This window comes from Lygodium microphyllum, chromosome 25 (genome assembly GCF_053477565.2).
Source record: "Lygodium microphyllum isolate KBCC chromosome 25, Lygodium_microphyllum_v1.1.10, whole genome shotgun sequence".
NCBI classification, from domain to species: domain Eukaryota; kingdom Viridiplantae; phylum Streptophyta; class Polypodiopsida; order Schizaeales; family Lygodiaceae; genus Lygodium; species Lygodium microphyllum.
In genome coordinates this window covers 61,564,384-62,717,816 of record NC_141159.1, presented here as the reverse complement: position 1 = coordinate 62,717,816, position 1,153,433 = coordinate 61,564,384, and the positions used below count along the sequence as shown (strand labels likewise).

The following is a 1,153,433-nucleotide window of genomic DNA, read 5'->3' as shown; positions in this document are numbered from 1 at the left end:
TCAAGGTGCATCTATTGTTAGGACTGTCATATCTAGTCATCCTCGCTGTTGTAGCTTGATGTTGTTACTTTCCACTTTGACCAGATGCAATCTAAATGCAACACGTACATGTTTTTGTAGTGTGGACTATTTGCCCTTGTTGGCTAGATTGGCCCATTGAGGTTCTAGGGTTTCTGTTTGTCTCTATTCGAGTATGGGCTTTTGGTTGCTCTTTTGCAAGTGAGAATCCATGCTTGTGTAGAGCCATTACTACACTAGGGTCCAATTTGGAGGACCTATCACGGCACACATTTTCTCTCCAACCTACTTGGGGGAGGTACGAAGGGGGTAGAGCCCTCTCTGTGGGAGTTCGAGGGGGGGGGGGGTAATCCCCCCCGGCCTGCAAGGCCATTACGGTAAATGCCATACGTGATTTGAAGGACCGTTTATAGCCAAATTTTGAACTACTTGCTCTAAGTTTTAGCCCAGTGATCAATCTATGATATGGTTTCGGCTCTATATGGTCTCTCGGTCAGTTTCACTATCTACATGTTAAAATTTGAAAAAATCTAAATTCGGCCCAACAGGTCCGAATTGCAAGGGCCAAGTGCCCGATTTGGCCCGTCCGAGGGCCGAGGGCTGAATGAGAAAGGGCCGAATGTCAACTGGGGTTGGACCGAGTCGGTAGGGCCAAGGGCCAAATTTCAAAGTTGGTCTGAATGGTTGATTCGGATAGGCCGAGCGGTGGGTGTCCGAGTTGAGTGGGCCGAGGGCCGAATTTTGAGGCATCCGAGTCAAGTGATCTGAGTCAGGTGGTCCGAGCGGTAGTGGGTTGAGGGCTGATTCTGGGACTCCGGCCCAGAATCGTCGTCACTCGGACTAGCCGAACACGGCACGACTCTGGCCGACGCAATGATAAATCGCTTGAATCACACGATTCAGGTCACGACCTATCACACACACCTCCAGATCAAAGCTATGGATGGAGGGGAAGAGTTGTATATACCTGGAATAGCCAATAAACTCCAAAATGTAAATCAGCAACCGAATCAAACCCTCATGCCATGTTATGAGACAACAGAAATCGTGATGCTTGTTTTTCTTCTTTTTCTTTGTTTTTTCCTACCCTAATGCACCCAAATCACAATGCAAATAACTGCACTACTCTGACATGCTTTTCCAAATCCAAAAAACCAAAAACCTACTTGCTAAGGAGATCGAATACCTCTTCAAACTCCCTCGCTTCCTACCTATCTACCTCAAGCACCAGGTCGGGGAAAACCCTACTTCCATGCTCGATTCGAAGCACGCAAGGCTTGAATCCATTGGTCCTAGCAACGGAACCAAAATGTGGGAGCTTTTGCTCAACTGCCAAGACCCACGGACCGCTTATCGTTCCAAGCCGAGCACTAATGGCTACCTCTCACATAGCCGACGCACCATTCATATCTACAGGTGTAGTGAGCTTACCTCTATGCCGGCCGAGTTACCTCCTCTCCCGCGCACTCCGATAGCTCCACGATCGAAGTGCAAGCTTCAAGCAAGCTCCATCCTCAAGCTCCAAGCTCCAAGCTCCATTGCCGCGAGCAAGATAAGATAAGAGAAGAAGAGATGAGAAGATGGAGAGCTTCTCCTCCTCGGTCCCTCACCCTCACACACTCACTCCCTCACACTCTCACACTCCCTCTCTCAAGCACAAGCTCAAGCAAGCAAGTAAGAAGAAGAAGAAGAAGAAGAAGAAGAAGAAGAAGAAGAAGAAGAAGAAGAAAAAGAAGAAGAGAGCCACTTTTGGCCACACACAAGAATGAGCTTCTCATTCACTTTTCAACTTTATATACAAAACCCTAAATCCCTTTTGGGCAGTCATCTCCTTATCCCCTTTTTTACATGGCCGGCCATAGCCTAGGCCCTTTTTCCCATTGTTCTCCTATCTTCCTAGCTTCCTTCCTCCCGCCCATCTACCTTTACAAATTGCACAAGTGAGAGCCCGGCACTCTTAAAATAAATCATGGTGCGCCTTGCACTTTTTTACAAAAGTATTGACTTGCACTTTTTCTTTTGCGCCTTTTTTCTTTATTTAGGACTTTTCTGCACTTCTTGTGTTTCCATATTTTTCTTGGCACACCTTTGTCTTCCATTTCACTTTTGCGTTGGCCTTGTCTTCTACTTCAGCTTTTCTGGATTTTTCACCTTTGTTCATTTGAGGGTTAACACTTTTTAGGTATCAAGAGGAAATATGTCTAGGGTGGTCACAATTCCAACATGTTATATGTTCTAGAGGCTACAATCCTCCGAATCCTCAGGCCATCAACATCATCACTGGAATTGTCCTATAGCCCATGAGAACTAGGTTTCCTTCTTCATCATACGAGATGTAAGTGTTCAGATACAGATCCTCCTAAAGTGGCCCCTCAACATCACTTTGTGGAAGCGTTATGATCAGTGTAGGAAGGGGGTTTCAGTATACCACTGATGAGGGCGCCTAGTTGTTGAGAGGAGAGGAAACCACTAAGAAAAAGGATCAGCCATCATAGGAGGAGGCTTAGGAGAATCAACAAATTTTACATTGAGCAATAGGGTACAAATTTATGGGCATGCTTCCAACCATTAAAGATTGCATGTCTCTACTCATTGATTAGCTGGGGTATTTATGCATTAAAGAGGAGAAGTAAAGGGGGGGAGGGGAACACCTAACACTTTAGCTTCTCTAATTCCCACCCTATACACAAGGGGAGTCAAAAGATTAGAAGACAACCATTTAAGGCATTCGGTTGTTTGATAGATTCATGGCCTACCAAACTGACCTATTAAAAAGATGTGGCTCAAAACCCAACCCCACCAAATGATTGTTGGATGGCCTTCCAAATTGACCTATTAAAAAGATACTGCTCAAGACTTGATCCATATGCTGATCAAGGCATGAACCCCACCAAATGATTGTTGGACAATTATAGACTAGGGTAGAATGATCTTCTTCAAAGAAGTGTGTGTGAGCATGAAATTGGGAATGTGCTATAAGAAGCCCACAAATGGATTTCAAAAAGACCTATATAGTTACATGAGGTCTAGAGCATTGATCTCCAATAGTATACCAAGGCACATGGGACATCCCAAGTCTCACAAATGTGGGATGAGTCAGTGGTAAAAAATGGAGGAGTCCTATTGAAAGCTATCCTTGAAGAAGAGTTAAGAGTGCCAACACAGGTGTTTGATTACCTAATTACTTGCCAATAACCTATGTGCATTCTAGCCGAGGTGCAAAAATTGTTATTGGAGGACATCATGACACGAAATCTGGTTAACCAAAACTAAAATATCCTCTAGTTGGAATGCAGCACTTAATCCTGGGTCAAGGCCCACAAGGTTATGTAGAAGCATCCAAGGATGAAGCTTAATAAATAGAAGTAAGGAATAGTATTGTCAATTATGGTAGTAGGCTCACCTACATTGTGGTTGTTAGTCTAGGAGATCCTTTATAAGAAATCTTGCAATCATAGTATTTAACCTTGCCTCCACCACCAAGGGATTGGATTGAAGAGCAAAGCACTCAAGAAAGGGAAAATGGATAGATAGAAGAATTAGATAACCCCAACCCTATTAAGGAGCATGACAAGCAAAAAAAGAAGCAAAGAGAAAAGGAGGAGCTAAGCTCGTCCTTAGGAGATTCTAATGAAGGAAAAACAAAAGAGTAGCATGATTGATAATCCATCATACTAAAAATACGTCTAAAAAGGAGTGGAAAAAGTTGGAAGCTAGAATGAAGCAAAGCCAAGAGAGGTATGAACAAGCCATAATGGAATCTATTGAAGAAAGAAATGTGCAAGAAGAAGGACAAATCTAATTCACAAAAAGTAGATGAAATTCTAGTAGAAAGAAGAGATAGTTCTAAGAAGAGAAAGGAGAAAGTGGGAAAGGAATCAAAATCATTTGAATTAGTAAATCCCCACAGACTAATGACACAAATATATGCACGCATAAATCATTGAGATTACCAAAGCAGAACATGCACTAGTTGTAAACTAGGAAGAAAGACAACACCTAGCAAATCCTCCACGAGCACACATGAGCTTCCTATGGAACAAGCATAATAGGTAGATTAGGAGCTCTAGAGTTATTGTGTGAAGAACTCAAAAGAGACAAAGAAGAGGTAATCAAGACAAACAAGAAAGTCCATGAAGACTAAATGAGAATTAGGATTCCTAGAAGAAGTCATTATGGAATTTCATGCATAGGTACAAGAGCTCTAGGCCCAACTTAAAGAAAAAGACTTAGCACTTAAGGCTAGGGAGCAAGATGTGGAGATGTTGCATAAATAGTTGCTAGAGGCAAATCATCAAAACCAATGTCACACTCTAGCTTGCTTAGTTGAAGGAAAAAAAACTCTGTTCGAGAGAGAAAGACAATATAATCAATAGGTATAGGGCCAATGAAAGGCTAAATACATAAGCTTGTAGGAGATCATAACCACTAGCTTGACACAAGGTATGGACTAGTAGAAAATGAGACCTAGAGGCTATACAAGGGAAATCTAACAAAAATATCATTGACATAGGTATGACACTATATAGTGAGAGTTAGCACAAGGTACATTTAGAAACACATAGATACATCATGACTAAGCAACATAAGAACTCTTTAGGAAGGATGCTTTACTGGCCCACATTCCATAGATGGAAGACTCCAAGGAACTTAAAGGTTGAATGTGGTTGATTTCTAGAGTAATTAGAAAAAGGGAGCAAATTCACAAAGTCAATCTAATGATCCAAGATCACACAAACGAAGACCCAGTCCATCATGTGAGGAAGAAAGGATACAAGGATCAAGAGTTAAAGGCAGTTGATCTATTGTAGCCAAAGACACCCCATCCAAGATAGCCATCCATGGTCATGATGCCTCCGGCAGACCTACTAGAGCAAGTAAAGTTTGATGTTGATAAACTTGAAGAGTAGTAGAAGAATAAGAACAAGAGGAGAAAGAGATATATGCTACAATGGTGTAGTTTTGAGACCACAATCTTAGAAGGTGATTGAATATCCTCTTCTCATTGAGCTCCTACAACAAGAAGAGGAGCAAAATCTAGAAGAAATTATACAAAGATACCAAGGACAACATAGATTAGAAACCTCAATAGTATTTGACTTCAAAGTGAATAAGGAAAGTAGGCTTAGAAGACCACTATCTTTATGCACATTGTGATTGCTAGATCTCATAGTCTAAAGGTCTTGCTATGCACAAGGAAGGAGGGGTAGATATCTTAGGAAGAAACTGAGGGAAGTATAGTGAGGTCAGCTCTATGAATGGTGATATCCCATCCTCAAGAACACCAAAAAGACATGGGAAGCATTTTTTTACTCACATAAAGATAAGAGGGAGGATCCACTCTATTGCGCCTATTCATAGATGCATGGCACAAAGTTTAAAGAAATTAAGCATGGTAGGTATAACTTTCCTAGGATTTTGATTATGAAGGCCACATCCATCACAATATGCAATTACCTCAAATTCCTTATAAAGCTATTGCAATATTTAGTCTCACATCATGTAAATATAAATGCAAGTAGTGATTGTGTGGTGATGATGATTCCAACTCCAAGGTGCATTGTTACCAACTTATTATTTACAATTTCTAGAGGATATGGTGGATAACAAGTTTTCCAAGTGCACATTTCTTCTTCCACGAGTTCCCCTTATAGCTTTGCAAATCCATAAAGAAATAACTCCTTAGCGAAAGATGCCTTTAGAGAACACTTGTTCACTTTATGAGTAGTTTGCTATGTTCCACACACTTAGTTGTATTTTATTCACAAAAAAAGAAAAATAAAATAAAATAAAAAATACAAGAACATCACACTTTCATTACACCTAAGGGTTCTTAACAAAGAAGCATTTGGTGGCCTTTCTTGATTGGCTCCATTCCTACCCCCTACGCTCAACCCCATATCAAAATCTTAGAGCACATTAAGGGCATGACATTTCAAGCTTGCTCAGATAACCTATCACCATGAGACATGCACAACCTAAGAACTTCACACCAGTCGGGTCCTCAAGTATGAGATAAGAATAGGGTAAATAAGCAAAATCTAACCTTGAAATTGACTCATATCCTACAGCGTGTAGGGAGACAATCTTATGCCTTCCTATGTGCCATAGGGTATGGGTGCAAAAAACACGAGAAATTTACAATGCACATGCAAATGCTATTATCACTCTATTAAATAGATTGATACCTAATATTAATAATAGGTAGCCCTTGTAATAAACCTATCACAATTGGATTTTAAGTTCAAAAGTATTTGTCACCAATATCCCTACTAAGTGTTTAAGAAGATGACATAATATATATTGCATGGTACATTGAAAACTTGTTGGCATTATCAAAGCAATAAGTTTGTTGAGATTTATGATGAAGAAAGATAAACAACTTTTGAGTTAGATATTCCTATTCATTAATACTTTTTAATTCAAAATAATAATCCCTTATGCTAGGGCCCTCTAAGCCTTCTACATCAACTCTTCTTTCCTCTATATACTAGTGCATCAATTACTTGGAGAAAATGATAATTCTTTGCACTAACGAGTATGATAACACTACTTGGAGTCGATGTTTAATGATATTAACTACTTGAAGAAAAAGATAGTATTTATAAGCCAAAGTTTGAGATGCAAGGTAAACACAAGTAGAAATATGAAAATTGTATATTTTCTTTTTTTATGAGGATCTCAATCATTTTAAGACTATAGATGAGCTTAAAATGACTCATTCCAACTATTTTGAGTATAAACATGACCCCATTCTAAAATTTGGAGTGAAAGTTATGGTATATTTTGTGGCATAGTTTGACTAGGACCCTATGGTGTGCAAAAGGCCCCTTTGTCTTGGGCAAACAAAACCACAAAATATGCTACATCTTTCACTCTAGAACTCAGAATGGAGTCATTTTTGTACTTAAAACAATCATAATGGACCTTATGAGCTCGTTTGTGGCCTTAATGATCAAAATTCTCACTTAAAAAGTTTTTGATCAAGAATTGTCATATCTCTACATGTGTTTGTCTTGCACCTCAAAATTTGGCTCATATATGTCTTAAATTTTGTCTCATGATAATATATTGTGCTCTGAGTACTTCTTATTATCATATGTTTAGAAGTTGTATATGAGCTAAAATAGCTTTCTTTTGTGCACTTTAGATACTTCTGTGGGGTGCTTTGGTAGGTGGTTGTGGATGTTGGAGTTAATTGGAAACTCAAACTATCTCACCATTCTTCCAATTGACACCATTTTTCTCCATAGAAAGGACATGGAAATGAATGACCTAATAATTTTGGTCCTCCTCAAGTATGTTCAAATGTCATGTAATAATCTATTGCATTTTGTTCAGCTCAAAAGATAACATAGAGTTGTCTAATGTAACCTATCTTTTGCCTTAGTTTGTGGTTGCCTAGAACCTTTAGATTTTCATTTGAACCACAAAATTTTTTAATTTTGGACCTTGACACTATGATGCACAAGAAAGCGTTTTGACATTGCCAAATGGCCTCTTGTGCACCATAGGGTCCAAATCAATATCTAACCCTATTTGTGAACTTTATGAATTTTTGTAAATTGCTACAAGTTCATGGTCTTTTTAGGAAAACATGGTGCCATATACTTTGATTAGTTTGTAGGCCTTATGTCCCACCCATTGGATTTTAAAATTCTTTTGTAGGTATCTCTTGGTTACATTGCCACTAGATAAGGACAAAAGAGTATTAGTAGATCCCTTGATTTCTACCAAGGCAAATGCTTCAAATACAAACATATTCTTGGACAATTTTAGCCCGAATGAATTGCAATATGCTATCATTCCATATCACAAGGGGTGAGGTTTATATTTTGATAACATTAAGATAAGATATAGAAATTGAATACCTTTTCTAGATCACACACTTAACATCCATGTAGATCACACTTGAGTAGTGCCATCCTAGACCTAAGGTTCAAAAAAATCTACTTGATGTATTTCCTCCATGGATTTCATAGAAGTATTAGATTGTAAGTGCAAAATTTTTCAAGCCTCTAAAGTGTTTGAAGCATAATAGTGTTTTCTAAATATCTTCTCAATAGATTTTCCAAGAAAGTATATGTTGGAGTAGAGGACAAGTAACCATCTTTGAAAAGGGATAATGATGTTATTACCTTCTAGTCTCGCACTAGCCAAACAACTCCTCCTATATTTGGAGGGTAATTACCAATAGTTGGAGGTTTTTGGAGACCAAGTTTATGCTTGAAGAGAAAACAATAATCATAAGTAGATGGTTTACTTGTTTCTTCTTTAAACTAGGATACTTAATCTTATGCCTTGTAGATTTCACGCCTTCATTATTGTAGTCTACCACTATTTCGTCAAAGAGGAGTATACCTAGTGGGATAGGGCATAAGTAAGTAAAGTTCTCCTTGACAGGCATGCTAATTTGCTACTAGGCACAAACTTTCCATAGTTTGAGAGAGAGGCTGCTATAAAAAACAAAAGTGCAACTAAGAAGCTAGCTTGCAACTAAGAAGCTAACCATCTCAATGAAGCCAAATGCTCCCAATAAGCCTACTACTACTAAGAAGCTTGGTGTTGCTAAGAAGCATGCTACTTCCAAGGAGCCTATTGCTCCCAAGAAGTCTAGAGCTACCAAAAAGCTAGCTACTACCAAAATAGAGCAAGCTACCAATAAGTCTATATTTGTCAAAAAGCAAGCTATTGCCAAAAATAAAGCAAGTCTCCAAAAAAGGGAAAGGGAAGGGGAAGAGGACCAATAGAGATGAGGAGACTGTAAATTAGAAAAAACCTAGGAAGAAGTAGAAGTAAGATGAACATAAAGGTGCAAAAGATAAGGGTTAAGAGGAAAAACAAAGAGGGCAAAAAACTCCATTGAGGGCAGCCCCAAGAAAGAAGCCTAAGAAAGACACCATAGAAAGTCTTAGAAAAGACCATAGAGAAGCCCCCAAAAAAGACCCCTAAAAAGGCCTAAAAAGAAAACCCCCAAAAGGAGACAGAACCCTAGGCCTCCCTTGTCAACTAGCCTATTAGTTCTCTTATTTTTTTATAAATTATTAGATTTTGGAGTTATAAATATCTATTTTACAGGGCAAGTCACCTTTAATGTTCTCAAAGATCTTATTGGATATAAGGTTGCACAATGAGAATGCCATGTATTTGCAAAAAGCAACAACAATGGTTAGCTTAAGGCACATGAAAATTGACAATATTAGTAAGTCTTTGAAGAGTCTCTCTTACATCTACTAATTTTCATTTCTTATTAATTGGCATATATACTTTAGATCTTCATATAACAAATAGATAGTCCTAGCAAAGTGATCATTGTTTTCCTTAGACTCTAAGCTTGGTACCCATGCACCTTTAGTTTTCTTCCACATCATGTACTAGAAAGTTAGATATAGTTTTTGCCTTGGAATGTTATATGACAAGATGATAAGGTTTGCTAAACATTTGCAAAGAAATAAATCAACCTTGTGTACTTTCTTGATTGACTTTGAATCTAATACAATAATTTTAATCAAGGTACTAGATGAGAGCTTCCTACCCAACCACATGGTTTTTGTTCTTTGCAAGCTCTTGTTCTAATCCAAAGACATGGATTGGGATAAAACAAGATAAAATAACTCTCACTGATATTCTCCCAATCTTCATAGAGCTTTGAATATTTTCAATGCGGTAGATAGTTTTGGCATTAGGAGTATCACAATTTATCAATGGATTGAGACCAAGTGAAATGCATATACATTTGAGTGAACACTTTAAGTCACAAAGTAAAACTATAAATTCTTTTCAATAAAAAAGGATGAACTATGATCAGGGTAAATATAATTTCCAAATTTAGCAAGCATGATGTTGGATGTGCATGTGAGTGACTTTATTGGCTACCATTCCACACTTGCTGATGGGAACATGCTTACACAAAGTTCTCAAAAGTTAGTCTGCTAGCTTAGTGAAAACTTAAAAACTAAAGTCAAAATACATAATGTGAAAATTTCTTGATACATACATTAGTTGTCTTACAATGAGGTGAAAAGTGTTGTTGCATATATAAGGTACCAAGCTGAAGATCATTTGTAGCGCACACATGTTAAATCTTTGCATATAAATATTTTTTCTTGCAACATGAAGCCTAGAATTCATTCTTTTGAGTGAAATACTCAAAATAAACATTTAATGAGTTTTGACCAACAAATTTATAATTCAATATATTTCTAGATACTTGCTATTTCTTTTGTTTGTAGACTTTGATAGCTTCCATCTTGGGTTCATAGTCTTCATTCCATCCTTAATTCTCAACCTTGAATTTTATAAGAATTTTAAAGTTTTGGAAATGATTTCCATACACACATAGAAGTAACAAAAAATTTCTAGGCGTTCTCATTATTAAGACCACCCAAAGTAGATAAAACCAAAAGTTAGTAAGGTAGGTGCAATGCTTCTCACCTTCAAAACATACTCATTTATAGATATCTTCCCTTTGTTCAAGGTATTCAACTCTTGCTTGAGTTGAATCTTTTGTGTCTTTTTATTTACTAAAAATATATTCTTGAAGGTTATCCAAGCTGCATGTGAAGCTTTTGCATTTTTAATATGCAAGAGTTGGATCTTTTGTGCCTTTTTATTTACTGAAAACATATTCTCAAAGGTTATCCAATCTGCATGTGAAGTTTTTGCATTTTTTATATGCCCCATCATAGTATTATCAATGATTATAGACAACCATACTTTGTTAAATAATTTGTGAAAAGATCTATAAGATTGTCCTGGTATTGCACAAAAGGAAAGCTAATCTCTCCTATAGAGAGTCTCTCCCTAACATTATAATAATAACATCGAATGTGCTTAGTATGAGCATGGAACACTAGGCTTCATGTACTTGCCAACATGCTCTAACTTTCAGTGAAGATGATGGTGTTAGATAATACTCCAATACCCAAATCAACAAAAAAACTCATTCAACCCTAATTGTGAAAGTTATCTTATACTTACTTTCATAAAGTAAAGGTTGCATGGTGGATTGCTTCTTGCTCAATCATGATATGCATGTGTATCCATGCATAAAGCAAAACCCATTTATGCATACATAGGCATTGTAACAACCACTCCAATCAAAATCCAAGAAAACATGTAAAGTTGGTGATAATGATCCCTCTTGGGATAAAGCAACCCAAGATGTTGATTACAACACTCAAATAATGGAAGATGTAGCTCACTGCAAACAAATTCTTGGTGCCTAGGCTATGCATAAACATGGCCATGTGTGAGACTACAAATTGAATGCTAGGCCTTATAACACATACATGAATCAAGCATCCAATATCTTGCTAATAAAGGAATATATCAAAGTAGTCTCAAACACCATGAAGGTGCAACTTCAAACCCATTTCCATAGGAGTACTAGTGACACTTCCTCCCTGGCATTGCAGAGTTGTAAGGGATGACCTACATCACATATACTAGCAAGTTAGAAATGAGACCCTCCTATAGTCTCATCACTGGGCCCACATAGCTAGAGCCTAAACTTGGACTTGAAGATGATGAACACCCATTGATAGAGTCATCACACTTTGCCATTGTCTACTCTTTCTCCTTTTGCAAAGCTACTAATGTTGTGCAATCCTTCTAGAGGTATTCCTTCTTGCCACAATAATAGCCTTGGAACTTCTTCTTCTTCTTCTTCTTCTTCTTCTTCTTCTTCTTCTTCTTCTTCTTCTTCTTCTTCTTCTTCTTCTTCTTCTTCTTCTTCTTCTTCTTCTTCTTCTTCTTCTTCCATATGTCACTCCTCTTTGAAGCTAGAACACTTGAAGAACCAAGAGAAAGCATCCTCACCAAAACATGAATTTGAACACAAAAAGTCTCTAATAGAGCACTCGTAGATGAGTAAATAATGATTGCATGCTTAGCATTAATAGAAGAGTTTGGAGGATGCATGATACGGTGGATATTGAGAAGATGAAAAAAGATAAGGGATTTGGAGGGATAGATTTGTGCCAAGAATACAAGCTCATAATAGTATCAAGAGTTCAAGCATTAAGGAAAGCACATAGAGAAAATATTAACACTAACTAGAGTGTAGTGGAAAGGATATGACAATGGATATACAAGAACCCTCTCTAATGTTGAGTACTATATCATAGACAAGTTGAACAAAAAATAAACGACTACTATAAAAAGAGATAAATAAAAAAAGAACAAACCACAAGGCAACTATGAAAGGGAAAAACACAAAGTTCCCATCACGTTAGAGATACAGACCATCCTAGAAACATATTCGCCTAGCCCTACACAAAAGCAAAAACTCAAAATGTCGATGCTAATGAAAAAAACATAGACAAGGATATCAATAAATGTAGTCATCATGTAGGAAAGTAGGTCGCTCAAACTATAGACACAAAATATAGATGTTAAGGGTAGAAAATAAGTTAAAATTTCTTCAAAAATTGGTCACCTAGGCTAAAGATACGTCATAATAGTCAATTAATGTCCAATCAATAGTTAGTAGGGTTAAAATATAAACCTATAACAACAAAAGAATAGCACAAGTACACCTCAAATGATTAATAGTAGGTAGGAGAAAGACCCCAACCTAAAATTTTGATACCATGTCAAAAGTAGATATAGCAATGGAATATAGTTGTGCATATGAGTGGTGCCTTCTTTGTATAAAACACAATATGAATTGTACCTTAGAGTGTGGAAGGATTTGAGGTGGCAAGTCAAACTAGACTCAATACAAAGTATCCAATGTACTCATATGTAATATCTCCGCACAATAAAAGTTAGTTGGTTGGTTCGTAAGTTAGTTAGTCAATTAATAAGTTAGTAAGATTACTAACTAAAGACTAACTAAGGTAAAAACTAACTAACAATAATTATTGATAATTTTTATTTAATTTAAAATATTTTATTTAGAAAAATCAAGAGTCGTAAATTCGATATTTTTCTCGAATTGGCAAAGACCGTAGCTACCCTTCACGTAAATTACAACGTGAACGAGACTTATGAGTTATATTAATCACTAAGTTCATGTGTATAGTTTGGAAGGTCCAAAAACATTAGAATTTGGATAAAACTAGTATATTTTAGATACTTTAGATATTATCCTAAAAGAAAAAGATATGGAGATTTTTAGAACTGGATGTCATTTAAAAAAGAAAAGAGAAGTGATATTTTAGTTAGCTTGAAGATTTTATAAAAAGAAAAATAAAGAAAAGTGACTTGCGAAATCGCGCGCGCAGCGATCGCAGTTTACAGGCAGTAGACAGCACTTCGAACAGAGAAAAGAAGAAAGAGTGAACTGAGAGCTTTCTAATCAAGTGTCTTGGGGTTTTACCCCCCTTTCGGAGCCAATGGAACCATCAGATTTATGATATGAGCATCAGATCACTGATCTTTCCAAGATCCCCCTCCACAAAGAGCTCCACTTCTCAACCACAAGCCCTCTTCTCTAATTCACTATAAATACGAGGCATGAGAGAGGCATATGGAAGCATAAGGAGACCCCGAGAGGCTGCGAGAGTGAGGTAGAGAGGAGGATACTCCTCCAAGAGATTGTGAGGAAGAGCTTGAAAGAGAGCTTGAGAGAGAGAGAAAGAGAAGAGTCACCCCGAGAGGCTGCAAGGAAGAGAATTGGCTCAATTCCCTCTATCTCGATCCTTGACTTAACCATCTTCTCTTACGCTCTCCCATCTTGAATCTACTCCACCTTCTTAATCTCTTGAGTCTACCTGCGGACGATGGCCTCCAAGCGAAGAATGTCGCGTGCGGATGACAATCCCGCAACCGACAACAAGGCTTCGAGCAAAGGCATCACCATCAATCCAACTGCAGTTCCGGGTGTAAGTAATGTATTTTCAATTTGATAGATGCTTGCTTTGATTCTTGTATGAGATACGTTAGGCCTCATACTATTGCACGAGTATAGGTCATGGGAAAAGATAAATTTCATCTCGCTTACTCGGAAGATGGAGTTTGTGAAGTGCATATATCAAGGGAAGATAATTGCACCTCGTTACATATGACTTATTTGCTAGTAGAGCAATTACAAGGAAGAATCAGTCAAGCGTTGTGAATGACATAGTCGTTCAAAAGAACGACATTAAAAGATTGTGCATACAAGTACTAGATTAAAGTATAGTCAAGGGTTATAACTAGCATGATTGCTAAAAGAATATGACGTTAATAATCATGAATAGAGAAGTACTAGTTTAAAGTTTAGATACTTCAAAAGTACTTAGCTTAAGAGCCCAAATATTAAGAAGAATTATATTCTAGCTCAAGGCAAGGCATGTTAAAGTCTAATTACTTGAGATAATCTCACACTTATCTTATCAAGTATTTATACGTTATGCCTATGTCATGTTTGATATATGAGGATAATTTTCTAGTTGCCTCATGACTTGACTAAGAGCTAGTACAAGAAATTGATCATAAGGGTTAAAGCTAGGATGTCTTGAGATCCGTTGGATAACGATGACTTTTGCCAATCCAAATTCAGGGTTGGGTTATCAATCAAGGTAAGTGACCTATAGAACTTACATCATGAATAGTGTTTGAACCCTTAACATATGCCCTAGCCGAAGGAAAGAAGTGTTAAGAACATGTTCGCATGGTATTGCTCTTAGATCCCAAGGGAGAGAGCAAATATACGGTGGAAATGTTATATCGTCTATTCTTGCATTGTTTGGAAAGAATGCAATTGGTTTTGTTGATTGATCGAGCAACATCCTAAATGCTTTTATATTCAACTGGTTGTTAGTTGTTGTTTGGATGATTAATCCAAGTGCTTGTGATTTATGGTAAATGCATGGCAAGGGTCTGTGATGACAAGTCGCCATGGGATTAAAGGAATGTTTTCTTGGAAAATGATATTAGGCTGATTGCCTTGTTTGTGCTTGACTCCTAAAGGATTTAATTAAGGAAGGATATATTGTACGGGTGGATCACCTCCATGGTCGCACCGCGTATTAACCCGAAAGGGCACTGCTCGATTCACGGGCCGAAGGTCGAGTGGTGAAAAGGCCAACCACGGGAATGATGTTTTGCTCCTAGACAGCTTGTGGGTCAGTTGGAGCTCTGGACACCCCTTGCTAGGTCTAGAATGGAGTTGAAGACCTCCGTGCCCCCCAACATCTGGGCATGTTGGGAGATCCTATTCTAGATAAAGGATTGAGTTTTGGTGCCATGTGAATTGGACCAGTTACTTCTGCATGGCAGAAGGGATACTTCTGTTGGACAGAAGCGAAACATAATTTCTCCTGTATGGGCGGGAGACAAAGATTAACTTGAAGATAAGTTAAGGAACTTGTTTGATCTTGTTTGTCAATAGATTGCTTTGCTCTGTTTTCGTGTCTGTGCTATAATTTTACGCGAACGAACCTTGTTCCCTAAAAGGCTTAATTAATGAAGCTGATTTTAAGTGTCACACATAAATGTGGTAGGACCTAATTAGAAAACTAAAGCTATTAAGGGAAGCGGGTGGGCGGAATCCTCGACGGGTCCATCCTATGGCAGGGTGGTCCCAGAGAACTGGGAGGCTTCTCACAAGTTTTTATCGTCATTCGACCTTTAGATATTGATAGGTCAGAACCCGATTCATGCCGTTTTAGGGGACCGGAATGGGACTATGCCCTATGGGCAGAGAGGTTGAGCAACGTATCCCTCTCGTTTCCCATTCTCTTTGAACCAAGTGCGGCATGGGTTTGCTTCGGACTGGATGTCTCTGCGTAAAGTAGGATGTCCAAAACCCGATGCTAGAATGCTAATAGGAGACCTTGACAACTAAGAACCCGAATTTCAGGTCGATCCTAGTGGGTTCAGTCGTGAACGTTCCGTTGCGAGGCGGATTCGGGAAACCCTAGGCGACAAAACTCGGAACATTCCTTGGGAGTGCCGGGCAGCGACGCTTAGATTTGTTTCTCGATAGACCACTAAAAGAGTGCCTGGAACGCCGATGGGCGGGCACCTCACATCATATGCCTATTCAAGAGGAAAGATATATGCAATGGTGTGTAGTTTTTCACTTTCTCAAACTTATGGCCTACTTTATCTATGAACTTCCTTGAATCACACATCCTTTCATTTGGTATTAAACCCATCATCCTCATGTCTCTCAGATTGTGCATCTATCATTCAAGCAAAGCATTGAAGATCAAAGGCAAAAAGAGGAGTCTCCTTGAAGTAAATCAAAAAGCCATCACCACTCAAGAATTAAGGTACATTGGATTCATTTATCTTATCAATCTTATTCAATTTTCATTTGGTGGTTGTCAAGTAGTATTGCCAAGTAAGGGAGCTACTTAAACCCTTTTCTTAAGGAAGCAACTTCAAAATAACCTAGGGGCCTACTTGTGGCCTAAAGCTCAGGGAATGCTTATTCCATAAGATAGTAGGTTGCTTCTATGCTAGAGTCAGAGATAGAGAAGGAAAGAGAAAAACATTGATGAGGTTGAGGCTTTGAATGTGATCGCTATTGCCCAAGGATGTGCTACACTGATTCAACAAGCTCACAACAAGGAAAAGACCTAGATGATTTGAGGGCGGCATGTTCATGCATTTCCTCTTTTTCTTTATATTTCTTTAAGTTAAGTCTTAGAACCTTGGCCTCAAATAACGCCTCTCATACTTAGCCCCTTCTCAATTGGTTTAACAAAGTCCCCCATTCACACTTTCCCACAATAAAATTGGTTATTTGCAAGGGTTGTTCATAGTACTTGCTATCCTAGATTGAATTATGTAAGCTGATTTTGCACTATAATTATAAATTAACTCTTGTTCATGCACATCTAGTCTTTGGAAAATCACGTATTGTAATCAGAGTTAAACATTGCCAACAAGTATTGTTATAAACTTGCTAAGACCTCTCACAAAGATCATGGCTTCAACTTTCAACATTTCATTTGGCATTGAAAATTTTAAGGGTTTGGGGAAGTATCACACTTGGGCAACTCAAATGTAGTTTCTACTCATGCACAAAAAACTATGGATGGTAATTGGAGATAGTGCACCGTCATAGGTAACTAGATTGGATACAGAAGGATGAAAAAAGACTTGCTTTAATTGGTTTATATCTTGCTCCAAGACTTACCCATCATGTTAACATCAAAGAAATATCAAAGGAAGCATGGGAGGAATTGAATAACTTTTTTAGAGTAAAAGCTATAGTTTGCACTGAAAAATAGATCTCTATAGTTTGCATCATGATACAAGGATTCACTTATAGAACATATATCAAAATTAAGAAGCTTAATCAACAACCTTAAAGATATCTAGTTTAAAATTCTTGAAAAGAATGCAATAGTAATGCTATTGGTAAGCCTACTTAAGGAATATGCATATATGAAAGATTACTGCTTATAAATGAAACACTTAACATTGAAGGGTGTATATCTTCAATTCTTTTGAAAGACAAGGAACTTAAAGAGTAGGTTGAATTATCTACATGCAAGGATACTATATTCTTTACGAAAAAGCATCCCAAGGAGTGCTATCAATGTGGAAGGGAAGGATACATCAGCATAGAATGTAGATTATAACACTTACCCAAATGCAATGACTGTAAGAAGATTGAATATCATGAAGATATGTGCAAATTTGAAAAAAAATTAAATTTGATGGAGGAAAACAACCAAGACAAAAAGGTAGGCGGACACATTTTCTAAAGAAAAGAAAACTTGAAGATACAAAGCATGACCACCCACTAGTAGTAGCCATAGAATGTAATTAGTGAGGGGAAGGGGGAAGGGACAATCCATTATTGTAAAATCAATCAATGTAACCACTTGTCCACCTTCTAGTAGTTGAATAAGACCCCACTAGGGGAGATTTGAGGTCTCGAAAATGCCTTTTAGGATTTAGATAGAGAGTATTCTAGACCAATGAGAGCAAATACTCCATAATGAATTTTTTATTTTTTAAAAATAAAAAAATAATTTTATAAATAGACATGGATACAATATTACTATGTATTTTTATTATGAATATATATTTTCACCATCTCATAATTATGATTATGACATTCTTTATACTAATGACATAGGATGTCAATCCTTGTGCATTAATGATATATTTGGAATTGTATGATAATCACAATTGAAACTAAATTTAAATTACCAAAAATCTTAGTGCTCATCTTTTTTCCCTTTCTTGTTTTGCTATTCTTGTCTCTTTCTTTCATTGGTGATAGCTTGTTTTTGTCTCTCCCCTCTCTTTGCCATGGATACAAAAATTCAACCTTCAACGAGGTACCAAAGCTCTGGAATCACATGCATATCTATGTTGAATTCATTTAAAAAAAATGGAAGATAGATTCCTACCATTATTAGCAAATGTAGCTAGATTACCATGCAACAAGCAAAACATAGGAAAATATAGAGATGTGAGAGCTCCTTCATTTTTGCTTGGAAGTATAGGATCAAAGATTTCAAACTTGGAGCAAACAAGAAAAGCATTAAAGAGGTTTTAGTAAAACATGTATTTATGCATAGAGAGTTGCATTTGGAACCTAGAGGTTCAAGTCTTCCATTGCATGGACCAATTTGTAAGTATTTCATTCTCAATGCTTTTCTTTTATTAAACTTGGTATTAGATTTTATTATGATATATATATTTTAATTTGTAGATATTTATCCTTCTAATCTTGAGGAGTAGTAGCCCCTCGAGTCTATTATTGATATTATTAATGTTATGCATGGTTTGATTGGAGAAAACATCTACAAAGGTAAAAGAAAAACACAGTTAGTAGAGAATGGAATATTTTTTAATAAACATTCTTATATTATTCTTATGTATAACGGCCAATGGGGAGAAATATCCTTCCTTTGCCTGATTTTACAAGCCTTGAGTAGTCTTTACCAATTCCAATCTTTTCTGAGATACAGAGAACATTAAAACCTAATATTTCAAGTAGGCTAAGCAAGATTACTTTGTTTATACCTATTAATGTGTTTATTGATTTCTTTTCCAATGTTGAGATAAGAAGATCAAAGGCCATATTGTCAATCAAGAGGTTAGTATATTATCATGTCCTATAATTTGTTGATGAGGGGTGGGATACCAAGATAGAAGATAATACAACTTGTAAGATAGATCAAGATTCTGTTATTTGTAAATACATGCTTTCTACTCAAAATTTCACCCTTGGCTTTGTGTATAAAGAACATTCTCATCTATCCATGTAGCATATGCTTCAAGATAATCTTTCCACTGGATAAGGTATTCTCTTAGGGTTCTACTTCTTAATTTTCTCTCTCTTACATCAGTTACTCTATCAGGTTGTAGCTCAAGGACTCCTTGGCTAGGTATTACGACCTGTTGATCATCAAGGATATGTTTAGGGTTAGCTACGTATGCTTTTAATAAGCTAACATGAAATACATTGTGGATTTTCAAATTCTCATGGAGTTGTATCTTGTAAGCGCTTGGTCCTAAGCACTTGTGAACCTTGTAGGGTCCACAATATCTTGGACTTAGCTTCTTAAATTCTTCTAAAAAGACAAGGAACTCTTCTTTGGATGGACACGTACAAAGATGATGTCTCCTTCTTTGAAGATTCATTTTTGCCTTTCTATATTAGCATATGCCTTTTGTCGGTCCTTGGCAGCTTTAATATCTTGTCTGATAATCTTGATTTGATCATCCATTTCTTCTAACATTTTTCTTGAAGCTTCTACCCTTAGGGTAGGATCGGAAAAAGGTGGCATATAACAATCTTGACCATATAGTACATGAAATGGAGTCATCTGAATACTTTGTTGATAGGAGGCATTATAAGCAAATTCCACTAAGGGTAGATACTGAATCCAACTTTTAGGTTCCTTGCTACAATATGTGCGCATAATATCCTCAATCACCTGGTTAACTCATTCTGTCTGCCCATCAATTTGTGGATGATAAGAAGTGTTGCGGTTCCAATGGCTTCAAATAAACTTTTCCAGAAATGTGATGTGAAAAGAGAATCATAATCACTAATGATCCTTTTAGGTAACCCATGTAATCTAAAAATCTCTTTTACAAGCATTCTTGCAATATCTAAAGCTTTGTAGTAATTGGTTTTTGTTGAAATACGATGAGCGACCTTTGTTAGCATGTCTACTATCACCATCATTGAGTTATGTCCTCCTTGCACAAAAGGTAACCCAACTACAAAGTCCATGCTGATAAACTCCCATTTCATCTGAGGGATGTCAAGTGGACATGTTCAGATTTTAGTCTTTGGTAGTTTAGACATTCAATAACTTACTTAAGTCCATCACCCTTGAGTCTTTGCCAGTAATAGCTTTTCCCGATAGCATTAAGATTTTTTGCATAACCTAGGTGTCTTGAAAAAGAGAGTCATGTGCTTCCCAAAGTATCCTTCTCTTGAGAGTCTGACTTGAAGGAAAGCATAGTCTCATTTGTTCAATTTGCATCCAGATAATAGCAACTTGCTTTTTGAGTAGTTCTGTAAGAGATGCTACAATTTGGGCATAGTTTCTAATGAATATCCTATACCATCTTGTTAGAACTAGAAAAATTCTTACTTCCTTGATAGTGGTTGGGGGTGGCCAATCTTGAACATCCTTAACCTTGGAAGGATCTATTGATATACCTTCGGTAGACATTATGAATCCCAAGTATTCAATCTTTCTTTTGAAGAAGGCACACTTCTTCTTCTTGGCATACAACTTATGTGTTCTCATTCTCTCTAGGGAAATGCGAAGATGTGGTTCATGATCTTCTTCCTCCTTAGAATAAGTTAGGACATCATCAAAGAATACAAGAACAAAATCATCGAGATGAGGTATGAAAAATGTCCTGCATTAACCTGTTGAAGGTGGCTAGAGCATTTGTCAACCCAAATGACATCACAATGATTTCGAAATGACTGTATCTTGTGTTGAAGGCAGTTTTAGGAATATCTTCTTCCTTGATTCTGATCTAATAATATATTGACCAAAGATAATCTTAAACACAATATTAGTGAGTTTGGGAATCTCCCAATTCCCATTTTTTGAATACTAAAAAGGTGGTACACGGATAACATGCCCACAAGTTTCTCAAAACCATATGATGTGACCTATCATTGGAAAACTCTTGAAAAATGGAATCTATTGAACTATAGAGTGCTCGATTTGGAGTTGTAGTGTTCAAGTTATGACAAATCCAAAGATTTGACCACATGTCCCAAACTTATGGGAAATTCCCATATTCCCCAATATATTGTTCTTAGAAAAGATCCTTGCTCCTTGTAGACGGCGATCAAGATGTTGCGGGTAAAGGCGCCTCTGCCTAGCTACTCGTGTATTACTACACTGACAGTACCCGCCATTGCACACTACAGGTGGTGGCAGGCGCCCATCACCATCAATTTATTCTTTATTCTTTTAGTGACAATTTGAATAAAGGAAGGCCCGATCACACATTGTGACTGTTGGATTTCCCATTTCTTGTCTCTCTCTTTCTTGCTCTTGCTCTCCCACCATAGCTCTCCAAGTGCAAGCTTTGATCCTTCTCACCTTTCAACTGGTATCAAGCTTGGATTCATGACTACTGGAGCTTGGTTTGTGACTCCTTCAGCTTCCTATTGAATCCGTATACTCATTGGGTCCCCTTCCTGGCATCCATAGCTGACTCTCTCGAGCTCCCGTCACTCCTCGACTTCCCAAGTACCTTCCCAGCCCCTTTGGGCACCCTCAGGGCATTTGCATTAGAGGTATTTCTTCATTTGCCTCATGGTTTCATTGAATTCATAGGTACAATAGGGTTTGGAAGAGCAGGGGTAGCCATAGCTCCCACCATTGGAGCTTGTTCACACCATATCTTGATTGGAGCCTTTGTAGGCTATCTTGGGCTTGCACTAGGCCTTCATTGGCTCATGATTGAGCCCCATTTGACCTTCGATAGCCTCAATAGAAGCAACAAAACCCTCCAACCTAGCAATGTGATTTGCACCAGTTTATGGCGGCAGCCCCTGGACAACTCATCTTCCACTTGTTGATGATCATTGTTGTTTTCCTAATAACCGTGGCATTCTTGGCAATGTTCTTTGGCATGCTTTGAGCCTTAAAGAGGCCTTGGGCATTGATATTGAGCTCCACATTGACTATATGTACAGTAGCGGGCCTAGTTATGTTTGTGACTGAAGCTTATTGAAGCATTGGAGCTCTCCCCTATACCGATTCACTTAGTGAATGTATGCCTAATGGATGGCACTCATTTGTTGCTGATTTGAGCCACTATCTACACAGTTTTCAATAGTAAATCACTATCATACAATAGTGGGTATAAGCCTATTACTTCATGTTTGCCTATGCCTCTTGGAATCGGAACATGCTTTGGAGATGTACTTTTATGTATTGATCATAGGGGATCAACTTTGAGCTTGATATTGCTTTGGATCATTGGTTGAGATTGAGCTTCGCTTTGTAGCACTTGAATCTCCATCTTTGGATGTATTTGATGTCTATGGATGCTATGTACAGATGCTACACATCCTATATGCTCATGATGTCTCATTGATGCTTGATCTTGGACACTTGTCATTGGTGCACTCTTACATGCTTAGTTTGATCTTTCTTGCTTAACATTTACAACTTTTCTGCTAGTGGGAGCGTCTTGATATGCTTGACAAAGGTGGGTTTATGCTACTTGAGCATTTGGATACTTGAGACTGGGATCTTCACTTGGAAGTTGCATGGTTGATATGTCGTTGTCCTCACAGATATACTTGGGCTAATTTGGGCTTTGCACTCCTCCCTGAGCATACACCTATTTGTGTCAAGTCTTGCCAGTGTTGTGTACACTTTTCCCTATTACAAAGGGGGTGTGTTGGGATTCATTTGACATGATTCGGTGTTTGCTCGATGCCCATATGACTATCACATGTTGATTTATGCCCGCTTGATGCTGGTTATGCTTTGACTGTTAGTAGTTGACTTGGTGCATTCATTTTGCCTACAATTTGCTCTCATTGTACCTGACTATAATTTATTACAACAAGCAGTTATGCATGGATTGTGATGTATTTTTCATGCTGAATCATCCTTATTTTATGTACTTTTGATGGTACTTGGTGGGAAGCATCATTAGCTATCAGTTCATGGTCATTTTAACTTGGTTTTGTTGGTATTTTGGCAATTTACAACAGTTTATAGCAAGCGGTTCCATGCTATTCTCAAGAACTTGACTTCGTAGGAGGGCATTACTTTCAATGATGAGGTTACTCCATTGTTTTTGCTTGGGACTCTGAGTGAGTCATGGGATATATTCTGCACTGCCTTATGTGCTTCTGCTACTACTTTGAACTTGCCTGATGTAGAGAGTGCTCTTCTATAGGAAGAGATCAATCGTAAAAACTTGGATGCCTCTTGTGTGTCGCATGCTTTGACTGTTAGAGGCAAACATGGTGATGGAAAGAATGACTGTGGGAATGGCCATGGCAGAAACTCGTAGAAGTCTAGGCATAAGTCGTGTGGTAAGTCGTGCTACAAGTCTCGTGGGAATGATCATTGCTGCAAGAAGGGTCATATACGCCCACAATGTCATGAGTTGCGCAATGAGAAGTGCAAAGAGAATGGGAAAGACAAAGTATAGGAAAAGTCCTTTGATCGCAGCATTGTGCCTGCGAAATCCAGTGTGAAAATCAAGGAGATAAATGTCATGCAGACAGAGGACTCCAACAGGGAGTACATACTTGCAGCTAGTCCTTGTGATGCTACATAGTTGACCGAGGTTCGTCACTCTATGTATGCGCAGTGCTGTCTTTTGGATTTTGGTGCTTCATTTCATGTTACACCATGCCGTGGGTGGTTCCACTCCTACCGCACTGTCTCTGGTTCAGTTCGCTTGGGTGATGATAGGCCACTTGCTATTGTTGGCATTGGGGATGTACGTCTGCAGCTCTCTACTATCAGTAATTTTTGGTTACAGGATGTACGTCATGTACTTGCACTTCCATGTAATCTTATGTTTGCAAGGTAGCTTAATGATGCTAGGTTTCATGTTTCATTTGGGGATTCTACTTGGAAAATTGTGCGTGGTAGACTTATGCTTGTTTCTAGAGGTGCCAAGGCTGGCAACCTCTATCCTCTTGTAGTTGATGGGTCCTTTGTTGACTATGTTTTGTTAGTGGGTTCCATCCCACATGTATCTCTTTGGCATCCTCATTTGGGCCATATGCCCTTGAAGGGAATGAAAATGCTTTCTGGTTTGCAGTACTTACCGCCACTTGACTATGCATGTTTTGATTCATGTGAGCATTGTCTTTATGGGCAGACATACTAGGAATAGGCATAGGAAGTCTGGTAGGACACACATGAGTGAGCCCTTGGCATTGGTACATTCGGATGTCTATGGGCCCATGCCCTGTTAGTCTATGGGTGGTGCAAAGTATTTTGTGATGTTTATTGAGGATTTTTTGTGTAAAGTCTGGGCTTATCCCATTAAGCTTAAGTTAGATGCCTTGGCTGTGTTTCAGAGATGGCTTGCATTGGTTGAGAACCAAATTGGGCATAGGCTAAAATGCCTTAGGATTGACAATGGTAGAGAATATGTGTCACATGCCTTTGAGCACCTATGTGACGAGAGGGGTATTAAGTATCAATTGACCGCCCCCTATACCCCACCCTATAATGGTTTGGTTGAGCAGATGAATAGAACCATCTAGGAGTGTGTACCCTGTATGCTTAGCCATGCAGGCCTACCGTAAAGCTTTTGGGCTAAGGCACTCAGTACATCTGTGCATATCATAAATAGATCACCTTCTAGTGGTTTAGATTTCCAAGTTGCAGAGAAGGTATGGACTGGGAAACCTCCGTCTTATGCTCATCTATGTGTCTTTGGATATGAGGCATTCAGCCATGTGCCCAAGGACAAGCATAGTAAGATGGATCCTAAGAGTGTCAAATGCATTTTCCTTGGCTATGGAGATGCATGCAAGATGGGTTACCGCCTTTGGGATCCATAGGCACGAAAAGTCATACGCAGCCATGATGTAGTCTTCCATGAAGACAAGATGCATAGGAAACCTGAGAAGGTGGTAGAGATATGCAGGGTTATATTCTAGGAGGAGCCATATGCTCCAATATAGCCTGCATAGCTAGTTAGACAGTCTGCAACAGTAGTTGGTACACATGGCCATGGTCTTGGATAGGTAGTTGGATAACAGGCAACAAAACCTGCAGTGAGATGATCTATTGGAGATAGATGTCTGCCTCATAAATTTGAGCCCTCGATGCATTATGTCTTGGTTACAGATGTGGGAGAGCCTCTCACCTATGATGAGGCTATGTGCAGGGGTGACAGTCACTCCTGGGAGAGGGCTATGCAGTTTGAGATGGACTCCCTGCATAAGAATATGACTTGGGATTTGGTTGCATTGCCCAAGGGCAAGAAGGATTTGCTGTGCAAATGGGTGTACAAGCTAAAAAGTACACGTGGAAACCCCAAGCCAACCTATAAGGCAAGACTTGCTACTAAGAGTTTTAAATAGGAGCATGGAGTTGACTTTGATGAAGTCTTTTCTCCTATGGTCAAGATGACCACCCTACGCTTGGTTTTGGCCTTAGTCACGAGCTTGACTTGGATTTATACTAGATGGATGTCAAGACTACATTCTTGCATGAAAATTTGCACGATGAGATTTACATGGAGCAGCCTAAGGGCTTTGCAGAACCTGGTTGGGAGCACCTAGTGTGTGCAAGTTGAAGAAAAGTCTTTGTGGCTTGAAAGTAGGCACCTATGGAGTGGTATCATAAGTTTGATGCCTTTATGCAGTTATCACAGGGCTACGACAGGAGTGCTATGGATCCATGTATTTACACGAAGAAAGCTCGTAATGGCTCATTGCTTATTTTGGTACTTTATGTGGATGATATACTGATAGTAGGGAAAGCTCATGATGATCTGGATGCTCTTAAATCTCAGCTGAAGAATAGCTTTGAGATGGAGGATTTGGGATAGGCCTCTCACATTCTTGGTATGCGCATTAAGCGCAACAGGCATCAGGGACTACTCTACCTCTCACAGAGGGAGTACATTCATAAATTCCTTGAGCATTTCTGCATGTAGGACATGAAGTCTATTGGTTGTCCATTACTTCTTATCTGAAGGTCTTACATGCCTATTTTCCATAGACAGATGAGCAAAGGGCTGAGATGGCCAAGATCCCTTATGCATTAGCCGTGGGCAGTTTGATGTATGCCATGATAGCCACTCGTTCCAGATATTGCCTTTGCAGTTAACGCTGTAGCATGCTATATGGCTACACCTGGCAAGAAGCATTGGGTTGCTATGAAGGGTATCATGAGATACCTAAAGGGCACAACAGATATGTGTATTTGCTATGGCAGCCAAGATACAAGAGTTGTGGGATATATAGGTTCCGATTATGCAGGACATGCAGATAGTAGGAAGTCCACTTATGGCTATGTATTCACCTATGTTGGAGGTGCTGTCTCTTGGATGTCCAGGGTTCAGAAGTGTATGAATCTATCTACCATTGAGGCCGAGTATGTTGCAGCCATCGAGGCTTGCAAGGAGGCCATATGGGTAGGCTGTTTGGTTCATGACCTTGGGATTGATGCTATACCTATGTCGCATTTGGTTTCTATGATGGCTATTCAGCTAGCCAAGAATCTACCAAGAATCTGGTCTTCCATGTGAAGATGAAACACATTGAGGTGAGGTATCACTTCATACATGGGGTCGTGGAGGATAGGTCTGTTGACCTTGTCAAGATCTCCACTAACGAAAATTCTGCAGATCTACTCATGAAAAGCCTCACTACTGAGCGCTTTGCCTTCCTCAGGAGATTGATGGGCATTGGATGAGATGACATTTTTCCTCATCTTGTTGTACATGTGTACATTGTACTGTCTTTTCTTTTTTCTTTTCACTCCTCACTGGGACAGATTTACCTTTAAGTGGGAGATTGTTGGGGGTAAAGGCACCTCTGCCTAGCCGCTCATGTATTACTACACTAATAGTACCTGCCATTGCACACTCCATGTGGCGGACACCCATCACTATCACTTTATTCTTTATTATTTTAGTGACAGTTTGAATAAAGGAAGGCCCGATCACACATTGTAACTGTTGGAGTTCCCATTTCTTGTCTCTCTCTTTCTTGCTCTTGCTCTCCCGCCATACCTCTCCAAGTGCAAGCTTCAATTCTTCTCACCTTTCACCAGAAGCTTGTCTATCTTTGGGATCAGGTACTTATTCTTCATGTTTACCTAGTTTAGCCCTCGATAGTCGATACAAAGATGGAGAGTTCCACCTTTAATATTGGGGCTCCAATGGTAAACTACTTGGCTGAATATACCCTTGATCTAGCAATTATTTGAGTTGCTCTTTTAGTTTGATGGCTTCAGGAATATAAATTTTGTAAGGTCTTTTTGCAACTGGAGCAACTCCTAGAACAAGTTTGATCTCATGATCAACTTCTCTTTCTGGAGATAACTCAGTTAAGCTCTTCAGGAAATACATTGGCGTAATCTTTTAACTGAGACGGGGTCTTCTTTTGTCTGACCATCTTGATTTACCTTGTTAAGCTTGATCAAGTAAACATGTAATCCTTTCCTTAGGCCTTTCACAATTCAAGAAGCTTTTTCTAATTAAACCTTAGGTTTCCATGTTTCACCTTGTGTCAAGATTATGGGAGAGAAGGAAGGAGTCTCACTTGTAGCTTTCTTGCTTGCACAATGGAGGAATGCACACACAGGTGGAGGCTGAAAACAGTTTTCCTCTTCTTAGTTGTGTAAGCTAAAAGAACACTAGTACATAGAAATAGAAGAACCCTATATATGGGTCTCAAACCAAACTCAACTAACTAAGGTGGCATACTAACTGAGCCACGAACTAGAGTAGATAAGGATAGCTGTCATCTAGCTATTATTCATGAGCGGTGTACCAACCGCATCTGCAACTAACAAGTCAGTGACATAAATGCACAACGGTCACCCTGACATATCACGAGTGGAGCTCGATATCTCAACACCTTGTGTAGTCACTATTTCACCGTTCAAATCTTGAAATGTGACTTGACCTTTTCCACAATGGATATGAGCATAATTGGGAATCAGCCAATCCATTCCTAGTAAACACACATAAGCTCCTAATTTCATTACCGTGAACCTCATACTCTAAAGGTTTTCTCCTAGATTAAACTCTACCTTGGTAGTTTGCTATGTAGAAAGTACTTCCTTTCTATTTGCTAATTCCACAAGTAGTTTTGATGCATTTAACTTCTTAGCACACTTGGGTGATAAAAATGGGTGTGTACTTCCACAGTCAATCAAAACTTTAAATGATTTACCTGAGTGACTATCTGGTGTCTGTATTATCGAATATTGACAATTTGGACCCTTATGGAATGCAACAAGCATGAATAATCACTTTTTCAATATCTTCTTCCGTAGTAGTGTCTTTCTCCTCATTAGTCTCTTTATAAGGGTAATATTTGGACGTTCTTTCTTTTGCCATCTATTTGACCATGGCCTTAGGCAGCTCTGCCTTGACCTCGAAAATGGCCTTGGCGATGGTTTCCACCAAGCTTTGGACAATCTCTCCTGAAATCTCTTGGCTCATTACAGTGGAAGCACCTAAGACCATCCTTGCTTCCTTGGGTAGGAATAAAATTTCCAATTGCGTCGGATTTTTCCTTTTTCTTCATACCTTGGTGAAATTGACCTTGGGTTCTTTTTTCTTAACCTTTGAATCCTCCTTTGTTTTGGTTATTGTAGCTCTAGAACTTATTATTTTTAGGCTTTGATTGTACTTTCTTTACAATAGGAGCAGCTCGAATCAAAGCATGTTGGAGGTGGCTCATTGAAACAATAGGAGCAGTATCCATGGAGGGTTCATATTTAATAAGTGAAACAAACTTGGAGCAATATGCCTCTAGGGTCAGTCCCATTTTTCGGGTGCGATAAGCTGGTGTAGAGGCGAGCTTATGCTCAATCGCCAAGACCACTGGACTAATCATTGTTTCAAGCATTTCAAGTGAACACCTATGGATATCTCTCACCTAGCCGACACACCTTCGATCCTACTGGGGTGTAGTGAGCTTACCTTGATGCCCAAATGAGTTGTTTCCTCCCTTAAGCACACCGGTAACTCTTCATTCACTTTTCAACTTTATATACAAAATCCTAAATCCCTTTTGGGTGGTCATCCCCTTATCCCCTTTTCTACATGGCCGGTTGTGGCATAGGGCCTCTTTCCCATTGTCCTCCTATCTTCTTAGCTTCATTCCTACCACCCATTGACCTTTACAATTTGCACAGGAGGGAGCCCGGTGCTCTTTTGTAAATAGTTTTAGGGGCGCCTAGCATTTAAAAAGGCACATTTGTCTTTGACTTAGCTTTTGAGGCCGCCTTTGCACTTTCGGCCGTTTCCCTTCCTACTTCTTCTGTTGTGTCTAATTTCCTTCTGGACCACCTCTTTTAGGTCTCGACTTGTGTTTTTTTACTTTTTCCAATTTTTCTTATGCTATGGTTAACATTACCCCCTCTTAACCAAGTGCCAGTCCCATGGCATTGATGGGTAGTAGTTGGAAGGTGGGATGGGTGTAGCCAGATGGCTTTTTGAGTTTGTATACAAACCCTTGCGGGGGATGGTGTCGGATGGATCGGCCCTTGAAATTGAAGATGGTGTTAGGCCTGGTCCTTTTCTGATGGTAGGGGGATATGTCCTTTGAAATTGACGATGGTGTTGGGGACAAATCCTGCGTGGAGAATGGGGATGGGCAGATTTGTCCTTGAAATTGAAGATTTTGTTGGACAGATCCCTAAATCTCTTGGACACCCATCGTCTTTTCTACATGACCGGGCATCTTGCCAAGGTTCTCTTTTCCTATTCCCTTCAAGTTGCCTTATCCCTTCACCTATGGTTGTTAGACTGTAAGACTTACTCAGGATGGTGCCTAACACTCTTATAAAATGAATACATTGCACCTTGCGCTTTCCTTGTGAGAGCCCTTGGGGGTTCTCCTTCATCCTTGAGAGAGCCTTGCTAGACTATTCGGTACTTTCATTCATCCTTGACAGATCCTTAATAGGACCTCATCGAAATTGTTTGACCTCTCCCACATTTTTTTGATTTTGTCTTCTCCTTCACTGTTCCTGCTTGAGCAGAATGAGCTTCTTCATCCACTTTTTGATATGGTCTTCCTTGGTCCTCCTCAGCTTCGTTTCAGTTGAATGGCGACCTGTCATAGAACATTACCCCCTCCTAGATAGATGCCAGTTCCATGACACTTGTGGTGTTGAGTTGATGAAGATTCCGTGATTGAAAATGGTGGTCCCGTGAGTCGATGATGATGGGGTCTCATGGGGATTGGCCTTGGGAAGAGCTTGATTAACTGGTTGAGGTGGTGGGAGCCAAGAATGTATTGCATGTGACCTCCAAAGTTGGTGGGTTGTAGCATTTTTTTTTACCTGAAAAGAAAAGATGGTGCACTACCTGGGGGTGTCTACCTTACCATGTGGTGCATAGTGCTCGTGGGAGTGCAACTTCTCATTATGGTTTTCCCAGTCCTCTGGTCTCTTCTCCATTTCGTTAAGGCTTTCTCCTTACCTTTAAGCTAATATCATCAACCTTTGCTCTTGATCTTTGATTTCTCTTTTCAACTTGTGTTGCCCCCCTTGCTCTGAGGTTGTCTCTTACTTCAATTTCTTGATTTCCTCTTGGTATCCACGTGCCCTTTCTTCCCTCACCACCTCTAACTCTTCTATGGATTTATGGACCTTTTCCATCTCCCCTTGCAGGTCTTCATAGAGCCTCATGAGCTCATCATTATGGCATCGCAGGCTTACTAGGGCTTGAGTCTCTTCATTTAGCCTTGCTTGCCACTCACTTTTTGTTTCATCCTTGGCTCGCATCTACTCCTTCAGCTCACTTATCTCCTTTCTTCTCCTTCAGCTCACTTATCTCCTTTTGGAACATGGACACTTGATGAGTTTAGCCACTTTTTCTGTCTCTAGTTTAGCCACTACCATCCTCTTATCTTCTTTTTCCTTCTCTATTTGTGAGAGGAGCTCCTTGACGTATTCATCATAATCTGTAGGTGGGAGCTTCGCCGTGGGCATGGAGGTTGTGGAGGTTTTCCTCTTTAGCTTCTTGGGATCTTGCCTAGACTTGGCATTTGCTACCACTGGTCTTTTAGTTCCTATTACAGGGGTACCCTCCCCCATTCCTTGGGCCATTTTCTTATTAACAAAGTATTGTACCCAAGCCATGAGGTTAGTAGCATCCACTTTGGCCATGGAGCTCGGTGCGGATATGATTGTGGGAGTGGTAGGTACTATGAGAGTAGAGGTGGGATCGATCGGGGCCTTGCCCTTGCCTTCCTTCATTGTGATTGGTGCCATTTTCGGTGCTTGTGTGCTTGAGCTCAGGCCCTCATCTCCAGATGGGCTCATGGCGCCCAACTCGTCATGTCTACATAGCCGCTCTATAGATAGGCATGTTGTCAGAGCCATATCTTCGTCTTCCTTCCTTTTCAACTCCTCCTCTTCTTTTGCTACCTTCCTTTTTCTCTCCTCTTCAGATTTTCTTAATTCTTTCTTCAACTTCTCGACACATTCAAACAAGACAACTTGGACTTAGATGGCCAATTCTATTGTGTGGTCCTTGGACGATCAACTACTTGAACTTAGCCTCCGATGACTACCCCTCGAACACTTGAGGACTCAGACCAAATAACCAGAACCCCCCGTCTGACTGAAATTTTCAACTTTTCTTGTGCTAGCTAGGGCTTGCTCCTATTACCAGTGATCTGGCTAGAACCCATGGCTAGAACCCAAACCCGTAAACAAGCCCAGTGAAGTGGTTGTGTTAGAATATCAAGCTCGTACTTGTGTGTTGACCGACATGAGCTGGACACAGCTAGTCTGGCTAGATCAGTTAGGTGTATTAAATAAGTCGGTGTTACTTCTAGTGTGAATGGTCTTTATGACCTTAGGTTGTATATGCACTATGTGTGTGTGCTAAATGAATAATAAGAAGAATAGAGAGTGTAAGCATGTTGCTTCACTCCGTGTTGCTCTCCTTCCTGCTTCCATGAAATCTAACATGGTATTAGAGCCATGAATCGGCAAAGACTGGGTGCCTAGGAGTGTGGCATTGGACTTGCAGGAGCTGAAGTCAGAGGAAAGGTCATTCTTCTTCAAACAGGCTGAAGCCATTGAACAATGGAAGGTATGCAGTGTATTGTTGTTTGCTCAATGATCAAAGGCATTATCAAAGGCTTGTTTGTAGCCTTGAGAGGGATGTATTGAGCACCTGGAAGTGCCTCATTGTCATGGTTAATCAAATCGTGAGTTGTGCTGCCCCCCTTACCAGTCTGCGTTGTTGCGCCAGATCTATATTCATGTCCTCCAGCTTCAAAACGAGGCATTAAGCATCTTGTACATGCTCTATGAAGTGTATGCTAACCCTGGGTGGAGCCCCAAGAGGAACACCAAGGAAAAGGGAATTCTCTTACAAGAAAATCTATCTTGTAACATCAACAAGCTTGTTTATTATGTTTCATATGATCACAATGAAGAAAAGAACACCAGGCACAACAAATCTTCATACAGCATCATGTAGATCTCCCACGGATTTGATAGAATCAACCATATTCTTCAACATCTTCACAAAATCCATCAATAACACAAAGAAAGCAAAGGAATACACCATCTTTGAATGGAAATACATCACATAGTATTCATCTTCCATATCTCCATAGTCTTCTCTCTCAATCTCTCATATACAATCACTCTGTTTTAGTAGAATTGGCTATCTCTGACTCTCTCTCTCTCTCTCTCCATCAATAATACATCATATCCTCACTACAATCTCTCAAAATCACCCTCAATAATCCTTCTTAGGTCGTGGATACCCCTCCCAAGAGATATGTCTGATATGAAGAGTCACCAGAGCCACTACAATGTCCTTTCATAGCTCACTACTGTCACTTCACTCCAGTCTTCACTTGAGTCTTCAACAGCTACTTCTTCCACTTCCTTCAGCTCTTTTGCACTTGTATTCACCTCTTTCCAAGGCTAGAAAACTTTCCCAAGCTACACTCTCATCCATCAGAACACATACAGAAGCATACAGAACAGTCATAGAACAGTACCAGAACAGCTACAGTACATAACATAACAGAACAGAGACAGAGGCTCTACAGAAGACCTACAGAAGGTTACAGAAGGTCATCAAAACCACATAACTCATTCTCAAACCATTCCATACTCTCACAAACCATTCAATAAGCTTTCACAAGATCTCAATCTTCATCAATCAATACTCCATCCCTCTTTACAGAAGACAATCAGAACAAAACAGACCAAAACAGAACAAAACAGAAGGTATACAGAACCAATCAGAACCTATCAGAACATCACATAACCACTAACAAACATCATGAACTTCCAAAACACCATCATTATCATCCAAAACACTCTCAAACCTCTTCCAAATCAATCAATCATCTCATAAAATCAACCATTCAGCTCTCAAAAATAACAAAAATCTGCCAAAAAACAAGTCATTTCAACACTCAACATATCCCCACACTTAATAAGGAAGCGTCCTCGCGACCCAGGAAAAAGGGAATACAAGTTCATTGAAAAGCGCAACTTTGATCATCAATATCTCTTCAAAAAGAATCCATCCACCACGACCCCAACTTATAACCTGTATCTGATATAAAAATACAAAGAAAGGAAAACCCTTTATTCATTAAAACCGCTTAGCAAACTAAAAATCTCAACAAATTTATAAAGGATATAAGAGTTTTCTTCTTCTTCATCAGCATCAACTTCAACTCTCCAACCACGAACCCATCACCACAAGTCTCCCAATTGTAGCTCGTACACGAAATCCAATCCAATAGGAAACCACCACATAAATGAACTCACAACACAAACACTACACACAACACAACCATCTGAATGACTCCTTCAAAAGGAAAGATTTTCATTAGAAAGCTTCCACCATACATTGGAAAGGTATCAATGAAGATGATCCCTCTTAAAAGATTGATGTTGTCGGAAACGATCCATAGACAAGGATTCATTTACAAAGTTTTTAGGAGGATTTTGAAAAAATTGAAGACAACACATCCTTTCCAACAGGACTAGGTATCTGCTAGGCAAACAAAGGGCATGAAAATACAAAATATCCAGCTGCTGGGAATCAATGCTCACATTGACATTCATGCACAACTTTGGAATAGACTTGGAATCATTATGAGAGTGCCTATTCATATACGCCAGGTACCAAGCAAAGTGAGCAGTTAATCTCACTGAGGGATCTGCAGACTGCGAATACTGTTGAGTAAAATGAACATAGTTCTGATAAGCTTGACTGGAAGTTGTCCATTCTCCTGGAATTACTGGCCAATTGATCTGAGGTCCTGTGAGGCAATCATCCGAACTCCATCCCCTTCTTTTGGAAATCTGATTATCAAACCCGTCACAGTCACTAACCAACTGAGGTGGTTGAGATATAGAAGTGTTAGGAGAGGGTAATGGAATAAGGAAGAGTGGATGAAGGGAGGGATAGGAAAAATCATAAAAGGAAGAAAAGGTTAAAGAAGGAGTGGCAGAAATTTGTAGGGAATCACTAAGGAAGGGTGTTAACTGATAAATAGGAAATGTGGAGGGTACATTAATGGATGGAGAAGAACAGGGTGGAGAAGGGGAAAATACCCTATCCTCAATAAAGGAGCAATATGTAAAAATGGGAATTTGAGGGAAAGATGAAGGTTGGAAAAGAAGGGGTAAAATAGTTGTGGAATTAGATTGACAAAGGGAAAGATATATAGCATAGCGGTGAGCCATTTGTTGGTAATAGAGGAGGGTAGGAACAGAAGGTCCTAAGAGAGATCATCTATGATAGGCATTAAAGAAGGGAGCATCAAACAGATTATGTTTTGAAAGATAGGCTAAGAGATCCATCCTCAGTTGATTAGTACTCTGGGCAGAGGTAGGAGCTGTGTTTTGTCTTTGATTCAGGATCACAGAATCAATCATGGAATGCCACGAATTATCATGACAATCAGCCACTTTGGAGGAATAACTCTGGAACATGTCAGCTATGCGCAACTCCAAATGATTGACATACAAAATAGCCTGTAAGACCACATCCCCCACATACCATGCCATATCCACCTCATCTGGAACTAACAAGTCTCCCTGTAGATACATGTATGACATCAACATGGTATCTGGCGTGACAGAATCTTCAAACACCATTCTTACTACCTCTGTCAGCAACTCAGCAGACCAAGCCCCACTCCATCCATCCTCTGGAAGAGGTAAATCCATCGTGGAAAGCTTCATGTAGAAGACCAACTTCTGTAAGTGGTAGTGGACAAAGAAAGAATGGTCTGGTAAAACATATTCCTGAAACGGCTCAAAGGTAGACCATAATAAGTCCATTCTGGACTGCAATCTTTCCACTTTATCTTGGAATAGAGGGCACAAAGTAGCCTGTCTCTAAAGAGCAGCCAAGTCCTGCTGTGAAAGAGAAGGAATCAATGGAACATTAGGGCTTGGAGAAACAGAGCGGGACTTTGCCAGTTGATCATGCAATTGCTAGATTTGGGAGGCTTGGGTTGCCACTGTGTCATTAGCAATCTGTAAAGCTGAAAGTTTGTCATCTAAGATAGCTTGGAACGCCTGCACTTCTCTGGACATCCTCTCGTTCTCCTCTGAAAGGCTAGTAACCTGGGATTGAGCCTCTAGTAACTGGATCTTCAAAGAAGAGATCTCATCGCTTTGGGTGGCAACTAGTTGGGTTTGCTGTTCCATTTGCTTAAATAAATCTGCTAGGGTATCCTTAGCAGAAGCTAACTCAGATGTTTCCTTATGCAACTGGTCCTTAGATTGCATGAGCTCTTCATAAAAAGACGCGTATAGCTGTTGAACACAGGCTGTCACTGACAACTCAATGGAACTCTGAATATCTTTACAGAGGAAAGGAATGGCATCTCCCGAGACTAGACTATTCATGGAGGGAACTGAGATGTCCAATGATCCTTCTCGATGTGCTCTGAATAGGTTATTACAAGTGAGATACCTAGGAATATCACTGCCAGAGGTAGCAGGGATGGGGACGGAAGGAAGTACGGAAGGAGCTTTATCCGCTACCCTCTTCAAGCGTTTGTGCTGTATGACCAGGGGAGGCGGAGAATCATCATCCTCTATGTCAATAGGTTCTGACTCATCGGAAGGTGGATGAGGTACTTGATCTGATGGAGGAGGTGGAGGCACAGTCTTCTGTAAACCTGAATAGGTCAAGAAGGCAGACAAATATGATCCATATGTGACATTGGTAACATTACCCCTGGTGACTTTAACGAAATGCTGATCCATTTTAGTGAGGAGGTAAGTGCTCCAATCAATAGCAACTCCTTTCAACACCATCCTGGAAGCTGTGAAAAGCTCTTTGGACAAGTACTGGGATGGCATTTTGGCAGGCATAAACCTGTCCTGGAGAAACTGACAGATCGTCTTCCATACGGAATCAGTGATCATAGAAAAGGAAACTCCTGAAGAGTTAATCACCTTCTTAACATCGAGGATTTCCCTTGTCTGCTTTTGCAACAGCTTTAGAATCTCTTCATTAGAGAAAAGCTGACGAGTGGTAACAAAAGTTTCACCTTTGGAGGGAAGAGACTGAGCCTTCCCTAGGCCTCGAGGTATCAAAGTCATAGAAATTCCCTGGACTAGTCATGTCTTCTTGCTGTAAGAGGCCAGAAACTCATCACATAACGACGGATCCTTTGGAAGCAAGGGAAAAGAAGTAGCCACAAAAGCAGCAAGTCCCGCCTTCGTGAGAGGCTCAAAAGTAAGTAGGGAAGAGTAATCCCTACTAACTAATGGGACGTACTGGATAGGGGGAGGAGCATGAGAAGGCGCCATTCAGATGGTTACACACACACCACAAACACAGACAATCAAGGAGAATGCCTGCAAAGCAACAGACAAAATCCAAGGATAAGAGAACCACCACAACAATAAAACGTGACTCGACCAACTAACCCCAAGCAAACCACAGCCTAGAAAAAATTCGACATGACCTCTAGACATATGCGATCGAAAGCTTCATGCTATGCATCAGACAAACACCCTGAACCCCGTATCAGGCAAGAAAAGAAAGAACTGCATACCGTACCCGTAACCGTAACAAAGACAATAAACCAAAACAATACCACATCCGACACATATCAAGACGACATCGGTGATAACCCAGTGTTTGACTATGGAAATAACTCCAATAACTGCGCATACCCATCCCACGAAACGGTTCATTAAAAAGGGGAATTAAGTGCAGTGAGGGGGAATTAATTTAATGAAGGGTTCATTTTAATAAATTATTAAGAATGGGTGAATTTTTATTAGGTGATAAACCTTAGCAAGAAAACAACGGTTCCTTATTATAAATTAAATTACCAATTATTAGGTGAAGCGGTGCATTAATTCGATTCCCGGACTTCGATACCCAAACTGGGTCTCTAAATGCAAGTTCATTAATTACAAATTAAGGTGATGTGGAGCGCTTTTTTGCCAACGCGTGCTCTTGTGACGGCTGGTTCATTTTAATTAAAAATTAAAGTGCCTCTGTAGCGCACGTAGCGCATGCTAAGTGAATGGCTGGTTTATTTTAATTAAAAAGTATGTGTGTATTTAGCGCGAATGCAAGTGCCATGGTGGTAGTTAGGTTTCATTTATGTTAAATATTGGTTTGTTTGTTTGTGTGTTTTGTATTGTTTTTCGTGGTTGTTTTTTTGTTTTAGTTTTATATTAATTGTGGGTTTTGGGGTAGCTTGTGTACTTTTTTTAAATTTTTATTTTAAAAAAAACGAATAAAAGGGAAATATCTGGTAGTGGGTGTATGGAAATGCAAAGAATGCGCTCTCCTCAATCCAAAAATATCTGGATTTTTTTAAAGACGATTAGTGGGTGTGTTGGATGAAAAAGGTTGTTTGTTATTTTATTGATTTGTTTTTTATTTCAAATGAATTTAGGTGTGAAATTAAATATTGTGACAGCTGACAAAAATATGCCAAAAATAATAAAAATGTTAAGGAAAATGTTAGGAATTTTTCAGAAATTAATTTGGAATTGTTTAGCATTTTTAATAAATTTTGATCATATATTGGGGTATTTTGAAAGATTTTGGAATTTTAAAATGGGCAAAAAATATTGTTTCTGAAATGTACAGGTTTAGAAAAATATGGCTATGGGTTGCAAAAATAAAAGGAAAGTTTTCTAGATTATTCTGGATTTTTTCAGAAGTGAAAGGAGTTTTTAATGATTTGTTTTGTATTTTTCAATGTTTTTGTGTTGTTTTGTGTTTTTTTTTTCTTAAATTGTAAAAGGGTGTGTGGGTGTGTGAATTAAAAATTTGGAAAAATACCCAGCAATAGGCTGCGTGGCAGCTACGTGGCAGCAACCAACTAATGATCGTCCGCACACGATCCCGCACAATCACACGATCAAGCACGAACAATCGAACAATCACACACTCATGCGTGTGGCGGCATCTCGAGGGAAAACCGGGTTTGGGTAGGGTTGTTTGCTGCGGGTCTGTAGGGTAGGACAGTGGGCTTATAGGGGAGTAGGGGGGTTGAAGGAGATAGTTGCGGGTGTGTGGGATGGGGGCTTAGGGAGGGGTAAGGGTATGTGTTTGGTGGGAAGGGGAAAAGGGGGCTTGGAGGGTAGAGTGATGTGTAATGGTGGGAAGGGGGATTTAGGTGGGGGAAGGGTGTGGGTAATGGTGAGGGGAAAGAGGGGGCTTAGATGGGGGTAATGGATTAGCGGTGGGGAATGGGGGAAAGGGTGGTATAGTGGGTTAAGGGGTTTGCAGTGGGGGGAATTGGGGGTTTAGAAGGGAGGTAATGGGTTAGTGGCGGGGAATGGGGGGAAAGTGGGGGGGTTAGGCTTAATGGGTTAGTGGGTGGGAAGGGGGGTTAGTGGGGGGGTTAGGCTTAATGGGTTAGTGGGTGGGAAGGGGGGTTAGTGGGGGGGTTAGGCTTAATGGGTTAGGTTTGAACAAGGAGGACGGCGGGAGGCTGACGTGGAGCACGTGGCAGCAGGAGGGCGTGGAGCAGGCGGTCGACGAGACGGTGGCGAGGACGAATGCGGGACAGCTGGCGACGGCAATGTGGGCGACGAGGAGGCGGCGCGGCTGACGATGCCGCTGGACGGCCGGGGCGACGGGAGGACGAGGCGGCGTTGTGGGCAGGGGCGAAGGCTACGACGACGAGGGGGCATGGCACGCGGGCCGCAAGGCGAGGAGGCGCCGGCGCCGGCGCGCACAAGGCAGCCGCTGGGACTGGCGGGCCGGCTGGAGGCGCCCAACACTGGCGGACGAGGGGGCTAGACAGGGAGGGAGAGGAAGGAGGGGAGGGAAAGGGGAGGAAGGAGGAGAGAAGGAGAAGAAGAGGTAGGGAGGAGGGTGGAGATGGCAGGAAGGAAGAAGGAGGTAGAGAGAAGGATAGGGAGGGTGGGACGCAGGAGCAGGAGAGGGAGAGAAAGAGGGGAGGCAGTTAGGATTGGGGAGGGTCGGGGAGAGAGAAGGTGGGGAGGGTAAGGGTCAATGGGCAGGGACCCAAGGGGGGGTGCCCATAGGAGAAGAGGGAAGGTTTAATGGGCACGGGCCCAAGGGGGGGTCATGGGGTGGAGAGGGGTAGGGTTCAATGGCATGGGCGGGGTAGGGGGTCAAGGAGGCATACCCCCGTTCCGCGCACGTGCGCGGAGCGGGGTAAAAAAATTTGCCGTGATAGGATTGAAGGAGCGTCGGAACGTCGCGACGGGGTACGTGGAGGCAACCAAGGCGCGTTAAGACGCGTAAAATGGAAAAAGGGCGCGTTCACTCGCAAGACGGGAGCGCTAAAACACATAAAAATAAAAAAAATTAATAACTCCCAAGCGGATCGTCAAAACGAAATGGCGTAAAAACAAAAAGTGGGCAGGACAAGAGGGGGAAGACAAGAAAAATGTGCAACGGAAGTTCCGGGGGGGTAAAAGGCGGTCACGTGCAAAAAACACAAAAAACGTATCAAAAACACAATTAAAAATTAATATCGAAAGATCCGTGCATCGGAACGAGATGCAAGAAAAAGGAAAACTAGGCAGAAAGACGTGTCCGACAATCCTATCACATCAAAACATAGTTCCGACTGAGATAAGACGCGTTCACGTGGAAAAAACCCAAAAAAATAGACCAAAAAATGGGATCAAAAATTAATATCGGACGAACTGTTCGCCGGAATGATATGCAATAAGAAGGAAAAATGTCTGCAGCAAGGAGTGGCACAGAGTTATCACGTTAAACCGCAGTTCCGGTGGAAGGAGGAGGGGTTCACATGCGAAAAACTCCAAAAAGACGCCCAAAAACACATTGGAAAATTAATAATAAAAAATCCAGAAGTTGAAAGAGGGTGGAGGAAAAAGGAAAAAGGTGGGGGAAGGAACACGGGACATGACTGTCAAATCAAATTGGAATTTCGATGCAAACAGGGCAGGTTCACATGAAAAAATGTCAAAAATACGCACGAAAAATATGTAAAAAACCGGAAAATTAATATTGGACAAACCGTGTATCGGAATGACACGGAGTAAAAAGGAAAAATGTCAGGGGAAAAGTGGTTGTCAGGGCTATGATGTCAGATCACGGTTCCGAAGCAAGCAAAGCACGTTCACATGGAAAACCAACGAATTTGCGCAAAATGTGTCAAAAATTAATAGCACAAAAACCGTGCACCGGAACAGGGGTAGGTAAGAAGGAAAAATGGGCTGTGCAAAGGAAGGAACAGGGCTATAAGGTTGGATTTGGACTTCAGGGAACGTAGGATGCATTCACAGGACATGACCGCAAAATTTGGGAATGAAGAAAAACTGCAAGGGAACAGCCCCAAGGGTGGGTGGAAAAGGAACAGTCGGGTGGGAAGGGACCCCATCAGGGTAACAGCAAATCATGGCATACATGCATGAACAGGTTAAGGCATATGCAGAGGGGTATACAATGGAGACGCGCAGGGACGGGTCCCCACACTTAAGACCTTAACGGATAGGGTTAACCGAGCAACAGGGACCTAGGACCACGCCACAGACCATCCACTAACGTCCCCACACTTAAAACATGACCGTCACGAAGAAACCAAAGTGGGAGGGTTAGAAAAGCTTGGCCCATTTTGTTAAGAAGCAAGGTTGAGTGTCGATGGCACGTCCAGGGTTGTTGTCGACTGCAGGAGGTACCAAGGCATCTTTACAGCGCATGTCCTTCATGGCAAGGACCACGCATCAGTACCCAGGGAGGTAGCTGGTTGAAGGAATCGCAAGAAATCCGTCGATGATGAGGGATACTACACTCAACTCGCAGTCACTCAATTGGAATGAAAGAACAGTCACTCGCCCCATGACTAATATCACTCAAGGAATAAGGATGGAAACCCATATCGCGTACCCAGTTGAGGAATCGACAAGGGGGAATGGTGCAGAAGGAGTATGCCAGAGTGCACAGTTGATGGTGCATTAGTGCGTCCAACCCGTCTGGCATAAGTGCAAGGAGGAAGGCAAAGGAGCCTTAGAGTGCGGTGGATAGAACAGGGTGATGTGTCTTGTGATGAGGGCAAAGACCCATCCCGTGGGTGCACAGGGAAACTGGAACATACCTGACTCCAAGTGTCGTAACGTCTCTCAATCTCACCTCTCGGTAATTGATTGAAGAAACTCCAGTCACACTCATCCCACCCTCTGTCTCACTCTCGGTTGATAGATACAGGAGGGCAGCCTTTTCCTAAAACCCATTGATGTAATCCTCACAGTCACTTGTGCAAAGATTGTATGCCTTGTGCGCATTTGATGGTGCAACAGTGCATCCCGCCCTGTGCCGGCATACGGTGCAAGAAAGAAGGAAGGCCAGGGAGCCTTATGGTGCAGTGCACAGAACAATTTGTGCTTTGTGCATTGAGAGGCCCATCACGTGCGTGCAACACTTCATTCACACTTCTCACCTCTCATTTGATTTGAAGGGAAAAGACTGGTCACTCGCCCCACCCTCTGTCTCACTCTCTGTTGATAATTATAGAGGGCAACCATACTCACTTCCCCATCCGGTTAGGATGAAAGCTCACGTCACTTGATTGTTTGTCGATGAAGATCGCGTCATCAGTTGTTGAAGAGGCGTACCCAGGGAGGTAGCCATCAAATCGAACGTTGTGTTGAATAGGACATGTCATCTGCTAGAGGACAGTTAGACGCTCTGCAGAAAGACCCAGGACATAGCGTACCAAGGGAGGCAGCTTCGGAATTGGATCTTGGAAATATCAATTAATGAATCCACTTTCTGGACTGTTGGGTATTACCACCTTTTCCACAGCCAGCTTCCCGCCCAAGGGTGTTGACCACCTTTTCTTGGAACGAGTCCTGCTATGACAGGGAATTGCTTCCTGTTCTCTCATAACAGATTTGTTTTGTTTTTTTCTTTTTCTTGTTTTCCCCTATTCCCGAGGGTGTTTCCACCTTTTCTCGAAGAATAGGTCGGCATGACAGGGGCCTAAGTCCTTTTCTCCCATGACCAATACGTTTTGTTTTTTTGTTTTTTTTGTTTTTTTGTTTTTTTTCGAATTGAGCAAGGGAATGGTAGAAAGACCATTTGTCAGAATCAACCTCGCCACTGTCGCTGGTGGAAAATAGAGGATAAGAGATCAAGGCTGGAAGGGGGGTTTGAGGGGACAGAGGGTTGTGTCCACTTCATCAGGAGTGACTGAAGAATGGCTATCAGAAGTAGCATCATAAGAAGTACAGTGCCGCGCCAATGAGGGAAAAGATCAAGTGACCGTAATTGTCAAGATCCCCAAGGAGGGAAGTACTTCTTCAGGTGATATCCATTGATCAGAAAGGGATCATCAGAGGCATCAACGGTCTGCACTTGGACAGAGCCATTAGGGTTGACGGCAAGTACCTTATAGGGGCCCATCTATTGCTATTGGAGCTTGCCAGGAAACTTGCCAAATTGTGAATCATAGGCTAGGACCAAATCACCTTCTTTGAACTCCTTGTGCTTGATGAAGCTGTCATGGTAAGCCTTGCGTCGAGCTTGTGTGGCTTCCATGCACTGTAGAGCCATCCTACGAATTTCGTCCAAACATTCCTGGTGTAGGAGACGGCGTTGCAGTGAATCATTGTCCCCCAAACGCTCTTTGATAGCCACTCTCAAAGAGGGTAATTCCAATTCAATAGGAAAAACAACTTCTGTACCATACACCAGCTGGAAAGGTGTCTGTCCTGTTGCTGCTTTATGGGAGGTTCTGTACGCCTAGAGGGCCTCTGTAAGTCGATCGTCCCAATCACGACGATGTGCGGCAATTGTTCTTGTCAGAATCGAGCAGAGGATGCGATTCGTGACTTCGACTTGGCCGTTGGCTCTGGGGTAATAAGGAGTGGACTTGCGATGGCGGATCTTATACAACTCCGTCAACTCTTCCATGACTTTATTAAGGAAATGAGTGCCTCTGTCACTTACCAGCTCTAGGGGACTGCCAAAACGGGTGATGATATTCTCGTACATGAACAGGGCCACGCTGTTACCATCGTCTCGCTTTAGGGCTTTAGCTTCACACCACTTTGTGACATAATCCGTACATACGAGGATGTATCAGTTCTGCTTCCTTCTGGTAGGAAGATCGATTGGACCCACGAAGTCGATGCCCCACTTCTCAAACGGCTTCAAAGGAAGAATAGGTTGCAGTGGCATGGCACTTGTCTTGGTGGGTTTCCCCATTCTTTGACAAGCATCACATCTTTTACAGTAATCATAGGCATCCTTATGAATGGTAGGCCACCAATATCCTGCTAGCAGAGCCTTCCTGGCTATGGCTTCTCCTGCAAAGTGACCTCCGCATGGCTCGTCATGGCAAGCCTTCAGAACAATCCCAATCTCATTTCCTGCAACACATCTTCGGAGCACTTCATCTTTGCCTTTCTTGTACAGTGCGCCACCTAGCAGGGTGTAGGGGGCTGATTCTAGCATAAGCTTCTTCCTCTCCCGACTAGAAATACCAGGAGGATACTGTTGGGTTGCCAGCAGATTGACAATGTCTGCATACCAGGGAGTGACAGTTTCTACCAAGAATAGGGAAGCATTAGGGAGGTCTGGATCATCCTGCCCCTCGTTTGTAGTTTGTGGGATACGCGACAGATGATCAGCCAAAACATGGGAACGACCAGGCTTAGTAATCACCTCAAAGTCGAACTCCTGAAATAAAAGGAGCCATCTCATCATTCGTCCTTTCACATCCGCTTTGTTCATCAAGAAGGACAGGGCCTCATGATCCACATAAAATTTAAAGTGGGTAGATAGGAGGTAATGGCGGAACTTCTCTAGGGCAAACACCATTGCCAAGCACTCCAGCTCTGTCACTGTATAGTTCCGTTCCCTATCAGTGACTTTTCGGCTTGCGTAATAGATCGGTTGATCCAACTTCGAGGAGCCCTTCTGGCAGAGGATAGCACCTAAGCCTTCAATTGATGCATCAGTGTGTACATGGAACTCTTTCGTCCAATTAGGAGGTTGCAGAATGGGTGCCTCTATCAGACACTGCTTTAGAGTGTGAAAGGCTTTGTCACATTCTTCCGTCCAAGTAAACTCTGCATCTTTCCTCAGAAGCTTGTGCAAGGAGGTTGCCTTTGTTGCAAAATGGGCTATGAACCTTCTATAGTAACCCACATGGCCTAGGAATCCCCTTAACTGTTTGAGGTTGGTGGGTGCTGTCAGAGTTGCGAACTTTTCGATCTTTGCAGGGTCTGTTGATATCCCTTGTGCAGAGACAATGTGGCCCAACAGGACTCCAGAAGAGACCCCAAAGATGCATTTGTCGGGGTTGAGGGAAATCCCATACTCCCGGGATCGGTCAAAGCATTGTTCCAGGTGTTCCCAGTGTTCACGGATCAAACTATAGACACAAAAGTCATCCAAATATACTTCAATGAAGTCGTGCATATGATTTTGAAATGCGGCCATCATGACTCGTTGGAAAGTAGCAGGGGCATTTCAGAGTCCAAACGGCATCACTCGGTAAGCGTAGGTTCCCCATTCTGTGGTGAAGGTTGTTTTGGATTGGTCCTCTTCTACGATTTGGACTTGGTTGTATCCGTTGAATCCATCCAGAAGGGAATAAAGCTCATGTCCTGCCACTGTATCCAACAGTTGGTCTGTGAAAGGGATAGGAAAGTGATCCTCCTTCGTCTTGGAATTAAGCTTTCAGAAATCCACACATATTCGCAATTTGCCATTCTTCTTGGGTACAACCACGATGGGTGAAACCCATTCACTATTTGCCACTAGATAGATGAACTCGGCTTCCAGAAGCTTTAGCAGCTCCGCTTTCACCAATGTGGAATAATTCGGGTTCATTCGCCTCTGTCGTTGCCATACTGGCTTGGCATCAGGCTCCAAGTCAATATGATGTTGACATATTGTGGGATCAATCCCCTTTAGGTCTTTGTAGGACCATGCAAACACGTCCAAATTTTCTTTCAACAAGTTGTACAAGGTTGACAACTCCTCTTCTGGGAGACTGCTACCCACCTTCAAGTGGCGTTCAGTGCCTTCTACATCCACAAAGGTTAACTGCCTTTCACCTTCTACTTCACGGATGAAGGTCCTACGGACTGCTTCTGGATACAGATCCGACTCCTTCAAGGGAGTGGTGTCCTCTTTTGATGTCCCACTAGAACCAACTTCTTCTTTTGGTGGAGACTTAGGTTGCTCCTTGAGATGTTGAAATGGGATTAGAGCTGTTTCGGGTTTGGTTTCAAAACTAATTACCTCTTGGCTTGAAGACTCCTCTTCTGAAGATGACACATCCAAGAACGTCACATAACAGGGACCCTCTGATGCCTGTTGGGTTGGTGGGACTGGTGCTTGTTGGCACGGTGCATCATCATCATCTTTCTTTGGAAAAGATGGGTTAGAACGGCATGAGCCATTGCTAAAAGACGGCTTGTTCTTCTTAATCCATTCCTTATAAAGGTTTTGCATATGAGAAGATCCATTTACTAGACCAAATGGTACCATCACCATTCTGTCCCATAGCATGAACTCATCGGCTTCTGATGCTTTTGGAACTTCTTCCTCAAATGTATCCTCTTCAGGTGGGATAGACTCTTCCGTTTCACTTTCATAATCTTCTTCGCCCATATCATATCCATTCTCTTCTGTCTCTGTCTCTGCTTCTGCTTCTGTCTCTGCTTCTGTCTCTGTCTCTGCTTCTGTCTCTGTCTCTGCTTCTGTCTCTGTCTCTGTAGGAGCTCTGTAACAGAAGAACAGATTCTCTGTTTCCTCTCCTGCCTCTGTCTCTGCTGTGGCCATATAACAGGGAGAGCAGTACATCCATGCTTCTATCTCACTATCAGAAGTGATTTCAGAAGTCCTTCCTGGTTCAGGCAGGAAGTATTCACCCATTGATAATGTCTTTGCATCTTTTGGAAATCGGCTTACAGTATCCACTGTTAAGGAATGTGCCACTGTTTTCTTGGGAAGGATCTGTTTGACAGCATCTTCGTCTGCTGATGTTCCATCTGTAGCCTCATTAGGGGAGTCAGAAGATAATTCCAAGGAGGTGGATCCATGTCCTTTTTGAGAACCATATAGCTTCAGCACCACTTTATTGGGTCCTCTACCCAAGGTCAAGGTTCCTTTGAACCAATCCGTCCTTGCTCGAGCTTCAAAAAGCCATGGTCTGCCCAGTAACAGAGGATAGGATGTACCATAAGAGTTTGGCTTCACCACCAAATAGGTTAGCCAATAATCTTTTCCAGCCACTGTAGTCTTCACATATGGGAGAATGCCCAAAGGCTTGATTCTACTCTGATCCGCCAGTCTGATGAGCCATTGGGTGGGTTGCACACCTTGTAGGCCTAGATCTTTCATTGTAACATCCGTCATAATGTTCACTGATGAACCACCATCAATCAGTGCATTTGCGATGAAGCAGCCTTCTATCCACACGCCAGTCTCCGGGGTACCCGGATCTAGGAAAGCGTTAGCTACGTCCACTTCTTTTACAGGCTCTGGAGCCTTGTTGGACTTTGTTGCTGTTGAGGAAGCAATCCTTAAGCCACATCTTCTTGTCAGTATACTTTTGAACCTTTTTCGGCAACTGGGAGACAACATCAATAATTGTCAGAATGTGAGATTTGGTCTAAAGGTATCTAAATCTCTGACCAGATCGTATTCCTTAATAGGATCCACTGGCTTCTCTAACCGGTTAGGGAATGGGGCAACACCCATTTTCATTTTCCCTCTTTCTTCCAACAGGGGCATCATGGGAACTTCTTCTGCCACCTGTGGCACTTCCTCCTCTTCTGTCTCCTGGACCTCTGGTCCTGTCTCTGTAACTCTCCGTGGCACTGTAGGGCTCTGTACGGCACTATCAGGCTTTGTTCTGTTCTGTTCTTCTGGTGGAAGATTGAACTTCACTGTTCTGGCTAGAGGGTTATTTTCTTTCTGGACAGGTGGTTCCTTCTGCTTTGCACGCGTGATGGCATCAACTTCCAATTCCACTAAATTGGAGGTAGGCTCTTGGGCCTTGGCCGGACTATCAGTAGCACTGTTTTTCACTAGGGCTGGGCTTGGACATTCTTTTGTAGTGTGGCCTTCTCCTTTGCATCGACTGCATAAGGGCTTGTAATCCACTGACCTTCTAGGATTTGGACAATTTGGTGATATGTTTCCCTTTTCTCCGCATCTGTAACATTCCACTTCTGATCTCTGACCACCGCCAGACTGTCTTCCTCCGTAACTTTGAGAGGGAAATCTTCTGGGTCCGAAATTAGGACCAAACTCTCTAGGCTTGGGTCCAATATCTTGTGTTGTCATTTTGGATTCCAGCAAGTTGAATCTTGCGTCTTCTACCTTCCTTCTCCTATCATGCATCTCCTTCAGAGAGCAAATGTCCTCTGTATGGTTCTTCCACAAACAGTAGGAACAGAAGGCCCCAGGAATAGTTGGTTTTCGTGTACATTCAATGGCTAAATGGCCTGCTTGATGACACTTACCACACCAAGTATTTGACCGCATCACATCTCTTCCTGCTCCTGCAACATTGGATATGCTAGCGGTATTCACTTTCAACGTCTGTAGTTGCTTTGTAATCACATCCATCAACTCCTTTTTGATGTTTGCAACTGAGTTGGATAAGTAATCCTTCAAGCTTTCTCCTCCGGAGGTACTGGCAGGAGAGTTTTGAGGATTCTCTGTAATCAATGCATAAACGGGTTTGGCTGGTACAGAGGGGTCTCTGTTCTGGTTCTGATTCAGAGCTCCTGTTTGAACTCTTGGCTATTGGCTCCAGTTGGTAGGGTTCCACTGTTGCTGCTGATTTGGCATTGAGGAAATTGGTTGGGACCATTGTTGTTGAGGTTGAACCACCATTTGAGGCATGGATTGTGGCCACTGTGGATTTGGTGCACTGTACTGTGATACCGAGGGCATCTGTTGGTAGGGATAGGGAATAGTCCTTGGAACTGCATTTGGTGGGTACATCATTCCTGGCATCAGAGGAGGTAGGACTCCTCTTCCTGTATTCATTGCCAATCTAGCTTCCACTTCATCGTACAGTCGTGCACCTTCTGTTGCAGCTTGTAGGGTGGCTGGCCTTTGCAGCTCCACAAACTTACAGACTTCTGGTTGTAATCCTCTGAGAAACCACCCCTTTTGAATGCCATCATCTAGATTATGGTTAGTCCATCTCTTCAGGATGGATTCCATTCGTGAGATATAAGCTTCCACTCTTTCTCCAGAGGACTGACTTAGGTTCATAAATTCCTCTCGCATCCGCTCTTCAAAACCTTCACGCCTAAATTTAGTGAGGAAGGCCAACTTCAGGTCGTCCCATGTGCCAAAAGTTCCTGCTGCTTGTCTCTCATACCACTGAAATGCCGCGCCCTTGAAAGTGGCGGGGAATATTGCTAACCAATGCTCAGGGGTTCTGGCATTGTTAGCCACACATGCTACCATAAACTCTGCTACATGAAGATCGGGGTCTTCATTGTACTCTCCCTTAAAAACTGGCAATGGGACTACATTCGCTAGCCTGTCATCAATATTTCCAGGACAGATTTGGCTTGGAAGTGGACCTCCAGCAGGAGGAAGGGCTTGATGTGCCATTGGGACTTCTGTAAAGAGTTCCGCAAGGGCTTCAAAGGCGGCTTTTGCTGCGAGCTCGTTCTCAGCCTTGATTTTTGCTTTCTCTCTCCTCACGTACCTCTGGACTCGTTCTAACGCTTGCCTCTTTATTACGTCATTCATCAGGGGGTTGGCTCCACTAGGTTATTAGTGCTCCACAGAGGGTTAACAAAAGGTTTCAGTCTCTAGAGGACTCTCTTGCCAACATTTCTTCTACTTCTTTCTTTTCAATGTCCGTGAATTCTGCTTTCATTCCACTACACAGAGGAAGGTATTCGGTTCTGAAGGTGTCAAAATGCATACGTCTGAGCATTGTGGTGGTGCCATCATCATAGTAATGCCAGCTTCTGATGGTTTCAACAGTGTATGTTGTGAAAAACACTCTGTCTACCAACTTCCAGTGGGTTGCTAATTGAACAAATAGAAGATTATCAGTACACCAAGCATCCCATGTATCTTGCTGTTGAGCATCCACGAACAAATTCCAACTCTTTTCCTTCTTGTCCCTGTGAACCTCTACAGACCAAGACTCCTGAAGCTTCTTCACAATCTCCCACTTGATGTTGTCCGGAAACTTCTCAATGAATGCCAAATCTTCCATGGATGGTCATTCTCTCTGTTTCTGCTCTTCAGTTTGTTCCCAAACAGTTTGCTACCAAGATGCAAGTTTCTGCTGCTTCAATAGGAAGAGGAAACTGTCCACCACATAAAGCATGCATCATAATGGTGATGTGTTTCCGCCATTGTGGGATGAACTTCTTGTGGAAAGTGGCTTTGATTATGAGGAATTCCAACTCTTCAGTGGAAGAAGGAACTTTACAAACATCCATTGAATTCTTCTATTCTTGGCAATGCCATTTCCTTTATTTTTAGCCTCTTCTGGTGCTTGTTGATGGCAAGCTTTCCCCGGCTGCGCACCAAAAACATGGAGCCCCAAGAGGAACACCAAGGAAAAGGGAATTCTCTTGCAAGAAAATCTATCTTGTAACATCAACAAGCTTGTTTATTATGTTTCATATGATCACAATGAAGAAAAGAACATCAGGCACAACAAATCTTCATACAGCATCATGTAGATCCCCCACGGATTTGATAGAATCAACCATATTCTTCAACATCTTCACAAAATCCATCAATAACACAAAGAAAGAAAAGGAATACACCATCTTTGTCTCCATAGTCTTCTCTCTCAATCTCTCATATACAATCACTCTGTTTTAGTAGAATTGGCTATCTCTGACTCTGACTCTCTCTCTCTCCATCAATAATACATCATATCCTCACTACAATATCTCAAAATCACCCTCAATAATCCTTCTTAGGTCGTGGATACCCCTCCCAAGAGATATGTCTGATATGAAGAGTCACCAGAGCCACTATAGTGTCCTTTCATAGCTCACTACTGTCACTTCACTCCAGTCTTCACTTGAGTCTTCAACAGCTACTTCTTCCACTTCCTTCAGCTCTTTTGCACTTGTATTCACCTCTTTCCAAGGCTAGAAAACTTTCCCAAGCTACACTCTCATCCATCAGAACACATACAGAAGCATACAGAACAGTCATAGAACAGTACCAGAACAGCTACAGTACAGAACAGAACAGAACAGAGACAGAGGCTCTACAGAAGACCTACAGAAGGTTACAGAAGGTCATCAAAACCACATAACTCATTCTCAAACCATTCCATACTCTCACAAACCATTCAATAAGCTTTCACAAGATCTCAATCTTCATCAATCAATACTCCATCCCTCTTTACAGAAGACAATCAGAACAAAACAGACCAAAACAGAACAAAACAGAACAAAACAGAACAAAACAGAAGGTATACAGAACCAATCAGAACCTATCAGAACATCACATAACCACTAACAAACATCATGAACTTCCAAAACACTATCATTATCATCCAAAACACTCTCAAACCTCTTCCAAATCAATCAATCATCTCATAAAATCAACCATTCAGCTCTCAAAAATAACAAAAATTTGCCAAAAAACAAGTCATTTCAACACTCAACACTGGGGTGTGACCTTGAAGGTCTGACAAGTCAATGGAAGCTTGGGTGATGAGGCATGGACTGTTATGCAGGTATAAAGGTCTGAAACTGAATGTACACTGCTAAATACAGTGATTTACATCACTGTTTTGATCCTGAAGAGCACTTGAAGCTCCCTAATATGCTGGGAAGATTGCATTGCAGACAACACAAGTCAAGAAGTCATATGTACTTGATGTGAAGTACTTGAGCTGGATTTTCTCATTAAAATATTCAGATCTGAGAACTGTTTCACTGCTGAAAACTGTCATATACTGTCAGTGACAAGCATTGGATACTACTGATGCAATACATGTCATTTTTAGAGCTCTATCAACTATGAGAGCTGACATATACATGCTAGATGTATGGAGGCTTGAAACATGCAATGAGCATCATTGAAAACTGAAGTCTGGAGCTGAAGTAAATGCAGACATATTGTCTTGGTCAAGTACAAATGGTTCATGAAGGTTGATGCTTCGGTCAGTGAAAACAGGTTGCCTATGTATACCCAGATGCTCATATATTGACCTTGTCATTACGAAGTAAATGTATGACATGATTGGAAGACAGTTTGGGGCTGATTGGAACTTGATATGCTGAACTTTGGTTGATTGCAACCTGCAACTAAATTTATTGACACTTGTATGTGCTGGTTATGCACTGTTCCATGACTCTATGCTCTTGTCATGACTGCCAAGTGTACTAGCAGCTATCTGGGAGTTTTTGGGACATGTGTGACATGATTACCACTCAGTTCTGGACTTGAAAGTGCTGCTGATTATTTACAGTTTACAGTTTTCAGACTGCATATATGTACCCTGGCAGTGAGGTTGCAGGAGTTCAAACCGAAGTGAATACAGAGTATTTGCATTGACTGCTTTACTCACAGGTTAAGCCACTTGGTGTGAGCTGTTTTGGACTGTTAATGGGTTGAAATATCCTGGTTTTTTACTGCAATTAATTGCAAAAAACTGTCATAAACAGTTCTGGGCTGAAGTTGAAATGTTAAGAAGATCTTGGTTTGCAGGTAGTCAGGCAAGGTCTACAACATGGCAAATGCTGATAGAACTGATAATGTAACCCAGATTGTGGGAGAAAAGCTTGATAGCAACAATTATGCAATATGGAAGTTCCGCATGGAGAACTTTCTGATAGGCAAAGGATACTGGGACTTAGTGACAGGTGTTGAGGCTGAATCTGAAGTTCCAGATAGGAATCCTACAGCTGATTAAAGACGAGCGCATCGAGCCTAGACGGAAAGAGCTCACAGAGTTTTACATTGGCTGTCATTATGTATCTCGAATGCTATGGGGATGCAGATCATGAACTGTAAATCCCCAGCAGATGCATGGAACATATTGGTCAGATACTATGGCACAATTACGAGTGCCAGGAAGATACAACTGAAGCAAAAATTCAACAACATATAGAGGAAGAACAGATCCATACAGGACTATGTCACGGAGATTAAAACCTTATCAGATCAGCTCACATCTGTTGGCTCACAGGTAGAAGATGAGGATATGGTTGCAGTGACCTTAAATGGCTTGGGTCCGGAGTACAAGTCTTTTGACACTTCAGTATCTGTGCGGGCTGAGATGCCTGATAAGATGGTTGCATTATTGATTCATGAAGAGGTGAAGCTTGGCTTAGCTACAGGGTCAAGCAGCTCAAAGAATAAGGATGCAGTTTTTTATTCGAATCAGCATGGTCGTGGTAGCCATGGTAGAGGCTATGGATCTGGCAGAGGAGGCTAGCAGAATGCATCCTATAGTAATAACAATCAACAGTCATCAAATGCAAGAGGTAGTGGCAACTTTTGAGGCAGGGGGAGATCTAACTCCCGTGCAGAGGCTCATGGCAGCAGCAGCGTCAGTCAGACAATCCAAATAAAGATAAGGATTGTCACTACTGCGGAAAGTATGGGCATATTGCAAAGGATTGCTGGAAGAAGCAGGTAAATCAGAAGGGAAAGCAGCATGGACATTATGCTACATCCAGTCAAGCAGATGACTCTGGTGATAGACTGTTTGCCATGTAGTATGTCAAAGATAAGGCTGCTGAAAAATCATCTGATGATGTAGTATGGTATATTGATTCAGGGGCATCAAACCATATGACCCCACATGGTGGCTGGTTCACTGAGATGGTTGCAGATAAGCATGGCTATGTTTGCATAGGAGATGATACGCAGCATAGCATAGAGCACAAGGGGAAAGTGCCTCTGGTTGTACATGATGGCAGGAAGAAGAATCTTCATGATGTTTTGCATGTCCCTTCGATTACGAAGAACCTATTGTCTGTGGGCCAGATGACAGAGCAGAACTTGTAGGTTCACTTCAATAAGCATGGCTGCTTTATTGAAGAGTTTGGCAATGGATGCAAGTTGATCGCGAAAGGCCACAAAAATGGAAGAATGTTCACTCTTGATGCTACACTGCCAGAGCTGAACTCCGCTATATTTGCCTAGGGTTCTGGCACTATCAGGGACTTAGAGATTTGGCACAAGAGAGTGGGGCATGTCAATTTGCAGAGGCTGCAGACCATGCAGAAGAAGCAGCTGGTAATAGGGTTACCTAGATTCCAATATTCAGATATTGGTCATGTATGCGAGGCTTGCCAGTTTGGTAAGCAGTCACGATTGCCATTTGTCAGGCATGTAAGACAGAGTACACGACCACTGCAGTTAGTGCACTATGATGTTTGGGGACCAGCTCATAATGCATCTATGGGGGGTTCCAGATACTATGTATCTTTCATTGATGACTACAGTCGATATACCTGGCTTTACATATTGAAAACAAAAGATGAGGTCTTTGCTGTTTTTCAGAAATTTAAAGCACAAGTTGAGAAGGAATTTGAATGTTACATCTCTTGCTTGAGATCTGATAGCGGTGGGGAGTATGTCTCCAATGAATTTGCTGATTTTTTGGCTGAAAATGGCATTCGTAGGCAGCTAACCTGCAGCTACACTCCGCAGCAAAACGGAGTAGCTGAAAGGAGGAACAAGATTCTGATGGAAGCTGCTAGGGCCATGATGAATGAGAAGCATATGCCGCTTTACTATTGGGCAGAGGCTGTTGTGACAGCCGCATATATTCTGAACAGGACTCCCACTGCAGGCATTCATGACATGACACCGTTTGAGAGGCTCTATGGCTATAAGACGGATGTAAGACACATGAAGGTCTTTGGCTGTCTTGCTTATGTGCACATTCCAGATGAGAAAAGGAAAAAGCTCGATCCCAAAGCGCATAAGAGTGTGTTCATTGGATACTCGCAGGAGAAGAAGGCATACAAATGTTATGATCCCTCTACCAGGGAGACTTTGGTAAGCAGGGATGTCATGTTTGATGAGATGGGTTCTTGGTATGTATTACCAGTTGCAGTGCCATCCGATATGACTTCCACTCATGTCTCTACAGTTGATATGTAGCAGAGCACTGCTATGACAGGACCTATCAGTCAAACAGTATCCCCATGGACAGGGAGATTGAGGAGCTCACCGTCCACTGACATGGGTATGTCAGTGAGGGGGAGACATGATGTCTTGGACAGCAAAGGAAAAGAGAAAGTTATTGAGGATGGTATGATGACACCTGGCAGAATGACTTCGGGCTATGAGTCTAGTGATACTTTAGACAGCGATCTTGGTATTCCGACTGTCTATACGCCTGGCACAAGGCAGAACAGGTACATTCCGCCTCATGAGAGAGACATGATGTCTTGGACAGCAAAGGAAAAGAGAAAGTTATTGAGGATGGTATGATGACACCTGGCAGAATGACTTCGAGCTATGAGTCTAGTGATACTTTAGACAGCGAGCTTGGTATTCCGACTGTCTATACGCCTGGCACAAGGCAGAACAGGTACATTCCACCTCATGAGAGAGGTGAATCGAGTAGTGCACCACAGCTTAGACGCTCGCAGAGGGTCAGATACCCTGTTGACAGGTTGACATACAGTGGCTACTCTGCAAAGCATTATGCGTACATGACAAAAGTGATGGAGATCAAAGAACCAGGTACTTATGCTGAAGCAGCAAAGGATGAAAAGTGGTGCATGGCTATGGACGAAGAGATGAAAGCCTTGGCTGAAAATCAGACTTGGGATTTGGTACCACTGCCTGAAGGGAAAAAGCTTGTTGGCTGCAAATGGGTTTATAAAATCAAATGTAAGTCTGATGGCAGTGTGGAAAGGTACAAAGCAAGGCTGGTCGCTAAAGGATATGCTCAGCAGTATGGCTTGGATTATGATGAAACATTCAGCCCGGTTGCAAAAATGGCAACCATACGAACTGTTATTGCATTGGCTGCTGCTAAAGGCTGGAAATTACAGCAGATGGATGTTAAGAATGCATTTCTTAACGGTGATCTAGCAGAGGATGTCTATATGGTTCAGCCGGAAGGGTATGTGCACCCTGATTTTCAGCATTATGTGTGCAGGCTGAAAAAGGCATTGTATGGGCTAAAGCAGGCTCCGAGAGCCTGGCATGCTAGGATCAGCAGTTACTTATAGAGTCTTGGAACTGTTGTTGGCAGGGCTGATCACAGCCTGTTTACAAAGAAGACTGACAGTGGCTTGGTAGTGCTGGTCATATATGATGATGACCTGATAATAACTAGAGATGATGACATGGGAATTCAGCATGCTATGAAGATGCTGAAATCTGAATTTGACATGAAAGATCTGGGAGATCTCAAGTATTTCTTGGGCATTGAGGTAATTCCAGCTGACAATGGGTTATGGCTGATGCAGAAGCACTATGCCATAGAGATGGCTGAAGAAGTATGGCATGGCTGAATGCAAACCACTGGATACACATCTGGACCAGAATGTAAAGCTAGACATGAACACTGGGGCTGAAGTAGAAGATGTGACTATGTACAGGCAGATGGTTGGTAGTCTGATTTACTTGACCATCACTAGGCCTGACTTGAGCTATGCAGTAGGGCTGATAAGCCAGTTTATGCAGAAGCTGAGAAAGCCGCACTTGGATGCAGTTAGACGCATCATGAGGTATGTTAAGTCCACTGTAGACTATGGGCTGTTCTATGTCAGAGATAAGCCCTTGACACTGATTGGATACACAGATGCAGATTGGGCAGGATGCTCAACTGACAGACGATCTACGAGTGGCTATGCCTTTGGCTTTGGTAGCGGCATGATCAGTTGGAGCAGCAAGAAGCAGCCTACGGTTGCTTTATCTAGTACTGAGGCAGAGTACAGGGGGGCTGCATTGGCAGCATGTGAGATTGCTTGGCTGCTCAAGCTTATGGCTGACTTGGATATTCAGGTTGATGCTCCAGTGAAACTGTTATGTGATAATCTGAGTAGTGTACTCCTGGCCATGAATCCAGTTTACCATGCCAGGACAAAACACATAGAGGTACACTACCACTTTATTCGTGAGATGGTCCTTGCAGGAAAGGTTGATCTTATGCATGTGAGGACTGATGAGCAGGTAGCAGATATCTTTACCAAGTCTCTGGGTAAAGATAAGTTTTGTGGTTTTAGACAGCTACTTGGAGTACATATGCTGTCTTCAGCTTGAGGTGGAGTGTTAGAATATCAAGCTCGTACTTGTGTGTTGACCGACATGAGCTGGACATAGCTAGTCTGGCTAGATCAGTTAGGTGTATTAAATAAGTCGGTGTTACTTCTAGTGTGAATGGTCTTTATGACCTTAGGTTGTATATGCACTATGTGTGTGTGCTAAATGAATAATAAGAAGAATAGAGAGTGTAAGCATGTTGCTTCACTCCGTGTTGCTCTCCTTCTTGCTTCCATGAAATCTAACAGGTTGCACCCATGAAAAAAAAAGGAAAGGGACCGCATCTTGGCAGTCCGTAGGGAACCAAAAGACCACCTTTGTCTATTGCTAACTGATTAAGAGATCGAAGCTGACTCTTAGAGTTGGACGCCCAACAAAAAGACCACCTATAGTAGCTCTTAAAGAACTCAGGCTCTCAACTAATTAGGAGTAGTGAAAACCCCTTCTTCTAACTGAGTTAAGAGTAGGACAAATCAAAGAAGTTGACTCCATTAAAAATCACACTTGATGGAGTAGGCACCTATATGGAAATTGGAAAGCTTGATTTTACATAGCACACATCATGATACACTGCTAGAGTATGTGTTGCACAATTATGAACAAATGGATAAACAAGGAACACACTAAGGGAAACTAACCTAAAAATGAACCCACCAATAGGAGTACAACCCAGGATTCAGAAGATAACTAGAAAACCAAGGACAAAGACATGGAGAGGACCAAATCATCACATCACCAAGTGGAGGCAAGACTCACTAGGATTAGGAATACATCCTTAGCCAACTTAGTTGACCTCATAGAAACTCTAGTGGATAAAGAGGCAACTACCATGGTAGGTACTGGCTCAAATGAGAACAATCTAGACATGGACATTGACCTCAATATGACTGAGCACCCTGAAGACATTCGACGATTTGTCACCCAATATGACCAGTAAACGAGGATAGCGCACCAGAGAAGATCAATGGAAGACGTTGTAGCTGACCTTGAGGAAGAGAGGAGACATGAAAGAATGACATTGTAATGCATGGCAAATTATAATCGAGAGCAAAGGGCTCAGAGACATGTCATGAGAGGGAACTCAAAGAGGTTCATAAGATCTTAGCCATATCGGGTAGGAACAGAATGGGAGGTAATGCAAATAGGAAGAGAGTTCTGGAAGCCGATCTTACATTGAGCAAGCTACTCACCAAAAGGTTGCTAGACACTACTAGCATTGAGCAGAGTGGGGTAGCCCTGGCAACATCATTGCTAGCCAGGTTGGGAGTTACTCCAAATGCCAGAAGCCAAACAAAATAACCCATAGTTACAAAACAACTTGATAAATACCAGGTGGTAGGGAATAACCCCTACAGCTTTGTCGAACAATTCGAGTAAGTGTGTGAGGCAAATAGTCTCATAGACCCTGCTCTTAGTGAGCCCAAGCATTCGGTTTGTTCCTAGGAGATAAGGGATGTAGACTTGGTTCACCAGCCTCCTAGACAACGCTGAGTGTAGTGACTTCACGTAGCTAAAGGATCTCTTTATCAAGAGATTCTTGCAGGCAGGATACTCTGATAACTTGATCGTTAAGCTATTGAATGTTAGCTAGAAGGACAAGGACATACGAGACTACGTTACCCATGTGAGGAGTCTCTATAAGAAGATACTTGCAACCGAGCAACCTAATGAGAGAGCAGTCTCAACTATGCTCATTAACGAGATCCACAACAAAGAGATATGTAAGGCCTTGTCAAGAAAGCCAAACATGCAGAGGGATGTGCTTGCAAGAGTCTTGGAGGAAGCTATACAAGTAGACGACTTGCTTAGAGAGAGAAGCTCTCAGACAACACAGTAGGGTAGCAATGCAATTAGGAACACTAAGAGAGTGGCAGAAACTAATGAATGAGCAGTCTTTGATGAGAGATGGATTTTAGATCCTGAAAAGCGACAAAAATGTGCCAAAATATTTTACTCCAAGGCGGGAATTGAACCTCATTGGAAGTAGTAGAGACAGATTTGCAATTTTTAGAAGCAGCGGAAGATGAGATTTGAAAGCGATTTTGAAGATGGACCGAGTAGCAGTTGCAGATTTTTTCTAGGTGCTTGGTCAGACTAGTGCAAGTGGCATTAGTGCGGGACCTTGCCGGCGAGGCAGAAATTTTCAGAGCTTGAAACAAATGTCGGACGGTCAATATATGAAGCCGGACGAGTCAAAGGGAAAAATGGCCAAGAGTTGGAGATTTTTGGGCATGCCTTTTGGGGGGCCAATGGCCCCCTATCAAAAAAATTTTGATTTGGGGGGGGGGGGGGACATTTTTTCCAAATGGCGGGCTGCAGAACTTACTGCCCTCCTCCACGGTGACGTTTTGGTGGGGGGGAGGGGGAGGCAATGCATGATGGTTGAAAGCAATCCTTGTGACAGATCTAGGCAATGAATTCTCGATTTTCTTCACTTTGCATCACTGATCTCAATTCATGAAATGGATGCCTGCATGAAGAGATCAGGAATCAAAATGTCTCTCTCCTCCATCTCTCTAAGGTGCTTCACATGCAAAGAATCAAGAAAAGGATGCGATGATGAATGCTTGTCCGTGGAGTGCTACAAGATCAAAAGGACACTTAGAAGTGATGTCCAGCGTGGCGCAGAGACTAATGGTGGGGTTGCCGGCTCTACATGAAGTCATTTGTGGGCACCTGCAACATGCAAACTAGTGGTATGCCTATTTTTATAAAGAAAATGTGATTGTTTTTTATATTTAATGGCTCAAATGAAGTGCACATGGAAAGAAAATTTGTATGAATCATGTTTGAAGTATGTTTGAGGGATGCACATGATAAAATGTAGAACCTGTAGTCACACATGGTCGTAATGAATAATTTAAAACCTGAAATATGTCTTTTAAGAGGAAAAATGAGGGTTTCTTCTATTTCGGGTTGGGAGATGAAGTTCATATGGAATAAAAAACTGATAAAAACCATTTTTCAATCAATATGATTAGTCAAGAACCATAAATAAAAAAATACTACATTTTATGCATAAATAAAAGGGCAAAAATAGTGAAAAATAGGGGAAAAATAGGGTTTTACATCTAAAAAGCTAAGAAAAAATATACTTTATGTTCATGAACATATAAAAAGGTTGGAGCATGAGTGATAAGCCTTAGTTCAGCCTTGTTTCAATGTTAGAGTATGGTTTTATTGATTTTTACATGAAAAACTACAGAAAAACGAATGCTACACCTATCCAATGAATGCAAAACCTAAATGGTAGGAGGAAAGCGGGGTTTTAAAAAAGAGTGGTTGCTGAAAATGTTTTAAATTTTGATTTATTTGATTATGCATATCATACATGCCGATCACCATTTAAATTTCAGAGAGACTAGGAGCATAAGGAAACTCAGTGCTAGTCTCTAGCAACGTCGTAATTACGAGTAGCTTAGAAATCATTAAAAGATTGTCTTTGCACCTCACGTTGCTGGTTTATGCATAGCAAATGATTGCTAGACATATGGCCTACATGGAGTATGTGACGATCGAATATTTGGGGCGAGATTGTTAAGAAAACAGAAAATCTCCTGGAACGTTTGAAATAAATAAGAGTGGGGTGTGTTTGTATGTGCTTTATGTTAGAGCAGCATATCTTGGGGCCAATCCCTGATGTGTAGGAGAGCTACAGTGGGTCCATGGCATTCAGTCGGAGGGGTGCCTCCTTCTGTTTGTGATTACGAAGTGTTTTTACACTAATATATATATAGGGACTCCCTTTGAGGAATGTGGGGTTTTACTGTTGGACTACAATTTAGAACAAACACAAGATTCACGATAGCAGTTTTAGGATAGTGTGTCCCTTAGACGCTCTTGGCTACAAGGCCAAGGGGGTGTGTTCTTTGAGTATAGAGAGGCCCGGCTAGTGCTTAGAGCTAGTGTCAGACCCATTTAGGTCTCGACTGGTGGTGCGTTTACCAGGAGCTGCCTATAAGTGGCAGTTTCTGAATCTTGGTCATATAATAAGGGAACTGTTAGCCTTATTCTATAATCAAAAGTTGCCTTGAAGTGGTGGATGTTAAAATTGGCTAATTAGAATTACGGTAATTAGTGTGACAACCAATCCAAGGAATCCTCGTAGCCAAAAGACACTTTGTCCATTCTAAATGGTTTAGTGGGATTTTAAGTTAGGCGTGTGGCTGATTACTTTATTCTTTGTCGTGAAATCAACACTATGCTTGAGTTTGGGTCATTATGGGGAACTACACCCATGGAGTAATATTGAGTAGTAATCCATGGGAGTTAGAGGAAAGATTAGGGAGAAAAAGTGAGGCTAGGAAGGCACAGTCATCTATGATCCTCAATAATGGTAAGTTTTAAGAGGAAAATATTGTGATGCCATTGGTTGGAGTAATACATGCCGATGAGCGAGATATACATCCGATCCTAGGGCCTGATGCAATTGGGTACCGAAGCGCATTTCAAAAATCCATAAACCATTGGATGATATCTATATATGTAGGAAGACCTAGCTCTGATTCTAGGGAAACGATAGCAAATGAGGATATAATTATTAAAACATCATCAGTGGGTGACGAGTAAACTATCTATTGCATAGCATAGGCCTCCTTAGACCACTTTATGAGTTGGTAGAAAGGGATGGCATAACCTTCCTACACCAATAAAGGTGGAAACGAAAGAGGCCAGATACCCTAAAAGGCTGGAACTAGGTCATGACGAATATGAAGATTTTAATGGCCCAGTGTTGATCCCAAAGGAGAGGACTAAATGCCCTCCTCCTTATAGGGATCTCCCAGTGTTTCATGGGATGGTAAAGGAGGATCCAATGTTGCACTTAAAAGAATATGGCCTAACTTGCCTTACAAGTGGGTTTAGTGATATACATTGGATGCTCGTATTCTCAAGCACCCTAAAGGGAGAGGCTAGGAAATGGTATTCAAACCTCCCAAGAGGGTTGATTAAATCCTCCAAGGAGCTATGTGATAAATTCTTAGATGAATATGAAAAGAAGGTGCCCATGACTCAGGTCTTAGGGCAACTTATGGAGATTAGACAAGAGTCATCTACATCTACTAAAGAATATGCTAGATCCTTTGATGGTATTCTTAGGCTTTGGCCAAGAAGAGCCACTATATTGCCAGAGGATATGCTATGTGAGCTATTTATGAGCGGTCTAGTGCTTGATACACAAATCCAAGTGAGGATGCGAGATCCTAAGTCGTTAAGGGAGGCTAAGATGCATGCAATTGACTATGAGAAATATATTCAAAGATGTTGGGAAAACTTTTGGAGTTTTCCTCGCTCACTGCAAGTGCATCCTAGTATCCACCCATTTCTACAATGAGATAATTTATTTGTTGACACCCATAAAACCTTTGTGGGGGATCTTGGTAGCCAAAACCTCCAAGTAAGAAATGGGAGTCCTATGAGCAGTGATAGTGCAGCTCTTGGTAAAAAGGATTCAAGCCAAGCAAGTCCCATTAGGGCTTGCAACACTTCCATGAGAGGTGGTTGTGGAAGCACAAGTGATAGAACCATTGGGCCCACAAGTGTGGATAAGCGTGCTATGAAAGGTTCTAGTTGTGCTTCTAGTAAGGCTCTTGAAAGACCTTTCCAATTTATGGATGAATCATGCTTTCGAGTAGATGCTATTCCTTTTAGTAAAAGCATGGTTCCTATGGCTAAGCAGTTGCAAAGTGGACAAAGGCAAGTAAAGACAAATTCTCATTGTAGGTGGAGTTTCTAGAAAGCTAGAACAACCAATCTATTTGGATGATAAGACATCCCAACACAAGGAGGTCATTCGTTCAATTAATAGCACACAAAGAGGAATAGCCCATACTGCGGTTATATAAGTAGGAAGGCTTGGACTTGTAACTTTGGTTTAGCTTGGTTAGTCTGATGGATAAGATGCGATTTACATGCCAAGTAGAGCATATTTGGTTAGAAGAAAATGATTTATGTTAGGCCAAGAGGGCCATATCTCTATTTGGTGCAGATACATTGAATGGTTTTCTATTTTAGTGATTGCATCACACAAGTTGGATGAAGTGCCTGGAGGGAGCCTTTACTGTGAGGGAGCTTATTGTGGCCATTCCATGTGGTATTGTCACCTTTCCAAGTTTTTCCCTTATGCCAAGAATGTTCTATGTGTATGTGGGGGTTACTTTCTTTTCATTTGTGGGACTGACAATCCAGGCATGAAGTCTTAGGGTTTGGTTATGCATATCTGGGGGAGATTTGAGTAGTCGTCTACCTCCTGTTAGGACATTTTCAAGTATTAAAGACCTCTTTTAGAAGGTAGTTCTAGTGACCCTATCCTTCCTGTTTGCCAAGTAGCTATCCTAGGAGTCCCCGCTAGTGTGAGGCAGTTTAGATAAGCTTGCCAAAGTAGCAAAAAAGAGGAAAATATGAATATATCTAAAGATAAAAATTATAGAGGTGTGTAAAAAGGGGTTCTAACACCTCAATAAGAAAAGGGAAGAAAAAAGAGAAAATTCCTATAAGTAGTTGATTATCACCTTGCGAAGGCCTGGTAGGTTCCTGGGGGGATGAGTTAGACCCATGCCTTGTCTTCCTAGGGGTGCCATCTGGCCAAAAAAGAAAAAAAAAAAAGGAAGGCTAGAGTGAAAATAAAAGTGAGTGTTAGAAAATGATTAAGTGTCACCTTGCAAGGGCTTGGTAGGTTCTTGGGTACTGAGACAAGACTTGAGGCCGATGCCATGTTCTCCTTGATTCACTTTGCTCAGCTTCCTCCTTTTTACACTCCCGAGCATGGAAACAATAAAAGACTAAAAGGAAAATGTGTTAAACAAAAATATTTCTTGATTAGGCTATAGAAGTCCTACCTAGTAGGAGCTCCTGGGTGGTTGAGTTGTCCTAAGCTAGGTAGGTAGTTTAGATCACCACTAGGATGACCTCTTTGATAGGCTTTTTAGCCAGTCCATGTTAGAGCAGTTGGTTAGTGACTCACTTTGGATTTCTGTCAGATTATGCTGGGCCTATCCCTTGTGGATTCTCATGCCTTGATTCTGTCAGGGGGTAGGGTGAGAGCTATTCTTGTGCTTTGTTGAGTATATTTTTTGTGGCGGCTTGATGCTTTCTTTGGTTGTTGTTTGTACATATCAATTTGTGGGATTTGACGGGTTGAGTTGCCCTATCCCATGTGGTTGCCAATGAGAGATGGATTCTAAATCCTGAAAAGCGATAAAAATGTACCAAAACATTTTACTCCAAGGCGGGAATTGAACCTTGTTGGAAGTAGCAAAGACGGATATGCCAATTTTTAGAAGCAGCAAAAGACGAGATTTGAAAGCAGTTTCGAAGATGGACCAAATAATAGTTGCAGATTTTTTCCAAGTGCCTGGTCAAACTAGTGCAAGTGGCCAGCAGTGCGGGACCCTGAGCCACCGGCCAGGAAGAGATTTTTAGAGCTTGAATTGGATGTCGGACGGTCGAGATATGAAGCCGGACGGGTCAAAGGGAAAAATAGCCAAGAGTTGAAACTTTTTGTGCATGCCTTTTGGCGGGCCAATGGCTCCCTATTAAAAAAAAAAACGGAGGGGGGGGGGGGTTTTACAAACGGTGGTCTGCAGAAAGTACCGCCCTCCTTCTCTGATGACATTTTGGTGGGGGGGAAGGGCAATGTAGGGCTGAAAGTGTAATAAAGCTAAATTCCACAGCAAGCTTTTAAACTGAAAATACAAGAAATAGGCATAAAATGCCAGGAAGCCATAGCCAAGGTGGCTTGGCAAGAAATGGTATTACCAATATTGGTTGAGAATCAAATTATGAGAGGCTGCAGCAAGGTATGCACCCCAAGCTATGGTGGCCAAGAGTATTCACCCTCTTAGATGGTGGGAGGTTCAAACCTCAAACAAGAAATGTTTGTAAATGGCAAAAAGATCCTACACATGTTACACCTCCACCTTTTATACTTATCCTAGACTAAGGCATTTATGCTTTATTACAAGCCATCCCAGCCTAAAAGAGCTTTGTCCTCAAAGCTGGAATGGATTGATGAAGAAAGATTACAAGAATCGCTTGTAAGTGATGAATCCATGCTGGATGAAGCTCCAAGTTGAAGAAGATCTCATATATCAATGAAGTATAGGTATGAAATTTGAATATACTTCTAGAAATTGTCCGAAACAGGCTACTACACAAGAATGACCATAACTTGAAGAAGGAATGTCCAATCATCATGGATGAGCTATAGAAATGTAGAGGACAATCCACAGTATCCAGCCATGGCATAAAAATCCAATTTTGATGACCATAGAGCAATTATTTTTATGACAGAAATTTAATACAGCAAGCTATCCTGTTTAGATATTACTCTGTTTCCTGCAAAAGCCATGGAAAAGAATGGGCAAACCTCTCCATTTAATAAGGTACTCCACTAGTGAACGGTTCCTTAAAACCTTTCCTCTTTTGCCAATAACCTTTTCAGGCTCATAAATGATAAGACCATCTTCATCCATGGGAGGTAACTCTTCTAAAACCTTTATGGTTGGACCCAAATATCTCTTAAGTTGGGAAACATGGAAGGTAGAATGAATCCTTGTTGAAGAAGGCAAATCAAGCTTGTATGAAATCTCACCAACTCGTTTGAGGATTTGATAAGGCCCATAGTAACGATGAGCCAACTTATTATGACCTCCTTTGAGAGAAGCATACCTAGATTTAGGAACTTTGAGGAATACCCAATCCCCTTCTTCAAACTCCAAAGGTCTTTGCTTTTCATTAGCATAAGCCTTCATAATATCTTGTGCCTTTCGAATGTTTTCCTTGCATTGATGCAAAGAGCTTCCATTTTCTCAACTTCAGCCTTGGCTTTTGGATTGACGTCTTCATGAAAAAGGGCTGAAGGTATTTGCACTTTGTATCCATAAAGCGTTTCAAATGGTGACATGCCAATGCTCATATGATGAGTATTATTATAGCAGATTTCAGCAAGATCTAACCAATGATCCCACAAAGCTTGAGTGTCATGGCAACAAGAGAGAAGGGAAGTGCTAAGGTTGGAGAGTATCCTAATCCCAACCATCCTGAAAGTTGCAGATAAGGTCAAGGAGTGGATAAAAGAAGCCCATGCACACTTTTAAGATACCAAGCCTATAGTTGAGGAGGGTGTTGAGAAATTCTCAACCACGAGTCCACTAGCCTCACCTTCATACTTGAGGAGGGTAGAAGAGATAATGCTACCATGTGAGTAATTGCATGGGCAGAATGAGAGGGCTAGGAATACATAAACAATTCAAGAACATTGGCAAGAGTCCATGAAACAACAAGGAGGGAAAGAGGGATAGAGGCTTGCTAGCAACAGTCATAATGGCTCCTATGACAATGTCATTGGGGGAAGTGCTTAGACAAAACCCTACATTATGGCAAGAGTTGAAGTGATGGATAGAACATAGTAATGACCATAAGCCACAAGACTTTCCAAACCATGATGTTGTGGCACACATACCCAACCTAACACTAAATCCCATGTCTAAGTCCTCACAAATAAAAGCCTTTTGGGAGGGCACTGAGATGCATACAGTTTTACCTGTCTTTTCCTTAGAAGACATCGCACGAAAGGGGATAGTGGACATGAGAGCAAAGGTTAGCGTACTTAGTCATGCAATTTTGTAAACTTGGTAAAATCTACTAGTGGAAACTGCAAGATTCAGTGTCACCCTAGGGAACGGAATGAATGTTAAACCCTTTGGAGTCCTAAAGGATTAGCCATTAAAGATAGCGGGAATCCAATTCTCCGTAAACTTCATAGTCATGAAGGGAGTGGATTATGATATCTTGTTGGGAAGGCCATGGATGAGAAATGCCCAAGTACTAGAGGACTGGGGTAATGGTCTAATATTTCTGGACAATAGATTTGAAGCAAACTGAGTAGAAATGGATACTTGGAAGAACTCACGCGTGGACTTAGAAGTTATCTCTAACTTGTTGAAGGGGAACTCAAAAGCAAGAAGTGATTATGGGGCTTTAACAAAGTACATCCATCATCTTGAGGATGAGCAAGATTGGATGCATGTGTTGGCGACCATCGATCTCCCATTCTCGGAGGAAGAGGATGAGTACAAGCAATCTATGAATTTTGCAAGGAAATCTAAGAGTGCCATGACTTCTAAGCTACCCATAGTACCTGTGTGCATGACGACTGCCAAGTTAGCATTTGCCAATTTGGGAAACCACAATGAGGTGTTACCCTCATAGTATCCTTGGGCTCACAACAAGGCCTTTGGGACCCAATGCTACTTAATCGCATGTGCACTACGGGAGTTGCAAATCCATCGTTTAGGCCTAGAGTAAGAGGTATGGACATAGGATTTGGGATAATTCAGGTTCTCTTGTTGAAAATCGTTACAATTCTAATAGCCCAATGGCAAGGTGGATGTGTTGCAAGTCATAGTTTACATTGCAATGAACTTGTTTTTTAAATGCTCGTCCTAGCAAGGTTTCCTTGCCAACACTTTGCAATTTTCATTTTCCTAAGAGTAGGTAAGATTTCCCTCCAAATGGGCACAATTTTGCATTGGTTGGTTGCAGTTGGGGTTGACCCAATGCTGTAACGTGTCCCCCTGTCCACTTGCAGGACACGTCTTAGCAGCCCATTGGGAAGAAAGTCTAGAAAGCGCCACCCGGCACTCCCAAGGAATGTCACGGGGTTTGCGATCTAGGTCTTCCCGAGTCTGCCACGAAGCGGAAGCATTCCGACCATTCCCACTTAGGACCAACCTGAATTAGGGTTTTCCTAATGGTCAAGTTCCTAGAAAGTAACTAGCGTCGAGCCCTAGATGAACTACTTGTGCAGAAACATCAGAGTCGAAGCGGATTCATGCTACACTTGGTTCAAGGAGAATGGAAAATGAGAGGGATGCGAAGCTCGACCTCTCTGCCCGTAAGGCATAGTCCCATTTCGTTCCCCTAAAACATCACAAATCGGGACTCTAGCTCTAAAGATTCTACCTCATCGTTTACCTTGTTGTCAATTTCTTTGAGAAAAGTTCTCGGCCAATCGGGACCACCCTTCCGTAGGACGGACCCATGGTCACATCTATCGCACTTTCCTCGGGTTGCTTTAGTTATCTAATTACTAACCACATTTAGTTTGACAAGCAAAAATAGCTTCCTTAATTAACCAATTAAACATTGGTTCCTTCACGTAACTTAGGCACTGACATAGAAAAACAATGTCAAGCAAGTTCCTTTTCAACATTTGATCTTTATTTATCAGTCTTTGGAATACATCAAATAATCCGCCCGAAGGTTAATCCAGCAATCCTCAGGGATCGCTATTCCAAGTTTCCACCCGTTAACTAGTATGCGGGCCTCGAGATCCCATCTCGAGTAACATCGGCCTCTTGTGCAAGATCCGAAGGCAAGGGATTTACGGCCAGAGCCTCCCATGGCACCCAAGTGTCCTCCTACTCCAAGTAGCACCCACGGAGAGACCTCTCACGGCGCGTTCGGTCCACGTACCTGGCGTGGCTAACAACCCCCTTGGATAGGGTCAGGCAGACAGTCGGAAGTAACTGATGCTGCCTCTCCCTCCAGGCTTTCAACCTGAAGTATTATTATTTTTCCGGCATTAGTTCCTTGATCAAAGAAGTATAAACAGTGCTCCTAAGTGTACAAACACAAGCACTCCAGTGGTCATTTATACGGCCAACTGCTAAGGTGTGAATCCTTCTCTCCAAATACATCCAGCATTTGATCCGGGATCAATCGCGACTTGGCAAGATCCCAAGGGTTTCGTAAGCTGAGTTGCTTGTTTACCCTTTATTCTTGGGTTAGGGTTTATACCCTATTAACCCAAATTGTCAATACCTTAGGTTTCCTTATATTAAGTTCAATACATCCTGGACAACCCCGTTGTCCTCACTTGATTGGTCAATTTCCTGCTAGGTAATTCATAATTACCCTAACTTGGCAAATTAGCCCCAAGGAAGGGTGATGTAGCAAGATGACTACTCATCCTCTAGAAATTTAGACTTGTACTTAGAACTCGCCAAACTTGGTCTAAGGAGTGGCAATACTACTTTGTGATTTAGACACAAAACCATGCGATGTTGCAACTTGTTGCACGAGATAGGGGTCAGCACCTAACTTCTCCCATCCCACGGTATTCCTTGGACAAGAATACCTTTGTTCAAGATGTAGGGTTTGGGAGTCCTCTTGACCCAATCCAACCCTAATCCTACTAGGCCAATAACGCTTTGGCCCTAGGGTTCCTAGTTTCCTTGCGGAAGTCTAGCATTTGGTCATCCGATCACTAGGCTGAGAACCCTAGATCATTCTTGCACGGGCGTTTAGATAACCCTAACATTTTCGAGAATGTGGGTAGGATCTTTGGGATTGAAAGTCTTAAATCGGCAACCCAAGCATGATACTAGGCAGAATTTTAACGTAACTTAATCCTACCAAGCACTTTGAGGTGATTGTCATATGCAATCTAATCGTACCTTTATGATTTTCATGTGAGCTACTCAACTATAAGAGGATTACTTAGTTGCTCTAACCAACCCATGATTTAAGATGATCTTTCTATTAAAGATACAAATACATTCTTCTAAATTTGCAAGTACTTTCCCCTAAAAGATGCGAGTAACCGGAAGATAGGTGAGATGCATCATTCCATGCGAGTGTGCAACTTCAAACCATAGACCTTCTGCTTTTATGCAACTTAGAGATCATTCTTTTCCTTGCCCTAAACTATAATGATTGACATTCAGAGCTAACTCGTATAAACCCTTTGTTGATGCAACGAAGTCAAAGCTTTAATATTTTTAATGAAGATGCATTCAAACTTTGATAAAAGGACTCCATGCATGAGCAAATACCATGAGTCCATCATTAAATTAATCCTTCCTTTAGCACTTAGCCCGACCCTAAATGTAGTTATCATTGCATGCAATTTGCATGGTACATAAATCCTTTCCATGCATTTCAACTATTCGGACATCATTTAATGTCCGTCTATGATTACCTTAATTGTGAGACACAACCAACAATTTATTACATAAATGCATTACGAGTTATATGTCCTATCCTTTGCGAGGTGCAGCAAGGATGCCTTTGCAGAATTCCGTCTTTTTATTTATGCATCATGCATTCAGGATTGCATCTTGACCATGGAAGTGCAAGCAATTTCAAATGCACGACATGCAGCAGAATTTTGTCTTTTTCTTATGCATCATGCGTTCAAGATTGCATCTTGACCACGGAAGTGCAAGCAATTTCAAATGCACGACATGCAACTAATTTTTGTAAATCAGGCGAGCAAATAGATTTCCCAATGTATTTAAACTTGCCTATGACAATTAAACATGCTTAGTGCATCCTTATCATGCATGAATTTTATCGAAACCTGGGCATTAAGATTCGGGGCATTGTCCACTCGCGTACTCGGGGTGGAAGCTCCTGCGTGTGCTCCTCGCAACTTTTGCTTAGGAGCTATCAATGTCGTAGATCTCGACTCAGCAAACTCTCCTTGCCCTTTATCTAGTTTCCAAAACTCCCTTTTGCCCGCGAATTTACTCCTCTTCGCAGGAATCGGGCCTTACAAACTCAGTTTTAAAAACCCAAGAGGTATGGGTGAATAAGGCTTATGGAAGCCTTAATGGAAGCTTCCAATTAGAAGCTTCTAAGATTTTGTTATAGCAGAATGATGTGGAGAGAGAAAATGATGATTGGGAAAATGATGAGGATGGAGGTGAAGACGACGACGATGATGATTATGATGATGATGGGGATGGAGACGACGGCAGCCTGGTGGCGCAACAGCAGTGGGCGATGATGGCAGCAACTTTCTCCATGGCGCAACAACAACACAGCACGATTTTCTTCTCTTCCCCTCTCAAGCTTGAGAGGGGGGGGGGGGGAATAGCCACACACGTGGCTAGTTGCATGCCTTCTCCCCCCCATGCTCTCCTACTCCACATCCACTCCTCTCACAGTCCCTCTCCCCCGTCATGCAACGGCTGAAGGAGAGGGGAGTTTTTAAAAAAATTTGCACAAATTCATTATCTTTTTGCCCCAAGAAGGGGTGTTCCCGTGGAGGCCTACGGTGGCTCATGGTTTTCAAGCCATGGCTCTTATGCACAATGCAGCATGGAGTTTGCTATTGCGCGAGGGTGGAGCACTTAGCCAGGGTCTTTTTGTTGCGGAAAGCTGCTTTGAACTACTTTTGTGCGAGATTTAGGATCTTGAATACTTCGTAGCGGAAATATTACGTTCTCTCCCCCTTAGAGGAATCAAGATGTCCTCATCTCGAGAAGAACTGGGGGTATTGTTGGTTGAGAGTACTTTCACCCATCCAAGTGGCATCCTCTTCGAGGTAATCTTTCCACTAGATGAGGTATTCTCTCAAGGTCCTGGATCTCAAATGCCTCTCCCTAACATCTAAGATCCTGCCAGGCCGTAGCTCAAGGACTCCTTGGCTATTACAACTTGTTGATCATCAAGCACGTGACTAGGGTTAGACACATACTTTTTCAATAGACTGATATGGAATACATTATGAACTTTTAGGTTTTCAGGGAGTTGCAGTCTGTAAGCATTAGGCCCTATGCACTTGAGAATCTTGTAGGGTCCATAATACCTTGGACTTAGCTTTTTGCATTCACCCAAGGATAGGGAACTCTTCTTTGGACGTACTCGAATGAAGAACATATCACCTTCAACGAAGGATCTATCTTGTCGTTTCAGGTCCGCGTAAGCCTTCTGTCTATCCTTGGCGGCTTGGATGTCCTGTCTTATTGACTTGATTTGGTCATCCATTTCTTCCAGCATCTGCTTTGAAGCTTCAACCCTCAAGGTTGGATCCGAAAAGTTTAAAGGAGTACGACAATGGTGCCCATACAATGCTTGAAAAGGGGTCATCTGAATGCTTTGTTGGTAAGAAGCATTGTAGACAAACTCAACCAGTGGCAAATATTGAATCCACTTTTTGGGTTTGCGACAGCAGTGTGCCCTAAGCATATCTTCAATGACTTGGTTAACTCATTCTGTTTGACCATCAGTTTGGGGATGATATGTCACAACTCTATAGAAACAGAATTTGTATCCTTTTTCATTAATTTATCTATATAATGATTTATTAAATTTATTTCCTTTGCACTAATTAGATATAAAGAAAAGTGCATTGGAGCTGGCCACTGATGAGTGGTCACAGGTTATAGTGGACCCACACGGTGGGTTAGAGAAAAGATAGTTCACACTTCCACCTATATGACCCGATTGGGCGCCTGTGACTAGAACTCACGCATATCAGGGTTAGACTCGCACACAGAAAGGATTGATGCCTTGAAGTGTGGGCTAGATCCACCAGAACAGACAGTTACAATCAACAAGATGGCATGATCATGAAATGCTTGTATAATGTGCATGTGTGGGCTGAAAGCTTGAAATGCACATTTCTTTGCATAGGAAAGTCACATGAAGATTCGGATACCATTTTTGCGATGTACACGGAAAAAGCTTTCATATGATACCCATATTGGGGGGGTCCCTAAATTCTAGGAGATCCCTAAATTTTAGGAGGTCCCTAAATTTTAGGAGCCTCGAATTGGCCTAAAAATGCTAGTCCTAAAAAATAGGGATGTCATTCTAAAAATAGTAAGTTCTGTACTCTGACTGTGCTTACTAAATTTGGTTGTTTCTATTCTTGACAGTATTCAACCCAAAAAGGAAGGCCATAGAGAAGAGACAAGTGTCAAGACACTTGTCACACAAGTTTCCAAGTGTCCCACCACTTGTCACATCTCATGACATGTGGCTGGACACTTGTCTTGTGCTACTCCACTTTCCCCTTTTGTACTAGCTCTCCCCTCTCCTATAAATAAGAGCTCGTTTTTCTTCATTGATCATCATTTTTCTTTGCTGTAAACTCATGTACAGCACCCACAGATAGCCAGAAACTGGCCCTATCCATCCCCATCATCATCCCCCACTTCTCCATTATCAAATTCCTCCATATTCCCTCTTCTATCACTGCTGTTTTACAAGACAGCAAGCCTGTAAATTCATTACAGCACCTCCTTCTTGAGCTCTTTCTTCCATTTTAGCTACAAGAAGCAAGCTCTATCCCTGTACTGCTGATCAACGATGGAGAAAGACTGAATTCCCCTTTTTCTTCTCTCATACTGTAAAGAAATCAGTTCTTATAATTGCATAATAGATAATGCATGTGTGTTTGTACATCTTTGCACGATCTTGTGAGAGTGAGAATTACTTCTTCTCACTCTCAGGTTGATTGTAACTGAGCTCTTCCCTAAGGGACTTGGGTTGAGCAGAAATACATTCCTTCGGGGGGGGGTTGCCCATCTTCAACCCTCAATCTTGTCTCCATTACTTTTACAATTTTATGGCTATAATTTTGTGAGTAATTTTCATTTTCAGCTTTAAGTGTTCATTCTCTTTTCTATTAAATCTCGAAAACAAGCAAATATCATAATTGTTAAGCATACTACGTTGTTCGGGGCGTTTACAGTGGTATCAGAGCTTTGGCTCGGTCCTCACCCCCAACACTGGTAGTGCTTACAACTATAAGTTTGTTTGTTTTCAGCCCTTGCATTGAGTGCTTGAGCATATTTTTTTTCTTTAGTCTCAATGGATCAATCGAGTGCTATCCTTCAAGCCATTCAAAGTCTTAGAGAGGAGAATCAACAAATTCGTGAGCAACTTCTCAAACTAGAAAAAGTTGAGAATCCCAAAGAATTCAAGGAAAGAAGCCCATCTACTTCAAGGAGACAAAGCCATACCAATGAAAGGAGCCGATCAAGAAGTCCAACTACTTCTAAGAGGCAGTCCCATTCTACTTCAAGACAAAGAAAGAGATCGCGTCGAAGCTCATCCTCTTCTTCAAAGTCATCTGGTGCCTATTCTGATGGATCCTCTTCTAGTAATGAAGAGTCTCACCCTTCTCGTGGAAGACCTCATCATCGTCAAAGGCGTCGACATTCTTCACCCTCGTCTCCATCTTTATCCCCATCAAACACTTCATCATCTTTAACCTCAATATCCGAGCATGGACGAAGGCATAAGAAGAAGAAGAAGACTAAGTCACTATCTCAACTTGAAAAGAAGATCAAGTTCAGTATGTATGATGGTTCCCGAAATCCTAATCTTCTTCTGAAGTTTATTCGTCAATTTCAAATTTTGTATGGTCATGACAAGTATAAAGAAAAAGAAAAGATTAAGTTTGCAGCTTTACATTTAACCGACTTAGCCCATACTTGGTGGACGGGGTTGGAATATGATCATGCTGCCCCAAAATCATGGCGGTCCTTTGTTCGCCTGATACAAAGCCAATTTCTTCCTGTTCATTTCAAAAGAGATGTAAAAATGGAATGGGATCGGCTTTGGCAAAGGAAAAATGAGTCACTTGGTGACTATACCAAGAGATTTTGGGAGCTACTTTTGAAGGTCCAACATTTCAAGAAGATCAGCAGTTCGGAAAAGCTTAGGAAGTTTCAAGGAGGTTTGCATTTTAAACTTCATACTGCTCTTAATCATTATCATTGTTCTAGTCTCAGGGAACTCATTGACCATGCCGAGACATGGGAAATGGAGCACAATGGCAACAAATCATTCCAAAAGAATGATAAGAAGAGAGTAGCTGATGATGAGGAGTATTCAGCCCCAAATGAAGGACAAAAACAGTGGCAAAAGCAGCCATCAAATCAAAAGAAGATGAAGCCCTATGCACCTCCTAATGCTCCTCAATTTCGCTCCAATCTATACCCACAAGCAAAGCAATTTTCCGAAGAAGAAAAGCAACGCTTCATGAAAGAAGGGAAGTGCTTTAAATGTGGACAAACAGGCCACATAGTGAAGCAATGTCCAAACAAGGGACAAAGCAAGGTTTCTGACAACAAGCCTAAGTCGCCAGTGAAAATCAATGCTATCAGTGATGTAGTTGCAAACACAACTCACACTCCAGAGACACGCAAATTATTAAAAGCTTGGGGACAGTTGCAAGGTAAGCAAGCACTATTCTTGATAGATCTTGGGGCGAATGAAAATATCATTTCCTTGCAATTAGCTAAAGAGCTTGGATTAAAGAATGAAGAGATGGACACTCCGGCAGAAGTTCGCCAAGCTTTAAATGCTGATGAAGGTGACACAGTGAAGACTGTGATACCCTACATTGGCAAGCTCAAGTTTCAAATTCAAGGCTACAGTGACGAAGATACCTTCTGTATCGGAGACCTTGATGGTTGCGATGTGATTCTTGGCATGCCCTGGAATCATAGAATAGATTCAACCATCTTCTCTCAGAAAAAGAAGGTAGAACTCACCAACAAAGGCAAGAAGTACGAGATCCAAGCTGGAGTTTCTGGAGACACCATACCTATGGTAAGCCATATGCAAGTCTCTAGAGCAATTAAGGATTGTGTTCAATGTTGTCTGCTTTATGTCACTGATGTAAAAGATAATATGAATGCTGAAAACCAAGAGCAACTTCAGCTCTTGGAAAAGTATAAAGATTGTTTTTTGGAAGATCTTCCTTATCAGCTTCCCCCAGAAAGGCCAGAAGACCATCATATTGATATTATCCCGGGCAGTTCTCCTCCTAATATAGCACCATACCGTGTGAGCCGTCCTCAACAAGAAGAAATCAGAAAGCAAGTCGAAGACCTACTCAACCGTGGGCTAATTAGGCCAAGTAGCTCACCATTTTGTTCACCGGTTCTTCTTGTTCAAAAGAAAGATGGCATATTCAGGATGTGCATTGATTATCGAGCCCTCAACAAAATCACTGTGAAGAATCGGTTTCCTATTCCCAGAATTGACGACATTTTGGATTGTCTAGGAGGCTCAAAGGTTTTCAGCTGCATTGATCTAAAGAGTGGTTACCATCAAATTAGGGTAATACCACAAGATGTACACAAAACTGCTTTCCGCACTTCATACGGTCTTTATGAATTCTTGGTGGTTCCTTTCGGATTTACCAATGCACCAGCCACCTTTAATCGAATGATGGAGCGCATCTTTAGAGAGCATTGACAATATGTCGGTACTTTCTTTGATGATATTCTTGTCTTTAGCAAGAATGAAGAGGAGCATCATCAACACTTGGAAATTGTTCTACAATTACTACAACAAAATCAACTCTTGGTAAATGGTAAAAAGAGTGAATTTTTCATGCATAAAATAAATTACCTTGGGCATGTCATCTCTTCTGAAGGGATTCAGATGGATCCTGAAAAGATCAGGATAATCCAAGAATGGCCTCATCTTCATGATGTACATGAGGTGCGATCGTTTCTTGGCTTATGTTCTTATTACCGCCGCTTCATCAAGCATTTTGCACATATGGCTTCTCCACTTCATGACCTTACAAAGAAGAAGATCTCTTTCCAATGGAAGGAAAAAGAGAAGGCAGCCTTCACAAGGCTGAAAACAGCTCTTACTTCTGGACCTGTTCTTATCATTCCAGATCTGGTAAAACCATTTGTGGTGGAAGCAGATGCTTGCGGTGATTGTATTGGTGCAGTGCTAAATCAAGAAGGCCATGCCGTAGCCTTTGAAAGCCGCCGTCTAAATGATGTGGAGAAAAGCAATTTGGTCAAATTTACAGCAAGGAGATTCTCATCCAGATTATTCCATCAAAGACAGTTACCTTCTCATGAACAATCGCCTTTGTGTCACTCTTCCTGTTCGACAAAAGGTGCTTAAAGAAAGTCATGAACCCCCTTATGCAGGGCATAGAGGGAGGGCAGCCACTCTAAGTGCAATTGAGCGCTACTTTTATTGGCCAACGTTACGAAGAGATACACATAACTTCATTGAGGCTTGTCTGGTATGCCAAAAATCCAAATATGATAGGCAGAAGATTCCAGGATTGTTGCAACCTCTTCCAGTGCCCAAAGATCCATGGGAATCTATCACAATGGATTTCATCTCAGGTATTCCAAGAACACCTCAAGGTCATGATATGATTTGGGTCATAATTGATAGATTCAGCAAACAATCACATTTTATTCCATGTCATAAAACATTGAAATCCGCACAAGCTGCAAGACTTTTCATTCAACATATCTTCAGATTACATGGTATGCCTTCTGAGATCATTTCAGATAGAGACTCCAAATTCACAAGTAACTTTTGGCGTGCTTTATTTGAGAATTTGGGAACCACTTTAAAGTTCTCCTCAGCTTTTCATCCTCAAACTGACGGCCAAACAGAGGTGATGAATCTCACTCTTTTGGATATGTTGAAAGCTTATGTTAGTGAACATAAGTCACAATGGGAGAAATATCTTCCATTATTGGAGTTTGCTTACAACAATACAGTGCACTCATCCACAGGGAAAGCTCCAAATGAAATAGTACATGGTAAAGTGATTCCTCCTCCAATTATTCGCACTAAAGATAAGATTTTTGCTGCTGATGAGTTTGCTTCAGATTTAAAAACAACAATGGATCAAGTTCGAGCCACTATCAAAGTTGCGCAAGAGCGACAAAAGAAGCAAGCAGATAAATGAAGAAGACCTTTGGCTTTTGAAAAAGGTTAATATGTCTTGCTAAAGTTTGATAAAAGCAGGCTCAAACAAGGTTCTGGTCAAAATTCATCTTTTCCAAAGCTCTCCAGTAGATACTTTGGTCCCTTCAAAGTGATTGAGAAAATAAATGAAGTTTCTTATCGACTTGAGCTTCCTACTCATTGGAAAATACACAATGCTTTTCATGTAAGTTTGCTAAAACCTTACATAGGACCAGAACCAAAGGAACCCATTACTGAAGATCCCCCAGAAGTTGAAGAAACAGAGCAACTCTTGGAACCTAAAAAGATTTTGTTTCTCAAGGATCGAACCACGAGAAGTGGCCTTGTGACACGAAAATTCTTGCTAAAATTCAAGAATCTACCCACCACAGATGCACAGTGGGTAGATGAAAAATTCATGAAGGATTACCCAAATATTCTACAACAATATCAAGAAGATTTTCAGCTGAGGACAACTGAATAAAAGCCAGAGGGCTGTCACAACTCTATAGAAACAGAATTTGTATCCTTTTTCATTAATTTATCTATATAATGATTTATTAAATTTATTTCCTTTGCACTAATTAGATATAAAGAAAAGTGCATTGGAGCTGGCCACTGATGAGTGGTCACAGGTTATAGTGGACCCACACGGTGGGTTAGAGAAAAGATAGTTCACACTTCCACCTATATGACCCGATTGGGCGCCTGTGACTAGAACTCACGCATATCAGGGTTAGACTCGCACACAGAAAGGATTGATGCCTTGAAGTGTGGGCTAGATCCACCAGAACAGACAGTTACAATCAACAAGATGGCATGATCATGAAATGCTTGTATAATGTGCATGTGTGGGCTGAAAGCTTGAAATGCACATTTCTTTGCATAGGAAAGTCACATGAAGATTCGGATACCATTTTTGCGATGTACACGGAAAAAGCTTTCATATGATACCCATATTGGGGGGGTCCCTAAATTCTAGGAGATCCCTAAATTTTAGGAGGTCCCTAAATTTTAGGAGCCTCGAATTGGCCTAAAAATGCTAGTCCTAAAAAATAGGGATGTCATTCTAAAAATAGTAAGTTCTGTACTCTGACTGTGCTTACTAAATTTGGTTGTTTCTATTCTTGACAGTATTCAACCCAAAAAGGAAGGCCATAGAGAAGAGACAAGTGTCAAGACACTTGTCACACAAGTTTCCAAGTGTCCCACCACTTGTCACATCTCATGACATGTGGCTGGACACTTGTCTTGTGCTACTCCACTTTCCCCTTTTGTACTAGCTCTCCCCTCTCCTATAAATAAGAGCTCGTTTTTCTTCATTGATCATCATTTTTCTTTGCTGTAAACTCATGTACAGCACCCACAGATAGCCAGAAACTGGCCCTATCCATCCCCATCATCATCCCCCACTTCTCCATTATCAAATTCCTCCATATTCCCTCTTCTATCACTGCTGTTTTACAAGACAGCAAGCCTGTAAATTCATTACAGCACCTCCTTCTTGAGCTCTTTCTTCCATTTTAGCTACAAGAAGCAAGCTCTATCCCTGTACTGCTGATCAACGATGGAGAAAGACTGAATTCCCCTTTTTCTTCTCTCATACTGTAAAGAAATCAGTTCTTATAATTGCATAATAGATAATGCATGTGTGTTTGTACATCTTTGCACGATCTTGTGAGAGTGAGAATTACTTCTTCTCACTCTCAGGTTGATTGTAACTGAGCTCTTCCCTAAGGGACTTGGGTTGAGCAGAAATACATTCCTTCGGGGGGGGGTTGCCCATCTTCAACCCTCAATCTTGTCTCCATTACTTTTACAATTTTATGGCTATAATTTTGTGAGTAATTTTCATTTTCAGCTTTAAGTGTTCATTCTCTTTTCTATTAAATCTCGAAAACAAGCAAATATCATAATTGTTAAGCATACTACGTTGTTCGGGGCGTTTACATGATAAGCTGTAGTGAAACAGAGTTGAGTCCCAATGGCCTCGAAGATAGCCCTCTAGAAGTGTGATGCGAAGAGAGAGTCACGATCACTAATGATTCTTCTAGGTAACCCATGCAGTTTGAATATTTCCTTGATGAATAACCTTGCGATGTCTGAGGCTTTATAGTTTATCGTAATAGGGATAAGATGTGCAACCTTGGTGAGCATATCCACCACAACCATAATGGAGTTGTATCCTCCTTGAACTTGGGGCAGGCCAACAACAAAGTCCATGCTAATGAACTCCCATTTCATTTGGGGAATGTCAAGTGGTTGCAATTTCCCTGGCATTTTGACATGTTCGGCCTTAATGCATTGACAAAACAAACATTCAGTGACATATTTGAGAACGTCACCTTTGAGCCTATCCCAATAATAGCTCTTCCTGACTGCATTAAGGGTCTTGGCATAGCCCGGATGTCCTAAGAAAGGGGAGTCATGGGCTTCCCAAAGTATCTTCTGCTTGAGTGATTGGCTTGCCGGTATACATAATCTCGTCCTATAGTAGACAAGTCCACTATTGATAGAGAATTCTTGATACTTTGTTTGTAGCTTCGAGTCTTGGTCTTTGATGGGGATCTCGCTTTAGCAATTTCTGATAGGTTGGGTCATGGCATGCCTCTTCTTTAGCTAGCTCAAGAATTGGGTTGTTTGGCATGGACACCTTTGTGGCTAGAGATCTTGCGGTTGATGGATCTTGCAAAATCAGAGAATTTAGAAATGCCTTGTGACTGAGTGTATCGGCAACTACATTCTCCTTTCCAGGCTGGTATTTGATTTCAAAATCATATTCTTCCAACACTTCAATCCATCAACGTTGCCTCATATTGAGCTCACTCTAGGTGAAAATCCATTTAAGACTCTTGTGGTCCATCACTCGGGTAAATTTGTTACCCAGCAAGTAGTGTCTCCAAAGTTTGAGAGCATGGATAATAGCCAACAGTTCCAGATCGTGGGTAGCATAGTTCCTTTCATGGCTCTTTAGTTTCCTTAAAGAGTATGCTACGGGATGACCTTCTTGTGTGAGTACACATCCTAATGCTAGTGCGCTAGCATCAGGTTATCACTTCAAACTTCTTACTAAGATTCGAAAGTTTCAGGATGGGTGTTGATACCAAGCTTTGCTTTAGTTTGTCAAAGCTGGTCTGTTCAGCAGGTGACCATACAATTGATACTTGCTTCTTTAGTAGATTAGCATCAGAGGTGCTGCAATCAAAGCATAGTTTTTGATAAAGACCCTATACCATCCTGTTAATCCAAGAAAACTACATATTTCTTTGACAGTTGTTGGTGTTGGCCACTCCACTGACCTTGGCTGGATCTACTGACCGCTGATACAATGAATCCCAGATATTCAATTTGTCGCTTGTAAAATGTACACTTCTTCTTCTTGGCATAAAGCTTGTGTGTCCTAATTGTCTCAAGGACGATGCGAAGCTGGGGTTCATGATCTTCTTCCTGTTTGGAGTAGACTAGGATATCGTCAAAGAAGACGAGTACGAAGTCATCAAGATAGGGCCTAAAGATATCTTGCATTAACCTGTTGAAGGTAGCAGGTGCATTTGTCAGCCCGTATGATATGACTAGGAATTCAAAGTGTCCATACCTTGTGCTAAATGCCATCTTTGGGATATCTTCTTCCTTGATCCTTATCTGATAATATCCAGACCTGAGATCAATCTTAGAGAAGATCTTCGCACCTTGAAGACGGTCAAGAATTTCATCTATTCTTGGAATGGGGTATTTGTTTTTAATGGTTGATTGATTCAATCCTCTGTAGTCAATGCATAGCCGAAGCATTCCATCTTTCTTCTTCTGGAACAGCACTAGAGCTTCCCATGGCAAACTGCTAGGATGGATGTAGCCTTGGTCTAACATTTGCTTGAGTTGCTCCTTCAGTTCAATCGCTTTCGGGATGGACATCCTATATGGTCTCTTTGCGATTGGTGCAACTCCTGGCGCTAGCTTGATTTCGTGATCGACTTCCCTTTGAGGAGGAAGTTCTGTCAGCTCTTCAGGAAATACGTCTGTGTATTCCTTTAACCATGAAGGTTCTTCCCTAGATTCTTGATTCTGATCTAGCTTATTTAGCTTAATCAAATAGACAAGTAGGCCCTTCCTAACTCCTTTTATTATCCATGTTGCTTTTGCCAGCTAAATTTTTGGCTTACCAGCCTCTCCTTGAGTTGTAACTAGTTCCCCTTCAGAATTTCGAAAGGAAACTTGGTCATTTCCACAGTGAATGTGGGCATCATTGGGTATTAGCCAATCCATTCCGAGCAAACATTCGTGGACACCTAGGTTCATTACCTTGAATCTGTCAACTTTCCACCCAATAGGAATTTCACCTTAGCAGTTTGCCTGGTACAAGAGACTTCACAACCATTTGCTAATTCCACAAGTAAGGTAGATGCATCTTTTGTGGCTATTCCTAATCTTTTTGCACAGACTGGTGAAATAAAGGAATGTGTACTGCCACAATCAATCAAGGTTTTGAAGTTTTTACCTTGGTAATTCGAAGGGGTTTGAATCACCGAGAATTGGCGATTCGGGCCTTTCTTGTGAAGAGTGGCATGAACCGTTGCCCTCTCAATGTCAGGTTCCATGGTTGGATCTTCTTCATCACACAACTCCTTGCTGGCAATACTAGAGGTTCTCCCTCTGGCTTTGATGGTGGCTCCTTGTCCATGGACGGCTCCTTGGAATGGCCCTTGACGTTGTCCTCTGCTAAGCTTGGGACACTGCCTTTTAAAGTGACCAGGCTCGTTGCAATGGAAGCAATGGAGATTGCGGCCATTACCTTGTGCAGGAATGAAGTTGTTAGCAGCGTTCGCCCTAGCTTTCTTCCTTTGTTCCTGGTTTTGGCCAAGCGCTCTCTTGGTCTGAGACCTATACACTCCCTTGTTTTGATCCTTGTAAGACCAAGTCCTATTATTTCTTGGCTTGGTCTGCACCTCCTGTATTATCAGTGCAGCTCGAATGAGTGCGTCCTGAAGGTCTATCGGGCGCATTGATTCAAGGCGGGTGTTTATGGGTGGGTTTAATCCGGCACAAAACTTTGATACCTATTGTGTCATATCCATTTGTGGCGCGTACTTTAAAAGAGAGACGAACTTTGAATAGTATGCATCTAGGGATAGACCAAGCTGCTTCAGTTCATAGAACTTGTTCATCTTCTATGTGCGGTAGGCAGGTGGTAGATATCTCCCTAGCTTCTCCCAAGTAACTGACCCTTTTGAGATCCCTTGGTCTCTGCACCATTGCTTCCACCAAAGTCTTGCTTCGCCGGTAAGGTTCAATTTGGCGAGCATCGCTTGGTTAGCAGGTGCAGTACCTGTTGCTTCGAAATAATCCTCCATGGATTCGATCCAGACTTCGGTGTCAGTTTGGACGGTCCTTCCCTTACCATCAAATTTAGGTGGTTTGATCTGTTTGAGAAGGAACTTCTTCTCTTGGATTACTGCCGTATTTAGTGCAAGGGTCAGGAATCTGCACTTGAGGTTGTGCCTGGGCAATAAGATTATTTATGTTAAAAACTTGCTAAACGTTTCTCACATTACATTAACATGCCCAATTTAGCTTTTAGTCAAGTGACCTAATCACTTAACTCCTTTACCACACTTACAGCCAAGACAGTCATTGATAAAAATCTTATTCATTCATGTGGGCATAGCCCTTTCGAGTACATTTATTTGGGAAGGTAGAGCAAGCTGATACATTAATTTGGGGAGAATAAGATTGTGTTACATTCAGCTACGGGAACTGAGTAATAATATGGGTTGGGGTCATGGATTTTCAGGAATCGATAGGTCATAGGAAGCTTAGGGTATCATTTTCTTTGATACCCGTTCTTCTCATAACATCCCAACACCTTGATTCTGTTAGCAGGGATTATTCGAGTCACTTCCTCGTACACATACTTGTTCTGCTTAACCTTTCGACCGTCGACATGTAGGGTTGTGTTTGCGTGAGCCTCAACAAAGATGAACAGCTTCACAATCTTTAAATCCTCCATCCACTTGATTCTCTTCAAGTTGGTCTGAAGGTACGCAAGTCGGTGGGCTGCTATGTAATAAATTCTTGAATCACACATCCATCTCCGTTCCACGTACAGGGGTGAAGGATTGTAGATGCGGTCTAGGATATTCATCATACCTAGCCTCTGTCGATAATCCAAAGCATGCATTGCAGTCATAAACATAACTTGGAACACTAAGAATTTGTTCCATGCTTCGCAACTCTACACGCCAGCATCGATAAGTGAGTAAGCAAATGTTCTTAACAGAAAAATTTGCTCTACTTCTCCTCATTAAGTTTCCTTGTAAATATTAAATCCTCATTGGTTGGCTCTGATACCAACTGTAACATGTCCCCCTATCCACTTGCAGGACATGTCTTAGCAGCCCATCAAGAAGAGAGTCTAGAAAGCACCACCCGGCACTCCCAAGGAATGTCATCGAGTTTGTGATCTAGGTATTCCCGAGTTTGCCACGAAGTGGAAGCATTCCGGCCGTTCCCACTTAGGACCCACCTAAATCAAGGTTTTCCTAATGGTCAAGTTCTTAGAAAGTAACTAGCATCGAGCCCTAGACGAACTACTTGTGCAAAAACATCAGGGTTGAAGCGGATTCATGCTGCACTTGGTTTAAGGAGAATGGGAAACGAGAGGGATGGGAAGCTCAACCTCTCTGCCCGTAAGGCATAGTCCCATTCCGTTCCCCTAAAATAACACAAATCGGGACTCTAGCTCTAAAGATTCTAGGTCATCGTTTACCTTGTTGTCAATTCCTTTGAGAAAAGTTCCCAGCCAACCGGGACCACCCTTCTGTAGGATTGACCCAGGGTCACATCTACTACACTTTCCTCGGGTTGCTTTAGTTATCTAATTACCTACCACATTTAGTTTGACAAGAAAAAACAACTTCCTTAATTAACCAATTAAACACTGGTTTTTTCATGTAACTTAGGCACTGACATAGAAAAACAAAGTCAAGTAAGTTCCTTTTCACCACATTTGATATTTATTTATCAGTCTTTGGAATACATCAAATAATCCACCCGAAGGCTAATCCAGCAATCCTCAGGGATCGCTATTCCAAGTTTCCGCCCGTTAACTAGTATGCGGGCCTCGAGATCCCATCTCGAGTCACGTCGGCCTCTTCTGTAGGATTCAGAGGCAAGGGATTTACGGCCAGAGCCTCCTGTGGCACCCAAGCGTCCTCCTGCTCCAAGTAGCACCCACGGAGAGACCTCTCGCAGCGAGTTCGGTCCACATACCTGGCGCAGCTAACAACCCCCTTGGATAGGGTCAGGCAGATAGTCAGAAGCAACTGATGCTGCCTCTCCCTCCAAAATTTCAACCTGCAGTATTAGTTATTTTTCCGACATTAGTTCCTTGATCAAAGAAGTACAAACAGTGCTCCTAAGTGTACAAACACAAGCACTCCAGTGGTCGTTTATACGGCCAACTGCTAAGGTGTGAATCCTTCTCTCCGAATACATCCAGCATTTGATCCGGGAGATCAATCGCAACTTGGCAAGATCCCAAGGGTTTCGTAAGCTGAGTTGCTTGTTTACCCTTTATTCTTGGGTTAGGGTTTATATCCTGTTAACCCAAATTGTCAATACCTTAGGTTTCCTTATATTAAGGTCAATACATTGTGGACAATCCCATTGTCCTCACTTGATTGGTCAATTTTCTGCTAGGTAATTAATAATTACCCTAGCTTGGCAAATCATCCCCAAGGAAGGGTGATGTAGCAGGATGACTACTCATCCTCTAGAAATTTAGACTTGTACTTAGAACTTGCGAAACTTGTTCTAAGGAGTGGCAATATTACTTTGTGATTTAGACACAAAACCATGCGACGTTGCAACTTATTGCACGAGATGGTCAGCACCTAACTTCTCCCATCCCATGGTATTCCTTGGACAAGAATACCTTTGGTCAAGATGTAGGGTTTGGGAGTCCTCTTGACCCAATCCAACCCTAACCCTACTAGGCCAATAACGCTTTGGCCCTAGGGTTCCTAGTTTCCTTGCGGAAGTCTAGCATTTGGTCATCTGATCACTAGGGTGAGAACCCTAGATCATTCTTGCACGGGCGTTTAGATAACCCTAACATTTTCGAGAATGTGAGTAGGTTCTTTGGGATTGAAAGTCGTAAATCGGCATCCCAAGCGTGATACTAGGTAGAATTTTAACATAACTTAACCCTACCAAGCACTTTGAGGTGATCGTCATATGCAATCTAATCATACCTTTATGATTTTCATGTGAGCTACTCAACTATAAGCGGATTACTTAGTTGCTCTAACCAAACCACGATTTAAGATGATATTTCTAAATTTGCAAGTACTTTCCCCTAAAAGATGCAAGTAACTAGAAGATAGATGAGGTGCATCATTCCATGCGAGTATGCAACTTCAAACCATAGACCTTCTGCTTTTATGCAACTTAGAGATCATTCTTTTCCTTGCCCTAAACTATAATGATTGACATTTAGAGCTAACTCCTATAAACCCTTCGTTGATGTAACGAAGTCAAAGCTTTAATATTTTTAATGAAGATGCATTCAAACTTTGATAAAAGGACTCCATGCATGAGCAAATACCATGAGTCCATCATTAAATTAATCCTTCCTTTAGCACTTAGCCCGACCCTAAATGTAACTATCATCGCATGCAATTTGCAAGGTACATAAATCCTTTCCATGCATTTCAACTATTCGGACATCATTTAATGTCCGTCTATGATTACCTTAATCGCGAGACACAACCAAGAATTTATTACATAAATGCGTTACGAGTTATATGTCCTATCCTTTGCGAGGTGCAGCAAGGATGCCTTTGCAGAATTCCGTCTTTTTACTTATGCATCATGCGTTCAAGATTGCATCTTGACCACGGAAGTGCAAGCAATTTCAAATGCATGACATGCAACTAATTTTTGTAAATCAGGCAAGCAAATAGATTTCCCAATGTATTTAAACTTGCCTATGAGAATTAAACATGCTTAGTGCATCCTTATCATGCATGAATTTTATCGGAACATGGGAATTAAGATTCGGGGCATTGTCCACTCGCGTACTCGGGGTGGAAGCTCCCGCGTGTGTGCCTCGCGACTTTTGCTTAGGAGCCATCGATGTCGTAGATCTCGACTCAGCAAACTCTCCTTGCCCTTTATCTAGTTTCCAAAACTCCCTTTTGCCCGCGAATTTACTCCTCTTCGCAGGAATCGGGCCTTACAAACTCGGTTTTAAAAACCCGAGAGGTATGGGTGAATAAGGCTTATGGAAGCCTTAATGGAAGTTTCCAATTAGAAGCTTCTAAGATTCTGTTATAGCAGAATGACGTGGAGAGAGAAAATGATGATTGGGAAAATGATGAGGATGGAGGTGAAGACGAGGACGATGATGATTATGATGATGATGGGGATGGAGACGACGGCAACCTGGTGGCGCAACGGCAGCGGGCGATGATGGCGGCAGCTTCCTCCATGGCGCAGCAACAGCACGGCGTGATCCCTTCTCTCCCCCTCTCAAGCTTGAGAGGCGGGGTCATATAGATTGAAAGGGAGGGGGGGGGGGGGAGTAGCCACACACGTGGCTAGTTGCATGCCTCATCCCCCCTATCCTCTCCTACTCCACACCCACTCCTCTCACAGTCCCTCTCCCCCGTCATGCAATGGCTGAAGGGGAGGGGATTTTTTTAAAAAATTTGCACAAATTCATTATCTTTTTTCCCCAAGAAGGGGTGTTCCCACGGAGGCCTATGGTGGTTCGCGATTTTCAAGCCACGTCTCTTATGCACAATGTGGCCTGGAGTTTGCTATTGCGCGAGGGTGGAGCACTTAGCCTAGGGTCTTTTTGTTGCGGGAAGTTGCTTTGAACCACTTTTGTGTGAGATTTATGATCTTGAATATTTCATAGCGGAAATATTACAAATGCGGTCCAATTGTCCATAGGATTTGGACCGTTATGCAGCCCTTGAATATAACCCCAAGTTTTATGACTAGTTCTTGAGATAGTAAGACACCATGCATATGTTGAAGTCCCATACACCTCGATTCCCACAATCCTAGGAAGGATTTTCATCCTTCCAAGGGCAAGGGGGGATAATGGATGAAAACTCAAATGAGAGGTTAATTTTAAAGGAAAAGAATGAAGGTATGGATTGATTGGTATGCGAATTCTTGACTTGTGGGTTTTCGTGGATATTATTCCTCATTGTATGAGAGTTTTTACTTTCAAACACTGATCTTTCTAGTTAACTTGCTTTTTTTGTAAGAGTCATCCTTAAAAGAGAATTAATGGTGGATATTCTATGGTGACAAGAACCTAAATGGTAGGATAACAAGATAAAGCCAATAGGATTCCCTTTTTGTAAGAGGAGCACAGAAGATATGGATTGGCAATGGAAATCAGGGCATTCAACCAATTAAAGTATTGCAACATCCACAACCTCGAAGGACTGGTGACAACCAAAGAGGCGATAGCCCATATGGTGGAAAATTGCAACTTTACCAAGTACCTAGAGAAGGTGGGACAAGAAATAGACCACAATAAGTGCATTGAATTCCTAAGGACCTTCAATGTCCAAAGGAACATTGGTGCAATGGGACTGTCAAGCAGTAGGGCAAGACTTCTAGAAGTGTGGGAGTCCCCCTTAGCCTAGAAATTGTAGAAAAGGCACTGGGACTAGCAAAGAAGCCTAAAAGAAGACCCAAGAGGGATGTGTATGGAATGCTAGGGATGGACAAGAGAAGGGTCTACACCAATGATGACATCAGCCTAGCAAATATCCTAGATCCTGTTGAGAATCAAGCTTGTGATGATCAGTATCACCGACATGACACAACCGCCATCTTAGTTGTCACTCTACATGTGTGTTGTACCAATTGAGTCGGTCAGACTTTGATGCCAGGAGGCATATACCATGGAATATGCCAGGAGGCATATTCCATGGTGGATTCCATGAGGTTTTGCAATGGATTCCATAAAATTTTATTTATTGCCGGGGCTCATACACAAGGTGGATTCCTTGTGCGAAAAGTCAATGGGGACGCTTGTCCTTTTCAGGTGTCTTGTTAATTTAATGTGCAAGTGGGTGATTCTATAGCGGGTGATTCCACAAAATACATATTTATATTAATAGACGTTTATGAGTTTAGAGTGCGCACTCGTAATAAATTAAGGTTAGGATTGAGTTCTAACCAATTTATTTATTTTGTAGCTGAAGACTGCTAGGTATTCACTTTTGTCAGTTTAAATTTATTATTTTCTAACAATTGTAAATGCTTCAGTTATATGTGTAGAGCAAGCAATGGTGGCATTGGGAAGCACTAGGCGATAGCATGTATTCAAGTTATTTAGAAGAAATTATCATTTTTTATGGGCGCGCATCTTAGGCATGGCGCCAAAATTTATTTTGATGCGCTTATTTATTGAAGCGCTTGACATTTATTTATTTAGTGAAGAACCCCCTGCTATGCTATCAGATCACGAAGGACCACTTCCAGAATGGCGGAGGACCACTTCCCAAGCTCCTTTGCAAGTCGTTTCATACTCAGAGAAGCATATAAGAGATTATCATTAAGTTTAGTCTATAAGCTTAATTAAGCTTGACAAAACCTTTATAAAGAAAAAGCTTAGCTCTCCATAATCTCACAAAACATGGCAAAAGGACGCATTGAAGGACGTTGACGTCGTTTAGAACATATTGACATCCTAATTTCAAAAAAAGCGACTAGTTAAAGGCTAAAACTTTAAGCTTATTAAGTTCCAACTCTACTAAGTCACAAAGTCAAGATTCAACCTCTCCCATAGCGACTGTTCGTGTGCAGTTAGTTCTGGATGTGTTTTTACTTTCATCGAAGCCCCTGTTCACACCTGTGGACTAACAGAGCCAGATTTCAACAAACAGTTTGCAACACACAGTCTGCATGCATGAATTATCTTCTTGAAAGACGACCGTGACATCAAATTCTACATCCGCAAAGGAGAAATACTACAAAAACCCATAAATTAAAAAAAAAAGCCTTGTAAACCCGACTTTGAGCTACGCTCATCCCCCTAACAAGATTTCGAGTGTGTGAGGTCTTTTGGAATTTTGCAAGATGTCCGATCAAACCATGGAAGATTTTATGGCTGAAGGTGACCTACCCGAACCAACGATGGAGCAAAAATTGGATTTGATTATGATGCAGCTTCAAGAGGAACAAAGAGCACATCAAACTTTGCAAGCTCAATTGGCCAATCTGCAATGATCTACCGTTGACCAAGATGGACCGCAATCTGAAGATCTTATATGACGTACGATAGATGCAACACTTGAAGCGCAATCTATTCGGAAAGAAACAAAGATAAGTAAAAGAAATTTCAAATTTTGTACTTTCAATGGGTCACGTGATGGAAAGGTTGTACTTGCTTTTGTCAGTCAATTTGATGATTATGTCCATGAAGAACAGTATGCTGAGAAAGACAAAATTAAGTGTGTCACTAATCATCTAGTGGACCGAGCATCCCTATGGTGGACTATTATCCGCAAGAGCATTGATTGTCCTACTACTTGGAAGACTTTCCAAAAGAAATTTTTGTAGAATTTCCTTCCACCTCAATTCCGTGAAAAAGCAATCAAACAATGGGATCTTCTACAATAGAGGAATCGTGAGCCTATTTCACAATATATCGAGCATTTTTGGAATGCTTTATTGCAACTATGAATGCTTGAAGATGTACCTGAGGCAATCCATAAATGCAAGTTTATGTCTAGCTTACTTGGACATTTTTATGCGGAGGTCAACATGTTCAAGCCAAGAAGATGCAATTTCCTTGGCCCATGACATTGAAGACAAAATTCGAGAACGAGAGAAGTGACCACAACAAATTCAAACTAATGGTAACTTTGGTTCAAAACAATTCAATTCAAATTTTCGAAGATTCAATCAAAACCATTTCCTTCCATCTTCATTCCGTAAATCTTGGACATGACCACTTGCTTTACCATCAAACACAAATCCAAACCCCAAGCCATCTCTCCAGCCAAATCCCAGCATTCCTAAACTTCCTGCTATTACCAATAATGTATCTAAAGCCAATCCCATAATTTGTTACAAATGTCATCAACCTGGGCATCTAGCGGCGAATTGTCAATCCAAAAAGCCAGCTATTCATATCAATTATTTGGGAGCGACAGAAGATGAAGAACATGAAGAAATGCCAGATTTCACGGAAGACGATGACGATATCGGTACTACTTCAGATACTTTACCAGATATGCCAAATCCCCATTCTTTATTAACAATGAAATGTCTTGTGCATGGTAAAGAAAATACTGTTTTACATAATGATGGGAGCACACACGACTTTATTTCTGCAAAATTGGTCAAAGAATTGAATTTACATACTGTTTCTACACATTATCACATTAAGGTTGCATTCTTAGGCACTAGATACAATGGAACACAAGAAGTGCATGACTTAGAAATTAAAATTGGTGATTATGCTGAACGTAGAAATTCCTTAGTTGTGCCATTGCAATCTAGTGACATTATCTTAGGAATGCCTTGGCGTCATTAGTACAATCCCGATATAGATTATTCCACGCATTCAATGAAGATTCATTCTAATGGGAAACAAATCACATTGCATGGTATGCACACTTTTGATAATTTTCCATTGCTTAGTCATACACAGGCTAAATGTGCATTAAGAAAATGTAGCAAATCTTATTTAATATGGGTGAATGAAATTGAAGCTAAACAAAATTAGATGCATCCTAGGCACGCACAATTTCTTTTATAGTTTCAGGATTGTTTTGCTGCTGACTTACCACCTGGCTTACCACCTATATGTCCCGAAGATCACAAGATAGACCTAATTCTTGGATCACAACCACCATGTAAAGCACCATATAGACATAATCAAATTAAACAGAAAGAAATTCAAGCCCAAGTTGAAGAATTGTTAACCCGAGGACTCATTAGACCTAGTAGTTCTCCATTTGGTGCACCTGTCTTATTAGTGAAGAAGAAAAGCAATACCTATCGCATGTGCATTGATTATCGTGCCCTAAATAAGATGACTGTTAAGAATAGACATTCGATTCCTAGGATAGATAATCTTATAGACAAGCTACAAGGGTCTGCAATATTTAGTAAAATAGATCTTAAATCTGGATACTATCAATTAAGATTGGACACATCTGATATATTCAAAACTACATTTAGAACACAATTTGGACACTATGAATTCCTTGTTATGCCTTTTGGTTTAACTAATGCACCAGCCACATTCAGTCGTATGATGAATCGCATATTTTTGAAGCATCAGCATTGTGTCATTGTTTTCCTTAATGACATAATGGTTTTCAGTAAGAATGAGAATGAGCATTATGAACATTTATCTTTGGTTTTCAAATTATTGAAAGAGAATCAATTATGTGCTAACCCAGAAAAGAGTGAATTTTTCCAAACACAAATTGAATACCTAGGACATATTGTTTCATATGAAGGTATTAAAGTTGACCCTAAAAATATAGAAGCAATTTTGAAGTGGCCGATACCTAAAAATGTGCACGAATTACGTTCTTTCTTAGGTCTTGCTAGCTTTTACAGAAAATTTGTGAGAAATTTTTCATTGCTTGCATTACCTTTGACAAAACTATTAAAGAAAGGCATTGTGTATCATTGGTCCGACAATCAACAAAAGTCCTTTGATTTACTGAAACATGCTTTAACTCATGCTCCTATATTGCAATTACCTGACTTCAATAGACTATTTTTCCTAGTAGTCACTGATGCTAGTGGATCTGGAATAGGAGCAGTCCTTATGCAAGATTCTCATTCCATAGCCTACTCTAGCTGCAAACTTAAACCCTCTAAACTTAAGTATTCTACCTATGATAAGGAATTGCTAGCTGTAGTACAAGATTTACGTTAATGGAAACATTATTTAATGGGCTCTGAATTTATGATCAAGACTGACCAACAAAGCATTAAACATCTCCTTAGTCAACCAAAAATATATTACCGATACATTAAATGGGTTGCTTTTATTCAAAGTTTTCATCCACTCATACAATATCAACCCGAAAAAGAAAATATTGTTGATGATGCTTTAAGTAGAAGACCGACTATTCATAATAACTCTGTGATATCTTTTGACTCTCTTCTCCCTATGAAAGATACTTATGACCAATACCCTAGTTTTCAAGTTGATTGGAATAAATTAGTTGCAAATAATTGGATTCCCATTGATTCATTATCTTACACTGATGGATTTATGTTTTATGAAAAAAGATTATGTGTAACTATTCCATTTTGATAATTTGTTTTGCATGAAATTCATTGTCCTCGATACCAAGGTCATAGAGGAATAATTTCTACTTTACGTACACTGGTTGAAGATTTTTATTGGCCACACATGGAATCTGATGTATCTAACTTTGTATCTGAATGCTTAATTTGCCAAAGAATTAAACGACACCATGGTAAAAAATATGGTTTATTAATGCCTTTACCAATTCCAGAACGACCATGGGAACAGATCTCAATGGATTTTATCATTGGTTTGCCTAACACTAAAGCTAATCATGACATGATTTGGACTATTATTGATAGGTTTAGCAAACAAGCATATTTCATTCCATGTAAGAAAACGTTAACTACATCTCAAGCTGCTCAATTGTTCTTGAAAACTGTTTTCACTAATCATGGTTTGCCAAAAGTTATTATTTCTGACCGTGATTCTAGATTCTGCAATAATTTTTGGATTACTTTGTTTGCTAATTTAGGAACAAATATTGATTTTGTAGATTTTTCATCTGCATTTTATCTTGAAACAAATGGGCAAACAGAAGCTACTAACAGTACCATTTTAGATCTTTTGCGTGCATACACAATTTCAAAACCACAAACATGGGATACACATTTACATTTACTTCAGTTTGCATACAATAGCACACCACATACAACTACACAGAAAGCACCATTTGAAATTATTTATGGATATAGATTACGTACACCTGTTACATCATTGTCAAACAAAGTTCAAGCTGCTGATGATATTGCTAACATGCATGCTACTATTTTTGATGAAGTTAAAGATATGATTGCGAAAGCCTAGCAATCATATACAAAACAAGCCAACAAGAAAAGAAAATCTATGAGTTTCAAAGTTAATGATTATGTTTGGTTACGAATTGAAAAGTGAAGATTACAAAGTGTTGACAAACACCCTGTTGTAAAGTTAGGCTCTAGATTTTATGGACCTTTCAAGATCATTCACAAAATCAATGACAATGCATTTAATCTAGAATTACCACAACACTGGAAAATCCACAACACTTTTCATATCAGTTTATTACGACCTTTTAGAGGCCAATTACCTGTACACCCTATTTATGAAAACCTCCCTTTGCTAGAAGAAGAAACTAAAATCCTTGAGCCTGAAACTATTATAGATACTGAATTTATGACTACAAGAACTGGCCGTAGATATTCTAGATATTTGGTTAAGTTTAAAAATCATCCTGTTGAAGAGGCCCGATGGATGCACGCTCGAGACCTAAGTACTTGCCCCTCACTACTGGCTCCACATTGAGCTAACAGCAATTGAGGACAATTGCTATCCCACCCCGGGGATATGATGCCAGGAGGCATATTCCACGGTGGATTCTGTAAAATTTTATTTATTGCTGAGGCTCATACACAAGGTGGATTCCTTGTGCGAAAAGTCGATGGGGATGCCTGTCCTTTTCGGGCGTCTTGTTAATTTAATGTGTAAGTGGGTGATTCCATAGCGGGTGATTTCTCAAAAATACATATTTAAATTAATAGACGTTTATGAGTTTAGAGTGGACACTCGTAATAAGTTAAGGTTAGGATTGAGTTCTAACCAATTTATTTATTTTGTAGCCGAAGACTACTAGGTATTCAGTTTTGTCGGTTTAATTTTATTATTTTCTAACAATTGCGAATGCTTCAGTTGATGTGTAGAGCAGGCAGCGGTGGCATTGGGAAGCACTAGGTGATAGCGTGTATTCAAGTTATTTAGAAGAAATTATCATTTTTGATGGGCACGCATCTTAGGCGTGGTGCCAATATTTATTTTGACGCGCTTATTCACTAAAGCACTTGACATTTATTTATTATTTTGTATGCGCATGGGTGCACGATTTAAATATTTGTTATTGGACATTGTATTTGGGAACCGCCCGACTCTTTGGGTGCCCAATAGCTTTAATTCTTTAGTGGGACAAAAGCAAACACAAAAGCTAAAGCGTGCTAATTGTAAATTGGGCTATTTTTTGAGGTTGGAGATGAATAATATATCAAATTCATGCTGTGTGGAGCACTCACACAAGGCATGGGGGGAGATTGTACCCAATTAGTCTTTTGCTTCATGTCGTGCAAGTCTTCTCTCTTGTTTTTTGTGCAAAAGTAGAGTTCTTTTGTTCTTGGGAACCTTTTGGCGCTCACTACGCGTGCGTACAGCATCCGATCTATGCATCAGACTTAACTACAATTTGTCATATGGTCAATTAGTGACCTATTGTGTTTATTAGTTATGTGTGATTAGACCTCAGTAAGCATTAGGAAATAATGTGAATAAGAGAATAATGAGAGTCCACTAATCTCTGTTATAGCTCCATGTCTTTGTCTCTCTCTCTCCCTCTGAATCTTGAACATGGTATCAGAGCCTAAAGCTTGAAGGCTTGGCAGTGGCCATTTGACATCAAGACATCAGATCTGAAGAAAACATAATCAAAGGAGACTATGCTTGCAACCTGTTTTTTTAAAGAAGTCATATCTTGCTATAGAAATGGATTTTGGAGAAACGGCCCACAATTTTTGACCATTTTGACGTGCTCTACAACTTTTCATAAGAAAGGTTTTTCAAATTCTTCATAGATTTTGAGATATTAAGCATAGACTTGTGCAAACTCGCTATTTACTGTAGTAAATAGCAAGTGGTTCTAGGGCACTGGTGGCTTTCATCCTAACAATGTATATGCCATTATTCTCATGCATTTCAGCATGGTTTTGGAGTGTTAAATGCTCAATTTTGGAGCATATTTGCAAGCTGGAAACAGTAAACTAGTTGCTGTCCTGAATTTGGAAACAATATACATACAAGGTTGAAGTATCCGGGACACTTATTTTCTACTTGACAAATGCTTGGATCATACCACTTGAGCGGTAAATGATTTTTGGGATACTGTGAGTGCTGAAAGACCAAAGTTTGGACTAATTTGTTACTGGTTATACTGAGGTATTGACTGGTTATTGTCTGCATGAAGGATAACTATCATCTTCACTTAACATACATGCAATCTATTTTGACCAATTCAACTCCTGCATAGAGTGGCAACTGTATGAGATGTTTTGGGGCTATTTTGAGGTCTAAATACTCTTGTTTTGTTGCTGGTTATAGCAGTGGACTAGCTGTAAACAATCTGTGGGAAGAGTGTTTGGCACTGCTACTTGCATACAATACAAACATTGATGCTTGTTTGGTCACATATTGAATCTCCAATGTACTAGGACATGTCTATGGTGGTTTAAGGATATTCTTGAGCTGAGAATATCTTGATTATTGTAAAGTTTATGCTGCTGGTCATAATAGGCTACTTACCTGTGTCATAAACTGTGGGAAAGTCTACTAATGATTGTCAAAGCATCAGTTCTATGCATCTATTGATGCTTCTATGGACATAGTTTGTTACCGGGATGTTTTGCCACTACCATAGAATGTTTTGAATTTATTTGAGCTTGGTTTATGCTCAGTTGATTGTGTTTTTTCATTGTTGGAATACAATTTATAGCAAGCAGATTGTCAGGAAACTCTACCCAAAGAACTGCATGAAACTGGTCCTGAACTGCAGGAAATTGTTCTTGAACTATAGGAAGACTGTATCTGAACTGCAAAAAGTCTGTTCTTGAACTGCAGGAAAACTGTTCTTGAACTATAGAAAGTCTTTTCCTGAACTGTAGGGAGTCAAGTACTTACAGATTGCATATAGCATTGAATACCTTAGTTGCAAATATGGAAAATGCTCAAGGTACTCACAATATTACTCAAATTGTGGGAGAGAAGTTTGATAACAAAAAATTTACTCTATGGAAGTTTAGGATGCAAAACTTTTTGATTGGTAGATGTTATTGGGATTTATGTACTTAGGTTGAAGCTAAACCGGAATCACCTGAACGGAATCCTACACAAGAACAACGGAGAGCTTACCGACAATGGTTGGAAAGAGCTAGTAAAGTACTGCATTGGTTTTCTTTATGCATTTTTGATGCGATGGCTATACAGATTACCAATTGCTATTCCTCGAAGGATGCTTGGGATGCACTCATGAAGAATTATGGTAATGTCACACATGCAAGGAAGATACAGCTGAAGCAGCAATTCAATAACATGTTTAGGAATGGCAAGAGCATTCAAACATACACAACAGAAATAAAGACCATAGCTGACTAGCTGGCTACTATTGGATCTAGTGTTTCAGAGGATGATATGATTGCAATGACATTGAATGGGTTAGGCAAGGAGTATAATGCATTGATACGTCCATTTTTTTGATAACAGAACCCCTTGATTGGGATGAGTTACTTGCACTGCTACTACATGAAGAAGTAAAGCTTGGCAATACAAGTTCAAGCACATCTTAGGGTAAAGACACTGTCTTTTACTCTAGTCAGCGAGCTAGAGGTGGTAGAGCTCGTGGAGCTTCTCGGGGTCAATGAGACACTCGAAATACACATGAATAGCAGCAACAAAATGCTTGGCATAGCTCAAATATGCAAGGACAACAAGGATATGGAGCCTTTAGAGGCAGGGGGAGATCACCTAGAGGAAGAGGTGGCTCCTGGCAATCACATGAGTAGTCTAACAGGGATAAAGATTGTCATTTTTGTGGAAGATATGGACATGTCGCAAAGGATTTCCATAAAAATTAAACTCATATGAAGGAAAAAGGCAGGCAACATGGGAATTATGCATCTTCTAGTGGTACTCAAGATGACTAGGGAGATAGACTATTTGCTATGCAACATGTATCAAAGAATATGCCTATTTTGAGAGTGGAAAAAGACTGAATTTTTGACTGATTTTTGTTGTTTTTGAGGTCTGAATGATTGATTTTTGATGGATTTAGAGTGATGTATGGTTGATAATGGAAGTGTTTGAGAGTGTTTTAGATGATATTGATTATGTTTTGGAAGTTCATGATGATTCTCATTGGAGATATGAAGCTCTATGATGTTCTGTTGAGCTTCTGATTGGTTCTGTATACCCATTGTATAGCTTCTGTTTTGTTTAGATTGTCTTTTGTATGAAGCATGGATTGATGATTGATGAATATTGAGATCTTTTGGAAGCCTATTGAATAGTTTTTGATAGTTTGGAATGGTTTGAGTATGAGTTATGAGGTTCTGATGACCTTGTGTAACCCTCTATAGACCTTCTGTAGAGCCTCTGTCTCTGCTCTATCTCTGTACTGTAACTATACTGTAACTGCTCTGGTGCTGTACTGTAACTGTTCTGTAGACCTTCTGTAAGTGTTCTGTAGAATGTATGTGTGACTTTGGGAAAGTTTTCTAACTTTTGGAAAGGATGAATCTAAGTTCAAAAGAGCTAAAACAAGTGGAAGAAGCAGCTGCTGAAGACTGAAGAGAAGACTGAAGTGACAGTGACAGTAGTGAGCTGTGAAGAGACACTGTAGTGGCTCTAGTAACTCTTCATATCAGACATACCTCTTGGGAGGTGCATCCACAACCTAAGAAAGATTATTGAGAGTTATTATGAGAGTATTGTAGTGAGGAGATGATGTACTATTGATAGAGAGAGAGAGAGAGCCAGAGATAGCCAATTCTATCAAAATAATGTAATTGTATATGAGAGATTGAGAGAGAGAACTATGAAGACATTGAAGAATGATAATATGTGATTGATTTCCATTCAAAGATGGTGTATTCCTTTGTGTTCATTGTTCTATTGATGGATTCTATGAAGGTATTGAAGATTATGGTTGATTCTATCAAATCCGTGGGAGATATCTACTATGATATTGCGTGAAGAATTGCTATTTTCTTTGTTTTGATGATCAAAAGAATGAAATAAAAGCTTGTTGATGTTACAAGATAGATTTTCTTGAAAGATAATTCCCTTTTCCTTGGTGTTCCTCTTGGGGCTCCATGTTTTCGGTGCGCAGCCGGGGAAACTTGCCATCAACAAGCATAAGAAGAGGCTGAAAATGAAGGAAATGGCTTTGCCAAGAAGAGAAAAATTCAATGGATGTTTGCAAAGTTCCTTCTTTCTTCCACTGAAGAGTTGGAAATTCTCATTATCAAAGCCACTTTCCACAAGAAGTTCATCCCACAATGGCGGAAACATATCACCATCATGATGTATGCTCTATGTGGTGGATTGTTTCCTCTTCCTGTTGAAGCAGCAAAAACTTGCATCTTGGTGGCAAACTGTTTGGGAACAAACTGAAAAGCAGAAAAAGAGAGAATGACCACCCATGGAAGATTTGGCATTCATTGAGAAGTTTCTAGACATCATCAAGTGGGAGATTGTGAAGAAGCTTTAAGAGTCGTGGTCTGTAGAGGTTCACGAAAACAAGAAGAAAAGGAGTTAGAATTTGTTCGTGGATGCTCAACATCAAGATACATGGGATGCTTGGTGCACTGACAACCTTCTGTTTGTCCAATTGCAACCCAGTGGAAGTTGGTAGACATAGTGTTTTTCACAACATACGTTGTTGAAACCCTCAGAAGTTGGCTTTATTATAATGACACAACAACGATCCTAAGAAGAATGAGTTTTGATACTTTCAGAATGGAATATCTTCCCCTCTGTAGTGGTTTGAAAGCCGAATTTAGAGATGTTGAAAAGAAGGAAGTAGAAGAGATGTTGGCCAGAGAATCCATCAGAGATTTAAGCCCTCTTTGATACTATCATGTTGAGTACAGACCAACTGGTTGGAGCCAACCCCCTGATGAATGACGCAATAAAGAGGCAAGCGTTAGAACGAGTCCAGAGGTACGTGAGAAGAGAGAAGGCAAAAATCAAAGCTGAGAACGAGCTTGCAGCAGAAGCTTCCTTTGATGCCCTAAAAGCACTCTTTACATAAGTCCCCATGGCAACTCAAGGTCCCCTTCCTAGTCAGATTTGTCTTGAAAATATTGATGACATGCCAGCAAATGTAGTCCCATTGCCAGTTTTTAAGGGAGAGTACAATGAAGACCCTGATCTTCATGTAACAGAGTTCATGGTAGCATGTGTGGCTAACAATGCCAGAACCCTGAGCATTGGTTAGCAATATTCCCCGCCACTTTCAAAGGCGCGGCATTTCAGTTGTATGAGAGACAAGCAGCAGGAACTTTTGGCATATGGGACGACCTGAAGTTGGCCTTCCTCACTAAATTAAGGCATGAAGGTTTTGAAGAGCGGATGCGATAGGAGTTCATGAACCTAAGTCAGTCCTCTAGAGAAAGAGTAGAAGCTTATGTTCCGTGAATGGAATCCATCCTGAAGAGATGGACTAACCATCATTTGGATGAAGGCATTCAGAAAGGAGTGTTTCTCAAGGGCCTACAACTAGAAGTTCGCAAGTTTGTGGAATTGAGAAGACCAGTCAATCTACAAGTTGCAGTGGAAGGTGCAAGATTGTATGACGAAGTTGAAGCAAGGATGTCAATGACTCCAAGAAGAGGAGTCTTACCTCCTCCCATGCCAGGAATGGTATACCCACCAAATGCAGCCCCAAGGATAGTTCCCTATCCCTATCCCCAGATGCAAACAGTGGCACAGTATAATGCACCTAATCCACTGTGGTCACCATAGACAACAGTGCCTCAAATGATGGTTCAACCACAACAACAGTGGCCTCAAACAGTTCCTCCAATGGTGACTCAACAACAGTGGAATCCTACTAACTGGAATCAACAACCCCAAGTCTTAACAGGAGCTCTAAATCAGAGCTAGAACAGAGGATCTTCTGGATCGACCCAACCAGTGTATGCAGTAATTACAGAAGCTTCCCAAAATCCTACTACAAGCACTTAAGGAGGTGAAAATCTAAAGGACTACTTATCCAACTGAGTTGCAAGTATCAAGAAAGAGCTTCTGGATGTGATTACAGAGCAGCTACAGACGCTGAAGGTGAATACCGCCAATATATCCACTCCTGTGGGAGCTGATGCGCTCTAATACATGGTGTGGAAAGTGTCATCAAGGGGGACATTTAGCCACTGAATGTACTCGAAAACCAACCATTCCTAGAGCCTTCTGTTCCTACTGTTTGCGAAAGAACCATACAGAGGATATTTGCTCTCTGAAAGAGATGCATGAACAAAGATAGAAGGATGAAAATGAAAGATTCAATTTGCTAGATTCCAAAATGGCACCACAAGATATTGGATCCAAGCCTAGGGAGTTTGGTCCTAAGTTTGGTCCAAGGAGGTTTCCCTCTCAAAGTTACAGAGGACGACACTTTGGCGGTGGTCAAAGATCAGAGGTGGAATGTTACAAGTGTGGAGAAAAGGGTCATATCTCCCCAAATTGTCCAAACCCTAGAAGATCTATGGATTACAAGCCCTTATGCAGCCAATGCAAAGGAGAAGGCCACACTGCAAAGGACTGTCCAAGTCCAGCCCCTGTAAAGGCCAATACCACTGATAGCCAACAGAAGGTACAAGAGCTTTCCTCCAATTTGGTAGAGTTGGAAGTTGCTGCTATTACAGGCACCAAGGAGAAGGAACTAGTGGTTCAGAACGAAAATGATTCTCCTGCCAAGACTGTGAAGTTCCACCTGCCAACAAAGGGACAGAGTAGTACATAATAGAACAGTACAATACAGAGCATTGCAGCGCCACAGAGAGTTACAGAGACAGTCCCAGAGACAGAACCAGAGGCCCAGGAGATAGATGATACAGAAGCACCTCCAGAAACAAAGGAAGTGCCGATGCTGCAATTATTAGAAGAAAAAGGATAGATGAAAATGGGTGTAGCCCCATTCCCCAGCCGGCTGGAGAAGCCTGTGGATCCTATTAAAGATTATGACTTGGTCAATGACCTAGACACTTTTAAACCAAACTTAACATTCCAGCAGTTGCTAATGCTGTCTCCTAGCTGCCGAAAGAAATTCAAAAGCATCTTAATAAGAAGACGTGGATTAAGGATCGCTCCCTCAACAGCGACCAAGACCAATAAGGCCCCGGAGCTTGTAAAGGAAGTAGATGTGGCTAATGCCTTCCTAGATCCTAGAACCCCAGATATTAGTGTATGGATAGAAGGATGCTTCATTTCAAATGCATTGATTGATGGAGGATCATCAGTAAACATAATGATGGATGTGACAATGAATGACTTAGGGTTGCAAGGAATTCAACCTACACAGTGGCTTATTAGATTGGCAAACCAAAGTAGAGTCAAACCGTTGGGCATCCTCCCATACGTAAAAACAACCCTTGCAGGAAGAGACTATTGGCTGACATACTTGGTGGTCAAACCAAATTCTTATGGGACCTCATATCCTCTGCTGTTGAGAAGACCTTGGCTTTTTAAAGTAAGAGCCAGGATGGACTGGTTCAAAGGAACCCTAACCCTAGGCAGAGGACCCAATAAAGCGGTGTTAAAGCTGTATGGATTGCAAAAAGGCAATGGATCCACATCCATCGAAGTCATAATTGACTCCTCCAATGAGGTAACAGATGGTACATCAGGAGATAAAGAGGCTGTTAAGCAGATCTTTCCTAAGAAAATAGAGCCACAGTCCCTAACAGTGGGCACTGTAAGCCAACTGCCAAGGGAAGAAAAATCCTTGTCCATGGGAGAATACCTCTTGCCTCAACTAGAATTAACTTCTGAAATCACCTCTGATAGTGAAATAGAAGCATGGATGTACTGTTCTCCCTGTTACATGACAGTCGCAGAAACAGGGCAGAGATAGTACAGAGACAAAGTAGAGACAATACAGAGGCAGAGCGGATACAGAGACAGTAACAGACATAGAGCCAAAGCCAGAGCCAGAGGTAGAAGCAGAGTCAGAAGCTGTGACAGAAGTAGAAGCAGATGCAGAGGCAGAAGATCTGTTCTTGTCCTACAGTGCCTCTACAAAAGCAGAGACAGAGCCTCCAGAGGAAGAGGATGAAAATGATGAGGAAGAAAATGAAGCAGGTTATGAAAGTGCAGATGAAGAATTTTCTCTGATAGCAGATGATCTTGTTGATGTCCCTACAGAGACCTCAGAAGCCAAAGATCTCAGGGTGTTGGATGGAATAACTATGGTTCCATTTGGGTTGATCAATGGACCACAAAGTATGTAGAATCTATATAAGCAATGGATTAGAAGCATAAAAATTAAGTTCACCAGTGGCTCCTGTCGCCCTGACCATTCATTCTAGAGAAAAGATGATGATGATGCTCCTTGTCAATAGAAGCCAAAGTCCTCAAAGCCTCGGCCTATAGAAGGTCCGTACTATGTGACATTCCTGGACGCATCCTCTGAAGATGAATATCTAAGTCCAGAAGAAATCACCCTTCACACAGAAGCAAACAAAGCTTTGATACCCTTCCAGCAATCTCAATAGACAAATGAGTCATCTGTTCAGAAGGAGGACACTGGTTCTAGTGGAACATCAGACGAGGATACTACTCTCTTGCAAATCTCTACCCAGAAGCAATCCGTGGGACATTTATCCATGAAGTGGAAGGTGAACAAGTAACGTTCTTGGATACTGACGGTATCGAACGTCACCTGAAAGTGGGCCTCAATCTTCCAGAAGAAGAACTAGTGGACCTGCGAGACTTATTAAAGGAGAACTTAGATGTGTTTGCTTGGTCATACAAAGACCTAAAGGGGATTAATCCCACAGTATGCCAACATCACATTGACCTAGAGCCCGATGCCAAACCTGTAAGGCAAAGACAAAGGCGTATGAATCCTAATTATTATGCTTTGGTGAAGGCTGAATTATTGAAACTTCTTGAAGCAGAGTTCATTTATCCTGTGGCTAACAGTGAATGGGTTTCGCCCATTGTGGTAGTACCCAAGAAGAACAGGAAACTTGGAATATGTGTGGACTTCCAAAAGCTCAATTCGAAGACAAAGAAGGATAATTTCCCTATCCCTTTTACATATCAATTTTTGGATACAGTGGTGGCAGACCATGAGCTGTATTCCCTCTTGGATGGATTCAGTGGATATAACCAAGTCCAAATCGCAAAAGAGGACCAATCTAAAACAACCTTCACCATAGAATGGGGGACCTATGCCTATAGAGTGATGTCATTTGGGTTCTGTAATGCTCCTACCACCTTCCAACGAGTAATGATGGTTACCTTCCAAAATCATCTTCATGATTTCATCGAGGTGTATCTTGATGACTTCTGTGTCTATAGCTTAATCCACGAGCACTGGGGACACCTAGAGCAATGTTTTGACAGATGCCGAGAGTATGGGATTTCTCTCAATCTTGAAAAATGTGTCTTTGGTGTCTCATCAGGAGTTCTTCTGGGCCATATTGTCTCCGTACAAGGGATTGCAAAATAGACTGATTGAGAAGATTACCGCCTTGATAGCACCAACAAACCTCAAGAAATTGAGAGGATTTATTGGCCATGTGGGCTTCTACAGAAGATTTATTGCACATTTTGCAACCAAGGCAACCCCTCTGCACAAGCTCCGAAGGAAAGATGTGGATTTCCTTTGGACTAATGACTGTGAAGAGGCCTTTAATACCCTAAAACAATGCCTTATCCAAGCACCTATTTTACAACCTCCTGATTGGATGAAGGCGTTCCATGTGCACACAGATGCATCAGTTGAAGGGCTAGGTGCTATCCTATGTCAAAAGGGCCCTTCTAAATTAGATCAACCAATTTATTATGCAAGCCAAAAGGTCACTGATAGGAAACGAAACTACACAATGATAGAGCTTGAATGCTTGGCTATGGTGTTTGCACTGGAGAAGTTTCGACACTATCTACTATCAATGCATTTCAAGTTCTACGTGGATCATGAAGCCCTGTCCTTCCTGATGAACAAAGCAGATGTTAAAGGACGACTGATGAGATGGTTACCCTATTCCAGGAGTTTGACTTTGAAGTGGTCACTAAGCCTGGTCGTTCCCATGTCCTAGCCGATCATCTATCACGGATTCCTCAAACAGAAGAAGAGGAACAGGATGATCCAGACCTTCCTGCTACTAATGCTTCCTTGTTTCTAGTTGAAACAGTTACTCCCTAGTATGCAGACATAGCCAACCTCCTGGCAACTCAACAGTATCCTCTTGGCATCTCAAGCTGTGAGAAGAAGAAGCTTTTGTTAGAATTAGCCCCCTACACTTTGTTAGGCGGTGCACTGTACAAGAGAGGCAAAGATGAAGTGATGAGAAGATGTGTTGCAAGGGATGAAATCGGCATAGTATTGAAAGCATGCCATGACGAACCATGTGGTGGACACTTCGCAGGAGAAGCGACAGCCAGGAAGGCTTTATTAGCAGGATACTGGTGGTCGACCCTCCACAAGGACGCATATGATTACTGTAAGAGATGTGATGCTTGTCAACGAATGGGGAAACTGTTAGAAGTCAAGCTCACTTCAATCCGTCTTTATGAGTGACCGACATCTGTGACAGCTAGTGTGTGTGTACAGCTGTCTCCATGTGACTACATTGAATAAGTCGAGTGTGTGTTAGTCAGTGACCTGACTAGAGTTAGTCAATTAGGTCTACACCTAGTCTAGTTTACTTTTACACTGTATTGTGTACTTCTCGGTTAGTTCTTGAATAATGAAGAAAACACAATGAGAGCCTGAAGGCTCATGGATATGGAGTATTCCCTGTCTCTCTCTCCCATCTTTGAACATGGTATCAGAGCAGGACTTGGTGGACTTCTTGGAGTAGGAGGCAGTGAAGATGACCTATAGAAGCTGAAGCCTCAGGTCTTTTCAAAACAGGCAGGCTGCCATTGTCAATGGGAAGGTAGGCATTGTGTGATTGCTCATTCTATGGTTCAAGCTACTATCTGTGGCTTGCTTAGAGTCTTGAGAAGGGAGTATTGAGCACTAATTAGTGCCTCATCATCAACATAATCATCAAAATGTACTACAGCAAGTTCTGGACAGGTTTGCATGGTTGCGCCTACTGCCATAAAGGCCCTCCATGGGCCGGGATGCAGGGTATAGTGCATACTATAGTTGATAGGCAGCTTAGATACACACTTTGCAAGAGTTGTTGATGACTTTGAAGCCTAATACGTGACTATGAACTCTGTTATGAGGTGCTAGAGTGATACACAGATCTAAATCTGAAGCAGACATGCTGGAATCTGTGACAAGACAGTATGTATGAGGTCTTGTTTGATACACTGAAGCTACATGAAATGTATTTTGGATTCTATTAAAGCATTGATATGTCCAGGAAGGCTTATGTATCATCTCTCATGCTTATGGAATGAAGTTTGGCACAAAAAAGAATTCAGATCTGGCATGTTTTAATGGCTGAAAAATGTCATTAAATAGTGGACAACAAGCATCACCTTCCACTGAAGCATTACATGCTACCTTGGGCACCCGTCATCTACGTGAGGTGACATATGTATGCTAAGTTCTTAGAGGATCAAAGAGAGCTTTGGATATTACTAAATGCTGAAGTTTTGGAGCTGAAGCAAATGCAATTTCATCTTCTTGGCTGAATATAGACTGTAAATGCAATGTATGACTTGGCTCATTGAAGGCAGGAAGCCCAGAGTTACCCGCATAGTTATGTATTGACTTTGTCACACTGGAGCAAATGTATGACATGATTTTAAGACATTTTGGAGCTGCTTAAAGCTTGTTATGCTGATTTTTGGTTGACTGCAACCTGCAACCAAATTAGTTGACACTTGTACTTGCTGTTTATGCACTGCTTTGTGCTTATAAAGACATATTTGGAGTGACATATGTACTAGCAGCTATCTGGGAAATTCTGGGACATGTATGACATGTATGCATGTTGTTTTTGGACTTGAATTTGTTGCTGGTTATACACAGTCTACAGTTTTTAGATTGCATCTTTGGTCCCTGGTAGTGAGGTTGCAGGAGTTTAAACTGAAGCAAATACATAGCATATGTATTGACTGTTTTACCTACGGGTTAGACCATTTGTTTTGGGACTGTTTTGGGTTATCAGTGGGCTGAAATACCCTGGCTTTTTATTGCAATTAGTTGTAGAAAACTGTCATAAACTGTTGTGGACTAAACTTGGTCAGTCATACTTATTGGTTTGCAGGTAGTTAAACATCTGACAGACAGTCTATTGCATCATGGCTAATGCACATGGGACTGATAATATCACTCAAATAGTTGGAGAGAAGTTAGACAACAATAACTTTGCATTATGGAAATTTAGAATGAAAAACTTTCTAGTTGGCAGGGGTTATTGGGATCTATGTACAGGAGATGAGGCTGCTCCTGAGTTGCCTGCAACGAATCCAACTAATGAATAGAAAAGAGCTCATAGGCTATGGAATGAGAGAGCATGCAAGGTGCTGCATTGGTTTTCTCTATGTATATCTAATGCTATGGTAATTCAAATCAATGGATGTGAGACTTCGAAGGATGCTTGGGACATATTGATGAAAAATTATGGAATCATGACACATGCACGAAAGATCCAGTTGAAACAGCAGTTCAACAACATGTCTAGGAATGGCAGGAGCATCCAGGTGTATACTACGGAGATTAAGACCATAGCTGATCAACTTGCTACCATTGGCTCAAGTGTATCAGAAGATGATATGATTACTGCTGCCTTGAATGGACTAGGAAAATAGTACAAAGATTTTGACACATTTATTTCTGTTAGAGAAGAGCCCCCTACCTAGGAAGAGCTAGTTGCTTTGTTGCTGCATGAGGAGGTCAAACTTGGTTTGAATACAGGTTCCAGTGCATCTCAAAGTAGAGACACTGTGTTATACTCTAGCCAGTGTGGCAGAGGATTTAGAGGTCGTGGTTCATTTCGAGGTCGTGGTGACACTTGTAATGCTTATGGACAGCAGCAACAGCAAGGTAATTGGCATGGTACAAATACACAAGGCCAGCATGGCGGGTTTAGAGGCAGGGGGAGATCACCCTGCGGTAGAGGTGGTGGATCTGGTTCATGGCAGTCATCTGATCAGTCCAACAAGGACAAGGATTGCCATTATTGCGGCAGGTATGGGCACATTGCAAAAGACTGTTACAAGAAGTAGGGAGATATGAAGGCAAAGGGCAGACATCATGGGCACTATGCATCTTCCAGTGGTGCTCATGATGAGCAAGTTTATAGACTCTTTGCCATGCAGCATGTGTCCAAAAATGCATCACTCTATTATGTCTCAATGCATTTTTCTAACAATTGTGAATGCTTCAGTTGATGTGTAGAGCAGGCAGCGGTGGCATTGGGAAGCACTAGGTGATAGCGTGTATTCAAGTTATTTAGAAGAAATTATCATTTTTGATGGGCGCGCATCTTAGGCATGGTGCCAATATTTATTTTGACACGGAATGGTCGCATCCAATGTAAGCATCCTGCCATCCCTTCTGCCCTTGGCAATTAACTTGCAGCCATTTCCATACTCCTTAATGAAATATCCATCTTTGTTAAATCTTACTTGTATTTTCTCTTTGGACACATAATAGATTCTCTTTGCCATTTCCATATGTCTCTAATTACTTTGATAGGTATCTTGCTAAATATGGGATCAGAAGACAGCTCACATGTAGCTATACACCGTAGCAAAACGGTGTTGCAGAGAGGAAAAACAGGGTCCTAATGGAATCAGCTAGAGCTATGCTGAATGAGAAATGTCTGTCAAATGGTTATTGGGCTGAAGTAGTGATGACTGTTGTCTATGTGCTGAATCGAACCCCTACAGCAGGGATTCATGATGTCACTCCATATGAGAGGCTGTATAGTCATAAACCTGATATTTCGCACTTGAAGGTATTTGGCAACATTGCATATGTGCATATACCGGATGAGAAGAGGAAGAAACTGGACCCTAAGGCAGTGAAGAGTGTGTTTGTGGGATATGCAAGAACGAAAAGCTTATAAGTGTTATGTACCTTCTACGTATGAGACACTCATAAGCAGAGATGTGGTATTTGATGAGTTAGCATCCTGGTATGGGAATCTTGTTGCAGTGCCTACTGATGGCTCAGGAGACGCAAGGAATTCAAGAAGATCCTGCGTATTGGGTATATTGTAGAACCTTTGGGCATAGCACAAGTAGGGCAAGATTGGTTTGATCATGCTGAAAAGAATTTCCCTAGGGTTCCAGCATACGTGGATGGAATATTAGTAGAGCATGCTATCATAGACACTGGGTCCTTCGTCAATATCATGAGTTCAGAGTTGATGGAGAGGTTGGGTCTAGGCATCCAAAAAGATAGCTCCACCCTTCTTAGAATGGCTGATGATAGTCTAAGACAACCAGAAGGTTGCGTTACTAAAGTCCATGTTACAGTTGTTACAAGTGTAGAATGCTTCTTGGACTTTAGGGTGATAAGATTTGCAGGACATCCTAGCTATCAAGTCTTGCTAGTAGGCAGGCCTTGGATCTTACGAACAGACTGTCAAGTCAATATACCCATCGGTCGAGTGGTTCTAGGTAGAGGTGCTAATCGAGTAATAGTTGATGCTTACCCTGAGTCTCCTCAGAGTGAGAGAGCTCCTTTATCCTCTACTGAATTAGAAATAGTAGATGATCCATCTAGTAGTGAGACATCATCTAGTGATGAATCTAAAGAGGGGTCCACTACTATAGAGGATATTTATCAGATAACTCTAAATGAGCCGATAGAGCCGCAAGATAGGATAAGAGACGCGGATGTGATTGAGTTAGACCTTGGTACGCCGAATGATTCACAGCCAATTAAATTGGGTTCCATGCTCAGTTCAGCAGAAAGGGAGGACTATGTGTCCTTGATTTAAGAATTCCGCGATATCTTTGCTTGGAGTTATGATGAGCTGAGAGGCATTCCTCCCAGCCTGGCTGTTCGTACTATTCCTGTAAAAGAAGACAGTCATCCTGTGTGTCAGAAAGTAAGGCGTATGCCTTTTGAATTGAGGGACGGGCTGTTTGAGGAGTTATAGAAGTTACGGAAAGCTGGTTTAATCTTCCCTGTACAGCACACAAAATGGTATTCACCAATTGTCATCAAGAAGAAGAAAAAAAACCAGATCTGACTATTGTAGATTTTAGAGAGCTGAATAAGCAGACGGTTAAGGATTACTACCCGTTGCCATTTATTGACCAGATTTTGGATCAATTAGTGAGTAGGGAAATATATTCGTTTATGGATTGCTTTGCAGGTTATAACTAGATGGCAATTGCAGAAGAGGACAAGTTGAAAACAACTTTCATTATTGTCTTTGGTACTTTTGCGTACCATGTGATGGCCTTTGGATTATGCAATGCACCTGGATCATGGCAACGAACAGCAGACAAGACCTTTGGTGACATCTCCCCAGATGAGTTGAAAGTATTTATCGATGACCAGGGGGCAGCCACTGTGAGGGAAAGGATGTTAATTATTTTAAGAAAGTGCTTTGAGCGCTGCAGACAATTTTATATCGCTCTCAATCCACGGAAGTGTGCCTTTAGAGTGCCTTATGGGCTATTGCTAGGCCATGTGGTCAGTTCAATAGGGATCGCAAGCAACTGACCCTGAAAAGATCAAGGTCATAGTCGCTATGAGTCCACCACGCACTCCAAAAGAGGTACATAGCTTTCTGTCATCAATAGGGTACTATCGGAGGTTTATAAATGCCTTGGCAGAAAGGACGTTGCCATTAACGAACTTATTATCCTTTAGATGTCTATTTGTATGGAGTGACCCTTGTAAGGTAGCTTTCGAGGATGTGAAACAAGAGCTAGTAAAAGCACCCGTTTTAAAAGCCCCTAAAAGAGACGAGGTATTTTATGTATTTTCAGTAGCCACCATGCATAGTATCAGCTGCTGTTTAGCCCAAATCTAGGAGGAAAAGTGGTATAATCCGATAGCTTTTGCTAGTAGAAAATTGGGCATTTCAGAAATTAACTACACCTACATGGAAAAGTTGTGCCTTGCGATGGTCTTTGCGACTAAAAAATTCAGGTACTACATCCTCTATGAGAAGGTAGTTTTCTATACGAAGGCGGAAGGGCTTAGATTGCTTATGAACAAGCTACAACTGCCTGATCGTTTGGCAAAGTGGTTAATCACTTTGCAGGAGTTTGATTATGAGATTAAGAGTAAGCCACCGAGGTTGCAAGGTATTGTGGAATGCCTTGTGGATTTCGAGGAGCCGAAAGAGACTCTAGTTGAAGGGAGTGATATTGAAGAAATGTTTAAAATTGATACAGCTTCTATCCCATCTTGGTATGCTGCTATCATGCATTATCTATCAACAGGAGAGACTAGAGCTAGTTTATCAAAATCAGAAAAGAGGAAAATCAGACAATAGGCTTTGAAGTTTTCTTTGATTGCAGGAACACTATATCGGCAGGGTGTTGATATTATCTATCGCCGATGTGTGATGCCTGACGAGGTTCCTTTTATCTTGGAAGAGTGCCATGACTCTGCATGTGGAGGGCAGTTTGCTGGACGGTTGACGGCACAAAAAGCTTTAAGAGCTGGATATTGGTGGCCATCCATCTTCCAAGATTCCTTTGAGTATGTTAAGAGATGTGATACCTGTCAAAGACATGACAGTAGAGAGAATAGGAAATGCCCACTTATGCCTATCATGGCTATCCTTCCATTTGAGAAGTGGGGCATTGACTTTGTGGGTCCTATCACCCCGTCGTCTACTACCCAGAAGAGGTACATTATAGTAGCAACTGATTATTTTACAAATTGGTCAGAAGCGCGGGCAATGAGGTAGGACAATACAAAAGAGACTGCAAGTTTCCTTTTAGATCAGATTTTCTGCCGTTTCGGTCCCCCGAAGGAACTAGTGTCGGACCGTGGAACCCATTTTTTGAATAAAGTGATCAAAAGCTTGACTGAAGCTTGGCAAATCAAGCACAACAAAACAACCCCTTATAATCTGCAAGCCAATGGACAAGTCGAAAGTACTAATAAGCAGCTTGTGGGTGTCTTGTCTAAAATAGTCTCTGAGAAGAAACGAGACTGGGACAGGAAGTTGTATGTGGCAGTATGGGCGTACAATACAATGTTCAAGCGAGCTACCAGCCATACTCCATTTAAATTAGTTTATGGGAAAGAATGTGTGTTACCCCTTGAAATTGAGTTGCCAACCATACGGTTTGCAATTAACCACTCTTTGGGAGATGAGAATTCACTCTTTGAACATTTCACTACCATAGCCCACCTAGATGAACTGAAGTTGCAGAGCCTATTACACCAAGAGGTAGCTAAACGTCGGATGAAGCAGTTGCACGACCTTAAAGCAAAGAAGTATACCTTTAAAAAATGGCAATTAGTTTTGTACTATGATGCGCGTAGGGAGCTATTTCCAGGGAAGCAGGAACCTAGATGGGATAGCCCCTACAAGATTGTCAGGATAGGGAAAAATAGGTCTACGATTCTACTAGCTGATTTGCAGGGAATAGAGTTTAAAAATAAGGTTAATCTTAATAAGATTAAACCTTATTATTTCTAAGTATACTAATACAGAGAAATGCATTGCAGGTCCATGCTGGGGCTGATTTGAGACCTGCAAAAGAGCTTACAGCTGGTTGATGGGGCGGTTAATTCCTTATTTGGAGCACCCATATCTAGAGCAGAGATACCATCAGGGGAAACTTATCTGGTGGAGCAAAGGATACAATGTGGTTGAGTAAGAAGATGGAACCTTTGTGTGGGAGATCAAAGTCTTCTGCCATCACTGCTTATGATTGTTGATGAGTATCCCTGTTGAGTTTAATGAAGAAGGTGGGATGGAGCCGTCAGTTCATCCTCTAAACATGCTAAATTTTGACTATCATATTTATGAATAGAGGAGTTCGTGATGATAGGCTATGTAAACCCATTGTGGATGTACACATTATATTTTGATAGAGCGTCCAGGGGCCCTAATAAAAAAGGGAGTGTTGGAGTAGTAATCCGAGATCCCCGACGTAGAGTTACGATGAAGTTAGCTGCTTATCTCGGGGTAGGATTTGCTAACAATATGGCGGAGTATAAAGCCTTGATTATGGGACTGCATATTGCCAAACAAGGTGGTATTCGGCGGTTGTTAGTAAAAGGGGATTCCCAGTTGATTTTGAATCAGCTAGATGGGACATACACAGTGTGGAATCCCATTCTTTGTATGTATCATCGAACTGCGATGACCCTACTTGAGGAGTTTGAGAGAGTGTCTTTTCAGCTAATTCCACGTTACTGGAATCAGTTTGCGAATTCACTGGCAAATCTTGCTTATGAAGAAGACCTTTTCTTCAACTGTGGTCCTAGTTTGGATATTGCTATCAATAATGAGACAGGACCTGGTCGCTTGTGGGGAATGTTATCAGAGCATGCAATATATGGCAGGTGATGGTTGATATGGGTGATGCAAAGAGTAGCCGAGACCAATCTACCATTGTTATCCTAGACCCATAGGTTAATTAGAGAACATGTTATGCGTACACCTCTTGCTATATATGCAGGAGGGATGGGTCATAACCTTATGCATTTAGCTTAGGGCTATTTTTCCTCCTTGGAAAGGAGCATATTATTGTATATCTGTATTATTTCGGGGAGGGATGTGTAGATGCCATTTTGTTTGATCTCGTTAGGCCAAGAGGGCCAATTGTCTATTTAGTACAGGTGCGGTTAATGGTTTCTTGTTTTAGTCTTGTGCTAGACAGGTTCAAAGAAGAGCTTGGAAGGAGCCTTTGTCATGCGGGAGCTTCTCGTGGCCCTATCTAGGTGATATCTCTCCTTTATGAGTACCATGTTTTTATGCTATATGTGTCTGTGTACCTATGGGGGATTTTCTTTTCTTGTTGGGGACCTGAGTCCAAGGCATGAAGTCCCAGGTTTAGGTTAGGTATGTCTGAGGGAGGTCTGAGTAGTTGTTGCCTCCTGTAAAGACATTGCCAGACATCAAAAGACCTGTTTTCAGAAGGCAGTTCTAGTGACCCTGTTCTGCTAGCCTGCTAGGCAGCCGTTCTAGGAGTTCTTGTTAGTTGTGAGGCAGTTAGAGAAGCCTGCCAGAGGAAAATGATGATAGAGAGGAAAAACCCTGAATATCTCAAAGATAATAAATATATACAAAGGTGTGTAAAAAGGGATTCTAACCCCTATAAAAATAGGAAAGGAAAGAAAGGAAGATTTATAAGCAGTTGATCATCACCTTGCGAAGGCCTGGTAGGTTCCTGGGGAAGAGTCAGACCAAGGGCCGATGGCTTGTCTTCCTAGGGGTGGCGTCTCGCTAGAAAAGAAGAAAGTAAGGAAGGTTGGAGCGAAAATAAAAGTGAGCATCAGAAAAGGATTAAGTGTTGCCTTGCGAGGGCTTGGTAGGTTCTTGGGTACCGAGACAGGACTTAAGGCCGATGCCCTGTTCTCCTTGGGTCATTACGCTCAGCTCCCTCCTTTTTACATGCCCGAGTATGGCTAAATGGCCCGACTTCCCACAAATATCACATTTAACATTTGGACAGTTTCTAGGGAAATGTTGTCCGCCACACCATTTACAGTTGAATCTTGAGGGACCACCCTCTTCAAGGCGTCGACTACCTAGCAGATTCTGATGCTTCTTCAGAAAATTGATGTCAGCAACTCTTTGTTCAGAAATCATGTCAGTGTAATGCTTCATCATATCCTTAACTTCTCCAAGGACATTAGATGCACTCGACTCATAGCCTTGATCATCTATCCGTCGTTCCATTGGCCTAACAATTTGATTAGACATTGGTTGTTAACTCACAGGAACAACATTAGGGTTCGAAACTTGGCCTCCAACATTTGGTGGAGCCAATTGACTAGCCATAGGCATAGTCACACTGGGAGGAGCTGGCAGCAAAGGTACATTTTGAACCATGCTTCCTCTCCCATTAGGGTTATTTATAGGCATCCCTTGACTTCCATTTGTCAATGGTAAATTGCCTCTAGGTACTAGACCCACATTAAGATTTATTCAGGAGGAGTAGGCTGTTTGTAATCGTGACTCTACTCCTTCTGCCCGCGTGATGTCGGTGTCTATATCAGCCAAAGCCACACTACTCAATTGTACCTGAATATTGAAATCCAATCCATGCAAGAAGTATTGCAATTGGGCAGCTGCCCGGCGGAATAGGAATGTAAGTTTGTAACTTACGAAATACTTCCTTAAGCTTCTTGGCATATGCTTTCACATTCTCATGCGGGTCTTGGCATGTTACATTCAAAACACGCAACCAGTATTGGCCACCTCTTTCAGGGGTATATTCTCCTCAGAAAGTTGCATAAAATTGATCGATTGTGGTTATGGTTCCAATCTCTATGCTATGATACCATACCGCAGCCCTTCCTTTTAACGTCATGTTAAAGAACATCATAAGATATCCCTCATCTTGGATACGGTAATTAAACATTAGTCTTTGGAATTCACAAATGTGAAACTCCGCATCTTCTTCGGCCAACCCATAAAAAATGGGCAAAGGAACTCCTAAAGCTGGCAGATCCAGCGTCCTTATAGGAATTGCGATGGGTTGTGCCATGACGACAATCGGATTGACAATAGAAGTTTGAACTGATGGAATCACACCCCCACTTGAAGTGGGTTGACTTGGTGGAAGAGAGGAAGAACTTACGCTTCCTCCTGCACCTAAAGGACTATGTGTAGCATTTGGGTTACTAGGATCACTGCCTCGTATGCGTATCGGGATACTCCTTTGAGGAGAATAGCGACTCACCATCTCCAATCGCCATCTAGCCCTCTCAGCACGTTCTGCTTTTTGTATTTCGGCTTGATGGTCCTTGTCAGAGGACATAAACCAACTTTTTGGTCCCTAAAAACCCTAGATTCGAGAACCACCACTTGTTGGCAGCTCCCGGCAGACGCACCACTGATGGGACCTGAAATGGGCCGGCATTGGCTATGTCACTAGCTGGACCTCATACTCATAACAGACAAACACACCCTCACGGCCTCGCGGACCAGGAGCATCAATCTGCTGCTAAAGGACAAACTGCCCTAAAGCCTAATCTATGCGTTTATAGTTTTACAGTTTTGTGGTGTTGTAGTCCAATGTTTCCCTTTTTATAAACTCCTCAGAGGAGAACCCATACACATTGGCAATAAATACCACGATAATCACATACATGGAGGCAACCTCTCGGTAAAAACACCGCGGCCCCACTACAGCTCTCCTACATCGCAGGGATTGGCCCCTTGATGCGCTGCTCAATATATAAAACAAACGAACAAACTCCACTCTTCCATTTCAAATGTCTCTAGGAGATACCATGTTTCCTCACCAAATAATCCCCTAAGAACCAAACGTCTATCCTACAGCTTAGGATGCCTCTTCACACTCAAACGTGGGTCATTATCATTAAAACAGGTGCTATGCATCCAGGTTTTATATTCTGATACCATGCTGGTCATGCACATGCAAAGTGAATGATTCTAAAGTGCTCAAACATCATTTTCAAATCAGAAACACGTGGTGCACAATCAGGCTTTATAATGCAATTACTAACCCACTACGATAATGTAAGGATAGCACCGAGATAACACTCGTACTATTATCCTCTTAATTAAAATAACACGAACTCTATGGCATGATGTGCATCAGAAAATCAGCAACAATCAGCACGCAAATCACACCATTCAAACATCCCAACCCCCTACGTTTAGGTATTGCTTTCGTTGCATAGGTGTAGAGGTTCATTTTGTCATGTTTTGATGTAGAAAAAGCAGTAAATCACAACCTTTGACAAAGAGATAATGTAAACTGAGGCTAAATCTCATGCTTTACCACTACCATACATCCACAAACAATCATTATATTTTTTCTTATTTTTCCAAGCCGTATTTCTATTTTTTTCTCGTATTTTTTCTATTTTCTTGATTTATTTGGCAATAAAATATACTATTATCTGGTTTTTCTTATTCTAATCACTTCACCATACTAATATTCAATTTATCTTCCATTTCCCCCCCATGGGAACACCTTTTACCCACCCGAAATGGAAGAACTACAATTTTACCACTTAAAAACCGCATTTCGGGTTTACAAGAATTAAATAGAGCATGTAAATCATTGCAAAACCAAGATTTTCTGATTCAAAAAATTTACTCATAATTTAATTAGCACACAAATAAATTTTCATCCAATAAGAACATAATTATCATCATAAACTATAAAAAATGCTTCATTTTCTTCATAAAAATTATCATACCGTGTTTTTACGTAACCCGAGACGCCTTGAATGACTTCATAACCAGCAAATGGAGCCTCCATTGCTCTCAATCCAATGCTATACTTCAATCTTCAGCATCTCCATCAATCTTCTTTACCATTTCCTTCATTCTCCTTCACCATTTTTCTCCTTCAAGATGGTACACATGAATAGCCCATAGAGAAGAGAGAGAGAGAGGAGAGAGAAAGACTAGAATCTGTTCTCTTCATCCACATAGCCATTCCTCGCGCGAAGGGCGGCGATAAGATCAGCAAAGAGAGAGAAGTTCAACCCCAATGTCGGTCAGATAGGTTGTTTACAGCCAAGAATCTCCATCCATGATCATGAAGCGTAAATTTCGGCGCTTGTCTGCACCACGCCATGAAATCACGTTTTTTTCATCTTCTTGATTGCATAAAATTTAGGGGGGCGGGGGGGGCGCCCAAGGTTCCAAAGGGCACCCCCCCTTTGGTCCAAAGTTTGGCCACCTTTTCATATCTTGACCCTTTTGTGGCCTTTTCCCCGTCCGGACTCTGATTCGAGCTCTGAAAAATCTTGGGCATTCAGCTTGGCATCCCGCACTGACTGGCAACTCCTGACATCCCGCACGATAGTCTGAAAAATTATCAAAAATCCACAAGTGTCACTCGGGCGCCTTTTAAAAGTCGTCTTTCACTTGGTGCTTAAAATCGTCCTAGCTGGAGCCGCTGCCTTCGATGTTAAATAATTTTTCCCTAAATTCTGGATTTTTTGAAAAATTTTAGGCACATGCCGGGCTCAAAAATCCGCTCTCAATGGTGGATGGATGCCTATGGTGGAAAGCTGAAGAAGAACCTCTTATATCCTTTACAAATTTGTTATGATTTTTTAAATGATTAATCAGATGAGTTAATGAATAACAGAAGTTTTCCTTTAGTAGTATTTTTCTATCAGATACAGGTAATAAGTTGGGGTCCTAGTTTGGCAAGATTATTGAAGATCCGATGGAAGATAACATTGAGCTCTTTAATGAACTTATATTCTTCTTTTCTTTAGGTCGCGAGGATGCTTCCTTTCGAAGTGTGGGGATATGTTGAGAGCGGAAAAAGATTGAATTTTTGACTGATTTTTGTTGTTTTTGAGGTCTGAATGATTGATTTTTGATGGATTTAGAGTGATGTATGGTTGATAATGGAAGTGTTTGAGAGTGTTTTGGATGATATTGATTATGTTTTGGAAGTTCATGATGATTCTCAGTGGAGATATGTAGCTCTATGATGTTCTGTTGAGCTTCTGATTGGTTCTATATACCCTCTGTATAGCTTCTGTTTTGTTCTGATTGTCTTCTTTGATGTTTGATGAAGATTGAGATCTTTTGGAAGCCTATTGAATAGTTTTTGATAGTTTGGAATGGTTTGAGTATGAGTTATGAGGTTTTGATGACCTTCTGTAACCCTCTGTAGACCTTCTGTAGAGCCTCTATCTTTGCTCTATCTCTGTACTGTAACTATACTGTAACTGCTCTGGTGATGTACTGTAACTGTTCTGTAGACCTTCTGTAAGTGTTCTGTAGAATGTATGTGTGACTTTGGGAAAGTTTTCTAACTTTTGGAAAGGATGAATCTAAGTTCAAAAGAGCTAAAACAAGTGGAAGAAGCAGCTACTGAAGACTGAAGAGAAGATTGAAGTGACAATGACAGTAGTGAGCTGTGAAGAGACCGTAGTGGCTCTAGTGACTCTTCATATTAGACATACCTCTTGGGAGGTGCATCCATGACCTAAGAAGGATTATTGAGAGCTATTATGAGAGTATTGTAGTGAGGAGATGATGTACTATTGATAGAGAGAGAGAGAGAGAGAGAGAGAGAGAGAGAGAGAGAGAGAGAGAGAGAGAGAGAGAGCCAGAGATCACCAATTTTATCAAAATAGTGTAACTGTATATGAGAGATTGAGAGAGAGAACTATGAAGACATTGAAGAAGGATAATATGTAATTGATTTCCATTCAAAGATGGTGTATTCCTTTGTGTTCATTGTTCTATTGATGGATTCTATGAAGATGTTGAAGATTATGGTTGATTCTATCAAATCCGTGGGAGATATCTACTATGATGCTACGTGAAGAATTGCTGTTTTCTTTGTTTTGATGATCAAAAGAATGAAATAAAATCTTGTTGATGTTACAAGATAGATTTTTTTGCAAGAGAATTCACTTTTTCTTGGTGTTCCTCTTGGGGCTCCAGCCTAAGCAAGGCAAAGATGAGAAATGGTATATAGACTCAGAAGCATCCAATCATAAGATTCCTCATGGCGAATGGTTTGATGAGTTAATAGTAGGGTCTCATGGATTTGTATGTACTGGTGATGATACACAACATAATATTCAACATACAGGTGTGGTTCCATTGCTCATGCTTGATGGCAAAAAGAAGAGCCTACATGATGTACTACATGTACCTTCTATTACCAAGAATTTACTGTCAGTTGGACAGATGGCAAAACAAAATCTACAAGTCAGATTCAACAGGGATGGTTGTTTAATTGAAGAACATGGCAATGGATGTAAATTGATTGGTAAGGGCAAGAGAGATGGCATAATGTTTATCTTGGATGCATCTATCCCAGAATTGAAGGCACCCATGTTTGCCCATGATAATGGAGTAGTTCAGTATGTAGAAATCTGGCACAAATGCATCAGTCATGTTAATGTACAGAAGCTAAAAAATATGCAGCAGAAAGAGGTTGTACTTGGCTTGCCAAAGTTCAAGTACACTAATCTTGGACATGTGTGCTCTGCTCGTCATCAGTTTGGAAAAAAAGTGAGATTCCCATTCATGAGACATGTCAGAAATAGTTCTCGGCCTTTACAACTAATACATTCAGATGTATGGGGTCTTGCCCATGATGCATCCTTTGGTGGTGCCATCCTTTATTGATGATTTCAGTAGATACACATGGCTGTATATTCTGAAGCACAAGGATGAGGTGCTCAATGTCTTTAAGGACTTTAAGAAGCATGATGAAAATGAACTTGGCTGTTATATCTCTTATTTGAGATTTGATGGAGGTGGAGAATATGTATCCAAAGAGTTTGACAGGTATCTTGCTAAATATGGCATAAAAAGGCAGCTCGCATTAAGTTAAACACCTCAACAGAATGATGTGGCAGAGAGAAAAAATCATGTGCTTATGGAAGCTGCCAGGGCAATGCTTAATGAAAAGAATTTGCCAAATGCTTATTGGGCTAAAGCAATTGTTACTGTAGCTTATGTGTTGAATCGAACACTTACATCTGAGATTCATGTTTTGACTCCGTATGAGAAACTATATAGGCACAAGTGACATTAGTCACCTAAAAGTATTTGGCTGCATTGCCTACATATATGTGCCTGATGAAAAGAGAAAGAAGTTAGACCCAAAAGCTATCAAAAGTGTTTTTCTTGGCTATGCACAAGAGAGAAAGGCTTACAAATGCTATAATCCATCCACTCAAGAAACCATGATTAGCAGGGATATAGTTTTTTATGAGCTAGTCTCATGGTATGGTAATGTGAATGTAGTGGTCTCTAATGGACCAACCAGTCCTACCTATGCTAAAAATTATCCTTTAGCTCTAATACATCTATGAATGACCCAACAAGTGATGGTACTACTACATCCACTGATACGAATATGCCAATGAGGGGAGATTGGATAAAGGCAAAGAAAAGATGTTTGACGATGTGACTAGCCCACTTAGTTGGATATGAGTCACCTAGCAGTGACAGTCTTGATAGTGAATTGGGCATACCATCAGTTATGATGCCTGGTGCGAGGCAAAGCAGATATGTGTCACCTCATGAGAGGCAAGCCCAAAGTGCGCAGCAATTGAGGAGGTCTAAAAGGGTCAGAAAAATAGTTGGTAGGTTGACATACAGTGGGCATTTAGTTAGACATTATGCATATGTGACTAAAGTGTCAGGCTACAGAGAACCTACGAAGTTGAGTGAGGTAGTTAGATGAGAATTGGTGTGCTGCCATGGATGAGGAATATGCAGCATTGGCTGAAAATGAGACATGGGAATTGGCCTATTTGCCTAAAGGCAAAGTGCCCATTGGCTGCAAATGGGTTTATAAAGTGAAATGCAAGTTTGATGGTTCATTAGAAAGGTATAAAGCTCAGCTGGTTGCAAAGGGATATGCACAACAATACTGCCTAGATTATGAGGAGACTTTCAGCCCAGTTGCCAAGATGGCAATGTTGAGAACAGATATTGCATTAGCGGCTTCTAAGGGCTAGAAATTATGGCAAATGGATGCCAAAAATGCATTCTTGAATGGTGACTTGCTTGAAGAGGTGTATATGGAGCAGCTTGAGGGTTATATACACCCTGATTATCCAACATATGTGTGTAAGTTGAAAAGGCCTTGTATGGGTTGAAACAGGCATTGAGAGCATGGAAGCTCGCATAAGCACTTATTTGCAACAGCTTGGTTTTCAAATAGGTCATGCAAATCACACCTTGTTTACAAAGAAGACAGAGCATGGTTATGTTTTTCTGGTAGTTTATTCGATGATTTGATCATCACTAGAGATGATGATCATGGGATTGCTGAAATTAAAGCAATGTTACATGCTGAATTCAAAGTCAAGGATCTTAGTGAGCTGAAGTAATTTCTCAGGATTGAGGTTGTGTCTACATCTCAAGGTATATGGCTATTGCAAAAAAAGTATGGTCATGATATGTTGTTAAAGTATGGCATGATGGATTGTAAAGCCATGGAAACACCACTGGATCAAAATTTCAAACTTGCAGTTGATGTTGGGACTAAGATTGAGAATGTCACTATGTACAGACAGATCATTGGTAGCCTGATTTACCTTACTATTACCCGTCCTGACTTGAGTTATGCAGTGGGGCTAATTAGCCAGTTTATATAGAAACCTCATAAGCCACACTTAGATATAGTTAGGAGGATTATGTGGTACGTGAAGGGTACTGCTGATTATGGGTTGTTCTATGAGCATGAGAAATCATTTGACTTGACAAGTTATATGGATGCTAATTGTGCTGGTTGTCTCTATGAGGCAGGAGGTCAACCAGTGGTTATGCTTTCAGTTTGGGCAATAGTATGATCAGCTAGAATAGTAAGAATCAGCCGACCATTGCTTTATCTAGTACAGAAGTAGAATATAGGGGTGCAACCTTAGTGGCATGTGAAAACACGATATTAGTGAGTTTGGGAATCTCCCAATTCCAATTTTATGAATACTCAAAAGATGGCACCCGGATAACATGCCCATAAGTTTCTCAAAACCATATGATATGACCTATCATTGGTGAAAAATGGAATCTGTTGAGTTATAGATGAGTTATAGAGCGCTCGATTCGGAGTTATAGTGTACAAGTTATGCCAAATCCAAAGATTTGACCACATGTCCCAAACTTATGGAAAATTCCCATATTCCCCAATATGGTGTTTGAAGCAGTTTGGCTTGTGAAATTGCTATATGACTTGGGTATATAGTTGGACAGCAAAGTCACATTGAATTGTGACAATCTCGATAGTGTGATGTTGGCTAGCAACCTCATCTATCATGCTAGATCCAAACACATAGAAGTTCATTACCATTTTATCAGGGAGACGGTACTTGTTGGAAAGATTAATCTACTCCATGTGAAGACAGAGGACCCCATGTAGCATATATATTTACCAAATCACTTGGTAAAGAGAAGTTTGTGCATTTCAAGAAGATACTTGGAATACAATAGTTAGCTTGAGCTTGAGGGGGAGTGTTGAGAATCAAGCTCGTGATGATCAGTATCACCAATATGACTGACCTTATCTAGTAGATAGTTGTTGTCTTAGATGTCACTCTACATGTGTGTTGTAATAAACTAAGTTGGGGTCAAACTCAACTACAGTTAGTGGTACAATCAGTTAATGACCTAGTGTGCTTATCAGTTATGTGTGATTAGACTTCGGTAAGCATTAGGGAATAATTTGAAGAAGAGAACAATGAGAGTTCACTACTCTCTGTTATAGCTTTGTGTCTCTCTCTCCCTCTAAATCTTGAACAGATCCCACCATTCAGTTGAAGCCAAGATGATCCATACACTCTTTTCAAGCCAAAGATATAATGCTCTAATGAGTAGAATCGAGGTGCCCTTGCTAGAAAACCTCGTAGCCCCAACACCCTGGGGACAAGGTAAACTAGAATGCCTACGTCCAAAAAATGATATAGGCTTTGGCAAGGGTGCTAGCTGTAGCACCAATGATGGTAGTAGGAGAGTCCTCAATGGCCATTGCAAAATCCGAAAGGAATAAATTTGCCTCCAAGGCCTCAACCATAGGCTTTGGAGGAGTACTAATAGACATTATCCAGGAAAGAAGCACTACAAGGGTCAGAGAGAGAGCTGGTAGAGGAAACCCTGGGGCCATCACCAGTCTGTGGGGAGAACGTCTCCCCCACCCCAATGAGCCGACCATATCAATCTCTCAAGAGAAGAATAGGAGAGAGAAGAAACCTATGAAGAGAAATAGGACGATGCAACAAGAGTCATTAATGAGGAGGGGCAAGACCAACCACCTCAACACCAAGAAGCCTTGAGTGAAAGAATAGTTAGTGATCAACAAGGCTCAGAGTGCTCAAGCCAAGGGGGAAGAAGGGAGATTACCCTCAAGATCCACATATGGAAGGGCCACTCCACCATTGAGGAGAACATAGAGCTACAAATGGTAGAAGAGGAGTCAAAAATACTAGAAGAAGAGTGTAGAAGGAGGCAAGAGGATGAGGAGGAAAGACTGAGGAAACAAGAAGAAGAGGATATTTCTCTTGCTATTCGGAAATCTAGAAATCCGTAGATCAACCCTCCCAATCTCAAGAATTGGTGATGATGAGCCCAGTAGGGGAGGATGTGCCAAGTAGAAGTGCAACTGCGGAGGAAGGTAGACCAAGACCAGCGATGGAAGGCAAGGGAAAAAACCCAATACACCCCATCCCACTAGTCTTGGCCACACCAAAAATCACCCCAAGACAGGGTGTTGCGCAGAGGGAGCAGCCAATGAAAGAAACATCATGACTTGGGTGTAGTACTTAGTCCCTCTAAGTGTTGCCCCAACCCAGGGTGTTGCCCCTCTGGTAGGAACCAAGAGACTAGGCTGATGGCGAGTTATGTCTAGGGCCAAAGGTACCCTACTTGGAAGTCTCAACCACTTTGGTAGCTTCAGCCATGCGCCATAACGAAGTTCAAGATGAATTGGTGAAAGAATTTCAAAGCCAACTTCACAAGGCAACTGAAGACAAGAAGGCTACCCTTGTCGAGCTCAAGAAAGAAAAGGCTGCATTCACAAACTATAGAATGGAGCAAGCAAGAGTGATGACAATCATTAATAGAGATATGACTTTATTAAAAGAGGCCTTGAAGGCAAGAGAGGGAGGGGAGAGTCTCAAAGAGCTATATGATGAAGAGAGGGAAAATTGCATCACCTTGGAAAACATGTGCACCTTCAACCCCCACAAAAATAGGCGCCTAGAACTAGAAATAACGGAGTTGAAGAGGCAAAGAGAACGGTCTATGAAGGAGCTACAAGATGTAGGAAACCAACAAGATGAGGAGAACAAGAGGAAACTAGTCGAGCTATACAACCAATTGCAGTCATCTCTACATGAGCAAGGCATACTTAAAGAGCAGGTAATGAGAAAAACCCATATGCTCGAGCAAATGAATATAATGTGGCAAGAGCAAGAGCAAGTCATTGTCGCTCTGGTCTAGTATTTAAAAAAAGGGTTAGAGAAAATGAAGAAAAGAGTAGAGGAATGGATGGCCACAAATGAATATTGAGTCAATAACTTGGCCTACAAGCTTGCCCATGCAAGAGTGAGTGTCTCCTAGCAGAAAGCAAAGTCACGCCTGTTGAGACAAGAATGCTAGAGAAACAATGTGTATTCTTATAAACAATGTTGAATATCACGCAACCAAGAGGATAAGGGATGGCGGAATAACTCAAGAGAAAATTAGAAGTGGCAAGGAGGGCCCTACAACATGGACTACATGATAGAGCACCCAGGACTAGCACCAGTTTGGGACTAGAGAAGTGACATGCTCATCTACTCTCAACTGGCTTAGTGGCACAAGAACTTACTTTGTTAGGACTCGAGGAGTCAAAATGGCCAGTACAACCACCGTAACAAGAGCGAGTCCAAGAGGAAGGACCTGACTTCAAAGCAGATCACTAAGAGGAGGAGCTAATTCAGGGACCAAACCCCCCTTTTCCACCACAAGAGCAACTAGAACAACAAGGGGAGGAAGTAAGACCACCCAAACAAATGGTGAAGGCAAGGCACAGGTGCATGGAGCAAGTAGAACAATGGGCCCGTAGAAAGTTTCAAGCTATAACACTGCAAGTTCCTCAAGTGGCCATCCCTCAAAGTGAGGAGTGTGATCTTATCAACAACTGGGGCCAAGAACTTGCGGTGTGGGAGCAATGGGAGAACCACAGCCCCTTCGAGTTCTCTTTCACCTTCCCTCACTCATTGGATAGAGTACTATCTCCTAGGGTAGTGGAAGATTTCATCGAGCTTTCGGCTAGTCTAGGAAGGAGATGACTCAAAAACTAAAGGAGGCATCCCACAAGGTGGCGGTAGGAACCTGCCAACTACTGGGAAGACAAGGCAGTGTAGGTACCCTAGAGAGTAGAGGGATATGAGGCATAACCAATGTGGCACTGAAACATCTAGGACTCCAACTTGGAGGCTTGGATCACTTTTTGTAGTACACTACCTTATGAGCAGGATGATCTTATCTACATGCCCTACCCAAGAAGAATTGGAGTTGATTTCAACCCGGAGGTGCATGGTAGATACGACTTCCCATTGATCTATAATGTAAACTCCTCAATCCCTAAAGAGAGCCTAATTTTTACTATGAAAGGAACCTCTACGCCTCTATAATAAGTTTCCTAAATGAATTCTCCTCATGTCATGACCCTGCTTTCATAACCACTTGTAATTATCTCTGCCTATTACAGTAACTACTATTATCAAAATAAAAGCCTACTGCATAGGAAGAGTGGCTACCGCTCCTCTTTTTTGACCTCAATGTTGGGATTGATAGTTGTGTAGTAATGGTGCACCTCATGATGAGAGCCGTCCTTGCCATCATTTTGCATCAACCTCTTAGAGGACATGAGTGACAGTAGATACACTGGGTATAACCACCCATTTTAATCATCTACTCCACTAAATGTCAAAACTAGCTTAAAAGGGTATGTACAAAGTAGGTCATTCCCCCTCAGTAAAGCCCTCAAGCCACCACGAAGTTTTGGCCTCGGCTCCACAAGGGGATAATTCTTAGCATCCTCCCTCATTAAAATTTTTTGTTCAAAACAAAAGAGAGGAGAAAAAACAAAATAAAAAAGAAACAAAGAAAGCAAAAAAAAAAAAAAAAGGATAAGAAAAATTATGAAGACAAGAGCAAGGAAGGAAGAGAGGATCAAATAGAAAGCGGGAAAACACACCTCACTTGATGAGTGCCATAATCACTACACCTCTAGGGGTCTTCAAGCTAGATATGTCCAGTAGCCGAGATCAACCAGCTCCATTCCTAACCCCCTAGCCGTTTGGCCCCCACTTCACGCTCAGGGTACATCAAGGGTAGGACATACCTAGGGAGGTCATACTCACCTATGGTTAGGCTTGTCTCCCTATGCTACACTCACTGCACCTCTCCTATGTACAAATTGGGTCCTCAAGTGTGGGACAACACCCCAATCTTGTCAACCTAGTTCCCAGCTCTACTCATACTACGAACACAATGCACCACATGATAAGGTAGACACACCCCCACCTAGGCAATGCACTATTCTTTTCCTTTTCAAGTAAAATGTGAATGCGACCAACCACTAACCTCAAAGGCCCCTATCAACCACTCAAAATGCCCTCGGCCTCACAACCTCAACCATTTTGACATGCTTCTCTCCCATGTCCAATCCCCACAAAAGACCCATCACCAACCCATGAGGTAAACCTTCGGCCACCTGAGCCCTTACCCACAAGTGCAATGGGACTGGCACTCGACTAGGAGGGAGTTATGTTACAGTCCCACATAGCCCAAAAAGGAAAGAAAAGGAAGCCCAAGTCAAAAATGGAAGATGGCCCCAAGCAAGAAAGGCGGAAAAGAAGGCAAGCTCAAAGAAAATGTACAAAGTGCACAACAATGAGTGCATCAAATATTGTAGCAAGGTGCATTAGATATTCTAGCAAGGCACAGTGAATATTCTAGCAAAGAAAGCATAGGGTGCAATGTAGTTCATTTTATAAAAGAGCATTAGGCTCCCTCCTATGCAAATTGTAAACATATAAGGGTAGAGGCAAAAGAACTGTGAGAAGAGGAAAGGCATGAGGAAAGAAGACCTTGGCTAAAATGGCTGGTCATGTAAAAAAGAGGATGGGTGCCCAAAGGGATGAGGGATTGTATAAAAGTCAAAAAGTGAATAAAGAAGCTCATTCTTGGTGTGTGGTTAAAGTGGCTCTTTTCTTCTCTTCTCTTTGCTTGTGCTTGTGCTTGTGTTTGAGAGAGGGAGTGTGAGAGTGTGAGGGAGTGAGTGAGTAAGGTTGAGGGATTGTGGTGGAGAAGCTCTCCATCTTCTCCTCTCTTCTTGTCTTCTCTTCTCTTCTCTTTTCTCATGTGTGTGGCTATGGAGGATGGAGCTTGGAGGTAGAGGATTGATCTTGCTTGAGCTCACATCTCGGATCATGGAGCTATCGGAGTGCTTGAGGGAGGAGGCCACTCAATCATGCATCAAGGTAAGCTCAGTACACTCGTACGATTGAGAGCATGTAAAAATATGTGAGAGGTAGCCATAGAATTTGGCCTGAAATGCTTAAAGCAATAAGCAGTCCATGGGTCTTGGCGGTCGAGAGTAGGCTCCCACAATTGGGGTATGGTCAATGACCACAATTGCTTGTGGACTTTCGAGTCTCAATTCTTGAGTCAATTGACTCTATTGCCCCTTTCACTCAGTTGGGGATCTACCAAGGTGTCATACAGCTAGGGCTTAGTCTCTATAGGGTCTAATTAGGTCAAAGTTTGTTAGAATTTTATGTTAGGTATTCCAATTTGATTTGTAGGTTTTTGTCCGATTCCTAGAATCGAATATCCAACTTTGGGCTATCTGAGTCCAATTCATCCGAGTCGAATGGTCAAACTATCTGATTTTTGGTGCTATCTAATTTTGAAATGCTTAGGGTTTTTTTCAATCGGATGATCTGATTACGTTTGATTTTGAAAATTAGTCAACTTCGGACAATTCGAACATGGCAATGAAAATGAGCACAAGGCTAACAAAAATCTGATGCGATGCTTGCTATGATTCTTTCTAGTCTCTGGCAAGCTCTAAGATCAAAGAACAAGAAGTTAGCTATTAAACCAACTCAGCCCGCGAATGTGTCCGGTCGCACAAATCAAAGCACTCCTTGCTTGACTATTACCCTGCAACCAACCTCTATCCAGCTCTCTCTCTCTCCCTCTCAACTTTGAATGTAGAAATGATCTCCCCTTCACTCTCTTTGCCTCTTAAACCTCTTGTCCTTTAGTCCTCCACTCCCCTTCTCTCTTTCCTCTCTCAATGCATTGAATCTCTTTTTTCTTCTTGTTCTGCCTTGTTTACAATAGTAACCCTACTGTTTGTTTCTTTGTTTTTCCTTATTTTTTATTATCTAAGTGTATCCAAATCACAAGCAACTTCTTACACTAATCTCATCTACTTATGTACATCCAGAAAACCAAAAAAGCTTACTTACAAAGGAGATCGAATACCCCTTCAACTCCCTCGCTTTTTCCTATCTATCTTAAGCACTAGTTTCAAGCAAACCCTACTTCAATTATTGATTCAGAGTGAGTGCACAACCACTCAAAGCTTGAATCTATTTGTCTTGGCAATGGAACCAAAATGTGGGAGGTTCCCGCTTGATTGCCAAGACTCATAGACCACTTATTGTTTCAAGCATTTCAAGACAAGTGCAATGGCTATCTCTCACATAGCTGTACACACTCTCACACCTATGAGTGTAGTGAGATTACCTTCATGCTCAATCAAGTTGCCTCCTCCCACAAGCTCTACAGTAGCTCCATGATCTAAGGTGGAATCTCAAGCAAGCTCAATCCTCAAGCTCCAAGCTCCATGCTCCATTGCCATTCGCGAGACGAGAAGAGAAGAGAAGAAGAATAAGAGAGGAGAAGATGGAGAGCTTCTCTACAACAGTCCCTCACCCTCACACACTTACTCCCTCACTTCCTCACACTCCCTCTCTCAACCACAAGCTCAAGAAAGTAAGCAAGCAAGAAGAAGAAGAAGAAGAAGAGAGCTAGTTTTGGCCACACACAAGAATGAGCTTCTTCATTCACTTTTTTCCTTTTGTACAAACCTTAATCCCCTTTGGGAACCCATCCCTTTTTTACATGCCTGGCCATTTTAACCTAGGTCTTCCTTTCCTATTTCCTTCCTATTTGCATTGTGCCTTTAACCATGCCCGTCTACATTTACAAATTTCACAAGAGGGAGCTTGGTGCTCTTTTACAAGGATTTAGAGTGTATTTTTATATTTAAAATGTGTCTGTCCTCTTTTGCACTTGCCCTAAACTTTTAAGGTTATCCTTGCGCTTTTGGCCTCTTTTCCTCGCATTTCTTCAATTGGGCCACTTTTTTTAACTTGGCCTTGTATCTTTTTAATTTTCTTTTTGTTTTCTTTGCACTAGGGTCAACAAATATTATTACAGGGGACCGAGGACCCAAGAAATAGACTTAGGGATGGCAAGAGTGAAAATTTTTTACTAGTGAGGGAGCTCCTGAATGAACTATCCATAGGACTTGCCATGGTTAAGGGCATCAACAATATCCTTGTGTTAGTTTGACAACAATAAATTTGGGAATAACATGGTTATAATGAGGTCCCCAGAAAGTAGGTGCAAAGGAGTCTATCCTTTTGTAAGTGCAGGAGATCTTTTGAAGAACCAAGGGGTTGAAGCAACAAAGATTCCAACACCAATTGTACATTGGCTCTAGGATGGTAGGCAGGGGGAGGAGAAAGAATTAACAATAGATGACCCAAATGACTTGGAGCTCGTTGGTCAAAAGGAAGAGAAAGAAACCCAAGAGAGCATCAAATTTCAATAGTTTAGGAGTAGGGATAGCATACCAGAGGACTCCTTTATAAAAGCATTGAGCTTGTTGCTTACTAAAAAAGGTACTTATTTCCTTTTCTATTCCTTCTTCTTGGCATGAAAGCTTTTTGTCAAGATATGAGTAAAGTGTTACATTGCATCCTTTCTTCATCATGTTTTCACATTTCTAATGTACATTAACTTTATTAGATCAAGTCTCAGTGATCACAAAGTTGCATTTAAAAAACATAGAATAAGAAAAGTATCCTAGTTCTCCAAAGATTTTTTAACAACATAAAAGGATACTTTGGAGAAAATCTAATTCATGGTGTTTTATTTTCGTGTTTTCTCTAAGTGCAAGTTAGTAGTAGTGAAATTGTTGGCAATTTTTGGATTGGTGTTGATCATGAGTAACTAACACATACCTTTTAACTCTATCAAAGAATGCTAGGGGAATCCATACAACCAACTGAGTGTATTTTTCTTATATTGATGAATGCTTTGAGGGATGCATAAAGATTGAAGATACTCCACATTGAAGCCATTAGAAAAGAATTTGATACTAGTGTGTATGTTGGAAACACTTTGGTGAACATGTGTGGTAATTGTAGGTTGTCCTGTAGAAGCACGAAAAGTATTTAATTTGCTGCTACTAATGATTTGTTGATTTTAGGATATGTTGACAATGGACTTTGTCAAGGAGTATTGAATTGCTTTGACTTGATGCAGTTAGAAGGTGTAACTCCATTTGATGTCACATTTGTTTATAGCTTGAAATCTTGTGGTGGCTTGGGAGCCATAGAAAAAGGAAGGCTAATTTGTGCTAAGATTGCCAAAAGAGGATTAGGAGAAAATCTAGTTGTTAAGAGCATGACGATGGTTATGTATGCAACATACGGCTCTTTTATTGAAGCACACCACATTTCTAATCAAATTTCAACCTAAAATGTAGCACCTTGGCTTGCATTGATCACAAATATTATTGAACATGGTTTTCATGGGGCACCCGATTACTTAGAACAAATGGAGCTAGAGCACATGTCTCTAATGGCTGCTACATTTGTATGCAACTTGAAAGCTTGTGGTATAGTTGGAGCTTTAGAATCAAGTCAAGGAATAAAGGGGTTTGGAAACATCTCTTGCAAGCAATTTGATAAATGTGTACCACAAATGTGATTCACTTAAAGAGGCAAGATACGATCATGGACCATGATCATAAGAGATGCATCTAGACTTGAGCATAACAACAAGTGAGAGGCCTTGCACAAGCTACAAGAGCTTAAAAAGCAAGGGCTTGTGGCCTCCTTGATCAATGCTGAAGAAGACTCCTATGTGATGATGACAACAGCCTCCTCTCCACATAGATTGAGGCTTGGCTCTTCAAAGAAATGGCCAAAATCAAGAATATGAACCCTTCCATCTACTTGTAGGAGACCAAGTATTTTGATGATATTGAAGAAGAGGATGGACATGATGACAATGCAAGATGATCAGAAGAGAATAAGAAGTAGAAGTTCAAGGTTGTTTAGCTCAATGATGCGTTTGGGCATCAACTTATTGAAAATAGCCCTAATTTCATCAATGGTAAGAGTAAGAAGGGGATTGTTACTTATGCTCAAGAGAAATAACCTTTGAAGGATGAGTTTTTGCAAAGTGTGCCTAGGGCTTGATTTTGGTGCTTTGAGCTTGGGAGCTGAGAATGGTAGGCAAGTGATGATCGACTAAGGCTAACTTAAGGCTTTTCCAACTAGAGACTTTATATTAGCTAAGGTACTTGCCCTTCTCCTTTGCATTCCCCCATGGATAAGGAACTTTGTTGAAAATCAAAACATCACATCTTCCATGTTATGACACTAAGCATGATTTTTGGGTCCCGTATCCTCACAGCTTGGCATTGTGGGACACCACAATTAGTCTAGTCATGTGTTTGACTTAAGTGGCTTGTAGCTTGTGCTTTCCTCTTTGTGTTGGTATCCCATGCTAGCTTGGCATACACAAATACAAGGGTTTCCTTATGCTTGCACTAAGCATGGTGTCTAGGTCCCATATCCTTATGGCTTGGCACTTAAGGGATACCATGATTTGTGTAGTCATGCATTTGACTTTAGTGGTTTGTCACTTGTGCTTTTTGCTTTGTGTTTGTGTCCTAGGATTGACACACAAAGACAAAAGGCTTTCTTATGCCTACACACCCTATATCCTCGTGGCCTGGCACTGAAGGGATACCATGATTAGTGTACCCATGCCTTTAACTTTAGTGGTTTGTAACTTATGATTTCAACTTTGTGTAGGTGTCCTAGGCTTTCCTAGCACACAAAGATATAAGGCTTTCCTTATGCTTGCATCAAGCATGGTGTCAGGTCTCACATCCTTGTGACTTGTTGTTGGCACTGAAGGGATACCATGAATTAGTGTATTCATGTGTCTAACTTAAGTGATTTGTAGCTTGTTCTTTTTTTTTAATGTCGATCTCCCAAGCTCACTTGGCACACAAAGATACAAGGCTTTCCTTATACACTAAGCATGGTGTTTGGGTCCCATATCCTGGTGGCTTGGCATTGAAAGGATACCATGACCAGTGTAGTCATGCATTTAACTTAAGTAGTCTATAACTTGTGATTTTTACTTTGTGTCAGTGTCTCAAGCTGGCTTGGTATACAAAGATACAAGGCTTTCCTTATTTCTACACTAAGCATGGTGTCTAGGTTCTAGTTTATGTAGCTTGGCACTACAGGGACACCATGGTTAGTATAGTTATGCATCCGATTTAAGTGTTTTTATATCTTGTGATTTTCACTTTATGTCAATGTTCTAGGCTCACTTGGCACACAAAGATACAAGGTTTCCTTATGCTTGCACTAAGCATGGTGTTTGGGTCTTACATCCTCATGGCTTGGCACTGAAGGGACACTATTATTCATTTTATACATCTGAATTTAGTGGTTTGTAGCTTGTACCTTCCACTTTGCGTTGGTGTCCACCAAGGCTTTTTGGCATGCAAAGATGCAAGGATTTCCTTATGCCTACATTAAGCATGGTGTCTAAGTCACATGTCCTTGTGGCTTGTTAGTAAAGTGACATCATGATTAGTGTAGTCATTGTTATCAGATATGTAAGTTCATGTGTGAGTCTATGCATGCAGAGGTTGGGGACATTATTTAGGATATTTTAGGCATTTTTAATGGTCTTTATCTTGGTCATTTTTAGCGTTTATTATTGGATGACCAGCATTAAATGTTGATTGATCTAATCATATTGAGGTCATATTTTTGTCCTATATATCCTCCTCCTCCTCCTCCTTACTTAGTCACTCATCTACCATCACATATGTGGAGACTCCATGGAGAGAGGAGCTAGTGCCAGTACCCATGCAACTAGTGACTCATTGTTGTATGTGACTGTCTCATGTTGGATATATGGATTCCATTTCCCAAGCATACATCTAAGTTCTCATATGTATTGTGTTCTTTAGTGTTCTTTCTTTTCCTTTTTCTTTTGTCTTATGTTACAGTAGTTTATTACAACGTATGTTTACGCTTCCATTGCTACTCCACTTGTGACATGGTATCAAATCTCATGTTCTATACTCTTGTTGTGTTTTCTTTGCTGATTTTAGGACTATTCTAACCATTACTGATTAGGCAACTGCTAATCCAACTAGGCAACCTATTTTTCCTATGTTTTCTATTGACATCAACATCCATACCACCTGCATTAGCCCCTCTGCTACATATGTGTTAGTTCCAACCTGCATTTTGGTGTCTTTATATCTCCTCCTGGTTGGTGGGCGACTACATTATCTGGCCATTTTTGTTGTTTTAGGTTGTTTCTGTGTGGGTGGCTGATTTTTTGACTTTTCACAATAGATGTCTTCTTTTTTAGGTCAAATTTTAGTGAATATTATATGTGAACTCTTGTTTTTTGTAGTCTGTGCTTGTGGTTTGGCTATGTTTCCTCTCCAAATACCTTATTTTCCAACGTCTCTTCTAAATCCTCTACAGATGGCTTCTTTGTGCACGTCCATTGATGATAAGTTATATGGACCTGATTATCTTACATGAAGTGTTGTGATGAAGGCTTGGTTTATATAGAAGTGACTATGGTACATGGTTTGTGGAGCTTTTGAAGGTCCTCAGCGGCCTTCTCTTGTTCTAGCTCATTTTGATTAAGACAATTATGAGAAAGTGGTGATTACATGGGATTTGGATGATGCCTGTGTTTACTAGGCCTTGATTCGGTGTACTTCCAAAGAAGTCCTACCAGTGGTTACCTCCTGCAAGACATATTCTGAAGTATGGACAAAGTTGTAGAGTTTATGTACCTAGGCCCTTCCACCATGAGGGCAGTTACTCTTTATGGAGAGCTCTAGTAACTTCTATTTGCAGCAACCAAAGATATTATCTAGTCATTTCTACTTCATGTAACCTAGATCTAAGACCATCTTCAACAAATGCAATTTTCCCTTCCATAGGCTCATCTTATTGGACTTGTCCTCTCCAGAGTGATGAATGCTCTCCAGAGGCTCATCTTATTGGACTTGTCCTCTCCAGAGTGATGAATGCTTTGAGGACATAGAGATCATCAACTCTTGTCAATTTTACACATATAACCTCAACACTGCTTGAGCATGAGGCATCATTGTGATTATAAGGGTGGCTTTAGTTAGGGTTTTAGTGAGGCTTTTGTAACTTTAGAGAGGGGTTCCAAGAACAAGAAGTCGAAGACCTAGTGTTACCACTGTGGGAAGAAAGGTCATTTAAGGAAGGACTGCAAATAGTTAGCAGCTTCTAAGAACCAGAAGGAGAAGAAGACAAAGGGGAATGTAGAATCCTCCAATGAGTAATCATCTACCTTAGACTCAGACTCCACTCCTCCGACCAAATAGAAGATCATTTTGCGACAATTCAAGACCAAGAGCTAACTAGCACCATAATTGGTTCAAAGAGAGTGAGAGAGAAGGGGAGATGAGCATCAACCCATCTACCTCAACATAATCTCACTCCAATGTCCTAAAATGGTGCTAGTTGAGCTCTATGAAATGACTTAAGGCACAATCATATCCTATAAAAATTTCTATTAGGAAAGCACCCATGACTAATCAAGTCCACATGTTTATAGGGTAGTATTATCATGATAGCTATCCACCCACACATTCTAAGTTTTTGGTACCCTATGAGGAAATTTAAAACAACTTCATTAATTATCCTATTACAAAGGTTCATGAACTCCCTTTAGGCACAATGCGAAAAAGGTTGAAAAAATATTTTCCAAAAATTAGTTAAATTAATTTTTTATTGATCAATTTAAGTAGCCTCAATGTGAGACCAACACATCCAAGTTCCAATATCAATTCGAGCACTAATAACCCATCTCTAGATATTTCGGCTCCTTCTAGAGTCCCTTACCCTTGCCATTATCTAGAATTAGGGTCTTTCTACATTGTGCTCACCAAGGATTTCTTCTCTCATCATAGGCAAGCGGAACATTAACGCAACCAAAGTCCCCATCTTCTCCAAGTCACCATATGAGGAAACCTTCCATGTATGTCTGATCTCATCATCCTAGGTGGCAATCTCGCACTCTAGAAGATAATAAATATGGTACGGTAATAAAGCCAACCTTGGCAAGACTCAAGGGGAGAGTATAATGCTACTCACAATTTTTCTTGGTTTACATACTCCAAATTACCCTTGTCAACCACATGCACAATAGCCATGATAGTTCTCTTCAATCAGATCCATGAATAGCCATATCAAGGCACAAGCATTTCTATCAAACAACTTAGAATCCTATTTTAAGAATGCCATTTGAATTCCCAAACATTTTCAAGTAGATAACATTGCATGATCCTTATTTTTAATAACAATATATGCATGCAAGCACAAGGTATGATCCAAGAAAGCATTACATCTTTTATACACCACTCTATCTCAACTATCCCTAATTATAATTGCTAACTTGGTTTAAAATGCAAGCATCCTTACACTAGGTGCTATTTAGGAAAGCAACCATTTCATATGTATTCTTTCTATTTCCACTATCCCTAACACTTTGGAATTGAGCACAACTTTTAAGCTTTATTTATATGGATACTTATCTAATGGTATGATATTTCTTATTCCATCTCAAGAAATCATAATCCTACTTCACATTTCCTCCTTTTCACGCGTGATGTGATAGTACTAGTACTACATAGGTTTTCTTTTTTTAAGGAACCAATTTATTTATTTATATGGGAACCTTTGTTGTCTTTATTTATGTGCACTTACTTGGTTCTTCTTGAAAGATACTATTAATAAAGTTTGGGATTGTATTGAAGCCATGCAAGTTTGTCGAATTTACTTGGCTTGATGCACAACATTGTGTATATGCCACCATATCTATCAATATCATTGGATTGGAGATACAACTTGCAATGTGCAACTCTTCTTCTATAAGTCTCTTGTCCATGAGTGTGATTCAATAGCTTGTTTGAGAGAGTCTCATTCTTTGTATGAGTTATCACCCTCATTCAAGTTAGAGCTACATGGATAGGATCATATTCTACAAAATTTTGACTCTTTGATACTATATGCATTATTCATACTACTAAAACATATTTATGTTGGCTTCAATCTATGTGCATACCAATATTTCAAGGATGATTATTGGTTATACTCCTACTACCTATTTATGTTGGCTCCAATATATTGTTAGATATGCTCAATGCCTCACCCTCGTAAGGTGCCACTGATAATCCATGGTGCTCTAAGTTATAAGTCTCCCATTAAGAGGAGATGCATATGTAAGCATGGGTATTGGTTGGGTCCTAAATTGTATGTCACATGAGGTCTATGCGACTGCATGGCAAAAAGGTGACCTTTGTGGATCTAGCTTTGGGTTAGATAGAGTACTTATGTTAGTAGCAATTTGAGGCACAATGCATCCAGTTTGTAGGGTGTGGGAGTTATTAGAAACCCTTATTTTGGGATTCAAGGGCCGCAAAAGTGGCCCCTAGCTAGGAAATCTTAGAGGGGACCAGTGGCCTCCCTGATAGGGGTTTGAGGGCAGGGCCCCTACCCAATGGTAAAGGGAATATTCCTTGGCACACTAGGTAAGGTTCACAATATGGTTGGACACGCTGACTAGACTATTTTATTGGGCTATAAAAGAAAGACCCCTCTAAAGCCATCATCAATCTATCTTTCACCCAGTCAGAGTTCTTTTAGCTACCCTTAGACTCTTTGCATATCATCTGTTTACATCACCATCTAAGCTTCATAGTGGAAGTGGATGGGTGGATAGAGCCACCTTTGTATCATTTCATTTGAAATTAAAGTAGTTTCTATTTTCTAGATGAAAATATAAAAATGGATCAAAGACTAAAGCTTCAATACCACTTGTCAAGAAGGGAATAGAGAAAGAAAGAGGAGAGAGAAGAGTGCAAAAGAGAGATAGTAGAAGAGAGAAGACTACAAAATAGAGAGAAGAAAGAGGAGAGAATACTACCAAAGAGAGAGAGTGAGAGAGGGAGGGAGAAGAATGAGGAGAGAAGACTACCAAAGAGAGAGAGAGAGAAGAAAGAGGAGAGAGAAGACTACAAAGGAGAGAGAATAGGAGAAAGAAATACTAGAGAGAGAGAGAGAAAGGAAGAAGAGAGAGGAGGCATCCATGGAAGCCTGTGTTGTTGTACCAACAATTTAAACAGTGACGATTCGTCCACCAACCTTCAATGAAAGCAAGTTAGATAGTACAAACTACACTTTGTGGAAGTTTAAAATTACAACTATCCTTGATTCTTATGAGCTTCTGGAGATAGTGTTGGGGATTGACCCAAAACCAGAAACCACCCTCAACCCATCAAAGTCAAGTGTTATGATTTCTCCAAATGCAAATCTTCTATGAGCTTGAAAATGAAGGAATTCAAATGCATTGTGTGACATAGCTACAAGCTATTCTAACAGTGTTTTGATCTTAATTCAGCATATACAACCAAGGTATTAGAGGTTTGGAATGTAGTGAGGAGTAAGTGTGAAATGTGAAATCAAATAAGGATTCAAAAATTTGAGAATCAACTAGCAATAGAGAAGTTTGTTGAAGGAGAGAAAACTAAATTATTCATCATTTAGAGCAAGAATCTATGCGACCAGATGGTTGGTGCTAGGATACAAGAGACTAGTGAGGATTTTTCCACCAAAGTTTGATGGATTGGTAATTGCCCTAAATATTAAAGTGGGGCCCCAAGCTTTGATGTTTTAGGAATTTTGTACACTACTAATGGAGAAGGAGTTTTAGCTTAAAGTCCGAGAAGATAGTAGCATTGAAGATATTGCATTCTCTACCAATGCAAAAGGCAAAGGTGGTTCCTCTACTAATGGCGACAAGAAGAAAAAGAAGGGTGGTAAGAAGAACTTTCAAGGAGAGTGTTTCTACTAGTAGAAGAAAGGACATGCAATTGCACATTGTCATGTCTATAAGGTAGGTGAAAAGAACAGCACCCTAAAGACTAAAGGAAAAGAGATAACCAGTATGACTAAAGCAGAGTCAGAGTTATTCATGACAATCATTGAGAAAGTGTGTTCCTTGATGAAAGAAATATCCACCATTGACTCATGGATATTGGATAGTGGTGCCTCCTATCACATGAGCAACAAGAAAGGTCTATAGTTCTATGAAGCCTTTGCAAGAATCTATCACTTTGATGATTAGGAATGATGTGAAATACCACGCTGAGAACACATGTACTATTTTTGTTGTTACTACAAATGGTGAACTCAAAAATATTTCAAATGTATTGTATATTCTAGAGATTAAGATAAGTCTACTATCAATTGCTTCTATAACTGATCTTGGCCATTAGGTGAGGTTCACTAAGATAGGTGTAGAAATCATTAATAGTATTGGCAAAGTTATTGGAAAATGAGAAAAAAGGAACAACTTGTATGAGCTAACTACTCTTAAATCCACCATTGGTGTGGGCACAATTAAAATTTGACATGAATAATTTGGTATGGTTTTGCAATGTTAAAGGAGATGCATACACAAGGTATGGTTGGCCACCTACCTGTAGTAACTAAAATGAAGGAATCATGTGAATCTTGTATGATGGGTAAGCAATAGATAAAGGTAATTCCATAAGAAAGTAATAATAGAGCAAAGACTTCTCTAGAGTTGGTACATACTGACTTGTGTGGTAAAACTCCTACACTAGACTTGGATCTTCTTATTTTATGTTGATCATCACCGACTATAGTAGAAAGATGTGGGTGTACTTTCTTCCTGATAAGGCTCAAGATTTTGGTAAGTTTAAATGATGGCTAAAACTTGTCAAGGATGAAACGGGGCAAAGTGTGAAGAAGTTTAGAACAGATGGTGATGATGAGTTCAACTCAAAGGAGTTTGAAGACATTTGCATAAGTGAAGGGATTAAACATCAATTGATGATGCCTCATATACCTCAACAAATGTTGTTATTGAATGTTGAAATTGCACCATTATGAAAATGGCAAGATACATGCTTAAGGACAAGGGATTGCCTAGCCATCTTTGGGTAGAAGGGTAAGGTATTACCATTGTGGAAATGGCAAGGTGCATGCTTACCTAACTCATTTTTTATAGAAGCTATAAATACTATAGTCTATATTCTCAATCAAAGTTACACAAAGGCTCTTAAGGGCAAAACTTCCCATCCGGTCTATTTTGGTAAGAAACTATATGTCTCTGATTTTAGAACTTTTGGATGTAAATGTTACGCACATGTTTCAAAGGATAAGAGAAACAAATTAAACCCAAAAAGCACAAAATGTATCTTCTTGGGTTATAGTGATGAGCAAAAGCCTTACAAATTGTATGACCAAGAGGTGAAGAAGATCATTACAAGTTGTGATGTGGTGTTTGAGGAGCAACCACATACTATGGATGAGGAGAATATAAGAGGAAGCATCATCTTTGGATGATGAGTAAAAAATTCACCAACCTGCAATCACGCTATTAAAAAAATCCATCACTGCAATGGGTGAAGTAGCTCTATGATCACATGTTAAAGGTAGCGGTAAGCATCCTTTAAAGTTAGGGGCTGTTCGCATCCCATTAATGAGCTGACAGGTGCAGAAGTGAAGACCATGTAGCAAGGCACATGGGCGAGAGAATGTCACAGCAAGCAACATGTTATATAAGAAAGAAAGTGAGGAGATGAAGGATTGGACAATCATAGAGAATAGAAGAAGAAATCAAGTATTCAAGGAAAATTAAGATTCAAAGGTTCAAGGGCACCTATGCTTGATTGGTAGATTTTTAGGTGTCCCTCTAACCACAGTCCTTTGATTGGCATGCAAAATGCTAACTCTAGTAGCAAATCTATCACTTGTTTTGTTCTTAGTGACAACATCTGGCAATAGTACTGCCATTGTTCTTTGTATTCATTAGTTTTCTGGAGTTTATAAAAGTTATGTGATCCCTCACTAATTGCCCTAAGCATTGTGTCATTAGCATCTTCATCTCCACTAAGACATTTATAATTTTTTTAATCTAGCAATATACATTTAGGATTATTCTATTGAGTACATTTTTTGTATCTAATCTCATTATTGTGACTATGTTGAGCTTGGTATTTCAGACACTTACAGTAGTATAGGATCTCGATGTCCATCTATGTTGGCTTTGAGTATAGCCACACTCCACTTTGTGTTGGTAGTGCTTAGACCCAATTACACATGTAGCGAACATGATTATTGTTTCTTTGTGTACTAAACTAGATGTATATGCATTCACATGGTCCACCACCTGATGTAGTTCCAACTCTAGGCCAAGTATAGCAATCTAGGTCTAACAAGCACCAGATGATACCATCTCTTTAGGCTTCTTTTATCCTCAGTGATGATGTATCTCAAGTACAATAATCTTCTCTACAATTCCAAAGGCACCGTTTGCATTCCAATCCCTCTATTGGTAGCAACTCAACCCTTCTCTTAATTACTCCCACTACTCCACTAAACCTAACAAGTCATTTTTTGTCTTTTGTTAATCTAGTTGTTGTCCCCTCAATACCCCAAACTCCACTTGCAATTTCGATTCCAATGACCCATACACCTAGTATCTCCTTTTCAAAGTTCTTTAAATGTTCCGGTGAGGATCTTGATGCATTTATCCAATAGTTTGATGAGACATACACGGTCAACTTCCTTGGCCAAGTCAATGAGCCTCGCAAGGTTACTATATTCAAATCTTCAATGTAAAAAAAGGCTATGACCTAGCTAGTAGTAGAACATGGCTAGTTAATATGGAATGATGCACTTACCACATTCCATATTTGGTTCCAACCTGATAGAACAGATGTGAGAGGCTAGAAATACTTTGCCATCTTAAGCAAGAAGATCCATCAGTCTAGGCGTATATTGTCAAGTTCACTATTTTCAACAGTAGAATTGACCCCAATGCTCAACCAAAAGATGAGATGTTGAATACCCTCTATGTTTAAGGTTTTAATAAACCTATTAAGAAAGAATTTTCTTTTGATGATTTGTTAGAAAATAGCATGGACCCATTCTACAAAAAAGCTCTTATATTAGAGTAGTTTCTGTCCAAAGAAAAGTTAAGAAAATGAAAGAAATCCAATAAGTCAACTCCAAAGAACCACAATGATAGCAATAGTGATTCCACTTCTAATTCTGACCTAGAGGAAGAACCCAATAGTGAAGAATCTAGCTCTAAGGAGGAGGAGGAGGAGGAGGAGAAGCCGACTAAGAACAAAAAGAAGGAAAAGGGCAAGAAAACATAAAAAAACTGTTAAGGGCTAATTTCCTCCCTTATTATATCCAACGGAAATAGATAATCCATAACAGGTAATTGAAATCTGTTTCTGAATACCAACTATCAGACTTCACAAACATGACTTCTGTTCACAGCAAACTAACAGAATCAACACAGGTAAAGGCGGGTAAAAACTGTATTGCTCCATAAGTCTGCATTTATCAACAGCGCTCTTCCATTACATTCATTCCTCTGCAAAGCTTGTGTGTCAGGAAAATGTGCTGCACCATACTGTATGAACCAGTTCATGGCCTTACCCTCCAGTGTGGCAGCAAACTGCTGCTTCTTCACATCATCCCCATACAATACTCCTAGTCCACTTGCCTCCCATTTTGTGCTAAATTGAGCTACATGGGCATCAGGGTCTTCCTTCTTGGATTCACCCTTGAATGTGGCAAATTTAGCTCTGAGATTTGCTGGGTTAATAGGTTGTGCCATTGTTCCTGGTATTACTGTTGCTGCAGTCTGTTTCCTGATCACTGATTTAGACAATGGATTAAATTTCAGCTTCCTCCTTGTCTGTTTATGAAGCTGAGTTAGTACCAATGCACCCAGGAATCTGTTTCTGTCTCTTTCTTCTGATCCTGGTGTGATTGGTACTGCATGAACAACATGTTGCTGAGAATCCTCTGCATTTCCTGATCTCTGACTTGGTCCCGCCTCCTCTGTCCGGGCTTCCTGATCACTCAGATAACCCAAATCTAGGGTATCAACCTGACTTCCACTATTTGACCTTTGATGCTCCTTCTGTTTTTGCTTCTCTTCCTGTTCTAATTTGGCATGTAACCTGGTATAATAAGGTCCAAACCCCTCACCTCTGTACTTTTCAGCAGACATGCACTACACATCTTCAGGCTTATCTGTCTTCAGTTCCAAGGTAAACAATACTCACAGCAGTGGCAGACACACCCATAGACTTTAGACCAAGGCCCCTTGCACTTTCAAGGTGCATTCCTCAAGTCATATGAATGCTGAAATCCACATAAGCACTGTTCTCCCCAAAACCTTTCCCAGGCTATTTCCAGAGACTCCGTAGGGAACAACTTAAAATGTTTGAATTTTGCCTTCCACACCAGCCCTTTAACTTTTCTGCCAAGGTCTCCAGGCAATTCAGGAAAATCAACGTTGAGAAATACCTGATTATACAATTCAATTGCCTCTTGATCTGTTTGCCAGTACTTGAATTCTTGCAGCAGGGCTTGGGCAAATTCTTCAAACTCCTCTTCCTCAGTGGTCCAGTGCTTGAATTCCTCAAGCCAGGTTCCCATTGCCACCTGTTTGTTGAAACTGAATTCCTGTACTGGAGCGGTTCATTCTCTGTATCTCTGCCTATCGCCCAATGAAGATTCACAGGATCGCCAAGTGTTAAGGGCTAATTTCCTCCCTTATTATATCCAACGGAAACAGATAATCCATAACAGGTAATTGAAATCTGTTTCTTAATACCAACTATCAGACTTCACAGACATGACTTCTGTTCACAGCAAACTAACAGAATCAACATAGGTAAAGGCGGGTAAAAACTGTATTGCTCCATGAGTCTGCATTCATCAACAACGCTCTTCCATTACATTCATTCTTACTCTACACGAGTAGTCATATCCCAAAAAAGACACATGACTCTTCCCAAAAGACTACATCCAACTGATGCCTTTTCATATCTAATACTTCCTAAGGCTCAAACTAAAGTGATAAATAATCCCTAAGGTTATGCCTCTAACAAAAACACTAAGAAAAATGAAGTAAAAAATTGTTGGTGTACACAATGCAAGAATCTTGGGCACATGCAAGCTAAATGCAACCTAAACTAAAGATGGTATAGTATTTGTAACATGGCTACTCATTCACAACATTGAGTACTACCAATACAATGGTAGGTACCAAATGGCTCATCCAAGAGGATGGAGCATCCCCTCCAACTAATGGACCACCATCTAGGTCAATCAAGCTCCTACATTGGTTGTTGCTTATATAAATCAGTAGTACTAGCAACCCGACAGTGGCCATGGTATGGTAGTAGAGGAGGAAGAGGTCGAATAAATTTCCACCAACCCTTCTCTAAACATTGTTTTGTTTGCATGCAAGAAGGTCACTAGTTGGAGATCAGAGTGTCTGGATGCTTAATCATATGATGCTTAAAAAAGACAAGGCCTCGGACAAATGCCCAATGCTAACACAATGGAAATCATAGAATCTAATGTTCATGTGATAACCCAATTAGGCAAAACATACAAAGAATATACATTGTGATCCACAGGAACTTTGTGGGAAAAGTAAGAGAAAGTCTGCCATCAAGAGGTAGGATGGTCAACAAGAGAGCCAATGGCGATGAGATATCCAACCCTGAGCTCTAATCTAGAGGTTAAACCCAGAAATTTGTCTGGTAGCTTGTGCATGGGGACAAATTCATAGTCTAAGGCCCATACCCTATCATCTCAAGGAATGCAACAAGGTGTGAAGACACAACTGTAAAAAGAGAAGGAGAGAGAGACAAGGAATAGAGTAGAACCAAAGAGCCTCAGCTCTCATTCATTTTCTTCATTATCTTACACTAGGTCTACAAGACTGAAAGATAAGAGTAAGTGTTACTCTAGATCTAACTAATCAATCATCTGGATTAACCCTACACCAACTTATTCAATGACACACACATGAATAGTTGTATCTAGGTGGAGCCGGTCTAACACATTGACATAAGAGATACGGAAGATACAAGAACTTGATTTCTAACACTCCCCCTCAAGCTCAAACCATCTACAATACTCCAAGTAGCTGCCTAAAATAAATGAACTTATCTTTACCAAGTGACTTGGTAAATATGTCCTCTACCTGGTCTTCAGCCTTCACATGCATCAGGTCAATCTGATCTGCTAGTACCATTTCTCTGATGAAATGGTAATGAGCTTCAATGTGTTTCGACCTTGCATGATAGATGGGATTTCTTGCAAGCATAACACTGCTCAGATTATCACAATAGAGCTTCACTTTGTTGTCCAAGTGTATTCCCAAGTCATTTAGTAAATTTTGTAACCAAACAACTTCACAAGCCGCTAAGGCCGCACCACGGTACTCAGCTTCTGTATTAGACAATGCAAGTGTAGGTTGTTTCTTACTCTACCAACTGATCATGCTACTGCCATCCAAATGCATAGCCACTAGGTTGACCTCCTGTCATAGGCACAACCAGCCTAGTCAGCACCAATATACCCTATCAAGTCAGTGGGGTTTCCCATATGCATAAAACAGCCCATAGTCAGTCACTCTTTACTTATCTCATGATTCTCTTGACTGCATCCAAATGTGTCTTGCGAGGCGTCTGCATGAACTAACTAATCAGCCCCACAGCATAACTCAAGTCAGGTCGTGTAATAGTCAAGTAGATCAAGCTGCCTACCATCTATCTATACATAGTTACATTCTTTATCTCATGTCCAACATCAATTTGCAACTTGACATTTTTCCCTAGAGGTGTATCCATAGCCTTGCAATCAGCCATACCATACTTCTATAACATGTTATGAGCATATAGGTTCTGTAGCAGCCATATGCCTTGAGGTATCAATACTACCTCAATTCCCAAAAAATATTTCAGCTCACCAAGATCTTTAACTTTGAATTCAGCCTGTAAACATGACTTTATTTTAGCATCCCGCTTTCATCATCTCCAATAATAATCAAGTCATCGACATAGACAACTAGAAACACATAGCCATGATCTGTCTTCTTCACAAACAAATTGTGATTTGCATCACCTAATTTAAACCCATGCTGCTATAAATAGATGCTAATTCGAGCATTCCAAGCTCTGGGTGCTTGTTTCAATCCATATAATGCCTTTTTCAGCCTGCATACATGTGCTAGAAAATCCGGATGTGCACAGCCTTCAGGCTGCTCCATATATACTTCCTCTCCTACAATTCACCATTCAAAAAATCATTTTTCACATCCATCTGCCATAACTTCTAGCCTTTAGCTGCTACCAATGCAATGATCGTTCTAATAGTTGCCATATTTTCTACAGGGCTGAAAGTTTCCTCATATTTTAAACCATAGTGCTACACATACCCTTTTTCAACTAGCCTAGCCTTATAGCGTTCCAATGACCCATCTAATTTGCACTTGACCTTGTACACCCATTTGCAGACAATAGGGATTTTTCCATTAGGCAACTACACCAAATCCCATGTTTTGTTTTCAGCCAAAGCTGAATACTCCTCATCCATGGTAGCACACCAGTCTTCATCTGCAACTAGCTCATCAAACTTATTGAGTTCTTTAAAAATTGTCACCTTCATCATATAAGCATAATGACGGGCAGCATTAAATGCAGACTGGAGTAGGTAGGAGGCAGATTTTAGGGTTTTATTGCAAAGAAAATCAGATTTCTCTCTCATCTTGGCTTTCTCTTACCTTCTCCAACCTACTTTCAAGAGATCTCAACATTTCTCAACTATTTTGAGCATATCTCAGCCAAATTTGGTGGACAACAGAGGAATCTCTACTATAAATCCTAAATTTCTGCAGAAATTAGGGATTAGCAACCACCTTAAAACCTGTGCCAACAAGAGAAGGCATTGTACATTGAAATCTCAGCCAAATTTGGTGGACAACAGAGGAATCTCTACTATAAACCCTAAATTTCTGCAAAAATTAGGGGTTAGCAACCACCTTAAAACCTGTGCCATGTTTGATAGGCTGGTGGTATTGACTTTTAGTGTCTATAAATATTCTATAATCACATCCATTAGCTCCTTCTTAATATTTGCAATAACTCAATTGGATAAGTAATCCTTCAAATTTTTGCCTCTCGAAGCACTTGGAGTAGGGTTTTGGGGCATTTTCATAATCATTGCATAGATTAGTTAGGTTGATGCAGAGGGTCCTCTATTTTGATTTTGGTTTAGAGCTCCTATTGGGGATATTGGCTATTGATTTTGATTGGCAGGGTTCCATTGTTATTACACTAATTTATCATTAAAGAAAGTGTTTTTGAGGCCACTATTGTTGTGGTTGAACCATTTTTTGAGGCATTGTCTGTGATCATTGTGTATTTGACACATGATACTGAGGCACTCTATGGATTGGGGTAGGGAACAACCCCTAGGATTGCATTTGGTGAATACATCATTCTTGGCATTAGTGGAGGTAGGACTCCTCTTTCGGAGGCCATAGACAATCTCACTTCAACTTTATCATATAGTCTTGCACCTTCCACTGTAGTTTGCAGATTAGCTAGTCTGTAAGTCAACCTATCAATTGGCTTCCTGATTCTCTCAGACCTTTGTATCTGTGGCTCACTTTGAGCTTGCCTCTCATGAGGCGGCACATAACGATTCTGCCTAGCACATGGTGTCATGATAGACAAAATCCCCAACTCACTGTCCAAGCTATCATTGTTGGACGACTCATAACCTGTAGTAAGTGGTCATGTTACATCCTCAAACACTTTTTTTTTCCCTTATCTGCTCTCCCCCGCATTGACATGTCCATGTCAGTGGACATAGAAGTGTGACTGTGCAACCGTTCCGACCAAGGATTCATTGTAGATGATATATCACCTGTCTAACCACTCATGGAAGTACTAACTGTAGGGGTATTTTTAGCATTACCCATACTAGTTGACTCATCAATAGGTACTGCAATTGAATTCCCATACCAGGATGCTTCCATGCCTTCATATGGCTTCCAGAGGGTTCACCCAAGCTCTGTATCAGTCAACAAGTTATGTCATTGATTATTTCTAGTAAATGAGATCAGTCCAGACACAGGTGCAGTTCACGTAGATCAGATGCCGGGGTGTAACAGCTCGAAGTTGATGATAATGATGATGATGAGCATTTATATATGCTCAATGATGCTCCCCAAAGGGTCCAGACAAGTCTCAAACACTGACATGTACAATGGAGACCCTGATGAACAATGCATACCTTTGAAGAGTAATGGTAGCCTGCTTGTCTTCAAGGAAAACTTATTCTTCAACTCCTACATGTCTTATTGACTTCCTCCTGCTCCGAAGAGCCCATCCAAGCATGGATCTGATACCATGTAAAAAGAGAAGGAGAGAGAGACAGGGAATAGAGTAGAACCAAAGGGCCTCAACTCTCATTCATTTTCTTCATTATCTTACGCTAGGTTTACAAGACTGAAAGATAAGAGTAAGTGTTACTCTAGATCTAGCTAACCAATCATCTGACTATAGTTAGCTTAACCCTACACCGACCTATTCAATGACATAGATGAAGAGCTGTATCTAGCTAGAGTCAGTCTCACACACTAACATAAGAGATACAAAAGATACAAGAGCTTGATTTCTAACAACAACCACACCCAGCATGAAGTCACTCAAACCCCAACTTGTTCATAGGCCCAGAGTCTGCAAAGTTCAAACCGTAGTACGAATTTACACAAGGAGTAGCATTCTTAAAACATGGGAGAAATAAGCAAGTTACATGAGAGGATCGGCAACCCAGTGGAGTGAAAAATCTAGGTAGTCACCTTGGGATTTACAAAGGGAAGCAGTCAGAATTTTATCATTGCATAAATAGAAGTGCCAATTACCAAATGATAACCTTAGTAAGGTCGTAAGTAGAATTTGAAACATCACCCCATATTGAGATTGAGAAAAACCCTGGATGCTAAAAATAGAAGCCAACACATTGATGCTAAGTCCACAACATCGGAATAGAATGCACTAAGCAATTCGACTATTTCCGAACTCATCTGACAAAGCAACCTAATAAGGACAAGTAAATATTACTATGCCACTAGAAACTGACCTCTTGAATTTTGTCCCAACTTTCAAGGATCACCTTGTCGCGGGACCAAAAATGAGCCTGGCACTGGCTCTAAGGCTCTAGCCACAACAAGTTCCTACACTCTCCAAACGACCCCCACAGCTTGCGGCCAAGAGAATCTAGATGCTAGGAAATGGTTAATCTAATGAATGCATTTGTAGACATAAGTTTAAAACTGTAGTCCAACGTACTACCCATCTCCACTCCAAGCAGAGGGAGTATCCCATACATATAAGTGACTAACACCTCCTTATACACACAACTAGAGCACCCCCCATCTATGTGATGTGGCTCCTATGGCTCTCCTACACCCCAAGGATTGACTCCAAGATGTGTCATCTTAAACATACAGAATAAATGTGACAAAATACTCTCATAATGTATATAATGTTTTTTGATAATTTTTAGAATACTAAAACTATATTTTTCCCTTCCGAAAGACTTTTTTTCATGGTTTTTTCATTTATTTGAATATAAATTAGTGACTTTTCGTGATTTTTTATTTATATGACTAGTATGGACTATGTTCCCTAACAGCATATTAATTATTATTTCATGTGAATAATATCAAACCCTCAAAATCAAGAAAAATTCCATTTTCGTATTAAATCTTGTATCTCAAGTTTTGTGGTTTTAAACTTTTGTATATAAACGACTCAAAGTGACTAAAATTTTAATGATTTTAGAAATTTTCAAATATAACTCAAGCATTTTCAATCAATTTTCATTATAGACACAAGTGACACGACATAATATGTCATAAATCAGCACTCACACCACTAAATCTTGCATAAATGATGTATTGCATTTTGAAAAATAGAGCTACTATTGATACCATCACACAGCCATTGACACTCACCTTTGCACTTCCTCATTCCATTTCTTTCATCTTGCCACGATTTGACACACATTCTTCCTCATCCTCATAGCCCATGCCAATAGCAATTATGTCAAGAGAGAAAGATTGGATTTTAATCTTTTCATTCAGTATATCATTTCTCTTGATGTCTGCATAGAAACGGGGCATCAATTTCAAAGAACCCATAGCCAGGAGAAGGAGGCATGATTCGAAGGGGTGCAAGAATCCATTATATTAAAAAATGGAGCATCCAAAAAAATGCCCCCCCCCCCCCCATTTGTTGATTTTTTTTCATGTTTCGAAGCTTCTAAGCTTCATTAACCACTAACATTTTAATTATTTGGTTCATCTCCTTCCCATTTACATTGTCAGCAATAGTTTCGGTCAAATAGAGGGGCAAACAACCTTAGATTTGCAATCTAACTGGATGGACAACTTCCTGGTATTGAAAACTATTGCCTTGGCCTCCATCACTTGCTTTTCAGCTTCTAGATCAAGTATATGCTTTATAATGCCAAACCTTGCCGCCATTCAATGGGGGGGCCAAAGGGTTTCAATCGATGAATAGAAACTTGTATTGGATTCCTAGCATTAAAATGCACCTAGAAAAACTCCATCCCCTTGATATGTGATTGACACATTTTTCGCTAAAACCGCCACTTTTACAAATCCCAAGCCACTTTTGCACTTTAAATTTGCTCTTAAAATTAGCTCTCATTGGTAACCATGGGATAGGGTGACTCAGCCCATCAAACACACAAACTTATTTGCACACACAAAAAGCATAAAGAGCATCAAGCTACTTTAAATGAAATACACAACATAGCACAACACAACTTATCGCCCTATTCCCTGACAAAGTCAAGGCATGAATTCCATGAGAGATAGACTAAGCACAATCTGACAAAGAAGTCAAAAGCTAGTTGCTATCCAATTACTCTTACATAGACTAGCTAAAAGAGCTATCAAAGGAGTCATTCTAAGTGGTGGTTTGACGCACCTACCTAACATATGAGACAAATGGACCTAACCTATGACAACTAGACCGGGAACTCCTACTAGGTGAGGACTTCTATAGCTTGTCTTAGTAATACAATGTTTACATGAGGAGTTTACAAGCTTATGTTAGAAGCATTAGTGCTAGGCATTACAAGGCTAAAAAAGTCTATCAAAATAGAAGGACTGATAAGGCTTGTCCTTCTCCTGGTGGTCTTCTTCTTCTTCTTTTGCTCCATGGTCTTCTTCTTCTTTAACAGCGACTAGATAGGTCTTTTGGACCTCTTCCTGGCATGATAGAATTTCTTCGTATGCTTGATCCTTTTGCAAAAGTCACATACTAAATGATCTTTCTTGCAAGAAGCAAAGTAATCAACTCTTCAAAATTAGGCATAGAGCCTCCCCTCACAGAAATGGAGGTATCAAGGGACTTATATGCTAGTCCAAGTCCATTTAGAGGGACAAATACCAAATTATCATCATCAACTAGTGCATTTATTGAGGCAAGATCTTTTGTAACATGTTTAATTTTTTCCACATAATCACTAATACTTCTAATTCCTCTCCATGCACCATGTGACCTCTACTTTAGCTATATTTTACCAGCCTCCATGTGCATGTTCCATACATCTTTTCAATGATTTTCCAAGCATCCTTGCAAGTGTTTACCTTTTTAATGTGCGGAATCTGTGTCTCTGATATACATATAGATCTCCAATGCTAGACTTTCTTGTTTTTGCCAGTCCAATCTATATACACATTTTTTCTATCTTCGGTAGCCTCATCAGCTAGCTTTGGACATACATCTTCACTTGTAATAAGGTCTCGAAGACCTCTGCCCATCAAGAAATTCTCCATACAGTAGTACCATACACTATAGTTATCCTTGGTCAATCTGTCACCCACGATTTGGGTAATATATGCATTTTTTGACATTATGATAGCTACAAACTTAGCAAAACCAGTTGTGTGTAATGTGCCAAATCAATATCTGAGCATGTGAATTAAATGAGTATCAACTAGTCGAAATTGAGACCATAAAGAATTCAAAATCCCCAAGAAAATACATATAAATTGAGGTCCATTGTAAATAAGTGCCATACAATTGTACAATTGTTGTCACATGTGCCCATATATCATGCCCATATGTTAAACATTGTATGTCCACCAAGAACCAGTGAAAACAGGGCTCAAATGGTGCTTGTATGACCTCAAAAGTATCGAATCACAAGTCTAAAAATGACAAAATTTCTTGCTATTTTTATGTAGTTTGTCATGCCAACAATGAAATTCTAGACAAGCTCAAACCACATTAATTTTCATGGAAATTTTTTTATATTTTTTCCCCTCCCAATCAGCACCCAAAAATGGCATAAAACCAGCCTTTAAACCTTAAACCAAGCTAGTTCACTCTCTTTATAGTGTGAATAGTCCAAAATGTGAACTAGTTCCATAAGAAACCAATTCAACAATTTGCAGTGTGAACACAATCTTCCAAATAGCTAGTTCAAGATCTCCAAATGTAAACACATCTAGTAAACCAATTCAAAGATCCCAATGTGAAAGGAGTTTCCTTTTATTAAAGCTTTAGTTAAGCCTTACTAAAGCTTTAGCTAATAGAAATCAAATGATTGCAGGTGGCACATTTTCAGCCTACCCGTGATGACATGAAGCCTCCAAATTGTAGCCACCATGGTTGTCTCTAGCGAGAACACACTCGTTTATTACCACTAGATTAGAGATAGAGGTCAAGGCTCTCTCTAATGACAATGATTAATCTCTTCTTTCTTTGTCTGTTCCATAAACCCCCTACTTCTTTTTTCCAAGCACGCCTTGTGCTTTCTCTTCACAAACAGGCCTGAGCTTAAGCTACTCCCTTACTTTTGACAATTGATAAATAGGCTAATCCAAACTTGAAGATCAACAAAGCCTTGTTGTCATACATCATTCGTAGCCTACTTTGGCTTCCAAATACATTCAAACACAAGTACCAATGCCCAAATTTGAGCTCCAATGGCTCTACAATCCGATGTACCTACTTTAGGTGGGTTATTCAAAGATTAGTACTTGATTTAATGGTGGACAACAAGCTTTCAACTCAATGTAGACCTTGATTTTACATGTTCCCCAATCCAAGCTTTTGATCATGCACTCCCACTCTAATACCAAATCAAAAGAATAGAAAAGGATGCACAAAAAAAATAGGCAATAGTAAGAGATATGGAGACTCAATGTATTTCTTCTTCTTCTTCTTCTTATGTCTTCTTCTTCCATCATCCTCAATTGATTACACACTAAGTATCCTCTAAAGAGATAGATACCTTTTGACATTTTTAGGACTCTTCACACACAAGCTACTTTATTTGTGCATACATAGGTTATAACTTATCCTATGCTTTATTTCTCAAAAGTTAACCTATAAAAGAGTACCAAAAAGAAGAGGAAATATGGGGGGTATTCAATGGTGGAGGAATGGTAGATGATGATAGATAGATGGAGCCAATAGAAGGAAACTAAGCTTGTGTGATAAGTATTCTAATACTTGTCTCTTGTCTATGGTCTCCCTTCTGAAGTTGAGTACTATCAGGAATAGAAACAATTAAATTTAGTAAGCCTTTCCAAAAATACAAAAATTATTATTTTTTATGACTTGTATTTTTAGATCGATATGAGGCTCCTAAAATTTAGGGATCCCCTAAGATTTAGGGACCCCTAATGTAGGTGTCATGTGAAAGCTCTTTATAAGTACATTACAAAAGCAGTGATGAAATCTTCATATGAGTTTTGTATGCAAAGTTATGTGTGTTTTAAGCTTTTAGCCCACGCATGCACATTGTACAAACATTTCATGACCATGCCATCTTACTGATTGTTGTAACTATCTATTTTGGTGGATTTTGCCTATACTTCAAGGCATTGTTCCTTTTTGTGTGTGAGCTTGATCCTATTATGCTTGAGTTTTGGTCATAGGTGCCTAATATGGTCATATAGATGGAAGTGTTTACTATCTTTTCTTTAGCCCATTATGTGGGTCCATTGTAACCTATGACTACTCATCAGGCCAGCTCTAATGCAATTTTCTTTTATCTAGTAAGTGCAAATGAAAAAAAATTAATAGAAAATTAAATGCATGAAATAATAGAAAGAAAAAGTCAAAGAACTTAAGTTCTTGAAAAATCACATTTCATAAGGGCTCAATGAGCGTCTTTGGCCTTAGCCATGACTCTAGGATACCCTTGATGTTGGGGGTAAAGGTGCTTGTGCCTAGCCACCCATGTATTACTACATTGACACAGCATATGCACACATGTACACTGTTGATGGTGGGTGCCCATCACTCTCACTTCATTCTTTATTCTTTCAGTGACATTTGAACAAAGGGAAGGCCGATCACTCATTGTGACTACCAAAGTTCCCACATATTCTCTCTCTCTCTCTCTCTCTCTCCCCCCCACCATAGCTCTTGCTTTCACTCGTGTGCTTCCACTCCAAGCTCACTCCCTTCAATCGATATCTGAGTCATCTTCCCCAAGAGCTCATGACATTGCTTCACAGCTTCCATTCAAAGACCTACAACAACATGGTCTTCCCATTGGCAACCATAGCTTCACCTCTTGATGTTCGTATTGGTCTTTTGTCGCTTCAACATTTATCAGGACCTTTTGAGGCTTGATTTAGGGCCTTATTAGAGGTCATTGATCATTGCCACAAGGCATATTGAGGCCAAAATTTGAAGCAGCCCCTCCATCAACAATCCACGTGTTTGCACCTATTTAGATAGCTTCTCCTCCTTATCAAATTTGACACCTCTCCCACCTCTCATGTGGCCTTTGGCATTGGGGTAATCATCTTGGGCCCCCTTGGCATTTATATTGTGCATAATTGGACATGATATTTGAGCTCATACACTTTAGTTTTCTATTGTATACAATAGTAGATCTACTGCTTACAGGTCTATGAAGGCTTTACTTCATTGTTTGGAGCTTGTACATGCTTCCTGGGATGCACGTATACATTTGTATGGATGACAGATACTTGGGAGATGGAATTGATGTGAGATGCTATTAGAATTATTTGAGCACACATTTGGCTCAATTTCCTCAAAGATTTCATTGCTATAATAACAAAGCTAAATGTCATTTATTTGGGAAAAGCATATGTCTCTTGCCATTGATGCTTCTGGGGCTTTGTATTGATGCATGAATGTTGGCTTGACAATTGGGGATGCTCAACACATGGCTTGGAATGCTTTTGGGCTTTGATTGAGCTTGTGTTGGCTTAGTTTTAAAAGAGATTTCACTCCAGTAATATAATGGATAGCAAGCCTTTCTCAAGGAACACTAAATGCCTATTACTCTTAAATGTGATTCGGGTCTTTCATATACATGTATTGATACTTAGCATTGGTCTATGCACTTAAATATGCTCTTGGATAAACTTGAGCTTCGATTTTGATCTTAGAAATATTCATCTTGATTGTCATTCATGGTTTCTTCATTGGCTTATATAGTTACGAGCTTGAATATATGGGTTTATGCTTCCAAATGTATGGTCTATGGATCTTGGATGTTTGGATGTCATCACCATGATGTTTTGAGATTTTCTTGCTCATTTGGAATTTGACTTTTTCTTCAATGGGAGCTATTATATTTTATGTATTGAACCACATTGGCACTCAGATATACTATAGAGCATTTGGCTTATACAATTGAGCTTGAGCCTATTATAGTGAGACAGTGGGACTCATTGTGACTTATATATGCTCTCTTGATATTTATTGGATACAGTTACCCTATCGTGGGCTACTTTGATCTCTTGGCTTGGACCTAGTACTTATATCTGTTAGGGTATTGCTAGTGGTATTCATATGCTTTTGGGTTATGTATTAAGCTTTTTCTCAACGAGTTATACATTTAGTAGTTCTCTTCATTTACCCCTGAGACATACCCTATAGGCATGACATCTATGCCTATTGCATGTATGATTATTGACACATTGTATTTATGACATTCTTTAGTGCTTCTTGTTCATGGCTTCTTTCCTCTTGGTTGCTCACAATTGGTTGTTGGCATATGACTGTAATTTCTTACAGCAACCTACCATTTCAGTTTTATGCATTCTATTTGAGGGCAATCACTTGGACTTGACAGTCTTTTTCTTATAAGTTGGATAGCTCATTACTTTGGTAGTATATCTTGTCTCTCACTTGATTTAGCAATGGTTTTGGGATTGAATTGTAGGATATTATAGCTAGATGTATTTCCCTTATATGTACTTGCTCAATCTCATTATGGCTAGTGGTTCTCATGACAGTGATATCTTCAATATTGAGAAACTGGATGGGACCAATTATAGCTATTGGAAGACCCAAATATGGTAAGTTTTAGTGCAAAAATTGTAGGCCAGACCACTCAAAAGTGGGGGTGTCAAACCCAAAAATATTAGGGCTAAGGATTAAGATGAACTAGATGAGTTGTGCAAGTCCACAATCATTTTATCACTCTCTAAGTAGGTTCACTAAAATGTTGTAACTGAAAATTGGACTACATATGAGCTTTGGGCACAGAGTAAGCATCTTTATGAGAAGTAGAGTCCTCAATGTCAAATATATTGGCTGAAACTATTGGTAGACCTTTGCATAAAGGAAGGGACTTCTATATCTGCACACTTGAATGAGTTTCACTCCATCTTCAACCATTTAGCTTCGCAAGAGATTGAGTTTAAGGATACTTTGCATCCTTTATTTCTACTTGGTACTCTACTTGAGTCATGGAACACTTTTTGTATGACTCTCTATGCTAAGAATAGGCTGAACTTGCATGATATTGAGAGTGCCCTCTTGATAGAAGAGGTAAACAGAAAGAATGTGGATGCCCGTACATCACATACATTGACTGTGAGAGGCTAGTAGAATGGAAATCACTGTAGTAGAGATTCTAACTAGTCTTAGTCTAGGACACTGGACAGTCTTGCAATAAGTTTCATAGTCGCAAGTCTAATCTTACTTGTCGTTATTGTGGAAAAGCTAGTCATATTCCACCACAATGCCATAAAATATGTGTACACAAGTACAAGGAAATGGAAAGAGTAAAGTGCAAGATAAGAATGATAATCATAGCATTGTGCCTAGGAAGTCTAGTGTCAAGATTGAAGAGATCAATGTAGTGTAGCTTGATGTATCTAATAATCTTATCCTAGTAGCTTCTTCTTTGGATGTTTCACAGTTGGTTGATACTTTGTCAAGATATACTCAATGTTAGTTGATAGATTTAGGGGGGAAGGGCAAGAAGCAAGTATTTTTAGTGAGCTTTTGAGAGAGTTTCTTTTGAAACCCCTCTATTCTTGTTCCACATAGTTCACTTATTATTCCACCCTTAGATATATCCACCTCCACTTCCATTTCCACCACCGCTTCCTGCCGATGCTGCCACTAGCTCTACCATCACCACCACCACCATCACTACCTTCACCACCATATTCACACACACACACACACACACACACTCTCTCTCTCTCTCTCTCTCTCTCTCTCTCTCTCTCTCTCTCTCTCTCTCTCTCTCTCTCTCAACCCCAAAACAAAGCATGCTAGCACTCTAGATTGATAGGATTTGTATTATGAAAGGTGTTTTACAAATAGCTCTCTCTCTCTCTCTCTCTCTCTCTCTCTCTCTCTCTCTCTCTCTCAACCCCAAAACAAATCATGCTAGCACTCTAGATTGATAGGATTTGTATTATGAAAGGTGTTTTACAAATCTCTCTCTCTCTCTCTCTCTCTCTCTCTCTCTCTCTCTCTCTCTCTCTCTCTCTCTCTCTCTCTCTCTCTCTCTCTCTCTCTCTCTCTCTCTCTCTCTCTCTCTCTCTCTCTCATTTGCAATACAAAAATATTTGTGCAAGTACTCTAAGTTTGACAAAACTTGTTTTATATTGGATTATGGCATGTATCACAACAAATAGTTTACTCTTTACTTGTAAATAGCTAGCTCTCTCTCTCTCTCTCTCTCTCTCTCTCTCTCTCTCTCTCTCTCTCTCTCTCTCTCTCTCTCTCTCTCTCTCTCTCTCTCTCTCTCTCTCTCGTTTATAATACAAATAATTTATACAAGCAATCCAAATCTATATTTGTATCACATTGACATGTGACAAGAGTACTACTGTTCCACAAACACACAGACAATGACAATAAAAGATTATCATAAATTTGATCATAGCTAACTAATCGAGGTATGCATGTATTTTCTCAATAAAATAAAATGCATTTACTCTAAGAATTAGCAGAGTCTTTTCTTTGCTAGTCACACTATGGGCGATGTTGGGAAAGTTCTTTTCTTTCCAAATATAAGATGTAGGTTCTTTTCAGTAAGCATAGATTGGTGTATAAACATGTTTGCATTTGCATCCATTTCAAACACTTACTAAACATTTTTCTTTATACATGGCTCTAGAAATCTCATTAAACATTAGTTAGAAAGTAAAAAATCATTATTAAATTTTACATATGTGTGGATTATTTATTGTGGTGGTAAAAAGGGATATTGATTGGTGAAAACAAGTATAAAACCGATGCTCAATCAATATGCTTAATGAGAGAGAGAGAGAGAGAGAGAGAGAGAGAGAGAGAGAGAGAGAGAGAGAGAGAGAGAGAGAGAGAGAGAGAGACCATCATCTTGATCTCTCATTGTGTATGCCTCTACTAACTTAATATCATGTTGTTGTAATATTAGTATTCATAGGCTATAAAATATAGTTATATTTCTTTGAACTAATTATATGCGTGTGCATATGTGTGCGCACATGTTAGGACTTCCAATATACATACACAAGTATATGCACACATTTATATATATATAGTAATATGTGTGTGTGTGTGTGTGAGATTTTTAGTAATACGAGAGAGATAGAAACAAGTTCTTAATGAGACACACACACATGCACACACACATGTGCACAGAGAGAACAATCAAGGTAGGTTTGTCTAATGTATATTTTAGAACTAAAGGCATAACTTTAAATATTATTGATCATACAAACTCTAATCCGCCTTGACTAAGTAATTCATCAATGGTTTACCTAATCTTTAAAATCAAGAATATATTCTAGATACTTTGAATGTAAGGAACTTCAATTGGAATGGTATTAGAACTCAATGGAGAAGAGAGGGAGGAGAGAAATCAAAATAACTTTTGGATGTGAGAGAGAGAGAGAGAGAGAGAGAGAGAGGAGATAAAAATAATTATTGATGAGAGACAAGAGAGAGGTGTCTTCTTAAAAATCATTGATAAGAGAAAAGAGAAAGAAATATGAAAAGTAGTTTGGATAGAGAGGTATCTTTTGCAAATAAATGTAGGAGAGGCCCAAAAGTAATATTGTAGTATTATAGGAGAGAGTGCTAGAAAATTTTGACGCCACTCCTATAATACAACCTTAGACCCTCTCCTACATTAATGTCCTTAGATCTTTATACACACACACACACTCTCTCTCTCTCTCTCTCTCTCTCTGTGTGTGCTATATTATTGTCTTTGGGCCTTTCTTACACATCAATAGCTTTGAAATTTTATCAAAACACACATACACACACACACACACACGCGCACTCTCTCTCTCTCTCTTTCTCTCTCTCTCTCTCTCTTGTATGGATTTAAAAAATTCTAGCAACTCTCTTCTATAATATCATAATACTACCTTTGGACTTATCCTATACTAACAACTTTGGATCTTTATCAAAACACACACATACACATACACACTATCTCTATATGTATATGTGTGTGTGTATATGTGTGGCTTTAAAATTTTCTAAAAACTTTCTCTTACAATACTACATTTGGGCCTTTCCTATACATTAATAGCTTTGTATCTTTATCCACATACACACACACACACACACACACACACTCTCTCTCTCTCTCTCTCTCTCTCTCTCTCTCTCTCTCTCTCTCTCTCTCTCTCTCTCTCTCTCTCTCTCTCTCTTATATATATATATATATATATATATCAAATTCCTCTATTTAAAACTTTTTAGCCTAAGTATAATTAGACTAAAAAGTCACATTTTGATTATAGCTTCAATAGTATAAAACATTTTTAAATCTTTGATAAGCTCTTTATTTTTTCAAATACACAATGCAAAAGACAATAACCATTATATATTATGTTAATTATTAGTTTTATATGTTAGGAGAAAAAAATTTCCAAAAGAGAGAACTTCTTTTTGCTCAAAAGGTTCAAACATTTCAATATAGTTCATTCACAAAGTCTCAATCTACTATGTCTCACATTAAAACATATCATAAATATATACATAATATGATATTCCTAGTAGTATTTATTTTTTATCTCTTCTCTCTCATCAAAAAATTATTTTTATATATGTCTCTCTCTCTTTTCTCTTTATCTCTTGGCTCTATTGAGTCCTAACGATGAGAGAGAGAGAGAGAGAGAGAGAGAGAGAGAGAGAGAGAGACGCATATACACATACACTACTTAATTTATTACTCAGTTAATAACTTAATTAATAATTAATTTTTTATTAATTATTAAATATAAATATAAATAGAGGAGAGACAGATAGACAAAGATGAATGTGTGTGTGTGTGTGTGTGTGTGTGTGTGTGTGTGTGTGTGTGATTATGTGACTTGCTTTGAATTTTTGTTTGGTCGACCAGCAACTTGTAGAGAAGAGGGTTGCCAACAACCCCTTCTCCATATGAAAATTTTTTTTACAAGTGTCCTTCATCATTTCTTTGAGGTGACTTGTGAAATTTTTTTACACCAAGCAAGGGGTTGCTGGTAACCCCTTCTTGGCAAAAAAAAATTAACATCCTCTCTAAACTTTTCTTCCCTGAATAGGGGGATATCAACAACCCCTTCCCAGCCAAAAAAAAAATCATAACTCCTCTTAGATACATAGAGGCAACTTGTGAATTTTTTTTGTCGTCGAGAAAGGGTTGTCGTCAACCCTTGTATGGCGATAAAAAATATCAAGTCCCCTTAGAGAGATGATGGAGAGCAGTTGTGATTCAAAGCTCTCTCTCTCTCTCTCTCTCTCTCTCTCTCTCTCTCTCTCTCTCTCTCTCTCTCTCTCTCTCTCTCTCTCTCTCTCTCTCTCTCTCTCTCTCTCTCTCTCTCTCTCTCTCTCTCTCTCTTGTTTTTAATAAGGAAACTACTACAACATTCAAATGGACAAAGAAATTTTATTCTAGTTTACATAGAAAATAAAGAGAATTTCAAATCAAATGATGATATTGAGCCTTAGAAGTCATGCAAGTTAGCAACATGGAGACTCCTCTATAGACATAACTTGGTATCCTTCTATAGAAGTATATTTGCAATGGTATATTGTCGATGTGTTCTCTATATGTAATAAAACTATGAATGGTAGGTTCATCTATGTGCAATTGGAGAAGGGGGTATTGCCAACTTTGCTAGGAAAATTCAGGGATTAGGTACACTTGAAGGAGAAGTAGCTCATATACAAGGATCACCAAATGGAGCAGCTGTGGGATGAGGTGTACTGGAGATGTCCTATCTTCCTTGACTACCAAGAGGTGAATTTTCCTCCAATGAGAAGGCATTATACCAAAAATACTCGAAGAAGAAAAGGTGCAAGAGACATAAGACTCCAAATTCCTAGCAAGTAATTCCATATATATTCTTTGGTATATGTCGCACTTTTATGTCTTCTTCTAAAGAGACTATGGATGATTATAGAAAAGTGATATCTCCGATGCATTTGTTATGGTAACTCATTCTTTGGGAAGGATTCAAGGTGAAACCACAATTTCTAAAATGTTTTGATGATATTGATTGACCGCACTCTAGCCCTACAATGATACTATTTGTGGATGATAACATAAAGAAGATGCAATATAACCCATCTAACTCCTTTATATGTCCATCTACATTCCAAGAAAATCTCATGGATATTGTCCTCTTAAAACACATGCTTCCCTATTTGATTGAGGAAAATCCCATGATGAATACCATCCTCTTGGAGTCTAGAAGTTTGTTAGAGAACACCCATTTCACCCTCCAACAATAGAGTTGGATTGATATTTAATGTTCGCAATAAATATGCTCATTTGCTTTGTGCATAGTTCACTAACTTGCAAATACATTTGTGGATTTAGTATTTTATTTTTAGTTTTTGTAGTAAGTTCATGTAGTACAATGTGAAATATATCACTATATTGAAATATTTGATTGCTGAAGTTTGGAGTTTAAAATGAAGAATTCTTAGAAGGAATAATAGCTACAAGTAATGAAGTAATACAGAGTTATATATTTTATGGAGATTGTGAAGCAATTGCTTGCAAGGATCTATTGTAAACAAATGCATAACTTCAATCCATATGTAAGCCTAATCAAATGAGAGAGAGAGAGAGAGAGAGAGAGAGAGAGAGAGAGAGAGAGAGAGAGAGGAATGTGTAAGTATAAGTGGATGTGTCTATGGTGTGCTTATGTGTGCATAATTGAAGTACTAAACACATCAATATCTAATTATAAAATATGTGCAAAGAAGGGAGAGAGGGGAGATGTGAATGTATATGTGAGTGTAATATTGCTTGTGCATGTGTAATTCAACCACTAATATTATGATAATATTATAAAAAATAATCACATAAGATCAATGTAGTGATATAAAGTAGTTAAGGAGAGAGGAATACTAATATGTTTTGTGTGTGTGTGTGTGTGTGTGTGTGTGTGTGTGTGTGTGTGTGTGTGTGTGTGTGTGTGTGTGTGTGTGTGTGTGTGTGTGTGTGTGTTAGGGGGTAAAAAAGAGAAAGAGAGAGAGGGTGTTATTGAGGGAGAGAAAGAGAGGGAGATACATGTTGTGGGTCTGAGAGAGAGAGAGAGGGGGGGGAGAGAGAGAGGTTTGATTTGTGGTTCTAATGAGGAGGGGGAGAGTAAGATATGGTGCTAGTAGTGGTAATGTTATTGAGAGGAGTGAGATGTTGATGGTTGGTCCCCAACATATGAGGAGAGAGACAGAGGAGAATTGGTTGTGGTTCTAATGGGGGGGGGGGGGGAGAGTAAGATGTGGCGGTGCTAGTGATGGTGGTAGGGGTGGTGGTGGATGTGGTAGTAGCAATGGAGAAGTAGCAGTGGTTCTTGATATATGCCCAAAAGAAAAAGAGGACCAAGTTGACCATGTGAAACAAAACTGGAGGTTACCAAAAAAAACTCGCTCAAAAGTTCACTCCAAAAACTTGCTTCTCACACGCACTCTGTGTGGGGGCTTCCTTTCATGTGACCCCTAATAGAGAGTGATTTCACTCCTATTGCAGTATGACTGGATCTATCCATGGAGTCCCAAGAACTAAGAAAATGGGGAAACTATTGTAAGAAAATCTATCTTATTACACCAACCAATATGTTCTTCCTACTTTGATCACATAAGAAAAAAATGAATACTAATCTTCATGCAACATCATATAGCAAATCTCCCACAGATTTATCACAATAAATCTTCAGCATATTCTTCATAGAAACCATCCAGAACTCAAATAACACAAAGAAATGATCAACTTTGAATAAAATTCATTACATAGTATTCATATTTCCTAATCTTTATAGTATTTATAGTCTTTCTCTCAATCTCTCTCGTGTAAATACAATGTTTCTCATTGAAAATTAGCTATCTCTCATACTCTATCTCTCTCACATATGGTCTCTGTCAATTGTACATGAGAGTGACTCTTAATAATCTTCTCTTGGTCATGGATGCCCCTCCCACGAGGTATGCTTGATATAAAGAGTCACTAGAGACATTATAATCTCCCTTGAGAGCTCATCAGTGTCACTATCACTTCAGTCTTCACTTCAAATCTTCATCAGATACTTATTTTGCTTCTTTAAGCTATTTCGAGCTTGTATTCTTCCTCTTTTAAGATTGCAAAATATCCCCAAGCCAAGCATTCATCCATCAGAACACTCACAAAAGCAATCAGAGGCTTATATACCACATACAAAAACTCTACAGAATACTGCAGAAGATCAATAAAAGACATAAAACCATATAGCTCAAACCAAAACCACTTCAAACTATCAAAATCCTTCTAACACTCTCAATCATTCCTCAAAACACTCATTCACAATCTCACCCTCTCAAATAAAAAGAAAACAAGCCAAATCAAAGGCAAAATAGACTTTGTCAGAACCAAAAGACACATCACAGAACCAATCAAGGCATTATATCTCACCCAAAAACCATCATGAGCTTCTTAAATCTACTCAACCCATTCCAACACACTCCAAAACTTTCGAAATCAATCAATTAATCATCAAAATTGACCATTCATCTCACAAAATCAATAAAAATCAACCCAAAAAACAAGTCATTTCAACCCTCAACATATATCCACACTTAATCAAGGTGCATGCTTGTTGCAACCTTGGAAAAAGAAAGAATACTAACTAGCTCGATTCTACTATCTTGAACATCAATCAATCGTATCCATGAACCAACCTCAATATCATCAAGCTCCAAAATAACATGAATCTATCAAAAAGATTAACGAAAAGAAAATACTTTGAAGTATGAAACAATTCTTAGCTTACAAAATACGACCAAAGAAACTAGTAAAGAATATAAGAGGTTCTTCCATTCCTTCACAAGTCTTATAAACTTGAGACATATCAATAAATTGCCATCTTTATCTTTTTAGCTTTCTCAAACCATGTCTCTAGAAAGACATAAATCAAACACACCCACAAACAAACACGTAACACATAGAGATTGTCAGAGAGTGAACTGGGGAGAGAGAAAGAGGAGAGAGAAGATTGCAGAAGAGAGAGAAAGACTACAAGAAGAGAGAGAAGAAGAGTGATGAGGAGAGAGAAAGACTAGATTTGGAGAGAGAAAGACAGGAAAGAGGGAGAAGCAATAGAAGCTGTGAGCACCACATATATACTATTCCATCCCTTCTTGGTAGTAGGCAAGCCAGTAATGAAATCCATAGTAATATGAGTCCATTTACCTATAGGAATAGGCAATGGCTATAACAAACCTCATGGCTTATGGGTGCTGTCCTTATTCTACTAACAAGGCATACACTTCATAACAAAGTCCTTGACATCTTTCCACAGTCCTTTCCAATAGAAACTTTTGTTGATCCTATCATAGGTCTTGAAAACTCCTAAATGTCCAGCTAGAGGTGAAGAATGTAGTTCCTCCATAATTTTCCGTGTAAAAGAAGAGGTAGAAGAAATAACAAGCTTGCCTTTCAACCAAATAAGGCCATTTTTGAACTGATAATGCGAGTTTCCTTCCATAAGTCCTTGCTATAATTTCTGAAAAATATGGTTGAATTCTTCATTCAGAAGATAAGCCTCCTGTAATTCTTCAGTCTAATCATTATGCATTTCTATCATAGCTGAAACTTTGCAAGCCCACATATGAGAAAGAGAATCAGCCACTATATCATCTTTGCCCCTTGTATGAGTGATGTCAAAATCATAATTCTGTATTGTAGCTACCCAAAGATGCTGCTTAGGAGTAAGATTGGACTGAGTAAGGAAATACTTAAGTACCCTGTGATCACTGTGTACTTTGAATCTGCTGCCATACAAGTAATGGTGCCACTTCTTAATTGCATGCAAGATAGCCAACATCTCCTGGTCATAAACATTCATGGCCATTTCTTTATCTGTAAGCTTACGGCTCTCAAAGGAAATCACTCCATGCTCTTGTAGTAAAACATCCCCAATGCTACGGCCACTAGCATCACACTGTATAGTAAATTCTTTGGTAAAGTCCAAGCATACTAAGATAAGAGTAAAGGTAAGGAGTCCCTTTAACTGGTTGAAGCTGCTATCTGCAAAGCATCCCAAAAGAAAGCCTCCTTCTTCAACCTATCAGTCAAAGGAGCTGCAATGGCCGCATAATGCTTAATGAATCGGCAATAGAATGAAGATAAACCAAGGAATCCTCTAAGAGAGGTAGTAGTAGTAGGTGTTGGCCAATCTTTTATACATTGCACCTTCTTGAGATCAGCCTGTATTCCTTTTTCACTGACAATATGTCCCAAGTATTCCACTTCAGTCTGCATGAAAGAACACTTCTTCTCCTTAGCAAAAAGCCTGTGATGTCTCAATACATCAAAAACTCTCCTCATATGTGCCAAGTGATCCTGTAAAGTCTTACTGTAGATCAGAATGTCATCAAAGAACACCAAGACAAACTGAAAGAGGAAAGACTGTAAAATCTTATTCATCAGGCTTTGAAAGGTAGCTGGAGCATTTGTAAGCCCAAATGGCATCACTAAGAAATGATAGATCCCACGATTAGTCCTGAAAGCAGTCTTGACTTCATCACCCTCTGCATGCAAATCTAATGATACCCTAACCTCAAATCGATCTTCGTAAAGAATCGAGTCCCCCTTAAGCTCATCAAGCAAATCATCAATCCTGGGTATCGGATACCTTTTATCAGATACATGTTCTTCACTGTGATCTTATTAAGATCCTTGTAGTCAATGCACATTCTGAAAGATCCATCTTTCTTTTTCACTAATAGGACTAGAGATGCATAAGGTGAAGAACTTGGTTCAATGAATCTTATCTCAAGAAGTTCCTTGATTTGCTTGGCTACTTCCTCTCATTCACACTTTGATAATCTGTGAGGTGGCTTATTGATTGTCTTTGAGTTGGGCTCCAAATCAATGGGGTGATCTACTGCTCTCTTGGGAGGCAATGAAGTAGGTACCTCAAACAAATCTCTATACTCCTCAAGAAGAGCTATTAAGGCTGGATAGTTTGGTGAATTATTGGGCTGATCTTGCATCTCTTTATTCAAATTCAAAACAAATATTTGTGAGCGCCTCTTGTACTCCCTTTTGAGTTGCTGAATGGTAATAAGCTGAAAATCTGATCTACTAGGAATTCCTTGTAAATGGATAAGCTGTCCATTGAAGATAAACTCCATATTCAACTGTGAGAAATCCATAGTGATCCTGCCTAATGTCATCAACCAATCACAATCGAGTACAATGTCTATAGGCCCCATTTCCAAAGTAATCAGGTTTACTTTTGCTTCAAAATTTTCAGCTAGCTGTAAAGAAACCTATGGGCATATCTGTGTGCAAATTTCCTCTTCACCATTGGCCACTTGAACTCTAATGGGCTGCTGTAAATCTGTGGGAATACAATTCAGCTTTTCCATGATGGACTTATTCACAAACTATGAGTACTACCACTGTCTATCAGAATGAACACTGGCTTTCCACAAATGTTTTCCTTCATACGGAGTGTATTAGGGCTCTTAGATCCTATCCAAGCATCCATAGAAATAGAACAATTAGTGGCAGCAATCGGCTCATAACAAGTCCCACCTGGATCAAAAGGAACACTTCCACCTGGATCAAAAGGAAAAGAGTTAGCTGGATCATAGAAATACTATTGCCCAACTTCTTCCTCAAGATCTTCATTTTCAGCATTAAGTGCAATTGCATTAGCTTCATCCACCTCATCTTCAAAATCCTCAAAGACCAACATACTCTGAAGCTTGGGTTTGACATTTTTGTATACACACTTTGAGGCATGATCAGGTGTATACTTTTCCCCACACTTGAAACATAAGCCTTTCTCCTTTCTTTCTTTGTAAAGATCCATAGGAATTCATGTTGGCTGAAATGGATTTAGGCTTGTTGTCCCCTTGATTGAAGTCAACCCTTGGACTGTTTGCTGTCATGAAATTATTTTGAGGTCTAGAAGGATTGAATGGAGGATAAGTTGGTACCCATAAGCTCCCATTTGGCACATGATTGCTACCATAAGTGTTACCAACTTTCCCCTGCTTAAAAACAGTCCTTGGCTGTCCAAAACCAGGCTTAAATGAATATTCTCTTCTATATTTTCTTCCATAGTGCTCTGCAAGCTCAATAGCCTTAAAGAGGGAAGTAGGGTTTTGTGCCATGACATCAGCTGATAAAGATGGCTCTAAACCATACATATACTTGTGGAGCTTAGCCTCATCACTGATGCTTTCCACATACATAGTTAGGTTGAAGAATTGGTTAGTGTACTCTCTTACACTTAGGCCTCTTTATTCCAAACCATACCATCTCCGTGCCAATTTCTCTTTTTCAAGAGGGGAGACAAATACTTCAGCCATAAGTGCCTTGAAAGCTTCCCAATTCTCTACAAGTATGTTTTCTTTTTTAATATACATCCACCCAGTATGGGCAAATCCCTCCAAATGCAAGGAAGCAAAATGAATCTTCATGTAGGATTCCATCTTAGAGGTCCACTCCTCTAAATCAGATGGTGAAGATGATTGACCATTAAATTTAGCTAGAATAATCTTGTCCTTTAGCTCTCTTTCATGCAATGGTTGTTGTCCCAAAATAGGCTGATCATGAATACCATGTATGGAACCCCCAAATTGAGACAGAAATCTCCCAACAGGTGGTTGAGAACCATTATGCAATCTTCCTGTTGGTAGAGAACCCCTAGGAATTTGAGTATTCAGCCAAAAAGCTTGAGAATTAGCTCCATTCAAACTGCTTAAATAGTCATCATGCTGTTGTGAAGCCTCTCCTACTTCATACTAGCTATTTGGGATGCCTCTTCTTCCAATAATCCCATGTCCATGACCATTTTGGTTAGATGGTTGAAGTGGGACGACTAAAGGATCACTATTTGAATAAGCTTTCTCCTTAGCTTCTTTAGATCCCATTTGCATTTGCATCCATTGGGAGAATTGTGCCATAATTTGAGCATTAGATTCCACCAAATTATCAGTAGAAGCCTTTGTTTGAGTCATTGAATCCACTAACTTCTCAATGGAAGACTTCGTTTGATCAGTAGACAAAACCATTTGCTCCATTCTTGATAATATGGCCTCATGTCGTTCCCTATGTCTTTGTTCATGGGCACACAAGGTATTATTGAGTATACTAACTTCCCCTTATTGTTGAGGATCTTCAGAGCTCTCTTGAGGTGCATTATCCAACATGGAATCCCTGATTTGCTAAGCATAATCTTCCTAGATCTTATTTTTACCCTTATGTCCTGCCATAATAGTGCAGTCCTGCAGTACCCCCTGTCAGAAAAATGTCTATAACGTTTACTAGGGAACTCCGATTTCAAAATTCTTTAGTTCAAATCGAATCCAAGAATGCCCTCTTCGAGATGAGATATAGCACACTATAACATATTTAGGATAGAAAATTATGCAACTCGATTTCTGAGTCTGAACTATCCAGGCATGCACCCTATCTAAACCTATAAGTGCCATGTTTTGACCCTGTAAGGCAAGATAGTAACCCTGATACCCTGTAGTACCTGCACCTATACTTCAGTAATGAAGGGTGTACCTGTAACCACCTATAAATACCCTATAATGCCCTGTAAAATCTTTGTTTTACCCTATTTTGAACCTGTAGATACTTGAGCCTTTGGAAAGTCTTCAATCTTCAATTCTCCACTCGTTGTACCTATGTGAGGGATAAAATGACATGATAAGCTCCCTACACAGGCTTTGAATCACCTGGAGGTGGGCAAAGTTCCCCCCAAGTCGGTTGGTTGCACCCCTTCAGGATCTTTGATAGTGAGGGAGGGTCACCTCTCTTTTGTCCCACTATCTCCCCCGGCATCCACCTTTTTCCTCGGTGGATATATCAACATGGCAGTAGCTTGCTAATCTAATCAATCAGCATGAGATGCATTTCTGAAATATTCATTCAAACTTTCATGAGATGCAATTGAATGAAATCTTGAAGTTTGGATAAGGAAAGGGTCTTACCAATGCAATTCAGTGAGACTGACTGATTGCTTTAGTACTTACCCTTGTACAATATTTCAACTTGGGCAAAAGAATTCAACCAAAACAAGTCAAGGTTATGCATCAAGCTTGACAAATGATATCTATGATGAAGTAATGATTGAATCAAGACTAAAATTCAATGGAATAGGCTGAAACTAATGAAGAATAACACTAATCTCTGATCTATTGATCAATTCAGAGAATTAATTGATCAATAATCTCCCATCAACAAGTGGAAAAGCAATAGCAAGTGGATTATTGAGAGATTTCAGAGATTAGTAAAAGAAATACCTCAATTAAGCTTGAAGAAGATGATAGATGTCATCTCCAATCCCATTGATGGAAGAATTCTTCAAATTCCACCATAAATCCATCATAAAGCTTGAAATATCCATAGAATCAGTCCATACAAGCTCCAATATGATTAAATCCATGAAGAATCAATGCCCTGGGCTTGCTTGAATACTTGGATATCAAAGATTCAAGCCTCTTGAAGAAAAGCCCCAAAATAATCCATTTGAGGTCCAATGTCCTCCACGGGCTGAAATCTCCACAATGTCTTCAATCTTGAAGTCTATCCGATTTGTACATAGTACTAGAGAAGCCTTGGAGGTCGAAGAAGTCCAAAATTTGAAGAAATTTGAGCTTCCAGGTCTGTGGCTATGGCTGCCCTACTGTGTTTTAGGGTTTTAAACAAAGGAGATGAAGATTAGAGTTCTCCTCCAGCTGAGAGCTGCTGAAATAGAGCCTGATGAAGTGCTTCAACACAAGCAATCAATCAGTGGAAGATCTGGAGCAGATCAGGAAGAGGTTGAGAGCAGGAAATTCAGCGCAATTTTTGGACTGAATGTTGCTCCATCTCCTACATCACTACCTGACCAAGATACTCTTCTTGAAGCTCAGGTGATAAGGAATCATTGCCCCATGGTTTGGCTATAAGGGATGATCAGTAGAGAGAAATCTTTGAATATTTCTTGGAAGCCACTATTGAAGCTTTAGCCAAAAGCTTGAAAGAGAGAGAAGAGAAGCTCCCTTTTGAAAAGTAACTGGAGTTTAACCTCTAACTAAGCCCGATTAACCTTCCTTTATCCTAGTTACCTACAGTTTTTCATGAAGTTTGATGACGACCTGCCACTTAAGCCATCCTCCTCCATATCTGACCTTGGATATCTCGAGTTGTAGTCTCTTACTAACTGTAGATGATCTACAGCACTCCACTAGTCACTGTCTTGTACAATACTTATTTGAAATTGATTTTGATGGAGGAAAATAGGACTGAAAATAGAAGAAAAAGAATGGATCAAAGACCAAGGCTCTAATACCACTTGTCAGAAGAGTGAACTAGGGAGAGAGAAAGAGGAGAGAAAAGACTACAAAAGAGAGAGAAAGATTGCAAGAAGAGAGAGAAGAAGAGTGACGAGGAGAGAGAAAGACAGGAAAGAGGGAGAAGCCATAGAAGCTGTGAGCAAGATGGGAGAGAAGGACAATAATTGTATTAATGTATCAAAAAGATATGAAAATTTACATGTCCTCTCCTTTTATACCAATGTCAGTGTGACATGGCATAATATCAATATTCAATACTTCAATCCATCGACGTTGCCTCATATTGAGCTCATTCTGGGTGAAAATCCATTTAAGACTCTTATGGTCCGTCACTAAGGTAAATTTGTTACCCAGCAAGTAGTGTCTCCAAAGTTTGAGAGCATGGATGACAGCCAACAGCTCCAGATCGTGGGTAGCATAATTCCTTTCATGGCTCTTCAGTTTCCTTAAAGAGTATGCTACGGGATGACCTTCTTACATGAGCACACATCCTAAGGCAAGTGTGCTAGCATCAGTTATCACTTCAAACTTCTTACTAAGATCAGGAAGTTTCAGGATGGGTGCTAATACCAAGCTTTGCTTTAGTTTGTCAAAGCTGGACTGTTCAGTAGGTGACCATACAATTGATACTTACTTCTTTAGTAGACCAGTCAGAGGTGCTATAATCAAAGCATAGTTTTTGATAAAGACCCTCTACCATCCTGTCAATCCAAGAAAACTACATATTTCTTTGATAGAAGTTGATGTTGGCCACTCCAGAACGTCTCTGACCTTGGCCGGATCTACTAAAATTCCTTCTGCTGATACAATGAATCCAAGATATTCAATCTGTCGCTTGAAAAATGCACACTTCTTCTTCTTGGCATAAAGCTTGTGTGCTCTCATTGTTTTGAGGACAATGCGAAGCTGGGGTTCATGATCTTTTTCCTGCTTAGAGTAAACTAGTGTATCATCAAAGAAGACAAGTATGAAGTCATCAAGATAGGGCCTAAAGATATCCTGCATTAGCCTGTTGAAGGTAGCAGGAGCATTTGTCAGCCCGAATGACATGACCAGGAATTCAAAGTGTCCATACCTTGTACTAAATGTCGTCTTTGGGATATTTTCTTCCTTGATCCTTAGCTGATAATATCCAGACCTGAAATTGTAATACTTCCGCCTCGAAATATTGAAGACCCATAATCCATGCAAAAAGCAAACTCACATAATCTCCCGCATCGGTAAATGTGGTGGTTAAGTGCTTACCCCGCGCGCGTGTCAGTAAAATCTAGTTGCGTTGTGCAAAAGAGGCCAAGCCTAAAAACTTGTAGGCCACACGGGAACACCTCTTCTAAGGAAAAAGGTAAATGGATAATGGTTAAAATTTTGACAAATTTTTTTAAATAAATCCCCTCCCCCCTCAGTCGACGCATGGTAGGGGGAGAGGGAGTATGAGAGGAGTGATGAGAAGTAGGAGAGCACGCGGGGAGGAGGGAGCATGCAAACTAGCCACATGTGTGGCTATCTCCCCCCCCCCCCCCCCCTCTAACTATATGAACCACCCCCCCTTGGAGCTTGGGAAGGGGAGAGGAAAGAATCAGACAAGGTGCCGCCCTGCACCGTGCCGCTGCCATCCATCTCCATGCCGCCTACTACCACCACGCTTGCCCATTGCCACCTCATCACCATCGCCATCGTGATCATCATCCTCACCTCCTTCGTCGTCAATCTCCTTCCCAATCATCCCCCCCCCCCCTCACATCACTCTGTCAAACAAAAGCTTCTAAAAAAACAAGGCTTCCATAAGCCCTGTACACACGGCCTTCCCTGGGTTTCTTAAAACCACGTCTTGTAAACGCAATTCTTGCATGAGGGGAGTAGGTAGTTTTTTAGGCTGATTTGCCAAAGCCGGGAGGAAGTTTCGAGATCACGTAAAGGCAAGGACAATTTGCAAAGTCAAGGATTTACGTCATCCATGGCTCCAAAGCTAAAGACGCGAGGCGCAAATGCGAGAGCCTCCAACCCAAGTTCACGCATGGACAATGCTGTGAGTACTCATGCCCAGGTTCTTAAAAGTTGATTCTGCATGAAAAGAATGCACTAGGCATGTCCAATTCTCATAGGCAAGTTTAATCATGTTTGAAAATTTTAATTGCTCGCCAACATACAAGAATTAGTTGCATGATGTGCATTTGGAATTGCTTGCACTTCCAAATTGAAAATCCTAAATGTATATTGCATAAGTAAAAAGGTGGATTTGTCTAAATGTATCATTGATTTCCTTGCGAAAAAGAAACAGCGCATAATGCATTTAGATAGTAATCTCCTAGTTGTGGTTCGTACGAGATAATCATTGTTGTCCAACTAGTTGCATGGCATTCGTCATGCATGGACTTCTTTTATCGAAGGTGGAATGCATTTCATATTAAAGCTTGAACTCAATGCATTAAGCGAAGGGTTATGAGCATAGTTCTTGTTGAAATTCAACGTAGGTTTTCATATGAGTTAACCCTAAATTGTCAATCATTATAGTTTAGGCAAGGAAAAGAAATGGTCCTTGCACATCTTATAGTTGCATAAAAGGAAAAGTTTATGAATGGCATACTTTTATGGAATGTTGTATCTTGAATTTATTTATGTACATCTCTTAGGAAAAGTATTTGCATCTCTTCTAAGGAAAGATTACCTCTTGTCGCAAGACAATTAGATCGATCAGGTAATTTGCTTGCAATCATGTAACTCAAACGATGATTTCCTCAATGCGCTAGGTAGAGTTAAGTCCCGATAAAATTATGCTTAGTATCGCACTCGAAAAACCAACTTGATAATTCTGACCTCAAAGGTCCTACCCACATTCACGGAATGTTAGGGTTAGTTAGACACCCATACAATAACGATCTAGGGTTTTTACTCTAGGGTAAATTGGCCTAATACTAGACTTTTGATGGAGTTTAGAAACCCTAGGGCCGAACCTTGTCGGCCTAGTATGGTTAGGGTTGGGCTAGGTCAAGAAGACTCCCAAACCCTACATCTTGACCAAGGTATCCTTAACCAAGGAATACCATGCGAGGGGAGAAATAACCCCATAAGCCAGGTGCGACACCTATGCAGCAAGTTGCAACGTCGCAAGATATTGTGTTTAAATCACAAAGTAGAATTGCCACTCCTTGGACAAGGTTGGAAAGTCTAAGTGCAAGTCTAACTTGCAAAAAGGATGAGTGGTCATCCCGCTACATCACCCTTCCTTGGGTTGATTTTCCAAGTTAGGGAAGTTACGTATTGCCTAGCAAGAAATTGACCGATCAAGTTAGGGCGACAAGGTTGCCCAGAAAATTGTTGACCTTAATATAAGGAGACCTAAGGTGTTTGTTAAATTGGGATTAACAGGGTATAAACCCTAACCCAATGATAAAAGGGTAAACAAGCAACGAAACCCTTGAGGATCTTGCCAAGTCGCAATTGATCCCGGATCGAATGATGGATGCATTCGGAGAGAAGGAAGTATACCTTAGCAGTTGGTCAAATAAACGACCACTGGATTAATTGTGTTTGTACAGTTAGGAGCATTGTTTGTACTTCTTTGCTCAAGGAATTAATATTGGAAAAACAATTATTGCTTCAGGTTGAAGGCTTGGAGGGAGAGGCAGCATCAGTTACCCCCGACTGTTTACCTGACCCTAACCAAGGGGGTTGTTAGCCGCGCCAAGTACGTGGACCGAACCAGCCGCAAGAGGTCTCTCCATGGGTGCTACTTGGAGCAGGAGGATGCTTGGGTGCCAGGGGGCTCTGGTCGTAAATCCCTTACCTCTGGATCCTGCACAAGAGGCCGACATGACTCGGGATTGGATCTCGAGGCCCACATACTAGTCTACGGGCGGAAACTTGGAATAGTAATCCCTGAGGATTGCTAGATTGCCTTCAGGCTGATTATGGATTGCCTTCGGGCGGATTATGGAATAGCCTTCGAGCTGGATTATATGATGTATTCCAAAGACTGATAAAAAAAATCAATTGTTGAAAAGGAACTTTCTTGACATTGTTTTCTCTATATCAATGCTTAAATTATATGAAGGAACCAGTGAATAATTGGCTAATTAAGGAAGCTATTTTTGCGTGTCAAACTAAATGTGGTAGGTAATTAGACAACTAAAGCAACCCTGAGGAAAGTGCGGTAGATGTGACCATGGGTCCGTCCTATGGAAGGGTGGTCCTAGTTAACCGGGAACTTTTCTCAAAGGAAATTGATAGCAAAGTAACGATGACCTAGAATCTAGGAAGTTAGAGTCTCGATTTGTGCTATTTTAGGGGAACGCAATGGGACTATGCCTTATGGGCAGAGAGGTCGAGCCTTGCATCCCTCTCGTTTTCCATTCTCCTTGAACCAAGTGCAGCACGAATCCGCTTCGACCCTGACGTTTCTGCGTAAAGTAGTTCACCTGGGGTTCGACACTAGCTACCGTTCTAGAAATTTGACCATTGGGGAAACCCTAATTCAGGTCGATCCTAAGTGGGAAAGGCCGGAATGCTTCCGCTACGTGGCAAACTCGGGAGGACCGAGATTGCAAACCCCGTGACATTCCGTGGGAGTGCCGGGCGGCACTATCTGGACTCTCTTCTCGATGGGCTGCTAAGACGTGTCCTACGAGTGAACAGGTGGACACGTTACAATTGGTATCAGAGCAAACCAACGAGGATCTAATAATTTCATGGAAACTTAATGAGGTGAAGTAGAGCAAATGTTGTTGTTAAGAACACTTCCTTACTTACTTATCGATGCTTGCCCACAGAGTCGTGAAGCATGGAACAAATTCTTAGTGTTCCAGGTTATGTTTATGACTACGATGAGTGCTTCGGATTATCGATGGAGGATCGATATGATGAATATCCTAGACCGCATCTACAATCCATCACCCCTGTACATGGAATGGAGATGGACGGATGATTCAGGAATTTATTACATAGCTGCCCACTGACTTGCCTACCTTCGGACCAACTTGAAGAGAATCAAGTGGATAGAGGACCTAAAGATCGTGAAGCTGTTCATCTTTGTTGAGGCTCACGCAAACGCAACCCTACATGCCGACGGTCGAAAGGTCAAGCAGAACGCGTATGTATACGAGAAAGTGACTCGAATAATCCCTGCTGACAGAATCAAGGTGTTGGGACGTTATGAGAAGAATGGGTATCAAAGGAAAGGATACCTAAGCTTCCTATGACCTATCGATTCCTAAAAATCCATGACCCCAATCCATACTATTACTCAATTCCCATAGCGGAATGTAACACAATCTTATTCTCCCCAAATTAATATATCAGCTTGTTCCATCTTCCCAAAAATAATTGTACTCGAAAGGGCTATGCCCATATGAATGAAATAGACTTTTTTTCAATGACTGTCTTGGCTGTGAGTATTGGTAAAGGAGTTAAGTGATTAGGTCACTTGGCTAAAAGCTGAATTGGGCATGAAATGTAATGTGAGAAATGCTTAGCAAGTTTTAACGTAAAGAATTTTCAATGCCCAGGCACAACCTCAAGTGCAGATTCCTAGTCTGACCCCTACACCAAGTACGGACGTGATTCAGGAGAAGAAGTTTCTTCTCAAGCAACTCAAGCCACTAGAATTTGATGGCAAGGGAAGGACCGTCCAAATTGATGCCGAGATCTGGATCGAATCCATGGAGGATTATTTCGAAGCGGCAGATACTGCACCCACTAACCAAGCTATGCTCGCCAAATTGAAGCTTACCGGCGAAGCAAGACTTTGGTGGAAGCAATGGTGTAGAGACCAAGGGATCTCGGAAGGGTCAATTACTTGGGAGAAGCTAAAAAGAGCTGTGCGAGGAAGATATCTACCACCTGCCTACCGCACATAGAAGATGAATGAGTTCTATGAGCTAAAACAGCTTGGTTTATCTCTTGACGCATACTATTCAAAGTTCGTCTCTCTTTTGAGGTATGTGCCACAAATGGATATGACACAACAAGTGTCAAAGTTTTGTGTTGGATTAAACCCACTTATAAACACTCACCTCAAATCAATGCACCTGATAGATCTTCAGGATGCACTCATTCGAGCTGCACCCATAATACAAGAGGTGCAGACCAGGCCAAGAAGTAACAAGACTTGGTCTTATAAGGATCAGAACAAAGGAGTGTATAGGTCCCAGGCAAAGAGAGCGCAAGGCCAAAATCCGGGACAAAGGAAGAAAGCTAGAACCAACACTGTAAATAATTTTGTTCCTACTCAAGGTAATGGCCGCAATCTTCGTTGCTTCCATTACAACGAGCCCGCTCATTTTAAAAGGTAGTGTCCCAAGCTTAACGGAGGACAACATCAAGGACCATCTCAAGGAACCATTCATGGCCAAGGAGCCGCCATCATGGCCAACCTCTAGTGTTGCCAACAAGGAGCTGTGTGATGAAGAAGACCCATCCATGGAAGCAGACATTGAGAGGGCAACGATCCATGCCGCTCTTCACAAGAAAGGCCCGAATCGCCAATTCTCGGTTATTCAAACCCCATTGGATTATCAAGGTAAAAGCTTCAAAACCTTGATTGATTGTGGTAGTACACATTCCTCTATTTCACCAATTTGTGCAAGAAGATTAGGAATAGCCACAAAAGATGCACCTACCTTACGCGTGGAATTAGCAAACGGTCGTGAGGTCACTTGTACCAGGCAAACTACTAAGGTGGAATTCCTGCTGGGTGGAAAGTCGACTTCGATCAGATTCAGGGTTATGAACCTAGGTGTTCACGAGTGTTTGCTCGGAATGGATTGGCTAAAACCCAATGACGCCCACATTCACTGTGGAAAGGGCCAAGTCTCCTTCCGAAATTCTGGATGGGAACTAGTTACAACTCAAGGAGAGGCTGGTAAGCCAAAAATTCAACTGGCCAAAGCATCTTGAATAATAAAAGGAGTTAGAGAGGGGCTACCTGTTTATTTGATTAAGCTAAATAAGCTAGATCAGAATCAGAAGTCTAGTGAAGAACCCTCATGGCTAAAGGAGTACGCACACATATTTCCTGAAGAGCTGACAGAACTTCCTCCTCAAAGGGAAGTCGATCATGAAATCAAGCTAGCGCCAGGAGCTACACCAATCGCAAAGAGACCATATAGAATGTCCATTCCGGAAGCGATTGAGCTGAAGGAGCAACTCAAGCAACTGCTAGACCAAGGCTACATCCATCCTAGTAGTTCACCATGGGGAGCTCCAGTGCTGTTCCAGAAGAAGAAAGATGGAACTCTTCGACTATGTATTGATTACAGAGGGTTGAATCAATCAACCATTAAGAACAAATACCCCATTCCAAGAATAGATGAACTTTTTGACCGTCTTCAAGGTGCGAAGATCTTCTCTAAGATTGATCTCAGGTCTGGATATTATCAAATAAGGATCAAGGAAGAGGATATCCCAAAGACGTGAGGGTAGTTTATAATTGGTTTTTATCTTATCATGCTAACTGAATAATCAAGAATGCCGCGAGCACTATATGTCTGGTAATTTTCCCACCGGTTAGGGCTCAAATGAAATACCCAATGATGAGCATTCAGCACAAGATATGGACACTTTGAGTTCCTGGTCATGTCATTCGGGCTGACAAATGCACCTGCTACCTTCAACATGCTAATGTAGGATATCTTTAGGCCCTATCTTGATGACTTCGTACTTGTTTTCTTTGACGATACCTTAGTCTACTCCAAGCAGGAAGAAGATCATGAACCCCAGCTTCGCATTGTTCTTGAAACAATGAGGGCACACAAGCTTTATGCCAAGAAGAAGAACTGTACGTTTTTCAAGCGACAGATTGAATATCTGGGATTCATTGTATCAGCGGAAGGAATTTCGGCAGATCGAGACGTTCTGGAGTGGCCAACACCAACAACTGTCAAAGAAATAAATAGTTTTCTTGGATTGAAAGGATGGTACAGGGTCTTTATCAAAAACTCTGCTTTGATTTTGCAGCACCTCTAACCGATCTACTAAAGAAGCAAGCATCAATTGTATGGTCAACTACTGAACAATCTAGCTTTGACAAACTAAAGCAAAGCTTGGTATCAGCACCCATTGTAACGTGTCCACCTGTTCACTCGTAGGACACATCTTAGTAGCCCATCGGGAAGAGAGTCCAGATAGCGCCACCCAGCACTCCCACGGAATGTCACGTGGTTTGCGATCTAGGTCCTCCCGAGTCTGCCACGTAGCAAAAGCATTCCAGCCGTTCCCACTTAGGATCGACCTGAATAAGGGTTTTCCCAATGGTCAAATTCCTAGAACGGCAGCAAGCGTCCAGGCGAACTACTTTACGTAGAAACATTAGGGTCGAAACGGATTCATGCTGCACTTGGTTCAAGGAGAATGGGAAACGAGAGGGATGCAAGGCTCGACCTCTCTGCCCATAAGGCATAGTCCCATTCCGTTCCCCTAAAACAGCACAAATTGGGACACTAAGTTCCTAGATTCTAGGTCATCGTTACTTTGCTGTCAATTTCCTTCGAGAAAGGTTACCGGCCAACCGGGACCACCCTTCTATAGGACGGAGCCATGGTCGCATCCACCGCACTTTCCTCAAGGTTGCTTTAGTTGTCTAATTACCTACCACATTTAGTTTGACACGCAAAAATAGCTTCCTTAATTAGCCAACTATTCACCAGTTCCTTCATGTAATTTAAGCACTGACATAGAGAAAACAATTCAAGCATGTTTCTTTTCAACAATTGACCTTATTTATCAGTCTTTGGAATACATCATATAATCCAGACCGAAGGCTATTCCATAATCCGCCCAAAGGCAATCCATAATCCACCCGAAGACAATCTAGCAATCCTCAGGGATTACTATTCCAAGTTTTCACCCGTAGACTAGTATGCAGGCCTCGAGATCCAATCTCGAGTCACGTCGGCCTCTTGTGTAGGATCCAGAGGCAAGGGATTTAAGGCCAAAGCCCCCTGGCACCCAAGCGTCCTCCTGCTCCAAGTAGCACCCACGGAGAGACCTCTCACGGTGGGTTCGGTCCATGTACCCGATGCGGCTAACAACCCCCTTGGTTAGGGTCAGGCAGACAGTCAGGGGTAACTGATGCTGCCTCTCCCTCCAGGCCTTCAACTTGAAGCAATAATTGTTTTTCCAATATTAATTCCTTGAGCAAAGAAGTACAAACAGTGCTCCTAGCTGTACAAACACAATCAATCTAATGGTAGTTTATTTGGCCAACTGCTAAGGTATAATTCCTTCTCTCCGAATGCATCCAGCATTCGATCCGGGATCAATTGTGACTTGGCAAGATCCTCAAGGTTTTGTTGTTTGTTACCCTTTTATCCTTAAGTTAGGGTTTATACCCTATTAACCCAAATTAACAAACACCTTAGGTTTCTTAAACTAAGATAGTAAATCCTGGGTAACCTTGTCGCCTTAACTTGATTGGTCAATTTCTCGCTAGACGATACACAACTTCCCTAATTTGGCAAATAGGCCTCAAGGGAAGGTGATGTAGCAGGATGACTACTCATCCTCAAGATAGTTTGACTTGAACTTAGGACTTCCCAACATCATTCTAAGGAATGGCAATACCATTTTGTGGTTTAGTCCAAAATCATGCGACGTTGCAACTTGTTGCATAGGTGTCTCACCTGGCTTATGGGGTTATTTCTCCCCTCGCACGATATTCCTTGATCAAGGATACCTTGGTCAAGATATAGGGTTTGGGAGTCTTCTTGACCTACCCCAACCCTAACCATACTAGGCCGACAACGTTCGGCCCTAGGGTTTCTAAACTCAATCGAAAGTCTAGTATTAGGCCAATTTACCCTAGAGTAAAAACCCTAGATCGTTATTGTATGGGCATCTAACTAACCCTAACATTCCGTGAATGTGGGTAGGACCTTTGAGGTTGGAATTATCAAGTCGGTTTTTCGAGTGCGATACTAAGCAGAATTTTATTGCGACTTAACTCTACCTAGCGCATTGAGGAAATCATCGTTTGAGTTACATGATTGCAACCAAATTACCTAATCGATCTAATTGTCTTGCGACAAGAGGTAATCTTTCCTTAGAAGAGATGCAAATACTTTTCCTAAGAGATGTACATAAATAAATTCAAGATACAACATTCCATGCAAGTATGCCATTCATAAACTTTTCCTTCTCTCCGAATGCATCCAGCATAGACAATGCTGCGAGTCCTCATGCCCAGGTTCTTAAAAGTTGATTCCACATGAAAAGAATGCACTAGGCATGTCCAATTCTCATAGGCAAGTTTAATCATGTTTGAAAATTTTAATTGCTCGCCGACGTACAAGAATTAGTTGCATGATGTGCATTTGGAATTGCTTGCACTTCCAAATTGAAAATCCTAAATGTATATTGCATAAGTAAAAAGGTAGATTTGTCTAAATGTATCCTTGATTTCCTCGCAAAAAAGAAAGAGTGCATAATGCATTTAGATAGTAATCTCCTAGTTGTGGTTCGTACGAGATAATCATTGTTGTCTAAGTAGTTGCATGCATGAAAGGGATTTATGTACCTTGCAAGTTGCATGCGATGTTAATTACATCCTAGGCTGGATTAAGTGTTGTAGGACAGATTAAGTCAATAATAGTCTTATGACATTCGTCATGCATGGACTTCTTTTATCGAAGGTTGTATTTAAGGAAGAATGCATTTCATATTAAGGCTTGAACTCAATGCGTTAAGAGAAGGGTTATGAGCATAGTTCTTGTTGAAATTCAACATAGGTTTTCATATGAGTTAACCCTAAATTGTCAATCATTATAGTTTAGGCAAGGAAAAGAAATGGTCCTTGCACATCTTATAGTTGCATAAAAGGAAAAGTTTATGAATGGCATACTTGCATGGAATGTTGTATCTTGAATTTATTTATGTATATCTCTTAGGAAAAGTATTTGCATCTCTTCTAAGGAAAGATTACCTCTTGTCGCAAGACAATTAGATCGATTAGGTAATTTTCTTGCAATCATGTAACTCAAACGATGATTTCCTCAATGCGCTAGGTAGAGTTAAGTCGCGATAAAATTATGCTTAGTATCACACTCGAAAAACTGACTTGATAATTCCGACCTCAAAGGTCCTACCCACATTCACGGAATGTTAGGGTTAGTTAGACGCCCATACAATAACGATCTAGGGTTTTTACTCTAGGGTAAATTGGCCTAATACTAGACTTCCAATTGAGTTTAGAAACCCTAGGGCTGAACGTTGTCGGCCTAGTATGGTTAGGGTTGGGCTAGGTCAAGAAGACTCCCAAACCCTACATCTTGACCAAGGTATCCTTGACCAAGGAATACCGTGCAAGGGGAGAAATAATCCCATAAGCCAGGTATGACACCTATGCAGCAAGTTGTAACGTCGCAGGATGTTGTGTTTAAATCACAAAGTAGAATTGCCACTCCTTGGACAAGGTTGGCGAGTCTAAGTGCAAGTCTAACTTGCAAAAAGGATGAGCGGTCATCCCGCTACATCACCCTTCCTTGGGTTGATTTGCCAAGTTAGAGAAGTTACGTATTGCCTAGCAAGAAATCGACCGATCAAGTTAGGGCGACAAGGTTGCCCAGGAAATTGTTGGCCTTAATATAAGGAGACCTAAGGTGTTTGTTAAATTAGGATTAACAGGGTATAAACCCTAACCCAAGGATAAAAGGGTAAACAAGCAACGAAACCCTTGGCATCTTGCCAAGTCGCAATTGATCCCGGATCGAATGTTGGATGCATTTGGAGAGAAGGATTCACACCTTAGCAGTTGGACAAATTAAACGACCACTAGATTGATTGTGTTTGTACAATTAGGAGCACTGTTTGTAATTCTTTGCCCAATGAACTAAAGTTGGAAAAATAATTAATGCTTTAGGTTGAAGGCCTTGAGGGAGAGGCAGCCTCAGTTACCCCCGACTGTCTGCCTGACCCTATCCAAGGGGGTTGTTAGCCGTATCGGGTACGTGGACCAAACCCGCCGCACGAGAGGTCTCTCCGTGGTGTGCTACTTGGAGTAGGAGGACGCTTGGGTGCCAGGGGGGCTTTGGCTGTAAATCCCTTGCCTTCCGGGTCCTGCACAAGAGGCCGACATGACTCGGGATTGGATGTCAAGGCCCGCATACTAGTCTACGGGTGGAAACTTGGAATAGTAATCCTTGAGGATTGCTAGATTGCCTTCGGGTGGATTATGGATTGCCTTCGGGCGGATTAAGGAATAGCCTTCGGGCTGGATTATATGATGCATTCCAAAGACTGATAAATAAGATCAATTGTTGAAAGGGAACTTTCTTGACATTATTTTCTCTATGTTAGTGCTTCATATACGTGAAGGAACCGGTGAATAATTGGCTAATTAAGGAAGCTATTTTTGCATGTCAAACTAAATGTGGTAGGTAATTAGACAACTAAAGCAACCGTGAGGAAAGTACGGTGGATGTGACCATGGGTCCGTCCTACAAAAGGGTGGTCCTGGTTGGCCGGGAACTTTTCTTGAAGGAAATTGACAACAAAGTAACGATGACCTAGAATCTAGGAAGTTAGAGTCCCAATTTGTGTTGTTTTAGGGGAACGAAAGGGGACTATGCCTTATGGGCAGAGAGGTCGAGCCTTGCATCCCTCTCGTTTCCCATTCTCCTTGAACCAACTGTAGCATGAATCCGCTTCAACCCTGACGTTTCTGCGTAAAGTAGTTTGCCTAGGGTTCGATGCTAGCTACCGTTCTAGGAATTTGACCATTAGGAAAATCCTAATTCAGGTCGATCCTAAGTGAGAATGGCTAGAATGCTTCCGCTACATGGCAAACTCGGGAGAACCTAGATCGCAAACCCCGTGACATTCTGAGGGAGTGTCGGCCCGTGCTATCTAGACTCTCTTCCCGATGGACTGCTAAGACGTGTCCTACGAGTGAACAGGTGGACACGTTAGAGAAATATATCTTAGAGAAGATCTTTTCTCCTTGAAGACAGTCAAGAAGTTTATCTATTCTAGGAATGGGGTATTTGTTTTTAACGGTCAATTGATTCAACCCTCTGTAGTCAATGCATAGCAGAAGCGTTCCATCTTTCTTCTTCTGGAACAGCACTGGGGCTCCCCATGGTGAACTACTAGGATGGATGTAGCCTTGGTCTAACAGTTGCTTGAGTTTCTCCTTCAGCTCAATCGCTCCTGGGATGGACATCCTATATGGTCTCTTTGCGATTGGTGCAGCTCCTAGCGCCAGCTTGATTTCGTGATCAACTTCCCTTTGAGGAGGAAGTTCAGTCAGCTCTTCAGGAAATAGGTCTGCATATTCCTTTAACCATGAAGGTTCTTCCCTAGATTCCTGATTCTGATCTAGCTTATTTAGCTTAATCAAATGGACAGGTAGCCCCTTCCTAACTCCTTTTATGATCCATGTTGCTTTTGCCAGCTGAATTTTTGGCTTACCAGCCTCTCCTTGAGTTGTTAGTAGTTCCCCTTCAGAATTTCGAAAGGAGACCTGGCCTTTTCAATAGTGAATTGTCAAGATTGTGGGAGAGAAGGAAGGAGTCTCACTTGTAGCTTTCTTGCTTGCACAATGGGGGAATACACACAAGGGTGGAGGCTGAAAACAGTTTTCCTCTTCTTAGTTGTGTAAGCCAAAAAGAACTCTAGTACATAGAAATAGAAGAACCCTATATATGGGTCTCAAACCAAACTCAACTAACTAAGGTGGCATACTAACTGAGCCACGAACTAGAGTAGATAAGGATAACTGTCATCTAGCTATTATTCATGAGCGGTGTACCAACCGCATCTGCAACTGACAAGTCGGTGACATAAATGCACAATGGTCACCCTGACATATCACGAGTGGAGCTCGATATCTCAACATGAATGTGGGCATCATTGGGTATTAGCCAATCCATTCCGAGCAAACATTCGTGGACACCTAGGTTCATTACTCGGAATCTGATCGAAGTCGACTTTCCACCCAGTAGGAATTTCACCTTAGCAGTTTTCCTGGTACAAGAGACCTCTCGTCCATTTGCTAATTCCACAAGTAAGATAGGTGCATCTTTTGTGGCTATTTCTAATCTCTTTGCATAGATTGGTGAAATGAAGGAATGTGTACTGCCACAATCAATCAAGGTTTTAAAGCTTTTACCTTGATAATTCGAAGGAGTTTGAATCACTGAGAATTCGCGATTCGGGCTTTCTTGTGAAGAGCGGCGTGGACCGTTCCCCTCTCAATGTCTGCTTCCATGGATGGATCTTCTTCATCACTCAGCTCCTTGTTGGCAACACTGGCGGTTCTCCCTCTGGCCTTGGCGGTGGCTCCTTGTCCATGGGTGGCTCCTTGGAATGGCCCTTGACATTGACCTCTGCTAAGCTTGGGACATTGCCTTTTAAAGTAACCAGGCTCGTTGCAATGGAAGCAACGGAGATTGCGGCCATTACCTTGTGTAGGAACGATATTGTTGACAGTGTTGGCCCTAGCCTTCTTCCTTTGTCCCTGGTTTTTGCCTTGTGCTCTCTTAGCCTGAGACCTATACACGCCCTTGTTCTGATCCTTGTAAGACCAAGTCATGCTATTCCTTGGCTTGGTCTGCACCTCCTGTATTATCGGTGTAGCTCCAATGAGCACATCTTGTAGATCCATTGGACGCATTGATTGCAAGCGGGTGTTTATGGGTGGATTTAACCCGGCACAAAACTTTGACACCTATTGTGTCATATCCATTTGTGGCGCGTACTTTAAGAGAGAGATGAACTTTGAATAATATGTATCCAGGGATAGTTCAAGCTGCTTTAATTCATAGAATTCATTCATCTTCTGTGTGCGGTAGGCAAGTGGCAGATATCTTCCTTGCACAGCTTTTTTAAGCTTCTTCCAAGTAACTGACCCTTCCCAGATCCCTTGGTCTCTGCACCATTGTTTCCACCAAATTCTTGCTTCGCCGGTAAGCTTCAATTTGGCGAGCATCACTTGGTTAGCGGGTGCAATTCCTACTGCTTTGAAATAATCCTCCATGGATTCGATCCAAACCTCGGCGTCAGTTTGGACAGTCCTTCCCTTACCATCGAATTCAGGTGGCTTTATTTGTTTGAGGAGGAACTTCTTCTCTTGAATTACAGCTATACTTAGTGTAGGGATCGGATAGGAATCTTCAGTTGAGGTTGTGCCTGGGCAATAAGATTCTTTACGTTAAAACTTGCTAAACGTTTCTCACATTACATTAATATGCCCAGTTCAGCTTTTAGCCAAGTGACCTAATCACTTAACTCCTTTACCAACACTTATAGCCATGACAGACAGTGATAAAAATCTTATTCATTCATGTGGGCATAGCCCTTTCGAGTACATTTATTTTGGGAAGGTAGATCAAGCTGATACATCAGTTTGGGGAAAATAGGATTGTGTTACATTCGGCCACGAGGACTGAGTAATAATATGGAGTGGGGTCATAGATTTTCAAGAATCGATAGGTCATAGGAAGCTTGGGGTATCCCTTCCTTTGATACCCGTTCTTCTCATAATGTCCCAGCACCTTGATTCTGTCAGCAGGGATTATTTGAGTCACTTCCTCGTACACATATTTTTTATGCTTGACCTTTCGACCACCGACATGTAGGGTTACGCTTGCGTGAGCCTCGACAAATATAAATAGCTTCACAATATTTAAATCCTCCATCCACTTGATTCTCTTCAAGTTGGTCTGAACGTACGCAAGTCGGTGGGCCGCTATGTAATATATTCTTGATTCACCTGTCCATCTCTATTCCATGTACAGGGGTGAAGGATTGTAGATGCGGTCTAGAATATTCATCATGCCTAGCCTCCGTTGATAATCCGAAGCACGCATTGCAATCATAAACATAACCTGGAACACCAAGATTTTGTTCCATGCTTCGCGACTCTGCAGGCCAACATCCATAAGTAAGTAAGAAAATGTTCTTAACGGCAACATTGCACTACTTCCCCTCATTAAGTTCCCTTGTAAATATTAGATCGCGTTGGTTCGGTCTGATACCAATTGTAATGTGTCCCCCTGTCCACTTGAAGGACACGTCTTAGCAGCCCATCGGGAAGAGAGTCTAGAAAGTGCTGCCCAGCACTCCCAAGGAATGTCATGGGGTTTGCGATCTAGGTCTTCCCGAGTCTGCCATGAAGGGAAAGCATTCCGGTCGTTCCCACTTAGGACCGACCTGAATCAGGGTTTTCCTAATGGTCAAGTTCCTAGGAGGTAGCTAGCATCGAGCCCCCAGACAAACCACTTTGCATAGAACATCAGGGTCGAAGCGGATTTATACTGCACTTGGTTCAAGGAGAATGGGAAACGAGAGGGATGCGAAGCTCGACCTCTCTGCCCATAAGGCATAGTCCCATTCCGTTCCCCTAAAACAGCATAAATCAGAACTCTAGCTCTATAGATTCTAGGTCATTGTTGCCTTGCTGTCAATTCCTTTGAGAAAATTTCCTGGCCAACCAAGACAACCCTTCCGTAGGACAAACTCAGAGTCACGTCCACCGCACTTTCATCAGGTTTCTTTAGTTATCTAATTACCTACCACATTTAGTTTGACAAGCAAAAACTGCTTCCTTAATTAACCAAATTAATCATTGGTTCCTTCACGTAACTTAAGCACTGACATAGAAAAACAATGTCAAGCAAGTTCCTTTTTCAACATTTGATCTTTATTTATCAGTCTTTGGAATACATCAAATAAACCTGCCCGAAGGCTATTCCAACAATCCTCAGGGATCGCTATTCCAAGTTCCGTGGAGGATCCGGAGGCAAGGAATTTATGGCCAGAGCCTCCCCTGGCACCCAAGCGTCCTCCTACTCCAAGTAGCACCCACGGAGAGACCTCTCGTGGCGAGTTCGGTCTACGTACCTGGCGCAGCTAACAACTCCCTTGGATAGGGTCTGGCAGACAGTCGGAGGCAACTGAAACTGTCTCTCCCTCTAGACTTTTAACCTGAAGCATTAGTTGTTTTTCCTGAATTAGTTCCTTGAGTAAAGAAGTACAAACAGTGCATCTAAATGTACAATCACGAACATTCCAGTGGTCGGTCCTATGGCCAACTGCTAAGGTGTGATTCCTTTTCCAAAATACTTCTAGCATTCGATCTTGGATCATTTGCAACTTGGCAAGATCCCAAGGGTTTCGTAAGCTGAGTTGCTTGTTTACCCTTTTTTCCTTGGGTTAGGTTTTATACCGTGTTAACCCAAATTGTCGCTACTTTAGGTTTCCATATATTATGGCCAATAAATCCTGGGCAACCTCGCTGCTGTAACTTGATTGTTCAACTGCTTTCTTGGCAATTCGTAACTCCCCTAGCTTGGCACATCAGTCCCAAGGAAGGGTGATGTAGCAGGATGACTACTCATCCTCTAGAAAACTAGACTTGTATTTAGAACTCGCCAAACTTGGTCTAAGGAGTGGCAATGCTATTTTGTGATTTAGACACAAGACCATACGACGTTGCAGCTTGTTGCACGAGATAGGTGTCAACACCTAACTTGTGAGATTATTTTCTCATCACACGGTATTCCTCAATCAAGAATACCTTTGATCAAGATGTAGGGTTTGGGAGTCCTATTGACTCAATTCAAAACCCTAACCCTACTAGGTCGATAAACGTTTTGGTGTTAGGGTCCCTAAATTCCTTGCAGGAGTCTAGCATTTGGTCAACTGATCCTTAGGGTGGATCATTCTTGCGTGGCGATTAAATAATCCTAACATTTCGTGGATGTGGGTAGGAACTTTAAGGTTGGAATTATTAAATCAGCATCCCAAGTGCGATACTAGGTAGAATCTTATCATAGCTTAACCCTACCTAGCACTTTGAGGTGATCGTCATATGCTAACTAATCATACCTTTATGATTCTCATGTAAGCTACTAAATTATACGCGAATTACTTAGCTGATCTAACCAACCCACAATTAAAGATGATCTTCCCTTTTAAATATGCAAATACTTTCTAAAAGGTGTAAGTAACTACAAGATGAGTGAGGTGTATCATTCCATGCAATTTCAAGACCAAAGTCCTTTTTGCCTTTATGCGACTAAAGGATCTCCAATGATCTTTCTTTCCCTTGCCCTATACTATAATGATTGACATTCAGAGCTAACTCTTATAAACCCTAACATTGATGCATCGAATTCAAGCTTTAGCATTTTAATGAAGATGCATCCTTTCCGAAATTCAAACTTTGATAAAAGATCTCCATGCATGAGTGAATGCCATGAGTCCATCATTGATTTAATCCTTCCTTTATCACTTAACCCAAACTAGAATGTAATTATCATCGCATGTGATTTGCAAAGTACATAAATCCTTTCCATGCATTGCAACTATTCGGACATCATTTAATGGACGTCTACGATTATCTTATACATGAGTCACAACTAGGAAATTATTACATAAGTGCATTATGTGTTATATGCCCTGTCATTTGTGCGATGCAACAAGGATGCCTTTGCACAATTCCGTCTTTTTACTTATGCATCATATGTTCAGAATTGCAACTACCCTTGACCACAGAAGTGCAAGCAATTGCAAATACACGACATGTAACTAAACTTTGTAGATCGAATGAGTATATAAATTTCCCAATGCATTTAAACTTCCCTACAAGAATTAAAACATGCTTAATGTAACTTTTCCATGTGGGTCTATTTTTGGGAACATGGGCATTCATTATCGGGGCATTGTCCACTCTCGTACTTTGGGTGGAAGCTCCCGCGTGTGCTCCTCTCGCCTTTTGTTTAGGAGCCATTGATGTTGTAAATTTCGTCTCAGCAACACTCCCTTGGTTCACTTACGCATTTCAAAGTCACTCTGTCCGAGATCTCCTCTTCCGTGCAGGACACAGGCCTTGCAAGACATGGTTTTAAAAAAACCGGAGGCACATGGTGAACTAGGCCTAAGGAAGCTTCAATAGAAGCTTCCAAGGTTCCTGAAGAACAAGGAGATGATGTGGAGAGGATGATTGGAGAGGATGATGGAGAGGATGACGTTGGAGATGAAGACAATGATGAGGACGATGATGATAATGATGATGATGATGATGATGGGGCGCAGCAGCAGGCAGCGGCGGTAGTATTTGGATGGCAGCGGCAGCTCCTTACAGCGGGTAGCAGCTCCATGTTCCCTTCCTCCTCTCCCCTCAAGCTTGGGAGGGGGGTTCTTATAGGCTGAAGGGGGGGTACCCACACAAGTGGCAGGTAGCATGCTTCCCCTCCCCATGCCCCTCCATGACTCCTACTCCCTCTCTCTCCCCGCCATGCAACGGGTGAAGGAGAGGGAGTTAATACATTTTTTTAAAAATTTGCAAAATTCATTATCTTTTTTTATCCCTTGAAGGGGTGTTCCCGCGTGGGCTAGAGTTTTTAGCCACGGTCTCTTATGCACAACGCGGCCTGGAGTTTGTTAGTGCACGAAGATGGAGCACTTAGCCCAAGGTTTTTCTCTTGCGGGAGATTACTTTGAACCATTTATGCGCGAGATCTAGAGTCGTTAATATTTTGTTGCGGAAATATTACAAACTGATAGGCTTCATCTCTGTTAGTATTCTTCTATATTTTCTAATTCTTTTTGGGAGTATTCTTCTACATCTTCAATCTCTTCGAACCCCTTCTCTTCTGTCTACTCCTCCCCTTGAATCTACCTACACCGCGTTGTCTCTTATCTTCAAGAACTTGGCTTGAAACCTTCAACCCTTCTCTTATCTCTACCATCTTCGAAGTCAAAGCTCTTGAACCCCCATACATTCTTCTCTTGCCAAACCCCTGTGGTGACCTTCAACCCTACGCGCTGCGACATTGGTGAACCCGATGTGAAGGTCGGTGTAAGAGAAATCCAAGATGGGGGATTCTTCAGGAGATACTCTACAACAATTGGTGCGCATACTGCAGCAGACTCAACAACAACAAATCCAAATGTTACAACAACAACAAAGGCAACAAAGAGAAGATTGATTCCACAGCTATCAAGGCCCTAGAGGAAGTTAGGCGTGAATTAAAACAATTTAATGGTCAAAATGTCTTTGTTTTTATTCGCTTATATGTTGAAAAAATGCTCTTCTTTAGTGTATCACAAGATGCATGGAGCCGTTATTTTGCCAGACTAGCCAAGCATGGTCTTCAAGAAAGAATCCATGGTCTTTTTCAACAAGATGCAAATTGGGCTGCATTCAAAAAAGCCCTACGCGAAGAATTCTTCTTAGAAGACTCTGGCCTAATGACGAAGAAAAGTTTCACTGAATGGGTTGAAAAACCCAACAAAGGTTTAGCTGCAACAGCTCTATACCATGAGTTTGAAAGTAAATTTGGGCAACTTGATGCTGAAGACCAACAAAGTATGGAAGGTCAAAAGATTGAATTATTCCTTAAGGTTGCAAATCCCATTCTGCAAGAGACACTTGCTGATCGCCTACAAGATGCTACCTCCAAATTAGGAGTCAAGACTACATGGACAGATGTTACTGATGCAGTTAACATGATTGCTCGAAGAGAGTGGATGCAACTAAGATTGGGCTCTACTTCAACTTCAACAACTCCATTGATGGAGCTTGTTCCACCTTCAAAATCCCCTATTCCTTTGACTAATCAACCAACTCTTTCTTCGTCTGTTCCTTCTAAAAATGATGTAATGGATGAACTCATTAAAAGCATGCATGACCTTCGTCTGAATCTTACAGAAATTAGTTCCAAAGTAGAGAAGCTAGATGTCCAAAGTCGAAGAGCGAGGACGAGCATCAACTCAAAGACCCATGAGAGAAGGCTTTAAGAGGCATTGTATTTGGTGTGACAGCCAACAACTTGACAAGAGGGAGTGTTCTGCCTTCCGTGAGGCTGAAGCACAAAAGCTCGTCTTTTGGAAAGATGGAAAAATTCATGCGACTCAAGCTGGTCTTCCACTAGAGCCAAATTTTGGCAATGGTGGAATGAAGAAAAGATTAGAAGATTTAGCTGTAAAGAATGCCTATGCAACAATTGATGCAACTACCTATGGGCTGCAAATTGAGCCAATTAAATTAAGTTTGAAAGCATGTAAAGCTAATGTGCAATCTAAAGTATGGATGCAGGCACTAGATCAAATGGAATGTGGTAAAGCAGCCAAAGAAGATTTGGCTAACGCCAGTCAGTATATTCGAGGAATAACTGGTTGGAAAGAACCGATAGATTCTTTTTCTGCCTTTGCACATTTGGCTAACGTCAATCATAAAGAAGTCTTGATTGAAGAAAAGAGAAGAGAAAATGAACCAGGGCCTTCCTCTTTTGGCCCTCCAAAACGGGTAACTAGAAGAACACCTGAATAACCAAAGCTTGCTGAAAATATAACCCCAGATCAAGAGATGGAAGATGTGCCACAAACAAAGAAGACAGAAGAAAAGAAGAAAGGCAAGCAGCCAGGCTACAAATTGCAGTCTGACATAGAACGTGCAATGATCTCAAAGGAGTCCTAGAAGAACGAATTCTAGGAAGCAAAATTGAATTCACCTTAGGAAAAATTCTTGGAATTTCCAAACGTGAATTCCATGATGTAATTATTAATGTAATCAAAAGGAAAAGACAATATGTTGGTGATGAAGAAACAATGCATGCTTTTTTGCAAGTTCTTCGAGTTTTTGTGCAGGATGAAGAGAAGCTTACTTCACAAGGAATTCAACTTGAAGCAGTTAAAGAATTAATTGTAGCAATTGAAGCTGAAGATAAAGAAAATATGAATGCAAAAATTAAACAAGTGAAAGCTAAAAATGTAATGGTCAGCTAGTCCAAACCAGTTGGGCAGTCCACCTCTCAAAAAGAAGGCCGTCTATAGCACATGCATGAGGAAGAAGAGGCTCGGTTCATTCCAAGCAATCACTACTCCCATATGCATTGGGCAAGAGCAACAACAGAGACAGTCGTCAAAATTGGAGAAAAAGAAACACCATGTATTGCACTCTTAGACCATGGCTCGGAGATAAACGTCATGGCAAGGAGTCTCTATGAAAGTGGTGGATGGCCCATAGATGTTGATCCAGGTTGGCGAATGAGAGCTCCAAACAGCTCTTCTGGAGAGGTATATGCTGCATGTCCTAATGTGCAAGTAACTATTGGAGACATAAAAGACAATTTTCACTTTTTTGTTCAAGACTCTTGTAGTTACCCTATCATTCTTGGGCAACCTTACATTTCTGAAGCCCGCTTGGAATCAGAAGCTCTTGATGATGGTTCTTTCTATGCTCGAATTTGAAGCAAGGATAATGAACGAGCTATCCAATTTCTTACTATGTGTGTTAACCATCATTGAAACAGAGATCGACTACGTGATTATCATGTGCCTCCTAATGCATGAGAATTCAAGGGTTTTCGGGCTGCACTACTATAAAGGGAGGCTATGGTAGTGTGTCATGTTAAAAGATTAAACCTCCTCATGCAACAGAAATTGTCTCTCTAGCAAATTTATATGTATGTACAGCCAATAGTATAGGCTATTATAAGTCTCTTCCGGCCATGACTAAGGCTGAAAGAAAATATTTATGTCATGTAAAAAGGGAGCTAAAAACTTATGACATGATGGCTAAAAATGAAGATATTTTGGGCTTTTTTTTTATTGATTACTACTGACACATTGGCTGAAATATATGCAACTGCATGGCAAAGCCTTCTTGCCCTCAGGCAAGGAAACCAAATCCCAGTCTCATTCTTATGCAAGGAGTTTATCTCAGACTGCATAGCCCTCTCCCAGGAGTGACTGTAACCCCTGCGCATAGCCTCATCATAGGTGAAAGGCTCTCCTGCATCTGTAACTAAGACATAATGTATCGAGGGCTGAAATCTATCAGGTGGACGTCTATCTCTAGTAGACTGTCTCACGATAGGCTCTATTGTCTGCCTAGCTGTCTGTCCAACACCCTGACCATGAGCATCTGTTGCAGCTATAGGCTGTCCAACTGGCTGTGCGGGAGCCCTCAGCTCCTCCTGAAATATGACCCTGCGGATCTCAATAACTCTCTCAGGCTCCCTATGCATCTTGTCTTCATGAAAGACTACATCATGACTGAGGATGACTTTTCGCGCCTGCGGATCCCAGAGATGGTAACCCATCTCGCCTACATCCCCATAACCAAGGAAGATGCATTTGACACTCTTAGGATCCAGCTTACTTCTCTTATCCCTGGGCACATGGCAAAATATCTCACATCCAAAGACACAGAGATGCGCATAAGAGGGAGGTTTTCCAGTCCATACCTCCTCTGCAACCTAGAAATCCAAACCACTAGAAGGTGATCTGCTTATGACATGCACAGCTGTACTAACTGCCTCAGCCCAAAAGCTCTGTGGTAGGCCTGCATAGCTAAGCATACTACGTACACGCTCCTGGATGATTCTATTCATCCGCTCAGCCAAACCATTCTAGGGGGGGTGTAGGGGATGGTCAAGTGAAGCTTAATACCCCTCTCATCACATAATTGCTCAAAAGCACGTGAGACATACTCACCCCCATTATCTGTCCTTAGGCATTTTAGCCTATACCCATACTGGTTCTCAACCAATGCAAGCCATCTCTGAAACACAGCCAAGACATCGGATTTCATCTTAATGGGATAAGCCCAAAATTTTCGTGAAAAATCATCTATGAAAGTAAAAAAATACTTTGCACTGCCCATAGACTGACAAGGCATGGGCCCACAGGCATCCGAATGTACCAATGCCAAGGGCTCACTCATGTGTGGCCTACCAGACTTCTTATGTGTAGACCTAGTCTGCCTACCATAAAGACAATGCTCACATGAATCAAAACATGCATAATCAAGGGGCGGTAAGTACTGCAAACCAAAAAGCATTTTCATTTCCTTCAAAGACATATGGCCCAAACGGGCATGCCAAAGAGATACATGTGGGATAGAACCCACAAACAAAACATGATCAAGGGATGAAGCGGATACAATCAAGGGATAGAGGCTGCCAGCCTTGGCACCTCTAGCAATCACAAGTCTGCCATGAGTGATCTTCCATGCAGAGTCTCCAAAAGATACATGATAACCTGCATCATCAAGCTGTCCAACTAACATGAGACTGCGCGTCAAAGCAGGTACATGACGTACATCCTGCATAACAAAACTGCTGCCAGAAGGAAACTGCAGCCTAACATCACCAATGCCCACAATATAAAGAGAGTTGTCATCACCCAAGTGCACAGAACCCGAAACAGTACGATATGAATGAAACCATTCCGGCAAGGTGTCACATGAAAGGACGCACCTGAGTCCAAGAGCCAATATTGTGCATACATAGAGTGTATCTCTATCATCTACAAAGCACTAGAAGAAGTTGCAAGGATATAATCATCATCATCAACATCGTCAGGCCGCATAACATTGATCTCTTCAATTTTAACACTAGACTTTGCAGGCACTATGCTACGATCAGAAGACTTATCCTGCACTTTGTCTTTCCCCTTATCTTTGCGCCTTTCATTGCACAGTTCATGGCATTGTGGCCTAATATGGCCCCTTTTCCCACAATGGTGACAAGTAACATCTGCATTCCTGCCACGGGATTTGCTACGTGACTTCCCACGAGACTTGGACCGAGATTTCTGAGAATCCCATCAACAGCCACCACTGCCATGCTTTCCATATCCATCATTCCTTCCTCTAACTATCATAGCATGCGACACACGAGAGATATCCAAATTCTTATGGTTAACCTCTTCCTGTAGAAGAGCACTCTCAACATCAGATAATTTCAAGGTAGCAGCAGAGGCATATAATGCAATGCAGAATACATCCCATGACTCATTAAGAGTACCAAGCAAGAAAAGAGGAGTGACATCCTCTGCAAAAGTGATGTCCTGCAAAGTCAAGTTCTTGAGTATAGCATGGAACTGGCTCAAGTGAGCAGACATAGTCACATTCTCCTTCATGCGCAGGTCCATAAGTTGCTTCAGCCAATACATCTGACTCGTTGGACTTTTCTTGTCATAGAGATTCTTGATTTTATCCCACAAGTGCCATGCACTCTGTTCTTCCTCAAATACATTGTAATGAACCTGTTCTGTGAGAGATAATACAATAGTGGACTTGCATAACTCATCAAGCTCAAACCATTCCTCATCTGGCATAGTTGCAAACGGCTGCCCGCTGAACCTCAATGGTTTGATCTGTGATTTCTGCACCAATACCTGCCAAATCTGGCTCTTCTAATAAGAGTAATTTGTACCATCAAGCTTAGTGATGTTGAAAATAGCATGATCAATGGACAAACTCGCCATAATGCAGGCTGGAAGACTGCAGACAGTTCAAAACTGCTTGTTGTTTACTGCAGAAAATGACAAAAAAATCACCAAAATCGAGAGAAAATGGTGAGAAAAGTGTAATCAAAGCTGCTGCCCACCAAGTACTAGTGAAAGTACATCATTGCAGAATATTTCAGCATGAAAAATCCATGTCAGTCCGGAGTTATATGCTTGCTGTAATAAATGACAGCGGGGTATTGTGAGAGTCAATTACTGACCAAATCACTACACCAAGTCAATAAATGATAGCCAAGACATGACCAACCATAAACGGGCATAAATCAGCACCAAACAGTCATCAAGACCCTGAGCAAACACCCAAACATATCACCAAAGCATCCATCAGTGAGATGAGTAGGCATACCCCCTAGAGGACAGTAGAGCAAAGTATACATAACACTGGCAAGACCTGATACCAGTAGGTGTATGCTCACAAGAGTGCACATCCCAAGCTCAGGTCAAAATCAACTCCAAGATATCAGTGCATGAACCATGCAACATTTAAGTGTAAGAGATCCCAAAGTCTCAAGTGTAAAATGCTCAAAATAGCTTAAACCTCCTGCTCAATGTTGGTCAAGCATACAAGATGCTCCCACTGGCACAAGAGGCAGATAAACGAGCTCAACAAGTCAATCAAACCAAGTCAAAGTGCCAAAGATAGGTAACCAAGACAATGTCTCAATAGCATCCCAAGAGCATGACGGCTACAAGACAACTATAGGTAGCATCCATGAGCAAGACATACATCCCAATAAATATCTTTGACAACCAAAATGACATCCAATACAAAATTCTGAAATAGCAAATGAGAATCCAAGCCAAGTCTTCAGAGAGCACTAAAGCTCAACAAGTACATGGTACACTGTGCCAAGACAAATGCATCAAGCTGTAGGCGTCGGGTAAGCATGTACCCAAATAGCATATAACTGTCAAAGCACTGACCACTGTCAAGCATAGACCAATGTCAATAAGTGTAGGCTGAAATAAGCTCAAGCTTCCAAAATCATCCGGATCCAATGACAAGCTCGAAGTTGTCCGTCGATTATCAATACATCATAACATAACCCAAGACATACACCCGGAACCAATAGGCATATGTCAAAGCATGAAAGATAGCTTCATCCCAAGAGTATTCAACATGCATTTACTATTATAAACTGAGTATTTCTAGCCCTACAATCAGGCCAAAATCATAGCATTACATGTAGCTTCAATCCCCAAGTCAATCGGGATGCAATAGGCATCAAACTGGTTATGTAGTCGTGCCCAAACAAGCATAGGCATAAACTGTGAATGTAGCACTAGCATCAAATGTCTGTGGACTGTTTATAACAGACTTGAAACATTGTTTTTAGTCACCAACCAATGCCTAATCCCAAAGGATCAATGCTTAGCATCAATACATGTGCAAAAGGCCTGAAATGGAGCCCCAAACATGTGCTTAATACCAAAGGCATTAATACATGTGCAAAAGGCCTGAAATGGAGCCCCAAACAAGTGCTTAGCATCAGTACATGTGCAAAAGGCCTGAAATGGAGCCCCAAACAAGTGCTTAATGCCAAGCTGGAGCTGGGGCTGGAGTGACTGATGTGTGCAGTCCACAAAACAAGGGCAAATTTGTGTGGAGTTGCTGTTGGTCTTGCTGGTCCACGTGGCAACTATGGAGTGGTTGGAGGGCTCAAACGTGAGCCAAGGGGGCCTGGGAACAAGCCTCTAGCAGCCCATAACCAGTAGCAAAGAGATATGAAGGTTGAAAGCTTCAATGGTGGCTGCCCTGTTTGCCTAGACCTATGGACTGAAGTAAAAACTCTGAAATAATGAAGCAATACCTCAATGCCAATTTCCTGATGGTGCCTCAATAGGCCAGGAAGAAGCTCGGGAAGCCGCGGAGTGATGGGAGCTCAAGAGAATGAGCTATGGCTGTCGGGAAGGAGACCCAATGCAAGTGGGGAGTCAATGAGAAGCTGAGAATGCCACGAGCCAAGCTCAAGAGTCGGGAAGCCATGCTCTGATACCAGTTGAAAGGAGAGAAGGATCGAAGGTTGCACCACTCGAGAGCTATGGTGGGAGAACAAGAGCAAGAAAGAGAGAGACAAGAAATGGGAACTCCAACAGTCACAATGTGTGACCGGGCCTTCCTTTATTCAAACTGTCACTAAAAGAATAAAGAATAAAGTGACGGTGATGGGGGCCTGCCACCTGCAGTGTGCAGTGGCCGTGACTGTCAGTGTAGTAATATATAGGCGGCTAGGCAGAGGTGCCTTTACCCCCAACAAGAGGATATGTAAAAGAAATCATGTAGCTTTCAGCCAATTTGAGAGGATTTTGTGTAAAAAAAAAGAGATTAGAGAAATCGCGCGACGCGCGATCGCTGTTTTCAAGAAGTGAATAGCACTCCAAAAGTGGGAGATGAAGAAGGAGTGATCTGGCAGGATTCTGGCCAGGTGTCTTGGTATTTAACTCTCCTTTCGAAGCCATTGGAAGCATCAGATTGGTGATCTGAGCAGTATAGAGGAAGGTATTATTTTGTACACATTTTTGTCTATTAGAGTTATATTCTCTCATAATGCTAAAAGAAACTGACAGGCTTCATCTCTGTTAGTATTCTTCTATATTTTCTAATTCTTTTTGGGAGTATTCTTCTACATCTTCAATCTCTTCGAACCCCTTCTCTTTTGTCTACTCCTCTCCTTGAATCTACCTACATCGTGCTGTCTCTTATCTTCAAGAACTTGGCTTGAAACCTTCAACCCTTCTCTTATCTCTACCATCTTCGAAGTCAAAGCTCTTGAACCCCCATACATTCTTCTCTTACCAAACCCCTATGGTGACCTTCAACCCTACGCGCTACCACAACGGGTTCTTCAGTCCACATTCCCGACATGCCTATCGAAAAAACCCCTTGGATAGGGTTGGCGGCTAGCTGGGAGTGCTCAACACGCCTTTCCCAGGTGTTTCAACTTGAATCCAATTTGAAAGATTTTCTTCTTATCAATTCCTTTATTAGTTGACTCCTTTTCCAAACAGGTGTTCCTAAGTACAAACACAAGCAGAAGTGCACAATATGTACTAGATAATTCTTTGTTCTCTCTGTCGAAGGAAATTCCGATTTGATACAATAGCATCTAGTCTGACCTTTATCCCCATTATCATTTGAGATTTCCAGAGATAACCTAATTTAATTTCCTTATTCTTTTGAATGCACGTTTATCCTTGCAATGCTGGTTGCAATTTGGGACATTGGCTTCCCTACAACGAAACCCTACATATTCATTTGAACTAGGGTTTGTCACATAATTTATATAGTTACTTAAGGACTTTGAATTACGTTCAGCTTTAAGAAAGATGGCCTTGAGAAGAATCCTTCAACTCTTTAGGATTTGAAATTCTTTCAACTTCCTAGGAACCCTACGTATTCTATCACAAGTTCAATCTATGTTTTGTGAGATGTAATAGGATTTCCTATTATTTCAACCAAGCAAACGGATGCGGATGCATAAAAACTATCTGACTTAATTGCAGTTTGATGTGTATTCTTGAAACTTTTCATATATATATTAGCATGAAATTTTCATGCAATTTATGTGCAATTTAACAGTTTCTAAGTGCAATTTTAATTAATCACCTAAGATGAATGCAATGAACAAATTTTTCCTAGTACGCTCATTATCTCGAAACATGCTCAATCAATTTGTGATACTTAATGTAAACGTTCTTTTCTCCCAATTTATTTTCCCTAATACAACGAGGTGCACCTGATTCATAAGAGATGTGTTTTTTGTAGTTGCGGTCCCTTTGTTGTGGTGGGAGTTTCAGCATTTGGAGAGATCTTTCGCTTGTTAAGGGCCATCGTCCATAAGTGGATTCGAGAGATAAAGAAGGAGAAATGAATTTGAGATGGGAGAGTGTAAGAGAAGATGGCTGAGTTGAAGCTAGAGATAGGGAAAATTGAGCTAACTCTCTCCCTCGCAGTCTCTCGGGGTAACTCCTCTCTCTCTCTCTCTCTCTCTCTCTCTCTCTCTCTCTCTCTCTCTCTCTCTCTCTCTCTCTCTCTCTCTCTCTCTCTCTCTCTCTCTCTCTCTCTCTCTCTCTCTCTCTCTCTCTCTCTCTCTCTCTCTCTCTCTCTCTCTCTCTCTCTCTCTCTCTCTCTCTCTCTCTCTCTCTCTCTCTCAAGCTCCTTCTCGCAATCTCTTGGAGGGTTATCCTTCTACCTCTCTCTCGTAGCCTCTCGAGATCTCCTTGTTCTCTACTAACTACTCCCCGTGCCTCATATTTATAGCTAAATAAGAGAAGAAGGGTTGTGGCTGAGAAGAAGAGCTCTTTATGGAGAGCATCTTGGAAAAATCAGAAATCTGATGCTCAAATCACAATTCTGATAGTCTTGTTGGCTCCGAAAGGGGGGGTAAAACTCCAAGACACTTGATTAGAAATCTTCCAGATCACTCCTTCTTTTCCATGTTCGAAGTGTTATTTACTGCCTGTAAACTGCGATCACAACACATGCAATTTCGCCAATCCTTCTTTTTTTGTATTAAATCTCCAAAACAAGCTTTTAAAAACCACTTGTTTTTTTATATGACATCCTGTTCTAAAAATCTCCATAGCTTTTTAGGATATTTACAATAAGTAATATCTGAAATATGCTAGTTTTGCTCAAAAATCTAATATTTTTGGACCATCCATACTATACACATCAACACTAGTGATTAATATGGCTCATAACTCTTGTTCACGTTGTAACTTCCATGAAGGGTGGCCACAGTCCTTATCAAACCAGAAAAAATGTTGGATTACGACTCTTAATTTTTATATAGTTTTATTTAAATAAAAATTGTTAGTTATTAATGTTAGTTAGTTTCTAGTTTAGTTAGTAACCTTACTAACTTATTAATTGACTAACTAACTTTCGAACTAACCAACTAGTTTTTAATTGCGTGGAAGTATTACAATGATTTGCATTTCCAATATGGAAACCAATTGTAGAGACAAGATACTATGTTATCTGGTCATGCCATGATCTCGATGCTTGTTTCAGTCCATGTAAGGCTTTGCATAGCCATACATAATTATGATAAACCATACTCTCATAAACTTTGCTCCATGTAGACTTCTTCTTTACATTCACTTGATGCAAGTCCCTACCTTTTTTATGTAGCCACTGCAATGACAACTCTGATAGTTGCCATCTCTTTGCTATTGGAGAAAATGACTCCTTATAATCAATCCCATAACTCTATGCATAGCCTTTGGTAACAACTCTAGCTTTATATCTTTCTACACTTCCATCTGCATTATGCTTTACTTTGTAAACCCACTTGCAACCTATAGGATTCTTTCCCTCAAGCAATGGCATAAAATTCTAAGTCTAATTTACATCCATTTTTCAATCCATGGCTTTCTCCCAATATACATGACCAATAGCTTCCTCAAAAAAATGGGATTAGTTGATTTTATAACATTTTCTATATATGCATATGGTGAGCAATATAACCATCATATGTCAACATATTTATGGAATACCTTATCTCGTTGACTTGCAAACCTGCAAAGGACTCTATGATCCCCTTACATCAACCCTCATTTTTCTTACACCAAATTTACGAACAACCATAATACCAAACTCCTCATCCACTCTTTGATTTGAGCCATTAGACTCGCCATCTACATGCGAATAGCCTACAAAAATGTATGATGTGTATATACATACATATGTTCGAATAGTTTTAAATATAATTATATAAATACATAAAAATTTAAAAAATAAACAATTTTACAAGTGTATAATTTTGCAAAGTGATAATATACCATTAGTAAAAAAAATCTGAAAGTTTAAAGTGTTGGATATTACAACGTATGGAGTTGAAATTCCAAGGAGACTCTATAATTTCTAAAATATATGGAGCCATACACTTTCCACTAGAAATAGTACTCTCAACTCAGCTTCGAATATTCTTGCCATCTAATTTAAAATAGGAGCTAACAAATGAATTCTCCATTATGTGATTTCTTGATGCATTATACTCAAGGGCCAATCATCCTCCATTTGCAATATTTGGGACTCGTCGTCCTCACATATGACAGTAATATCCACAGTTGTACTTTCACGTGTATCTTGATCAAGGCACAACCATTCACCCTTGAGCATCCTCTATCTACGATACTTAAATACTAGGCATAAAGTTTGTCAGGCGATAAAGTACCTACAATTGAAAAGAAAAGTCAAGTAATCTACCCAAAGTAAGAAAATAGTCAACCAATAGAGTAAAATTTTACCTAAAAGCCATGTCCCTTGTTATGACTCGATACTCTACTGTGTCAGGACTATGAGTGATTTTCGACGTCTAAGTTTTGCCTAAAACCCTTGTTACATAATCCTTCAATTCACTTTTCATAACGTATGTACTTTTATACATCTCAAAGCCTCACATTCCTTGAACATATGTGTAAAAATTACAATTGGTATGAACCAACTTAGGTGCTTGGCTTCATAGAGTTCCATATGTCTATCGAAATTTTTGTGCTACACATGTGCAAAATATCGCTACTACACAATGGTTTTTCTATACTATTGAGATTCAATATGTATATAGACTCAAGGGTTCCATATTCTAAACCCCCTTAAACTCAAGGGTTCCATACCGCTACTACACAATGGCCATTCTATACTATTGAGATTCAGTATGTGTATAAACTCAAGGGTTCCATATTCTAAACCCCCCTTAGGCAATATGTACTTGGAGTCCTAGAAAAATGTAAGGTTCTCTTTGAGCTGCTTGGCTACCCCTCAAAGAGCCACTGTAAAAAACCTGTGAAACTCTCAATATTTTTCCACTCACACAATAATCTGAAGGGTATACTTCTGTAAATACAAGACAATTAGTTATATACATATCATGAAATGTCACATTCTTAATGTGCTACAAAGACTTATGGTTTTGCAATGTTTCATTAAATGGTGGGTGCAACATGTATTTGCTTTTGCATGAGTACATGTTGTACAAATACCTCCATTATAAGGTGAGAATTAACCTTCCTTTATATGAGAGATAAAATTTTACCCTTTCAATGCTCTAATATTACTGCAATTGTAGATGCTTTCATCCTAAAATATCCCTTCATACTTAGATGCATATATATCCAAGATAAGCAATGATGCATACCCATGATCCAATTCTTTTCTTCATCTTTCTTGTTGCGCACTTCTATCAATGAGAGAATTCTTGTTCTTCTCTCAGGAATTAAAAGCTAGGTAATAGATGTAAAGAAGTATATGTTAAGCCCTAAACAGTAAGCATCTTAGGTCAAACCAGTAATCACCAATATACCATACAAATCAACATGCATTAAGAGAGAGATGTTTACACTTTTGTAAACAAACACAAACACTGATATCAAAATGCATATAGATATGTACATCAACAAAAGTCAGGATTCAATTTCAAGGCATCACTTTAATAATACCATTACATAAAATAGAATGAAAAGAGTGGTACAAGAATACTCAAAGAATTTCGCAAAAAGAAATTGCATTATAATGAATAGGAGTCTGATTTGACTCAATACATTACATAAAAATGTAGGTATTAAAGAGTAGTTGATACAAGGATAGTAGCCACATGGTATGCAAATCTGAACACATGCATTAGATTGACACTAGACAAATTCTATGACTCAATACATTATACTTTATATGAATGATTGAAGAGAGGGAAAGTAGTCTAATGATAAACTTTTGGGTCAAATTGCTTTCATGAGAGAAAAATAAAGAAAATTTTTAAAAAAATTTGCCAAGAAAAAGAAAAAAAGGAAGGTGAGAATTCACCCCTTTCTAAAATCCCCCACTTCCCCTTTTCTTAATCAAAAACCTAAGATTTGGAGAGAGAAGATTCACTCTCATGGATGTCAACATCTAGCCTTCTTATTGGATAATCCAAAAGGCCCACATCTTAAATTATGTTTTTTTAAAGGCTCATTATTGAGTCCAATTTTTTTCTAATGCATGCTAAGGGTATTAAGCAAAACGTTCATTTGAAACATTCCAATGTTTCCCTCAATTTTAAATTTTACTCCAATCATCACCAATGTCTCTTAGAAATCATCAATCTTTTGGCTAATTTAGTACTAATAGCCAAGGACTTTTTTAGAAAGCATTGCCACATAGATTCAATAGCTAATTGAGTACACACACTTTGGGTATTACTAATAAGTTATAGTTACAACCATAAGCAAAACAATTGTTGTCAAACATAATAACCTTCGGCCGGGCAAGTAGCCCAAGACGGCCATTAATTAGTGTGTCACGGACAAGGGCAAGAAGTGCCAAGGTCAGAAGCTCGAAGGATTCCCTCAGATTTCTTGTGTGTCTTACTCGCCTCCGAACCAAATATACCAAGCCCCCTTTTCTCCCCTTACATCCTCGGGAATTGAGCACTTCCCCTTGCATCCCCTAAGAATCCATTTACCCCGGTTTCCTTTTTAAAAAAACCTTCCTACACAAGGCTCTTAAATCCATTTTATCCCTTTCCGTGAAGGCTATTTTTATATCCATAATTTTCAAGTTCCCTTTCCCTTGAATCCCCCAAAAGCCATTATTGTCAGTTGTAAAGTCCTACCCGTGGTGTCCCTCTTAAAAGTCCTTTGCAACCCGGAATTTAAAGTCTTCCTCATTGCATTCGTCACAAGGCCAAATCTCCTTGCCAGGTTTAAGGGCTTTCCCATTGAGCCCTCCTAAAGATAACTTCTCATTCCTCCAAGCTTCGAGGAGGAAGCCTATAAGGCCTTCTAAAGCCCAATTCCGAAAGACGGTGCAATCGGTCAAGGAAGCTGAATCTCAAAGGGAGTTTCGCGTGCGAGGGAGATGGGCCAAGATCATAAGTCTGCGGCCAAGGCAAGAAGGTTGAATTTGCGATGGCCCCTAAAAAGGCACAAGGCGCAACCACAGGAGGATCATCTCCTAACATCCATGTGGACATTTCACCACAAGTCCAGGTTTTCTTCCTATTTTTGATTTACGTCGTAATATTGTAATTATGCATGGTTAATTCACGAAAGTAAGATGCACTTTTACGATTGAAAAACATTGGCTATCTTAGGGGAAATAACTCACAATTGATGAATCGGTCATTTGTATTTCTCAAAGAAACAAACGAAAGAAGGACATAAGACGTCTATGCATTCTTAACAAATTGTTTTTATACATTACAAAGTAACGATTTTAGATCAACTAATGACCATCATTTCAAAGTCAAAATTATTGTAGTGCACTTCAATTATGCATGGAAAGATTAAATCGCATGTTGCATTATTAGACATCTCTTCTTCACAATAATTCATTAAAGAAGGTTGCTAACAACCGTAGGAAATTGCAAGGCATAGAAACGACTCAAGGGCTGCATGAAGTAGATTAAACTCTAGGCAATTCGCATAAATCTCAATCAATTATGTAAGTAGTTACGAAAGGTTGTGTAATGCTCATTCAGCATACGAATAATTCATTCAGAAATAAAATTAGGAAAAGGCTGCATGGTTTATTTTAACATAAACCCTAAAAGCTTAACGGCATAAATCGTGAATGTATCAATGGAAATTATGCCGTAACTTAACATACGCTTTGATCTTAACCAGAAAAGTTAGGGTTTGTAAATCTAATCATACGTAGGCAATGAATCATGTGATTACGAGAATGGTATCATAAATATCTTCAAGAATAGATAAGTAAATTGGTTTATCCTAAACACCTAAACCGCGAAGGACTCGCTTAGGAATGGTTAAATCGATGCAACATATCCCAAGTGCTAACTAGGGTTTAGCACGTTGAGGACGTGACCTAGTCGCTCTTATTGCCAAGCCATTAGGGGAGTTTCGAGGTCTCGAAAATGCCCTGTAAGAGATCCTAGAGAGAGAAAATAATTTAAGAAATAAAATCATTTTATAGAACTTTTAAAAGGTTTTATATTTTGGTAAGTTAAAATATCAAAATTCGTTAATAAGTCATTGTCGTGATATTCTTGTGGTCACATCAAACCTAGAAATCTAGGTCGCCATAAAGTTGGCAAGGTTGTCATAATGAAGATCTTACCTCTCCTCATTAAAGTGAAAAGTAATATTCAATTTGAATTTTGGTAGATACTCGATTGCCTCAATCCATCGTTTCTCTCTTCTTTTTTTCTCCTCCTTAGTAGTCTCTTCTTTGTTTTCGTTCTTACTTCTAATCATATCCTTAGCTATGGATCAATCACCCAATGATCTCTGTAACTCAGCTATGGATCAATCATCCAATGATCTCTGTAGCTCTCATAAACGACCTCTCTATCATCTTCATATTGAGTTGGATAGTGAGTATGAACCAATAAGAAAGAGAACAAAATCTATCATGGTTACAGAGTCTATGAAACATATACTGAGGTTTGAAGTAAAAAAGAATATTGATCTTTGGTTAGATGGAAAGCTATATCCCAAAGATCCTAGCAGAAATAGCACTCCTCCTTTCTATAATAGCTCATCATTAATGAGGTTTATTGGTGATGGCTACAATGGATTTTTAGGTTATACACTTAACCTTGTTGCAGAAAAGGATATCCTTGGACTAGAGAATTATCTTTTGATGAAACACAATATAGAGTTGTTGCAGAAGCTAGAGGATTTTCAACAAAAAATTCATTCATTGGAAAAGCATATCAAAGCTTATCAACGAAAGCAAACTTTATTAGGCCTTCGAAATCGACAAAGAGCTCTTAAAAATATTGAGAATCTTAAACGAGGAGGAGGAGGCTGTGGTAAAAGAATCCAAGCAGCAATGTATATTTTTTTTCACTTGAAAAATCTTAAATATGGCTTTATTTAAATTACTTGCATTGATTTGTGATGTTAATTTTACTTAGATCTCTTCTACAACCAAATGCAAGTGAAAGAGATTCTTTAAAAGCAGCTCAGTTTTATTATCATCTTCTTCCTTCAGTAGTTTCAAAGGATATTTTGGAGAAGAAGAAATTTAAAAAGGCAAAGAAACAATGCTTGGAGTCATTTGTAAAGGATCATTCTTTGGATTCTGAGTTAGTACAGAAGACACTGGATAGTATTGGTATCAGTCGAGATGCTTATATGCAAATTTTCCAGCTTTTACAATCAAATATGAAGCAAGGATAGGTACGCAATTGCATGCTTCCGAAGCCATTTGTGATTAGGACTATTAGAGAGAGAGTTAATAAAAAAGTGATGGGGATTCTAGGTGAGCCTTTTCATATCAAGGCTACCTTCAAGAGCAAGAAAAAGGAGGTTACATTCAATGAATTTAACAATATTTTCCTTGACTTTCCCACCCTACAATGCTTAATGATCAAATTTTATGACTTGTCAGTGCAGAGGCACAGGGAGTGGCTAGATTTGTGATTAAACTTGATGAAAGTAAGATTCTGAAATGTAAAAAATTGGAGAGAATCTCTATCACCTTGATGAATAGAGCACTTTTGTCAATTCATTGCAATCACTCAACATCATTTAGTGTTCAATCTGAATATAACATCTGGTGGCTAGGAGCATTTGAGGTAGATACTGAGAATATTGATATATTATATTGGGTTTTTCATCAAACATCAATACCTAATGTTATTCAAAGGCAACAAGCAGGAGAAGAGCTATTTGTTGAAGGATTTGGGAACTACAGGATTGAGTGGCACATAGTTGGTGACCTAAAGACACTCAAATGTATGTATAATGTATCAAAGGGAGCCAACTTGAGATCTCCTTGCTTATACTGCATGTCACCAGTTGTAGAGTTAAACTCAAGCAATTGGAATAGAGCTCCCTCTATTCCAGGCACAATAAGGATCCACAATTTAAACCAGTCTTGGACATTCATTTAGCGAATGCCCATATTTGTACACTTCATGCACTTTGCAGGATAATTGAAAAGCTTGTTCATCTCTATATATGATTTGCATGGAAGCTGAAGCCGTTATCAACTAGAATAGATGCTATAACAAAGGTTGAAAAAGTTCTCTCTGCAATTGCTTTGCATGGTGGCAATGTTGTTATTGAACCAGATCTTCAAAAGTCTAAGGATGGTAATTGTGTCCCAAAAAAACCATCTATTGGTGGAGTGAAGGCTAGAAGGTTTCTAGGCTTTCATGGGAGACATGGCAAGATAAACTCGAGAAATGGTGACTCAACTATTAAATTTAATCAGTGGAAATCCCTACATAATGCAGTTAAGGATCACACTGATAATGGACAAGCTCGGAATAGAAAAGCTAAAGTTTGGGAAACACTAGACAAAGTGTTTTTTTATTGTGATAAGACTGAATGGAATGATGATGATCTCAAAAACTTTAAAAATCAATTGAACCTTTTCAAAAAGGCGATTGAAAGAAGCTTGGGGTGATCAACACTTTACTCACTGTATGGTAAGAAGTTTGTATATGTTTGTTTCTTCATTGTCGAACTCATATAATGTTTTTTAACTTTCTTTATTTGTTGACTATGCATCATATTCTATACAACCATGCTCCATAGTTTATTAAACAATATGGATCTCTATCTATCTGCTTAACCCAAGATATGGAAAAATCACATTATCAAGCAAGAACAAAATATTTCAGAGACACAAGACATGGAGGTGGAAGACACAAAGCCAATAGTTTATTAAAGGTCTTTCAATGGTTCTATCAACAAATCTGGCATAAATTCAAGCTTAAAGATACAACCACATCAAGCAATACATCATCTTTAGCAAGGACTATACAAATTGTTACCTAAAGAAGAAAAGATAGATATTTAAATTCTTGTGCAAAGCAAAGATATACAGAATGGTTACAAACCAAACAAAGAGTTGGGAAAAGATGGGTTTCAAGAAACCCTTAATCTTTGGCATATTCTAGTCTGATTGTGTTGCAGAAGAGTCCTTAGTTTCAGGCACCTCGACAAAGCCTCCAGAGGAGTCCTTAGTTTCAGGCACCTCAACAGGGCCTTCAGAGGAGTCCTTGGTTTCAGGTAGCTCGACAGGGCCTCTAGAGGAATCTTTTGTTTCATCCCACTCAATAAGACCTCTGTATTTCAAAAACTCATGTTTCCAATAGCCTGGAAGAAGCTTCAAATTCTTACTATCTCCTACATAAGAGAGCAAATAGGAGCCAAAAACTCCAAAATATCCAGCTCTAGATCCACTGTATTCAGGCATGAAGCCAAAAACTCTTATGGCTTCTTCCTTCTCCACTAAAATGATCTTGTCCAAACCTCTGCTGAAAACTTGATATCCAATTACCTTTGAGATAGCTCTCAAAGCCATCATTGGTAGACTTGGAGAGCTTGACGATCTACTATGATATATTACAATTGTTTGATTGTTTAAGTTTCCAATATAATGGCCAAGGCTTTGATTTTTCCCAAGCTTCATTGGCCTAGAGCCCTTGGCCCTTCCAAGAAAGTTGTCCAGATCTTCAATCTCAATCTACACAACAAACCACAACAGTATAAGATATAAGATATTTATCTATAATGCATAATAAAGTCTAACATAAACTCAATGGGTAACTTTGAATTATATTTCATACCTTAGGGTGTTCATCTTCTTTGAGAAGACTATCATCATAAAGATTTATTGAACTCTTGGATTTCTCATCTGATGGAGACTTCAATCTCTCTTCATACCCTACATCATCAATATGAAGTTTCTTATGGACGTGCAAGAACTCTTCTTCTATAGGTAGCCCCCCCTTTTCGTATCTACAATCTAATTAATACATGTATATAAGGCTATAGAGCTGTCTTGGAAATTCTCTCCCTCAACATCAAGACTTGCTAGTGGTTCTTGTTCATAACCTATAAAATTCATGTCATTTTTGCCCCAACCTGCAAGGATTTCTAAGCAATAATCTTCTCTAAGATCAAAAAGATGTTGAATATCATTTAGCAACACATATCTCTTCTTGTTGATAAGATAAGTGGAAAATGTTGGAACACATGCAAGAGGACCTTCTTCATCAACTTGTGCACTTGGCTCGATCTCCTTTTCTCCCACCATTGTGATATTGTCACTCTTGAACAAACCTACATCAAAACCTTGGACAAGTTGATTCTCAATATCTTCTTGGAACATCTCCTCCTTCTCTTCGACCTCCTTATCCATACTTGCAATATCCTCTAGCTTTCCCTGTTGGTCTATATCTGGAGAAGAATTTTCCATATACTAAAGATACACAATAAATCCAACGTTGTCGTACTGCTGCGCATCCGAGATGTGGAATCCACCAAAAAGATATGCTGAACATGGGACTGATGAAGAGGTACGTCCAGATGCTTTCATTTATCTTTACAACTTGAAAACTTGTAGCATTACAGGAGCTTTGGAAACAGGACATGAAATGCATACTGAAATAATTCAAAGGGGATTTGAAAGGGGAGTTCCTTGTGGGAAACATGCTGGTAGAAATGTATACTAGATGTGGCTTTCATGGAGATGCTGCCAAGTTTTTGACAGGCTACCAGTTTGAAACACAGTTTCTTAGACTGCGAAGCTTTCAGGATATGTAGAATGTGGGAAAAGGATTGCTATTTTTCTGTTTCTCTGAAAAAGCCAAAGAGGGAAAGAAGGAGGGCCAGTTGATAGGGAACTTGATGTCCTATCTAGACAGTAATGACAATGACCAGCAGTCAAATAAAAATGGTTCTGATTATACAATCAATTTGATAGGGGAAGATGGGCATATAAAATCATCTAGTGGCAACATGACTGGACGTCACAATGAATCGTTTGGTTCTGAGGTCTCCAACATAAGTAAGAAAGGTAGCAGCAAGAGCTTGATTGATGAAGATGTGTTTGTACCCAGTGACATCTATGGGAGGACTGACAGTCCATTGTTATCAAATGACCCTGATTCCTCCATAATGGATCCTTTCGCAAAACTAGTTGCGAGCTCCTATACTAGAAGGGAGGCTGTTACCGGCAATGATAAAACACACATGGGGTTGATGGGTACTTCTGGCATTTTTCCGTTCAGCCAAGTGTAAGCACCAGAAGTTTTGGAGGAAAAAACTCTCCTTCCGATTTATGATTCAGATTCAGTACATGCATCAAAAAATGCTGATTGTGAAAATGAGGAGATCAGAGAAAACCTGGAACATGTTGCCAAAAATGTAGCAGCAGCAGTTTTTGACATGTATCACCCAATGGCTGAAAGAAAAAGCCAGCCGCTTTATTAATTGGAAGAAAAGCTTTTCTGATGGGGAAAAAAAAAAGCTAATTTGGGGACGAGAGTGCGCGGCTGAGAGGAAGGCGTGATACAGACACACAGATTTTTTTTTTTCTGCTTCCTGGTTCGTGAGGAGTTCTGCTTTCGTGATTTGGTTTCTAGGAGGATCGTGGTTGGATCATAGCTCTCGTAGATTAGACAAAGATTGGATATGGCGCTGCAACCAGTCCAATTAAGATTGATGGGCTCGACCTGCTTTTAGGGACATGACAGGATGAACAGTGGAAGATACTTCTAAAGGAGGAGGCTCGACATTGAAAAGAGAGATGCAATGCTGAAAGTGGTGGCGACACTTGAATATGGATCGAAGAAGACCAGCAGCTGTCTGTGAAGTGAAATATCAAACAACATAGTTTCTCATCATGCTGAGCTATTGCGAAGACAACATAGACTGAGTGTGACTCTAAAGGAGTTCAACAAAGCTTGGACGAATCAAAGAAGACTGCAAAATAGGAGGCCTGGTCGCTAATGATTTCACTGATTGGCATGCCATAGAGGAGCCTGTTAGCAATCAACGACTGACTAACAGGATTAGTGACAAGATTGAAGGATCTTTCTCGAGCTAAATCTGTCATCATGCTTTCCCACAAGTCGTTCCGCTGGCCAAGAAGCAAAGAAGAAAAAGGCCGATACCGCATTGGATTCATACGAGGACTGGGAACACAAAAGTAGAGATTGCAGTCCTCTGCACTATGTGAATGGATTGAGGATAAAGAATGGAAAAGAAAAGCCTCCTGGACATAATACTTGGAGGGCTCACTATTGCAGCAGCAACTGCATTCTTGAGAAATAATCAACCACCATCCAGAGATTTTTTTTTTTTGGGATCATAATAACAGGGAAAGAAGGTGCAGAATTTTTGGAACAGTAATTTCCATTGTCATCTTTCATTACTCATAAAAATTAGAGCTTTGAACGAAGGGAAAAATTCTTGAGTTTGGAGCAGTGTATTAAACCTTGAAGACTCTTGGGAAAATCTCTGCAAAGCGAGTTCAATGAGGATACTCTTGTTGAAAGATACTAGCAGTTGGATTAGTAGATTTTCTTGCCTTAATCATTTATTGGAGTTGAAGACATTCTCTTGAAGACTGGATGACATATTTGAAGCTCTTGTATTCTGATATAGATCTTGACGTGGTTTTCTTGAGAGGATTGACTCTCTTGATTGATCATTATATTTGTAATCCGTCTTACCACTTGTACTTGAACCAAAATTGTAATACACTTAAACCTTGTCATCAAAGTCTCGTCTTGTAACTGACTCGATCTGATCTTCCATCTTGGAATTTCTCAAGGACTTCTGAAGTCGCGACATTGCTTTTGAAACCCTTCGACATCTTTGGTGAACCCGACGTGAAAGCGTCGCAGAAATTTCAGGATGGGAGATACTTCAGCATCTATTTCAGCCTCTTCTACAATTCCAGCTGCATCCTCTACTTCAGCTCCATCAATGATTGTTGCGTCAAGTACTTCAACAGATGATCTAAAGCAGATTTTGCAGAATATGTCTATGTATATACAGCTTCAAAATTAGTAGACACAATTGTATATGCAGGAGCAGCAACAATTGCATCAACAACAGTTGTCTCAGCAAAGGCAACTATATTCGGAGCAGGAGAATGCAAACAACGCGACTAAGGCGATTGAAGCAGTTGAGAATGAGAAGAAGCTATTTGATGGTCGTAATGTTTCAGCATATTTGAAGACATATGAGATCAAGATGGGGTTTTTTGGAGTTCCAGCTGGACTTATGAGTAAGTACTTCCTTCGTCTTGTCACACCCGCCTTGAGGGCAAAAGTGACTGATCTTTTTATTCAAAATACACGTTGGCAAGATTTTAAGAAGGCCCTGAAAGAAGAATATTTCCTTGAGGACTTTGGTATGGCTACTCAGTAGTCATTCCGAGAGTGGGTCTACATGCCAAACAAAGGTTTAGCTGCTTCAGAGTTGATTCGGGAATTTGAAGAGAGGTATAGTCAGCTTGATGCCATTGAACAAAGAGCATTGGATGTTGAAAAAGTTAAGCTTTTCTTGCAAGCTGCAGATCCTGCTCTTCAGGAAGAATTGGGAGAACTTCTTGAGGATCGCACGAAGCCTATGAGTCTTAAAACGGATTGGCAGGATGCCCAGGATGCAGTCTCGACTTTGACCAAGAGGAGGATATGGAAGACTCGCCTACATAATGGTTCCATGACACCGACACCATCATCTACTCCTATGCCTGCTTCTATCCCTGTTATTTCTTCTCCTCCTCAGCCAGTTTCTTGGCCTATGCCAGTGCCTACTATTTCCACTCCACCTATTCCTCCTATTCCACAACTGATGCCTACACCTTCTGCTCCAAAACCATCCGCTCCATCAGTGCCTACCTCTCTTGATGACATAATTAAAGGCATAACGGATTTGACACTGGAGTCAGTTAAAGCGGAGTTGGTGGGAAAATTGAAAGAGCAGTTTGCTTCGACTGCGCCTACTACTTCTTCTAGTGCTCCTACTGCACCTAGGAGTGCTCCTAGTGCACCTAGGAGAGATCGGAGATGTATTTGGTGCGATAGTACGGACCATCAGCATTGCAGGGATTGTGAATCTTTTCAGGATGCAAGGAGGAAGAATTTGGTATTTTGGGGACAGGATGGTAAGATTTGGTTGATTGAAACAGGAGCTCCGCTTGCTATCAACTTTGGTAAAGGCGGAATGAAGAAGTTAGTGGATGACATGGCTGCACGTACTTCTTATGTGACAGCTAGAGGAGATGCTTCTGCATATGGAGTCCAAATTGAGAAGGGATCAGAGAATTAGTCAGCACTATGGACTTATGCTATGGAGACTGCAAACAAGGGAAAAATTCAACAAACTGTTTTGACTAGTGCATGCTCTAGCATCAGATCAGAGACAGGTTGGGATTCGCATGTTGGACAGGTACTCTATTTATGCTTATTTGGCTAAGTCTCAGGGAGCGGATGTACTTGTTGAGGAGAAGCATAAGAGGGATGAAGAAAATCCAAGTGCAGCTAAAAAGACTAGAGGGGGTGAGTTTGTTACTCCACCTACTGCAGGACCGTCTTTGAGACCAGGAATAGAACGACAGATGGAAGATGCTCAAAAGAGAGAAAAGAGGCAAGAGCCTAGAGAGAGAAAGCAGCCAGGGTTTAGATTGATGTCCGATATTGAGACATCTACGGACATGAAGAAAATCTTTAATGACAAGATACTTGGCAGTGAGGTGACTTTCACTATTTCTGAGATTTTAGGCATCTCGAAAAGAGAGTTTCAAGATCAGTTTCAGGAGGTCCTGAAGAGGAAAAGACATGCATTACCTACCACTGATACACAGGGAGTTTTGATTGGGGAGTTGGATGAGGATGAGGATGAGGTTATGGTTGAGAATGCTTCTGTTTTTCCGCAGATAGAGAAGAGGGTTCAGCCTATGCATTATGCTGAAACTGATGAGCCTGTCGTGATACCGCGTAGTCACTTTTCGCGGAGTCATTGGGCTAGGGCAACTACAGAGACGATGGTGAAAATTGGAGAGAAACAGGTGCCTTATCTTGCTTTGGTGGATCATGGTTTAGAGATTAATCTCATAGTTCGTGGAGTTTATGAGAGTAACAGATGGCCTATGGATGTAGAGCATGGGTGGCGTATGAGAGCCGCCAATAACACTGCAGGTGATTTGTATGCTGCATGTCCCAGTGTCAGGGTTTCTATTGGAGATGTAGAGGAGGATTTTCATTTCTTTGTGCAGGATTCATGCTCTTATCCTATAATTCTTGGACAGCCATTCATCACAGAGATGCGCATGGAAACAAAGGTAATGGATGATGGTTCTGCTTATGCTCGGATTCGCAGTAAAGATGGTATGAGAGCAGTTCAGTTTATGACTGTGTGTGTGAACCATGTTAGAAACAGGGATACTCTCAGAGATGCACCTTTGCCCACTGTGAGGGTTTCGGGTTTTCATTAGGTACCGCCGTTTTGCGAGATGACGGTGGTACAGAGCAGATGAAATTGGAGTTCTCGCCTCCTGGCAGTAGTGTTTTCTCCTCCGGTTTTGTTGGGATTTCAGCAAACAGTTCGATGAGCTATCAGAGGATTTCTAGGTTTCCTAGAGCTGCCAGGCAGTACATATGCAGGAAGGAGAAAATTTTGAAAAATGCAGGAATTTTAGAGGATGATGAGCACATAGATGGGATGTATGACAGTATGATTTGTACAGATACGATGGAAGAGATGAAAGATATGCTGAAAACTGATATGCAGAGTTGTCACAGTAATGTATTAGTGCAGTCCCTGGACATGTTTCATGAAATTGCAGATTTTGTGTCACAGATTGAGTCAAAGACTGAGGTGGCTCAGCAAAAAGTATTGAGTACTGAAGAAATTAAGCAAACAAAGTTTCCAACTGGTTATGATCAGCTTACAGAGACACAGAGGGCTGAAAACTTTCAGCCAATAGAGTTTACTACTGAAATATTTCAGCATCCAGAGTTTAGGGCTGTTTCTATGCAGTCCATAGAGCAGAGGGCTGAGGATATTCAGCCATTGGAGTGTAGAATTGCTGATTTACAGCAAGATTTGAGTAATGCAGAAGAGTATAATGAAGCCAGGGTTGACACGAAATACAAAACTGTGGATAAGAAGGTGAAGCCGGTAGCTGTACCGCTTCCACTTGACAGTGATCAGCAAATAGAGAGGGCTGCCAAACAGCCAATTTTGAGGAATCCGGAGCATATTGGTCATAAATTTTCAGCAGAGACTCTTGCTGAACTGAAAATTGGAAATGGTGATTTCTTGCTACCCATAGAGAAGCAATGCTTTCAGGAGATGCTTGAGCGACATGGAAGGGGATTTGCTTTTTTCCCGCATGAGATTGGATGTGTGAATCCGGATATTGTTGCTCCGATGGTCATTTTTACTATTCCACATAATCCATTGAATCTCCGACATATTCCAGTGCCTAAGGCACACCTGCCAAAGCTGATTGATTTATTGAATGAGAAAATCAGGATGGGAATTCTTGAGCCTTCATCTGCACCATACTCAAACAGGTGGTTTACGGTTCCAAAGAAGAATGGTACTCTCCGATTTATACAGGACATGCAGCCAGTAAACAGAGTTACTATCAAGAATGTTGGTATAGGTCCAGTTGTGGATGAGTTTGCAGAAGCATTTGCTGGACGTGCCATCTATTCTTTAGGTGATTTGTATTCGGGATATGATCAGTTTCAGCTGGCTTTGGAAAGCAGGGATATAACCACCATGAGAACTCCTATTGGGCTTGTCAGGATGTGTACCTTGCCTCAAGGTGCCACTAATTCTGTTGCGCATATGATGAATGCCATGCATAAGGTCCTTCGTGATTATATACCTCAGCTTACTATGCCTTTCTTGGATGATGTGCCCATTAAGGGGTGTGCAGAAGAAGAGAAGAATGAGAGTCTAAATGAGCAGGGATGCAGATCCTTTGTGGTTGATCATATTTCAGCATGTGAGAAGATTTTGGCCGGGTTAGAAGAAGTGAACTTGACATTTTCAGGGCAAAAATTTGTTTTTGGAGTGAATGAGGTTGTCATTGTTGGACATATGTGTGGGTATTATGGCAGGAAACCCTCACCTGATAAGGTGGATGCTATAGGCAAGATTGCGGAGTATTGTTCTACCACTTCAGAGGTACGGAGATTCATTGGAGCTTGTGTGTTTTATATGATTTGGATACCTCATTTTGCACACATAGCAGATTGTTTATATCAGCTGCTTCGAAAGGGGCAGAAATTCTATTGGGATGAGAGCCACACTAGAGCCATGCGGAAATTGAAGAAGTTATTGTAGAATGCCCCTACTCTCAGGAAAGCGGATTATAATTGCGAAAGGCCTATTGTATTGACAGTTGACACTAGTCCAATTGGCATAGGTTGGGCTGTGGGTCAAGATGATGCAGATGGAAACAGGTATGCTATTCGGTTTGGGGCGAAAGTCCTAAACGAGAGACAGAGGAGATATCCGCAAATCAAGAGGGAGTTACTGGGGATTGTTACGGCTCTCAAATGTGACAAGGAGTACTTTATTGGAGCTTCAGTTGTGGTAGAGACTGATTGCTTGCCATTGATTGGTATGATTACGAGTTGCTCTACTCCGGATATAGCTATGTTGAGATGGATTGCATACATCAAGTCATTAAATCCAGAATTTAAACACATAGCAGGGAAGGATAATCCAGTGGGGCAGATATGTTGTCTAGAGCCAAATATGATGATGAGGAGATGCTATTTGCAGAAGAGGATGATGCAGAAATTTCAGCCAATATGGTTGATCATGTTTGCCATGTCTATGATGTTGTGGCTTTCATAGAAGAACTCTATGTTGGAGATTGGTTGCAGATTGGCAAGTACCTTAGTACACTAAGCAAAAGAGATGAATGGACAGATGAAGAGTTCAAGAAGATCAGAAGGAAAGCCTATGGTTATTTTCTCAAGGACGGATTTCTTTGGAAGCATCCGAAGAAAAGAGGCGGATTACCTTTGCGGGTTGTCTGCGATAGAGAGACACAGTTACAGGTGATGAGGGAGTTTCATGAGAGTCCTTGGGCTGGTCATAGAGGAGTGTGGGCTACTTATGAGAAAATCAAGGAGAAATATTGGTGGAAAGGCATGTATAGAGATGTTTCTCACTTTGTAAAGACTTGCAGGGACTGCCAGATGTATTCGGTAGTGCGTCATCGAGATGAGCTTCATTCGACCTATCCACTATACATTCATTATAAGTGGGTAGTTGATTTGGTTACTATGCCTATGGGTCTATGGCAGATGAGATACATTGTTTTGGCTAGAGAGGATCTTACCAATCATGTTGAAGGCAGATCTTTGAGAATGAAGACCACTAGTGCAGTGTGTAAGTTCTTATTGGAAGAAATTTTCTACAGGTATGGTTGTGTGGGTAAGATCACTGCGGATCGCGGTGAATTGGATGTAGATGAAGCTAGGAAGTTTTTCTCTCAACTAGGAATCAAGTTGGCTCTAACCACAGCATACAATCCATAGGGAAATGGGAAGAGTGAAAGAGGGCATCCGCCGATAGTGAAAGCATTAGCTAAAGCATACAGAGGACGGATTGGAGAATGGCCGAGACTTCTACCATTTGCTTTGTGGGCTGATCATACGACTCACAATGTTACCACAGGATATATGCCCGCAGAGTTGATGTATGGTCAAAAACCTGTTATGCCAACTGAGACTTGTGCTTTGACTTGGTCAGTTTTACCTTGGCAGGAGGATTTGACGAGAGAAGAGCTCTTAGCTCTTCGGATTCGGCAGTTGGAGAGAAGACCAGAGGATATTCAGCTAGCTATTGACAGGTTGAAGGTTGCTAGACTAAGAAATAAGGACAGGTTTGACAGCAGGCATCGCTTGCGGCCTAGAGCAATAGAAGAGGGAGATTGGGTATTAGTCTTTGATAGCAGCCTTGAAAATCAGCATATTGCACTTCGAAAGATGGTGAAAAGATGGTTTGGGCCGTATATCGTCAGACATGTTTTTGATAATGCAACATATGAGTTGACAGAATTGGATGGGACAGTGCTTAGAGTGCCTATTGCTGGAAAAAAAATCAAGATTTTCAAGAAAAGAGATGATGAAGATTATGCATTGGAAGAATTTGCAAGAGAAGAGCAACGAGAAGAAACTCCAATGGAAGAGACAGATGATATGACAGATAATCTTGTTGATATACCGGGAATGCATAATGAAGAGATTGATCTATTCGTGGATCTTGACGACAATGATCATGGGTAGTTGGCCCATCCGGAGGATGCGCAGGATTAGAGGGGGTGGATGTCATACTGCTGCGCATCCGAGATGTGGAATCCACCAAAAAGATATGTTGAACATGGGACTGATGAAGAGGTACGTCCAGATGCTTTCATTTATCTTTACAACTTGAAAACTTGTAGCATTACAGGAGCTTTGGAAACAGGACATGAAATGCATGCTAAAATAATTCAAAGAGGATTTGAAAGGGGAGTTCCTTGTGGGAAACATGTTGGTAGAAATGTATACTAGATGTGGCTTTCATGGAGATGCTGCCAAGTTTTTGACAGGCTACCAGTTTGAAACACAGTTTCTTAGATTGCGAAGCTTTCAGGATATGTAGAATGTGGGAAAAGGATTGCTATTTTTCTGTTTCTCTGAAAAAGCCAAAAAGGGAAAGAAGGAGGGCCAGTTGATAGGGAACTTGATGTCCTATCTAGACAGTAATGACAATGACCAGTAGTCAAATAAAAATTGTTCTGATTATACAATCAATTTGATAGGGGAAGATGGGCATATAAAATCATCTAGTGGCAACATGACTGGACGTCACAATGAATCATTTGGTTCTGAGGTCTCCAACATAAGTAAGAAAGGTAGCAGCAAGAGCTTGATTGATGAAGATGTGTTTGTACCCAGTGACATCTATGGGAGGACTGACAGTCCATTGTTATCAAATGACCCTGATTCCTCCATAATGGATCCTTTCGCAAAACTAGTTGCGAGCTCCTATACTAGAAGGGAGGCTGTTACCGGCAATGATAAAACACACACGGGGTTGATGGGTACTTCTGGCATTTTTCCATTCAGCCAAGTGTAAGCACCAGAAGTTTTGGAGGAAAAAACTCTCATTCCGATTTATGATTCAGATTCAGTACATGCATCAAAAAATGATGATTGTGAAAATGAGGAGATCAGAGAAAACCTGGAACATGTTGCCAAAAATGTAGCAGCAGCAGTTTTTGACATGTATCACCCAATGGCTGAAAGAAAAAGCCAGCCGCTTTATTAATTGGAAGAAAAGCTTTTCTGATGGGGAAAAAAAAAAGCTAATTTGGGGACGAGAGTGCGCGGCTGAGAGGAAGGCGTGATACAGACACACAGATTTTTTTTTTTCTGCTTCCTGGTTCGTGAGGAGTTCTGCTTTCGTGATTTGGTTTCTAGGAGGATCGTGGTTGGATCATAGCTCTCGTAGATTAGACAAAGATTGGATATGGCGCTGCAACCAGTCCAATTAAGATTGATGGGCTCGACCTGCTTTTAGGGACATGACAGGATGAACAGTGGAAGATACTTCTAAAGGAGGAGGCTCGACATTGAAAAGAGAGATGCAATGCTGAAAGTGGTGGCGACACTTGAATATGGATCGAAGAAGACCAGCAGCTGTCTGTGAAGTGAAATATCAAACAACATAGTTTCTCATCATGCTGAGCTATTGCGAAGACAACATAGACTGAGTGTGACTCTAAAGGAGTTCAACAAAGCTTGGACGAATCAAAGAAGACTGCAAAATAGGAGGCCTGGTCGCTAATGATTTCACTGATTGGCATGCCATAGAGGAGCCTGTTAGCAATCAATGACTGACTAACAGGATTAGTGACAAGATTGAAGGATCTTTCTCGAGCTAAATCTGTCATCATGCTTTCCCACAAGTCGTTCCGCTGGCCAAGAAGCAAAGAAGAAAAAGGCCGATACCGCATTGGATTCATACGAGGACTGGGAACACAAAAGTAGAGATTGCAGTCCTCTGCACTATGTGAATGGATTGAGGATAAAGAATGGAAAAGAAAAGCCTCCTGGACATAATACTTGGAGGGCTCACTATTGCAGCAGCAACTGCATTCTTGAGAAATAATCAACCACCATCCAGAGATTTTTTTTTTTGGGATCATAATAACAGGGAAAGAAGGTGCAGAATTTTTGGAACAGTAATTTCCATTGTCATCTTTCATTACTCATAAAAATTAGAGCTTTGAACGAAGGGAAAAATTCTTGAGTTTGGAGCAGTGTATTAAACCTTGAAAACTCTTGGGAAAATCTCTGCAAAGCGAGTTCAATGAGGATACTCTTATTGAAAGATACTAGCAATTGGATTAGCAAATTTTCTTGCCTTAATCATTTATTGGAGTTGAAGACATTCTCTTGAAGACTGGATGACATATTTGAAGCTCTTGTATTCTGATATAGATCTTGACGTGGTTTTCTTGAGAGGATTGACTCTCTTGATTGATCATTATATTTGTAATCCGTCTTACCACTTGTACTTGAACCAAAATTGTAATACACTTAAACCTTGTTATCAAAGTCTCGTCTTGTAACTGACTCGATCTGATCTTCCATCTTGGAATTTCTCAAGGACTTCTAAAGTCACGACATTGCTTTCGAAACCCTTCGACAACGTCCTTGTGGATCAGAAGGCATTGGTGTTGATACCTGTGGAAAGGGCAACATGTTTCTCTCTTCTTGAATTCCTCATCAATGAGGTTGAACCTACCTAGCAAAGTTGACCTGGATGTACTGGTGGCTCCCATGACATCACTATAATGAACAAATCCATTGACTTCTAAACCTTGCACATGTCTATCATAAAAATATCTGTAGTCCTTAAGTTTATCTTCAAGATCCTCCAATAACTCCGTCAAATCAAAAGGAGCATTGAAAATTTCCCTGATATAGCGAAACTTGAAAGAATTTCCAGTTGTGTGTAAGAAATCAAAGAGCCTATCATCAGAAGTCTCCATTAGCTCCTCCTCATCCATTCCTTCCAGAGATAGCTTTCTCTTTGTCATCTTGACCAACAAAAGATTTATCCCTGAAAACAAAACAAAATGGCAACAATGTCCAATAAAACAAGATGGAACCATGGAAAGAGGCCCCAAAATTACATTTTTCAAGACAAAAAATCAAAAAATTAGAAAGTTTTTTAAGTGACTAGTGAAACGCGAAAACAAGGTGTCCAAGGCAAAAGCCGGTGAAGAAATCGCGTTTCACTGGACACTACTTGAAAAAAGTTATTTGAAGATTTCACCGGTAAACGCGATAGTTAGCAAAATAGCACTAACCAGAGACATGATTTTGTGTTTCACCGGTCAAAAGATGCAGAAGAAGAAGAGAAACATGAACTATGAATTAATTCTATTAAAACACATAAATTTATGATAAAATCCTTTTTGAAAGTGCCATGCTCCTTTTAAAAGACACAAAGCACATTACATCTGTAATTTTTCAAGTGTTATTAAAAATTCTTTCTATACTAATCAATGAGATTTTATTCAAATACTTGTAATAACAAAATTTTGTTACCTATCAGAAATTATTGAACTGCTCTTCAAACAGGAAGTAAGGACCTTGAAGGGAAGTCGAAACAAAATTTTGGGAGAAAGAAATACAATATCCGAGAGAATGGCTTCGAAAAGCTTTTATATTGATTGTCAAACGTGTTGATAGTTCCAACGAAAAAGTTTACGTAATGATGGAAAAATAAACGCGACCGCAAATTTGGAAGAAATTTCCAATATTTTTGCACGCACGAAATACCTCAGAATACGTGTGCACATGTCTCGCTTAACACACCGTATCAAATTTCTCAGAAGACATGCGCACTCCCTTTTTTCGAGAATACGTCGCACGTGTTTTACTTAACACTTCACCAAGTAATGCATGTACCATTGATTTTTTAAAAAAACCCCAATAAAGGGAAGCAACGGCCAAATTCGTTTCATATTTTTATGGTCATGGAGCACATTTTCGTGGTCATGCAGTAGGGTCTTCGAGCACATTTTCGTGGTCATGTTGTGGTTGTGAAGAACATATTCGCGTTTCACCAGAGCTATTGAGAAAATTGGTTCTAAACGGATTTTTCCCAGCAAAGTGCCAAAGAAGGTATGGTTTTCTGTATTCGTCCTTCTCAATGTCTAGGCATCCATTCAATGCATTTTTTTGATACTTTTCCTTAATGTTTTATATTATTATGAGCTTATGAGCACTATAAACAAACTTTTTCCATAGTGTGAGTATTCCTTAATGTTGTGGAGATTATAGGTAATTGTAATGTTGTGGTGATTTTAGGTAATGTTGTGGAGATTTTATGCAATCCTTCAAACTTTTTCCTTAATGTTGTGGAGATTTTAGGTAATTTTAATAGCATTCCTTAGATTAACGTTTTGTTTTTCTTCGTTTTGTTGATTCTTTTGCTATTTATGTGTTGTCCGATGAAACGCGAAAACAACATGCTGCAAGGAGGTCTCTTATCTGAAACTCGCGTTTCACTGGACACACTAGACAAGAAGTAACATGTTTTGTTTTGGTATATGGCTAGGACTAAAGCAACAGCAAGGAAGGAGAAGATTGATCCTAGGGGTTTAACATCAAAGATTCATCAATCTTCAAAGCCTCAGAAGCTCTCTAGAAAGTCAAAGCCAAAGAGAAAGTTTTCTCAAAATGTCAGGTGCCTAAGGGAGATTAGGAAGGCAATAAAGGCTCTTAACAATGCAATTCCAAAGTTGTCTTTTCAGAGGCTTGTCAGGGAGATTTGTGACAAATATAGTTTGGATAGTTTCAGATGGACAAAAACAGCCCTTAATTGTATACAAGAAGCCACATATGATTTTTTAGTTGAGTTTTTTCAAGATGCCTATATTTGTGCTGCTCATGCTCATAGGCTCACACTCATGGACAAGGACATGGTACTTCTTAGGAGGCTAAGATATAGATTTTCAAAGGTCCTTGAGCCAATTCCCCTCACTGATGAGAAGACATTTAATATCCTTAATGTGCCCCCAGCTAGAAGAAAGAAAGATGATTCTGGTCCCAAGGTTGAGGATGTCACCCATGAGAGGGATACAAGGCAACATGAAAAAGAGGAGAAAGCTAAAGAGGAACAGGCAGATAAATGGAGAGAGTATAGGAGGCAAAGGGCTGAAGAAAGGGAAGTAGAGCAACTAGAGTCCTTTGAAAATGAGCTAGCCACCCTTCTTGAAGCAGCTAATCCAAGATTGGTAGGGATTTGCACCATGAAGGAGATGCAGTGCCTATAACCACGGAAGGTGAAGCCACAACTTCAACACCTTTACCCACACCTTCTATACCCAAGACATCAGAGAAAGGCAAAAGGACTCCTAGAAAGGAGAGTTCTCCAAAAAAGAAATAGCTTTGCCATATCGCCTTGTAAGCCTTCATATATAGAAATTTGTCCTTCAGCCCTTGTATATCTCATAGAGATGGCAAATAGACATCTGCTACAAAATTTGTACATATATTTTATATTGATAGTAAAGATATCTTTTCTTGAATGTCCTTGCGGTGTATATTATTTTCTCTCCTTTTCGATATCTGCAAAAAATAAATTACAAATGTTTGTTAGTTAGGAAGTGAGATCTTGATATACATCTAAGTAGATATAATATGATGTGAAAACTTACTCGTTTCTTGTCAAGTTGGAATACAAAGAAGCATGGTAGTTCAATGTCTTCATTTTGTAAATACATCCTCACTTGATGTAGCGTACATGATTTTCTGATCTTTAAGATTGCAATAATATCCTCGTTGAACCAAATATCAAGATCCACTATAGGATCTTTGCTGAAATCATTAAGATTCTGGTCTAAAGCAACTAGACTACTATCAACAAAATGCCATCGACTATAGTAAAAGCTAAGGATAAAATTTTGAGTAGCAATCATATATTTACAAGCTATGGAGTCTTGATCTATCTTACATATAATTTTTCCTTCTGTCCTCGTATCCCATCCTTCATCAACAAATTGTATGATATGATCATATGTTAGTCTCTTCACTGAAAGCATGGTTTTTGTTATTCTTATCTCCATATTAGAGAAGAAATCAATAAATATATTAATAGGCATAAACAAAGTAACTTTGCTTAGCCTACTTGAGATATTAGATTTTAGTGCTTTCTGGATCTCAGAAAATATCTTACATCTATAGCCCTCACTAGTAGCTGGACTTGGCAAAGGCCACTCAAAGCTTGAAAAACCTGGCAAAGGAAGGAGGTTTATTGATCCCCATTGGCAACGCCGCATAGGAATAACATAAGAATGGTCATAAAAGAATATTCCATTCTCTACAAGCTCTGTCTTCTTTCTGCCTCTATACATTTCTTCTCCAATTGAACCATGTATAACATCAATAACATCAATAATAGACTCCACTGGTTGCCATTCCTCAAGATTAGAGGGATAGACATCTACAAGACAAACAAATATTATAATGGAAAAACCTAAACCATGTTTAAGAAAGGAAAAACTTTAAGAATCAAATTCTTACAATTTGGTCTATGCATTGGAAGCTTTGAAAATCCAGGTTTCAAACACAGCTCTCTATGCATGAACATATATTGCACTAGTATCTCTTTGATGCTATTCTTATTTGCTCCAAGCTTAAAATCTCGGATTCTGCCCTTCCAAGCAGAGATAAACGAGCTCTCATGTCTTTGCATTTTTCCACGTTTTGCTTGTTGCATGGTGATCCAACTTCCTTTGCTAATGATAGTAGGAATCCATCTTCCATCAGTTTGGAATGAGTTAAACATTGATATGGATGTGATTTGGGAGCTTGGACGCCTTATTGAAGGTCGAATTTCTGTATCTATGGTAGAAGAGAGAGAGACATGCACAGAGAGAGAGAGAGAGAGAGGACTAGGCTACCATAACGGAGGGAAAAACAATAAAGGAATAAAAGAAAAGAGGAAAAAAATTGAGCGCCATGCTTTTCACTAATTTAAATTTCGATTAAATCAGTCATTATCATTAATCTAGATACATCATTAAATAAAAGTAGCCGAGACTCTATGCCATTAATGCAAAAGATATCATAATTACGAATATAAGAGACTAAAAATAGATAATAAAAATACAAATTCGTAATATTATTATATTTATATATTTTTATAAAATGAATTTTTTTTTAATAGAAGTTCCATTACGGAGGCTTTGCTCTTATTGGTCTAGAGCACTCTCTCTCCACATCCTAAAAGGCATTTTCGAGACCTCAAAACTCCCCTAATGTGAAACTCTCATACCCTAAAGACCTGTCCACATTCACGGAATGTAGGGACAATAGGACATACTTGCAAGAATCAATCTAGGGTTTCTACCCTAAGGATCGCTCGCTAAAAAGATGAAACTCGGTTTGAATTGGAACCCTAGGACCGACAATGTCAGCCTAGTGCAATCAGAAACGGATTGGAAATGAAGACACCCTAACCCTGTTTCCTATCTAATCATGATCCCATGATTAGAAGACGCCGTTCAATGGGAAAAATAGTTCCATGGATTAGATGCGACACTTGTGCAACAAGTTGCAGAGTCGCATGATCTTGTGGTTTGATCACAAGGGAATGGCCAATTCCTCGGAATGAGATTGGCAGATTCTTGCACAAGTTTATCTTGCAAGAGAATGAGTAGTCATCCTAATATAGTACCTTTCTAGGAAAAGGTGACCAAGATAAAGAGATTAGATAATTGCTTGGAAGCAAAAGACCAATCAATAATTTGGAGTAACATATTTTCCGTTAATAGATTTTAAGGTATTGGTTAAGTTGGGTTAATAAGATACGGCCCTAACCCAAGGACATAAGGATTAACAAACAAACCCTTGGGAATCTTGCCAAGTCGCAATTGATCCCGGATCGAATGCTAAATGCATTCGGAAAGAAGGATTCAATCCTTAGCAATTGGCCAAATAACGACCACTAGAAATGATTGTGCTTATAACAGTTTAAAGAGCATTGTTTGCTTTGTTTGCTCAAGGAATTAAAGGATGAAAAGATATCTAATGCTTCAGGTTGAAGGCCTGAAGGGAGAGGCAGCCTCAGTTACCCCCGACTGTCTGCCTGACCCTAACCAAGGGGGTTGTTAACCGCGTCAGGAAGGTGGACCGAACCCGCCGCGAGAGGTCTCTCCGTTGAGCGCTACTTGAAGCAGGAGGACGCTTGGGTGCCAAGGGGGACTCTGGCCATAAATCCCTCGCCTTCTAGGCCCTGCACAAGAGGCCAACGTGACTCGAGATTGGATCTCGAGGCCTGCATACTAGTCTACGGACGAAATCTTGGATTAGTAATCCCTGTGGATTGCTGGATAGCCTTCGAGCGGATTATGGATAAGCCTACGAGCTAGACTTTATAAATGTATTCCAAAGATAAATATGATAAACTTTTAAAAAATGAACTTGTTTGACACTGTTTTTCTATGTCAAGTGCTAAGATTACGCGAAGGAACCAGTGCCTAATGGACTAATTAAAGAAGCTGCTTGATGCATGTCCAACTAAATGTGGTAAGTAATTAGATAACTAAAACAACTTGAGGAAAGTGCGGTGGATGTGGCCATAGGTCCGTCCTACAGATGGGTGGTCCCGATTGGCTGGGAACTTTTCTCAATCATAAATGACAACAAAAAGATCATCTCAAAGGAAATGAATAGCAAAGACACTGACCTAGAGTCTAAATTATAATAATCCCGATTTATATTGTTTTAGGGGAACGAAATGGCGCTATGCCTTATGGCAAAGAGGTTGAGCTTTGCATCCCTCTCGTTTCCCATTCTCCTTGAACCAAGTGCGACGTGAATCCACTTCAGCCCTGGCGTTTCTACGTAAAGTAGTTCGCTCGGGGTTCGACGCTAGTTACCGTTTAGGAAATTACCATTAGGGAAAATCCTGATTCAGGTCGGTCCTAAGTGGAAACGGCCAGAATACTTCCACTACGTGGCAAACACGGAAAGTCCTAGATCGCGAACCCCGTGACATTCCATGGGAGTGCCGGGCGGAGCTTTCTAGACCTCCTTTCCGATGGACTGCTAAGATGTATCCTGAAGGGAACAGGTGGACACGTTACACTCAATGTGGCAACCTTGGTATGCACAACAATTCACACATGGATCTAGCTTTTAACTTCTCAACCTAATGACACCATAACCTTCTATTTCAAAATTCTTAGCATGAATAATATCCATGAGTTCTAATAGAAGACTTAATAACTTCGAAGGTCTCTAATAAGTGTTTTGAAAAAGGGATCATCATTTATACAAAGTGCCTATGATCATCAAGCCACTCAATCATTCTATATCATTGAAACCTTTAGCCACTACCTTTGGTATAATAAAGTGTTTCACAAAAATTTTGGGGTCTCTTCTAGTTTGTTTTTAGAGACTCAATTGGCCATGAATCATATTGCCACGTAAGACGAGCATCAAGGTGTAAGATGTGTTAACTAATAGTAACAATAGTGCTTCAAAGTTAGACATGAAGTGCTAGCCCCAACACAAAGCGTCAAGAGAAACCTAGGTGGAGGGCACCTAGTAGAACTTGAATGGAACATATTCCGACTTTCAACCTTAATTCCAAGCTATGGTTGCCTACACATGACCACGAATCTCTGAATTTTGTCAAGGACTTTACACCTCGATCTGTTATTTTAAATACTTTAGGCGATTTAAGATCAAGCTACAAATTAGACAATCTTCATCTAGGTTATAAGTGACAAATAAAAAGAGAATTTGAGCCAGCCCTGTCTCAAAACACTTGGGAATAACAATAACAATCAATCCTCTTGCCATTGTTAAAGCAAAGAATAAACTGCTTTCCAAAGGAGAGTTTCGATATGGCCCAGTTTCAGTTGTTTACAGAAAACTGAGGTTTAGTGTTAAGTGAACTGAAATCTAGGGTCATTTCAGCTACGATATGACCAACAAAACCCGCAAACTGCGGGTTAAAGATTTTGTATAGGCTCCAAAAGATGTTCTATGAACAATGGAACCAAAATTGGCACGAAATGCAGGAAAGCTAACCAGTCTGGGTAGCCATCACACTCAAAGTGGGTTCGACTGCACACAGGCACGAGGCACTGGGCCCTGAAGGACTTAAACTGCAAAACATTTCGAATTTATCAGAACTGTTCCATTGAGCTCCAAAAGACTCTTCAGCTGCCAAAACATCAACATAGTGGTAGTAATTCAACACAGTGAGAACATTTTACATTAATACTGAGCCACTCTGAATCCTGCAGGACACCAGTCACTGCCCAAATGCGAGTCCCGACTGCCACTCTCATTTCAGATTCGCACAAAGGAGACAAGCAGCCAAATAGCCGGGTGTTCAAAACATTCGTTAGCTGAGGAACAAAATGCTATGACAGCGGCAGAACAAACGCTCCAATGGATGTGGAGGAACCCAGGTGTAACTGCAGTGCAGTTACCAGTCCAGTAGCCTTCAGGCACAACAGTAGCTTTAAGCGAAACCGTGAGAAGATGCACGCTGCAAACAGTGAGGAGCAAAATGGGACCTTCTGATATTCAGTAACCAGTGAACAACCAGTTAACCCTAAAGGTACTGAGAAGGTGCAAAATGCGACCTTCTGATGTTCTAGATCTGATAAGATGATGTAGCATTTCATTGAATAAACAAATGTAGGCTTCAGGCACAACAGTACAGTAGACTGCGTGTTCAGATTACACAGGGCTCTCTTTGGAAGTGAAAACGGAGACATTGAGGAGGGGCAATTGCAAGCTAGTCCTTGAAAGGCACTCCGGCGGTAGAGTTAAACCTTTCCTCCAGAGAGGCCAGATCTTCGGGCTTGAAATGGCTATCTTTACCATTGCCGTTGGCATGACCATGGCCGTGGCCGAAGACCGTGCTACTGCCATTTGCAACAGGCATCAGCTTATCTTGCAAGCAAAACAGGAGAAGGCGTTGCAAGGCAGCAACTTCTTTGAGCATGCTCTCCATCTCTGCGCATCTCTCTTCCAGTTTCTTCTCTCTCTCAGCAAGCTTGGTATCAAGATTCTTGATAAGCTCGTCTTGGATGACCTTCTGCACCATGTAAGACCGTCTGTACTCATCCCGCTCACAGATCCAGGCATCCGCATATTCGCAGTTCTGCCATGCCTCAAACCAGGGGCCACCGGTGGTGTAATGGATAGCGTTAGGGAGGAGGCGCGCGGAGCCTTTAGGCATTTCATTGTGGCCGACGAGGAAGTTCCAGGTGAAAGGAATGGCTCCAATGTCCTTGTCGTCGAGCCACATGAAGCGATGGAGGAAGGCACCGGACTGGGAGCTCACAACGGCAGGCGTGAGCACCTGGTTCTTGGGATGGGAGCAGTTATACAGAACCATGGAGGACCAATTCTTGCGGGGGTAAACGGTCTGCACCACACCGTCCATCTTGGTGGCGGTCTTCGGCGTGTAGTCGTGCTGCACGCACATGATGGCGTAGCGGTCGTCGATGAGCTCCGCGAGCTCCCTGATGTCGGCCGTGTACAGGAAGTCGCAGTCCACGAAGAGCGACCAGCCTTCGTAGCCCGACAGGTATGGTGTCAGGAAGCGCGTGAAAGAGAACTCCGTACTCTCGGTCGGATCGCGCTCGCGCGTGTAGATGTTGCGCGCGCGGAGCTCTGGCTGCTTGATAGGAATGATGTCCAAGGGGAGCGTGGCGTGCTTCAGCAGGGAGTGGCGGCACACCTCGTAGGCTTCATCCTCGCGGGGATCGTAGCCGATGAAGACCCTGAGCTTTGTGATCATGCGGCCGCTCTTGCAGACCACAGGCCCGCCTCCCATTTAAGCTCCTGGAAATGGCGTCTCTGGAACAGGAAGCAGATGGCTATGGCAGAATGGCTCTTGTCTGGGACAGGAAGAAGATGGCAATGGCGAAATGGGAGAAATGCACAATCGAGGTAGGCAGAGGAGATGGTAACCGGCAGGAGCGAAAGGAGAGGGGAAAAACGGGTGGCTATGGCGGAACGGGGAGAACAGTTAGAAGGCGTGATGTCTTGCGTGCCGATGATGGAGGGTAAGCGAAAGCAGGCTTTCTATTGCGTGTTTACAACGAAGGAGCTGCCCCCTTTCTTCCTTGTGTGGCCAGCTCATCACCAGTCATCGGCTTCTTGTCTTGGCTATCATTATCAAAAGCTCCCCCACTCAACGCCCTTTTGCCCACCGTCCCTCTTTTTTTTTTCCTTTCCATAAAAGCGGACATTTGTATTGAAGGAGAAGGGTAATACAGAGTAGTACAGAGATATAGGAGCTGTTCTCGCGAGGGTGCTATTCCGCAGGAAACAATTTTCGGGCTAAATCCGGTTTTTCAATTGCTATCCAGGCCACATGGGGGTTTCAAAAACCCCTTTCTCAAATGAAAATAAAAGAAATCTGAACCAATCAACTGGTAGTGGTGGGGCCCACAAAAGCAAACAGACAAACCATAAGCCTTTTTATAAAAGACATCGGTCAAACGTTCACATATTTTTTCTATAGTAAGCAATGGTTTTTTGGAGGGTCACTGCTCCCAAGGTGTTCCTACCAAACACCCCCCCTATTTCTCATGAAAATCAAAAAACCCTTATGTGGCCTCGGGTGATTTCCGGCTTTTTCTTTAAACCTCTCCGAAAACCCACCCCCCCCCCCCTTGAAACCCTTGTGAGAACAGCTCTATAGAGTAGAGGGGCACAGCCCTTATTAAAATGTTCTTGTTACACTTATTCAAAAGCTAAACTCCCATCTCAAGAGTTGCTTTAAATTCCTCCTACACTAGAGTCAGAACTGTAAGCACTACTCGAACTAATTCAATAGCCAATGATTTATTCTCCTATCTACTCATGAAGTCAATCCCACTCCAAGGGTGGTAGAGGGCCTGCTCTTTAGCTGTTCTCGAATGATGTCTTGCATGGAGCTCAAGATCTTAACCACCTCATCTTCCTTTGGCTTCATCAGCATCTCCCATTCTTTTTTGCTAAGGTACATTTTAAGTGGTTGTAGTGCTTGACGAGCATCCTCTCAAGCAATCTTATTTTCATCCTTCATCACATGCATAGAAATATCAAAAATGAGACTTCCAAGTTGTTTAGCTTTGCCTAAAAATATTAGCTTCTCCTATCAATAGTTCTTTCCATGAGAGTCTATAGGGATGAAAGGGCAAGATTAGGGTGTGAAGCTAACTTAATTTGTCTTTATTGCATATGCAATAAGCATATGGTGCAAAGTCCATTGCCAATACCAATACTTTGTGCCTTTTCTTGGGTCCAAACTGCCTTGTGTAAAATCAACCACCATAAGAGGCATGAGATCTTAGTGGGGAGGCTTTTGGTCCATCCTTGCTGGAATCTGTACTCCCATTAGGCCTTGATCCATTGTAGACCCCATCCCTTATTAAGCCACCGGATCAATTTCATGTCAGATATATTTAATATAGGAATGGGAAAGAGGGATTTCTTCCCTTTCCAGTTGAATTCCTACAATCTAAAATTAGAGTTACACTACAAAAAAGTAGGGTTAGAATCTTTCCATGCATATTGCTTCTCTCTTAAGGCCTAGAGATCTTGGTTGTTTAGTTTAAATCTGGTTTTGAGGATGCTATCATGAACACAGTTTCCTAACTCTTGCTCCCACATATCTCGCTAGACTCTGAGCCCTTTCTTGCTAAGTTTAGAGGTTGTTTTGTAGTGTTCTTCTTGCACTGCTTCCACTATAATACTCAGCCATATTGAGTCTACAACAGACCAGCTCATCATTTTGGCATTCTTTGTGTAAGTTATGATGGGCTTATACTTCTACCATGCCTATCAAATCTTCTTAACAAGGGTGGACACTTTTTTGGGTAGAAATAGAATTGGGGTGAGAACAACGGTGTGGACTGGGAGGTTTGTCCACCTAGGGCATATTGAGGGGTTGAAGGTTTGAAGGTTACTAGTGAAGAGGATAGCCTAATTCTCCTCCGACTTTTGGAGGCACCTAAGATTCCTTTTGCTCGCTAGCTTACTAGCCATGCTCTGAACATCCATTATTCCCAACCCCCTGCAATCTTTGGGTAGAGTACACAGATTCCATGCTACCTTGGAGACCTTAAACTTGTTGGCATCACCACCCAACAACAAATTCCTATAGAGGGCCTCTAGTTGGTTAATACTTGATTTGGGGGGCCTCCAACATGCCAAGTAGTATAAGCATGTTGGAATTATGATGTGGTTCAGGATAACCACTAGATGGGCAAAGTTTTGATTAAGATGATTCCATCTATCTAGTTTATTTTTCAATCTTCGCAGTACCCATTCCCATCTTTGTTTTAGTGTAATATTAAACCCCATGGGGATTCCTAATAGCCTAAATATTCTACCTTCATGTATGGGTTGACATCCTGCAGCAGCAAGAATCCATTCAGAGGGGGGGCTTGGGGGGTTATGAGGGTCTTGATCCCTATTTTACTATGAGTCACCTGAGATCCTAACACCCTGCAGAAAATCTCCAAGCAATCCCAAAAGGTAGTTATGGATGTAGGGTCATTATTCAAGGTAGCATTAGTTTTATCGGCAAACAAATTTAGTATCATGTCTCTTTGTCCTCCTAGCACCTTTATGCCTTTTATATTTTCTTTTAACACTTGATCCTGAATTAACCACCCAAGACCGTTTGTTGCTATGGCAAACAACAATGGGGCTAATGGTTAGCCTTGTCTTATGGAGCATTTGAGGGGAAAGGGTTTGGAAAGTTCTCCATTAATTGCTACTCTGGCTGATGCATTCTCAAATAGGATTGAAATGAATTTTATGCATCTCTCGCCTAATCCCATATCAAGGACTAGAGAATAAAATCCCATTCCAGCATCCAAAATGTGTCTACCCTTAATGTACCCTTTCTGCTCTTTTCTAACCCAGACGTCTAGATGGGAAGATAGCCTTCATGCTATGGTTTTGCAAATATTTCATATGCCATATTGAGGTAGGTAATAGGTCTCTAGTTCCCTAGGTTCTCCTTCTTATATTTGTTGTGTATTAACTTGATGACCCCTTCATTGATGAAGGAAGGTTGAGCACCATAGTGTACATCCTCCTTCCACACTGCAAGTAGGGGGGACTACAATGCCTTTAAACATTTGGAAGAATTTGTTGGGAAGTCCATCAATCCTAGGAGACTTACCTTTAGCAAGTGCCTTAATCATATCTTCCAATTCGATTTCCTCAAGATCTTGATCAAGAATTTTAGCAATTCCCTTAGGCACTACCTTTTTTCTACATAGGGAGACTTGGCCTTAGCTTTTATTTGGCTGCTCATTAGGTGGCCTAATCGTGTTGAATATTTCTTAGAAATTTGATGTGCCATCTCTAAATTCTCTTTCAAGATTAGATGCCAATGAGCCATCCTTCCTTCTCAATAGTCGAATCCTTTCTTTTGATTGCTTTTGCTTCAATGCTTGAAAGGTTTCCTTAGTGAATCTATCCCAACTTTCAACTTCAGTAATTTCCTCATTTTGTAAAGCAACTTTGGCTAATAGCAATTCATCCTATAGGTTATATTCTCCTTCATTAATTTCACCCTCTAGTCAAATGACCTCTAAATAGGTTTTGGCTCTCCTTTGTTTCCTTGTTCACATCAAGTGTGTTTAGCAACATCAAGGAAAGACTGTGACTCCTTCACTACCACTATCCAGCCTTGGAGGGGCTTCCTAGGGCTAGAAAATGTATGTTCCATATATCTATGATCCCTCTTTGGACATATTGAAACTTGAACAAGCTTGGGTTAGTGTGAAACCACCCAACTTTAGGAATGGTGTCTTGATTTTGGGGACAAAGTGGTCAGGATGGGTTTGTGGTCGGATAGCACTATGGTTTGGAGTATTTTTTGCCTATAGTCTATGTAAGTCCCAAGCAACCCAGAAGATATGTAACATTAGTCCCCAAGCAAGGACTTTGCAGAGATGAGGGGGCTGCTGGTTATTGGACTAGGTAAATCCTCCAGAGGGGTTGATATCTACTAGCCCATGGAAAGCTCTAAGGTTCTCCCATTCATGTTGCTCTATACCTTTAATGGTATGGGTTCTCCTCTCAAATCTATCCTCTATTGACTCAACCATGTTGAAATCACCTACTAGAAATGATTGAGCATTGAATGCTCTTCAAGGATTTCCAAAGTTGAACCCTATCTACCATTGTGTCCCCTATGTACATCAAGACTACCGCCAATTCTTCATCCATCCTTACTCTAGTTGCCACCCAGTGATTTCCTGGACTCAAGTGAATCTCTTGCACTTGATTGATGGCTCATTTATGGACTCGTATAGCATCTCCTAGTGTGCCAGGTGTAATCACTAGAAATGGCTAGTAGGTTCTTAATTAGTAGGTCTCCTTGGGCTTTGATTTCCTGCATGCATATGAAATATGGCCATAAGGATTATAACTAAAGCCATCCTCGAATGAATTTGGCATGCAAGGGGTCATTGAGCCCCTTGGTATTGTATGAAATTACTCTAAGTGTTTTAGACATTATTTTTTACTAAGTTTAGAATTTGATCATTCTCCTTTGGAACTCTTGCTAGGAGCAACAGGACTATCAGCTCCATGATCAACTTTGGAGAGGCCTACCATTGGGGTGAGTAGGGAGGGGGGAGGGTGGACGAGCTCATACCTACTTTCATATCTACAATCTTCTCCCCTGGCAGGACCTCCTCCTCTACTTGAGACTTTTCCATCAAATCTCCTTGTTTGTTTGATTCCTCCAGTGATTGGTTTAGGTCGTATCATTGGTTTCCTTTTCGAAATCTTCCTCTTGCATGTTGTCCTCTTGAAAGAATTGTGTCCCATTAACAAACTCTTCTTCTTCAGATGAATCAATTTCATTAATGTAAATTGTATTATCACCTTTAACATGAGCAAAAGTATGGGTCTCCTCTAAATTAATGAGGAGGGTAGCATATATGTTGTTGTTTTTACCCTTAGCTTTCTTCTAGATGAAGTTTTTGTGGGTCCTTGGCTTGTTCTTCTTGTTGTTGACCTTTTGAAATCCTTGTTCATCCACCCCATTCAAATCCATGTTTGAGGTTCCCTCTTTTTCTTTGTGGTGCCATTTGGGTAATCTCTTATGAAGTGCCCTATTTAAGGCATTTAAAGCATGCATTTGGCAAAATCTTGTGTACCACTACTTGGGTATGAAGTACACTACCGTTAGTGCTCCAAATTACTACTATTTCTTTTAATTTCTTGTTGATTTCCACCTTAATGAGAATTTGGGGGTGCCATCTTGGGTTGATGTCTGACTAGGGTCATTTCCCCAAAATCTTTCCCAATGGCAATTCAATTAAGCCAAGAAAGTCATAATACAAATCTGGAAGATCTCAGACTCCACCTATATCGAGGATGTTGGATAGGGGGAAAAGTCCTCCATCCATTTGAATAGGGTAAGAGGAGAGCTATGGAGCATGCATTGCCCATAGGCAAGGGTGTTGACTGCCATATCCTTATTTTTGAACAAGAACATGAAATAGTTATTTGGGAGATAGCATGTGCTAACCACTCTAATTCCTAGTGGATTCAAATGGTCATGATTCCATGCACGCAAGATGTCCGTAGGAGGCCTTGCCCCATGGAAAAGTCCTATCCGTGCTCTAGCCTAGTAGTCAATAAATACCTTGTTGATATGCTCATCAAGAATGAAGACAGAGCACTCACCCTCAGCATTAATATTGGGATGAGCATTTGCTTCTAGTGGTCATTGATGAGTGTCACGGTGCGAGATCTCTTGCCTATTCGAGGCATCCTGCTTACCATCAATAGTTGCCGTGTCCTCCCTTCATTCTTTTGGACCTAGATGGGGCTGGGTGATATGTCATATAGGTGTTTGTTAGAGAAGGGCCTTGTCTATCAAAAAAGGGGCTTCAAATTCAAGTGTTATGGGAGTGCCAAAGTGAAACAGAGGAGCAGGAGGAGGATTTCTGAAAAGAGGATTCCCTCTATAGAAGGGAAAGCCAGGTGCATAGCATCATGTATGCTTGAGGAAAGATATTGCATGGATCCCCCACATGGGGGGGGGGGGGGGGGGCTTCAAGAGTACTCCCTTGCACAGGTACTCCATATCCATGTATGAGTGGTACTGGATCAATCCCTTGCATTGGGTGGAGGTAATACCCTTCCCCCTATTGATTCTTAGACGAGACAGGGGGGATGTAGAGGGGGAGTGTGAGATGATGTCTAGCATTGGCTTGAATCATGTTTGGGCAAAGAGGTGGAGGATGCATGCGGAGCTACCATGTGGCAAGAACCAATGTCCCTTTTGCCACATGGCTATCTTGACCGTCCATAGCTACCTTTAGTGGGCCCTCAGTGGGTTTTCCGGTTGCAATGACTATTTTTCCCTCTCTTCATATGTAGGTCGATCAATCTCTTGCTCCCACTCATTGATGAACTATTCGTGTTTCTTGCCTGGTGTCTGCGACGAAAGCCCCATCATCATAGTCATCAAGGCCAAGGTTCATATCCGTTTCGGTTGCAAGGTGCTCTCTCTCTCTCTCTCTCTCTCTCTCTCTCTCTCTCTCTCTCTCTCTCTCTCTCTCTCTCTCTCTCTCTCTCTCTCTCTCTCTCTCTCTCTCTCTCTCTCTCTCTCTCTCTCTCTCTCTCTCTCTCTCCCCCGTGTATAGTTGGCTCTTGCATGAGCATGGGTTATCAATTTCTATGATTTGTATTGTGACTTTATTAAAAGCTTTGTCTTAACTTCAAGCATGGTTGCCATTTGCGGTGGATGAGGGTCATTTGTGGTGGATGAGTGGTGGATGAGGTACATTTCTCGTTCGATGAGCTCTCCCCCTTGCATGAGCTCCTCCCCTTCCCTTGCTTCAAAGCTCCTTCCCCTTGAGCAATGGTCTCCCATGTGCATAGACTCATTTGAGGATTCCATGATCAGGCCAGTGATGCATGAAGGCCATTTGATTTGATTGGAGATTGGTCTCCCCCTTGCATGAACTGGTTGGTTCTGATTGGAGATTGGAGATTGATCAAGGATTGGAGTTGATCACGGATTGGATATTGATCATTATAGTCATTCTAATCCAAGCTCTGATCATGGAACTAGTTGATCATTCTAATCATTGATTAGGGATTGGAGATTGATCATCATTCTAATCATTGATCAGGGATTGGAGATTGATCATTCTAATTGAGATCGGTTGGCTACCTTTATGTTAGATTTAAGAAATGATTTGATAAGAAATTTATTGGGTCTCATGCATGTGATTATAAATCATTGTGTATGCATTGTATCATCATGATAACTATCATGTATGGATGCAAAAATATTTTATATTCTCAGCTCTTTTACATGAAAGTTCATAGGTTATAAGAATCATGTATTTGCAATTATGTTTTGCCTATGAAAGTTTATGGTCTTGTATGGTTTGGATTTGTGTATCATTTATGCATTTGCATTGTCGTTTTATAAGAGCAGTTACACACACTGCCTTTGCCACCTGCCCTTTTTTGGTATTTAGGCATGTGATTGGCCTATGTCGCACACACTGGGCATTGAGGGTCTGATGTGTAACAGGCCTAAGAATCATCTATCCATGCAAACTCATAATCATAAGTTCGTAATTCGTTCATGGTCTTGTACGATATGGGGTTGAAATCATTTATGCATTGCATGATCATCCCAAGTATCATGTATTTATGCAAGATCATCATCATAAGTTCATAAATAATTTATGATCTTCTATTATATATGCTTGTGAATCATTTATGCATGGCGTCATTATTGCAAGTAACATGTATTCATGCAAAATCATCATCATAAGTTCTTAAGTCATTATGGTCTTGCAAGGTTCACGATCGTGATTTATGTATGCATTGCATTATCTTCATAAACATGTATTTATTGCTTCAAATGGGATCATATTTTTGATGCAAGATCATCATGGTAAGGTCATAAATAATTTATGATATTCTATGATATATGCTTGTGAATCATTTATGCATGCTGTCATCATCGCAAGTATCATGTGTTCATGCAAAATCATCATCATAAGTATCATGTATTCATGCAAAATCATCGTCATAAGTTCTTAAAAAGGAGTCTCTCAGTGACATGGCTAGCACCACTCATGTTAGCCAACAAAAAGGAAACTTAGAGGAAAAGAAAACATTTGAAAAATCCAAGCTCGTTATCATGGATACACTTGCCTCCTCAGTATATTTGGTCTGTTAGATGTAATCAAAAGTCTTAAAAAGGAATGATGGTTTCAATAGTAGATGAATCTAGAACTCTTTTTAAAGAAATGTTTTTAAGTGTACTTATGCATCTCTCTTCAATTGTCTCATAAAGTTTCGTCAAATCTTTTGACAACCGAATGGACAATGAAAGTCTTCTGATGATAATGTGCGTTGTCGGTGTTGTAGTTGATGTCATGGCAATGTTCCAACTATTGCTAAGTGATTTGGATGATGGGGACGATGATAGTATGCAATTGCATATTGTGATGGAGTGCATGGCTTGAGGTTACGTTGCACGTCGAGCTAGGATAGGTCAACGAAGGCACAATCGACGGTCATGTTGGGCAGCCTATCCAAGACCACAAACTTTTCTGGGGCTTCTAGGGAGTTATTCAAACCGAATGTTTAAAAGTAGGTTACGAGTTAGAATGAGTACATTTGAATATATCGTCGTGAAGTTAGCACCACAAATGTGATGCAAGAACATGAACTATAGAAGAGCAATACTTGTTGAGAAGTGGGTCTGGTGTGACCCTACATCGCTTTGGTGAGTGGCTCAAATTCGGGACTTATAGCTGATTTGTATGGAGTCTCAACTTCGTTTACAGAGTTGGCTATTTCGGGCTTTTTCAATGCATTGGCCACATCTGGATTGCATGGCATGTACATAAAGTGGCCAACATCACAACAAATGCAAAAATATGCAAATGAATTTCAAGCCCTTCGAGGTATATCGTATGTTGTTGGTGCAATAGATGGTAGTCATATACCCATCATTGCCCCAAGAGAGAACCATGAAGATAATTTTAATAGGAAGGGCTTCCACTCAAGTATTCTACAGATCAGTGTGGTAGCCAATTGTGTTGGTTGGGACTATGACATTGTGGCTGGGCAAGTTCTATGCACAATTGGAATGCTTTTTCAATGTTTAGATCTAGGAAAAGGATGCACAAACGGAGCTTTGGGAGAATACTATCTACTAGGCGATTGTGCTCATCCTGCACGCGTTTGGATGCTTCCTCCTTTCAAGGGTAGTAAGGATGGACTATCTTTGAAACGTTATTATTGGAATTACATACAATCAAGTACTCGTATGCTAGTTGAAAGAGCATTCAACATCCTTAAAGTGCAATTTCTTATATTGTTGAAGAGATGTGATATGCTTTTACAAATGGTGGCAGCATGCCTTGTTCTACATAATATATGCATGGTGCATGGAGATAGTTTTGACGATGCATGGATACGTGAAGTGACAACGAAACTTGAGAGAGAAAGTAATGCACTTCGTCAAGACATGGACCAACGAAATAGTTTGAGGAATGGATTAGCAAAGGTTGCTATGCTAACAAACACAAGTACCATGCAAGCAATACAAAGAGCTCAATCAGCGGAGCCAACATTGGGGGAAAGCCATCCTAGGGGAGCATCTCGAAGAGACAATGTTGCTCGAGCCATGTTTCGAGAGAGGGAGAATGCAAATGTGAGAATAATCTTTGGTAATTCTGACTCTGCAGAGGAGATTGACGACAAAGACAACGGTGAGTAAACTTCTGTAGAATCTGCATTGCAGGTGGAAAGTTGGGAGGGGTGGTGTGCTAATAAATTTTCCCTCTTTCCACCTTTCCGAAGAGAGTTGGGTAGAGCCATGCCTCAACAGCATGGTGAAGGGGTTCAACTCCCCTGCTCTCTTTTTCATTACTAATTTGTGTTAGTTTTTTTAGTCATTTAAAAAAAAATTGTAATGCTTTTAGTTCTATTAGTCACTTTTTTAAAAGTTTTATTAGTCCTTTAAAAAAATCTAGCATCAATGATTGTGTTTAATCAGGTATTCAAATAATAATTATTATGTCAATAATGATCAACATCCATAGCATCCCTGCATTCACATGTGATTCGCCGGTGTATAGGTGGTGGCCGATGTGTAAATGATTGCAAATGGAAGATGGACGGACACTTATTGACCACAAAAAGTGTCCGCCACCTAGAGTGTAAGAAAGTGGCCATCCAAGTCAACTTTTCCTGTGCCCACCAAACTGGGCACAGATTGGGAGGGCAATGGCAGTGTGTAACCAGTTCAAAGAGAATGGGAGACGAAGGGGAGTGCAGTACATCAACCCTCCTGCCCATAAGGCAAAATCCCATTCTGGTCTATGCCCTGCCCCTGCTCCCACAGTTTACTAATCCTAGTCACCATGCTAGAGTCAAATGATGAAGTTGGACTACAAGTCAATCCTTCTGATGCCCTTCGCTTGATCTGAAGGCTTTGATTGAACCTACACAAAGAATCTCCAAGGTAAAAATTTGCATTCTCCCTAACCTTGCCATGTTAGGGCTCCACCCCTTGCTTCTTCCTATATGCTAAACCCTCATGTTGCCTCTATAATCTACCCTTCTCTCTACCTTCCACCATGTCTGCACCTCTAGCTTTAAGATATTGTGAGTGTGTAGCTTGCCTCTTGTATCACCATCCACAATTAATGAATATTTTGTGCATTAATTTGCTGCTGGACAAGTAGGGGTATAAAGCGTGCAATTGTGGAGGTGTCCATGTGAAGCTAGCCAACCTTTCCACCCATAAGACAACTCTAGATATCCCAAAACCCCCCTCAAAGACTACTGCAATCATTGATTAGAATCAAAGGAGGCAACCGGTCAATACCATGCTTCCTCTCCTCCCTTCCACATGCACTGATTCCACTTTGAACTCAAGGCTAGTTGGTCTATAGTTGGAAGCTAAGAAACCCAAGCTCTCAATCAAGGATTTTGAGAACCTTCTCAAGGAATTTTGGGAGTTGAACCATTGGGCGTTTTTGAAATGCTCTAGCTACAAGGTTAGGTGAAGAGACAATTGATCCTAGGATAGAGGTTTATTAAGCCACTAGCACAAGCATCACACTTTTGGATAGATCTACTGACATCTCTATGCATGGTAGGCCACCATAGTCCAACTTGTTGGATTTTCCTACCGACACATTGCAATGCTCTCAATAGTGTTCTTGGTAGAAATGGCCTAGGTCAAATTCAAAATGTTAGCTTTAGAGAGCCAATCATTTGGGATAGTCCATCAAAATGTGGTCTAAGACTTGTCTTGAGTCTAGGAAGACCAGCAATTCCTCATACCACATCCAAGGAGGATTGGCTGGGTTAGGATTGGGATTGTCAATTGTTGCATGAAATCTTTCTCGCATCTTCTTCTTCTCCTTCTCCACTGCCATTGCATCCCCTTCAATGGGTAAAAGTGCCTTGGGCCTACCCATGTACACTGACCGCCCATATTCTTTATTCATATATATGAGATAGTGCAATAAGGTTGTCATATCATTCTTGACAGCACCTACATTGTGTGTGCTTGTCTCTCCCGCATCTTCCTCTTCTCCTTCTCCACTGCCATTGCATCCCCTTCAACCATAATTGGGGAATTAGGAATGGGGGCCTACATGATGGCAACTACCTTGTTGGGATCCATAGCAATGCCATCATAATAAATAATGTGACCCAACAGAACACCGCCTTTCACTGCAAAGACACATTTCATGGGGTTCAAACTTAGATTCACTTCCTAGTTTGGTGAAATAGAACTGAAGATGATGCAAGTGAAGTAGGAGTGTGCTGAAAACATTGAATTCATCCAAGAAAACCCACATGAAGTCTATCAAGTAGGGCCCAAATATTTCCTACATATCTATTTGGAGGGGCATTCTTTAGGCCAAACCACATCACTGTATATATGTAATGTTCTCCAATCTAACTATGCATTTTGTATGTGAATGCCCTCTTAGGCTAGGATAATGGTAATTTTAAAAAAAAAAAATAATCCCTCTCTCCTCCAGCCGACTGTCATGCTGGAGGAGAAGGGTTTAGCAAGAATACCATATAGGGGAATATGGGAATTTCCCATAAGTTTGGGACATATGGTCAAATCTTTGGATTCGTCATAACTTGAACACTATAACTCCAAATCGAGTGCTCTATAGCTCAATAGATTCCATTTTTCAAGAGCTTTCCAATGATAGGTCACATCATATGGTTTTGAGAAACTTATGGGCATGTTATCCGGGTGCCACCTTTTTAGTATTGAAAAAATGGGAATTGGGAGATTCCCAAACTCACTAATATTGTGTTCAATGCCACCAAGCTCCTTGCTGGAGCTTTCTGGGGGGGAGAACCATGCATGATGCCACGCAGGGAAGGGAGGATTCCCCTCCCCTCACCTATTTAAATCGTGTTGCGATCTGGGTGAGGCTATAGAGGCGCTGTCGTGAGAGCCTAACAGGGACGCCATCGAACTGCATAGAGGGAAAGAGTGAGGCTCTTTGTGCAAATCGTGAGGAAGGGAGAGATTGAGAGTGTGGCTGCTGCCATAAGAGGGCTGCCGTGGAGTGAGAAAGTTTGATGCTAGCCGTGAGAGGGAGAGGAGGAGTGGAGAGGAGAGTGCAGTCGAGACGCTGCAGACTGTCACCGTGAGCTAGGAGGTCGCCGCCATCTACCACCAAGGTCGCTGCCACAGGAATCACGCCGCCAGGCTACCAATTGTCGACTACCTCCACACCCCCCCCCCCATGTGCTTCTTTTTAGAAGCTCTAGAAGCTTCTAAGGGGGGGCTCTATAAGCCCCGTTTTCCCAAAAAAAAAAGAAGCTTTACCTTAAAGGGCCTTCATATGATCCTTAAGCCCTTTCTCCCACCCTCTCAAAATTCCCCCCTAAGGGCTCCCTTAGGCCCCTTTCCCCCTCCCCCCCCCCCGGCCCTTATTTTGCCATTGAAGGGCCCTCACGTGATTTATAAGCCTTTATGTTACACCTTTCCCCCTTCATAAATTACCCTTGCAGGCCCTTGTTCATGTGGGTGTGGTAAAGACCTTTTCCCCTCAAATTCAACTTGAAGGGTCTTCATGTGTCTCTTTTAAACCCTTCTTTCCCCCCCGCCCCCCCGCCCCCCCACACGCGAGATCCCCTCCTAAGGGCTCTTTAAGCCCTTTTTCCCCCATACACAATCCCCTATATCCAAAGGGGTATTTTTCACCTTTTATTTTCCCCTTTTCTTATGAGTCTTTAAAAGGCCATTAAGCCCTTTCCCGTGGCTTTAATGGGCCTTACTCGCGGAGGATTTTGAAACACCCCCTTCCCAAGTTTTGAACCCTTCCCGTGGTTTCTCCCCTCCTCCACAAAAGTATCCCTTCAAAGAGCTTCTACGAAAGGAAGGAAAAGAAAACTCATAAAGGACGGTGGAATTTCAAAAAGGAGTTCGCAAAGCCGCATCCAAGACAGAAAGGCTACATTCGCGATGGCTCATAAGAAAGCCCATGGCGCAACCGCAGGAGGATCGTCTCCTAACATCCACGTGGACATCTCACCCCAAGTCCAGGTTTTCCTTCCTAATTTTTATTTTTACGTTGTTATAAATTTACATGCGTGGATGATTTTTGGAGATAGGATGCATTTTTCGTCTTAGATATTTTGGTTAATTTAAAAAGAATTAGCTTACGATGGGCAAGTTCGGTCATTAGTATTTTCAATAAAACAAACAAAATTAAAGTAAGTAGAAAATTGATATGCATTTCTAGCAAGTAGTTTTTGGTGCATTTCAATGAACTGAACTTAGATTAATGTTCATATTTACAAAACGGAATTAAGATAGTGCACTCCGTTTAGGCATGGAAGTATAAAATTGCATGTCGCATTATTAGGCCATATCTTCTTTGCAATAGTCATTATGGAAAGTGCTAATAATCCATGGGAAATTGCAAGGCATGAAATGATTCCCAAGTTGCATAAATTTGTATAAATATCATTTTTTCAACTGTATAATTCATAGAAAAGGCTATATGTTTTAGCTTGAACCTTGTTCGCAAGTTATAGGATGATTGATAAGAATTAGGCTATAACCTAATCTATGCTTGATCTTAAACCGAAAAGTTAGGATTTGAAAATTCAACTTATGTATAGACAATAAGTCAGGTGGTTATGGAAATAATAGCATAATTATCTTCAAGAATAGATAGGTTAAAATTGGTATAAACCTAAACACCTAAAAACCGTGGAGTACTTGTTTAGAAAAGGGTTAATTCAATACAATGTATTCCAAGGAACTTACGAGGGTTAGCCCGGTGGAGACATTTACCTAGTCGCACGCATTGCCAAAAACTGAAACTCCTAAACCCTAAATACTTGCCCACATTCACAGAATGTAGGGACAGTAGAACCTATTTGCGAGAAGTGATCTAGGGTTTTCCTAAGAATCTCTCACTAAAATGATGAAACTCGAAACCATAGGACTGACAAGTCAGCCTAATGCCATCAAGAACATACTATTTCGTGACTCCATTCGATGGGTAAATAGTCCCATAGTTGATGCGACACTTGTACAACAAGTGGTAGAGTCGCATGATCTTGTGATTTGATCACAAGGGAATGGCCAATTCCTCGGAATGAGATTGGCAGATCCTTACGCAAGTTATCTTGCAAGAGGATGAATAATCATCCTAATATAGTATCTTTCTTGAGTAAAGATAATTGCTTGGAAGCAAAAGACTAGTCGATAAATTGGAATAACCTACGAACTTAAGGTTTTGACCAAGTCGGGTTAATAGGGTATACCCTAACCCAGGATATAGGGGATCTTGCCAAACCGCGATTGATCCCGGATCGAGTGCTGGGGCATTCGGAAAGAAGGATTCACTCCTTAGCAGTTGGCCAACAATAACGACCAATGGAAATGATTGTGCTTGTTACAGATTTAAGAGCACTGTTTTGCTTTGTTTGATCAAAGAATTAAAGGATAAATGGATATCTAATGCTTCAGGTTGAAGGCTTGAAGGGAGAGGCAGATTCAGTTACCCCCGACTGCCTGCCTAACCCTAACCAAGGGGGTTGTTATAACTGCACCGAGAAGGTGGACCGAACCCGCTGTGAGAGGTCTCTCCGTTAAGCGCTACTTGGAGCAGGAGGACACTTGGGTGCCAGGGGGACTCTGGCCGTAAATCCCTCGCCTTCCGGGCCTTGCACAAGAGGCTAACGTGACTCGGGATTGGATCTCAAGGCCCACATACTAGTCTACAGGCGGAATCTTGGATTAGTGATCCCTGTGGATTGCTGGATAGCCTTCGGGCGGATTGTGGATAAGCCTACAGGCTGGACTTTATGTATTTCAAAGATAAATATGATAACCTGTTAAAAAGGAACTTGTTTGACATTGATTTTCTATGTCAAGTGATATGATTACATGAAGGAACCAGTGCCTAACGGGCTAATTAAGGAAGCTGATTGATACATGTCCAACTAAATGTGTTAGGTAATTAAATAACTAAAACAACTGAGGACAGTGCTGTGGATGTGGCCATAGGTCCGTCCTACGGATGGGTGGTCCCGGTTGGTCGGGGACTTTTCTCAAACCACGATGGACAGCCAGAATATCATCAAAGAACACGAACAACAAAAGCGTTGACCTAGAGTTATAATTAATCCCGATTTGCACTGTTTTAGGGGAACGGAATGGGACTATGCCTTATGGCAGAGAGGTTGAGCCTCGCATCCCTCTCGTTTCCCATTCTCCTTGAACCAAGTGCAACGTGAATCCGCTTCTGACCTGGAGTTTCTGCATAAAGTAGTTCGCTCGGGTTCGACGCTAGTTGCCGTTAGGAAATGACCAAATAAGAAAACCCTAATTCAGGTCGGTCCTAAGTGGGAATGGCCAAAATACTTCCGCTACGTGGCAGACACGGAAAGTCCTAGATCGCAAACCCCATAACATTCCATGGGAGTGCCGGCTAGAGCTTTCTAGACATCCTTTCCGATGGACTGCTAAGACGTGTCCTAAAGATAACAAGTGGACATGTTACAATATACAAATGCACTCTAGGCCATGATAAAAGCAACTTTAGCTTGATCCTCTAGAGGAAGCTAGACTTGGTTGTAACCATTGAATCCATCCAAGAAGAAATACATCTTGTTTGACTAGCAATCTCATGGAGAATGTTGTCAAGGTAAGGAATGGGGAATGGATTTGGAATGGTTTTAGCACTCAACTTTGTCTAATCTACACAAACTTTGAGCTTCTTGTTTTTCTTGGGGATGATAAAAATAGGCGAGATCCACTACTCTGCTTGATCTGTCAGAGCAATGAAGCCAACTTGGAGGAGCCGGTCAACTCTTCTTTTACTAACTTTGCTATGTGTGGATTCATGCGATAACTCGCACATCATCTAGTTTGAGGGAAATTTGATGCTGGTAGAATCAGGGATCCAATCCCTTCATTTTAGAGTAATCCCAAGGGAAAATGTCTTTGAATTTTTTCAAGAGGACAACTAGTTGGTCACGGAAGTCAGGAGCATTGATCTTTACCAGCTTTGTTTCTTTTGGACCAAGGTAGACTGTGGTGAGGGCATCCTTTGTGACCCTTGTAACCTTCTGCTTTTGTGCCTCAAGCTCTCTCTTGTTTGGGCACATAAGAAATTTTAGAGTTGGCTATAGTCATAGCTAGAGCTACTTTTGCCTTGGAGTTTGAGTTCTTGATTTCTGTATCATTAGGATTCTAGTGTGTTGAGATCAGCTCTTGGGTAGGTTTAAGTGGTGAGTGAAGATCCAACTATTGCTAGCTAATCTGTAGCACATTCACTAGGAAAAATGGTTCTAAATGGGCATTAGCTATCAAGAATGTAGCTTTCTCATCATCATCCAGGCCATCCACATGTTGACAGTTTTTGTGACTACTTGCTTGGAGAATTCGGTCAACTCTTCTTTTACTAGATTTGTCATGTGTGGATTCATGCAATATCTCTATATGCAGACTAGCACATCATCCTATTTGAGGAAGATTTGATACTAATAGAACCGAAGATCTAGTCCCTTCATTTTAGAGTAATCCCAAGGGAAAATATATTTGAATTTTGTCAAGAGGGCAACTAGCTCGTCATAGAAGTTAGGAGCATTGATCTTTACCAGCTTTGTTTCTTTCAAACCAAGGTAAACTGTGGTGAGTGCATCCTTCATGACCCTTGTAACCTTCTACTTTTGTGCCTCAAGCTCTCTCTTGCCTAATTACATTAAAAATTTTAGAGTTGGCTATAGTTGTAGCTTGAGCTACTTTTACCTCGAAGTCCAGATTCTAGATTTCTATATCATTAGGATTCTGATGTGTTGAGATCAACTCATGTGTAGGTTTAATTAGAGAGTGGAGATCCAAGTATTGTTGGCTAATATATAGCACATTCACTAGGCAAAATGGTTCTAAATGGACAATAGCTACCAATAATGTAGTTTTCTAATCATTCTCCAGGCCATCCACCATGTTGATAGTTTCTATGACTATTGGTCAGCAGGCTACTAATGGAGGCAGAATTTTGTTTAAGAAGGTTTGGATTTTATTATGACCTTGGCAAATTGTTAGCCAATCACAATCCTGATTGTGACTGACCCATGCTTGCGGCAACCAAGGCTCTTTGAGCAGTTGGTGGTAATCTTCACATGTATGCTCTATGTTGAGTACTACCAAGGAAATTAGGAATAGCGCACTCGTAACCTCCGTAATAACTGATCGAGTGATGCCAAGTGGTTGCACTCTTTATTGGTTAGCAATTCGGACCAAGAATGGGGTTAGCTTTTGGTTCATCAACCCAAAATCTTTGCCAGCGAGGACCACAATGATGATGTTGACTCCAGACCCACTATCTAGTAGAACATTGTTGATGACCTGATTCCAAAATTGAAGGGAGATGACTAGAATGGTAGGATTGAGCAACAATCCTGATGGAACAGGCTCCTGTTGCTCCTTCTAAAATTCCTCCTCCAGTGTAGATGCAGTCAAGGCCACAACTTTGGGTTCTGGTAGAACATGCGATCTAGTTGGATCATTTGTAGCAAGTGATCCTTGAATGCTTGGACCATATTCAACAAGTTTCCCGAGGGAATGGTAATGGAGACTAGACCCCATAAAGTCCTAGTATCCAGATGGGTTGGAACTACCTATGCAAAGGATGAAGCCTTTGGCTTTCATAATAGGTTGATTCCCTTTCACCCTAGTGGTTTGTGTTGGATCACGAGTCAGTGGTAGATGTTGCATCATAGTCGATTCCCTTTCACCCTAGTGGTTTGTGTTGGACCACGAGTTGGTGGCAGATGTTGCATCACAGTTGATACTTCAATGGTTGCTTTGAGTGGAAGATATTGATTTTGGACTTGGAGTCCTCTGCCTCATCGATGTCTTCCTCATCCTCCTCGGCCCATGCCAGGAGATAGATAATCTTGTTGTGTATATGATACTATTGGGGCCACATTAGCAGATAGCCTAAGGTGATTCCAATGGGCTAGCTCATACACCTTGCTAGGACCAAGCATTTCCCATATGACTATGGGCATTATACTAGGAAACATTAATATTGTGGGTAGCCATATGGCAAATGCCAAACTATTGCTTATTTAGACCGCACTCACGACAGCTAGGTGACTAGATTAATACTCTTGGTATACCATAGAGTTTTGATGGCATGTTTTTGAGCACTCTTAAAGGGCTTGTGAGCCTTGACCTTTCTCTTGGACTTACTTGGCTTTCGACATTCCTCTTCCTCAAAGTCCTCCTCCTCATTGCTACTCTTTTCCTCTAGGTCTAAATCTGTATTAGAGTTATTGGGTTCCATACGATGGGGTTTTGACAATGGGTTTGGCCAAATTTCTCCCTTTTTTTGGCTTTTCCTCAATCAGAAACATCTCAATGTGGCTAGTGCACTAGTAAAAATAATCCAGGGCATTAATTGATAGGTCTTTCAAAGCCAAAGTTCTTGAATATCCCAGTTCAAGTCTTGCACATACAAAGAGTGTAACATTTCACCATTGGTGGGGTGTTCTAGGACACATGTCCTCTCAAGACCTTAAACATATAGCTTTGGACTGTGGCACAACCTTATTTTAGCTATATAGTCTTTCTAATTTCTAGGCATTGGTCCTATCTAGCTAGAATCATGATCGAAATGATGTTTGTTGCCCAGTTGTTTTCACTGCGAGCCATGTCACCGCCTCTTTCTGTACCAATGACTTGAATATGGCCACCTTATGGGTGAAATCTAATTGGGAGGGAAAATTGAGTGTATATGCCACCTCAAATTGTCTAAGGAAGGCATTCGGGTCCTTGACTAATGAGCTAGTAGACTTTGGAAACAAAAACCATGCTTGGGTACCCATCCAAGTACTAACTTGAATACCACAAGGCAAAATGGGCAAAACCACGATTAGTTGAGTTGACACAAACAACCACTTTGCTAGCTTTAGTAGTGTCATAGGAGTGATTGGTGGACCAAGGTGCACATCCTGAGTTCTAGGAATAGAGCATGAGTGTTTTTTGTTGTGCTATGGAGTGAAGTTCTCTACTTGGAAATGGTCATAATTGAGGAATGAAGTCCCCTCATAAGAGGGAATCCGCTACCACTACTCACACCTAGGCCACCATGAGAACAAAAACTAGATGTTCTCCAATGGATCTTGAGAGCATGTGCACACGCAAACCTACACATGTGGGAAAGAACAGTGTGATTGTCATGTGTAATTGGATCCAAGTTTTAGTTGTGGTCACCAATTGCAAACTAGTTGCATTAGCTTTGCGAAATAGCAGAGTCATATCATACCCAAACTTGATATAGGGGTATGCTAGCATTGCAGATTAAGCAAGAAAGCATACTAAAAGAAAAGTACCTAAGAACAATAATTAATTAAGAAAATAAATGCTCATATATTCTAGCAAGAGTTGACAGGGTTTGATAGTAGACATCAGAATACAGAGTGCATCCCAAAAGGGTACATGACAATGGACTAGATCATCTTGGTTGCCATTGTAGGGCATTGTGTGGAAGATTATAAGGTGATCTTAGAGTTTGGGAAAGAGAAAGACCCAAACAAAGGATCAAAGAGAAAGTATAAAGGAATAAGGGAGAGTGGAGGGCTGCCTTTAATTACCACATTGTTGCCATTAGCTTTGATGGCCTCTTTAAGTTGCCACTGCATGAATGCTATTTTGGGCTGCCAATTGGGCCATCCTGCACCTGATTTTTAAGTAGGCATGTAAGGAATGGTACCATAAGTTTGATGCTTTCATGCATTCATAGGGATATTCTTACATACATTAATCTGTGTTTATATACAAAGAAGGCCTCTAATGGTAGCCTTATTATCTTGGTGCTTTATGTTGATGACATGCTTATTGTTGGGTGTGCTCATGCTAAGCAAGATACTTTAAAGATATAGCTCAAGAAGAGATTTGAGATGAAGGACATGGAGCATGTCTCACACATACTTGGTATGCACATTACGTGTAATCACTCTAAGGGACTTCTCTACTTATCCAAGAAGGAATACATTCATAGAGTACTTGAGTGATTCCATATACAAGATGGTAAGCCTATTGGATGTCCTTCACATTCTCTTGTGAAGGTTAGTCAGGTATATTGTCCCCAATCAAATGATGAGAGAGCCAAGGTTGGCAAGATTCCATATGAATCTCCAATGGGCAATTTGATGTATGCCATGATAGCCATTCACCTTGACATAGCATTTGCAGTGGGAGTTGTGGCATGTTATATGGCTACACTTGGTAGGCGACATAGGGATGCTATGAAGGGTATCATGAGATACCTTAAAGGCATTACATATATGTACATTTGTAATGGTAACCATGATATAGGAGTCATGGGTTACACTAACTTAGTTTATGCAAGAGATGCATACAATAGGAAGTTCACCTCTAGGTATGTCTTTACCTTTGCTAGAAGTTATGGATGTCCAGGGGTAGAAATGCATGGTGTTGTCTACAAGCAAAGTTGAGTACATTATAGTGCCCTCTGGCACATTTGGTGTACCTATAATGCCTTTATTTTTTACTCAACCTTGGGTATTTGCAGTCATGTGGCCCATGTTCACGAATTAAATCTTATGGCATATTTCTTCCATGATTTCCATTCAATTTTACAAAATTAAAAGGAGGTGGCATCTATATTAGAGCTAAGAATAATAGAAGTATATGCAATAATAGTCTAGTGAGAGTTGACTTATTATCAACTAACATTTATGCATAGAAGGCTTTGCCATTGGGAAGGGGGAATCCTTTAATAAGGCCTTGCAAAAGTTTCCTATCAATTTTGCTCAAGAGAGGCTGAGTAATCAAGACAAACACAATTGGAGCAAAGTGGAAAATCTTGTCTTATTGACATCTTGAGGGCAAAATAATTAGTATTGCTACCCATTGATGATGGCCATGAAAGCATTGGAAAGTAAAGCCTCTATTATTCAATATAAAAAGGGGCTAAATCTAGAAAAATGGCAATATGTTAATCATGAAGAATTACTAACCTATCCTACCATAGGATTTAACCAAATCCATATTCACAACTAAGTAGTACCTCCCCTTGCCAATGCAATATCCATTCCAAATAAATACTCAAAATGGTGTGTTGAATAACACTATTGTATACAAAGTCATATTGCTACCTATGAACCAAAGAAGGTAATATGAATTCTATTCTCATCTCCATCATCTTAGTCCTAACCTTATAAGAAACATTCAACATGGTTTAACCTTCATTCATTAGGCTTGAGTATTTTTCTTCTCTTAGGGATCAACTTAATTACTCCTTATTCACAAATTTTGACATGCATCTAGATTCAAAAAAGTTATTCAACATACAATAGAGATCCTTTCCACGTGTTCTGTAAAATTTAAGGTAGAATTTTGGTACGAGTTCATCAAGACCACCAACTTGTCCTTACTTCATCTTCTTCAAGGAAATTTCTACCTCCTCTATATTAAGAGTCCTTTTCAGTAGCATTGCCAAATCCTTATTAATTTACATGTGTGAATGATTTAAAGATTGCAATAGTGTCATAGTAATTGTTATTTACTTGAAAGTCCTTATTGACAATAAAAGACAAATATAAGTGAAAAAACATGGGCTATACCTTATTCATTGATGGCCACCTTTCATTAGCATCTTCTATCATGGTTAGTGATGGCTTCTATATCATTCGAAGGAGACCAAATATTGTTTGTTTGATGCTTCACCAAAATCTTCTGACTTGAAATTCTAAAATTCTCCCAAACTTGAAGGTAAACTACAATGCCTTGCGAGAATCAAAGTAAAAAGGCATTGCTAGGACATCTACGAAAAGCATTCAAGATGTTATTTGTAAATAAGTAATCATTATCAAGCATCCTTCATCCCATTTGAGTTATATGTCACTCACATTTCTTCATTCTTGTTGTGATTTCCATGTAATGTTCCCACTTCTCAAAACAAGATTATCATTAGTCTTCTCGTGACGCTCTCAATACACCCTAACTTGACTTATGTATTCTTGTTGTTCCAAAAAGTTCCATAGCTCTATATCTTGGATTGGGAACATCCACCATCTACCTCTACACAAATAACATTGGTCAGTTGAGCTACTCTTAAGGTATGATCGAAGTGCTTATTCTTCGACATGGCATTATCTTTATCATACATGAACATGCTTGAGCCACCTACATGAAATAAGAACTTGAAGTGGGCATATGTCTTAGATAGATGCCCCTTTTGTCATAATAGTGCCAAAGATGTTTATCATCTCTTTTGGAGATGCAAGTGGAGTTCTGAAAGGTGAGAAGGATTGAAGCTTGCACGAGAGCTATGGAGGGAGAGCAAGAGCAAGAAAGAGAGAGACAAGAAATGGGAACTCCAACGGTCACAATGTGTGACCGAGCCTTCTTTTATTTACTAGTCACTAAAATGAATGTAAAGAATAAAGTGACGTGACGGGCACCCGCCGCCTGTAGTGTGCAGTGGTGGTTACTGTCAGTGTAGTAATACATGGGGCGGCACGGTAGAGGCGCCTTTACCCCAACAACCTCCCACTTAAAGGCGAATCTGCCCCAGTGAGAGAGAAAAGAAAAGAAAAAAAGACAGTACAACTGTACATAGGTACAAGGGATGAGGAAAGGCAACATCTCATCCAACGCCCATCAATCTCCTAAGGAAGGCAAAGCGCTCAGTGGTGAGGCTTTTCGTGAGCAGATCTGCAGGATTCTCGTCAGTGGAGATCTTGACAAGGTCAACAGACTTGTCCTCCACGACACCACGTATGAAGTGATACCTCACCTCAATGTGTTTCGTCTTCGCATGGAAGACCGGATTCTTAGCCAACTGAATGGCACTCATAGAATCCGAATGCAGTGTAGGTATAGCATCAATCCCAAGGTCAACAACTAGATGGCCTAGCCATATGGCCTCCTTGCAAGCCTCAGTGGTGGCTGCAACATACTCGGCCTCAGTGGTAGACAAAGCCGTACACTTCTGAACCCTGGACATCCAAGAGACAGCACCTCCACCATAGGTGAATACATAGCCATAACTGGACTTCCTACTATCTGCATGTCCTGCATAATCGGAGTCAGTGTACCCCACGACCCCTATATCCTGGCTGCCATAGCAAATACACATATCTGTTGTGCCCTTCAGGTACCTCATGATACCCTTCACGGCATCCCAATGTTTCCTGCTAGGTGTAGCCATATAGCATGCCACAACACCAACTGCAAAGGCAATATTTGGATGAGTGGCTATCATAGCATACATCAAACTGCCCACGGCTGAAGCATAAGGGATTTGGGCCATCTCGGCCCTCTGCTCATCTGTCTACGGACAATCGGCCTGTGATACCTTCACATAAGAAGGCAATGGACAGCCAATAGGCTTTATGTCCTGCATGCGGAAGCGCTCAAGGACTTTATGAATATACTCCCTCTGTGACAAGTAGAGGAGTCCCTGATGCCTGTCGCATCTAATGCGCATACAAGTATGTGAGAGGCCTGTCCCAAATCCTTCATCTCAAAGCTCTTCTTCAGCTGAGATTTAAGAGCATCTAGCTCATCATGAGCTTTCCCTGCTATCAGCATATCATCCACATAGAGTACCAAAATAAGCAATGAACCATCACGGGCTTTCTTCGTGTAAAGACACGGATCCATAGCACTCCTGCTGTAGCCCTGTGACTGCATAAAGGCATCAAACTTATGATACCATTCCCTAGGTGCCTGCTTCAAGCCATAAAGACTTCTTTTCAACTTGCACACTAGGTGCTCCTTGCCAGGTTCTGCAAAGCCCTTAGGCTGCTCCATATAGATCTCATCATGCAAGTCCCCATGTAAGAAAGCCGTCTTGACATCCATCTGATATAGATCTAAGTCAAGCTGAGCAACCAAAGCCAAGACCAAGCGCAGGGTGGTCATCTTAACCATAGGAGAAAAGACCTCATCAAAGTCTACACCATGCTCCTGCTTAAAACCCTTTGCTACCAATCTAGCCTTGTATGCCGGCTTGGTTTGTCCAGGGGTACTTTTCAGCTTGTACACCCACTTGCATGGCAAAGCCTTCTTGCCCTTAGGTAAGGCAACCAAATCCCAAGTCTCATTGTTATGCAAGGAGTCGATCTCAGACTGCATAGCCCTCTCCCAGGAGTAACTATCACCCCTGCGCATAGCCTCATCATAAGTGAAAGGCTCTCCTGCATCTGTAACTAAAACATAATGCATAGAGGGCTGAAATCTATCAGGTGGACATCTGTCTCTAGTAGACCGTCTCACTGCAGGCTCTGCTGCGTGCCCAACTGCCTGTCCAACACCCTGACCATGAGCATCTGCTGCAGCTGTAGGCTGTCCAACTGGCTGTGCAGGAGCTCTAGGCCCCTCCTGAAAGATCACTCTACAGATCTCAACCACCTTCTCAGGCTGCCTATGCATCTTGTCTTCATGGAAGACTACATAATGGCTGCGTACTATTTTTCACGCCTGCGGATCCCATAGGCGATAGCCCATCTCTCTTGAATCACCATAACCAAGAAAGATGCATTTAATGCTCTTTGGATCCAACTTACTCCTCTTGTCCTTGGGCACATGGCAGAATGCCTCACATCTAAAGACACGGAGATGCGCATAAGAGGGGGGCTTACCAGCCCAAACTTCCTCTGCAACCTAGAAATCCAATCCACTAGAAGGCGATCGGTTTATGACATGCATTGCCGTACTAATTGCCTCAGCCCAAAAGCTGTGTGGTAGGCCTGCATGGCTAAGCATAGAGCGGACACGCTCCTGAATAGTCCTGTTCATGCGCTCAGCCAAACCATTCTGGGGTGGGGTGTAAGGGGCGGTCAACTGACACTTAATACCCCTGTGATCACAAAACTGCTCAAAAGCACGTGAGACATATTCTCCCCCATTGTCAGTCCTAAGGCACATGGGGCAGTCAACTAACGCTTAATACCCTTGTGATCACAAAACTGCTCAAAAGCACGTGAGACATATTCTCCCCCATTGTCAGTCCTAAGGCATTTCAGCCTATACCCAGTCTGGTTCTCAACAAGAGCAAGCCAACGCTGAAAGACTGCCAAGACATCGGACTTTTGCTTTATGGGATAAGCCCACACTTTCCTAGAAAAATCATCAATGAAGGTAACAAAGTACTTCGCGCCACCCATAGACATATACGGCATGGGCCCACAAACATCTGAATGCACCAAAGCTAAGGGCTCACTCATGCATGGCCTACCCGATTTCTTATGCGTAGACCTATTCTGCTTACCATAAAGACAATGATCACACGAGTCAAAACATGCATAGTCCAAAGGCGGAAGATACTGCAAACCAGATAACATTTTCATTCCCTTCAAAGACATATGCCCCAAATGGGCATGCCAAAGTGATACATGTGGGATAGAACCCACTGCCAAAACATGGTCTACAGAAGACCCAGATACAACAAGAGGATAGAGGCTGCCAGCCTTGGCGCCTCTAGCAAGCACAAGTCTGCCTCTGGTAATCTTCCAGGCAGAATCCCCAAAACAAACATGAAACCCTGCATCATCCAGCTGTCCTGTAGACATAAGACTGCGCGTAAGCGCAGGTACATGATGTACATCCCAGAGCAAAAAGGAACTGCCAGTGGAAAACTACAAAACTGAATATCTCCACAGCCCATAATATCAAGAGACCTGTCATCTCCAAGTCTGACTAATCCAGATACAGTACGGTAAGAGTGAAACTACTCACGCTAAGGCGTCACATGGAAGGACGCATCTGAATCCAATAACCAGCACTCTACATATATACTAGCTGTCTCAGTCAAGTGTAAGGCATCAGAAGAACTAGCTGCAAGTGTGAACTCATCACCACCATCGGAATCCTCGGTCTGCGTGACATTAATTTCCTCAATCTTGACGCTGTGGACTTCGTAGGTATTATGCTGCGATTAGAGGACTTCTCCTGCACTTTCTCTTTCCCCTTATCCTTGCGCTTCTCATTGCGCAACTCATGACACTGTGGTCTGATATGGCCCTTTTTCCCACAATGATGACAAGTGACATTAGCATTGCGCCCACGCGACTTACTACGCGACTTTCCACGAGATTTAGACCGACCCTTCTGCGAGTCACGGCCACGGCCATGACCACGATCATTCTTGTCATTCTTGCCTCTAATTGTCAAAGCATGTGAAACACGAGAGGCGTCCAAGTTTTTGCGATTAACCTCTTCCTGCAGGAGAGTACTCTCAACATCATTCAATTTCAGAGTAGCACTAGAGGCACATAGGGCAGTGCGGAATACATCCCATGACTCATTCAGAGTCCCAAGCAAGAAAAGAGGAGTTACTTTCTCTCCAAAGGTGATATCCTGTGAAGTCAGGTTCTTCAGTATAGCATGGAACTGGCTCAAGTGAGCAGACATAGTCACATTATCCTTCATGCGGCGCAGATCCATAAGCTGCTTCAACCAGTACATCTGACTCGCCGGACTTTGCTTATCATAAAGATTCTTGATCTTATTCTATAGATCCCATGCACTCTGTGCTTCCTCAAATACATTATAATGTACCTATTCAGTGAGAGACAATACAATCGTGGACTTGCATAACTCATCAAGTTCAAGCCAGTCGTCATTATTCATAGTTTCAGGCTGCTGCCCGCTCAATCGAAGTGGCTTAATCTGAGATTTCTGTACCAAGACCTGCCAAATTTGACTCTTCCAATAAGAGTAGTTGGTACCATCCAACTTTGTGATGTTAAATATGGCATTATCAGTCGAAGAGGACGCCATAATGTAGGCTGGAAATGCACAGATAGTCTAAAACTGCTTGCTGTTTTACTGCAGAAAATGCCCAAAATCCACTGAAATGAGCTCCAAATGGCGAGAAAAGTGTGCCAAAAGATGCTGCCCACTTAGTACTAGGTGCGGTACACCAAATCAGGATATTTCAGCATAAAAAATATTGCTCAGTCCACCAATAAATGCTTGCTGTAATAAATTTCAGAACTGTAATAATGAGAGCAAACTGTCCCAAAATTGGATCTAATGTCAACTAAACAATGCTAGGTCCAAAGCCGGCATAAAGAGGACAAAGCAAAGCCAAATGATAGTGAAAATACATGAGCATAACATCGAGAGATGTCAAATAGCATCTGCCAGTAAGAGGCACACCCCCAGACAATCTAGGCAAAATGTACCTGCAAACTGCCAAAACCTGACAAAGAAAGCGGATCCAAAACTAAGACTCAGCTCATAAGCATCCTGTGAACCAAGACATATACTCAATGCAACATCCAATTGTCGGAGTATAATCCCAAAGTCTCAATACATCTGTAACTGCTCAATGACATAGACTGCTCCAATACATGTAACTGCTCCAATAGCATGTAATCCTTGCTCAAGGTCAAGTAAGCATGCAAGATGCTCCCACTGGCACAAAAGGCGTACAAACGAGCTCAAGGGATCAAGCAACCCAAGACAAAGTACCAGTGACAAGTGACCAAGTCAATGCATCATATGCATCCCAAGAGCATGACATACATGAAGCAACTGATGGAAGCAACCAACGAGCAATACATAATCCCAAAATAAGATCTCTGTCGACTCAATGACATCCAATAACAACCAAGTAAATGATCAAACTGAGTCGAAAATGCTCAAATACATCCAAAGCAAAGCTCCCAATGTCAGTAAAGCATAGACAAACCAAGCGGCATATATCACGAACCAAAGCATGTAATGTATGAAGCCTAACTGTCAAGCATAGACATGAGGCATAAGCGGTCCAAGAGCATGCCAAGTCGGTCCAAATGCCAGTGAATACCAACCAAAATGGAGCTTATGCATAGCTCAAATACATTCCATAGACTCAAACATGAGCTCAAATTTGTCACCAAATGTCAGATACATGATGGCAAATCCCAAAGCATACATCCGGTACCAATAGGTAAGTGACAAAGCATCCAAAGTACCTTCAGCCCACTGTTATTACAGCCAAGTTTGGTTGTCAAAACTGAGAAATTTCAGCCAATATTTTAGGCCAAAATCATGGCATAATCATGTGCATACATTCCCAAGGCACTAGGCATCATGTAGGCCGCATACGGGCATCAAACAAGGTAATTAGAGTAGAGTATAAGCATCAAATGCCAATGCCAAGTGTGGCTACCCTGTTTCCAGCACTGTATAATAGTAAATGACAGTCCCAAATCAGAGAATGTCAGCCCCAAAGCTTCAATGCCAAGCACAAGGCCTAAAGAGGCTTTGAAAGTAGCTCAAATGCCTTCTAGAAACCATTGTTTAAGTGCTCATTTAGGAGCCAAGGCATATAGGCTGAAAATGTGATGAGTAGGCAGGTAGAAATCTGGCGCAAATTCAGTGCAGGATGTCCTAGGAAGTGGCTGCTCCATGTGGCAATGTTGGTGTGGATGGGAGGCTCAAAGAGGCCCCAAAGAGGGCATACACAAAGCCATGAATGCCCAAAGCAAAGGGCAAGGGAGATATGGAGCTTTGAAGCTTCAAATAATGGCTGCCCCTCTTCTTCCACCTATTTAAAACTGAGAACTGAAGTAAAACCCTTCAAACTCTAATGCAACACCTCAAGGGCAAGGCCTTGAAGAAGCCCAACAATGTTGGGAGGGAGCTCGGGAAGCCAGGGAGTGTCGGAAGCTTAGGAGATCAGCTATGGCTACCGGGATGGAGACCCAATGCGTGAAGGGAGTCGATGTGAAGGTAGAGAAGCACCGAGTCAAGCTCGAGCAAGAGGAAGCCAAGCTTTGATACCAGTTGAAAGGTGAGAAGGATCGAAGCTTGCATGAGAGCTATGGAGGGAGAGCAAGAGCAAGAAAGAGAGAGACAAGAAATGGGAACTCCAACGGTCACAATGTGTGACCGGGCCTTCCTTTATTTACTAGTCACTAAAATGAATGTAAAGAATAAAGTGATGTGACGGCACCCGCCACCTGCAGTGTGTAGTGGCGTGTACTGTCAGTGTAGTAATACACGGGGCGGCACGGCAGAGGCGCCTTTACCCCAACAAGTTCTTCTCTATGGAAGAAAATTCAAGATCTTCATGTCAAAAATGCATGGAGACAAGCACTTTCTAGATGCAAATGGAGGGTGTTACTTGCCCTATTAGAAGCTTAGAATGTAACTAGGATTCTAGCTATGTAGTTTATCTAGATCTTTAGGAATAAGGTGATTTTCCAAGTCAAGGGAGTGAGCCCAGAGTGGAAGCATGTGAGTGGAAGTAAGAGCTATGATGGAAGGAGCAAGAGCAAGAGAGAGAGACCGACACAAGATGTGGGAACTTCCACAATCACAATGTGTATCTGGCCTTTCCTTTATTCAATTGTCACTGAGAATAAAGAATGAAGTAACAGTGATGGGTAACTACCACCTACCGCTTGTAGTATACAGGCGTGCAGTAACTACCACCTACCGCTTGCAGTATACAGGTGTGCAGTAAAGTAATACATGGGTGACTAGGCATAGATGCCTTTTACCCCAACAACCTCCCACTTACAGGTAAATGTGACCCTAGTAAGAAGAGAACAAGAAAAAAGTAATGAAGTAAAAATGTGCATAAGTACAATAGGATGAGGAAAGACGTCCTCTCATCCATTGCCCATTAAGTTCCTAAGGAAGGGAAAATGCTCTATTGAGCGACTTTACGTGAGAAAATCTGTTGGATTTTGGTTAGTTGAGATCTTGGCAAGGTCAACATACATGTCCTCAACAACCTCTCTAATAAAATGATAACACACCTCAATGTGTTTTGTCTTTGCGTAGAAGACTAGATTCTTGGCTAATTGGATAACACTTATAGAGTATGAATGTAGTGTAGGGACCACATTAGTAATACCAAGGTCTACTACCAGATGGCCTAACCATAGAGCCTCCTTGAAAGCCTTAGTGGCTGCAACATACTTGTCCTTAATAGTAGAGGGGGCAATGTATTTTTGCACCCTAGACATCCAAGAAATAGCACCTTTAGCAAAGGTGAAGACATAGCCAAACATGGAATTCTTGCTATCTATATGTCCTACATAATCAAAGTTAGTGTATCCTATGACTCCTATATGTTGGCCACCATAACATATTCACATAGCTATTGTGCCCTTCAAATACCTCATGATACCTTGACGGCATCCCAATGCCATCTGCAAAATGTAGCCATATAGTGTGTTACAACTCCCACTACAAATTCTATATCATGACGAGTGGCTATAATGACATACATCAAACTGCCCATGGTGGATGCATAAGGAAGCTTGGACATCGGATGCATAAGGAAACTTAGACATCTCAGCATTCATCTCATCAGACTGTGAATAATTGTCTTGTGGCTAACATTCACATGAGAAGGTAGAGGATAGACAATAGGCTTACAATCCTGCATATGAAACTGCTCAAGGACTTTCTAGATATACTTCTTTTGTGAGAAAATAAAGGAGCCACTTAGAGGATCACGCATGATGCCCATCCCAAGAATAGGAAAAGCATGTCCCATGTCCTTCATCACAAAGTTCTTCTTGAGCTGAGTTTTCAAGGCATCCGGCTCATCATGAGGTCTCCTTGCAATAAGCATATCTGTCACATAGAGTACCAAAATCATAAGGTTACCATCACGAGCCTTCTTCGTGTATAAACACAAATACATAGCACTATGGTTGTATCCTTGTGAATGAATAAAAGCATCAAACTTGTGGTACCATTCCCTAGGCACACTAGGTGTTTCCTACCTTTTCTTCAAAGCCCTTAGGCTCCTGCATATAGATCTCATCATGCAAGTCCCCATGTAGAAAAGTTGTCTTTACATCTATCTAATAAAGGTCTTGGTAGCACCATATTCGTTTTTGAAACCCTTAGCTACCATCTGGCCTCATAAGCTTGGGGCATCTAGGGATACTTTTTAGCTTGGATACCCACTTGTATGGCAATGCCTTCTTGCCACTAGGCAAAGTAACCAAATCCCACATATGGTTAGCCTATAAGGAATCAAACTCCAATTGCATAGCCATGTCCCCTGATTGAATATCATCTATGTGCATGGCCACATCATAAGAGAAAGGCTTACATGCATTTGTCACCATAACATAATCTAGGGAGGGCATAAAGCACTTAAACTGACATCTAGCTCTAGTAGAGTGTCTCAAAGCAGGCTGATCATGCACAATAGGTGGGGCCTGGGCCATAGGAGCATCAGTTGTTGCTATAAGCTATCTAGCTAGTTATATGGGAGCAGGAGGATCCTCGTGAAAGATTTTCCTACATACCTTAACCACTTGCTCAGTCTACTTATGCATCTTTTCCTCATGGAAAATGACATCATGGCTACGAATAACCTTGCAAGCCTATGGATCCCATAGGCGATAGCCCATCTCACATGCATCCCCATAACCAAGAAAGATGCATTTCAGGGACTTAGGATCTAACTTATTGTGCTTGTCTTTGGGAACATGGTAGAATGCCTCACAATCAAAGCAATACTATTCTAGGGAGGGGTATAGCTGGCGATCAATTGACACTTACTATCCCACTCATCACAAAACTACCCAAAAGCTTTTGAGACATACTCACCCCCATTGTCTGACCTTAGGTATTTTAGCCTATATACAAAAAAATGGTTCTCAACAAGTGCAAGCCAATGTTGAAAGATAGACAAGGCATCTGATTTTTTCTTAATAGGATAAGCTCGGACCTTATGTGAGTAATCATTAATGAATGTGACAAAGTACTTCGCATTGACATGGCATGGGACCACATATGAACAAGAGCCAAAAGCTCACCTATGCACTTAATACTAGACTTCTTATGTGTGCTATGTGTCTGCTTCCTATATAAACAATGATCAAAAGACTCAGAACACTTATAGTTTAGGGGCAGAAGATATTACAAAGTAGTAAGTATTCCCATTCCTTTCAAAGGTGTGCTCAAGGTGACAATGCCAAAGAGATACATGTGGAACTATAGCCACTATCAAAACATGGTCAACAGACCTAGATATAAGCAAAGGATAGAGGGTACTAAACTTAGCACCATGTGCAATAACAAGATTCCCATTGGTAACCTTCCATGAGGAATCACCAAAAGAAATAACATAATTTGCATTATCTAAGGTGCCATAGCAAAGATAAGGCTCTTTGTGAGAGCTAGTACATGACATACATCATGAAGAGTGAACATGTTGCCTGAATCCAAATGTAGCTAGACATCACCAACACCAACTATCTCCAATGCTGAGTCATTACACAAATGGACTATTGAGGGTTGAAATGACTTGTTTTTTAGGTTGCTTTTTGTTGATTTTATGAGTTGGATGGTTGATTTTAAGGCTTAATTGTTTGATTTTGGAAGTTTTGGAAGTATTTTAGAGTGTGTTGGGATGGATTGAGTAGGTTTAAGAAGCTCATGATGGTTTTTGAGTAAGATATGACGTTCTGATTGGTTTTGTGATGTATTTATTTGGTTCAAAAAGGGTCTGTTTTGCCTCTGATTTAGTCTATTTTCCTTTTGTTTGAGAGGTTAAGATTATGAATGAGTGTTTTGAGGAATAATTGAGCGTGTGTTAGAAGGTTTTTGATAGTTTGAAGTGGTTTTGGTTTGATTTGTATCATTTTTATGCTTTGTGTTAACCTTCTATAGTGTTTTGTAGAGTTTTTGTATGTGGTCTATGAGCCTCTATTTGCTTCTGTGAGTATTTTGATGGATTGATATTTGGCTTGGGGATGTTTTGCAATCTTGAAAGAGGAAGAATAAAAGTTCAAAATAGCTCAAAGAAGTATAATAACTAATAACTAATGAAGACTTGAACTAAAGACTAAAGTGATAGTGATGAGCTCTCAAGGGACATTGTAGTGAAAGTGACATTGATGAAGACTTGAACTAAAGACTGAAGTGAGAGTGACACTAATGATCTCTCAATGGACATTGTAATGGCTCTAGTGACTCTTTATATTAGGCATACCTCTTGGGAGGGGTATCCACAACCAATAGAGGATTATTGAGTCTTTGTTATTCTCATGTACTATTGAGAGAGAGCATGTGTGTGTGAGAGAGAGTATGAGAGAGAGCCAATTTTCTATGAGAAACATTGTATCTACATGAGAGAGATTGAGAAAAAGACAATGAAGATGATAAAATATGAATACTATGTGATGAATTCCATTCAAAGTAGATCATTACTTTATGTTATTTTGGTTCTTGGATGGTCTCTATAAAGAATATGTTGAAGATTTATTAATTCGTGGGAGATTTGTTATATGATGTTATGTGAAGATTGTTGTCCATTTTCTTCTTGTGGTTGATTAAAGTATAAAAGCTAGCGAATGTAGTCCCATTGCCAATCTTTAAGGGAGAATACAATGAAGACCCTGATCTTCATATAGCCATGGGTTCATGGTAGCATATGTAGCCAACAATGCCAGAATCCTAGAGCATTGGTTGGCAATATTTCCCACCACATTCAAAGGCACGGTGTTTCAATTGTATGAGAGATAAGTAGTAGAAACTTTTAGCATATGGGACGGGTCATTCTCACCAAATTTGTATGAAGGTTTTGAAGATTGGATGCAAGAGGATTTTATAAATTTAAGTCAACATTCCTTTGGAGAATGGGTGGAAGCATATGTCTCTAGAATGGAATCCTATTGAAGAGACGGACCAATCATAACTTGGATAAAGGCATCTAGGAGGGAGTTTTTCTTAGAGGCCTACAACTAGAAGTTTGTAAGTTTGTGGAGCTAAGAAGACCAATCAACCTGCAAGCTACAATGGGAGGTGCAAGATTATATGATGAAGTTGAATCAAGGCTGTCAATGTCCTCAGGAAGAGGAGTCTTACATTCTCCCATGCTAGGAATAGCATACTCATCAAATGCAATCCAAGGGACTATTCCTACCCCTACCCTCATATGCAAATAGTACTACAATATAGTGCACCAAATCCACAGTGGCCCTACGGATAGCAATGCCTCAACTGATGGTTCTATTGAGATATCGAGCTCCACTCGTGATATGCCAGGGTGACCGTTGTGCATTTATGTCACTGACGTGCAGATGCGGTTGGCACACCACCCATGAATAATAGCTACATGATAGCTATCCTTAGCTACTCTAGTTCGTGGCTCAGTTAGTATGCCACCTTAGTTAGTTGAGTTTGGTTTGAGACCCATATACAGGGTTCTTCTATTTCTTTGTATGAGAGTTCTTTTTGGCTTACACAACTAAGAAGAGGAAAACTGTTTTCAGCCTCCACCTCTGTGTGTATTCCCCCATTGTGCAAGCAAGAAAGCTACAAGTGAGACTCCTTCCTTCTCTCCCACAATCTTGACATGGTATCAGAGCCTTGTTCGTGGTAAGGAGCTCAAGAAAGCAAGCCAAGCTCGCGGTGTTCTGGTAAGAGGAGCAGTGTTGCTTTCATTTTCTGTTTTGGGAGCAGATCTCTGCAGGTAGCACAGCTGGAAATTGCAAGAGTGCATTGTCTCAGGTTGAGATGCCCTTCGCGGTGAAGCAAGAGGGCATATATGCTGCGGGGCAGGGATTTAGCTCTTGACGACCCTGTTTTTTTGATTTGAGGCCATTTCGGGGCTTGTTTTGGAGGCGGAAGTTTTCTGCACGCACTCAGAAAAAGGCCCAGTTTTATGCTGTGCGATCACTTTTCTACAGGTCGGTGAAAAGTTACCACAGAAATTGCATCGTATGCTTGTTTGCAGAGACATTGGGAGTTACAGAATCATCCTTGGTTCCTGTATATGCAAAATCGTCACTAGGAAGTGACTGTGAGGTCAAATACCACTTTCCCCAGTTTTGCAGATTTGCCCTTGTGAGGGTGAAGCTGTGTTTTTTGCAGTGTTCTGTAATGGCGTCTGATTCTCTTTCACAGATTGTAACTGAAAAGCTTGACAAGAACAACTTCCAAGCATGGAAGTTTAGAATGACAAATTTCCTTATGGGAAAAGGATATTGGGAATTTGTTGCAGGAAATGAAGAAGAACCAGTTCTTCCTGATGTTCCCAATCAACAGCAAATGCAGGCATTTAAAGCATGGCATGAGAGAGCCAGGAAAGTTATGTACTGGCTGTCTATCAGCATTTCAGACTCTATGATTGTGCATATTCAAGATGCAAGTACGCCAAAGGAGGCATGGGATACTTTGTCAAAAATGTATAGCACAAATACGCAAGCCAGGAAAATGCAGCTCAAGCAAGAGTTGCACAATGTGCAAAGAGAAAATATGAGCATCAATGACTACCACATGAAGGTGAAGAAGATTGCAGATGCACTTGCTTCCATTGGGTCGCCAGTGGAAGACGATGATTTAGTTTTCGTGACCTTGAATGGTCTAGGAAAGGATTATGCACAGTTCCGAACATCCGTTTCCGTCCGTGAAAGATTTCCTGATTTTGAGGAGTTGATTGCTCTTCTAATTTCTGAGGAGCAGAGAAATGGTGGTGCATCCTCTTCAGGAGGAACTTCAAAAGAAGCTGTATTCTACTCAAATGCTGGAAGAGGTAGAGGCAGAGGTAGAGGAGGCCGATTTGGAGGCCGTGGTAGAAATCAGAATATGCAGCAAACTCAAGAAAACCAGTCCTATGGAGGAGGACGTGGTAACTCTAGAGGCAGGGGGAGCCAAAGAGGTCGTGGTGGATGGCAAAGAGGCCAAAATGCAAACAATAATGTTGAATGCTACTACTGTGGTAAAGTGGGTCATATGGCTAAAGACTGCTATAAAAAGCAGAATGACATCATGAATGGAAAACTGCAACAAGGGAATTATGCATCTTTTAGTAGACAGGGTGATGACAGAAATGAACATTTGTTTATGGTGCAACACATGAACAATTCTGTGACAAGTGCAGAAGAAAGCAACGAAGTGTGGTATGTTGACTCAGGTGCATCAAACCACATGACAGGTCATGCAGAATGGATGGAGGATGCAAGGAAAATGGAAAAACCAAGATTTGTGGAGACTGGTGATGATACTGCACATCCTATTTTGTAGATTGGAAAAATTTCTTTGTCTATGCAGGATGGGAAAAAGAAATACATGTCAGATGTATTTCATATCCCGAATATCACCAAGAATCTGGTTTCTGTTGGTCAAATGGTTGAGCAGGGCTTGGAGGTCAGATTTAATCCTCATGGATGCTTTGTTGAGGATATGAAAAATAAAGGTCGCTTGATAGCAAAAGGAAATAAGAAGGGCAGAATGTTTACGTTGGATGCAGACATGCCTGAATTGAGTGCAGCAATGTTTGCACATGGGACCGGTGTAGTTGCAGATATTGATATCTGGCATAAACGCATTGGTCATGTTAATGTACAGCGACTTAAATCAATGCAAGCCCAAAATATTGTTGCAGGATTGCCAAAATTCAAGGTTGCAGAAATGCATAAGGTATGTGAAGCCTGTCAGTTTGGAAAATAGGCAAGGAAACCATTTCCTAGACATGTTCAAGAGAGTAAGAAGCCATTGGAATTAATCCACTCTGATGTGTGGACTACTAAAGCTGCATCTCTTGGAGGCTGCCATTATTTTGTCACTTTTATTGATGACTATAGCAGAAAAGTTTGGGTGTATTTTATGAAAAAGAAAAGTGAAGTGTTTGGGCATTTTAAAACTCTTAAAGCTATGGTTGAAAAAGAAACAGGCCTGCAAATAAAATGCCTAAGGTCAGATGGGGGGGAGAGTACCTCTCAAATGAGTTTGCAAGGTTCCTGCAGGAGCATGGCATAAAGCAACAATATTCATGCAGTCATACCCCACAACAAAATGGAATTGCAGAAAGGAAAAACAGGCATATTGAAGAGGTATCTCGTGCCATGCTTAATGAAAAAGACCTACCAGATTTTTATTGGGCTGAGGCAGTTGCTACAACAGTCTATATAATGAACATGACTCCCACTGCAACGATACATGGGATGACTCCAGAGGAGAGGTATACTGGTAGGAAACCAGATATTTCTCATTTGAAAATTTTTGGTTGCATTGCCTATGTACATGTGCCAGATGAGTTGAGATCCAAGTTGGATCCAAAAGCTGAGAAGTGCATCTTTATTGGTTACTCTCTGCAGCAAAAAGGGTATAGATGCTATAACCCTTCTACTTGTAAGTTTACAGTGAGCAAAGATGTTGTTTTTGATGAGATGAGTAGCTGGTATAAACCAGTAAATGTGATTGATGATGTAGATGCACAAAATGGTAATGCTGCACAGAATTCACAGCAGCAATCACAGAATATTAGTGGACCTGGAGCGTCCTCTAGCAGTTGTTCACATTCTTCGCCATGGACAGGCAGATTGAGATCAGGAGAATCTTCTCAAAGTAATGCAGATAGTGGTATGCAGGTATCACGAAAAGGAAAAGAGAAGGTTGATCAGCCCATGTTTGATGTGAATGCAGGTCACTCTTATGTGGATGGTGAATCCAGTGGCTTAGAACAGAGCATTGATGATGAGTTGGGTATTCTTTCTATTGTTACACCTGGAGTAAGGAAGACCAGGGATGTTTTGAGAGCACCTGGGAGTTAACCTATTTTGCGCAGGTCTACGAGAGCTAGGTATCCTGTGGATAGGCTGAAATATGATGGATTTACAGCCATTTACTATGCATATATGGTCAAAGTGATACAGGAACCAGAACCCACTTCTTTTGAGCAAGCCATGGGAAAAGAAAAATGGGAGAAAGCCATGGATGAAGAAATGGATGCCTTGGAAGCAAATGCTACATGGGAATTGGTACCTTTGCCTAAAGGTAAAAATGCAATTGGCTGTAAGTGGGTTTATAAGGTGAAGCACAATGCAGATGGTTCTGTGAACAGATACAAGGCAAGATTAGTAGTCAAGGGGTATGCACAAACATATGGCATTGACTATGAAGAAACATTCAGTCCGGTTGCAAGGATGGCAACCGTAAGAGCAGTCATTGCTATGGCTGCATCAAAGGGATGGTCTTTACATCAGATGGATGTAAAGAATGCCTTCTTGCATGGTGATTTGCAAGAAGAGGTCTATATGGAGCAGCCACCAGGTTATGTGCATGATGTTCATCCTGAGTTTGTTTGCAGGTTGAAGAAAGCCTTGTATGGCTTGAAGCAAGCACCTAGAGCATGGTCTGACAAGATAGGACAGTATCTTGTCACTATTGGCTTTCAGATTTCCAAGGCAGATTTCTCACTTTATGTGAGAAAAACAGAGAAATATATTATGCTACTTGTCATTTATGTTGATGATTTGATTATGACAGGTGACAGTGATGAAGATATCCTTCATGTGAAAATGCTATTGAAGCAGAAGTTTGAGATGAAGGATTTGGGAGAGCTCCGTTATTTCTTGGGCATTGAGGTGATTAGATCACCAAGTGGGATACAGCTCTTGCAGAGGCAGTATGGATTGGACATGTTGTCCAAATATGGGATGACAGGCTGTAAGCCTATTTCAGTTCCTTTGGAGCAGAATGTGAAGCTGAGCACAGATGCAGGTGAGCTTCTGGAAGACCCTACTATGTACAGACGCATAGTAGGAAGTTTGATTTATATGACTATTACCAGGCCAGATTTGAGCTATGCTGTTGGATTGGTAAGTCAGTTTATGCAGGCTCCAAGGAAACCACATTTGGATGCGGCTAGACGCATACTCAGGTATGTGAAGTCCACATTGCAGTATGGACTATTTTATGAGACTGGGTTCAGATACAGTTGCATGGATACACTGATGCTGATTGGGCTGGTAGTATTTCTGATAGACGATCTACCAGTGGATATGTGTTCTCTTTTGGGAGTGCTGCAGTCACTTGGAGCAGCAAGAAACAACCTACAGTTGCCTTGTCCAGCACAGAGGCTGAGTACAGGGGTGCAGCAATGGCTGCATGTGAGGTAGCTTGGTTGCATAAGCTACTTTATGATATGCATCAGTCTATAGATGGGCCAGTTGTCATTTATTGTGACAACATGAGTAGTATACACTTGGCAAATAACCTAGTCTATCATGCTAGAACAAAGCACATTGAGGTGCATTATCACTATGTGCGAGAGAGGGTTTTACTAGATCTTATTGATCTAGTTTATGTCAGCACAGAGGATCAGGTAGCTGACATATTCACGAAGGCATTGGGCGTAGAGAAGCTGCACAAGTTCAGAGACCTGCTTGGTATGCAGGAATTGGGATTGAGCTCGAGGGGGAGTGTTGAGATATCGAGCTCCACTCGTGATATGCCAGGCTGACCGTTGTGCATTTATGTCACCGACGTGTCAGTTGCAGATGCGGTTGGTACATCGCCCATGAATAATAGCTACATGATAGCTATCCTTAGCTACTCTAGTTCGTGGCTCAGTTAGTATGCCACCTTAGTTAGTTGAGTTTGGTTTGAGACCCATATATAGGGTTCTTCTATTTCTTTGTATGAGAGTTCTTTTTGGCTTACACAACTAAGAAGAGAAAAACTGTTTTCAGCCTCCACCTCTGTGTGTATTCCCCCATTGTGCAAGCAAGAAAGCTACAAGTGAGACTCCTTCCTTCTCTCCCACAATCTTGACAGGTTCAATTATAACAACTGTGGCCTCAAATCATTCCCCCAATGGAAACTCAACACCGATAGTGGAACCCTACCAATTGGAACCAACAACCATTAGTCTCAATAGGAGCTCTGAATCAAAATCAAAATAGAGGATCCTCTAGATCACAACCTAGCTAGTCTATGATGTAGTGAGTATAAAGACTTCCCAAAACCCTACCGTGAGTACTCTTGGAGGGGAAAATTTGAAGGACTATTTATCCAATTCAGTTGCAAGCATCAAGAAAGAGTTAATGGATGTGATTATAGAATAGTTGTAGACACTGAAGGTAAATACTGCTAGCATATCCAGTACTACAGAAGGTGGAAGATATGTGATGCGATTGAATACATGGTGTGGAAAGTGTCATCAAGAGGGACATTTAGCCACTAAATATACCCAAAAATGAACTATCCTTGGAGCCTTTGATTTTTATTGCCTAAGAAATAACCATACAAAGGATATCTACTCTCTAAAGGAGATGCATGACATAAGGAAGAAAGATAAAGAAGCAAGGTTCAATTTGATAAAATCCAAGATAACAACCCAAGATATCAACCCAAAACCTAGAGAGTTTGATCCTAACTTTGACCCAAGGACATTCCCTGCCCAAAGTTATAGAAAAAGATAGTTTGGTGGTAGCCAAAGATTAGAAGTACAGTGTTACAGATGCAGAGAAAAGGGACATATCTCACCAAATTATACAAACCCTAGAAGGTTCATGGACTACAAGCCCTTATGCAATTGATGCAAAGGAGAAGGCTACATTGCAAAAGGCCATCCCAATCTAGCCTTTGTGAAAGCCAACACCATTGATAATCAACAAAAGACCTAAGAATCTACCTCACCTGGTGGAATTGGAATTTGCCACAATCATGTGTGCTAAAAAAAGGAACCACTCGTCCAAAAAAAAAAAACCTCATTCCAAAATTGTGAAGTTCAATATTCGAACGGAGAAATAGAATGGTACAAAACATACCAATGTAGTACGGATCACTATAGTGCCACATAAGAATACATAGATAGTTATAGAAGCAGGACCAATGGTCCAAGAGATAGATGATGTAGAAGCAACCCTTACTTAAAGAAAGAGAAAATATGAAAGTGGGTGTTGCCCCATTCTCTAGTTAGCTTTGCTACTATTGTTGGAGAAGCCCATGGATCCTATAAAAAACTATGAATTGGTCAAAGACCTAGATACCTTCAAACCAAACCTAACATTTTGATAGTTATTGATACTATTCCCCAATTATTGAAAGAAATTTAAAAGCATATTGACAAGAAAACATGGTCTAAGGATTGCTCCCACAGCTACCACTAAGTCTAATAAGGACGTAGAGCCAATAAAAGAAGTGAATGTATCTAATACCTTCCTGAATCTTGACACCCCAAAGATTGTCATTTGGATTGAAGGATGTTTTATTGCAGATGCATTAATTAATGGAGGCTCATCAGTGAACATAATGATGGATGTGACAATGAAGGATCTAGGGGCCTGCAAAGTATGTAGCCTACACAGTGGCTTATTAGACTAGGAGACTAGAGCAGAATTAAGCCTTTGGGCATTCTCCCATATGTGAAGACAAGTCTGGGCAGAAGAGACTATTGGTTGATCTATTTGTTGGTGGTGAAACTAAATTCCTACAAGAATCCATATCCTCTGCTACTAGGATGACCATGGCGACCATGGCTTTTTGAAGTAAGAGCATGAATGGATTGGTTTAAGGAACCCCAACCTTGGGGGCAGAGGACCCAACAAGGTGGGAGTGAATTTGTATGGCTCACAAAAAGATAATGGATCCACCTCTATTGTTGAAGTCTTAACAAACTCCTCCAATGAGGTTATAGATGGTACATCAACTGATGAATAAGTTGTCAAACAGATATTTCCCAAGAAAATAGAGGCATAGTCCTTAACAATGGATACTGTAGGCCAACTCCTAAAAGAAGAAAAGTCCTTGTCAACGGGTGAATATCTTTTGTGGGAACCAAAAATGACTTTTGAAATTACCTTTGATAGTGAGATAGAAGCATGGATATACTGCTTTCACTGTTACATGGCCACAATAGAGCCAGAGTTAGAAGCACAAGCAGATACAGAAGTAGAAGTAGAAGATATAACAAAGAGCATATCCTTCTCTTATATAGAGCCCTTGTAGAGGAAAAGATTGAGTGATGATGATGAAATTCAAGAAGAAGATAATGAAATCAATATGGAAGAAGCTATCCAACTAAAAGAGGATAGAAATGAGGAGGAGGTTCTAAAGCCTTCTGAATTTGAAGACCCCATACTGTTGAGGATAGAATGACTCTGGTACCCTTTAGACTTGTAAATGGACCTCATCATATGCAAAGGATTTATAAGAAATGGATTAAGGAAAATAAGCCTTCCTTTAGCAGTGGTTCTTGTCACCCCAATTTTACCCTATGATAATGCAATTTGCCAACAAGCACCAGTTCCGCAGCCTAAATAGAACTCAGATGGTTTTTGTTATGTGACATTCCTGGAGGCATCCTCAAAAGATGATTCCATGAGTTAAGAGGTAACTAACTCTTAAAAAAAATCAGAAATATCCCTAACACCATTTTAGAAACTTAAAGAGAAAGATGGCTCCCTTTTGAAGGAAGAAACTACTTACAATGGAACATGAGAAGAGGAGGCCACTCCCTTGAAGGAGTCAAATCTATACCTAGAAGTAGTCCATGAGACCTTCATTTGAGAAGTGAAAGGTGAAAAACAATTAACTTTTGTGGATATAGATGGCACTGAACATCACCTGAATGTGGATACCAGCCTTTTAGATATTGTAACGTATCCCCCTGTCCACTTGTAGGACACGTCTTAGCAGCCCATCAGGAAGAGAGTCTAGAAAGCGCCACCCGGCACTCACAAGGAATGTCAGGGGGTTTGCGATCTAGGTCTTCTCGAGTCTGCCATGAAGCGGAAGCACTCCGACCGTTCCCACTTAGGACCGACCTGAATCAGGTTCTCCTAATGGTCAAGTTCCTAGGAGGTAGCTAGCGTGAACCACTTTGCATGGAAACATCAGGGTCAAAGCGGATTTATATTGCACTCAGTTCAAGGAGAATGGGAAACGAGAGGGATGTAGAGCTCGACCTCTCTGCTCGTAAGGCATAGTCCCATTCCGTTCCCCTAAAACGACATGAATCGGGACTCTAGCTCTATAGATTCTAGGTCATTGCTACCTCACTGTCAATTCCTTTGAGAAAAGTTCCCGGCAGACCGGGTCCACCCTTTCGTAGGATGGACCCAGAGTCATGTCCACCGCACTTTCCTCAGGTTTCTTTAGTTATCTAATTACCTACCACATTTAGTTTGACAAGCAAAAATAGCTTCCTTATTTAACCGTTTATTCACTGGTTCCTTCACGTAACTTAAGCACTGACGCAGAAAAACAATGTCAAGCAAGTTCCTTTTTCAACATTTGATCTTTATTTAATAGTCTTTGGAATACATCAAATAAACCTGCCCGAAAGCTATCCCAACAATCTTCAGGGATCGCTATTCTAAGTTCTGCCCGTTGACTAGTATGCGGGCCTCAAGATCCCATCTCGAGTCATGTCAGCCTCTTGTGCAGGATCCGGAGGCAAGGAATATACGGCCAGAGCCTCCCCTGGCACCCAAGCATGCTCTTGCTCCAAGTAGCACCCACGGAGAGACCTCTCGCGGCGGGTTCGGTCCACGTACCTAGCGCGGCTAACAACCTCCTTGGATAGGGTCAGGCAGACAGTCGGAGGTAACTGATACTACCTCTCCCTCCAGGCTTTTAACCTGAAGCATTAGTTATTTTTTTGGCATTAGTTCCTTGAGCAAAGAAGTACAAACAATGCTCCCAAGTGTATAATCAGGAGCATTCCAGTGGTCATTTGTACAGCCAACTGTTAAGGTGTAATTCCTTCTCCTCGAATGCTTCCATCATTCGATCCTGGATCAATCGCGACTTGGCAAGATCCCAAGGGTTTCGTAAGCTGAGTTACTTGTTTACCCCTTTTTCCTTGGGTTAGGGTTTATACCCTGTTGACCCAAATTGTCACTACCTTAGGTATCCTTATGTCTTAGTCAATAAATCTTGGACAACCCCGTCGTCCTAACTTGGTTGGTCAAATTGCTTCTTGGCAACTCACCACTTCCCTAAACTTGGCAAAACAGTTCCCAAGAGGGAGTATTGCAGTAGAGCAACAACTCGAATCGCAGAGAAGCTAATTTATAATTAAAACTTGCCAACCTTGGTCTAAGGTGTAGCGGTACTATTTTGTGATTTAGACACAAGAGCATACGGCGTAGCAGCTTGTAGCACGAGATAGGTGTCAGTATCTGACTTGTGGGATTATATCTTTCTTCGTACGGTCTTTCTTGATCAAGAACACCTTTGATCAAGATAAGGGCTTGGGAGTCCTCTTGACCCAATCCAAACCCTAACCCTACTAGGTTGATAAACGTTTTGGCCCTAGGGTTGCTAATTTCCTTGCGGAAGTCTTAGCATTTGGTCAACTGATCCTTAGGGTGAGAACCCTAGATCATTCTTGCATGGGTGATTAGATAGTCTTAACATTTGGAGGATGTGGGTAGGACCTTTAGGATTGGAAATATTAAATCGGCATCCTAAGTGCGATACTAGGCAGAATTTTAACATAGCTTAACCCTACCTAGCACATTGAGGTGACCATCATATGCTATCTAATCATATCTTTATGAATTTCATGTAGGCTACTCATTTACACGCGAATTTCTTAGTTGATCTAACCAACCCACGACTAAAGATGATCTTGCCCTTAAAGGTGCAAATACTTTCTTCTAAATTTGCAAGTACTTTCCCCTAAAAGGTGTAAGTAACTGCAAGATGAGTGAGATGTATCATTCCATGCAATAGACCTTTTTGCCTTTATGCAACTAAAGGATTGACATTCAGAGCTAACTCTTATAAACCCTACGTTGATGCATCGAATTCAAAGCTTTAATATTTTAATGAAGATGCATCCTTTCCTCCCAAATTCAAACTTTGATAAAAGAACTCCATGCATGGGTATATCATTCTTTCATGAACAGATGCCATGAATCCATCATTGATTTAATCCTTCCTTTAGCACTTAACCCAACCTAGAATGTAACTATCATCGCATGCAATTTGCAAAGTACATAAATCCTTTCCATGCATTGCAACTATTCGGACATCATTTAATGGCCGTCTATGATTGTCTTATACACGAGTCACAGCTAGGAATTTATTACGTAAGTGCATTATGTGATATGTGCTCTATCCTTTGCGATGCGACAAGGACATGGTCTTAGCACGATATTATCTTTTAAGTTATGCATCCCACGTTTAAAAATGCAACTACCCTTGACCACGGAAGTGCAAGCAATTGCAAATACTCGACATGCAACTAAACTTTGTAGAATGAATGAGTATATAAAATTCCCAATGCAATTAAACTTCCCTATGAGAATTAAACATGATTAATGCAATCTTTCCATGCAGGGGTTAATTTTCGGAACCTGGGCATTCATTATCGGGGCATTGTCCACTCTCGTACTTTGGGTGGAAGCTCCCGCGTGTGCTCCTCTCACCTTTTGCTTAGGAGCCATTGATGCAATAAATTTCATCTCAGCAACTCTCCCTTGGTTCACTTACGCGATTCGAAGTCACTTTGTCTGAGATCTCCTCTTCTGTGCAGGACACAGGCCTTACAAGACACGGTTTTAAGAAAAATCGGAGGTACAGGGTGAACTAGGCCTAGGAAAGCTTCAATAGAAGCTTCTAAGGTTCTGGAAGAACAGGGAGATGATGTGGAGAGGATAATGGAGAGGATAACATTGGAGATGAAGACGATGATGAGGACGATGATGATAATGATGATGGGGCGCAGCAGTAGGCGGCGGTGGCAGCAGTCGCACGGCGGCGACAGCTCCTTACGGCGGGCAGCACCTCCACGATTCCTTCCTCCTCTCCCCTCAAGCTTGGGAGGGGGGGCTCATATAGGTTGAAGGGGGGGGTAGCCACACAAGTGGCGGGTTGCATGTCTCCTCCCCATGCCCCTCCACCACTCAAGCTCCACACATACTCCCTCTCCCCGCCATGCAATGATTGAAGGGGAGGGAGTTAATACAAAAAAATTTGCAAAAATTATCCCTTTTTTTTTCCCGTGAAGGGGTGTTCCTATGGTGGCTTGCGGTTTCGAGCCATGGATTCATATGCACCATGCGGGTATGGTATTGTTAATGCATAAGGCTGGAGTTCTTAGACCAGAGTTTCGTTGTTGCGAAAGATCACTCGAAATTACTTTTGCACGGGTTCAAGAGTCGTTAATATTTCGTTGCGGAAATATTGCATTCTCTCCCCCTTAGAGGAATCGAGATGTCCTCATCTCGAGAAGATCTGGGGGTATTGTTGGTTGAGAGTACTTTCATCCATCCAAGTGGCATCCTCTTCGGGGTAATCTTTCCACTGGATGAGGCATTCTCTCAAGGTCCTTGACCTCAAATGCCTCTTCCTAACATCTAAGATTCTATCAGGCCACAGCTCAAGGACTCCTTGATTGGGCATTACAATTTGTTGATCATCACGCACATGACTAGGGTTAGGCACATACTTTTTCAATAGATTGATATGGAATACATTATGAACTTTTAGGTTTTCAGGGAGTTGCAGTCTGTAAGCATTAGGCCCTAGGCACTTGAGAATCTTGCAGGGTCCACAATACCTTGGACTTAGCTTTTTGCATTCACCCAAGGATAGGGAACTCTTCTTTGGACGTACGCGAATGAAGACCATATCACCTTCAACGAAGGATCTGTCTTGCCGTTTCAGGTCCGCGTAAGCCTTCTGTTTGTCCTTGGCGGCTTGGATGTCCTGTCTTATTGACTTGATTTGGTCATCCATGTCTTCCAGGATCTACTTTGAAGCTTCAACCCTCAAGGTTGGATCCGAAAAGCTCAAAGGACTACGACAATCATGCCCATACAATGCTTGAAAAGGGGTCATTTGAATGCTTTGTTTGTAAGAAGCATTGTAGGCAAACTCAACTAGTGGCAAATATTGAATCCACTTTTTGGGTTCGCGACAGCAGTGTGCCCTAAGCATATCTTCAATGACTTGGTTGACTCGTTCTGTTTGACCATTAGTTTGGGGATGATAAGCTGTACTGAAACAGAGTTGAGTCCCAATGGCCTCGAAGATAACCCTCCAGAAGTGTGAGGTGAAGAGAGAGTCATGATCACTAATGATTCTTTTGGGTAACCCATGTAGTTTGAAAATCTCCTTGATGAATAACCTTGCGATGTCTGAGGCTTTATAATTTGTCTTAACATGGATAAGATGTGCAACCTTGGTGAGCATATCTACTACGACCATAATGGAGTTGTATCCTCCCTGAACTTGGGGCAGGCCAACAACAAAATCCATACTAATGAATTTCCATTTCATTTGGGGAATGCCAAGTGGTTGTAATTTTCCTGGGATTTTGACATGTTCGGCCTTAATGCGTTGACAAGACAAACATTCTGTGACATATTTGAGAACGTCACCTTTGAGCCTGTCCCAATAATAGCTCTTCCTGACCGCATTAAGGATCTTGGCATAGCGAGGATGTCCTGAGAAAGGGGAGTCATGGGCTTCCCAAAGTATCTTCTGCTTGAGTGATTGGCTTGCTGGGATACATAATCTCATCCTATAGTAGACAAGTCCACTATTGATAGAGAATTCTTGATACTTTGTTTGTAGCTTTGGGTCTTGATCTTTGGTGGGGATCTCCCTTAGCAATTTCTGATAGGTTGGGTCATGGCATGCCTCTTCTCTAGCTAGCTCAAGAATTGGGTTGTTTGGCATGGATACCTTTGTAGCTAGAGATCTTGTGTTGATGGATCTTGCAAAATCAGAGAATTCAGAAATGCCTTGCGAGACTGAGTGCATCGGCAACTACATTCTCCTTTCCAGGCTGGAATTTGATCTCAAAGTCATATTCTTCTAGTACCTCAATCCATCGACGTTGCCTCATATTGAGTTTATTCTGGGTGAAAATCCACTTAAGACTCTTGTGGTCCGTCACTAAGGTAAATTTGTTACCTAGCAAGTAGTGTCTCCAAAGTTTGAGAGCATGGGTGACAACCAACAACTCCAGATCATGGGTGGCATAGTTCCTTTCATGGCTCTTCAGTTTCCTTGAAGAGTATGCTACGGGATGACCTTCCTGCATGAGCACATATCCTAAGGCAAGTGCGCTAGCATTAGTTATCACTTCAAACTTCTTACTAAGATCAGGGAGTTTCAGGATGGGTGCTGATACCAAGCTTTGCTTTAGTTTGTCAAAGCTGGAATGTTTAGCAGGTGACCATACAATAGATACTTGCTTCTTTAGTAGATCAGTCCAGAGGTGCTGCAATCAAAGTATAGTTTTTGATAAAGACCCTGTACCATCCTGTCAATCCAAGAAAACTACATATTTCTTTGACAGAAGTTGGTGTTGGCCATTCCAGAATGTCTTTGATCTTGGCTGGATCTATTGAAATTCCTTCTGCTAGTACAATGAATCCCAGATATTCAATCTGTCACTTGAAAAATGCACACTTCTTCTTCTTGGCATAAAGCTTGTGTGCTCTCATTATTTCAAGAACAATGCGAAGCTGGGGTTCATGATCTTCTTCCTGCTTAGAGTAAACTAGGGTATCGTCAAAGAAGAAGAGTACAAAGTCATCAAGATAGAGCCTAAAGATATCCTGCATTAACCTGTTGAAGGTAGCAGGAGCATTTGTCAGCCCGAATGACATGACCAGGAATTCAAAGTGTCCATACCTTGTGTTGAATGCCGTCTTTGGGATATCTTCTTCCTTGATCCTTATCTGATAATATCTAGACCTGAGATCTATCTTAGAGAAGATCTTCGCACCTTGAAGATGGTCAAGAAGTTCATCTATTCTTGGAATGGGGTATTTGTTTTTAATGGTTGATTGATTCAACCCTCTATAGTCAATGCATAGCCGAAGCGTTCCATCTTTCTTCTTCTGAAACAACACTGGAGCTCCCCATGGCGAATTGCTAGGATGGATGTAGCCTTGGTCTAACAGTTGCTTGAGTTGCTCCTTCAGCTCAATCGCTTCCGGGATGGATATCCTATATGGTCTATTTGCGATTGGTGCAGCTCCTGGTGCTAGCTAGATTTTGTGATCAACTTCCCTTTGAGGAGGAAGTTCTGTCAGCTCTTCAGGAAATGCGTTTGCGTATTCCTTTAACCACGAAGGTTCTTCCCTAGGTTCCTGATTCTGATCGAGCTTATTTAGTTTAATTAAATAGACAGGTAGGCCTTTCCTAACTTCTTTTATTATCTGTGTTGCTTTTTCCAGCTGAATTTTTGGCTTACCAGCCTCTCCTTGAGCTGTAACTAGTTCCCCTTCACAATTTCAAAAAGAGACTTGGCCCTTTCCACAGTGAATGTGGGCATCATTGGGTATTAGCCAATCCATACCGAGCAAACATTCGTGGACACCTAGATTCATTACCCTCTGAATCTGATCGAAGCTGACTTTCCACCCAGTAGGAATTTCACCTTAGCAATTTGCATGGTACAAGAAACCTCACGACCATTTGCTAATTTCACAAGTAAGGTAGGTGCATCTATTGTGGCTATCCCTAATCTTTTTGCACAGACTGGTGAAATGAAGGAATGTGTACTGCCACAATCAATCAAGGTTTTGAAGCTTTTACCTTGATAATCCATGGTGTTTGAATCACCGAGAATTGGTGATTCGGGCCTTTCTTGTGAAGAGTGGCATGAACTGTTTCCCTCTCAATGTCAGCTTCCATGGATGGATCTTTCTCATCACCCAGCTCCTTACTGGCAACACTGGAGGTTCTCCCTCTGGCCATGACGGTGGCTCCTTGGCCATGGACGGCTCCTTGGGATGGCCCCTGACGTTGTCTTCTGCTAAGCTTGGGACACTGCCTTTTAAAGTGACCAGGCTCATTGCAATGGAAGCAACAGAGATTGCAGCCATTACCTTGTGTAGGAACGAAGTTGTTGAAAATGTTGGCCCTAGTGTTCTTCCTTTGCCCCTGGTTTTGGCCCTGCACTCTCTTAGCCAGAGACCTATACATTCCCTTGTTCTGATCCTTGTAAGACCAAGTCCTATTATTCCTTGGCTTGGACTACACCTCATGTATTATTGGCGCAGATCGAATGAGCGCGTCTTGAAGGTCCGTTGGGCACATTGATTCCAAGCGGGAGTTTATGGGTGGGTTTAATCTAGCACAAAACCTTGACACCTATTGTGTCATATCCATTTGTGGCGCGTACTTTAAGAGAGAGATGAACTTTGAATAATATGCATCCAGGGATAGTCCAAGCTGGTTTAATTCATAGAATTCATTCATCTTCTGTGTACGATAGGCAGGTGGTAGATATCTCCCTCGCACAACTTTTTTAAGCTTCTCCCAAGTAACTGACCCTTCCGAGATCCCTTGGTCTCTGCACCATTGTTTCCACCAAAGTCTTGCTTCGTCAGTAAGTTTTAGTTTGGCGAGCATTGCTTGGTTAGGGGTGCAGTTCCTGCTTGTTGAAGTTATTAGAAGTTGATTTTGTCTATCCACCCAGTGGCCAATGGCGATTGAATCTCACCTATCTATCAAGAATCATGTGGTGGGGGAACTTGCTTGAGCTGATACGCCAAACACACACTGTATACACAAGAGGAAGCTCACTCAAGAACAGAAGAAGAGAGATGGAGGCCAAAACGTTTTCTTACTGATTTCTTCTTCTTCTTCCACACACTATACAAGATACACAAAGTATAGATAAGATACAACATAAAGGAAAGTGGCCTACTAAGTCAAACAGTGCATAACAGACTACACTAATCGACTGGTGCTATATCTTTGCCAACTATAGGTAGGTGTAACAAATTAAGTATAATAAGTGTTAAGTCAGTGCCCATGTGAGTATCATAATGACCACCAATGTGCTAAGTGTAGACATGCGGACCTATCTAGCCAGGCGGTTCATCGTCAATGTCCGCACATGTTGAGCTTGCCATCTCAACACCATCATGGTAGTACTCGAGAAAAATGGAAAATTGCAAATATGTATGGACTTTTATAACTTGAACTCCAAGACAAAAAAGAATCATTTTCCTATCCCTTTCATAGACTAACTATTGGATACAGTGGTGGCAAGACATGAGCTTTATTCCCAATTGGATAAATTCAGTGGACATAACCAAGTTTAGATAGCAAAAGAGGACCAATCCAAGACAACCTTCACTATAGAATGGGGTGCCTATGCCTATAGAGTGATGTCGTTTGGGCTCTGTAACACCCTTGCTACCTTTTAGAGAGCAATGATGGCCGCATTCCAAAATCACATGTGCATAAGCTCCTATGGAAAGTTACTGAGTTCATTTGGATAGATGGTTGCGAAGACGCCTTCACTTTGAAGCAATGTTTGATTGAGACACCCATCTTATAACCTCCTGATTGGACAAAGGAGTTTCATGTGTATATTGATGCATCTATAGAAGGTTTAGGTACAATCTTATGCTAGAAAGGCTCCTCCAAGCTAGATCACCTATCTATTATGCAAATTTTAAGGTCATTAATTGAGAGAGAAACCACATATTGATTGACTTAGAGTGTATGCGGTGGTGTTTGCCTAGGAGAAGTTTCAACACTACCTACGACGACACACTTCAAGTTTTATATGGATCATGAAGTTTTGTGTCCTGTGCCTAATGAATTAAGCCAATGTAAAAGGCAGAATGATGAGATGGTTACTCATATTCTAGGAGTTTGAATTTGAAGTGGTTACAAAGCCCAATCACTCCCATGTTTTGGCCGATCATCTATCACCACGGGGATCCCTTAGAAGATTGAAGAAGAGGAGCAAGATGCTCTGAATCTCCCTGATGCTTCCTTATTTCTAGTTGAAATAGTAAACCCATGGTATGCAGTTATTGCCAACCTCAACAGTATCCCCTTAGCATCTCGAGCAAAGAAAAGAAGAAGCCTCCGCTAGAATCATCCACCTATACTTTGCTAGGTGGTGCTTTGTACAAGTGAGGCAAAGATGAAGTGCTGCACAGATGTGTTTTGGGAGATGAGATTGGGATCATATTGAAAGCATGCCATTATCGAGGCTTTTGGCCTTTGCAAGAGAAGCGACATCCAAAAAAACTCTTATTGTAGGTTACTGGTGGCTACACGACATAAAGATACCTATGACTACTGCAAGTGTTGTGATGCTATCAAAGGATGGGAAAGCCTACTAAAACTAGTGCCATGCGTTATAGCCCATCCTTTCCCTAAAGCCATTTGATAAGTGAGGCATCAACTTTGTGGGCCCAATCAAACCTCCAATTAGAAGAAAACGGAACATATATATCTTGGTATGTATGGATTATGTGATGAAGTGGTCTGAAACCAAAGATCTCAAGTGAGATGATAGCAATAGCATGGCTTTATTCCTGTAAGAGTTAATATCACCCACTTTGGCAGTCTCCTAGAGCTGATAAGTGAGGTACTCACTTTTCGAATAAGATTATCGAAGAGCTGACAGAGCTTTACAAGATCTTCCCACTGCAAGTCCACACCTTACTATCCCACAGTCAATGACCAAGCTTTCTTCTTATTTTTATCTCTCCTCTCTCTTCTTTCTCTCTCCTCATCTCCTCCACCCTTCTTCTTCTTCACCTCTCCCCCTATCCTTCACCCTTCTTCTTCTTTACCTCTCCCTTCTCCTCCCTCCCTCTTTGCTCCTCCTTCTCTTCTTCTCCCTTCTTTCTTAGCCCCCGCTAGCCTCCCATCCTCCTTCCTTCTTATCTTCCTCCCTCCCTACTCCCCCTACCCTCCCTCCCTCCCTCCCCACCTCCTTCGCTCCCCTAGCCTACCTCGCTTTCGTCATCTGCTTGGTACCCTACTACCATGTCCAGTGCCTTCCCCACTGCCCACATGTTATCCCACTACCTTGCTCATCACTTTCCTCACCCACTTCCCTGCCTCCTCCCCCTCCTCCTCCTTGTCAACTACCTCCTTTTTCTCTTCCTCAACCATCCCCCTCCTTCCACCTCCCCCATCACCTCTTCCTCCCTCCCTATCCTCTCCTCCTCCTCAACTATCTCCTCCTCCCCCACCCCCCACCCCCCATAGCTGCTATTCCCACACACCCTCATGATCCCCTTTCCCCCCACCATCTCCAACCCACACCCATGCCCCTTTTGCAACCCCTATTTTTGCGCCCATGCAGAATGTCTCTCTCTCAGGATTCGGCATTCCCCCATTGACCCAAAACCCCAGGACTCGACATCAATTAACAATCCACCTCCACCATCTCCATACCCTGCACCCCCTATGTGGCTCCTTGTCCCATGCAAGAACACATATGCTACCACATATATTTTTCCCTTTGTCGTGTTTAGTACTGTTATGTGTGCAGATCTTTATGTTTGTACATATGTGATTGATTTGTTGCTATTCATGGATGGGGACATGCATGTCATCTTGATCTTGCCACAAAGCTCATAGAGATACTATTCACATATAGCACAGTATATTCAGGTACATACCTTCTTGCTCTCTGAATGGTCTTTGTGAATTCAATTCTACCTGACACCATGTTGATGTTTTACATGTATCTTAGAGATGATCTTGTAATTCCAGATGATAAGGATATGTCTTGGTATGTGGGGGACATTATTTTATAAGTTGTTCTTTATGTCCAACATTTGGAATTACAAATGGATGAGATTTTCCAAGCCTATTCCTCCAAAGTGGCTACCTGCCCCGAAGTCTCTTGGCATTCCTTGATAGATTATGTTGTATTGAATCAATGACAATTGAAAGCCCTTGTAGGTTTACAGAATGCTAGCCAACTAAGGGAGGAGCTTTTAGCCCATGTTTCTAAACAATTACCTTTTGACACCACCTTCTTTGAAGCTTACCATCACTGATTTGTTCTAGGTCCTCCCTTGTTTCTTATCAATAGATAGCCCACAGATTTGATTTTTATTTATCCATACTTCAATCGACTCCCCATGTTATTTCTCCTCTTCTTTTCCAACCGCAAGGTGCTTTCCAAATTCCTATTTTTACTCATTACCATTTGATTGTGGATTGTGTTTTTTTCCACTGCTCCTCCTTGTCCTCCATTGTCTACCGCACTCGTTTGTACTTTTCCAACATATTTCTTAACCCCTTTCCTATCCAATTTAGTTAAATTACATGAGTCTCCATCTTTAAAATTTTTTTCTTTTTATGATTGTTTCTATCCATCACTTCATCCCTTTGTTCCTCTTCCTTCATCCACATCTTTTATTCTTAGTCCCCCTTAGTTGGTTAGTAGCCATTTAGGTTTTGATTTGTAGATACCTAGACACACAAGGTGTAATCAAATTGATTATTAGCAAGACCTCAAATTAATTGGCCTCCTCTGATTCCAAGGGATTGGCAGACTCCTATACAAGCTTATTAGAATTATTTGCAGTTTGCCCAGATCTATCATTAATGTACTGATCCTTTAGTTCGATTAACTGCTCATTTTGCTTGGTACCTAAGGTATATGCATTATCATTCTCATAATGATTAGAAGCTAGTACCAAAGTTTTGTATTAATGTCAATGTGGATATTGATTCCCATTAGTTGGATATCTTGTATTTCCATGCTCTTTGTCTTCCAAGTAGATATTTTGTTCTTGTGGAGAGAATGTGCTATTTGCAATTCTTTCAAAATCCTCCCATGATATTTGTGGATGAATCCCTTTCCATGGATATATTCCTAAATCATTAAGCCTTTAAAAGAGAAAATATTCATTGATGGTTTCTTTCTGGATGTAATTTGGCAGTTGAGCTTTAATGGAATCTATTTTTATTCTTCCTTATTGTGGTGTCATTGAAATCTTTGTAAGAAGCTGGGAATGATTTTGAAATCAAATACTGGCAAGGAAAGGAGAATGTAGCTGCCGATGCACTCAGTCGCAAGGCATTTCTGAATTCTCTGATTTTTCAAGATCCATCAATAGCAAGATCTCTAGCCACAAAGGTATCAACGCCAAACAACCCAATTCTTGAGCTAGCTAGAGAAGAGGCATGCCATGACCCAACCTATCAGAAATTGCTAAGGGAGATCCCCATCAAAGATCAAGACCCGAAGCTACAAACAAAGTATCAAGAATTTTCTATCAATAGTGGACTTGTTTACTATAGGACGAGATTATGTATCCCGACAAGCCAATCACTCAAGCAGAAGATACTTTGGGAAGCCCATGACTCCCCTTTCTCAGGACATCCTGGCTATGCCAAGACCCTTAATGCAGTCAAGAAGAGCAATTATTGGGATAAGCTCAAAGGTGACATTCTTAAATATGTCACGGAATGTTTGTATTGTCAACGCATTAAGGCCGAACATGTCAAAATGCCAGGGAAATTGCAACCACTTGACATTCCCCAAATGAAATGGCAATTCATTAGTATGGACTTTGTTGTTGGCCTGCCCCAAGTTCAGGGAGGATACAACTCCATTATGGTCGTGGTAGATATGCTCACCAAAGTTGCACATCTTATCCCTGTTAAGACAAACTTTAAAGCCTCAGACATCGCAAGGTTATTCATCAAGGAGATTTTCAAACTACATGGGTTACCTAGAAGAATCATTAGTGATTGTGACTCTCTCTTCACATCACACTTCTGGAGGGCTATCTTTGAGGCCATTGGGACTCAACTCTGTTTCAGTACAGCTTATCATCCCCCAACTGATGGTCAAACAAAACGAGTCAACCAAGTCATTGATGATATGCTTAGGGCACTTTGCTGTTGCAAACCCAAAAAGTGGATTCAATATTTGCCACTGGTTGAGTTTGTCTACAATGCTTCTTACCAACAAAGCATTCAGATGACCCCTTTTCAAGCATTGTATGGGCACGATTGTCGTACTCCTTTAAGCTTTTTAGATCCAACCTTGAGGGTTGAAGCTTCAAAGCAGATGCTGGAAGACATGGATGACCAAATCAAATCAATAAGATAGGACATCCAAGCCGCCAAGGACAGACAGAAGGCCTATGAAGACTTGAAACGTCAAGACAGATCCTTCGTTGAAGGTGATATGGTCTTCATTCGCGTACGTCCAAAGAAGAGTTCCCTATCCTTGGGTGAATGCAAAAAGCTAAGTCCAAGGTATTGTGGACCCTACAAGATTCTTAAGTGCCTAGGGCCTAATGCTTACAGACTTCAACTCCCTGAAAACCTAAAAGTTCATAATGTATTCCATATCAGCCTATTGAAAAAGTATGTGCCTAACCCTAGTCACGTGCTTGATGATCAACAAGTTGTAATGCCAAGCCAAGGAGTCCTTGAGCTACGGCGTGACAGGATCTTAGATGTTAGGGAGAGGCATTTGAGATCTAGGACCTTGAGAGAGAATACCTCATCCAGTGGAAAGATTACCCCGAAAAGGATGCCACTTGAATGGATGAAAGTACTCTCAATCAACAATACCCCCAGATCTTCTCAAGATGAGGACATCTCGATTCCTCTAAGGGGGAGAGAATATAATATTTCTGCAACGAAATATTAATGACTCTAGATCTCGGGCATAAAGGGTTCAAAGTAATCTCCCGCAACAGAAAAACCTTGGGCTAAGTCCTCCATCTTCGCGCACTAACAAACCCCAAGCCGCGTTATGCATAAGAGACCATGACTAAAAACCGTAACCCACGCGGGAACACCCCTTCAAGGGACATAAAAAGATAATGAATCTTGCAATTTTTTTAAAAATGTATTAACTCCCTCTCCTTCACCCGTTGTATGGTAGGGAGAGAGAGAGGGAGTAGGAGTCATGGAGGGGCATGGGGAGGGGAAGCATGCTACTTGCCACTTGTGTGGCTACCCTCCCCCCCCACCTTCAGCCTATAAGAACTCCCCCCTCCCAAGCTTGAGGGGAGAGGCGGAAGGGATCATGGAACTGCTGCCCACCGTAAGGAGCTGCCGCCGCCGTCCGATTGTCTGCTGCCGCCGTCCGATTGTCTGCTGCCGCCGTCCGATTGCTGCCGCCACCGCCTACTGCTGCTGCGCCCCATCATCATCATCATCATCATTATCATCACTGTCCTCATCATCATCTTCATCTCCAATGTCATCCTCTCTAATCATCCTCTCCATGTCATCTCCCTGTTCTTCCAAAACCTTGGAAGCTTCTATTGGAGCTTTCCTAGGCCTAGTTCATCCCGTGCATGTGGTTTTTTTAAAACCGTGTCTTGCAAGGCTTGTGTCCTGCGTGGAAGAGGAGATCTCAGACAGAGTGACTTCGAAACGCGTAAGTGAACCAAGGGAGAGTTGCTGAGACGAAATTTACTACATCAATGGCTCCTAAACAAAAGGTGAGAGAAGCACACGCGGGAGCTTCCACCCAAAGTACGAGAGTGGACAACGCCCCGATAATGAATGCCCAAGTTCCGAAAATAGACCCGCATGGAAAAGTTGCATTAAGCATGTTTAAATTCTCGTAGGGAAGTTTAAATGCATTGGGAAATTTATATACTCATTTGATCTACAAAGTTTAGTTGCATGTCGTGCATTTGCAATTGCTTGCACTTCCGTGGTCAAGGGTAGTTGCAATTCTGAACGTATGATGCATAAGTAAAAAGACGGAATTTTGCAAAGGCATCCTTGTTGCATCGCGCAAAGAACAAGGCATATAACACATAATGCACTTATGTAATAATTTCCTAGTTGTGACTCATGTATAAGATAATCGTAGACGCCCATTAAATGATGTCCGAATAGTTGCAATGCATGGAAAAGATTTATGTACTTTGCAAATCGCATGCGATGATAATTACATTCTAGTTTGGGTTAAGTGATAAAGGAAGGATTAAATCAATGATGGACTCATGGCATTCGCTCATTCATGGAGATCTTTTATCAAAGTTTGAATTTGGGAAAGGATGCATCTTCATTAAAATGCTAAAGCTTGAATTCGATGCATCAACGTTAGGGTTTATAAGAGTTAGCTCTGAATGTCAATCATTATAGCATAGGGCAAGGGAAAGAAAGATCATTGGAGATCCTTTAGTCGCATAAAGGCAAAAAGGTCTTTGTTCTTGAAATTGCATGGAATGATACATCTCACTCGTCTTGCAGTTACTTACACCTTTTAGAAAGTACTTGCATCTTTAAAAGGGAAGATCTTCTTTAATCGTGGGTTGGTTAGATCAACTAAGTAATTCGCGTATAATTGAGTAGCTTACATGAGAATCATAAAGGTATGATTAGTTAGCATGTGACGATCACCTCAAAGTTCTAGGTAGGGTTAAGCTATGATAAAATTCTGCCTAGTATCGCACTTGGGATGCCGATTTAATACTTCCAATCTTAAAGGTCCTACCCACATCCACGAAATGTTAGGATTATTTAATCACCATGCAAGTCTAATCTAGGGTTCTCACCCTAAGGATCAGTTGAACAAATGCTAGACTCCCGCAAGGAATTTAGGGACCCTAACACCAAAACTTTTATCGGCCTAGTAGGGTTAGGGTTTTGGATTGAGTCAATAGAATTCCCAAACCCTACATCTTGATCAAAGGTATTCTTGACCAAGGAATACTGTGTGATGAGAAAATAATCCCACAAGTTAGGTGCTGACACCTATCTTGTGCAACAAGCTGCAACATCATATGGTTTTTTGTGTCTAAATCACAAAATAGCATTGCCACTCCTTAGACCAAGTTTGGTGAGTTCTAAGTACAAGTCTAATTTTCTAGAGGATGAGCTGCTACATCACCCTTCCTTGGGACTGATTTGCCAAGCTAGAGGAGTTACGAATTGCCAAGAAAGCAGTTGAACAACCAAGTTAGAGTGATGAGGTTGCCCAGGATTTATTGGCCATAATATATGGAAACCTAAAGTAGCGACAATTTTGGTTAACAGGGTATAAACCCTAACCCAAGGAAAAAAGGGTAAACAAGCAACTCAGCTTACGAAACCCTTGGGATCTTGCCAAGTTGCAAATGATCCAAGATCGAATGCTGGAAGTATTCGTGGAAAGGGAATCACACCTTAGTAGTTGGCCGTACGAACGACCACTGGAATGTTCGTGATTGTACATTTAGATGCACTATTTGTACTTATTTTCTCAATGAACTAATTTAGGAAAAACAACTAATGCTTCAGGTTAAAAGTCTGGAGGGAGAGGCAGTTTCAGTTACCTCCGACTGTCTGCCTGACCCTATCCAAGGGGGTTATTAGCCGCGCCAGGTACGTAGACCAAACCCACCGCGAGAGGTCTCTCCGTGGGTGTTACTTGGAGCAAGAGGACGCTTGGGTGCCAGGGGAGGCTCTAGCTGTAAATTCCTTGCCTCCAGATCCTGTATAAGAGGCCAATGTGACTCGAGATGGGATCTCGAGGCCCGCATACTAGTCAACGGGTGAAACTTGGAAGAGCGATCCCTGAGGATTGCTGGAATAGCCTTCGGGCAGGTTTATTTGATGTATTCCAAAGACTGATAAATAAAGATCAAATGTTGAAAAAGGAACTTGCTTGACGTTGTTTTTCTATGCCAGTGCTTAAGTTACGTGAAGAAACTAGTGATTAATTTGGTTAATTAAGGAAGCTATTTTTGCTTGTCAAACTAAATGTGGTAGGTGATTAGATAACTAAAGCAACCTGGGAAGTGCAGTGGACGTGACTCTGGGTCCGTCCTATGGAAGGGCGGTCCCGGTTGGCCGGGAACTTTTCTTAAAGGAATTGACAGCGAGGCAACAATGACCTAGAATCTATAGAGCTAGAGTCCCGATTTATGTTGTTTTAGGGAAACAGAATGGGACCATGCCTTACGGGCAGAGAGGTCGAGCTTCGCATCCCTCTCGTTTCCCATTCTCCTTGAACCAAGTGCAGTATAAATCCGCTTCGACCCTGATGTTCTACGCAAAGTGGTTCGTCTGGGGGCTCGATGCTAGCTACCTCCTAGGAACTTGACCATTAGGAAAACCCTGATTTAGATTGGTCCTAAGTGGGAACGGTCGGAATGCTTCCGCTTCGTGGCAGACTCGGGAAGACCTAGATTGCAAACCCCGTGACATTCCTTGGGAGTGCCGAGCGGCGCTTTCTAGACTCTCTTCCCGATGGACTGCTAAATCGTGTCCTTCAAGTGGACAGGGGGACATGTTACATAGTTTCTTTCAGCATTATGAGAGAATATAACTCTAATAGACAAAAACGTGTACAAAATAATACCTTCCTCTATGCTGCTTAGATCACCAATTTGATGCTTCCAATGGCTTTGAAATGGGGGTTAAATACCAGGACACCTAGCCAGAATCCTGCCAGATCACTCCTTCTTCATCTCCCACTTTCGGAGTATTGTTCACTGCCTGAAAACAACGATCGCGCGTCACGCGATTTTGTTAATCTCTTTTTTTACACAAAATCCTCTCAAATTGGCTGAAAGCTACATGCTTTCTTGTACATGTCCTCCTAATCTAGAAGTTATCTATAGTTTTATGGATTTTTACAAGAGATAATATCTAGAATATAAAAAATTGACTAAAAACTTGTCAAAAAAAATCTAATTTTTTAAACCATGGACACTAATACTAATGCCTAAAGTGGCATTGGCTCTCTACATATAAAAGGAAGCCACACTCTAGATTTTTTTACATGGTGTGTGCTTAGCGGCACGACACCATCATAAGAGGTCTCTTGGTAGAAACATTTATTTGTAGGAGAATGCTCGAGTACCAGGGGGGGGGGGGGGCTGTGGCTGTAAATGCCTTGCCTTCGGGTCCTACTCAGATGGTCTACGTGACTCGGGAAGGAATCTCGAGGCCCTGCTACTAGTGCAAGGGCAGAAACTTGGAGGAAAATATGATGCATCCTTAACGGATTGCGAAAATCGTCCCATGGACGGGATTTGTATCTCACTTGAAATTTTAATATAAAGTTTACTTCCAAGGAATTTGTCTGATTTGTTTTCATGTCAGTGCAAAAAATTACTTAAAGAAACATGTGACTAACGGGTTAAATAAGGAAGCTTCTTGTATGTGTTACTATTAATGTGCCCTTAGGTAAGTAGGAAACTAAAGCTATCAAGGGAAGCGGGTGGGTGGAACCCCCGACAGGTCCATCCTAAGGCAGGGTGGTCCCAGAAAATTGGGAGGCTTCTCAACATTCAAATAGTGATGAGGTATTGACCTTAGAGAATGTAGGGTAGAATCCTGACTCATATCATTTTAGGGAAGCAGAATGGAACTTTACCCTACAGGTAGAGAGGTCAAGCGATGCATCCCTCTCGTTTTCCATTCTCTTTGAACCAAGTGCGATATGAGTCCCACCTCGGTTTAGACGCTCTATGCAAAGTAGATCATCTGAAGATTGACACTAGAAGGCTGTAGAATGACTTGGCCATTAGAAACCCAGAAAGACTCAGGATGATCCTAACAAGGTTGGCTAATACATTTCGTTGCGAAGTAGACTTGAGAGTTGCTAACCGACAAACCCTGTGACATTCCGTGGGAGTGCCAGCAGGCGGTATCTTTTAGATCGCGATGGACTACTAAAATGTGTCGCAGCTTAGGAACGTTACAGTTGGTATCAGAGTAAACCAACAAACAACATAAGCAAAATAAGAGTAAACAAGGTAGAGTGAAGTAAATGAAGAGGAAGAACCAACTATGGAAGCAGAGATTGAAAAGGCGACAGTCCATGCCACTCTCCATAAAAAGGGATTGAATTGCCAATTCTCGATGATCCAAACCCCTTCACACTACCAAGGTAAGAATTTCAAAACCTTGATTGACTGTGGAAGTATGCATTCTTTTATTTCTCCTGCTTGTACAAGAAAGCTAGGAATAACCACAATAGTTGCATCCACTTTACTTGTGGAATTAACAAATGGGCGTAAAATTAGTTGTACTAGACAAACTGCCAAAGTGAGATTCCTACTTGGTGGAAAGCCAACAATTGTAAAATTCAGAGTAATGAACTTAGGGACTCATGAATGCTTACTGGGCATGGATTGGTTAATACCCAATGATGCCCACATTCACTATGGAAGGCACCAAATTTCCTTCCAAATTTCTGAAGGAGAACTAGTCACAACTCAAGGGGAGGCTGGTAAACCCAAAATCCAATTAGCAAAGGCATCACAGATAGTTAAGGGAGTGCAAAAGGGTTTAGCCATCTACTTGATCAAGTTGAATAAGCTAGAGCAAAGCAAGGAGTCTGAAGAAGAACCTTCATGGAGTATGTAGATGTGTTCCCTGATGAAGACGGAGCTACCGCCCCCAAGGGAGATTGATCATGAGATGGCACAGCTCCAATTGTTGCAAAAAGACCTTACAAAATGTCTATTCTCGAAGCTATCGAATTAAAGGAGCAACTCAAATAACTTTTAGATCAGGGGTTCATTCGGCCTAGTAGTTTGCCATGGGGAGCTCTTGTGTTGTTTCAGAAAAAGAAGGATGGAACGCTCCAACTACAGAGGGTCGAATCAAGTAATCGTCAAGAATAAATATCATATCCCAAGGATAGATGAGTTACTAGATCGCCTACAAGGGGCAAAAATCTTCTAAAAAATTGACTTAAGGTTGGGGTATTACCAAATCCGCATCAAGGATGAGGATATTCCAAAGATAGTTTTCAACACCAGATATGGTCATTTTGAGTTCACAGTAATGTCCTTTGGATTAACCAATGCTCATGCTACATTCAATAGGCTAACGCAAGATATCTTTAGACCATACCTTGACGAGTTTGTACTTGTTTTATTTGATGACACCCTAGTCTACTCCAAGGAAGAAGAAGACCATGAGCCTCAACTTTGCATTGCCCTTGAAATCATGAGGATGCACAAGCTTTATGCAAAAAAGAAGAAGTATGCCTTTCTCAAACGAAAGATTGAGTATCTAGGCTTCATTGTATCAGAAAAAAGGGAATATTTGTGGATCCTACAAAGGTTAAAGATGTACAAGAATGCCTTCCGCCAACCACTATTAAGGAAGTGCGTAGCTTTCTTGGTCTAACAGGATGATATAGAATCTTCATCAAAGATTATGCCTTAGTTGTGGCACCCCTCACAGACCTACTAAAGAAGTAGGTTGCCATCAAACATAGCTTACTGACAACGCCAATTTTGAAGCTCCCAGACTTGAGCAAGGAGTTTGAAGTTGTTACAGATGCCAACTCACTTGCACTAGGCTATGTACTTATGCAAGAAGGTCATCCCGTGGCATATTCCTCAAGGAAGTTAAAGACCCATGAGAAAAATTATGCTATACCAACTTCAACTCCCTAAAAATGTAAAAGTTCACAACGTATTTCATGTTAGTCTACTAAAGAAATATGTGCCTATTCCTAGCCATGTACTGAGTGATCAACAAATTGTAATGCCTAGTCAAGGAGTCCTTGAGGTGCAGCCAATGAGTTGCAGCCAAATAAAATACTAGATATTAGGGAGAGACAATTGAGAAGTAGAACCCTTAGAGAATACCTTGTCCAGTAGTGGAAGGATTATCTTGAAGAAGATGCTACATGGATAGATGAGAATGCTCAACAATACCCATGATTTCTCTCGAGATGAGGACATATCGGTTTCTCTAAGAGGAGGAGGTTAGTTCTTCCACGTAATTAAAAACTAGTTGGTTAGTTCGAAAGTTAGTTAGTCAATTAATAAGTTAGTAAGGTTACTAACTAAAGACTAACTAAAGTAAAAACTAAAAAATATTAATAACTAACCATTTTTATTTAATTATAAATATATAAAAATATTGAGATTCATAATCCGACATTTTCTCGGTTTGACAAGGACTGTAGCCACCCTTCACGGAAGTTACAACGTGAACGAGAGTTATGAGCCATATTAATCACTAGTGTTAATATGTATAGTATGGATGGTCCAAAAATATTATATTTTTGAATAAAACTATCATATTTTAGACATTTTAGATATTACTTAGTGTAAATATCCTAAAAAGCTATGGAGATTTCTAGAACAAGATGCCATGTAAAAAAAGAAAGTGGTTTTTAAAGCTTGTTTTGGAGATTTAATACAGAAAAAAAAGGATTGGCGAGCACTTCAAACAGGGAGAAGGAGTGATCCAGAAGATTTTAAGCAAGTGTCTTGAAGTTTTACCCCCATTTTAGAGCCAATGAAACAATCAGAATTGTGATTTGAGCATCAGATTGCTGATTTTTCCAAGATCCCCTCCTCCATAAAGAGCTCTTCTTCTCAACCACAACCCTTCTTCTCTTATTTAGCTATAAATATGAGGCATGGGGAGCAGTTAGTAGAGCACAGGTAGACCCTGAGAGGCTGCGAGAGAGAGGTAGAGAGAGGGAGGTAGAAGGATACCCCTCCAAGAGATTGTGAGAAGGAGCTTGAGAGAGAGAGAGAGAGAGAGAGAGAGAGAGAGAGAGAGAGAGAGAGAGAGAGAGAGAGAGAGAGAGAGAGAGAGAGAGAGAGAGAGAGAGAGAGAGAGAGAGAGAGAGAGAGAGAGAGAGAGAGAGAGAGAGAGAGAGAGAGAGAGAGAGAGAGAGAGAGAGAGAGAGAGAGAGAGGCTGCGAGGGAGAGAGTTAGCTAAATTCCCCTGATCTTGGTCTTTGACTCAACCATCTTCTCTTACACTCTCCCATCTCAAATTAATTCCTCCTTCTTTATCTCTCGAATCCAATTTTGAACGATGGCCCCCAAGCAAAAGATCTCTCCAAACACTAAACTCCCACCACAACCAACTGGACCCCGAAGAACTAAGGGACCGCTACTATGGAAAATGCATCTCTTATGAATCAGGTGCACCTCATTGTATTAGGAAAAAGAAATTGGAAGAAAAGAATGTTTACATTAATTATCTCAAATTAATTGAGTATGTTTCGAGATAATGAGTGTACTAGGAAAATTTTGTTCATTGCATTCATCTTAGATGATTAATTAAAATTGCACATAGAAGCCATTAAATTTGCACATAAATAGCATGGAAATTTCATGCTAATATATTTATGAAAATTTTCAAGAATACACATTAAATTGCAATTAAGCCAAATAGATTTTATGTGTCCGCATCCATTTGCTTGGTTGAAATAATAGGAAATCCTATTACATCTCATAAAACATAGATTGAACTTGTGATAGAATACATAGGGTCCGTAGGAAGTTGAAAGAATTTCAAATCCTAAAGAGTTAAAGGATTCTTCTCAAGGCCCATCTTTCTTCAAGTTGAAAAGAATTCAAAGTCCTTAAGTAACTATATGAATTACGTGACAAACCCTAGTTCAAATGAATACGTAGGGTTTCGTTGTAGGGAAGCCAATGTTCCAAATTGCAATCAGCATTGCAAGGATAAACGTGCATTCAATTAAATTAGGTTATCTTTGAAAATCTCAGACGATAATGGGAATAAAGTTGAGACTAGATGCTATTGCATCAAATCGGAATTTCCTTCAGTAGAGAGAACAAAGAATTATCTAGTACATATTGTGCACTTCTGCTTGTGTTTGTACTTAGGAACACCTGTTTGGAAAAGGAGTCAACTAACAAAGGAATTGATATGAAGAAAATCTTTCAAATTGGATTCAAGTTGAAACACTTGGGAAAGGCGTGTTGAGCACCCCCAGCTAGCCGCCAACCCTATCCAAGGGGTTTTCTTGATAGGCACGTCAGGAATGTGGACCGAAGAACCTGTTGTGAGAGGTCTCTTCATAGAAACATTTGTTTGTAGGAGAATGCTCGGGTGCTGCTGGGGGGGGGAGGGGGCTCTGGTTGTAAATGCCATGCCTCCGGGTCCTACTCAGATGGTCTACGTGACTTGGGAAGGAATCTTGAGGCCTTCTTACTAGTGCAAGGGCAGAAACTTGGAGGAAAATATGTCACATCCTTACAGATTGCGGGAATCGTCCCATAGACGGGATTTGTATCCCACTTGAAATTTTAATATAAAGTTTACTTCCAATGAAATTTTTTTGATCGGTTTTCATGTCAATGCAAAAAATTACTTAAAGGAATATGTGACTAACAGGTTAAATAAGGAAGCTGCTTGTATGTGTTACTATTAATGTGCCCTTAGGTAAGTAGAAAACTAAAGCTATCAAGGGAAGTAGGTGGGCGAAACCTTTGTCATGTTCGTCCTATGGTAGGGTGGTCCCAGAAAACTGGGATGCTTCTTGTGGGAGCTTTCACTTAATCGCCAAGACCCACGGACCGCTTATTGTTTCAAGCGTTCCAAGCCGAGCACTATTGGCTACCTCTCACATAACCGACGCGCCATCCATATCTATGGGTGTAGTGAGCTTACCTCCGTGCCGTTCGAGTTACCTCCTCTCCCGTGCACTCCGATAGCTCCACGATCCAAGTGCAAGCTTCAAGCAAGCTCCATCCTCAAGCTCCACGCTCCAAGCTCCATTGTCGCGAGCAAGAGAAGAGAAGAGAAGAGAAGAGAAGAGAAGAGAAGAGAAGAGAAGAGAAGAGAAGAAGAGAGGAGAAGATGGAGAGCTTCTCCTCCTCGGTCCCTCACCCTCACACACTCACTCCCTCACACTCTCACACTCCCTCTCTCAAGCACAAGCTCAAGCAAGCAAGAACAAGGTGAAGAAGAAGAAGAGGAGAGCTACTTTTGGCCACACACAAGAATGAGCTTCTCATTCACTTTTCAACTTTATATACAAAACCCTAAATCCCTTTTGGGCGGTCATCCCCTTTTTCCCTTTTTACATGGCCGACCGTAGCCTAGGCCCTTTTTCCCATTGTCCTTCTATCTTCCTAGCTTCCTTTCCACCGCCCATCTACATTTACAAATTGCATGGGTGAGAGCCCGGTGCTCCTTGAATTAAACCATGATGCGCTTGCGCTCTTTTACAAAAGTTTTGACTTGCGCTTTTTCTTGTGCGCCTTTCTCCCTTATTTAGGACTCTTCTCCTTGTGCGTCTTTGTCTTCCATTTCTCTTTGCCTTGGCCTCTATCTTTGTCTTCTTATTTAAAATAGCTTTTCCAAATTTTCCACCTTCATTCGTTTGAGGGTTAACATTACCCCCTCCTAGATAAGTGCTAGTCCCATGGCACTCACCGTCGTAGGTAGCAGGCTATAGCGTGCACCGAAGACGTGGGTGACAAAGACGCCGGTGGTTTCCGTGGAGGAGTGTTGGTGGTGGTGTGGTAGAAGGTCCTGGGGGACCTGTTGGTGGCCAAGGTGGCTGGTGGAAGGTTGTTGGAGTTGGCGGTAGGGCTATTTTGTGTTGAGGATTGCATTGATGGCCAGCACAAGTGTTGGTTTGTTGGGGATTCTGCACATGATGATCCCTTGCGGGCTTGTCGGATAGTAAGGAATAAGCATTCAGAGTTGGGTGTTGATGAAGATCGAACGACACTTTCTGTGGAGTCTTCAACACCTACAATTTGAAAACCTCTCGTGTGGTCTCTCTCTAAGGGGTAGTGCTAGTCTTCTTATTGTGCACAAGACATATTTGATTAGTTTGGGAGACAGGTCGAACTCTAAGCAAGCTGAGAGTATTGTCTTGCACTTGAGGACCCAAACTGCGCATATACTTTGGTGCAGGTATTAGGTGAGTGCTCGTGCATACTTAGATATTATGTAGTTAGAAGACTATGGGCTAGTTTCTCGTAACAATGTGTGGATGAAGCAAAGTTGTCCATATTGAGAATAAGTACACGTGAAGGTATATGAGACATTCTTGGCATTGTGACTGCACGACGTAGCACAATTGAATATAGGGACACCGTACTTTCTGTACTGAAAACTATTGGACTTGCTTGATGAGTACGGTGTACTTTTCATGGCCAATCGTATGGTGCTTATCACCACTGACTGCAATGGTACTAAGGCAGAGTGCAAGAGAGAATTGTTCAAGTGGGTTAGGTTAATAGGTCTAACCATGACGAGACAAGCTCCCCAGGTGTGTCCTGCCCTTGATGTGCCCTGAACAATTGTGGGTGATGCTAAAGGGCTAGGGGACTAGGGACGGAGCCAGTCGAACAAGGTCACCGGATGTACCTAATTTGAGGATCCCTAGGTGCTATGCTGTGATCGTGGGTGCTTCTTATCTTTTCATTCGTTTCTTTTTCTTTTCTTTTCTTCTTCTTCTTCTTCTTTCTTTTTTTTTTTTTTGGGAACTTGCCTGAGTACAACTATTACAATATGTTGAGGCTATCAGCCTTCCAATGGGTTGGAAAATGTCAAGCTTCGAAGGCTCCGGAAATTGATATTATAGTGATGATTGTGCCCTAGCCTCGTTGTTAGAGAAGCAATTGTCGAGATGGGGAGATACACTTGAGATATTGCAAACCTCCTTGCGACACACGCAATGTTGGTACGATTGAGGTAACGACTGCCGTGAGCCAACTATAGAGCTTGACCCAGAAAGGGAGCGTGGCCCATGAATGTGCTTTGGGCCATGCGATGTGGGCGGTTGGCAAGGGTGATTCATGCTTTCGGCAGCGTGGCTTTGCCGCAGCTCCTTGTGGGATCGATGGTCTTGCGGTGATCGGGCATTGAACACTTTCGCCCAAAGACCTGTCTCATCCTGTATTCACTTGTCGCTTCATGAGAGTACAATCTATAATAAACCAGTGCAATGCAAGGAGACATCACTTATTTGAATTCTATGGTGTTGACTTAGACATTTATCACTTGCGCCCCTTGATTAGCTTGTTCTTTTGCTAAAGACGTGAAATATATTAAACACAGATATGAAAAGTTCTTACAATTCGGGAACATGTCAACACTTAATCATTTAAAGACAAAAAGTCATGGCCAGGTAGCATTTGATAAGTCCTTTATACAACATGGGGCTACTCTATTTGTACGAGGCGGGGCGAGTCTGGGTGGTCGAGTGATTGGGGCGCTGCTGGTGTGGGGCTCCCGTAGGGTTTGGCAGGGAACATGTCGGCCGGGACATGAATGGTGTAATCCCGGCCCGCTATTGTTTCCAGAATGTCTTTAAATAATTCATTAAATTCTTCCCTTTCCCGAGCTGCCCTTTCTGTCTTTGAGCATCTGGTGCCCGAGCATGAGTTGGGGGTTTGTGCCACTAGTGTTGGCACCTGTTGCGCGTTTTGAGTCTCGACTTTCTTGACTTGAGGATTCTTCGGCCTTCGTCCTGGACAGTGTCGCTTAGGGCCTCGCTTCTTGGCATACCTCTTGACGGTGGGCACATAGCGCTCCGATGGAGGGGCGCGTGCCACATGCTCCCGTCATTTGTGAAGAGCGTCTTTGCATGCCAGATGTCCGTGGTTCTCCATGTGTTCCATAAAAAAAGGAAGCCTGTAAGATGCAATCCAAGGGTTAGACCTGGATATAGGATACAACTGTTTGCATGGAAGGGATTTTAGTGTGGTTTATCAAGCGCATATGACAAGAAGGGGAGGGGTGACGCATGCGGTGTTTGTTGTGGAGGGATGGCCCCCATGATGATGTTCGTTTTGCCTCCAGCCATTAGCAGGTATTGTCTTATTCTAAGTTGTGTGGATTGGTTGTCATGGAGTGGGGCGGGGCACATCCTCGAAAGGATAGACCAAAAAGGAAAGAAGGTGTATTGAAAGGGACTACACCCTGTCTACACCATCAGAGTTGTTGGTCAAGGCTTCCTATGGCGGCAACGTGGGTTGCATGCCCTTCACTTGGAGGTGGGGATGGTCACACGGCTTTTAAATGCATGATGAGAGGAGGACTTGAGGAGCTTAGTTTACCTGACCCAACTCTTCTCCCTGCGCTTGACTATCATTGCTTGTGTGTGTGTTGACATTGTTTATACACGGTGATAGAAAAAATAGTGTTTATTTATATACATATTTATGAATCCATGTCACTTCACGAGGATAAGAACCAAGTGTAGAACTCGGGGTTGTATCGGAGCGTGGCACACACATCTAGTATTCGTGGCAGCTTACTTAATACCGATAGATATTTTGCCACATCGAGTAGCATGGAACCTTGTCCGAGTCTACTAGCTATATGTAACTCCTCCTCAGTGAGAACCTTATCCAACAGAGCATTCTCTTGGCTAGTTCCACCTAAGTCCATACCTCGAATGGCAGTCAGCACTTGAAGGGAAGTTGGTGCCACATAGGTTGGGTCTCTTTGAGACCGCCATTTGGCCAATCGCTCTTCTGAGACTGTCATGATCTGAGCCCCTATTTCGGCATTACAATGCGGCTTTCGCACCAACACTGCTCAAATTGACTCTGGCCTGCTGACAGTCGCTTTAGTTGCTCTATGTCTACGAGATTCGGTCGGCAGAGCATTTCATTAAACGTGATGGTTAAGCGCAGTTCGTCAGCCTCCTCGTCAGGGATGAGTTGCATGCGTTCATGCAGGAGCCTGCCGTAGTGCCCGTTAAGATGTTCTTGTTCTTCCCATGTTAGAGGAAAGGTCAAGTAATCTCCGAGCTGCTCTTTGGGGATTGTGCCCATGTCCGCAAGGACGTAGACACGTGCGACCACTTTGAGCTTAGCATCCAACTCAGTTAAGCATTCTGTGACACTCCTATGTTCAACGAGGGCTTGCTTGGTTGCTATCTCATGCAAAGTTCTAAGAGTTTCCTTCGGCTTTAGCATGGCTGGGGGCTTAGGCCTAAATGAGCAAGATTGGTCAACGCTAGGGTCTCTTATGCTCTTGGGGCTCTCACGTTTCTCCTAAGGTTTTGCTGCAATTTTGTCATGGTTCTTCTTGGATGTGACTGGTATAGATTTGTCACCCTGTTGTGATGACGTTGTATCCACTCTTGATTGGTCAATGCAAGTTCTATTGTCAGTGGATAGAGTGTTGTAAGCAACTGTTGATGGCAACGGTTGCTTTGGTTTTTCAGAGCACACGGATGCGTCTGAGGGTTCACCGCTATTAGGAGAGGCATTAATGGGTTCATTGGTGGGTGGACTCGATGCTTTATTCCCCAGTTTCCCATCGCTCTTGATGCTCTTGGGCCCCACGTCCACCTGTGATTGTTGTTGCCTTTTGTGTTTTCTCCTGTTTTTCTTGGTCAGCGCAGGTGCATCTAATGGCTCAGGACCTTGGGCTAAGTTGACCGTGTTGACGTGCTTGGTTGGGCCTCAGCATTTCCCTTCACTAGTGTGTCCTCATGGGACACAGTCGTGGCCTGCTGAATAGCCTTACCAAGCTGTGAGGGCATAGTTGCCTCCCTTTTCAGGGAGTCTAGCTCTTCAACCAACTCCCTTGCGTGTAACTCCTCCAGCCTAGGCTTCAGGCACTTTGAAAGTGTTGGAGTTGTCGAGGAAGTTGGTTGTGACACCTCCTCCACAGGTAAACTTCTAAGGACATGTTCCACAAGGGGCAACTTATGATTGAGGAAAATTGTCATAATTTCTTTTGGATTGTGTGGACTATTTGAAGCCAAAGTCTTTATTCTATACTTAAGGATCTCACATTTTCATAGCTTACAGTCACTATTTGCTTATTGTTTTGCAAGAGTTATCTCTCAAGAAAACTAATGGTAAGTTGTGGTATTGCGACAAGAACCCATGATGGCGAGCCAAGACAAAGGCAACCTTCCATTCATAGAAGAAGAATAGGCAAAGCATAGAATAACGATGGAGATCAGGGCCTTCAACCAATTCAAGTTTAGAAACATCATGAACTTGGATGACTAGGTTGTGATGGAAGAATCAAACATAGTCGACTATAGTGGAACTTGGGAAAGTACATGGAGAAAGTCAGACAAGCTATAGACTACATCATGTGCATGGAGTTCCTATGAACCCTCGATGCCAATAGGAACAACGATAGCGTAACAATATGACTAGGAGAAGAACCAATCCCAGAGGGTTGAGGTGGAATTGAGCCCGGAAGTGATGGAAAAAGCATTGGGCCTAGTCAACAAGGTGAGAGGTGACCCAAGAGGGACGACTACGACATGCTAGGGATGAAAAAAGCCCTAGTCCAAACCAATGATGGCATCAACCTAGCCGACATCATGGATCCCAAAGTTAGGTTGCAGGCAAAGTTAATCCATGCCCTATTCTCTAGCCAAAGGTACAATGCCCTGATGAGCAGAATTGGAGTGCCCCTAATAGAAAGCCTTGCAGCCAAGTCCCTAGATGAGGTAAAATGGAATGGCTATGTGCAAAAAACCATTGAAGCTTTAAAAAAGGCACTAGCCACCACAGGGACAAGACTAGCAGGCAGGGAGCCTCTAGCTTCCACAATGGGGATGGAAAAGGAAGAAGTCATCATCAAAGGCATCCATCATAGGGTTTGGTGGGGTGTTGACCACCATAATCCAAGAGGTTGTGGGAGAGGTGAAAGCTAAAGAGGAATTGGGGGATACACTTGAAAGGTTGCCACCCCAGGAGTAGGAGCAATCAAGTGAGAGGGTGATGAGTGAGGGCAGAGAACTAGAGGTACCACATATAGCCAAGGAGGGCCTAGGAGGCCAGATAAGATGACCCTTCGGAAGTAGCAACAAGAAACTAGGGAAAGAATGACAAGGGAAGAAAATGATGAATTATAGAGGGTGCAAGAGGAGTCAATGAGGCTTGAAGAAGAAAGAAGGAGGAAAGCAGGGGTAGAGGTAGAAGAGATACTAAAGAAGGAAAAGGAGAATTTGACTTGAGCCATCCGGATATCGGTGGAACATCCCTCGAAGGAGGAGGAGTTAGCCACAATGAGTCCACCAAGGGAAGAAGGCCCAAGCACCAGCACCAAAGTGCCAAAGATCGAGCCACCAATGATGGCAGAAGGCAAGGGCAAGGGCCTATTGTATCCACTCCCCACCTGCTCTAGTGCTCCAACCTATATCTCCCACAACCACCAAAGGTGCCACCAACACAGTGGATGCAAGTAACCTTATGGCTTGAGTGAAATACATCATGAGCAAGGTAGAGGAAATAGCCCTAGATTCGAGTGGGGGAGCCTTAACGACTGGGACGAAGAGATCGGTAGCTACAGATGTTGAATCCAGGCAAGACCCCAAGAGGCAAAGGATAGAGGTTTCTACAATGACTGTACCAACAACATTGCCACCATCCATGGGCTACGATGAATATGTCAAAGATCTTATCGCACAATTGAACAAAAGGTGGAGAAGAAAATGGTGGTAGCTAAATTGGAAGTCGACAAAGAAGCAAACTTCTAGTTGGAAAGGACTCGCTAGGTGGTAGGATATCAAAGTGAAATCTATGAGCTGAAGGAAAAACTCAAGGCTAGAAAGAAAGAGGAAGATAATTGGCAAGGAAGGCTAGAAGAGGAACGAAAAGAATTAATAGGGTTGTAAAGGGAGTACAATCTCATCCTCATGCAACATGAAGAGTTGAGAGAGCAGTTGAAGAGGGTAAGGAAGGAAATGGAGGAACTTGAGGCAGTAGATGCAAAAAAAGCCTAGAGAGAGGAACAACTCCAAAGAAACATGGAAAAGATAGAGTATAGGTTACTGGTAGAGCAAGGAGGCTAGAAAGGGAGTTTGAGCACATGGAGAAAGAGAAGAAAGAAGCAACCCAAAGGTGGACCAAGGATGGCAACTTTAGCATGGAGGCAGAATGAAAATCTAGAGGAAATGAAGTGAAGAGTAGAAGAATGGGTCACCAAAAGTGAGGGGAGAGTGAGAGGACTAGTAGGCCATCTAGCCCCCATGCCAAAGGGAACAGAGTGTTGGTAGCAGAGCAGAGGTTGCAAAGATGAGCATGGAAGCCCAGCAATGTGCCTTTCTTAGCGTAATCTTAGATGTCACACATCTAGAAGAGGAGGAGGCTATTGAAACCCTCAGAAGAAACTGGAAATTACTTGTAGGGCCATAAGGCACGGCTTGTGTGTTCAAGCTCATGAAGCAAGTTGAACCTAAGCCTATGAGAGCAAAGGGAGTACCTAATATAAGGGTAGGACTAACAGTTTAGGAGATGGAATGGCTAGGATATACGAAGGAGTAGGGACCACAAGAGCTAGTGAGAGAAGAAGAGCAGTAGGTACCACTACAAGAGGAGGGGAAAGATTTTGAAGTGAGGCGATGAGACAAGGAACAAGTACCCCAACCACCCTCTCCAAGATGCAAAGCTCAGCAAAACAGGATGTGCCACCTAAAATGCTATGGTTGAAAGAAAGGAGAACATCAGGAAAAGAAGGAAGAAGCTATTGGACCAAGCATGAGAAGACTAAGGGCACCACCCCTAGCAATCCAAGAAGCTCCCATCCTGCAAAAAGAAGAATGCTTTCTAGTCAACTGAAACCTGGCTGTGTGGGAGCAGTTGGAGAATAAGTGCAAGCTCTTCAAATTCACCTTTTGATACCCACCCATGAGTATTATCCCCTAAAGTGATGGAGTAAGTGATCAACATGGGAAAAAGGCTTGGGGATTGGTGGAATGTAGAAAAAGAGACAAGTCCAACACTGTGGGTGATAGAGGCACATGACTACTGGGAAGACAAGGTCATGGAGGTGCCCAGGACCGTCAAAGCGTACGAATCATAGCCAAAGTGGAGGCTAAGAATTTGGGATGGGAACATAGATACATAGATGTCATTTTGAAGCACTCTACCCTACGAGAGAAATGACCCATTATACATGCCATATCTAAGAAGGGTAGGGGTGGACATTAACCTCGACATGTCATCTCACATGAGGTCTATATGATTGGATGGTAAAAATGTGATCTTTGTGGATCTAGCCTTTGGGTTATATAGAGTAGTTATGCTAGTAATAACTCGAGGCACAATGCATCAAGGGTGTGGGAGTTATCAAGGGTTGCTATTTTGGGGTCTAGGGGCTATGAAAGCAGTCCTTAGCTAGGGGGGTCTTAGGGGGTCCAGCGGCCTCCCTAACGGGGGTTCAGGGGTAGCACCCTGGGCTCGATAGTAAAGTAAATATTCCTTGTTCCCTAGCCAATGAGGAAAGGTTTATTATTTGTTCAGACTTGTCGAAAAACTACCTTCCTGGGCTATAAAAGGAAGACCTCTCTAAAGCTATTGTCAATCTATCTTTCACCCAGTTAGAGTTCTTCCAGCTACCCTAAGCCATCTAAGCTTCATAGTGGAAGCACATGAGTGGATAGAGCCATCTTTGTATCAGTTTGTTTGAAACTAAAGAAGTCTTTGTTCTTCTTATATTTGCTATGTGTTCTCTAATCCTTGCTTAGATTTTGTCCATTGTAGCATGTAATTTCTACATGACATCACAACAAAAGAGGATTTGAGGAGTGAAGAGTATGTGAGAGACAATTGCTTCAACAACAAAGATGAGAAATGTTGTCTTGCTACATCAAATAGTGGTGCTGGCACATCAAATGGAGGTGGTGTTGTACCAGTGTTAACCGCAATGCAAGACAGAGAAATAGAAGCAAAAGAAAATTCAAAAATGTTGAGCAAAGTGAAAAAAGGTGGCCTGACAAAAGAATAGAGAAGAAAAGGCCAAAAGTGCAAGAACAACCTTAAAAGTAGAAAAAGAAAAGGCGCATTTTAAAATATAGAGACGTCCCCAAATTTTTATAAAAGAGCACCAGACTCCCTCCTGTGAAAGTTGTAAAGAGTAGATGGGTATAGGTGAAGGCATAATGTAAATAGAAGGGAATAGGAAAAGAGGACCTTGGCAAGATGGCCGGTCATGTAAAAAAGGAGGTGGGTGCCCAAAGGGATGAGGGCATGTATAAAAGCCCAAAAGTGAATAGAGAAGATCATTCTTGGTGTGTGGAAAAAGTGGTTATTGTTCTTCTTTTTGTTTCTTACTTGCTTATTCTTGTGCTTGAGAGAGGGAGTGTGAGAGTGCAGGGGAGTGAGTGTGTGAGAGTGAGGGACTGTGGTGGAGAAGCTCTCTATCTTCTCCTCTCTTATTCTTATTCTTATTCTTATTCTTATTCTTCTCTTCTCTTCTCTTCTCTTCTCTTCTCTTCTCTCATGCACATGGCTATGGAGCATGGAGCTTGAAGGTGGAGGATTGAGCTTGCTTGAGCTTACATCACGGATCGTGGAGCTACCGATGTGCTTGTTGAAAGGGGAAGGTACTCAATCAGGAATTGAGGTAATCTCACTACACTCGTAGGCTTGAGAGTGTATACATCTATATGATAGGTGGCCATTAACATTCGGATTGAAATTCTTGAGAAATAAGTGGTCCGAGGGTCTTGGCGGTTGAGCAAAAGCTCTCGCAACTAGTAATTCAAAAATTGAGGATTCATCCACCAACCTTTAGCAAAGGCAAGTTAGATGGTACAAACTAGTAATTCAAAAATTGAGGATTCATCCACCAACCTTTAGCAAAGGCAAGTTAGATGGTACAAACTATACTTTGAGGAAGTTTAAAGTCACAACTATCCTTGATTCTTATGAGCTTATGGAGATGGTGCTAGGGATTGACCTAGATCCACAACCCATCAAATTCGAGTGTTATGATTCCTCCAAATAATGTAGATCTTCTACAAGCTTGGAAATGAAGGAATGTAGATGCACTTTGTGCCTTAGTTATAAGGTTTTCTGATAGTGTTTTGACTTTGATTTAGCAGACAGCTAAAGCATTAGAGGCTTGGAACATACTGAGGAGTTAGTGTACAAAACGAAAATCAAACAAGGGTTCAGAAGTTGGAGAATCAACTAGCAGTAGAGAGGTTTACTGATGAAGAAGAGACACTTGAAGCATTTATCACTCGGATCAAGAATTTGCATGACCAAATGGCTTGCGCTAGGATACAAAAGATTAGTAAGGAGCTAGCTCAGAGGTGTCTTTGGATTCATACATCAAATTTTGATGGATTAGTAGCTTTCCTAAACACTCAAATGAGACCCTAAGCTTTGACATTTGAGGAATTTTGTACACTACTAATGGAGGAGTCGAGAAGGTTGCAATCGTTACAGATATGCTACATTCTTTGCCAATTTGAAAGGCAAAGATGGTTTCTCTACTAATGGTGACAAAAAGAAGAAGGGTGGTAAGAAAAAGTTTAAAGGAGAGTGCTTCTACTGCAAGAAGAAAGGACATGCAATTGCAATTTATAATGTCAATAAGATATATGAAAAGAATGGCATTGTGGAGACTAAAGGGAAGGAGAAAACTGATATTGTTGAAGCAGAGTTGGAATTATTCATGGAGACAATTGAGGAAGCGTGTTCCTGGGTGCAAGAATCCATCATTGTGAACATCAGGAATGATACAAAATGCCCTACTAAAGGCACATATACTATTTTATTTGTTACTATAAATGGAGAACTCAAGAAACTTTCAAATGTGTTGCATGTTCCAGAGATTAAGAGAAATATGCTATTAGTTGCTTCTATAACTGATATTGGCCATGAGGTGAGGTTCATTAAGATAGGTGTAGGAATTATTGACAGTGCTAGCAAAATTGTTGGCAAAGAAGAAAGGAGGAACAACTTGTATGAGCTAAGTGCTCTTATAGCCACCATTGGTGTGGGCACAAGTAAATTGTGGCATGAAAGATTTGGTCACATTGGTTTTGCAATGTTGAAGGAGATGCATAAGCAAGGTATGGTTGCTCACTTAATTGCAACTGAAATGAAGGAAGCGTGTGAAGCTTGTATGATGGGCAAGCAATAAAGAAAGGCATTTCCACAAGAAAGCAAGAACAAAGCAAAGGCTCCTCTAGAGTTGGCGCATACTGACTTGTATGGTAAAATGCTTACAAAAAATTTGTGAGGATCTTCTTATTTTATGTTGATTGTCTACGACTACAATAGGAAGATCTGGGTGTACTTGCTTTATGATAAGGCTTAGGATTTTGATAAGTTTAAAGAATGGATAAAACTTGTTGAGAATGAAATATGGTAAAGTGTGAAGAAGTTTAGAATAGATGATGGTGGTGAGTTCAACTCAAAGGAGTTTGAATACTTTTGCAAGAGCAAAGGGATTAAGTGTCAATTGACGATGCCTCATATACCTCAGAAAAATGGCATTGTTGAATACAAAAATCATGCTATTTTGGAAATGGCAGGGTGCATGCTTAAGGGCAAGAGATTGCCTAACTAGTTTTGGGTATAAGCTATTAATACTACAGTCTACATTTTCAATTAGACATACACAAAGGCTCTTAAGAAAAAAACTCCTCCTCATGAGACCTATTCTGGTAAGAAACCATATGTCTCATATTTTAGAAATTTTGAATGTGAATGTTATGCACATGATCCAAAGGATAAGAGGAAAAAGTTGAATCCAAAAAGCACAAAATGTATTTGAAAGTGGGTTTGAAAGGTAAAGTATAAGGTTGATGGTAGCTTAGAAAAGTACAAAGACAGATTAGTTGCACATGAATTTTCACAGGTTAAAGGATTTGATTTTCAAGAATCATTTTCTCCAACTACTAGAATGACCACTATTCGCACAGTACTTGTAGTGGTTGCTCATAAGAAGTAGCAAGTTTACCACTATTCGCCTAGCCACACTAGGGTTTGAGACCCCCCATTATGAGAACAAAGTTTGTAAGCTGAAGAAGGCATTGTACGGGTTGAAGCAAGCCCCTAGAGCATGGTACTAGTGGATAGATACATTTTTTATAGGTTTGAATTTCAAAAGATGTACCTCAGATGCTAACTTGTATGTTTATAGGGATAGTGAAAAGTCTATAGTGATTGTCCTATATGTGGTGGATGACCTTCTTACTATAGGTGACTATGAGGATATGATCCATCAGACTTGAAAGGCTTTGAGATTTGAGTTTGAAATGATAGACTTGGGCTTGTTGCACTATTTTTTGGGGATTGAAGTTGTGAAAAGATGGATCTAGAACATGGTGTGAGGCGGAAGCTATGGAGGTTGGAAGAGAAAGAGTGAGTTCATGAAGACATTGACATGAATGATTGTTACACAAGTGAATTAGGTTCCAAGATGGAAGCTTGGATCCATAAACACAATCTTGTGTATAGACTAAAAATGACACATAGACTTTATTGAAGGACAAAAGTAATATGACATTGCATTAGAAAAGCGAGCAAGTACAATGCTTTATAGGAAACTAGATGGTAGCACTTCTCCTATTGTGATTATGGGATTCTAGTCTTGAGCCCACACTGCTCCATACAAAGAGGCTAAGTACGTGTGATTGTATAAATCTCAATACCCCTCCTCAATCACAACCAGAAGTACAAAGTGTGTAGAGGCTTTAGTGAGAGCAACACTTGCAAAGTGTGGGCACACCATAAACATGGTAAAACACCATAGGCTATCGTAAAAAAAGATAAGTGTGGATACCACAAACATGGTGGACATCCATAGGCTATAACAGGGGCCTCACAAAGTATATAGAGGCTATAGTACAAGGCTACATGAGGAGTTTACAAGTGTATGATAGAGGCATTTTCAGCTAGGCAGTGCAAAGCTAAAAAAGTCTATCAGAATAGTGAGAATAGAAGGACTGGTGAGGCTTGTCCTTTTGATACTAGTGGTCTTCTTCTTCTTCTTCTTCTTCTTCTTTTGCTCCTTGTTCTTCTTCTTCTTTAACAACAACTAGATAGGCATTTTGGGACCTGTTTCTGGCATGGCAGAACTTCTCGATGTGTCCGGTCCTTTTGCAAAAAACACAGAAAAGAGGTCATTCTTGCATTTGTACCTGTTGCCAACATATAATGCTTGTTCATCTCTAGAGGTGCTTGGTTCTTCCTTAATTTTTAGCCTCTTTTCCTCCTCCAACAATGATGCCTAGATATTAACAAGCTTAGGGTTTGGCATATTGATTAGAGTTGTTGACACATTATTATATTTAGGAGGAAAAATTTTGAGCAGAACACCAATGCAAACATCTTCTTCCATTTTAATGTTGATTCTTGCAAGCTAGGTTAGAAGTCCTTCCATGTAATTTAGATGTGTGGCAAGTGATGTGCTAGACTTCATTTCAAGCTTGAAAAAATCAATCAAGAGACCATACTTTGATGACTTAGACTGTGCCACCAAACAAAGTGTCAAGTCTCTTCCATGTATCCTATGAAGTATCACAGTTGGTGAATATAGCTGCCATCTAGCTCCAGTTTGATAATGGCCTGAGCCTTATCATCATTATTTTGCCAAGTGACTGCAAGGTCCACATCATGAGGCTTCTTCTCTTTGCCACTAGTGATAGCCCAAAGACCCTTCTTCATTAGGATGAGCATGATGCGGGTCAGCCAGGTGTGAAACTCGACCCCTTTGAAGCGAACAGTCGGAGAGTCCTTGCCCATGATGGAGTTGGGGGATCAGCAGCAAATCAGCTTCAAAATTCTCAAATTTTAGTAGTAGAAGACTTGATCTTGAGTGTACTTGATAAGCACAAGTGCCAAAAGACACTAGATGAATAGTATCAAGAGATATTGATGCTTGTGGGCTCGAAGCTTGAGACCTTTAGAATGACCTTTAGAATCTCCCCTTCTTGATTTGATGCTGAAAAAAGTGGTGGAAAACTTCAGATTTAGTGGATCAGAGTGGCAGAGGCTTGGTTTGAGTGTCAGGAGACAGAGAAAATAATGAAAAGATGAAGCTTTGAGTTCTTGGCTCTGGCAGTCACAGTTAGGGTTTGCAGGGCTGCCTATTTTTTCACAGATTGCAAAAGTTGTAGTGCATCATTTTCAAAACTTTTTTTATATAAATGAAGCTTACTTCATGGCCTATCAATGCCCTATGATGATGGCTCGAATGGCGCCCTATGGGAGACGCAGCAGCAACACGAACAAACCAGGCGCATTTTGGAACAACAACCTACAGAATCGATAATGATGGGGAGTAAGTTCATAGAAGAAATCTAAGAGAGATATGCATGTAGAGATCCAACTCCTCCAAGTTGGGTAGCTGCTACTGTCCACAAGCATAAGTATGACAGCAACTCTGAAAAGAGGCAATACTGAAGCTACACTTGCCCAATGTCAATGATTGAGGTGCCAAGGAGGAGCTCTAGAAGTAGAGAAACACTTCTCTAGAAGGAAGTTTAGAGAGATTTGACATGTGGAGAGAGATATGAAGGCTTCAAGATGACAGGATGCTGTTGGCTATCATTGCCATGGAAGCTTCATTGAAGGTAGGAATGCAAATGAAGTTGGAGATGGGGTTTAGCACTCAAACTGAGCTGAGCAAAGAGTGAAATGGAGCTAATACATGCTAAGCCATGCTCAACTGAGCTTTGATACTATGTGAAAAGATGATCTAGAACATGGCTTGAGGCGGAGGCTATGGAGGTTGGAAGAGAAAGAGTGAGTTCATGAAGACACTAACATGACTAATTGTTACACAAGTGAATTAGGTTCCAAGATGGAAGCTTGGACTCATAAACACAATCTTATGTATAGACTGACAATGACACAGAGACTTTACTGAAGGAAAAAAGTATTATGACATTGCATTAGAAAAGAGAGCAAGTACAATGCTTTATAGGAAACTGGATGGTAGCACTTCTCCTATTGTGCTTATGGGATTCTAGTCTTGAGCCCACACTACTCCATACAAAGAGGTTAAGTAGGTGTGATTGAAAAAATCTCAACAGAAGTATGGAAAGTGCCTAGCAAAATCTTCATATCTCAAAAGAAGTATGGATGGGAGATCTTAAAAGCATTTGGCATGACTAAGTATAAGAAGATAGCTATACCTATGGAGGTCAATGAGTTATCCATTGAGGATACATCAACACTAACAAACATTGGGAGGTATAGGAGGTTGGTTGGAAGCCTCATCTACTTGCATAACACGAGGCCAGATATGTGAGCTTTGGTGTTCGTGTTTTGAGCAGGTTCTCAAAGCAACCATGAGAAAGTCATTAGAAAGCTGGGATGTGGGTACTTAGATACTTGAAGGGAACTCTTAACTATGGTATTACATACAGTTTTGGAAGCGCTCTTATGAGAAACTGTGACTCAGATTGGGTAGTTGATAGTGATTCTAGGAAATCAGTTTCTAGATATTGTTTCTCTTTAGGTTCAAGAATTTTCTCTTGGATCAGTAAGAAGCAACCAACTTTGGCATTGTCTTCTACCAAAGAAGAGTACAAAGCAACTTGCTTTGCTGCATGTGATGTAGTATGGTTAAGGAGGATCCTATGGCATATGGGAGCATAGGATGAAGATCTAACAGTGCTAAGCTGTGACAATTAGAGTTGCATCACCATTACCAAAAATTCAATTTTTCATGCACGCACCAAACACATTGAGATCTAGTATCACTATCTATGTGACAGTTGATTGACATGGGATAATAGAGCTGGTCTAGTATCCAAACAGAGGAGAATGGAAGAGATATCTTCATTAAGGCTCTTACGAAGGATCTCCTTCAAATCATCTTTAGAGACTTGGCATTGGGCCGAGAATGTAGTTCACCTATGGTGGGTAGACATTGAGGGGGGTGTTAGATATGCTCAATGCTCCACCCTCGTAAGCTGCCACCAATGATCCACGATGCTCAAAGTTGTAAGGCCCCCATTATGAGGAGAAGCCATGTGTGAGCATGGACAGTGGGTGGGTCCTGACTTGTATGTCAGATGAGATCTATGTGATCGGATGGAAAAAAGGTGATCTTTGTGGATTTAGCCTTTGGGTTGGATAGAGTAGTTATGCTGGTAGCAACTCGAGGCACAATGCATCGAATTGTGGGATGTGGGAGTTATCAAGGGCACCTATTTCTGGGGGGTCTTAGGAGGGCCAACCACCCTCGGACCCCCCTAATGGGGGTTCGGGGGGGACTACCCCTAGCCTAATAGGAAAGGAAATATTCCTTGGCCGACTAGGGAAGGTTCATAATATGGTCTGATTTGCCGACCAGACTACCTTCCTAGGCTATAACAGGAAGATCTCTCTAAATCCGTTGTCAATCTATCTTTCACGTAGTTAGAGTTCTTTCAACTACCTTAAGCTCTTGGCCTATCATCTATCTAGATCACCATCTAAGCTTCATAGTGAAAGCGCACAGGTGGATAGAGCCATTTTTGTATCAATTTGTTGAAATTAAAGCCTCCGTTCTTCTCATATTTGCTATGTGTTCTCTACTCCTTGCCCATATTTTGTCCATTGTGTCGTGTAATTTCTACAAAAGTAAGCACACACCATAATTGAGATTCCATCTAAATAGAGCATAGTTTACTATATATATTAGGTTAAGTTCACATCGAGCTACAAAAGGAAAAGAAAAGTGGTGTAATCTAGTGTGTAGTCTTCATTTCAAAGCCAAAAGGCAATTATCTTCCGAATCCACCACAACTTCTATTGTCTTTGCACCCTCAAAATTTTGGCTAGTGGAAGATGTTCTACATTACACATGGCATTATCGAATTCAACAAAAAGTATTCACAACTTTTTAAAATTGGTTTCTTTTAAAGTATAAAATGAATATTTTCATGCATTTTGTTGCCAATGTGAACACCCATGGTAGAACTACCTCTATATTCACAAAATTTCTACCGCCATAATGTGAACTCGTCTTTGCCTTGGAGATTATGATCGACCAAAAGGATCTCGAGCCTATATGGCACAAGCATTACAAAGGATTAGGACGACAAGTGCTTGTATAGTTGTATTTTTTGACCTATGAAGAAAAGTCTGTGGATGCATCTAAGATCATAAAAAAAAATTGTATCAAAAGACCCGTGTTCAAGTGTGTGTAAAAAAACCACTACCTACTTATAAGTTTAAATGTGAACTTTACCATACGATTACCATTATTTTCATGATACTTTAAGCATGAATATTTGTACACTTTTTTGCAATCTTCATGCTACTTACATGTGATTATAAATGTGCCTTGCTGAGTTTGAGAACCAAAAAACACATAGGGAGTTGGTGATTGCAAAATCGAGCTTGGAGCCACAATTCTATGATTAGCAACTCCTTGGTTTTTTAAGTGGACCTTCATTTCATGCTTGTTGTGTATTGTTTATACAAATACAATCAATAACATGTGAAGAATTATATCAAATGTTATAATTTGGAATAATGAAATATATTAAAAAATAATTCAAGAAAATGAGAAGAATGAAATAGAGTAGAAATATTTTATCATTACATCTTGAAATATCTTTTGGCATATAGTCTAGCTTGCATACAAAATGAATGAAGTCTAAGCTAGCAAATCTTGGACATCATTACAAAATACAAGTCAACTCCAACGAACTTTACATATGAGGCATTCCTATCATGCATGTCTCACTAGTGTAATGCCCTATGAAGGCCCCACAATTTATGCAACTATAATCCCATCCATCTACAAAAGAAGCCACAAGAAAAAGCTTAAAATTAAATCTAGAAAATTGACCAAGTTAGAGCCCTAAATAAAACTTGATTATGAAAGTTAACTACATTTACTATCTTGTGAAAAAAATACATGAGCTTGCAAATTATCTACACATATACACATGTCCATAAACATAAAATCTATGATATTACCTAGATCTGCAAGGATAGTGGATGTGAACAGAGATAATGGGTGAAGTCCTAACCTCAGTGTGTGCAAAAATGTGTAAAACTAGGTGTTAAACTTGCAAATCACACACTAAATTTTATGCTTTAGTAAATGAAAACTTAGATATCCACAAAAGGATTATATCAAATCCTAACTATAATATATATATTTAAAAAATTTGAAAATGTTATGGAGAGGAAGAATGTTGAGAGAATAACAAAACCAAAGAAGGAAAGGGGAAAAATACCTCTTGGAAGAACCTCCTATACTTTTAGACTATGGAAATGCTTTATTTTCTTCAACCTTTGCAAACATAAGAAGAAGAAGAACAAGAAGAACAAGAAGATGAGAAAAAGAGAAGGAGAGGAAGAATAGCAACAAAATGCTCTATTTTCTCAAACCTTTGCAAACATATGAACAAGAAGAAGAATGAGAAGAAGAGATGAAGAGGAGAAGAGATGAAGAGAGGAAGAGGAAGAATAGCAAAATGCACTTACCTTTATCTGGGGAGAAGAATAGTGGGTAAGGGTAAACATGTGCTCCCTCCATGATGGCCCTCCTCCATGGCATCTTCCACATGAGAGCTCATGCTCTTATCTATCGTATTGTCGATCTCTCAATCAAAGTTCTCAACCCATTTGTTACCATGAATAGATAAAAAGGAGCTTGAAATTTGAAGTGAAGTGATGGTGGATTTAAATATTTTGCATGTAGTGGCGTGTTTTTAAGCGCATTACTTTGTGAGTAAAGTGGCATGTTAGATGGAGCATGCACATATTTGTGAGATAAAAAATTTTCACTGCTTGACCCTTCATAGACCCTAAACTCTATACATATCATATACATACATATGTGTGTGTGTGTGTGTGTGTGTGTGTGTGTGTGTGTGTGTGTGTGTGTGTGTGTGTGTGTGTGTGTGTGTGTGTGTGTGTGTGTGTGTGTGTGTGTGTGTGTGTGTGTGTGTGTGTGTGTGTGTGTGTGTGTGTGTGTGTGTGTGTGTGTGTGTGTGTGTGTGTGTGTGTGTGTGTGTGTGTGTGTGTGTGTGTGTGTGTGTGTGTGTGTGTGTGTGTGTGTGTGTGTGTGTGTCAGTCATAATGTATGTTAAACACATGACATATCACAATCAATATGAAACATAGTATATATAGAATATTACATCGATAAAATACCTTTTAGAAGACACATAAAATACATTATATGAAAATACATGCATAAGATAGCATACCTCTAATAATATTATCATTCATTTAATCATATCAATTTGTTTATATTAGATAATCAAACCCTATTAAAAAGATTTTGTAAGAAATGTTTTTAAGAAGGGGGCATTTTGGCTCCTAACAAGCTACTAGATCTTTTAATCTATTGTACCTACTCTTGGATGGAAACTTTGAAACTTGTCAAGTAAGATTGATAAGAGTCATGTAACCTGTTCTAAAGACATCACTAACTAGCTAGTCCTCGATGTGTGATAAGCACACAATAATAGTGTACAACCTTCAATCCATCCGCTATGGAGTACTAAGCAAGATTAAGGAGAGAGTCATGTGACCAATAACATACATTTGCATGTGTCCAAGAGGATGAAAACCCTAACTTTTTATAGAAAATGGATTAAAAGCTCCCCTTCCTTCAAGTTTAAAGAAAACCAATCTAAAACTAGAGAAAAAAATATAAGAAAGTTAGACCCCTATCATGATACGTAAGACTAGAAAAGAGCCTTGAACACTTTATTAGGGAATTTGGGAATTCTCATATACTTTGGGAATTTTCAATATATTTAATATTTGGCCACATGATCAAATCTTGTCCCCTTACTTCAAAGTGGAGTCTACCCTAATTATTATGTAGGTTATCTTTCCAAGTCCCACTTTGAAGCATGGGTTAAGACTTAGCCACATGGCCAAATCTTTACCCCTTATTTGAAAGTGGGACTTGGAAGATTCCCAAATTCTCTAATATGGTGTTCTTGGAACACTACAAGTATATGCACTTGAGAAGTGGTCATGTTATTCCAACCATTAAAAAGAAAAGAAATCATGGTCCCAAGGGAGTTTGATTATTGAAAATACTCCATTTCTAACCTTATTAACTAAGTCATAGATCTAGTGAACCAAGAAATGTTAGATCCCCATCCAAGAGGACATAATCGATCATCCTAGGAAAATTTGAGACTCCATGGAGAGTTGAGGGCTTCACTGAATCAAGAAGAGCTTGGAACGCTAGCATCTTTTGCAAAAGTTTTTACCACACAACAATAGTTGAGGGCGATATAGGTAGAATTGGATGGGATTCAAAATATGCTTGTGAATATAAGGATGGGAGGTTTGTCTAATGACAACTTTACAAACCTCATTCAATGTAGAACTTTTAATCATAGAGAAATAATCATACTGGAAACATACCTAGCCCAAACCTTAGTCAATAGAATGGGTAACACTCTAATGTAAAGAGCCCAAAGCTAAGGTTCTCTTAGTTGTTAAGCAACTCAATAAGTACGAAGTCAAGAACGATTCCTATTTAAGAAAGACAAAAAATGCATCCCTACATATCCTATCTTTAGGGACATGTTTGTTGGTTTCTTATAAAATTCCTCCTATTAACCCCATCTATCTTAAACCCTTATTCCTTCAATAGAGAATGATATGATAACTTTTACATATAGGGAATTCCCTTCTCTTGTACTTCCTTGAGCTTCGAATAGACCCAAGGATCAATATACCTATGAATGTGGCTTTCAAATCTTCCTTGGACACATCGATTGTAGAGATCGATGTGCCACATGCTTGTGTTGACATACTTCAATATCTATTATCTACTTCAAATCTTCACATGATAATATTAGCTCCCCATATTCACACTAAGGATATCCAACTTTTAGAGCTTTTTTGGACCACATGTTTGAAAGGGAGTGGAAAATCAATCTCAACAAATGTTGTGTCCATGATATCAATTGCAAATTGTAGATGCAAATAAGGTTGCAAGGCTAGAGTATGGTAGCAAAACATACAAGTTTTTGTCATGCTTTTTGACAAAGGAAGCAACGAAAATATAGGGAGCTACTGTATGGATGCATGTGTAAAGATTTAGGTAACCCCATTTATCGTAAACCCTTCCAAGGCATCCTTGCAACAATCAAAGTCATGAAATAGTATAAGCTTATGACCCAACGAAAACATATTTAGAATCAAGCTACACGAAGATTGTAGATTTATCATTGTCTTCAAGCACCCACTTCTGCTTATTCCTCTTACAAAGGGCTAGTATTTAGAATCAAGCTACATGGTGATTGGAGGAAGATTCTAGATTTGTCTTTGTCTTTGCACACCCACTTTTTCTATTTTCAAAAAATGTAGATAAAACAATTAATTTTTTGTTATAGAAGAGGAAAAACAATGGTGGATAAACATTGCCTATGTAGAATGTTATTGTTATTTACAATAGGAGGCAAGTGAAAGAATGAAAATGAGAAAGTTCTCTTTTGTTAAGCATTCAAAACATCTACCTAATAATCAAAATTTTAAGACATGAGATAGTAAATGCAATTCTAAATGTTAGTGCTTTTCATCTTTATTCTTTTGTTAAAGTTATATATTCTTCTCATTTGGAAAAAAAAAGATAAATGAAAATTTAAAGTCGAAATATTGACAAGGAGTTTCATATTTTTTAAATACAATTTTTGGATTATGTCTCTTTAAGCTAAGTTTGAATCTCTTAGGCGACCCATTTTTGAGTCCAAAGTAAACCTAATGTCAATCAAAAGAGGAAGTCAAAAGACATTTTGCAAGGTATGATTTTATTGAGATATAGTTCATGTTTAGATGTTACTTTGTAGACCAACTTAATTCTCACATGGGTAGACCCTTTTGTGGTGCTTTAGAAGTTTGCTAATGCACCTAACGCCTATGTTGAAGAACATAAGTAGAACCCTTCATAAGAATAAGGTCCACGACAAATGACTAAAGCCTCACCATATTTGGATTCCTTGATATGTTTTTAAGATAGCATTAAGGGCTTTCATTAGCTTGGCGAGGTTAATTTGTTAGCAAATATGCAATGTACCCTACCTCTTAGACATTATGTAGTACTCAATAATTAATTTGGTGAAAATTAGACATTATGTAGTACTCTCAATAATTAACTTGTAGCAAACATGCAATATACCCACCTTATTGCATAGCAATTATGTAGTACTCAACAATTAAATTGATGACCGAAAAGGAAGATGCAAGTCTATAAGCCTATTTTACAAGTAGAGGGTTAACTTTGCTTGCATATTTAGATTTTGAAAGGAGTTCTTGTAATATTATTATTCACATAATAACAATGGTAATTGACACCAAACCACACAAGCAAAGACCATACCCAATAAGCCCAAGGTATGCACAAATAGTTAGGACAAGATTCTCAAAGCTAGTTTTGTCCAAAAAAATAGAGCATCATCACCTATCATTGTGGAACTAAAAAAGAACGAAAAATGTGAGTTTGAATTAATTGTGAGAATGCTTAGTCATATCTTTTGGCTTGAATAGTGCACAAGCTTTCTATGCTTAGCATGTAGCATCTTCAAGGATATGCTACACAACCACTTAAAGGGTACTTTAATAACTAGTTTAATGTGCTCTAAAAGGATTTAATTAAGTGTGTTATATAAAATATTTGCACATAGTGCCTATAATAATGTATGTTGTACAATTATTGGAGCCATGAGATTGTATTCTCTTGAAGTAGGATAAATGCCTTAAAAGGATTTATTCTTACCTTTTAGGTTGGCTATTCCTTGATTTCTACTTGTGTGAATTGAGAAGGTCCCTAACACGGCAAAAACCCTCACTCATCTGACAGTAATGAATGAACCAAAGAATCAAAGATTATATGGGATTGAGCCCTCCCAAGGCTTTCACTCTGCCACTAATTTTGGTGATGCTACTAGCTTAATTGATGCCTTTGATATGAAAGATGAGATAAATAAGATAGTTCAAATCACTGATCAATGTCCAATATAAGTATAAGGTCTCCATGAAGAGAATGATTTGCTCTTATGGCAAGCAATAAACTAGTGGGTCTCCTTCATAGTTACATATAAGGTGAGAAAGACTCTATCAGCCTGATGTGGCATGCATCAAAACACTCTATCCTAGATAGTGTGATGAGCTCAAGTAGGGATAAGTATAATGAAACTTAGGAGACTGCTTTTAAAGAGAGTGTTCCCTAAATATGTTTTGAAAGTAATACATTTTTTCAAAGGGTTGTTTGACTATTTTGTGTGTGTGCCTAAAGATTGTGTAAAGTGTTATGAAAATTGCTATGAAAATAAGATGATTTTATTTAATTATTTGTATAACTTTTCTTTTTCTATTTGTCACATGATTATGACTTGTTATGCATGGACTCGTATATAACACTTGTTGTATTATGTTTGGTAGATAGATGGTAGGGAACTACTATGTTTCATATTATGGTGAGTAGATCACTAGGCCTCTATGTTAGGTAAATTAATATTTTGGAATAGAGAAAGTCATAATGCATTACTTTAAGGCTTGTTGTCAAATTGCTTGTGTACTACTCTTTAGTTCTTGGGAGAAAGGGACTCCTTCAAAGGCAACTTTTTGTCTCCTTTTCCCCGAAACAACATGGACAACCCCAAATCCACTCTATTAGTGTTTTTAAGAAGCAAAAGTGTTTTTTGCTTATTGAGAGAGAGAAGTTAATTAGAATTCACACATCATGCTACCTTGTAACTATAACTCCAAAACCACCCTCAATCTCCAAGAATTCCACCACTTTCTTCACTCCATGGATCGAGGATTAGAATTAATGCAAAGTAGATAGTTGATTTATTTCTTTCTTAAAATCTTTTCAAAATATTAATTAATAAGCATTATCAATTTTACAAAAGCAAATTTTAAAAATTTGAGAAAAGGAGGGGGTGGATTTATTATAAAAATCCCCTCTCATCAAGATAGAGGATAGCCATTTATAAGGGGTAAGGGGGGGGGAGGCTTAGTCTAAGCTCGAGTTCACAAGCAAGGTGCAAAATTAATTTGTGCAAGGCTAATTAGGCCTTTCTTTGTATGCAAAAATTATTATTCTACAAGTTCCTAGGGAGCATAGGACCCCCACGTGTGTAGGTGAGTTTTTCCACACTCTATAGAGTGCTAATGGGAGTTGGACACGATCCAAATGCCATGAATCACCATATTTCATAACACGTTTGGCTATTACAAACATGAAACCATAATAAGATACATATGTAATTATTCTTAAAGCCACAAACAAACATAACCATAGAAACATTGTTTTAAATTCAATATAAGTCTTTTGATACCTCAAAATATCTTTTGACCCATGCACCTATACTCCAGCTGCTTAATTTTTCTTAGCATTTGTTTTTAATATTAAGAGATGCTAGTGGTTCAAGCATAAGTGTAGTTCTAATGCAAAATAATCATGTCATTGCCTATAAAGCCAAAAATTCAAGTCGTGAACAAAATTATAGTACCTAAGACAAGGGATTATTGGATATAGTAGATATCTTAGACATCTAAAAACATTGTCTTAAGGGATATGAAGTTATTAACAAAGTAAACCAAAAAGTTATGAAACACTTATTGAATCAATCACTTATCTTTGACCATCATATTAAATGGTCATCCTTCACCCAAAATTTTTACCCAATGATTCAATATAAACTTGGATATGCTAATGTAGTTTTGCAGATGCATTGATTGGTAGGCCTAGTGAAAATGTTTCTTTACATCCTTTCCTTAGTTTTGATAAAATTAAACATGCGTACTTGTAACATACCTAAATTTATGCAGTCCAATATACTCAATTTAGCATTATTTGTCATCAATTTCTACTCAAAATAATTCAAACTAAATTAATTAATTATTTTTTGAATAAAAATAAATTCTCACATATTAATTAGTATTTAAATTTTTCAAAGATTAAAATACCTTAATTTATATTTTTAAAGATTTATTTTAGAATTTTCATGGGCCCAAAACAAAATTTTAAACTATTTTATTAGCTAAAAATATTTTTCTAATTACAATTATTTTTTAAGGATTAAATTATGCCCTTTTAGGTGTTTCTAAAGTAGATTAGCTCAAGTTTTTGGTAATTTCTCAAAGGTTCTCATAGATGTCATAAACTCATGAACTTAGTGCTTTTGCTACAAGTCATGTATATATCACCTTGATAGTCAAGGTTATGTCACAAACATGTTTAAATAGATAATTTTAGAACTTGTATGACACACAACGTTAGGTATGATGAAAAACAAAAAAATAGAACCTTTACAAGACATGCTTCTCTAAAACAAAGTTTCTCCAAATCATACATAGATTTGGGTCACTTATCTAGAGTTAAAGCAACACTAGTCAACTTGATACATTCTTTCTATAATCACCTTGATTTAATAAGATAATTCACATTGATTTAATAATATAAATCACATTATTTATATAATCACCTTCATTTAACAAGATAAAATTATGGTGGTATTAAAATTGGTAAAAGCACCACTCTGTGAAATAGATTTAGAGCTTAATAAACTCTTCATCTAGAGGGATGTTTTCTTGTTTTTATTTTTCCTTATTCTTTTGGTTTTGAGGAAAAATGATGCTCTATGGAATATATTTGGGGAATAGACATCCTAACTTCTGAGCATTAATTACTAAATTATTGAAATTGAGCATAAATATATCATGACATTGGAGGGTTGGATATTTCTTCAAACTCACTTTTTATGATGTGCATATGGTGCTAAAGGAAAACTTTTAGGGGTCATAACCTATTTAATAAAGTATGGGTCATAATGACATCTTATCAAACCTATGTTGTGAAATCAATCAATGGAGATGTTTGGCATCTTACCAGCAAATTCATTGGATAATGACACCATCATATTGAATGTTTACTAATTTCCATGAGGTCGACACCATCATATTGAATGCTTACTAATTTCCACTAGGGTTGGAGACCAAGAGGTTTATAATAGCAAACTTTGAATTGGTGATATGCCATTAAGGCATGAAACTTGCCTAACAATCTACTACACTAGGATTGCCAGCACTAGAGACAATTTTTGTCAAGTCTACTAGCAAACAATGTAGGTTTGCATTGCCTTATAGAGGAGGCCCCTTATAAGAATCAATGTATTGTATGCCAACTTTATCTTGATTTACATGGTAATGGTCCATTATCCTTGAAGTGACTAGTATGGTGCCTATTAATGTGATCTAGTTTTCCTTCTTTGTGCTACCTTGGCAATAAAATCCAACTATTTAATAAATTGCAAGTATTATTGTTTCCAACTCGACTCATTACCAAGCAATGAGACAACTTCATCAATGAATGGGGTAGAAAAGGCTTTATGGTGATCATCATAAACTAGCTATTTGTTCATATAATGTGAATATTCAAATCTTCTCTTCCCATTTAGGTGGCATCCAAAGTGGTTTTCTTTATATTTCATTTTCCAAAGTTCTCACGAGCTTTAATTAGAGAAACTTGATTGAACATTATCCTTCCCTTTTGCTTACACTCATCAAGCTTCTTCCTTACTTCTCATGAGCTTTCTCAATGGCTTCTATTTACTATATTACCTCCATGTGGATAATAGGGGGTAGTTTAGGAGCCCTCCAAATAAATCAAATCACCAAGTTTTAGTTTATATTGGCCCTCACATGGATTGAAAAATTTAAGACAAAGCACGCACACACACACACACAAAGTCAAAATCTATGGAGCAATGTGGGGGGATGTAAGGCAAATTCAACCCTTCATCATATTTGGTTTGTTATAGCTTGTTTGTAGAGTTGTGAAGAAGACACTAATATTATGTTTGGATGTTACCTTTCTTTACTTGTAATCCAACCATTCTATTTTCTTTGCAATGAAGGTTGTATCATTACTCATTACTTTCATAACTCAAAGAGCTAATGTATACCTTCATAAATGCACCATGACATGGTTATTGATGAGATGTGTTCTTGCATATCTTTATGAGATGTTATCAACTTTATCTATTTCCACATTTCAATAATAAAAGTTTGATTTGATAAGTTGATTATATTATTTAGTAATTTGATAAAACACAAAAATATACACATGGAGACATTCACATGTGCACTTGTGTGCACATGCATATACACATGTGCATGCAAGCACACATGCATATGTGCACGCGTGCGTGCACACACACACACACACACACACACACACACACACACACACACACACACACACACACACACACACACACACACACACACACACACACACACACACACACACACACACACACACACACACACACACACACACACACACACACACACACACACACACACACACACACACACACACACACACACACACACACACACACACACACACACACACACACACACACACACACACACACACACACACACAAAGTCAAAATGTATAAAGAAATATAGGGGCATGTAATGTGGAGACTACATAGATGTGCACATTAGGGAAAATTGTACAAGAAAGAAACAAGTTTTGATGTAAGTTAGTGTACGGGTCAAATCATATAAAAGTGCAAACCATTTTTGTGACAAAGAAGGTATCTTTAAGGCATTAGCATATGGCATTTATTTTTCCCATGTAGATAGAAGTCCATTCCATACCTAAATTACAATTAGTCTAGTTATAGCACTAGCTAAGGTAAAAATAAAACACCAATAAGACATATTTTGCAAAGAAACCTTTAATAAGCTACTTGGAAAGGTTTAAAGGGTTTGTGGCTTTAGGCTTGCTTGTAAATATTCCAATTTTTTTTCAACATACTAATACAAATTTTCATTACTAAAAGTATCACAAGTTATTTTATTCTCATGCTCCCATATTCATCTATAATAATGTCCCCTAAATTTGATTGCATTTCTCTATTAATTGGCAATGATTCAAAATCTAGTCTATCTCCATCTCTCTCAAAAGAATATAAGCTTCCTAGAGGCCTACTTTTTGTGTGTGTTTGAATGTAACTCTTCAACACGTTGCTCTAATCTTTACACACTTGAACCCTCATTCTCAATAAAAGCTACACTTGCAAACAAAAATTTAATTATCATTTTTTTATTTCACAAAAAAATAAAAAAGGGATGATATTGAAAAAAAATTATATTGGAAAAAGTTGTATATTCATTTTCCTTGGAGCCTTCCATCACTTGCTCCCTTTCTTGAGCTATTTTGTCTTCTTTCGTTGTCTCATGTGCAACTTTTTCTATTGCTTTGCCAATTTCTTCTTATATCTTGTTGGTCGAACAAGTCTATTGTTGAAGCTCTTCACTATCTTTATCCTTCTCACCTCTACACCAACTCTCTTTAGAGGCATGTTCTTAGTCTCTCTACTTAAATCAATTGAAGGTTTTGGAGATGCTTGTGCAAGAAGTTCACAATCGTGTTCCACCACCTCCACCTCTTCTTCATCAATTCTAGCACTATCATGGCACTCAATTTCTCCACTATATGAAACTTGTTCTATTTGAGGGGTATTGCCTCTCTCCTCTCTTTTATTGTTTTTTTTGTGAGGCACAATAAAATTAGCTATTACTTGGAGGAATTACATAATACATTGAGATCTCACTTGCTAGTGCTAACAATAGAATATGGATGTGAGGCTCAATTGAGCCTCACATGCATGCACTATGTTTATAGAGGCTAGGGTTTTTTAGTTCTAGATAGCTAAAGTGTGTGGGTGAAGTTCAAAAGAACTAAAGTTGAAGCATTCAAACACAATTTTGATTGTCTTGCAAGTGTTTGGTTGAGAAGGGTTCTAACTCAATATCGAGTCCTACATTGATTAGAATGATGTTAGTTGTTAGGATTTATGGAAGAAGAAGAATTCAATTAATGTAGCAAGAACCAAAGTGAAAGTGAGGAAGCCAACAACAACATTCAAAATACTATAGACTTAATTTGACAATCCAGACTTTGAAGAAGATACATGATGATATTATCTAATAAGCTTGTTTTGATAAAACTTTCTTCTACATACTAACATGAAAGGGAACTTTGCAACCTTTCTCATTCTTGAATTTTGATGGGCTATGGCTTTGGAAAGCATTGTCAACCCTTTTATCCCCAACAATCTCCACATCCCTAGCAATCTTGACACTACAACATCCACAAGTTTTGTTATATCCATAGCTCCACTTTGCTTAGCATTTGTATAGTCCCTAGAAGCTCCAATATGGTCGCCACTATTCTTATATTTGTTCTCTACATTCTCATTATCCACATCATCTCCAGTATCTTCAGCATCTCCAATTTCTCTCTCATCGTGCATGTCACCTTCATGATCCACATAATCTCTAGTATCTTCAACATCTCTAATTTCTCTCTTATCATGCATGTCACCTTCATTATCATCTGTATCATCTTCATTATCATCCTCTCCACTTGGTTGTTCATCAATCTCAAGAGTGTCTAGATCTTCTCTTTCTACCTCATCTAGCTCTATTGTGTGATTAGCAAGAGTTTCACTTGCACCACACCACTCTTGCAAGGAAGGCTTGCTATCTAGAAGGGTAGAGCATTTTGATTCAAAATCCATGGCTTCAAAATCATCTTTGCAAAGAGCAACACACCATCGTTTCTTTCATAAGCTTTGATCCAACATAACTCCACCACAATATATCTCAAGAATATAATTGTGTTCTAGACAAAATCTTGTAATGAGGCATCAATGAAGCTTCTATCTACTAAGCATTGCTTTTCACTCCTAAAGCCTGAAATAGACACCTTTTCTGTTACTCACCACCTTATCAATGTCCTCAAATTTGTCAATCTTGCTTACAAAAAAAACCATAGTTGCACTCAATTGTTCTAGCTATCCATGGATTATCTTTTTGTGTGTGTATCACCCAAATTCGTAGTGCACCTTTGTTGATTGGCTAACAACTCCTTCAACAAGCATCCCAATGTTGATAAAATCAATAAAACACACTAGAATATATTCATATTGTGAATTGAGTGTGTTGAGGGAAAGTGCCAAGTTAGAGAAAAGTTCTATGGAGAGCTACTCCTATACCATTTACATCTAGCACTACTAGTTGGGATGGTACATGTGCTTTAGAGCAAAAATATAAAAATTTTATGATATCATATCCTACACCGCGGATTGTCCAAGGAATAGACTCATGTTGGGATATAATGCCCATAGTTGCTCTATACAGGTGATTGAGCAAGGTCACTACACTTTTTGGAAGTAAGGGATTATGTTTTGATATGTTGATAGAGTCCCTAATAAAGGACTCTGACTGTAGCTTCTCATATGATTCTATTGGTAATCCCCTAGCTTATATTTCTTGCACATCTATTTCCAATCCAAATTTTCCCTTATAGATAAAAAGGGAATACAATTGTTGCATGTTTTAGTACCCCAATTTGTCTTCAACTACCAAGACATCCTCCATGTCATTTTTTAATGAGTATGCCTTCCCTTCTTAAGCAAGATTTCCTTATTGATGATGAGTGCTACATGCAGTTCTAGAACTTCACTCTTCTCAAGGCCTGAAATGCACTTGAACAACATGGGCCCTAACGTTACTATTCTAGGTGCTTGTTGAATGTGCCCACCCTTTAGAGTTCGAGTTCTTGAACTTTCATTTGGACTTTTTGGTTGATTTTCTCCTTTTTTATTTGGAAGCCAGCCTTATGCATATAGCCTCATGATCTTTACCCAATTCTTCCATACATCATCCTCACATAAAAGTAAATGCAAATCATTTCTGACAAATCCCTTTTGTAATGTGTGCTCTATGGTCTCCACAAAGGCTTGAAGATTTGAAAAGTACAAAATCACTTCCAAGTATAGATTAATTTAACAGTGGTTAGCATTCATCCCTGTAGGGTCTCAAATTGGATATCTCATGTTACTCACTATAAAATGGTATGATAAACGTATCTATGGTTTTTATGATGATCAATTGTTAGTGCTACACTAGGATATGGAAGTGAGGTTCAAACTTGAGTTTGAGGCTCACTGGCTAGTGTTACAACATCATATAGAAATGAGGCTAAAACTTAATATTGAGACTCACTTACTGTATTAAACTAAAATATGGAGGTGAGGTTCAACACTTTCTTTACATTTAGGATTAGTTGAAGAGAGCCGAATATTTATGTTTAGAAAGATTTCTTTAATGCACACATTATTAAGAAGAGTAAGAAAACAACATGTATGCATTCCTATGCTTTAGCAAATAACCAAAAGAGTACCTTCCAAGTGTGAGGTGTCCGCCAAGCTCATTCCAAGACACACATTTTTGTAGTCCATTAGTAGGTTTTCCAAATGACGCTGCTCGATGCTCGCTTGGAACATCACGAGGTTTGTCACTTAGACCTCACTGAATCTGCATCGCAACGGGAGTGTTCCGGCTCTGAACCCACTAGGATTGACTTGAATTTTCAGCTTCCTAAAACTAGATGGGTCTCCTAAGAGCTAGCTAGCATCAATAATTTTGAGTTCCCACTTCTACAGGATTACTCGATTTGAAGTAGCGAACTTGCCATTGCACTTGGTCCAAAGAGAATGGGAGATGGAGGGGAGTGTGGTATGTCAACCCTCCTGCCCATAAAGCAAAATCCCATTCTGGCCCCCTAAAACAATGCAAGTCAATTCTACCTAACGAGTAGTTGGCATCTTTCTATTTCTATCACTGATTTAGAAAAGCTCCCAGCTAGTTGGGACTACCCTACTGTTGGATGGACCCGTCGAGGGTTAGGCCCACCTGCTTTCCTTCGATGATGACATAATCATCTTTAGTTTTTTAATTACCTACATCACATTTATTGGAATGTATACAACCAGCTTTCTTAACTAGTCCATTAAATCACAGGTTCCTTCACGTAATTTATCTCACAGACACACATACAATTCAAATAACCCTTGAGTAAAAAAATATATTTATTATATTGAAAGTTTATTACAATTTCCATCTTTTTGACCCTATGGAAGATATACAAAATTCCACGAGGGTATTGTGCCCACCAAGGTTCCACCCTTGTAACTAGTATTTAGGGTTATAGGATCCCATCCTGGGTCACGAAGGGGCTCGTCAGATTCTAGGAGTAATGTGGAATTTATAGCTAGAGCCCCCTGGCACCTACATTTCCTACTACTCAAGGCTATCCCTACAGACAAACCTTTCGCCTACGAAGCCGATCTAAGCCTCTCAAAGCGATAACCATGACCCCCTTGCATTAGGGTCTCATAGTTAGCTTGGGGGTACCCTAGTGCGCTCTTTCCTTTTATCCAGTTTGTCAATGTTTTTAATCAGAGATCTAGATTATGGCAAACACAAACAATCCTTTCAAACAATGACAATCACACCATCGTGTAGTTCACAGCTTCCATAGCCAAGGTAGACCTTATCCTAAGGTAACCTTACATTCTAATGAGGATTCTCCTCCCCATAAAGAAGTATTGAGTACATCTCTCACAACATGTTAAGCAAGACATGAATTTCCCGTTTTGGGGCTAACTTACCCAACATAAGCAAAATTCCTTTAGAAAAAAATATTGTAAAAATAATTTAACGAGATGATTTACAAGACCCTTAAATAAACATTCACTTTTCATGACAAGTGTTAATCAACCTTAACCTTGTTGCGTTGACAATATATTGAGTTATTTTATTAATCTCGAGTGTGCATATAGTCTTTTACTCATTTCGTGCAATATCCTCTTGCAACTATTTCCATCATGATCTTATGAACTATAATTTTGATTAATCTAACTACAAATTATAGGTAGCAATTAACCATTTATGAGTGTACTAATATACTCTCTAGATAAAATTGTCAATTCGTGTAAGTGAAAAATATGGAAGCTAATACTTTTTTGTGTGCTTAATTCTTATATGGATGTTGTCCATGCAATCTAACAAGTAGATCTTGTATTATTTAATGCAAAAGCTAACTTTTTATGTAAAATTTTGAAAAAAATTTATCATTTTATGTGGCGATATGAAAATAATAACTTATTTTTTAAACGTGAATAACCTGGTTTGGTACAACGACATTGGGACTTCTGTCTTTGCTTGCACTTGCATTCTCTACACCCGATATTTCGTTGGTAGTGGCAACTGCGATAACCTCAGGCACTCCCGTATCTCTGGTAGCAATACCATTCTTTGACTAGTTGCGGTGGTTCTCATGGTTTTCCACCTCGTCGCTTTGGAGCCAGCGTTCGCAAATGGATTCAAGAGATAAAGAAGGAGGAATGAATTTGGGATGGGAGAGTGTAAGAGAAGATGGATTAGTTGAATTCCAAGACAAGGGGGGTTGAGCTAACTCTTTTCCTTAGAGCCTCTTGCGGTAACTCCTCTCTCTCTCTCTCTATATATATATATCTCTCTCTAGCTCCGCCATTACAATGGTGGGGAAGGAATTACCTTCAAACTCCAAGAATTGGAGATGTGAAAATGATTAAAAAGAATTTACAACAACTGCCATCAATTGATTCTCAAGCTACCATGGCTTCAACATCTCTTGTAATTCTTGGTTGTAAGATATCTTGAATAAAGAAATGGCAAGCTATGGTTCTCCACATTTCTTATTGTTTAGCATTTATTGTTAGTCTTTATGCCATTTCCATTGAAGAGGCAACTTTCATTACATTGGTATCAGAGCATGGACTTTGATCCATGGGAAGCTTCACTTTCATAGAGAATTTAGTCACAATGACAGGTATCAGGTAACTAATGTACCAAGATTTGGTCACAAGGTTTGGTACAGTTCAAACTGTGACTAGTCAGGGTTCTCTACAACAAGTCGAGATTAATTTTGGAGGTTTCTTGAAGGAGATCTTGAGAAAGATGGAGGTTCTTGTGGCCAAAATAGCAGGTCGTGAGATCAAATGGAGTCCCATTTTGAAGGTTCTTGACCCTAATTGGAGTCTAGATGAGTTAAGCCTCGGTTACTTTTTGGAGCAAGCTTCTCTTTCCTCTTTCCAAGCTTCTTGCTGAAAAATGCCATGGAGATTTCTTCTTATTTCTCTCTGCCATGATCATTTCTCTTCAAGCCACCTACTGGAGAATATTCCTGATGTCTCAAGCAACTTGTAGACTACTCTATTGCTAGTATTCATTAAAATAATGATCATGTGGAGCAAGAAGAGACCATCAGAGTATGTGCCATTTTTTAACACTACTTCTCTTGGGAAAAATAAGCAATCTCCTTCATCATTGAAGCTTCTCTCTCATTTGAATTATTAATGGTAGCCTTGACATAAAGTGATTATCTTTTGATACTTGATCTGTTACTCTTATTCAGCCCTGAAGCTTCCTTCACAACCCTAGCTATGGCTGAAAGTGGACATCTTGAAGATCTCAGCATTTTTTTGAAATTTTTAGTCAATCTTGGTCTCTTTTAGCTTCGAGAAGTGGAAATCATGCATCTACAATCAACATTGAACCATTCTTAGACTTGAATCTTCAAGGATATTTGGCTATGGAGTCAAAACAGGGTAGCAAGATTTAGGCATGAAATTCTAGGATTATTCTCTTCCATTTTGTAGAGGCGACTGAAGCTCAACTGCCAACATAACCCATGGGCCGCTTATTATTCAAGTGTTTCAAGTGAGCACTAATGGCTACCTCTCACATAGCCGATGCATTATCCCTCTCTACGAGTGTAGTAAGCTTACCTTGATGCCCGATTGAGTTGCTTCCTCTCTCAAGCACTCCGATAGCTCCACTATTTGTGATGCAAGCTCAAGCATCCTCAAGCCTCTTCCTCCAAGTTCCATCCTCCATAGCCATGCGCGAAACGAGAGAAGAGAAGAGAAGAGGAGAAGGAGGAGGGCTTCTCCTCCAAGATCCCTCACTCTCACACACTCACTTCCCCACTCACTCACACTCCTTCCCTCAAGCGCTCACAAGCAAGCAAGAGAAGAGAATAAGAGAAGAAGAGTCCACTTTGCCACACACCAAAGAATGAGCTTTCATTCACTTTTTGAACTTTATATACAAAACCCTAAATCGCTTTTGGGAGGTCATCCCCTCATCCCCTTTTTCTTACATGGCCGCTAGGCCCTTTTTCCCATTGTCCTCCTTTCTTTCTAGCTTAGTCCTACCGCTTGTTCATCATTACAAATTGCACAGGAGGGAGCCTGGCACTCTTTTACAGAGGTTTTGGATGCGCCTTTATATTTAAAGGTGTGCCTTCTTGCTTTTGGCTTCTTGCGGCTTCCATGGTTGTGTCTTGTACTCCTAGTGGGCCCACTCTCTTATTGGGTGCATTTTTGTGCATGTAGCTTAGGGTGACAGGTCTATCTAACCATAGATAAGTGTTACCTCCCTAGGTGTGTCCTGCCCTTGATGTGCCCTAAGCATGAAGTGAAGAATCAAAATGAGGCTAGGGGGTTAGGGACGAAGTCGGCCGACCGAAGCCACCAGACACACCTAACTTGAGGACCCCTAGGTGCAGTGACTATGATCGATGTGCAACTTGTGATATCTACGTATGATTTTCTTTTTTTTGAGTTACATAGTCATTATAGAAGTTAATCTTCATCATCAGAGTGAGGTGGAGAAGGGGGACTTAATAGATTTTTTAAGAAACTGGCGGCTTTGGAGATACCCCTTAAGGTTTAGGTGGACCTGAAGGGTGGTAGTGGAGAGGAATGGATGATTGCATCGGGTGAAGCAACTATCATTCATGTCCTCTAGAAGGGCTAAGCAAAATGAAGGTAATAGAGCAGATCACATCATTAGTCGAGCCATTGTGCAACTATCTATAGCGTTAGGATCAAAATGAAGTACTGGAAGGATGTGCTCTTGTGGGGTGGGGTCTTACCTAAGGAGTATCATAAGTAGTCTAAGGTAATTACAAGTAGTAATAAAGGAGAGGTCTGGGCACAAAGAAAATTAATTAGTGAATTGGATTAGAGTATCATACAAGTTCTCTGATGTGAAGACAAGGGCCTCTTCATATGTAGTATAGTGAGGATTATAGATTATAGGAAAGTCATAGCGGCTGTGGACATTGGAGTCAAAATCCACTCCCATCCTTCGAGGGTAAGGCATAAAGGTTGGATCATTCCGCTCGAAGGATTAAGTGTTGCAAAAGGCCATCCAAGTATCTAGGTTGGAGTCATAGACCCTTCTTCTCCATTTAGATTAACATTCGTAGCCAGCCACCAACCTTGGCACTTTAAAAACCTTATTCTACCAAAATTCAATGTCTTCAATGGCCCATAAGGTGGGATTTTTCTCTCTCTCCTCCAACCATTTTTGTCTGAGCCTGCTTTTGATGCTAATCACTTCCTCCACCACCTTGATGGGAAAAACCCTATGCAAGGTGGTAGGGAACTGGAAGTAAAGTCGAAGGGGGTTCTGGACGTTTCTTGTCGCTCCTAGATTACAAGGTCGGTGTGGAAGCTTGCTGGGGCATCATCCTTGCATGGTGGGATAGGTACCTGGGGTGCCCTTGCTCCCTTGGCATTCCATTTTCTCCTTGTGTCCTCCACCATTTGTTTCCTTCTTTCCCTCAGGGCTGCCTTTCTTTCTGTGGAGGTGTTTGTGTGTTGTTGCTCTTCAAGCCGCGGGGAAGGAGGCGATGGGACCAGGTCCTTTTCGTGTGATCCCATTCCAAAGTTCACATCCACCTTCCTCTCCTAGCTTGGTCCCTACTGCTCTTCTTCGATGAACCCAAGTGCATCCACTTCCTATGAGGTTAGGCTTGCCAATAAGGGATAATGGTGTTGCTCTTCTAGGCTTGGGCCAACTCCACTAGGTTGTGGTGGCATCAGTAGTCTTGTTTTCAGTGCTCTACGAGCCAATCTGAGTTTATTTTTTATTGTTTCTATGGACTCTCCTTCCTCTATCTAGGTGACGTCCAGTAGGGTATCCAGGAAGGTGCATTGCTGGGTTTGAAAGATCACTTGGGTAGTTGTCACTTTGCTTTCAGCAAGTATCTTTTCTTTTTCGGCTCGAGCGAGATGGCGTGCCAAGGCTTTGACTCTTTTCTCATTCTGGCTAGCCCATTCTTCTACCCTCTTGTTCATCTCTTCCAAGCCCTTGCCTTGCCTTTGTGACAGGGCCACTATCAGAGGCTCTTGCCTCTTCCATTTTTGTACAAGTTTCTCTTTTTCTTCTATTAGGCACTCAATCTCCTTTTCTAGTGTTGCTTGTTCCTCCCTTTGTCTTTGCATTCCACACTTTGCTTCTTGTCTCTCTTTTTCCATTCTTTTTGCTCTTGTTCTCTTTACTTTCACTGCAACGAGCTCTTCCATGCTGTCTTGGAGTTTTCTCATTTGTGTTTGGAGCTTCGCCTGCTGTAGAACCAGGAGTTTGTACTCCCTTTGCATTCCAGCCAACTCTTGGTTCTCTTCTTCCAGTCTTTTTTGCAATTGTTCTTCTTCATCTTCCTCGGCCCTTATTTTGGCTTTTAGCGTGTGGATTTCTTTTTGTTGCAAGGCCACTTGGCAGGTCTTTTCTAGCTAGAAGGCATTTGACATTTCCCTTTTTGTTTCCAACTTCTCCATTTCTACTCTCTTCTCCTCCTTTTCCCTTTCCAATTGAGTGTAGAGCTCCCTGACATGCTCATCCTGGTCAGCGGGTTGTGGCTCCATGGTAGTAGTATCTATTCTTTTCACCTTTGTCGTTGGGGTTTCCGCACTGGAGGTGGGCATTGGGGTATGTGCCTTATCGACCAAGAACTGCACCCATTCTATAAGGCTACTGGCGTCCACTATGGTTAGGGTGCCCAATGTTGCCACGATGGTTGGGGTATTTGACAAGAGGATAGGCGGGATAAGGTGGAGTGTGGCCTTGCCCTTTCCTTCTGGGTCGGGTGGAGACAAGTCTTCTGATGCTTGGCCACTCGTTCTTGGCATGTCCTACCTTGGAAGGCTCATTGCTGCTAGTTCATCCTACCTACATTACTACTCTATGGACATGTGCACAGCTTGCACCAGGTCCTCTTCTTTTCTTCTCAACTCCTCCTTCTATTTGGTGGCTTTTCTTGTGTGCTCTTCCTCAGCTCTTTTTGACATAGTCTTGGCTTTTAGTAGGTCAGCTTCCTCCTTTCTCTTCCTCTCTTCCTTTTTCTTCTTCTCTGTCATCTTTGTTTTAGGGGTCTTCACCTTCTTCTTGCTGGATCATGCTTCTTGCTCTTCCTCTTCTTCACTCACCGTCCTCTCACTTGGGGATCACCTTGGCTTGCAGCATCCTGACCTCTGTGTTGGCATGTCCTAGATACTTATGTCATCATTCGTTAAGAAACTTTCCTTCCTCATTCCCAGCATGGCATAGACATCTCTTTTATGCCTCTTCTCCACCTTTGATTCCAACCCTAGTGTCTTTTCCACTAAGGCCTTGCTAAGTAGGACCTGTACCTTCTTGATTCCTTCTCTACTTGACAATGGCACTATCCCACCCTCCTTATCAGGGTCATACGTCCTTAGAAATTCCACACACAGTGTGTGGTTGAACTTTTCGATATACATGGCGAGGTTGCACTGGTGGTCCACGATCCTCCTAATGGCTTCCTTGTCAGTCAATCACTACCCCTTCGATGTTGTGGATGCTCCTAAACTTGAGCTAGTTGTATGCCCGGTTCTCGAGGGAGAGGCCGTACTTTGCTCTTTCCTCTTCCGTGAAGAGTAGGTGATGGGCTCGGTCTTGTTGCGACATCTTCAACTCCTATCATGTCATAAGCCATGGTTGGCCATTCGTGCTTTTCCAAATAGTCACTAGTTGAAAAAAAAGATTTCATGCTTGGCATATTAAATTGTTTTTAGTACACATAATTAGACTTTTTCCTCTAAGCAGTCTAAGTCTATTACTTTCAAATTTATTGTCAATTTCTCAATCACAAGTTGCTTCATCCTACCATTGAGGTCCCCCATGTGTGCTTTTCCTTTACTGTTCTCCTTATGTGTTTGGTTTGATTCATTGTACCCCTCCCTTTTTTGAATTGAGAAGAATCCTTCCTAGGATTAAATGTTTAGTGGATAAAGGGCTTGCGGTTGTATTCTAAAGTAGCATAGCTATTCATGTCTAAAGGGCAGATGCCTACATGCATAATGTAAAGTGAGGAAATCAAGCAAGAAGTCACCAGAGTCCACTCGGCTAGCAACATGCAGCTCCTCCTCAGTGAGGATGCGATCTAAATAAGGATGTCCCTTAATGTGTTCTTCCAGGGGTTTGTTACGAATGGTAGTCAACACCCTATAGGAAGTTGGAGTGACATAGGTTGTGTCGTATTCAGATTCCTTGATTGCACATCACTGTTCAATGTTGGTCATTGTTTGACATCCCTCTAATTCCCATTGCAACCGTAGTGCATACCATTTCCATAAGAAGGAGGAGTTGTTGCCAGCAACAAGCAGTTGCAACTTCTTGATTTCCTGGTTTGTGGCTATGATCATGTGCTTGCTATATGATGTAATGAGGTGTTGTTTGATTGCTTGTTCCTTGGATATCTCAGTTGCAATTAACTCCTCAGCTGCTTCGAAAGCCTTAACAAATACGAATTCTAAATCATCCAAAGAGTAAGGGAGTTTTCATACTTCCATCGCTATAGGTTCTTCCAAGAGGCCTAAGTCTAGTTGATTGTAGCTTTTAGCCAATGTCATGAAAGTAGCATCTAAGTGTCGAAGGCAAGCAATCAAGGCATCCCTAGTATTTTCAGCCAAATCTGTGCCAAGGTTAGAATTGAGAACCGCTCATAAGAGGGTAGCCAAGTGGGTGGTTGAGGCTTGATAGAACTAGAGAGTTCAACAGCTAATGGTCACAACATGGTTTGCTCCTTAGGTTGTAGCTTGGCCTCATGTTCTATGGGTTGGGTTGTAGTTGTGGTTGTGGTGCTAAGAGATGCATGTGAGATCTAAGGGGCACCACCGGCGCTAGATTTTGGCGGTTTGTCAGTAGTAGCAGGTTGTGGTTTTGGGTGATAGATTGGTTCAGGCCTTGCTGAGCTAGGATTTGGAGGTTCTATGGACTTAGCAGCTTGATTCTCTTGTGTTTTGAGTATCTCTGGCATGATGGTTTGTGTGCTCAAGCTTGAGGGTGGCATTTGAGTAGGGCCTTTGTTTTTTTTGGCTTTTAGCCTTGCGCTTGCAATAAAGCCTTGGGGACCCATCATGGCTTGATTGTACATCAATGTTTATAGTTTTGTCTTGGCTTCGTAGGTTTCAAGTGCGGATCATGAGTCTTGGCAGGCCGTGGGTTTCTATTCCTAGGTGGCACTCTCTACTTAGGCACCCATTTGAACTAGGGTTCATGGGCTTCAGCGTTGCTTCTAGTGGGTTGTTGGCATTGAGGCTTGGTAGGTTGTGATGAGTCATGACCCCCTCAGATGTGGGAGAGGGTTTTTCTACCGGTGGCTTTGCGAACTTGGAAAGAGTCACACCACCCTTACTGAAAGTTGTAACCATGCAAACATTGCCCACGGCTAGGTGGATATACTGTGACTCATAGTCAACAATGCAACAAGCTAGCTTGTTAAAAGTTTGTCCTAACAGCAATTCCATGTGCCTGAATTCTTAGTGTTGGGAAACACATAGAAGATTATTGGCACACTTTCAGACTCGATAGAAACTGTAGCCTTGCACTTTCCCAAAAGTGTGTAGGGTTGGCCTCCATAAGGGGTGAGATTAGTCTTAGTGGGCTGCAACTACGGTTTGCCAATTTGGGTCCAATGGTCATGGGTTAAGATGTTAAAATCAACTCCCTCATTAATCAAGGTGTTGATGGTGCATGTGTGTTTAGCAGTGACCATCATGCATAGGTAAGTTGGTGGTATTGCTTCCTCATCCTCACCGTCCACCTTAGTGATAGTGGCTACTTGTACGTGGACAAAGGGTGCTAGCATTGGGGACTCATGAGATGGATGCGTGGGAGGGAAGTACTTCTTTATGCGATTGCAATTGAAGAAGCTGATGCTCTCACCTTCTAGGGTTTCGAGTTCTACATTGCAAGTTAGATTGATGGTTTGAACCTTAAAAGGTCCTAGCCCCAGAAAATTTAACTTTTGCTTGTGCCCCTTGACTGAGTATAGTAGTACTAAGTCATCCTGCTCAAAGTTGCACTACTTGACATGCTGGTCAAACCAACGTTTGCGTATTGCCTTCTCACATATTAGTGCATGGGTGGCTAGAAGCTAGGTTTCTGATAAGCATTCGAGTTCAATCAAGCGTTCTGTCCATGCCTCCTTCCCATCCCATCTTTCTTGAAGGGCTACCCTGAGGCTTGGTATGAAGAATTCCAAGGGTAGGATTGCCTTTGTACCGTATGTCAATCTAAAGGGGGTCTGGTCCTACAGCTGTCTTGTAACCTGTGCAGTAGGCCCACAAGGTCGCCATCAGCTTGTTATCCCAATCACTGCGCGAAGTAGAAATGACTTTGGTCGGGATGTTTACTTTTTTTTTTTTGTGGATGGCTTGATCGTTTTCCTGGGGGTAATAAGGCAAGGATTTTTGATGGATGATTAGAAAGGAGGACATGAGGTGACCTATCACTTCGTTGATAAAGTGTGTGCCTTGGTCGCTAACTAGTTCGATGGGGTAGTCAAATCATGAGATCACTTGCTCCCATATGAACTTAGCAGTGGTCCAAGCATCATTCTTTCTCATAGCTTGTGCTTCTACCCATTTTGTAAGATAGTCGGTGGTGGCCACAATGATGTATTTGGCTTGTGAATACTGTGTCGTGGGACTAATGGGTCCGATGAAGTCAATCCCCTATTTCTCAAAAGGTTGTCATGTGATAATTGTGGCTACTCCATGCGATCTTTATGGATAGGGACTTTAGTTCGTTGGCACTCATCACAATGCTTCACAAATCATGTCACATCTCAGAAGAGGGTAGGCCAAAATAGCTGGGACTGTAGCACTTTGCAAGTTGTCGCATCTATGTTGAAATGTCCTCCTGTGATTCCATCGTGTGCCTCTATCAGCGCTTCATGCATCTCGTGTTCACACACACATCTGCGCAGTAACCCCGTCTTGCCCCAGCTTATAAAGTTGGTCAGTTATTATCAATTAATAGGGTTGGATTTTCAGGATGAGCTACATGAGTTGGGATTTTTCTATTAGTTGTTTCAGTAGCCCATGTTCAAGCACTTGAACTATGTTATCTGCCCAATACGGTGTCATGTCAGCTCTAAACAAATCTTTTTTTGCTGGATAAGCGGAATAGATGTGCGTCTAGCAGTTCATCCACAATGCCTTGTCTAGTCGCTTCTCCCGTGGGGATACAAGACACATGGTCAACCATGTAATGCTGCTTCCCTTTACAAACTACCACAGAGAAGTCAAACTCCATAAGCAAAAGAAGCCATCTAGCAATGTGTCTTGTAGCGCATGGTTTGTTAACAAGATACAACAAAGCTTGATGGTCAACAAAGAAAGTAAAAGGTGTAGCCAAAATATAATGTCAAATGTTCTTTACAAAAAATACAATGGCCACAAGCCCTCTCTCTCTGTTGTTGAGTAATTCATTTCAGTCTCAGTGAGTTGTCTGCTAGCAAAGCTCACTGGGTAATCCAGGTTGTGTTCACCAAGTTGGCATAACACAACTCCTATGGCGAATTTCAAAGCATCGATGTGCACATGAAACATGAGTGTCCAATCTAGGGCTTGTAGAATCGCTGCTGTGGTTAGAGCCTTTTTTAGCTCCTCATATGCGTGTTGGCATTCCTCGGTCCATTCGAATATGATCAACAACTTGTATAGAGGTCTAGCAATCAATGCATAGTTCAACATGAACCGTTGATAATACCCTATGTGTCCCAAGAAGCACTAAACACCCTTGAAATCAATTGGGGGTGGAAGATCGACAATGACCTTGATCTTGGAGAAATCTCTAGCAATGCCATTCTTTGACACCATGTGTCCTAGGATACATCCATGCTTCACCCAAAACTAGCACTTCAAGGGATTCAAGGAGAGATAATATAGTGGACATCATTCAAAGTCCGCTTGGAGTCTTTTTAAGTGTTCTTTCCAAGTAGAGTGAATACACAAGTCATCTACGAAGACCTCTAACTCTTCCTTAGCATGTCTTTGAATATTGTACATATCAGTCATTGGAAGGTGGCTCAAGCATTAGTCAACCCAAAAGCCATGACTATGTAGGCAAAGATGCCCCATTCTATGTGGCGAATGCGGTTTTATGCCTATCATTAGGATGTACTTGAAACCTGATTGTATCCAAAGAAGCCGTCTAAGAAACTGTAGGACTCTTTGCCAGCCACTCTCTTGAGCATATGCTCAGTCAGCAGGTTTTGTAGTTTTTGCTATTCTTTTGTCTGTGTTTCTTTAGGTAGCTTCCGTCATTCCTCCCTTAACCGTCGATGTCTTAGGTGGACGGGTAGGTCCACCTTGGTGCGTCTAGTCTTGGGAGGTTGAGGCATTTCAGGATCATTATCTGAGCTGACTTTCGATTTAGAATCAAACTCGTCGTCTTTGCTAGAAGAGGGGCTCTCTTCTAGCGGTCGTAGCTCAGAAGGTGAGTCCGTTTTTGCAGCAGTGGTGCGTCGCTTTTTTGGGATAGACTTGCTTACTTGTAGTCGATTGCACTTGTGTGCTCCAACCAAGTTCAATCACAGTCCTTCTGTCTAACTCCTTTCTCTACTCTAAGGGCACTGTGCTTTGTATGGTCTAGAGTCTACTTGTATTTGCTCGATTATAAGTCTCCCAGTGTCATATTCTATGGTATCAATTTCCCTTTTTCTCTCATCAGTGAAGGAACAACAGTCCTCATATTTGTCATCCGAGCTGTCCTTGCCCGATTACTCATCATTCTCTAGGTTTTGACATTTCTCTTCTTGTTGGTAAAGGATTAAAGCCTAATCATACTTCAAGTTCAAATTGTGCACTTTGGACCATTGCCATGTAGGCTTGTCTAGGAGGTCTTGGAGTGGCTTAAGATTCGTTGTTGCTGGATTGCCAGCCAACTTGTTGGTCAAGTACCCTGGGATCTCCAGGAGCTCTCGTCTATTGTTTGAGACTTGGAATGCAATAGGGTTGGGTCTTTCACATCAGCTTCCAGTTATCATGCAGACTAGCACTAAAGGAGTGTCCTCGAGCTTGCCAATTGCCTTGATAGCTTGTTCATATTCCTTAGTGTCTGAGAACAAGAACATGCATCCAGTCTTGCTCATCCTCATGTCAAGATTGTGGGAGAGAAGGAAGGAGTCTCACTTGTAGCTTTCTTGCTTGCACAATGGGGGAATACACACAAAGGTGGAGGCTGCAAACAGTTTTCCTCTTCTTAGTTGTGTAAGCCAAAAGAACTCTAGTACAAAGAAATAGAAGAACCCTAGATATGGGTCTCAAACCAAACTCAACTAACTAAGGTGGCATACTAACTGAGCCACGAACTAGAGTAGATACGGATAGCTATCATGTAGCTATTATTCAGGGGCGGTGTACCAACCGCATCTGCAACTGACAAGTCGGTGACATAAATGGCATATCATGAGTGGAGCTCGATATCTCAACACTCCCCCTCGAGCTCAATCCCAATTCCTGCACACCAAGCAGGTCTCTAAACTTGCGCAGCTTATCTGTGCCCAATGCCTTCGTGAATATGTCAGCTATCTGATCCTCTGTGCTGACATAAACTAGATCAATAAGACCTAGTAAAACCCTCTCTCGCACATAGTGATAATGCACCTCAATGTGCTTTGTTCTAGCATGATAGACTGGGTTATTTGCCAAGTGTATACTACTCATGTTGTCACAATAAATGACAACTGGCCCATCTGTAGACTGATGCATATCATAAAGTAGCTTATGCAACCAAGCTACCTCACATGCAGCCATTGCTGCACCCCTGTACTCAGCCTCTGTGCTCGACAAGGCAACTGTAGGCTGTTTCTTGCTGCTCCAAGTGACTGCAGCACTCCCAAAAGAGAACACATATCCACTGGTAGATCGTCTATCAGAAATACTACCAGCCCAATCAGCATCAGTGTATCCTTGCAACTGTATCTGAACCCCAGTCTCATAAAATAGTCCATACTGCAATGTGGACTTCACATACCTGAGTATGCGTCTAGCCGCATCCAAATGCGGTTTCCTTGGAGCCTGCATAAACTGACTTACCAATCCAACAGCATAGCTCAAATCTGGCCTGGTAATAGTCATATAAATCAAGCTTCCTACTATGCGTCTGTACATAGTAGGGTCTTCCAGAAGCTCACCTGCATCTGCGCTCAGCTTCACATTCTGCTCCAAAGGAACTGAAATAGGCTTACAGCCTGTCATCCCATATTTGGACAGCATGTCCAATCCATACTGCCTCTGCAAGAGCTGTATCCCACTTGGTGATCTAATCACCTCAATGCCCAAGAAATAACGCAGCTCTCCCAAATCCTTCATCTCAAACTTCTGCTTCAATAGCATTTTCACATGAAGGATATCTTCATCACTGTCACCTGTCATAATCAAATCATCAACATAAATGGCAAGCAACATAATACCTTTCTCTGTTTTTCTCACATAAAGTGAGAAATCTTCCTTGGAAATCTGAAAGCCAATAGTGACAAGATACTGTCCTATCTTGTCAGACCATGCTCTAGGTGCTTGCTTCAAGCCATACAAGGCTTTCTTCAACCTGCAAACAAACTCAGGATGAACAGCATGCACATAACCTGGTGGCTGCTCCATATAGACCTCTTCTTGCAAATCACCATGCAAGAAGGCATTCTTTACATCCATCTGATGTAAAGACCATCCCTTTGATGCAGCCATAGCAATGACTGCTCTTACGGTTGCCATCCTTGCAACCGGACTGAATGTTTCTTCATAGTCAATGCCATATGTTTGTGCATACCCCTTGACTACTAATCTTGCCTTGTATCTGTTCACAGAACCATCTGCATTGTGCTTCACCTTATAAACCCACTTACAGCCAATTGCATTCTTACCTTTAGGCAAAGGTACCAATTCCCATGTAGCATTTGCTTCCAAGGCATCCATTTCTTCATCCATGGCTTTCTCCCATTTTTCTTTTCCCATGGCTTCCTCAAAAGAAGTGGGTTCTGGTTCCTGTATCACTTTAACCATATATGCATAATGAATGGCTGTAAATCCATCATATTTCAGCCTATCCACAGGATACCTAGCTGTGGTAGACCTGCGCAAAGTAGGTTCACTCCCAGGTGCTCTCAAAACATCCCTGGTCTTCCTTACTCCAGGTGTAACAATAGAAGGAATACCCAACTCATCATCAATGCTCTGTTCTGAGCCACTGGATTCACCATCCACATAAGAGTGACCTGCATTCACATCAAACATGGGCTGATCAACCTTCTCTTTTCCTTTTCGTGATACCTGCATACCACTATCTGCATGGGAACCACTGCTAGAGGATGCTCCAGGTCCACTAATATTTTGTGACTGCTGCTGTGAATTCTGTGCAGCATTACCATTTTGTGCATCTATATCATCAATCACATTTACTAGTTTATACCAGCTACTCATCTCATCAAAAACAACATCTCTGCTCACTGTAAACTTACGAGTAGAAGGGTTATAGCATCTATACCCTTTTTGCTGCAGAGAGTAACCAATAAAGATGCACTTCTCAGCTTTTGGATCCAACTTGGATCTCAGCTCATCTGGCACATGTACATAGGCAATGCAACCAAAAATTTTCAAATGAGAAATATCTGGTTTCCTACCAGTATACCTCTCCTCTGGAGTCATTCCATGTATTGCTGCAGTGGGAGTCCTGTTCATTATGTAGACTGCTGTAGCAACTGCTTCAGCCCAATAAAAATCTGGCAAGTCTTTTTCATTGAGCATGGCACGAGATACCTCTCCAATATGCCTGTTTTTCCTTTCTGCAATTCCATTTTGTTGTGGGGTATGACTGCATGAATATTGCTGCTTTATGCCATGCTCCTGTAGGAACCTTGCAAACTCATTTGAGAGATACTCTCCCCCTCCATCTGACCTTAGGCATTTTACTTGCAGACCTGTTTCTTTTTCAACCATAGCTTTAAGAGTTTTGAAATGCCCAAAAACTTCACTTTTCTTTTTCATAAAATACACCCAAACTTTTCTGCTATAGTCATCAATAAAACTGACAAAATAATGACAGCCTCCAAGAGATGTAGCTTTAGTAGTCCACACATCAGAGTGGATTAATTCCAATGGCTTCTTACTCTCTTGAACATGTCTAGGAAATGGTTTCCTTGCCTGTTTTCCAAACTGACAGGCTTCACATACCTTATGCATTTCTGCAACCTTGAATTTGGGCAATCCTGCAACAATATTTTGGGCCTGCATTGATTTAAGTCGCTGTACATTAACATGACCAATGCGTTTATGCCAGATATCAATATCTGCAACTACACCGGTCCCATGTGCAAACATTGCTGCACTCAATTCAGACATGTCTGCATCCAATGTAAACATTCTGCCCTTCTTCTTTCCTTTTGCTACCAAGCGACCTTTATTTTTCATATCCTCAACAAAGCATCCATGAGGATTAAATCTGACCTGCAAGCCCTGTTCAACCATTTGACCAACAGAAACCAGATTCTTGGTGATATTTGGGACATGAAATACATCGGACAGGTATTTCTTTTTCCCATCCTGCATAGACAAAGGAATTTTTCCAATCTGCACAATAGGATGTGCAGTATCATCACCAGTCTCCACAAATCCTGGTTTTTCCATTTTCCTTGCATCCTCCATCCATTCTGCATGACCTGTCATGTGGTTTGATGCACCTGAGTCAACATACCACACATCGTTGCTTTCTTCTGCATTTGTCACAGAATTGTTCATATGCTGTACCATAAACAAATGCTCATTTCTGTCATCACCCTGTCTACTAGAAGATGCATAATTTCCTTGTTGCAGTTTTCCATTCATGATGTCATTCTGCTTTTTATAGCAGTCTTTAGCCATATGACCCATTTTACCACAGTAGTAGCATTCAACATTACTGTTTGCATTTTGACCTCTTTGCCATCCACCACGACCTCTTTGGCTCCCCCTGCCTCTAGAGTTACCACGTCCTCCTCCATAGGATTGGTTTTCTTGAGTTTGCTGCATATTCTGATTTCTACCACGGCCTCCAAATCGGCCTCCTCTACCTCTGCCTCTACCTCTTCGAGCATTTGAGTAGAAGACAGCTTCTTTTGAAGTTCCTCCTGAAGAAGATGCACCACCATTTCTCTGTTCCTCAGAAATTAGAAGAGCAATCAACTCCTCAAAATTAGGAAATCTTTCATGAACTGAAATGGATGTCCGAAACTGTGCATAATCCTTTCCTAGACCATTCAAGGTCACAGAAACTAAATCATCATCTTCCACTGGTGACCCAATGGAAGCAAGTGCATCTGCAATCTTCTTTACCTTCATGTGGTAGTCATTGATGCTCATATTTTCTCTTTGCACATTGTGCAACTCTTGCTTGAGCTGCATTTTCCTGGCTTGCGTATTTGTGCTATACATCTTTGACAGAGTATCCCATGCCTCCTTTGGCGTACTTGCATCCTGAATATGCACAATCATGGAGTCTGAAATGCTGATAGACAGCCAATACATAACTTTCCTGGCTCTCTCATGCCATGCTTTGAATGCCTGCATTTGCTGTTGATTGGGAACATCAGGAAGAACTGGTTCTTCTTCATTTCCTGCAACAAATTCCCAATATCCTTTTCCCATAAGGAAATTCGTCATTCTAAACTTCCATGCCTGGAAGTTGTTCTTGTCAAGCTTTTCAGTGACAATCTGTGAAAGAGAATCAGATGCCATTACAAAAGACTGCAAAAAATTCTGTCACTGCAAAAACCACAGCTTCACCCTCACAAGGGAGAATCTGCAAAACTGGCGAAAGTGGTATTTGACCACACAGTCACTTCCTAGTGACGATTTTGCATCAACAGGCAACAGGGATGATTCTGTAACTCCCAATGTCTCTGCGCATAAGCATACAATGCAATTTTTACTGTAACTATTCACCGACCTGTAGAACAGTGGCTGCACAGCATAAAATCGAGCCTTTTCCTGAGTGCGTGCAGAAAACTTCCGTCTGCAAAACAGGCCCCGAAATGGCCTCAAATAAAAAAAACAAGGTCGCCAAGGGCTAAAGCCCTTTCCCGCAGCATATACTGCCCTCTTGCTTCACCGCGAAGGGCGTCTCAACCTGAGACAATGCACTCTTGCAATTTCCAGCTGTGCTACCTGCAGAGATCTGCTCCCAAAACAGAAAATGAAAGCAACACTGCTCCTCTTACCAGACCACCGCGAGCTTGGCTTGCTTTCTTGAGCTCCTTACCACGAACAAGGCTCTGATACCATGTCAAGATTGCGGGAGAGAAGGAAGGAGTCTCACTTGTAGCTTTCTTGCTTGCACAATGGGGGAATACACACAAAGGTGGAGGCTGCAAACAGTTTTCCTCTTCTTAGTTGTGTAAGCCAAAAGAACTCTAGTACAAAGAAATAGAAGAACCCTAGATATGGGTCTCAAACCAAACTCAACTAACTAAGGTGGCATACTAACTGAGCCACGAACTAGAGTAGATACGGATAGCTATCATGTAGCTATTATTCAGGGGCGGTGTACCAACCGCATCTGCAACTGACAAGTCGGTGACATAAATACACAACGGTCACCCTGGCATATCATGAGTGGAGCTCAATATCTCAACACCTTAGGGCATTGGATATACTTGGTAAGGTCCCCATAGGATCCCCTTAGTCTCTTAGTCACCCTTCAGCATGGTGGAGATGGTATCCAAGTCAACAAGGGTCATCTTCCATGTGTCTGTCTCCACTCTTATGAGCTTCCTTTGATTTTCCAAGAAGATAATACCATTGCCCTGTGTATCAAGGTCGGCCTAGCAGGATGTCGTAGTCCACTCCTTCATGACTATAAAGTTAATATAGAATTGGATTCCCACGATCTTCATTGGCCAATTCTTCAACACTCCAAATGGTTTCATCTTCGTCCCATTACCCAACATGACATTGAACCTAGTCATCTCGACTGGTTGGTTACTCCAAGTTTGGAGTACCGCATGGCTTAATAGGGAATTCCTTAATTTTCTCCCATAACAGTTTTGTTTGTTTTTTTCCCTTTTTTTTTTCGTTAAGAAAGAGAATGGTAGAAATACCATGTGTTAGGACCAACCTCGCCACTATTGTTGGATCAGATGAGAAGAGAACAATGAGAGGTATCTGTGAGGGGCTAGTAGAACAAGACCGCCTCATGAGGAGAATCATAAGGGCTATCAAAAGCACGAAGAGAAGGACAGTGCGATGCCCAAAAGGGAGAGGGTAGGTCGACTACGATTATCAAGATCCCCAGGGAGGGAAATACTTCTTTAGACAATAGCCATTGATCAGGAAAGGATCATCAGAGGCATCAACGGTCTGCACTTGAACAGAGCCATTTTAGGATTGACAGCAAGTACCTTGTATGGGCCCATCCACCGTTGTTGAAGCTTGCCAGGAAACTTGCCAAATCTCAAATCATAGGCTAGGACAAGATCACCTTCTTTGAACTCCTTGTGCTTGATGAAACTATCATGATAGGCCTTGCATCGCGCTTGAGTGGTTTCCATGCACTGTAGGGCCATCTGCCATATCTCATCCAAGCATTCCAAGTGTAGGAGGCGGCATTGCAGTGACTCGTCCTCTCCCAAGCGTTCTTTAATTTCCACTCGTCGCAAAGAGGAAAATTCCTATTCAAGAGGGAAGATGGCTTCTATACCATACACTAGCTGGAAAGGGGTCTGTCGTCCTGTAGCTTATCCTCTCCCAAGTGTTCTTTAATTGCCACTCGCAAAGAGGGAAATTCCAAGTGTAGGAGGCTGCATTGCAGTGACTCATCCTCTCCCAAGCATTCTTTAATTGCCACTCGCAAATAGGGAAATTCCAGTTCAACAGGGAAGATGACTTCTGTACCATACACTAGCTGGAAAGGGGTATGTTGTCCTGTAGCTACCTTATGGGAGGTTCTGTATGCCCAAAGGGCCTCTGTAAGTTGATCGTCCCAGTCTCGACAATGTGCGGCAATCGTTCTTGTCAGGATCAAGCAAAGGATGTGATTGGTGACTTCAACTTGGCTGTTGGCTCTGGGGTAGTAAGGAGTGGACTTGCGATGGTGGATCTTATATAGCTCAGCCAGCTCCTCCATGATTTTGTTAAGGAAATGAGTACCTTTTTCACTTACCAGCTCGAGGGGACTGCCAAAACGGGTGATAATATTCTCATACATGAACAGGGCTACACTGTTACCATCGTCCCGCTTCAAAGCTTTAGCTTCACACCACATTGTGACATAATCCGTACATACTAAGATGTATCTGTTTTGCTTCCGTCTGGTGGGTGGATCAATGGGACCCACAAAATCTTCTTCTCACGGCTTGAGATGCCAAGAGGATGCTGTTGAGTTGCCAGGAGGTTGGCTATGTCTGCATACAAGGGAAAAATTGTTTCAACTAGAAACAAGGAAGTATCAAGAAGGTCAGGATCATCTTGTTCCTCTTTTGCAATTTGAGGGATCCGTGATAGATGATCGGGTAGGACATGGGAAACGACCAGGCTTAGTGACTACTTCAAAATCAAACTCCTAGAATAGGAGCAACCATCTCATCAGTCATCCTTTAACATCTGCTTTGTTCATCAGGAAGGGCAGGGCTTCATGATCCACGTAGAACTTGAAATACGTTGATAGTAGATAGTGTCGAAACTTCTCCAGTGCAAACACCATTGCCAAGCACTCAAGTTCTGTCGCACTGTATAGTTCCGTTCCCTATCAGTGACCTTCCGGCTTGCATAATACATTGGTTGATCTAATTTAGAGGGGCCCTTTTGACATAGAACAGCACCTAGCCCTTCAATGGATGCATCTATGTGCACATGAAGCTCCTTTGTCCAGTCAGGAGGCTGCAAGATAGGTGCTTGGATAAGGCACTATTTTAGGGTATTAAAGGCTTCTTCACACAGTCATCAGTCCAAAGGAAATCCGCATCTTTCCTTAGGAGCTTGTGCAGAGGGGCTGCCTTGGTTGCAAAATGTGCAATAAATCTTCTATAGTAGCCCACATGGCCAAGAAATCCTCTCAATTGCTTGAGGTTTATTGGTGCTGTCAAGACGGCAATCTTCTCAATCTTTGCCGGGTTTATTGCAATCCCTTGTGCAGAGAAAATATTGCCCAAAAGAACTCCTGATGAGATGCCAAAAACACATTTGTCGGGGTTGAGAGAAATCCCATACTCTCGGCATCTATCAAAACATTGCTCTAGGTGTCCCCAGTGCTCACGGATCAAACTATAGACACAAAAGTCATCAAGATACACCTCAATGAAATCATGCAAATGATCGTGGAAAGTAGCCGTCATTACTCGTTGGAAGGTGGCAGGAGCATTATAGAGCCCAAATGGCATCACTCTGTAGGCATAGGTCCCCCATTCTGTGGTGAAGGTTTTTTGGATTGGTCCTCTTCTGTGATTTGGACTTGGTTATATCCACTGAATCCATCCAAGAGGGAATACATCTCATGACTTGCCATTGTGTCCAACAATTGGTCTGTAAAAGGGATAGGGAAATGATCCTTCTTCCTCTTTGAATTGAGCTTTTGAGAGTCTATACATATTCAAAGTTTTTCGTTCTTCTTGGGTACTACCACAATGGGAAAAACCCATTCATTGTTAGCCACAGGATAAATCAACTCGACTTCAAGAAGTTTCAATAATTCAGCCTTCACCAGAGCAGAATAATTAGGATTCATATGCCTTTGTCTTTGCCTTACAGGTTTGGCATCGAGCTCTAGGTCAATGTGATATTGGCATACTGTGGGATCAATCCCCTTTAGATCTTTATATGACCAAGCAAACACATCTAAGTTCTCTTTGAGTAGGTCTCGCAGGACCACTAGTTCTTCTTCTGGAAAATTGAGGCCCACTTTCAGGTGGCATTTGGTACCATTAGTATCCAGGAATGTCACTTGTTTTTCACCTTCCACTTCGCGGATAAATGTCCCACGAATTGCTTCTAAATAGAGGTATGGCCTTTTTCAAGGGAGTAGTGTCATCGTCTAATGTTCCACTAGAACCAATGTCCTCCTTCTGAACAAATGACTCATTTTTCTGTTGAGGTTGCTGGAAGGGTATTAGAGCTTTGTTTGCTTCTGTGTGAGTGGTGATTTCTTCTGGACTTAGGGATTCATCTTCAGAGGATGTGTCTAGGAATGTCACATATCACGGACCTTCTAGAAGCTATGGCTTTGATGGCTTTGGCTTCTGTTGATAGGGGGCATCATCATCGTCGTTCTTCCAGAATGAATGGTCAGGGCGACAGGAGCCACTGGTGAACTTAATTTTTATGCCTTTGATCCATTGCTTATGCAGATTCTGCATACTTTGTGGTCCATTGGTCAACCCAAATGGAACCTCATCATGTCCATCCTCCTCTGAAGGCTCTGTCTCTACTTCTGAGAGGCTTTGTAGGAGAAGAACAGATCTTCTGCCTCTGTGTCTGTTTCTGCTTCTGGCTCTGTCTCTGGCTCTATCTCTGTTACTATCTCTGTGACTGCCATGTAATAGGGAGAACAATATATCCTTGCTTCTATTTCACTGTCAGAGGTGATTTTAGAAGTCAATTCTAGTTGAGGCAGGAGGTATTCTCCCATGGAAAAGGATTTTGATTCCCTTGGTAGTTGGCTTATAGTGCCCACTATTAGAAACCGTGCATCTGTTTTGTTGGGAAAGACCTGTTTAACAGCCTCTTCATCTACCATCTGTTACCTCGTTGGAGGAGTCAATTATGACTTCGATGGATGTGGATCCATTGACTTTTTGTGATGCATACGATTTCAGCACCACTTTGTTGGGTCCTTTGCCTAGGGTTAGGGTTCCTTTGAACCAGTCCATCCTGGCCCTCGCTTCAAAAAGCCAAGGTCTTCCCAATAGCAGAGGGTATCAGGTCCCATAAGAATTTGGTTTGACCATCAAATATCTCAGCCAATAGTCTCTTCCTGCAAGGGTTGTTTTTACATACGGGAGGATGCCCAACGGTTTAATTCTACTTTGGTCTGCCAATCTAATAAGCCACTGTGTAGGTTGAATTCCTTGCAACCCTGAGTCCTTCATTGTCACATCCATCATTATGTTTACTCATGAGCCTCCATCAATCAATGCATCTGAAATAAAGCATCCTTCTATCCATACACTAATCTCTGGGGTTCCACGATCTAGGAAGGCGTTAGCCATATCTACTTCCTTTGCAGGTTCTACGGCTCTGTTGGACTTTATTGTTGTTAGGGGAGCAATCCTTAGTCCGCGTCTCCTTGTCAAGATGCTTTTGAATTTCTTTCGACAGTTGGGAGACATCATCAGCAACTGCCAAAATGTTAAGTTAGGTTTAAAAGTGTCTAGGTCTTTTAGCAAGTCATATTCTTTGATAGGATCCATGGGCTTCTCCAGCCTGCTCGGGAATGGGGCTACACTCATTTTTATCTTTCATTTTTCTTCTAGCAATGGCAACATCGGCATTTCTTGTGTTTCTGGAAGTGCTTCTGTATCGTCTATCTCTGTGACTCTCTGTAGCAGTACAGTGCTCTGTACTGCACTGTTGTGTCCTGTACTGCTCTGTCCCTCTGTTGGCAGGTTGAACTTCATTGTCTTGGTAGGGAAATTATTTTCATTTTGAACAACTGATTCCTTCTTCTTGGCACACGTGATAGAGACAACTTCCAACTCTAACAAATTGGAGGTAGGGTCTTGTACCTTTTGTTGGCTATCAGTGGCATTGGCCTTTACAAGGGCTGGACTTGGACAGTCCTTTGCAGTGTGGCCTTCTCCTTTGCATCGGTTGCATAAGGGCTTGTAATCCAAAGATCATCTAGGATTTGGACAATTTAGGGAGATATGACCCTTTTCTCCACACCTATAACATTCCACCTTTGATCTCTGACCACCGCTAGACTGTCGTCCTCTGTAACTTTGAGAGGGAAACCTCATTGGACCAAAATTAGGACCAAATTCCCTAGGCTTTGGTCAAATATCTTGTGTTGTCATTTTGGATTCTAGCAAGTTGAATCTTGCATTTTCATCCTTCTGTCTTCGTTCATGCATCTCTTTCAGAGAGAAAATATCCTCTGTATGGTTCTTCCGCAAACAATAGGAACAAAAGGCTCTAGGAATGGTTGGTTTTCGGGTACATTCAGTGGCTAAATGTCCCGCTTGATGACACTTTCCGCACCATGTATTAGAGCGCATCACATCTCTCCCAGCTCCTGTAGGGGTGGATATATTAGCGGTATTCACCTTCAACGTCTGTAGGTGCTATGTAATCACATCCATAAGCTCTTTCTTGATACTTGCAACTGAGTTGGATAAGTAGTCCTTCAAATTTTCACCTCCTGAAGTACTTGTAGTAGGTTTTGGGAAGCTTCTGTAATTACCGCATACACTGATTGGGTCGATCCAGAGGGTCCTCTGTTCTGGTTCTGATTTAGAGCTCGTGTTGTGACTTGGGATTGTTGATTCTAGTTGGTAGGGTTCCACTGTTGTTGAGTCGCCATTGGAGGATTTGTTTGAGGTCACTGTTGTTGTGGTTGAACCATCATTTGAGGCACTGTCGTCTATGGTGACCGCAGTGGATTAGGTGCACTATACTACGGCACTGTTTGCATCTGGGGATAAGAGTAGGGAATTGTCCCTGGAATTGCATTTGATGGATACACTATTCTTGGCATGGGAGGAGGTAAGACTCCTCTTCCTGGAGTCATTGACAACCGTGCTTCAACTTCGTCATACAATCTTGCACCTTTCAATGCAGCTTGCAGATTGACTGGTCTTCTCAATTCCACAAACTTGCAAACTTCTAGTTGTAGGCCTATGAGAAACACTCCTTTCTGGATACCTTCATCCAAATGATGGTTAGTCCATCTCTTTAGGATGGATTCCATTCGCGAGACATAAGCTTCTACTTTTTCTCCAAAGGATTGACTTAGGTTCATGAACTCCTCTCGCATCCGCTCTTCAAAACCTTCACGCTTGAATTTAGTGATGAAGCCCAACTTCAGGTCATCCCATGTGCCAAAATTTCCTGCTACTTGTCTCTCATACCATTGAAATGCCGCACCCTTGAAAGTGGTGGGGAATATTGCTAACCAATGCTCAAGGGTTTTGGCATTGTTAGCCACACATGCTACCATAAACTCTGCTACATGAAGATCTGGGTCTTCATTGTACTCTCCCTTAAAAATTGGCAATGGGACTACATTTGCTGGCCTATCATCGATATTTTTAGGATGAATCTGACTAGGAAGGGGACCTTGAGTCACCATGGGGACTTCTGTAAAGAGTGCTTTTAGGGCGTCAAAGGAGGCTTCTGCTGCGAGCTCGTTCTCAGCCTTGATTCTTGCCTTCTCTCTTCTTACGTACCTCTGGACTCGTTCTAATGCTTGCCTCTTAATTGTGTCATTCATCAGGGGCTTGGCTCCAACCAGTTGTTCAGTACTCAACAGAATAGAATTATAGAGGGGCTTCAGTCTCTGGGGGATTCTCTGGCCAACATCTCCTCTACTTTTTTATTTTCAACATCTCTGAATTCGGCTTTTAAACCATTACTATAGAGGGGGAGATATTCCATTTTGAAAGTATCAAAACTCATTCTTCTTAGGATCGTTGTTGTGCCATTATAATAATGCCATCTTTTGAGGGTTTCAATAGTGTATGTTGTGAAAAACACTCTATCCACCAACTTCCAGTGGGTTGCTAATTGGACAAACAAAAGATTGTTAGAACACCAAGCATCCCACATATCTTGCTGTTGAGTATCCACAAACAAATCCCAACTCTTTTCCTTCTTGTTTTTGTGAACCTCCATAGACCAAGACTCATGAAGCTTCTTCACGATCTCCCACTTGATGATGTATGGAAACTTCTCAATGAATACCAAATCTTTCATGGATAGTCATTCTCTTTGCTTCTGCTCTTCAGTTATTTTCCAAAAAAATTTCCGCCAAGATGCAAGTTTTTGTTGCTTCAACAAGAAGAGGAAACAGTCCACCGCATAGAGCTTGCATCATGATGGTAGTATGTTTTCGCCATTGTGGGATGAAATTTTTGTGGAAAGTGGCTTTGGCAATAAGAATCTCCAAGTCTTCAATGGAAGAAGGAACTTTGCAAACATCCATTGAATTCTCCTCTTCTTGGCAATGCCATTTCCTTCATTTTCAGCCTCTTCTTTTGTTGATGGCAAGTTTTCCCAGACAACTGCACACCAAAAACATGGAGCCCCAAGAGGAGCACCAATGAAAAGGGGAGTCTACTACAAGAAAATATATCTTGTAACATCAACAATCTTTTATTTCATTCTTTTGATGACCAAAACAAAGAAAACAACAAATCTTCACGCAGCATCGTAGTAGTTATCTCCCACGGATTTGATAGAATCAACCATAATCTTCAACATCTTCACAGAATACTTCAATAGAACAAGGAACATAAAAGAATACACCATTTTTGAATGGAAATCAATCACATAGTATTCATCTTCCATGTCTTCATAATTTTCTCTCTCAATCTCTCATATATAGTTACACTGTTTTGATAGAATTGTCTATCTCTAGCTCTCTCTCTCTCTCTCTCTCTCTCTCAATAGTACATCATATCCTCACTACAATAATGACTCTCAAAAATCCTTCTTAGGTCATGGATGCACCTCCCAGGAGGTGTGTCTGATGCGAAGAGGCACTAGAGCCACTACAGTGTCTCTTCATAGCTCACTACTGTCATTGTCTCTCCAGTCTTCTCTTCAGTGTTCAGCAGCTGCTTCTTCCATTTGTTTTAGCTCTTTTGAACTTAGATTCATCCTTTCCAAAAGTTAGAAAACTTTTCCAAAGTCACACATACATTCTACAGAACACTTACAGAAGATCTACATAACAGAACAGAATAGGAACATAGTAGAGACAGAACAGAGATAGAGGCTCTACAGAAGGTTTACAGAGGGTTACATAGGGTCATCAGAGAATATCAAATCCTCGTAACTCATAATAAAACCATTCAAAACTATCAAAAAATATTCAATAATATTTAAAAATATTTCAACCTTCATCAATCATTAATCCATGCTTCATACAGAAGAAAATCATAACAAAACAGAAGCTATACAGAAGGTATTAGAACCAATCAGAACCTCAACAAGACCTATTAGAACATCACAGAGCTTCATATTTCTACTAAGAATCATCATGAAATTCCAAAACATAATCAATATCATCCAAAAAACTCTCAAACACTTCCATTAACAACTATACATCACTCTAAATCCATAAAAAATCAATCATTCAGACCTCAAAAACAATAAAAATCAGTCAAAAATTTAGTCTTTTTCCACTCTCAACAGCATCTCGGGTTAGGCTTATCTCTATTTTTTTGCTCCCTCTCAGGGTAGCATGAAGAAATGTATCATGGCCCCTACCTAATGCCATCATAGGTAATAGTCGGCCATAACGATTGCATTGCCTTCCTTATCATACAACACGTATGGGTTTATGTAAGGCTCGTCGCTGCGTCCACATAGTGGACTGGTACTGGACTGGAGTATCACTCAGTGGGTGGGTCATGTAGGGTCCATGTGGTCTAGGGATACATGTAGGATTTATTTTCATCCTAGGGATGGGTGGCTTAGCATCATTAGGTGCCAGGAGAGCCATTGGGGCTCCCCTTCTAAGGAATTTTGGTGGCCTATTCTCAAGGTAGGGTTGACCATAAGGCTGCGGGAACGGGTGTTTACAAGGTAGTCTAAAACACATGGTGTCATGGCCAAATCTACCACAATTAGCACAAGGTTGTGAACCAGGGTCCTGGCACTCGGCTGGCAAGTGGTTCCCACCACAATGCATGCATTGGACATATGGGCGCATTGGTCTTCTCATCATCTCCTGTAGTTTGGTTATGTCCCTCCTAAACTCTTCTAACTCTTGTTTCGAGTTAGTACCCTTCCCTTTGTCTTGTGTGCATGGGCCTACTCTCTCACTCGGCGTTGAGGTTATGCTTTTCCAAGAGATCTTCTAAATGCAACAAGAATTGAAAACAAAGTACTGAACTAATTTCTCTAACCCAACTAACAATCAAAAACCAAAAATACTTACTTGTAGCACGGATTAAAGACCCAAAACCTCCTATCTATCTCAAGCTCTAGTTCAGGGGTGAAACCCTTACTTTGATGCTCGATTTGAAGCGTGCAAGTGCTCAAGATTGAATCCATTGGTCCCAGTGCAATGGAACCAAAATGTAGAGGCCAAGCTCAAGCTCAATCACCAAGACCCACGGACCGCTTATTGTTCAAGCATTTCAAGCAAGCACTAATGACTAGCCCTCACATAGCTGACACGCTATCCCTCTCTACGAGTGTAGTGATCTTACCTTGATGCTCGATTGAGTTGTTTCCTCTCTCAAGTGCTCCGATAGCTCCATGATTTGTGATGCAAGCTCAAGCATCCTCAAGTCTCTTCCTCCAAGCTCCTTGATGCTCGATTGAGTTGTTTCCTCTCTCAAGTGCTCCGATAGCTCCATGATTTGTGATGCAAGCTCAAGCATCCTCAAGCCTCTTCCTCCAAGCTCCATCCTCCATAGCCACGTGTGAGATGAGAGAAGAGAAGAGAAGAGAAGAGAAGAGAAGAGAAGAGAAGAGAAGAGAAGAGAAGAGAAGAGAAGAGAAGGAGGAGAGCTTCTCCTCCAAGATCCCTCACCCTCACACACTCACTCCCTCACTGACTCACACTCCCTCCCTCAAGCACTCACAAGCAAGCAAGAGAAGAGAGTAAGAGAAGAAGAAGAGTCCACTTTGCCACACACCAAAGAATGAGCTTTCATTCACTTTTTGAACTTTATATACAAAACCCTAAATCCCTTTTGGGTGGTCATCCCCTCATCCCCTTTTTCTTACATGGCCGGCCATGGCCTAGGTCCTTTTTCCCATTGTCCTCCTTTCTTTCTAGCTTAGTCCTACCGCTTGTTCATCATTACAAATTGCACAACAGGGAGCCTAGCACTCTTTTATAGAGGTTTTGGATGCACCTTTATATTTAAAGGTGTGCCTTCTTGCTTTTGGCTTCTTGTGACTTTCATGGTTACGTCTCGTACTCCTGGTGGGCCCACTCTCTTGTAGGGCACCTTTTACTTTTTTCTGCCTTGCACTTTTCCTCTTGATGCCTTGTTTTCTACTTCCTTTGCTTGCAGTAAACACATTTCATGGGGGTTTTGCTCTAAATCTCTCTAGGGATCTCTCTTCTACTTCAAGTATAGATCTTAAAGAATCCAAGAAATGCATTCAAGATTGAAGGCCAATCTTCTCTTGAACTACAAGTATGACAAGGATTGAAGAATTTCTTTGAAATCTCCATCAAAGAGACTTCAAATTCAAGGGATTTCCATCTATACGCTGAAGACTTGATCTGGACATCATTTTTAGATCATATTTGGAGCTAATGTGTGGGATTATGGAGTCTATTCTTCTCTTGATCATTTGTTGGATTCAAGAAGATGGTCTATCAACCTTTATGACTAAAGTTTGACTCAAGTAACATGTTGTTGCATTTCCTATTGCTGAAGGAGAGGTTAAGTAGAGTACTCTTGCATTGAGATTCAATTTCAGCATTAATTGAATGAACCATAATACTCAAGTATTGAGGCATTGAATATTGAATCGCAAGCATGAACTCATTGATGAATCAGTCCATTGAAATCATCTCGTTGAAATTGAGGTCTATCGTTACTCTTTGTATTGTTTGATTGATTAGTCCATAGCATTAACCAAACAATTTCCTTTTAATTTTGCTAATGGATTGCTTAACCTCTAACTTTTGGGTCTTTTGTTGATTCAATCTATTGAGAATACCCAAGAAATTTGTAAAAGGTGAGCATAGTAAATTAGTGAATCACTGATTACTATAGGTAAACATTTCTCATCCTCATTTACATACATTTTACCTTCCAATTCTTGCGTATGATGGAAATATCAAAATATCGATTCAACCATGCATATCATGCCTTGGTTTTTAGAACACTAGCTCTGCCATGTATATTCCAACTAAGAAAAAGGGTCAAAGTTGGATGAGATAGCAAGATGATAGTGAGGTGACCCTCCCTTACCATTTATGACTCCATAGGGGTGCACAACCTAGCCCGAAAGGAACTTTGTACACCTTTCAAAGTTTGAGAGCCCATTTAGATGCCTATCTACCATTTTATCCCTCACCATAGGTGGTGGACCACAGAAGAACATTTGGGAAAGAGTGGACAAAGACTTGAAGACTTTTGATACCAAACAAGGAAAAATAGGGCAATAGGTGACAATTTTGAACAAAGATACAGGTGTACAGGTACTTTAAAGGTGATCACATGTTGATGACAGAGCCTATAGGTTGTACTTTAGTGCCTATAGGGGATTCTTAATGATCTATTAACAAATGGGTTGAAAACAGAGTCCAAGCAGTGAGTTTACAGGTGGTTATAGGTTGCTCTCTCATCCTGGACAGACATAAAAATCAGTTATAGGAGAGAGTGGAAAATTTTATTTTGGAAAATTGGTTCTTATAATCTATGCATAGAGGACAATAGCGGACCTCATTTGGACCAACGGTTCAAAAGTTATGGTCATTTAGTGATAGGTGGTCACTGTAGAGACAACACCTGGACAGGTTGATAGGGTACATTGTTTTGATATGAAGAAACCATATACCTCTTCCAAAATTGTAAGCCTAATAAATCTGGTATAGCTATGTGTTATTAGCTTCATCTAGAGCTATCAAGCACTCAGATTGGAGGAGTATAGCTCTAATTATTGACCATTCTTTGTGAGACAGGCAGTCCTGAGTTACTACAGTTTCCATGATGGCAAGGAATAAAAAGAAGAAGTAGGTATTGGAGCACATTAATAAGGGATTAGAAGATTACAATACTGGAGAAAATCCTACCATAAGGGCCATAAATCAGGGTCAAGGATTTATGGACAATAGTACAACTAATGAAGAGATCCAATGGCCAAGGGTTCCTCATAACAATGATTCTAGAATTGAAGTAAATGTTACTCTTGACTCCAATAATTTCCAGCAGCTACTATCAAAGCAAATTGGTAATATGAATGAAGGTCTAATCCAACTTACCCATTCAATGGATGACGAGTTTGGCAAGATGATTACACATATGGAGCAGCAAAACCATAGGTTGGATGCCAAATTTGAATAGCTGGTTACAATATTCAGCAACTTGGGTAACAAATTGCAAAGCAATCCACCTTCCCATGCTGAAGATGTACCTATTACTCATGATAATGTGAGGTTCACAGTAGCCCACCAGCATATACCATCCACTTTTGAACATGGAGGACCTTCTAAGGTGAACGAAATAGTTCAGCCTCATCCAACTCTTGGAATAGAAACAGACCAAACTTCACTAATTCAAGAGATAAGGGACAACAAGACTATTCACTGCATGATGATAGAAATGAGTTTGTACATGGATGTCATCCCTTGTATAAAAATTTCGGTTCTCAATATACTCAAGTTCATAATGTAAGAGATGATCAAGGGCAATATGCACATGATAAAGCAAGGAATGGAGACAATTTCTAGCATGCTGAAGATCATGATGATAGGTTGCCACATGGGATATACACTCATAACCAACAATCACATGGGAACCCATTGTTTGGTTGTTAATCTTTTGGAAATAATCGAAATGGGCAGCATTCATTTACTCCTAATCATGGACATCAAGTAATGAGTGATCATTTTAATAGGCAACAATCTTTTGGATATACCAATCATAATGGGCAGCACTATCATTATGATAAGGAATACAAGGACAAGATCAGCATATCCAATTTCAAAGGAGATAATCCTTCACCGATCAAATTGAGGAATGGATGAACAAATTGAAAATGTATTTCACTCTCTACCCATGCAATTATCAATCAAAGATTTGTTATGTAGCCCTACACCTAGAGGAATATGTGCATACGTGGTGTAGGTACATGAGCAAGATTGGGGAGAATTTTCAATCTTGGGATCTTGGGAGGACTTCAAATCAGCCCCATGACTCAAGTGTTCGTGTCATCGATGGAGAAGGAAAGGCTTGAAAGGAAATGGTATGATCTTAGGCAAAGGGGTTCTACCGTGAGGGAGTATTCCAGCCGGCTCTTAAACCTTTCCATGTATGTGGAAGGCATTTCCGATTCAGTCAAACTAAAAATATATATTTTTGGTCTTGATCCAAACCTTTAAGCTGAAGTTGGGGCATCCAAAAGCCTAGAAATGTCCATGCAGCCATTCAATATGCTGAAAGGTATAGCTAGAAATATTGAAGAGATTTTACTTGATTTCAGCCCATAATAGGAATGAATGATCACAATCAAATCAGCCTATGAGATTTGGACAGTAATGTAGCCAACAAAGAGAGGGATTTAGAGCTGAAAATAGGTTTCAAAATAAATTCAGCAAGGTTTCAACTTACCCTATAGCATATGCTTCAAAACATTTCAATAATTTTAGTTATAATGCTAATCCAAAAGGAGAATTCAAGAGGGATGAGGGTGTAACTAAGCAATATCCCAATAACAATAGCAACAAGGCACTTCCCAATGACAAATCCAAGGGTCTATGCTATAAATGTGGGGATAAATGGTCTCCTGAGAGCACTAGTAGAAGTGCAAAGGATATATGGCAAAGTCTAGTATGCTGAATATTAAAGACTCTGATAAAGAGGAGTCACAAGAAGGAAATCTTTTGCAAGTAGAGGTAGTTCCTACTTGTGATGAGATGCATGAGCATGATGATCAGGACACACAGAAGGAATTAGATCCGATTAATAGTTTCCCTTATGATCCAGGTGGTTCATTTGATCCTGGTGGATTTGAGATTGATGATCCTTCTATGGTTTCTTTATCATCCCATATTATGTTCCATATCTCAAGATGCATGCATGAGTTATAAAGGTGAAAATACACTCTGGCTCAAGGGTACTGTAAATTCAAAGGTTGCTCATATTCTCATTGATACGTGCAGCACACATAGTTTTGTCAATGTCAAATCATTGTATGAGCTGAAGTTACTACCTCAAGAAATAGATGCCCCACTGAAGGTACAAGTGGCTAATGGTGCTCAAGAGTTGAGCAAAGAGATATGGTGGCAGACTCCTATTGAATTATCACAGTCGTGCACTATTATGGCGAACTTGATTGTCTTAGATATGGGTCCTATTGACATCATTATTGGCTATAATTGGCTTAAACAGCTTGGAAAATTTTCTTTGGACCTAAATCAGATGTTCATGGAGTTTACTTGGAATGGATAGCAAGTAAAACTTAATGGCATAGAAAGAAAGCAAGTGGAAATAATCAGCAACAAGAAGAAGATGAAGAAGGAAATTAATGCTATGTCTTGCATTTTCACACTTCTTCTATCAAAGGCAAATGAAAATCAGCAATCTACTTCACCTAAGGAGCAAGATCCATGTACATGTAAACTTTTGGAAGAGTTTAAGGACATATTCCAACCACCTACATCATTGCCTCCTCATGAGAAGTAGATCATCCTATTAACTTAATGCCTGACACTAAACCCATCAACAAACCTCCTTACAGGTTATCCAAGTATGAGAGAGAAGAAGTAGAGAAATAGGTTAACGACTTGTTGGAAATGGGGTTTATTCAGCCTAGTTAGTCACCTTTTGCTTCTTCGGTATTACTTGTCAAGAAGAAAAATGGATCATTTAGGATGTGTATTGACTATAGAGCCTTGAATAAGAGCACCATAAAGAACATGTACCCAATCCCCTGCATTGATGATTTGTTGGATGAACTCAAGGATGCAAGAGTTTTCACTAAGATTGACTTAAGGTCAGGGTATCACCAAATCAGGATGAAAGCAGGGGATGAGTACAAAATAGCTTTTAGGACAGAAAGAGGTCTCTACCACTTTCTACTTATGCCATTTGGACTTTCAAATATACATGCAACTTTCCAGGCTCTTATGAACAAGATTTTACAGCCATTCTTGTATAAAGCAGTCTTGGTATTCTTTGATGATATTCTCTATAGCAAGAATAGACAGGAACATCTGAAGCATGTTAGAGAATTCCTTCTTACCTTGAGAAGACACAAGCTTTTTGCAAAGGAAAGAAAGTGTACTTTTGTGGCTAATGAGGTAGAATACTTGGGTCATATAGTTGGTGAGAAAGGAATTATGGTTGATCCAAAGAAGGTCTAGTGCATCAAGGATTGGCCCACACCATAGAATTCTACTTCATTGTGAGGATTTCTTGGATTATCTTCTTCTATAGGAGATTCATAAAGAATTATGCCCATGGAGGAGCTCCTATCAATGATAGATTGAAAAAAGAAGATTTCTTTTGGGATGCTACAACCACTATGAGTTTCAATGAGATGAAAAGTCTTCCCATCTCAGCACCTATCTTAGTGTGCCCAGACTTTTCCAAGGAGTTCACTATATTTGTTTATGCTATTGGTAGAGTTATTGGGGCTATTTTACGCCAAGACCATGGTGTTATTGCTTATGAAAGTAGAAAGTTGGATGATAAAGAAAGAGAACTCCATGTTTATGAGCAAGAAATGTTAGCTATTCTTCATGCAATCAAGAAGTGGCACCACTACATCTATGGCAGCCATTTTAAGGTGAAGAGCGACCATTGTGTGCTAAAGTATTTCCTCTCTCAGCCAAATCTCTCTCCCAAACAAAGACAATGGTTAGCTACACTTTAGAGACATGATTTTGAGATCTCTTATATGGCAGACAAGGATAATGTAGTGGCAGATGCCTTATGCAGGATGTGGGCATGCTCCGTTTCTATCATCTCTGCCATACATAAGAATTGGATCTAGGACATTCAAGAAGAATATCTTTTAGATGAGCACACTGCCAATATTATGAAGAAATTATAGAAAGACAATGGATATGAATTTCCCAATTTCAAATGGAAAAATGGACTTCTTTGGTTTAAAGGGAGAGTATACTTGACCCCTCAGTCATCATTTAAGTATTGAATTTTATAGGAGGTGCATTCTTCTCCTTTGTCAGGACATATTGAATTGTTTAAAACCTTTGACAATGTCCATAAATATTTCTATTGGAAGGTACTTTGGAAAGATGTCAAGGAGTATATGACGTAGTGCTTACCATGCTAGTAGAATAAAGATTCAAATTTATTGCCTAGTGGTCTACTTCAGCCTTTGCCTATCCCACATGGTAAATGGACTAATATCAACATGGATTTTATTACAAGACTTCCTACCACTAAGCAGAGCTGAAATAGAATTTTTGTTGTGGTTGATCGTCTTACAAAATCAGACCACTTCCTACCTACCAAAGTCCAATATTCAGCCAAACAGGTGGTAGATCAGTTCATGGAAGGAATTTTCAAACTTCATGGGGATTCCAAGTTCATGGGGAATTTTTGGAAAATCCTTTTCACTTCCATAGGTACCAAACTAACTCCAAGTACTGCCTACCATCCACAAACAGATGGCCAAACTGAAACGGTCAATAGATGGTTAGAAATATACCTCAGACACTTTTGCCATGATACACAAAATGCATGGGATCATTGGATTCATCTTGCGGAGTTCTATTACAATAATACTCATCACATGAGTATTGGAATGTCACCATTTGAGGCATTATATGGATATAAAGTCCAAGTAGCTTCAGCATTGTTTCATGACAAAGTGAATCCTCTTGCTCGAGAAGAGTTGGAAAAGATGGAAGCCTTAATGAAGTAGTGCAAATAAAACATCAGGAAGGCACAAGAGACAATGAAATTATATGCGGATGATAAAAGAAGGCATGTGGATTTTGAAGATGGAGAATGGGTATTTTTGAAAGTACCTAAGTCTTGTTATGCTTCTCTCAAGGGTGGACATAATAAGCTTGCTCATCGCCATTATGGTCCGTATCAAATCACAAGGAAAGTTAGAGATTTTTCTTACCAACTTGATTTGCCTTCAACCACATGCATTCACAATGTTTTTCATGTGTATCAACTCAAGAAATACATTGGCCCTGACATACAAGTCCTTGAAGAACTACCTCCTCTTGATGAAGATGGCTTAATCATCTATGAGTCCGAAAGGATTATTGGCAAGAGAGAGAAGGTTATAAGGATCCATATTGTTATGGAATATATTGTCAAGTGGAAAGGATTGCCTATGGAAGAATCATCTTAGCAACATGCTTCATATTTAGATCAGTTTCCATGGCTTCTTCAAGAAGATAATTAGTTCATTGCATAGTGGACAACTTGCTGTTTTAATTTTCTATCATGAAAATAGTTGATCTATTGACGTCAAAATTGGATTTTGATGATATGGATGGATACCTTATGAAGTATACTCCATTTCTTCTCATATTTGTCATTTTGACATTTCTATCCAAAGTTATGGGTCGTTTACTATCACTACCCTATTTAGGACAGCATTCCAGATTTCCACAAGCTTATTTTCAAGATTATTTTCAATGGAATATTATCTTCTTCAATGGACAACTTCAACAAGGATATTCAGCATTGGTCTCTCATTTCTTCACATTTACCATTCACTTGTCCTTTCAGTCTTCAAAGTTTTGAGGATAAAACTTTTGGGCATGGATGGATTGTAATATAGCAATTTTCATGCTACCTTAGTTAGGTAATTAGCCTATTTTAAACTAGAGTATAAAAGGCAAGAGGGTGCCAATGTAAATGATCTTTTTAATTATTTTCACATCTCCACTTCTTGGAGCTTGAAGGTAATGTCAAGATTGTGGGAGAGAAGGAAGGAGTCTCGCTTGAAGCTTTCTTGCTTGCACAATGGGGGAAGACACACAAGGCTGGAGGCTGAAAACAGTTTTCCTCTTCTTAGTTGTGTAAGCCAAAAGAACTCAAGTACAAAGAAATAGAAGAACCCTAGATATGGGTCTCAAACCAAACTCAACTAACTAAGGTGGCATACTAACTGAGCCACGAACTAGAGTAGATAAGGATAGCTATCATGTAGCTATTATTCAGGGGCGGTGTACCAACCGCATCTGCAACTAACACGTCGGTGACATAAATGCACAACGGTCACCCTGGCATATCACGAGTGGAGCTCGATATCTCAACACTCCCCCTCGAGCTCAATCCCAATTCCTGCACACCAAGCAGGTCTCTGAACTTGCGCAGCTTCTCTGCGCCTAATGCCTTCGTGAATATGTCAGCTACCTGATCCTCTGTGCTGACATAAACTAGATCAATAAGACCTAGTAAAACCCTCTCTCGCACATAGTGATAATGCACCTCAATGTGCTTTGTTCTAGCATGATAGACTGGGTTATTTGCCAAGTGTATACTACTCATGTTGTCACAATAAATGACAACTGGCCCATCTGTAGGCTCATGCATATCATAAAGTAGCTTATGCAACCAAGCTACCTCACATGCAACCATTGCTGCACCCCTGTACTCGGCCTCTGTGCTCGACAAGGCAACTGTAGGCTGTTTCTTGTTGCTCCAAGTGACTGCAACACTCCCAAAAGAGAACACATATCCACTGGTAGATCGTCTATTAGAAATGCTACCAGCCCAATCAGCATCAGTGTATCCATGCAACTGTATCTGAACCCCAGTCTCATAAAATAGTCCATACTGCAATGTGGACTTCACATACTTGAGTATGCATCTAGCCGCATCCAAATGCGGTTTCCTTGGAGCCTGCATAAACTGACTTACCAATCCAACAGCATAGCTCAAATCTGGCCTGGTAATAGTCATATAAATCAAACTTCCTACTATGCGTCTGTACATAGTAGGGTCTTCCAGAAGCTCACCTGCATCTGTGCTCAGCTTCACATTCTGCTCCAAAGGAACTGAAATAGGCTTACAGCCTGTCATCCCATATTTGGACAACATGTCCAATCCATACTGTCTCTTCAAGAGCTGTATCCCACTTGGTGATCTAATCACCTCAATGCCCAAGAAATAACGCAGCTCTCCCAAATCCTTCATCTCAAACTTCTGCTTCAATAGCATTTTCACATGAAGGATATCTTCATCACTGTCACCTGTCATAATCAAATCATCAACATAAATGACAAGGAGCATAATACCTTTCTCTGTTTTTCTCACATAAAGTGAGAAATCTGCCTTGGAAATCTGAAAGCCAATAGTGACAAGATACTGTCCTATCTTGTCAGACCATGCTCTAGGTGCTTGCTTCAAGCCATACAAGGCTTTCTTCAACCTGCAAACAAACTCAGGATGAACATCATGCACATAACCTGGTGGTTGCTCCATATAGACCTCTTCTTGCAAATCACCATGCAAGAAGGCATTCTTTACATCCATCTGATGTAAAGACCATCCCTTTGACGCAGCCATAGCAATGACTGCTCTTACGGTTGCCATCCTTGCAACCGGACTGAATGTTTCTTCATAGTCAATGCCATATGTTTGTGCATTACCCTTGACTACTAATCTTGCCTTGTATCTGTTCACAGAACCATCTGCATTGTGCTTCACCTTATAAACCCACTTACAGCCAATTGCATTTTTACCTTTAGGCAAAGGTACCAATTCCCATGTAGCATTTGCTTCCAAGGCATCCATTTCTTCATCCATGGCTTTCTCCCATTTTTCTTTTCCCATGGCTTGCTCAAAAGATGTGGGTTCTGGTTCCTGTATCACTTTGACCATATATGCATAGTGAATGGCTGTAAATCCATCATATTTCAGCCTATCCACAGGATACCTAGCTCTCGTAGGCCTGCGCAAAGTAGGTTCACTCCCAGGTGCTCTCAAAACATCCCTCGTCTTCCTTACTCCAAGTGTAACAATAGTGTCAAGATTGTGGGAGAGAAGGAAGGAGTCTCGCTTGAAGCTTTCTTGCTTGCACAATGGGGGAAGACACACAAGGGTGGAGGCTGAAAACAGTTTTCCTCTTCTTAGTTGTGTAAGCCAAAAGAACTCAAGTACAAAGAAATAGAAGAACCCTATATATGGGTCTCAAACCAAACTCAACTAACTAAGGTGGCATACTAACTGAGCCACGAACTAGAGTAGATAAGGATAGCTATCATGTAGCTATTATTCATGGGCGGTGTACCAACCGCGTCTGCAACTGACAAGTCGGTGACATAAATATACAACGGTCACCCTGGCGTATCACGAGTGGAGCTCGATATCTCAACACTCCCCCTCGAGCTCAATCCCAATTCCTGCACACCAAGCAGGTCTCTGAACTTGCGCAGCTTCTCTGCGCCCAATGCCTTCGTGAATATGTCAGCTACCTGATCTTCTGTGCTGACATAAACTAGATCAATAAGACCTAGTAAAACCCTCTCTCGCACATAGTGATAATGCACCTCAATGTGCTTTGTTCTAGCATGATAGACTGGGTTATTTGCCAAGTGTATACTACTCATGTTGTCACAATAAATGACAACTGGCCCATCTGTAGACTGATGCATATCATAAAGTAGCTTATGCAACCAAGCTACCTCACATGCAGCCATTGCTGCACCCCTGTACTCAGCCTCTGTGCTCGACAAGGCAACTGTAGGCTGTTTCTTGCTACTCCAAGTGACTGCAGCACTCCCAAAAGAGAATACATATCCACTGGTAGATCGTCTATCAGAAATACTACCAGCCCAATCAGCATCAGTGTATCCATGCAACTGTATCTGAACCCCAGTCTCATAAAATAGTCCATACTGCAATGTGGACTTCACATACCTAAGTATGCGTCTAGCCACATCCAAATGTGGTTTCCTTGGAGCCTGCATAAACTGACTTACCAATCCAACAGCATAGCTCAAATCTGGCCTGGTAATAGTCATATAAATCAAACTTCCTACTATGCGTCTATACATAGTAGGGTCTTCTAGAAGCTCACCTGCATCTGTGCTCAGCTTCACATTTTGCTCCAAAGGAACTGAAATAGGCTTACAGCCTGTCATCCCATATTTGGACAGCATGTCCAATCCATACTGCCTCTGCAAGAGCTGTATCCCACTTGGTGATCTAATCACCTCAATGCCCAAGAAATAACGCAGCTCTCCCAAATCCTTCATCTCAAACTTCTGCTTCAATAGCATTTTCACATGAAGGATATCTTCATCACTGTCACCTGTCATAATCAAATCATCAACATAAATGACAAGGAGCATAATACCTTTCTCTGTTTTTCTCACATAAAGTGAGAAATCTGCCTTGGAAATCTGAAAGCCAATAGTGACAAGATACTGTCCTATCTTGTCAGACCATGCTCTAGGTGCTTGCTTCAAGCCATACAAGGCTTTCTTCAACCTGCAAACAAACTCAGGATGAACAGCATGCACATAACCTGGTGGCTGCTCCATATAGACCTCTTCTTGCAAATCACCATGCAAGAAGGCATTCTTTACATCCATCTGATGTAAAGACCATCCCTTTGATGCAGCCATAGCAATGACTGCTCTTACGGTTGCCATCCTTGCAACCGGACTAAATGTTTCTTCATAGTCAATGCCATATGTTTGTGCATACCCCTTGACTACTAATCTTGCCTTGTATCTGTTCACAGAACCATCAGCATTGTGCTTCACCTTATAAACCCACTTACAGCCAATTGCATTCTTACCTTTAGGCAAAGGTACTAACTCCCATGTAGCATTTGCTTCCAAGGCATCCATTTCTTCATCCATGGCTTTCTCCCATTTTTCTTTTCCCATGGCTTGCTCAAAAGATGTGGGTTCTGGTTCCTGTATCACTTTGACCATATATGCATAGTGAATGGCTGTAAATCCATCATATTTCAGCCTATCCACAGGATACCTAGCTCTTGTAGACCTGCGCAAAGTAGGTTCACTCCCAGGTGCTCTCAAAACATCCCTGGTCTTCCTTACTCCAGGTGTAACAATAGAAGGAATACCCAACTCATCATCAATGCTCTGTTCTGAGCCACTGGATTCACCATCCACATAAGAGTGACCTGCATTCACATCAAACATGGGCTGATCAACCTTCTCTTTTCCTTTTCGTGATACCTGCATACCACTATCTGCATTGCTTTGAGAAGATTCTCCTGATCTCAATCTGCCTGTCCATGGCGAAGAATGTGAACCACTGCTAGAGGACGCTCCAGGTCCACTAATATTTTGTGACTGCTGCTGTGAATTCTGTGTAGCATTACCATTTTGTGCATCTTCATCATCAATCACATTTACTGGTTTATACCAGCTACTCATCTCATCAAAAACAACATCTCTGCTCACTGTAAACTTACGAGTAGAAGGGTTATAGCATCTATACCCTTTTTGCTGCAGAGAGTAACCAATAAAGATGCACTTCTCAGCTTTTGGATCCAACTTGGATCTCAGCTCATCTGGCACATGTACATAGGCAATGCAACCAAAAATTTTCAAATGAGAAATATCTGGTTTCCTACCAGTATACCTCTCTTCTGGAGTCATTCCATGTATTGCTGCAGTGGGAGTCCTGTTCATTATGTAGACTGCTGTAGCAACTGCTTCAGCCCAATAAAAATCTGGCAAATCTTTTTCATTGAGCATGGCACGAGATACCTCTCCAATATGCCTGTTTTTCCTTTCTGCAATTCCATTTTGTTGTGGGGTATAACTGCATGAATATTGCTGCTTTATGCCATGCTCCTGCAAGAACTTTGCAAACTCATTTGAGAGGTACTCTCCCCCTCCATCTGACCTTAGGCATTTTATCTGCAAGCCTGTTTCTTTTTCAACCATAGCTTTAAGAGTTTTGAAATGCCCAAAAACTTCACTTTTCTTTTTCATAAAATACACCCAAACTTTTCTGCTATAGTCATCAATAAAACTGACAAAATAATGACAGCCTCCAAGAGATGCAGCTTTAGTTGTCCACACATCAGAGTGAATTAATTCCAATGGCTTCTCACTCTCTTGAACATGTCTAGGAAATGGTTTCCTTGCCTGTTTTCCAAACTGACAAGCTTCACATACCTTATGCATTTCTGCAACCTTGAATTTGGGCAATCCTGCAACAATATTTTGGGCCTGCATTGATTTAAGTCGCTGTACATTAACATGACCAATGCGTTTATGCCAGATATCAATATCTGCAACTACACCGGTCCCATGTGCAAACATTGCTGCACTCAATTCAGACATGTCTGCATCCAATGTAAACATTCTGCCCTTCTTCTTTCCTTTTGCTATCAAGCGACCTTTATTTTTCATATCCTCAACAAAGCATCCATGAGGATTAAATCTGACCTGCAAGCCCTGTTCAACCATTTGACCAACTGAAACCAGATTCTTGGTGATATTCGGGACATGAAATACATCGGACAGGTATTTCTTTTTCCCACCCTGCATAGACAAGGGAATTTTTCCAATCTGCACAATAGGATGTGTAGTATCATCACCAGTCTCCACAAATCCTGGTTTTTCCATTTTCCTTGCATCCTCCATCCATTCTGCATGACCTGTCATGTGGTTTGATGCACCTGAGTCAACATACCATACATCATTGCTTTCTTCTGCACTTGTCATAGAATTGTTCATGTGCTGCACCATGAACAAATGCTCATTTCTGTCATCACCCTGTCTACTAGAAGATGCATAATTCCCTTGTTGCAGTTTTCCATTCATGATGTCATTCTGCTTTTTATAGCAGTCTTTAGCCATATGACCCATTTTACCACAGTAGTAGCATTCAACATTACTGTTTGCATTTTGGCCTCTTTGCCATCCACCACGACCTCTTTGGCTCCCCCTGCCTCTAGAGTTACCACGTCCTCCTCCATAGGACTGGTTTTCTTGAGTTTGCTGCATATTCTGATTTCTGCCACGGCCTCCAAATCGGCCTCCTCTACCTCTGCCTCTACCTCTTCCAGCATTTGAGTAGAAGACAGCTTCTTTTGAAGTTCCTCCTGAAGAAGATGCACCACCATTTCTCTGTTCCTCAGAAATTAGAAGAGCAATCAACTCCTCAAAATCAGGAAATCTTTCATGAACTGAAATGGATGTCCGAAACTGTGCATAATCCTTTCCTAGACCATTCAAGGTCACGGAAACTAAATCATCATCTTCCACTGGCGACCCAATGGAAGCAAGTGCATCTGCAATCTTCTTTACCTTCATGTGGTAGTCATTGATGCTCATATTTTCTCTTTGCACATTGTGCAACTCTTGCTTGAGCTGCATTTTCCTGGCTTGCGTATTTGTGCTATACATCTTTGACAGAGTATCCCATGCCTCCTTTGGCGTACTTGCATCCTGAATATGCACAATCATGGAGTCTGAAATGCTGATAGACAGCCAATACATAACTTTCCTGGCTCTCTCATGCCATGCTTTGAATGCCTGCATTTGCTGTTGATTGGGAACATCAGGAAGAACTGGTTCTTCTTCATTTCCTGCAACAAATTCCCAATATCCTTTTCCCATAAGGAAATTCGTCATTCTAAACTTCCATGCCTGGAAGTTGTTCTTGTCAAGCTTTTCAGTGACAATCTGTGAAAGAGAATCAGACGCCATTACAGAATACTGCAAGAAATTCTATCACTGCAAAAAACACAGCTTCACCCTCACAAGGGCAAATCTGCAAAACTGGCGAAAGTGGTATTTGACCACACAGTCACTTCCTAGTGACGATTTTGCATAAACAGGAACCAAGGATGATTCTGAAACTCCCAATGTCTCTGCGCACAAGCATACGATGCAATTTCTACAGTAACTTTTCACCGACCTGTAGAACAGTGGTCGCACAGCATAAAACTGAGCCTTTTCTTGAGTGCGTGCAGAAAACTTCCGTCTGCAAAACAGGCCCCGAAATGGCCTCAAATCAAAAAAACAAGGTCGCCGAGGGCTAAAGCCCTCGCCCGCAGCATATACTGCCCTCTTGCTTCACCGCGAAGGGCGTCTCAACCTGAGACAATGCACTCCTGCAATTTCCGGCTGTGCTACCTGCAGAGATCTGCTCCCAAAACAGGAAATGAAGGCAACACTGCTCCTCTTACCAGACCACCGCGAGCTTGGCTTGCTTTTTTGAGCTCCTTACCACGAACAAGGCTCTGATACCATGTCAAGATTGTGGGAGAGAAGGAAGGAGTCTCGCTTGAAGCTTTCTTGCTTGCACAATGGGGGAAGACACACAAGGGTGGAGGCTGAAAACAGTTTTCCTCTTCTTAGTTGTGTAAGCCAAAAGAACTCAAGTACAAAGAAATAGAAGAACCCTATATATGGGTCTCAAACCAAACTCAACTAACTAAGGTGGCATACTAACTGAGCCACGAACTAGAGTAGATAAGGATAGCTATCATGTAGCTATTATTCATGGGCGGTGTACCAACCGCGTCTGCAACTGACAAGTCGGTGACATAAATATACAACGGTCACCCTGGCGTATCACGAGTGGAGCTCGATATCTCAACAAATAGAAGGAATACCCAACTCATCATCAATGCTCTGTTCTGAGCCACTGGATTCACCATCCACATAAGAGTGACCTGCATTCACATCAAACATGGACTGATCAACCTTCTCTTTTCCTTTTCGTGATACCTGCATACCACTATCTACATTGTTTTGAGAAGATTCTCCTGATCTCAATCTGCCTGTCCATGGTGAAGAATGTGAACCACTGCTAGAGGACGCTCCAGGTCCACTAATATTTTGTGACTGCTGCTGTGAATTCTGTGCAGCATTACCATTTTGTGCATCTACATCATCAATCACATTTACTGGTTTATACCAGCTACTCATCTCATCAAAAACAACATCTCTGCTCACTGTAAACTTACGAGTAGAAGGGTTATAGCATCTATACCCTTTTTGCTGCAGAGAGTAACCAATAAAGATGCACTTCTCAGCTTTTGGATCCAACTTGGATCTCAGCTCATCTAGCACATGTACATAGGCAATGCAACCAAAAATTTTCAAATGAGAAATATCTGGTTTCCTACCCGTATACCTCTCTTCTGGAGTCATTCCATGTATTGTTGCAGTGGGAGTCCTGTTCATTATGTAGACTGCTGTAGCAACTGCTTCAGCCCAATAAAAATCTGGCAAGTCTTTTTCATTGAGCATGGCACGAGATACCTCTCCAATATGCCTGTTTTTCCTTTCTGCAATTCCATTTTGTTGTGGGGTATAACTACATGAATATTGCTGCTTTATGCCATGCTCCTGCAAGAACTTTGCAAACTCATTTGAGAGGTACTCTCCCCCTCCATCTGACCTTAGGCATTTTATTTGCAGACCTGTTTCTTTTTCAGCCATAGCTTTAAGGGTTTTGAAATGCCCAAAAACTTCACTTTTCTTTTTCATAAAATACACCCAAACTTTTCTGCTATAGTCATCAATAAAAGTGACAAAATAATGACAGCCTCCAAGAGATGCAGCTTTAGTAGTCCACACATCAGAGTGGAGTAATTCCAATGGCTTCTCACTCTCTTGAACATGTCTAGGAAATGGTTTCCTTGCCTGTTTTCCAAACTGACAGGCGTCACATACCTTATGCATTTTTGCAACCTTGAATTTTGGCAATCCTGCAACAATATTTTGGGCCTGCATTGATTTAAGTCGCTGTACATTAACATGACCAATGCGTTTATGCCAGATATCAATATCTGCAACTACACCGGTCCCATGTGCAAACATTGCTGCACTCAATTCAGACATGTTTGCATCCAACGTAAACATTCTGCCCTTCTTCTTTCCTTTTGCTATCAAGCGACCTTTATTTTTCATATCCTCAACAAAGCATCCATGAGGATTAAATCTGACCTGCAAGCCCTGCTCAACCATTTGACCGACAGAAACCAGATTCTTGGTGATATTCGGGACATGAAATACATCGGACAGGTATTTCTTTTTCCCATCCTGCATAGACAAGGGAATTTTTCCAATCTGCACAATAGGATGTGCAGTATCATCACCAGTCTCCACAAATCCTGGTTTTTCCATTTTCCTTGCATCCTCCATCCATTCTGCATGACCTGTCATGTGGTTTGATGCACCTGAGTCAACATACCATACATCATTGCTTTCTTCTGCTTTTGTCACAGAATTGTTCATGTGCTGCACCATGAACAAATGCTCATTTCTGTCATCACCCTGTCTCTTAGAAGATGCATAATTCCCTTGTTGCAGTTTTCCATTCATGATGTCATTCTGCTTTTTATAGCAGTCTTTAGCCATATGACCCATTTTACCACAGTAGTAGCATTCAACATTACTGTTTGCATTTTGACCTCTTTGCCATCCACCACGACCTCTTTGGCTCCCCCTGCCTCTAGAGTTACCACGTCCTCCTCCATAGGACTGGTTTTCTTGAGTTTGCTGCATATTCTGATTTCTACCACGGCCTCCAAATCGGCCTCCTCTACCTCTGCCTCTACCTCTTCCAGCATTTGAGTAGAAGACAGTTTCTTTTGAAGTTCCTCCTGAAGAAGATGCACCACCATTTCTTTGCTCCTCAAAAATTAGAAGAGCAATCAGCTCCTCAAAATCAGGAAATCTTTCACGAACTGAAATGGATGTTCGAAACTGTGCATAATCCTTTCCTAGACCATTCAAGGTCACAGAAACTAAATCATCATCTTCCACTGGCGACCCGATGGAAGCAAGTGCATCTGCAATCTTCTTCACCTTCATGTGGTAGTCATTGATGCTCATATTTTCTCTTTGCACATTATGCAACTCTTGCTTGAGCTGCATTTTCCTGGCTTGCGTATTTGTGCTATACATTTTTGACAAAGTATCCCATGCCTCCTTTGGCGTACTTGCATCCTGAATATGCACAATCATAGAGTTTGAAATGCTGATAGACAGCCAGTACATAACTTTCCTGGCTCTCTCATGCCATGTTTTAAATGCCTGCATTTGCTGTTGATTGGGAACATCAGGAAGAACTGGTTCTTCTTCATTTCCTGCAACAAATTCCCAATATCCTTTTCCCATAAGGAAATTCGTCATTCTAAACTTCCATGCTTGGAAGTTGTTCTTGTCAAGCTTTTCAGTGACAATCTGTGAAAGAGAATCAGATGCCATTACTGAACACTGCAAAAAATTCTGTCACTGCAAAAAACACAGCTTCACCCTCACAAGGGAAAATCTTCAAAACTGGCGAAAGTGGTATTTGACCACACAGTCACTTCCTAGTGACGATTTTGCATCAACAGGCAACAGGGATGATTTTGTAACTCCCAATGTCTCTGCGCACAAGCATACAATGCAATTTTTACAGTAACTATTCACGGACCTGTAGAACAGTGGCTGCACAACATAAAACTGGGCCTTTTTCTGAGTGCGTACAGAAAAGTTCCGCCTCCAAAATAGGCCCCGAAATGGCCTCAAATAAAAAAAACAAGGTCGCCCAAGGCTAAAGCCCTATCCCGCAGCATATACTGCCCTTTTGCTTCACCGCGAAGGGCGTCTCAACCTGAGACAATGCACTCCTGCACTTTCCGGCTGTGCTACCTGCAGAGATCTGCTCCCGAAACAGAAAATGAAAGCAACACTGCTCCTCTTACCAGAACACCGCGAGCTTGGCTTGCTTTCTTGAGCTCCTTACCATGAACAAGGCTCTGATACCATGTCAAGATTGTGGGAGAGAAGGAAGGAGTCTCGCTTGAAGCTTTCTTGCTTGCACAATGGGGGAAGACACACAAGGGTGGAGGCTGAAAACAGTTTTCCTCTTCTTAGTTGTGTAAGCCAAAAGAACTTATAGAAGAACCCTAGATATGGGTCTCAAACCAAACTCAACTAACTAAGGTGGCATACTAACTGAGCCACGAACTAGAGTAGATAAGGATAGCTATCATGTAGCTATTATTCAGAGGTGGTGTACCAACCGCATCTGCAACTAACACGTCGGTGACATAAATGCACAACGGTCACCCTGGCATATCACGAGTGGAGCTCGATATCTCAACAGGTAATTACTTACCCACCATTGTAAGGGGTGAGTTCCTTGCGGCAGTTGTCATCAATTGATTCTCAAGCTACCATGGCTTCAACATCTCTTATAATTCTTGGTTGTAAGACATCTTGAATAAAGAAATGGCAAGCTATGGTTCTTAGCATTTCTTGTTAGTCTTTGTGTAATTTCCATTGAAGAGGAAACTTTCATTACACTCATAGTCTCTCGCAGTCTTCTTGTTCCTCTCTAAACTACTCCCCCATGCCTCTTATTTATAGCTAAATTAGAGAAGAAGGGTTGTGTCTAAGAAGAAGAGCTCTTTATGGAGGGGATCTTGGCAAAATTAGCAATCCAAAGCTTCCAAGATGCAATCTGATGCTCAAATTGCAAATCTTATGGTTTTGTTAGCTCTGAAAGGGGGGTGAAACCTGAGGACACCTGAGCAAGACACATCGTCAGAAGTCTTTTAGATCACTCCTTCTTCTCACTGTTTGAAGTGCTATTTGTTGCCATAAACTACGATCACGATGCACACGATTTTGGTAATCCTTCTTTTTGTATTAAATCTCCAAAACCAACTAAAAAATCCACTTTCTTTTTTTACATGGCACCTTGTTTTAGAAGTTTCCATAGCTTTTTAGGATATTTACAATAAATAGTATCCAAAATATAAAAAATATGCTAGTTTTGTCCAAAAATCTCCCCCTTAGAGGAATCGAGATGTCCTCATCTCGAATGAAACTGGGCATATTGGTTACATAGTGACTCATGGTCAATCCAAGTGGCATCCTCTTCAAGGTAGTCTTTCCACTGGACAAGATATTCTCTAAGGATTTTACTCCTCAATTTTCTCTCCCTTACATCAATCACTCTATCAAATTATAGCTCAAGGACTCCTTGGTTAGGTATTAAAACTTGTTGATCATCAAGGACATGGTTAGGGTTAGCTACGTATGCTTTCAATAAGCTAACATGAAATACATTGTAGATTTTTATATTCTCAAGGAGTTGTATCTTGTAAGCACTTGGTCCTAAGCACTTGAGAACCTTATAGGGTCCACGATATCTTGGACTTAGCTTCTTAAATTCTCCTAAAGACAAAGAACTCTTCTTTGGATGGACACGAATGAAGATTACGTCTCCTTCTTTGAAGATTCATTCTTGCCTTTTTAGATCAGCATACACCTTTTGTCGCGATCCTTGACAGCTTGAATATCTTGTCTGATAATCTTGATTTGATCATCCATTTCTTCTAACATTTTTCCCGAAGCTTTTACCCTTAGAGTAGGGTCAAAAAATTAAGTGGCATATGGAAATCTTGACCATATAGTGCCTGAAATGGAGTCATCTAAATACTTCGAGATAGGAGGCATTATAAGAAAATTCACTAAGGGTAGATATTTAATCCACCTTTTAGGTTCCTTACTACAATATGCGTGTAGAATATCCTCAATTACTTGATTAACTCATTCTATTTGCCCATCATTTTGTGGATAATAAGCAGTATTGAAACAAAGTTGGGTTCCAATGGCTTCAAATAAACTCTTCTAGAAATGTGACATGAAAAGAGAATCATGATCATTGATGATCCTTTTAGGTAATCCATGTAACCTAAAAATCTCTTTTACAAAAAATCTTGCAATATCTAAAGCTTTGTAATTCGTTTTTGTTGGAATAAGATGAGTGACCTTTGTTGGCATGTCTAATATAACCATTATTGAGTTATATCATCCTTGCACAGAAGGCAACCCAACTACAAAGTCCATGCTAATAAACTCCCATTTCATCTAGGGAATGCCAAGTAACTAGAGTTTTCCTGGTAACTTGACACGTTGTCGTGCCGCTACATGGACACAATGTGAAAAACTCTAGAGTGCATCATCATTTGCTTTCTTGTTGATCTAGAGAGTCAACGCCATATTAGTCACCATTAGTGTCAGTGTTCGTAGTGTGGATGGTTCAAAACTACTAGATTTTTGGATAAGTTTAGCCTAATTTTTATATTATAAATATTATATCTTGTAAATATCCAAAAGTTGTAGACAAATTTTAGAATAGGATAACATGTAAAAAAACCAAGTGGCTTTCAGCCATTTTTAGGGGATTTTATACAAAAAGAAGGATTGGAAAAATCGCACGACACACAATCGCAGTTTATAGGAAGAAAATAGCACTCCGAACTGGGAGAAGAAGAAGAAGTGATCTGGGAGAATTCTGACCAGGTGTTCTACTATTTTACCCCCTTTTGGAGATAACAGAAGCATCAGATTGGCGGTCTGAGCAACAGAGAGGAAGCTATTGTTTTATGCACGTTTTTGGTCTACAAGAGATTTTTCTCAAGATGCAGAAATAAATTGATAGGCTTCGCCTCTATGAGTATTTTTCTACATATTCTATTTCTTTAAACCCCTTCTCTTCCATCTAATCCTCTCCATGAATCTCCCTTCACCCTACTGTCTCTTACCCATATGGTAGATTTTTGATTCCGAATACTTTGACAGTGGTTGGTGAGCCCGACATGAAAGTCAACAATAGATTATTGCTTTGTTGCAACAACAATAACAACAACAACAACACTTATTGTTACAATAGCATATGAAAACTTGACAGGAATAAAAAAGATTTGATTCTTAGTTGTGAATGTATTGTAGGTAGTGGGACAGGAATTGAAGCAGTTTTAATGATCAAAATGTTCTAGCGTTCATCTAGTTGTATGAAGAAAATATGTTGTTTCATGGAGTACCACAGTATGCATGGAGTCGGTATTTCTCCCATTTGGCCATGCATGCATTGCATGATCAGATTGATGAGTTACATAGAAGAGATGTTGATTGGGCAGTTTTTAAGAAAGCTTTGAGAGAAGAGTTTTCCTTAGAAGATGCAAGATTGGTAACTTATTAAGACATTTATAGATTGAATTGAAAAGCCGAATAAAGGATTGGCTGCCAGCTTTGCTCCGTGAATTTGAAAGTCGGTATATGTGCAGTTGGATGCCAATGAGAAACAATCATTGGAGAGTCAGAAAATAAATTTGTTTCTAAAGGTTGCAGATCCTATCTTGTAAGCGAAGCTAATTGTTAATTTAGAAGATGCTTCTTTTGAAAAAAATAAAAAATAAAATTAGGCTAATGTAACTGAGACATTGCATATGTTGGTAAAGTGAGAGCGGATGATGGGGTATAGGCACCACACCTACCAGTGCTCAGAAGGGGGCTGAAATTATAGCCAAAGCACCTGTAGCTATGGCGGAACAACCAGCTATACCTGTTGGTCCGGCTCTTAAAGGTAATGATGTGGATGAATTAATCAAATGCATGCATGATTTGAGGCTGGATTTGACAAAAATCTATGCAAAGGTTGAAAAGTTGGATGTTAAGGTAGAAGAGAAGGGTCGGGCAATAGCCCAAAGACCATACAAAGAAGGATACAAGAGGAGATGCATTTGGTGTGACAGTTTACAACATGAAAAGTGAGACAATATAGCCTATCGTGAAGCGGAAGCAAAAAGATTAGTATTTTGGAAAGATGGCAAAATACATGCAACAGAAACTGGTCTTTCAATAGAGCAAAAATTTGAAAATGGTGGCATGCAGAAGAGTTTGGAAGAGATGGCAGCAAGGATATTATTTGTTACCATAGATGCAGCCACATATGGGTTGAGAATTGAAAGGACCGAAGAAGCTCGTAAAGGAGGCATGGTTGAAGCAAAATCTCACGTTTGGATACGGGCATTAGATTGGATGTAAAAAGGAAAAAAAAAAGTCTGAAATGGTTGATGCAAGTCAGAGTATACGAGGGAGAATAGGATGGAGTGCACCAGCGGATTCATTTTTAGCCTATGCTTATTTTGCTTAGGTTCATAATCAAGAAGCTGTTGTGGAGTAAAAAGAGAAAAATAGATGAGGAAATTGTTGGTTCTTTCTCTTTAGTCCCATCTAAACGCATAACACAAAGTAAAGTTGATGCCAGGAGGCATATTTCACGGTGGATTCTGTGAGGTTTTGCGGTGGATTCCGTAAAATTTTATTACCGGGGCTCATACACAAAGTGGATTTTTTGTGCGAGAAGTCAATGGGGACACCTATCCTTTTTAGGCATTTTGTTAATTTTATGTGTACATGGGTGATTCCATAGCGGGTGATTCCGCAAAATACATATTTAAATTAATAAACGTTTATGAGTTTAGAGTGCGCACTCATAATAAATTAAGGTTAGGATTGATTTCTAACCAATTTATTTATATAGCTGAAGACTGCTAGGTATTCACTTTTGTCGGTTTAATTGTATTATTTTTCTAACAATTGTGAATGCTTCAGTTGATGTGTAGAGCAAGCAACAGTGGCAGTGGGAAGCATTAGAGGATAGCATGTATTCAAATTTATCATCAATTTTTTATGGGTGTGTATCTTAGGAATGGCGCTTATATTTTATCTCGCTTATTTATCAAAACGTTTGATATTTATTTATTATTTTTGTATGCGCATGGACGCACGATTTAAATATTTGTCTTGGACATTGTATTTGGGTACCGCCTGACTTCTTGGGCGCCCATTAGCTTTAATTCTTTATTGGCACCAAAAGCAAACTCAAAAGCTAAAGCGTGCTATTTTGTAATTTGGACTTTTATTTGAGCTTGAAGATGAATAATATATGAAATACATGCTTTGTGGAGAGCTCACACAAGGGATGGGGAGAGATTGCACCCAATTGGTCTCTTGTTCATGTCGTGCAAGCTTTCTTCATTGATTTGTGTGCAAAAAGTAGAGTTCTTTTGTTCTTGGGGACCTTTTGACGCTCACTACGCGTGCATACGGCGACCGATCTGTGCACCAAAAGTGGAGCAGTAGAAAGAGGCTAAAAAAGCCGTAGCTAAGCATGCTATGGAGGATGCATCTCAAGAGAAGAAAGAAAAAGGGAAAAAAAGGGGCAAGTAGCCCAGTTATAGGTTACAATCAGATATTGAGCCTGCCTCAAATCTTAAAAAGGTCCTAGAATATCACATACTTGGCAATAGAGTGGAATTCACACTTGGCAAAGTTCTTGGAACTGCAAAGTGTGAATTTCATGATGCAATCATTGAAATGATGAAATGAAAAAGACAGTTTGATGGTGGTGAAGTTTTGCAAGCATTGATGCAGGTTGAAAAAGACATAAAGAAACAACTTCAGAGGGAATATAATGATGCATGTAATGCTGATTTGGAGCAGGCTTATGATGGGTTAAATGAGACTGTAGACAGCAAGCTTATGGCTAAAATGGGGTTTGGAGTAAGGATAGAGAGAAGGCTATGTACAATGGGGATGTCCACCAACAAGTACATGAAGAAGAAGATGCTCATTTTATTCCAAGCAGTCATTATTCACAAACACATTGGGCTCATGCTACAACAGAGACAATTGTTAAAGTGGAAGAAAGAGAGACACTTTGCATAGCTCTCTTGGATCATGGTTCCAAAATCAATGTTATGGCACATATCTTGTGTGAGAATGGAGATTGGCTGATTGATGTAGATCCGAGATGGCACATGCAGGTGGCAAACAATTCATTAGGGGATCTTTATGCGGCTTGTCTGAATGTACTCGTGACTATTGGAGATGTTAAGGATGAATATCATTTTTTTCTGTAGGATTCATGTGGTTATCCATTGATTTTGGGGCAACCCTATATTTTGGAATCAAGGCTGGAAATAAAAGCCTTGGATGATGGTTCTTCATATGCTTGGGTTTGGAGTAAAGACAATACAAAGGCGGTATAGTTTTTCACTATTTGTGTGAATCATCCCTGCAATCGGGATAGGCTATGGGATAATCCTATGCCACCTAATGCACGAGAGTTTAAGGGTTTTTAGACAACATTGCTATAAGTGGAGGCTATGGAAATGCTTCTAGGAAGATAATTATGCCTCCATGATGGGACCTGAAATGGGCCGGCACTGGCTATAGCACTAGCCGGACCTCATGCTCACGACACACAAACACCCTCACGGCCTTGCGGACCAGGAGCGTCAATCTAATGCTAAAGGTCAAACTGCCCTAAAGCTTAATCTATGCGTTTATAGTTTATAGTCCAACGTTTCCCTTAAACTCCTCAAAGGGAGAACCCTTACACATTGGTAATGCCACGATCACACACATATGGAGGCAACCTCACGGTAGAAACACCGCGGCCCCACTGCAGCTCTCCTACATAAAAGGGATTGGCCCCTTGATGCACTGCTAAACATATAACACAAACGAATACAAACTCCTCTCTTTTATATTTCTCCTATTTCCAGGAGATATACCATGTTTCCTCACTTAACAGTCCCTTAGGAAACCGACCCTCTACCCTACGGCAAGGGATAACCTCACACTCTCAATCGTGGGTCAAAGTCCTAAGAAAACAATTGCTATGCAATCCAGGAGATTTTCCTTTGATACCATGAACCATGCATAGTGCATAATGTGAATGGTTTAGTGCACAAACAAGAGAAAATCAGCATTGTGCATCGTGCAAAACCAATCTTTCCATGATTTCCATGCTAGAGTTTATATAATGAAATGAGGAGAGACACCGAGCCTTACGCTCATGCTGCCTTTTCCTTTATTTTAAAACAACGGCCTATAGGCATGATGCAACACATAAATTAGATTTAACATTATACTTTGACGCTCAAACTCCCCTCTCACCCTACCGTTTAGTGTTTTGCATTCGTTGATAGGTGAAAGAGTCATTTTATGTGTATTTCTTTATAGAGAAAGCGATAAACACAGACAGAAACATAGAAACGAGGGTAAACCGAGGCCAACCTCATGCTCTACCTTCATTATACATTGCACAAACACTTATGTAATTTTTTGGAATTTTCTTTTTATCGTTTCCTAATTTTCTCCCATTTAAAACCCATTTTTTACCATTTTTTGGTATTTTTCCTCTATTTTCTTCAATAAAAAATAACTAAAATTAAGATTGATTATGGGCTATGGCCCTTAGGTTTCTTGACAACAAAATTTCAGGTTTTGTAGATGTTATGTCTCATATTCCCCCTTTATTTTGCAAAAAACCCCCATTTTACCCCTTAAACGCGTGTTTTACAGGTTTTATAACATTAATTTCAGCCATATCACTTATGATTTTTTGATTTTTTGATCATAAACTGATCAAACTCATAGCAAACAACATTATGATGCATAATGAGCCCATGGGAACAACATTTCATCAACCAAATAGCATAAAAACTCATTTTTTCTTCATAAAAATTGAATTACCGCTTAGGCTTTGTGTCTCGCGATCTCGGTTTTGGTATAGGACTGCATGTCAGCCCTCATTCAATGTCCAGCATCTTCAAGATCAGCAATCTTCATGTCTTCATTGATCCAAAAGCAATCCGGTCTCATCCGGACAAGCTTTCCTCCACCATTCTTCATTTTCCTCTTGCACACAGGAACAGCCCCTGAGGGGAGAGAGAGGGAGGAGAGAAAAAGACTAACATCAGAGTTCTTCATCCACGCCATCATTGCGCGAGTGAAGGGCGGCGAAATGATTAGCAAGCAGAGGGTAGACAAGCCCCAATGTCCATTGGGTATGTTGCTCACAGGCAAGAGATTGATCATCAAGATTATGAGCGCATTTTTTGGGCGCAGATGGCACCTCCTCTTCTCACGTTTTCTTCTTCTCCATGTTGCCCACAATTTAATGTGTGGCATAAAATGTTGGGGGGGGTCCAAAGGCCCCAAAAGGCACCACTCCCTTTTGGCCAAACTTTGTCCACCTCTTCGCATGTTGACTAGTTTCTTGGCCATTTCCCCGTCCGGACTCCAAATTGAGCTCTGAAAAATCTTGGGCGTCTGGCTTGATATCTCGCATTGGCTAGCAACTCCTAACAACCCGCACGGCAGTCTGAAAAATTATTAAAAATCAACAAGTGTCGCTCGTGCGCCTTTTAAGAGTCGTATTTCACTTGGTGTTTAAAATTGTCCTAGCTGGAGCCATTGCCTTCGATGTTGAATATTTTTCCCCTAAATTCTGGATTTTTTGGAAAATTTTAGGCACATCCCAGGCTCAAAACTCCGCTCTCATTGGCGACCATGGGATAGGGCGACTCAGCCCGTTGAATCCCACAATAGATCTGCACAAAACAACCAAAGGAAGCATCAAGCTGATACAAAATAGATACATACTAAACACACAGCACAGTACTCTCCCTACCCCCTGACAAAACCAAGGCATGAAATCCACAAGGAGTAGGCCTGGCATAATCTGAGCTAGTCACTAACCAATTGCTCCAACATGGCCAAACTAAAAATAACTATCAAAGAGGTTGCCCTAAGTGGTGGTCTGAACTACCTATCTAACTAAGGACAACACAACCAGGAGCGCTTACTAGGCGAGGACTCATATAGCCTGATCAAGAAGTATTTTCTTTCAGCACATTTCTTCTTTTAGGGTTTTATTTTTCCATACTCCGGCATGTAAAAAGGAGGGAGCTGAGCGTAGTGACCCAAGGAGAATAGGGCATCGGCCTCAGGACCAGTCTCGGTACCCAAGAACCTACCAAGCCCTCGCAGGCGACACTTAATCCTTTTCTGACGCTCACTTTTATTTTCACTCCAACCTTCCTGACTTTCTTCTTTTCTAGCAAGACGCCACCCCTAGGAAGACAAGGCATCGGCCCCGGGTCAGACTTGTCCCCAGGAACCTACCAGGCCTTCGCTAGGCGATGATCAACTGCTTATAAATTGTCATTTTTTCTCTTTTTCTAGTTTTATAGGGGTTAGAACCCCTTTTTACACACCTTTGCATATATTTATTGTCTTAAAGATATTCAGGGTTTTGTTTCATCATCATTATTTTCCTTCTGGTAGGCTTCTCTAACTGCCTCACAACTAACAAGAACTCCTAGAACGGCTGCCTAGTAGGCTAGCAGAAAAGGGTCTCTAGGACTCCCTTCTAAAACAGGTCTTTCAATGCTTGACAATGTCTTTACAGGAGGCAACAACTACTCAGACCTCCCTCAAACATACTGAACCTAAACCTGGGACTTCATGCCTTGGTTGTTGCCGCTCCCCAACAAGAAAAGAAAAATCCCCCAACAAGTAGACAGACACATAAACCATAAAAACCACTGTACTCGTAAAGGAGAGATATCACCTGGATAGGACCACGAGAAGCTTTCACGCAACAAAGGCTCCTTTGAAGCTCTTCTTCGAACCTATTTAGCATAAAACTAAAACAAGAAACCATTAACCACACCTACACTAAACAGACAACTGGCCCTCTTGGCCTAATGAAATAAAGACTTCACCACAAAACTTAATCGGCCCTCTTGGCCTAACGAAATAAAACATTCAAAACCTCGCAAAACTAGCCCTCTTGGCCTAAACTAAATGCAAAAGGTTATGACCCATCCCTCTTGCATATATAGCAAGAGGCATACGCATAACATGTTATCTAATCAACCTATGGTTCCAGGATAATAACGGTAGATTGGTCTCAGCTACCATGAGAGCGGAGTTTTGAGCCCAGGATGTGCCTAAAATTTGCCAAAAAATTCGGATTTTAGGGAAAAAATATTCAACATCGAAGGCGGCGGCTCTAGCTACTAGGACGATTTTAAGCACCAAGTGAAATACGACTCTTAAAAGGCACCCGAGCGACACTTGTTGATTTTTGATAATTTTTCAGACTTCCGTGCAGGTTGTTAGAAGTTGCCAGCCAATGCGGGATATCAAGCCGGGCGCCCAAGATTTTTCAGAGCTCGATTTGGAGTCCGGACGGGGAAATGGCCAAGAAACCAGTCAAGATGCGAAGAGGTGGACAAAGTTTGGCCAAAAGGGAGTGGTGCCTTTTGGGGCCTTTGGACCCCCCCCCCCCCCCCCCCCCCCCCCAACATTTTATGCCACACATTGAGCATGAGGTCCGGCTAGTGCTATAGCCAGTGCCGGCCCATTTCAGGTATCCTCGATGATGTATACTTCTCCAAGATGTGTAAATCGGATCTAGCTGAATAGTTAGCTTGTATTTACATGTGGTTGCGCCTGTGTTATTTGAAGTAGTATTGCTAGACATTCTAGCAAATGAACTGAGCAAGAATCTCACAGTGATAGGAAGCAAGTGCAACAAAAAGAATGGCAAAAGAGAATAGTGTGTAGAAAGAAAATGTGGGAGCAGACAAATGCAAAGTTCGTACGAAAATCTCAAAATACAAAATCTCTCGAGTTCCAAGACAAAAACGGCCGAAAAGGTGACCCCTAACTTGGATTAAAAGATGAGGGAAATTAATGGCCAACCTCTTCAATGAACCAAATATTCTCTCATTAATCACATCTGGACAACCAAATTTAGAGGTTTTATTCTTCCTAAACCTCAACTAATTAGCAACTTAATCACTTTCTTACAAGTGCCATTTTTGAAGCGTTTTTGGCCCTAATGTGGTTGTGGTTGTTAAAGAAAATAAGAGAGGGGAAAGAAGAGAAAAATGAAGAAGGAACGAGAGAGAGGGAATAAATATACAGCATAATAAAGAAAGAGAAAAAGAGAGAGAGATGGAAGGAGAGGATATAATGAATGGATAAAAAACAAAGAGAGAGTGGTGGTGAGGTTCGGTGAGATCCGGTGCAACAGCACGAGATGGGAAACACTCTAACATATATACGTTAATTTGTGGGTGGGTGGGTGGAAACTTTACATACGTTGATTTTTGCTGAGTTTCAAGAGAAGAAATCCCTTCTCAAACAAGATACGCTGATTTAGTCTCCTTTTCTTTGCTCTCTCACACAAGTTGGTTATATTTTTTAATGGTCTCTTCCTCTCTCTAAATCCTACCGGAGTTTCTCTCAAGCGTGTTAGCAAAGGAATAAATATACAGCATAATAAAGAAAGAGAAAAAGAGAGAGAGATGGAAGGAGAGGATATAATGAATGGATAAAAAACAAAGAGAGAGTGGTGGTGAGGTTCGGTGAGATCCGGTGCAACACCACGAGATGGGAAACACTCTGACATATATACGTTAATTTGTGGGTGGGTGGGTGGAAACTTTACATACGTTGATTTTTGCTGAGTAAGCTAACACACTTGAGAGAAACTCCGGTAGGATTTAGAGAGAGGAAGAGACCATTAAAAAATATAACCAACTTGTGTGAGAGAGCAAAGAAAAGGAGACTAAATCAGCGTATCTTGTTTGAGAAGGGATTTCTTCTCTTGAAACTCAGCAAAAATCAACGTATGTAAAGTTTCCACCCACCCACCCACAAATTAACGTATATATGTCAGAGTGTTTCCCATCTCGTGGTGTTGCACCGGATCTCACCGAACCTCACCACCACTCTCTCTTTGTTTTTTATCCATTCATTATATCCTCTCCTTCCATCTCTCTCTCTTTTTCTCTTTCTTTATTATGCTGTATATTTATTCCCTCTCTCTCGTTCCTTCTTCTTTTTTCTCTTCCTCCCCCTCTCTTATTTTATTTAACAACCACAACCACATTAGGGCCAAAAACGCTTCAAAAATGGCACTTGTACGAAAGTGATTAAGTTGCTAATTAGTTGAGGTTTAGGAAGAATAAAACCTCTAAATTTGGTTGTCCAGATGTGATTAATGAGAGAATATTTGGTTCATTGAAGAGGTTGGCCATTAATTTCCCTCATCTTTTAATCCAAGTCAGGGGTCACCTTTTCGGCCGTTTTTGTCTTGGAACTCGAGAGATTTTGTATTTTTGAGATTTTCGTATGAACTTTGCATTTGTCTGCTCCCACATTTTCTTTCTACACACTATTCTCTTTTGCCATTCTTTTTGTTGCACTTACTTCCTATCACTATGAGATTCTTGCTCAGTTCATTTGCTAGAATGTCTAGCAATACTACTTCAAATAACATAGGCGCAAGCACATGTAAATACAAGCTAACTATTCAGCTAGATCCGATTTACACATCTTGGAGAAGTATACATCATCGAGTATACATGCTATAGCCAGTGCACGGTGAAAGCAAATGAAATTGTAGAGACATGTGATAATGTGGGTATAAGTCGAAAAGGTTATCGTGCTATCTCTAGATTATGGTTTAAAAATCTTAAACGCAACAGGGTAACTATATTTGGATTGCCCCGAGCCCTTGCAGTTTCGACTGCAAGAATTGCCATGAATCGCAAGATTCCACATGTTTTTGGAGATTACATTCACATCGAAAGGTGTATGTCCTATGAAAAACAAAAAAAAGGCAAATTTTTATTACAATGCGTTTAACAATATATGGGTTGATCTAAAAAAGGTGCAAATTGCAATGGTTCACATGTATAAAATCACAGTAGAAGAAAGTTATGGTGTTCTAAAGTTTGCCTTGAAGTTGGATAAAGCACAAATTCAAAAGGGACAGAAGATGGAAAGAATTAGCATTTGCCTCATGAACATGGCATTGGACCATAGCAATGGTGAGGGCCAAGCTCCATTACATAAGATCCAATCCGAGATGGAGATTTGGTGGATTGGTGCAGCCCAGGTACCAATTGAAAATCATCAAATGTTGAAATGGTTGTTCAACCATACAAGTATTCCAAATATCATTAAGTCTCAAAGTGAAGGCGAAATGTTGGTAGTTGATGGGGTTGGTAATTTTAATGTGGAATGGCATATGAGTGCTGATTTAAAAACTATCAAATGTATGCTTGGAATATGTAATGGTGCAAATGCAAAATATCCTTGCATTTATTGCATGGAAAGTATTGGATCCAAAGATTGGAGTAGTTTGCGACTAGTAAGAAGAGCCCCAAATAGAGACTCTATAGATTTGAGTAAATTTAAAAACATAGAAGACATCTGGGATCCCATTCTTTCAATCTCTCTTAAGAATGTTCATTACTTTGCATGCAGAGATTAGAATAATCGATAAGCTTCTCAGGTTGCATCTTGACTACGCATATTCCATTAAGCCATTATCTTTATCAGATGAGTGTATTAATAAATGCGAGGCATTACTATCGAAAATGGGATTTCATGGGGGCCAAGCTCACTTGAGAAAGGATCCAATACTTTCAGGAAAAACAAGAGATATCTTGGCCGATGTCTCTATGGGAGGCTCAAAAGCTAGACGATTCTTAGGAAACCATTCAGGAAAGTAGGTGAATGCGGCTTGGGAGTGTTGGAGAGAGCTATGTGAGATCACAACAAATGTTGCAAGCACGCCGAGGCTTGCATTTCTTAGAATGGAGGTCTGGATACACCTTGATGTTTTTCTGAAACTCCTCAGGCAACATAAGACAACATATACATATGCGAAAGAGTTCAAAAGATCAATCACAAAGCTTGTTCAGGCGATAAAAGAGGCATGGGGAGAAAAAGATATCACTTTTTATCTGGTAAAGTAACATTTATTTAATATGGCCTTATTTTGACAGGTTTTTCAATTGGTATAAAATTAGTGTTAGTTTGTATTGCAGCATATTCTTCATATTCATGGACCTTACTTTGTGGAGGAGCATGGCCCCTTAGCAACTTATAGTAACCAAGGCATGGAAAAATCCCACTATCAAGCAAGCACAAGTTATTTTCGAAGCACAAGGGATGGGGGAGGAGTTACAAAAAGCAATGCTTTGGAGGAGCTATTCAATTGGTTTTTTCGACGACAACTTCAAAGAATGCAGATAAAAGACGGCAATGACACATGAGCAATCGCACTTTTATATATAAGAAAGAATATATACAAAGCTAGTTTTCCAAAACTCTCACATTCTCTTCCTCCTCAGGAATCTTTCCTCTATAACGTAGAAATTTTTTTCTCTTGTAGCCAGCTATAGATTTTACATCAGTTCGGTTTGCAGCCAAGGCGTAGGATGTGAACGCCAAAAAGTATCATGCTCTAGAAGCAGAGTAACCTGGACCGTAACCAAAAATCCTAATTGTTGCAGTCTTTTCCAAAAACATTACTTTGTGGGCATTATATTGTAATCCTAAGAAACCTAGAAGCCTTGTAAGAGCTTCAATACAAAGTATGGGCCATGCTGCATCCTCTGAGAAACTACTATGAAGTACTAAAAAGGAATCAGGGTCAATCCTAGCCAAGTAGTGGCTGAGTGCAATGTCTTTCAATGTACTACCACCAGCTCTCGATCCTTTGCCATGTCCCAAGAAGTTATCTATATCAGCAATCTCCAACTGCAAATAAAACCCATACTGAATGAGCGTGAAATGCAAACCTACCAATGTGTAAAAGCAAATTCAAAATTATCTTACCACTTGATTTTCATCGTACTCCAATTTAATTGGATTCCATAAATTTATTGATGATGATGTCTCATTGGTGTTAATCAATTCTTTAACATATTCAGACTCCTCTCTTCCAAAATTGGAAATCCCAAGTTGGCTTTGAATGCGATCGAAGTCCTCATCAGTAATACTCAACTCTTTCTCAGCTTCTTTGGCCTTTTCAAAACAAAGAGAGAGGGCCTCACCAGCATCAATAAACTTATCGTCCAGAGTTTCTTTATCAAGTTTGAGTATCTCTTCCTTTGATTCATTCTCTGTGTCAATTATCCCATTTGCAGCATCAAAAGCCTCTGCAATAATTGCTAGACAATAATATTTCCTGAGATTGAAAAGTTTTTGAATATCTGACAGTAAAATGTACTCCTTGTCCTTGAAAGGTATAGATGGTAGAGAAGGAACAGTATGGTGAGAACTCTCATTAGTTGGAGGGTTTGTATCTCCTTGGCTCTCCTCAATGATAGTCTCAGCTTTGAAGTGAGCAACTTCCAAATTCTCAGCAATAGAAGCCTCAAAATCTGCATCTACAACCTCCTCTGTTTCCTTTTCATCTGCCAGATCATCTAACGTGCAAAAGCTGGCAGACTTTTCTCCTTCCAACTGTTGCTCATCAGCTTTCACAGGATATTTGACAAGGGTGAAAACAATAAAAGCAGCAAATTTTCTCATCATCTTGCAGTTTTTGGAATGAGTGGAGCACAATATGTCTCTTGCATAAAACCTGTCCAGAGAGTGGGCACCACACTTCTTAGTAAACACTGACTTTTCATTTCCTGTTGACCCAATGGGAACATGGACATATTCATTAGTGCCAACTTCAATAGAAGGACTTGCAAGATTTTCAAACTCCAAAAAGTCCTCCAAAATATATTTTTTACAAGATTTCAAAACACTGTCAAGGTCCCAATCAGGATTAAAGACATTCTTCACAACTCCATAGAAAGAGAGATCCATTCCATTCTGAAGGATAAAATCAAGAAGCTTCTCTGATGGAGTGATATCAGTAAGCTTTGATACTCCTTGACCTCTCATTACCGACTTTCACTTCCCTGGAGATGTGCTTGGCATTCTCACAGTGGTGGCAGAGCATGGAGAAGAAATAGAATGCACAGGCTCATCACATGTTGATGCCCTTGAGCCTTTTAAAAGCCTTCTTCTTTTACTAGTTCCTGGCAAAACCTTGGAGCCTAGAAATTCTGTGGGTTCAAACATGTTTCCAACTTGTGCTGATACGGCGCGATAAGACTGAAACGCTTGACATGGATGTTCCTCCTCGCGCCGTATCGGTGATTCCAACAAGCAACTTTACCAAAGGGCCACAACCATAAGGACGGGATAAGAGAGAGCCAAAATTAGTGATCATGCGACCTCAGGCACTATGAGCTTAGGAGGCATGCCGAAGGAAGACTCTACAGAACACCCAAAACGACGCGAACAGACGAAAGCGCGGAAGACAAACACTCGCTCTCGTGCCGTATCAGGAGAAGAGATAGAGGTCCACAAAGAAACCGAAAAAAGCCGTACGGATTAGGGACACCCCCTTATGTAGGCGTGCAATAATGCCACCTAGCACTATCCGTTGGGCTTCGACACGTGGCAGTAGCCGTTAGCCAACACGTGGCAGTAGCCGTTAGCCAACACGTGGCCGACAAACACGTGGCAAACATGTGGACCGGTCATTAGTCAACACGTAGCATATGCACGATATGCGCGGACACATGGCACAATCAGTGTCAAACACGTGTCATGATTGACGAGGGTATATAAGGGGTCATTTTGCCTACGTGTACACTTTACATTTCTTGAGCTCTTCCGCCTTGTTTGCCGATACGGTGCGATCCAAGTCTTGCGTCTGCTGTGTTTCTATTCTCTCGCATCGTATTGGTCATCGTCCTTACTTCAGAATGAGTGTGTCTCTTTGCTGATTCCTTCGCGGTTGTTGTCTTCAGTCGGTGTGTCGATACGGAGCAAGGACGTCCTTCCGTAGTTTTTGTAACCTCCCTCTCGCGCCATATCGGCCTTCTGTCCTCTCCAATGCAGAGCGAGGGCGTGTCTCCATAGTCTTTGTATTCTTCATATCGCGCCATATCGGCATTTCTCCTCTCGTCTCCGATACGACGCGATTGTCCTCTCCAATACGGAGCGAGGGCGTGCTTCCATAGTCTTCGTATTTCTCATATCACGCCATATCGGCATTTCTCTTCTTGTCCTCTCCAATACGGAGTGAGGGCACGCTTCCATACTCTTCGTATTCTTCATATTGCGCCATATCGGCATTTCTCTTCTTGTCCCTTCTCACACCGTATAAGGCCTGTTGCATTTTTAGAAATTTGTTATATCACTTTTTGTCCTTCTGGTACTTCTATTTGCTTCTCTGTATAGCAATGACAAAGCAAACTGCAAGAAGAGTGTATCTGGATAGGAAGGATAGTGGGGGTAGAAGAAAGTTACAATTTGATGAATCTGAGGAGGAGCCCTCTTCAAATATTGCTGAAGCTGGGCCATCACAGGTCCCAGAGCATTTTGCCACAGAAATCCCCCCTACACCAGGTGTTGGCCTAACATCTTCCATGGAGTTAAAGAATTTCAGTGCAGTGAATGTTTCTTCTCCTGAAGTTGAAGAAGCAAAGGGTGAGACTTGCCCTGTGAAGGATTCATCCCCTCCAATTGCACCTGAGCCTACATCTGCTGAAGCCACTGAACCTCCCAAGCCACAAAAGAGAAAGAGGAAGTCCCAATTCTTCTATATGTAGAGGTGTTTCAGTGAGATTAGGAAAGCCCAGAGAGCTACACAGCATGTCATTCCAAAGGCTGCTTTTATAAGAGTCGTTAAAGAGATCTCTGATAGATTGTCTCAAGTGGAAACTGTCTCTGGTCTAAATAAGAAGTGGCAACTCTCAGCCATTCTTGCTCTATAAGAGGCCGCAGAGGATTTTGTTATTGATTTCATGAACGATGCTTACATTGCTACTGCCCATTGCTCATAGAATTACCCTTATGAATAAGGATTTCAGCATCATCAGCAGAATCAGGTATAGGTTCGATAAAGTGCTGAGGCCCTTGCCTTCCAACGATCAAAAAGCCCTTGAAATCCTTAACATTCCCCTGAAATTGTCCAGGAAAGGGAAAAAGCTAAAGGTTGAGGATGTAACTCACCTTTACTCTACAAGGGGTGCCACCCAACAGGAGTCTTTCTTGAGTGAAAAAATTTAGGAGGTGTTGGAAATTGAAGACGAAGTTTACAAGAGGAAAGCCGCATCACTTGCTCCCATCAACAACGAGAGGATGGGCAAAGTGTATGGGCAGATACTTGTGAATGTTTTTGTGGAACCTGAGGAGGAATACCTTAGTATATCTCCCGAGGACAAGCCCATGTTGGAGAAAAGGGATGTCCAACTATCTGACTCCGTTGTTTTTTGTTGCATAAGGTAAGGCTTATATTTTTTGTTTTTTTTTGCGTAAGGTAAGGCTTATAGGTTCAAGTATATTTTAGATGTAATTTGTATTGAATAGCTTTTGCTATTGATTGCAGGGCATTGGTCTCCTCTCTCACTCTCGATATTCGTAGAACCATATATATTGTTGATCCACTTCTATCTGTGGAACTATTTGCAAGATCTGTGTCTAATATTTCACCATTTTTTCGTACCTTCGATAGTGTGACAAATTAGGTCCACATCTTTTTCCCTTATGTAGAAAGGTATTTTTCTTTTCTGTAGAGGAAAATTTATATTCATTTTCTTTCACCCTTCTACTCACCTCTATTTTGAATTTGCAGAGGGCATTGGAGTCTCATCTATATTAATTGTCTTATTAGAGAAATTATCTTTATGAACTCTCTCAGCGGTGTTCATGGCCAAGCACGAATGTATGTTGAAAGAAAATTACTTACTTTGATTTTATTTACAAAAAATATTTTGATCTTACAAAGCTTCCTTTTGCAGTGCTGGTAGACTTGTTTCTACATTTTTGGATACTACATATGAGGATCTTGCTGATCCTCAAAGGCCTTATACGTTTCTTCTACAAGAAGTTCCATTGCAAAGCGATGCGCATTCTTGTGGATGGAGAGTTATATCAAATATTTGCAGAACAATGGATTCAAAGTTGTTACAAATAGAAGGAGTGAATGTAAGTTAATTTCATTTGATGTTTGTGTAACCCTTATCATGATTTCTTTTCACTAACTTATAACATTTATTCTTACAGTGTAGAGACTATCCTGATTCATATGTTTGGTGGATAAGGGAGAGATGCATTGAGCTGATTCTGGACAAGGCAATCACACCATATGATCCTGACTCCCCTCTTCCTCCCAAAACTTCAATGGCCAAGGGCCCAAGCAAGGGAAAGGGCAAGGGAAAGGGTAAGGGCAATGGCAAGGGCAAGGGCAAGGGCAAGGGCAAGGGCAAGGGCAAGGGCAAGGGCAAGGGCAAGGGCAAGGGCAAGGGCAAGGGCAAAGGCAATGGGACCACTGCTGCAGAGTCTAAAAAAAAAGGAATGCCAATGCTTTCTCCTCTGAAATTTGATCTATCCCCTCTTAAACCCCAAGAAAAGAGACTACCTGTAAAGGTGAAATTCTTTCAACAATCAAAGAAAGGCCCTGTGAGAAAAAACATCTTTGAAGAAATCGATAAAGAAGCCACAAAGCCAACAAAGGAGAAGGCATCAGATAAAGAATCAAAAGAGCAAACATAAGCATACACGAGCCTTATTATTTTGGCTTTGTACATTTATATGACATTTTTGTACCTCATGGTGTAATGAAATTTTCACTTATAAATCGAATGTAATGTATATTTTATTTATATACATTCCAAAGGCAACTTGCTTCATGATAGCTTATGAGTTCCCACTAAAAAATATCTTAAGGACAGTCTATTAAGATAAATTCCTGCAAAGTTTTCATTCTCAAGGCTCAAAACTCACAATTGTGGGAGACAAACAACTCGTACAAGAGAAAGAGCGCTCGGCTCTTTTACCAATTGTTACGCCATTCACTTTGATCTTATATCTAGGGGATGTATTGTCTAGCAATTCCAAGGTATCCCTCACATCTTTCAGACTCCAATTGGAAGTAACATTCACCTTCTTTACTTCTTCACGCGGCAAAACGTGCACCGCAAGTTTATATGGTGTGCAATCTATATCGAAATCCAAGGGAACCCAAATACCCAATCTTAGTTTGTATCTCCTGTAATCAAAGCCCAAAGCAAGAGTTTGGCGAGGGATATTGTAAGCCAAAGCCAAGGATTGAGGGCATGCACTGCACCTCAAGATATCACCCTTATGGTTGCACTCTCTAGATTTCCAAAGCGTCCCTATAGTGTTGTCCAAATCCTCTTCCGAAAAGTTTCTACTTAGCCATGATACCTTCATTCTTTGTAAATTTGCTGTTTTGAAGCAAGCCACGAAGATATGGAGGGGTACAAACCATGATAAACGTATTCTTCTTGAGATCCTTCCAGCTGTCATGGACTTTTTAATATCCTGAGATATTTTGAATTTGAAACTCTGCACCGTTACCTTGTCAGGAATCTCCCAGTTTAGAGATGAAAGACTTGGCAATGGCAAATCTTCGATATTCCCATACCTATCCGCTTTAGAGGGAACCACATACTGTGCATAATATATAAAAACCTTGCATTCACTAAAAAAAGACACAGTTTGATCGGCATAAATAATGTCTGCCAATACCTTATGAATGGCATGGAAAGTCCCACTTAGGCTTTCCACAGGTTGCCATTCAATACTTGTTGATGGAAATATATCTACAATGACGAACCGTTTGTTAGAACTTGCATAAATGGAAAAGAATTATATACGTTATTCAACTAATAACTTACAATGTGTTTATTGGGGAACACGTTCGTTTGGAGGCAAGTGCATATCCTTGGCCATGTAAACATTTTGCACCTTGACAAACCAGCCTTCGGGCATAATTTTGAAGGCAATGATACGCCCCTTCCAGTGATGTTTTATATCATCTCGTTTTCTTCTTTTCACCTTATGAGAGTCCTTGCAAGATGGCAACATGGTAACCCAATAGTTTACAGTAAAGATTTTGGGCTCCCAATTTCCATCTGCTCCCTGGCTATAGACTGTGCAAGAGTGTATTAAACGAGAAGGGCGCCTAGAGGAAGCCATGAAAAGAATGAAAGCGCGGAGAAAGAAGCTCAAAGAGGGGTGAATGAACTAAAAAGTAGCGCCAGGAACACAAATGAGTATGTATTGGGTGCCAAAAACAATATTGAAATATCTTTCAACTTTCAAAAAACTCATTATTAATTTCATCACATCTCTGTCACGTATTTTGTCAGATTTGTAAGTAAATAACATCTTTGGGACTCCAAAACATGTCAGACTTTAGGGGTTTTGGCTAAAAAAAGAAGAGAGAATCACGAAATGGACTCCACTATCTCTAAAAAAGAGGAGACAAGAATACCATATTCTTGCACACGTGGCGAACTCTCTTTGGCCCTTTCCTTAATCCCGTGATTAACAAAAGTGCATTTTTTGAAGCTTTTTTGGCCCTAATGACGACCACGACTACAACTACGACCACGACCACGACCACGACCACTACCACTACCACTACCACTACCACTACCACTACCACAACCACGACTACCACTACCACTACCAGTATAATAAACAAGAAAAGAAGAAAAAACAATGACCATGACCACAACCACGACTACCACTACCACTACCACTACCACTATAATAAAAAAGAAAAAAAGAAAAAAAAACAACAATAACTACTACTACTACTACTACAATAAACAAGAAAATAATAAACTACTACTACTACTACTACTACTACCACTACTACAAACACTACAACAAAAAGGCCTCTTAGACGTGCTCTTAGACACGATTTTTGAATTGAGAGAAAATCTTACGGGCGCGTCTACCAGCCCGTCTAAATGCGCATGTACTATTCCGCATCAATAGTCGCGTGTATAAGGAAATCCACACACACCAATAGACGCGCTTTAGACACGCATATACACGCATAAATAAACGTACACACGAAAACCAAAATTATTATTTATTTAATTTCTTTTGTGCGTCTACAAGCGCGTCTATTTGGAAGATTAGACGGGCACATAGACACGTGCATAGACGCACTTTTACGTGCGCCAGTAGATGCGACTTCAAAACCAAAAATCTCATTTTTTTAAAAAAAAAATATTTAATTTATTTTTATTAATTTGAATTATATAGTGCATCTATGGGCGCGTGTACTCTGCATTTTAGACACGAGTCTAGATGTGCATTTTCTGCAATTTAGATGCGCAAATAGACGCGAAGAACAGAATTGGAAAAAAAAACCAGAGAGCATGTGGTTGCTTTTTTTTTTCCCCCCTCCCATACATCAAATTGTGCATTTGGAAAAAAAATAATGGATTTGAAGGCAGGAGAACTGAAAACAAAAATCCATATATTCATTATATATAAAACGCATTTACATGGGGAGTTTAAGTACTTGCGACCTAATTTATGGCCGCAAGCAGTAGGCCATAGAGGAGGTATGGTGCTCCTCTACGAATCTGAAGAAGAAACATTTTCACTAGCACCACCATCGCTACTCGCGTCACTATCCCTCTCCTTGCTATGCTCCACATCAAGGTTCGCCTACACACACAAAAGATCAAGGTTGCTTACGTACAATTGCAAAGAAAAAGTTATAATTGATAGGAAAGTAAGAAAAACATACCTCCTTTGGCTGTTGAATCCTCATAGCCCGGTTGTATTGCTCCTCAGTGATGAGACCCTCCTCATAGAAGTGAAACCATGTGGCTGCGCGGTTATGGCCTCGATGGTAACCTACCTCTCTAGGAGTAGGTATCCTACCAACGATAGTAGTCTGCAAAACAATTATGATATATAAACAATTATGAGACACAATGTATTAGAATAAATTATATAAAGAATTTTAAAAAATATAAATTTTAAAAAAATAAAAATCAAAATATGCTTACAAACTCTGCCTCCCACGACTCTCTGCCACCCGATCCGTAATCCCATAGTTTTCATTTGGATGCATCGGGCCTCTGTGTAGTACTGGCGTACAGGCTCCTCTGCGTGATCTTCTGGTGAGGGTGATCGCTCGCCACCTCCTAGGCAACCCCCACACAAGTCTCATCCTCTCCCTTGACTCTCCCTCCTCCCTCTCTGTCGACTACCCTCTGCCTCGCTGGATGCACGTGCTTCCACAAATGCACATACATCGGCTGACACTTGTGCTTCAGCCAATGCATGTACAGGCGCTGCACATGGAGTACCTACAATTGGAGTTTGGACATTTGGTGTTTGGGAAGCAGTGCTAAGCAAAGACGTCAGAGGCATTCCAGACATGACGCTGAATACCTCGTCTATTGTGAGAGAGTGGCCAAGGTGTCTAGTCATCTCTCACATGAAGTCTTCCTTACTAGGAAAACCTCCAAAAAAACCATTGACCCCTCTGCTGAACAAGACCAATGTATCATTCATGTGCTCCAAATCTAGGTCATTGCTAGATGAACTAGGATGCGACATCTGCAAACAAAACACAGGAATAAGATAAATTTGCTAAACTGTAATATTGTGTAAATTGTACTATTGTGTAATATGTTTGTACAATTCCAGAAATAAAAACTTGTTTTTTTTATCAGAGCTGGAGGGTGTATATTCGCATCTGAGATGCAAAATAGACGTGCTCTTAGACGCTTCCCTGAAGTCAAAGCTTCTGAGCAGAGCGCGTGTATATTCGCGTCTGAGATGTAAAATAGACGCGCTCTCAAACGCTTCCCTGAAGTCAAAGCTTCTGAGCAGAGCGTGTGTATATTTGCGTCTGAGATGCAGAATAGACGCACTCTCAGATGCTTCCCTGAATTCAAAGCTTCTGAGGAGAGCGCGTGTACTCTCGCATCTGAGATGTAGAATAGACGCGCTTAGAGACACGACTGCAGACACGATAACAGCAAACACAGCTACGCGTCTATATTTGTGTCTGCTCTGGAATCTACACGCGCTGTCAAATGCGCTAAGTCGGCCGCTCTCAAGCCGACAACCACCATGATTTATTTGTGATATAAAAACTTCAAATTCATAGAAAGAAAGATCCTAATACACAGAGAGAGGAGAGAGAGAGAGAGAGAGAGAGAGAGAGAGAGAGAGAGAGAGAGAGAGAGAGGACTCACCTTGGGTCTTTGGTGTGGAGGGGTGGTGGCGCTGCTTCCTTTCCCTTCTTCCTCTCCTTGGTGAGTTGTTCTCCCTTGATGCTTGCTGCTTATTGTCTCCTCTCTTTGCCTCTTGTTCCTCTTGTTCTGCTCTCTTTTGTTCTCTCTTTCTTCCTCTCCTTGGCTTTCTTCTCTTTAGCTGTCTTCTTTCCCTTCTTGTCTATTTGAAGTGAAAGAAGAGGTGAGTCATGAGGAGGTGAGTCATGAAGAGACTAGTGGAGGTAGATTGCATGTCGGCTGAACTTGAGCTCCAGAACGCGCAAAAGACGCAGGAAAGGCGCAATTTGAAAAGATATCGCTTGTATCTTTTGAATTTTGACGTTCGCGTCTATTTGTCAAGATTGTGGGAGAGAAGGAAGGAGTCTCGCTTGAAGCTTTCTTGCTTGCACAATGGGGGAAGACACACAAGGGTGGCGGCTGAAAAACAGTTTTCCTCTTCTTAGTTGTGTAAGCCAAAAGAACTCTCTTACAAAGAAATAGAAGAACCCTGTATATATGGGTCTCAAACCAAACTCAACTAACTAAGGTGGCATACTAACTGAGCCACGAACTAGAGTAGATAAGGATAGCTATCATGTAGCTATTATTCATGGGCGGTGTACCAACCGCGTCTGCAACTGACAAGTCGGTGACATAAATACACAACGGTCACCCTGGCGTATCACGAGTGGAGCTCGATATCTCAACACTCCCCCTCGAGCTCAATCCCAATTCCTGCACACCAAGCAGGTCTCTGAACTTGCGCAGCTTCTCTGCGCCCAATGCCTTCGTAAATATGTCAGCTACCTGATCCTCTGTGCTGACATAAACTAGATCAATAAGACCTAGTAAAACCCTCTCTCGCACATAGTGATAATGCACCTCAATGTGCTTTGTTCTAGCATGATAGACTGGGTTATTTGCCAAGTGTATACTACTCATGTTGTCACAATAAATGACAACTGGTCCATCTGTAGACTGATGCATATCATAAAGTAGCTTATGCAACCAAGCTACCTCACATGCAGCCATTGCTGCACCCCTGTACTCAGCCTCTGTGCTCGACAAGGCAACTGTAGGCTGTTTCTTGCTGCTCCAAGTGACTGCAGCACTCCCAAAAGAGAATACATATCCACTGGTAGATCGTCTATCAGAAATACTACCAGCCCAATCAGCATCAGTGTATCCATGCAACTGTATCTGAACCCCAGTCTCATAAAATAGTCCATACTGCAATGTGGACTTCACATACCTGAGTATGCGTCTAGCCGCATCCAAATGCGGTTTCCTTGGAGCCTGCATAAACTGACTTACCAATCCAACAGCATAGCTCAAATCTGGCCTGGTAATAGTCACATAAATCAAGCTTCCTACTATGCGTCTGTACATAGTAGGGTCTTCTAGAAGCTCACCTACATCTGTGCTCAGCTTCACATTCTGCTCCAAAGGAACTGAAATAGGCTTACAGCCTGTCATCCCATATTTGGACAGCATGTCCAATCCATATTGCCTCTGCAAGAGCTGTATCCCACTTGGTGATCTAATCACCTCAATGCCCAAGAAATAACGCAGCTCTCCCAAATCCTTCATCTCAAACTTCTGCTTCAATAGCATTTTCACATGAAGGATATCTTCATCACTGTCACCTGTTATAATCAAATCATCAACATAAATGACAAGTAGCATAATACCTTTCTCTGTTTTTCTCACATAAAGTGAGAAATCTGCCTTGGAAATCTGAAAGCCAATAGTGACAAGATACTGTCCTATCTTGTCAGACCATGCTCTAGGTGCTTGCTTCAAGCCATACAAGGCTTTCTTCAACCTGCAAACAAACTCAGGATGAACAGCATGCACATAACCTGGTGGCTGCTCCATATATACCTCTTCTTGCAAATCACCATGCAAGAAGGCATTCTTTACATCCATCTGATGTAAAGACCATCCCTTTGATGCAGCCATAGCAATGACTGCTCTTACGGTTGCCATCCTTGCAACCGGACTGAATGTTTCTTCATAGTCAATGCCATATGTTTGTGCATACCCCTTGACTACTAATCTTGCCTTGTATCTGTTCACAGAACCATCTGCATTGTGCTTCACCTTATAAACCCACTTACAGCCAATTGCATTCTTACCTTTAGGCAAAGGTACCAATTCCCATGTAGCATTTGCTTCCAAGGCATCCATTTCTTCATCCATGGCTTTCTCCCATTTTTCTTTTCCCATGGCTTGCTCAAAAGAAGTGGGTTCTGGTTCCTGTATCACCTTGACCATATATGCATAGTGAATGGCTGTAAATCCATCATATTTCAGCCTATCCACAGGATACCTAACTCTGGTAGACCTGCGCAAAGTGGGTTCACTCCCAGGTGCTCTCAAAACATCCCTGGTCTTCCTTACTCCAGGTGTAACAATAGAAGGAATACCCAACTCATCATCAATGCTCTGTTCTGAGCCATTGGATTCACCATCCACATAAGAGTGACCTGCATTCACATCAAACATGGGCTGATCTACCTTCTCTTTTCCTTTTCGTGATACCTGCATACCACTATTTGCGCTGCCTTCAGAAGATTCTCCTGATCTCAATCTGCCTGTCCATGGCGAAGAATGTGAACCACTGCTAGAGGATGCTCCAGGTCCACTAATATTTTGTGACTGCTGCTGTGAATTTTGTGCAGCATTACCATTTTGTGCATCTACATCATCAATCACATTTACTGGTTTATACCAGCTACTCATCTCATCAAAAACAACATCTCTGCTCACTGTAAACTTACGAGTAGAAGGGTTATAGCATCTATACCCTTTTTGCTGCAGAGAGTAACCAATAAAGATGCACTTCTCAGCTTTTGGATCCAACTTGGATCTCAGCTCATCTGGCACATGTACATAGGCAATGCAACCAAAAATTTTCAAATGAGAAATATCTGGTTTCCTACCAGTATACCTCTCCTCTGGAGTCATTCCATGTATTGCTGCAGTGGGAGTCCTGTTCATTATGTAGACTGCTGTAGCAACTGCTTCAGCCCAATAAAAATCTGGCAAGTCTTTTTCATTGAGCATGGCACGAGATACCTCTCCAATATGCCTGTTTTTCCTTTCTGCAATTCCATTTTGTTGTGGGGTATAACTGCATGAATATTGCTGCTTTATGCCATGCTCCTGCAAGAACTTTGCAAACTCATTTGAGAGGTACTCTCCCCCTCCATCTGACCTTAGGCATTTTATCTGCAAGCCTGTTTCTTTTTCAACCATAGCTTTAAGAGTTTTGAAATGCCCAAAAACTTCACTTTTCTTTTTCATAAAATACACCCAAACTTTTCTGCTATAGTCATCAATAAAACTGACAAAATAATGACAGCCTCCAAGAGATGCAGCTTTAGTTGTCCACACATCAGAGTGAATTAATTCCAATGGCTTCTCACTCTCTTGAACATGTCTAGGAAATGGTTTCCTTGCCTGTTTTCCAAACTGACAGGCTTCACATACCTTATGCATTTCTGCAACCTTGAATTTGGGCAATCCTGCAACAATATTTTGGGCCTGCATTGATTTAAGTCGCTGTACATTAACATGACCAATGCGTTTATGCCAGATATCAATATCTGCAACTACACCAGTCCCATGTGCAAACATTGCTGCACTCAATTCAGACATGTCTGCATCCAATGTAAACATTCTGCCCTTCTTCTTTCCTTTTGCTATCAAGCGACCTTTATTTTTCATATCCTCAACAAAGCATCCATGAGGATTAAATCTGACCTGCAAGCCCTGTTCAACCATTTGACCAACTGAAACCAGATTCTTGGTGATATTCGGGACATGAAATACATCGGACAGGTATTTCTTTTTCCCACCCTGCATAGACAAGGGAATTTTTCCAATCTGCACAATAGGATGTGCAGTATCATCACCAGTCTCCACAAATCCTGGTTTTTCCATTTTCCTTGCATCCTCCATCCATTCTGCATGACCTGTCATGTGGTTTGATGCACCTGAGTCAACATACCATACATCATTACTTTCTTCTGCACTTGTCATAGAATTGTTCATGTGCTGCACCATGAACAAATGCTCATTTCTGTCATCACCCTGTCTACTAGAAGATGCATAATTCCCTTGTTGCAGTTTTCCATTCATGATGTCATTCTGCTTTTTATAGCAGTCTTTAGCCATATGACCCATTTTACCACAGTAGTAGCATTCAACATTACTGTTTGCATTTTGGCCTCTTTGCCATCCACCACGACCTCTTTGGCTCCCCCTGCCTCTAGAGTTACCACGTCCTCCTCCATAGGACTGGTTTTCTTGAGTTTGCTGCATATTCTGATTTCTGCCACGGCCTCCAAATCGGCCTCCTCTACCTCTGCCTCTACCTCTTCCAGCATTTGAGTAGAAGACAGCTTCTTTTGAAGTTCCTCCTGAAGAAGATGCACCACCATTTCTCTGCTCCTCAGAAATTAGAAGAGCAATCAACTCCTCAAAATCAGGAAATCTTTCACGAACTGAAATGGATGTCCGAAACTGTGCATAATCCTTTCCTAGACCATTCAAGGTCACGGAAACTAAATCATCATCTTCCACTGGCGACCCAATGGAAGCAAGTGCATCTGCAATCTTCTTCACCTTCATGTGGTAGTCGTTGATGTTCATATTTTCTCTTTGCACGTTATGCAACTCTTGCTTGAGCTGCATTTTCCTGGCTTGCGTATTTGTGCTATACATTTTTGACAGAGTATCCCATGCCTCCTTTGGCGTACTTGCATCCTGAATATGCACAATCATAGAGTCTTAAATACTGATAGACAGCCAGTACATAACTTTCCTGGCTCTCTCATGCCATGCTTTGAATGCTTGCATTTGCTGTTGATTGGGAACATCAGGAAGAACTGGTTCTTCTTCATTTCCTGCAACAAATTCCCAATATCCTTTTCCCATAAGGAAATTCGTCATTCTAAACTTCCATGCTTGGAAGTTGTTCTTGTCAAGCTTTTCAGTGACAATCTGTGAGAGAGAATCAGACGCCATTACAGAACACTGCGAAAAATTCTGTCACTGCAAAAACTCAGCTTCACCCTCACAAGGGCAAATCTGCAAAACTGGCGAAAGTGGTATTTGACCACACAGTCACTTCCTAGTGACGATTTTGCATCAACAAGCAACAGGGATGATTCTGTAACTCCCAATGTCTCTGCGCACAAGCATACGATGCGATTTCTACAGTAACTTTTCACCGACCTGTAGAACAGTGGTCGCACAGCATAAAACTGAGCCTTTTCCTGAGTGCGTGTAGAAAACTTCCGTCTGCAAAACAGGCCCCGAAATGGCCTCAAAGCAAAAAAACAAGGTCGCCGAGGGCTAAAGCCCTCACCCGCAGCATATACTGCCCTCTTGCTTCACCGCGAAGGGCGTCTCAACCTGAGACAATGCACTCCTGCAATTTCCGGCTGTGCTACCTGCAGAGATCTGCTCCCAAAACAGGAAATGAAAGCAACACTGCTCCTCTTACCAGACCACCGCGAGCTTGGCTTGCTTTCTTGAGCTCCTTACCACGAACAAGGCTCTGATACCATGTCAAGATTGTGGGAGAGAAGGAAGGAGTCTCGCTTGAAGCTTTCTTGCTTGCACAATGGGGGAAGACACACAAGGGTGGAGGCTGAAAAACAGTTTTCCTCTTCTTAGTTGTGTAAGCCAAAAGAACTCTCTTACAAAGAAATAGAAGAACCCTGTATATATGGGTCTCAAACCAAACTCAACTAACTAAGGTGGCATACTAACTGAGCCACGAACTAGAGTAGATAAGGATAGCTATCATGTAGCTATTATTCATGGGCGGTGTACCAACCGCGTCTGCAACTGACAAGTCGGTGACATAAATACACAACGGTCACCCTGGCGTATCACGAGTGGAGCTCGATATCTCAACACTATTTTTGCGTGTATATGCACGTCTAAGTTTACATAAACGTGCTAATAGACATGGATTTAAATGCGCAGATAAACACAAACATAGACGCGCAGATAGACGCGGGCATAGACACGCATTTAGTGCGCTTGCGTTTTTATCATAAGTTTTTGTATTTAAGATAAGTTTTGATAGTAAGTTTGATAGTAAGTTCTTATCATAAGTTTTTATGTATTTATGATAAGTTTTGTGTATTTAAAATTGAATATCTTAGAATAATTAATACACCTTGAAGTTTTTATGCTAACATATTAATAACAAATTTGATGTTGTCATGAATTAGGTTTAATCATGTCGTCATCATCACTTAGTGCGGTGCATGTTGATGAGTCAACGACCACATCCTCAAGTGAGGATGAAACATTACGTCTTCATAATCAAGATGCATGGCTATGACGAAAAATTAAATGCATGTATAATCGTTGTTGAGGGTGTATTTTTCGAGCACGTCGAGTTGGAATGTCACACCTCAGCATGTATGGAGAATGGGACCGAGAAAAATCACCGGTATTCATTGTTTTTAACACTAAGATTTCTAGTCTATGTTTGAAATATATATCAACGTATATGTAACTCCCTTTTGTGGTTGAACAGGATGCGGTGCCACATCCTCAAATGCTCCCTCCCGGACATCGAGAGGCTGCAAAACATCGACGCGAGGAGGCAGAGTCTTCAAGAAGAGTGGAGACTGATGACCATGATAGTAGCCCTCATGAAATGCCCCATCAAGCTGTAGAGGATGAGATTTTGAACAACATGGTACATTATCTATTTTTGCAACCGGTTCGGGGAGAAGGTCACTCGATGAAGCCAGATGACCCACTATACGTAGCGTCATCTACTCCATTGTATGAAGGTTGTATGTACTCCGTTCTTCGTGCGTCCCTTGAGATACTTAACTTGCAAACAATTTATGGATGTAGTAATGTCAGTTTGAATGCGTTATTGAAGTAGGTATCAATTCAGTTTGGCTTATGAATCATAATATTAATTGTTCTATTTTAAAATCAGACACAAATATATATTGGTGGTTTTTTAACTCACTTTTAAAAATATATGTAGGTTATTATCACACATGCTTCCAAAAGGAAACAAATTGCCAACTAAGAGAGAGCAAGCAAGACATTACTTAACATCTCTGGGAGGCCTTGATTATGTCAAGATCCATGCATGTGTCAATGATTGTGTCTTATTTCATGGGATTCATGAGTTCACACGAGAGTGTCCTGTTTGTGGTGAATCAAGATACGAAGTGGAGATGAAGTCAATGGATGTGCCTCGTAAGGTTTTGTGACATTTTTCGATTATTCCACGTATTCAACTTATGTTCAAGTGTAAGTCTATTGGAAAGCTCAGGTCATGGCATGCTAGTCATCGTTCAAGTGATGTAAAATGGAGGATTCCTGCAGACACATCGGCATGGCAACATATAGACAATTTGTGGCCCGTTTTCAAAGAAGAGCCAAGAAATTTGAGATTTGGTTTAGGTATGGATGGAATCAATCCATTTGGCATCAAAAGCACATCATATAGTGTATGGCCAGTGGTATTGGTGAACTATAATATTCCTCCATCCATGGCAATTAAAAAGGGACATGTAATGTTGTCCCTTCTAATTCCTAGAAAGCACAAGGTAAAAAACATGGACATTTACTTAGAGTCTTTTATTGAAGATTTAGAAATGTTATGGGAAGGTATTGAGGTGCAAGATACAAGCGCACCTGCATCCTCTAGAGATTTTACTTTGAAGGCCATGTTGTTGTGGACCATGCATGACTTTCCAAGATATGGAGATGTTCATGTGCATGTATATAACTCTACATTTGAAATTCAAGACTTGAATCAATTGCATGTTATTAATTCACTTGTTTGTTTAGGCTTAACCACATCAAGATATCATGCATGTCCTATTTGCGGTCCCTCTCTAGTTTCCTCTAGGCTGGCACGTTTAAAGAAGGTTATCTATGACAATCATCATCAATTTCTTCCTATTGACCATCCCAAATATGTTCTCCCTACTAATGGAATGACTCCACAATCTCTAACCATTCAAGATTGGAAGGAGAGATGGATTAATGCCGACAGTCACCCTCCACTCAGCATGAGTCGGTAAGAAGTATATTTCTCTCGGTTGACTTTAAAGTATTTAGCATGATGAATTGTTTACATAATATATTGTTTGTTTGTTAGGTTCTCTATATTTTTTCGTCTTTTGTATTGGACTGAACTCAAGATCAATCACCTGTTGGACCCCATGCACATGTTCAAAAATGTTGTATCTACATTATGGGATCACTTGATAGGGACTCGTGATTCAATCAATGTAAGGGAGGATTTACGTAACATTGGTCGCATGAGATGAGCTTGGCCATGCATTGGACCCAGAGGAAAGATTAAGCTACCCCATGCACCTTGGATGGTGTCAAAGAATGAGGAAAAAATAGTGAAGGAACATATATGTAGCTTTCGAACACCCACAGGATGTATGAGATGTCTCAAGGGAGCCTTCGTAAAGAAAAAGAAAAGAGGTGTGGAGCAACTATCTGGTTTGAAGTCCCACGATTGGCACAAAATGATTCAAGTAAGGGTATCTCTAACCATGAATATAGTAATTAGTGGAGTAACTATGTGTAAATTTTGGGGTATAATGAATTTTTTCTCAACTAATCATTTAATCTATGAATATTATTTACATTCAGTTCGTACTTCCTACTAGCATATCCCATTGTGTATCCAAAGATGTACGTGATATCATTTACAAGATGGGAGAGCTTGTGAGGTGTGCATACATTGTATTTTTTCATTATATATTGCATACATCATGTAGTGAACCTCTTTGAATTTCTACACAAAAATAAACAATTATCAAATATATCCTGAGAGATACGTGAGCTCGAAGGAAATCGATCCAAACACATTGCAAGATGCTCGAGTATTATCTGTTGAGGTGGTTTGTTTGGTGGATGAAATTTTTCCTTGTTCCATTTTGACTACTCAATTACATTTACTCGTACATTTGATTGATGAGATCGCACTTTGTGGGGCAGTTCATGCAATGTGGATGTTTTTTCTTGAGCGCTTCATGAAAACCTTAAAAGATTTTGTGAGGCAAAAAGCACGGCCTGAGGGAAGCATGGCTGAGGGTTGGTTAGTGCAATCATCCCTTGTTTATATCTCTCAATATCTTGCTGAAGTGGACCCCTCTCAACCACGACTATGGAAAGACGATGAAAACTTGAGGATGACCTCTATAATACCTCAAGGAAAAGGAATGAGTAAAGTGTTAACAAAAGAAGAACTTTGTAAGTTAAATAGTTTTTGTGTGCTCAATAGTGATGTAATGAGAAAATGGGTGACACTATATAATGAAGCAAGGGCAAGAAGAAAAAGCGAAAGACAAGCATTTCGCACCAGATATGGATGTAATGTCTCATTTCCAGGTCATCTAAATGTGCTCCCATGTCATATTGATATAGATTGGTTACATGAGGAAATGGAGAGAATGGAAAAAGAGGAGGAAATTAATATATCTTAAGAAGAGTGGGAATACGCACGAGGTTGCTGATCAAAGGTGAGACATACTATCAATTAATTTGTTTCTAGTTATATTTTATATAATGAATTGACATGTTTGATCTTAATCTTTTACTACTAGTGCACATTATTCAATGCTATTTGGTGTGAGGGTAAACATCTTTGAACTCAACGTATAGATGAAAAGAGAAATACCCAAGATTGTGGTGTCCTTGCTCACTTCGAGGATGCCAATGGTACCATGGAAGGTTATTGTGGCTTGATCCAAGATATTTTGAAGCTTGACTTTAGACGATTCTTTATATATGTACTGGATGTGAAGTGGTTTAAAGAAGTGGTAACAAATGGTGAGCATTGCACAATCAGACATCATCCAAGTGGTTTTGTAATCATTGACTCTACAAAATTTCACCAAAACAAGAATGACACATTAGTACTACCTCAACAATGCGAGCATGTATATATGTAAAAGCTAAATTTTTTATATGTATACATGTGATACATATACACAATATAATAAGTATTTAAGTTTCTTGCTTTTGTTTTTCAAATACAGGTTGTGTATCATCCAATGGTAAACAATAACTGATGGTGGTATGTCATCCCTATATCTAATTGTTCAAAACCAATATATAGTAATATTACCGACATAGAGATAACAAATGACAATCCAACAATTAATGATGATGTACATGATGACACCATAATGGATGATATGCATGATATAGTACAAGATGAACCTCGCGAGGATGTTCAAGGAAACGCAAAAGAGGACAATAATGTGGTTGATGATGATGAAGTTATTGAGCAATATAGCAACACATCTTATAGTGGGATAGACTTATTTGTTTCGTTACCTCTTGGTAACATAGACCTAGAAGTAGATAGTTTAGCAAGGGCTGATCTCATTGAAGATGAGATGGATCATTCACTGTAACATACTTAATTCGCTTAATGATTTAATGTGTATTCTTAATTCTATGGAAAATATCATACGCACATGTGCATACTCAAGAATCAATAGTCAAGTTTAAAGCTAAATTAAATTTCCCATAGTAAAAAGGAAGTATTTATTATCTTCTTCAAGTAGAGAAATTACGATATACATGCAATGCTTGCTACTAATTGTATAATAAGGTTTGTGTCACTTGCCGCTAATTAGTTATATCAGGCTTGTCAACTGGAGGAACTGCCATTCATTAGAGAGCAGTGTAAAAATAATTATTAACTCTGGTTTTTTTATTATATTAAGTCCAATTTCAGGTGGTTTAATAATTACGCGTCTGAAAACGCATCTATATTCGCGTCTATCTGTGCGAATATATAGACGTAAAATTTACGTCTATTTACACGCTCTTTACACGAGCATATAGACGCAATGATAGACGCGCCCAACTTTGCGCGTCTATGACTCGTTTCTGTTGTGGTGAATAAACAAGAAAACTAAACAACAATAAACAAGAAAAGAAAAGAAAAACTACTACTACTACTACTACTACAAACAACAACAATTTTCTTTTCTCTCTTTCTCTCCCTCTCTCATTTCCTCTCCCTCCCTTACCCTCTCCCTCTCTTTCTCTCTTTCCTTATCAAGTTTAATGTTTTTTCTCTATTTTTCTCTCTTTTCTCTCTCCTCTCTCCTCTCTCTCCTCTCCCTCCCTCACCCTCACCCTCACCCTCTCTTTCTCTCTTTCCCTATTATGTTTAATGTTTTTTCTCTCTCCTCTCCCTCTCTCATTTCCTTTTCTCTCTTCCTCTCCCTCCCTCACCCTCACCCTCTCTCTCTCTCTTTCCCTATTAGGTTTAATGTTTTTTCTCTCTTTTTCTCTCTCCTCTCTCTCTCTCATTTCCTTTTCTCTCTCCTCTCCCTCTCTCGTTTCCTTTTCTCTCTTTCTCTCCCTCTCTCATTTCCTCTCCCTCCCTCAACCTCACCCTCTCTTTCTCTCTTTCCCTATAACACCATATTGGGGAATATGGGAATTTCCCATAAGTTTGGGATACGTGGTCAAACCTTTGGATTTATCATAACTTGAACATTGCAACTCCAAATTGAGCGCTCTATAGCTCAATAGATTCCATTTTTCAAGCGCTTTCCAATGATAGGTCATATCATATGGTTCTGAGAAACTTATGGGTATGTTATCTGGGTGCCACCTTTTTAGTATTCAAAAAATGGGAATTGGAAGATTCCCAAACTCACTAATATTGTGTTCTATCAGGTTTAATGTTTTTTCTCTCTCCTTTCCCTCTCTCATTTCCTTTTCTCTCTTCCTCTCCCTCTCTCATTTCCTCTCCCTACCTCTCCCTCTCCCTCTCTTTCTCTGTTTCCCTATTAGGTTTAATGTTTTTTTCTCTTTTTCTCTCTCCTCTCCCTCTCTAATTTTTTTTCTCTCTCCTCTCCCTCTCTCATTTCCTCTCCCTCTCTCACCCTCACCCTCTCTTTCTCTCTTTCCCTATTAGGTTTAATGTTTTTTCTCTTTTTCTCTCTCCTCTCCCTCTCTCATTTCCTCTCCCTCCCTCACTCTCACCCTCACCCTCTCTTTCTCTCTTTCCCTATTATGTTTAATGTTTTTTCTTTCTCCTCTCCCTCTCATTTTCTTTTCTCTCTTCCTCTCCCTCTCTCATTTTCTCTCCCTCCCTCACCCTCTCCCTCTCTTTCTCTCTTTTCCTATTATGTGTTTTTTCTCTATTTTTCTCTCTCCTCTCCTTCTCTCATTTCCTTTTTCTCTCTTCCTCTCCCTCCCTCACCCTCACCCTCTCTTTCCCCATTATGTTTAATGTTTTTTCTCTCTCCTCTCCCTCTCTCATTTCCTTTTCTCTCTTCCTCTTCCTCTCTCTTTCTCATTTCCTCTCTCTTTCCTTTTCTCTCTTCCTCTCTCTTTCCCTACTATGTTTAATATTTTTTCTCTCTTTTTTCTCTCTCCTCTCCCTCCCTCACCCTCACCCTCTCTTTCTCTCTTTCCCTATTATGTTTAATGTTTTTTCTCTCTCCTCTCCCTCTCTCATTTCCTCTCCCTCTCCCTCCCTCTCCCTCTCCCTCTCTTTCTCTCTTTCCCTATTATGTTTAATGTTTTTTGCTTCCTCTCCCTCTCTCTTTCCCTATTATGTTCAATGTTTCCCTCTCTTTCTCTCGCTCTCCCTCTCTCTCCCTCTCCCTCTCCCTCTCTTTCTCCCTTTCCCTATATGTTTAATGTTTTTTCTCTCTTCCTCCCCCTCCCTCTTCCTCTCCCTCTCTCATTTCCTCTCCCTCCCTCTCCCTCTCCCTCTCTTTGTCTCTCATTTCCTCTCCCTCTCTCAATACACACAAATTATACAAAAAACAAGTAAAAGAGAGAGAGAAAACACAAAAGCAAAGAAAGAATGGAGAATGTACTCACCGTAAAGGCTTGAAGAAGGGTTTGGCGGATAATCTTCGCGACAGCAGCTCCTCTTCGCCCTCCGTACATCTCCTCCTCTTCTTCGTGAATGGCGGCGGCGGCGTTAAGATGCCTTCTTTCTCCCTCTTTCTCTCTTTCTCTCCCTCTCAAATGCAAGATGTTAGCTCTCCCTCTCACTCTCCCTTTCACTGTCTCTTTCGTGAATGCGCGCAAAATAACATGCTCGGGTTTCGGCCCGCGTTTTTTTGTCTGAGTAACGTCACTATTTGCGTTGCTATTAGGGTCGCATTTGCGACGCTAATAGTGACGCCGTTATTTCTCATCGCAAATCGCCGTCACTATACCCTCATATCCTTGTAGTGTCATCCTATTGCATTTGCAAGCCAAAAGTTGGCAATTTGAGAGCTTCATCAACTATTTGGAGAAGGTTTTCTTAGTGTTTGCCACCAAGAAGTTCAGATACTATATTCTTTATGAGAAGGTGGTGTTCCTCACTAAGGCAAAGGGGTTGCACACATTACCGAACAAGCTTCAATCCCTTGATTCCCTAGCCAAGTGGTTGATCTCTTTGTTATAGAAGTTTGACTATGAGATTAGGAGCAAGCCACCAAAGTTGCAGAATATTGTAGAGTTTCTAGTATATTTTGATGAGCCTAAGGAAGGGTGGACTGATATTAGTGACTGCAAGGACTTATGCAAGATTGATGTAGTGTCTATTCCATCATGGTATGTGCCTGTCACGCATTATTTATCAATAGGCAAGCTGATAGAAACTCTTTCTAAATTTGAGAAGAGGAATATTAACTAGCATTGGTATCATGACTATAACCACAATTGTTGAGACTAAAAATAGGCGTGACACTAGCTCTAGGGCTCTATTTGGGCCTCCTAAACTCACCCAAACAACCCCACGGCCTCACGGCTAGGAGTGTACAAATACTATGAGCTGGTTTATCAAAAGAATACGTTTATAGATACAATCTCTAGATTATAGTCTAATGTGATACCCTTCCTAACTCCAAGTAGAGGGAGTACCCAAACCATATAGATGGATAGTACCTCATAACACAAATAAAGAGAGTATCCCCTAGCTTATTGCTATGGCTTCCACTACGACTGTCCTACACCGGGCAAGGGATTGGCCCTAGGATGCACCATCTCAACATATGACACATACACACAAAGTCCACTCTTTGCAATATTCATTCTAGGAGATAGTATATCCCTCACCAAATAAGTTCCCAATGAAATGATTATACTAAACCTACAGCATAGGGAGTCTTACACTTATTGTGGGTCAATAGTTTGAAACCAAGTACTATATGCATCTAGGAGATAGTTCTCTTTATACCATGTCGATGCAATGCAATGCAAAGCCGATGACTTTGACTACACAAACATTTCACTTAAACAAAATCAGCATTGTGAATATGATCAATTATTCTTTCCATGATTTTCTTTCACTAACGACTTTGTTGTGATATCCAGACTACTCCATGCTACTATATCTCTTAATATTTAAAATAAGATTGAAATCTCTATCAAAAGTATAGCAATTAAATCATATTTTGAATCATATTTAGCACATAAAACCCCATCTCTTTCTAGTGTTTAGGTTTTTACTTGTGATGGGTAGATTAAGAGGTGTTTCCATATATATTTTTTCATAATGTAAGCAATAAATACATAGTAAAATATAAAAATGGAGTTAAGCTGAGGTAAATTTTCATGTCTTACCTCCATTATACTTGCACAAAAATAATCCTAATTTTCTATCATTTTCCATGCACAATACTAATTTTTTCTCAACTAAAACTCATTTTTTCTCTATTTTTCACAATGACTTGTAATTAAATTTTTTATTTTTTTACATGTTTTGATGTGAAACACTTAAGAATATTGAGATTCATTATTATTCCCAGTTTCTCTCTATGAAAACACAATTTTCCATGATGGAACTCATAAAATTAATGATTTAGCATAAAATTACACTTTTGCGTGTTTTACATATTTTGCATGTTTTATGTAACAGGTATAAACAATTAAGACTTGCTATTCATGTTGACATTTTTTATAGAATTAACCATTTCCAAACACTTACTTTTGATATAGGTTTCGATCTTATTCATAAAATCACATGCATTGATGCTTACTTGGTACTTTTTTATTGATCTATCCCTCACCTTCTGTCGCAAACCTGCACCCATTCCTCCTCATTCTATCAGCCCATATGAACCACGTTTATGGCAAGAGAGAAAGAGGAGAGAGAGAAAGAATGATTTTTTATCTTGTTGAATACTACATCATTCCTCGTGAGATTTGGAGCAATGGTGAGTTAAAATTTCGTACAACCAATGCCTAAGAAGAGCAAGAGAATCATCATCAATTCAAATTTACCATTTTTGGAGGATTTGAGGCGTCAAAAAAATGGCACCCCCTCCCCCCCATCACATTTCATTTTTAGAGCTTTTAGCTCTCTTAAGCTTCTTTTAAGCTTAAGCTTTAAAATAACTAGTTCAATTTGGAGTGTTCACACTTGACTATAAGTGGTTTCGACCTAGATGGCAGAGTGATTGAACTCAGAATCGTGAGGTCGACTAGACAAATGGCTTTCTAGTGTCAAAATCTATCACCTTGGTCTCCGTTACAAGGTTTTTGGCTTCTATATCAAGTAGCTACTTTATAGCACGAAATCCTGGAGCCATTAAATGGGAGGTCAAGTGGACATTGGTTGAGGAATAAACACTTGCGTTGAATTCCTAGCGTCAAAATGCATCTAGGGAAGCTCCATCTCATTAATCCACAACCGCTTCATTTTCCATGAAAAAGTACTCTTTTATGCCTCCCAGGCCATATTTTCACTTTAAAATTGGCTCCAAAAATCTGTTCTCATTTTTGCAACCCATAGGATAGAATGACTTGGCCCATGGAATCCATGAATGGATACCACATACATAAATTTTAAAGAGCATCAAGCTCCTACGAATAAAATAGACAACAAAACACAAAACAACTCTCACCATGTCCCCTTACTACAAAATCAAGGCATGAAGATCCACGAGGGATAGTCCAAGCATAATCTGATAGAGGTCTAGAACTAGTTGCTAACCAACTGCTCTAACACAGACCAACTAAAAAGATCTATCAAGGGAGTCATCCTAACTGATGGTCTAACCTGCCTACCATGGATCTAAGACAATTGGACTAGGAACTCCTACTATGCAAGGACTCCAATAGCCTCATCTATACATTTTTCCTTGGTTTACCACATTTTTGTTTAGTATTTTATACTCAGATGTGTAAAAAGGAGAGAGCTAAGTGTATTGTGACCCAAGGAGAACAGGGCATCGATGGTCTTAGGTCCAGTGTGACAGTCTCGGTACCCAAGCACCTACCAATCTCTTGCAAGGCAATACTAAATCATTTTCTTCTCTCACTGAATTTTATTTTTGCTCCAACCATCCTTATCCATTTTTTTGGCTAAATGTCATTTCTAGGAAGGGCAATGGCCGACGGGTCTGACTTGTCCCTTAGGAACCTACCAAGCCTTCACAAGGCAATGAGCATCTGCTCTTAGTATTTTTCTTTCTTTATTTTCTTCTTTTAGGGGTCAGAATCCCTTTTTATACACCTCCATATTTTATATATATATCAAATATACTCATTTTTTCTTCTCTTTCTTAATTGGCAGGATTTTCTATCTATCTCCGCAACTCATAGAAATTCGTAGAGACAACTGCTTAATAGGCTAGCAAGATAGGGTTAGTAAGGACTACCTTAAAATAGATATTTAAATGCCTAATAATTTATTTATATGAGGCAAATAACTGCTCAAACATCCCCCAGATATTTCAAATGAAACATTAGGAGATCATTCCTTGACTTTCCAATCCCCAAAAAAGTTCCCCACAAACACGTATACATTCAAATTAAGGGATAAAAACCTTGGAAAGGAAGAATAACACTCACACTTGGCCACAAGAAGTTTCTTGATAACTCCTTATTTTGTGCCATTTTTACACTATTATTTTACACTATTTTGTACCATTTTTACACTATTAGGAGAACTGAAGAGTTTCAGCTCTGTATTGTGTCTTATTTTTCATAAATTTTAATTAAAAATAGGGATGTAAAGCCGCATTTGAGCAGTGTTGGGGGAGGATTTACAAGTTAAGAGTTAGGATATTTTTTAGTGCAAAATTTAGGAAACAAAAAAATATTAAGTGGTAGAAGGCGAATGCGGAAAATTTTTAAGTGGAAAGCGTGGACAAATTGGAGACGGGTAGAAAGATGGGTATAATTTAGTATGCATACACAAATTTCGGGTTAAGAAGCTGAGGGTGGGGGACAAATTAGGTCCAGAGATGTGAAGAGATGCAAAAAGAAACCGGTTCAAGTGGGAAATTGTCAATTTTTTAAAAGAGGTTGATCAAGAAGTTATGTGGAGAGTGTCTTGTGAAGAGAGAGTTTGAAGGAAGGAAGGAAGAAGACATAAAAAAAATGGGCGCCATCATGCAAGAGTATGTTGATGATTTCTTTGATTTCTTTACCTCATTTCCAATAATGGAAGGCTATATTTGATCCCCTCTTGCATCTCCTTCAGCCTCATTCCATTCTTGTTCTTGGGTATTGAGAGAGAGAATTTCTGCAAGATTTAAAGAGGATTAGTAAATATTAGTGAAAGGAGTGAAAGATTAAGAAGTTTGGTAATTTTTGGAAGTGAAGAGAGTGGAGGAGCAAGCACAGCACTCTCGAATATGGTGGAACGACTCTAATTACTTGGTTAATCGGGTATGTTGATTTTCATTGAAATTTGATCAAGAAATGGAAAGAATTGATGTTTTGCAATCATATGCATTCAGTTTTTGATTTTTGAAGGTGAAATCAAACAAAAGAAACAAACTTATTACATTAGATGCATTTAAATGATAAAGGAATGGTTGAAATTAGGGTAAAAACTTTTTTTACCATAATTAGTGAAAATTAAGAATTCTACATGATGTTAATGAGAGATGAGTAAAAAAAAAGTAAAAAAACATTAAGAAGGAACAAAAGAGGAAATTTCATAACCTGAAAGTAAGTTTAATGAGAGATATATGCATTTTAGTGGTAAAAATGGCTGTTTTTTGCCCTAATTAGTGATAATTAAGAGTATTAATTAAATATTAGGGATTTAAAAAAGAGAGTTGATTTATGTGGTAATGCATTCACTCATGAAAAATTAGGTGAAATGGATGTTTGAAATTTAAGTTGTTGAATTTTTAAGTGTAAAAGTGGTAGTTTTTGGATATTTTTTACTAATGATTAGTGAAGATTAAGAGAAAATAGAGAAATTTATGGTTGTAAAATGGTATATCAACTAAATGTATCATGATGAATTTATGGTTGATTGGGTTTGATGATTTATGGTTAGATGTAATTTTTATGAATATTTTTATTTTTGTGGATTGTAATAATAGAAAATTAATAACTCTTGATACTGAAGGAATTAAGAGATGAAGTAAAAAGAGACTATAGTTTATTTTCTGTGTAGAACATGATCATATAATTTTTTTAAGAATGGATTTCGTTTGTAGGTACTTCTTTTGTAAAATGATGTTTAGGGATGAAATGATAATTAGTGGATATTAGGGTTTATATTAAAAGATTAACAGAGATTATGGATAAAATAAGAGTTTTAAAATAATTTATTTCTTTGATTTAATTCTTGAGTTTATTGAAGTTTATAATCTATGAGTTGTAGTTCAAATTGAGAGGTTAGATGGTAATGATAAAAGGATAGTAAATAAGTAAAGAAAGTTATTATTGGCTGATAGTTGGACTGTAGAGATAAATGAAATGATTATTTTATGTGGGTAATTTAGAAGTAAAGAAAACATAATTGTCCATCCTAAAACCTTAATTTATACAATGGCTTCACACAGTCATTTTTCCCACGTATCTGGGGGCTTCTTAGGTGGCCGTCATTTGTAGTGCGTTTGCCGGGAGAGGCAAGCATGTTAATTAAGGAGAAGAAGGGGTGGCTATTTGTTAATTTGAAATATAAGAAAAAAGGATATAAATTGTAAGTCGAAGATGAGGCATTAAACAGGAACAGAAATGGAGGGGAAGATCTAGAAGATTATTTAATCATTTGAAACCACTCTCTCTTTAAAGTTCAACATCCCGAAAGGGGCAAATAACAAACTGCCACAAGTTTGGCAGGAGCAACATATAAGGAGTCTCCTCTGAGAGATGGGGAGAAGCTATAGAGCCTAGGATTAGAATCTTACACCTATTTGACCCTGCTGTAGGATTTGACTGGTTATTTTGAAACTTACTCAACAAAGTATTGATCTAAGCTATCATGGTTCTGATGTACCGCTATAATGAAGTTTTCTTGCAAAACTTCTTTCCTAAATTTCCCAAGGCTATATAGCATATAATTGTCAATAAGGCAAGAGATACCGATTTGGTAGATGGGGGTAAGAATTTTGGACCTCAACTGTGGGTTGACGTTGAGAAATTATGCACTTGGAATTGGATGTTCCAAGATGAAGCAAAGGGAATTGTCCTGGTAGCAATGCACTTTAAGTTAGTTGATGAAATTCAACTGAATACTATTAGCATAAAACATCATTACGATTGGTTTGCAAGAGAGGGATACAAATCATTTAGGCAAATAGATTGGGCTAATGTGTCAAAGTGGGTAGTATTAACTAAGGGTGTTAAAGTAACATTCGATACTAGGGATGTAAAAGACATGGTTGAGATTTTGAGCATAGTAGAAAAGCCTAGTGAAGAGTTACCTTATGGTGTGGAAGACAAGGAACTACGTGATATCCTACTTAAGTTAAGCCTCCATAAGCAAGGGCTCTTGCAATAGAGACAGATAGAGGGATGTGTTTGAAGGGACAATCATTACATGCCAGAGTGAATGAGTGAAAGCCAAAGGTTAGCACGGGACGAGCGAGAAAGAAAAAGATTGGAAAGAAAGATTGAGAGAATAGTGGAGCAGTTAGAAAATTTGAACGAAGAGTTACAGAATACTTTGCAAGGTGAGCTGAATTTATGACTAGAAACCGGAAAAATCACTAGGGAGCTATCTTATGTTGGAACTGCGTTACATTATGATTGGGAGAAGCAAGCAGGAAGCTCCAAGTGAACGAGTGGTACCAATAAAGGTAGCTCAAAGAAGGGGTCAAGTGCTAGTGATAAGAAGGAAGAAGAAGCAAAAGAAGAGATTCAAAATGGTGATTTTGCAAGGTCTGATAAGTTCTCCATTGAAACAGTAGGATCTAGAATAGATGAAGAATTTGTTGAACGTATGATAGAAGATAATAGTATCTATAGTCTTGTAGAATATTGGGGTCTTAGTAGGTTATTTTCAAACCCAAAAGAACATGTTTCAATCTTTGAAGATCTAGAGGAGGTACTAAGATCATTCTATATGGCTATGAGAGCACTTGTGCGGCTTACCCACTTCACTCAATACTTTGGCCGTTGGGATGATGATCCAGATATGCATGTCCAATGGTTTGAAGTTACATGTATAGCGAATGAGATCATTGATTATGATCAAAAGTTGCATATATTTCCAACCACTTTGAAGGATGAAGTAGCTTTGTGGTATGGAAATCTTCCTGATGTCACTCAGGTGACTTACACGGTGTTAAGAGGTGCATTCCTAACTAAGTTTAGATGGAAAGGGTTTCAAGACCGTTTAGGGTTAGAATTTGATTATCTAACACAAACCCCGAGAGAAACTGTGGAGCATTATATTGAAAAGATGGAAACATAAATTAGAAAGATGGGGCAAAATGCTCCTTCAGAGGATATGCAGAAACGAAAGTTTATTGAAGGATTGCAGGAGACTATCAAGGAGCACATAAGCCTTAAATGACTAGCTAATGTAGCAGATGCAAAGACAGAGGCATGTTGGTGGGAAGAGGTGCAATTAGGACAACTGAGGAGGAAAGGATTATATAACAATCATGGATTAGTTCCCTTAAGTATGTCTCCCTCTATGGCAACTAGCGCACCATATGTAGGAGCTACGATAGCTCCTCATGTTGCTTATATGACAAGTGCGAGGGTTACATCATCATCAATACCATATTCAGGACTAAATCCATACATGGTACCCCCAATATATCCACCCCCATTGATAGTTACTACACCTACACGAGGACAGAGTTTAGATGAGTTTAAGGTGGCTGAGTTAATAGCTAAATCCTTGGCAGATATGAAGAAAGATATTTTAGCGAAACTAAATTCCAATGTGAAGGGAGTTTCTGTTGTTAATCAACCCACTAGTGCGACAAGTTCAACTCAAGCATCTAGTCAAGGAAATTCCACACCCCCAAGGTCTAATACTGTTGAGATATCGAGCTCCACTCGTGATATGCCTGGGTGACCGTTGTGCATTTATGTCACCGACTTGTTAGTTGTAGATGTGGTTGGTACACCGCCCATGAATAATAGCTAGATGACAGCTATCCTTATCTACTCCAGTTTGTGGCTCAGTTAGTATGCCACCTTAGTTAATTGAGTTTGGTTTGAGACCCATATATAGGGTTCTTCTATTTCTATGTACTAGAGTTCTTTTTGGCTTACATAACTAAGAAGAGAAAAACTATTTTCAGCCTCCACCTGTGTGTGTATTCCCCCATTGTGCAAGCAAGAAAGCTACAAGTGAGAATCCTTCCTTCTCTTCCACAATCTTGACATGGTATCAGAGCCTTGTTCGTGGTAAGGAGCTCAAGAAAGCAAGCCAAGTTCGCAGTGTTCTGGTAAGAGGACCAGTGTTGCTTTCATTTTTCTGTTTTGGAAGCAAGTCTCTACAGGTAGCACAACCGGAAAGTGCAAGAGTGCATTGTCTCAGATTGAGACGTCCTTCGTGGTGAAGCAAGAGGGCAGTATATGCTGCGGGATGGGGCTTTAGCCCTCGGTGACCCTGTTTTTTTATTTGAGGCCATTTCGGGGCCTGTTTTGGAGGCGGAAGTTTTCTGCACGCACTCAGGAAAAGGCCCAATTTTATGCTGTGCGACCACTATTCTATAGGTCAGTGAAAAGTTACTGTAGAAATTGCATCGTATGCCTATGCGCAGAGACATTGGGAGTTATAGAATCATCCTTCTTGCCTGTTGATGCAAAATCGTCACTAAGAAGTGACTGTGTGGTCAAATACCACTTTCGTCAATTTTGCAGATTTGCCCTTGTGAGGCTGAAGCTGTGTTCTTTGCAGTGACATAATTTTTTGCAGTGTTCTGAAATGGCGTCTGATTCTCTTTCACAGATTGTCACTGAAAAGCTTGACAAGAACAACTTCCAAGCATGGAAGTTTAGAATGACGAATTTCCTTATGGGAAAAGGATATTGGGAATTTGTTGCAGGAAATGAAGAAGAACCAGTTCTTCCTGACGTTCCCAATCAACAGCAAATGTAGGCATTTAAAGCATGGCACGAGAGAGCCAGGAAAGTTATGTACTGGCTGTCTATCAACATTTTAGACTCTATGATTGTGCATATTCAAGATGCAAGTACGCCAAAGGAGGCATGGGATACTTTGTCAAAAATGTATAGCACAAATACGCAAGCCAGGAAAATGCAGCTCAACAAGAGTTGCATAATGTGCAAAGAGAAAGTACGAGCATCAATGACTACCACATGAAGGTGAAGAAGATTGCAGATGCACTTGCTTCCATTGGGTTGCCAGTGGTAGATGATGATTTAGTTTCTGTGACCTTGAATGGTCTAGGAAAGGATTATGCACAGTTTCGGACATCCATTTCAGTTCGTGAAAGATTTCGTGATTTTGAGGAGTTGATTGCTCTTCTAATTTCTGAGGAGTAGAGAAATGGTGGTGCATCTTCTTCAGGAGAGGAACTTCAAAAGAAGCTGTCTTCTACTCAAATGCTGGAAGAGGTAGAGGCAGAGGTAGAGGAGGCCGATCTGGAGGCCGTGGTAGAAATCAGAATATGCAGCAAACTCAAGAAAACCAGTCCTATGGAGGAGGATGTGGTAGCTTTAGAGGCAGGGGGAGCCAAAGAGGCCAAAATACAAACAGTAGTGTTGAATGCTACTACTGTGGTAAAATGGGTCATATGGCTAAAAATTGCTATAAAAAGCAGAATGACATCATGAATGGGAAATTGCAACAAGAAAATTATGCATCTTCTAGTAGACAGGGTAATGACAGAAATGAGCATTTGTTTATGGTGCAGCACATGAACAATTCTGTGACAAGTGCAGAAGAAAGCAACGAAGTGTGGTATGTTGACTCAGGTGCATCAAACCACATGACAGGTCATACAGAATGGATGCAGGATGCAAGAAAAATGGAAAAACCAGGATTTGTGGAGACTGGTGATGATATTACACATCCTATTGTGCAGATTGGAAAAATTCCTTTGTCTATGCAGGATGGGAAAAAGTACCTGTCAGATGTATTTCATGTCCCAAATATCACCAAGAATCTGGTTTCTGTTAGTCAAATGGTTTAGCAGGGCTTGCAGGTTAGATTTAATCCTCATGGATGCTTTGTTGAGGATATGAAAAATAAAGGTCACTTGGTAGCAAAAGGAAAGAAAAAGGGCAGAATGTTTACATTGGATGTAGACGTGCCTGAATTGAGTGTAGCAATGTTTGCACATGGGACCGGTGTAGTTGCAGATATTGATATCTGGCATAAACACATTGGTCATGTTAATGTACAGCGACTTAAATCAATGCAGGTCCAAAATATTGTTGCAGGATTGCCTAAATTCAAGGTTGCAGAAATGCATAAGGTATGTCAAGCCTGTCAGTTTGGAAAACAGGCAAGGAAACCGTTTCCTAGACATGTTCAAGAGAGTAAAAATCCATTGGAATTAATCCACTCTGATGTGTGGACTACTAAAGCTGCATCTCTTGGAGGCTATTATTATTTTGTCACTTTTATTGATGACTATAACAGAAAAGTTTGGGTGTATTTTATGAAAAAGAAAAGTGAAGTTTTTGGGCATTTCAAGACTCTTAAAGCTATGGTTGAAAAAGAAATAGGCTTGCTAATAAAATGCCTAAGGTCAGATGGAGGGGGAGAGTACCTCTCAAATGAGTTTGCAAGGTTCCTGTAGGAGCATGGCATAAAGCAGCAATATTCATGCAGTCATACCCCACAACAAAATGGAAATGCAGAAAGGAAAAACATGCATATTGGAGAGGTATCTCGTGCCATGCTCAATGAAAAAGACCTGCCAAATTTTTATTGGGCTGAGGCAGTTGCTACAACAGTCTACATAATGAATAGGACTCCCATTGCAGCAATACATGGGATGACTCCAGAGGAGAGGTATACTGGTAGGAAACCAGATATTTCTCATTTGAAAATTTTTGGTTGCATTGCCTATGTTCATGTGCCAGATGAGTTGAGATCCAAGTTGGATCCAAAAGCTGAGAAGTGCATCTTTATTGGTTACTCTTTGCAGCAGAAAGGGTATAGATGCTATAACCCTTCTACTCGTAAGTTTACAGTGAGTAGAGATGTTGTTTTTGATGAGATGAGTAGCTGGTATAAACCAGTAAATGTGATTGATAATATAGATGCACAAAATGGTAATGCTGCACAGAATTCACAGCAGCAGTCACAAGATATTAGTGGACTTGGAGCGTCCTCTAGCAGTGGTTCACATTCTTTGCCATGGACAGACAGATTGAGATCAGGAGAATCTTCTCAAAGCAATGCAGATAGTGGTATGCAGGTATCACAAAAAGGAAAAGAGAAGGTAGATCAGCCCATGTTTGATGTGAATGCAGGTCACTCTTATGTGGATGGTGAATCCAATGGCTCAGAAAAGAGCATTGATGATGAGTTGGGTATTCCTTCTATTGTTACACCTAGAGTAAGGAAGACGAGGGATGTTTTGAGAGCACCTGGAAGTGAGCCTACTTTGCGTAGGTCTACCAGAGCTAGGTATCCTATGGATAGGCTGAAATATGATGGATTTATAGCCATTCACTATGCATATATAGTCAAAGTGATACAGGAACCAGAACCCACTTCTTTTGAGCAAGCCATGGGAAAAGAAAAATGGGAGAAAGCCATGGATGAAGAAATGGATGCCTTGGAAGCAAATGCTACATGGGAGTTGGTACCTTTGCCTAAAGATAAGAATGCAATTGGTTGTAAGTGGGTTTATAAGGTGAAGCACAACGCAGATGGTTCTGTGAACAGATACAAGGCAAGATTAGTAGTCAAGGGCTATGCACAAACATATGGCATTGACTATGAAGAAACATTCAGTCCGGTTGCAAGGATGGAAACCGTAAGAGCAGTCATTGCTATGGCTGCATCAAAGGGATGGTCTTTACATCAGATGGATGTAAAGAATGCCTTCTTGCATGGTGATTTGCAAGAAGAGGTCTATATGGAGCAGCCACTAGGTTATGTGCATGCTGTTCATCCTGAGTTTGTTTGCAGGTTGAAGAAAGCCTTGTATGGCTTGAAGCAAGCACCTAGAGCATGGTTTGACAAGATAGGATAGTATCTTGTCACTATTGGCTTTCATATTTCCAAGGCAGATTTCTCACTTTATGTGAGAAAAACAGAGAAAGGTATTATGTTGCTTGTAATTTATGTTGATGATTTGATTATCATAGGTCATAGTGATGAAGATATCCTTCATGTGAAAATGCTATTGAAGCAAAAGTTTGAGATGAAGGATTTGGGAGAGCTGCGTTATTTCTTGGGCATTGAAGTGATTAGATCACCAAGTGGGATACGGCTCTTGCATAGGCAGTATGGATTGGACATGCTGTCCAAATATGGGATGACAGGCTGTAAGCCTATTTCAGTTCCTTTGGAGCAGAATGTGAAGCTGAGCACAGATGCAGGTGAGCTTCTGAAAGACCCTACTATGTACAGATGCATAGTAGGAAGTTTGATTTATATGACTATTACCAGGCCATATTTGAGCTATGCTGTCGGATTGGTAAGTCAGTTTATGCAGGCTCCAAGGAAACCACATTTGGATGCGACTAGACACATACTCAGGTATGTGAAGTCCACATTGCAGTATGGACTATTTTATGAGACTGGGGTTCAGATACAGTTGCATGGATACACTGATGCTGATTGGGTTGTGGTAGTATTTCTGATAGACGATCTACCAGTGGATATGTGTTCTCTTTTGGGAGTGCTGCAGTCACTTGGAGCAGCAAGAAACAGCCTACAGTTGCCTTGTCGAGCACAGAGGCTGAGTACAGGGGTGCAGCAATGGCTGCATGTGAGGTAGCTTGGTTGCATAAGCTACTTTATGATATGCATCAGCCTACAGATGGGTCAGTTGTCATTTATTGTGATAACATGAGCAGTATACACTTGGCAAATAACCCAGTCTATCATGCTAGAACAAAGCACATTGAGGTGCATTATCACTATGTGTGGGAGAGGGTTTTACTAGGTCTTATTGATCTAGTTTATGTCAGCACAGAGGATCAGATAGCTGACATATTCACAGAGGCATTGGGCGTAGAGAAGCTGCGCAAGTTCAAAGACCTGATTGGTGTGCAGGAATTGGGATTGAGCTCGAGGGGGAGTGTTGAGATATCGAGCTCCACTCGTGATATGCCAGGGTGACCGTTGTGCATTTATGTCAGCGACTTGTCAGTTTGCAGATGCGGTTGGTACACCACCCATGAATAATAGCTAGATGACAGCTATCCTTATCTACTCTAGTTCGTGGCTCAGTTAGTATGCCACCTTAGTTAGTTGAGTTTGGTTTGAGACCCATATATAGGGTTCTTCTATTTCTATGTACTAGAGTTCTTTTTGGCTTACATAACTAAGAAGAGGAAAATTGTTTTCAGCCTCCACCTGTGTGTGTATTCCCCCATTGTGCAAGCAAGAAAGCTACAAGTGAGACTCCTTCGTTCTCTCCCACAATCTTGACAAATACTTGGTGTGGAAAATGCCATGGTTTTGGACACTTAGCAATATAATGTCCTACACCCAATAGAGTGGTGCTTGATCAACCAAGAAATTTGTTTTGCGACGGGTATTGTTTGAGAAATAATCATGTGGAGGATCAATGTTGGGTTAAATATACCCATTTACGGCAACAAGCAGACCAAATGCAAACAAATTATAATTATATGGATAGTCAAAATGTGACTTATCCAATAGGTCCTCCTAATAGGCCATTTATGCCAAGAGGTATGCCTACTCAGAGAATACCTTCAGTGCCAAGGAATCAGGGACAAGGAGGGTATTCTGGAAATGAGAGGTGACCATCAACTTATAGAAATCCTAATCTTAGAAGGAACAATAATAATGCAAGAACAAGCGTGGTTTGTTGGAGATGTGAACAACCTGGACATGTAGCTAGGTTTTTCCCAAATGAGTAGAAATGAAAGGACTACGTTCCCTTATGCGCCAAGTGAAGTCATGAGGGTCATTACAAAAAATATTGCTTAGGAGAAGGTACTTCTTCGAAGAATCAAGATAAGGGTAAAGGCATTACTAATTCGGCTACAAAATTGGTAGAAATTGTGGAAGAATTAGAGGATAAACCAATTAAGAAAAAACATGTTACCTTTAACTCAGATGTTATGATTGGAGCAATCACTCGTTCAAAATCAAACCCAACAATTATCTTAGATCAAGAAAATGATTCGGGTTTGACAGAGCCTAATAATGCTATGATAGAAGCAAGAAACATATTTACCAAGACATGCAGAAGATCATGATGTAGAGAAAGATGTGACCAATTCACCACCCAATTCAGAGGATCAGCCAATTTTACCCATTCCTTTAAATTCCCCAAAGATTAAGGAGGGAATGGATTTGTTTCCTCAAAGATTGAGAGCTTCAAAGGTAGCTAAAGAAGAGGGTAAAGAATCAAGGAAATCCTTTGATGTGTGGGATGAGTTGGAGAGTTTACATTTGTCAATTAATCTAAGACAATTACTAGAAATCGCCCCTACTTGTAGAAGGGAGATCTTTCGTAGACTAGTACAGAGAAGGGCAAAAAGGGGTAATTCTATGACTGTTTCTTCTAACACGAAAATTTTTAAAGCAGATAAAAGTGTTCGACCCATAAGGATTGTGGATTTGTTCTTGGATCTAGGGGCTCCAGTTGTAGACATTGAAGTGATGAAGCATATGATATTTGTAGCTCAATTGGATGGTGGGGCAGCACTGAATCTAATAACAGAGGAAACAATGCTTAAGTTAGGGTTAAGCGATAAGAAGGAGATTACCAATAATTTTTTACGTTTAGCTAATCAACGAAGGGTCACACCCTTAGGTCTTCACGTCAAATTCCAACTGTTATTGCTGGTTTGGATTTTAGTATTAATTTCTTGGTTGTGTGACCTATTGAAGGAGCTACTTCTTATGCGATTCTTTTGGGTAGACCTTGGCTATTGGAGTCTCGATGTTACCAAAGCTGGCATAAAGGTATTATAACGATAGGACCTAAGGATGATTGGGTGCAATTGTGAGTTGTAGCTAGGGAATTTTTGCATGAACCAATGGAGGAAAGCACATATGCGAATAGATCTGATGCCTCCATGATTGAGGAGGAATTGAATGAGAGCTCGGAGACTAAGAAAAATTATGTGTGGTTATATAGAGATCAGTGAGGGAGCGTACAAATTCAATTGTTGATGAAACACAAGAGCAAGATCATTCTCAAGATTTCTTTTTTGGGTATGATTCCCGAGTTGTGATACAAGTAGAAGAATCTGAAGATGAAATAGAGGAGATAGAATTATTGAAGAGCTAATACCAGTAATGGAAACCAATGGAATGTTGATAGAGGGTCTGCCTAATACCTTGGTTCCTATCCTGAGAAATGAGATTTCGTTTGGGTTTGGTCAATTACCTTTGTCCATACAACAACTTTACTTCTATCACTCTGTAGACCTTTTTAGTCTTCCTCTTGCAAGGAAGATAAGGGTGATCCTTCGAATGGCAAAATTTTTTCATGTTATGCTACAATGATTGATTGGGAGGAAAAATGGGAAGATGAATTGAACCCCCACCAACAAGTAGTTGAGGTGTCTTAGGAAATGGCATCTTATTTAGTGGATATGCTGAATGATAATTGCCCTTGTTCAACCATTGTTGAATAAAATTACTCAACTACAGATAGATAAAGCTGCTGTAGAACGTGAGGCATTAAAAAACAAGAAGTTGGTTCAATCCTTACAGTCTTATTATGATGAAGAAATGAATCATTTAGAAGATATTGTGTTTCAAACCGAGAATTTTGTTGAGCAAATATTGCAAGAAAAGCAAAACTTGGAGCAAGTACAATCCTGATTAATGGATGAACTAACTATGAAAACTGCCATGATTAGTGCCTTGTAGGGGGGAATGAATTTAGTATTAAAACATGAAAGAGTTGTGATACCCACTAATAGGGGGCAGGGGGTTACTAATGTCCCTTGGCTTTATCATCAACTCCGTCAAGTAGATTACTTTGATAGAAGCATTGTCTTTATGATCGGCATTGGGATGTTCGTCTGTGCATATAAATGGTGTGTGTAGTATTAAAAGGGTTTTACCTCATCCTGGTGAAAAGGTTATAGATTTCACAATTTATGGTGATGGGATTGAACCACCTCTTTTAGGGTATGAACCAGTGGCTCCAACTAATTTTATTGAGCTTAAGAGGATTATTCATTATTTAGGTTGTCGTATACAGGGTGAATAAATGAAAATCTTCATTTGTTGATACTCAAGTTGAAATTGAAGAAATGGAAGTGGACTTATCAAGACCAATAGTGTCTTGAACATCATAATTAGATTTTACGATGTTATCATCAAAAGTTGCACGATAAAAATAAAAATAAGTATACAAGTATGCAATATGGATCTAAGGATCAACAATTATCCATGGGGGACCACAATGTGTTAGACCATTATATGGTTGAGATTACTGAGTTTTCACAATGGGAAGAGTCTTCCAAAGCACTAGTTGTGTATCAAACATCTTTTAAACCTCCATCTCAAAAATTATCATCTCATATTAATGATGGACAACCTATGGAAGTGAATAATTGATTAGGTCATGTATCTACTGAGAAATCCACAGAGTTACCACTCATTAAACCTAACAAGGTTCAAACAGCTTATGTGCAGAATTTTGAAATTGAAACAACTCATTTTTTGGTGGCACCAAATAAGTTTCTCTTATTGGGTAGTCAGTTGCAAGGTGCTACTTTTGGAGAAATTACAAAATGTTCTTAAGAAATATGCACATGTGTTTTCTCTAAGCTACGAGGATTTGAAAGGCATGAAACTTGAATTGTGTCAACATTATATTGATATTGAACCAGGTTTCAGACGTATATGTCAGCATCAATGGTGTACAAATCCTAACTATGTAGATAAGGTGCATGCTGAAATTTCTAAATTATTAGATGTGGGTTTTATCTATCTTGTTGCGTACAGTGACTGGGTTTCACCTATAGTCATTGTTCCAAAAAATAATTCTAATAAAATTCGCATCTGTGTGGATTATCGTACATTGAATAAGCACACTTGTAAGGATCATTTTCCTTTACCTTTCTCCTATCAATTATTAGATAGAATGACAGGACATCACCTATACTCTTTTATGGATGGGTTTAGTGGTTATAATCAAATTTTGATTAACCCTAAAGATCAGCCCAAAACTACTTTTACTACTAAATGGGGGACTTTTGCCTATAAAGTAATGCCATTTGTTTTGTGTAATGCACTTGCTACTTTTCAACGAGCAATGATGGAAAATTTTCAAGATTTTCTAATTAAGTGGATGGAAGTCTTTTTGGAAGACTTCTGTGTGCATGGCAATGATGAAAATATGGGTGATCCATTGGAAGAGGTATTCCAGAAAGTACAGGAGTTTCCTTAAATCCAAAAAAGTGTGTTTTTGGAGTACCACGGGGTATATTATTAGGTCATATAGTTTCAAGTGATGGTATTGCGATGGATATGACTAAAGTACAAAAAATTACTGATTTACCTGCACCTCAAAATTGGAAACAATTACGTGGGTTTTTGGGTCATTTAAATTTTTATCGGCACTTTATTGAATCATTTGCAGCAGTGGCTTCTCGCTTGACTACTTTACTTAAGAAAAATAAACCTTATGATTGGGATTCAATATGCCAAGCTGCATTTGAGAAATTAAAACTTTGGTTGGTGGAAGGACCAATTTTGGTTTCACCGGATTGCTCTAAAGAGTTTCATATTCATGCCAATGCTTCTATGGATACAGCGGGAGTGGTTCCATGCCAAGTAGATGATAAGAACATTGATCATCCAATTTATTATGCTAGTCATAATTTAAGTGATGCCGAGAAAAACTATACCACAACTGAGAAAGAGTGTTTATCGATGGTGTTTGCTATTACCAAGTTTAGGCATTATTTGTTAACCAATAATATATATTTTTTATGTGGATCATGAGGCACTAAAATACTTATTAAATAAACCCAAGCTTAGTGGTCAAGTTACTCGGTGGATGTTACTTTTTCAAGAATTTGATTTTGAAGTTATTACTCGTATGGGCCGATCCCATGTTCTTGCAGACCATATGTCTCGATTAATTACAGATGATACAGGGAAAGGTGTAGATGATGACTTGCATGATGCTCAATTATTTGACATGTCCACTACATTACCTTGGTATGCGGATATTGCTAATTTTCTTAGTACGGCTAAGTATCCACCAACTGCAACTAAGCATGAACGCCGTCATATTTTGTTGCAGTCACACTCCTATGTTCTAATGTTAGGTTATTTATATAAATATTTTCCTCATGAGGAGATTTATCGAAGGTGTGTTCATGAAGATGAGGTGGCACGAATTTTAACTGCATTACATGATGAACACTGCGGGGTTCTTTTTGTAGGAGATCTAACATCACAGAAAGTCTTATTTAATGGTTATTGGTGGCCTACCTTATACAAAGATGCATATGAACATTTTCGCAAGTGTGATAAATGCCAACATATTGGGCAATCGACTAAGCACTCTACCATGCCCTTGACTCCTGTATTGGCCTTGGAACCTTTTGAAAAATGGGGTATAGACTTTGTTGGTTCCATTAATCCACCTACACGATATCGTTCTAATCGTTATATTTTGGTGTGTACGGACTATGCCACCAAATGGGTGAAGGCGAAAGCACTCAAAACTGATTGAGGCTCTCTTTCTTTGCGAGAACATTATTACTCATTTTGGTTGCCCACCACTAGAATTAGTCAGTGATCGTGGATCTCATTTTTTGAATAATTTAATTTTAGGATTGATGGATCTTTATAAGATTAAGCATAGTAAGTCTACCATGTATTATCCATGTGGTAATGGTGCTGTAGAGTATACCAATCATGTTGTGATGGCAATTTTAACCAAAACAGTTACAGTGAGAATGGACGGGATTGGTATGAGTGCTTACCAGAAGCACTCTGGGCATATTAGACTGCTTATAAAGTCACAACTAATAACACACCATTTAGTTTGGTTTACAGGACTGAAGTTGTATTTCCTATCAAATTGGAGGTTCCTACTTTACGTGTGGCATTGTCTAATCATCTTGGCGAGCGGGAAACCCTTACTAACCATTTGTGCAATCTAGTTAAATTGGATGAGGATCATATGTTCGCTTTGCAACGTATTGAAGCTTGTTATAAATGAAGGAAAGCCTTGCATGATATACATTTAAAGCTTAAGGATTTTGAGCATAATGATTTAGTTCTATTGTATGACAGTCGTTATTATAAATTTCCAAGGAAACTTCCTATATGATGGTTAGGTCCCTTTCAAGTCAAAGAAGTGTATGATAATGGTTCAATGGATATTCAGGATTTAAAGGCAGTTCATGCACCTTTTCATGTTAATGGTCTTCGTTTGAAACCTTTTGTGACTTAGTTGAATTGTTTGAGTATGGGTGGATGGTTTCTTGAATTGCTTTCTTGCTTATTTTGTTTTGTTTTGTTTTGTTTGGGTGGGGGAAATAAATTTTTATGGCATACGGGTATGGAGATTTTATGGATGGATGCTTTGTGTCCTCATCTTGATGATGATAGTCCTAACCGTGCTTATGTAGGCCCTTATAGTATTCCATGATTTCAGACGCATGACAGTTCTTATATGCTCCATGAGGTGAGGTCTGTTGTGGTACATCTTTCATAGTTGTCTTTTGCTTGCAGTATCATCCGCCATTTGGTTGTAGGTCTTGTCAGAGGCATCTGTTTCTCCATGCTTAGTTACTGTGTTGGCAATGTCGCACATATTTTCAACATTATGGTACCACTGCCATGCAAGATATGATAGGTTACACTTACCAACGTCATGATTTTACTAGTGTCTTTTCTCCTGAGTGTGGCGCTAGTCAATCCAAGGTGGGTAGAGTGCAGTAGGAATTTGCTTGAGAGTAGTAGGAATTTGCTTGATATCGATCTACTATCTACCACCTTACTCCATCTTACCATGATTTGCAGACTAGTGTTCCATATCCATGTTGGGATTATATTTGTTGCTATATGGATGCACCCGAGGGGCATTCGTTAGATGCTTTACCAGTGGCACTTATGCCTTACTATGATGATGATACCTCAGTTCCACTCCATGACATATTGGAGACTTCTAGTGATGCGCCTGACAGTGATTCTATAATCTCTAATGTTCCTATATTAGAGACCATTCATGTTCCTACATTAATGATTCTATAATCTCTAATGTTCCTATATTAGAGGCCATTCATGAGCATCCTATAGATGGTAGTTTAGGTTATTTGTTTGATTTTGATAATGTTACTGATTTTGGATTAGGGTTACTATTTGCATTAGAGGATCTTAGGGAGTTTGAGGATTTTGATTTAGGGTTGTTGTTTTCTTAGAGTTTTTTGTGTTTTTATCTTCTTTTCCCTTTTGACAAAAGTAAAAAACAATAAAAAAACTAAAAATATCCACATTTGAAAAAATCGGACTTTCTGATGTTTTTGGGGTTTTAATTCTTAGCACATTTTAGGTTAGTTAGTCTTCACGACGTTAGGTAGTTAGTTGCATGCACGGTTGGGGACATTCCTTCAGTGCTTCAAGTTTACGTTTTGGTTATTTGGCTAAGTGCTTGGTCTGAAATGCATGGGTTTTATTTATTTTTTGATTGAGCTAATTTGTTAACAAGTTAGTGGTTAGTGCTGGAGTTTTGTGTAGCTTAAGTATGTATTTCGCTTTGAATACCACTACCTACTTATGTCAGCTATCTTTTGGCGCTTCATTGTTCGATTGTTATGCCAGGTGGTTTTGTTACTTTTTCTTTATTTATCTTCTTCTATAACACCGTGCTTTATGGAGTTATCTCTTTTGAATGGCATGATTTCTTGTTTTGAACTAATTAATTTAGGACTAGGGAAATTAAAAACCAGGGTATTTGTATTCAGAGTGTTTTAATAAGGGGAGTGATATTTGTGCATAACTTAGTGAATTTCATAATATATGGTGGACTGATTAGGAATCTACTACAATATGTTCCCTTTCTTTATCACTGTGTAGCAATGTGGGGTAGTTGAGTAACAAGGTTCTCTCCACAAAATTTTGACTAGGAGTAGTGTGGAAGAGAGATGTTGAGTTGGTGAGTCTCTTTACTTATCATTTGCCCCGAAAGTGTGACTAGTATTATGCGCTAGGTTAGATTCCTCGAGCGAAGTTGTTGAGCTAAACTGTTTGACTGTTCAATTAAATGAACTATTCCTAGTTTTCTAGTTGATCCTTACTGCAAAAAAAAAAACACCCTTTGATTTGATTAATGGAAGTTTGGGAGAGTCTATATATTTATTCTTCTGAAAAGAAAAGGAAAAAAATGAAAAAAAAAACACCTTGAGACTGCAGGGTTCACGGAAAAAAAAAAAAACAAAAGAAGATAATCATCGCCTTTGTGGTCTTGGTAGGCTGTAGGGATTTCCTTTACGGGTATCCTGCATTCGATGCCTTGCATCTCTTTAGGATGGGACCTTTTGGGCCGGAGAATCAATATATAAACTCTTTTAACTTCGAGAGAGACAAAAAAAAAAACCAAAATTCATTTTTTAAAAAAGAAAGCAAAAACCACAACCACTTAGGACACTTGGAAGTTAGGGACCATTGGTTGGTTGTTTTAGTAAATCGTGGAGGCTTAGCAGCTAAACCCTAGCATGAGTCCTATTTGGTGTTGTAGTATTAGTTTGCCTTGTTTGGGTTCTTTGTTAGGCCTAGACCTTATTCGTATGGCTATTTCTGAAGCCAAATTTTTTGTAGGAAAGTAGTGTTTTGAGGGATTATTGTTGCTTAGTGGCTCTAGCCTGCTTCTTAGTTGGTTTGGTATATGTTTTGGATGCAGCTTAGTTATGCACTTTGATAAAATACGTGAGTTAGTGGGGGATGGTTCCATTATTTGTTATTTTTATCTCTTTAATAGGCATATTTTATTCTCTTTTCGATGTCTACTAGTCTTTTGTGTCTATTTTTGCAAAGTTTGTAGCAGTGTTTGTGGTCGCAAATGTTTGTGATCCTTATTGTAGCTGTGCTCGTGGGGATGCTTGCCGCTTGGAGGGGGAGAGTAATTATTTTTTCCCATGAGCTATTGTTGCTAAAGCTGTTATTGAAGACTAGAGTAGTTCGTAAGAGCTCACTAAAGCTAGTGAGGGAGGAATGATAACTCCTTATTTTGTGCCATTTTACACTATTTTTTGGCAGAACTGAAGAGTTTCGGCTTTGTATTATGTATTATTTTTCATAAATTTTAATTAAAAATAGGGATGTAAAGCCATATTTAAGCAGTGTTGGGAGAGGATTTAGAAGTTAAGAGTTAGGATATTTTTTAGTGCAAAATTTAGGAAACATAAAAATATTAAGTGGTAGAAGGTGAATGCGGGAAATTTTTAAGTAGAAAGCGTAGACAAATTGGAGACGGGTAGAAAGATGGATATAATTTAGTATGCATACACAAATTTCGGGTTAAGAAGCTGTGGGTGGGGGACAATTTAGGTTCGGAGATGCAAAAAGAAACCGGTTCAAGTGGGAAACGGTCAATTTTTGAAAAGAGGTTGATCAAGAAGTTATGTGGAGAGTGTCTTGTAAAGAGAGAGTTTGAAGAAAGGGAGAAGAAGACACAAAAAAAATGGGCACCATCATGAAAGAGTATGTTGATGATTTCTCTGATTTCTTTGCCTCATTTCCAGCAATGGAAGGTTATATTTGATCCCCTCTTGCATCTCCTTCAGGCTCATTCATTGTTGGCAACCATTCTTGCGTATTGAGAGAGAAAATTTCTACAAGATTTAGAGAGGATTAGTGAATATTAGTCAGAGGAGTGGAAGATTAAGAAGTTTGGTGATTTTTGGAAATGAAGGGAGTGGAGGAGCAAGCATCAGCACTCTCGAATACGGTGGAACGACTCTAATTACTTGGTTAATCCGGTATGTTGATTTTCATTGAAATTTGATCAAGAAATGGAAAGAATTGATGTTTTGTGATCATATCATTCAGCTTTTGATTTTTGAAGGTGAAATGGAAGAAAAGAAACAAAGTTCTTGCATTAAATGCATTATAATGATAAAGGAATGGCTAAAATTAAGACAAAAATTGTATTTTTTACCATAATTAGTGAAAATTAAGAATTTTGCATGATGTTAATGAGAGATGAGTAAAAACAAAGTAATAAAATATTAAGAATGACCTCAAGAGAAAATATCATAACTTGGAAATGAGTTTAATGAGAGATATATGCACTTTAGTGCTAAAAAAGGTTGTTTTTTACCCTAACTAGTGATTATTAAGAGTATTAACAAAAGATTAGGGATAAAAACAAAAAAAAAGAGTTGAGTTATGTGGTAATGCATTCACTCATGAAATATTAGATGAAATGGATTTCTAGAATTTAAGTTGGTGAATTTTTAAGTATGGAAATGGTAGTTTTTCGGTATTTTTTAGTGATGATTAGTGAATATTAAGAGGAAATAGAGGAATTTATGGTTGTAAATTGGTATATCAGTTACATGTATCATGATGGATGTATTGTTGATTGGGTTTGATGATTTATGGTTAGATATAATTATTATTAATATTTTAATTTTTCAAGACTGTAATAGTAGAAAATTAATAACTCTTGATAATGAAAGAAATAAGAGATGAAGTAAAAAGAGGTTGTATTTTATTTTTTATGTAGAACATGCTTCTTTTGTAAAATGATGTTCAGGGCTAAAATGATAATTAGTGGATATTAGGTTTTATATTAAAGGATTAATAGAGATTATGGATGAAATAAGAGTTTTAAAATAATTTATTTCTCTGATTTAATTCTTGAGCTTATTGAAGTTTATAATCTATGAGTTGTAGTTCAAATTGAGAGGTTAGATGGTAATGATAAAAGGATAGTAAATAAGTAAAGAAAGTTATTATTGACTGATAGTTGGACTATAGAGATAAATGAAATGATACTTTTATGTGGGTAATTTATAAGTAAAGAAAACATAATGTTCCATCCTAAAACCTTAATTAATACAATGGCTTCACACATAGTCATTTTGCCCACGTATCTGGGGACTTCTTAGGGGGCCGTCATTTCTGCGTAGCAAGAGGCTCTCTTCCATGCACTTCTTCAGACGTGTCTGGTGTAACACTAATATAGAAAACCATCAAATGCACCCATACCAAACATACACATGGCTCTCTTGGCCTTGTGAAATGGAACACACAGTACATCATTCAATAACCTGCTATTGAAAGCAAACCCTTGGTTCCCACATAACCATATTAAAGCATAGAACTAGACTAAGGGAGTGGACTGCTTAAGCCCTACACTAAATGCATTAAATTATTAGCTACCCCCTACATATATGGAAAGGGGTGTCTGGTGAATATGACATTGAATGATTCAATGCATCCATGAAAGAATAGGAAGATAGTCAATTGTTACTTGGCTCATCACACATACTAACCATCGGTGGGCCATAATAAGATTGCATAAATCTAATAACCTCTCAAGACCACAGTTGAAAAATATATCTGCAACGAAGGCATAATTCGCCAAAGAATTCACAAAGGGGTTCCACTGAGGAGGAACCAACTTTGATAAGTCACTATCTCAAAAATTTGAAGTATATCCAAGACTGCATAATGATACACTGGTAAAATGGGATCCCTCACACTATAGGTCCCATTCAATTGGTTGATCACTGGCAGTGAGTCACCTCTCACCAATAAGCGGCAGTTATTACCACCACATCGACCTATATTTAGCCCCATGATTAAGGCATTGTATTCTGCCATGTTATTAGTAAAAGCGGTGTCTAAATAGAATCCCATTTTCATAGCAACTCTATTCGAGGTCTTTAATAGCCATACCGACACTCACATGCTTAGCGGGATCTCGTGAAGCTTTGTCAATATACAAAGTATAGACCCATTCTTCATTGACAAACCATGCCATATTGATTAGCCTACTTGTACTTATGGTAGTCAAAGTCAAACTGAGAGAGAGGATGTATGATAGGTAAAATCCCTCCTTCCTCACTAAACTCAATAAGGATGCTAAAAAACCCTATGATAATGGTGGTAGTAGACCTTCATATTCCACATGAAAGATCTGTCTTGCCACTCAGTAATATGATAACTCTTACTCCATCAAATCACTCGATCTTGGTGGTAACACTACTAGAAATATGAATGTTCAAGATAAGGAATGATTCTACCCATCTGATTGCCTTGGTACCTATTGTGAGTTTAAGGTAGATCCTGGAAGACTTGCAAAGGTACCAAGTTTGATGTTAGCCCCTACACATAATAGGGCTTTAACTTATTAAATTTTACTTTAGTTTTAAGCTCTACCCCTTGCAAATCTACTAAAAGGGCCATAGAGCGATTCTTTCATATACAAACGATCTTATAAGCACCATCCCATTTGGGTTCTAACTTGCCAAGAAATAACTCAGGACATATATCATAATATAGAACCAACTGACCCTTCACAAATTTATGTCTTTTAGCATGAAGGTTATAAAGTGATTTTGTCCTCTTCTTACCTACCTCTTGATGTAACAAAGCCTGCAATCGAATCTCATCAAGATGTGCTAGGGAGGTCAACCTTTCTTGCAATGCTTCCTCTTCACCCAAAGAATGATTCAATGCAAACCTCACACTGCGTAACTCAATTTCCAAGGGAAAGACACACTCGTCCCCATGTACCAATTTAAATGGGGTGTGGCATATTGCTCTCTTGAACATAGTATTATAAGCCTAGATAACCACATTACAACTCTTCCTTTTAGAGTCATGTTGAAAAATATCATGAGATGTCCTTAGTCTTGAATTCGGCAACTGAATATTATTTTTTGGAACTCACTGATGTGGAGCTCTGTGTCTTCCTTTGCTAATCCATTAAAGATGGATAGAGGGAAACCTAAGGTTAACAGATTTGGCGTTCTTGCAGGTATTACAATGGACTGTGCCATAATGATAACTGGATTTGCACAATGGTCAATATTGGTGGGACTATACCCCCACTCAAACTTGGCTGACTTGTCAGGGTAAGAGGCATGCTAGATCTTCCCCCTTTCCCTAAGAGGCTAGCTAGGATGATAGAATCAACAAGACCTCTCTTTCTTAAGAATAATGAACTATTACGCCTAGGATAATATCTCTTAAGGATCTCAACACAATGTCTAGCCCTTTCGTCTCTTTCTTGACATTGAATCTCAGCTTGACTGTGTCTATCAAGAAATAATGAGTCTATTTCAATGCTCTTTGGTATATTATTAAACCAAGATTCAAAAAACACCACTTATTAACAGCTCTAAACAAATGCACCACGTGTGGGGACTATAAATGGACTTGATACTAGTTCTAGGGCTCTAGCTAGGCCTCTTATGCTCACCAAGCCACCCTCATGGCCACACAACCAGAAGCATCTAGAGACTACACACTGAGCCCCTAAATAAATAATGTATTTGTATCAATTTGTAATCCAATGATTGTTCCCATCCCAAATCCAACAAAGGAAGTATACCACACATATAGATGACTAACATCTCATTGCACACACATACAAAGTATCACTCGACTGATCGTTGTGGCTTCTACGGCTATCCTACACCCTAGGATACGCCATCTCAAACATGAAACACAATCATGGCATTTCCCACTCTTTTGATAAAGCATTCTAGTATATCATTTTTGTTTTCTTAGTTAATCAGACTCCAAAGAAAATTGTATTATCCTACAGCTCAGGGATCCTCATGCTGTCATCACTAGTTAATAGTTTTAACAACCAATTGCAATGCATCTAGGAGACTTTCTCTTTCTTCATACCAAGAATACAAATGCAAGGTGTAATACCATATAATTGTCAAACAAATTAACTCCATGAATTAGTCAACATGTCATGTGAAACGCATTATTTCAATGATTTCCTTTCTAACATATTATTACTTCATTGCGTAAAAACAACATTGGACTAATCTATGTTGTTATCCCTTTAAACTTAAATGAAGTGAGTCCTATATATCATGAATACATGAAAATTAGAATTTAATTGATACTTAACTTTTCACAATCCCTTTTTCCCTATGGTTTAGGTTTTGCAATCATGCACCAATTTAACAGGGTATTTCATATCATTTTTTCATGTAGAAAAGTGATAAAACTACACTTTTTCATAAAGATGGAGGTAAGCCAAGATAAATCCCCATGCCCTACCTTCACCATAGAATTTTTATGTATGAAAGCTAATTTTTTCATTTAAAAATTTATTATTATTTTCATTTATTTAAATATTAATTGTTGATTTTTCTAATTTTCAAATTTATGAAGCTCACATGGATTGTGATTCAGCATAATATTCAATACAACTCCATAGGATCACCATTTGAACCATATAAATCCATAAAATTCTTATTTTTCTACTAAATCTCGCATTACAAATTTTATGATTTTTATTTTTATTTCATGAATTGCTAGATATTACTAATTATTCTATAATTTTAGAAATATTCAAGTACATTCAACCATTTTCAATCATTTTCCATGATAAGAATAAAAGATTCATCATAAAACTCCCGCTTACTCTATAATCCACATACGCATATGTTGTATTTCGAAAATGAGAAGCTGTTGCTAGTGATACTCTTTTATAGCTATTGATGCCTGATTTGTGCTTTCTTATTCCATTCCTCCTGTCTCATCATCATCACGAATCGACACCCATTCCCCTCATGCTCTCAGCCCATATAAACCACATTTTGCTGAGAAAGAAAGACTAAATTTGTATCTTTTCATTCAATGGTCGAATTGCTTGTTGTTTTTCACGATACGAAGTCAAGAAAAATCTAGCTCCTTGATTCGTGATGGATAGATTTTTCACTAAAAATGTCTTTTTAATGGATCTCGGGTCACTTCTGCACTTTAGATCCCGACATCTTAAAATCGGCTCTAAACAGACTTTAGAATCTTTACTTTGCCAAGTTGTCTCCCACCCTTGGGCTTCCATGCCCAAGTAGCTAGTGTCTTCACAATGCTATGGATCATTTTTATTCTCTCACGAATACTTGTTCCAACAATTCCTATAAACCTCCACATCATCCCGGGGGGTCCACTAGGGTTTACCGTATGGTACCACGTGAGTGTAAGGGAGGGGGTTATTTAAGGGAAGGAAGGTACATTTTATAAGGTAAGGTCCCATAAATAGGGGGTAGATAAGGGGTATTTTCATATATTTATTGCATGCATGTGACGTCTCCTTATTACTACTAGTGGATCCCCCATGCACATCATTCACATTCTTTCTCTTTGAAATTGAGGCCCAATATTGTATCTTAACTCTCAAGTAGTTTGTTGACTCTTTATTTTTATCAACACAATTGTTGTCACTCCTAGCCAGACTAGATAGTTTGCATCATAATGTTGTACAAGGACAAAGTCAACCATTGCCACATCAATTGTTAGGTTGAGCTCCTCAACAGGTTATTGTGCATTGGACCACATTAGTGCCCTTCATTTTCATCAAGTCCTCCTAGAACTTCTTTTGTTTGAAGCTTTGAGTCATATCATGTGTACATACATTCCTTGGCAAAAAATCATGAAATAAATTACACCCCTTTGCTCTAGGTGTTTGCATAGCTTGAATCACATTCTTCCAATACATGAGCACTGGTTTGATCCAAATAGCACTATTGAATTTCTATCCTTTGTCTTGCAAGTGGCCTTTCCACCAATTGACATAACTTTTTAAGCCTTCTTCAAGCTTCTCATTATCTTTCACATATTCAAAGGGTGGCAATACTTCTAGGATACCTTTAGGAAGCTTGGGTTCTCCTTGGTCATTTTTTTGCTTTGAATGACCCACTAGGTTGTCGGATCCATCATCTAGACACCCTTTTATAAATTCCTTAAAGTCTTCCACCCTTTGCAAGAGAAATGGTGTACGATGCATGCTAACTCTCTTATTAAAGATCTTCATCAAATGTGGGAATGTAAATGTGATTTTTTTCCTAAGCTTTTTAGAAAAGCAACTAAATAATGCATTAACGTCCTTGTGACTATGACCAACCATAAGAAATCCAAGCTACACCATGTCAAACACCCCTCGTGCATTCAATAGTGATTAGTAGGCAAATACATATCGATTCTTGTTTTGAAAGCCACAATTGTCAAGTTGCAATAGCAATGTTCTTGGCAAAATCCTGAATGTTCTTAGATCTAATGATGTGCAACCTTCATGCAAATTCATATTGTTATCCATCCTTGATTCAAAGGGCTCTCCTTCTTGTACATTTTCATTAGTAACCAAGCTTGACTACTGTGTATGGAAGCATCACGGGGGATTCACTAGTGAGGTGATAAGGAGACATCACCTGCGTGCAAGAAATATATGAAAATACCCCTTATCTACCCCCTATTTATGGGACCTTACCTTATAAAATGTACCTTCCTTCCCTTAAATAACCCCCCTCCCTTACACTCACGTGGTACCATACGGTAAACACTAGTGGATCCCTCGGGGAAGCATACATTTTCTTAGCCAGAAAAATTATTTTGTATGTGTTAACCCCAACACGAAGGAAGCAAAAAGAAGTGGAAAAGACGCAAGGCAAAGGCGGAAAAAAGATAGCCCGACTGAAGAAAGAAAAGGAGAAAAGGACAAAAAGCACAAGGGCAACCTTAAAAGTCCAAGGCAAAGGCAAAAGCGGAAAGGCACATTTTAAAATAAAAAGGCGCACCCTGAAATCTTGTAAAAGAGCCCCGGGCTCTCACCCGTGCAATTTGTAAAGGTAGACGAGCGGTGGAAAGGAAGCTAGGAAGATAGAAGGACAATGGGAAAAAGGGCCTAGGCTACGGCCGGCCATGTAAAAAGGGAAAAAGGGGATGACCGCCCAAAAGGGATTTAGGGTTTTGTATATAAAGTTGAAAAGTGAATGAGAAGCTCATTCTTGTGTGTGGCCAAAAGTAGCTCTCTTCTTCTTCTTCTTCTTCTTCTTCTTACTTGCTTGAGATTGTGCTTGAGAGAGGGAGTGTGAGAGTGTGAGGGAGTGAGTGTGTGAGGGTGAGGGACTGAGGAGGAGAAGCTCTCCATCTTCTCCTCTCTTCTTCCCTTCTCTTCTCTTTTCTTGTCTTGCTCGTGGCAATGGAGCTTGGAGCTTGGGGCGGGAGGATCGAGCTTGCTTGAAGCTTGCACTTGGATCGTGGAGCTACCGGAGTGCGCAGGAGAGGAGGTAACTCGAATGGCATGGAGGTAAGCTCACTACACCCCTAGACATGGATGGCGCGTCGGCTATGTGAGAGATAGCCATTAGTGCTCGGCTTGGAACGCTTGAAACAATAAGCGGTCCGTGGGTCTTGGCGGTTGACTGAAAGCTCCCACATTTTGGTTCCGTTGCCGGGACAATGGATTCAAGCCTTGAGCGCTTGCGCGCCGTGAATCGAGCATCAAAGTAAGGGGTTTCCCCCGAATCGGTGCTTGAGGTAGATATGTAGGAAGCGAGGGGGTTGAAGATGGTATTCGATCTCCTTCGCAAGTAGGTTTGTTGCTTTCTGAGATTTATGCTGTGGAATGGAGTAGTATAGGTATTTATTTTGTGAATTGGATGCATTTAGGGTAGGAAAAAACAAAGAAAAAGAAGAAAAAAACAGGCAAACAGTAGGGTTTTCTGTTGCTATATAACAGGCTAAAACAAGGAAATAGGGGACCAGATTCAAGCCAGGACAAACCTCATTTCCTTGGTTTGCCTTGTGTGAGAGAGAGAACTTTTGGTTCACAGGACGAGGAAGCGCTGCCCCGATTTCTGGGCGTCGGTGATTTGTACTGCTCCAGGTGAGTTTGGTGTTTTTCAACAAGTTCCCTGATCAGATCTAGAAAGTCTGTGGTGATTGTGTGCACCAGAGAGTGAGGAGGGGACAAACGCGCGGGAATCTCGCTCGTCGCCGATGCACTCGGACCAATTCGCTGTGGTCCGATTCCCAGAATCGGACCACCCGAGTTCAGGAGTCGGACCGTCCGATTCCCTGAATCAGACTAGCCCGATCGGACGTGCCACGTGGCACTCGGACCAACCCGCCCGATTTTGAGAATCGGATGCTCGGACCAATCCGTACGCCGACTCGGACACTCGGACGAGTCCATAATCGGACCACTCACAATCAGCCAGAATCGGACCACCCTGTTCGATCCGATTCCCAGAATCGGACCACTTGAAAATTGGACCACTTTTTGATCCGACTTCTAGAATCGGACGTGACCAAAATTGGACCACTGGTCCGATCGGATCCACCCAAAATTGGACGTCCGATTCTGATAATCGGACTCCTGAAAATTGGACATCTTAGAATCGGACCAAAAACTGTCAAAATCAGATAGGTATCTAGAACACAAATTCTGACGCATCTAAACCCCGAAATTGACCCCAAAGGCTACGTACAACTAAAGGCACATCACAGATCCATCACTGGGCTAAAATTTAGAGCACATAGTTCAAAATTTGGCCATAAACGGTCCTCCAAATTGCATATGGCGTCTACTGTAATGGCCCTGCAAGCCCGAGGGGACTGCCCCCCCGGACCCCCGCAGAGGGGGCTCTACCCCCTCCGCACCTCCCCTGAGTAGGTTGGAGAGAAAACGTGCGTCGTGACAGGTCTTCCAAATTGGACCCTAGTGAAGTAATGGCTCTATACGAGCATGTATTCTCACGTGCAAAAGAGCAGCCAAAAGCCCATACCCGAACAGAGACAAACAGAGACCCTAGAACCTCAACGGGCCAATCTAGCCATCAAGGGCAAAAAGGCCACACCACAAGAACACAAAGACATTGTGTTCACACCATGTCTAGTCGGAGCGAAATGCAACATCAGCAAACTACAAAGGCCAAGATGACTAGACAGGACACTCTTGACGAGAGATGTACCTTGAATAGCACTGCACTGATGATCCAAGACAGCAGTGGAGAATCCACATCTGGTCGTGCAGTTGAGAACTCAAGGGCATCTGTCAGAAGGCTTAAATTTACAAGCGAGGACCCGGAAGATGAAGACATAATACCACCTGCTTATCTTAGGGTCAAAATCACCGCAAAAAGAGAGCATACTATTGATGCTCTAATTGATGAAGGAGCATATTTTAATATCTTGACCTATGAATCATGGACCCAACTAGGCCAACCAGAGCTCACACCGACTAGTGCAACTCTTAGCCCTTATGGGGGACACCCACAAGCACTCATAGGGAAGTGCAAAATCCTTGTGACAATTGAAACGGAAAGCTTGCCTATCCTATTTCATGTTCCTCCAAAAAGTGCTAGCTGCAGGAAAGAAACCCTCCTAGGAAGACCCTTCAAAAGGGCGACCAAATGTGAGGCTGACTATATAGCACAGAGGATACACCTGACACTACCGGGTGTGAGGATAGTCACCACCTTTAGCAAGGGTGACCTCATCAAACCTTGAGGGAAAGGCAAGGAATGTGCTGACGTAACAGTCAAGCCTACTAACGAGGGCAAGGACTTGTTGGAAGAGTTGATACAAGCACAGGTCGAACAACGAGGACCAGTGAGTGAGGCCATGCTTGAAACAAAAAGGTCAAGAGACAATGCCAAGGACGGGCTTTGGACTTACAAATACCGTAGAAGACCCCAAAAGAAGCCCAATCCTTATAGACGAAGGCATCAATGGAGAGCTAGCACAACGTCGCGATGGATATCCAAAGCGTTGCTTCGTGCTCAAGGGTATTATGCAGGCAACCAATGGATTTGGGTACCAAAACCCCCTGCTAAACCGCCTCTATCAGCTGAAGGCCAGGGTGCATCAAAAGCATGGCACATGAGGAAATCTAAAAGAAACTCTAGGTCTCAAGGAAAGAAACCAAACATGATTGTTTGAAGGAAAGAGCCCCAGCCCAGCATGCTAAATAGATAGATGTCATACATAGCCATTGAGCAGGTACAAAAGCCATTAGTGCCCAATGAGCCTTTGATTTCCCAAGGGGAGAACAAACATCATAGGCACAACATTGCTCATGGCAAGGCTACTCGCTCAACAAAGCAAATGGCACAATCATCTAATAGCCTTGAGAAAATCATTCAGCTAGTGCCACATCCACCTAGGAGTCCTAGATCTCCTACGCCCTCTTCTCCCAAACAGACACAGGAAGCACTACAGCAGTTGTCAAGGGTGACTGCTCAATTCCAATCTCTATCTCCATCTAAGCTTCCAACCGTCAAAGAGGTGGGACATGATGCCATCTATAGCTCTCGACCCAAGGAACATGAGCCACCTAATGCGACTAGATCAGCTCATGTTTGATCTACACAAATGAGTGCTCAAAGGCCAACAAAAGGCACAACCACTTTTGATCTGCCTAAGGACTTGACACCGCAGTCTACCAATGGTAGCCAGTCCACTGAACTAGCCACCACTACTTCTGATCAAAGACCACATCAGTCACAATCTTTGGCCGTGACAATGCCCCTTGTGGAACGTGTCCTTAGTAGTTTACCTATGGAGGAGGTGTCGCAACCAAATCCCTCAACAACTCCAGCACTTTCAAAGTGCCTAAAGCCAAGGATAGGGGAGTTAAACGCAGGGGAGTTAGTTGAAAAGCTAGACTCTCTGAAAAGGGCGGCAGTTGTGCCCTCACAACCGAGCAAGGCTATTCAGCAAACCACAGCTATGTCCCATAAGGACACACTAAAGAAGGGAAATGCTGAGGCCCGACCAAGCACATCAACGGTCGATATAGCCTAGGGTCTTGAGTTGTTGAAAGAGGCACCTTCATTGACGAAGAAAAAGAGGAGAAAGCAGAGAAAACATCAACAGATGCAGGTGGTTGTGGACCCAAAGAACATTGAGACGAAGGGCGCTGGAGAGCTGATGAATAAAGCATCGAGTCCATCCACCAATGAACCCACTGATGCCTCTCCTAATAGCGGTGAAACCCCAGACACATCCGTGTGTTCTGAGAAACCAAAGCAACCGTTGCCATCAATAGTTGCTTGCAACACTCTATCCACTGACAATAGAACTCACATTGATCAATCAAGAGTGGATACAACGCTGTCACAACAGGGTGACAGATGCAGGTGGTTATGGACCCAAAGAACATTGAGACGAAGGGCACTGGAGAGCTGATGAATAAAGCATCGAGTCCATCCACCAATGAACCCACTGATGCCTCTCCTAATAGCGGTGAAACCCCAGACACATCCGTGTGTTCTGAGAAACCAAAGCAACCGTTGCCATCAACAGTTGCTTGCAACACTCTATCCACTGACAATAGAACTCACATTGATCAATCAAGAGTGGATACAACGCTGTCACAACAGGGTGACAAATCTATACCAGTCACATCCGAGAAGAACCATGACGAAATAACAGCAAAATCTCACGAGAAACGTGAGAACCCCAAGAGCATAAGAAAACCTAGCGTGGACCAATCTTGCTCATTTAGGCTTGAGCCCCTAGCCATGCTAAAGCCTAAGGAAACTCTTAGAATTTTGCATGAGATAGCAATCGAGCAAGCCCTCGTTGAACATGGAAGTGTCGCAGAATGCTTAACTGAGTTGGAGGCTAAGCTCAAAGTGATCGCGCGTGTCTACGTCCTTACGGACATGGGCACGATCCCTAAGGAGCAGCTTGGAGATTACTTGACCTTTCCTCTACCATGGGAAGAACAAGAACATCTTAACCGGCACTACGACCGCTCCTGCATGAACATATGCGACTCATCCCTGACGAGGAGGTTGACGAACTGCGCTTAACCGTCACGTTCAATGAAGTGCTCTGCCAACCAAATCTCGTAGACATAGAGCTACTAAAGTGACTGTCAGCAGGCCAGAGTCAATTTAAGCAGCGTTGGTGCGAAAGCCACGTTGTAATGGCCGAACTAGGGGCTCATGACGGTCTCAGAAGAGCGATTGGCCAAATGGCGATCCCAAAGGGACCCAACCTATGTGGCACCAACTTCCCTTCGAGTACTCACTGACATTCAGGATACGGACTTAGCTGGGACTAGGCTTCAAGGCCCTTTGATTGATAAGGTTCTCACTGAGGAGGAGTTACATATTGCCAGTAGACTCAGTCAAGGTTCCATGCTACTCGACGTGGCAAAATATCTATCAGTATTAAGTCAGTTGCCACGAATACTAGATGTGTGTGCCACGCTCCGATACAACCCCGAGTTCTACACTTGGTTCTTATCCTCGTGATGTGACATGGATTCATAGATATGTATATAAATAAACACTAATTTTTGTGTCACCATGTATAAACAATATCAACACACACAAGCAATGATAGTCAAGCGCAAGGAGAAGAGTCGGGTTTGACAGGCTAAGCTCCTCAGGTCCTCCTCACATCACACTTTTAAAAGTCGTGTGACCAGCCCCACCTCCAAGTGAAGGGCATGCAACCCATATTGCCACCATAGGAGGCCTTGACCAACAACTCTGACAGTGTAGATAGGGTGTAGTCCCTTACTATACACCTTATTCCCTTGTTGGTCTATCCTCCCGAGGATGTACCCTGTCCCACTCCATGACAACCAGTCCACGCGACTTAGCATAAACTAATATCCGCTAATGACTGGAGGCAACGCGAACATCAGCATGGGGACCGTTCCCCTACAACGAACACCGCATGCCTCACCCCTCCCCTTCTTGTCATACGCGCTTCATAAACCACACTAAAATCCCTTCCGTGCAAACAATTGTATTCTGTATCAAGGCCTAAACCCTTGGATTGTGTCTTGCAGGTTTCCTTTTGCAGCGCAACGCATGGAAAATCATGGGGATCTAGCATGCAAAGACGCTCTTCGCAGGAGGCGGGAGCATGTGGCACGCGCCCCTCCACCGGAGCGCTATGTGCCCACCATCAAGAGGTATGCCAAGAAGCGGGGCCCTAAGCGACATTGCCCAGGGCAAAGGCCGAAGAACCCTCGAGTCAAGAAAGTCAAGACTCGAAACCTGCAACAGGCCGCAGCACTAGTGGTACACACTCCCAGCTCCTGCTCGGGCCCCAAATGCTCAAAGGCAGAAAGGGCAGCCCGGGAAAGAGAAGAATTTAATGAACTATTTAAAGATATTCTGGAGATGGTAGCGGGCCGGGATTACACCATTCATATCCCGGGTGACATGTTCCCTGCTCACCCCCACGGGAGTCCCACACTAGTAGAGCCCCAATCACCCGGCCATCCAGACTTGCCCCACCCCGTACAAATCGAGTAGCCCATAATGCATAATGGACTTATCAAATGATAACTGGCCATGACTTTTTGTTTTTAAATGGTTGAGTGTTCCCAACTTGTTAAGTGTTGACATGTTCCTGACTTGTATGAACTTATAATATCTGCGTTTAATATATGCTATGCCTTTAGCAAAAGAAAAAGCTAATCAAGCGCAGGTGAGAAATGTCTAGTCAACACCATAGAATTCAAATAAGTGATGTCTCCTTGCATTGCACCAGTTTATTATAGTTGCGGCATACACAATGCATATGCTCTCATGAAGTGACAAGTGGATGCATGATAATACAGGTCCCTGTGCAAAAATGCTCAATGCCCAATCACCGCAACACCCACAACCCCACAACGAGCCGCGGCAAAGCCACGCTGCCGAAAGCACCCTTGCCAATCGCCCACATTGCATGGCCCACAAAACATTCCTGGGCCACGCCCCTTTCTAGGTCAGGCTCTATAGTTGGCTCACATCAGTCGTTACCTCAATTGTACCAACATCGCATGTGCCGCAAGGAGGGTGGCAATATCTCAAGTGTATCTCCCCCTTTCGCCAATTGCTTCTCTAACAGCGAGGCTAGGGCACCATCATCATTATACTATTCATTTTCTGATCCTTCGAAGCTTGACATTTTCCAACCCACTGAAAGGCTGATAGCCTCAACATATTGTAATGGTTGTACTCAGGCCAAAAAAAAAAAGAAAAGAAAAAGAAAAGAAAAGAAAAAGAAGTGAATGGAAAAATAAGAAGCATTCACGATCACAGTACAGCACCTAGGGGTCCTCAAATTAGGTACGTCTGGTGACCTTGGTTGACCGGCTTCGTCCCTAGTCCCCTAGCCCCTTACACTCACCCACAATTGTTCAGGGCACATCAAGGGCAGGACATACCTGGGGAGCTTGTCTCGCCTAGGGTTAGACCTGTCACCCTGACCCACTTGCACAATTTTCTTTTGCACTCTGCCTTCATACCATTGCAATCTATAGTGATAAGCGCCGCACGATTGGCCATGAAAAGTACACCGTACTCATCAAGCAAGTCCAGTGGTTTCCTACTGAAAGTGCGGTGTCCTTGTATTCCATTATGATACATCGTGCAGTCACAATGCAAAGGATGTCTCATATGCCTTCACGTGTACTCCTTCTCCACATGGACAACTTTGCTTCATCCACGAATTGTTATGAGATACTAGCCCATGATCTTCTAACTATGTAATATCTAAGTATGCACGAGCACTCACATAATATTTGCACCAAAGTATATCCACAGTTTGGGTCCTCAAGTGTAGGACAATACTCTAGGCTTGCTTAGTGTTCGACCTGTCTCCCAAACTAATCAAAAGATGTCTTGTGCACGATGAGAAGCCTGGCACTACCCCTTAAGGAGAGATCACAGGTGAGGTTTTCCAATTGCAGGTATAAGGTGTTGTTTGCTCTTCATCAACACTCAACTTTGATACTTGTCCCTTACCATCCAACAAGCCCGCAAAGAATCGTCACATGCAGACTCCCCAACAAACCAACACTTGTGCTGGCCATCAATCCAATCCCCAACACAGCATAGCCCTACCACCAACTCCAACAACCTTCCACCAGCCACCTTGGCCACCACCAGGCCCCCAGGACCTTCTGCCACACCACCACCAACACTCACTCCTCCATGGAAACCACACGCGTCCTTGTCACCCACGTCTTCGGTGCATGCTACAGCCTGCTACCTATGACAGTGAGTGCCATGGGACTGGCACTCGTCTAGGAGGGGGTAATGTTAACCCCAACACGAAGGAAGCAAAAAGAAGTGGAAAAGACGCAGGGCAAAGGCGGAAAAAAGATAGCCCGACTGAAGAAAGAAAAGGAGAAAAGGCCAAAAAGCGCAAGGGCAACCTTAAAAGTCCAAGGCAAAGGCAAAAGGGGAAAGGCGCATTTTAAAATAAAAAGGCGCACCCTGAAATCTTGTAAAAGAGCACCAGGCTCTCACTCGTGCAATTTGTAAAGGTAGATGGGCGGTGGAAAGAAAGCTAGGAAGATAGAAGGACAATGGGAAAAAGGGCCTAGGCTACAGCCGGCCATGTAAAAAGGGAAAAAGGGGATGACCACCCAAAAGGGATTTAGGGTTTTGTATATAAAGTTGAAAAGTGAATGAGAAGTTCATTCTTGTGTGTGGCCAAAAGTAGCTCTCTTCTTCTTCTTCTTCTTCTTGTTCTTGCTTGCTTGAGCTTGTGCTTGAGAGAGGGAGTGTGAGAGTGTGAGGGAGTGAGTGTGTGAGGGTGAGGGACTGAGGAGGAGAAGCTCTCCATCTTCTCCTCTCTTCTTCTCTTCTCTTCTATTTTCTTGTCTTGCTCGCGGCAATGGAGCTTGGAGCTTGGGGCAGGAGGATCGAGCTTGCTTGAAGCTTGCACTTGGATCGTGGAGCTACCGGAGTGCGCGGGAGAGGAGGTAACTCAAACGGCATGGAGGTAAGCTCACTACACCCATAGACATGGATGGCGCGTCGGCTATGTGAGAGGTAGCCATTAGTGCTCGGCTTGGAACGCTTGAAACAATAAGCGGTCCGTGGGTCTTGGCGGTTGAGTGAAAGCTCCCACAGTATGTCCTCATTTGTGCTTACATCCATAATGGCATCATTGGCTACACTCTGTGCATTGTAATACTTGTTTTCCACCTTTGTGACATTCGTGTGGTGATAGAGCATTGTAGTAGACAAAACACAATTAAAAATATATGTTTGAGATTAAACATCTGAGATCTCTATGTTCAAGTCACCTTACATGTGTTTCTCTTTTCTTTCCAAATTCCTCAAGAATTTTCAAAGAGATACAAAGGAAAGAAAGGGATTGGAATTCATTGACAAGGCAAGAGCATGGATTGGGCAACACTCGGCCCCTAGATCGGGGGTTTAAGACCCAAGGGAAGGGGGGTGAAGGCTCATTTGCATTTGCACCACAAAGAGAGAGAGAGAGAGAGAGAGAGAGAGAGAGAGAGAGAGAGAGAGAGAGAGAGAGAGAGAGAGAGAGAGAGAGAGAGAGAGAGAGAGAGAGAGAGAGAGAGAGAGAGCTAAGTTTTCTTGTAGGTGTGGGAGACCAAAAAATCCTTGCGATTATTGTGAGTGAGTGTCATCCTTGCTCCAAGTGAGTTATACTAGTCCCCAGGGTATAGGAGCTCAGTTCCCATGTAGTGTTAGTAGGAGTAGGAAGCATCAAATAGGCAAATCGTTACTTTTTTGTCCTTCCTAGTGAAAAATGATACCGCACTCGGCCTGTCCGAGTTTGGGATTTTGACGACCGTAGATGGCCAAGTACTTTCGGCCATTTGGCCATTCAGATTGCCACTATTCAGCCACTTTGACTCAACCACTTGGATGGGTACTGTCAATAATCGCGTGGTGGGGGGACTTTCTTGAGAGTTGCGGCGCCAAACACTCACTATATACACAAGAGGAAGCTCACTCAAAAACACAAGAAGAGAGATGGAGGCCAAAAAGTTTTCTTGCTGGTTTCTTCTTCTTCTTCCTTCACACACTATACAATGTACACAAAGTATAGATAAGATACAACATAAAGGAAAGTGGTCTACTAAGGTAAACAATGCATAACCGACTACACTAATCGACTAGCACTATGTCTTTGCCAGCTGTAGGTAGGTGTAACAAACTAAATATAATAAGTGATAAGTCAGTGCCCATGTGAGTATCATAATGACCACCAATGTGCTAAGTGTAGACATGCGGACCCATCTCGCCAGGCGGTCCATCATCAATGTCCACACGTGTTGAGCTTGCCATCTCAACACTCCCCCTCAAGCTCAACTCTATCTTTGCAACTCTAAGTAAGCTTCGGAACTTTCGAAGCTTCTCTACACCCAATGCCTTTGTGAAAATGTCAGTTATCTGATCCTGTGTGCCGACATATACCAAGTCAATCTCTCTTGCAAGTACCTTCTCTCTCACAAAGTGGTAGTGCACATCAATGTGTTTTGTCCTAGCATGGAACATTGGATTCCTAGCTAGCTGTATGCTGCTCATGTTGTCACAATGAATGACAACTGGACCATCTCCCTGCACATCCAAATCTACTAATAACTTTTGCAACCATACCACCTCACATGATGCCATAGCAGCACCTCTGTACTCAGCCTTTGTACTCGATAAAGCAACTGTAGGTTGCTTTTTGATGCTCCATGTAACTGCTGCACTACCAAGGCAAAACATGAATCCACTTGTAGAACTTCTGTCAGACATGCTACCAGCCCAATTTGCATCTGTGTATCCAAAGACCTGTACGTCCTTAACTGCCTCATAAAAAAGTCAGTAATGTAAAGTGGACTTCACATACCTCAATATACGTCTAACTGCATCCAAATGAGGCTTTCTAGGCATCTACATAAACTGACTGACAAGGCCAACAACATAGCTCAAGTCTGGCCTTATGATAGTTATGTAAATCAAACTCCCTACTATCCTCCTGAACATAGTAGGGTCTTCTATCTCATCTCCAACGTCAGCACTCAACTTCACATTTTGGTCCAATGGTACTGAAAGAGGCTTACATGCTATCATACCATACTTGGATAACATATCCAACAATTAAATATAGGCGACTAGTAGTACAAAAGTTCTGGTGCTAGTCCCTAAAGCAGTGTAGCACGTAACACTTAGTTAAAATTCATGAAAGGGCTATTTTCCGCACCTCACATGGCTGGTTTTTAATCATAAAATGGTTGTGCACAATTTTCATACACCTTGCATCAAGCATGCCATGTGATATCTCCTGGAATGCATTGCAATTGATTGATAAACCTTGACGAACACTAAGAGGATAGGAAACCTAAGCTGTAGGTTAGATGGGTGCTTCCGTTTTGGGGAAAGTTTTGTGAGGCAATTCAAAATCTCCTGGAATGCTGAATTATGAAAGAGTGGAGTTTGTGTGAGTGTTATATGTGTTAGCGACGCATCTTGGGGCCAATCCCCGAGGTGTAGGAGAGTCGTAGTGGAGCCACGGCGATCAGCTAAGAGGTGCATCCCTATGTATGTATTACGAGGCATTATGCCTATATGTTATGGGATCTCCCTCTAAGGAGAAGGGAAGATGAATGTTGGACTACATATTGGATACAAACGCAAAATTGTCATAAGAATTCTGTGCAAAGTGAGTTTTAGACGCTCCTGGCCCGCGAGGTCGTGTGGTGGGGTTATTTGATGTATGCATGAGGTCCGGCTAGTGCCATAGCCCATTGCCGGCCCGTTTTAGGTCCCATCAATGGCGCGTTTGCAGGAGCCACCAACAAGTGGTGGTTCTTGAATCTAGGGTTTTTAGGGACCAAATAGTTGGTTTATGTCCTCTAACAAGGATCGTCAAGCCGAAATACAAAAAGCAGAACGTGTTGAGAGGGCTAGAAGGCGGTTGGAGATTGTAAGACGCTATTCTCCTCAAAGAAGTAGCCCGTTACACATAAGTGGCAGTGGTTCTAGTAACCTAGGTGTTATGAGTAACTCTTTGAGTGCAAGTGGAAGTCTTGGTTCTTCCCTATTTCTAGTTAATCAACCCACAACAAGTGGGGGTGTAGTGTTGCCTACACAAACTCCTGTTATCAATCCGGTTGTAGCCATGGCACAACCTATTGCAATTCTAGCAGGTACACCAAATTTACCGACGTTAGGAGCACCATTGCCCATTTTCCATGGGTTAGCAAAAGAAGATGGAGAACTCCACATTAAGGAGTTTCAAACGCTCATGTTCGACTATCGAATCCAAGATGAAGGACACCTAATGATGTTCTTCAACATGACGTTAAAAGGAAGAGCGGCAGTGTGGTATCACGGTACCCAATTCTTTACGGCTTTGTGTAGGGAGTTTGCCCTTGAGAAGGGTGGACAATATTGGTTGCGTGTTTTGAATGTAACACGCCAAGAGCTAAATGAGAATGTCCAGGCATGTGCAAAGAAACTAAAGCCAGTTCTTTGTAAACTTAACACTTATATTCCTATTCCAGTGCGCTGCACAGTTGCAATATTTCCTACATGGATTGGATTTTAATATCCAGGTGCAGCTGAGTAGTGTTTCTCTGGCCGATATTGACACTACCATTACCCAAACAGAAGGAGTAGAGTCGCGCTTGCAAGAGGCTTATGCAGCAATGATAAATTGGAATGGTAATAATTTGGCCTTGACCAATGGGAGTCAAGGGGACCCCATGTTAAATACGAGTGGCAGAGGGAGTACAATGTCAAATTTGCCTATGTTACCAGTTCCTCCTAGCATGACTATGCCTATGGCTAGTCAGACGGTCTCATTAAATAGTGGTGGAAACTAAACAATGAACCCTAATGTTGTCCTAGTTGGTTAGCGGATAACTCCTAATCAAGTGGTTAGGCCCATGGGACGACATATTGATGATTGCGCCTATGCGTTGAGTGCTTCTAATGTCCTTGGTGAAGTTAAGGACATGATGAAGCACTACACTGATATGATCTCTGAACAGTATCAGCAAATAGCTATGGATGTCAATTTTCTTAAGAAGCAACAGAACTTGATAGGGAGCCGATGCCCTGAAGAGGGTGGCCCCTCAAGATTCAGCTGTAAGTGGTGTGGGGGCCAACATTTCCCTAGGAATTGCCCGAATGTCAAATGTGATATTTGCGGGAAGTCTAGCCACTTAGCTGCTACCTGTTGGAGTAAGATCAGTTCTCTCCAACAAGGGAGTAAACAACCAGGTCCAGTTAACCATCGTGCATAAGAGAATAATCTCCAGCAAGACGATGGACCAAGGCAAATACTGCAAAGAGGAAAGGCTGTTGTAGAGGAGTTACCTCATGGCAGTGGAGTCAGCCTTATTGAGGCTGTACATGTCAATGATGTTGAAAATTCTAATCTACGAGCCGTAACAAGAGGTCAAAAGATTAAAGAGTGTGACAAAGGAATTGTAAAACCTGTTGAGGGAAGCCCTAAGCAAGATGCTAGGGAAAAGCGAGTCCTGAATCTTGATAAGGAAGGTGGACCATTAAGACATATTGGTAGTAAAGTTGATCCCGAGGAGGATAAAGAATTGCCAAGAAAGAAGGTAAAGGTTAAAAAAGAGGCACCAAAGCCAATTGAAAGACCAAAGGAGAGAATGGTTTGGCGCGAGAAGAGAACTTTGGCTAATTACCATGACTTTGATCTAGCAAGTTCCCTTTGCGAACTCAAACCAGATGTGAATCTCCTACAATTGATTAAACTTTCTCCAAGAGTATGCAAGGAATTCAAGAAAATCTTGTGTATAGGGTATATAGTAGAACCTTTGGGCATAGCTAGAGTGGGGGAAGATTGGTTTGATCATGCTAAAAAGCATTGCCCTAGGGTTCCAGCATATGTGGATGGAATATTAGTGGAGCACGCTATTGTGGACACTGGATCCTCCGTCAATATCATAAGTTCAGACTTGATGGAGAGGTTAGGTCTAGAGATCCAAAAAGACAGCTCCACACTTCTTAGGATGGCTAATGATAGTCTAAAACAACTAGAAGGTTGCATTACTAAGGTCCACGTTACAGTTGCGAGCGTGGAATGCTATCTAGACTTTAGAGTCATAAGGTTTGTAGGACATCCTAGCTATCGAGTTTTGCTAGGCAGGCCATGGATTCTATGGACAGACTGTCAAGTCGATATACCCGTTGGCTGAGTGATTCTAGGTCAAGGTGCCCATCGTGTAATAGTGGATGCTTACCCTGAGTCTCCTCAAAGTGAGAGAGCTCCACTATCCTCCACTAAACTAGAAATAGTAGATGATCCATCTGGTAGTGAGATGTCATCGAGCGATGGATCTAAGGGTCCACTACAGAGGATATTTATAGATAACCTTGAATGAGCCGATAGAGCCTCATGATCGAATAAGAGACGCGAACGTTATTGAGTTGGATCTTGGCATGCTAAATGATTCGCGGCCAATTAAATTAGGGTCCATGCTCAGTTTGGAAGAAAGAGAGGATTATGTATCCTTAATTCGAGAGTTCCACGATATCTTTGCTTTGGGGAGCTATGACGAACTTCGGGGTATTCCTCCTAGTTTGGTTGTGCATACTATTCCTGTAAAGGAAGGTACCCGCCCTGTACGTCAGAAAGTAAGGTGTATGCCTTTTGAATTAAGGGACGGGTTGTACGAGGAACTACAGAAGTTGCGTAAAGTAGGTTTGATCTTTCCTGTTCGACATACAGAATGGTGCTCATCAGTTGTGATCAAGAAGAAGAATAATAATCAAATCCATATTTTTGTAGACTTTAGAGAGTTGAATAAGCAGACTATTAAAGATTACTACCCGTTTCCGTTTATTGACCAAATTTTGAATCAACTAGTGGGTAGGGAAATATATTCGTTTTATGGACTGTTTTGCAGGGTATAACCAAATGGCGATCGCTGAGCAAGACAAGCTAAAAACGATGTTTATTACAGTCTTTGGTACCTTTGCATACCATGTGATGGCATTTGGGTTGTGTAATGCACATGGTTCGTGGCAAAGAACAATAGACAAGACCTTTAGTGACATCTCCCTAGAGGAGCTGAGAGTATTCATTGATGATCTAAGGGTAGCCACCGTAAGGGATAGACAGTTGATCATTTTGCGGAAGTGTTTTGAGCGTTGCAGACAATTTTGCATAGCTCTTAACCCACGGAAGTGCATCTTCGGAGTCCCTTATGGGCTCTTGTTAGGCCATGTGGTCAGTTCTGTAGGGATTGCGACTGATCTTGAAAAGATCAAGGTCATAGTCGCCATGAGTCCGCCACGTACTCCAAAGGAAGTGCATAGCTTTCTGTCATCAGTAGGGTATTATCAGAGGTTTATCAATGCCTTGGCAGAAATAATGTTCCCGCTGACCAACCTATTGTCCTTTAATTGTCAGTTTTCATAGAGTGATGCTTGCAAAGTGTCTTTTGATTATGTGAAGTAGGAGCTTGCCAAAGCACTTGTTTTAAAAGCACCAAAAAGGGGCGAAATGTTCTATATATTTTCAGCAGCAACCATATATAGTATCAACTGCTGCTGTTGTTTGGCCCAAATTTGGGAGGAAAAGTGGTACCATCCGATAGCTTTTGCTAGTCCAAAGTTGGGCATATCGAAAATTAACTACAGCTATATGGAGAAGTTGTACCTTGTGATGGTATTTGCGACCAAAAAGTTCAGGCACTACATTCTTTACGAGAGGGTGGTTTTTTATACGAAGGCGGAAGGGCTTTGATTGTTGTTGAATAAGTTACAACCGCCTGACCGTTTAGCAAAGTGGTTAATCACTTTGCAGGAATTTGATTATGAGATTAAGAGCAAGCCGCCGAAGCTTCAGGGCATTGTAGAGTGTCTGGTGGATTTCGGAGAACCAAAAGAGGTCTTGGCTGAAGGAAGTGACATGGAAACTTTGTTCAAGATTGATACGACATCTATTCCCTCCTGGTATGCTGCTATAATGCACTATCTTTCTACGGGAGAGACTGGAGCTACTTTATCAAAATCGGAGAAGAGGAAAATTAAACAGTAGGCATTGAAATTTTCCTTGATCGCAGGCACATTATATCGGTAGGGTGTTGATGATATCTATTGCCGATGTGTGATGCCTAACGAGGTTCCCTTTATTTTGGAAGAGTGCCATGACTCCGCTTGTGGAGGGTACTTCACTGGACGGTTTAGGCAAAGAAGGCTTTAAAAGCTGGATATTGGTGGCCGTCCATCTTTCAAGATTCCTTTGAGTACGTTAAGAGATGTGATATATGTCAAAGACATGATAGTCGAGAGAATAAGAAGCATCCACTCACGCCTATCATGGCTATCCTTCCATTTGAGAAATGGGGCATTGACTTTGTGGGTCCTATCACCCCTTCGTCTACTACTCAAAAGAGGTACATTATAATAGCAACTAACAAAGTGGTCACAAGCACGGGCGATGAGGCAGGACAATGCAAAAGAGACTGCCAGTTTCCTACTTGAGCAAATCATCTGCCATTTTGGTCCACCAAAGGAAATAGCTTCGGACCGTGGAACTCACTTTTTAAATAAAGTGATTAAAAGCCTGACTGAATCTTGGAAAATCAAGCATAACAAGATGACCCCCTATAATCCGCAAGCAAATGGACAAGTCGAAAGTACCAATAAGCAGCTTCTTGTGGCGGTTTGGGCGTATAATACGGCGTTTAAACGAGCCACTGGCCACACTTCATTCAAATTAGTTTATGGGGAGGAGTGTGTCTTGCCCTTAGACATTGAGTTGCCGACCATTAGATTCGCAATCAATCATTCTCTGGGTGATGAAGATACCCTATTTGAGCGGTTTACAACTATAGCCCACTTAGACGAGCTCAAATTGCAGAGTTTGTTGCACCAGGAGGTAGCTAAACGTCAGATGAAACGGTTGCATGATCTGAAAGCAAAGAAATATACTTTTAAAAAGGGGCAGTTAGTTCTATATTACGATGCGCGTAGGGAGCTATTTCTAGGAGAGTTGGAACCTAGATGGGATGGCCCTTACAAGATAGTTCGGATAGGTAAAAATAAGTCCACAATTTTATTAGTTGACTACAAGGAGTGGAATTTAAGAATAAGGTTAATATTAATAAGATTAAACCTTATTATTTCTAAATATGATAACGCGGAAAAACGCATTGCAGGTCCATGCTGGGGCTGATTGGAGACCTGCAGGAGAGCTTAAATTGGTTGATGGGGCGGTTAATTCCTTATTTGGAGCACCCATATCTCGAGCAATGATATCATGAGGGGGGAGGCTTATTTGGTGGAGCAAGGGATATAAACTGATTGAGCAAGAAGACGGTACCTTTTTGTGGGAAATTAAATTTTTCTACCATCACTGCTTACAAATCTTGACAAGCATCCCTGTTGAGTTTAATGAAGAAGGTGCGATGGAGCCATCAGTTCATCCTCTAAATATGTTGAACTTTGATTATCATAATTACGAATAGGGGAGTTCTTGATGGCTGGATGTGTAAACCCATTATGGATGTTTACATTATACTTTGATGGAGCATCCAGGGGCCTAATAGAAAGGAAAGTGTTGGAGTAGTTATCCGAGATCCCCGACATAGAGTTACAATGAGATTAGCTACTTATCCCGAGGTAGGATTTAATAACAACATGGCCGAGTATAAAGCCATGATCATGGGACTGAATATTGCCAAGAAAGGTGGCATTAGGCTGTTGTTAATAAAAGGGGATTCCCAGCAGCTGATCTTAAATCAACTCAATGGGACATATACAGTCCGGAATCCTCTCCTTTGTATGTATCATCGAACTGCTATAACCCTACTTGATGAATTTGAGAGCATATCTTTTCAGCTGATTCGACGTTATTGGAATCAGTTTGCGGATTCCTCAGCTAATTTTGCTTATGAAGAGGACCTCTTTTTTCAACTGTGGTCCTAGTCCGGATGTTGCTATTGATAATGAGACAGGACTTGTTCGCTTGTGGGGGATGTTATCAGACCACGCGTTATATGGAAAGCGATGGTTGATATGGGTAATGCAAAGAGTAGCCAAGATCCATCTACCATTGTTATCCTGGACCCATAGGTTGATCCGAAGACATGTTATGCATATGCCTCTTACTATATATGCAGGAGGTATGGGCCATAATTTAATGCATTTAGTTTAGGGATGAGAGCCTTATTTTTCCCCTTGAAATGGAGCGTATTTGTGTATATCTGCCTTCTTCCAAGGAGGAATCTCTATGAGCTGTTTTGTTTGATTCCTTTAGGCCAAGAGGGCCAGTAGCTTTAAGTAGTTAATGTCTGATTTCTTTGGGCCAAGAGGGCTAGTTGTTTTCAAGTTTTAATAATCTATTTCTTTAGGCCAAGAGGGCTAGTTAGTTTGTAGTGAAAAGTGCTATTTCTTTAGGCCAAGAGGGCCCTATCTCTGTTTGGTGCAAGTATGTTTCATGCTTTGTTGTTTTAGTGATTGTGCCATACAGGTTGACGAAGTCGCTAGAAGGAGCCTTTGCTGCAAAGAAGCTTCTTGTGGCCATTCCAGGTGGTTTCATTCCCTTTTCTAGTTTTTTCTCTTAAGAAATTAATGATATATGTGCATGTAAGGGTTACTTTCTTTTGTTTGTTGGGGACCGACAATCAAGGCGTGAAGTCCCAGGTTTAGGTTCGGTAGTGGGGGAGGTCTCAGTAGTCCTTGCCTCCTACAAGGCATTGTCAGGCATTGAAAGACCTGTTTTAGATGGGAGTTCTAGTGACCCTGTTCTACTGACCTACTAGGCAACCATTCTAGGAGTTCTTGTTAGTTCTGAGGCAGTTAGAGAAGCCTACTAAAATAATGATGGAAAGAGAAAAAACCCTAAAGATATGAAAGACAATATATGAATATACAGAGGTGTGTAAAAAGGGGTTTTAACCCCTATAAAAATAGTAAAGGAAAGAAAGAAAAATCCTTGAGCTATTGTTTATCACCTTGCGAAGGCCTGGTAGGTTCCTTTGGACAAGTCAGATCCGGGGCCGATGCCTTGCCTTCCTTGGGGTGACATCTTGCCATAAAATAAAGAAAATAAAAGAAGGTTGGAGCGAAAATAAAAGTGAGCGTTAGAAAAGGAATAAGTGTCGCCTTGTGAGGGCTTGGTAGGTTCTTGGGTATTGAGACAGGACCTAAGGCTGATGCCCTGTTTTCCTTGGGTCACTATGCTTAGCTCCCTCCTTTTTACATGCCCGAGTATAGAAAAATAAAAACCTAAAAGAAGAGTAATGTGCTAAAAGATAATACATTTTGATTAGGCTATAGGAGTCCTCGCTTAAGAGGAGCTCCTAGTTGAGTTGTCCTTAGTTAGGTAGGTAGTTCAGGCCACCACTTAGGATGACCACTTTCATAGCTCTTTATAGTTTGGTCATGTTGCAGCAGTTGGTTAGTGACTAGCTTCGGGCCTTTTATCAGATTATGCTGGGCCTACTCCTCGTGGATTTCATGCCTTGGTTTTGTCAGGGGGTAGGGTATGAGCTGTGATGTGTTGTGTTGTGTATTTTTTGTATCATCTTGATGCTCCTTTTTGTTGTTTATGCGGAGATCTATTCGTGGGATTCGATGGGCTGAGTCACCCTATCCCGTGGTCGCCAATGATAGATGATTTTTTATGCCGAGAAGTGCTTAAAAATAGCCAAAATTTACGAATATCAGGGAAAAAATAGACTTCGTCGAAGGCGGCGGTGGCAATTAGTACGATTTTAAGCGGCAAGTCCCTAAAGCGCTAATGCTTATTTTCATGGAAATCAAACGGTGGCAGATGGCCGAGGAGTTGGAGTTTTTCTAGATGTAAAATGACGTCAGGAATCCAACGCAAGTGTCAGATCTCCATTCCGAGGTCATTTGATCCCCCATTTAATCCCACACAAGGTTCGGGGTTGTGAAGCAGCTACTGGATCCGGAACCTGAGAAGAGCATGATGGGGCCCAGCTTTGTAGATTTCAATGCCACGGAACCACCCGTCCTGACGGATCTCCAATCCGATGTCGTTTGCCCCTCCAAAAGTGAAAAAATCCACTTGCCAGAAGTGTGAAACCAAAATGCATGAACTAGATATTTGGGGTGTTTAGCTTAAAGCTCTAATTAAAGAGCAAGAAAAACTCACGATATGAAACATTGGGGGGGAGGGGGGGGCGTCTGTTTTTTGCGCCCCATTTTCCTCCCCCTCTTTCATGTATTTTCTGATCAAGAGAATGGAGAGGAATGCTCCTGGGCCTGAGATGCTTCTATCCTTCGCCCTCCATCGCCACAAATGGATCGAGGAATGATGCACTGAGTCAAGAGATAAAAAACCAGTCTTTCTCTCTCCTCCCTCTCTCTCGTGCATAGAGGTAATTCATATGCAAGAAATCAAGAAGAAGGGGAACTGAAGAATGCTTGTTCGGCTGTGATTGGATTGCGATGAAGAGGAGGCTGAGGAAAGAGGTTTCAGCACTGAAGAATGGTTGCTGGTCAGTTTGTGGGCTACTCAGAATAAGTATTTAAAAACCTGCAACACGCAAGACACGCGGCATGCTCTAATTTTATGAAGACATTTGCTTGTTTTTGTTGTTTCATGGTCCAAATGTTGTTCATATGCAATGAATTTTTGTTTGAACCTTGTTTGAGTCGTTATTAATTCTTTAAAACCCGTAAAATGTCATTTTCAATGGAAATTAGTGGTTTTTTTCGATTTTGAGTTGGAGAAAAGGAATGGAAATGGGATAAAATTAGAGAAAATGTTAAGTTTTAGTCAAAATAATAAGCTAATACAAATAAATCAAAGAATACCTAATTTTTATGAATAATAAATAGAAAAAAATAGTAAAAAATAGAGGAAATTGGGGTTTTGGCACTCAAAAAATATGAAAAAATAAGATTTATGTGCATGAATGTTTGGTAAGGTTAAAGCATGAGGTTAAGCCTCAGTTTGGACTTGTCCTTTGTGTTATAGTTCGTGTTTATTGCTTTTTACGTACAAAAATGATACAAAACAACCATTTACACCTATGCACCGCAGCAACACCTAAACGATGAAGGGGGGATGAAGTTTGGGCGACGATCTAATTGTTGTAAAGATAAAAATTTTGATTTCCCTCTTTGTGCATAGCATTTAGGGATCATTCTATAATTAAATATAGGCAACTAGTAGTACGAAAGTTTCGGTGCTAGTCCCTAAAGTAGTGTAGCACGTAACACTTAGTTAAAATTCATGAAAGGGCTGTTTTTTCGTACCTCGCATGGCTAGTTTTTAATCATAAAATGGTTGTGCACAATTGTCATACACCTTGTATCAAGCATGCCATGTGGTATCTCCTGGAATGCATTGCAATTGATTGATTAACTTTGACCAACGCTGAGAGGACAAGAAACCTAAGCTGTAGGTTAGACGGGTGCTTCCGTTGGGGAAAGTTTTGTGAGGCAAATCAAAATCTCCTGGAACACTGAATTATGAAAGAGTGGAGTTTGTGCGAATGTTATATGTGTTAGCGACGCATCTTGGGGCCAATCCCCGAGGTGTAGGAGAGTCGCAGTGGAGCTGCGGCGATCAGCCGAGAGATGCTTCCCTATGTGTGTATTACGAGGCATTATGCCTATATGTTATGGGATCTCCCTCTGAGGAGAAGGGAAGATGAACGTTGGACTACATATTGGATACAAACACAAAATCGTCATAAGCATTTAGTGCAAAGTGAGTTTTAGATGCTCCTGGCCCGCGAGGCCGTGTGGTGGGGTTGTCTGTCATATGCACGAGGTCCGGCCAGTGCCATAGCCAGTGCCGGCCCATTTTAGGTCCCATCATATTCACACCTCACACTGTTTTTTATATTTAAAGCACACTTGAAAGCTAAAAGCCTAATTTCGCACCGTGCACAAAAAAGAGCACCATGCATACATTGAGAACACATAAGTTGAGGGCTATTTGCTGTAAGAAGGAATACACCAAGACATAATAAGTGGATTGAACCCACTAATAGGAGACGACCCTCAGACTTACATGGGTGACTAAGAACCAGGACTAGTAGGACCAAGAGAGAGTCAAGACATTGAAGGCTTAGGACCATAGAAGGTCCTACACCATTGGAGATGCATTGATACTAGACTTAATTAGCTTAACTGATAGCCTAGTGGAGCAAAAAGCCACCGACATGTTAAGATCTCTAGCTCCAACTATGAGAATGACCAGTTCGATTTTGGGAGATTTCCTAGTCGATATCCAACATATGGTTAATAAATATGACTTACAAACCATGATGGAGCACCATGGTAGGCCGGTTGAGGACATCATAATAGGCCTTGAGGAGGAGAGGAGATTAGCATTGCAAGCACTACAGTGCACAACAACATACAACCATGAGTAGCAGGCTAGGAAGTTACAGTAAGACATAGAGATGCGGTAAGTCCCAGCTCTAGCCAATAGGAATCAGATAGGACCTAACACAGAAAGAGAGAGAGCACTAGAGGCAAACTTGATGCTGAGCGAGCTACTCACGAAGTGGCTCATAGACAATACAACCTCAAAGCAAGGTGCGGCAACCCTAGCGACCTCGTTGCTCACAGGGTTAGGAATCAACCAGGGCTCCAAGAGCCAGTCGAAGATCTCCGCACTCGCAAAGCAGTTAGAAAAAGCTATGTGATGATCCCGTATAGCTTTGTAGAGCAATTCAAGCTAGCTTGGCCTCATGGATATTTCCCAATGATTGCAAGCCTTTGGCCTTTGCCTAGGTGACAAGGGTAGGACATGGTACACCAACTTAGATACAATGGAATGGAATAATGTCAATGACCTCAAGGATCTCTTCATCAAGAGGTTCTCCAAGGCTGGGTATTCCAACAACCTCATATTATGACTTGTGAACATTAAGAAAAAGGAGAAGGATGACATTAGAGACTACATTACCCATGTGAGGAGTCTCTTTAAGAGAATCCCATCTCATGAACAACCCAGTGAAAGAATGGTCTCCACATTGTTTATAAATGGAATTTATAGTGAGGAACTCTACAAGGCCTTAGAAAGCAACTCGAGCTTGCAGAGAGACGTACTAGCTAGGGTCTTTAAACAGGCCATATGAGTGGATGACAACTCAAGACGAGAGAAGTTCTAGGAGCTCAAACTAAGATAATGCTAATTCTAGATCCTTAGAGAAAGCTATGACATCTAGCAAATGATCATTCCCAAGTGCCCAAGACAAAGGGAAAAGCATTGACTAGAGCCAAGAGCTAGTAGAGATGAAGTTAGAGCTAGCTAGGATGCAAGAGATGGTAAGAAGACTTACGTGCCCACATATCCAATGCATGCATTGTGGCAAAAACCGCCTTCTAGCAAAATGTTAGGACCCTTGGTCCTGTCATTGCACCAATGGTGGTAGGTTTGGCCATGATGCTATGCATTGCAGACTACCAAGGAGACTTCTTTACGCCTAGGTATACAATTAGCCATACTTAGGGAATAGGCCACCAAACTTCTTCAAAAGGGGAGCCCCATTAGCTCTTCTAGCACACCTAATGATGTGAAATCAGCCATCCCTAGAATTGAGATTGATCCCACATGCATACTTAGGCCACCTAGACCTTTCATAACCCACAGATCGAGTGATGCTCCAATCCACCATGTGGAGAAGTTGAATGATGAGGAAGTGCACATAAACCATTATGTCTCATATGACAAAGAGGATAGTCCTATTCTCATGGACTATCAACCAATACCGATGATGGCATTAGGCAAAGATAGGAATAGAGGTCTAAGAGGGCAAACCCAAGATCTAATTGCATGTTGAACTTATGATCACCCACAGGGCATGTTTCTTCACGCTACCCTAAGAGCAAGCAAGCCAATCAAGAGAAGGCTGACCTTAGATGCCTAGAGTGTGGAATCACCCACCTATTTGTCAATTGCCCTAAATAGAAACCACCCTCTAGTTTGGAGATCATGCCGTCAATACCATTGGGGCTCTTCAGAGTTGAAACACTCAACAAAGAGGCTATGCCTATCCCATTGCATATTATGACCCGATGAGAGTTGGATTTTAGGAGCCCATTTTGAGTCGTGCTTGAAGCATTTGAGGCCGTTTTTGGAGCAGAAAGTGATCGCGAAGCACCAAAGACGGAATTTTCATGAAAATTCAAATGGTCATGAATGGCAAAGAGCTAGAGTTTTTCTAGATGCATTTCAATGTCAGGAATCCAACGCAAGTCTCGGTTCATCGATCGGAGGTTTTTTGACCCCCCATTTAATCCTCGCAAGGTTTGGCATTATAAAACAACTATTAGATTTGGGAGCTAGAAAGTGCATGATAGAGGCCAAGATTTCGATGGTGGGAAGTTGCCTGTTCAGACAGATCTTGAATCCAAGTCCGTTTGCCCCCTCAAAATCAAAATATCCACTTGCCCTAAAGTGTGAACACAAGGCACATGAACTGATTATTTTAATAATTTAACCTTAGGCTTATTAAAAGAGAGGTAAAAACTAAAAAAATTGATGAGTCAGGGGGGCACAAATTTTTTTGCGCCCTCTCCAAATCTCCAAATCTGGTCAGTGCCACTTCAATCCACATCCTTCTATAGAGAGAGAGAGAGATTACTGATCCATGCAGAGAGAGGAAGAAGATGACTGTAAGCTTGCCGGATCTCATGAAGAAATGAGAAATTTGTTTTTTAGTATTTCTCTCTCCTCTCTGCTCTCTTCTCTTTGCTGTTGTTTGTATGCATCAATTCAAGAGAGAAGGGAGAGGGGTGTGATGAAGAATCTGAAGCAAATGATGATGATGGAGTGGTAGAGATTGTAGACTGGGCCAAGAGAGTGCGTTAACGGCAAAGAAGAAGTGTGAGCGGCCTCCCGACCACGACATACGAGCCTCAAACCTCTAGGTTTCTATGCGTAAGTGAGTGGTTCTTTTGTTTTATAAAAAATGATTGAATAAAATATTTGATTTTGATTGTTCCTAGTTTCCCATGTTGCATTCTCTCTGAAATGTGAAAGAAAACTAGAAAAAACAATGTTATAATAATTTCCCCCAAAACACGAAAAACCCGCAAGTTGCGATTTGATAAAAATAATGGAATTTGAGATTTTTGTTGAGTGTTTTGGGGTCATATGGGATAGAAATTGATATGGAAATGATGTTGAGTATCCTTGATCAGTAAGAACTCATGATTCTAAATTATCACATTTTTATGAACAAATAAATGGAGAAAATTAGAGAAAATAAGGAAATTTTTTAGTTTTTGCGCTTAAAAATTAGAGAAAAATATATTTTCTATTTGTGAGCATATAACAAGGTTGGATCATGAGGATCAAGCCTCAGTCAAAGCCTTGTTTCTATGTTATATTATGTTTTTTTAATTTTTATATGAAAGATTACGTAAAAAATGAACCCTACATCTATCCAACGAATGCAAAACCTAAACGATAGGGGGAAATATGGTTTGTGAAAGTGGTTAGTTGCTAACAATGATTTAAATTCTGATCTATTTGTCTATGCATAACATATAGGACGGACTATCATTTGAGTTAAGGAGACTAGTAGCACGAAGAAGTTCGGTGCTAGTCTCTATCAATGCCGCACGTATGATTAGTTGGAAAAGCATTGAAGGGTTGTTTTTGCACTTCATCTAGTTGGTTTCTAATGATTAAATGCTTGAGCACGATAGTCATCTACACTTGCATTGAGCATAACATGGTATCAAATCTAGACGCATTGGAATTGTTTTCCAAATATTGACCTACATGGAGTGTGAAAGGAAACCCGAGCTATAGGGTAGATGAACAATTATTGAGGCGAGCTTGGTAAGGAAATATCAAATCTCTTGGATCGTTCAAAAATATAAGAGTGGAGATGGTCCATATGTTCTTTATGTTAGAGAAGTGCATCAAGGGGCCAATCCTTTCGGTGTAGGAGAGCTGCAGTAGGGCCACGACATTTAGCCGAGGGGTTGTCTCCTATGTTTGTGTTACATGGTATGTTATACCAAGATGTATGGGGTCTCCCTCTAAGGACTAAGGAAGGGAAATTGTTGGACTATGGTTCAATACAAATGCAATATCTACATTAGCAATTAGGGAAATTTTCCCCTTGGATGCTCCTAGCCGTGAGGCCATGTGGGGTTATCTTGTGAGTGTTATAGAGGCCCGACTAGTGCCTATAGCTAGTGTCGGGCTTGTTTTAGGTCCCAACAGATGGTGCATTTGCCAAGAGAAGATTACAAGTGGTGGTTTTCATGCCTTGGTTGATTAAGACCTATTCTCTAGTCTCCGGGAAGTTACTATATGTATATCCTCTATATCACATGCATTTAAGACCTATTTATAGATATCCTTATTTGTGAATTTTTCCTGAATAAATTATAACCCTTTTCTATTCAATCTGTAAATAATCTCCTTATACTACACCCTTTCATGTGTAAAAAATGTATAAAAATGGTATTTTAAAAATACCTCATTTTGAAGCCACGTGATGCACATGTATAGTCATGAGTAACTTACACGAGTCTCTAGTGTATGCCAGAAATTAGTGAGATAGACTCACAAGACCATCAAGTAGAGCTCCAAAAGCAAGAAAGGGCTGAACGAGCTAGATGATGGACCGAGATAACAGAAGATACTCTTCGCAAAGGAGTGGCTCAAAATCTTTGCAAGGGCAAGGTCTTAATAACTCTACCTCAGTGCATAGTCCATTAGGGGCAGGAAGCTCTAGTACTTCCCCCCCTCTAATCAGTCCTCTACTTCGAGTGGGGCTATAGTTTCAGTTGTTTGAACCCCTATAGTGAATTCGATTGTTACCATGACGGCACAACCTATTGCTATACCTGTTGGAATAGCGAATTTGCCAGCCCTAGGTTTTCCCTTACCCATCTTTAATGGGTTAGTGGAGGAAGATGCAGAGCTCCACATTAGGGAGTTTCAAAAGTTGATGTTTAACTATCGTATCCAAGATGAAGGACATTTAATAATGCTCTTTAACATGACTATCAAAGGAAGAGCTGCCTTGAAGCCTTTGGAAGGGAGGTTGCCCCCGAAAGGGGTGGTCAATATTGGCTATGTGTACTAAATGTGACATGTCAAGAGCCACAGGAGGAGAAGTTAAAATAGGTCTTTCACAAATTGCAAGCCTCTATCCCTATCCCAGTAGCTGTTCAATTGCAATATTTTTTGCATGGTCTGGATTTCAACATTCAAGTGTAGTTGAGTAGTGTCACTTTGCCGGATGTAAACATTGCCATTAGACGAGCACAAGAAGTAGAATTCGACTACAAGCAGCCTATGCTTCTCAAACCAATCTTAATATAGGTCTAGTTTCAAAAAATAATTTGGCAGTGACCAATGGCAATGGAAGTTAGGGGATAGCTATGACTAACCCTAATGTGAGAGGAAGCATGGTCCAAATGTGCCTTTACTACCAACTTCTCCCAGTGTGACTATGCCTATGGCTAGTTAGATGGCTCCACCAAATGTTGGAGGCCAAGCATTAAACCCTAACGTTGTTCTTGTGAGTTAGCAACTAATTCCCAATCAAATTGTTAGGCCAATGGAACCACGGATAGACAATCATGGCTATGAGTCAAGTCCATCAAATGTCCTCGGCGAAGTTGAGGATATGATGAAGCACTACACTGATATGATTTCGGAACAATATAGACAAATAGCCATTGACATTAATTTCCTTAAGAATCAGCAGAACTTGATAGGGAGTTGATGCCCTAAAGAGGGTGTCCCATCAAGATTCAACTGTAAGTGGTGTGGTGGCCAATATTTCCCTAGAAATTGTCCAAATGTTAAATCTGATATTTGTGGGAAGTCTTGCCATTTGGTTGCTACTTGTTGGAGTAAGATTAGATCTCTCCAGCAATGTAGCAAACAGCCAGGTCTAGTTAACCATCGTGCGTAAGGGAACAATCTTCATAGCGAGATGATGGGCCAAAACAAATACTTCAAAGAGGTAAGGCTACTGCAGAGGAGTTGCCTAGTGGCAATAGAGTTAGCCTCATTGAGGTTGTACGGGTTAATGGCACTGAAGCTTCTAATCTGCGGGCCATTACAAGAGGTCAAAATGGTAGAGAAGGCGACAAAGATAATGTGAAACCTATCAATGGAAACCCTAAACAGGATGACAAAGGGACGCAAGTACTTAACCCCGACATAGAAGGGGGACCTTTAGAACCCATAGAGAGTAAAGATGACGCTAAGAAGGATAAAGAATTACCAAGGAGAAATGCAAAAGATAAGAAGGAAGCACCAAAGCCAATTCAATGACCAAAAGAGAGAATGATCTGGTGAGAGAAGAGAGCTTTAGCAAATTATCATGAATTTGATTTGGCAAGCTTTCTCTAGGAATGCACAAGGAATTTAAAAAGATCATGTGTACTAGGTATATTGTGCAACATTTGAACATAGTGTGAGTAGGCGATTATTGGTGGGAGCATGTTGAAAAGCATTGCTCAAGGGTTGCAACTTACGTTGATGGAATTCTAGTAGATCATGCTATCATAGATACAAGATCATCTGTTAACATCATGAGTTCAGAATTGATGGAGAGACTCGGTTTAGCAATCCAAAAGGATGCCTCCACAATTTTGCAAATGGGTGATGATAGTTTAAGTCAATCTGAAGGTTGTATCACCAAAGTTCTTGTGACCATTACTAGTGTGGAATGCACTTTGGACTTTAGGGTTATTAGGTTCTAGGATGGCTAAGCGAACAAGTATTATTAGGAAGGCTATGGATCTTGCAATTCGACTATCAACTTTTATATCTACTGGTCGTTTGATTTTTGGTAGAGGTGCCAATCGCGTGGTAGTAGATGCATGTCTTGAGTCTCCTCAAAGTGAGAGAGCTCCTCTATCCTCTATGGAATTAGAGACATCAAAAGATGTATCTGTTAGTGAGACATCATCGAGTGATGAATCAAAATAAGGGTCCACTATACAGAGGACATCTATAAAATAACTCTGAATGAGCCAATAGAAGCTTAATATACGATAAGAGGCGCGGATGTGAATGAGCTAGATCTTGGTATGCCAAATTATCCGTGGCCAATTAAATAATTAGGGTCCATGCTCTACAAGATACAAGCCTCATACCGACGTTCAAAGCGATGAAAATGTTTTAAAAAAATTACCCCCGTCATTACTAAACACATCGGTCTTAGCAACGCTATAAAATCATCGCTATCAGCATCACTGTTGGCATCGCTATTTGTGTTGCATTTGTGACACAAATAAAAAAGCGACACAAATAGCAACGCCAATAGTGACGCCAATAGCGATGCTTTGCGACGCAAACTGCAACACTAATAGCGACACATGCAGTAAATTTACAACACTAATAGAGATGTGTTACAGAGAAAAAAAAATTGTGGCAGGGCAGCTATGTGCTATATTTGGTCATACAAAAAAGTTACAGTAAAGTGTACAATACTCGTCAAAATGAAGGCAAAGTGTACTTGAATCCATAAGATTGATATATAAAATAAATACAAGATTATGTAATGAAAGCACTCATGGAATCATGGCAAGATATAAAGGATAATAATAACATAGTGCATAGAAAATGCCTACATAAATCACATGACCAAAAAAGAAGAGGATGTGCACTCCATGGATCCAAGTGCGAGCTATAGATCCTCACAATTCGAAAGCTTGTCCTACCGCAAAAGGAACATCGAACGGACTCTACAAAAAAAAGAAACAACTACACATCAGTCCACCATACAATAATGAATTTTAATTAAAATTAGTAACTACTACAAACAAGAAAGATGAGTGACTTACTGGGTCATCGCATGTATACAATATATGGATCAATGTAGTGAAATGTGTTTCTTTACAAATCGAGTCTCTAGGTCGGTGGGATCGCAGTCTGTAATGGAGTGCTACAAAGAAAATAAAATACAACTACTAGAAACACGATTGCCAGTACAAGTGATATTGCAAAAAAATAAGTGAGAAGAAAAAAATAAAAACTGACAAAGTCCTTCAGATAAGTCCTGTGGCGACCACTCCCAAGATGATGGACCACTCCTACATCTAACCGTGCACTTGCTGCCTTGTGCTATTGTCTCCAACGTCCTGGTTTGGAGCGTCAACCTCATCTACTGGAAACCGAAGCATTAGAGTGTAGATCTAACGAAATGGCCTAATGGTGTTTGAGACAACTCTTGGTCTGCCATATCTCTGAATTGATCAATTTGATCTGGAGACATACATGTGAAGATCTTCTATAGCTCCTCCTCACTCATCCCTCGACTCATTGTGCAGATCCAAATATCCACAAAGGTCACCTGCATATACAAAAATTGATGTTAGCATAATTAATATAAATCAAGCAAAGTACAATAATATAAATCTTTTAAAAATGATCTTACTTAAAATGCATATTCTAGAGTATCCTTATAAGAGATTCATCAACAAATTGAGTAGGTGGATGCTCCAAGTATGACATATCCTATGGTTTCATGTCAATCTCTTGACATAACTCCGTATACACTGGAAGGTCGATAGAAAGGTCACCACAAAAGGATGAGTTCACCTCCTTCTCAAAGAATTCTTGGCCTCCTATCTTTCCATCATTAGTACCCCATTCTGTCTCCTCTACATGCTCCAAGCCTCCACCCCTTGCAATATCGATCCCTCTATCTACATACTATCATCATCTATGCTAAGAACATTGCTTTCGTCATATACTCTCGCACTTCAAGGGTGGAAGGTACAACATATCACCATCGAGGTTATCGGGGGTTTGGATAGAAAATTACATGTTCAAAATCACATACAAGAGAGATTGAACATTTGTGACATATACCATATCGTAATAAAATTTAAAAAAAACATGAGTTCGTGCACATGTTCACAATGGATTGGAAATACAAATGTGTCGCGAAAATCCGTCCATCTTTTTCAGAATCTATTTCAAGAAATCCAAATGGACCTTATCAAACAGTTGTCCCGGCTCCTTCCAGTACCACTTTGAACCATTGCACATCGAATAGGATCATGGAGAAGCTACGGTAATCCACTGTGATAATACTATGCAATGTCCCAAAATACTCCATCTCATCTATAACGGTGTTTGGATCCATTGCTCGTCATTGGCTCTCTTGCTCCAACTTTTCCATGATACCACAATCCATTGTGGAGCACATTTTGTCGATATGCTCCATGCGAAAATGTCATCCAAGCGACCACATTGCACTATATATTTTGTATTGTACATTGAAACGGTTAATTAGTTGTCACATATAAAATCTAGATACGACACCTTATAAAACACGTGGTTATCTTTAGACTACATCCCCTTGAGAATTCCCACTCCTCAGTTGAGACCTCTGCCCCTTTGCGAAAGACTACAGTCAAAGTTCTGTGCAACCATCGCATTGACATAAACCATGGCATCTCCATTCCCTCGGGATATCAAATTGGTTGATGGCATGTACTACATTGAAATTTAGATTGCGCTTCTTCCCAATCTTTCCTAGCTTGCTCGTACCTAGTGAGCCACATCTCCATGGAGGAATGGTGCAACATACAAAAACAATTCACTTTCTCCTCCATTGCAACATCCATTCTTTTTTCTACCCCATTTCCAACCACTACATCTCCAATCAACAATCTCTCATCATCCTTCAGCAACCATAGTATTGTCTCAATCCACCATTGGTAGCCACTGTGAAATATGCACTAATGCCTCAAACACCAACCAACCTTTAGCCATGCTATCTTTTGGCCAAGCTTGTTGTTGCACGAAGCCTTTCAGGGTTTTCATGAAGTGCTCCAAGCAGAGTATCCATCACGTATAGACATGTCCCGCAATCTCCACTTCATCTACAAGATGCACCATGAGGTGGTTTTATATCATGAGCATGCTAGTGGGCAGGTACTTCTCAAAGATACAGACTATCTCCACTACTCTCCGCATTGTGGATTCAATAGATGATGTCTTGATCTCCTTCTATGAGATCCATTGCACTAAATTTGACAACCTGTAAATCGCCCCGTATATTTTTGGAGTAAGGCATCCCGCAATCGATCGGTAGTACAAACTGCCACAAATGAAGAAGCATTACGAACAACGACTAGACTCCAAATAGCAAAATATGCACGCCACTTACAATCCATTTGTAGTACAAACCTGACATATCTTATGCTAATCATGGGATTTTAGCCCTAATAATTGTTCCTCGTCTTTAGAAAACACATATATGAGATAACACACAGAGTGCGAATAGACTTGATAATTTGCTTCGCAAAGCACTCTTCTTTAGTGGACAAAATCCAAGGAGCGTGAGGTAGTTGTAAGCAACCATCAGGACTGCGGCCTCGACTGCGGCCAAGCACCTCCATCTTGCCTACCTCCTTCAAATTCATTCATGCCCCTGCAGTATCTCTCTTTCCTATGATGTGGTCCCATGGTAAGCTACCCACATTCTTGAAAATATGCATGGGATCCAACAAGTGGTTGATCTATAAGTGGGTCCAATATAACAACTTGTAGAAAATTCAAAACCATCACATTTCTTTTGGATGCGACTCCATGTGGACCATTTTCAGCTCGTACTAGCTTTGGGCATTCATTCGTGTTGGAGGTTATCCAAGAAAACCTTCCCTTAGTTCATGACCCTTCGACAAGAAAGTGGCATGTCCTTGATATACCATCTTATTCATGGTTTGTGACCTTCAGGAGTCTAACTATGGCCCACACAATGGACATGCATGATAACCTCAGGTAACTAGACTTATCCCAACACCTTTATCTTGTGAATACAAACTTGAACAAGCTATGATAGATATTACCAACGAGAACAGAAGCCTACTTACTTGACCACTCCTTGAATCCCAAAAATTCATGCATGATCCACACGAGAATGGCTCATATATTGGTGGACCGTCGACCATCATGCTTGCTCATAACTTCCACGGCTACCCTCTCCTCCCACAAAATCTTAAACTCATCGACTAATGGATGGAGATAGACATCCAAATTCTTGACTTTGTAGTGGCTAGGAATGAACAAGCTAAGGATTAGGTGTCCTTTCTTTGTATAAAGCCATGATGGGATGTTGTAGTTAACAAGGGCTACAGGCCACACAGTGTAAGAAGTTGAGCGGAGACCAAATGGGTTCATGCCATCCATAGCAAGACCAAGCTGAAGATTCCTTGGCTCTCTTACAAAGCCTAGAAAGGTAGAGTCAATGTGGCTCCATGCGCGTGAATTTGCTGATATTCGTTGGACTCCATTTGTGGATTTATTCTACACATGCCATGTTGTCAAGCTGGCCATGCCTCACGTACAAAACATGTGATGTATACAGGGGATAAGTGGAAAGTGTCTAAGAACTTTTTGAGGGATGGTCTAGTCTTGCAAGTTCTGTCAATACCTATGAGCGCCACACTTTGGACATGTCTCCATAGTCTTTTATTCTCCTTGAAACAACATGCAATCGTTGACACATGCATGGATGTTATTGTAGTCTATGCCAAGCTTTCGTAAAACATGTTGTGTATCATCATGAGACTCACACATGGTATTTGCAAGTGGTAATATATGATACTTTAGCAACCTGAAAGAAATCATAAAATACCTTGAAAAATAAAAAATAATTTTTATGATGGTGCCAAAAAGAAATCAATGAAGCATATGTAGAAGGCACCTAAACAACTCAATCATACTCGCATCGCTCCACCCATATTTTGCTTGCACACTTAGGAGTGCAAGGAGCATCTTGAGGTGAGATACTCGGCACCCATCATATAATGGTATGGATGCTTTCTCTCTAAGCGGATCAAATGTCTTGGCATCCATGGGCATCAATGCATCGATCATTGCCTCCATCTCAAGCTCTAAGATTGTAGGAAAGTCTGAAAGGCTACCTGTCTCCTTTGGTATTGACGGTATAGATTGAGTGGTGCCTTCCAAGTGGTGGATTGGCTTAGGCACTCCATCCATTGCATGCCCACACGAACTCTTCTAATTGGCTGCAATAGGTGCACACCTCCTTGGGATGAAACGTCACCTCCCTGTAATAAATTTTATGACCACATCCAATGTTTTTGTATATGATATTCAATTAGTTTGCGAATACAATGTATGATTGATATACATTTTTCTTACTGTATGCTCAAAATTTGAGATCGCCTTACTTCTTTGCATTTTGTTTTACTAAATGTGGGATAATTGAATTTTATTTTTAAAAAAAATCTTGTGTGTACTATATGCTCTCGACCATGTTGAGCCATCAAAAAGTGTGGATCCTGATCAATGATATCTGATTGAAACTCGTCGAAGAGTTGTATATGTGTTCTATAGACAATCAACCTTTTTGTCTAATTGCTAGCTTGCATTGAGAGCAAGGACACAGGGCACGTTGATTAAGATACGTCTCGTGATTTTGAACATCATGGCCTTCATCGTTTTCCATTTGGTCTACGTTACGACAAACAATTTGTTTTTGTTATCATTCTTTTTTCTTTCTTAAATTGTTAGAGAAATGATTCATTCTCTTGTAACTCAACAAAATTAACATCAACTTAAGTCTTGGTTTTCTCCCCTATTCTTTGTTCCTCCCTATTTCTTTGTGCCTTTCTTTTCACTTTTTGTTTTATGTTCTCTCCCCTTTTCTCTTTCATGTGTTCTTTGTCTTTCATGTTTATTCTCTCATTCTCATTCTCTCTTCCTCTTCCTTTCCTTTTCTCCCTCTCTTATTTTCTACCTTTCTTTCTCTCTCTCTCTTTCTTTGTTGCCCCTCTCTTTGTTTCTCTCCACCCTCCTATGGGTGGGCCTATAATATGTAAATTCTAATATGCTATGCATGGGGGCGAGGGACTAGCTACCCTACCCGCCCCGTGGTATTGCACTAGCCCTCACCACCCTTTTTCCTTTGTGTGTGACTCGATATGTAGAGCGTAGTTGGAGGTAACGCAAAGCATGTCAAGAAAACCATCCATTCACCTCCAAGTCCAATCTCTCTTTCACTTTACCATGCCTAGAGACACAAGCCTTCCACACCTTCCCGATGTGAAAGTACATGGATCTAGAGCATGGCTATGGTGGTTCAAAGATGGGAAGAAGACTCATGTAGACATAGACTTAGACACTGATTGTCACACAAGTGAATTAGGTTTCAAGATTGAGACTTGAACTCATAAACACAATCTTGTGTGTGGACAATGACATAGACACTTTAGTAGAAAGAAAAGAGTACTATCATTGCATTAAGAAAAGGAAGAAAGTACAATGCTTTATAGGAAAGTAGGAAACTACAGTAGGCACCATTGTGCATATGGGATAGGTAAGCTTGCATGTCCTTGGCCCTGAAACTCCATACAAAGAGGCTGTTTTAGTGAGTGTGATTGCTGAATCTCAACACCCCTCCTCAATCACAACTAGAAAGGCACAAAGTGTGTAGAGGCTGTAATGAGAACCACTTGCAAAGTGTGGGCACACCACAAACATGGTAGACACCAGAGGCTGTCGCAAAAAAGGCTAAGTGTGGGCACCAAAACATGATGGACATCCAAAGGCTGTAATAGGGGCCTCACAAAGTGTATAGGGATTGTAATGCCAAGTTACATGAGGTGTTTACAAGGCTTATGGCAGGAAGCATTAGGGCAAGGAAATACAAGGCTTTTAAAACAGTCTATCAGAGTAATGAGAGTAGAAGGACTGATGAGTCTTGTCCTTCCGATCCTGGTGGTCTTCATCTTCATCTTCATCTTCATCTTTTGGTCCATGGTCTTCTTCTTCTTTCAAAACTGCAAGATAGGCCTTTTGGGACCTCTTCCTAGCATGACAGAACTTCTCAGTGTGTCCGGTCCTTTTGCAGAAGTCACAGAAGAGTTGTTCCTTTTTACCTTTGTATCTATTGTTTACATATAGCATTTGTTCATCCTTTGAAGTGCTAGGCTCTTCTTTGCTTTTAAGTTTCTTTTCTTCCTCTAGTAGAGAGGATTTAATATCAACAAGTTGAGGATCAGGCATATTGGTTAGAGTGGTTGATACATTATCATAGGCAAGAGGCAGACTTTTTAACAAGACACCAATGCAAACATCTTCATCCATTTTTAGCTTTATCCCTGCAAGTTGAGTAAGCAAGCTTTCCATGTAGTTCAGATGGGATGCCAGGGATGTATGAGGCTTCATATGAAGTCTGAAAAATTCAATCAATAGACCATACTTAGACGACTTTGACTGTGCACCAAATAAGGTATCCAATTTGTCCCAAGTGTCATGGGACGTGTCACAGGCATCCACATGATGGATGTAGATGTCATCCAATTCCAACTTAATGATGGCTTGTGCCTTGTCATCATTCTTCTGCCAAGTAACTGTAAGGTCCGCATCTCGAGGTTTCTTTTCTTTGCCATTGGTGATGGCCCAGAGTCCCTTCTTCATCAGGATGAGCTTGATGCGGGTTTGCCAGGTGTGAAACCCGACTCCCTTGAACCGAGCATTTGGAGAGTCTTTTCCCATGTTGGATGGTTGGAATTGGCCTTCTTTATTTCCCTATATCCTTGTAGTGATGCTCAGTGTGGAAGAAAGGAAGGACTATGTGTCCCTTATTCAAGAGTTCCGTGAGATTTTTGCCTAGAGTTATGATGAGCTAAGATGCGTTTCTCCTAGCCTAGCTGTTCATACCATTCCTTTAAAGGAAGGTAGCCATCTTGTGCGTTAGAAAGTAAGGTGTATGAATTTTATTTGAGGAGTTACAAAAATTGCAACAAGATGGTTTGATCTTCCTGTTTAGCACACTGAATGGTGTTCACATGATGTTATCAGGAAGAAGAAAAATAATCAAATCTGGCTTTGTGTAGACTTTAGAGAGATGAATAAGAGGATAGTTAAGGACTACTACGTGTTGCAGAAGAAGATAAGCTAAAAAAAAATTTCACTACTATCTTCAGTACCTTTGTGTACCATGTGATGGCCTTTGGTTTATGCAATGCACCTGGTTCATGGTAACAAACAACAGATAAGATCTTTGGTGACATCCTCCAAAGGAGTTGAAAGTGTTTATTAATGACTTGGGGGTAGCCACCATAAGAAAAAGGTAGTTGATTATTTTAAGAAAGTGTTTTGAGAATTGACCCATGGAAGTTCGTCTTTGGGATACCTTATGGGCTATTGTTAGGCCATGTGGTGAGTTTAGTAGGGATTGCAATACGACTGACCCTGAAAAGATTAATGTCATAGTCGCCATGAGTTTACCACACACTCGGAAGGAAGCACATAGCTTTCTTTCATCAGTAGAGTATTATTGGAGGTTCATGAATACCTTGGCATAAAGAACGTTGCCACAATAACGAATCTATTATCCTTCAGCTATCTACTTGAATAGAGTGAACCTTGTAAGGTAGCTTTTAACAATGTGAAACAAGAGCTAGTAAAGGCACCAATTTTAAAAGCACTTAAAAGGGGAAAATCATTCTACATATTTTCAGCACCCACCATGCATAGTATCAGCTGTGCTGTTTATCCCAAATCTAGGAGGAAAAATGGTATCATCTGATAGCCTTTTGCTAGTCGAGAAGTTGGACATATTAGAAATCAACTACACCTACATGGAGAATTTGTCCCTTGCAATGGTATTTGTGACTAAAAATTTCAGGGAGTACATCCTCTATGAGAAGATAGTTTTCTATATGAAGGTGCAAGGACTTAGATTATTGATAAACAAGCTACACCTGCCTGATCATTTAGCAAAGTGGTTAATCACTTTGCAGGAGTTTGATTATAAGATTGGAAGTAAGCCACCAAAACTGTAGGGTATTGTGGAATGCCTTTTGGATTTCGAGGAGATGAAAGAGATGTCGGTTGAAGGAAGTGATATTGAGGAAATGTTTTAAATTGATACCGCTTCGATCCCATCTTGGTATGTTGCTATAAAGCATTACCTATCAAGAGGAGAGACTAGAGCTGGTTTATCAAAATCAAAAAAGAAGAAAATTAGATAGCATGCTTTGAAAATTTCTTTGATCCCAAGAACACTATATTGGTAGGGGGTTGATGATATCTATCACCAATGTAATGTCTCCTCCCCCCTCGTGACCCCATACTATCCCCCCCCATAGGAATTCCCCCCCTTTATATTTTTTTACCCTCCCTCTCTCTCCCCCTGCCGTGAGCATGGCGGGGAGAGAGAGAGAGGGAGTGAGCTGTGTGATGGGGGGCATGCGGCCCCCCAGATGGTAGGGAGCGCCATCTCCTCCCTCTCCATAAGCCATCTCCCCCTCCGCCATAAAAGGCAACCCTCCCCCTTGTCAGGGATAGACATTGCGCCCCCCCTCCGTGCAAGCTTCCTCCCCCCCCCCCCGTGTGACGGCAGCGGCCCTGGGCCATCCAACAGAACCCCCCCCCCCCCCCCCCCCCCCAATTGCCAGGCAGCTGCGCCGCCGTGAGTAGGAAAAGAAGAAGAAGGAGGAGGAAGGATAAGAGGAGAGCGAGAGAAGGAGGGGAAGAAGGAGAAGAAGAGGGAGAGAGAAAGAGAGAGAGAAGGAGAAGAAGAAGAAGAAGAAGTGGGAAGAGAGAGGAGGGAAGAGAGAGAAGAGGAAGAGAAGAGAGAGAAGGAGAAGAAGAGAGAAGAGATAGAAGAAGAGAAGGAGAGAGAGAAGGGGAAGAGAAGAGGGAGAGAGAGAAGGAGAAGAAGAGGGAGAGAGAGGAGAAGAAGAACAAGGAGAAGAAGAGGGAGGGAGAAGAGAAGAAGAAGGAGAAGAAGAGGGAGAGAGTGAAGAAGAAGAAGATGGGGAAGGGAGAGAAAGAAGGAGAGAAGAGAGGGAGAGGGAGAGAAGAGAGAGAAGGAGAAGAAGAGAAGGAGGAGGAGAAGGAGAAGAAGAGAGAGAGGGAGAGAAGAGGGAGAGAGAAAAGAAGAAGAAGGAGAAGAAGAGGGAAAGAGAGAAGGAGAAGAAGAAGGAGAAGAAGAGGGAGAGAGAAGAGAAGAAGAGGGAGAGAAGGAGAGAAGAAGAAGGAGAGAGAGAGAGGGGAGAAGAAGTAGAAGGAGAGAAGAGAGAAGTAGAAGAAGAAGAAGAAGAAGAGGTAGAAGGAGAGAAGATAGAAGTAGTGGTAGTAGAAGAAGAAGAAGAAGAAGAAGAGGTAGGAGGAGGAAAGAGAGAAGGAGAAGAGGAAGAGAGGGAAGGAGAAGAAGGAGAAAAAGACGTGGGGGAGGAAGAGGAGAGGAAGAGAAGGAGAGAGAGAGAGAGTAGGAGAAAAAGAGAAAAGAAGAAGAAGAGGAAGAGGAGAGGGAGAGAAGAAGAGAAGGAGAGAGAGAGAGAGTAGGTGAAGAAGAAGAGAAGAAGAAGAGAAGAAGAAGAAGAAGAGGAAGAGAGAGAGTAGAAGAAGGAGAGAAGAAAAGAAGAAGAAGAGGGATAGAGAGAGAAGGAGAAGAGAAGAAGAGAGAGAGTAGAAGGAGAGAAGAAAAGAAGAAGAAGAGGGAGAGAGAGAAAAGGAGAAGAGAAGAAGAAGAAGAGGAGAGAGAGAGAGAGAGAGAGAGAGAGAGAGAGAGAGAGTTGGTGAGAGGTGAAGGTTCGAGGAGCCACACTCAAGCCACCCCCCTCATTGGTGAAGGACCCCTTCCACGACTTTTCTTTCTCGAGCCAGTCATCTTGAAGGCTATTAAGATCCGGACTATCCAAACTCCGCGTACAAATGTCTCCCAAAAAGAAAGTCGCGGGAAGCGTAGGTGCCAAAGCTACCATTGGTAACGGTAATGCGGGAGAGGCAAGCGGAGCGACCAACGCAACGAATGTCCCTACGATCACGAATCAAACCCAGGTTCTTTGAGCTTTATAATTAATTCTCGTGGAAGAAATGAAGGGGTTAGCTACGTGCATGGAACAAGGACGAGTCTTAGGATTTCTATTTACTCTAAGCGCTAGGTTGCATGCGTCAAATGGTAGTGTATGGAGTTCGCATGTGTAATATTTCCGTTGATAATATTTCTAACCTGCGTGATACTCATGCAAGGGAATTCCAGCATCAAAAATACTGACGGTGCCATTTTCAAATTATACACAACATATCCTGATCTCCATTTGCATAAATGAGACAAAAGAAAAAAAACCCGTTTAGTTACATGGGAACTTCCTCTTGGTAGGAGGCCAAAAAGATAATATTGGAATTATGGCACTTTTTTTAAAAAATTATCCCCTCTTTCCCCCAGCCGACAGTTGTGCTGGAGGAGAGGGAGAAAGGAGCTTATGATTCATCATAGGAGCTGGAAGCCATGGGGGGAAGAATGACCATGCGGGCCACCACGTGGGGGGGAAGGGAGCCTTACCCCCTCCTATAAATACCCCCCCTGTCTAGGGTAAGGAAAAAAGGGAAGCCTAGAGAGCCGTGATGCTGCCGTTGAGAGGAAGAGTTAGAGCCGCCAGTTTGCTGCTTCAACGCCGCCGCCTGAAGCTGAGCTGCCTCCAGCGTCATCCCACATGGCTGCCACCTGAAGATCGTGCTCCTATCCACACCTCCTGCCACCTACAAGCCACCGTAAATAGTCGCCCTCCTCTCATCCACGTGGTTCTAGCACATTTTTTAGAAGCTTCAAGAAGCTTCTTGAAGCTTCTAAGGGCCTCCTCCAAAGCCCCCCTTCCTATGGGGTCCCATCCAAGCCCTTTAAAAAGCTCATTAAGCCCCTTTTCCCCCCTTGGGTTCCCCACAAGCTCCCATTAGCCCGTGTTTCTAAACCCCTTCCCGTGGCCCTTCCCTATTGCCCTCTCAAGCGGGTTCTTATTACCCTGGGATTTAAGCACGCATTCCTTTGCAATTTCCACCTAACCCCCTTTCCTATTGCCATTTAACCCCCGGGATCTTTTAAAATCCCCTTTTTTATTGGCCCTACAAAGCAGTCTTTACACCCTCGGAATTAAGGCCTTTCCCTTGCATCCTCGGGAATTAACTTTTTTCCCCTTGCATCCCCCATAAGCCCCCTAGCCGGGTTTTAAAGGCCTTTCCCTAGCAATTCCACAAAGCCTTTTTTATAACCCCGGTTTCCTTTTAAAAGCCTTCCATTTCAAGTCTTTTAAATCCATTCCCTACTTCGAGGAGGCAGCTTTAAGGCCTTCTAAAGCTCGATTCTGAAAGACAGTGGAATTGATCAAGGAAGCCAAATCACAAAGGGAGTTTCGCGTGCAAAGGAGACGGCCAAGATCATAAATCTACGTCCAAGGTGAAAAGACCAAATTCGCGATGGCCCCTAAAAAGGCACAAGGCGCAACCGCAAGAGGATCATCTCCTAAAATCCATGTGGACATTTCACCACAAGTCCAAGTTTTTCTTCCTAATTTTGACTAACGTCATAATATTTCGATTGTGCATGGATCATTTATGGAATTAGGATGCACTTTTTCGATTGAAATACCTTGGCTAAATTAAAGGAAATAGCTTTGATCAAAGAATCGGTCATTTGTATTAAACGAATGAAAAAGAAGAGCATAAGATCTCTATGCATTCCTACCAAGTGGTTTTTATGCATTGCAAAGTAACGAACTTAGATTAACTAATGCCCATCTTTACAAGTCAAAATAATGATAGTACACTTCGATTATGCATGGAAGGAATAAATCGCATGTTGCGTTATTGAACATCTTTTCTTCGAAATGATTCTTTAAAGAAAGTTGCTAACAACCGTAGGAAATTGCTAGGCATGGAAATGACTCTAGGGCTGTATGAAGAAGATTAAACTCTAGGCAATTGGCATAAATCTCGTTTCAACTACGTAGTTGTTAAAAAAAGGCTGCATGGTTCTAACATAAAACCCTAAAGCTTAGTAGCATGAATCTTGATTGCATGTTATAGAAGGATCAATAGGAATTATGCCATAACTTAACTTACGCTTTGATCTTAACCAAAAAAGTTAGGGATTGTAAATCTACTCATACGTAGGCAATAAATCATGTGGTTACGAAAATGGTATCGTAAATATCTTCAAGAATAGAAAAGTAAATTGGTTTAAACCTAAACACCTAAAACCGTGAAGGAATCACTTAGGAAGGGTTAAATCAATGCAACATATCCCAAAGAGCTAACTAGGGTTTAGCACGTTGAGGACGTGACCTAATCGCTCTTATTGCCAAGCTAAAATTTTCATACCCTAAAAGACCTGCCCACATTCACGGAATGTAGGGACAATAGGACATACTTGAGAGAAACGATCTAGGGTTTCTACCCTAAGGATCACTTGCTAAAGAGATGAAGCTCAGATTGAGTTGGAACCCTAGGACCGACAATGTCAGCCTAGTGCAATCAGGAATGGATTGTTATGAAGACACCCTAACCCTGTTTCCTATCTAATCATGATTTCATGATTAGAAGACACCATTTGATGGGTAAAATAGTCCCATGGTTTTTGATGCGACGCTTGTGCAACAAGTTGCAGGGTCGCATGATCTTGTGATTTGATTACAAGGGAATGGCCAATTCCTCTGAATGAGATTGGCAGATTCTTGCGCAAGTTATCTTGCAAGAGGATGAGTAGTCATCCTGACATAGCACATTTCTCGGGAAAAGTGACCAAGATAAGGGAATTAGATAATTGCTTGGAAGCAAAAGACCAATCAGTAAATTGGAATAATATATTTACTACTAATAGAACTTAAGGTATTGGTTAAGTTGGGTTAATAGGGTACGGCCCTAACCCAAGGATATAGGGTTAACAAACAAACCCTTGGGAATCTTGCCAAGTTGCAATTGATCCTGGATCGAGTGCTAGATGCATTCGGAAAGAAGGATTCACTTCTTAGCAGTTGGCCAAATAACGACCACTGGAAATGATTGTGCCTGTAACAGTTGTATAGAGCACTATTTGCTTTGTTTTCTCAAGGAATTAAAGGATGAAATGATATCTAATGCTTCAGGTTGAAGGCCTGAAGGGAGAGGCAGCCTCAGTTACCCCCGACTGCCTGCTTGACCCTAACCAAGGGGGTTGTTAGCCGCGCTGGGAAGATGGATCGAACCCGCCGCGAGAGGTCTCTCCGTTGAGCGCTACTTGGAGCAAGAGGACGCTTGGGTGCCAGCAGGGGGGGCTCTGGCCGTAAATCCCTCGCCTTCCGGGCCCTGCACAAGAGGCCAATGTGACTTGGGATTGGATCTTGATGCCCGCAAACTAGTCTACGGGCGGAATCTTGGATTAGTAATCATAGTGGATTGCTGGATAGCCTTTGGGCGGATTATGGATAAGCCTACAGGCTGGATTTTATAAATGTATTTCAAAGATTAATATGATAACCTATTGAAAAGGAACTTGTTTGATACTGTTTTTCTATGTGAAGTGCTATGATTACGTGAAGGAACCGGTACCTAACAGGCTAATTAAGGAAGCTGATTGATGCATGTCCAACTAAATGTGGTAGGTAATTAGATAACTAAAACAACCTAAGGAAAGTGCGATGGATGTGGCCATGGGTCTCCGTCCTACGGATGGGTGGTCCCGGTTGGCTGGGAACTTTTCTCAATCATGATGGACAGCAAGAAGATCGTTTCAAAGGACACGAACAGCAAGGGCACTGACCTAGAGTCTAAGTTATAATAATCCCGATTTACACTGTTTTAGGTGAACAGAATGGGGCTATGCTTTATGGCAGAGAGGTTGAGCTTTGCATCCCTCTCGTTTCCCATTCTCCTTGAATCAAGTGTAGCGAGAATCAGCTTCGGTCTAATACCAGTTCAGTGCATGAATAGTCATTTAGAATTCATGTTTCGTGATCATGATTAAAAGAAACACATGAAATGTTAGTTTCCGTTCGTAAGATGCATTTGCACCGATGAATAGAAACCTAGACTTTCATATACGCAAGTCGCATGTGATCTGGTGCATTAGGAATAAGTATTCGTTGCCAAGTTTGAAGAGAGTTTAGGATGTACAAATATGCTAAACGCACCATGTGCATGATGGGAAAGGATGATTAGAAAACTCTGCATAGTACTGCACTAAGAGAAATGGAAGGGATGCATGCATCTAGGCTGAATCCTGAAGGCCTAGATGAGGAATCTTGCATTGCCAAGTGTATTAACTGAACTTGGTTAGAATTGGAAGAATAAAGACCCTTGGCTGGGTTGCGAATAAGGCATGTCTATTGCCTTGATTTTCCAGTTCATGCTTGAGTTAGGTTAAGATACCATAAGGTAAAACCCAAGGAAAAGGGAAAGTCAAAATAAGTTAACTTACCAAGAACATTTGCTTGCATGATCTTGTTTGAGATTATTGGGATCTCACCAAGTCGCAAACGATCCAGGATCGAATGCTGGGAGCATCTGGGAAAAAGGTCCAGGATCAGATGTTGGGAGCATCCAGGAAAAAGGAATCATACCTTAACAGTTGGTCGTGCAAACGGCCTCCGAAATGTTTGTGATTGTACACTTAGGTACATTATTTGATCCCCTTTTCTCAAGGAAGTAATTCAAGGAAAAACACTTAATGCTTCAGGTTAAAGGCTTGGAAGGTGAGGCAGGAACAGTTACCTCCGACTATCTTCCTCTCCCTATCCAAGGGGGTTGTTATAGCCAAACCGGGTAAATGGACCTAACCTGCCGTGAGAGGTCTCTCCGTGGGTGCTGCTTGGAGCGGGAGGACGCTTGGGTGCCAGGGGAGGCTCTGGCCGTAAATCCCTTACTTCTAGATCCCGCACAAGACGCCGGCATGACTCGAGATGGGATCTCAAGGCCCATGTACTAGTCTACGGGCGAAACTTGGAGCAGCAATCCTGTAGATTGATGGGATAGCCTTCGGGCATGATATTGGATGTACTCCAGGATTATGATAAATAAAGAACATATATTTGAGAAAAAGGAACTTGCTTGACATTGTTTTTGTGTCAGTGTCTAAGTTACGTGAAGGAACCTGTGATTAATTTGATTAATTAAGGAAGCTGATTTTGCATGTCAAACGTAATGTGGTAGATAATTAGATAACTAAAGCAAACTAAGAAAAGTACGGTGGACGTGACTTAGGTCCTTCCTACGGAAGGGTGGTCTCGGTTAGCTAGGAACTTTTCTCAAATGATGAGATAACAAGATTATGAAGACCTAGTGTTAGTAGATGTAGAATCCTGGGTTTATGTTGTTTTAGGGAAAATGAATGGGACTATGCCGTATGGCAGAGAGGTTGAGCTTCACATCCCTCTCATTTTCCATTCTCCATGAACCAAGTGCAGCATGAATCCGCTTTGACTCTGTTGTTCCTATGCAAAGTGGTACATCTGGAGCTCGACGCTAGCTTCTTCCTAGAGACTTTGCTGATAGGAAAGGAACCCTGACCTCAGGTCGATCCCAAGTGGGAACGGCTGGACACTTCCATTCGGGGCAGACTCGTGAAGACCTAGATTGCAAACCCTGTGTCATTCCTTACAAGTGCCAGGCGGAGCCTTCTAGACCCTCCTCTCGATGGGCTGCTAAGACGTGTCCCACAAGCAGACGAGCGGACATGCTTTAACCAATGTGTGATGCCTGACGAGGTTCCATTCATTTTGGAAGAGTGCCATGACTTTGCTTATGGAGGGCATTTTGCTAGACGATTGACTGCACAAAAAGCTTTAAGAGCATTGGTGGCCGTCCATTTTCCAAGATGCATTTGAGTATGTTAAGAGATGCGATACTTGTCAATGACATGACAGTAGGGAGAATAGGAAGTGACCACTTACTCCGATTATGGCTATATTTCCATTTGAGAAGTGGGGCATTGACTTTGTGGGTCCTATTACCCTGTAGTCTTCTACACAAAAGAGATATATCATAGTGGCAGACTTCCAATATTTATTTAATTTCCTGATACTAATAGTTTTAGGGTTGTCAAGTATTTCATAATTTTTTTTGCTTCAACATTCTCGATATTTTAGGTAAGGTTTTCTCGTTGATTCATACGTGGGTCAACTCATGATATTGACACACTCACTAATATAACCATTAATATTAACATTGCATGAGTTTTCAGTAAAAAAATAATTTTTATTTTATTCTACTCATATTCTATGGTTTAATCGACAATGTCTAACCATTTACTGAACTTTCAACGTTATCTAGAAAGATCAATTTTCATTTTCTGAAAACTTTATTCTAGGAAATGAAAAAATCATAAGTGTAATTTTTCTTTTATCTTTCATACATCAAACTATATTACTATGCACCTAATTTATGTGCATCTAGTATATATTTTCCTATACAATTTTTTGTTGATTTAATGCATTGATTATTTTATGATATTATCTAAATGATTTTCTATAAATTATTATAAAACTCATATACATCTTTTTATCATTAGAAAAATGAAATAGTGGTAGTCACTCTCAGGAAAAATTTATTAAATATTTCCTTCCCTAACACCGTCTACCTTTTTTCTATTATTATGATCATATGCATCATTAATGAAATAATAATAAATATCACGAAACAAACCATAATTAAGATATTTTTTTAATAACATGCATATAATCCTTTTTCAAATGAAATAGTCTTTTCATTGAATAGTTAATTATTATATTACTTAGGCTATTTTCATAAGCGACAGTCCATATACATTTTTTAAAAAATATGTTTATAATACTTTAAAGCCAAATATAGGAATAAACTTGTAAAATATTATTATTTTTCAAACCCACGAGATGTTGCCTCTCCCAGGTTTGCTATAACGGGGGTTTCACCAATCCCTACCGCATCATTTTCTCCATCAGCGCTATGTTCTTTGCTTCCCTTGCTTCAAATGGGCTTTTTGAATTTCTACGATCTCGTGGAGCCATGGATGTCAGGCGAAATTGACGTGGTAGTTCAAGGAGAGTTGATGGTCATCTAGAAAATTTTTGCCAGTGTTTTGCTTAACGATCTGGCTTTATGGGAGGAAGGCGTAACAAGGGGTAGAGAAAATGGAAATGAGGTAGAAGAGGGGTATTTTCCTCCTTCAAGGGGCTCAAGCTACAATGGAAAAGAGAAGTGGAGAAATTTTTCCATCATCAAGAGGTCTTTCTTCTTGCTTTCTTTGTGAAGGAGAGGGGGTGTAGTTATAGCCATGAGGGGGAGCATGCAGTCGACTCATTCTTTTGGCTACTTGTCAAAACCAAGTGAGCTTTATTAAAAATGCATTTTGATTGCCTACCTATTGGATGGTGGCATGTGGATGATTTTAAAATGCTTTCTCTCCCTCCAAGCATAAAATAGTCATGATTTTTTGTCTATTTTTTCAAAAATGTCTTTTTTTCTTCAAAATGACTTCATATGGTGGTTTTTGGCCAAGTTACCTTATGACTTATCTAGTTTATAAAGTCATGCTATACTCTTTGATACTTAACTTACTCAATATTATGCTCATTCTTGCGTGTTATTTGTCTACCAATTAAGGCTTTTGCGATTTGTCTTGCGATTACAAAATCAATGCAATCTTTGCCACATTAAATGGAATTGGGAATACTAAATCAAATATAATGCGGGAAATTTTATGATCAAGCCGTCGTAATATTATTTACAAGGCATCTTTGTTTCTTGTTGGCTAGAAACATTAAGGCATCTTCTCCTGTCAGATTGTGGAATTGATTTAATGCAAGACTCGATATTAAAAAAAATTACATGTGGTCACTTATGTGATAACTCGATAAGTAATTTTTAAAACATCTCAAGCTCAAATTTGTTTCTTGATATGAAGTGTTATGGTGGGAATATTATGATGGGCTACTCTATTAATAAGCAGAGGCTTTATATACCAAAAAGTTAGAAACTAAAGAAGAACATTCTCTGGGAAGCTCATGATAACCTAGTAGCTAGACACCCAAATATGTAAAAATCCTAAATGCAATCAAGAAGAGCTATTGTTAGCTTGGGAGGAAAGCAAACTTCCCTAGATATGTAACTCAATGTATAAGTTGTTAAAGGATCAAGGCTGAAAGAATCAAACTTCCTAGTGAGCTGTATCCTCTTAATATTCCTTAGATAAAATGGGCATACATCAGTATATATGGGATCTCCCTCTGAGGAGTAAGAAAGGGCAATTCACCTGAGGTCTCTCCATCAATGTCCATACATAATCGGCAAGGCCTGGCCCCCATATAGCTGCTCCATACATCAGTGCTGGAATGACTAGAGTATCAAAGAGCCACCCCTTGGTGCGAGAGAGAGAGAGAGAGAGAGAGAGAGAGAGAGAGAGAGAGAGAGAGAGAGAGAGAGAGAGAGAGAGAGAGAGAAGCTTCTGGAAGCTTCTTCTTCCCCCTCCTTAAAGGGAGGTCACACACCTCTCTATATTGCCAAAAATACCCCATTATCTTTTCTCCACTCAAGGAGAGGCGGTGAGAATCTTGCGTAGGAGAGTGCGATAATTCTATCACTCGTACATGTGTCTTCGAGTATGGCCCCGAAGCATAGTTCCAAAAAGATGGCCGGAAACCCTACAAGTGTGGATGGAGGTTCGAAACAAGGTGGCACCGCAACCGCGAATGGTTCATCAGGCATCAATACCATTGGAATCAAGGGACTATTGTTTAATACAAAAGAAATATCTACATTAGCAATTAGGGCAGTGTGTCCCTTGGATGCTCTTAGCTACAATGCCATATGGGGTTGTCTTATGAGTGTTATAGAGGCTCGGCTAGTACCTATAGCCAGTGTCGGGTCCGTTTTAGGTCCCGACACCCGAGCACATAAGAAGTAGACTGGCATATCACTGATAAGGCCTAGTAACCTAGATACAGCCTCAATAAGAAAGAGAAGTTGTAGGAAAAGAAGAAAGAGAACTGAAGCAAAGGTCACACTTAAGATGAAGAGTGCCACAACACTAACCGCATGGAAAAAAGTCATAGATGCAGAAGTAGAAACATTCACTCCAAAGACTATGGAAAAGGGGAGTGCCAAGGTCGGGGAGTACACCAACCCAAAGTGCCATCTTAAAGCCATAGATAAGGTCAAGGAGTGAGTGAGAGAGGCCCAAGAGCACTTAAAGTATGTTAAGACTATCCTAAAATATGAAATCGATGAGCTCTCTAGTGTGAGCATGCCAGTTTCACCTATGCAACTGTAGTCAAGAGACACATCTACACCTTGAGCAGTAGTACTACAAAGATAAAGCTCAAGTGCCATGGGCTAGCAAACTAGCCAAGGACATTAGCCAAGAAGCATAGAATTAGGAGGGAAGTAAGAAATTGACAACCTTCTTATGACACTAGTGACAACCTCTATGGCTTTGCACTTAGGAGACCTAGTTAGGTAGCTCCCAATGTTGTGGCAAGAGTTGAAGCAGTGGGTGGAAGGACCAATCAAGCAAGGGACAGTTGACTTACATGACCATGATACATTGATTTAGATACCTAGCTTGATGCTGCACTCAGTGCCTAAGTCCTTACATATTAATGATTTTTGGGAAGGCACAGAGATGCATGCAATCTTACGAGTCTTAGCACTAGGAGACGCTACAAGGAAAGGGATTGTGGACACGTTAGATCAAACCATTGACCTAAGGTGGCACAGACGGTTGAAGGAGGAGAGAAAGAGACAACCTAGGGAGTTGAAAGCTAAGGAGAAAAAAAACCGCAAGTTCTACCAAAGCGATTCATGACAATTCAAGAAGGGTGATAGAGTAGTGATCTTTTTGGGTACTAAGAGGCAAGGACAAGTGAATGAATCCATAGAAGGGCTTGCGAATGTCAAGGAGGTTGACCTAGCTAGGGAAGGGGAGAAGTCCCAACCTATCTTTGTAGTTGACACCTTGATCGAGAAGGAAGAAGCAAATCTGATTGCACTCTTATAAGAGTACATGGACATATTTTCTTGGGTCCCTTGACAAGCTGAAAGGGGTAGATCCTAGTATAGTGACTCACAATATTCCCATGACACCAGATGCAACGTCGATCAAGCAGTGACCATATCCAATGAATCCCAAGCATGCTCATGTAGTCAAGGAGGAGATAGACAAGCTGCTAATGGATGGATTTATTTATGAAATTAAGCACATGGACTGGGTTTTGCCCATCGTAATCATCCTAAATAAGAACAAAAGAATCAGACTGTGCATCAATTATAAGAAAGTCAACATTTCTACAAAGAGAGACAGTTATCCACCACTACCATATACTGAGCAGAGAGTGGCTAGTAAAGAAGCCTATAGTTTCCTGGCTGGCTTCTCAATTTATAATTAGGTATAAGTGCATCCTAATGATGATAGGCATAAGATCGTATTCACTACCAAGTGGGGCATCTTTCTCTACATAGTCATGCCCTTCTTTGGGCTGACAAATGCAGCAACCACTTTCCAATGGCTCATATGTGCCATCTTCATGGACATGCTTAGGCGTGAGCTAGAAGTGTTTGTTGATCATCTATGCATTCACTCAAGTTGTAGGGAGCACCTAGACAAACTCCACGCAGTCTTTGAACGATGCAGATTGTATCATCTCTCATTGAACCCCCTTAAGTGCTAGTTCTGGATGAAACATGGATGCATCTTGGAGTAGGTTGTATCCATGAACGGCATTTCCACCGACTTCTCAAAAGTCAAGGTTATTGTCGACCTTCCACCACCAACCAATTACAAGGGAGTTCAATGCTTCTAGGATATACAGGATACTATATCAGTGATTTGTGTTGATCCCTAGACCACTCTACAAACTATTGATAGTATTCAAATGGACCAAGGAATGCCAATGCACATACGAAGAGTTGAAGAAGGCTCTAACGACCATGCTAATTCTTAGAGCCCCAGACTGGACCATAACCTTCCACGTACATGTTAACATCTCTCGAAGTTTGCCATGGGAATTGTTTTGTGCTAGCCTACTTAACACAACCTAGATTATCTAGTGAGCTTTGCTAAGATGACTCACAAATACCAAGATGAACTATTCCACAACTCAAAGAGAAGGTCTGGCCATGATGTTTGTTGGGAAGAAATTCTAGCATTAGCTTTTAGCTACGCCTTTCACTTTTTTCATAGAACATCAAGCTACTCTGTTGTATCTCATGAACAAACCTTGCGAGCACTACTACATGCATAGCTAGATGGATACTAGCTACTACTTCTGCTAGAATTCGATTTCTCTGTGGTTGTACACAAGGGGAAACAACACTACATGGCTGATCACATATCCTGCATACCCACCACCGGAGAAGCCTCTGGATAGGGTATCGTAGACAACTTACTAGATGCCCATCTTTTTGACCCATCTTGCGAGAATGATTTATTTAGAGTTGACTTGACGCCATACTAGGCAAACAACATAGTCCAAGTGCTAGAGTAGGAACTACCTAAAAGACCTATCAAGAAGGCCCGGCTTAGGTAACTTGTCCTCAAGATACAACCCTATCAGTTGTTGATAGACAATCAGCTCTATAGATTAGGGCAAGATGGCTTACTATGATGATGTGTGTGCAAACATGAGATGCATGACGTACTTACAGAGGCACATGACGGAATTGCCAGAGGACATTTTCTTAGAGACACAACAACATGCAAAGTATTGTAGTCTCAACTGTGGTGGACTATGCTTTTTTGTGATGCAGCATGATTTGTGAAGCCATGTGATGAGTGCCAAATGGACGAAGGTCCTTGTCTATAAGGACATGATGGAGCTAACACCAACCAATGCAAGGCAACCATTTGACAAATGGGGGATTGACTTCATTGGGCCGATTAGTCATGTATCACAATACTCGTAGGCTACCAAGTGTATTATAGTTTCCAACAAACTACCTCACAAAGTGGGCCAAAACACAAGCTACTAGAAAAAATGATGCTAGGACCACAACCAAATTCCTTTGGGAGAAGGTGATCTTGTGATTTGACTGCCCTATTGAGCTAGTTAGTAATAAGGCATGCACTTCATCAATGAAGTGATTTCCGACCTCCTATCTACCTTCGTGATCATCCATAGGAAATCTTGACCCTAGTACCCTCAAGCAAATGACCAAGATGAATCCACAAATAAGATCTTAGTGAATGTCTTGACCAAGGTAGTCTTTTCTTCACATAATGACTGGGACAACAAGCTGATGGCAGCCTTATGGGCCTATCGAATAGCCTATAAAATGATTGTGGGGTGCCAAACAATCTTTAAGTTGACCTACAACATTAAAGCCATTCTACCAGTAGAATTCTTTGTGCCTATCCTAAGAGTAGCCATCCAAGAGAGATGGAATGGAAATGAGGCATGGTGAACAAAATGCCTAATTGAGCTAGAACACTTATCAGAGACTCGACTCCTAGCTACCCATGCACTAATTTGCAAAAAGGCATGACGTAAGAGTTTGTTTGACAAGCAGCAAGACTTCAACCAAGGTGACCGTTGATCGATGAGGGGGCTAACATTAATATCTTAACTCACAATCATTGGATTCTTGTTTATTGACCACAACTACAATCCACGAATGCTAAACTCAGCCAGTTTGGGGGTCAATCATATGCACTTTTGGAAAAGTGAAAAGTTGTAGTCTCTATCGAGTTTGAGAGCATACCCATGGTCTTTTATAAAGGATGCTCGTAATGAATTGTTGTTAGGACACCCATTTAAGAAGCATGCACATTACAATGTTGATTATGATTCACAGCACATTCCCCTTGCCATCGGCAAAACGTACACATATAATGACAACTTTCAAAGCAAGGGCAACGTAGCTCCATCGAAGCCCGCAAAGCCATCGATAGATAAATCTACACCCAATTCTAAGTAGATATCATCAACACCCTGGCGATATAGTGTTCCTATGATCAAGGAGAATTTCAATGCCTATTGTTTATTTTTCCTCTTCTTGGATTTGGAAAGAGTAGCTCCAGTCTCTCCCGTACATAAATAGTGTGTGATAGTAGCATATAGGGAGGGAATAAACACTGTATCAATCTTAAACAATGTTTCCATGTCACTTCCTTCAACCAAGACCTCTTTTGGCTCTCTGAAATCCACAAGACATTCTACAATGCCCTGTAGCTTTGGTGGCTTGCTCTTGATCTCGTAATCAAACTTCTGCAAAGTGATTAACCACTTTGCTAAACGATCTGATGGGGCTACAACTTGTTCAACAACAATCGAAGCCCTTCCATCTTTGTATAAAAAACCACCTTCTCATAGAGAAAGTAGTGCCTGGAAATTTTTGTCACAAATACCATCGCAAGGCACAACTTCTCCATATAGGTATAGCTAATTTTTGATATGCCCAACTTTTGACTAGAAAAGAATATCAGATGGTACCACTTTTCCTCCCAAATTTGGGATAAGTAGCATTTGATACTATATATGGTGGCTGCTAAAAATATATAGAATATTTTGCCCCTTTTAGATGATTTGGCAAGCTCCTACTTCACATCGCCAAAAGATACTTTGCAAGCATCACTCCATGCAAACGGATAGTTAAAGGACAATAGGTTCATTAATGGCAGTGTTATTTCTGCCAGGGCATTGATAAACCTCCGATAATACCCTATTGATGACAGAAAGCTATCTACTTCCTTTGGAGTATGTGGCAGACCCATGGTGACTATGACCTTGATCTTTTCAGAGTCAGTTGTGATCCCTAATGAATTGACCACATGGCCTAACAATAGCCCATAAGGCACTCCAAAGATGCACTTCCATGGGTTGAGAGCTATGCAAAATTGTCTGCAACACTCAAAACACTTCCTCAAAATAATCAACTTCCTTTCTCTTATGGTGGCTGCCCCCAAATCATCAATGAATACTTTTAACTCCTCTGGGGAGATGTCACCAAAGGTCTTGTCGGCTATTCTTTGCCACGAACCAGGTGCATTACATAAACCAAATGCCATCACATGGTACGCAAAGGTACTAAAGATAGTAATGAATGACATTTTCAACTTATCTTGCTCAGCAATTTCCATTTGGTTATACCCCACAAAGCAATCCATGAACGAATATATTTGCCTATCCACTAACTGATACAAAATTTGGTCAACAAAGGGAAATGGGTAGTAGTCTTTAACAGTCTGTTTGTTCAACTTTCTAAAGTCAACACAAAGCCAAATTTGATTATTATTCTTCTTTCTAATCACAATTGGTGAACACCATTCAATATGCTGAATAGGGAAGATCAAACCCGCTTTTCGCAACTTTTGTAGCTCCTCAAACAACCCGTCTCTTAATTCAAAAGGCATATGCCTTACTTTCTGACGTACAAGATGGGTACCTTCCTTTACAAGAATAGTATGCATAGCTAGATTGGGGGGAATGCCCCTAAGTCCAAGCAAAGATGTCATGGAACCCTTGAATTAGGGACACATAGTCCTCTCTCTCTTCCAAACTGAGCATGGAACCTAATTAAATTGGCCGCAAATCATTAGGGGTACCAAGGTCCAACTCAATAACTTCTGCATCTCTTATTCGATCATGAGGCTCTATTGGCTCAATCAATGTTATCTAATAAATGTCCTCTATAGTGGACCCTTCTTTAGATCCATCACTCGATGACGTCTCACTACCAGATGGATCATCTACTATTTCTAGTTCAGTAGAGGATAAAGGAGCTCTCTCACTCTAAGGGGTAAGAATCCACTATTACATGATTAGCACCTCTACCTAGAATCACTCGACCAATGGATATATCGACTTGATAGTCTGTTCGTAAAATCCATGGCCAGTCTAGCAAAACTTAATAGCTAGGATGTCCTACAAATCTTATCACCTAAAGTCCAAATAGCATTCCACACTTGCAACGGTAATGTGAACTTTAGTAATGCAACCTTCTGGTTGTCTTAGACTATCATCCACCATCCTAAGAACTCTGGAGCCGTCTTTTTGAATTTCTAGACCTAGCCTCTCCATCAAGTCTGAACTGATGATATTGATGGAGTATCCAGTGTCCACGATAGTGTGCTCCACTAATATTCCATCCACGTACACTAGAACCCTAGGGCAAACACTCATATTCAACTACCGAATCCAAGACGAAGGACACCTAATGATGTTCTTCAATATGACATTCAAAGGAAGGGTAGCAGTATGGTATCATGGTCTAGAGGCAAGAACCATAACTAGCACCGACCAATTCTTTACGGCCTTCCGTAGAGAGTTGTCGCTTCAACATAAAGTACACATGAGACAAGCTCCACTCTTTCATTTTGAACGTATTCCAGGAGATAATATGTATCCTTACCAAATAATTCCAAAAAAAAAACCCTATCGACTAGTCTACAGATTAGGTCGTCTCTCACACTCTCAAGCGTAGGTCGTCATAATAGAAAACATGTGTTATGCATCCAATTCTTCATATTCCGATACCATGGTTGATATGCACATGCAAAAGTGGATGATCCTAATGTGCTTAGACATAATTTACAATCAGAAACATGTCGTGTACAACCAGGTTTTCCAATGCTCATTCACTAACTTGTTGCGGCAATGTAAGGATAGCACCGAGACAACGCTCATGCAACTATCATCTTAATTAAAATTTAATGAACCCTATATCATGATATACATCAGCAAAATCAGCAATAAACAACACTCAAACCGCATCATTCAAACACCCCACTCCCTACATTTAGGTATTGCTTTCGTTGCATAGGTGTAGGTGTTCATTTTGTCATGTTTTGATGTAGGAAAAGCGATAAATCACAAACTTTGACAAAAATATAGGGCAAACTAAGGTTAAACCTCATGCTCCGCCACTACCATACATTCACAAACACTCAATATATTTTTTCTTATTTTTATGAAGCGTATTTCTATTTTTTTTCCTATTTTTCTAATTTTAATGCATTTATTTGACAATGATCACTATTATTTTTTGACTTTTTCATGCCAACCATTCTAGCATACTGAAATTCAATTTATTTTCAATTTTTTCCCATAAGAACACATTTTACCCACCTGAAATAACAAAGCCATCATTTTACCCTTAAAAACCGCATTTCGGGTTTGCGAGATTTAAATAATGCATGTAAATCATTATGAAATCAGAATTTTCTGATGTAAGCAATTAAACATAATGCAAATAGCACTCAAACAAATTTTCATTGCATAAGAACATCATTTCCATCATAAAATGTCAAAAAAGCTTCATTTCCTTCATAAAATATAGTCATACCGTGTTTTTATGAAACCCGAGACGTATTAAATGACTGCATGACCAACGGACGGAGACTCCATTGCTCTCAATTCCATGCTTTACATTAATCTTTAGTATCTCCATTAATCTCCATCATCATTTGCTTCAATCTCCTTCCTGATTCTTCCTTCAAGATCATACGTATGAACGACTCATAGAGGGGAGAGAGAAAGACTAAATCTTGTTCTCTTCATCCAAGCAACCATTGGACACGTGAGAGACAGAAATGGAGAGCGTGGAAAGACACAAGATCATGTATGTAATTTGTGAAGAATCGCATGGTGGGGGACTTTGCTTGAGTTGTTGCACCAAAAACACAATGTATACACAAGAGGAAGCTCACTCAACAACACAAGAAGAGAGATGGAGGCCAAAACGTTTTCTTGCAGCTTTTTTCTTCTTCTTCCACACACTATACAATGTACAAAAAGTATAGATCAGATACAACATAAAGAAAAGTAGCCTTCTAAGTCAAACAGTGCATAACCGACTACACTAATCGAGTGGCACTATATCTTTGCCAGCTATAGGTAGGTGTAACAAACTAAATATAATAAGTGATAAGTCAATGGCTATGTGAGTGTCATAATGACCACAAATGTGCTAAGTGTAGAAGTGCGGACTCATTGAGCCAGGCACTCCATCATCAATGTCTGCACATGTTGAGCTTGCCATCTCAACACTCCCCCTCATGCTCAACTCTATCTCTGCAACTCCAAGTAAGCTTTGGAACTTTTGAAGCTTCTCTACGCCCAATGCCTTTGTGAAAATATTAGCTATCTGATCATGTGTATTGACATATACCAAGTCAATCTCTCTTGGAAGTACCTTCTCTCTCACAAAGTGATAGTGCACCTCAATGTGTTTTGTCCTAGCATGGAACACTGGATTTCTAGCTAGCTGTATACTGCTCATGCTGTCACAATGAATGACAACTCGACCATCTCCCTACATATACAAATCACCTAATAAATTTTGCAGCCATACCACCTCACATGTTGCCATAGAAGCACCTCTATACCCAACCTCTGTACTCGATAAAGCAACTGTAGGTTGCTTTTTGCTGCTCCATGTAACTGCTGCACTATCAAGGGAAAACATGAATCCACTAGTAGATCTTTTGTCTAACATGCTACCAGTCCAATCTGCATCTGTGTATCCAAAGACCTGTATGTCCTTACCTGCCTCATAAAAAAGTTCATAATGTAAAGTGGACATCACATATCTCAATATACGTCTAACTGCATCCAAATGAGGCTTTCTAGGCATCTGCATAAACTGACTGACAAGACCAACAACACAGCTCAAGTCTAGCCTTGTGATAGTTATATAAATCAAACTCCCTACTATCCTCCTAAACATAGTAGGGTCTTCTATCTCATCCCCAACATCAACACTCAACTTCACATTTTGCTCCAATGGTACTGAAAGGGGCTTACATGCTGTCATACCATACTTGGATAACATATGCAAGCCATATTTCCTTTGAGATAGCCATATACCATCATCACATCTAATCACCTCAATACCAAAAAAATATCTCAGCTCGCCCAAATCTTTCATCTCAAACTTCTTCTTCAAGAAGTCCTTAACTTCAGCAAATGGATGTTAAGAATGCCTATCCTAGCAAATGGACTGAATGTCTCTTCATAATCTATGCCATATATTTGAGCATAGCCTTTTGCAACCAGCCTAGCTTTATACCTGCTAACTAAACCATCTGCATTATGCTTGACTTTGTAAACCCACTTATAACCAATAGCTTTCTTACCCTTAGGTAAGAGTACCAAATCCCAAGTCTTATTGGCTTCTAGTGCAGCCATCTCCTCATCCATTGCTGCATCCCAATGAGCATAACCAACAACATCCTCAAAACAAGTGGGCTCAACATCCTCAACTAGTTTCACCATATAAGCATAATGGTGAGCTGCATAACCTTCAAAGACAAATATTTTAACAGGGTATCTGACCCTGCTAGATCTGCGTACCACGGGATCACTCAATGGAGCCTTTACATTACTATGAGCTACAAAACAACCTTTTGCATTGAATCGGACCTGCAACCCCTGCTCTACCATTTGGCCAACAAACACTAGATTCTTTGTGATTTATGGCACATGTAATACATCTGTCTGACTCTTTGTCTGGCCATCATACAAGGACAAGGGAACCTTTCCAATGTGTGAAATTGGGTGGCATGAATCATCACTCATCTGCACATAACCTAGATTTTATAAGTCTTGCATCTCTCCAAACCATTCAACATGACTAGTCATATGATTAGATGCACCTGAATCGACATACCATACATCATCATGTGTTCCCTTTCCTGTAACTACATTCATCATATGCTGCATAACAAACAGGCACTCATTTTTGTATTCATTCTGTTCGTGAAGACGATGCATAGTTTCCTTACTATGATTTACCACTGCGAATATCATCCTTCTTAACATAGCAATGGGCTGCAATATGGCCTGTTTTGCCACAATAATGGCAAACAATAGCAAAATTTCTAGAACCTCTATTCTGCCATCCATCTCTTCCTTTAGAGCTCCTTTGCCTCTAAAGTTTCCTTACTATGATTTACCACTGCGAATATCATCCTTCTTAACATAGCAATGGGCTGCAATATGGCCTGTTTTGCCACAATAATGGCAAACAATAGCAAAATTTCTAGAACCTCTATTCTACCATCCGTCTCTTCCTTTAGAGCTCCTTTGCCTCTAAAGTTTCCTTGGCCTCTTGAAACTTGCATTTCACCGAATTGCTTATTGAACCTGTTTTGCTTGTTATCGCTAGCACGTCCCATACCACGGCCTCTCAAAGAGGATCTACCACGTCCCCTTCTTGAACTTGAGTAAAATGCTTGAACTTCTTCACAATTTTTTTCAGATGAGTCACCCTACATATTGATCTATTCAGTAATCATGAGAGAGATCAACTCATCAAAATCTAGAAATGGCTTCCGTATATATACCTGAAGTAACAAATGATTTCCATACTTTCTCATTATTAAGGCCACTCAAAGTGGATGGAACCAAATCATCATCATCAAGCATTGTGTCAATCACTACTAAAGCATCTGCAATACTTTTCACCTTCAACACATACTCATTGATAGACATTTTCCCTTTCTTCAAGGCATTCAACTCTTGCTTGAGTTGAATCTTTCGTGCCTTTGTATTTACTGAAAACATGTTCTCAAAAATTGTCCAAGCTGCATGTGAAGTTTCTGCATTCCTGATATGTCCCAACACCATATTATCAATGACTACAGATAACCAATACATCACATTTTTGTCTTTCGCATTCCATTCTTTCCATGCTTTTAATTCATCTGCAGTCAGAGGGATACCCAACTCTGGCCCCTTTTCTTCACCTGAAACAAACTCATAAAGGCCCTTTCCAATGAGGAAGTTCGTCACACAAAACTTGCATGAAGGATAGTTGTTCTTGTCGAGCTTCTTAATAATGGGATTTCCACTGTTCTCTGCCATTATCACAAACAAGGATACAACACAGCAAGCTAGTCCTCTACAATCTTTCACAACACATGCACAGCAATATCCAAAGCAACCTTTTTCACTAATTGCTTAATAGTACATGTAATTTGCAATTTGTTTGTAGATAAACCTTATGTTTTCTTCCTATAAACACCTCAAAAAATTATAGATTCAAAATCTGTAACATGTGCACCCCCTCTCAGTCAATACAGTTGAAATCACAGTGTACCCTGAAACTACTGTCCGCAACCTTGCGGCTCTAAAACGAGGCCTTAAATAGCCTTAGACACCCAAAAGAACTGCGGGCAAGCCCTAAATGACTTTTCTACAAAATATACAATGCTCTGCTTGCACACCAAATCTCACAGCAATCTGAGATTTTCACTCTACTCTACTTTCGGTGCCTCCACAGGCACTATCCATGAGAGAGAGGTGGAAGAATGGGAGAGCTTCTTACCCGTTGCTTGCTTGCTCGAACCTTGCTTCTTCTCCTTCACTTCAGCCTTCAAAATCATCCTCTCTTAGTGGCGCGGCTCTGATACCATGTCAAGAATCACGTGGTAGGGGACTTTGCTTGAGCTGCTGCGCCAAACATAGTGTATATACAAGAGGAAGCTCACTCAACAACACAAGAAGAGAGATGGAGGCCAAATGTTTACTTACAGGTTTTTTCTTCTTCTTCCACACACTATACAATGTACATAAAGTATAGATAAGATACAACATAAAGGAAAGTGGCCTTCTAAGTCAAATAGTACATAACCAACTACACTAATCGAGTGGCACTATATATTTGCTAGCTGTAGGTAGGTGCAACAAACTAAATATAATAAGTGATAAGTAAGTGGCCATGTGAGTATCATAATGACCACCAACATGCTAAGTGTAGATGTACGGAATCATCTAGCTAGGTGGTCCATCATCAATGTCCGCACATGTTGAGCTTGCCATCTCAGCATAATTGCTAGGGGGTTGTTCTTTAGCCCTCGTAGCCCCTTCTCCCTCAAGAATCGGCGCAATAGTAGGGTGTCGCCATCTCTTCTTCCTTACGGCAAAAAAAATACCCCCCCTCCCTCATGTGAAAAAAATGGGGGTTGGCTCCCAAAAGTCACACCCCCCCTAATCCCTTAAGTCCTTTTGCACTTGGTTTTGTTTTGGCCTTAGCCTCCGTGCACTCCCGTTCTCGTGTTCGGTGTCCATTTCGCAAACTGAAAATTTCCACACACTCATCTCGAAGTTCCCACTGTCAGGCATCTCCCGAAGTTTCATTTGACATGCCGAGAAATTAAGAAAATTCCCCAACCATTACTCAATGGGTCTTTAAAGCACTTTAGGGGCTTGCCGCTTAAAATCGTACTGATTGCAGCTGCCGCCTTCTATGAAATCTATTTCTCCCTTGAAATTCAAAATTTTTGGTTTATTTTAAGCACTTCTCAGAGTCACAGATAGAGTATTAGCCTGTGTTTGAAGCCAACCTTGTTCACTAGAGCTGGAGCTATTGTTCTCACCTGCCATTGAAGTCAAGTTGAAGAGATATGTTGTTCCTTGAAAAATGTAAGTCCAAATAAGGTGTATGATAGCTTGACTCAAAAGTTACGATGTCTAGTATCAAGTAGAAATCTTGGTTTGAATTTAGGAGTAGCAATTCTCCTCTCTGTTTAAGAATTTCCAGAACTGTCCACAATGAATTGCTAGTGAACTGCCGGTACTAAATAGGCTCTAGCTCGAGAAATATGTGTCCAAATGAGACGTTTGATGGCTCCACTCGAAGCTTATGATGTCTAGCATCAATTCCAGTTGTTCCTTTGTCGTTAGAATGATGCTACTAATTTCTGTAGCAACTTTCCCAAATCTGTCCCTGTTTGGACTGCACCCTGTTTTGGCCCTGTTCCAAGTGTTTTGATTACTTCTTATCCAACTTGAGTCAATACCCAATACCGATACACTCAAATGAGTAGGAGAGAGAATTCCATGAATATGGCATTACAAGATTGCATCCCCAAAGCCTATATATCCTCAGATGGTGGTTGGTTCATGGATATTTTCCATGTTACATATCAACTTGGAGACAAAATTACATATGAAAGTTTAATTGAGTATATGCAACAAGCTTTGGGAGCGAAAAGAACTGTTGCAAGTTCAGAGGTAAGAACATGTTTGGAACATACTGTGGGTGCTCAATCAATTGCTAAACACACATCCATAAAGTTGACTGGCACTGATGATCGACCAGGACTGTTGTCAGATATCTCTGCTGTTCTCACAAGCCTCAAGTGCAATGTTGTTGTTGCTGAGGTTTGGACTCACAATGTAAGGGTAGCATGTGTAGTGTATGTAACTGATGAAGTTACTAGATCTCAGTTGCCATTGTCCCTGCAACAACTATAGCAACAGCCAAGACTCAATGTTTTTCTAGATTTGAAAGTAGATATCAGAGAGTCCACTTAGCTCTTCTGAAATATCCAAGTTGCTTCAACATCTGGGGTAAATGATTTGTAATGCTTTAAAAAAAAACTCAATATAACTGTCCTTATGACATCAACTGCTCTAGGTGCACAAAGTATAAGAATTTCATCTCTTCATTTTATCGATGTAAAGCGTGTTAAGCCAAGGATGCTGCAGAAGCATCCAGAGAATCAGTGTGGAGAGCAAGACTTGAATCTGAGCAATTTAAGGCTGCCACCAGCACTGCATTGAGTAGATTACAAGCAGCTTTAAAAGAGTTTGAACCAGCTCGTGCATCAGAAGCAATGGCCCTTGCTGAAATCAAAGCCCTTACTGAGTCTCATGGAGCTTGAGGACCTGCGCCCCATTTTATCCCTGCGTCATTCTAATCTTGGCACTGTTCAAGATCCTGACTCATCTTCAGAAGCAAAGAAGCACATAGTGGATCCCTTTCTAAATACCAAGTCCGTACGCTTCAAGTATGTAGGAGGTGTTGCTTACCAACCTTCTGAGACGTCTAACCAAAGTTCAGACAAAAGTGAAACCCCTGTTTTTTATCCTGACCTTGTAGAGTCATTTGAAAAGGCCATCAAGCAACTGTTTGAAGAGGAATGGAATGCAGTGAAAAGCATGGAAGATAGCCCGAGGAATTTAATATGCATGGTGAATTCGTTACAAAGAAGCTGCTCCAACACTTCAATAGCACAGGTGATTTTGATAAGAGAGATAGGTAGACTGAACCCCAAGGATTATGCTCGTGATGGTGCAGGAGCTAACAAAATTGACAAATTTCTTGTGGAGATGGCAAATCAACTACCAAGACTAGTTGCAACAAATGTGGGGATTCTAATGCCACATTTTGGAGGTGAATCTTACAAAATCAGAAGCGCATTAATTTCTGTGCTCGGTAAGCTTGTATCCAAAGCCTTCAAAGAAGCAGATGGCAACACAACCAGTGAAACAAGCTGTCTCCGCAGCAAGCAAGCTGTGATTGATGTGATGATGGAAAGGAGCAGAGATACATCTGCTTATACAAGGAGCAGAGATTATTGCTAAGAGCCATGGACAGTAATGAAGGTGTGTCTTAATCGTGTGTAAGGGGGATTGAAGAGACTGAGGTATCCAAGCTGTGAGAGGCAATGGTCAAAGTAGGAGCCATGTCTTTGTTCTTCTCGACGAGCCCATGCTCTTGTTGAACATGAATTATGGGCCATCCTTTGCTATTCTTCATCATGAAACCGAACAGAACCACACAGCTGCAATCCTGAAATCTAGAGCTGATTCAAGGAGGGAGAAGTCGCTTGGTCTTCTCAGCCAGAAATTTGTGCAGCTCTTTCGCATCTCTCAAACTAAAATCGTTTCATTAGAAGATACTGCCAAGGTGCTGCTGGGAGATTGTAAGGAGCCATCCAAGCTTAAGACCAAGGTTAGGAGGCTCTACGACATCGCAAATATTCTGACATCTCTTCAGTTGATTGAGAAGACGCATGAGACAAAGAACAGGAAGCCCGCGTTTCAGTGGTTGGGTGTGAAAGGCATATCACAATCTGTAGCTGCTCACTCTGCCGGTCCGCAATCCGAGCTACACAAGTTGGTTCAGATGGAACCAAGGTTGCAGAGGCATACGGTGAGTGTGAGTGCTTCTTCAAGGTTTCCAGTGAGGATAATCACATTAAACAGCTTCCGGAAGAGAGGAAGTCCTCCTCCTTCCCCATTTTCATCTCCGCAGAAGTCCAAGTCCTGTGCCCCTGCTCCTTTAGCTGCCATAGATACATTCCATCTTGAACCTAAAGAAGTAACCTCTGGTGCTAATTTGGCAAAGTCACTATTGAGTACATTTGATCAGTCCATGGAAATCGGAACGAGTTCTGCTCAGTGCACTCTGTTCACTCCTTCATTAGGAACTGGCCATGTTTCGGACGCAGCCCCAAGGAAAGAGGAAGAGCCAGGCCAACAATGGCTGCGTACAGGGAACATAAGAGGTTGGGGCAAGATTTTGAGCCTTCCACTGAGAGAGAGGAAAAGGGATAATACGAATTAAGAAGAAGCTTTCCTTGAAAAGTAGCTGCAGTCAAAGTTCCCTCTAAGTCTTATGAGTCTCCAACTTAGTCATGGTGAAATTTCCAAGAAAGGTTGTTTTCTCCATGGTCTTTCAGTGCTGTACCTGTCTTGCTTCTTGGAAATGTCTAGTGGCCTTCAATGCTGCATATTTTCTTCTTGAAAATGTCCATCAATCACTCCAATGCTACCTGCCATGTCTGTACCTATGTACCTCCATTTTTGCATGAAATTTGATGACGTCCAACCATTTAAGCCTTTATCCGCCATATCTGGCCTTGGATATCTCTAGATGTAGTCTCTTACTAGCTGTAGATGTCCTGCAGCACTCCACTAGTCACTGTCTTGTACTATTTTTGTCTGAAATTGATTTTGAAATAGGAAAATGGGACTAAAAATGGAAGAAAATAATGGATCAAAGACTCAGGCTCTGATACCACTTGTCAGAGAGAGAACCAAGGAGAGAGAAAGAGGAGAGAGAAGACTGCAGAAGAGAGAGAAAGACTGCAGGAAGAGAGAGAAGAGGAGTGACGAGGAGAGAGAAAGACTAGATTTAGAGAGAAAAAGACAAGAAAGAAGGGGAAGCCATAGAAGCTGTAAGCAAGAAGGGAGAGAAAGATTGTAATTGTATTCATGTGTCAAAAAGATGATGTGAAATTACATATCCTCTCCTTTTATACCAATGTTAGTATGACATGGCATAATATCAATGTTATTTACACTAATTCCTTATTCTCAGCTTCTTACAAAGTTCAAAGTAAATGGTAAAACAATTTGAAAAAGAGTTGAATGCTCTTTCTCTTGTATGAGTTGCTTGCCTCCCACAATTGTAAGCTTTGAGCCATAAATATGAAAATATTGATTGCATTTACATAGGATAAAAAGCTTTCCATTGAATCAAGAGTTACAAAATTGAAGTGAAAATATACAAGGATGAAAAATAACAATAAAGATTCATTCTAGTTTCCATTTGCATCTATTTGTCTTCTTTTGGCTTTGTAACTTATTCGTCGCTTTCTGCAAAGATATCTAATCTCCTTACAATGGCTTTTCTCTTTGGTTACTAGAAGAATTTGACTTGGACAGGGAGCCTTTTCTCTTTAGGTTGACAAGGAGATGGATGAAACTACATGGGAGAATGTGTTGGCATTTCTTTCTTTTTGGAGTTTACCTTACTAGTCTTTCCAGATGATTTACCCTTGTCCTTACCCTTACTCTTAGTTGAGGATTTTTGTGGAGGGGAGTCGGGGTCGACCAGCGTTATTTCCCTATCCAAAATCAACTCAATACATCGCTCTCTTATCCACCACGTGTATGAATCGAGGTAATCTTGACACTGTGAGAAATAATGTAATAAGTTAAAAAACTCAAATATGGGTTCCTAAAAAAATAAACAATGTGAAAAACACTTACATTAACCCCATCTATCTTGAGTATCTTTGAACCTATTGTCCTACAAACATTTGAAATCACTCTCCATCCACAAGAATGCACATCACTTTGCAAGGGCATGTCTTGTTGGAGAAAGCTATATGGTTTGTAGCCACTAGTTGATGGCACTGTAAATGGAAACATGTTACTAAAATAGGCAATCAAATAAAATAAGCAATAAACCAAAAAGCAGGCAATATTCTATTCAATGCACATTTTTACTTGGCCATGGATACCACTAAGAGAGTTCTCATGAGAATAATTTTTCTAGTGAGAATATCAATATGTATGAGGCTCCAATGTCCTTTGCAAAGCATTAGGAGAAATATGGACTCTCTTTTTTGCCCCTTAAGGAGTGAATAAACAAATATAGGCCTAACCAATGAGAGAGCTGGGATTCCAGATTCATGTAACATGAATCTTCTAGCCATATCTTGGACCAAATCTTCCCTCAGCAATAAAATAAGGGAAAGGGGAGTACAAAGCTGTCACTTCTTGGAAGTTTGTGCCTCGAATTTTCATTTTCTTATTTTTTATGTTTGACTTTTCTTTTCTCCCCTTTTCATTTTCCCCCTCTTTCTTAGGCGGAACTCAAATTTGTCATATCTCTTTCCCCGCTTCTTCTTTCCTAACGAAATTTTACAGCCTCACTGTTTCTTGCCCTGTCTGTAACCCTGTAAAATTTCATTTGCTTTGCACAAGCACAGAGAGAGTTTCATGTGTTTTATGAGAGCAGAGCTTGTTTTACCAAAGCCCTAAGATTCTCTTCACAAAACTCTACAGGTATATTTTTCTCTTCCATAGATGTTCTATGGTAAAGTTTTATCTCGTTTGGAGAAAACCTGTGCAAGTTATATGCATTCTCTGACATGTAATTTCTTTTGTTTTGATGCTCTAGGAGTCTCTTACAGTCAAGAATAGTGATATTTTGAACACTCAACTTCTTCTTCAACATCTTAGGGTTTCTCTGTAAACAAAGTTATAGGTATATTGTCTTGTTTTTTTGTTGCTCCACTGTTAAATTTTATCTCATTTAGACAAAATGTATACAAGTTACATGCATACTGAGCTTTCCTTTGTTTTTTTACTCCAAGAATCTCCGAGGGTGAAGAACAATGATTTATTAAGAACTCAACTTCTACAACATCTTTGGGATTTTTTGCAGAGAAAGCCACAGGTATATTGCCATTTTTTACTACTGTTCCATGGTTAAATTTCAACGCATTTGGACAAAGCCTATATAAGTTATATGTATGCGTTGACCCAATATTTCTTTTGTTTTTGTACTACAGGAATCTATCAGTGAAGGAACAATGGTCTTGCTATAAGTCAACTTCTTGTTCAACATATCTAGGGATCTTTGTGAAAGAAATTACAGGTACAATGTTTCTTTTTTAAATTGATTCATTTAAATTTAATTTCATTTGGAGAGAACATTTGCAAATTATACACATGTTGATAGGTAACTTTTGTATTTGGTTGTTACAGATGTCTTCACGGAGGAAAAATATCAGTAGCATACTTGCAGTGGAGGTCTTCAACAGGAAAGATAATGGCGGTAATTGGATTTGTGATAAGTATTATAACTTGGATTGGATTTTGATGCACCCAAGTACTCGAGGGAGTTTCAAGGTCAAGCGCAAGGATGTTGCAAACCCTAGCAAACATTGGAAAGGTAGAATTCTAGAGTTCAGAAAAGTGTTTAATGGCACAAGTGCAATAACAGAAATGTTGATTCAACATGTTTATATGCATAAACAAATCTCTGTACACGATGAGAACAACATTGCAAATTATAAACAAAACAGTAAGTTGTTAAATTTTATCATTGATTATTCTTTTGTATCAGAGTTGTTTTTAAAAGTCTTTGCAGTATTCTAATTCAGTCTTGTTTGATTGACAGCTCTATATCCATCGACTTTGCATGAATGGCAGAATGTGGAATGTTTAAGCGGCAAGATACATGTTTGGCATGAAGAGATAGGTTCTTTGATCTACGATAATACCTCTACAAGTCAACTTGCCACTCAAAATATCTTTTTTTATAATTCATTGTATGTGGTAGAAAGCCAGAGATTGCAGCATGTCCCATTGCCGCCACTGTCTAGTGGTGAATGGTTCATTGGTAGCTTGGAGTTGTCAGGAGCTTGCAAGTCGAAGATAAAATCTGACATCAATAGTGCTATGAAACCCACCACAGGCTCCAAAGATGTGCATCTTAGTTGGTTTATTCCATTCTCATTGTTTGCACATTTGTTTGGTTCATGTGATGTTTTGAAGAAAACAAAGATTACTTATCAATGCAAGTGTCCATCCGAGGAATGGATGAGTCAGCTATTGGGTGAGTCTTGGGAAGTCAAAAGAACACATTTTGATGAGATGATTGAGTGCAGGGTCAACCAATCTGATATTACATTCAGGTATAAAAAATTTACTACTTTGTATACCTTGATTTAATTGACATAGGTCTCGCTTAGATGAATTGTTATGTTAGTCGCATTGATCACTTACCATTATTTTTGTTTTTATTACAGGTATTTCATTGCTAGACAAACTCTGTGCGTTCGCTTTCGATATAGAAGATGGCGACTTTTGCGAGGGGAGTGGATCAGCTTGGATCAAGATATCCGAGATGACACACATACAGCGCTCGTAGATGTGGTAATCTTGTGGAGTGGTCATAATCCTTTCGTAGTCAGTGCAGAGAGTCATTGGCCCATTTATTTTCTGAGACAAGAAATCCAATTAATGTCCAGTGAGCCCCTCTACAACTTCTATTTCAAATTAGATAATAGAAAAGTCAGGACTCGTAGTGAGCAATCCATGACATGTAAACAATGTGCTTCTCCACATATTCTTGAGATAGTGGAATCCTTGTAAAAAAACTTTATAAAGAGCGAATACATACCTTTTTTGAACTTCTGAGTACTTTAAATTTTAGTTTACTGTGATCCAAGTGTGCGATAATACATACTGTAATTACTCAATCGTGCAGTTAAAAATCATAATTAAATTGCAGGTTAGAGGTCTATAATCTAGAGAATATTGTCTTTGCACAATGATATATTGTAGTGCATCTCTGCTGCTCGTTTCTTACATTTTAATATTAAATTGGATCCAAAGGGAATTTCAAGGCCTTTTAGATTTATTTTCTTTAAAAAATTATATATTTTCTCTCGTTAGACTTGAATATACTCAGCGACCCAAACATATTCAAGGATATAATAATGTAGAATGAAACGTTTGTCTGTATGAGTAATTTTAACAGTGACTTTAAAGTACTGAAATAAAGAAACTAAGGTAAGAGTTTTAATTTGAAACTTTAGAGTTAATAACTTTATAAAGAACCTTTATTTAAAATCCTAGACACATAAAAGCTATAACTCCAAACTCATTTTCACTTTCATTCTCCACTTCCCTACACTTGTGCTCTCATTCCTTCTCTCTTTGTGTGCCATGGCTACCACTCCTGCCTTCGTCACATGGATCAGTTCCACATGCTACGCGCACATAGGGGACCAGATATACCCTAGGTTTTGCGTGACCTTGAGTCTAGAGAGCTCGCTTTCCGCTGTAGACCCTGACTCTAGTATACTAGCATCATTTTGTGATGTAGTGAACCCTCTCACTTGCTCTATTCTCGACTCCACTCTCAAGTGGGTTCCCATGGATTTTTTGTATAGTTTGTGTGCCGGATCCAGCCATGCAAAGATGATAAGTCGAGCCCTCGTGCATGCGGGGCAACATCTCCGCGCTAGAGCAGTGCCCACCTCGTCACAGGACCACGTCACGATTGATCTCATTGAGAGGGATGCCGCCTTTGCCATATATGTTATGTGCACTGAGGTGCAAGAGGACAGTGACGAGGACATCGACGCACCCTCTCGGCCACTATTAGAGTACTTTGAGAGGGAGCCTAAGGAGATCACTCTCGATCTAAGTGTTGAGGCAGCACAGAGCTTGGCCATTGTGCACCCACCTCCCTGCCCTGATGAGATGCCCACGAGCGAAAAGCCACCCCTCTCTTCACTCCATGCTATCACCATCGAGGGGGTGGAATATCTACTCATGCAGGATGTGCTAGAGTTGTTGGAGCTTAGGGAAGAAGAACTATACTGTATCATTGTGCGTGATGCACCTAGTGATCTCATAGATTTTGATTTACAGGATGCCCCACCACATGTTGATGAGGTGGCTCGTTATGATGGCACGAGCATCGATGACATCTCTGCCATTGTGAGCATCCAGGAGCAGATTGAGGATGCGGCGCCACAGTATCAGATCTCTGATGAGGAGTTCGAGCGGTTGCAGGAAAGCCTTTTTGGTCCTCGACCCGACTATGCAGTGCCTACCCAAGAGAGAGACGAGGGCAGCCCAGTGGCAGGAGCAGACCTGGATGCTCCATTACAGCGGCAGATAGATGATGCAGAGAAGGTAATGTTCTCGGTTTCATATGAGACTTAACCAGTAGGGCCTCTAGGGCATCCGGAGCACACACGTGTTTTTGTCGGGATCGGGCCCCCAGATGTGCCCTGGCCGGAGGCTCGCATCTGGGGGCTTGCATGTGTTTTTGTCGGGATCGGGCCCCCAAATGTGCCCTGGCCGAAGGCTCGCATCTGGGGGCCTGAATCGTGCCCTGGCCGGAGGCTCGTGTCTGGGGGCCTGAATCTGCAGATTCAGGCCCCCAGACGCGAGCCTCCGGCCAGGGCACATCTGGGGGCCCGATCCCGACAAAAACACATGTGTGTGCTCCCGATGCCCTAGAGGCCCTACTGGTTAAGTTTCATATGAATATGATTTATATATCTTCAGCACACTCCATGCATAGTGAGTCTAATACTGAACTTGTGTGTTGCAGGAGATTGTCTATATAGATGAGTTTTCATCTAGGCAGGGTGGCCGATCTGGTAGCCAAGGAAGGGTGCAAGACTCGGCATTGAAGGAGTACGTTGCGCAGCTTGTCAATGACATTATTGTATTTCATAAGACATGCTCCCCTGTTTTTTCCGAGAACTTCTTGAAGTTGAGGGCACTAACAAAGGTTGGGCCTTTCAAGACCATCCCTACCAACTCGAGCCTGGAGAAAGTAGTGTTGCTTCGACGTTCGAAGCTTCTCTACTTATTCACGAGTACTAGGTCTGGCCCACTTTTCTCCATGGTGGCCCATGGCATGGTTGCCGGTGTTGAAGACCCCACTGTCATTAGACAGGAACTATGGGGGAAAAATGTATTGTTGCCTATGATCAAGAATAGCTCTGACCATGGGGAGCCTAGCTCCAAGAAGCCTAGGAGAGAATAGATGTACTTATTGCCTACTGATATCGCATCACTGATGTACTGCACTTTGTAATCTTCTCTTCAAGTAATGAAAACTGATGTTTGTTGGATTCGTGTGCAATGTAGTTTGTGATACGTGTCATTTACTGTTTTTTTAAACTTGAATGTTACGTTTATTTGTCGAATTTATACGTAACACGATTCGTACCCTAAATTTAATACATAGTGCTTTATCGAATTCGTGCGCAACATGTATTTGTTCGAACGCATGTAACGATAACTCAACGACGTAAATAAAATAAATATCAAGTGACTAAACAAAAATAAGACGCGCCAAAAACTTTGTATTTGTATTAATAACAATTTTACATGGGGTCCATTACAACCAAGGCTTTACAAAATGTCTTCAGAAGCTACATTCCATGTGCTTTTGAGTTGTACACCTCTATCCTTGCTGACCTCCGCGAGGACTATCTTTCCATCGCCGAAAGAACCTGACTATCCGCAGATCCCTGTCGGTGACAGTGACCCTCCTTGCATGCACCGCTGCATAGACTGAGTCTCCAAATAAGTCGATGAGGTAGGCTTCAGTAGCTTCTTGTAGTGTGAGGAGGGCCTGGGCAGTCCAGCGATCTGGTTGTTTCGCGCGTGATGTATCTGGAAACTGGTTCCTGTTGTTCCTGATCAGTATGTCCTCCATGATCTCCCGCACCAACTTCTGGAATGGAGCCTTCGGTATCAGGAGGTGAGTGGTCTTCTGGTAGTGGCGGATCTCGCGAAGAGCCACTGTGCCTGGCTTCCATTGACGCTTGCGATGTTGGCGTCGTGGTGGTGGTGGTGGAGCTGGAGGACGTGGCTGCCGTATGGAATTTCCATGGGGTATCTCCGGGCCGCTTGCTTGGTGCGTACCATGTCTTCTAGGAGAGAGAACTCAGAACTCAAAAGTGAAATGTGTAAAATGAGGTGAAACTTTAAACTTACAGCCAAACTTTTAAAAAACCCTAAAATTTCAATTAATGAATCCACGCTTAGGAAAAATATCACCAGTGCTCCGATTCACATGAAATTTTACCTGTAGGCTCCTCAAGGACACATCAACCACCCAAAAAAAATTTGGCCCCAACAGAAGCCTCTGGATCACCTGTCCGGAGGCTCGCGTCTGGGGCCCTAAATCCCCAGATTCAGGGCCCCAGACGCGAGCCTCCGGACATGTGACCCAGAGGCTTCTGATGGGGCCAAATTTTTAATATAAATGAGTTTTTCTAATGCCCAGCATGAGGGTGAAGTTTCACCAGATTCCGATTTATAAATTTGACGGTTCAATCTTTTTTTGAAAATGCGTTAACTGCATTATACTGCACTGATAATGTACTGTCAACCTCGCAACTGTAGATTAAATGTATTGATAATGAGTGTGCGCAATTGTAGATTAAATGTATTGTCAACCTTGCAATGCAAAACATTGGAAACTGAAAAATTGACAAAAAATAAATCATGGGTAAAATGGAATATCGCATATCGGATATACTGTTGCCAAACCACTAAATATAGTAAGGATATAGTGCATCGGCCCATGTACAACTGATCACCGACGTGTAGGTGGTTGCACATTGAATTTATCCTCAACAAAACTACTTACAAAATTGGAAACTTGAAAATTCACACAATGCAAAACATGGTCAAAATAGAATATCACATATTGGATTTAGCATTGCGAAACTATGAAATACACGGTAGATAATGCATCGCACCAAGTACAACTAGAGCTAGGGAAAATTTAGCTCCATTTTGCAGGCCACTACTATCAAATACTTGAAGGTCTACTGGAAAGATAACCCAAAACTAAGCTCCTTACAATCTACAACCAAACCTGAGCTAAAAACATAGATCCAATTACAAGGTAGCTTCTCAAAGCATATTGTTGACATTAAGATTAAATGCATCCTTGTTATTGCGGATCCTGCAAACAAGAACCAAATCTATGGGCTTAATAGTGATACGTCGGGCATGAATGGCTAAAAGTTGACCATCACTCATTAGATCAATCAAGTAGCTTTCAACTGCTTCTTGGAGAGCAAGCAAGGCTTGGCTTGACCATCGCCCCACATTCCTTGCCTGGTTCCTCAAAAAGAACTTGTGATGATGCCCTGACTGTAGATCTTGCAGTATTTCTCGCACCAACCTGGAGAATGGTGCCTTAGGAATAATCAAGTTGGCACTCTTCTAGAATTTCCTTATCTCGCATAGCGCAGCTGTGCCTGGTCTCCATCTTCGCTTTTTATGTGTTGGAGGGCGTGTATTACAAGCTGGAGCAGTAGTGGGAGGTGGAGCAGCTGGAGCATGTGGACCACCATTTCTGGACAATGGCGAACCATCATTATCGACCATACTAGGGCCACCATTGTTGGCCACAGTAGCGCCACCATTATTGGTTGTAGTAGGGCCACCGTTATCGGTCAGCAGGGGATCTTTGTCACTCACAGTACGCTCACTAGATTCGGAAGAGTGTTGAGCTCTTGCTCTCGCAGGCGCCTTTTTGATAGGAAGCTTGGAACGTGCCATGGCTGTGATGATGAAGGATAGAAAGGTGGAGGGTAGAGTGGAGAGCAATGGGAAAAATTGAAAGGAGAGACGACTTAAATACGAAACTTTCAAACTTACTGTGGTGTAAATGAATTTTAAATTTATCATTTCATTTCATTTCTCCACCCCATCCCTACCTCTCTCTATCTCCTGACACCCCCCTCATGCCCCCCTCTCTCTCTAGGGCAATGAATGTTCCAATGTTTAGAATTTTCATATCTTTGTCTTAGGATTTCAAAATCGACTTTTCATAATTAAAAAACAAAGTTCGAAATCGACTTTGAAAAATATAGTGACAAACCTTTGAAATTTTAAAGAAAATTTATAAGACATCTCATGTTAGAGATATGAGTATTGATGTGTCATATCCTTGGGACTTGTGCTCTCTTGTGGACTCTAAATGCATCAAAATTATTATCTTTATCTAGGTTTCCATTTTTTTCCATCTCTCTCTTGGGTTGCCAACCATTTTGCATGCCGTTGTCTAGCTGTGCTGTTTTCATATCTTGCTTTTCTCACTTCATATATTGCCCTACTTATAAATTCTGCTTGAGATGTTTTGGACTTCTTTTCTTTTTCCTCGTATCGTATCTCTAGTCTCCTATACCACCATTGGAATAATTGCCTCATAGAATTGGAATCATTGATGCCACCTCCATGATCAGTTGCCTTTTGAAAAGCACAACGAGCTTGCCAGTGAGATCTTTCCATGCCTTGAGTTGACCATATTGCCAAACTTCCTTGATCTGCAAAGTATGGACCATGTGCTTCAAGTATATGCTACACAAGAAAAGAGATTAGAAACACAAAGTAATTCAAAATGATGATTTTTTTTTGCAATGGTGATAATACTGACCATGTAGTGTGTTATGCTATTTGTAGTCCATGCCTCCACCATGGACTTATGAAATTTAGCAGCTATCTCTTTAAATGCATTGGCATCACCATCCATAAACCCCAACTTCTGTAAGAGAGCTGCTAATCTATCTAGGTGTATCCACACTTCTGCCTTCGCAATCCTCGTTCGTCCCCCATTGCTCCAATCTGAAACAGCAAGGTGCAACTTTTTCCATGCTTCGTACTTCTCTGGTTGTTTTACTAGTATATTGCCTTCCTCATCTCGAGGTGGAGATAAAAACTTCCTAGCCTTGGGTCTGCCAAAGCATGGTTTACAAGGAACATTTCCACTCTTCCCTAATTTTTTCTCGTCCTTTTTAATTTCTACTTGGCCTTCGTGCAATCCAACTTCAGAGAGGACTTGTTCTACCTTCTTGCATGTAGCATCAGATTCTGACACGGCTGCATCTTGTATGCAAAGCATATATATTCATATACTAGCTTCTCAATTATTCTAACCAAACAATGCAATGTGCAAAAGTGAACCCTTGTTAGTGATATTTCCAAAATAGGGCGCCAGTTTGGATCCACTGGAATTAGCATTCCATTTCTCATGACTTTCTGATCACGTGTCGGAGCACCTTGTTGTCCTGCCTTGGCAAGCCATTCTTTCTTTCCATCTTTCCCTTTCTTCCTAGTTTGCATGCAGTATATGCACAGAAATTTTGCATTTGCTGCATTTGATCAACCAAACATACACTTCAATGTTTTTAAATCACCTACAAGATGCCATTCAACTTGATAGTCCCCAAACCCCTCAACGTGTAAAACTGCTCCATTATTTTGTTGTTGAATAACACTGGGTATATTAGTGAGGTTAAAAAAAACTTTAAGTACTTCATGATCCTCCTTTGGTACTTCAAATGCTGCAAGCCACCATATTTCATTCTCCGATTGTACACTGAAGTATAAAGGATGTTTTTCATCGATGTTGGGATCCAATGCTCGATTCATAAGTGTTATACTCACACACTCAAGTTTTTTCCCCTTGATAATCTCACTCTCCTCAAGTTTGAGGACAAACTTAAGCTTGCCTCTACATTCTTCCATAGACATATTGTAAAACTTGACCATAGCAATCTGAACCCTACATATATCCAATACAAAGTTGTTGGATGCATTCAATACAAAGGCAACTTCTTTGGAACCATACTTCAATATGTGTGTGTGTTCCAGATGCGTAGGCTCACCAATTAGTTCTAAAACTTTCTCATTTAGTTCTTTTCGAGCCTTCTTCACGTGAAATGGTTTTGGCAGAGGCATTACTCGCTTAGTATTGAAGACTTGCTTAAAACCTGTATCCAATTGTTGATAGAGCATACTATATGACTCAGAACTCATTCCCACCTTGTCACATAATCCCTGAGCATCTGTAGCAGTAAACAAGTTGCTCACATCCCTAAGACATTCACTAGCAACACCATCCACAATGTCCCTGAATTTACGATTTTCTAATGCATTTTTTACCATATTCTTGCTAAGGACTTTGGCAATAGTATCATTCTCTGCATGAGGAAACATATTTCTCATTGTAGTAGATTGAGCATATGTCTATGATATTGTCCACTTCCTTTGGCTAATTGGCCAATTGGTTTAACGGATCGGATGCGCCGACGTGCCTCTTTGGTTTTTAAAGTGGGCCCAATCTCCAAAGTTTTTGTGAGCTTCCTCTCTATGTTTCGATTCTCCTTCTCCAAGTCATTGACTTTAGACTGCAACTCCATATTCTGCACGTGTGTAGCATGCATAGCATCTTCAATGACAGACATTGCTTGTTGTAGGTTCTGGTTCTCTCTATCCTTCTCAGCCAATAATCTATCATTTTCCATCAAAGACTGCATATTCCTTTGTAATCTTGTCTGCATATTTGTCAAGGTTTGATGAGCCCCTGCTAATCCTTGTGTGACAAGTCTGCATGTGTATCCATACAATCCTTCATTGCCTTCACAAGCAAACTTTACAAATGATGTAAGCCCTTCAAATTGTGGTGGCCTTCGAGTGAGTGGATCGGGTGGATAAATGCACCCATCAACCCAAAGGTCCACATTTTTTTTCCCTGCATTTCTTTGTTTTTGCATCCTGCATCTTATTGCATCATCTCTTTCCACAGTTCTTTTGAACATTGGTGCATATTCATCCTCCAATTGAAAGTGAATATCTCTCTTTCTCTTGGTACATCCTGCACCTGCATTCTGCAAAAAAAAAAGTATGCAAATGTTAACTTGGATTAACATTCAAATCGCAGAACTACACCCCTTTGATTCACTATATCTGTGTTTTTTTAAAACCCAGTTGGTTCTTGTCTCTTTCTCTTGCTTTCAGTCTTGATAGACCCTAATCAACCCCTAATCAGCCTGTAATCTTGGCTTTTAATCTACCTCTAATTAGCATCAAATCTTATCTTCTGTTCTATCCAAAATATTCTCTCTCTCTCTCTCTCTCAACAAAAATTCATCAAGGAAACCCTAAACACATTCATACTAGTGGAAAACAATAGCATCATCTTATCTTCTACCCTAATTTACTATCTGTCACTCTATCACTTATTTTCTTTGTTCATCTCACACAGTCCTCTCTGTCCCCCCCTTCTCCCCTCCTCTCTCTCTCTCTCTCCCCCTCTCTCTCTCTCTATGAATTGATGCTTAAGGACTGAACAACAACTGTGAAGAATAATAACATCACAAAGATTAAAAAAATAAAGATACCTCCATTATCACTGGATTGCTTATAGTATAGACTGTTGAAGACGGAGATTTCTTACTGCATATTTCTGAAGAGGAAGATGGCTTGTAGCAGGGTAGAGTGTGTTGTAGATAGAGATTCTTTGATTTCAACAAATGGTATCAAAACTACTCCTCAATGCTGCTTCAGAAGAACTCGTATGTAAGAAACCATATTCTGGAGGGAAAGAGAAGAATGCACAAAATTTGGGACAAAACTAGAGCTTTCTGAGGGAATGAAAAAATGCCCAGAAATAGGTATATACTTGTCCAAAAAAGATGAAAATTTACAAGGAAACTCTCGAGTCAAAAAGGTGTCTCTGGGTAAAAAATAATCTTAAAATATGATGTGTACGTCATTTTATATCGTTTTTTAACTTCCGCCCTTTTAAGAAGCGAGAATGAGAATGATTGAAAAGTCATGAGGGCACTAAAGAGGGCATTAAAGAGTCATGAGGGCATTAAAGAATGATTGGCTGCGTTTTTAGAAAAAATAGAATTGTATTTTTTTAGTTATGAGGATTTTGAGAAAAAGTGACCTTATCCTGCAGTTTGGGAATAAAATAATAGGTGAAATCTATTGAAAACACAAAAACGAGATTTGCTTGATTGTAGAAGATCTCTTTTTATAATATTATTTTGGAATCTCTTTTTAGAGAGAGAGAGGTGAGAGAAACCCCTTAAGGGGCAAAAAAGAGAGTCAATATTTCTCCTAATGTGAGATGTTAGTAAGAAATGAATATAACAAAGAAGTATACATTAATCCCTTTGCAAAATCGCATACCTTTTGATGTAAGGAAAAAAATATGCTAGTTTGTGATTGAATCAAATGTTTTGAAAAATATTTATATTTTTTAACCAGATCTCAAAAACAATTCCATTGATAATAGTGGATCAACAATAAATATACTTTTAGAGATTTCTTAGTTGAGAGAAGTAATCAACACCCTAAAACCAATAGCAAAAACAAAGAAGTGTTATTTGCAATGAGCAGCACCATCATTCCATATACTAAAATTTTTGAGAGTCAAAATGCCTTACCTTATACAACAAAAGACTACAAAATCAGACAATAAAATATCTTTTTTAACAAGCATGGATTTTTCCTCAAGAGATATACTAAGATAGTCCTCTTCTTCTAAAAAAGTGCGAGACATTCACAATCATTTGCCCATATACCTCCCCCATTCTCTTCAGATTGACAAGGCCAAGGAAATCAAATTTTCTCTTACAAACTTCATCCTCCAACTCTATAACCTCTATAGTTTTTCTTGTTAGACAAACACTTGTTGGAATGCGGTCTTTGTTGGGTATAAATGTGTTACCTTATCGATCACTAGCCCTTTCTCTCTCCTAGAAAATTTTGGCAAAACGTTAAGGATCTCAAAGGCTTTTTTAATCAGTAGTGGGCAAGGGCCTCAATACCTTGTCAAACCTATACGTGATTTTGCTGACCATACTAAAGTCTTTGTTCATCAAAGTCACCCTATGAGCATGAGCAGCAACAAGGTAAGCATCATTCATAAATTTAATAACAAAGTCTTCAACTATCTCTTCAAGACAAAGAATGGTTGCAAGCTTCCATTTCTTTTGCATGCCAACTTCAATGGGAACACCCTTGATATTCTATCAGAAATGTCATTGACAACTCTAAAAAAAGTTGTCTTTGGAATAACATGTCGTGTAGCTCTTTGTACCTTCCTTATCTCACTAAAAAATTTATGAACATAGTAAAATCTAGAATTTCTCTTTCTCTTAGACTTGGAAAGCTCTTCTCCATGAGCAAAAGAGGGTCCAGATTGCTCTGTTTACTGCATAGAGGCTCTAGGGGCGATAGGAAACTTGGCAATTATAGGAGAGGACTGTCTAGCAAGGTCACAAGGTTGGTTGTAAACAAAATGAAGCTTGCTGTTGAAGGGGATGCAATGGCAGTGGAGAAGGAGAAGAGAAGATGTGGGAGAGAAGAGCACACACAATGTAGGTGTTGTCCAACTGGACTGACAACCTTATTGTACTATCATATTATATATGAATAAAGAATGGACAGTCACACAGGCAGGCCGAGAGGCCTTTTACCCCAACAACCTCCCACTAAAATGCCAATGTGGTTGGGGAGTGAAAACAAAGAAAAGAAAAAAAGATAAGGTGAGGAATTATGACATCTCACCCAACGCCCAATTCGGAAAGCGAGCTATGCAAGAAGTGTCGGGAACCTCTACAGAAGAAGAGTCAAGCATCCCCGAGTCCATGACATCCAGGAGATAAGTGATCCTGTAGCTCCATACAATGGATCAATCCAAGAATGCTTCTCATGAAGCAAGCACAACTCATCAGTGCACAACTATAAAGCATCAGAGTCGCGCATAGCATCACCATAGCACATACAAGACAATGGAGAGCAGTCAAACTCTCCAGAGTCAATCACTGAAAGAGAGCCAATATCCCAGACACTCATCCAATGGGGTCTCAAGACTACATATGGCCTCAACGAAGCGGAAGGCTGACATATTGCTGGCTGTCTAGCCTGCAAAACTACAAGAAAACAGCTCTCATGAGCCTATAAGGGGTCTAGGAACTAATCACCAACATCCTAACCCTGACTGTTATGCATAGCTATGTCATTTGGGCCAATAAGTGCCTCATTTTCAGCATGAACAACTTGCTATAATGGCACTATAGCTACTATAAAATCAGCCCCATAAAGCGTAATGAACACTCATTAAGAGTCCTGAGAGGTGTTTGCATCTCGTAGAAGATAGCACGATGGCTGCGTATGACTTGCTGGGCATCCAAATCCCATAATCTGTAGGCCTCAAAGTCACCATATCCATAACCAAGGAGGATACATCTAGGTGACATAGGCTCATGTGGCATACGTACAGATGCTTGGCAACAACCAAACATCCTCAAGTAATCATAGGAGGGCTCTATGCCACTCCATGCCTCATGGGGTGTAATACCATCCAAGGTCAAGCATCCTGTTAACCAAATAGATTGTCATCATAAGGGCCTCAACCCAAAAGCCATAAGACAACCCAGCTATGGTAAGCATAGAAGAAACCTTTGCATGTAAGATCAAGCACATGCCATGAGCAATCCTATAATACCGTGGGCACAAGAAATCAATGCCATATTGCTGACAAGAGGTCCGAAAGCTGGGAGAGAGAGCATGACTCTCATAATCCATCTGTAAGCACCTAGGCCTGCTACCAGCAGAATCCATAAACCTATCAAGCATAACTGCAGCATCCTCAATCTACACCAAGGGAAAAGCTAAAACACGGTGGGTAGCATGATCATCAAAGGTCACAAAGTATGATGCTCCACCAAGTGACTGTGAAGGCATAGGTCCATATACTGCACAATGGACAAGATCTAGAGGAGCATGCCTTGTACAGTTGACATAAGCCAAGGGGGCTCTGCAAGGACCAAGAGCACAATCAGGGCAAGCATCAAGATTTGTAAGTGACATAGGAGGCAACAATGAGTCTGAACGAGATAAGATCTCCATCTCTCTGTGGTGCATATGGCCTAGGCAATAATGCCATAACAATGCATGTGCTATCCGGATAACTGCAACCATAGAATCTCCCACATGAGAGACATGCACTAGGTAATGAGAACCAACTTCAGAATTTCTGGACAAAACCAAGCAACCATGACAGATCTTCCATGACCTATCCTAAAGAGAAAATAGAGTAACCTACATCATGCAACTGACTGACAAAAATCAAGCTCTTACTGAGCATGGGAACATGTAAAACATCCCTAAGCATAAGAGAAGTCCCATTAGGCAAAGCTAGGTATATGTCCCCTATACCAAGAATAACATAAGTCTACTCAAGGCCCAAAGAAAGGCATCCATAAATCTCCCTATAAGTAGAGAACCATGCTCTATGTGGAGTAACATGACAAGATGCCATAGAATCCAATAGCCAATCTGAGGCGTATGCTGTATCACTGAGCAAGAAAGTTGTAGGAAAACTAGAGGACTAGAGTACATGCTCAACTACATCATCATGGGTAACAAAATGTACCTCACCACTAGTAACAGTGGTAACACATGCCGTATCTCCTATATCTCTGACTCTCTACTCATGTCAAGTCCGTCTCTGTCTCTGCTACTCTCTAATCCATCTGAAACATTTTCTTTTAACATATCCAAGCTTCCCACAATGGAAGCATACATCTGTAGAAGATGACAAGGAATCCAAGTCATCATGAATAGGGCTATCCATAGCATCCATGGAGCTCAAGGAGTTGAGGGTTTTCCCAACATAGGGAACCTACTCATCAAGACAACTATCAGTAGAAGCACAAGTGGTAGAAGCATGCTACTGCAAGTACTCTTCCATCCTCACTTGAGAGGGAAACACAGAAGCATCAACTAGGGATACAGAAGCTCCCACATGAAAAAGACTCGTAGCTAAGTGCATGACATAACCAACCACAATAATGTAAAGGCTAAGACATCTGTCAAAAGAGCATATGGTATTCAGCCATGAAATCAGCCCATAACCATATGCATATGCATATCTTTACCATACATCATGCCACCTAGGAACATCCAAGTCAAGTAAAGACCAACAAGTGGCAAAGCATCCTGCAAGAGTCAAGCTCCAAGAGAAGCCCAAACACCTGTACAACATCATCCATACAAGTGGCTCTGTAAGGTATATGATAGTAGACAAAGTGCATAGCCGAGTAAGCATCAAGAGCAATTGCTCTCTGACCTATATGGGCAAAAGCAACCCAACTACCATAAAAGCTAGGCAACACAGAAGCAACAAAGCCATAATTGCTAAACCTAAGCACTATCAAGAAGTCCACTGATCAAGGAGTAACCCGCAAAGAACCAAGCATCAATGAGCAATGAAAGCTCAATAACCAACTGCTAAGACAATTCTCAAACATGTATCTGCATCCAAGTAAATCCAAGATCCATAATCGAGGCATTAAGGGCCAAATAGCATCCAAGCTGCATAAGTGATAAGCCGACCAAATGCAAACCGCTCCACAAAATTCTCAAATGCAAGTCAATTCAAGCCCAAACATCTACCATAGTATAGCCGAACCCAAAAGCATCAACATCAGACCGGTCCCATAATGGGTAGCATGGGGCATAAACCTTGTCAAGTGAAATGCCAGCTGCAAAGAAAATGACATTGAACCAAGAATTGAGCTCTAATCTTTGATCAAGAAGATCTAGCTTCTAATTCTTAATCACCTTAGCCAATAGTTTAGTTGAAAGTTTGTTTTATGTTTAATGCAAAAATAGTTCAATAGATCATATCCCTTACTTTAATTCAATGAATTTTAGCTCACTTTTTGGAATGTTTGATTCTTAGGTCTCCATATTAGACTCTATTCCTTGCATGTAGCTCTAGGATAAAACTGCTCATGTTGTTGTGATCCCTAAGGGAAAGCTTCAAGAACATGTAGCGTAGAAAAGGATAATAAGCAAGTACCTATTGGAGAAGGAGGTGGATCAAAGGCAAGATATAGGCCAAGTGTAGGGTATGCCAGCTAGGTCTAAGGCTTAAGTGGAAGATGGTATTGATGCAAAGTTAATAAGAAGAGTGTGCACTAGTCAACAATCAATTGCTATTTAGGAAAAGAAAATTGGGAGGGGGTTGCACAATATCAAAGATTTCCATGAGGCCTAATGCTTGTACACTTGATCATAGGCATTAGCTTAACTTGCACACAATCCTAGGTAACTCCCTGTGCTCATGCTAGTGGAATGTGGAAACTTGTATGAATCCCAAGTGGTGTTTGATAAGCTCCCACAATAGAACAAGTATTATTGGACTTCCCTCATCTTTGGTTATATTGACTTTGTGTAATGTAGCATGTTTTTTACCTCTATCACAATTTGTAACCTTCAAAGTATGCACAACCCAACAAGGTCACATATCTGTCCTTTCTCAATGTTTGTGCATGGATAATGGATGTCAACATAGGCCAATAATTACATGTTAACATCAAACTTTGGAGGTGGTGAGAGCATGATGCCTTTATGTAGTGTGATGCTTGGAAACACATTGATTGATATGTACAAAAAATGTTACATGCTTGCAAAAGCATGATAAGTGTTTGATGGGATACCATTTAGAAACATGGTCTCTTGGAATGCCGTTATTGGTGTATATGCTAAGAAATAAAGGAATGTTTCCTTCAAATGTAGTTGGAGGGCATCTATCTTGATTGTATAACCTTCTGGTTGAGTTTGAAAGCTAGTGGCACCAAGCCATTAAATGCATCGTGAAGCCACAAAGATGGGATTAGAAATAGAGCTCTTTGTGGGCAATACTCTAGTGGATATGTAGAGTAAATGCAAGTCGCTTATAGAAGCACATTGTGTGTTTTCTAGAATTTCCATTTGTGGTGCAACCTTTTGGGTTGGGTGTATTAAATAGACATATTCTTGGAATGAGATCTATGTGAGGCGTCACAAAGAGAGGCTCAAAACAAGACCCTTAGCTTAGACAACATTTGTGAAACGAAGTGCTTTTGCTAGAATCTTGAACATACGAGATGATGATTAATTTCTATTGTTTTGTCTCAAATGTAATATTTTGTGGATGGTAGAAATTATTGAAAATTCTATAATTATAGAAACATGTATCAATTGAGCAAATATCTTAATAAATTTCCTTTTAGAAGGCATGCAATATCTTGAACAAACTATATTTTGTCTTCTATGTACCATTTTGATTTTTAATCTTACAACACACTACTTAAAACAAAAAACAAAAAACCCAAAAGGGCAATGTGCTTGTGTATGATAGTGAGTCCTTGTTTTCTTTGCCAGCTCTATGCATTCACCTTACTAATCTCTAATGGCCAATTACATAGGCTTGACATAACATATTCATATGATATAATCAAGAAGTCTTTCAAAGATTCTCTCTTTTAACATAGGTTCAATACTTATTTTTGTTGCCATAGGTATCCATAGGTGTTCTCATGATAGTCTTCATCTACATTGTTGTTGAGTTTGCATAAGAGTATTTTCTTTGAAGCACATAAGGTAGTGGCCACATTTGAAAAAGGAAAGACATCATCAAAGGGCGCCCATTGTAAGCACTCAAACTCTTCAATCTTGACATAGCCCTATGAAGAAACCATAGTCATGTTGCATAGTATTATTGGCCCAAAGACTATCACATCTAATATTTTCTTGTAGTGGACACTAATCCATGCAACATCAATGTCAAAGGGCAATCTCATCAAGCTACAAATGCACATCGGATAAGAGTTAGGGCAAAATGGAAGATAGAAGGTGATTGCTAATATGCAAGATTCTTCAAAGTGAAGAAGAAACCCTTGAAGCTAATCCTTAAAGTTTTTGAATGTAGTTTCACAAGCTCTGTTCCTTTGCTTCTTCATAAAGATCATACTAAAGTTGAGAACAATCACAGAATCTAACAAGGCATTGAAGAAGGGAAATTGTATGATTGTACTTCTTATAATTTGTCTTTAGACATTTTGAATTGGAAAAGAGAAAAATAAGTTTGAGTAAGCATTAGACATGCACTTTTACTCATGATTTGTCATCTTCACTATCACATGAGTAACCTTGATATCTTGCTTCAGTTCTTGTGAGTGTGACAATCATATAGCATGAAGTTGATTCCATGGATGAACATCCAAAGGCGAGAGTTCAACTATGAATAGCGACACTATGAAGGTCTTCTTCAATCCTTTTGTTGTCCTTCATTTGAGATAATCACGTAAACATAGCTTTGACACAAACAATAGCCATCTTCTTTATGATTATTGTGATCTCAAAATGTACTACCTCAATTGTTTATATAGTTTGTTTACATTTCATGTTGTGGTGGATTGCAAACTGCATAACATCTTGTGTGCAATCTTCAATATGTGTAGCTTTTCTACCCTTCTTCCCTAATTGATGTTGGGAGATATTTTTTTTAGATGATGTGTCAAGTATTATGTTACAAGGTGGCATAAACTTTGATCAAATCATTGCATGGATGTGCATGTATCCAGATTAAAGGGAAGAGTTTCCATCAACTTATTTTGTCCTCACACTTCTAGGTTAACAAAGTCTTAGAGTCCGCTTCACTTTTGATGTGGGTAGCAGTGTTTCTAATTGGGCAACAAGAGATTCTTCATGATATAAAGATGTAGGAAAGCAATAGAATCTATATTCCTCTAGATGTGTCGCCCCAATTTGCAATGCCAATCCAATAAATGCAAAAAAGATTGCCATAGGCAGTGCTCTATTAGGTTCTCCATGCAATCAATCAAGTAAGGCCTTGCTTGCAAACTTGGCTAGAAGACAATTCACCCAATCACTACAATCATTATCTCTAAGTTTAGATACCAATTCCTATGCATTAGCATGGTTTATGCTAGTGTCATTCTTTTTCCATCAAATATGACGACTAAGCATACCTCTACGCTGAATTACAATCTCTCTCCTTGTTGGCCTTGTTGGTATGCTGCTTCTCATGTAGTCCTTATGCATCCTAAGACCTCTAATGATCACGATGTCCTTTTCTTCATGTAGCCCATACACTATCCCACTATTTGTGTATTCTGAAAATATGTTCATTCCTCCTCCTCTCTTCCACTCCACACATTGATGATCCAATAATCCATGCATCAAAGCTAGTTTTTTTTTCCCAAAAGCATGTGTTGCATGCTCATAAAGCATGCTTTCTTTTCCTCTTCTCCGTAATGACTGACCAAGTTCATCACGATTAGACCCATAAGTAAAAACTCATTGTCCACCATAGGCTAGTCCTACCTTTAGTCACAAGCCCCTTATTGTTGACTTACAAGGAGATATGGAAAAGCATAAGTTAACCATTATACTTGGAGTGTAAGGTAATTAAATGGGTCTGCTATGTGTAAACTTCCTCTTGTGAATCATCAACATATACCCATCAATGCGAAGATGTTTAGTAATATCAAGTAGCCAAAAATTTTCATGTTATTGGCCCAAATCCTCCAACCATATAAGACAATCTTCAACCCCATTTTGTGAGAGTGTCCTATCATAAGAATAGGCATCTCATGTCCTCATTCATCTAGCATATGGAATATAAAGCAAGCATCAAGATTCTGTACAATCTCTCATGCTATACAAACCAAAACATGTAGAAGTGCTGCTAACTTTATTCATATTGATCAACTATCAAGCATCCACCTTCTAAGGTTTTTTGAGAGTGAATGTGCAATGTCATGAAAACGTCGGTGGAGATTTAGTATGTGGTAATGGGTTTCATGATCCCTCCTACTTGCTCAAGGGTATTATGCAAGAAATTGTTGGTTGTGGTTGCCCAAACTAGCAAAACCATCTCCATAGTTCCACACACAAGTCCACCATCAATGGAAGAATAGAAAATCTAAATGTAAAATGAAGCATGAAAAGGAATACTCAAGGGAGGAAAAATTGATTGAAATTCCTAGGATCAAGCCGTCCACAATTGAATAGGGCAAAGTCCCATAGCCAAAAACTAAGCAAGAACAATTACCAACCTCGACAATTCATATGCCTAATGAAGAAGAGACAATTGAAGGGCTTGACTCTTCAAAACAAGTGGAAATTGAGTCACTATAACCTAGAAATATTGTGTAGCCTTACCTAGGGAAATCCCATGAGACAAAAGGAGAAGACATTTCTAATGAGCTACCCAATGATACACTTATCAAACCATGTGAAGCCATAAAATCCTCTAAGCATATACCTTCATTATCCAAGAGAAAGAAAGCGAGCAAAAGAAACAACAATAGTAGAAAACAATTGCTGTTGCAAAAGCTACAACAATACAATCAAAGGGAAAGAGCGAGAAGCTAGTAGTCTAGACAAATGACCAATCCATAGATGTCCCCGTCACTGCTTCTTGCAAAAGCTCTAAACCTATGAATTTTCTAAAAGTTCCAAACATTTCAAGCAATAAGTGCTTCCAATTGTTGCAAAAAGAACTCAATCCACTAATAAAAAAGCACATGATGTCCAATTAAGTATCAAAATAGAACAATCACAACTATTAGTTATGACTACACTTCTTACATCAAACAAAGAACAACTAGACATGGTAGCCTGCCTTAAGATAAACAAAAGAATCCCAAAAGCACAAGAGATTCTACACTCCAATCTTTCCCATCTCGTCATGAGCCTCCTACCATACTAAATCCCAAATCAATTGTGAAAACCCTAAAAGAAATAGTAGTATAGCAAACATGCTAAAAGAATATGAATGTCATTGAGTGTCTCACAAAATTGGATCCTAGTGTGAAGTTGCTTGCATGCATCTATGTCCATGCCAATATATGGGCACATTGACTAAAGAGTATGATGAATATCTAGGATATGTGCTCACTTTGGAGGAGCAACAACATCTTGGCCAAGACTTCTAGATAATCTTCTCTAGCATATCTCAAATGAGGAAATTGAAGAGTGCCTCTTAACAGTGATGGTCAACAAAGTACTCTGTTAACATGATGTGTCTGAGACGACTAAGGAGTGAAAACAACAAGCTCAAATTCGAGAAATGTTGGTTTAATAATTGAGCTTCAATGGGTAAACTTGGAGACCAGCTAATGACTATCTCGAAGGAATAATGAACTATATGATGGTCTCAAAGAGGTCACCTATATAGCCGTTACTTCTACTTGCATATTGGCTATTGTCTATGGCATGACCTTGGTAAGACACATCATAAACTATCCCCTTCTTGAAAAAAATCTAATGGAATAAGAACATCATGTTGCTAGTAGAATAGGACAAGGAATGGTACTCTTCGATGTTCAAGCACAATACTCATGTTTCCTAGTAAATTTCCCATGACTCCTTGATGCTTGCATTGTGCTAGGGCATAATTGTGAGTTTTACAATTGGCTTCTCACATCTTGGAGTGACATGAATTCATAATTGTAAGCATGTATATAAGTTGAATCTGCTTTGAATGATTGTGTATAGATCAAATAGAGTTTTACTTATTTATGTATTTTAAAAAAAGATCCATATATCCTATAAGGAATATTGTATCAAGCAGAGAACTACAATCAAGGTCAACACAATTGTTGTGTGGTACTTTTTCTAATAGAGCCCTATTAAAGGATTTTGAAGCACATCAACTACATGTACTGTTATATTTTTATCAAGTGAATGCAAGGTACTTAGGTGATTACATAGACAAGTAAAATATTTGAAGCCACCAATGACTATCATTGTCTAGAAGAATTGCCAAAAGCAGTAGAGAATAATCAAGATCTACCCAAACCATGTCACTAGAAGAGGTTTTCAAGACCCATATCCAAGGATTGTGCTCCATATAAAAGTATGCATCCACATGCATTCTCTTAGCTACTCTCTTTACCCATAAGCAAGGTACACTCCCAATGAAAAGACAAGTGTCAATAAATGGTGGCAATCCAATCACCAACCAAGCCTATACCCTACCTCGAGTCCCATGAACCGCTCCATCTTACTTCTTCAACATCGACTAGATTATCCCACCTTAAGAGCCTTCTTAAGTCTCAAGATCTTGCCATATTATTCTTATTAAGGCTAGAAAGACCTTTGGTTTTGTATTGTATTTTAAAATAAAGAAAATTAATAAAACTAAAATTTCATGTAAAAACACGACACTGCACCTAGGGGTCCTTAAGTTAGGTATACATGGTGGCCTCAGTTGGCTGGCTCCATCTCTAGTCCCTAGCCCTCCTTTCTATTTTTCCCTGTAAACTCATTACATATTAAGAGTAGGACACATCTAGGGAACCTTGGCTCCCTAATGGTTAGACCTGTCTCCTTGAGTCACTCACACAAGTCCTTCCAATCTTTTCGAAACTCTCAAAATTGTAGCAGAAATATAGACAGTACAACAATTAGCAAGTCAATTGAGCATCGCTCAATGCTACAATCCTACTTAGCAATGGTCTCTATTTATTGAATAGAATCTCTTTCATCATATCCATGAATGCAAGCCCCTTGGGGCACACAATATTTCAAGGTTATTCTCTCAATGCCCTATTGACTGCTCTATCCCTTAGCAATTCTTCACAACATTAACTAGTTCCCTAATTCATCGACAATTAATAAATAGAAGCCATCATACTATCTTCTAACTATGTAATAACCTATACAAGCATGTGTGCTTGCATAGTAACTACACCATAACCTATGTACTGATTGGGTCCTCAAGTATGAGATAAGGTTCTTGCTTTTACATCAAGTTCAATCTATCTCCCAATCTAGCAAAACATCTCATGTATGCAAAACATACCAACACTCCCTTAGGGAAGGGGTACGAGAGGTTTTCCCTTGTAGATACAAACATATTTGCGAGCTTCCAATTTCTACCTTGAGCTAACAACCTACTGACTAGCTATAATTTGTCAAATTGATCGCAAATAGTCTCCCACCAAGATTGAGCTAAGTGCATTTTCTTTTCTCTCTTTCCTTTTGTTTATGGAGAGATACAAAGAGAGAGAGAGAGAGGAGGGGTGAGAAAAAATTTAAGAAAAGAAAGAAAAATAGAGACAAATGAATACATGTGTGTGTGTGTGTGTGTGTGTGTGTGTGTGTGTGTGTGTGTGTGTGTGTGTGTGTGTGGAGATATTGGCAATTACACCCAGCTTAGCCTCTTTGTATGGAGCATTGTGGGCTCAGGATACAGAATCCCATCATATGCACAATGGTGGAAAGTGCACCCTAGTCTATTCCTATAAAGCATTGTACTTGCTCTCTTTTTTAATACAATGTCATAGTACTTTTGTACTTTGAGCGGAGGATTTTTGCCTCTGAAAGGTACTTAAAATTTTCCAAAAAATCTAAATGTCAAGCGAAAAATAAACTCCTTCTAAGATGGCATAGGCAATTGAGTCGATTTTAAGCAGCAAGTAGTCGACGGGAATTTTCATAATTTTTTAGGATGTTAGATGAGACTTATGGAAGTGGTTGACAGTGGGGAACTTCAAGTCAGCTAGGCAAAAATTTCTGGAGCATTAAAAGAAAGCCAAACGTGAGAATGGGAGTGCTCGAGGGCCAAGACTAAAAGAGGCCAAGTGTAAAAGGACTTCAGAAGGAAGGGGGTGGCCCTTGGGATCTCCCACCCCAAAAAATTGATTTTGTAGGGGGGGCATTTTTTTCTACGTACAATAGCAAAACAGTGACATACTCCCGCCCCCTCCTCCCCATCTACCATGGATAAAAAAGAGGTGTGGGGGCTGAAGAACAACCCCCCACCAATTGCAGCATCGATCTACATCTTTATTCACTTCCAATCACCGCCTCCGGCCCATCAAATGGCTACCCAAATCAGAAGATCAGAAACTAGTCTTTCTCTCTCCTCCGTCTCTCTACGCTAGGAGGAAATTCATGTGGAAGAAGCTCAATTGATGAATGCTCGTCCGACATGGTACCAGATTTCTTCCAAACCAGCACCTATTTTAAAAGCACCCAAAAGGGGCAAAATGTTTTATATATTTTCAACAGCAACAATGCATAGTATTAGCTATTGTTTGGCTCGAATTTGGGAGAAAAAATGGTACCATCTGATAGCTTTTGCTAGTCGAAAGTTGGGTATATTGGAAATTAACTACACCTATATGGAGAAGTCGTGCCTTATGATGGTATTTGCGACCAAAAAGTTCAAGCACTACATTCTTTATGAGAATGTGGTTTTTTATACGAAGGTGGAAGGGCTTCGATTGTTACTGAACAAGTTACAAGTGCCTCATCATTTTAGCAAAGTGGTTAATCACTTTGTAGGAGTTTGATTACGAGATTAAGAGCAAGCCACCAAAGCTACAAGGCATTGTAGAATGTCCTGTGGATTTTGGAGAACCAAAAGAGTTCTTGGCTGAAGAAAGTGGCATGGAAACATTGTTTAAGATTGATATATCATTTATTTCCTCTTGGTATGCTGCTATAACACACTATTTATCTACAGGAGAGACTGGGGCTACTGTATCAAAATTCAAGAAGAGAAATATTAAACAATAGGATTTAAAATTCACGTTAATTGCAGGAACCCTATATCGATAGGGGGTTGATGATATCTACCGATGTGTAATGCCTAGTGAGGTTCCATTTATTTGGAAAGAGTGCCATGACTCCACTTGTGGGGGGCACTTTGCTGGGCAATTGACGGCATAGAAGGCCTTAAGAGTTGGATATTGATTATCGTCCATCTTCTAGGATTCATTTGATTATGTTAAGAGATGCAATATTTGTCAACCGCATGATATTAGGGAGAATATGAAGCAACCACTCAGTTTGATTATGGTTATAATTCCATTTGAGAAGTGGGGCATCGACTTTGTGGGTCCTATTACCCCGTTATCTACTACTCATAAGAGATATATTATAGTGGCAACTGATTACTTTACAAAGTGGACATAAGCACGAGCGATGAGGCAAGACAATGCAAAAGAGACTACCAATTTCCTACTTGAGCTAGATCATTTTCCGTTTCGGTCCACCAAAGGAAATAGTATTGGACTGTGGAACCCATTTTTTAAATAAAGTGATTAAAATCTTGACTGAAGCTTGGTAAATCAAGCATAACAAGATAACCCCCTATAATCTGTAAGCAAATGGACAAGTTGAAAGCACCAATAAGAAGCTTGTGGGTATCCTGTCCAAGATATTCTCCAAAAACAAATGGGACTAGGATGGCGGTGCGGGCATATAACATGACATTTAAACGAGCTATTGGCCACATCCCATTCAATTTAGTTTATGGGGAGGAGTGTGTCTTGCCCTTTGAAATTGAGTTGCCAACCATAAGATTCGCAATCAATCATTCTTTGGGTGATGAAGATGCCCTATTCGAGCGATTTACAACTCTAGCCCACTTGGATGAGCTCAAATTGCAAAGTTTGCTACATTAGGAAGTAGCTAAGCATTGTTGAAGTGGTTGCATGATTTAAAAGTGAAGAAATATACCTTTAAGAAGGGGCAGTTAGTTCTCTATTATAATACATGTAGGGAGCTATTTCCAAGAAAGCTGGAACCTAGATGGGATGGCCCTTATAAGGTGGTTAGGATAGGTAAAAATAAGTTCACAGCTTTACTAGCTGATCTATATAGGGAGTGGAATTTAAAAATAAGGTTAATCTTAATAGTATTAAACCTTATAACACCATATTGGGGAACATGGGAATTTTCCATAAGTTTGGGACACGTGGTCAAATCTTTGGATTTGTCATAACTTGAACACTATAACTCCAAATCAAGTGCTCTATAGCTCAATAGATTCCATTTTTCAAGCACTTTCCAATGATAGATCATATCATATGGTTTTGAGAAACTTATGGACATGTTATCTACGTGCCACCTTTTAGTATTCAAAAAATGGGAATTGGGAGATTCCCAAACTCACTAATATTGTGTTTTATTATTTCTGAGTATGTTAACGAGATAAATGCAATGCAGGTCCAATACTGGGGTTGATCTGAGACTTGCAGGAGAGCTTAAATTGGTTGATGGGGGGGTTAATTCCTTATTTGGAACACCCATATCTAGAGCAAAGATATCATTAGGAGAAGCTTATCTGGTGGAGAAAAGCTTATCTGGTGGGAAATCCTTTGTGTGGAGCAAGAAGACAATACCTTTGTGTGGGAGAAGCTTATCACTACTCACAAATTTTGAAAAGCATCCATGTTGAGTTTAATGGAGGTGGGATGGAGCCATCAGTTTATCCTCTAAATATGTTGAATTTTGAGTATCATAATTACAAATAGAGAAGTTTCTGATGGGGCTGGTTGTGTAAACCCATTGTGGATGTACACATTATACTTTGATGGAGTGTCGAGGGGCCCTAATAAAAAAGGGAGTGTTGGAGTACTTATCCGAGATCCCTGATGTAGAGTTACAATGAAATTAGTTGTTTATCTCATGGTAGGATTCACCACCAACATGGAGGAGTATAAAGCCTTCATTATGGGACTGAATATTTCCAAGAAATGTGGTATTTGGTGGTTGTTAGTAAAAGGATATTCCCAATTGATCTTAAATCAACTAAATGGGACATACACAATCCTAAATCCTATCCTTTACATGTATCATCAAACTGCTATGACCCTACTTTATGAATTTGAGAGCGTCTCTCTTCAGCTGATCCCACATTCTTGGAATTAGTTTGTAGATTCATTAGTCAACTTTGCTTATGAAGAGGACCTCTTCTTCAAGTGTGGTCCTAGTCCGGATGTTGCTATTGATAATGAGATAGGATCTGGTCATTTGTGGGGAATTTTATCGGACCACACGTTATATGGTAGGCGATGGTTGGTATGGGTAATGCGAAGAGTAGTCGAGACCCATCTACCACTATTATCTTGGACCCATAGGTTGATCAGATGACATGTTATGCATACGTCTCTTGCTATATATGCAGGAGCGATAGGTCACAACTTGATGCATTCAGCTCAAGGCTGAGAGCCCTATTTTTCCACTTGGAATGGAGCGTATTTTCATATATCTAACTTATTCCAAGAAAGGATGAGTAGGCTCTATTCTATTTTATTTCTTTATGCTAAGAGGGCCCATCAATTTTGCAGTGACATGATCTATTTCTTTAGGCCAAGAGGACCAGTTATTTTGCAATAAAATATGCTATTTCTTTAGGCCAAAAAAGCTTTATGTTTGTTTGGTGTAGGTATGTTTAATGGTTTTCTGTTTTAGTGATTGCATCATACAGGTTGACGAAGTTACTGAAGGAAGCCTTTGTTGTGGAGGAGCTTCTTGTGGCCATTCTAGGTAGTTCGTCCCCTTCCCGAGTCTTTTCTCTTAAGCAGATAATGATATATGTGTATGTAAGGGTTATCTTTCTTTTTTTAATTGGGGACTGGCAATCAAGGCATGCAGTCCCAGGTTTAGGTTAGGTATATCTGTGAGAGGTTTGAGTAGTCATTACCTCCGAAACGGCATTGTCAGGCACCGAAAGACATTTTTTAGAAGGCAATTCTAGTGACCCTGTTCTACTGACCTGCTAGGCGGCTATTCTAGGAGTTTCTGTTAGTGTGAGGCAGCTAGAAAATCCTACTAGACAAAATGATGATACAAACAAGAAAAACTTATATGAATATCTTAAAGAAAATATATGACAATACAGAGGTGTGTAAAAAGGGGTTCTAACCCCTATTAAAAAAATAGCAAAAGAAAGAAGGAAAAATCCTTGAGTAGTTTTTCATCTCCTTGCGGAGGCCTCATAGGCTTCTAGGATGAGTCAGACCCGAGGCCAATGCCTTGTCTTCCTGCGGGTGGCATCTAGCTCTAAAAATAAGGAAAGAAAAGGAAGGTTGGAGAAAAAATAAAAGTGAGCATTAGAAAAAGATTAAGTGTCACCTTGCGAGGGCTTGGTAGGTTCCTAGGTACGGAGAAAAGACTTGAGGCCCATGCCTGTTCTCCTTGGGTCACTATGCTCAACTCCCTCCTTTTTACACGCTTGAGTATGGAAAATAAAGGCCTAAAAGGACAATTGCTAAGAGACAATATTTTTTTATCAAGCTATAGGAGTCCTCACCTAGGAGGAGCTCCTGGTTGTGTTGTCCTCAGTTAGGAAGGTAGTTCAAAGCTAGTCTTTTTAGATTGCCTCTGTATCAAGTGCAAGCACATGGTCGGCGGGCACCATTTCACCTTTCTATCTTCTTATGTGGTTGCTTAACAACCTCCCCTTCCTTTGGTATAGCTAGATCGATGGATCCTTCTTTGCATGTGGTAGATACAGTGGTGAAAGTGGAAAAGGAGCTCCCATCCATTGGTGATGCCTAAGGAAAACTTGAGGTTGTGGAGCTAGCTTCTACTCTCAATATCCTCTTCCAGACGAGCGTACCTCTATATGTTTTGTTTTGGCATGATAAATAGAATTTTTTGCCAAATGTACACTACTGAGATTATCAATATATAGTATCACTAGAGCCTCTACCTGCATATCTAAATTTGCCATCAGTTTCAACAAACCAAGCAAACTCACATGCAACCAAAACAACACTTCTATATTCTACTTCAGTACTTCATAGTGCAACAGTCAGTTGCTTCTTACTACTCCAATTGATCATCCCACTACTAGACTGAATGCATAGCCACTAATAGACCTACGATCATAAGGACCTCCTGTCCAGTCCACATCAGTGTAGCTAGTGAGCTTTGGGGCCTTATCTTTTTCATAAAACAACCCATGGTCTACATTTGCCTTGACATATCACATAATCCTTCTTATAGCATCAAGATGTGGTTTCCTAGGATTTTGCATAAACTGACTTATAAGTCCAACTGCATACTTCAGATCAAGCCTAGTGATAGTCAAGTAAATCAAGCTCAGATCATCTGTATGTACATCGTGGCATCTGCAATCTCAGCTTTAGTATCTATGTCCAGTTTAATATTCTGATCCAATGGTATATCAACTGGTTTACACTCTATCATCCCTTTTTTTTCTGTTCATTTCCAAAGCATTGTGTTTCTGCATCAGACAGAATCCATTGACTGGATTTATCACTTCAATGCCCAAGAAAATTTTTGGCTCACCTAAATATTTCATGTCAAATTTAGATTTTAGCATACTCATCACATTTTGTATTCCAATGTCATCATCACCTGTAACAATGAGATCATCCACATAGATTACTAAAACAACCAATCCTCTATCTTTCTTTTTGGCAAAAAAATTGTGATCACCCCTTCCAAAAACCATAAATCCAAGACTTTGCAAGTAAGCGCTAATTCGTGCATGCCAAACTCTTGGTGCCTGTTTTAGCCCATACAAGGCTTTCTTTAGCTTGTTGACATAATGAGGAAATAGTTCCTTTAGGTTGATCCATGAATACATCCTCTTCTAGGTCACCATTCAAGAATTCATTCTTTCCATCCATCTAGTGCAATTTCCAGCCCTTTGTTGCATCTAAAGCAATTATAGTTCTAATGGTTGCCATCTTGGCCACAGGGCTGAAAATTGTTGAGATGTTTGCAATCACACCTACTTCAGTCTCTTTGTAAGGATAAGTGAGGGCTCAAGAGGACTAGAATCCCATATGCATAGTAGGAGAAGTGCTACCATCCAGTTTCCTATAAAGCATTGTACTTTCTCTCTTTTTCTAATGCAATGTCATAGTAATTTTGTCCTTCAGTAAAGTCTCTGTGTCATTGCCAGTCTTATACACAAGATTTTGTTTATGAGTCCAAGTCTCAATCTTGGAACCTAATTCACTTGTGTAATAGTCAGTCATGTTAGTGCCTTCATGAACTCACTCTTTCTCTTCCAACCTCCATTGTTTCCGCATCTATCATGCTCTAGATCCTACGTCTTTTCACATGGTATTAGATCTCAGCTAAGAATGGCAGTGCCTCTCTAGTCTCTTCTCACCTCTGATCATCTCTGCCTAGCTCACATTTAGCTCAGGACTTTATTTTTTCAACTTCATCTTCAATCAAGCTTGTGACTGCCATAGCCAAGTAGGACCTGCTGTACTTGGAGCTTTCATATCTCATCATAGATGTCATATCTCTAGAAGCTTCCTTCTAGAGACTTGTGCCTTTGCTCAGGGAAAAGCTTGCTATCACATAACACCTTGATATTGTCCACTCCAAAGCTCAATATTGCCAAAACTCATGGTCGTTGCCCAGAATGTGCCTGCTGTCGTTCGTACTGCTGTCGCCATCACTACATTTTGCAATGTTGATGACCACCATAGAGCATTGATAGCCATCATTCAAGCCTCATTTGCATATAATTTTTTTTCAAAATGATCAAGTATAGCTCTTGAAATGTCAAAAAAACCATGCTGCCCCCAAAAACCCTAATTGTGACTCCATATCCATTTTCACCTAAGCTCAAAAATCTCATCATTTTCTCTCTCCTACCACCTGGAGCAACCCATCGCTCTCATCTACTGTCCCAGCACCAAATCAAGAAGGGGAAGGACCTAGAAATATTGAAGAAGGATCGACAACCCCGAACTAAGAAGATTCAAGTTTGACATCAACTCATACATAGTCTTTACATAGTGTGTGCTCACACTGTCATTACTTATGTGTCTTGACACACTATAATCTACTCTTCCATTGATAAAATCTAAGAATTTTGGAGTTGGTTTGCTACTATCCCTACAAATCCAACATGGGAAAAGACTCTCCAACAGCTCACTTCAAAGGATTCAGATTTCACTCCTGGCAAACCTAGATCAAACTCATCGTGATGACGAAGGGCCTCTGGGCCATTACCACTAGAAAATAAAAGAAGCCTCGTGATGCGAACCTTGGAATCACTTGGAAAAATCATGATGATAAGGCTCAGGCCATTATCAAACTGGAGCTAGACGACAACTATATACACCATGTGGATAAGCATGATACTTCACAGGATACATGGAAGAGACTTAACACTTTGTTTGGTGCATAGTCTAAGTATGGTATCTTGATTGAATTTTTCAAGCTTGAAATGAAGTCCAACACATTACTTGCCACATATCTAAATTACATGGAAGGACTTCTAATCAAGCTTGTAGGAATCAACATTAAAATGGAAGAAGATGTTTGCATTGGTGTTCTACTTAAAAGTTTGCCTCTTGAATATAATAATGTATCAACTACTCTAATCAATATGCCAAACCCTGAGCTTGTTGATACCCATGCATCATTATTAGAGGAGGAAAAGAAGCTAAAAACTATGGAAGAACCAAGCACTTCTAGAGATCAACAAGCAGTATATGTTGGAAACAAGTACAAATGCAAGCAGGATCAGCATTTTTGTGACTTCTACAAAAGGACCGGACACACCGAGAAGTTCTGCCACACGAGAAAGAGGTCCCAAAAGGCCTATCTAGTTGTTGTTAAAGAAGAAGAAGAACATGGAGCAAAAGAAGAAGAAGAAGAAGAAGAAGACCACTTGGAGAAGGAAAAACCTCATCATTCCTTTTATTCGGATAGACCTTTTTAGCCTTGTATTGCCTAGCCCTAATGCTTCTGACATAAACTTGTAAACTTCTCATGTAGCCTTGTACTACAGCCTCTGTACACTTTGTGAGGCCCCTGTTACAGCCTTTGGATGACCATCATGTTTGTGGTACCCACACTTAGCCTTTTCTGCAACAACCTCTAGTGTTTTGCCATGTTTATGGTGTGCCCACACTTTGCAGGTGTTGCTTTCACTAAAGCCTCTATATGCTTTGTACTTCTGGTTGTGATTGAGGAGGGGTGTTGAGATGTTTGCAATCACACATACTTCAGTCTCTTTGTAATGAGAACTGAGGGCTCAGGACTAGAATCCCATATCTATAGTGGGAGAAGTGCTACCATCCAATTTCTTATAAAGCATTGTACTTGCTCTCTTTTCTAATGCAATGTCATAGTACTTTTGTCATTTAGTAAAGTCTCTGTGTCATTGTCTGTCTTATACACAAGATTGTGTTTATGAGTCCAAGTCTCAATCTTGCAATCTAATTAACTTGTCTAATAGTCACTCATGTTAGTGTCTTCCTGAACTCACTCTTTCTCTTCCAACCTCCATAGCTTCCACATCTGCCATGCTCTAGATCCCGCATCTTTTCACAAAATTTTCTTCATAATCTAATCCATATTGCTGAGCATACCCTTTTGCAACCATCTTTATATCTCTCTATGTTTCCATCAGACTTGCATTTGATTTTATATACCCATTTGTAGCCTATGGTCTTCTTACCATCAAGTGATAAAACAAGATCCCAAGTTCAATTTTCAATCAATGTAGCCATTTTATCATCCATGGCTTTGTACCAATTCTTATCCACTATTGCCTCAGCAAACATAGTAGGTTCTTTATACTCCATAACCTTTATCATGTATGCATAGTGTTTTGTAGAACATCCACTATACATGAGTATATCCACTAGGTATCTGACCCTCTACAAGCATTTCAACTGTGGTGCACTACTTGATTCCCCTCTTTCATGAGGTGGAACATACCTACTCTACTGAGCACCAGGTGTAAAATAAGATGGAATACCAAGTTCACTATCAAGATTGTCAGTCGAATCATAACCAAAAGTCATCATATCAAGAGTCATAATGCCAAAAATATCATTAATAACTTTTTCTTTTCCTCTACTTTCTACCTCATTTCTCCCCCTCATTGACATAATGGTGTCAGTGGATGGTGATGCAAAACTTCTCAGTCTACCTATCCACGGAGATACACTAGAAGACACACCACCTGTAGACCCAGATAGGAAGCACTCTACTGCAAAATAATAGGAGAACTAGTGTATGAAGGCATTTCAACAGCAGGCACGATAGTAGATGATGCATACATGAAGCCATTTCATCAAATATGACATCTCTAATGAAAACTCTCTCTCTAGTAGATGGATCATAACATTTATATGCTTTCCTCTCCTGTGCATAACCAATGAATACACACTTGTGTGCTTTAGGATCCAATTTCTTACATTTCTCATTAGGGATATGAACATAGGCAATACAATCAAAAACTTTCATGTGACTTATGTCAGCCTGGTCATGTCATGTATACCTGTAGTGGGGGTTCGATTCAGCACATACATGGCTATCATAATAGCCTTAGCCTAATAGTACAGTGGCATGTTTTTTTCATTCAGCATCGCACAATGTCGCAGCCCGTAGGGTTGAAGGTCACCACAGGGGTTTGGTAAGAAAACTGGACAAGATAGATGGAGATGTGTCTTCAAGAGATAAGTAGATTACAGTGAATGTTTGAAGGTTCAAGAGGTACTTCACGGTCAATCACAGGGGTTTGAGAGAGAAGAATGTATGGAGATTCAAGAGCTTAGACTCCTGAGATGGTAGAGATAAGAGAAGGCTTGAAGGTTTCAAGCCAAGTCCTTGAAGATGTTGATAGAGCTTCCAACTGCATGTTCTTAGCAAAGATCACAAGAGTATTATCTCATAAGTTCTAACTCAAATCAATCTTGTTTTCTTGACTGTAAGAGCAATCACCAATTATAAAATCAATTACAATATGCTATCATGTATCATAAGCAACTCTACATCCCATCATTCATATATGATGCCATAGCATGAATCAACTTTGCATGATTACATTCAATGTAGAGTGTTAGGGACAAAAGCTTATGAGTCAATTACAAGGCTTGTGGGGCAAAGAGACTTGCTTTCAAATTGAGTTCTTGATAAGGATAAGTTACCACAACCAAGAAATAAGAGAAAAATATCCTCTTAATTCAACTCAAAGCATCTATGAATGATCTACAAACATTGCCCTGCCATAGGGGCCCATAACACTTGTATATTTTGACAAGATGTCTTCTGTAGAGTAAGAAATAAATTAAAAGAACACTGGCTAATTCTTTGAATATGGCTGAAGATATCAGCCCCAAATCAGCCCAAATATCTTCCAAAATTCACCTCTGATGATAGCATAAACTTCCCCTAACACGGTGTCGGAGCATTTGGTGTCAAAAGTCCACCACGGGGGTAAGAGACAGTAAGGTGAAGGGAGATTCAGGGAGAGGAGTAGACGGAAGAGAAGAGGTTTGAAGAAATAGAAGACATAGAAGAATACTCCCAAAAGAATTAGAAAATGTAGAAGAATACTACAGAGATGAAGCTTGTTAGTTTATTCGTGCATTATGAGAATATTAAACTCTAATAGACAAAAACGTGTATAAAATAAACCCTTCCTCTATGCTACTCAGATCACCAATCTGATGCTTCCATTGACTCCAAAAGGGGGAAAAATACCAACACACTTGGCAAAAATTTTGCCAGATCACTCCCTCTTCATATCCCACTTTAGAGTGATGTTCACTGCCTGAAAACAGTGATCGCACATTGCACAATTTCGCTAATCTTTCTTTTTACAAAAAATCCTCTAAAATTAGCTAAAAGCTATATGGTTTCTTTTACATGTTATACTAATCTAGAGGTTGTCTACAAGTTTATGGATTTTTACAAGAGATAATATCTAAAATATCAATTATTAGCTAAAATCTAATATTTTTGAACCATGGACACTAATACTAATATCTAAAATGGCATTGGCTCTCTAAATGAATAAGAAAGCCACACTCTAGACTTTTTTACATGGTGTGCGCGTAGTGGCATGACAATGAGCAATCTCCATAAGCACTCTGTTTTTTCTTTCAGCCATGCCATTCTGCTTGTGGGGTGTAACTACATGTGAGCTACTTGTGAATGCCATTTATAGCTAAGTATATGTCAAACTCATTAGATACATATTCCCCACCACTATCAGATATCAAGCATGAGATGTAGCAGTCAAATTCCTTCTCAACTTGCCTCTTGAACTCTTTAAAGACAGTGAACACTTCATCCTTGTGTTTCAAGATATATACCTAGGTATTATGGGCTATCCCATACACCAGATATATAAAAGTCACATAATATTTAGATCCTCCCAGAGAGGCATTATGGGCTGGTCCCCATACATCATAGTGTATTAACTAAAATGGTCCTATACTATTCCGAACATGATTTATGAACAGAAAGTGAGATTGTTTGCCAAATTGGTATGCATCACAAACATGACCGATCTCACTGTATGCAAACTTTGGTAAACCTGTCATGGGATGCTTTCTCTGCATAGTTTGCAGCCACTTAATATTTACATGACCAACCCTTTTGTGCCATATTTCCAAATCTCTAACAGTACCCTAGTCTTGTGCAAACATGGTTGATTTCAATTGAGGTAATGTTGCATCCAATGTGAACATTCTACCATGTCTATGACCTCAAGCAATGAGCTTACTACCATTACCAAACTCTTCTATGAAGAAGCCATGTTTTTAAATTTGCATGCAAATTTTGTTCACTCATCTGACCAATTGATAACAATGTTTTTGTAATTGAGGGTACATGTAATACATTATGCATACTTTTCTTCTGCCCATCATGTATGTCCAAGGGTACTATGCCCTTATTCTCAATGGTGTGTTGAGTATCATCCCCTATACACACATATCCATTCTTTTTAGGAACCACATTTGTAAACCAATCACCATGAGGTGTCATGTGATTTGAAGCTCCAAATCAATGTACCCAACATTATCTATTTTAGCATCCTTATATGCACGGTTTTGAACATATGTCATAGCAAACAATCTATCAGTGGAAGCATCCTCTCTATGACTTGATGATACATAATGTCCTTGTTGTTTGCCTTTTTGATTAGCCTACTTTTTCCAACACTCTTTGGCAATGTGGCCATACTTGCTACAATAGTGACAATCCTTATCTTTATTCGGATTGTCATGAATATGCTGTGACTGCCATGGTTCTCTACCCCTAGGGCTGGATCTCCCCCGCACTCTACAATGACCACCACCTCTTGCCTGCTAGCCATGTAGGGGATTACTACATTGAGATGCATGCTATTGTGTTCCTCATCCCCATGAGCAAACCCTCTTCCTCGACTATGACCTTTTTGATTAGAATAGAACACATCATCTTTGCCTTTAGAGCTATTTGATCATGTACTTAACCCTAATTTGACTTCTTCATGGATCATAAATGACACAAGCTCATTAAAGACTGACATTTCAACTGGCATGGATATAAAGGCATCAAACGATTTGTACTCAAGTCTAAAACCATTTAGATTAATGACCACTAAATCCTCATTATCAACATTAGCTCTCTGACTAATGCTAGCTAATCTGCAATGGTCCTAATTTTGGTCATATAGTCATGTATACATTGACCTTTCCTATCCATATTGTTGAGCTTCTATTTTAGCTGGATTTTGCGAGCACTAGTGGTCATGCCATAATACTACATCAAAATATTCCAAGCATCTTCTGGTGACTTACAATTAATTATCTACATGACCATTGCATCAGAGATGCACAAGGACAAAAAATGCAACACTCGTCACGCTCTTTCCATCCACGATCGATGTGCCCATCTTTGTTCAATTGTAGGACTTTTGTCTGAATGTTTGGGTTCAACTTTAGCACCTATAACTAAATCCCAATAACCCTTTCTAATGATGAAGTTGTCCATCCAAAACTTCCAAATAGCATAATTGTTGTTATCAAGTTTATCTCCCACTATATGAGTTAAATTATCTATTCTCTCTACATTTGCCATCTTAACAGTTCGATATATTCAATGCAGTAATAACCTATTTTACTGCCTAACACCCTGCAAGCCCTAAACTAAATATGTGGCTATGTATTACACATATATAATAGATAACCATAGATGCACCCCCTAGGTATATTGATAGAATTCAACTCATTGATGTGGCTAGCCCTATGCAGCCTACTCCACTAAATTTTCTACTAGTATCAGATGAGCCAAAAAAATTGTTCCTTTGAGATACAATTCATTAGTGTGGTGAATCCCTATTGATTATCCTTGTCGATTTTGAGAGGCAAATACTTCTTCCTTAACCCTTGACTGATCATTGTTTGGGAAAGAATTTGACTTGGTGTATAGAGTGTGGCAACTTTTGACAGCTTTGCAAAAGCACTTGCTTGGTGAGGCTCCTTTACAAGGTGCTATCTCCTCTTCAATTGGACACTAATTAGTCCTTGAAAATGCTCTTATGGCTTTTGTTTGATTTAGATCTTCAAGCTTGACACTTTTCCATAGTTTTCTAATGGTTGGGAAGTTGGTGGTAAACTATCTCATGGGTGGTGGTTCTTGTTGGAATTTCCTTGCCTTTAGGGCTCTAGTTTGTGCACCTTTCTTCTCTAACCTAAAGATAATGCGAGTAAGTAATCTTGCTACAATTTGAAATGTGTGGTTCCTTTGTGAAGTCAATGCTTGAGTCTGTTCTTGCTTGGATTGGAGCCCCTCAAGTAAATTGAGTGTCATCTAATAACCCAGTGATTCCAATGCCCAAAGTTCTAAGGGTGTGACTTGGGTATCATGGGGTAAGGTCTTGCTCAACTATGTCTTAGAGGTCATGCATTTCATTAACAATCATGAGGGTCAATTGTAGTTCCAAGGTCTTTGGGTTTCGTCCAATGATTAATTAAAACTTTGGTGAGTATTATCATTTCTTTTGATTCTTTAAGAGAGCATGATGCTTAATAGTTTTGGTTTTTCTTCAAATGGGTCTAAAAATTCATGCCTTGGAGTGTACTTGGAAACATTTTAGAGGTTGGAGCTTGGGACACTACTGCTGTGATAGAAGTTTTGTGTGAATGGTTGGGTTTGATTACCTATGAAAAGGAGTACCATTTGGTGATCTTTGTTAAATCATGGCATAACAAGCAACTTGAGGCCTATAAGGCAATGCCCCATGTGCACCACCTTTTGCTTGGTTAGTCTACTTTTTTTCTATGTAGCCTCCAGGCTCCATGATGAAAATGGGACAAGGATGGTTAGGCAATTGGTTACTCAAAAAGAACCCCCCAAGAGGCTTAAAGCCTTGGAAAATTTAGCCAAAACAAAAGTCATGATGCCTTTAAGGCATGTGGCATTTGGATGTGCTAAGCTGATCATTGAGGTTGAAGGTGAAGGATCTCATCGGGGCTAAATGGCCAAAATTTGGTCAATCGTGACTCCATTAAGGCTTGATGGCCTCTCCATGGCCAATTGAGACTTCTATTATGTCTATTGGCCTTCAGACTTGAAATGAAATGCTACTAGGCAAGGTACATCATTGTTACCACATACTATTTATTCAAGTGGGTAGAAGCTAGAGTTACCAGAAAGAACAACTCAAGGATTGAAACCAAGTTCTTATGGGAATTGGTGATTTCTTGATTTGGTTGTCCAAATGAGATACTAAGAAACCAAGGGACCCACTTCATTAAGAGGTGCAACTTGGTTAAAATTTACACATAAACTTATTTGTGGATTTTTCTAAGCTATTAGCTTGTGGATAATAAGGAGAAGACTTTTTATGCATAGTGAGAAATGATGAGGAGAGCTCTTTGATGACTTTATTGACAAAGTATGTACCTTTGTCACACTAACCAATTCCATTAGAGTGCCATACCTAGTAAAGATATCCTGAAATAAACATTTAGAAACTAATTTGGTGATGTTGTCTAGTAGAGCCCATGCTTCTACCCATTTGGTGCAATAATCTATTATTGTCAGGATATACTTATTTCTAGTGTAAGCAACAACCAAAGAAATGGGACTGATGAAGTCCAGTGCCGATTTTTGGAAGAATTCCAAAGGTAGGATTGGTCGGAGTGGCAAGCAATCTCAAACTCTAGGCTAACCTATCCTTTGGTAGGAAGTGCTATGTTGGACCCACCTGTAGATATCACTATGCATGGTTGGCCACCACAAACTAGTTTGTTGGATTTTGGGGATTGTTACTTCAAGAGCAAAGTGACTACCAAAAATTTCTTAATGGGCTTTATCTAAGACAGTAGGCTGCTCCATTAGGAGGACAACTCTTTGTAGCACTACAGAGAGAGTGTGTTAATACAACTGACCCATGATAATCTCAAAACACTAGCTCTAGAGAGCCAATCATTTCCATTGGTCCTTTTGGAGATGGGGTGGAGGTACATTGATTTCTAGGGGAAAGCCAACATTTATTTATACTAGCACCAGGAAGGGCTTGGTGGCTCAAGTTCTAGTGGATCCACTTCTAGAATAAATAATTGTGCATGAAGTCATCTTTGATACTAGTTGGTGGTTCTGTTGAATCAAGGTGGGATAGAAAGTCTGCATTGACATGCTAGGTTCTTGGGTGATCTATTACTATGTATTTGAATTCTTTTAGCATCAAAATCCATTTGGCAAGTCGCCCAATGACATTTTGTTTCTTGATAAAGTAGACTAAAGTTGAAGAATCCACATGAAAAATGAAAGTGTGCCATAGCAAATAATGTCAAAACTTTTTGATTGTGTAGATCATGCCAAAATATTATTGTTTGGTGGACTGAATAGTTTCTCTCTACATTGGACAATCTTTTGCTTGTATAAAATACTAGTCAAATCCATCCATTGGTATACTAGTGCATAAGCGTACTTCTAATAGCTTTGTGAAAGGCATTAAAAAATACATGGAATTTTTTTTCATAATCTAGTTGGATCATGATGGGGGCCCTTGAGAGTAATAGCCGAAGGCAATGGAATGACAAGTTGGCTTCTTCATTCCATTGGTAGGTAGATTTGGCCACATATGACAATTTATTCAGGGAAATAGCAAAGTGTGCCAAAAGTTGTAGCTAATGGCCATGCCACTAAATTTAATCCAAGAATTTGAGTAGCAAAAATGGTGAATCTGATACTATGGCTTGCATGATTGCAGCCATCTTAGTGGGATGAATAATAATGTCATTTTGAGAAATGATGTGGTACAGTAAACTATCACCTTGAACAACAAATACATATTTTAGAGGATTTAAACTTAAACTTACCTCTCAAAAACATGTGAGACAAAGCCTAACATGTGTCAAATGGAGCATGGCCTTTTTAAAGACACTAAAATAATCCAAAAAAACTCTCATAAAATCAATCAAATAAGGCCCAAAAATTTCGTACATGTCTCTTTAAAAGGAGCAAGGTGAACTTGGTTGTATTTCCTAAAACCATCAATAAAGGAGTACATCTTGTGGCCAACCACTTTATCAATTATATTATCCAAATAGGGAATGGGAAAGGGATTGAGAATTGTAGCTCCGTTACGCTTTGTTGAGATGACAAGCTCAACACATGTGGACATTGATGATGGACCGCCTGGTTAGATGGGTCCACACGTCTACACTTAGCACGTCGGTGGTCATTATGACTCTCACATGGCCACTGACTCATTACTTATTATATTCAGGTTGTTACACCTATTTACAGCTGGCATAGTTATAGCGCCAGTCGACTAGTGTAGTCGGTTATGCATTGTTTGACTTAGTAGGCCACTTTCCTTTTATGTTGTATCTTATCTATACTTTGTGTACATTGTGAAGTGTGTGGAAGAAGAAGAAGAAATCAGCAAGAAAACGTTTTTGGCCTCCATCTCTCTTCTTGTCTCTTGAGTGAGCTTCTCCTTGTGCATTCTGTGTGTGTTCGGCGCAGCATCTTGAGCAACCCCCTCCACCACGCGATTCTTGACATGGTATCAGAGCCGCACCACTGAGAGAGGATGATTTCGAAGGTTGAAGCAAAGGGGAAGAAGCAAGGTTCGAGCAAGCAAGCCACGGGTAAGAAGCTCTCCCATCCTTCCACTCTTTCTCTTGGATAGTGCCTGTGGAGGCACCGGAAGCATTTGAGGCCGTTTCAGGGCCTGTTTCAGAGCCGCAAGTTGCAGACAACAATTTCAGGGTACGCTATGACTTCAGCTGTATCGACCGACAGTGGGTGCGCAGGTTACAGATTTCAGATCTGTAAGATTAAAGGTGTTTACGAGAGTAAACACGAGGTTTATCTGCAAATAGGTTGCAGATTGCATGTATTGTTGAGCAGACAGTGAAAAAGGCTGTCTAGTGTATTGTTGTGCACTACAGGTCGAGGATTGCAGAAGATTTGCTTGTTGTTTGGTATTATTCTTGTGATAATGGCAGAGAACAGTGGAAGTCCCATCATTGAGAAGCTCGACAAGAACAACTATCCTTCATGGAAGTTCCGTGTCACGAACTTTCTTATTGGAAAAGGCCTCTACGAGTTCGTTTCAGGTGAAGAAAAGGAGCCGGAGGTGAGTGATCCTCCAACTGCAGAAGAGATAAAGGCACGAAAGGAATGGAATGCAAAGGATAAAAAGGTCATGTATTGGTTGTCTGGAGTAATTGACAATAATATGCTGGGACACATTAGAAATGCAGAGAATGCATATGCAGCTTGGACCATACTTGAAAGTATGTTTTCTGTAAATACAAAGGCACGGAAGATTCAACTCAAGCAAGAGTTGAATACATTAAAGAAAGGGAAGATGTCTATCAATGAGTATGCATTGAAGGTAAGGAGCATTGCAGATGCATTGGCAGCGATTGATGCAATGCCCGATGATGATGATTTGGTGTCGTCTACCTTGGGTGGACTTAACAATGAAAAGGCCTGGAAGTCTTTTGTAACTTCCGTATATGTCAGAAAGCCATTTCCAGATTTCGATGAGTTGGTCTCCCTTATGATCACTGAAGAGATCAACATGCAGAGTGAGACATCTGAAAGAAGCGATGAACAGGTCCAAGCTTTCTACTCCAGTTCAGGAAGGGGACATGGTAGGTTCTCTTCAAGAGGCCGTGGTACAGGACGTGGTAGTGATAACCAACAAAATAGATTGAATCAGCAATTTGGCGATATGCAGGTTTCAGGAGGTCGTGGTAACTTTAGAGGCAGGGGGAGCTTTAGAGGAAGAGGTGGATGGCAGAATAGAGGTTCTAACAATTCTGGTATTGTGTGCCACTACTGTGGCAAAACAGGTCATATTGCAGCCCAATGTTATGCCAAGAAAGATGATATTCGAAGTGGTAAGTTGCAGCAAGGAAACTATGCATCGCCTTCACGACAGAATGAAGACAAAAATGAACATCTGTTTGTTATGCAACATATGCTGAATGCTGTTACAGGAAAGGGAACACATGAAGATATTTTGTATGTCGATTCAGGTGCATCCAATCATATGACCAGCCATGCAGAATGGTTTGGAGAGATGCAGGATTTGCAGAATGCAGGTTATGTGCAGACAGGTGATGACTCATGCCACCCAATTTCACACATTGGAAAAGTTCCCTTGTCCTTGCATGATGGTAAGACAAAGAGTCTTTCAGATGTATTACATGTGCCATCTATTACAAAGAATTTGGTGTCAGTCGGTCAAATGGTAGAGCAAGGGCTGCAAGTCAGATTTAATGCAAAGGGCTGCTTTGTAGAAGATTTCAATGACAAGTGCAGGTTGGTAGCAAAGGGAAGTAGAGTTGGACGTATGTTCACTCTAGATGCTGGAATTCCTACTATGAATGCTGCTATGTATGCCAAAGGAAAGGTGTTGTTGCAGACATTGAAATTTGGCACAAACGCATTGGACATGCAAATGTACAAAGGCTGAAACTAATGCAGTCCAAAGGGTTGGTTACAGGTTTGCCTACATTTAGAGTTGCAGAATTTCAGAAGGTATGTGAAGCATGTCAGTTTGGTAAGCAGGCAAGGCAACCCTTTTCACATGATAGAGATGTAAGCAGAAATATTCTTGATGTTGTACATACAGACATTTGGGGGTCTACACAAAATGTATCTCTTGGAGGCAGTTCATACTTTGTCACATTCATTGATGATTGTTCTAGAAAGCTATGGGTATATTTTATGAAGGAAAAGAGTGAAGCGTTTGAGCACTTTAGAACTTTCAAGGCTGCAGTTGAAAGAGAAACAGGCTTGAAAGTAAAGTGGTTGAGGTCAGATGGAGGGGGAGAGTACCTCTCAAATGAGTTCAGTGATTTTCTAAAGTCTCATGGGATAAAGAGACAGTTCACATGCAGGTATACCCCACAACAAAATGGGGTTGCAGAAAGGAAAAACAGGCATATTGCAGAAGTTGCACGCACCTTGATGGCTGAAAAGAATATGCCTAAGCATTTTTTGTCTGAAGCTGTTCATACTGCTGTTTATATTATGAATAGAACTCCCACAGCTGCAGCTCATGGTATGACCCCCGAAGAATGTTTTACAGGCAAGAAACCTGATGTTTCACACTTGAAAGTATTTGGCTGCATTGCGTATGTTCATGTGCCAGATGAGTTGTGGAAGAAACTGGATCCAAAGGCTGAAAAGTGTGTCTTTATTGGATACTCTTTAGAGTAGAAAGGGTATCGCTGTTACAACCCTGTCACATGTAAGTTCAGAGTGAGCAGGGATGTCATCTTTGATGAAATGAGCAGTTGGTATGCATCTAGTGGTGATGCATTGGATGTTGAAGATGATCATGACACTCATGTGCAGGCTGAAAAGCAAGAATCACGGACTCTTAGTGGACCAGAGACATCATCTAGTAGTCCTTGGTATGGGAGACTAAGGAGTACCTCTACATCTTCAGGTGCATCTAGTAGCACTACAGGTAAAGACAAAGGAAAGAATAAAGTGTCAGAAGGCATTGATGCAGTTCTTGATGGAGACTCCAGTGGCTCAGAGAGCTTAGATGATGAGCTTGGCATTCCTTCAGTGAGAACTCCAGGTGTGCAGAGAGCACGGGCTGATGCAAAAACTCCATTGAGTGATCCAGTGGTACGCAGGTCTAGTAGGGTGAGATACCCTGTTAAAAGATTTGGTTTTGAAGGTTATGCAGCTCACCATTATGCTTATATGGTGAAACTAGTTGAGGATGTTGAGCCTACATGTTTTGAGGAGGCTGTTGGTCATGCTCATTGGGATGCAACAATGGATGAGGAGATGGCTACATTAGAGGCTAATAAGACTTGGGATCTAGTATCATTGCCGAAGGGAAAGAAAGCTATTGGATGTAAGTGGGTTTATAAGATTAAGCACAATGCAGATGGTTCTATTAGCAGGTACAAAGCTAGGCTGGTTGCAAAAGGCTATGCCCAGACATATGGCATAGATTATGATGAAACCTTCAGTCCAGTTGCTAGGATGGCAATTGTCAGATGTGTGATTGCTTTGGCAGCAGCCAAAGGTTGGAGGTTGCAGCAAATGGATGTAAAGAATGCCTTCTTGCATGGTGATTTGCAGGAAGAAGTGTATATGGATCAGCTAGCAGGTTATGAAGATTTAGAGCATCCCACGTATGTGTGCAGATTGAAGAAGGCACTCTATGGGCTCAAGCAAGCACCTAGAGCATGGTCTGACAAGATTAGAGAGTATCTTGTCAATATTGGTTTTTATGTTTCTGATGCTGATCACTCACTTTATGTGAGAAAAGGAGATGCAGGTTTGGTCATCATAGTCATCTATGTGGATGACTTGATTATTACAGGTGATAGTGATAGTGGGATTGCTGAAGTCAAGGGTTATTTGAAGATGAAGTTTGAGATGAAGGATCTAGGTGAGCTAAGGTACTTCCTTGGCATTGAGGTGGTCAGATGTGATGATGGTATATGGCTGTCCCAAATACAGTATGGCTTGGATATGTTGTCCAAGTATGGTATGACAGCATGCAAACCACTTTCAGTCCCATTGGAGCAGAATGTAAAGCTAAGTGCTGATGTTGGAGATGAGATAGAAGACCCTACTATGTTCAGGAGGATAGTGGGGAGTTTGATTTACATGACTATTACAAGGCCAGACTTGAGCTACGTTGTTGGTCTTGTAAGTCAATTTATGCAAGTACCTAGAAAGCCACACTTGGATGCAGTCAGATGCATATTGAGATATGTCAAGTCCACATTACATTATGGACTTTTCTATGAGGCAGGTACAGACGTACATGTGTTTGGATACACAAATGCAGATTGGGCTGGTAGTATGTCGGATAGAAGATCTACCAGTGGATACATGTTCTCTCTTGGTAGTGCAGCAGTTGCATGGAGCAGCAAAAAGCAATCTACAGTTGCTTTGTCGAGTACAGAGGCTGAGTATAGAGGTGCTGCTGTTGCAGCATGTGACGTAGTATGGCTGCAAAAGTTATTGGCTGATTTGGATGTGCAGGTGGAAGGTCCAGTTGTCATTTATTGTGACAATATGAGCAGTATACAGTTGGCTAGGAACCCTGTGTTCCATGCCAGGATAAAACATATTGAGATACACTACCACTTTGTGAGAGAGAAGGTACTAGCAGGTGAGATTGACTTTGTGTATGTCAGCACACAGGATCAGATAGCTGACATCTTCACGAAGGCATTGGGTACAGAGAAGCTTCAAAAGTTTCGAAGCTTACTTGGAGTTGCAGAGATGCTGTTGAGCTTGAGGGGGAGTGTTGAGATGACAAGCTCAATACATGTAGACATTGATGATGGACCGCCTGGTTAGATGGGTCCACATGTCTACACTTAGCACGTCGGTGGTCATTATGACTCTCACATGGCCACTGACTCATTACTTATTATATTCAGGTTGTTACACCTATTTACAGCTGGCATAGTTATAGCGCCAGTCGACTAGTGTAGTCGGTTATGCATTGTTTGACTTAGTAGGCCACTTTCCTTTTATGTTGTATCTTATCTATACTTTGTGTACATTGTGAAGTGTGTGGAAGAAGAAGAAGAAATCAGCAAGAAAACGTTTTTGGCATCCATCTCTCTTCTTGTCTCTTGAGTGAGCTTCTCCTTGTGCATTCTGTGTGTGTTCGGCACAACATCTTGAGCAACCCCCTCCACCACGCGATTCTTGACACGCTTTCTATGGTCCATAGATATTCATAGCTTCTTGTTCTTTTTCAAAAATATGATAATTAGGAAAATCCAATCCACTTAATCTACTAGAGTGATGAAGCCAACTCATAGTAGTGGATCAACATGTTTGGCCATCTGAGGATTCATCCTATAGTGATGCATCTAGATTGGAACAACATCATATTTTAAATGAATCTTGTGCTGATAGAAGCAAGGATCTAGCCCTTTAATCTTCCCAAGTGAAAACATATTTTGACTCAGTCAGCAAACTGGAGAGTTGTTGACACAAGTTTGGCTGCAACTTGGCACAGATCTTGTCTAGTTTGTTGGTCACTTTTTGGTCATTTCTAGACCAAGCTATACTATGTGTAATTTATATTTCTTTACCCTTGTGACCTTCTACATTTCTCGGGTAAGTTACTCATGAATATATGTGTGCACCACATGAGTTCAAAATAAGATATTTTTTAAATACCATTTTTTACATATAAAAGGGTGCAATATAAAGGGGTTATTTACAGATTGAATAGAAAATGGTTATGTTTTATTCATGAAAAATTCACAGATAATGATATTTGTAAATAGGCCTTGAATGCACGTGATGTAGAGGATATACATATAGTAACTTCCCTAAGCTACATTTGCACTTCAAACTTGTGCTCTTGATTTAGGATTTCTTTGATATCATCGTAAGCAATCTAATCAACATTATTGTTATCTTTTGTGTAGTCCAAACTTTGAATTTTGCAACTCTCTAGACTATTGTCCCTTTTTTTCTCTGTGGACACTTCAAGTTGTAGACTTTGTGGCTGCATGTATTGTTCATTGATTTGTATAACATTAATGAGACACCAGGGTTGTAAATTGGCATTAGCCTTTAAGAACTACACTTCATCATCATCACTTAAGCCCTTTACCATATTGAATATTCCAACTACAATTGGTTGGTGGTGCAAGGCAAGTGGGGCAACATTGGTTAAGAAGACAATTACTTTGTGTTGATTCATGTGGATTGTAAGTTTATTCTTATCCCAATTATGGTAGATTCTTGCTTGGCATATCCAAGGTCTTTCCAATAGTAAATGGTAATCTTTGCCAGCATGCTCCATATTCAACACAATTAAGGAAACCAAAAATTGGATTGTGGCAATTTCCAAAAGTATAGAGTAGATGATACCTAGAGGTTTTTCCCATTGCTGATTGGCTATCCTTACCAAGAGGGGAGCTAGTTTCCAATCCATCAATCCCAATTCTTGCCATGTAGCCAATGTGATGATATTGATGCCTGATCCACTTTCGAGCAAGAAATTCTAGATTATTTGGTCATTGCATCGAGTAGGAATAACCAAAATGGTTGGATCATATAGGGGGCTTGCTCACACAAACTCTTGCTAGATTTTTCTAAATGTTCCTTTATAGCATGGACTGTCATGGTTAGTACTTTTGGTTTTAGCAATATAGGGTACTCTTGTTCAATCATCTTCAAGAGGTGATTCTTGAAAGCTAGGAAAAGATTTATGAGGTCACTTAGTGAAACAATAATATTTATAGGTCCCTATTTGATTGTTCCTTTAGATGAGTTCAAAACAACTGAAGTGCTTGGCATACTCCCTTATGCTGTCGCAGACTTAGTATCAGTCTATTGGCTTATACTTCTTCCAAGATTAGCATTTAGGATTTTACTTTGTCACTATCTATGATGATCTTTCAGATTTTGTTTGTGCCTCTTTTTAGTGTTTTTATCCAATAATTGGCTCTTATACTTGCAAGGATAAGCTTCTGGTTGGTTTCCTTTTTGAATCCCAAGGCAATTTCTTGGATTCTTCACTCCGCTTGATTTGTAGATCTTCTTGTCCAACTTGCTTGTTTTTCTCCTATGTTGGGTTTGTTGCTCCCCATCCAAAGTCATGTGGTTTGAACCTAACCAATTGTGGGCTTATGACCAAGTTGGGATTTCAGTGACTCCATGCTAGGTGTGGTTATGCCTTCGCACTATGTTGTATTCCATGAGTGGGTAAGATATGCTAGTTAAAACTACACTTGCTTCAAGCTGTTGATCAAATTTTTGAGTTTAACCTCTAGATTAGGACTTAGGGCCGAATATTTCATTACTATTGGCTTGCATGTGCTCCATCTTGCCAACCTGATGGAGAAACTTCTCTTGCTTGGTCCTCGAAGTTACTGTGGGTTGGAACGTGGCATCTTTGTAGGTTTTGCCTAATTGGGTAATCACATACACCTTTGATTTTGGCAATTCCTTACTCTCGAATGTGTTAGTGCTAGGTATATATGCTAGGCCTTATCCTTGCCTTTTCTAAGCATCACATGCTTGGGTGTTGGTGCACTTAATCTCCAATGTCCTTCCTACATACAAAATAAGCAATGTTTAGAGAAGGGCTAGAAATTTCCTTAGCCTCTTCTACCTCTACCCGGCCACGACCACCACCACTCAATTGTGTGCTAGTACTCCTAATTGGTATAAGCAACGATTGAGGTAGGAGCTAGATTGGCCTAAAGGGTTGTCCATTGGCTGGAGGTGTTTCCTCCCCAATACCTTGTCATCCTCGTGGATGGGGAATCTGAAACCTACCATTGTACCAGTAGTAGTCAACGTTATGAGTAGCCATATTGCAAATACTTCACAATCTTTGATTTAGGCCACATTCAACTTTTGAATGTACCCTAGACTATTTCATTATGTGCACTAGAGGTTTTTGACCTCATTCTTGTTGGTGCTTTCTAGCATTTTCTTGCCTTTGCCCTTCTTACTCTTGGTTGGCATTTTTTCTTCCTCCTCTTTGGAGTGTGATTCTTCATTGAGGATTCTGATTCTGAGTCAGAATCAAAAGTGGAATCACTATTATTATTATTTTGATGCTTTGGAGTGAACTTATTGGATTTCTTTTCTTTTCTTAACTTTTCTTTTGACAAAAACAACTCTAATTGAAGAGCTTTCTCATAGAATGGGTCAATGCTATTACTTCATAAATCATCTAAGCAAATGCTTTTCAAATAGGTATATTAAAACCTTTAACATAGAGTGTATAAAGCATTTTGTCTTTTTGTTGAGCATTGGGATCAATTCAAGTATTAAAGGATAGTGAACTTGGTGGCATATGCCTAGAAAGATCAATCACCCTACTTAAGGTGATAGAGTGTTTTAAGTTTCTACGCATACATTTGGTCTGGTTGGAACTAGATAGAGAAATCACTGAGTGCTTCATTCCATGATGGCTAGCCATATTTAACCACTAGGAAGGCTGCAGCTTTTTTCACATCAATGATTCAAATACAACAACCTTATGAGGCTCATTGACCTAGCCAGGGTAGTTAACCATGTATGCCACATCAAATTAATAGATAAAGGTATCCAAATCCTCATTGGAAGATCCATAGAGCTTTGAAAAGGAGATAATTGGTGGGTAAGCCTTTGAGATTGGAAGTGAGGGCGGCATTGGGGCTATTGTGGGAGTATCAATCACGTTGAGTAAGGCTAAGAAATGACTTGTTAGGTTCAGTGTAATAGTGGAAGGAATTAGGGAAACATCATATTCGCTAATAATCTGAGGAGTAAAATACAAACAATGCTTTCAAAATTCTGGAGAAGATTGTTGCGCTCAGAGATACAATGTCACTCAACATTGAAGAAGCCTCATGAGGTGGTATTATTTGGTGCTTTTTAGACCTGGATTGTCATGTGTGGCCTAGAGCCAAAACTGTATCAGGTGGTTCATGCGAATGCATGTGGATTTAGCTTAGCACACAAAGGAATGATAATCATTCATGATTTTTGACATGGTATGAAATAGACATTACTGAGAGAGGATAATTTTGAAGGTGAAAGTGAAGGAGAAGAAATAAGAATTCGAGCAAGCAAGCAACGGATAAGAAGGTATCCCATTCTTTCACTCTTCCTTTTGGGTAGTACCTATGGAGGCATTGGAAGTAGGGTAGAGTGAAAATCTCAAATTTTTGTGAGATCTAGTGTAAGATTTAGTGTGATCCTTTTTTGGGCATCTACAATCGTTTCAGGCCCCATTTTAGACATGCAAGGTTGCGGATAATAGTTTCACGTCATACTACAATTTTAGCTATGTCAGAGGCCAAATGTGGGAGCACAGGTTACAATTTTGAAATCTTTAAGTTTTAAGGTGTTTGCTAGAAACCAAATATAAGATTTTATCTACAAATAGATTACATATCACATGTAATATTGAGTAGTCAATGAAAAAGACTGCTTGGTGTATTGATGTGTACTTTTTGTGAGAGGTTATAAAAGACTTGCTTACTATTGTGTATCATTTTTGTGATAATGGAAAAGAACAATAGAAACCCCATCATTGAGAAGCTGGACAAGAACAAAAACCCATCATGGAAGTTCCATGTGAAACTTCCTTATTGGAATGCAAAGGACAAAAAGGTGATGTATTGGCTATCTACAATCATTGATAATACTATGTTAGGGTATACCAAGAATGAAAAAACTTCACATGTAGCTTAGAAAATTGTTGAGAACATATTTTCAGTAAATACAAAGGTATGAAAGATTCAACTCAAGCAAGAGTTGAATACTTTAAATAAAGGGAAAATGTCTATCAATGAGTATGTCTTCAAGGTGAGGAGCATTGCAGATGCTTTGGCAACAATTGATGCAATGCCTGATGATGATGATTTGGTTTCATCTACTTTGGATGGCCTTAACAATGAGAAGAATTGAAAATCATTTGTCACTTATATATATGTACGTAAGCATTTCTAGATTTAGATGAGTTGGTCTCTCTCACGATCACCAAAGAGATCAAGTTGTAGGGCGAATCACTTAAAAGAAGTGATGTAGGTCTAAGCTTTTTACTCAAGTTCTCAAAGGGAATGTGGCATATTCTCTTTGAGAGATCGTGGTATTAGACATGTTGGTGATAATCAATTAAATAGGTTATATTAGCAATTTGGTAAAACGTAGATTTTAGGATGCCGTGGTGGAAACTTTAGACAGGAGGAGTTCTAGAGAAAGAGATGGATGATAGAATGAAATTTCTAGAAATTTTGGTATTTTTTGTTATTATTGTAGCAAAACATATCATATTGGAGTCAATTCTATGCTAGAAAAATGATATATGCAGTGGTAAATTGTAGTAAGCAAACTATGCATCGTCTTCACGGTAGAATGAGGACAAAAATGAGCGAGCAATAAGTTAATGGCCATGTGAGGATCATGACGACCACCAACGTGCTAAGTGTAGACGTGCAGATCCATCTAGCCATGTAGTCCATCATCAATGTCCGCATGTCTTTAGCTTGCCATCTCAACACTCCCCCTTAATCTCAACTATATATTTGCAAATCCAAGTAAGCTTCCAAACTTTCGAAGCTTCTCTACACCCAATGCCTTTGTGAAAATGTCAACTATCGAATCCTATGTGTTAACATATACCAAGTCAATCTCTCCTGCAACAAGTACATTCTCTCTCACAAAGTGATAATGCATTTCAATGCGTTTTGTCCTAGCATGGAACACTAGGTTTCAAGCTAGTTTTATGTTGCTCATGCCGTCATAATGAATGACAACTAGACCATCTCCCTACACATCCAAATCACCCAATAACTTTTGTAGCCATATCACCTCACATGCTACCATAGTTACATCTTTATAATCAGCCTCCTCTGTACTTGATAAAGCAATTGTGTGTTGTTTTTTCCTACTATGTAACTACTGCACTACTAAGGAAAAACATGAATCTATTGGTAGATCTTCTATCCAACATGCTACTAGCCTAATTTGCATAGGTATATCCAAACACCTTTATATCCTTACATGCCTAATAAAAAGTCCATAATACAAACTGGGCTTCACATATCTCAATATGCATCTAACTATATCCAAGTGATGCTTTTTAAACATTTGCATAAATTGATTGACAAGGCCAATAGCATAGCTCAATTCTGACCTTGTGATAGTCACATAAATCTAAATTCCTATTATTCTCCTAAAAATAGTGGGGTCTTCTATATCATCTCCAACATCAATACTCAACCTCACATTTTGCTCAAATGGTAGTAAAATAGGCTAACACACTCTCATACCATACTTGGATGACATATCCAAGCCATAGTGCCTTTGGGACAGCCATATACCATCATCACATCTAATCACCTTAGTACCAATAAAATATCTCTAATCACCTAAATTATTCATCTTAAACTTCTTCTTCAAAAAGTCCTTACATGCAGCAATCCCACTATCATTGTCACCTTAATAATCAAGTCATCCACATAGATGACTATGATGACCAAACGTGCATCTTCCTTTCTCACGTAAAGTGAGTGATTATTAGTATCAGAAATATAAAAACCAATGTTGATAAGATACTCTCTGATCTTGTCAGGCCATGCTCTAAGTGCTTGCTTCAGCCCATAGAGCACATTCTTTAACCTACACATATATGTGGGATGCTCTAAATCTCCATAACCTATTGGTTGCTCCATATACACCTCTTCTTTCAATTCACCATGCAAGAAGGCATTCTTGACATCCATTTGTTGCAAACTCCAACCTTTCACTACAAGGATATAGGAGAATAGTGACGGCCATTTCTGACTCATATTAGTGGCGTTGCTATTTGTGTCACAAATAGCGATGCAAATAGAGACGATACTCAAATGAAAAAAAGTGGGCCGAAACCTGAGCGCAACATTTTGCGCATAAGAGTCAAAGAGGGAGCAAACGGCATTGTGTGTTTGAGAGGGAGAGGGAGAGAAAGAGAGAAAGAGGGAGAAGGAGAGCTTCTCACCGACGCTGCCGCTATTTGCGAAGAAGAGGAGGAAGTGTACGAAGGGCAAAGAGGAGCCGTCGTTGCGAAGATGAGTTACTAAATCCATTCTCGCACCTTTGCGGTGAGTGAATTGCTCCCTCTTGGTTTGTTTTTTTTTCTCCTTTTCTTTTGCTTATTTTTGTTAAAAATGATGTGTCCTAAGAGAGAAAGAGAGGAAATGAGAGAGGAAGAGGAAGAGAGAAAAAAATCCAATACAAGTGCATGATCTATCAGCTACCTCCTTGGGTACACCTCTTCATTTGGAGTAGAACTAGTTGATATCATCAACATGCAAGTATTCATCCACAACCATAGAGTGACATGAGCTTTATCCTAATAGTTTGGAAATGTGAATATGGGTTGCCCTCTATATCTATCAACAACTAAGCGTGAGAGAAAGGGTGGGGTGAGTGACCACTCTTTTTCCTTTCAATCAACCAGAGGTGAGATGTGTGAATGGAGTTTTGCACACATGGCTTGGGCCTCTCAACACATAATCCATACTTTGTTGTATACACGACACTTTAAATCTCCCTAGCCTTCTGTTTCTTACACCATATACTAAACATGGCAAGATGCATGATTGCACCATCAATTGTGCATAGGGCATACAAAATTTGCATAAGTGACAATGAGGAATATATCATTGTGTATTAGTAGACATATTGCCCTCTTGTATCTAATGATGAACAAAGCATGAGATAGAGGAGGGGGGATGAGTGTAACTGATCTTGTGTTCTAATTATTGAGAGTTGAGTATCGAGAGATGTTATGACCAAGCGATAGGTATGCTCTCATTTGTCTATGCACACAAAGGACAAAGGCTTGCACAAAACCACCACATAACACATCACTATTGTTCTGTGCAGTATACTATAAGACTCCATGGCTAGCCTTTAGTCTTACATCTATGCCAGCTAGATTGGGATACACTAATGCACCATCAACTATGCACATTGGCATACTTTGTCTCAACACCTAGATCTTGTGAACCTCTAAATCAAGTGTCTGATAATGGTTTCTTTATTCTTAAATTTTAAAAAAATATTTGGATTATTTCAATATAAAAATACCTTTCAATACCAAAATTGACATTTGATCTTATAGCCCTATCCAGCTTGTCCAACTGGACATTTTTCCTGCTTACCATCTCTCATTTTGACATATGGTTTGTTCATTATTAATTTTTGAATATTTTCATGTTTTTGTATTTCTTGTTTTCAACAAATTTCCATGTGAACATACCCATTTGGAAACAAAACTACATTTTGATCAACCAACCTTGTTTGATCCTCCAACTTTGATATTTTTCCTCATTACTACACTACATTTCAATTGATGGATTTTCCATTATTGAGTTTGACTACTTTTTGCATTTTTTAGGATGTGTTTTTGTTTATTTTCCATGTAAATATGCTTTTTCGGCATCGGAAGTGGAGTTTGAGATGCTCCTCCTATTTGTTTTATTATTTTTCCCTACTTTCCTTTTTTTTCACACTATCATTTGACTTACAAAATTTTCACTATCAATATATATATAGACTTGACACATTTTTGCATGAACCCTGTTATTTCACTTTTTTTTGTGATGTAGTAGTACCTTAGCTCCTTCGATGTCCTATGCCCGTTTGGCACGTACCCCCAACATCATTTTTACTCCTGCCACCACCACGAATTTTTTACTCCCAAGTGGAGCAACAATGGCACAACCACGCTTATAATGAATGAATGAAATGAATTCCTCAAGCTAGGAGTTGCACTATCAAGAGATAAAGTGAATAGTTAACTTATGACCTTGAATAATGAAGGAAGGTAAACATAGAGAGGTGCATTGCAAAATTTGCAAGATCGGAATTGGGATTCCATTTTGCAAATTCTTGAGAAATTCTTGAGTTTGCATTTGGATTATGCCTACTCTATCAAGTGTGTGTTTCTTTTAGACACATGCATCAAGAAATGTGAAGAACTACCTTCACGAATGGGCTTTCATTGAGGGATCATATGCAACTTCAAAAAGATATCCAACAATCTCAAAAATCAAGTGATGTATTGAATGCTATATTAGTGGGAGGAGCCAAGGCCAAGATATTTCTCTCCAACTTTGATAATGTCTAGCCAAATGCAATATGGAAGTATTAGAGAGAATTATGTGAATGTACAAAAAATATGGCTAGTGATCTAGTGAAAGGAAACAATTGTATGAAGGTCTATATGAAACTCAAAAGACTCATATGATTGTTGAGAGAGAATAGGAATAATGCAAGCTATTTTTTAGACATCAAGATGGAAATGAAAAGATTGATGGAATCAATGGAAAAGCTTTGGAAAAGAAGGTCAACAAAATATAAAGTATAATTCCACTTTCTTTCATAACCTCATTTCTTTATGGCACTGATGGGATTTTTCTTATGCAATACATTTTATTAAGGCATGGAATATCCTTTTTTGATAGCTCTACCATCATCAACAAAATGAAGCATAGGTGGTATAGAGATATCCTATTACTAAGAAAAAATATTATATTTTGAACCATGATACATGGTGGTGGCCAAAGAAAAGAAACTCCACTCTATAAGATATTCAACAATTTTTATAGAAAGCAACTTTGATATATATAATCATAAAACAATAGACAACAAACTAAAGAAAGCATTGTTGGGGGTTAAAGATTGCATATGTCTAGTTGCCTACATTTATTTGTATGTATTGCCCACACACCTATACACTACAGGTGGTAGTATGACAATAGAATAAGTAAAGGCATATCACAAAGTGTGACAGTTGGAGTTCCCACATAATATCTTGCTCTCTCTTGCTTGAACCTCCATAGCTCATGCATCCTCTTGCTTCCGCTTGTGCTCTCACTCTAGCTTCAACTTTCAATTGGTATCGAAGTGGCCATTTGAGGAGCTTCACCGACATTCACTCTAGCCTAAGAAGAGAGCTTTGTTCATAACTTTCATGGTATCCACTCATTGAGATATATATCAATCATATTGCTTTCCCCATGAATTCCATCCTTCAACATTGATCAAGGTCTTTCTCCGATCTTTTGAGCCTTCCCAAGTGGTGATTGAGCTCAACCATTGCAACAGACAACCAACAACCACTAGCATGATCTACACCTAATTTACTACCCCTATTCTTGACATTTTTCACCTCTTCCAGCTCCTACTATTCACTCTATGCAAGCGGGATGGACCTAATTATTCACTATGTGTAGGAGAGACTTGTTGTTCACTATGTTGAGAATAGATCTACTATTCATTGTGTCTAGAATACATTTGTTGTTCTCTACTGTTTAGAATAGACTTGTTATATACTATCTGGACATAAATTATTTGACGAGTTTATTACTCTACTGATACTTATGGGGAAAGGTTTTTATGCTCGAATGATATATTGATGCTTGAGAAAGGCTTTTTGATCTATTAGAGCTTGTTTAGCTCAATATTTGGAAGGTTCTTTGCTATTATATCCTATGGACGGCAAGCTTATAGGTTGAAGGCTTATGTATTGTATTCCTACACACACTTTTGGGATACTGATGTGTATGTATTGATGATCAGCATTAATTATTATTCCTAGATATTCTTATGTTGAGCTCTAAGCCTTAATTTTGAGCTCCTTTGGATATATTCTTTGTAATGTAGGTAGCTAGGCATATGTAATCTTTAACCCCCAACATTGCTTTCTTCAAGTTTTTCTCAAGTAAGTTACTTGTGAATATATATGTGCATTATGTGGATTCAAAATAATGTATTTTTAACACACCATTTTCATACATTTTTTACATATAGAAGGGTATAATATAAAGGGGTTATTTACAGATTGAATAGAAAAGGGTTATGCTTTATTTAGAAAAAATTCATAGATAAGGATATTTATAAATAGGCCTTGAATGCATGTGATGTAGAGGTATACATATAGTAACTTCCCCGATAAGTTATTGGTATGACATGCCTGCTTGAGATTCCTTGTTGATGATACAATATAGTCCATCGAGGGGATTACCTAGGTAACACCGTTGAGTGTTCTTTCAAATAACACAAGGATTACTACCTAGACTCTCTTGACTCCACTTGGCAATGGAAGGTCTTGGCCGTTCCCAATCAACCTAAATTTCAATTTCTAAGTAAGCTAAGGTCTCCTATTTGGGGTTAACTAGCATTGGTCTTCAAGAAACTACTTATACTAGATTGCTCGAGCCAACTCATATCACACTTGGTTCAAGGAGAGTGAGAAACGAGGGGGAGTATGAATACATTGACCCCTCTGCCTATAAGGAAAAGTCTCACTCCATTCCCCTAAAATGATTGTATGGAGTCAAGCTTCTAATCAATTCTAGGAGTCAAATTTTTCCTATACTCTAATGCATCAAATTTGTGAGAAGCTCTTGACTTACCAAGACCACCCTACCTTAGGGCGGATTTGTTAGGAATCACACCCTCCTACTTCCCTTAGTTGGGTAGTTTTAGTTGTTTACTTACCTAATACATTTAGGTTATATGCATAAATTTATCTTCCTTCATCATCAATCCTTTTAGTCACTATGTTCATTCATGTAATTTAAATCACAATGTGCAAACAATGAAAATAATCCTTTTGAAAAATAAATTCTTTGTTTAATATGAATTCTTTCACAAGTGTTCATCTTCCACCCATACGGAAGAATGGCACAAAGCCCTTTATTTTTCCAAGATTTCTACCCCTAACTAGTATCAAGACCTCAAGAAGTCCATCCTGAGTCACGTAATATTTGGATGATTTCTAGGAGTCTAAGAGTTTATCGGCCAAAGTCCCCCTCACACCCTTAACCCCCTCTGCTTAAGGACCCCCTATGAAGCGACCTCTTGCCATGGAGATTGGTCCAAAACTCTTCCAGTCATCGCAGTAGCTAATCCCCCTAGGAAAAGGAACTCTCAACTAGCCTTGGGGAAGGTCTAGTACGCTTTCCTTTTTATCTTGTTGCAGACTTAGTATATTAGGATATTTGATTCAATTCAATCAACTTCCTAAGTGCATCAAGTTAAACTTGTATACATTGTTACAAGCACAAAGAAATTATTCTTCAAGAAGCAATATTCCTAACAAATAGAGAGGTAGTTTGAGCAATATCTTAACTTAGAGGCAATTCTTTTTTACTTGGCCCTCTTCCTAACTTCTTAGGTTTTTGTCCTAGTTTTTTCTTTAGATTTGTCTTTCCAAGTCTCCTTTTTGAGATTTAAACTTCAATTTACCTTCCTTTATTGGGTCCTTCCTTGGTTATCATTAATCTCTTTGTTCACAATTTTTGCTTGTGACACTTGTCAAAGATTGGTCACTTGATCTCATTGAGAATCTAGGATTTATCCTAATTTGTAGAAATTAATCACATCTTGGAATCAAGATTTTTTCTTGAAGACTAAGTGAGTCAACAAGGTGAACATTTTTCCTAGGAATTTTTAGATTTGTATTCCTCTAAAAGGAGAATGATATCATCCTCTCTATCACTTCTTGACCTAGGACTCGTATTTCACCTTGTCATGTTGGCAAAGAAAATTGGTTCAAATATCCTAGGTTTATAAATAGTTACGTATTCACTTTAATAATTTTTTATGAGGTTTGTATGTCATAATTTAAACTTAAATAATAATAGTGAAGTTTTCTTCATTTAAAGAATGTATCCCTAATCAATAATTTTTTGTTTCCTACTTTAATTATCCTAATTCACTTTAATTGAATTATAAATACTAAGAAAATTATTTTTATATTTAGATAATTTATAAATAATATAAATTTTATTCTTGATAATTATGTAATTTATAAATATAAAATAAAATATCATTACTACATAATTTATAAATGCTAAAAGAAATATCCTTAATGTGATTTTTACTTGTTCAAACATTTATATAATTTTTAAATGATAAAAAATACTTTTTATATAATTTTTACTTGTTTGAATATTTACAAAATTTATAAATGCTAATGGAAATATTCTTAGTATACTTTTTACTTTTTCCAGTATTTACATAATTTATCAATGTTAAGAAAATTATTATTGATGCAATCTTTATTTGTTTATAAGCAACTAAAGATAACTTATTCAATGCAATGAGATGACATGCAATTTATCCTACCTTTTGAAATTGAAAACATTAATTTAATAGCTCCTACTTATTCTACATTCTTTTTTGTTGGATTTTCATTTTTTAAAGCTATAACTTCTTCATCGAATATTGAATCTCATTTATTTATGTTGCTAATCGTGTATTAAATGAATGTTAATCTACAAAGGAACGTGTTTCTGTGTTGCATGTGTGTCAACCACATTCATGACCATATTCGTCGCTCCTGTGTTGCTCACCCCCAAATACTGTCTCCTTGGGACCATCATGAGAAGAAGTTCACGACATTAGCTTTGTCTTGATCAAGAACTCTAAACAATTTGCCGTCTCCTTGTGAGACCCAGACTTTGTAGGGAGGAGAGGGGCTTGTTCCACGAATACAAAAGGCACGCAAGGTGGATGAGTCCTTCACAAGCCAAAGTGGTGCTCTTCTTCGCAACAGTTAACGATGATCTCCCCTTGCTCTTTCTCGTCTCCTCTCTCTCCTACTTTACTCTCTTCCTTTCTATTCTCTTCATCTATCTCTTCCTTTCTTCTTCTCTACTTCTCCCCTATTCTGTTGTTTTCTTTTCTTCCTCTTCTCTTTCTCTTCTAAGACTCTTTCTTCACCATCTCTTCTCTTCTCCTCCTTGTCTTCTCTTCTCTTCTCTCTCTCTCTCTCTCTCTCTCTCTCTCTCTCTCTCTCTCTCTCTCTCTCTCTCTCTCTCTCTCTCTCTCTCTCTCTCTCTCTCTCTCTCTCTCTATGCAACTGGCAGGGAGAATGAAAGTATTAGCCCAAGCAAGGCTAAGGTTTTATAGCCTTAAAAAATGTTAATAATGATTCTTCCTTTCATATACCTGACCAATTGTGGAGTGCCATGAACAGATGGTGTCATGGAGTTCATCAAAGGCGGTAGGGTGTCATCATGTAGTAATGATTACAAAGGAGAATTCCAATCATTCAATCAAGGGGGGAGGGGGTTTGGTGATGATGATGAGGCGATCGAGGGAATATGATAGTGGAATCAATCATCGACAACCAGTTTGATGATAGCTTCCTTTTCTTTTTAAAAAAACATTACTAAGGTTTTTCAACCTTAAAATCCACTCACCACTTTACTCGGGTAAGTTACTCATAAATATATGTGTGTATCATGTGGGTTCAAAATAAGGTATTTTTAAAATGCCATTTTTATACATTTTTTACGTACAAAAGGGTATATATAAAGGGATTATTTATAGATTGAATAGAAAAGAGTTATGTTTTATTCAAGAAAAATCCACAGATAAGGATATTTATAAATAGGCTTTTAATGCATGTGATGTAGAGGATATACATATAGTAACTTCCCCAAGTCACTTTAATACTAGTTCATGCAGAAAGGGGGAACCATGGGGGGAGAGGGGGAGGGATAACATTACATCCTCTTCCCCTTAGAGGAATCAAGATATCCTTATCTCGAAGGAACTTAGGATTTGATCCTAGTAGAAGAGAAAATCATAGAGCTTGTGGAATGGGACTCATTAATGCTTCTGCTACGTTACTTGACTATATACATCACCAAAGTTTAAGGTTTCAAGGACAAGGTAGAGTAGTCATTATAAAGTAGTGCAAGTGTAGGGTTCATTACATATGTGGAAGAAATTTCTAAGATTTTTGTTGGGTCCTAGTTCCTTATTACAAAAGAAACCAGGGATGTTGTTTACATAAGGTATCCTTATCAATCCAAGTGGCATCCTCCTTATCAGGATAGTTTTTCCATTGGATGTTTGGTGGTTCAACTTTGGAGGGTACATTCCTTTACATTAAGTATACTATCAGGTTGAAGCTAAAGGACTCCTTGGCTTGGTATTGCAACTTGTTGATCATCAATAACATGATTAGGATTGGACACATAACCTTTTAGAAGGGTGACATGAAATACATTCTAAAATTTTAGGTGTTCACAAACTTGTAACTTATAAGCATTGAGTCCTAGACAATTGAGAATATTGTATGGTCTACAAAGTCTTGGGCTAGGCTTCTTGAATTGCCTCAAGGATAAGGAACTCTTCTTAGGACAAACATGAATGAAAACCATGTCCCCTTCTTTGAAGATTCATTCTTCTCTTCCTAGATCAACATATGTTTTTTGTCAATCCTTGGTGACCTAGATATCGTATCTGATAGCCTTAACTTGCTCATCCATTTCTTCCAACATCTTCTTGGAGCTTCTACTTTTAAGATAGGGTTAGAAAAGTTTAGTGGGATTAGGCATTCTACCCATACAAAGCTTGAAATGGGGTCATCTAGATGCTTTGGATGGTAGGACTCACTGCTATAAGAAAACTCCACCAAAGGTAGGTATTCTATCCACTGCTTAGGTTCCCTATAGTAGTAACCTCTAAGTATGCCTTTAATGACTTGGTTGACTCGCTCAATTTTCCCATCAATTTGAGGATGATAGGTGGTGGTGAAACAAAGTTAGGTATCAATGGCCTCAAATGAACTCTTTTAAAAATGAGAAGTGAAGAGAGAATCACGATTGTTGATGATCCTTTTAGGCAATCCATGCAACCTAAAAATCTGATTCACAAAGATCCTTGCAATATCTGAAGCCTTGTAGTTGCTTTTAACTAGCATAAGGTGAGTGAACTTAGTTAGCATATCCATAATGACTAAGATTGAGATGCATTCTCCTTGGACAAAAGGTAATCCAACTACAAAATCCATGTTGACAAATTCTCACTTTATTTGTGGGACATCAAGTGGTTGAAGTTTTCATGGCATTTTAACACACTCACCTTTACCCATTGTGGTAGTTCACACATCTGGTGACATATTTAAGCACATCTCCTTTTAGCTTTTCCCAATGAAAGCTTCTTCTTGCATTTTTGAGAGTCTTTGCATAGCCCAAATGTCCAAAGAAAGGAGAATCATGGGCTTCCCAAAGTACCTTCTTCTTGAGATCTTGGCTTCTTGGGATGCACAACCTCCTCTTGAAGTAGCTAAGTCCTTCTTATATAGAGAAATTCAAATACTTGAACTTGAACTTAGGGTTTGTCTCATTGGATAGAAATTCTTTTATCGTAATGTTGATACCTTGGGTCCATACCTACTTCCTCCTTAGCCATTTATATGATTTAATTACTAGGCATTGACAGCATTGCTATTAGAGACCTTGCCTTAGAGGGTTCTTTTGAAAGGAGGGCATTGAGAAATACTTTGTGGCTTAGGGCATCTACAATGGCATTCTTCTGATCTAGCTTGTACTTGATCTTGAAGTCATACTCTTACAAGAATTCAATCCATCGTCATTGCCTCATGTTTAGATCTGGTTGAGTAAAGATCCACTTGAGACTTTTATGGTCGGTGATTAAGGTAAACTTGCTGCCAAGCAAATTGTGTCTCTATATTTTGAGAGCATAAATTATAGCAAGCAACTCAAGATCATGGTTAGCACAGTTCCTCTCATGAATCTTTAGCTTTCTAGAAAAATAGGCTATTGGATGGCCTTCTTGCATGAATGTACAGTCTCATGTGAGAGAGCTTGCATCAGTGACAACTTCAAATTCTTGGTTCAAGTTGGGTAGTTTTAGAATAGGAGTTGTGATCAAACTCTTTTTCAACTTCTCAAAGTTAGAATGTTCAATAGGAGTCAATACAATGGCAATTTGCTTCTTGAGTAAATTAGTCAAGGGTGCAGCAATCACGCATAATCCTTGATAAAAATCATGTACCATCCTCTCAAGCCCCAAAAATTTTGGACTTCCTTAACTATCTTGGGGGGTGCTCATTATTGTACATCTTTAACCTTGGTAGGGTCTACCACAACCCCCTTGCCCAAGACTATAAATCCAAGGTACTCTATCTGCCTTTTAAAAAAGACGCATTTTTTCTTCTTACTATAAAGCTTGTGTATTCTCATTGGTTCAAAGGAAAATTTGGCATTGCAATTCATGATCTTCATCTCTCTTTGAGTAGGTCAAGATGTCATCGAAGAAGACAAGAACAATGCCATCAAGTTAGGGCCAAAAGATATCTTGTATCAGCTTTTTAGAGGTATGTGCATCGATTAATCCAAAAGACATCACGATGAATTTGTAATGGACATACCTTGTATTAAATGCATTTTTGGAATATCTTCTTCTTTTATCCTTATTTGATAATAGGAATCTTTTAGAAGACCTTTGCACCTTGAAGACGGTCAAGTAATTTGTCTATCCTTGGAATTGGATATTTGTTCTTGATCATTACTTAGTGTAGCCCACGGTAGTCGATGTAGAGACAAAGGATTCTGTCCTTCTTCTTTTGGAATAGCATTGGGGCTCTCCATAGTGAATTACTCGGTCTAATGTATCCTTAGTCTAAAAGTTGCTCGAGTTGTTCTTTCAACTCAATGGCTTTTGGAATGGACATATAATAGGGTCATTTTGCTATTGGTGTAGCTCTTGGTATTAGATTAACTTCTCTTGGTGGAGGAAGTGATGTCAACTCTTTAGGAAATACATACATCTCCATATTCCTCTAGCTAGGATGGTTCTTCATCAACTTTCTTTCCTTGCTCAATCCTATTAAGATTGCTAAGATAGATAAGCAACCCCTTCATGATCCGAGAAGCTTTTGCTAGTTAGATTCTAGGGTTTCTAACTTTGCCTTGAGTGGTTACTAACTATCCTTTTTTATCTAAGAATGTGATGTGACCTTTCCCACAATGAATATGAGCATCGTTGGGAATTAACCACAATCCATTCCTAGCAATTACTTGTAGGCTCCTAAATTCAAGCCTCTAAACCCCATTTCGAAAAGATTATCTCCTAAGTTAAATTCCACTCTTCGAGTCTGTTGACCAAAAAAATGTCTCTTTTTCATTTTCGAACTCTATTAACAACATAGATGCAGGTTCAATGTTTATTCCTAGCCTTTTTACACACTTCGGTGAGATAAATGAGTGACGCTTCCACAATCAATCAAAATCTTAAAGGTTTTACCTTGATAGGTTACCACAGTCATGATTATTGAGACTTTCTTATTGAGAGAATCATGTACCATTGCTCATTCCATGTCCACTTCTAAAGTGGGATTTTTACCTTCGTCTATCCCTTTGTTCCTTCCTTTGAAGATTACTCCAAGACATTTCCCTTTGGTGGTTAAAACTGCTTGATTTTGGCCAAGAAATTGCCCTTGGAAAATTAATTGACCTAACTTATGAAATTTTATTTTGAAGTTGTCGGGTTCATTGTAATAAAAACATCATGCTAACTCTTTATTGCTGATTACTATAGATATGAAGTTTCCAACAAAACTTGTCTTGGCCTTCTTCCTTTGCCTTGTCTTTTATTGTCCTCGGATCCTTTTGACATATTCTCATGGCCCTTTGTATGGAGAACTTTGTCCCCAAAATCTACTACTCTTGGATGTTGATTGAAGTTCGTGTATGATGGGCCTTGCTCGAATTAATGCATCTTGCAAGTCAAATGGGCGCATTGCTTCGAGACAAGCATCCGATAGAGGATTTATCCTATGACAAAATTTTAATAATTGCTAGGTGATATCCATGGATAGGGCATATTTTAAGAGGGACACAAATCTAGAATAGTAGGTCTCCAAGATTAATCTAAATTGCTTTAAGCTAAAGAATTCATTTATTTTCAATGTGCTATCACCCAATTACAACTTCCTTAAGCTTTTCCCAAGTAATGGTTATTTCCATAACCCCTTGGTCCTTGCATCATTGCTTCCATCAAAGTCGTGGGCTTTGTCCGTCAACTTTAGTTTAGCTATCATTTCCTGATTTGGAGGAGCCGCTACCTGCAACAGTGAAGTAATCCTTCATAGATTTTCACTCTAGACTTAATATCCTTTCCTTTACCATCAAAAACAGGTGGTTTTCTTTGCTTGAGAAGGAATTGCTTCTCTTGCAATTCAATTAGGGTGAGCATAGACATGGAAGGCACAATACTCTCATTTTGTTAACACTTACAAAACTAGTTGCACGTCTTGAGTGCTTAGAATATTTGCCTTTCTTTAAGATCTTTTCCAATACTTGAATCTATGAATTTTTAAATTCATAGCATAAGGTTACTATGAAGTATAGATCTTGCAAAAATCTGAGACTCTCTTACAATAGGGCTAACCAGATTTCATTATTATATCAAGTACATAGTTGAAATCAAGCTAGGGAGATTTTTGGGTTACAATGATTCTGATTTTCAAATTCAGATACATTAATAGTTTTGTAGATCCAAAGCTTATCAAATATTTTTAGGACTTCGTATTTTTGGGGAAGATTTGGGAAACCATCTTTACAATCATTATGGTGGCATGAGTATCCTAGAATGGCAAGATTCTCAACTGGGAGAATATAGAGCACTAGATCATAAAGATAATAGTTCTGGCGAACTCATGCTTTGCTTATGTTAAGGATGGGATTTAGAAGTGATTCTTCAAAGATTAATAGATTTTGACCAACTTAAGGTCTTCCATCCACTTCATTCTTTTAAGGTTTTTTTGAAGGTATGCAAGTTGATAGGCAGTCATGGAGTAATAGAATCTACTTTTTTCCATTGACGCTCTTGATATAGTGGTGAAGGATCATACACATGCTACAATATCCTCATGAAGCAATCCCACCAATCAAAGTCAAGGGAGTGTATTATTGAGGTAAACATTGCTTGGAATACTAAGAATTTTTGCCAATCTTCATTATTTTGAAAGCGTTTCAACTTATTGTTAGAGGGCAAATCATCCTTGCATCGAACATTTTCTTAAACAAGGTTGCAAATAAATCTTCCTATACATTAATTTCATTTTGCTCTGATACTATGTGTGTCATGCCTACCTGAGATTCCTTGGTAGTAGGATTTAGTAGTCCATCAAGATAATTATCTAGGCGACACCACTCGATACTCGTTCGAATAACACGAGGATTTCTACCTAGACTCTCTTAAGTCTACTTCACAAATGGAAGGTCTTGGCTATTCCCACAAGAATCGACCTAAATTCTGATTTCTAAGTAAGCTAATCTCTCCTATTTGGGGTTAACTAGCATCGGTCTTTGATCAATTGCTTGTGCTACATTTCTCAAGGATCATATCATACTTGGTTCAAGGAGAGTGAGAAAAGAGAGAGAGTATGAGTATGTCAACCCCTCTATCCGTGAGGCAAAGTCTCACTCCATTCTCCTAAAATGATACATAGTCAAGGTTCTAATTGATTCTAGGAGTTAATTTTCTCTTATACTCTAACACATTGAATTTGTCAGAATCTCTCATATTATTGAGACCACCCTGCCTTAGGGTAGATTCATCATGAATCATGCCCTCCTAGTTCCCTCGGTTGGGTATTTTTAGTCGTCTACTTATCTAACACATTTAAGTGTTGTACACATAAAATCACCTTCCTTCATTAATCCTTTTAGTCACTGTGTTTATTCACTTAAATCACAACACGGAAATAATGAAAACAACCCTATTAAAAAACAACTTATTTATTTAATAGGAATTCTTATACAAGTGTTCACCTTCTATCCATATTGATGAACGGAACAAAGGCCTTTATTTTTTCAAGATTTCTATCACGAACTAGTACTAGAGCCTCAAGAAGTCCATTCTAAGTCACATAGGGGTCTGAATGAATCCTAGGAGTCTAAGAGTTTATTGGTTGTCGCCCTCCTAGCACCCTCAACTCCTCATGCCCCCAAGGATCCCTCTATGGAGCGAACTCTCAACATTGGGGTCGATTCAAAACTCTGTGAGGTGACAGCTAATCCCCCCTTGGAAAAGGGACTTGTAATTAGCCTTGGGGAAGGTCTAGTGCACTTTTCTTTTTATCTTGTTGCAGACTTAGTATATTAGGATTTTTTATTCAATTCAATCAATGTTCTAAGTTCATCAAGTTAAACTTGTATGCATTGTTACAAGTACAAACAAATACTTCTTCAAGCAATATTCCTAACAAATAGAGAGGTAATCTAAGTAAGATCTTAACTTAGAAGCAACTCTTTCCAACTTGGCCCCCTTATTAACTTCTCGGATTTTTTTCCTAGTTTTTCCTTTGGATTTTTATTTTTAAGTTCCCTTTTTGAGATCTAAACTTCAATTAACCTTTTCGTATTGGGTCTTTCCTTGGTTATCGTTAGTCTTCAATTGCAATTTTTACTTATAACCCTTCTCAAAGATTGGTCGCTTGACCTCATTATGAATCTAGGATTTATTCTAATTTATGGAAATTAATCGGATCTTGGAATCACATTTTTTCCTTGGTGACTATGTGAGTCAACAAGGTGAGTATTTTCTAGGAATTTTTAGATTTTTATTTCTCTCAAAGGAGAAATATATCATCTTCTCACCACTTCTTGATTAGGACTTATTTTTCACCTTGTCATATTGCCAAAGAAAATTGGTCCCAATATCCTAGGTTTAAAAATAGTTATGTGTTTGATTTAGTAGTTTTTTTATGAGCTTTCTATGCCGCAATTTCAACTTAATTAATAATAGTATAGTTTTCTTCCTTTAAAAAATTTACCCCTAATCAACAATTTTTGCTCACCTACTTTAATTATCCTAATTCACTCTAAAATAATTATAAATATTAAAAATATTTTTTATTTTTATATGATTTTTAAATACAAGGAAATTTATTCTTGATATTTACATAATTTGTAAATGCAAAAGGAAATATCCTTGATGTAATATTTATCTTTCTTTACATTTACATAATCTATAAATGCTAAAAGAAATGTTCTTAATTTAATTTTTATTTTTTTTAATATTTAAATAATTTGTAAATGCTAAAAGAAATATTCTCAATATAAAATTTACTTGTCCCAACATTTTATCATTTGTAAATGCTTAAAGACATATTCTTAATATAATTTTCAATTTTTCTAACATTTATATAATTTATCAATGCCAAGAAAATTATTCGTGATGTAATTTTTTTAAAGGAAACTAATGATAATTGATTCAATGTAATGGAATGACATGCAATTTATCCTATCTTTTGAGATTTAAAACTCTAATTGAATAGCTCTTACTTATTCTACATTATTTTTTGCTGGATTTTCATTTTTGTTAAACGATAACTTCTTCATGGAATATTGAAACTCATGTATTTATGTTCTTAATCATGTATTAAGTGATTGTTAATCTATGATCAGGAACTCTAAATGATTTGGTTGCCCCTTGCGAGACCGAGACTTCGTAGGGAGAAGAAGGGATTGTCCTGCAGGTACAAAAGGCACGAAAGGTGGATGAGTCCTTCGCAAGCCGGAATGATGCTCTCCTTCATGGTGGTTAACGATGATCTCCTCTTGCTCTTCCTCGTCTCCTCTCTCTCTCTTGTATTCTATTCTCTTCTTCTCTTCATCTACCTCTTCCTTTCTTCTTCTCTACTCCTCCCCTATTCTCTTGTTTTCTTATCTTCCTCTTCTCTACTTTTCTTCTTTTCCATCTTCTCTTCTCTTTCTTCACCACCTCTTCTACCCTCCTCCTTCTCTTCTCTTCTTCATCTCTTATTGCCTCTCTCTCTCTCTCTCTCTCTCTCTCTTTGCAACAAACTGGCAATGATAATACAAGTATTAGCCCAAGCCTAAGCCAAGGCTAAGGCTATATAGCCTTAGAAAAGCTTAATAATGGTTTTGCCTTTCGCGTACTCGGTCGTTTGTGGAGTGTCAAGGAAGGATGGTGCCATGGAGTTCATCAAAGGCAGCAGGCTGTCATCACGTAGTGATGATTACGAAGGGGAATTCCAATAATTCAATTGGGGGAGAGGGGGATTTCAATGATGATGGTGAGGAGATCAAGAGGATGTGACGGCGGGATCATCAATTCGACAGTAGCATCTTCTTCTTTCTTTTTCTTTTAAAAAACCAACATTCCTAAGGTTTTTCAGCCTTAAAATCCACTCCCCCCCTTAATACTAGTTCATGCGGAAGGGGGGGGGGGAGAACATTATAGTTGTCTATTGTTTGTTGATTGATTTCATATATCTAAGTTGTTTTCTATAAAACATCTTATAGAGTGGATTTTCTTTTCTTTGCCCACTGCCACATATCATGGTTCAAAATATAATATTCTTTTCTTAGTAATAGGATATAAGATTCCTTATCTTCATCTTGCTAATTGCTTATTGTTGTATACACCTCCAAAACTTCATGGGGATGAACTATATCTTGATATTCCTTGCTTACTTCTTTCCACACATCTATGTATAGAGATCTTAAAGTTCAATTATTTAGCATCTTGATAATGTACTCTCTATTTTTGCATGATAATTTCCTCTTGAAATACATTTTTTAAAAAGCCAACTTCAACAGTGTTCTTTTCATTCGTTGCTTGAAGCCCCTACTCTTTGGTGATAAATGTATCAAGGGTTTTGATTTGCCTTTGTTTAAAATGAATAGATGTCAATTATGCTTTTAAGCTATCTACTTGTTTCTCTTGCTATTTATTCTCCTCTTTGACCATCTCCAATTTTATCCTCATTGATTTCAACTTTATGTTGCCTTAGCCACTATACTTGCTTGTTAACAATATTTTGCCTCTCGTGAACAATGATTAGTGATAAAGCATTAGCCTCATATTATAACTTATTTTTCACAATAAGAGTGTAAAAATTTACATTATCTTAAGAACCCATTTTTTCCATCTCCAATAAATCTATTGTATCATGGAGTGTCCAAATTTTGGGTGTAGAATGAACTGCTAATGGGTCCATTGGATATAACCCTCCATTTACCCACAAATCAATGTACATCTTGTCTTTGTTCCTTTATCTTTTAGTTTCAATTCTATTGCTAAGAATGTTGTGGTTTTCTCCTCTCCATGTGGAATACGGTTCTTTTGCCACTATATTGATATTCCTCTTTTTATTTGTTGGAGCTTCAGCCATGTTTCTTGAAATAAAATGATAGAGACAAGAGAGACCTACAATATCCAAAGATATGTTTATGAGTGACTTCTCAAACTAATGCAAAAATAAACATAATAAAATTTTTTGAACCTTAGCATATCAATTACCTTGACAAGTTTCTTGTCTCTAGAAATCTAACCAGCATGCCAAGCACCTTTCAATTGTGCAAAGTAATACACAAAAAGAGAGTGATAGTTAGAAAGAAAGAAGATAAAGTATTTAAAAGTATATTCATGGCTTTTCAAACTAATTCAAGAAAAATACATTAAAAATTTTTGTATTAGAATTTTAGCTACCTTGATAAGATTATTACTTCTACTAATCAAATTGAAATACAAGCTCTTTCCAATAGGACATACAAATACATAAAAAGAAGAAGTGTATTGGGTAAGAAATATAAAACACAAATAGAAAGCCTATACTAATGAGAAAATTTCTAAAAGCCCTTTGAAATGGAAATATTTAAAAACGGTGTACTCTTGATATTGAAAAAAATACCTTGGTGATAGTCTTTTTGTTCTTGTAATGAACATGGTGCCTCAAGCTTCTCCCCATGGCACATTCATAACCTAAATAAAGAGAAACATTGGCAAGGCTTATTCTAACGACAAGGAGTAATTGGAACATTGAAGACAGAGACATTTTGAGAAGGAAAGAGAAGAGAGAATTAGAAAAGTAAATAAGAAAACCAAAGAATATATAAAAGATAGGTTTGAAAATGTTAATCTAGAAAATAAAACGTGATTAGAGTTTAAGTGGACATATGGAGGTCATAATTAAATTTATTAAGAGATGGACATTCTTTTGAAGGTCTTAAACAAAAAATTTGGGAATGATCTCATCAAATATGAAATTTAAAAAAATAAAGGGAAAATAGAGGGATTTTACCTCTATTTAATCTAAATTTAACCCTAAAATTAGAAAAAATCAAGCAAGTAATGAGATGTCCTTGCTTCCTTATTTTAATCTAGTTAAGGTGTGATTAATGAGTTCATCTAAATCCTTATATGGCCCTTTTGGGCTCAAATTTTTTCCTAACATCAGGGGAAATTTGATCTCTCCAAAATTCCCTTTAAGAGAGTTAGACCAAAATATTTCCTCAAAAAAAGAGACTTGTAAAATTTTTACAAATGAAATCTAAACTTATTAGAGGTTGCATTTTTAGAACCTACTCTTCACAAGCTTTCCAATGATAAATAGCATGATGGGGTTTTAAGATTGGATGAGGCTAGATTTCCTAAAGATTCCAATTTTCTCTTAAAAGAATTCTTTATGGTTGTATTTCCTCGGTAAAGAGAATCTTTGATGTAGCTTCATTGTTCCACTTTCAAACCTTATCACCAAAAAGCTCTTGAAGAGTAGATTCTAAAAAAGTAACATTTGACAAGTTTGGATATTATTTGTAAAAATTTAAAGGTGCCCCATTTTTTGAGAGAATATTTTGGTCAAACTCCCTTAGAGAGTATTTAGGAGACCTCAAATTTCCCATAATGTGTAGGGAATAGAATTGACATTTTCCTTCCACGAATAGGGATCCATAGTCCTCATGATCTAGAAAGAAATAAGATTGTTGAATTAAACACATGTTTAATAGCTAGCTTAGCCTCCACAAAAGTATCAATGCCTCTTTATCTACTCATGAAGCAAAACCTAGTAATGTGAAAAGCTTTTAAAGCTTGGATAGATGGACCTTCAGAACCAGTGATGAGTGAAACAAACATACAAGAGCCTAATATTGAAATGCAGATATCTAGTTTAACACTAAGTATAGCACTGAGATCTTTACAGATCAATACTTTGTAGGAAGGGATTAAAATGTATGCTTGCCTACTAGTAGTGGCCTTAGGAGACACTACCCAAAAAAGGATTTGTCTAAACTTGGGTACGTGTGAGTGTTTTTAGTTATATTATGGCCTTGCAAACAAGCATGGGGCAGTCCTCTTGTTGTAGAGATTGACCACTTCAATTTAACATTGAGTAACAAAACAAAGTGAGTTCCTTTGAAGTTTTGAAAGATTGGCCAATTAAAAATAGCTCTTCCTTATGGCATTGAGTGTCTTAGCATAACCAGAGTGTCTTGAGAATGGGGAGACTTATGCTTTCGAAAGCATCTTCTTATTTAGATCTTAACTTCAATCGCTTGGCATTAACACAATGGTTGCTAGGGATCCCACACTTGCAAGTTCTTTAAAGATGAGTGAATTGAGGAATGACTTGAAAACTAAGGCATCCACACCTACATTCTTCTTTCCCAGTCTTTACTTAATCTCAAAGTCATACTTTTGCAAAGCTTCAATCCACCACTATTGTCTCATGTTTAGATCTAGCTGAGTAAAGACCCATTTAAGACTCTTGTGTTCAGTGTAACTAGGGTGTGACCAAGCAAGTAGGCTCTCCATAATTTAAGACCATGAATAACTATGAAGAGTTACAAATCATCTCTAGCATATTTTACTCATGTGTCTTCAATCTCCTTGAAGAGTAGGCCACTAGATGACCTTCCTCCATCAGTACTACATAGCCCATTGCTACAAAACCAACACCTATTACAACTTCAAACTCTTGACTTGAGTTAGGAAGCTTCAAGATAGGAGCCATTATTAGGCTCTGCGTGAGTTTGTCAAAAGTGGACTATTCAATCAAAGTCCACATAATAGAATTTTGCTTCTTGAGTAGATCACGATAAGAGGTGTGGATATCAAGGCATAGTCATTGGTCCTTGATAAACACTTTATACCATATAGCTAAGCCCAAAAAGATTCATAATTCTTTAACTAAATTTGGAGGTGGACACTCTTGTACATCCTTAAATTTAACTAGATCCATTTCAAGCCTATTCTAGGATGCTATAAATCTAAGGTATTCTATCTATCTTTTGATGAATGCATGCTTGCTCTTTTTGGCATAGAGATTGTGCATCTTCAAGGTCTATAACACAACTTTAGAGTAAGTCAAGATATCAAAAAAGAAAACTTAAAAAACTCATCAAGGTAGGGTTTGAAAATAACTTGCACCATACAATTGAAAGTGGCTAGGGTATTAGTCAAGGGTATTAGTCAATCCAAAAGATATTACAATGAATTCATGATATCTATACCTTGTATTGAAGGCAATCTTTGGGGTGTCTTCCTCTTTGATATTAATTTGGCAATAAACTTATCTTGGGTCTATTTTTGAGAAGATATTTGCTCCTTGAAGCCTTTAAAGAAGCTTCTAAATGCTAGCAATTAGATGTCTATTCTTGATCATTAATGAAACTATATAAAGATAAATAATACCATTTTTTAAAATAAAATTGCAGCTCCCCATGGTGAGTTACTTGGCCTATTGTATTCTTAGTGTATCAACTACTTGAGCTATTCCTTAAATTCAATGGATTTGAGGGTTGACATTTGATAAGGCCTCTTTGCTATAAGTTCAGCTCTTGGAACAAGCAGTCCATCTCAAGAAGACACTCATACATATCCAAATTCATGACGTGGAATCTCATATTGGTAGGCTCACTACCTATATCAAATCCCACTTCTCTAGATTTTTGTGCAAAGATGACTTCTCTTCCATTGGCTAACTCAATCAAAAGTTTGGATGTAGGTGCAATTGCTATTTCTAATCTTTTTCATATTTAGGTGAAATGAAGGAATGAGTTCTTCCACAATCAATGGAATTTTGTAGATTTTACCATGATTGTTTGTGGGGGTTTGAATCACCTAAACTTATCAATTCGATCCTTGCCTCTATCGAGAGTTGCATGCATAGTTTCTTTCTCGAATTTAGCTTCCAAAGTGGGTTCCTCATTTTCTTGTCCCTTGAAGGTAATTGATGTAATAATTCCCTTCCCTTTAGCTATTGTCGCTCTAGTTTGGTTGCATAATTGCCCTTGGCAAATCATGTGATTCAATTCGAGCACTGCCTCTCAAAATATCCAAGCTTATAGTTGTAGCATTGTTGAGCATTACAATTTCTCAATGTGGGAATAAAACTTGTTGTACTTATCTTGGCCCTTTTTTTGGGCCACATTGTTGTTGACCTTGAATTCTCTTTGTGACAGCATGTGGTTCTTCGTTTTGGGAACCTTGCCCCTAATATATTTTACCTTTGGCTTGGATTGGATCTCTTGGTATAGAGGCTTGGCTTGAAGCAATACACCCTAAAGGTCTAAGGGTTGCATCTCTTCAAGTTGGGTATCCAAAGGTGGATTTAAACAATGATAGAACTTGGCCACCTATTGACATTTTCCATGGATGGTGCATATTTCTGAAGAATAATAAATTTTGAGTAATAAGTCTCTAAGTTCAATCCTTGTGCAAGGTAGAGAACTCATTTATTTTCATGGTGTGATAGATTGCTTGAAGGTATCACCTACATCTTGCTTCCTTTAGCTTCTCCCAAGTGGCAAGCAGCTCAAATATTCTTTGATCCCTACACCAATATTTCCCCCAAAATTGAGCTTTACCTAGTAGCTTAAGCTTGGTAATCATGGCTTTTTTTGTAGGACAAGTTCTCATAGTAGCGAGGAAGTAGTCTTACATTGTCTCTATCTAGAATTCTGCATCCATTTCCACATCACTTCCTTTTCTATCAAACTCAAGGAGTTTGATTTGCTTGAGGAGAAACTTCTTCTCTTGAACTTTAAGAGAATTTGGTGTAGATTTCATGCCAAAGTTTTTTTTGCAATGCACACAAGTAACCTTTGTGTATTTTACTAAAGACTTCATTCATATTTTCACGTAGAAAGATGAAAAGAAAAAATACTAATGAGCTTAGATCTTGTACAATTTATTACATATCTTTATTATTCATAGCTTGCCATAGGTAAAATGAATACATCAAGGTATTAAGTATTCAAATCAACATAAAAATTTTGGTTACAATGGACTTAACCATGGAGTTGAAATACATCACTAACTTTGTAGGGAAGTGGCTTGGCAAAGATATCTAAAAATTTGTACTTAAAGGAAGATCCTAAAAGCTATCTTTGCAATAATTATGGTGGCATGAGCATCGTAAAATGAAAACATGCTACAACTTGAATAATGCACAGCACTTGGTCATAGATATAGCAATTTTGAGGAGTCTACTCTTGGCCTACGGTGAGAGAAAGGTTTAGGCATGATTCTTTTAAGATGAATAACTTGACAACTTTAAGGACTGCCATCCACTTCATCCTCTTGAAACTATTTTGTAAATAAGCAAGTTAATTAGGCATTTATGAAGCAATAAACTCACTTCATGTCCATCATCAGTCTCAATATAACAAGGGAAGGATTATATATATGCTCCAAGAGTCTCATGAGGCTCTCCCACCAAACAAAGTTAGGAGAATGCATCAAAGAGGTAAATATTTTTCCAAAATACAATGAATTTTTGCCAATATTTATTATTCTGAAAAGATATCCCACCATTCGTTATATGAAAAAATATTTTTACACTTAATTTTTCCTTAAACAAGGTGGCAAAGAAATCTCCTTATGTCTTAATTCGATTCCACTCTAATACAATGTGTAAGATGCTTGTCAATGTCACCTTGATGACACGATTTAGTAGTCCCATTCTCAGCAACATCATCTAAAACTCCCTTGGAATGAAGTGAACAATGCTACCTAGGATAGTTTGGGTCTACCTTGTAAGGGAAGGTTTGCCTAATTCTCATGAGGATTAACCTGAATTTAGGGTTCCTAAGATAGAACTAAGGTCACCTAAAAATTTACCTATATCAGTCATGGGCGATCTTGGAATTCATCCCAAACTGAACTACGCATGTGTCGCACTTGGTTTAAAATGGAGATTCTTAATTATCTAATTACCTAAAAAAGCTAATGTAACATACAAAGACAACTTCTTTAAGTAATCCCATTAGCACGAGATTCCTTCATGTACTCTTTGGAATAGACACAAAAACAAGTTGAAAATGATATTTTAACAAAAATAACTAGTTGAGTAAGATCATTTTATTTAGATCAATATGTATATTAAAAAAAGATCAATATATCTATTCAAAAGCTTTATCACCCATTTCTACCCTTAGATAGTGTTATGGCTTTCCAAGAAGCCATCTTGATCTTGTAGGCGGCTAGACTAGTCTTTGATGCTCAAGGGATAACTATGCTTCTATGGAGAGACCTCTCACTCTTGAAGTGGGTCCTAGAATTCGAAACATCAAATATAGCCCCTTGGTGAAGGGATCTCATAGCTACCCTTGGGGAAGGCATAGTATACCTTTGAATTTATCTTCATTTTTTAATACAATCCCTACATAGTACAATTTAAACACAGACAATTGTGCTAATGCATCAAACAACCTTTTGGATGCAAATCAAAACACTTGAGACTTTATTTAAATTGTGTTATCCCAATATCAAGTTTCACTTGTTGTGAGTACGAAGTAAAAGGGTTATCCTAACCCTTGGAAGGGAAAATTAGCCTTTCTATTGTATCCAATTAAATAGATCTAGGGTCTTTAATAACATTCAATGGTCTCCCATCTTTAGGTTCAATACTATCAAACCCCTTTAGTTATGATAGTTTGGATCATAACTTCCTTTTGTAAAGTCTAATTGATTCATGGCCTTGTAAAGTTCTGGAGTGTACTACCATGAGCAAATAAAAAGAGAGACAAAATCCCCGATTGCCTCGAGGTAGTTTTCTTTTCTAGTTTGTTGGCCTTAATTCCTTAGGGTTAAAGAGAAGATTACTATCATTGTTGATAGGTACTGTGGAGCCTATAGACTGTTGTGTCAAATTTCTTCATCTCTAATCTAGATAATCATTCTCATCATTTGGGACTTTAATGAGACAAAGGCAAAGCTTTTCGTATTTAGGCCTATCTTCAAAAGATGATTTGATCCTATAGATATGCTAGAGTATGGACCTAACTTTTATTAGATTCAATGCTCTAAAAGTGCAAATTCTGACTTTTTGTCACTTCAATATAGTGATTATCTACAACAAAAGAAAAGACCTACTTGCATAGGGAAAGAAAAAGGATATTCATTAACTGATATCCTATGTTTTTTCTTTCACTTCCTAATACTTTCTACCCTTCTCTATATTAACTAACTGCTATTCTATGTTTTGTCTTTCATTTCCTAATACTTTATACCCTCCTATATGTGTTTAATCATTTATTCAAATTTCTTATAAGTTAAGGTGCAATCATTAGGATCCGACCCATCATTGAGAACTGTGCTCCTTGTAGATGCCCCTCTAGGGTATCATATAATATGGACCCATCCGCCAAACTATGATGCACCATAAGGTGTGTGAATTTGGAGGGTATATCTTGCACATCTACCTACTTTAGTTTAACTCGATGTAACAGTTCAATTTAACTAGAATCTATAATGTAATAATAATTGAAAGAACATGGTGCTGGTTTGGAGCAACATTCTTTGTATGCGCGACCTCTCAACTAGCTCGTGCACTTCTATGCTTTGGAGTTATTCTTGCTTATGAACTCTAGAAGTTATAACACATCTTGCTTCTGTAGCATGTCTAGCTCCTCACATTCTTGAAGATCTTAAAATTAGAAGCTCTTCAATTTCTTGTGCTATATGCTCTTCTCGAGTAGGGAGATAGGCCTTCTTTGGGAGTTACAAGGGGAGGAATATAGGATTATGGGGATATTTACAAGATCGAGTAGAGAGGGTAAGGAGCCTTGCAATCTTGTGAAAGAATTGGGCACTTGTAGAGGAGGATTTTCTTCATGGGAGTATCGTTGACAAGAGAAAGCTTTAATATGGATGAGGGTATGCAAGGTGGAGGGTTTCTTTAAGCCTTCAATAATCCTTGAGCTCTCAATTCTTCTCTTTCTTTCTGTTTGGATCTCTTCCCTTTTCTATTTCACTCAATTCCTCTATTTCTCTATCATTTTTAGTCTCTCCCTCTCTCCCTATTCTACCAAATCTCTCTCCCTCTCTCTATCCCACTCACTCCCTCTTTCTCTCCCTATCTCACTCAATCCTTCTCTTCTCTAACTCTTTCTATCTCTCCCACTATCATTCTTAACCCCTCTCTTCTTTAATTCCTTTGATCTCTCCAAGTCTCTCTCTTAGCCCTTCCTTCTCAGTCACTCTCTTCCTAGAGTGACAGTGAATAGTATCTCTCTTAGCCCATCCTTCTCTATCTTTCTCTTCCTAGAGCAACAGAGAATAGGAAGCTATATTAACCCCCAAAATGTAATGCTAAAGTTCTATTATATGGTCCTTTAGGCTATAGTCTCTCTTTTTTTTCCTCTTCAAGGTGTAGCTCTCTCTCTCTCTCTCTCTCTTTTTCTCAACTACTTTTAGTGCTATCTAGAAATTTTGTTCTTATTAACATTAGAGAGGGTTGGGAAACCCAACCTAGCTCCATTAATGTGGTTTAGTAGCCCTAACATTGAAAGGGAGCTTGGCAAGTCTAATATAGTAAATCAATCTCTCTCTCTCTCTCTCTCTCTCTCTCTCTCTCTCTCTCTCTCTCTCAGAGCACACACACACACACACACACATTGATGATTGAGTGGTGTTGATGATATTCCCGATGGTTGTTCATTTCATCGATCATTGCGAAGGAGCACATCTATTTGGGAGCAGAGTGGTGTGGGGATTGGTTCGGTCGTCGCGCTATGCATGGCAAGGGATTGCGCGACCGATGCATTGGGTTCGGTCGTCGCGCTATATTGTTATAGACACCAACCTTTATGCAATGAGTCCCAAGCATGCATGTGATGCACAGAAGAGATTCACAATCTTCTAAATGTTGCACTCATTCATGAGGTTGAACACATTGATTGGGTGTCGTAAAATTGGAAGAGTTGGAGTGTATGCCACTTGTAAGACGCTTCAACATTGCTACAGAGAGAGAAAACTATCCTCTCCCATCATACACAACGCATGTGTTGGTGGAGAGAGTAGTAGGTAAGAAGCCTTAGAGCTTCCTTAATGAAATTTTCAAATATACCATGCGTTCATTCAAATGATATAAGGGACAAGACAACATTTGCCATTGAGAGTAGGTAGCCTTGCCTAAAATGGCCATGCCCTTAGAGATGTTTCATTCAAGTTTTCTTATCATTTGTGTTTGTCTCTTATTTCAAAAACATTGAACCCAGGAGGGATTTCTTCAAGATGAGGTCTCCAATTAGGGATATCACCATTCTCTAGTATATAGATATTAAGTTATTTCATTGTGGGTTATAGTTTTATATAGACATCTTCTTGTATCGTTTTCATTTATACATATCCATTTGATATTGTATTGTTAGGAGATATTGTATTGTTAAGACATCATCATATTTTCTTCCTACTTTTAAGTACTTTATCTTTTAATGCAATATAAAACAACTAGTTTATATTTTTTACAATAATAGTTTTGTTTGTGCTTGGATTTTATACAAGTTTGAATCGGAGTCCATGTTTGACAGTATAGCAAACATGTATATCTTGGATGTTGTTTTCGCAGAGGGAAAGATTCCTACTCTTGTTTTTCAAATTTACAACTATCAATATGTGCATTATTAGTATTTCTCTACACTAATCGGAATACACACCAAAATAATCATTAGAGTTGCCGTATTGATCACTAAATTGTAACCTATTTTCTAACCCTTATTTCAATGTAGATTCCATAATGCTCATACCAATATTGAAACTATCAATAGAGGGGTCTATCATTTAAAGACATTTTCACTTGTATTTTTGTCAAAAAACTTCAAGGTATATCCTCAACATATTTTAGTATCTTAAATGAGTAATGTCTAAAGATATTTTTGTTTGGGTCATGTTACTCAATATTTGTTTTCTCTTTTTGTCTACATCAAAACTGTGGTGCAACATGTAGGGTTTGTGCCAAGTACACCAATATCATTGATATTTCTTAGTTTGGCATCTTTTCATACCATTTCTAAATACATTTCATATAATTTATATCTCTTTTGGTATAATATTCGTGTTATGTATATCTCATTTATCACAATGTGTATATTTAGTTTCTTGTTAAGTATATCCCATTTGTTACAATATATATTTTATTCCTTGGAGTGTATACGTCTAATTTTGCAATGTCAATTTCTTTTTGTTTTAAATTGGCCACTTTATGACTTGTTGATGGAAGTATGATTGCTTTGAACTAATCTAATGTATCTTCACCATGTGCTTATGAGGGTATCAAATGTAGGTTACTATGAGTATCATGGTTTTACTAGCAAAAGAATCGGTAAGAGGATTTGAAATTTACTTGTATAAGCCTTGTTATGTGCATCACTTTTAGAATATTATGTGCATCATTAATATCTTTATGTCACTAGTAGTGATGATATTTATGTCATTGTTATCATAGCATATAGCTATGCTATACCAACAATAAGTTCATGCCTATGCTTGTAAATATAACTTTTTGACCAAAGTAGGTATGTGTATTGGTGTTGCAAGAAGCATTGATATTTCATCTACTCATAGTAGTGGGATAAATAAGTGTAGTCCATGTGAATTTATGTCTATGTAATATATAGATATTTGTTTATGTTTGATTTTTTTTTTTTTGAACTAGTGGTCACCCTTTCGTAGGTATACCTCCCTCATTGATTACATCTTATATAGTATGGAATGAATAAGATTCTTGCCCATCTAGCTCACCCTTGTGTTTTCTATCTCTATCATCAATTTGTCACAATATTTGGCATGTTTACTTTTTAAAAAATCATCTAGAATTTCCAAATATCCTAAAATTTTCCATAGATTTACAACAGCCACTTCTCTTATGTGGCCTATCTCCTATAATACCCTTAATTTAGTCTAGGAATGGCAACTATACTATCTCTTCATGTATTGATCTAAAGGGCCCACCAAATTGAGTCCCTATACCAATAAGACTACAAGATGGAAAATAAGCACATATAACTCATGATGAGCATCCTTTTGATATGTGTAATTTGCACAATTAAACAAGGTACAAGCAAACCGAATTGAGGTTGATTTAATTACTTCAAAGAGGGAAAGGTGAGAATATATGTATGGTGTCTCAAGTTGATCACAAACTATATCAAGTCATGTAGGTGAGTGTTTTGATTTTTTAAAGAGATGCATTTCTTTAGTTTTGAATATTAGTATCCAAATCATTGTGCGTGCACTATTTGTGATTATGTTATAATGAATTGTGATGGTCTTTTCAAGTATATCATTATATTCCATATGGGGTGGTAAGGCTATTTTGAAAAGAATATGATTTGAGGAGAAATTTTATAATATTTATGACAAATTCACATTCAAGTATAAGTTAACACACCATGAGCAAGTATATTTCTATATTTTAAACACAAAAGTTTGGTCAGTCATGTGAAGAGGTTTACAATGTCATGGATGATAACATAATTTGAGATTCCATTGTGAGGTCATGCCTCCATTATGTGAACCACATGGATGTTCACCCTTTGAATCTTCAACAAGAACTTCATAACATTCTATTAGTAAAAAGTAAATGTGTTTCAAGATCATGATTCCCAAAATGTAGTGGACTATTCTCGCTTTACAAGGTTATAAAAAACCCCATTCATTAATCCTTGAAATAGTCAAAATTCAACTTATTGTTTGCAATATGAAGTCCAAAAGCTTGTTTACTAATACGGTTAATCCCCCAAAAAGTTAGAATTCAACTTAGTATTTACAATAGTAAGTCAAAAACCCCCATTCACCCCAAAAAAGTCAAAATTCAACTTATTACTTGCAATAGGAGGGAAGTTGTTATATCCAACTCACTTCTTAGTGGGATTGTTGACTATTGGTCATAATACTTGATTGAAATAGAAGAGGAAGAGGAAAACCAATGATAGTGAGAATGTATCATCCACTTTTGTTTGGTAATGGGATTATTGACTAATGATAGTGACTCAAATAATGTAGAAGAGGAAGAAGCAAGTTGTAACAATATGGAAATTGGTAAATACAATAATAATTTTATATACTTACACTTGTAATGTAAATACTATATTCTCACCGTAGGTTACCTGCTAAAACTCTTTTGTAGAGCTTTGTGAGATTAGATTAGTACATTAAAATTATCAAAAAAAGATATTCATGCATAAAATGAAACATATGTTTCCCATAAAGACAAAAAAATAGTTTAAATTAGCATATGGATTAGTAAATGTAACATCTCTTCTAACAAAGACCACAAAAATTACCTAATTCTGACGAACTTAATGAAGCCTAAAATTGCCAATGTTTCCAACTTTGTGGATCACTTTTAGGAATTGGTTACTCAAATATTGTGTTGTCCAAAAATGTTCATGAGTTTAAGCTTTTTGAAGATTCATTTGGAAAGATTGTAGATGGCTCTCTTTGGATGAAATATTGCTCAAGTGTTTTATAATTTCATTGTTGTCTTCTAGATACCATTGGAATGAATTTTAGACGTAGCCAATACAGATAATATGAATGTCTAGAACTAGCTTGAGTCTCCAATGATACTATAGGTATGAAATATATGGTAGTTATGGAATTACAATAGATCATGGCGATTGCATAGATATGTTTATGTTGAGGATGGAAGGCAAGAATTTGATGAAAAGATTTGTGGAGTGAAGGAGGGAGAATATTCAAACTATAAGTCATTCTTGAGGTAAGTTATTGAAAATTACATTTTAACTATTCAAGACATAAACTAAACTTTTGTGAATGTGCCCTTTTTTACCCCATTGGGGACCACCTAAGAGGCAATTAACATGTGTAGCATGATGTAAAATTTCAAGGAGGGAAGGGGTAAAATGAAGATGGCAATACAAGCTACTTACAAGTGGTCATTCAAAGGGAAAGGGAAATGTATAAAATGTGAATAACATTGACTCTCACATATTTCATAATCAAGAATGTTATTAACTCATAATCAAAAGGGCCTTTTTAATTTTTATAAATTTCTCATACTTGTAACTTATTCTGCTTTTAGATGACCATACTCCTAGCTATAGAAGTTGTGTACAAAATACACTTATAACCATGGTTGTTGGCCCAATGCATCTAGATGCTTTAACACTAAAACAAAATGCAACTATAAATGAGGTTGCTTGCTGTGCATTTATAGAGATGTCTAGAGCTACATTACTATGCATATATATCTCATTGTTAAAATGTAAACTACTCTGAAAACAATTATATATGTGACTTTTAATTCTCTTTGAGATGCAATATTAGATTATAAATGTAATATTTTACATGTAAATAGGTGCAACATTGAGCAGAGTACTAATCACCAAATTTATCCTTGACAGCTTCTCTTTGAAAACATGGATTGATCCTTTTGAACTCTCCTCTTGCATTGCTCCACCTTTGAAAGCTTGTCAACAAAAAATCTAGTCTTTTGAAATCCATCAATATGAATTGCATTAAAGTTGTAATTATATATAAAATCACAAATAAACATCATATTCATTATGTTTATCTACTTAACGTTCTCATGCCGATTATTCTCCTCCATGTGAAACCCCCCCTGAATGCATCATGTGTTGGATCAATGATAAGATGATAATCAATAACCCTCTACACCTCTCCATGCAACCATCTCCACCATTACTACCTCTTAACCCTTCTACTATACAATCACAAGAAGAGGAATTGAAGTAAGAGGAGCAAACATCAGAAGACAAGAAGCCACCAAGAAAAAGGCATAACTATTGAAGGAGAGGGAGGGAGCTGCTAAGAAGGAGGAGCCATGAGGTTAAGAGCCACAACAAATCGGATAGCAATCACCCAAGTGCAATTTATTTTTGCAATTTCTTATCATTGAGTGTATATTGTTAGCATTATGTTTACTGTCATCGAGTGTTTACTTTTAAAACTATGAACAAGGAGGGAAGAGTGCTCCATTGAAATAGAGAGAGAGTAAGGGCACCACCTGACACATTTGCTTCTTTGATTCCCATTGTGTTTGCAAGGGGGGAAGAGAGAGAAGATTTTAATGGGAAGGGGGCATCCTTAGATGAATTTTGTTGTTTGATATCCTTTAAATTGAATATTCCTAGTTCATTAAGAGTATTAAAATTTATGGTGCATTAAATTTTGGCTATTATGATCACTCCTTAGAACATAGTGCAATGCACATGCACACAACACCAAATGCATAGGGCACACATACATGTGCATAGTGCATGCCACCCATTAGACACCACCATGCATTGGCACAATCCTAGTGCACACACTTCACCTTCCAAAACTTGTTGGATCCCTTTTTCCTCTCTCTCTATCTCTCTTTGTCTCTATCTATTTTTCTCTCTCTTTCTTTTGCTAGACACCCATCTTTTTTGTAAGGGGGACCAAGGGAAAGGAGGAGAAAGGAATGACATGGTATCTTGCAATTTCGAGCACTAGTGTACTACACCCATACATAGTGCACATGTGCATGACACTCCTGAACACTACACTGCCCTCACTAGTACATTCTAGAAATCCCATATAGCCCACCACCCTTGCATTGCACCTTGCATCTTGGTGCAAGACACTCACATCTACTTCAAAATCACCTTGTACATCCTCCTCGCACACCACTACATACCCTTGTCACTTGCCTACATGTGTACTTGATATTTTCACTTATGCATATACCTTGCATACCTTGCACTAGATCACACACTTACATATAGAACCTTGCACTCTTTTTTCATCTTAAACTACCCATAAGTGCACTAAACCTTTTTTATTTATACACATACCTTTTTTATTTTGCACTAAACCTTGCATGCACATATATAACCTTGCACTCTCCTTGCATCTTAGATTACACATAGTTGCACTATACATTGCATTACTACACTATACATAGGTGAATTACACTCTAGTGCACTGTACTCGAGTGTGCTACACTCCAGTGTATTTACCCTAGGATACAACACACTTTTCCAACATCATACAACACGATTACCAACTTAGTGAACATATGAGAGCTACCCCTTTTCTTCTCTCACAATCTTAATTCCCACCTTCTTCACAAAGGGAGGGTTGAAAGGGAGAAAGGGGCAAAGGCAATACCTCGCATGCCTACCCTATTCACAAAGGAGGGTTGAAAGGGAGAAAGGGGGGAAGGGTGTGCCTTGCATGCACACCTACTACATCATAGTGCATGCACATTGCATCCTGGAACATGTACACCACACTTGCACATACGAGATCAAAACCCCACTTGCATCCACCTTGCACACCATAGTGCAGGTAGTTTTCACCTAGTCTCACACACCCTACTATTACAAATAGTTCCATATTGGTGCACAATGCAATGTGTATGTGTGTTATATGCCAACCATGCACTAGTTATGTTAGCACACATACACATACAGACCATTTCCATGCATAGAAAAGAGATACACTTATGAAACTACTACTTTCCTCTTTGTTCCTTCTCTTTCACACCCAACACCCACCATGATTACAAGGGGGGATCAAGGGAAGTAAGGAAAAAGGAAGTGGATACCTTGTGGTGTACCAACATTGAACCCTACAACTCATTCTAGCACAACAACAGATCTAATCACCTTGCATGTAATCCACAGTGCACATGGATCTCACTCTATTACACATATCTTGTGCACTAGAAATCATAGTACACTCCATTTTTGTACACCGATGTGCATGTATGCACTAACCACGTGCATCAATGCACATTAGTGCATATAGACCATAGCCAACTTACCACATTCTACCTAGTCACTATATTCAATATCACACAAAGTTCACTCCATTTAGTACTCTATACTAACTTGCATAAAGCATTGGTCACAAAGCCAAAGCTAAACTACACCCTACCATTACATTACATCTAACCATTTACTTAATGCACTACATTGTGTATTAGAACACCCATTATTGCATAGTGCAGAGTGTACATGTGCACTATTACAACCCATAAAGCCCAAAAAGGTAGACCAAGGAAGCCCAAGTCAGAAGAATCTATCCCATCTGATGAGGATACATATGAGGAGGACATCCCAGAAGCACCAAAAGAAGAATATCTTGTGCTGTGGGACAAAATGGTGATGGTACCATTTGGTTTGGTAAATGGATCCTCTCATATGCAAAATCTTTATAAGAAATGGATTAAAAATAATAAGCGTTCTTTCAGTAGTGGCTCTTGCTGCCCTCACCCATTCTTCCTAAGAAAAGATGATAATGATGCACCTTGCCAACAATCACCAATCTAACAATTCCAATAGACATCAGAGGGTCCCTGTTATGTGAGATTCTTGGATGCATAATCAGAAGATGAGTCCTTGAGCCAAGAGGTAACTAATTTTTGAAACCAAACCCGAGCCAGCCCTAATCCCATTTGAACATCCCAAGGAGCAACCCAAAGAAGAAGTCGGTTCTAGTGGAACATCAGATGAGGATACCACTCCCTTGAAGGAGTCGGATTTGTATCTAGAAGCAGTTCGTGGGACCTTTATCCGTGAAGTAGAAGGTGAAAGACAGTTGACTTTTGTGGATGAAGATGGCTCTAAAGGGCACCTAAAGATGGGTAATAGCCTGCCAGAAGAGGAACTATCGATTTTGCATAACTTATTGAAAGAGAAATTGGACGTGTTTTCATGGTCTTATAAAGATTTGAAGGGGGTTGATCCCACAATATGTCAGCATCACATTGATCTAGAGCCTGATTCCAAGCCTGTAAGGCAACAACAAAGGTGAATGAACCCAAACAACTCTACCTTGGTAAAAGCAGAGTTGCTAAAGCTTCTGGAAGCTGACTTCATATATCCAGTGGCCAAGAGTGAATGGGTCTCACCCATCGTGGTCATACCCAAGAAGAATGGAAAATTGCAAATATGTGTGGATTTTCGTAAGTTGAATTCAAAGACGAAGAAGGATCACTTTCCTATCCCTTTCACTGACCAACCTGTTGGACACAGTGGCAGGCCATGAGCTTTACTCCCTCCTGGATGGATTCGGTGGTTATAACCAAGTGCAGATAGTAGAAGAAGATCATTCCAAGACAACCTTCACAACAGAGTGGGGGACCTATGTCTACAGAGTGATGTCGTTTGGGCTCTGCAATGCCCCTATTACCTTCTAGCGAGTCATGATGGACGCATTTCAAAATCATCTGCACGACTTCATTGAGATATACTTGGATGATTTCTATGTTTATAGTTTGATCCTTAAACATTGGGGACATTTGGAGCAATTCTTTGATCGATGCCAAGAGTATGGGATCTCCCTCAACTCTGACAAATGCATATTTGGAGTCTCTTCTGGAGTCCTATTGGGGGCCACATTGTCTCTGCACAAGGGATAGCAACATACCCTGTAAAGATTGAGACGATTTTAGCCTTTACAGCACCAACCAACCTCAAATAGTTGAGGGGATTTCTAGGCCATGTGGGCTACTACAGAAGGTTCATAGCCCATTTTGCAACAAAGGCAGCACCCCTGCATATGCTTCTAAGGAAGGATGTGGAGCTCATTTGGACAAAGGATTGTGATCAAGCCTTCAACACTTTGAAAAAGTGCCTAGTTGAGGCACCTATCTTGCAACCTCCTGACTGAATGAAGGAGTTCCATGTGCACATTGATGCGTTAATTGAAGGCTTAGGCGCAGTCTTATGCCAGAAAGGCTCCTCAAAGTTGGATCATCCCATCTACTATGCAAGCCAAAAAGTCACTGAGACAGAGAGCATAACTATATAGTGACAGAGCTGGAATGCTTGGCAATGGTGTTTGCCTTGGAGAAGTTTTGCCACTACCTACTATCAACTCACTTCAAATTTTATGTGGATCATGAGGCCCTATCCTTCCTAATGAACAAAGCAGATGTGAAGGGAAGAATGATGAGATGGCTCCTTCTATTCCAAGATTTTGACTTCGAGGTAATCACAAACCTAGTCGCTCCCATGTTTCGGCTAATCATCTATCGCATATCCTGTAGAATGTAGAAGAGAAGCAGGATGATTTGAACCTCCCAGATGCGTCATTGTTTCTGGTCGACACTGTAACTCCTTGGTATGCAAACATCGCTAACCTATTGCAAACCCAACAGTATCCTCCTTGCATCTCTAGTCAAGAAAGGAAGAAGCTTCTTTTAGAATCAACCCCCTACACCCTGTTAGGCGATGCACTGTATAAGAAAGACAAAGATGAAGTACTCCGACGATGTGTTGTAGGAGATGAGATTGGGATTGTCTTGAAGGCTTTCCATGACAAGCCATGTGGAGGCCACTTTGCAGGAGAAGCAACAGCCAAAAAGGCTTTGTTAGTAGGATATTGGTGGTCGACCCTCCATAAGGATGCCTATGATTACTGCAAGCGATGTGATGCTTGTCAAGAGATGGGGAAACCCATCAAGTCCAGTGCCATGCCACTGCAACCTATCCTTCCCTTGAAGCCATTTGAGAAGTGGGCATCGACTTCATAGGTCTAGTTGATCCCCCCACTAGACGGAAGCATAATAGATACATCCTCATATGTACGGATTATGTCACCAAGTAGTGTGAAGGTAAAGCTCTGAAGGGGGACGATGGTAATAGCATGGCCTTGTTCCTGTACGAGAATATCATCACCCGTTTTGGTAGTTCCCTAGATCTTGTCACTAATAGAGGTACCCACTTCCTTAACAAAATCGTGGAAGAATTGATAAAATTGTATAAGATTCGCCATCGCAAGTCCACCCCCTATTACTCCAGAGCCAATGGCCAAGTTGAAGTCACCAATCACATCCTTTGCTCCATCCTAACAGGGACAATTGTTGCAATTGTTGCACATCATCGTGATTGGGATGATCGACTTACAAAGGCCCTCTAGGAGTACAGAACCTCCCATAAGGCAGCTACAGGACAAACACCCTTCTAGTTGGTGTATGGAATAGAAGCCGTCTTTCCTATTGAACTCAAACTACCGTCTCTGCGCGTGGCCATCAATGAATGCTTGGGAGATGCCGAGTCCCTACAATGCCTTCTTTTGCACTTGGAGCGTCTTGTTGAGATCTGCCGAATGGCCCTACAGTGCATGGAAACCACACAAGCTCACAAAAAGGTCTATCATAATAGCTTCATCAAGCAGAAGGAGTTCAAGGAAGGTGACTTAGTTCTCATTTATAATTCCCAATTTGGCAAGTTTTTTGGCAAGCTTCAACAACGATGGATGGGCCCTTATAAGGTACTTGTTGTCAATCCAAATGGCTCAGTCCAAGTCCAGACAGTTGATGCCTCTCATGATCCCTTCCTGATCAATGGCTATCGCCTCAAGAAGTACTTCCCTCCTTGGGGATCTTGACAATCATAGTCAACTCAACCTTTCCCTTTTGGGAGTTGCATTGTCCTTCTCCTTGTGCTATTGATAGCCATTATGCTCTTCTTTATGAGGGGGCATCCTTTTGCTAGCCCCTCCTAGAAACCTCCCATCCCTACTTTATTCTTCTCTCTTCTGATCTAGCAATGGTGGCGAGGATGGTTCTGACACATGGTATTTTTACCATTCTCTTTCTTAAGTTAAAAAATAGTTTTAAAAAAAAATATCGGTGATGGGAGAAAAGGACTTAGGTCCTTGTCATGGCCACCTATTCCTCAAGAAAAGGTGGAAACACCCCTGAAAGTAGGAGAAAAAAAGGAAAAAAAACAAAAAATGAAAAAAAAACTGTGATGGGAGAAAATGAAGCATATCCCTATTGGGTCCATTCAACTACATTTGCTTCTAGTGTGGCTTGGGAGGATTTGCCTATGTAGAGAGAGTAAAAAGGCTCCCATGGAGAGGGAGGAGGACATGTGGCTAATGGAGAAGAGGAGATGATTGTGGACAACGAGGATGAAGAAAGGGGGAAGAACCACTCTATTGATGTTAGTCTATCTCTTCTTCTTATGGTTCTTCTTTTAGAGATATGGGGTGGATGCAACAAAGTCATGGCCTTTTTTTGTCTTTGTCTCTTTCATATTATTCTTCCTATGCTCCAATAAAATTCTTAGAGCTCCTTTCCCTCCCTTTTGTGAGTCTTGTAGTAGTCACATAAGGTGTAGACATTAATGGTACTTCTTGTTCTTCTATTTATCAGTTGTTCTTTTGGTGTTGCCTACCATGGCGGTCTTACTCTCCTTAATGTCTCAAATTCCAAACCTTATTTTGATTTTGGATCTATGGCAGGGTAATAGTGGGAGGTGTAGAGAATGGGATGTTGGTGGATAGGCCAGGATGATGACTACTAGGAGAGACATGTTGTCTATGTGGTGGAAAGAGGTAGAGAGGGGAAATAAAGGTAGAAGATGGCTAGAAGGAGGATGCCAAAAGTATAGTTTCTCTCAAACTAAAGTATTATCATCTTTTGTTACTTCTTCAATGTCAAAAAATCTACCCCAATGGGATTTGATGGGGCATTGCCAAATAAAGCACAGCTGTTTGCATAAAGGATCGGGCCCTCATGGTGCTACTCTCCTCTGCCATGGCAAGGGGGAGAAGGAGGCGGGAGTAGATTAGTAGCTACAACTATGACCAAAACCCTCATGTTGTTGTAGATTCTCTCTCTCTCTCTCTCTCTCTCTCTCGCTCTCTCTCTCTTTGTGTCTATGTATCTGGAATGTTTATTTTCACTTCCATGAGGCCGAGGACGTGGCCCATGGAGATGCTAGCAAATGCAAAGTGCAAAGTTGAGGCAATAAGAAAATATTTGGGAGGTTAGGGTTTTGCAAGCAAGAGAGAGGGATGTAGGCGAGGTGGAAGATTGGCTATTTCTTTCGCAGGGCATAAGGGAGCCATGGTTTGATTCTGAAGCAACCTCTCTCTCTCTCTCTCTCTATTGCTATGTCTCTCTATCTGTGTGGTGCTTCTTCTTGTGATTAAAGTGATCCTTAAAGTAAAAGCTCAAGGTCTGAGCAGGGAAGTAGCATAGCACATTGGCTATGTTGCCCCTCCAATGATGCCACACCTTCTTCTCGGATAGTGTGGGAGAATCTCATCTTGGTTCTCGTACATGATGTAATAATCTTCTCTGATGGCCATTGTCTCATACATGGTGGCCAACACCCTTCTCTTGCCACTCAAATAACTTTCAACACAAGTGTCCAAGGTAGGAGCTGCATTTTCTGGTTCTTCTTCCTTTTACTTCCTCTCAAGCTCTAGTTGTTGAGATGAGCTTTTTCCCCGACTGCACACCAAAATGAAAGCAACCCTCCCACAAACAAAAAAAAACACAAAATCGAGGAAACAACACACAAAATCTATGTGTATGGCTCTACCATTGATCTCAAAACTAAAAAGAAACTATAAATCTCTCTTAATAATGAACAAATTTGTCATCTTCATCATGTTTATCCATAGCTTCAACCATTATGCACGAAAGAAAGAACAATAATTTTTGCACAAAAGACAAAGAAGAGAGGAGAGAGAAAGATTGGCACCATAAAGGGATAATGTGTGAGTCTTGGAAGAAAGGAGAGAAAGAGGCACATAATCAGCCGTGCACTCCACCCCACCTTTTCCCCAAAAGACACACAAGCCTTCATATTTTTATTATTTCTTTGAGTTTTTAATACATTTTTATTCGTAAGGCTTTAGCCTTCCCATTTCAATTCTTTCTAACCTTTTGCAAGTGCATGCACGTACACTTTTGTGTATACTATTTATTTATGATAGATGTGGATGTGGTCCCCCCCCATGTGTAAGGGTGTATTTAAGTACTTTTTCAACAATTAAATGTTACCTCCTTTACAAAAGATGAAAGTGTGATATATACATGGACATTTTTATGCCTTGTTTTTATGTTTCTTTTGGTGTCATCATGCACCATAGCTTAGACGATCGCAGAGAGTCAAGTACCCAATGTATAGGCTGACTTGCAGTGGTTTTTCTGCGAAGCATTTTGCTTATATGACAAAGGTGACAGAGGTCAAAGAGCCTGCTACATTTGCTAAAGCAGTGATGGATAAGAATTGGTGCACAACTATGGATGAGGAAATAGATGGTTTGGCTGAAAATAGAACATGGGATCTTGTAACATTGTTAGAAGGAAAGGAGACCATTAGCTGCAAATGGGTCTACAAGATAAAATGCAACTTGGATGGTAGTGTAAAGAGGTACAACTAGGCTAGTTGCTAAAGAATATGCTCAGCAATATGGGTTAGGCTATGAGGAAACATTCAGCCATGTTGCCAAGATGGAAACCATACAAACAATGATCGCATTGGTTGTTGCTAAAAGCTAGAAATTGCAGCAGATGGACGTGAAGAATGTGTTTCTCAATGGTGATTTAGCAGATGATGTTTATATGGATCAGCCTGAAGGGTACGCACGCCCTAATTTTCAGCATTATGTATGCAAATTGAAGACACTGGTTGGATGATACACAGATGCAGATTGGGTAGAACGCTCATATGATCACAGATCTATGAGTGGTTATGCTTTTGGCTTTGGAAGTGGAATGATTAGTTGGAGCAGCAAGAAGCAACCTACGATTGCATTGTCTAGTACTAAGGCTGAGTACAAGGGTGCTGCATTGGCAACATGTGAGATTGCATGGTTGTTCAAGCTTATGGCTGATTTGGACATATAGGTGAATGTTCCAGTGACCTTGTTATGTGACAATCTCAGTAGTGTACTCTTGGCAACAAATCCAGTATACCATGCCAGGACCAAACACAGAAGTACACTACCACTTTATCAGAGAGATGGTTCTTGCAGGGAGAGTAGATCTTATGCATGTGAAGTCTGATGAACAGGTTGCAGATATCTTTACCAAGTCTTTGGATATAAATAAGTTTAGTGTTTTTAGATAGTTGCTTGGTGTATAGATGTTTACTTGAGCTTAAGGGGGAGTGTTAAGACTTCAAGCTCAGCTCTATTATCTTTAGGTTGTGTGTACCCGGCACTTAGCTTGTCCATTTGTACTACATGCAGACATTAAATAAGTCGGTGACTTTAGACTTAGTCTATACTTGGTGTGAATGGTCTTACAGACCTTAGAGTGTTGTATTCACTTGAGATATATGGGTTATGGAATATGAAGAAAATGAGTGTGAGCATACGGCTCTTCTCTATTGCTCTAAAACTTCTCTCTGTCTTTGTCTCTCTCAACAAATTCTACCAAGATTGAGAAGATTGCCGGCTTAATAGCACTAATCAACCTCAAAAATTTGAGGGGATTCCTTGGCCATGTGGGCTATTACAAAATATTCATTGCATACTTTGCGACAAAGTTAGCCCCTCGGCATAGAATCTTGAGAAAAGATGCAGAGTTTACATGGACCAATGATTGTGATGAAGCATTCAACACCTTGAAGCAGTGTTTGATTGAAGCATTTATCCTGTAACCTCTTGATTGGATGAAGGAGTTCCATGTGCACACTAATGCATCAATTGAAGGCTTAGTTGTAGTGTTATGCCAAAAGGGCCCCTCTAAGTTAGATCAACCAATCTATTATGCAAGTAAAAAAGTAACAGAGAGCGAAACTGCACAATGATAGAGCTTGAGTGTCTAGCAATGGTGTTTGCTTTGGAGAGTTCCAACATTATCTATTGTCGATGCATTTCAAATTCTATGTGGACCATGAAGCCTTGTCCTTCCTTGTTCCAAGAGTTCAACTTTGAAGTGGTTAGCAAACTTGGTCGCTCTCATGTCTTGGTTGATCACCTTTTGCAAATCCCTCAAAGTGATGATGAAGAAAAGCAAGATAATCCAGACCTTCCTAATGCTTCCTTGTTTCTAGTCAAAACAATTACCCCATGGTACACAGATATAGCCAACCTCGTGGAAACCCAACAGTATCCCCCTGGTATCTTAAGCCATGAGAGGAAGAAGCTTCTGTTGGAATCAGCCCCCTACACCCTTTTAGGAGGTGCTATGTACAAGAAAGGCAAGGACCAAGTCTTGCAAAGATGTGTTGTAGGAGAAGAAATCGGTATAGTATTGAAAGCATGCCATGACGAGCCCTGTGGTGGACACTTTCCAGGAGAAGTGACAGCCAAAAAGGCCTTACTTGCAGGATATTGGTGGCCGATCCTCTATAAGGATGCCTATGATTACTGCAAACGGTGTGATGATTTTTAGAAAATGGGAAAACCTACCAAATCCAGTGACATGCCCCTATAGCCTATTCTTCTCCTAAAGTTGTTAAAGAAGTGGGGAATTGATTTCATGGGCCCCATTGATCCGCCAACCAGAAGGAAGTAGAATCGATACATCTTGGTCTGTATTACTGACTATGTAACAAACTGATGTGAAGATAAAGCTTTGAAGCAGGACAATGGTAATAGCATGGCCATGTTCTTGTACGAAAATATCATCACCCATTTTGGCAGTCCCCTAGAGCTCATTAGTGACCGAGGTACCCACTTCCTTAATAAGATTATGGAGGAGTTGACAAAACTATATAAGATCTGTCAGTGTAAGTCCACACCCTATTACCCCATGGCCAATGGCCAAGTTAAAGTTACCAATCTCATCCTTTGCTCAATTCTAACAAGAACAATAGCGATAGATTATCGTGATTGGGGTGATCGACTTATAGAGGCCCTCTGGGCGTATAGAACCTCCCACAAGGTGGCTATAGGACAAACTCCTTTCCAATTGGTGTATAAAACAGAAGTAGTCTTTCTTGTTGAACTCAAGCTACCCTCTCTGTGCATGGCCATCAACGAACGCTTGGGAGATGACGAGTCCCTTCAATGCCATCTCTTGTACTTGGAGTGTCTTGATGAGATCCGCAAGATGGCCCTCCAATGCATGGAAGCTACTCAAGCTCGTAGAAAAGTCTATCATGATAGCTTCATCAAGCAGAAGGAGTTCAAGGAAGGTGACTTAGTCCTCGCTTATGATTCCCGATTTGGCAAGTTTTCAAAAGCTTCAACAACACTGGATGGGCCCTTACAAGGTACTTGTCGTCAATCCAAATGGCTCTCCAAGTCTGGATAGTCGATGCTTTGGATGATCCCTTCCTTATTAATGGGTATCACCTCAAGAAGTATTACCCCCTTGGGGATCCTGACATCGTCAATAGCTTCCTCATTCTTTGCATAATGGTCACGATGGCTTTACCTAATGCTCCTAATAACCCTCTTGTTGATCCTGATGATATGGTTTCATCCTGATAGCCCCTCACAGCCACCTTCCCCTCCCCCTTGGCTTCCTTTCTGACTGATGCAATAGAGGTGCTGAGGATGGTTATGATACATGGTGTCTCTGCCATTCGACACTTCAAAGACAATGAGAAAAAAAAAGGAAAAAAAAGAAAAAATATATATGGATCATGGGAGAAAATGACTTCGGTCCTTGTCATGCCGACCTATTCTTTGAGAAAAGGTGGAAAGACCCTTGGGAGTAGGATAAAAGAAAAGAAAAGAAGAATAAAATAAAACTGTTATGGGAGAAAATAAAGCAATTCCCTATCATAACAAGCCTTGTTCTAAGAAAAGGTGGCACACACCCTTGGACATAAAGCTGGTTGTGGAAAATGTCGTAAGACCTCGCAGTCCAGGATCGCCGAATCTCTAGCCGAACTCTTGGAGATGAAGTTTTCAAGCTTCCTCCCTTGGTGCGCTTAATTCTGTTACATCTCCAGTTCTTTTGGTTCCTACAATAGACAAAGTTTCCAACATGTAATCCCAGCGCCGAACTTGTTGACTACCTCCTTGGGTATGCCTCCTTATCAACCAATTCATGTTGACACCATCAACTACATGAAGCTAATCCTCAATGACAAACCTTGAGCGTCGTGAGCTTTCATCCTAACTGGATGGGGATGTGAGTATGGGATGACTTCTGTATTCATCAATAGAGTGTGAGATAGAGGGTGGGGTGAGTGACTAGTCCTTGCCCTTGATATCCAACAAAGATATGAGATTTGTGAATGGAGCATTGCATGCATGGGAGGTGGGCCTCTCAATACACAAAGCACAAACTTGTTCCTGTTCACGACACTACAAGGCTCCCTAGCCTTTCCTTCTTGCACTGAATGCTGGCACAAGGTAGGATGCATAGTTGCACCATTAATTGTGCACAAGGCATACACCCTCTACACAAGTGATAGTGCGGATTAAATTAATGGGTTTCAAGAATGGACTATTGTCTTGAATCATCAACAGAGCATGAGAGAGAGGGGGGGTTGAGCGTGACTGATGCTTCCTTCAACAATTATTGAGAGGTGCAAATTGAGGGATGTTACGACACTTGGAGTCAGGTACGTTCTCATTTCACTATGCACACACGGTGTGGGTTTCTGCCATCACCATAGGACAGGTCACCTTGTTTTGTACATTATATAACAAGGCTCTTTGGCTTTCCTACTTGCACTTATGCTAGATGGAATTGGACGCACTAATGCACCATCAACTATGCACACTGGTATACTCCCTCCTCTAAATCATTTATCCCTTGTTCCATTCTAAATTGAGTGTGAGTTATGGGTTCCCATGATTATTCATTGAGTAATGTGAGAGTTGGCGTGAGTGACTGTTCTTTCATCCTCCTCCATGCGCAATAGTGAGTTGAATGTTAAACCCTTCATCATCATCAACGCACTTCACCAACAAAGCTACCTCCTTGGGTGCTGCTGCATGGTCTCTACCATGTTGGACGTGTGCTGTTCCTAGGTCCTTGTTTATTTGTACACCCTACCCGGTAAGGTCTTAAGTGTGGGGATGTGTCCCTACGCGCTCGTCCTACATTCCTTTGTGCATATGTACTATCTAATCATGCACATATGCCATATCTTGATTTTACCCTTATGGGTCCCTTTCCCACCCACTCGTCCTATTTTTTCTTGTCTAAGGGGTTGTTCCTATGCCATTGTGCTTTGTTTGTCCTTTTCCCATGTGACTTCATCCTATGTTCACTAAAACCCATATTCAACCTTCTAGCCATGTTTGTCCCTTCGAATGGTCCATTTTTTCTTTTTATCGCCCCTTGTTCGAGTAAACGGTTCAAAAGTTATTAATTTTTGAAAAATTTTCCACAAACTTGACGTGTTTCCATGTGAACACACCTTTTTTTCTTCAGACCAATGATCTGATGACATAGTCCTATCCTATCCCTTCCTCTTAACATTTTTCCTTCTTACCGCCTGTCATTTTGGTGTATGGTTTGTCTGTTATTAATTTTTGTCTATTTTTGAGTATTTTTTCTACGTGTTTTTGATGTTTTTCTATGTAAACACCCCTTTTTTGCATTGGAACTATGCTTGAATGTGCTAGTCCCATCTGGTTCATCTAACTGGACATTTTTCCTTTTTTTTTGCACTTCATTACGACGATCAGATTTTTTGGTATTAATTTTTGTGTGTTTTGCGTACCTCGTTTTTCTTATTTCGCACGTAAATGTCCGTCTTTTCTGTTTTTGATGTGTGTCTATGCGTCAGTGACATCGTCCTTCATTCGTGCATCCACTCTGCATGCCATTTTGATCCTGACATTGCAAAATTTTTTACCCTCGCGCCCGCTTTCATGTGTAGACGGGCGGGCGATTGCCCTATCCTTTTTATTTCAAAATTAACTTTATTTATTAAAAAAAAAACAAAGCAAACCCCTTTCCCCTTACTCATTCTTGTTCCCATCCCCTCCCTCTCTTTTAGTGCCATTGGAGAAAATGTGAAGTTGAGAGCTAATGTTAAGAATGAGAGAAAATACCCTATTATATTCAAGAGGATAGTAGGAAGTTTTATTTACATGACTATCACAAAGCCATACTATGTTATTGGCCTTGTCAAATAGCTTATGAAGATGCCTAAAAAGCATCACTTGGATGCAATTAGATGCATATTGACATATGTGAACTCCACTTTACATTATGGACTTTTTTATGAGGCAAGTAAGGATATATAAGTGTTTGGGTACATAGATGCAAATTGGGCTTGTAGGATGTCTAATAGAAGGTCCACCAGTAGATTTATGGTTTCCCTTGGTAGTGTAGTAGTTATATAAGGAGCAAAAAAAAGCAACCTATAGTTACTTTATCGAGTATAGAGGCTAAGTATAGAGGTGCTACTATGCCAGCATGTGAGGTGGTATGGCTACAAAAGTTATTAGGTGATTTGAATGTGTAGGGAGATGTTCTAGTTGTCATTCATTATGATAACATAAGGAGCATATAGTTAGCTAGGAACCTAGTGTTCCATGCTAGGACATAACACATTGAGGTACATTGCCACTTTTTGAGAGAGAATATACTTGCATGAGAGATTGACTTGGTATATGTTATTGGTATATGTTAGCACACAGGATCATATAGCTGACATTTTTACAAAATCATTGGATACAAAGAAGCTTCAAAAATCTCAAAGCTTACTTTGAGTAGTAGAGATATAGTTGAGCTTGAGGGAAATTATTGAGATAGCAAGCTCAACATGTGCAAACATTGATGATGAACGACCTAGTTAGATGAGTCCACACATCTACACAACACGTCTGTGGTCATTATGATCCTCCATGGCCACTAACTTATCAACTATTATATTTAGTTTGTTGCACCTATCTATAAAACTAACATAGTTATAGCACCAACATAGTCCATTAGGATAGTCAGTTATGCACTGTTTGCCTTAGTATGCCTTTCCTTTATGTTGTATCTTATCTATACTTTGTATACATTGTATTGTATGAGGAAGAAGAAGAAAAAAACCAGCAAGAAAATATTTTGGCCCCCATCTCTCTTCTTGTGTTCTTGAGTGAGCTTCCTCTTATGTGTATGGTGTGTGTTTGGTACAACAACTCAAGAAAGTCCCCCTACCACATAACTCTTGACAATTTAGTGGTGCATCTAGAATTCCTTGAAATAACAAGAGGTTTGTCACCTAGGCTCTCAAGTCCAATTTACAACCGAAGGTTCTGGCCGTAACCCATAAGGAGGAATTCAAGTTCCTAATTCAATGCTAAGGTCATCTAATAGCCTAGCTAGAATTGGTCCTTGATCCAATGCATTTGTAATTCAACTGAAAGTGAAGTAGATCAATGCTACACTTGGTTCATAGTGAGCGAGAGACAAGGGGGAGCAATTCACATCAGAGTCTCTACCTGTAGGGTATAGTCTCGATTCTGATATCCTAAAACATCATTGATTAGGAGTTTAAGACAACACACCAAGCAATGAAGCATTTAATCTTTTCCAAATTCTAGCACCTTGAAGCAAATCTCTCAACTCACTAAGACTACCCATCTATAGGATAGATTTGTCTCAGTGGTTTTGTCCTCCCACTCTTCATAACTATGTCTTTTAGTTATTTAATTATCATAATATATTTACATTTAACATTGTAACAAACACAAAGAAAATATCAAATAATCCTTTGAAAATAGTTACAAAACAATGTATTTATCTTGCACCTTCTTCAAGATGTAATGCCAAACTGGTATTCCATCTCTTAATCTAAGATTTATGTCCAAATCTCATGGTACATAATTCACCAATCTCCCATTGTCTAGCGTTAAGATCTTCTAGCAAGTCCATCTAGGGCTCGTAGGGGTTAGGCTAGTACTTGATAGACCCAAGGAATTTATGTGACCGAAGTCACACCCTTGTTTCCCTTGTCACCTCTTAGCGTAATACCATAGCCTTCCAAGAAGTCCATCTTGGGATCCTAGTAGTAAGGCCGGTCCTAGTAGTAAGACCTAAGGGAATTATGGCTAGAGATTCCCTAGTACGCTTATCACCTCTAAGCCTAATGTCCTTGTTGGTGTATTGTTGTACACTTACTATGAAAGGTTGCAGAAGACTTGCTTGTTGCTATAGACAAAAAGGTGATGTGTTGGCTATTTGTAGTCATTGATAATACTATGCTGGGATATATTAGGAATGAAAAAACTTCACATGCAACTTGGATAATTTTTGAGAATATATTTTCTAGTAAATACAAAGGCACAAAAGATTCAACTCAAGCAAGAGTTGAATACCTTGAAGAAAGGGAAAATATATGTCAATGAGTATGTTTTGAAGGTGAGGATCATTGTAGATGCTTTAGCATGGATTGATGAAATGAATGATGATAATGATTTAGTTTCATCCACTTTGAGTGGTCTTAATAATGAGAAGGCTTGAAAATAATTCATCACTTCTATATATGTACATAAGCCATTTTCATATTTTGATGAGTTGGTCTCTCTCACGATTACCAAAGAGATCAATATGTAGGGTGACTCATCTAAAAGAAATGGTGAACATGTCTAAGCATTCTACTCAAGTGTAAGAAGGGGACGTTACAGATCCTCTTGGAAAGGCCATGGTATGGGACATACTGGTGATAACCAACAAAACATGTTAAATGAGATATTTGGTGAAATGTAGGTTTCAGGAGGCCATGGAAACTTTAGAGGCAAGGGGATCTCTAGAGGAAGGACTAGATGGCATAATAGATGTTCTAGAAAATTTTCTATAATTTATTATTATTATGGAAAAACAAGTCATATTACATGCAGAATTTCATAAAGTGTGTAAAGCATGCTAGTTTGGTAACCACGAAAGACACCCTTTTTGCACGATAGAGATGTGAGCAGAAATATACTTGATGCTGTGCATACAGATGTTTGGGGGCCTACATAGAATGTATCTATTGGTGGAAACAAATACTTTGTCACATTTATTAATGATTGTTCAAGAAAGCTATTGGTTGTAAGTGGGTTTACAAAATCAAACATAATGTAGATGGTTCAGTTTAGCAGGTATAAGGCTAGGCTAGTTTCAAAAGGCTATACTCAAATATATAGCATAGATTATGAAGAGACATTCAGTCCACTTGCTAAGATGGTAACTCTTACATGTGTGATTGCTTTGGCAACAACCAAAGGTTGAATTTTGCAGAAAATAGATGTTAAGAATGCCTTCTTGTATGGTGAATAGCAAGAAGAGGTGTATGTCAAGATTGTGGGAGAGAAGGAAGGAGTCTCGCTTGAAGCTTTTCTTGCTTGCACAATGGGGGAAGACACACAAGGGTGGAGGCTGAAAACAGTTTTCCTCTTCTTAGTTGTGTAAGCCAAAAGAACTCAAGTACAAAGAAATAGAAGAACCCTAGATATGGGTCTCAAACCAAACTCAACTAACTAAGGTGGCATACTAACTGAGCCACGAACTAGAGTAGATAAGGATAGCTATCATGTAGCTATTATTCAGGGGCGGTGTACCAACCGCATCTGCAACTGACAAGTCGGTGACATAAATACACAACGGTCACCCTGGCGTATCACGAGTGGAGCTCGATATCTCAACACTCCCCCTCGAGCTCAATCCCAATTCCTGCACACCAAGCAGGTCTCTGAACTTGCGCAGCTTCTCTGCGCCCAATGCCTTCGTGAATATGTCAGCTACCTGATCCTCTGTGCTGACATAAACTAGATCAATAAGACCTAGTAAAACCCTCTCTCGCACATAGTGATAATGCACCTCAATGTGCTTTGTTCTAGCATGATAGACTGGGTTATTTGCCAAGTGTATACTACTCATGTTGTCACAATAAATGACAACTGGCCCATCTGTAGACTGATGCATATCATAAAGTAGCTTATGCAACCAAGCTACCTCACATGCAGCCATTGCTGCACCCCTGTACTCAGCCTCTGTGCTCGACAAGGCAACTGTAGGCTGTTTCTTGCTGCTCCAAGTGACTGCAGCACTCCCAAAAGAGAACACATATCCACTGGTAGATCGTCTATCAGAAATACTACCAGCCCAATCAGCATCAGTGTATCCATGCAACTGTATCTGAGCCCCAGTCTCATAAAATAGTCCATACTGCAATGTGGACTTCACATACCTGAGTATGCGTCTAGCCGCATCCAAATGTGGTTTCCTTGGAGCCTGCATAAACTGACTTACCAATCCAACAGCATAGCTCAAATCTGGCCTGGTAATAGTCATATAAATCAAACTTCCTACTATGCGTCTGTACATAGTAGGGTCTTCCAGAAGCTCACCTGCATCTGTGCTCAGCTTCACATTCTGCTCCAAAGGAACTGAAATAGGCTTACAGCCTGTCATCCCATATTTGGACAGCATGTCCAATCCATACTGCCTCTGCAAGAGCTGTATCCCACTTGGTGATCTAATCACCTCAATGCCCAAGAAATAACGCAGCTCTCCCAAATCCTTCATCTCAAACTTCTGCTTCAATAGCATTTTCACATGAAGGATATCTTCATCACTGTCACCTGTCATAATCAAATCATCAACATAAATGACAAGTAGCATAATACCTTTCTCTGTTTTTCTCACATAAAGTGAGAAATCTGCCTTGGAAATCTGAAAGCCAATAGTGACAAGATACTGTCCTATCTTGTCAGACCATGCTCTAGGTGCTTGCTTCAAGCCATACAAGGCTTTCTTCAACCTGCAAACAAACTCAGGATGAACAGCATGCACATAACCTGGTGGCTGCTCCATATAGACCTCTTCTTGCAAATCACCATGCAAGAAGGCATTCTTTACATCCATCTGATGTAAAGACCATCCCTTTGATGCAGCCATAGCAATGACTGCTCTTACGGTTGCCATCCTTGCAACCGGACTGAATGTTTCTTCATAGTCAATGCCATATGTTTGTGCATAACCCTTGACTACTAATCTTGCCTTGTATCTGTTCACAGAACCATCTGCATTGTGCTTCACCTTATAAACCCATTTACAGCCAATTGCATTTTTACCTTTAGGCAAAGGTACTAACTCCCATGTAGCATTTGCTTCCAAGGCATCCATTTCTTCATCCATGGCTTTCTCCCATTTTTCTTTTCCCATGGCTTCCTCAAAAGAAGTGGGTTCTGATTCCTGTATCACTTTAACCATATATGCATAATGAATGGCTGTAAATCCATCATATTTCAGCCTATCCACAGGATACCTAGCTCTGGTAGACCTGCGCAAAGTAGGTTCACTCCCAGGTGCTCTCAAAACATCCCTGGTCTTCCTTACTCCAGGTGTAACAATAGAAGGAATACCCAACTCATCATCAATGCTCTGTTCTGAGCCACTGGATTCACCATCCACATAAGAGTGACCTGCATTCACATCAAACATGGGCTGATCAACCTTCTCTTTTCCTTTTCGTGATACCTGCATACCACTATCTGCATTGCTTTGAGAAGATTCTCCTGATCTCAATCTGCCTGTCCATGGCGAAAAATGTGAACCACTGCTAGAGGATGCTCCAGGTCCACTAATATTTTGTGACTGCTGCTGTGAATTCTGTGCAGCATTACCATTTTGTGCATCTATATCATCAATCACATTTACTGGTTTATACCAGCTACTCATCTCATCAAAAACAACATCTCTGCTCACTGTAAACTTACGAGTAGAAGGGTTATAGCATCTATACCCTTTTTGCTGCAGAGAGTAACCAATAAAGATGCACTTCTCAGCTTTTGGATCCAACTTGGATCTCAGCTCATCTGGCACATGTACATAGGCAATGCAACCAAAAATTTTCAAATGAGAAATATCTGGTTTCCTACCAGTATACCTCTCCTCTGGAGTCATTCCATGTATTGCTGCAGTGGGAGTCCTGTTCATTATGTAGACTGCTGTAGCAACTGCTTCAGCCCAATAAAAATCTGGCAAGTCTTTTTCATTGAGCATGGCACGAGATACCTCTCCAATATGCCTGTTTTTCCTTTCTGCAATTCCATTTTGTTGTGGGGTATGACTGCATGAATATTGCTGCTTTATGCCATGCTCCTGCAGGAACCTTGCAAACTCATTTGAGAGGTACTCTCCCCCTCCATCTGACCTTAGGCATTTTACTTGCAGACCTGTTTCTTTTTCAACCATAGCTTTAAAAGTTTTGAAATGCCCAAAAACTTCACTTTTCTTTTTCATAAAATACACCCAAATTTTTCTGCTATAGTCATCAATAAAACTGACAAAATAATGACAGCCTCCAAGAGATGTAGCTTTAGTAGTCCACACATCAGAGTGGATTAATTCCAATGGCTTCTTACTCTCTTGAACATGTCTAGGAAATGGTTTCCTTGCCTGTTTTCCAAACTGACAGGCTTCACATACCTTATGCATTTCTGCAACCTTGAATTTGGGCAATCCTGCAACAATATTTTGGGCCTGCATTGATTTAAGTCGTTGTACATTAACATGACCAATGCGTTTATGCCAGATATCAATATCTGCAACTACACCGGTCCCATGTGCAAACATTGCTGCACTCAATTCAGACATGTCTGCATCCAATGTAAACATTCTGCCCTTCTTCTTTCCTTTTGCTACCAAGCGACCTTTATTTTTCATATCCTCAACAAAGCATCCATGAGGATTAAATCTGACCTGCAAGCCCTGTTCAACCATTTGACCGACAGAAACTAGATTCTTAGTGATATTCGGGACATGAAATACATCGGACAGGTATTTCTTTTTCCCATCCTGCATAGACAAGGGAATTTTTCCAATCTGCACAATAGGATGTGCAGTATCATCACCAGTCTCCACAAATCCTGGTTTTTCCATTTTCCTTGCATCCTCCATCCATTCTGCATGACCTGTCATGTGGTTTGATGCACCTGAGTCAACATACCATACATCATTGCTTTCTTCTGCACTTGTCACAGAATTGTTCATGTGCTGCACCATGAACAAATGTTCATTTCTGTCATCACCCTGTCTGTTAGAAGATGCATAATTCCCTTGTTGCAGTTTTCCATTCATGATGTCATTCTGCTTTTTATAGCAGTCTTTAGCCATATGACCCATTTTACCACAATAGTAGCATTCAACATTACTGTTTGCATTTTGGCCTCTTTGCCATCCACCACGACCTCTTTGGCTCCCCCTGCCTCTAGAGTTACCACGTCCTCCTCCATAGGACTGGTTTTCTTGAGTTTGCTGCATATTCTGATTTCTACCACGGCCTCCAAATCGGCCTCCTCTACCTCTGCCTCTACCTCTTCCAGCATTTGAGTAGAAGACAGCTTCTTTTGAAGTTCCTCCTGAAGAAGATGCACCACCATTTCTCTATTCCTCAGAAATTAGAAGAGCAATCAACTCCTCAAAATCAGGAAATCTTTCACGAACTGAAATGGATGTCCGAAACTGTGCATAATCCTTTCCTAGACCATTCAAGGTCACAGAAACTAAATCATCATCTTCCACTGGTGACCCAATGGAAGCAAGTGCATCTGCAATCTTCTTTACCTTCATGTGGTAGTCGTTGATGCTCATATTTTCTCTTTGCACATTGTGCAACTCTTGCTTGAGCTGCATTTTCCTGGCTTGCGTATTTGTGCTATACATCTTTGACAGAGTATCCCATGCCTCCTTTGGCGTACTTGCATCCTGAATATGCACAATCATGGAGTCTGAAATGCTGATAGACAACCAATACATAACTTTCCTGGCTCTCTCATGCCATGCTTTGAATGCCTGCATTTGCTGTTGATTGGGAACATCAGGAAGAACTGGTTCTTCTTCATTTCCTGCAACAAATTTCCAATATCCTTTTCCCATAAGGAAATTCGTCATTCTAAACTTCCATGCCTGGAAGTTGTTCTTGTCAAGCTTTTCAGTGACAATCTGTGAAAGAGAATCAGATGCCATTACAAAAGACTGCAAAAAATTCTGTCACTGCAAAACCCACAGCTTCACCCTCACAAGGGAGAATCTGCAAAACTGGCGAAAGTGGTATTTGACCACACAGTCACTTCCTAGTGACGATTTTGCATCAACAGGCAACAGGGATGATTCTGTAACTCCCAATGTCTCTGCGCACAAGCATACAATGCAATTTTTACTGTAACTATTCACCGACCTGTAGAACAGTGGCTGCACAGCATAAAACCGAGCCTTTTCCTGAGTGCGTGCAGAAAACTTCTGTCTGCAAAACAGGCCCCGAAATGGCCTCAAATCAAAAAAACAAGGTCGCCAAGGGCTAAAGCCCTTCCCGCAGCATATACTGCCCTCTTGCTTCACCGCGAAGGGCGTCTCAACCTGAGACAATGCACTCCTGCAATTTCCGGCTGTGCTACCTGCAGAGATCTGCTCCCAAAACAGGAAATGAAAGCAACACTGCTCCTCTTACCAGACCACCGCGAGCTTGGCTTGCTTTCTTGAGCTCCTTACCACGAACAAGGCTCTGATACCATGTCAAGATTGTGGGAGAGAAGGAAGGAGTCTCGCTTGAAGCTTTTCTTGCTTGCACAATGGGGGAAGACACACAAGGGTGGAGGCTGAAAACAATTTTCCTCTTCTTAGTTGTGTAAGCCAAAAGAACTCAAGTACAAAGAAATAGAAGAACCCTAGATATGGGTCTCAAACCAAACTCAACTAACTAAGGTGGCATACTAACTGAGCCACGAACTAGAGTAGATAAGGATAGCTATCATGTAGCTATTATTCAGGGGCGGTGTACCAACCGCATCTGCAACTGACAAGTCGGTGACATAAATACACAACGGTCACCCTGGCGTATCACGAGTGGAGCTCGATATCTCAACAGTGTATATGGAGCAACCAACAAGTTATGAGGATTTAGAGTATCCCATATATGTGTGCAGGTTAAAGAAGTTGCTTTATGGGCTGAAGCAAGTACCTAGAGCATGGGGTCTATCAATATCAAAGAGTATCTTGTCAATATTGGCTTTTGTGATGTTGATCACTCAATTTATGTGAGAAAGGGAGATGCATGTTTGGTCATCATAGTTATCTATGTGGATGACTTGATTATTACAAGTGACAGTGACAATGGGATTGCTAAAGTTAAGGACTTTTGAAAGAATAAGTTTGAGATAAAGGATTTGGGTGAGTTGAGATACTTTCTTGGTATTGAGGTGATAAAATGTGATGATGGTATCTAGCTATCCCAAAGGAAATATGACTTGGATATGTTATCTAAGTATGGTATGATAGCATGTAAGCGTCTTTCAATACCATTGGAGCAAAATGTGAAGTTGAGTGCTGACATTGGGGATGAGATAGAATACCCTACTGTATTCAGGAAGTTTGATTTACATGACTATTATAGGGCTATACTTGAGCTATATTGTTGACCTTGTCAGTCGGTATATGTAGATTCCTAGAAAGCCTCATTTGGATGTAGTTAGAAGCATATTGAGGTATGTGAAGTCCACTATACATTATGGACTTTTTTATGAGGCAAGTAAGGATGTACAAGCATTTGGATACACAGATGCAGATTAGGCTGGAAATAGAAGATCTACTAGTGGATTCATGTCTTCCCTTTTTGGTAGTACAATAGTTACATGGAGCAAGAAAAAGTAACCTACAATTGTTTTATCGAGTACAGAGGCTAAATATAGAGGTGTTACTATGGTAGCATGTGAGGTGATATGGATACAAAAGTTATTGGGTGATTTGGATGTGCAAGGAGATGGTTCAGTTGTCATTCACTATGACAACATAAGGAGCATACAGCTAGCTAGGAACCCATTGTTGTATGCTAGAACAAAACACATTGAGGTGCACTACCACTTTGTGAGAAAGAAGGTACTTGGAGGAGAGATTGACTTGGTATATGTCACAACATAGAATCAGATAGCTGACATTTTCACAAAGGCATTGGGTGCAAAGAAGCTTTGAAAGTTTTAAAGCTTACTTGGAGTTGTAGAGATAACATTTGGGCTTGAGGGGGAGTGTTGAGATGACAAGCTAAACACTTGCAGGCATTGATGATGGACCGCCTAGCTAGATGGGTCCCCACATCTACACTTAGCACTCGTTGGTCATTATGATCCTCACATGACCACTGACTTATCACTTATTATATTTAGTTTGTTACATGTACTAAAAGCTAGCATAGATATAGTGCCAATCGATTAGTATAGTTGGTTATGCGTTGTTTAACTTAGTAGGCTACTTTCCTTTATGTTATATCTTATCTATACTTTGTGTACATTATATTGCATGCAAAAGAAGAAGAAGAAACCAACAAGAAAACATTATGGTCTCCATCTCTCTTCTTGTGTGCTTGAGTGAACTTTCTCTTGTGTGTGCAATGTGTATTTGGTATAGTAGCTCAAGTAAGTTCCCCCACCATGTGATTCTTGATAGTAGCCCCACATCTTGAGGTACATCTACAAGTGTTGCAGGTAAAGACAACGGAAATTTAAAAAAATTGGATGGTAATGATGCATGTACTAGTAGTTTGGGATTTGATGGAGATTCTAGTGGTTCAAAAATTTTGGATGATGAGCTTAGCATTCCTTTAGTTAGGACACCAGGTGTACAGAGAGCACATAGTAATATAAAGGCTCCACTAAGTGATCTAGTGGTACATATGTCTAGTAGCACCAGATACCCTATTAGATGATTTGGTTTTTAAGGCTATGCAACTCACCATTATGGTTATATGGTGAAGCTAGTTGAGGATGTTGAGCCCACTTGTTTTGAGAATGATGTTGGTCATGATCATTGGGATGCAATAATGGATGAGGAGATGGCTGCATTGGAAGCCAATAAGACTTGGGAGTTGGTACCCTTATCTAAGGGCAAGAAAGCTATTGGTTGTAAGTGGGTTTGCAAAATCAAACATAATGTAGATGGTTCAGTAGCAGGTATAAGGGTAGGCTGGTTTCAAAAGGCTATACTCAAACATATATCATAGATTATGAAGAGACATTCAGTCCACTTGCTAGGATGGCAATTCTTACATGTGTGATTGCTTTGGAAATAGCCAAAGGTTGAAGTTTGTAGAAAATAAATGTTAAGAATGCCTTCTTGTATGATGAATAGCAAGAAGAGGTGTATATGGAGCAGCCAACAGGTTATGAGGATTTAGAGCATCCCATATATGTGTGCAAGTTAAAGAAGCTGCTCTATGGGCTAAAGAAAGTACCTAGAGCATGATCTAACGATATCAGAGAGTATCTTGTCAATATTGGCTTTTATGATGTTGATCACTTAATTTATGTGAGAAAGCGAGATGCACGTTTGGTCATCATAGTCATCTATGTGGATGACTTGATTATTACAGGTGACAGTGACAATGGGATTACTGAAGTTAAGGACTTTTTGAAGAAGAAGTTTGAGATGAAGGATTTGGGTGAGTTGAGATACTTTCTTGGTATTTAGGTGATGAGATGTGATGATGGTATCTGGCTATCCCAAAGGCAATATGACTTGGATATGTTATCTACGTATGGTATGATAGATGTAAGTTTTTTTCAATATTATTGGAGAAAAATGTGAAGTTGAGTGCTGACATTAGGGATGAGATAGAAGACCCTACTATATTTAGGAGGATAATAGGCAGTTTGATTTACATGACTATTATAAGGCTAGACTTGAGCTATGTTCTTGGCCTTGTTAGTCGTATATGTAGATGCCTAGAAACCCTCATTTGGATGTAGCTAGATGCATATTGAGGTATGTAAAGTCCACTTTAAATTATGGACTTTTTTATGAGGCAAGTAAGGATGTATAGGTGTTTGGATACACAAATGTAGATTGGGCTAGTAGCATGTCAAACACAAAATCTACTAGTGATTCATGTCTTCCCTTTTTGGTAGTACATTAGTTACATGGAGCAACAAAAAGAAACCTACAATTGCTTTATTGAGTACAGAGGCTGAGTATAGAGATGCTACTATGGCAACATGTGAGGTGGTATGACTGCAAAAGTTATTGGGTGATTTGGATGTGTAGGGAGAGGGTCGATTTGTCATTCACTATGATAACATGAGCAATATACAACTAGCTAGGAACCCAGTGTTCCATGCTAGGACAAAACACATTGAGATGCACTATCACTTTGTGAGAGAGAAGGTACTTGCAGGAGAGATTGACTTGGTATATGTTAGCACACACAATTAGATAACTGATATTCTCACCAAGGCATTGGATGTAGAGAATCTTTAAAAGTTTTGAACCTTACTTGGAGTTGCAGAGATATAGTTGAGCTTGAGGGGGAGTATTGAGATGACAAGCTCAACATATGTAGACATTGATGATGGACCGCCTAACTAGATGGGTCCGCATGTCTACATTTATCATGTCATTGGTCATTATGATCCTCACATGGCGATGAGTGACTTATCACTTATTATATTTAGTTTGTTGCACCTACTTATTACTAGCATAGTTATAGTGCCAGTCGATTAATATAGACTCTTATACACTATTTGACTTAGCATGCCACTTTCCTTTATGTTGTATCTTATCTATACTTTGTGTACATTTGTATTGCGCGTAGGAGAAGAAGAAAAAACCAGCAAGAAAACATTTTGGCCTCCATCTCTCTTCTTGCATTCTTCAGTAAGCTTCCTCTCATGTGTATGGTGTGTGTTTGGTGCAATAGCTCAAGCAAGTCCCCCCACCACGTGATTCTTGACATCCTACTATGATCAAGCAAGTCCCTTGGTGAAGGGCTCCTACCACTAACCTTCGAGAGAGGTTTAGAGCATAACAAAAAATCCATTCATAAGGATATAGGAACTTTTATACAAATACACAACCAAGCAATCAATCCATAATCATCAACTAGGAAAAATTACTTTTTCATAACATCAAGCTATAGTCAAATTGAATATCCTATAAGAGTCAGTTAGCTTATTCATAGTTAGAAAAACCATTTCTTTCCCAAAGAAATAATCCTTATCTTAGAAAGACAAGTTAACAAATCAAAATAATATTTTTTGGTTACCATGGAAAAAAAGATGTAATCTTCAATAACTTATTCTTGCTGAAGAGTGTGATTACCTAAGAAATCAATATATATATTCTCAATGCATAAAAATTGACACACAATAAGCTATTGCTTAAGAACCTACTTTAGCCTCATGTTTTGTTTCTCCTCTTGAATAAGTTCTCTTGAGAAAACACAATCAAAGATATTTGTTGGACTAACAAGTGTATGACATAAATGTTTAGGCCTCATATCCTAATCACCTTGGGCAGTTTACATCTCTTACATAATATATGATTTCTTCAAAGAAGGGAATAATTATTAATCACTGGCCTCTCTTTAGGTCTCATAAGTAAATTTCTACTATGGTGAACAAATCAAGCATCTCTTCTAGGAGCAACGCTTGTAATCAGATTTACTTAATTATTGTAATAGGCATCATCTAAGTTAAGAATATGATGATTAGATATTCTAGTCATGTCTTCTTGGGTAGCTCTTTCAATACATTTTTGGAATCTAGAATGAAATGGATAACCTTAGCCAACTATTCTAGAGTAAATATCCTCTTTTCATGAAGGCTATCTTAGTATTTCAAGATTCTAGGGCAGTCTTTTTTTCTCATAGAGGCTATCAACAGTTTTCACCTTGAAGTATATAAACATAATTAATACAAGAGATTACATGTTTACTTAGAAAGACCTAGGGTCCTATGCTCTTGTTGAACCCAATGTAGCCTTGCTAGATAATGTAGTTGAGTCAAGTAGTAATGTAGGTGGGTTCAGGATCTTTGGCCTTTCCCAATCTCTAAGATAATCCTTCAAACCTTCCCTTCTTCTTTGATAGTGAGCATTGTCTATTCCTTTTGCTTCCTAATGGATGAGGAATCCAATATTACCCCTCTCTCCCTATCTCTCTCTTCTCCACCTCTCCCTTTCTCTTTCTCTCTCCCTCTCTATTTCTCTTTTTTTCCCTCTACTTCTCTCTCTCTCTCTCTCTCTCTCTATATATATATATATATATATATATATATATATATATATATATATATATATATATATATATATATATATATATATATATATATATATATATATATATATATATATACCTATCTTTCTCTCACTCTCTATCTTCCTTTTATCACTCTATCCATCTTTCTCCCCCTCCCTCTCCACCTCTCCCTCTCCCTCTCTCTCTCTATATATATATATCCCCCTCCCTATTTCTATATCTTTCTCTTTTTCTATGTTTCCTCTCTCCTTACCTCTTGTCTCTCCCTCTTCCTCTCTATCTTCTATCTTTTGTGTGTGTGTGATATCATGCTGATTGAGAGCCAAAAAGACCACCTTAAGGGTAATAGAGTAAGTCTTTTATAGCCTTGGTAAAAGGAAGTAGCCTTACTTCTCTCTTGCTCTCAAATTTATTGCCCTCTCTCTCTGAAATAATGGGCCATCCTTGCATGGCATGGAGATGATTAATTCATTGATGATGATGACATCCAGTTCAAGGGTGGCTATGATATGTATGCAATGCTAGACATGAGGATTAGCTTTCAATGGCTCAAGGGAGTGGATGCCAATGATGATGACAATTTTGATATGGAGAACGGTGCTGCTGATCCTCACGTATTGATGAGAATATAAGGAATATTTACGGTTCTTTAACCTTTATAATTTATCCTCCCATTAGCCTTAATTTGCATGTAGAAACATTATAATGTATAATTTCATCATCCAATAATATCGGAGGCATCACAACCAAATAAAGATGAAGCTTGTTCTAGCGATGCATCAAAAGAGAAGGTAACTCTCTTGAAGGATTCTGAGCTTTACGTGGAACTTATCCATAGAACATTCATCAAAGAAGTAGAATTCGAAAAGATTTGAGTTTTATTGATGCAAATGGGATTGAATGCCATCATTAGGGCCAAAAACACTTCAAAAGAGACACTCGTAAGAAAATTATTAAGTTGCTAATTAGTTGAGATTTTGGAAAAATGAAATCACCAAATTTGGTTGCTTAGATGTGATTAATGAGAGAATATTTAATTCATTGAACAAGTCAGCCATTAATTTCCCCTCATCTTTAATTTATGTCGGGTCACATTTTTGGCTATTTTTGTCTTGAAACTTGGGAGAATTTGTATTTTCAAGAAATGTCCACCTATATTGCGAGATATCTACTCCCACGTCTTCTTTTCACACACTCTTTTGCCATTCTCTTTCACCATTCTCTTCTTTGTGCTCACTTTCTTATCACTTTGAGATTCATTTGTCGTTGATTAGCTAAAATGTTTAGCAACACCTTTGCAAGTAATACAGATGCGAGCACATGCAAGTACAAACTTAGCATCCAACTAGATCCAATTTATTCATCTTGGAGAAGTATACATCCTCGAGTACTAACAGATGAGATGGAGGCCAACAGATTGAGAACTCAAGGAAAGAAACATATAGATTTGTGGGTGGATTGAAATATTTATCCCAAGGATCCTTCAATAGGTAAACCTCCTAATTTTTTAAATATTCATGACTACATTAATATGTTGGGGAAGGTTATAATGGGATGCTTGGCTATTGTAAAATGTTATACTCTGCATCTTACACATACATGGCTCAAATGAATGAAATAAGAAAATCATTATTAATTGCACAAACAAGCATTTCTGAGCTTACAAATATGATTGACATTCTAGAAAATGCTAATAAGTCATTACAAGACAAGCTAGCACACTTAAAGAAAACTCCAATAGGATTCACATAGAGAAAGAGACCATTAAAAAATATAACTAGCTTGTTTGAGAGAGTAAAAAAAATAAGATTGAATCTTGCAAAGAAATATGTCTCTAACATATCAGGCATTAATATTCAAGAAAGTGAGAAGAGAATCAGTCTTTTAGAAGAGGCCATGAATAAGAATGATATTTTGAGGATTCTTAAGTCACCTCAGAACGTGGACTTGAGAGGCCCAACTCTCAATGAATTGGTAAAGGACTTAAAGGACATAGTAAAACCAAATGAAATTGTAGAGACATGTGATACTGTGTATATTAGTTGAAAAGGTTATGGTGCTATCTCTAGATTATGGTTTAAAAATCTTAAATGTAAAAAATAACTTAATTTGGGTTGCCTCGAGCCTTGGGTTAGTTATTATGTACAAAAATGTGTATCACATGAATTCAAAAAAGGGGAATATGAAAAAAGATAAGCTTACATATATACATTCCTAGAAGGAAATATTTTAAGACATATAAATTTATTCATAGAAGGGGTTTTTATATTTCATATACATGATTTTTATAGAAGGGTATTGTTAATTTACAAAACTGACCTGGATCATTTAACAAAAGGGTATGATGAGTCTCAATAAGTAAACATAGTATTTTTTTTTAAAGGTACTAAATCCACTTTTCCAAGTCATAATCTTACAGAGTCCTTAGGGGATTCATTATGGGATACTTATGGAATCACATTAGTGCAAGGGTATGGGGTTTTCTCAAATAGTAAATAAGTCTATATATTAGGCCCATAGCCACCCATATTAGTTGTTGGCCCCCCCATTAATTTTCCTTCCCATCTATACAAATAAGGGAGGGGGTTCAAAAATGTGTATCACGCAAGTCACTGTGTATTCTCCAAGAGGCAGTTGTTAGACATCTCTTTATTGTTCACTACATGAGAAAAGAGTTGGTGAGTTGTGGTAACAATGGATTTGCAAGGAATTTTTGATAAAATAGTTGTGCAATATTTAGGCCAAGGGTAAATACTTTGGGTATGTTATTCACATGGATAAAATAAGTCAGTATGTGTTATCAAGAGAATGCTATTGATGTGATGATTTGAAAGAGAGGAGGCTAGAGAGGATATGGGGAACAAATGCCATCTTGTATTTCCTTCATTAGGCTTGCTAGACATCGTGTCAATAGGTGTACTTCTTTAGAAAGATTTCAGAGCCATTGTGTCAAAGTGCTAACAAGGTCCAACCAAGGTTAGAAGCAACCCTTATCTTACATGGGTTACTCATAAACTATGTGCTTATGTTGCTTATGTTCAGAATGTTGGCAATTGTTGTTGATGAGAACCTCCCACTTATTTGTAGTTTCTACTTTTAGAAAAAAAATGGTGCACAGTAATGCCCATGACCATTCCCATATACCACTCTACTTGAAGGAATACTAGAGGGATACGTGCACATGTGTACACACGTGCGCACACACACACACAGACACACACACACAAAGTTGTTACACATCCATGTGGACTTTAGTTAAACTTGGAATAATTTAGTTGCTTCAGGAACATAACTAGTAGATTATGATGATGCATCTATGTATATATGAAAATGACAATGAAGTATAGCTTCAACAATGTTGAGTTGCTAAGTAGAATGCATGACCTAGAGGAAAATTTTGTATATACACATTTTTTGTATATCCATATCTACTTTATAAAAGAAAATGAGATAAATTTTGTATATATGCAAATATAAAACATTGTGTTTTTAGTTACATCGTCATGCAAATAATTCTGGAATTTAGTTGTGGACTATAGAAAGGCAATATATTTTTCCCTTTAATATAGCTATCTTTTTTAGCTACAAGTTAAACTCATATTCTTTGGCTTTTGTTAAGACTTGATATTAACTAACTGAAAATTTTTGAGTGTTTATTTCTTGTTATCTTTAGAATTTGTGTGTGTGTGTGTGTGTGTGTGCATTTGTTATTGATATGCTTTGTAGAAATTGTGGAGACAATTATTTAAGATGAATTAGATACAAAAGATGCAAAGATATAGTCTAATGTTATCACTAAAAGACAAGATTGAGATCAATATCGCAATGTATAAGAGCTCAAAGATAGTATTACGATGGTGAAACTGTATATTCTTCTATTTCTATTTTAATTTTCATGTTTAAAGACCCACAAGGCTCACTTCTTGCTCACTTTGAAGTAGGCTTGAGCAACTAGCTTACTAGCACATGTCCACCATAGCTTGCGAATTTTAGGCAATGCTAAAATGTGTTAAAACTTTCTAGGATTACTTTATTTTTAATGAAAGCTTAGAAGTATTGGGATCTTATATGTTATGGGCTATTTTAATGAGCTGATTAAGTTTAGAATGTACTTTTAGCTTAGCAAATATGTGGTCGCACATTGTGCCAGCACATTGTGCCAGCTTGTTGTATCTTCTTTAGATGTGCCCTTCATGGTGTTCAGTGGTGAGAACCATTAATATGCTTGCACCCTTCCATAGAATAGCTTGAAGTCATGCCTCAATTAGTTTATGATCAATTCTATGATAGAGGTAGTGTTTTGTATCTATTACATAAGGATTTATTAAATTCTTTTATGACAGATGACTTTTATGCCAATAAGTGCTTAAAAATAGCCAAAAATTACGAATTTTAGGGAAAAAATAGACTTCGTCGAAGGCAGCAGTGGCAATTAGTACGATTTTAAGCGGCAATGCTCGGAAAGTGCTTAAAAGAGCCATTGGACAGCGATCAGAGAATTTTCATAATTTTGTGGCATGACAGACGAGACCCTGGGAGATGCCCCGGCAGTGGAGGACTTGAAGAGGGATGCCCAGGATTTTTCAGACCACGATTCGGGTACCGGACATGGGAGAGGGAGTGCCCAGAAGGCCAAAGGTCAAAATGCCAAGTGGGAAAGGACTTTAGGAGAGTCCAAAGGGTGTGACCCAAAAATCAAAAGACGTGGGGGGGGGGGGGTGTTCGTTTTTTTTCACGCAGGCAAGAAGGAGGGCGCCATGGAACGAAATGAAGGAGAGATGGGTTATGGGGCCAAAGAACAACCCCCCAACTGATCTTTGTTGAGATATCGAGCTCCACTCGTGATACGCCAGGGTGACCGTTGTATATTTATGTCACCGACTTGTCAGTTGCAGACGCGGTTGGTACACCGCCCATGAATAATAGCTACATGATAGCTATCCTTATCTATTCTAGTTCGTGGCTCAGTTAGTATGCCACCTTAGTTAGTTGAGTTTGGTTTGAGACCCATATAGAGGGTTCTTCTATTTCTTTGTACTAGAGTTCTTTTGGCTTACACAACTAAGAAGAGGAAAACTGTTTTCAGCCTCCACCCTTGTGTGTCTTCCCCCATTGTGCAAGCAAGAAAGCTTCAAGCGAGACTCCTTCCTTCTCTCCCACAATCTTGACATGGTATCAGAGCCTTGTTCGTGGTAAGGAGCTCAAGAAAGCAAGCCAAGCTCGCGGTGGTCTGGTAAGAGGAGCAGTGTTGCTTTCATTTCCTGTTTTGGGAGCAGATCTCTGCAGGTAGCACAGCCGGAAATTGCAGGAGTGCATTGTCTCAGGTTGAGACGCCCTTCGCGGTGAAGCAAGAGGGCAGTATATGCTGCGGGAGAGGGCTTTAGCCCTTGGCGACCTTGTTTTTTTGATTTGAGGCCATTTCGGGGCCTGTTTTGCAGACGGAAGTTTTCTGCACGCACTCAGGAAAAGGCTCAGTTTTATGCTGTGCGACCACTGTTCTACAGGTCGGTGAAAAGTTACTGTAGAAATTGCATCGTATGCTTGTGCGCAGAGACATTGGGAGTTTCAGAATCATCCTTGGTTCCTGTTTATGCAAAATCGTCACTAGGAAGTGACTGTGTGGTCAAATACCACTTTCGCCAGTTTTGCAGATTTGCCCTTGTGAGGGTGAAGCTGTGTTTTTTGCAGTGACAGAATTTCTTGCAGTATTCTGTAATGGCGTCTGATTCTCTTTCACAGATTGTCACTGAAAAGCTTGACAAGAACAACTTCCAGGCATGGAAGTTTAGAATGACGAATTTCCTTATGGGAAAAGGATATTGGGAATTTGTTGCAGGAAATGAAGAAGAACCAGTTCTTCCTGATGTTCCCAATCAACAACAAATGCAGGCATTTAAAACATGGCATGAGAGAGCCAGGAAAGTTATGTATTGGCTGTCTATCAGTATTTCAGACTCTATGATTGTGCATATTCAGGATGCAAGTACGCCAAAGGAGGCATGGGATACTTTGTCAAAAATGTATAGCACAAATACGCAAGCCAGGAAAATGCAGCTCAAGCAAGAGTTGCATAATGTGCAAAGAGAAAGTATGAGCATCAACGACTACCACATGAAGGTGAAGAAGATTGCAGATGCACTTGCTTCCATTGGGTCGCCAGTGGAAGATGATGATTTAGTTTCCGTGACCTTGAATGGTCTAGGAAAGGATTATGCACAGTTTCGGACATCCATTTCAGTTCGTGAAAGATTTCCTGATTTTGAGGAGTTGATTGCTCTTCTAATTTCTGAGGAACAGAGAAATGGTGGTGCATCTTCTTCAGGAGGAACATCAAAAGAAGCTGTCTTCTACTCAAATGCTGGAAGAGGTAGAGGCAGAGGTAGAGGAGGCCGATTTGGAGGCCGTGGCAGAAATCAGAATATGCAGCAAACTCAAGAAAACCAGTCCTATGGAGGAGGACGTGGTAACTCTAGAGGCAGGGGGAGCCAAAGAGGTCGTGGTGGATGGCAAAGAGGCCAAAATGCAAACAGTAATGTTGAATGCTACTACTGTGGTAAAATGGGTCATATGGCTAAAGACTGCTATAAAAAGCAGAATGACATCATGAATGGAAAACTGCAACAAGGGAATTATGCATCTTCTAGTAGACAGGGTGATGACAGAAATGAGCATTTGTTCATGGTGCAGCACATGAACAATTCTATGACAAGTGCAGAAGAAAGCAATGATGTATGGTATGTTGACTCAGGTGCATCAAACCACATGACAGGTCATGCAGAATGGATGGAGGATGCAAAGAAAATGGAAAAACCAAGATTTGTGGAGACTGGTGATGATACTGCACATCCTATTGTGCAGATTGGAAAAATTCCCTTGTCTATGCAGGGTGGGAAAAAGAAATACCTGTCCGATGTATTTCATGTCCCGAATATCACCAAGAATCTGGTTTCAGTTGGTCAAATGGTTGAACAGGGCTTGCAGGTCAGATTTAATCCTCATGGATGCTTTGTTGAGGATATGAAAAATAAAGGTCGCTTGATAGCAAAAGGAAAGAAGAAGGGCAGAATGTTTACATTGGATGCAGACATGTCTGAATTGAGTGCAGCAATGTTTGCACATGGGACCGGTGTAGTTGCAGATATTGATATCTGGCATAAACGCATTGGTCATGTTAATGTACAGCGACTTAAATCAATGCAGGCCCAAAATATTGTTGCAGGATTGCCCAAATTCAAGGTTGCAGAAATGCATAAGGTATGTGAAGCCTGTCAGTTTGGAAAACATGCAAGGAAACCATTTCCTAGACATGTTCAAGAGAGTGAGAAGCCATTGGAATTAATCCACTCTGATGTGTGGACTACTAAAGCTGCATCTCTTGGAGGCTGTCATTATTTTGTCACTTTTATTGATGACTATAGCAGAAAAGTTTGGGTGTATTTTATGAAAAAGAAAAGTGAAGTTTTTGGGCATTTCAAAACCCTTAAAGCTATGGCTGAAAAAGAAACAGGTCTGCAAATAAAATGCCTGAGGTCAGATGGAGGGGGAGAGTACCTCTCAAATGAGTTTGCAAAGTTCTTGCGGGAGCATGGCATAAAGCAGCAATATTCATGCAGTTATACCCCACAACAAAATGGAATTGCAGAAAGGAAAAACAGGCATATTGGAGAGGTATCTCGTGCCATGCTCAATGAAAAAGACTTGCCAGATTTTTATTGGGCTGAAGCAGTTGCTACAGCAGTCTACATAATGAACAGGACTCCCACTGCAGCAATACATGGAATGACTCCAGAGGAGAGGTATACTGGTAGGAAACCAGATATTTCTCATTTGAAAATTTTTGGTTGCATTGCCTATGTACATGTGCCAGATGAGTTGAGATCCAAGTTGGATCCAAAAGCTGAGAAGTGCATCTTTATTGGTTACTCTCTGCAGCAAAAAGGGTATAGATGCTATAACCCTTCTACTCGTAAGTTTACAGTGAGCAGAGATGTTGTTTTTGATGAGATGAGTAGCTGGTATAAACCAGTAAATGTGATTGATGATGTAGATGCACAAAATGGTAATGCTGCACAGAATTCACAGCAGCAGTCACAAAATATTAGTGGACCTGGAGCGTCCTCTAGTAGTGGTTCACATTCTTCGCCATGGACAGGCAGATTGAGATCAGGAGAATCTTCTGAAGGCAGCACAAATAGTGGTATGCAGGTATCACGAAAAGGAAAAGAGAAGGTTGATCAGCCCATGTTTGATGTGAATGCAGGTCACTCTTATGTGGATGGTGAATCCAGTGGCTCAGAACAGAGCATTGATGATGAGTTGGGTATTCCTTCTATTGTTACACCTGGAGTAAGGAAGACCAGGGATGTTTTGAGAGCACCTGGGAGTGAACCCACTTTGCGCAGGTCTACCAGAGTTAGGTATCCTGTGGATAGGCTGAAATATGATGGATTTACAGCCATTCACTATGCATATATGGTCAAAGTGATACAGGAACCAGAACCCACTTCTTTTGAGCAAGCCATGGGAAAAGAAAAATGGGAGAAAGCCATGGATGAAGAAATGGATGCCTTGGAAGCAAATACTACATGGGAATTGGTACCTTTGCCTAAAGGTAAAAATGCAATTGGCTGTAAGTGGGTTTATAAGGTGAAGCACAATGCAGATGGTTCTGTGAACAGATACAAGGCAAGATTAGTAGTCAAGGGGTATGCACAAACATATGGCATTGACTATGAAGAAACATTCAGTCCAGTTGCAAGGATGGCAACTGTAAGAGCAGTCATTGCTATGGCTGCATCAAAGGGATGGTCTTTACATCAGATGGATGTAAAGAATGCCTTCTTGCATGGTGATTTGCAAGAAGAGGTCTATATGGAGTAGCCACCAGGTTATGTGCATGCTGTTCATCCTGAGTTTGTTTGCAGGTTGAAGAAAGCCTTGTATGGCTTGAAGCAAGCACCTAGAGCATGGTCTGACAAGATAGGACAGTATCTTGTCACTATTGGCTTTCAGATTTCCAAGGCAGATTTCTCACTTTATGTGAGAAAAACAGAGAAAGGTATTATGCTACTTGTCATTTATGTTGATGATTTGATTATGACAGGTGACAGTGATGAAGATATCCTTCATGTGAAAATGCTATTGAAGCAGAAGTTTGAGATGAAGGATTTGGGAGAGCTGCGTTATTTCTTGGGCATTGAGGTGATTAGATCACCAAGTGGGATACAGCTCTTGCAGAGGCAGTATGGATTGGACATGCTGTCCAAATATGGGATGACAGGCTGTAAGCCTATTTCAGTTCCTTTGGAGCAGAATGTGAAGCTGAGCACAGATGCAGGTGAGCTTCTAGAAGACCCTACTATGTACAGACGCATAGTAGGAAGTTTGATTTATATGACTATTACCAGGCCAGATTTGAGTTATGCTGTTGGATTGGTAAGTCAGTTTATGCAGGCTCCAAGGAAACCACATTTGGATGCGGCTAGACGCATACTCAGGTATGTGAAGTCCACATTGCAGTATGGACTATTTTATGAGACTGGGGTTCAGATACAGTTGCATGGATACACTGATGCTGATTGGGCTGGTAGTATTTCTGATAGACGATCTACCAGTGGATATGTATTCTCTTTTGGGAGTGCTGCAGTCACTTGGAGCAGCAAGAAACAGCCTACAGTTGCCTTGTCGAGCACAGAGGCTGAGTACAGGGGTGCAGCAATGGCTGCATGTGAGGTAGCTTGGTTGCATAAGCTACTTTATGATATGCATCAGCCTTCAGATGGGTCAGTTGTCATTTATTGTGACAACATGAGTAGTATACACTTGGCAAATAACCCAGTCTATCATGCTAGAACAAAGCACATTGAGGTGCATTATCACTATGTGCGAGAGAGGGTTTTACTAGGTCTTATTGATCTAGTTTATGTCAGCACAGAGGATCAGGTAGCTGACATATTCACGAAGGCATTGGGCGCAGAGAAGTTGCGCAAGTTCAGAGACCTGCTTGGTGTGCAGGAATTGGGATTGAGCTCGAGGGGGAGTGTTGAGATATCGAGCTCCACTCGTGATACGCCAGGGTGACCGTTGTATATTTATGTCACCGACTTGTCAGTTGCAGACGCGGTTGGTACACCGCCCATGAATAATAGCTACATGATAGCTATCCTTATCTATTCTAGTTCGTGGCTCAGTTAGTATGCCACCTTAGTTAGTTGAGTTTGGTTTGAGACCCATATAGAGGGTTCTTCTATTTCTTTGTACTAGAGTTCTTTTGGCTTACACAACTAAGAAGAGGAAAACTGTTTTCAGCCTCCACCCTTGTGTGTCTTCCCCCATTGTGCAAGCAAGAAAGCTTCAAGCGAGACTCCTTCCTTCTCTCCCACAATCTTGACAATCTTGGGCCTGTTCTTCTTCCTATTTTCTCTCTCCATCACTCCAATCCGCTCCTCCAATCGCTGCCCGGTTGTGGAGATGCAGATCTAATATTTCTCTCTCCTCTATCTCTCTCCTCTAAAAGCAGTGGTTTGCATGCAAGAAATCAAGAAGAAGAGGGGCTGAAGGATGCTTGTCGATTGCTTCAAGATGAAGAGGAGGCTAAGGAAAGAGGTTCAGCACTGAAGAATGGTTGTTGGTCGGTCCATGGGCTACCCGAAATAATTACTAAAAAACCCGCAACACATAAGACACGCGGTATGCTCCAATTTTAAAAAGAAATTTGATTGTTTTTTATGTTTCATGGTCCAAATGTTGTTCATATGCAATGAATGTTTGTTTGAATCTTGTTTGCATCATGTTTGAGGGCTAACTACAAAAATGCAAAACTCGTAATGATTTAGAGCCGTTATTAATTCTTTAAAATCCGCAAAATGTCATTTTTTCAATGGAAATTAGTGCTTTTCCAATTTTGAGTTGGGAAAAAGGAGTGGAAATGGGATAAAATCAGAGAAAATGTTAAGTTTCAGTCAAAATAATAAGCCAACACAAATAAATCAGAAAATACCTATTTTCTATGAATAATAAATAGGAAAAAATAGTGAAAAATAGAGAAATTTGGGGTTTTTGCACTCAAAAAATATGGAAAAATAAGATTTATGTACATGAATATTTGGCAAGGTTAAAGCATGAGGTTAAGCCTTAGTTTTGCCTTGTCCTTTGTGTTATAGTATGCGTTTATTATTTTTTTACATACAGAAATGACACAAGACAACCATTTACACCTATGCAATGCAGCAACACCTAAACGGTGAGAGGGGGAGGAAGTTTGTGCAATGATCTAATTGCTGAAAAGAAAAAAATTCTGATTTTCCTCTTTGTGCATAGCATTTAGGGATCATTCCATAATTAAATATAGGCGACTAGTAGCACAGAAGTTCCGGTGCTAGTCCCTAAAGCGGCGCATCACCTAACACTTAGTTAAAATTCATGAAAGGGTTGTTTTTTGCACCTCACATGGCTGGTTTTTTTTTTTGAATCATAAAATGTTTGTGCACAATCGTCATACTTCTTATATCAAGAATGTTACGTGGTATCTCCTGGAATGCATTGCAATTGATTGATAAACTTTGACCAAGGCTGAGAGAACAAGAAACCTAAGTTGTCAGTTAGACGAGTGCTTCCACTGGGGAAAGTTTTGTGAGGCAAATCAAAATCTCTTGGAACGCTGAATTATGAAAGTGTGGAGTTTGTGCAAATGTTATATGTGTTAGCGACGCATCTTGGGGCCAATCCCCGAGGTGTAGGAGAGTCGGAGTGGAGCCACGACAATCAACCGAGAGGTGCTTCCCTATGTGTGTATTATGAGGCATTATGCCTATATGTTATGGGATCTCCCTCTGAGGAGAAGGAAAGGTGAACATTGGACTACATATTGGATACAAACGCAAAATCGTCATAAGCATTTAGTGCAAAGTGAGTTTTAGATGCTCCTGGCCCGCGAGGCCGTGTGGTGGGGTTGTCTGTCATATGCATGAGATCCGGCTAGTGCCATAGCCAGTGCCGGCCCATTCTAGGTCCCATCAGTGGTGCGTTTCTCAGGAGCTGCCAACAAGTGGTGGTTCTCGAATCTAGGGTTTTTAGGGACCAAATAGTTGGTTTATGTCCTCTGACAAGGACCATCAAGCTGAAATACAAAAAGCAGAACATGCTGAGAGGGCTAGATGGTGGTTGGAGATTGTAAGACACTATTCTCCTCAAAGGAGCACCCGTTACGCATAAGTGACAATGGTTCTAGTAACCTAGGTGTTACGATTAGCTCTTCGAGTGCAAGTGGAAGTCTGGGTACTTCCCTATTTTCAGTTAATCAACCCACAACAAGTGGGGGTGTAGTGTTGCCTACACAAACTCTTGTCATCAATCCAGTTGTAGCCAGGGCACAACCTATCGCAATTCCAACAGGTACACCTTACCGGCATTAGGAGCACCGTTGCCCATTTTCCATGGGTTAGCAAAAGAAGATCGAGAACTCCACATTAAGGAGTTTCAAATGCTCATGTTCAACTATCGAATCCAAGACGAAGGACACCTAATGATGTTCTTCAACATGACATTAAAAGGAAGAGCGGCATTGTGGTATCACGGTCTAGAAGCTGGAACCATAACTAGCAGTGCCCAATTCTTTATGACTTTTCGTAGGGAGTTTGCCCCTGAGAAGGGTGGACAATATTGGTTGCGTGTTCTGAACATAACAACATGCCAAGAGCCAAATGAGAATGTCCAGGCATATGCCAAGAAACTAAAGCAAGTTCTTCGCAAACTTAATGCTTATATTCCCATTCTAGCAGCTACACAGTTGCAATATTTTCTACATGGATTGGATTTTAATATCCAGGTGCAGCTGAGTAGTGTTGCTTTGGTCGATATTGACACTGCCATTACCCAAGCAGGAGTAGAGTCACGCTTGCAAGAGGCTTATGCAGCAATGATAAATTGGAATGGTAATAATTTGGCCTTGACCAATGGGAGTCAAGGGGACCCCATGTTAAATATGGGTGGCAGAGGGAGTATCATGTCGAATTTGCCTATGTTACCAGCTCCTCCTAGCATGACTATGCCTATGGCTAGTCAAGCGGCCTCACTAAATAGTGGTGGAAACCAAACAATGAATGCTAATGTTGTCCCAATTGGTCAGCAAAACCGATTCCTAATCAAGTGGTTAGGCCCATGGTGCGACAGATTGACGATCGCGGCTATGAGTCGAGTGCTTCTAATGTCCTTGGTGAAGTTAAGGACATGATGAAGCACTACACTGATATGATCTCTGAACAATATTGACAGATAGATGTGGATGTCAATTTTCTTAAGAAGCAATAGAATTTAATAGGGACAGGGTGCGCCTTTGTATTTTAAAATGCACCTTTCCCCTTTTGCATTTGCCTTGGGCTTTTTAAGGTTGCCCCTGTGCTTTTGGCCTTTTCTTCTCTTCTTTCTTCTGTTGGGCTACCTTTTTCCGTCTTTGCCTTGCATCTTTTTAATTTCCTTTTGCTTTCTTCGTGTTGGGGTTAACATTAGCCCCCTCCTAGATGAGTGCCAGTCCCATGGCACTCACCGTCGTAGGTAGCATGCGTTTAGCATGCACCGAAGACGTGGGTGGCAAGGACGTCTGTGGTTGCCATGGCTAGAGTGTTGGTAGTGGTGGGGAGGAAGGAGGTTGGGGGCACGTTGGTGGGCTAAGTGGTAGGTGGTAGGGCAATGGGAGTTGGCGATATGTCTGTTCTTTGGGGGGGGGTTGCACTGATGGAGTACAATGGTAGGCTTATAGGGTGATACAGATAGGAATTCAGAGTGGAGTGTTGATGAGGAGTGAATGACACCCTCGGTGGAGTCTTCAATACCTGCAATTGAAAACTTCTCATAGGTGATTTCTCCCTAGGGTAGTGCTAGTCTTCTTTATCATGCGCAAGACATAGTTCAATTAGTTTGGGAGACAGGTCAAACTCTAAGCAAGCTAAGAGTGTTGTCCTGCACTTGAGGACCCAAACTGTGTATATACTTTAGTGTAGATATTATGTGAGTACTCGTGCATACTTAGATATTACGTAGGTAGAAGTCTGCGGACTGGTTTCTCATAACGACGTGTGGATGAAGCAAAGTCGTCCATGGTGGGAAGAAGTACATGTGAAGGTGTATGCGACATCCTGTGTATTGTGATTGCACGACGTAATAGAATAGGACGCAGAGATACTGCATTATCGGTAGTTGGTATGCATTGGGCCTGTGCGATGAGGACAGTGTACTGTTCATGGCCATTCGTGCAGTGCTGACCACAATTGATTGCAATGGTATTAAGGCAGAGTGCAAGGGGGAATTGTGAGAATGGGTCAGGGTGATAGGTCTAACTATAGGTGAGACAAGCTCACTTAGGTCTGCTCGCCCTTGATGTGCCCTGAATTATTGTGGGGGATGCTAGGGGGCTAGGGGACTAGGGACGGAGCCAGCCGACCAAGGTCACTGGATGCACCTAGTTTGAGGATCCCTAGTGCAGTGCTATGATCATGGATGCTTCTCTTTTTTTTAAAAAATAATTTATTTATTAAGTACAACCATTGCAATATGTTGAGGCTATGAGTCTTTCCATGGGTTGGGAAATGTCAAGCTTTGAAGGCTCAGGAAATTGACATGACAGTGATGATTGTGCCCTAGCCTCGTTGTTAGAGGAGCCGTTGTTGTGATATTGGTGCGGTTGAGGTGACACCCGTCGTAAGCTCACTGTAAGGTTAAGACAAGAAGAGAGTGTAGCCTATGACTATGCTTTGGTTCACGCGTGGCCTTGTTGCGGTTCTTGGTACGGTTGGTGGTCTTGCGGTGACCTAGGCGTTGAACACGTTTGCACGAAGACTTGTGTCATCCTACATCCACTTGTCACTTCATCAGAGTATATGCTTGCTTGCGTTTACATAGAACAGATGTAATCATGTTAAGACATAATTTTTGAAATGCTATGATGTTAATTGCGATGCCTATTCCATTGCTTGTTAAAGACGTGGCATACATTAAGGATAGGTAAAGGAAGTGTGTACAAGTGGGGATCTTGCCCCTTATCAAAAAACAAAAAGTTGTGGCATGATGACGTGTCAAGCTGCTTGTACATCATAGGGGCTTAGTGGATTTGCACTAGGCGGGGTGAGTCCGCGTGGTTAGGCGATTGGGGCTCTGCTGGAGCGGGGCTCCCGTGAGGTTGGACAGGGAACATGTCGGCCAGGACATGAATGGTGTAGTCTCGGGCCGCCACTGTTTCCAAAATGCCTTTGAGCAATTCATTAAATTCTTCCCTGTTCCGAGCTGCCCTTTCTGCCCTTGAGCACTTGGTGCCCGAGCGTATGTTGGGGGTTTGTGCAACTGGTGTTGCCACATCTTGTGTGCTTCTTTGAGCTTTGACTTTCCTGGCCCGGGGATTCTTCGGCCTTCGTCCGGGGCGGTTCTCTAAGGACCTCGTTTCTTTGCATACCTTTTGAGAGCGGGCACGTAGCGCACCGGCGGAGGGGCGTGTGCTGCATGTTCCCGTTGTCTGCCACCGCAGAGAGCATCTCTGCAAGCCAGCTGCCCTAGGTTCTCCATGTTTTTTTTCTTGTAAGGGGACCTGCAAGATGCAAACCAAGGGTTAGGCCTTGATACGGAATAAGACCGTTCACATGGGAGGGATTATAGTGTGGGTTATCAAACGGATATGACCAGAAGGGGAGGGGTGGGACGTGCCGTGCTTGTTGTAGATGGATGGCCCTTGTGATGATGTTCATTTAGCCTCCCGCACTTAGCAAATCTTGGCTCACGTTGCGTTACGTGGACTGGTGGTCATGGATTGGGGCAGGGCTTATCCTCGAAAGGGTAGACTCGAAAGGGAAAGGTGTATAGAAAGGGACTGCACCTTGCCTACATCATCAGAGATGTTTGTCAGGGCTGCCCATGGTGGCAACGAGGGGTGCATGCTCCTCCGCCTGGAGGCGGAAATGGTCACGCAAATTCTACATATGTGGTGAGAGGGGGACCGGACGAGCTTAGCCTATTGACCCCAACTCTTCTGCCTACACTTGACTATTATTGCTTGTGTGTGTTGATAGTGTTTATACAGGGTCATAAAAGTCATTGTTTATTTATACACATATCCATGAATCCATGTCGCTTCATGAGGATAAAAACCAATTATAGAACTCCGGATTGTACTGGAGCGTGGCACATGCATCCAGTACTCGTGGCAGCTTACTCAATACCGATAGATATCTTGCAACATCGAGTAGCATGGAACCTTGCCCTAGTCTACTGGCAACATGTAACTCCTTCTCAGTGAGAAACTTATCAAACAGTGAGTTCTCTTGGCTAGGTTCAGCTGAGTCCATACCCGAATGACAGTCAGCACTCGAAGGGAAGTTGGTGCCACATAGGTTGGGTCTCTTTGAGACCGCCATTTGGCCAGTCACTCCTCTGAGACTGTCATGATCTGGGCTCCTAGTTCGGCCACCATTGCAACACGGTTCTCACACCAACGCTATTCAAATTGACTTTGGCCCTTTGATAGTCGCTTTAATTGCTCTAACTCTAAGAGATTTGGTTAGCAAAGCGCATCATTGAATGTGATAGTGAAGCGTAGTTCGTCGGCTTCCTCGCTAGAGATGAGTCGCATGTGTTCGTACAGGAGCCTGTTATAGTGCTCGTCAAGATGTTCTTGCTCTTCCCAAGATAAGGGAAATGGCAAGTATTCTTTGAGTTTCTCTTTAGGGAATGCGCGCGTGTTTGCCAAGACATAGACATGTGCGAACACTTTGAGCTTAGTATCCAACTCAGTTAAGCATTCGGTGACACTTCTATATTCAACGAGGGCTTGCTCGGTGGCTATCTCATGCAAGGTTCTAGGAGTTTGCCTAGGTTTTAGTGTAGCTGGGGGCTTCGACCTAGATGCACAAGTTTGGCCAATGCTAGGATCTCTTATGCTCTTGGGATCTCCATGTGTCTCCTGAGGCTTCGTTATTTCGTCATGGTTCTCCTTGGATGTGATTAGTGTAGACTTGTCACCCTGTTGTGACAGTGTTATGTCCACTCTTGATTGGTCAATGCTAGTTCCATTGTCGGTGGATTGAGCGTTGCAAGCAGCCATTGATGGTAATGATTGCTTTGATTTTTCAGAGCACACGGATGTGTCTGAGGTTTCACCGCTATTAGGAGAGGCATCAATGGGTTCATTGGTGGGTGGACTCGACGCTTTATTCATCCGCCCTCCCGCGCTCTTCGTCTGAATGTTCTTAGGGTCCACAACCACCTACAACTATTGTTGTTTTCGTTGTTTTCTCCTTTTTTTCTTGGTCAGTGAAGGTGCATCTCTCAAATGACTCAAGACCGTGGACTAGGTCTACCGTTGATGTGCTTGGTTGGGCCTCAGCATTTCCTTTCCCTAGTGTGTCCTCATGGGTCATAGCCATGGCTTATTGATTAGCCTCACCAGGTTGTGAGGGCACAACTGTCTCCCTTTTGGAAGAGTCTAGTTCTTCAACCAAATCCCATATGTTTAACTCCTCCAGCCTAGGCTTTAGGCACCTTGGAAGTGCTGGAGTTGTCAAGGAAGTTGGTTGCGACACCTCCTTCACAGGTACATTGCTAAGGACACGTTCTGCAAGGGGCATTGTCACAGCCAAGGGATGTGACTGCTGTGATTCCTGATTGGAAGTAGTAACGGCTAATCCAGTGGGCTGGTTACTCTCGGTGGATTGCTATGTCAGGTCTCTAGGGCGACCGGAGGTGGTCGTGTCTTTCATTGTCCTTTGAGCATTCATCTGTGTAGATCGGAGCATGAGTTGATCTAGTCACATTGGGTTGCATAGGCACATCCTTGGGCCGAGAGCTACGGCTAGTGTCATGTCCCCCCTCTTGAATATTTGGAAGCTTTGATGGAGATAGAGATTGGGAGTGAGTAGTCGCCATTGACGACCGCTGTTGTGCTTCCTATGTCTATTTGGAAAAAGAGGGTGTAGGAGATCTAGGACTCGTAGGTGGACTTGGCATTGGTTGAATGATTTGCTCGAGGCTTTTAGACGATTGTGCCATTTGCTTTGTTGAGCGATCAGCCTTGCCATGAGCAATGTTGTGCCTATGATGCCTGTTATCCCCTTGGAAAATCAAAGGCTCTTTGGGCACTAATGGATTTTGTGCACACTCAATGGCTAATTTTTGATAGGTTATGTTCGGTTTCTTGATTTCAATCGTGAGGGGCTCAATTACTCCAATATTTTTGGTTCGAGACTTGGATTTTCGTTTAGGTTTCTTCCTACGTCTCTTTGCTTTTGACATAATTTGGGCTTCTAACAGAGGTGGTTTAGCAGGGGGTTTTGGTACCCAAATCCATCGGTTGCCTGCATAATCCCCTTGAGCACGAAGAAACACCTTGGATATTCATCGTGGTGTTGTGCTAACTCTCCATCAATGCATGCGTCTACCTTTTTGTTTCAAGTATGGCCGCACTCATTGGTTCTCTCCGTTTAGCATGCACTTGTATCGACTCTTTCAGCAACTCCTTGCTCTCATTACTAGGCTTGCTTGGTATGTCAGAATGCTCCTTGCCCTTCCCTCGAGGTTTGGTGAGGTCACCCTTGCTAAAATTCGTGATCATCCTCACACCTGGTAGGGTTAGGTGTATCCTCTATGCTATATAGTCGGTTTCACACTTCGTTTCCTTTTTGAAGGGCCTTCCTAGGAGGATTTCCTTTCCACAATTCTCGCTATTTGGAGGAACATAGAATAGGACTGGCAAGCTTTCTATTTCAATAGTTATAAGGATTCTGCACTTCCCTAGAAGTGCTTGGGTGTTCCTTGTAAGGATTAAGAGTTGCATCAGTCAGTTTAAGCTCTGGTTGACCTAGTAGAGTCTATGCTTCGTAAGTCAAGATATTGAAATCTGCTCCTTCATCAATGAGAGCATCAACACTATGCTTTCTTTTTGTAGTAAGTTTGATCCTAAGATAAGCAGGTGGCACTATGTCTTCATCTTTTGAGTCTTGGTTCACAGCTTCAAGCCTTCTGATACATGCCTTTGAGTCCCTAACTGCACAGTCAGACGTGGATTCTCTACTGAGGTCTTGGGTCATCTGTGCAGTGTTGCTCAAGGTACATCCATCGTCAGGACTGCCACGTCTAGTCGTTCTCGCTATCGTAGCCTGATGTTGTTGCCTTCTGCTTTGACTAGATGTAGTCCGAATGCAACACGTATGTGCTTTTGTAGTGTGGCCTCCTTGCCCTTGTTGGCTAGATTGGCCCACTGAGGTTCTAGGGTCTCTATTTCTCTTGGTTCGGGTATGGGCTTTTGGTTGCTCTTTTGTCAGTGAGGATCCACATTCGTGTAGAGCCATTACTACACTAAGGTCTAATTTGGGGGAGCCGTTACAGTAATCACCATGCACAATTTGGAGGACCGTTTAGCCAAATTTTGAACTAATGTTCTAAGTTTCAGCCCGATGATGGGGCTATGATGTGCCTTTAGCTCTATATAGCCTTTGGGGTCAATTTTGAGGTTCAAGGTTTTTCTAATATGTCGCCTTGTTTGTTTTTGACCAATCAGGTTTTAGCTACTCAGCGTTTTGCGTCTAGGTCTTTGGGTCTCACTGCTGCCTACTTCAAGCTGCTAAGCGATTGCTCCCTACGATTTCGTCTATTCCATGTGCCAAAATCAAGTTCTGAGCATTAGAAGGACTTTCGACAGTTTGCGCTACTAAGATCAGGTCAAATTTCTAAGAAGTTGATAGCAATTTACACTCGGCCCAGCTGGTCCGAATTGTAGGGTCCGAGCGGGTCACTCAAACAGGTGAAGGCACATGGGCCGAGGGCCAAATTCGTGACTCAGACAGGGTAGACTTAGACAGGCCGAGTGGTTGATTCGGACGAGGTCACTCGGATGGGCTGAGGCACTTGGGACGAGGGCCGAATTTGACACATGGTAGAGGGCGGAATTGGTCGATGGTCCGAATGGTCGACTCGAAGGGCCGAGTGGGTCTGAGCTAAGGGCCGATTAGGGTTTCGGGCCGAGTGGGCCCAGCAAAAGAGGGCCGAGGGCCGATTCTGGGACTCGACCCAGAAGCGGCCGCTCAGACGGGCCGAACGCGGCGCACGTCGACAGTAGCCGAGAGTTTGATTTTGATTGTTCCTTGCGATTTACTCAATCGTATCAAGCACAAACCTCCAGATCCTATCTAAGTGGGTAGGGGAAGGGATTCATATACTTGGATAGAGTGGTGGGGTCGTTGATGGTGCGATTGGATTTAATCGGGCAATAACTCTCTCTCTCTCTCTCTCTCTCTCTCACTGAAATGGTCACAAATGAGCTCTACCTTGGCCTCTTGGCTCTTATGCCCCTTCCCGGGTATGGTGTTAATGCCCCCAATCACTCACTTGCCGATCTTAGGCATCACAAGCGATCTTTTTGCCAAGTTTTGCACGATTTTTGCCCTTTTTTACCCTGTTTTGCAACAGTAAATCCTAATGCTTATTTTCTTTGTTTTTCTTGTTTTTTCCTACTCTAATGTATCCAATTCACAAAGTAAATACCTACCCTACTTCATCTCACAACATAAATCTCAAAAAAGCAAAAATCTACTTGCCAAGGAGATCAAATACCATCTTCAACCCCCTCCCTTCCTACCTATCTCAAGTACCGATTTGGGGAAAGCCCTTAATTTGATGCTCGATTCGAAGCAGCAAGCGCTCAAGGCTTGAATCCGTTTGTCTCGGCAATGGAACCAAAATGTGGGAGCTTTTGCTCAACTGCCAAGACCCACGGATTGCTTATTGTTTCAAGCGTTCCAAGCCGAGAACTAATGGCTACCTCTCACATAGCCGACACGCCATCCATATCTACGGGTGTAGTGAGCTTACTGACGAAGGAAATTCGGTATGGCAACCTCTATACTATGTCAAACTCCCTTCTGCCACAAAGTGAATGAGGTAAGGGCACCACCTAGTCATGGAAGAGCGGACTAGGACGCTATGTAAGAGGGAGAGGAGATTGTGAGGGAGAAGAGAGGAAAACTAAGAGAGGAAGAGAGAGAGTGAGTGAGAGAGAGAGAACTAAAAAAATTAGATGAATCAATAAACTTAAGAGATGGAGAACCCTCGGGACATAACCAATATACACAATATGGACACCAATATCATAGGCTTATTACATTGTACAACATACATAATCTATAGTAAGGGAAGGAATTGCATAAGCTCATGAGAGAGAAAGGGGAAGGCTTAATAGGGCTGAAGAAGGCCTCTTGGCTCTCTCTCTTCTTTCAAATTACAAAGGAGAAGGCCTCTTTATATAGGCCTTCAGGGTGTTTAGGGAGGAGATTAAGATATAATAGGAATTAACACCACCAACGCTGCATTAAGGCGGTTCCACCAATGTGGAAGCTCCATCTAGATGTTTTGTTGACCAATTTGTACTTAATCAAGATCCATCATAGGTGAGTTGTCTCCATTCTTCCCCCCATAACTTGAGTCCAAAATCTCTCCTATAAAAAAATATAGAGAATCTTCATAAAATAAGATCATATCTAGCAATAATGGAGAGAGAGTAGTGAGAATTCATACATTACTACTACAATTAAGGATGGTTTGAGGGTGATTTAGGAGGGTAATTCTAATGTTTTATTAGCTTGAGAGAGAGGAGAAGAGAGGGGAAAGGATTGGGAGTCTAATGAATGATGTTTTATGGAAGTTTTAAGTGTGGGGAATAAAGTATGGGTGTGTATAAAATTGCGAGGTGGTCTCCACCGTAGTTGGAATAAGTTGGCATCCACCATTTTGGCCATATCTCCCGACTCGTAGCTCCAAGAAATTATAGAAACATACCAGCCAAAACTTCAGCTAACGGGCTATAACTTTCATGTTGAAAAGTTTTTTTGGATCGGAGTGGAAGTATTTTTAAAAAAGCTTACAAAATTGTGTATCTGAGTTTTCTTCCACTAATGCTTCCAAGAAGGGTCCCATTTGGTTGAATTATCATAAGGCTCCAAAGTCATGACATTATGAGCCTCACATGCCCTTTGGATGGCTCCAAATCTATTCCATATATTTTCTTTTCACATTATACATTTTCCCTTCACCTTCCTCCATTGATCTTTACTCTTCACCCCCCCTTGGTAAACTGGTCCATGAAATATTTCCATCCAGTGATTTCTTGGATTTCCCAAGAGGTTGTTCCCACCCTCTTCTTTATTTCAAAGCTCCAAATGTACAAAAAATCAACAAAGTGTTAGACAAATACTTTTTTGTGATTTCCTCGGATCATATAGCCCCCCCCCAATCTGGCTAGAGGTATTTATGCCTCTAGACACTCTTTGGTATCTTGAGCTGACCCCACCCTGATGTGATAGGGTTTTAAGCGCCATCCATTTACCCTGGTCTTGTGCACTTTTCCCTCAACGTCTTGAAGTTTATAGGAGCCATTGTTGAAATTTTTTGTGACAAAAAACGGCCCCTCCCACTGGTAGAGAAACTTGCTATCCTTTCTTTTATCAAAGTGATTGCCATATCGAAGCATTAAAGATCCCTCGATGTTTTTATCAGTTAGCTTCTTGTTGAACTTTTCTCTACGCTTCTCAGCTTCCTGGGAGTAGTGGTTGATGGCTTCTTCACGATCCAATTGTAGCCTCTCTAGGTCCAGTAATCTTTGATGTAACTTCTCCTTTTGAGAGCCTATTGTGCCACCTAATACCCGAAGGCTAGCTAATTTCACCTCAATAGGCAAAAGAGCCTCTTGTCCATAAACTAGATGAAAAGTTGTGAATCCTAACATGGTTTTGAAGGAGGTTTTGTAAGCCCATAGAGCTCCACCAAGGTGCTTGTCCCAATCCCAGGGCCTTGAATGTACCTGTTTGTTGATGATTTTACAAATCATTCCATTTACCTTTTCCACCAATCCATTGCATTGAGGGTAGTAAGAGGTAGAGTGTCGTCGCTGAATATTTAGCTTTTGCATGAGTTCACCCACCATATTAGGTCTAAACCTTGGTCCTCTATCTGATAGTATCTCAAGAGGGGTACCAAACCTACAACAAATGTGGTCAAAGATAATTTACTCACTTCCCTAGCAGTGATTCTTCTAGTTGGCATAGCCTCGGCCCATCTAGTCATGTAATCTACCCCCATGATAATATACTCTTTTCCACCCTTATGGAATTACCAAAGTAAGGTTGGAATACCATATTCATGAATCGTTGAAAGGTTGTTGGGGCATTTGTGAGACCAAAGGGCATGACCCGAAAGGCAAAATAGCCCCATGGTGTTATGAAAGTGATCTTCTTTTGACCCTCCTCTGCAATGTGAATCTGGAAGTAGCCAGGGTAACCATCACACACCGTATACCGCTCATGTCCCGCTACTTCATTCAAGATTTTATCCTGAAATGGGAGAGGTAAGTGGTCCCTCTTTGTTGCAGCATTTAGTGGCTTGTAATCTATGCATACTCACCACTTACCATTTTTCTTTGGCCTCACTACTACTGGGGAGACCCATTCTGAATCTTCCATTGGATATATGAATCCTGCATTCAAGAGTCTCTTCACCTCTGTCAACAGTGCATCCTGTTGCACAACTCCTAGTATTCTCAATCTTTGTACTATAGGTTTGCTTCCTTCTTTGAGTTGGATGTGATGCTTCACTACAGTGACACTTGTAATGTGAGTATAATCAGAAATAAACAATGATGCATGCTTCTTGAGAACATTCACATAACCCTCCCTTTCTTCATCCTTTATATCCTTGGATATCATATTCTCTAGGCTAGCATCCCACACATCTTCTCCTTGGGTTCTTGGGTTGTCTCCTGATGAGGTAGGTTCCTTTAAGGTGATGCCCATAACTTCGAGAGTGCTATCACTCTCTCCAATTGAACTCTCTTCCTCTTCTACCAATGAGGAACATCCACTTGAGCTCCACTCATCGGCATACGTTTCTATTTCAAGGTTCTTTGACGCCCACTCTTCAAGTTGTAAACTACCTTTTGATCGTGGTCACCCACCTTATGTGGCCTCAACTCCAGATCTCCTATTGCCCAATCTTGCCTAGCTCCGATACCCATAACCCAAGGTCTCCCTAGGATGAAGGGATATCCTTCTCCCTTTACTGGCATCACATAAACATCCACTGCTGTAGTGATTCCAAAAACAGAAACTCTCAAAGCTTTCACTACACCCACACATGTGACCGCATCATTGTTGGCCATCTTTGCCCTAAAGGTTGAGGATTCCATTACTTCTAAACCTAATTGATGCATAAGCTTTTCTATCATAACACAAACCTCTACTCCACTATCAATGTATGTTTTTCGAATCCGTTGACCTTTGATTTGAGCCTCCACTAAAGGCACTATATCTTTGAGGCCATATGCCTTGATTGCACTAACCAGCCCTTGTGCTTACCATTTTTTACCATTATTGTTGTAGCTTTGGAGAGGCATGAAGTAGTTGTGGCCAAGTAATTTTTAGCCCTTGAGAGCTCACATCTGCTACCAGATCATAAGGTTGTATCCGAGAACCCAAAGGGAAGTCGGAGATATCAATTTTAGACCTAGCTCGAGTCTTTCTCTTCTTCCCTTCATCTCTAGGTGCCCGTGATGTACTTGCCTCATTGATTGCTTCCTTGCTTGCCTCAGTTTGGACATGTACCCACTTGATAGGCATGGTCTCTACTACATCTACCTTCATCTTACCTGTCGCTATTTCTTCTTGGAGCCTTCTATCCCTGACCACCTCCTCTATTTTTATGACATTAACACTTGGTTGAACAGCAGGGGTTTCAGCTTGAACATAAGGTGATTGTAAAATTGCAGGTCATGACTGCTCTTGCTCTTGAGTCCTAGCACGAGGAGGGCTTACTTGTTGTCGAGGACCTCTGGCAGGGTGATCATATCTTCTAGGGTGAGGACAATTGTACATGCCATGTCCATTTTCTCCACAGTTGTAACACAACATCTCCCTTGCTTATCGCTGCATTTGTGGTCGATTCTCACCATTCCCCTCGATAGGTCTTCTTGCACCTTGCACAAGATTCACTCTCAAACCCTCTAGTTGATTAGTAAGATTGTTTATTTGTTGGATCATGTCTTCTTGACCTCTAACAAGGTCTGGTGCATTAGATACATTTGGGGGAACTTGAGAGGCCTCCATAGTTGTGATGTTGTTTCCCAAAACTGCTTGGCTAGCTTGAGCTTGGTAGAGAATCTTTTGATTCTTTTCCCTAGTGATTCTCAAAGCATCTTCAAAAGTGTTTGGAAATTTCACATTTACCTTCTCCCTAAGCAAGGGATACAAACTTGAAATAAATCGATCCTTTTGAAGGCAGTTTGGAGCTCTCTCTCCAAAGTTCAGTGAGTCTGACCACTACCCCCAAAGCTTCAAAAACCCTTCCTCATAAGTTGCATAACCATAAGGATCACTTTGATGGAGGGCCAAAAGCTGTTGCCATAACTCTTCAGCTGAGTTAGTTTGTTGAAATCTCTGCAAGAAAGCTGCCTTCAATCCCTCCCATTCAACTCTTTGGGCCGGATTTAGAGTTTGGAACCACATTCTAGCTTCTTCCTTGAGCACCAAAGGAAAAGCCCTAAACTTTAATGCTTCATCATCCCTCCCAGAGACAAGGAAGGCCATCTCAAGGTTGTCCAAAAAATCCACTACATTTTTCCCATTGCGCCCAAAGAAGCTTGGAAATGCCATGTTGCCATAGTAGAGTACAAAGATGAACACGTCTAGACTTAAGTTGTATTTTATGAGGGGAAGGATGAATGGGTTCACAGATGCATTAATTTCAGCAAGACGTCTAGGCCCCAGTATGCTTCTAATAATGCCTTGGAATCTAAGCTTTGTGATGGCTACAATATGCACAGTTTGCATAGCAAGTGGTTGGATAGGTCCATACAACTTGTGGTGATTCATGAGAAACTATTATAATAAGATAAAGACATGTACATTGAAGGATGCATTGTAGTCTAGCATTGGGAAGATTATAGGTTCTAGTGATACAAGAATCTCCCTTAATCTTTCAGCCCCAAAGTACATGACAAGACATTGCTGGAAGAAAATCTTCCTACTAATGTATACATTAACTTGGATTTTTTGTATAGAGTGGAAGGTGTAGCAATTCGGGCCATTATTATTATTCATGAGTGGAAACTACTTAAGGGAGTAGAGGGAATGCACTTTCTTGAATTATGAAGGATTTTTCCTAGAGTGTTTCTTTTTGAAACCCACCAACTTTGCTATACGGAGAATTTGCTCACCAGCGATTGTTCTTGCCTTAGTGTGTCCATCCTCGGCGACATATATTTCATAAGGTGTGATGGCCACCTTTTCAACCACACCCAACCTTCGAGCTAACAACAGTTGAAGGTAGTTTTCATACTTTGCATTTCTACAAAACTCCACACTGTTCATGCATAGTTGTCCTCCTTTGATGTGGATTAGGCCAGAGAGAGAGAGGGATTTGATGATTTGAAGACGAGGACCTTTCGAAAGGGCCTTTACTTTGTTTGCAAAAAACTCACCACAATTATGAGAACCTAGCAATTGATGGTAACATGATTTTTCCGTTGTGAGAGAATGGAATTTCTAAGGTGAACACCTTTTACCTGCATATGTATCGTCATCCGATAGGCATATTTCCTTTCTTGGGCTTCCTTGGGAGACGATTGTGGGAGTCGTGGACTTCGACCAGCTTCAAAAAGAGTTGGTGAAGGTGTTGGAGAAGAGCCACTTGGAGCACTTGTTGTAGAGGATGCACCACCATGTGTTGTATCGTCCCGCATGGATGAGAATGTCCTCACTGGGGCCACCAATTTATGACGAAGGAAATTTGGTATGGAAGCCTCTATACTATGCCAAACTTCCTTCTACCACAAAGTGAATGAGGTAAGGGCACCACCTAGTCATGGAAGAGCGGACTAGGACGCTATGCAAGAGGGAGAGGAGATTGTGAGGGAGAAGAGAGGAAAACTAAGAGAGGGAGAGAGAGAGTGAGTGAGAGAGAGAGAACTACAAAAATTAGATGAATCAATAAACTTATGAGATGGAGAACCCTCGAGACCTAACCAATATACACAATATGGACACCAATATCATGGGCTTATTACACTGTAGAGCATACATAAGCTATAATAAGGGAAGGAATTGCATAAGCTCATGAGAGAGAATGGGGAAGGCTTAATAGGGTTGAAGAAGGCCTCTTGGCTCTCTCTCTTCTTGCAAATTACAAAGGAGAAGGCCTCTTTATATAGGCCTTCAGGGTGTTTAGGGAGGAGGTTAAGATATAATAGGAATTAACACCACCAAAGCTACATTAAGGCGGTTCCACCAATGTGGAAGCTCCATCGAGATGCTTTGTTGACCAATTTGTACTTAATCAAGATCCATCATAGGTGAGTTGTCTCCATTCTTCCCCCCATAGCTTGAGTCCAAAATCTCTCCTATAAAAAAATATAGAGAATCTTCATAAAATAAGATCATATCTAGCAATAATGGAGAGAGAGTAGTGAGAATTCATACATTACTACTACAATTAAGGATGGTTTGAGGGTGATTTAGGAGGGTAATTCTAATGTTTTATTAGCTTGAGAGAGAGGAGAAGAGAGAGGAAAGGGTTGGGAGTCTAATGGATGATGTTTTATGGAAGTGTTAAGTGTGGGGAATAAAGTATGGGTGTGTATAAAATTGGAAGGTGGTCTCCACCGTAGTTGGAAAAAGTTGGCATCCACCATTTTGGCCATATGTCCCAACTCGTAGCTCCAAGAAATTATAGAAACATACCAGCCAAAACTTCAGCTAACGGGCTACAACTTTCATGTTGAAAAGTTTTTTTGGATTGGAGTGAAAGTATTTTTAAAAAATCTTACAAAATTGTGTGCCTGATATTTCTTCCACTAATGCTTCCAAGAAGGGTCCCATTTGGTTGAATTATCATAAGGCTCCAAAGTCATGACATTATGAGCCTCACATACCCTTTGGATGGCTCCAAATCTATTCCATATCTTTTCTTTTCACATTATACATTTTCCCTTCACCTTCCTCCATTGATCTTTACTCTTCACCCCCCCTTGGTAAACTGGTCCATGAAATATTTCCATCCAATGATTTCTTGGATTTCCCAAGAGGTTGTTCCCACCCTCTTCTTTATTTCAAAGCTCCAAATGTACAAAAAATAGACAAAGTGTTAGACAAATATTTTTTTGTGATTTTCTCGGATCACTTACCTCCATGCCGTTCGAGTTACCTCCTCTTCCGCGCACTCCGGTAGCTCCACGATCCAAGTGCAAGCTTTAAGCAAGCTCCATCCTCAAGCCCCACTCTCCAAGCTCCATCACTGCGAGCAAGAGAAGAGAAGAGAAGAGAAGAGAAGAAGAGAGGAGAAGACGGAGAGCTTCTCCACCCCACGGTCCCTCACCCTCACACACTCACTCCCTCACACTCTCACACTCCCTCTCTCAAGCACAAGCTCAAGCAAGCAAGAAGAAGAAGAAGAAGAAGAAGAGGAGAGCCACTTTTTGCTACACACAAGAATGAGAATGCTAGCATCAGTTTTACTACCTCGAAATCCTTATTGAGGTTTGGAAGTTTCAGAATAGGTGCTGATACCAAACTTTGCTTCAATCTGTCGAAGCTATTTTGTTCGGGAGTTGACCATGCAATGGAAGTTTGCTTCTTCAGTAAGTTCGTCAGAGGTGCTGTAATCAAAGCATAGTTTTTGATGTCAATCCAAGAAAGCTACGTATCTCTTTGACGGATACTGGTGTTGGCCACTCAAGTACATCTCTAACCTTGGTTGGGTCCACTGAGATTCCTTCCGCTGATACTATGAATCCCAGATATTCAATTTGACGCTTGAAGAATGCACACTTCTTCATTTTAGCATACAGCTTATGTGATCTCATTGTCTCAAGGACAATCCGAAGTTGAGGTTCATGATCTTCTTCCCATTTAGAATAGACTAAAGTGTCATTGAAGAAGACAAGTATGAAATCATCAAGATATGGCCTAAAGATATCCTGCATTAACCTATTGAAGGTGGCAGGTGCATTCGTAAGCCTGAATGACATAACCAGGAACTCAAAGTGCCCATATCTTGTATTGAAGGCCATCTTTGGGATATCTTCTTCCTTGATCCTTATCTGATAGTAACCTGACCTGAGATCAATCTTGGAGAAGATCTTTGCACCCTAAAGACGATCAAGAAGCTCATCTATTCTAGGAATAGGATACTTGTTCTTGACTGTTGATTGATTCAACCCTCGGTAATCAATACATAGTCGAAGTATCCCATCTTTCTTCACTTTTCAACTTTATATACAAAACCCTAAATCCCTTTTTGGGCGGTCATCACCTTTTCCCCTTTTTTACATGGTCGGCCATGGCCTAGGCCCTTTTCCCATTGTCCCTCTATCTTCCTAGCTTCCTTTCCACCGCCCGTCTACATTTACAAACTGCACGGGTGAAAGCCCGTGGCGCTCCTTGAATTAAACCATGATGCGCTTGCGCTCTTTTACAAACGTTTTGACCTGCGCTTTTCCTTGTGCGCCTTTGTCTTTCATTTCTCTTTGCCTTGGCCTTTGTCTTGTCTTCTGTTTTAGCTTTCCGGATTTTCCACCACCTGGCACTCTTTTACAATATTTCAAGGTGCGCCTTTGTAATTTAAAACACACTTTTCCCCTTTTGCATTTGCCTTGGGCTTTTTAAGGTTGCCCTTGCACTTTTGGCCTTTTCTTCTATTCTTTCTTCTGTCGGGCTACCTTTTTCCACCTTTGCCCTGTGTCTTTTTAATTTCCTTTTGCTTTCTTCGTGTTGGGGTTAACACTAAACGTCGGATGAAACGGTTGCATGATCTAAAAGCGAAGAAATATACTTCTAATAAAAAGGGGCAGTTAGTTTTATATTACGATGTGTGTAGGGAGCTGTTTCCAAGAAAGTTGGAACCTTGATGGGATGGCCCTTACAAGATAGTTCAGATAGGTAAAAATAAGTCCACAGTTCTATTAGCTGATCTACAAGGGGTGGAATTTAAGGATAAGGTTAATCTTAATAAGATTAAATCTTATTATTTCTAAGTATGCTAATGCGAAAAAATGCATTGTAGGTCCATGCTGGGGCTGATTGGAGACCTGCACGAGAGCTTAAATTGGTTGATGGGGCGGTTAATCCCTTATTTGGAGCACCCATATCTCGAGCAAAGATATCATCAGGGGAGGCTTATCTGGTGGAGCAGGGGATATAAAGTGATTGAGCAAGAAGATGGTACCTTTTTGTGGGAGATTAAATTTTTCTGCCATCACTGCTTACAAATCTTGACAAGCATCCCTATTGAGTTTAATGAAAAAGGTGCGATGGAGCTGTCAGTTCATCCTCTAAATATGTTGAACTTTGACTATCGTAATTACGAATAGGGGAGTTCTTGATGGCTGGCAATGTATACCCATTATGGATGTATACATTATACTTTGATGGAGCGTCCAGGGACCCTAATAGAAAAGGAAGTGTTGGAGTATTTATCTGAGATCCGTGATGTAGATTTATAATGAAATTAGCTGCTTATCTCGGGGTAGGATTCAGTAACAACATGGCGGAATATAAAGTTTTGATTATGGGATTGAATATTGCTAAGAAAGGTGGTATTAGGCGGTTGTTAATAAAAGGGGATTCCCAGCTCATCTTGAATCAATTCAATGGGACATATGCAGTCCGAAATCATCTCCTTCGTATGTATCATCGAACTTCTATAACCCTACTTGATGAATTTGAGAGCATATCTCTTCAGCTGATTTTACGTTGTTGGAATAAAATTTGCGGATTCCTTACCTAATTTTGCTTATGAAAAGGACCTCTTTTTCAACTGTGGTCCTAGTCCAGATGTTGCTATTGATGATGAGACAGGACCTAGTCGCTTGTGGGGGATGTTATCAGACCACGCATTATATGGACGGCGATGGTTGTTATGGGTAATGCAAAGAGTAGCCGAGACCCATCTACCGTTGTTATCTTGGGCCCATAGGTTGATCTGCCGACATATTATGCGTACGCCTCTTGCTACATATACAGGAGGTATGGGCCATAATTTGATGCATTTAGTTTAGGGCTGAGAGCCCTATTTTTTCCCCTTGGAATGGAGCGTATTTGCGTATATGTGCCTTCTTCCAAGGAGGGATCTCTATGAGCTATTTTTTTTAATTCCGCTAGGCCAAGAGGGCCAGTAGCTTTAAGTAGTTAATGTCTGATTTCTTTAGGCCAAGAGGGCCAGTTGTTTTCAGGTTTTAATAATCTATCTCTTTAGGCCAAGAGGGCCAGTTAGTTTGCAATGAAATGTGCTATTTCTTTAGGCCAAGAGGGCCCTATCTCTATTTGGTGCAGGTATGTTTAATGCTTTGTTGTTTTAGTGATTGCACCATATAGGTTGACGAAGTCGCTAGAGAGAGGCGTTGCTGCAAAGGAGCTTCTTGTGGCCCTTCCAGGTGGTTTCGTCCCCTTTTTGGGTTTTTTTCTTAAGCAATTAATGATATATGTGCAAGTGAGGGTTACTTTCTTTTGTTTGTTGGGGACCGGCACTTGAGGCATGAAGTCCCAGGTTTAGGTTCTGTATATCTGGGGGAGGTCTGAGTAGTCATTGCCTCCTGCAAGGCATTGTCAGGCATTGAAAAACCTGTTTTAGATGGGAGTTCTAGTGACCCTGTTTTGCGGACTTGCTAGGCGGCCATTCTAGGAGTTCCTGCTAGTTGTGAGGCAGTTAGAGAAGCCTACTAAAATAATGATGGAAAGAGACAAAACTCTGAAGATCTAAAAGACAATATATGAATATACGGAGGTGTGTAAAAAGGGATTCTAACCCCTATAAAAATAGGAAAAGAAAAGAAATATTTCTAGTGCAGTGTCTATCACCTTGTGAAGGCCTGATAGGTTCCTGGGGATGAGTTGGACCCGAGGCCGATACCTTGCCCTTCCTTGGGGTGACATCTTGCCATAAAAAAAGAAAATAAAATAAGGTTGGAGAGAAAATAAAAGTAAGCGTAAGAAAAGGATTCGGTGTCATCTAGTGAGGGCTTGGTAGGTTCTTGGGTACCGAGACAAGACCTGAGGCCGATGCCCTGTTCTCCTTAGGTCACTACGCTTAGCTCCCTCCTTTTTACACGCCCGAGTATGGAAAAATAAAAGCCTAAAAGAGGAAATATGCTAAAAGAAAATATTTATTGATCGGGCTATGGGAGTCCTCACCTAGTGGAGCTCCTAGTTGAGTTGTCCTTAGTTAGGTAGGCAGCTCAGACCACCACTTAGGATGACCTCTTTGCTTGTTCTTTTTAGCTTGGCTATGTTGCAGTCGTTGGTTAGCGACTAGCTTGGGTTTTTTGCTAGACTATGCTAGACCTACTCCTCGTGGATTTCATGCCTTGGTTTTGACAGGAGGTAGGGTGAGAGTTGTGATGTGTTTTGTTGTGTATCTATTTTGTATCAACTTGATGCTCCTTTTTGTTGTTTATGCGCAAATCTCTTCGTGGAATTCAATGGGCTGAGTCGCCCTATCCCGTAGTCGGCAATGAAAAATGAATTTTGATGTCGAGAAGTGCTTAAAAATAACAAAAAATTATGAATTGTAGGGAAAAAATAGACTTCATCGAAGGCAGTGGTGGCAATCAGTACGATTTTAAGCGACAATGCTTATAAAAGGGCTTAAAAGAGCCACTGGATGGCAGTCGGAGAATTTTCATAATTTTTTGGCATGATAGATGAGACCCTTGGAGATGCTCGACAGTGGAGAACTTCAAGACGGACGCCCAGGAAAACGTGGGGGGTTCTTTTTTTTCACGCAGGCAAGAAGGAGGGCGCCATGGAATGAAATGGAGGAGAGATGGGTTATGGGGCCAAAGAACAACCCCTCCAGCTCATCTTGGGCCTGTTCTTCTTCCTATTTTTGCTCTCTACTATCGCTCCAATCCACTCCTCCAATGGCTGCCCGGTTGTGGAGATGCAGATCTAGTCTTTCTCTCTCCTCCATCTCTCTCCTCTAAGCGGTGGTTTGCATGTAAGAAATCAAGAAGAAGAGGGGCTGAAGGATGCTTGTTTGACTATGATCGGATTGCTTCAAGATGAAGAGGAGGCTGAGGAAAGAGGTTCAGCAGTGAAGAATCATTGCTGGTTGGTTCGTTGGCTTCCCGGAATAATTACTAAAAAACCCGCAACACGCAAGACATGCGATATGCTCCAATTTTACAAAGAAATTTGATTGTTTTTGTTGTTTCATGATCCAAATGTTGTTCATATGCAATGAATGTTTGTTTGAATCTTTTTTTCATCATGTTTGAGGGCTATAACTACAAAAATGCAGAACCCGTAATGATTTAGAGCCGTTAGTAATTCATTAAAACCTGCAAAATGTCATTTTTTCAATGGAAATTAGTGGTTTTTCCAATTTTGAGTTGGAAAAAATGAGTGGAAATGGAATAAAATCAGAGAAAACATTAAGTTTCAATCAAAATAATAAGGCAACATAAATAAATCATAAAATACCTATTTTCTATGAATAATAAATAAAAAAAATAGTGAAAAATAGTAAAAATTGGGATTTTTGCGCTTAAAAAATATGAAAAAATAAGATTTATGTGTGTGAATGCTTGGCGAGGTTAAAGCATGAGGTTAAGCCTCAGTTTGACCTCTTCATTTGTGTTATAGTACGTGTTTATTATTATTTTACATACAAAAACGACACAAGACAACCATTTACACCTATGCAACGCAGCAACACCTAAATAATGAGAGGGGGAGGAAGTTTATGCGATGATCTAATTGCTAAAAAGATACAAATTCTGATTTCCCTCTTTGTGCATAGCATTTAGGGATTGCTCCATAATTAAATATAGACGACTAGTAGCACGGAAGTTTCGGTGCTAGTCCCTAAAGCAGCGCAGCATGTAACGCTTAGTTAAAATTCATGAAATGGTTGTTTTTGGCACCTCACATGGTTGGTTTTTAAAAAAAATCATAAAATGGTTGTGCACAATCGTCATACACCTTGCATCAAGCATGTCACGTGGTATCTCCTGGAATGCATTGCAATTGATTGATAAACTTTGACCAAGGTTGAGAGGACAGGAAACCTAAGTCATCGGTTAGACAGGCGCTTCCGTTGGGGAAAGTTTTGTGAGGCAAATCAAAATCTCCTGGAACGTTGAATTATGAAAGAGTGGAGTTTGTGAGAATGTTATATGTGTTAGCGATGCATCTTGGGGCCAATCCCCGAGGTGTAGGAGAGTCGCAGTGGAGCTACGGAAATCAGTTGAGAGGTGCTTCCCTATGTGTGTATTACGAGGCATTATGCCTATATGTTATGGGATCTCCCTTTGAGGAGAAGGGAAGGTGAACGTTGGATTACATATTGGATACAAACGTAAAATCGTCATAAACATTTAGTGCAAAGTGAGTTTTAGATGCTCCTGGCCTGCGAGGCCGTGTGTGGGGTTATCTGTCATATGCATGAGGTTCGGTTAGTGCCATAGCTAGTGCCGGCCCATTTTAGGTCCCATCATCTTATGAAAAAAATAAACTTAAAGTAAGGGATTTATAAATTATGGTAAATAGTCATAGAATGGTCAAGAAAATATCACAAAATAGGTTACATAGGGATATATAAAACATGCCATGAACGCACATGATATATAGGATTTATATACCAGTGGATTGCTAACCCAAGCCTCAAGCCCTTTACATTATCGGTTGCAACGACTGCCATGAATCGTAAGATTCCACATGTTTGTGTTGGGTCTAAAGATTGAAGTAGCTTGCGTCGCGGAAGAAGAACCCCCAACCAGAGACTCTATAGATTTGAGTAAATATAAAAACAAGGAAGATATATGGGATCCCATTCTTTCAATTCCTCTTACAAATTTTCATATATGTACTTTGCATGCAAAGATTAGAATTATTGATAAACTTCTTAGGTTGCATCTTGACTATGCATACTCAATTAAGCCCTTGTCTTTATCGGATGAGTGTATTGACAAGTGTGATGAATTACTCTCCAAAATGGGTTTTCATGGAGGTCAAGTTCACTTAAGAAAATATCCAACACTTTTAGGAAAAATAAGAGTTGTATTGGATCATGTCTCAATGGGAGGCTCAAAAGCTAGATGATTTTTAGGAAACCATATAGGAAAAGAGGTGAGCATTACTTGGGAGCATTGGAGAGAGCTATGTGGGATAATGACAAACATTGTAAGTACACCACGACTTGCATTTCTAAGGATGGAGGTTTGGAAGCACCTCAAAGTCTTCCTAAATCTCTTCAAGCAACAAAAGACAATATACACATACCTAGAAGAGTTCAAATGCTCGATCACAAATCTTGTTCAAGTAATAAAGGAGGCATAGGGAGAAAATGATATCACATTTTATTTGGTAAGAGAGAATATTTAATCCAACTTCTCTTTGATAAAATTTCCAATGGCATAAAATGATCATTACTCTTTTGAATTTGCAACATATCCTTCATATCCATGGGCCTTACTTTGTGGAGGAGCAAGGCCCCCTAGCAACTTATAGCAGCCAAGGCATGGAAGAATCTCACTATCAAGCACACACAAGTTTTTTTTTGAAGCACAAGACATGATGGAGGAGTTACAAAAATCAATGCTCTTGATGAGCTATTCAATTGGTTTTTTCGACGATAGCTTCAAAGAATGAATACTAAATATGGCAATGAAACTTTTTCAAGAAAGAAAAGTACAAAGCTAGCTCTCAAGGCCTTTACATCTTCCTCCCCCTCTGAGATCTTTCTTCTATAATGTAGAAATTTTCTTCTCTTGTAGCCAACTATTGACTTTATATTAGTTTGTTTTACTACCAAAGCATAAGACAAAAAGTATCCTGCTCTAGAAGTAGAGAAACCAAGACCATAACCAAAAATCCTAATTTCTAAAGTCTTCTCCAAAAACATATTCCTCCCCCTCTGGGATCTTTCCATTATAACGTAGAAATTTTCTTATCTTGTAGCTAGCTATTGACTTTATATCACTTTAGTTTGCTGCCAAAGCGTAAGAGATGAGAGGGCCAGAAAGTATCCTACTCTAAAATACAGAAACCAGGACCATAACCAAAAATCCTAATTTCTACAGTCTTCTCCAAAAACATCACCTTGTGTGCATTATACTATAACCCAAAGAAACCATGTAGCCCTATAAATGCCTTGATACATAGTATAAGCCATGTTTCTTCCTCTAAGAAGATGTTATGAAATACCAAGAAAACATGGCGATCAATCCTTACTAAGTAATACAACATCTTTCAATGATTTAATACCATCTCTTGACCCTTTACCCCGTCCCAAGAAGTTATCAAAATCTTCAATCTCCAACTGCAAAAAAAAGATGAATGTGAAATGAATGTTGAAATTCAAACATATTAATGTATCTTACAAAATTCAAGATAACAGTACCAATTGATTTTCATCATTCTCTAGCTTAGTTGGATAGGCTTGACAATTTGCTAAAAAATCCATAAATGCCTAATTATACGTATATATAGACAAGGACATGGATCTACCACTTGGACAGCCACATGGACAACCACCTGGATGGTTGTGGCAAATCCTATCCAATCATACTGTGCCATGTGTTCCCTGCCACACAAGTGTAAAAGTCAGATGTGGTGGCTTATGTGAATCACTTTTCACATCCACGATGCGAACAAAGATATAGAGTGAGTGACCTCTTGCACTGCCAATGCTCTTCCACTATCATGCCTTATCGAATAATCCGATTAGAAGGCTCATAGAGTTGTGATTTCTAGGATCCAAGCTAGTGATATGGTGCAAATATGCTCGGTGTGTGATCTTGGTTTCCTCCTTTTCTGTCATATCTGCACCTCACAATATGGTGCGAATAGGTCATCTACCATCTTTCGGTTTTCTCTATTCATGTCGTATCTATAGTTTGGCTTAGCCTTGTTTGCTTCTTACCAGTATGCACATGCAGATATCGTGCCTCTCTGCTTTTGCATAGTATCTATCCTTCCTTTGTGCATTTGCAAGATACGGTATGAGGACATCTTGTCCGATTCAGGCTCTCATCTCTTCGCACCATATCAACTTTGCTCCTTGGGATTTGCAAATACAACGCAAGGACGTCACCTTCAATCTGCTGCTCAACTCTGTTTGCGCCGTATCTGTCGTTGTCCTTGGGATCCTAAATTGTCTTTTAATTACTATGAGAGGGGCTATTAAAATACCTTGCTCTAAACAAGATAGTCATTATTTGCAAATATGGCGTGAATGCATGGCATCGGATCTGGTTCTCCTTTCCTTTCGTGTCATATATGTTTTCATTGTTCCTATTTGTGCAGATTTGTAGATACCACGCAAATGAAGCACCTCCGATCTGGCACTTCCCTCCCTTTGCGTCGTATCTGTTGTTGCTTTGATCGATCTTACCTTGTTTTTTGAGTTGATGATTTGTGTACTTATCATTTTCCATTGGGTGATGGCTAGGACAAAGTAGATTGTCAAGGAAGGTGTATATAGATAGCAAGGATAGTGAGGAAGAGCCCAAGCCATTAGTGGTTCCTCAAGCTTTCCCTATGGAGATCCCTTCTACCCTTGGTTTCCCTCAATCTCCTACCATGAAATCAAAGCAATCTAGTGTAGAGATTGTGTGTTCTCCCCCTACCCATAACTATTGGGGTAAAACGCCTCTGGGCCTACCTGTGTACACTGTGACCGCCCATTCTTTATTCACATATAATATGATAGTGCAATAAGGTTGTCAGTTCAATTGGACAGCACCTACATTGTGTGTGCTCTTCTCTCTTGCATCTTCTCTTCTCCTTCTCCACTGCCATTTCATCCCCGTAAACTGGTATTAGAGCTTTGGATCAGAGCTTGATCGTGGAGCTTGGCCTGGTATTACTTTAGCGCAGATTGAAGACCTAGAGCGTGGAGCTTCAATGCCATCCATGGCTTCTTCCCCTTGAGGTAAGATTTCATCTCCCGTCTCTCCCTGGCCCTCATAGGATCTTTGTAAGTGTTTCTTGGCTTCATTGGGCACCTTGTATGCCCCCATTTTCCCCCTTATCCTCAGCATAACCAGCATACCCCACAGTAGAGCTCACGTTTTTTGCGCCTGTTTCGAAAATTGGCTCAAAAATCCCATTTTTTCTCATATCTCGGGTACCTGGAACCCGATTTAGGCAAGGTAAGAGTCTAACTTGGGGTTTTGGCACGCTTCGGACACAATGGTGATGTCAAATCTACTAAATTCTGATCACAGAATTTTTTGTAACAGATCTGAGTTGATTTACAACAAGAAAATGTCATACTCTTAGCTTATGTGATGCTCTTGAGGCTTGCTATTTGATGCTCAAATGCTTTGGGGATGTTTGCCCAATGTTTTGAGATGCTTTGGGACTTGGTTTGAGCTTCCATAGCTTGATTTATGTAGGGATTTATTGATGTACATTGTTTGGGCAGCAAGGTTTTATTAGGGATGGCTTATGCATATTGCTCTTTGTTGACTGTTGGGGATATATTGATGCTTGGTCATCATGGTTTATACATGCTATTTGAGAGCTATTGAGCCTTGATTTTGTTGCGCACACTTTGTTTTGGTTGGGATTTATGCTACCTTGGTTGATAGGTTATTTTACCTCTAGTTTGGTTATGCCTATGGTCTACGGGTGCTCCTGACTACTCGGGATAATATGCTGATGTATTTGGATGATGCCACTTTGATATTTATGCTCTTGAATGACACATGGACTATTTATGGCAAATTCCCAATAGCTTATGCTAAATATATAAAGCTAACAAAGGCATAGAAGTAAAATTGATGGGATTGCTTCAAGGCCCAAGACATCGAAAGGAGAGTCCTCATACTAGTCTTTCCTGGTGCAATTGAGACTATGATAATCACTTGGCTCCTTGGTTCAAAGACAAAGTCCCAATGTGCAACTATAACGTGCATTTGCACAATGCTTTCCAATAATAAGGAAGGACTAGACATGCCACAAAGGAGAGATAATTGAGAGGACTATTTTTTTCACATTCATAACACAAGATGTAGTCATGCAACTGATACTATAACGCATTGCAAAGACTCTCTCTAGGATATGAAAAAGATAATCCACACTTTATGGGAGATTGGAGATATTAGAAGGTGAGTGTAGGCCCCCTTTGGAGACTTCAACCAATTTCCATAGTTGACTATTTAGAGTAGATTTACCACTAAGATAAGATGCATCCAATGTCAAATAATGTAATACATTAATTAATACTCATAAATACCCAAAGCTACACTTATTCTTGAATGCTAAAAAGATCTTCCACAGACATGAGCATTTTCCACGATTACAAATGAAATGGAAGTGTTGATGTAGGAGGCATTCTAATGAGCCTTCCCAACCACATGAAAAGTGAGGGATCTTGATATTATTAGGAACCAAGCCTTATAATTAAAGATCTACCTTAGGTTTCAATTTAAGGCCCTTAATGAGGGTTAATCCTCATATGTTGCAACTTGAAAATTTGAAACGGACTTCATATAAACTTTATGCAACTCTATTTTCTTCATAGTAGGAGCATATCTACAAGGTCTAATGTTTGAAACAAACAATCTCCTATTTTTTCAATGAGTCTTGATTGTGAAGTTGAGTGGAGAGGTACAACTTAGCAAAAAGTGAAGGCTTGCCATTCAAGAGTAAAGGTTGCCTTAAAGAAAAGGTTCCTAGCTCAAAGAATCAAGGTGCATATGGACAAAATATGAATGTTCTTGAAACTTTCTTATTATTATACAAGAGTCAAAGGATGTTGACTAATAATGAATAGTACTATAGGGAGTCTCATGGGTGTTGTTGCTATTGAAGAATAGAGTTTGTTGCTACCTAGAATCAAAATGCCAAATGTAGTGAAATATTTTGTGTTGCTATTGAATAACCCTAAATTCATGAGAATAGAGAGAGAGAGGCAAGAAACATTCCCTCTAAATTTACTTCAAAATGAAAGTAGAGGAGAAATCTCAAAGATGGAGATAAATATTGCACATTTTCTTCAGTGATATTACATTACTTAGAAGAACATCACCTCTTAACGTTAGTTTAACCTATAGGTAACCATGATAGGTCCATAGGTAGAGAGAAAATAGAAGCACAACCTTTCTTAACATGATGTCTAGAATCTCTTTGCTAGCTTCACATTCCATCCTTCTTGCAATAGGAAAGGTGTAATGAATTAACATTGGAGGTGGTAAGAATCCATGCTGAGAGGGTAGGATTGAAGCATCACTAGTTAAGGATGTATTATTAAAGGCTATCACCTTTTGAGGCTTGGGTCCTAAGACTTCTTTGAAGTAGTACTAAGTGGGCTTGAAGCTACCATGCTTGCCCATATTAATTTTCCTTTATCCTTTATTGGAGAGCCAAGGTGCAGTCACAAGTTAGTTAATTACCTCAATTATAAGTTAATCATCTCTACCACGACTACTAGTCAACATACCTGAAATAATTCCATATCTCTCTTTAACTTTTTGTGATCAAGTAAGAGAGAGAGAGAGAGAGAGAGAGAGAGAGAGAGAGAGAGAGAGAGAGAGAGAGAGAGAGAGAGAGAGAGAGAGAGAGAGAGAGAGAGAGAGAGAGAGAGAGAGAGAGAGAGCTTCCATCAATTTGACAATTCATGTCTATGAAAGATTCTTTTTCTCTTAAAAAACCACCCTCACAACTGTGATAGAAGGTTGAATTGAACTCAATTATTGCATCTTCTTTATCTTTCTTTCCTCTTCTAATACAAGATATAGGTCACATATGAGCATTCAAAGTGATGGAATTACTCATCCAAAACAATTTCCTCGTTGTCACTAAAAATGTCAACATGTATGTCTCTATAGATCCATTGCTATTTGCATTGCTATATATAGTGATACAAATAGCAATGATTGTAGACATACTTGCATCACAAATAGTCATGCATGCGTATTTATTTGTGTTAAAGGTGGCAGTAGTTAGCGGCCTTTGAAACTAGGAGCCACCAATGGTACATTAATAAGCTGATGGGTGTAGGAGCATTGAAGACTATCTGGCATGACACATGGATAGAGAGAATATCATAGTAGGCAACATGCTATAAATGGAAGGGAGCAAAGTGATCAAGGGTACCACATGCACATTCCAAGAGTCCAATGATTAAGTATCCAAGAGAAAATAGGCAAATGACTCTCATGCTCAATTATTAGACCCTTCGTGAGTCCCTTCAGCCTGTCCCTTTGACTAGCCTCCTAAGTGCTCTCAATTAGCAAGGCTAGTATTGTATTGTGCACAGCCGCAACATTTTGCAGTAGTACTACCATTTTCTTGTATCTTGCAATTGTCTTGTATTTGTGATGATTCAGTGATTCCATACTAGTTGTTCACTAAGCCATGTGTCGCTACCACTTTCTGTTCTTGCTAAGATAGTTATATTGTTCTTACTTGAAGCAATATATTTTTGGGTTAATATTTTTAGTATACTTGGTATTTGACCTCATTGTTGTGACTATGCCTAGCTTTGCACCCTAGACATCGACTATAGAGTATGATGTCAATGTCTACTTATATTGGTTTTGAGTATGTCCACCCTCTTTTTTGTGACAATAGTGCTCGAACCCAATTGTACATGGCATGTAGTGGGACTTGCTTGAGTTGGTGCACTAAACACACACTATATACATAAGAAGAAGCTCACTCAAGAAAAAAGAAAGAGAGCTGGAGGTCAAAAAAATTTCTTGCTGGTTTCTTCTTCTTCCACACATAATACAATATGCACAAATACTAGATAATATACAACACAAAGGAAAGTAGTCTATTAAGTCAAACAATGCATAATTGACTATATTAATCGGCTGGTGCTATAACTATGCTAGTTGTAAGTAGGTGCAACAAAGTAAATATAATAAGTGATAAGTCAGTGGCCATGTGAGGATAATAATGACCACCAATATGCTAAGTGTAGACGTGTAGACCCACTTAGCTAAGTCATCCATAATTAATATCTGCACATGTTGAGTCTGCCATCTCAACGTGGATTAGATATTCCCATAAGGTATGACTTCTCAAGGGATTTTCCCTAATTTCCAAGTGCCTATTAGATTGGACTTCAAGAAATCTTGGGGTTGGTATTACAATTATTCATCATTGAGGATGTATTCTTGATTGGGAACATGGGGTTTTTAGTAGGCTTATTTAAAATATATTGTGAAACTTTAGATGATGAGATAGGGTGAGCTTATATGCATATCTCCAAAGACATTTTATGATCTTGTAAGACCCATAATATATGGGACTAAGCTTTGTGAATTTACCAAGAGATAGAGAGCCTTTCTTGGGTCAAACCCTTAGAAATACCATATCTCCTCTGTCTTAAAGGGGTTCAATCAATCCTCTTTAGATCAATATAGGCCTTTTGTTGATCTAGTCTTGTTAGATTGCTTTGCCTTACTCTTGCATGTAATCTAATATCGTATTAGAGGCTTTCACCTTTATAGTTGGATTGGAGAAGTTTAGAGGAGATAGTAACTCTTGCCTAGATAATGATTGGAATGGGATTATCACTATAAGATATGATCTATATACCAACATTTAAAATGATAAAATCATTAATAAAAATATTGTCTCTGTCATTGTAAAAACTATTGGTATACATGTCACTACAAAATAATCACAATATGTGTCGCAATTTGCATTGCTATTTGTGTCACTATTTGCATGGCTATTTGTGTTATTATCAATGCAAATAGCAATGCAAATTGCGACATGTATATGTTTATTTGCGATGCTAATAGCAATGTGTGTAGATTTATTTGCGACACTAATTGTGATGGTTACATATGTTTTTTTTTTGGATGGCAGGGCACAAAGCCATGCCACCCCTCCAACCATGTGTGCTGAAAAGAAGTTCCATAAATCATTGATGGGTTGAGTATACAACTATTGTCAAAACACACACATCGTAAGATGGCAAAAGAAAAATTTTATTTGATTTAATTTTCAAATAAGTACAACATTGACAAACAATGTCTCATTAAACTACATGGACTAATAGGGAGTAGAATCCAAAAACAAAAACATATATCAATAAATATCACAAATTATGAGTCCATACAAAAGATAAGAAATGTATTGAAGGAGGGCTACAAAGAAAGATCTTTCATGGACTAAAGGGCCAAAAAAGGAAGGGATATGTGCTCTACGAATCCAAGCGAATGCTACAAGTCCTCCTTGTCTGAAGTCTCATCCCGACACAATGGAGTGTCAAATGGACTCTACAACATAAATAAACAAAATATTAATCTATATAATATAATGCATCAAAAAAATACTAGAAATTGAAACTAGGAGAGAGACATGACTTATTGGATCACTATGCACATACAATCTATTAATGAAGTGAGACTGTGCTTCTCTGTACACTAAGTCTTCAATCCTGTGGGATCACACTTTGTGATGGAGTGCTGTAAGGAAAACAAAGTATCATTGTAAGAAATAAGATTATTAGTACAAATACCACATCAAATAATACCATATTAGAGAATTTGGGAATCTCTAAGTTTTGCCCTTCAAATAAGGAGTAAAGATGTGATCAAGTGGCTAAATGTTAATCCCATATTTTTGAGAGTGGAACTTGGGGGGATTACTTATATAGTATCTAGGAAAAATTTCACCTTCAAGTATAAGAGGATAAGATTTGACCATGTGTCTAAATATTAATCACATTAAAAATTTCCAAACTTTATGAAAACTTTGAAATTCTCGAATATGTAATTAAATAAGAAAGTGAACATAACTGAAAGAAAACTTACAAAATTCTCCAAATAAGTTCTATGTCCACTTCACTACCAAGATGATGCATAATCCCTACCTCCAACTATACCCTTGTTTCCTCATACTGCTACCACCATTGTCTTGCACTACAAGGGAATGTACAAATAGCAATGGTTGTTTGTGACGGAAAATAGTGGTATCGCTATTAGCTTTGCTAATAGTAACGCTAATACCGATGCCGTTCTGAGGAAAAAAAAGCACCGAAAACCCAAGTGCGGCATGCCACAAAAATTTTCAAGAGAGAGAAAGAGAGATCGTGGCTTTGAGATGGAGAGAGAGAGAGAGGAAGAGGAAAAGAGAGAGAAGGAGAGCTTCTTATTGCCACCGCCGCCACCATACATGAAGAAGAGGGTGCACGAAGGAGAAAGAAGAGACGTCGTGAAGAGGAATTGCAGAATCCATTCTTTGGCCTTCGCGGTAGGCACGTTGCCTCTTCTTACTTTGTTCTTGTGTTGTTTTGTTTTGTTTTCTTTGTTTTTCTTTATAATGAGATGCATTGAGAGAGAAAGAGAGGAAAGGAGAGAGGGAGAAGGAAGGGAAAGGAAGAGAGGATGAGAGAGAGAAAAAAGAGAAAAGATAACAAAGAAAGAGAGAGAGAGAGAGAGAGAGAGAGAGAGAGAGAGAGAGAGAGAGAGAGAGGGGGGAGAGAGGAGAATGAGTGAGAGAAACAATGAGGGGGTCGAGAGAAACAAAGAGAGAGGCAAAAAAGAAAGAGAAATAGAGGAACGAAGAGAGGGGGAGAGAAAAAGAAACGGAGAGTGAAGGGAAAAGTGGATAAAAGGGTGAGGTATAAAGAGGAAGGAGAGTGAAAAAAAAAAGAGCTAAAAAGAGAAGGGGAGAAAAAGGGACAGAAAGAGGGAGAAAAAGAGAGATAGAGAAAACAACAAATAGAGAGCGAGAGAGGAGAGAGAAAAACAAAAATAATGAAAGAATTAGAGAGAACGAAATGATAGAAAAATAAAGGGAGAGGGGGAAGAGAGACACGAAGAGGGGTGGGGAGAGAGGATCTTTCAATGTCCTTTTTAATGAGTATTATATTTTATATATTTGATTTTGATTGTAATGAGATACGGTGAGTATTAGTGGAGAGGAAAAGAGAGAAAGGCATAGAGAAAAGAAGGGAGGGAAAGGAAAAGAGAGAAGAACTGAGAGTGGGGAGGGAAGATGGGGGAGAGAAAGAAACATTGAGAGAGAGGGGGGAGAGAGAAACAAAGAAGGGTGAAGGAAGGCAAATAAAAAAAGAGAAAGAGAGAGAATTTGAAAGGTGGAAAGACAAATGAATAAGCAAAAAAGGAGGCAAATAAAAAAAGGAAAAACAAAGAGAGCAAGAGGGATGGAGAGAGAAATAAAAAGGGATATAGATAAAGACAAAGGGACATGGAGAGAAAAGGAACCGATAAAGAGAGATGGAGGGAGGCAAACAAGTAAAGGGAAAGGGAGAGAAAGAGGAGTAGAGATTAAAATGAAGGAAGATCATAAATGAGGGGAACAAAAACCTGTTGTTTGTTGTAGATCAAATGGAGAATGATGATGATCATGATGTCCAAGATGGTGAGATGTATCTTAATTTGCGTGTTGCATGTCCTTTCTATCAATGCAAGCTGGCAATTAGATGAAAGCATCGCTTCTAATACGTACGACACTTTGACAAGTTTCAATCGGAGATCATTGATTAGGTGATCTCAAAATTTAAGTGAATGGTAAGAAAAGTGTGTATCCATCATGCCTTACATTTGCAAAGTAATTGAATATCATATACAAAAACATTAGACATGCTCATAAAATTTATGTAGGGAGGCGATACCTCATCCCAAGGAGAAATGCACCTATTACGGCTAGTTAGAAGAGTGAATATCAGTAGATTTACACATATGGAGCCACATTGAGTCCACCTTTCGAGGATTTGCACGAGAGAAAAGGAATCTTTAGCTTGGTCTTGCTATGGATGGCATGAATCCATTTGGTCTCTGCTTGTTCTTGGGTGCTACAAAGTTAAGAATATGGACGTCTACCTCCGTCCATTAGTTAATGAGCTCAAGATTTTGTGGGAGGAGGGGGTCACCGTGGAAGACATGAGTAAGTGCAATGCTCGACGATCTACCAATATATGAGCCATTCTCATATGGACCATGCATGAATTTCTAATATTTAGGGAGTGCTCAATTAAGTAGGCTTTTATTCTCCTTGGTGATATCTAACATATCTCGTTTAAGTTTGTGTTGACTAAATAGGGGTGTTGGGACAGGTCTAATTACCTCAGGTTATCATGCATGTCCATTGTGTGGACCACAGTTAGACTCACGAAGGTCACGAATCATGAAGAAGATGGTCTATCAAGGACATGCCGCTTTCTTGTTGGAGGGTCATGAGCTGAGAGAAGGTTTTCTTGGAGGCCAAGAATTCTTTGAGAAGGAAGTGTACTTCTCCTTCTATGGTGACCTATCTATAGATCTTCACGTGTATGAGGAGCTGTGCTAGGAGATTGACATGGGACTGGGTCATACTTGTTGCATCCACCTACTCAAATCGTTGTGATTCACTCTTAAGGGTACTTTAGAATATACATTTTAATTATGTTGAGATGACAAGCTCAACACATGCGGACATTAATGATGGACCGCCTGGTTAGATGAGTCCACACATCTACACTTAGCACGTCGGTGGTCATTATGACTCTCACATGGCCACTGACTCATTACTTATTATATTTAGGTTGTTACACCTATTTACAGCTGGCATAGTTATAGCGCCAGTCGACTAGTGTAGTCGGTTATACATTATTTGACTTAGTAGGCCACTTTCCTTTATGTTGTATCTTATCTATACTTTGTGTACATTGTAAAGTGTGTGGAAGAAAAAGAAGAAACTAGCAAGAAAACTTTTTGGCCTCCATCTCTCTTCTTGTCTCTTGAGTGAGCTTCTCCTTGTGCATTCTGTGTGTGTTCGGCACAGCATCTTGAGCAAGTCCTCCCACCACGTGATTCTTGACATGGTATCAGAGCCGCGCCACTGAGAGAGGCTGATTTCGAAGGCTAAAGTGAAGGAGAAGAAGCAAGGTTTGAGCAAGCAAGCAACAGGTAAGAAGCTCTCCCATTCTTCCACTCTCTCTCTTGGATAGTGCCTCTGGAGGCACCGGAAGCAAGGCAAAGCAAAAATATCAGATTGCAGTGAGATTTGGTGTGCGCGAAGAGCACTTTGTATTTTGGGCATCTGAGGCCGTTTCAGGCCCCGGTTTAGGGCCGTTTCAGGCCCCGTTTTAGAGCCGCAAGGTTGCAGACAACAGTTTCAGGGTACACTGTGACTTCGGCTGTATTGACCGAAAGTGGGTGCATAGGTTACAGATTTTAGATCTGTAAGTTCAAAGGTGTTTACCAGCAAATAAACACAAGGTTTATCTGCAAACTCGTTGCAGATTGAATGTATTGTTGAGCAGACAATGAAAAAGACTATCTGGCGTATTGTTGTGCACTACAGATTGAGGGTTGCAGAAGATTTGCTTGTTGTTTGGTATTAGTTTTGTGATAATGGCAGAGAACAGTGGAAACCCCATGATTGAGAAGCTCGACAAGAACAACTATCCTTCCTGGAAGTTCCATGTCACGAACTTCCTTATTGGAAAAGGCCTCTACGAGTTTATTTTAGGTGAAGAAAAGGAGTCGGAGGTGAGTGATCCTCCAACTGCAGAAGAGACAAAGGCACGGAAGGAATGGAATGCAAAAGACAAAAAGATTATGTATTGGCTGTCTACAGTAATTGACAATAATATACTGGGACATATTAGAAATGTAGAGAATTCATATGTAGCTTGGACCATACTTAAAAGTATGTTTTCGGTAAATACAAAGGCACAAAAGATTCAACTCAAGCAAGAGTTGAATACATTGAAGAAAGGGAAGATGTCTATCAATGAGTATGCACTGAAGGTAAGGAGCATTGCAGATGCCTTGGCAGCAATTGATGCAATGCCCGATGATGATTTGGTATCGTCTACCTTGGGTGGACTTAACAATGAAAAGGCTTGGAAGTCTTTTGTAACTTCCGTATATGTCAGAAAGCCATTTCCAGATTTCGATGAGTTGGTCTCCCTTATGATCATTGAAGAGATCAACATGCAGAGTGAGAGATCTGAAAAAAGTGGTGAACAGGTCCAAGCTTTCTACTCCAATTCAGGAAGGGGACGTGGCAGATTCTCTTCAAGAGGCCGTGGTACAGGACATGGTAGTGACAACCAGCAAAATAGATTGAATCAGCAATTCGGAGATATGGAAGTTTCAGGAGGTCGTGGTAAATTTAGAGGTAGGGGGAGCTTTAGAGGAAGAGGTGGATGGTAAAATAGAGGTTCTAACAACTCTGGTATTGTGTGTCACTACTGTGACAAAACATGTCATATTGCAACCAAATGTTATGCTAAGAAAGATGATATTCGCAGTGGTAAGTTGCAGCAAGGAAACTATGCATCGTCTTCACGACAGAATGAAGACAAAAATGAACGTCTGTTTTTTATGCAGCATATGCTAAATGCTGTTACAGGAAAGGAAACACGTGATGATATTTGGTATGTTGATTCATGTGCATCCAATCATATGACCAGCCATGCAGAATGGTTTGGAGAGATGCAGGATTTGCAAAATGCAGGTTATGTGCAGACGGGTGATGATTCATGCCACCCAATTTCACACATTCGAAAAGTTCCCTTGTCCTTGCATGACGGTAAGACAAAGAGTTTTTCAGATGTATTACATGTGCCATCTATTACAAAGAACTTGGTGTCAGTCGATCAGATGGTAGAGCAAGGGATGCAAGTCAGATTTAATGCAAAGGGTTGCTTTGTAGAAGACTTCAATGACAAGTGCAGGTTGGTTGCAAAGGGAAGTAGAGTTGGATGTATGTTTACTCTGGATGCTGGAATTTCTACTATGACTGCTGGTATGTATGCTAAAGGAAAAGGTGTTGTTGTAGATATTGAAATTTGGCACAAACGCATTGGACATGCAAATGTACAAAGGCTGAAATTAATGCAGTCCAAAGGGTCGGTTACAGGTTTTCCTACATTTAGAGTTGCAGAATTTCATAAGGTATGCGAAGCATGTCAGTTTGGTAAGCAAGCAAGACAACCCTTTTCACATGACAGAGATGTAAGAAGAAATATCGTTGATGTTGTATATACAGATATTTGGGTGCCTACACAAAATGTATCTCTTGGAGGTAGTTCATACTTTGTCACATTCATTGATGATTGTTCTAGAAAGCTGTGGGTATATTTTATGAAGGAAAAGAGTGAAGCGTTTGAGCACTTTAGAACTTTCAAGGCTACAGTTGAAAGAGAAACAGGCTTGAAAGTAAAGTGCTTGAGGTCAGATGGAGGGGGAGAGTACCTTTCAAATGAGTTCAGTGATTTTCTGAGGTCTCATGGGATAAAGAGACAGTTCACATGCAGGTATACCCCACAGCAAAATGGGGTTGCAGAAAGGAAAAACAAGCATATTGCAGAAGTTGCACATGCCTTGATGGCTGAAAAGAATATGCCTAAGAATTTTTTGTCCAAGGCTATTCATATTGTTGTTTATATTATGAACAGAACTCCCATAGCTGCAGTTCATGGTATGACCCCCGAAGAATGTTTTACAGGTAAGAAGCCTGATGTCTCACACTTGAAAGTATTTGGCTGTGCTGCATACGTTCATGTGCCAGATGAGCTACGGAAGAAGCTTGATCCAAAGGTAGAAAAATGTGTTTTTATTGGATACACTTTAGAGTAGAAAGGGTATTCTTGTTATAACCCTGTCACATGTAAGTTCAGAGTGAGCAGGGATGTCATCTTTGATGAAATGAGCAGTTGGTATGCATCTAGTGGTGATGCATTGGATGATGATGATGATCATGACACTCATGTGCATGATGAAAAGCAAGAATCACGAACTCTTAGTGGACCAGAGACATCATCTAGTAGTCCTTGGTCTGGGAGACTAAGGAGTAGCTCTACATCTTCAGGTGCATCTAGTAGCACTACAGGTAAAGACAAAGGAAATAATAAAGTGTCAGATGGCATTGATGTAGTTATTGATGGTGGAGACTCTAGTGGCTCAAAGAGCTTGGATGATGAGCTTGGAATTCCTTCAGTGAGGACTCCAGGTGTGTAGAGAGCACGTGTCAATGCAAAGACTCCATTGAGTGATCTAGTGGTACGCAGGTCTAGCAGGGTGAGATACCTTGTTAACAAATTTGGTTTTGAAGGTTATGTATCTCACCATTATGCTTATATGGTGAAAGTGATTGAGGATGTTGAGCCCACATGTTTTGAGGAGGTTGTTGGTCATGCTCATTGGGATCCAGCAATGGATGAGGAGATGGCTGCATTAGAGGCCAATAAGACTTGGGATCTAGTATCATTGCCGAAGGGCAAGAAAGCTATTGGATGTAAGTGGATTTATAAGATTAAGCACAATGCAGATGGTTCTATTAGTAGGTACAAAGCTAGGCTGGTTGCAAAAGGCTATGCCCAGACATATGGCATAGATTATGAAGAAACCTTCAGTCCAGTTGCTAGGATGACAACTATCAGATGTGTGATTGCTTTGACAATAGCCAAAGGTTGGAGGTTGTAGCAAATGGATGTGAAGAATGCCTTCTTGCATGGTGATTAGCAGGAAGAAGTGTATATGGATAAGCTAGTAGGTTATGAAGATTTAGAGCATCCCATGTATGTGTGCGGGTTGAAGAAGGCGCTCTATGGGCTCAAGCAAGCACGTAGAGCATGGTCTGACAAGATCAGAGAGTATCTTGTCAATATTGGCTTTTATGTTTCTAATGCTGATCACTCACTTTATGTGAGAAAGGGAGATGCAGGTTTGGTCATCATAGTCATCTCTGTGGATGACTTGATTATTACAGGTGATAGTGATAGTGGGATTGCTAAAGTCAAGGAATTTTTGAAGAAGAAGTTTGAGATGAAGGATTTAGGTGAGCTAAGGTACTTCCTTGGCATTGAGGTGATCAAATGTGATGATGGTATATGGCTGTCCCAAAGACAGTATGGCTTGGATATGTTGTCCAAGTATGGTATGACAGCATGCAAACCACTTTCAGTCCCGTTGGAGTAGAATGTAAAGTTGAGTGCTGATGTTGGGGATGAGATAGAAGACCCTACTATGTTCAGGAGGATAGTGGGGAGTTTGATCTACATGACCATTACAAGGCCAGACTTGAGCTACGCTGTCGGTCTTGTGAGTCAGTTTATGCAAGTACCTAGAAAGCCACATTTGGATGCAGTTAGACGCATATTGAGATATGTGAAGTCCACATTACATTATGGACTTTTCTATGAGGCATGTACAGATGTACAGGTGTTTGGATACACAGATGCAGATTGGGCTGGTAGTATGTCTGATAGAAGATCTATCAGCGGATACATGTTCTCTCTTGGTAGTGCAGCAATTACTTGGAGCAGCAAAAAGCAATCTACAGTTGCTTTGTCGAGTACAAAGGAGGCTGAGTATAGAGGTGCTGCTGTTGCAGCATGTGAGGTAGTATGGCTGCAAAAGTTATTGGCTGATTTAGATGTGCAGGTGGAATGTCCAATTGTCATTTATTGTGACAACATGAGCAGTATACAATTGGCTAGGAACCCTGTGTTCCATGCCAGGACAAAACATATTGAGGTACACTACCACTTTGTGAGAGAGAAGGTACTAGCAGGTGAGATTGACTTAGTGTATGTCGGCACACAGGATCAGATAGCTGACATCTTCACGAAGGCATTGGGTACAGAGAAGCTTCAAAAGTTTCGAAGCTTACTTGGAGTTTCAGAGATGCAGTTGAGCTTGAGGGGGAGTGTTGAGATGACAAGCTCAACACATGCAGACATTAATGATGGACCGCCTAGTTAGATGGGTCCACATGTCTACACTTAGCATGTCGGTGGTCATTATGACTCTCACATGGCCACTTACTCATTACTTATTATATTCAGGTTGTTACACCTATTTACAGCTGGCATAGTTATAGCGCCAGTTGACTAGTGTAGTCAGTTAAACACCATATTAGAGATTTTGAGAATTTCCCAAGTCCCACTTTGAATGAATGTCTTACTTTTGTGAATGAAAGAGAGCACTATGTTTATGTTTATCTTTAAAGGACACTTTGTATGTTACAAATATGAGATCACACAACTTGAGAGCTTAAATGATGAATGTAATCTATGTGGCTGTTACGAGATTTGGATTTCACCTCTATCTTTTCTAGCATACTAACAAAATATAATGTTGTATGGTGGTGGAAACATCAAGGAGACTTAACTAGTATATACCTAGGAAATTTCTAAGTTTAATGTAAGAATACAAAGGTTTGATGGAGTGGAGAGAGAATTTAGAATACAAGAGCCTTAAACATTGTATGAAAATATATTATCATGGCCAAAATTTATAATGCTATGGATTTGAAGATATTATAATACAAGTTTTTTCTTTTAGATATAGCATCATTTAAAGTGACATGTATAAGTTTCATGAACTAGGACCTTAAAAGAGTCACCACTAACTAGGTGTGGTTTAATAACTTGATCTAATACCATATCGTAATAAGCTTGGATAACCTATGATGTGATGGTTCTTTTTTTGTGTAAACCAATAGATACAAGTATGTCAAATAATTGCTCATCCCATTTATATTTTTTGTATGTATATGCATGATATATAAATATCTTTTATTCAAAATTTCTATCTATCTTGACAATATATGGACAAGATGGATATTGACTTTGGCCAAAATTAACTAGCTTCACACTTTGACTAGCTAAATGAAAATTCATATCATAAAATAAAGATTTATATACAAAGCTAGAAGTTTATGATTATTCTAAGACTAAAGATTTAACATTTGACCAATGGTTTGTGTTTCCAAAGAAATAGACATAAATTTTATTATCAATCAAGACTTATTTGTTAGCTAAGACATAAACTACAAAATTGGAGTTAAACCACTTTATAAGAAATTTCAACACAATTAACTAATGTTATTGAAAGAATAAAAAACATTAAGTAGATTCTCTCATTGATATTGGTGGCGTTTAAAAACACCAAGGTAACTACACAAAACACTTTAAATTTTTAACAACCATATATTTTATAGCCATGCAAAAGCCCTTAATGTAAGGGATATATTTACTATGGAAGTCAAAATTAGTCCATATAGAGTCACTGTCTTGTTGCATCATGTATATTGGAAAAATACAACTTTTGTAGATAGCTGCACTACCATTTATGAAATGTTTGTGATATCCTAACTCATGAGCAAGTTGCATTGCTTCCATATCTTTCAAACTAGAGACTAAAGGAGTCTACTTCAACATGGATAATTGTGAGTTGTTCAATGTAAGTGATAGACGATGTGAGGCATTTGTTGAGTATGCTTGTATAGTAGATGGTTATAAAGTACAAAATAGGATTTAAACCACTTTATAAGAAATTTCAACACAATTAACTAATGTTATTGAAAGAATAAAAAACATCAAGTAGATTCTCTCATTGATATTGGTGATGTTTAGAAACACAAAGGTAAGTACATAAAACACTTCAAATTTCTAACAAGCATATATTTCATAGCCATACAAAATCCTTTAATGTAAGGGATATATTTATTATGAGAGTCAAAATTAGTCCATATAGAGTCAGTGCCTTCTGGTTACATCATGTATATTGGAAAAATACAAATTTTGTAGATTTTGTATAAAACATTTAGCTAAACTACCATTTATGAAATGTTTGTAATATCCTAACTCATGAGCAAGTTGCATTGCTTCCATATCTTTCAAAGTAGAGACTAAAGGAGTTTACTTCAACATGGATAATTGTGAGTTGTTCAATGTAAGTGATAGACGATGCGAGGCATTTTGTTGATTATGTTTGTATAGTAGACTATCATAAAGTACAAAATAGGATTTAAACCACTTTATAAGAAATTTCAACACAATTAACTAATGTTATTGAAATAATAAAAAACATCAAGTAGATTCTCTCATTGATATTGGTGGTGTTTAGAAATACCAAGGTAATTACATAAAACACTTTAAATTTCTAACAAGCATATATTTCATAGCCATGCAAAAGCCTTTAATGTAAGGGATATATCTATTATGAAAGTCAAAATTAGTCCATATAGAGTCAGCGCCTTCTTGTTACATCATGTATATTGAAAAAATACAAATTTTGTAGATTTTGTATAAAACGTTTAGCTGCACTACCATTTATGAAATGTTTGTGATATCCTAACTCATGAGCAAGTTGCATTGCTTCCATATCTTTCAAAGTAGAGACTAAAGGAGTTTGCTTCAACATGGATAATTGTGAGCTGTTCAATGTAAGAGACGGATGACGTGAGGCATTTGTTGAGGATGTTTGTATAATATATGGTCTCTTGAAGCAATAAGTAATTGAAGATTGAGCACATATACCATCTTTATCAATCATGGTCTCATGCGGTGCTGATGATGAAGATGAAATACCATCATTCTCTGCTCTAGTCCATTCATCAATGACAACCTTGAATTGAGCATACAATTCATGTCCATATTGAACTGGATCCTGTCCATATCGATCAAACTTGATGACTTCACGTGCATCATGGTATTTGCTTAAGTGAGTCAAGTATGGTAGAAGTTCTTTGATCAAGATAGAGTCTTCACGATCAATATCAAATGTTTTTGGATAAATGTAATTCTCAACAGGATTTGGACATCCTTTGTAAGGACTATCATCTATGAGAATAGTCTTGGTATGCTGACAAACATCTCCATATTGATCCCATACATACTTCAGAGGCTTGAACATTGCTTCTACTCCCATCTTATCTGGCCTATATATGATTTTGAGTTGATGCCTATGACATTGTTCTTGGCCCCAAATCATGAAGAAAGGATACTTCCTTTTTGCATGGATCTCCAAGCACTTAATAACTGCCATGACATTCTTATGTAAAGCTGTTGACCAAACTCCCACTTGGAATCTTGCAAATAAGGCTTCAAGAAACTCCATACATCCTGGTCGAAGAACAAGCCATTGCTTTCCCATTTGAAAGCTTTGAAACCTTTTAGACTTAGCAAAGCATCGTTGTAAAAGAAGACCATTGAGATCAAGTATTACACATAATTGTGTTGCATTTCTTATCAAGGAAACATCAATCACATCATCGTGCTCTACTGTTGTTGAATTTGCTAGATATCCAACCATAGATGTCTTAGTTGAAGTTACAAAGAAGAAAAAGAAGCGCATTAGATTCATTTACTTCCTCATCATTCTACCTAATGTTTGAGCTATAAATTGGCATAGAACACTAAAGCAATTTAACTTCACATTGAAAAATACATAAATAGGTACTACTTAAAAAATGATGTCTTAAGAAAAGAGACAGTTGACCATGTGGTCAAATCTAATCAAAAGTAATATCATGACGTGAAAAAAAAATATATGACAAATTTTTTGAAGTAAAATCTGTTCTAATAAAGTCATTTTTCCATACCTACTTTTTATCGTTAGCTATAAGTATACTTGAGATACTAACAATAGATTCTTGTAATTAGTCGCACAAATTATATTATCATTATAATATTTAACATACTCAATTTTTTAAAAGGCCTTCAAAATGGCATGTACAAAGAAGATGTTTATTAGTCCTAATTATTAAAAGAAAATTTAAACATGATACTTTTGACCATGTGACCAAAACTATGTCACATATAAGTGACACATGATAATTTAATTGAGATAAGTTATACTCTATTTGAATAAGTTTTCATAGTTTCTTCTTAAGGACTAACCATTCTATTTTTGAACTAGTTATATCCCATAGATATTTAAACTCACGAATTGTAACAAGGATTTTACCTTAATATTCCATATACACATCTCAAAAGATACATTGGAGAGAAATCTTTGTTGCAATATTTATAATTGAGGTAAAACTCCTTTGGGAGGTGCAATGAATCTTTTTTGGGGTGTGCAATATATTGTTGGCTTTCTTATCCTAAGGTAAATGCATAGACACACACTAGTGATGTAGAAAAAGAGGCTATAAGAGATAAGAGATTTGACCATGTGGACAAATCTAACCAAAACTAACATGACAAGATCATAACACAACACATATAAGAGTTTAATTGAAATAAGCTCTAAAATAGACTTAAGTAAATTTTGCATAGCTAGCTCAAACTTTTCATTATGATAAGTATTCTTACACACTAGATTACAATTAAATAGTTATCCTTACAAAAGATGATAAATTTTAGTGAGCTCTTTAATAACGATTTGGTAAAATATTTACTTAAATAGATTTTTTAAACCAAACATGCTTGGTACCTTTTATAAAAAATTAAAAAACCAAAGACATAGTTTCTTTAATTAATATCATTAAAGAAAGAAAATATTGCAAATGCTAATGGAAGTAACTTCTCAAGAAAAAAATCAAAATTACATCAATGTGTCTTCCTTGATGAAAGGAGAAGGAACGGAGTTTAAACACCTGAAGTAGCCCTTAATTTCTCTTTCATAATTAGACTTGCTATATCTTGGCTTGATTCTTCTATGCCCTCGGGTGGTACTTCAAGAACTTGAACTTCAGTAGGAGGAACCTCTTGGGAGTTTGAATTTTGTTTGGCACTCTCATGGACCCTCCACAATTGTGCTTCAACCTCTCTTTGCTCTTGAGTGTTGCAAACCACTGCAATAGTCTTCATATGATTTATCAATGCCACCTTAGATGCAAGTCCACTTGCATATACATCAAATACAACCTCATGAGCATCATTGAATGCTTTGATTGTAGTTTCCATAACTTTCATTTTCTTTCTCAAAATGGCCTTTGCAATCCTTTGTTCTTCTTCAAGATCTTCATCATTGCACTCCTTGTCCAAGCCTTCAAAGTCCAAAATGGAAGGCTTGTTGACATTGTTTATATATCGCTCAAAATTGATGAAGCTTTTCTCCATGGTCACTAATGTCAAAACCACAAAAGAATCTATAGATCCAAAAGCAAATGTTCTATCCATTGGTAGGAAGTCAACACTACCAACTAGCATGCGATACTTGCAAGAAATGCTTTCAAGAGCATTTTCCAAAGCTGCCATTTTCTTTCGATCAAGAAATGATAACAACATGAATTGTTTAGGTCCACATGTCATTTGTAGTAGAGTGGATACAACCTTTCCAAACTTTATAGAGTCCCATTTCATTCCCTCAACCCCATGTGCTACATCTAGAACAACAACCCCAATGGTAATTGGATCTCTGTAAACATTATGTATAAGATCAAAGGTTTCTAGATTGCATCTGACAACATATACACGCCAAGGGGAAGTAATGGAGGATTGAAGAGGATTTTTCTTTTTTCCAATTAGGAAGTTCACAATATATTTTGCTCCATTTGGTAGGGACCCTGCATCAGCTCCATGTGTGAGCTTCTTTGATACCCAATCATTGCAAATGCCTAAAATCTTTGTGTAGACTTCATCATTGATATCATAATCATCAACAAGCTCTTCCCAAGTCTTCATCATAGTGCTACTTTCTGGAACTGAAGCATTGAAAAGAGTGACTAATTCCTCCTTTAGGACCCTATCTTGCTTGATTTGCTTAGCCCTTGTTTCCATGTCAATCATATCTTCCTTATCCCATTTGTTTCTAAGAAAAAGGATATGACCTTCATTGATCTCCCCTTGTAGTGTAAGGATGTCTCCATCCTTTAAACCCATAAGGCAATGAAATGTAGCAGGAGAAGGTTGCCTTCCCTTTTTTCTTGAACTCTCCTCTTGGGATATAAGTTCACCTCTAGAGTATCTCTTCATGATTTTGATCCAACTATCAAATATTTCTTGGGAGCTAACAATCATATGGCAATCTCTAGATGCACAATTTTCTCCAATGTATGCCACAAATCTCTGCAAAAAAAAGATCAAAATAGTGAGCATAGAACAAAAGAAAGAGCATCACACTAATCTTCACAAAAAAAGAAGGTAAGCTTATATGTAATTTCTTGCCATGGTGCTCTTTGAGAGCTTATCTTAGAAAGCCCTTGTTGGGGTTTTGGTGGAGAACCAAATGCTAGCCACTGATCTCTTAATTGTTGAAGTTGCTCAATATAAGGTGCATTCTTCGTAACATTATGTGATTCCATATTTGTCATTCGTGAAAGCTCAATGCACATTTCTGCAGGACAATAAACTAATATTCTAGCATTTCTTGTGGTGTATAAATGCTTGGTTGCTAGACAACGTGTAGTATTACTTTGAATATATATCTTTGCTGTATGAATTGAGTGAAGCCCTGATATAATCCAATAACTATAAGTGTCCAACTTATTAGCATCCACCTCATCACGATGCATGGGTCTCTTCTCATTGTTGTCTTGTACAAAAGGCATAAGATATGCTGTTGTTGCTGGGTTCATGGGAGTCTTTATGAAAGATGTGGTTAGCTTCTCTACATAATCCCAACATAGTGACCTATAAGCATACAAAGGAGGTGCCTCATAACACCTATCAACGAGAATAGGAAATTGTGTTGTTGGACCAAATGGAAAGAATTTTTCAAACATGTGAAATCCTAATTCTTCCTTCTTTCCCTTCTTCTTAAGTATTTCAGGAAAATCGAATATTCTTTCTACTCCCTTGACCTCAAGAGAAATTATTGGCTTTGCAGGTGTAACTTCTAGCATGGAAGGTGAAGTGGCATCATTCTTAGTAGTGTTAGCAGCCATACTAACAACAAGAGCTTGTGACAAGGAACTTTGTTGAGGTGATTTTGACTTTGAGCTTGTGGGATTCCATGAATTATTTTCTTCCTGAGGAGAAGGTGAAGATCTCAAGTCTATTTGTTTATCTTGGAGCTTCATTCTTTTGTTGGGGCGATCACATTTTCTTGATAGGGAAAGTAGCTCACTATTTTGAACAGCTTGGAATGATAATATAATGTCTTCTGTGCCCTTTACCTCCTCAAATAAGGTCCATCCCATTGTTTTCAAAGAGTATTCTTCATCCTCTTTAATACGGGCAAAGTGAAATGACAAAGGATCAAGTTTGTATACTACATTTTTCCCCTTGATCTTAACAAGATTACATGGTATTCCCTCTTTCCCAGCACATCCATATGTTATCTTCTCTATGACACCATCTTGTTGAAAAAATGCAATATCACTCTTCAAAGTGAATAAGAGAACATTGTCAGCCCTTTTTGCATTGACTATCATAAACATCCACATACCATGGATACACAAAACCACCACTAACTTCGTCAATGGTTTGGGTCTCCTTTTTGGATGTGCTATCTTTCTTTGTCATTGAATAGTTCTACAAAGAGAAAAAGTTGTTAGACAAAAGTGGATTTAAAAATATTCAAAATTCACAAAACCCAAATAAATGTATAAGATTTCTAAGTTGAAAATTGAAAAGACAACAACACAAGATTTTACGAAATACAAGACAAATGTACTCTAAAGGGACTTTTCCATAAAATGAAATATTGAAATTTGAGATTAAGTGTGGTATGAGATCCAACCATAAATATGTGTGCTTATGTATCAAATCTCATGGATTATCCTAGCCCTAAGTTAGCATTAATTATGTTTCTCTTGCAAGAATCATATAGTAAAAACTTTGCCATGGCCTTCGGTGAGAATATCAAATTCTATTAATAGTGAGACTTGACCATGGGCTTAAGCAAATGGCCAAGTGATAATGAAATGTTGAGTGTGAGTGTGGTATGAGATATAGTGAAAAATCATTGTGGTTATGTAGAAAATGTCATGGATGATTTTGTCCCTAAGTTAATATTGGATTTCTTCTCCATGTAAGTTTCCTATGCAAGGATCATACTCTAGGAACTTTGCTAAGATTTTTGGCCATGTGGTCAAATCCTATTTAATCAAAGAATGAGATTTATTCCAATATGAGATCCACTATATATCAATGTGGTTATGTAGCAATCTCACAATTCCATTTGGCCCAAAGTTAACATTTTAATTACTGCACATGTAAGTTTTCCTTGAAATGAGCTATATTGAAGAAACATTGTCATTGGTTTTAGACATGCGGTCAAATCCTATTTAGTCATAAGACTTATCTATCAGATTAGAAAATTTTCCATGGTTTTTTACCATAGGGTTCTTAAAGGCTAGTTAAAGAGAGGATGTGGTTTATTGTGATATGAGATTCACATATAAACAAATATAGCTATGTAGCAAATCCCATAGATATCAATATAAGATAAAGTGAAAAACACTTGAAAGGTGGAGATTTGACCTCATGGAAAAACCTACAAGATAAGACGATTTCTATAAACTAGTTTTAACCATATGGCCAAATCTAGTTTCATAACCATATGAAGAAAGTGATTCATTTGTTGTAACATGCTGTGAAATTGGATTTGACTATATAGCCAAATATTGTTTTATAATGGAATGAAAAAGTGGTCTCATGGTTTGCAAGATTTATGAGATTAGATTTGATCATATGGCTGAACAAAACAATAATGGGGGATTCTTGGATTCTAGCATTGATAACAAAATGAAAGAGTGTAACCATAAAATCTGATGGTAATGCTTTTACTATGAAAATACAGTATAATGGAAAGTTCTATATAGTAAAGTATAATACAATATAGAACTTGATAAAATGCTCTAATATTACGGAATGATACAACACATATAAGGCTAGGTTTAGCCTTGAGGCAAAATCTAAGAGACTTTTTTGAAAGGCTAGTATTTTGAAAGCACTCATCATTGATAAAAGCATTGCACAAACCATTTATTCCATATTCACATCTAAGAGACTTTTTTCAACATTACACAAATCATATACTTCATATTCACAACAAAAAGAGTATTTTCAACAGTGCAAGAAGTCATGTTTTCAATATTGACGTAGAGTGAAGCTATCACTTGCAAGGTAGTGGTTGGACAACAAAAAACGCAAGCACTCCAGGAGATCAATCAAGCAATCGAGAAGAAGAAGAAGACATTGAATTCTCAAGAGTGAGTGCCTAATCTCATTGCTATAGAAATACATATACAGAAATACATATTGCATTTAGTTTTCATACATGATTCTTATTTAGAAAATGCTTTTGGTGTTTGATGTTAATATTATTCAATACTAATCATACAAAAGAGTAGTAGTGTGATTTGTAGTAATTATATGGATTGAAATGGTCATAATCAATGTAGTCTAACTCAAAATCAGAAATGAAGTAGGGAAAAGTTCAAAACTTGTTGTAATTAGTAGGTTAGTAATGTGTGCTAACGTAACAGAAATCACCCGTGAAGTAAGAGCAGGCACGGTGTGGACTGGCGATCGTTCACTACCTTATTGAATTGCTGAAGCCTTGGAGCAAGATTTCTGATTTGAAGACGCACATAGTTTTGGTCATAATACCTTGATTCGAACCAGAAATTGCACTGCACAATCTGTTTCAGTTTGAGAAAATGAAACAGTGGAGAGTAGTCAAAGAAATACCTTGATTTGAACCAGAACTTGCACTGCATAATCTATTTCAGTTTGAGAAAATGAAACAGTGGAGAGTAGTCAAAGAAATACCTGATTCAAACCAGAAATTGCACTGCACAATCTGTTTCAGTTTGAGAAAATGAAACAGTGGAGAGTAGTCAAAGAAGAGAAGGGGGATAGAAGCGCCAAAGATTAGGGTTGTAACACCTGTAGTAAGAGAGGGGCGATAGGAGCAGAGATAAAAACACAGAGGATCAGAGATGCGAAACCTGCACTGTAAAAATGCAACAGAGAAAACACTCAGGTTAGAGAGTTGCGTGGAAGAGAGAGGGAGGGAAAGAGAAACTCATTTTGAAAAACGTCATGATTAGTTATAAAGACCGACTCATGAAACGAATCATTTAATGTATCACGCTATTCAAATAACCATAACTTGTTACGGAATAGGAGTAGATTTAGATCTTTTTTTTTGTGTCTATTTTTTAATTTTATTAAAGATTTCAAGTCGTGATTTTTTCAAAAATCACGTAATGGCTATACCATCGGCGGGCCGCCGAGGTCTACCGGCACCCCCCAGACCGCCGTTGGGGGCGTTGTCCCCAAAACCCCACCAGGGGCGCTACCTCCGAACCCCCGCTGGGGGCGTTGCCCCCAGACCCCCACAGGGGGGCGCTGCCCCCCGGACCCCCCGTTGGGGGCCTTGCCCCCAAACCCCCATTGGGGGTGCTGCCCCAAACCCCCGCTAGCCTTGCCCCTAGACCCCCACAAGGGGGCACTGCCCCCAAACCCCCACATCGGGGGCACTACCCTCGAACCCCCGCTAGGGGCGTTGCCCCCAAACCCCCATCAGAGACACTACCTCCAACCCCCTACTAGGGGTGTTGCCTGCATACCCCCACCAAGGGCCCTACCGCTTAAATCCCCCATTGGGAGCTTTGCCCCCAAATCCCTATAACGAGCGCTATCTTGAAATCCCAACTAGGGGCATTGCTCCCAAACCTCCACCGAGGAATACATTGCCCTCAAACTCTTACTAGGGGCATTTCTCCTAGACCAGCTCCTTCCCCCTCGCCCCTCCTTAAGAATCCACCATTGTGATATTGCCCCTATTTCCACAGTTAGAGATTATTCCTACATACTCTCTATCCTACCCTAGTAGAGATTCTACTCTTGAATTATCACTAAGGTGGGTTCAAAATCCTCAATGATATTACATATTACATATTAGATACATTTAATATACATAATCTTACAAAATATGATTTAATATATTTAAATTATATTTATTAAGTATTAATAAATTAATTTAATATATATATAATTTTAAAATATATTTTGATAATATATTCCACAATATGCACATAGTACGATATAGTAATATAACATGATTTAGACTAAAATAGTATAACTTAAAAATAAAATGTAATATGATACATTTTACTATTATCAACAAGTAGATAGTATATGATTTATAAATATTTAACCATGATAAAAATTATCTTTCCTTCTCAAATAGCTTCTAATTGATGGTAAAATTTTCTCAATATTTATAACTTTGTGTCATAGGGAATGAAATCTCCTATTCTTTAGAGGTCATTGTGGTTTCAACATTTAAGCGCAAGGTCAAAGTTTCTCAAAAATATCTTTATCCTTGTTGTCATGTGGAATACATGAAATAAAGGTTTTGATCATTTGATCAATTATTTTTCAATGGAGATCATAGAAATTATTTATTCTTGTTGACATACAATAAAGGCTTTGAACATTTGGCTAAATCTTGTTCTATGGACATCACAAAAAATTATTGTTCTTGCTATCATCTAGGTTAAATACATGTTTTGACCATATGGCTAAATATTTTCTTGTGGATATCACAAAGAATTTTAATCCTAAGTCTTGTGTAAAATAGTTGCAATAGAGGTTTTGACCATTTGGCTAAATCTTTTTCCGTAAAGATCACAAGGAACTTTTATCCTTGTTATATGTATTAGGCTTGAGTTCGGACCATTTGGCTGAATATTTCTCTATGGAGACCACAATGAGCATTTATCCTTTTTGTCATGTGAAATACATACAACAAAGGTTTCAATCATTTGACTATGTTTTCCCCTATGGGGATCACAAATAATTTTTATAGTTGCTATGGTATGGAATACATACAATCGATTTTTGACCAGGTGGCTAAATCTTTTCCTATACACATTATAAATCATTTTAATCATTGTTCTCGTGTTGAATAGATATAGTACAAGTTTTGAACATCTGCTATATCTTTTTCCAATGAGAACACACAAGGAAGTTTTTGCTTGCTCAAAGAGTAGCTAATAAAATAAAGTAAAATCAAGGCAACTAAAAATAATAGAAAAAACTTTTCTTATTTACTTTAGGGCGGCACAATTCATGAGAAAGTTTGTTTTTGGCCATATGGTCAAATCTATCCCCTTCTTTTTGTACGATGTTTGCATTAATACTTTCTATTATGGAAGTTGGACTCATTCTATCTAATGTTTAAGTACTTGTTTTGTTTCAATGAAATTTGATACTTCATTGTATTTAGCAATTTCATCACTATTTTCTTCTTTCTGAGAGGTGAAAACATACAAATGATAAAATCTCCATTTTCTCACTTGTACAGGTATCATGAATAACAAATTTTATTTTGGAGAAATTGTGAATTTGCTAGTTGATCATGAGATTGTTGCACTTGGTAGAGTGCATGCAATACATCCAAATGAGACATGCCATGGAGAAACACTTGAAGATGGATATATTTCAGTGGCTATTGATAAATGTTTAAATGTAGCAGCGTATTTGCCATTCCCAACAATTGATGCAATGAAGGTTCATGAAGCTGTAGGTGGTTTTGCAAAATGGGGAAAGAAAGATGTGGTGGTTGTTTCAAACTCAATAACAATTCATGACAGAGGAGATGATTACGAATCAAACCATGTCCTACCTTCTCAGGATATTGATGTGCTTAACATTCGTGAAAGTTGGAGAGAACGTAGAGTGATGCTATGGACAGAAGGCAACACTGTGTGTGTTGGGACAGGGGTTATATTATTGGCTTTTCCATATGATGTGATAAACTTTGAATTGCTAGGAGAAGAGGATGTTGGTGTGGTGGTAGATAAAGCCCTTGATCAAACCACAGGAATATACATAGATGACAACCTCCATTCTGTCACTTTGGAAAGATGGCCTATTAAACAAGTCACCTTTGATGATGGAACATCATTGCTACAACAACAATCATACATGCAATTTGTCTCTACAAATGCTTGTGCCAAAAACATGGAAGATACCAATGAAGATTATGTTTCTGCAAAAAAATCAATTTTTGTTCAGAAGAGATCATATTCTATGGTCAATAGAAAACCTCGAATTATTGCCCCTAAAGGTGCAAACTTGAGGACTTCTATGGACTCCATTTCACAGGTTTCCATGATTGATTGTTGCCAAGAAAAGTGTTGTTAGTTTGCTAATAGAGAAGCAATGCAACAATTACGTAAATGCTTTTGGGAATTGCAATTTGAAGATAGCACAAACTATGTTTATGACAAGCTTGAATCATCATGCAGGATTGATTACTTGGGAACAAGGAAGTAAAGCTTTATCTTCAATGGACAAGTGGTATGTGGAAGGGCATGGTATGAGATTCATGGAATCCCAAAGACATCTTTTTATAGGTACAAAACACAATTTGAGCATGGCGTGAGGAGGGAAATGCATGGAAGCAAGGGGGTAATAAGAGCAGCTTGGGATCACACAAAGATGGGAAAAGCCATCCTTAGAGACATTGTTAAGAAGAATGCTGAGCAAATGCCACACAAGAGTAGAACAATGCAAGATGGATCAAGGGAGACACAATTGGTCATCCCAGATGTTTACAAGCAGGTAGATATATGGGAAGAAGTAAATACAACATTGAGTGGTATTGGATGTAAGCAAATGTCCTTGTCCACCTTCAATCGTATTTGGAACACAGAGTTCAAGCATGTAACCTTAGCAAAGACAAGCGAGTTCTCCAAATGTAGTATTTGGTCAGAGATCAAAGAGCAACTTGCAGCAATAAATTGTCTTCAAGAGCGAAATGTGCTTCTAAAGAAGTGTCAATGTCACATGCTACAACAACAAAGTTGCCGGAACATATACTAAAGTTGGCGCTTGGCCTCAGCATTAGATCCAGATAAAAACTTGTGCATCATACATGATAAAATGGACCATCAAAAGACAGCTATCCCTAGGTTAAGGCTTCGATCAAAAGAGACTGAAAGATCTACTCAACTACCAGTTTCTTTAAGAGGCATGATTACACATGGACATGGAGAAGGTAGATATGGACATTTCTCACTCGATCTATGGCCTCATGATCCTAACTTCACAATTGCCTCATTGTCAATGTGCTTTGGGAACTTGGAGCGACTACATAGGCATGCAAATGGCGATCTACAAGTAGATGGAATGCCAAGATCAACCTCTGTGCTACTAAATGCCCTCAACTCAAAAAAAGCACTAGACCACCATCAAGGTGTTGCACAAAATAAATCATGCATGGAAGATAATACACCACAGGATGACCATCATCATTTCAAACGATTGCCAGAGAACTTACTTCTTCAACTTGATAATTGTGGGTCAGAAAACAAAAATCGCTATCTCTTTGCATATTTGTCATTGCTTGTTGCACGAGAAACATTCAAGATGATCCAGCTTGGGTTTCTCATGGTGGGTCATACACATGAAGACATCGATGCAATGTTCAGTAAATTTTCAGAGAAGCTAAGGACGAGCATGACCTTCACTTTTCCTCATCTTATGCAACATTTTCAATCATGCCAGATGACTAGTCCTAGACCTTTCTTATTGACACATGTGCCTGACTTTAAGAGATATATTGAGGGATACTTGTGTGATTCGAAAGATACACTTGTTGGTCACTCAAAACCTCTTCAATTTCGGTTTTATATGCAAGGAGATACACCTGTCATGCAATACAAGATGCATCCAAAGCCCCCAGACTGATTACCAAGAGAAGGTGGTATTGAATTATGGAAGAGAGACCTTGCAGGAAAGCCTACTCTTCCAAAGGGTGTTCCAATGTTGCTGCCCATGTTTGAGTACGTTAAGGATCATCAAGAAGTAGTAAGTGGAGTTAAAGATTATTTGAAGTATTAGGAAAGATGGTCAAATGTACAAGGACCTGAAGCAGAGTTCATAAAGTTTATAACACCAGTGATTGATTATTGGAAACATATGATCTACGCTCTTCAAACTCCAAATGTCTAAGAAGATTTATTTTTCATAGATTTTTGGCCAAGAACACAAAGTGATGTAACCAATATAGATGTAGATAATGTAGATGACTTCATTGGATTGGAAGAGTTGAATGATCACTATTGTGGTCCTCTGAGCAAACGACCCAAACATGCATTTGAACCAATGCTTGATGTTAAGAAAGATGACTTTGTGCTTGTTAGACCTTGGGTACTCACCTCCTACGATTTCCACCGAGGAGCTGAGCCACTCCTTCTATTCCCCTTCCCCTCCAGCTCGACAGTCGGCTGGGGGGATAAGGGGAATAAAAGAATTTGTCATTTATCCAATTCCATTATCTTTTATTGAGGCAGTTCATGTGTGCCTTCGGGATGCTACATTCTCTCCGCCTTGGAGGAATCGAGATGTCCTCGTCTCGAGATAAATTGGGGATATTGATGGTTGAGAGTGATTTCATCTATCCAAGTGGCATCCTCTTCGAGATAATCTTTCCACTGGACGAGGCATTCTCTCAAGGTTCTGGATCTCAGTTGTCTCTCCCTTACATCTAAGATCCTATCAGGCCTTAGTTCAAGGACTCCTTGACTAGGCATTACAACTTGTTGGTCATCAAGTACATGGTTAGGATTAGGTACATACTTCTTCAGTAGACTGATATGGAATACATTATGAGCTTTTAGGTACTCGGGGAGTTGCAATCTATAAGCATTAGGTCCTAGGCACTTGAGGATCTTGTACGGTCCACAATACCTTGGACTTAGCTTCTTGCAATCTCCTAAGGATAGGGAACTCTTCTTTGGGCGTACGCGAATGAAGACCATATCTCCTTCCTCGAAGATTCTATCTTGACACTTCAAATCCACGTATGCCTTCTGTCTATCCTTGGCAGCTTGGATGTCCTATCTTATTGACTTTATTTGGTCATCCATCTTTTCCAACATCTGCCTTGAAGCTTCAACCCTCAAGGTTGGATTTGAGAAGTTTAGGGGACTTCGGCAGTCATGATCATACAATTCTTGGAAAGGTTCATCTGAATGCTTTGTTGGTAAGAAGCATTGTGGGAAAATTCAACCAAAGGAAAGTATTGAATCCATTTTTTTGGCTCACGACAGCAGTATGCCCTAAGCATGTCCTCGATGACTTGATTGACTCACTCTGTTTGGGGATGGTAAGCTGTGCTAAAACAAAGTTGAGTCCCAATGGCTTCAAAGATAGCTCTCCAGAAGTGTGATGTGAAGAGAGAATCACGATCACTAATGATTCTTCTGGGTAGCCCATGTAGCTTGAATATCTCCTTGATAAACAATCTTGCAATGTCTGAGGCTTTATAGTTTGTCTTTACAGGAATAAGGTGTGCAACCTTAGTTAGCATGTCAACCACAACCATGATGGAGTTGTATTCTCCTTGAACTTGGGGTAGGCCAACAACAAAGTCCATACTTATGAATTTCCATTTCATTTGGGGAATGTCAAGTGGTTGCAGCTTCCCTGGCATCTTGACATGTTCGGCTTTGATACGTTGACAAGACAAACACTCGGTGACATATTTGAGAACGTCACCTTTAAGCCTCTCCCAATGGTAGCTCTTCCTAACTAAATTAAGAGTCTTGGCATAGCCAGGATGTCCTGAGAAAGGGGAATCATGAACTTCCCACAATATCTTCTGCTTAAATGACTAGCTTGCCGGTATACACAGCCTCATTCTATAGTAGACAAGTCCACTATTGATAGAGAATTCATGATACTTAGCCTGCAGCTTTTGGTTCTGATCCTTGATAGAGATCTCCCTTAGCATTGTTTGGTAGGCCGGATCATGGCATGCATCCTCTCTAGCTAACTCAAGAAGTGGATTGTTTGGCATAGATACTTTTGTAGCTAGAGATCTAGCTGTTGATGGATTCTGCAAGATTAGGGAATTAAGGAATGCCTTGCAACTAACCGCATCGGCAACTACATTTTCTTTTCCTGGTCGATACTTGATTTCAAAATCATTCTCTTCCAGTACTTTAATCCACCGACGTTGCCTCATGTTGAGCTCGTTCTGGGTAAAGATCCACTTGAGACTCTTATGGTCAGTTACTAGTGTAAACTTGTTACCCAATAGGTAGTGTCTCCAAAGCTTTAGAGCATGGATGACAGCTAGTAATTCCAGATCATGCGTAGCATAATTCTTCTCATGACTCTTCAATTTCCTTGAAGAGTATGCTACAGGGTGACCTTCTTGCATGAGCACACATCCCAAGGCAAGTGTGCTAAAATCAGTTACTACCTAGAACTCCTTATTGAGGTCAAGAAGTTTTAGGAGGATGCTGATACCAAACTTTGCTTCAATCTGTCGAAGCTATTTTGTTCGGGAGTTGACCATGCAATGGATGTTTGCTTCTTCAGTAAGTCCGTCAGAGGTGCTGCAATCAAAGCATAGTTTTTGATGAAGACCCTATACCATGCTGTCAATCCAAGAAAGCTACGTATTTCTTTGATAGATGTTGGTATTGGCCATTCTAGCACATCTCTAACCTTGGCTGGGTCCACTGAGATTCCTTCCGCTGATACTATGAATCCCAGATATTCAATCTGACGCTTGAAGAATGCACACTTCTTCATTTTAGCATACAGCTTATGTGTTCTCATTGTCTCAAGGACAATTCGAAGTTGGGGTTCATGATCTTCTTCCTATTTAGAATAGACTAAAGTGTCGTCGAAGAAGACGAGCACGAAGTCATCAAGATATGGCCTAAAAATATCCTGCATTAACCTGTTGAAGGTGGCAGGTGCATTTGTAAGTCCAAAGGACATAACTAGGAACTCAAAGTGTCCATATCTTGTATTGAAGGCCATCTTGGGGATACCTTCTTCCTTGATCCTTATCTGATAGTAACCCGAGATCAATCTTAGAGAAGATCTTTGCACCCTGAAGATGATCAAGAAGCTCATCTATTCTAGGAATAGGGTACTTGTTCTTGAGAGTTGATTGATTCAACCCTCTGTAATCAATACATAGTCGAAGTGTTCCATCTTTCTTTTTCTGGAACAGTACTGGAGCTCCCCATGGTGAATTGCTAGGATGGATATAGCCATGTTCTAGCAGTTGCTTGAGTTGTTCCTTCAGCTCAATTGCTTCTGGTATGGACATTCTATAAGGTCTCTTTGCAATTGGCGCAGCTCCTGGTACTAGCTTAATCTCATGATCCACTTCTCTCTGAGGCGGGAGTTTTGTCAACTCTTCAGGGAATACGTCCGCGTATTCCTTTAGCCAAGAAGGTCCTTCAATAGACTCTTGCTTCTGATCTAACTTGTTAAGCTTAATCAAGTAGACAGGTAATCCTTTTCTGACTCCTTTTATGATCCGAGATGCTTTGGCCAATTGGATTTTTGGATTTCCAGTCTCACCTTGAGTTGTGACTAATTCCCTTTCAGAAATTCGAAAGGAAACTTGGCCCTTTCCACAATGAATGTGGGCGTCATTAGGCTTAAGCCAATCCATTCCGAGTAGACACTCATGGATACCTAAATTCATGACTCTAGATTTGACCGAAGTCTTCTTTCCTCCTAGAAAGAATTCCACCTTAGCAGTTTGCCTAGTACAAGTAACCTCACGACCATTTGACAATTCCACAAGCAAGGTAGGTGCTTCTATTGTGGCTATTCCTAATCTTTTTGCACAAGCTGGTGAGATAAAGGAATGTGTACTACCACAATCAATCAAGGTCTTGAGACTTTTACCTTGATAGTCTGATGGTGTCTAAATCACCGAGAACTGACGATTCGGGCCTTTCTTGTGTAGAGCCACATGGACTGTCGCCCTTTCAAACTCTGCTTCCATGGTCAGATCTTCTTCTTCTTCGCACATTTGCCTATTGGCAACATAGGCGATTCTTCCTCTGCCTCGAGTAGCGGCCCCTTGACGATGGCTCGTTCCTTGGAAAGGTGCTTGATGATGTCCTCCTCCAAGCTTGGGACATTGCCGCTTGAAATGATCGGGCTCGTTGCAGTGGAAACAGCGGAGGTTTCGGCCATTGCTTTGAGTAGGAACAAAGTTGTTGACGTTATTAGTCCTTTCTTTCTTTCTTTGTCCCTGATTTTGACCTTGAACTCTCTTCATCTGAGGTCTGAATGCTCCTCTGTTCGGGTCATTATAAGACCAAGTTTTGTTACCCCTTGGTCTAGACTGCACCTCCTGAATTATAGGCGCAACTCGAATGAGCGCATCTTGAAGATCTGATGGATGCATAGATTCGAGACGGGTATTTACTGATGGATTTAAACCAGCACAAAATTTTGACACCTGTTGTGTCATGTCCATCTGTGGTGCATACTTAAGAAGTGAGACAAATTTAGAATAGTATGCATCAAGGGTGAGTCCCAGCTGTTTTAGCTCGTAAAACTCTTTCATTTTCTACGTGTGATATGTAGGTGGTAAATATCTTCCCTGCACGACTTTCTTCAGCTTCTCCCAGGTAATGGATCCTTCTGCGATCCCTTGATCCCTGCACCATTACTTCCACCAAAGCCTGGCTTCGCCGGTGAGCTTTAGCTTGGTGAGCATAGCCTGATTGGCGGGTGCAGTACCGGCTGCTTTGAAGTAATCCTCCATGGATTCAATCCAAATTTCAGCATCTACTTGGACGGACATGCCTCTCCCGTCGAATTCGGGCGGCTTAATCTGCTTGAGAAGAAACTTCTTCTCCTGGATTACAGCAGTACTTGATGTAGGAGGCGAACTAGGAACTTGTACCTGGGGTTGTGCTTGGATAAAGGTTTCTTAACATTATTACATGATAATCGTTATTGATTTTTATTACATCTTCAATTCTTCTATCACCCAATCAATCTAACCACTTAACTTTTTATCAATTCTTATGCACAATCAGACATTGATAAAAAGAAGTCTTATTTGTATTTATATGGGCATAGCCCTTTCGGAATGCAACACATCTTGGGATGATAAGCCAACTGTTTACATTTAGTTTGGGGAGAATAATGTTGTATTACATTTATCTACATGAACTGTATAATAGTATGGTTTTGGTTCGTGGATCTTCAGGAATCGGTAAGTCATTGAAAGTTCAGGGTATCCTTTCCTTTGGAACCCATTCTTCTCATGGCGCCCCAACACTTTAATCCTGTTGGCGGGGATTACATGAGTTACTTCCTCATATATATATGAGTTCAGTTCAACCCTTCGACCTTGAATATGTAAATTTGAGTTAATGTGAGCTTCCACAAAAATGAACAGCTTCACGACTTTTAGGTCTTCCAACCACTTGATCCTCTTTAGGTTGGTTTGTAGGTAAGCAAACCGGTGGGCGGCTATATAGTAGATTCCTGAGGCACCCGTCCATCTTCATTCCATGTACAAAGGCGATGGATTATAGATTCGCTCTAGGATGTTCATCATCTCAACACTTTGTCGATAATGCGGGGCATGCATCGGAGTCATAAACATGACTCGAAATACCAAGAACCTGTTCCATGCTTCATAGTTCTGCAAGACAACATTGGAAGTAAGGAAATGTTTGGACAGCAATATTTGCTTTACTTTATCTTATTAAGATTTTATAAAAACAAATCCTTCGTTGGTTCGCTCTGATACCAACTGTAACGTGTCCACCTGTTATCTTCAGGACACGTCTTAGCAGTCCATCCGAAAGTATATCTAGAAGGCTCTGTTCGGCACTCCCATGGAATGTTACGGGGTTTGCGATCTAGGACTCTCCGCGTCTGCCACATAGCAGAAGTATTCCGACCGTTCCCACTTAGGACCGAACTGAATTAGGGTTTTCCCTATTGGTCATTTTCTAACAGCAACTAGCGTCGAACCCGAGCGAACTACTTTAAGCAGAAACACCAGGTTCAAAGCGGATTGACGCTGCACTTGGTTCAAGGACAATGGAAAATGAGAGGGATGCAAAGCTCAACCTCTTTGCCACAAGGCATAGTCCCATTCCGTTCCCCTAAAACAGCATAAATCGGGATTAGTTATAATTCTAGGTCAACGCTCTTGTTGTTCGTGTTCGTTGATAATCTTCTGGCTGTCCATCGTGATTTGAGAAAAGTTTTCGGTCAACCGGGACCACCCATCCGTAAGACGGACCTATGGCTACATCCATCGCACTTTCCTTAGGTTGTTTTAGTTACCTAATTACCTAACACATTTAGTTGGACATGTAACAATTAGCTTCTTTAATTAGCCCGTTAGGCACTAGTTCTTTCACGTAATCATATCACTTGATATAGAAAAACAATGTCAAAAAAGTTCCTTATTAACAGGTTATCATATTTATCTTTGAAATACAAAAATTCTAGCCCGTAGGCTTATCCACAATCCGCCCGTAGACTAGTATGTGGGCCTCGAGATCCAATCCCGAGTCACGTTAGCCTCTTGTGCAAGGCCTGGAAGGTGAGGGATTTACGGCCAGAGCCTCCCTTGGTACCCAAGCGTCCTCCTGCTCCAAGTAGTGCTCAACAAAGAGACCTCTCGCGGTGGGTTCGGTCCACCTTCCCGGTGCAGTTAACAACCCCCTTGGTTAGGGTCAGGTAGGCAGTCGGGGGTAACTAAAGCTGCCTCTCCTTTCAGGCCTTCAACTTGAAGTATTAGATATCCATTTATCCTTTAATTTATTGATCAAACAAAGCAAAACAGTGCTCTTAAATCTGTAACAAGCACAAACATTTCCATTGGTTGTTTATTGTTGGCCAACTGCTAAGGAGTGAATCCTTCTACACGAATGCATCTAGCACTCGATCCGGGATTACTTGCGACTTGGCAAGATTCCCTATATCCTAGGTTAGGTCCGTACCCTATTAACCTGACTTGGTTAATACCTTAAGTTCATATATTATTCCAATTTACCGGCTGGTCTTCTGTTGCTAAGCAATTATCTTTACTCATGAAAGATACTATATTAGGATGATTATTCATCCTCTTGCAAGATAACCTGCGTAAGGATCTGCCAACCTCATTCCGAGAATTGACCATTCCCTTGTGATCCAATCACAAGATCATACGACTCCGCACTTGTTGTACAAGTGTCATATCGAACTATGGGACTATTCAACCCATTAAATGGAGTCATGAAACAAACTGTTCCTGATTACATTAGGGTGATATTGTCAGTCCTAGGGTTCCAAGTTCCATATTTTTAGCATAAGATTCTTGGGGACAAACCCTAGATTACTTCTCAAGTATGTTCCGCTATCCCTATAATTGGTGAAAGTGGGCAAGTATTTAGGGTATAAGAGTTCAGTTTTAGCAATACGTGCGATTAGATCACGTATTAAATCCTAGTGAGTTCTTTGGAATTGAATTAAGTCTTTCTAAAAACTAGTACTCCACGGGTTTAGGTATTTAGTTTTTTGCTAATTTGTTTAATTCTCGAAGATAATTACACTATGATTTCCATAAACAATGACTCATTGTCTACGCGTAAATTGATTTTCAACCCTAACTTATCGATTTAAGATCAAGCATAGGTTAGGTTATAACCTAATTCCAACTAATCATCTTATAATTTTGCGAACAAGATTCACGCTAAACAAGTAACCTTTTACTAGTAGTTATGTAGTTGAAAAACGATAATTGACTAGAGTTATGCAACGTAAGAATCATTTCATGCCTTGCAACTCCCTATGGGTTATTAGCACTTTCCCATGATGACTTATTGTGAAGAAGATATGGCTTAATAATGTGACATGCAATTTTATACTTCCATGCCTAAATGGAGTGGACTATCTTAATTCTGTTTTTGTAAATCTGGACTAAATGCATATCAAATTTCTAAAGCATTTAAGACGAAAAATGCATCCTATTTCCAACAATTATCCTCGCACGATTATAACAATACCAAATAAAAATTAGGAAGGAAAACGTGGACTTGTGGTGAGATGTCCACGTGGATGCTAGGAGACGATCCTCCTACAGTTGCGCCTTGGGCTTTCTTAGGAGGCATCGCGAATGCAGTCCTTCAGTCGTGGATGCAGCTTTGCGAATTCCCTTTTTGAAATACCACCGTCCTTTATGAGTCTTCTGTTCCTTCCTTTCGTAGAGCTCTTCGAAGGGATACTTGTGGAGGAGGGGAGAAACCACGAAAAGGGTTCAAAAGCGGGAAGGGGGTGTTCAAAATCCTCCGCGAATAAGGCCCATTAAAGCCATGGGAAAGGCTTAATGGCCTTTTAAAGACTCACAAGAATGGGGAATAAAAGGTGTAGAAACCCTTACGAGGGCTTTTGTATGGGGACAGAAGGTGTCACAAAAACCCTTAACACCCTCTTTTCTTTTATGTGTGGGGGAAAAAAAAAACAAGGTATGACAGGGCTAAAAAAGGTATTTTTGCATGGGGGAAAAAGAAGGGCTAAGAGGGCCCTTAGGGGGATTTGAGATACGGGGGAGAAAAAAAGACTTTTTAAGGTAAAAGCTTTTGGGGGGAAAAGGGCCTAAGGGAGCCCTTAGGGAGGAATTTTGAGGGGGTGGGAGGAAGGGTACTCTTAAGGCCACAAGAGGGTGCCTTTAATGGCAATTGAGGAGGGGGGAAAAGGGCTTTGAATAGGCCCACATGAAGGGGGGCTTATCAAGGCCTTCCCAAGAAGCTTCCAAAGCTTCTGGGGATTACGTGGAGCCACGTGGAGGGCAGATAGTCGTCAGTCGGCCGTCATGGCGTCTTGGGATGGCGCATGGCTTCAGGTGCGGTGGTGATTAGCACCTCCACTCCACCTCTCCCTTTCACGGCAGCGGTAGCGCGACGACGTCTTCAATCCCTCTCTCTCATACAGACCTCACTCTCTCCCTCTCTGAAAGTCGACGGTGTCTTCTTCTCGATCTCTGGCGGCCCTTGTGGCATTTACAGCAGCGCTTCCTCCCTATTCCGCTTGTACCCCCCCCCCCCCATTTGTATAGGTGAGGGGAGGGGGATCCTCCCTCCCTTGCGTGGCAGTGGCCATGGGTACTCACCTCCTGCGATTTCCACCGAGGAGCTTAGTCACTCCTTCTATTCCCCTCCCCCTCCAGCTCGACAGTCAGCTGGGGGGATAAGAGGAATAAAAAAATTTGTCATTTATCCAATTCCATTATCTTTTATTGAGGCGGTTCACGTGTGCCTTCGGGATGTTACAGAACCTTAGCCGAGGAGGGGTCTTCGAAGGTAGGCACTAGTGCAACAAGACCTACAGCTAGGCTTATAAAAATAACATGGTGCAACAAATATAAATTGAGCAAGAGATAGGGAAAGAGAGTACATATGTCACGTGCCTACCTAACAATTCCCTAGTAGCACGTTTTAGTGGTCCATCGGGGAACTATCCTAGATGGCTTTGCCTGGCACTCATGAGAATGCACAGGGTCTATTATCTAGGTTTCCAGAGTCCACCCTATAATGGAAGGTACCGGCCCTCCCCACGAGGATCAACCTGCAAGATCGGGGTCCTAATTTGACAACTCAGGTCTTGATGCATCAGCTAGCTACATCGAAGGTGTTCCACAAGGGCTTCTTGTCCAATTGGAGCAATCATATTTACCCTTGGTTCATGGAGTGCAATGCTTTTTTCCAGCAACTAGTTAGGATTAAGGGAACCTTAACGGAGTTCTGGCACAGCCGCTGCACCTTTCCCCTAAGATAATTATTGATCAAGGTTTTAAGACCCAACCCTAGGTAAGTCAATGCTTGGCTCTACCTAATTTCTCCTAATTAACGTTTCATTTAATCCCTTGAAAGAAGCTTCCAACTTACTGGGACCACCCATCTATAGGACGGATCCATTAGGGATCTCGCCCACCCGCTTTCCACAAATGGTTTTCTTTAGTTGTCTAATTACCTATCACATTAGATTATGACATATAAAAGTAGCTTCGTTAATTAATCCATTATCATAGGTTCCTTTGCGTGATTTTACGACACAACATAAAGACAAAGAAAAACAATCTTTTGGTAAAACATATTTATTTATTATTTTGCAAAAGTTATTTACAATGCTTTTTCCCTTCTACCTATGTAGAAGATAAAACCTCTATTCATTGGAAAATCCCTTTTGTCTGTGCAGAAGAAAGCAAACCCTCCAAGATTTCTGTCCCTTCACAAGTACCGAGGACTCTAGGATCCCATTCTGATTATATATTTACAATAAGATCTAACTGCTACAAGCACAATTAATCATTCTTGTGCAACCATCAATACATGCACAAATAAAAAAAAGAAACGGAAGCAAGTGTTTTTAGCATAGGAAGCAGGCCCACCCAATTCTAGGGTTTCTCTTTTAAGGTCCCATCTTATTCTTAGGGTTTCACTTCCTACTTGCAACTCTTTTTTCCGGATCGGCAAGTTATTTTGCGAATCTAAAGTCTATTTTATCCTTATGAAAACTTGGTATTTTTGCCCTAAAAGATAATATGGGCATTTATACCTATGGCAGGAAATTCATGCGCTGCCCTACTCTAACCCACACTTAGCAGGATTTCAAGTGCTTTCCTAAGTCTGTTTAGACATTAGAATTTGTATCAAAAAATTCTTATCAATGTCCAATAAGTCTTACAGAATTTTGATATTTATTGAATTTCTTGATACTGATAGTTTTAGGGTTGTTGAGTATTTCATAGTTGTTTTTGCTTCAACATCCTCGATATTTTAGGTAAGGTTTTCTCGTTGATTCATATGTGGGTTGACTCATGATATTGGTGCTCTCACTAATATAACCATTAATATTAACATTGTGTGTGTTCAGTAAGAAAATAATTTTTATTTTATTCTGCTTGTATTCTATGGTTTAATCCATTATGTCCGACCATTTGTCGAACTTTCAACATTATCTAGGAAGATCAATTTTCATTTAGCTATGTCATAATACAATGCTAATTGTTTTTCTGAAAACTTTATTCTAAGCAATGCAAAAATCATAAGTGTAAATTTTCTTTCATATTTCAAACATCGAATTATATTACTACGCACCTAATTTATGCGCGTCTAATATATATTTTCCTATACAATTTTCTGTTGATTTAATGCATTGATTATTCCATGATATTATCTAAATTATTTTCTATAAATTATTAAAAGACTCATATGCATATATTTATCATTAGCAAAATGAAATAGAGATAGTCACTTTTAGGGGAAAATTATGAAATATTTCCTTCCCTAATACCGTCTATCTTTTTTTAGTTATTATAATCACGCGTGTCATTAACGAAGTAACAATAAATATCACGAAATAAACCATAATTATGATATTTTCTTCATGATAGGAATATATTCATTTTTCAAGTGAAAGAGTCTTTTCATTGAATAGTTTATTATTATATTACTTAGGCCATTTTCCTAAGCAACAGTTCATATGCATTTTCTTTAAAATACGTTTATAATCATTTAAAGCTAAATATAGCGATAAGCTTATAAAATATTATTTTTTTCCAAACCAACAAGATGTTACCTCTATCAAGTTTTTAGTAATAGGAGTTTTGCCAATTCCTATCACGTAATTTTCACCATCGATCGCGTTTCTTGCTTCTTTTGCTTCAAATGGGCTTCTTGAATTTTTGTGACCTTGTGGAGCCATGGATGTCAAGCGAAATTAATGTGGTAGCTCAAGGAGAGTTGGAGGTCATCTAGAAAAATTTCGCCAGTGTTTTGCTTAGCGATATGACTGTATGGAAGAAAAGCGTAACAGGGGGTAGAGAAAATAGAAATGAGGTAGAAGAGGGGTATTTTCCTTCTTCAAGGCTCAAGCTAGAATGGAAAAGAGATGTAGAGAAAATTTTCCATCATGAGGAGGTCTTCCTTCTTGCTTTCTTTGTGAAGGAGAGGGGTTGTATTTATAGCCATGAGGGGGAAGCATGCAGTCACTCATTCTTTTGGCTACTTGTCAAGAGCTAAGTAAACTTGATAAAAAAATGCTTTTTGATTGCCTACATGTTGGATGGTGGCATGGGGATGATTTTAAAATGATTTCTCTCCCTCTAGGATAAAAAACGTCATGATTTTTTGCTTATTTTTTCAAAAACTTATTTTTCCTTTAAAAATACCTTCATCTGGTAGTTTTTGGCCAAGTTACCTCATGACTTATCTAGTTTATAAAGTCATGCCATACTCTTTGATACTTAACTTACTCAATATCATGCTCGTTCTTGCATGTTCTTTGTCTATCGATTAAGGCTTTTGTGATTTGTCTTGCTGTTGCAAAATCAATGCGATCTTTGATGCTAAGTCCAATATAATGCGGAAAATATTATGATCAAGCTGTGGTAATACTATTTACGAGGTGTATTTACTTTTTTGTTGGCTGGGTTCATTGAGGTGTCTTCTCATGTCCGATTGCAGAATTAATTTAATGCAAGATTTGATATTACATGCGGTCACTTATGTGATAACTCAACGAGTAATTTTTAAAACATTTCAAGCCCCCGAATTTATTTTATGAAGTGTTATGGCGGGAATATTATATCCTCTCCTCCTTAGAGGAATCGAGATGTCCTCATCTAAAAAAGAACTGGGAAAACTGTTTTTCCAGAGCTGTCTCTTCTATCCAAGTAGCATCCTCCTCAGGATAGTCTTTCCACTGGATAAGGTACTCTCTAATGGTTTTGTTTCTAAGAGACTTCTCTTTTACATCTAGGATCTTATCAGGTTGGAGTTCAAGGGCTCCTTGACTAGGCATTACAATTGGCTAGTCATCAAGAATATGATCTTGATTTGCCACATAAGCTTTCAAAAGACTAACGTGAAATACATTGTGGACTTTCACACGATCAGGAAGTTTCAGTTTGTAGGCATTAGCTCCTAGGCATTTGAGAACCTTGTATGGTCCACAATACCTTGGACTCAACTTTTTGAACTTTCCTAATGACAGAGAACTCTTCTTTGGGCGTATATGGATGAAAACCATGTCTCTCTCTTGGAAGATGCGCTCTTGCTGTCCTAGATCAGCGTAAGCTTTCTGGCGATCTTTGATAGCTTGGATGTCTTGTCTGATAGTTTTGACTTGATCATCCATGTCTTCTAGCATTTTCTTAGAAGCCTCAACCTTTAGGGTTGGATCAGAGAAATTCAATGGCGTCAAACAATCTTGTCCATACAATGCTTGAAATGGAGTCATTTGAATACTCTGGTGATATGATGCATTGTAGGAAAATTCTACTAAGGGCAAATAATGTGTCCACTTTGTCGGTTCTCTAGAATAGTAAGCTCTTAGTATATCTTCAATGACCTGATTAACTCACTCCGTTTGACCATCAGTTTGGGGATGGTGAGCTGTGCTAAAGCAAAGTTGGGTTCCAATTGCTTTAAATAGGCTTTTCCAAAAATGTGATGTAAACAGAGAGTCACAGTCGCTAACGATCATTTAGGCAATCCATGAAGCCTAAATATTTCTTTCACAAACAATCGTGCAATATCTGAAGCTTTGTAGTTGGTCTTGACTGAGATAAGATAAGTGACCTTTGTTAACATATCCACAATCACCATGATTGAATTATACCCTCCTTGAACGGAAGGTAAGATAACTACAAAATCCATACTAATGAACTCCCATTTCATCTGTGGAATGTCAAGTGGCTGGAGCTTACCTAGCATTTTGACATGCTCAGCTTTTACCCGCTGGCAACTTAGGCATTCAGTAACATATTTGAGTACATCATGCTTTAGTCTTTCCCAATAGTAACTTTTCCGTATTTGACTCTGAGCTTAGGATTAGTGTCCTTAACTAGGATTTCTCTAAGCATTAGCTGAGGGATGGAGGTGCATGCATGACAAGAGGGCAGTAGTATGATTTTTTTAGATTTTCAAGAAGCAATCAGAGAGGGAGAAAATTGTGTCATGAAGGAGGCCCACAATGTCAACAATCACGACTTGTTGATCAAGCAACATGGCACCTATGCTAAGAAGGAGATGACATGTTGTCAAGGTCATTAAAGAATTAAGCTATAAGTAATCAACATCAATTTTGAAGCTGGTGACCATGATTTATGAGATCAAATGATCAGCTTCCACTACAACATATACATGCTATAACGAGGTTAATAACGACGTTTTCTTTATATATAAAAAATATCCCCGTCGTCGGTATTAGCATCGCTATTAGCATCACTACAAAACTGTCGGTATTAGCGTCGCTATTTAGCGACGCTAATATCGACGCTAATACTGACGATTGCAGAGAATTTCCAACGCTAATACCAACGATTGCAGATTTATTTTTCGACATTGATACCGACAGTTACAGAGAATAAATTTTTTTTGTGGCAGAGCTGCAGATGCAGCCCTGCCACAGTTAGAGCCACACAGGGCTAAGAGACAATTCTTGCTGTCAAAGAAGTTAGACAATCGATCCCAAATAATGACAAGACTTTGCAAACAAGTACTTTCATGACATTAATTAACACAAATGTGCACTGCATTGATAAATAAAATAACATAACTTAAATTGAGAAGTGTAGGTGGTACAAATCAAATATGGAGTCATGCTACAACATAGAAGTCCGAATCATATATACTTTTCTATTACATATGGAGGATAGAGGCCATAAGGCCTTACATAATACAAGATGGGAAGTAATCCTATGTAGCCTAATCTGCTCTCTACGACTCATCCGCATCACAAAACTCCTCTCGCTGTAGTGGCATATCGAAGGGAGTCTGCAACAACAAATACATATATAATTGTGAGTACCAAATACAAACTGACATATAATGACAGATTTCTCAAATTAGGAATGATATTTATTACTACTTACAGGTCCTCCGCGAGCATAGAGCTTCTTGATCAGGGCACTCAATGTCAAGATTGTGGGAGAGAAGGAAGGAGTCTCGCTTGAAGCTTTCTTGCTTGCACAATGGGGGAAGACACACAAGGGTGGAGGCTGAAAACAGTTTTCCTCTTCTTAGTTGTGTAAGCCAAAAGAAATCAAGTACAAAGAAATAGAAGAACCCTAGATATGAGTCTCAAAACCAAACTCAACTAACTAAGGTGACATACTAACTGAGCCATGAACTAGAGTAGATAAGGATAGCTATCATGTAGCTATTATTCAGGGGCGGTGTACCAACCACATCTGCAACTGACAAGTCGGTGACATAAATACACAACGGTCACCCTGGCGTATCACGAGTGGAGCTCGATATCTCAACACTCCCCCTCGAGCTCAATCCCAATTCCTGCACACCAAGCAGGTCTCTGAACTTGCGCAGCTTCTCTGTGCCCAATGCCTTCGTGAATATGTCAGCTACCTGATCCTCTGTGCTGACATAAACTAGATCAATAAGACCTAGTAAAACCCTCTCTTGCACATAGTGATAATGCACCTCAATGTGCTTTGTTCTAGCATGATAGACTGGGTTATTTGCCAAGTGTATACTACTCATGTTGTCACAATAAATGACAACTGGTCCATCTGTAGACTGATGCATATCATAAAGTAGCTTATGCAACCAAGCTACCTCACATGCAGCCATTGCTGCACCCTTGTACTCAGCCTCTGTGCTCGACAAGGCAACTGTAGGCTGTTTCTTGCTGCTCCAAGTGACTACAGCACTCCCAAAAGAGAACACATATCCATGGTAGATCGTCTATCAGAAATACTACCAGCCCAATCAGCATCAGTGTATCCATGTAACTGTATCTGAACCCCTGTCTCATAAAATAGTCCATACTGCAATGTGGACTTCACATACCTGAGTATGCGTCTAGCCGCATCCAAATGTGGTTTCCTTGGAGCCTGCATAAACTGACTTACCAATCCAACAATATAGCTCAAATCTGGCCTGGTAATAGTCATATAAATCAAACTTCCTACTATGCATCTGTACATAGTAGGGTCTTCTAGAAACTGAAATAGGCTTACAGCCTGTCATCCCATATTTGGACATCATGTCCAATCAATACTGCCTCTGCAAGAGCTGTATCCCACTTGGTGATCTAATCACCTCAATGCCCAAGAAATAACGCAGCTCTCCCAAATCCTTCATCTCAAACTTCTGCTTCAATAGCATTTTCACATGAAGGATATCTTCATCACTGTCACGTGTCATAATCAAATCATCAACATAAATGATAAGTAGCATAATACCTTTCTATGTTTTTCTCACATAAAGTGAGAAATCTGCCTTGGAAATCTGAAAGGCAATAGTGACAAGATACTGTCCTATCTTGTCAGACCATGCTCTAGGTGCTTGCTTCAAGCCATACAAGGCTTTCTTCAACCTGCAAACACACTCAGGATGAACAGCATGCACATAACCTGGTGGCTGCTCCATATAGACCTCTTCTTGCAAATCACCATGCAAGAAGGCATTCTTTACATCCATCTGATGTAAAGACCATCCCTTTGATGCAGCCATAGCAATGACTACTCTTACAGTTGCCATCCTTGCAACTGGACTGAATGTTTCTTCATAGCCAATGCCATATGTTTGTGCATACCCCTTGACTACTAATCTTGCCTTGTATCTGTTCACAGAACCATCTGCATTGTGCTTCACCTTATAAACCCACTTACAGCCAATTGCATTCTTACCTTTAGGCAAAGGTACTAACTCCCATGTAGCATTTGCTTCCAAGGCATCCATTTCTTCATCCATGGCTTTCTCCCATTTTTCTTTTCCCATGGCTTGCTCAAAAGATGTGGGTTCTGGTTCCTGTATCACTTTGACCATATATGCATAGTGAATGGCTGTAAATCCATCATATTTCAGCCTATCCACAGGATACCTAGCTCTCGTAGACCTGCGCAAAGTAGGTTCACTCCCAGGTGCTCTCAAAACATCCCTGGTCTTCCTTACTCCAGGTGTAACAATAGAAGGGATACCCAACTCATCATCAATGCTCTGTTCTGAGCCACTGGATTCACCATCCACATAAGAGTGACCTGCATTCACATCAAACATGGGCTGATCAACCTTCTCTTTTCCTTTTCGTGATACCTGCATACCACTATCTGCATTGCTTTGAGAAGATTCTCCTGATCTCAATCTGCCTGTCCATGGTGAAGCATGTGAACCACTGCTAGAGGACGCTCCAGGTCCACTAATATTTTGTGACTGCTGCTGTGAATTTTGTGCAGCATTACCATTTTGTGCATCTACATCATCAATCACATTTACTGGTTTATACCAGCTACTCATCTCATCAAAAACAACATCTCTGCTCACTGTAAACTTACGAGTAGAAGGGTTATAACATCTATACCCTTTTTGCTGCAGAGAGTAACCAATAAAGATGCACTTCTCAGCTTTTGGATCCAACTTGGATCTCAACTCATCTGGCACATGTACATAGACAATGCAACCAAAAATTTTCAAATGAGAAATATCTGGTTTCCTACCAGTATACCTCTCCTCTGGAGTCATTCCATGTATTGCTGCAGTGGGAGTCCTGTTCATTATGTAGATTGCTGTAGCAACTGCTTCAGCCCAATAAAAATCTGGCAAGTCTTTTTCATTGAGCATGGCACGAGATACCTCTCCAATATGCCTGTTTTTCCTTTCTGCAATTCCATTTTGTTGTGGGGTATGACTGCATGAATATTGCTGCTTTATGCCATGCTCCTGCAGGAACCTTGCAAACTCATTTGAGAGGTACTCTCCCCCTCCATCTGACCTTAGGCATTTTATCTGCAGGCCTGTTTCTTTTTCAACCATCGCTTTAAGAGTTTTGAAATGCCCAAAAACTTCACTTTTCTTTTTCATAAAATACACCCAAACTTTTCTGCTATAGTCATCAATAAAACTAACAAAATAATGACAGCCTCCAAGAGATGCAGCTTTAGTTGTCCACACATCAGAGTGGATTAATTCCAATGGCTTCTCACTCTCTTGAACATGTCTAGGAAATGGTTTCCTTGCCTGTTTTCCAAACTGACAGGCTTCACATACCTTATGCATTTCTGCAACCTTGAATTTTGGCAATCCTGCAACAATATTTTGGGCCTGCATTGATTTAAGTCGCTGTACATTAACATGACCAATGCGTTTATGCCAGATATCAATATCTGCAACTACACCGGTCCCATGTGCAAACATTGCTGCACTCAATTCAGACATGTCTGCATCCAATGTGAACATTCTGCCCTTCTTCTTTCCTTTTGCTATCAAGCGACCTTTATTTTTCATATCCTCAACAAAGCATCCATGAGGATTAAATCTGACCTGCAAGCCCTGCTCAACCATTTGACCAACTGAAACCAGATTCTTGGTGATATTTGGGACATGAAATACATCGGACAAGTATTTCTTTTTCCCATCCTGCATAGACAAAGGAAATTTTCCAATCTGCACAATAGGATGTGTAGTATCATCACCAGTCTCCACAAATCCTGGTTTTTCCATTTTTCTTGCATCCTCCATCCATTCTGCATGACCTGTCATGTGGTTTGATGCACCTGAGTCAACATACCATACATCATTGCTTTCTTCTGCACTTGTCACAGAATTGTTCATGTGCTGCACCATAAACAAGTGCTCATTTCTGTCATCACCCTGTCTACTAGAAGATGCATAATTCCCTTGTTGCAGTTTCCCATTCATGATGTCATTCTGCTTTTTATAGCAGTCTTTAGCCATATGACCCATTTTACCACAATAGTAGCATTCAACATTACTGTTTGCATTTTGGCCTCTTTGCCATCCACCACGACCTCTTTGGCTCCCCCTACCTCTAGAGTTACCACGTCCTCCTCCATAGGACTGGTTTTCTTGAGTTTGCTGCATATTCTGATTTCTGCCACGGCCTCCAAATCGGCCTCCTCTACCTCTGCCTCTACCTCTTCCAGCATTTGAGTAGAAGACAGCTTCTTTTGAAGTTCCTCCTGAAGAAGATGCACCACCATTTCTCTGTTCCTCAGAAATTAGAAGAGCAATCAACTCCTCAAAATCAGGAAATCTTTCACGAATTGAAATGGATGTCCGAAATTGTGCATAATCCTTTCCTAAACCATTCAAGGTCACAGAAACTAAATCATCATCTTCCACTGGTGACCCAATGGAAGCAAGTGCATCTGCAATCTTCTTCACCTTCATGTGGTAGTCGTTGATGCTCATATTTTCTCTTTGCACATTGTACAACTCTTGCTTGAGCTGCATTTTCCTGGCTTGCGTATTTGTGCTATACATTTTTGACAAAGTATCCCATGCCTCCTTTGGCGTACTTGCATCCTGAATATGCACAATCATAGAGTCTGAAATGCTGATAGATAGCCAGTACATAACTTTCCTGGCTCTCTCATGCCATGTTTTAAATGCCTGCATTTGCTGTTGATTGGGAACATCAGGAAGAACTGGTTCTTCTTCATTTCCTGCAACAAATTCCCAATATCCTTTTCCCATAAGGAAATTCGTCATTCTAAACTTCCATGCTTGGAAGTTGTTCTTGTCAAGCTTTTCAGTGACAATCTGTGAAAGAGAATCAGATGCCATTACAGAACACTGCAAAAAATTCTGTCACTGCAAAAAACACAGCTTCACCCTCACAAGGGAAAATCTGCAAAACTGGCGAAAGTGGTATTTGACCACACAGTCACTTCCTAGTGACGATTTTGCATCAACAGGCAATAGGGATGATTCTGTAACTCCCAATGTCTCTGCGCACAAGCATACGATGCAATTTCTACAGTAACTTTTCACCGACCTGTAGAACAGTGGCTGCACAGCATAAAACTGGGCCTTTTTCTGAGTGCGTGCAGAAAACTTCCGCCTCCAAAACAGGCCCCGAAATGGCCTCAAATAAAAAAAACAAGGTCGCCGAGGGCTAAAGCCCTCGCGCGCAGCATATACTGCCCTCTTGCTTCACCGCAAAGGGCGTCTCAACCTGAGACAATGTACTCCTGCACTTTTCGACTGTGCTACCTGCAGAGATCTGCTCCCAAAATAGAAAATGAAAGCAACACTGCTCCTCTTACCAGAACACCGCGAGCTTGGCTTGCTTTCTTGAGCTCCTTACCACGAACAAGGCTCTGATACCATGTCAAGATTGTGGGAGAGAAGGAAGGAGTCTCGCTTGAAGCTTTCTTGCTTGCACAATGGGGGAAGACACACAAGGGTGGAGGCTGAAAACAGTTTTCCTCTTCTTAGTTGTGTAAGCCAAAAGAACTCAAGTACAAAGAAATAGAAGAACCCTAGATATGAGTCTCAAAACCAAACTCAACTAACTAAGGTGGCATACTAACTGAGCCACGAACTAGAGTAGATAAGGATAGCTATCATGTAGCTATTATTCAGGGGCGGTGTACCAACCGCATCTGCAACTGACAAGTCGGTGACATAAATACACAACGGTCACCCTGGCGTATCACGAGTGGAGCTCGATATCTCAACACTCAAGCCATGCTTCTCCCCGTATGTCACCTCTAGTGCAGTCGGGTCATGATTCGTAAAACCTTGCTGTGGCATACAAATTGACATATAATGACAAATTTCTCAAATTAGGAATGATATTTATTACTACTTACCGGTCCTCTGCGAGCATAGAGCTCCTCGATCAGGGCACTCAAGCCATGCTTCTCCCCGTATGTCACCTCTAGTGCAGTCGGGTCGTGATTCGTAAAACCTTGCTGTGGCATACAAACATTGAAAAACAACATACTTGAGATTCATGTTCGAAATACATACATCAACATGGATGCCATTAAATTAGATTACTCTACCCTATTAATACTTACGAAATCTGCCACGAATGTTGGGTGGCCGCCGCTACCAAGGTGATGCACCGATCCTGCCTCCAAGCGCGCCTTTGCTGTGTCCTTCTGTTGCCTCCACTTGTGTGGAGTAGATGTCGCCTCATCCTGGAGATTACTCCAGTCCTTAGTATCCAGCCACTCCGGCTTCGATTTGCCCTGCTTGACTGCTTTGCGTGCATCAGACCGCCTATGCGACTGATAGTCACGCATACACATCATCATCCACCCTCTTGAAAATCTATTATTGCTAGAGGGCTAAGGGAACTCTTGATACAATGTATCGATTATGTACTCCTTGTTGGCATTTGGGATCTCCTTCCACTTGTCTATAATGTTGTGCCGAAATACTTGTTGGCACAACTCATGCATCATAGAGATGACAGCTTTTCCATCATCATTCATGTATAAATGGCCAGAGGCCTTATCTATGAGATACGAGTAACTTGCAAGATTTTGCAAATGGGTACTTTCATGACATTAATACAAATGTGTCAAAAACAACTTGAATTGATAAGTGCTACTGTGAAAATCTTCATGTGAAAATACATACCTGGAGGAGTGGGTTTCGTGTACTTCTTGTCAGCCCTGGGAGTGATCGGTGGGGTGCATGAAGGAGTGGGAGCAGTAGATGTCTTCCCGCCACCGCCAGTGAAAGACGGTGTCGACTCCCTGGTGGCAATGCGAGTGGGAGAGACTGCATCCACGTCCCCACAACAGCAGCTACCTCCTCCTCGATCACGTGACTCTGAAGCAAAGCGAGACCTGTGACTGTGTCTACTGGAGACCGAAGCATCGGACCTGCCGATCGTGCTGAGCTGGAACGGGAAAGCTGTGCATCGGCTCTATCTCTGACCCGTGCTAGCTGCTCCGGTGAGAAACGCGCTAGCATCGCGTCAATGTCGTCATCGGTAAAATCCCAACTCATCCTGCTGTCCGTGCCCAAATCCTAAACCTACACATACAAGGAAAAATAAGTCAATTAGATAATGAATTGCAAGACATAATAAAACTAAGACTTAATTTGCAAGACTTCATTTTAAATATGGTAAAAAAAATTAGATAATACAAAACACCATACTCCAAAAACATACAAATTGTCCTAATCGATTTGCAAAAAGTGGCATTGCTGTAGTGGGAGGAATGTTTTGATCGAGTCACTTTTGTTTAGGGTTCCACAATCTCATCTTGACATAGCTCAGTATACACCGGGAGATCTATACAAAATTCTCCACAAAATGAGGACTTTGCTTCATTTTCAAAAAACCCATCCTCTATCTCCTCTATCTCCATAGGTGAGATGTCTTGGTCCTCCAGGCAGTTCATCCTAGTTTCTTGTATGCCTTCTGTCATTGCCGCTATTAAAGGTGTCTCTTCTACCATCAGTACGGGGGTTCTGGCAAACACGGGGATACTCCTAGATGTCATGGGAACCACATACCACCATTGAGGTTGTTGTGGATTAGGGAAAAAGACGACCTGATCCATATTACGATTAGTATAAAAGTCCACTTTGAGATTGCTAAAGCGCATCAAGTATTAGGGACTCTTACCTGCTCACAGTGATTTGGCACAAACAAATGTATCACTCAAATCGGTCCACTTCTTTGTTGAGTCAATCTCAACAAAGCCACTTGGCCCTCGCCGAACAGTTGCACCTGCTCCTTCGAGAGTAACCTTGAACCATTGCACATCAAATATGGTCACGGAGAAACTTCGATAGTCCACTGCAAGGATACTCTGTAAACATCCGAAATACTCCATCTCTGCAACTACACGGTTTGGATCTGTGGCACGTCGTCGGCTTTCTTGCTCAAACATTGTCATCACTCCACAGTCCATTGTCGAGCGTAACTTGTCGATGTGCTCTACTCTGAAATGTCGTCCACGTGACCATGTTGCACTATGGACCTTATACTGGGAGAAGAACAAGTACATTAGTTGAGATTTGCAGTATAGATTGTAATTTCTTGGGATTGCATACCTTGGGATTGCATCCACGTGAGAAGTCCCACTCTTCTTCAGTAACTGTTTCTCCATCTTGAGATGCTTTGGTTAGGGCCTCATGTAGCCATCTAGTGGACATGAGTAGAGGCATCTCCTCTAAGCCCTTCGGATATTGAATGGGCCGTTGCCGCGTACTCCATCGAAAGTCAGATCTTGCAGACTCTCGCTCAGCGCGAGCATCCTCATACCGTTGCAGCCACTTCTCCATCGTAGCGCTATGTAGCATACAAAATCGGTTCACCTTGGACTCCATGGATGCGTCCATCTTCTTCTCTATTCCGTTTCCCACTAGGACATCTCCATTCAGACGATCATCCTCCTTAAGTGACCATATCAAGCCTTTGTCCCGGTCCACAGTGGACAACCACTCAGAAATGTACATCAAGGCCTCCGACACTAACCAACCTTCAGCCATGCTACCCTCAAGATGAGCCCGTTGTCGCACAAATCCCTTTAAGGTCTTCATGAACCATTCAAGGAAAAACATCCATCGACTATGGACTGGACCTGCAACCTGCAATTCATCTACAATATGCACTAGAAGATGGGTTTGTATCGTGAGCATGCTAGTGGGAAGATACTTCTCCAAAAGATAAGCAGTCTCTATTGCCATGCATTTCACGGATTCAATCGATGATGTGTGAATCTCTTTTTGGGAGAAAAATTGAACCAACTCGAACAATTTGTATAGAGCTGTCCGTACCTCTGATGTTAGAGACCCCGCGATTGCGATCGGCAATACGAACTGTGAAAACCATGTAATTAATATTGTGTATAAACAAACGGAGATTCTGAAATCTAATATACAGAATCATGCCATACACAGCCTCATACCGTACATACCTGACACATCTTATGCCAATCATGGGATTTGAGTCCTGTTCGTTGGTTATCCTTTGTGAATGCTGTCTTGAGAGAACGCATTAGGCCAGTCGGCGTGCGAAAGGACTTGATGTTTTCCTTTACTTGTCGCACTTCATTGCCAGACAAAACTGAAGGAGCGCGCGGCAATTGCACTCGACCGTCGACGCCACTTACAGGCCAATATGGTTCCATCTTTCCCATTGCTTTCAAATCCATCCTCGCTCCTAGTGTGTCTCGCTGCCCAGTGAGGTGGTCCCATAGCAAACTACCCACATTCTTAAAAATGTGCATGGGATCTAAAAGGTGGTTAATTTTTAGTTTTTTCCAATAAGTCAGCTCATAGAAAATTGAGAAGCGTCGCATTCCACTGGGAAGTGAGTCTTGGTCCACCATCCTCCGATCAAACCAGCTCAGTGCATTCATTCTCACGGGAGGGTGACCAAGAAATCCTTCTCTCATGACATGACCCTCTGGCAAAAAAGCCCGATGTCCCTCAAATACCATCTTCTTCATAGATTTTGACATACGAGAATCCAACCTTGGTCCATACAGAGGACGTGTATGGTAACCTGACATGACTAGCCTTGCAGAACACACATGTACAATGAGGCATGTCATAACACCAACATCGCTCAAAGAAAACTAGCAAAATAAGAAAACACGCGTTACTAGAGCATTCTCCATAACCTGGAAATTCATGCATGGTTCACATTGTTAGATATGATCAATGCCCCACCCTCATTAGGTGCTACTAATGATCCATGGTGCTCAAAGTTGTAAGGCCCCCATTATGAGGAGAAGCCAAATGTGAGCCCGGACATTGGTTGAGTCCTGACTTGTATATCAGATGAGGTCTATGTGACTGGATGGCAAAAAGGTGACTGTTGTGGGTCTAATCTTTGGGTTAGACAGATTGGTTAAGTTGGTAGCAACTCGAGGCACATTGCATTGAGTTGCGTGGTAAGGGAGTTAAAAGGGGCCCCTATTGTGGGGTCCGGGGGCTGCGGAAGCGGCCCCTGGCGGCCCGATGGTAAAGGGAATATTCCCTGGCCGACTAGTGAAGGCTCATATGGTAGGTCGGTCAGCAGGCCGACCTAACGACCTTCGCGGGCTATAAAAGCTAAACCCCTTTGCAGCCATCATACACTCATCTTTCACCCAGTCAGAGTTGTTGTTCCAGCTAGCCTTAAGCTCTTCACCTATCTTCTGTCTAGATCGCCATCTAAGCTTCATTCAGTGGAAGCGCATGGGTGGACAGAGCCATCTTTGTATCAGTTGTTTGGAGTTAAAGAATTTTACTGATTCTCCTCTTATCTGTTGTGTACTCTCTATCTCTTTCTCAGATTCTATTCGCTAAGCCGTGTAATATTTTACACACATATGAATTGCCCTTATAGTTGCGGATCGCCTACCAATATGTTTGCTCATGTCCTCCACTACAATTACCTCCCACAACTCCTTTAGCTCATCAATCAGTGGAGAGAGGTAGACATCCATATTCTTGACTTTGTATCGTCCAGGCACAAGCAAGCTGAGCAAAAGGTGTCCTTTCTTGGTGGAAAGCCATGGCGGTATATTGTAGTTAACAAGGACCATTGGCCATACACTATAGGAGGTGGAACATAAGCCAAAAGGATTTACCCCATCCATGGCAAGACCGAATCGTAGATTCCTCGCCTCCTTTGCAAAGTCAGGGAAAGTCTCATCAATGTGATGCCATGCTTTTGAGTCAGCTGGTGTACACTATACACCATTAGTGGATCGATTTTCCACATGCCATGTAGTCAAATTTGCAAAACTCTTGGTCCGAAAAATGTGACGAATACGCGGTATCAGTGGAAAGTGCCTCAAAACCTTCTACGGAACAGTCTGTCCTTGCAAGTCATTTCGATACCTATCCGCACCGCACTTGGGACATGTGGCCAACAATTCAAAATCTCCTCCGAAGAGAACACAATCATTGGGGCAAGCATGAATGCAATTATAATCCATGCCTAGCTTTCGCAGAACTTGTCTTGCATCGTCACGAGACTCAGGCATCGTGTTTTGGGTAGGCAAAATGTAAGATTTCAACGTTCTACAAATTGCAATGAAGCACGTTATTAGAGTACTACATAGCACATTTTAATGGCTTTCAATCAAGAATCATACACATCATAATATACCTAAATAGCTCTGTCACACTCGCATCGCTCCATCCATACTTTGTTTGTATGCTCAACAATGCAAGAAGTGTCTTCAAACGGGATACCCGACTCCCATCATACAATGGAATGGCAGCCTCCGCAATTAAAGGATATTGGGATTCCGAGTCTGTCAGAAGCAATGATTCGATCATGTCCTCTAACTCGGGCTCCAAAAAAGCAGGAGGATCGTCCATGTCTCCAGCATTCTCACCCATAGAAGGGGGTTGAGAGTTATCACCTTCTATGAGACAGTTATTTATCTCGGATGGCATTTGTATAGAGCACAGACGAACCCGTCTTACTAGACGCAAGAGATATGCCGACTGCAATGTATCGACATGGCCCTGACCCTGTAAAGGACGTTAAGGAGCTAACTTCTAAGATAACCCCAAACTGTTATACTTAAATCAATTACATGTCATATAGTAATGAGAGAGAACTTACCGCAATCTCGTAATTCAAGACTGCTTGGTCGATTATCTCAACTCGAAACTCTCCATACCGTTGCACATGCTCTATGGACAAGCAACGTTTCCGACGAATGGCCAATTTGCATTGTGTGCATGGACAGGGGACACGTTGATTGAGCCAAGCCTCACGATCACCACCATGTTGGTCATGAGTGCTAGACATCTTGACTACGATGTAATGGAATGATAATTTAATAACAATTCTATATTGTATATTGGGACCACTCCACTATATATATTTCAGGTCTTTTTTTTTAAATTTTCATACCTATCTCTTTGAGTTTGGTTCTAAACTTATCTATCTTTGAGGTCGGCTCTAAACTTATCTATCTTTGAGGCCAGCTCTAAACTTATCTATCTTTGAGGTCGGCTCTAAACTATGCTCACACACATACATTTTCGTACCTACATTGCAAAGAATAAAAACCAATACAAGAAAAATTTTGAAAACACTCGCTTCCATTTCTCTCTCTTTCAATACTTCCTAACCTACATTGCAAAGCAACACAAAGCAACACAAAGATCGAAGACAAACCAACACTTTCTAACCTACATTGCAAAGCAAAACAAAGATTGTAAAGAAACCAAAATAGGGCATACCATCGTGCTCTCTTCTTCCTCCACAACCTCTTCGTGTGGGCGACGCTTCTCTCCTCGCGTGTGGCTCGCGGCTTGCTTCCTTGCTGACCTCCCTTGCTCACCTCTCTTGCTCACCTCCCTCTCTTGCTCACAATCCTTTCTTTCTGTCTGCCTTCGCGCGCTCAAATGATACAAACGTTTGGTTTTTGGCAAAATTTTACCGCAGTAAGTCGTCGGTATCTGCGTCTTTAAAAACTCGGTATTTGCATCGGTATTTATCGATGCAAATACCGACGTTTTTAAAGACACAGATACCGATGCTAATACCGAGGCTAATACCGACGCCGAAAAAGAAACGTCACAACTTAATGTCGCTATATGTGTGTACCCTTGTAGTGTTCCATAAAATATTGACACTGTAGTGTATTTCAGATATAGGAGCATGTGAATTGTATGATGAATGATAAATGGTTTGCTAGTACTAAAGGAATGCCTTCTACTTTTGAAATGATGAATGATAAATGGTATTGCTAGTCTTAAAGGAATGCTTTCTACTTTTGAAATGATGATAATGATGATAAAGGAAGAAAGGAAAGTTGATAGCAGTTCAATTGATTGCACCAAAGGTTTGCCTAAAAAAATTGAACCACATCAATAAGGAATAATCTTTAGAAATAATAAACTATAAAATTAGGAATGGTGAAACTATAGTAGCATGAGATTAAGAAGCTCATGGGGGAAGCCATTGACTGCATGAGAGTTGCTAGTACACACCACACTTCTCTTCCTTTATCCCAACCAATAGTGAGTATTGCAATTTTCTAAGATAAGCACTTAGAATTTTTTCTTTTGTCACATCGAGAGCATTATACAACTGCAAGAATTAAGGAAAGTGAAGTGGCTTATGGGTAAAATTTTTTGTTGGACTTGGCCCTATTGAGCCATTGTGATCAACAAGGTAGCAATTTATGGAAATAAAATTATCCTTGGCCTTCCACCAAGCGGAAACTGCACCTTTATCAACACCCCTTCTCTGTCTCTATTTCGACTACTCTCTTCATAGTTGACCCCAAAATCTTTGAGAGCTTTTGAATCAATGATACAATCATATATTCCTACTCCAAGATCACTAACTTCATACTCCAAGCTTGCAATGTATTAGTGTCAAGTCTATGCTTCTTGTTCTCTTAATGGTCTACATGGGATGTACCACTTGGTCTCCATAGTATGAGTTTGATGTCTATAACTCTAACTCCCTCAAATTTTAATATTTTTTGTAGTTGAACAACCATACCATGACACTAAGTAAGATAAGCAAAGTTTCCATATCCAAGACCTTGAGCTTACATTATTCAAGAGTTTAACCCTACTTCTCAATATTTCCATGTACATGGATTCTGGTTATGTCCCAAGGAATTAGAAATTTCCTTATTCTTGGGCTTTCAAGATATTGGATGTTGTTCTATCTATGCGAGTGTCTATGTGAAAATTAAGAATAGGTTCTATCTCATGTTATAATTATGCTTGATGTTTTGAAGTGATTTGACTAGGGTGAATTTCATGGGCTTATTTTTTATAAGTCCTAATAAGCAACATTATGTTCAGATCAACTAGAGGTCCTAAGCAAAATTTGGGGTTATTTGGACTAGTCCTAAGCTGTGGAAGTGGTTGGATGAAGTGGAGGGCTAACATCTAAAAGTTTCTCATATGAAATTTGTGATTTGGGTTCAAATCTTTTGACAGGGATTGTAATTAAAATTTTCCTTAGTGTTATGAAAACTATTCAAAGAAATTCTTCTTGATTCATTAGTTCTACTTCTCTCTCTTCTCTTTCCTAACTCACTTAATGGAGACCCCGCATCTTTGTGGCCTACATGTGCGTTTCCTTCTGGCAATGTCTTTGCCTATGAGGCTTGGGCCTTTCGTGGCTTTCCTTGCAAAGAAGAAGTCCTTGCTCTGATACCAATGTAAGCACGGAAAAGAACATGAGAATAGCAATACTTTGAACTTAACCAACTCGATCAATTATCACAATGAAAATTAGAAGGGAGAGAGAGAGAGAGAGAAAGAGACCATGCTAAGAGGGGAACAACCCCTCCTCCTTTACAAGAATTTATTGAAACAATCCACGGATATCGAGTGCCTGAACCATATACAAAATGGATGATTTGCTGCAATTCTAAAAATTAGGGTTTTAAAGCCCTAATTTCTACAAACTTCGAGCAGCTAGCTATTTTTTTTCTTTAATGCTTGGATTAGATCAAACTAAGTAAAAAGTGCTTCTTGAATAAGAGATAGATAGGAGAGTACAAAGCGTGTGGCTGAAATTTCAGCATGAGAATTTATTCCAAATGAAGAGAGAGACTTTCAATATATAGGTATGGGGCTTGGGTTTTGAAAATTATAAAGTAAAGGTTACAAATGACAAGTGGTTGCTAAAACTGACAGGTGTAAGTGTAGGCACACGTGTCTCTTCAAAATGACACATGTGCTATTCTAGATATCACATATCACTTTTTCTAGAGAGAAGCTTCTACTCCTAAAATCTCTCAAATCGTTAAGAATAGATTATGGAGAGCTTCATTATATAGGTTTACTTGTTCATGGTTTGCTTCTTTGATCATAAGCATCTTGTTTCACTTTCTAAAAACACAAAGTACATGAGTATTAATTAATTTGAATCATTGAGCCGATATGTCCTGTTAGCAATTGATATACAAAAGGTTGGTTACATCCCTCCCTCTTGAAATCAATCTTGTCCTCAAGATGTTGCTTCAAGTATTTTTTTTCTTATAGCTTCTTCATACGCTATAAGTATTTTTTGATAGGCTTTACAATACTCTTCTCACATCCATTTAGAATCTAAATGAGAATCATTTTTTAATTTCAAAAAAAATTTCTCGAAATGTTTCTTTCTCATTTCTTGGTTATATAAAAGAATATCTATTCTCATGAAAATATCTCCTATTGTTCATCTACTTCAAGTAGATTCTCTATTATAGGTTCCAATGGTGGAGGCCTTTCATAAGGCTTCAAAAGATGGATATCAAAAGCATTGTGAATTCTCCAATACTCTAAAATTTGTAGCCTATAACAAACATCATTAATCTTTTCAGTGACTTGAAATGGCCCATATTTTCTTGCTACAAGGTTAGTGACATGGGATGAAGGCTTGTTAGAGCTTCTTAGATGAGCTTTGTCAAATTTCAGCCACACCTAATCTCGTTCTTGTAAAATCAAAGATTTTTCTCATGATGATAAGTTCTCTTTGTTTGATGTGTGGTCAAAGAAACTCCTCAACCATTTCCTTACTTCTCTCACTAGCTAATATCTCTTTTGAGTTGGGGATTTTACGCTTATATTTTTCTTGTCAAAGATTGGCAATATCACTCTTTTCGAAATTTGTAATTATCCTCACATTTAGGAGCATCAAATGTATCCATTGCATCCATAATCAATCTCACATTTTGTTGCCTATTTGTAATCTATACCCAAAAGTATTTCCTTTCCTACATCCTCATGGTTTAGAAGTACATGGAATAAGTTGGGTGGACTTTTGGTCTTAATAGTTGTGAGAATTATGCATTTTCCTAAGAGAAAAGATACTTTTCCTCCATAGGGATTGAGGATTGCATTGGTTAGTGTAAGATCTGGTTGGCCTATTTCAACCCATGTTTCATAGGTCAAAATATTAAAGTACAATGTTACCCTATGTGCAATCAAGGTAGTTGATCTAGTCGTGCAGAGTCCCAATAGGATAAGTGTCCTAATTATGGAGGTGACACCCAAAGAGGCTACATGAAGCTCCCCAAGGGATTCTAGAGATGGATGTGCAAGAAATTTTCCTTGGTCTACTTGCAAAATAGAGAATGATAGGATGTCCTAGACCTTTATTCCAAGTTTCACCTTGGTGATCAATAAGAGTTTCCAAGTATTTATTTCATAGAAGCTTGTTGGCCAATTAGGCATCCCCTATCCTTGGCTCCCCTAAATATCTTTGTATTGCGCTATTACTAGGAATCCTATTTTTTTCTATGTATCACATGATAACTTTTAATGCACCTTTTTGCAAGGTCATTGGTGTGAACACCTATGATTGTTGTAGCTAATGGAGATTTTTTCACTATCATGAGATATGTGCAAGTATAATTATTGTAGTAGAAACTCTAGCACTAGACTTGGTTGGCATCTTATGGGTCACTAGCTCCCCAAAACCCCTAACAACACCCCTTGCTAGTGAGTTCTCTAGTTTTTCTTTCCATGAATCCTAGCTCTAATTATAGATTAGGTTCATGTCTCCCTCCAAAATTTCAGACTTGCCTTTAGATTTTTTTTTGGCTTGGCACGTCCATGTTTTTGTGTTGCTGTAAGCTTTAGGCACTCAAACCTCTTCTATTCAAGTGTGTTTTCCTTAGGTCCCTCATTGTGGGTGATAGTCCTAAATGTAATGCAACCTTCCTATAGTTTGAATGTAGTTACTTGTGGGGTTGAAATATGATTAAGTGCAATGTACAGATACAAGTGTGGTCTAGTTTGAAAGGAACTCCTTGCTCTTAATTGAGTTTTTTTCTTTTTTTTTTTCACACAAGATAGATTCTTTCTTAATATTCTCCTCTTGACAAATAGTGGCTTGTGCTTTGTTAAGTTTCTTCACCAAAATAAATCAATAGCCTAATAATGTTGAATATCCACAAAGGTCACCTACATAGACAAAAAATGATGTTAGCATAATCAATATAAATCAAGCAAAGCACGGTAATATAAATCTTAAAAACATGATCTTACTTAAAACGTATATCTTATGTACCCTTATAAGCGATTCGTCAACGAATTGAGTATGTGGATGCTCCAAGTATGAAGTACCCTATGGTCCCATATCAATCTCCTAACACAACTCCGCATACACTAGAAGGTCGATAGAAAAGTCACCACAAAAGGATGAGTCCGCCTCATTCTCAAATAATTCTTGGACTCCTGTATTTCCATCATTGTTACCCGATTCTGGCTCCTCTACATACTCCAAGATTTTGGTGTCTTCCACCCCTTGCAATATTGACCCCTCTATTTACATACTATCCTCATCTATGCTTGGAACATTGCTTTGATAATATACTCTCGCACTTTGAGGAGCTGAAGGTATAACATACCACCATCGAGGTTGTCAGGGGTTTGGATAGAAAATTACCTGTTCAAAATCACGTACAAGAGAGATTTAACTTTTATGACATGTACCATATCGTAATAACATTTAAAAAAATATGAGTTCATGCACTTGTTCACAATCGGCTAGTAATGCAAATGTGTCATGCAAATTCGTCCATCTTTTTTCGAAATCTATTTCAAGAAATCTAGATGGATCTCATCGAATTGTTGCTCCAGCTTCTTCAAGTATCACTTTCAACCATTGCACATTGAATAGGATCATGGAGAAGCTATGGTAATCCATTGTGATAATACTTTGCAAGTTCCCAAAATACTCCATCTCATCTATAACAGTGTTTGGATCCATTGCTCAAACTTTGCCATGATACCACAATTTGTTGTGGAGTACATTTTGTCGATACGCTCCACGTGGAAATGCCGTCCGCGCGACCACACCGCACTGTATATTTTGTAATGTACATTGAAATAGTCAATTAGTTGTCACATATAAAATGTAGATATGAAAAATCCTAAACACATCATCACCTTTAGAGTACATCCCCTCAAGAATTCCAACTCCTCAGTTGAGACCTCTGCCCCATTTGCGAGACATTGGGATCAATGCTCTATGCAACCATCCCGTTGACATAAACCCCAGCATCTCCTCTATGACCTCGAGATATCGAAACGGTCAATGGCGGATACTACGTCGAAATTCAGACCACGCTTCCTCCTGATCTTTCCTAGCTTGCTTGTACCTAGCGAGCCACGTCTCCATGGAGGCACGGTGCAACATACAAAAGCGATTCACTTTCTCCTCCATTGCAGCATCCATTCTTTTTTTTATCCCATTTTCAACCACCACATCTCTAGTTAGTCTATCATCGTCCTTCAGTGGACCATAATATATTATTGTCTAAATCCACCATTGGTAGCCACTGTGAAATATGCACTAATGCCTCAGACACCAACTAACCTTCAGCCATGCTACCTTCTGGCCGAGCTCCTTGTTGCACAAAGCCTTTCAAGGTTTTCATGAAGTACTCCAAGAAGAACAACCATTGCATATGGACAAGCTCAGCACTCTCTACTTCATCTACAAGATGCACAAGAAGGTGGATTTGTATCATGAGCATGCTGGTGGGCAGGTATTTCTCAAAGAGACAGACCGTCTCCATTGCTCCCTGCCTTGCGGATTCAATAGAGGATGTCTTGATCTCCTTCTGTGAAATCCATTACACTAAAGTTGACAACCTGTAAATCGCCCCGCGTATTTCTGGAGTGAGGCATCCTGCGATCGTGATCAGTAGCACAAATTGCCACAAGTGAAGAAGCATTACAAGCAACGACTACACTCCAAATAGCAAAATATGCATACCACTTACAATCCATTCGTAGTACAAACCTGACATATCTTATGCCAATCATGGGATTTTAGCACTGATAATTGGTTGTCTTTGTAAAACGTGGACCTGAGAGAACGCATCATACCCATCGAAGTGCAGATAGACTTGATAATTTACTTCACAATGCGCTCTTCTTTAGTGGACAAAACCTAAGGAGCGCGAGGTAGCTGCAAGCGACCATCAACACTCAAAAGCGCCTCCATCTTGCCTACCTCCTTCAAATCCATTTGTGCCCCTGCAGTGTCTCTCTTTCATGTGATGTGGTCCCATAGTAAGCTCTCCACATTCTTAAAAATATGTATGGGATCCAATATTGGTTGATCTTAAGTGGGTCCAATATGACAACTTGTAGAAAACTAAGAATCGTCGCATTTCGTTTGGATGTGACTCCATGTGGACCATTTTCAACTACCAGCTTTGGGCATTCATACATGCCGGAGGTCGTCCAAGAAAACCTTTCCTCAGTTCATGACCCTCAGGCAAGAAAGTGGCGTGTCCTTGATATACCATCTTCTTCATGGTCCATGACCTTTGGAAGTCTAACTGTGGCCCACTCAATGGACATACATGATAACATGAGGTAACTAGACCTGTCCCAACACCTCTATCTAGTGAATACAAACTTGAACAAGCTATGATAGATATTACCAACAAGAATGGAAGCTTACTTACCTGAGCACTCCTTGAATCCCGGAAATTCATGCATGGTCCACATGAAAATGGCTCGAATTGTAATATTCTCAATCTAATTACACCTTTTGCATATGAATGGCCTCTAAGGATAGGATAATGACAAATTTTTTAATTATTTTCCCCAACCGACTATCGAGCTAGAGGGGGAGGGGAATAGAAGGAGTGACTAAGCTCCTCGGTGGAGCTTGCAGGAGATAAATGGCCATGGCCGCTGCCACACAGGGGAGGGAGGATCCCCCTCCCCTTACCTATATAAATTGGGGGGGGGGGTGCAAGCGGAATGGGGGACGGAGGCACTGCCGTGAATGCCTAAAGGGGGACACCGTCGACTTTCAGAGAGGGAGAGAGTGAGGCTCTGTGAGGGAGGGAGAGATTGAAGACGCCCTCATGCTGGTGCTGTCGAGAAGCAGTTGCTCATGCCACCTAGTCCTAACAGCTGCCATTCAGCCTGCCATTCGTCACGTTGCCGCCACCATCACACAGTTAAGGCCCCCCACGTGATCTCTAAAAGCTTCTAAAGCTTCTAGGGGGGGGGCTCTATAAGCCCCCTTTCCCCCCTTAAGAAAGCTTTACCTTAAAAGGGCCTTCACACGACCCTTAAGCCCTTCCTCCCACCCCTTCAAAATTCCTCCCTAAGGGCTCCCTTAGGCCCTTCTCCCCCCCCCCCCCCCCCAAATTTGCCATTAAAGGGCTTTCAAGTGGCCCTTAAGCCCTTCCCCCCCCTCAAATTTCCCCTAAGGGCTTCCTTAGGCCCCTTTTTCCCCCCGACTTTTGCCGTGAAGGGCCCTCATATGGACCCTTAAGTTTTTTTTTTTTCTACCCTAGCAACAATTCCCTCCTAAGGGCTCCCTAAGGACCCTTTTATACCCTTTTGTTTTACCCCCTTACAAAAAGAAAAGAGGGTGTTAAGGGTCTTTTGACACCTTCTTTCCCCATACAAAAGCCCTCGCAAGGGTTTCTACACCTTTTATTCCCCTTTCTTGTGAGTCTTTAAAAGGCCATTAAGCCTTTCCCATGGCTTTAATGGGCCTTATTTGCGAAGGATTTTGAAACACCCCCCTTCCCAGTTTTGAACCCTTTCCATGGTTTCTCCCCTCCTCGACAAGTATCCCTTCAAAGAGCTTCTACGAAAGGAAAGAACAGAAGACTCATAAAGGACGGTGGTATTTCAAAAAGGGAGTTCACAAAGCTACATCCATGACGGAAAGGCTGCATTCGCGATGCCTCCTAAGAAAGCCCAAGGTGCAACTGCAGGAGGATCGTCTCCTAGCATCCACGTGGACATCTCACCACAAGTCCAAGTTTTCTTCCTAATTTTTATTTTACATCATTATAATTGGGCATAGATGATTTTTGGAAATAGGATGCATTTTTCGTCTTAAATGCTTTAGAAAAATTAGCTCACGACGGAGGAATTCAGTCATTAGTATTTTTAATAAAAGGATCAAATAAAGTGAGCAGAAAAAAATTGATATGCATTTCTAGCAAGTAGTTTTATGCATTGCAATGAACTGAACTTAGATTAATGTCCACATTTACAAAACGGAATTAAGATAGCGCACTCCGTTTAGGCATGGAAATATAAATTGCATGTCTCATTATTAGGACATATCTTCTTCACAATGAGTTATTAAAGAAAGTGCTAATAATCCATGCGAAAAAGCAAGGCATGAAATGATTCTTAAGTTGCATAACTCTAGTCAATTATCGTTTTCCAACTGCATAATTATCAGTAAAAGGATGCTTGTTTAGCATGAATCTTGTTTGCAAGTTATAGGATGATTCATTGGAATTAGGTTATAACCTAACCTATGCTTGATCTTAAGTCGATAAGTTAGGGCTGAAAATCAATTTACACATAGACAATGAGTCATGTGTTTATGGAATTAATAGCGTAATTATCTTCAAGAATTAAACAAATTGGCATAAACCTAAACATCTAAACCCGCGGAGTACTCGTTTTAGAAATAGTTAAATCAATTCCAAAGAACTCACTAGGATTTAATACATGACCTAGTCGCACATATTGCTAAAACTGAATCTCCTATACCCTAAATAGTTTCCCACATTCACCAAATGTAGGGACAATGGAACATACTTGAGAAGTGATCTAGGGTTTGCCCCTAAGAATCTTTCACTAAAAAAATGGAACTTGGAACCTTAGGACTGACAACGTCAGCCTAATGTAATCAGGAACATATTGTTTTGTGGCTCCATTTGATGAGTAGAATAGTCTCATAGTTCGATGCGACACTTGTGCAACAAGTGCAGAGTCGTATGATCTTGTGATTGGATCACAAGGGAATGGCCAATTCTCGGAATGAGGTTGGCTGATTCTTACGCAAGTTATCTTGCAAGAGGATGAATAATCACCCTAACATAGTATCTTTATTGGGTAAAGATAATTGCTTGAAAGAAAAAGACCAACCAATAAATGAGAATAACATATGAACTTAAGGTATTGATCAAGTCGGGTTAATAGGGTACGGCCCTAATCCCAAAATATAGGGGACCTTGCCAAGTCGCAAGTAATCTCGGATCGAGTGCTGGATGCATTCAGAAGGAAGGATTCACTCCTTAGTAGTTGGCCAACAATAACGGCCAATGGAAATGATTGTGCTTGTTACAGATTTAAGAGCACTGTTTTGCTTTGTTTGATCAATGAATTAAAAGGATAAATGGATATCTAATGCTTCAGGTTGAAGGGAGAGGTAGCTTCAGTTACCTCTGACTGCCTGCCTGACCCTAACCAAGGGGGTTGTTAACCGCGCCGGGAAGGTGGACTGAACCCACCTCGAGAGGTCTCTCTGTTGAGCGCTACTTGGAATAGGAGGATGCTAGGGTGCCAGGGGGGCTCTGGCCGTAAATCCCTCGCCTTCCGGGCCCTGCATAAGAGGCTAACGTGACTCTGGATTGGATCTCGAGGCCTGCATACTAGTCTACAGGCGGAATCTTGGATTAGTGATCCCTGTGGATTGTTGGATAGCCTTCGGGTGGATTGCGAATAAGCCTACGGGCTGGACTTTATGTATTTCAAAGATAAATATGATAACCTGTTAACAAGGAACTTGTTTGATATTATTTTCCTATGTCAAGTGATATGATTACGTGAAGAAACCAGCGTCTAATAGGTTAATTAAGGAAGCTGATTGATATATGTCCAACTAAATGTGTTAGGTAATTAAACAACTAGATCAACCTGAGGAAAGTGCAGTGGATGTGGCCATAGGCCCGTCCTACGGATGGGTGGTCCCGATTGGCTGAGAGCTTTTCTCAAATCATGATGGACAGCCAGAAGATCATCAAAGAACACGAATGACAAAAGCGTTGACCTAGAGTTATAATTGATCCTGATTTACGCTGTTTTAGGGGAACAGAATGGGACTATGCCTTATGGCAGAAAGGTTGAGATTCGCATCCCTCGCGTTTCCCATTCTTCTTGAACCAAGTGCAGTGTGAATCTGCTTTGAACCTGGCGTTTTTGCATAAAGTAGTTCGCTTGGGTTCGACGTTAGTTGCCGTTAGGAAATGACCAATAGGGAAAACCCTAATTTAGGTCGAACGACCGGAATACTTCTGCTACGTGGCAGACGTGGAAAGTCCTAGATCGCAAACCCCGTAACATTCCATGGGAGTGCCGGGCGGAGCTTTCTAGACATCCTTTCCGATGGACTGCCAAGACATGTTCTGAAGATAACAAGCGAACACGTTACAGTTGGTATCAAAGAGAACCAACAAGGAATTGTTTTTATGAGATCTTAATAAGATAAAGTAAAGCAAATGTTGCTGTCCAAACATTTCCTTACTTTCAATGCTGTCTTGCAACTTTACATATTTGAGGTCGGAGGGTTGAGATGAACTCATATGTATATGAGGAAGTAACCCGTGTAATCCCTGCCGATAGGATTAAAGTGTTGGGGCGCCATGAGAAGAATGGGTTCCAAAGAAAAGGATACCCTGAACCTCCAATGACTTACCGATTCCTGAAGATCCATGACCCGCCGAAACCATACTATTATACAGTTCCTGTAGATAAATGTAATACAACATTACTCTCCCCAAACTAAATGTAACAGTTGGCTTATCATTGCAAGAAATATTATATTCCGAAAGGGCTATGCCCATATAAATACAAATAAAACTTCTTTTTATCAATGTTTGATTGTGTATGAGAATTGATAAAAAGTTAAGTGGTTAGATTTCTTGGTTGATAACGGAATTGGAGATGTAATATAAATCAATAACGATTATAATGCAATAACGTTAACAAACCCTTATCCAGGCACAACCCCAAGTACAGGTTCCTAGTTCGCCTCCTACATCAAGTACTGCTATAATCCAGGAGAAGAAGTTTCTTCTCAAGCAAATTAAGCTGCCCGAATTTGACGGGAGAGGCAGGTCCATCCAAGCAGATGTTGAAATTTGGATTGAATCCATGGAAGATTACTTTGAAGCAGCCGGTATTGCACCCGCCAATTAGGCTATGCTCGCCAAGCTGAAGCTCACTGGCGAAGCCAGGCTTTGGTGGTAGCAATGGTGCAGGGATCAAGGGATCGCAGAAGGATCCGTTACCTGGGAGAAGCTGAAGAAAGCCGTGCAAGGAAGATACTTACCACTTGCATATCGCATATAGAAAATGAATGAGTTCTACGAGCTACAACAGCTAGGGCTCACTCTTGACGCATACTACTCTAAATTCGTCTCACTTTTAAAGTATGTGCCACAAATGGACATGACACAGCAGGTGTCAAAATTTTGTGCTGGTTTAAATCCACCAGTGAATACTCGTCTCGAATCGATGTGCCCATCAGATCTTCAAGATGCACTCATTTGAGCTGCCCCTATAATTCAAGAGGTGCAGGCTAGACCAAGGGGTAACAAAACTTGGTCTTATAATGACCCGAACAGAGGAGCATTCATGCCTCAAATGAAGAGAGTTCAAGGTCAGAATCAGGGACAAAGAAAGAAAGCTAGAACTAACAATGTCAACAACTTTGTTCCTACTCAAATCAATGGCCGAAACCTCCGTTTTTTCCACTGCAACGAGCCCGGTCACTTCAAGAGGCAATGTCCCAAACTTGGAGGAGGACATTGCCAAGCACCTTTCCAAGGAACGGGCCGTGGTCAAGGAGCCGCTACCCAAGGCAGAGAAATAACTGCCTGCATTGCCAATAGGCAAATGTGCGAAGAAGAATAAGATCTGACTATGGAAGCAGAGTTTGAAAGGGCAACAGTCCATGCCGCTCTTCACAAGAAAGGGCCGAATCACCAGTTCTCGGTGATTCAGACACCATCGGACTATCAAGGTAAAAGTTTCAAGACCTTGATTGATTGTGGTAGTACACATTCCTTTATCTCACCCACTTGTGCAAAAAGATTAGGAATAGCCACAGTAGAAGCACCTACCTTGCTTGTGGAATTAGCAAATGGTCGTGAGGTTGCTTGTACTAGGAAAACTGCTAAGGTGGAATCCTTTATGGGAGGAAACAAGACTTCGGTCAAATTCAGAGTCCTGAATTTAGGTATCCATGAGTGTCTGAATACAACAACATAATGGTTGGCAGCTGTGATACATAGTGGAGAGCTAGTGTTTAGCTAGATGTAGGTGTTCGGTCAATGGCCATTTCATCGAGAGGGTTGCAGCCAAGTTCAGGAATCTAACATCAAAATTCGCAACGGTAGACGATTCAAGAAATCCTTATGGAGAAACTTCAAACATTCAACCACGCCAACATGGGTCAAGGGCTAGACATGAAGTTGAGTAACTTTCATCTAGTGGGATAGCCAAGCATCTGAGAAGCAATGTGATTATTGTTCGAGCTGGTAGTGCTGGCTATCCAAGTTGGTGGGGCTTACATGAGTTGGCAGCAAGGCTTGGTGGCATCTATGCTTAGCAATTGTTTGGTAGGAGTGGCCTAGGATTTAGCGACTAGCAGGAGCAGCGACTCAACCATCACTTGGCAGCCTCTAGCGAGCTCCTGATGAAACCCCTGCTCAATAACACCGCAGTAGAGCAGAGTGCCACTGCACTAGCGACATCACTGCTTGTAGGATTAGGGGCAAACCAGGGCTCAAAGAGCCAGGCCAAAATACCGATTGTTGCCAAGAAACTCGACAAGTACCAATGGCATGACGATCCGTATAACTTCGTTGAGCAGTTTGAGCAAGTCTGCGAAGCCAACGGCCTCAACGACCAGACTCAATGTTCGCAAGCATTTGGACTTTGCTTAAGCGATAAGGGTAGGACGTGGTATACAAGTCTGGATGTCGTGGAATGAGCCAACTTCAATAATCTCAAGGATCTCTTCATCAAGAGGTTCGTCGAGCCCGGATACTCCGACAACCTACTAGTACGCTTGATGAATGTCAAACAGAAGGAGAAGGAGGACATGCGCGACTATGTGACCCACGTGAGAAGTCTCTTTAAGAGAATCCCCTTAGGCGAGCGATCGATTGACATAGCAGTTTCAACTGTATTCATCAATGGAATTAGAGATGAGGAGTTATATAAGGCATTGGCAGGCAATTCAAGCTTGCAGTGAGACGTGGTGGCTAGAGTTTTTGAGGCAGCCATCAGAGTCGATGACCAGCTGAAAGAGCGGAGCTCTAGGAGCTCAAATCTAGAAGAGATCAACCTGCAGAGTTTAGAGAGAACGCCAGCCTCTAGTGAGCGGTCGAACCCATCATCCCAAGACAAGGGGAAAGCCACCGAGACAGACCAAGGCTTGGCGGAGGTTAAGATGGAATTAGCCAAGATACAGGACATGCTGAGATGACCAACGCGCCCGCACATTCAGTGCGTGTACTGTGGCGGAAACCACTTGCCGGCTGAGTGTCAAGACCCTAGGTCAAGACCTTATGCTAAGTGCAAGAGGTTTGGCCACGATATCGCATAATGCAGACTACCAAGAAGGCTTCCATACTCGCAACCCTACGGCCAGCCTTATCTAGTTAACAGGCCGTAACCATTCTTCGGAAGGGGAGCCTCATTGGCTCTACCCGCGCCTAACAATATGAAACTAGCCGTCCCTAGAATGGACATAAATCCCACCCGCATTCCTAGACCGCTTGGTCCTTATGTGACCCACCCACCGAGCGACGCTCCAGTACATTACGTGGAGGAGCCAAATGATGAAGAGACCTACATATACCCTTACGTCTCGCATGACGATGAGGGCAATGCGGTCCTCATGGATTATCGACCCGTGCCGGTGATGGCACTAGGACGAGGACGGGATAGAGGCCTAGGAGGGCAACCACAGGATCCAGCCACTTGTTGGACTTGCGGACACCCCGGTCATGTCTCATCATGCTGCCCTGAAAGAGAGCAGCAAAACAGGGACAATGCTAACCAGAGGTGCGCAAAGTGCGGAATCACCCATCTTTTCATTGACTGCCCAAAGCGAAAGCTGTCCTCTAGCGCAGCTAATTTTCCATCCATCCCATTAGGGTTGTTTGGTGTCGAAAACCCCAATGGGGAGGCCACACCTATTCCCTTACGAGTTATGACCCGATCCCAAACCAAGCAGGCCGGCATCTCTCTGCCAGGACTAGCAATTTGGACGCAGTCTCAATAGGAAAGAAAAGCCACAGGCAGAAAAAGAAGAGATCGGACGCTAAGGTTGCATTGAAGATCGAGAGTGCTATGACTTTACCTATTGGGAAGAAAGTCTCAGACGCGGAGGCAGAGACTTCAGCCCCTAAGACATCCGAAAAGGAAAGTGCTAAGATAGGGGAATACTCGCATCCCAAGCGACAATTAGAGGCCATAGAAAAGGTGAAGGAATGGGTGAGGGAGGCTCAACAGCACCTCAAAGATGCTGAACCCATCACGGAGGACGAGATTGATGATCTCTCCAACATAAGCACGCCAATGTCACCGCCTCAACCTAAGTCGGCCTAAGCTACTATGCCACAAGCAATGCCGCTGAGACCAAGCCTAGAAGCAACAGAGCCGCAGATCAGCCGTGGCCATTGGCCCGGACAGTCTAAGCTAAAGGAAGGATGAGTATCTAATGATCTCCTGACCATGCTAGTGACCACCCCCGTAACATTTAGCCTGGGAGACCTACTTAAGCAGCACCCTGCCCTACGGCAAGACCTTAAGCAGTGGGTCGAGGGATTACAAGAGCAGGTCACGGTAGACCCTCGAGACCAAGATGCAGAAACACAATTGCCCAGTCTAACGCTGCACTCCGTGTTTAAATATTTGCACGTCAACGCCTTTTGGGAAGGATCTAAGATGTAGGCACTCCTGTCGGTCCTAGCCCTGGGTGACACAACAAGGAAGGGACTCATAGACACGGGAGCCGAGGTTAGTTTGCTTAGCCACGCAGTGCTGCAGACTTGGGGAAACCCGCCTGTCGAAGCTGCTAGGTTTAATGTCACGCTAACAAATGGTATGAGAGTGAAACCATTCAGGGTCCTAAAGAATTGGCCAGTGAAGATCGTAGGTGTCCAGTTCTCTGTCGACTTTATAGTCATGAAGGGAGTGGACTACGATGTCCTATTAGGCCGACCCTGGATGTGCAATGCTAGAGTCATCGAAGATTGGGGTAACGGCTTAATCTTCCTTGGCAATAGAACTGAGGCTGTAAGAATAGAGATGGACACTTGGAAGACCTCACCAGTCGACTTGGACGCCATCTCTGCTATGCTCAAAGGGAACACTCAGGTTAGGGAGCCTTATGGGTCCTTGACCAAGTATATCCCACGCCCAGAGGATGAGCGGGATTGGATGCACGTCCTCACTACAATTTACCTGCCATTCTCTGACCATGAGGTGTATGAGCAGGCCATCAAAACGATCGGCAAAACAAATGTAACACTCTCGACACCAGTCTACATGATGGTAGCAAGCCTCCATGGAAGGCCTAAGCCTATTACCTTCTGGGTGCCATCCAACAAAAGGGAACTCCGGGGGGTATTGGAATACCTAACGGACCATCTAGCTGGGAACCCAGCTGCCAACCTCAAACCACTCCAGGACCTCTTAGAGGATTCCAAGTGGCAATGGACCAGGGTGCACAAGCTGAACCTCATGTATAACTGGGCCTTGGTTCCTGTCCAATGACACGAGGCAGAACAAGCCTTAGGAGACAATGAGCAGTCGAACGACAAAAATTCTTGCGATGAATACGAAGACTGCCAATCCTTCAGTGCTGAGAGCGAGAAACACAATATTAGTGAGTTTGGGAATCTCCCAATTCCCATTTTTTGAATACTAAAAAGGTGGCACCCAGATAACATGCCCATAAGTTTCTCAAAACCATATGATGTGACCTATCATTGGAAAGCACTTGAAAAATGGAATCTATTGAGCTATAGAGCGCTCGATTTGGAGTTATATTATTCAAGTTATGACAAATCCAAAGATTTGACCACGTGTTCCAAACTTATGGAAAATTCCCATATTCCCCAATATGGTGTTGAGGGTGAAGTGGATACCATAGAATACGACGCTGAAGGATGAGAAATTGAGTAGATACGAGCAGACGCCAAGCCGTAGAAACAACAGGCCCTTAGAATGAATCAAGCAGTCATGCGCACGAAATGTGATCGTGCTTGGTTGGAATACATAGGAGCCGTAGACCTTGAGCAAGCCGGCCTAGCCCAACCAGGAACGACATCAATACTTAGAACCGAATCGCCATCTGAACTGCAGCCACCAGGGGAGACCATCTCTTCTAGCGAAGATGGAGGGTATGAATCTGAATCGGAAGTTACTTCAGATAGCGACCCAGAGATCCCTAGGCCGCCCATGACCAGACACACCAAGGGGGACTTACTCGTCCACCTGAGGTGCAGACGGTTAAGGCAGGATAAGGCAAAGCGTCCCAAGGATGCACGATCAGAGGAACAACGAAAGTCGCAAGACCTCCTTAAACGCTTCACTAAATTCAAAAAAGGGGATAGGGTAGTGGTTCTGCTAGGTGCCAAGCGTCAAGGGCAGACAAGTGAACCAATCGAAGGACCAGCCAAGGTCAAGGAGGTAAGCCTAGCCTTGGAAGGGAAAATAACCCGACCAGTGTTCATTGCCGATGACTTGATTGGTAAAGAAGAGTTGATTCTTGTCGCTCTCTTGCGGGAGTACATAGACGTATTTGCCTGGTCCTTAGAAGAACTACGGGGGGTAGATCCGAGTGTTGTGACTCACAACATACCCATGACATCGGATGCAACGCTGGTCAAGCAGGGACCATACCCCATGAATCCAAAGCACGCTCATGCTGTCAAAGAGGAAATTGACAAGCTGATGAGAGCTGGATTCATTTACGAAATTGAGCACACAGACTGGGTATCACCCATAGTCATTGTGATGAAAGAGAACGGTAAAATTTGAGTGTGCATCAATTACAAGAAGGTGAACGCTACTACAAAGAGAGACAACTATCCCTTGCCGTACACCGAGCACATGCTTGAAACGGTGGCAGGTAAGGAAGCCTACAGTTTTTTGGATGGCTTCTCGGGGTACAACCAGGTGCAAGTGCATCCTATAGACATGCACAAGTCGCCACTGAGTGGGCGTCTTTGCATACATAGTCATGCCCTTCGGGTTGACCAATGCCCCCGCCACCTTTCAGCTTCTCATGTGCACCATCTTTAAGGACATGCTGCGCAAGGAGTTAGAGGTCTTTGTCGATGATCTGTGTGTCCATTCGGCCTGGATCGGACACTTAGACAAACTCCATGCAGTCTTTGAACGGTGCCGCCTATATCGTCTCTCCTTGAACCCCTTGAAGTGTCAGTTTTGGGTGAAGCACAGATGCATTCTAGGACATGTGGTGTCGAAGAACGGCATTGCCACTGACTTCTCGAAGGTCAGGGTTATTGTTGACCTTCCATCCCCAATTAACTACAAGGGAGTTCAATGCTTCTTAGGTCACACAGGATACTATCGACGGTTTGTGCTGAACTATGCACTGATCGCTAGGCCACTTTACAAGCTACTGATTGTCTTCGAGTGGACCGAGGCATACCAACAGGCATACGAAGAATTGAAAAGGGCTCTAATAATAGCACCAATCCTACGAGCCCCAGATTGGACCATTACCTTCCGCGTGTACATCGATGCTTTTAAATTTTCTGTGGAGGCAGTGTTGTGCCAACTTGGTGAGCATAACTTAGATTACCCAGTGAGCTTTCCTAGCAGACAACTCGCAGAGACGGAGATGAATTATTCGATAACAGAAAGGGAGGGACTAGCCATGGTGTTTGCCGTGAAGAAATTCCGGCACTATCTATTGGCCACACCTTTCATTTTCTTTGTGGACCATCAAGCCCTACTCTATTTAGTGAACAAACCTTGTGCTACAGGACGCATAGCTCGATGGCTCCTTCTGCTCCTGGAGTTTGATTTCTTCGTGGTGGTATGAAAGGGAAAATAGCATTACATGGCTGATCACATGTCCCGTATACCCACAGGAGAAGCAGCTGGACAAGGCATCATTGACGAGTTACCTGATGCCCACTTATTCCACCTGTCTAGCGAGAGAGATCTATTTAAGGCTAATCTGACGCCATACTGGGCAAACGACATAGTCCAAGTGCTCGAGCATGGACTACCTGAGCGACCAATAGAAAAGGCACGACTTAGGCACTTGATCTTGAAGCTCCAGCCCTACCAGCTGATTGCAGGCCAACTCTATAGGTTGGGGCAAGATGGATTGCTGCGTAGGTGTGTGTGTGATGCATTATGTGCTCTCAGAAGTGCACAGCGGCATTGGAAGAGGACACTTTAGCGGAGAGATGACAACACAGAAGGTGCTGCAGTCCCAGCAATGGTGGCCCACACTTTTCCACGATGCTAAGCAATTCGTCAAGCATTGTGATAAGTGCCAATGGACAAAAGTCTTGATTCGTAAGGATCAAATGAAGTTAACCCCTGTTATGGCTCGCCAACCCTTCGAAAAATGGGGGATTGACTTTATAGGGCCCATCAGCCCCGTGGCGCAATACTCACAAGCCAAGTACATCGTGGTGGCCACGGATTACCTCACGAAATGGGCAGAGGCGAGAGCCACACGAAAAAACGATGCTAGTGGAGCAAGTAATCTCGCGCTTCGGTTGCCCCATTGAACTGGTTAGCGACCAAGGAACACACTTCATCAATGAAGTGATAGCCCATCTCCTATCCGCCTTTCTTATCATCCATCGCAAATCCTCACCATACTACCCTCAGGCTAATGGCCAGGCGAAATCAACCAACAAAATTCTCATCAACGTCCTGACTAAAGTAGTCTCAGCCTCACGAAGCAACTGCGATAACAAGTTGATGGCAGCCTTGTGGGCCTACCGAACAGCTTATAAAACGGCCATCAGTCAAACACCTTTTAGGCTGACCTATGGGACTGAAGCCATTCTCCCATTAGAATTCTTCGTCCCTAGCCTGAGAATAGTGCTCCAAGAACGATGGGAAGGGAAGGAAGCATGGACGCAACGCTTGGTCGAGTTGGAACGCCTATCAGAGACTCGTCTTCTAGCCACCCATGCACTTATCTGCGAGAAAGCCCGACGCAAGAGCTGGTTTGACAAACATGTCAAGCAATGAGAGTTTGAGCAGGGTGACTTAGTGCTCCTCTACTCCGTAAAAGGACATAAGAAAAAGATGAAATTCAGAGGTCTCGGACCCTTCAAGGTTCGGGCAATCAGCCGAACTGGTAATGTTGAGCTTGAGACCTTGGATGGTGAAGGAATAGGCTTCTTCAAAGACAGCCGTATCAAGAAGTACTATCCTCCCACTCATCCTGTGCATGAGCCACCGATGTTAGAACCACCGGTCAAAATACACGCAGCCACAATCACTGAAATCAACGAGAATGATGAGGAAGCTGTAGAACCCGCCTACCTCCGTCTCACGGTCACTGCCAAGCAAACATGCTCCTTCAACGCCTTGATTGATGAGGGAACAAATTTCAATGTTTTAATGCACAAGCATTGGATCCAACTTGGCAAACCACTACTTCAGTCCACAACGGCCAAATTAAGCCCATACCGGGCTCAATCCTACGTGCTTCTCGGCAAATGTAGAGTCGCCGTTTCTATCGAGTCTGAAACTATCCCCATGTTGTTTTACGTATTGCCAAGTACCACAGACGCAGGCACGGAGTCATTGCTCGGGCAAACCTTTAAAAAGAAGACTCACTGCAATGTTGATTATGAGTCGCAATGCATCCACTCAGCAATCGGCAACGTGCGCATTATCATAGCCTTCAGCAAGGGCCTCATAACACCATCATCGTTCATAGGGCCACCGATAGAAACAGCCAGAGGTAAGACTAAGGAGGGGGGTAACGCATATCTGCCGCTCCCAGATTCCCATAAACCACAGGCCGCAACAACCAAAGCAAAACCCCAATAGCCTCACTTGCAATGGGTACCTAAACAGCCTCGAGAACCGCCTAGGACTAGACACGCATGTCTGCATAAGACCTACAACTCTAAATCTAGGAAACCAAGACGCCATCACCAGAAGCGCCATGTGATTAAGAAAATATGGGTCCCTAAAATCCTTCTGCATGCGCAAGGCTACTATGAGGGAAATGCCTCGCTGTGGATCCCTAAGGTCCCTACTGCCAAAAGCACTAGTCCTACGTCGACCTCAAGTCTGATCAGCCCGTGTCCCCCGACGCCTCAAGACCATGGGCCACAGTGCTCTCCAGAACCCCAGCCATCCGACTCCTCTACGCGTCAGCCCAAGAGAGTCGCACACACCTATCGGCCCAAACAATGGCCACCACCACAAGTGGCATCATTCGACCAAGTCAACCTGCTGCTCCGCAGCCTAGCTGACTGCAGCAGCCCAGCTGCTGTGACCAAACTCGACCCATCCATCTTGCCAACAGCCAGGTTGCCGACTCAAAAGGACTCCCAGCCGCAACTCTGTACAGTCAGAACCTCTAGTTCTAGCAAACCTCAACCACTCGTTGGCCTTACGCCCTCCTATGAACGAAAGTCATTTCTAACGCTGGTCGTCGCTGACCTTGTAGAGGACACTGGAGATGATGTGGTGGACTGCATCAAACAGCTCAATGCCACCTTTATTGCAATGGCCCTCAGCTATGACCGCGTGGACTTGGGTCTATTAGTGAGACCCTTTGCAACATACGTGCGCAATATGCCTTGCTCTTGGGAGACTTCTGAATTTGCATTTGCACAGGCTTCTCGCTCTGCCGCTGAGTTGCTCGCTAGCGAGGTCTCCAAAGAGCAAGCCATTAAGCAATGCCTCATCACATCATTTGACCCATGGACAACGTCTGCCATCACCGACCAAGAGATGGCCAGGTTATCCCACCTGGCTGATACGAGATCACCTTCTTGAGGCAGTGGTACGCTCTTAGGTTGCAATGGGAAGTCAACGGATGTCGCATAATGACCAACACCGAACAACACCGAGCCATCAAAACGGCCGAGTATGATCCCACCTACGTCGTGCCTACCTCGTATAGAGTGTTAACCACTCTTCGAGGTCGCGACCCATGGACAAGCATATCACAGAGCACCCCTATCTTGACAGCTTCTTAACAGAGGAAGAGCTCCACATCGCAAGTCGGGTCGACTCCGGTGATTTCCTCACAGATGTCCTCATGTACATCACACATGTAGGAATTCGACCCTTTGATTTGGATTGCGTTTCTCAACTGGAATATAACCCGAACTTCTATGCTTGGCTCCTACACAAATAAAGATGAATGCCTTGGCCCCACAACCTCCAATCCTGGGACGGATTCTTCTTTTCCACAAGGGGGAAGGGGTAGTAAGGGGATAAACGAAATAAAGTAGTAAGGGGATAAACGAAATAAAATCTAAAAAGTAAACCAAGTGTGAAACGCTTAAAATTGAAATGCAAAAGTAAAAGGTGGTGATAGAAGTCTGAAAGGCAAAGTTAAGGCTATGTTCAATAAAATTTGCTATGCTTTTGTTTTTCCAGCATGTTAGTTGCCAAAAAATACTAAAAATGGAAATGGCTAAATGTGCAGGTGGCGACCATGGCAAGCCAAGACAAAGCAGACAAGCTTCCCTTCTCAAAGGAGGAACAAGTAAAGTACGGCCTCACGGTGGAAACAAGAGCTTTCAACCAGTTAAAGTTCCGCCACGTCTTCAACCTGGAAGACGTAGTCATCGAAGAACCGACGGTACTTCAAATCATAAAGTAGTGCCACCTACAGAAGTACCTAGACGCAGTGGGCCGGAGGATAGATTATACCCTGTGCACTGATTTCTTGCGTACCTTCAACTGAAACAGGGGCACCGTCACGGTGCGTGACAAGGAAGCTACCAGACAGGTGCAGATCGAGCTAACCCCCGATTTGGTGGAAAGGGCACTAGGGCTTCCAAATAAGGTGGAAAGGAAGCCAAAAAGAGACATCTATGCCATGTTGGGGATGGATAAAGTGAAGGTTCACACCAATGATGGAATTAGCCTAGCGGACATCCCCAACCAAGAAATTCAGCTCCAGGCAAAGATGGTGCACGCCTTGTTCTCAAGCTAGAGGTACAACAGCATTATGACTCGAATCAATGTACCTCTGCTCGACAGCATTGCGGCGCAATCGCTAGATGAGGTGAACCTTAATGGGTTTGTAAGAAAGACAATTGAGGCTTCAGTGCGAAGGCCCTGGCGACAAGAGGAAGAGCCGTGGCGGGAGAATCCCCATCGTCCCGATCGACCTGCAAGGCATCATCCTCCAAGGCCTCTACCATAGGGTTTGGAGGTGTCCTTACTGCAATCATCCAAGAAGCGATAGGGCAGGGACCAGCAGGAGAAGACAAAGAGGGAGGTGACGAGGAAAGTGGCGAGTCACCGTCACAGTCCCTGCCTCACATGGAAGAGCAGCAGAGGTCGTCTGATGAGACGAAAACGGATGCCGACGAGGAGGGAGAATCCCAGACTACACCACAAAGGCATGTGGAACAACGAACCAAGGCCCTACATGAAAAAAGAGAGGAGGAGCGAAAGAAGAAAGAGAAGGAAGATCTGGAAAGGGCTCGAAGGGAGTCGGTGAGGGATGAGGAGGAAAGAAAAAAGAAGGCTTGAGAAGGAAGGAAGAGGAAGAATTGGAGCTGGCAACCCGTCGCTCCATCAAGGAATAGCACAGAAGAGACGAGGAAGGAGCAGAGGGTCCGCACCAACCTGAGGCACCCGGTCCCAGTACCGGTGTGCCGGAAATCACGCCCCTGTGCCTTGTAGAAGGAAAAAACACCATATTGAGGAATATGGGAATTTCCCATAAGTTTGGGACACGTGGTCAAATATTTAGATTTGTCATAACTTGAACACTATAACTCCAAATTGAGCACTCTATAGCTCAATAGATTCCATTTCTCAAGAGCTTTCAAACGATAGGTCATATGATATGGTTTTGAGAAACTTATGGACATGTTATCCGGGTGCCACCTTTTTAGTATTCAAAAAATGGGAATTGGGAGATTCCCAAACTCAATAATATTGTGTTAAAAGGAAAGGACCTGATCAGACCAACTTCCCCCCTCCTCATACCATCCATACCAGCCACTCCTATCATGACGACACCCCTTGCCACCGCCACCCAAGGGCCCACCCAAAAATCGACGAGAGCAATGTGGTCACTTGGCTACAATTTTTGGTGGAAAGGGAGCTGGCAAGGGAAGCGGCTGTGGCCACCCTAGCTTCAGGAGCCAAAAGGGCAGCCATTGCTAAACTGGAGCCAAGGCCGGAATTGAAAATGCAAAAAATAGATGTCACCACCACTACGACCATGCCCCACCCCCCACCTCCAGCAGGCCAATACGACGAGTATGTGAAGGAGCTGCTCTCGCAGTTGCAAAGGGCCAGGGAAGAAAGGAGGACAGCTGCGGAGGAGTTGGCAGCAGAATGAGAATCACAAGCCGCCCTCCAGCTAGAGAGAACAAAGCAGATAACAGAATATCAAAGGAAAATCAATGTGCTCAGGGAGGAAGCCAGCACTAAGGAGGCAGAAGAATTAAAAGCCCTGAAGGAATGTGACGCTGCCTCGGAAGGTAGGAGAAAAATCTTGATGGAGCGTCTCAACGGGGAGAGGGAACCAATGCCCATCTTCGGCACAAGAATGATCAGCTATCTGCAGTCAGCCTGGAAGTGCAAAGTCAGCTTGACAAGATCAGACAGGAGGCTGCAGAGCTGGACCAGTTAAGGGAAGAACAGGTGTGAAGGATGAAGGTGAAGCTGGACCAGCTCAATGCACGGATCGCAGATAAACACCAAGAGCAGTCCCGCCTGCACCGTGAGCTCAAGGCCCAGAAGCAACAGCTCATGGCAATGACCCTCCATCAGGGGGAGAGCCTGGAATATATGGAAAAAAGGGCAAAAGAATGGGCCGATCACAATGAGCAGAGAATACGGGACTTAGCACGCCGGCTAGCCAAGGCCGAAGGAGATAGGGTGCTAGCTGAGAAGCAGGCAGAGGTAGCCCAACTCTCCATGATAGCCCAGCAGCACACCTTTCTCAATACGCTGCTCCACTCCACCAGATTGGAAGGAGATGAAGCCAATGATCAGCTGCAAAGGAAACTAACCATTGCATGCAGAGCTCTCACAGTAGGCATGTACGTGCCAATGTAGCTAGGAGGCCTGCCGCAGAGCCTAGAGGAGCAGAGGAGATATCTTTCACAGGTAGGCCTGATGGCGCAGGAGATAGATGACCTCGGTTTCACAGAGGCAAAAGCACAAGAAGACGAGCAAGCAGAAGGGGGTGAACCGGAGTTCGATCTGGGACCTCAGGAGAAGGAATACGTCCCACCACCCTCTCAGCCACAACAAGCCGAAGTGCAGCCCCCTGATACATCTGCCGAGAGAAGAGCGGCCCAAACCAACCGTAGGAAAGAGATGGTGAAGGAAATAAGAAAGTTGAATACCAGACCTGTTCCAAGACAGCCTGTCCCTCTCCTACTGCGCACCCAAGATTCCCCTACTGAATTCCATGCCGAATTGATTATCTGGGAACAACAAGAGTATAATTGCGAACCCTTCGACTTGCACTTTGAGTTTTCCACTGCCTTGAATAGGGTACTACCCATTCAACTGGTAGATGATGTCATTGCTATGGGGGCAAGGCTCAAACCCAAGTGGTTAGCAGAGCGTGAGGCTCACCCAACTGCTTGGGGAGCCGAGGACTGCAAGTTTTGGCAAGATAAAGTCCTCTAGGTGCCTAGATCAGCGGAAGGCTATAATTGCCAACCCACCTGGAGGAGACACATTTTTTACGTCAACCTGGATGTGTGGATGGCATTTTGCAACACCCTCCCTTCAGAGAGAAATGACCCCACTTTTATGCCGTATCCTCAAAGGGTAGGGGTAGACTTCAATCTGTCCATCCACGGCAGGTTCGATTTTCCTATTATCTATAATACCAACAGCACCTCCCATAGGGATGCCCTTTTCTTCACCCTCCTCGACTTCTATAGCTCTATAGATAGATTTCTTAGCGAGTTCACCTCTTGTCCCGACCCCGCATTCATCACCACTTGTACTTATCCTAGATTAATTAGGATCCTAGTCCACTAAGAGCCCCCACCCCAAGAACACCACCTCCCATCCCTCTATTTTGACCCCAACGCCATAGACAGCAACACCATGACTTGCCTCATGATGGGTGCTTTTTTTTTGCCATCTTTTTGTGTTGCACTACTCAAAGACATGAACGACAACAAATTCACCCAGTGCAACCACCCCTTCCTTTCTACCACCACCCTCAAAACCCGCCTCCACATCAAAGGCTACTTGTTGAGTCGAAAGTTCCTTAACAAGGCCCCCTGCCCTCTACCAACCCCTATCCACCATTCAGATGACAAGGAGTAAACTCTTGTCATGTCCTTGTACCGCTTGCCTCCATGTATACACCTCCTCATGCTATTATATATATATATATATATATAAAAAGGAGACATAATGACGCACCACAATCACCGCACCTAGGATCCTCCCTAGCCCCCCCCCCCCCTTCACACTTAGGGCACATCAAGGGCAGGACATTCAGACCTGTCACCCTAAGACTTACACTGCACCACCAACAAAGCACGAACTGGGTCCTCAAGTGTGGGACGTTACCAAGGACTTACCCAGTTCCACTGCCACACGCACCATGCACTACACAGCAAGACAGACACACCCCTTAGGGGGTGCACAACTTTTCTTGCAGGTTATGTTCGCACTTCAACAACAGGGCTACCCGCGGAGGAGGATCGCCCACGGCTTCCCTTAATGATCAACACTTTTTTTCCTGTGCTGGCATCTGGCCACCTGCCTGCTGATGGCCACCCCGAGTGAATCAAGTCAAGGCAGAGCTACCATTGGCATAGACCTTGGAACCGCCTCGTCCAATGATCCATGCCCAATGCCTCAAGATCCACGGATCGCTTATTGATTCCACAAGCCTGAAGACCTTCAACTCAAAACTGAAGACCTTCAACTCAAAGACAAGGATCTTCAATTGAAGCCGCGGGTTTTCCAACCAGACAACGTTCGAGGGGTTTCTCCAAAATAAATCCCTCCAATACCATCATCCTAAGGGATTGCTTATTGCTTCAAGCATTTCTCATACTCAAAAGATGACTAGCTACATAACCAGCACCAGAACCATGTGACAGACGCCGAGTATCTCCATCGAGCCTAAAGCATGCCGGCATCTCTCCTAGTCATCATCCCTAACCACCCACCTCCCTGTTTCGCCTAACAGCCGACCTAACTTGCCACCATGTCCCTCTGCAGTGCCATGGGACTGGCACTTGGCTAGGAAGGGGGTAATGTTATCATGTTTTCGACCAGGGTTCTGCAGCACCAAGGAGCGAAAAACAGAAAGAAGAGAAAATAGCAAAAAGGTGCAGGATAAAAGCAAAAAAAGATAAAAACAAAAAAAGGCACCTTGATCGGCAACCAATCCTTGAAAAACTCAAATGATCGGACACAACCCGTAGGAAGCTTCGATGTCGGGCCAAGGCAACAAAAGAGGAAAAAGGCGCACCATTAAAATGTGGAACCACCCTCGAATCTGTGTAAAAGAGTGCCAGGCTCGGTCCTGTGCAAAGTGTAGGCATTAGTTGGGAATAGGATAAATTAGAATGGTGGGAAATGGAAAAAAGGGCCTAGGCTACGGCCGGCCATATAAAAGAGGAATGACCACCCAAAAAGGATTTAGGGCTTTGTATATAAAGTTGAAAAAAGAGAATGGGAAGCTCATTCTTTGGTGTGTGGCAAAAGGAGTCTTCTTCTTCCTCTCTTCTTCTCTCCTTCTTGGTTGTGTGTGCTCTTGAGAGAGGGAGTCTGAGAGTGTGAGGGAGTGAGTGTGTGTGAGAGTGAGGGATCAAGAGGATGAAGCTCTTCACCATCTCCTCTCCTCTTCTTCTCTTCTCTTTTCTTCTCTTCTCTTGTGCGCGCGGCTATGGAGGATGGAGCTTGGAGATGGAGGAGGCTTGAGGATGCTTGAGCTAGCATCTAGGATCCTGGAGCTACCGGAGTGCAAGAGAGAGGAGGGTACTCGATCGAGCATCAAGGTAAGCTCACTACACTCATAGGATCGACGACGCGTTGGCTAGGTGAGAGATAGCCATTAGAGCTCGCTTGAAATGCTTGAAAGGATAAGCGGTCTGAGGGTCTTGGCGGTTGAGCGAAAGCTCCCATAGTAAAATAATTAGCTAAAGAGCTAGACTCTCCAAAAAGAGAGCCAGTTTTACCCTCACAACCTAGTGAGGTTGTTCAACAGGCCATAGCTACGTCCTATGAGGACACCAGAAAAAGAGAATGTTGAGACCCAACCAAGCACATCAATGACTGACCTAGATCAAGGTCATGAGTCTTTAAATGATACACCTCAATGAGCCAATAAAAAGAGGAGAAAATAATGAAAACAATGGTAGTTTCAAGTGGCTATAGGCACTAAGAAGATTGAGACCAAGAGTGTTGAAGAGGAGCTGAGAAAGAAAGCATTGAGTCCATCCACCAATGAACCCATTGCCATCTCTCCTAACAATGGTGAAACCTCAGACACATATGTGTATTCTAATAAGTCAAAGCAACCATTACCATCAATGGTTTTTTGCAACACTCAATCCATCGACAATAGAACTTGCATTGACCAATCAAGAGTGGATACAACACTATCACAATAGGTTGACAAAAGTAGACCAGTCACATCCAAGGAGAACCATGACACAATAGTAGCAAAGCCTTAGGAGAAACATGAAAACCCCAAGGATATAAGCAATCCTAGCATTGACCAATATTTCTCATCTAGGCCCAAGCCCCCTCGCTATGCCAAAGCTTAGGGAAACTCCCAGAACCTTGCATGAGATAGCAACCGAGAAAGCCTTCATAGAACATAGAAGTGTCATAGAGTGCTTGACTGAGTGGGAAGCTAAACTCAAATTATTCGCACGTGTCTATGTCCTTGCAAACATGGACACATTCCCTAGGGAGCAGCTTAAGGAATACTTACCATATCCTCTATCCTAGGAAAAGAAAGAATATCTTAGCGAGCACTATGACACGCTCCTACACATGAGGAGGCCGACGAACTACGCTTAATTGTGACATTCAATGAAGTGCTTTGCCAACCAAACCTCCTTGAGATAGAGTAACTAAAGCAAAAATTAGAGGATCGAAGTCAATTTGAAAAACACTGGTTTGAAGACCGCGTTATAATGGCTGAACTTGGAGTCCAAATTATGAGTCTTAGAGGAGCGATTGGCCAAATGCGGTCTCAAAGAGACCTAACCTATGTGGAACCAACTTCCTTTCGAGTGCTAACTGCCGTTTGGGGTATGGACTTAGCCGAAGCTAGCCAAGAGAACTCTTTGATTGTTAAAATTCTCACTGAGGAGGAGCTACATGTTGCTAGTAGACTCGGACAAGGTACCATGCTACTCAATGTTGCAAAAGATATGTTGTTATTGAGTAAGCTGCCACGAGTACTGTGGATGCGTGTGCCACACTCCAATACAATCGTGAGTTCTACAATTGGTTCTAATCCTCACGAAGTGACATGGATTCATAAATGTGTATATAAATAAAGAATGAGTTTTGTGACTGTGTATAGATAATACAAAAAAAAAGTCGGCACACACACAAGAAATGATAATCAAGCACAAGTGATATGCATTGAAGTCAATGCTATGGGATTCAGATAAGTGATGTATTTTTGAGCTCCACCTATTCATTATGATTGAAGCATATGACTTACATGTACTCTCACAAGTTGCTAAGTGAATGCAGGATGATACGGGTCTTGGTATGAAAGCGTTCAATATCCAAGTCACCACAAGACCACCAACTCCACAAAGAACCATTATGGAGCAAGTGATAGAAATACCAAGTGCAAAAAGCAATGGCGGAAGCCCTACTAGAAGAGAAAATCAACATTGTAGAAAGTACACAGTGCATTTGAGCATGGCCCAAAGCATAGTCATTAGCTACTCTTTCTTTCTTGGCCAAACTCCACATTCGAGTAGGAGCCACACTCTCAACAATGACAAACATTTCTTCATCTACCAAGATGCAATTTTCCAGATGCTCTATCCCTTCTCCATGCATGGCTCACTGCAGTTTCTACCTCAACTGTATCCATATCTCACATATTACAAAGAGGTTTGAAAAATCTCAAGTGTATCTTTCCATCTCAACAAGTGTTCTGCTAGAATCGAGGCTAGTAACACAATCATCCTCGTAATATCCATTTTTCATAGCCTTTGGATCTTGATATTTCTCAGTCCAAATGAAAGGATGATAGACTTAATGTAAGGCATTGGTTGTATTCTATTAACGCTCAAATGAACAAGGTGGAAAATCTAAAGGAGAAGAAAAGGCTAAGGCAAAAGTAAAACAGAAGACGAAGGCGCGCCAAGAAGAATCTCGAAACACAAGAAGTGCATAAAAGTCCTAAATCAAGGAAAAAGGCACATGTGAAAAATCACGATTCTATACTGTTGTGAAAAAGCTCAAGGCGCACCATGATTTATTTTAAGAGTGCAGAGCTCTCACTCGTGCAATTTGTAAATGTAGATGGGCAATGGAAAGGAAGCTAGGAAGATAGGAGGACAATGGGAAAAAGGACCTAGGCCACAGTCGGCCATGTAAAAAAGGGGATAAGGGAATGACCGCCCAAAAGAGATTTAGGGTTTTGTATATAAAGTTAAAAAGTGAATGAGAAGCTCATTCTTGTGTGTGGCCAAAAGTGGCTCTCTTCTTCTTCTTCTTCTTCTTCTTGCTTGCTTGAGCTTGTGCTTGAGAGAGGGAGCGTGAGAGTGTGAGGGTGAGGGATCGGGGAGGAGAAGCTCTCCATCTTCTCCTCTCTTCTTCTCTTCTCTTCTCTTCTCTTCTCTTCTCTTGCTTAGGACAATGGAGCTTGGAGCATGGAGCTTGAAGACGGAGCTTGCTTGAAGCTTGCACTTGGATTGTGGAGCTACCGGAGTGCGCAGGAGAGGAGGTAACTCGATCGGGTATGGAGGTAAGCTCATTACACCCATAGATAGATAGCGTGTCAGCTATGTGAGAGGTAGCCATTAGTGCTCGGCTTGGAATGCTTGAAACAATAAGCGGACCGTGGGTCTTGGTGGTTGAGTGAGAGCTCCCACATTTTGGTTCCATTGCTGGGACCAACGGATTCAAGTCTTGAGCGCTTGTATGCTTCGAATCAAGCATTGAAGTAGGGTTTTCCTTGAATCGGTGTTTGAGGTAGATAGGTAGGAAGAGAGGGAATTTGAAGAGGTATTCGATCTCCTTAGCAAGTAGGTTTTTGGTTTTTGGACTTGGAAAATCATGTTAGAGTAGTGTAGATATTTCCCTTATGATTTTTTCTTGCATTTAGGAAGGATAGAAGCAAAACATTGTAGCATGCACTAGGGTTTTTTGTTGTTGTATAACAAGCTGAAACATGGAAAAGAAGGAAAAAAAAAGAAAATTTGGGTTAAATATTGGTGAGGGGAGCAAGACTAAGGTGAGTACAGGCCTGGCCAGGGTGATAAGGGGCCAAGAGTGGCAAGGAAGACCACATTTGGCATTGTAGGGTATCATGAGAGCTGGAGAGAGGGCGAGAAAGCTTCATTGCGTGGACCTGCTTCGATCTTGCCATCGAGGAGTTCTTTGCCCACCATAGGTAATTCCACACCTTCGCCCGCATGAGTAGCTTGGATCTGGAGGTGCTCAACCAGTAGGAAGGCCTCGATCACTCGGCGTGACGAATTCTGTGGAGTCCGAAAAAAATCACATTGCGCTCGGCTCATCCGAGTAACGACAATTCTGGGTCGAGTCCCAAAATGGGCACTCGGCCCTATCCTATATTCGGCCCTCGACCCGGGGCCGAATCACTCATTCGGCTCAACCCCACTCGGACAAGTTGACGTTTGACCCTCGGCCCACCTAACTTGGCCCTCAGATAACCACATTCGGATTGGCCAAATTTGACATTCGGCCCTATTGTATTCAACCCTTTCTCATTCGACCCTCGGCCCTCGGACAGGCCAAATTGAATAGTTGGTGAACTTTTTCCTAATCATCTGAAGATGATGCTTCTTTCTCCTTGAGACTAGGAACAACTCTTGGCATAGGTTCATAGTGGACTACTTCTTCACTTGATGATAAAGTAGAAGAACTTATATTCTCCTCCTCCATTATATATGGCTACTCCTTGAATACCACAACATGGCTCGCTATAACTTTCTTTGCCTCTTGGTTATACAATTTGTAAGACTTTTGTAAAAAATATAATCCAATAAGACATCTTTTATGCTTTTTGGATTGAATTATTTTTCTTATCCTTTGGAACATGTTGAAACACTAGCATATCTTAAAATTAATCTTAAAAGAATTCAATGGATTCAGGAACTCAAACTTGTTAATGTATTTTTTTTTGAAGAGCCACAAGTAAAAACCATTAAAATAGTGAATGATCAAAGTATCCATTAAGATTAATTTATCTAGGATTGAATTATCAACATCCTACCTCATGATAGAGTAGCTCACGTAGGTAGACAAAAACATAATGACTACATTGTCAAGGTATTTCTTGAACAACCAAGTCATTATTGACTTTTATAAGTCCATGTGAAGCCTCTTGTATACAAAGAAATACATGTGGCTAAGTTTCACCACCCCACTAAAAGCCCTATACAATGTATCAAAAAGCCACAATCGACTTCTTAAAGTCCATGAAGAAATACATATGGCCAAGTTCTATGACTAAGAGCCTTATATAATGTATCAAAAAACTCTTTTTAAAAAAGCTACATAGTGTGCATATTGAAGCAATAAAACTTGATCTTTTGATGGTGTGAATAATCTTGTCTGAGGTTACTATACATCTTTCAAGTACTCCCACCACAAATTTCTTTTATCGATCCAATAGGAAAGAAACTTTTACTAAAAAGTTAAACTGCATGAGTTTAATGGTGAAGGATTAAATATAGAAAAATATGCCAAGACATAGATCAAGCAAATGGAAGACTACTTCTCTACAACTAGGTTGAGTGCAGCCAATTAGACTATGATTGCCTAGTTACGTCTCGGTGGAGAAGCCCATTTATGGTGGAAACAATGTTGTTGCAACAAGGCTATCACTGAGACATCCCAAACTTGGGAACATATCAAGGCAACCTTCCAAGGAAGATACATATCCCCAACCTACCAAATTTGTAAAAGAATGATTTTTTCAACCTAAGGTAACATGTCCTATCATGAAGGAATACTACTTCCATTTTGTTTCCCTCTTAAAGTACACCCGCAAAGTGACAATCATGCAACAAGTAACTTGCTTCTGTCAAGGCTTAAATCCACCCCTAAATGGGTGACTCAAGGCTATCAAATCTCTTGACCTCAAAGATGTGCTACTACGAGCTCAAACTTTGATGTGATTTCTTCCCATAAGAAATTTTCACGCTATCCCTAACTTCCCAAACCATGGATTTTTCCTATAAGAAGAGAGCCAATGTTGTCAAGATTGATTCAAGATCTAAAAAGCCATGTGCATACGGATTTAGGCCCTAAATGGTCTAGAACTCATCTTACTTTGATTGGTTACTCAAAAAATTTATGAAAAATTTGCAACCACTGCAAAGATTGGTCTTTTGAAAAAATTTGAATTTCCATCTTCCACCGCCACTAAAAATTGTCAAATTCATATCTTTCGCTTTTGTTGGGCTTTAAATTCCACTTTAAATTTGCATCATTCCACTTGTTTTCGATATGTCTTGGATATTTAAATCTTGCTCTCATTGGCGACCAAAGGATAGGGGGACTCAACTCGATCGAATCCCTTGAACTGATCTGCACAAATAACAACCATAAAAAGCATCAAGCTACCACAAAATAGAATACACAACTAACCACAAGAATATCTCTCACTCTACCCCTTGAAAAAAATCAAGGTATGAAACCCACGAGGGAGAGGTCCAACATAATCTAATAGAAATCCAAAGCGAGTTGCTAACCAATTGCTCCAACACAGACTAGCTAAAAAGAACCATCCAACAAGTCATCCTAGGTGGTGGCTTGAACTACCTATCCAACTTAGGAAAACTGGACCAAAATCGCCTATTAGGCGAGGACTCCTATAGCCTAGTCAATATATATTTTCATTTTATGATATTTTTCCTTCAAGTTTCCATACTCGGGCATGAAAAAAGGAGGGAGCTGAGTGTAGTGATCCAAGGAGAACATGGCATTAGCCTCAGGTCCTAACTCAATACCCAAGAACCTACCGAGCCCTCACAAGGCGACAATCCTTTTCTTAAGCTCTACTCTAGAGTCAACATCTCTAGTGCCAAGATGACTAACATGGTTAAAACAATGCCAAGATAAAGACAAAGTACTCAAACAAAACTCAGCGTGTATACTGATATATGAAACCACTATAGTACTCTTGACAAAGACAAAAATACTAGTAGCTATGATATTATCTCCACCCATGTGATGTGCCAATAGTCATGATTGTTGTTGCACCTATCTACTCATCAATACGCTACTAGCCACCTTGCTTTAAATGCTACTAACTGCCTCCACCCTTAATAATAATGTCCCTAATCACCAACCTAATAACAATAACAATCCTCACCCTATAAATCCCAATCAAGGGACCCGACCCCATTGCTTTAGATGCAACTAGTTAGGCCAAGTAAAGGCTTAATGTCATATTCAAATAAACAATGCCAAACCCCTCGTAACCCTCCAAATAGGGAAGCTTCAACAATCAAGGGCGAGGACAAGGAGGGGACAAGGAATTGGTGTCTGAGCTTGTTTTCTTATTGAATAAGAAGAAGAAGAGAATCGTGCTCTCTATAAAGAGCTAGAGAGGCACTATCCATGTCGCCATCAACAATCAAGAGACTGAATACCAATTCCCCATCCCACAAGTGCTTGTAGAGTGCCAAGGTAAATTATCTCAAATTCTTATTAATTGTGATGCTTCACATTCATTCATATCTCCTAAGTATACTAAGAAAGTATGACTAGAACTTGAATCCTCTAATAAACTTGTATTTGAACTAGCAACAAACAAGAAAGAAATTTACTCAAATCAAATTATCAAAAACATTGATGTTCACTTAATAGGGAATCAATACAAAAAAAAATTTAGAGTTCTATCCTTTAGAACACATGATTGTCTCTTAGGTATGGATTGGCTAGGTCCTACTCAAGCAAGTATCCATTGTGGGGGCAAGTGCCATCAAATTAAAGGAGTAACTTAAACAACTATTAGAGCAATGATTTATCTGACCTAGAAACTCACCATGGGGTGGTCTTATACTTTTCCAAAAGAAAAAGGATGTAATCTGAAGGCTTTATATCGATTATCATGCGTTGAATCAAGAAACAATTAAAAATAATACCCCATCTCGTGGATTGATGAGTTGCTTCTTCAAAGACTTCAAAAGGTACAAAGCCATTTTTAAAAGTTGACCTAAGGTCGGCCTACTATCAAATTTAGATCAAGGATAAGGATATCATAGAAATTACTTTTAGCATGCGGTATGGGTATTTTGAATTTACTGTAATGTCCATTGGATTGACTAATTAACTAACTACTTTCAATAGATTAGTCCATGACATTTTTATATCGTACCTAAATGGCTTTATCTTTGTATTCTTTGATGACATCATGGTCAATTCCAAAGAAGGAAAAGACTATCCAAACCACTTATAAGACTCATCCTTGAGATCTTAGGGGTAAATAAACTCTATTATGCAAAGTGCAACAAATGCACTTTCTTGAAAAGAAGATCAAGTACCTAGGATTTATTGTTTTAGTCAAGGGAATCTTGGTTGACCCTACAAAAGTAATGGATGTCGAAGAGTGGCCACCTCCCTAAAGTGTTTGTAAAATCTAAGGATTCTTAGGAGGCTCATAGGATGGTATCATATTTTCATTAGGACTATGGCCTTATTGCCACTCCCTTAACTAAACTTATCACGAAGTAGAACACGATAATATGGACTCCAATAGAACAAAAAAGTTTTGATAAGCTAAAAGAATGCCTTACGAATACACCCATATTAAAGCTCCCCCAAGAATTAAAATTCATCATTCATGCTAGCATTATTGCAGTGGGTTGTGTTCTTTTCCAAGAGGGCCTATTACTCTCAAAAACTTAAGCCTTATATGACAAACTATGCCACACATGATCTAGAGCTTCTAGTAGTTATTCATGCTCCTAAACTATGGTGCCATTATCTACTTGGCTGCAAATTCACCTCATCGTCTCACTTAGCAAGATCTCAATATGAGGCAAAGAAGGTGGATAGAAGTTTTACAAGAGCTCATCAACTTGGCAATCAAATACCATCCTAGCAAAGAGAATGTGGTAATTAATGCTCTCAATTATAAGGCCTTCCTAACATGCTAATAAGTGAGGGCCCTACAAGGCAAGAGAGTCTTACAAACCTCATCTCCATGCCTAATAATCCTATTCTAGAAGGGAGTGGCTCTATTGAAGATCCCAAAGATCTAGATTACCTATACAAGTGAAGAGGATTATCTATCTAGTAAAGAAGACCTTGAAGGAAAAGGACATATTGAAGGATTATGTCCTACAAAATGAAATATTTTATTATTAGTTGAGGCTCTATGTACCTGAACTCTAGGAGTTGAAAAAGAAGATTTTATGGGAAGATCATGATTGCCCAATAGTTGGACATCTAGGATATTCCAAATCTCTAAATGTAGTCAAAAGAAGCTACTACTAGCCTAGAATGAAAGCAAATATTCTTAGGTATGTGACACAATGTCTAAGTTATCAAAGGATCAAGGCCAATAGAACCAAAATTCCTAGAAATTTAGATCCTTTGATATTCCTCAGATGAAATGGAAATATATTAGTATGGATTTCATAGTTGGCTTACCCACAGTTCAAGGAGGATATGATACTATCCTAATAATAGTAGATATGCTCACAAAGGTAACTCGTGTTGTTTAGATAAAATCAACAAATAAAGCTTATGATATCTCCAAAATATCCATCAAGGAGTTATTCCATCTACATGGACTCTTGAAAAGAATCATTAGTGATCATCATGACACTCTCTTTACCTCCAAATTCTAGATTAGTCTCTTTCAAGCCATCAAGACTCAGTTATCCTTTAGTATAGCATATATCACCTACAAATCAATGGACAAACAAAAAGAGTAAATTAATTATTGGAGGATATTTTGATGGCTTATTACAAGAAGATCCAAAGAGATAGATTGAATACCTTCTATTCGTAGAATAAACCCATAATGCCTTGACATTCCAACAAACCATTGGAATGCAATACAAGGGAATAAAGGCATATCAACGCTCATTTAGGAGATGAAAATTGGTAGTTTGGATATCTGTGATGCAAAAGGAATCACAAAATGTGTCACTATTTGTGTCTCTATTTAGGGACGCACATTATGATGCATTTAGCAACACAAATGCTCATGACATTCTAGGAAAAAAACAAGGCCGTAAACTCAAACACAACATTTAGAGGACAGCAAAATGAAAATGAGCAAAAGAGAGAGGGAGAGAGCTTGAAGCCTTGTGAGAGTGAGAGAGAGAGAGGAAGAGAAAGAGAGAGACTAAGCCGATTGACCACCGTTGCCACTGCCACCGCCACCGCCACTGCCATTCGCAAGGCAAGATGAGAGGAGCATGAAGGAGAAAAGGGAGGGAAGCTGTGAAAGAAAGCAAAGGGTTTCTTCCTCAAGCCCTTGAGATAGGTGCATTTTTTTGCCTCTATTTCTTTGTATATTTTTGTCTCTTCTCTATATCTTCTTGTTTGTAAAGAGATGCATTGAGAAAGATGGAGAGAGATGGAGAAATAGAGAGGGAAAGAGAGGGAGAGAAAGAAATAAGAAATGAGAGAAACAAAGAGGGAAATAAAGAGAGGGGAGGAAGAGAAGCAAAAAGGGGAAGAGAGAGAAAATAGAGAGGGAGAAAAAAGAGAGGAGAGAGGGGACATAAAAACAAAGAGAGAGAGAAAAGAGGGTGAGATAAAGGAAGGGAGTGAGAGAGAAATGAAGAGAGCAGATAGAGGGAGAGAGAAATAAGGAGATGATGGGAGAGAGAGAGAGAGAGAGAGGAGAGAGGAATAAATAGAGGGAGAAAAGAGGGTGAGATAAAGGGAGGGAGTAAGACAAATGAAGAGAGGAGAAAGGGGAGAGAGAAATAAGGAGATGAAGGGAGGGAGAGAGACAAAGAGACAGAGAGAGAAAGAGAGGGAAGAGAGAGACAAAGAGAAACATAGAGAGAGGGGAGGGAGAGGGAGAGGGATAGAAAAAATGAGAGAGAGAGAGAGAGAGAGAGAAACAAAGAAAGAGGGAAGAAGAGAGAGAGAGAATGAGAGAAGGGGAGAGAAGCCAAGAGAAAGGAATGGGGGTAGAGAAAGAAGGAGGTAGAAAGAGGGGGAAGAGATAAAAATAAAGAGATGGAGAGAGGAAGAAAAAAATAGAAATAAGGAGAGAGGACGGGAGAGAGAAAGAAATAAAAATATGGAGGGAAGAGAGAGAAAAGAAAATAGAGGGAGAAAAATAAAGAGAGTGGAGAGAGAAGAAAATAGAGAGGGGAGGGGGAGCAAGAACATGAGAAACAAGGAGAGAAAGAGAAACAAAGAGAGAGAGAGAGAGAGAGAGAGAGAGAGAGAGAGAGAGAGAGAGAGAGAGAGAGAGAGAGAGAGAGAGAGAGAGAGAATGAGAGAGAGAGAGAGAGAGAGAGAGAGAGAAGCCAAGAGAAAGGGATGGGAAGGTACAGAAGCAAAGAGGTAGGGAGAGGGTATAAGAGAAAAAAATAGAGAGATGGATGGATGAAGAGAAAGAAATATAAACAAAGAGATATAGAGGAGATGAAAATGTAGAGAGCTGAGAGAAAAATAAAGAAATAGAGAGATGGAGGAAAAGAAAAAAATGTAAATTCAAAATTAAAAAAAATAAGGAGAGGGAGGAGAGAGAAATAAAAAATTCAAGAAAAAAGAAGGAAAGAGAGATAAAGAGAGGGAGAGAGAGAAAACTAGAGAGAGGGGGGAGAGAAACAAATAGAGGTGAAAATAAAGATGTGAAGGGGGGAGAGAGAGAGAGAGAGAGAGAGAGAGAGAGAGAGAGAGAGAGAGAGAGAAAGAGGGGGAGGGAGAGAAATAAATAAATATAAATATAAATAAATAAAAAATAAAAACATAAAAATATAGGAAGAGAAACAAAGAAAAAGAGTGGAATAGAGAGATAAAGAGGAGGGGAAGAAAGAAACAAAGAAAGACAGTGGGGGAATAAGTAAATATGCGAAGGAAGAGAGAGAATTTTATTGTCCACCATGATATAGAGAAGATAGACAATGATGAGGGCCATAATGTTTGAGATCGAGAGGCATATCTCAATCAACATGTCCTATGTCTCTGCACTCAATGAAAGCTTGCAATTCGACGAAAACGTCACTTGTCTATAGACTACAAGCAATGATTCGGTGAGTTTTAATAAAAAATCACTAAGTGGTCTTAGACTTTGAGATCGGTGAGAAAAAGTGTGTATCATTCATGATTTGCAATCATCCTATTTAAACAAACTTCAATAATAATAAATATGCCCTACAAATGTCTGTTGGGAGCCGTTGATCTATCTGAAGCAATGCAACTGTTACGGCTTATAATAAGAGTTTATGGCCATATACTGGAAGGAGCACCCAAGCCAATAAATCTATTAGAATGCACTCTATCAATTGCGCTTCGACACTAAAAGAGAAAGAACACTATATTAGAGAATTTTAGAATCTCCTAAGACTCACTTTCAAATAAGGGGTGAAGATTTGGTCATGTGGCTAAATCTTAACCCATGCTTCAAAGTGGGACTTGGAAAGACAACCTATATAGTAATTAGGGTAGAATCCACTTTCAAATAAGGAGATAAGATTTGATCATGTGGCCAAATATTAACTATATTGGGAATTTCCAAACTATATGAGAATTTTTGAATTCCCTAATATAACATTATATTAGAGGATTGTTCAAACTTTCCTCAAATATTGAAGCCTGAGATGGAGGATATGATCGATGCATTACTTCCCATGGATATGGGGTCATCTTATCCATTAAGAGAGGATGCCTTCATACCATTATATAATGGGTGCTAGGTATCTTAGTTAAGGATGCTCCTTGATACCAAGTGTGAAGGTCCGGCCCCTAGAGACCCGCGGAAGGACCCCTCGCGACCTCGTCTAGGCCTCGGAGTAGCTCTAGACCCATCCCCCAACTTTGCCATCTTGACCCCTCAACACGTCATGGGGCACCCCAACACGTCACGGAATGCGACACGGAATGCAACATGGAACATAACACAACACAAGTTTTACCCAAGGGCCTATCTTAAGGGCATCACATCATATTCATAGGTAGAAAGCATTTACAAGATCGTCGGGGCTCAGCAAGGGACTATGTCACGGTGGGTGGGTGGAGCTATCAACGCGCTGCGACATGATGCCTACACCGTGGGTGAGGGAGCTCCTAAGTATTTAAGCAAAGTACGGATGGAGTGATGTAAGTGTAACCAACTTGTTCATGTACATATTATACTCCTTTGTCTTGGTGCGTAAATAAGAATACTTTTTTATTTCTTCAAAGGATTTTGGATTTTTTCCAAGCTATTAGAATGTAACATACTACCATCTAGAAACTTGACCTGAGTCTCACGATGATACGTAACAAGTATTACAGAAGATCATCATGAATTATAATAACATTCCTACATGTGTCAATGATTATGTGCTCTTTCAAGGAGGATAAAAATCTATGAAAACATGTCCAAAGTGTGGTGCTAATAGGTATCCCCAAGACCTACAGGAGCAAACCGTCCCTCAGAAGGTTTTCAAACACTTTTTACTTATGCTATGCATTGGTCACATGTTTTGCACAGCAGGCATAGTGAGTTTAATAATGTGATATGTGCAAAATAGGTCCACAAATGAAATCCAGAGACTATCAATAAACTTCCAAACATGGGGTCACATTGAATCCACCTTTCCAAGATTTATATAGGAATGAATAAATATTTAGCTCAGTCTTACTATGGATGGCATGAATCCATTATGACTCCACTCAATTTCTTACAATGTGTGACCAGTGGTCCTTGTGAACTACAATATACAAAGAAGGGACACCTAATCCTTAGCTTGCTCATTTTTTGATATAACAAAGTCAAGAATATGGATGTCTATCTCCATCCATTAGTTGATGAGCTCAATATTTTGTGGAAGGAGGGGATTACCATGGAAGACATAGGCAAGCATATTGAGAGATGTTCTATTAACATACAAGCCACTCTTATGTGGACCATAAATGACTTTCTCATTGTTGGCATCTCACATGGCTTCTTTATGCTTGCATTGACTAGATATAGATATTGCCATAGACATGATCACATCGGGTTCACATACATGTCCATTGTATGGATCAAGTTAGACTCTCGAAGGTCGCGGACCATAAAGAAGATGGTTTGTTAGGGGCACATCATATTCTTGCCATGCAAGGCCATGATTTGAGGGCAAGCTTTATTAGATAACCTCCTACACGAATAAATGCCCAAAGCTGGTATGAGTAGAAGATGGTCCACAAAGAGTCACTTCCAAGTAGAATGCAACAGTTTTCAATTTGCTATGAGTTGCCATATCAAACCCATTTACATATTAACCATTTGTGGATCCCATGTAAATTTTCAAGAATGTTGGTATCTTTTTGTGGGACCATATCACAAGAAATAGAGATATCGTAGGGGTATGAATGATTTGAAGGAGGTAGGAATAATGGAGGTGCTTTGGCCACAAAACAAGCTTTGATGGTCATGTCAACTATCTTTTGCTCCTTAGATCTTATATCCAGTAAAGATGAGTGCATGGTGAAGCAAATAATAAAATATATCCAAACACCAATGGGTATGATGTGTTCTCTCATGTCTACATTTTCTAAAGACATGACAAACTAATAGGACTAAAATCCCATGATTGGTGAAAAATATGCCAGGTTTCTCTCAGCCTTAGTAGTAAGACCATCTAGTATGTCATTACATAATATCCATCAATAGTTTTTAATAAATTGAATTTTTGGCAATTCATACTATCGATTGCAATCATGGGGTGTCTCACACTAGTAGTGATTTATAAGTTATCGAGTTTAATGCAGTGGATCTCATAGAAGAAGATCAGGTAATCATCCATTGAGTCCACAAGGCAAGGAGTAGTGGAAACACTCCTTCTCTTTGAGAAGCACATACCCATGAGTATGCTCATGATATAGACTCACTCTTAGTACATATTGTGGATGAAGAGAAGATTGCAGGACTAGTCTATACTAAATGGATGTTCTTCTTGGAGTGCTTCATGAAAATCCTGAAAGGCTTTGTGCAATAACGGACTTGTCCTGAGGGTAGCATGGTCGAAGGTCTTCTATTTTCTGAGGCATTGGTATATATTTCAAAGTGGATGTCAAGAGTGGATATAGAAAACAAGATATGGTGGACGCTAAAGGGGACAATGATCAACTAACAAGAGATGTGGTGATGGAAAATGGAATAGAGAAGAGAATGAATGGTGCAATGGAGGAGAAAGTGAATTGTTTTTGTATATTACACCATGCATCTATGAAAAAGTGGCTTGGTAGGTACAAGCATGCCAAAAGAGAACACGAGATGGTGTGATTAGAATATCGGTATAGTGCATGCCAATAATCAATTCAATATCCCAAGGGTATAAAGGAGATGTTGCAGTTCATGTCTACGAGATGGTTTCATGATACCTTGACCGATGATTCACACCAAGGGGTAAAAGTCTCTAGTTAGAAGTGGGAGTTCTCCAAGGGATGCAGCCCCCCAAGGGTAATCACATATTATCTTTGTTGTTGTATCTAGTAATTATAATCAATAGGTAACCTAGGTGTTTTAATATACAATACAAAATCTAAAACATGGTGTGGTGATGTGGATAATATTTTTGAGTTAAGCGCATTGAAAAAGTGTGCTCTATGATTTACTATGGGATCATGACAAAGTTTGAGCAAGAAAGTCAATGGTGCACCATAGATTTGAACATTATAATGGGTGAGATTGAGTATTTTGACAACCTACAAAGTGTTATTTTAGTAGATTAATGTAGATTCTCTATGATCAAATTAGATATACAATGGTTTGGAGTAGTGTTGGAAGGAACATGGACAACTGTTCGACGAGAACCCTACGGATTCTTGGAGGTAGACTCTAAGAAATGATGGAATGATTAGCATGAGACCTTTATCTTACCAGATTACTGTGAAAAAGTAATCTTCTACCCAAACCTATGACAACCTCATTCTTTGCAATAAGCTGTTATGACATATTATTGAATAGATAATCTCCCACCCAAACCCATGACAACCTCATTCGTAGTGTGTTGCACTATCGATGCCTCAAAGTGCTAGAGTGAATAATGAAAGCAACGTTCCTATCCCACGACAACCTCATTGGTCGTATGTTGCACTATCGATGCCTCAAAGCGCTAGAGTGTATGATGAAAGCAATGTTCCTAACATTGCCCATGAGAGTATATAGGTAGAGGAGTTATTATTGCAAGGGGTGGAGGAGGAGAATGGCTTGCAGCATGCAAATGAGACAATCATGGGTAATATAGGCAAAGAGTTTGGAGTATAAGAATACTTTGAGAATGAAGTAGGATCCTCTTTGTATGGGGACCTATGCATAGACCTTCCAATGTATATCGAGCTATGCCAAGAGCTTGTCATGGAGCCATGGGACTGTATTTGCATTCACTTAACAAATTTACTAACTATTCACTTTCATTGATAGTTTATCACATATTTTTTAATTAACATCCTTCTTTACAAATACACATTATTGTGTGTCACATTCACCCTTATATTGATTATACTAACATCTCTAATTTGACTATACATGTCACTATAGATGATCTAGTGAGCAAGTTGATTCGAGGATGATAGATGAGAAGCTACAAGGGATCTTCATGTATATATCTATGGATCTAATGGCAAGATTTAAAGATATCACCATCGATTGAACATTCAGCATGTTCTATCTTAGTATGCTTTGACGCATCAATCTTTCTAGTCGGTGGAGTCAATGCTCTAGGCTAGCCATAAAGAGGGATTCAAAGACACCTTGCTCAATTGGCGGAGGTAGTGGTTGTGTGTTGGATGCCTCAAAGAGCCATAAACTTTCTCTCCTTCTCATTCTAGGGGTGATTTTAGGAGATGTTATGGAGATATATATGTTGTGACCCTATGGTTAGTTGTTACTCCTTGCTCTGGTACTAGTTCTAAGGATGGTGGCTCAGATGGATGTCATGGAGACATTAATATAGTCCATCATCCATCTAGTGGAGATCGATTCTCGACTAGATGGATGATGGACTACACATATGTATATATATTGTATAGATAGTATGGATATAGGTAAAGTAGTCAAGAGTGGCTCTCCAAAGCCTAAGTGGTTAGACATAGAGGATTAGTAGAGACGTAGAGACCCAAGGAGGAGGCCATAGATTCTCCAACACTATAAGATACACGCCTCATATTGACATTCAAAGAGATATAAATGTTCATAAAAAAATTTGTCCCCGTTGTTATGAAAAGCGTCGATATAAATGTCTCTACAAAATCATTGTAGAAAATGTCACTATTTGCATTGCTAAATGCAATGCAAATATAACGATGCAAATAGTGACAATATGTGACATGCAAAGTGACGGCAATAGCAATGCAAGGGCAACAAACTACCCTACCACATATAGCACCATGTAATGTATAATATTCTACAAAGATATTACTTATTGGGTATGCAATGGTCATCAAGATGAGTACAAAAACTACTTGAACCCACAACTTGACTGATAATTCATAGAATAAGTACAATACTAGTGACGAAAACTCTTGACATTACATGGAACCATGGAGAGAGAGAAGAGCCAAAACAAACATAAAATTTCATATGTAATTATCACAAGATGTGATTTTATACAAAGGATGTTAAGTACATCTAAGGAATAGTACATGGAAGATGTCTGCAAAGATCGCATGACAAAAAAGAAAAGAGTGTGCGCTCCACAAATCCAAGTGCGAGCTATAGATCCTTGCCATCAGAAGGCTCATCCCCTGATGCAAAGGAGCATCGAACGAACTCTACAAAATAAACAACTACATATCATTCCACCATACATAATGCGTTTAAAAAAAGTGACTGTGAACAAGAAAGATGATTGACTTACTGAGCCACTACATGCATACAGTCTATTGATGAGTGCAATGAGACTGTGTCTCTCTGCATATCAAGTTTCCAAACCTGTGGGATTGTGGTTTGTGATGGAGTGTTGCAAAGAAAATAGAATACAATTATTAGAAACATGATTGTTAGAACAAGTGATATTGCAAATAATAAAGTGATAAGAACAAAAGAAAAACTTACAAAGTCCTCCAGATAAGTCCTATGGCTACCACTCCCCAAATGACGGATGACCCCTACCTCCAATCTTGCCCTCGCTGCCTCCCGCTGTTGTCACCAACATCCTGCAAAATATGTAGCCTCCTCCTTCAGACTCTGCCAATCATCTATGTCTTGCCACTCGAGATTTGAGGCACCACTCTTAAGTGCCTTGTGTGCATCCAATCATCTATGTGATATGTATGCACGCATACACTCCATCATCCACCTAGTGGAAAACCTCTCTGCCATGGTAGGTATCAGAAACTCCTCGTGCAAGAATGCCACTATATAGTCCTTGCTCCCCTTGGGTATATTCTTCCAATGGTCCAAGATATTGTGCCTAAAAACTTGTTGTGGCACAACTCTCTCATACAAGATATCACCCTCTTTTCCTCATCATTCATGCTCACAGCACATGTCCTATCATCTATGAGGTATCCATACCCCTCTAGGGTACATCTAAAGTGTGTTCTCTCCCACCTATATGACCATGCTCTTGGGCATTGTAACATGCCATAGGACCCCCGTGTAATTTCAAAAAGAGAAAAATCTATTACCTTTAGTATAAAATTTTTTTACTCCCCCCTCTCTCCCTGCCGACAACACATCGGGGGGGAGAGAGAGTGGGAATGGTGGTGATGGGGGGGGGAGGCATGCAACCTCCAGGTGGGAGGGGTGGCCATGCCACCTACCTCCTCTCCTCCCTTATATAAGGGGAGGCTTCTCCCCTCCCCCGGTGGCAAACAGAGGCTATGCCCTCCTTCCTTACGTCACATCCCTCCCCTTCCGCTGCTACGCAGGGCCCTTGGACCTCCGTTGAAGGTCGTCCCCCCTTCGTCTGCAGTTACCCCCTGGGGATCTCAATCGTAGACACCCCACCATCAGTCGTTGTACCACCCCCCTGGCCGTCCGATTGAAGTCCCCCCCCTTGTGCCCTGCATCAATGACAGCCTTGGTCCGACGTGGTAGCCAACTGCACCTCCACCCAGGCTGACGACTTAGCCCATTCCCCCCCCCCCCCCCCTGACAGTTGGCAGTGAAAACCTCCTCTACTGTGATCTACGCACCCAAGGTGTGAAGGAGAAGGAGTGAGGAGAGGGAAGAAGGAGGAGTGGGAAGAGAAAGAAGGAGGGAGAGAGAGAAGAGAAGGAGAAGGAGTGAGAAGAGGGAAGGAGGAGTGGGAAGAGAAAGAAGGAGGGAGAGAGAGAAGAGAAGGAGGAGTGAAGGAGAAGGAGTGAGGAGAGGGAAGAAGGAGGAGTGGGAAGAGAAAGAAGGAGGGAGAGAGAGAAGAGAAGGAGAAGGAGTGAAGGAGGAGTGAGGAGAGGGAAGAAGGAGGCGTGGGAGGAGAAACAAGGAGGGAGAGAGAGAAGAGAAGGGGAAGGAGAGAAGGAAAAGGAGAGAAGAGAAGGAGAAGAAGAGAAGAAGAAGGAGTGGGAGAGAGAAGGAGGAGTGGGAGAGAGAAGAGAAGAAGAGGGAGAGAAGGAGAAGGAGGGAAGAGAAGGAGAGAGAGAGAAGTAAAAAGAGAGAAGAAGAGAAGAAGTAGAGGCAAAGAGGGAAGGGAAAGAAGGAGAAAAGAAGTGAGAGAGGGAGAGGAGAAGAAGAGAAGGAGAGAGAGAGGGAGAGTAGGAGAATAAGGGAAAGGAACAAGAAGTGGAGGAGAGAGAGAAAGAGTAGGAGGATAAGAGGAGACACGAGGAAGAGAGAGAGAGAGAGAAAGAAGGAGAGGGAGTGAGAGTGGTGAGTAGCTGCAAGGAGCCACACCCAAACCACCCTCTCGGCAAAGGACCCCATCTAGCGGTCTTTCCTACCTGAACCTGTCAGCCCGAAACCCGTTAAGGTTTGGACTGCCCAATCTCCGTGAGGCGAATGGCTCCCAAGAAAAAAGTCGCAGGAAGCATTGGTGCCCAAGCTACCGATAATGCTGGGGAGGCGAGCGGAGCGACCAACGCAACAAACACGAATCAAGCCCAGGTTCTAAGCTTTAAAAAAAAATAGTTATGATTTCTTGTGGAAGAGATGGGTGACGTGCATGGAACAGGAACGAGTCTTAGGGTTCTCTTTACTCTAAGTACTAAGTTGCATGCGCGAAATGGTAGAGTTTGGAATTTGCATAAGATTATATGCATGAAATGATAGCTTTTACACACATAAAATGATAGGGTTATCACCTTACTTCACATAAAATGATAGCTTTTTAACCAGTTCAGTGCATGAATAGTCATTTAGAATTCACGTTTCGCAATCATGGTTAAAAGAAACACATGAAATGTTAATTTCTGTTCATGAGATACACTTGCATCGTTAGACAAAACCATAGACTTCCATATACGCAAGTCACATGTGATCCGGTGCATTAGAAATAAGTACTCATTGCCAGGAATAAAGAGAGATAAAATTCGTCTAGGAGGTACAATTATACTAAATGCGCAATGTGCATGATGGTTAAGGTTGATTGGAAAATCCTGCATAGAACTGCACTAAGAGAATTGGAAGGATCGTATGCATCTAGACTGCATCTTGAAGGTCTAAATGAAGAATCATGTGTTGCCATGTGTGTTAAATGAGATTGGTTGGAATTAGAGATTAAAAGACCCTTGGTTGGGTTGCGAATAAGGCATGTTTGTTGCCTTGGCTGACCAGCTAATGCTTGAGTTAGGGACTAAGATACCCTAAGGTAAAACCCAAGGGAAAAGGGCAAGTCAAAAATAAGTCAACTTAAGAAGACCATTTGCTTGCGTAATCTTGTTTGAAATTATTGGGATCTCGCCAAGTCGTGAAAAGGCCCAATATCGAATGCTAGGAGCATCTGAGAAAAAAGGAGTCACACCTTAGCAGTCGATCGTACAAAATGACCTCTGAAATGTTCGTGCTTGTACTTAGCTACATTATTTGATCTCTTTGCTCAAGGAACCAATTCAAGGAAAATACTTAATGCTTCAGGTTGAAATCCTAGAGGGAGAGGCAAGAACAGTTACCTCCGGCTGTCAGCCTAGCCCTATCCAAGGGGGTTGTTAGCCGTGTCGGGTATATGGACCTAACTCGCCGCGAGAGGTCTCTTTGTGGGTGCTACTTGGAGTGGGAGGACGCTTGGGTGCCATGGCAGGCTCTGGCTATAAATCCCTTGCCTTCAGATCCCGCACAAGAGGCCGACGTGACTCGAGATGGGATCTCGAGGCCCGTGTACTAGTCAACAAGCAGAACTTGTTGGGATAGCCTTCGGGCGTCATATTGGATGTACTCCATGATTTTTATAAATAAAGAGCAGATATTGGAGAAAAAAGAATTTGCTTGACATTGTTTTTGTGTCAGTGCCTAAGTTGCGTGAAGGAACTTGTGATTAATTTGATTAATTAAGGAAGCTGCTCTTGCATGTCAAAACATAGTGTTGTATGTAATTAGATAACTAAAGCAAACCAAGGAAAGTGCGATGGACGTGACTTAGGTTCATCCTACAGAAGGGTGGTCTCGGTTAGCTGGGAACTTTTCTCAAATGATGAGATAATAAGACAATGAAGACCTAGTGTCAGTAGATATAGAATCCCGGTTTATTCTATTTTAGGAAAAAGGGATGGGACTATAGAATATGGCAGAGAGGCTGATCTCCGCATCCCTCTTTTTTCCCATTCTCCATGAACCAAGTGTAGCATGAATCCGCTTCGACTCTGTTGTTCCTACGCAAAGTGGTGATGTCATTCAGGCTGACAAATGCTCCTGGTACCTTCAACAGGTTAATGCAGGATATCTTTAGGCCCTATCTTGATGACTTCGTACTCGTCTTCTTTGACGATACCCTAGTCTACTCTAAATATGAAAAAGTTCATGAACCCTAGCTTTGCATTGTTCTTGAAACAATGAGAGCACACAAACTTTATGCCAAGAAGAAGAAGTGTGCCTTTTTCAAGCGACAGATTGAATATTTGGGATTCATTGTATTTAGCCCAAGGGATTTCAGTAGATCAAGCTAAGGTCAGAGACGTTCTGGAATGGCCAACACCAATGTCTGTCAAAGAAATATGTAGTTTCCTTGGATTGACAGGATGATACAAGATTTTCATAAAAGATTATGCTCTGATTGCAGTGCCCCTGACTGATCTACTAAAGAAGCAAGTAGCAATTGTATGGTCACCTGCCGAACAGACCAGCTTTGACAAGCTAAAGCAAAGCTTAGTATCATCACCCATCTTGAAACTTCCTAATCTTAGTAAGGAGTTCAAAGTGGTAACTAATGCTAGTGCACTTGCCTTAGGATGTGTGCTTATGCAAGAAGGTCATCTGGTAGCATATTCTTCAAGGAAATTGAAGACCCGTGAAAGGAATTATGCTACCCATGATCTAGAGCTCTTGGTTGTCATCCATGCTCTCAAACTTTGGAGACATTACTTGCTGGGTAGCAAATTTGCCTTAGTGACGGACCACAAGAGTCTTAAATGGATCTTCACCCAGAATGAGCTTAATATAAGGCAATGTCGATGGATCGAAGTGTTGGAAGAATGTGATTTTGAAATCAAATATAGGCCTAGAAAAGCGAATGTAGTTGCCGATGCAGTCAGTCGCAAGGCATTTTTGAATTCTCTTATTTTGCAAGATCCATCAATAGCAAGATCTCTAGCCACAAAGGTATCAATGCCAAACAACCCAATTCTTGAGCTAGCAAAAGAAGAAGCATATCATGAGCTAGTCTATCAAACTCCATCAGCTAGCATTCCCTTAGGGTCTAGATCAAGGGGGAGCCACTTAGATTTCAAATCTAGGCTAGCCATGCTATGGGAGTCCCCCCATGGTCAGAAACATAGTTGCAAGGAGAGTTCTCAACTTGATGATTAGCCTACAAGGATTGCTCTTGGGGCTACCACTATGGCCATCCAAACCCTTGCCCAAATGACTCCAATTACATTGATTTGACACTCACGGTCTCCAAAGGAGTGCAATTTGATGGTGGCAAAATGCTATTAGGCCTATGTGGTAGCCATACTTAATCATCAACAACATGTGTAGTAGGAGCCGATTGTGCTTAGGGCCGAGATGGCACAAGTCTAATAGGAGAATGTGAGAGTAGGCTATAATTCGAGAACAATGGAAATGCCTTTAAATTTGTCTTGTCAATCGGCCCAATTCGATTCTTACTGATGCGATTCGGAACCACGATTGCAGTAGGCAAAAAGAGAGGCCACTAGGGATGTGGAGAGTTCTATCTCACTTTCTTGGGATATGTTACAGGCCCGTGTGCCTAATTTCTTTGATTTGTTACTGGGCAACAGCTTAGATGACCCCAAGTGGAAAAGTGAAAGGCAATTGAGGTTTGATGGGATGATGCCTAGGAACAAACAAGTGGAGGCGTGCTGTAGAATGATAATGATTCCTGCAGGGACGCCGAATCTGCCAGCTTTAGGAGTTCCTTTGCCCATTTTTAATGGGTTAGCCGAAGAAGATGCTTTTTAGGAAGGTAGTTCAGACCTCTCTGATAGTTCTTTTTAGCTTGGCCGTGTTGGAACAGTTGGTTTGTGACTAGCTTTAGGCTTTCTATCAGATTATGCTAGACCTACTCATCATAGGATTTCATGCCTTGGTTCTGATAGGGGGTAGGGTGAGAGTTGTGATGTGTTTTGTTAAGTATTTTTTGTATCAGTTGGATGCCTTTTGTGGTTGTGTTGATGTGCAAATCTGTTCCTGGGATTGGACGAGCTGAGTCACCCTATCCCTTGGTCGCTAATGAGGGGTGCATTTTTGCCTCTAGAAGGTGCTTAAAATTTGCCAAAAAATCCAAGTTTCAAGGAGAACATAAACTTCGTCGAAGGTGGCATAGGCAATTGAGTCGATTTTAAGTAGCAAGCAACAGCGACGGGTGCCAAAAGTGCTTTAAAGACCTGCCGAGCGAAAATTGGAAAATTTTCATAATTTCTCGATATGTTAGATGAGGCTTCTAGAAGTGGCCGATGGTGGGGAACTTCGAGTCAGTCTGACAGAAATTTCCAGAGCATTAAACGGATGTCGGACATGAGAATGGGAGTGTCCGAGGGCCAAGACGAAAAGAGGCCAAGTGTAAAAGGACTTGAGAAGGAAGAGGGGTGACCCTTGGGGTCTCTCACCCAAAAAAATCGATTTGGTGGGGGGGGGATATTTTTTTCTGCGCACGGCAGTAAAATGGCGATATACTCCCTCCCTCCATGGAAAAAAAAGAGGTGTGGGGGCTAAAGAACAACCCCCCACCAATAGCAGCACTGATCTACATTCTTTTTTCACTTCCAATCACTGCCTCTACCCCATGAAATGGCTGCCTAGATCAGAAGATCAAAAACCATTCTTTCTCTCTCCTCCCTCTCTCTCCCCTAAGAGGCAATCCATGTGGAAGAAACTGGATTGATGAATGCTCGTTCGGCATGGTACTCGATTGCTTCCAAAAGAAGTGGGGCTGAAGATGGATTATTGGAGAAGGATTGATAATCAATGTTGCACTGATTTGCTATCTCGAATCAGATTGTAAAAACCTGCAATTAAAAAAAAACCTCGGTAACTCTCTTTTATGAAGGAAAATGGTTCTTTTTTGAGATTTTATTGGTCAAATGTGTCATATTGGATGAAAATTGGTAGGAATGTTGTTTGCTATATGTTTGATGATTCTATGTCAGAAAATTCAGAATATATAATGCCATAATACCGAAAATAATTTTCTAAAACTTGAAAAACATGCATTTTATAAAGAAAATGGAGTTTTTGTCATTTTGGGCGAGATAGAAAAATGCATGAGGGATGAAACGTGGGGAATGAGTAATTCTCAGTTGTCATAATAAAAAAAACCAGTAAATATTATATTTATTATTGGGGTAAAGGAACCTCCGCCGTGCCACCCCGTGTATTACTACACTGACAATACCCGCCACTGCACACTGCAGGTGGCGGGTGCCCGTCATCGTCACATTTATTCTTTATTCTTTCAGTGACTAGTGAATAAAGGAAGGCCCGGTCACACATTGTGACTGTTGGAGTTCCCATTTGTCTCTCTATCTCTTTTCTTGCTCTTGCTCTCTACCATAGCTCGTGCATGGTCTTTCAATCCTCTCATCCCTTTCAACTTGTATCAGAGCTTGGCTTCCGATTGCTCGAGCTCTTCTCGGTGCTTGCTTAGCTTTGCGTTGACTCCCTTCTTGCATTGGATCTCCATCCCGGCAGCAAGTTCAGCACCAATAGGGCAGATTGCGCCATTTTTCTAGGCTGTTAGCACTCGTCTACTTCAGCTCCACACTTGGCCATTGCTTCTTGCTCTCTACCTTGATCAAGAGGGCTATTAGACTTCATGTTTCATGTCATTCAAGCTTTGGGCATTGGTCTTGATCATTCGGGACTGATTTCTTCAGATTTGGGACTGTCATAAACTATCATAACAGGCTGAAAATAGGGTAGCAACATTGGCATTAGCATTTGTTGCTTACACTCCATTCCGGTTGTGCTATTTGATGCCCGAATGTCTTGGGAATGTATGCATTCGATTTGCCCATGATTTGGCATTGTTGTTGGGCTGGAAATTGACAGTTTTGGAATGTTTAGAGCTGTTTTACATGAGCGGGCTGAAGCTCATTTGTCACATGTATTGCTTCTCTATCGATACTGAATGTATGTTATGGGTTATGCCATGATATATTACACTTTGGGGATCGACTTCGAACTCATGATTGTGATTCTGGAATGCTTTTGAGCATCGCATTTGCTCCGTTGTTATTGGTTTGTCATTGGCAGTTTGGTCGACTTGACTGGTATTTGGGCCGCTTATGCCTATTGTTTGTACCTTGACGGATAAGCTCTATGCATTACATGCTTTGGTCCGTGGTTGATGCCTCTTAGTTCGTCCATGCTTGACAGATATTTTGGAGCTCCGATTTGGATGTTTTGAGCACTTCCGACTCACAGGGATATTGACTTTGGGTTGCTATTGGATGTATTGACTTAACAAAGATCTTGCCATTGGGATTATGTCTTGCTCAGTGGTTGCTATGCCAGTTGCTTCATGTATGTCATGCTCTCTTGGATGCGTTTGACGCATTGACTTGGTCACTTGTCATTGGTACTTTTTCTTGGGTTGTTTGAGCTCTTTAGCTCACATGTACGCCGTTTGTGCCAGTGGGAACATAGTGTATGCATGACTAACTTTGAGCAGTTCATGTCTTGGAGCAGCTTACGACTTTGAGAAAATGTTTTTTGAGCCTTTGGGATTACCCTCCGACCTTTGGATGTTGCATTGATGTATGTCTTGGTCTTCGAATTGCTTATGAGCTGAGTCTCTTGCTTTGGATCCGCTTTCATTTTGGACAGACACCTATTTGTGTCAGGTTTTGGCAGTTGCAGGTACATCTTGCCTAGATTGTCTGGGGGTGTGCCTCTTACTGGCAGATGCTATTTGACATGTCTCGGTGTTAAGCTCATGTATTTTCACTGTCATTTGGATTTGCTTTTTCCTTTTCATGCCGGCTTTGGACCTAGCACTGTCTAATTGATTTTGGATCCAGTTTTGGGACAGTTTGCTCTCATTATTGAAGGTCTGCAATTTATTACAGCAATCATTTATTGGTGGACTGAGCTGTATTTTTCATGCTAAAATGTCATGATTTGGTGTACTGTATCTCATACTTGGTGGGCAGCCGCTTCTCAGTCAGTTTCCCAGTCATTTTGCCTTGGATTTAGTGGTTTTTTGGCTATTTACAGCAGAAAACAGCAAGTAGTTTTGAACTATCTCAGCATTTATAGCCTGCATTATGGCTTCATCTTCGACTAATAATGCCATATTTAATATCAGGAAGTTGGATGGTACCAACTATGGCTATTGGAAGAGCCAGATTTGGCAGGTCTTGGTGCAGAAGAACCATGTAAAGCCACTTCAATTGAGCGGGCAACAGCCTACAGGTATGAGCAATGATGACTGGTTTGACTTGAATGCATACTGTAAGTCCACAATCATACTCTCTCTGACTGAGCAGGTTCATTACAATGTAGTGGATGAGGCACAGACCACATGGCAGTTATAGGAAAAGATCAAGAATCTTTATGATAAGAAGAGCCCGGCTAGTCAGATGTATTGGCTCAAGCAGCTCATGGATCTGCGCATGAAGGAGAATGCGACGATGTCTGCTCATTTGAGCCAGTTCCATGTGATCTTGAAGAATCTGACATCACAGGGTATCACATTTCCTGATGAGGTGACCCCACTCTTTTTGCTTGGGACTCTTGGAGAGTCATGGAATGTCTTTCGTACTACCTTGTGTGCTCCTGCTACTGAGCTGAAATTGTCTGATGTAGAGAGTGCTCTTTTGCAGGAAGAGATCAACAGGAAGAACTTAGATGCCTCTCGTGTTTCTCATGCTTTGACAGTTAGAGGCAGGAATGACCATGGGAATGGCCGTGGCCGTGACTCTCAGAAGGGTCAGTCCAAATCTCATGGAAAGTTGCGTAGTACGTCGCGTGGGCGCAACGCTAATATCACTTGCCATCATTGTGGGAAAAAGGGCCATATCAGACCACAATGTCATGAGTTGCGCAATGAGAAGCGCAAGGACAAGGGGAAGGATAAAGTGCATGAAAAGTCTTTTGATCGTAGTATTGTATCTGTGAAGTCCAGTGTAAAGATCGAAGAGATCAATGTTATGCAGACTGAGGAGCCATCTGACGATGATGAGTTTATCTTGGCAGCTAGTTCATCTGACAGCTCACAGTTGACTGAAACTCCTAGCATATATGCACGTCTTTTCATGTGACGCCTTATCGTGAGTGGTTCCACTCCTACCGCACTATATCAAGGTCAGTCAGGCTTGGAGATGACAGGTCTTTGGCTATTGTGGGTAGTGGTGACATACAGTTGCAGTTTTCCACTTGGCAGTTCTTTTGTGCTCAGGGATGTATGTCATGTACTTGCGCTTACGCGCAGCCTTATGTCTGCAGGTCAGCTGGATGATGCAGAGTTTCACATTGGTTTTGGAGACTCTGCCTGGAAGATTATCAGAGGCAGACTTGTACTGGCCAGAGGTGCCAAGGTTGGCAGCCTCTATCCTCTTGTAGTGGATGGTCCTATAGTTGATCATGTTTTGTCAGTGGGTTCTATCCCATATGTATCACTTTGGCATGCCCGTTTGGGGCATATATCTTTGAAGGGAATGAAAATGCTTTCTGGTTTGTAGTATCTTCCGCCTTTAGAATATGTATGTTTTGACTCATGTGATCATTGTCTTTATGGTAAGCAGAATAGGTCTACGCATAAGAAATCGGGTAGGCCACGCATGAGTGAGCCCTTGGCTTTGGTGAATTCCGATGTTTGTGGGCCCATGCCTTGTATGTCTATGGGTGGCGCGAAGTACTTTGTTACCTTCATTGACGATTTTTCTAGGAAAGTGTGGGCTTATCCCATAAAGCAAAAGTCTGATGTCTTGGCAGTCTTTCAGCGTTGGCTTGCTCTTGTTGAGAACCAGACTGGGTATAGGCTGAAATGACTTAGGACTGACAATGGGGGAGAATATGTCTCACATGCTTTTGAGCAGTTGTGTGATGATAGGGGTATTAAGTGTCAGTTGACCACCCCTTACACCCCACCCCAGAACGGTTTGGTTGAGCGCATGAATAGGACTATTCAGGAGCGTGTGTGCTCTATGCTTAGCCATGCAGGCCTACCACAGAGCTTTTGGGCTGAGGAAGTTAGTACAATAGTGCATGTCATAAACCGATCGCCTTCTAGTGGTTTGGATTTCCAGGTTGCAGAGGAAGTTTGGGCTATTAAGCCACCCTCTTATGCGCATCTTCGTGTCTTTGGATGTGAGGCATTCTGCCATGTGCCCAAGGACAAGAGGAGTAAGTTGGATCCAAAGAGCATTAAATGCATCTTTCTTGGCTATGGTGATTTAGGAGAGATGGGCTATCGCCTATGGGATCCGCAGGCACGAAAAATAGTACACAGCCATGATGTAGTTTTCCATGAACACAAAATGCATAAGCAGCCTGAGAAGGTGGTTGAGATCCGCAAAGTGTCTAAGATGGACTCCTTGCATTGGAATATAACTTGGGATCTTGTTGCCTTGCCTAAGGGAAAAAAGGCTTTGCCATGCAAATGGGTGTACAAGCTGAAAAGTACCCCTGGGCACCCCAAGCCGGCCTATAAGGCTAGACTTGTAGCTAAGGGTTTTAAGCAGGAGCATGGAGTTGAATTTGATGAGGTCTTCTCTCTTGTCGTCAAGATGACTACCCTACACTTGGTCTTGTCTTGGGTTGCGCAACTTGACTTGGATCTTTATCAGATGGATGTTAAGACTGCATTCTTGCATGGGGATTTGCATGATGAGATCTATATGGAGCATCCTAAGGGCTTTGCAGAACATGGCAGGGAGCACCTAGTGTGCAAATTGAAGAAGAGTCTTTATGGCTTGAAGCAAGCACCTAGGGAATGGTATCATCAGTTTGATGCCTTTATGCAGTCACAGGGCTACAGCAGGAGTGCTATGGATCTGTGTCTTTACACGAAGAAAGCCCATGATGGCAGTTTACTGATTTTGGTTCTCTATGTTGATGACATGCTGATAGCAGGGAAAGCTCATGCAGAGCTTGATGCTCTGAAAGCTCAGCTCAAGAAGAGCTTTGAGATGAAGGATCTGGGACAGGCTTCACATATTCTTGGGATGCGCATTAAGTGTGATAGGCATCAGGGGATTTTGTATCTCTCACAGCGGGAGTACCATAAAGTCCTTGAGCGCTTCCGCATGCAGGACGTAAAGCCTGCGGGATGTCCTTTGCCTTCTCATGTGAGGGTTTCACAGGCCGATTGTTCGCAGATAGATGAGCAGAGGGCCGAGATGGCCAAGGTCCCTTATGCATCAGCAGTGGGTAGTCTCATGTATGCCATGATAGCCACTCGTCCAGATATTGCACATGCAGTTGGTGTTGTGGCGCGTTATATGACTACACCTGGCACGAAGCATTGGGATGTCGTGAAAGGTATCATGAGGTACCTGAAGGGCACTGCAGATATGTCTATATGCTATGGCAGCCAAGATACAGGGGTCGTGGGTTACACTGACTCTGACTATGCAGGACATGCAGATAGTAGGAAGTCCACTTCTGGCTATGTGTTCACTTATGCTGGAGGGGTTGTTTCTTGGATGTCCAAGGTGCAGAAGTGTACGACTTTGTCTACCATTGAGGCCGAGTATGTTGCAGCCACAACTAAGGCTTGCAAGGAGGCTATCTGGCTAGGCCGTCTTGTTTCTGACCTTGGCATTGATGATGTTCCTACACTACATTCGGATTCTATGAGTGCCATTCAGTTGGCTAAGAATCCGGTCTTCCATGCGAAGACGAAACATATTGAGGTGAGATATCACTTTATTCGGGGTGTCGTGGAAGAGAGGTCTATTGACCTTGTCAAGATCTCCACTGACATCAATCCTATAGATCTACTCACGAAAAGCCTCACTACTGAGCGCTTTGCCTTTCTTAGGAGATTGATGGGCGTTGGATGAGATGTTGCCTTTCCTCATCCCTTGTACCTATGTACATTTGTACTGTCTTTTCTTTTCTTTTCTCTCTCACTGGGGCAGATTCACCTTTAAGTGGGAGGTTGTTGGGGTAAGGCACCTTCGCCGTGCCACCCCGTGTATTACTACACTGACAGTACCCACCACTGCACACTGCAGGTGGCGGGGGCCCGTCACCGTCACACTTATTCTTTATTCTTTCAGTGACTAGTGAATAAAGGAAGGCCCGGTCACACATTGTGACTGTTGGAGTTCCCATTTTTCTCTCTCTCTCTTTTCTTTCTCTTGCTCTCCGCCATAGCTCGTGCATGGTCTTTTCGATCCTCTCATCCCTTTCATTTATTTGATAAATAAATAGTGAAAAATAGCAAAAAATAGCCAGAAGTAGGTTTTTGTGCTTTAGAAAATAAGTAAAAATATGGTTAATATCCATGCATGTTTGGCAAGGTTGAGGCATGAGGTTAAGCCTTAGTTCATCCTTATTTTTATGTGTTAATGTGTTTTTATTGCTTTATATATCAGAAATGACAAAAAATAAAACCCTACACCTATGCAACGATGCAACACATAAGCGGTAGGGAAAAAAATTTTGTGGAAGCGTTTAAGTGCTGAAAGTGAAGTAAAGTTTGATCTATTGGTTGTGCATGTCATATAAGACAATTTTAAATTTGTTTTAAGAGGCTAGTAGCACGAGATAACTCGGTGCTAGTCTCTAGCAACGTAGCAATAACGAATAGATTGAAAATCATTGAAGGGTTGATTTTATGCTCCACTTTACTGATTTGTTTTGGAATAAAATGTTTGTGCACATTAGGAATCCACCTCTACACTTTGCATACCACATGGTATAAAATTCTGGATGCATAGTACCTGTGTGCCCAAACATTGACCAACATTAAGAGTATGAGGAAGTCCTTGCTGGAGCAGTTCCTTGGGATAAGTGTAACGTGTCCACATGTTTGCTTGCAGGACATGTCTTAACAGCCCATCGGGAAGAGGGTCTAGAAAGCTCCACCCGACACTCCCATGGAATGTTACGGGGTTTGTGATCTAGATCTTTCGGAGTGTGCCACGTAGTGGAAGTATTCCGGCCGTTCCCACTTAGGACCAACCTAAATCAGGGATTCCTCTAGTGGTCAAATTCTTGAAGCGTCGAACCCTAGGCAAACTACTTTACGTAGAAACGTCAAGGTCGAAGCGGATTCATGCTGCACTTGGTTCAAGGAGAATGGGAAATGAGAGGGATGCAAAGCTCGACCTCTCTGCCCATAAGGCATGGTCCCATTCCGTTCTCCTAAAACAACATAAATCAAGATTCTAGTAACCTAAACTCTAGGTCAGCATTGCCTGCTGTTCATTTCCTTCGAGAAAAGTTCCCTGCTGTCGACTTCGTTTGAGAAAAGTTCCCGGCCAACCGGGACCACCCATCCATAGAACGGACCCATGGCCACATCCACCGCACTTTCCTCGGGGTTGTTTTAGTTGTCTAATTACCTACCATATTTAGTTAGACACGTATAAAAAAGCTTCCTTAATTAGCCAATTAGTCACTGGTTTCTTCACGTAATCTTAGCACTGTCATAGAAAAACAGTGTCAAACAAGTTCCTTTTCAACAATTGATCTTATTTATCTTTGGAAGACATCATATAATCCAGCCCGTAGGCTAATCCATAAATTTTCCCGAAGGCAATCCATAATCCGCCCGAAGGCAATCCACCAATCCACATGGATTACTAATCCAAGATTTCACCAGTAGACCAGTATGCGGGCCTCGAGATCCAATCTTGAGTCACGTTGGCCTCTTGTGCAGGGCCCGGAAGGCAAGGGATTTACGCCAAAGCCCCCCTCGCACCCAAGCATCCTCCTGCTCCAAGTAGCACCCAATGGAGAGGCCTCTCGTGGCAGGTTCAGTCCACGTTCCTGGTGCGGATAACAACCCCCTTGGTTAGGGTCAGGCAGACAGTCGGGGGTAACTGATGCTGCCTCTCCCTTCAGGCCTTCAACCTGAAGCATTAATTATCTTTCCATCTTTAGTTCATTGAGCAAAGCAATACAAACAGTGCTTCTAACTTATACAAGCACAAACAATCCAGTGGTCGTTTTATTTGGCCAATTGCTAAGGAGTGAATCCTTTCCTCCAAACGCATCCAGCATTCGAACCGGGATCAATTGCGACTTGGCAAGATCCTCAAGGGTTTGTTTGTTTACCCTTTTGTCCTTGGGTTAGGGTCATATCCTATTAACCCAAATTAACCAACACCTTAGGCTTCATAAATTAAGACATTGAATCCTAGCAACCATGTCACTCTAACTTGATTGATCCATTGCTTACCAGGCAATACATAACTTCCCTTAACTTGTTAAACCAGCCCAAGAAAGGTGATGTAATAGGATGTCTACTCATCCTCTTGCAAGTTAGACTTGCTCTAGAACCTGCCAACCTTATTCCAAGGAGTGGCAAATTTATCTTGTGGTTAAACCACAAAGCCATGCGACGTTGCAACTTATTGCACAAGTGTTGCACCTAACTCATGGGATCATTTCACCTGTTGAATGGGGTTTCGTGGACAAGATGCAAGGTTTAGGGTGTCTTCTTACCCAACCCAACCCTAATTGTACTAGGCCGACAAGTCCTAGGGTTTCCAAACTCAATCCGAGTTTTAACATTAGGTCGGTCGATCCTTAGGTTAGAAACCCTAGATCGTTGTTTGCATGGGCATCCAATCAACCCAAATATTCCGTGAATGTGGGTAGGACCTTTGGGTTTGAGGGTTTCGACTTGGCATCCAAGTACGATGCTAGGCTGCATTTCTAACGTGCCAAGCCCTAGCTAGTACTTGAGTTGTTTATCGTATCGACTAGTTATGCCTATATGAATCCCTAATGGTTATAATATTACAAGTGATTTAGCTAAATTGATCTACTTGTCTTGTGACAAGGACGATCCTTTCCTAGAGATGCTAAACTTGTTCTAAAGATGTAAACAGTTGCAAGACATCACAATACATGTAAACATGCGATTCACTACTTCTATGCAACTATAAGGATTGCAATAACCCTTCTTTTTCCTTGCTAAAGTCATGACGAATGACAATTTGGAGAATAACTTACATAAGACCTACTAGGATTTACATCAAGAAACTATGCCTACCACCTTTTGTCTAAGCATTTGAATTTCATGCTTTGATAAGCCATGAAACCTTTCCTAAATGCAACTCTTGATGATTGAATTTTTCACATGACGAATATGTAACATGCAACCCTAAAACCTTTAATCCGTTCGACAAACATCTTCGCATGCAACGTGCAAGTCTATGGTCCCATTTCCATGCTATGCAATTTATTTGGACAACATCTAGCAGATATTAACAATTTGTTTTTTCCCATGCGAACCACAACAAGGAAGATATTTCCTAAACACAACATACACTTATTCTTTCCATGGCCAATAAAAAATGCACTTAACAATTTAATCTTTTACCCTAAGCAATATGCGTTTAGGCTCATTACTTTGGAAATGCACCAAAATGGCAACATGCGACTATGCTCATAAGATGAATAAGCAATTTATATTCATAGCTTCCCTATGAATTTTAAACATGCACAACACGGAATTAACTTTCAAGAACCTGGGTTTGTGGATCCGTGGGGATGTCCACATGTAAACTTGGGCTTGAATCTTCCACGCGTGCGCCTTGCGACTTGGACTTTGGAGCCATCGTAGATGTAGTATGTTTGGACTCCAGATTTGCCTTCACCCTTACGCGATCTGCGAATTCCCTCCAAGCTTGGTAAACAGCCTCAAAATCTGGTCCGCTTCTCCCTTACGCAGGAATATCCTTTACAATTTTTGGATTATAAGCATCGAGGGCCAAAACCCGTGTGCACAAGGCCTAAAGTAGCCTTATCCTTGGAAGCTTCCAAGGAAGCTTCTAAGAAGCTTCTGCCCTCTGGACAAGATGACGTGGGGTAATGATTTGGAATAGATATCGACGACGAAAAGGGGGGGGTGATTAGGACGATGGCGGTGGTGCTATGGCAGCGGAACGGCAGCAACGACAGCCTGACCTTCACAGTGGGGGCGTTCTTCACGGCAGGCGGCATCAAACATGTGGTGGTGGACTGGTCCGTGGCAAGGATGACGGCGGGCAGCGGTGGCAGATTTCATCCTCTCCCTCTGATTGTGCAGCACCATAGCCTCTTTCCTTCTTGTCTTCTACCTCCCAAGCTCATGCCACAGGGGGGATCATATAGCATAAGGGGGGGAAAGAGGTAGCCACCACATGGCCTATGCATGCCTCTCCCTCCTCATGCTCCCCACACACCTCACTTTCCCTCTCCCACTCCCTCTCCTCCAGCCATGCATCGGCTGGGGGAAGGGATAATTAGTAAAAAAAATTGCCTAAATTTCATCATTATCCATTTTCCCTCCTTCCAATAAGGGTGTTCTCATGCGGCTTTGCAGTTTTAAACCTCGGCCTAAATTGCACAATGTGGATGGGGATTTTTATCGTGCGCGCGGGGTAACCACTTAGCCACCTTCATTAGTCGATGTGGGAGATGACTTTGCACAGCTTTTATGCAGGCGTGCGGGGGTCAAGTTCTATAATATTTTTGAGCGAAAATACTATAATAAGTTTAGTGAGGAAATATCAAATCTTGGATCGTTTGACAATACAAAAGAGTGGAGCTTGTATGCTTGTTCTTTATGTTGAGGCAGCGTATCAAGGGGCCAATCCCCGAGATGTAGGAGAGCTATAGGAGGGAGACTCTGGTGTTCCAATCGAGGGGTTGCCTCTTGTGTATGTGATATGAGGTGTTATACCTATATGCTATGGGATCTCCCTTTGAGGAGAAGGGAAGGTAACGTTGGATTGTGTCCTATTACAAATGCAAAAACGATATTAGAGTTTAGTGTAGTGTGAGCCCTAGATGCTCCTGGCCGCAAGGCTGTGTGGGGTGTCTTGTGTTACTTGGAGGTCTATATAGTGCTAGAGAGCCAATGTCGGGTCCATTTTAGGTCCCGACATACTTCCGGCAAAAAGTTTGTGTCATTTAAACACACAATATTGTGTTTATGAGTCCAAGCTTCCATCTTGGAACCTAATTCACTTGTGTGGCATTTGGTCTTGATGTCTGTTACCTCATGAGCTCACTCTTTATCTTTCAATCTCCATAGCCATAATTTATATCCAACATTATTTACATGGTATCAGAGCCCAGTTGGGCACAACTCAAATCCTTTCTTTACTCTCTCAGTCTCTCTCAACCTCAGTTCAACTCAGTGCAACTCATGACTTCATCTTTAACTTCATCTTCAACTTTCACCTTGTGGAAGCCATAGCTAGCATGTATCTACCTTGCTTGGAGCTTTTATATCTCACTCTATAGGTAATATTTCTCAGTGCTTTCTTCTAGAGAATTGTTCCCCTGCTTCTAAAGCTTCTTTATGGCACTTCAATTGCTGATGTTGGTGGAGTATATGCCCAACATTGCTGAAAAACATGATCATTTCCCTGTTTGTGCTTGCACCTGGTCGTAATGATGAATCTTCTCATGTATACTGCAATGTTGGCCACAATCATAGTGCAAAGAAAACACATCACCTAAGGCACCTCTAGCTTAAATCTTGTCCAAAATGGTTCATTATGTGAGCCACACAGAGAGAAAAACTAGGCCCATGTCGTGAAAACCCTAAAACTCCATAGCCAACTTACTTGAAACTTCATCTTTCCTTATTTTCTCTCTCTTGCCACTCAAACCAAACTTTTGACACTTTGATCCATTAAAAATTGAAGTTTCTAGCAAGTATTTTCCATCAAATCAGCAAGGAGGGGAGAGATCAAAGCATAAAACTCAGGTTTCTGAAAGCATTGTATCTATTGATACTTATCAAGTGTTATTTGACACTACATTCCTTGTGTCTCTTAACACAATTAAATCTTTTACTACTCAAATCTAAGAGTTTTGGTGTTGTTTTTTGCTACTCCAGCATGGGCAAAGACTCTCCAACTATTCCGAAACTTCTCATTTAGTACGAGCGTGAATTCACACCTTATGTCACAGCTGTCATTTGTCCGATAGTACTAATGTATCCGATCGATAGAGGTATCGTACATCTGATGTTGGTGACATCGAAGGCTACCGAGTTATCTAACACAATGCTCTAGCATACTTTGCCAACTTTAGCAACAACCCTCATCATGTTGAATTAGAGCTATCAAGAATACGAAAGGGAAGAGTGGGAAGATGTAACGTGTCCACTAGAATCATCCAGGACACATCTTAGCAGTCCATCGGAAAGGATGTCTAGAAAGCTCCGCTCGGCATTCCCATGGAATGTTACGGGATTTGCGATCTAGGTCTTCCCGCGTCTGCCACGTAGCGGAAGTATCCTAGCCGTTCCCACTTAGGATCGACTTGAATTAGGGTTTTCCTGATTTGATCATTAGCTAACAGCAACTAGCGTCAGACCCGAGTGAACTACTTTACGTAGAAACGCCAGGTCTGAAGCGGATTCATGTTGCACTTGGTTCAAGGAGAATGGGAAACGAGAGGGATGCAAGGCTCAACCTCTCTGCCATAAGGCATAGTCCCATTCCGTTTCCCTAAAACAACGTAAATCGGGTAAGACGTAACTCTAGGTCATCGCTCTTGTTATTCGTTTTGATAATGATGATCATCCCGCTGTTCTTCGAGATTTTTGAGAAAAGTTCCCGGCTAATCGGACCACCCAACCGTAGGACGGACCCATGGTCCATCCTCCGCACTTTCCTCGGTTTGTTTTAGTTATGTAATTATCTAACACATTAATTTGACATATAACAATGAGCTTCTTTAATTAATCTTGTTAAGCACCGGTTCCTTCACGTAATCTTATCACGTGACATAGAAAAACAATATCAAGCAAGTTCTTTTTTAACACTTCATCATTTTATCTTTGAAATACAAGGAGTTCCGCCTATAGGCCTGTCCATAATCCGCCCGAAGGCTATCCAGTAATTCGCCAAGGATCACTATTCCAAGCTTCCGCCCGTAGACTAGTATGCGGGCCTCGAGATCCAATCCCGAGTCACGTTAGCCTCTTGTGCAGGACCCGGAAGGCGAGGGATTTACGGCCAGAGCCCCCCTAGCACCCAAGCGTCCTCCTGCTCCAAGTAGAGCTCAACGGAAAGACCTCTCGCGGCGAGTTCGGTTCACGTTCCCGGCGCGGTCAACAACCCCCTTGGTTAGGGTTAGGCAGGCAGTCGGGGGTAACTGAAGCTGCCTCTCCCTTCAGGCCTTCAACCTGAAGCATTAGATATCATTTCATCTTTTAGTTCTTTGAGCAAACAATGCAAACAGTGCTTTCTAAACTGTTACAAGCACAATCAATTCCAGTGGTCGTTTATTTGGCCAACTATTAAGGAGTGAATCCTTCTCTCCGAATGCATCCAGCATTCGATCCAGGATCAATTGTGACTTGGCAAGATCCCCAAGGGTTTGTTTGTTCACCCTTTTGTCCTTGGGTTAGGGCCATATCCTGTTAACCCAACTTAACCAATACCTTAGGTTTATTAACAGTAAATCCTGGCGACCATGTCGCTTCAATTTATTGATTGATCATTTTCTTCTAAGCAAATACCTAATTTCCCTTTACTTGGCAATTTTTCCCCAAGAAAGGTGATGTAATAGGATGACTACTCATCCTCTTGCAAGTTAAACTTGCGCAAGAACTTGCCAACCTCATTCCAAGAAATTGCAAAACTCTCTTGTGAACAAACCACAAGTCTATGCAACATTGCAACTTATTGCACAAGTGTCGCATCTATTCCATGGGATCATTTCATCCATTGAACGGCGTTTTCTGGTCACAGAATTATCTCCAGACGAGAAGCAGGGTTTAGGGTGTCTTCTTACCCAACCCATTCCTAATTACACTAGGCCGACAACATTCGGTCCTAGGAATTCCAACTCAATCTGAGTTTCATCATTTGAACGAGTGATCCTTAGGGTAGAAACCTTAGATCGTTTTATGCTTGAGCGTCCAATTGTCCCTACATTCTGTGAATGTGGGTAGGACCTTTGGTTCAAGGGTTCATCTTAGTAACAAGTGCGTGAAACTAGGTCAAGTCCTTAACGTGCTAAACCCTAGTTAGCACTTGGGTAATTTATCGTATCAGTCGAGCCATCCTATGCGAATCTCTTGTGGGTTAGGCGATTTAGATAATTCGATCTACTTGTCTTGCAACAAGGACGAACCATCCCTAGAGATGTTAACTTGATCTTAAAGGAGAAAGTTAGTTGTAACATCACATAATTCACCTAAACGCGTGATTCATTGCTTCTACGTACCCCTAAATTCGCAATAACCCTAACTTTTTTTGTTAAGATCAAAACGCATGTTAAATTGCGGCATAACTTCCATTGATCCTACTAGGACTTGCATTCAAGAATCATGCCCACAATTCTTTTTCTAAGCTTTTAAGATTTCATGCTTCAATAAACCATGCAGCCTTTCCCTAAATACAACTCTTGATGAATGAAATTTTTCATATGACAAATGTGCAACATGCACTCCTTTCCTAACTACAACGTAGTGAAATTCATGCCAAAAAAACTAGAGTTGACCTATTCCATTTTACAATCACATGCCACATGCAAATTCCTAGAATCATTTCCATGCCTTGCAAATTCCTACAGTTGCCATCAATCTTCTTTAATGAATCATTACTAAGAAAGATTTGTCTAAAAATGTGACGTGCAATTAATCTTTCCATGCCTAGTCAAAGGTGCACTTTAATAATCTCAACCTTATAATGATAGGCAATAGGTGTTCTAGGCCGTCACTTTGACATGCACATAAGGGAAACTACTAATAAGGTCGTGAGATGCATAGATAATTTACGTTATTTTGTTCATCATGTTGGAAATACCAATGACCACTTCATGCCATGAGCTAATTATTTCAATAGTCCATCTATTTCCAATTGCATCTAACTAGGCTAGGTGAATTTGACATGCATAGGTGCTTCCTAGTCCATGAATTTATTGTGCATGTTGAGTGTTGAAATGACTTGTTTTTTGGCTGATTTTTGTTGTTTTTGAGAGTTGAATGGTTGATTTTGTGGGATGATTGATTGGTTTGGAAGTGGTTTGAGAGTGTTTTGGATGATATTGATTGTGTTTTGGAAGATCATGATGTTTGTTGATGGTTTTGTGATGTTCTGATAGGTTCTGTATACCTTCTGTTTTGCTCTGTTTTGGTCTGTTTTGATCTGATTGTCTTCTGTAAGGAGGGATGGAGTATTGATTGATGAAGAATGAGATATTGTGAAAGTTTATTGAATGTTTTGTGAGAGTTTGGAATGGGTTGAGAATGAGTTATGTAGTTTTGATGACCTTCTGTAACCTTCTGTAACCTTCTGTAGAGCTTCTGCTTCTGTTCTGCTTCTGTTCTGTTCTGTACTGTAGCTGTTCTGGTACTGTTCTGTAGACTGTTCTGTATGCTTCTGTAAGTGTTCTGTGGAATGTATGTGTGATTTTGGGAAAGTTTTCTAGTCTTGGAAAGAGGTGAATACAAGTGCAAAAGAGCTGAAAGAAGTGGAAGAAGTAGCTGCTGAAGACTCAAGAGAAGACTAGAGTGAAGTGACAGTAGTGAGCTGTGAAGAGACACTGTAGTGGCTCTGGTGACCTTTCATATCAGACATACCTCTTGGGAGGGGTATCCACGACCTAAGAGTGATTATTAAGAGTAATTTTGAGAGATTGTAGTGAGGATATGATGTATTATTGATGGAGTGTGTGAGAGAGAGTCAGAGATAGCCAATTCTACTGAAACAGAGTGATTGTATATGAGAGATTGAGAGAGAAGACTATGAAGATATTGAAGATGAATACTATGTGATATATTTCCATTCAAAGATGGTGTATTTCTTTGTTTTCTTTGTTCTATTGATGGATTTTGTGAAGATGTTGAAGAATATGGTTGATTCTATTAAAATCCGTGGGAGATTTACATGATGCTGCATGAAGATTTGTTGTGCCTGGTGTTCTTTTCTTCATTGTGACAATATGAAATATGATAAACAAGCTTGTTGATGTTACAAGATAGATTTTCTTGCAAGAGAATTCCCTTTTCCTTGGTGTTCCTCTCAGGGCTCCATGTTTTTGGTGCGCAGCCGGGGAAACTTGCCATCAACAAGCACCAAAAGAGGCTGAAAATGAAGGAATTGGCATTGCCAAGAAGAGAAGAATTCAATGGATGTTTGTAAAGTTTCTTCTTCCACAGAAGAGTTGGAATTCCTCATAATCAAAGCCACTTTCCATAAGAAGTTCATCACACAATGGCGGAAACATATCACCATCATGATGCATGCTCTATGTGGTGGACAGTTTCCTCTTCCTATTGAAGCAGCAGAAACTTGCATCTTGGTGGCAAACTGTTTGGGAACAAACTGAAGAGCAGAAACAGAGAGAATGACCATCCATGGACGATTTGGCATTCATTGAAAAGTTTCCAGACAACATCAAGTGGGAGATTGTGAAGAAGCTTCAGGAGTCTTGGTCTGTAGAGGTTCACAGGGACAAGAAGGAAAAGAGTTGGAATTTGTTTGTGGACGCTCAACAGCAAGATACATGGGATGCTTGGTGTACTGATAATCTTCTGTTTGTTCAATTAGCAACTCACTGGAAGTTGGTAGACAGAGTGTTTTTCACAACATACACTATTGAAACCATCAGAAGCTGGCATTACTATGATGATGGCACCACCACAATGCTCAGACGTATGCATTTTGACACCTTCAGAACCGAATACCTTCCTCTGTGCAGTGGCATGAAAGCAGAATTTAGGGACGTCGAGAGGAAAGAAGTAGAAGAAATGTTGGCAAGAGAGTCCTCCAGAGACTGAAGCCTTCTGTTAACCCTCTGTGGAGCACTAACAACATAAGTGGAGTCAACCCCCTGATGAATGACGCAATAAAAAGGCAAGCGTTAGAACGAGTCTAGAGGTACGTGAGAAGAGAGAGAGCAAGAATCAGAGCCGAGAGCGAGCTCGCAGCAGAAGCCGCCTTGGACGCCCTTGCGGAACTCTTTACAGAAGTCCCAATGGCACATCAAGCCCTTCCTCCTCCTGTTGGAGGTCCACTTCCAAGCCAGATCCGTCCTTGAAATATTAATGACAGGCCAGCGAATGTAGTCCCATTGCCAGTTTTTAAGGGAGAGTACAATGAAGACCCCGATCTTCATGTAGCAGAGTTTATGGTAGCATGTGTGGCTAACAATGCCAGAACCCCTGAGCATTGGTTAGCAATATTCCCCGCCACTTTTAAGGGCGCGGTGTTTCAGTGGTATGAGAGACAAGCAGCAGGAACTTTTGGCACATGGGACGACCTGAAGTTGGCCTTCCTCACTAAATTCAGGCATGAAGGTTTTGAAGAGCAGATGAGAGAGGAATTTATGAACCTAAGTCAGTCCTCTGGAGAAAGAGTGGAAGCCTATGTCTCACGAATGGAATCCATCCTGAAGAGGTGGACTAACCATAATCTAGATGATGGCATTCAGAAGGGAGTGTTTCTCAGAGGATTACAACCAGAAGTCCGTAAGTTTGTGGAGCTGCAAAGACCAGCCACACTACAAGCTGCAACAGAAGGTGCCAGACTGTACGATGAAGTGGAAGCTAGATTAGCAATGAATTCGGGAAGAGGAGTCTTACCTCCTCTGGTGCCAGGAATGATGTACCCACCAAATGCAGCCCCAGGGACTGTTCCCTATCCCTACCAACAGATGCCCTCGGTATCACAGTACAGTGTACCAAATCCACAATGGCCACAATCCATGCCTCAAATGGTGGTTCCACCACAACAACCATGGTCCCAACCAATTTCCTCAATGCAAAATCAGCAGTAACAGTGGAACCCTACCAACTGGAGCCAACAGCCAACAGTTCAAACAGGAGCTCTGAATCAGAACCAGAACAGAGACCCCTCTGTACCAGCTCAACCCGTTTATGCGATGATTGCAGAGACTCCTCAAAACCCTCCTGCCAGTACGTCAGGAGGAGAAAGCTTGAAGGACTACTTATCCAACTCAGTTGCAAACATAAAAAAGGAGTTGATGGATGTGATTACAGAACAACTACAGACGTTGAAAGTGAATACCGCTAGCATATCCAACGTTGCAGGAGCAGGAAGGGATGTGATGCGGTTAAATACTTGGTGTGGTAAGTGTCATCAAGCAGGTCATTTAGCCACTGAATGTACACGGAAACCAACCATCCCTGGAGCCTTCTGTTCCTACTGTTTGCGGAAGAATCATACAGAGGACATTTGCTCTTTGAAGGAGATGCATGATAGGAGAAGGAAGGAAGAAGACGCAAGATTTAACTTGCTGGAATCCAAAATGACAACACAAGATATTGGACCCAAGCCTAGAGAGTTTGGTCCTAATTTCGGACCCAGAAGATTTCCTTCTCAAAGTTACAGAGGAAGACAGTCTGGCGGTGGTCAGAGATCAGAAGTGGAGTGTTACAGATGCGGGGAAAAGGGACACATCTCACCAAATTGTCCAAATCCTCGAAGGTCAGTGGATTACAAGCCCTTATGCAGTCGATGCAAAGGAGAAGGCCACACTGCAAAAGACTGTCCAAGCCCAGCCCCAGTGAAAAACAGTGCTACTGATAGTCCGGTCAAGGCCCAAGAGCCTACCTCCAATTTAGTGGAATTGGAAGTTGCTGCCATCACGCGTGCAAAGCAGAAGGAACCACCTATCCAGAAAGAAAATAACCCTCCTGCCAGAACAGTGAAGTTCAATCTTCCACCAGAAGAACAGAACAGAATAGAGCCTAACAGTGCCGTACAGAGCCCTACAGTGCCACAGAGAGTTACAGAGACAGTTACAGAGACAGGACCAGAGGTCCAGGATACAGAAGAGGAGGAAGTGCCACAAGTGGCAGAAGAAGTTACTGTAATTCCTCTGTTGGAAGAAAGAGGGAAAATGAAAATGGGTGTTGCCCCATTCCCTAATCGATTAGAAAAGCCAGTGGATCCTATTAAGGAATACGATCTAGTTAGAGATCTAGATACCTTTAAACCAAACCTCACATTCCGACAACTATTGATGTTGTCTCCCAGTTGCCGGAAAAGGTTCAAAAGTATACTGACGAAAAGACGTGGTTTAAGGATTGCTCCCTCCACAGTGACAAAGTCCAACAAGGCTCCAGAGCCTGTAAAAGAAGTGGATGTGGCTAATGCTTTCCTAGATCCGGGTACTCCAGAGACTGGTGTATGGATAGAAGGCTGCTTCATTTCAAATGCACTGATTGATGGTGGTTCATCAGTAAACATTATGACGGATGTGACAATGAAGGATCTAGGCCTACAAGGTGTGCAACCAACCCAATGGCTCATCAGACTGGCGGATCAGAGTAGAATCAAGCCTTTGGGCATTCTTCCATATGTGAAGACTACAGTGGCTGGAAAAGATTATTGGCTGACCTATTTGGTGGTGAAGCCAAACTCTTACGGTACATCCTATCCTCTGTTATTAGGTAGACCATGGCTTTTTGAAGCCCGAGCAAGGACGGATTGGTTCAAAGGAACCTTGACCTTGGGTAGAGGACCCAACAAAGTGGTGCTGAAACTGTATGGTTCTCAAAAAGGACATGGATCCACCTCCTTAGAATTATCTTCTGATTCCCCTAATGAGGTTACGGATGGAACGTCAGCAGACGAAGATGCTGTCAAACAAATCCTTCCTAAGAAAACAGTGGCACATTCCTTAACAGTGGATACAGTAAGCCGACTTCCAAAAGATGCAAAGCCATTATCAATGGGTGAATACTTCCTGCCTGAATCAGGAATGCCTTCTGAAATCACTTCTGACAGTGAGATAGAAGCATGGATGTACTGCTGTCCCTGTTACATGGTCACAGCAGAAGCAGAAACAGAGACAGAGACAGGAGAGAAACCAGAGAATCTGTTCTTCTGTTACAGAGCTCCTACAGAGACAGAAGCAGAAGCAGAAGCAGAAACAGAAACAGACGCAGAGACAGAGACAGAGACAGAAGCAGAAGCAGAAGTAGAGATAGAGACAGAAGGGGTTGGGTTTGATATGGACGAAGAAGATTATGAAAGTGAGCCAGAAGAATCTATCCCACCTGCAGAGGATACATTTGAGGAAGAAGTTCTAGAAGCATCAGAAGCCGATGAGCTCATGCTATGGGACAGAATGGCAATGGTACCATTTGGTTTGGTAAATGGATCATCTCATATGCAAAACCTTTATAAGAAATGGATTAAGAAGAGCAAGCCGTCTTTTAAGTGTGGCTCCTGCCGTCCTACCCCATCATTGCCAAAGAAAGATGATGATGATGCACCGTGCCAACAAGCACCAGTCCGACAAACCCAACAGGAATCAGAGGGTCCCTGTTATGTGACGTTCTTGGATGTGTCATCTTCAGAAGATGAGTCTTCAAGCCAAGAGGTAATTAATCTTGAAACCAAACCCGAAACGGCTCTTATCCCACTCCAATGTCTTAAGGAGCAACCTAAGTCTCCACCAAAAGAAGAAGTTGGTTCTAGTGGGACATCAGAAGAGGATACCATTCCCTTGAAGGAGTCGGATCTCTACCCAGAAGCAGTCCGCGGGACCTTTATTCGTGAAGTAGAAGGTGAAAGGCGGTTAACCTTTGTGGATGCAGAAGGCACTGAACGCCACTTGAAGGTGGGTAGCAGCCTCCCAGACGAGGAGTTGTCAACCTTGTACAACTTGTTGAAAGAAAATTTGGACGTGTTTGCATGGTCTTACAAAGACCTAAAGGGGATTGATCCCACAATATGTCAACATCATATTGACTTGGAGCCTGATGCCAAGCCAGTACGGCAACGACAGAGGCGAATGAACCCGAATTATTCCACATTGGTGAAAGCGGAGCTGCTGAAGCTTCTGGAAGCCGAGTTCATCTATCCAGTGGCAAATAGTGAATGGGTTTCACCCATCGTGGTTGTACCCAAGAAGAATGGCAAATTGCGAATATGTGTGGATTTCCGAAAGCTTAATTCCAAGACGAAGAAGGATCACTTTCCAATCCCTTTCACAGACCAACTGTTGGACACGGTGGCAGGACATGAGCTTTATTCCCTTTTGGATGGATTCAGCGGATACAACCAAGTCCAAATCGCAGAAGAAGACCAATCCAAAACAACCTTCACCACAGAATGGGGGACCTACACTTACCGAGTGATGCCATTTGGGCTCTGCAATGCCCCTGCTACTTTCCAACGAGTCATGATGGCTGCCTTTCAAAATCATCTGCACGACTTTATTGAAGTATATTTGGATGACTTCTGTGTCTATAGTTTGATCAGTGAACACTGGGACCACCTGGAACAATGCTTTGACCGATGCCGGGAGTATGGGATTTCCCTCAACCCCGACAAATGCATCTTTGGGGTTTCTTCCAGAGTTCTATTGGGCCACATTGTCTCTGCACAAGGGATATCAACAGACCCTGCAAAGATCGAAAAGATTGCAGCTCTGACAGCACCCACCAACCTCAAACAGTTGAGGGGATTCCTAGGCCATGTGGGTTACTACAGAAGGTTCATAGCCCATTTTGCAACAAAGGCAACCTCCTTGCACAAGCTCCTGAGGAAAGATGCAGAGTTTACTTGGACAGAAGAATGTGACAAAGCCTTCCACACTCTGAAGCAGTGTCTGATAGAGGCACCCATTCTGCAACCTCCTGATTGGACGAAAGAGTTCCACGTACACACTGATGCATCAATTGAAGGCTTAGGTGCTGTCCTTTGCCAAAAGGGCTCCTCAAAGTTGGATCAACCGATCTATTATGCAAGCCGAAAAGTCACTGATAGGGAACGGAACTATACAGTGACCGAGCTGGAGTGCTTGGCAATGGTGTTTGCCCTGGAGAAGTTTCGCCATTACCTCCTATCTACTCACTTTAAATTTTATATGGATCATGAGGCCCTGTCCTTCTTGATGAACAAAGCAGATGTGAAAGGGCGATTGATGAGATGGCTCCTTTTATTCCAGGAGTTCGACTTTGAGGTGATTACTAAACCTGGTCGTTCCCATGTTCTGGCTGATCATCTGTCGCGTATCCCACAAACTGTAGACGAGGAGCAGGATGATCCAGACCTCCCTGATGCTTCCCTATTCTTGGTAGAAACTGTAACTCCCTGGTATGCAGACATTGCCAATCTGCTAGCAACCCAACAGTACCCTCATGGTATTTCTAGTCGGGAAAGGAAGAAGCTCATGCTAGAATCATCCCCCTACACCCTGCTAGGTGGTGCACTGTACAAGAAAGGCAAAGATGAAGTACTTAGAAGATGTGTTGGAGGGGATGAGATTGGGATTGTTTTAAAGGCTTGCCACGACGAGCCATGTGGAGGTCACTTTGCAGGAGAAGCTACAGCCAGGAAGGCTCTGCTAGCAGGATATTGGTGGCCTACCATTCACAAAGATTCCTATGATTACTGTAAAAGATGTGATGCTTGTCAAAGAATGGGGAAACCCACGAAGAAAAGTGCCATGCTATTGCAACCTATCCTTCCGTTGAAGCCGTTTGAGAAGTGGGGCATTGACTTCGTAGGTCCAATCGATCCTCCCACTAGAAGGAAATAGAACAGATACATCCTCGTATGTACGGATTATGTCACAAAGTGGTGTGAAGCTAAAGCCCTCAAGCGGGACGATGGTAACAGCGTGGCCCTGTTTATGTACGAGAATATCATCACCCGTTTTGGCAGTCCCTTAGAGCTGGTAAGTGACAGAGGCACTCATTTCCTCAACAAAGTCATGGAAGAGTTGACAGAATTGTATAAGATCCGCCATCGCAAGTCCACTCCCTATTACCCCAGAGCCAACGGCCAAGTCAAAGTCACGAATCGCATCCTCTGCTCGATTCTGACAAGAACAATTGCCGCACATCATCGTGATTGGGATGATCGACTTACAGAGGCCCTCTCGGCGTACAGAACCTCCCATAAAGCAGCAACGGGACAGACACCTTTCCAGTTGGTGTATGGTACAGAAGCTGTTTTTCCTGTTGAATTGGAACTACCCTCTTTGAGAGTGGCGATCAAAGAGCGTTTGGGGGATGACGATTCACTGCAACGCCGTCTCCTGCACTTGGAATGTTTGGACGAAATTCGTAGGATGGCTCTACAGTGCATGGAAGCCACGCAAGCTCGACGTAAGGCTTACCATGACAGTTTCATCAAGCACAAGGAGTTCAAAGAAGGTGATTTGGTCCTAGCCTATGATTCACGATTTGGCAAGTTTCCTGGCAAGCTCCAACAGCGGTGGATGGGCCCCTATAAGGTACTTGCAGTCAACCCGAACGGTTCTGTCCAAGTGCAGACCGTTGATGCCTCTGATGATCCCTTTTTGATCAATGGATATCGCCTGAAGAAGTACTTCCCTCCTTGGGGATCTTGACAATTACGGTCCCTTGATCTTTTCCCTCGTTGGTGTGGCACTGTACTTCTTATGATGCTACTTCTGATAGCCGTTCTTCAATCACTCCTGCTGAAGTGGATGCAACCCTCTGTCCCCTCACATCCCCCTTCTAGCCTTGATCTCTTATCCTCTATTTTCCACCAGCGACAGTGGCGAGGTGGGTCTTGACACATGGTTTTTCTACCATTCCCTTGCTCAATATTGAAAAAGAAAAAAAAAAACAAAAAAACCTATTGGTCATGGGAGAAAAGGACTTAGGTCCTTGTCATACCGACCTATTCTTCGAGAAAAGGTGGCAACACCCTCGGGAATAGGGAAAAAAGAAAAAGAAAAAGAAAAAGAAAACAGAAGAAAGAGAAAGAAAAAAAAAACAAATAAACAAATCTGTTATGAGAGAAAAGGAAGCAATTCCCTGTCATAGCGGGCCTCGTTTCAAGAAAAGGTGGTAAACACCCTTGGGCGAGAAGCTGGCTGTGGAAAAGGTGGTAACACCCAGCAGTCCAGAAAGTGGATTCATTGATTGATATCCCTCGGATCCAATTCCGAAGCTGCCTCCCTTGGTATGCTGTGTCATGGGTCTTTTTGCAAAGTGACTAACTGTCCTCTAGCAGACAACATGTTCCTATCCAATACAATGTTCGATTTGATGGCTACCTCCCTGGGTACGCCTTTTCAACAACTGATGACGCGATCTTCATCGACAACCCCTTGAGTGATGTGAGCTTTCATCCTAACCGGATGGGGAAGTGAGTATGGGTTCCCCTCTGTATCTATCAACAGAGAGTGAGACAGAGGGTGGGGCGAGAGACCAGTCTTTTCCCTTCAAATCGAATGAGAGGTGAGAAGTGTGAATGAAGTGTTGCACGCACGGGATGGGCCTCTCAAAGTACAAAGCACAATTTGTTTCTGTACGCTGCACCATAAGGCTCCCTGGCCTTCCTTCTCGCACCGTATGCCGGCACAGGGCAGGATGCACAATTGCACCCTCAAATGCGCACAAGGCATACAATCTTTGCACAAGTGATTGTGAGGATTACATCAATGGGTTTCAGAAAAAGGCTGCCCTCCTGTATCTATCCCCCGAGCGTGAGACAGAGGGTGGGCTGAGTGTGACTGGAGTTTCTTCAATCAATTACCGAGAGGTGAGATTGAGGGACGTTACGACACTTGGAGTCAGGTATGTTCCTGTTTCCCTGTGCACCACGGGATGGGTTTTTACCGTCAACACAAGACACATCACCCTGTTCTGTACACTGCACTGTAAGGCTGCCTTGCCTTCCTCCTTGCACCTATGCCAGACGGGTTGGACGCACTAATGCACTATCAACTGTGCACCCTGGCATACTCCTTCTACGCCATTTCTCCCCCTTGTTGATTCCTCAACCGGATATGAGTTATGGGTTTTAATCATTCTTCCGCGAGTGATATTAGTCATGGGGCGAGTGACTGATCTTTCATTTCATTTGAGTGACTGTGAGTTGAGTGCAATATCCCTCATCATCGACGAATTTCTTGCGATTCCTTCCATCAGTTACCTCCCTGGGTGCTGCCGCATGGTCCCTTCCATGACGGACGTGGGCCGAGAAGATGCCTTGGTTCCTCCAGCGCCGACAACAACACTGGACGTGCCGTTGACACTCAACCTTGATTCTTGACGAAACGGGCCAAGTTTTTCTAACCCTACACCTTCTATTTCTTAGTGATCATGTTTTAAGTGTGGGGAAGTTAGTGGATGGTCTGTGGCATGGTCCTAGGTCCCTGTTGATCGGTTAACCCTATCCGTTAAGGTCTTAAGTGTGTGGACGCGTCCCTGCGCGTCTACCGTGCATATCCTTTGCATATGCCTCAACCTGCTCATGCATGTATACCATGACTTGCTTTTACCTTCATGGGATCCCTTCCCACCCACCCGGTTATGTTCCACCCACCCTTGGGGCTGTTCCCTTGCAGTTTTCCTTCATTCCCTGATTTTGAGGTTTTTCCATGTGAATGCCTCCTACGTTCCCCAAAATCCAAATCCAACCTTATATCCCTGTTCCCCCCATTGAACTGACCATTTTTCCTTTTTACCTACCCCTGTTCCGGTGCACGGTTTTTGAGTTATTAATTTTTGAAGCATTTTACGCAATTTAGACGGTTTTCCATGTGAACGCGCTTTTCTTGCTTCGAAACCGTGATCTGACGTCATAGCCCTGACCAACGCTTCTCCCCTGACATTTCTCCTTTTTATTCCGCATCATTCTGCTACACGGTTTGTCCGTTATTAATTTTTCGGTTTTTAAAGTCTTTTTCATGCGTCCTTTTGCTATTTTTCCATGTGAACCTGCCCTATTTGTATCGGAATTCCGATTTTATTTGACAGCCGTGTCCCCTGTGCCTTCCCCTACCTTTTTCCTTTTTCCTCCACCCTTTTTCGACGTTCGGATTTTTACTTATTAAATTTTAAATGACTTTTCGGGAGTATTTTTGGAGTTTTTTGCATGTGAACCCCTCCTACTTCCGCCGGAACTGCGGTTTAACATGATAACCCTGTGCCATTCCTTCCTGCGGACATTTTTTCTTTTTACTGCCTGTCATTCCGGTAAACGGTTCGTCCGATATTAATTTCCGATCCCATTTTCGGGTTTGTTTTTTGGGTTTTTCCCATGTGAACGCGTCTTACCTTAGTCGGAATTATGTTTTGACATGATAGGATTGTCGGGCACAACTTTCTGCACAGTTTTCTTTTTTTCCACACCTCATTCCGATGCACAGATCTTTCGATATTAATTTTTAAATTGCGTTTTTTGTTCGTTTTTTGTGTTTTTTGCACGTGACTGCCCTTTACCCCTCCCGGAATCCTTGTCCCATATTTTTCTTGTTTCCCCCCTGTCGTCCTGCCCCATTTTTGTTTTTACGATATTTCGTTTTGACGTCCGGATTGGGAGTTATTAATTTTTCTTTATTTTTTCATTTTTTCTCGCGCTCGTTTTGCGCGTGAACGCGCCCGTTTTCGATTTTACGCGTTTTAACGCGCCCCGGTCATGTCCGCGTGCTCCGTCCCTGTATTCGAGTGCCCTTTCCCTTCCGTCACCGCAAATTTTTTTACCCCCGCCCCGCACATGCGCGCGGGACAGGGGCGTCTCCCCTTTCCCTCTTTTCTTTTTTTAAAAAATTACTTATTTCCCTCATTTAAAAAAAAAAAACAAAAAAAAAAACAAAAATTACCCCCCCATGCCCCCAACGGACATCCTTTTCCCCCCCCCCGAATCCCAACCGTCTTCCCCCACACTCTCTCTCTCTCTCTCTCTCTTTTTCTTTCTTTCTCTCTCTCCTTCTCTCTCTCTCCCTCTCTGCGCGTTCTCTTCTCCCTCTTCTTCCTCCATCTCCACCTTCACTCCTTCTCTCCTCCCTCTCCCTTCTCTCCTGCCGACTCCCTCCTCCATTCCTTCTCCCTCTCCACCCATTTCTTCTCCCTCCTCCCTCTTCTCACTTCTTCTCCCTCCTTCTCTTCTCCCTGCGCCCTCCTCTCCCTCTCCTCCCTCTCCCTTCTCTCCTGCCGACTCCCTCCTCCCTTTCTTCTCCCTTTCCTTCCTTCCTCCTCCTCCCCTCCTCCTACTTCTTCTTCCCCTTCTTCCTTCCCCTCTACTCCTCCCACCCTCCTCTTCCCCTCCCTCTCCCTTTCTTCCCCTTCTTCCACTTGCCACGCCGCCTCGCCCTCCCCTGTCGGTACCCCCAGCCGCCGTCGCAGCGCCACTGCCCGCCATTCTGCAGCCTGGGCCCCGCCCTCGTCGCTCGCACCACCCGCCGTCGCCGCCTTCCAGCGCCCCCGCTGTCGTCGACGCAGTCGCCTCCAGCACCCAGCGCCGTCGCCGCCACGATCGACGCAGTCGCCTCCAGCACGCCGCGCCGTTGCCGTCGGATCGCCCCGCCTGGCCCGCGTTCGCCGCCTGGTCGCCGCTACGACCACCGCCCGCCGCCGGCTCGCCGCCCTCCACCTCCACCTCCCTTCTCCTCCACCACCTCCTCCTAAGGTTAGCCACTAACCTTAGTTACCTTAGGACTAATTAATCATTAACACTAACCTAACCTAAGTTAACTTACCAAACCTAACCTACTTAGGTCGCCTTACTTAACTAACTTAGGTCGACTTACTTAACTAACTTAGGTCGCCTTACTTAACTAACTTAGGTCGACTTACTTAACTAACCTAGGTAGACTTCCCAGACTAACCTAGGTAGACTTACCTGACTAGACTTAGGTTGACTTACCAGACTAGCCTTAGGTAGACTAACCTGACTTACCCCTACTAACCTGACTAATGTGACTAATGTGATTAATGTGACTTAATTAATCACTCCATTAATTTTTCCATAAAAAAATTTCTAAAAATTCCTTCTGCCAATTGCCAATTTTTGGACCTTTGTCTGCTAGGCATTGCCTTTCCTATAATTTCTGAAAAATCCATCTTTCCTAAATTACCCATAAATTGCCAAACAATATGGAAAAATCATTTTAAAAATTGTAAAAAATTCTAAAAAAATTCTAAAAACATTCTAAAAAATTCCCCTCACCTCCCTTGCTCATTTTCCATTTATTCCCCCATTAAAAAATCACAACTAAAAAAATAAAAAATAAAATAAATAAAAATAACAACACCAACATAAACCAACTTAACACATCTGCTAAGGTGTTCTCATTGTTGTTTCATCAGTGCTTTTTGCTTCTCCTTTACTGGAATTCTTCTGTGCGCATTCCTGCATTACATACACACCCCTTCCAGGTATTTATTTTATGTGCTTTATTTATTTATTTATTTTCCCCCTTAATCACAATTAATTGTTAAAATAAACCCTTTAATTCACCCACCGTTTCCACGCGCATTCGCGCTCAATACACATATTTTTTTTAATTAAAATAAACCAGCCGTTCACTTAGCACGCGCTACGTGCGCTAAAGAGGCACTTTAAATTTTTTTAATTAAAATCAACCAGCCGTCACATGAGCACGCGCTAGCAAAAAAGCGCTCCACATCACCTTAATTATAATCAATGAATTGCATTTAGAGACCCAGTCGGGAACCGAAGTCCGGGAATCGTATAAAAGCACCGGTTTAACCTAATAATTGGTAATTAAATTTATAATAAGGAACCGCCGTTTTCTTGTTAAGGTTTATCACCTAATAAAAATTCACCCATTTTTAATAATTGATTAAAATCCACCCTTCATTAAATTCATTCCCCCCTCACTGCACTTAATTCCCTTTTTAATGAAGCGTTTCGTGGGATGGGTATACGCAGTCATTAGTGTTATTTTCCATGGTCCAGTCTTGGTTCTATCACAGATGTCGTATTGATATGTGTCGGATATGGTATGGTTTTGGTTTCATGTCTTTGTTACGGTTACGGGTACGGTATGCAGTTTTTTTTCTTTTATTGCCTGATACGGGGTTCAGGGTGTTTGTTTGATGCATCGCATGAAGCTTTCGGTCGCATTTGTCTCGAGGTCATGTCAAATTTTTTCTAGGATGTGGTTTGCTTGGGGTTAGTAGGTCGGGTCATATTTTGATTGGTAATTCTCTTATCCTTGGTTTTTGTCTGTTGCTTTGCAGGCATTCTCTTTGATTGTCTGTGTTTGTGGTGTGTGTGTAACCATCTGAATGGCGCCTTCTCATGCTCCTCCCCCTATCCAGTACGTCCCATTAGTTAGTAGGGATTACTCGTCCCTACTTACTTTTGAGCCCCTCACGAAGGCAGGACTTGCTACTTTTGTGGCCACTCCTTTTCCATTACTTCCAGAGGATCCGTCTGTATGTGATGAGTTCATGGCCTCTTACAGCAAGAAGACAGGAGTAGTCCAAGGCATGTCTATGACATTGACGTCTCGAGGCTTAGGGAAGGCTCTGTCTTTACCCTTCAAAGGAGGACCTTTTGTGACCACTCGTCAGCTCTTCTCTAATGAAGAGATTCTCAAACTGTTGCAGAAGCAGACAAGGGAAGTCCTTGATGTTAAAAAAGTGATAAACTCTTCAGGAGTTTCATTTTCTATGATTACTGATCCCGTCTGGAAGACGATGTGCCAGTTCCTTCCGGACAGGTTCATGCCTGCCAAAACGCCATCCCACTATTTGTCCAAAAGAGCTTTTCACAGCTTCCCGGATGGTGCTAAAAGGAGTTGCCATTGATTGGAGCACATACCTCCTTACTAAGATGGATCAGCATTTCGTTAAAGTCACGCGGGGTAATGTTACCAATGTTACCTACGGATCATATTTGTCAGCCTTCTTGACCTATTCTGGTTTACAGAAGACTGTACCTCCACCTCCTCCATCAGATCCAGTACCTCCTCCTCCACCTTTAGAAGAGTCAGCACCTATTGACATTGAGGATGATGATTCTCCACCTCCCCTGGTCATACAGCGCAAACGCTTGAAGAGGGTAGCGGATAAAGCCCCTGCTGTACTTCCCTCAGTGCCCACGTCCGTCATGGAAGGGACCATGCGGCAGCACCCAGGGAGGTAGCTGATAGAAGGAATCGCAGGAAATTCGTCGATGATGAGGGATATTGCACTCAACTCACAGTCACTCAAACAAAATGAAAGATCAGTCACTCGCCCCATAACTAATATCACTCGCGGAAGAATGATTAAAACCCATAACTCATATCTGGTTGAGGAATCAACAAGGGGGAGAAATGTGTAGAAGGAGTATGCCAGGGTGCACAGTTGATGGTGCATTAGTGCGTCCAAGCCGTCTGGCATAAGTGCAAGGAGGAAGGCAAGGGAGCCTTACAGTGCAGTGTACAGAACAGGGTGATGTGTCTTGTGATGACGGTAAAAACCCATCCCGTGGGTGCACAGGGAAACGGGAACATACCTGACTCCAAGTGTCGTAACGTCCCTCAATCTCACCTCTCGGTAAATGATTGAAGAAACTCCATTCACACTCAACCCACCCTCTGTCTCATTCTCTGTTGATAGATATAAGAGGGCAGCCTTTTCCTGAAACCCATTGATGTAATCCTCACAATCACTTGTGCAAAGATTGTATGCCTTGTGCGCATTTGAGGGTGCAATTGTGCATCCCGCCCTGTGCAGGCATACGGTGCGAGAAGGAAGGCCAGGGAGCCTTATGGTGCAGTGTACAGAAACAAATTGTGCTTTGTACTTTGAGAGGCCCATCCCGTGCGTGCAACACTTCATTCACACTTCTCACCTCTCATTCGATTTGAAGGGAAAAGACTGGTCTCTCGCCCCACCCTCTGTCTCACTCTCTGTTGATAGATACAGAGGGGAACCCATACTCACTTCCCCATCCGGTTAGGATGAAAGCTCACATCACTCAAGGGGTTGTCGATGAAGATCGCGTCATCAGTTGTTGAAAAGGCGTACCCAGGGAGGTAGCCATCAAATCGAACATTGTATTGGATAGGAACATGTTGTCTGCTAGAGGACAGTTAGTCACTTTGCAAAAAGACCCATGACACAGCGTACCAAGGGAGGCAGCTTCGGAATTGGATCCGAGGGATATCAATCAATGAATCCACTTTCTGGACTGCTGGGTGTTACCACCTTTTCCACAGCCAGCTTCTCGCCCAAGGGTGTTTATCACCTTTTCTTGGAACGAGGCCTGCTATGACAGGGAATTGCTTCCTTTTCTCTCATAACAGATTTGTTTGTTTTTTTTTTCTTTTTTTTTCTTTTCTTTCCCCCTATTCCCGAGGGTGTTTCCACCTTTTCTCGAAGAATAGGTCGGCATGACAGGGACCTAAGTCCTTTTCTCCCATAACCGATATGTTTTGTTTTTTTTTTTCTCTTCTTTTTTTTTTCTGCAAAGTGAGCAAGGGAATGGTAGAAAGACCATTTGTCAAAACCAACCTCTCCACTGATGCTGGTGGAAAATAGAGGATAAGAGATCAAGGCTGGAAGGGGGTTTTGAGGGGACAGAGGGTTGCGCCCTCTTCATCAGAAGTGATTGAAGAACGGCTATCAGAAGTAGCATCATAACCAGTATAGTGCCGCGCCAACGAGGGAAAAGATCAAGTGACCGTAATTGTCAAGATCCCCAAGGAGGGAAGTACTTCTTCAGGCGATATCCATTGATAAAAAAGGGATCATCAGAGGCATCAACGGTCTGCACTTGGACAGAGCCATTAGGGTTGACTGCAAGTACCTTATAGGGGCCCATCCACTGCTGTTGGAGCTTGCCAGGAAACTTGCCAAAGCGTGAATCATAGGCTAGGACCAAATCACCTTCTTTGAACTCCTTGTGCTTGATGAAACTGTCATGGTAAGCCTTACGTCGAGCTTGCGTGGCTTCCATGCACTGTAGAGCCATCCTACGAATTTCGTCTAAACATTCCAAGTGCAGGAGACGGCGTTGCAGTGAATCGTCATCCCCCAAACGCTCTTTGATCGCCACTCTCAAAGAGGGTAGTTCCAGTTCAACAGGAAAAACTGCTTCTGTACCATACATCAACTGGAAAGGTGTCTGTCCCGTTGCTGCTTTATGAGAGGTTCTGTACGCCCAGAGGGCCTCTGTAAGTCGATCGTCCCAATCACGACGATGTGCGGCAATTGTTCTTGTCAGAATTGAGCAGAGGATGCGATTCGTGACTTCGACTTGGCCGTTGGCTCTGGGGTAATAAGGAGTGGACTTGCGATGGCGGATCTTATACAACTCTGTCAACTCCTCCATGACTTTGTTGAGAAAATGCGTGCCTCTATCACTTACCAGCTCTAAGGGACTACCAAAACGGGTAATGATATTCTCGTACATGAACAGGGCCACGCTGTTACCATCGTCCCGCTTAAGGGCTTTAGCTTCACACCACTTTGTGACATAATCTGTACATACGAGGATGTATCGGTTCTGTTTCCTTCTGGTAGGAGGATCGATTGGACCTACGAAGTCAATGCCCCACTTCTCAAACGGCTTCCACGGAAGGATAGGTTGCAATGGCATGGCACTTGTCTTCGTGGGTTTCCCCATTCTTTGACAAGCATCACATCTTTTACAGTAATCATAGGAATCTTTGTGAATGGTAGGCCACCAATATCCTGCTAGCAGAGCCTTCCTGGCTGTAGCTTCTCCTGCAAAGTGACCTCCACATGGCTCGTCGTGGCAAGCCTTCAGAACAATCCCAATCTCGTCTCCTGCAACACATCTTCTGAGCATTTCATCTTTGCCTTTCTTGTACAGTGCACCGCCTAGCAGGGTATAGGGGGCTGATTCTAGCATGAGCTTCTTTCTTTCCCGACTAGAAATACCAGGAGGGTACTGTTGGGTTGCCAGCAGATTGGCAATGTCTGCGTACCAAGGAGTAACAGTTTCTACTAAGAATAAGGAAGCATCAGGGAGGTCTGGATCATCCTGCTCCTCGTCTACAGTTTGTGGGATACGCGACAGATGATCAGCCAGAACATGGGAACGACCAGGTTTAGTAATCACCTCAAAGTCGAACTCCTGGAATAAAAGGAGCCATATCATCAATTGCCCTTTCACATCTGCTTTGTTCATCAAGAAGGACAGGGCCTCATGATCCACATAAAATTTAAAGTGGGTAGATAGGAGGTAATGGCGGAACTTCTCCAGGGCAAACACCATTGCCAAGCACTCCAGCTCGGTCACTGTATAGTTTCGTTCCCTATCAGTGACTTTTCGGCTTGCATAATAGATCGGTTGATCCAACTTTGAGGAGCCCTTCTGGCAAAGGACTGCGCCTAAGCCTTTAATTGATGCATCAGTGTGTACGTGGAACTCTTTCGTCCAATCAGGAGGTTGCAGAATGGGTGCCTCAACCAGACACTGCTTCAGAGTGTGGAAGGCTTTGTCACATTCTTCTGTCCAAGTAAACTCTGCATCTTTCCTCAGGAGCTTGTGCAAGGAAGTTGCCTTTGTCGCAAAATGGGCTATGAACCTTCTGTAGTAACCCACATGGCCTAGGAATCCCCTCAACTGTTTGAGGTTGGTGGGTGCTGTCAAAGCTGCGATCTTTTCGATCTTTGCAGGGTCTGTTGATATCCCTTGTGCAGAGACAATGTGGCCCAACAAGACTCCAGAAGAGACCCCAAAGATGCATTTGTCGGGGTTGAGGGAAATCCCATACTCCCGGCATCGGTCAAAGCATTGCTCCAGGTGCTCCCAATGTCCACGGATCAAACTATAGACACAGAAGTCATCCAAATATACCTCAATGAAGTCGTGCAGATGATTTTGAAATGCAGCCATCATGACTCGTTGGAAAGTAGCAGGGGCATTGCAGAGCCCAAATGGCATCACTCGATAAGCGTAGGTCCCCCATTCTGTGGTGAAGGTTGTTTTGGATTGGTCTTCTTCTGCGATTTGGACTTGGTTGTATCCGCTGAATCCATCCAAAAGAGAATAAAGTTCATGTCCTGCCACTGTGTCCAACAGTTGGTCTGTGAAAGGGATAGGAAAATGATCCTTCTTTGTCTTGGAATTAAGCTTTCGAAAATCCACACATATTCGCAATTTTCCATTCTTCTTGGGTACAACCACGATGGGTGAAACCCATTCACTATTTGCCACTGGATAGATGAACTCGGCTTCCAGAAGCTTGAGCAGCTCCGCTTTCACCAATGTGGAATAATTCGGGTTCATTCGTCTCTGTCGTTGCCGTACTGACTTGGCATCAGGCTCTAAGTCAATATGATGTTGACATATTGTGGGATCAATCCCCTTTAGGTCTTTGTAGGACCACGCAAACACGTCCAAATTTTCTTTCAACAAATTGTACAAGGTTGACAACTCCTCTTCTGGGAGACTGCTACCCACCTTCAAGTGGCGTTCAGTGCCTTCTGAATCCACAAAGGTTAACTGCCTTTCACCTTCTACTTCACGGATGAAGGTCCCGCGGACTGCTTCTGGGTACAGATCCGACTCCTTCAAGGGAGTGATGTCCTCTTTTGATGTCCCACTAGAACCAACTTCTTCTTTTGGTGGAGACTTAGGTTGCTCTTGAAGACGTTGGAATGGAATTAGAGCTGTTTCGGGCTTGGTTTCAAGATTAATTACGTCTTGGCTTGAAGACTCATCTTCTGAAGATACATCCAGGAACGTCACATAACAGGGACCCTCTGATGCGTGTTGGGTTGGTGGGACTGGTGCTTATTGGCACGGTGCATCATCATCATCTTTCTTTGGCAAGGATAGGTTAGGACGGCAGGAGCCACACTTAAAAGACGGCTTGCTCTTCTTAATCCATTTCTTATAAAGGTTTTGCATATGAGAAGATCCATTTACCAGACCAAATGGTACCATCGCCATTCTGTCCCATAGCATGAGCTCATCAGCTTCTGATGCTTCTGGAACTTCTTCCTCAAATATATCCTCTTCAGGTGGGATAGATTCTTCTGGCTCACTTTCATAATCTTCTTCGTCCATATCATATCCATCCTCTTCTGTCTCTGTCTCTGTCTTTGCTTCTGCTTCTGCTTCTGCTTCTGTCTCTGCTTCTGCTTCTGCTTCTGTAGGAGCTCTGTAACAGAAGAATAGATTCTCTGTTTCCTCTCCTGCCTCTGTCTCTGCTTCTGCTTCTGCTTCTGCTTCTGTCTCTGCTTCTGCTTCTGCTTCTGCTTCTGTCTCTGCTTCTGCTTCTGCTTCTGCTTCTGTCTCTGCTTCTGCTTCTGCTTCTGCTGTGACCATGTAACAGGGAGAGCAGTACATCCATGCTTCTATCTCACTGTCAGAAGTGATTTCCGAAGTCATTTCTGGTTCAGGCAGGAAGTATTCACCCATTGATAATGGCTTTGCATCTTTTGGAAGTCGGCTTACAGTATCCACTGTTAAGGAATGTGCCACTGTTTTCTTGGGAAGGATCTGTTTGACAGCATCTTCGTCTGCTGATGTTCCATCTGTAGCCTCTTTAGGGGAATCAGAAGATAATTCCAAGGAGGTGGATCCATGTCCTTTTTGAGAACCATACAGTTTCAGCACCACTTTGTTGGGTCCTCGACCCAAGGTCAAGGTTCCTTTAAACCAATCCGTCCTTGCTCGGGCTTCAAAAAGCCATGGTCTGGCCAGTAACAGAGGATAGGATGTACCATAAGAGTTTGGCTTCACCACCAAATAGGTCAGTCAATAATCTTTTCCAGCCACAGTAGTCTTCACATATGGGAGAATGCCCAAAGGCTTGATTCTACTCTGATCCGCCAGTCTGATGAGCCATTGGGTTGGTTGCAAACCTTGTAGGCCTAGATCCTTCATTGTCACATCCGTCATAATGTTCACTGACGAACCACCATCAATCAGTGCGTTTGAAATGAAGCAACCTTCTATCCATACACCAGTCTCTGGAGTACCCGGATCTAGGAAAGCATTAGCCACATCCACTTCTTTTACAGGCTCTGGAGCCTTGTTGGGCTTTGTTGCTGTTGAGGGAGCAATCCTTAAGCCACGTCTTCTTGTCAGTATACTTTTGAATCTTTTCCGGCAACTGGGAGACAACATCAATAATTGTCGAAATGTGAGGTTTGGTTTAAAGGTATCTAGATCTCTGACCAAATCGTATTCCTTAATAGGATCCACTGGCTTCTCTAACCGATTAGGGAATGGGGCAACACCCATTTTCATTTTCCCTCTTTCTTCCATCAGAGGAATTACAGGAACTTCTTCTGCCACTTGTGGCACGTCCTTCTCTTCTGTATCCTGGACCTCTGGTCCTGTCTCTGTAACTCTCTGTGGCACTGTAGGGCTCTGTACGGCACTGTTAGGCTCTGTTCTGTTCTGTTCTTCTGGTGGAAGATTGAACTTCACTGTTCTGGCAGGAGGGTTATTTTCTTTCTGGATAGGTGGTTCCTTCTGCTTTGCACGAGTGATGGCAGCAACTTCCAATTCCACTAAATTGGAGGTAGGCTCTTGGGCCTTGGACGGACTATCAGTAGCACTGTTTTTCACTGGGGCTGGGCTTGGACAGTCTTTTGCAGTGTGGCCTTCTCCTTTGCATCGACTGCATAAGGGCTTGTAATCCACTGACCTTCGAGGATTTGGACAATTTGGTGAGATGTGTCCCTTTTCCCCGCATCTGTAACACTCCACTTCTGATCTCTGACCACCGCCAGACTGTCTTCCTCTGTAACTTTGAGAAGGAAATCTTCTGGGTCCGAAATTAGGACCAAACTCTCTAGGCTTGGGTCCAATATCTTGTGTTGTCATTTTGGATTCCAGCAAGTTAAATCTTGCGTCTTCTTCCTTCCTTCTCCTATCATGCATCTCCTTCAAAGAGCAAATGTCCTCTGTATGATTCTTCCGCAAACAGTAGGAACAGAAGGCTCCAGGGATGGTTGGTTTCCGTGTACATTCAGTGGCTAAATGACCTGCTTGATGACACTTACCACACCAAGTATTTGACCGCATCACATCCCTTCCTGCTCCTGCAACGTTGGATATGCTAGCGGTATTCACTTTCAACGTCTGTAGTTGTTCTGTAATCACATCCATCAACTCCTTTTTGATGTTTGCAACTGAGTTGGATAAGTAGTCCTTCAAGCTTTCTCCTCCTGACGTACTGGCAGGAGGGTTTTGAGGAGTCTCTGCAATCACTGCATAAACGGGTTGAGCTGGTACAGAGGGGTCTCTGTTCTGGTTCTGATTCAGAGCTCCTGTTTGAACTGTTGGCTGTTGGCTCCAGTTGGTAGGGTTCCACTGTTGCTGCTGATTTTGCATTGAGGAAATTGGTTGGGACCATGGTTGTTGTGGTGGAACCACCATTTGAGGCATGGATTGTGGCCATTGTGGATTTGGTACACTGTACTGTGATACCGGGGGCATCTGTTGGTAGGGATAGGGAACAGTCCCTGGGACTGCATTTGGTGGATACATCATTCCTGGCATCAAAGGAGGTAGGACTCCTCTTCCTGAATTCATCGCTAATCGAGCTTCCACTTCATCATACAGTCTTGCACCTTCTGTTGCAGCTTGCAGTGTGGCTGGTCTTTGTAGCTCCACAAACTTACGGACTTCTGGTTGTAATCCTCTGAGAAACACTCCCTTCTGAATGCCATCATCTAGATTATGGTTAGTCCATCTCTTCAGGATGGATTCCATTCGTGAGACATAGGCTTCTACTCTTTCTCCAGAGGACTGACTTAGGTTCATAAATTCCTCTCTCATCCGCTCTTCAAAACCTTCACGCCTGAATTTAGTGAGGAAGGCCAACTTCAGGTCGTCCCATGTGCCAAAAGTTCCTGCTGCTTGTCTCTCATACCACTGAAACGCCGCGCCCTTGAAAGTGGCGGGGAATATTGCTAACCAATGCTCAGGGGTTTTGGCATTGTTAGCCACACACGCTACCATAAACTCTGCTACATGAAGATCGGGGTCTTCATTGTACTCTCCCTTAAAAACTGGCAATGGGACTACATTCGCTGGTCTGTCATCAATATTTCCAGGACAGATCTGGCTTGGAAGTGGACCTCCAGCAGGAGGAGGAAGGGCTTGATGTGCCATTGGGACTTCTGTAAAGAGTTCCGCAAGGGCGTCAAAGGCGGCTTCTGCTGCGAGCTCGCTCTCGGCTCTGATTCTTGCTTTCTCTCTTCTCACGTACCTCTGTACTCGTTCGAACGCTTGCCTCTTTATTGCGTCATTCATCAGGGGGTTGACTCCACTATGTTGTTAGTGCTCCACAGAGGATTAACAGAAGGCTTCAGTCTCTGGAGGACTCTCTTGCCAACATTTCTTCTACTTCTTTCCTCTCAACGTCCCTAAATTCTGCCACTCCTTCTTTAACCTTTTCTTCCTTTTATGATTTTTCCTATCCTTCCCTACATCCACTTTCCCTTATTCCATTACCCTCTCCTAACACTTCCATATCTCAACCACCTCAGTTGGTTAGTGACTGTGACGGTTTTGATAATCAGATTTCCAGAAGAAGGGGATGGAGTTCGGATGATTGCCTTACAGGACCGCAGATTAATTGGCCAGTAATTCCAGGGGAATGGACAGCTTCCAGTCAAGCTTATCAAAACTATGTTCATTTTGCCCAACAATATTCACAGTCTACAGATCCCTCAGTGAGATTAACTGCTCACTTTGCTTGGTACCTGGCGTATATGCATAGGCACTCTCATACTGATTCAAAGCCTATTCCAAAGTTGTGCATGAATGTCAATGTTAGCATTGATTCCCAGCAGTTGGAGATACTGTATTTTCATGCCCTCTGTTTGCCTAGCAGATACTTGGTCCTGTTGGAAAGGATGTGTTGTCTCCAATTTTTTCAAAATCCTCCTAAAAACTTTGTAGATGAATCCTTATCTATGGATCGATTCCAACAACATCAATCTTTTAAGAGGGATCATCTTCATTGATACCTTTCCAATGTATGGTGCAAGCTTTTTAATGCCAAAACTCTTCTTTTTGAAGAAGTCATTCAGATGGTTGTGTTGTGTGTTTGTGTTGTGAGTTCATTTATGTCAAACGAACGTGGTGGTTTCCTATTGGATCTTGTGTACGAGCTATGTTTTGGAGATTTGCAGAGATGGGGTCGTGGATGGAGTATTGAAGATGAAGATGAAGAAGAAGAAGCAAACTCTTATATCCTTTACAAATTTGTGGTGATTTTTAGTTTGATAAGAGGTGTTAATTTCAAAAGAGTTTTCCTTTCTTTGTATTTTTATATCAGAAACAGGTTATAAGTTGGGGTCGTGGTGGATGGATTCTTTGTAAGAAGATAATGAAGATCAAAGTTGAGCTTTTCAATGAACTTGTATTCCCTTTTTCCTGGGTCGCGAGGACGCTTCCTTATTAAGTGTGGGGATATGTTGAGTGTTGAAATGACTTGTTTTTTGGCTGATTTTTGTTGTTTTTGAGAGCTGAATGGTTGATTTTGTGGGATGATTGATTGGTTTGGAAGTGGTTTGAGAGTGTTTTGGATGATATTGATTGTGTTTTGGAAGATCATGATGTTTGTTGATGGTTTTGTGATGTTCTGATAGGTTCTGAATGGTTCTGTATACCTTCTGTTTTGCTCTGTTTTGGTCTGTTTTGATCTGATTGTCTTCTGTAAGGAGGGATGGAGTATTGATTGATGAAGAATGAGATATTGTGAAAGTTTATTGAATGTTTTGTGAGAGTTTGGAATGGGTTGAGAATGAGTTATGTAGTTTTGATGACCTTCTGTAACCTTCTGTAACCTTCTGTAGAGCTTCTGCTTCTGTTCTGCTTCTGTTCTGTTCTGTACTGTAGCTGTTCTGGTACTGTTCTGTAGACTGTTCTGTATGCTTTTGTAAGTGTTCTGTGGAATGTATGTGTGATTTTGGGAAAGTTTTCTAGTCTTGGAAAGAGGTGAATACAAGTGCAAAAGAGCTGAAAGAAGTGGAAGAAGTAGCTGCTGAAGACTCAAGAGAAGACTAGAGTGAAGTGACAGTAGTGAGCTGTGAAGAGACACTGTAGTGGCTCTGGTGACCTTTCATATCAGACATACCTCTTGGGAGGGGCATCCACGACCTAAGAGTGATTATTAAGAGTAATTTTGAGAGATTGTAGTGAGGATATGATGTATTATTGATGGAGTGTGTGAGAGAGAGTCAGAGATAGCCAATTCTACTGAAACAGAGTGATTGTATATGAGAGATTGAGAGAGAAGACTATGAAGATATTGAAGATGAATACTATGTGATGTATTTCCATTCAAAGATGGTGTATTTCTTTATTTTCTTTGTTCTATTGATGGATTTTGTGAAGATGTTGAAGAATATGGTTGATTCTATTAAAATCCGTGGGAGATTTACATGATGCTGCATGAAGATTTGTTGTGCCTGGTGTTCTTTTCTTCATTGTGACAATATGAAATATGATAAACAAGCTTATTGATGTTACAAGATAGATTTTCTTGCAAGAGAATTCCCTTTTCCTTGGTGTTCCTCTCGGGGCTCCAGTGCATAATGCCTTACTTTTGCGACGAATCAAAAAAATAGTAAATACATGGACTTGTGGGCTCAGGGAGATATCCACATGAATGTTAGGAGAAGAACCTCCCGTGTAGGCCCGACTTGCAACCTCTTGGCCATTGTGGGCATAATTTCGGACTTCCAGGTTGCCTTTGTCTTTACACGATTTGGTGAATTTACTCACCTTGGTACGCAGCCTCAAGATCTTTACCTTTCTCCCTCGTATGCAGGAGATGCCTTCGCAGAACTTTGGATCTTTAAAAGGTTGGACTTGTGAGACTTGGGCTTTTAGAGGGCTTGGATGGAACCCCACGGAAAAGGGGGTTCTAAATGGACTTAGTGGATTTGAAAAAAAAGGGGGAAAACGGGGTGTAAAAGACTGCTTGAGAAGGGTTAAATCCCAAGGGGGAAAGGGTTATTAAACCCACTTGAAAGGGAAAAAGGAAAAGCCCACGGGAAAGGGGCTTTGGAACCTGGGGAGGAAAAAGGGGTTAAAAACCTGCTAGTGTGGCTTTAAGTGAATCCATGAAAAGGGTTTACGACTAGGTAAATGAATTTTGGGGGATACAAGGGGAAGGCTCAATTCCCGGGGGTAAAACCCCTTGTGTAAAGATGCAATGAAAAAGGGGTTTTAAAGAAACCCGGGGGCAATATGAACTTGGGTGGGAATTTCCATGGGAAGGGGTGCTTGGAGAGCCCCCTTAGAAGCTTCCAGGAAGCTTCTGGAGGGCGTGAGTAGATTGACGTGGTCACGGAGGGAAGAGGTGGAGGTGCCACGAGCCCAGGCTGTAGCTTCACGAGCCCAAGCGGCCTGTACTTCCTCCTCCTCACGACTACCTCTTCACGCTCCCTCTACTCACGATGATGGTGGCCCGTACTCCCTCCTTTCTGTCCGTCTTCACCCTCTCTCACGGCCAGCAGAGTGGCATGGCTCTCCACGGCAGCCTTACCCCCTCTCCCTTACGCCCATGGCACAGGGCTTTTATAGGTGAGGGGAGGGGGATTCCCCCCCCACTCTCGTGGCATCACGCATGCCCTCGGCCCCCCCTGCGAGCTCTAGAAAAAAGGAGCTTAATAGCTCTTGCTATTCCCTTCTCCTCCAGCACGATAGTCGGCTGGAGGAGAGAGGGATAAATTTTTTTTAAAAAAATGCCTTTATTCAATTAATGACCTCCTATTAAGTAGAGGTTCATGCGAAGAACGTGTACTTGGTAATTGGGAATGTTACAGAAGGAGCTTCTTTTTGTCTTCTTCACTGCATTTCCTTCTCGCGTTGCACTCCGAGCGGGGAAAATACAAAGCGAGGGTGTGCAAAAAGAAACAAGCAACTCATACATTCACATTGTGTTGGAATCCCCCAATACAAAGCGATAAGGACAAACAAGGAACTCAAATTCACACTATTGCATTGTATTGGGCCAACCTTTAGTGCAAAGCGAGGATTAGGAGTTCAAGGCCTAGCATGAGGCGAAAGAGCGAGGAAGAAACTTCTTCTTATCTTCTCATGCTGCACCACGAGCGGGGAAAATACAAAGCGAGGGCATGCAAACAGAAATAAGGAACTGATACATTGACATTGTATTGGAATCCCCCAATATGAAGCAAGAAGGGCAAAGAAGGAACTCAAATTTGTGCTAGCGTGTTGTATTGGGCCAACCCTTAGCGCAAAGCAAGGAGTAGGAGTTCAAGGCCTAGCATTGTTTCAGCTTCCATATTGCACAATAGGAGTCAATTGCCTTTGTATTTAGCTTCCTTATCACATCATGTTGGCTTCAATGGCCAAGACAAAACAAACTGCAAGGATGGTCTTGGTGAAGAGATCTTCTGAAGAAGATCCTGAGCGAACTGTTGAGAAGACAGTTGAAGAAATTGTTGTCCTTGTTACACCATCCGGTAAAGTATGTGAAGGTGAATCCTTAGAGAACAAGTCATTTGGGGAGGTTGAGCCCTCAACTTCAGCTTGCTAAGGAAGGCCCTATGAGGAAAAAGAGAAAGTCAAGATGGTTTTACATGTAGAGGTGTTTTGCAGAGCATAGGATAGCTCAAAAGTCAACTAGTCACCTCATTCCTAAGGCTGCATTTTTTAGACTGGTCAAGGAGATACTACTAATATAGGTTATCATTTGTTGCTTATGTGGATGGCCTCAACAAGAGATGGTAGTTGTGTGCCCTACTATGCTTGCAAGAGGCACCATAGGATTTTGTAATAGATTTTATGAATGCTACTTATATTGCAGCTGCCCATGCACATCCAATTACATTAAAGGATAAAGACTTTAGTATGGTTAGTAGACTTAGATATAGGTTTGACAAACTTTTGAAGCCTCTTCCATTGACCAATCAAAAGCCATTTAAAATCCTCAATGTTCTACCCAAGAGAAAGCAAAAAGAGCCACTAGCACCCAAGATTGAAGAGGTTACCCATTTGTATCCTACAAGGGTTGCAAGTGAGCAGGAGGTTGTCTTGGAGGAGAAAAGGAAAGAGGTAATAGAAAATGAGGATCTAATCTGGCAAAGAAAGATGTTGTCTCTTGGTCCAATGAAGTATGAGAGGATGGGCAAAGTAAACGACCAAATCGTCATGAATGTTTCTATTAGTCCTGTGAGAAAGAAGACTATCTTAGCATTTCTCCAGAGGATAAGAACCTATTTGAGAAAAAGGATACTCAACTAGCAGATTCACTAGTTTATTGTTGTTTGAGGTAAGGTCTTTTGCTTCTCTTTATTTATAATGAATTTTTTTGAGGGTCCTTATATTGCACTCATTCTCTTATTCATTCTTTACTTTGTATACAGGGCATATGTTGCTTCTCTTAGCATTAATATTGCTAAGAGTATATTTGTTATTGATTCTTTCTCTCTGTGGATTTGTTTTCAAAATTTGATCCAAATATTGCAAGGTTTTTTAAGGACTTTGATAGTGTCACAAACCATCATATTTCTTTTCCATATATTGAAAGATACTTTCTTCAACATTCTCTCTTGATGATTTGTCTTTAGGGTTATTGCTCATTTGTGTTTTGGTTTGCAGAGGACATTGGAGCCTAATCTATATCGACATTCCTACAAGAGAGGTCATTTTTATGAATTCTCTTTCAGGAATCCATGGCCAATCAAATATGTATTGTCAATAAACACTCTTTATTTTATCTTTTATTGGATAAAGTTTATAATATTCACTAATAAGTTAATATGTGCATTGCTACTAGGCTTGTTACTACCCACTTGGACACCAGGTTTTAAAGAATTGCTGATCCTCAGAGACCTTTCAAGTTTCTGCTTCAAGAGGTCCCATTGCAAAATGATGTACATAGTGAAAGGGATGCAAAAGACGTGGGAGAGAAGAGCACACACACTGTAGGTGCTATCAACAATGTTATGACAGCCTTATTGCATTTTCATATATATATGAATAAAGAATATGGGCGGTCACTATACACAGGCAGGCCCAAGGGCCTTTTACCCCAACAACCTCCCACTAAAAGGCCAATGGGCCAGGGAGTGAAAAAACAAAACAAAAGTAAAAAGACAAGGTGAGGAATCATGACATCTCACCCAACACCCAATTGAAAAGTGAGCTATGCAATAAGTGTCGGGAATCTTTGAGTCCAAGACATCCAGGAGGCAAGTGATCCCATAGCTCCATACAACGGATTAATCTAGCACAACTCATGAGTGCAAGGCTTTACATCATCATCATCAGAGTAGTGTATAGCATCATCATGGCGCATATAAGACAGCGGAGAGCATACAGACTCTCCAAGGTCAATCTGTAAAATATTACACGGCGCAGCGAACAGAATCTGAGAAAGAGATAGAGAGTACACAACAGATAAGAGGAGAATCAGTAAATTCTTTAACTTCAAACAACTGATACAAAGATGGCTCTGTCCACCCGTGCGCTTCCACTGAGTGAAGCTTAGATGGCGATCTAGACAGAAGATAGGTGAAGAGTTTAAGGCTAGCTGGAACAACAACTCTGACTGGGTGAAAGATTAGTGTAAGATGGCTGCGAAGGGGTTTAGCTTTTATAGCCCGCGAAGGTCGTTAGGTCGGCCTGCTGACCGACCTACCATATGAGCCTCCACTAGTCGGCCAGGGAATATTCCAGGGAATATTCCCTTTACCATCGGGCCGGGGGCAGCCCCTTTTAACTCCCTTACCACGCAACTCAATGCAATGTGCCTCGAGTTGCTACCAGCTTAACCACTCCGTCTAACCCAAAGATTAGACCCACAACAGTCACCTCTTTTGCCATCCGGTCACATAGACCTCATCTGATATACAAGTCAGGACTCAACCAATGTCCGGGCTCACATTTGGCTTCTCCTCATAATGGGGGCCTTACAACTTTGAGCACCATGGATCATTGGTAGCACCTAATGAGGGTGGGGCATTGATCATATCTAACACAATCATCGAAAGAGGTCCAGCATCCCGGACACAAGTCAAACGGGGTCTCAAGACAGTATGCAGCCTCAGCAAAGCGGAAGACTGACATACGGTTGTAGAAGCGGCCATAAAGCACATTGAAAGCGCATCAAGAGGCCTGAGAGGTGTTTGCATCTCATAAAAGACAGCATGACGGCTGCGTAGAACCTGCTAGGTATCTAAATTCCAAAACCTGTAAGGTATAAAGTCACCATCTCCATAACCAAGGGATATGCATCTGTGTGACATAGGCTCATGTGGCATACTGACAGATGCCTGACAGCCAAACATCCTCAAGTGATCATAGGAGGGTCTCATGCCACTCCGTGCCTCATGCGGAGTAATAACATCTAAAGAGAAACATGATGTCCGATTAAACAAGTAGACTGCCGTCATAAGGGCCTCAACCCAAAAGCCATAAGACAACCTAGATGTGGTAAGCATAGAAGCAACCTTTGCCTGTAAAGTTAGGAATATGTCGTGAGCAATCCCATAATACCATGGGCATAAGAAATCAATGCCATATTGCTGATAAGAGGTCCATAAGCTGGGAGAGATAGCATGACTCTCATAATCCATTTGCAAGCATCTAGGCATGCTATCAGCAGAATCCATAAACCTGTCAAGCAGAGTAACAGCATCCTCAATCCGTATCAAAGGGTAAGCCCAAACACGGTGGGTAGCATGATCCATGAAGGTCACAAAATACGACACTCCACCAAGTGATTAGGAAGGCATAGGTCCATATACTGCAACATGGACTAGATCTAGAGGAGCATGCTGCCTCACACGATCGCCATAAGCCAAAGAGGCTTTGCACGGACCATGAGTACAATGAGGACAAGTAGCATGGGGAAGAGCAGGAAATAAGCCTGATGGGACCTAAAATGGGCCAACACTAGCTAAGGCACTAGTCAGACTTCATAGCGTCAACAGACAACCCCACCTCATGGCCTCACGAGCTTGGAGCATCTGTCAAGGGATACAATGTCCTAAACACTAATCACTTCACATTTATAGTCTGTAATCCAACGGATGTTCCCTTTCCCTGTCTCCTTAGAGGGAGATTATACATATAATGGCAATGAATGCCACACATCACAGACACAAGGGTACCCCACCGGGTTGATTGCCGCGGCCCTACTGTAGCCCTCCTACATCTTGGGGATTGGCCCCCTCGATGCGCTGCTTCCACACATAGACACATTCGAAACAAACTTCCCTCTTAGTGCCAATATTTTTAACATTCTGGGAATGCACTTATCCATCCCCTTTTACCCACCATCTAGACCTACAGCCAGGTTACTCACTCTCTCTACGTGGATCAAGTCCTAAAGAAACCAAGTGTCATGCATCCAGGAGCCTGTAATTGATACCATTTAATGATGCTTGATGCAAATGTGTATATGATTAAGTGCTCAAACAAATGAAAAAATAGCCTCGTGCATTGTGTAAATCCATTCTTTTCATGTTTCCATACACTAACGCATAATTGTTGTAATTAGAGAAGACACTGAGCCTTACACTCGTGCTGTACTTCCCTTTATTTAACTTAACATCATCCTATATGAATAATGTAGTAAATACATTAGATTTTATATTATATTTTAGCACTCAAACTTCCCTCCTCCCCTACTGTTTAAGGTTTTGCCTCGTTGCATAGATAAAGGGGTGATTTCATGTGTATTTCACATGAAATAAGTAGTAAATACTCACAAAAACATATAAATGGGGATAACCTGAGGCAAACCCTCATGCTTTATCATCATTATACACTCATAGACATATCTATAATTTTTCATAATTTTTCTCGTCCGTTTCCTATTTTTCCCCCTTTTAAAAAGTATTTTTTCTCAATTTTTCTTATTTTTTATTATTTATTATCAATAAAAATGGAAGAAAATTAGTATTATTTTAGAGCTGTGGCTCTTGAGTCCTTAAACAACAAACATGTAGATTTTATTGGTGTTTTGTTTCATGCTTTTCCCATTTTAAGCACAAAAACCCTATTTTTACTCTAAAAACCATGCTTTCGGGTTTTTTCCATTTATTTTCCACACTTTAAGTGTATATTTTTTGAGGTTTTTATTATGAAAGACTAAAACCAGCAGCAAACAACATGTCCATCAATTTTCAGCCCATATGAATATTGCTAATCTCATCAAATGCGAAAAAAAGCTATTTTCTTTGTAAAAATATCATTACCGTGTATTTTTTTATTATTTCGGGTTTTAAAATTTGTTGCAGGTCTGCAAATCATGGCCCATTTGATGCTCAGCCCGCCTCTACACTACCATCTTCAGCCTACCTTCAATTTGGAAGCAATTCGGTACCACGCCGGACAAGCATTCACCAACTGTGCTTCATTCTTCTTCACACGCAGGAACTGCCCCTTGCAGGAGAGAGAGGGAGGAGAGAGAAATAATAAAAATGAGATTTTAAAATTCTCCGTTAAAACGGGCAAGCTTGCAGCCATCTTGTTCCTCTCCCTGCCCTGATTGAGAATCTCCCTCTCTCTCTCCAAATAGGTTTGAATCGGAGAGGCAATGAGCAAAAAATAAGGAGGCACATTGACGCTTCCCTCTGTTTAACAATTTTTGCATTAGTTTCAAGGCTTTTATTAAGCCTAAGGTTTACAACATTAAAATAACTGATTTATCTTTTTGTGTTGACATTGTCCCGCAAGTGGATTTTTCAATTTTAAAGGCCCAAGCAAACTTCGATTTGCAATCCAATAGGACAGGTGGCTTCGTGGCGTCGAACTCCATCAACCTGCTCTCTCCCACGTACTTTACAACTTCTCGATCTGGTAGCTACTTTATAACGCTGAACCTTGTGGGGATTAAATGGAGGGTCAAACGACCTCTGATTGACGAATCGAGACTTGTGTTGGATTTCTAATGTCGAAATGCATGTAGGAAAACTCTATTTGACCATCTGCCACCGTTTTATTTTTCATGAAAATTGGCTCTTTAACACCTCTCGGGCACTTTTCGGCTCCAAAACAAGCTTCAACGCTTCAAGAACGGGTCCAAATCGGGTCCTAAAATCCAGCTCTCAAAGCCCATATCACATAAAGCATCCATCTCAGTGTGTCGTACATGGCCTAGGAGACAATGCCATAACAATGCATGTGGTATATGTGTAACTGCAACCATAGAATCACCCACATGAGAGACATGCACTACATAATCATTGCAATATCTAGCAGCTCTAGCCAATACCAAGCAACCACAACGGATTTTCCATGAAGTATCCCCAAGAGAGACATAATATCTTGCACCATGCAATTGACTGACAGAGATCAGGCTCTTACTGAGCGTAGGTATATGCAAGACATCATGGAGCATAAGAGAAGACCCATTTGGCAAATCCAAGTGTATATCCCTTGTACTAATAACATGTCCTGCTCAAGGCCCAAAGAAATACATCCATCAACCTCCCTGTAAGAAGAGAACCAAGCTCTATGCGGAGTAACATGACAAGATGCCATACTGCCTAAAAGCCAATCAAAGGTATAGGCCATATCACTGCTGCAGGGTAACACGATGCCAGGAGTCTAGGCTCAACTGCATCATCATGGGTAACTACATGCACCTTACCACTATCAACAGTGGTCTCACCTACTGTATCCCTGACTCTGTTCTGATGTCTAGTGCGGCGCAATCTTTTCTACTCTCTAATCCACTTGAAGCATTTACGCTTCACATGCCCTGTCTTTCCACAATGAAAGCAAACAGAACCTATAAAACTTGTAGAAGAGGACAACTACTCTGTAATAGCATAAGTAGGGATTTCCAATACATCCAAGGAGCTCAAAGAATCAAGGGAACTCTCATCAGAGAGAACAGGCTCATCAAGAGGACTGTCTGCATAACTAGAAGAGCTGGAAGTGGTCATAGCATAGTGCAAAGGGGACTCATCCAAACCAGAAGGGGAGAACATAAAGGCATCAACCACAGATGCAAAAGCTCCCACACGGACAAGCCTAGCAAACAAAAGCATGGCATATCCAACCACTATAGCTCGCAGCCATAAAAGCATAAGCATGCCTCGAAGCCATAAATGCATAAGCATCCCCGAAACATAGGAGTATACATAACTCTGCAGTGTCTCATACCACGTACTAACATACATGTCCAGCCAAGAACGGCAAGTGACAAATAAACATGCAAGAATCAAGCTCCAGTAAAAGTCCAAATATCTGTGTAAAAGTATCCAAGTAAGAGGCTCTGTAGCATACATAGCAATAGACCATGTGCATACACGGGTGGCCATAAAGATCAACTGCTCCCTGACATACACGGACAATAGCAACCCGAATAGCATAGATTCCATACAACAGAGAAGTATGACGGCCATAACTATAAATCCCAAGCACTATACAATCCAAGTCCACTAATCACTAAGTATCTTGCATGTCAAATGCAAATGAGCAATCATAGCTCAATCGCCAACAACTGCCAAAACAAGGGAGCGATTCACTACTCAATACCTGTAAGTGCATCCAAGTAATAGCCAAGATCCATAATCAGAGCATCAAATCCCATATAGCATCCAAGGTCATAATAGAAAAAGCCAAGTCGTAACTGAAAAAGCCAAGTCAATGTCCAACTACTCAAGGGGATACTCAAATGAGTGTCGAGATGAGGCTCAAACAACTGCCATCCACAACCAACCAAAAGCATTCACGAAGACATCATAATCTGCACTGGGTAGCCTATGCATAAACCATGTCATGACAATGAAATGCCTGTTGCAAGGGAGTAACAATGAACCATAAAATCAAGCTCTAATCTCAACTCAAAACAATTTCGGAGCATAGAAGAACCATGTGGCATCATCCAAATACGTGAATACATCAACCCAAGTAGCCGGGAGCACCACGTATGCAATAGGCATAACTTGGCAAATCATTAAATAGCTTCAGCCCTGAAGTTTCTAGCAGCATATAACCTCTTTAAACTAAGCAAATCACTGCTCAGTGCAAGCTCAAATCCATAGGCAAACAATAGGCATACATTCCCGTATGTATAGGCACCAACTGGGCAGAATCAGGATCAAATGCCAAGACCTATAAGCATAAAATTGAAGTAATAGGTGGCTGCCCTATTTTGGGCAGAACTAGGACTGTTCAAAATAGTCAATGACTGAGCTAAATCAGCTCCAAATGCATCTCACATAAGAGGCATACAATCCACAAGTGATCCGGTATCAACAAACATCAATAGAAGCATCACATAAGCCATAGGCATACAAATACATGTTGTCTCAGACATGAAATTTGTTGCAGAATATTCTATCATCAGAATTTGGAAAATCCGACATCATTGCATCGGAAGCGTGCCAAAATCCCAACTTAGACTCTTACCTTGCCTAAATCGGGTTCGGAATGCCCGAGATATAACAAAAAGAGTGATTTTTGGGCCATTTTTGCAAACACGCGTAAATAAAATGTGAGCATGCTGCTATACTTGAGGGGCCAAATCAAGGTGGGTAGGGGATAAGCAAGAGCCCAATGAAGGCCTACAATAGGCCTACACAAGCCTAAGACAAGTCCAAGCAAGAAGTAAAAAGAACAAGCTTTAATGATGGAAGCTATGGCTGCCTCTTCATGAAACCCTGTTGTTCATGTCAAAGAATGGCTGAGAACTGAGTGAGAAGCAAGCTCTCATACCTCATGTAGATGCCAGGAAGAGCTCGCGAAGGAGTGGCTCTGATACCAGTTGAAAGGGATGTAGGAGATGCGGGAGAGAAGAGTATACAGAATGTAGGTGCTATCAACAATGTTATGACAGCCTTATTGCACTTTCATAGACATATGAATAAAGAATATGGGCGGTCACTATACACGGGCAAGCCCAAGGGCCTTTTACCCCAACACATAGTTTTGGATGGAGAGTGGTTTCAAATGCTTCAAAGATAATATATTCAAATTTATTGAATGTAGAGAGGGTGAATGTAAGTCTCCTATGCTTTATCCTTTTTATAGTGAAAGTCTCTTGCTACTTCAAATAACTTGTGTGCTTTGTTACAGTGCAAGGACTACCTTGAGTCATACATGTGGTGGACACGAGAGAGGTGCATTGAACTAGTTTTAGATGGGGAAATTACATTGGTGGACCTAGATTTTCCTCTCCCAACTAAAAATTCCAAAGGATAGGCAACAACGAAGGGCAAAGGCAAGAAAATGGCAACCACTAAGAAAAAGAAGTCTCCAAGGTTCAAACAGAAGGGGCACAAAATGAAGGGCAGGCCTAAGCTTTCTCCATTGAAATTTAGTCCATCTCCTCTAAAGCCCAAGGAGAAAAGAGTGCCTGAGGTAATTAAGTTCTTCGAGCAACAAAAGAAAACACCTACTAAGAGGAAACTAGTGATGATGGATGAAAGTATGGAAGATGAAGCAACTTTTCCAAACAAGGAGAGAAGTCTTAAGGATGGAGAAGCTGTAGATCAAGGAGAAGCTAAAGAACGGCTTAAGGATGGAGAAGCCAAAGATCAAAGAGAAGCTAAAGAATAGCCTTTAAATTATCAATTTGTCTATTTGTATTAAAGTAACATTCCCCTTGTATATACATATGTAGTGAAATATTCTTACCCAAAATGTAATGATATGTCATATTGATCTTACCCATGAAAGACAAATTTTTATTCATAGAATCATAGAGAATTATTAAGATTGTACTAAGCCTATCCTATTAAATTGTATTGCAATTTTGTACCTCATGATATAATGAAATCATTTTGGTTCACAAATGATTATTTGTTATTCACAGAATCACTGCAAAGACTACATCAAGATTTTTTTAAATAGTACTTATCAATGTGTATAATTCTATGTTTTTGGTAGCAATATTTGTGAGCAAAAGAAAAATTCAAAATTATTTATACATGCATATTTATGGTCCAAAACTCACAACACTAGGAGGCAAACAACTCATACATGGTATAGTGCTCTCAGCTCTTTTTCCAATTACACCACCATTTACCTTAAACTTATATCCGGGAGTAACACTATCTAGAAACTCTAAGGTGTCTCTTACATCCTTAAGACTCTACTTTGAAGTAATGTTCAGCTCTTTTACTTCTTGTGCGGTAACTTGTAGTGTAAGTTTTAATATCTTACAATCAATATCTAAATCTAAAGGAACCCAAGCACCCAATCTAAGTTTGTATCTTCTATAAAAAAATCAAAACCTAGTGAGCTTACCTCCATGCCATTCGAGTTACGTCCTCTCCCGCGCACCCCAGTAGCTCCACGATCCAAGTGCAAGCTTCAAGCAAGCCCCATACTCAAGCTCCACGCTCCAAGCTCCATCACCGCGAGCAAGAGAAGAGAAGAGAAGAAGAGAGGAGAAGATGGAGAGCTTATCTACCCCACGGTCCCTCACCCTCACACACTCACTCCCTCACACTCTCACACTCCCTCTCTCAAGCACAAGCTCAAGCAAGCAAGAATAAGAAGAAGAAGAAGAAGAGGAGAGCCACTTTTTGCCACACACAAGAATGAGCTTCATGGTCGAGATATATAATAGGATAAAACCGATGATTGAGGGCACACATTGCACCTTATAAAGTCACCTTTGTGGTCAGATTCCTTGAATTTCCAACATAAATCTAGAATTTTTTCCAATCTTCCTCTGAAAAATTTTAGCCATGAAACCTTCGTTTGTTGTAAACATGTTGTTTTAAAGCAAGCTACAAAAACATGCAAGGATAAAAACCATGATAAGCGTTCTCTTCTTGAGATCCTTCCAAGAGTCATAGCCTTTCAAATATCTTGAGCAAATTTGAGTTTAAAACTCTCCATTGTTGCTTCATCAGGAATCTCCCAATCCAAAGATGAGAGGCTTGGTAACTATAGATCTTCAAGGTATATATACACACATGCTCATGGAATGTTCCATTGAGGCTCTCCACAGTTTGCCACTCGAAACTTATTGATGGAAAGATATCTACAACCAACAATCCATTATTTAGCATATGCTTTAAACAAAACCATATACTCACGTATATTTTACAACTCAAACTTATAGTTTGGTTGTTGGGAAAAACATTCCCATGGATCCAAGTGCATATCTCTAGCCATGTAAATATGTTGCACCAAAGCAAACCAACCTTGAGGCGCGGTTTTGAAGGCAAAGATACGTCCCTTACAATAATATTTGATATCCCCTTATTTTGTTTTTTTCACTCTGCGAGAGCCCCTCCAAGATGGTAGCATTGTAACCCAATCATTTATAGTAAATGTTTTGGGCTTCCATTCTCCATTTGCACTCTTGCTATACATGGTGCAAGAGTTTATGGAATGAGAAGGATGCCTTGTGGACACCATGTAAAAGAGAACGAGTATGCAGACAACGTGAAGAGAAAGAAACCTAAAGAGAGAGGTCAAGGAGACAAATTAAAAATACTACGAGTGCCAAGAACTTTGAAAATTCTCTTGATTTTCAAAATGTTCTTAATTAACTTAACTTTGTCATGTCTTTGTCAGAGGTTTTGCCAGCTTTCAATAGTTAACAGGGGCCGTTGGGACTACAAAAACTTGTCAGGGTTTGAAGATTTCGGCTAAATAGGAGGGGAGAACCACAAAATGGACTCTACTATCTCAAAAGCAAAGGAGACAAGAATACCATATTTTTGTCCACGTGGCAAAATCTCTTTGGCCCTTTCCTTAATTCACAAATTAACAAAAGTGCCGTTTTTAACATGTTTCGGCCCTAATGATCTCGTAGATCAATATCATCCTCCAACTTTTCCTCTTCTATACAATGAAGCAAGTAAAGTGATATAGTATTTTTAAAAAAGCAACATCTGGGGATTTTTACATCTCTTAGATAATCATCATCCTCCAAGTTTTCCTCTTTTATGTCATGAAGGAAGCAAGTATATACATGGAAGGAGATCAAAGCATGATGTGTGTGTGTGTGTGTGTGTGAAAATTGTGCTATGTTATCATCAAGTGTGATACTTAAAATAGAAGATACTCATGAGATTTCTCAAGTTTTTGTCATTGTAGGAAACATATGTGGTGACAACATATTAAAAGAATAATGGAAGGTTGTTGCAAGCTAGTTGCTTTAGTTACAAAAGGGTTGAAATAAAGGGCTATTGCATTATATCATACCAAGATATCATTGCATGCAAGCCACAACCAAATGGAAATTATCCTGAGAGGAGGACTTGAAGAAGGAGATATGATAATATGGACAAGAAACTCATTACTTTAATGTGTAGCCTACATGGCACTATTGTGGAAAGACTCCATCCATATCATGTCTCTTTACAATGAGCATGCCAACGATGCCAAACAAATTGATCAAATATGAATCAAGAAACATCTGCCATTTTTGTTTGAGCAATTGTGGATGTTTCCATGAGGACTTTGCTCGATACATTGCTCCTGTGACCATTGGGGTAAGAATGTGCAAAGGAGGAGAAAATTATCAGAGTAGATGTTCATCACATACACACACGTCTACACTCTAGCATAGAGAATGTGAGATTTGAGCCACCAGAATGGTGATTGAGGTAAAAAATTAGTACATTTCTATGAAATATGTAACATCCTTATGGAATGTTTTCTAATTGGTGCTTCTCAAGTGCATATTTGTTTTAATTAAATTCATGAAGTTAGTTGCATGTTCTTAGGGATGATTCATGAGTCTAGTCCTTGCTATGATCAATAGCTTGGGGCTTGAATCTTCATGGACGTTATGTCCCCCTCCAAATGCTTCATATGGTTGAGAAATATTAAATGGACTTCTTGGAGCTTCGAGAAACTCTTACCTAGACCATCTTGGACATTTGTGAGCTACCACATGTAGGGAGTTGTTTTCTTATCCCATGCTTCATACTTGACGAGTCTTCTTTGTGTTGTTTTTGAGGCATGTCTTATTCTATATGCAAGACTTAAGCATGTAGGGAGTTGTTTTCTTATCCCATGCTTGATACTTGGCAAATCTTCTTTGTGTTGTCTATGAGGCACATCTTATCTATATGCTAGAATTGAGCATATACATAAGCAAGGCAGAGATGAGAAATGGTATATAGATTCAGGGGCCTCTAATCATATAACAACCCACAAAGAATGGTTTGATGAGTTGGTTGCAAGTTCTCATGGATATGTCTGTATTGGGGATGATACTTAGCATGATATTCAACATACAGGTGTGGTCCCATTGGTTATGCCACCTAATGGCAAGAAAAATCTACATGATGTGCTTCATGTACCATCAATTACTAAAAATGTTTTATCAGTTGGAGAGATGGCAGAGCACAATCTACAAGTTAGATTCAATAAGGATGGATGCTTTATCAAGGAATATGGTAATGGCTCCAAATTGATTGCTAAAGGCAAAAGGGATGGCAAAATGTTTATGTTGGATGCATCTATTCTAGAGTTAAAGAAAGCCATGTTTGCCCATGATGATGGGATTGCACGGATGTTGAAATTTATCATAAATGTATTGGCCATGTAAATGTTCAGAAGCTAAAATCAATGCATCAAAAAGAGGTTGTACTTAGGTTACCTATGTTCAAATATGATGATCTTGGACATGTGTGCTCTGGTTGTCAGTTCGGAAAACAAGCAAGGTTTCCTTTTATGAGACATGTTGTTATAAGATTTGAGATACACGCTCAAATTTCATATATACTTAAAAGATATATGGTAAATATTATGCTAGCACAAAGAGAGAACATATGAGAGAAAAGAAAGATGTAGAAGGAGTTATATTATTGACAAGGAGTAGGCTCCTCCGTTACACATAAACCAATTTTTAACTTGTAGATCTTGGGAATAAGATCACAGTTCCTTGCATGGTATACAACTGGCTAACACTTACACAACTTGGAAGTTGGCACCTTTTGATCCTTCTTGAGTTTCTTCTTCTCTTGTACACAATATGTGTAGGGCTTTCCTCTTGGAGCTTGATTTTAGTAGAGCTTCTGTAGCACTTGCACCTTCTCTTCTCCTCTTGGAACTTAATTTTAGCAGAGCTTCTCTCCTCTTGGAACTTGATTTCAGCAGGGCTGCCACAACACTTGCACCTTCTCTCATTCTCTTGGATGCATGCAAAGTGATGCTTCCTTCACCTCCCCCACACCCAAGGAGAACCTCCTCTTTTATAGGCCTTTAAGAGCTTCTCTTCTTGGAGGGAGGCTTGAGTGCCAAGATTGGAAAGGTTAATCTTCATGCAAGATGTAGCTATTCCAGGAACTACTATGCCACACCAATTTTGAGATATCTGTCTGTGTGTTGTTCGTATGAAAAAACATTCAACACAAAATTTGTAGATCTCACTATTTTCGATAAGCTATGTAAGCTGTTTTTAGAGATCGGTTTTCTATCGCGAGATATTTAAAAAATGGATTTACCATTTCTATTTTTAAAAAATTAACTTTTTAAATTGTACTCTTAACTTCTGGTCCATGCAACCACCTTGAGGCATAGATAAAGAGGTTTCCTTAGATTGCATAGGGCCTCAACCTTAAGATTGACTTCCCATAAAAGCTTGTGTCATCTTAGACCTTCGAAATAGAAAATCACTTCTCTTCTCACTTCTAGAGGATCATGTCTTTTGTCTTTCCTAGTGAGAGAATTACCTCTCTCATTTTTCTTAATGAAAGAAAAGACCTTAAACCTTGACTTGTAAGGGGGAGGATGACCCTAAATGAATGCATGCTCATTCCATACAAGTAAACGTTCCCACGCATCCTGGATGCACACATAGATATATATATACAATGTTAATGCACTTTGTCTTCTTAGAACTCAATCCATCTTCATGTATGTGTAACTCCTTGGTTCTTGTGTACACTCTTACACTTGGGCAGACACTTTATTCCCCCTTCATAACTTGTACTGCATGTACCAGATATCCCCGTCACAGTGCTTTGATCACCCCATTAATCGATACACTAGGAATACTGGTCTCTAAATGGTCTCATGGCCATGCTAGATCATCATCAACACTTAAAGAAAAGTGAGACATTAATTTATTGACATAAATTTATTAAATAGAGAATGTGTAATAAGCAATCAATTTAGTGACATCCCTCTGGCTTCTAACAATTGACCTTAACTATAGAGGGGATACATAGTCCTTAAGAAGATCTGGAAAGTCCTGTAGTTCTCTCTCAGTTATAAATTGAGCGTCCAATGGAGAATAATTCTTTAACTTAACAAGATACTTCTGTAATACCTTACCTAACCTTAGAGTATTGTCCTAATGGTGTAAAATTCTTTCAAGCACAAGAAGCTCTTATGTTTCTTCTATCTGAGGTAAATCTTTCTTGATTGGTTCCATTGGAGGTTCTCCAATATAGGTATGTAGCAAACTTATATGGAAAGCATTATGAATGTTCCAATGACTTGGTAGATCCAAACAAAAAGTCACATCGTTTATCTTATCTGTGATCTTGAAAGGGCCATAATAGTGATTAGAAAGCTTAACCACTTTACCCTTTTGACCCTTCTACTTCTTTAAGCAAGCGTTCTCAAAATTAAGAAGAGCATATTGTCCCAATTTGAGATCTAACTTACGACGATGCTTATCAACTTCATGTTTATGCTTCTCTTGTGTCCTTTGGATAATATCCTTTACTTGAGTGAAAGTTGTATCAATGTCTCTAACAAAATCGTCTACTACAAAGATCTTATCCTTCGTAAGAATAATGGGTGGTAAATGAGGCTTACCATAGATGATCTCAAAGGGTGCCTTAGCAGTACTAGAGTGCATCGCATTATTGTATACAAACTCTACTAAAGGAAAATAATTTTCCCATTCTCTTTGATTATCTGAGACATAGGATTTCAAAAGGTCAAGAATAGTAGAATTAGCACTTTTACTCCACCCATCCATTTGAGGATGATAAAGGATGAAAACTTTAACTTTGTCCTGAGGTTCTCAAAGAGAACTTGCCAAAAGAGGTTGGTCATGCAGGGATCTCGATCACTTATAATGGACTTAGGTATGCCATGATGCTTGAAAATATGAGCAATGAATAGCTGAGCCATATGATTGGCTTTGATTGTCTTTTGCACAGGAATAAAGTGAGCTTGCTTACTAAATCTATCAATGATAGTCCAGATTGCATCATTTCCTACTTGTGTGCGAGAGGAAGCTCGATGATAAAGTCTATGGCTATTATTTCCCAAGGCTCATTGGGAATAGGTAATGGCTTCAGTAGACTAGGTGGTTTATGCTTGTCATACTTTACTTTTTGGCATATCTTATACTCGCGGATATATCTTTCAATGTCAGCTCTAAGAGTGGGCCAAAAGAAATATATTTTCAATGCTTGAGTAGTGGGTAGAATACCCCTATGTCCAGCATATGGAGATGCATATGCTTCATCCATTACCTTATGTTGCAACGTAAATGCTACACAAATTGCTTGATGATGATACAAATAACCATCTCGAATCGAATATGGTGTAATCGACTGGCCTGCACTAAGCTAATCCCGTATGGTTGGGAAGTCGAACTTAGTTGCATACATTTTGGGTAAATCCATGAACTCGTTATGGTAAACAATTGTGATTGCATTCACTCGAGGTCTCCGTGATAGAGCATATGCTACCTCATTCTTAGTTCTAGATGTGTGAAGGATTTAAAAATGAACCATAGAAAAGAATTTAGCCCAATGCATCTGTTTCTCTGAGAGCTTCTTTTGAGTGAGGAAGTATCTTAGACTTTGGTGATCTGTTTTAATAGCAAAATTTACGCCAATTAAATAGTGTTTCCATACTTGAAGAGTATGTATCACTGCCATAAGCTCTTTCTCATATACTGGAGCATGTAACTCATGGTCCTTGAGGTGTCAACTCTCAAATGCTACTACATGATGCTGTTGGTTAAACACAGCTCCAATGAAATCCCCAGAAGCATCGCAGTGAACTTCAAAAGGTTTTTGAAGTTCTGGAATTATGAGAACTAGTTCTTGAGTCACAAGAAACTTAATTCTTTCAAAGGCTTGTAGTTGCCTTGATCCCCAGCGAAAAGGCATTCGCTTCTTAATAAGGTCATGTAGAGGAGATGCAACATATGCAAAACCTCATATGAACCTCCTCTAGTATGAACATAGGCCCAAGAAACTTCTAACTTCATGTAGAGAAGTAGATGTAGGTCATTCAACAATGGCTTGAATATTCTAAGAATCCATTTTCACCAAATTGTGAGAAACAATATGGCCCAAGTAATGAATTTTCAAAAGGAAAATTTCACTCTTCTTAGTATTGACCTGTAGTCTATGCTTGCAAAGCTCATGAAAAACAATAAATATATGTTTTCTATACTCTTCTTTAGACCGTGAAAATATTAGAATGTCATCAAAGAAGACACTTGTGAACTTTGATTGAGGTCTAAAAATTCTCTCCATCATTCGATTGAATGTGGGGGGTGCATTAGTCAAACCAAATGGCATTACTAAGAACTCGTATAGTCCAAATGTTGTATGAAAAGCTATCTTATGAACATCTTCAAGTGCTATCCATATCTGGTGATAGCCACTCTTGAGATCAATGCAACTAAAGAAACTAGCCCCTTGCAACTTATCCAAGATATCATCTATCCTTGGGATAGGAAAACAATTCTTGATTGTGATCTTGTTCAAAGATCTGTAGTCTATGCACATACAAAAAGAACCATCTTTCTTTTGAACAAGTAAGATTGGAGAGCAGTATGGAGAAGAGCTAAGTTGAACTAACCATTTTTCCAACAGTTCGTTTACTTGTTTTATGATCTCCTCGCTGACTTGCACTTACTTGGTAAGGTAGTTGGTTAGGTGGTGAACTGCCTGGGATGAGATCAATTGTGTGATCTTCCGGGCGCTTAGGAGGTAACTATCCTGGGAGTGAATCACTAAAACAATCTTCATATTGTTTAACAAAATCATGTTGGGGGCTTGATCAATTAAAGAGAGGGGTTCTTTTAAAGTGTAAGACTTAGAAGCATTAGTTGGTATTGTGTGTTCATTACAGGCATCAAGTGCCCTTGAATCATTAGTTTCTTTTGACCCTCTCACAAAAATCATGTACGCAGAAATAGCTTTCTTCATTTCTTTAGAAATGCTAACATGACTAACCATTGGCACAGACCAATCTCTAGCATCAGCAATGCATACTATGTTCCAACCCTTGAATTGAAATGCAAGGATCTTCTTAATAAAATCGGGAAGAGGTCTAATCTTGTAATGCCAAGGCATGCCTAAGATAACATCACAGTTACCTATGGGTGCAAGTAGAAAAGATTCTTGGTCGCGGCAATCTCGAAGTCTAAGATTCAACTTCCCTTGAATAGGAGTAGAATTGGTTGTAAGTTCTTTAAATGTTGAACATGATCCAATTGGTTTTTCTAATCGATCCGGTGGAATTTGTAGCCTTTTAATAGTATTTGCTAACACAAAATCATCTATGGCCTGGATCAAAGAGTATCAAAACTTGTTGATTGTTGAGTGTTCCCCAATCCTTTAAGAGTTATCTTTTCTTCTCATTTGAATGAGTGTTAGCTTGCATATCCAGAATAGAATTTGAGGATGGCGGAGGAGGATTTTTCACCACATTTTATTCCTTCCTTTTGTGAGGACAATTAGGCTTCATATGCCCTAACTCACCACAAAGAAAGCACTGTCCTTCCTCTTTGTAATTTTGTATCTTAGAGGGTGAGAGATACTTGCGCTTCTTCTTGTTACCCTCTGGCTTTAAATATTGGTCATGGGAAAAGGTAGGTCTACTTTGATTAGTCATGTCTCTTGGTTGATCATAGAGCTGCTCTTGTCTATCTCTATAAGAACTCATCTCCAACTTTTGAGATGTACTAGATGTATGCAAACTTTCAGCTACGATGGCACACTTCATCATGCGAGATAAGGTTTCATGTGGATAAACCTTCATGGTTCTCTGTAAATGAGGGAGTAGGCCAGATTCAAACATCCTTTTCTTCTCTTCATCACTGATCTCCATGAAAGGAGTAACCTTGAGAAGAGTAGACCAAAAATTGTCCACATAACTAGTGACCTTTTCATGCTCTTTTTGGTCTAGCTAATCCCACTCCTTCTTGACATCATTCTCAAAATTAGGATGCAAAAACTGAGCGTAAAACTTCTTAAACCTTTCCCAAGTCGTAGGGTTCCTTCCCTCCAAAATGAGAGTCAACCACCAATTGCTATCGGTGTCTTTCAAGTGCATGCCTACATGCATGAGCTTGGGCTTTTCTAAGAAATTACCATGAAAAAAAGCAACTTCAAATTTCTTGACAAAGTCTAATGCCTTAGCAGAATCTCTCTTACGGGAGAGTGAGTCAAACTTTATGTTCTTATCCCTAGACTTGAAAGTCTTAGTCTTCTTAAGCTTGCTCCTCTTATGGTTCCTCTTTGTCTGTTTGCAGATATTGTACAAGACTTGGAACCAAGAGAGTAGGAACTAGAAGTTGATGAGGAGGAGGAGGAACTTAAGTAATCAGGGGAGTAGTTGGTTGCTAAGGGAGATGACTTCCTCCTTGTCCGCCTCACTCAAGGTGAGGTCTTTTTACTCTTCTTAACCTGAGACTCCTTCCTCCTTCTAGAAAGCTTCTCAACAATTGGATGCTTTGCATCTTCACCATCAATTGGTGCAATGGTGTTTTCTCCCCCAATATCACCATCTTTTGGAGGATTCGGTCCTTCATAAGTAGCTTCTTCCCTTGCCCTTAAGTTGTCAATCAATTGACATACTTCAGGAATCTCCAACAAGCTATGGTACTCTATTAATTGAGCCTATAATTGCTCACTTGTAGGTGCTTCATCAATTTCCATCTTTATCTTCTTCTTGCAAGGATCACCTTTACATTGAGAAAAGCAAAGAGACCTGCTTTGATACCCCTGTTATAAGATCCGAGATACACGTTTAACTTTGTTATATACTTTTAAAAGATATATGGTAAATATTATGCTGGCACAAAGAGAGAACATATGAGAGAAAAGAAAGATGTAGAGAGAAAGAGAGAGATTGAGAGATTGACAACACACTAGGGACTAGAAGATCAGCCAGTCCCCCCCTTGTGGAGTTATATTATTGACAAGAAGCAAGCTCCTCTGTTAAATGTAAACCAGTTCTTAACTTGTAGATCTTGGGAACAAGATCACAGTTCCTTGCACAGTATACAACCGGCTAACACTTGCACAACTTGGAAGTTGGTACCTTTTGATCCTTCTTGAGACTCTCCTTCTCTTCTAGACAATATGTGTAGGGCTTTCCTCTTGGAGCTTGATTTCAACAGAGCTTCCGCAGAACTTGCACCTTCTCTCCTTCTCTTGGAACTTGATTTCAATAGGGCTTCTACAACACTTGCACATTCTCTCCTCCTCTTGGATGCATGCAACGTTATGCTTTCTTCACCTCCCCCACACCCAAGGAGAGCCTCCTCTTTTATAGGCTTTCAAGAGCTTCTCTTCTTAGAGAGAGGCTTAACAAGATTGGGACGATTGATCTTTATGCAAGATGTGGCTGTTCTAGGAACTACTATGTAGCACCAATTTCAAGATATTTGTCTATGAGTTGTTCGTATGGAAAAACGTCAAACACAAAAGTTGTAGATCTCATTGTTTCTGATAAGCTTTGTGGGCTGTTTTTAGAGATTAGCTTTCTATCACGAGATATTTTAAAAATGGATTCACGATGTCTATTTAAAAAGAAAAATAGCTTTTTAAATTGTCCTCTTAACTTGTGGTCCATACAACCCACCTTGAGCCATACATAAGGAGAGTTTATTAGATTGCCTTGGGCCTCACCCTTAAGATTGAGTTCCCATAAAAGCTTGTGTCATCTTAGAATTTAGAAAGAGAAAATCACTTCTCTCCTCACTTTGAGAAGAGGATCATGTCTCTTGTTTTTCTTAGTGAGAGAGTTATCTCTCTCGTCTTTCTTAATGAAAGAAACGGCCTTAAACCTTGACTTGTAAGGGAGAGGATGACCCCAAATGAATGCAATGCTCATTGCACACAAGTAAACGTTCCCAGGCATCCCCGGATGCACACGTAGATACATATACACAATGCTAATACACTTCCTTTTCTTAGAACTCAATCCATCTTCATTTATGTGTAACTCCTTGGTTCTTGTGTACACTCTTACACTTGCTAGACATTTCCTTCCCCCTTCATAACTTGTACTGCATGTACTAGATATCCTAGTCACAGTGCATTGATCACCCCATCAAGTGATACACTAGGAATATTGGTCTCTAAATGGTCTCATGGCCATGCTAGATCATCATCAACACTTAAAGAAAAGTGAGCCATTAATTTATTGACATAAATTTATTAAATAGAGAATGTGTAATAAGAAATCAATTAAGTGACACATGTCAGGAACAATTCTCATCCATTGTAGTTAGTACACTCAGATGTATGGGGTCCATCTCATAATGCTTCTTTCGGTGGTGCTCGATATAATGTCTCTTTCATTGATGATTTCAACAAATACACATGGTTGTACATTATGAAATACAAATATGAGGTGTTTGATGCTTTTAAAGACTTCAAAACGTATGCTCAAAATGAGCTAGGCTGTTATATCTCATGTTTAAGATTAGATGGAGGTAGAGAATATGTATCCAAAGAGTTTGATAGGTATCTTACCAAATATGGTATAAAAAGACAGATTACTTGCAGTTATATACCACAACAAAATGGTGTAGCAAAGAGGAAAAATCTTGTGCTTATAGAATCGGCAAGGGTAATGCTTGATGAAAAGAGTTTGCTAAATGCTTATTGGGCTAAAGCAATGGTTACTACTGTCTATGTGTTGAATAGAACTCCTATAGTCAGGATTCATGATGTAACTCCCTATGAGAAGATGTATGAGCACAAGTTTGACATTAGGCATCTTAAGGTGTTTGGCTACATTGCTTACGTGCATGTTTCTAATGAAAAGAGGAAGAAATTGGATCCAAAAGTTGTCAAGAGTGTTTTTCTAGGTGATGCACAAGATATGAAGGCTTACAAATGTTATGTACCGTATCCACTCATGATACCTTGATCAACAGAGATGTAGTTTTTGACAAGCTGGCTTCATGGTATTGTAATTCTATTGCAGTGGTTTTTTATGGATCAACCACCACTACTAATGTTGAAAATTCTTCTTCAGCGGCGACAAGTACTTCTATAAGTGGTTCTATAGGTGATGCTTCATCTACGGTTAGTCCTTGGATAAGATGACTGTGTAATCATACTCCTACATTGTAACGTGTCCACCTGTTCGCTTGCAAGACACATCTTAGCAGCCCATCGGGAAGAGAGTCTAGAAAGCGCTACCCTGCACTCCCACGGAATATCATGGGGTTTGCGATCTAGGTCTTCCTGAGTCTGCCACGAAGCGGAAGCTTTCCGGCCGTTCCCACTTAGGACCGACCTGAATCAGGGTTCTCCTAAAGGTCAAATTCCTAGAACGGCAACTAGCGTCGAACCCCAGGTGAACTACTTTACGCAAAAACGTCAGGGTCGAAGCGGATTCATGCTGCTCTTGGTTCAAGGAGAATGGTAAATGAGAGGGATGCAAAGCTCGACCTCTCTGCCCATAAGGCAATATAGTCCCATTGTGTTCCCCTAAAACATCATAAATCGGGATTCTAGTAACCTAGACTCTAGATCAACGTTCCTTACTGTCCATTTCCTTCGAGAAAAGTTTATGCACTAAGTTTCGAGAAACATTGTGGGGGGTCGAGTATTCCATGGCATAACCCTATCAATGCCCAAGATTCGTATATCTTATACCGAATATTCTAACTTGTTGTAGCTAGAGAGATTGGTGGCATACCCTCTCCTTGGTTTTTGATTTAGTGGGATGTGCTTGCTTGCTTGCTGCTCAATGCCACTTGGAATCCTAACATTCCAATTGCTTTATCTCTAGTTACATGCATCAATCAATCTCTACCAAGAGTCTCTTGCTTAGGGCCAAAGGCCGAGCATTGGAATGTGACTTTACTTGTTTGATGGTGTTCACCTTGGGTTGTGGGCATCCCCTCCAATCATCAAAATGTCATGAATGTCTTTTTGGATGGAGTTTTTGCCCTTTATAGGCATATTATAAGTCTTTGACCTGGTTCACTGAGCTCTTTGTGGACCAATTAGCAAGGTTTGAGCAATATGTAAAAGCAAAGTTGAAAAGTGGTTTACAAGAAATTAAGCCATAGAAGGCCTTTATTGAATTTGCAAAGCCAAGTGAATCACATTAGAAAGTAACTCCTTGAACTTGTGTGATGGCTATTGCTATTGCCCTAAATTGTGGCGTGATGTGGTTTAAATTTACCAAGGAGCTTTGAATGCGCCGAGTCAGAGATGGGGGAGCCTACATTTCTTTTAAAAGGCTCTCCCCTTCCCTCGACCCCCTCCCCACCCTCGGAGAGAACACAAGCTATACATTGTGTTAAATCATGAGATGGCATTGGACTCGGAGGGAATGGTGGGAGGGGGATGACACATATGCAACTCCATCTTCCCTTAGCTCTCCACATGTTTGAGAGTTCCATGAGGAATGCATGCATGCTTGCTCTCTCTTCCACATTTTCATAAATTTCTTTGCTCTAAGCGTGATTTTGTTTTCAACCGCTCCCAACTCCTACGTTTTCTCCCAGACACTACTGCAATTACTACTCGATGTTTCTTTGAGATCTTTGAGATGTTCGCAAGTGTGGTCCAATCCCTTGCAGACGATCACGTCTGCATGGAAACAGACCCTTGGTATCTACCTACATCTCAATACGGTAGACTTGCCAATTATGCGAGTGAAACTGCATGTGTGGATTGCAGGCTGCAGTTGGGGTTTGTGTCGCTGACGTCTAGTACGTATGCTGGGCTGTCATTCCTCCCTCTGATGCATATCAGCACACGCGGGCTCGAACACCCGATACCAAAGCTTTCTTATCGGGAGTCCTCGTCCTGGTCCCTGGAGATACACACACACACACACACACTCTCTCTCTCTCTCTCTATCTCTGCAGCGTTAGTGAGATAGAGTGGCCACTGGGTACTATACATCAGGGCTTTGTGCAGCGTTACATCTTTGCTTGTTGCCCATCTTTTCGTAGCTTATGTCTTGACTCTTCACACATTGATATTCGCTCATCACGCAATATAAATCCAGAAACAACAAAAGAAACCTGCAAACCCTTCTTATATCCCTCCCTCTCTCTCTCTCTCTCTCTCTCTCTCTCTCTCTCTCTCATTATCTACTGATCGGTCCCTTGCACAGTCATGTTCGCTCATCACGCAATATACATCTAAAAGCAACAAAGGAAACGAGACGCTTCTTGTGTCCCGCCGCCCTCCCCTGCGTCCCCCCCCCTCTCTCTATCTCTCTCTCTCTCTCTCTCTCTCTCTCTAATTATCTACTCTGTCCCTTACTGCTGCCACTACTACCACCGGTGCAGAGTCACCCTCTTGCCATTGCCAATATATTCTCTTCCTGTTGCCCTGCCTTTCATTGTCTTTCTTTCTCTCTCTTTTGTGACCGTGGGATCTCTTTTGCTGCATGTACGCAATTGATCAGGTCTGCCTTCCAGCCCACCTCTATCATTCCATATCCAGTACTCTCTCTCTCTCTCCCTCTCCGTTCACCCTTTTCTCTCGAGTACCGTCTCTCTCACAGAGAGTCTCTCTCCCCTCATCCTTTTCTCCTCTCCTCAGTACTCTCTTTCTCTCCGCTCACCCTTTCCTCTTTATTTCAGCAACTTGCAGAAAGAAGGTGCCGGTGAAGCGAGCCAACGACTTCTCGGCAGAAAAACACACACACACACTCTCTCTCTCTCTCTCTCTCTCTCTCTCTCTCTCAAGCGCACGCCTGCCATCATTCTCCATCTCTTTTTCGTAAGGTCAGGTTGAAAGATAAACGGAAAGAAGTTCAAAGAACCTAAGTCCCCATCATCTTTCTCGCTCTCTCTCTGTCTCTCTCTCTCTCCCTGAAGCTGCAGGTTCAAGTACATCCAGAACTCTGGATCATCCAATCGGATGTACTCATGAGTACTTCACTGCAGCAATGTCTCTCTGGCGGGATCTCAACCTTGTCACGCGCACAGGCATCTCTCAGGCGCAGCTACCTAGGATAAGTACTCGCTCCCTCACCTCCATTACCAAAACCGATGTGCTTTTGCAATGACATCAAACAAACAAGATTTACCCACCAGCAACCGGCCACAGCTGCTTATTCCCCCTGCTGAATTCCGTTCCACTATGGCAGCTGTATGTCGAGCAAGCACGATGGCACGGATGGTGATACATTAATCTCTGTACTCGACCCATACCAAGATCCGCTTTGAGATTAGGTCTTCCCCAATTATTCACGCTTTCCATTCATATCGATGCGCACCCGTATCAGAATGTCTTCCTGCAAAAGTAGCTATAGCAACCATACCGCATATAACAATCGTCCTATGGGTTTTAAAGAGTGGCTCAAACCGCACAACGATCCCAAGCAAGCAGCTGCAACTACGGCTGCAATGACGACCGCTCATCATATTCAGCAACTGCCATTCGCCATACCCTACATTAACCTGGCAGATAGCTGCGCTCAGGGGACACAGATTGCTGCAGCCACTTATTCTTCTTCTCGTGCCCCTTACGCCCGATCCCGTGTGATTCCACTTCACATCTACAACCTACAGAGCTATGCTGATCAGGTGCGGCCTATTGATCATCAGAGCCCGACAAATGTTGATCAAATTAGAGGTCAGATTGGTCACGGCGAAAAATTAGAGTTTGTTCCGGAAAGATGCGAGTCTCCCCCTATCCTAGAAGCTCTTCCGCTACTGAATCTTATTAGCCCGGCCAGACGCTCGGAATCAGCTGCTGCTGCAATAGACGAGGAACACTCTTCAACGACACCTCTTCTGCCCCATGAATATGATCATGACCAGCCACGAAAAAGGCCCAGCTATTCTAGTACCAGTACAGCAGGTAATGCCGCGGAGGAGGAGACTGGGGAAAGCGTCACCGTGACTTTGAAGATTGGCCTGCCTGATCACAATCTCACTACCGATCATCGTCATGATTCCCATAAGCATGCCGCAGCTGATATTGAATGCCGGCTGCAGGAGGCAGCTGATGCTACACCTACTGCTGGTGTCACAGTTGTCGAAGCAGATGATCTTGCAATAATTAGTCGCCCAGCAGCAGGGGGAGTGCACAGAGGTGCGGAGCAGTTCTTACACTCATTCGCCGACGGGACTGCCATCAATATTCCTTACAAAGACATCATCACCATAGCCAACATGAATGATGCTGGACGGGTTGCAGGGAGGGTGTTGGCAGAAGGGCAGTACTGGATCCCAACGCCCGCGCAGATCCTCATCGGCCCAACTCAGTTTGCGTGCCCGGTTTGTGGGAAGATATTCAACCGCTACAACAATATGCAGGTAGCAGAGATTTTTAATTCTGATGCATGCTTCGCTCCTTGTTCTCCCAGGATTACACGTAGGAAGTCTTTTGTATGGGTATGCGACTGTTATAGAAAACTAATTATCTAGAGATAGGGGATGCAAGAGCAGTTTTGATGCACATGACAGCCCATAATTTCATCGATGAAGCTCGGTACCTGTTTGAAAAGTGAAGTCTGAACTATCCATAAATTATAAGATACATGAATTATATTGGGTAATGTGTATGCGATGTTGTAGACATACAATGGCGATGATGTGAGGGCTTAGCTGATGAGAACAATTATAATGGTGTAGGCTAATATTGATGGATCTACATGATGGAATGACGCAGATGCACATGTGGGGGCATGGGTCGCAGTATAGGCGGGGGCCGGAGTCACTGAGGCTGCAGCAAGGGTCAGGGAGCAGAAGTAATGGGAACAATAGCGTGCAGCTGATGAGGCTGCCATGCTACTGCTGCGCGGCGGGGTGCAGGAACAACATCGGGCACCCCAGGTCGCGGCCCTTGAAGGATTTCCGGACGCTGCAGACGCACTACAAGCGCAAGCACGGGGCCAAGCCCTTCGCCTGCCGCAAGTGCGGCAAGCCCTTCGCGGTACGCGGCGACTGGCGCACCCACGAGAAGAACTGCGGCAAGCTCTGGTTCTGTTCCTGCGGCTCCGACTTCAAGCATAAGCGCTCCCTCAAGGACCATGTGCGGGCCTTCGGCCGCGAGCACGTGCCCATAAGCCCGCCGGAGCAGCAGCTCAATCATGTCATCCCTAGTAATGCTGTCATCGCATCCGCGACAACTATAGTCGACACAACAGCTAGCAACAATGCTCTCGCTGCGAACCCCCTTCATCATCATCCTCGTCGCAGCCGCAACACCATCAGCCGCCCCGCCTCCTCCGATTTTACCGCCATTGATGCTCCCAAAGCTGATCATATCCTCCCGGCCGATCCCTTCCCAGTTTCTGCTGCTCGCTCTTACACCTCCAGCTCCTTTCATGCACCTCCTCCTCCTACTTATAAGCAGCCCGTGGCGGCCTACGGCCTCCGCCATGATGTGCATCAGCTCCAGCAGCATCATCACTACCATGATCGTGTCGATGGTGATGACCACGCTCGCTGCGTTGACTACGCAGACGACACCGACCTCGACGACCATGTCACCCCTGAAGACGAAGAATGCGGCTCTGTCGGATCTCATCATGTCATCAACCATGATAGTTAAATAAGAATGTGGTCGTGTCCCATGTCACGAATCGGTTTGCACCTCTGGTTTGGTTTCTACTTCATCATCCTTGGTTTTGCCGTACTGTCAATTCCCGAACTGCCCTAAATTTTCAGCAGCTCGTATGTATACGTAACCCGCCATACCTTTGCTTCAAGCTTGTTTACCTATTGTATGCTGTGTCTAGTTGGAAAAGATTAAACCAACCATACACCCTGTAAGCCTCCATACCTTTGCTTGTTTTCTTCTTTTCCAACCATTTCAAGCAACACTCTATCCTCCTGTGATATTATTCATGTTCCCATTGATACTAATCGTTCATACACCGATGGCCGATACAAGGAGCATTTTCCAAGAAAAATTCAACTGATCAATACTAGTACATAAAATTCATAGCATTATTGTCATGACAACAATATCATAATGATGTCTATCTTATAATTATTTAACATGTGGTTTCTATCACCCTGTTGCGAATATAACTGCACTTCAAAGTACTTTGTGTATTGCCTTCCTAGAGTTTCAACATATCAACAAACTTGGAAAAACAACTAAGTTAACAATCTTTCGTATGGTATCTTCTTTCCCCCAACTTGGGATGGCAATTGAGGCTGCTACAGTTTTACACCTAAAGTACAACTGCCATGGCATGGGATACAGACGCTAGAAACGGAATCTGGATGCATAACAATGTCTCTTACTGAGCTGAAGGTTGCCGCTACTGTTTTAATGTTTTGTTCATGCACAGTAGTTTCACGAACATGGAGGCCTCTAAGATTGTTGTCTGGAAGCTAGACAATATGGTTGGCAATGGAGCGGTTATACATGTGACAGAAAGACTGCATTGGAGACTAGACAAATCAATTCCAGGTACAAACTGTTTTATACATATACATATTCAAATTTGAAAAGCATGCTGACGTATTAGTTCAACCTCAAATAACCTTGATCTTCTGATTAATGTTGCATGTCCTTGTTCTTCTCTTTGTGTCGCTCCGCGGTCGCGAGGCTCTCTATAAGGCGTCGTCATCCTCATCAACAGCATGATCCGCAGGCATAACTTCTGCTGGTGTCCTGGTGGAAGGAGATGATTATGTAATTATAAGCGTTTGCATGCCGGGTACTGAAAATCGTATAGAGACGTGGTGCAGCTGACCCTACGGCCATCAATTCTTGCAAAGGTATCCTCACAATACCCAAGTACAGTAATGATCATGAAGATAGTGCAGGGAAGTTCTTGTTGTTCTTGTTATTATTTTCTTTGAGGAAAGCGCGCAGTAATGTAAGTATTAGGAAGTCAAAAACGTTACAAGGAATAGCTGATCAATTAGTAACTGGCTACGAGTATTAACGAGTACAAAACTTCAGACATGAATAGATATCGAATGTATTAAAAGAATAACTGGGTTACATCATCCTTGTGACATTGTCTTGTATTGTTTTCGTAGGTTTATCCACATTAGCCATAATCACAGAAGCTAGTCTGGTTGACAATTCATTAAAAGAGACTTATTGACTTACGTAGTTTGGCTAATGGTGCATGTACTAAGAACCATTGACTTTTAAAGGTGATATCTGGCTACAATGGTTCTCCTAGAGATGATTAAATTCCAGCCTTACATCTAGGCTCCCATATTGCTTTGAGTGGGAAACTAATGATAGGCTTGAAATCATATTCCATAGTTGGTTTGTTAAACTCATGCAACCCACAAAAACATCCTTTTGTTATAGCTAGATCTTCTCCAATAACTTTGCAATGACTAAGAAAATGTTGCCAAATGAGGTGAGAGAAGCAACCATCCTAAAAAAGGTGCCTAGTTGTCTTTGTCTCTCCATACCTTTAGTAGACTGCATTCCTCTTATGTTGAGTTTGTCTCCTATAAGAAGGGGGCTAGTTAGAATGCACCATGGAAAAACCCAATCCTTAAGTGGGAGACACATTTTCCAATTGTTTGCAATGGCTTTCGCCAACTTAGGTGCTTTAATGAGATTTGCCCAATTCCTCAATAGTTGATTGCTTCGGACTTCATGTTTCTCTAAGATCTTCCTCATTACACTATTCTAGAGTATTAAGATGGCACATTTCTTTTTGTATTTCTAGAATGGCAGTAAAGGGCCCATGGATCAATTTCTCTCCAACAATTTTTTGAAGCCTCTCAAGTTTTGCAAAAGCACCTCATAACCTACTTGGTATGTCCAAGACAAATCTTTGCATTCCTTGGTATCTTCAAATCTGAGAAACTCATCTTCATTGTAAGTCTACCATAGAACTTTTGAGTGGCCCAATTTGCTAATAAAAATTCCTATGCAATCAAAAACTTTGGCAATGGGAGAAGAGAAGGCCCATGACTAGAATACATTAACTTGCTTCTCAATTTTGTGTAACAAGCGGGATACATGGGAACTAGGGGTTAGATACCCAGTCACACTAATCAACATATATAAGGGGTAAGAGTCCCAGTTTATGGCACCCAATTATTGTCAAGAACTTACTCTTCACCTTCATCTTCAATTTCCATGGCTTCCTCCCTCCTTTCTCCCCTCTTTCCTATCTTTCTCACTCCTCTTCTGGTCTTTCTTTCTCTTTGTCCTTCTCTCATTCTCTCTCTTGAGCTCATTCTCCTCTCTCCTCTTAGCTTCATTCATTATAAGTGGTATCAAAGCATTAGGCTTTGATCCTTTTCTTCTTTCCTCTTTCTCCATCTAGTCCCTTTTCAAATCTGAAACCCTAGTTACTCAAGTCATAGTTAGATGTACATTTGGAAGGACCACAGTTAGTTTCAACTTTTTGGAGCAAGCATGAGCTATGGCTAGAGATTCAGACATATGTAGAGGTAAAATGGCTAACTTAGTACGTTGTCACTTCTTCTTATGAAAAATTTAGGGGTTCCATGACCAAAGTTCGCTTGCATCTCATGCTAATTGCTCAATAAAAATATATGCTATATATACTGTGACTAAGGAAAAAGACTAATGTCAAGCCAAAAGAGATGTGACCCTTCCCCACCACTTAAGATCTTGAGGGGGTGCACAATGTGGCCCAAGGGAAACTTTTTCCATCTCCCAGTAATCTTGAGCCTGATACTTCTATGTAGTTGCAGGTACCCCTTCCATGGTCACCACTACTCTCGATGAAATAACCCCTTTTGGACACCCTTTTAGTGCTTATGGTACACCCATGTATAACACTTGAGATATATGCAGTCAAAAGAGATGTATGGCATTCAGCTCTATTCATGTGGTGATGAGAGAGCAAATAGACATATAAATGTACTTGGGATTAGGACTAGTACGCCTAGGATGTTGTTTATGATGATGCTCAAGCCCCTTAGCCTATGAGCCATCCATATGATGTTTATGATGAAGCAATTGAGAAAATGACCCTTTGAAACTCTAGGACTCAATAACCCCTAGAGTAGCTCACCACTCTTGTAGCTTAGTTAGCCACCACTCAATCCCAAGAAAAGGAAAATTAATCCAAGTGTGAGTCTTGACCACCTCCACCACTGGAGCCACTATATGGTCGAGAAGGTATTCTTGGATCCAAGGGTATTCCCCCTTCTACCTATGTAGTCGAGGAACCCTTGCATGCTCATGATGAGCCTCTATTGAGTTCCCCCATCACCCATGTAGCCAACCCTCTAGTAAGACCCTCACTCACCATTGGTAGAGGCTTCCCTACTCTCCCTTGAAGCCCCAATGGAATTTATATAGCTCGGTTCCATCATGGACCCTATGGTATTAATAGCTAGTATGGTAATAATGAGCAACCTGGCTATGATGGACAATAAGGGATACATGGGAAACATTGTATGTATAGACATCAAGGTTTACATGGGCACTAAGGCCCTCATGACCTCCATGACAAGATCCTTCTCACTAAGTACAATAGGCAATCTCCCTCACCATCAGACTTGGAAGAATGGATATCCAAATTAGAGTCATACTTCAATATCTACCCCTGCATAGATGATCAAAAATTTATATTTGCTTCTCTCCACTTGGAAGGATTTGCCCACACATGGTATTGCTATATTAATCAAGACAATCATTAGTTTATTAATTGGCAAGACTTTAAAATGCATATGGTTCAAGTATAGAGTGGTTTGCAAGACGATGGTACACTCTTGACCAATGTAATCTCACTATATGAGAATACACCAATTATTTTATGAGCTTGACCATGTATTTGGGGAGCATTAGTGATGATGTCAAATTGCGTAAGTACATCGATGGGTTGGAACAAAGCCTATCAGTGGATGTCATGGCTCAAAATCCTAGTATACTATTTGATGCTATTGAATTGGATGAAAGAAATGCAAGAAAGTACCATCATAATGAGAGTTTTCAATAAAGTTATGGATATCCCCACACTCCATTCCGGTTAGCTCCATATGGGGATGGTTTTAGAGGCAATTCCACGCCTAATAGCAATCCTAAAATGCCCACTTCCCCCTTCCATGCTAAAAGAAAACAATGCACTTTCAGGATAACATTTGGTTCTAATGTGCTGCTGAGAGTAAATATGTTGAAAATAGACACTCCACTATATCACCCTCCAATGACTCAAGTGGCCAAAGGTTCATTTCCCTTGATGTTGTGAAGGAACAGAAGGAAAATTACGTATGTTTTAAATGTGCGGATAAGTACACTATCGACCATACCTCCAAGTGCCCTTACATGATAACCAAGGTCAAAGTTCATAGCATGTATGTAATGGAAGATTGGCACAATGATGAGGATGACTTACTTGTTGAAAATGAGGAGCATGTTGAGGAAGTGTACCACAAGCACTTCTATGACCCAAAGGATGGGTTCCCCTTTGACCTAGATGGTTGCACATCCCATATGCTTGATTTGACATCGCATTTGACTACCACCTCCCTCTCCTCCATCTCCTTGGATGCTTGGATGGGTTCTGGGAGCCCCAACACCCTATGTATTCAAGCCATTATTCATGGGAAGCATATACTCATCTTTATGGGATAGCGGTAGTACTCATAGTTGTCAATAAATCAGCTATTGATTGATTGCATTGCACCCGTCTATAGAATTACAACACCCTCTGAAAGTTCAAGTAGCAAATGACAAGGAAGAAATCAACACGTATGTATGTTCCACAGTCCCCCTATTTTTGGTTGCTAAGAATTATGTGGCATTGGTTGACCTAATTGCATCAAACATCAACCCCATTGATGTTATCTTGAGTTGTGATTGGCTAAAACAATTGGAAAATTTTGGTATGGACTTTTCTCAGATCTACATGGAGTTTTTGATTCATGGACAACTCATTTGCTTAGAGGGAGTTTATGATAATAATGATTCTCACTACAGCAAAGCAACTCAAATGGAAGTTTAAGAAATGCTCAAAGATATTTCACTTGCACTTGAATAAGGAAAATTCAAATAAGCTTTCCAAAGCATCTAAGAATTCAACCCTATAGGCCTTACTTCGGAGTATAGTGATTTATTTTAGATGCTTACAACCCTTCTCCTTAAGAGGCAAGTGGACCACCCACTTGATTTAGAGCCCCATTTCAAGCTAGTGAACAAGTCACCTTCTAGACTCTCCAAGTGTGAACTTGAAGAGGTTGCAAAGCAAGTCAAGGAGTTACTTGAGATGGTTTTATTGAGCCAAGTTCTTTCCCTTATACATCCCTCCTCCTATTAGTTAAGAGGAAAGATGGCTCTTTTTGCATGTGCATCTACTAGATAGACTTGAATAAAATCACTGTGAAGATTCGCTATCCCATCCCACAGATTGATGACTTCTTGTATGAGTTGAAAGGATCATGCTTTTTCACTAAGATTGATTTGCGCTCTGGCTACCATCAGATATGTTATGAGGGAGGGTGATGAGATCAAAAAAACTTTCAAGGCTGATCGTTGGCTTTATCATTCTCTAGTGATGTCTTTTGGATTGACTAACACTTGCACCACATTTTAGAGTCTCATAAATAAATTCTTCACACTATAAGATACAAGCCTTATACCGACGTTCAAAGCAATGAAAATGTTCATTAAAAAAATTACCCTCGTTGTCTCTAAACACGTCAATATTAGCGATGCCATAGAACCGTCGCTATTTGCATCACATAATAGCGACGCATGCAGTAAATTTGCGATGCTAATAGCAACGATTACAAAGAAAATAAAAATTGTGTTAGGGCAGTGCTGTACAAAAGAGTTATAGTAAGGTATACAATGGTCATCAAAATGAAGGCAAAGTGTACTTAAATACACAACTAGACTGATACATAAAATAGATACAAGATCCCTTAATGAAAGCGCTTATGGAATCATGGTAAGATACAAAGGATGATAATAATATAGTGCATAGAAAATGCCTACATAAATCATAGGACCAAAAAAGAAGAGGATGTGCACTCCACGGATCCAAGTGTAAGCTATAGATCCTTGCTATCAAAAAGCTCATCCTGCCGTGCAAAGGAGCATTGAACAGACTCTACAAAAAAAGAAATAACTACATATCAATCCATCATACAATAATAAATTTTATTTAAAATTAGTAACTACGGACAAGAAAGATGAGTGACTTATTGGGCTGTCATGTGCATACAATCTATCGATCAATGTAGTGAGACTGTGTCTCTCTACATATCGAGTCTGCCAGTGGGATTGGGGTTTGTAATGGAGTACTGCAAAGAAAAAAAATATAACTGTTAGAAATACGATTGTAAGCACAAGCGATATTGCAAAAAAAATAAGCGAGAAGAGCAAAAGGAAAACTTACACAAGTCCTCTAGATAAGTCCTGTGGCTGCCACTCCCAAAATGATGGACCACTCCTACCTTCAATCATGCCCTCACTACCTCGCGCTGCTATCTCCAACGTCCTGGAGAATCTATAGCCTCCCCTCTGAGTTGACGTGCGAGTCATTTGTATCTAGCCACTCGAGCTTTGAGGTCCTACTCTTAATTGCCTTATGTGCGTCTGATAGTTTGTGTGACATGATGCACACATACACTCCATCATTCAGCATGTGGAGAATCTATCTACTATGATGGGTACCACAAACTCCTCATGCAAGGATATTACTATGTAATCCTTGCTCCCCTCCGGTACGTTCTTCCAATGATCCAAGACATTGCGAGAAAAACCTTGTTGGTATAACTCTCTCATACGAGCCATCACCCTTCTCCCCTCATCATTCATGATAATAGCTATTGTCCTATCATCTATAAGGTATCCAAACCTCTCTGGGGTATGTCTAAGATGTATCCTCTTCCACCTGCCAACCACGCTCTTGGGCATATCTAAGAGACCCTGTACATCTAGTGTACCCATGGGGGTGGTATCTCTCGGAGTAGCACCCATAGGGGTGCCACTTGCGAACAACTGAGCAAAAGCTGGAGTGATTGGAGTAGACGTCCCCATAGGTGTGACAAATCCCATAGGTGGCACAAATCTAGCCAAATGATAAGGCCAAGATATTGCGTCAGTACCTCCACAACAACCACCTAGCCATACTCTCTTAAACGTGCACAAGAGTGAGGAGTAGCACCTATATCTCGAGTTGACCATGGATTCACCATATCCACATCTCTACAACATTCCCCAGAACTACTCTCTCCATCCGCAAATCTGAGTGTCAACCTCATCTATTCAAAACCGATGCATCAACGTGTGTTGAAGTAGATCAAAGATAACGGTTTGATGGTATCCAAGACAGCTCTTGGTCAGCCATATCTCTGAATCGAGCCATCTGATCTAGAGACTTACACGTGAAGATCTCCTGTAGCTCCTTGTCACTCATCCCTTGACTCATCGTGCTGTCCAAATATCCATAAAGGTCACATGCACATACAAAAATTGATGTTAGCATAATCAATATAAAGATTCAAGCAAAGCACAATAATATAACTCTTAAAAAATTGATCTTTTTTTAAATGTATATTCTAGAGTACCCTTATAAGCGATTCATCAATAAATGGAGTAGGTGGATGCTCCAAGCATGACATAGCCTATGGTCCCATGTCAATCTCCTGACACAATTCCGCATACACTAGAAGGTCAATAGAAAGGTTACCACAAAAGGATGAGTCCACATCATTCTCAAAGAATTCTTGGCCTTCTGTCTTTCCGTCATTGTTACTCGATTCTACCTCTACATGCTCCAAGCTTTGGGAGGCCTCTACCCCTTGCAATATCGAACCCTCTATCTGCATATTGTCCTCATCTATGCTAGAAATATTTCTTTCATTATATACTCTCGCACTTCGGGGAGATGAAGATATAACATATCACCATTGAGGTTGTCGGGGGTTTGGATAGAAAATTACCTATTCAAAATCACATACAAGAGAGATTTAACCTTTGTGGCATATACCATGTCGTAATAAAAGTTTAAAAACATGAATTCATGCACATATTCACAATGGGCTGGTAATACAAACGTATCACGCAAATCCGTCCATCTTTTTGCGGAATCTATTTCGAGAAATCTAGATGGACCTTGTCGAACAGTTGCCCCGGCTCCTTCCAGTACCACTTTGAACCACTGCACATCGAATATAATCATGGAGAAGCTACGGTAATCCACCGTGATAATACTTTGTAAGTTCCCAAAATGCTCCATCTCTTCTACAACGCTCTTTGGATCAATGGCTCGCCGTCAGCTCTCTTGCTCGAACTTTGCCATGACACCATAATCTGTTTTAGAATACATTTTGTCAATACGCTCCATGCAAAAATGTTGTCTACACAACCATGCCGCAGTGTATAGTTTGTATTGTAGATTCAAATGGTTAATTAGTTGTCACATACAAAATCTAGATACGACAGCTTATAAAACATGTGGTCACCTTTGGAGTGCATCTCCTTGAGAATTCCCACTCCTTAGTAGAGACCTCCACCCCTTCGCGAGAGGCTGTGATCAAAGCTCCATGCAACCATCGCATAGACATAAACTGTGTCATCTCCGCTATGCCCTCGGGATATTGAATCGATCGGTGGTGTGTAATACACCAAAATTTGGATCACGCTTCTTCCCGATCTTTCTTGGATTGCTTGTACCTAGCAAGCCACGTCTCCATGGAGGCATTGTGCAACATACAAAATGATTCACTTTCTCCTCCATTACATCATCCACTCTCTTTTCTGCCCTGTTTCCAACCACCACATCTCGGATAAGTTTATCATCCTCCTTCAGTGACCATAGTATACTGTTGTTTGAATCCACCATTGATAGTCATCGTGAGATATGCATTAATGCCTCAGACACCAACCAGCCTTCAGTCATGCTACCTTCTGGCCTAGCTCGTTGTCGCACAAAGACTTTCAGGGTTTTCATGAAGCGCTCCAACCAGAACACCAGGAGGTGGGTTTATATCATGAGCATGCTAGTGGGTAGATACTTCTCAAAGAGACAGACCGTCGTCTCAACTAATCCCTGCCTTGCAGATTCAATAGAGGATGTCCTGATCTCCTTCTGTGAGATCCATTGCACTAAATTTGGAAACTTATAAATCGTCCTACATATTTCTGGAGTGAGCATTATGCGATTGCGATCGGTAGTACAAACTGCCACAAATGAAAAAGCATTACAAACAACCATTACACTCCAAATAGAAAAATACACAGCCACTTACAAACCATTCGTAGTACAAACCTGATATATCTTATGCCAATCATAGGATTTTAGCCCTGGTAATTGATCATCTTTAGAAAATGTGGATTTGAGATAATGCATCATACCTGTCGAATCTGATAATATGCTTCACAAAGTGCTCTTAGTTAGTGAGCAAAACCCAGGGAGCATGAGGCAGTTTCAAGTGACCATCAACACAAAGCGCTTCCATGTTTCCTATCTCCTTTAAATCCATTCCTACTCCTGTAGTTTCTCTCTTTCTTCTGATCTGGTCCCATAGTAAGCTGCTCACATTCTTGAAAATATTCATGGGATCTAGTAAGTGGTTGATCTGTAAGAGGGTACAATATGACAACTCATTGAAAACAGAGAATCGTCGCATTCCGTTTGGATGCGACTCCGCATGGACCATTTTTAGCTCATACTAGCCTTGGGCATTCATTCCTGCTAAAGGTCATCAAAGAAAACCTTTCCTCAGTTCATGTCTCTCCGACAAGAAACCGACGTATCCTTCATATACAATCTTCTTCATGGTTCGTGACCTTCGAGAGTGTAACTATGGCCCACATACTAGACATGCATGATAACTTGAGGTAACGAGACCTGTCCTAACACCTCTATTTAGTGAACACAAACTTGAACGAGTTATGATAGATATGACCAACAAGAACGAAAGCCTACTTACCTAAGCACTCCTCGAATCTCGGAAATTCATGCATAGTCCACATGAGAATAGCTCGCATATTGGCGGAATGTCAACCATCATGCTTGCTCATATCTTCCATGGCGACCCCCTCCTCCCACAAAATCTTAAGCTCATCGGCTAATGGACGGAGATAGATATCCATATTCTTGACTTTGTAGTGGCGAGGAACGAGCAAGCTAAGAATCAGATGTCCTTTCTTCATAGAAAACCATGGTAGGATGTTGTAGTTAACAAGCACTACAAGCCAACACTGTAAGATGTTGAGCAGAGACCGAAAAGGTTCACACCATCCATAGCACAATCGCGTCGAAGATTCCTTGGCTCTCGTGCAAAGCCTGGAAAGATAGAGTAAATGTGGCTCCATGCGCGTGAATCTATTGTTATTCGTTGGACTCGATCTGTGGATCTTTTTTGCACATGCCATGTTGTCAAGCTCACCAAGCCTAACATATGAAACATGTGATGTATACGGGGGATAAGTGGAAAATGTCTAAGAACTTTTTGAGGGATGGTTTGCCCTTGCAATTCCTGTCAATACTTGTGAGCACCACACTTTAGACATGTCTCCATAGTCTCATACTCTCCTCGAAACAGCACGCAATCATTGACGCATGCATGCATGCAATTGTAGTCCATACCAAGCTTTTGTAAAACATGTATTGCATCATCACGAGATTGAGGCATCGTATTTCCAAGTGGTAATATATAATAATTTAGCAATCTAAAAGAAATCATAAAAACCCTTGAAAAGGCACAATGCTTTTTTATAATGGTGCCAAAAAGAAATCAATGAAGCGTACATAGAAGGTACATGAACAACTCGGTCACACTCGCATCACTGTTGCAGCGTGTAGGGTTGAAGGTCACCACATGGGTTTGACAAGAAAACTAGCCAAAACAAATGGAGATGTGTCTTCAAGAGATAGATAGATTACAGTGAATGTTAAAAGGTCTAAGTGGTACATCTTGGTCAATCACTGGGGTTTGAGAGAGCAGATTGTATTGGGGTTCAAGAGCTTAGACTCCAAAGTTGGTTGAGATAAGAAAAGGGTTCATACAAGAGTATTATCTCGTAAGTTCAATTTCAAGTCAAGCTTCTTTTCTTGTAAGAGCAATCATGGATTATGAAATTAAGTACATGTTTCATCAACAACTTTGCATCCCATCATTCAACTTTGCATGATTACATTCAATGTAAACTGAAGCTCATGAGTCAATTACAATGCTTGATGATTACATTCTCCATATTTGAAGTCATCTTCTTCCTCTCTGGCATCTTTGAAGCCCATAATGCAAAAGGAAGCATTTTAGGCCATTCTTTGATCTTTCCTCTACAAGACTTTGCCAGAGCCTTGAGAATAGGCTGATGCCCTCTTTCACTTTTCCCATTTCCTTCAAAGTTTTAGGCTGACATTAAAGCCAACTTAATACACAATTGAGCAAAGAAGTTGTGTGCTTCATTGGCACCCAATTCCCCTCTATCTGCGGTTACCTTACCAACACAGCCATATCTGTAAAGTACTTCTTCAAGAAAAAAGCAACAAAGAGCTTGAGTGGTCTTGGTTGTTAAAGCTTTACCTTCAACTTTATTGGTTAGATCTTCTCTTGTAAGCACTAAATACTGCATATTCCATATCTCTGTAGGCATGGTTACAAGATCAACAACCCATCTATAGTGCATAGACAAGGGATAAGTCAGTTCATGTAACCCATCTCGATGCTTAACCATAGAGTACATCTGACACACATAATAGGTTTTAACATAATGCTCTATGTCTCAATACATGTTTTACCACCAATATTTTTCTTTGACTTTATTAAAGGTTCCCCATGCCTCTATAGCCTGCCCATAAGCTTTCATAAAATTCCTTCATTACCTATTGTTGCAACCTTTTGTTACCTAAAACTCGGACAGACGCTCTTTTCTTCTTCTTTGCGTGCTTCCATAGATGCCCATTTTCAAGAAAGAAGCCATAAGCTTTTCTCTTAATATGCTTGAACTCTTCATCAGTCCAAGTCTCTTTCTTCTTCATTATGCTCAAATATTGACCGATCTTCAGCCAATCTTCTTCATAATCTTCTTCAAGGAAATGAACTAGAACTTGAGCAATGCAATGAGTATGTTGGCTTCTAGTTGATCATCCTGTAATATTTCCGCACACTGCGTACCGTAAATATTGACTTCCCGCACGTCGTGTAAATCCTGTGCAAGGTTATCCCCTACATCGTATTATTGGTAGCTTAATCCATACCATGCACGCTCAAAAATGAGGCCTCCACAGTGTAAATTAGAGGCTGGGGTTGAAGACCGCAAAAGCTGCGAGGGAACACCTTTTTTTGAAGGGGCAATTGGATAAATTTTTAGGCAAATTTTTTTATCCCTTCCCCCAGCCGATGCATGGCTGGAGGAGAGGGAGTGTGGGAAGGAATGGCCAAGGAAGAGTGAATCGGGAATGCATGAGGAGGGAATGGCATGAGTCCTCCACGTGGTGGAGCTTCCCTTCCCTCCCCCCTTGCCTATATGAACTCTCGTTAGGGAGAGAAGAAAAAAGGAAGAGAGGACGGGCTGTGAGAGGAAGGAGAGGACCCTGCTGCTGCCGTTCGGGGAAAGGAGGAGACCAGGCTGCCGTCGTCGCCACGCAGAGGGAGGCCGCCGCGTTGCCGCCCCAGTCCGCCAGCCGCCAGCCGCCATAGCCGCCGCCACGGCCGCCAGACTGCCACGGTCCGCCATCCCCGCCCTCTTCACGACGAACCCCCCCCCCCCCCCCCCCCCCCCGACGTTGCCGCAGGCTAGAAGCTTCTTAGAAGCTTCTTAAGAAGCTTCTAAGGATTAAGGCCATAGGCCTTGATCCTACGCGACTTCGCGGTTTTGAATCCGGTTAGGGAAATACCTATTCCCACGCAAGGAGAAGATAGCGATCCCCTAGCCATCTCGAAAAGCGAGGGTAAAGGAGTCCGTAACCACGACTACAATGGCTCCCAAGAAGTTGCAAGGCGCGACTGCGGGAGGTTCATCTCCGAGCATACAAGTGGACATCTCCCCGAGCCCACAAGTCCAGGTTTTTTTCGATTTATTCTCGCATAAAGAAATGTTTAGGCGCGCTTAATTCCATAAGGAAGAACGCATTTTACGCTTATTTTTAATGCATTGTGGCAGCGTTAAAAATACATTTGATAAATTATCTCTTTAAACATTAGATAAGGTTGATGCATGTCATGAAACTGAAACGGTTGCATTTCGAGAGTTGTCCGCCTTAGAAGACTAGCTGCATGTTGCTATTTTGGAACATTATCAAAGTAATGAGTCTAAACATATATTACTTAGGGCAAAGAAATGAAGTTGATAAGTGCATTTGGTTACTAGACATGGTAGGAATAAGCGTGTGCCGCATTTTAGGCAACATCTTCCTTGTAATGATTCGTGAGGAAAAGTTAACACCCATAAGATATTACCCGAAAAGAAATAGAAGAGTACGATAATGATCTTATGGACTTGCAAGTAGCATGTAACATGGAATAAGTTAACACTAGCTTTAGTTTGGTATGAACTTCATTAACTACATTGTAGCTAGGGGAAAGTTGCGTGTTGCATAGTCATCATGCAGAAATTTTCATTCATCAGGAGCCGTATTTAGGAAAGGTTGCATGGTTTATCAAAGCATGAGATTCTAAAGTGTAGACAACAAGGTTGTAAGCATGATTATTTGATGTAAGTCCTAGTAGGTCCTAGGAAGGTTAGTATCCAGATTATCATGCATTTTTACTATACCAAGGAAAGATAGAGTTATTGTGAACCATGTGATGCGTAGGAGCAATGAAGCACATGTTTACATGTATTGTGTTAGTTGCAACTATTTTTTCTCCTTTAGATCTAGTTTATTGTCTCTAGGAAGGATTCATCCTTGTCGCGAGACAAGCATAGTGAATTACCCCAAATCACCTAGCCACAAAGGATTTCGTATTCACATGAATCAGGCAAAACGATAGATAACCCAAACACTAACTAGGTTAAGGATTCGGCCAAGTTTTCCAATTGTTGCTAAGTCGAAACCTTCAAGCCAATAGTCCTAACCACATTCCCAAAATGTTGAGCTAATTGGATGCTCATGTAAACAATAATCTAGGATTCCGACCTTATGGACCAAGCGTTCAAGATGATGAAACTCGATTTGAGTTGGACTAAACACTGTCAATTTAGTGAAATTAAGGATGGGTGGGTAAAAAGACACCCTAAACCCTCCTTCTCGTCTGAAGTTAATTCCGTGACCTGAATACGCCATTCATTAGGTGAAATGATCTCTTAGAATGGAGGCGACACTTGTGCAATAAATTGCAACGTCACTTAGCTTTGCAGTTTGATCGTAAGAAGTTTTGCCATTCCGTGGATTAAGGTTGGCAGGTTCTTGCACCAGTTTAAACTCGCAAGGGAAAAAGGGTAGTCGTCCTTTTACTCTATCCTCATTAGGGAAACTTTGTCAAGTTAAGGGAAGCTAGGCATTTGCTTGGACGAAAATGATTAATCAATAAACTAAAGCGACATGGTCGCCGGAATTTACCATAAACCAAACCTAAAGTATTGACAGGGTATGACCCTAGCCCAAGGACGATAGGAATCTTGCCAAGTTGCAATTGATTCCGGATCGAATGCGGGTTGCATTCGGAGGAAAGGAGTCACTCCTTAACAGTTTGCCAGCTAAAACGACCACTGGAATTGATTGTGCTTGTAACAGTTTAGAAAGCACTGTTTGCATTGTTTGCTCAATGAACTAAAGGATGAAACGATATCTAAATACTTCAGATTGAAGGCCTGAAGGGAGAGGCAGCTTCAGTTACCCCCGACTGCCTGCCTGACCCTAACCAAGGGGGTTGTTAACCGCGCCGGGGACGTGGACCGAACCCGCCGTGAGAGGTCTCTCCGTTGAGTTCTACTTGGAGCAGGAGGACGCTTGGGTGCCAGAGGGGGGCTCTGGCCGTAAATCCCTCGCCTTCCGGGCCTTGCACAAGAGGCTAACGTGACTCGGGATTGGATCTCGAGGCCCGCATACTAGTCTACGGGCAGAAGCTTGGATTAGTGATCCCTGGTGGATTACTGGATAGCCTTCGGGCGGATTATGATCAAGCCTACGGGCGGAACTCCTTGTATTTCAAAGATAAAAGGATAAAATGATAATAAAGAAGTTGTTTGACATTGTTTTCTTTATGTCCTGTGATAAGATTACGTGAAGGAACCAGTGCTTAACAGGGCTAATCAAGGAAGCTGTTTGTTATATGTCAAATTAATGTGGTAGGTAATTACATAACTAAAACAAACCGAGGAAAGTGCGGAGGATGGACCATGGGTCCGTCCTATGGATGGGTGGTCCCGGTCAGCCGGGAACTTTTCTCAAAAATCTTCAACGAACAGAGGGATGATCATCATCGCCGAGCAAATAACGAGAACGATGACTTAGAATTACCTATTACCCGATTCACGCTGTTTTAGGGGAACGGAATGGGACTATGCCTTATGGCAGAGAGGTCGAGCCTTGCATCCCTCTCGTTTCCCATTCTCCTTGAACCAAGTGCAGCGTGAATCCGCTTCGGACCTGGCGTTTCTGCGTAAAGTAGTTCGCTCGGGTCTGACGCTAGTTGCTGCTAGCTAATGACCAAACAAGAAAACCTTAATTCCGGTCGATCCTAAGTGGGAAACGGCCAGGACACTTCCGCTACGTGGCAGACGCGGGGAGACCTAGATTGCAAAACCCGTAACATTCCATGGGAGTGCCGGGTGGAGTTTTCTAGACAGCCTTTCCGATGGACTGCCAAGAGTGTCCTAGAGGATTCTAGTGGACACGTTACACATCCTTCTTCCATAGACATTTCTTTGATCTTTGTTACTGTTTGCTGATTTACAGCGTCACATTTTTCTGTTCTTGCTATACTTAATGCTCTACCATTAATAAAATCAGCTATACTTACTGTTTTCAGTTTTGGACTTGTATATGCAGCAATTGAAAATGTATTTTCAGCAGCCATGGAATGAAATTCAGTAAGTATAGACTCTTCAACTTCATCTTCTTCCATTAGCTCCTCTTCATTGTCATATCTTGCACGTGTATATGTCAGCCAATGCGTTAGTAGTAGTCAGCAAAAAAAAAAACCAGAAATATCTTCATTTTCAACCATCATGTCATAAGTTTTCAGCACTCTTTTTACATAAAATAAGTGTTTTCTTCCAAATTTTGTCATGGCTGGAAGAGACTTATATTAGCCCATACTATTGACTGTACATACATGTAGATTTGCTAGAGACACAACCTCTGTAGCATGCAGAGGCACAATATTTTTACATGAAGTACTGCCATAGCCTCCTTTTATAGTAGTGTAGCCCAAAAACCCTTGAATTCTTGGCCATTAGGAGGCACAGGATAATCTCGCAATCCATCTCTATTTGGATGATGGTTAACACACACAATAAGAAATTGGAGAGCTCGTTCATTATCCTTGCTTCAAATTCGAGCATAGGAAGAATCATCATCAAGAGCTTTTGTTTCCAAACAGGCTTTAAAAATATAGGGTTGTCCAAGAATGATAAGTTAACTACGAGAGTCTTGAACAAAGAAATGAAAATTGTCTTTTATGTCTCCAATAGTTACATACACATTAGGACATGCAGCATATAACTCTCTAGAAGAGTTGTTTGCAACTCTCATTCGACAACCTGGATCAACATCTATGGGCCATCCGCCACTTTCATAGAGACTTCTTGCCATGACATTTATCTCAGAGCCATGGTCTAAGAGTGCAATACATGGAGTTTCTTTTTCCCCAATTTTGATGGCTATCTTCGTTGTTGCTCTTGCCTAATGCGTATGGGAGTAGTAGCTTCTTGGAATGAATTCGCCTTCTTCCTCATCATGCATGTATTGTAGACGACCTTCTTTTTTAGAGGTGGACTGCCCAACTGGTTTGTACTAGTCGACCATTACATTTTCAGCTTTCACTTCTTTCATTTTTGTATCCATGCTTTCTTTATCTTCAGCTTCAATTGTTGCAATTAATTCTTTAACAGCTTCAAGTTGAATTCCTTGTGCAATCAGCTTCTCTTCATCCTGTACAAAGACTCGAAGAGCTTGCAAAAAACCATGCACTATTTCTTCAGCATCATCACCAACATATTGTATTTTTCTTTTGATTACATTAATAATTACATCATGCAATTCACATTTTGAAATTCTGAGAATTTCACCTAAGGTAAACTCAATTTTACTTTCCAAAATTCGTTCTTCTAGGACTCATTTGAGATCAATTGTTGCTGATTCTATGTCAGACTGCAATTTGTAGCCTAACACCATATTAGGGAATATGGGAAATTCCCATAAGTTTGGGACACGTAGTCAAATCTTTAGATTTGTCATAACTTGAATACTTTAACTCCAAATTGAGTGTTCTATAGCTCAATAGGTTCCATTTTTCAAGCGCTTTCCAATGATAGGTCACATCATATGATTTTGAGAAACTTATGAGCATGTTATTCGGGTGCCACCTTTTTAGTATTCAAAAAATGGAAATTGGGAGATTTTCAAACTCACTAATATTCTGTTGCATGGTTGCTTGCCTTTCTTCTTTCCTTTGGTCTTCTTTGTATGTGGCGCATCTTCCATCTCTTGATCTGGGGTTATATTTTTAATAGGTTTTGGTTGTTCAAGCGTTCTTCTAGTTATCTGTTTCAGAGGGCCAGAGGAGGAAGGCCCATGTTCCTATTCTCTTCTTCTCTTTTCTTCAATCAAGACTTCTTTATGATTGATGTCAGCCAAATGTGCAAAGACAGAAAAAGAATCTACCAGCTCTTTCCAACCAACTAATCCTCGAATATACTCACTGGCGTTAGATAAATTGTCTTTAGCTACTTTACCACGTTCCATTCGATCTAGTACCTGGATCCATACTTTAGATTGCACATTAGCTTTACATGGTTTCAAATTTGATTTAGTTGCCTCAATTTACAGCCCATAGGTAGTTGCATCAATTGTTGCGTAGGCATTCTTTATAGCTAGATCTTCTAATCTCATCTTCATTCCACCATTGCCAAAATTTGGCTCCAGTAGAATACCATTTTCAGCTGCATGAATTTTTCCATCTTTTCAAAGGATGAGCTTTTGTGCTTCAGCCTCACGGAAGGCAGAACACTCCCTCTTGTCATGTTATTGGTTGTTACACCAAATATAGTGCCTCTTAAAGCCTTCTCTCATGGGTCTTTAAGTTGATGATCGTCCTCGTTCTTCAACTTTGACATCCAGCTTTCCTTGGAACTAATTTCTATAAGATTCAGATAAAGGTCACACATGCTTTTAATGAGTTCATCCATGATATCATTTTTAGAAGGAACAAAAGAAGAAAGAGTTGGTTGGTTATTCAAAGGAATAGGGTATTTTGAAGGTAGAACAGGCTCCATCAATGGATGTTTTGGAGTTGAAGTAGAACCCAATCTTAGTCGCATCCACTCTCTTCGAGCAATCATATTAACTATATCAGTAACATTTGTCCATGCAATCTTGACTCCTGATTCGGAGGTAGCATCCTGCAGGCGATCAGCAAGCTTCTCTTGAAGAATGGGATTTGTAGCCTTAATAAATAATTTGATCTTCTGACCTTCCATACTTTGTTGGTCTTCAGCATCAAGTTGTCCAAATTTACTTTCAAACACATGGTATAAAGCTGTTGTAGCTAAACCTTTGTTGGGTTTTTCAATCCATTCAATGAAACTTTTCTTTGTCATAAGGCTAGAGTCTTCTAAGAAGAGTTCTTTGTGTAGGGCTTTTTCAAATGCAGCCCAATCCACATCTCGCAGGAAAAGACCATGGACTCTTTCTTGAAGACCATGCTTGTCTAGTCTAGTAAAGTAACGGCTCCGTGCATGTTGCGGTACACTAAAGAAGAGGCTTTCTCAACATACAAGCGAATAAAAACAGACATTTTGACCATTTAATTGTTTTAATTTCTGCCCAACTTCTTCTAGGGCCTTGATAGTTGTAGAATCAATCTTCTCTTCATTGTGCCTTTGTTGTTGGTGCTATAACATTTGGATTTGTTGTTGGTGAGTCTGCTACAGTATGCCCACCATCTGTTGTAGAGTATCTTCGGAAGAATCCCCCATCTTGGAGTTTTCCTACAACCGACCTTCACGTCAGGTTCACCAATGTCGTAGGGTGTAGGGTTGAAGGTCACCACAGGGGTTTGACAAGAAAACTAGCCAAAGAAATGGAGATGTGTCTTCAAGAGATAGATATATTGCAGTGAATGTTAAAAGATCCAAGAGGTACTTCTTGGTCAATCACTGGGGTTTGAGAGAGAAGATTGTATTGGGGTTCAAGAGCTTATACTCCAAAGTTGGTTGAGATAAGAAAAGGGTTGATACAAGAGTATTACCTCATAAGTTTAATTTCAATTCAAGCTTATTTTCTTGTAAGAGCAGTCACCGATTATGAAATTAATTACATGTATCATCAACAACTCTGCATCCCATCATTCAACTTTCTATGATTACATTCAATGTAAACTGAAGCTTATGAGTCAATTACAAGGATTGATGGATAAAGAATATTTTCTCCAAGAGAGCGTCAAATAAAGATCGAGATAAGGCTAAGTTACCACAGCCAAGAAGAAAAGAGGGAAATATTTTCTTAATTCAATTCAAAGCATAAATGAATGGTCTTCTACCACCATAGGGGCTCATAATACATACATACTTTGACAGGATGTCAACTGAAAAGCAAGAAATGAATTGAAAGATCACTGTTGAAGCTAACTCTTTGCATATGGATGAAGATAGCAACCCAAATCAGCCCATAAACTCCGAGATTGTCATTTGATGAGAGCATAAACTGTCTCTAACATAGAGTGCATAGATCAACCAAATACAAGTGTAAATCATGTCATATGAAGCAATAGAGTAGTAAAAGAGTCTTTTGTCCACAAAGCACTATGTGGAACTACCTATTGCAACCCATAAACATGGAATCTACCTCCCAAGAAGTCACTTTCATGAAGTACAAAAACAGCCCCTATATTCAAGAGCATGTTACAAGCAATAGATAGCTTGTAATAGGCATGTAGAAGTAGGGAAGAAGAAGAAATTGCAACTGCCCTTGTTTGCTTTGTAGTTGGTCACCTATTTCAGCCCCAAGTATATACATAGAGAAATCAAGATGCTCTCTTGATACCTCTTCCACAATGCTTATGCAATATCAACTTGCATCAAACATATCAATGTCAAATAGACCAATAAATATTCATGAGTCTTCAAGAAGAGAAGAATAAGTGTTGCACCCCATAATTCTTTGTTTGGGATGAAATATTCAGCCCACTTTTCTTCCTAAAATCAAGTCAAGAAGGCTTCTTGACATATCCCTCTTTAGGATTCTACAATAGGAGCTTGCAATAAGCTTTCCAAGAGCAAGGATGAGCCCTTTTTGGGTCAAGATAATCAATAGAGCAAGTAGATAAATTTCAGTCCTTCAATTTACAGGATTGGAAGATGAATAAAAATCCCTATTCATCTCTAAAAAGACTCAAGAGAGTGGCAATGTCACTTTAGATATGGGAGATCAAACTTAGCATACACAGGTTAGGCCTAGTCTTTCTTGAAGACTCATAATCGAGATCTCTTTTGTATGGGCTGCTGCCCTTTAAATACACAATTTGGACAGCCACAAAACTATTTGTTCTTTGCTAAAACTACCACTTGGCAAGAAATGAAGGTTCCACCACTCCTTTACTCCCAAGCTTGAGTTGCATTGCAAAGATCCACTTTGAGTAGCACTTACGTGATTCGAATCTTGCAGATCTCTTCTCCCAGCCTGCACCCTTATTCAGCACCGAAAATTGCACTGGCTTTCCTCCTCATGACTTCACTCCCTCTTACCAAATTTTTGTTTCATGCAAGTCATATAAGGCATATTCAATGTCATATGCTCACTAACATAGTATACTTTATGGACTTAAGTGATTCCTCCTTCTAATGAACTTGTGAGACATGTTGTTAGAATAAATTCATCACTGACATATGTAATCAGGGCCTCATCCAAGCCATTTGATTTTCCATGATCACATATACCATGTCATATGTAGCATGTTTTGCAAAACTTGTAGCAACTTCATGTAAGCAATACAAGGATGGTTAAGAGTAAGTATCCAAAATGAATCATCTTGTCAAGAGCCCATGATAAAGTTATTGCATTTTAAGGTTGAGAGTCCCCACCTTTATTACACCATGTCATATGCTGGTGGACTTAAGTTTTTATGATTTATTGCACTAGGCAAGTCTCTATGTAGTATGTCTAGACTTCAAGTAACTAAGTGATATTTGTAAAGGATAAAGGTTTTATGTTTAGACCATGGACAAAGAACCACATGACATCGCTCCACCGGTATTTGTCTTGCACACATAGGATTGCAAGTAGTGTTTTTAGATGACATACTCAGCACCCATCATATAATGGTATGGATGCTTCCTATCTAAGCGGATTAGATGTCTTGGTATCCATGTGCATCAATCCATCGATCATTGCCTCCATCTCAGGCTCCAAGATTGTAGGAAAGTCTGAAAGGTTGTGTGTCTCCTCTAGTATTGATGGTATAGACTAGGTAGTGCATTCCAAGTGGTGGATTGACTCAGGAACTCCATCCGTCACACACCCACGAGCTCTTCTAATTGGTTGCAATAGGTGCACTCCTCCTTGGGATGAGACGTCACCTCCCTATATAAGTTTTATGGTCACATCCACTATTATTTTATATGATATTCAATTATTTTGTAAATATAATGCATGATTGATACACACTTTTCTTACCGTTTGCTCAAAGTCCGAGATCGCTTGAGTACTGATCTCCAATTGAAACTCACCGAAGCATTGTACGTGCTCTATAGATAGGTGACGCTTTCATCTGATTGCCAGCTTGCATTGAGAGAAAGGACACAGAACACACTGATTAAGATACGCCTCGTGATCTTGAACATCATGACCTTCATCGTTTTCCATTTTGTCTACATTACGACAAACAATTTGTCTAAGTTTAGGCAAGGAAGTGGTGGCTTTTGAGGAAGACACCTCTTGCTCTTCAAATTTGTCATATGTTCGATGTGTCGTATGCTAGGTGCTAAAAGGCTTTGTTGCCTAATTTTTCATTGTTAGCTAGTAAGGCTCATTTAGTGATGTGGTCGCTGTTGCATGGTGCACAAGCTTAGGAATATTTTTGATGATAAGGTCCATTTTTCATAGTCTCTTTTCTTTGTCTAAGCTATGATTGTAGGGGTTTCTAGAGTGAGTCAATATTTGGTCTCTCTATTTCTCAAATTTCTTTATGTGTTTTTTGATTTTTTAAAAAATTTGATTTCTTTATTTATCTTGTGTTCCTTTGTTAGAAATTTCCAATTTTACTAACTTGCAAGTGTATGTAGGTGTACCATGCACAACTAGGCTTTTGTTTTCCACAATCAATGTGATTCAATATAAATGCAAGTATCTTCATGATGATGGTGCTCAAACTTCCAATTCAATTATGACATATGCAAACAAGCATTCAATCATAATTTTTACAACACTACATAATGTGTGAACTCCCTTTTTTGATGATTCAACCATGTGTGAGTGATTTTGTAGGCTAATTAAGGTAAGATCCTGATCTTCTTAGGGTTGTCATCTCTTAGATGTAGTCACTTTTGATGACCTAGCTACATGAGGTCCAAGGGCTTGACTATCACTATTAGTGCTACCTCCACTCAAGTTTTTCTCACCAAATGGTTCTAGGTGAGCTTAAGAATAGTTTTAGGTTGACTAATGAAGCTCACTTCTCGAGGTATGGAGGGGGCCTTTAGCACTTACTTTGAAAGTGAGCGTATCAGAAGTGTTGGCATAATCTCTTTTGCCTCTATCTAGCACTCTGAAAACACTCTTCAAGGTGTCCAAACAAGTGAGTTGAGTTGAGCTTCCTATTAGTGAAGACTTGGTTACTCCTTCTCAAGTGCAATGGCCCTTGTGACGTGTCAAGGTGTAGGGAGTTTCTTTCAAAAAGCTTTTAACCATGAAATGTCCTCTGGCATGACTACGGTCTCTCTTTGTTTTTCTCTGCCCCCTTGTATTTTCTCGTTCATTCTCCTCTCTCTCTCCCTCCCTCTCTCTCTCTCTCTTTCTCTATTTCTTTATTACATTTCATATTTATTCCCTCTCTCTCTCATTCTTTCTTTTTTTTCCTTTCTTCTTGTCCCTCTCTCATTTCCTCTCTTTCTCCCTCAATGCACCTCATTAATCTCAACAAAAAAAAACAAAAGAAAAGGAGAAAGAACAAGAATAAAGCAAGAGGAATCAATGTACTCACCGTCGAAGATGGATTCTTTGTCTCCTATTCGCGACGGTTTCTCTTCACGATGGCTCCTCTTTGCCCTTCATACACTTCCTCCTCTTCTTCACTAACGGCGACATGGTGAGGGCAGCGACGGTGGCCGGGAGAAGCTCTCCCTCCTTCTCTTTCTCTCCCTCTCCCACCCTCTTTCGCTCTCTCTTTTGCAAAATGCCGTGCTCGGGTTTCGACCACGTTTTTTCGTCTTAGTACCATCGTTATTTGTGTCGCATTTAGCAACGTCACTAATTTTCGTCAGAAAATGGCATCACTATTCCCCCCTTCCCTTGTAGTGTCACCCCTTCATGTTCAAGTTTATGCTTGTTTTCTTTGATGACATTCTCATTCGGAGCAAGTCACAAGGGGAGCACTTGGCACATGTGAGAAGGGTGTTTAATATCTTGAGAGAGCATGGACTCTTTGCTAAGGAAACTAAGTGTATCTTTATGCAAACATTAGTGGAGTAATTAGGACACATTGTTAGTAAAAATGGCATACAGGTTGACCCTAGGAAGGTGCAATGTGTTAAGGATTGGCCCACTCCATCCATCAATACTTCATTTTATGGTTTCCTTGGTCTCTCTTCATTTTATAGATGCTTCATTAAGCATTATGCCACCATTCTAGCACCTTTGATTGATCGCTTTGAAAAGGAATTATTCATTTGGGATGCCATTATTAATCATAGCTTTACATAGTTGAAGAAAATGCTTACTGTCAATCCCCATCCTCATATGCCTTGATTTCTCCAAGGAGTTAACCATTCAATGTGATGCCAATATAAGCAGGGATATTCATGTTGTCTTACTAGAAGAGCCTAGTGTGATTGCTTTTGAGAACCGTAAGCTTGATGACAAAGAGATGTAGATGAATGTGTATGACCAAGAGATGCTGGACATCCTCCATGCGATTAAGAAATAGCACCACTATTTGTATAACAACCACTTTCAAGTAAATAGTGACCACAGAGTCCTCCAATACTTCTTGACTGAGTCTACTTTGACTCCTAAGAAAAGGAGATGGGTGTTGATATTGCAAAGCTATGATTTTGACATTTCTTACACTCAACTCAAAGATAACATCGTGGTTGATTCACTCTCTCCAATGTGGACATGCAGAGTATTCTCCATTTCAGAGTCGCATAGTGATTGGATTGAGGATCTTCAAGAAGCTTATTTGTTGGATGAGAAATTCAACCACATATTTTAGAAATTACAACATAGGATAATGACTAAGAACTCCAATATCAACTCAAGCATGGCCTTATTTGATCCCATGGAAAGATTGTCACTCCCACACTTCTCATTTTACACATAGAAGATCATGAAAGAGATGCATTGTTGTCCCACTGGTGGTCACTTGGGTATTTTTAAAAACATATGATAGGATTTCCAAGAGCTTTCACTAGAAGGGCTTATGGAGAGATGTCAAGGATTCTGTGTATCGAAATGTGTTCCATGCCCATAGAACAAGGACAACATGCTTAGGCCTACTGGCCTCTTGCAGCCCCTTCCTTTTCCTGAAGGGAAATGAACCCATATCACCATGGAATTCATCGTGGGCCTCCCCATTATAAAGAAAGGACGGAATAGTATATGCATGATAGCTGATTGCCTCACCAAAGTTTCCCACTTTATCTCTACTAAGATACAATACACTACCTCTCAAGTGGCCACTTAATTTATGGAGTATGCCTTCAAGTTGCATGGATTACCACAAATCATAGTGCATGATTGGGATGCCAAGTTTATGAGTAAATCTTGGTAGGAAATTTTCACATCTATTGGCTTGAAGCTTACTCCATCCACTACATACCACCCCCAAACAAATGGCTAGCTTAAAAGAGTAAATAAATGGCTTGAGGATGTATGTATGACATTTTTGCCATGATGTACAATATAGTTGGGATATGTGGCTCCACTTGACTAAATTTGCATATAACAACTCCGCCCACTCTAGCATTGGGGTTTCCTCTTTTGAGGCAGTATATGAGTATAAGGTGCCTCTTCCTACAATCTTATTCAATGATAAGATCAACCCTTAGAGCAACACCAAGTTGGATTGCATGAAGGCCCTATTTCAGCAATGTAAGCTGAATCTTCAAAAGGCACAAACTCACATGAAACTCTATGCTAATGAGGAAAGAAGGCATTTGGAATTCCAAGAGAGGGAGTTAGTCCTCTTGAAAGTGCCTAAGTCTTGCTACTCCACTCTCAAAGAAGGTTACAGTAACAAGCTGGCCCACCATTTCTATGGCCCCTACTGGATCCTTAAGATAGTTGGTAATTTAGCCTATCGATTAGAGCTTCTCCCTACCACCAAGATTCACAATGTGTTTCATGTTAGCTAGCTAAAGACATGTATTGGCATCTCAATGGACTATGTGGAAGAACTTCTCCCCATAGATGAAGAAGATTTCATTCAATATATCCTTAAGGTAATCATTGGGTAATGAGATAAACACTTAAGATCTCGATCAATCAAAGAGTACCTAATCAAATGGCAAGGCCTACCACTAGAAGAAGCCTCCTGGCATCCAACCACTATTTTCAATAAATTCTCTCATCTCCAAGATGCTCAACAAGCTGAAGACTAGGAAGTTATGTCCCCTTTTCACCACACCTTCCTTGCAGACTGTACACAATATGTTTCATGTCACCTAGCTAAAGCCCTTTATTGGCACCTCAATGGACTATGTGAGAGAACTTCTCCCCATAGATGAAGAAGAATTTGTTCAATATATCCCTAAGGCAATCATTGGGTGATGAGATAAACAATTAAGATCTCGATCCATCAAGGAGTACTTAATCAAATGGCAAGGCCTACCATGCGCAATAAGCTCAAAACTAGGAAGTTATGTCCCCTTTTAACCACACCTTCATTGCACACTAAACACTATTTTAGAAAAATGTTGTTCTTATCCAAATCTCAACAATCTTTTTCCTACATGGCTAAAAGTACACGTCATAAGCTCCATTTTGACATATGGCACACCCCATTTGGAGCAGCCTATAAAAAATTATGGCAATTTTACCTCAACAGACATGTAACGGGGACAATATGCTACCCATAGTCTTTAACCATCCATTTTCATTGTAATGTGGCTCAAAGTAGCACTTAGTAGGCTTGTAATGGACAACATGCTACCCATAGTCTTTACCCATCCATTTTCATTGTAATGTGGTTTAGAGTAGTACTATGCACGCTACTCCTTAGCCCATCTATCAATCCCCTCCAGTTGTCTTTTGTTTTTTAGATTAAACACTTTCAGGGTAGGGATGGATTGTAATGAGTGAGATACATGGGAACCACGGGTTAGACACCCAATCACACTAACTAGGGTATATAAGGTGTGAGACTCCTAGTTTAGGGCACCCAATTATTATTAAGAACATACTCTTCACCTTCATCTTCAACTTCCATGGCTTCCTCCTTCCTTTCTCTCCTCTTTCATGTCTTTCTCTCTCTTCTTCTAGTCTTCATTTCTCTTCTCCCTTCTCTCATTCTCTCTCTTTAGCTCATTCTTCTCTCTTCTCTCAGCTTCATTCATTACATTTCATTGGATTCTTTCTTCCATGGGACTCTATTTAGTGATTCTACCCATGAGGACATGATGTCTAACATGATGTCATCATCGTCAAGGTTGTGAATCTCTTGGCATTTACAATGAAGCAGGTTAGGGATGAGAGAGAAAAGTTCAAAAGAGAGAGAAAAGAGGAAAGATAAAGACTTATGAGAAAAGAGAAATACTAGAAAGATAAGGCAAAGGTGAGAGAAGCCATGAAAGCTAAGAGAAGAATATGAGAGGAAGAGATTGCAATTGTATATTAATGAATGGTGAAAATTTACACTCTGAATATCTTATACACCTATGCCATAATGACATGACATTATTAATGAGGCTTTCTAAAAATCATGTCTCTTCCTAGTTTCTTACATACCATCACTACCTAAGGTTTTTACCCTTTTTTTTGGAAAGTTATTATAATTGTTGAGATTATGGACATAATAGAGTACTACTCTACGTTATACAAATGATAGGAAATGGATGAGAAAAATGAAGTCTTTCAGTGAGATGAAGCCATAAGTAGAAGCCTTTACAATGTACAACATTTGGATGTATTTAAGAAAGAATTTGAGCCATGAAATCTTAAAAAAGAGGTCCCTACAATCAATAGATAGCTGGCTCTAATAACAAACTGTGCTTGAAAAAAATTGCCATCTCTTCAAAGAAAAGTCCAAATGGGGCATGCCATACATTCATACGAAGCTCTCAAAAGTACTTTGGCCTTATTGAATGACACTACCCAAAAAATAGGATAGAATAAGATATGCTCTAATACAATTTATTGTTTTTGTCCCATTCATAACACATTTGACCCAAGTGGAACTATGCTTCACCCGCATCCCAAAGATAAGGAAACTCATCTAGGATAGATTATCAACTAATTCTTTGGATTGATCTATTACCTTTGTATTTAGGTGTGATACCAAGATCTGAGAGCGCTTTTTGTACTTCTTGAGTTGATTTATGGTGATAAGCTAAAAACCAGACTTACTATGGATTTGCTCTAGATGGAGAGGCTACCTATCATGCTAATTAGTTAGTATGGAATACCACTACCATATTCAAATTCCCATTAAGAAAATAGTAGATGCTAAGTGAGATACAAGAAAAAAGAGAGATGACCCTCCCTTATATCTAGGATCTTGAAGGGGTGCATAACTTGACTTGAGGAGGATATTTTCACAGCCCTCAACTCTCAAAGCTCATGTAGGTTCTTATCCTACCATTTTATCCCTCATATAGGTACAACATTGTGGAGGATTAAAGACAATGCCATCATTGAAGGTTCATGATTATTTGCAACTTGTACAATAGTTTACAAGTTTTCTATTAGTCTATTATAGGTTAAACAGATGGAAATAGAGCTTGTAGTGATAAAAATGGTATTTGAGGACCAAATACAAGTAGTCTAGGTCAAGTAATATGTCTCACAAGTGATTCATTGAACAACACCCTGCCATGCCACAAAATGAACTATGAATTGTCCAAGACAAGTTGCAAATGGCTTGCTGGCCATGAAAACCTGCAAAAAAACTCTCCTTCTCACCAATAAACCATATCTCAAAACAGATAAGAAAGACACACAAGTAATTTGTCACTATCACCATCCTCACTTTCATTGTCTTCTTCCATCAGAGAGATAGAACAAGAAAGCACAAGAGAGAAAGATCGAGAGTTGTGCCAAAACGAGAGAGATAAATGAAGTGTGAAAAGAGAAGATAAAGGAAGAGAGAGGTTGTAATCACCTCAACCTCCCACCTCCCCAGATCACCCAACAAATCTCTTCATATTCTTTTCTTGATATTATGAAATTAGGTTGCATACATTTTGGCTAAGGTCTTAAGACCTTGAATTTTGAGAATGGGACAAAAGATGTTTGACCATACCTTTTCCTTTCACATTTTAAGTTGTGAGTCTTTGGACCCACAAGTTACATTGCTTCATACTTGATTTTTATGATAAGAAGTACAAAAGCAAAGTGTCATTTTGCAAAGGATGTTTCCATGTTGAGTATATTTTTGTGCCTTTATTTGCATATATTTCTTGGTTATCATTCACAAACTCCTTATCATCGGAAAGTATCTCCTTAACTCAAACAATGATTATGTAGGGTTAAACATGGTTGTAATTGGATATGCAGGTCTCCCACAAGGTCATTGAGATAGGGGCAAGCCTAGATAGTTTTTATCAGACAACTTTGGGCAAGTATAACTTTTTCTTTCTTCAAGTAAATTGAAAATTTGAGTGCTCTACTTAAAGAGGGAAAAGTAATCTTTTATTTGAATCAAAAAGTTTGTCAATCCGAGCTCTCTAGCAAAAGTTATAGCAAATTTAATGACGACAGTAGGTATTCCAGGTAGTTAAAAGGTCCTTGAAAAGTTCTTTATCTCCTCTCAAATAGGATTTTGAAAAGAAATATTATTATTTGAAGAAACTTCAAGGATTAACTTTATTGCTAGTTGCCTTGTAGTTAAGTATGCTTGGGTTTAGACAATAGTGGATGGTTGAGCTCCTAGGGAGTTTTATCTTCAAGTGAACACTTCCACCTTGTGCATAGCCAAAGGTGCCAATGAAGGCTTCATAGCCTCATTTCCAAGCATGCCAACGTTTACGCCTTGGCCACTACCTTGGTCATAAGCCATAGTAGGATGTCACTCCACAGTTTATAGTGTGATAATCATGTAGTAGTAGGATCCATGTGGCCTATTGTCCGATGGTGTCACACATTTCCTACTCTTTTGCTATAGCCTTGCCCCGATACTAATATTATGCATGTGTAGGTTCATTGCATTCAACAAACACGAAAGTTAGGAAAAAGTCACTTAACCTCTGAGTCACTCAAGATGAAAGCCTCTTTTAGCACCACACTAGTATCTTTAGAGAAATCCATGGACTATTTTCAGAATCTCGGCTTTTAGCTCGAGGGGAGGGGGGAAGGGCAAGTCACTCATGAACATGAGTTCAAAATGACGGGTTTTAAAAATATCATTTTTATACATTTTTTATATAAAGAAGGGTGTCATATAAATGGGTTACTTATAGATTGAATAAAAATGAGTTATGTTTTATTCAAGAAGAGTTCACAAATAAGGATATTAATAAGTAGGCCTTGAACACACCTAATATAGAGGATATATATATATAGTGAACCCCTTGAGACTTTCACTAAGTCCATTGACACTAATTGTTTATCCTTTGTCCTTTGTTCCATATACCCTTGTTCCCTAATGTAGACTATCTCTTGACCCCTTAACCCTTTCAATGCCTTAACATAATTCTCCATTACTTACTATTAGCATTATGGTCAAGCTATCCTACGGATCGTATCTGATCAAGATCCTTGTCCTAGTAGTATGCTAATAGAACCATAATAATAGGGATTTGAGGGTTTTTTGTACTCTTCTTGTTCCAAAATAAGGAATTTTGGATACATATGGGCTATTCTATCATAAGAAATCATTGTTTTTATGCATGTCGTCCCAATATAGTTTCATGCTTATAAAACTCTTGTCTTGAGAAGATAAGTGGGTTATTTTAAAGTGTTCTTGCATGTATGCTATCCTATAGATAAAACCAAGGATTCGAGAAGATTTGGTGGGCTGATCTTGCTCTTGTGTAGGGATTGTTGTATGTATCTAGGCTATTATAGAATATTACTATTCTATGCACTATTCTCAAAGTATACAAGCATTGTATGTTGTCTACTCATAACCATAACAATCTATATGGATTTTGGCATAGTATTAGCCATGTCCATGGTAAAATATGAGTCTCATATTATGATGTATAAGCTGTTTATGATTCAGATTTATGAATCTTTGATAATTTTATGAAATAAAGATCAATTTTGACCCCTGCATCTTGAACACATTATTTCATAACTATCAAATCTTCTCTTGTTTGTCATATGTTTGGAATTTGTTTCTCCCCATCTTGATATTTTATTACATGAGTTCCTATGAATTTTGGCCATACTTAGAAAACCTCCCAACATCTTTGATTAACTCGATGTGAAAGGTCAAAGGAAGAGTTCTGCAAGATGAGGGATAATACAATGCAATTTGATGACATAAAGTAGTTGCTTCAAACCTTCAACATATATTTATAGCAACAATAGTAGTAGCACCAACAATAGTTGTACTTAAAATAACAACAACAAGCTACTATTTAGCTCAAATCAATTGTGAGAAAAGCATTGCAAGCTGTGAAAAATGAAGTAATTTTGTTTGATGCTAGGAATGTATCAAAGTATTTGAAGGTCTATGCAGAAATATCGAGCTTTTTTACCATTCCTATAAACCATATGGGATGATGTTTTGTGTGAATTATAGTTCTTGGACTCAAGCCATGCATAAATGAAATTTATGTTGTTTAGGGAACCACATGATGGGATGATTTCAAGGAAGTACTAAAGAAGATTACTTTATAAAAGATACATGGTTGGTCATAAAGATAACCTTCTTAGGGTGGATTGCAAAGTTGATTGGCTATAACAAAGTTTCTTTATGAATTTGAGAAGAGATATGCCAGTTGGATAATGTAGTGTAGCAATCTCTTGAATTTGAAAATATTGAGTTATTTATTCAATCGATGGACTTTGCACTATAGCTAAGTCTTGAGTTGCTTTTGGAGGATGAACACAAAGCAAGGATTGAAGTCGATTTTGATAAAGAAAAATGAAAAAAATGCATGTAGATGGTGTTCCTTCACCTTCAAATAAGGTAAGCACTTGGTCTCTATTGAGACTCTTATGAAAGATAATGTAATCACTAAACAAAGGCATGCAAGACTTATAGATGGAGTTTGCAAAATTGAAAGAAAAAGGGTAGTCTACAAGAGAAAAAATTTAGATTCATGAAGACTTTGTGTATAGATATATTTGATGTGATAGTATGGAGCATGAGTACTAAGACTATGAAACATATAAGGATACTTTTGATAAAAAATTGATTCTTTTCAAATATGGAAGTTTCATCTATATGAAGCTAGATTTTTACTCAATTCAAGCTTTGGAAAGGGTGGTATACAAAAATGATAGATGAAATGGCTATTAACAATGCATATGATGTAGTAGAGGGGCTAAAATCTTTGGCTTGCAAATTGATAGTATTTTTACAAAGGATTTCAAATATGAGACTATATTTGGCAAGTAAATAGAACCTTAGTCACATGCAATGCAATATAATACATATATGATTTGAATAAGGAAGGGAATTTGAAATAACATAATGGGATACTCTATCTAAATCTTTCTCTACGTATGTTGCAAATCTTCTTAGAGTACCAAGGTTATAATAGAAGAAAAGAGAAAGTGGGATGATGGGATGAGATAAAGGAGATAAAGTGGGATGATGGGTGTAGTATTGAGAGTACGATTGATTTAAGAAAGTTCTAAAAGAGTAGATTTTAGATACTAAAGTGGAATTCACCTTGGGTAAAATTCTCACATTTAGAAGTAAGAATTTTGTGAGGAGATTATTGATATTATAAAGACAAAGTGACACTTTGTTGGGAGTCCAGCACATATTATTGTTCGAGGAGAAGAAGAGCCAAGTTTGCAAGTACATAAGCAATGCAAGATGATGATTAGGATGCTAAAGCTATGAGCATCGATGTTACAAATGCAATTGTTGATGCAAAAAATATAGTTGTTGATGCTAAAAATTTAATGGTTTGCAACATACTTCAAGAGCAGTATATTAATTGCATTTTATTGAACATGACATAACATAGATTACACCTAGAAGCCACTATAGATGGAATCACTGGGTTAGAGCAATCATTGAGATGGTAGTAAAAGTGGAAGATATTGAGGTGCCTTCTATTGATTTGATTGATCATGGATCTAAAATTAATGTTATATTGAGGTGCCTTAGATAGTTAAATTCTTTATGAAAATGGAAAATGGAAAGTTTATATGTAGCATGGATGGAGGATGCAGGCTGCTAATAATGCATCTAGGGACTTATATTCATATGTACAAATGTGAAAGTTACTTTGGGGATGTTGAAGTTAAGAAACACTTTTTTGTACAAGATTCTTCTTCATATCTTATGATCCTTGGATAGCCATACATTATGATGATTTATGCTAGAGTTAGAAGCTCTAATAGAAAGTGGGCTATCTTGTTTTCTAATCACTAATATGGCAATGTTTATTTTTGAATATGTAGAGTGACGCAGTAGCACTACTATAGCACTTCTTTCCTCATAGCAACTTGCTCTTGAATTGCTTATTTGGAAGAGATTTATGGATTATTTTCATACCAACATATATGTATGATAATAGAAAAATCAAAGTAGGGATTTGAGGAGTTTTTGTGGGTTATTTGTGCTCTTAAACATGGAATTTGAATGCACATGGATTGTTCTACCAGAGGGAAGCACTATTTTGAGAGGATAAGTGGACTATTTATATGTCTCCTTATATGTACGGTGTCCTAAAGATAAAACTAATGATTTGGGAAGATTTGGTGAGATGTTATTTCTCCTATGCAAGGATTTTTTATGTGTGGGATATTATAGAAGAGGACTATTCTATGCATTGTTCTTGAAGCATAAAAGCATTATATGCTATCTATCACAACCATAATGATTTATATGGATTTCAAGCTAATATTGGCCATGTTGATGATGAGATATGAGCTTATTTTTTTATGGATAAGCTAGTCATGATTCAAATTCATGAATCTTACATGATTCTATGAAGTATATATTGGTTTTGATCCCTATACCTTGAACCCTTGTTTCATAACTATCAATTCTTCTCTTCTTTATTACAAGTCTAGAATTTATTTCTCAATATTGTCTCAATTTATTCTTACCTAAGTATGTATGAATTTTCACCATACACAAAAAGTCCCCTGACATTGGCTGGGGTGCTTCTATTTTATTTTACTAGCTTAAATTGATCCTTGCAGGGATGCATCTATAAAAAATCATATGTATAACGTGTGTTCAAAGGGCATGGTTAAGAAATGCTCTCTTCTTACATGCTATAAGGTATAAATTGACCCCTTTTACTTTATTAAACTATTTTTTTTTCTAATTGTGTTTAAAAAATCCCTTTCGTAAATATAATATTGACATGAAAGCAAAAGGTAAACAACATGGTAAATATGCATCCTGTAGTAATGCTATTGATCAATCAGATAGGCTATTTGCTATGACCCATGTATTGACGGGTATGCTCAAGCAAGGCAAGGCTGATGAAAAGTGGTACAGTGACTCAGGTTCCTCAAATCATATGACAACTCTCATGGCTATGTATATATTGGTGATGATATACACCATGACATGAAGCATATAGGAGTTGTATCCCTAGTCATGCATGATGAAAAGAGAAAGTGTCTGTATGATATGTTGCATGTACCATCTATCACTAAAAATTTATTGTCTATTGAACAAATGGTAGAGAGTAGAATTTATAAGTCATATCCAAGAGAGATGGCTATTATATTGAAGAGTATGAAAATGGTTGCAAGTTAATTGCTAAAGGTAAAAGGGATGGCATGATATTTACTTGGGATGCTACTATTCCTAAGTTAAAGGTAGACAGATTTGATCATGACACTGGAGTAGTTAGAGATGTAGAAATCAGGCATAAGTGCATTGGACATGTAAGCATACAATGGCTAAAAACCATGCAATAGAAGAAAATTATACTTGGTTTTCCAAAATTGAAGTATATGGAGTTAGGACATGTATGATTTTCTTACCAACTTGGAAATCAAGTAGTATATAATGGAGTTAGGACATGTATGCTTTTCTTACCAACTTGGAAATCAAGCAAGACTTTCATTCAAACATGTTAGAAATAGTATTAGACCATTGTGGTTGGTGCATTCAGATGTCTAGGGTCCAAGGCATAATGCGTCCTTCAATGGTACAAGATATTATGTCTCATTTATTGATGATTTTAGCAAATATACTTAGTTATATATTTTGAAGCACAAGAATGAAGTGCTAGATGTTTTAAAGGATTTTAAAACACATGCTAAAAAATATTTTGGATGTTACATCTCATGCTTGAGATCTAATGGTGGCAGTGAGTATGTCTTTCATGAATTTGATAGGTACTTGGCTGAGTATGGCATTAAAAGGCAACTAATATGTAATTCTACATCGCAACACAATGGTGTGGTAGAGAGAAAAAATATGGTGCTTATGGAAGCTACAAGAGCCATGCTAAATGAGAAGAATAAACTAAACCATTATTGGACTAAAGGAGTTGTAACTATAGTATATGTCTTCAATAGAACTCCTATAGTTGGTATTTTTTGTCTTACACTATATAATAAGCTGTATGGGAACAAACCAAATATTAGCCATCTTAAAGTCTTTGGTTATATTGCATATGTACATATGCCACATGAGAAGAGGAAGAAGTTAGATTCAAAGACTCTGAGTGTGTTTTTATTAGATATGCACAAGATAGAAAAGCATACAAATGCTGCAATTTGACTACCTGTGAGACATTGGTTAGTAAGGATATAGTGTTTGATGAGTCCGATTCATGGTATGGTGGTCCAAATGTAGTTCTTTTTTATGGACCAACAGATGACACTCATGCTAAAATTCCTACTATGGGTAGTACCACTCTTAGTGGGCTATAGGAGATATGTCCTCTACTATTAGTCCATAGACAGGTCACTTGCACAATCATGGTTCTATGTCCACTAACATGAATATTTCACTGAGGGGACTATTAGATAAAGGTAAATGGAAGATGTTTGAAGATATTACTAGGTGACTTACTTTTGGTTATGAGTCACCTAGAAGTGACAGTCTTGGCAAAGAACTTGGTATACTATCTGTTACAATTGTTGGAGTTAGGCAAAATAGGTATGTACCACCTCATGAGAGGGAATCACATAGTGCATTGAAGTTAAGAAGATCAGAGAGAGTTAGAAAGCTCACTGATAGACTAAGTGATAGTGGTTATTCAACCAAACATTTTTCTTACATGAATAAAGTCGTGGGTCACAAAGAGCCTTTGAAGCTCATTGAAGTAGTTTGGTGATCAAAACCATTGTGCAACTATGGATGAAGAGTATGCTACCTTGGCGAAAATTGACAAGCCTTGGGATCTAGTCAGTTTTCTTGAAAGAAAAACACCCATTGGCTATAAAAGGGTTCACAAAGTGAAATAGAAAAAAAATGGATATTTGGAGCGATACAAAGCATGGCAAGTTGCTAAAGGGTATGTGCATCAGTATGGTCTTGATTACAAGGAGACTTTAAGCTCAACCCACAGCTACAAAAATGGTAACCGTGAGAATTGTCATTGCTTTGTCAATGCCTAAGGGATGGAAGGTTCAGTAGATGGATGTCAAAAATGCATTTTTGAATGGAGATGTGATTGAGGAAGTGTATATGGAATAGCCTTAGGATTATGAATACCCTCACTATCTGAACCATGTGCATAGGCAAAAAAAAAAGCAGAGATTATGGAATTCTTAGATCAGCTTGTATTTATAGAAACTTGGATTTCATATGGGAAATGCAGTTTATTGGCTATTCACAAAGTAGACAAAGACAAGGTATGTGGTCTTGGTTATTTATGTAGATGACTTGATCATTATTGGAGATGATGACCATGGTAGTGTTGAAATTAAATCCATGTTTACAGGCAAAGTTTAAAGTGAAAGACTTGGGGGATTTGAAATATTTTCTTGGCATTGAGGTAGTAACTATGCCTCAAGGGATTTGGCTACTACAAAATTAGTATTCACAAGATATGTTGATTAAGTATGGTATGATGGATCATAATCCCATGGAAACATCACTAGATTAGAATGTAAAGCTTGGAGTTGATGTTGGCAATGAGATAGAGAATGTTACAATATACAAGGTGGGCAACCTAATCTATCTTACCATTACTCGTCTTGATCTCAAGTATTTAGTGGGACTGATTAGTCAATTTATGTAGAAGCTACACAAAACTCACTTGGATGTAGTTAGGAGGATTATGAAATATGAAGGATACTTCTAATTATGGGCTATTTTATGAGTTTGGAAAGCCACTTGATTTGATAGGATATAGAGATGTTGATTGGGCTAGGTGTGCATATGAGAGATGGTCAACCAATGGTTATGCTTTCAATCTTGGAAGTAGTATGGTTAGTTGGTGGAGTAAAAACAACATATAATTGCTCTCTCTAGCGTAAAGGTAGAGTATAGAGGTGCAGCCTTAGCTATATGTGAAGTAGTTTTGCTCTTGAAACTGTTACATGACTTGGATATACATTTATGGACAAGAAGGTCACATTTGTGACAACATGAGTAGTATGATATTGGTTAGCAATCTAGTTTACCATGCTAGATCAAAGCACATAGAAGTTCATTATCACTTCGTTAGGAAAATGTTACTTGTAGGAAAATGAATCTACTTCATGTGAAGACTAAAGACCAAGTAGCAAACATCCTTACCAAATCACTTGCTAGAGATAAGTTTGTTTAATTCAAGGAGGTACTTGGAGAACATCATTTGACTTGAGCTTGAGGGGGAGTGTGGAAAATCAAGCTCATCAGTGGTATTGACACTGAATCTAGTTAGTACAGCTATAGCTAGCTATTACGAGTCATGTGTGGCATAATAATGAGTCGATCAAACTGGTTAGAGACATTTGGTCAATTAGTGACCTTCTTGCATACATTGTATGTGTGACTTAGACTTAGAATATTTTGTGTTACACAATGAATAAATAATGAAAGAAGAGAAAGCACAGTGCTCTTTATTCCTGGCTCCCATTCTTGTGTGTCTCTTCCCCTCTTTTTGAACAACGCCTTGCTGAATCTCAATAGACTAGATCAACTTCCTATTGATTGAAATCTGAGTAAATTTCTAGCAAACAAAAAAGGGTAGATTAGCTATTTTATCATGAAATCCAAATTTCCTCATTAATAACTTGAGATAAGCCCATTTGACATGTTCAAAAGCTTTATTATGTCTAGTTAGAGAAATATAAGTTTATAATTAGTTCTCCTTGCCCAATAATATGCATCAAGGTTCTTTTCTTGATGAATGCATATTCTTGCTTGCTTCTGTGTCTTTGTAATAGGAGGATAATCTAGTAGCAAAAACCTTGTTAGATATTTATATAGACTACACTCATCAGCACATGTCATATGACATCTTAGAAATAGCCTTGATAGATATTTATATGGACCACACTCATGTCCACATGTCATATGACATCTTAGCAATGGCTCCTTGAGCCATGTACAAAAAATCATTTTATATATAGTAATGAGGGTTGATGAGAACCATCATCAATGGCAAGTTGTCCCACATGAGACACTTGTAGTTACCTCAACTTTGACCACTATAGGGAGCTAGTAGCCATCTTCAAAGTATAGCCATTGATCAAGCCCATCCCATTGTCTAAGATGAGCAAGTTGTCCCAAATGATACATTTGTAGTTTACCTCAATTTTAACCACTGTAGGGAGCTAATAGCCATCTTCAAAGCATAGCGAGTGGTCAATCTTGGCCCAATATCGAAGATGACTTAGATATTTATAAAGTGAAATGGGAATCATCTCATAGACCTACTGTTGAAAGATAAGCACAAGAACTCTCCTTACACTAGAGAGGATAAGGGTAGCTAGGTGTGAATGGATTGGAGGAAAGGGAAAACCCTAACCCTAACTCCTCTAGAGGCTATATAAACAGCCTAAAGTACACACTCAATGTAAAGGAGAGTGTACTACTTATACCTTGAACAATTGACTAAACAATATCTTGTTCTTGTACTTGAGCTCTCTCTCTCCCTCTTGTGCACACTCTCTCATGCTTCCAACTCTAATTTACAACATGGTATGAGATCCATCTCTGATCCTTTAGCTTCCCTCAGCCTCTTTACACATCTAAGTGCACAAGAACTCTTGCCATCTCAGTTACCTTCCTTTCCACCATAGCTAGCTAGACCCCTTGAACTTGGAGGAGCTGGTGTGTGCAATAGAAGTAGTATTAGCTCAATTTCTTCTAGAGACTGCATAAAACGGCGCAGTTTTGACATCGTGGCAGTTCGTATAGCAGTGCGGCCTGTAGAGCACGCATACTAATGGTAGCCACCATGGGCTTTGATAGCCCTACACAAGTGGGCTATCTCCACCCAAGAGGGTTCTCAGAAATTCTTCCTCTGTTGCTCCCACAGAGTCAAGCCCTAACTGTGGTTTCATGGCAGCCATAGCCACAAGCTTGAAAGCTTGACCTTCTGACTTTTTTCATCTTCTGTTATCACTAACAGTAATTTTAATCACTGAGTCATCTCTTCCAAAGCGAGTTACTAATATGGGAACTTCATTTCAAAGGTTATTTTACTTGGAAGGTCATCATCAAGCTCATCAAGACCGACCTCTACCATGTCTAGCAACATAAACTAAAGATGAGTTCTTGTAAGCACTAAGGCACATTGCTCAATCATTATTGGTGTTGGTACTTACACAATCTGAGTTTTTTAATTAGAAAATTAAAACAATTGAGTGCTTTACTTCATCTTGTAAGGCTATGTGTACAACTATAAACACATAGACCATCCTATCCTAAACTTGTATTGAATATTATGTGTGGTTTTTTTCAAGTACCCTAGTCAATGAAATCAAAGAGATAAGTGTCATTGTACTCTCCTCCGAGTTATCAACAACAAGCATCGAAATCATAGACCATCCCTATCCAACACAACATTCATCTACTAAACCATACCACAAGGAGGAGCCCGAAGTCCAGTCTAGGTTCACATAATTGAAGCCTAAAAAGACGATTAAACCTCGAAAGAAGATTGCACATAAGAAAGGACCACCAAGGTCATATTTTGAAATATTACATATATATGAATTCACCCTTTCTCCTCATTACAACTTTGATATCAGTTTTTTGTAAGGGTGTCCTTGATTTGCTTCCGCAATCAGTGGCAAGTTTGTAAGGGACTAGACAATGCCCTCGTCCTAGCAAGTGGTAAGACCTTTCCAATGGCCACAACATATGCTGATGTCCGTCCTCAAATTCAAAAATTTAATGGAAAATATTTCCATCCTTGGCAAGTCTTGGTCAAATACACAATGTGGGAAAGAGGATACTAGCCCTTCATAAAAGGGACCAAAGTAATTGACCCATCCAATCCCCTTGATGTAGAAGATGATGAATGGGCTCATGCTATCATCATGCTTCATTTAGATGAATCATTAATTCATCACATTGACCAACTCTCAACTGCAAAAGAAAAGTGGGATGAGCTTGAAAGGCTCTAGGGTGTTGCAGGGAAGAACTCCAAGATATTTCTCAAGATTGAGGTTTTTAGCTTGGAATACAAACAAGGAGAAGATCTAAGCAAGTTTATTTCACATATGAAGGGGCTTATGGCACAACTTGCCTCCGTTCAAGCACCCATCTATGATGAAGATGCCATTGCCATCCTGTTAAAGTCTGTAAAGAAGGTTTTTCCAACCCTTGTGACTACCCTAACTAATATCCGAAACCCAACTTTAGCAAGTACCATCTAGTCATGCCTAGATGAAGAGAAGAGAAACCATACTGAAGGGTCTTGAGCATTTTCGTGAGAAAGTGTTAGTCCATAAAACTTCTATTAAGTGCTCCTTTTTTCACAAAAAGGGGCATATTGTGAGCAACTGCTGGAATAAATATCCTAAAAAAATGAACTGCGAGAAGAGTGTACTAGTTGTACCTTGAACAACTGACTAAAGAAGATCTTGTTCTTGTACTTAAGCTCTCTCTGTCCCTCTTGTGCACACTCTCTCATGCTTCCAACTCTGATTTACAACACCTACTAGACTCCAAGTGTGACTTAATTCAATCCTCCAAACTTGGAAGTTCTCTACATGTATTATAGAAGCATTAGGAGAAGAATCTTTAGGATCAAGCACCATGTTAAAGTCACCTCATTTGAGACACAAGCAAATTTGGAACTTCTTTGCAAAATGTTTGCTATGCCCCCCTTTTTAGGGAAAACTATGATGTAGCATTTTCTAGAAGGTCCATTTTTACGTCCAAAACTCCCATAATGGTTGCCCCTTTGTTCGCCATCATTGCTTGCTATTGCTTATTTACTATTTTCTTTAAGTATAGGTGGTGCACAATAGCCACCCATGTAGCCATGCATTAATTAGGCATGCACTCACTATGCCCAATCTTAAATGTTCTTGGGTTTTTTCACTTCCATTTGAGATCTCCATGATGCATAAGGACTATGACTCATCTCCTCCATAGGCACAAGTTGTTGCTACTCTTGAACTATGTGAGTTAATGTCCTACATGGTAGATCTAGAATGGAGCTAGAATGATAGTATGGTCTAACTTGAAACATCCTACTCTTGTAGATGAGGCTAGAGGTCTCCAGCATGATGCACCTAACCTTGTTGACCCATAGAATGAACCCTATGTGAGTGGCCTATTTTGATTACTCCCTTGTTTTTTCGATTCTCCCCTAGATACGAGGGAAAATTGAGTTGTATTTAGGTTTTGCCAACTTTGTCTACTCCAGATTTTTTATATTGTTCTTCATGGAGGATCATGGAGGAGTTGGATTTGGGGTCCACATTTTGGTAGTGAGAGTCATGTTGATTTTTTATTGGCTCCATTGGACTAATGTCCTTCCTTCAGAGTCCACTAGTCTTTTGGCCCCCCTCATCATGCCAACTATTGTCGTTAGGCTCTTGCCTCTCCATGTCTCTTCTAGTTCACTCATGCATGCAAGAAAGGTATCTGAGGTGTTTCTTGATCTTCAACCTTCTATATTTCCTCTTCCTCCTAATGTAGATTCAACCATTCTTGGTGTAGCTTAGTCTCTTATATTTTTTAAGTTACAATTTCATCCCCACTAGCAAGTTAATGTAGTTAGGCAAGATAGTCTTGAAATTCCTATCTAAAGCATCATCCCCACTACCATTAACTTCTAATTCTAAGCATATACAATTATAGGAAAGACTATTTCGAACCATCCAATTTGTTATAGTACTGGCTCTCAATGGATATGAAAGACTAAAGATGCCATATAAAATGGTTTCTAGTATCTTGAATATTATTGTTTCTTATTAATTTTCCCATTAGGGGTGATCACTTACTTTGGGAAGTGGGGGAGGTTGCTCCAACTTTGGAGTATCTTTTGTTGGAGGTTGAGTTATTTTCAATTGAGCTAGGGGATTTCAGCTTGCTAGGATTTTTTAGGAGGAATTCCTCCTTATCTTGGGGAGTTAAGATCATATTCATTGAATTCCTTTTCTAAGTCAAATTTGAGATCCTTGAAAATTTGAGAGCTATCAAAGAATTCTTTATCTTTGTCATTTGAGGAGATGTCTACCTAGCCTTGAGGATAGAGGGATTCCTCCTCCTCAAGTTTTTCTTTACCCTTTCTGGACAAGGCAGATTGTTGTTCATTAGGGATTTGTTAAGTTTATTCCTACTATTCAAAACCATCTAAAGGTTTTGCATTTGAGCTTTTTTCTAAAAGTGATGAAGTGGCCTTACTTGTGGCATTGGAAGCATGAGTTGGGGAGGTTTTGGTAAACCACAAACTAATTGAATTGTTTTCCTTGAAGTTGTTAGTGATTTTCAAGATTTCAATGAGATCTTTGCCTATGTCCACCTTGAGTAAGAAACTAAGGGTACCAACAAGGGTTAACATGTTTGAGAATGCGTTCCTCCAAACATTTGCCTAGAGGGGATCTTATCACTTTAAGATATGTGGCAATGTTAAGAGAGATAATGGTGGGTTTCTCACAATCCACCAACCGTGGCTGAGCATCTTTAACAACAATTAGTCAAAGTCAAATAAGAAGATGGAGTAGTTGTTAGCTAGTTATTGAGTAGATAGCCCTTTGCCTCCGAGAGCGAGCTTCCCAATTATTTCTCATCGAGGACTCGCGGAATTCAATGAGGGGATGGGGAACATGTAATAAGGGTCGTATTGGATGGGGACCATGGCACAGACTATAGTCAGCGCCCTGTTGGAAAATACATTCTCTAATGAACAACAGCATCCCAAGGCGCCCTATTGGAAGATACATTTCTCTAATGATCGATACCATCCCAATGCATAATATCATCGCGTTCACCTTTTTGACCTAGCACTCAGTTGCAAGAGTCGTTCTCCCTAAGGAGTTCCAGCATTGGGAGGCTTAGTGGTGGACAGGCTCTTTGGGAATCTCTTCTACCTTCACCTTCTGAAGACATCGCACCAACAGCTCCTTCACTATCAGGGGGCATGAGCTCCGTTGGCATCTTGTATGGATGCATTTGGAAAGTCTTTTCTTAAGAAGATATCGTTGTATTTTCTATTCACGATTGTAGCACAGGTAATTGTCAATCTCTAGAGGAACGCCTCCTGTCTCCTCAGAACTCCCTGCATGAGCTAAGGATCCCCAGTACTGATAGATTATAGTAGTACTGATAAGAGTATTTGGCACGCAAAGTGCATTCGTTACTGGCATCAGGGGCTTGAAGGTGAGGAGGGCTACAGCAACCATATTAATGGAGGATCGCAATGATCCAAATTTTAAGGATGGAATGTGTGCACCTTCGTGCAACGCAGCAACAATTTGCTCCTATGGAGAAGATGCACAAAGAGAGAGGCCACATTTGGGTCTCCATCAGGCGGCGGCGTGGATAGTGAAGAGGAGCCTTGCATGGTCAGTACGTGGCAAGACCCGATAATTTCATCGAGTGGGAGGACTAGTTCCCCGATGGAACCAGGAAACATCAAACCTGTTGGGAGCTAGTTTCGATAATTAAACTTGAGTTTCTGACCAGTTCCATAACATATCTGTTCGGTAGCATTTCTGTAGGGAACAACTTCATGTAGAGAAGTTGCTGCATATTTCATCCTAGACGTGTACGCATGCTGATATCCTCGCTGGTCCAAACCAATTAAGCATGGAAGGCATGCAATGGCTACAACAATATATACGTGTTACTTCTTTCCTTGAAAACTTTTAAAGTGACATTGTTTTAAGAGTTTCAAAAACATTTACAAGCTGAGAGACTTTGCATATCCAATTTCCCAACATAGCTTGCTATTTTAGGGCTATTTACATTTATTAGTTGATAGTAGGAACACGGAGTTGGTTAAATAAGGCTAGGGATTTGGAACTACTATCCATGGTCTACTAAACCATCATTTGGGTAGTAAAGGAACTAATGACCATGCACAATTGGCTTCCAAAGCAGAAAATTCTACCTACGTGACAACTTGCCATAAGGGCACATCTGAAGACTTGATGGCCTTGATGCCATCATGTCCAAGTCAAGAAGTTAGAAATGGTTGACTAATGGTAGGATACCTTGGGGAGAAGGTGAAACTAGATGGTCAATGTCATGTGGCATGAGAGAACAAAATGAGATAGAAGTGGAAGCTAGTGAATGCCTTGGCAATGGCAAATGACCTTGTGTACCATGGTAGTGATTATAGCTAGATATATTGATCAAAGAGATAAGCTAGTGTTTAGGAATGCTTGGCACCCCCGATGCAAGTACTAGGAAGGTATGGGTTGGTGTAGGTGATTCTAAAGACTCAAGTAATAAGACATGCACAAAAGGGCCATGAAGATGATGGAACAAAGTTTCCAAAATTTGTAGGGAAACGTGTTGTTGGAGGCATGTGATGATCGGATTGGTTGTGAAGTAGGTGATGGTTCTCTAGGAGGAGGTAATGCAGTGATAGCATAACATGAAGTAAAGGGATAAGAGGAGTAGATATAAGTACTCTCCATGAATCTGAGTGTGTGGACACAACCCTTGGGGGGTGCACCTATAAAAAATCATCTATATAATGCCTGTTAAAAGGATATTAAGGAAATGTCATTTCTTTACATGCAATGAGGCAATAAAATGACCTCTTTTACTTTATTAAACTTACAAAAATTTTCAAATTGTAATTAAAAAATCTATTTTGTACATACAATCCTATAAATTTTACTAAATAAAATTCCATTTCTTTTGAGCTCATGTGGTATCTTGCATGTTTAATAAGGTGCACCCCCCCTCTTAGACACAACCATGAATTGTGGACTAGTATCTCAAGTTGATAGATCCTAGAAACATTAAAAAATCTTAGATCTCTCTATCCCAACTATAATATAAAAAGTGATACTCTTTAGGTATAACATTTCAAAAAGTATAGATCATTAATATTATAGGACCCAACCAACATGCAGAGGATCAAAAGATGTTTGAAATTAATTTACGAATCAACAACTTGTAGTGGTGAAATGGTTCATTGCTCTCTCGTTTGAGAGAGAGAGAGAGAGAGAGCATGTGTTATCTTGAAAATAGTGCATACATCACACTTCCTCATATCTAGCTTATGCTCTTATTGACATCAAGGATGGATTTTGGGGGAAATATGGATACAAAAATTTGAGAAACAATAAAATGTCTAGGTATAGATATACATAATGATTTTTTTGTAGAAAATCTAGAAAAATGGCTCCTAGAATTGGGATCATTGTAGGAGAATGTAGGTGATTCAAGTGCAAGGTATGGTGAATGAACATATTAGTTATATACATTCAGCATCAAGTTGTGATCATACTAGCATGGTGCCTTGAAGTCACAACCAAGCTTCCTACATTATTTGTATCAGGGCACAACTAATGCTAATGCAAAAACATCACTTTCAAATCCTTGTATAACAAAAGAAGCATAGAGTTAGAAGAATCCCAAGTGCTTATAATCCATGATAATATACACAATTAAATATGAGTTATTTCAAATTTTTATATTATGGACCTTGTGCATCTACTACATGAACTAGTGCATGCAAAGGCCCATACACTAACAATTGTGCACCATTATATTTAATGTATGACTATTAAAGAATGGTATCATGGATAACACTTCTTAACAATATGGTTTCAAGAGAAGATGCCTCTTATATTGCACACATTGCTCTTAGATCACAATTGAAATTTTAGTTTCAACTCTTGAAAGCATGGACATGATATACATTATTGAGAAAAGAAGGTGGCATTCCTAAAATGGCATTGCTTTGACTCAAATCACAAAAAAGACACATTCAATGTCTTACATTGACAAATTTATGAATCCTTTGAAAAGATGGAGAGAGAGAGAGCTCTTGCAAGACACAAAATACACATAGAGAATACACATAAGGTAGAAAGTTGAAACCCTAATCTTTCTTCTTCTTCTTCACTATATGAGTCTATGCCAAATAGGAGAGAGTACAACATACATAATATACAAGTAATCCATGGTGTGGACATGCTAAGTAGAAATATGACTAGATAGATATCTCATTATCTTCAAAGGTGAACTAATTGATGTCCCATTGTAAAGTATCATCGAAATCATATGCCAATGGAGGTACCAACCACATCACTAATATGAATGTGAAAACAGTCACGCAAGTATGCGAGTGTCAACTCATAATGATTTTGACACCTCAGCAATCCCCCTCAAGCTCAATTCCATGACATATACTCCAAGTGAGCTTCAAAAACAATGAACATTTTCTACTTCTAGGGCCTTGGTTAAAATATTTGCAACTAACTTCTCTATGCTCACATATATGAGATAAATGTCACCTACCAAGATCCTGTCTTTGATGAAATGGTAATTAACCTCAATGTGTTTCATGCATACATGAAACATTGGGTTCCTAGCCAAATGTATACTACTCATGTTGTCACAATAAATGACAACTCTCTTATCAATCTACACCCCCAAATCATCAAGTAGCTTTTGTATCCAAGCTACCTCATATATTGCATAGCAACACCCCTATACTTTGCTTCTATACTTGATAATGCAACAATGGGCTATTTCTTACTACCCCCAAAGGATAATAGATAGCCATTGGTGGACTTCCTATCAGATACATTGCTTGTCTAATCTACATTAGTATAACAAAATAGCTACACCATTGAGTTAGCCTCATAATACATATCATAATCCAATATGGCCTCAAGGTATTGCACGGTACATCTCACACTATACAAATGAGGCTTACAAGGCACCTGCATATACTGACTCTCTAAGCTAACTGTGTAGTTACAATCTGGTCTAGTAATAGTAGTAAAGATCAAAATTTCCACCATCTTGCTATACATTGTGGGATCATCTAATATCTCACCCACATTAGCATTTAGTTTTACATTTTGATCCAATAGCACTAAGAGCAGCTTATAATCACCCATACCATACTTCATCAACATATCCAAGATGTACCACCTTTGTGAGAGCCATATCCCCTTAGATGTTCGTATCATCTCAATGCCAATAAAATATTTCAGCTCTCCCAAATCTTTAATGTCAATTTAAAAAAAAACTCTTCAAATGCCCCACATCTTGCATGTTATCCCACACCCAATAATCAAATCATTCACACACAAGGTAATCATAGCAATGCCCTTATAACTCTAATAGCCATAAAGAGTGATCCGTATTTCCAACATGGAAACCAATAGAGACAAGATACCATGCTATCTTGTCATGCCATGCTCTTGGTGCCTATTTCAGTCAATACAAGGCTTGCATAGCCTATACACATAATCAACGTAAACATGCTCTCATAATCCTATGGGTCTTGAATGTACGCTTCTTCTTGTAAATAACCATGCAAGAATGCATTCCTTATAAACACTATATTAGGGAATTTGGGAATTTGCATGTACTTTGGGAACCCCCAATACCTTTATTATTTGACCACATGGTCAAATCTTGTTGTCTTACTTAAAGGTGGAGTCTACCCTAAATGCTATATAAGCTACCTTTTCGAATCCCACTTTCAAATATGGATCAGGATTCAGCCACGTGGTCAAATATTTATCCCTTATTTGAAATTCAAACTTGGGAAATTCCCAAATTCTCTAATATGGTGTTTATATCCATTTGATGCAAAACCCAACCTTTTGCTACATCCTCTACAATGACAACTCTTATAGTTGGAGTACAATTGCCATCTTTGATACCAAAGAAAATATCTCCTTGTAATCAATCCCATAAGTCTATGCATAACATTTGGTAATCAATCTTGCCTTATACCTACTCACACTACCATCTACATTATGTTTAACTTTGTAAATCCACTTATAGCTTATAGCTTTCTTTCCCTTAGGTAGTGACAATAAATCCCAAGTGTGATTTACATCCAATGCAACCATTTCATCATCCATGGCTTTCTCCCAATGCACATGACCAATAGCTTTCTCAAAATAAGTGGGATCAACTGATTTTATGATCTTTGCCATATATGCATAATGGAAAGTGCCATAATCATCATATGCCAACTTGTTTATGAGAAACTTTATTGTCATTGACCTTTGCACATCTGGAGAGCACTCTGTGATCCTTTTGCATTATCCTTGTTTTTTTTTTACACCAATATTATGAACAATTGGAATAACTCCCCATCCATACTCTAATAGAAGCCATTAGACTCACTATCTACATGTGAATAGCCTGCAGAGGCATCTAGCAATACCAAGTTACTCAACTACCTTTTCTTTTCCCTTATGTGATATATTTTCTACACTTGTAGTAGTGCTATTTTTGTGCAACCTACCACTCCATGGTCCCTCAATAGATCTACTAGAAGAGGACTTTGTGGCTCACTCAATGTTTGTGACTATGGACACATATTTTTTGAGATCACCTTTTCTTTTGCATCATCTACAATAACTTGTTTTTCAGTAACATACTATTTATCCATCTCATCAAACACAACATCTCTACTCACCTATAACTTGCATGTAATTGGATTATGACACCTATAATCCGTTTGCTCAAGGGAAGCCTACAAACACACACTTTTCATCTTTTGGATAAAACTTCTTTCTTAGCTCATTAATAACATGTACATATGCAATGCATCTAGATACCTTAACATGTGACAAATTTGGTTTGTTCCTAGTAAACTTCTCCTCTAGTGTCACATCATGCATTGTAGCATGAGACTTGTGTAATTTCTACAATGTGCATGTTCTTTATTTCATCAATACACTCTATTCTAGAGTGTACCTATTTGTAAATTGCCTCTGAATTCCTTGTTGTCTTAGAAAATTATTTAGTTCACCCCTCACACACTTAATCTGCACACTATTTATTTCTCAACCAAATGTATAAAATCACGAAAGTGAGAGAACACCTCACTTTTCTCTATCATGAAGTGCACCCATACCTTCATGGTGTATGATCATCAATAAGGGTTACATAATACTTACATCTAGTCATTGGTGTAGTATTTGTAAAAACCCATAAATTTGAATGTACAACATCAAGTAAATGCCTACTTGCATATTTATAATGACGAAATGCATGTCTTGCCTAGTTTCCTTTACATGCTTCACCTGCTTTCTGCATATTACCACTTTGAACTTAGGCAAACCCATTACAATTTCATGTGATGGCAACTGCTACATATTTACATGGCCAATATGTGCCAAATGTCAATATCAACCATAACTCCTCCACCTTGTATAAGCATAGTAGTCTTTGGCTTGGATAGATTTACATCTAAGATAAACATGCTTCCCACATGCTTGTGATTTGCAAGCAATTTACATTCATTTCTAAAATCTTGTACAAAGTAGCCATTTTGATTAAGCTCTACTTGCAATTCCTAGCCAACCATTTGCCTAGTAAAAACCAAGTTATTTGTGATGTTAGGTATATGTAGCACATCAAATAAACACTTAGGTTTTCCATCTTCCATAGAGAAGGAAAAATCCAAACATGAGCAATATGATGTGTTGTATTGTCACCTATTTTAACAAAACCTGGCATTCCAAAAATTTTCATTTCTCTTAACCATTCTTTATTAAACATTATGTGTCTAGAGACACATGATTCCATATAACATATATCACTAGTAATTATTGCTAATGTATTTCCATCTACTACATTCATCATGTGCTACATAACAAGCAACTTCTTATTATCAATCTCATTATTGGTAGATGCATAATAGTTATATTGTCTTCTCCCATTCATGTTATTTCCATCTCTCATTTTTTCTTGACAAACATATGAAATATGACCTTTTTGACCACAATTATAGCATTCTCTATTTTTATAACTTATATTCCCTTTGCCATATTTTCTATAGCTCTGCTTACCTTGAGACTAGCCCCTACACTTGTATGTGATGGTACTGTATGCTACCACACCCACAGTACTTGCAGACTATTTGCAACATGACAAGCTTCGCAGAGTTTGTGAATCTTACCACATTCACATATAAATAGCCTCAAATTCTCCAATAGAGGCCAAAACACAACCAAAATGCTAATTCCACCACATAGACATAGATTGAAGTTCTATAACACTCCCTCGTGCACTTAAAGCTCATGAAGATGGCTTGTTCATTATAGATTATATGAGAGAGATCTCCAGAGTTGTACTCCATACTATGGTTTCCTTGCACCCTCTTATTCTTGTAGCTCATAGATCCTTACCTGCATGCTGCTCTCATACTATGAAAAGATGAGAGAGAGAGAGAGAGAGAGAGAGAGAGCTCTTGAAAGATGCAAAACACATAGAAAGAATACATACAAGATAGAAATAATTTGAAACCCTAGTCTTTCTTCTTCTTCTTATTATTCTTCACTATATGAGGCCACCTCAAATAAGAGACACTAAAACATGCATAATATATAAGAGGTCCATGGAGTGAACACGCTAAGTAGAAAGATGACTAGAGAGACATCTCATAACTTGCTCTTCCACCTCATGTAATTGACTCCTCATTTCCATCAACTCTTTAGGACATCTATATCCTTAGGATGTAGTTCCTTACAGAGCTCTCATGGCATCACATTTGCATACTCTTTCAAAAAATATTAAATTTCGTGGGATCCCTACTTAAAACTTGGGTGGTTTTTTTGCCAGGGATCTCATCATGCATAGATACACCATGTCTCCTCTTGTTTCATTGATTTCTCCATTTGGTTAGTGCTACACAACATTATCCTGGATGGGATAGTTGCACATCCATTTGTCATAGGCCCTTCTTGGTACTCCACTTTGAAGTGGGTCCCTTGGGTTTCTTGATTCCAACTTTCAATCTCAACAGGAGGATCCTACTAGCGTGGGTAGTTGTTCACTCTCCTTTTCTTTTTCTTTCTTCACTTGCATGTTTGTTGGGGTTCTATTTGGAAGCTGGAGTTTCTCACATTAGACACATGCTACTTCTCCTTGCATATGTAGCAACATTCTTGCAACATGCTTCCTTTTCAAACATTTCCATGACATATTTTTCATAGATTTATAGGCCTAAAATGACTTCAAATTCATCCATATGTACCACTAAGAAATTTAGCTTGGCCTTCGAGTGTTCTACATCCATAGGTATTACTAAGAAGTTCAACTTAGCCTTCAAGTATCCTACTTCCACTAGCACAAAAAATGGTTGCTTCACTTTTTTGGCTTCTCCCTTTGAAAAGGTCATAGTGAGACCCTTATATACATTTAATCAATATCTTGATATGCATTCTAGGATGGACAACTTGTGGGTTGACCTTGTGTCCACTGTCACTACTTGCTATTGATGATTGACTCTTCCCTTTACAGATATGTGGTGCACAATAGCTACCTATGTGGCCATGCATTAATTTGGTATGCATTCACTCATTCCCTTAAGTATATGTGCTATAAAATAGCCACTCACCTAGCCATGCATAAATTAGACATGCATTCATTGTGTCCACTCTTGGATGTTATTTGGCTACTTCACTTTCATTTGACCACGGTGCATGGGGGTTGTTACTCATCTCCACCTTAGACACTAGTTGTTTTTACTCTTGAACTACACAATGAAATGTCTTTCATGAAGCATCTAAAATGATAGTGTGGTCAACTCCACTTGAAACATCTTATTTCCATGATTAGGCTTGAGGTCTCTTTAGCATGATGCATGGAACCCCATTGATCCATAGGATGTGCTCTAGATCAGTAGTCAATCTCATATTTTGAATGTTAAACCCTTAGTACCAAGGCAAATTGAGTTGTAATCATGGTGCCTTGAGTTTGCTCACTCTTGATTATTGACATTGTTCCTCTTGGGGAGGCTAGCTTTTGGGTCCAAGTGTTGGAAATGAGAATGGTGTTGAATATTTCTTAGTTTCCTTGGCTAATATCCTTCCTTTGAAGTCCACTAGTCTTTTTGCCACTCTCATGGTGTCAGCTACGTCCTCAAGCTCTTGCATCTTGATGTCTCTTCTAGCCCACACTTGCATGTTGAATAATAGTCCATATGTATCAATTGATGGTATTTGCAGACATACTACATCATCCCTTGTTCTTGATTGATGATCTTCCATTTATCCATGAATTTATATCTTTATGTCTTTGGATGAAGTAGTCCTTTAACTCCCCACATAAAGTTTCCCCCATGATAGACTAATTTCTCAATCTAACATGTGCCAACTAGCTACATCCTCCTCTATGTGGATAGTCACTTCTTCTCATTTTTTCTCTTTTTAGACACTATTACATACTTTAAATATTTTTCCACCTTCACTATCCACTTCTTGAGTATCAATCCATCTCCTTCTCCCTTATAGATGGTAGACTGCTATCTATGTGCTTATCTAAACTAGCCATCTTTGCCTCATGGGATTCTCTCCATTTATTTTTGTGTATCCTCTTGCCTTCATATCTCCATGGTAGGTGTGGGGGAAGCCACATCTACACCTTGCATAGTGTTGTGTGGAAAATCACCCCTTGGCTTTAGGTGGTATACTATGGAGAATGTTGGTTAGCTACTTGGTATTGGATCTTATTTACTGCTTATGCAAGCATGTCTTGGATTTGAGAAATTTATAGCTCCTTTGAAACCAAGTGGAATGCATCTTTTCAACTATGCTAAACTAACTCACATTTCATTAGTCGCTCCACACAACACAAAAAGAGTTACATGAGATGTGAGAACAAGGTATGCTCTTGTATCAATCTAAAGAAAGAAATGTTCAAGATAGATACATCTCCAAACTACACTCTCATGATGCCACACATGTGAGGGTTCACCATGGATTATGGGGAGTCATATGTACAAGTTCTAAGTTGGGCACAACACTACTCTCCATATAGATGCATTTGACTCCCACACCAATGCAAAACCACAAAGCCCCAATGTAATGTCCCACACAACAAGAAACTCTTTTGAGACTATGTTTATGGTCCAAAAACTCAAAATTCCCATGTGAAAAAAAAGGCCAAAGGTTTTCAAACCTTACTAAATTCAAATTTATTATTTCATACTTTTGCAAATAGTTTTAGTCATCTACGTCTTAATAAGCCATCACCTCAAGAAATCCTAGTCTTCATAGAGGAGAGCATCGTTGATTAAATTTGTGAAATTGTCATCACTCTGTCACTCAAATAAACTTTTAGAACAATCCTTGAAGCTATCACCAAATGTTCATCTCCACTCCTCATTGTTATCATTCTATCTATGGTATTAAAAAATTTTGACCTCTCTCCACTTCCACAAACATTGATAGAGCCATATTCACCTTTAGATATTACCATTGATTCCAAGAGGGGAAAATTAGTAGCACTTCAACATCTCTCAAGAGGTGAGCAAGACCAAGGCTATATAATTGCCTTGACTTCTTAGGCTAAGACTTTTTTTGCCCTTCCAAGGTGTAGAATCAACATTACCCGCTATTATGAGAGATTAAGAGAGATTGAGAGAAAGTGATTTTGAGAGAGAGAGAGAGAGAGAGAGAAATAGAGGGAAAGAGAGATATATGGTGACAGGTCAAAAGAGATAGAGAGAAAGAGGGTAAATAAAGAGGTGAGCAGCATTGCAATCATGAGGAACCCTTCCCCTCACTTACTCTCAAATGCATTAAGGTCATCCTGTCCAACCTCCACTACAGGATTAGGATCAAAAAGTAGGACATCCCAAAGATCACCTTCAACATAAGGTATGGACATTATGATTTCATTATGATGTAATTTGGTTCAACTAATACCCTAGTTACTTTCAACAAGATGGTTCAAGATATTTTTAGGCGCTACATTGATGATTTTGTTTTAGTCTTCTTAGATTAATCTATGTTAACTTACTCCAAAGAAGAGGATCATGAGGCATAGTAGATGATATAGAATATTTATCAAGGACTATGCCTTGCTAGCCATATCTCTTATAGGTCTACTCAAAAAGTAAGTTTCTATTCTTCAACTTATAATGAATTCTAGTTCCTTAGCATTGGGATTTTTTAGTACTAATACAAGAAGGTCATCTACTAGTGTACTCTTTAAGGAAATTGAGGCCACATGAGGAAAACTATACTACATATGATTTGGAACTCTTTTCACTAATTCATGCTTCTAAATTATGAATTAATTGGGAAGAAGTTCACCCTAATCATAGACCACAAGCGTCTCAAATGGATCTTTACTCCGCTAGAACTAAACATGAGAGAGCAATGGTGGATTGAAGTTTTACAAAAATATGTTTTTGAGACCAAAGTATAGACCAAGTAAGGAGAATGTAGTTAAGGATGCATTGAGCCACAAATCATTCATCAATGCACTCATATCAAAAGGACCTACAAGAGTGGAATCCCTACTAGCCATTGTGCCAATGTCAAGCAGTCGTGTCAGCAAGATGGCAAAGGAAGAAGTGTCTAAGGATTGAAAGTACCAATACTTGCTAAGGGAAGTCCAATCTAAGGATCAAGATCCTAAGTTAAAGCTTGGGCATCAAGACTTATCCATTGAGGAAGGACATGTCTATTTTAAGGAAATATTATACATTACACCAAGTCAAGATCTCAAGAAGAGGATACTTTGGAAAGCACAAGACTCCCCATTATTAGGGTACCATGGCTACGCTAAGATAATCAATGCCATAAGAAAGAGCTATCATTGGAAAAAGCTAAGGGGTGATGTGCTTAAGTACATCCTTGATAACATTATTAAATCTCTCAATTTCCAGCCCTAAATTATCAAGATGCTTGGCATTCTCTAACCATTTCAATACCTCAAATGAAATGCAAGTTTATTGGTGTGGATTTTGTAGTGGGATTACTCTCCATTGAAGGTGGATAAAACTCCATCATGGTCATTATAGATATGTTCAAAAAAGATACTCATGTTTTTTCAATCATTTTTTGTAATTAGGCTTCAAATATTGGAATGCTCTTCTAAAGGAGATTTTTAGGTTCCATGGACTACACAAGAAGATCATCACTGATTGCAATTCCCTCTTTAATTCATGATTTTGGAAGAATCTATTTGAAGCCATTGGAATCCAAAAAAAATTTAGAACATCTTACCATGTCTAAATTGATGGAGAAATGGAGCAACTTAATTAGGTAATTTAAGGCATACTCATAGCATATTATTGCAAAGAACCTAAATGGTGGATCCAATACCTATTCTTAGTGGAATTTACATATAATATGTCCTATCATCAAAGAATTAAGATGACCCCTTTCCAAACATTTGTATGGTCAAGAGTATTTTAGTCCACTCGACTTTTTAGATTCTACCTCTAAGGTGAAAGCCTCTAAGAAAATGCTTGAGAAAATGGATGAAAAAGTTGAGCCATCAAACAAGACATTCAAGTATCCAAGGATCGACAAAAGGAATGTGTTGAACTAAAAGACAAGAATGAGTCTTTAAGGAGACATGGTTTTTTTCTATGTTCTCCAAAAAAAAGCTCTATGTCATTGGAAGAATTCAAGAAGTTAAATCCAAGGTACTATGAACCCTATAAAATACTCAAGTATTTAGGACCAAAAGTGTAAAAATTACAACTCCCAAAGCACTTAAAAATCCAAAATATATTTCACATTAGCTTGTTGAAAGCCTACATGTCTAATCTTGAGCATGTTCTTGATGAGATCAACAAGTTATAATGCCAAGCCAAGGAGTCATTGAGCTTCAACTTGATGTAAAAGAAATAATTCTTAGCAGTAAAACACTTAGAGAATATCTTATCCTATGGAAAGACTATCCCCAAGAGGATGCCACTTGGATTAACATGGATGCTTTATGTAAATTGTACCCCTAGTTTCTCTCAAGATGAGGACATCTCGATTCCTCTTAGGGGGAGTGGATTGAAAAGATTAGTTTTCGATGCATAAGGGAAGGGAGATGTCATAAGATATGGAGGCTAAATCCATCTCCTTCTTGTTCCTTTTCATTAATATTCTATTCTCTCAATAAACACACAATGAGTATCTCCCAAAATGGATAGATACTTTCACTTTAGGATACTTTACATAGAGCCTCTTTTTCACTTTAATACAACCATAAGATATGACTTGACCTATGATCTATTTCTCAATACTCCCCCTCAAGCTGAGAATAAGCTTGTAGATATAACATCATAAGTGCACTTTTAAAGTACTCAAACTTATCTTTACCAAATAATTTGATAAATATACTTGGTCATTGGTTTGACATGTACAAAGTCTATTTCTCCATCCATGACTTTCTCTTTCATGAAATGATACTACACTTGAATATGCTTTGTTCTTGCATAATAGATTTGGTTCTATGCAAGCCTATTGCTACTAATATTATCACAATACATGATAATTCCAATATCGATCTCAACTCCGATATCGCATCGAAGTAGTCTTAACCATGTCTACTCACATGCTACAAATGCTATTCCTCTATACTTAGCTTCCAAGCTTGACAAAGTAACAATGGATTGCTTCATTTCTGCTCCAAATAACCATGAGTAAACCAAATGAAAAAGAATAACTAGTGATGAGTCTCCTATCCATAATACTTCTTGTGCACTCCCATCAAATAGCTCAAGTTTGGTTTATTATGATTAGGTAGATCAAGCTACAATTACCTTCTTGAACATGGTAACATCCTCAGTATACTATGCATCATCAACCATCTTTATGTTTTACTTCAATGGTGTATCAACTAACTTAGATGTAGCCATCCCATAATTCTCCAAAATTTCCAATGAATATTGCATTTGCAATAACCAAACTCCATTTGTAGCGTGAATTAATTCAATGCCCAAGAAGTTCCTCAAGAATCCAAAATCTTTGATGTCAAATTCCTTGTGTAGACTATGCTTTACTTCAATAATTTCTCTTTCAAGGGTACCTATTATGATAAGATCATCAAATAGATGACAACAATCACTATTTTGTCCTTAGTGTATTTGATATAGAGTGCATAATTATCATGATTTATTAAAATCTCATGCTATATAGAAACCTACTAATCCTTAGTGTATTTGATATAGAGTGAATAATTATCATGATTTATTAAAATCTCATGCTATATAGAAATTACCTACTAATCCTTAGTTTATTTGATATAGAGTGAATAATTATCATGATTTATTAAAATCTCATGCTATATAGAAACCTACTAATCCTCTCAAACCAAGATTTTCGTGCTTACTTTAACCCATATAGTACCTTACTTAGCTCACATATATGATGCAAATACTTAGGATGCACATATCCTTTTGGCTATTATATATATTCTTTCTCTTCCAATGTTTCATTGAAGAAAAAAATCTTGAAATTCATTTGATTTAAATTTGTGGCATGAATTAAAGCTAATGCAATGACCAATGTCACTATATTCAACTTTTCCTAGAATAAATGTCTCATTATGGTCCAATCCACATGTTTATGTATAACCCTTTGCAACCAATCTTGCTTTGTATCTTTTTAGTGAGTCATCTTGACTTTATAATTCCACTTGCAACTAATTGGTTTTCTATGATAAGGAAACTCAACTAAGTCCCAACTTAGTCTTATTCTTGGTCAAAGCATTCATTTCCTCTCATCCATTCGACCCTTCTAATATTTGTTATCAACTACTTTTTTAGACTCTACATACTACACATAATATACCAAGACTCTTTTCTTGTGCTATAAGCATTATCTCTGTGAGAACTAGACCATCATCTACCTCGAGAGAAGGATATTTCCTTGCTTTTAGGCATAAAGTCTCCATGACCATGGACAAAGCTATCTCCTTGACCATATGAAGATATTTTAGCTCTTGATGAGCTTCCAAAACCTCTCTGAGAATTGAATAGACTATCTTGACATGTTTTTCTCATTGTTAGATCCATTAAAATCCAACTTAATTTCTTCAATAAGAAACATGGCAACAAACTTTTCAAAATCATGCACATAAAACCACCTCTTATGGAAATAGAAGTATCAAGAGACTTATATGTAGGTTCAATTCCACTGAAGGTAATAGAAACCAAATCATCATCATCCACAAATGTAAAAGAATGTAAGGGTAAGAATTTAAGCCAAAAAATTGAAGACATCTTCTACATTTGTTGGCAAGAACTAGCTAATTGTCCATCATTCTGTAGAAAGTGACAGTTTTTTATAGAACTCACAAGACGAGTATAGCATGATGTGCAAAATCCAAACCAAACTTCTGAATAATATCTTCAATGAAATTTGTTTGACACAATAATAAAATACCCTTTTCTCGATAACGTTGAATCTGAATACCAAGACATGAGTGTATGTTTCCAAGATCGACCATGTCAAAGACAAAAGATCAAACCTTCTTTACTTGTTGAAGAAAGTTAAGATTGTTAGAAACAAGTATGATATCATCTACATATAGAGCAAGAATAACAAAACTATCATTGTAGTGCTTGACATATAAGTTAGGATTTAAAGAATAAGAGATAAAACCTTGTTTTGTAAGGAAGAGATTTATCTTTTGATACGAAGCTTGTGAAGATTATGTGAGACCATAGAGTGCCCAATAAAGTCTGCAAGCAAGATTTTCCTTATGTTTGACTACAAATCCCTGTAGTTGCTCCATGTATATCTCTTTCTTTAAATTTTCATTAAGAAAAGTAGTTCTCACATCCATTTGGTGAACCTCCAAATCAAACTGAATAGCAAAAACTAACAAGACCCAAATATTGGTTATACGAACAACATGTGAGAAAGTTTCTTGATAATAAACTCCTACAATTTGTGAGAAACCTTTGGCAAGTAGCCTTGCTTTGAGTTTGTCGAATGTTCTGTCTACTTTTGTTTTAGTTTTATAAATCCACTTGTATTTAATACTCGGGGAAGTTACTATATGTATATCCTCTACATCACGTGCGTTCAAGGCCTATTTATAAATATCTTTATCTCTGAATTTTTCATGAATGAAACATAACCCTTCTCTATTCAATATGTAAATAACCCCCTTATATTATATCCTTTGTATGTTAAAAAACTATAAAAATGGTATTTTAAAAACACGTTTTTTTGAACCTAGTTGATGCACACATATATTCATGAGTAACTTACCCGAGATGTAATAGTAGTACATCCAGGTGGTAACTCAGTTAAAACCCATATACATTTAGAGAGAAGAGATTCATACTCAACTTCCATGGCCTCCTGCCATTGTTCCTTTTGTGGGGATGGCATGGAATCACTATTAGTAGAGACATGGTCTTCACAAATATTGATAGCATTCTCATGAATATCAGCATTCTAAACATAACACCACCATGATCATTACAAATTAGAAGATCAACATAAAGATCAACGCCAAGGTCATCATCACAGCAATAATAGGTGCACGTTGTGAATCTTGATTTGAGGAGTCAATATTATCGTGTGAATGAGGTTTATCATCATATAGAAAAAAGAAAAAGAAGTGAGTAATGACTTTGTATAATCAATTTCCTCTAGTGACCATGTCCGCCCAGCATCCTCTTGAGACCATGTGATGCCCATAAGCTATTCATTGAAAATATCATCACAGGACTTATAATTACCTTCTTGGAAGATGGATCATAAAACTTATATCCCTTAGGAAAATTTGAGTATCCAATGAAAATAGCTTTCAAATCGGGAGGATCAAGTTCTCTGTGAGTCTCTTTTGGGTACATGAATATAAGCAATACATCAAAAATTTTCAAAATATGAAATATAAGGAGTTTCACATATCCAAATAGTAATTGGTATTTTACCAAAAGGAACAATTGTAGGAAGATGATTTTGCACAAATTTTGCTGTTAAGACTGCTTCAACCCAGAAATATCCAGATAAGCTAGAATGAATGAGCATACATTGCATGGCATTCAGAATAGTCCTATTTTTGCATTCAACAATACGATTCTATTGAGGAGAGTAGGGAATCATATATTCATGATGAATAGCGTAATTATTACAATAATCATAAAAAATAGTTGAAATGTATTCTCCATCATTATCACTGCAAAGTTTCTTGATACGACAAACTAGTATGAAGTTTTGCAGCTTTTTGATATTGCTTAAAAGATAATGGTGCTTCTAATTTGTGTCATCACAAGAGAAAAAAAATGGTATATCTTGAGAAGTCATCAATAAAAGTCATAAAGTATCAATATTGAGATTTTGATGGAGGAAAAGGTCCACAAATATTGTTGTGATTCAGATCAAGTAAATCTCTAGAATGAGTTGTGGTGGAAATGGAAAAGGGTTTGCAAAAAATGCTTTCCACAAGTGCACAATATGCACAAATACGCATATGAGGAGGAGCTTTGAATTCCATACCTTGAACAAGGTCATGCCAATAAAGATCGACAATCTTAGAAAAATCAGAGTGAATAAAGTGATGATGCCATATTTTGCTATTAAGATTTCCAAGAGTTGTAAAAACATTTGCAACATCTTCATATAAAGATAACTAAAAAATATTTCCATTTTGAGGAGCAACAGCTATGGTTTGGCCATCTTTCTCAATGCAACACTTGGCATGGTAAGAACCGATAAAGAGACCAAGATCCACAAGTCTAGAAACTGAAAGAAGATTCCTTTATAGATCTGGGATATGTAAAACTCCATGCAGAATTCTTATTCAAGAAAGAGTACCAAGATATAAATCACCTACACCTTTGACTTGACAAGTTGTGTCATCAGCAAGATAAACCAATCTCTTGATGACAAGAATAGAATGAAAATTATGTAACCATTGAGGCTAATATGTCATGTTTTCCATAGCACCAAAATATAATAAAAAGATATCTATCATGAACATGAAGTATCCTTTTTGGAGAGATAGAATAACTCACACAATTTACTTCTTTAGTAGTGTTGTCATGTGTAGTAGCCTATGCTCTATTATGATCTAAATCAAAATGCCTCTCGAAACATAGATGGATTGGATGATCACTCTTTTTGTAGTAGTAACAACGAGAAAAATCTATGGATAAACATGGTTGTTTATTTGTAGTACCATATTCTTCATTATGTTGTTTTGCCCAGCAATCATGTGTATAGCGTAGAAAGGGATGCCTTCAAGCAAGTAAATCTTGGTTGATTTGTTCTGACTGTGTGTCCTCTTCTCAGATCATAAATGTTTCTTAATTTGTGTATTTTTGCTCATGTCATTGTGAATATTCAATGAAAGATATACAAGCTTGATAAAAAATGATCCCATCTTTATTAGATAATATGGTAATAATATTGTCATAAAGTAGGATCTTTATAGTGTCAAGAAGCAATGTTATCAATTGCTTCCATAGAATAGCATCACGAGCAGCAACATCGGCAAGATGATTGATAATGTATTTGAATTATTTGATATGTGTTGTCATAGAAGTTCTGATGTTGTATTGTAATTCAGTGAGCTGACTACAAAGATAAAGTATTTTTGTAATATATTTCTTCTCAAAATTTTCTATTAAATACTCCCATAGCTTGTGAGGTTGAAATATGTACATCAAGCATAAGAGATTCTTGAAGAGCAAAAAGAATATATCGACAATCTGCTTTGTCGCATCTGACCCACCCATTATAAATAGTTTGCCATTCTTCAAAGATAGGTCCTTCAGTTAGAAGGGTATTATCACGAGCGTGATCAATTGGTTGATGCAGACATTCATGATTACCAAGAACAATATCATGTAAGTTATCGCCTTCAAGAATTAGGAGCATCTTTACTTTCCACCCAAGGAATCATTGTCCTTGAAAGTGAGGGAAAAAACATTGTCTAGAAGGAAATTTGTTAACAATTATAGAATTTGACATAGTTGGCTGAGAGAATACGTACAATAGGAGATCAAAGAATCTGCACACCCTATACGAAATGATGAAAAAGGTGTAGCACAACAAATCGTACATAGAAGCTATGCTATAAGGAAAGTCGTTTAGCTCAAAAAGCATACTCCAAACGAAAGAGACCCAAGAGAGATGAAACGTGAGCAAAAATAAAGCAATCCAAAATAGACAAAACATATGAGAGAAGAAATACGTCCAACATATATGAGAAATATGAACAATTCTCAAAATGTTGTCACTTTTCTTTTTAGCCAAGAATAGATGATGATCATGCTAATTTTGGCAAAAACGTAGAAACACAAGAGTGAGTAATTGTGACAAAGCTAGTGTCATAGACATTTGCATGAAAAGCTATTGTCCTATTTGTTTTCCTATTTAGAGTCCATTTTACCTAAATTGATATAACTTTTGACACTAAACTCCAAATTGAGTAGGGATTTGATAGAAAGAAAGCTTGTGAATCCCAGAACATTAAAAAAACTGGTTTTCTTGAGAAATGGATTTCCTTAAGAGTTTTCCAATTAGAAACTTTTAGGGTGTCCAAGCAAGGCATATCTACAATTCAACACATTTGCAATCTAAATGATGATCAATAATGATCGAGTGAACTTCTTCTATGTTTAATATTCCTAACATCACAAGATGCTGATATCATATATAATACATCAAGTTTAAGTATAAAAAGAACATGAATCAAGAATAGAAGAGATACTACATAGGTATACTTCCTACTTGTCTTCTTCAAGGAATTGATTGTAGTTTATTGTGATAGCTCTGATACTATGTTGAAATGTAGAAACACAATAGAGAGAGAAAATACATACCATACACACTCCCAAAGACTATATCATATTGATCACAATCTACATATATATAGGTGAGACCTAGTCTAGATAGGATGAGCTATATATAGTTCCAACACTTATAATATGTGCTAGCCTTCTTGATGTGCAGAATCAATGTCTATAATATATATATAGATATCCAATGTAAGACTTTCATGTCTTTACCTCTCTAATCTTTGTAGGTCTTCTTTTGTTCCTCAACTTCTTCAAGAAGTTCAAGGCATGCATCCTCACCTATTATGAGATCCCATGGACCCCTTTTTTATTAGAAAGTTTTCCATGTGATAGGACTAATGCACTATAGCTAATTTTTGTGAGCTTGTCACTAAAACAATTTGAGTCATTTATGCCATTTTTGACATTATGATAGCTACAATTTTAGAAAACTAGCACTATGTAATGTGCCAAACAAGTATTCAAGTGCATAAGCGATAGATGAACATCAAGTGCTAAATTTGAGGTAAAAAAACATTAAATATACCAATATAATACATATAAAATGAGTTTCAATTGTATGGTTATTATACGTGTGTCCACCTACTATCAAATATATACATTCATCATGCCACATATCATACATTAGCTTTCTAACAACGAAAAAACATTGAAAATGGGGCTGAAATGCTACCACTATAGCCCAAAAAACATCAATATAGAAGCCAGTGACAATTTTCCTTTTTTTTAGGTATCTTTTTGTGCCAAGAATGGAGACTAAGACAATCTTAAAGAACATAATTTTTCTAAAATTTTATGATAACTTTTCCCCCTCCAATTCACACTTGAAAGTTACATAGAAACTGGCCTTTTAGTCCTTGAAATAAGTAGTACTTTCCAACTACAATGTGAACATAAAATTGTGAAAGTAGTTCACAAAATAAAATTGTGAAAGTAGTTTAATAGGTCTCAATGTGAAAGCACTTATGAAAATAACGAGATCAAGTTTTCTTCCAGTGTAAGCATGATAAGTTTCAACCACTTCATAATCCACAAGTGTTAAAAGGGTTTCGATCAAGGGGGGGAGGGGGGGGTGAATAGCCTTGCAATAAGCCTTATATTGAAAAGTTTAATCAAATTGATTAATCTTGGTGGCTATCAACAATAGCATGCAAGTTTGCATGCTATCAGCAATAGCATGAAAATTTGTCAAGCATATTAAGTGCAATGAATGGGTTGAATCTAATGAAAATATCCTCTCATCATCTGCATTGAGCTTTAGAGCTTCAAGCTCCATTATATCCACAATCTATAGAAACATCTCATTTTTCTCATCTTTGTCTATCTGACATACATCCCCTAGTTCTCAACAAGTAGCCCTTATGCTCAATTTGCAAGCTGCCCCTATGCTTTCGAGCAAGTAGGCTATCCCAAGCTTAAGTAGTCCTCCAAGCTTAAGTAGCCCCTAAGCTTCATGCATAATCATACATCTTGATTTATACAATTAAGGCAATTGAGACCTTGCTATCATTCATGACTTCTAGCCTTCAATGGAATCTCAAGTTTATTCAAAGCAAGCACTACTATCCCAAATTTGAGTTGCAATGGCTCTTTGAATCCATATACTTGATTTTAGTTGATTAAATGAGGATTTGTACCTAATTTAATGGTGAACAACAATCTTTGAATCTAATGTAGACCGTGATTCATCATGCTTCTCAATTTGGTTCTTCTCTTCTACATTCCCACTCTAATACCAATTCAATGGATTCAATTTTGATGCACAATGAAAGGGAGATGGCATAATATATAGAGGCTCAATCCTCCTCCTTCTTCTTCTTCCTCTTGGTCTTCTTCTTCTTCTTCTTTTTCTTTCTTCTCTTCTATACTTTTCTTCTATAAATACACACACAATGAGTATCTTCCAAAGTTGATATATACTCTCTAGGACACTTTATACATAGTCTCTTTTGCACTTTAAAAAAACCATATGATATGACTTGACCTATGTTCTATTTCTCAACAAGGATGCAATGTCCTACACAATGTGAGGTGCCTCCTCCAACAAACTCGAAGGAGTTCTCTTACTAGTTGAGTGAAATTCATACCCATGCACATCACCATCCTGTCTCCCCATGGGAAACCTTGGACTTAGTTGAACATGGGAATCTCGATTCTACTTCACAAGGGAAGCGTGGACAAGTCACCCCTAATAACAATCTAACACTCACCTAAGAAATACCACTTTGTAATTAATCAACGATAGGAGTGAGGTTAACACCGCACTTGGTTCAAAGAGAGTGAGAGACGGGGGAGAATGTAACTCGATCCCTCTACCCATAAGGTAAAATTTTAGCTCTGGCCTCCTAAACAGTGTTAAACCTGGTAACTAATCCTACTAGTATAGGGAGGGTCATGATTTAATCAGCTCTATCTAGTGTTGGAAAAGTTACCTGACTTATCGGGTCCACCTAGCCATAGGTGTCGAATCATCAGGATCGAGGCCTCCCTCTTTCCTTGATGGGGTTTGCTAAGTTTTCTAATTAGCAAAGCATACTACCACACTGTTCGGATATATAAAATCAACTTCATTTTATTACTCCATTAAATTGGGTTCATTAAACTCAATCTTTAGTACATAACAAATAATTTAGAAATCAGATATCTTATTTTACCATCACTCCATAGAGTGGTACAAAAACCATCTTTTCACAAAAAGACATCCAGAACTTCCAATCCCTCGGGATTGGGTTGTATCCCTCCATCTAAGGCCAACAAGGAATTTACTAGCTCGGAGCGCCTCTAAGCTTCCATGAGCCTCAGGAGCCATCCTGCATAACAGGGGTACTTATCACTCACTCCTTTGCCCTCTTAGGTGCTTGAGTGATCAAATATTGAAAACACCTATCTCCCTTAGGAGTATGGGATCCCCATCCATAGGTGAGTTTTTTCAAAAACACTACCTCCCTAAGGAGTGTAGGACCCCCACTTGGAGGTTAGTTTTTCCACATATCCCAAAGCTTTTAGGGAGCATTGGGTTGGGGACCCCAATGTACCAAACCACCACAATCCACAAATTGTCCGGTTGTGCAAGCCCGGAATCATAAGAACCATAACTTATCATTAACAAATCCAAAGGCAATCATAACTATAAAACATTTTAAACACAGTTGTCAATGTATACAATGCATAGAATCTATCCCCATTATCAATTTTCTTGTTCCTTTCTAAAAAGCATTTGATAATACTAACATGCTTTTACAAGTTTTAGTAAGTTCTAACTAATCATGATCCTTTTCTTATGTACTAACATGATTATCTACGTTCAACCATCCATCGTGGTTACGATTTATGACCGCAACCTTGGTTTGTTGTGAAATAACGTGTTCTTTGGGTTGAATGGATTTGGGTTTAATATCCACTTGCATTTCAACAGTGACTAATTCCTCATGTTGGGAAGCTCTCTAAGCATGACCTCCCTTAGTATCTTGACATCTCTTGGGAGCCATGGAAGAAGCTTGATGGACTCGAACACCACTTCCATCACATAGGGGAAGAGAGAGAGAGAGAGAGACAGAGACAGAGACAGAGAGAGAGAGAGGCTCAGTTGATTGCAACAGAGCTTCATCGCATCCACAGTAGAGAGACTTCTACACTGGTTTCTTGTGTGTTGTCTATGTGTGTGTTTGACATGACGCTCTATCCCTGTTTATATAGTAACCGTGGGGGAGGGGAGGGGAATAAATAGAGAATCCTTGCTTTTTAGAATTTTTTATGACATCATTGATGATAAAGAGAGAATATTGATAGGACCTGAAATGGGCCGGCACTGGCTATGGCACAAGCCAAACCTCATGCTCATGACAGGCACACACACCCTCACGGCCTCGTGGACCAGGAGCGTCTATCTATTGCTAAAGGACAAATTGCCCTAAAGCCTCATCTATGCTTTTATAGTTTTATAGTTTTTGTAGTCCAACGTTTCCCTTTCTATAAACTCCACAGAGGGAGAACCCTTACACATTGGCCATAAATACCACAATAATTACATACATGCGAGGCAACCTCACGGTAGAAACACCGTGGCAGCTCTCCTACATCGCAGGGATTAGCCCCTTAATGCGTTGCTCAGCATATAAAACAAACAAAAAAACTCCACTCTTTCATTTTAAACGCCTCCAAGAGATACCATGTTTCCTCACGAAATAATCCCACAAGAACCAAACGTCTATCCTACAGCTTAGGTTGCCTTTCCACACTCAAGTGTGGGTCATTGTCATTGAAAACAGGTGCTATGCATCCAATCCTTTTTATTCCGATATCATGGTTGTCATGCACATGCAAAAGTGGATAATTCTAAAGTGCTCAAACATCATTTTAAATCAGAAACATGTGGTGTACAACCAGGCTTTCAATGTTTATTCCCTAACACGTTGCGGCGATGAAAGGATAGCACCGAGACCACACTCATGCTACTATCCTCTTAATTAACATAACACGAACTCTATGTCATGATATGCATCAGAAAATCAGCCAATCAGCATGCAAATCAAACCATTCAAACATCCCAACCCCCTACGTCTAGGTATTTCTTTCCTTGCATAGGTATAGAGGTTCATTTTGTCATGTTTTGATATATAGAAAGTGATAAATCACAAACTTTGACAAAGAGATAGGGCAAACTGAGGCCAAACCTCATGCTCTGCCACTACCATACATCCACAAAAAATCCTTATATTTTTTCTTATTTTTCCAAGACATATTTTCTAATTTTCTCCTTATTTTTTTCATTTTCTTGATTTATTGGCAATAAAATATGCTATTTTCTGGTTTATCTTATTCCAATCACTTCAACATACTAACATTCGATTTATCTTCCATATTCCCCCCACGGGAACACTTTTTACCCACTCGAGACGGAAAAACTACCATTTTGCCACTTAAAGACTATATTTCGGGTTTACAAGAATTAAATAAAGCATGTAAATCATAGCAAAATCAGAATTTTCTAATAAATAGTAATTGCTCATAATGCAAACAGCACACAAACAAATTTTCATCCAATAATAACATAATTATCATCATAAGCTATCAAAAATCCTTCATTTTCTTCATAAAAATTGTCATATTGTGTTTTTACGTAACCTGAGACGCTTTGAATGATTGCATAACCAGTAGACGGAGCCTCCATTTCTCTCAATCCAATGCTGCACTTTAATCTTCAACATCTCCATCAATCTCCTTCACCATTTCCTTCATTCTCCTTCCCCGGTTCCTCCTTCAAGATGGTATACATGAACAGCCCATAGAGAAGAGAGAGAGGGAGAAAAGAGAAAGACTAGAATTTGTTCTCTTCATCCAGACAGCCATTCCTCATACAAAGATTGGCGATAGCATCAGCCAAGAGGGAGAGTTTGAGGGTAATGTCGGTTGGATAGGTTCTTCATAGCCTGACAATCATCATCCATAATGATGAAGTGCAATTTTCGGCCGTCTCCATCACATTTTCTTCCCACGAATTCACATTCTTTCTCATCCTCCTTGCATAATTTTTTTTTTTGGGGGGGGGGGGGGGCGGAAGGGAGGGGATCAATGCTCCAAAGGGCACCCCCCCTTTAGTCCTCAAAGTTGTCCACCTTTTCGTATCTTGCCCATTTTGTGGCCTCTTCCGCGGCCCGACTCCATTTTGAGCTCTGAAAAATCCTAAGTGTCTGTCTTGACATCCCGCATTGAGTGGTAGCTCCTAGCATCCCGTACAGCAGTCGAAAAAATTATCAAAAATCCACAAGTGTCGCTTGGGCGCCTTTTAAAAGTCGTCTGTCACTTAGTGCTTAAAATCGTCCTAGCTGCAACCTCCGCCTTCAATGTTAAATATTTTTTCCCTAAATTCTAGATTTTTTGGCAAATTTTAGGCACATCTCGAGCTCAAAACTTCGCTCTCATTGGCAACCACAGGATAGGGCGACTCAGCCCGTCGAATCCCACAACAGATCTGCACAAAACAACCAAAGGAAGCATCAAGCTAATACAAAATAGATACATACTAAAACATAGTACAATGCTCACCCTACCCCCTGACAAAACCAAGGCATGAAATCCACAAGGAGTAGGCCTAGCATAATCTGTTAGAAGGTCCGAAGCTAGTCACTAATCGACTGCTCCAACACGGCCAAACTGAAAAGAACTATCAAAGAGGTCGCCCTAAGTGGTGGTCTGAATTACCTACCTAACTAAGGACAACACAACCAGGAGCTCCTACTAGGCGAGGACTCCTATAGCCTGATCAAGAAGTATTGTCTTTTAGCACGTTTCTTCTTTTAGGGTTTTTATTTCCCCATACTCGAGCATGTAAAAAGGAGGGGGCTAAGCGTAGTGACCCAAGGAGAATAGGGCATTGGCCTCAAGTCCTGTCTCGATACCCAAGAACCTACCAAGCCCTTGCAAGGCGACACTTAATCCTTTTCTAACGCTCACTTTTATTTTCGCTCCAATCTTCCTTACTTTCTTCTTTTCCAGCAAGACGCCACCCCTAGGAAGAAAAGGCATCGGCCCCGAGTTTGACTCGTCCCCAGGAACCTACCAGGCCTTCACAAGGCGATGATCAACTGCTTATAAATTTTCCTTCCTTTTCTTTTCTATTCTTATAGGGGGTAGAACCCCTTTTTACAAACCTTTGTATATATTTATTTTCTTTAAGATATTCAGGGTTTCTCTATCATTATCATTTTTTCCTCGACAGGCTTCTCTAACTGCCTCACAACTAACAAGAACTCCTAGAATGGCTGCCTAGCAAGCTAGCAAAACATGGTCACTAGAAATGCCCTCGGAAACAGGTCTTTCAATGCCTGGCAATGTCTTTATAGGAGTCAACAACTACTCAGACCTCCCCTCAGACATACCTAACCTAAACCTGGGACTTCATGGCTTGGACGCAGGTCTCCAACAAGAAAAGAAAATCCCCCACAAGTACATAAACACATATATCATAAAAACACGTTACTCGAAAAGGAGAAATATCACCTAGATAGGGCCACGAGAAGCTTCCGCGCGACAAAGCTTCTTCCAAGCTCTTCTTTGAATCTGTCTAGCACATGACTAAAACAACAAACCATTAACCATACCTATACTAAACAGACAATTGGCCCTCTTGGCCTAATGAAGTAAATCACTTCACTAAAAAAAACAGATTGGCTCTCTTGGCCTAATGAAATCAAACAGAATAGCACCTACACATCCCTCCCCGAAATAATACAGATATACAATAATATGCTCCTTTCCAAGAAGGAAAAATAGGACGCGTAGCCCTAAGCTAAATGCATAAGATTATGACCCATCCCTCCTGCATATATAGCAAGAGGTGTATGGATAACATGTTGTCTTATCAGCCTATGGGTCCAGGATAACAACAGTAGATTGGTCTCGGCTACTCTTTGCATCACCCATATCAACCATCGCCTACCATATATTGCATGCTCTGATAACATTCCCCACAAGTGACTGGGTCCTATCTCATTATTGATAGCAATATCCAAACTAGGACCACAGTTGAAGAAAATGTCTTCTTCATAAGCAAGATTTGCCAGTGAATCTGCAAACTGATTCCAGTAACGTGGAATCAACTGAAAAGATACTCTATCAAACTCCTCAAGTAGGTGATCACAATTCGATGATACATACAAAGGAAGGGATTCCGCACTGTATGTGTCCCATCTAGTTGATTCAGGATCAACTGGGAATCCCCTTTTACTAACAACCGCCGAGTACCACCATGTTTGGCAATATGCAGTCCCATAATCAAGGCTTTATACTCCACCATATTGTTAGTGAATCCTACCTCAAGATAAGCAGCTAACTTCATCGTAACTCTACGTCGGGGATCTCGGATTACTACTCCAACACTCCCTTTTTTATTAGGGCCCCTAGACACCCCATCAAAATATAATATGTACGTCCACAATGGGTTTACACAGCCTGCCATCACGAACTCCTCTATTCATAATTATGATAGTCAAATTTTAACTTATTTAGAGGATGAACTGACGGCTCCATCCCACCTTCTTCATTAAACTCAACAGGGATACTTGTCAACATTTGTAAGCACTGATGGCAGAAGACTTTGATCTCCCACACAAAGGTTCCGTCTTCTTGCTCAATCTTTTTGTATCCTTTGCTCCACCAGATAAGTTTCCCCTGATGGTATCTCTGCTCGAGATATGGGTGCTCCAAATAAGGAATTAACCGCCCCATCAACTAGCTTTAAGCTCTTTTGCAGGTCTCAAATCATCCCTAGCATGGACCTGCAAGGCATTTTCCCGTGTTAGCATACTTAGAAATAATAAGGTTTAATCTTATTAAGATTAATCTTATTTTTAAATTCTACTCCGTGCAGATCGACTAGTAGAGCCATAGACCTATTTTTCCCTATCCTAACAATCTTGTAGGGGCCATCCCATTCAGGTTCTAGCTTACCTGGAAAAAGCTCCCTACACGCATCATAATAGAGAAATAATTGCCATTTTTTAAAGATATACAGGTGGGCTATGGTCGTGAAATGTTCAAAGAGTGAATCCTCATCTCCCAAAGAGTGGTTAATTGCAAACCGTATGGTTGATAGCTCGATTTCCAGGGGTAACACACACTCTTCCTCATAAAATAATTTAAATAGAGTATGGCCGGTAGCTCGCTTGAATGTTGTATTGTATGCCCATACTACCATATACAACTTCCTATCCCAGTCTCGATTCTTCTCCGAGACTATTTTAGACAAGATACCCACAAGCTACTTATTAGTACTTTCGACTTGCCCGTTTGCTTGTGGATTATAGGGGATCATTTTATTGTGCTTGATGTGCCAAGCTTTAGTCAAGCTTTTGATCAATTTATTCAAAAAGTGGGTTCCATGATCCGACACTAGTTCCTTTGGTGGACCGAAACGGCAGATAATCTGCTCTAAAAGAAAACTTGCAGTCTCTTTTGCATTGTATTGCCTCGTCGCTCGCGCTTTTGACCATTTTGTAAAATAATCAGTTGTTACTATAATGTATCTCTTCTGAGTAGTAGACGACGAGGTGATAGGACCCACAAAGTCAATGCCCCACTTCTCAAATGGAAGGATAGCCATGATAGGCGTAGGTGGGCATTTCCTATTCTCTCTAATGTCATCTCTTTGACAGGTATCACATCTCTTAACATACTCAAAGGAATCTTGGAAGATGGACGGCCACCAATATCCAGCTCAAAGCTTTCTTTGCCGTCAACCGTCCCGCGAAGTGCCCTCCACACGTAGAGTCATGACAGTCTTCCAGGATGAAAGGAACCTCGTCAGGATATCATTAACACCCTGCAGATATAGTGTTCTTGCGATCAAGGAAAACTTCATAGCATGTTGTCTGATTTTCCTATTTTCTGATTTGGATATACTAGCTCTAGTCTCTCCCGTTGATAGATAATGCATGATAGGAGAATACCAAGATGGGATAGAAGTTGTATCAATTTTAAACATTTCTTCAATATCACTTTCTTCAGCCAAAGTATCTTTCGGCTCCCCGAAATCCACAAGGCATTCCATAATCCCCTGCAACCTCGGTGGCTTACTCTTAATCTCATAATCGAACTCCAGCAAAGTGATTAACCACTTTGCCAAACAATCAGGCGGTTGCAGCTTGTTCATAAGCAATCTAAGCCCTTCCGCCTTCGTATAGAAAACTACATTCTCATAGAGGATGTAGTACCTGAATTTTTTAGTCGCAAAGACCATCGCAAGGCACAAACTCTCCATATAGGTGTAGTTAATTTCTGATATGCGCAATTTTCGACTTGCAAAAGCTATTGGATGATACCACTTTTCCTCCCAGATTTGGGCTAAACAGCGGAAGCTGATACTATGCATGGTGGCTGCTGAAAATATGTAAAATACCTCGCCTCTTTTAGGTTCTTTTAAAACTAGCGCTTTTACTAGCTCTTGTTTCACATCCTCGAAAGCTACCTTACGAGGGTCGCTCCATACAAATAGACAACTAAAGGATAATAAGTTCGTTAATGGCAACGTCCCTTCTGCCAAGGCATTTCTAAACTGCCGATAGTATCCTATGGATGATAGAAAGCTATGTACCTCTTTTAGAGTGCGTGGTGGACTCATAGCAACTATAACCTTGATCTTTTCAGGGTTAGTTGCGATCCCAACTGAACTGACCATATGGCCTAGCAATAACCCATAAGACACTCCAAAGATACACTTCCGTGGGTTAAGAGCGATACAAAATTGTCAGTAGTGCTTAAAGCATTTTCTTAAAAAAATCAACATCCTTTCCCTTATAGTGGCTGGCCCCACATCATCAATAAATACTTTCAACTCATTTGGGGAGATGTCACCAAAGGTCTTGTCTGCTGTTCGTTGCCATGATCCAGGTGCATTGCACAAACCAAAGGCCATCACATGGTACGCAAAAGTACCAAAGACAATAATAAAGTTGTTCTCAACTTGTCCTCTTCTGCAATTGCCATCTAGTTATAATCCGTAAAGCAATCCATAAACGAATATATTTCCCTACCCGCTAATTGATTCAAAATCTGGTCAATAAATGGAAACGGGTAGTAATCCTTAACCGTGTGCTTATTCTGCTCTCTAAAATCTACACATAGTCAGATCTAGTTGTTTTTCTTCTTCCTGATAACAACTGGTAAACACCATTCTGTGTGCTGTACAGGGAAGATCAAACTAGCTTTCCGTAACTTCTGTAACTCCTCAAACAACCCGTCCCTCAATTAAAAAGGCATACATATTACCTTCTGACACACATGACGATTGCCTTCTTTTACACGAATAGTATAAACAGTCAAGCTGGGAGGAATGCCTCTCAGCTCGTCATAACTCCAAGCAAAGATGTCACGGAATTCCTGAATCAAGGATACATAGTCCTCCCTTTTTGCTGAACTAAGCATGGAACCTAATTTAATTGGCCGCGAATCCTTCAGCGTGCCAAGGTCCAACTCAATCACATCCGCATCTCTTATCCTCTCTTGCGGCTCCATCGGCTCATTTAGGGTTATCTGATAAATATCCTCTATAGTGGACCCCTCTTTAGATTCATCACTGGATGATGTCTCACTACCAGATGGATCATCTGTTGTCTCTAATTTAGTAGAGGATAAAGGAGCTCTCTCACTCTGAGGAGACTCAGGGTAAGCATTGACTATTACTTGATTAGCACCTCTACCTAGAACCACTCAATTGGTGGGTATATCGACTTGACAGTCTGTTCGTAAGAACCAGGCCTACCTAGCAAGACTCAATAGCTAAGACGTCGTGCAAATCTTATTACCATAAAGTCCAAGAAGCATTCTACACTTGCAACTGTAACATGGACTTTAGTAACGCAATCTTCTAGTTGCCTTAGGCTATCGTCAGCCATTCTAAGAAGGGTGGAGCTATCCTTTTGGATGCCTAGACCCAACCTCTCCATCAACTCTAAACTCATGATATTGACGGAGGACCCAGTGTCTACGATGGCATGCTCTACTAATATTCCATCCATGTATGTTGGAACCCTAGGGCAATTCTTTTCAACATGATCAAGCCAATCTTTCCCTACTCGTGCTATGCCCAATGGTTCTACAATATACCCAATACGTAGGATCTTCTTGAATTCCTTGCGTACTCCTGGAGATAATATAATCAACTGTAAGAGGTTTACATCTGGTTTAACTTCGCAAAGAGAACTTGCTAAATCAAAGTCATGATAGGTAGCCAAAGCTCTCTTTTCTTGCCACACCATCCTTTCTTTTGGTCTCGGGACCGGCTTTGGTGCTTCTTTTTTAGCTCTTGCCTTCTTTCTTGGCACTTCCTCATCCTTTTGAGGATCGACTTTTTTGTCAACAAGACTTAGAGGTCCACCTTCCACGCCAGGATTCAGGACTTGCATCCCCTTATCCCCTTGCTTAGGGTTTTCCTCAATCGGTTTTGCATTATCTCTATCACCCTCTTTAGCCTTTTGGCCTCTTGTCACGGCTCGTAGGTTAGAGGTTTCAGTGCCATTGACGCGTACAACCTCAATAAGGCTGACTCCATTGCCTTGTGACAACTCTTCTATAGTGGTATTTCCCCTTTGCAATATTTGTCTTAGTCTGTCATTTAGCTAGAGGTTATTACATTGCGCTCTATGATTAACTGGATCTGGCTTTTTACTCCCTTGTTGGAGGGAACTAATCTTACTTCAATAGGTAGCGACTAAATGTCCCGACTTCCCACAAATATCACATTTAACATTTGGACAGTTTCTAGGGAAATGTTGTCCGACACACCACTTACAACTGAATCTTGAGGGCCCACCCTCTTCAGGGCATCGACTCCCTATTGGATTCTGCTACTTCTTCAGGAAATTGACGTCAACAGCTATTTGCTGATATTGTTCAGAAATCATGTCGGTATAATGCTTCATCATATCCTTAACTTCGCCAAGGACATTGGATGCACTTGACTCATATCATAGCCTTGATCGTCTATCCATCTTTCCATGGGCCTAACAATTTGATTGGGTATTGGTTTTTGACTCACAAGAACAACATTTGGTGGAGCCAACTGACTAGCCATAGGCATAGTCACACTGGGAGGAGCCGGCAGTAAAGGTACATTTTGAACCATGCTTTCTCTCCTGTTAGGGTTATTTATAGGCATCCCTTGACTTTCATTCATTAATGGTAAATTGCCTCCACGTACTAAACCCACATCAAGATTTATTCGAGAGGAGTAGGCTGTTTGTAATCGCAACTCTACTCCTTCTGCCCGCGTGGTGGCAGTGCCTATATTAGCCAAAGCCACACTGCTCAATTGTACCTGAATATTGAAATCCAATCCATAATGTAATTTTGTAACTTACGAAACACTTCCTTAAGCTTCTTGACATAGGCTTTCACATTCTCATGGGGATCTTGGCGTGTTACATTCAAGACACGCAACCAGTATTGGCCACCTCTTTCAGGGGCATATTCTCCTCGGAAAGCTCCATAAAATTGGTCGATTGTAGTTATGGTTCCAGTCTCTATGTTATGATACCATACTCCAGCCCTTCCTTTTAACGTCATGTTAAAGAACATCATGAGATGTCCCTAATCTTGGATGCGGTAATTAAACATTAGTCTTTGGAATTCACAAATGTGAAACTCCGCATCTTCTTCGGCTAACCCATTAAAAATGGGCAAAGGTACTCCTAAAGCTGGCAGATGCGGTGTCCCTACAGGAATTGCAGTGGGTTGTGCCATGACAACAATTGGATTAACAATGGGAGTTTTGACTAGTAGGATCACACCCTCACTTGAAGTGGGTTGACTTGGTGGAAGAGAGGAAGAACTTGCGCTTCCTCCTACACCTAAAAGACTATGTGCAGTAGTTGGGTTACTAGGACCAATGCCTCTTATGCGTATGGGGCTACTTCTTTGAGGAGAATAGCGACTTACAATCTCCAACTGCCGTCTAGCCCTCTCAGCACGTTCTGCTTTTTATGTTTCAACTTGATGGTCCTTTTCAGAGGACATAAACCAATTTTTTTGTCCCTAAAAACCCTAGACTTGAGAACCACCACTTGCTGGCAACTCCCAACAGACACACCACTAATGGGACCTAAAATGGGCCAGCACTCGCTATGGCACTAGCCGGACCTCATGCTCATGACAGACACACACACCCTCATGGCCTTGCGGACCAAGAGCATCTATCTACTGCTAAAGGACAAACTGCCCTAAAGCCTCATCTATGCATTTATAGTTTTATAGTTTTTGTAGTCCAACATTTCCCTTTTTATAAACTCCACAGAGGGAGAACCCTTACACATTGGCCATAAATACCACGATAATCACATACATGGGAGGCAACCTCTCGGTAGAAACACCGCGGCCCCACTGCAGCTCTCCTACATCGCAGGGATTATCCCCTTGATGTGCTGCTCAACATATAAAACAAATGAACAAACTCCACTCTTTCATTTCAAACGTCTCTAGGAGATACCATGTTTCCTCACCAAATAATCCCACAAGAACTGAATATCTATCCTATGGCTTAGGATGCCTTTCCACACTCAAGCGTGGATCATTGTCATTGAAAACAGGTGCTATATATCCAATCATTTTTATTCCGATACCATGGTTGTCATGCACATGTAAAAGTGGATAAGTCTAAAGTGCTTAAACATCATTTAAAATCAGAAACATGTGGTGTACAACCAGGCTTTCAATGTTCATTCCCTAACACGTTGTGGCGATGAAAGGATAGCACCAACACCACACTCATGCTACTATCCTCTTAATTAACATAACACGGACTCTATGTCATGATATGCATCAGAAAATCAGCAATAACCAGCACGCAAATCACACCATTCAAACATCCCAACCCCCTACGTTTAGGTATTGCTTTCGTTGCATAGGTGTAGAGGTTCATTTTGTCATGTTTTGATGTATAGAAAGTGATAAATCACAAACTTTGACAAAGAGATAGGGCAAATAGAGGACAAACCTCATGCTCTGTCACTACCACACATCCACAGACAATCCTTATATTTTTTCTTATTTTTCCAAGACGTATTTTTAATTTTTCTCTTATTTTTTTCATTTTCTTGATTTATTTGGTAATGAAATGTGTTATTTTCTAGTTTTTCTTATTTCAATCACTTCAGCATACTAACATTCAATTTATCTTTCATATTTTTCCCATGGGAACACTTGTTACACCCACCCGAAATGGAAAAACTACCATTTTGCCACTTAAAGATCGCATTTCGGATTTACGAGAATTAAATAAAGCATGTAAATCCTTGCAAAATCAAAATTTTCTGATAAACATCAATTACTCATAATGTAAACAGCACACAAAAAAAATTTCATCCAATAAGAATATAATTATCATCATAAGCTATAAAAAATCCTTCATTTTCTTCATAAAAATGGTCATATCGTGTTTTTACGTAACCCGAGACGCTTTGAATGACTGCATAACCAGTAGAGAGAGCCTCCATTGCTCTCAATCCAATGCTGCACTTCAATCTTCAGCATCTCCATCAATCTCCTTCACCATTTTCTTCATTCTCCTTCCCAGGTTCCTCCTTGAAGATGGTACACATGAACAGCCCATAGAGAAGAGAGAGAGGGAGGAGAGAGAAAGACTAGAATCTGTTCTCTTCATCCAGACAGCCATTCCTCGCGTGAAGACCGGCAATAGCATCAGTCAAGAGGGAGAAGTTGAGGGGTCATGTCAGTTGGATAGGTTCTTCACAGCCTGACAATCATCATCCGTGATGATGAAGCACAATTTTCAGCCGTCTGCATCACGTCTTCTTCCCATGAATTCATGTTTTTTCTCATCCTCCTTGCATAATTTTTTTTTTGGGGGGGGGGGGGGGGGGGAGGGGTCAAGGCTCCAAAGGGCACCCCCCCTTTGGTCCTCAAAGTTGTCCACCTTTTCGTATCTTGCTCATTTTGTGGCCTCTTGCACAGGGCCGGACTCCATTTCGAGCTCTGAAAAATTCTGGGCGTCTGTCTTGACATCCCGCACTGACTGGCAGCATCCTGTACGGTAGTCAGAAAAATTATCAAAACTCCACAAGTGTCGCTCGGGTGCCTTTTAAAAGCCGTCTCTCACTTGGTGCTTAAAATCTTCCTAGCTGCAACCGCCACCTTCGATGTTAAATATTTTTTCCCTAAATTCTGGATTTTTTGGCAAATTTTAGGCACATCCCGAGCTCAAAACTCCGCTCTCAAATGCTTTCTTTTAGCATTTTTGACGATGTCATTGATGATGTCAGGGAGGGGGCTCCGTTTTTGTATAAAAATTGAAGAATATATGGGTGAGCACTGCGCATCTTGGGCTTCCGTTCAAGGCTCACGACCAAGGCAACGACTTAGGCATAGACCTTAGCATACTTGACAACAGCTATGAAGGCTTCCTTGGCACCATTGGCTACTCATGAGAAGCTCCCACTAGCTTGTAGGAAAATCTTCCCGAGAGGTCACCCAGCCTGGTAGTATCATCACCCAAGTGCACTTAATTGCCAAGTCACTATCCACTAGGCTAGTTCTTTTTGTTGTTCTATACTACAAACATAATTTTAATAAGCTAGTCTTGGGAGGGTTTCTCAAGTCTTTCTTCCATGAACTGGCATATAGTACCTCATTAATAATAACAATTATCCTCATAATTAGAGCTAGTTTCATCATTAGAGTTAGTTTTTAAAAATGTGCAACATAAATCAAATTTTTTTGGAATGTATACGAAAATTATTTATTAAAATAAACGAAGTAATGGAACATTACACACAAAAGAATTTCTCTCTCCATGTTTATGATCCAAAAAATCAAAATTTCCATGTGAACAAAGGTAAGAAGACCAAAGTCTTTAAACCTTAGTAAATTGAGATTATTATTTTATACTGGTGTAAATATCTGCAATCATCTGTCATCCCGATAGATTGTCACCCAAAGTAATCATCAACTTCATCAATGAGAGGACCACCAATTAAATCCGCAAAACCATTATTGCTATCACCATTAAACTATTAGCAAAAGTGTCAAACCTATCATCAAATGATTATCTCCACTCCTCATCATTATCATTACGGATACAATAATAATAATTTTCACTATCTCCCCACTTTCTATAACACTAACAAAGCTATCAACTTTTGATAATTACCATTGATGCCAATAAGGGAAAATTAGTAACAATTCAGCATCTTACAAGAGGTATAAATTGAGCAAGACTAAGGCTATATAGTAGCCTTAACTCCTTGGGCTAGAATTTTTATTTCATGAGGGAAGTAGATATCTTCATTGCCGTTTATTATGAGTGATTAAGAGAGATAGAGGGAGATAGAGATAGATAGAGATAGAGATAAATAGAGATAGAGATAGAGTAAGAGGGATTGAGAGAGATGGAGGAACAGGTTGAAAGAGATAGAGATAGAGAGAGAGAGAGGGTGAATGAAGATATGAGGAGCACTATAGACTCGAGGAACCCTCCCTCTCACATACTCTCAACTACATCAAGGACTTCTTATTTAATTTCCATAATACCAAATACCCCCTCTCAAAATTTCCAAAGAAGAGCTATTGTAATGCTTAAGGAAAGCATGCAACACAAGAAATCCATAGCTTATGGCTTCAAGACTATGCAACATCAAAAGGGCCAAGGTAAATGCTACAAAATTGTAAATCTCATGAGTTGGACATGCTACAACTTGTGGATTTCATGGACAACAATGGCCTCACAGCATACAAGTATTGGAGCTGCCAAATATATCACACCTATAAACAAGATTACACCAAATCAAACCCAAGTTTCTCCCATGATTATTATTAGGAAGTAAAATAATCAAAGTCATTATTGGGTTTAATTAAAGTAGAAATATGTGCAATATATCTCCCCAAATTTGAAACACCTTGGGATGCATTATTACTCAATGGGTGGATCCATATTTTAGGCTATCCTAGAGATGCATGTATAAGAAAATGCCTCTATATAATGGGGCTGAATAATGGCGGTTTTATATTAACTCGTAAAGATGGATTAAGAAAACTTACATTGATTGACATTGAAGAAAAATGTAGCAAACACTCAGAAATGTAAGAAAACATTAGATAGGAATTACCCTTGCCTTTTCCATACCCTAATAGATCATATCCTAGTTTTAACTAATTGTATAGGAAAGTTAAGCCAAGTCTAAATTATTGCTTGTAAAATAATGAGTCTAAGAAGGATTAGAATTACAATTGAGAGGATATATAGATCAAATTTTCTTTCAAGAATATGAATTCAAGACCTTACTAAGGGAATCCTCGCCTTTGTCTTATCAAAGCTCATATTACAAGATGGATTATCTCAAACTAGAGAGGAAATTGACATCATTTAGAGGCTATAAGATGCTAGTCTTGTCTTTTGAATCTCTAAAGATTTTAGATTATGAAATTAGAGAGAAATGGCCATAGAGGAAGGTAGTATTTTTCTCTCCTTTCTTTCGCTTGAGAAAGTATCCTTCATAACCTTACAAGGATGAAAACTTACTAGGTTTTTAAAAAAAGAAATGATCTAAATAATCATACCTAAAAAGATTCAATAGATTTAAACCCAACTCTTCATCCGCTTGAGAAAGTATACTTCATAACCTTACAAGGATGAAAACTAACTAGGTTTTTTTTTAAAAGAGATGATCTAAATAATCACACCTAAACAGATTCAATAGATTTAAACCCAACTCTTCAAGTCAAAGGGCCAACGTTCCTTAGCGCACAAGATCAAACTCATTGGATGATCATTGGAATTTAAGGCTTAGATCTATAAAATTTGGATATAATCTAGAAATTCATTTTCCCTATAACGGATTTGATAGCTCTTTACCCAAATTCAGTACACTCAATAAGTAATTGGAGCTTAATATTGTAAGGTCACCAACTTGACCAGGTCCTATACTACTTGGATTGTACCAAAATGACTATTTGATGTTTAGTAATGATGCATTAAATCTGAGGCTGTTTGGGATTCAATTATCCTAATTTAGACCACCTACTAAATATGGCTTAATTTAGAGACATGTTTTTTCTCCTCCAAGTATAGTTTTAGAAGGTCAAAGGTCTATACTTACCACTCTGGTTGCTAGGACTAGACCTAGAGGTGAGAGATCTCTCCATAGGGAGCATAGTTAGCTACGAGTTGATGATGCTGCCATGGGGATTTGGTTGTAAATCCCTTTGTCCTTGAGCACTATTCTAAGTAATGCAAGCCTAGGATGACTTTCTTGGAAGGCCCTAAGGCTAGCTAAGGGTAGAGATTGGTGGTAGCTAAGGGCACAATTTGGTAGTGATGCCTTTGGATGTGTTCTATTTTGGATATATATATAGATGTAAATAAAGAAAAGTTCTCAACTAGAATGCATAATTATTATATTAGAAGATTTTTCTCAACTTATCTTTGTGTTTTGCCTAAGATTACATGAAGAAACTACTAGAAGTGGTCATATATGTTCAAATCGCAAGCTTAACATATGCAGACATTGATGATGGACCACCTGGTTAGATGGATCCGCACATCTACACTTAGTATGTCAATGGTCATTATTATTCTCACATGGGCATTCACTTATCACTTATATTTAGTTTGTGACACCTATCTATAGCTAGCATAGTTATAGCACAACCCAATTAGTATAATCAAGTATGCATTGTTTGACTTGGTAGACCACTTTTCTTTATATTGTATCTTATCTACACTTTGTGTACATTGTATTATGTGAAAAAAAAGAAGGAAAAACTAGCAAGAAAATGTATGGGCATCCATCTTTCTTATTGTGTTCTTGAGTGAGCTTCCTCTTATGTGTATGTTGTGTGTTAAACACAACTTCAACAAGTTCCCCCACAATCCAATTCCTAATATGGTATCGGAGCAGTGCCATTGAGAAGCCTAAACTGAAGGAGAAGAAGTAAGGATTTGAGCAAGCAAGCAACAAGTAAGAAATTAGTTTTCTTAAATAGTACCTATGGAGGCTTTAGAAGCAAGGCAGAGCAAAAATCTCAGACTACTGTGAGATTTGGCATGGAAGTAGAGCACTTTATATTCTAAGGCCATTTCAAATCCCATTTTATAAGTGCAAGGTTACAGAAAAAAAATTTAGGATGTAATATGATTTCTACTATGTCAAGCAAAAGTAGGTGTATATGTTATAAATTTTAAATCTATAAATTCTTAAGTGTTTTTCAAAAAGCAAACATCAATTTTATATGTAAACATGTTACAAACTATATGTATTGCTAAGGAGTCAGTAAAAAAAACTGCTTCATATGTTGCTATGTACTTGTTGTGAAAGGTTGTAGAAGACTTGCTTGTTTTTTTGTATAAATATTGTGAAAATGGTAGAGAATAGTGAAAATACCATCATGGAGAATCTCGACAAGAATAATTATCCATCAAGGAAGTTTTTGCAACAAACTTCCTTATTGAAAAAGACCTTTAGAAGTCCATTTTAAATAAAGAAAAGAAGTCAAAGCTGAGTGACCCTATAATTGTAATTGAATTAAAGGTGTGGAAAGAATAGAATACAAAGGACAAAAAGATGATGTATTTACTATCTGCAATCATTGACAACACTATGTTGGGATATATAAAAAATGTAGAAATTTCATATGCAACTTGGATAATCTTTGAGAATATGTTTTCAGTAAACACAAAGGCATGAAAGATTCAACTCAAGCAAGAGTTGAATACTTTAAAGAAAGGGAAGATATCAGTAAATAAGTGTGCTTTGAAAGTGAGAAGCATTGTGCGTGTCTTAGAAACTATTTATGCAATACTTGACGATGATGATGTAGTTTCATCTACTTTGGGTGGGCTTAGTAATTACAAGGCCTAAAAACAAATTGTCACTTATGTATATGCACGGAAGTTGTTTCCAATTTTTTATGAGTTGGTCTCTCTCATAATTAGTAAAGAGATCAACATGCAGAGTGAATCATATGAAAGAAGTGGTGAACAAGTCCAAGGATTTTATTGAAGTTCATCAAGGGGACCTAGTAAATCCTCTTCAAAAGGCTGTAGTATGGGTTTTTCTTGAAGATAACCAGCAAAACAAGTTAAATCAAGAGTTGGGTGAAATGTATGTCTTCATAGATCATAGAAACTTTAGAGATAGGAGGAGCTCTAGAGGAAGAGGCGGATGGAAGAATAGAGATTCTAGCAATTTTGGTATTATTTATCATTATTGTGGCAAAAGATTTTATATTGTAGCCCATTGTTATGCTAACAATCATGATATTTGCAATTATAAATTGCAACAAGGAAACTATACATCATTCTTACAACCATTCTTACAATAGAATGAAGTTAAAAAAGAGTATTTGTTTAGTATGTAGCATATGATTAATATTGTTATAAGAAAGGGGACACATGATGATGTATGGTATATTGATTCAGGTGCATCTAATCATATGATGAGTCATACTGAATGGTTTGGAGAGATACAAGAGTTACAAAATCCAAGCTATGTGCAAATGGGTAACGATTTATGCCACCCAAATTCACATATTAAATTTTTTTACTTGTCTTTACACGATGGTCAAAGAAAGAATCTATTAGACGTATTAGATGTTCCTTCCATCACAAAGAATTTAGTGTCTATTGGTCAAAAGGCTGCTTTTTGTAGAAGATTTTAATTATAAATGTAGGCTATTTGCAAAAGGGAAGTAGATTTGAGCACATATTCACCTTAGATGCTAGAATTCATGTTATGAATACTGCTATATATGCTAAATGCAAAGGACCGGTTGCATAATTATAAGTGTAGGTTGATTACAAAAGGGAAGTAGAGTTGGTTACATATATCACCTTAGATGCTAGAATTCATGTTATGAATACTGCTATATATGCTAAATGCAAAGGAGTGGCTGCATATAGTGAAATATGACTTAAATGTATTAGACATGAGAATATGCAAAGGTAAATTTTTTATAAAGTATGTGAAGCATGTCATTTTAGTAAGCAGACAAAATAACCTTTTTTGCATGATAGAGATGTGAGCAAGAATATACTTGATGTTATACATACATATATTTGGGAGCCTACACAAAACATATTTCTTGGTGCTAGCAATTTTGTCACATTTATTGATGATTGTTCAAGGAAAATCTAGATATATTTCAGAAATGAAAAGACTGATATATTTAAGCACTTCAAAACTTTTTAAATTGCTATTAAAATAGAAATAAGCTTGAAAATGAAGTACTTGAGGTGAGATGGAGAGGAAGAGTACCTCTTTAATGAGTTCAATGACTTCTTTAGGTCTCATGGGATAAAGAGACAATTTACATGGTATATCTCATAGCAAAATGAGATTTTTGAAAGAAAAAATAGGAATATTCCATAAGTTATAGAAGTATTGATGGTTAAAAAGAATATATCAAAATATTTTTAGCTTGAAGCTCTTCATACCACTATGTATATTATGAATAGAACTCTCATAACTATAGTTCATGGGATGATCCTTGAAGAATGCTTTAGAGGTAAAAAGCCTGATGTGTCACACTTGAAAGTGTTTAGTTCTATTACATATATTCATGTGCTAGATGAGCTATAAAAGAAATTTCATCCAATGACAAAAAATGTATTTTTATTGGATATTTTTAAGAATAGAAAGAGTAACATTGTTATAAGCCTATCCCATGTGAGTTTAGAGTGACCAATGATATTATTTTTTATGAGATGAGCAGTTGATATGCATCTAGTAGTGATGCATTGGATGATGATGATGATGATGATGATAGTTATATGTAGAAAGAAAAGCAAGAATAATGGAGCCTTAGTGTGGACAAGAAACGCCATTTGATACTACATCTTGGTCTAGGAGACAAAGAAATAGTCCCACATCTTTAGGTGCATCTACTAGTGTTGGAAATAAAGGCAGAGGGAAGAAAATAGTGTTAGATAGTAATGATGCATCTGCTGGTCATTTGGGATTTGATGGAGATTGTAGTAGTTTAGAGAGTATGGATGATGAGCTTGGTATTCCTTCAGTTAGAACACCATATGTATAGTGTAATGTGACGCACGAGCTTTCCTTGGTGGTACATTCTTAGTAGCCCATCAAGAGATGTCCTAGAAAGTGTCATCTGAGATTTTAATAAAACCAGTAGACTTTTCTAACTAGGCTCACTTGAGTCTACCTCGTAGTGGAAGTTCCAGCCGTTCCCACGAGGATAGACCAAAGTTTGGTTAAATCTAATACTAGAGGCTAATTAGTATTAGTGGATTCTAAAGTGATGCAAATCAGGCTTTCTAATTTTCTAATGGTGCATCAAGTTGTGATTTTTATTCCTTTTTAGAAAAGCTCTCGACTTACAGAGACCACCCAACCATAGGTCTAGATCCATCAGGGGATGCATCCTCCCACTTTCCTCAAGAGAGTGGTTTTAGTTATCTAAGTACTTACCACTTTACGTTCAATATATAAAAATAGCTTCTTTAAATTATCTCATGATACAAATTCATTGCACGCTCTTAATACCACGACACAAAAATAGAGTGAAGCAATTCTTTCTTAATAGTTCATTTTGAGAAAAATGACATTTTATAAATATTTTCTTGTTTGAAGGTATTATTCTCTCCAAGTTTAGTTCCCCAACTAATATTGGAACTTCAAAGACACAGTGTGGAAATCGATGGGTAGTTGGCAATTTGTAAGAGCCTAAGGAGTTTGTGACTAGAGCCCCTTGGTACTCTCACCTCCTCCTGCCGACTAGAGTTCTTGGCAAGACATTTCACTTCTTGATTGTTCTATTCTCACTAACATGAAATAAAAGAGAAAAACCACTTGGAGTAGGTCTTATTCACGCTGGCCTTGGGGAGGTCTAGTGCCATTAGGAACAGTGCCTTAGTTGTAGCATTCTATGCTCACTAAAATATTGCCTCAGTCGGTGATTTGTACTCAGTCATTCATCTTTTAGCCTGATGATTTTAGAAAATATTAGTACCTAGCTTGCAATTACGAATATCTTTATTTCGAATGCATTATACTTAAACTTGTAACAGGTTTGTTTCCAAGATGAATCTTTACCTTCCAAAAATTGATAACATTGGGACAAATTAGCATAAGTGGCAAAATAACTTTGAGACAAATTATCATAAGAGGAAAATAAACTTTGAGACAAGTTAGCATAAGTGGAAATACCTTCTAACAGTCTTCATAGACTTCCTCTTCCTTGGGGATTAGTTTGGATTGAATTTAAGTAAGAATTTTATACTTGAGGATAACTCCCTTCAAGTTTTGTGGGTCTTTGACCACAATAAAACGAAATCTTGGTTAGTTTAATTATGAATAGTTTCATTTGGCAATTGCATCACAAGGTCTCTTACATGCCGAGGATTAGCATCCGTGATTACCCATCAAAGATTTTGTTTGATGAATACAAAAATAAAAAATATTAAATCTTTTGGGGACATAGTACCTTCATTGTACTTGCTTAGGTGCATCTTGTACAGACCCAAGTTACCTGAAGAGATCTCTCTTGCTCAACCCACGAGACCTATGGACAGCTTATTGGTCAAGTGTTTCAAGCTAAGCGGCCATGGCTACCTCTCACATCGCCAACACACTCTTCCTATCTATGGGGTATAGTGAGCTTACCTTCATGCTTGATTGAGTACCCTCCTCTCTCGTGCATCCCAGTAGCTCCATGATCCTCAATGCAAGCTTGACCAACCTCAATCCTTCTCTATCAAGCTCCATCCTCCATAGCCGCACGAGATAAGAGAAGAGAAGAGAAAAGAAGAGAAGAAGGTAAAGAGAGGATATGGGGAGCTTCTTCTCCTCAATCCCTCACTCTCATACACTCACTTCCTCACTCACTCTTACTCCCTCACTCTAGTACACACAAGAAGGTAAGAACAAGAGAAGAAGAAGAAGCTTTTTTGCCACACACCAAGAATGAGAGTTTCCATTAACTTTTTGGCTTATATACATGCCCTCTTTCCCTTGTGTAGTCATCCCCTTTTTACATGGTTGCCCTTTTTCCCTTTGCTCTAACTTCCTAGCTTAGTCCTACCTCTCATCCATGGTTACAAATTGCATAGGAGGGAGCCTAACGCTCTTTTACACAGATTTTGATTGTGCATTTATATTTAGAGGTACATCTTCTCGCTTTTGGCTCTTTTGCAACTTCCATGGTTTCACCGTGGACTCTTGCTGGTTGTTCCCATGCTTTTGGATTTTTTTTTTAGTCTATTCCCTTGTGAGGTGCCTTTTCCTTTTTTCTACCTTGCACTTCTCCTCTTGATGCCTCTTTTTCAGCTTTCTTTGCTCTACAGTAAACATTACCCCCCTCCTAGCCAAGTGTCAATTCCATGGTATTGCTGGGTGGTGAGTTGGATGGTGGTGATGGGGCAGCCAAGTGGATTTTTTGAGTTTGTATACAAGACTTGGTTGAGGATGTGTTGGAGGGATTTATGCTTCGAATTAAAGATGGTGTTGGAGTGAGTCCCTCGGGGGAGCTGGTTGTAGTGGAGGTCTGCCTTCGAAATTGACAATGGTGTTAAGGCAAACCCCCTTCTTAAGGTTTTCAAGGGTGGATCTACCCTTGAAATTAAAAATGGTGTTCGGTGGATCATCCTTGGAGAAGCCAAAGATGGTAGACTTGTCCTCGAGGTTGAGGATGCCGTTGGACAAGTTTATCTTGTGGTGTGTGGTTGTACATGCTTGTGGAATTGGGAGATGGGTAACCTTGGGCAAGCCCTTGGTGGTGTCCCACACTTGAGAACCCGGTTTGTGTGTCGTTGTATGTGCAGTGGGCCACTTAGGGAGACAGGTCTGGGAGAAATTCTTGCCCTTGATGTGCCTTAAACATGTGCAGTGGGGACGAGGCTAGGTATGGAAACCCTAAGTATAGTGATTGTGCCACTCAAGATGCTTTTGGGGGAGTCTAGTGTTTCCACCTTTTTCTTTCTTTCTTTTTCTTTTTCTTTTTCTTTTCTCCTTTTCTTTTTCTTTTTTTTTTCCTTCATTTCTTTTTGGATTAGATGATTACTACTGGCATTCTAACACAGGGGTGTGCTCACGCTGTGCCCTGATCTTCCTTGGGCGATTTGTGAGATGGTCTTAGGGACTTAGTCAAAAAGGCGCGGCTCTGCAAGTATTCCTTGACACCAACCTTTACATTAAGAGGTGTGGTTGACATGAAAGGATGATTTGACCTCATAAAATGGTTATTGCTCATGTCCTCAAGGATCTTTATACAAAAAGAGGGAAGTAGGGTTGCCCTCATCATGAGTCTAGCCATAATGCAACTATCTATTCCTAAGTTAATGTCAAAAAAGAGTGGGGGAAGGTGGGCTTCCTTTACTGTTGTATTTTTCTTAAGTAAAAACCTAATGGTCCTAAGGTAGTTATAAGTAGTTATAAATGTAGGATCTGGGCAGCGTGAAGAGAAATCCTTGAGGAAGTGGTTGATGGATGGGTGCAAGTCCCCTGCTTTGAAAGTCATGGATCCCTCAGGAGTCTCTGCACATTGATGTTGTAGATATTTGGAAAGTTGTATCTTCCATGCACATTCCCGTCATAATCTACTCCATATCTGCACGAGTAGGGCATGTAGTTAGGATCATTTTGTTCCTCAGGTAGTGTGCCACAGAACACTATCCATGCATGGAAATTGGTATCCCAAATCCTCCTCCATCACTTTGGTTGTGTCTCGTAGCCTTGAACGATATTGGGAACCTGATAGGCCTTGTTGTGCCAGTAATTTGCAAGCTCTGGCCTCCATTGCATGATTATGATGCTCCACTCCTTGACCATCAGTTCGCTAGGGTGTTGCCTATGCGAATGATCCTTTCCACCACATTCAAAGGTAGGACTTGTTCCAAGCCTCATGGATAGAGGAGAGAGAACTCGAAGGGTCATGATTGGAGCTCTTCTTGTTGCCAAATAGTTAGTTCTTGCGGCCAATTGATAGGATGGTGATCCTCGTGTAGTGGCATGGGCTAGTCAGGAAGCTACTGTGGCTGTGCTTGTGCTCTTTGCTGGGCTTGTTCCACAAGTTCATGTCTTCTTATTCTAGCAACAATGATGCATTTAGAGACTTGTGCACCCTCGGGCTCTTCTGGGGGTAGGTCAAGCAAGGACAAACTAGGCTCTCTAGGTTGTGCTTCTTCTTTGAATTCTTGCTCGAAGTACGGCCCTACCTTGATGTCATGTTCCATCTTGGGTTGGTGATCGGGGCTGCTCCTGTTCTTGAGTCTAAGTTCCCTGAGCTCATCAGTGGAGAGACCAACTTGTCGTAAGTAGCTGCATTGCTGCTCCTTGGTTATACATGTGTCAGTTGGGAGTGCACACTCTTGTAGGCCATACCTCAAGGCTCTGGTCATCAACTCTAGCTTTCTTTTCATTCTCTCCACCGAACCCTCACCTTCAACTTGGGTGACAAGAAGCACCATGCTAAAAAAGGCTTGTCTTTGAGTGTTTGAGCATATGTCTGCAGCTTTTTCCCTAGATTTAGTGAGCACTCTCTCGTATTCTGCTGATGCCAGGCACTTTGTCAATCCTCGCACTCTTTCAAAATTGTGCATCTCCCAGTGTAATGCTTTCTCTTCCAAGAATTTCTTACCTTTATTCATTTCTTGAGATATCATCATTACCACATGCTGCTCATTTCACAACCAGAATAGCATGGCATCTTCTAGTTCTTGGCATTGTTCTTCTGATGCCTGATCGATTTCCTGCTGGTTCTCCCATAGTTCTGCATTCATTTCCTCTACATATGCCATTCATTGCTGGAGCTCAGCATATTATTGGATGAGCAACTTGTGGCCTCACTGCTCGGTCACTAGGTCTTGGGCTTCATCTTCTAGCCTCTGCCTTAAGAAATCCTCATTCTCTTGAGCCTCCTTTTCCTTGGCACTGAGTTTCTCCTTCACGTTTCAAAAATCTTTCTAATGTTCAGCAGCTTGCTGTGTCATCTTAACCTTAGTGCCACAAACACTATTCTTTCAACCTCTAGTTCTGCCACTTCTCCCTTATTCTCTTCCTTAGCCTTCTCCAACTGGGCTAGGAGTTTAGCTACATATGCATCATAATCCGTAGCTGGGGGCATTGTAGGCGGTGTTGTGGTGGTGGACGCTTCCAACATTTGCCTTTTTGGATCTTGCCTATACTCCTTGTCAACTACAGTTGGCCTTTTGATTCTTGCTTCTAGTACCATCTCCTATACTTTTGTAACTAAGAACTGTATCATTGACATAAGTTTAGTGGTATCCATGGTAGGCTCTAGCTCTTGTGTTATGGAGGTAGTGGTGGCGGTCTGAGGTGGCAAGAGTCTAAGGGAGGGGGCATAGTGGGGCTTTGCCCTTTCTTGCAACAATTGGGGCTTCTTCAGCACTGCTGTTTGGTTTGTCTTCATGTCGTGGGCTCAAGGTGACCATTTCTTTGGCATCATGGGTCTCCTCTATAGACCTATGCATGGCTTTGGCCATGTCTTCATCCTCCTTTCTTATCAGTTCCTCAACCTCTTCTTCTGCTCTTCTTTTTCTCTCCTCCTTAGCTCTTTGTGATTCTTCTCTCAACCTCATCATTTCTTCCTCCTCTTTCCTTCTTTGTTCTTCCTCTACCCTTTTGGATTCTCTTTATGCTCTTTTAAGTTTAGCCTATTATTCTTTTGTCATCTCCTCTCTCCTTTTTTGTTGGGGCTTCATGGCCTTCTTCTTCCCCTGTGCTCTGGCCTCCTTCTGGGCAGTCTGCACTTCCTGCTCTCCCCGATCACTGATGGTTCTCTCACTGGATTGCTCTACATTAGGGCATGGCAATTGGTGGAGTGTCTCACCTACCTCCTCTTCGACTCCTTTTGCCTCCTTTATTGCTTCTTGGATGATTGCTATCAAGAACTCACCGAATTTGATCATGGAGGCCTTGGAGGAAGGCTTCTTATGCATTGATCTGGCCATTGAGGTTGGGGATTCCCCTCCTGCTAGTGCTACACTCATGGCTAGGGTGGCACATCAATCCTATTCATCAACATGTTGTACCTGTGTCCCGAGAAGAGAGCATGGGCCATCTTTACTTGCATCCTTACTTCTAGACTTGGGATGTCTACCGAACTTATCTCATCCACCGTATGCGCATCATGCTTATTCACTCCCGGCATTATTGTATACACGTCTCTTAGATGGAATTTTTCTTTCTTGGGGGCCAAACCTAGGGAAACAGGAAATTGATGGTACCACTAATCATTTTTGGAGGAGAAGAAGGAAATTGAAGGAAATTCACTCCTAGCTTTTTGGTAAATAGGAAATTGATTTTGCTTCCATGAAGAGAATAAAGAAGCTGAATTAGAGACACGAAATTTTCTAACAATAGCCTATTCATTACAAAAAAAATTTGACATTCTCTTTCCAATCCTTTTTTTATTATTTCCTACTTTTACCTTTGATTGGGAAACAAAAATGTTTGGTTCGAGTGATGGCTAAGACCATGAAAGAGGTTGGTGCTACATAAGTTGGATCATACTCTGTTCTTTTAATCACATGTCATTGCTCTCAGCATTAGTCATTACTTGGTAACCCCATTTCTCCCATTGGAGGCGTAGGTTACACCATTTTTGTAAGAACGATGAGTCAGAGTGAGCAAGGCAAGTGAGTTCCTCAAGCTCAACGGGTGATGCATGCCTTTGGGGCTTGCAGTATGATGTTATTAGCCTTCTAATGAGTGCATGCTCTTTCAAAATTTAACCATTATCGATCAACTCCTTTGTAACCTTGGAGAATTTTATGTCACGAACTCATATTCTTCCCAAGTGTAGGAAAAGGAATGAACATCACATGCAAGGGGTTCATCAAGCAAGCCGAGGTCAAGTCTTTTGTAGCTCCTATCAAATGTGGTAAAGGAATTATCCAAGAGCTTGATGCAAGTCATCAGGTTATCTCACGTATTCTCAACAAGGTCGTTGGCAACCGATAGAAATGAACGTTGCTCGTAGGAAGGACTTAGACCTATTGGTGGTTGGGGTGGAATTGAGCTAGATAGTGATGGTTTAAGGGGTAATGGACTAGACAATGGTGTATCTAAGGGTAACTTCGTAGTCTAATCCGTGTGTCCACTACAAGTTTGGGGTACAAAGGGTGGTTCCAGTGGCATAGATGGTGCATTGCCTTCCTCTTGTGCAACCACCCACTAGGGTGCTAAGCTCACTCAACTTAGGTGATTCTGGGGTATCATGCTGCTGCATTGGTCAATAGATTGGTTGGGGTTTTTTGACCACAAATCTCATCGCTTTAGGAGGCTTTGCAACTCGATTTTCCTGGGTGTTCACCACCTTAGCAAGAGTGGGGCTGCCTAGGGATGGGGTGGCAAGCAATGCTCGTGGTTGAGCTATGCTTCTAGGATTTCCCTTCTTGGGCACCCATATGCAAGTGTTGCCTTCGTAGTATCCTTGGACTCGAAATATATCTTTGGGGATCCATTATGGCTTGATTGTGCGCATATGTTGATAGCATCGAGTCTATCTATTAGGTTTCGAATGATAGTTGTTAGCCTTGTAGGGCTCTGTTTTCTTGCTACTACCAGTAGGTCACTTTTGGTGTCTTAGCACCCATTTAAGTGTGCAATCTGTGGCTTTGGGGATGGCCTTAGTTGGCGGTGGTTTTGTAGTCTGGGTGGGTTGTGATGACTCAAAACCCCCTCTCCTTAAGCTTGGTCCTAGGTAGCTCTATCGGTGGCATAGCAAGCTTTGGTGGAGCCTTGCTTCCTTTGCTGAAAGCTATCACAATTCCAATGTTGCCAATGGAAAGGTGAATATGTTGCGTATCGTAATCTACGTTGCTATGTGCTTGCTTCTTGAAAGTGCATCCTAATAGAAATTCTTGACCTGCATCCTTCATATTTGGCAATACATAGAAGATGATTGGTAGGCTCTTAGACTCGATAGAGACTGCGATCTTACACCTCCCTAGGAATGCATATGACTTGCCCCCGAATGGGTTGAGTTTGGCCTTAGTGGGTTGCAACTTTGGTTGACCAATGAGGGTCCAATGAGAGTGAGTCAAGACATTTAAGTCATCTCCCTCGTCGATCAAGGCATCAAATGCATGCATACACTGGGCGGTGGTTATGATATGTGTAGGTATGTGGTGCTACTACCTCCTCATCCTTGTCCTCTAGTTTGGTGATGGTGGCTATGTGGACATTGATAGGGGCTTGTAGCATAGGGGCTAGGGATATAAAAAGAGATAGGCCTTGGTTGGCTACTTGAGCTCTTGGCCATCATGCGAAGTGGTACCGTGGGCTCCTTCTTTGGCACGCTTGTAGTTTTTGTAGCTTGTTTGTACATCTCGAGACCTCTTTTTTTGAGAATGGGAGATCAATGGTCACTAGGACATGCATCCAATCTAGCTCATCTTGAGGGCAAGGGATGTACTTGGCACGATTTCTTTACTGGCACATCACCCTTGAGCATGGCAGAGACGACATCTAGGTCAGCAGGGGTTGTCTTTCAAGTGTCCATCTCGACCCTCATTGCTTCCATTTGGTTTCCTAAGAAGATTAGACTATTTCTCCAGTCTTTGATAACTCGAGCATTCCTCATCCAGGGTTGGCCTAGCAGAATGTCGTAGTCCACTTCCTTCATACAATGAAATTTACAGCGAAGTGGACGCCTGCAATCTTCATTGGCCAATTCTTCAAGACTCCAAATGGCCTAACTTTCATTCCGTTAGCTAGAGTGATGTTGAGCCTAGTGGTTTGACACGCGAGTTTCCCCAATCTTGGAGCATAGTATGGCTCAATACACTTACTCTTGCCTCGGTATGTACAATTCCCTTCCATGTTACGTCTCCTAGGGCTAGGATAGGCAAGACTACGTGTATCTTAGTGCCTTCCAAAAATACATTGACATGTAGTGACTTTGGCACTGAGCGTAGCATCAAGCTGGGTATCTGTGTCGCTGCATCATGATCCTCTAAGTCAACGGCAGCATGATCCATCGATTCTTCCACCCAATGTTTCAACTCTTGCCATAGTGTGGGGTGCTGCTTCAGTAGGTCTCCTAAACTTAGAGTCACTAGTGTGGTCACTAACATCGCGAGGAGGTTGCTAGTTGCTTGCCTCTCTCCTAGGTTTGTGATTCTTAGCCATTGGTCTCAACTAAGTGACTAGCCTGTAGCATCTAAACTTGGCCTAGGTGGCACTGCTTGTGGCATGGTGCATCTCTCGGCCTTGGTCATGCATGTGAGACTAGTGTGCTCATGCTAGAGAGATCCTCGATCTTGTCCTCTAAGATAGGCTCAACGTCCTTAAGGTGCTCCTGGGCTTCCTTTATCCACTCCTTGACATTGGCTATTGCCTCAAGTTGGTGCCTAGGGTGAGGATACTCCCCTACCTTAGCACTCCCTTTCTCCACCATCTTTAGAGCGATGGTCTTTACGTCTGCATCTGTGACCTTCTTGCAAGTCACTAGCGTTGTCATATCCTCAGTCATAAGTGTGACCTTTGCATCAGTCCTTTTCTTCCTTCTCCTTCGGCTCTTCTTTCCTATTGAGGATGTGTCTAAGTTGCTAGGCCTAGGCAATGACATGCCTACTTGCTTAGTCTGAGCTCTGGTCATGACATGCAACGGGATGGGTATGCCCTCGATATCAAATGTCTCGACTCTAAATAGCCCCAAAGACACTGATGGCACAATTGCTGAGATAGAGGATTCCTTCCGTCTAGGGCAATTGACAAAGAGATGAGTGATGCCACACTCAACACATCTAAGGTAGTTTTTTTTCCTTTTTTCTTGTTCTCTCTTTGGACATCATGATGAGATATGGCTTGGGCGATTGCAAGTCTAATCTTGGGTTCGGCCCTATGAATCCTCTGCCCCTACCTCTACCTAATACCATCACCGGTATTGGTCAATAGTCCATTATTTTGGATTGCCCTCTTTGTCATATGAGATGTAAGGGTTCACGTAGGCTTCGTCTTTGTTAGGCTTCTCTATGCAATGAATTGCAGCATCACTCACACTAGATGGGTTACATAGGGTCCTGGTAGCCTGGGTATGCATGTTGGGTTGATCTCCATCCTAGAGATGACTGGTTTTGCATTGTTTGGTGCTAGGAGTGCTAGTTGGGCTCCTCTTCCAAAGAAATTTGGTAGTCTATTCCCTAGGTATGATAGATTGTACTATTGGACATAGGGGAATCTCCTAGGCAACCTATAGTGGATGGCATGATGGTCGAACCCACCACAATTCGTGTAAGGCCTAGATTTAGGATCTTGACACTCGATCGGAAGGTGGTTGTTGCCACAATGCACACATTGGATGTGCGGTTGTGCTAGTTTCCTCACCAATTCATGCAGTTGTGCTAGCTCCATTCTCACCTTGGCTAGCTCTTGGCCTTGGTCTATGAAATCATGTTAGCTTCATTCTCACCTCGGCTAGCTCCTAGCGTTGATCTATGTAGTTGTGCTAGCTCTTGGCCTTGATCTATTTTCTTTCCCTTGTCTTGCGTGCTAGGGGTTGATCTCTCACTAGAGGTTGTGGTCCTCTCTGAGGTCCTTTGACTAAAGTCATCGCGCTTATCATGGTTTGAGCTTTGAGAGCTCCTCTCTCTTAGCTGGTCATCCACCCTAATTACTTCGGTGTCAAAGATCCTAGCTAGCACGTCTTGCTACAAGCTAGAGTTTCTTGTTAAGTCTTTGTATAATTCCTCGCTGTTGTGGATTCCATTTATGAATACAATGGAGATAGCCCTTTCATTGGGTCACTTGTTCATAGGGATTCTCTTGAAGAGGCTACGCACATGAGTGAGGTAATCTCTTATGTTATCCTTGTCCTTTGATTGACGTTCATCAGTCAAAGGGACTATGAGGTTGTTGGAGTACCCTTCTTCTGAGAACTTCTCTTAATAACGAGATCCTTTAGTCACGCAAAATTTTCTCACTCTGCCACATCTAAGCTGGTGTATCACATCCTACCTTTATTGCCTAAGAAAAGCCCAAAAGCCTTGTAGCATTGTGCAAGGTCTGTGATACCGTTGTCCTAGAGAACTTGCTTGAACTGCTCCATGAAGATGTACAGGTCGCTATTAGGCTAGTACTTGTCGAGCTGCTTAGCTACTACAGGGATTTTTTATTGGCTCTTCACCCCCTGAGTAATTCCTAGGCCTGAGAGTAGCAAGGTTGCTAGCACTACTGCACTTTTTTCGACAGCCATGCTGTCCATGGCCCGCTTGGTCACAAGCTTGCTTATTGTGAGATTTTCCTCAAGCATCGTCTCCCTCTCAATGTTGTTCATGCCCTACTTCTACGAGCTAATGCTAGCACGTGTCAAGCTCCGTACACATTTATGTCCTCCTATAGCTTCGTAGCTCTTTGCTTGCAATTTAGGTGGCTATGTCTTGCAACACTTTCCTAATAGCTTTTCTCTCTTCCTCTAGGCTTGCCACTACCTCCTCTACTGGCCTACCATGGATTACCTTCCCGCTTAGCAGGTCGTACTCTTGGACCATATTTTGAACCACGATTGGGAATTCACCCAAGTCTAGTTGATCATTTCCTTGGTCTGTGCTTGCTCTTGACATCATTCGTGCTTCTCACTCCATGAAGTTGTTGATCAGTTTGAGCAAATTTGGTAGCGTTTTGCCCTCAATCTTGCTGTCCTTTCAGTCTTGCCACTATCTCTGAAGGTCTTATAAATGGGGCTCTAAGGAACCCAACTATGTTTTGGGGTCTCCTCCTATTGGTGGGTTCCTTCAAGTTATTACATCTGAGTGTGTTCCTTGTTATTGAAAACAATCCTAAACTTATGTACACTCAATGATGGGTGCTCTATTGTGCACGGTGAAAAATCAGGCTTTCCGTTTGTTTAGTGCACTTGTGTAAAAGAAATCGTTGTGGGGTGCGCAAACAAAACAAAACAATCATACATGTATAGCTGCCCCCTTCGCTTATCTATGACCTAGTATGGCTCTAAGCACAGTCTCTCGTCGCTCCTAAGGATTGTCTAGGGTCTATGCTGCTCAGTCTATGCTCTGGTGGGACTCAGATGCAATATCAAAGCCAATTTTAGGCTACAAGTTGGGTTGGTGTCCTAACCACGCTGTTAGAGGTTACCTCTAGGCCGTAGGGTCACAATTTTCTACAATTTTTGGTCTATGCCAGCTAGGGTGGGTTTTTGAAGGTGTCTTGGGATCTAAGCTAACTCGCTTGGGGTTGAGCCACAGGTCCTGTCTCTGGGTTTTTTTGTTCTAGTTTCTTGGTCTGATTCCTAGAATCAGGCTGTCCGATTCTGGGGGGGTTTGACTCTCAGTGTGGTCCAACTCCAAAAAGTGGTCCAATCCAACAGCTTGGTTTGATTCCAAATGGTGGTTTGATTCCTAAGATGGTCTGATTGCTGGTCTGACTGTGAGTGTTTGACTAGAATGGGTGTCCGATTATTGGACAACTAGTTTGAGTTGTGCACTGGTCCGCGATCCCTGGGGTTGGTCGGATTGGCAATTGGGTTCCTGACTAGACAAAAAATCCGATCGAACCAAGGGGTATGGTCCAATTCTCGCAGTTGGATGGTCTGACTCTCCCATTTAGATGGTCACTTCCTGATTCTGGGAGTCAGACCAAGACATAATGGTTGTTGATTGCCATTGACGGGGCGCAACAACATGATGATCCTTGTTGATTTCTTCAGGCTTGGTTCATGGCTACCAGTAAGGCTTTCCAGATCATATCTATGCAAAGCAAGGAAGGGTTTTGCATACCTGGATCAAAGGAAAATCCCCAAAATCGAATGTTAGGCTCTTCTTTGGTTAACAGGTCTCTCTCTCTCCCTCTCAAGCTCTCCTTAATCTCTCAAATGCAAAAAGAGGTCTCCCTTGCCACTTTTGGCCTCTTATTGCCCTATCCAGGTCTGCATTCACCTTAATCTTACTCCTCTTACCAGCATTTAACCCAAGATTTCATTTTTTGCACTCGTTTTTCCTGTTTTAGCCTATTATACATAAGTAAAAACCCTATTGTGTGCTCACATTGTTTTGATCCTATCCTACCTAATGCAAGTAAAAATCACAAGATAATGTTCATGCTTCTTTAGCCTACTCATCTACACATCCAAACCCAAAAATACTTATTTTTTAAAAATGATTAACACTCCTAAATCTCCTATCTACCTCAAGGGCATAGGTTCAAGGATGAAACCCTACTTCCATGCTTGACTCGAGGCACACAACGCTCAAGGCTCGAGTCCATTGGTCCCAACAATGAAACCAAAATGAAGGGAGCTCTCTTACTCAACCCACGAGACCTATAGACTGCTTATAGGTCAAGCATTTCAAGTCAAGTGGCCATGGCTACCTCTCACATAGCCAACACGCTCTCCCTACCTATGGGGTGTAGTGAGCCTACCTTGATGCCGAATCGAGTATCCTTCTCTCTCATGCACACTGGTAGCTCCATAATCCTCGATGCAAGATCGAGCAACCTCAATCCCTCTCCGTCAAGCTCCATCCTCCATAGCCGTGTGAGACAAGAGAAGAGAAGAAGATGAAAAGAGGAGATGGGGAGCTTCTTCTCCTCAATCCTTCACCCTCACACACTCACTCCCTCACTCTCTCTCACTCCCTCACCCCAGCACACACAAGAAGTCAAGAAGAAGAGAAGAATAAGAATAAGCTTTTTTTCCATACACCAAGAATGAGAGTTTCCATTAACTTTTTGGCTTATATACATGTACTCTTTCCCTTAGGCGGTAATCCCTTTTTACATGGCCAGCCTAGGCCCTAAATCCTCAAAGAACTTATATGCATGAATTGAATAAAATCTTATTTTACGTATGCAACTCCTATTGCCTGTTCATGGGATAAAGGAGTGCTAGCTATTTTTATTGAAGAAAAATAGTACCCGAGGATCCATGAAGGGTGCTTGGTTGACGGTATTTGCAGCTTCGTTTGTAATCCCCATACTCACTATTCCCTTTGTAGTAATTGTGTTTACAATGTTAATTGGAAGCTCCTACATCCACAATCTTCGTAGCTTTCTTCTTCAGGGTCAAGGTCTTTAATCGCGAGATCTCAAAAAGGGAAAATTGGTGAAAGAGCTTGGGAAAAATTAGATTGACGAAATTTTGATTAACACGGCCATGGGGGAGGGGGGGAGAAGTGATCACCAAGAATTTGGAGGAATTAAGAATAGTCTTGATTTCACAAGGGAATAGGATAGAAGAGATGTAGAAATTGAATTCGAGATCTCACAGAGTATCCTCCTTATCTTCTTGATGAGAAATTACTGTGGTCATGCTTCTCTTGCCCCACTCCCTCTTGCTCTATTCTCCTGAGAAGGGCCTCTCCTCACTTCCTCCAATTGCTCTCAACGGCTCCCCATGCCTCTTATTTATAGCTAAATTGGAGAATAATGATAAGAATAAGAGCTCTTTATGGAGGGGATATTGGAAAAATCAGCACTCTAAAGCTTCCAAGATACAATTTGATCTTTGAGGTCCAGAGAGGTTGTGAGAGATGTCATGACAGATTCGCCTGGCTCTTAGATGATCTTGCCTCATCCCAAGCCTCTCATGGAACTGAAAAGAGGGGGAGATTGCCAGAGTTCATTGCTGAATCCATGGAGCTAAATTTAGGCTTTTTGATATAGAATTGGAAATGCCAAATTAGGGGGGGAGGGAATATTGCACTGTTTTCTTCCCAAAAAATGGGGGGCGGTGCGGCTAGATCATCATCATCTTCCTCTCTTAATCTTCTTCTTTTTCTTCATAAAGATAAATATTTAAAGCTTTTGTGACTTATTAGACTTACCAAGTTTAAAATGTGTTTCGTCAATCTAGAACTTACTAGTCATAAATTGTCGTGCATATGGCAACCCTCATGTAGAGATATTCACAACCATATTGGACTCAAAAGGTGTCGGGTTTATGAACTTTGGACTATTTTTGTTCGAGACTTCCACAAGGCTCTTCTTCATAACAACATCTAGACATTGGTTTTCCTTTTTCTCTTGGAGAATCTGCAATCAGCTTTGCAAATGGGTACTTTGCAAATAAAGCTGAACGTAGATGGCTCTATTGACAAGTATAAAGCATGACTTGTAGCTCATGGTTTCGAAGAAATTGAAGGTTTCCATTACAAAAGTACATTCTCTCTTGTACTATCTTTAACCTCCTTATGGGTATTACTCTCCATGACTGCTCATTTCAAATTACTTCTTTATCACGTTGATGTCAAAACTACCTTCTTATATGGTCACTTAGAAGAGAAAATCTATTTGTCTTAACCCCCAAACTTTGTTGATCCAAAATTTCCTACTCATGTCTGTTTATTACATAAAGCTCTTTATGGTCTAAAATAGGCACTAAGGCAATGGTACACTCATATTCATTCTCACTTAATACACCATGGCTTTCAACGATGGCTAGACACTAATCATAACATTTATATTCTTCTTGAGGAAAACACTATTGTCATTATCCTAGGCCTCTATGTTGATGATATTCCCATTCTTACCAACACTCCTCATGCCATGTCCAAAGCTAAATGTATCATATCTTCACAATTTGCTATCATAGACTATGGTCCTATGCATTATTGTATTGGCATTGAAATAAAAAAATCACCCACATCTATCAAAATGCATCAACATACCTACGTTATGTCTATTCTCTCATAGCACTCCATGCTTCACTGTAATCCCATGGTCACTCCACTTTTCCAAAATCTCCAACTGAATCCATCTTCGTCCCATTCTCTTTCAACTGAGTAGGCTTGTGAAATGGAGACTATTTCTTATATGGAAGCACTTGGATATCTTTGGTATCTAATTACATGTACCCATCTAGATTTATCTTATGTAAGATATATTTTTCCAAAGCCAGGCATCACCCGATTATGAACATTGGAAGCAGCTCAAACAGGTTTTACAATATCTCAAGGTAACATCTAAAGTGGGGATATGTTTTACAAAAGATAGCAATTTGGGATGGTGATCTTGCTACTCGAAGATCTCTCACTAGTTCTATCATTACTCTAGCATGAGGTCCCTTATCATGGAGCACCAAACAACAACTTTCTGTAGCACTTTCTACTACGGAAGTCGAATATGTGGCATGTAGCATGGCTGCCCAAGAAATAATTTACCTTAAGAAACTCTTGGAAAATATCAACTTTGGATATCACCCTCAGTAAATTCCCATATTCACTAACAACAAAGCATCAATCTCTGTCATTCAATGCCCTAAATTAAGTCTAAAACTCCGCCATACTGATATGAGATATCATTTTGTACATGAATTAGTTGAAATTTTCCATATCATCCTTCAATATGTACCATCATGTGATAATGCTCTTGATTTCCTCACCAAATCAGTTTCCCACTTAAAGCGTAAAATTGCCATGCAAATCCTTTGCATGCTCTGATGGGTCTCCTATGGAATTGTTGAATTGTTGAATTGAATGTAATCTTTTATTTCTCTGTGGATCTCCTATGGAATCCTTTTGAGGGGGGATGTAAGGATAAAAGTTAGAATAAGATAAGGATTATCAAGTTTGTTGACAAAAAGATTCCATAGATATCCACTTTGTAAATATCTCAAATATTTAGAGAAGAAGCTCACCTACGTCATTTAATGTACCATGTATATATACAGCTACTAGCAATGAAAAGAACAACTATCGTTCACTTCATTTTTTACATTCTCTCTATCTCTTTCTCTTATTGTGCAGAGTATCCTCTTATCTACAAATTCGTGGTTTTCACTACAATTCGACTTGCCAAGTTTAAAATTATTTGGTCAATCTGCCATGCATATGACAATCCTTGTGTAGAGAGATTCGCATCTATCTCAGACTCGGAAGGTGTTGCGTTTACGAACTTTGGACTATTTTTATTTGAGACTTCCTCTATTTAATCGTCTAGAATCCTTCAATTACAATTGCAAGAAGTCGGAAAAATTTAAAATTTAAGTCAAGATATCACATATATAGAGTATATGATAATAATGGCTCCATAAAGTGAATCCAATGGTGGTATGGAGGTCTAGTAGGGTTAGATACTCTATTAAAAGATTTGATTTTGAAGGTTATATAGCTTACCATTATGCTTATATGGTAAAGGTACTTGAGGATATTAAGCCCACTTATTTTGAGAATGTTATTAGTCATGCTCATTGGGATGCATCAATCGATGAGGAGATGGTTGTATTAGAAGTCAATAAGACTAGGGATCTAGTACCATTGCCTAAGGGTAAAGAAAGCTATTAGTTGTAACTAGATTTACAAAATCAATCATAATACACATGGTTCTATTAGCAAGTATAGGGATAGCTTGATTGAAAAAGGCTATGCTCAAACATATGGTACAAATTATAAAGAGATATTCAATCTAGCTGCTAGAGTGGCAACTATTAGATGTGGTATAATTGCTTTGGTAGTAGCCAAAGGTTGGAACGTATAGTAAATTAATATCAAGAATACATTTTTGCATGGTGACTTGCAAGAAGAGGTGTATATAGAGCAACCAACAAGTTATGAGGATTTAGAGAGTCCCACATATGTGTAGAGGTTAAATAAGGTACTCTATAGGCTGAAGTAAGCATCTAGAGTATGGTCTAATAAGATCGAAAAGTATATTGTCAACATTGGCTTTTATATTTTTTATGTTGATCACTCACTTTATGTAAGAAAAGACGCTGCAGACTTAGTCATCATAGTCATTTATGTGAATGAACTAGTTAATAGAGATGAGGGTCACATTGATGGGATTGTTGAAGTTAAGTACCTTTTGATGAAGAATTTGTGTGAGTTAAGGTACTTTCCTAGTAGTGAGGTGATCGGATATGATGATGGTATATGGCTATTCCAAAGGCAATATGGCTTAGATACACCGTGGATTAAAAATTTGATAGAATAGAAATAATTCATATTATCTAAGTATGGTATGATAACATTATGCCATTAGAGAAAAAAAATTGAAGTTAAGTGTGAATACCCCACTATGTTTAGGAGGATAGTAGGGAGTCTGATTTACATGACTATCACAAGGCCAGACTTGAGTTATGATATGAGGCTTATCAATAAGTTTATGCATCTGCCTAGAGAAGCCTCATTTGGATGCAATTAGATGTATATTGAGGCATGTGATGTCCACTTTGCATTATGGAATTTTTAGTGAGGTAGGTGAGGATATATAGGTGTTTGGATACAGAGATCAAATTGGTAGCAAATTCATGCCTTCCCTTAGTAGTGCAATAGGTATATGGAGTAGCAAAAAGCAACCTACAATTGCTTTATGTACAGTGGGGCTGAGTATAGAGGTACTGCTATGACAGTATGCGAGGCGATATGGCTACAAAAGTTATTGGATGAATTGGATGTACATGGAGATGGACCAGTTGTCATTCACTATGATAACATGAGCAGCATATAGTTAGCTAGGAACCCAGTGCTCCATGCTAGGATAAAACACATTGAGATGCATTATCACTTTTGAGAGAGAAGGTACTTGCATAAGAGATCGACTTGGTATATATTGGCACACAAGATTAAATAGTTGAAATTTTTACAAAGGCATTGGGTGCAAAGAGACTTTGAAAATTTTGAAGTAATTTTCAAAGCCTACTAAGAGTTATAGAGATACAATTGAGCTTCAAGGGGAGCATTGAGATGGCAAGCTCAATATGTATGGACATTGATGATGGACCGCTTGGTTAGATGGGTTTACATGTCTACAATTAGCATGTCGGTGGTCATTATGATCCTCACATGGCCATTGACTTATCACTTATTATATTTAATTTGTTGCACCTACCTAGCCACCCTCCTTTATGTTGTATCTTATATATACTTTGTGTATATTATATTTTATGAAATAGAAGAAGAAGAAATCAACAATAAATGTTTTAGCCTCCATCTCTCTTCTTGTGTTCTTGAGTGAGCTTCCTCTTGTGTGTATATGGTGTGTGTTTGGTGAAACAACTCAAGGAAGTCCCCCCACCATGTGATTCATGACAATATCACATGTTTGTAGATGCACACAACCTAATTTAAGGCACTTTCTTATTCTTTATTTGGTAATTGACCGAAACAATTTTGTAATAGGATAACTCTTTTTATTTTATCTATAAAATGAGGGGATGTAGCTACACTCCATTATTCATTCATGTACTTGTTTGCAAATTCTTGTTGTGGAAAGACGGAGCTTGTGGAGTGTGTAAGCTAGCTCTCAACCATTGTAGTCTTGTCATAGTGGATTCCTGGTCCTAGTTAGTTCTTGTGTGTTGTCTCTTTCTTCAATCTTATGTTTTTCATTATTCCGTTGTGTGTTTTTCTCTTTTAACATGGTATTAGACTTTAAATTTGTTGAATGAGATATATTCAGGTCGGCGTTTCCTGTGCACTTTGTCATCTATTGATTGCATATGAGCTGATATAATTGTATTTACGTTTATTGTTATTGTTCTAGAGGCTTGCGTTTTGTTGGTAGGTGTCAATGTGCTGCTTCCGTTGACTGCCTATGTTGTCACCTACGGCATAGAACTTCGTGTGCTACTCTTTCATGTGACTGCCATTAACTTGGTGGTGGTGCTGTGTAGAGACGTCTGCTGTTCTAAATGAACGTTCCTTGTACTACTGCTTGCGCCCTCTTATGATTTCAATGTGTGCGCCTGTCTGACATTTGAAACATATGTGTTCGTTTGCTGCTTCATGCCGTGTGTTTTCGTGCTAATGTTGATTTCCGTTGATGCCGATTGACCTGCTGGCATTGCCTTCGTGGTCGAGTGCGCTGGATATATATGGCGCTGGCTTGCTGCTGTTGACGTGCTGTCTTCTCCTACATGGCTGGCCTGTTGTGGTCGTGCCGTCTTGTTTGGCACATTTTTTCACTATTGGAGTGCTTGCTTGATTGCCTAAGCATCACGTATGCTACCATCGTGGTTGCACACACATCCTCTTGGCATAATCTGCGCTCATCTTAGCATTGACTCGCGGACTGCACAGGATGGGCAACCTCGACACAGGATCCGCGATAGCAGTGTTGATCATACTTAGCGTCTCCTATACTGCGTTTGCGGCTCCTTTGTTGGCGTTGGCTGGTGACCGATTGGAATTCTTACGTTTTTAACCTTCCGAACCTTAGCTAAAATTTTGAAGGCCCTTTTGACGGCTCTTCCTATGCTCTTTAGCTTATGGGTATTGCGTTGCACGTGTTGAAAACTTGATGTGTTGTCTTGCCTGCATATGTTTATTAACTTATTCTATGCTCATTGTTTTTGCAAGCGAATCACACTCCATTTGCTACTCTCTCATGCAGGAGGTAACATGCATGTATTCTTTTCCCCTTCTCATGTCTCTTCATTATGATCCTATTTGGTTTCCTTGTGATCACAAGATTCCTTATTGTAACATATCTTAAGAGGATTTGCTTGAGTGCTATGGTACTCATAAGTGCTTTTCAAAGACCATATTGATTTGCTCCTAGGACTATCTATTTCCATCATGATGCAACAAAGCGGTGGTCATGTATGTGAAGATGAAGAGAAGGAATGGTGTGGTGGATATCATGGTCGTGCTTGGTGGAGAACAAGACCACATCCTTGGCTATATAATTTTGGTTGTGGATATCATGTATGTGAAGATGAAGAGAAGGAATGGTAGATATCATGGTCATGCTTGGTGGAGAACAAGACCACATCCTTGTCTATATCATTTTGGTTCACTTGGGATCTACCAATGGCCCCATTGGAGGATTCTTTCCAACTCTACTGATCCTACACCCTCTCACATGCTGGTCCGAAGGGAAAAGTGTAAGGGTGGAGAGAGGGCATGTTGATGCTCTTTTTTTTCTTAATGTGTATCGTCCTATTCACGTATTCTAGTTCTCCAAACCTTGGACTGGTATATCCAGTACCAAGTTTATACTGGGATATTGTGGATGGTAACCCAATGCATGGAAAGGATAACCACTTTCCATTTGACCCCAGTGGTAGTGCAAAGAACCACACTTGCATTGATGGCCTGTATGCTTGTGATGCTTACCATGCAAGTTATCCATTTGATCCCGAGGGTTAAAAAAAGCTTTATCTACATTAGCACTCCACCGGTGCAGTCCCCTCACCTTGAGGCGGCAACCTTGGCTGAAGGACAACTTGATTTGGGCTTGTTTTGTAGTAGACAACCATCTGCTTTCGAACAGTTTTGGGCTTGCATTAATTGCACCCATGCATGACCTACTTGGGTTGAAAGTACACTCAACGAGCTTCATTTTGACATACGAAATGTCTCGTTTGGAGTTGCCCATGGCAAGTTATGATCAGTTTTCCACTACAAGCTTGTTCAGGACATCATGATTGGGCCTATTTTGCAATAGACAGTCATCTGTTTTCGAATAGTTTTGGTCCTGCATTAATTGCACCCATGCATGACCTACCTAGGCTGAAAGTATGCTCAACAGCTTCATTTTGACATGCAAAACGTCTCGTTTGGAGTTGCCCATGGCAAGTTATGATCAGTTTTCCACTACATGCTTGTTTGCGATAGCATGCTATCCAGTGTTGTCCAGGCCTTTTCTTTTGGAATTGGTACCTATCCTTGTATTGAGTTACCTTCTTCCCTCATGCTCACACTGCATGCATGCTCGTAGGCCACCGTTCCATAAGATTTCACCCCCCCTCCCCTCCCCCCCACCCAGCCATACCAATACGTCCTCTTTTTGTTTTTTAGGGCAAAAACCTTCTGAGTTGGGATGGAATGTAAAGAATGCGGATTAGAGGGTCTTACACAGGATTAGCACATGCGAATACGTGGTTACACTGATGGGGTATTTAAGGTGTACAAGGACCTAATTAGGGCACCATTTGATAAATAAAAATCTGTCTCCTCACCTTCACCTTCAGCTCCCATGGCTTCCTCTCTCCCTCTCCCATCTTTCTCTCTCTTTCTCTCTTTTAGTTAGATTAGTTAGGTCTCCTTCATTACATCTTCTAGGGTGGAGCCTATGACGTAGAGGAAGGTCGTTCCATTCCCATGAGTAACATCTTCCTTTCACACAGATTTTGCATCATGAAACGCATGCATTGGTCAGATCCATTATGAGGCTCTCCACATGGTCCATCTCCATTGGTGGGCATAGCATTCATGTCTATAAAAACCTATTTTTTAAAGTTATTAGTGTCAACAACGGAGATTTAGATTTGAAGTTTCCCCCTTCACCTTTACACATGGCATGTCACGAGCCTATGTCCAAATTGAATACTCAGAAATGAAGATTCTCTTTTAGCAAAACCACTCTCCTTTTGAGATAAACCATGACTAGTATGACAAAGGTGGGAAAACAAGTGGATAGAATGTGCACACCAACCCTGTTCTATTAGTCCACCTCAAATATTGCATGATTAAAAATGTAATGAACCCTTAAGCTAAAGGGACCTCTTTTAGTCCATATTCCCCCTAATGAATACACAATGTCTCCTTACTTCATTGACTTCTCCACTTGGTTGGCACTAAACAACATGAAGTTGGGTCGATTGCTTGTACATGCATTTGTCATATGCCCTTCTTTGTATCCCACTCTGAGGTGGGGCCCTTAGGTTTCTTGATTTTGACTTTTTATCTTGACAAGAGGCTCATGCTAGCTTTGGTACTAACATTTTCAGTCAATAGATTTCTTACCTTCATGTAAGGGTACTAACTACCACATGTCATATGTGAATCGAATTTGCAATCCTTGTTCTACCATTTGACCAACATAAACTAAATTTTTTCTAATATTTGGTACATACAATATATCAGGTAAGTACTTAGTTTTTTCATCCTACATACTCAAATGAATATTTCGAACATGAGTAATAGGGTGAGTTGTATCATCCCATGTCTCCATTTAGCTCGAAGACTCTGGAGTGCACATCTCTCTAAACTAGTTTCCATAAGAAGTCATGTGGTTAGAAGCACATGAGCCTACATACCACATATCATTCTTTAATGAATCATTAGTAGTCATAGTATTTGTAAAGTGATGGACAACAAATAACTATTCACTTTTGTCATCATTGTTTATACTACTAGATACATAATTACCTTGCTACTTTTTTTCTTTTCTAAATTCAACATTTTTAAAAAAGAAATGTTAAGAAATGTGGTATTTCTAACTACAAATCCATTAATCTCTACTATTATTAGAATTCTATTACCTATTAGAATTCGTGACTTGCCCTCTTTGGCTCCCCCTTCCTCGAGATTGTCCTCCTCTATTTTGTTGTGCATCATAACCTTGATCACCATGACCACCACCTTGGCCTCTACCACAACCTCTACCTTTGCTAGTAGAGTAAAAAACCTATTCAGACTTGTTTTTACTTTGAGAAGAAGAGGAATCTAAGACAAGGTTCTTCTCTTTAAGGATAATCATAGAAATCAAGTTTGCAAAATCAAGGATATTATCCCTCGCATTCAATATAGATGACTTGAAGCTATTGTATTTATCTCCAAGTCAATCTAAGCATGCATGCACAATATCATCATCATCAACTACCACACAGATAGGTTCGAGAGCTTCTACAACACTCTTAATTTTCAAGGTATAATCATTAATGGACAAGGTCTCTCTTTTCACTTAGTCCAACTCTAACTTGAGCTATAGTTTTCTGGCCTTTTTATTTACTTCGAATACCCTTACCAAATTCTTCCATGCAATAGCACGAGTCTCATATTCTTGCAGATAGCCCATCATGCTATGCTATCTATGACATTGATGGACAACCAATACATGAATTTACTTTATGTTTCCTCATAATCTTTCTTAGCCTTTAACTATTTTGCAGTAGCATTGGTGAAAGACTTCATGTGTTATTGCCATGTCTCTCTTGATGTTATTCCAAACACCTTTACCCTTCAAGAAAATTTTCAACTTGAACTTCCATACAGGATAATTGTTATTATCAAGCTTCTCGTTATGACAATATAGTTGAAGCTGTCAAATATTTTAACAAAATTGAAAACTTTGCAAAACTTATAAAATGCAAGCAAGTTGATACCATGTACATCACAGCTAAATGCATAGCCTTTTTCACTAACTACATAAAAATAATTATAATTCACAATCTGTATACAAATGCCTTTTATATCTACAACTCTACAAACACTTGAAACCTTATAGATTCAAAATCTATTATGTGTGCACCTATTATAAAGGGAGGACACAACCAAAACTACAGTATATTCAAAATCTATTGTTGGAACCACTTGCAAGTCCAAAATCTAAGCTACAATGGTTCCATTAGGACAAAAAACGCATCAAAAAAGGCACTTGTAAGAAAATGATTAAGTTGCTAATTAGTTTAGATTTTGGAAGAATGAAAACGCTAAATTTGGTTACTAAGATGTGATTAATGAGAGAATATTGAATTCATGAAAGAGCTAAGCCATTAATTGTCCCTCATCTTTATTTTGTGTCAATTAAGTCTCAAAGTGAAGGAGAAATGTTGGTTGTTGATGGGGTTGGTAAATTTTTAATGTGGAATGCCACATGAGCACCGACTTGAAAACTATCAAATGTATGCTTGGAATATGTAATGGGGAAAATGCAAAATATCCTTATATTTATTGAATGGAAAGTGTTGGGTCTAAAGATTGGAGCAACTTGCGCCCTGTAAGAAGAGCCCCAACTAGAGACTCTATGGATCTAAGTATAAAAAGAAACAAGATATATGGCATCCAATACTTTCAATTCCTCTTACAAATGTTCATATATGTACTTTGCATACAGAGATTAGAATTATTGATAAACTTCTTAGGTTGCATCTCAACTATGCATATCAATTAAGTCTTTGTCTTTATCAGATGAGTGTTTTGACAAATGTGAGGCATTACTCTCCAAAATGGGTTTGCATGGAGGTCAAGTCCACTTAAGAAAAGATCCAACACTTTCAAGGAAAACAAAGAGATGTCTTGGTTGATGTCTCAATGGGAAGCTCCAAAGCTAGACATTTTTTAGGAAACCATACAAGAAAACATGTGAGCATTACTTGGGAGCATTGGAGAGAGCTATGTGGGATAATGACAAATGTTGCAAGCATACCACGACTTGCATTTCTTTTAAGGATGGAGATTTTGAGACACCTCGATGTCTTCCTAAAGCTCCTCAAGAAACAAATGAAAACCTACATGTATCTAGAAGAGTTCAAATGTCCGATTACAAATCTTATTCAAGTAATAAAGGAGGTATGGGGAGAAAAGGATATCACATTTTATTTGGTAAGAGAGAATATTTAATCCAAGATTTCTTCAATAAATTTTCCATTGGCATAAAGTGATCATTACTCTTATGAATTTATAGCATATTCTTCATATCCATGGGCCTTACTTTGTGGAGGAGCAAGGTCCCCTAGCAACTTATTGCAGCCAATGCATGGAAAAATCTCATTATCAAGCATGTACAAGTTTTTTTCGCAGCACAAGACATGGAGGAGGAGTTACAAAAAGCAATGCTCTTGAGGAGCTATTCAATTGGTTTTTTCAACAACAACTTCAAATAATGAATACTTCAACTTGAGAATTCATAGTATTTTTCAAGAAAGAAAAGCACAAAGCTAGCTCTCAGGAGCCTTTACATCATCCTCCTTCTCCGGGATATTTCCTCTATAACATAGAAATTTTCTTCTCTTGTAGCCAACTATTCATTTTATATCAATTCGGTTTGCTACCAAAGCATAAGATAAGAGGGCTAGAAAGTATCTTGCTCTAGAAGTAGAGAAACTTGGACCAAAACCAAAAATCCGAATTGTTGCAGTATTCTCCAAAAACATCACCTTGTGTGCATTGTACTGTACCCAAAGAAACCAAGTAGTCTTGTAAGTGCCTTGATACACAGTATAGGCCATGTTGCTTCCTTGGAGAAGATGTTATGAAATACCAAGAAAACATGCAGATCAATCCTTGCTATGTAATGACCAAGTGCAACATCTTTTAGTGAACTAATACCAACTCTTGTCTCTTTACCTTGTCCCAAGAAGTTATCAAAATCTTCAATCTCCAACTCTAAAAAATGATAAATGTCAAATGAATGTTGAAATCAAACATATTAATGTATATCTTACAAAATTCGAAATAATAGTACTAATTGATTTTCATCATTCTCTAGCTTAGTTGGATTCCATATGTTGATTGATGATTGTGCCTCATTGGTATCTTCCAATTCTTTTATATATTACGACTCTTTTCTTCCAAAATTGGAAATTCCAAGTCAATCTTGAAGGTCGTGGAACTCCTCTTCAGTAATCCCAAACTCTTTCTCATCATTCTTTGCCTTACGAAAACAAAGAGAAAGGGCATCCCCTACTTCAATAAATTTGTCGTCCGTAATTTCGGTGTCAAGTTTAAGTAACTCTTCTTTCAATTCATTTTCGACGTCAACAATGCCACTTGCAGCACCAGAAGCCTCTACAATGACCGCTAAACAATAATCCTCCCTAAGATTGAATAGCCTTTGGACGTCTACTAGCAGTATGTATTTCTTTTCCTTGATAGGGAAAGTTGGATGTGAAGCAACAGTATAAAAAGAAGAGTCACATACAAGATCTTCATTTGCATGGTTTTGTTTAATATTGGTCTTAGCTTTGAATTAGGCAACAACTATTTGGCAGCAATATATGCTTCTTGCTCAGGGTCCAAACATTCCTCTATATCCTTGTCATTTGCTACCTCGTCCAAAAGGTAGAAGTTGGAACATTTTGGACCCTCTGATTGTTCATCAAATTTCATAGGATATTTAACAAGAGTATACATAATGAATGCATCTATTTTTTACATTGGCCTGCATTTCCTAGAATGAACAGAACAAAACAAATCTGAGGTACAAAACCAATCAAGAGAATGAGATGTACACTTTCTTGAAAACAAAGCCTTCTCTGAAGGTGAGCTCCCAATAGGTATGTGAACATGGTCTTGCATTTCCACACTTGATGCTGAACAAGGGGAGGAAGCTGTGGGAATTTTAGGGGAGAAGGCATCACAACCAGAAGCCCTTGTAACACCATATTCGGGAATATGGGAAAACAAATACAATGAGATGTACACTTTCTTTTCAACTACTGGAAATGCAAGACTTGCAAACTCACCAAAATTCTCTAGGAAAAACTTCTTGCATGAGTTCAAGACATAGAGAGAGAGATAAATACAAATATAGAAAGAGTGAGAGGAGTTGAGAGAGAGATAGAGGGAGAGGTTGAAAGAGATAGAGAGAGAGGGTGAATGAAGATGTGAAGAGCACTACAGACTCAAGGAACCCTCCCTCTAACATACTCTCAACTAGATCAAGGATTTCTTGTTTGACCTCCATAATCCCACATACCTACTCTCAAAATTCCTAAAGAAGAGATATTGTGATGCTCAAGGGAAGCATCTACCATTAGAAATTGATAGCTTATTTCTTCAAGACTATCCAAGGTCAAAAGGGCCAAGGTATGCACTATAGAATTGTAGAGCTCATGAGTTGGACATGCTACAACTTGTGCACTACTTAGACAACAATGACCCCAAAGCATAGAAGCACTAGAACTAGCAAAGATATCATACCTATGAATAAGATTACACCAAATCAGTCCCATGTTTCTCCCATGATTATTATTACAAGTAAAATAATCAAAGGCATTATTAGGTTTAACAAAAGTAAATAAATGTGTTATTTACCTCCCCAAAGTTGAAAACCTTGGGATGCACTATTGCTCAATGGGTGGATCCATATTTTATTCTACCCTAGTGAGGCATCTACAATAAAATGCTTCTCTATGATGGGGTTGAATCATGGTGGTTTTATATTAACTCGTAAAGTTAGATTAAGAAAACTTGCATTGATTGAAATTGTAGAAAAATGTAGCAAGCACTAACAAATAAAAGAAAACATTAGATAGGAATTACCCTTCCATTTTTCATGTACTAATAGATCATATCCTAGCTTTTGCTAATCGTATATGAAAATTAGGCCAAGTCTAAATTATTGATTGACATAGAAGGATGAATCTAAGAAGAATTAGATTCACAATTGAGAGGATACATAGATCGGATTTTATTTCAAGGATAGGAATCCGAGGCCTTAGTATGAAAATCCTTGCCTTTGTTCTATTAAAGCTTATAGTATAAGATGGATTATCTCCAATTGGAGATAAAATTGACATGGTTTAGAGGCTCTAAGATATTGAGTGAAGATGCTAGTCTTCTCTTTTAAATCTCTAAGGATTTTAGATTATGAAATTAGAGAGAAATTTCTCTAGAGGAAGATAGGGATTTTTCTCTCCTTTCATCTTCTTGAGAAAGTATACTACTTCATAACCTTATGAGGATGAAAACTCACTAGATTTTTAAGAAGAAATGATCTAAACAATCATACCTAAAGAGATTTGATAGATTTAAACCCAATTCTTTAGGTCAAAGGGCCAAGGTTCTTTAACCCAAAAGATCAAACTCATTGGAAGATCATTGGAATCAAGGCCCAGAGCTATAACATTTGGATATAATCTAGAAACTTATTCCCCTCCAAGGGATTTGAAAATTCTCTATCCAAATTCATAACACTCAATAAGTAAGTGAAACTTGATATTGGAAGATCACCATCTAGAGCAAGTCCTACACTATTTGGATTGCATCCAAATGACTATTTGATACATAGTAATGATGCATTAAAAAGGTTATTTGGGATTGAAATATTCTAATTTAGACCTCATACTAAATTTTCCTAAATTGAGAGACATGGTGCGAAACAGCAAGGGGCTATATTTACTGCTCTCTGGAGTCTAGGACTGGGTCTAGAAGTGATTGGCCTTTCCATAGAGAGCATAGTTAGCTAGGAGTTGATGAGTGTGCCATGTGGGTTTGGCTGTAAATCCCTTAGTCCTTGAGGGTTAGTCTAACCCACGCAAGCCTAGCATGGCTTTCTTAGAAGCATCACCACTGATTTCTACCTTTGGACAGGTCCTATTTTAGATATATGTATGGACATAAATAAAGATATATTGCTAAACTAGAATGCATAATTGTTTTGTTAAAATATTTTTCTCAACTTGTCTTTGTGTTTTACCTAAGAATACATGAAGGAACTATTAGAAGTGGTCATGTCACAGGTTCATGGGCACCCACAACCTAATTTATAGGCACTCTCTTACTCTTTATTTCGTAATAATCGGCTAACCTATTTTGTGGTAGGATAACTCCTTTATTTTTGTCTATAAAATGAGGGGCATGGCCACACTCCATTATCCATTCATGTATTTGTTTGCAAATTCTTGGTGTGGAGAGAGGGAGCTTGTGGAGTGTGTAGGCTGGTGCTCAACCATTGTAGTCTTGTCATAGTGGATTCCTGATCTTAGTTACATCTTTTTCTTTGTCTCTTTCTTCAATCTTGTGTCTTTCATTATTCTGTTGTGTGTTTTCCTCTTCTAATATGCTATTAGACTTTAGGTTTGTTGACTGAGACATATTCAGGTTGGTGTTTCTTGTGCACTTTGTCATCTATTGATGGCATGTGACATGACCTAATTGCATTTATGCTTATTGTTGTTCTGACAGGTGAATATCGGCTCCCGTTTTGTTGGTCACTGTGCTGCTTCCGTTGACTGCCTATGCTGTCACCTACGGCATAGCACTTCGTGTGCTACTCCTCCAGGCGACTGCCATTAACCTGGTGGCTGGTGCTGTGTAGATACGTGTGCAGTTCTAAATGAACGTTCGTCGTACTACTGCTTGCGCCCTCTTATGATTTCAATGTGTGCGACTGTCTGACATTTGAAACATTTGTGTTCCTTTGCTGCTTGATGCCGTGTGTTTTCGTGCTGATGTTGATTTCCGTTGATGCCGATTGACCTGCTGGCATGGCCTTCGTGGTCCAGTGCGCTGGATATATATGGCGCTGGCTTGCCTGATCTGTTGATGTGCTGTCTTCTCCCACATGACTGGCCTGTTGTGGTTGTGCCGTCCTGTTTGGCACATTTTTTCACTATTGTAGTGCTTGCTTGATTGCCTAAGCATCACGTATGCTACCACCGTGGTTGCACACACATCCTCTTGGCATAATCTGCGCTCATCTTAGCATTGACTCGCGGACTGCACAGGATGGGCAACCTCGACACAGGATCGGCGATAGCAGTGTTGATCATACTTAGCGTCTCCTATCCTCTTGGCATAATCTGCGCTCATCTTAGCATTGACTCGCGGACTGCACAGGATGGGCAACCTCGACACAGGATCGACGATAGCAGTGTTGATCATACTTAGCGTCTCCTATACTGCGTTTGCGGCTCCTTTGTTGGCGTTGGCTGGTGACCGATTGGAATTCTTACGTTTTTAACCTTCCGAACCTTAACTAAAATTTTGAAGGCCCTTTTGACGGCTCCTCCTATCCTCTTTAGCTTATGGGTATTGCGTTGCACGTGTTGAAAACTATATGTGTTGTCTTGCCTGCATATGTATATTAACTTATTCTATGCTCATTGTTTTTGCAAGCGAATCACACTCCATTTGCTACTCTCTCATGCCGGAGGTAACATGCATGTATTCTTTTCCCCTTCTCATGTCTCTTCATTATGATCCTATTTGGTTTCCTTGTGATCACAAGATTCCGTATTCTAACATATCTCAAGAGGATTTGCTTGACTGCTATGGTACTCATAAGTGCTTTTCAAAGAGCATATTGGTTTGCTCTAGCGTTTGAAGGACTATTTGCTTGCATCATGATGCGACAAAGCGGTGATCATGTATGTGAAGATGAAGAGAAGGAATGGTGTGGTGGATATCATGGTCGTGCTTAGTGAAGCATGAGATCGCATCCATGTCTATATCATTTTGGTTCATTTGGGGTCCACAATGGCTCTGGTGGACAAATATTCTCAATTCTACTAATCCTACATGCTGTCACATGCTACTAGAAAAAAGTGTGAGGGTGGAGAGAGGGCATGTTGATGCTCTTTTTTTCTTGATGGATTTGATGTATTCATCATATTCACATGTTCTAACACTCCAAACCTTGGACTGGTGTATCCAACACCAAGTTTATGTTGGGATGAGTGATATGATATATTCATATGGTCTCACATCAAGGGATCCAAAGGAAATGCATATGACCTAGTGGAGGAATCACAGTGTTACAATGAGCTATCTATGGAGCATGTGTGGCTATAGGAGGTGCATAGTGCTTAGCTAAACTACTTTTCCTTCAGAGAAGTACTATGGCATTTGGACTTTCTCTTCAAGGTGCTTTCTTATAGATATACATCCAATGGAGTGCATGATGTTGGAGTATCCATGGTGCATCTTAGGTGTTCTTATTCATTGCTTGCGTTGAGAATTAGGCAATCACACCCTGTAGCTTCTTTGTATGGAGCAGTTCGGCCAAGGAAAATGCAAGTAGTCTAGATGAAGGGACTAAATCCCATAAGCATAGTGGTGAAAATCCTATCTACCCAAAATTAGACTATAAAGCATTGTACTTGCCAATCATTGGAATAGAATGTCATTGTAATTTTTGTCATTTCAGTCGGTCTCATTGTCTACATACACAGGATTGTTTTTATGAGTCCAAGCTTCCAACTTGGAACCTAACTCACTTGTGTAACAGTCATTATATCTAAGTCAATGTTATCATGAGTCTTCTCTTTCTCTTCCATCCTCCATAGCCATGCAAAAGTTCCATGCATTTCAACATGGTATTAGAGCCATGGTGAGCATGGCTCAAGCTATGAAATCCCTTCTTTCAACTCCTCTTCATCTTTCTCTGGCTCACTCCATGTAATTGACCTCATTTTCAACTTCATCTACACTCCCTATCTACATGGCAGCCATAGCTTGCATGGCCCTGCCTACTTGGAGTTCTCATATCTCTCTCTATAGGTCAAATCTCACTAAGGTTCCTTCTAGAGAAGCATTTTCCTGCTAGCTACTAAAGCTTCTCTTGTCACTTCAAACATAAACATTGCCCTGTTATGAGCCCAATGTTGTAGAAATTTCAAGTTGTTGTTGTAAACTACACCATTTTCAGTCTGTATGTCTGTACTTCTCCTATGCAGTGTGATTCTTACCAAGATCATACAGCTTTCGAAGTTTCATATCTAAGCTCTAAAAGGGAGCAATGGATCAAAGGTTGGACTCGAGACCTATAATAGGAGAGAAAGTGTAAGAAAGGGAGAGACTAGAAATGGGAACTCCAACAGTCAAAATGTGTGACCGGGCCTTCATTTATTCAAACTATCACTAAAAGAATAAAGAATAAAGTGACGGAGATGGGTGCCCGCCACTTGCAGTATGCAGTGGCAGTGACTGTCAATGTAGTAATACACGGGTGGCTAGGCAGAGGCGCCTTTACCCCCAACAACCTCCCACTTAAAGGCGAATCTACCCTAGTAAAGAGTGAAAAGAAAAAGAAAAAGAAATTACAACATGTGCACATGTACAATAGGATGAGGAAAGATGTGATCTCATCCCACGCCCATCAACCTCCTGAGGAAGGCAAAGCGCTCTGTAGAGAGGCTTTTCGTGAGCAGATCTGCAGGATTCTAGTCAGTCAAGATCTTGATAAGATCAACAGACTTGTCCTCAATGACCCCACTTATGAAGTGATACCTCACCTCAATGTATTTTTTCTTCGCATGGAAGACTAGATTCTTGGCTAACTGAATAGCACTCATAGAATCTGAATGCAATGTAGGGATAGCATCAATACCAAGGTGCCGGCTTGGGGTGTCTAGGGGTACTTTTTAGCTTGTACACCCACTTGCATGGCAAAGCCTTCTTGCCCGTAGGCAAGGAAACCAAATCCCAAGTGTCATTCTTATGTAGGGAGTCTATCTCAGACTGCATAGCCCTCTCCTAGAAGTGATTGTAATTTGTCAACTTGAACTTCCATGGACGATAATTATTATTATCAAGCTTCTTGCTATGACAATATGGTTGAAATGGTCAAATATTTCAACAAAACTAAAAATCCTACAAAACCTACAATCTACAATCAAGTTGATACCATGTGCACCACAATTAAATGTGCTGCCTTTTTCACTGACTACATAATGATAATTACAATTTGCAATTTGTATGCAAATGCCTTTTATGTCTACAACTCTGCAAACACCTGAAAGCTTATATATTCAAAATCTATGATGTGTACACCTATAAATGGCCAAACACAACCAAAACTGTGGTATATTCAAAAACTTTTGTTGAAGCCACTTGCAAGTCCAAAATCTAAGCTACAATGGCTCTTTGAATCTATGTACCTAATTTGAGCTAATTAGAGAAGGATTTGTACCTAAGTTAATGGTGGACAACAATCTTTGAATCCAATGTAGACCTCGATTCATCATGCTCCTCAATCCAGTTCTAATACCAATTGAAAGGATCAATTTTGATGCACAATGAATGGAAGATGGAAAAACATATAGAGGCTCAATCCTTTTTCTTCTTCTTCTCCAAATACACACCCCATAAGCATCTTCCAAAGTGGATAGATACTTTGAATTTAGGACACTTTATACATAGTCTCTTTTGCAATTTAATACAACCATAGGATATGACTTTACCTATGTTCTACTTCTCTACAAAATACTAAGATGATTATTCTATACTTCTACAAATAGCTACAATCATGTGTCATCTCAATAGATTGTAACCCAGAGCAATCATCATCTTCATTAATGAGAGCACTATCTATTAAATCCACAAAACTATCATTGCTACTACCACTCAACTATTAGAACAATCATCAAACCTATCATCAAATGATTATCTCCACTCCTCTGTAACGTTCGCATAAAACATAATTATTTTTTTAAAAAAAAGGGATAATATGAAATTTTTTTATTCCCCTCCCCAGCCGACTGATGTGCTGGAAGGGGAGGGGAATAGCAAGAGGTGGAAGCTCCTCACTGGGAGATTGCGGGAGTAGGAGGCCATGCCTCTTGCCACGTCGGGAGGGAGGATCCTCCTCCCTTCCCCTATTTAAATTGAGGGGGCTGGTGCAAAAATCGAGAAGGAGGGAGAGTTGGATGACATCGCCATGCCGTGTGCTGTCGTAGGGTAAGAAGAGGCCGCCGCCTGCTGCTGCTAGGTGAGGGAGGGAAAATTGCTGCCTGAGTCTGCCGTGGCAGCATGAGGAGGCGCTGATCGCCGCCATCTGTGTCATCTGGCCGCCTTCAGTTGAAGCTGTTGCCACGTAATGAAGCTCCTTGGAAGCTTCTCTTAGAAGCTTCTAAGGGGGCTTTCATAAGCCCCCTTCCCAACCGACTTAATTATCACCCCCTTTCTCCTTGGATTTTAGTGTTTTTTTTTCCCCTTGGGCCTCCAAAAGCCCCCCCCCTCATATGTGTTCTATAAGCCCCCTTTTCCCCTTTCACCCTTTCACCCTCGGGTTTTTAAATCCTCCTAAGCCCCTTTCACCCCCTTGTGTTCCCTTCACCCCCTTGTGTTGCCTTTCATCTTTCCCCCTTGGGTTTTAAAACCCCTAAGTCCTTTTCACCCCCGCGTCCACACCCCCCCTCCCCCCGGTGTCCTAAAATCCCTCCAAGGCCCCCCTTCCTATACCTTTCACTCCCGTGTCCAAAAATCTCCCAAGGCCCTCTTCTTATGCCTTTTGGGACCCCCCCCCCCCCCCCCCCCGTGTTTTAAGCCCCCTCATCCCATGGGTGTTGGAACCCCGTAATTTAAACCTTTCTTCCCCCGTATTTAACCCTTAAGCCCCTTTCTTTTGGGCTTGTTACTCCCCCCCCCCCCCCCCCCGTGTGTAAACCCCTATAGGGCCTTTTCCTTGGGCTTTGTAAGACTTTCCCTCCCAGAAGAACTAAGACCTTAAAGGTCTTATTACCCCCTCCTCGTGGTTAAACCCTTAACTGTTCATTGCCCTTTCCAAAAAATACCCTTGGGACTTGGGTTTTTCCCCTACTCAAAAAAGAGAAGAAGAATATTGATGTGTAAGGGAGCGACGGTGGATTTCCGAAAAGGAGTGTAAAGCTGTTGACATCTATCAGGTGGACGTCTGTCTCTAGTAGACTATCTCACGGTGGGCAGGCTCTACTGCCTACCCAACTGCCTGTCAAACACCCTGACCATGAGCATCTACTGCAGCTGTAGGCTATCCAACTAGCTGTGCGGGAGCTCTCGACTCCTCCTGAAATATGACACTGTGGATCTCAACAACTCTCTCAAGCTGCCTATGCATTTTGTCTTCATGGAAGACTACATCATGACTGCGGATGACTTTTCGAGCGGCCTGCGGATCCCAGAGACGGTAACCCATCTCGCATGCATCCCCATAACCTAGGAAAATGCATTTGACACTCTTGGGATCCAGCTTACTTCTCTTGTCCCTGGGCACATGGCAAAATGCCTCACATCCAAAGACATGGAGATGCGCATAAGAGGGAGGATTTCTAGTCCGTACCTCCTCTGCAACCTAGAAATCCAAACCACTAGAGGGTGATTTGTTTATGACATGCACAGTTGTACTAATTGCCTCAGCCCAAAAGCTCTGTGGTAGGCCTGCATGGCTAAGCATACTGCGTACACGCTCCTGGATGGTTCTATTCATCTGCTCAACCAAACCATTCTGGGGGGGGTGTAGGGGGTGCTCAACTCATGCTTAATACCCCTCTCATCACATAACTGCTCAAAAGCATGTGAGACATACTCACCCCCATTATCTATCCTTAGGCATTTTAGCCTATACCCAGATTGGTTCTCAACCAATGCAAGCCATCTCTCAAATAGAGCCAAGACATCGGATTTCAGCTTAATGGGATAAGCCCAAACTTTCTATAAAAAATCATCTATGAACGTAACAAAATACTTTGCACCACCCATAGACTGACAAGCCATGGGCCCACAGACATCCGAATGTACCAATGCCAAGGGCTCACTCATGCATGGCCTACCAAACTTCTTATGCTTAGACCTAGTCTGCCTGCCATAAAGACAATGCTCACATGAATCAAAACATGCATAATCAAGGGGCGGTAAGTATTGCAAACCAGAAAGCATTTTCATTCCCTTCAAAGATATATGGCCCAAATGGGCATGCCAAAGAGATATATGTGGGATAGAACCCACAGACAAAACATGATCAAGGGAAGAAGCTGATACAATCAAGGGGTAGAGACTGCCAGCCTTGGCACCTCTCACAGTCACAAGTCTGCCACAAGTAATCTTCCATGCAGAGTCTCTAAAAAATACATGATATCCTGCGTAATCAATCTGTCCAGCCGACATGAGACTGCATGTCAAAGTAGGTACATGACGTACATCCTACATAACAAAAATGCTGCCACAAGGAAACTGCAGCCTAACATCACCAATGCCCACAATATCAAGAGAGCTATCATCACCCAAGCACACAGAACCCGAAACAGTATGGTATGAATGAAACCACTCTCGACAAGGTGTCACATGAAAGGACGCACCTAAGTCCAAGAGCCAACACTGTGCATACATAGAGTGTATCTCTATCATCTGCAAAGCACTAGAAGAAGCTGCTAGGATATAATCATCATCATCAAAATTCTCAGGCTGCATAACATTGATCTCTTCAATTTTAACACTGGACTTTGTAGGTACTATGCTGCGATCAGAAGACTTATCCTACACTTTGTCTTTCCCCTTATCTTTGTGCAATTCATGGCATTGTGGCCTAATATGGCCCTTTTTCCCACAATGGTGATAAGTAACATCTGCATTCCTGCCACGGGATTTGCTACGTGACTTCCCATGAGACTTGGACTGAGATTTCTGAGAATCCCGTCCATGGCCACTACCACTACCATGCTTTCCATATCCATCATTCCTGCCTCTAACTGTCATAGCATGAGATACACGAGAGGCATCCAAATTCTTACGGTTAACCTCTTCCTGCAGAAGAGCACTCTCAATATTAGATAATTTCAAGGTAGCAGTAGAGGCACATAATGCAGTGCGAAATACATCCCATGACTCATTAAGAGTACCAAGCAAGAAAAGAGGAGGGACATCCTCTGCAAAAGTGATGTCCTGCGAAGTCAAGTTCTTGAGTATAGCATGGAACTGGCTTAAGTGAGCAAACATAGTCACATTCTCCTTCATGTGCAAATCCATAAGTTGCTTCAGCCAATACATTTGACTCGCTGGACTTTTCTTGTCATAGAGATTTTTGATCTTTTCCCACAACTGCCATGCACTCTGTTCTTCCTCAAAGACATTATAGTAAACATGTTCTATGAGAGACAATACAATAGTGGACCTGCATAACTCATCAAGCGCAAGCCATTCCTCATCTGGCATAGTTGCAGGCGAATGCCTACTTAACCTCAAAGGTTTGATCTGTGATATCTGCACCAACACCTGCCAAATCTGGCTCTTCCAATAAGAGTAATTCGTACCATCAAGCTTAGTGATGTTGAAAATAGCATGATCAGTGGACGAAGTCACCATAATGCAAGCTGGAAGACTATAGATAGTTCAAAACTACTTACTGTTTACTACAGAAAATGACCAAAAAAATCACCAAAATCGAGGAAAAATGGCAAAAAAAGTGGAACCAAAGCTGCTGCCCACCAAGTACTAGTGAAAGTAAATCATTTTAGAGTGTTTCAGTATGAAAAATCCATGTTAGTCCATACATGTATGCTTGCTGTAATAAATTTTAGATTTCAGTAAAAGAGAGCTAACAGTGCCAAAATCGAATCCCAAGGCAATCAGATACTGCCAAGACCAAAGCTGGCATTCATGAGGGCATAGCATAAGCATATGATAGTCGATAAGCATGAATCCAACACCCAAGTATGTCATACAAACATCTACCAGTGAGTAGGCACACCCCCAAGCAACGGGGCAAAGTGTTCTTGCCACTACCAAAACTTGACACAAGTAGGTGTCAGTTCACAAAGATACGGATCCAAAACTCAGAGTTAGCTCATAAGCATACAGTAAACCAAGACATGATGTATCATCCCAAAAGGTAAGAAGTCCCAAAGTCTCAAGTGTCTATACTTGCTCAATAGCATGTAACGGCTCAATGTATAAAAGTACCACCTGCTCAATGTCTGATAAGAATTCAAGAATGCTCCCACTGGGACAAAAGCTGCATGTATGAGCTCAAAAGCTCAAACCAAGGAAAGACGCAATGCCAATGACATAAGTCCAAGACAATACATCAATAGTACATTCCAAACATGTAGGCAGTAGAGCATCCGTATGTAGCATCCATAAGCATGTAAGATATCAAGTCTCTCCCTTTCTTGCTCTTGCTCTCCCGCCATAGCTCTCGAGTCCAACCTTCGATCCGTCGCTCCCTTTCAACTGAGTACATCCCAAGATAACAACTCTGGAAAGCCAATAAATAGCTCAAGTAAGCTTTGGGAATCCAAGGTCAAGCCAAGACTAAGCTCCAGTAGCAATAGGCTCCAAACAATGTAACTAGCATGTAGTAATGGCATAGGCTAAGCATGTCAAGACCGGTCAGACATAAGCAACATATATGCCATAACTACATCTAAGACGGAGCATCCAAATGCTTTTCAAAGCAAGCTCAATCTCAACCAATGATCCCGAATCAAAACCAAGGTCTGTGTCGAGCCCCAAGTGTCAATACATCACCATATATGTCCAAAACATAGCCCAAAAAGCATAGACATAAGTATACATGAGTAAAATGACTTCAGCCCAACTGTGTACAACAGTGATTTACTGTTCAAAACTGAGAGTTTCAGCATCAAAATCAGCTCCAAATGGTTGCCAAACAATAGGCATACATTCCCCTAACATCCGGGCATCAAAGGGACCAACCGGGCAACAAATCACAATGGCAAACAAGTTGTAGCATCAAATGTCAGTGTAACACTGACATAAATTGCCTGTGGACTGTTATGATAGTCCCAAAACAATGTTATATCAGTCCAAATGCTATGCCAACACATCAATCATCAAAATCAAGCATCAAAGCATGTTCATATGCCCGAAATGGAGTCTTTCCAAGTGCCAATGGAGGGGGAGAGCTGTTGTTATGACTGTCAATGCTGAAGACACATATGGGAGGGCTGCGTGATTCTGCCAACTGTAAATGCTGCTCTTGGGGCTGCAAAAAATGGTGGCCAAGCTTTGGAGGGGTCCGATTAAAGCCAAGGAAGGCCTCAAACAAGCTCCAACAAGTCTTGTTCAAAGGCAAGTGAGATATGAAGCAAGAGAGCTTCAATGGTGGTTGCCTCAATCTTGCTTACAGCCTGTGAGACCTAAGAACTAAAGTAAACCCTAAAGAAAATGATCAAATACCTTTGATGTAATGCCCTAAAGGTGCCCAACAATGCCGAGAAGGTACCCGGGAAGCCGGGGAGTGATGGGAGCTCGAAGGAGTCAGATATGGCTGCCGGAAAGGAGACCCAATGCAAGTAGGGAGTCGATGGGATGCTGAGAATGCCACAAACCAAGCTCAAGAGTCAGAAAGCAAAGCTCTGATACCAGTTGAAAGGGAGCGACGGATCAAAGGTTGGACTCGAGAGCTATGGCGGGAGAGCAAGAGCAAGAAAAGGAGAGACTAGAAATAGGAACTCCAACAATCACAATGTGTGATTGGGCCTTCCTTTATTCAAACTATCACTAAAATAATAAAGAATAAAGTGACCGTGATGGGCGCCCACCACCTGCAGTGTGCAGTGGCGGTGACTATTAGTGTAGTAATACACGGGCGGCTAGGCGGAGGTGCCTTTACCCCCAACAAGCTCTCTCCCAGTCAAAGGGTTTCCCAAATGGTCATCCCTATGAGCTGCAATCAGTGAAAAACCAGGCCCTTTGTCTGAAACCCTAGAAGGACAACTATAGCCATTTCACTTGAAACTTAAAATCCCATCATTTTCTCACTCCTTCAAGCTTATTGGTATTCTTTTCATTCTGATCTGAGTTCCTGCTCAGTTTCTAGCAAACATTTGGGCATCAAATTAGCAAGGAGGGAAAGATTTGTGAAGATTTGAAGGATTTAAGCTGATCAATCTAGTTCAACTAGTATCTCTTTGATACTATTTATCACTACCACTGTGTGTATCTCTTGACACAACCAAAGTCAACTCATTTCTGAGAATTTTGGTATTGATTTGTTATTGTTCTAGTCACTCTAGCATGGGTAAAGACTCTCTTACATGTTGCTTCAAAGGAGTTGGGTTTCATACCTCGTAAATACACATAAAGCTTATCTTGATGAAAAGAGGCCCATGGGCCATCACTAGTGGACAAGAGAAGAAGCCCTGGGATGCAAATCTTGTGGTTGCATGGTAGAAAAGTGATGGCAAGGCTCAAGCGATCATAAAGCTTGAACTGGATGATAGCTATATCCACCATGTGGACACTTGTGACATGTTCCATGATACTTGGAAAAGATTGGATGCTCTATTTGGTGCACAGTCAAAGTCTTCAAAGTATGGTTTATTAATTGAGTTTTTTAGACTTGACATGAAACTTAACATATCTCTTACAACACATCTAAATTACATGGAAAGTCTCTTAACCCAGCTTGCAAGGATCAACATTAAAATGGATGAAGGTGTATGCATTATTATTTTGTTAAAAAGTCTGCCTCCAAATTATAATAATGTCTCCACTACTTTAATCAACATGCCAAATCCTAAACTTGTTGATATTCAAGCCTCTTTGTTAGAAGAAGAAAAGAAGATCAAAAATAAAGAAGAGCCAAGTACCTTTAAGGATGAACAAGTGTTGTATGTTAGTAACAAATACAAAGGCAAAAAGGACCAACTAGTTTGTGATTTTTGCAAAAGGACCGTACATACTGAAAAGTTCTATCATGCCAAAAAAAAGGCATCAAAAGGTCTATCTTGCAAGTATGAAAGAATAAGAAGACCATGGACATGAAGAAGTAGTAGAAGAAGAAGAAGACCATTAGGAGCAGAAGGACAAGCCTCACCAAATTTCCTTTTCATCACACTACTCTTATAGGCTTTTTGAAGCCTTGTATAACCTTGCCCTAATGTTCCTCTCATAAGCTTGACAACTCCTCGTGTAACGTGGCATTACATTCTCTGTACACTTTATGAAGCCCCCGTTACAGACTCTGGATGTCCACCGTGTTTTTAGTACCCACACTTAGCTTTGTCTACAATAGCCTTTGGATGATTACCGTGTTTGTGGTGTTCCCACACTTTGTTGGCGGTTGCTCACTAAAGCCTCAACAAACTTTGTGCCTTTCTAGTTGTGATTGAGGAGGGGTGTTGAGAATTAGGCAATCTCACCTAGCGTAGCCTCTTTGTATGGAGTAGTTGGGCCAAGGGAAATGCAAGTAATCTAGAAGAAGGGACTAAATCCCATAAGCAAAGTGGTGAAGAGTGATAGCTACTTGAAAGAATATAAAGCATTGTACTTGCCTATCATTTGAATGGAATGTCATTTTACTTTCTATCCTTTTAGTTAGTTTCATTATCTACACACACACGATTGTGTTTATGAGAGTCTAAGCTTCCATCTTGGAACCTAATTCACTTTTGTGATATTCATTGTCTCTAAGTCAATATTATCATGAGTCTTCTCTTTCTCTTCCATTCTCCATAGCCATGCTCAAATTCCATGCATTTTAATAGCTTGTTCTCTTGTGCTCCAAGAGAGGGTGCTAGAAGTGGTCATATCACATATTCACAGGCACCCACTGGAGAAGAGTGAGAGGAGAAGCTAACGAGGGAAGGGGGGTTAAGATGTTGGCGAAGTAGTTATGAAAAAGGGTAATATTTTGGCTCTCATTCATAGATTTATTATCATTCTCATTGGCTAGAAGGGGCAACATGCCCTTTTCTTCTTTTTCTTAATGAGGCCAAATATCTCCTTAGTGGGCTTATCAATTGTACCAACTCACTAAGTTTTGGTGAAGAGTAGGATTTCATAGCTTAGTTTCTTACCCTTATAAGTTCCAATTTCATTTTTAGAATATCATCTTGGGCATTCAAGTATACTTGGTTAACTACTTATTCTAGTTCCAAACACTTTGCATACTATTGAGATCTAAGTGGTTTTCTATGGGTGGTTGACTTGTGTTTTTGACATTTCTAAAAATTTAACATGTTTGTCCAACCAATCATTGGGAAAAAAACTATGGATTTCTCACAACTATATATGCAGTTTACCCTTGACGGATAGCTCATCTATTTACATGGAATTTCTAGTAATTCAAAATTTTAGCTTATCATTATTCAACAAATCAAAAAGGAGTACAAGAGGCCTCACAAATCTTTGTTTTGCATCTAAATAAAGAGGTTGAATATCAATCTGTAAAATTCAACAAATCATCCAGCTTTGCAAGCTTTTCTTGAGGAGTATAGAGATTTGTATGAAGTACCTACTTCATTACCTCCCAAGAGAGTAGTAGATCACCCAATTGATTTGGAGCCCAACTCAAAGCCAACTAATAAGCTATCTTATAGATTGTCCAAGTGTGAGCGTGATGAAGTGGCCAAGAAAATCTAGGAGCTTCTTAAGATGGGATTTATTGAATCCCATTCTTCACCTTATGCATTTATGGCCTTATTAGTTAAAAAGAAAGATGGATCTTTCGGGATGTGTATTGATTATAGGAATCTAAACAAGATCACTATGAAAAAAAGTACCTAATACTGAGGATTGATGATTTGCTTGATGAAGTCAAGGGGATTAGATTCTTTACGAGAATATTGACTTGCGGTCAAGGTATCATCAGATCCGTATGCGAGAGGGTGAGGAAATTAAGACTGCTTTTAGGACTGATCGACGGCTCTACCATTTTTTAGTGATGCCATTTGTGCTTACTAGTGCTCCAACTATCTTTTAGAGTTTGATGAATAAGATCTTGTAGTCTTTCCTCTTCTAGTTTGTCATGGTATTCTTTGATAACATTTTGATTTGTAGTAAGACCCTTTAGGACCATTTATCACACATGAGGAAGGTTTTTGATGTATTGAGGCATCACAAACTCTTTGCTAAGGAGAAGAGACACTCTTTCATACACACTGAAGTGGAGTACCTTTGGAACATATTGTTAGTGAAAAAGGGATCCATGCTAACCCCAAGAAGGTGCAGTTTGTTAAAGATTGGCCAACACCTACTATCACTACTTTTCTTAGAGGGTTTGTTGGTCTATCTTCATTTTATCGCCAATTCATCAAGCATTATGCAGCTATTGCAACTCCTTTGACTGACAGGTTGAAGAACAAAGCTTTATTTTGGGGTGCACTTGTAAATAGTAGCTTTAACCAAATAAAGGAATTCCTTACTTCTGCTCATATTCTAGCATGCCTAGATTTTTCAAAGGAGTTTATCATTTAGTGTGATGACAGTGGCCAAGGCATAGGGGCTGTTTTGTTACAAGAGCATGGACTACCTTTAAAATTTAGAAGCTTACAGATATATTTTTCACAATCAGGGAAAGAGTTTCAAATTGGCATTTTCTCAATCAGGGCAAGAGTCCCAAAATATGATATATTATGCAAATGGGCAAGAGTTTTCATAATTAGGGCAATATATTGTGATATACCACTCTTGCCCTGATTGTGAAATGGGACTATTGCCCTCATGGGTGCTTATATCACAATCAGGGCAAGAGAATAGCACCCATAAGCTGCCAAGGAGTTGCCAAGTGGTTTGTTGTAGCCATTGCCTATTCATATGGGCAAATGGATGCACATCACCATGGACTTAATTAGTAGCTTGTCTACTATAAAAAAGGGATGGAATAGTATATATGTGGTAGTGGATAGACTCACCAAGGTAGCCCATTTCATTCCAACCAATACCCAATTTACTACTTCTCAAGTGTCTAGTCTGTTTATGGAGCAGATTTTTAGATTACATGGATTACTATAGGTGATTGTTCATGATAGAGACTCAAAGTTCATGAGTAACTTTTGGCAGGCTGTCCATGGGCACTAAGTTGACTTCCTCCTACCATCCACAAAATGATGGATAGACAAAAAGAGTAAATAAGTGGTTGGAGACTTATCTTCGGCATTTCTATTATGATATGTAGAATTCATGGGATTCTTGATTACACTTGGTTGAGTTTGCCTACAATAACTCCACTCATGCTAGCATTGGAGTTTCACCCTTTAAGGCTATGTATGGTTATAAGGTTCCCTTACCCACAATCATTTTCAATGAAAGAAGCAATCCACATGGGAAAGAAGAATTGGAAAGAATGCACACCCTTCTTTAGCAGTGTAAGATGAATCTTAGGAAATCCCATGACCAGATGAAGATGTATACAGATGAGAAGAGGGGACTCATAGAGTTCCAAGAAGGATAATTATTTTTGTTAAAGGCACCCAAGTCTCGGTGTTCTACCTTGAAGGATGGATCTAGTAACAAGCTGTCTCAGAGATTTTATGGACCCTATAGGATCCTAAAGCGCATTGGAGACTTGGCATATAGATTAGAGCTACCCTCTTCCACTAAGATTCATAATGTATTCCATGTTAGTCATGTTAAGCCTTTCTATGGTGATCCTTTTGATACAATTGATGGGCTACCACCTATTGATGAAGAAGGTCTTATTCAGTACATCCCTGAGGCTGTCATAGGTTAGCATGAGAAGAAGCTTCGCTCTCGCTCTATCATTGAATATTTGGTTAAATAGAGAGGTTTTCCACTTGAGGAAGCTTCTTGGAGGCATGATTTTATACTAGATGAGTTTTCTTACTATGACACATTGGTGGTTGAAGTATACTAACAATGGAGCTAGACAGGGTCCTAAGATCAGAATCTTTTAGAAAAATATTTATTCTACCCAATTTTTAGAATTATACCACCTATATAGGATCAAAGTACTCTTCAAGAGCTATGTTTTGACATGTGGCACACTTCCTTTGGATACTTCTATCTGAAGTTATGGTAGATTTGGTTCAACAAGGCTTGTTCTTATAGCAAGCTATCTACTTCATTTTGAGTCCATCATTTGAAGATTTTAAGGCTCCAAGTGCTTTTTAAGCACTCCTAATCATGTATATAGCCGAGGCTTACTCTCACTTCTTTATTTCAATTCATGTCTTTAATCTTTCATTCATTTTCCTACTTGTATAGCTAAAAATAGAGTAGTACTTTGTTCTATCCATCCTTCCAACTTTTGTAAGTTTGTTTTTTAGGGCAAAAAGCTTTGGGTCAAGATGGATTGTAAGAAGTTGGGAAGAATACTTGTTTGGTGTGGAAATAATAGTAATACCATGTCACACTGACATAGGTATAAAAGGAGAGACATATAAATTTTCACATTCTTTAGAAGCATTAATACATTAGAATTTCTTACCTCATTACCTTGCTCACAGCTTCTATGGCTTCTCACGTCTTCCTATCTTTTTCTCTCCATTTCTAGTCTTCCTCTCTCCTCATCACTCTCTTTCTCTCTCTTCTGCATTCCTTTCCTCTCTAGTGCACATTTCTCTCTCTTCTTCCTCTCTCTCCATTCCACTTCTTGACATGTTTGCATATCATATCTTGAGACCTATATGATTGTGATTTGTAATAGAGTATTGCAACAAAAAAATAAATTGGCATTATTAGAATTAGGTTTATGATACAAGCAACACAAAAAATAAGAAAGCCATCATAACAAATAGAGACCTTATAGAATATTCCATGTAGGTCTTATGGATGCTATTCCTAAGGTGATGTATGATTTTCATGTCTAGTCATATCCTTGCCATCTTCAACTACTATCACCATCACTATGAAGAGGAAGTAGCCTCCTCTTTGAGATTCCTCCAACCCCAACCCTTCCAGCTTTCCTATGTCGTTTTCTATTTCCTTCTATGCATTTGATCATCTATGGGACATGTAGGCATATATTCAATCCATCATCCATCCTATAGAGAAATGATTAGTTAGTTAGTTATGTAAAAGGTATTGAGAACTCTTCATGTAGGTTTTCATCTAATCTATCATCCATCCTGTAGAGAAATGATTGGTTAGTCATGTAGAAGGTACTAGGAACTCCTCATGCAAGGATGCTATCACCTAGTTCTTTCTAGCCTTTGATACATTTTTCTAGTGATCTAATACGTGCGTAAAGAATTCTTGGGAAACCTCATCCATACATGCTCTGAGTCTCTTTTATTCATCATTTATGTATACAATACTAGTCAATGTCTCCACCAAGTACTCGTAGCTTGGTGAGGTTTGTCTAATATGCATCCTCTCCCACTAGGAGCATACTTCTAAGCATAAAAGTAGGAGATCCATGTATATGTGGTGTATCTGTAGCAGTGGTAGCATAGGAGTGGCACCTAGAGGAGTGTCATCCATGGATGGCTCAGAAAAACCTAATATCACTAGAGTGGAAGTGCTTATAGATGTAACCAATATAAGCTATGGCATTCACTGATTAACTAGGGGGACACTACATCTGTATCTCCGCAAGAACCATTAGAGCCATTATCTCTATAACTATCATTAGAGTGAGGAGTATAACTAAACTATCGGGTAGGACGAGGAGAGGACATCTTCGGCCCTCCATTACATCCACCATAGTCACCAACTCCACTAGTCATATCCCTGAAGCATGCCACTTGATTTAGAGGTGTACACATGAAAATCTCTTCTAGATCCTCATTTTTGAAGGGTTGGCTCATACCACTCGCTAGACCAACTTTGATAACCTACATAATCAAAAATAGATGTCGAGTCACATAATATAGAGGTAAAAGTGAAGTACAATAACAACCTATAGAGAGGGACATGTAAGTAAGTTTAAAAATATCTAATAAAATATCAACATAAGTAGGGGATCAATGGCTTTGACAAAAAAGGTACTATATATAATTGCTTCTATGGCTCCAAAACTTCATCTCAGAACTTCTTGATATACATCGAAAGGTCTATGCAAAGGTCTCGAAAAAAAGAAGAGTCTCATTCACTCTCAAAGAATACTTATATGTTTGTCTCCTCCATCAATTGTGCTAGATTTCTCATGCTTGTTTCCTCCATATGTCGCAAGATCTCCTCATCTACCACTTTCTACAAGTCTTTCTCCCCTACTTGCATGCTCCCGCCATCCACTTTAGGGACATTGCTTTCATCATACAACCAAGCAGTCGAAGGAGTTATAGGCAGGACATACAACCAATGAGGCTGTTGTGGATTAGGATAGAAGATCACATGTACGGAACCAATTAAGAACTTATTACAAAATATAAGGCATTTGTGGCCTTTAATTTGCAAAATTGAAAGAAAAAAATGGATATGCACTTTCTCATAGTGACTTGACAAGATAAACATGTCTCATAAATCATTCCACTTCTTCTCATGATCTATCTCTAAGAATCTAGATGGCCCTCAGTGATGAACGGTTGTCCCTACTCATCCCAATACTACTTTAAATCACTGAAGTACTCCATCTCATCCAATAAAATATTTTTATCTATGGCCTACTATTGACTTTCTTGCTTAAGCTTTGCCATGGCACCACAATCCATTATCAAGTGCAATTTATCAATGCATTCTACTTGAAAAATATCACTCATGCAATCATGCCATACTATAGACTTTATACTATATATTGAAATGTTGGGGTTATTTTTCACTTATACATACTAAATAATACAATAACAAAAGCACATGTTTACCTTTGAAATATATCTCTTGGTGGAGAATCCCACTCCTCTCCTATGACTACCTCACATTTATGTGATATTTTTGTCAATGCATCATGCAACTGCCTTGCATGAAACATGACAAATATTATAGACCCTTGAGGTATGGAATGGATTGCTCATATACACCATACCAAAATTTCAATCGTGCTACCTTTCATTGCCTTTTGATACCCTCATACTACCTATAAAGCCACTTCTCCATGGATGCATGATGCACCATAGAAAAACAATTCACCTTCTCCTCCATGGTTTTTCTCATCTACTTCTCTATCCCATTTCAAACTATCATTTCTTATCATCCTTGAGGGTCCATAGCATTTTATTATTTGTATTCACTAGCACAAGACACTCAGAAATATGTACCAAAGGCATTGACATTAGCCAGCCTTTAGTCATGCTAACCTTTGGATGAATGCATTGTCACAAATGGCCTGTCAAGGTTTCCATGAAGCACTCCAAAAAAAGGATCCACCAACTATATATTGATCTTACAACCTCTACTTTATCCATGAGATGTAGTATGAGTGAAAAGATGAGACTGAGAGAGAAAGATCTTGAGCTCTTGCAAGACACATAGCATGTAGAGAATGCACACATGATAGAAAGTGAAAAACCCTAGTCTTTCTTCTTCTTCTTCTCCACTATAATAGTCTATAAAGAATAAGAGAGAGTACAAAATTCATAATATATAAGTGGTGCTACATGGTATTAACATGCTAAGTAAGAAGATGATCAGATAGATATCCCATAACTTAGGTAGGCGGATTAACTAATGTCTAGCAGTAAAGTATCATTGGATTGATATGTCGATACAAGTACCGACTACATTAGTGATATGAATGCCAAAATGGTCATCTAGGCATGTGAGTGTTAGCTCATGTTAAGCTTGACATCTCAATGCTCTACCTTAAGCTGAGCTCGATGACATGTACCCTAAGTAAGCTTCAAAAATACCGAACTTTTTTTCCTCATAGGGGCTTGGTAAAAAAGTGTCTGATCTATTCCTCTATGCTCACATATATGAGATCAATGTCACCTATGTGGTCACTTACTAAGACCCACTCTCTGATGAAATGCTAATGAACCTTAATGTATTTCCTACATGCATGAAGCATTTGGTTCCCAGGGCCCAATTGTATGCTACTCATGTTGTCACAATTAGTAATAGCTCTCCTATTTACCTATATCTCCAAATCATCAAGTAGCTTTTGCATCCAAGCTACCTCACATGCCACCATAATAGAACCCTTATACTCTACCTTGTACTAGATAATGCAATAGTCTCTACATTACTATAACCAAATAATTGTACTACCAAGTCAACCTCATAAAAGATACTATAGTCCATTGCGGCCTTAAGGAACTGCAAGGTATGTCTCGCACTTCTCAGATGAGGCTTATGAGGCATGAGGATAAAATGACTTTCCAAGACAACTATGCAGTTATAATATGGTAGTGATAGATGTGAAGATCAGACTTTCCACCATCTTCTTAGATATCATGAGATCCTCCAATATCTTGCTCACATTAGCACTTAGCTTCACATTCTAGTTCAATGGCACTGAGATTTGACTTACAATCAATCATACCATATTTTTTCAACATATATGTAATGTATTGCCTACACATAAGGGGTGAGGTGGATTGAAATGAAATAAGTGCATTGTTGAATTCTCTCCCCTAGCTTAGTAACCAAGGTACCATCATTCATTTCTATAATGACTAGGCTTTTCATAAGGCTTTTGCATTTGATCCCCTTAATGAACTTACGGGAGAAAAACTGGGTTTATGACTAAATTCCTATCGTAAAGGAGACATACCTTTTGTATTTCTCAAATGTGGGTCATTCCTATGACTTGTTGGATTTGGGAGATAACATTAAGATCTTCTTGGCTCAAGGGAGATTCCATTATCTCTCTCTTTCTCGTGACTTCTTACAACATCTTATTAGCTGATTTGATTTCATTATTTTTAGCATCACATAGCTAGGAGACAGAGAGAGAGATATTGTTGAAGGGTAAGTGCAAATGAATCCCAAGGACGAGGATAGGAATTATTGATGTCATCTAACATCTTAGCAATGTGCCCTGAGCCATGTAGAAAAAAGCCTTGTACATTTAGTGATGAGGGTTGATGATGAAAACCATAATCAATGTGGCAAATTGTCCCACATGAGACATTTCTAGTTACCTCAGCTTCAACCACCGTGGGGAGTCCAAGTTGAGCAATTTGTCCCAGATGAAACATTTATAGTTTACCTAAATTCTAACCACCTTAGGGAGCTAATAGCCATCTTCATAGCTTGTAGTTCAAGCTTGGCCCAATATCCAAGATGACTTAGAGATTTGTAGGTGAAATGTGAATCTTCATGTTGGAGGTGATCACATAGGCCTACTAGACTCCAAGAGTGTCTAAAGTCAATCCAAGTTTGGAAGTTCTTTGCATGTATTATTAAAGCATTAATAGAAGCATCTTTAGGATTAATCAACATGCTAAAGTCACCACTCGCATGCAAGGCATAAGTGAGGAGGAAGTCAAACTAAAGTCTCCATTTCTCTTTTTTGAAAGGACTTTAGTTACATCCATAGATATTGCTTAAGCTTAAATTGGTATATTTCTAGTGCACATATACTTCTACAATGTGTCTATTTTTACTACTGAACATGTGCACTAAGTTGTTGGCATATATTCAAAATTGTGAGATAGCCCCATTCCTTTCCTTTTTCATCCGCCAAGAAATAATAGCATTCACCATGTAGAAAGTCAAAGCCACTCATTTTTTGTATTTTATGTTATTGGATTAGGACCACATCAAGAATCGATCTTGAACCCAGAGTAAGTTGCATTTAACATTGCCAGTTTAGACTTTGGCATTTATATTGGTGCATTTGATTTGATATCTCAATAAGCTAGTTTACATTTCTTGGTAGGTTGAGTTTTTAAAGATCTTGGGATCCTCAATCCAATCCTCCATGAGCACTAACCATGTGACTAATAGTTCTCTCCTTGAAATTTCCAACAAAAGTTTAGTTCTTTCCATGAACCGCTCTTTGATACCTAATTTGCACACCCCTGTGTCTCAGGACGACCAAGTTGACATGTAAATATTGACATCCATCCCTGGGTATGCATTCCTCATGTGTTCTAGTAGGATATATTTATTGTGATAATCATGGCTAGTTCCTTTTGCAGCTTCTATCCTTTGACTAGACTTTACTATGTGAACTAGGATGTCTTGTTATGTCTCTAATCCTACTCCTCCTCTATCTCTTCATTATTTCAACATGCTTTGTGGATAGTGGCCCCATGTCCATAACTGAAGTAGGCCCCACAAATTTACTCCACGATAAGAAAAGTTTAGTTTGGCTCACACATGGAATATTGATGTCCAATATTCAAGCTTCTTTTCCTCCTCTATGTCCCACAAAAGATAGAATCTACTCTTGAATGGCCTAGCTAGTAGTGGAACATAGAGTGTTTTGCCACATCCATAGGCAATGTCAAGCAAGAGGTTCCATAGATAAGAGGGCAAATCAAGGAACTTGACCATTGTTTTCAAAGAGAATCTCTACTAGGTCTAGGGGATTTCCAAGGCATAATGTAGAACACACACTTTGAAAGGTTTGTTGTATGCTTTCAACTATCCATTTGGACTCTAACTTGTCAATTTTGTGTTCTAGATTTCATAGTCCTAACCCACAACCCCTCATCTTTGGGGAGAGGACATGCACTCCAAGCTATATTGGGAATTTTTACTCTATTATCATTGGATTCCTAGAAGGAATCATAAGGTCTCAATCTCTTTAAGAGCAACCTTCATTTGTCTTGAGCAAGAGAGAACATATATTTGTATGCAATGAGGATGTGCCCTAAGATCACTCTTTCACTAGCTAAGTTATCTTGGAAGCCCTTCCAAAAGACTAGTTTCCCCCTTGGTTTTTCCATGACCCATTGCCATCTCTATTTTTGGGTTAGCATGAATCCCATGGGAAATTCTAACAGATTAAAGATTTCAACACCTTGACTTACAATATATTATTTAGCAAGAAGCTAAGATGGGGGGCTTAATAATGATCTTTTGAATTATGAAGCCAAAGTCTAGATACAAATCCTTAATGCATTTCTACAAGGTCTTAATAGATCCATCATTGTACAATGTCATATTAGTATCATCACCAAGGACGTAGCTGAGTACCATTTTTCTATTACAATCATGTAGCATAATCCCTATCCAGTTTCTTGGCTCAATTAGACCAAGTAAACTAGTGTGTTAGTAGTAATGGCAAACAAGCAAGGGTGTCATTTGGTCGTATATATATTCTTATAGGGAAGTGAGGAGTAAGTGAACCACTATTTGAGACTTCAAAAGAAGCATTGTCAAAGATCATCATATTTTTAATGAACCTTCTATCAAAGCCTTAGGTAAGTTACTCATGAATATATGTGTGCATCATGTGGGTTAAAAATAAGGTATTTTTAAAATACCATTTTTATATATTTTGTACATATAAGGATATTTATAAATAGGCTTTGAACGCACGTGATCTAGAGGATATATATATATAGTAACTTCCCTGAGATCAAAGCCCATGTCATTGAGTGATTCAAAAAATAAATTTGAATATAAGTGTATCATAGGCTTTATGAAAGTCTATCTTGAAGAAGAACTTGTTGTGTTTGGTATCTTGGGCATGTTTCATACCCTTCTAGAGGGAGATGATGGCATAAAGGTAAATCTCCCTTTGATCTGTCCATTGTATTATTTCCTAATCCATTGGCAAAGATGGCTTGATGCCCTTCTTGTTAAGTTTTTGGTGAAGATATTGCATAGAAAGGTCACACAAGAGGTCTCTAATTACTAAGAAGTATTGTGTCATTCCTTTTATGGGTTAATTTAATTAGGACCTCAAGGGGGATATTTAAAAATAAATTCATGGCACATGGATTTGTCATGAGAGATTTTTCAAATACCATATTTGCATATTTTCTACATACAAGAATACGCTATATAAAGGGGTTACTTATGTATTGAACACAAAAGGGTGTGTTTTATTCATGAAAAACTTACAAATAAGGGTAATTAATAATAGGCCCTAAACATGGGTGAAATAAATGGTATATATAGTGAAACCCATGAGATTAAAAAAGTGTGAGAGGACACCAATCTCTTCTAATAATCTATAAAAAACTAGAAGAGATTGAGAGAGTGCATTTTTGAATTCTTGGTATATTTCATTGTGGCTAAGACATCAAGTCTGAGTCTTTTATGATTTTTTAGCTCATCAATAGTATCTCTACATTCAAGAATAGACAAATCCTAGTTTAAGAAGTGCTAGAGAAATGACTTTGGGTCTAAATTAGGGAATCTTGACTATGGCCCTCATCATCCTCTCATTGTAGGCGAGTGCAAGGTGGGGAACAAGGGGTGAGGGGGTGGGGGACATAATACACCTGCACTCAACTCACTCAATTCATTCACTCTCCTTCACACACCTAAAAAGGCACAAAAGAACATGTGAGAGGTGAGAATAACTAATGCTCTTATATTACTCAAAATAATAAAATATATTACATATACACATCTTTGAACTAAACCCTCAACATGTTGCACATATGTGGGCTCAATATGGAGAATTGGGAATCACATATAAAACTTAGTTGAGTGCATCACTACTCCCCATATGGGTGTGTTTGGCTCTAATGCAAACACATAGCTAAAAAGCCCCAAAACAAGAAGGGGGAGAGGGGCACCTCACACTCACCCCCATTTGAAAGAGCTTAGATTCCATTTCAATATGTTGGGCACTTGGCCACTAATCACAAAGCCTTACTAGCCTATTTCAAATTAGTCTAACAACAAATATAGTACCTCATATTCCTACTACAATTTAAGTATGGGCTCAAGATGTAAGATTCTCCTAGACCGAGCTAGCAAATACTTCTTTGTCATGTTTGCAAGTCTCTACATAGAAAATATAGGCGGTGTCTTTAAGAGGGCACCCTTTTTGATTGGTGAGGTTTTTAGGATGACCTTAGTGTTCTCAGCATGAAGGAATGCCTTGACTTCAAAGGGGTTGTTGGAAGGAAGTAAGGGAATGTGCCACCCCCATTGTGTGTTGGGGTAGAACCTGTGCAAAAGGTGGGTATGAAAGGCATTATAGACCTAGATACTTTCTAGCAGCTCCAATTTTTAAGTGAGTTTATTGATGACTTTCATGAATTGATATGAAAAATAGCAACAATGTTTGAACTTGGGAGTCATATTCTTAAGTATAGGACCACGTCCCCCTTTGTGAAGGGTACTTCTTTTGCACTTCATTTTGGTTGCTCTATCATGTTAACCAGGTTCTCTTTGAATATCTTCTTAGCTAGTCCATTTCTCACTCTCGATTTCCCTAGGAAATCCTCTACTTCTTGATCTTCTAGTTGCATGATGCTTGATGCCAAGGCCAAGGGAGTGATCTCTTCTTTCCCCATGTCCAACTTGAAAAAAGGAATGTTACCTAGTGCCTTATGGATTTAGTTTTGTACTCAAAATCTAGCACATCAGGTTCTAGAAGGGGCCAAGACTCCTAATCCACTCAAGTATAGCTTTTGAGATAATCTTCAATTCCCTAGTTCATCCATTCAATTTTCCCATCTATTTCATATTGGAAGGATGATGAAAATGGAAGCTATCTTTTTAAGGATTTGAGGAGTTCCTTCCACATGTCCCTCTTGAATCTACAATTCTAATCTAACACAATAGTTAAGGGAAGCCCATCTAACTTGAAGACATGTGTAAAGAAAAGATGGGCTAATTCATTGGTACTAGTAATAAGTGATGGCTTGGATACGATGAAGTGTTGTTGCATGCAAAAATTTTCACCACTACAAAGATAATGATGTAGCCATAAGATTCATGGAGTTATATAATGAATTCCATGCTTATGAAATCCCATTAACGATTTGGTACAAGCATCGATCAAAATAAGCTTGATGGTGTACAACATGGGGCCTTCACAATTTAGCATGTTTGACAAGTTTTTACCATCTAGCATGTGGAACCAAAAGAATTGTCTTCTCAAGGATTGTGAGATTCTAATTTTCCCTTTCTATACTTCTAGTTTCTCATCATATGTTTTATAAAAAATTATCCACTTTAGCTCCACATTATTTCATATGTTATATTCTCTTGTCAACAAAGACAAATGCCTTCTACTACATTGTACATTCCATGGGCTTTTCTACCAACTTTCACTTTCTCGATCTTGTGTCTTCTTGTTGCTTTCTAATGCTTCCCCAACTTCTAAAAGTTACTATTGAGAGCACACTCACTTCTTTCAACTCTATTTGTGACTAAGTTGATCTATTATCTTGTTTGTAGACCCTAGCCTATGTTTAATTTCAATGTCAAACCCTCTAAGAAATTACAACCATCTTGATTGCTTTACAAACAAGTTTAATTGGGACTCAAAATATTCTATAGTGATATATTGTTTGTGTTGAAGACCATTATGTGTCTATCTTACATATAATATGTCCATTTCCTAAGGCAGTGTATCATGCTAGAATACCCTTCTCATGTGTAATGCTTTGGGTCTCTAAATCTATGAGATTATTAGAATCATAAGAAATTCAATGACCATCCTACATCGATACTCCTCCCATGCCATAGTCACATGCATTTGTTGAGATATCAACAAAGGGCTTGGTAAAGTCTACTACTTTGAGAACTAGAGTCTTTGTCATACACCCCATGAGATAAAGTTTACTTCATTGATCTCCTCCCCACATGATTTTTTATTCTCCTTTTTTAAATAGGTTCATTACCACAATCTCTAGTAAACCATGGTGAGTTTGGATAATTCCCTAACTTCTCTCATTGTTTTAATCATAGGCTAGTTCTTGAATTCTACTTTTCTTAGGTCCACTTTAAAGCTTTCCTCTCTATGATGAATTTAAAGAACTCTAACTCCACTACAAGGTCTTTTCTCTAGTCTTCCCGAGACCCAGCCAACTCATAGCTTTTGTACTTAGTGCAAAAGGCATTTTATGGGATATCTTCTTCCATTATGCAAATCTAGTGGTAGGTGGAACTTATCTCTATGAGCCCAAATATTTGGTTGCATGCACCCAATTTAAGAGGTCTTCCACTAAGGGCCTTGGGTATTTGCTTTTTATGATGATCTTATTGAGTGCCCTAGAGTCTATGGATAACCTTAGCCCTACATCCTTATTCTTCACAAATAGCACTAGTGTAACGTGTCCCCTTAGTATCATCCAGGACACCTCTTAGCAGTCCATCGGAAAGGACGTCAGGAAAGCTCCACCCGGCACTCCCATGGAATGTTACGGGATTTGCGATCTAGGTCTTCCCGCGTCTGCCACGTAGCGGAAGTATCCTGGCCGTTTCCACTTAGGATCGACCAGAATTAGGGTTTTCCTGACTGGTCATTAACTAACAACAACTAGCATCGGACCCGAGCGAACTACTTTACGCAGAAATGCCAGGTCCGAAGCAGATTCACGTTGCACTTGGTTCAAGGAGAATGGGAAACAAGAGGGATGCAAAGCTCAACCTCTCTGCCATAAGGCATAGTCCCATTCCGTTCCCCTAAAACAGCGTAAATCGGGTAAGACATAACTCTAGGTCATTGATTCCGTTATTCGTTTTGATGATCATCCTGCTGTTCTTCGAGATTTTTGAGAAAAGTTCCCGGCTAACCGAGACCACCCAACCGTAAGACGGACCCATGGCCCATCCTCCGCACTTTCCTCGGTTTGTTTTTAGTTATGTAATTATCTAACACATTGATTTGACATATAATAATTAACTTTTTTAATTAATCCATTAAGCACTGGTTCCTTCACGTAATCTTATCACGTGACATAGAAAACAATATCAAGCAAGTTCTTTGTTAACATTTCATCATTTTATCTTTGAAATACAATGAGTTATTCATGTAGGCTTGTCCATAATCTGCCTGAAGGCTATCTAGTAACCCGCAGGGATCACTATTCCAAGCTTCCGCCCATAAACTAGTATGCGGGCCTCGAGATCCAATCCCCAGTCACGTTAGCCTCTTGTGCAGGACCCGGAAGGCGAGGGATTTACGGCCAGAGCCCCCCTTGGGACCCAAGCATCCTCTTGCTCCAAGTAGAGCTCAACGGAGAGACCTCTCGCGGCAGGTTCGGTCCACGTTCCCAGCGCGGTCAACAACCCCCTTCGTTAGGGTTAGGCAGGTAGTCGGGGGTAACTGAAACTGCCTCTTCCTTCAGGCCTTTAACCTAAAGTATAGGTACTCATTTAATTTGTAATTCATAATTCCAACAGAGCCCTAAAATCTCTAGCAAGCACAAACATTTCCATTAATCAACCATGTTGTTTGGCAACTTGCTAAGAAAGTGTTCTTTCCTTTTGAGTGTATCAGCACTCATTCCCAAGGTGTCTTGTAAATTGGCAAGATCCTTTACATTTCGGTGTAGGGCATACCTTATTAACCCAACTTGGTCAACCCTAAAGTTCCTTAGATATGCTAATTTTTGGTTTACAACTTTCCTTATTTAGAAGGATATCCAAAAATACATCCTTTTGCAAGATAACTTGCGTAGGGATCTACCATCCTTGTTGAGGGTATTTACACTTTCTCCTTGTGAATCAATCACAAGACTAAATGATTTCGTACTTGCTGCGCAAGTCCTGCAATGGAATAATCCATTTTAGATCCTTTAAGTTGACGTATGTCAGGCCTAGGGTTTCTTTTTAAGAATCTCGGGGACAACCCTAGTTCTTTATCTTTACGAATTTTTTTGACCCTACAATAAGGAAAGTAGTCAAGTGCTTAGGGTATGAATATTTCTTTGGTATTTAAATCATTTCAAGGCATATTTTTCTCTTCAGCATGGTATTTCTATGTTTAGATTGGTTTGGTTATCTTTTGGAAGGTAATATTAATCGCCTTGTCACGGTTTTGCTATCCTTGTGACAATTTACTTTTCAGTCAATACAATTCAATTTAATCTTCCTTTTTCCTTGCAGATGAACTCATGCCAAATAACAATCATTTCCCTTGCTAACATGTGCAATTAGCAATGATAACTTCCTAGTAATTTGAGCAACGAAAGAAACCTTTCATGAATTTAATCATTTACAATGATTTGTTGCGAAAACGAATAAGACTAATGGTGCAAGATATAATTTCTATACCTTTAGGATTTAACTGAAATATACTACTATAGTAAATAGATAATCTTGCTCGTAATTTATAATGCATGATACTATTCGAAGGAAACTAAGTTCTATACATTATCATTCATTCAAATAAGCTAAACTCCTTCATTACAAATAACTCGAACAAATATATCCTATCCCTAACAATTTCTCTTTGCATGATTGACTTAAAACCGAATTAAAGCCAAGAAGAAAAACGTGGTTCTGGGGTGAGATATCCACATGGATACCGGGAGATACACCTCCCGCAGCTACTCCTTGGACTTTCTTAGGAGGCATCACAGTTGTAGTCCTTCGAACGTGGAAGCAGCTTTACACTCCTTTTCAGAATTCCACCGTCCCTCCCTTGCACCGTCCGTCAAAAGTAGTTTTTGGAAGGCTCCCTCCTTGAAGTCGAGAATTCGAAAGGGCTAAATAATGAATTCCATAATTTGGTAAAATATGGATAGTTAACAAACTTGTTTGCATTTTGAAGAATAGCTTGCTTATAGATAGAATATACTTCAATATTAATAAAGCTATTTGCAAGATGCAACCTCCTAGTTCTATATCCATCATACTTGTACATTCTACATTTGACTCTTTCAGGATGAGTATTACCTAGGCTCAATCCAAGTTTAAATGCTAGGTTACAAACTACTCTGTTATAAAAGCAATACTCAACTTTTCACATGCCCATGGTATCAACATTGATGAAAAAAACATCCTACTCACTACAAGTTAAATAAAAAATATTCAATTGGTGCCTTCAAATTTTTATAACCATATGTGGCAAGAATTTTTACAAATATGTTTACCGCTGCACACAGGAGTGGGAAATGGAAAAAAGAAAATAGAAAAAGGCGCAGGACAAAAGGAAGAAAAAGGCGCCTTAACTGGTAACCAGACCCTGAAAAAATTAACAACATGGACACGACCCTTAGGAAGTCTTGGAGTCGCCCAAAGAAAGTAAAAGAGTAAAAAGCGCACCATTAAGTGTGAAAACGCTCCCGAATCCTTGTAGAAGAGCGCCAGGCTCACTCCTGTGCAAATTGTATGGATTAGTTGGGAATAGGATAGATTAGAACAGTGGGAAATGAGAAATGGGCCTAGGCTAATGGCCGGCCATGTAAAAAAGGGGATGACCGCCCATGAAAAGTAGGGCATGTATATAAAGTTCAAAAAGTGAATGAGAAGATAATTCTTGTGTGTGGCCAAAGCTTCTTCTTCTTCTTCTCTTGTTTCTTGCCTTCTTGCTTGTGCTTGAGAGAGGGATTGAGAGAGAGTGAGGGAGTGAGGGAGTGATTGTGTGAGAGTGAGGGATCTTGGAGAAGAAGCTCTCCATCTTCTCTCTTCATCTTCCCCTCCTCTCTTCTCTTCTCTTGTCTCACGCGTGGCTATGGAGGATGAAGCTCATGGGAGAGGGATTGAGGTTTCTTGAGCTTGCCTCAAGGATCGTGGAGCTACCGGTGTGCAAGAAAGAGGAGGGTACTCGATCGAGCATCAAGGTAAGCTCACTACACCCGTAAGGTAGGCATTGCACGTTGGCTATGTGAGCGGTAGCCATGGCCGCTCGGTTCGAAACACTTGAGCAATAAGTGGTCCGTAGGTCTCAGGGTAGAGCTTGTAGCTCCCCTTCATTTTGGTTCCGTTTCCGGGATAGACAGAATAGAGCCTTGAGCGCCGGGCGCATCAAATCGACCATAGAAGTAGGGTTTGCAGATAGCTAGGAGATTTAGGAGGTTTTAATCCGTGAAACAAGTGTTTTGGTTTGTTGGAAGCATTAGTGTAGGACTACCATTCTGCATCTCTGTTTTGCATTTTGGCTGCACTAGATTAAGGTTAGATTAGGTTAAGAAAAGAGAAAATAGAAGGTTTTGGCTGCTGCTGGAAACAGGGAAACAAGGGACCAGATTCAAATATCTAGGTAAAACAGGGAAAAGGGAACTGGCTTAAAGGTTTTGCAGTGCTAGGAAAGGACCTTAAGAGGCTTGGGAGGCCATGGCAAGCCTTATTTCACTGGTTAGCTTTGTGAGAGAGAGAGAGAGAGAGAGAGCTTCTGGTTGCCAAGAAGAGGGAGCGCTATCACGATTCTGGGTGCCATCGATTTGTGCTACTCCAAGTGAGTCTGGTGCTTCTTAGTAGTGCCCTAATCATATCTGGAAAATCTCTTGTGATTGCGTGTAGTAGGCGTCATGTAACGTATCCACTAGTATCATCCAGGACACCTCTTAGCAGTCCATCAGAAAGGATGTCTAGAAAGATCTGCCCGATACTCCCATGGAATGTTACGAGATTTACGATCTAGGGCTTTCCACGTCTGCCACGTAGCGGAAGTATTCTGGCCGTTCCCACTTAGGATCGATCGGAATTAGGGTTTTCCTGATTGGCCATTTCCTAATAGTAACTAGCGTCGGACCCAAGCGAACTACTTTACGAAGAAACGCCAGGTCCAAAGCGGATTCATGCTGCACTTGGTTCAAGGAGAATGGGAAACGAGAGGGATGCAAAGCTCATCCTCTCTGCCATAAGGCATAGTCCCATTCCGTTCCCCTAAAACAGCGTAAATCGGGTAAGACATAACTCTGGGTCAACGCTTTTGTTGTTCGTGTCCTTTGACGATCATCCCGCTATTCTTCGAGATTTGAGAAAAGTTCTCGGCCAACCGGGACCACCCAACCGTAGGACGGACCATTGGCCCATCCTGCGCACTTTCCTTGGTTTGTTTTAGTTATGTAATTATCTATCACATTAGTTGGAGATGTAACAACCAGCTTCTTTAATTAATCCATTAAGCACTGATTCCTTCACGTAATCTTATCATGTGACATAGAAAAACAATATCAGACAAGTTCTTTATTAACATATCATCATATTTATCTTTGAAATACAAAAGTTCTGCCCGTAGGCTTATCCACAATCCGCCCGAAGGCTATCCAGTAATCCACAGGGATCACTATTCCAAGTTTCCGTCGGACCCAAGCGAACTACTTTACGAAGAAACGCCAGGTCCGAAGCGGATTCACGCTGCACTTGGTTCAAGGAGAATGGGAAACGAGAGGGTTGCAAAGCTCAACCTCTCTGCCATAAGGCATAGTCCCATTCCGTTCCCCTAAAACAGCATAAATTGAGTAAGACATAACTCTAGGTCAACGCTTTTGTTGTTCGTGTCCTTTGACGATCATCCGCTATTCTTCGAGATTTGAGAAAAGTTCTCGGCCAACCGGGACCACCCAACCCTAGGACGGACCATTGGCCCATCCTGCGCACTTTCCTTGGTTTATTTTAGTTATGTAATTATCTATCACATTAGTTGGAGATGTAACAACCAGCTTCTTTAATTAATCCATTAAGCATTGATTCCGTCACGTAATCTTATCACGTGACATAGAAAAACAATATCAGACAAGTTCTTTATTAACATATCATCATATTTATCTTTGAAATACAAAAGTTCTGCCCGTAGGCTTATCCACAATCCGCCCGAAGGCTATCTAGCAATCCTCAGGGATCACTATTCCAAGTTTGCGCCCGTAGACTAGTATGCGGGCCTCGAGATCCAATCCCGAGTCACGTTAGCCTCTTGTGTAGGTACCGGAAGGCGAGGGATTTATGGCCAGAGCCCCCCTAGCACCCAGGCATCCTCCTGCTCCAAGTAGTACCCAACGGAGAGACCTCTCACAGCGGGTTCGGTCCACATTTCCGGCGCGGTCAACAACCCCCTTGGTTAGGGTCAGGCAGGCAGTTGGGGGTAACTAAAGTTGCCACTCCCTTCAGGCCTTCAACCTGAAGTATAGATACTTATTTATTTTGTAGTTCATTGGTCAAACAAGTCAAACAGTGCTCCAAAATCTCTAGGAAGCACAAACATTTCCATTGATCGATTTTTGTTGTTGAAAAACTGCTAAGGAAGGAATATTTCCTTTCGAATGCATCCAGCACTCGATCCGGGGTGTCTTGCAACTTGGCAAGATCCCTTATATTCTGGGTTAGGGCGTACCCTATTAATCCAACTTGGTCAAACCCTAAAGTTCATTGGATACTTAAGTTTTCGGGTTTTAACCTTCCTTACTTAGAAGGATATCAAAGTATACATCCTCTTGCAAGATAACTTGCGTAACGATCCGCCATCTTTGTTGCGGGAATTTAGCCTTTCTTCTTGTGAATCAATCACAAGACCATATGACTTCGTACTTTCCGCGCAAGTCCTGCATCGTACTATGTGATAATGGAGTTACGAAACAATCCGTTTCAGTTTCTCTAAGCTGACGTTTGTCAGACCTAGGGTTTCCTAGCTTTATTATTTTATTTAAGAAACTTAGGGACAAACCCTAGTTCTTTTACGTTTACAATTTACTTACCCTACAATCAAGGAATGTGGGCAAGTATTTAAAGTATAAATGTTTCTTGGATTTTAATTCATTCCCAATGAATATTTCACAACATAGGTATTTCTAAGTTTATATTAATTTGGTTAACTTTTATAAGGTAATATCGAGATCACCTCCGCACGATTTGTTATCTATGTGTCAATTGATTTTTCAATCCTAAACTTTATTGATTTGAGGTTAGGTAAATTCAATTAATCTTCCTTTTTCCTTGTGAGCAAAACTCATGGCAAATAAGCAATCTTTCCCTTACTAAGTTATGCAGTTAGCAATGATAACTTCCTAGAGTTTAAGCATCGTAAGAAACCTTTCATGATTCGCACCTTCCATGATGATTCGTTGTAAAAAGAATAGGGGTTAATAGTGCAAGATGCAGTTTTATACCTTCTAGACTTATTCAAAGTATACTACTTTAGTGGGCAAATAATCTTGCTCATAATTCGTTTCAATGCATAATGCTTTTTGAAGGAAAATTATGTTTTTACTTTATTTATTTTGCATTTTTAATTAAACTTAATTCCTTCATCGTAAATAACTAGGACAAAATATATATTATCCCTAACAAATTATCTTGCATGATTGAATTAAAACTGATATAAAATTAAGAAGGAAAAACCTGGGTTTGGGGTGAGATATCCACATGGATACTAGGAGATGACCCTTCCGCAGCTACTCCTTTGACTTTCTTAGGCGGCATCGGAGTTGTAGTCCTTCGAATGTGGAAGCAGCTTTACACTCCTTTTCGGAATTCCACCGTCGCTCCCTTGCACGTCAATACTCTTCTTCTCTTTTTCGAGTAGGGGAAAAATCAAGTCCCAAGGGTATTTTGGAAAGGCAAGGAACAGCTAAGTGTTTATCCACGAGGAGGGGTAATAAGACCTTTAAGGTCTTAGTTTCTTTGGGAGGGAAAGGTGTACAAAGCCTTTTAAAAAATCCCTATAAGGGTATATACACGGGAAAAAAGGTGTGTGTGTGTGTGTGGTTCCAAAAGCATATGAAGGGGGCCTTGGGAGATCTTTGGACACGGAAGTAAAAGGTATAGGAAGGGGGATCTTGAAGGGATTTTTGGACACGGGGGAGGGGTGTGTGGACATGAGGTGAAAAGGCCTTAGCGGTTTTAAAACCCAGGGGGGAAAAGATGAAGGGTGAAAGGGGTTTATAGGTTAAACAAGGGGGGGGGGGGGGTGTTTTAAGGTGGATTTGAACTAGGGAAAAAGGGGGCTAACAAGGCCCTTAAAAAGGATTTAAACCGGGAGGGGGGAAGGTTAATAAAAGGTATAGGAAGGGGGGCTTAGATCCCTCCCCTTAGAAGCTTCCAAGAAGCTTCTTGGAAGCTTCTGTAAGTGGATTTATCACATGTGGAGGAGAGAGAGGATGATTTTGACGGCGGCTTGCTGGCGTCCAGGGCCAAATGGTGGCCGTGATGCGTCTCGGCGGTGCTCCTCCCTCACGGCGCTGCAGTGTTATGCTTCCCCCCAGCTGTCCCTCTCTCACACGGCCATGTCCGCATCTCACACCCTCCTCCCTATCTTGTTTAATGGCAGTTCTAGCGTAGTCTTCAGAATCCCCTCTCTCGTTTAATCCTGGCGGCATCATGGCTCATGGCTCTTTCCCCCAACTCCCATGGCGAAGGGTTTTATAGGGGGAGGGAGAGGTACCTCCGTCCCTCCATGCGCCATGTGCATGGCATTCACCTTCCTCCTTGGCATCCAGCATGATGCTGAATCGACCACATTTGCTCATCCATGACCTCCTTCGCAAGCTTACGTGCCCATGCTTTGCTCTCGCTCCTCCAGCAGAACCTTCGGCTGGGGAGGAATAAAAAGATTAAAAGAATTTTTTTAACATAAATTCTCTCAATTTCCCCTTGACCTCCTCGCAAGAGGAGGTCCACATGGAAATATGCGGTTACAATAAACCATAGTTTCGATTCTACAAATGGAGATTATGATACATCGTGTTTTAAATTCGCACCGTCCATGACCCAATGCCAGCTTTGTCTTTTGCCCAGGAATTCTCATGGCTTCGTAATATATCTTTAGCAAAAATATTACATTCTCTCCTCCTTAAAGGAATCGAGATGTCCTGATCTCGAGATAAACTGGGGGTATTGATGGTTGAGAGTGCCTTCATCTACCCAAGTGGCATCCTCTTCGGGATAATCTTTCCACTGAATGAGGCATTCTCTCAGGGTTCTGGATCTTAATTTTTTCTCCCTAATATCTAAGATCCTATCAGGCCTTAGTTCAAGGACTCCTTGACTAGGCATTACAACTTTTTGGTCGTCAAGTACGTGGTTAGGATTAGGTACATACTTTTTCAATAGGCTGATATGGAATACATTATGAACTTTTAGGTTCTCAGGGAGTTGCAATTTATAAGCATTAGGTCCTAGGCATTTGAGGATTTTGTATGGTCCACAATACCTTGGACTTAGTTTCTTGCAATCTCCTAAGGATAGAGAACTCTTTTTAGGGCATACGTGAATGAAGACCATGTCTCCTTCTTCGAAGATTCTATCTTGACGCTTCAAATCCGCGTATGCCTTATGTCTATCCTTGGAAGCTTGGATGTCCTGTCTTATTGATTTTATTTGGTCATCCATCTCTTCCAACATCTGTCTTGAAGCTTCAACCCTTAGGATTGGATCGGGAAAGTTTAGGGGACCTCGACAGTCATGACCATACAATGCTTGGAAAGGAGTCATCTAAATGCTTTGCTGATAAGAAGCATTGTATGCAGATTCTACCAAAGGTAAGTATTGAATCCACCTCTTCGGCTCTTGACAGCAGTATGCCCTAAGCATATCCCTGATGACTTAATTTACTCGTTTTGTTTGGCCATCCATTTGGGGATGGTAAGTGGTGCTAAAACAGAGTTGAGTCCCAATAGCTTCAAAGATAGCTCTCCAGAAGTGTGCTATGAAGAGAGAATCACAATCACTAATGATTCTTCTGGGTAAACCATGTAGCTTGAATATCTCCTTGATACACAATCTTGCAATGTCTGAGGCTTTATAGCTTGTCTTTATTGGAATAAGGTGTTCAACCTTAGTAAGCATGTCAACCACAACCATGATGGAGTTGTATCCTCCCTGGACTTGGGGTAGGCCTACAACAAAATCCATACTGATGAATTCCCATTTCATTTGGGGAATGTCAAGCGGTTGCAGTTTCCCTGGCATCATGACATGTTCGGCTTTGATACGTTGGCAAGACAAACACTCAGTGACATATTTGAGAACGTCACCTTTGCGCCTCTCCCAATGGTAGCTCTTCCTAACTGCATTAAGAGTCTTAGCATAGCCAGGATGTCCTACGAAAGGAGAATCATGAGCTTCCCACATTATCTTTTGCTTAAATGACAGGCTTGCTGGTATACACAACCTTGTTCTATAGTAGACAAGTCCACTATTAATGGAAAATTCCTGATACTTAGCCTGCAACTTTTGATTCTGATCCTTGATAGAGATCTCCTTTAGCATTGATTGATAGGCCAAATCATGGCATGCTTCCTCTCTAGCTAATTCAAGTATAGGGTTGTTTGGCATAGATACTTTTTTCACTAGAGATCTGGCCGTTGATGGATTCTGCAAGATTAGGGAATTTAGGAATGCCTTGCGACTAAGTGCATCGGCAACTACATTCTCTTTCCCTGGTCGGTACTTGATTTCAAAGTCATATTCCTCCAACACTTCAATCCACCGACGTTGCCTCATGTTGAGCTCGTTCTGGGTAAAGATCCATTTGAGACTCTTATGGTCGGTTACTAGAGTAAACTTGTTACCCAACAGGTAGTGTCTCCAAAGCTTTAGAGCATGGATGACAGCTAGCAATTCTAGATCATGTGTGGCATAATTCCTTTCATGACTCTTCAATTTCCTTGAAGGGTACGCTACTGGATGACCTTCATGCATAAGTACACATCCCAAGGCAAGAATGCTAGCATCAGTTACTACCTCGAACTCCTTATTGAGGTCTGGAAGTTTAAGGATAGGTGTTAATACCAAACTTTGCTTCAATCTGTCAAAGCTATTTTGTTTGGGAGTTGACCATGCAATGGAAGTTTGCTTCCTCACAGTAAGTCCGTCAGAGGTGCTGCAATCAAAGCATAGTTTTTTATGAAGACCCTATACCATCCTGTCAATCCAAGAAAGCTACGTATTCTCTTTGACAGACACTGGTATTGGCCACTCAAGCACATCTCCACTAAGATTCCTTCTGCTGATACTATGAATCCCAGATATTCAATCTGACGCTTGAAGAAGGCACACTTCTTCATTTTTGCATACAACTTATGTGACCTCATTGTCTCAAGGACAATCCAAAGTTGAGGTTCATGATCTTCTTCGTGTTTAGAATAGCTAAAGTGTCATCGAAGAAGATAAGCACAAAATCATCAAGATATGGCCTAAAGATATCCTGCATTAACCTATTGAAGGTGGTAGGTGCATTCATAAGCCCGAATGACATAACTAGGACCTCAAAGTGCCCATATCTTGTATTGAAGGCCATCTTTGGGATATCTTCTTCCTTGATCCTTATCTGATAGTAACCTAACCTGAGATCAATCTTGGAGAAGATCTTCGCACCCTGAAGACGATCAAGAAGCTCATCTATTCTAGGAATAGGATACTTGTTCATGACTGTTGATTGATTCAACCCTCGGTAATCAATACATAGTCGAAGTGTCCCATCTTTCTTTTTCTGGAATAGTACTGGAGCTCCCCACGGTGAATTGCTAGGCCGGATGTAGCCCTGATCTAACAGTTGCTCGAGTTGTTCCTTCAGCTCAATTGCTTCTGGTATGGACATTCTATAAGGTCTCTTTGCAATTGGCACAACTCCAGGTACTAACCTAATCTCATGATCCACTTCTCTTTGAGGTGGAAGTTCAGTCAACTCTTCAAGGAATACGTCTGCATATTCCTCTAGCCAAGAAGGTCCTTCATGAGACTCTTGCTTTTGATCTAATTTGTTGAGTTTGATCAAGTAAACAGGTAATCCTTTTCTGACTCCTTTTATGATCCGAGATACTTTGGTCAATTGGATTCTCGGCACTCCTTCCTTGCCTTGAATTGTGACTAATTCCCTTTTAGAGTTCTAAAGGAAACTTGACCCTTTCCACAGTGAATGTGGGCATTGTTAGGCTTAAGCCAATCCATTCCGAGTAGACACTCATGGATACCTAAATTCATGATTCTGAATTTAACCGAAGTCTTCCTCCCAGAAAGAATTCTACCTTAGCAGTTTGCCTGGTACAAGTAACCTCATGACCATTTGCCAATTCCTCAAGTAGGGTAGGTGCTTCTACTGTGGTTATTTCTAATCTTTTTGCACATGCTGGTGAGATAAAGGAATGTGTACTGCCACAATCAATCAAGGTCTTGAAACCTTTACCTTGATAGTCCGACGGTGTCTGAATCACCGAGAACTGGCGATTCAGCCCTTTCTTGTGTAAAGCGGCATGGACTATCGCTCTTTCAAATTCCGCTTTCATGGTCGGATCTTCTTCTTCCCCTTCTTCGCACATTTGCCTATTGGCAATGCAGGCGGTTCTTCCTCTTCCTCGGGTAGCGGCTCCTTGACCACGGCTTGTTCCTTGGAAAGGCGCTTGGCGATGTCCTCCACCGAGCTTGGGACATGGCCTCTTGAAGTGACCGGGTTCATTAAAGTGGAAACAACGGAGGTTTCGGCCATTACTTTGAGTAGGAATAAAGTTGTTGATGTTATTCGTCCTTGCTTTCTTTCTTTGTCCCTGATTATGACCTTGAACTCTCTTAATTTGAGGTCTGAATGCTCCTCTGTTCAGGTCATTGTAAGACCAAGTTTTGTTACCCCTTGGTCTAGCTTGCACCTTCTGAATTATAGGCACCACTCGAATGAGTGCATCCTAAAGATCTGATGGACGCATAGATTGGAGACGGGTATTTACTGGTGGATTTAAACCTGCACAAAATTTGGACACCTGCTGTGTCATGTTCATCTATGGCGCATACTTTAAAAGTGAGACGAATTTAGAGTAGTATGCGTCAAGAGTGAGCCCTAGCTGTTTTAGCTCGTAGAACTCGTTCATTTTCTGTGTGTGATATGCAGGTGGTAAGTATCTTTCCTACATGGATTTCTTCAGCTTCTCCCAGGTAACGGATCCCTTTGCAATCCCTTGATCCCTACACCATTGCTTCCACCAAAGTCTGGCTTCGCCGGTGAGTTTTAACTTGGCGAGCATAGCTTGATTGGCGGGTGCAGTACTGGCTGCTTTGAAGTAATCCTCCATGGATTCAATCCAAATTTCAGCATCAGCTTGGACGAATCTGCCTCTCCTGTCAAACTCGGGTGGCTTAATCTGCTTAAGAAGGAACTTCTTCTCCTGGATTACAGTAGTACTTGATGTAGGAGGCGAATTAGGAATCTGTACTTGGGGTTGTGCCTGAATAAAGGTTTTCTTTATTATACAATAATCGACGTTAGCTTATATTACATCTTTAATTCAGCTATCTCGTAAACAATGTAGCTACTTAACTTTTTATCAACTCTTATGCACAGCCAGACATTGATAAAAAGAAGTCTTTATTTGTATTTATATGGGCATAGCCCTTTCGAATACAATGTTTCATGCGATGATAAGCCAATTTTTACATTTAGTTTGGGGAGAACAACGTTGTATTGCATTTATCTATAGGAATTGTGTAATAGTAAGGTTTTGGGTCATGGATCTTCAGGAATCGATAAGTCATTGGAAGTTCAGGATATCCTTTCCGTTGGAATCCATACTTCTCATGGTGGCCCAACACTTTAATCCTGTTGGTGGGGATTACAGGTGTTACTTCCTCATATACATATGAGTTCATCTCAACCCTCCGACCTCGAATATGTAAAGTTGAATTTACGAGAGCTTCCACGAAAACGAACAGCTTCACGACTTTCAAGTCTTCCAACCACTTGATCCTCTTTAGGTTGGTCTGTAGATAAGCAAACCGGTGGGCAGCTATATAGTAGATTCATGAAGCACCCATCCATCTTCATTCCATGTACAAAGGTGATGGATTATAGATCTGCTCCATGATGTTCATCATCCCAATCCTTTGTCTATAAAGCGAAGAATGCATTACAGTCATAAACATGACTCGAAATACAAAAAACTTATTCTACGCTTCGTAATTCTACAAGAGAGCATTGAAGGTAAGGAAATGTTTGGACAACAACAATGGCTTTAATTCATTTCATTGGGATTTTATAAAAACAATTATGTTGTTGGTCGGCTCTGATACCAACTCTAACGTGTCCACTAGTATCATCGAGGACACATCTTAGCAGTCCATCGGAAAGGATGTCTAGAAAGCTCCCCCCGGCACTCCCATGGAATGTTACGGGATTTGCGATCTAGGGTTTTCTCTGTCTGCCACGTAGCGAAAGTATTCTGGCCGTTCCCACTTAGGATCGATTGGAATTAGGGTTACACTAGGTCCGAAGCGGATTCATGCTGCACTTGATTCAAGGAGAATGTCCGGATTTGACTCAGATGATTTTTATTCAGACGGGCCAAGTGGCAGGTTCGGACAGGGTAATTCAAACGTGTCGAATGGTGCTTGGCCAAGGGCCAAATCCCGGGTGTGGCCGAGTTCCAAATTTGGGACTCAGACGGGTCGCTCGGACAGTCCGAATGGCGGATGTGCCACGTGGCAAAAAACTTTGACACGAACGGCCGAGTGGATTGACTCGGACCGTTGCCTCAGATGGTCCGAGGGCTGACTAGGGTTTTGGGCCGAGCTTGTGGGCTGAGTGGCCGAATGGTAAGGGGCCGAGGGCCGATTCTGGGACTTGGCCCAAAAGCGACCGCTCGGACGGGCCGAACACGGCGCGACAGAAACAGCGCGATGTTGATTTCGATCGATTCTTGGGATTTACACAATCATACCAAGCACAACCCTCCAGATCCTATCTAGGGGGATAGAGAAAGGGATTCATATACCTGAACGAGTCGGTGAGTGCGTCAGTGATGTGATCGAATCACACGGGCTGGGGCTCTCTAGCTCTCTCTCTCTCTCTCTCTCTCTCTCTCTCTCTCTCTCTCTCTCTCTCTCTCTCTCTCTCTCACTGAAATGGCACAAATGAGCTCTCTTTTGGCCTCCTGGCTCTTATATGCCTTCCCAAATGTGGCATTGATGCCCCCAATCACTCTCTTGTCGATCTTAGGCCTCATTCGCGAGCATTTTGCGCATTTTGCACGATTTTTTCCATGTTTTGCCCTGTTTTGAACTAGTAACCCTACCCTTTTCCGGTTCAATTTCCTAACTCTAACCTACGCTAAATGCAACAAAAATCAAAGGCAAAAAACTGAAATAGATCCTCCATGCTTTCCAATCATCAAACAACCAAAATATCCCAAAATACTTACTTGTTTTGAAGATTAGAAGCACCCAACTTCCTACCTATCTCAAGCTCAGTTTCAGGGATGAATATCCTACTTCGATACTCGATATGAGGCGCGCAAGTGCTCAAGCTTGAATCCGTTGGTCCCGGCGCAACGGAACCAAAATGTGGGAGCTTTTGCTCAACCGCCAAGACCCACGGACCGCTTATTGTTTCAAGCGTTTCAAGCGAGATCTAATGGCTATCTCTCACCTAACCGACGCGCCGTTAATCCTACAAGTGTAGTGAGCTTATCTTGATGCTCGATCGTGTACCCTCCTCTCTCTTGCACTCCGGTAGCTCCACAATTCTTGATGCTAGCTCAAGCATCCTCAAGCCTCCTCTATCTCCAAGCTCCATCCTCCATAGCCGCACGCGCAAGAGAAGAGAAGAGAAGAGAAGAGAAGAAGAGAAGAGGAGATGGTGAAGAGCTTCACCCTCTTGATCCCTCACTCTCACACACACTCACTCCCTCACACTCTCACACTCCCTCTCTTAAGAGCACACACAAGCAAGAAGAAGAGAATAAGAGAGGAAGAAGAAGACTCTTTTTGCCACACACCAAAGAATGAGCTTCTCATTCACTTTTCAACTTTATATACAAAACCCTAAATCCCTTTTGGGAGGTCATCCCCTTTTCCCTCTTTTACATGGCCGGCCGTAACCTAGGCCCTTTTTCCCATTTCCCACCATTCTAATTTATCCTATTCCCAACTAATGCATACGCTTTGCGTAGGAGCAAGCCTGTCACTCTTTTACACAGATTCGAGGGCGCTTCCGCATTTTAATAGTGCGCCTTTTTTCTCTTTCGTTGCCTTGGCCCAACACCGAAGCTTTCTGAGGGTCGTGCCCGAACATTTGAATTTTTCAAGGATTGGTTGCCGGTCAAGGCGCCGTTTTCTGCTTTTATCCTGCGCCTTTTTTGCTATTTCCCTTTTTTCCATTTTCCGCTCCTTTGTGCTGCGGAAACACGGTAACAATTCTTTTAGGGGGGACACATTTATATTTAGACTAGTTGAGATCTTTGATTAGTTGTGGCTAGTTTTCTAATGCTATAGAGAATTAAAGTTAGTGGAAATGAGGGTTGTGTACATTGGCAATGTTGTTTGGCCTCCCAATATCTTAGATTTCATTCTAGTAGACACCTCATGAGAATAGAAGGGTTCAAAATGGGATAATTTAGTTTATAAAAAATTATAGGCATAGGATTCTTATTAGGTACAAATGATGTGGAGGTTTTGTGTGAAGATTACTTTGATTTCTTTTTGGACTATAGTAGTAGGGTTTCTTTTGCTTGATCTTCTTTTGGCTTTTTCATAGAGGGAGGAGCAACACAAGTTTGTTGCTATTATAAGATTTCTATTTTTGATTGCTCACGCTAGCTTGTGTAGGATGATGTGATGGCTCTTGGTGGTGGGATTCTAAGGACTTGGATAACTTAAGGGAGCCAAAGAAATAAAAAAGGATTGATAGTAACCTTACACACATAGTAGCACCTTGGGTACGCTTGGAAACATTTGATACATAGCCTCCATGCAATATGTCAATGCCATCGAGTTCTCTACCAAAGAGATGTGTTGATTTGAGTAGATGTTGGCTCCCATTGGGGTTGGGTCTTCTACTTCTATTGCCATTGAAAAGGTGGGCTACATGTGCTTAAAGGCTACTAATTAGGAGCCAAGGTGGCTATAAGTTTCTTAAATAGAATGGTTTTAGATATTTGGGGCGAATGTTGGGGTGGCATGGTGGTGGTAGTCATCTAAGGTTATGTGTTTAGGGCCTAGAACCAAATCCCCCTAAGCTAAAGACTAAGATAACTCATGTTCTCATAAATTGCAGGCAAATATGATTGTTAATGTAATTGACATTGCAATTTGTCCCCCAAAATTAAAGGCTAGGATGACTCCCTGAGGAGTCCACCTATAAGAAGTCATCTGTATAACATGTATTCAAGGGATATTTAAAAATATCCTTTCTTTATATACTATAATGCCTTTAAATGACCCCTTTTACTTTACTAAATTAGTGGATTTTTTTTCAAATTGTAATTAAAAATCCCTTTTGTAAATATAATCATGTAAAGTTTACTAAATATAATACGCCTTCTTTTGAACTCACGTGGTATCTTACATGGTCTACAAGGTGGAGTCCTCGAGGATGACTCTTGCTCTAATGAACTACAAGGGAACACACTTGTCACAGAAATTAACATTGTAATCCACGAGATATTTGAATGGGTATCCGTTTAATATTTTGATTCCAACCCCATTCAGTAAAATGCACAACTTCAGAATGCTTTTATTATCCATTATCAACATTAGTCTAAAATTCATTGACAAATGAATCAGGTTTGCCTTGATTGGAGTTCAATTATAGCATCATGATTGATCTAATTCTCACTAGCAACAATAGAAAAGAGTGTTGAAATCAACTCTCATCAATTAGTGCATTAGTAATCACAACCTTAGCTATAGTTAGTTGGATATGGAGGTCAACGAGTTGAATTATGAGATCATCCTCTAAATCCTAATCTACTAATAATCATTTCTCTAACATGAAAGATTGTCTATGTGGGGAAAGGTTGGTCAATGGGTGTCTTGTTGTATGTGTTTCTCTATTTTCTCATATCAAGTTGGTTCAGCTTCCATGATAGATCTAACATGAACCTTGAGTTCATTCATGGGTGGCTCATGTAAGTAATGGCATGGGGGTTACTATCCTTAAATATAGCTACCATTAAGGTATCAAATACTCTATCCATCAAACAAATCTACATTATCTATCCTAGTGATTATATGGACACAGTAGGATTCAAGGTCTTAAAGTTTAAGCCTCTATTTATGTCCTTTTATTGAGTATGAAAGCATTAAGTCATATTTCTTGAAAGATCATTGTTTGACATGCTTATCAAACCAAGCCTTTCATTGGTCCTTTTTAATAGGGCATGAGTTGCCAAATGTTGAGTTTCTATGAAATGTTTGAGATTAGTAAGGCATTCAGCCCAAGCCTTAGTGTCTTCCTAGCATTCTTCTTCTATGACATGAAGATTAGGAAGAGAAAATGGACTATCATGACTAGATCAATTCCATAAGTTAATGTGAAGTTAGGTTACATTTAAATGTCTATATTATTTAATAATGTAGTTTACACCTTCAATACTTCCATACAAACCATAGCATATCCTAATCTTTGTATACTCACTAATCTTTTGCATACAATATCATTTCTTACAAAACAAATATTTCATAGAAAATACTTTTTGAGTATCTAGCACAAAATAATTTCTTTCGTACGAAGAATACATTGTAGAAAAAAATTATTTTATATGAAATAATTTATTTTCCTATATAAGTAACACTTTGGATTGAAAACTCATTTTTACCAAAAAATCATAATTTCAATTCTGTCATACCACAGTATTTGGTAAAAGTACTAATCTTATTTTATACATAAATTTTTATTTGATAAAATTTTAAAATTAATTTAAAATAATAATTTATAATTTTTTAAAAATTAATGGATCAATAATAATTTGTGTAATGACGACACTAGATACTACTAAGATCTTGTTGTTAGTTTGCATGCATCTTACACCAATGTTTTAGAATTTGGAATGAAAAAACATTAGATTTTAGTGACATCTTGGTGCTAGTTTACTTACATTCTGCACCAATTTATTCAAGTTTTAGAGCCAAATATATGTTAGTATAGTAATGTGTCTAGGGTTTATGCTTGAATATACATCCTAGTACACTAACATGTTTGAGATTAGAAAAAGATATAATCTAAGGTAATAGAGAAGATATTAGAATGCTGTAGTGCCCTTACACCTTGCACCATGTAAATAATCATGATGGCTTGCATTGATGTTTTTAATCAAGGGTTTATGAAAATAAGTATTAAATTTGATCATGATTTAAACATTGATATTTTCTATGTTTTAGCATCAATCGTTAACATATTAACTAACCCAAACAACCACATTGACCCAATGGAACCATAACAAATATTAATAATAGCTTTACGATGCTAGGATTAATTAGACACTTTAACTTGTTAGAAGTCTTGTATGATAGCACTCATAAGGATTTACCCTAATTCTCTTTGAAGGAGGTCGAAAAGTTATTTTAGAAGTGCTTTCTACGAGAGAATTTTTTCCAAAAGTCAAACACATGCAAAGACTCTATTCCATTTAATTCTCTTGATTTCCAATATAGTGATTTAGCAAAGGCTCTTCTATAGCACTTCATCAAAGTAGAAAAAGTGATACCTCACAATAAAAACTTGACTTTACACCTCACCTAACAAATCTACATCCACAACATTTTGGAAAAAAAACTCAATTGGGTGAAGAAGTCCATCCATGTTGGGAATGGCTTAGGAAGAGCTAGCAATAGACATGTAACAAGAAGAGATAATCGAATGGTAGAGCAAGTAGCATCCATCACAATGAGATAAGAGTAGCATGAGAAGCTCCAAAATGAAATGAAGTTATTGAAGGAACTAGGGCAAAGCCTCATTGAATAAGTCACTATGTAGTGTGGAGAAGGAGATAAGGCTCACAATATGTGGAAAAGATGGATGAGATAAGCCTCTTTGCTGTCCATACTATGGCTGCACTGAAGTATCCCTACGATACTTAGGAGAGTATCTTTTAGCCAATTCAATAGCATTGAAAAAATTGGAAGGTGACTGCACTGAAACATCAGTTGTTGATAACTGAGGATCCAAGCCATATATATATTTATGCAGCTTTGCATCATCACTTATGGACTCAATGTACATCGTGAGATGAAGAAATTGATTTGTGTAGTCCTGAACTATCAAGCCACGTTGCTCTAAGCTATACCACTATCGAGCAAGCTTCTCTTTCTCTATGGGGGACACAAAAACTTGAACCATAAGTGCTTTAAATGCATCCCAGGTATCAACTTGCCGATTTCTCCTCTTAATATATCAGCATCATGTATGATCAAATCCTTCCAAGCGGATAGTGTCAAAGTAGATCTTTTGGCCCCATCATTTCTTGGCAAAATATCAAAGTAGTCTTCAAGCTTTGAAATCCATTCTTCCAATTTAGCTGGGGAAGAGGATTGGCCATTAAATTTGGAGAAGATAATATTATCTCTCAGCTCTCATTCATGAGGAGTGGCATGTCCAAACTGTCCCAACTGAAATTGATCATTTTGAGTGCCAAAAGTGGTACTATTATGAGAGTGATTCTTGCCAAAAGACTACTGAAACCTTGTTGAAAGCATGGGGGCTTATGGAAGTTGAGAATTTCCCCATAATGCATTCCCTAATGGGTCCTCTTGCCTATGAGAAGGCTCACCAAGCTCAAAGATACTATTGGGAATGCCCATTCTTCCTAAAATTCCTTGAGAATTTTGCATTAACTAATGGGAAGGTGGTTCTTTCAGCATGCACATGTGGCCGATCATCTTGCTCTTTTCCCTTCAGTTGAATCTCCAACCATTTAGAGAAATTGGCATTAAGTGTGTCCATGGTGACTCTCATTTGATGCATTTCTAGCATCATCTCACTATGATTTTATGTGTTTGCTGCTATGCCTGCAAGTACAGCCTCTTGTCTTTCCAAAATAGCCTCATGTCTTTGATTATGCCTTGTCTCATGCCTACATAGTGTCATTAGGAGCACTGAGGTTTCCAATGTCATGAGGATACTCCACCTTATCCATTTCAAGGATATTCTCAGTCCTTGGTTCTCGTGCATCCTTGTTTTTTTGTTGAACATCTTCATTGGCCTTGGTTTTTCCCCTATTCCCTACCATGGTTAGGTGTAGTCCTGTTAGACCACCTGTCACTATTTTTTCCATAACTTGAGCTAGGAAGCTCTAATTGACCTAATTTTTTGTTCAACTTGAATCCAAGGATGCCCTCTTCGAACTGAGCATAAGCATGTGCTCCTAGGTTTTATACAAAAAATTATGTAATAGGAAAATTACTAATGTACTATGCAGTCCAACACCCTCTCTACAACTGTAGGAGGCCTGTTTTGACATGTAAGTATCTTGTAGGGTCCAACTAGAGCTCCAAAACTAATCAAGGCCCTTGGTAGGACCCATGGACATGCCACAAGACCTGCACCTTAGTTCTTGGGAGTAGGTACACTTATGTAAATGCAAGTAAATCGCTTACAACACCCTGTGGGAGTCAAGAAAGGGATTGTAAGGAATCAACTTATCAATGCATGATTGAAATGTCATCCCACATGGCATATTACACTGCCCAACCATCCAAATTCTTTTTGCAACCTTATTCCAGAATTAAGCATGTCATAAACATCTCTTAACATAATTTTCCCATGCATAGGCAAGTCCCATACATTTCAAGCATCGTATTCATTGCCATTAACTGCATAAGTATTCTCATGTCTGCAAATACATCCTCAATAGTATTTTCCCATACATTTAGAGCCAATAATACATCCACACATCAGCAAATAAATCTCACACATTAATGCCAAGTCAATATCCCTTCAAGATCGTCGATGGCAAGGGGGGTCATTCCTCTTTTGTCTTGCCACCTTTCCTGGCATCGGGCTTTTCCTCTCACCCAAAATATACATGGCATACATTATTAATTAAACACCCAACATGAGATGCATTTGGAAGTAGGAATTGAACCTTTTCATGAAATGCATGGAACGAAAAATTGGGATCAAGGATAGGGCTTACCAAGACTTAGTGATTCACTGCTGACTTACCCTTATACAATGGATTTTTTATACAAAAAATTCAAGTGGCTCAGTCAAGAAACAACAACTCAATTGGTTAAGGTACATAGAAGCAATTATCCTCAATGAGTTTCAATATGAATTTACCCATTCCAATGCAATGAAAGTGAGGCAAAATGACTATGACAAGCATCAAATTTATCTCCTAATGCCTACTTGAGCTCTTGCATTCTCTAAAGAAATTGGTTTTGGCTTAGCAAGAGGATGAATTTGAGAGAGTGAGAGTTCAAAAACCAAGTACCTTATGATGCTTGATGAAGATGGCAATCAAACAATGATTCAACTCTTCTTGTGTGCTCCAAGATGCTCCATTATACTCCAATAAACTCCATGGTTGCAATGGTTAGCCAAGAGAGGGGTCTTTGAGCCCATAAGGCCATCTAGCATCAAAGGCTCTTCTCGATCATGGATCAAATCATCGAAAATTCCTACATTGAATGCATTGGCAACACTCCTTCTGTCCTAGTTTCAACAAATGCCCCATTGGAGATTCAACAGGATGCTAATACGACAAATAAGGCATTAAAATGAATATAAAGCTTGATTAAAATCCAATATAAAATGGTTGAGATCTAAGATCAAGATTCCAATCATGGAAATCAATCAAATTACGACCAGTAGGTCCCGGGATGGCACAGACAACACATGCTATTGTAGAGTCTTCCAACTGCTATTGTAGACTCTTTCCAACTGCTTCTCACATTCCCTGAGCCCAAATCCAAAGACAATGAAGGTAGTTGAGGGTTTGTTCAATCATTCACACTGGATATGGCTTGGTCATGCTCAAGTTGTTCTTTGATGTAGCCATATATAGCTTAGAAACTCCTACTATGGAAGGGGCGAAGTCTATTTTTGGGCACTTGAACACTAAACTATCAAGTGTGAGAGATCCTTGCCATGTTGTTGTAACTGACTTGAGAGAGAAAGCAGTGGTGTATATTCATGGAAAGCTATCTGTATTACTTGAACTTGAGCAACTTTTTAAATTGTTACAGTCCGAAAATTGCTGCTCCAAATGCTTAAGTGCCATAGTTGTTATTGCATCTAGTACTTCCCCTTTCCCACCACCTAGTTCATTATTTGGACCAAGCGGAAACACCAGATAGCAAAGGAAGTGCAATGTGCAAGGTCGCACGGTGTTTTAGAGAGTGCTATGGATGAATCAGCCAAGGAAATGAAAATGCAGTCTTAGAAGATATTTGGAGGATCCTTACATAGAGTGTAGCCTACTGATGCCATCCAAGCTTGAGAAAATAGGCATTTCTATGCATCGGAGCTGACAGATCATCTAGGGGAGGGCGGAAGTTTTCCGCAAGTTCAGTCCTTTGAGCTTGCTATTTTAGAAAAGGCAAATCATTTACCACCTTTAATGGAGGCTACCAAGAATGAAGTAGGTGTTGTTGTTGATGACCTTTTGTTGACAAAAGACATAGCTAGTACAATTGTGAGAGTAGAAGAAGAGAATGTGAGGCTAGTGATTTCTGACTGTAATTCTGACCAAAATGCAGCCTTAGAAGATATTTGGAGTATACCAGAATCAGGTTGCAAGGATGATGGACAATCATATTCTCTTTGAATATACATTGTGTAAACTTGAAGCCTTCATAGTTGCAACACAACGTTTCTTTGTAATCCGTTTTGAGAATGGGAGTTTTTGAGGCTTTGGCTTCAATGATAATGTTGTCACCTGTGAGATGAAGACTATGTATAGGAAGCTGTAGAGCCTTTTAACATTCAAAAAAGTATTGGGTAAGCAGTTATGGATCCCAAGCAAGCCCTTACAGGATCTCTGAAAGAACCATGATGATGGTGATGATGACAACTCCACCACCACTAAAATGGTATATGATCTATAGCTCTTGATACTTAGAGGCTCTCTATGCCATTTACTCTTGAGGAGTAGACAGATTCATGGAGTAAAGTGGAGATAATGGGCCGATATCCTCCATGGAAGCTTGAGAGGAGCTTGAAAAGAAAGAGAAAGAAAGACTCTCCCTAAAAAGTAATAGTAACTATACCCTCTTCTACTCCTGTTACCACTCTTTTTAGGAAAATACCTCAGAAAATGGCCTAAAATGACCAACAAGTTGCTAACTTGAGTCTTCTTACCACCAAACTTGGTCCAAGACTCCATTAATGCACCAAATCTGCAGTCCTTGTGGTCCCAAAATTCCTTGATAACTGCACCGCTGCTCCATGTCATGTATGTACTTGTGAACCTATGTCCCTATGGCTCTTAAATCTGTGTGACTAAACAAAATAACTGAATGACTAGATCAAGAACCTATGGCTCTGATACCAATTGTCAAGGAGAGGACTAGGGAGAGAGAAAGAGGAGAGAGAAGATTGCAAAAGAGAGAGAAGAGAAGCACAAGAGAGAGAAAGAGAGTGACAAGCAGAGAGAAATACTAGACGAAGAGAGAGAAAGATAGAAAATGAAGGAAGACATGAAAACTGGAGAGAGGGAGAGAAGATGAAGGAGACTTGTTATTATAATCTGATGGTCAAAGGTTATAGTGTGAATATTAAGTGAGTACACAAGCATATTTAGGTATTACTTAGTTAGAAAACGGTCGGCCTGGTTCCTTGTATAGCAATGGGTTAGTGAAGCAAGGGGCTAAGTTGATGGAAAAATTTGTCGATGAAGACGGGGAGTACACTTGAAGATTTCTTGAGACATCATTATGGTCTTGTCAAGGCAATATAGCATAATTGAGCTCCTTGATGTCTTAGCTTTTGGTAGCTAGTGGCTACTTGTAGTGCTTGAAAAGTATGGTGTACTTTTCCATTGTCTTTCATGCCTTGCTTACCACAGTTGATTGTAATGGCATTGAGATAGAGTGCAAAAGAATTATGCAAGTGGTTCAGGGTGACAGGTCTAACCATAGGCGAGGTGAGCTCCCTAGGTATGTCTTGCCCTTAATGTGCCCTGAACAATTGTGGGTGATGCTAGGGGGTTAGGGACGGAGCCAGCCGACCAAGGTCACTAGACACACCTCACTTAAGGACCCCTAGGTGCAGTGATGTGATCGTGGGTGCTTCTTATTTCTCCATTCTCTTTTTTTTTTAATTTACCAAAGTATAATCATTGCAATATGCTGAGGCTAGGAGCCTTTTTGGTTGGGAAATGTCAAGCCTGGAAGGCTCTGGAAATGGATATGACAATGATGATTGTGCTCGAGCCTTGTTGTTAGGGGAGCCGTTGTTGCGATACTGGTGTGATTGCGGGGACACTCGTCGTGAGCTCATTGTAGCGCTTGGCCCAAGAAGAGACTATAGCCCATGACCATGCTTTGGTACGTGCAATGTGGGTACTCGCAAGGGTGATTTTTCGTGTTCCGCATCGTGGCTGTGTTGCGGTTCATGTGCGGTTGGTGGTCTTGCGGTGGCCTGGCCGTTGGACACGTTTGCGCGAAGACCTGTGTCATCCTGCATCCACTTGTCACTTCGTGAGAGTATATGCTCGTTTGCGTTAAGCACATTGTTAAGACATAATTTTTCAAAAGTCTATAATGTCTATTGGGATGCCTACTTCATTGCTTGTTAAGGTCGCATACATTAACGAGAGGTAAGGGAAATGTGTACAAGTGGGGATCTTGCCCCTTTACTCATCAAAAATAAAAAGTTATGGCATGCTGACTTGTTGAACTACTTGTACATCACAAAGGTTTAGTCGATAGGTACGAGGCGGGGTGAGTCTGGTTGGCTAGGCGATCGGGGTGGTGCTTATGCGGGGATCCCGTGAGGCTGGGCAGGGAACATGTCGGTCGGGACATGAATGGTGTAGTCCCGGGCCACTACCATTTCTAGAATGTCTTTAAAAAATTCACTAAATTCTTCCCTATCCCGGGCCGCCTTGTCACTTCGTGAGCACCTGGTGCCCGAGCGTGCATTGGGGGTCTATGCAACTAGCGTTGCCACATGTTGCGCATTCCTTTGAGTCTCAAATTTCTTGGCCTGAGGATTCTTTGGCCTTCATCCTAGACGGTGTCACTTAGGGCCTCGCTTCTTCGCGTACCTTTTGAGGGTGGGCACGTAGCACATCGGTGGAGGGGCACGTGCCGCATGTTCTCGGCGTGTGCGAAGAGCGTCCTTGCGTGCCAGCTAACCGTGGTTCTCCATGTTTTTCTTCTGGAAACCTAAAAAATGGAATCCAAGAGTTAGGTTTTGATATGGGATAAGAGCGTTCGCATGGCGGAATTATAGTGTGGGTTATCTAACGCATATGACTTAGAAAAGGTGGAGCGGGACACGCTGTGCTCATTGTAGCGGGGTGGCCCTCGTGATTATGTTGACTGAGCCTCTCGCCATTAGCAGATCTTGGCTCATGCCAAGTTACATTGGCTGGTGGTTCTGTGTTTCGAAGGCTCCTCCTTGGAACGATAGGCCGGGGAGGGGATCATGGATAGAGAGAGAGAGAGAGAGAGAGAGAGAGAGATTGCACCGTGCTTACGTCCTTATGACAGAGCTACCGTTGTGGTAATGCGGAGAACATGCTCTTTGCCTGAAGGCGGGCATGATCTAGTGAACGTGGAACCAGCTTAGCATAGCTTGGCAGCCCCGACTTGTCTGTCTACGCTTGACTTGTCATGGCTTGTGTGTGTTGATAATGTCTATACATGTGATACGGGAATCATTGTATACATATGTGTACATACATTTGTCTGAACCCTTGTCGCTTCACTAGGATAGAAACCAATGGTAGAACTTGGGATTTTACTGAAGCGTGGCACACGCATCTAGCACACGTGGTAGCTTACTCAATACTGATAAATATTTTGCCACATCGAGCAGCATGGAACCTTGTCCAAGTCTACTGGAGACATGTAACTCCTCCTCAGCCAGCACTTTATCAAACAGAGGGTTTTCTTGTCTTTGTTCAGCCAAGTCCTTGGCCCAAATGGCAGTCAGCACTTGAAGGGAAGTTGGTGCCACATAGGTTGGGTCTCTTTGGGATCGCCATTTGGCCAATCTCTCCTCAGAGACTGTCATGATCTGAGCCCCTAGTTCAGCCATTGCAGCGCGGCCTTCACACCAACGCTGCTCAAATCGACTCTGGCCTGCTGACAGTTGCTTTAGTTGCTCTATGTCTACAAGATTCGGTTGGCAGAGCACTTCATTGAACGTGACGGTTAAGCGCAGTTCGTCAGCTTCCTCGCCCAAGATGAGTCACAAGCATCGTGTACGAGCTTGCTATAGTGCTCATCAAGGTGCTCCTACTCTTCCCAAGATAAAGGGAAGGGCAAGTAATCTCCAAGCTGCTCCTTGGGGATTGTGCCCATGTCCCCAAGGACGTAAACTTGTGCGAACACCTTGAGCTTAGCATCCAACTTAGTTAAGCGTTCTTCAACACTTCTATGTTCAACGAGGGCTTGCTCGGTTGCTATCTCATGCAAGGTTCTAGGAGTTTGCCTAGGCTTTAGCATAGCTAGGGGTTCAGGCCTATATGAGCAAGATTGGTCAATGCAAGGATTGCTCATGCTCTTGGGGTTTCCATGTTTCTCTTGAGGCTTCGTTATTGTGTCACGGTTCTCCTTGGGTGTGACTGGTGTGAATTCGTCACCCCGTCGTGACAGTGTTGTATGCACTTTTGATTTGTCAATGCAAGTTCTATTGTCAGTGGATAGAGTGTTGCAAGCAGCCATTGATGGTGATGACTGCTTCGATTTGTCGGAGCACACGGATGCGTCTGGGGTTTCACCACTATTAGGAGAGGCATCAGTGGGCTCATTGGTGGATGGACTCGATGCTTTATTCATCAGCTCTTCAGCACTCTTCGTCCCAATGTTCTTGGGGTCCACAACCACCTGCAACTGATGTTGTTTTCGTTGTTTTCTTCTCTGTTTCTTGGTCAATGCAGGTGCATCTAACGGCTCAGGACCTTGGGCTAGGTCGACCGCTGATGTGCTTGGTTGGGCCTCAGCATTTCCCTTCTCTAGTGTGTCCTCATGGGACCTAGTCGTGGCCTGCGGAATAGCCTTGCCAGGTTGCATGGGTATAACTGTCTCCCTATTAGGGGAGTCTCGCTCTTCAACCAATTCCCATGTGTTTAACTCCTCCAACCCAGGCTTTAGGCTCTTTGGAAGTGCTAGAGTTATTAATGAAGTTGGTTGCGACACCTCCTCTGTAGGTAAACTACTAAGGACACATTCCACAAGGAGCATTGTCACGGCCAAGGGCTGTGACTGCTGTGATCCCAGATTGGAAGTAGTAGCAACTAGTTTAGTGGGCTGGCTACCCTTGGTGGATTGCGGTGTTAAGTCCCTAAGGCAATCAGAAGTGATCATGTCTTTTGTTGCCCTTTGAGCACTCATCTATGTAGATCGAGCATGAGTTGATCTAGTCACATTAGGTTGCTCAGGCATATCCTTGGGTCGAGAGCTACAGATGGCGTCATGTCCCACCTCTTGGACATTTGGAAGCTTAGATGGAGATAGAGATTGGAATTGACCAGTCGCCCTTGAGAACTGTTGTAGTGCTTCCTGTGTCTGTTTGGAAAAAGAGGGTGTAGGAGATCTAGGACTCATAGGTGGACGTGGCACTAGCTGAATGATTTGCTCAAGGCTATTAGATGATTGTGCTATTTTCTTTGTTGAGTGAGTAGCCTTGCCATGGGCAATGTTGTGCCTATGATGCTTGTTCTCCCCTTGGGAAATCAAAGGCTCTTTGGGCACTAATGATTTTTGTGCATGCTCAATGGCTACATACGACATCTGTCTATTTAGCATGCTAGGTTGAGGTTCTTTCTTTCGAACAATCATGTCTGGTTTCTTGCCTCAAGACCTAGAGTTTCTCTTAGATTTCCTCCTATGCTTCATTGCTTTTGATGCACTCTGGCCTTCAGCTGATAGAGGCGGTTTAGCAGGGGATTTTGGTACCCAAATCCATCGGTTACCTACGTAGTACCCTTGAGCACGTAGCAACGCCTTGGATATCCATCACGGCATTGTGCTGGCCCTCCATCGATGCCCACGTCTATAAGGCTTGGGATTCTTTTGGGGTCTTCTATGATATTTGTAAGTCCAAAGCCCGTCCTTGGCATTGTCTCTTGACCTTCTTGTTTCAGGCATGGCCTCACTCACTGGTTCTCGTTGTTCGACGTGTGCTTGTATCAGTTTTTCCAACAAGTCCTCGCTCTCGTTAGTAGGCTTCACTGTTATGTTAGCACCTTCCTTGCCTTTCCCTCGAGGTTTGATGAGGTCACCCTTGCTGAAGGTTGTGACTATCCTCACAGCTGGTAGTGCCAGGTGTATCCTCTGTTCTGCATAATCAGCCTCACACTTGGTCGCCCTTTTGAAGGGTCTTCCTAGGAGGATTTCTTTCCTGCAGCTAGCACTATTTGGGGGAATATGAAATAGGATGGGCAAGCTTTTCGTTTCAATTGTCGCAAGGATTTTGCACTTCCCTATGAGTGCTTGTGGGTGTCCCCCATAAGGGCTAAGAGTTGCACCAGTCGGTGTGAGTTCTGGTTGGCCTAGTAGGGTCCATGATTCATAGGTTAAGATGTTAAAATCTGCTCCTTCATCAATCAGAGCATCAATAGTATGCTCTCTTTTCGCGGTGAGTTTGACCGTAAGATAAGCAGGTGGTACTATGTCTTCATCTTCTGGATCTTGGCTTGTAAATTTAAGCCTTCTGATAGATGCCCTTGAGTCCACACTTGCATGACCAGACATGGATTCTCCACCAATGTCTTGGGTTGTCTGTGCAGTGTTGCTCAAGGTACATCTCCCGTCAAGAGTGTCATGTCTAGTCATCTTGGCATTTGTAGCTTACTGATGTTGCATTTCGCTCTACCTAGACATGGTTTGAACACAATGTCTTTGTGTTCTCAAGGTGTGGCCTTTTTGCCCTAGATGGCTAGATTGGCCCGTTAAGGTTCTAGGGTCTCTGTTTGCCTCTATTCAAGTGTGGGCTCCTGGTTGCTCCTTTGCAAGGGAGCCTCCATGCTCGCGTAGGGCCATTACTGCCCAAGGGTCTAAGTTGGAGGGCTTGTCACAGCGAGCATTCTCTCCCCAACCTACTTGGGGTGGAAAAGGAGGGGGTAGGGCCCCCTTTGCGGAGGTCCTGGAGGCGGTCCCCTCCTCGACCCGCACCACGCACAGCTTGGAGGATCGTTCCACCAAATCTTGAACCACTTACTCGAGGGTTCAGCCTAGTCATGGGTCTGTAGCGTGCCTTTCGTTCTATGTAGCCTGTGGGGTCAATTTCGGGGCTCGGCGCTCCTTTTCCACTTCGTTGCCTTGTTCATTTTTGGGTCTAACTAGGCTTTCCCTCTCGGCGGATTGCGCCTAAGTCCCTGGTCTTGTAATTGCCTGCCTCTAGCTCCTAAGCGGTTGCGCCCTACGATTTTGCCTATTCCGTGAGCCAAAATAGCGTTCTGGGTGTCCTACGAGCCTCCGACAGCTCGCGCTGCTGCGTTTTAGTCGGGCTAGGTCAAATTTCTAAAAATTTGATAAAAATTTACACTCAGACCAATTGGTCTGAATTGCAGGGTCCGAGTGGGTCATTCGGACGGGCCGAGGCACAGGGCCAAGGCCCGAATTTCAGGGTCTACCTTGGACGATTTTGATTTGAACGGCCGAATGGCAAATTCGGATGAGATGATTCAGACGGGCCGAGGCACTTGGGCCGAGGGTTGAATGTGGGACGTTGGCTGAGGGTCGAATTTGAGGCTCGGACGGGTTGTTTGGACGGAATGTGCCACGTGGCAAAAAGTTTTGATTCGGACGGCCGAATGGGTCGACTCGGACTGTTTGCCTCGCACAGTTAGAGGGTCTGGGGTCTGAGGGCCAGCCAAGTGGGCCAGGTGGTCCGAGGGCCGAGTCTGGGCCTCGGACCAGAGTCGACGTGACTTTGGCGCATCGAACGTTGCGCGTCTTTTCGCCGAAGCTCGCAAAATTCGTCGTACAGGGCGCTGGGGGCCTTCCCCCTTGTCGAGCAACTCCAGATTGGTCCTACTACTGTAGGGGGAGGTGTAGAATTATCTGGGCTAGCCAAAGATCTCCCTGATGCCAAGATTGAAGCGGATTTCCTCGCCAAGCTTTCCTCTTCTCTCCTGCTCTCCTGAAACCCTGCAATGCACAATGTGGCCCTTCTTGCCACTTTTGGCCCTTATACCCTCTTCTAGGTATGGCATTGGCACCCCCAATAACTCACTTACTAACCTTAGGCATCACAAGTAAGTTTTTTACCACTTTTGCATGATTCTTGCCCTGTTTCTGCCTTGTTTTGCAACAGTAACCCTAATGCTTATTTTCTTTGTTTTTCTTTGTTCTCTCCTACTCTAATGCATACAACTCACAAGTAAATACCTACTCTACTCCATCTCACTACATAACTCTCAAAAAGAAAAAAACCTACTTCCCAAGGAGATCGAATAGCATCTTCAACCCCCTCACTACCTACTTATCTCAAGCACTGGTTCAGGGAAATCCTTACTTTGGTGCTCGATTTGAAGCGCGGAAGCACTCAAGGCTTGAATCCATTGGTCACGGCAATGGAACAAAATGTGGGAGCTTTCGCTCGACCGCCAAGACCCATGGACCGCTTATGGTGCGCAGATCGGTCGCAGATAGCTCACGTAGTGAATCCCTGAAGGTCCCCAAGAACAATGAACTCTACCTTTTTGCACAAAAAATCATGTAAAAGCATGCACGACAAGAGGCAAGAGACAAATTGGGTTCAATCTCCCCCATGCCTTGTGTGAGCGCTTCACAAAGCATGTATTTTATGTATATTTCCAATCTTCATGCTCAATAATAGCCCAATTACAAAAATATGACAAGCTTTTAGCTTTTGAGTTTGCTTTCTACAAAAATAGGAAAATAAAGCTAATGGACGGTGCCCATAGAGTCTCGCACGCCCAATCTGAATGTCCAAATAGAAATAACATATCCGGGCACATAAGCGCATACAAAATAATAATCAATAATCGATGTCTCAATAGACATAACAAAATATAGGCGTGGCGCCTATCAAAATATAGTCCAAATGTCGAACACTCTAAACTCATAAACGTTTATTAATTTAATATGCATTTTGCGGAATCACCCGCTATGGAATCACCCATGTACACACTAAATTAATGAAACGCCCGAAAAGGACAGGCGTCCCCATCAACTTCTTGCACAAAGAATCCTCTTTATGTATGAGCCCCGGTCATCTAAGTTTACGGAATCCACCGTAAAACCTCACGGAATCCACCGTGGCACGGAATCCACCGTGGCACGGAATCCACCGTGGAATATGCCTCCTGGCATCATACCCCCGGGGTGGGATAGCAATTGACCTCAATTGCTATTAGCTCAATGTGGAGCTAACAGAGTGGGGAAAGCATTTAAGTCTCTAGCGTGCATCCATTGTGCTTCCTCTACAGGATGATTCTTAAATTTTACTAGATATCTAGAATACCTTCGGCCAGTCCTAGTGGTCATATAGTCAGTGTCTATGATGGCTTCTGGTTCAAGTATTTCGGTCTCTTCTTCTAGTAAAGGTGGGTTTTCATAAACAGGGTGGATAGGTAATTGGCCTCTAAATGGTCTCAATAAACTAATGTGAAATGTATTATGAATTTTCCAATGAGATGGCAATTCTAACTTGAAGGCATTGTCATTAATCTTATGAATAATTCTAAATGGTCCATAGAATCTAGGAGCTAATTTGACAACTGGATGTCTATCTACACTTTGCAGTCTACGCTTTTCTATTCTAAGCCAAACATAATCATCAACTTTGAAATTCATAGCTTGTCTTTTCTTATTGGCTTGTTTGGTATATGATTGTTGGGCTTTAGCAATCATATCCTTAACCTCATCAAAAATAGTATTATGCATAACAGCAATATCATCAACACTCTGAATTCTATTAGACAAAGATGCAACAGGTGTAGATAATCTATATCCATAAATAACTTCAAAAGGTGTTTTCTTTATAAATGTGTGCGGTGTATTGTTGTATGCAAACTGTAATAAATGTAAATGAGTGTCCCATGTGTGAGGTTTAGAGATAGTGTATGCACGTAAAAGATCTAAAATAGTGTTATTTGTGGCTTCTGTTTGTCCATTTGTTTCTGGATGAAATGCAGATGAGAAATCAATCTTTGTGCCTAGATTTGCAAACAGTGTAATCCAAAAATTATTACAAAATCTAGAATCTCGATCTGAAATAATCACTTTTGGCAATCCATGGTTAGTAAAAACAGTTTTCAAAAATAACTGTGCTGCTTGTGATGCTGTTAAAGTTTTCTTACATGCAATGAAATATGCTTGCTTACTAAATCTATCTACTATTGTCCAAATCATGTCATGGTTAGATTTAGTATTTGGTAAACCAGTAATGAAATCCATAGATATATGTTCCCAAGGTTTAGATGGAATAGACAAAGGCATTAATAATCCATACTGTTTACCATGATGTCTCTTTATTCTTTGACAAATCAAACATTCAGAAACGAAATTAGATACATCTGCATCCATATGCGGCCAATAAAAATCTTCAGTTAACATGCGTAATGTAGATATGATACCTCTATGACCTTGATATGGGGGACAATGAATTTCATTCAAAACAAAAGATCGGAATGGAATAGTAACACACAGTCTCTTTTCAAAAAACATAAATCCATCATTATATGACAATGAATCAACAGGAATGAAATTATTTTGAACTAATTTTTGCCAATTAGAATGAAAAGTAATATCCTGGTGATATGTGTCTTTCATAGCAATCAAAGAATCAAAAGATATGATAGAAATATTATGAATTGCAGGTCTTCTACTCAATGCATCAGCAACTACATTTTCTTTTCCAGGTTGGTATTGAATGATAGGATGAAAACTTTGAATGAAGGAAGCCCATTTGATATGACGGTCAGAAATTTGGGGTTGGCTAAGTAGATGTCTAATGCTTTGCTGGTCAGTCTTTATCATGAATTCTGAACCCATTAAATAATGCTTCCATTGTTTTAATGCTTGTACAACTGCTAATAGTTCCTTGTCATAAGTGGAATATTTGAGCTCAGAGGGTTTCAGCTTAGAACTAGAATATGCTATTGGATGTTTGTCTTGCATTAATACGGCTCCTATTCCTGATCCACTAGCATCGATCACAACTAGAAAGAATGGTCTGTTAAAGTCAGGCAATTGTAGAACAGGGGCATTAGTTAATGCACGTTTCAGTAAATCAAAGGATTTCTGCTGAGTTTCAGTCCATTGATAAACAATTCCTTTCTTAAGAAGTTTGGTTAATGGTAAAGCAAGTAATGAGAAATTACGTACAAACTTCCTATAGAAACTAGCAAGACCAAGGAATGAGCGTAATTCATGTACATTTTTAGGAACAGGCCAATGCAATATTGCGTCAATTTTCTTAGGATCAACTTTAATTCCTTCTTTTGATACAATATGACCTAAATATTCTATTTCTGTATTAAAGAATTCACTCTTTTCAGGATTTGCAAACAATTGATTTTCTTTCAGTAATTGAAAAACTAATGATAAATGCTCATAATGCTCTTTTTCACTTTGACTAAACACCAAAATATCATCAAAGAAAACAATCACACAATATTGATATTTCAGAAAAATACGATTCATCATTCTACTGAAAGTAGCACGTGCATTAGTTAATCCGAATGGCATGACCAAGAATTCGTAATGGCCAAATTGTGTCCTGAATGCAGTCTTAAATATGTCGGATCTATCTAACCTCACCTGATGATATCCAGATTTAAGGTCAATTTTACTAAATATAGAAGATCCTTGCAGTTTGTCCATAAGGTCATCAACTCTAGGTATAGGATACCTATTCTTTACAGTGATCTTATTTAATGCTCGGTAGTCAATACACATACGATAGGTATTATTCTTTTTCTTGAATAAGAGCACAGGTGCACCGAATGGAGAACTGCTAGGTCGAATTAAGCCTCTATTTAGTAATTCTTCAACTTGACTCTGGATTTCTTTTTGCTCTATTTGATTGTGCCTATATGGTGCTTTGCAAGGTGGTTGTGTGCCAGGTATTAGATCAATCTTATGGTCTTCTGGACGTGATGGTGGTAAACCTAGTGGTAGGTCTTTTGCAAAACAGTCCTTAAAATATGCAAGAAATTCCTTATGCCTAGGGTGCAGATGATTTTCCTTTGCGTGCAATTCATTCACCCAAATGAGATATGATTTAGTATTCTTGCGTAGTGCACGTTTTGCTTGAGTATGCGAAAGCAGTGGAAAAATATGAGATGCATGCATACCATATAATGTAATAGATTTTCCTTGAAAATTAATATTCATTGTGTGCGTGGAATAATCTATATTTGGATTATGTTGGTGTCTCCATGGCATTCCTAAAATAATGTCGCTTGGCGGTAATGAGACAACTAAGAAATTTCTTCTTTCAATATATGGACCAATTTGAATTTCTAAATCTTGTACTTCTTGTGTGCCATTGTACCTAGTGCCTAAAAATGCAGCTTTTATGCGATAATGCGTAGGTACAGTATGCAATTTTAATTCCTTTACCAATTTTGCTGAAATAAAGTCATGGGTACTACCGTCATCATGCAAGATAGTTCTTTCTTTTCCATGCACCATACATTTCATAGTCAACAATGAATGTGGAGTAGGCATACCTGGTAAAGTGTCGGAAGTAGTAGTAATATCATCCTCTTCTTCAGTGAAATCTGGCATATCCTCATGCTCGTCTTCGTCCATAGCTCCAAGGTAGTTGATATGTGCTGATGGCTTCTTTGAATGACAATTTGCTGCGAGATGCCCTGGCTGGTGACACTTGTAGCATACTATTGGCTTGGCTTTGGTCACATTATTTGCAATGGCTGGAAGTCTGGGTACATTTGGATTTGCTTGTGGAATAGGCTTAGAATTTGGATTGACAGTGGATGGTAATGCAGGTGGTTTAGGCCAATTCTTGCGAAAAGATGGTGATGACAAACGACCTGGATTAAACCTTCTGAAATTGGAATTGAATTGTTTAGATCCATAATTACCGTTGGCTTGGAATTGCTGTGGTTGTCGATCTCTTCTGCGTAACTTATCTTCAGTGTCGTGAGCTAAGGAGATGGCGTCTTCAAGGGTAGCACGCTTGAACATGTTCACTTCAGCGTAGTAATGTCCAAGAAGTCCAGACATATACTTCCGCTTATGTGTCGTCTCTGGTACGTCTTCAAGCATGCGTAGCTATAGGAGTGCATTCCAAAAACGCTCCGTATACTGTGGAATAGGCTCACGATCTCGCTATTGAAGTAAATCCCATTGCTTGATAGCCTTCTCATGAAATTGCGGTGGAAGGAAATTTTGCATGAACTTCTTCTTGAAATCTTCCCATGTAGCAGGACATTCTATGCTCTTGCGGACTACAGTCCACCAAAGTGATGCTCTGTCTATTAGATGATTAGTAACACACTTGATTTTATCTTTTTCGGGATAAGTTTCCTCATGGAAATAGTCATCAAACTGGCTAATGAATGATAAAACAGTCTTTCCTTCTCTTATGCCATTGAAAGTGCGAAACTTGAAACTTCGTTTACTTATCTTGGATTCCTTGCGAATGGTTTGTGCTTCAAGAGTGGCGTCGATGGTACGTCGAATCAAATCTTCAGCTTGAGATTCTTCTTTATCGGTGGACGCTCTTTGAAGTTTTGTCAATTGCGCTTGCAATGCTTGCCTAGCCCTTTGCTCTTCTTCCAATTGTAGCATGATTAGATCCAGCTTTTGTTCCATGGTAGGCTCAGGTAAGTCGTCTTCAGCCATAGGATCATCCATGTGTGGGGTAGTCATCCTACAAAACTCAACAAACCTTTCTCACTCAAAATCAGGTTAGCGGGATGAGCGTAGCTCAAATTTGGGGTTACAAGGCTATGTATTTTTGGGTATTTCTTTGTATATTTTCTGAAAATCTACAATATTTCTGCCTCCGTTTGCTGAAAGTACTTCAACAAACTTGTAGATAGGTAGAACAGCTTGCTGCGAACAACTTTCCAGTTCAGAGTTTTTACATACGAACAAGTCTTCTAGGAGTTTTAAGCACTAGTCAGTTCTGATTTAGTCTGACTTGCAGAGTTGCAGACTTAGCAGACTTGCAGAGTTGTGGACTTGCTGAACTTAGGTCGACTTGCAGAACTTGCAGAACTTGATTACCGTCGACTTGCGGAACTTAACTTCAGAAGTGCGGGACCCGGAGTTTGCCAACTTGTCTGCCCTGTGTGACTTGCAGTGGCTTAAGCTTATGAAGCTTAATGAAGGACTAGCAGGCGGCATCGATTTCGTGAGGGGGGGTCTGTTTTTTCCGCCGAAATTCACGGATTGAAGCCGTTTTCTCCACGATTTTGAATATTAAGCCTTCCTAAGCTTAGGATTAAGCTTTGATAAAGTAATTAACTTGAATTTGAGAAGAGCTTATCTCTGTAACTCCACGACTTGATGATGGAGATGTATGTCTGGTCCTCCGCCTGCAGAGCCTGGTCCTTCGCGATCTGACAGTGGAAACAGGGGTTCTTGATCGCCAGAAGTCTGCCTGTATCGACGGTTTGTGATGAGATTGACTGTAGAGCCCGTTTGTTCCAGGAGCTCCGCCTTCGCCCGAGATTGGTAGCGATTCGAAGCTCTTGATCTCTGCTCCGCTCTGATACCACTGGTGCGCAGATCGGTTGCAGATAGCTCACGTAGTGAATCCCTGAAGGTCCCCAAGAATAATGAACTCTACCTTTTTGCACAAAAAACCATGTAAAAGCATGCACGACAAGAGGCAAGAGACAAATTGGGTTCAATCTCCCCCATGCCTTGTGTGAGTGCTTCACAAAGCATGTATTTTATGTATATTTCCAATCTTCATGCTCAATAATAGCCCAATTACAAAAATATGACAAGCTTTTAGCTTTTGAGTTTGCTTTCTACAAAAATAGGAAAATAAAGCTAATGGACGGTGCCCATAGAGTCTGGCACGCCCAATCTCAATGTTCAAATAGAAATAACATATCTGGGCGCATAAGCGCATACAAAATAATAATCAATAATCGATGTCTCAATAGAGATAACAAAATATAGGCGTGGCACCAATCAAAATATAGTCCAAATGTCGAATACCCGCTAGACTCCAATGCTTTCCTCCACCACTGCTGCTATCTCTACACATCAACTGAAGCATTCACAATCGTTAGTAAAATAATACAATTAAACCAACAAAAGTGAATACCTAGCAGTCTTCAGCTACATAAATAAATCAACTGGTTAGAAATAAATCCTAACCTGAATTTATTACGAGTGCGCACTCTAAACTCATAAACGTTTATTAATTTAATATGCATTTTGCGAAATCACCCGCTATGGAATCACCCATGTACACACTAAATTAATGAAACGCCCGAAAAGGACAGGCGTCCCCATCAACTTCTCGCACAAAGAATCCTCTTTGTGTATGAGCCACGGTCATCTAAGTTTACGGAATCCACCGTAAAACCTCACGGAATCCACCGTGGCACGGAATCCACCGTGGAATATGCCTCCTGGCATCAGCTTATTGTTTCAAGTGTTCCCAGCCGAGCACTAATGGCTACCTCTCACATAGCCGACGCGCCATCCATATCTATGGGTGTAGTGAGTTTACCTCCATGCTGATCGAGTTACCTCCTCTCCCGCGCACTCCGGTAGCTCCACAATCCAAGTGCAAGCTTTAAGTAAGCTCCATCCTCAAGCTCCACGCTCCAAGCTCCATTGCCACGAGCAAGACAAGAGAAGAGAAGAGAAGAGAAGAAGAGAGGAGAAGATGGAGAACTTCTCCTCCTCAGTCCCTCACCCTCACACGCTCACTCCCTCACTCTCTCACACTACCTCTCTCAAGCACAAGCTCAAGCAAGCAAGAAGAAGAAGAAGAAGAAGAAGAAGAAGAAGAAGAGGAGAGCTACTTTTTGCCACACACAAGAATGAGCTTCTCATTCACTTTTCAACTTTATATACAAAACCCTAAATCCCTTTTGGGCGGTCATCCCCTTTTTCCCTTTTTTTACATGGCCGGCCGTAGCCTAGGCCCTTTTTCCCATTATTCTTCTATCTTCCTAGATTCCTTTCCACCACCCATCTACATTTACAAATTGCATGGGTGAGAGCTCGGCGCTCTTTAAATTAAAACATGATGCGCTTGTGCTCTTTTACAAAAGTATTGATTCGCGCTTTTTCTTGTGCACCTTTTTCCTTTATTTAGGACTTTTCTGCACTTCTTGTGCTTCCATACTTTTCTTGGCGCGCCTTCGTCTTTCGTTTCACTTTTGCCTTGGCCTTTGTCTTCTACTTTAGCTTTTTCAGATTTTTCACCTTGTTCGTCTAACGGTTAACAATAAGTTAAGTATCAAAGAGTATGACATGACTTTATATACTAGATAAGTCATGAAGTAACTAGGCCAAAAACCACTAGATGAAGTCAACTTGAAGAGAAACGGACGTTTTTGAAAAAATAGGCCAAAATACATCATGTTTTTTATGCCTGGAGAGAGACAAAGCATTACAGAATCTTCGCCATGCCGCCATCCAACATGTAATCAATCAAAATGAATATTTAACAAAGGCTCTTGACAAGTAGCCAAATGAATCAATCGTCTGCATGCTCCCCCTCATGCCTATAAATACACCCCCTCTCCTTCACAAAAAAAGCAATAAGGAAGACCTTCTGATGATGAAAAATTTTATCTACTTCTCTTATCCATTGAAGCTTTGACCCTTGAAATAGGAAAATAACCCCCCCCCCCTCCCCTTCTACCTCATATTTATTTTCTCTATCCCCTATTATGCCTTCATCCCATACAATCATATCGCTAACCAAAACACTGGCAAATTTTTTTTGGACAACTACCAACTCCTCCTAAACTACCACGTCAATTTCACTTGGCATCCAATAGCTTTGCGAGGTCGCGGATATTCAAAAAGTACATTAAAAGCAAAAAATGTGGCCGATGGAGAAAAATAATGCGGTAGGAATTCACGAGGCTCCCATCATAGCAAACCTAAGAGAGTTAAAATCTCATTAGTTTGAAAAAAATAAATATTTTATAAGCTTATCACTTTATTTGGCTTTAAACGATTATAAACGTACTTTAATGAAAATGCATATGAATCGTCGCTTAGAAAAATAACCTAAGTACTATAATAATTAAATATTCAGTGAAAATATTCTTTCACTTAGAAAAGGACTATATACCTATCATTAAGAAAATATTTTAATTATGGTTTATTTCATTATATTTATTGTTATTTAATAAAAGACGCATGTGATCATAATAACAGATAAATGATAGACATTATTAGGAAAAGAAATATTTTATAATTTTTTCTTGAAAGTGACTATCTCTATTTATTTTTGCCAAAAATTAATAGATGCATAATAATTTTATAATAATTTATGGAAAATTATTTAGATAATATCATGAAATAATTAATACATTAATTAATGGAAAATTGTATAAAGAAATATATACTAGGCGCACATAAATTAGGTGCGTGGAAATATACTTTGATGTCTAAAAGATGAAAGAAAAATTGCACTTATGATTTTTGCATTGCCCACAATAAAATTTTCAAAAAAACAATCAGCATCGCACTAAGGACATAACAAAAAGAAAATTGATCTTTCTAGATAACATTAAAAGTTCAGTAAATGTTCAGACATCATGAATTAAACCATATAATATGAATATAATAAAATAAAAATTATTTTCTTATTGAAAACACACATAATGTTAATATTAATTATTATTATTAGCAAAAGCATCAATATCATGAGTTGACCACGTATGAATTAGGGAGAAAATCTAACCTAAAATATTGAGAATGTTAAAATAAAAACAACTATGAAATACTTGATAACCTTAAAAATATAAGTATTAGGAAATTAAATAAATATCACAAGTCTGTAGGACTTGTTGGACATTGATTAGAATTTGTCAATAAAAATTGAAAGTTTAAAGAGACTTGGAAAAGCATTTCAAACTTGCGAGGCATGGGTTAGGGTAGGGCAGCACATGAATTACTTGCCATAGGCATAAATGCCCATATTATTTTTTAGGAAAAAAATATCAAATTTTTCGTAAGGATAAAATAGACTTCTCATAATTAATCAGATTCACGAAATAACTTGCGGATCCCCAAAAAGAGTTACAAGTAGGAAGTAAAATCCTAAGAATAAGGTGGGATTCTAAAAGAGAAACCCTAGATTTGGGTGGGGTTTCTTTGTATGCTAAAAAATATTGCTGTTGTTTCTTTTTTATTTGTGCGGGCATTGATGGTTGCACAAGAAGGATTGATTGTACTTGCAGCAATTCGATCTGATTGTAAATATATAATAAGGATAACAAGAGAACATCATGCTATGCCTCCCCACGGCTAGACGCAGAACCTTACTCCAAGGGGGGTTGTTTCTGTGCCGCTACGAGGAGCTTTGGACCGGGGCCCTGACGGTGAGAGGCCACTCTGTGAGGAATCCATGAGGTAGGAGGAGGCGGGAGTGCCAAGGGGGCTTTGGTCTCGAGACCTCAGTTGCCAAATTAGGACCCCGAGCTTTCAGGTTGATTCTTGTGGGGACGATCGATACCTTCCGTTATGGGGTGGACCCTGGGAAACCTAGACAATAGACCTTGTGCATTCTCGCGAGTGTCGAGTGAAGTCATCTAGGATAGTTTCCCAATGAACCACTAAAATGTGCTGCTAAGAAATCATTAGGTAGGCACGTGACACCTGGTATCAAAGCATAATTGAAATTAAAAATATCTATAGTTTTTAAGACCAACTATTCTAAGTAATAATCATCTTGCTAATTGTTAAGGGATCAACTTTGGTAGAATTATGAAGCCTGGAATGAGTTTCTTATTTTTCGAGAAATGCACACATCTGCGCTAAACTCAATTGAGTGGAAGAGAAATGATGAGGATACTCGATCGCCTAGATGATCCATCCCCTATGAATCGCAAAAGAAGATGATTCTCGGATGAGCGTTACTGTTACATCAAGGCTGGATCAATTCTTCAACATGCAGACTAATTTGAAACACCTTGAATGGATGGAAAATTTAAAGGTGGTTGAGGCATTTATCTTTTGTTCGTCGAGAAGGAATCCACTTATGATTAGTAGTGGTCACCAGATATGTCTAGACTGTTATGTCTATGGCAAGGTACTGAAGGCAATCCTAGCTATGAAGATTATAATCCAAGGACATTGCAAGTATTAAGATTACTGTATCCATGGTTTTTTCAAATCTGTCATTTCCACAGTATAGGTTTCTAGACATAGACAACAATTGGCCTACTTTCTTGTACATGAATGCACTTGATATCCATCCCTGAAAAAGAAAGATATAATAATATCTTGTTTTGAAAATTGTACATATCATCCAGCCTAACCTATCAATAAGGATGTATCTCTACTTGTAAACATCAGCCATTTGTAAATATCCCTTACTTGTAAAAATCATAGCTTATGGCTATTGATAATAAAAGATAATGGCTAGATTTTGTAAAAATATTGTGCTCTTTGGCCCAACATTGTTTTACAAAAATAGTAAGATATGTTAATGTGAAAATGAAGCTAAAAAGTTTAAGCACTGAATGAACTCGCGAAACTTATGATAACCTAGGGTAATATAACTATCACTAGACATTTGCCATTTGTAAATATCCCTTACTTGTAAAAATCATAGCTTACGGCTATTGATAATAAAAGATAACGGCTAGATTTTGTATAAATATTGTGCTCTTTGGCCCATCATTGTTTTACAAAACTAGTAAGATATGTTAATGTGGAAATGAAGCTAAAATGTTTAAGCACTAAATGAACTCATGAAACTTATGATAACCTAGGGTAATATAGCTATCACTAGTCTGGAATGAAATTCAGGAGAAGAAGTATTCGTTAAGTAGGTTAAGCCATCAAAATTTGATGGTATGGGAAAAGATGTTGAAGCCGAGTAGAGATTGGGATTGAGACCATGGAGGACTACTTTACTACCATGGGAACTACCCCTGCTAATAAAGCTATGATTCCCAAGTTGAAATTGACCAGGGACTTGCTGAGGCAGCTATTACCTGGGAAAAGCTAAAAGAAGTTGTGCATGGTTGATATTTACCACCAACTTATCGCACGCTAAAAATGAATGAGTTTTTTAAATTAAGACAACTAGGAATGAGCCTAGGGGCATATTACTCAAAGTTTATCTCACTGCTTAAATATGCTTCTTCCATGACTAATTCTCATCAAGTGTCTAAGTTTTGTCACGGATTGAATGCACCTCTAAACACACGCCTTGAATCTATGCTCCCAACTAATCTACAAGATACTTTCATTTACACAACACCTCTTGTTCAGGAGATTCAGTCAAAGCCAATGAATAATGGGCTTTGGAATCAAAACAAAGGGACTTTAGGGTGCTATGTTAAAGGAGCCTAAGGTCAGCGTCCACTTCGTCAAAGAAAGAGGACCAAAACAAATGTAGTCGAAAACTTCATATCTACGAGAAGTAATTCAGGAGTACCTAGGTGTTTCCATTATAATGAGCTGAGCCACTTTAAAAGAGAGTGCCCAAAGCTTGGCCAAGTTCCTTACCAAGGACAATACAGAGGTAAGAACCAAGCTTCAATTGCAAAAGGAAAATCATATGCTGTAATTCTTAAAGAGCTTGAAGAATAGGGAAACCCAACTATGGAAGCTGGTATGGAGAGGACATCAATTCATGCTAACCTCTATAAGAAAGGCCCAAATCACCAGTTTTTGGTGATTCAAACACCAACATAATATCAAGGTAAGTCCTTTAAAATTCTGATTGACTGTGGAAGCACACACTCATTCATGTCACCAAAGTGTGCCAAGAAATTAGGTATAGACACAATACCCACATCTAGGTTACTTGTGGAACTTGGCAATGGAAAAGGAATCATGTCTACTCAGCAAAACTACAAAGTGACATTTAGCCTAGGAAGAAGTATCTCTTAAATGGGATTTAGGATCATGAATTTAGGGGCCTACGAATATCTATTGGGTATGGACAGGCTAATCCCCAACGATGCACATATTTAGTGCAAAAAAGGCCAAGTGACTTTTCAAAAGCTAAAGGGAAAAAAAGTGATGACCCAAGGTGAGCCAGGAAAACCCAAGGTTCAATTAGCCAAATCATCTTGCATAATAAAAGGGTTAACAAAAGGATTACATGTGTATCTCATAAAATTAAATAAGGTTGGGCAAAATAATCAAGACGAGGGAGAGCCATATTGGTTGAAGGAATATGATGGCATCTTCCCAGCCTAAGAGCTAGCTGAATTACCACCTTGAAGAGAAGTTGATCACGAGCTCAGACTTTAACCAAGAGCCACTCCAATCACTAAAAGTCCGTATAAAATATCTATCCCTGAATAAATTGAGCTAAAAGAGAAACTCAAGCAGTCAAGGATACATCACACCCAGTAACTCGCATAGGGAGCACCAATATTAATTTAAAACAAAAAGGATGGAACTCTCCACCTTTGCATTGATTACTGAGGACTAAACCATGTAACAATCAAGAATAAGTATCCAATCCCAAAAATAGAGGAGCTACTTGATAGGTTGCTGCAAGGAGCGAAAATCTTTTCCAAGATTGATCTCTGATTTGATTATTATCAAATAAGAATCAAGGAAGAAGATATCCCTGAAATTGCCTTCAATACCAAATATGGTCTTTTTGAATTTCTTGTAATATATTTCAATCTAACTAATGACCGTGCTACATTTAACAGATTAATGCATGACATTTTCTGACCTGATCTTGATGAGTTTGTCCTAATCTTCTTTTATGACATCTTAACATACTCCAAGAGAGACAAAGACCATGAGCTGAAATTGCGCAATACTTATAGTCAAGGGGTAGAAGATACTGCAAATGAGTAAGCATTTTCATTCCCTTTAAGAACATGTGCCCAAGGCTCATCTATGCTCGGAACATCGCTTTGATCATATAATCTCGCACTTGCTGAAGGTATAACATACCACCATCGAGGTTGTCGTGGGTTTGGATAGAAGATTACTTGTTCACAAACACGTACAAGAAGTTATGGGTCATGTATGAGATAGAAAATATATCTACTAACATCAATCATCGTGTTGCTTTGTCCCAATCAACTTACAATGTGTAGCTCTTTCTCTGAAAGAAATTTATTACACAAGGGATTTATTTCAACAAGTTTAGAAATATTGATATTGTAAATAGTCACAAGACTCTAAGAGATATAGGTGCTACATATGTTAGATCATACAGTGAAGTCCAGAGTGCCTTTCTTTACTCAGTAATAGCCATTAGATGGCTACCATGTCTTGCGACTAAACCTCGACTACAATACCATTTTCTTTCAAACTCACATTGTCCCTCATCTTTCTTGGCTGATGCTGCAACTTCCTCCCTGCTTACTTAACACAGCTCAACGTGAAACACACAAATCAAATGATGCTTCTTTTGCTTGACATTGGCCATTTTCTTCATGAATTCTCCTACTATAATGTTCCTCTCCCCCCCTTCGTGTGAACTAGCACTTAGGAGGGGTGAGCCTTAAACTTTAAGCCTTAGATATTTATTTTATATAAAGATATGTTGAGTGATCATTAATTGAAACTACACTACCAACCCCATCGATTCCAATGTCACCACCTCCTCGATGTGAAGAAAAAGAAGTGTGCCTTTTTTTGGAATATCTCAGATTCGTAGTATCTACTAAAGGAATCTCTCATTAGGAGAAATATGGACTCTGTTTCTTGCCCCTTAAGGAGTGAATAAATAAATATATGCCTAACCAATGAGAGAGCTAGGATTCTATATTCATGTAACATGAATCTTCTAGCCATATCTTGGCCCAAATCTTCCCTCAGCAATAAAATAAGGGAAAATATGGGAATACAATGCTGACACTTCTTGGAAGTTTGTGACTCAAATTTTCATTTTCTTATTTTTTTATGTTTGACTTTTCATTTCTCCCCTTTTTAGTTTCCCCCTCTTTCTTAGGCGGATCTCAAATTCATCATCTCTTTCCCCGCTTCTTCTTTCCTGACGAAATCTCGTTTGGAAAAAATTATGCAAGCTATATGCATACTGAGTCTTCCTTTGTTTTTCACTCCCAGAGTCTTTGAGGGTGGAGAATAATGATTTTTTAAAAACTCAACTTCTTCAACATCTTTGGGCTTCTTTGCAAAGAGAGCCACATGTATATTACGACTTTTTTCTATTGCTCCATGGTTAAGTTTCAACTCATTTGGACAAAGCCTATGTAAGTTATATGTATGCTTTGACTTGATATTTCTTTTATTTTTTTACTCTAGGAATTTGTCAATGAAGGAACAATGGTATTGTTATAAGTCAACTTCTTGTTCAACACCTCTGAGCTTCTTTGTGAAAAGAATTGCAGGTACAATGTTTTTTTTTAATTTCTCCATTTAAATTTCATTTTATTTGGAGAGAAAATTTGCAAATTATACACACATTGATAGGTAACTTTTGTATTTGGTTACTATAGATGTCTTCACAAAGGAAAAACATCAATAACGTACTTGCAGTGGAGGTCTTCAATAGGAAAGATAGTGTCAGTAATTGGATTTGTGATAAGTGCTATAAGTTTGATTGGATTTTGATGCACCCAAGTACTCAAGGGAGTTTCAAGGTTAGGCGTAAGGATGTTGCAAACCCTAGCAAACATTGGAAAGGTAGAATTTTAGAGTTCAGAAAAGTGTTCAATGGAACAAGTTGTTGCCAGGTGGCACTTAGTGTCAGAGAGAGAACTAGGGAGAGAGAAAGAGGAGAGAGAAGAGTGCAGGAGAGAGAGAAAGACTGCAGGAAGAGAGAGAAGAAGAGTGACGAGGAGAGAATACATGTCACAAAAATGTTCATGCTGTTGTCCAAATACATCTATTTGCTGTTGCCTACTACCAAAAATTTGGTCATATTGTTGCCCAGAAACATGCTGTCCAAGATTGCATGATGACTGTCCAACATGATTACGATGATGTCCTTGCATCCTAGACTATCCATAAGTATGATGATTGGCAAATCCATGAGCATAGGTATTGGCATGATGTCGGTCATAATCACTTGCTCGCTGTGCTGATCAAAGCTAGAAGGGTACTGATAAGCATAACCATTTTTGTCACATCCATAAGAACTGGGCTGCTCAACCAAGAAAGCTTCACAAGTATAATCATAACTATGTTGCTGCAGAGGTGGATGCTCATAAGCATAAGCATGTTGACCATAATAGCCATTCTGCTGCCAAGGCTCAATGGAATGATACTCATCAACATATACATGTTGGCCATAAGCATAAGCATTTGATTCAAGTGTATCATCAACATATACATGTTGGCCATAAGCAGAAGCATTTGATTCAGGTCTTGCTATTTTTTCCATAACTGCCTTCATGAGAGCAATATACTGATCAGTTAAAACTCCAAGTTTGTCAATTTTAGCCTATGTTTGAAGCCAACCTTGTTCACTAGAGCTGGAGCTATTGATCTCAGCTGCCATTGCAATCAAGTTGAAGAGATATGTTGTTCCTGTCCTTGCCTTAAAATCATGGTTTCACTCATCTGACATGCATACTCCCAAAATACACAGTCCCCAAATCAGGACCAATAGACATATTCAACTGTACCCTGCCCTGAGATTCAACACATGCAGGCCAAAAGAAAAATCTCTGACTGCCTTGCTCCTAATCGCTGGTCTTTGAAACAAAAAACCTTGTCTCCCACCATATAGTCACCGAGTCCATACAATCCTTGCAATCATGTTGGCTTGAAGGACACAGTGCAATGGTTGTTCATAAAGCAAGTGCGAGCTCTCGAATTGCAGGAAACTCAACTAGATGGAATTCAATTAGTAGTGTTGCTGTGGGCACATAGAGAAGCATTGAAGTCCTGATAATGATTCAAAAAATATCACTCAGAAGCTCTTAGTGGCTACACCATTTCTCTTCCATTGTTAAATGGAAAGTCACTAACTTTCCTTTGCAAGCAAGAGTGCCTTTAGGCAACCTGTCAGACAAATACATATGCATCCTCAAGGCATCCAAGTTTTGCATACAAATCCGTAAGGACAATCCCTACAATTTCTCTGTCCAATTTCTAGAATGGATTGGGGTATGAACACTGACTTTCAAAAAGTGTTCCGGATGCTTTTGGAGCTTGCCCAGGCCTCTGAATTGCCCCTAGAGAAGATGATCCAACGGTTGTTTTTGTTTAGTGACATGGAGTTTGATCAAGTCTCAGCCAACCCATGGGAGACAGACTATATGAAGATTACACAAATATATGCAGAAGCTGGGTATGGTACTCCACCTAAAATAGTGTTCTGGAATTTGACAGGCAGCAGCACTCGGTTCCCTGAAAGATGCAGAGTTCTTTAGTGTTTGCAAACGGGATGTCATAAAGAGCAAAGGTCATACCAAACTTGCAGTTTTTGGGTCCACCAGAAGAAAATGCACTATCTGTAATGAGGATGCTAACATACAATCCTTGCTGGCCAGTGATGCTGATGTCATTACAGTAGTTGCTAATGCCAACAGGGATTATGCAATTGACTGTCTATACATTGCCTTGCTCATTGCCTCTATTTTCTATTATGCAGCAAATTTCACCTTGTCAAGACTTCTTTTCCACTAGTTCACCCCATCTGAGTATGATTGCCAGTTGAACACTTACTTTATTACTGTCGCCCTTTTCCTTGTCTGCGCATTCACTATCATCTCTCTTCATCCAAAGATTGGTGGAAGCCTCTTACCTGCTTCTGTTGTATCCCTCTATTGTGCATACTTGTGCTTTAGTGGCCTATCAAGTGAGACAGATTCTGGAAGGGAAGAAGGTGGTTTTGAGATGCCATATCTCAAGTCTGCAGTCCCTACTGTTGCATTTCAGGAACTTATGAGAAGGATTCGAGCTTGTCATGGAGACTTTCAAGTACTAGAGAGAAACAGAAGCCTAGGCCGTCAACTGTTCATTACAGACATGCAGAGGCAGGAGATTCTACTTCAAGATATTACCATTCTTATAGGTGCTGAGTTTATAGCTAGTGACCTTGGTTTGAAACCTGAGAATACTACAGTGGAGCAGCTGGGTATGGTACACAAGGTGACTATCATCAATAATTCCACAACCATCATTGCCGATGCAGCAACCAAAGATGAAATACAAGCTCATATTGCACAAATAAGGAAAGAACTTGCGGAGACAGATTCTATCTATGATACACAGAAGCTTTCTGAGCGAATTGCAAAGTTGTCAGGTGGATCTGAAAAATGAATCTATTCTTCTACATGTGTATGATCTTATGGTTCCATTCCATATTGCTATTGTCAAGAGTGTTACCAGCCAGCAAGATGGCAGCCATTCATTCATTCGAATCATTCAATGTCCCTGGAGCTGGATACTCTGCCACTGACCTGGCATCACAAAAATTCCCTGGTGCAGTCTATCTGAAGGAGGTATCATTTAGATCTAGTGATGTGAGGCACACTAACCAGGTAGTTCAGCTGATCAAGACGTTGAGGCACCAGGTTGCACAAAGGGAAACAGAGAAGGCGAGATGGCCAGGACCAAAGACAACAATCTACTTGGCAAATTGGAGCTATCTGGCATACCCCCTGCCCCCCTCGTGGCGTCCCCTTTTCAAAAGAGTTAATCAAACAAAGTTGTCGTTAATCAGATAACAACCAAAGCATCTCTGATTCAAATGCTTGTTATTGTGTTCAGAAGAATGGAAGCAAACTCTTCAATTGTGCCTATTCAGCAAATTGTGGCAGCAGAGCACCACTGTACATGCTGTGACATGGCAGCTTGTAATGCCTGACTTCCCTTACAAATACTGCCTTGAAAGATTTCTTGTTCAGCAAGCTGCCCAAGAGCCTTGGATGTGGCGATTTTGTTGTAGCTAAGATCAAGAACACTCAGCTTTAACAACCTATGAAAGCCTTCAACTTCAGCAACTTTATTCCCTCCTAGATAGGGTTCCTTAATAAAAGTACAAATGGCCAAACCATGTCCTATTTGGGAGATTTGAATGTGAGAAAGATTCAGCACTCGCAACGGGTCAACTCTCTGAACCCCTCAATCATAGAAATCCTATTTCTTGATAGATCCAGATAGTGTAAGCTGCGGGGTAAGCATCCAACTGGAATTCGAACTATGCGGTTGAAAGTTTTTAGCACAATGAAGCTTCCCAAAAATAGGACTTCCATCAAACCAAGACCAGTAATATATGCAGCCATCAAGAACACATTCAAAGACTGTATGGCTACATTGACCAGGGCATGATCCAAGGAAATCATGTCATGAAGTGGCACAATACAACTACTTTCACCGATGAGAACCTCATCTTCTTTCGCTACTACTGCGCCAATCCTCTCCTTTCACTACTACTGTTTCCCTTTCTTCATTGTTGACACAGTTGCGGTCAGAGGATGAAACAAGGCTACGCTTCCTGTTGATATCGAGGGTGTAGGCACTATAGCTACTATTTCTCAATCTCAATTCTTTATTGCTCCCCCACCTTGTTTGCCTCTAGAATCCCTCTTGCAAGATCCCTCTTTCAAGATCTCCACATGGCCAGCCATACATTCTTGCTTGCTTTCACTTCTATCCCTGTGGTTCCCACAACAGATGAGCTTAGCAATTGCTGCCTCTCCCACACAACTCCACCATATGCGAAGTGTCAGCTTAATAACTCAATTAGAAGCAAGACCTCGGTTGTGCAGATTGTGATGAGCTGAGAAGCTCCATGAATAGATGATATGCTACTGGGGAGATTTCAAAGCTAATGATTTGAAACCAACAAACATCTTCTTCCTCCATGCATGTGACAGATCAGCCCTGTACGACAGGATAGAAGCCTCAAGGCCTGAGACCATGGGATCTACCCAAGGCGAATTCAGTCTTCAAACCTTTAAAATCAACACCATTGGGATTCCATCTAAGTCCAGTGGCATGGAACCTTTTTTTTGCATAATCCCACAAGCCTGACAAGAATAGCTCCTTCATTGATTTAGCCCATTCAATGTGATTTGCATCCTTGTTCCGATACTTAACAAGGATCTTGTTATAGTAAAATTCAGCTGATTGCCAAGCTTCTTCAATGTGTGTCGCTGGAAAACTCATACCACAATCTTTTCCAGTAAAAGCAACCCATGTGAGTGCTGACAAGCTTTCTGCAATTACTTTAAGATGATTGTACACATCAGCTCTTCTGCCTTCTATCAAGGCTGATGCTTTTGTCAAAACGCCACCAAGCGGCTTCAGTAGATTTTGAAGTCATAAAGTATCTGGTTGCTTGCTTGGAAACTTCCATCTCTTCTGAGGCATACGAATTCAACCTCAGTGAACATTTTGAATTACTGGAGTCCTTCCGTATACTTCAACTTTCCCATTTGAGCTCCACGGTGCTTCTTTAGTAGTGCCTTCCAACTCAAGTGACAGGAGAAAGAGACGATCAAATGGTGGCAAGAAATAATGGCAAGGGTTTGATTGATGGAGCTTTAGATTTCTGGATGCGCCTTTGCAGTGGGAGATGAGAGAGCTTCCTGCGGGCACATCAGTAGCAACAAAAGAAGCACAAAGAGGGAGAGAGACCTTTCTGGCTGTAGCTCCTTGTGTTCTCCTTCCTCTTCTTCTGTTGATTATGACAAAGATGAATGATGATCCTTCTTCTATCTGTTGTTGCAGATGGTGGCACACGGAGAGAATGGACTGATCTCCTCCATGAAATCTTGAGAGATATACTAAAAGAAGAGAGAGAAAGACTGCTTCTAAAAAGTAACTAGAACTTTTTCCCCTTCTACTCCATTTACCACAGTCTCTTAAGAGAATACCTTCAAAATTGGCATGAGCTTGCAAAACGAGCTGCCATCTTTGTCTGCCTGCCTCCATTTTTGGTCCAAGCTCCATTTACGACTCCAAGAAAGGCTGCCATGGTCTGTGTAGTCTTCATGAAAGCTACCATTAATGCTCCTGCCTGTGTACTAGAAAAGTAGGGTTTATTGTTGGAAAATGAGACTAGATTTGAGGGAAAGAAGAGAGAAAGGAAGGATCTAAAAACTAGGCTCTGATACAACTTGTCAGAGAGAGAACTAGGGAGAGAGAAAGAGGAGAGAGAAAACTGGAAAAGAGCGAGAAAGACTGCAGGAAGAGAGAGAAGAAGAGTGACAAGGAGAGAGAAAGACTAGATTTAGAGAGAGAAAGACAGGAAAGAAGGGGAAGCCATAGAAGCTGTGAGCAAGAAGGGAGAGAAAGTCTGCAATTGTATTATTGTGTCCAAAAAGATGTGTAAAATTACATGTCCTCTCCTTTTATACCAATGTCAGTGTGGCATGGCATAATATCAATATTATTTACACTAATTCCTTATTCTCGGCTTCTTACACTTACGCAAAGGGATGAGCGCCTTAAATGGTTCTCCTTTGTGTGTACATTGGCGGGATGAGCGCCTCAAATGGTTATCCGTCGATGCGGGGCACGTTTCTAAGAATTTTCTTAGGTGAAAGGTCGATAGGGATGCCTATCCTTTCCGGGTGTCGATGTAAGTGTGAACGTGGATGGTACCATTTTATCCACATGAGTATTAACGCCCTCGTGAATTAATTATTGTATGGAATTCCAAATTAATTGATTTATGTGGCTAGTTGCAATTATTCAGTTGGTTATTATTCTAACATGATTTTCTTAATTTTTGATGCCCACTTTATGTCGGGGGGAGATTGTACCCAATCTTGTGTTGCTTCATGTCGGGGGGAAATTATTCATGTCGGGGGGATTTTTTGGAGCTGCCCACTTCACGTCGGGGGGAGATTGTACCCAATCTTGTGTTGCTTCATCTTATTTTACCCTCTCTTTTAGTATATTTTTAATTTCTCATGAGTCGTATGCAATTTTATGAGTAAAAGAGAGAAAGGGGGAGCTTCTTCCATTCACTATGCGCAAACCATGCATCCGTTGTTTGCAACACAAGTACAATAACAGAAGTATTGATCCAACATATTTATATGCACAAACAAATCTCTGTACATGACAAGAACTACATGGAAAATTATAAACAAAATAGTAATTTTTTAAATTTTATTATTGTTTATTCTTTTGCATCAGAGTTGTTTTAAAAATATTTGCAGTGTTCTAATTCAATCTTGTTTTACTGATAGCTCTATATCCATCAACTTTGCATGAATGGTAGAATGTGGAATGTTTGAGCAGCAGGATACATGTTTTGGCATGAAGACATAGGTTCTTTGATCTATGATAATAACTTTGCAAGTCAACTTGCAACTCAAAATATATATTTTTATAATTCATTCTATGTAGTAGAAAGCCAGAGATTGCAGCATGTCCCATTGCCGCCACTATCTAGTGGTGAATGGTTGATTAGTAGCTTGGAGTTGTCACGAGCATGTAAGTCCAAGATAAAATCTGACATCAATAGTGCTATGAAACCCACCACATGCTCCAAAGATATGTATCTTAGTTGGTTTATTCCATTCTCATTGTTTGCACATTTGTTTGGTTCATGTGATGTTCTGAAGAAAACAAAGATTACTTATCAATGCAAGTGTCCATCCGAGGAATGGATGAGTCAGCTATTGGGTGAGTCTTGGCAAGTCAAAAGAACACATTTTGATGAGACGATTGAATGTAGAATCAACCAATCTGATCTCACATTCTTGTAAATCTTTTTTACTACTTTGAGTGCCTTGATTTGATTGACATAGGTCTTGCTTAGATGAATTGTAGTGTTATTCGCATTTACTTACCATTATTTTTGTTTTTATTACATGTATTTCATCGCTAGAAAAACTCTATGCATTCTCTTTTGATATAGAAGATGGCAACTTTTGCGAGGGGAGTGGATCAGTTTGGATCAAGATACTTGAGATGAGACACATACAGCTCTCATAGATATGGTTATCTTGTGGAATGGTCATAATCCTTTTGTGGTCAGTGCAGAGAGCCATTGTCCCATTTCTTTTCTCAGACAAGAAATCCAATTAATGTCCAATGAGCCCCTCTGCAACTTCTATTTCAAGTTAGATAATAGAAAGGTCAGGATTCATAGTGAGCAATCCATAACATGTAAACAATGTGCTTCTCCACATATCCTTGAGATAATGGAATCCTTGTAATTTTTTTAATATAAAGAACAAATATAAACTTCTTTTAAACTTCTGAGTACTTTCAATTTAGATAATCTTAGTTTACTATGATCCAAGCGTGTGATAATACATATTGTAATTAGTCAATCGTGCTAGTTAAAACCATAATTAAATTGCAGGTTGGAGTTTTATAACCTATGCAATATTGTCTTTGCATAATGATATATTATAGCTTATCTCTTTTACTTATTTCTTAAAATTAAATATTAAATTGGATCCAAGGGATTTTGAATGTCTTTCATATTTCTTTTCTTAAAAATTTTCTATATTTTTAGTAGCTGTACTTGCATATAGTCAACGATCTAAGTATATTCGAGGATATAATAATGTAGAACAAAGCATTTGTCTGTATAAGTAATTTTAATAGATACTTTAAAGTATTGAAATAAAGAAACTAAGGTAAGTGTTTTAATTTGAAACTTTAGTGTTAAAAAAGAATCTTTATTTAAAACCCTGGATACATAAAAGCTATTATAACTCCAAAGTCATTTTCACTTTCATTCTCTACTTCCCTACACTTGTGCTCTCCTCCTTCTCTCTTTGTGTGCCATGGCTACCACTCTCGCCTTCGCCGCATGGATTAGCTCCACATGCTACGCACACATATAGGAGATCAGATATACCCTAGGTTTTACACAACCTTGAGTCTAGAGAGCTCACTTTCTGTCGTAGACCCTAGCTCTAGTATACTGGCATCGTTTTGTGATGCGACAAACCCTCTCACATGCTCTATTCCAAACTCTACTCTCAGATGGGTCCCCATAGATTTCCTATATAGTTTACGTGCTAGATCAAGCCATGAAAAGGTAATAAATCAAGCCCTCGTGCATGTGGGGCCCTATCTCCGTGCCAGAGCAGTGCCCACCTCATCCCAAGACCAGCCATGATGGATCTCATCGAGCGCGATGCAGCATTTTCCATATATGTTTTGTGCACTAGGTGCAAGAGGAGAGTAAGGAAGACATCGACACACCCTCTCAGCCATAGCTAGAATATTACAAGGGGGAGCCTGGAGAGATCACTCTCGATCCGAGAGTAGAGGCAGCACAAAGCTTAGCCATTGTGCACCCACCTCCTTGCCCTGTTGAGATGCCGACAAGCGACGAGCCACCCCTCGCTTCTCTCCATGCTATCATCATCGAGGGGGTTGAATATTTACTTATGTAGGATGTACTAGAAATTTTGGAGCTAAGGGAAGAAGAGCTACATTATATCATGGTGTGTGATACACCTGATGATTTTATAGATTTTGATATACAAGATGCGCTAGCACATGTTGATGAGGTGGCTCGATATGATGGCATGAGTGTCGATGACATCTTTGCCATTGTGAGCATCCAAGATCAGATTGAGAATGTAGCGCCATAGTATAAGATCTCACATGAGGAGTTCGAGCGGTTGCAAGAGAAAGCATTTTTGGACCTCAACTTGACTACGTAGTACCTTCCCAAGTGAGAGATGAGGGTGGCCCAGCTGTAGAAGCAGACTTGGATGCTCCATTATAACAATAGATAGATGATGCTGAGAAGGTAATGTTATCAAATTAATGTTATTAAATTTGCGTCAAAATTTACCAGTAGGGCCTCTAGGGCATCGGGAGTATACACATCAAATGTTGCTGAGATCAGGCCCCCAGAGTTGCCCTGGCCGGAGGCTCGCATCTGGGGACCTGAATCTGGGGGCCCCTAATGCTTCGAGAGTCTGCACATTAAAGTTTGCCGAGATCGGTCCCCTAGAGTTGCCCTGGCCGGAGGCTCGCGTTTGGGGGCCTGAATCTACAAAATTCAATGTGCACACTCCCGATGCCCTAAGGGCCTTACTGGTAAATTTTGACACAAATTTGATGTATATAACTTCACCACACTCCATGCATAGTGAGTTTGACACAATGAGTCTGACAGTGAACTTGTGTGATGCAAGACATTGTCTATATAGATGAATTTTCATCTAGACAAGGTGGCCGAACTGGTAGTCAAGGAAGGGTGCATGACTCGGCATTGAAGGAGTATATCAGCCATCTTGTGAGCGATATTTTGTATTCCATAAGACATACTCTCTGGCTTTTTTTGAGAAATTCTTGAAGTTGAGGGCACTAACAAAGGTTGGGCCCTTTAAGACCATCCCAACGAACTCTAGCTTGGAGAAAGTAGTATTGTTTCGACGTTCAAAGATTCTCTACTTATTCTCTAGTACTAGGTCTGGGCCACTTGTTTCCATGGTGGCCCGTGGCATGGTTGCTGGTGTTGAAGACCCCACTGTCATTAGGTAGGAACTACTAGGGCAAAATGTGTTGTTGCCTATGATCAAGAATAGCTCTGACCATCAGGAGTCTAGCTCAAAGAAGCCTAGAAGAGAGTAGATGTACTTAGTGCCAAATGATATCTCATCACCAATGTAATGTAATTTGTAATCTTCTCTTGAAGTAATGAAAACCGATATTTGTTGGATTTTCATGCAATGTAGTTTGTCATACGCATCATTTATTATTGTTTTTTACTTGAATATTACGTTTATTTATTAGATTTATATGCAATACGATTCATACCCTAAATTTAATACGTAGTGCTTTATCAAGTTCATGTGCAATATGCATTCGTTCAAACGCATGTAACGATAAATCAAAGATATAAATAAAACAAATAACAAGTGAATAAACAAAAATAAGACGTGCCAAAAAATTTGTATTTATATTCATAACATTTTACATGGGATCCATTACAACCAGGGTTTTACAAAATCTCTTTGAAAGCTACATTCCGTATATGTTTTGGTAGTACACCCCTATCGTTGTTGATATTCACGAGGACTATCCTTCCATCACAGGAAGAACCTCACTATCCGCAAATCCCTATCAATGACGATGACTCTCCTTACATGTACTGCTGCATAGACCGAGTCTTCAAACAAGTCGATGACGTAAGCTTCGATAGCTTCCTGTAGTGCAAAGAGGGCTTGGGCAATCCAGCGATCGGGTTGTTGCAAGCATGTTCCATCTAAGAAGTGCCTCCTACTATTCTTAATGAGTATGTCATCCATAATCTCATGCACTAGCTTCTGGAATGGAGCCTTTGGTATCAGGAGGTGTGTGGTCTTCTGGTAATGGTGGATCTCACGAAGAGCCACTGTGCTTGGCTTCCATTGACGCTTGCGATGTTGGCGTGGTGGTGGTGGTGGTGGTGGTGGAGCTAGTGGAGGTGGCCTCTACATAGGATTTCTAGGGGGTATCTTCGGACCGCTTGCTTGGTGCGTGCCATGTCTTCTAGAAGAGAAAACCCAAAACTCAAAAGTGAAATGTGTAAAATGAGGTGAAACTTTAAACTTATAGTAGAACTTTCAAAAAACCCTTAAATCTGAATTAATATATCCAAGCTTTGGAAAAATATGACCAGTGATCCGATTGACGTGAAATTTTAACTGTGGACTCCTTTAGGGTACATCAACTATAAAAAAAATTTTGGCCTTATTAGAAGTCTCTAGGACACCTATCCGGAGGCTGGCATCTGGTTAAATATCCATGAGTTTTTATGATGCCCGTCATGTGGGTGAAGTTTCACCAAATTTTGATTTATAAAATTGATTGTTCAATCATTTTTTGAAAATGCACTAATTGGATTATACTTCACTGATAACAAAAAAACTCACCACCACACCGAGTGTACACAATTGCATACTAAATGTGTTGTCAACCAAACTACGTGAAATATTAGAAACTTAAAAATTCACAAAAAATAATTCATGGGTCAAATGGAATATCGCATATCAGATATAGTGTTACCAAATCGCTAAATATAGTAAAGATATAGTGCACCGGCCCATGTACAATTGATCACTAATGTGTGCATGATTGCGCATTGAATTTATCCTTAACAAAACTACTTTCAAAATTAGAAACTTGGAAATATGCACAATGTAAATCATGGCAAAATAGTATTACAAATATCAGATTTGGCATTACGAAACCATGAAATACATAGTAGATAGTGCATTGCACGAAGTACAACTAGAGCTAGGCAAAATTTAGCTCCATTTTGTAAACCACTACTATCAAATACTTGAAGGTCTACTGGAAAGATAAACCAAAACTAAGCTGCTTACAATCTACAATCAAACCTGATCTAAAAACATAGATCCAATTATAAGGTAGCTTCTCAAAGCATATTATTGACATTAAGATTAAATACATCCTTGTTGTTGTGGATCCTACGAACAAGAACCATATCTATGGGCTTAACAGTGATACATCGGCCATGAATGACTAAAACTTGAGAATCACCTATTAGATCAATCAAGTAACTTTCAGCTGCTTCTTAGAGAGCAAGCAAGGCTTGGCTTGACCATCGCCCCACATTCCTTACCTCGTTCCTTGAAAAGAACTTGTGATAATGCCCTAACTGCAGATCTTGTAGTATTTCTTGCACCAACCTAGAGAATGGTGCCTTAGGAATAATCAAGTTGGCACATTTTTGGAATTTCCTTATCTCACGTAGCACAGTTGTGCCTGGTCTCCATCTTCGTTTCTTATGTGTTGGAGGACGTGTATTACCAGCTAGAGCAGTACTGGGAGGTGGACCAACTAGAGCACATGGACCACCGTTTTTGGACAATGGCAAACCATCATTATTGACCACACTAGGGCCACCATTGTTGGACATAGTAGCACCACCATTATTAGCTGCAGTAGGGCCACCGTTGTCGGCCACCAAGGGACCTTTGTCACTCACAATACGCTCACTAGATTTAGAAGAGTGTTGAGCTCTTGCTCTTGTAGGCGCCTTCTTGATTGGAAGGTTGGAACGTGCCATGGTTGTGATAATGAAGGATAGAAAGGTGGAGGGTAGAGTGAAGAGTAATGGGAAAAAATGAAAGGAGAGACTTGACTTAAGTACAAAAATTTTAAACTTAATGTAGTGTAAATGAACTTTAAAATTAAAAGATATAGTTCAAAATTGACTTTGAAAAACATAGTGACAAACCTTCAAAATTTTAAACAAAATTTGCAAGACATCTCATGTTAAAGATAGGAGTATTGATGTGTCATATCTTGGGTACCTATGCTCTCTCGTGGACTCTAAATGCATCAAAAGTATTATCTTTATCTAGATCTCCATTTCTTGCCATCTCTCTCTTGGGTTGCCAACCATTCTGTGTGGCATTGTCTAGCTATGTTGTTTTCATATCTTGCTTTTCTCACTTCATATATTGCCCTACTTATAAATTCTGCTTGAGAGGTTTTGGACTTTTTTTCTTTTTCCTCGTATCGTATCTCTAGTCTCCTATACCACCATTGTAATAATTGCCTCATAGAATTGGAATCATTGATGCCACCTCCATGATCAGTTGCCTTTTGAAAAGCACAGTGAGCTTGCCAATGAGATCGTTCCATGCCTTGAGTTGACCATACTGCCAAACTTCCTTGATTTGCAAAGTATGGACCATGTGCTTCAAGTATATGCTACACAAAAAGAGATATTAAAAACACAAATAATTCCAAATGATGATCTTTTTTTGTAATGGTGACAATACTGACCATGTAGTGTGTTATACTACTTGTAGTCCATGCCTCCAATATGGACTTATAAAATTTAGCAGTTGTCTCTTTAAATGTATTGGCATCACCATCCCTAAACCTCAACTTTTGTAAGAGAGTTGCTAATCTATCTAGGTGTATCCACACTTTTTCCCTAGGAATCCTCGTTCGTCCCCCATTGCTCCAATCTGGAACATCAATGTGTAACTTTTTCCATGCTTCATACTTCTCTGGTTGTTTTACAAGTATATTGCCTTCCTTATCTCGAGGTGGAGATATAAACTTCCTAGTCTTGGGTCCACCAAAGCATGGTTTACAAGGGATATTTCCACTCTTTCCTGAATTTTTCTCATCCTTTTTTATTTCTACTTGACCCCCATGCAATCAAACTTCAAAGAGGACTTGTTCTACCTTCTTGCATATAGCATCAGCTTCTGACACAGGCTGCATCTTGTATGCAAAGCATATATATTCATATACTAGCTTCTCAATTATTCTAACCAAACAATGCAATGTGAAAAAGTGAACCCTTGTTAGTGGTATTTCCAAAATAGGGCGCCAGTTTGGATCCACTCGAACTAGCATTCAATTTCTCATGACTTTTTGATCACGTGTTGGAGCACCTTGTTGTCTTGCCTTGGCAAGCCATTCTTTCTTTCCATCTTTCCATTTTTTCCTAGTTTGCATGCAGTATATGCACGGAAATTTTGCATTCGTTGCATTTGATAAACCAAACATACACTTCAATGTTTTTAAATCACTTTGCAAGATGCCATTCAACTTGATAGTCCCCAAACCCCTCGATGTGTAAAATTGCTCCATTATTTTGCTATTCAATAACATTGGGTATATTAGTGATGTTAAAAAAAACTTTAAGTACTTCATGGTCCTCCTTTGGTACTTCAAATGCTCCAAGCCACCATATTTCGTTCTCTGACTGTACACTGAAGTATAAATGATGTTTTTCATCGATATTGGGATCCAATGCTCGATTCATAAGTGTTATACTCACATGTTCAAGTTTTTTTCTCTTAATAATCTCATTCTCATCAATTTTGAGGACAAACTTAAGCTTGCCTCTACATTCTTCCATAGACATATTGTAGAACTTGACCATAGCAATCTGAACCCTAAATATATCAAATACAAAGTTATTGGATGCATTCAATACAAATGCAAATTCTTTGGAACCGTACTTCAATATGTGTGTATTTTCCAGATGCATTGGCTCACCAATTAGTTCTAAAACTTTCTCATTTAGTTGTTTTCTAGCCTTCTTCACGTGAAATGGTTTTGGTAGAGGCATTACTCGCTTAGTTTTGAAGACTTGATTAAATCATGTATCCAATTGTTGATAGAATATACTATATGAATCAGAACTCTTTCCCACCTTGTCACATAACCCCTGAGCATTTGTAGCAGTAAACAAGTTGCTCACATCCCTAAGATGTTCACTTGCGACACCATCTACAATGTCCCTGAATTTACGATTTTTCAATGCATTTTTGACCATATCCTTGCTTAGGACTTTGGCAATTGTATCATTCTCTGCATGAGGGAACGTATTTCTCATTGTAGCAGATTGAGCATATATTAGTCTATGATATTGTCCACTTCCTTTGGTTAATTAGTGAATTTGTTTAACTAATTAGATGCGCTGATATGCTTCTTTCATTTTTAAAGTGGGCCCAATCTCCAAAGTTTTTGTGAGATTTTTCATTATGTTTTGATTCTCCTTCTCCAAGTCCATAACTTTAGACTGTAACTCCATATTTTGCACATGTGTAGCCTACATAGCATCTTCAATGACAGGCATTGCTTGTTGTAGGCTATGGTTCTCCCTATCCTTCTCAGCCAATAATCTATCCTTTTCCATCAAAGACTGCATATTCCCTTGTAATCTTGTCTACATATTTTTCAAGGCTTGATGAACCCCTGCTAATCCTTGTGTGACAAGTATGCATGTGTATCCATACAATCCTTCATTGCCTTCATAAACGAACTTTACAAATGATGTAAGCCCTTCAAATTGTGGTGGCCTTTGAGTGACTGGATCAGGTGGATAAATGCACCCATCAACCCAAAGGTCGATGTTTTTTTTCCTTGAATTTCTTTCTTGTTGCATCCTGTATCTTATTACATCATCCCTTTCTGCAGTTCTTTTGAACATTGGTGCATATTCATCCTCCAATTGAAAGTGAATATCTCTCTTTCTCTTGGTACGTCCTGCACCTGCATCCTGTAAAGAAAAATATATGCCAATTTTAACATTACACAATTACACCCCTTTGATTAATAGTAAGCTAAGGAGTCGATGCCAATTTTTTGATCAATAGCAAGAACATCTAAATATCTGGGAGCAGTAGGTCAGCATCAACCCAGCAACATGCAACTAATTCTGGATTGGCTCAAATCACACAATTACACCTCTTTGATTCACTATATCTGTGTTCTTTTTTACCCAGTTGGATCTTGTCTCTTTCTCTTGATTTTAGACATGAAAGACCCTAGTCAACCCCTAATCTACATGTAATCTTAGCTTTTAATCTACCTCTAATCAGCATCCAATCTTATCTTCTGTTCTATCCCAAATATTATCTCTCTCTCTCTCTCTCTCTCTCTCTCTCAGAATTGATCAAAGATATTTAAACACATTATAAAAGCTTGGCTAGTGGAGAACAATAACATCATCTTATCTTCTACCCTAATTTACTCTCTGTCACTCTATCACTTATTTTCCTAGTTCATATTACACAATCCTCTCTCTTTTCCGCTCCCTTCTCCCTCTTTCCCTCTCTCTCTCTCTCTCTCTCTCTCTCTCTCTCATATATATATATCTCTCTCTATGAATTGACACTTAAGGATTAAATAACAACTATGAAGAATAATAACATCACAGAGATTTAAAAAATAAAGATACCTCCATTATCACTTGATTGCTTGCAGTATAGAGTGTTGAAGAGGAAGATATCTTATAGCACAGTACTGAGGAGGGAGATTGCTTGTAGCAGGGTAGAGAGTGTTGTAGATAGAGATTATTTGATTTCAGAAATGATATCAAAACCACTCCTGAGATTGCTTGTATTAGGGTAGAGAGTGTTGTAGATAGTACTGAGTATTGCTTCAGAAGAATTTGTATGCAAGAAACCATATTCTGGGAGGGAAGAAGAAGAGCACACAAAATTTCGAACAAAACTAGCACTTTGACAAGGAATGAAGAAATGCCCAGAAATGGGCATCTACTTGTCCAAAAACAATAAAAATCTACAAGGAAACTCTCGAGTCAAAAAGGTGTCTCTGGGTAAAAATAATCTTAAAATATGATGTGTACGTCATTTTATATCATTTTTTAACTTCTGCCCTTTTAAGAAGCAAGAATGAGAATGATTCTAATATATTTTCATGTTGAAAAGTCATGAGGGCATTAAAGAGTTGTATATTAATGATTGGCTCTATTTTTACAAAAAATAAAATTGCATTCTTTTAGTTATGAGGATTTTGAGAAAAAGTGACCTTATTCTACAGTTTGAGAATAAAATAATAGGTGAAATCTATTGAAAATACAAATACGAGATTTTCTTGATCGTAGAAGATCTCTTATTCTAATATTATTTTGGAATCTCTTTTTAGAGAGAGAGAGGTGAGAGAAACCCCTTAAGGGGAAAAAAAGAGAGTCATATTTCTCCTAATGTTAGACCTAGCCAAAGTTAGCTAGCCAAAGTTAGAGCTATTCAAGAGTGGCAACCACCAATGACAGTTAAGGAAGTAAGAATTTTTTAAGGATTGACTAGATGGTATAGAATTTTCATAAAAAATTATGCCCTAATAGCTACACCTCTCACTAATTTGCTGAAAAAGAAAACTGCTATTGTGTGGATGCCCATTGAGCCATTTTTTAGTAGCTCAAGAAAAGTTTGGTAAAAGCACCCATTTTAAATCTACCTGACCTAACTCAAGAGTTTAAGGTTGTAACAGATGCAAGTTCTCTTACACTAGGTTGTGTGCTTATGCAACAAGGTCATCCGATAGCGTGTTCCTCAAGGAAGCTGAAAATCCATGAGAGGAATTATGCCACACATGATCTTAAGCTGTTAGCTATGATCAATGCTCTAAAATTGTGGTAAAACTATCTTCTTAGAAGCAAGTTTACTTTGGTAACTGACCACAAAAGTCTCAAATCAATCTTTACTCAACTAGACCTCAACCTAAGGCAGTGTTAGTGGATTGGAGTCTTGCAAGAATTTAATTTTGAAATCAAGTTCAGACCTAGAAAAGAGAATTGATTGCTAATGCATCAAGGCGTAAAGCTTTTGTGAATGCACTTATCATGGAAGAGCCATCTAAAGGAGAGATTTTAGCTACAGTGATATCGATGCATAGCAATCTAGTCATTGAGCTAGCCAAAGAAGAGACAAACAAGGATCCTAAGTATTAGTTAATGCTTAGAGAAATACTTCTTAAGGACATTGATCCTAAGCTCAGAGTCAAATATCAAAATTTTACTCTGGATGATGGACTTGTTGATTTCACGATGCCAGGAGGCATATTCCACGGTGGATTCCGTGAGTTTTTATTCCATGGTGGATTTTGAGAGGTTTTGCAGTGGATTCCATAAAACTATATTTATTTGTCGCGGCTCATACACAAGGTGGATTCCTTGTGCGAGAAGTTGACGGGGATGCTTATCCTTTTTGGGTGTCATGTTAATTTAATGTGCACGTGGATGACTCCACAGCGGGTGATTCTGCAAAATACATATTTAAATTAATGGATGTTTATGAGTTTAGAGTGCACTCGTATTAAATTAAGGTTAGGACAGAGTTTCAACCTATTTATTTATTTTATAGCTGAAGATTGCTAGGTATTCACTTTTGTCGGTTTAATTTTATTATTTTCTAACAATTGTGAATGCTTTAGTTGATGTGTAGAGGAAGCGACAGTGGTGTTGGGAAGCATTGGGTGATAGCGTGTATTCAAATTATCTAGATGAAATTATCATTTTTAATGGGCATGCATCTTATTATAAAAGGCATGGTGCTAATATTTATTTAGGTGCGCTTATTTATTGAAGCACTTGATAAATATTTATTATTTTGTATGCGTATGGGCGCATGGTTTAAATATTTCATTATTGGACATTGTATTTGGGCACATATTCATCTCAACTTTTGGGCCACCCAATCGCTTTATTCTTTATTTGGACAAAAGTAAACACAAATGGCCACAAATGGAATCTGATGTTTCCAGCTTTGTATCTGAGTGTTGAATTTGGCAAATAGTTAAGCAAAACCATGGTAAGCAATATGGTTTATTAATGCCTTTACCAATTCTTGAAAGACTATGGGAACATACTTAAATGGATTTTATAACTAGTTTGACTAACACCCAAGCTAATCATGATATGATTTGGACTATTATAGATCGATTTAGCAAACAAGCATATTTCATTCCATGCAAGAAAACATTAATTGTATCTCAAGCTACAGAATTGTTTTTGAAAATTGTTTTCACTAACCATGGTTTGCCAAAAGTTATTATTTCTGACCGTGATTCTAGATTTTGCAATAATTTTTGGACCACTTTGTTTACTAATTTAGATACAAAGATTGATTTCTCATTTGCATTTCATCTTGAAACAAATGGACAAATAGAAGCTACTAATAGTACAATTTTAGATCTTTTGCATGTATAGACAATTTCAAAACCACAAACATGAGATACAGACTGCATTTACTTTAGTTTGCATACAATAATACACCACATACAGCTACACAGAAAGCACCTTTTAAAATCATTTATGGACATAGTTTTCCTACACCTATTTTATAATTGTCAAACAAAGTTAAAGTTGCTGATGATATTGTCAATATGCATGCTACTATTTTACTAAAGTCAAAGACATGATTGCGAAAGCCCAGCAATCATACACAAAACAAGGTAACAAGAAAAGAAAAGCTATGAATTTCAAAGTTGATGATTATATTTGGTTATGCATTGAAAAGAGAAGATTACAAAGTGTTGAGAAACATCGTGTTGTTAAGTTAGCCCCTAGATTTTATGGACCTTTCAAAATCATTCACAAAATCAATGATAATGCATTTAAATTAGAATTACCCCAACACTAGAAAATCCACAATACTTTTCATATCAGTTTGTTACGACCTTTTAGAGGCCAATTACATGTTCACCCTATCTATGAAAACCCTCCTTTGTTAGAAGAAGAAATTGAAATCCTTGAACCTGAAACTATTCTAGACACTGACTTTATGACCACTAGAACTGGCCATAGATATTCTAGATATTTGGTTAAGTTTACAAATCATCCTATTGAAGAGGCCCAATGGATGCACGCTCGTGATCTAAGTGATTACCCTTCACTGCTAGCTCCACATTGAGCTAATAGCAATTGAGATCAATTGCTATCCCACACTGGGGGTATGATGCCAAGAGGCATATTCCACAGTGGATTCTGTGAGTTTTTATTCCATGGTGGATTTCGTAAAACTATATTTATTTATCAGGGCTCATACACAAGGTGGATTCCTTGTGTGAGAAGTTGATGGGGACGCCTGTCCTTTTCGCACATCATGTTAATTTAATGTGCACGTGGGTGACTCCATAGCAGGTGATTCCGCAAAATACATATTTAAATTAATGAACGTTTATGAGTTTAGAGTGCACTCGTATTAAATTAAGGTTAGGACAGAATTTTAACCTTTTTATTTATTTTGTAGCTGAAGACTGCTAGGTATTCACTTTTGTCGGTGTCATATTATTATTATTTTACAATTGTGAATGCTTCAGTTGATGTGTAGAGTAGGTGACGGCGCCATTGGAAAGAATTAGGTGATAACTTGTATTCAAATTATCTAGAAGAAATTATAATTTTTGATGGGTGTGCATCTTATTATTAAAGGCGTGGCACTAATATTTATTTAGGCGTTCTTATTTATTGAAGTGTTTGATAAATATTTATTATTTTGTATATGCATGGGTGCACATTTTAAATATTTCATTATTGGACATTGTATTTGGGCACATCCCAACTTTTGGGCGGCCAGCCACTTTATTCTTTATTTGGACAAAAGCAAACAAAAAAGATAAAGCATGCTTATTGTAAAATTTGGGCTATTTTTGAGTTTTTAGATGAATAAATTTATAAATACATGCATTGTGAAGCGCTCACATAAGGCATGGGGGGAGATTATACCCAATTTTCCTTTTTGCCTTATGTCGTGCAAGTCTATCTTCTTGCTTTTTGAGCTTAAGTAGAATTCTTCGTTCTTGGGGACCTTCCGACAATCGCTATGTACGTATCCAACATCCGATTTGCGCAACATTTTAGGACAAGGCTCTGCATTTCTCTCAATCAAATGCTGAAAAAGAAGATATTATGGAAAGCCCATGACTACCCATTCTCTGGACACCTTGGCTATGCAAAGACTCTTAATGCAGTTAGGAAAAGTTACTAGTGGGAAAGACTAAAGCATGATGTACTTAGATATGTTACTAAATGCCTAAGTTGCTAGTAGGTGAAAGCTGAGCGTGTCAAAATGCCAAGAAAGCTCCAACCACTTGACATTCCACAAATAAAATGGGAGTTCATCAGTATGGATTTTGTAGTTGGCTTACCTTCTATTCAAGGAGGGTATAATTCAATCATGGTGATTGTGGATATGCTGACAAATGTCACTTATCTTATCCTAGCCAAGACTCCAACTACAAAGCTTTAGCTATTGCATGACTATTTATAAAAGAAATCATTAGGCTTCATGGATTGCCTAGATAGATTATTAGTGATCGTGACTCTTTGTTTATGTCACATTTCTAGAGAAGCCTATTTGAAGGTATTTGGAACCCAACTTTGCTTTAACACAACTTACCATCCCCAAACTGATGGTAAAAAAAAGTAGGTTTATTAGGTCATTAAAGATATATTGAGAGCTTACTGTTCTAGAGAACCGACAATGTGAATACAGTATTTACCCTTAGTAGAATTTTCCTACAATGCATCATATCACCAGAGTATTCAAATGACTCCATTTCAAGCATGGTGTGGGCAAGATTGTTTGACGCCACTAAATTTCTCTGATCCAACCCTAAAGATTGAGGCTTATAAGAAAATGTTAGAAGACATGGATGAACTGGTCAAAACTATCAGACAAGACATCCAAGCTGCCAAAGACTACAAGAAAGCTTATGTTGATCCTCGGGGGAGTCACTCATGAATATATGTATATATAACGTGAGTTCAAAATAAGGGGTTTTTAAAACACCAGTTAAGAATGGCAAGAGCATATCTTCCAAGAGGGAGACATGGTTTTCATTTGTGTATGCCCAAAGAAGAGTTTCCTCTCATTAGGAAAGTTCAAAAAGTTGAGTCCAAGGTATTGTGAACCGTACAAGGTTTTCAAATACCTAGGAGCTAATGCCTACAAATTACAACTTCTGATCATGTGAAAGTCCACAATGTATTTTGTGTTAGTCTGCTGAAAGCCTATGTGGCAAATCAAGATCATATTCTTGGATGATCAGCAAATTGTAATGCCTAGTCAAGGAGCCCTTGAACTCTAGCTTGATAAGATTCTAGATGTAAAAGAGAAACCTCTAAGAAACAAAATCATTAGAGATAATCTTATCGAGTGGAAAGACTATCTTGAGAAGGATGCTACCTGGATAGAAGAGACAACTCTAGAAAAATAGTTTTCCTAGTTCTTTTCGAGATGAGGACATCTTGATTCCTCTAAGGAGGAGAGGATGTAATATTCCCATAACAACACTTCATATCAAGAAACGAATTCGGGCTTGATGCACTTTAAAGATTACTCATTGAGCTATCACATAAGTGATCGCATGTAATTTTCTTGATATTGAATCTTGCATTAAATCAATTCTACAATTCGACATGAGAAGATGCCTCAATGTTCCTAGCCAACAAAAAGTAAATATGCCTCCTAAATAATATTATGACAGCTTAACCATATCATTTTTTCCGCATTATATTTGATTTGGCATTCCCGATTCCATTTAATGCGTTGAGGATCGCATTGAATTCGTAACCCCAAGACAATTCTCAAAAGCCTCAATCGGATGAAGAGCATGCAAGAATGAGCATGATATTGAGTAAGTTAAGTATCAAAGAGTATGACATGACTTTATATATTAGATAAGTCATGAAGTAACCAAACCAAAAACCACCAAATGAAGTCGTTTTGAGGAGAAAAAGACATTCTTGAAAAAATAGGCCAAAATACATGACTTTTTTATGCCTAGAGAGAGAGAGAAAGCATTAAAAAATCATTTGTATGCCAGCATCCAATAAGTAAGTAATCAAAATGAATATTTAGCAAAGCTCAATTGGCTCTTGATAAGTAGCCAAATGAATTAGTCAGTTGCATGCTCCCCCTCATGCCTACAAATACATCCCCTCTGCTTCATAAAAAAAGTAAGAAGGAAGACCTCCTAATGACAGAAAAATTTCTTTACTTCTCTTATCCATTGAAGCTTTGGCCCTTGAAAGAGGAAAATATCCCCCGGCCTTCTACTTCATTTTCATTTTCTCTACACCCTGTTATGCCTTCATCCCATACGACATCACTAAGCAAAACATTGGTAAAATTTTTCTAGATGACCATCAACTCTTCCTCAACTACCATGTCAATTTCACCTAACATCCGATGGCTTCGTGAAGATGTAGAAATTCAAAAAGCACATTTGAAGCAACGGAAGCAAGGAACGCAATTGACGGAGAAAATAATGCAGTAGAAATTTGCAGGACCCCCATCAGAGCAAACTTGAGAGACGTAACATTTTTTCGATTTGGAAAAAATTAATATTTTATAGGCTTATTTGTTAATTTGGCTTTAAATGATTATAAATGCATTCTAATGAAAATCCATATGAATTGCTGCTTAAGAAAATAACCTAAGCAATATAATATATAAATATTTAGTAAAAATACTCTTTCACTTGAAAAATAATTATATATATGTTATTAAGAAAATATTTTAATTATGATTTATTTTGTGATATTTATTGTTATTTCGTTAAAGACGCATGTGATCATAATAATAGAAAAATGATAGACATTGTTAGAGAAGGGAATATTTTATAATTTTATCTTGAAAATGACTATCTCTATTTTATTTTGGTAATGATAAACATACACATATGAATTTTATAACAATTTATGAAAAATCATTTAGATAATATCATGAAATAATCAATGTATTAAATCAAGTGAAATTTGTATAGAAAAGTATATACTAGACATGCATAAATTAGATGCGTGCAAATATACTTCCATGTCTAAAACATGAAAGAAAGATTGCACTTATGATTTTTGCATTGCCTACAATAAAATTTTGAGAAAAACATTCAGCATTGCACTAAGAACATAGCTAAAAGAAAATTGATATTTCTAGACATAACATTGAAAGTTCGACAAATGGTTAGACATCGTCGATTAAACCATAGAATATGAGTAGAAAAAAATAAAAATAATTTTCTTGTTGAAAACACATGTAATGTTAATATTAATGATTATATTGGCAAAAGCATCATTATCATGAGTTAGCCCACATATAATTCAGTGAACCTAAAATATCGAGAATGTTGAAGCAAAAACAACTACGAAATACTTGACAACCCTGAAACTATAAACATCAAGAAATTAAATAAATATTGAAAGTCTATAAGACTTGCTGGACATTGATAAGAATTTGTTGATACATATTCTAAAGTCTAAATAGACTTGGAAAAGCATTTGAAATCTTGATAAGCGTGGGCTAGGGCAGGGCAGTGCATGAATTGCCTGCCATAGGCATAAATGCCTATATTATTTTTTATCAAAAATACCAAATTTTTCATAAGGATAAAATAGACTTCTCGTAATTAATCAGATTCGAGAAATAACTTGTGGATTCCAAAAAAGAGTTGCAAGTAGGAAGGGAAACCCTAAGAATAAAGCGGGACCTGAAAATAGAAACCCTAGATTTGGGTGGGACTGCTTTCTATGCTAAAAACAGTTGTTTTTGTTTCTTTTTTATTTTTGTGGGCATTGATGGTTGTACAAGAAAGATTGATTGTGCTTGAAATAGTAAGATGTGATTATAAATATATAATCAAGATAATAAGAGAAAAGATCACACTATGTATCCCACAGCTAGACGCGGAACCTTGCTCCAAGGGGGATTGTTTTGTACCTCTTGTGAGAAGGTTTGGACCTGCCTCAACAATGAGAGGTCGCTCAGTGAGGAATCTATTAGGTGGGAGGAGGTGGGAATGCTAGGGGGGCTCTGGCTATAAATCTCTCAATTGCTCCTACGAGCTGCTTGACCCTCATACAAATCAGGATGGGATCTTGGAGTCCTCGGTATTAGTGAAGGGATTGAAATCTTGGAGGGTTTCTTTTCTTCTGCATAGAAAGAAGGGTTTTTTTGGTGAACGGAGATTTATCTTCTGCTTAGGCAGAAGGGAAAAATCATTGTAAATAGCTTTGTAAAATATGTTTTGCAAAAATACTATTTTCTCTGTCTTTGTGTTGTGCCCTAAAATTACGTGAAGGAACCTGTGATAACGGGTTAATTAACGAAGCTTTTTTTGTATGTCATAACTTAATGTTATAGGTAATTAGAAAACTAAAGAAAACCATTTTTGGAAAGTAGGTGGGCAAGATCCCTGACAGATTCGTCCTACAGATGGGTGGTCTAGGTAAGCTGGAAGCTTCTCTCAAGAGATTGAAAGAAACATTAATTAGGAAAAATTAGATAGAGTCGAGCGTTGTCAGGTCTTAAAACCTTGATCAAAAGTTATCTTAGGGGAAAGGTGTGATGACTATGGAAGAACTCCATTAGGGTTCCGTGAATCCTAACTAGTTATTACTAGAAAAAAGTGTTTCACTCCATGAACCAAGGGTAACTACAATCGCTCCATGCAGATGAGAAGCCCTTGTGGGACACCTCCAATGGATCTAGTTGATGTATCAAGACCTTAGTTGTCAAATTAGGACCCTGAGCTTGCAAGTTGATCCTTGCGAGGACGGCGGTCCATACCTTCCATGGGGTGGACTCTAGGAAACCTAGACAATAGACCCCATGTATTCTCGTGAGTGCCAGGCCAAGCTGTCTAGGATAGTTCCCCGATGAACCTTTAAAACATGATACCAAGGAATTGTTAGGCAAGCACATGACAAAACCCAATGCTTCATGCATGTAAGAAATACATTAAGGTTCATTAGCATTTCATTCGAGATTGAGTCTTGGCAAAAGACCTCATAAATGACATTGATCTCATATATACGAGCATAGAGGCGTAGGTTGCATATATTTTTACCTAGGCCCTAGGAGGAAAAAATGTTTGGTATTTTTAAAGCTTATTTAGAGTACATGACATGGAATTGAGCTTAAGGAAAATGTTAAGATGCCAAGCTTAACATGAGCTAACATTCACCTTCCTAGATGACCATTTTTGCATTCATATTACTAATGTAGTTGGTACTTGTATCGACATATCAATCTAGTGATACTTTACTAAGACTAGACATCAATTAATCCACCTACCTAAGTTATGGGATATCTATCTAATCATTTCCTTACTTACCGTGTTTACACTATGGACCACTTATGTATTATGCATTTTGTACTCTTTCTTATTCTTTGTGGACTATTATAGTGGAGAAGAAGAAGAAGAAGAAGAAAGACTAGGGTTTCAACTTTCTTTCGCATGTGCATTCTTTAGGCATTCTGTGTCTTACAAGAGCTCAAGCTCTTTCTCTCTCAGTCCCATCTTTTCACTCCTAGAACATTGTGTGGATGAAGTAGAGATTGTAAGATTAAGATAGTTGGTGGATATTCCTTTTGGAGTGCTTCATGAAAACCTTGAAAGGCTTTATGTGACAACGTGTTCATCCAAAGGATAGCTAGATTCCTTGGTATATATTTTTTAGTGGCTTGTGCCAATGAATACAAATAACAAAATTCTATGGACCATCAAGGATGATGAGACATGGTAGTTGGAAATGGGATAGAGAAGTGGATGAGCAAAACCATGGAGGAGAAGGTAAATTGTTTTTCTATGCTCCATCACGCATCCATGGAGAAATGGCTTTATAGGATGTAGGGTCCCCCTTGGATCAATTGGTGAATGCCCATTACTTATATTAGTTTACATCTACAGACACTTTCACTCTAGTGATATTAGGGTTTGCTTAATCGTGTATGAATAACACGCCTATAGGTGCCACTCCTATGCTACTATTGCGATATGTATACCACATATATAAGGATCTCGTAGTTATGCTTAAGAGATACTCCTAATGGGAGAGGATGTGAATTAAACAAATCTCACTAGGCTACAAGTACTTGTGGAGATGTCGACTAGTGTTGTATACATAAATGATGAAGAAAGAAGACTCAAAGCATGTATGCACGAGTTTTCTCAACAAGTTGTAAGGCACATATTAGATCACTAGGAGAACATGCCAAAGGCTAGAAAGAACTATGTGATAGCATCCTTGCATGAGGAGTTCCCAATACCTTCTACATGATTGACTAATCATTTCTCTATAGGATGGATGATGGATCATATGCAAACCTACATTAGGAGTTCTCAATACCTTCTACATGAATAACTAACCATTTCTCTACAAGATGGGTGTTGGATCAAATGCAAACCTCATGATGAGTTCTCAATACCTTCTACATGACTAACTAATCATTTCTCTATAGGATGGATGATGGATTGGATGCATGCCTACATGTCCCATATATGATTACATGCACAAAAGGCAATAAAGAATGACATAAGAAAGCTAGAGTGGTTGGGACTAGAGGAAGCTCAAAGAGGAGGCTTCTTCCTCTCCATAGTGATGGCAACAATAGTGAGAGGTGGAAAGGACATGACTAGAGATGGGAGTCATACATCACCTTAGGAATGGTACCCATAAGACCTACATGGAAGATTTTATAAACTCTCTATTTGTTATGATAAATTTCTTATTTTTTGTGTTTCTCATAGTATTAACCTAATTCTAACAATAATAAATTATCTTTTTGTTGCAATACTCTACAAATCACAATCCTATAGATCTTAAGATATGATATGCAGAAAGACACCATTTGACTGCACTTATCAATAAGCTCTATGCACATACTAGTCCTGTATGTCACATCTCTTTTGATAGTGTAGTAAATTTTTAGTTTTTATGATTCATTGTATGATTTGGATTAATCTTTCTTTATATTACAAAGAGCTTTCAATGATCTGTTGTATCGAGATGACTTGTGAGATGATGACTAGTTATAGGAGCTTGGATTCATGGATTATCCTTCTCTTATTTGGCCTTGTAATCCATACATATCTTTTGTGATTGATTATGTATAGTTTGCTTTATACACACTCTTTTTCTTCATTGCATGTGGATCACATTGAGCAAATTTATGGACAATTTCTCCTATTCTTGTTCTACCTATCACTCCTTGTAGTTCTAGGAGCATCATGTTAAAGTATACTTTCTTGAATATACAATCAATGGATTACTTGTTTTTGGCAAAGAGATTTACAGCCTATTGAATCATGATGTATAATCTTTCAACCTCAGTTGTATATTTGATTATAAATGGAATGTGGAAGAATATTGAGCCCATATGGCTAGAAGGATAAGAGACATGCCACCCAAATTTATTTGCTCTAAAATCATCACTATTAACATCACAAATTTTATTGCAATTGTTGATATTAGTGTATGTATTCTACTATAATTATCACAATTAGTATTGTCATTAGTGTCATTATATTGCAATGCTATTGGTATCACTATATAGCAATAATATCTCTTTATGCTATATAGTGATGCTAATAGTAATGCCAATAACAAAGTTTTATTTTTCGGCTCATAGTAGTACTGTCCTCGATGATGGGGGAAATCTTTCCATAGACAAATAACATCACTATAAATGTGGGTATAAACTCTATATGTCATAATGTTTATGAAAAGAGCAAGTTGGTCTTATTAGATAAAAATATACCAACTAGTTTAAGATAAAGACTAATCACAACTTTGTGGAGACTCATTATGAAAGGTTCTACATGTGGTCTAATACATAAAGGAGTGATCAGCTTAGAAAGGCAAGAATAAATAGCATAAATCTCATTATGCCTCCTAGTCTCCTTCTATATGATTGCAAACTTCAGAGTCCATAAGGATATTTCTTGAGTGACTAGTTTTAAGGCGCCTATATAGCCTTAGTTGTGCTCCATTTCTACCTCTTGTGAGATTTCGAGTTATTACTAATTTTCCCCTCTTGGCATCAATGGCAATTATCAAAAGACAATAGCTCTATAGTGTTAATGGAAGTGGAGAAATAGTGACAATTGTTATTATTGTAGCCATAATGACAATGATGAGGATGTAACGTGTCCACTAGTATCATCCAGGACACGTCTTAGCAGTCCATCAGAAAGGATGTCTAGAAAGCTCCGTCTGGCACTCCCATGGAATGTTACGGGATTTGCAATCTAGGGCTTTCCGCGTCTGCCACGTAGCGGAAGTATTCCGGCCATTCCCACTTAGGATTGACCTAAATTAGGGTTTTCCTGATTGGTCATTTCCTAACAGCAACTAGCGTTGGACCCAAGTGAACTACTTTACGCAGAAACGCCAGGTCCGAAGCGGATTCATGCTGCACTTGGTTCAAGGAGAATGGGAAATGAGAGGGATGCAAAGCTCAACCTCTCTGCCATAAGGCATAGTCCCATTCCGTTCCCCTAAAATAGCGTAAATCAGGATAAGACATATCTCTAGGTCAATACTTTTGTTGTTCATGCCCTTTGACGATCATTCCTGCTGCACTTGGTTCAAGGAGAATGGGAAATGAGAGGGATGCAAAGTTCAACCTCTCTGCCATAAGGCATAGTCCCATTCCGTTCCCCTAAAATAGTGTAAATCGGGATAAGACATATCTCTAGGTCAATACTTTTGTTGTTCATGTCCTTTGACGATCATTCCACTGTTCCTTGTGATTTAAGAAAAGTTCTCGGCCAACCGGGACCACCCAACCGTAGGACGGACCTTTGGCCCATCCTCCGCACTTTCCTCGAGTTGTTTTAGCTATGTAATTATCTAACACATTAGTTGGACATGTAACAACCAGCTTCTTTAATTAACCCATTAAGCACTGTTTCTTTCATGTAATCTTATCACTTGACATAGAAAAACAATATCAGACAAGTTCTTTATTAACAGGTCATCATGTTTATCTTTGAAATACAAGGAGTTCCGCCCGAAGGAATATCCACAATCTGCCCGAAGGCTATCCAGCAATCCACAGGGATCACTATTCCAAGTTTCTGCCCATAGACTAGTATGCGGGCCTCGAGATCCAATCCCGAGTCACGCTAGACTCTTATGCAGGACCTAGAAGGCGAGGGCTTAACGACTAGAGCCCCTTGGCACCCAAGCGTCCTCCTGCTCCAAGTAGCGCTCAATGGAGAGACCTCTCGCGGCGGGTTCAGTCCATGTTCCCGGCGCGGTCAACAACCCCCTTGGTTAGGGTCAAGCAGGCAATCGAGGGTAACTGAAACTGCCTCTCCCTTTAGGCCTTCAACCTGAAGTATAGGCATTTATTTATTTTGTAATTTATTGGTCAACAAGTCAAACAATGCTCTAAAATCTCTAGCAAGCACAAACATTTCCATTGATCGGATTTGTTGTTGGCAAACTGCTAAGGAAGGAATCCTTCCTTTCGAATGCATCCAGCACTCGATCCGGGGTGTCTTGAAACTTGGCAAGATCCCTTATATTCTAGGTTAGGGCGTACCCTATTAACCCAGCTTGGTCAAACCCTAAAGTTCATTGGATACTTCAGTTTCTGGTTTTTAACCTTCCTTACTCAGAAGGATATCAAAGTGTACATCCTCTTGCAAGATAACTTGCGTAAGGATCCGCCATCCTTGTTGCGGGAATTTAGCCTTTCTTCTTGTGATTCAATCACTCACAAGACCATTTGACTTCGTACTTGCTGCGCAAGTCCTGCATCGTACTATGCGATAATGGAGTTACGAAACAATCCGTTTCAGTTTCTTTAAGCTGACGTTGTTAGACCTAGGGTTTCCTAGCTTTATTACTTTCTTTCAAGAAACTCATGGACAAACCCTAGTTCTTTTTACGTTTACAATTTACTGACACAACAATCAAGGAATGTGGGCAAGTATTTAAGGTATAAACGTTTCTTGGATTTTAATTCATTTCCAATGAATATTTCGCAGCATAGGTATTTCTAAGTCTATATTAATTTGGTTAACTTCAGAAGGTAATATCGAGATTACCTCCGCATGATTTGTTATCTATGTGTCAATTGATTTTTCAGTCCTATACTTTATCAAAATGAGGTTAGGTTAAATCCAACTAATCTTCCCTTTTCTTTGTGAACAAACTCATGCTAAAGAAGCAACCTTTTCTTTGCTAAGTTATGCAGTTAACAATGATAATTTCATAGAGTTTATACATTGTAAGAGTCCTTTCATGATTTGCATTTTCCATGCATAAAGCTATTGAAAAAAATTATGCTTATGCTTTATCTACTTTGCATGTTCCATTAAACTAAATTCCTCTGTCGTGAACAACTAGGACAAAATATATCCTATCCCTAACAATTCATCTTGCATGATTGAATTACAATGATGTAAAATTAAGAAGAAAAAACCTGGGTTTGGGGTGAGATATCCACATGGATACCGGGAGATGATCCTCCCGTAGCTACTCCTTGGACTTTCTTAGGAGGCATCGCAATTGTAGTTCTTCGAACGTGGAAGCAGCTTTACACTCCTTTTCGGAATTCCACCGCCGCTCCCTTGTACGTCAATACTCTTATTCTCTTTTTCGAGTAGGGGAAAAACCCAAGTCCCAAGGGTATTTATTGGAAAGGGCAAGGAACAGTTAAGGGTTTAACCACGAGGAGGGGGTAATAATACCTTTAAGGACTTAGTTCTTCTGGGAGGGAAAGGCTTACAAAGCCCAAGGAAAAGGCCCTATAGGGGTTTACACATGGGGGGAGGGGATAACAAACCCAAAAGAAAGGAGCTTAAGGGTTAGATACGAGGGAAGAAAGGTTTAAATTACGGGGTTCCAAAAGGCATAAGAAGAGGGCCTTGGGAGATTTTTGGACAGGGGAGTGAAAGGTTTAGGAAGGGGGGTCTTGGAGGGATTTTAGGATACGGGGGGGGGGGGGGGGGGGGGATGTGTGGACACGGGGGTGAAAAGGACTTGGGGGTTTTAAAACCCAGGGGGGAAAGATGAAAGGCAACACAAGGGGGTGAAAGGGGCTTAGGAGGATTTAAAAACCCGAGGGTGAAAGGGTGAAAGGGGGAAAGGGGGCTTATAGAACACATATGAGGGGGGGCTTTTGGAGGCCCAAGGGGAAAAAAAAATACTAAAATCCAAGGAGAAAGGGGGTGATAATTAAGTCGCTTGGGAAGGGGGCTTATGAAAGCCCCCTTAGAAGCTTCTAAGAGAAGCTTCCAAGGAGCTTCATTGCATGGCAACAGCTTCAACTGAAGGCAGCCATATGACACAGACGGTGGCGATCAGCGCCTCCTCATGCTCCCACGGTAGACTCAGGCGGCAATTTGCCCTCCCTCACCCAGCAGCAGCAGGTGGCGGCCTCTTCTTACCCTACGGTGGGATACGGCGTGGCGATGTCGTCCAGCTCTCCCTCCTTCCCGATTTTTGCACCAGCCCCCTCCATTTAAATAGGGGAAGGGAGGAGGATCCTCCCTCCCGATGTGGCGAGAGGCATGGCCTCCTACTCCCGCAAGCTCCCATTGAGGAGCTTCCACCTCTTGCTATTCCCCTCCCCTTCCAGCACATCAGTCGGCTGGGGAGGGGAATAAAAAAATTTCATATTATCCCTTTTTTAAAAAATTAAAGAATTATGTTTTATGCGAACGTTACATTCTCTCCCCCTTAGAGGAATCGAGATGTCCTCATCTCGAGGTAAAATTGGGGATATTGATGGTTGAGAGTGCCTTCATTTATCTAAGTGGCATCCTCTTCAGGATAATCTTTCCATTGGACGAGGCATTCTCTCAGGGTTCTGGATCTTAGTTGTCTCTCCCTAACATCTAAGATCCTATCAAGCCTTAGTTCAAGAACTCCTTGACTAGGCATTACAATTTGTTGATCGTCAAGTACATGGTTAGGATTAGGTACATACTTTTTCAATAGGCTAATGTGGAATACATTATGAACTTTTAGGTTCTCAGGGAGTTGTAGTTTACAAGCATTAGGTCCTAGGCTTTTGAGGATTTTGTATGGCCCACAATACCTTGGAGTTAGCTTCTTGCAATCTCCTAAGGATAGGGAACTCTTTTTAGGGCATACGCGAATGAAGACCATGTCTCCTTCTTCGAAGACCCTTTCTTGACGCTTCAAATCCATGCATACTTTCTGTCTGTCCCTTGGCCACTTGTACATCCTGTCTTATTGACTTTATTTGGTCATCCATGTCTTCCAACATCTATCTTGAAGCTTCAACCTTTAAGGTTGGATCAGAAAAGTTTAGGGGACTTCTGCAATCATGACCATATAATGCTTGAAAAGGGGTCATTTGAATGCTTTGCTGGTAAGAAGCATTGTAGGCAAATTCAACCAAAAGCAAGTATTGAATCCACCTCTTCGGCTCACGACAACAGTATGCCTTAAGTATATCCTCGATGACTTGATTTACTCGCTCTGTTCGGCCATCCGTTTGGGGATGGTAAGCGGTGCTAAAACAGAGTTGAGTCCCAATAGCTTCAAAGATAGCTCTCCAGAAGTGTGATATGAAGAGAAAACCACGATCACTAATGATTCTTCTGGGTAAACTATGTAGCCTGAATACCTCCTTGATAAACAAACTTGTAATGTCTTAGGCTTTATAGTTTTTCTTACTGGAATAAGGTGTGCAACCTTAGGCATGTCAACCACAACCATGATGGAGTTGTATCCTCCCTGGACTTGGGTAGGCCTACAACAAAATCCATACTGATGAATTCCCATTTCATTTAGGGAATGTCAAGCGGTTGCAGTTTCCCTGGCATCATGACATGTTCGGCTTTAATACGTTGGCAAGAAAAACACTCAGTGATATATTTGAGAACGTCACCTTTGAGCCTCTCCCAATGGTATCTCTTCCTAATGCATAGCCAGGATGTCCTGCGAAAGGAGAATCATGAGCTTTCCACAATATCTTCTGCTTAAGTGACTGGCTTGCTGGTATACACAGCCTTGTTCTGTAGTAGACAAGTCCACTATTAGTGGAAAATTCTTGATACTTAGCCTGCAACTTTTGGTTCTGCTCCTTGATAGAGATCTCCTTTAGCATTGTTTGGTAGGCCAAATCATGACATGCTTCCTCCCTAGCTAACTCAAGTATAGGGTTGTTTGGCATAGATACCTTTGTAGCTAGAGATGTGGCTGTTGATGGATTCTACAAGATTAGGGAATTTAGGAATGCCTTGCGACTAAGTGCATCGGTGAGTACATTCTCTTTCCCTGGTCGGTACTTGATTTCAAAGTCATATTCTTCCAACACTTCAATCCACCGACGTTGCCTCATGTTGAGTTCGTTCTGGATAAAGATCCATTTGAGACTTTTATGGTTAGTTACTAGAGTAAACTTGTTACCCAACAGGTAGTGTCTCCAAAGCTTTAGAGCATGGATGATAGCTAGCAATTCCAGATCATGCGTAGCATAATTCCTTTCATGACTCTTCAATTTCCTTGAAGAGTATGCTACTGGATGACCTTCCTGCATAAGTACACACCCCAAGGCGAGTATGCTAGCATCAGTTACTACCTCGAACTCTTTATTGAGGTTTGGAAGTTTTAGAATAGGTGTTGATACCAAACTTTGCTTCAATTTGTCGAAGCTATTTTGTTCGGGAGTTGACCATGCAATGGAAGTTTGCTTCTTCAGTAAGTCCGTCAGAGGTGCTGCAATCAAAGCATAGTTTTTTATGAAGACCCTATACCATCCTATCAATCCAAGAAAGCTACGTATCTCTTTGACGGATACTGGTATTGGCCACTCAAGCACATCACTGGGTCCACTGAGATTCCTTCTGCTGATACTATGAATCCCAGATATATTCAATCTGACGCTTGAAGAATGCACACTTCTTTATTTTAGCATACAGCTTATGTGACCTCATTGTCTCAAGGACAATCCGAAGTTGAGGTTCATGATCTTCTTCCTGTTTAGAATAGACTAAAGTGTCATCGAAGAAGACAAGCACAAAATCGTCAAGATATGGCCTAAATATATCCTGCATTAACCTATTGAATGTGGCAGGTGCATTTGTAAGCCCGAACGGCATAACTAGGAACTCAAAGTGCCCATATCTTGTATTGAAGGCCGTCTTTGGGATATCTTCCTTGATCCTTATCTGATAGTAACCTGACCTGAGATCAATCTTGGAGAAGATCTTTGCACCCTGAAGACGATCAAGAAGCTCATCTATTCTAGGAATAGGATACTTGTTCTTGACCGTTGATTGATTCAATCCTCGGTAATCAATACATAGCCGAAGTGTCCCATCCTTCTTTTTCTGGAATAGTACTAGAGCTCCCCATGGTGAATTGCTAGGCCGGATGTAGCCCTGATCTAACAGTTGCTTGAGTTGTTCCTTTAGCTCAATTGCTTCTGGTATGGACATTCTATAAGGTCTCTTTGCAATTGGCACAGCTCCAGGTACTAACCTAATCTCATGATCCACTTCTCTTTGAGGCAGAAGTTCAGTCAACTCTTCAGGGAATACGTCCGCGTATTCCTTTCGCCAAGAAGGTCCTTCATGAGACTCTTGCTTTTGATCTAATTTGTTGAGTTTGATCAAGTAAACAGGTAATCCTTTTCTGACTCCTTTTATGATCCGAGATACTTTGGCCAATTGGATTCTTGGCACTCCTGTCTCACCTTGAGTTGTGACTAATTCCCTTTCGGAGTTTCGAAAGGAAACTTGACCCTTTCCATAGTGAATGTGGGCGTCATTAGGCTTAAGCCAATCCATTCCGAGTAGATACTCATGGATACCTAAATTCATGACTCTGAATTTGACCGAAGTCTTCCTTCCTCCCAGAAAGAATTCCACCTTAGTAGTTTGCCGGGTACAAGTAACCTCACGACCATTTGCCAATTCCACAAGCAGGGTAGGTGCTTCTACTGTGGCTATTCCTAATCTTTTTGCACGTGCTGGTGAGATAAAGAAATGTGCACTACCACAATCAATCAAGGTCTTGAAACTTTTACCTTGATAGTCCGACGATGTCTAAATCACCGAGATTTGGTGATTTGGCCCTTTCTTGTGTAAAGCGGCATGGACTGTCGCTCTTTTGAATTCTGCTTCCATGGTCAGATCTTCTTCTTCTCCTTCTTCGCACATTTGCCTATTGGCAATGCAGGTAGTTCTTCCGATTCCTTGGGTAGCGGCTCCTTGACCACAGCCTGTTCCTTGGAAAGGTGCTTGGCGATGTCCTCCACCAAGCTTGGGACATTGCCTCTTGAAGTGACCAGGTTCGTTGCAGTGGAAACAAGGGAGGTTTCGGCCATTACTTTGAGTAGGAACAAAGTTGTTGATATTATTCATCCTTGCTTTCTTTCTTTGTCCCTGATTATGACCTTGAACTCTCTTAATTTGAGGTCTGAATGCTCCTCTGTTCGGGTCATTGTATGACCAAGCTTTGTTACCCCTTGGTCTAAACTGCACCTCCTGAATTATAGGCACCACTCGAATGAGTGCATCCTGAAGATCTAATGGACGCATAGATTCAAGACGGGTATTGACTGGTGGATTTAAACCCGCACAAAATTTGGACACTTGCTGCGTCATGTCCATCTGCGGTGCGTACTTAAGAAGTGAGATAAATTTAGAGTAGTATGCATCAAGCGTGAGCCCTAGCTGTTTTAGCTCATAGAACTCATTCATCTTCTGAGTGCGATATGCAGGTGGCAAGTATCTTCCCTGCACGGCTTTCTTCAGCTTCTCCCAGGTAACGGATCCCTCTGCGATTCCTTGATCCCTGCACCATTGCTTCCACCAAAGTCTGGCTTCGCCGATGAGCTTTAACTTGGCGAGCATAGCCTGATTGGCGGGTGCAGTACCGGCTGCTTCGAAGTAATCCTCCATGGACTCAATCCCAATTTCAGCATCAGCTTGGACGAATGTACCTCTCCCGTTAAACTCGGGTGGCTTAGTCTACTTGAGAAGGAACTTCTTCTCCTGGATTACAGCAGTACTTGATGTAGGAGGCGAATTAGGAACCTGTACCTAGGGTTGTGCCTAGATAAAGGTTTCTTAATGTTATTATACGATAATTGTTATTGATTTATATTACATCTTTAATTCAACTATCTCGTAAACAATGTAGCTACTTAACTTTTTATCAACTCTTATCCACAACCAGACATTGGTAAAAGGAAGTCTTTATTTGTATTTATATGGGCATAGCCCCTTCGCAATACAACATTTCTTGCGAAGATAAGCCAACTATTACATTTAGTTTGGGGAGAACAACGTTGTATTACATTTATCTACAAGAACTGTATAGTAGTATGGTTTCAGGTCATGGATCTTGAGGAATCGGTAAGTCATTGGAAGCTCAGGATATCCTTTCCGTTGGAATCCATACTTCTCATGGTGGCCCAACACTTTAATCTTGTCGGCGGGGATTACATGGGTTACTTCCTCATATACATATGAGTTCATCTCAACCCTCCGACCTCGAATATGTAAAGTCGAATTTACGTGAGCTTCCACAAAAACGAACAGCTTCACGACTTTCAAGACTTCCAACCACTTGATCCTCTTTAAGTTGGTCTGTAGATAAGCAAACCGGTGGGCAGCTATATAGTAGATTCCTGAAGCACCCGTCCATCTTCGTTCCATGTACAAAGGTGATGGATTATAGATCTGCTCCAGGATGTTCATCATCCCAATCCTTTGTCTATAAAGTGGAGAATGCATTGCAGTCATAAACATGACTCGAAATACCAAGAACTTGTTCCACGCTTCGTAATTCTGCAAGAGAGCATTGAAGGTAAGGAAATGTTTGGACAGCAACATTTGCTTTGCTTCATCTTATTATAATTTCATAAAAACAATTCCGGCTCTGATACCAACTGTAATGTGTCCACTAGTATCATCCAGGACATGTCTTAGCAGTCCATCGGAAATGATGTCTAGAAAGCTCTGCCCGACACTCCCATGGAGTGTTACGGGAGTTGGATCTAGGGCTTTCCGCGTCTGCCATGTAGCGGAAGTATTCCGGCCGTTCCCACTTAGGATCGACCTGAATTAGGGTTTTCCTGATTGGAAATTTCCTAACAGCAGCTAGCATCGGACCCAAGCAAACTACTTTACGCAGAAACGCCAGGTCCGAAGCGGATTCACGCTGCACTTGGTTCAAGGAGAATGGGAAACAAGAGGGATGCAAAGCCCAACCTCTCTGCCATAAGGCATATTCCCATTCCATTCCCCTAAAACAACGTAAATCCGGATAAGACATATCTCTAGGTCAATGCTTTTGTTGTTCATGTCCTTTGACGATCATTCCATTGTTCCTTATGATTTGAGAAAAGTTCCCGGCCAACTGGGACCACCCAACCATAGGACGGACCCTTGGCCCATCCTCCGCACTTTCCTCGGGTTATTTTAGTTATGTAATTATCTAACACATTAGTTGGACATGTAACAACCAGCTTCATTAATTAACCCATTAAGCACCGGTTCTTTCACGTAATCTTATCACTTGACATAGAAAAACAATATTAGACAAGTTCTTTATTAACAGGTCATCATGTTTATCTTTGAAATACAAGGATTTCGGCCCATAGGCTTATGCACAATCCGCCCGAAGGCTATCAAGCAATCCACAGGGATCACTATTCCAAGTTTCTACCTGTAGACTAGTATGCGGGCCTCGAGATCCAATCCCCAGTCACGTTAGCCTCTTATGCAGGACCCGGAAGGTGAGGGCTTTACGGCCAGAGCCCCCCTGGCACCCAAGCCTCCTCCTGCTCCAAGTAGCGCTCAACGGAGAGACCTCTCGCTACGGGTTCGGTCCACATTCCTGGCGCGGTCAACAACCCCCTTGGTTAGGGTCAGGCAGGCGATCGGGGGTAAGTGAAGCTACCTCTCCCTTCAAGCCTTCAACCTGAAGTGTATAGGTATTTATTTATTTTGTAATTTATTGGTCAACGAGTCAAACAGTGCTCTAAAATCTCTAGCAAGCACAAACATTTCCATTGATCGATTTTGTTGTTGGCAAACTGCTAAGGAAGGAATCCTTCCTTTCAAATGCATCCAGCACTCGATCCGGGGTGTCTTGCAACTTGGCAAGATCCCTTATATTCTGGGTTAGGGCCTATCCTATTAACCCAACTTGGTCAAACCCTAAAGTTCATTGGATACTTCAATTTTTGATTTTTAACCTTCCTTACTCAGAAGGATATCAAAGTGTACATCCTCTTGCAAGATAACTTGCGTAAGGATCCGCCATCCTTGTTGCGGGAATTTAGCCTTTCTTCTTGTGATTCAATCACTCACAAGACCATTTGACTTCGTACTTGCTGCAAGTCCTGCATCGTACTATGCGATAATGGAGTTACGAAACAATCCGTTTCAGTTTCTTTAAGCTGACGTTGTTAGATCTAGGGTTTCCTAGCTTTATTACTTTCTTTCAAGAAACTCATGGACAAACCCTAGTTCTTTTTACGTTTACAATTTACTGACACAACAATCAAGGAATGTGGGCAAGTATTTAAGGTATAAACGTTTCTTGGATTTTAATTCATTCCCAATGAATATTTCGCAGCATAGGTATTTCTAAGTCTATATTAATTTGGTTAACTTCAGAAGGTAATATCGAGATTACCTCCGCATGATTTGTTATCTATGTGTCAATTGATTTTTCAATCCTATACTTTATCGAATTGAGGTTAGGTTAAATCCAACTAATCTTCCCTTTTCTTTGCAAACAAACTCATGCTAAATAAGCAACCTTTTCTTTGCTAAGTTATGCAGTTAACAATGATAATTTCATAGAGTTTATGCATCGTAAGAGTCCTTTCATGATTTTCATTTTCCATGCATAAAGCTATTGAAAAAAATTATGCTTATGCTTTATCTACTTTGCATGTTCCATGAAACTAAATTCCTTCGTCGTGAACAACTAGGACAAAATATATCCTATCCCTAACAATTCATCTTGCATGGTTGAATTACAACGATATAAAATTAAGAAGAAAAAACCTGGGTTTGGGGTGAGATATCCACATGGATTTGAAGGGCAAAGGTATTTGGAATTACATTGAGAGAAACATGACAGTAGTACATGAAGTCTTGCACGAAATGCTTTTGTAGAACAATTAAAGGCTAAGAAATTTTACGAGCAAACACAAAGTAAAGTCATATATTGGTTGTGCATCAGTGTCATAGATATCATAGCATGATGGGCTATTTGCAAGAATTTGAAACTTGCACTATTGCACACTAAAGAATTTTGCAAGGGTACTTGAAGTAAATATGAAGGCCAGAAAGCTACAGCTGAAGTTAGAGCTAAACTAAGTGAAAAGAGAGCTTTTCCATTAACGATTGTACCTTAAAAATTAAGAGTGTTACAAAAGCTCTTGGATCTATCCATGTGGTCATTGAAGATGATGATGATGATGTTGTGCGTGCATGCTTAGATTGACTTGGATATGAATACAAGAGCTTTAGGTCATCTATGAATGCGAGGGATAATATCCTTGATATTGTAGACTTGATTTGTATGCTGATACTTAAAGATAAGAACCTTTGCTTAGATTCCTCTTATTCTCAAAGTAAAGACAAGTCTGATCAACTGGTTTTTTACTCTACTAGCAGAGGTAGAGGTTGTGGCAAAGGTCAAGGTGGTGGTCATGGTGATCAAGGTTATGATGCACAACAAAATAGATGAGGACAATCTCAAGGAAGCATGAGCCAAAGAAGGAAAGTTGCAAATTCTAATAGGTAATAGAATTCTAGTAATAGTAGAGAGTATTGGCATTGTGGTAGAAAAGGTCACATTTCTTAAATTTTCTTTTAAAAAATTACTAAATTTAGAAATGAAAAAAAGTAGCAAGGTAATTATGTATCCAATAGTAGAAACAATGATGAAAAAAGTAAATACTTATTTTTTATGCAGCACTTAACAAATACTATGATTGCTAACAGTTCGTTAAAGAATGATATATGGTATGTAGGCTCAAGTGCTTCTAACCACATGATTTCTTTAAGGAGAGTGGTTTAGAGAGATGTGCACCCCAGAGTCTTTGAGCTATGTGGAGATAGGGAATGATACAACAAATCCCATTACTCATGTTGGAAGTTTTCTTTGAGTATGTAGGATGAGAAAACTAAGTACTTAGCTTATATATTGTATGTACCAAATATTTTTTTAAAATTACTTTATTTTGGTCAAATGGTAGAACAAGGACTGAAATTTTGGTTCATGTCTTATGGTTACTATGTAGAAGATCTAAAAAATGATTGTAGATTGATTTCAAAAGTGAAACATATAGGAAGATTGTTTAATCTTGATGTAAGTCTACCTCTAATGGAAGCTACCATGTCTGCACAAGGTTAAAGTGTTGTGGTTGATATTGTAATTTGGCATAAGAGAATGGGTCATGTGAATGTGCAACAATTGAAAGACATGCAATCAAAACAGATTATGGATGGATTACCTAAGTTTAGAGTTGATGGGATGCACAAATTGTGTGAAGTATGTCAACTTGGAAAGTAAGAAATGTATGAATTTCCACATGAAAAGCATGTATGCAAAAAGCCACTTGAATCGATACATTTTGATGTGTAGGATACTACAAAGATTGCAACTTTGAGTGGTTGTCGGTATTATGTTTCCTTTATTGATGATCATACTCACAAATTATAGGTTTATTTTATGCATGAGAAAAGTGAGGCATTCACTCACTTTAAAAGCTTTAAGGCTTTGGTTGAGAAAGAGATACGGTTGCATATTAAATGCATAGTATGATCAAATGGAGAGGGAGAAAATCTCTCCAATGAGTTTTCTAGTTTTTTGTAGAAAAATGGTATACAAATGAAATATACATGTAGATATACTCCATAACAAATTAGAGTTGCTAAGCATTAAAAAAAACATATTGCAAAGGTGTCTCATGCATTGATGTTAGAAGGAAACTTTCCTCTTTACTGTTGGGATGAAGTAGTTGCTATTATTATATACATTATGACATGACACCCCCTACGGCTCTACATGGTATGAAACCTGAAGAGAAGTTTATGAGCAGAAAGCCAAATCTATTCCATCTAAAAGTATTTGGATATTATAACCATGTTACATGTGAGTTGAGAGTTAGTAGAGAGATTGCTTTTTATGAAATTAATAGATGGTATAGTAATCTATAGAATGCAATTGGGATTGATGAGCATGAGACTATGACTATGTAGAAAATAGGCTAATAGTCACAAACATTGAGTGAACCACAAGAGTCACCTAGTCATGGTTTGTTCGTAGACCTTAGAGTGGAAGATTGAAATCACAAGTTACTCCACCAAGTACATCACAAATGTCAATAAAAGGTAAAAAGCAAGTTGGGGGCTCACCTATTGTGATAGATGTATCATCAAGTTTCTCTCATGTTGATGCTGATTCATATGGCTTTAAGCAAAGCTTAGATAAGGAGTTTTGGATTCCATCTATTAAAAAAACATGGTGTACAGAAGGCACAAGAGGATACTAAAGCACCTAGTAGTAATCACACAAGACAAGTAGAGTAGGAAAACCAATGCAACAATTGACATATGATAACTATTTAGCATATCACTATGTATACATGGCTATGGTTGTGCAGGATGTGGAACCCACTTTTTTGAGGATACAATGGGTAATGAGTATTTGGATCATGCTATGGGGGAAGAAATGGCTAGACTAATGGATGATGACACATGGTAGTTAGTGACCTTACGCGAAGGCAAGAAAGCCATTGGCTACAAATGTGTTTACAAGGTCAAGCATAAGTCAGATAGATCTATTGAGCGCTATAAGGTACAACTACTTGTTAAACGGTATGCATAGACTCATGGTATTGATTATAAATAGACTTTAGCTCCACTAACTAAAATAATCACCATAAGGGTTCTCATAACAATTGTTGCATCAAAAGGTTGTATCGTGCATTAAATGGATGTTAAGAGTGCCTTCTTTCCAGGGGGAGTTAAAAGAGGAAGTTTATGTGCACTAGCTACCTAGTTATGTGAATGAGAATAATCCAAATTATATATGTAGACTTTATAAGCCTTTGTATGGGCTCAAGCAAGTACCTAGGGCATGGTCTCGAGGGGGTCACTCATGAATATATGTATATATAACGTGAGTTCAAAATAAGGGGTTTTTAAAATACAATTTTTATACATTTTTTACATACAGAAGGGTGTCATATAAAGGGGTTACTTACAGATTGACTAGAAAAGGGTTGTGTTTTATTCAAGAAAAATTCATAGGTTAGGATATTTATAAATAGGCCATGAATGCACGTTATATAGAGAATATATATATAGTGAACCCCCCGAGGGCATGGTTTGGAAAAATTGCAGAATACCTTGTCAACATTGGATTTTGTAGAGCATAGGTTGACCACTCACTTTATGTATGCGAGAGTGATTATAGGTCTTGTGGTCATTATTATATATGTGGATGGTTTGATAATTGTGGATGATATTGAGACAATGATTGAAAATGTGAAGTTTTCAAGGCTAAATTTGAGATGAAGAAATTAGAGAGCTACACTAGTTTCTTAGCATAGAGGTAATGAATTGAATCCAAAGGGTATATGTTTATCACAAAGAGAGTATGCATTGGATATGTTGAAGAAGTATGGTATGGATGATTGTAAGACTATTTCTATACCTTTTGATGTTAATGCTAAGCTCAATGCACATGAGGGTGACTTGATTGAGAGTCTCACTATGTATTTAAAGATTCTGTGGGTAACCTTACCTATTTGATAATCACTAAGCTAGACCTAAACTACACATTTGGTTTGGAGATTTTGATTATGCCACATTTGGATGCAACGGGATGCACACTGTGTTATGCCAGGTGCACATTGGACTGTGCCTTATTCTATGGCATAGATATACCATTAGAGTTGCATGGTTACATAGATGCAGATTTGGCTAGTAGTATTTGAGATAGAAGATCTACTAATGGTTTTATGTTTTCCATTTTGAGAGTATGTCTGTTACTTAGAGCAGCAAGAAACAACCAACAGTTGCCTTATCTAGTATAAAGACAAAGTATAGAGATGCTATAATTGCAACATGTGAGATAGGTTGGTTATGCAAGCTACTTGATGATTTGGGGATGCAGGTGGATAAGAACATTATCATCTAGTTTGATAACCTTAATAGCATTAAATTAGTTAGAAACCCGGTGTATCATGCAGAAACCTCTATACATAGAGGTCCATTACCATTTCTATCAAGATCCGTGACATATGATTTTTGATGCCGAGAAGTGCTTAAAAATAGCCAAAAATTACGAATATCAGGGGAAAAATAGACTTCGTCGAAGGCGACGGTGGCAATCAGTATGATTTTAAGCGACAAGCCCCTGAAGAGCTAGTGCTAATTTTAATGCAAAATCAAATGATGGTGGCAAATAGCCGAGATGGAGTTTTACTAGATGCAAAATGACGTCAAGAATCCAACGCAAGTCTCGGATCTCAATTCCGAGATCATTTGATCTCCCATTTAATCCCCGCAAGGTTGAGGGTTGTGAAGTGGCTACTAGATCTGGAAGCCAAGAAGAGCATGACGGGCCTCAGCTTTGTATATTTCAATGACACGGAGCTAGCCGTCTAGACAGATCTCGAATCCGATGTTGTTTGCCCCTCCAAAAGCGAAAAAACCACTTGCCAGAAGTGTGAAAGCAAAAGGCATGAACTAGATAATTTGATTAAGAGCTTAAAAGCTCTTAACAAAGAGCTTAATGCTCAGAATTGAAACATTGGGGGGGGTCAATTTTTTGCGCCCCATTTTTTCCCCCGTTCTTCATCATTTTCTGATCGATAGAGATAGGAGGAATCCTCTTGGCCCTGAGATGCTTCTATCCTTCGCCCTCCATCGCCATAAACGGATCAAGGAATGATGCATTGAGCAAATAGATAAAAAACCAATCTTTCTCTCTCCTCCCTCTCTCTCCTACATAGAGGCAATTCATGTGCAAGAAATCAAGAAGAAGAGGGGCTAAAGAATGCTTGTCTGGCTGTGATCGGATTGCTTCAAGATGAAGAAGAGGATGAGGAAAGAGGTTCAGCACTGAAGAATGGTTGTTGGTCAGTCCATGGGCTGCCTAGAATAATTATTAAAAAACATGCAACATGCAAGACACGCGGTATGCTCCAATTTTACAAAGAAATTTGCTTGTTTTTGTTGTTTCATGGTCCAAATATTGTTCATATGCGATGAATTTTTGTTTGAACCTTGTTTGCATCATGTTTGAGGGCTGTAACTACAAAAATGCAGAACTCGTAATGATTTAGAACCGTTATTAATTCTTTAAAACCCGCAAAATGTCATTTTTAATGGAAATTAGTGGTTTTTTTCGATTTTGAGTTGGGCAAAATGAGTGGAAATGGGATAAACTCAGAGAAAATGTTAGGTTTCAGTCAAAATAATAAGCCAACACAAATAAATTAGAAAATGCCTAATTTTCATGAATAATAAATAGAAGAAAATAGTAAAAATAGAGAAAATTGGGGTTTTCATGCTCAAAAAATATGAAAAAATAATATTTATGTATGTGAATGTTTGGCGAGGTTAAAGCATGAGATCAAGCCTCAGTTTGGCCTCTTCCTTTCAGTTATAGTGCGTGTTGTTTGGTTTTAACATACAAAAATGATACAAAACAACCATTTACACCCATGCACCGCAGCAACACCTAAATGGTGAGGGGGGGATGAAGTTTGTGGGACAATCTAATTGCTGAAAAGTTACAAATCTTGATTTCCCTCTTTGTGCATAGCATTTATATCAACACACAGAACCAAGGTGCTGTCATTTTTATGAAGGCCTTGGGAGTTAAGAAGCTTCAATGCTTCAGGACTAATATTGGAGTTCATGAGTTCATACTGAGCTCAAGGGGGAGTGTTGAGATGTCGAGCTCTACATGAGCTGGCATCCACTATGTGCCTTGGTGATGTGGCACAATATTATTCACTAGTGTGTTAGGTGATTGACATGAGAATACACTAGTGATTCTACAAGTGGACTACACCCACGTAATTCATCCATGGCTATGGAACATTTATTGTGCCATCTCTTCATTCCTAGCAAGTTCACACTTAGTGACTCCATGTATATACATTGTGGTACTTTCATATATATTAGTCTTTTATAATCATGTTCAGCTACACTTAGTTATTTTGTGTGGAAGGAGAAGAATAATGAAGAAGAAAAACATTTTATCCCTGTTTCTCTGTGTGCTCAAGTCTCCATTATTTTTGTGTATCTGTGGTCTTGCGTGCTTCTGCTCTCTCCCCTATTGTCAGTTTTCATAATGGAGCTTCAAAATCTAAAGCTCAATGCATAGGATGAGGGAATATTTTCACTAGATTTGACCCATTCATTGCATTTAAGAGACTTGAAAATTTTATAGCCTATTGTTAATAGTCACCAAGCTTAATCAATTCAATTAATCTTTTTAATATAAGCCTTATTGAAAGGATATTGATCTCCCTTGAATCAAAACCCTTTTCACACTTGTGGGTGATGAAGTTGTTGAAACTTATCATGTTTACACTGGAAGAAAACTTGATCTAGCTATTTTCATAACTGCTTTATGTTGAGACCTATTAAACTAGTTATTTATGAACTACTTCCATGATTTTATGTTCATACTATGGTGGGAAAGAACTACTCATTTCAAGGATTAAAAGGCTGGTTTCTATCTAACTTTTAGGTGCTAATTTGAAGGGCAATAGTTATTATAAAACTTTAGAAAAATTATGTGGTTTAAGTTCGTCTTCGACTTCATTCTTGGCACAAAAAGCATAATAAAATTGTACGGAAAATTATCACTTTTTGGCTTGTATTTTGATGTTTTTTAGGCTATAAAGCCACCATTTGAGCCCCATTTTTAATGTTTCTTGCTAGAAAGCTAATGTATGACATGTGGCGTGATGTATGGATATATTTGACAATATATGGACACATGTATCATAACCATATTAGTGGAACTCATTTTATATGTATTTTCTTGGTTTCTTTAATGCTTTTTGACCTTGGATTTGAGTGGTCAATGCTCATGAGTTGTTGATGCGCTTGAATACTTGTTTGGAATGCATGGCCACATGGGTGGCTATTGTGCACCACAAATACTTAAAGGGAAGAGTGAATGAGTAAGAACAAGAAGTGATAGTGGACACAAGGTCAACCTAGAAGTTGTCCATCTTGAAATGCATAGCAAGACATTGATTAAATGTATCTAAAGATTTAGAATGTCTCACTATGAATTTTTCACAAGGAGAAGCCAAAAAGGTGAAGCAACCATTTTGGATACTAGTGGAAGTAGGACATTTGAAGGGTAAGTGAACTTCTTAATGATACCTTTGGAAATAGAACACTCGAAGGCCAAGCTAAAGTTCTTAATGATACATACATATGACTTTGAAGTCATTTTAGGCTTATAATTCTATGATAAATATGTCTAAATTTTTTTTGGGAAGGGAGTAAAGGGAATGTTGCTAGATATGCAAGGATAACAAGTGTATGTCCAATGTAAGAAACTAAAACCCCCAAATAGAACCCCAATGGAGATGCAAATGAAGGAAGAAAAAGCAAAGAAGAGTGAACTAGCACCCAAGCTATTAGGAGCCTCTTGTCAAGATACAAAGTTGGAATTAGGAAACCCAAGGGCCCCACCTCAAAGTGGAGTAATAAGAATCGCCTATGTGACAAATGCATGTACACGTATCCTACCCAAGATCATGTTGTGTAGCACCAACCAAATGGAGAAATCCATGAAACAAGGAGACATGGTTTACCTATGCATGATGAGACACTTGGAAGAAAACCACCCAAGTTTTAAGTAGTGATCCTAGAAAATTTAGAATTTTTTAAAAGAGTATGCAAATGTGATGCCTTGAGAACTCCTGAAGGGAATACCTCCTAAGGATATGGATACCATAAAGAGTTGATGGAACCAAGGAATCAATTGCATGAGGTAGAAGATCAAGGCTTCATCTACCCTAGAAAAATACCCTTCAAATCGCTAATGCTATATATTTAGAAGAAGGATGGTGGGGTAAGGTTATCCATACACTCTAGGGAGCTCAAGAAGATCACCACCACACATGGATACCCAATGCCCCTACTAGAAAAACTCTTAGTAGATAGGGTGTATTGAGCCAATATTGAAGAAGAAACACTTCATATATGGAAGGCCTAAGAAGAAGTAGCTGAGAGAGAGAGAGAGAGAGAGAGAGAGAGAGAGAGAGAGAGAGAGAGAGAGAAGAAGAAGAAGAAGAAGAAGAAGAACAAGAAGAACAACAACACCAACAACAACATCAACAGCAGTAGCAGCAGCAATAGCAACAACAACAACAGCAGCAGCAGTAGCAGCAGCAGCAACAGCAACAACAACAACAACAACAACAACAAGGAGGAGGAGCAATCAGAATCTTTCAACAAGAAGAAGAATGATAAGAAGAAGAAAAAGTACACATCCAATGAGGATAGTGAGAGCCTAGAACAAGAGTATGGAAGATAGAAGTTGCCTCAATCTACCAAGTATAGGGAAGGGAGAGATGGATTGATCATCAAGAAGTGGGTGGAGAAATGTCAAAGTACTCTATAGCTTTTGACAAGAGGAAAGGAGAAGAAGTGGGTAGGTACTTAGAGGAAGATGTAGCTAGTTGCCACAAGCTAGAGCAAGAAGAAAGTTAGAGTCCATCTTCCCATGGTGGGAATTGCACGAAGAGTTGAAGAAGTACTTCATCCATAGATGAAAAGATTCAAAGTCATGGATGGATGTAAGAAGAAAGTTAGAGTCCATCTTCCCATGGTGGGAATTGCATGAAGAGTTGAAGAAGTACTTTATCCATAGATGAAAAGATTCAAAGTCATGGATGGATGTAAGAATCAACATCAAGCATAAGGGAAGATGAAGTAGTATATCCAAAAACACCACCAATTGATTCTACAATTCCTAGACATGGATCTAGATATGAACCTAATGGACTCCTTTTTTGCATGCATGAGTAGACTAGAAAAGACATGGAGAGGCAAGAGCCTAAGGAAAATAGTTGGCATGATAAGGTGGGCCAAAAGGCTAGTGGACTTTGAAGGAATGATATTAGTCCAATGCAGACAAGATAAATTCAACATGAATCTCACTACCAATATGTGGACCCCAAATCCAAGTCCTCCAATAGGAGGAATATCAAAAATTTGGAGTGGAGTAGCTTGGCAAACCCTAAGTACAACTCAATTCACCTTGATATCTAAGGGAGAATTTGAAAGACAAGGGAGTAATTAAAATAGGCCACTCACATGGAGTTCATTCTATGGGTCAAAACGACTAGATGCATCATGGTAGAGACCTCAAACCTCATCTTCAAGAGTAGGATGTCTCAGGTGTAGACCATTCTATCATTCTAGCTCCATTCTAAATCTCCCATGCAAGGCATTGCCTCACATAGTTTAAGAGTAGCAATAACTTGTGCCTATGGAGAAGCAGATGAGTCACAAACTTCATGTGTCATGGATATGTCAAATGGAAGTGAAGAAACTCAAAAACATTTAAGATTGGGCATAGTGAGAGCATGACTATGCATGGCTACATGGGTGGCTATTATGCACCACCCATACTTAAATAAGTATCGGACCGCGGAACACATTTCCTGAATAAGGTGATTAAAGGTTTGACAGAGATGTGGCAAATCAAGCATAACAAGACCACCCCATATAACCCGCAAGCCAATGGGCAAGTTGAAAGCACCAACAAGCAGCTTCTGGGCATCCTGTCCAAAATTGTGTCGGAAAAGAAATGGGATTGGGATAAAAAGTCATACGTGGCCGTGTGGGCCTACAATACGACCTTCAAACGAGCCACTGGCCATACCCTGTTCAAGTTAGTATATGGGGAGGAGTGTGTCTTGCCTTTAGAGATTGAGCTGTCGACTATTCGGTTTGCCATCAATCATTCTTTGAGTGATGAAGACACACTGTTTGAGCGCTTGACGACATTGGCACATTTAGATGAGCTTAAGCTGCAGAGCTTATTGCACCAAGAAGTGGCGAAGCGCCAAATGAAGCAGCTACACGACCTTAAAGCCACGAAATACACCTTCAAGAAAGGACAGCTTGTTCTGTATTATGACGCACGACGTGAATTATTTCTAGGCAAGCTAGAGCCCAAATGGGATGGTCCCTATAGGATCGTTAGAATAGGAAAGAATAAATCCACAGTTTTGCTAGGCTAAGCTTGAGGGGATAGAATTTAAAAATAAGGTTAATCTTAATAAGATTAAACCTTATTATTTCTGATTGCACTAATACTATGACTACCTTGCAGGTCTAGGCGAGATCGATCAAACATCTGCAAGGAAATCGTGATAGAGGTTGATGGGTCGTCTGATCCCTTATTTAGAACACCCATATTTAGAATAGAGATATCATCAGGGAAAGCTCATTTGGTGGAGCAAAGGATATAGGGTGACTGAGCAAGAAGGCGGGACATTTATTTGGGAGATCAAGGTCTTTTGCCATCACTTCCTACAAATTTTGACGAGCATCCCTGTTGAATTCAATGGTGATGGAGGGATGGATGTGGGGCGTCCAGGGGTGCATGCAAAAAAGGAAGTGTAGGAGTTGTCATCCGAGACCCCCGACGACGCATTGTCATGAAGTTAGCTGCCTATCTCGGGGTGAATTTTACCAATAATATGGCCGAATACAAAGCCCTGATTATGGGTTTGAATATTGCAAAGAAGGGTGGTATCCGCCAGTTATTGGTGAAAGGGGACTCTCAGTTGGTTTTAAATCAACTCAATGGAACGTACATGGTACGAAACCCCATCCTTTGCATGTACCATCATACTGCCATAGCCCTGCTAGACGAATTTGATAGAGTGTCTTTTCAGCTGATTCCATGAAACTGGAATCAGTTTGCCGATTCATTGGCTAATTTTGCGTATGAAGAAGACCTCTTCTTTAATTGTGGCCCTTGTCCTGATATATCTATTGATGGTGAGACAGGACCTGGTCGTTTGTGGGGTATGCTTTCTGAACATGCCCTCTTTGGCAGACGATGGTTGATCTGGGTGATGCAGAGGGTAAGCGAGACTCATCTGCCTTTATTATCTTGGACCCACAGACTGATTAGACGACATGTGATGCGAACACCTCTTGCGATATACGCAGGAGGGATGGGTCATAATCTAATGCACCTAGTTTAGGGCTACGAGCCTTGTTCCCCTGGGAATGGTATGCTTTGATGTCTATCATAGTTGTTTCCAGGAGGATGTTATAAGTAGGAGTGTTTGATTTCATTAGGCCAAGAGGGCCATTTCCATGTCTAGTGCGGGTGCGTTTAATTGGGTTTTTGTTTTAAGTGTTGTGCTGGACAGGTTGCGTGATCCGTGGAATTTGGTAGAGCCTGGAGGAGCCTTTGCTGCGATGGAAGCTTCTTATGGCCAATCCAGGTGATATCTCTCCTTTACGAGTATATTTCTTTCCTGTTATATGTGTATTTGTACTTGTCGAGGGGATATATTTTTGTTGGGGACCGGCAACCAAGGCATGAAGTCCCAGGTTTAGGCTAAGTATGTTTGAGGAGGTCGGAGTAGTCATTGCCTCCTGTAAAGACATTGTTAGGCATCGAAAGACCTGTTTTAGAAGGAAGTCCTAGTGGCCCTGTTCTGTTAGCCTGCTAGGCAGCCATTCTAGGAGTTCTTGTTAGTAGTGAGGCAGTTAGAGAAGCCTGCTAGAAGATAATAATGATGATGCCAAGAAACCCTGAACATCCTAAAAGATGAATATAAATACGAAGGTGTGTAAAAAGGGGTTCTAACCCCTATCCCAAGAAAAGACAAGGAATGAAAATATATAAGCAGTTGATCATTGCCTTGCGAAGGCCTAGTAGGTTCCTGGGGACGAGTCAGACCTGGGGCCAATACCTTGTCTTCCTTGGGGTGGCTTCTTGCTGAAAAAAAAATGGCAAAACAAGGAAGGTTGGAGTGAAAATAAAAGTGAGCGTTAGAAAAGGATTAAGTGTCGTCTTGCGAGGGCTTGGTAGGTTCTTGGGTGCCGAGACAGGTCCTGAGACCGATGCCCTGTTCTCCTTGGGTCACTACGCTCAGCTCCCTCCTTTTTACATGCCCAAGTATGTTAATAAAATAAAAACCCTAAAAGAAGAAATGTACTGAAAGAAAATACTCTTTGATCAGGCTATAGGAGTCCTCGCCTTGTAGGAGCTCCTAGTTGTGTTTTCTTTAGGTGGCAAGTAGTTCAGACTACCATTTAGGGCAACCTCTTTGATAGGGTTTTTAGTTTGGCTATGTTGGAGCAGTTGGTCAGTGAGTCGCTTTGGTTCTTCTATTAGATGATGCTAGGCCTACTCCTTGTGGATGTCATGCCTTGGTTCTGTCCACGGGTGGGGGGTGCATTGTGCTGAGTTTTATTATATATTTGTTTTGTATCAGTTTGATGCTTCTTTGGTTGTTTATGTGTAGATATGTTCGTGGATTCGACGGGCTGAGTCGCCCTATCCCGTGGTCACCAATGAGAGCGGAATTTAGGTGCCGAGAAGTGCTTAAAAATAGCTAAAAATTATGAATATCAAGGGAAAAATATTCACCGTCAAAGGCGGCGGCTTGACCTAGGACGATTTTAAGCATCAAAGTGCTCTAAGGATGCCCGGGAAACACTTGCAGATTTTTAGTAATTTTTTCATGCGCCTGTGGTGGTCAGTGGAGCTATCAGTCAGTGCGGGATGCCGAGACGAGCTCACAGAAATTTTCAGAGTGCGATTTGGACATCGTATGCACGAGAGGCAGTAAAAAGGCCAAATAGCTGGTCAAGAAAAGGGAGGGTGCCCAAAAATTGAGAAATGAGGGGGTGCCTTTGTGAAGGGGCACTCTCCTTCTCAAAAATTCGTAATGGAGGGGGGGCGGCGGCTGTTCAGTGCCGAAAAAAACGGATCCCCCTCCCCCACAAATCGAGGTGGAGGCTTCCAAGTAAGCCATGGATTCAATCATAGAAGGCAACCACATTCGATCTTCGCTCCACATCGCTCCGATCCATGCGAGGAATGGTAGCTTGTAGAGGGAGAGAGAAAATCAGTCTTTCTCTCTCCTCCCTCTCTCTCCTCTAAGAGGGAGTTCATGTGGAAAGAAGAAGGAAGAATAAATAATGGTGGAGGCTTGTCCGGCATGGATCAGATTGCTCCACGGGCTGGAAATGGTGATTTGTGATCGTGCTGAGCATGAAGTGCTGCAGATTTTCAGATTTGCAGCCATGGACATGAAACCCGAAACACGTAAATAAGCGGTAATTCAATTTTTTCAAAGGAAATTTGAGATTTCATGGCTTTTGATTGATAAAATGTTGTTCATGTGGGCTGAAAATTGTTTATGTTGCTATTTTCCATGAGTACTTGCTGATCATAATCAGATAATCAGAAAAATATGCATCTTGTGGTTCAAAATAATACACTAGAACACGTAAAATATGGAAAATCAAGGGAAAATGATGGTTTGGAGCATAAAAATGGAAAAATGAATAGGAACATCAACTAAATTTTCATTTTTGCTGCAAGAAGGAACTAAGGGCCACAGCCGATAACCTATTTTGAATTTTTAGTAATTAAATAATTCAAAAAATAAGGGAAAATACAAGAAAAATAGAGAAAAACCACAAAAAATAGGGGAAAAATGCATTTTGGGTGCGGAAAATTAATGAAAATTAAGAACAATGTTTGTGGGGACTGAAGCATGAGGATTTGCCTCAGTTCATCCCCCCTTCCTGTTCTAGTGTGTTTTTTTCGCTTTTTACACATAAAATGATGGCAAAATGCTCCATAAATCCATACAACAATGCAACATTTGATCGATGGAAGGGTAGAGTGGTTAGAATGTGTCTAAATGTGGAGTCAAATGATGAAAATATTTTGCTATTTTGTTTGCATGCCATATAGATCGGTGAATAATTATAAAATAAGGGCCTAGTAGCATGAGGGTTTCCTTGGTGCTAGGTATGTACAATGCCGCATAAGAACGGTAGTTGAAAATCATTGAAAGGATGTTTTCCACATGTGCACAATATTGATTTTATAATTGTTTGAGCACTTGGCATCCACAATATGCATAAGTCATGGAAATATTTAAAGGTATCAGAAATCCTGGATGCACAGCAATTGTTTTCATTAGGACCTTGACCCACGTGGAGTGAGAGACATGACACCCTAAGCCATAGGCTAGTCGTGGGGTCTAAGGGAAAGAGAAGTAAGGACAATGGTACATTCCTATATACGATTAAATGGTACCTTGAGTGGATTTTGTACGGAATGTTTATATGTTGAGCAACGCATCGAGGGGCCAATCCCCAAGGTGTAGGAGAGTCGCAGAGGGGTGGCGGCACTCAGCCATTGGAGGACCCCCTATGTCTGTGCTTCGTGCCATTAGGCAATGTGTAAGGGACTCCCTCTGAGGAGTATTGGGTGAGAGAAGAGTGGACTACAAACGACGTAATACAAATGCAAGACATTTAGGAAGGCAATGTATGTGTCATCAACGCTCCTGGCCGCGAGGCCGTGGGGTTGTTGAGCGCGTGAGATAGAGGTCGGGCTAGTGCACGAGCCAGTGTCGGCCCGTTCTAGGTTCCATCAATAAGAGAGTAAATAAGAAATGCAAGCAATGATGGTGGACAAACAGGCAACCATTAGGAGAGTTTTGAACTTAAAAATAGGACTTCTAAGAAATGCTATGTCAGAGGATCCCCTAGAAAAGGGGGGACATGATATAAAATTTTTGCAAATAAGTTCTAAATTTGTTGGAGTTTGATGGTAACATTCCCTAAGCAAAATGAAATCTGTGGTATAACTCCATGGCCCCTCTTCCAAAACCTATATACCCATATATCATTAGAAAGATCTTAACAAGTAGAATATAAAATCTCAAACTCCACTAAAGTTGGATTTGGTTTGCAAATTGTTTACCATTTTTTAGAGGATATTGTGACATGACATTCCTTACAAGGGCCATTTTTGAGATCAAGACACCCCTATTTCAACAACCCCATCATCCCAAAATGGGAAGCAAGATATGGATTAAAGCTATCTAAGGCCCTAAATGGTGTCATTGTGACCTTTGTACAAGGAGAAGCCAAAAAGGTGAAGAGGAGTTGAAGCAACCATTTTGGTGTTAGTGGAAAAAGGACACTCAAAGGTCAAGTTGATCTTCTTACTAATACATATGGATGACTTTGAAGTCAATTTGGACCTACAATTCATCATGGAGATGTTTAATAAGAAAATGAATAGAATGTTGCTAGATATGCAAGGAGGAGCTCCCAAGTGAGAGGCTGCACTCATAAAGAGAACACCAATGAAGGCATAAGTGAAGGAAGACAAAGCAAAGGAGAGTAAAGTAGTACCAAAGCTAGCATGAGCCTCTTGTCAAGATGAAGAATCAAAATTAGGAAACTCAAGGGCCCCACCTCAAAGTGGGGTACCAAGAAGGGCCTGTGACAAATGCATGTACAAGCACTTAACCCAACCTCATGTTGTGTAGTGCCAACCAAGTGGAGAAATCAATGAACTAAGGAGACATCATGTATTCATTAGGGGAAGTTTAGGGGACTTCGACAATCATGACCATACAATGCTTGGAAAGGAGTCATCAGAATGCTCTGCTGGTAAGAAGCATTGTAGGCAAATTCAACTAATGGCAAGTATTGAATCCACCTCTTCGGCTCTCAACAACAGTATGCCCTAAGCATATCTTCGATGATTTGATTTACTCGCTCTGTTTGGCCATCTGTTTGGGGATAGTAGGCGGTGCTAAAATAGAGTTGAGTCCCAATAGCTTCAAAGATAGCTCTCCAGAAGTGTGATGTGAAAAGAGAATCACGATCACTAATGATTCTTCTAGGTAAACCATGTAGCTTGAATATCTCCTTGATAAACAATCTTGCAATGTCTGAGGCTTTATAGTTTGTCTTTACTAGAATAAGGTGTGTAACCTTAGTAAGCATGTCAACTACAACCATAATGGAATTGTATCCTCCTTGGACTTGGGGTAAGCCCACAACAAAATCCATACTGATGAATTCCCATTTCATTTGGAAAATGTCAAGCGGTTGTAGTTTTCCTGGCATCATGACATGTTCGGCTTTGATACATTGGCAAGACAAACACTCAGTGACATATTTGAGAACATCACCTTTAAGCCTCTCCCAATGGTAGCTCTTCCTAACTGCATTAAGAGTCTTATCATAGCCAGGATGTCCTGCAAAAGGAGAGTCATGAGCTTCCCATAATATCTTCTGCTTAAGTGATTGGCTTGCTGGTATACACAGCCTTGTTCTGTAGTAGACAAGTCCATTATCAATGGAAAATTCCTGATACTTAGCTTGCAACTTCTGATTCTGCTCCTTGGCAGATATTTCCTTTATCATTGTTTGGTAGGCCAAATCATGGCATGCTTCCTCTCTAGCTAGTTCAAGTATAGGGTTGTTTGGCATAGATACTTTTGTAGCCAGAGATCTGGCCGTTGATGGATTCTACAAGATTAGGGAATTTAGGAATGCCTTGCGACTGAGTGCATCGGCAACTACATTCTCCTTCCCTGGTCGGTACTTGATTTCAAAATCATATTCCTCCAATACTTCAATCCACCGACATTGCCTCATGTTGAGCTCGTTCTGGGTAAAAATCCATCTTAGACTCTTATGATCGGTTATTAGAGTAAACTTGTTACCCAACAGGTAGTGTCTCCAAAGCTTTAGAGCATGGATGATAGCTAGTAATTCCAGATCATGCGTGGCATAATTCTTTTCATGACTCTTTAATTTCCTTGAAGAGTATGCTACTGGATGACCTTCCTGCATAAGTACACACCCCAAGGCAAGAATGTTAGCATCAGTTACAACCTCAAACTCCTTATTGAGGTCAGGAAGTTTTAGAATAGGTGCTGATACCAAACTTTGCTTCAATTTGTCGAAGCTATTTTGTTCGGAAGTTGACCATGTAATGGAAGTCTTCTTCTTTAATAAGTCTGTAAGAGGTGCTGCAATCAAAGCATAGTTTTTTATGAAGACCCTATACCATCCTGTCAATCCAAGAAAGCTGCGTATTTCTTTGACAGATACTGGTGTTGGCCATTCAAGCACATCTCTGACCTTGGCTGGGTCTACTGATATTCCTTTTGATGATACTATGAATCCCAGATATTCAATCTGCCGCTTAAAAAATGCACACTTCTTCATTTTTGCATAAAGCTTATGTGACCTCATTGTCTCAAGGACAATCCGAAATTGAGGTTCATGATCTTCTTCCTGTTTAGAATAGACTAAAGTGTCATCGAAAAAGACAAGCACGAAATCATCAAGATATGGTCTAAAAATATCCTGCATTAATATATTGAAGGTGGCAGGTGCATTGGTAAGCCCGAATGACATAAGCAGGAACTCAAAGTGCCCATATCTTGTATTGAAGGCTGTCTTTGGAATATCATCTTCCTTGATCCTTATCTGATAGTAACCTGACCTCAGATCAATCTTGGAGAAGTTCTTTGCACCCTGAAGACGATCAAGAAGCTCATCTATTCTAGGAATAGGATACTTGTTCTTGACTGTTGATTGATTCAACCCCCCATAATCAATACATAGTCAAAGTGTCCCATCTTTCTTTTTCTGGAATAGTAATGGAGCTCCCCACGGTGAATTGCTAGGCCGGATGTAACCTTGATCTAATAGTTGCTTGAGTTGTTCCTTCAACTCAATTGCTTCTGGTATGGATATTCTATAAGGTCTCTTTGCAATTGGTGCAGCTCCAGGTACTAGCCTAATCTCATGATCTACTTCTCTTTGAGGCGGAAGTTCAGTCAATTCCTCAGGGAATATGTCAGCGTATTCCTTTAGCCAAGAAGGTTCCTCATGAGACTCTTGTTTTTTATCTACCTTGTTGAGTTTGATCAGGTAAATGGGTAATCCTTTTCTGACTCCGGAACTGTGTAATAGTAGGGTTTTGGGTCGTGGATATTTAGGAATCGATAATTCATTAGAATTTCAGGATACCCTTTCCGTTGGAATCCATACTTCTCATGGCAGCCCAACACTTTAATCCTGTCGGCTGGGATAACACGGGTTACTTCCTCATATACATATGAGTTCATCTCAACCCTCTGACCTTGAATATGTAAAGTCGAATTTACGTGAGCTTCCACAAAAATGAACAGCTTCATGATTTTCAAGTCTTCCAACCACTTGATCCTCTTTAGGTTGGTCTGTAGATAAGCAAACCGGTGGGCGGCTATATAGTAGATTCTTGAAGTCCCCGTCCATCTTCGTTCTATGTATAAAGGTGATGGATTATAAATCTGCTCCAGGATGTTCATCATCCCAATTCTTTGTCTGTAAAGCGGAGAATGCATTGCAGTCATAAACATGACCCGAAATACCAAAAACTTGTTCCACGCTTCATAATTCTGCAAGACATCATTGAAGGTAATGAAATGTTTGGACAACAACAATTTCTTTAATTCAATTTATTGAGATCTTATAAAAACAATTCCGTTGTTGGTCGGCTCTGATACCAACTGTAACGTGTCCCCTTAGTATCATCCAGGACACGTCTTAGCAGTCCATCGGAAATGACATCTAGAAAGCTCCGCCCGGCACTCCCATGGAATGTTACAGGATTTGCGATCTAGGTCTTCCCGCATCTGCCATGTAGCACAAGTATCCTGGCCGTTTCCACTTAGGATCGACCGGAATTAGGGTTTTTCTGATTGGTCATTAACTAACAGCAACTAGCGTCGAACCCGAGCGAACTACTTTACGCAGAAACGCCAGGTCTGAAGCAGATTCACGTTGCACTTGGTTCAAGGAGAATGGGAAATGAGAGGGATGCAAAGCTCAACCTCTCTGCCATAAGGCATAGTCCCATTCTGTTCCCCTAAAACATCGTAAATCGGGTAAGACATAACTCTAGGTCATTGCTTCCGTTATTCGTTTTGATGATCATCCTCCTGTTCTTCGAGATTTTTGAGAAAAGTTCCTGGCTAACCGAGACCACCCAACCGTAGGACGGACCCGTGGCCCATCCTCCGCACTTTCCTCAGTTTGTTTTTAGTTATGTAATTATCTAACACATTGATTTGACATATAACAATCAGCTTCTTTAATTAATCCATTAAGCACTGGTTCCTTCACGTAATCTTATCACGTGACATAGAAAACAATATCAAGCAAGTTCTTTGTTAACATTTCATCATTTTATCTTTGAAATACAATGAGTTCCGCCCGTAGGCTTGTCCATAATCCGCACGAAGGCTATCCAGTAACCTGTAGGGATCACTATTCCAAGCTTCCGCCCGTAAACTAGTATGCGGGCCTCTAGATCCAATCTCGAGTCATGTTAGCCTCTTGTACAGGACCCGGAAGGCGAGGGATTTACGGCCAGAGCCCCCCCTGGCACCCAAGCGTTCTCCTACTCCAAGTAGAGCTCAACGGAGAGACCTCTCGCAGCGGGTTCGGTCCATGTTCCGGACGCGGTCAACAACCCCCTTGGTTAGGGTTAGGCAGGTAGTCGGGGGTAACTGAAACTGCCTCTTCCTTCAGGCCTTTAACCTGAAGTATAGGTACTCATTTAATTTGTAATTCATAATTCAAACAGAGCCCTAAAATCTCTAGCAAGCACAAACATTTCCATTAATCAACCGTGTTGTTTGGCAACCTGCTAAGGAAGTGTTCTTTTCTTTTGAGTGTATCAGCACTCGTTCCCAAGGTGTCTTGTAAATTGGCAAGATCCTTTACATTCCGGTGTAGGGCGTACCTTATTAACCCAACTTGGTCAACCCTAAAGTTCCTTAGATATGCTAATTTTCGGTTTACAACTTTCATTATTTAGAAGGATATCCAAAAATACGTCCTTTTGCAAGATAACTTGCGTAGGGATCTGCCATCCTTGTTGAGGATATTTACCCTTTCTCCTTGTGAATTGATCACAAGACTAAATGATTTCGTACTTGCTGCGCAAGTCCTGCGATGGAATAATCCGTTTTAGATCCTTTCAGCTGACGTATGTCAGGCCTAGGGTTTCTTTTTAAGAATCTCGGGGACAACCCTAGTTCTTTATCTTTACGAATTTTTTTGATCCTACAATAAGGAAAGTAGTCAAGTGCTTAGGGTATGAATATTTCTTTGGTCTTTAAATCATTTCAAGGCATATTTTTCTCTTCAGCATGGTATTTCTATGTTTAGATTGGTTTGGTTATCTTTTGGAAGGTAATATTAATCGCCTTGTCACGGTTTTGCTATCCTTGTGACAATTTACTTTTCAGTCAATACAATTCAATTTAATCTTCCTTTTTCCTTGCAGACAAACTCATGCCAAATAACAATCATTTCCCTTGCTAAGATGTGCAATTAGCAATGATAACTTCCTAGTAATTTGAGCAACGAAAGAAACCTTTCATGAATTTAATCATTTACAATGATTCGTTGCGAAAAGGAATAAGACTAATGGTGCAATATATAATTTCTATACCTTTAGGATTTAACTGAAATATACTACTATAGTAAATAGATAATCTTGCTCGTAATTTATAATGCATGATGCTATTCGAAGGAAACTAAGTTCTATACATTATCATTCATTCAAATAAGCTAAACTCATTCATTACAAATAACTCGGACAAATATATCCTATCCCTAACAATTTCTCTTTGCATGATTGACTTAAAACCGAATTAAAGACAAGAAGAAAAACCTGGTTTTGGGGTGAGATATCCACATGGATACCGGGAGATACACCTCCCGCAGCTACTCCTTGGACTTTCTTAGGAGGCATCACAGTTGTAGTCCTTCGAACGTGGAAGCAGCTTTACACTCCTTTTCATAATTCCACCGTCGCTCCCTTGCACCGTTCGTCAAAAGTAGTTTTTGAAAGGCTCCCTCCTTGAAGTCGGGAATTCGGAAGGGTGTTTTAGAATCTTTTACGATTAAGACCCATTGAAGCCATGGGGAAGGCTTAATGGCCTTTTAATGACTCGTTCAAATGAGGAATGAAAAGGGATGGAAAAGACACAAGGTGCGGGAGAGAACTCTAAGGGAATATAGTAACCATAAAGGTTATAAGTAAGGTCGAAGGACCCTTAGGTCAACTTGGAGGAAAGGGTTCTCAATATGCCACAAGGGGAGGGTTAGAGAAGGTTTAAACACGGGGGAAAAAAAGGGGGTGATTCCAATATCCATGCAAAAAAGGGGTCTAAGGGTTTATAGAACATGGAGGGTGATAAGACCTTTGAGGCCTTAGTTCTTCCAAAGGAAAAAGGGGGCTTATAAAGGTTAAAAACCGGGGGGGGGGGGGGGGGGGGGTAATAATCCCAAAAGAACGGGCTTAAGGGTTTATCATGGGGGGGTTCCAAAATGCCATGGAAGGGGTTTTAGCATGAGGGTGAAGGGGGGGTTAGGAGGATTTTAAACCTGGGGGGAAAGGATTTGATGAGGCAACAACAAGGGGGGTGAAAGGGGGCTTAAGGGGATTAAAACCGGGAGGGGGATAATAAGGTATAGGAAGGGGGGCTAAGGAGGCCCCCCCTTTGGAAGCTTCTAACTTCCAAAAGATTACGTGGGGGGGGGGGGGGTGTGAGAGCCGTCTATCGACGGCGAAAAGAAAGGCAGCGGCTCCCTTTGGTTGCGCGACAGCCCAGACCTCGTCCACAGCACGGCAATGAGGCGGCCCTCCCTCCTTACGGCAGCGGCACGGCACGACGTTATGGCAGCGGTTCACTCTCTCCTTTCGTCCCTTCACGGCAGCTCTACTGGTGTCATTTGGCAGCGCCTTCTACTGGCCTCGTACCTCCTACCTTCCTTTGCAGCAGCGGCCTTAGCTTTACCCTCCTCTCTCTCCCTCAACGTTTAGAATGGCCCCTCACTCCTCATGTATTCCGTCCGATTCCTCCTTTTTTTCCCCTAGCGGCAGCAACGCAGGGTTTAAATAGGGGAAGGGAGGGGGATCCTCCCTCTCCTTCGTGTTAGCATGCATGGCATTACTCCCTGCGAGCTCCCACCGAGGAGCTTTTGACTCCTTTCTATTCCCCTCCCGTTCTAGCACAACAGTCGGCTGGGGAGGGGAATAATTTTTTTTTCATTTATCCATTTGATATTTTACAACTAGGGACTTGAAGGGAATTGTTCTTCACAAGATGAAATCCTATCCTTCTACTATTTCAAGTATCTACATTGTTGATAGTTCCTTAGGGAGTTTTGGGGACATCACATATACATACATTAAGGGCAATATGGACTCAATAAGGGTCTCATAAGAATTGGATTCTTTTTTAATCTTAGAATGATAGAGGGCTTGGATGTCATGATGACACTCAAAAATGATTTTGAGGCAAACGAGGGTGGTATATAATTAAAAATAGCTTCCAGGTGTCTCATCACAAATGGCTTTGTTACCCTAGTGATATAGGGTGGAGCTATGAGGTAGAGGGAGGCGGTTCAATTCCTATGAGTAGCATCTACATTTCACATAGATTTTGCACAGTGAAATGCAAGCGTTGGTCGGAGATCCATTATGAGGCTCCCCACATGGTCCATCTCCATTGGTGGGCTCAACATTCATGTCTATAAAAACATATTTTTTTAAGTTCTTGGTGTCAACAATGGAGGTTTAGATTTGAAATTCTCCCCTTCATCTTTACACATGGCATCTCATGAGCCTATGTCCAAATTGAATATTCAGACATGAAGATTTTCTTTTAGAAAAACCACTCTCCTTTTGAGATAAACCATGAATGGTATGCACTACAAGGATATAGGAGTATAGCGACAACCATTTCCGATGCAAATTAGTGGCGCCAATACTCACATGAAAAAAAGCGGGTCAAAACTCGAGCGCGGAATTTTGCGTGAAAGAGCGAAGTGCATCATGCATTTGAGAGAGAAAGGGAGAGAAAGAGAGAATGAGGGACAAGGAGATCTTCTCACCGGTGCCCTCGCCGTTTGCGAAGAAGAGGAGGAAGTGCAAGAAGGGTGAAGAGGAGCCGTCGTCGCAAAGAGGAGCTACCGTATCCATCCTCGGGCCTTTGCGGTGAGTGCATTGCTCCCTCTTGGTTTGTTTTTGTTTTTCCTCATTTTCTTTTACTTGTTTTTGTTAAAAATGATATGTACGAGAGAGAAAGAGAGGAAATGAGAGAGGGAGAGGAAGAGAGAAAAAGAAAGAATAAATGAGAGAGAGGGAAAAAAACATGAAACATAATAAAGAAAGAGAGAAAGAGAGAGAGAGGGAGAGAGAGAGAGAGGAGAACGCATGGATAAAAAATAAAGAGAGGGTAAGTTCTTTGTTCTTTAATTTCTTCTTTTCTTGTTTGTAGTAGTAGTAGTAGTAGTAGATATATACACACACACACACACACACACACACACACACATATATATGTGTGTGTGTGTGTGTGTGTGTGTGTGTTTTGTTAAAGGAAATGAGAGAGAGAGAGAGAGGAAGAGAGAAAAATAAAGAAGAAATGAGAGAGAGAGAGGGAATAAACACGAAACATAATAAAGAAAGAGAGAAAGAGGGAGAGAGGGAGGGAGAGAGGAGAATGAATGGATCAAAAACAAAGAGAGGGTAAGATCTTATTCTTTAATTTCTTATTTTCTTAGTAGTAGTAGTAGTAGTAGTAGTAGTAGTTCTTTAATTTCTTCTTTTCTTGTTTGTAGTAGTAGTACTAGTGGTGGTAGTAGTAGTAGTTCTTTAATTTCTTCTTTTCTTGTTTGTAGTAGTAGTAGTAGTAGTAGCAGCGGCAACAGTAGCAGTAACAGTAGTAGTAGTAGTAGTAATAGTAGAAGAGAGAGAGAGAGAGAGAGAGAGAGAGAGAGAGAGAGAGAGAAAAGAGATGTTTTGTTAAAGGTGCACCTTGGATGTGTTTGACGCTTCGGGAAGGCGAATAGTAGTAGTACTACTGGTGGTGGTGGTGGTGGTAAAGAGAGAGAGAGAGAGAGAGAGAGAGAGAGGTTTTGCTAAAGGTGCATCTTTGGTGTATTCAAGAAGGTGAGCACTAGTAGTAGTAGTGGTAGTAGTAGAGAGAGAGAGAGAAGGAGAGGTTTTGTTAAAGGTGCATCTTAGGTGTGTTCGACGCTTCCGAAAGGCGAGTACTAATAGTAGTAGTGGTAGTAGTAGTAGTAGTAATAGTACTAGTAGAGAGAGAGAGAGGTTTTGTTGAAGGTGCACATAAAGAAAAAAAGGTGACAAGGTTTGGTGCAATACCACGGGATGGGAAACACTCCGCCAGAAACACTCTGACATAGGGTAGCTACTCCCTTGTCCCCATGCATAGCATATTAGACTTTACATACCGCAAGCTTGTCTGTAGGTTGGTGGAGACTTTACATATGTTAATTCTTTTGAGTTACAAGAGAATAAATCCCTTTTGAAACAATTTAAGAAAGAAAAAAAGAATGATAACAAAAACAAATTGTTTGTCATAACGTAGACCAAATGGAAAACGATGAAGGCCATGATGTTCAAGATCACGAGGCTTATCTTAATCAGCATGTCCCATGTTCTTGCTCTCAATGTAAGTTGGAAATTAGACAAAAATGTCGATTGTCTATAGAACAATACGACGCTTCGATGAGTTTCAATCAGAGATCATTGATCAAGCGATCTCAGATTTTAAGCAAATGGTAAGAAAAGTGTATATCAATCATGCATTGTATTCACAAACTAATTGAATATCATATACAGAAACATTGGATGTGGCTAGCAAATTTATTGCAGGGAGGTGATGTCTCATCCCAAGGAGGAGTGCACCCTTTGTGGCCAATTAGAAGAGTTCATGGGTGTGTGATGGATGCAATGATTGAGCCAATCCACCACATGGAAGGTACTGCCCAATCTATACCTTCAATAATAGAGGAGATACGTAGCCTTCTAGACTTTCCTACAATCTTTGAGCCTTAGATGGAGGCAATAATCGATTCATTGATACCCATGGATGTCAAGATATGTGATCCGCTTAGAGAGAAAGCATCCATACCATTATATGATGAGTGCCGAGTATCTCACCTGAAGACCTTACTTGCATTCCTAAGTGTGCAAGCAAAATACAAGTGGAGCGATGTGAGTGTGACCAAGTTGTTCACGCACCTTGTACGTACGCTTCGTTGATTTCTTTTCAGCACTATCATAAAAAACAATTGTGCTTTTTCAAGGTGTTTTATGATTCTTTTTCAGGTTACTAAATTCTCATATATTACAACTTGAAAATACCATGCCTAAGTCTCGTGATGATGCGCGACATATTTTACAAAAGATTGGCATGGACTACAACAGCATTCATGCATGGATCAATGATTGCGTATTATTTCGAGGAGAATACGAAACTATGGAGACATGTCCAAAGTGTGGTGCTCACAGGTATCGATAGGACTTGTAAGAGCAAACCATCTCTCAAAAAGTTCTTAGACACTTTCCGCTTATCCCCCGCATAAATCACATGTTTTGTACATCCGACATGGCGAGCTTGACAATGTGGCATGCATAGAATAGATCCACAGATGGAGTCCAGCAAATATCGGCAGATTCACGCGCATGGAGCCAGATTGACTCTACCTTTCGAGGCTTTGCCTGAGAGTCAAAGAAACTTTGTCTTGGACTTGCTATGGATGCCATGAACCCATTCGGTCTATGCTAAACTTCTTATAGTGTGTGGCATGTAGTCCTTGTTAACTACAACATCCCTCCATGGCTTTCTATGAAGAAAGGACACCTCATCCTTAGCTTACTCGTTTTCGACCGCTATAAAGTAAAAAATATGGGCGTGTATGTTTGTCCATTAGTTAATGAGCTTAATATTTTACGAGAGGAGGGGGTCACCGTGGAAGATATGAGCAAGTGCGATGGTCAACGACAATCTTCCAATATTCGAGCCATTCTCATGTGGACCATGCATGACTTTCCGAGATTCGGGGAGTGCTCAAGTAAGTAGGCTTTCATTCTCATTGGTAATATCTATCATAGCTCGTTCAAGTTTGTATTTACTTACTGAATAGAGGTGTTGGGGCAGGTTTGGTTACCTCAGGTTATCATGCATGTCCATTGTGTGGGCCATAGTTAGACTCCTCAAGGTTACGAACCATGAAGAAGATGGTATATCAAGGACACGTTGCTTTCTTGCCGAAGGGTCATGAACTAAGGGAAGGATTGCTTGGCCAACCTCTAGCACAAATGAATGCCCAAAGCTGGTACGAGCTGAAAATTGTCCACACAGAGTCACATCCAAATGGAATGCGAAGGTGCTCAGTTTTCTATGAGTTGCCATATTGGACCCACTTATAGATCAACCACTTGCTATATCCCATGCATATTTTCAAGAATGTGGGCAGCTTACTATGGGACCACATCACAGGAAATAGAGACACTGCAAGGGTATGCATGAATTTGAAAGAGGTAGGCAAGATGGAGGCGCTTTGGCGACAGTCGACTGTTGATGGTTACTTGCAGCTACCTTGCGCTCCTTGGGTTTTGTCCACTAAAGAAGAGCTAATTGTGAAGTAAATTATCAAGTCTATCCGCACTCCGATGAATATGATGCATTCTCTCTGGTCCGTGTTTTCTAAAAATGACCAATTATTAGGGCTGAAATCCCATGATTGGCATAAGATATGTCATGTTTGTACTATGAATATATTATAAGTGGCCTGCGTATTTTGCTATTTGGAGTGTAGTCGTTGTTTGTAATGCTTCTTCCTTTGTGGCAGTTTGTACTACCAATCGCAATCGTAAGATACCTTACTCTAGAAATATGTAGGAAAATTTATAGGTTGTCAAATTTAGTGCAATGGATCTTACAGGAGGAGATCAAGACATCTTCCATTGAATTTGCAAGGTGGGGAGTAGTGGAGATGTTCTGTCTCTTTGAGAAATACCTACCAACCAGCATGCTCACGATACAAATCCACCTTTTGGTACATCTTGTAGATAAGGTGAAAATTGTTGGACCTATCCATATGCGATGGATGTTCTTCTTGGAGCGCTTCATGAAAATCCTGAAAGGCTTTGTGTAACAACGAGCTCAGCCCACAAGGTAGCATGGCTGAAGGTTGTGGCTGGTGTTTGAGGCGTTAGTGTATATTTCACAATGGCTACCACTAATGGTGGATTCAAACAACAGTATGCTATGGTCGCTAAAGGAGGATGATAGTCTAATCAAAGATGTGGTGGCTGAAAATGGAATAGAAAAAAGAATGGATGTTGTAATGGAGGAGAAAGTGAATCACTTTTGTATATTGCACCATGCCTTCATGGAGATATGGCTCGCTAGGTATGAGGAAGCCAAGAAAGATCGAGAAGAAGTGCAATCTAACTATTGACGTAGTACGTGCCTTTGACCGATTTGATATCTCGAGGGCATGGAGGAGATGCCATGGTTTATGTCAACTTGATGGTTGCATGGAGCTTTGACTGCAAGGTCTTGCGAAGGGGCGGAGGTCTCAATTGAGGAGTGGGAATTCTTGAGGGGATGTAGTCCAAAGGTGACGATGTATTTAGGGTTTCTCGTATCTAGATTTTATATGCGATAACTATTTGATTGTTTCAATGTACAATACAAAATATACAGTGTAGTGTGGTCGTGTGGACGGAGTTTTCGTGTGGAGCGTATTAACAAAATGCGCTCCACAACAGATTGTGGTATCATGGCAAAGTTCGAGCAAGAGAGCCGATGACGAGTAAGAGATCCAAACAACATTATAGATGAGATGGAGTATTTTGGGAGCTTGCTAAGTATTATCATGGTGGATTATCATAGCTTCTCCATGATCCTATTTGATGTGCAGTGGTTCAAAGTGGTACTTGAAGGAGTTGGGGCAACAGTTCGACGAGATCCTTCTGGATTTCTCAAAATAGAGTCTAAAAAAAGATGGATAGATTTGTCTGACACGTTTGTATTATTGGCCCATTGTGAACAGGTGTATGAACTTATGTTTTTTTTAATTTTATTACAACATGGTACATGCCACAAAGGTTAAATCTCTCTTGTACGTGATTTTGAATAGGTAATTTTCTATCCAAACCCCTAACAACCTCAATGGTGATATGTTGTACCTTCAGCTCCCCGAAGTGCAAGAGTATATGATCAAAGCAATTTTCTTAGCGTAGATAAGGACAGTATGAAAATAGAGGGGTCGATATTGCAAGGGATGGAGGTCCCGAAATCTTGGAGCATGCAAAGGAGCCAAAATGGGGTAACAAGGATGGAAATACATGAGTCCAAGAATTCTTTGAGAATGAGATGGACTCATCCTTTTGTGGTGACCTATCTATTGATCATCCAATGTATACGGAGTTGTGTCAGGAGATTGACGTGGGACCATAGGGTACTTTATATTTGGAGCATCCACCTACTCAATTCGTTGACGAATCACTTATAAGGGTACATAAGATATGTGTTTTAAGTAATATTATTTTTTTAAGATTTAAATTACCGTGCTCTGCTTAATTTATATTGATTATGCTAACATCAATTTTTGTGTGCAGGTGACCTTTGTGGATATTTAGATCCGCACGATGAGGAGATCTTCACATGTATGTCTCCATATCAAATGGCTCGATTCAGAGATATGGCAGACTAGGAGCTGTCTCGGATACCATCATGCTGTTCTGTTAGATCTACTTTGGTGCATAGTAGCATCCTTGTATAAGGAGTTTTCGGTATATGCCACAGTAGGTAGGTTTTCCATAGGCTGGATGATGGAATGCATGTGTGTGTACATGTCACACAGACGATCGCACGCAAGGCACTTAAAAGTGGGGCCTCAAAGCCCACGTGGCTATATATAGATGACTGGCACTGACTCAGGGAGGAGGCTACAGATTCTCCAGGACGTTGGAGACAATAGTGCGAGGTGGTGAGGGCACAACTGGAGGCAAGAGTGGTCCATCATCTTGCGAATGGCGACCATAGGACTTATTTGGAGGACTTTGTAAGTTTTTCTTTTGTTCTACTTGCTAAACTTTTTGCAATATCCCTTGTACTAACAATTGTGATTCTAACAGTTGTATTTTTTTTTCTTTGCAGCACCCCATTACAAACTACGATCCCACCGGCCTAGAGACTGAATATGCAAAGAAACAATCTCACTGCATTGATCGACCGATTGTATGGATGTGGCGGCCCAATAAGTCACTCATCTTTCTTGTCTATAGTTACTAATTTTAATTACAATGCATTATTGTATGGTGGACTGATGTGTAGTTGTTTATTTTTTTACAGAGTCCGTTCGATGCTCCTTTGCGACGAGATGAGCTTTTGATGGTCAAAGATTACTATCTACTACCATTTATTAACCATATTCTAGATCAGTATAGCGGGTAGGAATATCTATTCATTCATGGACTGTTTTGCTCAATATAACCAAATGTCTCTTGCAGAGGAAGACAATTTAAAAATAGCATTTATTACTGTATTTGGTACCTTTGTATATCATATCATGGCATTTGGGTTATATAATGTGCCAGGTTCTTGGCAATGTACAGATGATAAGACTTTTGGTGATATTTTTCCAAAGGACTTGAAAATCTTTATTGATGATTTGAGGCAGCCACCACAAGGGAGAGACAACTGGTTATTTTAAGAAAATATTTTGAGCATTGCAGGCAATTTTACATTGCTCTTAATCCAAGAAAGTGTGTCTTTGGAGTGCCCTATGGATTGCTATTGTGCCATATGGTTAGCTCAGTTGGTATTGTGACCAATTCTAAAAAGATAAAGATTATTGTTTAAATGACCTTAGATTCCGCACCATGCATTTCAAATAAAGTGAAAAAAGGAAGTTGGTAGAGTACATCTATATGGAAAGAAATTCTCTTTTAGTCAAGGAGTGGTTGCCTTCAAGGTAACTTATGTTCTTGATATATATCATGGATACTAAAATGCTTGTAGCAAAATAAGAACCCTTGGATTCCATCAAAGAAGGCAAAGAAGCATCCCAGAAGGGGTGAGAGATTGGACCATGCCAAATGTAAAGAATAACGAAGGCAGTTAATTGAAAAAAAAAGAAAGTATGCGAGCACACAGGATGTGACTTAGTGGGATGATTTTTTCTATGACCAAGAGAGAATACTTACAAAAATATAAAATGATGATTGGCATCTAACAAAACCTTTTACACGGTCTAAAATTCTAAGTACTATAAATCATCTTGCAATGAGTAATGTACAAATGTCAGATGAGATCTAAAAGATCTTATATCTAAGGAGTGAGAAATGTATATTGGTAGTAGAAGATCAAGAACAACAACTGAGAAGTTACAAGAAATATGGCAGGGTGATATTAATGATATTAAGGGAGGCTCACTTGTGGCAACACTAGATGAGGATGATGAGATGGGTCATCCATTTTGAATAGCAAAAGTTTTGGAAGTTAAGAAGGATGATACTTTAGGTAAGATATGCTCCATAGAAGTACACTCATTTCAAACGAAGCATAAGGATACACTTGTAGGTAAGTACACACTAGCCATGAACTCCATAAGAAATCCTACAATAAAAAGAAAGCTAGCAAAGTCAAGATGATGCACAAGCATATTGAAACTTAATGAGGTGGATATATTAGTATATGATTTTTCCCTTACAACAATTGGACATCTTAGGAAGTCAATCATTGCAATTCTCAAAGAGAAAGTTCATGGCTTGTAGAAAGATGATGATGATGATGATGATGATGATGATGATGCTACTAATCATGATGAGCCTAGGAAAACAAGATGTGCTAAACATAGAGCTGAAAACTTGGAAAAGAAAAATCTACATTTAGGTGAAAGTAATTCTCTTATTGATAGTAGAAAAGAGGATGCATTGTCTAGTTCAAAAGATACATGGACAAAAGCTAGTGATATTAATGGTGCACCACAAGATAAAGATGAAGAAGAGTGAATGCCTTACAACAATGAAATTTATTGATTTTTTTCTTACCTCTTCTTGTTGAAATATCTATCATTTTTTAAATTAGTATAAATTTAGTAAATGTTTTAAAACCTTGCCAACATGTGTATATAGTCTTAATGAATAGTAAATTTTACATTATGGATAAAATTTTTGTACTTCTTTTATGGTCCACTTTAGGTTTTTCTTTCAAAATCTAGGTACCTTGCAAGATGAAAAATATAATACTATTAAATTATTGAAGTTATTTTTATATTATTTTTTAAAAATATTAACTCAAAAAAGTGTACTTTTAAATAATAATATGACAAAATGATAGTTTTTTAGGGAATCTTTGAAAATATTCTAAATGTTTCTCCTAATATGAAATATTATCCAAAATATTTATAAGTGTGCTATATAGAAAAATATTAAAAAGATGTTGAATAATATATCTATTATCATGGATTTTTTGAATTATTTTAAAAATTTTACTACTAACAATTCATTTATATAACTCTATTAACTTATCAAAAGTTCATATTATTGTATGTAAGAATACTAATGATTCATTTATCTAACTCCATTGACTTGTCAAAAGTTCATGTTATTTCATATAGAAAAATTTGTATGATATCTTACAATACTTTTTAACTTTTTTTAAAAAAAGATTGTGAATGCTATTGAGTAAATGAGATCTATAATGACAAGGTTTATTTTGATAGAAATTCTTTGTGAAATATAAGATATATTACATTTGAAGGAAGATATGCAAGGATAAGGCATCGATAATATAGTGATGCTTTCAATACTAAAATTAATCTGCATTAGAATTAGAGTCCTAAGAGAAAGAAATAGAGTTAAGTTCTTTTCAATTCTTCCTACAAATTGGAAAGAGATATTAAAGGATTGTAAGGATAGAATAACAAAGGTAACTTCATTCCATGATATTAAGCCACTATTCAAGTATTGAAATTTGATCGTGCTATTAAGAATCACAATTAAGAATATGATTAGAATGTAGAAATCACACGGTGCAACACAAAAAATCTGAGTAAGGAGTAGAAAACACAGGACAAATATGAGAAGAATAGAGACTGCTTTAATTTCAAACAAAAACTGATACAAAGGTGGCTCTGTCCACCCATGCACTTCTACTATGAAACTTAAATGGTGATCCTACGCAATGAGCTTAAGGGTTGCTAAAAGAACTTTGACTAGGTGAAAGATAGTTTTATAATGTCTTTGGAGGAGTCTTCCTTTTATAGCTTGGAAAGGTAGTCTAATCTACTTGTCCAACCATATTATGAACCTTTTCTAGTTGATTAGGGAATATTCTTTGGAATATTTTCTTTGCCATCAAGGAAGGTAGTCTATTGGCCTATTTGACCATATTATAAACCTTCCCTAGTCCCTTCCATGACCCTCAGACCCCAAAATAGGGGTCCCTAATAACTCCCACACCTTGCAGCATGATGCATTATGCCTCGAGTTGCTACTAGCATAACTACTCTATCTAATCCAAAGGCTAAATCCACAAAGGTCGCCTTTCTGCCTCGGGGGGGGGGGGGGGGGGGGGGTCACTCATGAATATATGTATATATAATGTGAGTTCAAATAAGGGGTTTTTAAAACACCAATTTTATACATTTTTTACATACAGAAGGGTGTAATATAAGGGGGTTACTTACAGATTGAATAGAAAAGGGTTGTGTTTTATTCATGAAAAATTCACAGATTAGGATATTTATAAATAGGCCATGAACTCATGTTATATAGAGAATATATATATAGTGAACCCCCCGAGCTTTTTGCCATGCAGTCACATAGACCTCATTTGACATAGAAGTTAGGATCCCACACATGGATTCTCCTCATAATGGGGTCCTTATAACTTAGAGCACCATAGATCATTGGTGGCACCTTAAGAGGGTGGGCCATTGAGTATATCTAACACACTCCCCAATGTCCATGAACTACATCCTTGATCATACACCAACTATTATCTCAAGATGAACTGGAAGTAGATCCTTTATAAGATCTTTTGTGAATATATTTTCTCCATTCTCCTCTATGCTCTACAATCTCATCCTTGATCAAGTTTTGCACATAGTGATTGTGGATCTCGATATATTTGGTGCATACATAAAAAATTGAATTTTTGGCTAAGGAAATGCAACTCTGATTTTCACATCTTAGCATTGTTAGATCATCATGTACTCCCATATGCTATAGGATCTTGCTTAACCATATTGCTTCATATGTAGAATAACAAGTTGCCTTGTACTCTACTTTTGTATAGAAGACAATGCTATAGTTGGTTGCTTCTTATTGATCCAAGAGAAAACTCCTAAACCTAAGGAGAAACAATGTCTCGAAACTTATCCTTGGAATCACATTCACCTGCCCAATATGAGACACAATTCCTCATAAAATCACTTCTAGAACTGTATATCGTATAATAGTCAAGAGTTCCCCTTCAAGTATTTGAGCACCCACATCTTAGCTTTCTAATGACCTTGTCATGGTTGTTTGAGAACCTACTCAAAACACCAACAATAAAATTGATATCTAGCCTAGTGTTACATAAGTAGATGAGGCTATCAATCAACCTCATGTGCCTCATAATGTTTGTTGATGTTGGTGTATACTCAATAGATAACTTTCCATTGACCTTCGTATGTGTGGCTATCTCCTTACACCTAGATGTGCCAAATGTTTTTAATAGCTCCCATGCATACTTCTTTTGATAGATGAAGATTTTGTCACAGACTTCAATTCCCAAAAAATAATAATAGTGCAACAAGCCCAAGTCTATTATTTCAAACTTTGACCTCAAAGCATTTCGAGTCTAATGGATCATATATCTTCATAGTCACTTGTAATAAGAAGGTCTTCCATATATAGGACAATCACTATAGAGTTTTCACCATCCTATAAACATAAAAGTTAGCATATGAGGCATATCTTTTGAAATTCAAGCCTAAAAGGAATTTATCTATTTACTGGTACCATGCCCTAGGGGCTTGTTTGAGTGCATGCAATGCCTTCTTTAGCTTACAAACTTTGTTCTTAGAATGGGGATTCTCAAACCCTAATGGTTGAGCCATATAAAAATACTCCTTGAGGTGACCATTCAACAACACGTACTTAACATCCATTTGGTAAATTGGTAACTTCTTATGAGCAGCCATTCCAAGTACCTTGTGAAGAGTGGTCATTCTAGAAGTCGTAGAAAATGATTCTTGAAAATCAAATCCTTTAACCAATGAAAATCCATATGAAACTAATCTAGCTTTTTCCTTGAGGTGACCATTCAAGAACACGTACTTAACATCCATTTGGTAATTTGGTAACTTCTTATGAGCAGCCATTCCAAGTACTATGTGAAGAGTGGTCATTCTAGAAGTCATAGAAAATGATTCTTGAAAATCAAATCCTTTAACCTATGAAAATCCATATGAAACTAATCTAGCTTTGTACTTTTCTAAGCTTTCATAAGCCTTGTACTTGACCTTCAAGACTCACTTAGTACCAATAATCTTTATCTTTTCTGGCCAATCCATTAGCTTCCAAATATTATTATTCATTATGTTATCATACTCAGTTTGTATAGCTACTCTCCATGCTAGATCAACAAGTGCTTCTTCCAAGTCTGTTGGCTCTTATACTTCTCTCATAACCTCAACCATCAAGTCCATATTGACTATGTGATCACAAATATTTCTTTACTCCTCTATTCTCAAAGACCTCATTGATCCATCTTCCTTTTTCTCAATAGTAGTAGACATAGGATTACTCTGACATGGAGTTGCTTTACCTATTGTAGCAATGGCTTTTGTAGTTTTCTAATTAGAGGTTTATAAACTTTTTCATCATCATTCGAAGATGATGCTTTCTCCTCCTTGAGAGTAAGGATAGCTCTTAGGATAGATTCATAGTGGACCACTCCTTCATTGGATGATAAAGTAAAAGAACTTAAATTTTCCTCCTCCACTATATATGGCTACTACTTCTTGAACACCACATCACAGCCTTTGATCATAGCTCACTATGATCTTCTTTGCCTCTTGGTCATACAATTTGTAAGCCTTTTACTCATCATTATAACCCAACAACATATATTTTAAGCTTTTTTTATTGAACTTGTTTCTCTTATCCCTTAGGACATATGCATAACATTCACATCTAAAAGTTCTAAAATGTGAGACAAATGGTTTCTTACTAGAATAGTCCTCACGAGGAGTTTTTCCCTTAAGAGCCGTTGTGTAACTGCAATTGAGAATATAGAATACACTATTAATACCTTCTATCTAAAACTTGTTAGGAAATCCCTTGCCCTTAAGTATACAACTTTCCATTTCCACAATGGTGAAATTTTGGCATTGAACAATGCCATTCTACTGAGGCATATGAGGCATCGTCAATTGGTGTTTAATTCTTTTCTCCTGCAAAAGTCTTCAAACTCATTCAAGTTTATCACACCACCACCATGTGTTCTAAACTTCTTTAAACTTTGCCATGTTTCATTCTTAATAAGTTGTAGCCATTCTTTTAACTTACCAAAATCTTGAGCCTTATCATGAAGGATGTACACCAACATCTTCCTACTATAGTCTTTGATGATCAACATAAAATAAGAAGATTCTATCAAGACTTATGTAGGCATTTTATTGCATAAGTTAGCATGTACCAACTCTAGAAGTTCTCTATTTTTTTCTTTCTTGAAAAAATTCATTTCTCTATTGGTTGCCCATCATACAAGCTTTACATGGTTCCTTCATTTCAGTTATTGTAGATAGGTGAGCAACCATACCTTGCTTATGCATCTTCTTTAATACTGGGAAACCAATGTGACCAAATATTTAATGGCAAAGTTTACTTATGCACACACTAATGCTTGCTCTAAGAGCACTTAACTTATACAAGTTGTTCCTTCTTTTTACTTTTCTGACAACTTTTCCAACAGTGTCGATAATTTTTACACCTATCTTGACGAGCCTCATCTCATGGCCAAGATCAATTATAGAAGCAACTAGTAGCATGTTTCTCTTAATCTATGGAACATAGAAGACATTTGAAAGATTTTTTAGTTCACCATTTGCAACAACAAAGGAAATAGTACATGTGCCCTTAGTAGGGCATTTTGCATCATTCCAAAATGTCATAATGATGTATTCTTGTAGAGGCTTCCTTAAAAATCATAGGCATTTCTTGTTGGTGGATTCAACACTACCCAATACCCATTATTAGTGGCACATATTTCTTGTACTAAGGAACCAAATTTACCTTTCATATTGGAAGAGAATGTAGCATCTCCATTACTGCTACCTTCTCAAGCTTTAAGTTGTAACTCCTCCACTAATCATGAATAAAATTCCTCAAACATCAAAGTTCCAATCTCACGTAAGTATTTAGGGTAGTTACCAATCCATAAAAATTTGGTGGATAAATGAAGATTTGTTAAAACATACATCATCATAAAAAATGAAGTTAGCACTGTCCTAGCCTATCACTTTGTCTCATCATAGCATGGAGGTTTCAACATTGGTTGGGATGATTTCACTCTTAGCATAAGTCTACCTTTAGATGGGATCCACTTCCAATAGTAGAGGTGTCAAATGTGAGGATTCATAGCCTCCAAATACTCTAATTTAAGGTGCATTCTACTTGAAAAATGGATTTTTGAAAAGCATGGAATGGCTAAAAGGTACCAATATGCATTGGCAACATGTAGATGTCATATGAAAGATATAAACTACGCATTTGTTAATGAGTTAGAGGAGGTCTCCAAGTTGGATAGCGATTAAGAAGAAATGCACCATAGCTGCAACTACTTCTAATTGTATTATTAGCAAAATCCAAAATTCAAAAGGCCAAATGCTTAAAGTTAAGTTGTAAAAAGAGGTATATGAGATGCAATAATCACTACATACTAGCAGAAGTGACCTTCATACAAAAAAGCACATAATTCATAAAAGAATTATAGAGCTGATGTAGCAAAGTAATGGGTTTCTACAAAATAGAATGTACATGGTGAAGTCTTTGCATATTAATTGGTAAAGGGCAATTCATCCTTCTTCAATTAAGCATTATATAGCCCCTAGTAGCTTGCTCCTTCATATTTCTGGATAATATGAATCAAATATAGATTATTGTGTTGTATATGCTTTTTTATAGGATTTAAAATACTAATTTGGCAATGTTCATTTCAAGTGTTTTGGTACAATTTCTTAAACTTTGTATCCTACTACTCTTTTAGTAGATGCACTTTAGTTTCTAGATGTGATCACTCATGCAGTCATGCTAGCCACTCTTTTAGTACTTGTTAGTTTTAAATTAGACCTTGATTCACAACCACTATCTTAAGACTCATTAGTACTAGTATTTTATGTGATCGGAGTAATGGATATTAGTTCTATAGATAAATTTCATCTCTGTTTTTTTCACTATCATTGCATTGTCCATATTAAGTATCATCGTGTATGGTACCATGATACTATGCATCCCTACATTAGTAGTTACCAATATTAGTATTATCTTGTTGGTATGTCAAGAAAACAATGCATTAATTCTATTACAAAGTAAGTACTTTTCCTAAATAAACTTGTTAGACCTATGATGTCATTATGCTAGCTATGATTAGTATTTTGTTAGCTCAAATTTTTCTAGATTCTATTAATAGATCTAGTTTAGTAATAATGCATTGTTGTGTTTATAATGCTTGTAGTTGGAGACACAATAATTATTGATCTTTCTCAATACATAATGCTTGGAATCATTTGCACCCTGTAACATGAGAGAGAAGAAACTATCAATGTACATGGATTTGCACAAGCATCATTTGTGAAGCTTAAGGAGCTAAGAGTTACCCTCACATAGGTCAAACATGACAATAAGGACTAAGAGAGAAAGGAAGTGAAAAAAGCCATGATTTGGATAGCGAAAATGAGATAAAATATTCCTATGATGAAGAGGAGTGCAAGAACAAAGCGATGAGTAGGCAAATAGAGCTTTTAGGTTCTAAGCATAGTAATAAAAGCTATATAGCTGAGGTGCCAAGTGGATCTCCTCCTCCATAAGGGAGGATATTGTGAAGGTGGCACTTCAAATTCTCATGATAACTTATGTAATAGCTTTCAATCTAGCATGATTCTTTACATATACTCTACTTGTGATTTATGTCAAGCTATTAATAAGATTGTCCATGGTGGTGTTTTCCATGTGCAAAAGATCACCCTTTTGAAAAAATAACATTCAAGGAAAGTTGTATAACCAAAAAATGATTATTACAAAGGGCATATTTCATTTGGTTTAGTACTAAATTATTTTCCTATGTCGGAATTCGGTTTGATCTAATCTAATGAACTTGGTCGTGATCTAGATGATGATATACTTCTGTGACCTAGATGATAATATAGAGGCTAAAGTGGTTATCAAAATGGAGCAGAGCAGGACTCCGCTATCCATGAAGAGGCCCAAGAACATGAGGAGGCCATTGTCCATGAGTAGGAGTCTGTTATTGCATATGTCAACAACACTACCCTCTTGTAGCATGAGGAGGCTAGTTCCTAGGGGGAATAAGAGGAGGGTTGTGCTAAAGAGCATGAGAATACCAATGCCACCAGGAGCATGAGAAGGCCACTACCCAATCCACTCATCACAATCTAAAACTATATATCTTGTTCCATGCTAGGTTTCACAAGAGGAAAACATGTTGTCTTCATACCCTAGTGCCTCTAAGCCTGTAAAACTACACAAAAACACATCTTGGAGCTATAAATGAGCATATAATGCTATATCACCCTTTGCCTATGAATGTGTTATAGTCTTTGCAATGCATCTTTTCTGTCAAATACTAAGCATATTTCTTTTGTTAGGTATTGTTTTCTCTCTATAGAGGAGAGTTTTGTATCCACGTGAAATAGTTTTTGCAATATTTTTTCTTATTTTTTAATGTTAATGGACACATTTCCAAAAAGATGGTACAGGTAATTGGAAGCATATTGTGTCACTAAAACCCAGATTAATGTAGTTGCTCACATAATTGGGACCTTGCTTCTATGATATGGGGATCTAGAGTAGTAGGAGCCCCAAGAAATTAATGTTGATGATTATTAGAAAATAAACAAGTGGTTGCAATTGGTCTAGACTTCTAATTCAATTCAAGTTGTCACTAAACAATTTTGTGCAGCAACTAGGTGTATACCACTTAGAGCTAATTGGCCAGATTTTATTCCTAAAGTAGTTTTCTATACTTGTGAACAAGGGTATTTACATGGACCCTTGGCTTCATACAATTCTTTTAGTTGATAGATAATCTAAAACATTTTTGAATCCAATCAAGACAACTCGTCATGTCACCTGTATAATGGTCATTTGATTAGCAATGAGTTACTACACATGTTATTGATGTACCTATAGAAACTTTATATATTTAAGGGTACTATCTTAATATTCTTCTATAAATATGCTTATAACCAATTTATTATTGAGAATATTGCATTGAAAAATGATACAAATCATGTTGGTGAGCTATTGAATTCATCTTGATTTTGCTAATGTGAAAAGAATCTAGTATGCCTTCGAATTCATCAAAGTTGATCTAGCACAAAGAGAGTAGCTAGCAATTAGAAAAAGAATTTGAATACAACCACATTTGATCTGGATTATTCTATCAAAGAAAAGATCTCCTTCTCTACATGGACAAATTGGTGACTATCAAGTAGATTATATGGTTGAATATAGTATATAATGTAAACTGGTTTCATAGAATAGCTTGTATATAACAATTATACACTATACTATGATCAAAACACTAATTTTTGGGTCCCCTTGAGCAAATGAACTTCTTTGTAAAATTTCTTCTAAGTAAAAATTAGCCACATTCATATGGGCTCCTTAGTAAAAAAACATATTCTTTAGCTCATTTTATTATCCTTTGTCTTTCATCTAAAGACTAATAGCCTTTGGTTTGATATCTTTGTAAATCTTCTTTTATGATTCAAGTTAATACTAACATAGTGTTTTAGTACTATTCAACTTGGTACTTTTTTATATTATTTAACTCACTATTATTTTAGTACTATTGAAGTTAGTACCATTTAGTTATTTTTCAAGTTGTTCTTCAATTTGGCTCTATATTACTAGTAGATGGACTTTTCAAGGTACCCACTACCTTTATTCTCTTGCTTAGTTTCTTGAGTAACCTTGTTGGCCACCCTTGTTTTAAATTTTGGGTCCCCTTGAGCACATGAACTTCTCTTTAAAATTTATTCTAAGTAAGACTTAATTGCATTTGTATGAGCCAAGTTTAGGATTTGATGGCAATACACCCTCTAACAAGCCTTAAACATGTCACTTGAAGGGCATATAAAAGTCAAAAGTGCCCGATTATAGCAAGGATCACATTTAATCATCCTAAAAGAAAACACTTTAGAGGATTACGGATGGATAACCAAAGAATAATAATACCCATCCTAAAAAGGAAATGATAATAGGATGATTCAAGATAAGAGGTAAGTACAAGCTTAGAGGTTAATCCATATAATCACACCTACAATTATTAGAGAACACAATCTTGATTTATGCCAAAATTTTCCCATATGTCTTCTTTAATTCATCTACATTAGACACAAAAGCTAACATGTACTTTCACATTGGTGGCAAGAATGGATCTTATTAGTATAATCTAGCCTTTTCAGTAATTCTACAAACTTGACAAAGGACAATCTTATCATTTTCATATATCACTTATGGAATTGATTTGAACTCCCGGGGGGTCCACTAGGGTTTACCGTATGGTACCACATGAGTGTAAGGGAGGGGGGTTATTTAAGGGAAGGAATGTACATTTTATAAGGTAAGGTCCCATAAATAGGGGTAGATAAGGAGTATTTTCAAATATTTCTTACACACAAGTGACGTCTCCTTATTACTACTAGTGAATCCCCCATGATTGAACTAGATTCATGTTTGTTTTTGGATATCCTATGACAAGAGATTGACTCACTAGGCTTTTCAAAAATTTCAAACTAAAAATCTAGTATTTAAACAATCTTTCTTACATTTTGAGTTTCCTAAATTTTTTGCAATTTAGTCTACATTAAAACTTTGTTTTTAATGAATATTGGAAGACGAAAAAGAGGTAGTCACATCGACATTACACTTCTTGTCATTCTACCAACCTTATTTTCTTACCACACTGTAGAGATCCCTCTCTGAAGCTCTGAAGACAACAATAACTACGTATCTATATGAAATTGGTTCAAAAAATATAGCAACAATATATCAAATAAATACAACTTGATTTTGAAATGGTAAAATCTTTAGCTAACTTTAAGGGTTTTCACTCTCTCTTTCCCTCTCTTTTGAGTAAGAGTGAAAGAAAAGAAAAGAGAGACATGGAGAGAGAGAGAGAGAGGGAGGGAACCTCTCTCCCTTCCCTCCCACTACAAGATACATGCCTCATACCGACGTTGAAAGTGACAAAAATGTTTAGAAAAAAATTCCCCCCATCATCGCTAAATGTGTCGGTATTAGTGTCTCCATGAAACTGTCGCAATTTGTGTCGGTTTTGCGACGCAAATTGTGATGGTTTGCTATGTGTATTGCAACGCCAATAGTGACACGTGCAGTAAATTTGTGACGCTTGCATATAGCATTATGTATTGTATTTATATTCTAAAAATGGATTACATGTTAAGTATACAATGGTTATCAAGATGAGTGCAAAATGTACTTGAACCCACAAGATTAATACATAGAATAAATTCAAGATCACTGATGAAAACTCATGGAATTATGGCAAGATACAAAGGATGATAATAACATAGTACTTAGAAGATGCCTATGTAAATCACAGAACCAAAAAGGAAGAGGATGTGCGCTCCACAAATCCAAGTACAAGCTATAGATCCTCATCATCTAAAATCTCATCTCCAACACAAAGGAGCATCGAACAGAGTTTACAAAATGAATAACTAGGCATCAATCCACCATACATAATGCATTTTAATAAAAATAGTAACTATGAATAAGAAAGATGAGTGACTTACTGGGCCACCGTGTGCATACAGTGTATAGATCAATGGAGTGAGACTGTGTCTCTCTACATATCGAGTCTCTAGATCGGTGGGATCGCGGTTTGCAATGGAGTGCTGAAAAGAAAATAGAATACAACTGTTAGAAACACGATTATCAATACTAGTGATATTTCAAATGAGAAAGTGAGAAAAACAAAAGAAAAACTTATAAAGTCTTCTAGATAAGTCATGTGGCAACCACTCCCAAGATGATGGACCACCCCTACCTCCTGCAATGCCCTCGCTACCTCCTGTTACTGTTGCCAACGTCTTGGAGAATCTGTAGCCTCCTTCTTGAGTCTCTGCTAGTCATCTACGTCTAGCCACTCTAGCTTTGAGGCTCCACTCTTGAGTACCTTGCATACGTCCGATCATACATGTGACATGTATGCACGCATGCACTCCATCATCCAACCTATGGAAAACCTCTTTGGCATGTTGGGTACTAAAAACTCCTCATGCAAGGATACTACTATGTAGTCCTTGCTTTCCTCAGGTATGTTCTTCCAATGGTCCAAGACGTTATGCCGAAATACTTGTTGGCACAAATCTCTCATACAAGGCATCACCCTCCTCCCCTCATCATTCATGATCACGGCTCATGTCCTGTTATCTACAAGGCATCCATACCCCTCTAGGGTATGTCTAAGATGTGTCCTCTCCCACCTACGACTGCACTCCTGGGCACAACCAAGAGATCCCTATATATCTTGTGTACCCATGGGGGTGATATCTCTCGAAGTAACACCCATAGGGGTCCAGCTGCGGATGACTAAGCAAAAGCTAGATTCACTGGAGTAGATGTCTCCACAGGTGTGGCAAATCCTATAGGTGACGCAACTCCAGCAAAACGACAAGACGAAGACACTGCATTGGTACCTCCACAACAACCACTTGAGCCAACCTCTCTTGAACCTACACAAGAGCGAGAAGTAGCACTTGTAACTCGAGCCGACCATGGGCTCATAGTATCCACATCTCTGCAATATCTCCTAGAACCACTCCCTCCGTCTGGGCCCATTCTGGAGCGTCGATCTCGTCTACTGGAAACCGAAGTATCAGAGCGTGCCGAAGTAGATCTAATGAAATGGCTTGATGGTGTCCAAGACAGCTCATGACATATATGTGAATATCTCCTACAACTCCTTGTCGCTCATCTCTCGGCTCATCCTACTCTCCAAATATCTTCAAAGGTAACCCGTACAGATAGAAAGTGATGTTAGCATAATCAAGATAAAGATTCAAGAAAATCACGATAATATATATATATATATAAATAAAATGATGTTACTTAAAATGCATATTCTAGAGTACCCTTATAAGTGATTCATCAGTGAACTGAGTAAGCAGATGCTATAAGTATGATGTAGCCTATGGTCCCATGCCAATCTCCTAGCTGAACTCTGCACACACTAGAAATTGATAGACATGTCACCACAAAAGGATGAGTCCACCTCATTCTCAAGGAATTCTTGACCTCTTGTCTTTTTGTCATTGTTACTCCATTCTGCCTCCTCTACATGCTCCAAGACATCTTTGACCTCCACCCCTTCCAATATCCACCCCTCCATCTGTATACAGTCCTCATCTACACTGGGAACATTGATTTCATCATACACCCTCCTATTCCGTGGAGTTGAAGATACAACACACCACCATCGAGGTTGTCAGGGGTTTGGATAGAAAATTACATGTTCAAAGTCACATATAAAAGAGATTCAATATTTGTGACATATCTTTGTCATAATTTTTTTTAAAAAAAAGTTCATGCACCTGTTCACAATGGACTGGCAAGACAAACGTGTTACACAAATCCGTTCATCATTTCTTGGAATCTATTTCAAGAAATCTAGGTGGACCTCATCAAATGGTTGCCTCGGCTCCTTCCAATACCACTTTGAACCACTACACATCAAATATGATCATGGAGAAGCTATGGCAATCCACTGAGATAACACTTTGCATGTTCCCAAAATATTCCATCTCATCTATAATGATATTTGGATCCATGGCTTGCCGTCGGCTCTCTTGCTAGAACTTTTCCATGACACCACAATCCGTTGGTGGAACGCATTTTGTCAATGCACTCAATGCAAAAATGTCCCCTACGCGACCACGCCGCACTGTATATTTTGTATTGTATATTGAAATGGTTAGATCGGTTGTTATATATAAAATCGATATACGATAGCTTATAAACCGTTGTTACGCGAGCGGTGATCGAGAGTAAGCCTCACTCACAACCCGATAACGAGACGGTAAGGAGTTCCGGTTGGGGTAATTGACTTTGTCGAATGCACAACACAACTTGAAAATTTTAAATATTTGATAATATACCACAAGCCACATATAAAAACAAAACAAAACACAATGCCTCTTATAACTCAAAAATTAAAAACCCGTATAGGGGTAGAGCATCACACAACCACACAATAAAAATACCAAAAATTCGATAACAAACAAAGTGAGATATATTTTCGTACCTTAACAACCTTGAGCCGATGCTTGGCGCTTCCATATTCAAAAGCTCCAAATTTCAAATTGGTATGACAAGAGCCCACTCTAGCATGCGACCCTCCACTCTCCTCTCTTACATAATACAATTGTAAGAAAGGGGGAAGGCCCTTAACTCTCCATCCTCATCTCCTTATATAGTTTTCTATCCACACTCAAACATATTAGGCTTTTGGCTTTTGCTTTTCTACTGCTTTTCACTATTTTGGTTTTTTCTACTCTATGCCTGTTTGCAACTTGTTTAGATCATAACTTTGTCATTTGAACTCCGAATACAGTCATTCGGGTACTCAAAACGATCGAAACACATCAGGTCGACAAGCCCACGCGGGTAGAATTACGAAAATCCATCAAAACTGAGCAAAAATATTGATTTTTGTAAATCACATTTTTCTCCATCTTTTAACTTCGACGACTTATTCTCTTCCTTGGTCTATTGTTCTTGTGATTGCATACACTTTCAGCACACATGTCCTCTTTTTCTTCAAGAAATACTCGTTGACGATGTAAAACATGCGATCTTTTTCTTTAATCCTTAAGTCTTCAAAATAAATATTCTCTGGATATGAACTTGTTTTTTTATGCAGTGTGCACTAATAGGAATATGCTATGAAAGAGAACTCCGTGCCCAATCATTCATGATTTGAAAAAATATGCAATGTTGGATCTATGATATGCAATCAATCAATCCATGTTCACACAAAAATAATGTATGCATTTGAAGAATTGTGCCTAGCCTATCTAGATGTAATTGTGCGTCATGCAAAATGCAAACAGAATTCCTTATTAATTTAAAATTCCTTATCCTCACCTCTCAACTCTCATAAAAAAGATATGATATACTCCGCTCCACCCATCCAAAATCTCACAATCACTCTGGAAAATGGTAGTCCTCAAGATGTTGACAAAATATGAACAACCCTTCTCACAATTGACGGCGTCCTTCACGACCCTCGAACTTACCCAACCACCTTACACTCTCAACCAGAGGTTCCTAACTTTGTGATGAACATCCCAAATAGTGCATGCAAGAAACATGCGTGCTCAATGACATGTGCTCAATGACATTTCTCTCAAACATCTCCTTTACATGTAGACAAAACTCATCCATGAAATTCTCATCAAAATCCTTGAGACAATCCTCACCATCTAAGGAAAATACATCATCCTCTAAATTCTTCAAATCCCAACCATAATCCAACATCTTCAAACCCCTCAAATCGCAACCATACTAAAAAATGTTCATATCCCACCCATCCTCCCTATGAAAAACTATGTTACTTCTAGAGTCTCTAAATAAAGTTTTGACCCTTTCTTTGTTACTAATCTCAAATTCATCCACTTATTCATCTACAACTTCTCCTAAAGATACTATGTAAGGATCTCCCAACTCAATCTCCAAATCAAACACAACATCAAAAGGAGTCAACTCTGAACTCATAACACCACAAAAACCAACAACATCCACAAATGGGGTCACTCTAGGACACCTCGCCACGTCACTCAACTCATAAACAATACAAGACTCCATCGATTCTTTCACACACAAAGAGTGGTAAACACCTTCCATAGTATCCTTACAAGAAACCTCACAAGAAACTGAAGAAACTTTCGCTTCTACATCATCACGAATAACATCTTCACTATACAATAATTTTGGGTCTAAAATCTCAACCAAAGGCTCCTTAACTACCAAATCCCCTACTACCTCCTCACAAATACCTTTCAACTCTATTTTCTTGATTTTAAACCGCTCTTCTCTCAAATTCTCAATTCTTTTTAAAGCCTTACTCAAATTCTCTCTCACATCCTCATCAATGTCACTCTCAATATCCTCAAAAACCCAATCAGAATCATCACAAATAACATCAAAACCTTTAGAAGAACTCAAAGAAACTAAAAGACTATCAAATGAAGTTTTCTCTTCGTCATTGTTGCCTAAATCAACCTAACAATTATCTACACAACTATCAAGGAGCAATAGATTATGTCTACTCAAAACCACACCATCAACACCATAAACAAAAGCCTCTCTAGGGCTACTCAAAACATCACCAAATAACTCATAAGACTCAACAGAGTCAACAACACCGATACTAGAATCACAACAAGAGTCACAACCCAAAACCTCAATACTCTCTTGATCATCAAACTCATAACCAAACTCAACAAACTCATCAGGCAACAAATTCGAACCCTTAACTTCATCTTGAAAACTTACCGTTTCTAAGCCCTCTCCCTCATGGTCTTCTAACAAAATAAAAAATCCTCTATTCTCTCTTCATCTTTCAAGCAATCAGATCCATCTATACTATCACCAAGGCAAACAAGCTCACTCTCTAAATTTTCTTTACTCTCTTCAACACTGCCATGACTATAAAAACTTTCATCACACCTTCTCTCATCAGAAATAGCAAAACTTTCTTGACTCTTATCCTCTCCCAAGGAACATGAGAACTCTTGGTCCTTAAAACAATCTGGTCTCTCATTTTCTTCTTTACAACTCAAATCCATCTCTAGCTCATCTCTATAGTCCTCAAGCTCCAAAGTATCATCAGTCGATCCCTCCTCTTTAGTTAAATCTCTAATCATTAGACTAGAAGTATCCGTGGTCAATGGGTATGAATTCACACTCCTAGATTCTTCACTCCAATCAGTCAAACAAGTATTTTTCTCCTCAACCACCCTAGGGAGTTTCTCCTCACATACTTCAATTGATTTCTCACAAGTCAACTCATCTCTCCTAAATAGAGAATATAGTATACCTCTCTCAAGATAGGCATAACTAACTCTCTGCTCCTCAAAAACATTTCTCTCAACTTGCCTTGAACTCAACCTTTCCCTTGGTTCATCAAATCCTAACTCTTTTTTTCTTTTGGTCTTCCTCTCTTGATATTGAGCTATCTTCACTGCTTCCTCAAAAGTCTTAGGGTTTTTTACCTCTAATTTCACTCTCCAATCTTCTAATTTCAACCCATTTACAAAATACATTATCTTTAACATAACTAGGGCTATCTCACCTTCTAACAATGTTAAACTCCATCGATTCCACAATCTTTCAAACTCCCTAGCAAAATCCTCAACACATTGATCATCTTTTTGAACACAAGTTTCTATTTTTTCCCAAATCTCACTTTGACTTTCTTTTTTTTTAAACCTAGATAGAAATGCATTTTTAATAGTCTCATAGTCCAAATTTTGTCTCTTAAATTTAAAGTTTATCTCAAATTCAAGCAACCAATTTCGTGCTTCTCCCTGCAATTGATACCTAAGAATTTCGAGTTTATCCTCAGGATTGGCCACTCTCCCTATCAAACAACACAGCTCTATTTTTCCTAAAAATCTTTCGGGATCTTCATTATGATTACCATGGAACTTAGGAAAATCATTAGCCATTTTCAACAATCACAAGAAATCAAAACAAACTCACATTCAAAATAATAACAATATCAATTTCAGCACTCCTCAGTGGGGGCACAAAAAAAGAGATGCTACGCAAGCGGTGTGATCGAGAGCAAGCCTCTCTCACAACCCGATAACGAGATGTTAAGGAGTGCCGGTTGGGGTAATTGACTTTGTCGAATGCACAATACAACTTGAAAATTTTAAATATTTGATAATACACCACAAGCCACATATAAAAACAAATCAAAACACAATGCCTCTTATAACTCAAAAATCAAAAACCCGTATGCGGGTAGAGTATCACACAACCACACAATAAAAATACCAAAAATTTGATAACAAACAAAGTGAGATATATTTTCGTACCTTAACAACCTTGAGCCGATGCTCGGCGCTTCGACATCCAAAAGCTCCAACTTTCAAATTGGCATGACAAAAGCTCACTCTAGCATGCGACCCTCCACTCTCCTCTCTCACATAATACAATTGTAAGCAAGGGGAAAGGCCCTTAACTCTCCATTCTCATCTCCTTATATAGTTTTCTATCCACACTCACGTACATTAGGCTTTTTGCTTTCAGCTTTTGGCTTTTTTTTTTCTACTGCTTTTCACTGTATTCGTTTTTTCTGCTCTATGCCTATTTGCAACTTGTTTGGATCATAATTTCGTCATTTGAACTCCGAATACAGTCATTCGGGTACTCAAAACGATCGAAATGCAGCCAACGTGGGCAGAATTACCAAAATCCATCAAAACAGAGCAAAAATATTGATTTTCGTAAATTACATCATTTTTCTCCATCTTTTAACTTGGACGACTTATTCCCTTCCTTGGCCTATTGTTCTTGTGATTGCATACACTTTTAGCACACATGCCCTCTTTTTCTTCAAGAAATACTCGTTGACGATGTAAAATATATGATCTTTTTCTTTGATCCTTAAGTCTTCAAAATAAATATTCTCTGGATATGAACCTTTTTTTTAATGCAATGTGCCCTAACAGGAATATGCTATGAAAGAGAACTCTGTGCCCAATCATTCATGATTTGGAAAAATATGCAATGTTGGATCCATGATATGCAATCAATCAATCCATGCTCACATAAAAATAATGTATGCATTTGAAGAATTGTACCTAGCCTATCTAGATGTGATTGTGCGTCATGCAAAATGCAAATAGAATTCCTTATTAATTTAAAATTCCTTATCCTCACCTCGCAACTCTCATAAAAAAGATATGATATACTCCGCTCTACCCATCCAAAATCTCACAATCACTCTGGAAAATGGTGGTCCTCAAGATGTTGACCAAATATGAACAACCCTTCTCACAATTGATGGCGTCCTTCACGACCTTTGAACTCACCCAACCACCTTACACTCTCAACCAGAGGTTCCTAACTTTGTGATGAACATCCCAAATGGTGCGTGTAAGAAACGTGCATGCTCAGACATGTGCTCTCTCATATGCACGTGCATCTAAGATTTACGGTATATAGTTGCAGCAGACCTCATGCCGTGCTAGTGCTCAATGATGGTGCAAAGCGTGCATAATCCCAATCCATGGTATGGAAGTATTTGAGAGGAACAGGAGACGACCCCTGAGTGTGCAGTGTATCAACAAGTGCAACGTGAAATGCTCGTGAACCCATACTCCCTGTGATGTGCAAAAGTCTCGACAAGAAAACATACCTAGTTCCTCAATGTTCGGTAGCTATTGAAAAACACAAGCTTCATCCTGTTCAAAAAAAATACCAAGCTCGACCAAGGCTATCAAGTTTCACACTCAACAATTCAAACAAAATGATAGAAACAAATTCTAGGCTAAACAAACACAAGAAATCCAACTACGAAATAACAAGACAAACTGTCACGCAAATAAGTAAGCTAGCAAAAATCAAACCTAACTACAGTTTGACTAGGGGATTTCAGTTTTCACAAAAACGCTTGACACCGTGTGGTCACCTTTGTACTACATCCCCTCTAGGATTTCCACTCCTTAGTAGGGAGCTCTACCCCTTTGTGAGAGGCTACAATCAAAGCTCCATGTAACCATCGCATAGACATAAACTATGGCATCTCCTCCATGCCCTCAGGATATCAAATTGTTTGATGGCGGGTATTGTGTCAAAATTTTGATCGCACTTTTCTTTTTTATCTTTCCTGGCTTGCTCGTACCTAGCGAGACACGTCTCCATGGATGCATGGTGAAACATACAAAAACAATTCACTTTCTCCTCCATTGCAGCATCTGTCCTTTTTTCTACCCCATTTTCAACCACCACTTCTCCGGTCTGTCTATCGTCATTCTTCAGTGACCATAGCATAGTGTTATTTGAATCCACCGTTGGTAGCCACTATGAAATATGCACTAATGCCTCCGACAGCAGCCAACCTTTAGCCATGCTACCTTCTGGCTGAGCTCATTGTCGCACAAAGCCTTTCAAGGTTTTCATGAAGTGCTCCAAGAAGAACACCCATCATGTATGGATAGGTCCTGAAATCTCCACTTCATCTACAAGATGCACCAAGAGCAGGGTTTGTATCGTGAGCATGCTCGTGGGCAGGTACTTCTCAAAGAGATAGACCGTCTCCACTACTCCCAGCCTTGCCGATTCAATAGGGGATGTCTTGATCTCCTTCTGTGAGATCTATTGCATTAAATTTCATAACTTGTAAATCGCCCTGCGTATTTCTAGAGTGAGGCATCCTACGATTGCGATCGGTAATACAAACTACCACAAATGAAGAAGCATTATGAACATCAACTAGACTCCAAATAGTAAAATACGTAGGCCACTTACAATTAAGGCCAACAAATCTGACATATCTAATACCAATCATGGGATTTTAGTCCTGATAGTTGGTCATCTTTAGAAAAAGTGGATCTAAGGGAATACATCATACTCGTCAAAGTGCGAATAGACCTGATAATTTGCTTTATAATGTACTTTTCTTTAGTGGAAAAAACCCTAGGAGTGTGAGGTAGTTGCAAGCCACCATCAGCACTCGACTTGACCAAAGCACCTCCATCTTGCCTACCTCCTTCAAATCCATTCGTGCCCTTGCAGTGTCTCTCTTTCCTATGATGTGGTCCCATAGTAAGATACCCACATTGTTGAAAATATGCATGGGATCCAATAAGTGGTTGATCTGTAAAGTGGGTCCAATACCACAACTCATAGAAAATCGAGAACCATCGCATTACATTTAGATGTAACTCCATGTGGATCATTTTCAACTCGTATTAGCTTTGGGTGTTCATTCGTGTTGGAGGTCATCCAAGAAAACCTTCCCTTAGTTCATGACCCTCTGATAAGAAAGGGGCATGCCCTTGATATACCATCTTCTTCATGCTTTGTGACCTTCAAGAGTCTTAGTCCACACAATGGACATGCATGATAACTTGAGGTAACCGGACCTGTCCCAACACCCCTATCTAGTGAATACAAAATTAAACAAGCTATGATAGATATTACAAACGAGAATGAAAGCCTACTTACCTGAGAAATCGCCAAATCCCAGAAAGTTATGCATGGTTCACATGAGAATGGCTCATATATTGGCGGACCATCAACCATCGCGTCTGCTCATATCTTCCACAGTGACCCCTCCTCCCACAAAATTGTAAGCTCATCGACTAATGGACAGAGATAGACATTCATATTCTTGACTTTGTAGCAGCCATGAATGAGCAAGCTAAGAATCAGTTTTCCTTTCTTCGTAGAAATCCATGGCGGGATGTTGTAGTTAACAAGGACTACAGGCCACACACTGAGAGAAGTTGAGTGAAGACCGAATGGATTCATGCCATCCATAGCAAGGCCGAGCCAAAGATTCCTTAGCTTTCATGCAAAGCCTAGAAAGGTAGAGTGAATGTGGCTCCATGCACGTGAATTCGATGATATTTGTTGGACTCCATCGGTGGATCTATTCTGCACATGCCACGTTGTCAAGCTCGCCATGCCCGACGTACAAAACATGTGACGTATACGAGGGATAAATGGAAAGTGTCTAAGAACTTTCTAAGGGATAGTTTGCCCTTACAAGTCTTATCGATACCTATGAGCACCACACTTTGGACATGTCTCCATAATCCCGTACTCTCCTTGAAATAGCATGCAATCATTGACACATACATGGATGCTATTGTAGTCCGTGCTAAGCTTTCATAAAGCATATTACGCATCATCACGAGACTCGGGCATGGTATTTTCAAGTGGTAATATATGATAATTCAGTAACTTGAAAAGAAATCATAAAACACCTTTAAAAAACACAATTGTTTTTTATGATGGTGCTAAAAAGAAATCCACGAAGCGTACGTAGCATGTACATGACAACGCCGTCACACTCACATCGCTCCACCCATATTTTTATTGCATACTTAGGAGTGCCACCAACGTCTTCAGGTGAGATACTCGGCACCTATCATATAATGGTATGGATGCTTTCTCTCTTAGCAGATCAGATGTCTTGGCATCCATGGGCATCAATGTATCGATCATTGCCTCCATCTGAGGCTCCAAGTTTGAAGAAAGGTCCGAAAGGTTACCTGTCTCCTTTGGTATTGTTGGTATAGACTGAGTCATGCCTTCCAAGTGGTGGATTGGCTCAAGCACTCCATCCATCGCATGCCCACGAACTCTTCTAAAACTGGCCGCAATAGGTGCATTCCTCCTTGGGATGAGACGTCACCTCCTTATATAAATTTTAGGCCATGTCTAATTTTTTTGTATATTATATTCAATTAGTTTTCGAATGTAAGACACGATTGATATGCACTTTTCTTACCGTTTTCTCAAAGTATGAGATCGCTTGATCAATGATCTCCAATTAGAACTTGTCGAAGCATCGTATGTGTTCTATAGACAAGCGGCGCTTTCGTCTGATTGTCAGCTTGCATTGAGAGCAAGGACATGGGACATGCTAATTAAGATATGCCTCATAATCTTGAATATCACGACCATCATCGTTTTGCATTTTGTCTATGTTATGACAAACAACTGGTTTTTGTTCTCATTCTTTTTTTCTTTTTTAATTTGTTTGAGAAGGGATTTCTTCTCTTGTAACTCAATAAAATTAACGTTAACTGAAACATCTTGATTTACAACACATAACAAACTAGTTTAATATACATTATAAAAATTCCATATAAAACTTCTTACATTTTAACATAAATTTTTAGGAGCTATTGAGCTTACACAAGTAGAAGGCAATGAGTGATATTTTATTTATGCTTTTCCAATAGCTAAGAGACATTACATCATGATAAGAGTCCTATTATAAAGATTTACCCATGGAAATTAGATACATTAATACTATGGTTAATCATAGATTCCTTCAAAATAAACATTAAACAACTTTTAGATTTTCCATCCATTATATCTACTTAAGGTTGGTTCTAATATAGGGGGACCTGCAATTCCATTGGCATATTGTGTAGTTGAAGAGCAGGTATCCTACCAATACATAGGCTTGTTAATGAGCTTGAACTAATGTTTCCAGTCTAAATATTGTGATTTCTTAGTGGCAAACATGAGCTATGCATAGGAGCACACTTGGTTATCATCTGGCATGGTTTCCTCAAGGTCTTCCATCAGCATCAGAAGCATGTTTGCTGCATTTAAATGGTGGGCTACACATTAGGACTGAGCTAATTAACCTTAGAGCATTGGATTTCCATCTTGGTACATGGAACCACTCCTCCATATCCGAAGCATCAAAAGCATGTTTACTGCATTTATTTGGCAGCTGCACATTAGGACGACCAAACTAAACCTCAGAATAGGGCATATACAAGGTGATCTTCTAGTACACACCCTTGGCTCCACTAGGCCAATTTGAATCCTAGAATTCTACCACCATTGGTCTTGATAAGGTAAGTTCAAGATTTAGTGTGAGGAAAGGAACAAAAATAAAGAACAAACCTAATATACCGCAAATGCTAAAAGATTTAAGAGTAAATCATCAACAGTAAATGTTGTTTTTCCAAAAGGCACATGAATAATCCCCATATTTTCAAGTCTGTATTCAACCTTACTTTCTTTGAACTCAAAAATTGTATGTTCATTGATCTCATGTTTCAGCTATTAATCAAAGTCAGAAAAACTAGCCACATCAAGCATAAGCCCTTATGATAAGCCTTGCATCATCAAGAAATGAGAAAATTTCACACTTAATACATCGTATATAACTTTGCTCTAGCTTCAAAACATGAAGAAAGAAGGTAGGCACCAACATACAAACTTCAGCACTTACACAAAAGATGCCTTTATAAGCACCAAAATACACATTAATGACCAGTCTCTTTTGATATCTCAGATCCTCTCAAAATAGGAGCAATCTCCTACCCATAGCTTCTTCTATCCAAAACAAAAATCCAAAACATGATGAGAAATTGCACACTAGAACATTGTATTAACCTATCAAAAAAATGTGTATGACAAAGACTCAACAATAAATTTCATCCACCTATTTTGCTACCAGTACAAAATTGAACCATTGCAAAGATAGTTTCCTTGCCCTATGTTGAATGCACAAGATCCATTCAAACAATAACTCGAATCGTCCTACATAAAGATGAGAAATAAATAAGAGCCCTTATGATCACTCTTGCATGATCAAGAAATCAACAAAATTCACACTCAATACACTATATATAACTCTGCTTTAGCTGCAAAATATGGAGGGAGATGGTAGGCACCAACACAAAAACCTGAATGCTTACTCCAAAGTATGCATCCCTTAAAGCATCAAAATTAAACCTTTAAGTACCCTAGATATTTGTTGCAAGTGCATATTGCCTCATATATTTGTCGCGTTATGGAAAATATAAGAATACATTATCATTTTCTTTGTCATAACTACATATTGCCTCATATCTCTAATTTATTTTCTACCTCATATGGCTTTTTTTCTCATCCTTATTCATGATAGTGGCTTTTAGGACCTCTCTTTTATGGTGGTAGTACATCTTGATTTTTAGATCATAGATTTAGACCTACAATTTCTCTACTTCTTCGTAGAGAATATTTGTTGGTTACTACTACACATGTCTGCTATTACTTAGAGATTTTTGCTTCAATGAACATGATCATTTTTATTGTCAATAAGTTTAGAATTCTAACTTTAGAAAACTCATTGCTTCCTCATGGAATGATAATCTCTAATTGACCACTTGCATCTTGAGACCTGCAATTCGTACTCTATTTAACACACGTTTCACACAGAGAGGGATTTGCAATTAGATCCAACAATTTATGGCAACAAGGTTCATCTAAAAACCTTAAAGGTTAGTTTAAAAAGCCATCTTTCATCACGCAAATAAGTGAATTATCTAATGATCCTCATGTAACCATGATTTAATGATCATCCTTTAACTAAGGGATCTATCTAAGACTATCCAATTTTTTCAAATATGCAAATATATGACCAAATGCTACTTGAAAATGGTACCTGTCATCTTCCCACATGACTAGATCTGGTCCAAGATAGCACACTATGGCCCTTCCACATCCAAACATCACAACAATCTAGCCCACAATCTGTAGTTTTAGCATGCAACCCCTGTTGTGGCCATGATGGCCCTACCCATACCTCAACTATTATGGCTCTATAGCACATGTAGTAGTGGCATGTACAGAGAGTATATTGCATACCTCTTCTTCTTTATGATGGTTGTTCCTCCTATAGTAGGTGTGCATCTTTGATTGTGGCACACAAGCCTCCTCTTGCAACAACCACACCCCATTTTTTGATAGACAAGCCTATCAAGGTTCTCACAGCTCTTTGATTTAACTTTTTCAATGTGTTGGCAGTTGCCCAAGTATGCGTGCAGCCTCTTCGAAGGCTATAACTACTACTATCGATTAAGAAAATCTTCTCTCTGCTCATTGTAATGTTATCTCTTGTCTTCAATCTTATATTGTGCTTTTCTTTCACATATTATTCCATCATTCTCCTATGGTCATTGTCCACTTCCACTTTAGCTCAACTTGTTCTCTTTTTTCTCAATAATACCTATGTGTAAGCAATCCATCATCCAATCATGGAGTGTCAATCCTCTCTCCCCCTCAATTTTTAGCTTTGCCATAATGAGCCTCCACCATTTAGGTGTGAGTATATAGCTCATATATTTTTGCATATTTTCCTATAGTATTCATCGAATATATACTTGTTTGGTAATATCTAACTCTATGAGTCACAATTTCTTCAATTTGACTCTCCTGCGGATGATTGTAAAAGTATTCTTGAATTTCCTTACAGTCTGCAAATTTCATCAACATATATCAAGGTTGTGAGACCAAAAGATAAGACCTAATGGTGCCATTCACTACATAGACGTGTTTCAGTTGATTGATCCCCTCCAACATAGTGTAGTCATTCATCCACCAAGGACTTTGCTCAAATGTCATGCAATAACCTGGCACTTGTGGAGGTAGACAAGAGCATGGGGATGACAGCCACATGTAGCAACAAGCAGCAACCCCCCCAACCAGGGTGGGTTGGGGCGGCCATCCACTTGGCCAAGAGGTTGGACAATGTGAATGGCATGCTACACTGTGGCCTCTGCAAGACCAAGTGGGGCTTCTTTGGGGCACATATCTTTTCTCTCTACATTTCAACACATTGTAGTAATCACGTGTGATGAGTCTAGGCTAGATGGAGTATTGTATAGTGACTACTCAATGACTAGGAAAGACAATGTATATTCAGATATATTTGTCGTAATATTCACCTGTCCAAATAAGTCTAGGTAGTTTGAGTACCATATCTCTATGACATGTAGCAAGATTGAAGGTTCTACTTTCTCTTCTTTTTCTTCTCTGTCTCTCTGTCTCTCTCTCTGTCTCTCTCTCTCTCTCTCATGTTTCATTTTGGCACTTAGTGAATCTTGCCAACCCTACTTCTACTAACCAAGAATAACATTCACCAAGTCTAACTTTTCTAGAGTTTCTAGCCTTAAGACTAATGCTTATCTTGAACTTTAGAAGTAATACTCCTAAGATATTTAGGGCTCAATCTTAACGAAAACTGTGAGGCTTTAAAGTCACATAAAATAGTGTGTAAAAATTGCAAAGGTACTGTGTTGAAATGAATGTTTGAATTATCATGAGAATTATAGATAAATCACATCTAGAAATGCATATAAAAGATCATGGTTATAGTCTTTAAAGTGAATGTAACATGTTATATTGGTCTCTTGACACATTAATAATCATGATCTATCCTAAGTTTTAAAAATGCATCAATATGTCCACCTATAGGCTTTCTCCCCTATGGTGAAGGATTGAAGGTGAATTTGAAAAATAAAAACAATTTGACACAACATCTAAAGTGGAACAAAGCATTTTTAGCACATAACATTTTTTTCAATGTCATTTTAAAGCCTATATTTCAAGATGCCTTAATGTCAAATGGCTAGAGCTAGCTTCATATTACCATACTATAATTAAATGGATATAAAATAGTTATGTAAGATTAAAAGAGAGCTAGATTGCATTTAAAAATTTGACTATTTTGTTTTGGGCCATCATATGAATGTATGATTGCATTGGATGGCTAGACAAATAATCAACATATGCCATTGAACAATGTAGTTACTATATGTCCAAGAGCAACTACTTTTCTGGAAGCAAGTAATACATCACTTCAAGAAAAGAAAGCATTTTTACAATTTGTGCTATGAAATGAAAATCATATTGTGAAATTTATTAAAGAATATCAATATATATATACTTTTTTAGGACAACACTCAAATTAGTACTTGAGCCATTTTTGTGTTGCTCAATGGACTACTAAAAATCTAGTTCTCAATAAATTAAAGTAGATTAAAGTTGTCCTTTAAGAGAATAGATCTTGTTGACTTTCAAGCCTAATAACTTATGTAGCATTAGTACTTGAGCCATCACATTTGCAAGTCAACTCAAACCAAAGAAGATCAAGGGTGCATAGTTGGTTTATAGTGAGTTAGAAACAAGGGGGAGTGATATACATCAACCCTTCTACTTGTAAGGTGTAGCCTCGAGTCAGTTCCTCTAAAATGGCATTGATTGGAATCTAAGACAACATCAAGGAAATCAAGTATATTGGTCTTTTCCTAATTCATGTGCCTTGAAGGAAAACTCTCAATTCATAGAGACCACCCATCCATAGGGTTGATCCGTAGGGGGGTTCTACCCTTCCTTTTAGTTAGCTAATTATCCTAACACATTTACTTTTGACATGCAAAGATAGCTTCTTTAATTAACCATTAAAAACTAGTTCCTTCACAGAAATTATGGTCACAAACACAAAGACAATATCAAACAATCCTTTGAAAAGAGTTGTTAAAGAATGTATTTATCTTGTATCTTCTTGAAGATGCATTACCACATGGGCAATCTATTCCTTTATCTAAGAGTCGTATCTAAATCTCAAGTAGCTGATCTACCCAACCCCCCTTATCTAGCATCATGGCCTTCCAAAAAGTCCATCCTCAGCTTATAGGGATTAGGATGGCCCTTGACAGATTCAAGGGATTTACGATGAGAGCCCCATTGGCACCCTTATCACCTCTTAGCCTAACATTTTCCCTACAAATAGAGCTCTCATATCTAGAGTCGGATCGTAGTCTCCAACACAATCAAATTAGCCCCTTTTTGGTGAAAGGATCTTACCATTAACAATGGGGAAGATTTAGTGCATAATTGTAAATATTCCCAATAGGGCACAAGAACTTTTGTATAGATGCACAAGCATGGGGGGATTGCACCTTATAGAACATGTAAGATACCACGTGAGTTTAAAGAAAATGGTATTTTATTCAATAAATTTTACAAGATTATATTTACAAAAAAGATTTTTTAATTACAACTTGAAAAAATCCATATGTTTTGTAAAGTAAAAGGGGTCATTTTATGATATTACAACATATAAAGAAAGTGCATTTCTTAATACCCTTTAAATGCACATTATATAGAGAATTTCTTATATGTGCACCCCCAAGTATACAAGAAAGGCAATACAACTTCTTGAATGATGAAATAACGTCCCTTGACTGCACATAATTTTTAGGACTTTTACTCAAGTATAAAACATACACCATAATCAACTACAAGATCACCTTGCCTCGAATATTACATATCATAGTGTCTTGAATGAGGAAACATGAGCAAACAACATTAGATTTTTAGGATAAAAACGTAGATAGGTAGCATACATCCTAATGAATTACACAAACACACTATCATGAATATTACAAGTCACATATTTCTTGAATGAATAATAGTAGCATATGGCATTAGATATTTAGGATTCTCATATAGATAGGTAGCATACATCATGTTTAACTACAGTAATGCATTATCTTGAATATTACAAGTCATATGTTTTTTGAATGAAGAAACATGAGAAAATACTATAGGATTTTCAAGATTGTCAAATAAAAAGATAGCATATATTATATTGAATTATAGGAACACACTACCTTGAATATTATAGATCACATATTTTTTGAATGAAGAAATGTGACAAAATGAGATCTCGTTTTTAGGGTTGTCACATGGACAAACAACATACATCATGTTCATGAATTAGAACTAATATCAAGGTCTATTTAAAATACAAAAAAAAAGATAAATGACACATAGATGGAGGAGAGAGAGAAAGAAAGAAAGAAAGAAAGTTATATTAACGTCTTCTAAAGACCAAAACTGGCCTATGAGACAAACTGTGATGCAACTGATGAGGTCCAGCTATCCAAAATAAAAGTGCTGAATGAAAAGCTAAAAACTGGAAACTGAAAATACGGTGCTGTGAGTGTGATAAGTGTCGTATATGTGTATGTGCGTATGTAGCTCTGGTACTCCAGATAATGGCTACAAAAGGGGAACAAATGTCGGCTGTGATAGGGAAACAACTGTCGGCTGTGATAAAGTGGTGCGATGTGTATATGTAAGAGATGCAGGGAGATATACTATCCTGGGATGTAGTAGTAGTCGTCGAAGTCGCTAATAGCAGGTGATCCCTCCTGGATGTAGGATGTGGTACCTCGGCGGTGGAGAAAGAGCAAACTGGAGATCTGAGATCCAATGTGTCGAGTGTCGTCGGATCTCAGTCTCTGTCGATGTAGATCAAGAATCCTCCGGATCTCCTGTCGGTGTGGCTGTGGGGTTCGAAACCCCCGGATCCTCGTGCGGCGTCAGGTACGCTGGTTCTCAGCCTGCTGTAGTGTGAGCCCGGAGGTCTGGTTGGAGGCTAGTATAGTAGCTCTCACTCTGTGTGTCGAAAAGAACTGTGTAATAGTCGTCTGGGTGGGCCCCTCTCTGACTGGGACCCGCTGTGTGCTCTGCTCTCTGATGTGCCATGCCTCTCCCAGAAAACGGCCAAATGATCTCTGATCCATATCAGTCATACATCCCTGAAGTGAGCTGCTCAATGTGTATCTAGATCTCAACTCTGAGTATGCCGGGCATTTGAGAACAAAATGCTCCTCACTCTCCACCTCTGATCTGCAAAGAGGGCATATCCTCTCCTCCCATGGGATGCCACTGGCTCTGCCACTCTCAATCATAAGCTGATGTGATGATACCCTGAGCTGTCCAATAAGAACTCTCAATCGATGTGGCATATAGATCTGCATATATCTCAGAATCTCTATGAATCCCTACTCTGATATGCTCAAGAACTGTGTATAATAATGTGCCATCTTCGATGGCAGTGGTTGTGCAGGGCTGACCCATGTCCTCTGTATATAAATATGTCATATCTCCTGTCTGATGACTCTGTTCCTCTGAGAGAGAGAGAGGGTGTAAGTGGGAGCCTGAGTATCATATAGAAGAGGTGGGAGTCTATCAATGTCCAACCCATGTCTGTCAAACCAAGCTCTAGTCTGTGCATACCATGATGTGGTATCCCCCGCTCGAGCCATCTCCTGAGATGCCATATATGCTCTATATGCAATGCGATCTCTGTCCATATCCTGAGAGAGAGAGAGAGAGAGAGAGAGAGAGAGAGAGAGAGAGAGAGAGATGAGGACATGTGTCTCTTGCCCAATTATCATCTACAAAAAAATGCAATAATAGTACAAAATGATATCAAACCCTACTAGAAAAACAACAAACAAGAGAAAATATAAAGAGAGATAGGCACCTATGTTTTGCCCAAATTCTAGAGCTATCAGGAGAAGAAAGTGAAGAGGTAATCAGAACGCTCATAATTACTTGCATTAGAGAGCTTCAATGGAGACAAAAATTCACCAAAATGGAGGAGGGGTAGTAGTCTATTGCTAAACTTTTAGATCAAACTAATTTCGTAGAAAAAAAAATAACGATTCACCAAAAAGATAAGTGAAAAAATAAGAGGTGAGAGAAACTCAAAATTTGTGTACTATTTATTTTTCCTTTTTTTAATCCCCCACTACCTCTGCTTTTAGTTAAAAATCCAAGATTTGGAGAGAGAAGATTCACCTTGCATGAATGTCAATATCTAGCCTTCTTATTGGAAAATCCAAAAGACCCACATCTTAAACTATGTTATTTTTAACGGCCCATTTTTGAATCCAAATTTTTAATAATTATAGACCTAATAATTTGCTTCAATATGTGTTTCTCTTTAATGGATAGGACCTAAGATGCAAAAGGTATTTGCACACGACCATCAGAGATTATCTATGGCTAACACACCTCCATCTTATCTATCTCCTTCAAGTCTATCCTTGCCTCTAGAGTATCTCTCTTTCTTGTGATATGGTCCCACAACAAGTGACTAACATTCTTGAAAATGTGCACATGTTCTAGAAAATAGTTGATCTATAAATGGGTCCAATATGGAAACTCTTAGAAAGATGAGTACCATCACATATGGTGTGGAAGTAATACCTTGTGGACCATCCTCCACATCTACCAACTTTGGGCATTCACTTATATAGAGTATCATCCTAGAAACCCTTCTCTCAAATCATAGCGCTTTGGCAAGAATGGGGTATGTATCTAATAAACTATCTTCTTCTTCATCCGCAATCTTTGGGAGTCTAACCACACATTGGACATGCATGGTAACTAGAGGTGACAAGACCTACCACAAAAAAATATCTAGTCAATACAAACATAAACATGGGGTGTTAAAGAATGCAATGAAAATGGAAGCCCATTTACTTGACTACTCTCTAAAACCCCAAAAACTCATGCACAATGTATATAAGAATGATGCTGTAACGTGTCCACTAGAATCATCTAGGACACGTCTTGGCAGTCCATCGGAAAGGATGTCTAGAAAACTCCACCCGGCACTCCCTTGGAATGTTACGGGTTTTGCAATCTAGGTCTTCCCGCGTCTGCCACGTAGCGGAAGTATCCTGGCCGTTTCCCACTTAGGATCGACCAGAATTAGGGTTTTCCTGTTTGGTCATTAGCTAACAGCAACTAGCGTCAGACCCGAGCGAACTACTTTACGCAGAAGCGACAGGTCCGAAGCAGATTCACGCTACACTTGGTTCAAGGAGAATGGGAAATGAGAGGAATGCAAGGCTCAACCTCTCTGCCATAAGGCATAGTCCCATTCCGTTCCCCTAAAACAGCGTAAATCGGGTAAGATGTACCTCTAGGTCATCGTTCTCGTTATTCGTTTTCATGATGATGATCATCCTGTTGTTTTTCAAGATTTTTGAGAAAAGTTCCCGGCTAACCGGGACCACCCATCCATAGGATGGACCCATGGTCCATCCTCCGCACTTTCCTCGGTTTGTTTTAGTTATGTAATTACCTAACACATTAATTTGACATATAACAAACAGCTCCCTTGATTAATCTCGTTAAGCACTGGTTCCTTCACGTAATCTTATCACGTGACATAGAAAAACAATATCAAACAACTTCTTTATTATCATAACATCATTTATCTTTGAAATACAAGGAGTTCCGCCCGTAGGCTTGTCTATAATCCGCCCGAAGGCTTATCCAGTAATCCGCTAGGGATCACTATTCCAAGCTTCTGCCCGTAGACTAGTATGCGGGCCTCGAGATCCAATCCCGAGTCACGTTAGTCTCTTGTGCAGGACCCGGAAGGCGAGGGATTTACGGCCAGAGCCCCCCTGGCACACAAGCATCCTCCTGCTCCAAGTAGAGCTCAACGGAAAGACCTCTCGTGGCGGGTTCGGTCCACGTTCCCGGCACGGTCAACAACCCCCTTGGTTAGGGTCAGGCAGGCAGTCGGGGGTAACTGAAGCTGCCCCTCCCTTCAGGCCTTCAACCTGAAGCATTTATATATCTTTTCATCCTTTAGTTCCTTGAGCAAACAATGCAAACAATGCTTTTTTTTAAACTGTTACAAGCACAATCAATTCCAGTGGTCGTTTATTTGGCAAACTGTTAAGGAGTGACTCCTTCTCTCCGAATGCATCCCGCATTTGATCCGGAATCAATTGCAACTTGGCAAGATTCCTATTGTCCTTGGGTTAGGGTCATACCCTGTTAACCCAACTTAACCAATACCTTAGGCTTTATTAATAGTAAATCTCGGTGGCCATGTTGCTTTAATTTATTGATTAATCATCTGCGTCCGAGCAAATACCTAGCTTCCCTTAACTTGGCAAATTTTCCCTAATGAGGGTGATGTAACAGGATGGCTACCCACCCCCTTGCAAGTTAAACTTGCGCAAGAACCTGCCAACCTCATTCCAAGGAATGGCAAAACTTTCTTGTGATCAAACCACAAGGCTATGCGACGTTGCAACTTGTTGCACAAGTGTCGCCTCCATTCCAAGAGATCATTTCACTTTTGAATGGTGTTTTCTGGTCAACAATTATGATTAGACTCGAAGTAGGGTTTAGGGCGTCTTGTCACTCACCCCAATCCTAATTGCACTAGACCGACAACGTTCGGTCCTAGGGATTCCAACTCAAACCAAGTTCTAGCACTAGGTCGAATGATCCTTAGGGTAGAAACCCTAGATCATTATTTACGTGCATGTCCCATTGGCTCAACTTTTCCAAGAAGGTGGGTAGGACCTTTGGGTTTGAGGACTTCGACTTGGTGTCCAATTATGTTACTTGGCGACATCTCTAACGTGCCAAGCCCTAGCTAGTACTTGAGGTTTTTATTGAATCGGCTAGCTATGCCTATACGAAACCCTAGCTGTCGTGATACTACAAATGACTTGGGTAAATTGACCTACTTGTCTTTGACAAGGACAATTCTTTCCTAGAGATGATATACTTTATCTAAAGTAGGAAAATAGTTGCAAAATGTTACAATACATGTAAACCTGTAATTCATTACTTTCACATGCCATAAGATCCGCAATAGCCCTATCCCTTCCTTTTAGTTAAAGTCAAAAGGCAAGATAATTTGAAGAGTAATCTACATAGGGCTTACTAGGATTTAGGTCAAGGGATAACACCTACAACCTTGTGTCTAAGTATTTGCATTTCATGCTTTTATAAGCCATGCAATCATTCCTAAATGTTACATGATGAAATGAAGTTTGCGAAAGTAAAAGTGCGACCCTTAGATACAACAACATCGTGAGTGAAGTTCATGCAATACTAAGGCAAGAGTCGATTTAATCTATTTGCAAGCATCATCCTCCATGCCATTTATAAGATCGGGGTTCTTTATCATGCCGTGAAACAGAAGTTAATAAATCCCTCACGCGAATCATAACGAAGGGAGTTATTGACTAAATGCAAAATACTCCTTTCCTACATGACCAATGCACTTTAACAATAATCCTAGGCCATATGTGGCTTCCACTTTGAAGATGCATGACGAGACAGTTGCAACTAAGTTCACAAGGAGAATAAGTGCTATTCATTCATAACTTTGTAGATGCATGATATGCACGGATCCTTTATCTATAATTTATCGAATGTACTATTATCACTACCCATGAATTAATGATAACGTAGAATGAATTTTCCTATAGAGTTAAGCGAATTTAAAACATCTCTTCATGTGGAAATATATTTACGGAACCTGGAATTGTGGATCCGCGGTGATATCCACGTGTAAGTCCGGGGAAGAACCTCCCGCAGGTGCGCCTTGCGTCTTCTTGGGAGCCATCGTTAGCGTGCTTACGGACTTCCGGTTTGCCTTTACCCTTACTCGTTCGGTGAGTCTTCTCCAACTGTTGCGAGCGCTTCAAAATTGTACGCCGGAGATCCCTTCCAAAGTGCGGATCCTTGAGAGTACCGGCCTCACGGGTTTTTGGGTTTATGGAAGGCCCGGTTTTAAGACTGAGAAGCCCGCATAGGACAAAGGCTTATGGCCTTAACCTTAGAAGCTTCTGGGAATCAGCAGCGATGTCGGGGGGGGGGGGGGTCCCAATGATTGGGAAGAAAAGTCGTGGTCAAGGCGAGGATGGGCGGCGGCCTGGTGGTCTCCAGCAAGGCGGCAGCGTCCTGATGGCGGCTCCCAGCTGAATAGCGACTTCCCCCCCCTCCTCTTTCCACGCGGCCTCTGGCCTACGGCGATGGCAGCAGCCTCGTCTCCCTCCTTTCCCCAACAACGGCGTCGTAGCAGCATCCGATTTTCCTCCTCTCCCCTTCTCTCCTTAGAGGGAGTATATATAGGTAAGGGGGGGGAGAGAAGGGCTCCACCACGTGGCCCCTTGCATGGGTTCCCCCCCTCCCATGCAGCCCACGACTCTTCCATGTCCCATCCCCCCACACTCCCTCTTTTCCAGCCGTGCATCGGCTGGGGAAAAAAAAAAATGCTTTAATAATAACTATTTTGCCCCTCCCAAGAGGGTGTTTACGCGTGAATTTCGGTTTTGAACCCTCGGCTTGCTTTGCCAATGCGGATGGTCTCAATTTCTCACGTGCAGGTTACACATTATACTGCCGGTAAATCCAATATGTGGGATAACCTTTGCACAAGGTTTACGCAGTGTGCGGGAAGTCAATATTCACGGGTGGGAATATTACATTCTCTCCCCCTTAGAAGAATCGAGATGTCCTCATCTCGAGATAAACTGGGGATATTGAAGATTGAGAGAGCTTTCATCCATCCAAGTAGCATCCTCTTTGGGATAATCTTTCCACTGGACGAGGCATTCCTTCAAGATTCTAGATCTCAACTGTCTCTCCCTAACATCTAAAATCTTTTCCGGTCTTAGTTCAAGGACTCCTTGACTAGGCATTACAATTTGTTGGTCATCAAGTACATGGTTAGGGTTGGGTACATATTTTTTCAATAGGCTGATATGGAATACATTGTGAACTTTTAGGTTATCCGGAAGTTGCAATTTATAAGCATTGGGTCCCAGGCATTTGAGGATTTTATACGGCCCACAATACCTTGGACTTAGCTTCTTGCATTCTCCTAGAGATAGAGAACTCCTTTTTGGGCGTACACGAATGAAGACCATGTCTCCTTCTCCGAAGATCCTCTCTTGGCGTTTCAAATCCGCATATGCCTTTTGTCTATCTTTGGCTGCTTGTATGTCTTGTCTTATTGACCTTACTTGGTCCTCCATGTCCTCCAACATTTGTCTTGAAGCTTCAACTCTTAGGGTTGGATCAAAAAAGTTTAGGGGACTTCGACAATCATGACCATACAATGCCTGGAAAGGGGTCATTTGGATGCTCTGCTGGTAAGAAGCATTGTAGGCAAATTCTACTAACGGAAAGTATTGAATCCACCTCTTCGGCTCTCGACAGCAGTAAGCCCTAAGCATATCCTCAATAATTTGATTCACTCGCTCTGTTTGTCCATCCGTTTGGGGATGGTAGGCGGTGCTAAAACAGAGTTGAGTTCCAATAGCTTCAAAGATAGCTCTCCAGAAGTGTGAAGTGAAGAGAGAATCTCGATCGCTAATGATCCTTCTAGGTAACCCATGTAGCTTGAATATCTCCTTGATAAACACTCTTGCAATGTCGGAGGCTTTATAGTTTGTCTTTACCGGAATCAGGTGTGCAACCTTAGTAAGCATGTGAACTACAACCATAATGGAGTTGTATCCTCCTTGGACTTGGGGTAAGCCCACCACAAAATCCATACTGATGAATTCCCATTTCATTTAGGGAACGTCAAGTGGTTGCAATTTTCCTGGCATCATGACATGTTCAACCTTGATACGTTGGCAAGACAAACATTCAGTGACATATTTGAGAACGTCACCTTTGAGCCTCTCCCAATGGTAGCTCTTCCTAACTGCATTAAGAGTTTTTGCATAGCCAGGATGTCCTGCGAAAGGGGAATCATGAGCTTCCCATAATATCTTCTGCTTAAGTGACTGGCTTGTTGGTATACATAGCCTTGTTTTGTAGTAGACAAGTCCATTATCAATGGAAATTTCCCGATACTTAGCTTGTGACTTCAGATTCTGCTCCTTGGTAGATATTTCTTTTATCATGGTTTGGTAGGCCAAATCATGGCATGCTTCCTCTCTAGCTAGTTCGAGTATAGGGTTGCTTGGCATAGATACCTTTGTCGCCAGAGATCTGGCTGTTGATGGATTCTGCAAGATTAGGGAATTTAGGAATGCCTTGCGACTAAGTGCATCGGCAACTACATTCTCTTTCCCTGGTCGATACTTGATTTCAAAGTCATATTCCTCCAATACTTCAATCCATCGACGTTGCCTCATGTTGAGCTCGTTCTGGGTAAAAATCCATTTGAGACTCTTATGATCGGTTACTAGAGTAAACTTGTTACCCAACAGGTAGTGTCTCCAAAGCTTTAGAGCATGGATGACAGCTAATAATTCCAGATCATGCGTGGCATAATTCTTTTCATGACTCTTCAATTTCCTTGAAGAATATGCTACTGGATGACCTTCCTGCATAAGTACACACCCCAAGGCAAGAATGCTGGCATCAGTTACTACCTCGAACTCCTTATTGAGGTCAGGAAGTTTTAGAATAGGTGCTGATACCAAACATTGCTTCAATTGGTCGAAGCTATTTTACTCGGGAGTTGACCATGTAATAGAAGTCTGCTTCTTTAGTAAGTCGGTAAGAGGTGCTGCAATCAAAGCATAGTTTTTGATAAAGACCCTATACCATCCTGTCAAGCCAAGAAAAGTACGTATTTCTTTGACGGATATTGGTATTGGCCATTCAAGCACATCACTGACTTTGGCTGGGTCTACTGATATTCCTTCTGATGATACTATGAATCCTAGATATTCAATCTAACGTTTGAAGAATGCACACTTCTTCATTTTTGCATACAGCTTATGAGACCTCATTGTCTCAAGGACAATCCGAAGTTGAGGTTCATGATCTTTTTCCTGTTTAGAATAAACTAAAGTGTCATCGAAGAAGACAAGCACGAAATCATCAAGGTATGGTCTAAAAATATCCTGCATTAATCTATTGAAGGTGGCAGGTGCATTTGTAAGCCCGAATGACATAACCAAGAATTCAAAGTGCCCATATCTTGTATTGAAGGCCGTTTTTGGAATATCTTCATCCTTGATCCTGATTTGATAGTAACCTGACCTGAGATAAATTTTGGAGAAGATCTTTGCACCTTGAAGGCGATCAAGAAGCTCATCTATTCTAGGAATAGGATACTTATTCTTGACTGTTGATTGATTCAGCCCACGGTAATCAATACATAGTCGAAGTGTCCCATCTTTCTTTTTCTGGAATAGTACTGGAGCTCCCTATGGTGAGTTGCTAGGCCGGATGTAACCCTGATCTAACAGTTGCTTGAGTTGTTCCTTCAACTCAATAGCTTCTGGTATGGACATTCTATAAGGTCTCTTTGCAATTGGCGCAGCTCCAAGCATTAGCCTTATTTCATGATCAACTTCTCTTGGAGGTGGAAGTTCAGTTAATTCCTCAGGGAATACGTCAGCGTATTCCTTTAGCCAAGAGGGTCCCTCATGAGACTCTTGCCTTTGATCTAATTTGTTGAGTTTGATCAGGTAAACAGACAATCCTTTTCTAACCCCTTTTATGATCCGCGATACTTTGGCTAACTGGATTCTTGGCACTCCTGCCTCACCTTGAGTTGTAACAAACTCTCTTTCAGAGTTTCGAAAGGAAACTTGACCCTTTCCACAGTAGACACTCATGGATATCTAAATTCATGACTCTGAATTTGACTAAGGTTTTCTTTCCTCCCAGATAGAACTCCTCCTTAGCAGTTTGCCTGGTACAAGTTACCTCACGACCGTTTGCCAATTCCACAAGTAGGGTAGGAGTTTCTACTGTGGCTATTCCTAATCTTTTAGCACACGCTGGTGAGATAAAGGAATGTGTACTGCCACAATCAATCAAGGTTTTGAAACCTTTACCTTGATAGTCCGACGGTGTTTGAATCACCGAGAACTGGCGATTCGGCCCCTTCTTGTGTAAAGCGGCATGGACTGTTGCTCTTTCGAATTCCTCTTCCATAGTCGGATCTTCCTCTTCTTCTGCTTCACATCTTTGCCTATTGGTAATGCAGGCAGTTCTTCCTCTTCCACGGGTGGCGGCTCCTTGACCGCGGCCTGCACCTTGACGGTGTCCCTCGCTGAGCTTGGGACATTGCCTTTTGAAGTGACCGAGTTCGTTGCAGTGGGAACATCGGAGGTTTCGGCCATTACTGTGAGTAGGAACAAAGTTGTTGACGTTATTTGTCCTTGCTTTCTTCCTTTGTCCCTGATTGTGGCCTTGAACTGTCTTAACTTGGGGTCTGAATGCTCCTCTATTCGGGTCGCTATAAGACCAATTCTTAATACCCCTTGGTTTAGCTTGCACTTCCTGAATTATAGGTGCCGCTCGAATGAGTGCATCCTGAAGATCTGATGGTCGCATAGATTTGAGACGAGTATTTACAGGTGGATTTAAGCCCGCGCAAAATTTGGACACCTGCTGCGTCGTGTCCATTTGTGGCGCATACTTTAAAAGTGAGACAAATTTAGAGTAGTATGCGTCAAGGGTGAGTCCTAACTGTTTTAGCTCATAGAACTCATTCATTTTCTGTGTACGATATGCAGGTGGCAAATATCTCCCCTGCACGGCTTGCTTTAACTTCTCCCAGGTAACGGACCCCTCTGAAGTCCCTTGATCCCTGCACCATTGTTTCCACCATAGTCTAGCTTCACCGGTGAGTTTTAATTTGGCGAGCATGGCCTGATTGGTAGGAGCAGTACCAGCTGCTTCAAAGTAATCCTCCATAGATTCAATCCAAATTTCAGCATCAGACTGGACGAATCTGCCTTTCCCGTCAAACTCGGGTGGCTTTATCTGCTTGAGGAGGAACTTCTTCTCCTGGATCACAGCAGTACTTGATGTAGGGGGCGAATTTGGAACCTGTACCTGGGGTTGTGCCTGGGTAAAAGTTTTCTTAATGTTATTATATGATAGTTGACATTAGCTTATCTTTAGTTCAGCTATCTCGTAAATCATAAAGTTACTTAGCTTTTCGTAACAACCCTGATGCACAATCGGATATAAATAAAAGAAGTCCTTATTTATATTTACATGGGCGTAGCCTTATACAACATCTCGTGTGATGATAATCCAACCATTACATTTAGTTTGGGGAGAACAACATTGTATTGGATTTGTCTACAGGAACTGTGTAATAGTAGGGTTTTGGGTCATGGATCTTTAGGAATTGATAATTCATCGGAAGTTCAGGATATCCTTTCCGTTGGAATCCATACTTCCCATGGCGGCCCAACACCTTAATCCTGTCAGCTGGGATTACACGGGTTACTTCCTCATATACATATGAGTTCAATTCAACCCTCCGACCTTGAATATGCAAAGTCGAATTTACGTGAGCTTCCACAAAAATGAACAGCTTCACGACTTTCAAATCTTCCAACCACTTGATCCTCTTTAGGTTGGTTTATAGATAAGCAAACCGGTGGGCAGCTATGTAGTAAATTCCTGAAGACCCAGTCCATCTTCGTTCTATATATAAAGGTGATGGATTATAAATCTACTCCAGGATGTTCATCATTTCAACTCTCTGCCTATAATGCGGAGAATGCATTGCAGTCATAAACATGATCCGGAACACCAAATACTTGTTCCACGCTTCATAGTTCTGCAAGACAGTATTGAAGATGAGGAAATGTTTGGACAGTAACAATTTCTTTACTTCATTTTTATTGAGATCTCATGAAAACAATTCCATTGTTGGTCGGCTCTGATACCAACTGTAACGTGTCCACTAGAATCATCTAGGACACGTCTTGGCAGTCCATCGGAAAGGATGTCTAGAAAACTCCACCCGGCACTCCCTTGGAATGTTACAGGTTTTGCAATCTAGGTCTTCCCGCATCTGCCACGTAGCGGAAGTATCCTGGCCGTTTCCCACTTAGGATCGACCGGAATTAGGGTTTTCCTGTTTGGTCATTAGCTAACAGCAACTAGCGTCAGACCCGAGTGAACTACTTTACGCAGAAGCGACAGGTCCGAAGCGGATTCACGCTACACTTGGTTCAAGGAGAATGGGAAACGAGAGGAATGCAAGGCTCAACCTCTCTGCCATAAGGCATAGTCCCATTCCGTTCCCCTAAAACAGCATAAATCGGGTAAGATGTACCTCTAGGTCATCGTTCTCGTTATTCGTTTTCATGATGATGATCATCCTGTTGTTTTTCAAGATTTTTGAGAAAAGTTCCCGGCTAACCGGGACCACCCATCCATAGGACGGACCCATGGTCCATCCTCCGCACTTTCCTCGGTTTGTTTTAGTTATGTAATTACCTAACACATTAATTTGACATATAACAAACAGCTCCCTTGATTAATCCCGTTAAGCACTGGTTCCTTCACGTAATCTTATCACGTGACATAGAAAAACAATATCAAACAACTTCTTTATTATCATAACATCATTTATCTTTCAAATACAAGGAGTTTCGCCCGTAGGCTTGTCTATAATCCGCTCGAAGGCTTATCCAGTAATCCGCTAGGGATCACTATTCCAAGCTTCTGCCCGTAGACTAGTATGCGGGCCTCGAGATCCAATCCCGAGTCACGTTAGTCTCTTGTGCAGGACCCGGAAGGCGAGGGATTTACGGCCAGAGCCCCCCCTGGCACCCAAGCGTCCTCCTGCTCCAAGTAGAGCTCAATGGAAAGACCTCTCGTGGCGGGTTCGGTCCACGTTCCCGGCACGGTCAACAACCCCCTTGGTTAGGGTCAGGCAGGCAATCGGGGGTAACTGAAGCTGCCCCTCCCTTCAGGCCTTCAACCTGAAGCATTTATATATCTTTTCATCCTTTAGTTCCTTGAGCAAACAATGCAAACAGTGCTTTTTTTTAAACTGTTATAAGCACAATCAATTCCAGTGGTCGTTTATTTGGCAAACTGTTAAGGAGTGACTCCTTCTCTCCGAATGCATCCCGCATTCGATCCGGAATCAATTGCAACTTGGCAAGATTCCTATCGTCCTTGGGTTAGGGTCATACCCTGTTAACCCAACTTAACCAATACCTTAGGCTTTATTAATAGTAAATCCCGGCGGCCATGTCGCTTTAATTTATTGATTAATCATTTGCGTCCGAACAAATACCTAACTTCCCTTAACTTGGCAAAGTTTCCCCTAATGAGGGCGATGTAACAGGATGGCTACCCACCCCCTTGCAAGTTAAACTTGCGCAAGAACCTGCCAACCTCATTCCAAGGAATGGCAAAACTTTCTTGTGATCAAACCACAAGGCTATGCGACGTTGCAACTTGTTGCACAAGTGTCGCCTCCATTCCAAGAGATCATTTCACTTTTGAATGGTGTTTTCTGGTCAAGAATTATGATTAGACTCGAAGTAGGGTTTAGGGCGTCTTCTCACTCACCCCAATCCTAATTGCACTAGACCGACAACGTTCGGTCCTAGGGATTCCAACTCAAACCAAGTTCTAGCACTAGGTCGAATGATCCTTAGGGTAGAAACCCTAGATCATTATTTGCGTGCGTGTCCCATTGGCTCAACTTTTCCGGGAAGGTGGGTAGGACCTTTGGGTTTGAGGACTTCGACTTGGTGTCCAATTATGTTACTTGGCCACATCTCTAACGTGCCAAGCCCTAGCTAGTACTTGAGGTTTTTATTGAATCGGCTAGCTATGCCTATACGAAACCCTAGCTGTCGTGATACTACAAATGACTTGGGTAAATTGACCTACTTGTCTTTGACAAGGACAATTCTTTCCTAGAGATGATATACTTTATCTAAAGTAGGAAAATAGTTGCAAAATGTTACAATACATGTAAACCTGTAATTCATTACTTTCACATGCCATAAGATCTGCAATAGCCCTATCCCTTCCTTTTAGTTAAAGTCAAAAGGCAAGATAATTTGAAGAGTAATCTACATAGGGCTTACTAGGATTTAGGTCAAGGGATAACACCTACAACCTTGTGTCTAAGTATTTGCATTTCATGCTTTTATAAGCCATGCAATCATTCCTAAATGTTACATGATGAAATGAAGTTTGCGAAAGTAAAAGTGCGACCCTTAGATACAACAACATCGTGAGTGAAGTTCATGCAATACTAAGGCAAGAGTCGATTTAATCTATTTGCAAGCATCATCCTCCATGCCATTTATAAGATCGGGGTTCTTTATCATGCCGTGAAACAGAAGTTAATAAATCCCTCACGCGAATCATAACGAAGGGAGTTATTGACTAAATGCAAAATACTCCTTTTCTACATGACCAATGCACTTTAACAATAATCCTAGGCCATATGTGGCTTCCACTTTGAAGATGCATGACGAGACAGTTGCAACTAAGTTCACAAGGAGAATAAGTGCTATTCATTCATAACTTTGTAGATGCATGATATGCACGGATCCTTTATCTATAATTTATCGAATGTACTATTATCACTACCCATGAATTAATGATAACGTAGAATGAATTTTCCTATGGAGTTAAGCGAATTTAAAACATCTCTTCATGTGGAAATATATTTACGGAACCTGGAATTGTGGATCCGCGGTGATATCCACGTGTAAGTCCGGGGAAGAACCTCCCGCAGGTGCGCCTTGCGTCTTCTTGGGAGCCATCGTTAGCGTGCTTACAGACTTCCGGTTTGCCTTTACCCTTACTCGTTCGGTGAGTCTTCTCCAACTGTTGCGAGCGCTTCAAAATTGTACGACGGAGATCCCTTCCAAAGTGCGGATCCTTGAGAGTACCGGCCTCACGGGTTTTTGGGTTTATGGAAGGCCCGGTTTTAAGACTGAGAAGCCCGCATAGGACCAAGGCTTATGGCCTTAACCTTAGAAGCTTCTAAGAAGCTTCTGGGAATCAGCAGCGATGTCGGGGGGGGGGGGGGTCCCAATGATTGGGAAGAAAAGTCGTGGTCAAGGCGAGGATGGGCGGCGGCCTGGTGGTCTCCAGCAAGGCGGCGGCGTCCTGATGGCGGCTCCCAGCTGAATAGCGACTTCCCCCCCCTCCTCTTTCCACGCGGCCTCTGGCCTACGGTGATGGCAGCAGCCTCGTCTCCCTCCTTTCCCCAACAACGGCGTCGTAGCAGCATCCGATTTTCCTCCTCTCCCCTTCTCTCCTTAGAGGGAGTATATATAGGTAAGGGGGGGGGGAGAGAAGGGCTCCACCATGTGGCCCCTTGCATGGGTTCCCCCCCTCCCATGCAGCCCACGACTCTTCCATGTCCCATCCCCCCACACTCCCTCTTCTCCAGCCGTGCATCGGCTGGGGAAAAAAAAAATTTACTTTAATAATAACTATTTTGCCCCTCCCAAGAGGGTGTTTACGCGTGAATTTCGGTTTTGAACCCTCGGCTTGCTTTGCCAATGCGGATGGTCTCGATTTCTCACGTGCAGGTTACACATTATACTGCCGGTAAATCCAATATGTGGGATAACCTTTGCACAAGGTTTACGCAGTGTGCGGGAAGTCAATATTCACGGGTGGGAATATTACAGATGCAAAGGAAATCATAAGGGAGAAGGAGAAGCTTGTGAAAAAGAGCTTCAAGGAAAATGTGTGTCTCAAAGATTCAAGGTAAACCATTTCTCTTTCTCTAACTCTTTTCTTCGTAGATAGTGCTTTGAGAGAGAGAGAGAGAGAGAGAGAGAGAGATTTTCTACTTTTTTAAATGTGGAGAGCCTTTGAAGGGTGGGAGAGAGAGAGAGATAGAGACAAACATAGAGATAGAGAGAGAGAGGGATGGACAAAGAGATTCTCTCCCTCTCTCTCTCCCCCTCCCTCTCTCTCTCTCTCTCTCTCTGAGAGAGAGAGAGAGAGAGGGAGGGAGAGAGTCTCAAGAAGTCAACTAGAGAGAGAGAAAGAGGAGAGCGAAGACTATAGAAGAGAGAGAAGGAGTGCAAGAAAGAGAGAAAAGAGGAGAGATAAAGACTAGAAATGGAGAGAGAAAGACAAAAAGATGTGAGAAGCTATAGAAGTTGTGAGTAAGGTAATGAGGAAAGAGACAATAATGTATTAATGTTTCAAAAAGATGAGAAAAATTATATGTCTCTCCCTTTTATACCTATGCCAATGTAACATGGTATTACTATTATTTCCACAATAAAAGACTATTCTTCCCAACTTCTTACAATCCATCCCATTCCAAAGGTTTTTGCCCTTTTAAAAAAACTTATAAAAGTTGAAAAATCATGGATGGAATAGAGTACTTTGTTTTCATCTATACAAATAGAAAAATGAATGAAAGATTAAAGACATATGGACTGAAATGAAGGAGTGAGAGTAAGCCTTAGCTATATACATGATCAAGAGTGATTTAAAAGTACTTGGAGCCTTAAACTCTTCAAATGATGGGCTCAAAATGAAGTAGATAGCTTGTTGTAAGAATAGACCCTGCTGAACCAAATTTGTCATAAATTTTGGTAAAAGTATCCAAACAAAGCATGCCATGTGTCAAAATATAGCTCTTGAAGAGTACTTTGACCCTATGAGGGTGGCATAATTCTGAAAATAAAAACGGTTCTAAAATAGTATGTTGTCAGATCTCTATTTACATCATACCTGGCTTCACAATCAATATGCTTCAGCCACCAATGTGTCCCGTAGGTAATGAAACTCATCTAGTATAGAATCATGCCTCGAAGAAGCTTCCTTAGGTGGCAAACCTCTCTATTTAATGAAGTATTCAATGATGGAGCAAGAGCAAAGCTTTTTCTCACATTGACCTATGACAGCCTCAAGGATGTACTGAATAAGACCTTCTTCATCAATAAGTGGTAGCTCATCAAGGGTACCAATAGGATCACCATAGAAAGGCTTGAGTTGACTAACATGGAATACATTATGGATCTTATTGGAAGAGGGTAGCTCCAATCTATATACCAAGTCTCCAATGAGCTTCTAGATCTTATAGGATCCATAAAATCTACGAGTAAGCTTATTAGATGGATCCATCCTTCAAAGTAGAATACCGACACTTGGGCACCTTCAACAAAACTAATTCTCATTCTTGAAACTCTAAGGGTCACCTCTTCTCATCTGCATACATCTTCTTTTGGTCTTGGGCTTTCCTAAGATTTATCTTACACTCCTGAAGAAGGGTCTGTATTCTTTCCAATTCTTCTTTCCCATGAGGATTTATTCTTTCATTGAAGATGACTATGGGTAAGGGAACCTTAGAACCATACATAGCCTCAAAGGATGAAACTCCATTGCTAGCATGAGTGGCATTATTGTAGAAAAACTCAGACAAGTGTAACTAAGAATCCCATAAATTTTACACATCATGTGACAGAAATGGTGAAGATAAGTCTCCAACCACTTGTTTACCCTTTCTTTCTATCCATCAGTTTGTGGATGATAGGCTATAGAGGGAGAAAATTTAGTGCACACGGATGTGAATATCACCTGCCAAAAGTTACATGAGAAGTAATAAATTTAGTGCACACGGATATAATCTATAAATTTGTTCCATAGACTGACTAGCTACTTGAGATGTAGTAAATTGTGTCTTGGTTGGAATGAAATGGGATGCCTTGGTGAGTCTATTCACCACCACATGCACACTTTATATCCCTTTTTGGTAGTAGGCAAACTAGTAATGAAGTCCATGGTAATGTGCATTCAAACCACTTGGCTTATGGGTGTTGTCATTTTGCTAACAAGGCATGCATTTCATAACAAAATCTTTGATATCTTCTCACAGTACTTTCCAATAAAAGATTTTATTGATCCTATCATAGGTTTTAAAAACTCCAAGGTATCTAGCTAAAGGTGAAGAATACAAATCCTCTATAATTTTCCATGTAAAAGAAGAAGTAGAGGGAATAACAATCTTGTTATTTAATCAGATTAGGCCATCTTTAAGCTGATAATGTGAGTTATATTCCATGAGACCTTGTTCTAATTTCTGAAAAATATAATTGAGCTCTTCATCCAAAAGACATGATTCCTATAATTATTGAATTCAGTCACTATGTAGCTGAGTTATAGTTGAAACTTTACATGCCCAGACACGAGAAAGAGAATCAGCCACTACATTGTCTTTGCCCCTCGTATGAGTGATGTCAAAATCATAAATTCATAGTATAGCTACCCAACCACCTACGCTGCTTAAGAGTAAGATTAGAGTGAGTGAGGAAATACTTAAGGACCATGTGATCACTTTTAACTCTAAACCAACTGCCATACAAATAATGGGGTCATTTCTTTATCACATGTAAGATAGCCAATACCTCTTGGTCATAGACATTCATAGCCATTTCCTTATTTATAAGCTTATGACTTTCAAATGCAATCACTCCATGCTCTTGTAACAAAATAGCCCCTATGCCTTAGCCACTGGAATCACACGATATGGTAAACTCCTTCGAAAAATATGGGCATACTAGAATAAGAGTAGAAGTAAGGAGTTCCTTTAATTGGTTGAAGCTACTATCTACGAGTGCATCCAAAAAGAAAGCTTCATTCTTCGATATGTCAGTCAAAAGGAGCTGCAATAGTGACATAATGCTTGACGAATCGGGGATAAAATGAGGATAGACCAAGAAACCTTCTAAGCAAGTAGTGGTAGTAGGCATTGGTCAGTCTTTAACACACTACACCTTCTTTGGGTTAGCCTAGATTCCTTTTTCACTAACAATATGTCCCAAGTAATCTACTTCAGTCTACATGAAAGAGCATTTCTTCTCCTTCGTGAAGAGTTTGTGATGCCTCAATACATAAAAAACATTCCTCATATGTGATAAACGGTCTTAAAGGGTCTTATTATAAATCAAAATGTTATCAAAGAAGACCAGGACAAACTGAAAAATGAAAGGTTGCAAAATCTTATTCATCAGACTTTGAAAGGTAGCTGGAGCATTTATAAGCCCAAATGGCATCACTACAAAATGGTAGAGCCCTCAATCAGTCCTAAAAGCAGTCTTGATTTCATCACTCTCTTACATACAGATCTGACAATACCTTGGCCACAAGTCAATCTTCGTAAAGAATCTAGTCCCCTTGATTTCATCAAACAAATCATCATTTTTGGGTATTGGATGTGTGTTCTTCATTGTGATCTTGTTTAGATCTGTGTAATCAATACACATATCCTGAAAGATCCATCTTTCTTTTTAACTAACAAGATTGGAGATGCATAAGGTGAAAAAATGGGTTCAATAAATCTCATTTCAAGAAGCTCCTTGATTTGCTTGGCTGCTTATTCACACTCACACTTGGAAAATCTATACAGTGGCTTATTAATTGGCTTTGAGTTGGGCTCCAAATCAATTGGGTGATCTACTGCTCTCTTCGGCGACAATGAAGTAGCTACTTCAAACAAGTCCGTATACTTCTCAAGAAGATCTTTCAAAGTTGGATGATTTGCTAAATTTGTGGACTAATCTTCTCAACCTCTTTATTCAGGTGCAAAACAAAGATTTGTGAGCACCTCTTGTACTCCTTTTGGAGTTGTTGAATGGTGATAAGCTGAAAATCCGATTTCCTAGGAATTTGTTGTAAATGGATGAGTTGTCCATCAAAGGTAAACTCCATATATAGTTTTGAGAAATCCATAGAAAATTTTTCCCAATGTCATCAGCCAATCACACCCAAGTACAATATCTATGGGCCCCATATCCAAGGTTATCAAGTTTACTTTTGCTTCATCATTTTCAACTAACTATAAAGAAACTTGTGGGCATATTTGAGTGCTGATTTCTTCCTCACCATTCGCTACCTGAACTCTTATGGGCTGGTGTAAGTTAATGGGAAGAAAATTTAGTTTATCCATAATGGATTTATTCACAAAAATGTATATAGTACTGCCACTATCTTAAAAATAAACACATCTTTCCCATGAATATTACCCCTTCATAAATACGAAGTGTATTAGGGCTCTTAGAACCTGTCCAAGCATCTATGGAAATGGAACAATTAGTGGTAGAGCAAGCGGCTTATCATGAGTACCTCTGGATTGCAAGGAACACTTCCACTTGGATCAAAAGGAAAAGTGCCTACACTAGGGTCATAAAATATTCTTGTCTAACTTCTTCCTCAATATTCTCATTTTCAATAGTGCTTACAAATGCATTAAGATCATAAATGTCATTCTGTGAATCGTCAAAGACTAAGATACTATGAACCTTGGATTTTGCATTTTTGTATATGCACTTTGTTGCATGATCAACTGTATATTTTTTCCCACATTTGAAGCTTAAGCATTTTTTCTTCCTTTCTTTATAAAGGTCCATAGGAATTGAATTTGGATTCATATTGGTTGAAGTAGATTTGAACTTGCTTTTCACTTGTTTAAAATCCACCCTTGAACTATTTGTTGTCCTAAAATTTCTTTGAGGTCTTAAAGCAATGAACGATAGATAAGTTGGCACTCTTAAGCTCCCACTTGGTGCATAGTTGTTACCATAAACATTGCCAACTTGTCCCTATTTTAAAACAGTCCTTGGCTATCCATAACTAGGCTGAAATGAAGATTCCCTTCTATATTTACTTTCATAGCGTTCCGCAAGCTCAATAGCTTTGAAGAGATTGATAGGGCTTTGCACCATAAAATTAGTTGATAAGGAAGGTTCTAAACCACACATATGCTTGTGAAGCTTAGCTTCATCTCACTAATGCTCTCTACATACATGGTAAGGTTGAGGAATTGGTTTGTATAATCGTGTACACTTAGCCTCTTTGATCTAGTGCCAATTTCTCTTTTTCAAAAGGAGAGACAAAGACTTTAGCCATAAGTGTCTTGAATGTATCCCAATTCTCTACAAGTATGTTCTCTTTCTTAATGTATCTCCACCAGGTATGCACAAATCCTTCCAAATGCAAAGATGCAAAATGAATCTTCATATTATCAGTTCTAGGAAATATATCAAAGATTCTTATTTTGAAGTCCATTTCTCTAGATTAGATGGTGAAGATGATTTCTTATTGTACTTTGCCAAAATAATCTTATCCTTCAGCTCTCTTTCATGAAAGATTTGTTGTCCCAAAATTAACTACTCATGGGTGTTAGGCATTGAATCTCCAAAATAAGATGGTACTCTCCCAATAGGTAGCTAAGAACTGTTATGAAACCTTCTTGTTGGTAGAGGACCTTTGGGAAGTTGGGTATTCAGTCCAAAAGCTTTAGAATTATCACCATTCAAACTACCCAAATAGTCATCATGTCTTTGTGAAGTCTCATCTACTTTATATTGACTATTGGGAATACCCCTTCGTCCAATGATACCATGACCTTGACCATTTTGGTTAAACGGTTGAAGTGGTTCTGAAGATTCACTGTTTGAATGAGCTTTCTCCTTAGCTACCTTGGTTTCCATTTGCATTTGCATCCATTGGGAGAATTGAGCCATTATTTGAGCGTTGGATTCTACTAATTTGTCAATTAAAGCCTTTTTTTAGATAATTAGATCCACCAAATTCTCAATGGAAGACTTTGTTTGATTAGTAGACAATACCATCTTCTCCACTCTAGATAACAACTCCATATGCCTTTGAGCATATCTATTCTCATATTCACACATAGTATTATTAAGTGCATTGATTTCACCTTGCATTTGAGGCTCTTCAGGGCCCCCTTGAGGTGCATTTTCCAGTATGGAATCTTTGATTTGTTGTGCATACTCATCCTGAGCCTTACTCTTTCTTTTATGACCTACTGTAGTAGTGCAGTCATGTAGTTACCCCTATCACAAAATTGGCTATAACTTGAGATATAGAACGTCATAATAGGTTTAGGACAGAAAATTATGCAATTCAATCTCTAAGCCTGAATTGTCCAGGCATGCACCCTATTTTAGCTTGTAAGTACCATGTTTCCACCTATAAGAGTAAAATGGTAGTACCTAATGGCTTCTAAACTCTATGACCAGCTAGCTAGATAGGACCTGTGGGCACCCTATAGTACCTACACCTATACTTTAATAATGAATATGATACTTGTAGGCTTGTATATATCCTGTAGTGTCCTATAAATCCCCTATTTTTTCCTAATTTGATCTTGACTTGAGTCTTTGGAAGTCCTTCAATCTACAATTGTCCACTTGTTGTACCCGTGTGAGGGATAAAATAGTAGGACAAGCTCCCTACACGTGCTCCTATTCACCAAGTGGTGGGCAAAGTCCCACCCCTCTGAGTCAATTGTATTAGGGAAAAAAATGCTTCAAAAATGGCACTTGTAAGAAAGTGATTAAGTTGCTAATTAGTTGAGGTTTAGGAAGAATAAAACCTCTGAATTTGGTTGTCCAGATGTGATTAATGAGAGAATATTTGGTTCATTGAAGAGGTCGGCCATTAATTGCCCTCATCTTTTAATCCAGGTCAGGGGTCAGCTTTTCGGCCGTTTTTGTCTTGAAACTCGAGAGATTTTGTATTTTTGAGATTTTTGTACGAAATTTGCATTTGTTTGCTCCCGCGTTTTCTTTCTACACACTATTCTCTTTTGCCATTCTTTTTGTTACACTTGCTTCCTATCACTGTGAGATTCTTGCTCGATTCATTTGCTAAAATGTCTAGCAATACCTCTTCAAATAACACAGACGCAAGCACACGTAAATACAAGCTAACTGTTCAGCTAGATCCGATTTACACATCTTGGAGAAGTATACATCCTCGAGTATTGATAGATGAGATCGAAGCCAACAGGTTGCGAACACAAGGAATGAAGCATATAGATTTGTGGGTGGACGGAAATATTTATCCCAGGGATCCTTCTGTTACAACTATATATATCATCTAACACTTGACTTGGGTCTCACCTATATATACTAACTCTATATCAATATGAATCATTCTTTGGGAGCATGTCTTGTGTATCTCTCTTGTACTCTCTCTCTCTCTCAACATGGTATCAGAGCTATGGATGCATAGCAACAACAAGGAAGATAAGTTGTTTCATTGTTTATACTTGATTGAATTCTTTGCACAAGTGATGATTTGATACATGAACTTGTTCAAATTAGAAGTATTAGTTAACTTTGTTTATACTTATTTTTGTCTAGGTACGTAGCTCTCGTCGTGCTCTCGAATCCTGACAAACCCTCTGAATTTGGTCAGGATTCAAGTCAGCAATTTAGGAAGAATAAATTTATGACAGCTCAGGATTCAAGACAGCAATTCTGCTCGAATCTGCGATTCTTTATTTAAAACTGTAATTCTAATTACAATTCGTTAATCCCCAATTACAGTTTATTAATCGCTCGTCTTCGTTAATGATGTTGATTACAACAAGCAAACATCTTGCTATTTTTAGCGATGTTTTATTATTGTTCATGTTCTTTGCTCGACCGAAATAGCACTTTTCTTATATGCATCATCTCGTCTTGCACGTTATGCCTCTCTATTTTGGGCTTTCGTTTTAGTCACTCAATACTTTTCGTCGTTCTTATGTGCATCTCTCTATTTTGATTGTCATGCGTTCAAGAAAACTTTATAGTAAATCATTTTTGTATCGTAGGTATGTGTAGGGGCTCGGGTTTTTTCCTTGTTCTCCCCAAGGGTTTTTTCACTCGCAGCCAGAGACCTTTGTTTGAGTGGAGATGTTACAACTATATATATCATCTCTCACTTGACTTGGGTCTCACCTATATATACTAACTTAATATCAATATGAATCATTCTTTGGGAGCATGTCTTGTGTATCTCTCTCGTACTCTTTCTCTCTCTCAAAACCTTCTACAGGTAAACCACCTCCTTTTTTCAATGTCCATGACTATATAAGATATGTTGGAGAAGGTTACAATGGGATGCTTGGCTACTGTATGAGGTTATACTCTGCATCTTACACATATATAGCTCAAATGCACGAAATGAAAAAAGCACTAGAAACTACACAAACAAATATTTTAGAGTTGACAAGTCAGATTGATGTTTTGAAAAATGTTAACAAGTCATTGCAAGATAAGCTAACACACTTGAGAGAAACTCCAGTAGGATTTAGAGAGAGGAAGAGACCATTAAAAAATATAACCAACTTGTGTGAGAGAGCAAAGAAAAGGAGACTAAATCTTATAAAGAAATATGTCTCTAACATATTAGGTATCAATATCCGAGAGAATGAGGAAAGAATCGAACTTTTGAAGGAAACCATGAATAAGAAAGATATTTTGAGGATTCTTAAGTCACCCGAAAATGCGGATTTGAGAGGTCCAACTCTCAAAGAGTTAGTGAAGGACTTAAAAGGCACGATGAAAGCAAATGAAATTGTAGAGACATGTGATACTATGGGTATAAGTCGAAAAGGTTATCATGCTATCTCTGGATTATGGTTTAAAAATCTTAAACGCAATAGGGTAACTATATTTGGATTACCCTGAGCCCTTGCAGTTTTGACTGTAAGAATTGCCATGAATCGCAAGATTCCACATGTTTTTGGAGATTACATTCACATCGAAAGGTCTATGTCCTATGAAAAACAAAAAAAATGTAATTTTTTATTACAATGCATTTAACAATATATGGGTTGATCTAAAAAAGGTGCAAATTGCAACGGTTCACATGTATAAAATCACAGTAGAAGAAAGTTATGGTGTTCTAAAGTTTGCCTTGAAGTTGGATGAAGCATAGATTCAAAAGGGACAGAAGATGGAAAGAATTAGCATTTGCCTCATGAACATGGCATTGGACCATAGCAATGGTGAGGGCCAAGCTCCATTGCATAAGATCTAATCCGAGATGGAGATTTTGTGGATTGGTGCAGCCTAGGTACCAATTGAAAATCATCAAACGTTGAAATGGTTGTTCAACCATACAGGTATTCCAAATATCATTAATTCTCAAAGTAACGGCGAAATGTTGGTAGTTGATGGGGTTGGTAATTTTAATGTGGAATGGTATATAAGTGTTGATTTAAAAACTATCAAATGTATGCTTGGAATATGTAATGGTGCAAATGCAAAATATCCTTGCATTTATTGCATGGAAAGTATTGGATCCAAAGATTGGAGTAGTTTGCGACCAGTAAGAAGAGCCCCAAATAGAGACTCTATAGATTTGAGTAAATTTAAAAACATAGAAGACATCTGGGATCCCATTCTTTCAATCTCTCTTAAGAATGTTCATATTTGTACTTTGCATGCAGAGATTAGAATAATCGATAAGCTTCTCAGGTTGCATCTTGACTACGCATATTCCATTAAGCCATTATCTTTATGAAATGAGTGTATTGATAAATCCGAGGCATTACTATCGAAAATGGGATTTCATGGGAGCCAAGTTCACTTGAGAAAGGATACTTTCAAGGAAAACAAGAGATATCTTGGCCAATGTCTCTATGGGCGGCTCAAAAGCTAGACGATTCTTAGGAAACCATTCAGAAAAGCAGGTAAATGCGGCTTGGGAGTGTTGGAGAGAGCTATGTGAGATCACAACAAATGTTGCAAGCATGCCAAGGCTTGCATTTCTTAGAATGGAGATCTGGATACACCTTGATACTTTTCTAAAACTCCTCAAGCAACATAAGACAACATATACATATGCGGAATAGTTCAAATGATCAATCACAAATCTTGTTCAGGTGATAAAAGAGGCATGGGGAGAAAAAGATATCACTTTTTATCTGGTAAAGTAACAATTATTTAATATGGGTTTATTTTGATAGGTTTTTCAATTGGTATAAAATTAGTGTTACTTTGTATTGCAGCATATTCTTCATATTCATGGGCCTTACTTTATGGAGGAGCATGGCCCCTTAGCAACTTATAGTAACCAAGGCATGGAAAAATCCCACTATCAAGCACGCACAAGTTATTTTTGAAGCACAAGGCATGGGGGAGGAGTTACAAAAATCAATGCTTTGGAGGAGCTATTCAATTGGTTTTTTCAACGACAACTTCAAAGAATGCAGATAAAAGACGGCAATGACACATGAACAGTCGCACTTTTATATATAAGAAAGAATATATACAAAGCTAGCTTTCCAAAACTCTCACATTCTCTTTCTCCTTAGGAATCTTTCCTCTATAATGTAGAAATTTTCTTCTCTTGTAGCCAGCTATAGATTTTACATCAATTCGGTTTGCAGCCAAGGCGTAGGATGTGAACGCCAAAAAGTATCCTACTCTAGAAGCAGAGTAACCTGGACCCTAGCCAAAAATCCTAATTATTGCAGTCTTTTCCAAAAACATTACTTTGTAGGCATTATATTGTAATCCTGAGAAACCTAGAAGCCTTATAAGAGCTTTAATACAAAGTATGGGCCATGCTACATTCTCTGAGAAACTACTATGAAGTACTAAAAAGGAATCACGGTCAATCCTAGCCAAGTAGTGGTCGAGTGCAATGTCTTTCAATGTACTACCACCAGCTCTCAATCCTTTGCCACGTCCCAAGAAGTTATCTGAATCAGCAATCTCCAACTGCAAATAAAACCCATACTGAATGAACATGAAATGCAGACCTACCAATGTGTAAAAGAAAATTCAAAATTATCTAACCACTTGGTTTTCATCATACTCCAATTTAACTGGATTCCATAAATTTATTGATGATGATGTCTCATTGGTGTTAATCAATTCTTTAACATATTCAGACTCCTCTCTTCCAAAATTGGAAATCCCAAGTTGTCTTTGAATGTGATCGAAGTCCTCATCAGTAATACTCAACTCTTTCTCAGCTTCTTTTGCCTTTTCAAAACAAAGAGAGAGGGCCTCACCAGCATCAATAAACTTATCATCTATAGTTTCTTTATCAAGTTAGAGTATCTCTTCCTTTGATTCATTCTCTGTGTCAACTATCCCATTTGCATTATTAGAAGCCTCTGCAATAATTGCTAGACAATAATCTTCCCTAAGATTGAAAAGTTTTTCAATATCTGACAGTAAAATGTACTCCTTCTCCTTGAAAGGTATAGATGGTAGAGAAGGAACAATATGGTGAGAACTCTCATCAATTGCAAGGTTTGTATCTCCTTGGCTCTCCTCAATGATGGTCTCATCTTTGAAGTGAGCAACATCCAACTTCTCAGCAATAGAAGCCTCAAAATCTGCATCTACAACCTCCTCTGTTTTCTTTTCATATGCCAGATCATCTAACATGCAAAAGCTAGCAGACTTTGCTCCTTCCAACTGTTGCTCATCAGCTTTCATCTGTTTTCTTTTCATCTGCCAGATCATCTAACATGCAAAATCTAGCAGACTTTGCTCCTTCCAACTGTTGCTCATCAGCTTTCAGAGGATATTTGACAAGGGTGAAAACAATAAAAGTAGCAGACTTTGACATAATCTTGCAGTTCTTAAAATGAGTGGAGCACAATATGTCTCTTGCATAAAACTTGTCAAGAGAGTGGGCACCACAGCTCTTAGTAAACATTGACTTTTCATTTCCTGTTGACCCAATGGGAACATGGACATATTCCTTTGTACCAACTTCAATAGAAGGACCTGCTAGATTTTCAAACTCCAAAAAGTCCTCCAAATTATTTTTTTTACAGTATTTCAAAACACTGTTAAGGTCCCAATCAGGATTAAAGACATTCTTAACAACTCCATAGAAAGAGAGATCCATGCCATTCTGAAGGATAAAATCAAGAAGCCTCTCTGATGGAGTGACATCAGTAAGCTCTGATACTCCAAGACCTCTCATTGCCGACTTTCACTTCCCTGGAGATGTGCTTGGCATTCTGACACTAGTGGCAGAGCATGGGGAAGAAACAGAATACACAGGCTCATCACATGTTGAAGCCCTTGAGCCTTTTGAAAGCCTTCTCCTTTTCCCAGTTCCTGGCAAAACCTTGGAGCACAGAAAATCTGTAGGTTCAGACATGCTTCCAACTTTTGCTTGATACGGCGACTCAAACGCTAGACACGAATATTCGTACTCGTGCCATATCGGTAATGCAAACCAGAACAACTCAAAGCAAAGGGCTGCAATCGAAACAACGTGATAATGCAGAACCAGAAATAGTGATCACGCACCCTCGCGTAGTATCGGGTTAGGAGCCACACCGAAGGAAGACTCTTAGAATAGGTAAGCCCGAAATGATGCGAACAGGCAAAAGTGCAAAAGAGAAACACTCGCTCTCACGCCGTATCGGGAGAAGAAAGAGAGGTTCACAAAGAAAGCGAAAAAAGCTGTACGGATGAGGGACACCCCCTTATGTAGGCGCGCAATAATGCCATGTGGCACTAGCCGTTGGGCTTCGACATGTGGCACTGCCGTTGGCTGACATGTGGCCGACAAACAGGTGAAAAACACGTGGACCGATCGTTAGTCGACGCGTGGCATATGGACGTTAGGCGAACACGTGGCACAATCAATGCAAGACACTTGTTTGACACATGGCATGGTTGATGAGGGTATATAAGGGATTATTTTGCTTACGTGTACACTTTACATTTCTCGATCTCTCGCGCCTTGCTTGTCGATACGCAACGAACCTAGTGTTGCGTCTACTGCGTAACTGTCCTCTCGCATCATATCGGTTCCCATCCTCGATTCAGAGCGAGTGTGCATTTGTGGTCTTCGGCAATATCCAGCTCGCGTCATATCGGGCTTCTCTATCTCACTATCCTCGTCTCCGATACGGTGCGAATGTGACCATCCGTCTTGTTCGTTTGTTCCTTCTCGCGCTGTATCTTGCCTGCTGCATTCTTGTCAGATTTTCGAGAAAATTCCTATATCATTTTTGTCTTTCTGGCTCTTCTATTTTCTCCTCTGTATGGCAAGGATAAAGCAAATTGCAAGAAAAGTGTATGTGGATAGGAAGGACAGTGGGGGTAGAAGGAAGTTACAATTTGATGAATCTGAGGAGGAACCCTCTTCAAATATTGCTGAGGCTGGGCCATCAAAGGCCCCAAAGCATTTTGCCACAAAGATCTCCCCTACACGAGGTGTTGGCCTAGCATCTTCCCTGGAGTTAAAGCATTTTAGTGCAGAGAATGTTTATTCTCCTGAAGTTGAAGAAGCAAAGGGTGAGACTTGCCCTGTGAAGGATTCATCCCTCCAATTGCACCCGAGCCTACATCTACTGAAGCCAGTGAGCCTCCCAAGCCTCAAAAGAGAAAGAGGAAGTCCCAGTTCTTCTACATGCAGAGGTGTTTCAGTGAGATTAGAAAAGCCCAGAGAGCTACAGAGCATGTGATTCCAAAGGCTGCTTTCATAAGAGTTGTTAAAGAGATCTTTGACAGATTGTCTAAAGTGGCAACTATCTCTGGTCTAAATAAGAAGTGGCAACTCTGAGCAATTCTTGCTCTACAAGAGGCTGCATAAGATTTTGTTATTTATTTCATCAACGATGCGTACATTGCTGCTGCGCATGCTCATAGAATTACCTTTATGAATAAAGATTTTAGCATGATCAGCAGAATCAGGTATAGATTTGATAAAATGTTGAGGCCCTTGCCTTCCAACGATCAAAAAGCCCTTGAAATCCTTAACATTCCCCCGAAATTGTCCAGGAAAGGGAAAAAGCTAAAGGTTGAGGATGTAACTCACCTTTACTCTACAAGGGGTGCCACCCAGCAAGAGTCTATCTTGAGCAAAAAAATTCAGGAGGTATTGGAAACTGAAGATGAAGTTTACAAGAGGAAAGCTGCATCACTTGCTCCCGTCAACAACGAGAGGATGGGTAAAGTGTATGGGCAAATAGTTGTGAATGTTTCTACGGAACCTAAGGAGGATTACCTTAGTATATCTCTTGAGGACAAGCCCATGTTGGAGAAAAGGGATGTCCAACTATCTGACTCCGTTGTTTTGTGTTGCATAAGGTAAGCCTTATAGGTTCAAGTATATTTTATATGTAATTTGTATTGATTTTGATCGATTCAAATAGCTTTTGCTTGACTGCAGGGCATTCGTCTCCTCTCTCACTCTCGATATCTGTAGAGCCATATATGTTGTTGATCCACTTCTCTCAGTGGAACTATTTGCAAGATTTGGGTCTAATATTGCACAATTCTTTCGTACTTTTGATAGTGTGACTAATTACCACATCTTTTTCCCTTATGTAGAAATGTATTCTTCTTTTCTGTAGAGGAAATTTTATATTCATTTTCTTTCACCCTTCTGCTCACCTCTATTTTGAATTTGCAGAGGGCATTGGAGTCTTATCTATATTAACTATCTTACTAGAGAAATTATCTTTATGAACTCTCTCATTGGTGTTCATGGCCAAGCACGAATGTATGTTGAAAGAAAATTACTTGCTTTGATTATATTTACAAAAAATATTTTGAACTTACAACGCTTCCTTTTGCAGTGCTGGTAGACTTGTTTCTACATTTTTTGATACTACATACGAGGATCTTGCTGATCCCCAAAAGCCTTATACGTTTCTTGTATAAGAAGTTCCATTGCAAAGCGATGTGCATTCTTGTGGATGGAGAGTTATATCAAACATTTGCAGAACAATGGATTCAAAGTTGTTACAAATAGAAGGAGTGAATGTAAGTTAATTTCATTTGATTTTTGTGTAACCCTTATCATGATGTCTTTCACTAACTTATAACATTTATTTTTACAATGTACAGACTATCCTGATTCGTATGTTTGGTGGATAAGGGAGAGATGCATTGAGTTGATTTTGGACAATGCAATCACACCATATGATCCTGACTCCCCTCTTCTTCCCAAAACTTCAATGGCCAAGGGCACAAGCAAGGAAAAGGGCAAGGGAAAGGGTAAAGGCAATGGTAAGGACAATGGAAATGGCAAGGGCAAGGGCAAGGGCAAGGGCAAGGGCAATCACAATGGCAATGGCAATGGTAATGGTAAGTCAGCCACAAAGACCACTACTGCAGAGTCTAAAAAAAAAGGAATGCCAATGCTTTCTCCTCTGAAATTTGATCCATCCCCTCTTAAACCCCAAGAAAAGAGAGTATCTGTATAGGTGAAATTCTTTCGACAATCAAAGAAAGGCCCTGTGAGAAAAAACATCTTTGAAGAAATCGATAAAGAAGCCACAAAGCCAACAAAGGAGAAGGCAGCAGATAAAGAATCAAAAGAGCAAACATAAGCATACACAAGCCTTATTATTTTGGCTTTGTACATTTATATGACATTTTTGTACCTCATGATATAATGAACTTTTTCACTTATAAATCGAATGTGATGTACATTTATTTCTATACATTCGAAAGGCAACTTGCTTCATGATAGCTTATGAGTTTCCACTAAGAAATATCTTAAGGACAGTCAATTAAGATAAATTCTTGCAAAGTTTTCATTCTCAAGGCTCAAAACTCACAATTGTGGGAGACAAACAACTCGTATAAGAGAAAGAGCGCTCGGCTCTTTTAGCAATTGTTACGCCATTCACTTTGAACTTATATCTAGGGGATGTATTGTCTAGCAATTCCAAGGTATCCCTCACAACTTTCAGACTCCAATTGGAAGTAACATTCACCTTCTTTACTTCTTCATGCGGCAAAATGTGCACCGCAAGTTTATATGGTGTGCAATCTGTATTGGAATCCAAGGGAACCCAAATACCCAATCTTAGTTTGTATCTCCTGTAATCAAAGCCCAAAGCAAGAGTTTGGGGAGGGATACTGTAAGCCAAAGCCAAGGATTGAGGGCATGTACTACACCTCAAGATATCACCCTTATGGTCGCACTCTCTAGATTCCCAAAGCGTCCCTATAGTGTTGTCCAAATCCTCTTCTGAAAAGTTTCTACTTAGCCAGGATACCTTTGTTCTTTGTAAATTTGTTGTTTTGAAGTAAGCCACGAAGATATGGAGGGGTACAAACCATGATAAACGTATTCTTCTTGTAATCCTTCCAGCTGTCATGGACTTTTGAATATCCTAAGATATTGTGAATTTGAAACTCTGCACCGTTACATTATCAGGAACCTCCCAGTTTAGAGATGAAAGGCTTGGCAATGGTAAATCTTCGATATTCCCATACCTATCCACTTTAGAGGGAACCACATATTGTGCATAATATATAAAAACCTTGCATTCACTAAAAAAATACACAGTTTGATCGGCATAAATAATGTCTGCCAATACCTTATGAATGGCATGGAAAGTCCCACTTAGGCTTTCCACAGGTTGCCATTCAATAATTTTAATGGAAAGATATCTGCAATGACGAATCGGTTGTTAGTACTTGCCTAAATGAAAAAGAATTACATACGTTATTCAACTAATAACTTACAATGTGTTTGTTGGGGAACACGTTCATTTGGAGGCAAGTGCATATCCTTGGCCATGTAAACATGTTGCACCTTGACAAACCACCCTTCGGGCATAATTTTGAAGACAATGATATGCCCCTTCCAGTGATGTTTTATATCATCTCGTTTTCTTCATTTCACCTTATGAGAGCCCTTGCAAGATGGCAGCATGGTAACCCAATCGTTTATAGTAAAGGTTTTGGGCTCCCAATTTCCATCTACTCCCTGGCTATAGACTGTGCAAGAGTGTATTAAACGAGAAGGGTGCCTAGAGGAAGCCATGAAAAGAATGAAAGCGCAGAGAAAGAAGCTCAAAGAGGGGTGAATGAACTAAAAAGTAGCGCCAAGAACACAAATGAGTATGTATTGGGCACCAAAAAGAATATTGAAAGATCTCCCGACTTTCAAAAAACTCATTATTAATTTCATCATATCTCTGTCACGTATTTTGTCAGATTTGTGAGTAAATAACGTCTTTGGGACTCCAAAACATGTCAGACTTTAGGGATTTTGGCTAAAAAAGAAGAGAAAATCACGAAATGGACTCCACAATCTCTAAAAAAGAGGACATAAGAATACCATATTCTTGCACACGTGGCAAACTCTCTTTGGTCTATTTCTTAATCCCGTGATTAACAAAAGTGCATTTTTGGAAGTGTTTTTGGCCCTAATGAGATACTTTGTGTTGTTTTTCGGCATTGTGGTCCCACATCCTCATGGCTAAAGGGATAGCTTGGGAAGACCTCACGCTGATTAGGAGTAGGTTCAAATTCGTGCAAAATAAAGGGAGATGGCGCATACTTCTTTGTTATACATAATTAGTTAGAGATTGATCTATACCTAATGAGGTAGTGGGAGAACTTACTACTATAGATTTGGAAAGAGCTTCTTCAAAGCTCACACTGAGGAGAGAAAGAGAATCCAAATGGTGTTGTAAGATTATCTATCAACAATTTAGCACTTGACTTCTAGTGCTTCATCAACTGATTCTCCTACATGAGTAGATAAGAGTAGATACAAGCCAAAGTCTATATAGACTTGTGGGGCCTATGTTGCCTAAGAGTTGAAGGTTACAATTAAATATTTGATGATGTCATGGAGAAGATGTACCATGCATATCAGTGTGACTAAAATTCTAAATTTTTCCTGGCTTTCAATAAATACAAATTAGAGTTGAATCTCGAGGCATGAGCATCTCAATCTATAGTTGTGAGGATAAGTATAGTTCTTGGTAGTTTATCTAATAGATCTAGTTTATCTCAAATTCTATCCATCATAGCTATGTATATCATGATTTAGATGGTGTTATTGGTCCTCTCAGTCTAGTACTGATAATCAAATTTTTATGCTCTTTCAATGATCCCATTGGAAGAAATGCATAATTTAGTACTTGCTTTCTATCTACAATATGAATCCTCTTATGTTT

The 1,153,433-nt window shown here is 40.2% G+C and overlaps 2 protein-coding genes and 1 long non-coding RNA gene across 3 annotated transcripts; 2 read left to right on the top strand and 1 right to left on the bottom strand.

Annotated features, from left to right (window-relative positions):
• Positions 1-228,816: 228,816 nt before the first annotated feature.
• CDI (Nucleotide-diphospho-sugar transferases superfamily protein) lies at positions 228,817-230,408 on the bottom strand. Its single transcript, XM_087667053.1, has one exon. It carries the CDS (start codon positions 230,099-230,101, stop codon positions 229,055-229,057), a length of 1,047 nt encoding a protein of 348 aa, XP_087523179.1. The 5' UTR covers positions 230,102-230,408; the 3' UTR covers positions 228,817-229,054.
• Positions 230,409-508,571: 278,163 nt separating this feature from the next.
• LOC148014293 (uncharacterized) lies at positions 508,572-509,037 on the top strand. The gene is made up of 3 exons (XR_015688708.1): positions 508,572-508,653; positions 508,769-508,854; positions 508,965-509,037. It is a non-coding gene; the product is annotated as an uncharacterized LOC148014293 (long non-coding RNA).
• A 321,793-nt stretch (positions 509,038-830,830) lies between these two features.
• LOC148014292 (uncharacterized) lies at positions 830,831-834,175 on the top strand. The gene is made up of 2 exons (XM_087667272.1): positions 830,831-832,561; positions 832,917-834,175. Exons 1-2 carry the CDS (start codon positions 831,509-831,511, stop codon positions 833,799-833,801), a joined length of 1,938 nt encoding a protein of 645 aa, XP_087523398.1. The 5' UTR covers positions 830,831-831,508; the 3' UTR covers positions 833,802-834,175.
• Positions 834,176-1,153,433: the final 319,258 nt, after the last annotated feature.

Excerpts from the sequence above, each read along its gene's own strand:
- CDI (XM_087667053.1), bottom strand. The coding sequence starts at position 230,101 with ATGGGAGGCGGGCCTGTGGTCTGCAAGAGCGGCCGCATGATCACAAAG.
- LOC148014292 (XM_087667272.1), top strand. The coding sequence starts at position 831,509 with ATGCGCACCCGTATCAGAATGTCTTCCTGCAAAAGTAGCTATAGCAAC. Across the intron at positions 832,562-832,916 it reads ACCGCTACAACAATATGCAG|ATGCACATGTGGGGGCATGG; the intron begins GTAGCAGAGATT and ends GGAATGACGCAG.